The sequence below is a fragment of the Nyctereutes procyonoides genome, unplaced genomic scaffold (genome assembly GCF_905146905.1).
Source record: "Nyctereutes procyonoides isolate TBG_1078 unplaced genomic scaffold, NYPRO_anot_genome, whole genome shotgun sequence".
Taxonomy (NCBI): Eukaryota; Metazoa; Chordata; class Mammalia; order Carnivora; family Canidae; genus Nyctereutes; species Nyctereutes procyonoides.
This window is the reverse complement of record NW_026575159.1, coordinates 38396-1191828: the sequence shown is the minus strand read 5'-3', so window position 1 is coordinate 1191828 and position 1153433 is coordinate 38396. Positions and strand designations below refer to the sequence as shown.

Genomic DNA, 1153433 nt, shown 5'->3' with positions numbered 1-1153433 from the left:
GCAATGGGGAGGGGCAGAAAGAGAGGGGAAGAGAGAATCTTAAGCAGACTCCACGTCCAGCACAGAACCCAAGGCAGGGCTCAATCTCACTATCCTGAGATCATGACCTGGGATGAAATTAAGAATCTGACACTCAATCAACTGAGCCACCCAGGTGCCCCTTAATTCTTTTTATTATTTTAAAGGACAGAGAAAATTATGAAAAGTTTCATGGGTTAAGTGACATTTAAGCTATACTTTGAAGATACTAAACACAGTGTCTAGCAGATAGTAGGACCTTAATAATTAAAAATGAATGTGAATGAGATTTTGATAGGCAGAGAGAAAAGAATAAAAACTTCTGGGCAGAAGATACAGTATAAGGAAGAACTCAGAGCAGGAAATGTCAAAGTAAAATGAGACAGAGGGAACAGTTGAGATTGTATTTATGATATATCAAAGAGTAGGGTATATAAATCTAGAAATGGCTGTTTGTTGGGCCAGTATAATAGAGGGCTTTTATAAATCATCCAAAGAATTTTTATATAACATAATTTGACAGGCAATCATGACAAGAATATAAACATGAAAAAAACTGAAAAAATGGAAAATATTTCTAAATTATTATTTCCAAATTTACTTATGTTTAGTATTGTAAATTGCAATATATATATATATTTCATATATAGATAGATAGATAGATAGATAGATAGATATCTAAAAATACTATGGAATAAAAACTCTCTGAATATTCTTAAACTCAAATATTATAACTTATCCATGCTGCTCAGCCAATGATTTTTACTGTGCTCCTGAAATGTTTGTTCACTTGTTAAAATCCATGTCACAAATCTTCAGTGCAGCAGCTAATATTTTACAATCGATCAAATAGTCTCAGATATATATTCCAAATATGTGACTTAATGAAAACAACATAAAGATTTATGCTCCATTTAATGTACTTAGCTAAACTCATGGGATTTCAAAAGAAGATAAAAAACAAAAGGAAACGTGGGTTAATGCTTAGTTATCTTTTGGTTAACTTATATAGCTTAGCAATCGAAGAACATGAAAGAGGAACCTTTGATAAAACTCAGTGGCTTTTTAAAATCCATAAAAGGCAGCTGGTTTTTCTAGGAAGGACCATATTAACATTGGAATGTACAACTTTTAAACAAAAACTCTTGCTAAGCTTCATTTGTAATTGACAGCCAAGACACATTTTTTTAAAGCTAATGCCACTCAATGATTTTACCAAGATGAACCTAGAAGAGGAAGACTTCTTTTCTTTACTTGTTATATAAATGAACTTCAGACTCTTTCTCCACATTTCTTTGAGGACTTTAGTAATTAAGAAAGTATAGGCATGGATTTCTGGGGCTCATTGATGATAGCTGCAAACTTGATAGGATGGAAGGCATTACTAAATATTTAATGGATGCCTGGAAGTCCATTTTACCTCAGGTTCCTTCTGAAGACAATTTAGGCCAAATATCAAAGCTTCCATAATTTTCTCAAATATATGTCATCATAGAGCTCAATCCCAAAGTTTCCTTTAACAGCATGATCTTGAAATATGACACCGCCAGCAATTCTAGAGCTCCATGAATCTCTCTGGGAAGCTACCATGAGAGGTAAAACTGGACCACACAGGAGGATAAAAATGACAGAACTGGAGCTGTAATAGAATGTGGCAGATGAAGAGTCAGGAGAAAACACAGATGGTGGTTTGATATTGAAAGAGCACTGCCCAAGATTCATGGCATTCACAGGCTTGGACAGGATAATGGTGGCTGATGATAGGACTCAGTCATTGACGATCATAGCACTGAAGACACTTATTCACTAAGTACAGGCTCATCTATACCCCCAGGTTATAAGACCAATCCTATTTTTATCCAGGGGAATCAAAAGAAGCAGGGGACCATAACTGAACATTAAGTTAGATTTGCTAATTAGTCCTCATGCAGCAGTTATTTGACATGACCTGATACATTTCCTAATCACCATAGTCTACTGTATTCCCTAGTACCCTTAAAACTGACTTTCTTTAGGGGTGCCTGGGTGGTATAGTTGGTTCAGCGTCCAACTCTTGATATCGTCTCAGGTCATGATCTCGGAATCATGGTATGGAGCCCACATAGGGCTCAGCAGGGAGTTGGCTTGAGATTGTCTCTCCCTCTCCCTCTGCCCCTTCCCACTGTACTCTCTCTCTCTCTCCAAAATAAATATATAAATCTTAAAAACAAAAGTAAAAACAAAACTGACTTTCTCTAGAAGTTCACCCAAGGTGTTTCCGTTGCAATTATATCTCAATACAAGGTCTCTGTTAGAAATGGTTGAGGTAGAAAAGGCAACCTGTCTAATGAACATCAAACAAAAGTCTCTTAGGAACTTCTTCTAAATCTAATTTCCACCTGTCTCACTTGCAGCCCTTTACTAGGCACCTAGGCACTGCTTATTTTGGCGTGAGCTATTGCTGGTTGCCAAGAGCTCCTGGATTTCCTGATGATCTTTCCAAGCTCCTCACCTGACCTTTCTATAGGCTCTAAATTTCATTGTCTGGGCCACTCTAAGGTTTATTAACCTGCCGTCTACCCAGATGAAAAATATGCCCTCTGGCAAATATACAAATAACTAAGGCAGGAACTGGTGAGATTATTGCAGGTTAACACCAGAGAGAAAAAGTGGTATGGGGACTTGTGTGTAGATGGCACTAAGCAGGGTTTGATGGGTATGATTTTCCTAATCACACAATCAACAAAATGGTATCTATAAAAAATGTTTAACATTATTTTTCCAGAGCCTGAGCCTCCCTTCTGTCTGATACAGAAGACTTAATCCCGTTATTTTCAAATAGGCCTTATCAAATTCAGTGTCTTCAGTCATTTTGGATTTAAAATGCATCCACATTCAGTGTCGCTCAATCCTGCTGTTTTCCTGAAATTGATGCAATGTTTTGGTTTATGTGAACAAAGACCGTAAGAGAATTCCTGGTCTATTTCTCAAACCTTGATACCTTGGCCCTGTGCAGACCTCATTCTCCACCTGTATTCTTAGGTCTGACCTCTTCCATACAAGCACATTTTAAATCCCCATCGTGGCTTTCTTTGCTCTGAACCTCCCTTACTCAGCACAGAGACCCTCTGCATACCCACTGGTGCACTTGTATTTGCTCATGCATGCTTTATTTCTCTCTCCCAACTATTTTCTGAATTCTCCATTATAAGCACTGGATGCTGATACTCTCTCCCACATCCTCCTGAAGCTGCTCTGTTGTTCCTATAGCACATCTCAATACATGTCTGGGGAGTGATCCCCTGGAGCTTTAGATGGGAGCAATGAGACCTCTCCTCTCTCCTCACTGAGTTTTACAAATCCATCTGGGATTATAGAAATTGGTAAAATATAGATTCTTGCTCTTTTTCCTTTCCTTTCTCCCTTTATTCCCTAACTAATGGAGTCTTTAGCTGATGGGGAGTATTTGGGAGAAGGGGCAAAGGACAGAAAGCCAATTGGGACCACATGTTTTCACATTTTTCTTGACTTACAACTGAATCAAATAAAGATTTTAGCATCCTTATTCTCTGGTACTTTTCCTAACTATGTGTAGTACAATTACTGTCCTTTAACCCAACCACCTGAACCATGGATACTTCAGAGATTTTAAAAATTCACATATTTTGTCACAAATTCTTTGGGACTCAAAAAGTAGCACTTTCTACATATAAAGCACAGTCCTAGGTTCAGGATTATCCTGTTGAGGCAACTGTGGTGACCTACCTGAGAGAAATGGAATATTTAATTTGGGTCTCTTGAAAGAAGAGGTTCTGATGCCAATGGATGGGGAGATTAGATGGGATAAAAATTTAAGGCTCATTAAATGTAAGTCCTGTTCCACCATGTTCTGGTATCTGTGTGTGTGTGTGTGTGTGTGTGTGTGTGTGTGTGTTACCATCAGATTTTTTTCTAATTTCACATATTTCCAATGACATTGGTATATATTTAAGGAAAATTTAAAAATTAATTTAGAGCCACTAAAGCATTTCTCAGGTCTTATTCTTTGATTTACAACATCATGAGCAAATGTTACTCTTACCCCTGAACACTTTTTTGTCTTAGAAACAAGATTGTACAAAATAATTAATTCTAACTTCTCCCTCAGCTTTTTTGATCTCTTCCTTATGAGTCTGCTTCATTGCTTCTTTTCCACTCTGTTTTCTAACTGAATATCTCTCCTAAGATTCATTCCTTGGCCATTTGCTTTTCTTCCCCCAAGAGATTTGCTTGAATTTCCGGGGTTTATCAGCCCATATCAATGATTGTTATTTCTAATGCTGTTTCCCTTCCCAGTCATCAGCTTCCTTATAAGTTGCCATTCAACATATTTATTTAGGTGATTAAGTGTTTATTGAATACCTACCACCTGCCACCTCTGTGCTAGAGTCTTGAGATTCAAAGATGAAAAGCAAAATCTTTACTTGTGGTTACAGTAGAGCCCAAACAAGGTATTTCCCATCCCAAACTCTCTTCTCTTTGACATTTTTATTCCAATGTATAACATCATCATTCTCTGAGTCTAAAAACCATGGTGGTCATTATCAACACTTTCTTTTCCTTTTTACTCCCTACCCTGTCATGTCATCAATATCTTGGCATCTGATCTTGCCCTTAAAATTCCCATGACTACCACCCTAGGATAAGCGTGACAACTAAATAATTATCTAATTGATCTCCCAATGGGGTTCCTGTATCTGATCATACAAGCATGTCCTGTATGATATTGTCAAATTAGTCTTCCCGAGTTACAATGATAGACATTTAGCCTGTGCTTTGGTTTCCAATCTACTGCATAGCAAATATATGTCATATTCATATCCGCCCCTCATATTTCAAATAGATTTCCTATATTTAGAGAAGATAAGTTCTGCTTCCTTAACAAGAGTCAGACCTAAAATTTCCAGCTTTCCTTGCAGCTAGGAGGCAGGCATGTGACCTGGGCTCCACCAATGTGATATATTCACATAACAGTTTGATTTGGAAGTGAACCAGGTCTCTGCGAAGTTTCTATTTTTTGTTGGTGCTAGTAAGGATTGAGGAACTGAGATATGCAATCTTAGCGATGGCAGCAATAGTGATGTTACTTTCACAGTGACTGCAAGGTAAAGTTCTCGTGCAGAAGTGACATGAGGAGTAGGCAAATACAGTGGCTTTTAGATTCAGTAAGGCCATGAAAGGAGCAGAAGTTTCCTCATCAGGCAAGCCAGCTCTGTGACGTCATTCTTTTCTTAGAGCCTTAGCTTCAAGTCTGATCCTAGTCCTCACCTTAACCCTGTGAACAATCAAAAAATAAAATAAATAAAAATAACTTTCTGGGCATAATCTGCCAGAATCAACCTCTGTTGTTGGAAATGCAGAGCCTTGGTGATACTATTGTTTGCATAAATAAGACTCCAAAGTCTCCTCTTTATCTACTCTATCCATTATCCAGCTTTCTTCCTACTTCCTTACCCTCTCTCTTCCTGCTATCTTTCCATCCTTCCTTTCTTCTTTCCTTTCCTTTCCCCTTTCCTTTCTTTCCAACTACTTATTCAGTACCTACCATATGCCAGTGTCTATTCTGGTACTGAGAATAGAAGATTTAGCAAAAGAGACCATATCCCGGTCTGCGTGGAAATTAGATTCTTACTCTTCTATCAGCTTTCCATTTCAACCAAACTTATTTACCTTTCATATCCTCTATGCATCATATGAAGCCCTACCCTTGGACTGGATGATTTTCAACCTAGAATAATCTCCCTATCCCTCTTACCTATGCTTATCTTATTTGTTGCATCCCACTAACTCCTTTCTTCTATAAATGCCTTTCCCAAGAGCTGTATTTGAATTATTTTCCTACCGTCTAACCTTTTACTTGACTTGAATCTAACTCAGTACTTGAATTATATGAATTATATTTTATATTATTGTTTATTGTTTAATGTATAGAGCCATCCTCCTACAAAATTCTAGGTTATTGAAGACAGTGACTGTCTACTATACCTTTCTGAGTCCCAGTATTTGACCCAGGGTCCCACACATACCACATGTATAAAATAGAATGACAAGGACCTCTCTACTTTCTATTGCTGTCATCCATTCTGACATGAAGCTAGCAAGTGAAACCCATTAAAACCCTGAGGCTCTCAATTCACTTTCAGATAAATTTTAAGTTCCTCAGCTGCACACTTAGAGCCCTCCACAATCCAGTCCCAATTTCCCTTTCTCTTGAGAATGCTTACCAACCTGATTGGCTTAAGAATATTTGAAATTGTATGCTATTTTTCTTTCTAACTTTAAGCCAATCATTTCAAGAATTTTTTTTAAAGCAAATAACTCTTAATATAGTATACATTTGGTTACCTTCATTGTTTTGTGTCTGTGACCATCCATATACCTGGATTCATGATTTTTCTGTATATCATTTTATATCATAAAAGTCCTTAAAATAGGAACACTACTCATTTTTCTGATTTATGTATTATGAATGAGTGGAAAGGAATGGAACTTCCTTGGAGAAGAGGATGATGGAATTGCAACTTCGATTATTTAAATAGCAATTTTTGTATAAGAACGAATTTGAATTAAGGTTAGAGTTAGAGTATCTATTTCACTATTTGCCACTGTTTAGTGTGTGTACACCTACATAACAAATTACTATGGATTTAGTGGCTTAACAAAATACATATTTATTACCTCACAGTTTCTGTGGGTCAGGAGTTTGGGCAGGGCTTAGCTGAATACTTTGCTCAGGATCTCACTGAAACAAAGATATTGACCAGCTATTCTTTTCTAAAGAGTTGACTGGAGAAGCTCAATTCAGGTTGTTGGTAAAATTCATATCCCTTGTGGTTGTATGACTGCAGGCTTCATCCTTTTCCTGGCTGTCTGCTAGAGGCTGCTCTGAGGTCCTAGGATTTGCCTGCTGTTCCCTGCCACATGGTCCTCTCAAAGAGTAGCTTACAACATGGCTGTTTACTTCTTTAATGCCATCTGGGCAATCTCTCTCACTTCAGTCTACCAAAATAGAGCCTTTTACATGTAACACAATCAAGGTAGTAACATCCTACCTTCTTTGTCACATTCAATTAGTTAGAAGAAGTCACAGGTTCCACCTGTACTCAAGAAAAGGGAACTATATGTGGGTATAAGTGAAGGCTTACCTTAGGGTATATCTGCCACAGTGAACCTTTGGTCAAATATTTTCAACTGTGAAAATACTTTGAAAATTAAGCTACTGTAGTATGCAAAGCAACTTTCACATTGTGATTTCAAAGGTACAACTACTGCATTGTTTAGAAAGGAATATACTATTAATTCAACTGGTTTGCTATGGCTCAGGATGATGAATGCCCTCTCATATTTAATTGATCTAATTCCTTCTCTAGGCTGACAATATTTTTACTGCCAATTTTCAATTAAATTGTTTCTCTCAGGCCATTTTGACCTCTGAGTGCTCAGTTCTGAGGAGTCGTCTGGAAGCCTTCATCTAAGTAATGGTGTCTACCATATTCAGAACAAATTATTTACAGTATGCCAGTAAATACAGACTAAATATACTAGAATTCTTAATACACTGACCCAGCCAGAATTACTAGTTCAAAAATACAAAGTTTGTCACCCTCTTCTTAGATCATTTCTCCACAGAGAGGAAAATAAACCTTAGGAAGGCTATATTTCATAGCATCAAACACTAGACTCAAATAGAGTTCAATAAATCCTGTTGGCATAGCTCAAAGAGTAGCTGAGATTGAAATACCATTCTGGCAGAGATGATACTTAAATTCTTCTATTCAATGGAATCTTGGGCAAAGAGGTAAAGAAAGGGTTAAATTTAAATGTCTGATGTGCATCCTCCCTAGAGCATGCCCTTTATTGTGAGGAAGAAAAGATATTGGGATACATTTTCTTTTATAAATATTTCCTATGTAATTAAATATCCTGCCTTAGAAACTATTTACAGTGTCTGGTTCACAGCATTCTGTTTCATAGAAAGTACTGTATTCTAATTATACAACCTTAGGTTAAGTATAAGGAAAACACTTTTCAGTTATATCTTTTTTATCCAGCTACCCAGAGAATTAATTACTGACCATATACTTTGCCCTGTAACATATAAAACAAATTAATAGTATAACCATATTTCTCTGTCATGTTTTTTAAAAAAGACTTTATTTATTTGAGAGAGAGAGACAGCAAGCATGAGCAGGAGGTGGGGGGGGGGAGGAAGAGGGAGACAGAGACTCAGGTAGACTCCCCACTGAGCAGGGAGGCTGAGGCAGGGCTAGATCCCAGGACCCTGAGATCATGACCTGAGTCAAAGGCAGATGCTTAACCAACTGAGCCACCCAGGAGCCCCAGCTCTGCCATGTTTTAAGTGTACTCACCTCTGACCATTTTCATTTTAACAGAGATCTACAGAGATGGTGAACTATTTGCTTCTTCATGAAAGGAAATAATCTCCATGAAAACTTGGATCAAGGATGAAGTTTGACTAAGATGCCCTTGAACCTTAAATTTCCCCTATTAGCAATAAAAATTAAGTGCATCCAGTTTAGTGCTATAGTAATAAAAAATCTTACCTAATATTTCTGGATAATTATATAGTAAAGCCATTTCTGACATTTTTCTCTGGTTTTCTTTGGGGTGACACATTTTCATTATTTATTAATTTACTGATGATGATGATGATGATGATGATGATGATGATACCTAGTCTTTAGCAAATTATAGCACCTACAATTTGCCAAGCACTTAAGTCAAGTACTTAACATCCATTATCTCATTAGGCTTCACAATATTTTATAATCCCCATCTAAAAATGAGAAAACTAAACCTGTTTTAGTTAATAGCATGACCAAACATCAAACAGGTGGCGGGTTCAAGACTCAGACCCAGTTCACTCTGTCATCAAATTTGGGCTCTATACCCTATTACGTCCCCATGTCTTTTTAGTAGTTGCATTTTGTGAATCAACAATATGTTGTTCATAGAAAAATATACAAATCTCCAACATGTGTAAGCTAGAAACACTTTGACACTCTGTGCATAGTTATTACAATAGTGATTTTTCATACATTTGATGAAATTGCCACAAATAGGGCACTGCATTTGACAATGTACCAGATTAAAGTAATTTTAGTTTCAAAATATCTGTGTTAGATATGATCTTATTCTCACAGCTTAGCAGAATGTGCATATCTCCCATTTGATAGGATGCTTTCCTTAAAGGTGTTAATATATTCTATGATCATTTTGTAGAAGTCTCCCTAGAAAACTTAGTGGCTAGATATAATTATATGCATGTTACCAATCCAGAAAATGTATACAAAGCGACACATATTTTGCAATAAACTAAAAAATGAATACTGAGTCACAATATCAACAATATTCTTAGTATCTTCTTAAAATTATAATCTTCACAAATGGGTAAATGAAACAGGTTAGCAAAATGAAAATGAAAGCTGTAGTAGTTTTCTAGGGATGCCATAACAAAATATCAGAAACAAAATATGAGAAAACTGTTGCTTAAGCAACATAATTTTGTTTTCTCAAAATTCTGGAAGCTAGAAGGCCATATTTAAAGTGTAGGCAGGTTGGGTTTCTTTTGAGGTCTCTGTCCTTAAATTGCAGATGCCTACCTCCTCCCTGTGTGATCTTATACTCTTCCTTCTTCCTTCCTTCTGTATGTATCTGGGTCTTAATCTTTTCCTACAACAACACCAGTTATGTTGGATTAAGGATCACTGACATAACTTCATGTTAACTTCATTATTACTTTAAAGTTCCCATCTCTAAGTAAAGTCACATTCTGAGATTCTAGGGGGTTAGAACATCAACATCTATATTTTTGGGAAAGAAACAAGTCAGCCTATATCAGAGGGCTATCTTGATATACTGCTGGTAAATAATAAAAACACTCCATTGACTTGGTTCCAAGTAATCCTTCCTATTTTGGGGGTGTGATTTCCTAAACACAATTGTCAGTAAGTTATTTCAGAAAATTAAAAAGTAAAAAATCTTACATAAAAGTCATAATTTCCAACCCTCCAAAGAAAACAAATCAGAAAGTGGTTAAAATATACAAAATGCAAAAGAATTTTCTCCTAACTTTCAGTTAAGTACTCTACAATCCATCTCACACAATATAGTAAATAATTTTGACAAATTGTGCAAGATCAGTTTTGGTAAAGGAAATAGTACCTTTTTTTCCTATCGACTTTTATTATAAAAGCAGAGATGTGTCCCATAGGCACCACTGAAAGAGTTTCAGGACCAGTCATCACATATCTGTTGCTTTTGGAACAGTTCCATCTACTAACCCTTCAAATAAGCTAGTGATAAGTAGCAGTGACCCATGTGGCTCCTACATTGCATAGGGATTACAGATTTGTTTGGTTTTGCAATTAACACATTGTACAGTAGCCCTTCCTGAAATTTGTTATTGGAGCTACACAGACCTAATTATTTGCTAATTCATCCACACTTCTCACTTTGACTGGACTTTGGCAAGGAACTTGTAGTAGCAATTTAAGTTTAACTTTGGGGTTTTTTTTTAAAGCATTAAGTAATGATAAAGAAGAAGGTAGGATGACTATTTTTAAATGTCATAAAGCAGACATTATTGTTAATCATTTGTATTAAATCATGGACCACTTTGAATAATTTATAAAAACCATAGAAGATCATTTGCCATAATCACACAAAATTTCACACCATATTTCACAATTTATAGATTTGTTTGTAAACCAGTAGACCTCAACTTAAAAATACCTTTCATTAAAAAAAAAAAAAACTTAATAAATGGGGGTGGGGGTGTCTGGGTTCAGTTGGGTTAAGCATCTGACTCTTGATTTTGGCACTGGTCATAATCTTAGGGTCCTGAGATTGAGCCTTACATTGGGCTCTGTGCTGGGCACAGAGCCTGCTTAAATTCTCTTCCTTTGCCCTCTTTCTCTCTCTTACTCACTTTCTTTCCCTCCCTAAATATAAATAAATAAATAAATAAATAAATAAATAAATAAATAAATAAATAAATAAGGCTTTGAGACACCAATCAGTCTCAGCTCAGGGACACAAAGTTTAAAAGAACCCAGGTTTGATTAGATCAACACTGATTTCCACACTAATATCCTAGAAAATGTAAAATGTATTTATTTCAAAGCATAAAGACTATTTATCTCAGTCTCTACTTCTACAGAAAATGTCTGGCTTTCAACAAAAAATGACAAGGTATACAAAAGGTTAAAAATATTCCCAAGGAACAAAGCACTCTTCCAAACCAGACTCAGATATTAAACAGGTGTTAGAACTATCTGAAAGGGTATTTCCAAATAACTATGATGAATATGTTAAAAGATCTAATGGCAAAGGTGAACAACATGCAAGATCAGATGGTTAATTTTAGTAGAGCAACTAAAAGTATAAAAATTAAACATAAATACTAGCATGTATAACACAGTAATAGAGTTGAGAAAAGCCTTCAATCAGCTGATAGGTAGGCTCAAAGCAGTCCAGTAAAAGATAATTAGATTTAGGTAGATCTATAGAAATTACTCAAACTGAAGCAGAAAGAGAAAAATCAGTGGGGAAAATAAACGTGAGGAAATATACAAGAAATAGTTGTTCCAACTATTCTTAGTTTCAATTTAAAAATTTTTTAATTTCCTTAAAGATTTAATTCCTGCATTGTTTAGGAATGTATATATTATTTTTCAAATATCTGGATATTTTCAAATAATTTTATGTTTCTATTATATATTCTAATTTCAATAGATCCAAGGATGTACTATACATGATTTCTATTATCTTAAGTTTTATAAGGTTTGTTTACACTCCCAAATATGTCTACCTTGCTGAATTTTCCATATATATTTAAGAAGAATGTGTATTCTAATGCTGTTAGGTGTACTGTTCTAGAAATAAATGCCAGGTCAAACTGAAGGCCCTGTTCAAATCATCTCCTTCCTTTCTTACATTCTACATACTTCTTTTTTTTTTTTTTCAATTACTGAAAAGGATGTTATTGTCTCCAAGCCACAGAGTGGGCCAAAATATTTGAGAAATATTAGACATGTACCTGATAAATCAAGAATTTGTATCTAGAATACAAAAGAATTTTCAAAAGTCAATGATAATAAAATAAAAACCCCCTTTTTTATAAAAAAAATGAGTAAAACATATGAACATATACTTCACCAAAGGTACAGAGGACAAATGAACATATGAAAAAATGTTTCATCTCATTCATTAGATAAATGCAAAATAAAATCACAATGAATTATCACTACTCATCTAGTAGAATAGTGTAGATATTAAAACGTATAATATTATACAACCAATAAGCTTGGTATTTACCCAAGTAAACTTAAAACAAATATTCACACACAGATACCTGTATATGAATATTTATAGCAGACCTAGTCACAACATCCAAAACCTGGAAACAACCCAAATGCCTTTAAACAGAAGAATGGATAAATAAACTGTGATATATCTATATAATGGAATAATATGGAAATAAAAATGAAATATTCATCCATGTAATAATAAGAATGAAACTTAAACATATTTTTGAAAGTGAAAAAAGCCAAAAAGCAAAGGCTATATATTATATAATTCCACTCATAAGACATTCTTGAAAAGATAATCTAAAAGGATGGTAATCAGGGTGCCTGGGTGGCTTAGGTGATTAAGCATCTGCCTTTGACTCAGGTCATGTCCACGGTCCTGGGATTAAGTCCCACGTCCCACATCGGGCTCCCTGCTCAATGGGGAGCCTGCTTCTCCTTCCCCCACCTCCAGGCCATCCCCCTGCTTGCATGCTCTCTTTCTCTCAAATAAACAAATTTTTAAAAATCTTTTAAAAAATAAAAAATAAGTAAAAGGATAGGAATCAGATTAGGCGTTGAGAATGGAGAAAGTATTGACTTACAAGAAGCAGCATGAAAGAATTTGGTGTGCCATAGAACCAACCATCTTGCATGTTGGTAAATACACAACTTTACATATTTGTCAAAATCCATAGAAATAGACACCATAAAGAATTTACTACAGGCAAAATTTTTACAATATCAACCACATTGTCAGGGGACCCAAAGATGGAATACGCACCATGACAATCATACCATGTAAAATGTTAACATTAGAGGAAGCTGGATGAAGGCTCCTTGGGAATTCTGAGTACCATCTTGCAGCTTTAAAAGCATATAATTTTTTAAAATAAACTTATATAAAAGTTAAAAGTAAAAAAAAAAAACCCTGGTTGCATTAATATTGTTTAAACTAACACCACCTTAATACCAATAAAAGAAAGATATAATCCCATAACAAAGCAAAGTTCCTAGTATTTACTAAATGTAATGTTTAACACACAAGAAGTTTGGACAGTCAATTAGAACTCCAAATGTATCAATTTCCATTTCCTTTTAATAGACATTTTTAATAGACATTTCAGGAAGATCTGTGTAGGTAGTGCTCAGGAAAGATTTCTGAATGAATAAATGAGTTAACAAATATTTAAATTCAACTCGTCATTTTCCCCTTAGTCCAAGTGACTTTTAATTTCACAATGTTAGTTAATAATAACTTCATTTTCTCAGCACCCCAGGTTCAAAATCTTGGCATCTTTTTTAAATCTAGATTTTTATCTCAACATTCCTCCCCACCCTACACACATCGAGTAAGTTACCAATCATGCTGTTTTTATCCCTGCCTTTCATTTGCTACTTCTTATCACAATAGTTAAGGCTGCCATAAATTTTCATGCATGTGATTTCAATATGACTTCAAATAGCCCCTTTTGTAAAATGACTGCCAGACAAATCTTCCTTACTCTGGTGATGCTCCTTAACTTTATTTCCTACTAAATAAACTATTACTTCTTTTAATTTATTTAATATATTTATTCATGAGAGACACACAGAGAGAAGCAGAAACACAGGCAGAGGGAGAAGCAGGCTCCTTGAGGGAGCCCGATGTGGGACTGGATCCTAGGACCCCAGGATCATGCCCTGAACCGAAGGCAGATGCTCAATCGCTGAGCCACCAAGGTGTCCCAAACTATTACTTCTTTAGGGCATTTAGAGACTTCATGTATTTACCAACACAGGCAAGTTGAATTGTTCATTATTTCTCAAGGACAGTATCAATTTTCAAAGTTTTCATGCCATTGCTATTACTATTCCTCCCACCAGAAAGTGCTGTTCCTGTCTATTCATACAGATCCAACCACCTTAGTTCCCATTTCATATTCTTCATAAAGCTTTGCCTGATTCCCTAAAATATGAATGCAACTCCTATCCCCTCCAAAACTCCATGTGATTTTGTATGAGCATCTCCTGTGGATTTCATTACATTTTTACCTTGTGTTATGATTATTTAATCATCCTATTGCCTCTTTTTATAGTGTAAGTAAAATGAAAAGAGGGATTGTGATTCATCCTTATTTTTAATATTCCTTACTACACCAGGAAACGTGTCTGACATGTGGCCATTAAACAATAAATAGTAACTTAATTAATTAATCAAATGTTAATATTTGAATAAGTCAGTGTTGAGGTGGAGGAGGAAGTAACTAGAGTTTTATTTTTAAAAAATAATTTCTTCCTTTTCTTCTATAAAGACTTAGAGAAAACAATAGCAAAGAATATCAGTGCTTATTCATGATGTCTGCTGTCCACTGGGCCCATTATTTTAGTCACAGGCACATTGGTGACTGTATAGATTCTTCAAGAAGCTTCTGTGACAACAAAAGGAGACAGCCAGTCTCCTTCAGGCCTTTGAGCTGACTTTGTAAGCTCTGGCAATGGCTATCTTGATTTTAAAAATATAAGATCTTCCATCAGTTTCCATGTACTGAAGAAAAAAGTATTATTAAGACTCTTGTTTTATCTCTTTTACATGAAAGAAAATAGACTGTACAGGAAGAACACTAGAGAATTTACCTCAGATAATAGCAGTGTCAGTAAAAAGCACCTGCTGACCCATACAAAATTAAGACATCACATGACACATACATTAAAGATACACATCAACTTAAATTCTAATACTCCAAATGACACTCTTCTTTATTAAGGATGACTAAAAGTAAGAGCCTCTAAGTGACAGGTGTTTTCCTACTCAGCCATTAGGTAAAGGGTATTTTCTGGCTGAAACATCTCTTAACATCACATCAAAAATTCTAAATAAAACATGCCTGTAGTCTTTTTTTCTTTTAAAAGACCAAGTCTTTCTTAGTGCTATTTTCCTGCTGTGAGATATTTTGCACAAAATTTTGTATGTACACAAAATTATTGAAAAATTTTCACTTAGCTGGACAGATATTGTCTAAAATCGTTCACAAACACCAGAAAGATAAAGTAACCTTGGTTACTTCAGCTAATTCATTCATGGTACACAATAATATGTGAAAATCTAAACTTTTTCATGTGGTGGCTAGTTTTAGAGAAGAACCCAGTGTTGAAACAGCAATAACCTACTCTATGTTATTAAATTTGGCCTTTAAAATGTTGGATTTAACATTTCCATACGTACCTCTTACTACTTTCATTTCCCCTCAGATAAATGACAACACTGGAATTTTTAAAAATCCAACTGTATATGGCAATACATTGGATATAGATTCTAATGAGAGCCAAACTGTTCAAAACTCATTGTCTAGTATCAGTTAGGTAAACTTTTTATATAGCCTTGGGCACATGGGCAAAAACTTTCTTCCATGGCTGGATTATAATATTTTCTGCAAGTAGCCAGTTCTTTAAATCGTCATCTATATTGGAGCTATCCCCAAACTCATCTCTAGTCTTAAATCATCTTCAAGGGTTGTAATAGTTTTCACTAATAAATCTAGAATAGACCTTTCCATACAAATTTTGGATTAATTCATGTTAAATGTGTAATAATCCTCAAAGCCCCTATTCTCAATACTGCGAAGCCCTCACTTTAAGAAAAACTGCAATTAAAAAAAAATGGAAGAGAGTTTTTAAAGGAAGTCTCTGGTGAAACCTTTTGCAAAGTAAGTAATCACATTTTAACTTATCTGTTTTGCAACTTGAGAAACAAGATTCTCGTGCCTGTATCTCCAGTAGAGGAGATGAGAATGAGGGCAAAGAGCATCTCTTGGCTGGCCCCGGAGGAAAGGGTAAGATGAGAGGAGACGGCAGCCGCCCGGGTTCTCTCCCTAGAAAGTTAAATGCCAGCAGGGTTAGGCCTTGCCAATATAAATACAATCACAATGATGGTATAAAAAGACATGTATTTTCACCTCTATTGACTTTTCACGTTCATGGGATAATTATTGTAACATTTTCTTAAAGGGCAAAAAGCTTTTGATGATGAATACATCTCATTACATGGAATTTTACGTGTAATCCTTACATGAATCTCATTGTAATTCAATGGATGAATTACGTGTTAATGCTAGCATAACAAGCCTTTAACCTATTTGACTTAATTACAGGCATATCATCAGATTTACTGGGAAAGGTTTCTTCCCCATGCTCTAAAAAGTCTTTTTACTTTTTTAACCCTTTGGTTAACCCTTTGGAAGGCAGTATCAGCTTCTGCTACTCACAATCTGTCTCTTACTCCCACATCCTATCCACTTCATCTATAGAAACAGGACAAAACAAAGAGGGCATTATTTTGTTTAACTTTATGAATATCTGTCTAGATGTTGGGGACTCCCAGTACCTCTGGCTCCTTATGAGCAGAACCTTTTTCAAATCAAGGGATATTGTAAAATGGAAAGAACTTGGGCAAGGACTTGGAAATCTAGTTCTGACACTCACCAACATGTACTCCAACATAAACCCCATAAAAGGGTAGCTTTAGAAAAGTCAGTTAATCAGCGTGAATCTCCACTCTCTTTTCTGTTAAACAGAGATATTATATTCACCTGCTTACTTACAGATTTCCAAGACTTAACAATATAATGTAAGTGGTGTCTGGAATAGAGTTGCATAAAAAATAAGATAATGTGTTGATACAGAAGAAAAAAAGAGGAGGAAAGGGAGGAAGAGGAGAGTGAAAAAGGGAGAAAGGAAAAGAAAAAGAAGAAAAAGAACATTCAACAATATTACAACAAATTAGCACTTTAAAGAGAACTAATAAATATGCAATACATACAAAAATAAGGAATGAACAAGATAACCAAGGGGCACACAACAGAAATACCTAATTCAGAAAAGGGCTCCCAGAGCGAACAACAAGGAATCTGAGATTTGAAACATAAGTAGGAAAGGATTGGAATGAGAATTGTGTTGGAAGTGAGACACAGCAGGGACCAGACTCAGGTCCCCTCAATCCTGACCATGAAACCCAGTGTCACTTCATAGCTGAAACCCCAGGCCCCTTGAGTAGCATGTCTTGCACAAATGCAAAAGCAAGATGCTTACCAAAGGATTCAACTGTAAAGACTGGAGAAGACGGAACCGAACCACTCTGCACCAAGGTGGACCCCAGTGCTGATGCTCCACTGACTTTTTCCCTCATTATATTACTAAAAATCATTCTAGGGGTGGAAATTGAACATGCTAATGAGACACGTAATGCATTAGGAACCATGTTCTGTCTACTGTGCATGCACTCCCAACTTTCTGCGCTGCTTTTTTCTCACTTTAGCCTCTTTAAAAGCTTTTCCCATGGGGCACTTGAGCAGCTCAGTTAGTTAAGCATCTGCCTTCAGCTCAGGTGATGATCCTGGGGTCTTGTGATGGAGCGCCCTGGGACTCCATGCTCAGCAGGAAGCATACTTCTGTCCCTCTGCCTTTCCCCCTGCTTGTGCTCTCTCACTGTCTCTCTCTGTCAAATAAACAAGTAAAATATTTAAAAATAAATAATAAAATAAAATAAAATAATAAAATAAAATAAAAATAAAAATGAAATAAAATAAAAAAGCTTTCCCTGATTCATAGAATCAGCCTGAAGGACTCTTTCCTTTGTGCTATCTCCCTTTTTTTTTTTTTTGAGGATTATTATTTTTTTTTTAGATTTTATTTATTTATTCATGATAGAGAGAGAGGCAGAGACACAGGCAGAGGGAGAAGCATACTCCGTGCAGGGAGCCTGACATGGGACTCGATCCCAGGTCTCCAGGATCAGGCCCTGGGCTGAAGGCGTCGCTAAACCGCTGAGCCACTTGGGCTGCCCGCTTTCTCCCCTTAGGTCCAGTATAGGCCCTAATAAAGTCTTCCTGGAATTCTCACTTGGCCCCAATCAGTTTGGAGAGCCCAAGGACCTAAGTCAGTAACAGTGGTAAGAAGTCAAAGTCAAATCGAAGTCTTCATGATAGAGATTATAATTTGTTCCTTACTGCAAAGCCAGGAACTGGTAAAAATTTTGTTGAATGAAAAAAAGAGAGAGCATATTTGTGCAAAGAGTGCAAGATGAAGAGAGTTGTATGGAGTTGAGGGTGAGAGGGAGGTGCAGGATTCAATTTTTTGAGTAGTGACTCTAGCTACTATATGAAGAACACCAGGGAGAGGGGCGGGGGCAGAGAAGATGACCAGGAGAATATTGCAATAATTCAATGGCCTCAGAGAGACAGAGAGAAGCTTGACTGTTAATTGGAAGTGGGGTATAAATAAGGATAATCTGAGGAAGGGGTTAAGAAAACACTGGCATCCCAGTTTGGACAAGGATGAGAGCACTAAGCAGAGATTCTAAACCTCCCTCCCAGTTATAGGAGCATATGACAAGTGTTAAAGAACAAAAATTCAAAAGAGTAAATTTAAAGATCTAATTGGTTTTATTCAATGATTCATAAACCAGGCAGCATTCCATCTAACAAATAGAAGGGTATTCCAAGGAGTTATATAAAATAGAAGGTTTTACAGGCAGAAACAGGGCTAGGCAAGAAAGTTATTAGCAAAAGAGAAAAAAAGGGATTGTTTTAGGAAAGGTCACCTTCTTTAGGGGGAAAGGATGAGGGTCTCAGCATGCAGACTACCTCACTAGTGCTGACCAGGAAATTCCAGACAGAATGGTTTAAAATTCTCCCGGGAAAAGCTAAGACTGTGCTTAGGTTAGGTATTAAATCTTGGTGGGGCTTAATATAAGTGACTCTATTTGGGGCCTGTTGTTCTTTTTAACAATTTCCCCATTTTGTTCAAACTCAGCCTGAGAGAAGTGATCAAAATGTAAGGCATTAGGCCATTAGCACCACTCTCAATTATTGCTTTAGAGTTTTCACAGCTTTTGTTGATTCTGGGGTGGGTTTTTGTTGTTTTTTGTTTTTGTTTTTGTTTCTGTTTTTTGCTGAATTTCTGTGGTATGCATAGATCATAACTTCAGGCACACAATTTTTTAGTTGGTTATTCTCTTTGTTCCCTTTTGATGTTCCAATCTTAAGGAGATCATTCAATTGGTGGTCAGTGGCTGTGAACATGCACTTAAGCCTTTTGAAAGACTACAATGCACCAAGAAGATTATTATGATGACTATAAGCAGGATAATTCTTGATGTTTGGAATGCACTTCGGAGCATGGTTTTCAAGACCTAAAATAACCAAAGAAAGACCCCCTTGAAGAAGTCACCAATTTAGGCCAAATGGTAATCTAATATAACTGAGTTTCAGCTTACCCAGAAGTGGTAATCCTGGTACAGCAGGTGGTATTAACCATAGCACAGATACTTACTTGCTGAGCTAGAGGATAATATTGTTTCTAGAACAACTTTGGTCAGAAATTCTAAAGATCTTTGCAATAGAATCTGCAATGTCCCCAAGAATTAGGGAGAGCTTTTTGATCATATTCTTGTTTCTATTTACTCCTAAATCATGGGTTAGTCAGATTTTTAGCATACGTGGGAAGCAAATCTCCTAGCTTGAAACAAAAAGTCATCCTAAATGCCTTATAAAGATAAGTGCTGCCTTACAAAGAGATGGTGAGATCTTTTAGTGAGTGGAGTCAAATCTGATCTAGATAATCATAGGAACATGGGGGTACAAATGTACTAAGATTCATGTAGGTCAATGTGTTCAATTAGGTACATACTTTTAGGAGGTCAATTGCAGTTTTCAATAACATTAAGAATAGAAGGGAAATTGGTCACAGGGAAGACCAGGAGATCTCTCACATCATGGCAAATCCAGCAATCTGAAAGTTTAACCCACTTAGCAATGACCTATACGATATTGACAAGGTCATTATCTTTCTAGACCAATGCCAGAATAAAGAAAAGAGCAAGAAAAAGAGATTTTCATATTTAGTCAAAGTATGAAGTTTTGATCCATCTTCTTGGGTGGAAGCAGTCTACTCTGATGCCATCCACTTCGTCAGTTTGATTCATAGGTCTCCATCACCTATAAAGGACCAGATGTCAGGTGGAGCCTTCTTTAGCTGTAAAATGTGTATCCCAGGCTCAGTATCTTCTACTTTTGGAGAAGTATAGTGGGCAGGAGTACTTGGTAAGGTCCCTTCCAACAGAGGTCAAGGGTTGTCTTCCTCTGATGACCCTTCCAGAATACCCGTCACCAGGTTTCAGACTTGTAACAAAGAGGCTCCCTTGCACTGGGATACAGAAAAGCTTTCTTAACCTGTTGATTTGATGCTTGAGCATAAGACATTAAAGATTTAACAACAGCTAGTCATACTAGCATGAAATAGGGGATCAACAAAAGGTTATATACCAATAGACATTGGCCTGCCAGTGACTATCTCATGTGATGTGTCTTTTTTCCCAAAGGGGTTACTGTAAACTGTCAGCAAGATCAAAGACAATACTTTAAGCCTGGGGAGTTCAGTGGTTTTGGAGAGCTTAGAAATTTTAAGTTTGAGGATCTCATTAGTTCTTTCAACCTTGCCTTATGATTAAGGGTTGTAGGGGCTGTGATCATTCCAAGGGATTTGCTAGGTTTTCATTAAGGGTTGTATGATTTGTCCAGTGAAGTAGGTGCCTGGAGATTGTGGAAGGTATAACTCAAGCTGGAAAAACATTTTCTCACAGTTTCTTGGCCACTGTAAGGGCATCACTCTTTCAGCAGGGAAAAGCTTCAGTCCTTCCAGAAAACACACATACAATAATAAGAATGTATTGACAACTCATACTAAGAGGCAGCTGAATGCAGTCCAGCTGTAGGTGTTCAAATGGCCCAGAGAAAGGAGATCTGAGGCCACTGGGGACAAAAATAGTTTTTCTGGGATTTAGATATAGCAGGTCAGATATTACTGGTAGACTGTTTTTGCAGTTTTATAGAAGTCTCCCCACTTATATCAATTCATAATTTGAGTTGTCTTAAATGCATTATGATGAGTGAAGGAATGCAAAAACAGAAAAATGGGGCTTGTCAGGGGGCCAGGAAGAACCAAACAGCTGTCTTATGTTTCCCAAAGTCCTGAATGATCATTTAATTTATAGCCATTGTTTTTACCTATCTTAATTTCTCTGATTCAGGAGCAGAATTTTTCCATGTTACAAGGAAATCAGGATGGCAAAAATCTACCAATCAGGGGTCATTTTTTGCAGAAGCAGGATGGATTTCATCCACATGTCCCATAATCTTTATAGGATCTGTTGTTGCTACTTTTGCATAAAAGTCAGCTGGGGGCATTTCTCATACTCGGGCTCAGTCCTTTTAGTGTGAGTCTCAGTTTTGATGACAGCAATTACAGAAGGTAAAAGAATAGCAGTAAGAAAATCATCTATTTGTTGCTCCTTTTTGATTGGGGTTCCAGAGGATATAAGAAAACTCCTTTGTTTCCATAAAATCCCCTAACTCATGGACAAATCCAAAGGCACATCAGCTATCAGCATATATTTACAGTTTGTCCTTTCTAATAAATGGCATGCTCAGGTAGGGCATTGAGCCTGCTTGTTGGGTGGATTTAGCTTGCGGGAGGTTTCCCCTTTCAAGTAAATTATATTGAGTGGCAATAATGTAACCAGCATGGAAATTCCTTTTTTCCATTCTACAGTATCATGCATCAGCAAACAAGATTAGATCAGGATTAGTTAAATTCTCGTAAATCAGGACACATTGTCACCAAATAGGATGTTATTTTACTTTTCAGTCATGGGGCTTGTCTTTCTCAGGGAGATGTAGTAACATGGCAGGATAAAGAACATTGCAATATTTAAGATGTAGATTAGGTTATGAAAGCAGAAAAGTTTCATAAGTAGTTAGTCTACCTGCAGTGAAATGTTGAGGCAATTCAGAGCTAAAAACAGGCATTGTCAGAGCTGGGCACTGTGTGGAGTTCACGAATAAACGCCATTTCCTAGGGTCAAATCTGCTGAGGCTTCTACTGACTTTGCAGCTGTGGCTATGGTTTTAAGACAACCGGGATAGGCACAAGCAACGGAATCAAGCCATATGCTGTACTAGGCAATAGGCCTGTGTTAATTACCATTGTCATAAGTGAGCATTCCCAGGGCTTGATTATCCTTTTCACGCACAGAGAAACTGAAAGGTTTTGAAGAGTTAGTTGGCCCTAAGGCAGGTAGTTCTTGCAATGATTGTTTTACCTCCTAAAGGCCTGCTCATCTTTGTCTTCCCAAGGAAAGGGTTCAGGAACTGAAAGCTTAGTAAATTTATACACAGAAAGCTAAAAGGGGAAAATTAGGAACCCACGGTATGCAATAACCAGCCAAGCCTAGAAATCCACGAAGCTGTCACTTATTTGTGAGTCTAGGAAAGCCCTGGATTCGCTTAATTCTTTTTGGAGAATGCTGAATTCCTTTAGTGCTTAGATCATGACCTAGACAATGGAAAGTGGCTAGAGGTAATTGTGATTTTTCCTTAGAGACTTTGTGCCCCTTTTCAGCTAACAGTAGCAGCAAATAAATGGTATCTTTTAGGGACACTTCTTTGGTTACTGAGCACAGCAAAATATCATCTACATATTGTAAAAGGGTCAATTTCTCGGGGGAACTGGAGGGTGCTCAAATCTCAATGAAGTATTTGAGAGAAATAGGAATTTCAAAAACCCTTAAGGCATGACTGTCCAGGTATATTGGCAATCACTTCAAATAAAGGTAGTAGATATTAGCTGTTGGGGTCTACAGGGATGAACAGAGGTCTATAGCAGTGAACCAACTTGAGTCTGGAAGAACTTGCCACAAAAGGGTGCTGGGGCTTGGGATGACTGGGAAATGAAGAATGACTATCCTATTGATGAAGGATAGTTGGAAGAAAGGCAGACAGAGACAAGGGGCTCTGCCCTAAAAGGAAACAACCCTTAAGGATATTACACCACCCTCGAAGGAGCCCTCCACCCTTTCCCATGTGGTGGATAAAAGATAAAACCTGATTGGATGACAGGAGATTTAATCAGATTAAAACAGCTCACCAACAAGCCCATAATAACCTTAGTCTCTGGTGGTAATCCTCTCAGGTCCCTTCCCTCTTCTGGAGCTTCGTACTATCACTCAATAAATTCTGTACTATCACTCAATAAACTGCTTTGCTGCCCACCACTCTTGATCTGATCTACCTTTTCATTCTTCCAAGTGGTGTGACCTAGAATGATGGACACCAAAGGAAAAGAAATCCTGTAACTCTATTAATCTCTCAAATCCTGGATAAATCACCCACCATTGCCACCCATCCATTAGGTTTCTGGGCCAGTAAGATCTGTATGTTGCAGGGACTAGCACAGGGAATAGTTAGCCCATAGGCAGGCAATTAGATCTTCTACTATGGGTGTGAGGCCTCAGGCTTTAACAGATATTGAAGTAAGTTAGGGAAAGTTCTACTAATGTCTATATGAATCTTTTGTATGAGGGCATTCAAGAAAATTTGCATAGGGCCTTTGAGGACAATCTCTTTTTCCAGCGTCCCAGTTAATTACAGCTGAGACATCAATCTGTGCACCAGCATTTTGATGATGGACCTCAAGACGGGTGCAATATAGGAGGTCCAGGTATTGTTTGGGTCTTTGCCTTTGGAACTGTTGTAGCTATAAAGTTAATAGCTTGGCAGATTTTTGTTTTCGATATTGCTTCAGGGTTCCAACTGCTCAGCTACAGTCATGAGTTCAGTCAGGCTGGTGGCCTCCCATCTTACTTTATGCTTTTTTATCAATCCACTTATCTCAGGAGATAATCCATTTACAAAGAAGGCAACTAGTGTAGACTGGGTGACCTTATTTATTATATGAGACCCCAAATGCCATAGAAAAAGGGATTCCAAAGGGCTTTAAATTCTGCCACAGATTTCATCTTTTTTTTTTTTTGCAAGTTTTTATAATAGACCAATAAGTGTGGACAGGAAAGGAGCTAAGAATGGCTTGTACAATTTGGCTGCTATTTTGCAAGCTTTTTCTGGTCTCTGAGATGTCGAAAGCCAAGGATTTTGACTATTATCCTTAGGGTTTTGCCATCTTGCTTCTTGCATCCATTTTGGGCCTCACCAGGTCCACCTCACCTGTGCTCCCCATCGTTTGAGGCTTCTTTGACTTCCTAGATTCCCATTGAGAGGTAGCAACTACTCCTTACTTAATATTCACTAAGGTCTCCCATTGGATTCAGTTGGGCACAAATTGCACCAGTTTGGTTTTTAAGTTGGACACAGTCCTATTCTGGCTGGTAGCCACCAAAGCTGCTGAAAGTCTCCTTCAGTTTCACTGCTTCCACCAAATCTATTAAAGACAAAATTCCACCGAGTAAATTTAAGGATCTAATTGACTTTATTCAACAATTTATGAATGAGGCAGCATTCCATGTAACAAACAGAAGGGAGCTCTGAGCAGTTGTACAAAATGGAAGGTGCTTATAGGAAGACACAAGCAAGACAAATAAGTTATTAGCAAAATAAAAGAAAAAATTGTTTCAGGCAAAGTCATCTTCCTTTAAGAGAAAGGGCAGGAGGTCCTATCATTTGGATTACCTCATTAGTACAATCAGGAAATTCCAGACTGATTGGTTTAAAATTCCACTCCTGAAAAAGAATGAAACTGCACTTAAGATAGGTATTAAGTCTTGGTGGGTCTTAACATAAGTGCTCCATTTGGGGTCTGTTGTTTCTTTTTAACAGAAGAAAGGCCAAAGTCTTAGTGTGTCAGTAGACACTTCCTGAAATAGGTTCCCTTAGCTGTGTCCTGAAGGATGAGAAGTTCACCAGTGAACAGTATAAAGTGGCAGAACTTATTCCTCATGCATCTGAAGGTCAGTAGGGCTACCAGTACTTCAGGTTATGGTGACTACAGTCTTCTGCTGAAGATCTGGCCTTTGACTGGGTGGGGGGCAATTCTCTTCCACTTATACACATTCTGAAATTCTGAAGCCTGGGCTGAAGGGGCAGCTTTTATCAGGGAGAAATTCTCCTTTGGGCAATGGCAGAACCACAAAAGGACCTATGGTAACATGTGAAGCTTGGAGTCAGCTTGGAATCTGTACACTATTACCTCTGCCCATGTATTATTGTCCAGAGTAGGTCATACGACCAAGGCCAGAGTCAAGGGTTCAGGGGCAAGGAGCTGCACTCTGCCTTTAGTGTAAGATATTACAAAATTTACATAGCAAAGGGCATAAAAATAGGGGCCAGGGTGGGAGTCAGTGAAGAATGGGATTGATAATTTCATCTACCAGCATCTGCATGAACTTCTGGAAAGAACCTGCATGAACAGAACATATGAGATGATAAATTAGAAGTCAGTTTCAGCTTAGAGCACAATGGAGGGAGGAAAGAGAGTGAGAAATTAGGATGAAGATGGGCATGGGCTTTATATAGGGCTTATTTTATATCATAAGATATACAAGTGCTGTAATACAAACAAGCACAGGGTGTTCTGGAAGCAGATGAGGGGCAGATGGACTCCTAACCCAGTCTTAGGAAGTTGCTAGGGAGGCCCACCAGGCAGAGAGTGGCATGGGCCAAGACTGGAACTGCAAGCCTTTTAACAAAGCTGGAGCTCATTGATGGCAAGCACAGTGTCTTTACAGCGCTATATTGCAAATTTTGGAAACGTTTATGCTTGAGCAAAACAGCCAGACTCTTCTGTTGTGCTTTAGTGGATACTGGGAAAGGGCCTCTACCCCCAAAATAACCCCTCAACACATCTAGGAAGCCAAAGGAGTCCAGAGTTGCATAAAAACAGAGAAGAGGACAGGGAGTCTGGCTTCTTGCTGGGCTGAGCCCAGCCCACCCCATGGCAGGTGCTCCAGTGGGATTAAACTGTTTGTTCTCCTGTCAGCAGGCTAGTTAATCCTCCAAATACTTGCCAGGGATATGCACACAGTAAACACTCTGCTCTATGAGAGTTGTCCCATCAAAAACCAACAGAGTTTACTCCCCTACAGATCTGAAAACCTCTCTTAGCCTCCTTTCTCTGCAATTACCAGAGGTGATAATTGATCTCCCAAAATGATGCCAGATTTCACAGAAGGTTTATTAATTCCTCTCATTTTTATCAGCCAAGTAAAAGTAGTGTGTGTGTGTGTGTGTGTGTGTGTGTATGCGTGTGTGTGATTGAGTGAGGCCAACAAACTCTAGAGAGTTGCTTGAGGTCACACAGAGTCAGTGGCTCAATATGGATTAACAAAGCCTCATGGCCTATCTGGTCCCCAATGCTTTTTATCAAACCACAGAACAAGTTGCCATATGAAGAAAACATTAAAGAGCATTAACCTCTGATAAGTTACATTTATTTTCTTGTGCATTTGGCATTTATTTTGGTTGTTTCAATTTGTGTGGCTTGGTATATAAAGTTTTGTGTGGTTGCCCTCTGAATTCTGGGTCTTTTATTTCTGTTGTCTCTTATTTCTCAGTTACAGTTACTGTTTTCCATTTCAATAAAAGTTGTCTCAAAACCTGTCCTTGGCTTTGGTATCACTGAAATGTGGAATTTAGCAGGTTTTTTTTCCATTCCACACTAAGATGAAAAGTCTTTACAGCATTATCCATTCTTGATCAACCTATGTGAATGTTTCCTGGGAGAATAAAATGATTTTAATTCTGATTTCCTATATTTTCTTTGGTCATTTGTCTCTCTAGTAAAAGCCCATACCCTTAAATATGCCCTAATATTTTTCCCACTCACAATGTAGTTGGGGTCTGTTTAAATTTTTTGGCTTATTTTACATCTGTGCATGCCCATAGTTAATTTTCTTTTTAATGCAGAGCTATTGACTTCAGTATAGCTGGACACAGTGGTCTCTGGGCCATTGGAAAGGCTGCTTTCTGGGAACAGGAGAAATGACCTCTAGAAAATAAAGGACTTTACATGATACAATCTAAGTAGCCCATACATATATGCTTTGCACTAACCGCCAAACATATGGTGGGATTCATGGATTGCCTGAGTACAAATGATCATAGAGATGAACTCAATTCACTTCGACACACCATATTCTCCAAAAGACTGAAATCCACATGAGAAATATGAACAGATCTCTATTTCTAAAGATTACTGTTTAAATGATCATGTTGAGCTGGACAAACAAAACAGCATCACAGTTTCCAATAATGTGGTTTATCATAAAATAGCCTAGTTTCTAAATTAGAGAAAATCACTATATGTGATTGTGATGACAGAGTCCTTAATGAGCTCCATGGCTATCCACATCTAAGGGCATTCTTGCCTGCTGTGCTAGCAGGGCTCGAACTGGAGTGAGGCGATAGCCTCGGGGGCAAAATTTAAGGGGGTGCCAACAACTCACTAGCCAAGATCAAAGTTTTAATGCAGTATTTTATAAACCAAAATAATTGCAAAAAATCTATGATGAACAATTTATCAATGTTGATTGATCAAAGTGGATTGGTAGTAAAGTTGTTGCCCTTCAGATAGGTGCCGTGCCACAGGACGGGATGAAAGAGCAATCGGTTTGAAATATATAATTATTGGGGCAACATTCTATATTGTTCTAAGGGACTTTAGAGGAGGAGGAAGAGAGACAGACAGACAGATAGAGCCTATGCTTATTCAGCGTTGTGTTTTATATACTTTAGAGTAAAGGATATTGGGAACTTGCAAAAGAGAAAGGCTACAGGAAAAGGATAAAGAAGATTTACAGCTGCTTAAGGCCATCATTAACCTTGATCTGTTCCAGCTACTTAGGGCCCCCTACTCTGAAGAGGAGATGACATTCTCTGGCTTCGATCTGTGCTCTGCAATTGGCTCCATTTCTTTATTCATCAGCATCGTACCCTGGGAACTATCATCATGTTCATGCCATAACTCAGTGTTCACCGAGGGCCTGGCTTACAGGCCAAGGGGATGTGGAAAGTGACAATCGCTTGGGTAATTAGGCAAAAATATCTGGCTTAAATTGTCCTGAGAACCATCTTGTGGGATACATTAACCATTTAAATTGTATTTGGAGACAGTAGAGAAAAAAATGTTTGTTATGAAAAGATCGTGTGCTATAACATGCGCTGGATAACCTTTAAGTGTGAAGTGTTACCCATCACAATCACACACCCAAGCACCACTTATAGAGAGGGGGTCCCTGAGCAGAGGACAAGCATGCATCCCATGTAGGGCAAGTTGAGGCCACTGTTTGGGGGCTGCTTGATATTTTATTAATTTTATCTGCTGAGAACTTCAAATCTTTTCATTATTAGTATATTTTACTAAGTTGGTGCCTTTAGGTTTTTCAAGTAAAGGGCACAGTTTTTCAACATTAAACTTTAAATCATCAGGCATTAAAAGTTATTTGTTATCATGAGTATGTTTAAAAACGGGGTGCTGAAGTTATCACATAAATCTCCCAAACTGAAATGAGCTAAAGAGAAAATGTTTCTTTGAGAAAGGGAGACCCTGGAAAAATGAGTCAGATCACTGTCTGCCTTTATGTCTGGTCAGCCAGGTCTGATAAATGGACCCATAAACCCTTTCCACTCATTCATTCATTTGTTCAGTCAATCAGTCATTTGTTCACTCATTCCACAAATATTTATCGCGGGCCTAATCTGTGTCAAGCAGTGAATTAGATCCTGAACAAAACAGATCTAGTCTCTGCTCACAAGGAGCTTATAGGCCTGTGTAGAAGACAGTGTTTAAGAGCATCATCATCTAAATAAATGTAGAAGGATACATAGTTGGGGAACCTGAACTAAGCTAATGTTCAGGGAATACTTTACTGAGAAAATGAACTGTGTGTTCATACCTAGGTGGGTAAACTAGAGCTAACTTGATGAGAGGGTTCCTGTATGGCAATAGGGGAAGAGGTGGAGAAAAGATGCAATGAAGAAGTCTATGATAATAGAGAATGGCAAAAAAAAATAAAGGTTTAATGCAAATACGGAGAAGCAGCAGGAGAGGTAGGCAGGTGTAGGTTAACATAAAAACTAGAGCTTAGAGAAAAGCAAGAAGAACCCAGACAAGTGAAAGTATAGAAGGATGCAACTGGAAAATCCGAGCTCACCAACAAATTTGGTCTGGAGGACTGGAGTGTGAATAGGGAAATGAACTCTCAGGGAAGGTTGTAAATTCCATCTCAACACAGAGTGAGAATTTCCAGAAAGGTCTGTGAAGGTGCTGAGTATCTGACAAAGCCTTGTGACTGAATCCCACTGCTGGTTGAGAATGATGGCATCATTGGCAACTTCTAACCCAATCTTAGGCAGTGAGGTGGCACAGAAACAGTGAAGCATATACAGACTATTTAGGGCTTGTTATGCCAGTCAGAATTTAAGATTAAATCATAAAGTCAATGGGAAGCCATTGTGGGAGTAGCATAATCAGCAGTTCATTCCTTTCATTCACTCTGGCTGTGCTACCTGGGACAGATTAGAAGGCAACCAGAGAGAAACAGAAATACAGGTTGGAAGACTCTTGTAAAGCAGGAGATGATCATTTGAATTAGAGACTGAGAAGTAAGAAGAGTAAGATGTAAAGTAGGACTTTGTTAACAAATTCGATAGAGGTATGGACGATGAGCAAGAAGGCAGTGGAAAAGCGCATGAGTTTCATGGCTGCCACAAGTCTCCCAGTCTTCAGATTCAGAGACAATCAGTGACACAAGAGCTTCCAGTCAATTTGTCTAACTCGGTCCCTACTTCTAAATGATTCCTGTCTTTATCTCACACCGTGTTGATTAGGTGAGGGTGCACACATGCTTATTTCAGGAATCATTTTCAGTCCAGATAATTTTCATGTCTTTGCATGAAAGAGTCACTGTAACAGCATGGATTCAGGAATTATACTGAACACATTTTCTTTTTTTAATGCAGATGGGTTGTAGTGGGAGTAGAATGCTAGATGAGAAATAGGACAAGCCAGGTCCAGCATTCAGTGAAGACAGGTCCCCCATTCCAAAGCCATATCTGGATCAGGCAGTCAGAAGATCAAGTTTAGAGATGGGTAAGAGTAGAGCTTAAAAGGGATTTGAAGGTGATGAGAAGAAACCCTATCTCTACGTGGATATAGAAAGAGATATTGCAGGCAGCAAAGCCAGCGCTCCTTACCATCTCTTTTATCTGTCTTGGAAGCTCTGTGGATTGGCAGGAGCTGCCTCACTTTGAGAGGAGTGCTAAGATAAGTTAATTATATGTTTGTATTTGATACCATGTGTTAGAAAAAATGCCAACTTGGTACTGTTCAGCAATGTAGCTATTGTAAATGAGAAATACAAGTGTATCTTGCTCTAAGTAAATTTGATTATAGGCTCTCAAGTTTATAAAACTTTATCAAATTAGTAGGAAGCTAATGCCTTCCTGAAACCTTGAACTTGGAAATTTCATGAATCACATGTGAAATGGTGAGACGTACCTGCAAAGTGTAATGTTACTGTCTGGTATACTTATGGAAATGAATGACCTTGGCATGGTTTTAGTTTGTAAACCAAGAAGGAGTGCAACAAAGCTTTGCTGGGTTTGAATGTGGAGTCAAGGAACTGCCAGAAAGGAGAAAAATATTTATGGGTCCACCTAAACCAAGAAAAGAATAATAGGGAGAGGTGACAGCTAACATTCAGAAGAAAATGCCCTAGGGAAAAAGCAAGTTTCTAGTCTGAAGCTTTATACAGCCAATATCTTAAAATCCAGTGATACAGTATGGAGTCTAGTAGCTCTAGAATTGGCAATTTCTGCTTTTACCCCCAAACACTTCAAATCTCTCCCCTGTGGTGCATATTTCTTTGTAGGAATTTATTTTTAATTTTATAACGAGAACTCCAACTAGACATAGCATTCACCTTCAAGAACTATGTTTTATATAAAAAAAACTCATTGTAAGATACACAATTGTGTTTAATAAACATCTCATAGGCATATTATAGGAGATAACATGTTTATTCTTAGGAAAAGGTATAATCAACTGTTAAAATATCACGGAACTATTAAACCATTATTTCAATTTTAAAATAAAAAAATGATGAGATGCAGTTATAAAAATTGATTCTTCATCACTGTTACTCAGAAATACAATGCTTCTCTCTTCTTTATAACTCCTTAATATATAGTTGTCAACCAATGAAGCATGAAGCATTCAATCAAACTACTTTCAAATACAAAATAACAATGTATTTTGAAAAATCAATTTTATTTCCAGTACTGAAGGCAAATTTTCAAAAATTGTGATGTGTTATTCAAACTCAGAAGAACCAAAACTGAAGATTTTAGAAAAAGATTAGTGGCAGCATCTAAAACAATTTTTAAGTTGATGAATGATGCAAAACCATTTTAGAGGGACCTGTCTGCATCCTGAATGGGATCATGTGGTTTCAAACACTTTGAAGGCATTGCATATTAATGCCTAAAGGTGGTCTGAGATTATGAACTCTCATCAACCTCTTCATAACACCCCCAAGTCACATTCTTGCTCCATTTCTAATGTTTCCCTTGTGTGAAAAATAGCACAAAGGTAACAATCTCCAAAGTTTTTGCAAAGATTAAGTGAGACAATGCATGTAAAGCACTTAACACAAAACCCAACACAAAGCTCATGCTCAATAAACAATTGCTATCATTATAATGTGACCTTCCTGCCAGTCAGAGAAATTCAATTAGTGGGAGCATGAATACAACTTTCTGACTGGGGGTTGAAGTATGCTCAATAATTTATGCTAACTCTGTCATCTTCATCTAACAACATTATAAAAGAGAGTCAACCTCAGATCAGCTAGTTATCACTTACCAGTGAATTTCAAGGAGATATAAGTTCTCTGAATGTCCTAAACCCAAAATAATTTAGTAAAATGGCTCCTTTTATTTTAAAGGAAATAAAATATCAGAAAAGTACTTTAAAATCGACAATAATCGGGATCCCTGGGTGGCGCAGCGGTTTGGCGCCTGCCTTTGGCCCAGGGCGTGATCCTGGAGACCCGGGATCGAGTCCCACATCGGGCTCCCGGTGCATGGAGCCTGCTTCTCCCTCTGCCTGTGTCTCTGCCTCTCTTTCTCTCTCTCTGTGACTATCATAAATAAATAAATTAAAAAAAAAATTTAAAAAAAAAATCGACAATAATCTGTGCTATCTGTGCCTGTTAAATCAAAAGACAGGGTTTGTATTCTTAATTTACATGGTAAGTCATTTGGGACCACGAGACTCACCACAACACTTCTTGATGCAGATGTGTTTTGATCTATAAAATAGGGGTATTAAATATATTACCTCGTGGAAAAATTTCCACAGACTGCTGTGAGCCTAAGAGTCCAGACAACCATACTTATCTTCTCTTAATTTTTCTTTTCTTTTCTGCAATGTGGCATGCCTGAATAGTCACCACAGCTGAGTTTAGCCAAAATAAGCAATATTTTTGGCTCCCAGTGGCAACAACAACAAAATCAAAGTGGTTTGAATGGTAAAGGGACTGTATTGTTCATGTACTAGAAATATCCAAAAATAGAGTAACTTTCGAGCTGTTTTTGATCAGTGCTCTTGCTCTGTTTCTGCTCCAGTGCATTGTCACTGTTCCCTCCTTCAAGTTCAGCCTCATCCTCAGGCTGGCTTTCCACATGGGCCAAAAGACCTCACTAGACCTCATGTGTTACATCCACAGGACTTTTTTTGCGGGAAATAAGACTTCTCTTTCTTTACCCATCAGATACAAGTCCTGAGCTTCACTTTGACTGGGCCACTTACTGTTCTGTGCCGTACTGCAAACCAGTCCTTATGGCAGGAGGTTGAGATTACACTGATTGGCTCAGAGGACAGAGGCAGAATCACCACTACCCACAGCAAGGCTGCTGCGCAGTGAGGCGTGGTGGGTGTTAAGACAGCATAAGTTGTACCACTTGTTAGATTCTGCCACAGAGGCTAAAAAGTAGCTTCAAGGGATGTCCAAGAGATTCTTTTGTGACCCAGCTCTGTTATATTTACCACCTCCGGGATCTACCCAAGTTCTGGATTGCCAAAGAACGATCTGAAAGATATAATTATTTCTTTGCTAAAAATTGGCACTCCCCTGACAACAGCTCATTGTCCTGAGACCAAACTTGTTTACTTCTGCCATTTCCTCTTCACTTGAGATGAATTCTTTTCATAAAACCCCTTGGTCTCCTACACAAACAGGCTCTTGTTAATTCCCCAGGCTGCTGGGTATGTGGCTTACATTGGTGTCTAACACCTCTGCTGTAAGTTTATACTGAAACCTTATATGGCAATGAAAAATTTTATAAGAACAAATCGGGATTCAAAGTACCTGGAGAAAAGTCAATGAATAAGAAAACATAAATAGAAATCATATGAATTCCTCCCCGGATGGATTTCAGCACACAGGGCCATGTGTGTCCATTTTTTAAAGGAGTGTGATGTAGGAAATGCTATAAAGTCATATTGCACTTTGTCTGACCCGCATTTTTTAGATTGGAAGAAATAACCCAAAGACCTTCAGGTCTTGAAATTTTCTTAAGGGTTTTCAAAAATGATGTAGAACTTGAATGATATATTTTAACACGGATAAATCATTTTCAAAAGTTTTTTTTTCCTTTTGGAGTTTAACTGAAAAGGTAATGTGCTCATTTCTTTTCCATGTATTTCATGTGTTGAAATTACCATCTTGCTATCCATCTTGAAAGGAATAAATGCACATCACCTATCAAAAGAAAGCACAAACCCACACACACACAAAACCCATTGCTTATGGGGAAGTAAAGGAGAATATATATATATACACACATGTATAGATATACACACATGTGTGTGTTATATATAGGTATATATGTATGTGATGTATGTATATATATTTTCAAACTTTCTCAAGCCACCCAAGCTATCCATTTAATAGAATTCTTTCTCTCTCTCATTCTCTCTCGCTCTCTATGTGTTTGTGTCTTTAGAGAATTTTGAGTTTTCTATAAAAGTCGTGTAATCTTTTTGAGCTAAGAACCCCTTAAGCTCTCTGGTGACACCTATGGAATCCTCTCAGAAAAAATAAGTTTAATAAGGAAATCAAGGATGTTAAAATATAGTTGTCAAAATAACAAGTGTGTTACATGACAATATACATGCTTCTTTATTCATGTATTCAATAATAAAATTATTAGGGACTGAACGTGTTTGCAAATAAGCTAACTACGGTTCAGAGAGCAGAGGTAACTTGCATCAGCAGCTACAGTTATAGAGTATTTGGTTTTGGGTTCAGTTGTGTGACCCTCAAATACATGTAAATGGACTAATCACAATAATTGCTTCAGGAAATACCATCATTATTGTTCCAGGTATTACCCTCTTTTCTTTAATTAATGAAGTGAAATAAAATAATGACACGTCCAACCCAAGGACTCAACACTGACAACCTCTATCTACTACCCCTATCCTATCCTTTTCCTTCCAACCTGAGGTGGCCAGAAGGTTTATTGAACATTTAAATACACATGCATGTGCATGCACACACACACAAACACTTTTTCATAAATCATGTCTAAATATAGGCATACTTATACAATGTTGTTTATTTTTAGTAGTTTTTTAACTTTAATACTTTTCATAGTCAACATCACATTATTAGGAGTTATTCATCCACATTACTAAGTACACCAATAGTTTAATCAGCAAAGCCAAAAACTCCACAAAGGAGGGTTTTTAACTAGCTCTATACTGGTTATAGGAAATAAATTTGAACCTCAACCTCCTAACTGAAAGAAAAGCATTTGCTCTACTACCCTAGAACTGCTGTTCCTGCCCTCCAACATCTCTTCCTCTTGGGAGCAACATATTTGTTCAGAGGGAGTCCTTCCCAGAAGCCCTGAATCACAATAGTAGGTGGCTGCCAACCTTACCCAAAGGTATGATTGGCTTGTTATCTGAAACATGTAAATAAATTGGCATTCAGCATCTCTGGCCTGGGGGGCAGAAAAAGGAAAATCCAGCTCACAAAACTGTTCAGAGACCAGAGGAAGGAGGCTACCTGGGGAGGAAAAGTGGTTCAAAATCACAACAGATTGGGCTGTGAAGAAGACCATCATATTGCTTCACTTGGGCTAAGACCAAAAGCCAAGCACAGCTAGACCTTTGGGGGCAGGACTCAGTGCCATGTTGCTATGGTGATTCTTCTACCAGCTCAGATGTTTCCTCTGCCTTCTAACAGAGCTCAGCCTCCAAGATGGGAAGTGGGGAGAGTTGTGGGAAGGAAAAGATAGAGTTGCCAAAGCCAGGGACAGAAGAATTCTACTGTGGGATGACCATGAGATGAAAATCCCCTACTTTCCTGTGTGCATATGTATGTGTTTCTGTGTGCAAGTGTGCATGTGCCAGGGACGTGGAGTGGACTCTCTGCTACATGCCTACCATGGGAGTGTTTAGCTTTGACTAATTCATCCAAATCTTACCCTCTTCCCAAATGATGATAACTAACTCAGGTAACTCAGAATGTTGCAGAATTTCTATTTTCCTAGACTGAAGATATCTTATATGACTAGCCCCTTCCACCACACACACACACACACACACACACACACACACACACCACATACACCCTTCTGCCATCTTTTCTAAACAAACAACAGATTGCATTGCTGCTGTTCAGAATATTATGCCAGGAAAACAGGGAGAAATTTAAAAAAAACTTCTTCATCAAGATTCAAACCAAATGTATATTCCTACCAAGTGATATACTGCACAATTATAAGCACTTCATTAATGTTCATATAAGCCCATGCCTGCAGATTCAAGGAAATTGTTGCCCAGCCTTACTCTCTGGAGAAGGGCCATATGAAAAAGTGAGTCCTATTTGCCATCTACACAGTGCATTCCAGAATGCCCAGCAAGCATCCTCTATAAGGTCATTTATAATCCCCACTTTACAGATGGACAATCAAAGCAATAGAGGTGATGTGATGACTTTCTCTACAGCTTCTCTAAGGATCCTCACAAGTGAGCAAGCTCCTTTTACTCATTGAAATGACTTAAAAAGAAAACAAGCAACAACTTTTTCCAAATCACAATTTTTCACGAGGAAACATGGCAGTTACCATGACCACTACCAAGTATTAAAAGAATATATTTCTTTCTCCTTTCTGGGGTAATGCAACTTGAAACTTAACGTAGCAGATGTTCAGAGGCCACTGTGCCAAGTACCGCCAACAATTCTAGATAAGCCCCACATAAGAACTAAGACCCTTTTATAATGTAGCATCTTTGTGTTGATATTTTTAAAGTGAAATAAAATTAAGATGATTAAAACCCATTAATTTTTGCACAGTAAAACTTTACAGCAAAGTAAAAATTTACAATTAAAGAAAGAAAGGAAGAAAGAAAGAAAGAAGAAAGAAAGAAAGAAAGAAAGAAAGGAAAAAAGAAAGAAAGAAGAGAAAGCCTGCCTACTCAATAAGACTTTCTAATGACATTACAGAGTATGTCATTATTCCATGTATGACCTTGAGAAAATTACTTTAATCTTCCTCATTTTTCTTATCTGTAAAATGGGGGGATAAATAGTATCAACCTCTCAACTCAAGAGATTTTGATGATTAAATGAATTACTCTGCATGAAAAGATCTTGGCATAGTGCCTGAGAGCTGAGTAAATACTAGAAGTTCTTAAAAGGTACCAAGTTCAAATGTCTTCCTTGAACTGGCAAATGACTACCGTTCAGAATGGAAGTGTAAAGAGATTCCTACTTTGTGAATCAGAGACAGGCATTAGCAAAATACTGACTGTTGACAAATTCACCCTCAAATTATTGAGCATCCATTATTTATAATTTACATGAAAAGAGGACCACTATATAATTTCTCAAACCATGACAGTACTTTCTGCCCCAAGGTGAACTCTGCCACAGACTAGGGTGAGCTGAAGTGTGGAAACCATATGCAGGGAAGGATCCAGGTTGTTTCAGGGCATAGAATCCAACTTTGTGGCATGGATGTGTGCAGCTGGGCAAGTTGCATCAGCCTGGCAGCTGTTAAGCCTGAAGCAGCAACTTTGAATAAAGGTTTCCAGCTGACTGCACATCTAAATGGCAGGGTCACGAATGGCCTTAGGTTCTGGGAGACAAGGCTGTATCCATGATTTGAGAAGAGCCTTTACTCTAGGGATGTACAAAGAGGAAGGTGCACCCCCAGCAGTCTCTTAAGCCACAGACACATGTGCTAGGAAGGAGGACCCACAAAAGCTGTCACCTTGGAATAACAGAATGGCTGGTTACTACAGAGAGTTCCATAACTCAGTAGGTGTGTTTGTTTGTAGTACTCCTGTTGTAACATGACTTCTCCCTGTAACCACCCTAAGGAACAAATTGCTATTCATCTCATTATCAATTGATAAACATGAGATAATTCAGTTAATTTGTGGCAACGTCACTGTTGGAGCCCCAAACTATCAAGCACCCACAAAGAAGTTAGACATCACCTGATTCACTGTCATCGTTGTATGAAAGAAACAGTCAAGAAAGAGATTTGTTGACCATTCCAAACCCTCATAATTCATCACACTAGCTGAAAAAGCAACAATTCAGGGTTGTTTTCAAAATTCACTAAGGTTACCTTTCTAATGAAAACAGTATGCTACCATGGAGAAAACCAACAACCTGGAAACGTAAGGGTTGTTTTTCATTTCCTAGCACTGTTCATTTCCCAATAGTCTTCCTGTCTGTGATGTACAAACCTTGATCATCCCCAGAAAAATATAGTTATTTTTTGTTTTACCAAAGTATAATTTATATACAATAAAATCATTCTTTTAGCATAAAAAAGCAAAACTCACTGAGATTAATAACTCAATTGAGAAATTACCTGTAACCACTACCCAGCCTGAGGACCATGACTCAAATATTCTGTCAGTTTAACCAAAAAGAACAAACTACTTAGTGATCAACATGAGTTCTAGGAAATGGCTAACCACAGATTGAGCAGCCTCCTCCTTTTTGGAAATCTCCCTAACCTGTTCTTCTATTCACTTGCAGCTGATCAAGGACAATTGAATATAATTAAACCCCAATCACAAAACTTCCCCACACCCCTTCCTAAAGCCTCACCCTAATAGACTGTCTCCTTTTTACTCTATAATGTTCACTCTCCTTTCAAGCCCTCTTTGAACTCTGGCAGGAACAAAAGTGGTGGGATGGTTCTCTTGCAACCATATAAAAAAATAGTCTTTGCTAATTTGATAGCTTAGCTTAGTTTTGGTTTTAGCACAGTAGAATTTGAATATGAAAGTATTACCAAAAACCTGTTCATTGAATAACAATTTAAAAATATAGATTTTAGAATCTAGTAGCTCGTCAACACCTTCACAGCTATCTCTCCACCTTCACAGCTATTTCTCCACAGGTTGTTTGGACTGGGCAGTACAAATCTCATTTATGATTCTTTTTCCTCCATTACAGCTTCCAAGAACATTCAAGGTGTCAAGTTTTCTGTCATCTTGTGTCCCTGAGCCACTGATCGTGCAGAAATCTGTACTAATCATTTTTGTACATGTAGTGTGAGATATAAACTTATGTGTGTCAAAACATGAAAATTTGGGGAAGTTGCTATTATAGCACCATAAAGTATCCCATCCTTTCTAATATACATTGAATAAATGCACAAAAGAAATTGATTCACTCAGATTCATTGGAAAGAATTGATTTAGCACAGCTAATTTCTCCAACATAGCTAATTTCTCCTACTTAGTCCATTCATGGAGACTAAAGAAGACATATGGAAGACATAGACACTGATACCTGTTGCTGCAAAGTCAGCCCCTGTCACATACTATAATAGAAAGATAAAGTGTTCTGAGAGCACAAAGTGAGGTGGGATTGACTCTGAATAAGAGAATATGTGAAGGAAGGATGATATATCATTAAATCATTGAATCTATGTCTAGAGGAACTTCACTGGGTAGAGAAGAGAAACTAGGAAAATAATATGAATAAAGGCCCACCCTGCTTTTCTGTTAGGGTATAGGGCTAAAATAATAATTAAATAAGAGCCTACAGCAGTTTCCTGTGGTTTTGGCAACAGGTAAAACCAAAAGATCATTTTTAAGCTATTAAATGATCTCAGAAGTTTGTATCATCTTGAGAAAGATGATACTTTAAGTAGGTAGCTCATAGGGAGATAGCTGGTTAAGGCGTTTGGAACCATTGGATTCAAATATCTGTATTTTAAAAATGTCTTTCGATGAAAAGTCATTTTATCCTTTTTTATTTATTTATTTTTGTATTTTAATAATTTTTTGAGTATGATTGATATACAATGTTACTTTACTTTCAGGCATACAACATAGTGATTCAACTTCTCTATACATTTATGCCATGCTCACCACAATAAGCAAGGCTTTTAAATAACATCATCAAATTCAAATTCTACTGTGTCAGAAGCAAGATTTAGTTAGAATTAGTGGCGGTTGTTTATGTACATACTTGCTGTAGCAAAGGAACACCACTTCCACTCCCATTTCATTGTGCCCCGCAATCCCAGAGTGTTGTACCATTCCCAAGGGGCTCCCTCAACGTAGTGTCCTTCCTTAATGCAGTAAGCAATAAGATCAGCTTTGTCTTCACAAGAAGTTATTTTTCAGAGCCAGCATTCAATAATCTCTACCTTCCCATTCTCTAGTGTCTGTTTATTCACTTCCTGTGAACTAATCACTAAAACCAAATACGTATTTTAGTATTTTTGTTCTGCACCACCCTATATCGGGTACCAATGTCTATTTTAGCCAAAATAGACTGATTATATTTTACTCCAATAACCCTAAAGTCTCAATAATTAATACAATGAAAGCATATTTCTTGCACATTCACAAATACTACACGTACAGTATGAGACAAATATAGGGCTGTCCTTCACACAGCTACTCATGAACACAGACTGACAGGAGTACCACTATCTGGAACATTGTTATCCTCCAAAACAGAGGAGAGAGACACTGCAGGATCGTTCATGAATTTTTTTGCTGCCTCAGCTTAGCAGTGACATGTATTATTTCATTGGCCAGAACCATCCAGATGGCACACCTAACTTCATGGGGCCAGGGAACATGGGAAGCATATTTGATGAAAATTATTGTACCTGAAACACTAAGCTTGTTTAAAGATATCCACAATAAGGAAAATGAAGAGACTGCCGGAAAGGGCCTTCAAATCTGCTGAAGGAAAACACTCTAACACAAAACACACAATAAATACCTTTCTACCTTTCTGAAATCTCTTTCACCTGGAACTGCCCCAAAACCAAGTCCTGATTATTTGCAGAGAACCATTAGCAGGTAGGCAGGATCTAGACACCCCCCATATCCCCATGCCCACTCCACCCCCACCATGATTTTGGTTCCAATCTAGGTAAGAAACAGTCCAGATCATTTGTATATGATTGTTCTGGAACACTCCTCCTTTACCCACCCCAATGTTCTTTTAATCAGATTTGAACTTGGAAGATTTGGGAACTTACAAATGACCTATTAACCTTGGAAACCTCTGTAGTTCAAGATAATAATATGACCATGTTTAGCTTACCCAAAATCAATGTGAGTAAAGTAACTTGTAAAACTCTAAATTCATCACGGACACTAGTAGATATGAGTAAGGTCACCCTCCATACACTAGAAGCTCTGTTGGATTTGAACACCACTCACCACTATCATCCTAATTTACTCCTGGCATGAGGGAGTAGACATCCTCTCTTTATTAACTCCTGGAAATCTGGCTCCTCCATGAGGTTCTGTGGTCCAAGGTCCTACTTCAGTGCTTTAGAGTCTAGTGTTGGGTTTAATCAAGTCCACATACATTCGTACATCTGTTCTCATTCATTCAGATGGCGAGATGCCTGCTGGAATTACCATGATCCTGAGGCTCTGGATGTCAAAGCCCCCAATAAACTGAGATAAACCACCTGAAAACCATGACGACTGACAGCCCTTTTGCAGGAAGCCCTTCTGAGCAACAGTGATGCCATGTTGACCCCATAAGGCTCTCTCCATAGTACTCTTATCTATTCATATGTCTATTCTAAATCTAAGAATAGCTGCAAGCAAAAGAAAACAAATACCCAGAATCTAAATGCCTTTCTCTCTGCCAGGAGGACAGACTGCAGAGCCGCAGGTGCTCAGGAAACCCAAGACAGCCCTCTCCAGACCAGCCAAGGCATGGAAAATAACAACGGTGTTTACATTTAAAAAAAAATAGATGTTTAAAGTGTATGCTTTCCCCAACTTACTTCACATTTTCTTTTGTCTTTACTTCCATCTCCCTGAAGGTAAGTCATTTTGGCAGTTCTCACAATTATTTCAACTACCTTAAAAGATACCAACTTCATCCGTGGAATTGGCCTGTCATGCTGTACAAATCTATTGAGTATGGTATGAAATCCCTTTTTATTAAACTGTGCAAATGAAGTCAGATCGAGGAGCAAGTGCTTATACCTCATATATGGAGTGACTGTGGGAGTCCCACAGAGAAGCAAATTATGGTTGCATCAGGACAGAACAAACTTGAGAGGGAAGGAGAAGAAAGTGTGGGGGTTTTCTAAGAAGGGGGCTTGGAATCCTGATGCCCTATGGCTCAGACTTCAACTCTCAACCTCAGAGGATTGTGGAGGTGGGAAGTAGGAGGAATGGTACCCAGAGTCTGAGCTGATGACAAGTGAGAACAGGGCACCTAAAGAATGCATGAAGTAGAAAGACTTTTTGGAAGCTCTGCTTGTATTGGCTAAGAGAATCCTGAAAGGGAATAGCCTTTAGCTGCATAGAGAAATAACATTCAGCAGTGAATTGCAGAAATAATGCGTGGATGAGGGAAAAAGAAACCCTAGTTCAGGTCTTAAAATAATAGAATCTTAGAATGAGATCATTTATGCCATCTGTTAAGCTTCTAAATAAGGAAATGGAAGTGTAGGAAGATATTGTGTGTTGCTTGTAGCCACAGAGTTTCTAAGGTACCGAGTTACAATATGTTTTAGGTGAATTCCCACAAATTTCCATTGTAAAACAAAAGTAAGAGAGCATATACCATTGCCAATTATTATAACTGGAGTTTCCCCAGAAGTGAACCCTAGATCAAGGATTTGTTTGCAAGTATGGGAGAGGCAGGAGAGACTGGATAAGCGAGTGAGGCACTAATACAGACATGGAAAAAGTGCCAATAAAGCAATAAATGGTGAGCAAGTTACCCCTCTGGGCACTTGGAGATAATTCAACTGGGGAAGTCTGGGAGATGAATAGACTGCGTACTTCAGATTCTCCCACTTTTGGAAGAAGGAGCTGGTGTATTTATCTATCAACTTCCCTCCATCACTGGTTGAGGGTAGCACCTAAAAAGAGAGAATTCCCTGGCCCTTTCAGCCTGCTCTGCGAGTGGGCTGAGCAGACCTCAGTTGCTGCAGAAACAGTTCTTAGACAAAACTGGAGATGTTGGCAATTGTAAATCATCATGAGTGCAAGCAATGTAAATATCTGAAGGATGTGTGTGAGACACCAACAGTGTCTGCTGTTTATTTAGCTATATTTCTGCTCACCTCTATTCCAGAGATAATTAAGAGGTGGAGGCACCCGCTTTCTCTTGCTTACTGCGTGACTTGGTTCTTTACAAGTGTCATAGGGGTGGCACGCACTAAAATGCAACCTCAATAACTCAGTTTTGCCATTGATCCATTTTTGCAAACTCTGCACCATAAATGCTACATCAGTGGCTTAAAATACATATAATATTGTTTATAGCCAAATCCCCTATGTATCAGTGTGTGTCATCATAACACAGAGCACAGATACATAGGTGTGTAGTTCATTTTGTTAGCTTCCAAGCTGGCATAAGTATATCCTAAACTTCTGAACATTATAGCATTTAAAATTTAATGAACTGTGAAAAGATTGAATTGATACCAATAATTCAAGTCATGGAATTTAAATACATGACATAACCCCCAAAGTCTTTATTAATATATCAAAGGGATATATAGGCATATGCCACATCAGCTTTACAAATAAACAAGTATATCTCATTGAATTTAAAAATAAGTCTATATCTCAAATAAAATTGTATATCTTCTTCTGGTGCTGCCTGAAATACTATTTGGAAAGTTGACTTCTAGAATAGTTAAATTTAAAGTCATTTTAATGTACAAATCTCTGACAAGAACTAGAAGTGCAACCTATCACCCTGAAAAAAAGATAAAATAAATGTAGATTTAAAAAGGACTTGAATTTCTTTAAAGCTCTCAGAAAATGTTACCATTTAGTAATGACATTCCCTATTCATTTGACCTCAGCTTGACATGCTGAATTGCTCTGAACATCTGTGGCCAGACACATAAGTTCTACATCTTAACTCTTGCTTTTCTAATTTATACAGAAATGCACATTAAAAGAATGCCAAGGCTAGAGCCAGAGACAATAAAAGAAGCAAAGTCACAAGTAATTATAAAATCCACATCTACCAGTGCAAAGAGGTTACCAACATTTCCCCACCAACTTTGATAACATTCCACATGGAAACAGCTCAAACTTGGAGATATTTCATGTCCCTTACCTGATTCTATGGATTCAAAATATCTGGGTTAGTAATATCTGAACTTATGTCTCTAGAACTAAAATAAAATAGAAACATTCTCATGACTGTTGGACTACTAAATACATTGTAATATGATTGATTACAAGGGACATGAGGTATAGAGAAAAGGTATTGGATTATTTCAATACAAGCGAGAAATTTTAGGAAGTGAGTAGAGCTACAAACTAATTTTCATGAATGTGTTAGCTGTTCTCTATAATGTAACACCAGTGTAACTCAGTCACATAAAGCTGAAAAAGAGCAATAGACTTTGTGGTCACAGTTTTCAGTGATACTTCATGGTTCATAGCCCTGGACACATATTCAAATAACCTGAATTTAAAAACACAGTTCCCAAACCTCACCTGTCATCTCTAAGGTTAAACCCAAGAATTAAGAGGATTTTAATGTTCAGCCAGAGTTAAGGACTGCCATTCATTTTTGTTAGTAAAGAACAATAATTCAAATGGCCTTAATAGACATCATTTGTTAATTTCTTTTTTTATTCTTTTTTTTTTTTGCCCTTGTTGGTATTTATATCCGATTCATTATTGAATCAACAAACTAAGGGCTTCTTCTTGTAGCAGAACCAAACTGTTATGTCTGATTCTCCAGTGGACTTTTCCAGACAGCCTACACCACTCATTCCAGTGAGGCCTGCAGGAGACAGCCAGGTCAACAGCACAGGCAGCTCACTATCTAGCTTACAGTGTTGTTTTGGTTTTTAACATGTAATTTTAAACTCATTTTAGTCTTAGAAAAGTTGCAAAAGGAATACAGAGTTCCCTTATATTCCTTATCCTGCTTCCCCTCCTGTTAACATCTTATATAACCACAGCACAATTATCAAGAACAGAAAATTAGGATTGGTGGATTTAAGCTAATATTTGTTAAACTAAATTTCACCAATTTGCCAACAATGTCTTTTTCCTGTCACAGAATTTTATCCATGATCCCACACTGTATTTAGTGGGTATTTCTTTCGTGGTCTCTTCCAGTCCATGATGGTTCCTTGGTCTTTCTTTGTCTTATGACTTTGACATGTTTGAAGAGTAATGGTCAGTTATTTTGCAGAAAGTCCCTCAATTTGGGTTTGTTTAGTGTTTTCTCCCATTGGAGTGTGAGGTTTGCATTTTTGGCAAGAATTCCATTAAAATTATATTTTATTGAAAGTTTATTCATATTTTATTGAAGTTCGATTTGCCAACTTATAACACCCAGTGCTCATCCCATCAAGTGCCCCCCTCAGTGCCTGTCACCAAGTCACCCCATCCACCCGGCCGCCTCCCCTTCCACTACCCCTTGTTCATTTCCCAGAGTTAGGAGTCTTTCATATTTTGTCACCCTCTCTAATTTTTCCCACTTATTTTCCCTCCTTCCCCCTATAATCCCTTTCACTATTTTTTATATTCCCTGTATGAGTGAAACCATATAATGATTGTCCTTCTCTGATTGACTTACTTCACTCAGCATAATACCCTTCAGTTCCATCCACATCAAAGCAAATGGTGAGTATTTGTCCTTTCTAATGGCTAAGGAATATTCCATTGTATACATAGGCCACATCTTCTTTATGCATTCATCTTTCGATGGACACCGAGGCTCCTTCCACAGTTTGGCTATTGTGGACATTGCTGCTATAAACATCAGGGTGCAGGTGTCCCGGGGTCTCATTGCATCTGTATCTTTGGGGTAAATCCCCAGCAGTGCAATTGCTGGGTCATAGGGTAGCTCTATTTTCAACTCTTTGAGGAACCTCCACACAATTTTCCAGAGTGGCTGCACCAGTTCACATTCCTACCATTTGTTAATTTCTTAAGAAGCCACGATTGAACTAGTCAGTTGTCTATTAAAATAAACATTTTAGGAGCACCTGGGTGGTTCAGTTGATTGAGCATCTGCTTTCAGCTCAGGTCATGATTCCAGGGTCCTGGGATCAAGCCCTGCATCAGGCTCCCTGCTCAGTGGGGAGTCTGCTTCTCCTTCTCCCTCTGCCTCTGCCTCTCCCCTGCTCATGTTTTCTATTGCTCTCTCTCTCTCTTTCTGTCTCAAATAAATAAATAAAATCTTTAAAATAAGATAAAATGAACATTTCATTTTAAAAGTAGATAATTAATATATTGATTTTTCCATTCAAGAGAGATTCATTGAGAATCTGCCATGTGTTATACATAGTAATATATAATATGTACACAAAGATTAATAAAACATGGTTGCTGTGACCTCATATATAGATGAGAGGAAACATTTGTTGATAGGAAGATTATTAGGTACTGGAATAAATGCTCTAAGAGGTTATATTGGATACAGATGAAAAATAGAAAAGGTAGAAACTAATTCTACCTAGAGAAATCAGGGAGAGCTTCATAGAAGAGGTAAAAATTAACTGTTCATTGAAGGAAAGTTAGATCTTCGAAAAGTTGAAAAAAGGGAAAAAGGATTTGATGCAAGTTTTTAAAACATAAGCTCCTGTGGGCATATAAATAAATAAACATTTATTTGTAAAGTGCAAAATGTGCAAATGGCTGATAAGCATAGGAAAAAATCCTCAACATCACTGATCACTAGAAAAATACCAATCAAACCCAGAATGAGCCACCACTTCACACCCATTAGAATGGCTACTATTAAAATAACAACAACAAACAAAAAATTAGTGTCGGAAAGCAGGTGGAAAAATTGGAGCCTTTTGCACTATTGGTAGGAATATAAAATGGTATAGCTGCTATTGAAAATAGTATCATACTTTCTTCAAAAACTAAAACTAAAATTTCCATAATGCTCAGCAATTTGGTATATTCACAAGAGAATTGAAAGGAGGGTCATGAAGAAATATTTGTATACCCAAGTTTATAGCAACATTGTTCAAATAGCTAAACCATGGAAGCCACCCAAGTGTCCACCAATAGATGAACAGGTAAGCAAAATGTGGTATATATATACACAATGGAAAGTTATTCAACCTTAAAAGGAAAGGAAATTCTGACACATGCCATAGCATAGATATATCTTGAGAACATTATGCTACGTGAAATAAGCCAGTAATGTCAAAGAAAATACTGTATAATACCATTTTTATGAGGTATACTAGTAGTCAATTCATAGACACAGAAAGTATAATGACAGTTGTCATGGTGAAGAGAGAGTTATAATAGGGAGTTATTGGCTTTAGAGTTCCAGTTTTATAAAATGGAAATAGTTCTGGAGATGGATGGTGTTGGTGGTTGCATAAAAATGTGGAAGTATTTAATATACAGTGAACTTTTCACTTAAACATTGTTAACATGGCAAATTTTGTACTATATGGATTTAACCACAATTTAAATTGAGAAAAAAAAGGGAAAAAATATAGGCTCCTAATGCTCTCAGTAGCATGACTTTCTTTTCAGTTTGGAAGTTTTTCTAGGGCTATCTGCTGATTCTGAACTGTCAATTCTTCACAGGGTAAAGGATATGGTCTAACTAAAGAGGGCACTTAATGGGATGAGCACTGGGTGTTATACTATATGTTGGCAAATTGAATTTAAATAAAATATTTTTTTAAAAAAAGTATATGATCTAGATAATACCAATGGAATGGGCAAAACTAAAATCCAGCCAGCCAGGGATTTCTACACACACACTCAGAGTTAGAAAAAGCTGTGGTTTAAATAAGTATGAATACTAACTCCTGATCAGAAATAGGATCAAAATGAAGGAAGTTTGGAAATAGGAAAGGGAAAATGATCATAGGAAATTTCTGAAAATCCTGGGTGGTGATTGGGATAAGTCCTCCCTCCTACTCCCATTACACCATGTAGAATTTACTAAGGTACTGGCAGGAGTCTGGTACTGATTTCACCATATATCCAGCTTCTCACCTTGTGTTGCTGGAGCTAGGCCCAAGAGTGTAGGTTGGAAGACAAAACTGAGTTGGCTGATTAAAACAGAAAGAAGTAAATTTTTATGGACAAAGACGGTTAGAGAAAGGCTATGGAGTTGTTGCTGTGGCCACTTTGGGGGATGGTCTTCTGACTTGTAGAAGTCAGTGTTTATCCATTGAACAAATCCTCTTTATGTGCATGAATTATTTTTCAGGCATAAAAAACAAGTGCAAACTCTATCCTTCCAGAGTTTAGTGACAAAGACAAACAAATACATTCTTGTCAATTACTTGAAGATTAGAATTATACTTTATGCATATGTTTATCTTCCTTGCTTCCTTCCATTCCATCCCTACCACCATTCCCACCATTGTCCCCAAAATTGTTCAGAAACTTGATGAGAGAATAAATGAATATATAAGTGAATGGTTTAAACTTATAACATCAGAAGTCTGTATATAAAAAAGCCCAAGTTGAAAGAAAGCTTAAAAATTGTGAACAAATCCTTCACTTTATGAATGAGAAAGTGGTATTAAAAGAAAGTGTAACTTGTTCAAAGTCATAGCTAGAATCTGTGTCTTTTATTCCATCCCGGACTTCTTTCACAAGACCCTTATATGTTGTCAAAAGCCTTTCTTAGGGCCTCACTGAAAATTTCTCTTTGGGGTAACTTGAGACATGAGAAACACATAGAACACCACAAATTACACCAATGTTTGTCAAAGTAAGAATAAACAGTAATACATGACTAAAGACATTTTAGAAAAGAAGCTTAGTGGAGGAAGGAAGACACTAACCTTCCCAGAGTGCAATATATTATAAAGCCACTATGATTGAAGATGTGATAAGGCTACACAGACAAATTAACAGAAGAGAGTAAGTAGCCCAGACACAGAGCGAAGAACATATAGAAATTTAGTATAGTATAAAGTGGGTATCACAGATGAAAGGGCAATTTAAAATTACTCTTTAAAAGTGCTAGAATGGGTTGCCTGGGTGGTTCAGTGGTTGAGTATCTGCCTTCATCTCAGGTCATGATGCCGGGTTCCTGGGATCGAGTACTGCACAGGAAGCCTGCTTCTCCCTCTACCTATGTCTCTGCATCTCTGTGTGTCTCTCATGAATAAATAAATTTTTAAGATCTTTTTAAAATAAATAAATAAAAAATAAATGTGCTGGAACACTTGAGAAGTATTTAGGGAAAAAATTGCATTTTCCCTTCATACTTTATACTAAAATTCCACATGGATTTAGGAGTTAAATGTAGAACAATAGACTGACTAAAAAAAATCCAAAAAAAATTGTAGGCAAATGTTTATTAAATCTTTGGAGGAAGGAAGACTTTTATAGCTTGTAAGTAATAGGAAAACACATGAAGAAAGTGACAGGTATGATTATAAAATGTTAAAGCTGGAAGTTTCAGAAGTTTACCAAAATTAAAAGGCAAAATACAAAGAAAATATTTGCAAGAAATATAACAGAATTTTAATGCTTATATTCTACTAAAACCTCATAAACCAAGAAATAAATGCCACAAATCCATATGGAGGAATTATAGAAACAATATGATAATTATGACCATAAAATTAATAAACAATTTATAAACATAAAATCAAATTGCTAATAAGCACGTGGGAAAATATTTTATGTCAAATTGCTAATAAGCACCACCAAGACATCTATTTACATCTATCCGTAAGCCAGGAACAGGTCCTGGACTACACAATGAAGAATAAGAAGTAATTATTGACAAAATTTCTCTCAGATTATAAAACTAAGGGATGCTCATTTGTTTCATGGAGCACCTCATGACAAGCCTCAACTTTCTTATGTACAAAATCCTTGGAGGTCAACCTTTTAGGCTGCCTTTTGAAAACAAAGTAATTTAATGCTAAAAGAGAGACAAAGAGAGTGCAATTGTTGAGGAAGGAATAAGTGAATAAGTAGATGGATGGATGGGTCAAACCTTAGCACCATTTATTACTTTAAAATTCAAATAAAATATAGAAAAAGAAAATCAATAAACTACAAGAAAGCAACAACAGGAAAATTGAATATACCATTGGGTACTGAATTGCATATATTTGACCAAGATGATACAAGTGAAACCATGTCTAGTTTTTCCCTTTAGTAAAACAAGTGGTTCTGTGAATAGAAGAGTAGGATCAGATAATACAGAAAGTATGAAATACTCTTAATGCTCAAAGAGATTGAGGGTAGTTGCAGGATATATATGAATATTTAGCTGGAGGAAACACCCATCTGACTACTAGGCAGGGGAGCAAAAGATGATGGTAGGCTACAGAAGACACCTGCCCAGTACTGGGATAGTTTGATAGTGTAGAAAAAAAGTCTGCCAAGGGACCAGAGAATTGGGTTCTGGTGCTGGAGAGAAATCAGGAATAGAATCATAGGATACCACAAAAGGGAACTGGAAAGGAACAGAGAATGCTTAAGGAGAAGCAGGAGGATTTGGAACAAACTGAAAAGAAAAGATAATGATAAGCAATGAGTGACTGACCAAAAGATATGCCCCACAGAAATCAAGAAAGCTTATGGTTAAAAACAAGCCATAACAATTGGTAATGAAGAAATTATTAGAGAATCTAATGAAAGGTGTTGCATTAGAGTAGGGGGAGCATAAGCCAGACTACAGAGGAGTGGAGAGACAACACAGAGAAAATAAAAACATCAGATGTAAAACATTTTTTCAAGAAGTTTAATGGTAAAGTGATAATGGGATTGCTTTGAAGTAACATTGGTGGATTTTAAAAATGAACAAATAAGTTAACGTCAACCAAAGCAGTATATGTGCATTAACTTGCTATGACAATGAATCCTGAATAAGTTTTTCTGATTTTGAACAAGTTTGTTCAAATTTCATGTCATATTTTGGATTCAGAAAACCCTAAATATTTCCCAGTATTTGTTAGTGTTCTTATGTCATTTTTAATAGCCCTAGAACTCTAATGTCATCAGATTTTTGCAAATGGAATCAAATGATCTCATGTCCCATCTTAATTCTTCAATGTAGCATTATTTGGCATTCACTAAGCATCAGTAATCCCTTTATGTCAAGGCCATTTGATTTTGTCTTGTCCATGTAACCCTTAGGAATGTAACCCCTGCCATGCAACTCTTTTGTCAGCCACACTCTTCTACAAATAGCCTTTAGACGTATTCCTTTCATATGTCATCTGCCTTGCAGAAAATCACCCTTATTAAGAGGTTATAGGAAAAAAATTTGTAAATAGAAACAATTCATTACAAACAAAAAGGCAAAGTGCTCAGAAAAGCCCTGTTTCTCATGTAAGGATTTTCATTAAATTCCCAGGCAATGGGGAAGAGAAAGACATAGAGAGCTGTGGCTGTCTCACAGTCCTCTGTGTTACCCATGTACATCCCAAACTGTGCTTTTGTTTGTAATTCTTCCACAGCTGCTATATGCTCCCTAACCACCATCTACTCTATTTCTGCTTAATATATATTCTTGGCATGGCCACTTCAGGGGAACTATAGAGGGAGCTGTGGCCATGCTTCAGTTCAAGAGGCAACTGTACCCATTTTGAACATGGGCAGAGGTTCATGATCTGGCCACCTCCCAAGAAACACACACCATTTACTTGACATCAGAATTCTATAATGAGAAATGACTACACCTTGCAGAGCCTCTCCCCTCTGCAACTGATAGGTCAATTGTTCTCATGCCAGCATAGGTTAAGTACATTGCCTAATAGGAAGGTATTTTCTAACAAGGTATATAAAACTTACCAATAAACAAACAAACAAACACAAACAAAAAAACTTACCCTCATCAGGAATATAATTGAATAGTCTAGCACCTGAACACACATTCTCCAGATTTAGGACTTCCCACACCTGGCCCTGGGACATGCAGAATGCCAAACGATCTATCTGAGGAAAACAGTCAACCCTAATATAAACGTACACCAGGAAGAGCAGAACCTAGACCCTGGGGTCATGCCACTGTGGCATTTTGGCTGGCCGACCCAGCTCATGCAAACCTTTTAACAAGATGTACAGAGCTGTTAGTGGACACACCCATAAAAAGAAAAGGTTCAGTTGTCAAGGACAGACCTGGCCAACCCAAGGCAATGCTGTTTCCAGAATATGCCCCAATACTACCATGTTATGAGTCATCTGGATACCTCCTTCCTCAATGATAAGAACATCCAGGTAGTTGTGATACATTTTGACTCCTGCTCTTTCAATTCCCATTTTCCTTACCTCTAATCTGTCTGCTCCCTCTGACCGCAGACCCCATTGGCAACCCTGCTCTAGTGATGTTGTATAATGCATTTGAGATTCATGTCTACCTAGCCATTGTTGTCAGATAGATTCTTGGAGGAGACAGATGCTTAGAAAAGTTCCTCCATCAGTATACTACCCATCTGCAATTGTCCCACCCACTTTAGTCCTGAATCTGTTTCTATCAATATGCACTGTCACAGCAATTATGGCATCCATTCTGAGTTCAACAAGTGGTCAAACAAAAGTACATGCTTTACAGGTTTCTGTCCCTTTATAGTATCTCATCTCATCCTCAGAAGTGACCTTCATGGGGATCCCTGGGTGGCGCAGCAGTTTAGCGCCTGCCTTTGGCCCAGGGCGTGATCCTGGAGACCTGGGATCGAATCCCACGTCGGGCTCCCGGTGCATGGAGCCTGCTTCTCCCTCTGCCTGTGTCTCTGCTTCTCTCTCTATCTGTGTGACTATCATAAATAAATAAAATTAAAAAAAAAAAAAAGAAGTGACCTTCATGTATTAAAAGCCTTTTCCACTTGGGAATTATTCTAGGGCTATGTCCTTTCCTTTGACTTTTCTACAGTCTCATCCTTAGGCTTCCCTCTGTCTCAGGCTCATAGGATGTTATAACTTAAGTTTGCTTGCTTGCTTGCTCTCTTTTTTTGTTCTCTCTCTCTCTTTCTCTTTTCTCTTTATACCCCTTTGGCTGAGTGACCAAGTTTTCTACTGTTTACTTTGTGTTCTGGAATTTTGACACACAGTTCTCCATCTCCCAAGCCCTGTACCCTACAGGATCCCCAGTTCACCATGAGAGGGAAGACAAAGTCAGGCCCCATTCTTGTCATTATCGAATACCAAGAGATACACCAAGGAAAATGCCACTTCATTTCTTCTCAGTGACTATCAGCTTTTGTCTACTAAATCTTCTCCTTTCTCAGAAACAGTCCACAAACTCGGAGTTAGCTCATTTTAGCCTATCTCTTGACTTTATAAAGTGAAATTCTCACCCTCCACACCTTCACACGACTATATGACCAAATTGACAAGGAGATTCTTCTAGATTCAAATCCTAGTTCTTCCACTTATCAGTTCTATGAAACTTTGTCCCTCTGCTACCACTTTAGTGATATATGAATGACAATACTTGTATATACTACATATACCATTGAAGAGATTAACTATTTAAAGGTCCATGCAAGCCATCCATATATACCTGTAGCAAATGCTCAATAACATATAGCTTTATTTCTGTTTCTACTTAATAGACTTTTGGTACCACAAAACTGAGACACAAATCAACTCTTTTAATGTTTGTTCTTTGTAATTATTATAAGATTTCACATAGTTCAAGAAAATATCAGAAAAGAAAAAGCAAGAACCAATCAGGTTCTCCTTCAATTAACCCATTAAACTCATTTTGTTTTTTGTTTTTTTTTAAAGTGAAAGAATCTCATACCTTAGGATAATTTTTTCAAAGTTTTCATGCATTTGCTTCAGGGAAGTTGAATAACCTTCCCCATACCTCACCCCAACCCCTACCCTTTTCTCTGGAAAGTTATATATTTTTTAAATGCCTCAGAGACAATCTATTAAATGAATAATTTGGAGCCAAAATGTCTGTTTCATTTTATTTGTTTTTCCTCTAGTTTGATAAAGTGGCCAATATCACTTGACTTGTCCCTAAAGTATTCCATGTTAGATTTCTTTCCTTACTGAGAAAATAGCATATACAGTAATTCTTCCTCTACTATATATAAATTCCAAATGCTACCTTAGCAGGATTATGAAATAAAAATGAATGCTTTTTTAAAGCATTTATGGAGACCAGGGAATAAATGATAGAATTTTCTTATATTTCTTGTATATGCAGATAACAGATACATTTAATGCAAGAAGGAAATAGAATTTTAATAGAATTTTTAACTAAAGATCTTGAAACAAAACTAGACATACATTTTAATTGAATTTCTGGCTCAAATTACAGCAAACCATTATAAATCATTAGGAATCAGTTTTAAAACTGCTTTCACTTTTCCCCATATTACAAACACAGAGGTAAGCTTTTACAGCTTCAGATAAGTGTTAATAAATTACCCGAATTTTAAAATTAATGGCTGCCCGGCTGCTTTGGGGAGATATCATTGTGTTTCATGAATATTTTGATTTTGTGATTAGATCAAAATGCACTGAATTCCTAAACAGTCATAACCAAGGTCTGCTGATCATAAACTGTTCTTTTTTAATAAATTATATTCCTCACAAATCTGCTGATATGGAATAATTAGAAATTGGTTGCCTGCATTTACTGTAATATTTGCATGACTTTAGATCTCCACCTACTGATCTAGAGGCTGGCAGGAAATGTACATTTTGTACATTTCTAAATATACCTTGCCTGCAGAGATAATGGTTTATATTGTGATGGTAAGAAGGTTTTTATTTGCAAAAAACAAAGAGGTGTCACTTGCCAGTTCTGGAAGACATTGATTAGGCAGTTTATGTCATTCCTATTCAGAACTTATTATTTACAGCTTTCTTGTTTTCTTTCCTTTGTAGGAGATAAAGATCTGTATCTTGTAAACTGCTTAAAGAGTGTCTATTTTGTCTTTTAGAAAGTCTTGAAATACATTTTATAGAATGCAAGCATCCGTGAAACTAAATGTAAACTGAGTAAAATATAGTATCCCAATTTATTATAATATCTCCAAGCATAATCTTTAAATTAAGTGGTTTATAAATAGTTACTCTGAGAAAAAAAATCCCCAAGTGTAAATCCATCTTTTACTATCTAAAGCACATGTATCTAAATTTGAACCTCTATAACCTACACTATGTAATCTGATAATTAAGTACAGTCATTGTAGAAACCAGACTGCAAACACATAAGGCTATTTTTATTCTGCTAAATCTAATGATCTTGTACAAAGTTGAGTGACTCCAGGACCTAAAAGTTTGTGTTTTAGAATATTCTAATACAAGAATATTTATGGAGTATTTCTGCAAGGCTCATTGAGAAAGAGGTTTTCACCAAGGGAACAAGAACAATTCTCGATAAAATTCAGGAAAAGGGTACAGGAGGCTTTCAGCTGCTTCTCATCACCATGTAGAGGTCTGGAGGAACAAAGAAGGGATTCCTAGGGGCATTGTTTCCTCTAGTAACAGGATAGGCACCTTCCTCTGAGACTTCATAATCTAAGGCCCAGGAGTTCAAAGTTTCCTAAGCCTAGTGGAGTTCCAACAAGAGCAATTCCTCCATGGGTATTTGGGTTGGGACTGGGCTCAGATCAGTTGCCTTGGTTGTGGTTCATGGCACCTGGCATTTCCTCAAAGACTTTTCAGCCTTGGCCATAATTGCTTACTCTTGGGATTCATTGCAACTCCTCAATTAACCACAAACACAAGAGGAAGTAAAAAGAATACCTAGATTCAAATGATTAACAGTTCAAGGAAAGGTTTTTAATGAACAACATTTAATCTTAAGGAAAGATCCTACCACCCTAAATTAGTAAATGCACAAATGTTCATTTGTTTCTAGGAAAGTAAAAGGGGGGTAACAGTCATATTTATAATTGGGGAGCCAGGCCTACTGTGGCTTGGCATGTTGGCAAATATATCTAAAATCCTGCCCCCAAATCCTGATTAAAGCCCATGAAAGGAAAATTCAGAATGCAAACAAAAGCAGAGCATGAACTGAAATCTAACTAGTTTACCTCTCAGGGCTGTATATACAATGAAGTGTATGAGATGCCTAAAGGCCTAGAGTATTCAGACGGTCCATGACTTACAAGCATTCAACTTAAGATGTTTCAACTTTATGTTGGTGTGAAAACAATACATATTCAGTAGAAACAGCACTTTGAATTTTGATTTTTTTCCTGGTCTAGTGATGTATGTATAGTACAGCCCTCTCTTGTAAGACTGGGCAGTGGCAGCGAGCCACAGCCCACAGCCACATAATCTCAAAGGTAAACAACCAATACACTTAACAACCATTCCACACCAATAAAATCATTCTGTGTTTCACTTTCAGTACAGTATTCAACACTTAATTATAAAATAGGCTTTGTTATATGACTTTGCCTGACTGTAAGCTAGTATAAGTGTTCTAAGCAAGTTTCAGGTCAGCTATGATGTTTGGTAGGTTAGGTGTATTAAATGCATTTTCAGCTTAAAATGGGCTTATTGGTACTATAACCTCATCATAAATCAAGGAAGATCTGTATAAATAATAAATATTACATAAGAACACAAAACAAACACCAACCACATAAATACTAAGGTATTTATGGAGATAAACTTTCAGCATGGATTTTTTTTGTTCTCATCTGACCTCTTTTACACATTCTTTCTGTTTCATCCATCTGCATTTTCTACATAAATCTTTATTTATGTTCTATTTGCATTGAAAAACTTCAGGTGAGAATCTTTTTATTTTTTTAACTCAAAAGAGAAGGTGCCTGCATTAGTCATACATGTCACCATTTGCATACACAGAGGCATCTCTATAGCCACAAGCAGCTCCGTGCTTCTTAATGTAAGTTGGAATCTGCACTGTAGAACCACATTTTCCCAGAATCAAACCTGTCATCAAGAAGCTTAAATCAAATTAAAATATTTTCTTCCCTCTGAATATGTTTATGTATCACAGATATATATTCTTAACACTTTACCTAGCTTTTTTCCAAATATATGGTTACTATTTTTTTAAAATAAAGGAGGTATTTCTACTAATAGAGAATAGGTTATTCAAGACTGATTTATCCACTTAATAAATACTGAATATCTGTTTTATGGAAGGCACTGTGGTAGGCCCTTGGAATACAGAGATGAATAAGGCCAGATTCCACCTTAAGGAAGCTGGGTCTATTGCAGAGAGAAGACCATGTGTACAGTAATAGTTCAGTGTAATCTGTTCTATATTGGAAGCATTCACAGTATACCATGTGAACAAAGGAAGGTCTCCAAAACAGAGTGGTCAGACAAGACTCCCTGAGATTCTTGGATTTTGAGAAAACCAGGAGGGGTGTTATGGACTAAAGTGAATAAACTGTGTTCCCTCAAAATCCATGTTAAAGTCCTAAACCCCACTGCGAGAGTATTTGGAAATGGAGACTTCCAGGGATAATTAGGGTTAAATGAGTTCATGAGGGTGGGGTCCTCAGATTAGAGCCCTTGTAAGAAAAAGAAAATCTCTCTCTCCATGCACACATGTCATGTGAGCACACAGCAAGGTAATGGCCACCTCCCAATTAAGAGAAGAAACCTCAGAATGAAACCTATCTTCTTGACATATTGATCTTGAATTTCCCAGCCTCCAGAATTAATAGAATAACTATGTACTAAGTATATAACAACTAAGAAGCTCAGCAAGGAAACAGAAGACCTGAACAACACTAAATAAATTGAATCTAACAGACAGTTATAGAACATAGAACCTAACAACAGTAGAATGTACATTCTTCTCACATGTACATAGAACATTCTCTAAGATAGACCATGTGCTAGACCAAAAATACTTTGGTCAATTTAAAGGGATAGAAATAACACAAGATATGTTCTCTGACAACAGTAGAATGAAATTAAAAATTAATAACAAAGAAATTTGTAAAGCTCATAAATATGCAGAAATTAAACAACACACTCCTAAATAACCAATGGATTAAATAAATCAAAATGGAAATTAAAAATACTTTGGGATGAATGAAAATGAAGACACAACATACCAAAACTAATGGGATGCAATTAAATCAGTGCTTATAAGGAAATGCAAATACCTATGTTAAAAAAAGAAGAAAGATCTCAAGTCAGTAACTTAAACTTCTACCTTAAGACACTGGGGAAAAGGAAGAGGAAAAAAACCTGAAGCAAGCAGAAGAAATGAAATAATGGAAAGTAGAGTAGAAATTAGTAGTTGTATCCCAGGGTGGTGTTAAAAAATGTTCTTGGACTACATCAAGACCCAGGAAAAGACTGCATACAAAGTATTAATGTTTATCATAGTTATGAATTCAGGGCTGGGAATGGAAGCATATAGCTATAAAAGTATACTCTAAATTCTGTACCTTATAAACATAAATCCTCAAAAAGAGTTCCCTCTTTTTATGCTTGTATTATGAACATACATGTTTATATATACTTATTATGAACATGTACTTACATCTCTAGGAGAATGCTATTCTCTGGATCCTTCAAGTTCTTCTTTAGTGGACATGTCCATGAGGCACAAAGTGTCTTTGGAAAGAGTAGATTACTGCACATAAACTGAGCATTGTTAGTGGAAACACAAGGTCTGCCTGGCTCCATCCTGATAGAACAGTAGGCTAGATATTCTTTAAAATAACTCCTATAGCACATTTTTGATAATAGAATGTTGAATAGTTCCAGCTTCACTCCTCCAAATCTGCTAGCTGACACTAGTCTCACCTAAGTACTGCATCATTTTGATATTTATTTTGAAGTCTGAAATTATCATACTAATTCTTAGTTTTATTTTTTTAAAGATTTTATTTATTTAAAGAGAAAAAGCATGAGCAGGGGGAGGGAACAGAGAAGGAGGGAGAGGGAGAGAATCTCAAGCAGACTCCATGCTGAGCGTGGAGTCTGACATGGGACTCAGTCTCACGACCCTGAGATCATGACCTGAAACCAAGAGTCAGATGCTTAACTGACTGAGCCACCCAGGTGCCCCATAAACCCTAATTTTATAGCACAATATGCAGTGGTGGTTAAGCTCATACATTCTGAGTCCTGATTTTCTGGGTTCAACTTCTGGTTCTTCATCTTCATCTTCACATGACCTTGGACAAGTTATATCTGTGCCTCAGTTTCTTTATGTAAAATGGGGATAAAAATAACCACATGGAAGCCCCTGAGTGGCTCAGTTGGTTAAGTGACTGACTCTTGATTTCAGCTCAGGTCATGATCTCAGGATTGTAACATCCAGCCCTGTGTCAAGCTCCACACTGGGCATTGATCCTGCTTAAGATTTTCTCCTTCCCCCTCCCTCTTCCCTTTCCACCCTACCTCACCACCATCACCCCCAATCGCTTGCTCTTTCTAAAAAAACAAATGAACAAACCACATGGAGTTTTTTTATGAGTACATTTATAGATACATTATTTAGTAGAATGCCTACCATACAAGTGAATACATGTTGGTACTGATTATTTTCTACAAAGGATTTATACACACAAATCTTATTTAATTCTCACAACCAACCTGGGAGGTATTTTATTCTCACTCAACAAATTAGAGAGAGAGAGAGAGAGTGGCCCAGAAGCCAGTTTCCCATGGATCCGCATCTGTAAAATGGACTTAGATGCAGATTTTCTTATTTCCAGTCTAATGCTTTTCACACTGCCATAATGCCAAAAGGCAGGAGAATACATTGAGGAAAGTACATGGATGGACTCCATAGACAGTGGATTTGGCTTAACCCCACCTTGTCCATCTTCTAGTCATGTGTCTTTGGCTGAGGTACTCTACCTCTGAGCCATGTTTATAAGATGAGTGTATGAATTCCTACTTCATGAGGTTATTATAAAAATAATCAAGAAAAAATATCTAGCAGATGTCTGTTACATATTATGTGATCAACAAATGTTAATGTTCTTTCTTTCACATGTCCTCATAGCAATGAAAATATCCCCTCCTTACAGTAAGCTGTGCTCAAGAGAATCCCTCTGTGGCTGACAGATCAAGAGAGTCAGCTTTGAAATGTTCTCTCAGTGCTTTGTAATGTTAAACATTTAATACAATTATTGTAACTGAGATGTGCTCATTATTAGTGGATGGAATGAATGTAAAAAAATGAGACTCTAGTCATAAATTTGTTATACTTTTAATGTACTGAAATGCCATATATAGAGGCAGGAAAAGTCTGATTGTATTTTGTTTTTTGAGCCCTAAAAAATACAACAAAACAAAGAGCAAATAAATTTTAAGACAAAAATTTTAAATGGCAGGGATACTAGGAGTGATAACCCATATATAGATAACATTAGCCTACTTATGGGGAAATAGGCCATATACCCAGCCTTTCTAATAAAATGGAATATCCAGACTTATGTGATCCAGTTGAATATTCACTATAAATTAGAATACTTATATGAATGGAGGGAAAAATTACTAAAGGTATAAAACAAAATTTCTGCAAATGTGTACAATTTTTTTGTCTTCTGAACACAGGAGAAAAGATTTAAAAGTACTTGCCAAATTAAATAACTAAAGCAATAAAAAATAGAGAGAATTGTTTAATATTGTTTTCTAGGAGGAACCTGCCAGAAGAGAAAGGTAGCCCATCAGTACCCCCCCACACATACACACAAAGCTGAAGGTTATTATCATCTGCACTGAGCCAAGAGGATAAGTGAACAACAGTTTAGAACAGAGGATATGAGGAGACTAAAATGTTGAGTTTCGACTAGGAAAATACGCTTATGCCAAGAAATCTGGGAAAATGGGATTTGATAAAAGGCAGTCAATGTGATGGAAACTTCTAAGTCACTTCTAGATTTAGTTTTCAGATCAGGACCTAGACCAGAATCACCAACATCAAAAAATATAATTTGTTTTTCCTTCTGTGATTGCCAGCATTTGTGCCGAAAACAAGACGGCAATATCCAAGCCTTGGCTCTGTGGCCATACTTGAGTGACTCCGGAGAAATAGAACTCTGATGGCTATGATATGATATAATGCATTTCGTCCAACTTCATTGATAAAGCTCTTCTCTTTTAAATTTTCAAAAGTTATTCACACCTTACAAAATGGACCAAGCATTTGCAACAGCTCCATTTCCCAGGCATTTAACAGGAACCAGGGACATTTGCAGAATTATAAGAGGTCAAGGGAATATTTTATTAAGATAAATTTAAACTTCATTCTAAAGTTTAGTTCACTGCCCTTTTCTATGGAAAGAACACTGAAAATAAGACTTACAGTCTTAAGTTTTAAGTATATGATACATTATTGTTGATCATGTAGTACAGATTTTCAAAACTTACTCATCTTGCTTAACTGGAGCTTTACGCCCATTGTTAGTAACTTTCTGTTTCCTCTTTCTCCACCTCCAGTAATGACCATTCCAATCTTTGAGTCCTAGAATTTGACTATTTTTGATGCCTCAAATAAGTGGACTTACTGTCTTTCTGAGATTGGCTAATGCACTTAGCATAATACCCTCCAGATTCATTCATGTTGACACATATTACATAATCACCTTCTTATTCAAGACTGAATAGTATTCCTTGTATGTATATACCACATTTCATAATCCATTCATCTGTTGATGGACATATAGATTGCTTCCATATCTTGGTTACTGTGAATAGTGTTTCTGGATGACTATTATAAAAAAAGGCAAATTTTAGTGAGGATTTGGAGAGTTGGAACCCTTTTACACTATTGATGGGAATGTAAAACAATGCAGCTTCTATGGAAAATAGTATGGAAGCTCCTCAAAAATTTAAAAATGGATCTACTATATGATCCAGCAATCCCACTTCTGGGTATTGAAATCAGGATCACAAAGTGATATTGGCACTCCCATATTCATTGAATCACTGCCTTTTTACATTTCGTGTACTCCAGTTTTGTATTGTTAGCCCCTTTAACTTTTCACATTCTCTTCAACTAGATCATAAACTCCTTAAAGATAGAAATCCTGTCCTACATCTAAAAATAAGTATGACAAGTTGGTGATAATCTAACATAATTCCTTTGAGAATCTCCGAATGCTAATAACACCATAATATATGACTGCCCTTCTAAAAAGTCATTAAATTAGAACCAAAAAATTTAAGTGAATCCTTCAGCCTTAAGAAGTTATTGTGTACAGAGAACAACCTGGTTAGTTTGTGCCAACAGTGTTGACTATGTTCATTCCAGAGTTAAGAATCTTTATATTCAATTTTAGCCTCATAACACCAGTGATTCAAATTCATCTTTTAAGGAAATTGAAATCATATGTACCTGGTCATGTTCAAAAGTTGACTGCAGTCAACTAATATAAAACACACATACACACACGTATAACAGATTTTACCATTGGAAAGTATCCTCTGAGCAAGTAATAAAATAAGGGCATCAAACTGTCATACATGCAACAGTCATCCAAGAAACTAAGATGCTCAGAGTAAATTAAGGAGAATTTTAGGTGTAAAAACATGACATCTTAAGGAGCCAAGAAAAGAAGTCCTCAATGCCTGTGTTAAAAGTAATAAATAAATTGCATATTCCACATAGAGACTTGGGCTTTCTCATCCTTATCCACCCAGTCAATATCAAAGTCATGACACTGCTCCCTCCTGACACTGAAATATAGATCCCCAAATATCATAATATTGCTTGCATCCACTGAAATGGTGGCAGGAAAGCCCATGTACCTTATTGTGGAAGGGAAAATATAATAATTTAATTATTAAGCATGAAATAAGGCCCTGAATTATTAGGATAAAGTGTATATGACACTATTATAAATCTTAGTTTTGTCTATGATCCTTAACTTCAAATCCCAATTGTAGATGTCATACAAAATGCTGTCAATTCATGTTTCCAATACCTCATTTTGTCACCTTTAACTTAGAATGATGCAGGGTAGTATAATCTTTCAAACTATCTAAGGATATGGTATTTTGTTAAAATTAAAAATGCCTTGAGGTGCCTGGGTGGCTCAGGGGTTGAGTGTTTACCTTTGGCTGAGGTCATGATCCCAGGGTCCTGGGATTGAGTCCCACATCAGGCTCCCTGGAGGGAGCCTGCTTCTCCCACTGCCCATGTCTCTGCCTCTCTCTGTGTGTCTGTCATGAATTAATAGATAAAATCTTTAATAGAAATAAATAAAATAAAAATAAAAATGCCTGGTGCACCTGAGTGGCTCAGTGGTTGAGCATCTATCTTTGGCTCCAGATCATGATCCCAGGGTCCTTGGATGGAGTCCAACATTGGGCTCATCACAGGGAGCCTGCTTTTCCCTCTTCCTATGTCTCTGCCTCTCTGTGTCTCTCATGAATAAATAAATAAAATCTTTAAAACAAACAAACAAATAAATAAATAAATAAAAATGCCTTTCTTCGTTGTCATAACAAAATTTCAGAGACCCCAGTGTACAACAGAGAGGATAAGGGATACATAGAAATAACAAAAATATAAACCATAATAGAGTTATGTATAAAATATAAATACATAAAACTATAAAATATAAAGTAACAAGTGCTATAAAGGAGTGTTGAGGTGGAGGAAGGAAAGGTAGGAATGCCTGAATTCTATCTTTACCTGACAATTTCTTCTGTCTCTCAGGACTAAGGAAGCAATACATACAAGGGACAAAGATAAATGGGTGCATTATCACTTTAGAATTAGCTGGGCTAGGGCTGATACTCTAGTGTAGTATTCTCTGGCAAAGCTGGTTTGGAGAATGTATCTGATGCCCAAAGCCCCTACAAGGCTAGCATCTCACATTCTTAATTCTCCAACTACCCACTAGACATGATGAGAATTTAAGAAAAGAGGAGCAAGAGACACAGTTTATCAATTACATCTTTCAAAGGCAATGGGAAGAAGAACAAAAGAGATCTTGGCACCAGGCTACATCAATTTGCAATAGCAAATCCATCCACCAGTAAACATGGCCCAACAAATTTCTTTAATCTAACTAGATTGTGATGGAATAATAAGGGAGATAGAGGGAACCTCCTACCTCCCCCAAAAAACTGTCAAATGCTTTGGGAACTCAAGGAAAAGAGCAACGTTGAAATCAAGGGAAAATTATGTTTCTGATTTTTTTTCTTCAGTTATTTCTTCCCTGCCTATTTCCTCAGTTGTTGTTCCTCCATCTATTTCTTAAGGCTTCCTCCCAGGGTACACTGCATTGTTACAGATGCAGTCCAAATATAAAAATACCATCTTGGTGTTAATTAATCTCAATTCTAAAGCTCAGTTCAGACCTACCTCCTGAGCTTCAAGTAGTATCCATGTATTATGTTTATTATCTAACCTCATTCATCTCACCTGATGAGACAATGAAGCCATTCAATTTTATCTTTAACCTTTCCATCTCAGTTTTCTCCTACCAAGGCTGCTTCTTCTGCATTATTATTTTTTAGTCTCATTTTGTACCACCACTATCCAACCAATTTTGTAAACTAGAAATCATCACTGACTCTCTTCCTAATCTTGAACATCAATTAATAGAACACTACCAATATTAACTACTAAGTATTTTTTGTTTTCCTCCTTTAATTCTCTTTCTCCCAGATTGTGTTAATATCTTCCATCTACTGTTGTTGGCTGTGGATTTTTTTTACCCTCAAATCTCTTCTTAACACAACTTCCTGCTTGGTCCACCTAAAATGTCAACCTGGTCATTTCATTTCCCTTCTCAAATCCATTCATGGTATCCATTATCTATAGGACAAACTAAAGTTTTAAACTACAACAATTCATCCCCAAACCCTGTCTTGTCTACTTCTCAGATATCAGCTTCTGCTGCTCCCTTCCCCCATCCTTTGAGTTCAAGCAAGACCTACCTCATGATGGGTTTCACCAAACACCTCCTTTTCTCAACTAGCTCCTATTAGCTCTGAGATTTGGAAAAATCTTCCTTCTCTACTAAACTTCTTCTGGGCAATTCTTTGTCATAATTTAGGATTCGGCATATCTGCAACTTCCTCCAAGACTCCTTTGATTGACTCCTCAAGTCTCCCAAATAAGACTCAACTATATTCTCCTCATCTCTCCTCCCATATTTGCTTGTACTTATTGGTGTATCAGTCATCTCCTCTGGACTGTGAGATCATTCATGGCATGATTGCATACCATTTTGGAACATAATAGACACCTATGAATATATCTATTCATACAAAGAAAGGACAGAAGGGGAGGAAGGGGGATTTGAATACAGTTTAGTTTTGAAAAACATTTTGGCAACCAATAAATATGTAGAAGAAGGGAATCAGAGGCAGAAAGAACCTTATGAGAAAATTCATGAAATGTAAAGCTCAAGGCAATGGGTAGAGAAAGATATATGGAAGAATACATATGAGGGGAAAACAAAACTGAATGGAAATTTTGGGCAAATTGTAAAGGGCCAGAATACTGGTATAAAGGGTCTGAACTTCACTAAGCAGGTAAACCACTAGAAAAAAATTTTGAGCAGAGATAACTATACCAAAGTAGCTTCGTGAAAATAATCTGTGATTGTACACTTGAAACTAACATAACATTATATATCAACTATATTATTTTTAATTGATTAATTAATAATAGAACATTAGTAGAACTATTAATTTTAACAGAACATTAATTAACGTTAATGTTAATGTTTTAGTAGAACATTAATTAAAATTAATTAATTAATTTTAAGAAGTAAATAATCGATAGTTATGGGTAAGATGGATTACAGAGGAAAAGAGGATCTAGAGGAACCAGATAGACATGTAGCACAGTTTTCAGAATGACATATAATGAGGAGTGAATTAGGGAAGTGGATTTGGGAATGGAATAAAGATCGATAAACTTAAGAGAAATTTCAAGGTAAAGAATTGCCAGGAGTTGGTAATGGATTGAAAGTGGAGAAGCAAAACAGGGAACCTGTTTGACTTAGAGATGGTGGTCTCATTAATGGATAATGAAATTCCCAGGTGGTGCTGGTGTAACAAGATTGATGATGAATACAAATCAGAACATGCTGAGCTTGAAGGTTCTTGCGAGATGCATTTAGAGATACTCAAGTCATTGGAAATTCAGGGTTGGAGGTCAGGAGAGTGACCTTGTCTTCAGAAATAAATTAGGGAGCCATTTGCACGGATATAAGAGTTGAGAAAGAAATGTGGATATCTTTATCGTCCATCATCTTGAGGAAATGAGTTCACATTTTTTTAAAATCACATTTTATCACACTAATATCTAAAATGTGCTAGTGCAAAGCCTTCCTGAGATAATATAAGCATGTTCTCTCTTTTCACACTTTATTCTAGCTATGTCCCACATCAGGAATCATTCATCCTATATTCTTCTGCTCCAACTTCTTGTTATACCCACTTCCCACAAGCCAGGTGAAGAGTAGGGAAACCAATAAAGATTCAGAGAAGCTAAAAAAGAACTTCTCAGAGTACAATATTGGAGATGGCATGGTCCCAACCAAGTTCCATAATGTAGCTGTGCCTAAGAATATCTGAAGTGGGATGAAGAACAGGCTCAGTGAAAATTTTAAAAACATGAAACTACGAGGTGACAGTAGTAGAAGCATTGGTAAGGTGGATATGGAAGTCACCAAGAACTTCCTGAGAAGAGTATGGAAAGAATGGTGATGGACCAGTTGCTAAAACTCAACATGGATGGTGAGTAAAATGTCTTTAATCTTTCAGCATTGAAACTGGATGAAAAATGGTATAAATAGACTTTTAAAGAACTGTGTGAAGACTTCCTGGAGGTTACCATAGGGAACAAAGCGTATATTTATTAATCTATTTGTCCTCTCTCTCTGTCTCTCATAAAAGTCAATATAATTCCACTTATTAAAGAAATCCAGTTACTGTGATTTCAAATATGGAACTTTATGGTATATGAATCTGTATTTTCTAGGTCTTTTATGTATGTAGGAGATGTTAATCACAAGGAGATTAATAAATATTTGTTGAATTAATCTGATCCAGAGATAACAGTATTCTTGTAATTCAATATGAGGCAAAAACCATTTCTAAAAATGCCAACTGACAGAACACAAAATAGAGGTAAAAATATTGCAAAGCACTCAGTCCTACCAATTATTCATAAGAGCTCCTACACTAAGACGAACTCTTCTTATTTGCTTAAAATAATAATTTGTAAAAGTATGATTTAAAAACAACTTTAAGGTTTGTAAGAATGGTGGTAGAAGCCCATTTTCTATGGGGCTACAGGCATTGTTAGAAGTTTGGCCGGCTCAGTTTATCAGATGTTGTGCATCTTTCTGAGTCTCAGTGTTGTTAATCAAGATAGATGGCAGACTAGTTAATGCTGCTGTTAGTGAGACTGTGGTAAAGATTAGAAGGTTATCAAACAGATATAAACAGGAGTTCCAGGATTCCTATCTAACATATGAAATTAACAACTAATAGGTATCTCTCTTTGATAGTTGATTTGATTGAGTGCATGTGGATAAAAGTCAACAAGTGAACAACTTGATTGTCTGCTGAATTAATAGAATGGAAGAACTTTAAATGGTTCTGAAAGCTAATTTAATTCAGAAATCCCAGTGAGGTTCCAGCTCTTTAGTGAAACTAGTGAATAAAATGTTGGCAATTCATTCAGAATAAAAATGTGAGCATTAGCTTATTCTGTTCTTGGAATAAAACTTGGTATTTTAAGAATTTTTTTTCAAAGAAGGAGCACTACATTTATGAGTATGTTCCTGTGATCCTCTGAAGAAACACTGGAAATTAAAATAAGGAAAACTGTCCTTTGAATTTGCCTTGACTTCACAACCATATTTCTATTTCAATCCCTCTCTTGCATTTGTCTTCCTAGACATTTTCATTCATTTGTATTTCCTTCCTTAGCAATTAAAATAATTCCTTTTTTAGGCCTATTTAAATTTGAATTGCCCTTATGATTTGGCTATTTCAACCCCCGGTGGGCATTTATTATGTTCTATTGTGCTATGAATTGAAACACACAAAATATGACAGACCCAGGTCTAGACTCACCTCAAATCACTTAATCATTGTGCTCCAACCACCCTGCCTCTCTGTTTTCCCAAAACCTCAATCTGCTGTCTTCCTTGGGAAAACTACGTTCTTTTCTCTATTTCAATGCTCTCCTTACTTGCGCTTCCTCTGAACAGATCTTACTCATCCTTCTTCCTCAGGAGAGCCTTGCCTAACCACCCATTCACACCCCACCAGCTCTGGCCTCAAGATACACAGCACATTCTATTTTTCTTCCATAGATAGCAAGATAGCACTTTCCATCATGGTACTTAGTTAAGCACTTAAGCAGACAAATGGTGATTTAGAGCCTTTTTCTTTTTTTTTTCTTTTTTTATTTATTTTTTTAATTAATTTTATTGGTGTTCAATTTACCAACATACAGAATAACACCCAGTGCTCATCCCGTCAAGTGTACCCCTCAGTGCCCATCACCCATTCACCCCCACCCCCCACCCTCCTCCCCCTCCACCACCCCTAGTTCATTTCCCAGAGTTAGAAGTCTTTATGTTCTGTCTCCCTTTCTGATATTTCTCACACATTTCTTCTCCCTTCCCTTATATTCCCTTTCGCTATTATTCATATTCCCCAAATGAATGAGAACATACACTGTTTGTCCTTCTCCGGTTACTGTGGCCAAGTTCAAAAAGGGTGTTGCCTGAGTTCTCCTCTGGGATTTTGATGGAATCTTGTCTCACATTTAGATCTTTCATCTATTTTGAGTTTATCTTTGTGTATGGTGCAAGAGTGGTCCAGTTTCATTCTTCTGCATGTGGATGTCCAATTTTCCCAGCACCATTTATTGAAGAGACTGTCTTTCTTCCAGTGGATCGTCTTTCCTCCTTTATCGTATATTAGTTGAGCATAAAGTTCAGGGTCCACTTCTGGGTTCTCTGTTCTGTTCCATTGATCTATGTGTCTGTTTTTGTGCCAGTACCACACTGTCTTGATGACCACAGCTTTGTAGTACAACCTGAAATCTGGCATTGTGATGCCCCCAGATATGGTTTTCTTTTTTTAAAATTCCCCTGGCTGTTTGGGGTCTTTTCTGATTCCACACAAATCTTAAAATAATTTGTTCTAAGTCTCTGAAGAAAGTCCATGGTATTTTGATAGGGATTGCATTATACGTGTAAATTGCCCTGGGTAACATTGACATTTTCACAATATTAATTCTGCCAATCCATGAGCATGGAATATTTTTCCATCTCTTTGTGTCTTCCTCAATTTCTTTCAGAAGTGTTCTATAGTTTTTAGGGTATATTTTGAGAACCATTTGAATAGTAAATGGTTCTCCAACCTTTTATTTTCAGGTTGTAGGTGTCCTTCTGTCTAAAATGAGTCTCTTGTAGACAGCAAATAGATGGGTCCTGTTTTTTTATCCAGTCTGAAACTCTGCGCCTTTTGATGGGGTCATTAAGTCCATTCACGTTCAGAGTTACTTGAACTTCTTCTTAAAGGGGAGTTTTAAGAGTCCCCCTTAAAATTTCTTGCAGAGCTGGTTCGGAGGTCACATATTCTTTCAGTTCCTGCCTGTCTTGGAAGCTCTTTATCTCTCCTTCCATTTTGAATGAGAGCCTTGCTGGATAAAGTATTCTTGGTTGCATGTTCTTCTCATTTAGGACCCTGAATATATCCTGCCAGCCCTTTCTGGCCTGCCAGGTGTCTGTGGAGAGGTCTGCTGTTACCCTAATATTCCTCCCCATGAAAGTCAGGGACTTCTTGTCTCTTGCTGCTTTAAGGATCTTCTCTTTATCTTTGGAATTTGTAAGCTTCACTATTAAATGTCGAGGTGTTGAACGGTTTTTATTGATTTTAGGGGGGGATCTCTCTATTTCCTGGATCTGAATGCCTGTTTCCCTTCCCAGATTGGGAAAGTTTTCAGCTAGGATTTGTTCAAATACATATTCTGGCCCTCTGGCCCTTTCGGCGCCCTCGGGAACCCCAATTAAGCGTAGGTTTTTCTTCCTTAGGTTGTCATTAATTTCCCTTAATCTGTCTTCATGGTCCCTTAATTGATTGTCTCTTTTTTCCTCAGTTTCCCTCTTTGCCATTAACTTGTCTTCTATGTCACTCACTGGTTCTTCCACCTCGTTAACCCTCGTCGTTAGGACTTCTAGTTTGGATTGCATCTCATTCAATTGATTTTTAATTTCTGCCTGATTGGATCTAAATTCTGCAGTCATGAAGTCTCCTGAGTCCTTAATGCTTTTTTCTAGAGCCACCAGTAGCTGTATAATAGTGCTTCTGAATTGGCTTTCTGACATTGAAGTGTAATCCAGATTTTGTAACTCTGTGGGAGAGAGGGCTGTTTCTGATTCTTTCTTTTGAGGTGAGGTTTTCCTTCTAGTCATTTTGCTCAGTGCAGAGTGGCCAAAAACAAGTTGTATTGGAACACGGGGGAGTATCACTGGTCCGTCTAGATGGTCTTCTGGGGGAGGGGCCTGCTGTGCTGATTCTCAGGTGTTAGCACTTGGGGGAGCTGCTCTGCCCCTGCCTGCTGCAGGGCTCAGCGGGGGTTGTTTACCCCTTGGGGCCCCAGGAGGATCAGCCGCAGTTGCTATGGCAACTCTGGAAGCCTGGATTCAGCCTCCGCATGAACTACGGGGCTCGGGGCTCTCGGTTCTCCATCTGCAGGGCCTGGAGGCTCCGGGGCGGGGCCGCTGATCTGCTCAGCTCGGGCAGGAGCGTCCTCGCTGTCCTGGGCCCTCCCGGCCTCTGCTTGTCCCGGGGGAGGCCGGATCCTGGGCTGTGTCCCGGCGCCCTGTGCTCCGGGGCCTGCGCTATTGGATTCGCGCTCCCGCCCCGCAGCCCCCTCCGCGGAGCCGCCGCCCGAGTCCCTCCGAGCTGCTCCGGTCGGTCCCGCCGTGCGCGCTGCAGCCCTTAGGGAGCTCGGCGCACTCTCCCGGGGCGCAGGTGCCTGTTAGTGTCCCCGGGAGCCCGAGGGCATCCCCGCCCTCCTGGGTCCTGCTCCACCTCCCTGCGAGCCCCTTTCCGCCCGCCCGGGAAGGTTGGTGCAGCTCCTGCTCCTCCGGGACGGGGCTCTCCTGTCCTGGGGACACTCGCCCCGGCCTCAGCCCGGCTCCTCGCGGGGCCCCTCCCCCTCGGAGGCCTTTTGTTCCTTTATTTCTTTTTCCCCGTCTTCCTACCTTGATAGAAGCGCGAACTCTTCTCACTGTAGCATTCCAGCTGGTCTCTCTTTACATCTCAGGCCGAATTCGTAAATTTTCAGGATGGTTTGAAGGTTATCTAGGTAATTTGGTGGGGACAGGCGATTTGGGGACCTTGCTCTTCCGCCATATTGCCCCTCCCTAGAGCCTTTTTCTTATCCTGAATTATAAACTGCATGAAAGCTGAACCCATGTTAGTCTCATCACTGTGCATAACAGAGGGCCTGCTCTGGAGAGAGAGCTAAGTAAGCACTGTGTTGGCCAATTCTAGGCGACACTAGAGGACTGAGATGAATCCCGAGGTTGTTCCAGAACAAATCCAAACCCAGGACTGGCTTTGAATTTGTAATCTCTTAGGGCCCACTTGGGACCCCCTCCTGAACAACAGGAGATCAAGCAGGAGAAAACAGATCCACCATTGGGAGGCCATTTAGTTTGAACATTTCCCCCACATCAGGCTCCTTGTGTCTCTAGAAAGCCTCCCAAAAGAGAATAGCCTGCTAGATATGAATAGTATTTTTGGTAAATTCTAAGCTATTTTATACCTGCTCTCTTTCTGTAACTTTTTTTTCCTGGAAAACCTGTAATATGGTATTTTTGTGTTCCTTTGTTAAATCAAGCCTTCTCAGTAAAAGAATAACACAGGCCAAATTATAATTTCCAAAAATTTCAAGTAGGTATTCAAATTCCAGCTTGCACAATGTATAAGACATCATGTTGAATGGAAAAAGCAGTATTCACAACTGCTTGTATTGTATGAGCCCTGCTGTGTCACTGCAGATAGCAATCTGTTAACTGTAAAAAGCAAAGACTGAGGAGAAGTACACTGAAATGTCAACTGTGGTTATCTCTGAGTTGTGAATTGCTGTATTGTCTTCTTTGTGTTTTTCTGCATTTCTCAAGTTATTTTATGATGATCATGTAATATTTCTACAATCAAAGAAATAAGTTCCTTAAACTTCCAAGCAATACCTAGCACATGACAACTTCCCAAATCTCCTCTTCCCTTGGTAGGTACATGTTCTAAAGCACAATGTCATATAGGCCATTCGTTTCCCATCCCTCTGTATGGAAAGAACATGGACTTCAGTGGCTACTTGTCCATGCTCTAATTCTAGATCTATCGCATAAATTTATAATCTGAAGCAAGTTATTTAAGCAACTTCAGTCTGAGTCATTTGTAACAGGAAGATAATAATTTCATACATTCCAATTCAAACAAATATCCATGTGCTCTCCCAGAAGTGGCCAGAGGCCACTGCCTGTCATGATATTCCCAGGAAGGAATCTTCTGTCAAAGGAGGATTCCTGGCCTTGGGCAGTAGTGGTAATTAATACCTTATGGAGTAGGAGTAAGAGTTGTTTTGAATATGCAGACATTGAACTGAAAGTAATTCCATATCATGAAGAGAAACCTAGAGATCCAACATACAAAATTTTGAGACAATTATCAACACCTGGATGAAGAACTAACCATGGGGGGGGGAAGTGCTTCTTAGTAACAAAGCAAACAATTAAACAAACAAACCAAACAAAATCACCAAGTTGTTGTTGTAAAGATGGGAAAGGGAGAACTTGAGATATTTCTAGTTAAAAGATGGTGGGTGAGAGACTCCCAGGTGGCTCAGCGGTTGAATGTCTGCCTTTGGCTCAGGGTGTGATCCTGGGGTTTCAGGATCAAGTCCCACATCAGGCTCCGCAGGGAGCCTGATTCTCCCTCTGCCTGTGTCTCTGCCTCTCTCTGTGTGTCTCTCATGAATAAATAAATAAAATCTTAAAAAAAAAAAAGATGGTTGGTGAATATATGGAAGTAATTTCAGAAAAACCATTATTGCTAGTTTTAAAATGTAGTTGATATGGTTGGTAGTCAATTCCAAAATATGGTTAGTAGCATTTCATGCAATCCTTTTAGTATCCCATAATTATTGTGTTATTTCATTGAATATAAAAGTGCTTTCTTTCTTTTTTTTGCAACAGTTTTCATAGGTTGGTTCCTCAATCCTATTTTTTTTTTTCTCACCAACTCTTAAATTCTTTGGTTGAACTTTCTCTAATCACAGATGCTTCCATAGTTTTCATATCTGGGTAAAGTGAGTTTGAGATTTTTAATTGAGTAAACAAATAATAACATCTTATATAATGCTTAATGTGCTAGCCACTCTTTTAAGTGTTTTGCAAACTTTTATAAAACTCCTATTAGATAAGTACATAATCCATTTCACTGATGAAGAACTGAGGCACAGAGTTTAAGTAACTGGCCGAAGGTCACACAGCTAATACGTGTTAGACCAAAATTTGGAACCTAGCTATTCAATTCTATCATCTATCGACTATACTGTCTCTCAAATAAAGTGAGGACTTGTTAGACAAGAGTGCTTTTCAAAATCTTAGAATTTTAGAACAAAAAGAAAACTAAGAAAAAAATATAGTCCCAAACCCAATATCACAAGGAACTAATACAGAAGCCAAGTGAAAACCTCGGGGCAAGTCTGTATGACTTTCAGTATAAAATATGATCTCTTATTGTAAACAATACATATAGAAGACAAATTTTATTAAGTTCACACATATTTCAGATATTCTAAATGATTCACTGTTCAAAAGACTCCTAGCAAAAATCCTTTGGGAATGCCTGGGTGGCTCAGTGGTTGAGCTTCTGACTTTGGCTCAGGGCGTGATCCCGAAGTCCTAGGATTGAGTCCCACTTTGGGCTTCCTGCATGGAGCCTACTTCTCCTGTCTATGTCTCTGCTTCTCTTTGTGTCTCTCATTAATAAATAAATGAAATCTTTTTAAAAATCCTTTTATAAGTAAAGAATCTTTTTAGCAAAGCAAATGCCCATAATTTTTTTTAAGATTTGTAAAACACAAATTAGTTAAAGCAAGATAAACCCAAATTGAATTATTTATAATATATTTTATTATAAAAATCAATAAAGTACAATTATTATGGATCATTGACTAGGTGTATTTTTATATGTAAAAATATATTCATTTTTAAATATTTGATTTACATACACTTTATAGCTTAAGTCCAAATCCCACTGACATCAACCCCCCAAAAGTCAGCTGACATCCCTTCCTAAAAATAAGAAACTGAAACTTTCAATATTGATATTAAATTAGGACAACCCAAGACAAAAGAATGTGTTAACACTCCCAAAGTGTAGCTGACTCTCTGAGTCAAAACAATCTGAAATCATTCTCCCTGCTTATTTTTTACCCATATAAATTTTTTTCATTTGCTATAACTTAACAGATATTATGAAACAAAGAAGGTATATATCCAAATTGACAGACAAGATATGTGTTGCCTTTTCCAGTGAATACTTCAGTACACTATAACAACTGTATTAATTAAAAGCCCATATTCCAATATCATTCCTTCCTATAAATGTCATTATATAAGTCAGAAATGCATGAAACATAGTAATCACTAAATGTTATTCATAACAATAATAGTGGTGTGGTTATTACTATCACCATTACTATCATCACCATTATCATAATAACGATGAGTTGTACTAGAACCATAAGAGGATATCCAAGAAATGGCCTTCTTCCTCTTAGGGATCTTATAATACCCTCCTTCCCTTCACACAAGTCATGTCTCCCCAAATGTCTTACACATGTAAAAAAGGAGATCTTCACCCTTCTTTAGGAAGATGTAGTGAAAAATGGCCATTTTCCATAATATACTGTAAGAGCAGTAGTATCTACCTCATAGAGTTAATGTGAAAATAAGTCATGTACATGGAACACACTCAAAAACATAACAAGTACATAGCAAGCATTCAACAAATGTTTATCCTTTTATAACTACTATTTTTTTAGTAGATATAAACAGCAGAGCTCCCAAATCCCTGAATAAAACTCTTTTTTAAATATAATATTTTCAGTCAAATTACCAATGGAACAGGATCTAATGCTCATATCACTTTCAATTATCATTTGACTACCTCTTCTATTTCTTATTCATACACGTATGAAGAAAATCTAGCCTCTGATGTTTCTGTTCTTTACCATAATTTCCCGCAAGCAAAATTACAATCATGGGTAAATTTTTCTTTTTTTTTTTTTTTTTTTAAGAGAGAGCACTCACGCCAGGGTGAGCACAAGTGGAGGGGGAAGGGCAGAGAGAATCCCAAGCAGCCTCCAAGTGCAGACCAGCACAGAGCCCTACCCAAGGTTCTATCTCATGACCCTGGGATAATGACCTCAGATGACAAGAGTACACGCTTAACTGACTGAGCACCCAGGCACCCCATGGATATTTATGTAGTATTTCTCCAGAGATAAAGTTTAACTTGTTTATATGATTTTTCCATTCTAGGCTTCTCATCTAACTTGACATTTGTTCATTCAATTCTCACAAATCATTAATAGTATACCAATACTGAGCCTTTATTAAGTGGCTGTTATGTGGGCAGCCCGGGCGGCTCAGTGGTTTAGCGCCGCCTTGGCCCAGGGCCTGATCCTGGAGTCCCGGGATCGAGTCCCACCCTCAGCTCCCTGCATGGAGCCTGCTTCTCCCTCTGCCTGTGTCTCTGCCTCTCTCTCTGTGTCTCTCATGGATAAATAAAATCTTTAAATAATAAATAAATAAATGGCTGTTATGTGTCAAGCTCTGTCTCAGGCATTTGGAAACACGGGCTCTCTAATCTTTCCTACTGCACTATGAGGTATTATTGTCATTTCACATAGGAGAACAAAGAAGTACAAGGAAATTAAATAATTTTATCTGTGTCGTGTAGTAAAAATATGACGGGATCTCTGAGACCACAGCCCAGACAGCTTCCACTCTAACTCATTCACTCTTCCACAGACAGAGCCATGTACCATGGCTGGCTCCTTATGAGTTCTCAGAATGTTCCTGAGGCATGAGCCATGGGAAGATAAGCCTGATGAGCACTAAACAGCTTCCTTAACTCCTATGCTTTCTTGATATTTGCTTTCAATATGAAATGGACAGAAATGAAATACACTTATGACTTCTATCTGAGGAAGCACTTACTGAAACTTAGTAGTTCTTAAAGAAGGGCAAGTGAGCAGAAATAAACCCAAATTATGCTGCAGCTGATGGAGAAGATCTTGCAAAGCATAATCGGAGAGTGAAAATGAAATAAAAAGCCAAGACAATATCTCTGCCCCATATAACCTGCTTTGTTTTGTTCTAGCTGTTGCATCTGTGCAAATCTTTTAGTTTGATTCTTTCTTTATAATAATATACATATTGGTGCTTACACCATGTCTCACCATGGAACTAAATATTTTACATTTTTTTTATCATTGATCTTCGACAATATCTTAGTAAAGATACTACTATTCCAGTGTAGGCAGTAAGGAAACACCACATAAAAGATACTTGCCTAACATCACATATCTACTAAACGAAAAAGGCTGGATTCAATTCCAGTCATCTGACCACTAGGCAGTATTGAGTATAAATATTGCACATTCTTTTTATTACCATTTGCCATTTAAATCAAAATAACGTGAGCTTTTTTTTTTTTTTTTCTGTGATAACGTGAGCTTTGAACAAGATACCCTACCTCCTTCAGCTGAAGGGCTACTGAAAACCATCTAAAACATTCCCTGTGAAAAGAAACAACTGCCACATGCTTCAGACAGGCTAGAAAACCAGTTGGAAGTCACTGCTTGGCATTCTAGTTTTGAAAGGCCAAATTCAACTAAATAAAACCTTCACTTTGTATATGTGTGTGGAAGTGATTAGTCATTTAATACTGGAAGCTCTACCTGGAACACATTTCTTAATACATTTTTTTCACATGCATGATGTCTTTCCACAATTTATTGCCACATTTTATTAAACTCTTGTTACCTAGCGTGTAATTGGAATCATCACTGATACATGAAACACGAGTATACAAATCTGAAACAGAGTGGAGGCAGGTCAAAAAAATAACAGCAGAGCTAAATTTTAAAATGGGGGGAAAGACAGAGACTGTAATGTTAGGAGTCCCTGCACTCTTCACCAGCTCAGAGCAATTGCTCCCAGAAAAATCATCTTATACCCCACACCCACACAAACTTGATCCTCTGTGAATAAGAAATGATGGGATAAAACATTATAACCAGACCCAAAACTACACATGTAAGAAAATGGGCAAATTATCACAACAGATGCTTCTACATGTTTTGGCTCTTCAGAAATAGAAATTTCACCAGAGTCATATAAATTTAACTTCACCTTCTACTATATGAGGATATTCTGGTGTCTGTCAATGTTGTGGAACCAGATTTCATAAGCTCCAGCTTGTACATTTTCTCTGAAATGCAATCATGTCTAACTTTGTCGACCTTTCTTTCCAAGATCCTGGTGAAATGCTTGGCAAGGCAGAAGACAAAAGATGTTTTATGAATGAAATAATAGATAAATGGTAAAGCTGGAAGTGGATTTTTTTTAACTCTATTATATAAAACATTGAGAACTTTGTTGGGATCCCATGGAATCTTTTACAAGCAAAATTAGGTCGTAGGCTCTTTTTGTGAAATCACTGGCTTTTTTAGTTTCATTTTTTTATTATATTTCTCTGAATTCAGTGTCTTTCATCTCCAGATTACAGCCTTATTTTCACCCCAGAGCATTATATCCATTTTCAGGTACATTTAAGGGCCACACTAGAAATTGTACAGTAAAGATACTGTCACCAGCAGACAGGAAATACTGCATTTACTTTACTGAAAGACAGGTAAAGAACAACAAAAATATGAAAGAGAGAACAGAAAGAATTTATCTTACAATTCCTATCAAAATCAGACACAATTACTCCTATTTCTAATTACCAATGTTTGCTATCATTGATGCCATAATTTTAATAAGTATCATTGCTTAAGCAATGCCAAGGATAAAGTAATACACATTATTATTACCAATGACCATCTAGCTATATATGAAGATATATAATCAAGATTTTTGTCTGATCAAGGTTTTATAGCATTCTTTAAAATATTTTTCTGATTCTGAAAAGTACGTTTATGGGAGAAAATATTTAACATGTGGAAATCATAAATAAAAAGATTTAAAGTACCCTTAAATAAGGGAAGGGTGAAGAAATGTGTGGGAGATATCAGAAAGGGACACAGAACATAAAGACTTCTAACTCTGGGAAATGAACTAGGGGTGGTGGAAGGGGAGGAGGGCGGGGGGTGGGGGTGAATGGGTGACGGGCACGGAGGGGGACACTTGACGGGATGAGCACTGGGTGTTATTCTGTATGTTGGTAAATTGAACACCAATAAAAATTAATTTATTAAAAAAATAAATAAATAAATAAAATAAAGTACCCTTAATTTCATATCCACAAATAACCAGCATCATTATTTTACTGTATACTATAAAAATGACAATAATGCCATGTGTACAATAAAAGCAAAGCCCCTTTATGCTACTCTTCCAAAATATGCCCACTAGGTCAAGGACAACAGCCAGTCAACAAATACCTATCTGTGCACCAGGAACTATTCTAAGTGTGTGGGACACTGTATTGAGCATGAGAAATGGAGCCACTCTCCTAAAGAAACTTATATTCTACTGGCTGGAAAAAGAGTAAATAAGTAAAAAGATACATGTTATAAAGAAGTATAAAGTAGTATAGAGTAGATAAAGAGGTAGAAAATGTCTCTGGAAGCCTCTGGGGAGAGATGACATTTGAGTTGGGACCTGGCTCCCAAATAAGAACATTTCAAGCAAAAGCCTCATGCATATATTGAAGGACAGAAAGGAGATCAGGATTTCTGAAATTTGTTGAATTAGAGAGGGAATGGAGAAAAATAAAGTTGAAAAGTTAAGAAAGGGCCAGATCAAAGAGAGCCTCACGGGAGTTTAGACTACATTCTGGTTAAAGACGGTTTTAATCAGGGGAGTGACATACTGTGATTTATAGTTTAAAGTTGGCCCTGAAAAAAAAAATAAAAATAAAAAAATAAAGTTGGCCCTGGCTACATACAGATGATGTTCACTGAGAGAACAAGAGAGAAAGCAAGGGAGGAACCATCACAGTTTTCTAGGCAAGTGATGATGGTGGCACAGACTAAGGCTATGGCAGTGGTGATGATGAGCAATTAGAAGCAGGGTGCATTAGTAAAAGGGTGAAAATTGCTGCGAGATCAGATGCAGTGAGGAGAGGAAGAGAAGAATCAAATCCCAGCTAACTCCTATTGGCAGGTGAGAAAGATCCCTCTAGATATGTAAATTCTATTATAATCTTTGAATGTTCTAATACCTTAAATATTGATGATAATAATAGGTGCTATTTGCTATGTATCAGATGCTCTAGGTAAATTATCACAATTAATCAATTAAATTATTTCCCAAAACTTTAAGATAGATACATGCTATTATTAGCTCCATTTTATAAATAAGGACACAGAATTAGAGGTTAAGTAGCTTATTCAAATTCACATAGCCAATAAATGGTTAAAGTGAAAATCGAAACCAAACCAACTTGACACTAAAAGCCCCACCCTTAATCACCTTGCATGGCATCTGACAATGTGCCAATATTTATTTATCCCATCTCCTTGCCGCATATTTAGTTTTCAGATTATCCCTGTTAAAAATAATGCTACAATGAGCATTACTGTAAATACATTTTATACTTTTGTGATTATTTCTTTAAGGTAAATTCCTAGAAGATAGTTGGTATAATAAAATTATGGAAATTTTTTTTAAGATTTTACTCATTTATAAGAGGCACAGACACAGGAAGACTCCATGCAGGGAGCCTAATGCAGGACTCGATCCTGGGACACCAGGACCACGCCCTGGGCTGAAGGCAGCCACCCAGGGATCCCCGAGTTACGGAAACTTTTAAGGCCTTTGATACATAAGCCAATCTTCCATTTTACCAAGTTCAAATTTCACCAAGGATGAATGCAAACAATTTACACATCATCATTATTTTTATGATCATTTTTTTTAAAAATCTGTCTGTCATACCCTGACTGCTATCACACATTTAGAAAAGGGCAGAAATGAAATGTGAACTGAAGCAAGTTGACACCAGGTGTCTGTTCTTAACCATTATATTATGCACTTTCCCTGCTCTTTAATATAACACAAAGCAAGTTAGAGACTTTTTTTTCCATATTTTTAACCATGGAACCTCGCATCACTTTTTGAATAATCAAACTTTGCACCATTGATCTGAAATATCTGAAATGCCAAGTTCATCCTCATCATCATAATTATTATTAAATTAGCCATTTAATAGTACTTTAGATAAATGAAATCATGTAGTATTTGTCCTTCTGCTACTGGATTTTAATGTTTTCTACGTCCATCCATGTTGTTGCATACAGCAAGATTTCCTTCTTTTTTAAAGTTTTAATTTAAATTCCAATTGGTTAACATACAGCATAATATTAGTTTCAGGTGTAGAACTTACTGACTCAACACTTCCATACAACACCTAGTGCTCATCATAAGTGTCCTCCCTAATTCCCATCACCTATTTCACCCATTCCCCCCACCACCTCTCCTCTGGTAACCATCAGTTTGTTCTATATAATTGAGTCTGTCTCTTGGTTTGCCTCTCTCTCTTTTTTCTCCTTTGCTCCTTTGTTTTGTTTCTTAAATTCCACATGTGAGGGAAATCATGTGGTATTTGTCTTTTTCTGATTTACTTTGCTCAGCATAATATTCTCTAGCTTCATGTAGTTACAAATGGTAAAAGTTCATCCTTTTTTATTGCTGAGTAATATTCCTGTGTGTGTGTGTGTGTGTGTGTGTGTGTGTGTGTGTGTGTGTGTGTGTGATCTCTTTATCCATTCATCAGTTGTTGCACATTTGGGCTGTTCCATAATTCGGCTATTGTTGATAATACTGCTATAAACGTCTTGGTGCATGTATTCCTTCAAATTAGTATTTTTGTATCCTTCAGGTAAACCACATAATAGTGCAATTTCTGGGTCAGAGGGTAGTTTTATTTTTAACTATTTGAGGAAACTCTATACTATTTTCCAGAGTGGCTGCACTAGTTTGCATTCTCATCTTCATTATAAGAGAATTCCCCTTTCTCTATAGCCTCATCAACACCTGTTGTTTCTTCAGTTGTTAATTTTAGCCATTCTGACAGGTGTGAGGTGCTAGCTCATTGCAGTTTTGATTTGTATTTCCCTGATAATGAGTGATGTTGAGCATCTTTTCATGTGTCTGTTGGCCATCTGGGTGTCTTCTTTGGAAAAATGTCTATTCATGTCTTTTCCTCATTTTTTAACTGGATTATTTGGTTTTTTGGGTGTTGAGTCTTGTAAGTTCCTTATAGCTTTTGGATACTAACCCTTTATCTAGTATGTCATGTGCAAATATCTTCTCCCATTCCGTAAGTGGCCTTTTTGTTTTGTTGATTGTTTTCTTGCTGTGCAGAAGCTTTTTATTTTTATGAAATCCCAGTAGTTTATTTTTTGCTTTTGTTTATCTTGCCTCAGGAAATATATGTAGTAAGAAGTTGCTACAGCTGATGTCAAAGAGGTTACTGCCTATGTTCTCCTCTAGGATTTTAGTGGTTTCTTGTCTCATATTTAAGTCTTTAATCCATTTTGAATTTATTTTTATGTATGGTATAAAAAGGTGGTCCAGTTTCGTTCTTCTGCACATTGCTGTCCAGTTTTCCCAATAGCATTTGTTGAAGAGACTTTTTTCCATTGAATATTCTTTCTTGCTTTATAGATTAATTGACTATGTAGTCTTGGGTCCCTTTCTAGGTTTTCTATTCTGTTTTATTGATCAGTGTGTCTGTTTTTGTGCCAGGACAATACTGTTTTGATTACTATAGCTTTTTTAAAAAATATTTTATTTATTTATTCATGAGAGACGCACAGAGAGAGAGAGAGAGGCAGAGACACAGGCAGAGGGAGAAGCAGGCTCCATGCAGGGAGCCCAATGTGGGACTTGATCTCAGGACTCCAGGATCACCCCTGGGCTGAAGGCAGGCGCTAAACCACTGAGCCACCCAGGGATCCCCGCTACAGCTTTTAGATATAACTTGGAGTCAGAAATTATTATGCCTTCACCTTTGCTTTGCTTTTCCAAGGTTACTTTGGTAACTTGGGGTCTTTTGTGGTTCCATACAAATTTTGGGATTGTTTGTTCAAGTTCTGTGAAAAATGCTGATAGGGATTGCCCTGAATGTGTAGAGTACTTTGGATAGTATAGACATTTTAACAATATTTATTCTTCCAATCCATGAGCATGGAATGTGTTCCCATTTCTTTGTATCATCTTCAATTTCTTTCATCAGCATTTTAGTTTTCAGAGTATAGATCTTTTACTTCTTTGGTTATGTTTATTCCTAGGTATCTTGTGTTTTTTGGTGCAATTGTAAATAGGATTGATTCCTTGATTTCTCTTTCTGCTGCTTCATTATTAGTGTTTAGAAATGCAACCAGTAAAAAAAAAAAAAAAAAAAGGAATGCAACCAGTTTCCGTACATTGGTTTTGTATTCTGCAACTTTACTGAACTCATGTATCAGTTCTAGCAATTTTTAAAGGAGTTTTTTGGGTTTTCTATATAGAGTATTATGTCATCTGCACATAGTGAAAGTTTGAATTCCATTTTCCCAGTTTGGATGCTTTTTATTTCTTTTTGTTGTCTGATTGCTGTGACTAGGGCTTCCAGTACTATATTAAATAACAGTGATGGATATCCCTGTCTTGTGCCTGATGTAGAGGAAAAGTTAATTTTTCCCCATTGAGGATAGTAGCTGTGGGGTTTTTCATATTTGTCCTTTATTATGTTGAGGTATATTCCCTCTCACTCTACTTTGTTGAAGGTTTTTAACATGAATGGATGATGTACTTCGTCAAATGCTGTCAAATGAAAGCATTTGGCAAAGTACATCTACTGAAAGGATCATATGGTTCTTAATCATTTCTTGTATGAATGTGGTGTATCACATTGAGAGATTTGTGAATATTGAACCACACGTGCAGCCCAATTATAAATCCCACTTGATTGAGGTGAATGATTCTTTAATGTACTATTGGTTTCAGTTTGCTAGTATTTTATTGAGAATTTTTGCATCTATGTTGGTCAGGGATATTGGCATGTAGTTCTCTTTTTCAGTGGAGTAGGCCTGGTTTTGGTATCAGAATAATGCTGGCCTCATACAATGAATTTGGAACTTTTCTTCCCATTTCTATTTGTTGGAATTGTTTGAGAAAAATAGTTATTAACTATTCTTTATTTTTGTAAAGATTTTATTTATTTATTCATGAGAGACAGAGACAGAGAGAGAGAGAGGCAGAGACACAGGTAGAGGAGGAAGTAGGCCTTATGCAGGGAGCCCAATGCAGGACTCGATCCCGGGTCTCCAGGATCACACCCTGAGCCAAAGACAGATGCTCAACTGCTGAGCCACCCAGCTGTCCCTATTAACTCTTCTTTAAATGTTTGGTGGATTTCACCTATGAAGCCATCTGGCCCTAGACTTCTGTTTGCTCAGAGATTTTTGATTATTGATTCAATTTCTTTGCTGGTTATCAGTCTGTTCAAGTTTTCTATTTCTTCATGTTTTAGTTTTGGTAGTTTATATTTTTCTCAGAACGTATCTATTTCTTCCAGGTTGTCCAATTTTTTGGCATATAGTTTTTCATAATATTCTCTTATAATTGTTTATATTTCTGTGGTGTTGGTGGTTATTTCTCCTGATTTGTAATTTTATTTATTTGGGTCCTTTCTCTTTTCTTTTTGGTAAGTCTGGTTAGGGGTTTATTGATTTTACTAATTTTTTCAAAGAACCAGCTCCTAGTTTCATTGATCTCTTCTGGGTTTTTTGTTTGTTTGTTTGTTTGTTTGTTTGTTTCTGTGTCATTTATTTCTGCTCTGATGGTTATTATCTCCCTTCTTCTGTTTTTGGCTTCATTTCTTGTTCTTTTTCTAGCTCCTTTAGGTATAAGGGTAGGTTATTTATCTGGGATTTTTCTTGCTCCTTGACATAGGCCTCTATTCCTATATACTTTCCTCTTAAGACTGCTTTTGCTCCATCCCAAAGGTTTTGGAATGTTGTGTTTTTGTTTTCATTTGCTTCCATGTATTTTTCTTTATTTCTTTTTTGATTTCCCAGGTGACCCATTCACTGTTTAGTAGCATGTTGTTTAACCTCCATATATTGGTGGTCTTTTCAGTTTTTTTTTCTTGTGCTTAACTTCAAGTTTCACAATATTGTGGTCTGAAAATATGCATGGTATGATCTCAATCTTTTGTACTTGTTGAGACCTGATTTGTGACCCAGTAGGTGATCTATTCTGAAAATGTCCCATGTGTATTTGAAAAGAACGTTGTATTCTGTTGTTTCAGGATGGAATATTCTGAATATCTCTATTAAGTCTATCTGGTCCAGTGTGTCATTCTGTTGATTTTCTGCTTAATCTGTCCATTCATGTAAGTGGGGTGTTAAAGTCTCCTATTATTATTGTTTTATTACCAATGAGTTCTTTTATTTTTGTTATTAATTGTTTTATATATTTGGGTCCTCCTATGTTGGGTGCATAAATATATACAATTGTTAGATCTTCTTGATGGATTGTGGTGTTCATCTTTGGTACAGTCTTTGGTTTAAAGTCTAGTTTGTCCAATATAATAAGCGTACGCTATTTCAGCTTTCTTTGGATGTCCATTTGCATGATGTTTCTCTAACCCTTCACATTCAATCTTCAGGTGTCTTTTAGTCTAAAATGAGTCTCTTGTAGGCAGCATATAGATGGTTCCTGTTTGTTTGGGTTAGCCATTCTAACACCCTTTGTCTTTTGGTTGGAGCACTTAGTCCATTTATATTCAAAGTAATTATTGATAGATATGTATTTAGTGCCATTTTATTACTTGTTTTTTTGTTGTTTCTAGAGATTTTCTCTATTCCTTTCTTGCTTTTGTCACTTTTGGTTTTTCCATTCCACTCAAAGATTCCCCTATACTATTTCTAGCAGGGCTGGTTTAGTGGTGACGAACTCCTTTAGTATTTGTTTGTCTGTGAAACTCTTTATCTCTCCTTTTATTCTGAATGACAGCCTTGCTAAATAGAGTATTATTGGCTGCAATTTTTCCCGTTCAGCACATTGAATACATCATGCCACTCCCTTTTGGTTTGTCAAGTTTCTGTTGAGAGATCTGCAGCTAGCCATATGGGTTCTCCCTTATAAGTTAGGGACTTCTTTTGTATTGCTACTTTTAAGATTTTTTTCTCTATCACTATATTTTGCTAATTTAACTACAATATGTCTTGGTGTTGGTCTGCTTTTCTTAATTTGATTGGAGTTCTCTGTGCCTCCTAGCCTCCTAGATGTAGGCTTTTGTTTCCTTCCCCAGATTAGAGAAGTTTTCAGCTATTATTTCCTCAAATAAATTTTCTGCCCCTTTTCTCTCTTCTTCTTCTTCTCCTAGGACTTCTATGATACAACTGTTATTACATTTGATGGAGTCACTGAATTCCCTAAGTCTATTCTCGTGATCCATAATTCTTTCTCTCTTTTGTTCAGCTTCATTATTTTCCATTATTTTATCTTCTATATCTCTTATTTGTTTCTCTGCCTCCTCCATCCTTGTGTTCATTGCATCCAATCTGTTTTAAACTTCAGTTGTTGCATTTTTCATTTCTGACTGATTTTTTAAACTATTTTATCTCTGTGGTAAGGGCCTCCCTGAAGTCTTCCATTCTTTTCTCAAGCCCAGTGAGTATCCTTATGATTGTTGCTTTAAATTCTCCATCAGGCATGTTACTTATAACTCTCTCTTAGATTTCTGGCTGTGACCTTATCGTGTTCTTTCATGTGGGATGAATTCTTTAGTCTTGGCATCTTGTCTAAGTCTCTGTCTTCTCTGTATTAGAAAAGCCTGCTATGTGTGCTGCTCCTGAGAATAATGGCTTTATGAAGAAGAGATCATATAGTGTCCAGGGCCTGGCACTTCAGGAAGTATCTCTGGTGTGTGCTGCATATACTCTGCTGCTGTGTTTTGGCTGCTCTGTCCTTCAGGCCCATCATCTGCAGAGACTCTCCTTGCCTGTACCAGGCAGTGTTTGGACCTTGATCAGAGTGTGGTGAATTTTAACTAGGTGTATTCTGGTCTGCTTGTTAAATGAGTCCTGATGCTACTTCCACTAGAACTGAAGTCCTCAAGAATTCTCTGGTTGGGAGATATGGTGGGGGGGAGGGGTGGCCCTGCTGGTCTTCTGAGGAAAGGGCCTGCTGTGCTGGGACTGAGTCACACTTGACTGAGAAGGGCCTTACTGGCAGAGCGCAGAGGTGCAGAACTTGGGTGTAAGAAGGTTAGGCAGCCAGTGTCCGATGCTGTGCTGGTTACTGCAGGTGACTCCCTGTTTATGCTGAGGGATGGGAAGAAAAATGGTGCCAAGCAGCTCCTTTGTCCCTGGAGAGGAGTCTCCATGAAAGCTGCCTGTCAGGGAAGCACTCCCCGAAAAGCAAATAATTCCCCATTGTGCATCCCAGGTGTTTTTCAGACCACTATTTCCACACGGTCTGCCCCCAGGATTGTGTCTGCCTTCTTGCCAGGAGCAGTGGGTGCCCTCCAGGCTCTATCCCAGCCAAGCCCACTGATTTTTACAACTCCGGGCTTTGTGGACCAGGTGGGGGCAGGAGTCTGCAACTGGTCTTCTGGGGGAAGGTCTCCCTGCCCTGGCACTGAGACAGCCCTGAAGGAGAAGGGCAGCGGGCAGACCTGCCAAAGCTCAGGGGTGTGTGCCTGGGAGCAGGCAGGCTAGGCAGTGGGTATCTGGAATGAGCTGCTTTCCAAGCTTTCCACTCTGTACCTGTGCTGAGGGGTGGGGGAGGTAAGTGGTGCCCACAGCTCTTTTGTCTCTGGAGAGAAGTCTCCCTGCTACCTCTCAGGGAAACACTCCCAGAAGAGCTAATAATCTCCCCACTGTTCCTCAGATCCTGCAGTCTGCCCCTTGGGTTGCTTGCCTGCCTGCCTTCTCTCCCAGAGCAGCGCAGCGCCCTCAGGGCTCTATCCCAGTCCAACCCACAACCTTTAAAACTCTTAAAGCACACGGAAATCAGCCTCTCTTGTTTTCCCAGCCAATCGCTTTGGGGAAATGTTCTCCTTGTGTGGTCCCCTGCGTGTTCCTCTCTCACTTTTCTCTGTCACGACAGCTCCCCCTCCTTTGCAGCACCCATGATCTGTTTCTTCCCCAAACATGTCTCTGCACTCCTACCTTCCTTGATGTGGTTTCCTTCCTCCCTGTAGTTATGGAGTTTGTTCTTTCAGTCTTCAGGTTGACTTCTGGGGCATTTAGAGTGATTTTACAGTTATCCAGATGTGTTTGAGGAATCACACAAACCTCATACCCTCCTACTCTGCTGCCATCTCAGCTCTTCTCCTCTTCCTTTTTAACGTTAAATAATATCCCATTGCATGTATATTCCACATTTTCTTTATCTATTCACCTATCTATGGACTTTTAAGTTATTTTCTTATCTTGGCTATTGGAAATAATGGTGCATGGAACATGGGAATAAAGACACCTCTTTGAGATCCTCATTTCAATTATTTCCTATACATATTGGAAAACCAGAATTGCTGGGTCATATAGTAGTTCTATTCTTATTTTTTGAGATATCTTCATGCTGTTTTCCATGGTGGCTACACCATCTTACATTCCCACCAACAGTGTATAAGACTTCCAATCTTTTCTACATCCTCACCAATATTTATTATTCTTTTGGTTTTGGTTTTTGGTTTTTGGTTTTGGTTTTGTCTTGTTTTATCTCCTCTGCCTTGTTTTGTTTATAATAACCATCCTAACACACATGACAACAATTTTTATTGTGGTTTTGATTTCCATTTCCCTGATGATTAGTTACATTGAGCACTGTTTCACGTACCTGCTGGCCATTTGTATACTTTCTTTAAACAAATGTTTATTCAAGTCCTTGCCCATTTTCCAATCAGATTAAATATGATTATTTCAACCTTACCAAACTAGAACTTGTGGAATCATAAAAGTATAGTAGATATAGCATATCTATATATGTTATATGTTTGATCAAAGTTTTTCACAGATTCTCTTGTTAATCTCTGAGGAAAGTATTAAGTATTCAGTTAATAGAGTGATAATGACTATTTAACTTACCAAAAGAATGCTAATAAATCTAAACAAACCAATATTGTTTTATGTATTATATGGATGAAAATATGGATGACTTGTTTACTAAATTTGCAGTGGACATGAAATTCAAAAGAACATGAAAGATAAAAAAAAAAAAAGAACATGAAAGATATTAGTGCCATAATCAACCTCTAAAGAGAATCACCTAAATTAAAGATGGAAACTTAAAAAATAAAATAAAATCGAAACATACATAACAAGGTCTTTACTTAATTTAGAAATTGTTCCTTCAAAGAAGCAGAACCACTATGAGTGATAGAATAATGGATTTATAGTAGAGTTTAGACCTTGCACAATCATGAGGACTAGTGAAGAAGTCTGTTCCTGAACTTAGTGTAGGTTAGCAGAGCAGACAAATCAGAAAGGAAAGCTATAAGTGAAAAGGGACAGAGTCAGGACAAACAGGACCCTATGAGGACAAACTGGAACTTGAATCCATTTCTTACCACTTGCAACTCAACAATGCAGGTGATCTGCCAAAAGAAGCTGGTGCCTGGAGCCATGTAGCTGTGCATTCACTTAGCCCAGAACTGTATGAAACTAAAGAAGGAGATTGATCACTGGGGGTTGGAAGAGTAGTGGGTTCCATAGGGTCACAAGCCCGCAAAGTGAGTCCACAGATCAGCTCCAATGTGCATGAGCTGTGGTGGCACCTAGAGCTCTCATGAACTTCAGAGCATAAAGGCCCTAGCTACACTCTGCCTTCCACATATCATGCAATTCCCACAACCAGGAATACAGTTAAGAGAATTCTAGAAATTGTAGTTCCAGCTTAGCTCATTTGCCTTGCATACGTCCCTTTGTCATCACACCACACAATTTAACTTTACTTTATCAATCCTTCTTTATTTAGAAGTTAAATAAACCTCTTTAACCTTACTTAACTTCTAAATACATAGCAAATCATCCTTCCACATAATGTGATGCAGCTCTCTTCCATACAACTGAACACATGCAAACTCTCAACAAAAAAATAATACAAAGATGTCCTTTTATCCATTTCTGCGTGATATCCTTTCCTCTTGCAGCTGAATATCCCACTTGAATATCCTGTAACTTAAATACTGAGATATAAAGTTAACTATTACTAAGGTTAACTGCACTATTAATAAATTTATGTTAAATGGTAGGGGAATTAAAGAAGAGAAAAAAAGAATTGATTAACATATAACCTGATATATTCATTTAATACCAGGAAATAATACTCCAAAACCTGTCTATACATACTTCCCAATTATACTTAAATATTAGAAATGGAGCCTGTTTACATTGTAAGTTATAATATTTATTTGAATTATAAATATTTGCTTATGAATCTATTTCCCCATGAGATTGTGAGCTTCTTCATGACAGAAACAATATATATGATCCATTGTTGTATCCATAGCAACTAGCACAATGTCTGACATGTGCTCAATATACATCTGATGAACCCTGCATTTCTACAATTTTACTGTTAGTTAAGTGTAACATTTTTACAGTAGTTGTCAATGAATAAAACTGCTGACATAGGGCTTTTGGGTCTTTGACTATCAGAATAAGACAGAAAAGAGGAGCATAAAAGCCACAGTACAGAAATTTGAGGATAGAAGCATCAAGTTGCCCATGTGCTATGAATTGAAGAACCCTATGGATCCAACGAGCAAGAAATCATCTTTTTTCAAGAGACAATGATGTACAGGTGGAGAAAACCCAAAACACGGTAATCAAATACTCAAGTTCTTGTCTCAGTTCTCAGTTTAATCCATTGAGTGACCTTGGAAAATTTATTTAACCTCTTTGGGCTTTATTTCCATCTATGTAATGAGAAATTGAGCCAAAGAATCCCCTGTATCTTTTCCAACTATAATCTATTATATATATTACAGACAATACTTACTTTTCTATTCTGAAATTTTCTGCTATTAGAACCTTCCTTTGAATTAGTCCATAATACCAGGGCCTTGGTCACCAGGGTTAGAATGAATGCTTTGGTTGGATTATCAGATTCTATATACGAAGATATAGTAGGCTTCAAATAATAGACTAAAGTAGAGTGACTGAATTGAATCTATAAAGATCCCAATGTATTCTATCTATCCCAAGATTGGACAGACAAAATTTCCTAGCACATATAACTATGGAGGTTGTAGGGGCCATGGATGTGATAAGCAGATGCTAGGTGACCAGGAAGTGTTTTGAAGCTATACAGAGGAAAGCAGATCCTTGTGATGTGCTGAAGCATTAATTTTGGCTCTAGATTTCCTAGAAGTATACAAAAATAAGTGGATAGACTGAAGATAACAGGATACTATCCAGGAAGTGATTGCCAAAAGATAGTGTTAAAAAGAGCAAGCAACAAGGAATCCCTATTATGTGTCAGGTTTTGTTCTGACCTTTACAGGGATCACATCCCCTAATCCTCCCAACAATTCAGCTAAGTTGGAATTGTAATTCCTTTTATAGTTGAGGAAATAAAAGTTAAGGAACTTGCTCAGTACAAGGACCACCACTCTTCCAATCACTGACCATAAAAAGCAAATAATTTTTCAGTCAATTTAAGATCCACCAGAAAGAAGATAAAAATAACAAGTCTTGGTAAAGTACCCCTGGATTGTTCTTTCTCCCAGGGACCTAGCCTATTCCTAGTGAGACCCTCCCCAAGGATAAGATTTTCTTCTATTGGTCATGAGACTGTCTCCTAAAGTAGTTGCAACCTGTAAGGCTTAGATACAAGCATAACCAATACAATTCAACAACACAGCAGTTTGGTTTGGGCTTTCATTTAAAATGAAGATGTATTGTCACTTAACATAATTTTCAAGGATAAATAGATAATTTGGAGAGAATATAGGTGATAGCTAACTCTTCTCTATCTGAACTCAAATTCTGAAGGTTTTCAATGGTCCAACCCACCCCTAGATACCAGTCATTTCTGATACGATTAGATGTCCTGCCCTTGCTTGCCTGCCTATTACCATGATGAAGTACAGGTGTGTGTGTGTGTGTGTGTGTGTGTGTGTGTGTGTGTGTGTGTGTAATGAGTGTACAATGCAAGCATGATTGTGGGATCACATTCATTTGAAATTAAAGTTTACTTAAAATTCTATTCATACATTATGAATCTTGTGCTCTGATTAAACATCCATTCATTTATAGAGGAAAGAATCTACTCTAACTGCACCTCTGGAACCAGATAGCATTTCATCAGACTAACATTAAGCATCTTTGAAAACATAAGGGAAGTCTACACGAAAATAATATTTTTGTATCATATCCATCATAAAACAGAATAATACCTAGATAGGCAATAAAATATACAATGGAAGAACAGAACAAAGTATGTTCTCAGCAGACAAAGTAGAGTATGAAGTTGTTAAGACAAGAAGAAAACCTAAACAGATGACAAAAAATGGCATCGGAGCAATAGTAAAGAAACAAAAGAAAAGCCTTCAAAACTATTAAACAGATAAGGATACCATGCATGAAACAGAAAAGAAATAGTATGAAACTAAAAGTCAGTCCGACAAACATGCAAATGAAGTCCCACACATCCAAAAAGGGAGCTTGAGCCCTTCCAATTCTCCAATTCTGTAGTTTTTAACTGTGTAGTTCCAAAACACTTGCCTAATGAATTATCTTCAAACCCCAACTTACACATTTTCAAGGGAGAAGGCACACAAGTGCAGCTGATTCCCAGGCTCCAGTTTTGAAGCTCAAAACTTCCTTTCTGGGTTCCACCTGAATCAAGAATCTAACACACATCACACATGGATCCCACATTTAATTCTTGATATTTTTTAACACGTTGACAGGTGTGGTACATATAGAAATGTACAAAAATATAAATAGATAAACTGCAAAGACTGTTGAGGGTCTGGCCTGTCAGATGGCAAAAGGGATGGAAAACACTCCAGACGCCTGCACTCTGAAACTTTCTAATGAGAATAGCAACAGAAATATGACACACTCCAAACCACCAATGTTATAAACCTCTGCCTCACAAGAGCTGTTCACAAATATGTCCTTTAACAGGAAAAGCTCGCCATGAATCTTTCTTGCAGGCAGTGCACATTTTAATGAATGCTAACATGTTTGCAAACATAATGAAAATAGTATTTCCCACAGAGCAGTGTGAGATTATTTGAATAAAATATCTGCCTTTGGACATGAGTCTCTGCCGATGATCGCAGTAGGATCTGTGCTTTATTTGTGGATTAGAAGCCAGAGTGCAGGATGGACATGTGCTTTATGAGTACTGGCTGTGGCAACCTCTCACCCGCTGACATCTGCCCAGATTGCTACTGGTTTTAAATCTCTGCATCTGAATTTTAGAAGCTAAAACTTTGGCACTGTGAGAGAGTCATGTCTCTAAATGGGAAAGTCTCACGAGGGGATGAAATTCAATACCAGAATTTCAAATATTTTATCATTGTAGAACAGAAACTGACACAAGAAAGGGAACACAATGAAAATGGCTGAAACACAGGACCCCAACAAACTGAAAAATGGTGGCATTTCAATTATAATGGAACTACTACACCCTTGGGAAGGATTAACACATGTCTCGTAAGCAGTTGCTCTGATTGGAAGATACCTTCTCAGAGAGCAGGTTCTAGATTCTATGGCTCTCTGATGGTGTATAAGACTGTGTGTTTGCCAAGTGAATATCGAAATCTGGGGTATTTGTACCTGCTAAAAACTGCTTCAGACAGCAGTCCATATTTCTTTCCAAATTTCTTCCACTTTAAATATACTTTAATTACTTCTGTATGCATTTGGTGTACATCTGGCTTGTGTCACAGGCCTTTCTTCAATAACTGCCCATTTTCCTCTGAACAAGGCCCTAAGACAAGCCTAAAAGTAAAAGTTACAATAGTAAGAATAGGGACTTAGAGAGCTAATTGGGCATCAGGAGCAAAAGATAACTTGAACTTTTAAAAAATTATTAGGATACTCACACACAAAAATGTTCTGTTGCATACAATAAAGCAATGGCCACAGATCAATTCTGAAAACTCAGTGGTTTAGCACAACAGAATTTTATCTGTTGATCTTATGAAGTCCAAGTGGCTAGAGTGGTGGTGCCTGTGGGTGCTGGGCTCCATGGCATCTTCAGGGTCCCATGCTGACTCAGTCATCTTCCATACACAGTTTTCAAAGTCATTCTGGGTGTGAGATCCAGCCAGCAAACTGGGGAAGAGAGAGGATGGAGGATCATGTGAGAGGTGCTTTGCCAAAGGACTACAAATTGCATACCTTTCTTTTGCCCACATCCCACTGGCCAGTACTCAGTCACATACCCACACCTGAAGTGCAAAGGAGGCTGGGAAATGTAGTCCAGTGATGCACTAATAAGGTTCAATGAGCCTACCTGTGTGGTCCTCACTATACCCAGTTAATTTGGAACAAATTCTTCCTGTGTTTCAGGGAACTTGATTTATACTACATGCAAATTAGCAACAAGTAACAGTAATAAATCTGATGACAGATATTAGATTTTTCAGTATTTTCAACTAATTTTTTGATTTCCAAAAATAGAATAAGTTGGAGACCAGTGACGAGGTATAAAGCCATATACTCATTCAGAGCCAAGATTATGTTCATTTTTATATCCACTATATCCTGACAACACCTCATTAGTGAATGTATGTGCTCAAGAAATATTTCTTGTATAAATTCAAGAAACCTCTAACTTAGACTCAAATTCAGAAGTGTCTAGTCCCATCATTTAGGGGCCAAGAAGACTTTTTGTGATAGACCAAGACCTACTTCTTTGGCTTGAGGGAAGCATAAAACTGGCTTCTGTATCTTCCACATGTCACAGGCCCATAGAATTCCTGGAACCCAGAGACAAACCCAAAGCCCATGAGATTCTGGTAGGTCCAACAGTCTCCAACCCATCATCTTAAGCAATTTTAGGCAGCTGGAGCATGACTCTGAGGCCAGTCATCAGAGTTTGAGTCTGACTTTACCAATTACCATAATGTGACCTGAGCAACATGGTTAACTTCTCTGTGGCTCCATTTCACTCTCTGCACATTATTGCTGGAAATATTAAAATAATTAATAGTTGTAAAAACATTTACAACAGAGACTAATAGTAAGCACCTGGTTAATATTAGCTGTAAATGATGGCATGCGTATATTTGCAGCAGCTAAAGTTAAATTATGGTCAGGATTGCCCCATCTGTAGTTTCTAATGCTCATGAATATCTTTGTAGATCTGCCATGTTGTCAGAATTATGGCTTGTCTTTAAGGTGAATAGTCCCCTTAATCCATTTGATATCCAAGGTTGTAGGAATAAAAACTGAACTATTTACTATTTTTCATACAACTTACATGTACTTCCTTACTGGCAGTCACAGAAGTTTAAATATTTGCTCCAAGTATCACAGTAAATATGAGAGCTTTGTCTTGAAGACAAAGAATCTTATACACCCTTTTTGAACTCAGCCACAGTAACTTCTTGCAAGATACATCCACAAAGGCAAAAGAAACAAAAGCAAAAATGAACTATTGGGACTTCATCAAGATAAGAAGCTTTTGCACAGCAAAGGATACAGTCAACAAAACTAAAAGACAACCTACAGAATGGGAGAAGATATTTGCAAATGACATATCAGATAAAGGGCTAGTTTCCAAGATCTATAAAGAACTTATTAAACTCAACACCAAAGAAACAATCCAATCATGAAATAGGCAAAAGACATGAACAGAAATCTCACAGAGGAAGACATAGACATGGCCAACACGCACATGAGAAAATGCTCTGCATCACTTGCCATCAGGGAAATACAAATCAAAACCACAATGAGATACCAACTCACACCAGTGAGAATGGGGAAAATTAACAAGGCAGGAAACAACAAATGTTGGAGAGGATGTGGAGAAAGGGGAACCCTCTTACACTGTTGGCGGGAATGTGAACTGGTGCAGCCACTCTGGAAAACTGTGTGGAGGTTCCTCAAAGAGTTAAAAATAGACCTGCCCTACGACCCAGCAATTGCACTGTTGGGGATTTACCCCAAAGATACAGATGCAATAAAACGCTGGGACACCTGCACCCCGATGTTTATAGCAGCAATGTCAACAATAGCCAAGCTGTGGAAGGAGCCTCGGTGTCCATCGAAAGATGAATGGATAAAGAAGATGTGGTCTATGTATACAATGGAATATTACTCAGCCATTAGAAACGACAAATACCCACCATTTGCTTCAACGTGGATGGAACTGGAGGGTATTATGCTGAGTGAAATAATTCAATCCGAGAAGGACAAACAGTGTATGTTCTCATTCATTTGGGGAATATGAATAATAGTGAAAGGGAATATAAGGGAAGGGAGAAGAAATGGGTAGGAAATATCAGAAAGGGAGACAGAACATGAAGACCTCTAACTCTGGGAAACGAACTAGGGGTGGTGGAAGGGGAGGAGGGCGGGGGGTGGGGGAATAGGTGACGGGCACTGAGGGGGGCACTTGACGGGATGAGCACTGGGTGTTATTCTGTATGTTGGCAAATTGAACACCAATAAAAAATAAATTTATTATTATTTAAAAAAAGAATCTTATACTAGAATCTGTGCATTTTTCAAGGGTTGGGCATCATGGTTTTCTAGAGGCTCTTGGAACAGAGAGACATATCACATTATCTTGGCATCCTCCACAGCACCACCCAATACATACAGCAGAATCTCCCCAAGTGTCCATAGAATAGATGGCTACATGGGTGAGTGGATGAATGGGTAGTAACTCGATACATGAACCATGGCACAACATTTGCCCTCCCAAATTCAGATACCAGAAAATTTCATCACAATAAATTAAATTTAAAAACGTTGGAGTGCCTTCTACTGTGATTGATTCAAGAGCACAAATGGGGTGAGTAGCATTAACAAGGAGGAGGCCATTCTAAAATAATTTGGAATATTTTCACTTTCTTGGACTCCCTGATGGTGAAACAGGCACTTGATTGCTTAGAACACCTATCTGTTGAATATTCACACTGATGGAGGGAGTAGCGATGCAGAAAATACATAACATCAGATAATCCAAAGTCATTTATATTTGGCTCAGGAATGCTTTGCATAATAATTTTGCAGCTGATTGATCCTCCAGGGTTTGTTTGTGCTGATATTAAGGCAGTTTTCGTTCTGAGAAAATACTGACAGGAAATAGTGGGGTGTATGGCTAAACCTAAATGTAAGAAAATCATTCATTCATCTGTTCACTCATCAGATCCTGAATAAGAGCTTATTTATGCCAGGCACTGTGATAGGTACTAAGGATAAAAAAGAAATGAGTTATTTGTAATCTTTGTCCTGGAGATACTCATAAATAAATATAGTTAATAGTCAGCCATATGTCCTTTCAGTCCTGTGAATTTATATGCCACTGTGCCCCAGATTCAATATATTTATCATATCTGAAATAATAGTTAGCTTAGATAAAGGTATTTAAAAACTCAGGCAATAGCAATTATGCTCATGAAGAATTCATAATAATAGCAGACACATATAATACTACTAGATTCTATGACTATTCTTTAAATATACTAATTTAGCCCTGACAAACATACCTATGAGAATATTATTATCACCCCCATTTTACAGATGAAAAAACTGAGGCTCAGAAAATAAGTTGCCTTAAAAAAAAAAGTTGCCTAAAGCAACAAAGTTTGTAGATGGCAGGTCTAAGATTTGAATCTAGGCAGCCTGCCTCCAGAAACTGCATTCTTATCATCATAATCTGCTGCTCTCTTCAATCAAAATGCCAAATTGAGTGAGACTTAAAGAATATGAATGATTCTTGTAGAAAAAAAATTAAATTGGATCCTGATTTTCAAACCCACAAAAACTAAATTTCATTTATTAGAAAACTTCAAACATAGGTATGTCAAAAGATATTATTAAAAATTACCAAGAAAAGTAATAACCAAAAGAAAACATTTGCAAAATATGTTACAGAGAAATAATTAATATAACCTAATAGGAAAGGGAGAAATGATATGAAGAATTCACAGAAGAAATTCAAATGGTCACTAAAACGTTAAAATGATGTTCAAACTAACTAGTTATCAAAGAATGACAGAAGAAAATATATATACAACCAATTAGCAAAAACCTACAAGTTCAACCACACTCTGCACTGATTTGGATGTAGAAAAACAGGAACTCCCATCCATTGATGCTGGAAGCAGAAATGGGTTAAGCTGCTTTGGAGAGCAATTTGGCAGGATTTAGTAAAAGGGTACACCCTGCAACTCCTCATTTCTGTTAACCTTGAGAAGGAATCTCACCAGACAAAAACTCTTGTAAGGACATATATGCAAAGATATTCATTGAAGCATTATTTGTAATTATGGAAAATTGGAAAGAACTTAAATACTCATTTCTAGGGAAAGGAATAAATGAAAAGAGAGACTGTCCCAACCTAGAATACTAAAACAGTAACAAAAGCATGAATTGGTGTTGTATCAGCTTATTTCAACATCTGTATATAATGCAAAAAGTGAAAAAGTTTGACATACACACACATTTAAAAAAACAGTATACATGGATACAAATATATGTGTAGAGAAATATGAAGCAAGAGCTGGAAGGATGCCTTCCAGATTCATGGGAGTGATTGAAATCGGGCACAGGCCCACGTGAATGGAATTGAAGGATCAAAGGAAACTTCAACTTTGTCTTAGTATTTCCATAAAATAGCTCACACAAAAATGACCAAAAAATAATTTTAAAAAATCAGTCTGGAGTGGCAGGAATCTGGTGTTTTTAATACTAACCTATCTGCTCATTTTTCTAAGACAAAGAACAAAGACAAGGACATCCTCTTGGGGAGTGATATTTTTATTGAAATTTGCATGTGAACTAATCTTTATCTACTAGATGCCACATAATACTTTCTACCTTTGATTATAATTATTTGTAAACATGCCTTATTTCTTGTACTTGGCCGAGCTCTTTAAAGGTAGAATTCAGGGGATCCCTGGGTGGCTCAGGGGTTCAGTGCCTGCCTTGGTTTGGGCCAGGGTGTGATCCTGGAGTTCCAGGATCAAGTCCCACATCGGTCTACCTGCATGGAGCTTGCTTCTCTCTCTGCCTGTGTCTCTGCCTCTCTCTCTCTCTCTCTCTCTCTCTCTCTCTCTGTGCCTCTCATGAATAAATAAAATCTTTAAAAAAAATAAAGCCAGAATTCAGATCAGTGTCAGCTTTGAAGTTCCTCTAATTCACATGCACATACATGTACACACGTGTGTAAACGTGTGCGTACATATGTACACATATGTATACTCATTCCTGCACTTGTGCATATGCTTCTAAATTTACACAAAACCAAACAGGATCTTGCATGTAGAGTACTTTCTGTAAACATTTATGGAATCAATAAAGAGTTTGGATAAACTATTCTTTCTTTGAATAACTAGACCTAGTTATTTCTTCTGCTATAGCAAAACCAATTCTGATATGAATGGGCCAACAGATGACTGACCAGTCCTGTCTCACTCAGTCAAATCATCCATTTTAGAGGTCATAAAATGTTTTTAACAGTTGCTATTTTTGCAAATGGCATCTTACTTTGAAGCATAAACAAATAAAACATAATAGAGCTTTTCTGGTTAAGCAGGAAAACTGGTTCTATATCACTCCCAAATACACACAACTTCCCTATCCCACAGTTCTGAAGAAAGTACCAGAAAACCCTTACAGTGTGGCAAACAGAGTGTAGAACACTCCTGTACTTAGAGTGAAAATAGCATCGTGTTCCAACACACCATTAGCAAACGGCTCGTGCAAGAAGTGTTGATATTTTCCTGTGTCTTTTGCTGTTCTGTGCATTAGCTTGGCCTTCCTTTCAGCCCCACCCTATCTCTCCTTTGAAACCATTGTCTCCTTGACATGAAAAATGTACTTCAGAAAGCCTAATGGCCAATTACATCAAAGGGAAGAAAGTCCAAACCTCAAACAAGGAATGATTAACTGCGTAAGCTTTAACGGAAGTTATCACACCCTCAAAACTACTCCTCTTCTTTAATAAAAATGTTTCCAGTAATTTATTTTCTGACAAAGTTTGTGTTCTCTGCCCAGGAGTGACTCCTGTTTTGTTCACTCCAGGGTTGTACCCTATCTAGGGCTGGCCCTGACCATGGGCAAAGCAGGCAGCCCCCTACATAATATGATTTATGCAAATACAGCACATTGAAGGAATACATACCAGGCCTCATGGAAGAGGAAATCCCGCTTGCTTCTGTAGTGTTTCCCAAGGTGGGTTGCATGACATCTGAGCGGGTTTGCACGAAATTCGAAGAACAATGATAAGGTCGTTTTTTTCATGATCAAATAACATGAGAAATTCTGAGTTAAACAAATGTAACAGGTTTAATTATCAACACAGATTTTAATACTCTAAAGTAGGTACCGGGAAAGATTATGTATGCATGTATTTTCCTTCTAAAAGTTCCTTGAAAATAAAGACTACCTCTGAGAGCCAACAGTATATCCCCAACACTTAGCCCATCGCCTGTAATATAACAGACATTCAGTAATGTTCTTGAATAAATTAGTAAATCAATAACCACCGTTGTTGTGAATAATGATATTTTAAACACTACAGTGACCTGAGTACCTGTGTCATAGGGTGCATCTTAACTGTGCCTCCAAAGAATCCCACGGAGATGCCAGACAAGAATAAAAATCTACATGTCACACATAAGGAGCCTAGGGGTCAAAAAAGAATGAAAGAAAAGAAAAAGGAAAGAAACTAAATTTTTTGAGAATATGCTATGCCACTACACTACCAGGATCTACATGCCAACTCCTTGATATACATAATTTTATTTTTATCCTCACAACAGTCCTGTAAAGTGCCTATTACAGATGAGGAAACTTAAAGTTCCAAGGTCAACCAACTTCTGATCCTTGATCTAAGTTTAATTGGACTATTCGTCACTTAAAACACACAAACAGGGCAGCCCGGGTGGCTCAGCAGTTTAGTGCCGCCTTCAGCCCAGGGATCCAGTCCCAAATCGGGCTCCCTGTGTGGAGCCTGCTTCTCCCTCTGCCTGTGTCTCTGCCTCTCTCTCTCTCTCTCTCTCTCTCTCTCTCTGTGTGTGTGTGTGTGTGTGTGTGTGTGTGTCTCATTAATAAATAAATAAAAATCTTTAAAAACACACACACACAGACACACAGACACACACATAAAGAAAATTGGGGGCAAAAAAGCAAACAACCTTTGAATAAACATGAGACAGCCATGTCTAAAATACCATACATATGTCTGGCATTTTGGCATTTTCTTTCTTTATCTTAGTTTATTTATGTATTCTTTTTATTTTTCAGATTTTGCTAGAGATGATTCAAAGATCCATGGTATAGGAACAACCTCAGAGAAATAGGACGTATGAACTTGAAAAGATGGTGGCTGAGAACTGACATGACTGATATATCAACAATATAAATTTCTTCATTCATCCTGAAATATGAAAAATAAAGTCAGGTAAATCCAGGTATAATACAAAGATGTTAAAATGATGCTCAAGGTCATCATGTCATGGAAAAGGAAAAGAGTGAATATTCATAGGCTACTTCCTATTTGCTAGATTTTGCTAAGCATTTTGTGTGGATTGTTTAAATTTAACCTTCAAACAACCTTGTGAGGTACCTAGTTTTTATATGCTCTTTATACAGATGAGGAAACCAAAGCAGATGGCAGTTAAGTAACTTGACCATAGTGACACATTTAGTAAGTGGTGGGGCCAGAAAAACAATCATGATAATCTCTTTCCATTTAATTTAATTAGCATTCAATTTCAATGGGCTTTGGCATGTATCATCATCACCTGTGAGGTAGATAAGTAAGTATTATTATCCCCATTTTACAGAGAAAGAACCTGAGGCTGCATCTAATCCAAGATTATGCAACTAATAGTGAGAAGAACCAGGGAGATTGCACATCTCCAGACTCTTAGTTCATTGCTTTTTCTATTTCACATTCATTATTTTCTCTCTCAGAACAGTGTATTAGACAAGACTCTACACACACTGTCCCAAGTCTTTCTACTCAGGGCAAGAGTCAGAAGAACCTCTGTGCGTGAAATTGGGCACATTACTTACTGCCCTAGCACAATCTCTCCCACTTCTCTCTCCCTCAAAAAGCATTTTGGGTTAAACAATGGGTTAAACAATCTATAGGAGATTACTGTTGAAACAAACATATTTTTGTCTCAAAAATGAACAAGTCTTCAGGGATCTCCTCTGGCCTTTTCCTGAAAACACAGGTTAGTTATTCTGAGGGTGGGGTGGCCATTCCAACCAAAAGGAAGAACCAGCCCTAACCACACACCATCCTGAGGTAGGACAAACAAGTGTGGACTCTCAAAACAGCAATTGCCAACTATTACAATTGTGTTTTCTTCATTCAGCGTAGGTGACAATTACAATTTTAATCAAACAATCAATACTAGAAAGTCAGGAATATCTAAAGATGACAGACTACAGGAAATCCTGTCAGTGCCCCCAACAGTTTCGGATTCCTTCCCAAATTTTTTCCATTTTCATGGGCTCTCTCCTGCCTTTAGTCACCTCTTACAGTGCCTACATCTGCACATTTGTCATGCTTCTTCAGAGGATACCCAGATCCTTTCCATCAGATTGGGACAGTTTAGAAACAAAATCTACATTCCAGAATGTCTCGCGGCATCAAAGCTGCCCTTCACAGGAATTACACCCTTATATGGCTTTTCTCCCTTCCCTGTCCTGCTTCCTCCTGTTCCCTGTAACTATTTCTTAGGAACACTCTTAACCAATCACATGAACATGAATCCTCACCTCAGGGTCTGCCTCTGGGAAACTAGACCAAAAAGACTAATCCAAAACCATAAGAAGACAAAATAAAAACAAATTGACTCTGTTCCCTTCACACAGAATTACAGCACAATCATTAATGCTGTACACAGTCCATGGCAACACAGGAGCATTACTGACTTGGAACATTAAGTTATGAATGATACATCACAAAGAAAATCTGAAAGAACACATTTTTTTTTAAATGCAAGGTCTGAGTGCTGATTGATAAACTTGGTACAATAGTAAAATCTAGAAAGTCTATAGCTGGCCCCTGGATTTTCCTTAATTATCACATTACATATCTCCCCTTAAGGATCTTAGAAGAGACTACAGATTCCATTCACTCCACTATACCACTTTATCCACTTGTTTAATTTTATTCCACCTTTACCTAAAAATGTCTATTTCTAGAGACAAAAATTTCTGAACTTTGTTAAAATTTTACATTAATGAATGGTCTCTGATCCTGGTCCTTCATTCAACAAACATTTATTAAAACATATAGTAGTGCTATATTCTACAAAAAAGAGACAAATAAGGCACAACTAGCCCCTAGCCTCAAAAACCCAATACTACTGCTTTTTAAGAGATCTTTTTCATCCTTCTGGCCAGATATGACAAAGTGAAGAGAAGAATGCAGGTCTCAAAATTCTTAGTATTGTGCCCTCTTAAGTTTTCCAATTTCTCATTATCTACTCTATTTGCTTTATGAGGGTTTCCTCTTACATAGACTGACAGTGTGGGTGATGGCAGTGGGGATGGTGAGAAGATGAATGTAAGAAAGTGTGATAGGTTAGACTTATAACTGGACCTGGTGGTTGACGTTAGCATAGAGAATGTGCAGACTTTTTTTGAAAAAAAGTCAAGAGTGACACCCAGGATGTCTAGGGCCCATGAATAGATGATGGTGGTTCTTCCCAAGATAGTGACTACCCAAAGCAGGTTTTCTAGAATGAGGTGGAGAGCCTAAGGGGGTGATGAGCTTGGCTCTGGATGTGCTGTTGAGTCTTCAGACATCTACCCAAAGAAGGTAATATAATTGTAAGCTATAGGGTCTGAAGCTCAGGAAGAGATTCGATGTCTTAGAGGCCCAGAGATAAAGAAGGTCTCCTAGAGAGAGTGTGTGAAATGAGAAGGGTTCTGTGGGCAGAACCCTCAGGAAAGATGACATTCAAAGAAAGGGAAGAGGAGGGGGAGACTGCAAGTAACCTTGAGAATGAGTAGTCAGGGAGGTAGAGGGCAATCTGTCAACAATGTGTTAGAAACAAAACAAAAAAACAAAAACAAGGAAACATAGCATCTGGAGAAGGAGAGTGTGTTCAACTGTGTCAGTTGCTGTTGAGACATCAGTGGTCAAATTTGAAAAATGTCCCTATCAACATATAATGAACAATGACCAATTCTGATCACTCTCCCTCTCACGTATGTTGAAAAAGCATGTATCTATCTGGCATTGTTCCCCCAGACTCCCTGGCCAAGGCCTTAGAAAGAGGGCAGACCGTTCACAGCCACTGTCGGCCATGCCTGACCTTTCTCTTGGGGCTAGTTGCCTCAATGCTAGAAATGTTCTCCTAATAAAGTCAGTCTAGCTTATGTTTCAGTAATTTAGTTTATTTTTCCTCTTTGGTAGAAGACTCTGCTTCCCTCCAATTTGGCTTTACATCCTGGAACTTTGCAATACAGATCACCTGAGATAGCTGCATGAAAGAACGAAAAGTGGTGCCTGGAACAGAGCAAATGCTTACTAGATGCCAGCCAGAGAGGACAGTTTGACCAGGAGGCGGGGCAAGGAGTCGGAGGAGCAGGGCCCTCACCTCACCCGGCCCACCCGCGCCGCTAGAAAACTGTCAAGCCGTCCTGAACACCTCCGAATTCGACCTCAGGCTTGAAGAGAGAGCGGCCGGAGCACGGCAAAGAAGGGTCTTCGCTTCTAACACGGTAGGAAGGTGGGAAAGATAAAGCAGCACCGGGGGGGGGGGCGGGGCTGCGAGGAGCCGGGCTGAGGCCGGGAGGGCTGAGGCCGGGAGCGCCCGCCCGGAGAAGCGGGACCTCGAACGATCCCCCGGAGTCTTCCCGCCGGGAGGGCGCTCGCAGGGAGCTCGGGCAGGACCGCAGGAGGGCAGCGGAGCCCCCAGGTCCCCGGGGTCACTAGCAGGAGGGCGCCCGGGGGAGAGCGGGCCGAGCTCGGGGAAGGGCTGGAGCCGCGCCGGGGGGCCTCGGGGAGAAGCCGGGGGGCGGGCGGGGGCTCCGGGCGGAGGGAGCGCGATTCCAGCGGCGCAGGCCCCGGAGCCCAGGGCAGGGGGCACAGCGCGGGACCCTGCTCCCCTGGGACAGGTGGGGGCGGGGAGGGCCCAGGACAGCGGGGACGCTCCTGCCCCGGGGCCCCCGGGCTGTGCAGGTCAGCGCCCCCGCCCCCCCGGAGCATCCAGGCCCCTGCGGACTGGGAGCTGCGGTGGTTACTGGGGAGCTGACTCCAGGGCTGGGGGGCGGCCGCCGCCAGTGGTGGTGTCCCTCCTGGTGTCACCCTGTGCCTGGGAGGGGCGGGCCGCCAGGGAACAGGGGCCTCACGGGGTACACAGCTCCGACTGAGCCAGCACCCGGCAGGGGGCGGGGCATCTCCCCAGGAGCACACACCTGAGAGTCAGCACAGCAGGCCCCTCCCCCAGAAGACCCGCTGGAAGGACGGGGCAAGAGGAAGTTCATGGCGGAGCAGCGCTGGAAAGCTCCAGGGGAAGTCAAGGGATTTACTATATATAGAACCAGAGGGTATCCCTCCTTTATTTTTTTTCCTTTTTCCAGTACAACTCGTTTTTATATCAGACTATAAATTTCCCATTTTTTTTCTCTTTTCCCACCTTAACTACAATATTTTACCACCTCTTCATTTTTAAGTTTCTTCCTTTTTAACTTTCATATTTCTACAATTACAGGTCCAAGATATATTTTCCACTTCTAGATTCCCTTCAACATACTCAACTTAATTTGGGGAGATATACAAGATATGGTTTTTTGTTGTTGTTTTGTGTTTTTTTGTTTTCTCTGCCTCATTTAGTTCTACAACGGCAGAAGTTGACACCTTCTAAAACACGACAAGCATGCACCCAGAACCAAGTGGAATACTGTGCTCCTTCATTCCGTGAGATTATACTCCCTCTTCATTCTGCCCCCGTTTTAACCTCATTTGTGTTTTGGTGGTCAATGCTGGGGCTCTCTACCAGTATTTCTGGCTTATGTAAATCATCTGATAACATACAGAACTGAATATACTCAGAACCAAGAGGATCATCCTCTAGGACCCCTCAGGTAGACTACATTCTCCCTCCACTACAACTTCATCACCACCACCATCTCCCAGTACCTCCCCTTTTTTTCTTTTTTCTCCTATTTACTTTTGCTTTTCTCTTTTTTCTCTTTTCTTTTTTTTTTTTCCTTTGGGATTCCTGGCCTTTTATTTTTGACTACTTTATTTTAAAATTTGTTTTTCACTTTAGTGGTTCTTTTGTTTTATTTAGTTCTGGTCTTTGTTTTCAATTTCTGGTCTCTGACCTCATCAGGATCATGTAGGGTGAAATTTACTTAGGTCGTGGTTGATATTCTTGACTCAGCCCACTCATACAGCCACTCTGCACAGAGCAAAATGACTAGAAGGGAGAACTCACCACAAAAGAAAGAATCAGAAACAGTACTCTCTGCCACAGACTTACAGAGTTTGGATTATAATTCTATGTCAGAAAGCCAATTCAGGAGCACAACCATAAAGCTACTGGTGGCTCTGGAAAAAAGCATAAAGGATTCAAGAGACTTCATGACTGCAGAATTTAGATCTAATCAGGCCGAAATTAAAAATCAATTAAATGAGATGCAATCCAAACTGGAGGTCCTAACAATGAGAGTTAATGAGATGGAAGAAAGAGAGAGCAACATAGAGGGCAAGTTGATGGCAATGAAGGAAACTGAGGAAAAAAGAGAAAAACAATTAAAAGACCATGAGGAAAGGTTAAGGAAAATAAATGATAGCCTCAGAAGGAAAAATCTATTTATAATTGGGGTTCCAGAGAGCACCGAGATGGACAGAGGGCCAGGAAGCATATTTGAACAAATCATAGCTGAGAACTTCCCTAATTTGGGGAGGGAAACAGGCATTCAGATCCAGGAGATAGAGAGGTCCCCCCCCCATCAATAAAAACCATTCAACACCTCAACATTTAATAGGGAAACTTACAAATTCCAAAGATAAAGAGAAAATCCTTAAACCAGCAAGAGACAAGAGATCCCTAACTTATATGGAGAGAAATATTAGATTAACAGCAGACCTCTCCACAGAGACCTGGTAGGCCAGAAGGGGCTGGTAGGATATATTCAGGGTACTAAATGAGAAGAACATGCAGCCAAGCATACTCTATCCAGCAAGGCTGTCATTCAGAATAGAAGGAGAGATACAGAGCTTCCAAGATAGGCAGAAACTGAAAGAATATGTGACCACCAAACCAGTTTTGCAAGAAATATTAAGGGGGACTCTGTAAAAGAAAAAGGAAGCCCAAAGAACTAATCCACAAAAACAGGGACTGAATAGGTATTATAATGACACTGAATTCATATCTTTCAATAGTAACTCTGAACATGAATGGGCCAAATGATCCCATCAAGACACAGGGTTTCAGACTGGATAAAAAAGCAATCCATCTATTTGCTGTCTACAAGAGACTCATTTGAGACCTAAGGACACCTACAGCCTGAAAATGAAAGGTTGGAGGACCATTTACCATTCAAATGGTCCTCAAAAGAAAGCTGGGGGTAGCAATCCTCATATCAGATACATTAAAGTTTATCCCAAAGACTGTAGTAAGAGATGAAGAGGGACACTATATCATACTTAAAGGATCCATCCAACAAGAAGACCAATCATGAATATTTATGCCTCTAATGTGGGAGCTGACAAGTATATCAATCAATTAATAACAAAAGTAAAGACATACTTAGATAATAATACACTAGTAGTAGGAGGCTCTAACATGGCACTTTTTTGCAAATGACAGATCTTCTAAGTACAACATCAAAGAAACAAGACCTTTAAATGGTACACTGCACCAGATGGATTTCACAGATATATACAGAACTTTGCATCTGAACACAACTGAATACACATTCTTCTCAAGTGCACATGGAACTTTCTCCAGAATAGACCACAAATCACACAGATAGTGGGTCACAAATCAGGTCTCAACTGATACCAAAAGATTGGGATTGTCCCCTGCATATTTTCAGACCACAATGCTTTGAAACTAGAACTCAATCACAAGAAGAAATTTGGAAGAAACTCAAACACATGGAGGTTAAAGAGCATCCTGCTAAAAGATGAATGGGTCAACCGGGAAATTAAAGAAGAATTAAAAAGATTCATGGAAACTAATGAGAATGAAGATACAACCATTCAAAATCTTTGAGATGCAGCAAAAGCAGTCCTAAGAGGGAAATATATCACAATACAAGCATGCCTCAAAAAAATTGGAAAAAAATTCATATACACAAGCAAACCTTGCACCTAAAGGAACTGGAGAAAGAACAAAAAATAAAACCTACACCAAGCAGAAGAGAATTAATAAAGATTTGAGCAGGACTCAATGAAATAGAGACCAGAAGAACTATAGAACAAATCAACAAAACCAAGAGTTGGTTCTTTGAAAGAATTAATAAGATAGATAAACCATTAGCCAGTCTTATTAAAAAGAAAAAAGACTCAATAAAATCACAGATGAAAAAGGAGAGATCACAACCAATATCAAGGAAATACAAACGGTTTTAAAAACATATTATGAGCAGCTATACGCCAATAAATTAGGCAATCTAGAAGAAATGGATGCATTTCTGGTAAGCCACAAATTACCAAAACTGGAACAAGAAGAAATAGAAAACCTGAACAGGCCAATAACCAGGGAGGAAATTGAAACAGTCATCAAAAACCTCCCAAGACACAGAAGTCCAGGGCCAAATGGCTTCCCAGGGGAATTCTAACATTTAAAGATGAAACGATACCTATTCTACTAAAACTGTTCCAAAGGATAGAAAGGGATGGAACTTCCAAACTTGTTTTATGAGGCCAGCATCACCTTAATTCCAAAACCAGACACAGACCCCACCAAAAAGGAGAATTATAGACCAATATCCCTGATGAACATGGATGCAAAAATTCTCAACAAGATACTAGCCAATAGGATCCAACAGTACATTAAGAGGATTATTCACCATGACCAAGTGGGATTTATCCCCGGGATGCAAGGCTGGTTCAACACTCATAAAACAATCAACGTGATAGATCATATCAACAAGAGAAAAAACAAGAACCATATGATTCTCCCAACAGATGCAGAGAAAGCATTTGACAAAATACAGCATTCATTCCTGATCAAAACTCTTCAGAATGTAGGGATAGAGGGAACATTCCTCATCATCGTAAAAGCCATCTACAAAAAGCCCACAGCAAATATCATTCTAAATGGGGAAAAACTGGTAGCCTTTCCCCTAAGATCAGGAACATGCAGGGATGTCCACTCTTACCACTGTTATTTAACATAGTACTAGAAGTTCTAGCCTCAGCAATCAGACAACAAAAAGAAATAAAAAGGCATTCAAATTGGCAAAGAAGAAATCCAACTCTCCCTCTTCACAGATGACATGATTCTGTACATAGAAAACCCAAAAGACCCCACCCTAAGATTGCTAGAACTCATACAGCAATTCGGCAATGTGGCAGGATACAAAATTAATGCCCAGAAATCATTGACATTTCTATACACTAACAATGAGATTAAAGAAAGAGAAATTAAGGAGTCAATCCCATTTATAATTGCAACCAAAAGCATTAGATACTAGGAAGATACCTATACCTATACAAAGGTAAATACCTTTGGTTAGGTTTCTAACCAAAGATATAAAGGATCTATACCCTAAAAACTACAGAACACTTCTGAAAGATATTGAGGAAGACACAAAGAGATGGTAAAATATTCCATGCACATGGATTGGAATAATTAGTGTTGTGAAAATGTCAATGCTACCCAGGGCCATTTACACATTCAATGCAATCCCTATCAAAATACCATGGACTTTCTTCAGAGAGTTGGAACAAATAATCTTAAGATTTTTGTGGAATCAGAAAAGACCCCAAATAGCCAGGGGAATATTGAAAAAGAAAACCAGAGCCAGAGACATCAAAATGCCAGATTTCAAGTTGTACTACAAAGATGTGATCATCGAGACAGTGTGGTACTGGCACAGAAACAGACACATAGATCAATGAAACAGAACAGAGAACCCAGAAATGGGCCCTCAACTCTATGGTCAACTAATATTTGACAAAGCAAGAAAGACTATACACTAGACAAAGGACAGTCTTTTCAATAAATGGTGCTGGGAAAATTGGACAGCCACATGCAGAAGAACGAAACTAGACCACTCTCTTACACCATACACAAAGATAAACTCAAAATAGAGGAAAGATCTAAATGTGAGACAAGAATCCATCAAAATCCTAAAGGAGAACACAGGCAACACCCTTTTTGAACTTGGCCACAGCTACTTCTTGCAAGATACATCTATGAAGTCAAGGGAAATAAAAGCAAAAATGAACTATTGGGACTTCATCAAGACAAAAAGCTTCTGCACAGCAAAAGAAACAGTCAACAAAACTAAAAGACAACCTACAGAATCGGAGAAGATATTTGCAAATGACATATCAGATAAAGGGCTAGTATCCAAGATCTATAAAGAACTTATTAAACTCAACACCAAAGAAACAAACAATCCAATCATGAAATGGGCAAAAGGCATGAACAGAAATTTCACCAAAGACATACACATGGCTAACAAGCACATGAGAAAATGCTCCACATCATTTCCTATCAGGGAATTGCAAATCAAAACCACAATGAGATACCACCTCACACCAGTGAGAATGGGGAAAATTAACAAGACAGGAAACAACAAATGTTGAAGAGGATGTGGAGAAAGGGGAACACTCTTGCACTGTTGGTGGGAATGTGAACTGGTGCAGCCACTCTGGAAAATTGTGTGGAAGTTCCTCAAAGAGTTAAAAATAGAGCTACCCTATGACCCAGCAATTGCACTACTGGGGATTTACCCCAAAGATACAGATGCAGTGAAAGACCGAGACACCTGCACCCCAATGTTTATAGCAGCAATGTCCACAATAGCCAAACTGTGGAAGGAGCCTCGGTGTCCATCGAAAGATGAATGAATAAAGAAAAAGTGGTATATATAGACAATGGAATGTTACTCAGCCAATAGAAACGATGAATACCCACCATTTGCTTCGATGTATATGGAACTGGAGGGTATTATGCTGAGTGAAGTAAGTCAATAAGAGAAGGACAATCATCATATGGTTTCACTCGTATGGGAAATATAAAAAAATAGTGAGAAGGATTATAGGGGAAAGGAGAAAAAATGAGTGGGAAAAATCAGAGAGGGTGACAAATCATGAGAGACTCTTAACTCTGGGAAACGAACAAGGGGTAGTGGAAGGGGAGGTGGCTGGGGGGGGTGACTGGGTGACGAGCACTGAGGCGGGCACTTGACAGGATGAACACTGGGTGTTATGCTATATGTTGGCAAATCAAACTCCAATAAAAAAAATATACAAAAAGAAAAAAGAAAATGTTTGAATGTTTGAGATACTCAAGATTCTAACTTTTTCATGTTTCAAAATATTTCTGTCCAGAAAAGATTGTTAATAACCTCAAGAGACCTCTGTGTGTGTGTGTGTGTGTGTGTACGTATGCCATTTATGACAATTGGCAACACGGAATGATTACTGACTTGGAGGATTAAGTTATGAATGATACAGCACAGAGAAAACCTGAAAGAACACATTTTTAAATGCAAGGTCTGAGTGCTGATTGACATACTTTGTACGATAGTAAAATCTGGCAGGTGCATTAACTTGCATTCCTCTGATCTGTACACATCCACACTTGTCTTCTTAGGGTACTTGGTAATAAGCTTCTTTAAAGATCCCTGAGTAAGCACTGCAGATAATATCTGGAGTATGTAGCACTCAGTCCTTTTAGAATGGCTTTTTCCTGCTCCTTTCGTTTTCTTAAGAAAATGTCAGTTTAATCATTTCCTAATGCTTTGATAATGTGTTTCTTTACATAGCTGTAGAACACTCACTTCACTGTTTTAAAAGCAGGAATGTAGATGTAAAAGTGCCAGTTAAATGAGATTACTTTTTCCTAATGAAATAACCAAAGAGGAGTTTAAAGTTTCCTAAACTTGCATGACATTTTCAGAGCAAATAATAAAGTTCTAGCCCTCTAGAGTGTCTCTTATTCAAGAGATTAACACTTTAACATCATATCCTACTGGAATACAATCAATTATTGGAAAATAGGGAATTTATTTATCTGAGGCAATCTGTCATACAAAAGGTGAGTTAACCTCCAGGTGAGTGGAAATGTTAGCAGCATTGGACAATAAAAAGGAGAAGGACACTGGGACCAGATAGATTGGGCAGGTACCATCACTAACCCTGATGTGGGACTGACCTTAGCAGGGTTAGCAGGGCTTTAGCAAACTCAGACTTTTGGGAGGCCGGCAACACTATAAAACATAAAACATCTAATTCAGCAAGTGAGAAACTGATAGAAGAAGTCAGGTGGCAGAAATCCTCAGGATGGAGAGGTGACTGTGTTTCTGCTCAGTCTCTCTGCACATCCATCTCAGTGGGGAGCCAATTTTGCCTTGGAGACAGAAGCCTAGTCCCATAGGTTAGGGCAATATGACAGGAATGGGGGCAAGAATACGGAGATGAACAAAAGGGCAAATGGCTTATATGAGGCCCAGTATGGGGGCAGAGCCCAGCAGCAGAAGCCCAGAAGAACAGCAGGAAAGATGATGAGATCATAGTCAGGAGGAGAGAGTAGGTCTGGCAAAGGCTAGGGAAAGTGCCAGTTTCTTGGTCAAGCAAGTTGAAGTTCAGGGTAGCACTATGAAAATTTACCGCTTTAAATTTGACTTGTTTCCAAAAGTGAGAACCCACTACTGGGGTCAGGGAAGTTCTAGGCAGTAGGGGCTCACCCCAGCACTTGAGATTCAGAGATAGTGAAACTTATTCTAGCCCTCAACAAATAGTGAGCCAAAAAAGTTACAACACATGCAGTGTAGGTAGAATTGGGCTTGGGACTGTGACAGGGTGTAGCCTGTCATGGAAAGTGGACAGGAATGGGGGAAATGGGCAATCATGTTCTCCTGCACGTTTACACCACTCCCGGAATCTCTAGAACAGCATCTTTCCAACTAAGATAGAGAAAGCTGCATTAACACGGGCTTCTTCATGTTGTAAACATACTAAAATAGTTAAGTCATAATACTTTATAATACTTTTGTAACACTTTGAGGTACAATTCAGTTTCCTGCAATATCTGAATCTCAAGAAAAGCTTATTTTAGGATCTTTTTGGGTAACTAATGATACAAACCACATTGTCTCTCTCATGAGTCACTGAAATACAGGAGTGTGGATATTTAATGCTGGGTCTGAATTTCAGAAGGAACAATGGAAACTTCTGCTTTTCAAATTGGCCTTCAGAATGGTCATGTGTTCAGATTTCATCAAGGAATGCCTCAGGACTCCCTGTTGATAAAAGTTGATGTAATCACTGCTAAGCTGTTCTATTCCCCAAAATTTAAACAGCAAAATGAGCACTAATTTCCCCCTAATAAGGAGGAAACCTCTTATTGGTTTGGGAAACCAAACCTCTCTCTCCCTCTAAAGGATGAAAGTCTATGGCCTCAATATTTACATGTTATGTAGTGCAGGTGTTCCATTTCCTGCAGAATTTTTTTTTCTTTTACATCCTGTCATGACTGGTTTTCTAAAAGTATCTCTCCTATAAGATGTGATCTTGCATTCAAATGCACGGGCTGGTAACCATGACTGGTTGACCTCCCCGAGATAGTTTTCCTTATCTCCTTTGCATTACATATTGTTTGTCCCTCCAGATTCACTCTTCACCCTTCACCCTGCTCTGTGCCGTAGGAACCTGACATTTGTAGACCACATCAACAGCTTTCCTTTCATTCTGGCTTCCAGATGGGTTTAGCCAGTGGGAGGCACTGGCAAGAGATCAGAGGGCAAGAGGAGAGAGAGGTTTGGTGTTTATTGCCCTGGCTCCTGCACCGTGGAGCTCTGGGTGCCAATGATTGCCTTGCTGCAGGGAAGACCACAGACCCTGCCAAACTGCTTGGTTCCACTCTCAGCTCTGTCCTCTTGCTCCTTTGTCCCTGGGGATGGACACAGCTCCTGGCCATTGCTAACCTCAGGATGTTTCCTCAGCCATTTGGCTTCCCTTGACCCTACACACATCTTTGAAAATGGTCTCTTCATTCAACTCTATTAAATTGCCTTCTGACTATACCATCTGTTTCCTGCCAGGCCCCTGAATGATACCACCTCTGTCTATTTATTTCATGGTTTCCCAACACTTTCAGGATATGCTGATGAGCCAACATCATGAAGAGGAATTGCAACTCTTCCTTGGGTCTCTTGAAAGGCAAGGCAATCAGTTACAATTGAGAGTTAAAATGGAGCTCAAGGATTGATTATCGGTGGGTTTCAATTATCCTTGTTACACTTATTCTATCTTGCACAGAGAATTGGGAACTGGCTATGTCAAGACTAAGTTGACACACATCACAGAAGGTATACAGTAGTCTATCTACTCATTATGAGATTTTTACTGAGTATGTCCCACTGATCTTCCATTTCTCGAAATGCTTTTGATGTGGGTTTAATTCTATGTTCTGACAGAGAAAGGGTCTCACATCTTCAGTCTCCAATGTAATCTTTACATGATTGTCAAAAATGCAACTATTTGTCCCCAGGCTTAAAGTGCCAGCTCCAAAAAGAGGTCAAAGATTCTCCCCAGGAACATCTACAACATTCAAGCACATAGTTAAGATGTTCATTTTATCTCATGCTTTCCTTCAGTCTGATGTTAATTTGAGTGTCATATTTCCATAGGCCCAGTCTGTACTGACACATTTTAAAAACAGAATAATACACAGTTCGTACTTTCTTTCTAAGACTGCAAGTCTACCTGCTGTGCTGTAGAAACATTAATAGGCCAAATTTAAACCCTTAAAAGTGTAATGTACCACTTCCCTTAATAAAAGTCACTTTTCTTTAATAATTTTCACATATAACTCTTAGAATGCTTCTTACTTCCATACTCAGTAGGTTATAATTTGATTTAAAGAACAAGATAAAAAAATAAAACCTTTTAGGAAGCAACCAATAGCAAGTCTTTCCTGGTTAATTATCAAGAAAATAAAATGTTGCTCTGCATGTGGCATAGTTTTGCTTTGTTTTTAAAAACTTTTGGTCAAAAATTATGGAAATAAAATCTTATAAATAGTAACATTTTCAATCATTAATTGCTTTTGGAATTGGAGACTCCTTGAAATTCAGAATCCTTCTAGTAATAACAGTTGTAGACAGAAATAGCATTGCTAATTATTTTTCACTAACAACACTGCTGCTGTGAGATGAGTAGCTATTTTTCCTAATTTAGGAAGTGTTGGATAACTTGACCAAACCGTGTTTTGAGATTTCACTAGAAGTTCTGCAATTTTATTGTCATGCTTATGTTCAATCCATTATTCATTTTCCTTCCTTCCTTTGCTTTTAAACCGTTAAATTTGAGATTAAAGCAAAATGTGTCACTTGCATGGCCCTAAAATGAGCTGGAATTGCATTAGACCAGCTTCTTAAGGAATGGGCTTTTAGAGTCTCCAAACATGGTTCAATTTTTAGTTATGCCCCTAGTTATGCAACTAGTTATAGAACTAGTTACACAATGGTTTCTTTGTTGCTTTACAATTTTACATTCACACACACACACGTACCCATTACAGTACATATGACTGGGAGCATATTTAAGTCTCCATAGTTTATTGCCTTTGTGTAAAATAAACTATGTGCAAAACAAATGATCATGGTTATGACTGTTATTATGATGTCTGTGCTTTAGGAATTCTGTACACAATTAATTAACTGCCAAGCAGGGTAATTTTGTTAAGTTGCATTGCCAGATGATGAGATTTTTCACTCCAAATATGTGGAAGGAAAAACATCTCCAACAGTTGTTTTTTTAATAAAAGAAATTATTTAAACATTTTGTGGAGGAGGTTCACAAAAACCAACCAGCTATAGCATAGTATAGGGAGTGACCAAAGAATTGGGTTATAGCCTCAGCGTTTTTAATGAACAGCCTTTTAATCTTGAGGAGATCAATAAAAACCTTTTGGGTTTCAGTTTTCTTGCTTGTTAAAAGAAATTGGACTTAAATGAACCCTGGGTTGCAATCAAACTTTCAACATTATGATTCCATTCTTGGTGTATATGGCATAGCAGTTAAACACCTGGGCTTCAGGATCTCTGCTGTAGCGTAAATTCTCACTCTGCCACTTTTACTCTCTGTAGGCTTGGGTGAGTTTCTTACTTCCTAACACCTAAATTCCTAATAAAAAAAGGGAGATTCAATAGTGCACTGGAGCTGGCTCACAGGGACTTGGGAAAGGGTTGTGCACACCTCTTCAGTGATGTCATGCTGGTAGTTTGAATTGGCCATGATGGGAAAATTTACACCACGGACAAGGAAATCAGCAAAAGCACAAACAGAGCTCTCTGCTTTCCCTGGAGAGCCAGTTGTTAGACATTTAGCAGCATAGCACTGGAGATGAAATGGAATATTTATTTAATAACTGTTCTTGAGTGTTTTTAGTATTATAGGAAATAAATCATGCAAACAACATCATGTAACCCCATCCTAAATATATATTATGCTTTTCATAAGTATTATTTTCATTTTATTACAAGTGATCATCTATTTTAAAAGTTAGAGGAAAATATGATGCTATTTTACAAATCTTGCTGATTCTAAAAACAAGTAAAGCTCTACTAAAATTTGCCTGAGTCTCACTTTTGCTCAGTTACTGAGTTCCAAAACAAGAAAAAGAATTCCATGTCTAATTCTGTTACTTACAGTTCCTCTGTTAAGCGCTGGCCCTGACAGACAGTTTTCCTCTTTACAATTTGAGCAAGGATTTGTCTTCTTTGGTTGTAAAGTCTGGATATACCTGATAGCAGCCCCATGATACATTTTTCCTAATTTAAGAAAAGGTGACTAGATTATTTTATAGGCAATCCTGATCCTCATCTAATGCTCCCTGTCTCAGTCCATCTTGTTCCAGCCTGAAACCCAAAAGACCTCTTTCATTCTCCTCCTCCCTGACTGCTTGCCCCACTCAATTTCACATCCAAAATAGCTCTCCAACCTGCTTACCTTCCCTATCTCCTTTCCCACCTCAGGCATTCAAACCACTGGTGCTGCTGTGAGGACGACTGAAAAGTCTCCTCCCTGCCCTCCTCTGCTCACCAGCCTCTGTTCTTCCAGCACACTCATCTGCCACAACATTCTTCTGCTTGGAACACAACAGGGCCTTCCCACTGCTCCTCCCATGACAGTGTGACCTTCCCCCAGCCCACAGGGTCCCACTCAGTCAGGTACCCTGCCTCCCACTGAGAGCTGTGCTCTAGCCTCTTAGACTTTCTTTCTGTTCTTTGAATGAGCCAAGCTTCCTTTGTCTGGAATGTTCTTCTCTCCCCCACTGCCTCCTTCTTCACTTTATCTAGACCCCACTCCAGGTTATTACCATTTTGTCAGGAAATCCCTTCCGGACTCCAAGGCTTTCTTTACACAAAAGGTGATCCAGCCTGTTAGAGCACATACCTGCTTGTAATTTTACATTCATTCTTCCTATTAATTACTTGGCATCTATCTTCCCCACTAGACTGAGTGACACAGGCTAGATTTATTTAGCTAATAACTGTATCCCCCACAACAAACACACTGGCTGGCACATATCTGGCTAAATGAAAAAACAAATTGCCAGAGTAAACTGTGGTCTGCCCAGACAATGGAATATTATTCAGCACTAAAAAAAAAAAAAAAAAAAAAAAAAGAACTATCAAGCCAAGAAAAGACATGGAGGAACCCTAAATGCATCCTACTAAGTGAAAGAAGCCTACATACTGTAAGAAGGCTACATACTATATGACTCTTACTACAGGAGATTCTAAAAAAGGCAAAAGTTTGGGGATAGTAAAAGACCTGTAGTTGCTTGAGATTTGTGGAGAGGGAAAGATGACTAGCCAAGAGACTGGAGATTTTTGTAACTACTCTGCATGATACTATAATAGTAGATACATGTTACAATACATTTGTCAAAAACCCATAGAAAATACTATGCCAAGAGTGAACTCTAATGGAAAGTATGGACTTTGGGTGATAATGACGTGTCAACGCAGCTTCATCTTCCATCTTTCAGGTGTCATACATCAAGTGTGACCTCCTGGGAGAAGTCTTCCTTGATCAACAAATCTAAAATACCACTCCTCCCCTGACTACCCAATTAAAATAGCTCCCTTCCACCTTGTTTTATTTTACTTATAGCATTTAATTATGTGAAATGATCTTAGTCATGTATTTCTTTTCTTTTTCTTACTGTCTTACCCACTAGATGGTAAATCTTATCAGAGCAGAGACTTAATTTGTCTATTTCATTGCTGCATACCCAGCATTCAGGCATCTGGCACATAATAGGTACTCGATAAATATTTGTTGAATGAATAGATAAATGTGCTTTCTCCCCTTTCCCCACAAAACTTAGCTCTGCATAGCATCTATATTTTTCTCTAATATGGTTTTGTAGGGACCAAAGGCAGGCCACCCCAAGTTAGGTCACTTTGGCATGAAGATTATTTTGAGGTAAAGAGCAATTGAAACCCAACAGATTCAGGAAAAGCTCCCTACCTCCCCCGCTGAGCTGCCTGAAAAGAATTCAGATAGAGAACCTGCTCCAGGAAGAGACCTATCACCACAAAGAACTACATTATAATATAAACAAGGTATGGTAGACAGGGAGGAACTTGACAAGACCTACTCGATCAAAGTCCTTTATGCCCCATTGTTTCAAAAGTGTCCCAGCACACATTTGTTTACCAACCATTTGCTCTTTTTCATTTTCCTGTAAATCACATTCTTCCCTTTAAAGTTCCAGATCCCTTCCCCTTCTCCTTAGTTCAGAATGACATAAATACCTCATTTTGTCTGTCTTTGGAATTTCCATGTCTATGTGGATTCCTCATAATACAAAATCGAATTTGATTATCTCCTGTTAATCTGTCTCATGACAATTTGATTTTTAGTCTAACTGGAAAGACCCATTAAGGGGAACAGGAAATTCTTGTTCCCTCAGAGTTTTCTGAAACTCAAATTTTTGTTAGAGATTTTGCATCTTCTCGGGTTTTCTTTAAAAAAAAAACAAAAAAACTTTCAGTTAAAAAAAAATCCTTACTACAGATATATAACAACTTACAATACATTTTTTAATGCACAATGTTTACAAATACCTAAAAATGTTTTCTATATTTTCGGGAAGGAAAAACATTTTCATACTCTTCAAAACTTCCAGCTGGTCTAAGAATCAAATTGATATGAGACAGATTCACAGAAAAAAGGAAAACAATAGTTTAAGAACATGTAAACCTCCTCCCTGTATGCACGGGAGAGACCCAGGAAAATTGAGCAACTCTCTTAAATGGCCGGAACTGCCACCTGAAATATCATTTCAGCCTAAAGACAAAGAAGGTGTTAGGGGTAGAGAGTCAGTTATGAAAGGTAACCAGAAGACACAGAAAAAGCACAAAAACGGTAAGGTTGTTACGCAGATTTAAGTCCATGCCTTTTCCATTGGTAACAGTTCCTAAAGATTTAGAGTCATCCTCCTGTTCCAAAGGGACACAGGCTTGCAAATGGAAATTTCCCCTATACTGTAAGTGAATCATGGTTTTCAGAGCATCCCCTGTGTCTGCTGTTTCTTAGAAATAGCCAGCTTAAAATAAGCAATATGCCAAAGAGGCATATTTTAGGGTGGCAACATTTGCTTCCCTACGATATTAAAGGAGCATAACCTAAGACAGGACAGAGTTGGTTTCACTCCACCTAACTACTCCTTAAGTAGTAGTTGTGCCTCTGAAAACATAACTTTTGGTTAATCTAATCTGAAGTACATAGAGTAATGCAATTCGCTATGTTTTTGTATAATTGTTTTATTTAGAAAAAGAGTTAACATATCCCTAGTTATGTGCTAGACACTAGAATATAAAAACAAAGCAGCTCCTGCCTGCATGGAGTCTACAATATGACAAAGGGATTTCTATGCTAAATTTTTCTTCATAAATAAAATGTTTTCTTCCTTATCCCTTCCATTTTGCATTTATTTATATCTATATCTTGATATAGATTTCCAAAAATCGAAGTACAATTGGACTTTCAAATTTTTTTCAGTGTAGCATACCCTCTCCTCTTTTTTTCTCTTTGAATAATCAGATGATCTCTTAGGAACTTGTTTTCTTTATATGCAAAATTGGAGAAATATGATTCTTCCTTTCAACTGAAGAATATTTAAAACAGCACAGTTAAGAACATTTAGAACAGCAAAAACCAACAGCAAGATATTATAAAAGGCTGAGACATTCTTCCCTTTTTGGGACAAGTTTCCTAATAGTTGCTTTTTAATTCGAACAATCCACTGATCTTATTAACACTTTTTTTTCTATTTCTGTATTGCTGCTAAATTGTGGCAATTGTTCATTTACTCACCTATTCAACTGTTGCCAAATTCTTGGGCACTTGCCATTCACAAAAATTGTTAGATTTATGTTAGCAAGCAAAAAAAAAAATCAGTTTTAAACAAGTATGCCTTCCAACCATAAATATGTAAACCAAAAAAAAGTTGAATATTTTCATTTAAACAGATCTTTAAGTAAACACTCACTTATGACTTTAGTCCTTGAATATGCTAACTTCAGCTGTAATGAAATGCAAATAACTATGTTAATGCAAATGTTAAAGCCACAAATTCAAACATAAAAAAGTCAAGAAATGCAAAAGTTAAGGTTCTCCTAGAAACATTAACTCACTCAAATTGTACATATAGAATATTTCCAATTACATAGAAGACAGCAAAATGCGATCCCTTAATGTACTATATGTACAACCTGGGTAAGTTAATGCTGTTATGAGAACGTTAAATTTTACAACCTCTGACTTTGTTTTCAAAGTTACTGCCTGAATATTGCATCATTTCTATCCTTATAATGCTATTTTCCTAAAATAGAAAGAAAACAGAAGAGAAACAAATGTCACTGTATTTTCCATCAATATAGAATTCTGCATTTGGCCTATATTTTAGTTAACCGATGACACAAATACATGTTTGGACACTTTCTCAAGTTTTCCAATTGAAAAACATCCATTTTGCTTGGATTAACTGAACAGTAGTACCTTGACATATTCTAGGTTATATATTTGTAGAAATATATAATAAGTTTCTGTGAAGATGTATTTGCTATTATTTATGTGTAATATAGAAGTTATTCAAATAAATGAGTAAGAATTTTTATAAAATACAGATTTGAGAGGGAAAACATTGGATGATTTTTAAAAAATGAAATTCCATGCTATTTTTATCTGTGACCTTTGGCATAGTTTTCCTCAAAGCTGTTTTTCCCTTTCACTTTTGGAGAAAGGCATAGTGTTTGGTTTAAATATTTTTGAAAGTTGAAAATAATATATTTCACTATCTTTTTTCAAATATCACTATCATCTCCTGTAAATATTCAGTGGTTGCAATGAAACATTTTGTTAGTTGCCTAAGGTTGGATTGGATAAATCTGCTTTAGTTAAACTGTGATGTTGGAAAAACAAGAGAAACAAAAGAAGAGCAATAATGTGCAAGCCAGAGAAAATCTGCAGTGGTGTTGTTTGGAGTGATAATCTCTTAAGTGAGGACACAGAAGGGTCCTGGGTTTCCGGCAGGGTCTCCTACTGTCCTCTTTGGTCCTCAGTAAATGAGTGGCCCCAATATCCCGTGCAGGAAAGGTGCTGTAATGGATGGGGACTTTAAACCTGCGAGAGAAATGCAGGCACAGATGAACAAAGCCCCCCAAACACAGTCACCATAGCATACAATGTTCTAGATTGATTATTCATTTCTAGCTCTTTCCTGAAAGCCTTTGATTACCGCAATTTTCTGCAGTGTTAGTACCCATTTACAGGTTCTCTTAAAAAATTTGTCAAGCTTTTGAACTCCCAATATGAACCTGTATTTTCTTGTCTTCTGACGACAATTATTCAATCAGACTGCTTTTGTGAGGGCCGGGAGATAAATACCTCCACAGTCTGAAAGCTATAGTGTCATGCCTGAGCAGCTTGATCTTAGACTTTATGCTACAAATAAATTGCTATGTTCTTAAATAATTACCAGGCAGTTTGTCTACCACCTCTCCCAAGTGTTAAAATGCCTGACATTATCTCTAGCATTGCGGCCGAAGCCCCGGGTCCCACCCCACGCCTGTTGTTTCCTCTTTCCTGGACATGTCCCTCCTCCACACGGAGGACCAGTGGTGAGAATCAGGCTGGGAGACAGGAATTCAAGCTCTGAACAATCCACTTCACGTCTTTGTTCTTTGTCCATAAAATTCAGTGTCATCCTATGGCTCTACTTCGCAGGGTTTCTAAGAGACTATAAGTATCAATGTTTGTTGATGCTTGGGAGAATCCCCAAATCAGAAATCTCAATTTGTATCAAATATTCATTTCTTACCTGTTCATTTGTCCTCCACCACCACCCTACACCAACCTGAAGCCCAGGCTGTTCTTCATGTTTGTGACACGCTTTCTGCAAAATATGCTTGAATCAAAGGGTTAATGCTGTACTGCCTGGAATGGTTCAGGGGTTGCTACAATTTTAAAGGCTTAAATTGATGTTAGAAGTGGAGATTTCACAAAATAGAGGCAAATCGAGAGAGAGAGAGAGAGAGAGAGAGAGAGAGAGAGAGAGAGGAATTAATAAACAAAGGGGCAAAGTGGAAAAATCTTTTCCTCTTTTTCTAGTTGGGACTGCTATTTTTTACAGCTAACTGAAATATTTCAGCATTTGAAAACCATCAAAATAGCTAGAATTCATAAGTCTGAGAAGGGGAAAAGAAAGCACTTCGCTAAAGTGAAGGAAGTTCAGCGTTTGCAATGTAATTCAAATTGCACTTGTAATTCAGGTCCTGGAATTAACCCACTCAACCAAAGCTTGAAAAGATTTAGATTTACTAAGACTAGCAACAATACAATACTCCCTTACAATTGCACAACCACCCTGTCTTTTGGTGATACATCCAATACACTCTAAATTATAATTCTAAAACTCAGTTTGTTGTTAAAAAAAATCTGTGCATCATATCAGAGTCTGTCTTGTTGCAATTTAAAAGCAGGAGGGGGGACCCACAATCCATTTTAATCAGACTAGGGTAGCACCTGAGCCCTTCCTATAAACACTTTTTTAAAAATGACTTTTACCACAATTTTTAACTATAGAGAGGTGAATTTGGAATAGAATTCTTGTATTTTCAGTCCATTGACTACAATGAAAAGAGTAGTTTTCAAGGCATTGTGGTGTTCAGGGTACAAGTCAGGTCATCCAAACTGCCATTTTATTTTTCCAAGGTTGATTCTAGCAATGATCTATCTTATCGAAGGTGGGAGGATGAATTGGTTGGGGGAGATGGATTCATGGCACTGTGTGTTTAGACCACCTGTCCATGAAAGTTATTTGAAACTTTTCCATGCAAGCAATTTAGAAAAACTCAGTCATTTTTACCCTTATCTAGTTTGGCAACAGTTCAAAGCACCCAGGAAAAGTTTGGGGTGTGTGTGTGTGTGTGTGTGTGTGTGTGTGGTGTGTGTTTAAAGGGGAAAAAACTGTCTGCCATACGTTTTAAAGGGCAGTTCTAATTTCCTCATTTTTAATCATGGACATTCTGACAGTAATAAACAAAATGTAGATAAACCTTATGATATTTTATTATAGCAACAACAACAAAAAACTTTGTAAAATTTTAGAGCCAGGCCCTAAATGGAATGCATTTATTTTAGCTCATCAGCACCCAAAAAGAGAGCAAATGTTACAGTATTAGTGTTAACAGTCATATTGGCACTTACCTACCAGGCACATGGATCAAGTTAGAAATGCAGAGGTGATATTTTGAACTATATGTTGCAGGGTTTTGTTTTTCTTTTTGTTGTTTTAAAGAACAGTAAGGCAGCATTTTCATGACATTCTAAATCACTGCTATTTGATAGCACAAGATACCTTCACCTTATAAGTCCGTTCTTTGGTAGAGAAAAAGACCTCTAATTTTACTTTTTTAATCCTATGCAAAGCAGCATAGTTTCATATTTGTTTAGCTTAGTGCTTTCTTTCTATTTAAAACATGTATTAATCAGACCTCAGTGACATGTAAATTTCATTTTCTATGCCCTGTAGATTAAAATACATCTGTTTCAGCCATCATTCAGGAAAGAAATAATTTTAATAGTTCATTTTATTAAAAAAAAGATTTATGTCAGTGTTCAGTTATGACAAGAGAAGGCAAGTGGCTTGCACATAATACCAAGAGGTGGCTTTTTTTAATTCCAGAATTTTATCCAAATTGAACACAACTGAGTCCCTAAAATATGTGAGGGGAGCCAAGTAACTTTGCCTCTTGGTATGTTGTTACTGAGTGATTCTCTGAAAGAGCAGGTGAAGTGTACTTTGTTACATTTTATCTGTGATGTTCTGGTATCTGTATCATCCCATAATTAAAATAATAGGACTCATTCCAGTGGGCTTCTCTCCTGAGTTAAGGCAAAATATTTAGGGGTGCATTTTTGAATCTGGCACTTAATGAACTTTCTTTGCTTCTAATTATGTGTGGTGTAGTTTAAAAGCAAATGACATTTATATGAAAAGCCCAGAATAGGCAGACCTCTAGAGACAAGAAAATAGATTAGTGCTTCCCTCTGGCTAAGGTGAGGACAGGTGAGGAGTAAAAGGAGAATGACTGCTCATAGGTACAGAGTTTTCCTTGGGGTGATGAAAGCGTTCTAAAACTGACTGTGGTGATGGCTGTACAACTCTGTGAATATACTAAAAACCATTGAATTATACACATTAAATGAGGAGAGAGGTTGTTTGAACCAAATCTCAATATCAGAAGTGACCGAGGAAGGGCTTTCCTGATGGAAGGAAAGGCATATACAAACATGAGAAGGCAAAGAGGCAGGAGAAAGCTCTAGGCTTCTAGAAATTTAAAAATATTTGAATTCTAAAAGTCAAAGAGTCAGTACCTGGGAAGAGATGGAGGGTGTGAGGAAAGATGTGTAAAAAAAAATAGCCTGAATGCTTCCATCTTTGTTTAAAATTACAAAGGGAAGGAAGCAAGGGAAAGAATTAACATTCATAACAGTTGAAGGTTAATGATAAAGGCATCAAATTGTAATTAGGTGCTTATTTTCTTTATTATCTTGTTCTAATTGCATATTCTATACAGGAAAATTAGTAGCCTCAGCCTATGTTTATGCGTAGGTATTTTAATAAAGAGTTCTATTTGTCTTCAAATGGATTATTAATAGTTAAATGGGAAAAAGCTTGTCAAACTCTTTCTTTCTTTCTTTCTCTGGAAAGATGAACTGCTTACCTGCCCCATAGTGAAGTTGTCCATTTGAACCCCAAGACCACATGTGAAGCACCGCAGCCCTCTCCCCAGCTGCGTACTCTCCTACCATAAAAGACATAAGCAGCCTACTAAGCACCAGCCTGACAAACCCAACCTGAATACCTGATGGCAAATGCTGTTAGAACCTTTTAAAATCAACTTGAAAGGAGAAAGAAAATCTGGGAAGAAAGGTCTTTAACAGCAAAACTGAAATAACTATGATAATATAGTGAAAGAACTTTAATGCCCAGACTATAAAAGGCTGATTGCATGTAGATCACTTCATTGTTGGGAGTTACGCATGTCTGGCTCATGTCAGGTCCCAAAGAACAGAGGCCCAGGGATGCTGCTAAATCTAAATCTATACTTCTTCACTCCATATCCTTTGTTAGGGTCAGAGTCTTTCCACTTTCCATCTCCTTTGCTCCCTACTCCTATTCAGTTTCTTGACACTGGGAATAATGGAAAGACATACATGGAAGCAGAAGCTCATGAACTGTCAAAGGCTTCTCATGAGTCAGTCTTATGCATTCACAGTCCCCTTTACACAAAATTTTGCTTCTTGAAAGCAATGAGCCACCCACACAATGTCTATCATTTGGTCGCCTATCGCCATCTTCTCATTCATCCTTTGCAGGCCAAGCCAGATACTACTATTATCCACACAAACATGCAGATGGGGAATGTGAGGAACATGAGGCTGAGCTAGACTAAGGAGCTTGTCTGGGATCAGGCCCATCAAGGAGACAGATGCTGAACTGATGACTGGGTGTGTCTGCCCACCTGAATTCTCAAACCACATCATTGTTGGTTTGCTTTGGTGAATGAGCTTCATTTGCTCATTACCCAGAAAGCTCGGGCTTCATGTTGACAACTGGGAAAGAAAGAAACCCTCATGGGACCAAGAGGCAGAGGAGGTAGGAAGCAGCCAGACACTGCAGTCACCACGGGGTGACAGCAGAGGTTGTCTACAACCAGTTGAAACTCCCTGAACAGTTTCAACCTGGCACCATCACTCATGTCCACCTCCAAACCTTCAGGGCTAGGAAACCTGGGATTTCCTTGCTTGCTGTGGTTGAAGTCAGCATTGCCTCTCCATTATTATACCTTCTTCATCTCTGAACAGATTCTTTCTTTTTTTTTTTCAGTAGATGTTATCATTCCACAAATATTTATTGAGGCCCTACTATGTGTCAAATTCCCCTTTAGGCACTAAGGATTCAACATTGAATAAAACCAACGAATTTGCTATCATATACCATACATTTTCATGCAGTTAGATAGATGACACACAAGCAAACTAGAAAGCAAATATCTTAGCCTCTCCACTGTCCCAAGTCACAGTCACTATCTAAAGATGTCATGAATTATTGGAAGGTCTAATATCCAAAGTTGAGCTTTTAAAAGGAAATAAACTTTTTAAAAAATATCTAGAATCAAATTATAATGTACATGCTCAGGAATCTTTGTTGACCATCCTATAACAGGGCTGTGAGGTTAGAGTTACCTTTAGCCCACTACAGGGATCTGTTTCTAAAAGCTGACAGAAGAGCCACATCTCATGAATTACTAAACATAGCTATTCTCATTCATGCGCACAGCCTCAGATAGTCATCATCTTTGATAGAATCAAAAATTGTGAAAACTTCATATGTTTTTGCTTTTCCTTTCAAATCAGTTAGCTTATTGATCTCAAATTGGAAGACAATTGATCTACACTTTTTCCCATCATTACAGCATTTAAATATGCCAGTCTTCTCTAACAGATAAGATGCTGTGCTGAACAGATATAATTCAACTTCTAAAAATTTCCTTTCTTAAAGTAAAACAAAAATCGTCCCCAGCTTAAGATGGATGATGTCAATATTTTGATAAGTGATATATGACCTACTCCAAGAAAAATTTAATAATTAAGGTGTAGACACAGAAAAAGTTTGTATAAACTGTTTCCCACACAAGACCAGATAGAGAAGTCTATTATGGGGCAGACATGATTTATATTTCTTTTCTCTGTGATAGTAATGAAAGAAACCCTTTTAAAAATGTATAGACAAAGGAATCTGATGATCTTCTATCCAACTGTATCTACTGTCTGTAAAGATGAAAGAAAATTGGAATTTACTTCTTAAAAACCAGATTTGCTCAAATTCAGAGCCCATGTGAATATGAGGTTAAAAAATCTTTTCTTGGTCACTCTCTCTCACATCTCACTCTCTAGCCCCCATCTCACTTTCACTTAAAGGTAAATTTTAATGGAAAATTGCAACTAAGAAAAGATGCTACAAATTCATTTTCTTACGTGGCAAGATCGACATTTCAAAAAATAAGAGCATATTTTTTGAATGAACAAGGACCTACTCAAGGAGCTGGATTTATATAATAAAAGAGCAAATTCAATGAAATAAGGTTATTAACTTATTAATACTTTAGTAAAAGATTAAAGAGTTGCTTTTGAAATTTTACAAATCAATTACTTGCAGTTAAATTTTAAACCAGTCTTATAGTCAAAATCAAACTTTTTTATATATATGCTGAGATCAAAATCCAACTGTTCATGTTTAGAACCAATTAAGTTCCATTCGAAAGCACAAGAGATATTCTTGCTTTTTTAAATTTAAAGGTGTTTCATTAAGTGATACTTTAGGCAGCTTTTCCTATTTTCAATAAGTTACATTTGCTAAAAGCCATTATGAGAACACATTTGTGATAAGAAGACATGTATCTCAATTGAAGGCACATTTCACTGAGCAGATCAGAGAAAAGTCAAAACATCTACACCGCAGTTGTATGCTTTTGTTTCTATAAATGCAAATGTCTTTGAAGTCAGTTCTAGAGGGATTTGTGTTAGACGATGACAAAATTATTTCTAACCAAATAAGCTGAAAAATCTGCAACAACCCTTATCACAGGCTTTTTGTTTAGGGGGTCAAAATGAAGTATAATTTCACTCACTCCATTGAACATTCAAATATGGTTAGCCAACTTTATAAATAATAGTTAAAAATGTATCAAACTTCTTTTCCATGTCAGGTACAGTGGTATACACCTTGCCTTTTCTTCACTTAATCTCCACAACATTTCTATCCTCATTTTCCAGGTGAAACACCCGCTGGGGGGTAGCAAACCACCCCAAGGTCATACAGAAAGTAAATGGCAGCACCCAGATACAAGCAAAGCTGCTCTGACTTGGAGTCACTTGGAGACACCACTGACTGTCGACCTCTACTCTCATGTGAGCAAATGGAACTCAATAATTGTCTCTATTATTGTCTCTTTGTCAAAACAGATCAAATATGAACCATCTGTTTTTCAAAAAACTCACCACAGACATTCTTATAATTTAGGAAGGAGAGTTAAAATGTATGATGGCCCCCACCAAAGCGATTGATGAAAATGTAAGCCCAGGCTGAACTCTAGAATTTGCATCTTAAGACATCGTTAAGAAAAAAATGAAGAAGAAGAACAAAGGCTATTAATTTTAAAAGTGGGGATAATTTTTTAAACACTGCCATGATAGCACTTAATTTCTCTTTTTCCTAGCTTTGGGCTAACACAACATACTGTGGTGATATTTGGGGTTTGTGCTTCAGAAATTTCCATGGACACATTAGCTTAGATGGTTTCATTACCCACCCTCATTATTAAGTAGCATTCAATTACTGAGTGTTGTAATGCCAGAGAGCATAAAAGAGAGACAAAATCTCGGTAAGATCTAAGGGTGAAATGGCATTTTTATATTGCTATAAAGATTACTTAACTCTAGTGCGATACTAATGATCATTTCTGTGACTAAAAACATCCCCTTATGATTAATTATGTAAACTCTCATCATTTCAAGCCCAATAAAGACTTTAAAACATTTTTCATGCATCTTGTATTTCTAGCATATTTTTTTCCATTTACCCACATAAAAATTGACCCTAAGAATTAAAATAACTATTTTCCTTTACATTAAAAAGGGGTACTATGTGGGAGTATTAAGGTATATATACACAATTCATGTAAATATATGTGAGGAGTATTTTAATATAATTTAATATATATGGGGAGAGGAAAAGCTGTATCTTCTATGAATGTTAACTCATGTTCTTCATCTTCCTGTAAAAGGCATAGGTTCTCATACTGGAAGGAATCTCTCAGTAGTCAAATACTTCCAAATTGGATATATTTGAAAATTAGAACATGCAGTAAAAATCACCTTTGAAAGTTAATCACTGTTTTGTTTGTATCATCTATACAATTGGAGGGGGGAGAGTCTACTGTTCAACACGAAGGGATTGTTTATAATAAAATACAAGGCAGCTGTGAGGTAAATTAAGCATTTACTATAAATGCTTAGTAATGTATGGAAAGATACGACATAGCATTTTGTGAAAATAAAATTCATAAAGCAATATGTATAATATGACTCCTATTTTTGTAAGACATTTACATATGTTCCTATCTCAGAACTTCGATGGAAGGGTATGCAGAAAAGCAGGCATTAATAGTTTATATCTACGTGGAAGGAATACAGATGATTTTTAATTTTGGGAGGTGTGGGGGTGCTATCTGCATTTCCTAGAATTCTTCTCTTACTGAATATGGTTTACTTCTCTTTAGAAAAAGAAACATAAGGAAGAACATGCAAGCAAACAAAAATATCTTCTCTTGATGAAACAAACACTCTGAATCTGAAATTTGAGGCATTTTTTGGATAACACCTCATACTTAACAAAAATTGGTTCAGAGTTCTACCCAAATGATAGAGCCTCTTCTCTTAGTCACAACCAGGCCCTGGAGCCTATTCCTCTGGCCTCGACAGGTAGAACGGAGGCAAACCACCAATAGTGAGCCTGTGAGCCTTTGCCTCTCTGGCTGCTCTGTGGCTGGAAGCTGGGACAGGGACAGGTAAAGGTGCTAAGCTTATTGTGCAGCTTTGAAGAAGCTGGAGAGCAGAAGATGAAATGGGAGGGCAGACACGGCCTCCACCCGAGACTTTAAATCATGCAGGTTCAGTTGCCCCACCGGGTTGAGTGTGGGGTCCTTGGGACGGCAGGGCCTCCAGCCTGGGTCACCAGTCATTTCCTCCAGCACGATGCTGCCCTGCTCACAATTTTCTCTTTCCTTCTTCCTCGCCCTCCAACTGGACCGATCTGAAAATACAAGAGTCTCTATCTATGTGGAACAGGAATTTACTTTTCAGAAATGTAGTTCTGGGCACCTTCTGAACAGAGACTGGCAGTAATCCCAAACCGCATGCTTTATTATGTGGGCTTTATTTGTGTTTCTTATGAAATGAGCTGAGACACTCAAACTCATTTCAGATAGCAGCCAAAGCTAAATGGCCACATTGTCCCGAGATAGAAGGTCAGTACGGCAAAACTGTCCAGCTCCTGACTTTTCTCGAAAACTTACACGGGAAGACAGGCTGCTTTAGTCACTGCTTTCAGCAAACTGAGGATTTTATTCCTCAATGGCATGACTGCCTTAACAAATAAAAGAGAACACAAAGGTTTTTGCTTCAGAGGTCTAGATTCTTCGAGGAGGTCAAAATGTGATTAACTATAAAAATCACTTTGGAACTTCATTGTGAATAAAGGACAAAAAGCATTAGCTTTCACTGCTGCAGTTTTATAAAATAAAGAGATCCAAATTGCTTATTCTATGGAAATAAAACAGTTGGGTTAACTTGTTGGCTGCTGTAGAGCAATTTCTAGTGAGGATTTCCTCTTTTAATCACTTATAAAGTATAATGACAGTCTTCACAACCAGCCACACCCTGTGAGGGCAATGTGAATAAACACTGGTAGTTTCTGCCAGAAATAAACACCAGATTAATAGCACACAGCCTGCACATCAGGGGCACTTGCATCTCCCTGGGACCCCAGATGAGAAATTAATTAAGCTAATACATTTAAAACTAAATCCATTTTACTCCAAATTACCATTCCCAAAAAGTTCAGGAAAAAAAAAAAAAACCACAATGTGAAATGCCAAAGTTGTAAACTTGTATTATGTGTATTCAGACCCTTGGTAAAACAGATTCAAATAAAGAAAACCTGAGATAAAGAAAATCAGCCAGTCATGATTGACTCAAGATCCCCATCTAGTGATGCTCTGCAGAATAGCAAGTTGTTTGCATTTCTGAGTAGGCCTGAAAGTCTACTGAGTTTATGCGGTTCATTGTTCAAAAGTGAGATGTTTCCTCTTATTATGCCTTTTTAAAGAGATATCCTCGGGAACAGTTAAGCCCCTTTTCACAATTATCGTGGTTCACTTCTGCACTTGTTCATCGGTTTTCCACAGCCTCTGTCTCTCTAGATTCATCATTGATTCCCTAACTCTTGTGGCACCTGATCAAAGAAGCTGGGAACTCTTAACATGAGTTTAAAGTCATCTGAGTAATATTGTAGAGTACATATTGCAAGTAAAGGTACATATGGCAGTCAGACAACTATCTTTTATGTCAGGAAGCCTATGGTGGCCCCTTGTGTAGAGTGGTAAGAGAGTCATAGACCAGACTAGAATCAGTAGTTTCAGTGATAGGAACTTCTCCCATCAGACCCGAGATATACATACTGCCTGAGTCTATTATAAGAAGTTTAAAAGCAGACAAAACCAATCAATAATGATAGAGGTAAAAATAGCTGAGTTTTGGGGGGTTAGGGGGGTTGGAGGAGGTAACTGCTTTAAACAGGACATGAGAAAAATATTCTAAGGGGGAAGAATGTTCTATATCTTCATCTGGATAGTGATTACATAGGTGTGTATACACATTAAATACCCAACCGTTTATATTTTTCAAAGATTTTATTTATTTATTCATAAGAGACACACAGAGAGAGGCAGAGACACAGGCAGAGGGAGAAGCAGGCTCCATGCAGGGTTGTCCAGTGTGGGACTCAATCCCAGGATCCTGGGATCATAAACTGAGCCAAAGGCAGATGCTCAACCACTGAGCCACCCAGGTGCCCTCCCAACTGTATATTTATGATAAATGTATTTAATGTGTTTTATACCTTTGCTATATACACAATATATCTCAGAAATCCATAGATTTTTTTAAATGAGGCTCCATATTGTTGTTTTACCCTGATCCTGAGAGGTCACACCAATCTGCTAACATAATACATCTGTCCCTAATCAGAGCCAAGTCTCACGCAGATTTCTCGTGGATACTCAGGAACTCAAGTAAAAAGTTCAATATTTACCAAACCTAAACATCAGCAAGGATTTGGGATCATTGCTATAATGTGACTGAAAATTTTAGGGCAACCTCTCAGCCCAGATTTTAAGCAAACAAAGGAAATTGTAGTCACATTGTTTTCATGAGAGCAGGGCCCATTTCCTGTGAGGAACAATGAGAATGACTTCTGATAGTTGTGAGTTAGGGCAAAGAGTAGAAACAAGGCAAGTGGAAAATGGAAACAGGTAGATAAATCTGCAATATGGCCACCACAAAAAAATCCTGCCTGGCCCTCTTTAGAATGTGTTCTCTTATAACATGTAAGACATGGAATGTTACGGCTGGTAGAAAATTTCCAATGTCCTGGCTCACACCCATGTTTTTCAGGTTGGACCAGAGGGGTTCCTCATAGAGTCACAAGATTACTTGGTGACAGAACTAGACCTCCACCCAATCTTTCTGACTTCTCATCTTTCTCATTCCCAGAATCCCAAAATCTCCATAAAGCATAGTTAGTAGAACGTAGCCCAAAGCCCTCAAAAATCTTGATAACTGCTTTCAGAGGTAGTATCTGTAAAAGTTCCTCAACAATTTTTCTTCCTAACTATTCCCTTACTACTTGCCTTCCTTCATTCCTCCTTCCTTTGATTCTTCCTTCATTCCCTCTTATATTTTCATCTTTCTTTTTCTCTTTCTCCACTTACAACCAAAGTTTTCATTTTAGTTGGCTTATCAACAGTGAGGGAGCAGTTTGAAATTCAGACCATTGGTTCCCAGATTTGACTACTAAATTATGCTCAAGGGACCAGTTCCCCCAAGCAGTGCAAAAGCACCTTCTGTGTTGACAACCAGGAAGGAGGGAAGAGAAGGATCCCAGGATGGAGTGGTTGTTGGTGCTGTATAAAGTTCTACAGTTCTGAGCATTATGAGGTGCTTGGCATTGACCCTACTCCCAATTTTCAAGCCCCATTTGGAAATGCCATCGAAACCCAAGAGGTCTTTCCTTCCATAACCTGTCTACATCCAAAACAATCCACAAAGGGTCATTTCTTGTCTCATGGGTTTGCAAAAGTGTACGAGTAATGGCACATTAAAAAAAAAATGTCGCAATACTTGGTGCCAAATAATTTGGGATGAATTTGAATCCACAAAGCTGCAGGCGAAACAGCATATGACAGGCTCATCAACAGTATCTTTAATGAGAAGGCTTTGTTGAACTCCTACCTTTGACAGAACTCCAGAACTCAGGTTTTAATTGCCCCAGGAGTGTAGAGAAGAGAGAAAATACTGGAGTGGGGAAAGTAAAGCTCAACATGGCAGCGAGGGAAGGACTTTGGAGGTCGCCTGGGTTAAATATAAACATGTAATCCATGCTCTTTCTAAAACAGTTTTTTAGATAGTTCATTAAAGTGAAAAAAGAGAACATGAAATCATTTTAATAATCATTTTAATATCAACCTTTCCCTAAAACACCTATCTTTAAGAGTTTGGCATAAAGCCCTCCAGATTTCTCTCTGCCTATGCATATGCATATTTTTAACTTTATTGAGGAACAATTAAAAATATATACCAAGTATACCACATGATAATTTGATATATTATATTATATTATATTATATTATATTATATTATATTATATTATATTATGATTACCAAGACCAAGATCAGGGACATACCGAGCACCTTGCTAGTGTGTGTGTGGTGAGAATGCTTAAGATCTATTTTCAACAACTTTCAAGTATGCAATACTTGAAACTACAGCCATGCCGTATATTAGATCCTCAGCTTCTTATCTCTACACATATTTCTAACTCATTCACACCAAATGTGCTGATTCTAAGCTGCTTTTATTACTTAGCAATATATCTTCAACACCACACCATGCTAATAAATATAAAGCTGCATTACCATTGCAGTGTCCATATCACATCCCTGAATTTGTTTGCATACAGATTGTTCACTGGTATATGTATGCTCTTGTAATGTATTTGCTTCTCTCTTCATTAATATGTCTGTGGTTTCTAATGTTTCACTTCTATAAAGAAAACTAGGATCAGCTTCCTTGCACATACATGTTTTTATACTTGTCTGATCCTTCCCTTTGGATACATTTCTAGAACTGCTGACTCCAAGGGAAAGAGACAGTTTACATTTGGATCCCTGGTACCAAATTGCCCTCCAGAAGGAATGGAACAATTTATACACCCACCAGCTCTCCTCACCAGCACTAGGTGTTATCATTCTTTTCTCATCTTTGCCCATCTGGTCACTATAAAACAATAACTTGTTTTAATTTGTGTTTGTTTAATTCCTTGGGAATATTCTTCACTTGTAGGCACTCTTGCCAACCATTCTGCCTCATTGGTCCTAGTAAACTGCACCTCTATTCATTTTCCTCGTGACTTTCTCCCCTGATGCTGGATGGAATGTCTGAGGCAAATTTCCACTGGATTGCAAAGGTAGTGAAGTTGTCTACAAAGTGTCCCCTACCCCATCTGCTACCCACAACAATGCCAGAAATAACTGTCTGTGTCCTTCTGCACTTGAAGTTGCCTCAGGCTTTGTGAGGCTGAAGAACAGAAGGTTTTCCACATTGGAAAAGTGATTCTTGAAAAGAAGCAAGAGAGGACCTGGCCCATTATGGGGCTGGAGTGGCCTGTGTCAATAATCTCCGAATATTACTTTGAAAACTGATATTTTTGTTTAAACTGAACTAGACGTTGGCTTTCAGCCTGTTTTGAAAGGCAGAAAATTAATCTGCCTCTACCTTCCAGGTCTGGAAACAGGAGTGCATGGGTCCTCATCCTACTACATCTACATGGTCACCTGCCTAGATGTCCTCCTTCCCATCAGTAATCAGTCCACACAACACAGAGCTGCATTATCCATGCTCCTGGCTGCAAGGACCCTTGAATCTGATGGCTTTCTGGATGTCCTGTCTGGGCTGCTGTGTTAGGAACACCTCCATACCCATACTCAGCTGCCGGGACTGCCTCCAGTCCTCTCAGCAAAGGGCACCATTATACTGCCCCATATCAGTCAAGTGGAAGCACAGCAATATCTGGTCTGGGGGCCATTTCTACCCAAAACAAACAGGGATTCCATTAACATACCTCAAGCCCCAGACTCAGCTCTTTAAAAGCTCAGCTTCCTCAGGACCTACGTACATATAACCTCTATCCCTCTGATTTTCTGCTGCTTTCCTCTTCACACAGCCCTGGGAATATTTATTCTCAATTTTGCAACCTACTTACCATGCAATTGTCTAAGTATCTTCTTTCTTTCCAGGGCTAGGCTTTGAAACAAATCCCAAGTATTGACTTCTGCCATCTGATCTAGGGATGGAAATTGCAGGTCTAACTGCCAAAATTAAGTGCAGAGGTGGAAAGGGATAACAAGAAATGGGGAAGGAAGCATTTGATGTTTCACCAGTAAAAAGAGGGCATCTGGGCAGCCCGGGTGGCTCAGCGGTTTAGCGCTGCTTTCAGCCCAGGGCGTGATCCTGGAGACCAGGGATCAAGTCCCACTTCAGACTCCCTGCATGGAGCCTGTTTCCCCCTCTGCCTGTGTCTCTGCCTCTCTGTGTGTGTGTGTGTGTGTGTGTCTCTCATGAATAAATAAATAAAATCTTAAAAAAAAAAAGAGGGCATTTCAGATGTGGGAAACAGCACAGTCAAGAAGCAGGATTAAGCTGGAGTCCAGAGTCTGGTCTTGATAGAACAGAGGCCTGCACTGTGGTCTTGCAGAATAAAAGTTTGGATAAGTGAGGCAGGGCAGGAACTTGGAGAACACTGGTAAGTAAGCAAGTGAGCTTTCTAGGTTAAGTAAGAGCAACTTACTGCTATAAAAGTTCCATTTAATTTGATTATAAGGTAGCTATTTACTATTTAAAGGAAACTAGAGCATGGTGCTAATGGACAAAATGCAAGGCTCCAAATTTAGATAGTCCTATGTTTGAAAGTGGATTCTGCTGCTTATTGTCTGTGATGTTAGGTGTCAGCCCAATGGGAAGAAGAACACCTCTTTTATAAACTAGTACTTGCAGGCCTATGAAAGGACACATGCAAAGCAACTAGATTTGAAACATGCTCCATTCCTCCCTTACTTTCCTTTGTCTTTTTTTATTTTTAGTCTCAACCCTCAGACTAATTCATAACATGCCCTACCTCTATCCAAATCAATCTACTGCTATATTCCTCGGGTTACTGGAAATGCATTCATGAATATGTATGAATTGTATGCATAAATTTGTGTGCTAGTGAATCACGTGTGTTTCATATCTTCTTCAAGGAACTCTTTATGCTTTTTAATATTCAGTAAGATTTATAAGAAATATCAATGAAAACACTTTCTAAACTGGAAGTAATGTCCAGGTTGGCATTACAAAGGTTCCACAGTATCATCTATTCTAGGAAAGCTCAAGCCTCCTGGCCTCATAATACTCTATCCCTCCTTCCAACCTACCACCCTGAAAGCCACCCAAGGAGGATCACAGCCAAGGACACCATTTGGCAGTAGCACTAGGGAGCAGGGCTTTAGGTAAGCCAAGCGAAGAGGCTGAAGCCCTGGTTACTGTGTGACAAGGCCTTTCTGGCTTGGCTATTTGGAAAATGTATTTTTCCATGGAGCCAGTGAGGTATCAAAGACTTGAAGAAGGTTCTCCCTCTAGAGATACTACTACCATGGGAAGACCAAAGGGTGAGGTGACTGACTCTGTTCCAGAGCAAAAGCTTCAACATACACACTCATATGGTTTACATTTCCTTCAAGTTCTCTCCTTACCAGCAGAGGGATAAGAATACAAATAAGTTAGGGTCTGGGTCCAAGTATACGAGTTCTGTTTCCAGGACAACCCACTTAAGGCGGTTCAGGCACATAAAGACATTAAGAGCAGCAGCAGCACTTAATTTGTATCAAGCATGATTTGGTCCCAAGGATTATGCCAAATGTTTTATAACCTTTTTTTTACTCATGTGTCACCACAGCCCTAATGAAATTAGTGCTGTTATTATATGTTCCTTGCAGATGATAAAACTGAGCTTTGGTGGGTTTATGTCACTTGTTTGTCATGAAGACAGGGACTTACGGAGCCTGGTTCCAACCTAGGCAGTGTGACTTCTAGTGGCTCCATGGAGCCCAGCCCAGCTCACAGAGCCAGGGACCCAGCATCCATAGCCCCTGGGCATCCTTGCCTCAGAGCCCTCACAAGAATGTATAGATGTGGTAAAGACCTGCTTCAGGACTCAGAACCCTAGAGCCCAGCCATCTCTTGCCCTTCTCCACATCTGAACACATGACCAGGAAACATCATTTACTTTATGGCTTGGCTCGGAGCACAGGGCTACCTTGGAGCAAATTTTGAGAGTCTCTCATAAGAAAAAAATGTCAGGATTCTCCTTTCACTTCCTCATCACCTGAGGAACACAAACCTCCTGATATATCTTCACTATAGTGGGTATAAGATGGAAGGTATCTTGCAAGAGGATTTGTTAGGGCCATGTGGCTTCCCAAAAGGGTTGATGCTCACCATAGAACATCTCCCTGTCTTTGAAAAAAAAATGAGTATTTGTATTATCCATCTCCATGAACTCTGATCTTTCATGAGGAACTTCACGAAAAAAGTCTTGGCACTACTCTACTACCCCTCCAGGAGTCTCTGGAGTTGGCTGTGTTTTAAAACAGACTCAACTCATTCCTTCTTTACTTCTCTCTACTCTTTCATCCACAATGACAGCTCAAGCTCAGGCTTTTCAAATTTCTAGTGTGGAAAGCTGTCAGCTGCAGTCAAGGCTATAGACTTCCTCATTCTGGTCCAGCCGAAGGAAGGTGACGTCTTCTCAATCATCAAAGACCTACCCCTTAAATCTGACCGGACCATTGTAGATATTATAATTACTTCTGAACGAGAGGAATTTCATGTACTGATTGACTTAGGCCTGGATTTGTACCCATCCTTGGACTAAAAATTCTTGATAGAATTTTTTTTTTTAAAAGACTTAGGCCAATTAAGGCCTGTTCCTGGAGACTGAAACAGGAATAGCTGGGACTGTTTTTACCAAACCATATAGCTACTATACATAGTCGTGATGGCGGGGGGGGGGGGTTGGGATGTTTACACCAACCCAAATTCATTGTAGTTAGGAGGGGAGAAGTACTGGGTGAAAGATGAATGACTGTCCACCAAAGTATATAAGTATACCAAAGATTAACAATGGTTATCTTAATGGCAGGATTAGAAGTATCTCTTTGATCCTTATATAAACATGTAATTCTTATGTTATTGGTGGAAAAAAAAACTAAGATTATTTTTTAAAATATTTGAATAAAAAGTATTTGTCAAGAGCAGAGCTACATGAACAAATACCCAAAAGACAAAAATCCTCTAAAATGGCATACTATGGAAAGACAATAGTACTGCACTCAAATACAGAGAGAACATATTTCTTACAGTTTTTCCATTTGGCCATTTGAAGTGAACACATGCTAACCAAGAGGTAAAGAAGGACTACTTTTAAGGATCTACAAAAGCCAAACCTCATAAAATGTGAGATTGTTGGAGAATACTGAACTGCAGCCCAACAGCTTGGCAAGACAGATAATAATCCAAGATGAGGATGAAATGTAATAAGTTAGCCAACATTTAATAAAACCTACTACATGCTAATGCTTGTATGTCTGATCACATTTAATAGTCACAATAGTGCTTGGGGATAATATTATTCTCATTGAGTGAAATATTGTTGATGCCCTGCGTGTATTCCTTTGGCAATCACGATTATCATATACACGAACAGCGTTCTCCTGCAAGCACGTGACTTCTCTGCACCAGGAGAAGGCTGCAGGTACGTGGGACAGGCCAGAACTACTACAGAGTTAACAATTTAGGAGTAGTTCTTAATAACATAGAACAGTACATACGAAATAAATACTTCTTGTGCATCAAATACTTGATAAATGAGTACTTGATAAATAGCTTTCTTGCCCTTGGATGGGTTAACCCTGAGGTACATCCTACATATACTGGGGTCAGAGGATCCTGGTGGGATCCAGTCTCAATTGCCCATAGTTCTGACCTGCTCCTGGACACACCTCCATGGCTTCTTTTTCCTCCTTGTCACTTCCCCATTACCTTTGTTTCCTAGAATCCCAAATATTATTCATACTCACATTTTTGTCTCAGTGTCTGCTTCTGAGAATATCCAGTCAAGACACCCCCTTTTAAAAGATAAAACAACTGGGACTTAACAACTTGCCCAAATCACACTACTTGTAAGTGAAGAAAGCCAGGTTCCAGGCCATACCAGACTCCATTTAATCACTATGCTAATGTTACCCTCAACAGCACACGTACCACTGAAGGTTGAGAAACTTTTTGTTTGTATGTGGTTGGACTTCTTTGTTTTTATTTGAATGTGAATAATATTTCATCAAATTTTAGACACTTTTGATTGTAATATACACCAATATTTTAGGTACTTCTAAGAAAAAAGGAACATGGCTATGACTTAATGTCTTCTTAACATTTAACACATCTATTTTATTCTTACGGAGATAACTCTTTTAGTCTCCTTTGAACATAATATTTTAAAATATATTAGATTTGGGTATACATAAAAATGAACATACAATCAAATTTATTTACTTATTTTTAAAGATTTTATTTATGTATTCATGAGAGACACACAGAGAGAGGCAGAGACATAAGCAGAGGGAGAAGCAGGCTCCTCGCAGGGACCCTGATGTGGGACTTGATGCCAGGCCCCCAGAATCACGACCTGAGCCAAAGGTTCTGCATCTGCTCAATCACTGAGCCACTCAAGTGCCCCCATATAATCAAATTTAATTGGCTAAAATATATCTTAAATTTCTTTATGGTCAAGTATCCAATTCTTCTGAATCACTTTTAAACCTGAGGTCAATAATGTCCGTGATTTACCACATGACATCATCATCGTCTATGGCATGGATGGCATTGATGAAGTTGCTTTTTTTTTTCTCTGATGTTCCCTCATTGACTTCAGAATTTTCGTCCATGCTGCTGGCATCCGTTCTTCAAGTATTTCTCTGGTGCCTTCTTCTCGCCAAAAGGTGTCAGGCAATGACAACTAGGAATTAGGCCTGACTGCTGCCTGGTCGTGGTATCCATTGTAAGACACATCATGACCTCAGATATGTTCACAATGTGGGAAAAAAATGTGTATCATAGATCTAATGAAATGAAGTACACGAATGGTACATCAAATCTCTGACACGCAGCTACTATTACTTAAGATGGGGCCAGAGTAGTATGTAAATTTTCCAAACGTAAGTCAATTTAAGGGAAAATTTTAAATTAAAAGTTGGACAGGCTGGGGCTCCTAGGTGGTTCAATCAGTTAAGCATCTGCCTTTGGCTCAGGTCATGATCTTAGGGTCCTGGGATCAAGTCCCATGTTAGGCTCCCTGCTTAGTAGGGAGTCTGCTTCTCCCTCTACCTCTGCCCCTCTGTCTGCTCATGCTGTCTCTCTCTCTCTCTCTCTCTCTCTCCCTCTCTCTCTCAAATAAATAAATAAAATCTTTAAAAAATAAACAAAAATAAATAAATAAATAAAAGTTGCATAGCCAATACACTGATATGGCAAAAAGTGTGAAGATATCAGTAACTGAACTTTGAGAAAACCAGGATTATACCATTCCTGACTTATGAGGGGTCCAACCAACAAACAGCAGTTTCTGCAACCAGCAGTGATGTAGCCTGTCTACTGCTCTTGCACACTCGTGATAACACCCACTAGGCTTCATTCCAAAGGCTCTCAACAATACCACCTACAGCCTTAAAGAGGGCTTTTGGTTACTATTAAAAGAGTGATTAAAATTTGGGGATGGGGAGAAGGACATACCAAAATACCAGAATCAGAACAACTTAATAGACCACATCAGGTTGTAGTTCAAATTGGGATTAATGTTTGTGAATAAGAAACCATTGCTAGCAGCATTTACTTAAAATCAAATTTACTCTTCTTTTCCATTGGGCATCCTTTATGTCGTTGCAGGCTCTGTTATTGGTGGTAAGATTAAATTTCATCACTGAAGCAGAATTGCACACCACGCTTGCCAGCAAAATATGTAGCCTTAGTACTTTCACATGACAGATGTTTCCATGGCAGAGGGACTTACTTAGACTAATAAATAGTTACGCTCATTATCCTTAATAATCGAACTCAAACAGAACCCCAATTAAGGGATTTTCTCATGGTTGTCCCTTCAAGACATTAACTCAAATTCAGAAACTATAACAGACATATGTTCGAGTTGAAATCTGAACACAGTGACTACTAAAATGCACGATTGTTTAAATAAATCTGCTGCGATGCTTGAAGGAGATAAGGGTCTGTGAAAGCAAATGATCCAATGTGTGAATGCTCCATCTGCCAGATCTGTTAAGGTCTACTACCTAGAGCTAATTAAAGGAAACTGAAGGATAGAAAAGAAGAAGATTGGGTGGCACGCCTTCTTCATGTTTCAGGTAGGTCCAATGTCGTAAACTCCTCAAGGCTCATGGGGAAAATGGAAACTTCACATTTCCTCTGAGACTGTATTGGTTGGTTTTTGAAGATTGCTTTCCAGATCCTCCAGCTTATGGTATGGAGCACAACAAGACCTAAGACTGCTTGACTACAGGATTTAGGAGTAAATGTTTGGTTATTTCTCCTTGCCTGAGAAGCAAAACAGTGGAAAGTGGGGTGCTCACCTTTTCTCCTCATCCACCATCATCTTCTAGTCAGTCATCCAGATGGTTAACCAAGTATCATGATGATATAGGGAACCATCAGAAGGAAACCCCCCAATTTATCCAGGTAAATTTCAGCCCTTTCTACAAACTGTCACAAGTTAAGGGCCACGCTGTAAAAGGCAAGGCACAGTACCAGCTCTAAGAGAGGACACTTGCTCCCTGGACGTAGTGGCCGGGTTGCTCTTCAACCATCCAATATCTGCCACTCCTTCTTTAGGTACCAAGCACCAGGTTTCTCTTTGCAGTTTCACCTTCACAGAATCTGCTCTATCTATACAATTCCAGAGGAGCTGAACCATCATCTTCCCTTTACTGAGAACTACTGCCCAGACCCCTTTAACCAGGCCAATGTCTTCATCTCCTGGCTGCTAACCACTCTCAGCCGCCTACCTGGACTAAACAAAAGCCACCCAGGCAGAAGCTTAGGATCCTACCTCTCCCCACTACCTCCAGAAGAAGACCACAGCCAATGACTAATTCATTGACAGGGAGATGCAAAAGGTCATCTCCCTTGCCTTAAGGTAGAACTAATTCTGTGGTGCATTTCATGTCCCAGGGCTCCCATGGGATTAGGCTATAGCCTGTCTCCTGCTGAGACCCCATCCTTGCCAAGGTTTTCCTGCTGTCTATCCTGCTTTCCTCATCATCCGAGTTCTGAAAATGTTTCTTCAATTAATCACTTGTGCAAGATTTCCTGTCTCAGTTTCTGCTTCTTGGGAACCCTGCCTCAGTTTTTTACTTCACCCCAGCCATCTCCCCTTTTTCCCCTATAGAAGAGCTGTATCCCAAGGACAAGGTCTGAATCCTTATTAAGACAGCACTGTCCCTGGAATTTTTTTTTTTTTTTTTTTTTTTTTTTTTTTTTTTTTTTGGTTAAGTAAGCTACTACTTTTTTGTTTAAATCAGTTTGGGTTCGGTTTTGAGTTGCTTATACTAAAGAGTACTAATGTATTAGAAGATAGGACTATATCCTGGTTCATTTATTCTTCATTTTATAAATATTTTTTGAGCGCCTGCTGTGTTCCAGCTCCTTTGCTAGGCCCTGTGGATATAATCGTAGAAAAGACATAGCTCCTGCCCTCAGGTAACTCAGTTTTCAGTGACTACAATGGCAATGCAGAGTGATGAAATGTAATGATAAATGATCTGTTACAGGGACACACAGGACAAGTGATGAACTCCTTTTTATGGGCATATTGCAGGGAATAGGGGCACTAGTCAGGGAAGATTTCCTACAAGAGGTAATATCTTATCTAAAAACTTAAAACAAACAAACACAGAAATCACCAAGGAGAAAAGCATTCCAGGCAGAGGGATCAGATGTACAATGAACAAAAGCAAGAGAACACAGATACATCTAGAGCAGGCCAGAAAAATCAGTGTTGCTGGAGTGTGGGTGGTTCATCCTGCCTGAGTTTGTATTCTGCTTCCAGAGTTTCTCTGATCTTAGGAGCAGCTGGAAGTCTGGGGGGAGGTGGGGATACAGGCAGCCCACCTCCAGATACAGCCATCCAACCAGTGGAAATGGAGTCGGTAGATACATGCTAAATCCCGTCCATGTGGGACAATTCTGAGGATACTACACGGATCCTCAAACATCCTCATGAGAGTGAGCCCTACTTGCCCACCACAGGAAGCAGCTAAATAACAAATTGGGTCTTGACTTTTCTTTTTTCTCAATCTCACTCTCCTGATTGCCTCACTCTATCCCCTGGAATGATGTCTCAAATAAATTACCTCCATCCAAATCAATGGCTCAGGCTCTGCTCTCTGGAGAACCCAAACTAAGGCAGCTGCATTGAACAATTTGGACCTGCTCCCAAGGGCAGTGGGAACCAGTAAAGGATTTTAAGTGAGAGAGTGACATAATCATCACTGGACCTTAGAAAGATCCATCTAGGCTGCCCTATGGAATATGAACCTGAGCAGGAAATGATGATGGAAGGGACTAATGGAAGTATATAGATTCAAGACCCAAAAGGAAAGTGGAACTGACAAAATGTAATGATTAACTGGATATGAGTGCTGAAGGAAAAGAAATTTAAAAAATGGTAGATGGAAAAAGAGCAAATTTTAGAGCACTCTAAAGAGTAATCAACAGGTAACTAATAATCTTCATGATCGCCTCTATTCATTTATTCATCCATTCAAAATTATTGTTTCTTTCATATGCCAAGTTGTAATGGATCTTCATTTTATTGTATAGTATCCACAACACTGTAATAGGTGCCACAAAGAATTCACGTGTGTGCGCACATGCCCACACACAAATATGGTTCTTGATCTAAAGCAGTTTACAATCTACTCGCGGAGAGAAGGTACAGCGATAGTAAAGAGATGAGCAGACCTAAGGAAGGTAACAATTACAAGATAATATTATATAAATAATAATATAAGTTCTAAGGAGGTTGCCAAAACTAAAGAGTGATCAATGAAGACTGAGTTTTAGGGAATGAATGAGCATGAACTAATGGTTTATTTACTTATTAAAGCTTATTCTATGCCAGACAGAGCCTTCTTTGTGTTATGTTATTTAATTGTTATAACAACCTTTTGCAACTGGCATTATTAATCTCATTGTTTTTTAAGTGGGCTCTGTACTAGGCCTGAATTCATGACCTTGAGATCAAGACCTGAGCTGAGATCAAGATCAAGAGATGGATGCTTAACCAGCTGAGCCACCCAGGTGGCCCTGCCATTTTTTTCATTTATTTTTAAAGATTTTGTTTATTTATTCATGAGAGACAGAGAGAGAGAAAGGCAGAGACACAGGCAGAGGGAGAAGCAGACTCCTCGCAGAGAGCCTGATGTGGGACTCGATCCCAGGACCCTGGGATCACACCCTGAGCCAAAGGCAGAAGCTCAACCACTGAGGTACCAGGCGTCCCTCATTTTTTCGTTTTTAAGGAAGAATTTCAAGACAGAGGAATAGTGTGTGTGTGTGTGCCCACACACACACGCACATACATGCCTATAGTGAGCCTAAAAGAAGTGGAGGATTTATGCCAAGGTATGATTTTAGTAGGAAGGAGAAGCAGCTGGACAATGTAAGGCCCACCATGCTTGGCTAGAGTTAAAATACAATGTTGTGATGGTTTATTTTATGTGTCGACTGGACTAAGAAATGCCAAGAGAGCTAGTAAAACATTATTTCTGGATACATTGGAGCATGTTTCTGAAAGAAATTAGCGTTACTTAGTAAACCAAGGAAAGAAGATCCACCCTCACCAATGTGGGTGGACATCATGCAATCCACTGAGGGCCCAAATACAACAGAAAGGCAGAAGAAGAGTGAATTTCTTCTCTCTCTTCTTGAGCTGGGATGTCCATCTTCTCCTTCTTCTCAGGCCTTCATCCTTGGACTGAATTATACAAAAGAGGAGATTTAATATGGGATTTATTATTTTTTAAAGATTTTATTTATTTATTCGTGAGAGACACAAAGAGAGAGGCAGAGACACAGGCAGAGGGAGAAGCAGGCTCCATGCAGGGAGCCCAATGTGCGACTCAATCCGGGTCTCCAGGATCACACCCTGGGCTGAAGGTGGCGCTAAACTGCTGAGCCACCCGGGGTTGCCCCTAATATGGGATTTTATATACAATTATAGTGGACAAGAAGTCTCACAATCTGCCATCCACAAGCTGGAGACCCAGGAAAACCAGTGGTCTATCTGTATATATACAATTGGTTCTATGTCTCTGGAGAACACTGACTAATACAGATGGGATACTGAAAAAGAGATATTATATACTCTCAGGACAATGAAAGATTGTTAAATGTGATAATAAAATATAGGTCTAGGTGCTTCATGAGAAATACACTGAATTAAGAGCAGTTGCTCAGGAAACAGACTATTAAGAAATTAAAACATATATTCATGAAGTCCCACACTGTCTGTATTAGAAAATTGGAGAAATATCTAGTGATCCCTTTGGAGGGGGTGTAAAATAAAAAATAAGAAAATGTCTAGGTTTAGAAATGTCTAGGTTTGGGAAAGATGATACACCTAATGGAATGAAGAAAGAGACAGTTTGGAATGACAGTACAGAGGGCAAGAGGATGGCTCTAGGAGAACATTCCAGGGTTCCTCAGAACAGGAAAACTTTTACTCCCTTTTACCTCACCTCCATCCTCAAAGTGGGATGTCTTTGTGTTGTAACAGCCCTGTGTATGTTAGACACACAATGAGTGACTGCTGAAAGACTGGGTGAATGTGTGAGGAATGATAAAGAAAAATGAACACTGCTTCCACCCTCTTTTTCACTATCTGGTTACTCCCAATTTTGCGGTAGTTCCTTGTAGAATGGGGGAAAATATATCAAATCTGGAATCAGAAGTTTTGATTTCCAAATCTTGGTTTCTATACTTACCACTCTTAGTTTACGGACAAGTTAAATATTGTCTCTAAACTTCAGTTTCATCCTCTATAAAAGGAAAATAGCCACCTTTGTCCTCCTGCTTCAAAATACTGTTAAATCACATGTGTTAATTGGGCATATAATACCAAATACTTGAATCACTTACATGGGAGTGTGTCTTCCCCATGTGGCACGTCAGTTTACTTTCAGAATCTCTCTCCCCTTTCCCTTCTCCCTTTCTTTCTCCCTCTCTTCCCACCACCCAACCCAAATCTTCTGGATGTTTCCAGTAGTTGTGTTTATCTGGAACCATAGCCAGAATCCCCCCTTTAAAAAGGGCAAAATCATTCCTCTCTTCTACCTTCCTCCTTCAATAAACTTGATAGTTAATTACATCATGAGAGCACTTAAATAGTACATTTAAAGAAAGACCATTTAGGACTCATTTATTCCAAACAATGAATTAACAAAATATGAACAACAGGAGGAACAGAGAGGATTTACTTTCCTCGACTCTTACTTCATTACACCAAACAAGTATATTCAACATAGATCCATGATCACAGAATGTAGCCAGGGCTTATAAAGTCACATTTATACTTAATTCTCATACTCTTTTCTTTCTTTTTTTTTTTTTTTTTGATAAGCAATGAGAGAATGTACTTTGTCTCTTCTAATTTACCCACCCCTGGATTAAACTCTTCTAAGAAAGAGATTCCATCTTGCTCACTCGTAGACCTTTAATGGCTCCTAGCAAAATTCTCTACTTAAAATAAGCATTCATTTAGTACATATTTATAGAAGGAATGAGTGAATGAAAGAATTAAAATGATTGTCATTTCACTAATTTATAAAATAAATACTTAAGAACAGAGGAATGTTGTGGACTCTTTGCCTTCTGGAAAAAACTCCATGAGATTTTACAAATCTGTGCACTGCATTTTCAAGCTATAAATCTCATGGCACTCACCCACATTGTGAAATAATGTGGAGAATATCTATAATGGATATTTCTACACCTTCATTTCAACATGCAAATTCAAGAGTGAGCAGGATCCAAGAAAACTTAAACTCTCTGGGTCCTACCACTGAATTGAGCTACATCTACACATACATGCAGCTTGCAAGCCTCAGAGGGTTTGTTTGCAAATGAAGATTAAATTCTCTTGGTACAGCTGGAGCTAGGAGGAAGATGTCTGTGGCTGGAGATGAGTGCACTGGAAAACATGTCCGGTCCCAGTTAACGCTCTTTGTAGAGATAATGACAGGTGTTGCAGACTTTGTTGAAATGTTGGGCCACCTTACTATGTAGGTCTATTCTATACAGATCGCTTTCTAGTGATGGTTAGAAACTACTTACAAACTCCGATGCTTGTCCTACCACTGCCCACCTGCATGAGATTCTACAGGGGGGACTCATCTCTTTTAGTCTCAAACTGTACATATTCATCCATTTATTCAATGGATATTTATCAAGCATCTACTGAGTTCCAAGGATAGGTTAGAGATACAAAGGCAAACGAGATATGGTCTTTGTCCTTAAGAGGCTTAAAATTAATGAAAACGCTGTTAAAACAGAAATACCCCTGAGAACAGTTACATGTTAGGCTGTTATCTATACCACTTTGTCACTTTGTGTTTTGTTGTGTTTTTGTCTCCGAAAGGAGTAAAACTGCCTCGGGCTCCCAAAATACCTTTTCTGGATTCTTTTGCCTGCAGTTTGAGGTTTGTAACACCAGATGGCATAATTAAGCCTCACCCAAAGTACAAGTTAAATTCTCATAGTTTGGAACATTACAAAGTAAACAAAGCATGGCTGAACACATGTCCCTTAAAATATAAAATATAATTTATTAATATAAGTTGAATGAAGTAACAAAACAATCTTCATGTGGAATAATTAAATATAACAACAGAATAAGAAATCAGCAATCCTGTCCCACATCCTTTGGGTAGACTCTTAGTCTCCTGGACACACTTATTCTTTAATTTTGTTCATTTCAAAACTTCTGGGTCTTTTCCAATCAGGCCCAAGTCTTTCACTTTTGGGTCTTTACTACTTGATACTGGTTATTCTGTGCTTTTCCATCTATTTCCCTGGCATCCAATGCTGTGTCAGGTTGCTAATCTATCAACCAAATTATTTTATTAAACTCTGTCTCAAAGTAGGACTTATATTCTCCATTCATATTCAAATCCTGACATTTTCTGAATCTAATACATAGACTCTTAAAACAAGAGTTCTCACCTGGGGACGATTTTGCCCCCCAGAGGACATCTGGCGATGTCTGCAGACGCTTCTGATCATCACAACCACAGAGGGGAGAGAAGAGGGGAATGCAACTGGCCAAGGCAAGGTTCCTGATAAACATACTACAATGTACAGGACAGCCCCACTGCCAAGACTACGCAGCCTCTATTATCTAGATGCTGAGAAACTCTGACTTACAAGAAGCTGAGGCGAGGAGGGCGGGGGTGGTGGACCTTCAATTATAGGAGTCCTCCTAGAATAGATCTGCATGTGTACAACAAGTTTCTTCCCTTCATGGCAGATTTCCATGTAATAGCCCAGGTGAACTGTCACCTGTCAGAAGCTTAGCTTTTAAAGACTAAAAGTCACAACATAGTCCAAACATAACCTCTCAAATACCATTTTTATGCAGACTGGAACCTCAACTGTTTCACACTTTACAAAGAATTAGTTGACAACTAGCCAGGAACAAGATACAATGCCAGCCATGTGAATGAAGCCTCTAACTGCAGAGGTGGGAAATAGCAGCACACACATATTGGCCTTACAGTTTGCCTTTGACAATGCTGAATTTCATCTGAGCTGCGTGCCCAGAAAGGAGCTACACTTAAGGAATCCCCTCCAACCCTATTGTATCCCAAGAAAGGGCAAAGCACAAAGCCTACCTCCCACCCCCTGGCTCTGCCCTCATATACAATCCTCATGATTGTATATGAGGGCAGATAAGATTTGGACCAGATTCATTTGTGTCCACATTTTCTCAGAACTTCTTGTTCTTGCCTCTAGAACTCCAGGTTTCCTCTCATTCCTTTGAGACAGTCCTCTCCAATAATGGTTTCCCTACTGGGATAGCCTAAGTGGCCATCCTTGGTGGTCTTTCTCACCCTTCTCTCTGTCCCCTGGTCCTTCACTGTATTTTAGGCAGCCGGGCCTCAGGGCTGGTCAGAGGAAGATTAATACCTCCAAATCTTCTTCAGGCTAATCAACCCACACAGGGAGAAAGAAAGGAGTTGGATTTCACGTTCCCATCAGTCTTCCAAGATGGCATTGTGAAATGTTGCTTTGGCAGACATCAGTTGCTGAGGTGTTTGTATTGAGTGTCCTGCCCAAGTCCAGATGTTAGGGCTCTCTCTTCCACACTACCACTATCCTGCTAGGTTATGAGTCTTCCATTCCTTCTGTTTGAGGGTGGAGCAGGGTGGGGGCTAATGTGCAAGTCCTATGGGATAATCCACCGATGAGGTGAAGTGTCTGGATGAACCACCCTCTCCTAAGAGTTGTGAGGGACACAGCTGGCTGGGTATGTGGCAGGTGAAAGCTCAGCTCCCGGGGGCTCCTTGGCATTTACCACCTTTCAAGCTTTCCACACACTTCCCTAAAACAGCCTCCCAGGTCACTCACCACAAAACTCTTTACCTCTCCCCTTTAATTCAATTCTTTCTAATCTTTATTACCCAGTGCCAACCACCCTGCCTTTTGGTGCTCAAAGACCTAGTCTGGCACTCAAAATAACTGAAAGCTAACTCTTATCTTACACTTCTTCACTGGAATCCCAAGTTTCCCCTTGAAATTCCAATTCTTTCTAGTCTACCTTAGACAGACAAGGGAGGGTGTCAGAAAGCATGGCAAGAAAGTAAGAAGAGCGTCAAGAGTCATGCTAAGTGAAACTTGATACTAATTCCTCCAGAGTTCAAAGACCAATAATCATTCACCCAATGGGCATTGGCAAGTGGGTCGATAAAAGGTACTAATAAAAAGAGGGAAAGATGATTTCTAAAGTTTTGAACCAGGGTAACTGTGAGGAAGTTGGTGATATTGGCAGAAACAGGTAGGCTGGGAGGGGAGGGGAGCTTAGGGAAGATGAAGAGCAAGTGTGAGTTGTGTGCAGGACTTGTGAGGTTGAAGTGATGGGAAGACAGCCAAGTGGACCGTCTTCTACACTGATGGGCTGCAGAGTTAGAGACCAGGAGCTGCAGGTGTTATTGTTGAAAGCTTGTGTCTAGCATCACACATTAGTAGTAGTTGTCCAGAGATAAATAGTAAGAGGGAGTCACAATTGTTAAAAAACAAAAACCACCCACACCTCAGAGGCAAGAGTAAGATGAAAATCCAGCAATGGTGACAGCATTAACTAGAAGGAAAATGAAAGAAGCACTTTTTCACAAAAGCCCAAGATCTTCCATCAAGTTGGAGGAAGGAGTCCCCCATATACACACACTGCAGAGAGATCAAGGTGAAGGAGTTTGAGAAAAAACAAACACTTGCATTCGATCATCAGAACATTACCAGAGCCCTCAGAGAACAGTTGGAGTTGGGGACATAGAGGGTTAACTGCACCTCTGATCCTGCTTACCCTGACAAGCTCTGGCATGTCATCCAAGGACTTTGGGAAGCTCCCAAGGGCATCATTATTTACAAGGGTCACCATCGCACAAACTTAAAAACAAGTTTTTAAATCAAGTTTTATATTTGCAATTGGATTTGAAGAAAAGCAAGCGTATGTATGATGGGAAAAGCACTGGATTCAAATTCCCAATCCTTGAATCAATTGATATTCTGGTTCTGCCACCAACCAACTATGAGAACTCGGCCACGGTGGTCACTTTGGTCCTTTATTTCTTCATCCATGGAGGGAAATGGGATTATTGAAGAATTAACACTTACTACGGTTTTTGTTTTGTTTGGCTTTTTCACTCTAGTACAGCATACCTGGGCAAGGTATTTAATATGTAATTGCCATAGAATATTGAGTCAAACTAGTCCGTAAACATGAAACCGAGACTGTTATACTCCCCAATTCCACAGGGAATGACAATTCCCAGTCTTTGGGGCTTGGAATAAATAAAATGAAGAAGCTGTGCTATCTTTCACATGCAGAATGTGCAGACCCAGGAGGGAAATAGATCCTTTGGAACAAAAGTCCACTTCTGACTGAATAATTTAGTCCATGCTTTTCCTGCTGGGATCCCCAGCTTCTCAACTAGGGTACATCCTCTACTGTCCCAGGAAGCATGTCTGAAGATACCTAAATAAGCTTAGCAAGGCATCCTGGAACATCAGTTATGTTTGGATTTTGAGTCGGAGGGCAGGGTATTTTTCTATTATTATACAAGGTGATTATGGTACAGAACTCAAAATGTACATGACGTTTGAGATAAAGCCCAGGACGTCAAGGTAATTTCAAAGTCATAGCAGCCATTGGGGCCGCATAGGCTCAGATTGATCGAAATTTTTTTTTAACTCCTCTTTGCTGTTATATGTGGGAAAGTCTTTATAGCACTATTACTTTGGGTTTTTTTCTCTTTTTCACTGGTGAAAACATAATTGTAAAGTCCATTTTACCTCTACTCGGGATCGATATTCAGTTTTACCAACAGACTTCTGTTTCATTGTTAGTCGCCTATGTCATACCAAAATAAGCTCATCTGATGCGCTTATTTCTGTATTTGTCTTATTCTGTTTGCCTTTTGTAAAATCTTATAAATCTCTTTTAGAATACGGGTTGCACCTAACTTTTCTGGGACTTCCAGGCAAGGTCCACACCTCTATCTCTCATGCAATAGGCTATCAATTAGATTGAACCAAATCAAAGACTACAAAGGCTGACTATTATCATTATTACAATTCCCATTTTAAAAATAATACTATCCTAGTACTTTTTTTAAAGTGCCATCTCATTTGATTCTTACAGAAATTTAGTGGAATAGGTCAAAACACAAGCCACAGTTAGAATGAGAAACCATATCTTCAGCACACTTTTCATTTGGGCAATTAATCCAAAACTATTTACTGAGCACCTACTATGTTCTAGACCCTCTTCCGGGCTTTGAGAAACACAATGGACACACACACGCCCACTGAGGAGAGAGAGAGAGAGAGAGAGAGAGAGAGAGAGAGAGAGAGAGAAGAGAAAGCCTAGTGGAGAAAGAACAGGCATATAAAATAAGTAAGTAATCACAAATGCACTAACTGCTGAAAGAAGTTCAGTGAGCCATGAAAGTATATCCAAGGAGGCTCTTCATTTGAATTAGTGAATATTGGCTTCCCACCTGCTCTCAACAAAATCTCTTCTTAGATGCCACTCTTCTAGTGCCCTGGGTCCGCTTTATGTGAGAAGAAAACATGCCTAGGAGAGAGCTAGAGCTGAAACAGTGCCGGAGCCAAATATTGGGAACAAGTATTTGTCCAAAGACCTATTTAAAATCTCAACCTGAAAAATAAAATAAAATAAAATAAAATAAAATAAAATAAAATAAAATAAAATCTCAACCTGTCTCACAGAGAGAAAACAAGGTCCAATGCAACCTTATTAACATAAGGATATGCTTCTTCTTTATTATCTTGTTTGCCATGGGCTTGAATTTTGATGGGGCCATTTTCAGGGCTTAAACACTTGATGGCTACTTATAACCAAATATAATGGCACAATTGTGTTTAGGGTTAATTTATGGATATTTAACATAACTGTTTTTAGGGTTAATTTATGGATGTTTAACATAACTGTGTTTAGGGTTAGTTTATGGGTGTTTAACATAACTTCAGGTCTGGATTTCTCCAAATGCACTTGCTGTTTCATTGGAGTTAACCTATAAGAACATCAAATCCTGCTGGAGTAATCACAAGCATTGCAAATAGCCCCATAGACTTATCTCAACCCTACAGATCCCTTGTAGTACACAGCATGGTGACCAACGATTGCCAAGGACAGTTTGACAGGTATTTTTCCCCTGCAGTCTTGTTTTAGTAAAGCTTCAGTAGTAGGGACTAGCTAAATTTGATTTTTAAAAATTCCCCTGGCTTTTCAAAAGGACCGTTTCACCTTTATTTCCTCACTGTGGCAGAGAGTGACTGCCAAATGCATGCGTGCAGTTGGGCCAGAGAACTTCACATGGAGTCCACCAGGGGCCGCTGTTCTGCAAGCAGTGACACCTTTAGGGGCGGACTCGCCTTCCATCTCCAAACAGGACGAAATTTCTGGTGGATGCAGCAAAAATACTCCTTTCAAAATATATTTTCCAACCTCGAAGGCACCATGCTAAGAAAAAGAAGATAGACACAAGGGCCACACGTCGTACGATTTCCTTTATGCGAAAGATCCAGAGGCGGCAAATCCGTAACAGATTCCGGGTGGCCGGGACTGGGGGAAGGGGCCGGGGCCGGGGGCGGGGCCGGAGCGGGCCGGGGGCGGGGCCGGGACTAGGGGGAAGGGGACAGGGGGCGGGGGCGGGCCGGGGGCGGGGCCGGGACTGGGGGAAGGGGCGGGGCCGAGGGCGGGGCGGGGCGGGGGCGGGGCCGGGGCCGGGGCCAGTGACTAATAGGTTCCTGGTTTCCTTTTACCGCGATGATAAAGTTCTGGAACTGGATAGCGGTGTTGGTTGCGCAACATCGCGACTATATATAATGCCCCTAAGTTGTACTTTCAAAATTAAGATAGTAAATTTTGCGTTATGTACATTTCACCCCAGTGGGGAAAAAATATTTTCCAGTGTTTCTTGCCCTCTGCTATTTACACCTGTCCTGCTCCGTATAAAACTCTTATTGTAGAGATCATACACTGACCTGCTAAGAAACCACATCGGTTCTGTGAGGGGTTTTTTTTTGTTTGTGTTTAGTTCTGTGTTTGTTGAATCATTCTCCCACCCTGGAAGGAGCTCCTGACGCGAGTCCCACGCCGGGATACTTCTTGACCGTCTCCACCCCGCACCCTCTCTGCCCATCCATCGCTCCAGCTCTGCTGCAGCGATCGTGACCTTGCTTCAGCTGTTCGGTGACTTTCTCTGGCACCTCGGCAGGGCCCCTGATGGGTCCCGCCCAGCCTGTGCTCAACCCGGCAGTGCTGAGAGTTAACACTCCGGGGAGGGGGGGGTAGGCCTTGATGGGCGATGCCACCTTCCTCTGTCCGTGGCCAGGCAATCCTGAGGTACATTTTGCGTGACTCCCCAAAGACTCCAGTGGGATCTAGCAGAGCTCCAGTCTCTCACAGCCCAAACTCAAGACCGCACCCCTCGATGGTACCCCCGACCTTCCTATTCACTGTCCCCAGACCCCGCCCCACTCCTATTCCCCGGAGTCACTTCCCAGAGCAAATCCCAGAACACAAGCTGTAGCTTCAGGATCTGCCTTCCTGAGGGAACTTCCAGAGGCAGTTCTTCAGAAAGCCCACTGTTGACAGGAAAGAACAGAAGGAAGAGGGTCACTGAGGCGGTCAGCTTCTGAGATAGCTCCTCACCCTAGCTGTCAAGCTAAACTCACCTTCTTTCCCCCATTCGCTATCACATAATCTACAATCGCACACACGCCCAGGTTCCTCAGGTCCTGATTGGTGTGAGGAGGCCGTGTGAGTGAGAAGGTGCGCTGCCTGGAGGTCAGGGGTACTTAGATGGAACCTGAGGCCTCACTCTGCCCACCCCCTGTGTGACCTGGCACGAGGGTCTCTGCAAGGGAAGGATGATGGCACTGATTTTCTGGGGTTGCCAGGTGGGTTAGATGATTATGTCTTCCAACCTTGCTATAGAGTCAATAATTCCCTCCTCATATCACAGATAGTCCCCTTCTCCTCTGCCTAATTTTTTTTTAAAAGATGAACCTAGAAAGAGCACAGGCTTTGACAGCAAATGGATCTGACTTTGAATGCTTTGTCCTCCAGTTATTAGCTGTAGGGCCTTAGGGAAATTCTTCAACCTCTTTCTATCAGTGTTCTTATCTATAAAGTGGGGTCATAAACTTGCTTGCATGAGGTTTAAATGAAAATGGAGGGGGATCCCTGGGTGGCGCAGCGGTTTGGCACCTGCCTTCCACCCAGGACGTGATCCCGGAGTCCCGGGATCGAGTCCTGCGTCAGGCTCCCTGCATGGAGCCTGCTTCTCCCTCTGCCTGTGTCTCTGCCTCTCCCTCTCCCTCTCTCTCTCTCTGTCTTTCATTAATAAATAAATAAAATATTTTTTTAAAATGGAGCTATGTGCTCACCTGTTGCCCATACTCAGTGAAGATTTATTTCAGTTTTTACCAGGGTAAGCTAACGCACACCTAGTTCTAGTTTTCTTTTGAGGTCCATATTGAATACTACTTCTGACACAGAGTCCTTCCTGATACCACTCCTCTTTTTCCACCTTCTGTTTTCTTTAGCTTCCATAATATTTCTTGTGTTGACACTTGACACATCTTAAGTTTATCTTCCTCTGCCTTACACAAGTACAGTGTGTCCGTGGTACCTTCTCCATTCTTTCCTTTTAGGCCATTGCAGTTACCTTGGGTGAGAACTCTATCTTGGCTCCACATCTCTGGCACCTGTACTTAGAGCTGCCTCCTTGCGCATGTCCATGGTGACATTCCCAAAGTACATTATACAGCACAGATCAAAATGGAGAAATCCAAGTGGAAGGGAAGGAAGGGAGAGGATGGACCCTGATCATCCCAACACCCCACAAATCTATCCTCTCAACCGTCTTTGATGCACTTCCAAGGAACTGTTGGACTGGATCATCTCTGGACTTCTATGCAGAAGTGGCGCTCACTGCCTCCTTCCTTAGTGTCCGGAAGGCAGTTCCCGGTGTGAGTTCAGGCAGTTCTCTGGGGCAATGACAGGATCTGAGCCGAGCAGGGCCTGAAGACTTGCTGTGGGCACTGCCTTCCTCTTCCCTGGCATTGCACAGATGAAAGGCCCTAGGGAATAAAGTGAGGGATGAAAAGAAGCTCAGGAAGTGACCATCCTATGTGTGGTGTCAGTAAAAATATAACTTGAAACTTGCCAAAAATGAAATTGAAGGCAAGTGAAAAGGAGACCTAGAGGAATCCAACTCCCCCATCTGAGTGGTGGGATGTAGGTGCGCAGATGTGCCTGCTGAGCGCAATGTGGGCTGGAGCGTTAGGATTCGGTCCTGGCTGCACATAGTGACAAATCCAGCATCTAGTGGCTTATCCAAATAGAGGTTTTGCTTTTTCTCACATAACCACGGGTCAGGAGGTAAACACCGTAGGCTGGTGTTCTGGTTCCAGGATGCTGCCGGGAGCCTGTGCTTGCTTCTCAGCCGCCTTTGACATTTGCCTCATGTCCTTTTCCCTGTCACTCTGTGCCCCAGTTTTGGCATTGTGTCTGTGTTTAGCATTAAGAACAAGGAAAACAGAGACATTTCCATCAATGTCTATCCCTTTCACCAGGAGGGCAAAGGCATTTAGTTACTGAAACCCCTTGATTACTTCTCTCTAGTGTCTTCTTCAGAATCCACGGCACATTTCTTCTAATATTCTTACTCATGATAATCTCATTGGGTACAAATCCAAGCAGCTTTCTTTACTGAGCAACTACTGGGAGCAACTGCTGATAACCACTTCACATTCATTATCTGCCTCTTGCATTTATTCAAAATTATTTACTGAATGCATTCTGTGTGAAAATAGTAAAACTTAGCCTAATTGCTACACAGTTCATCAGGACCCAGAAGATTTACATTTCTAAAGACTTTCACTTAAGAAATAAGCTATGAATGAGTTGCAGGGCCTTCCCAAAAGTTTTCTGTCCTGAGATAATCTGAAAACAAAACAAAACAAAACAAAACAAAAAAACAAAGAAAGAAACAAGCAAAAGCCAGGGACATTCTCTGGGGGAGGAGGAGTTGTTTTTCAGATGTTATTTTAATCAAAGACAGAATTTTCAGTTATCAAAACTGACCCAAAATGTATCTAATCAGAACTGCCAACTATCACAATAATTTCAACTATACATATCACTTTCTCTCTTTATTCTGAGACCCAGTAAATCTGAAAAGTGGGCTCCTTTGCATATGTTCTACATTTGCAAAGAATACAAGAAAAAGAATAGAAATCTTCATTCAGAACTCCGACATTGTCTGTGTACTTTTTTCTTTGATACATGTGCTAGGAATGAACAAAACAGCCAAGGACACTGCACTTGAGAAACATACCCAGTTGAGTACTAAATTCCATCTACCTTGTGGTATGTTTTTCATGGAGAAAACATAATCTTGGGATCCCTGGGTGGCGCAGCGGTTTGGCGCCTGCCTTTGGCCCAGGGCGCGATCCTGGAGACCCGGGATCAAATCCCACGTCGGGCTCCTGGTCCATGGAGCCTGCTTCTCCCTCTGCCTGTGTCTCTGCCTCTCTCTCTCTCTCTCTGTGACTATCATAAATAAATAAATAAATAAATAAATAAATAAATAAATAAATAATTTTAAAAAAAGAAAACATAATCTTATTATTTTATATCTGCACCTTTTGTATGTCACTATTAATTAAAACATCCTAGGTAATAGCATTAGCCGACTGGACTTACACAGTCCCAAAGTACTTTTAGAGGTATCCAGGATTTAATCCACACATCGATTACTGAGCTGAGTGTCATTAATCTAATTTTACAAATGCAGAAACTGAGGCTTGGGAAGCTTAGGGATGTCCTAGGATCGTGCAGCCAGTACTCAAGGAAGCTGAGATTTGTCCCTGTGCCTCAGTTCCATGTCCAGGACTCTTTCTGTCTTCTCTTTCCCAGTGACATAACCTGGAAGCTCCAGGCTGCCTCATTTTCAAAAACTCTGTCCCGTTGTTGCCATAAATAACACTCGTACTTGACTCACCAGGTAACTCAATTTTTAGCTCAGAAGAGTGGTCGCAGTCCTGATTGCACACGGAGCGATGTTGACCACAAAGACTCCTCAGGCAATGTTCTTTTACCGAGGATAAGTGGCAGCAAGCTTTCTGACACAGATGAGGAAGAGGAAAAAAGGAGTCAGCAATACCCCAGAAGCCATTTGTTCTGCTAGTTGACCTGGTCTGTTTGTATTCTACTGACAGAGCCTTTCAAAAGTTCTACTTGATGAACCTGGGTCACACATCCAAAGGGGAAGAATATCCCCTTCTTCCCCTCACACCTCACCATTTCTTCCTACTAGCTTCATTTCCACAGTGTTTTCTGCTCTAGTAGGGTTTCTCAGCATCCGTACTGTGGCCAGATTATTCTTTGTTGTTGGGGGCTGCTCTGTGCCCTGTCGGATGTCTGGTAGCATCTGTGACCTCTGCTCATGGGACTCCAGCAGCAGCCTTCCAGCCATAACTATCAACAGTGCTGCAGACATAACCAAATGTCCCCTGAGAGGGAAAAATTGTCCCCACTTGAGAATACTGGTCTACATATGACTAGAAAAGAAGGTACAAACACATTGGCTTATCCCAGTAGAGGCAAATGGCAAGTGGCTCTCCCCAATCTGCCTAGTGCCAAACCCATTGCAATATGAGTCCCATCTCTATAACTTTTAAAGTGAGACTGGGAAAGAATTATTAAAGACCTCCTAAATTAGAGATCATATGGCCTGTTTTATAGGTCTTTATCCAACTTGATCGCACCATAGAGCTGACACCATACGCCCATAAATTTCTTCTAACCTGCTTTTCCAACGTTTTTTTAAAGATTTTATTTATTCGGGCAGCCCGGTGGCTCAGCGGTTTAGCGCCGCCTTCAGTCCAGGGCCTGGTCCTGGAGACCCGGGGTCGAGTCCCGCATCGTCGGGCTCCCTGCATGGAGCCTGCTTCTCCCTCTGTGTCGCTGTCTCTCTCTCTCTCTCTCTCATAAATAAATAAAATCTTAAAAAAAAGATTTTACTTATTCATGAGAGACACAGAGTGGCAGCGACATAGGCAGAGAGAGAAGCAGGCTCTCTAGGAGGCGCCCAGGTCGGGACTTGATCCCAGGACCCCAGGACCACGCCCCAAGCGGAAGGCAGCCGCTCAACTGCTGAGTCACCCAGGCATCCCAACATTCTACCCTCTCCTGGATCCTGTCCCTTGCTGGCCCTTGCATTTCAAGCTTCATAGGAAGTTCTGCTCTGCCAACTTTTTAAGTCTGGTAGATCCCAGTGTCCACCATTAGTCCTCTCCTCACCTGGCATGCTTTCTCTGGAACATCTTATCTATGCTTTACCTTCTGTCTTTATGACTTCTACTTTATAACTTCAGCCGTTTTATTTCTTCGAAGCACCAGACTTACATCGTGAAACTTGAATGCTCCAAAGACATCTGAAAATAACCTCATCGTGACAATATTCACGACTTTGCCATTCACTTAATAAATATTTATTGGCCATCTACTATGTGCTAGGCCTTATTCTCAGTACTGAGGATATATCCATGACTAGAGTTCTTACTCCAGGGAAACCTATATTTTAGCTGCAAACTTCACTTCTTTCTTTATATTTTTTTTTAAAGATTTTATTTATTTATTCATGAGAGACACACAGAGAGACATAGGCAGAGGGAGAAGCAGGGAGCCTGATGTGGGACTCGATCCTAGGACTCCAGGATCACATCCTGAGCTTAAGGCAGACACTCAACCACTGAGCCACCCAGGCATCCCAAACTTCACTTCTTTCTTCTCCTTCCAATCCAATTGGTTTCTAATTCTGTACATTTATATTTCAGAAATATATCCCAAATTCTGACCCTCCTCCGCATCATTAATGCTACCCTCATTCTCTCACTTTTTCAAACAGCCTCCCATATGTCTTTGAGGACCCTTCATCCTCCAATTTATTCTCCACATTAAAGCCAGAGCTTTCCTCATAAACAGAAAAAATGTTTATTTTCACTCCTTTGCTTCAAAATCCCTACTGGCTCACTATCGCTAGATGATAAAATTTAAATTCCCTAATTAGACACATTCAATTCTACACAATCTGGTCAGAACTAAACTCTTCAAACTCCTTAATGGTCCCCATCCTACACCAACCAAACTCCATCCTGGCTGCACCCAAGACCCACCAAGCCCCTCATGCTTCTGTGATACAGAGACATTTTCACTTCTCTGCTTCTTTGCAAATGCTGGACCTTCCATTCCACTCTTGCCTTTCCCCCTACCTATGATGTTCTACTCATTCTTTTCAATTCTATAAAATGTCATCTTCTGATCCATTCAAAAGACATTGTCATTTACTCCATCCTTTGGTTCTCAAAGGAATTAGGTGATAGCATTCAGTGCTTAGATCATTTTAAAGTATATCCACTTCTAAGTGTGCCTCTTCTACAAAATAATAAGCTCCCTAGGGATTGTGCCCCATTCCTTGTTGTATTTCCTACAATCTATATGGAATCTACATATACATTAGCATATAGGTAGTGATAGTGAGGAGAAGGACTAACTACCATTTACTCAGTTTTGTTTCAGTTACAGTCTTAGCAGAAATCACTATTCCTAGTTTAAGCATAAAGAGAAATATTCCAAGTATTAAGGGGCTTATACAATTGTGGAGGCTGGAGGAGCAAGCTCTAGACAAAGCCTCCAGGAATAACTCCCAGTCCTCAGAATCACACATAATAAGGAAAGCAAATGCCACTGCTTTTGCAGGAAGCCACTCCCTCTGGAAGCTGCCGGCAGCTGTCACCTTGCCTCTGTCACAGTCTATGTCAGCAAAATGGGCACTTTGCTTTCTGCCAATATCTCTCTCCTTAACTCCATTCCATAGTTGAGTCTTCGTTTAGGTGCATGTAATTGATGGAACTCCCATCACATCCAGAACATTAGCTGCAAGAGAGTCTAGGCAACATCTTTTCTAACTTTCCAGCCTCTGAAGTGAGAGGGTGCCCCAGAGGAAGTTTCAGATGGATGTGGAAGAGCCAATCCACACTATCCACAAATATCTCCTTTGTAGCAGGCATTTTGACAACTGGGCATTCCCATTTTACCTATGAAGAGACAGAGCTCAGAGAGACTAAACCATGTCCTAAGTGACACAGCTGGTACTGGTAAACTCTGATTCAAGAATCAAATCACAATTCCAAGATGTGTTCTTTCTACCACACTGTCTACAAGTGCTTTAGTTAGAGATGTTTCTTTCACAGAGGTCTAACAGAAATGGAACAACAGAAAGTTAACACATTCTATCCCTTGTCATTATCATCTTGTTACCATTACTCTAGATTTTAGGGAATATGTGTTTGTGATAGAAATCTTTGTCTTTTTACTGAGGTCTAGTGATAGGGTTGGGTAAATGTAAGGTTGCATGAAATCTGATGAGAAATACCATTTTTCACTGAAAGTTCACAGATTCCAAATGTAAACTGAGTGGCAGTGATGCCTAAAAACACTCAGCTATATTTCCCAGTGCCCTGTTAATATTCTGCAACACAGCACACTCTCATTCTGAGTCAAGTCAGTGCAAAATTACTCAAGTCATCATCAGTAGTAAACTAAGATTGCATCTTCTGGTTCTACGCTGAACATCCTGTCTATGGCTTCCTGAATCATTTACTGATCACTCTTAGGGTCAGGAAAATCCATTGATTGACTGATCCCAAATAGCATAGGCAAAAAAAAATCCTCAGAAATATATCAAGGGCTGAGCTCAAGTCAGACCACTTAGCTAGAGAAGTGCTAAGAGAGAGGAGCAACAGGCCATCCCCAAAGTACGGTCATCTCATTCTCAAGGCAGCTGTCGGACTGAAGGTCTAGGAGAGTCTGTGGAATCCAACAATAGAGCTCTAAAGAGTGCATGTCCAGAGTATGAAACACGGACCTTGGTCACAGACAGGCTCCCAGAAATGGGCTCACAGTGTGTGTGAGGAAAAGCACTGGACCCTGAGACAAGACACCTGGTATCCAACTCCCTGCAGAAGCCAAGGTAAACCCATGAAGGGTTCTGTCTAAAAGAATCAGTGTTGGTATGTGGTGTGAGGGCCAGAGATTCATTTGGGTGGTTTCCTGCAGCAGCCAGCAGTAGGAAATGTGCATAGAAGGATAGAAATGTTTCATCACCAAGATTCAAAGCCAGAGATGCCAACTTCTGTCAGCAGTCCAAGGGACATGTGAGAAGCTATATACCACTAATGAAAACAAAGGAATTGAAGGTTAAGTAGAGACTATAATGCAACCTGGAGGAAAAGTGAGGACTGAATCAAAGCCTGGGATGAGTGATAGACCATTCAGTTTTCAGATTATCTGAGGTTCATTTACAGTGGTCATTGCTTACCTGAGTTATTGTCCTCTCTTTGACGTTTACCCCCCAAATCCTGATTCAGGAAGGCATCACACCCTGATCACAGATCCCTTTCTTTCCAGTTTACATGTACAACTAGCCTGACCACACCTATCCCAGGACTTCACCAGGACCTTCAACAACACTACTATCTTCCCTGCCCTCCCTTTTCGACTGGGATTTCAGGCTATATCTTCAATCACCTCCCTGTCCACACACTCAATATCCTTGCTCATTAGCCCTTTCTTCATCTGCTGTCCTGTCAAATTCCCATCTGTGGCTGAGCATACCTCAATGCCTTCTTCATACCTCATTGAGGAGAAACTACACAAATGGAAAGACTGAGATCAACAAAAATTCATAGTCAACAAACTTAAATGGGCACCCAGGAGAGAAAAATCTGAAAAAGCCAATATAACATGAAGCCAGACATATGCATGTTTAAAAGCTCTATGGGTAATTTTGATGTGACAATAAGATCTCCCTTGTGTTCTCTCTCTCTCTCTGTCTCCTTCCCTATTTCTCCCTTTCCCCCTTTCTCTCTCTCTCTCTCAAATAATCATAATAATCTGAGCTCCTAATTGACTTGATGTTTTAATAATCTCTATCTAGAGATAAGCCCACAAGGAAGACAAACTTATGAAAGAGAAAGAGATGGTCACCCAAGCAGCAGTGGCTCTCAAAGCACTAGGGGATTCTGGACAGCCAGTGTTTTAGTGACTGTAAGAGGGCAAACTAGCAAGAGGTAATGCCAGCTCAAAGTGTACTACTGAATGGAAGATCTCCAGAAACCAAAGCAACAGGACCATACAATTGTTATGTCCTTTGGGTAAACCACTCAGCTAGGACCAGCCCAGGGTAAAAACTACAAGGTGGGGACTCAAGTAAATCTTGGCTAAAAGTGGTTAAAATGAGTGTGTATTGGGAATGAACAAGCATTGGTGGCACCCAGCCTAGATTGTACCATTTGGGGAAAGTAGCTTAGCCAGAGGTTCTTCAGAACAGAGTGGAGGCACACTCTCAAAGCTTTCATGCCTCCCTTAGAGCAATGGGAGTCAGAGTCTGGCTCATTACATCTTATCAAGTGTCCCAAAGCAGATCCATTATGTTCTGAAAAGTAAAGAGTTCAGTTATGGTAGAAAGAACTGCGTACAACTAATACATACAAAATCAATATCCTAATCTGACATGGATTAGGCCATTGATCAGATATAGTCCAAGGGTTTGGAATGGGGAAGGGGAACCCAATGACAATCTTAAGACTGACAGGATCATAATGTGAAAAGATGGTGACAAAAATATTTGGCAAAGGCTAGTAGGAAAGCCTTGAACTCCCATGACGACTCACTGTTTCTAACACTAGTCAGGGAATTAGATGAAACCTGAGCCTTTTTCAATATATCAATCAGAATCCCCCCAACTACCACCACCAATGGTTATATCGGCTTTTCAGATTTTAGATTGTATGTTCATGATCTAACGTGTTCAAGATCTCCCGAAGTAATATCCAACATGCTTCTAGCAGAGAGGTTCAACTCTCTGGATCCATTGACAACAAAAGTCAAAACAGACTTTGCTTCTAAGCCATGATCCATAACCAACCTTAGCACCATCTACCATATTATTGCTACCATTTTTTGAACCTATCTTTGTGCCAGGTTCTAAACCTACCTTATCTTCTTTAATCCTCACAGTAACTCTGTGGGGGTAGATACTATTATTGTCGTTGTTCTTAAGGTGAGGAAATGGAGGTGCAGAAAAATTAATTTTCAGTAAAATCACAATAGCTATTAAGTGTCAGAGCCGAGCTTAGGGCCCAGGTCTGACTGAGCCAGTGTCCGCCTTCTTAGCTACCATGCCGCATTGCCTGGAACCAGCCTAAATGAAGTTAAAAACACACTGGGGGGATGTCAGGGTGGCTCAGTGGTTGAGCATCTGCCTTCAGCTCAGGGCGTGATCCCGTGGTCCTGGGATCGAGTCCTATATCAGGCTACCTGCAGGGTGCCTACTTCTCCCTCCGCCTATGTCTCTGCCTCTCTCTGTGTGTGATTTTCATGAATAAATAAAATCTTTTTAAAAAAATCAACCACATTGGAAGAGATATAGCAGCCCAGTCTAGGCAGCATCCTTTCTTGAAAGGTAAAAATAAATAGGTGATGATAGATAAATGATAGATAGATAGATAGATAGATAGATAGATAGATAGATAGATAGATAATCATGGCAGCCATAAAGCAAAGGAAACCATAGCTCTAAACGGAGTTGCCTATGTTTGGCCTCTCTTATGCCTGCCTCTTTAGTTTGAGTTTTACTAAAGCCTGTGCTCCACACTCAGAAGCAGTCAGAAGTGTTTATCTTCGATCTTCTGTGAAGTTGATGCACAGGAGAAAGCAGTGAGAATAACAACAGCCTACAGTTTGGGGACATTCACCATGTGACAGGTGTTCCACCCTGGTTTACAGGTACTGCCTCATTCATTCTTCCAGCGATCTTGGGAGGTTGGTGCTTTAAAAGCCCTGTTTACAGATTTGCAGAGAAAATGGACATACAGCAAGGTTAATAACTTGCCTTAAGTCACATAGCTAGTAAGTAAAAAAATAAAAATAAAAAAATTCAAACCTGGCAATTTGATTACAGGGCCTGTGGGTTGTGCCTCCTTAAGAAGTTTCTGGGGCCAATGCAAACCAGATGTTAAATGACACATGTTCTGTTTTCAGCATAATTTCAAATTCCACTGAAACACTGCATTTTGCCACCTTAGTCCACCCTCCAGCTCTAGACTATGTAAAAGGCAATCAGAAATTCTTTCAGTGTTGTAGAGGCAAGCAATAAAGAATGCTTTGGATTGGATCATTTCTCTTCCCTTTGAGTCACCCATCCATGGCAGAGGGCAAGGAAGTGATCCTGCCCCTTGCCATGTTAAGCCAAGTGAGAGGCCTTCAAAAGAACCATTTAGGGAGCAAAACACATGCCCTTTGGAGCTTGAAGGCAGCAAGGACCAGTCCTTTACTTATAACTGAGAAGTCTAAGTAGGAAGAGTCTGGGGCTAGCCAAAGGGCCTCTAGCCACCATGTTCAGAGTGGGAGGATCCCCAAGGAATCTCTGTAGGACCCTTGGGAGCAAGAGTTAACACAGGACATTCACTGACCACACAAGGCCCCAAGCCAAACAACTTGCCTTGTCCCTGTGTGTCCTTCGTGACCCCTATATCCAAACCTGGCAAACCCCAAACAATAGGTGCTGATAACCAGGGGGAGGAAAGTTTGAACAAGGAAGAGAAGCTGGGTCTCCTCACCTGGCCAGCTTGCTTGGCATTCAGTCTCAAAGCAAAACTGAGCAGGGATAAAGGAGGAGTTTTAACTTACTTTTCCCCAAAGACAAGACCCCAAGACAATCAGGATGAGGCACACTGCTCTTTAGAGCCCCAGATTGGAATAAAGTAAATTTAGCATGAAATTCACTCACTCACTAGCCTAGTGATTTGGGTAAGGAATGTAACATTTCCTTTTCAGTGTCCTTGAACCAAGAAAAAGGAGAACATGAGTTTCTTGTGAGGGTTAAATGAGATACTGCATGCCTTCCCTCTCTTACATCACCTGATGCTTGTCAAGCAGTCAGTGAATGAGAGCTAGTTTATTACGACTGCTTCTGACATCACACATTTTGTCTGTCAGAACTTCCAGCATATTTTGCAAAACAGCCTGTATTGCAACACCAGCATCACATGATACAATGATGTGGACTTTGGAGAAAGACAGGCCCAGGCTCAATTTTAGCTTTTCCACTTATGGATTATGTGATCTCAAGCATGTTATTTGCTTTCAGAGGCTTAATGTCTTCAACTGGATTTTCATCTGTCTTATTCACTGTTGTTGGTTTTTTTTTTCCCTCCAGTGCCTAGAACACTAAAGTGGGAAGAAGACACTCAATACATACTTATTGAATGAATTAATTCCTCTGTAAAATGGTAATAACAATACCTATCTCATGCTGTGATTTGGAGGATTAGAGGATATGGCAAGATGATACATTGGCATATTAACTTTTGTCTAACTTTTGCTTCTCCCCCCCCCCTTTTTATATCTCCCATGTCCTAGGACCATAAACCTCTGTCTTGGACTTCCTGGCCACAGAGGAAGGAACTTCTTTTGTTGCATGAACTGCCCTAAAGACAACCTGCACTCAGGCCAGTCTAACGGAACCAGATCCTTGGAGGGGAATTAAGGAAAGAACGCAGGAGGAGGCCCCACTCCCAGGTACTGTGTAGACCAGGGCCTGAACCAGAGCCAGAAACCTTTGCCCAGAGATGACAGAAGCCCTAATGGATGTGCCTAAGGGACGGGTGGGGATTTAACACCAAAGTTGGAGGTCTCAGCAATGGCTCAGAGACTAAGCTGATAAAGAAAGAAGACACAGAAGAAAAACAATAACAATGGACCAAAGACCAGAGATCCTATCCAAACCTCCTGGACAGTGCAAATCCTGAGGTTATGTTACTCCCCCAAGGGAGGGAAAGAAGCCTGTTCCTCCCCAGCAACCAACCCTTGCTGGTCCAGACATAATCATATTTAAGTAAAAGAGAAATATGTATTGTACATGAAAGTTGTAGAGCTAATTCATAAAGGTCCTACAGATGTATAGTTCCTGATCTAATGTCAGGCACTTAGTAGAAACTTAACAGATGCTAGTTTTCTCTTCTTACTGACCAGAAAATTCTGTAATGGTCAAATTTGTCGATCTTGGAGATGATGGAAGAAAGCTCCTGCTCAAAGTAGGAGTCTCATGTTGCAAAATAAAGAACACCTCTAAAGAATCAGGATTTTTGACCTCATTATCTCTACTTCCTGCCTTTCCACTCCTATAGTCAGCTGGATGTTTCTCCAAAACTGCACCAGCTACTATCTCTTTACATTCCTTAAAGACATTAAACAAATGCCCATCTCTGCCCTTTCCTTGCATCCATCTTTCGGCTTGAAATATTTGCCCTTCTTTTCATTTCCCTAAGTCCTGTCTATTGTCCAAGTATCACCTACTAGCTTTACCCCTTTACAGAAATTTCCTAGTGCCTATCAAACACAGTGTTTAGACTTTACAGAGGCTCCATTCAAACATGCTTATTCATTTAATAAGTATTCTTTGAAGTGCTTGCTATGTCCAAGCTGCATGAAAGCCAACATTTTTTTGCCTCATTTGTTCACTGCTCTGTCTAGTGACTTATATATAGTGGATATTGAAAAATATCTGCTGAATGAATGGATACTGCTGGTGAACAAAAGAAATAAGGTCCTTGTTATGAATTATAGTTGTCTTATTAGTGACAACAACAGCAAGTTCTTCTTCTCTATAACTCATAAATGAGAAAATCCCCCAAGGTTCTACTTTGGATGCTCTTCTCTCCACCCCCATTCCAGTGACAGAGCCATCCATTCCTGCAACTTGAGCTATCATCTCTATGCTAGTGAATTTGCTGGTTAAGAACTTATTTTTCTTCTTTCAAGAGAAAAGATAACTTCTTTTCTGTTATATGAGTAAACCTAAACCAGAGGCACATCCTCAAGCTAAGGGTACAATTCTACCTTAACATCACCAACTAATCTCCCAAGACACAGAGGAAAAGAAAGAAGATCCATAGACAGGCAAGTTAGGGTTGCACTTTCTTACAATTCCAGGTGAATTCAACTCATGCTGGCAGAGGAAAAGGAGTTTCACATAAGATTTTAGATGGGCAGGGAAGGAAGATTGTCTTGGACCTGGCCAGAGGAGGAAAGCACTTCTGTTAACAGCTCCAGCATGTAACAAAAGCAATCCAGCCAGGTACTTCATGTGCATTAATTTAGTTAATATAACCATCCTGATATTATTGTTTCCAAATTACAGACAAAGAAAACCAAGTCATAGAAGGACGCCTGGATGGCTCAGCAGTTGAGCATCTGCTTTGGTTCAGGTCACGATCCCGGGATCCTAGGATCAAGTCCCGCAACGGACTCCCTACAGGGAGCCTGCTTCTCCCTCTGCCTGTGTCTCTGCTTCTCTCTCTGTGTCTCTCATGAATAAATAAATTAAAAAAATCTTTACATTAAAAAAAAAAGAAAACCAAATTGTAGAGAGGCATAATATCTCCCAACATTAATGGAGCCTGTAAATAGCTGGGCTGGACCTAGCTGAAGCCAAAGCAGAAGCTTTTGCCCACTATGTCATATTGTCCTTGCAAATATGAAGTGATATTTACAAGGCAAAGCCTCCAGGCATAAGATTATCCCAGACGTCCCTTGCCAAGACAGCGATTAGAATCACATACATATTTCTATCTTGACCTCCTTCTTACGTTCCAGACCATGTTTATAACTGGGTTCTTCTAAAGAATTTCACTAGATTGTCCCACCACAATGCTAAGCTCAAAATGTCTGAAGATGAAATTTATTACCTTGTCTTCCATACCAGTTTCTCTTCTGTGAACATTATTCCTGTTTTTTCACTCACACTGTCAACAAATAGTAATATCTGTTTTTATTCCTGTTCACTCTACACCAAATTAGTTGTCATGTCCTCTAGGTCTGACTGCTGTAATATCTTCAAAACAGGACCCCTTAATTCAATTGCTATAGCCTCAACCCTGGTTTCCACTCCTCACTGCATAACAGCCGTTAGCCTTCCAGCTGTTTACAGGTAATTCTCTCTCAAATCTATCCAGAAGATTATAGTAGTCTCCTTGAAGCACAGTGCTAATCACATTGCTACCCGATTCAAAAACCAAGCCTTCTATGACACCCCTGGCCCTCTGCAACTGCATTCCAAATGACAAAGTCTCCACTTGCCATTTATCTCCAGGACACCTCTCAAGCCTATTCTCCTAGCCAGGACAAACCATTTGCTTTGGCCAAGTGGTTTTCTTTGTACGTATATTTTATCCTCCTGTTTTTGTTCAAACATTCGCCTGTGCTCTTCTACCTACTGAATCCCCTCAACCATAAAGGCAGTTTCTGCGGAGTCTTCTTTGAGCTGCTCTCTACCATGACCCTGAAATCCCATAACATTTCTTCTCTTCTGAACTCAGTCTTGCTGTCTCCCAACTGTATCCAATGTGGTGGGCCAGTCTTGCTCTTTCCCAGCTACATCCAATGTAGTGGCCAGAGTAATGGTTCAAAACTGCAAACCAACCCTGTCCAGATTCTTTTTTTTTTTTTAAAGATGTTATTTATTTATTCGAGAGAGAAAGCAGAGACACAGGCAGAGGATGAAGCAGGCTCCCCAAGGGGGGCCCAATGCGGGACTCGATCCTGGGACCCAGGATCCCGCCCTGAGCCGAAGGCTCAACCTCTAAGCCACCCAGGCATCCCCCTGTCCAGATTCTTGACGTGCACACACCTGTGGATGCACACACATGCACACATATACACATATCTGTTGGTCTTCCTCGTGTTGTCTTTTACAGGGGTTGCAGGACTACTGCAGGGGGAGTGCATCACTCAAGATAAATCCATAGAGGTTCTTATTCTGCTGCTAATCAACCAAACTGCTTTTGTTTTTCAACATCACTTTCAAAAGCATTTACATACCAATCTATGCTGTTTATAGCCACTGTATTTATGTCACTCCTATACTCAAAAACTTCAATAATCCTCCCCTCCATTTAATTCTCAATATCCAGAGTGTTCCAGTCTCTAGTGCTTCCTACATGCCTCTGCTATGCTATGCTTTGCCAAATCAACTTTCTTCTCAAATATTCTGGCCTTACTTTCTAACTACAACATCCTTGTCTGGGTCACCACAAATGTGTATAAACTTCCACTCCTCAGAACCCCTGCATCACTTTGTTTGTACTCCTTTTATGACACATACTACATACTGCTTAGTACCTTAATTTTGTAATAAATTTATTACTCCACTACCACATTGGAAATTCCTATGTTTGATAACCAGCCTGTCCTGTTTCCCAGGGTAACAGTTGATTTTAGAGGTCAACATGGCTTGGTGGTAGATGCTCAGTTGCTTAGTCAAATACTAATCTAGGTATTGCTGTGAAGAGATGTTGTAGATGTGCTGAACATTTATAATCTGCTGATTTTAAATAAAGATTACTCCGCCCCCCCCCACCCCCAAGATGTAGGTAGGCATCACCCTACCTACCAATCGATTGAAGGCCTTCCGAGCAAAGCCCAAGGAATCCCAAGGAAGAAGGAATTCTACCCCAGGATTTTATGACATGAAAGTCCTTCCTGAGTTTCCAGCCTGCTGACCTAACTGTGTGGATTTTGAAGATTTTATTTATTTATTTATTTATTTATTTATTTATTTATCTATTTATTTATTTATTCATGAAAGAGAGAGAGAGAGAGAGGCAGAGACACAGGCAGAGGGAGAAGCAGGCTCCATGCAAGGAGCCCGACGTGGGACTTGATCCCGGGTCTCCAGGATCACACCCTGGGCTGAAGGCGGCGCTAAACCGCTGGGCCACTGGGGCTGCCCCCTGTGTGGATTTTGATCTCAAAACTCGAAACATCAACTTTTATCTAAATTTCCAGTCTGCCTGCCTGCCCTGCAGATTTGGGAGTTGCCAGACCTCCGTACTCGTGTGAACTAATTCCTTAAAATAAATTTCTCTCTCTCTCTCTCTCCATCCCTCTCTATGTTTACACACACACACACACACACACACACACACACACACACACACACACGCTCCTCCTTGGCCTAGAGGTGTGCTAGCATCTGCCATGCCCTGATGCCCTGTGTCTATTTGTAATGATGATGTTGGCCTTGGCCACCACTCTAGACTATCCTCCTCCTCAAAGTCAGTTTCTTCTTGAAGACTTCATTTGTAAACAGCTGTCCTCAATTACAGTCACTTCAATCCACCGAACATGTTATAGAGCACCAAACCTCAAGTGCAAAGGTACCTATTCCCTTCCTCCAAGAGACCTCCTTGGTCCCTATCCAAATTAGCCGCACATCTGCCTAACTAAAAGGCACCACTAAGTTAATCCTTTCCAAAACGGAGAGAGAGTACACCAAAGTAAATTAGTATGTTCACCTCTAGCTACCAATTAATGACATTTTGTTGTTGTTTTGAGTAATTAGCCATGCATTTCCATCAGTTACTTCTCAGGAAACATAGCTCAAATGGATCAATGAATCGAAGAATCAGTTCTCCTATGGTCCATGCGTTCTGTTTTTTCCTCCCACGCCAGCCCTCAGGAATTTCCCATACTCTATCTTATGGTATTTATATTTAATAAAAACACATTGCAATCTCACACTTGGCATGTAGATGTCAAGTATATGCTGTTCAAGGCCTTTTGAAACCCAGGCAAGGGACTCTGTGCTTAATTTGTCAAGCAATGGGGAGCCATTGAACCTGAGCATTTAATTTCAAAGTAATAAAAGACTAATTCTCTGCTTTATCAAGACTACAAATTCAACATACTACATACTGGGATTTTTTTTTTTTTTTAGAGCAAGCGATAGCTCTGTTAACTTTTCCTTTTTCCCTTTAGGAGATGCTACTGTTAAGTGCTTCATGCCTGCAATGCAGGATCAGAGTTTTCATAAACTTCTGTAAAAAACAATTCCAGATTGGAGAATTTTCAAATACTAATTTTTGCAAATCACATTTCAAAAGCAGAGCATTTGCATATTCAAGGTGCAATCCCATGGGATATCCTTTATGCCCAGTCTCAGAGAGCAGTGATTTCTATATTTTTGAACTGGCACCACCTTCAAAATATATCAGCTCCAACGGTGCAGTAGACATAGGCATTAATTAACCAGGCTAATTATCCAGACTTGTTTAGACGAACCAAGTGCTGAAGCAGCGTCAGTCTGTTGGCTCTTCCTTGAACAACTCACAGCCAAACACCAACTTGTGACTAGTAAGTCGCACAAACACAATTTGTGACTTAGAGATTCTGCATTCCCTGAATGCAGGTCCTTGCTCACAAAGCTCAGTCCACAGCCAGCTCTGCCTCCAAAGGTGCTTTGAAGAAAGGTCTTTCTGTCTCCTTACAGCAGAAAATCAATACTGCGCGCTGGAGGGGAAGATGGAGAGTTAAAACGTCCTCTTCACACGGAGGAGTAAACACCACCTCTGCGCTAGGGATGGCACAGCCCAGAACTGCAGGCTGCAGGACGGCCTGCAAATCAAAACCCTTCCCCGAGCAAAGGGGCAAGGGGAAGGCTCAGCCCAAATCTGGCACAGCAGAGCCCTTTGCCTCATACCATCTCAGTTCTGTGCAACTGCAGATCCGTGTGTGCTTGCAAAATTGCATAATGTGCCATTTACCCAGCTGTTATTCCAGCAAATCTATTCTTTGCACAACGATTTGCCTGCCTGCCTAATAAATCCACAGGGAGGGAGCGAGGGAGGGAGAAGCAAAGTTTTCACCCTGCCAGTGTGTTCTGGGCCTCTCCTTCATCTCAAACTACCTGCCCCTCCCACCCTTGGAGAAAATCATAGGCCTCAAAGCTCCAATGAATAGGAGCCTGGCGTGGATCTTTCTTTACCCTGCTTTCACCACTTTCCGGGAGAGAGAGAGGTTTTTCATGTCCTTTGTGACTTAACCTGGTTATGTCTCCTCCCGAGGTCTAACAAACCAAGGTTCCTTTCCTCTCGGCCTCTCCCTCTGCTCTCCTGTTTTCCTGAATTGCCCTGGTATTTTTGGCTTCTCCCCACATTGAGTCAGATCCGAGTATGGGTTGCAGAGCGCTTCCAACGGCGTCACTAAACGCTAAAGGTGGGCAGGCTCCCCCAGCTGTCAGCAGCCCACATCCTCAGGCGGGTATTTTTCTGCTACAATGATGATAAAAGGTAAGTACGTGCCTTTGCTGGGAACCGTCTAAGAGCAGAGCTTTGAGAACAAAAACATTGCTAGTTCCCAGGGACAAAAATTCGCATTTTTTTCTTTGTGCCACCACAAAGCTCTTCAACACCCCGGTAGAAGGGGAGCCCTGATTACTCATGGCACTGCGGATGAGCTGTGAGAAGCACGAAAGAGGGCCGATGCACAAAGATGAGGGGCCAGGGAACCTTGCCCGAGCCCCCTGGGAATCAGAAGTCAGAATCAGCTGGGACCCCCTTGTTTCTGCCAGAAACAGAACTGCACGAGCCCGGGCTCCGAGGAAACCACTTCCTTGTTTCTGCTGATCTTTCTCGCTATTTATGAAATCCAAATGCAGAAGAATTTCTGAAGTATTACTCTCTCCTAATATTAATATATTTTTTAAATTTTTTATTTATTTATGATAGTCACACACACACACAGAGAGAGAGGCAGAGACACAGGCAGAGGGAGAAGCAGGCTCCATGCACCGGGAGCCCGACGTGGGATTCGATCCCGGGTCTCCAGGATCGCACCCTGGGCCAAAGGCAGGCGCCAAACCACTGCGCCACCCAGGGATCCCCTAATCTCTCCTAATATTAAACCACGTATGCGTATATAACGATTCAGGTTATAGCGTGTAAATCAAGGGAAACGCACAGATGTACTTGGATTTACGCAGTAGACATGTTTTGGAAACGTGGATAATACTATAAATCAAAGCCCTTGGGGGCTTCATTTCAAAAAGACGTTTGATTGTGTATCCATTTATAAAGCACAGAACATTTCTGGCAATGTGAATTCTCTCGCATTTCTCTCCCGCCCGCCCCTCCTGCCCCCAACAAGGTTTTCTCATTTTAAGATGAGCACAGCGGTATATTTCTTCAAAAAGAAAATTCTGAGAAGTTTTCTAGATTCCCGTCCCTCTATTGCAGTGATCATTAAGGCTAGATTTTGAATAATTTATTATTCCAAGTTCTGGAATGATCCCAGACATAACTCCTGAATTCCACACAAGCCCCTTAGTGTCACATGCTCAGGGAGATGCAGCAGCCCCCCTTGAGAGTGGCACCGACTCGATGCAGCTGTCCTTGCAGGACTGTTGCCCCTTGACCAGAATTGCCCGCTCGCTTAAGGCACAAATATAAATGTGGAAAATATCTGAATTTCATCCTAATCACTCAGAAAGCTGCCCCTTCTCTCACTCTCTCCCTCTCTCTCTGTCTCTCCCTCTGTCTGTCTCAAGAATATAGATTTCAATTCACTTTAACAGGGAGTTTGCTAACAATTAGGACTTCCAAAAAATAAAATACATTTACTTTTGAGCAATTTTCTTCTCCATGAGGGTGTTCTGGTACAATCTGGATGACCACTCATCAGGTATGTTGCAAAAGTACCTTAGAGATTGAAGTTGGTATTAACCAACCAGTAAGATAATTTTTTTATAATGCGTGTATGTGTTTTTCTTTATTGTGGTAAAATACGCCTAACAAAAATCGCCGTTAGTGGGGCGTCTGGGTGGCTCAGTCAGTTTAGCATCTGCCTTCGGCTCAGGTCCTGGATCAAGCCCCACTGCTCAGCACTGCTTCTCCCTCTGCCCTTCACTCCACTCGCCCCCCCCCCAATAAATAAATAAAATCTTTGAAAAATTTTACCATTGATGACAGTCCATTCACAATGCTGTGCAACATAACCACTGCCTAGTTCCAGAACATTTTCATTACCCTAAAAGGAAATCTGTACCCATTAAGCAGTCCCTCCCTATCCTCCCTCCCTGCCTTCCCAGCCCCTGGCAACCAGTAATCTGTTTTGTATCTATCTCTAGGGATTTGTCTGTTCTGGATATTTCATATAAATGGAATCATATTTTTTAAGCGGTCTTTTGAGTCTGGCTTCATTCTCTCTGCTTCAGCAACCCTTCTGGGTAAAAATCATTTCTAGTTAATTGCTTTGAGATCCATCTTTCATTTCCATCCTCTCTGTTTCCTTCCCAGGCTCTGGTCTGTGTTGTTTGCATCTTATTTGGTGTGAAATCGAGTCCAGGGATTGCCACCCTGTGGAGCGCCCCAGGGCCACCACACTGACAGCCCTCCTGCCACCACTTGTTTCAGGTCTGACTGGGGCCACCCGTGGAGAGAGAAGAGGAGCAAATCACCCTCGAACTTCTTCATTTTTTCCAAAGGTTTTCGTATTTTAATATAAAATGTGAGAGGCTCTTTTTCCCTTCTTGACAAATTTAAGTGATAATTAGCTGGTAACAGAAAATCTCCCCTGAAGTGTCACAGTGTGCTTGTACTTAGCAGAGCCACCCTCAGATCTGCACCCCAGATTAGCTCTAAGTGGAACACTTGCTTATGTCCAAAGAGCTGTCACTGCTCACCTCATTCCAGACGTTCCTCATTAGGCAGAGCACGCTCGTCATATCTGCATTTCCTTCAGGTTAACAGAAGCAAGGCAAGAGAGAGCAGACTGTGGTGTGCTGGGGGGCATGCTAGACTCCAGGTGAGAAGATCCATGTTCAAATCATATTGCTGCTATGTACAAGTGACATAACCTTGGGCAAGTCATGGGACAGCCTGAACCTTTCGTCTAAAAGGAAGTTTTTTTTTGTTGTTTGTTTAAAAGATTTCATTTATTTATTTTAGAGAAAGAGAGAGAGCAAGAATGAGTGATGAGAGGAGCAAAGAGAGAGAGAGATAAGCAGACACCACGCTGAGTTTGGAACCCTACATGGGACTCCACCCAGGCTCGACCAGGAGCTGGAGCCTGGACTCACGTGGGCCCTCATCCCACCACCCTGAGATCATGACCTGAGGTGAAATCAAGAGTCTGAGCCACACAGGGGCCCCAACAGGAGGGTCGTTTTAAACAGTGGCTAATCTGATCAGATTGTTGCCAAGATCAAAGCCAAGAAAAATAGTCACATACATGTGAGCTCTTTGTTTTGTTGGTTTTTTTTTTTAAGATTTTATTTATTTATTCATGAGAGACCCAGAGAGAGGCAGAGACATAGGCCGAGGGAGACGCAGGCTCCATGCAAGGAGCCTGATGTGGGACTCAATCCCAGGACACCAGGATCGTGCCCTGAGCTGAAGGCAGACACTCAACCACTGAGCCACCCAGGCATCCCTGTAAGTTCTTTGTAAACTGAAACCCTACTCGCCAAATGTCTGCTAGCATGTAAGCATCATGAAAGCAGGAACTTTGCCATATTTTCTGCTTCCGTGTCTAATGCATCACTCATGGCATAGTAAATACTCGGTAAGATTTTGATGAATTAGTGAAAGAAAGAATACCGTTATTATCGGTAGCCAAGGCCACAGTTAGTCCCTAATGAGCATCATTTTTAGGCAGTTGCCAGGATCACTGATAGCCAAGTGGTCACAAGGTAGTGTCTTACTCCATTGTATTTCTTCTAAATGATACTAGACTTGGAAAGGAAACGAGAAGCATTGTGCTACTCATGTAGAGAATAGGAAAGAAATAGGTGACTTCAATTTGAAATGGGCTTTTGTCATACGCTTAAGAAACCTCACTCAAAATTTACTTCTCCCCATTTCCTTCTTCCTGGGTTCTACACCCCTGTGATTATGCTTTTATTTCATGCCCGTCACAAAGCAGATTTACTTCCTACTATGTATAACCTTGGGAAGGCTGTGTTTTCCAGTTGAGTAGCTTCTCCCAACTGAAATTAACTTCTTCCTTCTCTGCCTCCTTCCTTCCTTCTTCCTTTCCCTCCTTTTAATCCCTTCTTTTTTCCTTCTTTATTGTTTTGGCATTGATTTTCAATTTTTTGGTTTGTTTTTCTTGTTCAGGCAGAGAGATAATATGTTAATGTAAGTGCCTGACATTATGTTATTTCAGCCCTAAATACTTACAACCTTAACATTACATTTTTTAAAAAAAGGTATTTTGTCACACAACCACAACACTGTTATTACATCTAACAAAATAATAATCTCTCTTTTCATCTGATACCCAATCCACCTTCTAATTTCTCTAAAAGAATCAAAATGTACTTTTACGGTTTGTTTGTTTAATTCAAGGTCCACTGGTGACCTTTACTGTAATGGGGACAGAAACTTTGTATTTAGTTACTCTATTTCTTTGCTTAAGTGCAATAAATGCTTATTGCTTGATGGGCACTCAGTGAAGGGTTGTTGTTGTTTTTTTTCCCCATTGGACAGACATTTATTGACCCCCTTCATGTGCCAAACAATGTCTTCCTTGCTGGTGATACAATATTAAGACATAGTTTTTGTCCTCAAAACCTCAAAATTTAGGTGAAGCAAAATGAACACTGAATTAAATTTTTTTAACATTGAATTAAATTAATGAAGACAGTCAAGGCAAACCTATCAAGCCAGTGTTTGCTATTTTTCCTTCACAGAACGGTTTTGAGTGGAGTTTGATACCATTTTCCTGACAGTGGCATCAAATGATTGTTTCATATAGCTAAAAACAGAGCTAAAGTTCCACTACATGAACGAAACTTCAGAAAGTATGCTGAACATAAATTATTTTTTGTTGTTTGTCTAGAGCTACTCTTCATGTTTTATTTTCAGAAACTGGATATTTAAGTATTAGGGCACCCTGCTCAATGGCAAAACAATGCATTATTTAGTGGCTTTCTGTTCTCCACAAGATAAAGGGTCCCTCCTTAGGTCAGCCAGACCCTATATAATGCAGCCTCGTCTCCTGCTCCAGACTCACTCCCTGCCTCACATCTTAGGCTATACCAAAACTGAACACCTAATGCTACCCTATCCCGAAGTCTATCCACGTTCACCAAACAAATGATTCACATCCTGGAGTCCTAGGATCGAGTCCCACGTTAGGCTTCCTGAATGGAGCCTGCTTCTCCCTCTGCCTGTGTCTCTGTCTCTGTCTTTCTCTGTGTGTGTCTCTCATTAATAAATAAATAAAATCTTAAAAAAAAAAAGGAATGTTCTAGTGTAACTCTCTTGGCAGTTGAGGAAACCACAGCTGAGAGAGAACATGGTCATGAGTGTTTATGGACAACTGGTTTGTCACTCAAGGACCCAACAGGAAAGAGAAAAGATGCTTGAATGAAATCATTCCAGGATAGTGTGTTTGTTTGACAAAAGGACTATTTACAAAGGTAGGGATGGGAGGTAGGGGAATCACAAGAGATAGCCTAGTACCTGAAGCTAAAACCAGCAAAGGAGCTGTTACCCACTCCTCGGGCTAGAGTGAACTCTTGTTGCCATTTGTCCAGGACTCTCTTGGTTTTAGAACTCAAAATCCTATGTCCTGGGAATACTCTCAGTTCCAGCAAACCAGGAAAATGGATCACCCTACCTCATACTGAGGTAGGAAGGAAAAGAATGGTTATTAAAACCTGACAAGAAAGATAGTCCCCTTAAGAGAAAGCAGTGATCTTAGAACAGGGCCAAACTTAAGCCAAAGTGACCTCACAAGAAGGAGGTCAGGGAATAGGAACCCTGCCTCCCCACTCTCTTCCCTTCTTCTAACCTCCTGCAGAGGCTCTGCATTGGGCTTCCCATAAGCTAGAGCCAACCAGAAGGTCCACACTGCCGGCCTCCCAGGACAGAGAGCATAACGGCAGAGAGGGGAGGGTGCAGATGGAGCCCAACGGGCACCAGCCCAGCCCTCATGTGTATAAAAGAGCCCGAGGAAGATGCCCAGACCTGCTCCACCCCACCCCCTCCAGGAGAGAGTCACAAGTCCTGACGCAAGCAACAAGATGGTATTATGCAAATCCGCCAACCCTTTCCACGATTTCCAAACATTTCCAAAAAATGGTGCTGGGGACAGGGTGTGCTTTTACTTCTTCTGCTCCCCTCTGGCTCCCATCCTTTCTTCAGTCTTTGAATCACCTTGCTATCCCAGGGATGTCATCTCTAGTCAGCAAATCCGGACCTAAAATGCAGCCCCTTCCTCAAACTCCACAAAAAGCTCCACTCACAGTGAGTAGATTTGGTGTTTACTAGATTGCATTGAAGACTTCCAGAGGGAGTCCAAAGAAGAGTTTATATCACAAGGAATGTCAAGTTCAACAAGACACCCTTGCCCTTCAGAAGCCCTCCAGCCATGTCCTCCTGCCTCTCGTCTCCCCCTTCCTCTCACACCCTTCTACAACAGCACAGAAATGCCTCAGGGGGAGCAGTCTGCCATTTCCCTTGGCCTCTGAGGAACCAGTGGACAAGCAAGCCCACCAGCTCTCACCTTCCTCCCCAAGAGACATCTTGGAGGGCTCTGTCTGCCAGAGCCAGCTCCCTTCCGATGATCAATTCTGCTGCCAGCTGTCCGCTGAGAAGTTCTCGACCTCCTGTTGTACATTATTCTAGAGAAAGCAGTTGATGTTAGTATCATCCTTTGAGAAGTTTATTAATCAACTTGCATAAAAAAGCCTGTATCAATGGTTTGCTTGTCTCATGGAATTCAATTCTTCTTCTGAACATGTCACAGTGCATTACCCCGCTCGGAGTTAGCGTATTTGAGCATCTTGTGATCACTGGAGTAGCACAGCCATGACATACTGAGCTCATCTTTTTCTTTCAAAGGCTGACTCGGGCAGCTTAGGATCTCAGCTCTTTAAAATTACATTGAGATGAATCTTACTGCATATAAGCTGCCAGTCCAAGTATAATTTTGATTTCCAGATCCTACAAGAGTCTGTATCTCAAAGAATTATATTTAAAATGCCATTGCACACCTAGACCTTTTACCAACTTAATGTTTGCCCTTAATGTAGGAGCAATGGTGAACAAAGGCCAAGTCTGTTCAAGAATGCTCGGAATGCTAGAGAAGCTGCCTTTTCAGTACTGCTAGACTTGAGTAGAAAGCCAAAGGGGAGTGGATGAACGTGGCTCAGAGCACTGGGGAACTGCTTCCAATTTACACCATTTCTTTTGTAGATAATAAGAGAATGCACTCACTCACAGCTTGACTTCAAGGTGGCAAAGAATCCAAAGGAGACTCCAGAGTGTAAGGGCTAGGGACAAATAAAATTGTTAATAGGTCATTGATATCACAGATATGGGATTTCAGAGCCTCTGCATAGCTTGCCTTAATCCAGACTTAAATGTTATATAGATATTTTCATCTTTAGAACCTACTGTCAACCTTACTTTTGCTGTCTTGTTTGCTGGATTTGGTCAATTTTAAAGATTCTTAAACATAATTTGAAATTATGTCTCTATACGATTATCCACACATCTTATTGTTCAGCTGTAGATGTACTTTGCGTTTCTTTAACTTTACAAGCTACATATACAGAGTTCTGCTAGAGAGCATTCCTAGGCTCCTGCATTAACTCTCTGAACGAGCGTGTGAACTTTGGTGAGTGAATTTTAGTTGCGGTTGAATTGCTTTTAGCTGTAGATTATCAAAACACCACCAGAAACACCCATAACCAAGGCAACAATAAATATCCTAAGGGTTTGAGCCCCTCTTAGCTGGGTTTCCAAATTATGTCAAAGTGCTGGGTCTGGCATCCCTGCAATTCTCTTGAGGAGAGATCTTTCCCTCGTGGCCACAAGATGGCTGCCATAGTCATCCCACCCGGCTATAGTTAAAGGCCAGGAAGCAGGTGGGTAGTCAGGGCCCTTAGAAAGCACTGTTCTTATACACCACTCTCTTATTATCAACGTGGAAAAGTCCTTCCCAGAAACCCTGCCACCCAGTACACCTCTTTTACCATTTCATTGGCCTGAACAAGGTCTAGTTTCAAGGGAGGCTAGGAAAAGTGGGTAGTTTTATCAAACTTTATCATGGCAAGCAGACATGAGCGAAAGTATGTAGACATAGCTGGGATAGTGGCTGTTCCTGAAAACCTCCTATTACCAAATAGGATCCTTAAAAAGAAAATTCTCCAGAGTTGCTATATTTAAAGTTTTATCAGAGCCTCATGACTCTGTAATCATATAGAAGCATATAATAAATCATGTAGTATCCTGCATAATTCAAATGGTGACTATAAGGAAAACCTTCTATAGAGAAATAATTTAGAAAGAAAGCCAGAAAATGGATATGGGAAAAAATTCCGAAGTTGCCAACCAAATGATATCCTGGCCCTTTCACCCTCCAGGAGATCACTTACTAATAAATCACAAGTGGAAGGCTGAGCAGCAATTCTCTCACAAAATCATAACATGTCCTGAATTAGGATTAGCTTGTCCTGGTGAATTTCAGTCGGACAGCAAACCGGTAAAAGTCTGCATGTCTTTCTTTGCAGACATCTCCCTGCCCTTGCAGCAGCCACTCCTGAGTCCACGCTCTGAGCACAACCCCAGTGGGATCTGGTGCATAAAGCTGAATTAGTCAATGCAGAAATTTAGCTCCAGCTTAAATGAGAGCATTTGGTGACTTGTAGAGACACGCATCATGAGAGAAATGTCACCGACTTGGCAGACATAAATGTCTGAAAGAAAACATTCCAGTAGAATGTACTGAAACACACAAGATCCAAGAGACACACCAGGCTTTCTGAATTAATCCAAGCCCATCAAGGGGGTGGAAAATCAGAGAGATAAAAAAGATACAAGACACTTAATATTAAATTCCAAATTACTGCCTCTATGTTGGTATATGGAAATGCCTCATCTGGGGTTGTGGGAAATGTCATATTTGTGCTAAGCTAATTTAGGTTAGGAATTCATTAAATGCTTTTTGATCGACTGGTCGTAGAATGTTTTTCCACCAAGAAATATCCATCAACTCCTTGACCTGCTTATTGTGATCAGAGAGCAAATCAAATCCAGCTGTATGACATTTTCCCCTGAGGTTTAACAACTGCCTACACTTGCTGTTTGCTTAGTAATAGGCACAAAATCAGTGGACACAACCACCAAAGGCCTGTCCTTTGCTTTCTTTCCTGAACACCAGAGGGAACATAGAAAATGCAGGCCAGAAAGGTATATATACACAAGCCCATAAGGCAATCACCTCCTAGGCAGGGATGAGCCAAGGAGAGAACCTCGTGGAAGAGGCAGGTCAACGATTCAACCAGGCAGGAGATGCCACAGCCAGGCCGCAGAGGGACCCCAGCATGCTCAAGCAAGGTGTGTGTAGTGCAGAGCCTCGGCCTGGCTACCCCAGTGCTCAGCCCCACCAGCAAACTCCTGGCAGAGGGGCTGCTCCCAACCCAGTCCAGAGTGGAGAATTTCCTTCTGCCAGTGGTTCTCAACTAGGGACATTTGGTCCCTCGAAGGGGATATCTGGCAATGTCCAAAGAGATTTTTGGTTGCCACACTGGGGTGGGGGACACTGCTGGCACCTAGTGGGTAGAAGCTAGGGATACACTCATAGATTGTCATTTAAATATCTAGTTGGCATCTCAAACTTAGCATGTTTAAAACTGAGCTTCTGATTGCCCCAGTAGTTAACTGCATCCTTCTAATTGTTCAGACCAAAAATGTAGGTGTCCTCGTGACTCCCCCTCTCTCATATCCCACATTCAATAGATCAGTAAATATAACCAGAATTAAACCATTTCTTGCTCTCTCCACCACATTAATCTGAAGCAACGTATCATCAGTTTTCCCCTAGATCACTGCAATCCTTTCCAAAGGGCCTTCCCACAGCTGATTTTCAACAGATTGGCCAGAGCAATCCCATTACAAAATAAGTCAGATCTTATCCGTTCTCTGCTGGAATCCCTGTGGTGCCTCCATCCCACTCAAAATAAAAGCTACAGGCCTTCTAGCATCCTCTGAGGCACTTCCTGTCCTGGCCCTCCCTTATCTGTTGGGCCTTCTCTCTCACTTGTACTCTGGCTTCAGCCTCTCCAGCCACCCTGCCTTTCCTGGCGGCCTTTGCATCTGCTGCTCTGCTACTGGAACACTCCACCCTCACAAATGTCACCTCCTCTTATTCTATTTAAAATTGCATCCTCCGCTACCCTACCCTGCACTCACTTTTGCCCTTCTCCGCTTTGTTTTTCTCCATTGTAATCCTTAGGAATCTGACACACCACTTGCATTACTTAATTACTGCTTTGATTCTCTTCCCCCACAAGAATGAAAAAAAAAAAAAAAAAAACCTACACAAGGTAAGAATTTTGGTCTTTTTTGTTCACTACTTTATTCCCAGCAATGGCATCAGTGTTTGAGGCATAGTTGGCACTCAGTAAATATTTAGTGGGTGAATTAACGAATGAAGGGGTGAGTGCATGGACTGTCAGAAAACACACACATCTTCCAATAATTGATAATAATTCTTGGGGGGATGATCTGATTTGATAAAAGGAAAGGCAAACTTGTCACGAATGTAACCTAATCGGTACAGCCTTCCCATCGAGGCATGGATATGCTGTTTCCCAACAGTTTGCAGAGCAGCTTCATTTCCCCTTTCCTGGTTCTGTACAACGGCCAGGAGCCCACAGAGACATAGAAAACAAATCCTGTTAGAATACCTGTCTGACAGAAACTTTATCCTCTGCCACCTTCATCTGCAGAAAGACCTAGTGCAAACAAATTCTTCAGCAGAAAGCTCTCTCCAGCACTCCCCAAACTCTTTGTCAGCTGAAGGGCTATAGAGTAAGAATCAATTTTTAGGTTGTCCAGAGAAAGCATTTGAGGTGTTCAGATGGAAGGAAGCCTCTTCTGGATGTGTATCATTTGGCTTCAGCTCTGTTTAGATCATATATTTTAAATGCTAAGTAGTCCCAAGAGATCACTTGGTTCAATCCGAACAGGTAGACTGTGAGCCCTGAGGTCCGTGTGCTTTCTGAGTTCTTGGGGTCGAGTTCCTTAAGCTCTCAGAGTCTCTGTTTGCTCGTTTGCAATATTGAAATGGTAATATTAGCTGAGTACCTGCCTGGATTGGAGATGGTGCTCTGTCCAGACTGAGCCTTACTTTATTTCTTTTAGTGCAGAGAGAAGAGAGTGGTAGGAATCTAGGAGCCAGAAATCAGTCAAGAAGATTTTCTCCTTCTTTATTTCCCATCCAAGAAAAGGCTATAAAAATTCAGATATTACCCTCCATGTTCCCATCTGTCTGCCAAAGTTAGAATAGTTTGCTGTCTAGCAGTCCCAAGCCTTTGAACTGCAACGGTTCACTTGGTCAGAAAGAAGGACCCAGAGGAGTTTGCCTACAGCCCTCAGACGCCTGAGACATGACCTAGCAACTGCTTTGTAGGCAGAGAATATTTCGCCTCTTGAATAGATCCCTGAGTGAAAATGGTGGACCAACGGAGACAGCCAGTCATACCTCTGTCTATCATCATTTGGGATGTATTTATTTTTTGTTCTGCTCTTAATAGAGATATGAAAAGCAAATTAACGTACTTATACACTATTCCCAGAAAATTTGCAAATATTGCATATTCTTTTTTCTTTTTTACTATGCATGGTCTATCTTCTGGGAAAGGACACATAGACCTTTATAGTATCTTCACTAAGAAAAGCAGCAATCACAGCCTGTTAACTATCTGCTTTCTAGAAAAAAAGAAAAAGAAATTACATGGTGAGTATATATGGTGGGTGTTGAAGCAGGGAGGTACTTAAAGTCCATGAAGAGGATTTCACCACAAGGAGCCAAATAATTACATATTTCATGAGGTTTTAGTGAAATCGATATATAAATGATAGCACAGTGTCTAAGCACCCTGTGCATGTGGATGCTAGTTCTCTTCTGTCCTTTTCTTTTATATTCATATCAGAATGATGGCTAGTGAAGTTGAATACTTTAACAACTCCCTAACATCTCTTATTGCCTCTAAAAATGGGGGGAAATGTGGTAATACTCTTAAGAAGCAAGCAGGAGTGGGGTGAAGCAGGGGCTGATAAGGACAAGGTTTGTTCTCTCTGTACACTAGTATTGATAAATGTACATGATGTCATATGGACAAGATAGAGAGGTATAGGTGAAAATCTATTAAGACATTTCATTGGGGCACCTGGGTGGCTCAGTGGGTTAAGTATCTGCCTTCAGCTCAGGTCATGATCTCTGGGTCCTGGGATCGAACCCCACGTCGAGCTTCCTGCTCATTGGGAAATCTGCTTCTCCCTCCCCTCCCCACTCATGTTCTCTTTCACTATCTCTGTCTCTCTCTCGAATAAATAAATATAATCTTTTTTAAAAAAAGACATTTCATTAGCCATAGAAATTATTAAGTTAGTCCTCATTAATAAACAATTATATGAATTAGGATACATCCCTACCATAGGATACCAAGCAGCTATTACCAAAAATGGGATAAATCTCAATATAGAAATCTGATGCTATTTTACACATATACATACATGTGTATGTACCTATACATGTATACATAAGCCTATGTGCTTGTGCAATAAGTGTGTCTATCTGAAAAGGCACAAATCAAGTAGTTAAACATGGAATGTGTGATGGGAGCGGAGTGGATTTTCACTTTTTGTGTTACACACATGGCAGAAACACATAATTCTCGTCGACTATCCTTATAATCCTCCATTTTTCCATACGGTTGGGTGAAATCATGTGACTGGTTTCTACCCTTGAAATGTGAGCAGCAGTGACGTACATCACCTCCTGCCTGGGATGCTTAAAGTTGTGAGTCCTCCAAGCAATCTCCCTGCCACATCAGGGAACACGCCATAGGCTTGCTCGAGGTAGGGCAGTTTGCCTTCCCAGAGGGAAAAATTTAAGGAAGGGAGGCAGAGACAGACTCCTAGGTGAAAGGCACGGTCTTCCTATAACCTTACCTCAGAAATGGCATCCCGTCACTCTGCCTCACTCTGTTGTTAGAAGTGAGTCACTAAATCGAGCCCACACGCAAAAGAATGAGAATTTCCAGATGGTGAGTACCAGGAGGCAGATGACTCGAGCCATCTCTAAGACCGACTACCACATGCGACATAGCCTAGCCTACCCTGAACAATGCAATATCCTTCTCTACTGTTTGATGGTTTTTGTATAGCAAGTATGCATTACTTTCGTCATTTAAAAACAAAATTAAAACCTAATATACTGTATTTTTAAGTGTCCAGCTAGAACCTTAGAAGTTCTTTTTCAAAAAAAAATAATAAGTAAAGCTAAATGGCAAATTTATCTATTTTGCCTCTGCTCAAAATAGCCCATTGCTCTCCAGTTCTTAAATGTACAATCTTGGAAGTGACTCATTTTATCCCATTTGTGCCTTTTTTTTTTTTTTCACACTAAAGACATTTCCTGTGCTGTACTCTAAACTATTGGGAGGTCCCCTGAGCATTTTCTCCAGAAAAACACTTTCTTCTCCATTTCCTAAGTGTTAATTGTACAGAGCAGCAGCCTCTACAGTGAAAATACAAAGTGAACCAGATAGCAGTTCCCTCCTAAAGTCAGGCCCCCAAACTCTACATCAAGCTTTGGAGATGCTGCCTTTCAGTAATTAGCTACAGAGCTGCTCACGGCTGCTACTGTACAGACACCTCACTGTTTATTTTCATCTGTGCCATCACGCTTCAAAATTCCAAGCTAATAAAGCAACCAGGAAACTAGACTAAACTGGAACCTGTTTGCTCACCAAGCCAGGAGGATTTGGGTCAATCTTAGAGGATTATCACTCATCCTGGTGATCTTTCTTGACAAAATGTTCAAGGAAGAATGTGAATATAAATTACATAATGCATGTCTTTGAATAAAGGGTAAGGATAAAATTTTCAAGGGGTTTCCTCTGTATTTGGAAAGGGGGACTAAGTGGATAGAAGTCCAGAGACACTACAGTGAGAGAAAGTTCCAAGGTACAAAGAAGCTGATACAGGAGATAGGATCTAGGAGATGGGAAATCAGATCAAATGGAATAGGCAATATCGGGGAGATAAGATTGACCTTGATAGCATAGTAGATTTCAACTTTCTAAATAGGAATCATCAGATCCACGCTGTTTTGAGAGCGAACATGCTTTCACTGTCTGTACTCTTTTTAAGAGCTAGGTAAGATTCAAGTGAATCTAACAGTATGGTAAAGTTGGCAAGTGACTGTAAATCATTTTAAATAGTCGCAGTTTGTAAAATAATGGGTCCTGTGGGAAGAGAATGAGGGATTTTCACCACAGCTGGGTAGTCCCTATAATTTCCCTCAATTTTCCTCTAAAAATCCCACATCAGCAATGTAATTGTCTGCCTCACTGTCTCCCTTCCACCCCAGATGGAAGAGAGAAAGCATTGAAGAGAATAATAATGTGGCACTCAATAAAGTGTTCTCAGCAGAGCCCTGGGCTGGGCGGAGGGGGAGGATGGAATCCAGGAAAGGGAATGCAGCACCCCTTCTGGGCACAGGTCCATGCTTGACTAGGCCAGAGCCATTCGGATTCTGCAGAGCTCCCCTGGGGCCAGGAGAGGGAAGATTTGCAATGCCAGACTTTGTCACCACCCTTCTTTCAGAGCATTTTGACCCATGTTTATTTTATTATTTGGCTTTCAGTCAGCTTTCACTTGAAAGAGCTTGGAGGCAAAAAAAATAATAATAATAATAAAATAAAGAAAAAATAAAGAAAGAAAAAAATCAAAAAGAAATTGTCTGGTGGAATATTCCAAAGGTCAACCTTCACCCATTTGTTGTTCCCCCCAAGTTGAGTTCTTTCAGGCATGGGATGAGGGTAAATGTGAAGATTGGTGACAGATTCATATTCTGCTAAAAGCCTAGAACATAAGAGGAGACAGTACTAGCAGTTCTCCTAAACCTTCTGCATTTGCCTGGTCTCCCTCGGAGTCTGTGAAGGATAAGGCTTTGCTGATTGTATTCATCAGGATTCAGTGTAGCTGCACACAACAGATAATCTAACTTATCGGTGCTCTAGACAACTTAAAAATATGGCAGCTCCACACAGTCATTAGGGATCCAGGTACCTTCTGGCTCCTTGTTGTGCCATCCTGAGGCTCTGGCCTGCACCCTCACGCCCCACCAGAGTTGTTTTCCACACAAAACAACCCAGGAAGAGAGGACACACACAAGCTGTTCTGTAGGGAGGTTCCCAGGGCCGCCTGTATCAGTTACCTGCAGGGTAACTTCAGATCGCAGGTCTGACCAGGCTTGGCACCATGCCGCTGTTGGACTCTGATCTGCTTCGTGTGTGTTCTATCCATGGCCGAGGCTGAAAATCACCAGCTTTCTCAAACATGCTGGTCAAATGCTCCCCAAAGGTCAAATAGACACAAGCAATTCTTCTAAGGTCTGAACTCCAAATGGCACAAAGTCACTTCTACACACGTGTCTTTGGCAATAACAAGTCATATGGCCAAGTTAAGTACCAATTGAATAGGAAGGTGTACTCTTCCCATGAAAGCTGAGGGAGAGGAGTGAATATTTTCTTAGTAATTATGTCACATATTACACCATCTGTGGGAAGGACCCCAAGACCACCCGCTAGAAGGACTCACAGGTCACAGGTAACTAACAGTTACGGGTTATTATGGTGAAGGATACAGAGCAAATTTGACAAAGGATGAAGTCCAGAGGAAGCCAAGTGCAAACTTCCAAGAGACTCTTCCAGTGGAGTCACCCAGGACTCACTTAATTTCTCCAGCAACAAATTGTGACAATCCCTGCAAAGTGTTGTCAGTCAGGCAAGCTTGACCGGATCTCTGAGTCCCATGTCACTCACCCAAACTTATAGTTCCTGGGTGGCTGACTATCACTGGAGCTCCAGACCCCAAGAAAGAAACTACAAAATAACTACACAAACTGGTACAGTGATTCAAAGCCCTGAACATGCAAAATACTCTTATCAGTTAAAACATTCCAAGAGCTCGATTCCCAGGAACCAGACAAGGACCAGTCACAGAACAGACCCTTCTGGGGAATGTGCAAGATTTGAGCAATTTGGGTCGGCTCAGTTAACACTGTCCTGTATACTATCCTGTATACTTTCCTCTGATAAAGCCCAAGACATAATCTGGCCCCACCCAGATGCAGATGAGTCGGAGAAGAGTACACATCAGGCTAAGAAACAGGAGAGCTACACTTTTGTTTTGTTTTTTTATAAAGATTTTATTTATTCATTGATGAGAGACACAGAAGGAGAGGCAGAAACACAGGCAGAGGGAGAAGCAGGCTCCCTGCGGGAAATCCGACATGGGACTCGATCCCAGGACCCTGGGAATCACACCCTGAGCCAAAGGCAGATGCTCAACCACTGAGCCACCCAGGGGACCCAAGTGCTACTCTTAAACAAAAAGTTGGGAAGAGATTTAGGGGTGCCACACAAACCACTTGAGGTGAGCTGGAAAAGAAAGCAAGAGACAGATCAGAGCCAGGGAGATCCTGCTACTTGACTAATAACAGTAATAAATAATACAAATTTACAAAAAATAGTAATACTACATTTTACCTCAACCAAGATGCCATTGATTGTATGATACATCATTATTTCAACACTGCTAAGAAAGGAAAAAATGCCACCAATTAAATAGTGACATTTTGTCTATTTCCGAGTTTTATATAAGTGGAATTATACATTACGTGTTCTTTGGCGTCTGGGTTTGTTCAACATTATGTTGATCACATTCACCAGTGTTATTGCATCAAGTTTTAATATATTCGTTTTCATGCTGTATAGCATTTCATGTATGAAAATACTACAATTGTCCTTGCATTCCAAATGGACAATGTGAGGATGTTATAAAAGTGCTGCTATAAACACAGCTTTTATTTTGATAAACATTCATATGTGTTTCTGTCAGGTTTATACCTAGGGGGAGAACTGCTGGGGCAGAGGAGATATTTAGTAGATTTTGCCAAAACTGTCTCCACAGTAGTTGCCCAATTTATATTCCTACCAGCAATGTGTAAGAATTTCAGTTGCTCAACAATTTCTCAACTTGATATTGTCTGTCTTTTTATTTCAGCCATTCTGGTGGGTGGGTAATGTTATTGATTGTGATTTTTTTTAAGATTTTATTTATTTATTCATGAGAGACACAGACTGAGAGAGAGGCAGAGACACAGGCAGAGGGAGAAGCAGGCTCCATACAGGCAGGCGCTAAGCCACTGAGCCACCCGAGCTGCCCTGATTGTGATTTTAATCTGCATTTTCCTGATTATTGATGAAGGTAAACCCCTTCCTTTGTTTTTTGATCATTTGATATCCTCATTTGTGATGTCTATTCACGCTTTTGCTAGTTTTTCTATTGGAATGTTTGTCTTATTATTATTGACTTGTAGTTTTTTAACTATATAGAATAGAACATATATATTGTCAAATATACATATGGTAAATATTTTCTCCCACCTTGCGACTTGTTGTGTCACTCTTTTAATGATATGTTTGATAAAGAAAAGTTCTTAATTTTAATGTAGCCCAGTGTTTTTTTTAAATGTTTTTTTTTAATTTTTTTTAAATTTATTTTTATTTATGATAGTTACACACACACAGAGAGAGAGAGAGAGAGAGACAGGCAGAGGGAGAAGCAGGCTCCATGCACCGGGAGCCCGACGTGGGATTCGATCCTGGGTCTCCAGGATCGCGCCCTGAGCCAAAGGCAGGCGCCAAACCGCTGCGCTACCCAGGGATCCCTAGCCCAGTGTTTTTATGGGTTTTTTTGTAATTAGAGTTTTTGAGGTTTTGCTTAACAAATACTTCTCCAACCCAAGCTCACCAAGATAGTGTCTTCTATGTTATCTTTTGGTAGCTTTATCGTCTTGTCCTTTACATTTATCAGATAGATAAATCTATAATCCATCTGCAGTTGATTTGGGATATTGTGATAGATAGGAGAATGTGGACATCCCAATGACCCAACATGCATATCCAGTTGATTCAGAGTATTTTCCTTTCCTACTGTACTGTAGCACCACCTTTATCATAATCATCATTTAGATTTTTTTAATTATTCAAAGATCTCTTTTAGAATTATTTTGATAAATGGTTGTTTCACTGTTTCATAATTAATAGATGCAAAAGGAAAACAAAATCAAAATAAATCAATCAAAATATCCTTAAAAACTTTCACTCACTCAGTATCTGACTCTAACTTTTCAACTCAACCGCTGATGACTGTTTTTTCCACAAAGTATGTCCTCTGTGTTATCAAGAATCTTGGCAATGCAGCAGAAGAATGCTCCATTGTTATCTGGGGATTTTCTGCAAATTTTGATTTCAATGTGCAGAAAATGACAACTTTAACCAAACCAACAGTGATTTTTAAGGTCTGTCATGATTCCAGAATTAAAATATGAAAATACACATGGCTTAAAATTAAAGAATTTGATTCTTGAGTCAGGTTAATAGAAGGCTGAAACAGACATTCGTGTGCATGTAAACCACATTGAGGAAATGCTTCTTTTTAAAAGATTTTATTTATTTATTTGACAGAGAGAGAGAGAGCACACACAAGTAGACATAGCGGCAGGCAGAGGGGTAGGGAGAAGCAGGCTAGCTTCCCCCTACCCCTTCCCCGCTAGCAGAGAGTCTGATATGGGACTCAATCCCAGGACCTTGGATGACCTGAGCCAAAGGCAGATCCTTAATTAGCCAACTGAGCCACCCAGACACCCTGAGCAAGTGTTTTTTGAAAAAACAAACAAACCCTATAGGGTATAGGGAGAGAAGTGGAATAGGGAAGGGGAATTGCTGAGCAAGAATGTGATCTCAAGAGAAGTCAAGCTCAGACCTGCTCCAAGCTGGGGACTGAGGGAGGTTGGTGGGAGGTGGGGACAAGGACCATGTAATCCATATCAGTTGATCTTTGGTAGCCAACAGCAGAAGGCAGGGTGGGTTGCAGTCTCCCCAGCAAACTTCCTCCTTTGATGAGAGAGCAAAGCTTCAAGAAGAGGATTAGCTGTGGTCTTTTAGCATCAGCACTCAAAACAGCTAGATGTACTGGTCAAGGGAAGGTGGGCTGGGTACCAATACTGTTTCCTATAGTCATAAATATGCAAACTGTATTAAGTGCTTACTATGTGGCACCTTTTTGAGGAAACTGGAGTTTAGAGAAGCCATTTAATTTACCCAGGGTCACACAGCTGGTCAATGATAGAGCTGAATACAGGCAGTCTGACCAGGGTCCTTGCTCTTAATTTCTATAGTATACTTCCAAATAAACTCAAGCAGGTAATCAAGTGCATTATTAACATGGTGAAAGGAGAAGCCCTTGGTGTATTTGAAGTTGGCGAAACAAGCAAAAGAGGAAGATTATATTCATCTTTAAAATGTTGATTATTTTCCAAACTCACAATTTCGTTTTGCCTCCAGTCCTGTTTTCTTTAGATTTCTAGACAGATTCTCACCATTTACCCTTAATTTTTTTAAAGATTTTATTTATTTATTTATTTATTTATTTATTTATTTATTTGAGAGAGAGAGAGTACACGAGTAGGGTGGATGGGCAGAAGGAGGAGCAGACTCCTCGTTGAGCAGGGAGCCCTCTTCATCCCAGGACCCTAAGAGGATAACCCGAGTCGAAGGCAAAGGCAGACATTAAACTAACTAAGCCATCCAGGGGCCCCTCCCCATGCACCTTTAATTATGAGAATTTATCATCACCTTTGGTTTAGACCTCTTGGACAGTTCTCAGTCACCCTACCATATCTGCCATGTAGAAGTAGCATTTAAAACTTTGTCTGAGGATCATGGTGATCTTTGTAATACACATGGCTGATTCTCTCTCTTTTTTAAAAGATTTTATTTTTAAATAAACTCTAGACCCAAAGTGGAGCTCAAACTCACAATCCTGAAATCAAAATCAAAATAAAAAAATAGAGGCAGGTGGAACAGAAGGAATTGCTTGCAGAGCTGCTCAAGGCGATACCAGAGGGGATAAAGTTAGTCTCTGGTATCTTCTCACTTCCTTTTTTAAGTGATTCTTTCCTTTATACAGCCAGTGTCTTTTTCTTTCCAGGGTCACCTGATATTCTGGAACTTGTTTTCCCCTTTCTTCTGTATGATAATTCAAAAAGAATTAAACAGAAATTAATGTCTTAAGGCAGATAAGTAGAATCTGTAACGAGGGACTGTTGGCAACAGGACAGAACTTCTAGAGAGCAGGGGCCTTTAGGGCTTCCACTAGTAAGATACAAGCAACACCAATGACAAGAAAAACTCTGCTGATCTGGAAAATATTGGGAGATGAAGATATTAAGAAGCTGAAATTCTTTTTTTCTTTTAATTTATTTATTTTTGATAGTCACAGAGAGGGGGGGGGGCAGAGACATAGGCAGAGGGAGAAGCAGGCTCCATGCACCGGGAACCCGATATGGGATTCGATCCCGGGTCTCCAGGATCGCGCCCTGAGCCAAAGGCAGGCGCCAAACCACTGTGCCACCCAGGGATCCCAAGAAGCTGAAATTCTTATTTCCTATTCATACTTCCATGTTTTTCCAGCTGCCACTGTTGTGTTTCTTAATCTTGGTGGGAAGGAGGACATCTGAGGCCTTGATTCCCCAGTTGATGAATGTGGACACATAAGCATAAAAGGATTTGCTTCCCCAGTGTGAGAAAATGGAATAATGTTGAATTTTTTCATGGAGATTCAAATGAATCTTAGTGCCTTTGTTTTGTAAGCTAATAAACAAATCCCCTTAATCCTGGAATAAACGATTCCAATATTTATGGAGCTCTTAGCAAAGTGCCTTCCCAAATATTTTCTCATTTATCTTTCTACAACTCTGTAAAATAGGATGACCTGCCTATCATTATCCCCACTTTAGAGATTAATTGACAGGTCAACCCTTCAATGAGAGTTAGTGGATATATCATAATGTGGCCTAGTCTTCTGGCTTCCAGTCCTTGATTCTTCCACCATATCTCTGCAATTTGTGGAGTAGCATAAGCACTTGATATTTTTGCTGCAGAGCTTTGAGCACATACTGAAATCAGTGACAACAGTTGCCACATCCTCTGTTTTTTTAAGAGCCTGGCATTAGATATTGGTTTTAAGTCTATTCAAGCTAATTTCACATGTCTTCACATTTCTCCTTCCTAGTTCCGTTGGGTTTTTGACTAGGTTAGCTCACTTGATCCCTCTTCCTTCTCTTGAGATAAAACACACAGATGAATTGTCTCCTCCACCTGGGAAAGGAGTGAAGTGAGACAATGAAAAGACCAACAAGATAGAGCAGGAGGAAAATAAAACAGAAAATGTTTTATATTAACTACATCTCAAAGGAGGCTTCTTTTATGATAAAGCTACCCTGAATAGTTTCTCTAAAATTTTAGTAAACAATAGAGAAAGATTATTTTAATGAAAGGGCCACTTTGAAGAATTCAAAAGACATGTGAGTAGGAGTTGAATTCAAGGAAAAATATGGTTGTTATGGGAAGTGAGTTTGATGAGCCATCTTTTCTTTTCTGGAAACCCTGACTTAGCTGATGACTATTAAAAAACAACAACAAGTGCATTCTATGCTTCATCTATAGAATGGGTACTTTGTGAACAGAAAAGATAAACATCTCCACCCTCAAAGACAGAGAATAAACCAAAAAGTAATGAATAATTCAATTTTATAGTATGTTACTGCTGTGGAAAAAGAAAAAGTAGAGCAGGATATGAGGAAATAGGAGTACTAGCATTTATGGCTTGCAATTTTAAGTAGGGTGATGGCCTCAGTAAGAAAGTGATGCTTAAACAAAGTCTTGAAAGTGAAGGGGGTTAACCAAGAAAAAGCAGTGCAAAGGGCCTGAGACAGGAGGGTGCTTGCATGTTTAAAAAATAGCAAAGAGGCCAGTGTAGTTGGAGCAAAAAGAACAAGGGAAAGCATAGCAGAGATGAGGTTTGAGAGGTAAATCAGAGTTGCTTTTGTCAGGCCTCAGAAGCCATTGCAAGGATTTGGGCTTTTACACTGAGTGGGAACCATGGTGGTTTCTGAGAAGATGAGAGGCACAATTGACTGGGGTCACTCTGGTGGCTGTGTCAAGAACACTAGGGAGAAAAGACGAAATGGGAGAGACTAACTGGGAGATTACTCTAGTTAATGAATTCTCTTGAATGACTCAGTAAATAAATCTTTTCTTTTGTAGTCTGATAGATCTAGTTTTCATTATTCCCTTTGCAAATTCCTCATAGATGGTCTAACATCTGCTTTAGAATATCTATATATTTATAAATACTTGGAATCCATTGTTCTTAGCTTTGAGGCTTCAGACAATACTTCAAGACAGAAAGGGTCCCATTTTATCCCTCTATTACACTCACTGATATTAATGGAGTGGACATCTTCTTGGACCTGGCTATCGCAAGGGGCACCACTATTATGTGTGCCAACTGCAGGAATAGCTAGGTGATATTAGGGTCAGCAAACATTACACAACACAGGCCCTCATCACCAAGGTCCTAACTGCATCTTGTTTGTTGCCTTTTGGATACTGGGATCTGTTGTAGGGATATTTCAACAGTAATAACAACAACAACAACAACAAAAAGCCCTAATCTTGGAATACTCACAGTCCAGTGGAAAAAACAGATCTGTAAATAATGACAATATCAGGACACATTTGGCCTCAAATGTGTCACGAGATGTGTGAAACAAGTGCTATGGGAACAGAGAGGGCTTGCTGCCTGGTGCCTGGCCAGCAGAAGAGGACTCTGCAGGAAAGGCAGCATTTGAGCTCTGCCTTGGAAATTCCACTGGGTTCAGACAAATGAAGGTATATAGTATGTTCAAGGAGTGGGCAGGGGGCTAGTGCAGCTGGCTGTGGTTAAAACAAGAGCTAGCATGTGACAAGGGATGAGAGGACATATGATGGGGCCTAAGACTAGAAAGTGTGCTGGGTCCGGGTCATTAAGGGTGTGGACATTGAGCCAAACAGCAGGGAGCTAGCAGCAATATCTAGGCTAGGGAGTGATAAAATTCATATTTCAGACTTTAGAAAATGATCTGGAATGTGGGAGGTAAATAGGAAAGAGGAAAGAATCATAGAATAGCATCTCTCAAGAGATGAGAGGAGTCTGAGTTGGGGACAAAGTCTAGGGACACTTTGCAAGTAGAATATAAAACCCTGAAGTACGATTATCATGTAAATGATGGGAAAAGGAAGAAATAAAAGTATGGGAATGATTTGCAGGATAGTATTGCCATTAACACACTGACAAACACACAGGAGGCATATCAGACTAGGGTGGGAGGTCCAGGTTGGTGATCATCAGGGTTTTCTGCACATTCAGATCATTTTCTTCACTTACAAATGCTTATTACCATGCTAGTATTTCTCTACTGCAAACATATCTTGCTACCTACCAGAGCTTGACCATAAGAAATCAGATGAGTAGGCAAACAGAAATGAAGGGTAGAACTGGAGAGGCCACACTCCCAGAAAGTGGTTAAGATCTCAGGTGCCTGCAAAAGTGTCCCGGGCAAGCAAGGCAGGAGTCCAGAGTCCACAAGGCCAGACCAAGCACGTAAAATTGTTGCTCTGGGATCCTAGGACAATGGCTCTGTGTTCCTTGCCTTGTTCCATGCTGCCCACTGAGGATGGAAAGGCCTGCCAGTGGGCGTTTCTGGCAGCTAAGAAGAAGCTGGGAGCGTGATGATGGCCCCTGCCCTTTCCTGTAGGCTGTCCCTGTTCCTGCTAAAGCCATTTTCTGCCAGACTTGCTTTTCTACACATCATATTTTGTCATGCAGTGAAAACCTTATTTTTCTTTTTGGATATTTTTAAACATATCAACATAGGCAGAAAATACAAAACTGGTTTTCCTGTATAGCACAGCAACTTCCTCCAATAACAGGTAGTAGAGAAGCCACAGAATAAGGTATCCAGGCTGTGGAGTTTCCTTGCTGCCCTTCTATTCTCTCTGCTATCCTCAGAGAGAGAAGTAGGGGAAGCCCAGAGAAGAGAAGCACATCCGGGAGAGATGATGTAGGTGGACCAGGGAGAGGTGCGAAGCAAATCAGAGAAGGATCAGGGGAAGGCAGGGCAGGTAGGAGTGCAGGGCTGAGGCCAATTCAAATGCCTAACAGCAAATTCTGCACAATTAGGAGGCAAGAAAGAAGGGAAGGAGAGAAGGAAAGTGGGAGGGAGGGAAGATGGGAGGGAGAGAAGGCAGGCAAGCAAGGAGGGAGGGAGGAACAAAGGAATGAAGGGGGAAGAAGAGGGACGAAGGAAGGAGGAAGGAAGGGAGGGAGGAAGGAAGGAGGAAGGCAGGCAAGCAGGAAGGAAGGAATTCTCCCAATATAAGATGGGAGCAAGGGGTGAGGACCATCCTAAAACCACACTCCCGTTGCACATGAGGCTGATATTAAGAGTGTGCCCAGAGTGGGTGACAAAGGTGGGACATGCAGGTCCTTTCAAATGGTGCCTAGAATTAGACAAGACAGCTGTGGCCTTATTTATGTTTTGATTTTCACAATTCCAAGCCAGCATTTTCATTCCACATCTGCCTCCCTTTCTTCCAATTAATGTAAAAGCTTGCCCTTCTGCTACCCCATCTTCTCCTCCCTGTTTCACAGAGCTCTCAGACTCCGGCTGACTTTTGTGTCCCAGACCCAGCACAATCCACTCTGGATCATCTGTGTGGCGGGAAGAGCAGTCACACTCCATCAGGACCACGTCATCACAGCGTCCTTGTTTGCTCTCCATCCTCGCATGGTCACGGATAGCTCAAGATCCCAGCTCTGTGTTTCAGGAAGAGAAAGGCTCTCAAGTGCAGTTACATCTTTATGGCCGTCTCGCTGGGGTTGCAGAGGAAAAGACTGGGGTTCCCACAGGTCTGGAAAGACCTGGTAGGAGGTGGTGCAGTATGCTGGGGAGTGGCTGTGTGGTTGTGGCCAGAAAGCCTGGTGAGCAAGAGGGGCGGCTTCCCAGCTTTGTCGGCCTCATCTCCTCACCTAGGGGGTGATGCCACTGAGGCTTTTGTTATCAGATGGGATAGGGAATGCGAAAGCGAAAGCAATATATAAACTAAAACCACTCCACCAGGGATTTTAGATTTTTGTTTCAAAACGACTGGGATTCCTTAGGAGACTCTCACCAAGAGAGAAGAAATTACTGAACTGCCTTCCTGGCTGCCTACCTCTAGTTCAACCAGGGAAGTTTAGCTTTTATTAGAGTTTTGTGTATGATTTAATTCAAAGAAAGGGGTTCAGTAAGCCTTAAAAATCGGAAAATTGGGGGCACCTGGGTGGCTCAGTGGTTGAGCATCAGCCTTTGGCTCAGATTGAGATTCCCACGGTTCTGGGATCGAGTCCCACATCCAACTCCCTGCATCAACCTGCTTCTCCCTCTGCCTATGTCTCTGCCTCTCTCTCTGTGTCTTTCATGCATAAATAAATAAGTTATTTTTAAAAATTTGGAAAACTGGGCAGCCCCGGTGGTGCAGCAGTTTAGCACTGCCTGCAGCCCGGGGTGTGATCCTAGGGACCCTGGATTGAGTCCCACATCAGGCTCCCTGCATGGAGCCTGCTTCTCCCTCTGCCTGTGCCTCTGCCCCCCTCTCTGTGTGTCTCTATGAATAAATAAATAAAATCTTTAAAAAATAAAAATTGGAAAACTGTTGTATTTTATAAATCATTTCTCTTCTCTTGCCTTTCTTGCAATATATCACTTCCCTCCCTCTTTCTCTATTTTTAAAAGGGGATGACCATCCTTCCTTAAGTCCAGCCAGGATCCCTCACCTGCTATCCATTCCCCTTCCTTCTGTGTGACCCTCAGAGAGAGTGGAGGCCAGTGGTCCCCACCCCAAGTGGAGGGCCCTTCGGTCTTCCAGAATGTTCATCCAGTGTTCATCCTTCACCTTTATCTCCATCTCAGGCAGCATCACCACTTTCATGTCCCATGGTGTTTTGTGCCTTTTCCCTGCCACCAGCTTGCTTCCGGGGAGCACAAAAAAATGGCACACTGGATGTAGCAGGGCTGTCTCAAAACAGAAACAGACACAGAGTAAAGTTCAGAAGGGTCTGAGAACTGAATACAGGACAGGCTGGCACCCATTAGGAGGGTAGGGAGAGGAGTGAGGGACGAGGGCTGGAGGATGGGTGTAGAGTAGGAAGATGCTCCTCATCAAGCAGGGACTCACGTGCTGGGCATCCTCTCCTAATAATGACCTCTCCTAATGACACTCCCCTGGGACAGTGCAAGCGAAGAGGCAACAAGCAGCCCCCTCCAGATACCCAGCCAGCCTCCCTTCCCTAGGCAAGGCCCTACATAAACTTATGGTTTGAGTTTTGCTATCCCCTCCTTTCCCTCCCCACTCCCCCCTACCCCCCAAACACAAAGCCCTACCTCTTTAGATTTGTTTACACTAAGGTGTTAAGTGGCTGCAGTGACTTGCCTCTCTTTTCTTTCTTTAAATTTTTGACTTAAATTCAATTAGCCAACATAGAATACATCATTAGTTTCAGATGTAGTGTTCAATAATTTAAGATTTCTACTTTTAAAGAGGAAGCTCAGCTAAGCCACCGCCGTTTAACACAAGGGATGCAACATGCAGCATTAGGCACCCATATTAGGCCAACAAGGATGGTGATTAGCTGCTGAAAATCACAGCCCGAGAAATCCGCTTTCTCTACCCAGGCCCAGGTGAAACCTGCACCTGACACCTGTTCCTTTGCTGACAAGTCTGTCCGAATCTTCAGTTACAGCCCCCAGGTTTCCTTCCTTCCTCCTGTGGGGGTTAAATGCAAGGCCCCTTCCTGCAGCTTCCCATCTGTCCCCCCCCCCCTTTCCTGTCTCTTTGAGCTGTAACAGGTTAAAGCTAAAGAGATGTAGCTTCTGAAAGCATGTAATGAAGTGAGACCGCAAAAGGGACAGCTTGATTGCCACTTTGAAGAGAGTGCCATTCTTCTAATACATAGGCCTGCAGAAAGTATTTGAAGGCGTTACATGACCTTCCATCCAGCCCCTAGGACAACAATATAATTAACTCGCGTAGCCTCCCGGCTTCCGCTGAAAAAGATTTAGAACTCTAGTCTATGGGCATATTTATGGCTTGTGATTCCTTGGACTAGAGAGTTGTTATTTTCCATGAGAATTGCACACATCTTTATGTTTATTTTAAGCTGTCTATTCTTTGCATTTGTAATTCTTTAAGTATTAGTTATGGCTTATCTGGGACTTAAGAACAAGAAAGAAACTACTATTCTGAAGTGCAGTAAATAATGTAATATGTAAGCTCCAGCTGGGGGAAAAAATTGTAAAGCTAAAGAATTCAATTTAGTTTCCAACTCCCTCTGGGCTACATAACCTTACAAACCCTTTGAGGCAACTTTCAGAATTCCAGCAGTGTTGAACTGGAATATGTTTTAAAACATTGCTTGAATTAAATGGGCTGGGGTCCCCAGGACTCCACGGGGGATAGCTAAAGGTTATATGATAGTTTTCCCCCAAGGAAATGGCTCTTTGATCCAGGAAATAATCCACCTCCTCATGGATGGTCTCAATCTATTAAAGAACCTTAAGAAGTCTCCCCAATCCACCTTCTTAATAGTGCCCCATTGACTCGTCCATTATCATTGGAGCTTAACATTTTAAGCTCATTTAAGATTTTCTGTACAGACTTGCTCCAAGATGCCTCAAATGACCTAGATGCTGCTGTCACAATGCACATTGAATTGGTTATCTGGGAAGCTCCCAACACAGCAAGTTGAGGACAAACACAAAATTCTTTCAGTCATCTGGAAGGAGAGAACGGGACAGTCCTGTCTCTCAGGTTTGGCACTATAATTTGGCATCTGCACTACAAGGCCAGCTAAGTCACACTGTCTTTGAAAGATGCCTAATGAACTGGCCAGAAGTAGAACCAGAAACAGTCTTGCCCTCCTATGCCTTGAATACCTCTCTGTAAGAAAAGAGCTAAAAATATTTGCCAAGTGATAGTAGCTTCTTGCCCCCTCAGCACAAACATATAGCCTACAATTAATAAGCTACATGACTGTAATAGCTCCTGCACTGCTGCTCATGGCATACAGGGCATGGTCACATACCTTATCTTACCCAATCCTCATAACAAACCAATGAGGGCAGATATTGACCTCTATTTTACAAAGTGATTGCACAAAGTCATACAACTATGGAAAAGTAAAGCTTGGGTTGAAACCAATGGATTCTTATTCTGATTCTTGTTTTTGTGCTATTTTTGTTTCTCTGCATTGCCTCCCCGCCTGACTTTGTAGTCATCTCCTTTAGGAAATGTAGAGTCAGGGACTAGAACTATCTTCTATACCACTGAGGATAGAGTCAACTGAAGGAGAGGAAAAAGTTGGCTGGTTGTGAAAAAACCCTGAAGGGACGGAACAAGTTATATATTTCTAGATGCTCAGAAGGATAATTTGCCTAAATGAGTGAGTGATTCACGATGTGTTAGGTGCTGGGATTCAATAGAGATGAGATGCTGCCAGAGAGTTGCAAACTTGAAGACCAATCAAAATAAAATCAATGGCCTAGGCTTTCATTTTAGAGCATACATTTTAGGACTCTGTAGGATTGTATGGTTAAGATCTTTCATTGGATAGATCTTAGGAGATACAATTGGACAAGTCTGAATGGACTAGACAGATTCAAAGGAGATAAGGATCCTATTATTTTCTTCTGAGCTTATCTATAATGTGCAAGATAAAGCCAAACCTAGAACTTTCCACTAAATACTAACTTGAAATTTTTACTGATTGAGATTCTTACGTTTCAGGAAACTATATTCTTAACAGAGAATATTAAGGCAATTACTTTCTAATTTAAAACACACTTGACAGGGGCACCTGAGTGGTTCAGTTAGTTAAGCATCCCACTCTTGATTTAATTTCAGGGTCGTGAGATTGAGCCCTGTGCGGGGCTCCATGCTGGGCATGGAACCTGCTTAAGATTCTCTCTCTCTCTGCCCCCTCTCATGCACTCTCTCTCTAAAACAAACAAACAAACAAACAAACAAAAAAGACTGAAAAAAGCACTTTGTAAAATACAATATGCATACAGGAAACTGCACACATTATGGTAAAATGATTTTCACAAACTTCACACTCTATAACCAGCACCCAGGTCAAGAACACTACCAGCACTCAGAGTCCTTCTCATTTTTCCTGTAGATCTATACTCTTCCCCGGAAGGTCACCTATCTCCCAACTTCTAGATTTAGTTCATTCCTCAAAAATAAACCAACTAACCTTCTGTTAAGAAACTCCATTTTGAAGCATTCTTCATCTGCATGAAAGAGTAGAAAAACCTCAAATAGTTACAACTTACAATAGACCGCTATAATGATGATCCCGCCAGTGTAGCTGAAGCACATGAGACCTGTTTTCTCGGGCACTTTATTCTTCACAGAGACCACAGGGGAGACTCAGACATGCTGCATTTGGAGACAGTCAGGATTGACATCTGAATCTTCAACTTTTTCTCAGAAAGAATTCTTTTGTTAGACGATAAGCAAGAGTAAATATTTTCAGACATTTCAAGAAATGCTTTTGAAATCTCTCCTATAGGAGGTTGGGTCAAGCTCTCCATTTCTATCCGATTTCATTCTTTCTGTTAAAATCTTGATCTATTGTTCAGCATTAGGATTATTCCCCTGTCAAACCCAGAGCTATATACGTGTTGTTAGAAAAGTAGTTAGTATTCAAGGCACCAGGAGAAGCTCTTTCTAAATTAAATGAAATTTCAGTGTGGTTATATAATACCAAATCAGATTGTCTGATTTTAACAGAGATTTGGTTAAACTCAATTTTATATGTAATTTTCTATTTGTAGAAACTAATAGAAGGAAATTGTAATAGACATGAAAGAGAACAGGAATCTTATAGAGTTTGTCATATTCTGTTATGTATTAAAATGATAACACTGATTTCATGGTCCACTATTTCATTAAATTTCCTGCTGTCATTAATGCTTTTATAATTAAAATAGCCTTACATTTAATTCAGAACTTACTACATATTTACAACTTTCCCCTAACACTTGGCAATCAGATTATAGAGGGTTCTCCCCTTAAAGGGATGTGATTAACCTTTGCACTAGAGCCTGTATTTGATTTTGGCAGCCTAAAGAAACAGGAAAGAAGAGCTTGTTCAATGGGAATTTTGCATAAAGTATTTCCTAGTAGGTAGGATTACATACCAAATAAGGTTTAGTATGTTCTAAGGGATTTTCTTTTAAATTATTAGTCTATTGGGGAGCTATCTTTTCTTTGGATATAGCCTTAACTCCCAACCTTTTGATGTAGGCCTCTTATTATACATATATGTATATGTATATGAATAAACATACTACATATAAACATATATATGTTTCCCTTCTCTCTTAACCTGTGAATAGATTTTTGTTATAAATATCTGTGGAGCTATATATTATATATATGTATATATACACATATATGAATATTTGCATAGACATGCACGCATATTCTCATATATACATACACATATGTTACATATATGTATATATACATAAAAATACATGGAGATGAAACAAAGTGCCCATCACCGATGCCTGCATGCACAGTGGGTGACATTTGCAGAACGCTGAAATTGAAGTAGTCTCCACTTGAATAGTGAGCAGAAGCAAACCACTCTTTGCCTGGGTGGAGATGTTATCTCATCTCTCAAAATAACGTTTTTTTAAAGATTTTATTTATTTATTTATTTATTTATTTATTTATTTATTTATTTATGAGAGACAGAGAGAGAGAGAGAGGCAGAGACACAAGCAGAGGGAGAAGCAGGCTCCATGCAGGGATCCCGATGTGAGACTTGATTCCGGGACTCCAGGATCACGCCCTGGGCCAAAGGCAGGCACTAAACCACTGAGCCACCCAGGGATCCTCTCATCTCTCAAAATAACTTGCTGTAAACACAAGCATGAGATGGCCAAAATAAAGAATGGTCAGGCCAGGGCCCTGAAATCTTGGCATATCCAGCAAGAATATGCATGGACACTTAAAACTGACGGTGGACTGGCTATCACAAAAGGTACATATGAGTGTTCTTGGGTTTTATGTACTTGCATGCAGCAACTTTATTGAACTTTTACTTTGAATGTCTTTTCAGTTGCTTCTTTTGGGTAAGATACAATCATTATTTCCTTTATATTTTTTAACTAATATGTAAAATAAACAAAAGATTTTTTAAAAATTAATATGTCAGTGTGGAAAATAACATGATCGAGGTCCCCTTGTCATAAATTCTTTATCTGGAACTTAAACCCTGGCATTACAATTTCAAATGTTTAATCTTTTCAAAACAAACTATGTGTCTATTTTATTTGAAAGTTTATTTTTTGAAGTATAGTTAGCACACAATTTTTTTAAATAGCATTTACATTACCATATAGTATTGCCATCATCTATTTATAATGTGTCTCTGAACTTAGATACTAAGTTCTTTGAACAGATGCTGAGCTTGTTCATCTTCACATCCCTTGTGTCTCATACAGCATCTGGAAGGGGCCAGGATAGATAGAGAGATGGATGGATGGATCAATGGATATATGACTACATCTTTGCTCTATATTTTCATTGTATCTAAGAATTCTTTCTTTGCCAAACATATTCCAGAGAAGTTATCAGTCTAAATTTTATTAGATTGTTTCTGAATAAACAGAAAGCACTAGCATGAATTTCTAAAGTGATCTGGCAAAGGTAAATTGAGGTTTTTAAAAAATTTTTGGTGAAGACTATCCTGGGGCTGATACATATGGGTCCTCACATTTACTTGTATTTAATAGAAAAAAGCAAATGTGAAGAAAAGTCAGAATATTTTAAGCACCATCATTCTTAGCTTTTATTTCCTGAATACCCATGGCATTTACATAGAATAAGGATCAAAAAGACCTGTCCCTCAAAGAGTTTACAATTTTCCTTAGCCTAGTACCAATGTGTACTACCCAAGTGGGTTCTCAAAAATGTACATCTGATCATGTCACTTCTCTCTTTAAGGAGAAAACACACACACACACACACACACACACACACCTTTCAGATGTTTCTCTTTGTCTTCAAGTTGTAGTCAAATCACTTGGCAGGACAGCAAAGCCTCTGTGATCTGCCTCCTTTTCAAGCTTTGCCACTCAGCATGACATTCTCCCAAACCCAAGCTTCCACAATGTTTTAAGTATCAGAGATCCTCAGGCACATCCAGACCTCCAGGTCTCTGCATATCCTGCTTCTTTTGCCTGGAGCATCTTTCACTGTGACACTCCCCAGTCAATATTCAGTCATCTTTCAAAAGTCACTTAAAATTTCAAATTACATAGAAAGCTTATCCTAGGTACTCCTCAGGGTAAGCTAACCACACTCTCTCTTATGGTCTCTATATTGTATTCTAATCATACTTTATTCAGGGCACCCATGATACTTTGCTATAATTACTAATTTGCAAGTTTGTGTATTCCCACCATGTCTAATTCATTGTTTCATCTCTAGACTCTAGCATAGAACCTGGCATATGGTAGCTACATGTCACTTTTAGCTTCTCTTCCCTGCCCTACCCCTCCCTTCATGGACATAATCTTATTACCAACAAAGATATTAAAAAACAAGCAAAGAATTGGCATTTTAGCATTGTTAATCCAGTTAATGTTCTTTAGCAACCAAGAAGTCTAAAGAAAAAGGCATTATAGATTCTATGTGAGAACATAGATCCTGGATTTGGAGAAAATAAGTATTCATCTATCCATCTATATATCACATGGGGTGAACCAGTGATTGCACAACAGCAGAGCCAGCCTTGGAGGATAGCTCTGTTGCACTTCCAGATACCCTCTGGAGTACGAGGGGTTGCTGGCTCAGCGAGTCCCTCTCTGGAAATTGCCATCATTCTGAAGGGCCATTCCACTTCCTTAACTCTGTGGGATTGGCTGGGAACTTCTGCTTTGCCCTAAAGTACTTCCTTCACTGCCTCACAGAAGTTGCTAGGAGCACTCCTCAATAAACCTCCTGCGTGAACATCTCCACCCCAGAATCTATTTCCTAAAGGGCCTCCCCATAAAACAGAGGCCTTATCATATGATAGAATTTTACATTTGTGGACCTATAGAAAATGTCCTATTTAAAATATTTCTCCCATTGCCTTGTGTTTTGAAATCTTCGGAATATTTTTAATTCTGTTATCTAAATGCTTCTGGATGTGATATCTGAACTATTAGCTAAGATGACCAAACGAATGAACAAATAGACCTTATGTTTTCAAACATGTTACTTCTTTGTTGTTTATCAACAATATAGTTCCTAATCACAACTTCAATTCAACACGAGTGAGCCAGCTTTAATAAATGGACTTGACATACTTATTATCAAAAAACAAAGAAATGTGGTTTTTTGGTTAGCTTGTGCACTTTTATTGCAAAGTAATGTTTAATCCTGGTTTCTTTTTCAGATATTGCAAATAGCATATGGAGTCCCATTATTCCCTTCTTGTGCCCCAAGAATAGAATCTACTCTCATCTCTTCATTCTATTTTAGAAACAAGGAAACTAAGGAAGAAAAGAAGAGAGTCAAAATGGTGTTTCACAGACAGGACTTCTGTCCATGACTGTCACACCTCCAGGTAAATTGAAATCACCTGCTGATTTTAGGGAATGTGTGTGTTCTTTTTAATGAATTAATGAAGCTATCTTTTCTTTGATGTATACTAGCTCTTTATTCAAATCAGCAAAACATCAAGCCCAGAAAAACAATGTTAATTTGTTGACGAGCACCAATATTTGATGTGCCAGAAGGAAAATGAGGACTTCCATAATGGTTCTATGAAATTGTAGTAATAAAAACGGCTTTTGATGAAGATATATACTCCACGGACACAGCTAAATTAGAACAAAACTGTGAGGTGGACAAACTGGTTTTGGAATCCTCCACTGCCTTTTAAAAAAATCACCCCCTGTATTTTAGAATTGTCCTTCTAGAATTTTCATTCTCCCAGAGGACCTAGTACAGTTCTGCTTCTCTGCTTTTCCTTTCTTCCTAGGAAGATAAGTCAGACATGGAAGCATGTCTCAGGGTCTGTGAGAAATTTCCAAATCATTCAAATACCTGAGATGCTTTTTTTGTAACTATTAGATACAGGTATCAGATATTCTGATCCCTCCCAGGTCTAGGGTGAGCTCCCGGAATCCGTATGCCTAACAAGTACCTCAAGGGCTTGAAATGATCGGCCAGATCTGGGAACCACCAGTCTGAGAATTTCATTCTTATCGAGCGTTTAAAATGTCCTGGTTAGCCTTCACAAAAGATTTGCCTTTTAAAGAGCCCCCTAGAGAAGGCGATGCCTAACTCAAAGGGAGAAATCTAAGTGAAAAGTGGAGAGGTTATTTCGGGTAGTAGGACAGTCCATGCCCAACTTACCAAATCAAACCCCACGGAAATCGTCTACTCCATCCGCGCTCTGAAGTCCCCTGGGGTCCCTCGTCCCTGTCTCGCAAAGTCTAAGCAAAAGCAGAAGAGGAGACCTGCCCCCACCCCAACTCACTCTTCCTCTCTCTAGCCTCAATCTTCCTCGCTCTCACTTTCAGACACTGACGTATCAGTCCTTTCCTTTTTGAAAAAGGAAAAAAAAAAAACACCCATCACAAGACGCTGTCATTTATAAAGGAATTCGAAGGACAAAACTGAGCTAAAGAGCTCAAAATTCAGCTGTGCACATAGGGACAGGCAACCCTCGACGGCCCAGGGACACAGCGCTGCCGAGGGGCCGCAGCTTCCTCACGACTGACACCAGGCAAACGGCTCCCGCGCTCCGAAATTGCCTGTGTGCGTCCTGGCTGCCCACGCTCTGATGCAGGCAAACAACGCAAGTCTTGGTAGCAGCGGTTAAAAATAAACTGTGAGCTCTCTCTCAGAGGAGAAACAGTCTCTGCCTTGAGGACACCCTGTTGTGCCTTCAGCAAAGAAGCCCTCAGTCCCTGGCACTGAGAACAACCTCCGAGGGCCCGGTGGGCCCAGCCCTCCGACCAGCCCCCAGGATAAACTGAGGCAGAGACAGCTGCCTCAGGACCTGGAAAGGGATGACAACGAAATGATACTGTCAAGTTCCCTCGGTGGTTGTCATTTTGGCCTTGGGGTTTTAAGGAGACAAAGCCAGCCCTGATGGGGGTGAGCAGTCAAGCACCCCTGATTCTTGCATTCGACATGTGGGTTCAGTAAAAGTGCCCACAACTTTTCGAGGATATTTTTCTCTGTATCTTGAGCTCATGGCTAGTTTAAGGGAAGATTAATCCAAGGCCTCGCTGCATTACACTTACCTCATTAAAATATTGCATTGAAAGACGTGTTTAATACCCAAGAATCCTGCTGATCCTCTTTAGTAAGCTCTTTAAAGGAACTCTTTAAACAGTGAACCAGCTGAATATTACAGTTTTCATTTAAGCTCAAGATTCACTTTACTACTAGGGCACATACAAGCAAGGTTAGGTGATTCCTGAGGACGTTTGCACACAGGCTCTGCAATCTATACGTAATCCTCTCTGAACTTGTCCAAAGAGAGAGAAGAGGGAAGGATCTGTAGGGAGAGAAAAGCAGCTGAGTTGCCCTACCTCTTTCCTCAACCAACCACATTGAGTGTTTGTACCTGGTAGAAACCAAAATAGCAAATTCTTATGAAGTACTTATTATATGGTAAACACTCTTCTAATTCACTTAAAGCAACAATAGCATGAGGTGGATGTGCCTGGAACTCTATCTTACAGATGAGGAAAGTAGGGCAGGCAGCTCACCTAAATGTCTTGCCCAGGAGCCACGGAAATCCATGATGCGGTTGTTCAGGTTACTGCCAAGTCATGAAATCTCTCCCCGACACCACTTCCAGCCCCAGGAGACCCAGCCGGGCCCCGACGGCAGCGTGCTTACCTTTCTTACTGAACTTCACCTCCTTGCCCCTGTGCTCCCTCCTCCATCTGGATGCCACACGCCATCTAAAGGGGGGTTAACACATTAGAGCAGAAAGGACTTTCCTTGGCTTCAGAAGAAACTTCTCCTTTCCTGACTTGATGACCACTTTTTTCCTGAGTCCTCTTGGGCAACTCTGAGCATCCATATTCTCATTTTTAACAGGGGTTGTTATGAAGCTCCTAGGAGATAACCTATCTGGGAAGCAAACTGTAAATTGTAAGATGTTGACAAACATTAGTCATAATTATTGACAAAATGTGAGACGTATTCCCCAGCAATAAAAGAAAACACTACCAGTTCTGACACAGTCAATATATTTGGTGGAAAACCAGGTTATGTTGACAGTTGAATATGGCAATAAAACAGACTAGGGCATAAATACATTCCTAAGACCCAGAGCCAGTAATATTGAAAGCAGGTAATGAATAAATCTTTGTGATCACATTGTAAGTTCCACCTGTATAATACTTTACAATTTATAGAGCTCTTTGGTGATGGTGTTTATTATATCAAGTTATGTAATATAGGCAGTGTATTGTCAAGTGGAGCATGTGAGCCAAGAAAATAATTGCTCTGGGCAGACATGTCCAGATGAACATTCACGGCAGTGGCCTAATTACAGCTCCTCAGGGGAGCCTGAGCCCCTAGAGTAACCTGACTGACTTCCTGAAATATTGTAGTGAGGGAACGGGAAAACTGGATGAATCTCACCTGAGCATTTCCCCACCCTCACTCCAAGCTCTCACTGTTTTTGTGACAGGGTGGTCCTCTAGGAACTATATGTGTACTCGTTTTTATTTGCTGTGCAACTCAGAAATCACTAGGCTGGAAATAAAGTCATGGCAAGTTCACAACTGGTTTCTGAGGATACATTATGTGTAGACTTTAGGATACTTGGATACTTGGACATGAGAAGGGGTTTCATTGAAGGCGTCTAGAAAAAGATCCATCACATGATGGGAGGATCGTATATTTTAGAGGGCAAAGCTCAAGTCCGCTTCCTGAGGAAGCCTCTCAAGGACCTCAAAGGCTTGCAGAGAATAAGAACCAGAACTGCAAGCATATCGGTTAGGGTGTTTCCGGCTACGTTCTAAGCCCAATTAAAGGGTGTGGTTTCAACAACCCAGACCTTTAAAATTTTACGTAATAATTAAATGCATTTGGTACATAACAGGCTGTATAGAAGTGTTAGCTGCTATTGTTGCTGGTAGTAATAATAACTATCACCATCATTATAACAAGAAGGTAGGGAAGTTCTGAGGTCAATGCGATAGTTTAAGGACTCAAATACTTTTGTTTTTTGTGCTCTGGCAATCACAATGTGACCTTGAGGTCTCCCTTTTATGACGCAAAATGACGACAGTGTGCAGATACATCATATTCAGAAAAATTTTTAAAGGAGGGCTTTCACTTTTCTAGGAATAGAAACTTTCCTCAAAACTCTTAGCACATATCTCTTTGGGTTTCACTAGTCGATATTGAGTTACTTACCTATATACTGGTTGTAAGGAGGCTGGGGAAAGAGTAACTGGCATTTGGGTAGTAAGAGAAGGGCTTGTCTAATAAGGCAAGGAAAAGGGTGGCTCCTGGGGAGGCAACTAATTGTGTCACCATCCTTATCATTAGGCTAGTTCTCCCTTGAGACACTGCTCAGAAAGGGTGGAGAGCTATCAGTCCTGTACCACTGGGCCTTTCTCTGGAAGTAGGGAATTCCCATGTGAGGAAAAGATGATAATAGACAGCTTGAGGTTGGCAGAAGGAGGTTTTATACTTTGGAGTCAGTCTTTTCCCTTCTTCCTATGTTAGGGAAAGGCATCAGGAGGCTGAATGAGGGGTGTCACCCACTCCCTTAACAAGAAATCAGTACAATATGAGAAGCAGGCCTCCATGGAAAATGGCAACTTCTGTAATGAAAGTTTCCAGAAGCAGAGCAGACCACTTTCAGCACAGCAGCATCTGCTGGAGCCTGCCGCATGAACAGCCGCGTGACCAGGGTAAGACAGCCAGACTCCAAGGAAGAGGAATTCAGCAGGGAGTCACTGTCCCTGGAGGACAAAGAATGGTTAACATCCAGCAGCTGCAAGAGGGGACCTCACAAAGAGAGTGACTAACACCACTGCCTTCACTACCCTCCTGCCTGGGAAGCTCTGATGCTTGGGGGAAAGGATCAGGACCAACAGCATATGAAATAGAAAGAAAGAAAAAAAAGCATCAATCTCTAGGAGAAAATATTGTAGAATGACTGAATATTGAGGCAGTCTGGTTTAGATAGGTTATTTTGAGGAAGCAGACATTGGGGATTGGATTCCTACGGCTCCAAAGTAAAATGCCATCCTAGTGTATTTCCTCCAATACTTGCCCTTTAGGGGTGTTTATCAGGGACTTGCCTACAGGCAGGCAGAGCACTATAATAGGGAATCTAGACCCCAAGGAGACCCAGGCAATTAGTCAACTGGATGTTAGCCACAGAGCCAACTATCAGAAGGTAGGAATGACTCAGGCACCAAGCTAGTAGGCATCAGAGAACATGGCCCCTGGTTAAGATCTAAGGTTCTAATATCACACAGATTATACTTCAACTCTTACCACTTGTAGGAACTCTGGTTCATTATTCAACTTACCAAAACCTCAAAGTTCTCCCTTATATACAAAAAGAGAATGATGATTATTCTTTCTCAAAGTGTTGATGTAAGGATCAAATAAATTAAATTTGATCATAAAAGAAATTATGCACATTTCTTAGAAGATTAACTTGCATATATAAGTATTAGTGACTCCTATTATCAGAAAGCACATGAAGAACAGGCCTACAACTATTCTGAAATCAAACAATGAGTAATGAACTTGATTGAGGTAAGGACTCAATGCAAATGGGGAGGAGCTGACAAAGGGAATTTGGGGGGGTACAACTTTTTTTTAACCTATGGATATAACTTAGTTTTTGTTGCATTACTTGAGATTTCATAAAGCTACTTCCCTGTTGGGAGCGACGGATAAGCCTTTATGAAACAAACTGGAATATCTCTGAGATGTGCAAAGAAGCAGCTAGATCATTTGCAATGTTAGTCAAAACTACTGCCAACCCAAACACAGACAAGGTACATATGCTATTTAAACTCCCTTATGTTACCTTGTAGGACAACACCTACATAATATGTGTGCACATGGATATCAGAGCAATGTGAATATCTTTGCCACCTGAGAATGTCTGAAATGTTAGACCTTCTGGAGAAGGAATGGAACTCATGAACTGGAGGGTGGCTGGGATCCTTGGCAATTCTAGATTCCAGCTGCCTTGTCGTCCCCTCCGCCCTAGGAGTTCAGAGAGTTCCACTAGGATAATGAGTCAGCTTTTTACTGTCTCTCCTTGTACCTCTTCTACTGCTATAAACTACCAATGTCATCTGGTTTCCTTTTACTCATCACTTTGGTTTACTCATTTCTGCTTATTCACAATTTGTTTTTCATGATCTTTGTAAGCCCTTCTGCTGTGTGGCTTCACTGCTTTCATACTCTACATTTTGTTTTTCAGAAATTTTAATTTGTCCAATTTAATCACCATTGTTCTGGTGAACAAAGCTGTCACTTTGGATGACAACATGGATGACCTCATGGCTTATAGATTATCCTTGGACCAATGTCTACATCTGGTTTAATCAACCATAGCTAAGAAGACAAGGTCACAATGGTACTAACAAGAATTTCTTAAAGCACTGCCTAAAACCTTTCTTCAGCAAAGAAGGACACTTCCTTCTAAAGGGTCACTGCCCTTTGTAAAAGGACCATAAATTTTGTAGGCATTCTGAAGCTTGGTCTATTTTCTGCAGCAAGTATCTTAAACTCTGAACTGAGTGAGGGGAAAAATAATCTAGAACCTTCAAACTCAAAAAAAAAAATTCAAGTTTTAATAAAGAAAGGACTTTGGTGCTTATATGGCCATGAAATGACCAACAGAGCACCAAGAACACAATGGCCAGACAATATTAAGGCAAATCACCTAGGACACTTGGGGGGAGAAAAGCCATATGTTGATACCAATTTTATATTTTAATAAAGTGGCTTAATAAAGTGTGCTGATACTTCTAATGTGATGGTAAATACTATAGCTATAATTCAGAAAACTGTTATTATTGAGTTGTTTGGGTCTTTCTTTACATATTAAAACTTCTTTATTTCTCAGTCTTTAAAAGTCTTTTTTGTGAAAATTATAACTCGTCTTACCAATGCTAAGGGATGAGCCAATGTGAGGGGTATATGCCCTGTGTGAGAGCCACAGGGAGATGAATCTCCGGACCTGAGTTTCTTGACCAAAAACTGGTTTTGAGGAGCTTCTATTTGTTTTGGGTTTTGTTTTACACAGCCAGGAGTGGCCTAAGGAGACATGACAGTTGAATGTGCTGTGGGATCCTGATAGGACTCTGAAACAGAAATAGACATTAGGGGCAAAACTAAATAAATCTGAACGAACTATGGACTTTAGTTCATAACATATCAATATTGGTTTGTTAATCGTGGCAAATGTGCCATATTAATGTAAGATGTTAATAATAAGGGAAACTGGATGTGGGAGTGGGTTAGGGACAGGCACATGAGAACTCCCTGTACTGGCTTCTCCATTTTTCTGCAATCCCAAAACCATTCTAAAAAATAAAATAAAATCTATAATAATAATAATAATAAAACCATCCCTCTAATACATAATTTAGACACTTACAGTCCACTTGAATGGCAAGTGATTTGAAACACTGCAAATAACCCATACTTCTGTATAACAATAAAAGATGAGTTATGCCACTAGAAGAAAGTTATTAGAGAAAATGTTAAGATCGTCATTTGCTGGGCCTCTGTTTGACCTTGTCAACAATCACATATCCACACTGTCATCCCTTATTCTTCAAAATGTAACCTTAACTTAAAACACTTAACCAGGAGAAGCAGCACACTGCAGTTCTAATGGTATGACTCTGAGCTTCAAATTGTCACATGATGGGTTACTTGACTTAAAAAAAAATTAGAGTAGAAAGTGCCAAACAGGTGGTACTTGACAGAGGGCTGGAACAGAACAGTGAGTTCCTCATAATGAGAAAGCTTCTAACAAGAGCCATTTCAGACATAATCAGCTCAGGAAAGAAACTCAACAGAACAGAATGAACATTCTAATTCAATTTATATTATTATATTGATGATGCATTTATATAGCGCTTTTTTTCGCCAAGGCTGTCAAGCACATTAGGCTAAGTTCTGCACAACAAAATTCAGAATATTGAAAAGGAGAGCTACACTGTAAAATTCCTCACCTTCAAAAGTCTTTAAAAATCCACAAAGCCACATTGTTGGAATAGATGTGACTTAGGAATTCCAGCTGCCATAGGGGAGACATTTGTTTAGACTTTATTTCTCATTTTTTTCAACTGGTTCTTGAAAGGGAACTGCCAACCTGGTTTCCCAGTCTCGGTGGCCAAGGATGGAAAAGTAGAAGCCACATTGGGTGTTGGCTATGTGGGGAAGCATCTCGTGGAAGTTATGGATGGTGACAAATTGATGGCAGTAGTTCATTCAGAGTTCCCTTCTGCAGCCCCACCCTGCTGCTTTTCCAGAGGACACCTTGCTTTCCTTATTGAGACTATCACAGTGACCAGGAACTCATTCCATTTCACCTGGCAAAAGGGATTTCTGTTTAAAAAAAATAAAACAATTTCATATATGTTCTAATGACCCGAAATGAAATAAAGTCGGGAACAGAAGCTGGAGGTTCTGTAACCCTTTCTATTCCTCAGCCGGCCTCCCGGTCTCAGCTCAGTTGCCCCCTGCCCTCAGCGTCCACCTCTGCAGGCTAGATTTCAGGACTTATTCAGGGCTTCTCTTCTCCCCTATAGTTCAGCCTGGAGATGCCTTCGTCTTGTCACAGTGCCAACCCTGGATTCCATGCTGCGTGACCTTTCAGTGTAGGCACTCATCATCTGGCTCTGCCTTTCAGTGTCTCAATTCCAGATCTCCAGGGGATATGTCCAGGACAGATGGCATCCTGTGACATATAGCATGCCTACATCTTTCAGGGACTGAGGGTAGGAAGAAGGTGCTGAGAAGAGTGGGGTCCCTAAGAAAGGAATGGGAGAAGGGAAGAAGTAATTGATTTATCAATGCTCCCATCCTCCCTTTAAAACTTCATTTATATTATTATTATACTAATAACTTGTATTCTTTGTACAGAAACAGAAAATTAAAATAAGCAAACACATTTTTAAAAGATTTTATTTATTTATTTGAGAGAGAGAGAGAGAGCACATGTTTGTTCAGGAGCAAGGGGAGGGGAAACAGGAGAGGGAGAAGCAGACTCCCTTCTGAGCCGAGTGCCCCAGCCTGGAGTGGGACCTGGGGCTCAGTTCCAGGACCCCGGGATCATAACCTGAGCCAAAGGCAGGCGCTTAACCAACTGAGCCACTCAGGTGCCCTGCAAACATTGTTAAATACCTGTAATCCTAAATATGATGGCTGCAAACAATTTGGCACTTCTCAGAAGTTTTTAGAATTCTGTATTTATATGCTTGTATTCATATGCATACTAACATTTTTAACAAAAGCAGGATCACTTTTTTAAAAGATATTATTTATTTCTTCACGAGAGACACACAGAGAGAGGCAGAGACCTAGGCAGAGGGAGAAGCAGGATCCCTGCAGGGAGCCAGATGCAGAACACTATCCCAGGACGCCGGAATGACCACCTGAGCCAAAGGCAGTCATTCAACCACTGAGCCACCCAGGTGCCCCATAAGCAGGATCACTTTACACACCAGTTTAAAATCTGCTTTTTTACTTAAAAATATATATGAATGTGTTGGCTGTATATCCATGTCCATTAATATAAATCAACGTCATTTTTTAAAGATCTTATCTGCAAGTAATCTCTACACCCAACATGGTGCTCAAACTCACAACCCCAAGATCAAAAATCACATGCTCCACCAACTGAGCCAGCCAGCTGCACCTAAATCAATGTCATTTCTAACTACTGTATGATTCTCATTGTAGAGATGTGCCCTAATTCAATGAGGCACCTCCTGTTGATATTTAACTTGTTTCAATTTTTTTGTTATTTACAAAAACACTCCAATCAACATCTTTATATACATACATCTGTACAATCTCCTGAAACTTTCCTTAATATAAAATAGTTCAAGTGGATTTGTTTGGTTAGAAGACATGAGACATATGATCAGAGTATTTTGCACAAATGTGGATCCCATATATACTTCCATGGTACTATATCTGTATGATGTGCCAGTTTCTCCATACTCTGGGTACTAGCACTCTCTTTAAATTATCTCAGTTTCTCCTTAACTGACTGATTTTCTCCTAATTTTCCATCCATGTGGCAACTCAAACAAAAGTCGTATGGGCTATAGCTCCCTTTAGACCAGATACTGCATCTGTGACTGTCCGTGACCAGATGTTTCATTTCAGAGAGCATTATTTTCAGGCTGACCTTTTTCTTCCTCTCTGTCTTTGTAGCTTGCTAAAATATTTGTATTGAGCATCTGTTATTCCTCTACCAGCTGGGATGAGTCCAGAAGTATGGCTTCCCTTCCCTATTTAAAGCTATCAAATATACCATTACCAGGTTTAACCCAAAGAGTTTACTGAATATTCATCTTTGGTCAAATAGTGCAGACATACCTGCTAAAAGAAATTGACAGTTTAGTAAATTATTTGAGGGCCTTATACTGATTCAGGCTTTGCCATATGCTATTTGCTTTTTGTTCAGGGGAAATATTATTCGTTCACCTATCCATTTATTTATTCACTTACACATCCATATACCAAGGAGAATCAAGCTATAAGTCTCTTGACTCTCCTACGTGAGATATTTTGATAGAGTCATCCTTAGTAAAGATTTTTTTAAATGTTAAGTAGTTTACCAAGAAGAACAAATGAAAAATGGATATGTATTCATGTGATAAGCCTAAGTGATCCATGACAAAATATTTTAATGATTTTTTAATGAAAGTAAAATTGTTTATTATAGGAATTTCCTCAAATATTTACAAAAGCAAAAAATTTTAAAAAATCATCTGGAATATATAGAACTCACAGGTAATTAACAGTTATATATTTATTTCTATTTTCTGAATCTTTACCTTCAACAAATCCCAAATAATAGCCATGAAAGAATTACTTCCAAAAGGGGCTTCAGGATGCAATTGAAACGTCTTTAAACCAGTTGTTTACATAAAATGAATGCTAATTAATCACTAGGAAGGAAGACCAGTGGACATCTGAGCGATATTTAAAAAGAGACAGAGAGAAAAAGAAAAAGGAAAGAAGGTAAGACCGGGGAGAACTGGAGAAGAAATAGACTGGGATAGTTACACGCAAAAGAATGGAAATCACTGGTGGTTTATAAAAGCAAAAAGGAGAATATAGGAGAAAGGGAGACATGGGACCAGTGCCCCAGAAGATCCACTTATTAAGCAGGACTCTTTTAAAGGTTCCAAGGGATAAAAATTCAGTGTGAGGCAGGATACACAAAAGAGAGAGGGGTTATTTGGATGGCTGTGTACTGGTGTATTTCTAGTAACTAAAGAAAAGATTAAACAACTAAATCCATGCAGAGTTAAGCTTTGCCTCATGAACAATAGGAACCAGGGATTCAAATACCACTAAAGTTTTTTTAGTGCATCTCATGTCTTTGTTTTTCTCTGTGTATCCCATGTGCCATATCCCACTAGTGACTGTCTGGCACCATGTGATAGAAAACATGACTGCCAAGCATTAGCAAGTTTCCCACCCCAAGCCTCCCACAACCTGAAAGAGACTTATTCCCTCTCCTCAATTCTAGGAAAAATCTCAAGAATTACTTTGATTTACCCACTTTGAATGATTTGTGCACACCTGAACCCATCACCTGTGGTGAGATAGGTAATGTCAAGTAAGAACATGGTGACTCTCTCGAGAACTGCATGTTTAGAGTGAAAGAAAAAGGAGTTCCCAAGAGAATGCAACTGTTTCCAGAAGGTCTTGGACAAACTACAGTTCTACAGATGTATACTACTGCTCTCAAAGCAGCACAAATGCAAACCATTTGGAAGAAGTTTGAGAGATAACAACAGATCATTGTAGGTCCCAGTTTCTCTAGAAAGTATAAAGCAAGCAGCTCCCCCATGGGTCACTCTCTCCACTAGTGCCTGTTTGGTTTGGGGGTTTCATTCAAATCCTGGAATATCCCCCACAATGATGGCATAATCCCAGGAAATATCACGCACCAAGAAAGTTAGATTCCTCCAAGGCCAATTTAAGCATTTTCTTACTCAGAAGTCTCACAAATCTTAAACTTTGGAAACTGAATTTCTAATATTCCATAGTTCATGAGCAAGCCAGATGAGGAAAGGCCATCTATGAGGCAAGGGGGATTGGGAGAGGGTGGCACCATGATGGAATGGAAGCGCCCTTCTCTTGAGCAGTTTAAATACCATGCCCAACAGAGCTACTTAAGGAGAGATGGGAGAATGAGTGGGGAGTCAGTAGACATTGGAGAGGAAGGCAACCAGCCTGTGAGTTGGTCTTAACTCTGGAACGAGAGGGCCTGGTTTTTAGTGTAATGGTTCCAGAAACATTTCATTTACTCTCAGAAAATACCATGCACACAAACCTTTTTTTTCTTTCTTTCTTTCTTTTCTCCTTTTTCTCAATCTCAGACTGGTCACCTTCGTTTTCCCTTCATTTACTTAATACTCTTTGAGTGAATGAAGAGACATTTTTCTTCAAAGACATTCCAATTGTGTTACCCAACTTTGAAAAGATAAATCATCATTCTAGTCTATCTGTCCTGCTGGATTAAAAGCTTCATGATAGCCACGTATCTGTTATAGTTTTATGCTACACCCTCCTCCTTTTCTAGACCCTTGGTGAAGTATGGCTAGTAGGGCTCAGTAAATATTTGTTAAATTGAATCATCATATAATCATAAAATACTTCAACCTAAAAACAATGCCCACAATTAAAGGAGGTTTACAACACATTCTATAATAAAATTTTTGCTAATCCACCCTTTCAGTCACCTTTTAAATCTTACTCAGTCCACTTCAACCTGTATTTATTGAGTGGCCTACCCTGTACAAATCATTATGCTAGGCATCCACAGCACAGGTTCAGTAAAATTCTCCCTACAGCTCTGAAAAGATGGATGCTCATAAAGAAAAGTTAGACTGCTGTAGAAAAAAAGAGTAGGCAAGCTCAAACTTAACCATTATTTGCTGTCAAGCTGTGGGGAATGAAGCTGACAGCTTCAGGCTAGCTCAGATCCCAGCCCCCTTCAGCAACTCTTGCAGCATCAAGAAACACAACAGGCTAAACCCAGCATTTTGCTGCTGCTGTTGCTGTTTTAAGAACAAGCAGAGTGAGTCAGAAGGGCCAATTTTTTTTTCCTCCAGTGTGTTCTCCAGAGAAGGGCATGGAGAGAGTTACTCCATTTGAAGAGTCACAATTAATGTGAAGCCATTGCCATATGTTAACTAGATTATTCAGGAACCATTTTATAGGCCACTTAAAACTACGATGCTCTTAATTGCACATTTGGACAGTTAACAACATGGTCTAGTTTGCACGCGCGCGCGAGTGTGTGTGCACACGCGATTCCCTTTTTTGTGAATTTAAAGGTTCTTTTTTCATTTGGCAAAAGCAAGTTCTATTTTGTTTTTTTCATTCACAGACGTATGTGCTGCCAAAGAGCAAAAGAGGGGATCCTTTCCCTTCTCTCAGATATCACGCTCCCAAGGTGGAAAAATTTCAGGGAAAAAGTAGCAAAGCCTAAACTTCCCAGGTCATCCAACTCCAGAAATGCCATGAGATTGAATTTTTGCTTCTTAGTCATCCTGGGAATGAGTGGGTATGACACAAGCTATAACATTAGGGGGAAAGATACAATAGTCAATAGACCTGTCACAGGTTTTCATCAGCCGTGATAGTCATGGGACCTGGGGAACAGCAAACAGAACTGACAATCTGGCCACAACTCATTTCTAGGTTCTGGCACCACCACTCTCCCCGCCCCCCCCAGGGCCTGGCCCTCTTTGCCTCCATTATGTACAAAGAGTCAACAATTCTTACAACCTCTCCTCCCCACGCATGTTCGGTGTGCAAAAAGGTGATCATCTTCTCCCATCCTTCCATCAGAAAACATAAAGAATGTCAAATACTAGTTAGAAGTTGAGATTTACATAAACATATATGTATATATTATTTATATATGTATACACAGATTCTGTACGTATATATATACATACATACTATGTCGATGTCTAAGATGTGTGTGTAAGCTGTACGTGTGTATTTGTAGGCCTATAAACATTTTCTTTCTGATTAGACTGTGGACTGAGAGAAGCCCCTGAATAAGCCCTTGACTACACTGATGCTTTATTCCTTCACGCTATTCTTTTTTTTTTTTTTCTCTTCAGTTTCCTGCTTATTCTTTCCCTCTCTAAGCTCTAGTCATTCTAGCTGACTAAACTGAAACCACGCCAGGGATTTGAACACGTGCTTCTTTTTCTTTTTTTGGATTTTTATTTATTTATTTGAGAGAGAGATCATGAGCAGTGGGAGGGGCCGAGGGAGAAGCAGACTCCCCTGAGCCAGGAGTCCAATTTGGGACTCAGTCCCAGGATTGATCCCTGGGATTAAGACCTGAGCTGAAGGCAGATGCTTAACCAACTGAGCTGCCCAGGCGCCTCACATGTGCTTCTTTTTAACTGGAAGGACCTCCTTCCCACCCCCTGCCACCAACCTTTGCTTAATTATTTACTATTCTCTTCATCATTACCTCACACTATTTCCTCAAGAAGCTTCCTCTGCATCCCTCAGACTATTTTTTTTGGTCTGGGAATTTCTTTTTACATGCTTTCCTCAGATGTCAATTGAGCCTTAAGAATGAGACACTCGAAAGCTTTAGTAAGCTCAAGTAGATGGTAGTACTTGTCAACTGTGGGCTTTACCATAGAGCCATCTGACTGAGCCATCTTATGGCCAATGCCAGATATCAGCATCCTTAAGTAATCTGTCTGGACTGATCAGGTCTCCCAGAGGAGAGTCTTCCAGGTTCCTGCCTAAAATGTAGAGGTCTAGCTGCCAGCATTCTGGAAACCATACAGACTAAGACTAATAGGAGTCTTAGCGTTTAATACATAAGTATTTGCTCTACCCTTCCATTTTCAGTAAGGACCTGTATTTGTTTCCTATTGCTGGTCTAACAAGTGGCCACATACTTAGTGGCTTAACAGAATATGAATTGATTATCTTATAGTTCTAGAGTTCAGAATCTGAAAGGATTCCACAGAAATAAAATCAAGTTGTCAGCAGGGCTGAGGTTTTTGTGTTTTGGGTTTTTTGTTCGTTTGTTTGTTTGAGCCTTTAGGGAGAATCCATTTCCAAATCTGCCCTTTCTGGCTTCTAGAGGCTACCCACACTACTTGCTCGTGCCCTCTTCCTCCATCTTCAAAGTCAACACCAGTAGTCAAGTCCTTCTCATGCTCCCTACTTCTGACATTTCCTCTTCTGCCTCCCTCTTCCCCTTACAAGGACACTGCGATTGCATTGGGTCTGCTCAGCTTCTCCAGAATAACTTCCCATTTCAAAGTCCACTGATTAGCAGCCTTAATTCCCTTTTGCCATGTAACCTAATATATTGATGGGTTCTAGGAATTAGGATGTAGTCACCTTTGGTGGCCATTATTTTGCCTACCATGTCATCTCAGTGCTCAATTGTCCCTAGGTTCTAGGGTGACAACAAGTTTAGGAACTCTTGGTTTCATCCTCTTTATAAACTAAATCTATTTTCTCTGTGCTGGATGTAACAGGGTGGCAATTAATAACTAGGAAGACTAGGGAATCTGTTTTGAAGGTCTAACCACAGTAGTTCTTTTTTTTTTTTAATTTTTATTTATTTATGAAAGTCACAGAGAGAGAGAGAGAGAGAGAGAGAGAGAGAGGCACAGAGACATAGGCAGAGGGAGAAGCAGGCTCCATGCACCGGGAGCCCGATGTGGGACTCGATCCTGGGTCTCCAGGATCGTGCCCTGGGCCAAAGGCAGGCGCCAAACCGCTGCGCCACCCAGGGATCCCCTAACCACAGTAGTTCTTAAAGAGAATTTCTATGAATACTCCTGTTTTTATCTCTACCTCACTGCCCACCCTCAGCATCCATAAATGCCTAGAATATATACCAGACATACCAACTCCTGAAACTTTGGAAAAGATCTGAATTATACCAGTACTTTGGGTTGCTTCTTGTCTTTCTTTCAGGTTAGGATTCAGCTTTCTCAGGTGTCTTTAAGTCAATTTCCACTCATGTATTTTCCTTCCAGCTTCCAAAATTTCATTCCTGTTCTCTTCTCTTCTGTTCTCTTTGTCCTTGTGGGTTTATTATACCTTTGTGGTAGATTGATTTCATAAATATCTCTAATTTCTTCCTCCTTATATTCATGCTCCTCACAATGTAAACTTGCAACTCCTCTGATTAAGAGATGGAGCCAATTTTCCCATCTCTTAAATCTAGACAGGACTCATGACTTGCTTGGACCAATAGAATGAAGCAGAAGTAACAATGTGTCAATTCTAAAGGTAGACCTCAAGAGACCTTATACATTTCCATTCACTTTCTTGGGGCCCCCTCCTTTTCCATATGAACAAACTCAGTCTGGCCTGATGGAGTATGGTAGCCTGAGTCAGCCCAGCGGTCCCAGTGGAGGCCCCAGAGATGAGAAAACCCAGCCAAGATGAGGAGAGCTGAATTTGAATTGCAGTTGACTGAGGGAGGCCTACTGAAACCAGCAAACCAGCTTTCTGAGCCTAGGTCACTGCGCTATCCTCAAGAATCATGAGCTAAATAATCAGTTGTCATTTTAAGCCACTACATTTTGTGGCATTTTGTTATGCCACAAAAACTAACTCATATAGCCTTTTAAAACCCCATTTATTGTTATTAAGTGGGAATTTAGGGACTGAAACTTAGACATGTATGTTCACGTATGTTCCTCCATCTTTACCTGGAACTCTTGATTGATTGCTTTCTCCATATGAGACCTTGTCAATAGGGAACCATAGAGCTATGCACAGATATCACATCAAAACTTAGTGTTTTAAATGTATCTATTTATTTTTTCATCCATTCACTTGATTTTGACAAAATAATAAGTGTCCAAGGTACAGCAGACAAAGCTTTTGCTCTATGAAGATTCCTGTTAGTCAAGGAAGCAGTCACTATCATGATACTCAAACTCCATGTGAAACATATTTTTACTCTTGATTCTTGCAAAGAGGAAATACTATGTCTCTCTTTATCTTACCCTCCAATTGTACTCTCTCATAGTATTCTTAAATAGGAAGTCCTTGAGGATCTTTAGCCACAGGTTAGTATACAAAACAATTTTGAGATGTGACTAGTTAGCAACATTAAAATCAGTTCTACTGACATATTTTGTTTTGCTAATTTTACATAAATGGCCCATTTAAAGTTGTCTATAAATAGCCCATCTAAAATGGAGTAAATCTTTCTAAACTAGCAGTACATAGTCAACAGTCCAATGCTTCAGATCAAAATAGTAAGTATTAAGACCTAACATCTTAATTTATATTTCCTAATATGTACAATGCCTTGTTTTGTTGGCATTCATTAATTGAATTTATTTTTATCAACTCTTAATTATCTGCATAGTTATTTATTTTTCAAGTTTGAGCATAAAAGAACTTATTTGAACTATTGTAATGAGTCATTCAACAGAACAGGCCTTTCATATACTTGAAGGAAGATTGTTATGTCTTTGGCTCTGATTGTCAAACTGAAGCAGGATATAGCTCTAATCAATACAATAATTATTGTATCCCATCCTAATTATGAGGCCAGGAATATAATCATCGTTACACAAAAACTTTTAATAATTTTTCTCAGCACATAGTTTTTGTTAACTCAGTTATAATTAAATGTGCATATTTTAGCCCTAAATTCAGTGATGATAGCTGATTCACAGTCTTTGTGAGCAACATAAAGGATTTCTGAGAAATATATAGCAAACAATAAGAGTAAAAGGATGTAATCATCTTATGACTTTGGTTGCTAATGGACTTGACATTTCTCTTGCAGCCACCAATGTTCATTATGATTTCCTAGATAAACCAAAAACCATTATCTTGGATGTAACAACTTTATAGAACACATGAAAGATATACAACATGGAAAACAGGAAAGAACTAAGTCCCAGCAAGAATACATGCTAAAATGGTAAAGATAGGGGTGCCTGGGTGGCTCAGTCAGTTAAATGTCTGCCATAGGCTCAGATCATGATCTCAGAGTCCTGGGATTGAGCCCCTGCATTTGCATCAGGCTTTGTGCTCAGTCTGCTGCTCCCTCTGCCCCACTTTCCCTACCTACTCCCCCTGCTTGTGCTCTCTCTGTCTCTCATAAATAAATAAATAAATAAATAAATAAATCAATCAATCAATCAATCAATCAATCTTTTTTTTAAATGGTAAAGGTAGGATATAATAAGAGCCTAAAGAAGAAACTGATGAATAATAATGAAAGCTAGTATTTTATTCACTCTCAACAATCCTAGGAGATAGTTATTATCTTCATTTTATAGATAAGGTAACTGAGAAGCAAAGAGGTTTTATGACTTTCTTAATATTATATAGCCCAAAGGAGGTAGAGTTGGGACTCATACTCAGGCAGTCTCTTTCCACAACTCAGGCTCTTAACACTATATTACATTGGTGAAGATTCCACTCCAAAATGAAGCTGTATGCACATTGCTTTCCATGGAATTTGACCTGCTCTAATCCAGCATCCTCTATTTGTCCTAAAAATGCCCTACCTGACATGAAGATGATTGTATTGGTGTGAGCAAATATGTATGTGAAATTATATCTTCTTTAAAAAATTCTTTGTCTTGGTGATTTTATCAAATCTACTTTCTGGAGGCTGCTTTTCACCTTTTACTTTTATCTGACTTAATTTTCAGAAAATACCAATGTTAGTGGCCTATTTAACTAATTAGTGGAAGAGTGATATGTTTTCATGATTATTGCCGTAGTCATAATCCCTTTTATGCTGTACAGGTGTGTAATCAATGCACTTTTTAAATTCTATGGAGTGTGGTCCTCCTTCTAATTGCCGCAAATTGGGTGCACTAATCACTTTGATTTGTTGGCCAACATATTTATAGATTTCTACCAGGTGTTCTACCCAGAAGATAATTGCTTAACAGTACAGAGTATTTCAACATTGTTGATTGTAAAACAAATCCAATGGTGACTTCAAATGCTGGCTTCATTGTTCATTCACTCATTCATTCATTTACTCATTCCAAAGAAATACATTGTGCATCATCTCTGTGCCAGTCATTGAACGAGACAGTGGGAAAATAAAAGGCACAAAATACACTTCCTGCCTCCAAATCTCACAGTCTAATGAATATTCTAATGAAATAAGCTATTTTATAAGCCATGAGAATAAAAGGGATACATAAAATTTTCCACAAGATCCCAAAGGAGTGGATGACTAACTGCTTTGGAGTGATGAAATCAGAGTCAAAAAGGAGATAATGACACTTGATCTAAATCTAGAAGAATATGTAGGAATTTGCCAGTTGTAGGGAATGGTGAAGGTCCTGGGAACATCAGCACATTTTATGTGGTTGACACATAGGGTACACATGGAGGAAGGGCCTGGACATAAAGCTGTGTCATTAGAATAGATTCAAACTGTGAATGATATTTTACTTAAGGGGAAAAAAACTTAAACTTTTTTTCTTATTAACAGTAGAGAAGCATGAAAAAGTTCTAATCAGATAAAATACATATCCCCTTGCTTGGGATTTTCTGTGTATAAGTCTGTCTCCTTGCCTAGACTTGTCATAGGGGCCTTCACTACAAAGTTGAGTGGATCTTGAAAGATTGGGTTAATAAATTAATGTTCTTTAAAAGATAACTCGGTCAGCAATGCAAACCATGGATTTGATTAAGGGTCAGTTGGAAGGCAAGGAGACCATTTGGAAAATGTGTATTTATGCAGCTATGACATAATGGGAGACTAAGCAAATTCATGTCAATAAGAACCAAAATGTGAAGCCGTCTAAGCACTGTAGGGAAATGGGCCACCAACCACTTCATTGATTGATCTCATAGAATCCTGTGAATAGCTCTGAAGAAAACCTTCCAGCCGGGGCTCATATAGTGCCAGTTACCTCACTTATTGAGGGGAGGGCACTCACCTGTTCTGCCACCATCTCCTCGGCTGCCCCATAATCTTGTTTGGGGCTGATGCTGCCAAACTTCTTATAAATTAAGCGATACACACAGATCTTCTTTGAACTTAAAGTTGTGTCCCTTGTCATGACCCATATTTTTTATCACTTAGGTGTATAACCACATCACTTCGATGTGAAGTCTATCTGAACTGTTGAAATTCAATGTCTTTTAACCTGGTCTGACAATGATGACTTCCAACATCAGCAAAATTCTGTAGCAGCAATAGCAGCAATAATATTAGGCAAAAAAGCTTATAAATAAGAGAAAGGCTGTGACAACACATGGAGAAAGTAGATGAGAAGCTACAGAGGGGGCTCGGTGCTCATTTAAATAACATGCTTTATGGTCCAAGCAGGAACCTCTGATGGCCCCAAAGAATTAAGGAATAAATGGAACCATTGCAAGGAAAGTGCTTAGAGAATGTAAGAGACCAATATTAAAAGCCATTATGAAAGGAAAACTACCCCTTTACTATAATACTACTAGCACTATATATTTATAAAAATGAACAGCCATTGTTCTTTACCTGATTCTTGGAAGCACCTTTTAAACAAAAAGCAATAGAAACATTTAAAAAAAAAAAAAGGTGCTACTTTCAATCTAGAGTTCTTCCTATGGACTTGAATAATTCTCAATTAAAACTTTTTTCCTCCCCAAACTCAAACCAAGAGTTTAAACGATTTTTCCTCACCATCCTTAGCTCAAAGAGCCTCAAAATTATACCAATACCAGGTATCTTGCCAATGACAGGATTTTCCTAAGTGTGAAAATAACCAAACATTAACGAGTGAATGTCTTTCCATTTTAAGCACGAACATGATTAATTTCCACATCACATCCTCACAAACAAAAGCACAATCAATATTAGACCACTGTACTGAGACAGAGGGAAACATTTGAAAAATCATCAAGCTATGAACAGAAAGAAGAAACAAAGAGAAAAGAGCTGGTCTTGGTGGAAGAGGAGTTTGGCCTTGAGCAATGCTGTTTTTGATGGAAGGAAAGCACTCTCTTGGTAAATTGCCTTTCCTCATTCTCTATTCAGTTTTAGGTTTTATTGTAACACAATACAAAATAAAAATTGAAATGCTTAACACCTATAAAAATAAGTCTTTAGTTTGCATTTTGAGACATTAAATAAATGAGAGCACAGCAAAATAATTCCATTCAAAATTGCAACTTTGATAGAGGACTGTCATGATAGAAGTTTCCATTCATTTCTTGTTCCTGAGGTCTACAGCTTGGTATTGCCCTCATTGGAACCACACTCATAAAGCTTCATAGAAAACAAGACATAAAAAAAAAAAAAAAAAGAAGAAGAAGAAAAGAAAACAAAAGAAAACAAGACATCTTCATATTTAAAACCTAAAACTCACTTACCTAAATATGCACACTGTGACAATCATAAAGTTACTTAAGTTGATGAATAAAAACAGGAGTATACATCTGTTCTAATTGGCATTTCTATCTCACCCAGCTCATTTGTGAAGACTGACTAGCTGTGGTTTGCCAACAGACTCACATACCAGAGGTTGGGCCAGGGTGACACTGAATAACCTTCTTCTCAAAGGAATCGGCAGCACATTGAGTTTGAACAAAAGTCCAGAAGTACATTAACAGATTTTCTTACGAAGGCCCAGCAGAAAAGCATATTGTTTCTCATTGCTTATTGGCATCAATCCATAACGACGCCTTTAATGATTGTTTTGGTGAAAGATCACATTCATCAGCCCACACATTGGTTGTGAATTTTTTGTTTTTCCAGTGAATCAGTTGATATGGAAATGTTCTTTCATTTAAGTAGCTCTATGTCAACACTGTCCTTTTAAAAATATTAAGTACTCACACATATCATCTCTCTCTCCCCCTTTCACACACGCACACACACACACACTTAAATGTTCTGTGTGTCTGTGTCTGTATATTTGAGAAAGATGTTTTTCTGAGTGAGATGAGGGTGTGACGTTGAATTAGAGCTGTCAAACAAGTGGTGGGATATTTGGCTTTAGAGTCAAGGTGAGAGGTTCAGTAGGGAGACAGAGGTAGGGAGAGACTCAGTAGGGAGTCATCTGCATAGAATTAACAATTGACAATATGTTAGTGAGTGAAAACATAAAGGGAGGAGAGAGCGCCTTGGAGGTGCCATTATTCTATATTTTGTCTTTAGTTTAAATAAACAAATTCAGTTAATGATATAGCGAGCATTCATCTTCCTTTTCTCTTAGAAGGAGGGGAGGTTGTTCATTTGTTTTTATTTTTGCCTGCCTAGTATCCAATCTCATTTGAGGATCAGGTGGGATAACACTTCTCCTTTCCACAGTGAGCACACCTGCTGACTCCAATCTGTGCCAATAAAAGTCAGTCCAAAGACGTGCTATCAGCAAAGATCACCCACTTTTAGCTGTAGCTGCTAAGCTGGAGGACTGTGTAAGTCTGAAGCTGTTTCTTAGTCTCATCATCTCTGCCTCTTAGGGGAGAGCTTGACTTGGGATGATGTTAACACCAAAGGAAAAAGTTCAGAGAGGTGAAGAGATGGCTTCTTGGGGGCATCACTTGGTCTATCAGATCAAGTTGTGCCCAAAACTGAAACTACCTCTGGACTTTTCACTTGTAACTGAAAAAATTCTGGTTAATACACATACTTGTGGAAAGAGCATCAGAATAAGAGGAAAATAAATGTTAGTCATAAATTCCTAGCTGCTTAAAGAATGGAACATTTTCTTTACAAAATGCAAGATTTCCACAAATTATTATTGTATGGTTTTGTCAGTTTGCTTGCCCGAGGTATAAGCATCAGTCTTCCCAGATCAGAGCTAAAAAGACACGAACATTCCAAATTTTGGAGACGTGACAGAAGATTGCATCTTCTGAGAGAAGCAAAGGAAACAATAAATTGGTGATCTCCTGTAATGACCTTTCCTTTCGCAAAATGACTGCCTCTCAGTGGCTGCCATCCAGCAAGCAATCATGGTTAGTCAATGTCTCCTCAAATCTTTAAGACTTATTTAAAATACATGCAGAATTTTTTTTGCAATTGTCAATTTCACAATTAGATTGAAAGATTCTCAATCTATCAACCTACCCAGTCTCTCGGCAAAATTCATACTCTATTTAAAAAGTAAAGTAATGGATAAGAAATTGGAACTTTTTTGGTGCTTGTAATATATATATATATATTAGTCCACAGGCCCTGCCAACAATTTAGAACCATTAGGACCCAGAATAAGAATTGCTGTCATATAATGAGCCCTACTGTGTGCCAGACACTATGCTAAGTGCTTTAATCCCCCCAAATTAAGGATATATGGAATATCCTTATCCCATTATACAAGTATAAAAAATGAGACTTGGATAAATTGAGTAATTTGCCTAGATCATTGAGCAGCGATATTAGAAGCCACATCATCAAATGCTAAATCCCAGACCGATGTTCTTAACCACTGTGTTATATTGCCTCTAGTGAACATGTCTACCTGAGGGACTAGGAAATGACCACCTTTACTACTGGGACTTGGTTTGCAAGGCTTTCCCCAGGATTTAGGCAAACAGCAGAAAACATGGGAAGAGAAATTTAGAATGTTTTCCAAATAAATTATTGGTGCTTAAGACGTTGTCAAAAGAGAATGATGAGCACAGAACTCATCGCCTGGAGTACAGGGTCATCTTTACTTCAACACATAAATAGTACAAGAATTAGTTATTCCCTTGTTTTCTGCCCCAAGAGGCTATGAAGTTCTGAAAGAGAGCCTGTATTCTATCCATCTCAGAATCTCTTGAACCTGCCTAAACAGCTTCCACAAAGTTGTTTAATATAGTTTTGTTGACTAAGTGGATATACCCATTAAGAGATCCCTCTGTAGATTGTTCATGGCAGATTCCCCTCAAACAAGAGTGAGTCAGTGGAAATTTTCCTTGCCATGAGGCCCTAAGAACAGACTTTTCAGGCAGTCAAAGCTATGATACCATGTGGTTTTGAGTAAGTTTACTTATCTGATGCAATGCCAAATGAATGATTTTTTTTTAGATTAGGAAAGTGAGACCTGATCACTGTAGGAAACAAAAATAAAAAGAATGAAGAATTTTTAAATCACCCATAATCTTACTAACCAGAAATATGCATAGTTAACATTTTAATGTTTTCCTTGCAATCTTTTTCATATATACATTCATACAATGATATGTATATGCTTATAAAACTTATTTTCTCTTAACATTATATTCTGAGCTTTTTTCATACATTTACAAAATAACTGGAAACAATTTTAGTAACTGCATTAAATTCTATCACGTGGTACCTCAGAACACAATCTCTCAGCAACAATAATAATCAACATTTAATGAGAATCTACCTACATACAAGGCACCAATGCTAAGCTCTGGAGTGGTATGTTGAAGATATTATGGGCATGGAGCTTATAATTCCCTCTTATTGAACATTTTGGTTGTTTGCGATGTTTTACTGCTTTAAGAAACAGTTTTATGACTGTCTTTCTAAAAATCTTTCTAGGAGCACCTGGGTGGCTCAGTGGTTGAGCATCTGCCTTTAGCTCAGGTCATGATCCCAGGGTCCTAGGATTGAGTCCCACATCAGGCTCCCTGTGCCTATGTCTCTGCCTCTCTCTCTTGGTCTCTCATGAATAAATAAATAAAATCACTTAAAAAATCATCCTAGAAGCTTTTTAATAATTATAATCTAGGTTAATAAAGAATACATTTTCTTATCACAAGTACATACTTTCCTACTTATGTGTGTGGGTTTGTATATGTATATGTGCAAGCATACACACACACATATATAAAAATAAAATAATGAAACAAAACCTCTATAAAATAATATCAATCCTTTCTCTATACAATGTATTCTTATTTTTCTATTCTGTAGTAGTGTGGGCTTTTAAAATTTCTTTTTTCAAAATGACTGATCTTGACCAATGACACTGATTTATCCCAGTAATAAGTAAGGATCCTCAATGAAAAGCACTGTCTTAGAGCATGGTGAAGCATCATGGTTTCACTGGAGGATCTAAGGACTCTAGCACCTACTAAGCATCAAACTCAGTTATTAGCTATAGAGGAAGCATGGAGCTTTCTGGAAAAAAAAAACAAAAGACTCCAGCAAAATCTTTAAAAAGCAGTTGTTAGGAAGATTGTTACCATCAGTCAAAGAAGCCACTAGAAGCAAATGCTGTCTCTCAAAGCTGTCACAGATAATAGGATCAGCCAAAGGGAGGAGTCCTTGATAGAAGAATGTGGCCAGGAGCCTTCACCGTCAGGATCTCTTCTGCTGAGAGAAACTGCCAAGAGCAACTGAGGCATACCTGCCATGACTTGAGGTTAACAGGATAGTGAGATTTAAATGCCCAGAAGCCTTTAGCTTTCTTCCTCTTTACAGGCCTCATCATCTTTGAAATGAGGGCAATTGTTGAGTTTCTCAACACAGTCCTCACCAGGAGGAAGAATAACACTTTTCTGCCTGGAAATCCAATAGGGTTAAAGGCCAAGTAAATCATGGAGACACTGAGTTGTCAGCCTTTTGATTTCCTGTGGCCCACAGAAGCGGGTAATAGGTTGCAATTTGTAGTGAGAGTCTCACAGTGAATACAAGAGTGAGCAGTTGGCTGCTTTAACTAATAGAAAAAGATAGGGCAGTGGATGAGTGAGGATTACTGGAGGAGATGGGGGGCTAAATACTTTAGGGTCTGAAGTAAAACAGATGAAGAGTATAGCATTTCAAAAGTCAGACACCTAGAGCAATCACCTGTCCTGTTTTGCCTGGAAGTGTCTTCATTTTAACACTGAAAGTCCTACATCCCAGGAAACCCTTAAGTCTTGAGAAAACTGGGACAAATGGTCACCCTGAGTCTGCTTCCAGTTAGTTTGCAGCTTACTGACTGTGTCACCTATTTACTCAATGTCTCTGAGTCATTTGCTCTGCATCCTCATCTATAAAATGGAGGGAATAGTGCTTACCTATCATCAGTCAAAGGAGATCATAAGTACTTTTTAGTGTTCTAGTCCTACACAGATGCAGGGGCTTGCCTCAGAATCACACACCTAAGAAAAGAATGCAGAAAGCCGCCTGAGGGATACATCATTAGGCAGTAGTAGGTGCAGAAGGATTAATAGTACTCAGGTTCAAGCACCCATAGCAGCCTCTTGCACTCTTGATAAGTTAGAAGTGAGTTGGACAGTACAAAAATGGCCTGCGGATCAAGCTTTCAAAAACAGGGGAAGACTAAAAAGAAGAGTAAGTTTATCTATTTTTAAAAAAGATTTATTTATTTGAGAGAGAGTGCACATGAGTGTGGAGAGGCACAGAGGGAGCAAATCTTCAAGCAGACTCCTCACTAAGTGGGGGGCGATTTTAGGACCTATGAGATCGTGATCTGGGCCGAAACGCAGGTGCATGCTCAATGGACCAAGTCACCCAGGAGCCCCATCAGGTAAGTCTAGTATAATTTTGTGCCATTATCCCAAAATCTGTGAAGATGAGCAAACTATCCAACTTGTTTTGCCTTAAAAATGGAACAAAAATTGTGGGTAATTTCATTAGATGTCACTTGTCAAGCATAAAGAAAGTGATCTTATTCCAAGGGAGATATTACAGACAATTCACATTGTCTTTCTCATTGTGGAAGTAGCTTCTTGCCTTGCTTAGACTTAGAAAGACAGAAAGACATATTTTTATATGAATAGTTTAACTCAGATTTATATACTTCAACCACATTAATGGCCCTTGTTTTCACTATTGAGATAGGCCATGACCAGCCCTTTGAATGCTTCTATTTCTACTTCTTGCCACCAATATTTTTATACCATGACTAGAAAAATGATTCAAAACCAACTCCAACTTCCTAAAGTGTTAAGAATGTTCTTTCAAAGTCTTATGCCCCAACTTTTTAGAACTATGGCTTAAGAAGAACTCTTTAAGGATAATGTCAGAAGAAGCTATGGCATTAATTATGAAGGGTTAGCAGTGGTGAAATGTAAGCCATTACATAAAGACTATGGTCAGGGATGAAGGCTGAAAAGAATCAATGAAGAGAAAAAGTGAACCTATCAGCCACTCTATGGCCAACAGATTTTCCAGCCCGGTGGTGCACAACTCCTAGGAAAAGAATTAGGATCTTAAACTGTACCTTAGGCAAGAAAAGAAAAGAATAGAAATAATATCTTAACATGAAAACTGGAAGAACATCAAATTTAGGAAAAAAATAAAACCACAACCAAAAAATTCCCACTATTTCAAGTAAGGGAAATCATATTTTGCCCCTTGTCCTCTGTGCCAGGCACTGAATCAGCCACTGTCCTTACAGGAATTTCATAGGATAGGTATTCGAACTCATAGTGAGTCTTCAGAGGATAAAAAAATGAAGTTTACACAGGTGTTAAATGACTCTTGGGCTTTGAACCAGTTTGGTCTATCTCCAAAGTACATATATAATTCAAAGTTATAATCAGTTAAGATCAGCTCTTTTCAAAATTTGATTTGCATAAGATTTGTATTTCTTAGGACTTGAATATGATGATTCAAAACTTGACTTTTGCTGAGCTTCTAAAGCAAGTGCCAGCGATGTCCCTCAGGCACACATCCCAAACTGTGAGTATTCATTCATAGCAGATAAACCCAATTTCCCAACAGGTTATAGGCCACATCAGAATCAGTTGTCTGATCTTTGCCAATTAGACAGTGAGTATCAATTTTGGGAAGAGTCAGCCTGGTTTGTATCTCCTCCCCACAAGTTGTGGGACCTAGCCAAGTCATACAGTTTCCTCAGCTGAAAAATGAGAATAATAACAACATCTATGTCTAGTTGTATTTGAAGATGAAATGAAATGGTATTAAAATAATTAGCGGAGTGCCCGGTGAATTGTACGGTTTTTTTCTGGTTCAGTATGTATAGTCATTTGTAGGGATCCAGAAGTTAGGTCATTTTCAAAGCAATCTGCAAATACTTACATTGAAACAGAAATCCCCAGGACTAGTTCAGGTCGATTTAATTCCAGGAGTTATGAAAAACTACTGAGGTTGCTTGGCTTCACACAAACCAGCAATGCCTGTATGGACCTAGATAAAGATCTCTTCATGTTGGGACTTGGGTATTTGTTTAGACAGACACTACAAGCTAATTATACCCACCTTAGTGGGATGAGCTGGATGGGATGGACCACATAGCAGCTGGCAAAAAGGGGGTGCTGCCATATATCTCCTATCTATCTGTGACTGGGGCTGCTAGCATCTTGCACTTGGCAACCCTTCACTATGTAAGGATCAACATCATGCCATTTACCTTACTTAGTCTGCCTCTTGGAGAACATGGAATAATTCATCAGGGCACTGTTTTAGGGAGTTTGCAGAGCTGAATAAGACAAACAAGGACAGTTCTCCTAAGCAACTCCCATTCCAGTTAAGGGTACAAAGGGATAAAAAATCTGATTTGGGGAATATAGTTAATAATACTGTATTAACTTGATAAGGTGACAGATGGTAACAACACTTATGGTGAGCATCTTGTAATACATATAAATGTTGAGTCACTATGTCGTACTCCTGAAATGAATGTAATATTGTATGTCAAGTATACTGCTGAATATCTTTAAAATACAATTTTGCTTTTTTTAAGATTTTGTTTATTTATTTGAGAGAGAGAGCACGAGTGAGAGGCAGAGGGAGAGGGAGAGGCAGACTCCCCGCTGAGCAGAGCCCAACATGGGACTTGATCCCAGGACCCTGAGATCATGACCTGAGCCTAGGGCAGACACTTAACTAACTGAGCACACCCAGGTACCCCTAAAATATGATTCTGAATAGCAATAAAAGTTATGAAGGAAAGGAAATAAGACATTGAGATAGAGAGCGATGGTGTTGTGCCCAAGATTGCGAATCTGAGAAACCACCAAGGACTGACACCGATGCAAACACACGAGGGTTTATTTACAAGCTCGAGCGTGGGTCCAAGTATACTCCGTACAGCAGAGCAGGGGCTTGGACCCCTAAGTGGGTTACAGCTGGGTTATTTTATGGGCAGGTCTAGGGGATTTTCAGAAGGGGTGGAGGAATTTTTTCCATTCCAATATGGAGGAAAGGGTGGGGGAGTTTCTTAAGATCTGATATGGGATTCCCTGCCTAGGACATTCTGCAGTTTTTCCTGTGAAGTTCAGCTCTTATTCCCAGGGGCCTAAGATGGCTGTACTTGTGCTAATACTAAACTTGAGGTGTAATGGCCTTAATTTTTCTCGGCCTCCACAATGGAAGGGTCTAGAGTCATCTCAGAAGGCAGATCTGGGGGATAATAACTGAGCTGAGATGTAAATGCTGTAGAAAATGAGTGGCGATAAAGGAAGAAAGGGAGGTAAGCATTAAAAGATCAAATTACACAAAAACCACTACAGAAGACCCTGGAGTAACTCAGAGATAGTTAGAGCATTATAAAATAAATGCATTTAAGTATATTCATAGTGAATCATATCATAGATGGAAAGTTAACCATAATGATGTGTCCAGTTGTAAAGTCTTTTGTCCAGACATAGCACTCTGTCTGCCTGCTTATATTTCCTTCCATTTCTGTTAAAGATCAAAATACTGTCCTTGAGTGAAAAGGACTTTTATATCTATAAACCTCTGTATTCTTATCTGTAGAATGGCAATAACAACGCCTTGAGGTGTTCTGTGGGCTTGCGGTGAGGATTAAAAGAGAAAATGTACACAAAATACCTAGCCCACAGGAAGTTGGTCAGCAAAGGTAGCCATCTACAGAGCTTATACATCCAATCCACTTGAGAAAATAATGACAAATTTGTGTGGCTTTGGATAGACATAGGAGAAACTCAGAGTGATGGTTTTTTAATGTTTAAAGAATGTTTATATGGGATTTTTTTTCCCTAGCCCTTACATATCTGAGATCTTAATATCAACAACAATACAAGAACCATAGGACCAAATAAGAAAAAAGAAATCAGATGAGCCCCAGAGGGTCAGGAAAGAAGGGGAAGTGGGGGATAAAAACAAAAACAAAAAACAGTGACATCAAGCCTCCAGAAAAAAAATAATGCAAGTCCCAGAAGGATCTTGATGCTCTCTTGCATCCAGGAAAAGCACCATGTTCCTGAATCACAGTCTCACAGGACTTGTTCCTGAAAGATACATCGGAGGGCCTTACTAGAAAAACTAACAAGTCTGGATTCATGTTTTCCCATATACAACGTTACTTTCCATCTCCTTCAGATTCTTTTGATTTGGATGTTTTATGAACAGAAACATGGCAGAGAATTTTGGTTATTCTTCACTCATTATGCAAAGATCCACTGAGCCCCTCTTCTATGTTAGGTATCATGAGGGGCTCTGAAGTTGGGAGGGCAATGCTTCAGGATGCAAATTCCCAACTGAATGAATCAGCTTACATGGTGCTTGTGCCTGAGATCCCGAGTGAATTGTGAATTAGAAGAAGTGGAATGTTACACCATTGCCTTAAAGTTAATAGTGAATTACCATATTCCCTTTGGAGTGTGAAAAAGGAAGTAAGAAACCTTGTTAATTCGCAGCCTCCCAGAGGAGCTTTGAGAAACCTAGTCAGTTATCTAACAACTTAACATTTTCCAAGGTTGTTTGACATGCAACAACTGTAAATGAGAGCCAGCCTGGGCTACTACTTAATAAAACTAACAGAGCACTGTCAACAAAGATTTATGAATTTAGCATCATCAAAACATGTATTTACAGCAAAAATAAAATTCAAATGAAAAGAAAAAATGCTATTTGGGGCCTAGCAAATATTTTGGTATCATCTATAATTCACATTACAAAAGTCTTAAGAACATTGAGCATATCAAAAAGCAAAACACCCATTCAATAGTGAAATCGATAAAGCATATACCATTTCAACATTATGCATTACAAATGCCTTAGCTTTCTTTCCACTGATCTTTGTGTCTGCATTTTAAATGGCTATATTCTCCACCTGAGTCAGAGTTTGCATTTTTTTTCCAATTAGTCTTTGGTAAACAACAATTTCCCATCTTTGCCACTTATTTTGCTCAAATCCAAACTCGGGTCACTACTAAAATGTACCTGTTTGGGGAGAAAGGGAATCTTACGTGCAAGAGATGTAACAAAAAGATTCATTCCAGGTTTGAATGAGGGAATTATTTACACAAAAACATAACAAGTAATTTCTGAATCTTTGTAACTAAGTCACTCTCATAGAACTTTATGACAAAAGCTGAAGTTCTATGCATGAAGTACATTAGATTTAGTATATGGTATTTCATTTCTCTTGGTCTTTAATAGTGGAGTAAGTATTGCTATCCCCATTTTATAAACAACAAAACTGAAATGCTGAGAGGTTAAGAAAATTTTCCTAGGTCATTTAGCCAGAATTCAAATTCGTGTCTGTCTGGCTCTAAAATCCATATATAATGTACAATGTCATACTAATCATATTGTGTATGGCTCCCTTTCAATCCTCCCCATGTGTTGGCACTATGGCCACTGTGGTCTACCCCATTGTCTACATAGTTTGTGTAAGGTAAAGAACTGGAAGGGAGCCTATAAATAATCTGGTTAAACATCTTATCTCAGACGAATTTATGGCATTTATCTTCAATGCTCAAAGGTAATGATAATACTGAAGATTATAATCTTCTTTTTGCTACATAGTGTATCATTTTAAATGTTGAAAGGAATATTGTGATGTGTTTAGCTCAGAATTCTTTCCATCTCAATTGCGACAGGAACTACATTCAGTCCTCATATTTGTTATTTGGCTTTTCAGCAATTTAGAGGAATCATCAGTTCAAGAGCATTGAGTTTAGTTTTGGACTTCAAAAACTTCAGGAACTCATCTCAATTAGTCAGAAATCTTTTGATTGCAAGTGACTGAAATACAACAGAAATTGGTTTAAGCATAACAATACATTTAATGGCTCATGTAACTAAAACAGTCCAGAGGCAGTGTGATCTCAGGTACAGCTTGGCTAAATAGGCTCTCCCCACATCTTGGCAAGATGACCACCAGTACCTCTAGGCTTATGTTCTCAATAACCATAGCAGAAGGAGAACATCTGTTTCCTAATAGTTCCAGTGAAAGTCTCAAGATTGAATGTCATTGGATCAGTTCACTGTTGAACTAAGTATATTAACTAATAACCGAAATACACCAATTGCCAAGACTTGGGTCACCTGCTCATCCAGTGGACTCAAGGTTGGGAGTAAGAGGGGCGTTCCAAAAGGAAATCGAGATAATTTTTTTGAGAGGAAAATTGATTTTCAGGAGACAAAAATAGCAACTATGTACACTGCCTGGTTCTTACTTTTATTGTTGTCATGCCATTAATTTTTGTTGTTGTTTATTTGCTGTTAACAGACAGTAGAAATTCATAAAATACTTTCCTGAAAAGTATCTTCTTGTTCTCAGGACATTAGGGTCAACTCAGTCTAACCAGTTCAAGAAGTACTCAGTATAACTTTCAGGCAATGAATGCCTAGTTATAAACATTGATATTGCCAAGCTTTCAATGGTTCCTAATGTCTGTGGCCCTCTAAGGGATAGGCTCAACCACTTCCTACCTAAGCACCAAACAAGATCATTAGGCAAGAGTTTCCAGGGGTATGAGTTCAGCATCATAGTCTGGTTTTGGCTCTGCCTCCTTCCTGGCCGGGGTGATAACAGGTATGCTTGATTGGGAAGCATTTTAAGACATTATGAAAACAGATCAGAACTAAGTACTGGTGGGAGAGAATGACTTGAAATAGACATCCAAGAGGAGGTAATCCAGGAAGTTAGCCACACCTCAGGGCATTCCAGGCACTGGTGGTACTTGAAGACAGGAAAATGACAGCCTCAAGGTTTCTAGAGTTTTTCTAACCAACCACCAAAGAGAACTCTGGCAGGAGGTTCCAGGAAATGGAGACTAAGATTTAGATACAGTTCCAGTTCCAGTGGGGCAGTTGGACTGCTACTCTGGAAGGCAAGATATTCATGGCATCCTGGAAACTAGATTTACGATTGTCCATTCATCTCACATACCACCTGCTAGTGCACCCTTTGTCAAGGGAAAAATTAAGCAGTCTTCAAAATGCCAGCAAACATTGTATATGTATATTGCATGGGCTGCACACTAAACCAAGACCTTGATATGCAACACAGGTAAAGAAACTGAGACCCGTGAAGATAAAATAATTTTTCCAAGTCAAAGAATTGGTCAGCATCAGGGCCAGAATTTGAAAGTAGTTCTGTCTGGCCCAGAGAACCTGAGCTCACCCAGGGATTCTTGCTTCCCCACCGCCCAGTCCTCTGCCTGGGTCCTTGCTTCTTTCCAACACTTGTCCTCAATGCCAGCCACAGGCTTACTGCTTTCCTGGGTCTCCACATATCCTCTACTCCTGAATTCCCTCTTCTTGGGCTTAGCCTGGGGCCTTCCTGGTGCGACCACACTCTGACTACTGCTATTCTGAGACTCCTCATTCCATGATTTATAATCTGTACCAAATTGTCTCCTGGAACCTGTAGCTAGATTTCTTCTCCTGCTACCCTCCACCTGGGAGGGCTTTCCAGATTCTAGTATCTCCCAGTCTACTCTGTCTTGCTGAAGTTATTGAAATTAACCTTTACCAAGCTCCAAGGTGCTCAGTGTAATCCTGCAAAGGCTGAATGGATATGTTCGTCAACAGGAGAAAAAAAAGGTCTTGAGATTTTCTTTATGGTAAAAAGCTTCAACTTCGGGCTTTTGATCTACAAATGTAAAGCATAAATGAGAGTGCAAAAAGATAAGATTGTGACCTATGTAATTTAAAAGTACATTCTGTTACTGAGAAAACATCCAAGGGGAGAGAATTGCTGCAGCTACTCTGGAGAGTAGTCTGGTAATAGAAAGAATTTTGATAGACACAAGGCCTTTAGCCCCTCAGCCCTGCTTCTGGGACTCTACAAAGACAAAAGCTGCAGAGCCTACGAGTATAAACAAGAATATTTGTTACAGCACTGCGGAAGTTGGCAAACACTTACAACAGCCTACAGAAGGGAAGAGTTGAATAGATCACAGCACATTCAGGCTAAGAATGCAGCCCTTTAAAAGAATGAGCTACATCAATAATTATTAAGCTGCAGGAACACCTGGTCCCTTAGACCAATCTGACCCTGCAATCATCACACACACCCACTGACCAGCACACAGAAGCCATGGGCCATTCCTGTATGTTCTTCACCTGATCTCACATTGATCAACTTTACTCAGCTCTAAATTCCTGGCTCATCCCCTCCTTTGATCCTATCCTTAGCCCTTTGGCTCCTGGTACTTGGTCATCCTAACATTTAACTCTCGATTCCCTTCAAGGGACTCTAAAGGCAGCCCTTCAAAACAATGAATTATATCTATAAACACTGAGCTATAGCAAAGTCTAGGATATTGTAGAGAAGTTATACTATAGGTTCTCATTTTGGGAAAAATAAACAATGGTCACACATATAGATATACTCACATTTAGATATTTATAGGAGTTTGTAAAAAGTTGTTGGAAAAATAATTTTTATTTTGCGCCAGGTTGTTTACACTGACAATCTCAGATGATGAGGATGGAAATGGAAACATGACTAGGGTATATCACGATATTTTCTAAACTTTAGTAACCTTTATTTCAAAAGTTAAGTAATCATATATGATTCATACAATGATTTTGGAAGAGGAATTTAGTAACAAATTTTTTAAAGAAATATTTTTCCTCTTAAAAGAAATTATATATATTATATATATATAATTATATATATATACACCTATGAGGGAAAGGAACCATAATGAAAAACATGTTCTAGCACAACTTTAGGGACACAGCTCACCTGTGTTAATGCCATCCTCCTCCCACTTCTGAGAGCACAAGTCAAGAATACAACATAAATGGTGCTTTCTGGAATTACACAATACAACAGCCCAGGATTGGTCATTCTAGATAAAGGAAGGGCAAAGGAAAGCATGGAGAGGTGGGCCTACAGCAGCGTGATGAGTCTGGCACACCCAAAAAGGCGAGATAAAGGTAAAGCTGTACAAGACAGTACAAACTACCAAACTTGGATTTTGCTAGCACATTTCAACATGTTTTTCTCCAAAAGAGACATCGCAAATATTTTCACTCAAAACACACACGTGTAGACACACACCACAGTTTGATGAAGCCCAGCACTCTAATAATTCATAACCATGTTTTGCTAATAACTATCAGCACATTAGGAAATGTAATAGCTCACAAAGGATTTTAGCATATCCAAGATAGACCTCAGGTTATATGCAATTTTCCAAGACCTACTCGTAAAACTGTACCTTTTATTTCCATTCAAGAAAATATCCCCAAATGTAAGAGAAATTAACAAAATATGAATTGGAAAGTCAATCTGCCCTAATTTATATTGGGGAAGAAAATGATACACAAACTCCAGCCCTTTATTATAAGGAACAAATTACATGAGACACACCTAAATGTGAGTGCATGCACCTCATTGATCGCAATACATCAACATGTTACAACCCCATGTTGAAGAGCATTATAGCAAGTAGTGGGGTTTGAGTAGAAACCTAGGCATATTTTAGAAAATCCCCTTCAACAATAGTGAAGAGACCAACATAGCCCCTGTCTCAGTCCCTGACTGATACTCTAACCACCATTCACACACCCACTGACCAAAGACATGGTCCACAGACCATCCTTATATATTCCTCACCTGAGCTCACCCTGACCTAGCTCTATGCAACTCCAAATTCTTCACTCATCCTCCAGCTTCAAACCTATCTTTGGCGCTTTGGCCTTAGTATATGGATGCTTCAATATTTATCTCCCACATCCCCCAAAGGACTCAGATTTCAACATGCCTATTTCCTCCACTTCTAGATCAGCTTTGGCAGGCATGTCTGCTGGTCTTTCCTTCCTATACTCTGCTCCCACCACAGGCCCCATGATGGAAATTCCAACTGGCCTAGTCCCAGGACCGCCCTAAGGAAGTAGCTGGAAATGGTAAGTTAGGGGAACTGGAAACTGTAAGAAGAAAAAAAAAAAACAAAACAAAAAACAAAGAAAACTGATAAGGGCAAAACTATAAGAATTCTAACCATAAATGATGGGGAATGAACTAAACTTGGAAATGTAACACTCCACAAAAAAGAGCTAAGTTGACAATAACTGATTCTGTGCTAAGAAATGAACTGTGAAAAGTCTAGTAAAGTGCTAACTCAGGCAAATATACACCCCCCCCATACACACACACAGGATAAATAACATAAAATAAACTTTGGTATTAACTCCAATCCCTCCACACTTGGAACTTACTGGGGGGAAAAATCCTTTAGCCACGCATGCTTTTAAAATATGATTCTTATATATTCTTCTTTTACCTTGCTTGCCTCCATTAGAAGGAACAATTTCTGGTTTTGGGGCTTTTACAGTCATTGTAGAAAATTCTCTCACTGCACGCAATTGCTCAAGTTGAAACTCAGCACGGCATCTTAGAGGTCGCAAATCAACCTCAGTGTATTCTATAAGGCCATTTTTTTTCTTTTAGCTCAAATTGTATCTTAAAAAGCATCATAACTTGATGGGTATTATGCTTGGTGGCAATAAAGGTACCAATATCTTAACTCGCAGCCTGCTTCACACTTTTATAGGACCCTCCTGGTTTCTGTTTACGTTTATGTTATTTGCTCGGCTCCTGTGTACATTTCAGTTTACTATCTCTGATATTTTCATAGCTTTACCTATATATCTTCCTATCTGCTAGTACTCAGTTCTAGATAATACGGAATTTAAAGTGGCATCACTAGCCTCCGGTATTCACGCTCCAAAGTTTGCTGCTCCTGCATGTTATCTAGAAGGTCTTTCCCCTCATCCCTTCTTTCCTCCCTTTGTCTGCATTTCTCCCTCCTTTATTCCTTCCCATACTTTACCTAAGGACTGTAAAGAATTCAGACCAAATACTACCTGAAAAGAACCCCCAAAATATCAAAGCCATGAAACCGCCTCACTCACTGCTTAAACTATTAGGTATCAGCCTGGGTCCTTGGCAGCCAACTCGTGAGGGGATACTATTTAGTAGTTGCATGGCCTCTCAGCTACAAAGCCTGAAGGAAACTATTTTTCAGAGAGGCAATTCACTACAGCATTTGAAAAGTCTTTCACCCAACTCAGTCTGATTGTAAATCACATGATTGTGCAGGATTAGACACATTTCTAAATAAGCATCTAATCTCATTGTACCACATACAAACCATCAGCATCACAAATTACTTATATATCACTTATCTTCAGACATAGCCTGTTTTTTTTTTAATTCTTTCTACTTAAGCAAAAGAAAATGTAGCAGCACTAATATTTTTAGTTTGGCCGAGGGTGGAATGGATACTGTTCACTATGGCAATTACCTTACTCTCCCAATAACAAATGCAATAATCGTAAAAATCAAAATTAATAAACTGTGGTTACAAACCTAATGACTAGTCATCAGCACATTAATTTCCCTCTATGCCAAACTAGCCGTGTTGTTATTTGTTGGTGATGCTGAATAAAACGGGCTGCATTAAGATGACCATCTGCTCAGTTTGATTTGATAAGTGACATTAAGACAGGAAGCAGCCAGTTTATAGCCAGTACGACTTAAACTTATGTAACAGAAGGTAAATGATCTTTCATTTGAGGGACTGAACAGAATGTTCTCTAGGGATATAACTTAAATTGACACTTGTTCTCATAACAATTTAAAGTAGATTTTTCATTTGGATGGTTTCGTCTCCAATGGACATAATGAAAGCTGAATATTCACACTTCTGTGACCTGTACATTCAATTGTTGCATTTTATCACCCTTTCATGCTTCATCTGTGATAAGAAGCAACAAATATTATATAAGACTTTCAAGGCCAATTAGGTTATTCAATAATTATTTTCACTTTCTGTTCTGTGTAGACTCTTGATGGCATCTTGTTTATAGAGCTTCCTGTTGATTATGGTATTAGAGAATTCTTTGATTCTTTCATGGCAGGAGTGAAGCTATCACCAATTTTTAACATGGATGGCCATCCTACAGCAAGCTCTTTAAATAGATTGTTGGTAGTCATTCTGGCAGAAGTGGAACTTAAAAGCACTAGGAATTAACCGGAAATAGCCGCTTTGCTGAACCAAAAAAGATAGAGCTCTCAGAATCAAAACAACATTGCATAAGATGTGCTGTTGTTCCTAATGTATTGTTCCAGGATATCTGATGAATTCTAGATGCTTTATGTATGTGCACACAGATTTTCACTATTCATATGGTTTTATTTCTTAACTAGTTATAATTTTTCTAGAGCTTTAAAAATTACATCTTTTTCCACTTGTATGGGTAATTCCCTATTATTGCCTGCAAGAGTAATCAAATTATTTTTATCACTCCTTCCAGGTCATTAAAAAGAACATCCAATGTAAGGGCCTCATAATAATAATCCCACTAGCAATCTCTTAGACAACCTCTTGCTCTCTCAAGACACAACAGGACCATCTTTCATTATGTTTTATGTTCCCTGCCCCCCACACCAATCCATTTTCCACACAGCAGTTCAGGCAATCTTTTAAAATGTGTCACTCCTCAGCTTCAAACCCTATATAGGCCTCCTATTATTTTCAGGAAAAAGTCCAAAATCTTTAACTTTCTGAAAGGGCCTCCCTGAGTTTGTCCTTCCCTAACTCCCCAGCCTCACATTGTGCCATTTGTCTCATTATTAGTCAAGACACTTGGGCCCCCTTTCAGTTTTTAAAACATGCCAAAGTCCATTTCACCTGAAGGTCTTTCCATATCCATGAGGAATGGAGACTGTATCCTGAAGCTTAATCTTTATTAGCAGCACATTTACTTTCTCCTCTTCCCTCTGGATTTCTCCATACCAGGTAATACAGTGTAGGTAATTCTTTGCTGCCTTCCCAATTTGACTCTGAGATCCATGAGGGCTGGTCTATGTTAGTCACATTTACCACAATAACCTCTTGTACAGATCTCAGCACTCAATTAATATTTAAAGAAAGAATATTTTAATAGTAAGCTTACATATGAATCATTTAGCATTTCCCTGTAGATTTATTTTAAAGATTTAATTTATTTATTTTAGAGAGAGAGAGAATAAGAGCACGGGGAGGGGCAGGAGGAGAGGGAGAAGGAGGTAATCTCCAGCAGACTCACACTGAGTGCAGAGCCCTATGTGGGACTCGATTCCAGGATCCTGAAATCATGACCTGAGCCAAAATCAAGAGTTGGATACTTAACCTAACCCACTGAGCCACCTAGGCTCATTGCCCCCCTACAGCACCCCCCCAACTTTTTTAAAGACAAAGAAAACAGTGAAAATAGTGACAAAAGTTCCACCTCAAAAACACAGCTCTTTCTCCTTTTCAGTCATCTCAATAAAAGTCCCCCCCAAAATTGATAATATAGAGAGAATATGTTTGTGACACAAAACCAGGGTGATATTTCTATTATGCTTAAAAGTTTTGAGTTTTGGCTATATCTTAAGGAAACTCTCTAGTTCTTTCAGGGACCTACCTACATACATGACAGATCCCATTAGGTCATTTTCATTTCTCATGAGGTTATGAAGGATGTAATGGTTTGTATAGTCTTTGAACAAAAAATACTACTGAGTAAAACAGAACTGCATCCATTGATGAACTAGTAAATGTTTAACAAGCAGCTTGGCATAGGGGGAGGAGAGATGTGACCTGTGGCACTTACAGGTTTATGTGTTTTAAATACTCCCTCCCTGGCCAATTTCAAGCTGTGTTTAATAACCGACTTGCAAAATTCCTGGAAAATTAACGGTTGGGTCTCTTACAAGCCCAGACGAGCATCTCCAGCACACTACAGACTATATCATTTTACATAATTACCCACACACAGGTGGAGGGAATACAGAATAAATTAGTTAAATTCATATTTAAAGGATATGCTCTGTGCATATCACGGAAGAAAAGAAAAGAAAAATAACTTGTGGGTCCGAAAAACATATTCTGTCAGTTTACTATGATAAAGTTGATTTTGCAATCACTTGCTTTCCTCATTCTTCTCCCATCTAGAGTTTGCTCCAAGGCAGTTTCATAGCTTAGACCCATGTGTCTCACTTTATTCTAAACTTTTAAGTAGTCAGATTGCAAGTGTTAAATATCACAATGACACTTTCCTCCTAGTTACTAGGAGCAACAATAGCTTACCACCAGGCTCTGACTCCCCCTGCCTGACTGTCTTGCTATAATCTGTTCATTATGGAGATATGTAGGTGCTCACCATGAACCACTTACTGGGCAGATGCACTCTCGGATTCAGAGAGACACAACCCTGGCTTCAAGGAGCTCATGGCCTGACCAGGAGATGGACAAACACAATCTGAGGCAGAAAGCCCTAGGACAGAAGTAACTACGTGGGCCTAGAGAACACACAGAATGTGTATGGAATGTCTCCAACATTGAAGACGCCAACATTGAGGTTGGACTTGAAGGCTGAACAGGAATGGACTATGGAAGAAAGATGGGGAGAGGCACTGCAGGGAGGAAAAAGGAGCAAGTACAAAATCCCATGCAGGGAAGGTGCAGTTGTAATGGCTATAATTGAACCACAGAGTGGAAGAGATTGGGGGTGGGAGGAATCCTGAAGCTGCAGAGACAGTCGGTGGCATGGGCAGGGCTTCATAAAGATCCTTGTGGCCATGCAAAGGAGCTTGGATTTTATAGTAAAGACAGTGAGTGCATCAAGGAGCACTTAAGGCTTTCAAGTGGGTAAGTAATGGGACTGCTGCTTTAGAAAGATTATTCAGTCTATAGGGAGAACACTGGATTGGAATGTGGAGAGACGAGGGGAGAGACCACCTCCTGGGGCCATGCCCTCAGTCCAATAACCAACTTTTTCTCTTTCACCATTTTCCCCTGAGCTCTCTGCTCACCTAATTCTTTGCAGTTCCCAAGTCACTTATTTTTATATTGAAACATGGTGTCACTCTGTTGTCTCCTTTGTGGTCTTGAATTCTCTGTCAGGTCTAAAGCATGATTCTCTAAAAACATAATTCAACAGGAGTCAGCATTTTGCATCATAAACTTCAGAGAGGAAAAAAGTACAGGCTTGACAGAGTAAAAGGATCAGAAGCCCAGCATACACTGAAGCTTTACCTAAACAGTATCATGGCCTTCTGGGTTTATTGCTAGATCATGAATGAGCTCAGATTTAGTGGTGTCAACCACAGTCATCATCATTATTATCTCTTGTGGTTCTGAGGATTAATAGATCGGCTAGCCAACTGTAGTCCCAGTCTCTCTTGAAGTTGCAAACAGTGGCTGAGGGTAGTGACACCTCAAAAACCTTCTCACTCATGTGTGATGGTTGTTGCTAACTATTGGTTGGGATCTCAGTAGGAGCTGTCAACTAGGCCTCTTTGTATGACCTGGACTTGCTCCAAAATGGTGCTGGATTCCATTGTGAGAGTTCCAAGAGAGAAATTTAGACCTATTCTAACCTAGCCTAGTTATTCCCATGGTGTCCTCCTACCACATCCTATTCTTTAAACATGAGCCCCTGTGGCCACTCCATATGTGAAGGCAGAGGAATTAGCATCCACCTCTTGATGGGAGAAGTGTCAAAGAATTTGTAGACCTGTTTTAAAACTCTCCCAATCACTTTCGTGGTTTTGACCTAGGCAAAGGGATATACTTTTTCATTTTGGTGTACCAAGCAGAAAGTGGCAAATATAACCATAACCAGCAATCTCTAGAATACATCAAAAAGGAGCAAAACCTCTTTTCCATTTTCTCTGATAGACATCTGGGTCTTGAGAGATTTGACTGAAAGACAAATACATAAGCAAAAGCTGAGATCGGTCAGAAGGTTCCCCTCAAGAAGCAATCATCTTAGGGGCAGTAAGAAGAGAATCCAAGACTGTTCCCTTAGCACTATGGAAGAAGGGCTAATTCAATTTCCAAAGTGAGAAGGATCTGAAGACTGGCAACAGAAACTTCTCGCTCTGAGATACATACATATGTATAACAGTAGTTGTCATTGTAGACTGTGGGTTAAATAATTCTCAAAAAAATCCTTTTATCACCTCACAAAAGTGATAAGTAATGCCTCCAGCTACCATGTATATAGTTATCTGCGAGCCAGAGTGGACAAAACTAGGTAAGAAGCTTCCCTAAAAGAATTTTCTCTTAACAAGATCTGTTTCTGTCCAGGTGTGATGTGCTTCACACATCTACATTATAAGATGACTATTTCAGTTCACACAGCTTGCAAGTAGGTTAGACTAATGTAATTTGCATTACCTAAACACTCAACAGTTTTGTTTTGTTTTGTTTTTTAATTCTCAATAGAAGAGGAAAAGAGTGAACACAATAGTTATGAATGTCAAGAAAAATCTGAAGGAAGCTGTTGCTTCTACTTGGTTTTGACAGGACTATTGGGAGATAAGAAAACACTTCTTACCCTTTTATAGATTGCTCAATTTCTCAGTCTGTTCTTCAAATAAGGTGATCAGGTTAAAAGAATAGAAACAGAAACTATTACCTAAATTCAGCAATACATGGTAGCCCTATATTTATTTATGGATCTAGTAATAATCATTTTAACAAATGGTTCTCAAATTTTAAACCTTATAAATATTATCTGTGGTGGTTTATTAAAAATTTTTCTTTGTAGCATCACAGAAATTATGATTCAGTTCTAAGTTTGAGATGAGAATGAAATTTTATCTGAGTCTGTGTTGTAGGCCAATTCCAGGTGCCAATTCTGTGTGCTATTCTAGACACAAGGGTTACACTCATGGACAAGACAAAGGTTTGTCCTGATGGGGCTGACATTCTAGACAGGGAAACATACAATAAACAAATCAATATATGATATAATTTCAGTCAATGAAGTCCTATTAAAGGAAAATAAGCTTTCTAAATAGATGTGGAGTACTGAGTGATATTTATTTTAAATGGAAGTATCTTTATTGCTTACTATAAATGTAACACATATAAAGAAAAACAGTAAAACAGCATATGTGTAAAACAGAAAGTCCCTTGAGAGATAGAAATGACTAAATTTTGCCCCTTTCTTTTGTGCTGCTTAAGAAGAAAATGATAGGAAATATTTGAACACAATCATGCAGAGATCCTAAGATTCATTTGTTCATTTAACAAATATTTATGAACATCTGGGGAAATTTTAAAAAAATAATTCTCTGATAATTGCCTCCCTTCCATTTAATAATCTATTTTTACTATGAAATATAATATCAATTAAAAACCATAAGTTTAGGGTATCCCTGGGTGGCTCAGCGGTTTAGCGCCTGCCTTCATGCCCAGGGCATGATCTTGGAGACCTGGGCTTGAGTCCCACATCAGGCTCCCTGCATGGAGCGTGCCTCTCTCTCTGCCTATGTCTTTGCCTCTCTCTGTGTGTGTCTGTCATGAATATAAATAAATAAAAATATTTTTTAAACCATAAGTTTACAATGTAACATCTATTTTATAAGTAACGGTCTCTGTGTCCACTACTTAGGTGAAGAACTGGAACACCAGCAGCATGTTAGAAGCCTGGGAAGATTTATCAGGTCAGTCAGGGAAGGGTTCTCTGAGGGATAACATTGGATGAGAAGTCTGATTTAAATGTGAAGATCTGGGAGGGATGGCATTCCAGATAAAAAGAACAGTAAGGGTAAAGTCTCTTAAATAGGAAAAATCCTGATATGTTCCAAGGACCACAAGAAAGCCCATAAGACTAGAGCAGAGTGGATGAGAAGTGTGGTTGAAGATAAAGTCACATATAGGCACAAACAGATCATGGGCATCATAAACCATGATAGGGAGTTTAGATTTTATTTTAAATATAATGAAAACTACTAGAAGATTCTGAGTAGGAGACTATCTGATCTTATATACCTTTGAAATGATCATTAAAGTCATTACGTGAGGAATTGACAGAAGATACTATGGGGGGGGGCAAGGAGACAAATTAGGGAACTATTTCAATATTCTAGACTATTGGTTATTAGTGTTGTGAATGAAAAATGATTGCATCCTAGATATTTTATAAGATAAACCAACAGGATTTGCTAATGGGCTGGCTATGGAGTATGTAAACAAAAAAAGAAAGAAGGAAAGAAAAAGAAAGAAATATTGACCAAGATGACTCTGAGATTTTCAACCCATGCAATTAAATGCTTAGTGGTGCCATTGACCTGAATCAGGGTACCCTGAGGAAGGAGCATATTTAAGAGAAAACATGGATAGAAAAGTTATGTTTGAAGTGTGTATTAGATATTCAAGTGGAGATGTTGAAGAAGCGATCAAATATTAAAGATTGGCATTCAGGGGAAAGATTAAAGGGACTCAATAGTGAAAATGTTCACCTAGGAAGTGAGAGTAGATTGAGACAGCAGAGAAACAAGTCCTTTGGATCTCCACAATTTATAAATAAGGAAAAGAGGGAGAAACAAAGAAAACAAACCAGTGCAATAGGAGAAAAACCAAATCAGCATGTTGTGTCCGAAAACAGTGAAGGAAGATTTTTAAGACTAAGAAAGTGATCAGCCAGGGTGAAAGGCTGTTGGGAAGATAAGAATTGACCACCAGGTTTGACAAGATTTAAGCTGTTAGTAACTAGTAATCCTAAAAAGATCAGTTTCTTGGAGGAGTGGGAACAAAAGCCTGATTAAAATTGTCTAGGGAAAGAGTGAGCAGAGAAGGCATAAAGAGTTTAATGGGTTTGGCTAAAAAGGGGAGTTACAGGTCAGAAGCTATGTGGGAATAAGAGGTCTAGAGATTATTTAATAATACAACATGTTTGTATACTGAAAGGCACAGTCCAATAGACAGAGTCTGATGATGCAGGAGATTCAAGGCATAATTGTGAGGCACAGCTCTTGGGTGGGCTAGAAGGGACAAGACCCAGTACACAAGTGGAAGAATTGCCTTACATGGTAACAAGGACAGTTCATCCATCATAGCAGAAGGAAAAACCCAGGAATATAGATTTTTCATGACCCTATGTAATTCCGATGTGGGTCCCAACCACATTTTGAGAAATACTAATTTAGATAAGCACTTCTAATACAGGGAAGGAAAGAAAATAGATTCATTCATGCATCAACATGAGATGAGGAGGGAGAAGGAGATGTGAAAGAAAGCAAAAGGACCCCACAAAGGACTGTTCCACTTAAGGGCAACCTGGACTATTGGCATCATCCTTAAAATGGAGATGTGACTCAGAAGCAGAAAAAAGTACAATGAGATTTTGCTCCCACCACTCAAATTCTATAGAGAGCATACTTCAGCCCTCTGCCCATCATCCCCCTCTCCTAGAACAGTGCCAAATCCCTTCCCATTTACTCCAGACCAGCAATGCTTAACATTCTTGTGGTCACAAGCTGAACTGAAGATCTAATAAAAGTTTTGAACCTTCTTCTCAGAAAAAAGTTACACAGTCACCAGCACTTTTTGTTTGCAAGCCACGGACCACTTTGGTTAAGCAAAAATAATTTATGAAAGCTATGAGGGAGTTTACAGGTACAATGGGGAATTTTTCAGCTAAATTGACTTAAAATAGGAATCAGGCAATTCTAAAGCATCCCAGTTATAGGAATTACTTGGGGCACCTCTGCTAGAATGGATAAACTCCAAATGATTTCAGTCTTACATTGCCTGGTTCATGATTTAAATTCCAAAAGTTTACCATGGGCCATATGCCTTGGCCTGGGCTGGAGATGTATGGGGTACCTTTATTAATAGCTTACTAGAATATATATCTAGTGAGGAAGAACTCGTACTCCAAAAATCAATCAGGCTGCTATTATTAAAAGAATGTGGAATGCAGCATCCTAGAGTACAAAAAAAAAAAAAAATCTAATGTTTCAACTACACTTAAGTACAAAATTTTACATATAATTTTGAAAAGTTCCCAGACCCTCTGAAACCCATATGTGTATCTTCTGGGATTCTTGTACCCACTAGGTAAAGAACCCCTAGTATAAACCTAACTACTATATATATTTTTGTTATCACCTCACTGAATGCTTAGGTTATTGTGGAATAAGGAAGGAAAGTAGTGACTTTCTTGCCCATCTCCTCCCACTTCTCCCAGTTTCAAAAGGTTGTGTGGTTAATACTCTCTTGAAGGAGAAAAATCACATTTAACTGGTGGCACAATGTTATTATAGCCCCAAGTGATACAGGAAAAGAGCTCAAGCTCTCAAACAAGAGGATCAGTGTTTGAATCTTGTGGCTACACATCATAGACCAAAAGAACCTCAACTTGAGACCCTCTTTGAATATTAGGCCTTTGTCCTTAAATTTCCCTACTTGCCTCAAAAGATTTTGTGAGGCTCATTAAATACTTCAGAATACATTTAGTAATCTATAAAGTTATGAACAAGTTTTAGATATAATCTACACAGATATATATCAATAGATGATAGAGAGAGTGTGAGAGTGCTTCATTGGTGGTCAAGCTTGATTAATAATATATATGGAAATTTATTTTTCACCCAAATTCTCAGATTCCCTCCTAGGCCTATAAAAGGAACATCTCCAGGGGTGGGGAAATATATCCATGCATATATGAAAAGATTTTCACTTATTTTGAAGTTAGCTAGATTTGGGATCCCACCACGTTTCAGATCAGAATTATTCATAGTGCTCTCCTGCATGTTGTTGATTCTGAAAAAAGTCAGTATCACTTACTATTTGTGAGACCATCTAGACTTTGACTAGATAAAGAAAGATACAATTAACTTACTTCACACCGTAACATATAGCCAATCATACACAGTCAGAGAATCCAACAACCTCGCTGAAGAAGTGCCAGTGTAGCAATAACTTACTTAGAACAAATTCTGCTCTCATTTATATGCTAAGAACCATTAAAGTACGATTTTACAGCTCATGATCATTTTACACACCATCGATTTATGAGTATAGCTGTTTCCACAGTTTCAAAATTTTGCAGAGAATCTATAACTTCCTGCCGTCTTCTAATATGGAGATGATGTAATGTATTTCTCATCTGGGGGAGAATGAGAGAAATTAATAAGAATGTAAAATATGGGACTCCTGGGTGACTCAGCTGTTGAGCATCTGCCTTTGGCCCAGGGCGTGATCCTAGAGTCCCGGGATCGAGTCCCACATGGGCCTCCCTGCATGGAGTCTGCTTCTCCTCCCTCTGCCTATGTCTCTTGCCTCTCTCTCTCTCTGTGTCTCTTGTGAATAAATAAATAAAATCTTTTATAAAAATGTATAATATAAAATAATGGTGCTAGGCTTAGCCATAACCACATTCTTTACCATCAGATGTAGCTTTATAATTAAGGTACAAGAATTAATTTTTTTCTTCAATCTTCCTTAAAGGATAAAGAAATTGCAAAGTATTTAAAAACAAAGACAGAGGAGGCCTTCCATAAATACCTTGAGTTTTCTCAACCTTCTCCGATCTCAGCTCTGCATTGTTTTTTGCTAGATCTTAATGATGTCCTCACACTATTTTGCATTTTCTAAAATGTTAACTTTTATAACATAAGCTGTAGATATGCAGGACCTGTCATCTTTCTTGTACTAAGTTTTCTTCCTGAGAGTGAAGTTCACTTTAGTTCTCTTTTCCAGATGGAATAAAGGCAGCCTATCTCCCCTGAGTACTCTGTATTAGCCTTCCAAATGGCTGCTTCCAGAAAGGAGTACTGATTTATTCCTTGCTAACATCTACTAAACAGAAGGTCATCTTAGAGATGCTAACGTGGAGTCAGGAATACCATAAGTTAAATGCTGATCCTTGAATTAATCAATAAAAATCAAGTTTTAAAATCTTAAACAAAACTGACTGAAAGTATAAATAAAGAAAAATACCTCTTGGCATAACTAGGGACCCACCCTTTATAGATGGAGGTGCAAAAGACAGCCCCTGGTACTGCACCGTACAATGACGAAACCTCCTCACCAGAGATTAGAAAGAGTTCAGTCTCTCTTCTTCCTGGATCTCCCTTTCCTAAATGTTCAAAAAGCCCCTAAAACTGCTTTCTGGAATCCAAAGTTACAACTGATGTACTCTCAGATCACACAGAAGCCAGAACTCCCTTCAGGCTGATGGAAACCCTACAGTAATAAAGGTTGGGTTTCTCCAGAAATTGGCACAATGCTGCTTTGCCACCATGATCAAGACAGCACATTGACCCCTAATGTCACTAATTGTTGATACTGTCACTGGTACCAGAATTCGTAGTCACATGGATAGAGTTGTAAAGGGCCACTCCTGGTGTTTCTCCCCCTGTTGTTAAACCCTTGACACTTCCAGGGAGACCTGGAGGATTTGTTGAAACACAAAATGCTTTCTCAGAGCCTGAGTCAATAGGTCTGGAGTGGGACCTAACAACATGCATTTCTAGCCAGTTTCCGGGTGACTCTAAGGCTGCTATTTTGTGGAAGTCTGTACTTAGAGAAGCCTCTTTCCAAGAGAGTCTAAAGAAATGTTCTGTTTATTTCTGTGTTGCTTCTCTAAGGACATAAACCCTTGCTGGTCCATCCCAAAGCAAGAGATCTGGGTTGAGCCACCACCTCGGTGGAGACTACTGGCCAAACTGCACTAGTTCTTTTTGGATGAGGGAGGAAGATCCTTCTCTGGGCTGGCTTCCCTGCACTGCAGTTCTTAGAATTAGCCACTCAGACACTTTCCCAGGACCCAAGTCTGTTACCTGAATGTAGATATGGAGAGGTTCTGATGTCTACTGCCTCACAGACCCTAGAAAGCTCATGGTTCTTTAACCATCTGTCTTGTCACCAAGACCAATCCTATGTTTTTAGTCTTTCTACCTTCTACAGTAATTTTTCTCATCATTTTATCATTGACATTTTTATGACTACTCTGCCACTGTGCCTTACTTAGGACCAACTAGGCTACTTCTGTAAGTTTTTTTTAACACTCATCTTCTGTCGTCCAGGGTTCCTGGGCTCCTCATGTGGTTTAGGTCTCCCTTGTCATAGCAACCTTCACGCTCCATCTTTGAGGTGCCAGAAATAGACACGTATGACTAAAGGCCATTAATAGATTTTATCAATTTGGGTGAAAAACTCTATTTAATAATACAATACATTTTTTGTAAAGACACGTGTACACGCACACAGGAAAAAAGAAATTGCATATTTTACAGTAGAACAAAGGAAAAACATGCAGTTTCCCTTTGTAATGAGATTGCTGTTAACCTAGCAAGCAAGCCATGCAGAATAGTGGATTAAGCATTAAATTATTCAGGAATCAATAGTTGTTGGTAACATTGTATAATACATCCTAACTCCTGACACTCAGTAAATAAGCATTGTGATGTTAGCACACATGTGAGCCTCATTCCCAAGTAGATAAGTAGACAGGTAAATCTTTTTGATTGTTGACCTTTGTTATTTCAGCATGGTGTTTAATTAATATAGACCCCAAGTAGGCTTGGAAATAAATGTTAATGATAACAAAACCCTTCCATTCTGGCCAACATTTCCTTATTTGATATGTATAGAGTTTTAAATGCATAACAATGAGCAAAATTTGCTCAAGGTTATTCACTACCAGTGTTTACTCTGTTAAGTGCCTTAAGGCATCTTCAGCACAAAAGGTATCATACAAAATATTAGTTTCTATTTCTGTTGTTAATCTAATAGCTAAAACACCTTCAGATATGGTTTAAAGTAAGAAAAAATCACTCAGCATCTATCACAGGTCAACAGCAATAAGGTAGCAAATAAAAAATTAGTAAAAATCTAAGACTTTTCTATTGTGGGGACGCCTGGGTGGCTCAGCAGTTGAGCGTCTGCCTTTCGGCTCAGGGCATGATCCTGGGGTCCTGGGATGGAGTCTCACATTGGGCTCCTTGCATGGAATCTGCTTCTCCCTCTGTGTGTCTCTGCTCTCTCTGTGTGTCTCTCATGAATAAATAAATAAAATCTTAAAAAAAAAAAAGACTTCTCTATTGTGGACAAGAATCATATATGTATTTAATAATTTAAACATATAAGCACAACATAAAAATATCATTAATACTCTTTTTAAATTGCATCTGCATAATTCTCATTTTTCAGATATTGAAGAGTAAGCTTTAATTTGTTTTCATACATTTGTACAAGTAGTACTCATTTATGTATGGGTTTGCATTTATTAATTTTTTTCTTCTGTGAAATATAACAAATAGTTATATGCACAAAATAACAATGTAGAGTTCAAAGAAGTACTGCAGAGGGAAGATCTATCTAAATATAATCCAGGTCAATGCAGACTTTCAGGATAGGCCATTATTCTGCAAGTCAACAGACCGTGTCAGCACCAGAAAGCCTCCCATCTCTGAGTCCTAACCCTCTCCTCCACAGGTAACAACTAACCCCAACTAGATAGTAATCACCTCCCTGCTACCTAAGTTTGCATCCCCGAAACACTGGAGTTTGGCTTTTCCTCCTTTTTGAGCTTTATGGAGATGGAACTATACACCACATATTCCTTTGTGTTTGGCTTCTTTCACTTCTGTTTTATTTGTGAGATTCATCCATGATGAGTATGTAGATGTAATTAATTCATTTTCATCGATTTTCATTGCTGTAAAGTATTTCATTGTATAAGGTGACACAATTTATTTATGCATTCTATTGTAGGTGGACAATTGAGTTGTTTAGAGTTTGCAGCCATGAAAATGTGAAACACTGTAGGTGTTTGGAGCAATATATTTTTCAGTAAATCAACAGCAGAATGTACAACACATCCCAACGCCATGCCCTGAGTGTTGAGAACTGTGAGGCTAGCCCAGATGTAAGCATCATTATTAAGGATGTAAATAGAAAGATAATCTTTGTACATAATTTCTGGCACAAACACAACAGAATTTCTATAGAGTATATACCTGGACAAGGAATTCCTGAGTCATAGAGCATGTGTCTCCAACTTTGTGTGGATTATAACAAGGTGTTCTATTAATATACACTTTCACCAGCATTAAATAAATGTCTCTCTTGCCCTTCTTCCAGGTCTCAACTCAAATTTTATCTCTTTGTGCCTCCTTTCCTGGCCATTCTAGTTTAAGTAGCTGTTCTATTTAAAGTGCTCAACTCCCTTTCTCTTTAGACCATTACTCTAGTTTATTTTCTTAAAGCTACTTCTCACCATATGAAATCATCTCTTTTGTTTCTGCTCTCCTTCATGAGAGAAGGACTTTATCTTGCCCATGACTGGCACATAATATCTGGAACATAATAGACTCTTGATAAATATTTGTTGAGCGAATAGTTGGGAACTTCCTGTATATCATAAATATTCACAGTAATGCTAGTAGAAAAGACTTTACAGAGTATAAAATTTGACTCTCCTCTTTGCAAGGAGCAATGCTTTTTGAATAAGAGTTTCATGCTCCATTTAATATATTTAATAGGCAGTGTTTGGGAAAATAATTATCCAGTTAGATTTTCCTGTAATATGGCCATCATGACGTGTTGAATAGTTTTTCCAGTCTCATGAATACAAGAGGACACCAGCATTTCATATCCACAGTGAGAAAACATGTGCCTATAAATCAAGTCTTCTTATTTTTTTAAGTACAGTCTATAATAATCAATTGACATGCCTGCTATAAATAATAATGCATGGTTTCTCAAGGAACCTAGCATGTAATTGATTCTCTGATCTGAAGAAGCTATTGATCTGTGGTTTTTTGATATCTATGGAATCCCTCAACCAACTTTATTGTTTTGTTTTTAGCTAGCACATGAAATAAAGGTTCATGAATCTTTATATTGTGCATCTGGCCTCTCTTGAATAGAGAAGTAGTAGTGTGTGACTCTTGGAATATGCTCAGCCCTTATCTTTGCATTTCTACTGTAGGTCACAGTGACAAAACACCCTGTGAGGTAGCCGACCATGAGCTCCTTTTGTATCCGAAGCCATCCCCTTATGAATCCAAATACTTGAGGAAGGCAATGATGTATTAGGCTGTGTTTTCACAGCACACAAAAGAAAAAAAAAAAAAAAGCACAATAGGCTATCCCAGAAGTCTCAAATGACCAAATTCCAACATGGCCACATAATAGAGAGGTATATTTATGCTCTAAGTTCTTGACTGTTTCTTAGTTTCTTTTCTTAAGGAGTGTTGACCATATGACCTTACTACCCTGGCCACAGTTCATTAGTACAAGGCTGGGTGCCTGATTAAAGGCAGGCCAGAGCATAAGAAATAGCATGAGACCTTTGCCAGCCCAACTACTCTACTCTACTCTACTTGGGAAAGTGACTAACGGAGTAAATCAGATTATCTCTCTCGCAGACTTTAAATGCAGAGCATATATAGCATTAGAGGAAGATGGGGGATTCATGATAGAATATAAGATTTTAATTACATAACTTGGAAAATGTAAATCACAGTTTTATTTCTTCTATAATCCTGCAAATATTAAAATTATTCATGAAGATCAAAATAAGAACAAATGAAAATCAAAAGCATTATCTCAGGCAGAGATTTACTAATCTCTGATTCAAGACCCTATGCACCAACTTTTGCCTGGACAATGACACAATTATCAGTTGAGAGAAAAGGCAGGGGAGACAGAAATCCAGAGAAAAGATAGGGAGCACAAGCCATGAGGCAGTAGAAGCTGTAAGGTAGTAGAACCATGACTAAGAAAAAATAAGGAGGTAGCAAGTAGGAGATTAAAGAATGTTAGTTGTTAGAGCTAAAGAGATTGTGACTGAGGATAAAAAAGCAGTCATAAAGGAGAGCTATTAAGATAAGCAACAATAGCTAGAGACAAAAACTATCACCAGGTCACACTGAATCACAAAAGTTCTTAGTTTTCTGTGAAGCCTGACTGTGTGGCTGCAGTGTTTATTGGTCATCCTTTCATTAAAAATTCAGTGTGCACAACAATCACTTGGGATGTGAAACAAAAGTCTACTACCTCCAAGTCCAATAAGTTTCTGATCTAATAGATCAAGGGCATGACTTTGGAATCTTCATTTTATATATCTGAGCCTGATCTTCCAATGAATCACCCCTTAAGAAACATTAAGATAACCTAAGATTGTAAACATTCCTTGAAACTGGAAAGAAAAATCTATCTAATATAGATCCTATGTGTGACTTTAATTTTGCAAACATAGCCCAGAGTTGGAGCATCTAAAACACAATGCTGTATTGGTTTTATAATTATTTTCTCATTAAATCTTACTGCTAGAAATGCTACATTTCAAGTATTTCAAGATAAAAGGCCCTTCCCATCTTGATCTCAATGGACTGTGCCAAGTTTGTCTTCCTCTGTTACCTCAAAGGACTCTCCTCCAGCTGAACTCATTGACTCCTAAACACAGAGCAAATTTTTTTCATATCTGAACCCATCCATATCCCTACACACCATATCCCACTATTTGGGAAATAGGAGTGAGCCCTAGGGTTGACCTATGTGGAATATTGAGTGAGGACAGTGTTGGGTCCCACAAGACTGGGGGTTGGAATGGAAACTAGAACTTGGAGTTTGGGGGTTGGAATGGAAACTAGAACTTCCTGCTGGAGACAGTCTAACAGGTCAAGAATCAAGACAATAGTCAAGTCAAAGTCTAGTAGTAAACATATTTTAAGACTGGAGAGAGCAAGTCCAAAGACCAATGCAGAAGCTGGAGGCCGCAATCAAAGCAGTCTCAGAATTGGAAGGATAAACAGGCAGAAATAGTCCAAGTAAGAAAGTCCTGGGCAGGGACACCTGGGTGGCTCAGTAGTTGAGCACTTGCCTTCAGCTCAGATTGTGATCCCAGAGTCCCTGGATTGAGTCCCAAATCAGGCTTCCCACAGGGAGCCTGCTTCTCCCTCTGTCTATGTCTCTGCCTCTCTCTGTGTGTCTCTCATAAATAAATAAATAAATAAATAAATAAATAAATAAATAAAATCTTTAAAAAAAGAAAGAAAGAAAGAAACAAAGTCCTGGGCAATTTCAGGCCAAATGGCACAAATACCACTGGGTAATTGTGACTTAAATCCATGGTCTACTGGGTACACAGTAAATGGGTGATTCAAGCTAGATTAAAGGTCCTTGTGTGCTAACCCATCTCCTCATAGCCAGTCTAATTCTCAGACCCCCATGGGGCTGGGACTCTGCCAAGATGGGCTTTGCCTAGATACTAGTGCTATTTGTGGGCAGAATTTCCTTATGCCATTTTACTGGTAAGTACCTACTTGTGGATCGATGTCTCCATAGCCTCATCTATAAAATGGGAATTATAATGTAACTAATCTACAAATTAGTGAGGATTAAAGAATTAAGAGATAATGGATATGTGCCTGGCAAGCACCCCAAAATTGTTATTATTATTGACTCCATTGTTGTTGTTGCTGTTGTCTGTCATTGTTGCTGTAATTAACTAGTATCTATGTACAATGGATTATCTTTGCATCTTTTTCTTTTATGCTGGATCTATTTATATGGATTTTTTTGCCAAGCCCATGTCATATGTTGTCTGTTTCCCTCTAGAAGCTATATCACAAACTGAACTCCCTCTCACCAACCTCTGTGTCTCATCCTGGTGTTCGATCCACAGTATGATCTGAATATTGGTGTTCCCCAAAATTCATATGTTGAAATCTTAATACCCAGTGTGATGGTATTAGGAGGTGAAGCTTTGGGAGGTGAACTCTCATGAATGAGATTAATGACCTTATAAAAGAAAGATGCCCAAGAGATCTCCCTCACTCCTATCTACCATTTGAAGATGATACTACCCATGTATCTCACAACCATGTGAGAGGTCCACAGTCCAGAAAAACACCTTCATTCAACTCTTGGCATCCCCATCTCAGAGTATCCAACCTCCAGAAATGTGAGAAGTAAATTTCTGTTGTCTGTAAGCTACCTAGTGTGTTGTATTTTGCTATAGCAGTCCAAATGGACTAAGACAACCCACTACCTACCACTTCCTGATAGCATTACCTGTCCCACCAGGTAATAGGTTATTCACACTTAGGTCCCCTTCTCCCTTCCCCGACACTTTTGAAGGCCTAACTAAAATACTTTCTTTTTTCTAAAGCCTTACATTACCCAAAGAGTTATCCCCACTCTCTGGAATGCCTATTGTATGTAGTCTGAATAATTAATCTGCCGAATTAATGACTTACCACCTTGTGAAATCTTTTTAAAGAATTTTTTGAACTGTATTTAAATAGTGTATTATTATTTAATTTATCACACATCTGCCTTGTGTTCCCAATAAGATAGTACTCTCCTTGATGACAACAACTATATCTTATTCATCTTTGTGCGCCCCACAGCTAAACACCATGCTTTGCATAGAGCTCAATAAATATATGTGATTTGATTTGAAATGCTTAAGTTAGAATACCATAAAGCACTACACCATTCCACACTCTGAGGAAGTCATTAAGATTTAAAGAGGCCATTAAGGACTAATCCTATAACTGAGAGAAGAGTAAATTGCTTACTTTTAGGCAGATGTGCTAACTTTCTAGGCCACTAAGGTTCTATTTAAGCATTTACTATAAGTAAATTACTAAATGGATCCAGGTAGCTCAAAAAGGTTAATACCTGTCACTTCCTCTTACGAGGTTAGCTATGTCTCTTCTTCACTCTTAACAACTCAGCCAATTTCATCTACTGCTTATAAGATATTGAAAATTCTATTTACACAGAATAACCAACTGGACTGATCTTATATAGCTGAACAAAGCAGTCCTATAAACTATAGGATTGAGTGTACTGCTGGTATCCAGTTGCTACTGACTTGCCAGGATATTTATGTCTCTCTTCTCTTCCTCTTACCTTATACTCCAAAATGCTCATATGTAACAGGGGAGAACCAATAAATGAATCAATTCAATTGCATTCCCTGTTAAGTGATGCTGGAACTGCACTCAGGAATAGGGAGATAGATTTAAAACATGAAAACATCATACCTGCTTCATGGAACTGCCATCCTAGTTGGGGGTGAAGGGGTGAGGAGGGGTGTGAGATAGAAAACACATGAGCAGGTAGCCCGGGTGGCTCAGCAGTTTAGCACTGCCTTCAGCCTATGGTGTGATCCTGGAGACCAGGGATAAAGTCCCACATCGGGCTCCCTGCATGGAGCCTGCTTCTCCCTCTGCCTGCCTGTCTGTCTGTCTGTCTCTCTCTATCTCATGAATAAATAAATAAAATCTTAAAAAAAAAAGAAAAAGAAAACACATGAACAATTACATACAATGTGGTACATCCCATAACAGTGATGCTTGCAAAGAAAAGTGAAGCATCCTACCAGATTCAGGGGAGAAGTGGGAGCAGCAGACATTTAAGCCCTTGCCTTAATGGGTTATTAGGAATTCTCCAGGGGAGACTAGAGAACAAAAGGCATTTCAAAAAGAGAAAGGTAGACAAACAAAGAAATGATTTGACTGGGAAATGGCAAGAATCATGGAAATGCAGGGCAGAAAGAGACCTTAGACATACATTTTTTAAAAGATTTTATTAATTTACTTACTTGAGAGAGAGCATAGGTGCATGTGACTGTGAGCAAGGGGATGGGACAGAAGGGAGGCAGAGGAGAGAGGAAGAGGGAAAGAATCCCAAGCACACTCCCTGCTGAGCTCAGAGCCCTTGAGGTGTAGGAGGGGATCCCCACCCTGAGATCCTGACCTGAGTGGAAACCAAGGGTCCTACATTCAACTGTCTGAGCCAGTCAGGTGCCCCTCTTAGATGTACTTTAATCTAAACTCTGAATTTCAGACACCAAAAAACAAGAATGAAAATGAGGCCAAGGGATATTAGGTGGCACATGGTCACACAATTAAGAATAAAGGCAAATCTTGAACCTGCATCTATCTGATGTATGTCAAATCTTAACCTACCTTGATAGATTCATACTTAATAGACATCCAATGAAAGAAGGAGGATTGGTAAGTGAATGCTGCCCAAATGGAAGTTCCCCACCAGTTGTGTTCATTTGCTTACTCAACAAACATTTATTGGTATCAACTATGTGCCAGGTACTCCATTGAGAGGTAGGACGCTAGGACTGCAACAATGACCAAGATAGACATAGCCAGGATCTCTCAGAAGTAACAAATTAGTGGAGGATGGCACAAGTAGGCAGTTAGAATCAGTTTCAAGGTTGTGGAAGGGGAAGCAGAAAATGCTATGGAAAAACAAAGCATATGTGAGAATCTAGAGGTTGAGAGGAGTTAGCAAGTGTTCCATGAAGAGATAACAGCACAGGTAAAGACCCAAAGACAAACAAGCATCTAAAAATTAAGAGAGTGCAGCATGCACAAGGAAAACTGAAATATGTTGTATTTTAAGGTACATATAAACTATGGAAGTATGGTTAACTTCCTTCCTCCCCAACCACCCCTTAGCCAACTCCCACTCATCTTTCAAGCTGTGAAAGGCATGTTACTGCCTTGCCTCCCTTCTCTGACACCCTCAAAACTGGGTCCCATTAGTGCCAGGGGCTTCTTGTCACTACAGACTACAATTGCTGATTTATTTTCTGGCTTTCCAACCAAACTCTAAGCTCCTTAGAGCAGGTGCAATTACCTGGCCCACTGTTGCATCTCCATAGCTTGTACAGTGTCTTGCACAAATATTCATTGGGGCTGATGCATATAGATTATGGTAAACTAAAAAATATGCCCCAAAGATAACCAAATAGTAATCCCTAGAACCTGTCAATATTACCTTACCGGGAATAAGGTTACTCACAAATGCAAATCAACTAAGGATCTTGAGGTGGGGAGACTATCCTAGATTATTCAGGTGAGCCCTAAATGCAATCACAAATGTCCTTATAAGAGCAGCACAGGGAGAGATTTGACTACATGTGGAAGAAGAATAGTCATGTGACCCCAGAGGTAGAGCTTTGAGGGATGCAGCCACAAGCCAAAGAATACCAGCAGTTGCCAGAAGTTGGAGGAGGTGAGGAACAGATATTCCCCCTAGAAACTTCAGAGGGAGCACAGGCTTGCTAACACCTTGATTTCAGCCCAGTAATAATGATTTTGGACTTCCAGCCTGCAAAACTGTGAGAGAATAATTTCTCCTGTTTTAAGCCACCGAGTTTGTGGTAATTTGTTATAGCAGCCACATATATTAATGCAAATACTACACTTATCTTTTTCCATAAGGATTGTTTTGAGTTTGCCTTTAGCAATTAATCCTTTGTTTTTGTTTTTGTTTTTTTTTTATCAATCTCAAAACTTGTTTTGTTTTTTTTTTTAAATTAGGCCATCTTTAAATTGAAGTATAGTTGACATATAATGTTACTTTCATTTCAGGCATACAACATAGTGATTCAACAACTGTATTTGTTATGCTATACTCACCACAAGTGCAGCTACCATCTGTCACCATACAAACACTATTACAATATCACTGACTATATTCCCTATGCTGTACCTTTTATCCCCATGACTTATTCATTCCATAATAGCAATTAATTCCTTTGGATAGATTCCTAGAAACAGAATTATGGGTCAAAATATATGACCATCTTTTTAGGCTCGATGAAGATTACTAAATTGATCTCCAAAAACAATTTATATAAACACCAATAAAGTAAGGGAATATCTATTCACCATACCCTCTTCATCACTAAATATTTTCATTAATTCTAATGTTATCTTGACATGCAAAAATGGTATATCAATCTTGTTTTAATTTACATTTCTTTGGTTGCTAATGAAGACAAATATTTTGCCATATTTGTTTATCAGTTTTATTTCTTTGGTATGTGCATGAAGTTAATTTTTTAAGAGTTTTGTATATATTCTTCCTATAGTAAAGATACTAATTTTGTTTCTTAAATTTGCTAAAAATACTTTTCCTACTCAGTTGTTTGACAATTTATTTGGATTTAGGGTTTGCGGGGGGGGGTGTGTTTTTTGTTGTTTGTTTTTTGTTTTAAAGGGACTGTGCAAAAAATAAAAATAAAAATAAATAAAGGGACTGTGCAAAACTTTTATCTGAAAGAATAAGAGGAAGTTTTTTTTTTTTTTAATTTTTTCCTTGGTACTTTCTTTTGCTTTTAAACTTAGAAAGTCCTCCCTTTCTAGAACCCAGATAAAAAGCTAGTTCTATTTTCTGTTAGATTATCTGTGGGTTGACTCTGTCTAACTCTTCTCTCTGCCTGAAATTCGCTTTTGTATATGTTGCACAGTGAATAATTAAACTGATTGTTTTCACAATACAACAATGCCAATTGTTGCACCATTTCTTGAATAACCAGCTTGTTACCCCGCTGTTTTGTAATGCCTCTTTTGTTATGCATTACATTCTCATATATATTGGTATCTATTTCTGACCTCTACATTGTATTACTCTGATCCTACCATCTATTCTAACATTACTATCATACAGTTTTAAATACTGTATTTTGAAATTTTTCAAAATGGTAGGTCTCATCCCCATCCATATTACTTCTTTTTTCTGAAGTGTCTCTTTGTTTTTCTAATCTTTCAATAACTTTTTATTTTTTAAAAAAATATATTTTATTTATTCATGAGAGACACACACACACACAGAGGCAGAGAAACGAAGAAACCATATGATGATTGTCCTTCTCTGATTTACTTCACTCAGCATAATACCCTCCAGTTCCATTCACATCAAAGCAAATTATGGGTATTTGTCCTTTCTGATGGCTGGGGAATATAAGAAATAGTGAAAGGGATCATAAGAGAAAGGAGGGGAACTGAATGGGAAAAATTAGAGAGGGAGGCAAACCATGAGAAACTCTTAACTCTGGGAAACCAACAAAGGGTTGCAGAAGGGGAGGTGGGGGGATTTGGGGTAACTGGGTGATGGGCACTGAGTAGGGCACTTGATGGGATGAACACTGGGTGTTACACTATATGTTGGCAAATCGAACTTTAATAAAAACAAATTTTAAAAAAGAGAGAGACATACAAAGAGGGAGAAGCAGGCTCCCCACAAAGAGCCAGATGTGGGACACTATCCCGGGATCCTAGGATCACTCCCTCAGCAAAAGGCAGACACTCAACCCCTGAGCCACCCAGGCATCACTTTCAGTAACTTTTTCAAAAACTATTTTTTTTCAAAAACTATTTTAAAATAATTTCATATTCTTTTTTTTAATTTCATATTCTTTTAACACGAATTTACTCCAGAGCTCTCTCCACAGCAGAAGGGATAGTCACAGATCCATAAGTGTGTATAAATAGAACCATTTTTAATAATTCTAAAGAAGAACTAAAAATAAAGACCACTTTTTGTCCATTTAGTGTCTGTGTTATGTAGAGTAGTTTTTTTATTTTGTCAGTAAAAAACAAACATGTTCAGGAATTATAGCTAATCTTCTTTTAGTGAGCAAAATTATTGCTAGCATCCACTCCACCCCCACTCCCCATGTACACACACACACACACACACACACACAGTAGCAAATTTTAAAAGACTTTAAAATATATGATTTAAAGAGTGGTTCTCCTCTGAGTAAGGTGAACAGAGCCAGAGTCTTTTATAGGACTCTCAAGTTCCCCAAACTGGTGAGCTGTACTTGTGAGCCCAGAAATCACATGTGCACTTCAATAAAAATTAGGTCAGTAGAGAGGTTTGACTAGTGTGAGAAACCACTCACTTCCACATATTACTAAACAGTTCACTATAACTTTGAAAATATAACTATACAACCTTACTGATTAGAGTTAGCTGATCTACTTGGCTCTTCCCTTTCATCTTTTGCCATACATAAACAAAGCTCATCCTTACAGATCACCTATTTATGCAGTTAAATGCTACTAATTCTACCTATTTATGTAGTTATGTATCTTTAGTGAGCAAAGTCCTGAGAATATAAAAGTTAGTAAGATACAGATCCAGCCATTAAGAAGTTCAGACATAGCAAGAGAAGTAGACAAGTAAACAACCACAATAGAACCCTGAGATAACGCCTCTCTTCCTTCAAATGAAGTCAGCAAAAGTTTTTATCATGAGCATAAGGCAGGATAGAAACCACAAGAATCCCTTCTCTTAATCCTACTTCATGTTCTTTGAAATGACAACTGGCAACTCCTATGACTTCATAATAGGATGAAAATTATAATAGTAGATTATGGGAGCACAAAGGAAATATTTAAACTGTGTCCTAAAGCATAAGTAGGAGGTTTTTTAATCTAAAGTTTTAAAATGTTTAAAATAAATAAAAATAAACAAAAATATTTTTTAAAAAAGAACAGTAGGAGCTTTTTATTAATGTAGAAAAAGAAGGGAAGTATTTCAGGAAAATAGGACATAAGGATGAGAGAACATAGAATGTCCTGGGAAAAGAAACTGCTTTCCCATAGCAAGTATAGAATTTAAGTTATATACCTATGTGGAAAAGATAGATACAGGGGTCAGGTCTTAAAAAATAAGTTGGAGATAGATTGTAAAAAAAATCTTCAAATGCATTTGGTCACTGTAAAGTAAGGGAGTAAGATGACTTATTAACTCAGTCCTTTCCAACAGTAAAAACTGCCCCTACTCCACTATAAAACTATGATTGTGGAAGTCACACAGTTACATAAGTATTTTTTAAATGTTAAAATAAATGGGGTGCCTGGCTGACTCAGTTGGAAGAACATGCCAGTCTTAATCTTGGGGTTGTGAGCTAAGCCCAATCTTGGGTATAGAGATTACTAAAAATAAAATCTTAAAATAAATAAACAAATAAATAAAGTGTTAAAAGAAATACTGATGGTGGAGCATATGGCAGGTTGATCAAAGAGCATCAAGACTTGTGGCAGCAGTACCATTGGGATTGTTGCCTCAATTAAAGCAAGAAATGCTGAGGGTCTGAAAGAAGGAATTAGCATTGGTTTATTGATTATAGGATTATTTGCAACATATAAAGGAGAGAAATCTGTGATTTGGGAAGAAAGGAAGAAAGAAAAGAAAAAAGGGAGGTAAGGAGGGAGAGAAAGAGAGAGAGACTATAAGTGACTAGAAACTAAGGATTTGATTTTCAGGAAAGCATCAGAGCAAATTACATAAGGAGAGTAGCTTCAGTTTTTGTAGTTCTTAAAGCCTATAGCATAAGATTGTCTGTCAGCAGACATTTGGGAATTGCCTTATGACACCAATACTCACACAACTGAGAGAATTAAAGCTGATAATTAAGGCTGGCAATCAGGATTTTTCAGCTCTTGTGGATTTAATAACCCCTAATTTGCAAATGCTTATGCCAGAAAGACTGCATCTTCAAAAAAATAAAAAAACATGAAAACATAACTAATAAACAAACATCAACGTTTGATTAAATATCAGAGGAAGAATGAAAACCTGAAGAAAACATTCCAATGATTCAGCATCTCCTAATAAAACAATGAGGAAAATGGGGACCAGAATGCTTCGCAGGTTGCTTTGCAGGATGCTAGAAAGAACTGTGGTTAGGCCAAATCTCACTCCTTCCCCAAAGTTTCTAAAGAAGATATGTTTTTCTGGACTAAGTCCTTACCAAGGTTCCTGAATCCATTTCTTCCCATGTCCTCTGGTAACCTGTTATAAAAGTTTTTTCTTCTTCTGGGAGTTCAACATCTTACTCTCTCCATAGGCTTCATTCAGAAGCCTAAACAAGCTCAAGTTCTTCTGTTTAAAAATATACATTCTTTGGCTTTTAATTCCCCTCTAGCAAATCCTGTCCCCTCTCAGCAAGATACTCCAAAGAGTAGTCTTTCTTCCCTTATTGACTCTTCAGTGAATTGTAGTCAAGATTCTACTCTTTCTACTCCCTTGACACACTGCTCTGGCAAAGGTCATTGTTGACATCCTAACCCACTGCTCTCTTTTTATTCAACATCTTGACCTCTCTGAATCACCTGACCATGTTAGCACTGCCCTGCTTGGAACAACGCTTCTTTGGTAACAGAAAATAGCTCTCCCTGAGTCCCATGCTACTAATTTTTCACTCCACGTTGGTGTTTTTTTCCAGATCCCCTTCCTTCCCAATCCTCTAATGTTGCTAATTGCCAGTGATGATCTCTGTACTGTTTTCCAACAGCCAGACACTAGTAACACATGCTAGTAACACCCAAATCCATGTCTCTAGATGAGACCTGTCTCCTGTGGTTCAGAGTATTTATTGCATTGCCTAAATTACTTACAGACAGCTCAAAGTCCTCCCCAATCTGTATTTGCTCCTCCTGTGAACTTTCCCCATCTCAGTGAATGCCCTGCCATCTATCCAGTCATCCAAACCAGGAATCTGGGAATCATCTTAGACTCTTCCCTGTTTTTAATTCTAATCCACAACTCAGGCCTGGCCATTCTACCTTTGCAAAATTATTTCTCCAATCTGTTTCCTTCTTTCCATCCTTGTGGCTACTGCCTTATTCAATTCCACAGAAACAGTATTCTCAGGCTCTCTCTGTCTTCCATAACACCACTTTTATCCATCTACCATGTTATTGTTGGAATTTTTTCTCAAACCAAACTTCGAGCTCCACATCCTACTTTTATGTCTACTCACCTACATTCTTTGGTCTGGAGCATCTTAGTCCCTGTTTACTGATAGAGCATTTACTCACTTTTCAGGGACATGTTAAGGATAACCTTCTCCATGCAGATTTCTTAGCCTTCCCAACTCCATAAAATTGAGACTCATCTTTCCACTCCCCTTGCATTCTGTGCTGACATATGTCATGCCACGCCAAACCTGTCACTGCACTTAGAACTCATTCTACTATATTCTAAGTTCCTCTAAATCTCTATAGGTTCCTTAATGTTGGAACTTGAACCTATTTACCTTTCTACTCTCAGCACAATCACCACGTGCAGTACATAGTTGACAAGAAAATAAGCTTGCTGAATGAGTTGGTAGCCCTTACACTGTCAGGAGAATAAAAACACCATCACAAAGGATAGTCCCTTGTCTAAAAATGGTACTAATATAGCACAGTAAAAATTGACTACATCAACGTTCATCCCTACCTCAAAATTTAATTCTGCTTCAAACTACAATCCTAACTAATAATAAACTATTAAATACTCACTGAATAACATGTTCCAGGGCAGATGGACAGCATGGATTTTCATGATAGCCTTGAGATTTGCTGTACAATCCACTAAGACCCTTCCATTAACTGCAACCCCTCTACTCTTGCTCTCTGTAGAAACCATGTGCCTCTGCTGACCTTGAAGGGTTCTCTCCAGTTGCAGTTACACACCTGTGGGCCCCAAGCCATCTATATATATGCTGCAAGGAGCAGGTACAGCACTGTTTTATATCGATGCCCTGTGCTTCTGAAGGCAGCCTTGGTCTGGAGCCAAGCTCATACTGGGGTTCTACTGAAGAAGTTATCCAGTGCTCATGTCCTTGCCTTACTTTCTTTTAACTTTCTCTTCCTTCCCAAATCTAGTCTGACTACCTGAATATGACCCATTTTTTTCCCCTGACCTTTAGTTCTTTCTCAGAGTTAACTCCAGGAGAATGTGCACCATATCCTATAAGCAAAGGAAGACAGCAGCCCCAGTAAGGAGGAATTCACTGGCATTTGGCAAGAATAACAAAACAGAGCCAGAAATGAAGTCCCCAGGAGCAGAGGTCAGAGATGAGGATCATGAAGAGCTACTTGCAGAAGAAGCTCAGTCTCAGATCTGGTTCCTTGGAATCAAAGATTACCTGACTCAAGGGGGAATTCACTGGGTAGAGCTTCAGAAGTAGAGATGGGAGAGGAGACATGTCAGAATTAGAGGCAAGATATTTCAAAAAGTGGCCTCACTCCCAGGAATAGGCTCACGTGGTGTCACACAGGAAGCCCATTGTCAGACTCCCAAGCCTGTGGTTCCCCTGAACCATTAAAGATATTTTTTTTTTGGCATTTATTCTATGCAGAATTTACTCCCGGGACATAAGTTTTTGTTTCTTCAATTTCTTCTGGGATATCTTTTTCTTCTGTGCAACCTCCTCTTCTGGTTTAGGAACAATCTGCTCTTTTTCATAAGAATCATCTCAATGTGGCAGGGAGAGCTCAGGTATGGGTTAATCCAGCCATGAGCCCTATAAGTTCTATGTCACATCTTGGGGGCTTTGGTCACCTGGATGTGCTCAATGACCAGAGAATCTACATCTAAACCCTTAAGCTCAGCATTACTCTCTGCATTTTTAAGCACGTGCAATAAAAATTCAGCACTCTTCTTGGGCCACCGACCCTGAGTCTAGCCCCACTGTTTGGCCTGTGCACGCCTACCAGCTCCACCATTGTAGCAACAGAATGGCACACACTGCTTCTGCAAAGTGACATCTTTCAGATACTTGGTGGCTTTTCAGATATACATACCCTTGATGGCTTGAGCAGTTTCACGCATGTTCATAAAGTGAACATGAAGATTTGAACCTCTCGATTTGCACGATTTTGTAGGGTTTTCTGGGTCCAGCGAGTAGCGAACCATTTTCAGAGGTCACCTCAGGCCGCTCAGGGGAAGAGAAACCATCAAAGGTATTTATTGGTGAAGATCAGCACCTGGATTGTAGGATGTGGTAACTGTTCATACCACCATTAGTATCTCACACTCGACCCCATTAAGTCATCAGCCACTTGTTTCACCTAATATTTATCTTAATTGGTTCAAAATTTCACCATCCGAAGAAGCTTTTCATATTCTTCAAACCCTGTAAATTAATTGTGCTCATCTTCCTTATGAAGTTTTAAAGATGTTGATGGATTACTGTAATTGTTTCTAAGGAATTCCACTGTGAATCTTTCTTTGTGCAGAGAATTTTCTGGTATACTCAGCACTTATCCAGTATTTAAATAATAACTCTGTGATTTTAAAATGTCCTTACTCTGGGGTGACTCTGTTTTGCTTTGTTTTGATGATAAGCTCTGGTACTGTCTCTGGGTACACCTTCTCAATGTCCTCAACAGACCTCTTTTCCTCCACTTGACCTTAAACTCTTAGAATTCTGACATTCTGCTAAATATCCACAATGGATCAATTCCAACATCTTTCTTACCAGCATACTGAGGCAGTAGTAGCTATGCTTTGTTTCCTATAAATACACACCAAAAGTCACACATAAAACCTGTTTTATTAGCATATTCAATAAAACAAAGAGAAACATTTACAAGATGAAGGATTTTACTAAAAATAAATGTCCTATCATAAGAACCATGCAAGGAAACAAAACAGCATTTAGAATTTTGTCAGATTTACACAAAAGACACATACTTGCACTCTAAAGGAACTTAGAAGAGATCAACAAGAACTCTGTTCACTTTTGTCATGTTTGTATTTAGAATTTCAAATCATTGATTCCACATAGAAACTGCAGGATCAGGGGCACCTGGGTGCTTCAGTGGTTGAGCATCTGCCTTTGGCTCAGGTGGTGATTCCGGGGTCCTGGGATCGAGTCTGCCATCAGTCTTCTCTCGGGAAGCCTTCTCCCCCTGCCTGTCTCTCTCTCTCTGTCTCTCTCTCTCTCTCTCTGTGTGTCTCTCATGAATAAATAAATAAAATCTTACAAAAAGAAAGAAGAAAGAAAGAAAGAAAGAAGAAAGAAAGAAAGAAAGAAAGAAAGAAAGAAAGAAAGAAAGAAAGAAAAAGAAAAAAGAAGAAAGAAAGAAAGAAAGAAGAAAGAAAGAAAGAAAGAAAGAAAGAAAGAAAGAGAAGGATCAGAGATTTTCAAATACATTTGATGTTATATACATTGTCCTTCAAGAATACTCAATGTTGCTAAATTTACATCAAGTATTCTTGAGGGACAATATATATGAATCCTTCAACTGCATTAATATCTTACCAGACTGATCAGTTCCTTTTTTTAAAAAATGCTTATAATATTTGGAGAGTTTTAAAATTGAAATCTGAACTCCCATAAGATATAAATTTGTTATTTTTCCTTTGTCTCATTTTGTTGTGACTGTTCCATATGACATGTGCATGAATTGGTGCAAATTTCCATGGCTGCTGGAAATTGTAGCACATTACCCAGCTAATGAGAACTGAGATCAAGTCCTGCCTGAATGATAATGTTCTTTATTGCAGAAGCTTATTGTTGTCAGTAAATAATGATACTAAATTGTTATACCTATCTCTAAAAAAGTAAAAAGCTAAGAATTTGGAGTTCAGAAATGGACTCTTTTAAGTCCTTAAATTTGGGGCTACAAACTTCATAGCATTATATTGATGAAGTCATGATTGCTTGTATTTCAAATGTTGAAAATCACTGACCAGTGATTTGTCTGTTAAAGAAAAAGAGAACGAGAAAGACGTGGGCTTAAATGTTTATACTTATTTCACGGATTAAAAAATATCTTTGCAATTGCTAGTGGCATTTGTTTCCAAAGAGCAATCCAATTTCTGATTTCGGCATGCTTAGCTGGACTCTTTTTTATTACTCTTTCTCAATGGTCCACAGTTACCCTTCATGGTGTGAAAAGGTTCTTCTGTGTTCTTAATGTCTCCTCTGTACCCCTTACTTGCATTCACTTTGCTGGAGTTTTACATATGGTAAATGCCTAGAGTTTTCATTACATAGTTCTCACATCTTCCAAAAGCCCTCTAGAACTCTCCTTTTTTAAAAGTAATTTTTATATCACTCCCATTAAAGCCATGAGATTTGAACAGAATTGGGTAAATTTTGTATATTTGCCACCTTTGTAAGCATGAACATCATTGATATCTCTGAATCTCACTTTCCTTATCTGTAAAATGGGAATCATTTCAACATCTCATTTACTTATCTGAAGTTCACCAGTAATAAAAATTGTTTAAATGGGCAGGCACATTACTTAATCTCTCTGTGCCTCTACTTCCTCTTTTACAAAATAAGGGTAGTAATACCACCCACCTCTTAAGGTTGGTTAAAATTAAATGAGATAATACCTGTCAAATGTATAAAACAGATACATGATAATTGCTCAAAAGATATCAAGTCTTGATTACTGAAAAGGTAAAATGAACTAGTATATGCTATATGACAGAATAGAAAAAGGAAGGACTCCACAGTTCAACAAACTTGAATTCAAATCATGACCTTCCATATATTGTCTGTGATATCTTACATAAATCACTCCACTTCTCTAAGCATTGGTTACCTCTATTGTAAAATGCAAAATTGTGAATATTAACAATAGCATGCATAAAGAGTAGAGTTGAGTATTCAAGATGTAGTGGTTATTGTGAGATTAAACAGAAGTCATTTTCAAAATACATCATTACTCAAAAAGTATTTATAAGACATTAATATCAGAGATAATGTGAAATCCCTGTCTCAGTCAATACCAGAAAGAATAAGCAGAAAGCATATTCCAAAGACACAGAGGGTCTACTGGGTAGCTCAGATGGTTGAGTGTCTGACTCAGATTTGAGTGTCTGTCTCACTTGATTTCGGCTCAGTCTTAGGGTTAATTAAGAGATATCTTAGGGTTGTGAAATCGAACCCTGTGTGGGGCTCTGCTCTGGGCATGGAGCCTGCATAAGATTCTCTCTCTCCATCTTTCTCTGCCCTCCCTACCCCTTACTAAATAACTAAATAAATAAATATTTTAAAAATAAAGAAACAGAAAAAAAAAACAATAACAGCAGTGAAACAACAATGAAATGGAACAAATCTGTGACCATAACAAAGTAATGAGTGTGTCAGCAAAATTCACAAAATGAAGAGAAAGGTCATTGAACTCAGAGCTACAGTCGTCTTCTTGGTAAGTTTGCCAAATAGCAACTGGTAAGTTATACATAGATTTCTAAGAAAATCAGAATCTTAGTCAATGTGTGGTCTTCAGCATAATCATAACAAACCTATTGGCCACTCAGAGCTAAAAATGGAAATATATATGTAGCATAACATAATTCTGAAAAGTCAGGATGCTAACTTCTGGTTGGCCTAGTCTGGCATGCTAGGCTAGGGTGGAGACAATATAAGGAGATATCCAGTGTTCTTTATCATAGTAAAATTGGTTAAATAGGACCTCACTTTAGAAATCGCCCATCAATCACTGCCTGATAGTATTTGTGGTGACTTAGGAAAACTACTCATAATATTAACCATTGTTACTATTATTAAAATCAAACGCCCAGTGTTCATTATCACATGACACTTTTCTAAAACAAATTTTATAATTTAAAACTAGGAAATAGGGAAAATATGAAAATACATATCGAATAAAAATAAGCATAGAGGATTATTTTGTTCTATTCCCTGGGAAATATCTTATTTAATGTTTTATAGTATGAAAAGAAATGAGATAAAGTGCTCTATTAGGTAAGTATATCTAGCATATTGGCTAGAATGTCAATGACCACAGCAATCGAATTGGCTGTAACAATTGAAGACCATGTGATACCTACCTGCTGGGTTACCTTGGTTCCTGATTCTAGGACCAGTCCCATTCCTAATGGGGACAGTAAAACTCTCTAGTTTAAAGTAGCTAATTGATCCAGCACTGAGTCCAACTGAATGTGGTATGGGTGTCCTCCTTGCTCCCAATTGCTGCCTCCATACCGTTCACCCTCTCTCCTCCATTCCCTGTCCTTGTCACTTTGAATCTAATTTTTTCAGACTATATCACTGTGATGGCTAGTTTGGTAAATATGGTTTACCAATGATGGTTAATTTGGTTAAATCAGACTATACTACCTTGATGTATCAATGTAGCAAGGCATGGTGTCCAGCTATTTGGTCAAACATCAGTCTAGACATTGCTGTGAAGGTATTTTTTTTTAGGGGAAATTAACATATAAAACAAAAGACTTTGAGTAAAGCAGATTAGTCTTCAAAATATGGGTCGGCCTCATCTAATCAGTGGAAGGCCTTAAGAGCAATGATGAAGTTTCTCTGGAATGAGGGAATTCTGCCTTTGAACTGTCTTTGGACTCAAGCTGCAATATCAATTCTCCTTGGGTCTCCAGCTTGCCAGACTGCCCTGTAGATTAACTTCCAGACGTGCTAGCTCCCACAATCACATGAGCCGATCGCTTAAAATCTCTCTCTTCCTCTGTGTGTGTGTGAGCAGTGATATAATTATATACATATTGTCTGTTATTCTGGAGAACCATGACTAATATGTCCAGTCAGGGCCCATGATTAGGTCATACATAATTTTGTTTAAAAACAACCAATTCAGATCCCTATCTCCACTTATCTCCATAATGCATTTCCTTCCTCAAGAGAAGGCCTCTTGCTCACTCCATGCCACAAAATATATGAATAACTCCAAGAGGCTGGAAAATGGGTCCTTACTCAGTTGAGGATCTTGCCTCCTATTTCACTGAGAAAATAAAAGCAACCAGAAATCCCCCAAGCTCCCCCCAACTCTTCCACCTATCTGCTATTGGTCCATATACCCTGCCTTCCTTCCAGTGTACCCCTATCTGAGAACAACCCCTCCACTTACCCATTGAACCCATCCCTTCTCACCCCAGAAATTCTGCCCCTTTCTCTTGCCTCATCAAGTTCCCCCCATTCCTTTGGGCTCAGTGGGAACAGCATACAAGTATACTGTCACTTTTCCCATCTTAAAGAATAAGTTTAAAAAAATCTAATTCTGCATCCCTTTTCATCACATCCTGATTCTCTGTTTCCCTTTACAACACAGTTCCTCATGAGTTGTCTATACACTCACCATTTCCCATTCCTCTCTATTCTTTTTAGATCCACTCCCTTCTGCTTTTTATCCCTACCATTCCATTGAATCTAATCCTGTCAAGGTCACCAAAGACCTGCTGTAATTCTACTGGTCAATGCTCAGTCCTCATTTTCCTTGACTTACTAGCACCTTTTGTCAGTTCACTGTTTGCTCCAACTTGAAGGTCTCTTGGTTTCCAGGGTACTGACATCCTCCTGGTCTTCTTTGATTGGCTGCTCCTTCTCAATTTCCTGTTGCTGATTCCTCCTCTTTTCCAAAATGAGAAGGACCCCAAGGCCAAGGGTCCCTCTCTTCCTTATTTTTCCTCACTTCCTTGATAATTTCATTGACCCTGAGGACCCAACCCTCTTCACTCTTCCCTCAGATACCTATGTGGCTCACTCTTTATCTCTTTTCAGAAGGTGAAATGTCACCTTCCCAGTAGGACTTTCACTGTATAAAGTTGAACCTTCCTCTCCATCACTCCCAGCTCTGATAATCTATTACATTGCACCCTCAAGAGCTTCCTGGGTGAAATCTGAAATGAGGCCCCTGCACCTGGAGGACAAGGAGAGATCAAAGCGAGAAACAGACAACACTGAATGGTAGGTGACAAGGGAACTTACATAAAAGATTTGTCTTAGGCAGCAGCAAGACAAATAGATCTCCCCATCCACATCCAAGAATCTTAGAAGTTTGTATAGAGGACTTAACTAGGTTCAGTCATGTATTCTGTCCAGATGGTCTCAACAAACTTTCTCTCTCAATGCTATGTCCTTGAAAGGGCTGCTGGTGTGGGACTGTATATGCCAAGGATGGGGTGGGGAGGGTAGGAGCCTCTGACTGCCCAGGTTCAGCTCTCTGGTCAACCTTCATGTCTTCTTGATGACCTCCTCCAACACAATCCATATTTCACCCTTCTTTCCTATTTATTATTCTAACATTTATCATGATATCATATACCACATTTGCTCATCTGTTTTATTGTGTATTCTCTTCCACTAAAATCTACATTCCATAAGAACAGGAACCAGGGTCCTCTTTGTTTACTGCTTTATGCCCAGAGCCTAAAACATTGTACACATCACAGGTGCTCAGTATGCTTGCTGAATTAATGATCTTGCCTAGCTTTGTTACCCACTCTCCCAGTGATAGAGAAACTAAGATTCCTTGTTCAATTTTCCTACATATTGAGGTCTTCAAAATCTGGTGAAAGATTTCCCTGATTCTGAATATGCTTCTGCCCCTCCCTAATCACCTGCCATCTAGATTATACCAAATATGTACACCTTTTCTACATGAATGGGCTCTTCTGAACATTTTAACAGTGTTCATTTCTGTCTGAAGTGGAAGAGTCATTGATCTGTTCAAGGAACATCAAAATGTCTGGTGTGACTGGTTGGAGCAGGAAGACAACAGAAGGAGATGAGGTCAAAGTGTGAACCAGGAGGTGTAGAGGAAAGAAAGAGATCAAGTATTGGCTGAATATCTTGAAAAAGACTTTAGGTTTTTCTCAGAGTGAGTTGAGAAGTCCTTAGACATTACCAAGTGTAATATAATTTGATGTGTTTTTAAAGATTCACTTCAGCTGCTATTGAAAATAAATCACTATTCAAGGTTATTTAATTTTTCTGTACCTCATTTGCAAAACCAATAAACCAGATTAGAGATCCTTTTAGGTTGCTTCAACTTTTAAGAAATCATACAAATATGAGTGGAAACGGATTTTTTTAATCCTTGGCTTAATTAAATGTTTTGTGATTGACGACAAAAGATAAAACAAAGGCTTAACTTGACATTATATTTTTTTTAAAAAAATAAGTAAAAAAAAAAGTGCTTGGCAACAGTTCATTCTTGATGATCTAGGCTGCTCATCAAAGTGTCCTTTGAATTCTCAGATTCTTGTATTTGCCATGACCTCACAGATATTTTCACATGTCCCCACTAAAACTTGGCTTGGAGAGTCGCTAAAAGGGAAAATGGCAGAGATTCATCAGATGCAAGATTTATTGCAAGTCAAATTTGGACAAAACTCATCAAGTCTTGGCGTGGGAAATTGAAGTATAGTATATTGAGATGTGTTGTTTTCTTAACACTGCTTTTAAAAAATGCAAATGCTACTTGCCTAATCAGAGCTAACTACATGAGATATTCAAGATTTTTCTGCATTTTTTTGACTCTCAGGGTGAGAGCAGACCATGTGTATTAGTCAAGGTTCTTCAGAGAAAGTGAATTAATAGGATAGCTGGCTAGTTAGCTAGATATTTCTTTTAAGCAACTGTCTCATGTGGTTGTGGGGGCTGGCAAGTTCAAAATCTATAGAGCAGACCTACAGGCTAAAAATTCAAGACAAGAACTGATGTTGCAGTTCAAATTCCATAGGGCAGCAGGATGAAAAGTCAGACAGGGTTTTAATGTTGCAGTCTTGAGGAAAATGCCTTTCTCAAGAAATCTGTCTTTCTGCTTAAAGCCTTCAACTGATCAGGCAAGGTTCCCCAACAGTACATAGGATAATCTGCTTTAGTCAAAGTTTACTGATTTAAATATTAATTACATACCAGAAAATACCCTCATGGCAAAACCTAGGCTTATGTTTGACCAAACATTTTGGTACCATAACCTAGCCACGTTGACATATAACACCATTACACCATGTTAACCTTCAGTTCAAAGCTCCTTCACGTGGTAAGATCTCAGTAAATGCTGAATGAAGTAACATTAATTCTTAACCAACACGGATTATCCCACTCACTTGAAATTTTGTGTGCCATTCTGATTATATAGTTCTTCCCTTTTTTCTTTTTGCTGAAAACAAAAGCAAGAGCCATAATCCAAAGTTCTATTATTAAATTCATACATGAGAATGATCAGTGTTCTTAATGAGGAAGGAAAGGGCAAATTTTCTTCTATTTCTCCACCTCTATGTTGCTAATAATATCAGTTATATTTGAGAACTGCTAAGGTAAAATCCCTAGACTGGGTTCATCAATTAAATGTGAAAAGTAACCTGATATTGCAGAGAAGTATTTTAAATGAAGCTGATTCGCTAATGTTAGAAGTGACTAAGTGTATTTTCATGGGACTTGAAGCCCTCTTCTCCTCACAGCTAGAATCATGGATTTCCACATACCAGAGGTTCTTAGAATAATCTTTTCCTTAAGAAGAACTTTGGGGTTTGGAAGACCCTATTTGCATCTTGCAACACACCATTTGTCTACTTGGCTTCTATCAGGTCTTGTCCTGAACACTGGTACTAGGAATCTCTCTTTGTTCCAGAGCTGCAAAATACCCATTTTGAACATCCAGTCTAATTCAATGCTGATTATATATTTTTAGCCTAACTGGCACCCTTGTTTGGTATCTTTCTGAGATTGGAACCCTGTTTTGCTTTTGTTAGACTTCCCTTCTTTCCAGGGCAGGGATGGGACACCTGCCTCTGAACTGAAGAGGGATAACTAAGACCCAGTTGCTTGCTCAGGATCCACTATCTGCTTGGATTTCCCAGTCCCTAACTACCCCCTCCAGTACCAACGGTGTGCTATACTTCTGCCAGAATCCTCCTGCTGCCCCAGCCCTTCCAGCTGAAGCTGCTTGTCCAGGATAAGACCTTTTCTCAGCTGCTATATCCTTCGCATGCCTTTTTCATGAAATTGGGTTCCCCTTTTGGAAGACAGTCCCTCTTTCTTCTCCCACCTCCACCCAAATGTGAGGTCTAGTTCTAGGTCCCCATTGCTCCCAGAAGGCCCATCCTCTCACATGATTCATGGAGTATTAGTACCCTGTACAAATGGGCCTGAGTTTTCTCACCTATAAAATTAGGAGATTGGAAACGACCCTTTCAGCTCTGACCGTCTTATGATTCTATAAATGCCTCTTCTATTTAATGGTCCTTGACAGCACCCTAGAGAAAATAAAATCACACCAGGTCCTGAGTAGATTATTTTTATTCTGACATTTCTATGCCTAGCTCTCTTTTCTGATGATAAGTTTCTCATCTTTGAGTAATGCTTCTATTTCTTAGAGAGTACTTTTCCTTAAATACTGTAGTCATTATTGGTTCACCCAATTTATTCTAGTCAGACCATCAAGGGATGTGCTAAAGATTTTCCTTCTGTGTTTCTTACACAACACAAATTGAATCTAAGCGGAAGACATTGCTAATCTACTGCTTCCGGCCCCTGGAAGCTTGCCACTGAGCTTTCTGGCCAGGATCTGCACATGCCACTGGTACTGAGCCTTTGCTGGTGAGAATATGTTTGGGGTGGTCCACTTCCTCCTCTCTTTTGCTAAAGAAATATTTTTACACAATGTGTTTATTAGGAACCTTGTTCCCTGAGGCTTAAGTATAAATAGAGGATTAAGAGCATAACTAATTTACATGAGATACAAACATATCCATGAAAGCATAACACATTTTAAATGATACACTGAGAAAAAGTTAATCTGGTTTTCTATTGCATATCAGAATAGGCAAATCCTCTTGTTATTCACCTTTGCTTTTAGAAACAAAGTGCAGAACAATAAAATTTTTCACTCACTGAGATACACCTTATTTTCAAAGAACTTGAGCAGAGACTGTTGCAGGAAATGCAGAAGCTGTACCACACGCATAAACTGAATCTTCAAGAATGATTAATGAGATTGTTTCCTTTTCCTTAACAACTGAATTAAATTAAAAGCATGATCAAGCTACTTGGCTATACAAAAGTCAGTCATTAATATTGCTTTTAAAAATTCAACAGGAAATAGCTGATTCAGTGGACATGGATACATGGCCTCTGTAGAGTTGAACTTGTCTGTCCCAAACCACATTTGAAGTTATTCCAATAGCTCTGAGCAAAATAGTGACAGAGTAATTGGCATTAAACAAGATAAAGGATATGTGTTCTTTGGCTATTATGTTAGCAACTAAGTACATTGAAATACTATCAGCCAAAAATATAATTTCCAAAAAGAACATGACTGATATAATAAATGTTTGTGACCTTTAAGTCTTCTAAAGATTTAGCATGGTTCCAGGAAGAAAAATCAGGCATTCTTGCACAGCCGTATCTTCTACCTCAGGCAAGAATTGCCTTGTGGTAAGAGGTCACCTGAGAGGCGCATTGGGAAAACTTCCTGGCCCAAATCTCTCCCCCATCCACTGACATTCCACCCTGAAACGTCTGCTACAGATGTTTAACGTTTTCTCCCTTGTACTCCCGGTAGAGAAACCATATTTGGATTCAAGATGGATTCGCTTATGAAGGCCTTTCCTGAAAATCATTTCTGACGCAGGAAAGGTGAGCGTCAGAAAGCATGAACAAGCCAGGAGTCTGAGGTCAGAAGAAGAGAATGTGAGCAAGGCTGGGATGGAAGACAGGAAATAACAAAATAAAGAAATATCAAATGAGGAAGATGAACTCTGTCCTTCTACATTGTGTCTAGGGCCCATTCTGAACTTGGAAATTCTTGTTTAAAATCAAAACGGTTAATACTATGACATGACAGTCCGAGGCAGGGAAATGCTAAAATGCTTGGTGAAGTAAGAAAAGAATACATGGGTCACCAAGAATTCCTTTGATCTAAATGAAAGGCCACACAGGTGTCTGGTAGAAGCCTCCAGATATGTATGCTAGACTTTTTTGCAGCCAGTTCTATTCATTCTTCTTCATATCTTGACCTTTTTTCACTTGAGCTCTCTTTGACATTGACACTCTTTGTGTCTCCTTTGTTTTTAACTTTCTCTGTGCTTGGGTTTTGTGACCTGGAGCTTTTCTGCATCTCTTCCTACCCTCTGGCCATTTGTTTTCCCTCTACTACCTCTATTCTCTGAAACACTGATGCTTTCATATTCTCTACAGGAAAACTCAGCCTCTTCAAAAGCAATCCTATCAATGCTGATAGTTTTCTATCTTAGCCCATTTTTCTCCTCTGGTTTATACAGTATATTCAACTGTTTATTGGACTTCTTTCCCTAAATGTGCTGGCCCAAAGTTATACTCACCTTTTTCTTTGTCCTCTCCTTCCCATCTCACATCCTCTCCCCCATCTTCCCTGTCATGGGGAATGATGAATCCAGGTGCTCAAACTACAAATCTAGGAATCATAGATTCTTACCTTCCAAACAACTATTTGTTGTGTTAACTATTTTCCATTCCTCCTTACTGAGCCCTCAGCAGTCTAGTTCCTCACTGTTGTAATATCCTCCTGTCTTGTCTCCAAATCCCTCCTCCTCTCCCCCCATCCCATTCCAGGGGCTGCCTGAAATGTAACATGACTCCTCTGCTCACAGTTCTTTCAAGACTCCCCATCCTCTGCATTTTACAGTATAAAATCTACACATATTGGCATGTGATTTAAGACCCTTTATAATTTATGATTATATGTTTATTTCTTGCCTACCCCCAACATGCACACATACACATACATGCACAGTTTTATGTCAGCAATACCAAACTACTTGTATTCCCATATCACATCCTACTCTTCTCTCCCGTTTCTACTCGATATTCTTTTACCTGGAACATTTTTCTGTCACCCCTGGCTTACCTCCATTTTATTGTCAATCTCCTACTAGTGCTACCTTTCTCAAATCAAGTATTTTTCCTCTGTGTGTAAGGACCTCTCTAATTCTCCCCCGTGGTATGTCTTCTGTTTATATACCTCTATTGTGGCAGGCACCATGTTTATTCACTGAGCAGTCCCGGCATCTGGAAAAATGACTGACACTTATTAGGTGCTCAGTAAATATTTGCATAATGAATGAGGGTTGCTTATATTTATTGGTACATTTGTTTCCCCACTAGATTAAAAGCTCCTTCGTATCTGCAGTGACTAGCCTGACAGAGGAGATCCTCACTCATTAGGTGATTGAGTTAGGTAATATGAACTTCCACATTTCACATACTTTAGCATATTTCAAAATATATAAAAATATGAAGTGAATTATTATGAAAATCCCAACAATATTCTAGTTAATTCTTAGAGAATTGATTTTATTTTGCTGAACAACTAGCAAATTCGTATTAATGGAGAGAATATGGAAAATAGCAAATGATAAAAATAATGATAACTTTTTGGAACTTGGAAAGTTCTCTTTATACTTAACATTTTAAAGATTTGATTTGATTTGATTTTTCTAAGTAATCTCAACATCCAGTGTGGGCCTCAAACTCACAACCCTGAGACCAAGAGCCATAGCTCTATGGACTGAACCAGCCAGGCACCCTTGTACTTACATTTTAATATGAGAGTGACTAAGGACCCAGAAATTCATGATCTATTGAACAAATCTTGAACTCATACTGTGAGGGTCTGGCCATCTGGGTTCCCTTCTCTGCTCTCTGACTCTGACCTCCCAATGGGCACTGATTTCATCACTTAGACTGATTAACTCAGCTTAACTTAGACATTAGAATTAGAATCTGTACACCTGAAGCAAGGTATTAGCTTACGTCTTTCTGAAGAAGAAGATTTTGAAAAGCGTTCTTTTCCGAGGGTTTCTGCTGGGTTGGAGAACAAAGATCCTGCTTAATAATTAACAAAATTAGTAGTGCTCAACTTACAGATATTATAAGGCCAATTGAGGCCATTAAAAACCCACTTCATCTGTGGTATACCAGAAATATTAAACTTTGGCAATAGAATTGTACAAAACTATGGCATCAACACCAGAATAGTTTTTCAAAACCTCATTGAGTAGTATTTTAAACATTGTCACACAAGGTGATAAGGGCTTCATCCTGCAGTGAGGTTTATTGGCTCTTCCTAGAAGACCAAGAATTGATGGATCACTCCATTTGTGTGTGAGCTCCAACACAAGCAGCCTTCTCTGCAGGCCACCTGGGCACTAATGTCAAAACAAGTATTGGTTCTCTCCATATTACCCTAACAGCTTTGTTTCTCCTTTTCCCCAAGGATCGACTTCATTCTTAGACTCCCTAATTCATTCACTCATCGCATGTTTAGTGAGCACCTACTAGGAGAAGGGCCTTCTTCTAGGGGATGAGGATACAGTAGTGAACAAAACAAACAAAAGTCCCAGTCTCACAGGAGCTTTCTCTTCCTTTCTTTTCCACCTCCCTCAGAGAAGACGAGAGAATCTGAATATGCTAGTTCTACTCTTCCTATTAACAAATGCACACCAGTCCATACGCCATAGATGGCATTAGCCAATTCACAGTGCTTCTCGCATCTTCAGAGATTGGTCCAAGTCTCAATTCTTCGAATGCTTTTTCTGAGTTAATGAGGAGTGCCTATGAGGTGGCTTGCCAGAACAGGTCTGAAGCCTGTACTAGATGGAGTCTCCTGAGGGAACAAGTTAACTGCTCTGATGAGGGTGAATGACACTAAGAACAGATTTTCTGTAAGACATCGTCCACTGAATATATATAGAGAGGAAGAGGGTGGGAAAGAATAAATGTGCATGGTAGGCAGCCTGGCTCTCTCTGCTCTGCCTGTGTGACGCCATGGGAAAAAAAGGGCAAAACATCCTAAGAAGCCTCATTCCTACATAAACTAGTCCCCAGAGTACTGAAGGTTAGAGCGGCTGGGAATCTAATCCAGAGACAGCAAAGTCAGCACAACCTGCTCTGGGACTGTGTCCTTTTTCTCATTCATACAGTAGCAGAAGCGGCTTCCGTGGAGCTAGTTCTTTACTTACTAATTGCCAGTAATTACCCTTAAGTCCCCCAATTGAAAGGGCTAAAAGTATTTTATGAAATTTTGCAATTTTGCAGAGATGAAAATTTATAAGTTGGGGTTTCCATCTCAGGGGTGTCTATACTTAAGCCGAGCTAATAATAACCTGGGAAAGAGTTTTGGTGACTGCAGTTAAATGACCTGGTGACTAGAACCAACCAATGTTCCTAAGTGCTTTTCTTCAGTTACTTAATTCATTTCATTGAGTATGAGTATAAAATTTTTATATTGAAATGCTTTCTGACACTATTTCTTTCACAATCCCTGCTGTGCAAGTGAGGCAGTGGGCTACAGGAGTCGAAAGGATTAGACTGTTCTTTTCCATCACAGCTGGTACATATTCAAAATGCAAACCCGCCTGGGTATTTCCAAGGAGAATATTCTTTTCATGATGAAGCTGGAGTAATCTATTCTTTAGTAGAAATGACCTCTGTTTTCATGGCCTGATAACTGAGCAGTTTCATATGATTTGATGTATTCTTTGGGATCAGAAAAATCTGTCACAGATCTTTTCTAAAGATTAGGGCAATAAGCAACCTAAGGTTCTCTGATCTTCAAAGGAAACTATAAATAATGACTACAAGGTCACTGAAAAAAAATTAGTAGAAGCATCAAAAAGCCAGTGGATGCTTTATCTAACTGATACTTGATGTTTTCTAAAATTCAAGGAAGTAAAACTTTTTTAAATGACTTTTATTTTTAAAAAGAAATGCAGAACAGGCTTATGTCTAACTTAAACCAAACTAAAGGTAGCATTAGCTACTTCCAGGGAATAAAAGGAAGACAGTGACTAACTGTATACATTTTATTTTAAATTTTATGCTATGAGAGAATAAACATTTTTTTGCTATGTCACTTTTTTAAAAAAAAATATTTATTCATGAGAGAGAGAGAGAGAAAGACAGAGAGGGGCAGAGACACAGGCAGAGGGAGAAGCAGGCTCCATGCAGGGAGCCTAATGTGGGACTCGATCCTGGGACTCTGAGATCATGCCCTGGGCCGAAGGCAGGTGCTAAACCGCTGAGCCACCCAGGGATCCTCTGCTATGTCACTTATATGTATAATAATAGTAGCTTACCATTTATCGAGTACCTGGCATTGTATTAAGTGCATGTATTGTATTAAGTCTACCTGGCAGAATGATTAAGAGCGTGCGCTCTGGAGTTAGACTGAGTTTAAATGCTGATCATTTACTATCTGTGTGATCTTGAGAACATTACTGAACTTCTCTGTGCCTGTTTATTCATTTGAAAAATGGTGGTAATAATAGTGTCAGTATCACAGGATTCTTTGAGCACCAAATGTGTAGCATATCATTAGTACTCAATAGATAGTAGCAATTATTAGTATCCAATTTAAGGCATGTACGTAATTTAATGACACCTCATTTCCCTCCAGATTTTGTAGGTGGGAATAAGAGATACAAAAGGCTAAGTTACTTAATCAAAGTTAACTCAGTTCTGTTAAACTCTTAAGATATACTTTTAACAACTACAGTCTATTACAAATATGCTGGGGATCACAAATTCTTTTTTGGACTTGGACAAAGTATAAACAAATAAGTTATATACATCTGAAATTAGCCAATAAAAAGCCATTAGGTTGCCATCACAATTGCCAAAATCACTTCTGGTGGGCTCCCAGGAGATAAGATTCCATTCCACGGGCATTTCTAGTTCACATTCTCAATCAATCATAGGAAGAACAAAAAAAAACAGGAAGTGCATTTGGAAACCTAGCAGTTAAACAATAAAAATGCTCTGAGTATCTATAAGTATCACTGTCTGTAGTTAATTCCACCTTCCCTCCATTTTTCTTGGTAGGGGCAACTGTTATATATGTCTACAAGAGATAGATGTTGTTGCACTATAAATGCATGTTCTACAGTTGGGCTTTGCAATTAAGAAGTTTGGTTTCTGAGGGCAAATCTGTGTGGGAGTGGGTTCTTAAATTTAGAGCCAGGATTATGTCTTTGACTACTTGGTACAATGCTGGGTATGCTGTCAGAGTACAGAACATAATAAAAAAATAACCACAATAAATGTGCTTGGGAACGGGTAGAGAAGTTGCCTAGATTGATGGATCTCATTTGCTGTCTTATATTACTCAACTCCAATGGAAATTACAATTTGCTTGTAAAGATATCTCATTTATTTAACTTCAAGTTGAAAATTTTTTCTTTCCCTTTTAGTTATATGTGTTTATCTAGTTTGTTTTTCTTTCTTAAACATAATATTCCTTTGAGAAGGAGTTAAAAGATTTAGCTTTGCTGGAAGCATGCCAAATACAAAAACCACTATCATCAATTTTCTTTCCAATAAAAGAAGATGCTCAGAGTGGTAGACTTAAATTCCCAGTCTAACCTCACAGTGTTGATGAGATTTTCAAATGCTACTAAATGGAGCAGCGTCTATACCAGGAAGAAATGAATTTTTATTGGTGACAAGAGTGAAAATTAAACCACTGTATATGGTGATAACTGAACAAGAAGGAAAACGAAGTTTAAAATCAAAACAAAATGGCATTATTTAAGGGCATGTCTCCATAAAATGAAGAATTGTGGCCCTTTTCAGAATATGTCAAGAGAAAAAGAAACGGTCCATGTACTTCTCCACTTCTGAATGCGTGTCTTTGAGGAGTTTGAGAACTACTGGAAAAGTATTAAGAGGCAACTCAAATAGTTGTTTCACTCAGTTTGTCTTAAGTAAGGAAAATTCTGCCTATAGACATGAGCACAAAATTTTTGTACACTTCAGGAAGGTTAAGAGACCCCTTAAAGCCCATCTGTGGATCCAGGGATCCAGGTTAAGAACCACAAGAGTCTTAGGAGCATACTATATGCTTCATAGGGTGCAGATCAGAACCCTGGCCAAGCCAAACCAGCAGTCCAACTGCGATAGAAATGTTACAAATGTTTACCACATTATACATTTACTATAGGTTTCTAAGTGCTTTTTTGTATATGAGTTATTTGACATATTAGCCCAGTAGACATTTAGATGCTCGATTAGATAGATTAGGTAAGCAAAGCGGTAATATTAAATAACTATTCTGCCCTGTGTTGCTTGCCAAATGTCTGATATTCTATTGGAATTAGATTCTGTACAAATAAAAACGTTCCTTCATGAAACATAAATATCTTTGGCTGGTGAACATTGAAGTGCTCAGTCTCTAATACCTTAGAATGGGTATTTATTAAGTCTTTGCAATGAGAAACAAAATACTTAAGTTTTGAAGATGTTAGGATAGATACCTAGATCAACATTCTCAAAGTTTTATCTGAGAACCCTGGGGAGGTACATGAGAGCCTCCTTTTGCCAATTATATAGCTGTGAGTCTGAATTTTTCTCATATACTTCAACCAAAACAACATATTGCAACAGATTGGATGCAGAAGCAAACATGAAAATCCAGCTGTCTTCTATTAAGCCAGATATCAAGGAGATTTAAGAAGATGGAAAGAATGCCACACTTTTCATCAATTTTTTGTTTTGTTTTGTTTTGGAAAACAGTTAACTTGTAACAAATTTTTTATTTTACATAAATTTACAAACATTTTCAAATTTTAATTTATAAATGGTAAATATCCCTAGATATGACCTACATAAACCAAAGCTCTTTGGGGTGCTCACCAAATTTAAAGTGCTTTCAAATGGACCCTAAGACCAGTTTGAGAACTTGGTAAGTCCCAGAAGACAGGTCTGGGTGGATGACCAAGTGCAGAGGTGGGAGGGATGTGAATGCATCTGTCAAGGGACTGATGACACTGTGTGTCATGTCTTGGGGATACTGCTCCTTGAATGGCACTGAAAGTGGAGGGGAAGATGCAGTCTAGGCTTTCTTCCTGTTGTTTGTGGCCTGTCCTAAGCACAGTCATCATGCCTGCACAATTTCTAGAAAGAGATCTGAAGAAACAAGAAAATAGAGTCTAGGACCGTAAAACCGGGTAAGAACTGCAGGTTTAATGAAAAACAATGAAGCTGCCCCTTTTTCACCAATGAGAAGGGAAAACATTGTTCGAGTTTGGTTGTTTTTTGTTTTTTTCTTTATGTCAGCTGACACAAAATTCACTAATTATTGGATGTTCTATTGTTTTTAAATAAACTTTTAATACTTTGAAATACCAATTCTTGGGGGGAAAAATCTATAAAGGGTATACAGATCGGTATGGGATAGCCTAATGTGCCTTCCAAAAGGTATATCTTAAAATTTAACATTTACCTATTAATGCGCTAAGCATTGTGCTACAGAGTTAACTGTGATATAGGGGAAACATTCTTGAACTTGGAATGAGAAAAATCGTTTCGAACCGCTTATTTGCTATATCATTACGGGTAATTTAACCTGAGTCTCATTTTCTTATTTATAAAATGCGGATGATAATGTTTATCTCACAAGGTTGTTAGGGATTAGAAAGACAGAGCTTAGGTCAATGGGACAGCACTGAAGGTCTTCAACGAATAGCCAAGAGAGTGCGCGTCAAGGCCAGTGATAAATGCAGCGAGGAAGATAAGACGCGTAGACAACGCTTCAAAAAACACGCGGCGGAAGGTCGGGCGTGCGGGCGTCCCTACAGAAGTATTTAGAAAGTGCTACGGGGCGCTAAAGGAAGGAGTCGCCGCACTTGCGGCGATCGGGGAAGGTGCTTAGGGAAGTCAGGCTGTTGCAGAAAGACGCCCCCCCTCCTCCGGCCGCGCACCCGGGCCGAGTTCCCGCAGCCCCGCGCCCCCAGCCGGCCCCGGGATGTCAAGCCGCCTCCCGCCGCCTTCGCCCCAGCCTGGAAGCGCACCGCACGCCAGCCCTGCCGGCCTCGCGCGGGCACCTCGAGCCTGGGCGTGCGGGCTCGCACGGCGGCGCTCACTGCACCCCCCCCCCCACACACACACACACACCCCAGCCCCAGCTCCCGGCCGATTTTCAGCCGAGGCACGCAGCGGTAGCGGAGAGAACTCCCAAGTTCCCAGCCTCCGTTCACCCACTCTCCCCGCAAGCGCGGCCATCCTCAGCCTCCCAGCTGGTGCTCGCGCCACCCGCAGGGGCAGCCAGCAGGCCTCGGACTGCAGCGGAGCTCCGCTGCGGGCCCCCGCTCCCCAGCTCTTCGGGAACCTCGCGGCCGGCGTTCGCGTGCTCGCTCATCGATTGGCACTGCCTTACTCCTGGGGCTCCAGGCGCGGAGGACCCGGCCCCGAGACTGGGAAAGCCCGGCGGAGCGCGGGGCGGGCTCCAAGGCAGGCGGGCCAGGTGATTGCCGATCGCACGGATGAGCGCGGCTCCCGGCTCGCGCTCCGTCTGGCGGGTGGCGGCGCCGGCTAGCCTGTGCGGTGCGAGGCCGGAGTCGCGCTTCCGCCGCCCCCTCGCCTCGCGCCTGGGCGCGCTCGGCCTCCCGCTGTCCCCGGGAGGGCCGCCCCGCGTAGGGCTCTCGCGCCGCCCGGGGTGGGAGCCGGCGCGCTGCTGAGGGAGGGCCCGAGGGAGGGAGCGCGGGCGGCGGCGGCGGCGGCGGCGGCGGCCCCTCCCCTCCCCCTCCCGCCGCCGCGGAGCGCGCAGGGAGCAGCCGGGGGCTCGGTGGCGGCGGCGTCTGGCCCCGGCTCCTCCTCCTCCTCCATCTCCTCCTCGCTCCCTCCATCTGCCGTGGTTATGGCCCGTCGCTGGAGCACAAAAGCGTCTCCGCGGTGGAGGTCTGCGTTGGTCTTGCTTTTCCTCTCCGGAGTGTACGGTGAGTGTCCGCGCCCCTGCGCCCCTGCGCCCCGCTGACCGAACAAAGCTGGGGCGACCCTGGGCCCCGAGGCCTCCAGGACGGGGAGAGCCCCCCGCCGCCGGCGGGACAAAGAGCCGGCGAGGGGTGGATGTGCCGAGGGGTGCCCACACGCGCAGATGCTTTCGCCCGCTGCCCGCCTCCAGCCCCTCGGGGCAGTGCGAGAGGGCTCTGGGCGTCCCGGCGGAGGGAGTCCCGGCGCGGGTGCGGGGGGCGCGGGGGGGACGGGGGGGCGGGGGCGGACTTCCCCACCCGGGGGCCTCGCACGCGGAGATGTGGGACTGCGAGAAGGGGGCGGGGGTCGCCCTCGCCGCGGTCGGGACGGTCCTGCCACCCCCGACCCTTCCGGGGTCAGGAAGTTCTCTCCCCAGTGAAATTCCCACCGTGCCAATCCCCCATCTTCTTCCCCACTCCCCGCGGAAGCCGCCTGCTGCTCCCTTCCCACTTGGGAGGCCGAGGCTCTGCTGAGCCCGGGCGTGCTGGATCCCGTCCCTTCCCCAGAAGCAGCACGCGGGAGAAGGCCAGAAAATAGTTTCCAGCCCCACCTCAGACTCTCCCTTAGGGTGTACATGTCTGCCCTGACTCCTGGTTCATTTGTCATTTCATCCATCATTGGCCGCTAATGCTGTCACTGTCGCTTCATTCCAGTCTGCGGATTGCGTTGCACATACTCCTTTGAGGCTAAGGGAAAGCTGAAGCCTGTGTGTGAAGACTAAGCTTTATGTTACATCAGAGTCTGAACTAGAGCTAAATGGAATTAATTAGAAAGAGCATTCATTGCTTGAGACTGGAGTTCCACTTCTGGCTTCATCGTTCTTAGTTTATCAGTGAAACGCATTGAAAAGGTGTTTCGGGGAACACGGTGAACCTTTACTCTTTAGAGTGGCGTTTTTTTGTTTCTTCAGGAGGAAATAATGAGAAGCTATCATTCTTTGGTAAATTTCACTTATAAAACGTCCAAGTCGTCTGCCACAAACACTCATTCCACTGACGGTGTGGTGATGGAGTTAAGGCAACACGTAATTCACCAGCAAGTACTTAACCTCTTTTGAAAGCATTTATCTGTGGAATTGAACGATGGTTACTTTTAAGACCTGAGAAATCACAGTAAATGAATTTAATGAACATAACATTTACGGACAACCAAAAAATAGTTTTTCAGTGTGATTTAAAATGTATTGCTTGCCACCCGACCCAATTAACGTATTATTTTTGTTTGGGGTGGAGAAAGGTTTCATCCACATTCGATGTGGTAATTGCCTGTGGTGTGCTTCTGTGTGATCAGAAAACCCTGTGCATGACTTTTGTGTGTCAGTTGCATCAAGTCGTTGTGATCCCTACTTGCCTGATGACTTGTGGGTTTGGGTCTACACCAGAGATCAATAAGCTATTTTGTTGTTTATTCTAGCCTGAAGGTGGGTATAGCTCTGCTTTAGGTTTGGTGTAATCGCTCAGAAGAAAGAAGAAAGTAGAAAGGCATCTTTAATCTAGGGTGATTAGAAGTGTCCTGCTTTTGTCCTCTACTATAGTCAGAATTTAATCTTAGTGTGGTGTCTGATCAGAATGGATAAATAAATGAGCTCTTTTAGCTCTTTCATTAAAACCTGTGTCATTAGTGTTTGAACTAGAAGTTTTTTTGCCTCCAGGGATAAGAGGCTGTGAACCCTGTAATTTGTCTTGGTACATTCTTTTGTACTTGTACACAAAACGGCTTTCTGGTAGGTGCTTATCAAAGATTTATCTTTTTGGAATTTGTGTTCAGTGAGGAATTGTTAGTAGGCAAAGAATGAAACTCTTTTTCCAACAGTGTGGGACCATGTTATAAAACTAGCAAGTAATTGTGCCAGCATTGATGTCTCAAACCACAGCAAGTTTCAAAGTATAAGAAAAAAGGAGGTAGTGAGCCAGGCAGAACATTAAACTATGTGAGCAGAGATTAAAGGTACCCTTCACCCTGCAACTGGGGAAATTCTCTTTATAGCTGCACTTTTGTCCTCTTCTGTCTCTCCAGCCATATGTGGGTTTATATGAGCTTTAACGATAATACTAATACGGGGGGATGTGCTTCTATAACAGTAGTGGGGTTTGTTTAACTTGAATATGCACTAGTTGTGAGGAATAGTGGATGCATCCAGAGAAATATCCATCACTGCAGGTCTTTAGAATAGATATGATCTGTGATTTAAGAGACTGTGCCTTCCTTATGCATCAAAAAGTGTTTTGTTTTTTAAAGATTTATTTATTTATTCATTCATTCATTCATTCATTCATTCATTCATGACAGAGAGAGAGTGAGGCAGAGACAGACACAGGCAGAGAGAGAAGAAGCAGGCTCCATGCAGAGAGCCCGATATGGGACTCGATCCTGGGCCTCTGGGATCACTCCCTGGCCGAAGGCAGACCTTCAACTGCTGAGCCACCCAGGTGTCCCTGTTATTTATTTATTTATTTATTTATTTATTTATTTATTTATTTATTTATTTATTTATAAAGTGGCTTCAAAAATAATTATAAATCCTTCTTAAAACAGCTGAGTGTTCAGGGTCTCCTAGGTGGCTTAGTCAGTTAAGCTTCAGATTCTTGATTTCAGCTCAGGTTATGATCTCAGTGTTGGGGCATCAAGCCTCACGTTGTGGTCTGTGCTCAGGGAAGAGTCTGCTTGTCCCTCTCCTTCTGCCCCCCCCCAACCCCCACTCTACCCCTACCCCGCCCCCACCCTGGCCACCACCCAGGCTTGGACATGGGTGCCTGTGTGCACATGCATGCACTCTCCCTCTCTCCCTCTGTCTCAAATAAATTAAATTAAAAAACAACAACTGAGTGTTCATAGTAACCCTTAGCATAGACTGTGGAAAAAAACAGGTTGGCCAATATTTAGGCAGTTCTAATTCTAAGTCTTCACAGAATGACTCTTACCCATTAATGGCAATATTAAATGGCTCCAAGTTGCATCTTGAATCTTTGAAACATTTCATACATCTTTTTAAAAGATTCTGTTTATTTTGTTGTTTATTCTCTTCATATGGCCATTTTAGTGGTCTATGTATGTGACTATTAAATTTGAGCATTTTAGCGGAATAGTGTGACTTACTATGTTACTTTTCTGAATGTTAAAGCTTTATTTGAAACGCTAAATTGTGATAGGAAATATAGTTAATGTTTTCTAGAAGTAGTTATTTAAAAACCAGTAATTATCGGGCAGCCCCCGTGGCACAGCAGTTTAGCGCCGCCTGCAGCCTGGGGTGTGATCCTGAAGACCTGGGATCGAGTACCACGTCAGGCTCCCTGCATGGAGCCTGCTTCTCCCTCTGCCTGTGTCTCTGCCTCTCTCTCTCTCTCTCTCTCTCTCTCTCTCTATGAATGAGATAAAAAATCTTACAAAAAAATAAAAATAAATAAAAACCAATAATTATCTTTAGAGAGCTGCTGTATCTTAGCTATTGTAACTATTGCCTAAGAGTTAGAAAGTAAAAGTTGACCTCTGCTTCTGGAAGTTTGAAGGGATAAAAACATTAGTGGGAGCGACTGTGAGCTTTGCTGGGCATTGTTTTAGGCGTACTGTAAGAGAAGGTGTTTCTTCAGATCTCACATAAAGATGTCTGGTTTTTGCAAGTGCATGGAGGTTTCCGAAACTGTCTCCTAGTCAACAGAAGCTGTTGGTTGGCTCATCTCCCAAGCCATAATTTGGTAATCGTAATGGTTCCATTGCTTTATCCTTTTCCACTTCTGTTTGTGTCCCAGATCACTGCTTTCTAACTTTTTTTTTTAACTGAAACCCAACCTTAAAATACATTTTATGTTACTCCCTGTATACAGAACAAAACAAAGATTGTGAAATAATACTCTTACTACTTGTGATGCACTCCAACATGTTATCTTCTGTTTATCCCCCATTCTCTCACCCTTCCTTTCTTCATTTGCTGGTTGGACTCATTAATTTTGGACCTAGATTGAAATTCTTAGTTTGAAAAATACAGCCCTAGATGAGACCTTAACATGTAATTTCAAATGTTTGTGATATTTGTAGATCATTTTACAATAGCCTTGGAGAGATGCAGATGGTTAGTTTCTGGCTACTTACTGCCAGAGCATTTGATAGCAGTAAGAACTCTTCCTGGCATCCACTGACTGTCCTGTGATAAAATTCTTCTTTAAACTGGTTTTCAGCTAATTATAGTCAAAAGTCTTTGCTATACACAGTACTGTTCTAGAGGTTGTAGTAACATAAAATATTCTCTTTATCCTTGCATTTTATATATAATGGGTAAGTATTTTCTCATGAATTTTATGGAACATTCAGTAGCATTTTATAAATTTCCAGTTTAAGGATAGACTAGAAGTTCCAATTTTAGAAAGGTTGTAGAAATAACTGGAACATGAGGAAAAAATCTAAACCAGATTCCAATTACTTCTAAAAAAAGTCAAGCTTGATTACATAAAATATGTTGAATAAAACTGAATTAATTGCTTAACATAAACCCTTCCTTGGGTTTAGAATCTAAATTATCCTGGGGAGAATATGAAGGTACACAGACATTCCATAAAATTCTAAATGGTTATCAGACCATTTAGACCATCAGTATTTAAATGACTACTTTCTGAGGCTAGCCATATTCTAAGAATATGGAAGAGAGGGATCCCTGGGTGGCGCAGTGGTTTAGCGCCTGCCTTTGGCTCAGGGCGCGATCCTGGAGACCCGGTATCGCATCCCACGTCGGGCTCCCGGTGCATGGAGCCTGCTTCTCCCTCTGCCTATGTCTCTGCCTCTCTCTCTCTCTCTCTCTCTCTTTCTCTCTCTCTCTCTGTGTGTGTGACTATCATAAATAAATAAAAATTTTTAAAAAAGAATATGGAAGAGATTTGAATGATATATGGTAAATGATTTAGAAGATTCCTAGAAAGTAAAATCTCTGACAAAAACATAAAAGTGATGTCAGGCTGAAAAGTGAGCAGCAGTTAGAGAATGGAAAGAAAAGACTTGACTTTTGTTGTTAGACGATTTAAAGCTTATCAAGAAATTAAGGGAACAGTGAAACCTTTTTGTGTTTCTGATCTGAGGTGTTTTTGTAGTTGAGATTTTTTTCTTTCTTTTTTTTTCTTACCTTTTATCAATGCCATTATGGTTTAAAGAATGAAAAGTAAAAATGAGGTAAGTAAATATAGGTGAGATTTATATAGATTTAAGCAAATAGAAAATGTTTTTATTTCATAATGGGTTTAGGCTTTTTCTTGCTGCAAGTCTTTATAGGTAAATGAAGATTGTTCTAAACTTGGGAATTGAAGTTGAGTTAATCTCTAATTTCTAAAGTTACCTTTCCCTCCAGTTTCTTCTCTTTTTCTCCTTACTCTCCCCACCCCCACTGGTTTTGGAAGAAGTAAGTGACAGATGTACACTACTTATTCCCATTTTCTAAAGCATAGGATTAGATCCTGTAAATACAAGTTACTAGTCTGTTCAAATACATGTCATCAGTGTTTTTATGTATATGTGATAATAGGTTCGTGTATAGACCTATCCCTTTATTTTTAGTTTCAGTACTGAATTGGGTTAAAGAATTCTCACTGTTGGAGCTATAGAAGGAAGGGAGGGAGACTAACATTTATTATATTAAGTTTGTAACATTTATTAAATTAAGTTCAGATACTCTGCTTGGTCTTTATTCATTGCCATTTAATCTTCAGTAGGTCTCAGCAATCCTATAAGGTATTGGTCTCTTTTCTATGGAAGAGAAAATTGAAGCTCAGAAAGGTTGTGGCTTATCTAAAATCAAACCACTAGGAAGTAGTAGACTACGCCAGATTTCAGCCTCATCCTGTCTCTTCACTCATCATTCAGTTAGCAAGTGTTCATTGAGCACTTGCTTTTATCTGGTACTGTGTAAGACACAACAGCCTGATGAACATAGTTTCTGCTTTCATAAGGTTCATAGTCTAGTAAATAAGCTATAATATGAAACTCATAAGGGGCAGAGATAGTAATAGACACAGTGTAATTAGAAGAAAACTTCTTTGTCTAGTTGTTTGTGAGACCTCAAGGATGGCTGACCCTATTATGATTGGGAAAAGAGCCTTGTACTTGGGACATACCTGTGAAAGACCCAGAAGCAGGAAAGTGCTGATGTGGAAGAACTGGTGTCACAGGTAAATGAATAAAAGCAATGTACTGGAGCACAGTGATCATAAGGGAGAGTGGCAAGGTGAGCTTAGAATCAGGCAGGAACTCAGGGCTTTGGAAACCATGGTAAAGAGTTTGGGTTACTTAAGTGTAACTATAGAAAAGGTTTAAGTAGACATAATATGATTTGTGGTTTTAAAAACAGTCACTTTTGTCCACAGTGTGGAGGATTGTTGTGAGGTAGACAAGAGTAGATACGGGATGATCAGGTTTTGCCTGTGCTCCCGGTGAGAGGCGCAGGATCTTGGACCAAGGTAGTAACAGTACAGATAGGAGAGTATGGATTGCCTTTTTGATAGGAAAGAAAGGGATACTTCTCTCTTGTCACAACAGAGGAGGAGGAAATATTGGTGCCAGTGTACTTAGATCTTTAAGTTTCAGGGTGGGAAGATGGAGATTTCCTCTATGACATGGGATCAGATGAGAGTGAATGGGAGGGAGAAAAAGTTGAGGGTGATTGGTTTCCACAATTCAGTAGAGGAGGTTAGACCCTTAGGAAGTTTCTGTTATTTAATCTAGAAAAGAAAAGGCTAAGAACACATAATGCAAGAAGGGATATTGTGGTGAACAGCTGTACAACACATGGCAAAAAGGAATGAGGATTTCAGTTATAAGGGGAGAAGCTTAACAAATGTCCTGCGGAGAACTCGGTTCTAAGGACTATCATTGTTGTCAATGAAATAAGTTATAGAATATAACTTTCTACAGTGTTTTAAGAGTATTTGAGGCAAGAAGCAAAGGGTAGGATAAAAGTTATATTTAAAGACCTTTTTGCCCAAGTTAAATGCTTTATATTAAGTGGCCAATTAAAGATTGCTTTGTATCTTAGAAGAGGCAAGGATGTATTCGTAGATTAGAGAATGTCAGAAATTTGGGGGGAAAGTGACCTTTTAATTTTTATTCCCCTGGATTGTTTATTTATGGAAGATACAACTTTAGAAGATCTTGAAACCTCAAAATAAATGAAGCTGACAGAATAGTTTTCTGGTTGACTCTTAAGTATTCAATAACTCAGTGCTCTACTAGGATCAGTTTGGTGAGAAGTGAAATTGCTTTACACTTATGTTCATACCACTGAATGAGAGTAACTTGATATCTACCCTTAATTCACTTACATTTCCATTTTTAGAGAAATAGGGAATGGTGCTAATCTTTTAACATTGAATTGATTAAATGGAGCACAGTACCATGTTTAGTAGTTGGGATTTGCCTTTTAAACGTAAGTAAGAAAGTAAGCCCTTTCTTATCTGACTTAATTTCACTAATTATTAAAGCATCATTTAGGTTTTACGTTAATAAGTTGGAGAAAAGATGAATCTTCAGATTGAGTATATTCTGAAATAGAATTCAATTTCTTGAAATTATTAATGCCTGTTCTACTGACACTAGAGCTTTTTACCAAGACTTAGAATACAGAACACCTTTACTAAGAAATGCTTTGCTTGAATTCTGAGTATCCATGGGGTAAGTATAGCAGAAACTGAAATTGAGAGCCGTGATTTTCCTAAGGTTCATATTCTCTATTGCAGTTTTCTCTTTCTATAGAGACCCATTGTTTTTTTGTCTACATTATTTTAACAGCTCCCAACTCATCTTGACTCTAGTCTTGTTCAGATTCAGCCATATACATAGAAGCAGCCAGAGTGGCTTTTCTAAAGTACAGATATCATTATGTAATTTTCTTGCTTAAAACCCAACAGTAGTTTCCTGTTCCTGAAATACAGGCATAACTCACTAGGCCCTCAATGATCAAACTAGTTTTTCCTTTCTTGTCTCTTGTTACTTCTCCTCATCAGTCCCATACCCTCCACCATATTTCTGCCATACTAAACATATTTCTCTTGTCTCCTGGCCTTTGCATACTCTGTGCCCTGCCCCCTCTCTGCCTGGCTTTACCTTCCTTCTTTTTTTTTTTTTTCCTTAAGATTTTTATTTATTGGGATCCCTGGGTGGCGCAGCGGTTTAGCGCCTGCCTTTGGCCCAGGGCGCGATCCTGGAGACCCGGGATCGAATCCCACGTCGGGCTCCCGGTGCATGGAGCCTGCTTCTCCCTCTGCCTGTGTCTCTGCCTCTCTCTCTCTCTCTCTCTGTGTGTGTGACTATCATAAATAAATAAATAAAAAAAAAATTAAAAAAAAAATTTAAAAAAATAACAAAATGAAAATATTAAAAAGATTTTTATTTATTTATTAGAGACAGAGAGAGAGAGAGAGAGAGAGAGAGAGAGAGAGAGAGGCAGAGACACAGGCAGAGAGAGAAGCAGGCTCCATGCAGGGAGCCCTACATGGGACTCCATCCCGGGTCTCCAGGATCCTGCTCTGGGCTGAAGGTGGTGCTAAACCACTGAGCCACCGGGGCTGCCTTACCTTCCTTCTTGTATCACTTTCTTCACTAGGCTAACTCTTGCCTGTCCTCTGGCCTGCCTTTGGATGTTACTTCTTTTGGGCAGTCTTCCTAAAAAGGTGCCCTTCTCAGGAGCATCTCAGACTTCTTATATACAGTATTGATATTGGCCTCTTTTACATCTATTTCCCCACGTAGCAGCGCTGCCCAATAGATATATAATGTGAGCCTCAAATACAAGTCATATACATAGTTTTAAATTTTCTACTAGCCATATTTAAAAAAAAGAGATGTTATTAATGTCAGTATTTAACTGAACCCTGTATATCTAAAATACTATCATTTTGACATGTAATCAATAGAAAATAATTACTGAAATATTCTGTAAAGTTTTTTTTTTTTTAATTTATTTATTTTATGATAGTCACAGAGAGAGAGAGAGAGGCAGAAACATAGGCAGAGGGAGAAGCAGGCTCCATGCACCGGGAGCCCGATATGGGATTCGATCCCGGGTCTCCAGGATCGCGCCCTGAGCCAAAGGCAGGCGCCAAACCGCTGCGCCACCCAGGGATCCCCTCTGTAAAGTTTTTAATATTGAAGTCTTCAAAATCCAGTATAAATTTTATACCTATAGCCCATCTTAATAGACTAACCACATTTCAGATGTTTAATAGACACTTTGGAAAAAAGTCAGTGTCTGTTAAAGTCGAATGTAAACATGCCCTGTGATCTAGCAATTCTACTCCAAGGTATAAACTCAAGAAAAGTGAGTACATAATGTGTGCCAAAAGACATGTACAAGATTATTCATAGCATCCTTACTTGTTATAGTCCCAGGTGAAAAACAGCCCCTCTGTCCATCCCCAGTAGAATGGATGAGTTGATTATGGTGCATTAGCATAAGAGAAAACTGCACAGCAACAGTCCTCAAACTTTTAGATCTCAGGACTCCACACTTTTAAAATGACAGGTATTTATGTTTGACCATAAATAGCATATATTAAATAAAAATATGTAAAATGACAACTATATTTTCCCAAACAAACAAAAACTAGTGAGAAGCATGGTGTTGCTATACATTTTTGTGATTTAATGTCTGGCTTAATAGAAGACACCTGATTTCTCATGTCTGTCTCTGCAGTCAGTCTGTTGTGATATGTTTTGGTTGGAAGTATAGGAAGAAATCTTGCCTCACATAAATGTGTTATTGTAAAGGGAGAAACATTTTAGTAGCCTTTTCAGGTAAATATGAATATTCTTTGATGCTACACCAGAACTTGACAAGTATTTTTTTAAGAAAAAAAAAATTTAGTTGCAGCATGGAATCTGAAATCATAACTCAGTGAACTTTATTCTGTTAAACTCTGAAAGGGTCTTGGAGAGTCCCAGGAATCCAGTGACCACATTTTGAGAATAACTTGCTTATAAAGGAATGAAAAATAACCAACTACTGGTACCTGTAGCCGGGGTGGATTTCACATGTTGATCAAAAGAAGTCAGACACAAAATTTTAAGATACTATGTTGTTAAAACCTAAGAAGTTAGAATACAAGATTGAGTTGTTACCTATTGATGGGAAAGGGGGAGGTTGTCATGGAGAGAACTGACTACCAGGGTAGCTTTTGGGCTGCTGGTCGTGTGCTACTTCTTGACCTAACTGGTAGTTAACACAGATAATGGAGTTTTATTGCGATTGCTTATTGAACTGTAAACTTTCAATTAGTGCGTTTATGTATATGTCTCAATTAAAAGTTAAGTAATAAAAATTTTTAAAAATAGAACAGTGTTCGATAATGGTATCTATAGAAAGTTTTCTGATAATTTATATTCTCTCTAGTGCTTGGTTTTTTACTTTTGTTTTTTGTTTTTCCTTTGGGTTTGCTAATTAAAAACAGTTTTAAGGGGCGCCTGGGTGGCTCAGCCAGTAAAGCGTTTGCCATGATCTTAGTTAGGGTCGTGGGGCCTAGCCCTGCCTTGCGGCTCCCTGCTCATCAAGGAGTCTGCTTCTCCTTCTACCACTCCTTCTGCCTGTGCTCTCTCTCTCTCCCTCTCTCAAATAAATAAAGTATTAAAAAATAAAATAAAAAGTTTTAAAACTTTGTACTTTGAAAATTCCAAACATATTCAGAAGTAGAGAAACTAGTGGTAATTAACCTGGTAGACCCAATATCCAGATTCAACAAATTATCATTATATGGCCAGCCTTGTTTTATTTAGACTTGTACTCAGTCCCTAAATACAAATGATTTTGAAGCAAATCCCAAACATCTAATTTATTCATATTTTACTATGTATCTTTAAGATGTGAGGGCTTAAAAAAAAAAAACTTGGTACCATTATCACACTTAAAACATTAACAATTCCTAATTATCATCAAATATCTAGCAATGTATACATGGCAATGGTTGTCATATAAACAGGAATTTTTAAACACTGGATCAGGATCCAAATAAGGTCTATACTCTGCAGTTGTTGATATCTGTTACACCTTTAAGGGTTCTCTACCTCATTTTTCTTTTTCTTTTTTGTTAAGTGTGATATTTACTATAGGTTTCTGTTATTTTTAATCAAATTAGAGATTTTCAGCTCCTGTATTAATAAGTTTTTGAGAATAGGTATTTAATTTTGTCACATAAGTTTTTTCATTTCCAAGATGATCATAAGATGTTTATGAGGGCTGGAGTATGCAAGTGAAACATACCTAGCATAATGCCAGATAAAACTTGAGTAAGTGAATTTCTTTATCCATGAATGGAGCACATTACATTCATGTGATTCCTAATGTTGAACTATTTTTACATTTATATAATAGGCCGTAACAAGTTGGTAATGATGCAATCTGCTGGAATACATTCAGTATTTTTTTTTTAGACTTTGTGTTCATATTTATGAGATCAATGCATAGTCCTAAATTTCTTCCTCCCTCCTCTCCTTTTCTTTCTCCTGTAAACTAACCTCCCCTCTCTTCCTCTACCCGATTTTCAGATCTAATCCCTAATCTTATAGATGTATTTGTAAACATTTTTGGTTTTGTTGATTTCAGTGGTCAGGAACAATGTAAAAGATTTCATTATTATGGTCCTTATTATTTCAGTTTTTAAGATTAGGAGAGGAGAGTGTTTATGAACTGTGTAATAGAAAAGGGATAGTTAAAAGATTTGTCCTGCTGACAGAAAGGTTCCATTCCTTGTGTGGTTAAGCTTTGTTTCGCTTAGCAAGGTAATAGAGATGAGCCTGTAAGAAGTAAATCCCTTCTTATAAATGGTCCTTAAATAAGCCAATTAGATACCTTAGCGGAGATGAATTCACATTTGAAGGATAGAGGGCAAAACAAAAGTTTTTTAGTTGGTGAAATTAAATTTATCAATTTTTTATTTATGAATTGCGCTTTTGGTGTCATTTCTAAAATACTTTATGTAATCCCATATCATGAAGATTTTCTCTTATTTTTTTTCTAAAAGTTTTATTTTTATGTTATACATTTACATGTAAGATCCATTTTGAGGGTCATCTGCCTTAGGCTCATGTCATGATCCTGGGATTGAGCCCCATGTCGGGTTCCCTGCTCAGTGGGGAGTCTACATCTCCCTCTGCCCCTCCTCATGCTCAGGTTCTCTCTCTTTCTCTTTCTCTAATAAATAAGTAAAATCTTTTTAAAAAAATTCATTTTGAATGTATTTTTTATAAGGTGCAAATTTTAAGAGGCTCCATTTTTGCAAATAAAAATCAGTTTCAACACCATTTGTTTAAAAGATTGTCCTTTTTCCATTGAACTGGAAGATTAGCATTTGTACCTTTGTGAAAGATTAAGTGATCATATATGCATGGGTTTGTTATGTTTTTTTAAAACAACAGTTTGATACAATGAAGTCCAAACTTTTTAAGTGTATAATTCAGTTGTGTTTTTTTTTGTATGTTCACAGGGTTATCCCAACTATGATCATTATCTGATTGTAGAATATTTTCAAAACCATAAGGAAACCCTGTACATATTAACAGTCACCACCACTTTTCCCTCCCCTGCCTTTAGCAACCACTGATTAGCTTTAAGTCACTAAAGATTTGCCTATAATCTGGACATTTCATATAACTGGAATCATATGTAATCTTATATGTCTGAATTATTTCATCTAGTTTGTTTTCATGATTCATCTATGTTATACCATGAATAAGTACTTCATTCCTTTTTACAGTCAAATGGTATTTCATTGATTGGATAAACCACGTTTTGTTTATCTACTCATCAGTTGACAAATATTTGAGTTTCCAGTTTTTAAGAATAATGTAGCTTTGAATATTTATGTACATTTTTTTTTTTTTGCATGGACATGTTTTCAGTTGTCTTGAGTATATGCATAGAGTAGCTGGGTCTTTTGGTAATTCTACATTTACCTTTCTGAGGAAATGCCATGCTGTTTTCCGAATGGTTGTGTAATTTTACCATCCTACCAGAAATGTATAAAAGAGTACCAGTTTCTCTACATCTTCACCAATGCTTGTTATTGACCATCTTTTTATTATAGGCATCCCTATAGGTATAAAGTGGTATCTTAATATGGTTTTGATTTGCATTTTTTTAATGAGTAGTAATATTGAGGTTTTTTTGCGTTATTGGCCATTTGTGGATGTATGTTCAAATCCTTTGCCATTTCTTAATTGGTTGAATTATCTTTTTATTGAGTTGTAAGACTTCTTTATATATTGTGGCTATTAACCCCTTATCAGATATATGGGAAAATGATACATGAGAACGTACTGTTCTTTCTGTTCTATTTTGTGCATGTTTGAGATTTTACATAATAAAGCCAAAAATATATTAAAATATTCCCCAAATTAATTACATTACAGGTACATCCCCATTCTTAATTATTTTGGTTTCTTACGTTTCCTTCTCCCTCTCCCTTTGCTTTTCTTTGTTCCGTATTATTTTTCTTGAAGTCTTTAATTAGTTTGGTTTTTTTAAATTTTGCTAAAGGGCTTCTTGAATTGTATTCTCTCTCCCCCTAGGAAACATGTATTGGTTGTGTGTGTGTGTGTGTGTGTGTGTGTGTGTATTTAGGTATACACAGCTGAAAATGTTTCTTTATTTTGTCTTTACACTTAAATAATGCCTTGCCTTGAGGAGGGCTTTCCAGATTTCGGTATTTTCTGTTCAGAATTCTATCTAGATTTACTTTATGATCTTGTAACTTTAAGTTGCCATTTTGATTCTCATTCCTTTGTTCCTTTGGAAGCTTGTAATAATTTCCTTTTGGAGTTTACAGTTTTCACCAGTATGTGTTTATGTATGTATCTTCAGTCATTATTACTATTTGGTGTTTGGTAGTCATTTTATCTGTGTATTGGAAAGATAGTTTTATACATATGTTGTATATGTTATGTATATGTACATATGTGTATTTTAACTCCATTATCAGATAAAGCCTCTACTTTTGGAACTCCTATTAAGTGAATATTATATATCTTGGCTTTGTTTTTTTATTTCTTAGAGTTTTATATCCTTGTGTTTTTATTCTCAAATTTAAAGATTCTTCAGCGTAGTCTTCTAAGTTATAATTGTCTACAATATAATTAATTAATTAATTGTCTATAATTTATAATGATCTATGATTCTTCAGATGAAGTAATAATTGTACAAAATATAAAGTATTTGTCTTTACAAATAATTTTACTTTTTAATAATGACAATTTTGGTTTTTTTCAATTAGCTCTGGAACAGACATTTGTCTTTCTTATCTTTCCTGTGAATTCTCTTACTCTGTACTTGCCCTTTCCCCTACTCACATCCCTCCTCTGAGATTATAAGAACTGTGGGTCCTTTCCTCAGAAAATAATCCACATAAGCACATTCACAGAGGATTTCGTATATGATATTGTGTGATTCCAAAATTCCTTAAGTCTCATTCATGACCCCTGCTAGTGCCATTTGTGAACTAGCTGCATTGGTACTACCTGGGAACTTGTTAGAAATGCAGAGTCTCAGGCTACCCTAGATGCTGAATTAGAATCTCCATTTTAACAAGATTCACAGGTGATTTCGTTATTTTTTTTTAAGATTTTTTATTTATTCATGATAGACATAGACATAGAGAGAGAGGCAGAGGGAGAAGCAGGCTCCATACAGGGAGCCCAATGCGGGACTCGATCCCGGGTCTCCAGGATCACGCCCCGGGCCAAAGGCAGGCGCTAAACCGCTGAGCCACCCAGGGATCCCCCAGGTGATTTCTTTATATTCAAGTTTGAGAAGCACTGCTGTAGTAGCTTGTAAACCTCTATAAAGTTGTGATATTTGTGATCTATATTGATTGTTTCCCTTTTAAAAGATATATCTGATACATCATTAGGGTCTTTTTTTAAAAAGTCATATCTCAATCACCCAGATTGTGAATGGGTTATTAAAGTAGAAATATTTTTAAATAGTTGCAATACAATATAGTATTTGAATAGCAAGCTATACTATATGAAATAGCAAGAGACAAAGAGACTGATTTATAAACTCACTTTTGTATCAGTAGCAAACGGAGCAGTTACTGTGTGCTGGGAAGTATTCTAATCACGGTGTATCTGTATATACGGTGTATGTACATGTATGATATACACACACTCACTTTCTTCTCATAACAACCTTATCAGCCTGGATACTATCATTTGATAAATAAGGAACCTGAGATACAGAGAAATTTGAGTATTTTAGCCAAGTTCATATAATTAGTAAGTGGAAGAGCTAGGATTTGAATCCAGATAGCTTGGCTCTAGAATCTGTGCTCTTAACTGTTATGTTCTACAGCAGCTTCTTTGTAGTTTTACTTAAACCTCTCTAAAGGTTTAAGTAAATGTGCTGTATTGCAAACTGATTAATTTATGATACATTTGCTCTTTTAAATTCATTACTGGAACTCATCTGCTTGTGGTGCTGATAGATGAGCAAAAGATACCAGATCATTAGTGTTTTCTGAATTAATTTTGGCTTGCTATTAATTGAGATTTCTAAATGGCAAGATGCTGGATTATTGGATTTAATGCTACCTACCCTCAAGGTTTTTTATGAGCCTATTAAATAACTTAAGCAAATACTTTCTACATAAAATATTCATTTTCTTCTTTCCTCAGTAGATGGACAAAACAGAGTTTATAGAAATGGTAATTGGATGGGTAATAAAATTAGAAATTAAAATTAACTTTACAAAGAAATCGCTAGTAAGTATTACATACTAATTTAGTAAATATGTAAAAATCAAACTTGTGTTAAGTGTTCAAAATGTTTAATTAAGGACAGAACCAACATGTGGTTAGAGTGCAATGAAATGAGCATTCCTCCCTGACTAGTAGAAATGGTAGTTCTTGGCTGATGGGTTTATTGGTATTACTTGACATAGATATTGGGCATTTTTCCAGATCACTTTTTGTCATAAACTATTTCTGTAATGTTGAACGTTAGATTGTGTGTGGTTTTGTTCTTATTTATAAATACTATAATAGACATGTCTTTGTTAATATTTATCTTAATTTTTATTATTTTCCTTGTGGTTAAATCATAAAAGTAGAATTACTGGGTCAAAGGTTGGAGTGTTTTCAAATGTCAAAAATAAAAATAATACCCAATTTTTATTGAGTACTTACTATATGCTAGTCAGTGCTTTAAATGCTTTATATATATATATATATATATATATATATATATATATATTCATTACTTTTTTCTGTGTGAATTGTGTTTCAGGCTAAGCAAATAGCATTTTTTAAAAAAATTTTTTGCAGAATTTCCGGTAATGAGTGTATAAAGAATTGCAGGATTAGAAAATCATTTTGCAGCCCCTGATAAAATAATTTGTTTAGTCTAATCATCAGTAAATGACACTATTAGACAAATGGTTATGTGGGAACTTTATGATGGAGAATCAGGTTGCCCTACCTTTACCTATTGATTAGTCTCAGTCTCATGAAAAGAAAGGCAAGGAAATAGTGTGCACGTCCTAATGTGGTACCTATAAAGCATAACCTCTGAAGTATTCCAGCCAAAAATGTTGAACCTGTGTCAAATCAACCTTCTATAGAGAGAGTTGGGAACCATGGCCTTTAAACTGTTTAAAAGCAGCCTGCTGCCTTTCTTGGTTTTGTTTTGTTTTGTTTCACAATGTTTTATTCAAATACAACCAGTGTGGTGCATTTAAGTATGCTTAAGTATGGCTGTTTCATGCCACAGTGTCAGAGTTGAGTAGTTGCCACAGAGACTGTATGACCCACAGAGCCTAAAATATTTACTATCTGGCCCTTTTACAGAAGAAGTCTGCCAGTCCTTGAACTAGATGAACAAAGTTAAGCGACACCATAGAATAGCAGCCTCTTAAAGGACATCTGATCTAGTTTCTGAAACCAGTCTGCTATGGAAAATAAGGGAATATCACTCTAGATTAAGAGAGACTTAAATACACCAAATGAAACATTGAGACTTTGAATCCTGCTTCAACTGTAAAAAAACAAAAACATTTATGAAACAACCAGGAAAGTCTAATTATGGCCTGGCTAGATTAAATGATACCAAGAGTTATTAATTTTGTTAAAATTGTTAAAGTAATAGCATTGAAGGTGGGTGAGAGAATGTCTGTATTTTTAGAGATTCATATTGAAGATGCATATAGAGGTGAAATGATATGTGGCATGTATTTTAACATACTTCACACAAACATACAAAAGAAAATAAGTAGCAAAGGCAGAAAAGTCAAACTCAAGAGTCTTGATGTCAAGGCTCATACACTTTGCACTGTATCATTGTATCATCATTATATACTAGCTGCAGTAGATTTTAGAATTGCCTTCTATGTTGCTTTTAACTATTACTGACCTATCTTTTTAGAATTCTCTCATCTCTTGGAATCCTTGTCAATGTATGCACATCCTTGGCCTTCTCCTGTCCCACTGTATTTAAACATCATTAATAGAGGAGCATCTATCAAGGATGAAACTGTATCTTCTGGTCTTAGTAGAAGAGCTTGGTATTCTATACACCATTCTACTCTTCAGTGGCTGTGAGATTTTAGTTCAGCTAAATGCTAAATCTCAACTTCCTGGGCCATTAAATGAGAATATCAGTTACTCCTGAGATTGTTTTAAAATTAAAGGATGTATATTAAGAAAGTGCTTTGTACTTGATGAAATTATTATCCAAAACAGGACCCATTTATATTTTGGAAAATATTGTGGAGGAGTTAAATGTATGATCTTTATAAGACGCACCTTGGTTTGGGTACTATTTCATAGCTGTGTCACCTTAAGTGAGTTACTTTTTCTAAAATTTAGGTCCTTCATTTGTAAACTAGAGGTAATACCTACCTCAAATATTTGTTCTGATGATTAAATAAATTAAAATTTGTGAAAGTACATAGTATAGCCACTAATACATACTAGGTTGAAATATTTTTTTGTCTTTGTTCCCTTGGAGAAACATACCATACCAATATATCAGAGATGTTTATAATGCTGCATAATTTTTTACAGTTATGTGAAAAGGATAATCCTCAATTTCATGTATGATACTTCCCTAGGGAAATGCCAAGCTGACAGAATAAACTGAATAAACTGCAAGGCATTATTCTAAGATTCTGTGAAAGAGGAAGTTATGAGATGAGCGTTTGTGAACTTAAATAAAGAGCTAACCATTTGCTCAGAGAAAAAAGAATTCCTTAAACATATTCATTAGATTGATGAGCTATAAGCTGTTAAGAGCCCAGGAATTATTGAAGATCAAAAATGGTAAAAGCATCAAGCCTTTGGTCTGGTGTCTCCCCACACCTCCCCAACAAGTTGCTAAAGCTAACAGAATAGTCCTTTGCAATCTGAAAACTGAAGCTACTCATGAGCTTTGAACCATCATTTACTAAAAATTTTACATATTGAAGGGCAATGATAAGGAATAGTGCTCTAAAGCACCAAGTGAACAGTTGGATCTGAAATCTTGCTTTCCCCTTGTGGTTTTCTAACTTCATTCTCTAATGAAGGGATGCCTGTCTTCCTGTGCATATTTCTCCATCCTTTCTTTCCTGTTAGTGTCTGAGAAAACTATAACATGAAACCAAATTATTAATTAATAGAGTGTTTCATGCTTCATTTCAAAATCTGATAATTTTGATTCATTAAACCAACATTTACTGAGATCTAACTGTGTCAGAAACTGGAAGATAGTTGTTGGGAAATAGGAAGGCAGGGAGAAAGAGAAAAAGTAGAAAGAGAAGGATAATATTTTCTCTGCTCTTAGGACACTTAAAATTTGATGTGGAAGAAGTTAATAACCCAAAACCAGATGATAAGGACTGTGGTGGTAATATGTTCATAACTCTGTAGTGATGTGTCGTACTGTGGAAACATCAGTAAGGACTCTTAACTCATCTTGCCATTGATAGAGATCTGTTTCTCAAGCTGAGTTGAAGGAGTTTGGCAAGTAACATGGCAGTGCATTAAACTGTTTCAGGGAGAGAGAACAGCATGTTCAAAAATATCAGTTTCAGAAACCATACTTGTGCAGTGTGTGAAAACCAGAATATGTATGTATGAGGTAAAAGCAGACGAGGAATAGAAAAAGTTAAGAGTCAAAAGAATGAGAAGGACCAGATTTCAGTGCGTCCTAGAGGCTCTTACTACATATAAGGAGTTGAACCAGTTACAGTTTTATAAGCTGAAGATTAATATTGGATATGCCTTCAAAAAAAAAAGTCTCTAGTAGCATGTATCAGAGAATGGATCAGAGAGCTGCAAGACCAAAAATAGGAAGCTTGCAAGCTAAATCATTTATTCATACATTCAGCAAATACAGATGACCCGTGAATAATAGAAAGGTTAGGGATGCTGACACCCCCCCCTCACTACACAGCTGAAAATCCATGTATAACTTTTGACTACCCAAAATATTAATCACTAATAGCCTCCTGTTGACTGGAAGCCTTACCAATAACATAAATGATTGATTAGCATATATTTTGTACGTTATATGTATCACATACTATATTCTTACAATCAAGTAAGCTAGAGAAAAGAAAATGTTATTAAGAAAATCGTAAGGAAGGGGCACCTGGGTGGCTCAATGGTTGAGCATCTGCCTTCGGCTCAGGTCATGCTCCTGGGATCCTGGGATCGAGTCCTGCATCAGGCTCCCTGCAGGGAGCCGGTTTCTCCCTCTGCCTGTGTCTCTGCCTCTGTCTGTGTCTCTCATGAATAAATAAAATCCTTTTTTATAAAGATATAAAATATCTTATTATCTTTATTTTTTTAATATTGATATATTCCAATATACAATGGAATATTACTCAGCCTTTAGAAATGACAAATACCCACCATTTGCTTCAATGTGAATGGAACTGGAGGGTATTCTGCTGAGTGAATTAAGTCCATTAGAGAAAGACAAACATTATATGGTCTCATTCATTTGGTGAATATAAAAAATAGTGAAAGGGAATAAAGGGGAAAAGAGAGAAAATGAGTGGGAAATATCAGTGAGGATGACAGAACATGAGAGACACTCAACTCTGGGAAATGAACAAGGGGTGGTGGAAAGGGAGGTGGGCAGGGGGTTGGGGTGACTGGGTGATGAGCACTAAGGGGGGCACTTGACAGGATGAGCATTATGCTATATGTTGGCATATCGAACTCCAATAAAAAAATATACAAAACAAAACAAAACAAAAAGAACACCAAACTGGGAATAAAGTATGCAGGTTCTAAGAAGAAAAAAAAATAATAGCAGCTCCTTTACAGGGTGATTATGAAGATTAAATGTACTGAAGCATGGAAATGGCTTAGACCATCATCTGGCAAATAGTACCTCTCATATTAGTTGTTGCTATCTTTGTTTTAAGAGTATAGGCTTTGAGTGAGACAAATCTGCCTGAATTCTGGCAGTGCTACTTACCTAGTTGTGTAGCCTTGAGCAGTTCTCTTAACCTCTTTAATTCTCAGTTTCTCCACATATGAAATGGGGATAGTACTTATTTTACAAATATGCTGCAAGGATTAGTAATATTGTAGGAAAAGCACCAACCACAGTGACTGACATAAGGTGAGAGCTCAATGAATGTTGGGGAGGTGGTGAGTATCAGGCAAAAATTTGCAGCTCAAGGGAAAGATTCTGATTAGGAGTGAAAATTTGGGATCTACCAATATGGAGGACTTAAACCTTTAAACATGTATGCTGAAAAGAGTTTCTAGAAAGAGGATAACATGCCAAAAGACCTCTGAATGGTTGGCAAGAATGATGATTTACTAAGAGTATTGGTTGAGGACGTTGTTTGGAGGCTCAAAGAGAAAAATGAAGGACTCATGTAGTTCATGAGGGAATTGAAGATAGAGATAGATAAGGCTTTATTAAAAGGTTATGCTCCCAACATTGAGTATCCAGATGAGTTAAAACCATGAATTTATAGTGACACTGTTCCTCATAGTTATGTGATTTTCTCCAACTATCAGAAAACTAGATTCAGAGTTCATATTTCTGAGGGTAAAGTGTTTGATAGCTGAGTCATTGGTAATCTTTGTCTTGAGTTTCAGAAATGTGCTACGGCTAAAAACTAGACAGAAGAAGGGCTGGAGCAAATGATAGGTAAGAAAGCTCCATTAGTGAGTATAAATTCAGAAAGTTTGGCTGAAAATGGAAAGACTAATAAGTAAGATAAGAAATGGGGAGGTAAACTAGCAAGAAAAAGGTTTTCTCTTAAGAATGAGGAAGACTGGGAGCCCCGGTGGCTTAGCGGTTTAGCGCTGCCTTCGGCCCAGGGCGTAATCTTGGAGACCCAGAATTGAGTCCCACATCAGGTTCCCTGCATTGAGCCTGCTTCTCCCTCCGCCTGTGTCTCTCCCCCCGCCGCACCCCTCTCATAATAAAATCTTTAAAAAAAAAAAAAAAGAATGAGGAAGACCTCAATACATATGTCATCAAGAGAAGACAAAGGAACCAGAAGAGAGGAAGGATCTGAAGGGAAGGGCAAGAGGGGCACTAACGAATGACTCCAGGATCCATAGTGATTTTGGACATTGTATCCTCAAGTCCTGTGATGGAGTTTCTAATAAACTTGAGAATAATCTTCCCAGTTAGTGAAAAACCATTCATAATGTCATGTTCTCTGTCATTGATATTAGAAGTAGAAGGGAAGTACTTATTGTTTCATATTGCATAAATAATAAAGGTAAGAAAAAGACAACAGTATGTATATTTGGTGCCAAAGAAAATATGGAGTTAATGTCAAGGAAAACTTAAATCTATAAAAGATACTCTGATTTTAACAATTTAGTAATTTTTAAGTGTTGTCAAAAGTATACTTTAAAAATATAAATGGTTAGGGACGCCTGGGTGGCTCAGTGTTTGAGCGTTTGCCTTTGGCTCAGGTCATGATCCTGGTCCTGGGATCAAGTCCCTCATTGGGCTCCCCTTGAGGAGCCTGCTTCTCCCTCTACCTGTGTCTCTACCTTTCTCTCTCTCTCTGTATCTCTCATGAATAAATAAAATATTTTAAAAACATTTTTAAAAAGGTAAATGGTTACTGATGATAAATTCTGCTTTCTTTTATTTCTACCTCTAAAAGGCTATTTTCCTGCAGTCTGACACGTTAAATTGCATTTACCTTCGTTGTTATTACCATTGCCCACACTATTTCTGTTTGTTTGCTTTGGTCTTTGGGTAAATTTCAAAGTGTTATCAGTGATGTCAACAAGAATAGGAAAGCTGAAGCCATACATTACCCTTCTCATTATTGAATCTTATGTATAAGAACACTTTTGAAAGTGAGCTGTTGCTATAGGAGAGGGTACTGTATATGCTTTAGTATTTTATTAAATGATAGTTCTGGTACCATTTTGTCAATAGTATTAAGAAAAAAAATCACCTGTAATCATTTCTTAATTATAACATTATAAAGAAAACTTGAAACTAGCTATGTTAATTTTTGTTAGAAGGTAGTGTTGTTCCAGTACTTAATATTCAATCCACATGAATTCACTTAGAAAAGTAATACATACTGTAATAAGTCAAACAAAGAAACATATGAAGAACAAAAACTAACCATTTCCGGCCTTTCTGTCTTAGAGATGGGGTAAGAGGGTAGGGTAACAGTGATAGCAGTTTATTTTGTATCCTTCCATACATTTTTTTACACTGTAACTTGGACTCACAGAATACTCCAGAGGTCACAAATTCAAATTCTAACAAAGATCAAGAAAGTAACACAAACTAGGAGGATGGGGTATCAGCATGAGAATGACAGTAGAAATTCCTGAGGCAGTTGGTTACCTAAGAAAAAAATGTGTCCTTCTCCCAAAAGAGATCAGCTCAGTAGGTTTGCATGCATGAATATGTATAGACAGATACTAAAATGTTTTCAAGAGAAGCCAAGATACTTATTATTTTTAGGTAAAAACTCAAGTTCTAATGTTGGAATTAGGTAGATCTTGTTTTGAACATATCCTTCCTACTTACTAGCTAAAAAATCTTGCACATCTTACTTAAACTCAGTTTCCTCATCCATAATGTGGGGATAAGTAACTATTCTTAGGAGGAAGATTAAAAATAATACCTCATGAGTTCAGTACAGTACATAATGCTTTATAAATGTTGACTACCTATGATTAGTAGTTGTCTGACTAGGTGTGTGGGAAGGGAATTGACTGCAGAGGGGCCCAGAGAGCTTGTTTGGGTAATGGAAATGTGTGTCTGGATTGTAGTGGTGGGTGTAGAACTTTATGCGTTTTTTAGAACTCATCAAACTGTATACTTGGAATTAATGAACTTTTTGCATGCAAATTAAACCTCAACAAAGCCAATTCTTTTTAAAAAGGTGACTGCCTTTCCTTTCTCTGTACTTCAGTTCCATCAACTATTAAAAATAGAGTTGACATAAGAAGTTTCCAGCATGTTTATCTCCTAGTATCCCTTTGCAACCCCAGTCATAGGCCGCCACATTGCAGAAGATTTTACTTGCTTAGAAACAAGAAAGAACGAACTACCTTTATTTGTCACTATTCTGTTATATTAAACTTACCACGTATTGGATTTATCTATTTGGGTACTGTGCCTGGTACATTCAGTAAAGCAGGCCACTTGTCACTTTTTAGAAATGTTATAATGTAATCAACAAGCTAATTACCTTCTGTTGAGTAATAAGCTATGAAACTTAATTTAACCAAAAAAATTTAGAAGCAGAAACATTATATAAATGAGAATAAAATACATCGTAGCACCCATTGTGTATGCATGTGTGTGTATACACACTCATCCCAACTCATTTTATGAGGCCAGCATTACTCTGATACCAGGAAAAGAAAACTACTAGTTTTCCTTATTTATAGATGCAAAAGTCCTTTACCAAAATACTAGCAAACCAAATCTAGCAATATGTAAACAGGATTATAAACTATGACCAGATGGAATCCTTCCCAGGAATGTAAGGTCCAAAACAGGAAAATCAATCAGTATAATACGCCATATTGATAGAATAAGTAACAAAAACCATAGGGGAGTCTTAGTAGACACAGGGAAGACATTTAACAATAGCCAACACCATTTTCATAATGAAAATGCTCAATAAACTATGAATAGAAGGAAACTTCCTCAACCTAATTAAGGGCATCTATGAAAAACACACAGCTAACATCATACTTACTGATGAAAGACTGAAAGCTTTCTCTCTAAGACCAAGAGTAAGACAAGGATGTCCACTCTCATTTCTTTAATCAGTGTTGTATTAGTTCTAGGCAGGGCAGTTAGGCAAGGAAAAAAAGGCATCTTAATTGGAAGAGGAGAATTAACACTATCTTAGTTTATAGATTTGACGTACTTTGTACATAATGAGGGACACCTCGCTGCCTCTCTTGGTAGAGCATGCAACTCTTGGTCTCAGGATTTTGAGTTCAAGCCCCACATTAGGTGTAAAGATTACTTAAAATTAAGTCTTTAAAAAATAGCATGAAAAAGAATAAAATACTTAAGGATACATTTTACAAAGTGCAGATCTTATACTCTGAAACTACAAAATCTTGTGGCTAGAAATTAAATATGTCCTAAAAGTGGCAAAACATCCTATATTTATGTATTTGACATAATATTCGTTAAGAATTAGTATTGTTAATACTCCTCAAATTGATGTACAGATTTAACGCAATCCCTATCAAAATTTCAATTCTCTTTGAAGGAATTGACAAGCCGATCCTAAAATTCATATAGAAATTCAAGGAATCCGGGGATCCCTGGGTGGCGCAGCGGTTTGGCCCCTGCCTTTGGCCCAGGGCGCGATCCTGGAGACCTGGGATCAAGTCCCACGTCGGGCTTCCGGTGCATGGAGCCTGCCTCTGCCTGTGTCTCTGCCTCTCTCTCTCTCTGTGTGTGTGTGACTATCATAAATAAATAAATAAAAATTTAAAAAAAATTAAAAAAAAGAAATTCAAGGAATCCCTAATAACAAAAACAATCTTAATGAAGAAGAAGAAATTTGGAGGTTCATGTTTCCTGTTTTCAAAACTTAATGCAAAGTTACCAGATGAAGACAGCATGATAAGTGAAACAGAATTGAAAGTCCAGAGATAAGTGCTTACATTTATAGTCAGTTGATTTTCAGCAACAGTGCCAGGATAATTCATCAGGGAAAGAGTAGTCTTTTCATCAAACTGTGATGAAACAACTGGTTAACCATATGCAAGAGAGTGAAATTTGACCCCTTCCTTTACTGCATACACCATTTAACTCCAGATGGACCAAAGACCAAATGTAAGTGCTAAAACTATATAAAACTCAGAAGAAAGCAAAAGAGTAAATCTTTGTGACCTTGAATTAGGAGATGGATTCTTAGATATGACAACAAACCACGAGCAACAAAATTAAAAATAGGTGAATTGGACTGGCTCAAATAAAAAAAAAAACAACTGTGCTGCAAAGGACACCATTAAGAAAGGGGAAAAGTCAAATTACAGAATGGGAGAAAATATTTGCAAATCATGTATCTGATAAGAGGTTAATATCCATGATATATAAAGAACTCTTACAGCTCAACAAAAAAAGACAAATCCAGTCACTTATGAAATAGACATTTCTTCAAAGAATGTAAAAAAACAGTAAATACATGAAAAGAACTCAGCATCATTATTCTAAATTAGTGAAATGCAAATCAAAACCACAGTGATGCTATGTTATGCCCATAAGGATACCTAAGATAAAAAGACTATAACAAGTGTTGGTGAAGATACAGAGAAATTGGAACTCTTAACACATTGCTGATGGGAATGTAAAATTGTATAGCCATTTGGAAAATAATTTGGTATTTCCTTATAAAGGTAAATGTAGAGTTACCAAAAGACCAAGCACTTTCACTCTATGTATATACTTGAGACCTAAAAACATATGTACACACAAAAACTTAAACATTTATAGCTGCATTATTCACAAAAAGTGGAAACAACCCAAATGTTTGTCAACTGATGAGTGGCTGAGCAAAATGTAGTTTATCCCTACAATGGAACTCTGCTTGACCATAAAAATGGAGTGGATTATCGATTCATGGTACAATATGGATGAACCATGAAAACATTAAGCTAGGTGAAAGAAGCCAACATATAAAATCACATATGATCCCGTTTATATTAAATGTCCAGAATAAGCAAACCCATAGAGATAGAGACAGAAACTAGTTGTTCTTAGGGGAGGACAGAAAAAGGAAAAACTGCTAATAGATTCTTTTTTGGAAGGAAAACAGGCAAGTGATAATGGCAATGGTTGCATAGCTTTTGAACATACTAAAACCCACTGGATTGTATACTTTAAAAAGGTGAATTTTATGGTATATGAAGTATATATTTCAGTCTCTTATAAGTATAAATCGGCGCCTGGGTGACTCAGTTGGTTAGTCATCTGCCTTTGGCTCAGCTCATGATCTCAGGGTCCTAAAATTGAGTCCCGTGTCAGGCTCCCTGCTTCTCCCCCTGCCCCTCTCCCTGCACTTGTTCTGTCAAATAAATAAATAAAATATTTTTTAAAAAAGAAAAAAGGAAATATAGGTGTATAATTGGTTTTTTTTTTTTCCTGGAGTTCCAAATCCCTTCAAATTTTCATATTTACTCTTATGAACCACAGGAGTCACAGGTAGGAACTTTTGAACTCTCATAATCTTTAGGGTTCTTTTCTAGTATAATTTTTTTAATGTTTTTTTTAAAATTTTTATTTATTTATGATAGAGAGAGAGAGAGAGGCAGAGACATAGGCAGAGGGAGAAGCAGGCTCCATGCACCGGGAGCCTGACGTGGGATTCGATCCCTGGTTTCCAGGATCGTGCCCTGGGTCAAAGGCAGGTGCTAAACCACTGCGCCACCCAGGGATCCCCTCTCTTCTAGTATATTTTGTGAATTCCTACATTAGTGTTTCAAGCTATTTTAGAATAAAAATTGTTTCCATTTATATGAGCAAATGTCACTGAGATTTTCAACAGTAGGATTCATAACTATCTTGCATGTTCTTCAAGGGATTGATTCATTCTCTGAATACTGAGCACTTGTGTTAGTTTAGTATTTATACTTTGACTAATAGTTCATTGTTATCATACCCTTTTTTGAAGACATTTCAAACATAAGATCTTACTAATACCACAGGAAGTCTAAACATACAGAAACATCATATTCCCAAATGTCTGTTAAGAATGTGGTTTGAAAATTAGAAAGTATCTTTTTCTAAAAAGTAATTTTATAAGTGATTATTACTATTATTTTAAGGAGCAGGTAGGTTCAGACCAGTTCATTTACCTTTACCTTTAATTATGGACTATTAAATCCATAATGAATGGTTGTAATTAAAAAGACTGAAATAATATCCAAATACCAGTAATTAAACAAAGCAGAAAAACATCTTTATCTCCTAGTGGATTCTTAACCTTTTTTTCCATGAAACATCTCATTATAGGTCTTTGTTAGACATTATAGAGCCTCTCTTGAGAAGAACGTACTGAATTTTTCATACACTTTGAAGGAATTTACAAACACCTTGGTCTAGCAAACATTTAGGAAAAGTCTGTGTATTGGTCTGCTTGAGCTGCCATAACAAAGCATCACAGACTGAGGGGCTTAACACAAATGTATTTTTTCACAGTACTGGAAGGCTAAAAAAGTCTAAGATCAAGGTGCCATTAGAGTTCATTTCTTTTGAGGTTTCTCTTCTTGGCTTGCAGTGTCTTTCTCAGCATGTCCTCACATGACCTCTTATCTGCACAGATGGAGAGAGAGATTTCTTATATCTCTTAAGGAAATCAGTCTTTTTAGATTAGGCGACCACTTTATGACTCTTAACCCTAATTATCCCACTTGTCACATAGGGGTAGGGGCTTGACATACAGATTTTGGGTGAAATAATTCAGTTTTAGAACAGTGTGCTAGTCTATACCTTACTTTGACCAGACTGAAAGAAGTAACCATGGGGGTGCCTGGGTGACTCAGGTCATGATTCCAGGGTCCTAGGTTCCAGCCCCGCATATGGCTCCCTGCTTAGCGGGAATATGCTGCTGCTTCTCCCTTTGCCCCTACCCCTGCTTGCGTGCTCTCTCTCACTCTTGTTCTCTCTCTCAAAATCTTTAATTGAAAAAAAAAAGGTAACCATGTTGTAATGGCTTTTTCTTAACTAAAAAGAAAAGAGGGGCAGCTAGCTGGGTCAGTTGGTAGAGCATGCGACTCTTGATCTTGGGGTAATGAATTTGAGCCCTGTGTTAGAAGACATGAGATTGAGCACAATCAGAGCTTAACACCTAAAGATTCAAAAGTAATTTAGAAAAAAAAAAAAAAAACAGAAAACAAAAGTGATTTAGAAAAATACTAATATGCCTTCACAACATGAAAATCTGGAAAGAAAGATAAATAGTCCAGGGAGATTAAGATCTCAGAAATAATTTCTGGTTATTAAAATTCCAAACAATCCTAAAAGTAATGAATGGCAAAGAAATATAAAGAAATTCAGTGGTTGCTCAATGACTTCAGATTAATGAACATATTCCCAAGATAGAAAGGATAATAGATTGTGTTACTAATGTAGAGAAAACTCAGGATTGAGTTGAGCAAAAATAACTAAGAACAACAAAATGGTCTTTGAGACATTTATTTATAGAATAAAGAATAATAGAAAGGTATATAGAACTATTGCTTAGGCAGATAGTTAATGCTGGTAATGTTTACATCCCCTCTATCAACATGTGCTCTTTAATCCCAAAGGATAATATTGAGTAACCATTTTTTAAAATCTTCTTGAAGGATACAGGTGCAAAGATTATAAGAGTTCCTTCAGGTATTCTAAACAACTTTAAGAGTTCTGATTTAGATATGAAAGTGATTCCAAGGAATGAGAAAAGGGAAGAAAGGTCAGAAGACTGGAGACAGAAAATGCAATTTTGATTTTCCAAGCCAGGGAGTGAAAAGGATGAGAATTCCATAAACCAGCAATTAAGCTATAGTGCTCTAGGGAAGATTATAAATAGAGAATAGAATATAGGAGAATATAGAAGAACCTATAGGAGAGGAAATAGATCTTTAAGTTATATTATTTTGGTAAGAACAAGTTTAGAGAAACTATTTCCTTTTCTGATTAATAATCAAATTAGTAGAAATGTTGAAGACAGATGCTTGTTAATTTTTACAAGGGTCCTGAAATTGTCTTATACTCTTTGCACGATTAGAAAAATTTGGTCTGGATATTAGAACAATGAACTTAGGTTTCCTGAAATGTACCAGCATTCAGAAAATCTCCAGGCAGAAAGCTAGTGTAATAATAGGACTCATTTTAATTTGTTTCCCTTCTCTCAGAGATTATAGTCTTATACTGTCTGTTGTCCAGTGTCTGAAATTTTTTCACGTTTTTTCCAACTTTTTTAGTTCATAGCAGAATTACTGATCCCATCACTAATTATTCTGTCATGAACAACAGCAGGAGTTCTGGGTCAGAGTTTTTAAATACCATTTTTTTGTTGCTACTAAAAATGAGTATCTTCTGACTGGCTCTCGTTTGTATTAAAAAGGCTCTTGATGCTGTATGCTGTATTTTTGTATCCTACCTTACTAATTTTTAATACTGTTTGAAAAATAATACTGTTTGAAAACAGAAAAATATTTCTGTTAACTGTTTTCAGTTTTCCAAATAGATATATACAATTATGTCATCTACAGATAGATGCAGTTTTACCTCCTTTTTTTCAATTCTTAGGTTTATAATTGCTTTTTCTTGTCTAATTGCATTAGCCAATAGTAATAACTATGATGGATCCACCTGTCTTCCATTCCTGTTTTTAGTAGAAAAGTCTCTAGGGCTTCCCACTTGAATAAGAAGCTTGCTAATTTTACTTCGTTTTTATACATTTGTTTCTGTTTCATGTATTTTTTGTTATTTTCTCAATAGACTGTTGACTCTTTGAGACTAGGATTATGCCTCTTTCTTATGTACTGACCTATTCATCTATTTGAGCAGATACGGACTAGGTATCAGATATGGACTAGGTATCTCTTACTATATGTTATATTCTCTGCTAGTCACTTGTCAGCAAAACAAAATAAACCCAAGCTATTTCCCATCACCACATCACACCACCCCCCAAGCCCTGCTGCCAAGATTAAGATCTGGTGGGAAATAGAGATACTACACAGATAACACAAGTGTGGTAGATTTTCAAAAAGCAGTAGTATTAGATACTATAGGAGCCAATTAACAGAATGACCTAATCTAGTATGGGGAAATCCGGAGATACCTCTCTAAAGAAATAGTATTAAAGGAAAGTCTAAAGACAAGAGAGAGACAGCTGATACTTTTGTAAGAGAAATCCGTTTCTGAAAAGAAGAAATAGAATAGAAAAGCAGATCACAAGATGAAGCTTTTGAAGTGGTTTGGAAGAACCAGACTGTGGAGTCTGGTAAGCCCTATTAGGATTTTGGGCTTTTTCCTTTAATATAGTTGCAAAATAGAAATGATGTTTGCTTTTGCGTGTATGTATGTATTTATGTTTGATAGCTGTTCTAACTGCACATAGAAAATGAGATTGTAGGTTGCCAAGTACATAAGTACCTTGTAAATGCTGCTCATTAACTTTTGAACCAATGACTTTACCACTTACAAACTGTAATCTCTGTGGCAGGTGGGCTTTCATTCTGAAAGCTAAGTACTATTTTTTTTTTTTTGTAAACAAGAAATATATTCATTCTGAATTCTTTTTAAAAAGTAAGGAACACAAACTTCTTAGTGTCTGTAGATTTGACTTTTCAATTCATCCAATTACTAGCTTTTTGAAAAAATTTCTAAATTGCTAGAAGTTTTGGTTACCTTATCTCTAAAATTAACTGTTTTAAGGATGAGCTGAGGGAAGGCTTGTAAAGCACTTAGAATTTGCCTGGCACATATTTATCAAATCTTAGCTGTGTTTATTAGCTATTCTTTAAGAACTTCAGTTCTTAAAAAGAATAAATAAACAGAACATTACAAAGTAATAGGGATGCAGAACATAAATTTAGGCATTCTCTTAATAAGGACATCCTGATTGTTCAGGTGAGTAAACCATATCTTAGGAGAAGTAGTTTAATTAAGGTTCGTGACTAAATAAATAGTAGAGCTAGGGATAATTTCTGGTTCCAGAGCTCAGGCTCACCATCCTATGTGGTGTGGCCTCTTTTCTAAAACAGTATCTCTTTTGGAAGACTTTCTCTCCCATTTGATTGCAGTCAGAAACTGAAAGCCATCTTGCATTTTGGAAAGAAAAATACTTAAAGAGGGAGCTTGATCACCTTTGGTATTTGGTTAGTGGAACTAAAAAAATTTAAGTAGTAATACATTATTTTCTGACTTAAGTGATGATAAAACTTTTTCTTACTTGAAAACTTTTTTCTAGTTAATTTGTTGATCCATTAATTAATTGGTTACTATTGTATAGTTATAGAAGTAATGTTTTATCAGACTATATGTTTTCTAGTACATGTTATCTACCTCTAAAGGGGACTCCTGCAAGAATATCTAGCATGGGGATCCCTGGGTGGCACAGCGGTTTGGCGCCTGCCTTTGGCCCAGGGCGCGATCCTGGAGACCCGGGATCAAATCCCACGTCGGGCTCCCGGTGCATGGAGCCTGCTTCTCCCTCTGCCTGTGTCTCTGCCTCTCTCTCTCTCTCTCTCTCTCTGTGTGACTATCATAAATAAATTTAAAAAAAATTAAAAGAATATCTAGCATGGCTGCATTTGAACACTGTAGGTATAGTAAGGAGATAGTATGTGTATATCCTCATATGTGTGGAGTTGTCTTCTCTTGCGGGGGGTGGAGGAAGGGCATTAGAGAGAATGTGATTTGGGGTAGCAGTCTGCTTATAATATCAAAATAGTTGTGTTATATAACTGTCATCTTTGTAAAAATACTTCTTAGAATGGCAGTATAAATAAAGTAACTCACTTAACTCGATGTGATACTCATAAGAAAGAGGATAGGTGTTTGATGGTAACAGAAATTTTCATTGATTTTTTTTTAACTTCCAAATAGGATTTTTTTAAGGTAAAATAAATCTATGGGAAACTAGTAGTATCATGTTTTATTGTTTATCAGTTTTAAAAATCATTAATATTACATTTATGAAATTACATAATTTTTGCTATTTGACACAATATGAGACTTTTGTTTACTTAGAATGGTGGGAGATGAACTATATTCTCTTCACCTAATTTTTTAGTAATATTAATCAAAACTGAAGAAATCCACACCTGTTGTAACAAATTCAGTCAATGCTGAAGTGTAGAAACTAGATCTTCCTCTCTAATTCCAGTTCCAGAGTTTTTCTTCCACAATTTGTGTATACCCTAAGACTCTTTTATATGTGTGTGTGTATAATTTGCTTATATAAATATATGCATTTAACTATGCATATATCATTTTAACATTAAAATTAGATCACATTTCTAATCAGATCACATTTTAATGTTACTCTGAAACATATAACTTAATGTACATATCTTTCCAAGTTAGTACATAGAGAATCCATCCAGTTTATTGAATATTTTATTTTATTTTATTTTAAGATTTTATTTATTTATTCATGAGAGACACACAGAGAGAGATAGAGGCAGAGACACAGGCAGAGGGAGAAGCAGGCCCCATGCAGGGAGCCCGACGTGGGACTCGATTCCGGGTCTCCAGGATCACACCCCGGGCTGAAGGCGGCGCTAAACCGCTGAGCCACCAGGGCTGCCCTGAATATTTTATTATAAAGCTATATTAGTTTATTCATTTGAATGCTGATGTAGATTTAAATTGAATTCTTTGTTTTTCTATTTTAGAGAATTTTACTAAGCATTATAAGATAGGTAGTCTCCATTTTAGAGATGAAGTTAAGACATAAAGAGGTCAGGTAACTTGACCTAAATTAAATTACATAGCAAGTAAGTGGTAAAGCTAATATTAAAATTCTGCCAATCCAGTCCAGAGTCCAGTCGTAAATACTACGTTATGTTACTCTTTTCCTTCTGCCTATCCTTAGTCTATGTACTGAAATTTTTTAAAAATCAATATATGAAATATATTCAATATTAAAACTTTCCTGAGGATAATTTAATATGCAACCTTAAGGATATTGGAAACGTTAGGGTCACAGATTACGCAGCTATAATTTGTGGTTGTATTTAACATACAAGTAGAAGGTTTAAGCCAATGCTACTCAAATGTTAATGTGCATACAAATCTCTGGGAATAGGGGTGCATCTTGTTAAAATGTACATTCAGATTCAATAATCTGGGGTAGGGCCGGAAGTTGCATTTCTGATAAGTTCCTGATGATGCCAGTACTGCTGATCTGCTTGTTGAATAGCAAAACTTTTGGCAATTGATACTGCCCTTTGGCAAATCTTGTTAGTTGTTTTATTGAATCAGTTATTACATCATTTTATTTATGCCACCAATTTTTATAACTTATACGTGCTAAAGAAATAGGTGAGAGTTTCTAGTTTGAATTCTATGTATGTAGCATTTAACATTGCTGGGAAAAATAAATCGTGGCTTCTGTAGTATTAATGCACAATACTTAATTACCTGTAATCATATTTATTTATGTACTAGATACAGCTTACACATCTATGTCACCATTTCTACTGTGTCATTTTTAATGGAGGGGAAACATTTATTTTCACTTTGAAGGCCATCACTGTGGTTGAACTAAAAGGTTGTTTTATGGCTATTATTTTCTTCTTTAGTAATAACATATTTTACACAGTTATAAAAGTAAATACCTGTTCAGTGCTGTGTGCCACGTACTGTATCAAGTGCTTAATTGACATGACTTGACTTCATCATCATGACCTCCCTCATTTATTCGTTCATCAGCTCTTTGGGCACCTGCTCTGCTCTAGGAACAGTGCATGCAGTGGTGAGCCAAGTAAACACAGGTTCTGCCTTCCTAGAGCCGAGTGCACTGGGGGGTGCTGTATAGTCATCAAGCACTCATCAAGCACTCATGGTTGTAAAAGACAAGTTGTTACTTACTATGCTTGCTATTGTCTCTATTCTTTCAACAATCAGAAAGAATCTTCCCCTTAGCCCTCTAGAAGCTTCTCCCACCTAGCTTCCTCCCCTGCCCCACTGCAAGAATTCTTTCTCTACTAGCTGGATTCCTGAGCTGTTGTAATGCCAAATCCACCTAATGATTGGAGGGAGACTAAACTTTTTAAGTAAAGATGAGCAGTTTGTACAAGAAAAGCAAGAATACCTGAAGGGACACTGTTCACATTCATTGAAGGAGAATATCCTCAGCACTTTATTTTTTTTTTAATTTTTATTTATCTATGACAGTCAGAGAGAGAGAGAGAGAGAGAGAGAGAGGCAGAGACACAGGCAGAGGGAGAAGCAGGCTCCATGCACCGGGAGCCCGATGTGGGATTCGATCCCGGGTCTCCAGGATCGCGCCCTGGGCCAAAGGCAGGCGCCAAACCGCTGCGCCACCCAGGGGTCCCTCCTAAGCACTTTAAATGGTAGTTTCAAGTGACTCTTAGTAACTTATTTCAGTTATTTGCATGCTTCCATGTCCCCAATTTTGTGATAAGAGATAGAGGAACACTCTATCTCTTACAAAGGTGGGTACCAGAGTAGGGTACAATTCTGTCCCTCCTCTTAAGCCTGTTAAGAGTTGTGGTTGAGAAGAGGTAGAAAGTTTTAGAAGACAATGTAAGACATTATTACTTTTTTTATGTACCAACATGTACCATCCTTACGCAGTAACCACACTGTAGAATGATTGATGCATGGTCTTAGTAGAATGTTGTTTTTAAGAAGTATGTGATTCTAGGAGTCCCTAAATGGCTTAGTCAGTTCAGCATCTGACTTTTGATTTCGACTCAGGTCATGATGTCAGGGTTGTAAGATCGAGTCTTGCTTTGAGCTCTGTACTAGGTACAAAGTCTACTTGAGATTCTCTCTCCCTCTCCCTCTGCCCCATTTCCTGCTCACAGATGCTTTATCTCTCTAAAAAAAGTATTCTCTCTTTCCTAATAATAGTTCTGAATTCTCTTTTATACAGATTTTTTTCTGATATTAATCAGATGTATATATTTGATCTTCATATGTATCATGCTGCATTGTTGCAATTTCCAAAATGTTTTGTTATCCCTGCTACTACTATAATTTGCGGCTTCATTGTATTGTTTTGAAAGTTATTATAAGAGACTTTAGTTTCTGAATATTACAAAGTAGCACTATATAATTTTCTTTCAGAGGTAGAATCTGAAAAACTTTTATAAATTTTATCTTGGAAATTAGTTTATTATTATGTTTAATTTTAGGAAATGGTGCTCTTGCAGAACATTCTGAAAATGTGCATATTTCAGGAGTGTCAACTGGTAAGTCATTTTTTTGTAATGTTTAAATTTCATGCATGACTTATATGGTAAATATTGAAAGCCACCTGGTATCTTACAAAGTGATATTTGGCTATAAAAATTATTACTGCTTTTTGCAGCATGTAATAAGGAATGAAGTAACTGGAACATGGGGAAATTCTACTAAGATAAAATTGATACTTGCATGCCCATGGATTGATTATACTCTTCCAAACAGATGGCATAATTATTTTTTCATACAAACATTGAAGCAAAAAAAAAAAAAGTTATCTCAAGTTGAATTAGTATTTTCTTTCCTTACAAAGTTAAGTGAAATGAAATTTATTAAAATGTAATTTTAAATGCTATTTCTAGTACTAGAGCCTGAGAAATTAAGCATTTTGCTTGATTTTTTAATTTGAGTACTGCTATATATAAAATTGTTGTTATTGAGTGCACGATTTGTATGTTACTAAAAAGCAGTGCAACAACATATTTGTACCCATGAAATTCAGAAACTTGTTCAGATAAATGTGTTTTTTTCCCACTCAGAGGCTAAGACTGTATAACTTATTAATTATGTATAGACCTATAACTATTATAATTTTCATTCTTTTTTTTCTTTTGTTTTGTTTATAATTTTCATTCTTAATATGCCTTTCTCAGCTTTGTTTCCATTTTTGCTGTATCAACTGTAATTACTTAGAGGAGCAAAGTCTTTTATTTTTGCATATACTGAAATAGAGTTTCTTACCATTATATTATTATTTCCCTTTAGTCTTCGTAAGTTTTATGTGGTTAAAAAAATTACACTTTGTGTATTTATCAATGTACTGATTAATTTATTCATGTCATCTTGTACTTTGGTTATTTTTTCCACACACGAAGCAAAACAGTTTTCTCTTTTATTTTATACCTGATTTTATTTTATTTTTTTTAAAGATTTTTATTTATTTATTCATAGAGACAGAGAGAGAGAGAGGCAGAGACACAGGCAGAGGGAGAAGCAGGCATCGTACAGAGAGCCTAACGTTGGACTCGATCCAGGGTCTCCAGGATCACGCCCTGGGCTGCAGGCGGCGCTAAACCGCTGCGCCACCGGGGCTGCCCTATACCTGATTTTATATTCACTAAGTTAATAGACTTAAAACCTCTAAGAGTTAATTTGCAGAGCCAAACATATGGACAAGTATGGTTTTCTGAAAATGAAAGCAAGTGCCTTCGTAGTCAACTTAGACCCTTTCACAGTTTATGTCACAGTTCTCTTGTCCTCTAGTTGTGTGATTCTACACATCAAGCAAAAATAAGCTTATATGAAAGATAACCTTAATTTTCTCCCTTTTTCTATTTTGAATAGCTAATGAGGATTATGATTATGTTTCCAAGTCGTCACTATGAAGTAAGAAGATTGTATACAAACATTTGAACTTACACAATCAAATGACATTATCTAATTTAGGGATTTTCAAAAATTTTGGTCTTAGAAGGACCATGTAAATCTACTTGGACTTCCATAACAAAATACCATAGACTGAGTGGTATATATAACAGATATATTTATTTTCTCATAGTTTCAGAGGCCAGAAGTTCAAGACCAAAGTGCTAGAAAGGGGATCCCTGGGTGGCGCAGCAGTTTGGCGCCTGCCTTTGGCCCAGGGCACGATCCTGGAATCCCGGGATCGAATCCCACGTCAGGCTCCCTGTGCATGGAGCCTGCTTCTCCCTCTGCCTGTGTCTCTGCCTCTCTCTCTCTCTCTCTCTCTCTCTCTCAGTATGACTATCATAAATAAATTTAAAAAAAATTAAAAAAAAAAAAACAACAAAGTGCTAGAAGGATTGGTTTCTGGTGAGATCTCTCTTTCTAGCTTGCAAATGGCCCCCTTCTTTCTGTGTCCCCACATGGCCTTTCATCTGTATGCAGAGAGGTTCCTGGTGTCTTTTATTCTTCTTGGAAGGACCCTAGGTCCTATAGGATTGGATCCTACCCTTATGACCTCATTTAACTTCATTTACCTCCTTAAAGGTTCTGTTTCCTTTTTTTTTTTTCTATTTCCAAATACAGTAACATTGGACTTCAAAAACTGAGTTTGAAGGGACCCAATTTAGTCCATAATAGGGACTTCAAAGACATTTTTTTGTGTAGGTTATAGTTACTGATAATTACTGTATTTGAAATTAAAACTGGAAAATTGTTTTAAAATGCATTAATTTATTTGTAAATAACAGTAATGAATCTATTGCATAAAATAATTTTATAAAAAATGAACTTTCCAAAACAAAAACATCAAGAATGGCATTGTTTTATAATTTTGCAGTCTTTAAGGAACGGCTTAAGCTGGATTCTCATATCTGTTTCTGCATTCAGTCTTTTGTAATACGTTATTTTGTTTGACATATATGAAGACAATTCAGTTGCACATTGATGTGTAGGAAGTCGTCGACCCCAATTTTTTTTTTTTAATTTTCAGAAGATTTACTTGAGAGAGGGTGCAGTGGGGAAGGATGGAGGGAGAGGGGGAATCTGGAGCTGACTCCTCACATACCAGTCACCAGGTCTGGGTGAGGACCACAGTCAGCAGGTACAGGTGAGCCCCATGTGGGACCCAGAGCCACCAGGACCAGATGAGGCTCAGGTGGGGACCAAAAAGACCAGGTCCAGTTTGAGGCCCAGGTGGAGCCCAGAGGCACCAGGTCCAGGTGAGGAGCAGAGTGGCTCCTGCTCCTCACCTGGTCTCTTTTTTCCTCGGCTACTCTCTTTAACCGTGCTCAGTGCTCTTGTCCAGTCATTCTGTGCATTTTGGAAATTGTACTGACAATTTTAGAAATAATTTTCACTTGTCTACGGTTAGTGATTCCAGGTAGTTTATTGTGCAAATCAGTACACTTTCAAAGTGAAAGGGTACACTAGTTGTAATTGCTCTGGCACTACAGACAGAACCACGATGGTCCTGGACAATGTAGGATATACAGTCGCCATATCTGTAATGAATAATATTCACTTAGCAGGTATTAAGCACCTAACGTCCTTACGCCAAGAAGAGTGGGAGTAACTAATGAGTAAAATATCCTTGTCTCAAGGAACTTATTTAATGGAGGAAATAGGTATGTGTAAAATGTACCTCTAATGTCTCAATGTGGTAAACCATATGATGAATAATAAGCGTATTAGGTAAAACGATGAATTTATAAAAGGCCCATTTATATTATCTAGTGAGTAGTAAATGACAGAATTAATTTTTCTTATTTTATTATGAATAGCACCAAGTAATTAGTTTCTTCATATGAATTTTGAGAATTCATGTGAATTATGGGAATTATTTCTGATTGATAATATATTTTTGGTTCTTATGCTTGGGATAATTTGTTTCTATTTCTAATAATTCATTTTTGTCTTCCTCCTTCTCAGATCTTTGCCAAGAGAGTTCAGTCAGTCCTTTTGCTGGTTCTTACACTACAGGTTTTGGCATAAGAAAACATAAATTTTCAAAAAGTATATATTGAGTGGTGTATTTTTTATTTTTATTTTTTTTATACTGCGTGATTTTAAAATGGGGAAAAATTATTGGATAAAATTTTATTTTCTGTATGTTTTTTATTTAGAACTTTTCATTGTCCAGAATTTCAAATCTGCTTTCATATATATGATAAAGAGAAAAGATAAATGGTATTTTTATAAATCTAATAATATGTGAAAATCATGAAATTATATCCTACACACTGCCAAATAATTTAATTTTATATATTGAGAGAGTAGGAAGGCTATTTTAATATTCATTTTTAAAAATGTCTCATGTTCTTTAAATGTCTAAACTTTTAAAACCGCTAAGTTCCCGATCATCTGCTTCATAAAATGAGACCTTTTTTAGGTCAGACTGATTTATAACAAGACCTTTACATAAATTAAATCTATTTGATTTTTTTAAATTTATCTACTTTAAACTGAATTTTACTTTTTGATCTGTGATACTTATTTCAAACAGGGTAATTTTAGAAATAATTTCATAATGCCCTCTCTATTAATTACTTCCAAATCAAGATTTTTACTTGTTTTTCACAAATTTTATTGATTCATTATACAAGGTTCATTAAACATTTAGGAAACATGGAAAAAGGAGCAAAAAGATTAAGGAAGTCACCCATTAACTCTGCATTATTAGTATAATTAATAACAGTATTTAAATGTATTTGTCCTTTTTCTGTGCATATCTTAATTATATATGCATTTGCATTATAACTGATTTTGTCTTTTGCCCTTTCTATTTAACATTTTATAGACTACACTTTTTTCATACTCATTATTTTAATGCCTGTATAGTTTCCGTTCAGGGGCTATGTTGTGGTGTTCTTAAACATATCAATGGATTGTTTCCAATGGATTCTCCCTACTGGGTCATGTTACAAGGGACATAGTAATATATATCTAGCCCTTTTTTTTTATTCTGAGACTGTTTTTTAGCATAGATTTCTAGAAGTGGAAATTACTCTATCAAATCAAAGATCATAAATAATTTAACTTAGAAACCTTTTGAGAGATTGCTTTTCAAAAAGGATTGTACCAATTTGTACAACTATCTGCAGTGAATGAGGACACTTACCTTGGGTATGATCATGTTTTTTTTTTCATTTAACTTTTCTATGTTTCTATTGAAGTCCTAACCTTTTATTTTCCCCAGACTGTTCAGAAATTTAATTGTTTACTTCTCTTTTTAACTCATGGCCTAGAGTTGTGACATTGCAAAGAATAAGAGAATGAGATTGGCTTTCTTTTATGGTTAGGCAAAACTACCCTGAAATTTAAAGAAGATTCTGGTTGCTAATAGGAACAGATGTTGGAGCTTGCTGCTTTCTCAAATAGAAAGTTTTTACATGTGAAGATTATCACATTGTTCCCAATTCCTCATTGATGCAGCTTCTAAATGTTCCTACCTTATAACATCTGTAGCTGAGGTTAGCTTGATCTTGAGTCTACTTTATATTTAACATGGAATTTTTTGTGAGGCAAAGCCACATTTCTGATTGCTGAGAAAGAGAATATCAAGTTTGGAAGTTTCTTTCTTAATACGCATATTAACTGAAATAGCAGAATATATAAAATAGACTTCAAGTAGTTTTTAAGTATTATTCTTCCTTTGTTTTGTCAGAATTTTTATTTTATTAAAGTCATCACCGAGGCATTTGGGTGGCTCAGTCAATTAAACTCTCAACTCTTGGTTTTGGCTCAGGTTGTAATCTCAGGTCATCATCTCATGGGTTGTGGGATTAAACCCCACTTCAGGCTTCCTGTTCAGTTGGGAGTCGGCTTGAGATTCTTTCCTTCTGTCCCTCCCCCACTCACTCATGCACACATGAGTGCTCTCGCTCAAATAAATAAATAAATCTTTTTTAAAAAGTCATCACTTTTGTGTTTGTGTATTTGCATTTAACAATTTGTATTTTAGTACTCAAAGGCCTACTACACTACTGATCCTATAAGCCTTTAAAACAAATAGTTATTAATTGTGGCCTTTTTAATTAGGATGTTATTTTCTAAATTGCAATTATTTTGCTTACAAATTAATTAGTAATATTTTGCATTAGTGTAGAGCACTATAGTAAAGTGGCTTTTGTTTTTAGCTACTGTTTTAGGCTTAAATACTATAATGACGTATTCAAGTTTCCCTGGAAGATCATCCAGTCTGAAAACACTTCTCTTATCCTAGAATTTTCAGATCTTTTCAAAGAAAATAAAACCTAAACTATAATTATTTGATAGCAGTTTTCAATTATTTTTTTAAATATAGAGAAGTTGCATGAATAAAGCAGTATGAGTGGTCCTTTGTACCTTTCCTATGTGATTTTAATATTTTCAATTATTCAAATACTAGACTTCCTACTAAATTTACTAATAAGAATTTCACCAGTTCTTTTGACCAATATTATATAGTGTATCTTTTACCCATGTTTTAAATGAAGAAAGGGAAGAAAGTTTATTATATTTTAGGTGATTTTGAACCCATTAAGATTTTTAGGATTTCAGAATATAAAAAAATAGAACATAATGTAAAGCCAAGAAACTCTCTCTCAAATGAATAAAGTGAATAGAGAATACAAGAGAGAGTACATTTTTTTTAACTTTTATTTATTTATGATAGTCACAGAGAGAGAGAGAGAGGCAGAGACACAGGCAGAGGGAGAAGCAGGCTCCATGCACCGGGAGCCCGATGTGGGATTCGATCCCTGGTCTCCAGGATCGCGCCCTGGGCCAAAGACAGGCGCCAAACCGCTGCGCCACCCAGGGATCCCGACAGAGTACATTTTTTAAAAAGTAATACATGTTTTAGGACACTATTAATTTTTAAAGGCATCGCCTGTAGTCAGAGAGTTTCTGAGATGCTTAAGCTTCTGGAGTAGAGCACTCTTTGAAACTAAGTAATGGTAGTATTATAATTTTATGTATTGTACTTTTGTATGTAGCATTGCATAGTATATAATTAAATATTACAGTGTTTTATCATACACTAATATATTTTATGTGAAGCATAGTTTTATATTATATAATCATAATCATAATATTTCATGTATTATAGTCTTTAATTGAACAATTCCATATTTATAGCAAGATTATTTTATAGTACAATTTTATATAACATTATTATAAGAAGCAGTGCATAAATTCAGCATCAGAACAGGAAGTGTAAACACCAAGACCATCAACGGAACAGGTTGTAACATGACAGAAGTGTGTGATGCTTAGATGGTGGAAGTGAATCTCACCTACTGGGGTGAGTGGGCCAGATCCAGTGAAGGTATTAACACATTGCAGTCAAACATTTGACATTTTCTTTTTTACTCTGTAACTTTTTTACTCTGTAACTGTAAAAAGAATAATTCTTTTTCTACTTTGAGAATAATTCTTCAAAGTATGATAGCATGTTAATTATTTGTGCTTTTGCTAAAGCCTGAATTTGAATTGGGTGTACCATGCAGCTGTTATGCAAAAGCCAGTCACTTGGCAGATGAGCAGAGTGGACTTTGAATTTCAGTTGATTAATAGCTCCATGTCAGTTAAAGCTGATTTGATATTAAGCTATAGTATCCAGAACAAAGTAGATGAAAGTAGTAGTAGTAGTAGTAGTTGTAGTTCTTTTTCTTCTTTTTTTTCTTCTTCTTTTCAAAGATTTTATTTATTGGAGAGAGTGCGTGTGAGCACGAGTGAGGAGGAGGCTCAAAAGGAGAGGGAGAGACAGGCTCCCTGCTGAGCCTGAGCAGGATCCTGAGCAGGATCCCGGAATCCTGGGATCATGACCCAATCCAAAGGCAGATGTTTACTGACTGAGCCACCCAGGCACCCCTGGAAATGCTTCTTTACTCCTCTTCTAAACACATTCTGGATCGTATATTTATTTCTGGGTATCACTCTTAACAGTTCACTAAGACTAGAACACCCGATAAAAAAAGACGTGAGTATACTAAAAAACTATGTCAAAACTGATAAAGATGGCTTAGAAAATCATGAGCATCAAGGCCAATTTATGTTTGCTCAGATGCTGATTTCTGCTTTACCTCATCTATTTTTCTAGCAAGAATTGCACAGTAAGCTTCAAAATTATTTTTTTTCCTATTCAAGAAATAGAAGTAGTAGCTTGCTTAGCATTTTAGTCTTCTGTAGAACTTAAATTGGAAAATATATTAAAAAAAAAGGAAAATATAGGTACCATATCAATAGTTTTTATGTCCTTACAGGAAAAAATTGCCCTTTTATGCCCTTAAAAAAAGGTATAAAAGGTTGAATCTTCTCTATTTACCTTATCTTATGCTTTGCTGGCAAAATTCAAAATTACTCTTACAACTTAGAAATTTTAGGATAAAGCTGCTTGGATGGTTCTTTTAAGGTTACTCTCCTTATCTTACTCATATTGTGCTATGACCCTTTGGAACTGGAAAAAAACGTATGGGTTTTGTTTTTGTTTGTTTTTTTTTCTGTTTTTCCTCCTTTTCCTATATTTTGTGCCTCTTTTGACTTTTTAAAAAATACATTTTATTTTACTGCCATTTAGCTTTGGATCATTATGTTTGTTTGTTCTGGACATTAGTGACCTTTAAGAAACTAAAGAGTTACCTGTCTTGATTAGAGCTAAAGACCACATGAAATACTTTGGTCCTCAAAAAACATTGTTTAAAATAATAGGAATAAATATATTGCTGCATTCTTCTTTTTTTTTTTCCTACATTCTTAAGTATCTGTGCTAATGCAAAGGAGTATTCATTTAATTATAAGCAGCTGGAAGTAGGATTTCTTGCTGGAAATAGAAATATGTGATTTCTAGTACTAGGTTTGAAAATAATGAGAGTCCTGAGTGGGAGTGATAGATTAATACAATTTTTTTTTGCTTGTGCTGATTCTTATTTTTTAAATGACAATTAAAAACCTTCCCATCTTAGACTAGTAAATATTGTTGTTACAGTGCTAGTAATTGTTTCCATAAAAGAGGAAGTTCAGGGCAGCCCGGGTGGCTCAGCAGTTTAGTGCCGCCTTCAGCCCAGGGTATGATCCTGGAGACCTGGGATCAAGTCCCGCGTCAGGCTTCCTGCATGTAGCCTGTTTCTCCCTCTGCCTGTGTCTCTGCCTCTCTCTCTCTATCTCTCATGAATAAATAAATAGAATATTTTTTAAAAAGAGGAAGTTCAGTTTTCTGACTTTGCTGAAAAAATTGGAGTGAAATGTGGAGTGCATCTAAGGGAATACTCCCCATGTCCAGTGTCTGTCTCTTTCCAGTTCTGTCCACCTTCAGTGTGTTGACTATTCTGACATTTATACTGTGTGAGAGCTCAGCTCACATACTGGGTATTCAAGGAGTCTGGGCAACGAAAGGTCAAAGAAGTCAAAACACTGGGATGGGCAACAAACCCAGTAAAGTTCCAAGAAGAGAAATTTCAAACTGAAGTCGTTTCTTCGTAATGATGGGAGGTTGTCAGGGTTTAGCTATGTCCTATAGGACAGTCTGACAAAGGGCCATTCTTGCACTTTGTTCATCTGCAGATTCTAATGCTTACTTGATAACTTACCCGGTATTCTCAATGGCCCATAGACATTAAGAATACTTTCATCTTCTGTTAGTCCCCTAGTCTTCCCTCCTTTCCCCCTTCTCTGTTTTGCTTTCTTTTGAAACATCTCCATCAGCCTTCACTACATTTATGCTGCCATTCTACCCCATACCCTAAATGTCTTACCTATAAGTAAGTATTTGTTTATACAGGACCAAGAGAACTTTTTTCCAAAATAGATTACTTTTTATCTTTACTGAAATTCTGTTGAGGCAGCTCACTCTGTCTTCCTGATAATTATTCCAAGTGTCATAGGGAGCTCCATAGGTCAGTAGTGTGTCATATTGGTTAGGAGTGCAGCCTCTGAAGCCTATTGCCTGGGTTTGTATCCCTGTTGTGACACCTACTAGCTTTTTTGTGGTCTTAGGAAAATTGATTTCTCTGTGCCTCCATTTTTTTCTTGTCTGTTAAATCAGAATAAGAAGAAGACAATTATAGTACTAAGAATTAAATGACGCTAAGAGTTAAAAGGAAGTGCCTGAGAAGCGCCTGGGTGGCTCAGGTAGGGTGAGCATCCAACTCTTGATTTCAGTTCAGGTCATGACCTCAGGGTTATGAGATTGACCCCCATGTTGGGCTCTGCACTCAGCATGGAGTCAGCTTGAGATTCTCTCCCTCCCTCCCTTTGCCCCTCCCCCATCTCTCTAAAATAATTTTTTTTTAAAGGGAAGTACCTGACAGACAGCAACATTATCATTAGTCATGGGATCCACAGGCCTGATCACACACTCCTCACTTTGATTATATGCACAGGCCTTCAACTCATGAACCATAAACCTCTGATTTGGAATAGGAATCTTTAGCCTTGTGTATCATACTTAACCTTTAAATTTCAAACTGCTGCCCTTCTCCTAAATTAACTGGACCAGTAGGTGTCTGGTTTTCATGCTAATCATCTGTCTGCATATCCTAATTTTCCATGTTTCAACGCCTGGTATTGCTCGCACAGGCACAGTCTTTTTCCATGTGTCGTGTGATTTCCTCGTCAGCCTTCAGAATCTTCTTTCTCACATCCTCTGTGGCCATTCCGTAGTCCCCTTTGCTTACTGCTTCTTTATCTAGGAGATGGCATTTTTTTAATAACATCTATTTCCATTGGAATTAAATTCTTCTCAATAGTGATTTCAGCATTTGGAATTGCTTTTGTATTAGCCATAATGGAGTTAATATTTATAAAAACACCATACTCTGAAAAATGAGACAGCCAAATGATAGTGACCACCGCTGATTATAAATGCTATCTTTTGCTTATAAACAGACTGAACATATTATTGTTCTTGTTAGTGAACTTTCTGTGAAGTAAAATTTTACAGGTTAGAGGAGCTTCTGTATTTGCTTCTTAGCTGACCTCTGTGCCTCACCAGTTTCTTTCTTTGCATCACATTACTTCTTTTCATAGAAGCCTACCTTGGCTTGACTGGTGTCTACGGAATTGGGTCATTAAATTTTTCTGATTTGGAATGTGTTATTTCTTTACTATGACTGCCTACTTCTGTTTTGTGAAAGAAATGCTATGTTAATATAGTCAAGTAAGCCCTCGCTGTGCTATACTTACATATTGCAGGGGTGTTTTTGTATGTGTAGGTCTCTTTGTGTCTGTTTAATAATGCCATATGCCTGTGTCATGCATTAAAATTAAAGTGTATTATATTATTCAGGATTATATTGTTTTGTATGTTCTCTAAACTGTTTATATGTTTCTTGGATTAAGTGAATAAGCGTATCTTGTTCTTACAAAACTGCAATTTCCATGAGAACATGAATTCTCTAAATGCTCTTCTTGTGTGCCTTCCATATGTATTTTATGTACTTCAGTGGTCAGTAAAGCATAGTTGATTTTTATTTGCATCTCAGTTTTGTGGTTTACTAAAACCAGAGCACAAAGATTCCAAGTCACTTGTAGTCTCAACTGCTTGAAGTTGTAAAGTGTCAACTCTTGTCAGCTTTGAAAAGAAATGCAGTTCTTCATCTGTAGAACAGGAAATTGTCATTTTTGTTTCCTTTACAGGTAGTTCAGCTCTAATCATACATTTCCTTGCCTGCCTCTTTTTTCTTAGGCTTTAAAACCGTGAAATCTCAAATTGAAGGGCATTTCCTTTGACATTAAGTTGGAGTCATCCTCTCCTCTCCTCTGCCATGTGTCCAATAAAATAGAGGTTTTTTGAACACTTCCTATTTTTGAGATGATTTCTTTTAATTTGATCACTATGGTGCATTAATCTTGCTTAAAACCATAGTTCTTTGCTTTTCTTTGAGAGTATTGAAATAGTATCAGGTTAAACATGAAGAAGTCTTGAGTATTTCAGTTTTGCCATTTTCTAAACTGTGCAGTGAGATCTTAGTATTTTCTAGCTGAAAACTAATACCAAATCTTACTGGGAACACCATCAGAGAATCTCTACCTCTTCATTCCTCAGTTAATTCTCCCTTTCTCAATTGATAACAGGATAAGTTAAATACTGTATATATTTAGTTTAGCCTTTGAGTATAACTTAACCACTAGCATTATAAAAATGCCATTTTCTTTCATTTTTTTTTTCATTCCAGTTGCCCTCTTAGGACCACTATGAATTAAATAGGCTTTTTAGAGCTAATCAGATAACCTATTTATTACATAATCATATGGAGAAGATGCTGTCCAATTGGAAAGTTACTGTCTTTTGAATGAACACTTGAAACCCTTTAGGCAGTTTCTGTTTCATTTATCAAAAGTAGAGATAGTGAATTATCATCATCCAAAATGCCTGAATGCTTGTTTATACCTAAAGATACTGACCAGAGTAAATTACGTGTATATGTTTTTTGTAAATGTTGTATTCTAAGAACCAGAAGTTGATACTGGTTGTTAAGAGATCTATTAAGCAAAATGAAGAAACACAAATACAATCACTTCTGGAAAATCCCACATTCTACAAAATTAAACACTAAACTAACAGGGCTTATGAGAAAAGTAGTATTGGTACAGATCACTTACAACTATGTAGCTTTGTAAGGATAGCCCTGACAAAGTAGCAATCCAAATGCTAATGCAGTCAAATACCCCTGACATTTATACCTAAAATCAGTCCAGACTTTGCATCCATATCCTCTGGGCTTCATATTTACTACTTGAAGACATTTACTTCTATTGGAGAACAACTTAATCAAAAATAAAAAGTGTAATTCAGGCACCTGACTGACCCAGTCAGTAAAGCATGCCACTCTCGATTTCAGGATTGTAAATTCAAGCCCCAAATTGGGTGTAGAGATTACTTAAAAATTTTTTTAAATTTTTTACTTTTTAAGATTTATTTATGTGTTTTAGAGAGAACAAAAAAAAAAAAATAGAGCATGCACATGTGAACTGGGGGGAGGGATGAAAGGGTAGAGAGAAAGAACCTCAAGCCAATTCCCTGCTGAGGGTGGAATCCAACGTGGGGCTCTGTTTCACAACCCTGAGATCAAGTCCTGATTTATTTCCTATGCTTGGAAATCCTTGAAATCACCTGTAATATTAAAGTAAATTTCCTTTTTATTTGAATTAGGTGACTATTCCTTTAACCAGCTGATGCCCAAGACAAAGATTTAGAATATAGGATAAAGAAAGATTTGGGAAATAACACTGTTCTGATCATGTTGAATTTGAGGTTAGAATGTCCAGTGGGCATTTGACTACAAAAAAAAAATCTCTGGATTAAAGATCTTAAACCCATGAACTATAGATTATAGCTGAAATTGTAGGGGGGGGAATGAGACCTTCCATAGAGAGTGAGGAGAGCAGAAGGCTAGGGAATGATCTGCAAACACCAGCCTGCCAGAAGCTAGCTGAAGAGGATGATCTAGAGCTAGAGAACTAACACAGAATGGTCACAGATAGGAGAGCAAGAAGAAATGATGTCAGCAAAGTCAAGGTAGTATATGGTATCAAGAAAAAACAAATCACTCTGAGATACTCCAGAGAGATCAAGTAGGATGGAGATTGAGCATCCCTGGGATTCAGCAGTGAGGTCATTGATGCTCTTGCCTGCTAGCAAGATTTTTATGGAGTCAAGAATTGGAAGTCTGGTTTCAATAGGCCAAAGAGAAAATGAAAAGTGAGAAAATAAGGAAAAATGTATGAGTATATCCTGATAAGCCATCAGAAATGCAGTAGAAATATATCATGATGATGGTAGATGGGGGTGGGTGTGATTTAGGGCTGAAATAGACTTTAGGGTAGCAACTTCTTATTTTAACACATAAGGAAACCAAGACCCAAAGAGGTTTAGTAGTTTATACAATGACAGAGCCAGTGAATACCAGTTAGAACAGATAGCATCTAGGTCTTACTATTCCAAATCTACCCAGATACAGATATATAGATAGATACGTACATAACATACGTATATATGTAGATCTATATATGTGCAAATTCTTAACCCAAAAGAGACAGAAAACTTTCTTAATGGTTCCTAATGTTAATCTTACTCTTGGCATTTGAATTTATTCTTTCTTAGAGAAAGGAATAAGCAATGGTTGTTCTAGAGTATATTTATCTACATGCCCAATGTATTGTACATGCAAAAAATGTGTTGATAAAAAGCCACCAGCTGGATTTGAAACAAAATGCCAAACTCAGTCATGTTGCAAATGTGCAAAATTAAGTCAAAATACGTATTCATAACCAATTAAGGGAGAAACATGATACTATAGTTTTGTTTTTAAAGCTCTTATTCAATTAGAAATGTAAAATACTAAATCTTAAAATATGCATTCTTATTTATGGGTGGTGTATCTTATCCTTGGGCAGTTGTATATACAGAAAGTAAAGTAATTCACAGTTTTTTTGAGCCATCCCTATCAGAACATAACATACTTAGTTTTTGGTATAAGAGCACCACCTATGGGTTTCTCAGGTATTCAGGGGGGAGAAATTTAAAACAAAACCTAATAAAACCTAGTAAAATTCTTCCTAGCTTTTCTCCTATATCAGCTCTATCCATTTTTTAAAGGCTAACAAATTGTCTGCTTTGCTCTAAGTTATTCATTCCTACCTGGTTTTGTTTTAGTATACTACTCCCAAATGCTTTGGCAAGAGCTAATGAAGAAAGAAAAAGTCCTTATTAGTGACTTAGGATATCTTTTTCTTTAATTATTATGATGATAACTCATAAGAGCAAAGTTAAAAGCAAAACTCTGGCACTTCATTGTCAGTAAGCTTACATTTAGGTAAATTCAATCCTTTTCTAAAGTATCATTCATCAAAATTTTTTTTTAAAAGTTTTGTAAGGGAAATTTTACTCAAATTGAAATTTAACAAGAAAAAAATTGGAAGCTTCAACTATAAGTGTTGAAGTAAGATGTGCACTAATATGTGTAATAGGCTCTTGATATATTATATCCCTGTATTCTGTATTGCGAGGCTATTTTCTAAAAGTAATTGAAAACAAGATCCCTTTGGTGCAATGTACCCTAATTCCAGGGTAGACCCATTTTAGACATGAACATTTTTTCTTCAGTAAAGTATACTTTTAAAATCTAGATCACATTTTTTTCTTCAGGAAATGGTTTATTCTGCAGAAATGAAGATTTGAGCAATGTAGCTTGCTTTATTTTGATCATTATAGATAAAAATTTTTTTAAAATTGCATAATATACTTCTTATTCTAACCTTATTGAATAGACTGTAACCTCTGTTATAAAGGCCATTTTTACAAATTATAATCGTAATAGGAATACTTGTCTATCTACAAATTGGGTGAACTAATTTTTAAACAGCAGAACTCAAAAAGCATCAAAGTTCAGACCACATATTACACTAGGCACTTTGCTTGCATGGATTCATGTATTCTCTCAATAACTCTTTTAGCTAGGTAAGACTGCTAATTATTATGAAAAGAAAATCTTCTCTTACATTTTGGAAAATAGGCAGTATTATACAGTTCTGAGATGTTGTGCTTTTTTAGTTAGGCACGTAATTTTTTTTATTCTGAAAATTGCCCCCATTACTTCTAATAACCGTCTCTATACCCATAGTAGCTACTCTCCTCACTTCTAATTTGCTGCATCTAATCTGCTACTATTTTAAAAATCAAATAATCTAATATGTTGAAATTACATCAAGTAAGAGGTTCTAAGTTTTTAAATTTTACTGAAAGCTTAAACATTCATCATGTATTTTTTTTTTGTAGCCCAATGACTATTTTTTAAATTGAGGGAGAATAAATTGTCACATTATCTGCTAACTTCTGAATAGGTCCGATGTGCACTGTATGTATCAGTGTGAGAGTTCAAGGTAGTGCAAGGAGAATAAACCAGAAAAGTGTTGGTAGTAGTTTAAGCATGTTCTGTATTTCTTCATAAAATTCAGATATCTAAACATAATGGTATTTTAATCACCTTTTCAAGCCTTTATTTTTAAAATAATTTAGGAATCATTTATCACCCTGTAATAAAATTTGAAAATAGGAACAAAATAAGTTAAAGAGCTACTTTGCAGTAATTTTGAAGTATAGTGTTTTGCTGTCTTTATCCAATCATCCACTAACTTCTTAACAATCCAGCATCTTACTATTGTGTTTGTATATACTTCCCTGAATTATTTTGTTAAGAAGACTATTTATATAATAGTCTTTTAAAGTATCCAAAAACCAAAATGGTACTCTTAAGGATCTAAACACAGTAGTTTAGTAAACATGGAACTTTATAGTTTATAATAAATAAAGAAAATGAATTTAAAAGGTGAGTTTCAAAGAAAGGTAGATGGATCAGTTGATCAATAGCCATGGCTAAACCTAGTAAATTAATCCTGACTCTTTATTTTTATTTTTTTTTAATTTTTATTTATTTATGATAATCACACAGGGAGAGAGAGAGGCAGAGACATAGGCAGAGGGAGAAGCAGGCTCCATGCACCGGGAGCCCGACGTGGGACTCGATCCCGGGTCTCCAGGATTGCGCCCTGGGCCAAAGGCAGGCGCCAAACCGCTGCGCCACCCAGGGTTCCCAATCCTGACTCTTTAAACTGTTATTGAAAGGGGTCCAGTTTGAAAACTTCCATGCCTCTCCAAAATGTATACTTAATTAGAATGAGATAATTTGACCAAAAGGGAAGAAAATAAAATATCTTACTGGAATAATAAAAGATCTTTAAGGTTGATGATACTGTATTTTATTGTATATGATTTGATGTCTGCAGTGTGGGTTTGTTTTTGTTTGTTTGTTTTTTAATCAACACTGATTTACTTACTGCTTTGTTTTAAAGTATAATAATTAGCTAAGATTGCTTTGGCTTCTTCCAGCTTGTGGAGAGACTCCAGAACAAATTCGAGCACCAAGTGGTATAATCACAAGCCCAGGCTGGCCTTCTGAATATCCTGCCAAAATCAACTGCAGCTGGTTCATACGGGCAAATCCAGGGGAAATCATTACTATAAGGTAATTCTGATACCTTTCTGAATTACTATGTAATATTTTATTACAAAATACAAAATCAGTTTCCCAGTATTATCACTCAGCATGCAGTTATATAAAAAGACAATTTTCTAAAAATGTAATAAACTATAGCTACCAGTACCATATTAAGGGTAGGAATAATAGCCATTCTTCCCCTACTATAAGGATATGTGTTTTGAATATTTTCTGATGGTGGTAATGGATTTCCACTGAACCATCCATATTCTTTTAGATGACCTTTTAACAAAAGGTGCACATTTGCACAATAGCCTGTTAGGATCAAGAGTGTAATCTTTATGGGACAAATAAACAAAACTCACTAATCCATTTGGAGATCTAGCCCATAACCTTAGTCTCATTGGTAGAGTCCTCTATCTTAACAAGCTAAAACATGATTATAGTGTTTATCTACGTATATGTATGTATATAAAACTTGAAACAAGCTGATAATGTGTCTAGAAAAATCTCTTTTTTTATAACTTTGAAACAAAAGAACTTTTGCTAGGGTACAAAATGAAAGATACTCCTAGGAGAAATAAACAAAAGTTTAAGATTCTAATAAATATAAATAAGATTAAGATTCATTTTAAAAACATTTAAAATTCTAGAAAAGCATTATGGGAATAAGATACTAAAGAGAAAATATTCAGTAGAACTAGATAATGCTTGCCTAAGGAAATTATATCAAGGCTATTAGAAAAAAAAATTTTCCAGAAAGGGAGGAAAAAAAAAATACTATGCCTCAACAAAGAACTATGGTTGGAACTGAAACACAAATTAGAAAGTCATGCCTATCACAGAGGCAATGTCTGCAACAGCACAAAGGCATCTTCAACATTCTTTCATTGGTAACATTTTTATAAGTAAGAAGTATGGGACTTCAGATTTAGAAGAGACCTGGCAGGTCATAGGCTCAAATCCATTCTTACATTTTTTAAAAATAAGATTTTAAGTTTAGCCTATTTCTGTGGGGGTTTTTGAAATACGATTAATGTATAATGTTATATTAGTTCAGCTGTATGACATACTGATCAGCAGTTCTCTACATTATTCAGTACTCACCATAATGTCACCATCTGTCACCACACATTGTTACTGTAATATATTGACTATATTCCCTATGCTGTACTTTTCATCTCTGTGACTTACTATATTACAACTGGAAGTTTGTACCTCTTAACCCCTTTATCTATTTCACCCATCTTCCTTATTTATATCCCATAACTAATGAGACAGCCAGTGTCTCTTGAGAAACACAACTGTGTTCTATCCCCCTTCTTCTGTGGAAGCCATAAAACAGGGACCAACTGGTTTGTTTTTCTCTGGTCCTTTCTGCCCCAAGCCACATCTTCTGGAACTCTGGAGCTGAGCTTGTGTAGAAACTGTTGTCTGTGAGAAGTGTTATTCTCTTGCCTGATGGACTGGTAGCATGTGCCATTAAGATTATCCTTCTGCAACAGTGCCAGTGTTGGAACTGGGACAGTATGCTTATTTTCTGTTACTTATAGAATATGACTAAGTATAAACATGTTTACAAAATAGCATTTTTACCATAGGGATACCACACACTGGATTTCTTTCAACATAAAGCTAGAGTTTTTGGAGATTTTTATCTCTTAACCTAAAAACTCACCCCCAAATTTGCCACCTACCAGCTCAGTTCCATAAAACTTGGCAATTCTTGCCAGCATGGAGGAGGCTACATGGAATATTGCCATTTGATTCTGAACATGTATTGGACCCTTGAGATTTTGCAGAGAAACACTAAAACCAAGCAAAATACTGAAATAGAGAACAAAATTAGATTTAAGTCATACATCTAAAGGAAAACTTCCTAAGTTCCAGAAGAAGTTAATGAATTTGGATTTACACAGCCTAATGAGATCAGAAGGTGATTTAATACCAAACTTTAAAAAGATCACACACACACACAAAGTTTCACTTGTGAATATTGGTATAATCTTAAATTGTTCAAAAAAAATTATACCATAATCAAATGCAGCTTATTTAGACATAAAAGCGAGTCACTATTAGAAAATTTTAAATTTACCATATTAACAAGTCAAAGAAAAAGTATATGATTATCTAGAATAGACAGATGTTAAAAACCTTCATTCTTGAGTTTAAAGTCAAATTAAAATACAGATCAAAGAAGGAAACTAAAATTATATAAACAATATATGAGCAATACTTAGAGCTCTCCTTTATGAAACTGGTTAAAGATGGTAACATGAGAGCATTTTTACCTCACTCTCCTCCCTTGAAACTTATCAAAATCAACAAAAGCCATCTTATCAAGAGGATATAGAGGATTGGATTTCAATTCCCTGCTTAAAGCCAAGGACTGGAGTCAGGGTGTTTTGCTCAAGAAAGTAGACTTAGGGGAGGTGGGAGGATGGGGTAACTGGGTGATAGACATTAAGGAGGGTACATGATGTAATGAGTACTGGATATTATATAAGACTGATGAATCACTCAATTCTACCTCTGAAACTAATAATACACTATATATTAACTGAATTGAAATAAAAATTTTAAAATTTAAAAAAAATTAAAAAATAAAAAGACTAAAATATTTGCATTAACCACTGATCACTACCTGAACTTGTATGGGGCTGAGAGCTTAGAGGTGGGAGGACATACCCTTACAAATAGGAATATAACCAGGTTACCTACTGATTCCATGAAGGGATCTGTAATCATCTGAACCACCACGTAAAGACCATTCTGGAATGGAGACTTAGGTGAAAGTGGCTATGAAACACAGACAGGGGAATACAGAAAGAGAGTGAATTAGAAGGAGAGAGGGAGAACCAGAAAAGCTTCTACAGAATGAGCCTTATTTCCAGAATGTATGGAAAATATTAATAGTAACAAAAACAGCCAACAAAATCCAAACACAGATTTACTCCAGACATGATAAACTTTATTAGTTTTCATTTATTTTAATTCCAGTATACCTAACACACAGTGTTCTATTAGTTTCAGGTGTACAGTATAGTGATTCAGCAGTTCTGTACCTACCTCACCCAGTGCTCATCACAAGTAGACCGAGTTTTTTTTTTCCTTAGCCTTTTTTATGCTGTGAACACTTTGGTAGTTAGTGAAACCTATAGATCCCTTCCTAAAATGTTTTTAAACTCACAAATCATAATACATATTATTACAAAGGGAACCAATTATATTGAAGTATAGCTATCAGATATCTTTACAAGTTTGTATTATAGTAATATATGCTTATTAACATATTAGTAGGTGATGGTTCTAACAACTGTAATCTCAATGTGATTTTGAGTGTAAATAGTTATTCTAGATATCTATTACAACTGAAATGTGTAATTATATGTGATTTCTGCTGGTGACAGGTAGTGTAAATACTATCATGGTTTGTTTATATTCGTAAGTGAAGTGCCAAATTTCAGTTAGAGATTAGTGAAAATAAGATTGTAAATGTTTCCACCAAATCTGGGAATTTGAGAGGAGAATAGAAACACCAAATACTCTTACTTGGACTTTATTAGAACAAAAGTATGTTTTAGTGTTTGAACTACAACATCTAAAGATAACTACTGAAAAAATAGCAATCTTGAGTATGTGGTAAAGTAAAAGAAACTGTAAAAAATAAAAAGAAAGAAACCTATGAATACAAAAGAACACAAGGAAGGAGGAAAATGAAAAATCACCTACAATAGAAAGGCTGCTCAATAAAAAATTCGTTTAACCTTTAAAAGACAGACTGATCAGGTTTATTGGTTTATTGACTGGTATGATCCTCCTATAAAGGGCTCCTAAGAACATACCTAAAACAAAAGAAGCATAGTTTAGAAAAGAGTGATAGAAAAAGATAAGCTTTGGAAATACTGATAAAGAGAAGGCTAGTGTAGGAAGATTAGGAAGATTAACATTAATGGGATTGAGTTTAAGACACAAAATATTAGTAACAAATGAAATAATCCACTAAGAAGATAGATTCATGGTAAACTTTGCTTACCTTGTAACACAGCCTAAAATACACGTAAAGCAGCAAAATATGGAGAATTATTGACTGATCCATTTAGTGGAAGTTTATAAACATACCTTTAATCAGAATTCAATAGATTAAACAGAAAAATAGTAAAGATAGATTTGATAAAAATTAACAAGTTGGAACATGCGTTATATATATGTATGTTTATATTTATTTCAATGAATAGAGAATATAAATTGTTTTCAAAAACATATGGCACATTTACAAAAAATTGATTATGTATTAAACCACAAAGGAATTCTGAGTTCCATTTCTAAGATTTTACATCATTCAGATTGTATTCTGTGACCACAATGCAGTTAAATTAGAACCACAATAAAAAATGGGGAAATAACAACAAAATCCCTGTTTGAAAGCATATTCCTAAATAACTCCTGCATTAATGCTGGAATTCACAGTGGAATTCATAAAATATTTTGGTAATAACCATATTGAAAATATTACAAAACTGTTAGAACACATTGATAGAGTACTTAGCGAAAAAATTATGGCTTAAATGCATTAGCTTAAAAATAAGCAGGATGGGAAATAAATGAGCTCAGCATTTACTCAAGAGTTTTGAAAGAAAACTACAGGGTAAATCTTAAGTAGAAAATGTAGTAACATAAGGCCAGGAAATAATTAAATAGAAAGAATAAATAATAAGATTCAATAAAACAAAAAAAAATGGCCTTCTGAAAACCTTGGGAAAATAGACAAATCTCAAGACAAGACTGAAGAAAAAAAAGGTACTACTAAGAATGAACAAAAATGTCTAGAATTAAAAATATAATAATAAAGATTTTTAAAGTCATAAAGGAATATTATGATTAGTTTATGGTAACACTGTTACACAATTAGATGAATTGGATCATTTTCTAGAAAATGCTTAGTATCAAAATTGATTCAAGAATTGATTCTTCACTAAAGAAATTGAATCAACATCAGAAGAAGGTTCTAAACCCAAGTAGTTTTACAAAAGGTATCGGTTAAAAAATTTTAGTACCAAGGACCAGGATGTAGATGCATGCTTTCACTGCTTATAGTAGAACTCTGAATCAATGAAACAAGACAATAAATAGAAATTAGTGATACGAAAAATGGGAAGGAAAAGATAAAACCCTCCTCATTTGCCAATACTGTGCTTATCTCCATAGAAAATCCAAGCATATATATAAAGATCACAGATACGAAAAAAAATTTTTAATGTAAGAAAGTACTTTTGCAGCTTTATAACAAATTTTACTATCAAAATAAAATGATTTTCTATTAAAATTTAAATTATCAAAAAGTGACTCAAAAAAAGTTTAGGGAAAGCTGATTAAAATGAAAAACATGAAGAAATTAAAAATTTCTACTCTAGATCTGTATTCTAAACAGGCACAGGGCATTGGTATGTGAACAGTGTCTTTGTTACATAAACTACTATAAAGCATAAAAAAAGGAAACCTGAAAACTAATTTTACTTTGAAATGTATTTTAACAACCCTAAATGAAATATTAGCAAACCAAATCCAAGACTGTATACATGAATAGATATTGATTATTTCTTTTGTTCTGGGCAAGGATCCTGCTTCCCTCAATCTTAAATATTTTAGTGGATAAAAGTGCGTTAAAGGGATTCCTTAGCTTGAATCTGACTAGCCCTCTCATAAACAATTACCAATTTGGATATAAGTTTTTAAATGACTACTCAAAGGTACTGGAGACTAATCAGAAGCTGGCAGAAACTGGAGGAAATTAAACTCTTGAAAGAAGGAATCCAGGCACCCGGGTGGCTCAGCAGTTTAGCGCTGCCTTCAGCCCAGGGTCTGATCCTGGAGATTTGGGATCGAGTCCCATGTCGGGCTCCCTGCATGGAATCTGCTTCTCCCTCTGCCTGTGTCTCTGCCTCTCTCTCTCTCTTTCTCTGTATCTCTCATGAATAAATAAATAAAATATTAAAAAAGAAAAAGAAGGATTCCACATTGATGAGATATGTTTGCTTCCTGTTAGCTCCCGATGCAGAATGCAGTAGCTAGAACTCAAATAGGCCGCCGCAGTCTTATGGGCTTGAGGTGGTATATTGCAGGGTGGACCTGAGGCTGTCAGAGTAGCTGGAAATTAAAAAGACAAATCCTAGAATGGAGAGAGCCCCAGTGTAGGAAGCCCTTACATATGCATATAAATTATTCTCAAATTCTTTGCTCTTTTCTGAACTGTGCATGCCTAAGAGACACCAAGGAACTTAGTAGAAAAAGCTGCCCCAGATTTCAGTGGCTGTGCACCGAAGCTGAGGCAGAGTTTGGAGTTGAAACCTGCTGAGTTTGAGGAATTTGGTAAATACCTTGGGATTTTATTGAAGTCACAGAAATGTCATACATTATAAGTAAAGACAATGTCCTAAAATTAGGAATTCACCTAAGACTCAGGACAAAGCTAAACAAAACCTCCACAAGTGCAGGATGACCAGACTAAATGTTCCATGCATGATAAAACAAAGTAAGTGTAAGAATCTTGACCTGTCCCTGAGAACACACAAAAACTAATTCAAGATAAATCCTAGATACGAACGTAAAATCTAAAACTCCAAAATTCTGGAAGAAGACATTGTTTAGTATCTTGGTGTAGGCAAAGGTATTTTAGAGAGGACACTAAATGCACTAAACATAAAGGGAAAAATAAATTAGGCTTCATCAAAACTAAAATTAAAAACCTCTGCTCATTAGAACATACCATGAAGAAAATGAAAAGGCAGTCCATATAAACTAGAAGAAAATATTAGCATATATATCTAACAGAAGATTTGCGTCTAGAATATAAAATTAATTTTTATAACTCAAAAAAACAACCCAATTTTTTTTAAATGGGCAAAAAGACTTGAGCAGACATTTCACAGAAGACGTGAGGATGGCCAGTAAGCACATGAAAAGATATTCAGCATCATTAGTCTTCAGGGAAATGCACATAAAACCACATTGAGAGATGTCAGTTCACACCAACTAACTAATGGCTAAGGTTGAGAGGACCGACATCACCAGCTACTGAAGAGAATGTGGATGTGGCTATCTATACATATATCTTACATATGGACATGCCGCCAAATAGATAAATGTTTATACTACATAGAGGATTTTTAAGTAAGAAAAATTTCTGTTGGATGAAGGATGATATAACAAAGCAATTCATAGGAAAAGAAATAATAAACATAGGAAAAGGTGTTTCAATTTCAGTAAATAAGGAAATGCAAAATGCAACAGTTTTTTAAAAAACTGACTATCCCAATTTGCCAGGGTCACGGAGTATAAGATACTTTTATAAAACTCATTGAAAATTAGTTGGTTCTGGGAAACAAACTAGGGGTGGTGGAAGGGGAGGGGGGGTGAATGGGTGACGGGCACTGAGGGGGGCACTTGACGGGATGAGCACCGGGTGTTATTCTGTATGTTGGTAAATTGAACACCAATAAAAAATAAATTTATTTTAAAAAATGAGTTGGTATAAATATTTCTGTCAGTGTCTGTCATATTTCAAGTGGAATTTTGTCTTCTGACCTAGCAATTCTACTTCTAGAAAAATTTTTGTTCTAGAGAAGTATTTGCACATGTAGAGATACATGTATGAGGATTCCTTAAAGCATTGTTCATAATAGTGGGGAACTGGAAACAATCAAATTATTTGTCATTCTTTGTTGTAGTTAACTCAGAATATTTACAGGGGAAATAACCTGATGTAAAAATTCTTGGATAAAAAAAAATTCTTGGATAATTAATTTCATTATCACAGTTTAAGGCAGAGGCAAGGAGATAAAAAGTCAGATATTCCCTTCTTGGTAGAGACATGATACTGGAAAATAATATTTTAGTTTCTCTTTTTTCATAGCAGTAGCTAATTTTATATGTGCTTTTGACTTCTTTTGCTGTGTATGAGACCCATATTTTGTGAACTACAAGGTAATGTTGTTTGACCATAACGTAACTTATGTAAAAAAAAAAGTATTCCCAAACCTAGGGATTTTTCACTGATAAAGAGTGTTCATTTTTACTTTGCTCAGAGTTGTGCTGTTTGCTCTTCTGAAAATGTAAGCTGTAAACCTTTCACTAAGCAAGCAGATGAACCAGTCTAATCTAAGAGAAGGCTGACTTTCTCTGTGTGTACTTTAGTTTATCAGATTATGGAGTGGTGTCTCTGGTTCAAATACAGGACAGTTAGGATATTCTGAATTAGAAGTGATTTTTCCTAAACACAAACAGAAGAAAAGGATACAAGGTGCCAGATATTGACTGGGGATTTATTAGAATTATTTTAAAATCTGGTATTACTTATGAAGAAGTATTATATGAGAGTCTAGGAAAGAGATATAAACATCAGGGACATAGAAACAGTGTTGTTTGCTGATGACATGATTGTATCTCCTGGAAAACACAGGAGAATCAACAAATATGGAGGCTTATAATAAAGTCCTCAGTTATATTGTATTATTATGCAGTTTTTTTTTTAAATTTACCCTTATTAATAGTGTTTTCTGACTTTTTATTTCTAGTTTTCAGGATTTTGATATTCAGGGGTCCAGAAGATGCAGTTTGGATTGGTTGACGATAGAAACATACAAAAATATTGAAAGTTACAGAGCTTGTGGTTCAACAGTTCCGCCACCATATATTTCTTCACAAGATCATGTCTGGATCAGGTTCCATTCTGATGACAGTATCTCTAGAAAGGGTTTCAGACTGGCGTATTTTTCAGGTATGTTTTTAAAAAAAGGAGAAAGGTAACAGAATTGTGTTGTATTAAGTACCAAGTCACTTTGGCTAGTCTTCTAAAACAGTATCCATTTAATTGGCAATTGAGATTGAAGAAGGTTCAGGTGCCCTAGAGCACAATCTCAAAAAGGTGTTTTGTATATTCTAATAAAATGATTATTTTTATAAACTAAGGTCAGCTTTCTTTTTAAATATTTAAATACCTTTATTTTAAAAGTAAATTTTTTTTCCCTCAAGGGTTTTCTGATACCCTGAAAATTAGTTCAGAATGTATTTTTGTGTCTGAATTACCATTGTCTTTACAGCTTCACAGAAAAGACATATTCCATTTCATCTTCATGGTTTCTAGTATCAGAAGTCTTCTTTTATTATTCTGAATCTTTTCTTTCAAAAAGTGTGACCAGATCATGGATATGTGAATAAGTCAGATTATTAGAATCATATATACGTTTTGCCAAAAATCATTTTACGTCTTCTAAAATTTGTACTTGTCTTTCAGAAAATATGCTTTTTCTTCTCTCTTAAAAATAGTCTTTGTAAGGGACGCCTGATTGGCTCAGCGGTTGAGCATCTGCCTTCGGCTCAGGGTGTGATCCCATAGTTCTGGGATTGAGTCCCCACATCAGGCTCCCTGGGAGGAGCCTGCTTCTCCCTCTGCCTGTGTCTCTGCCTTCTCTCTGTGTCTCTCATGAATGAATAAATAAAATCTTTTAAATAAATAAATAAAACTATCTATTAAAAAAAAAAGTCTTTGTAATACTTAGCTACTGAAGCACATTTTTTGTCCCCTATTTACCAATAAATAAATTGTTAATGGAGAAGTAAGTATTGTCCTAAACATTGTTAGTTTTTGAGGACCATAGGATCTAATATTTGATTTTCTTCCCCTGCTTCATTTTTGGTGTATATTTAGGATGGTACACTACAATAATTGGAATTCTATAGGCATTTCAAGTTTTTTTTCCCCTACTATTTTGATGAATAAATTTATACCTTTAGCTCAGTTACATGCAGTGTTTTGCATTTGTGTGAAACAGTAGAATTATAAAATGTGAGTGTTATTACACAACATTTCATTACATCAACTGTATATAAAGTTAATCTTATAATTTTAGCGGAAATTTGGATCTGAATAATAGGATTACAAAATAGCATATGCTGTATGACACAAGTAGCGAAATATTGTATATACATAAACAAGAACTAGAAAAGATATGAAAAATATGAAAAAATAATTTGAAAAGGTGATTATTGTGGGTGAATTTTTTATTTCAATGTCACTCTAATGATGTATATACAATAAAAATTTTAAATTTTTAATCAGTATAATCTATTGGTTTGTATATCTTAGATTATTAAATGTTCTGCAGTAAAATAGCTCTCTACAAAAGCAGAAGTGTTCTCCTCCCCTTTTCCCCCAAGTTTTTATTTAAATTCCCATTAGTTGGGACACCTGGGTGGCTCAGTGAATGGGTGTCTGACTTAGGCTCAGGGCATGGTCCTGGGATCCCAGATCGTGTCCTGCATGGGGGTCCCTGTGGGGAGCCTGCTTCTACCTCTGCCTGTGTCTCTGCCTCTTTCTCTGTCTCTCATGAATAAATAAATAAAATCTTTTTATAAATAAATAAATTCCCATTAGCTAATACACAGTATACTACTAGCTTCAGGAGTAGAATTTAGTGATTCATCACTTACATACAACACCCTCATCATAGCAAATGCCTTCCTCAATACCCATCCCCCATCTAGCCCATCCCCCACCTACCTCCCCTCCAGCAGCCTCTGGTTTGTGCTCTCTTCACTTAAAGTCAAAATACAGAGGTCTTCATGGAATAAACAATAGGTGTTTAATAAATTGTTGCCTTTAGAATATCAATTTGCCTTTAGAATCTAATCTGTTTCTTAGATTTTTTTAAAACTCCTATCACTTGGGCTCAATAGTTAATATTTATTATAAAAATACCACTTGCTGTTCTGTATCTTTTAAGGAGTATGTTTTTCCCTCTCCTTTCCTCTCCATCTCCATCCTCCCCATGCCCTCCCAGGGAAATCTGAAGAAGCCAACTGTGCTTGTGATCAGTTCCGTTGCGGCAATGGCAAGTGTATACCCGAAGCCTGGAAATGCAATAGCATGGACGAGTGTGGGGATGGGTCTGACGAAGAGGTCTGCGCCAGGGAAGCTGATACCCCAGCATCCTCTTCCTTCCAACCTTGTGCCTACAACCAGTTCCAGTGTTTGTCTCGATTTACCAAGGTCTACACTTGCCTCCCTGAATCTTTAAAATGCGATGGCAACATTGACTGCCTGGACCTCGGAGACGAGATCGACTGTGACATGCCAACCTGCGGGCAGTGGCTAAAATATTTCTATGGTACTTTCAGTTCCCCCAATTATCCAGACTTCTATCCTCCTGGAAGCAACTGCACCTGGTTAATAGACACTGGTGATCATCGTAAAGTCATTCTGCGCTTTACTGACTTTAAACTTGATGGTACTGGTTATGGTGATTATGTCAAAATATACGACGGTTTAGAGGAAAATCCACACAAGCTTTTGCGTGTCTTAACCGCTTTTGATTCTCATGCACCCCTTACAGTTGTTTCTTCTTCTGGCCAGATCAGGGTACATTTTTGTGCCGACAAAGTGAATGCTGCAAGGGGATTTAATGCTACTTACCAAGTAGATGGCTTTTGTTTGCCTTGGGAAATACCCTGTGGGGGTAACTGGGGGTGTTACACAGAACAGCAGCGCTGTGATGGGTATTGGCATTGCCCAAATGGAAGGGATGAGATAAATTGCACCATGTGCCAAAAAGAAGAATTCCCCTGTTCCCGAAACGGTGTCTGTTACCCTCGTTCTGATCGCTGCAACTACCAGAATCATTGCCCAAATGGCTCAGATGAAAAAAACTGCTTTTTTTGCCAGCCAGGAAATTTTCATTGTAAAAACAATCGTTGTGTGTTTGAAAGCTGGGTGTGTGATTCTCAGGATGACTGCGGTGATGGCAGCGATGAGGAGAATTGCCCGGTTATTGTGCCTACCAGAGTCATAACTGCAGCCGTCATAGGGAGCCTTATCTGTGGACTGTTACTGGTCATTGCGTTGGGATGTACCTGTAAGCTCTATTCTCTGAGAATGTTTGAACGAAGGTCAGTATCAAGACAAAACTATAGTGGTTGTGACTTCACAATAAACATGGTCCCAGTATTTGCAACAGAATTTTTAGCATGATCAGCAATAGACTTTGTTTTATACTGTTTTTTGAAATAGATGAATATCTTTCATGATTTATGAAATTAGTGTGAAAATACTAAGACCCAAGAGGCTAAACATATTTTATAAACTAATAAATACTTAGAGTTATGAGGTGAGAAAAACCAATCTGTATTTACCAGTTCCTGTTTTCAGATTAATCTGTTTTATAGGAACTTTGCAAGCTGCAGTTCTTCTCAGTTGTAATGTTTTAATCTGTGTTCTTATAAATATGAATTCAACAACTGCAAATATTTGAGAACCTACAGTGTTCAAAGCATTAAACAGATGAGTAGAAAAATGAATAAGGCATAATCTCATAGGTACTTTACAGTTAGGAGGAAGGCATTGGTGGGTGCAATAAGATGACAAAAATATAAATGCTGTAAGAGCTATAAAACAAAGTGGCATAAAAGTCAAAAGATACCTAATCTGATGAGGGGATATGGAAAGGCTTTTATTGAAGAAGTATCATTTGAAATTTGTAAGAATGTAGATAGGGGAAAGATATTATAGTTGAAAAAATTAGCCTGGGAAAATGCGTAGAAGTAGGGATGCCCAGCATTGCTTGGAAAAGTAGCACATAATTCAGCTTGTCTGGAGGCTAAGATACATATGAAGGGCTAAAAGGTAAAACTTGGAAGATAAGGCTAGTGTCATATTGTGGAGGACCATGAGAGCCATGTGTCAGAGTTCTCAAGTAAGAAATGGTTAAGTATTAAAGGGTGACCTTCAGGGAGGGTTTTCTTCCATGTGGTGCAGGATAGACTGGACCTGGGAGACACTGATGATGGACGAGAGGTCTCTTACGTAGGAGGCTGTTGTGGAGACAGTGACCCTATGTTCCAGGAGAGTTACAAATAACGGATTTAGCTAAAGATTTCATGTCCCATATGGCTAAGCTAATAGATGCATACAAATGCACAGTATCAAAGTAATCATGCTGCATCTTTTCTTTGCAGCATAAGAGCTCAGTTAAGAATCCAAGGTCTTGAGTTGAAGAACAAGCTATGTCAGAAAGTGTATTGGCGACTCATTTCACTCTTTTACTTATCTATAAAACTAAATGTATTGAACCTTGATGATTACTTTCACCTAAAATCCCAACCCCTTATGTTCTTAGGGGTTTAAAGATCTAATACCTTTATCTTTTATGAGGATTTCTAATTCATTAAAACTTAGTGATCCAGTGTCCTAGTATAAAGCCCCATGAGGATAGACTGTCTACTGCATCTTTGTATTCTCAGTGTAGAAATGGTATAGATTTTCAATAAATGTTGGTTGACTAAGCTTTAAAAATGGTCAAGTATGTAGAGGTTCAGATTGTTTCCATTGGTGATTAAAGAATTATTATTTTGACTTACTTTTTTTTTTTTAACCATTTTTATCCCCCTGTTTTCCCTCAAAGGTCATTTGAAACACAGTTGTCAAGAGTAGAAGCAGAATTGCTAAGAAGAGAAGCTCCTCCCTCTTATGGACAATTGATTGCTCAGGGTTTAATTCCACCAGTTGAAGATTTTCCTGTTTGTTCACCTAATCAGGTATGTTGCAGTTTATGATTTCTGTTTCATAAAATGAATGTTGTATTTATATGTATGATAAAGGACTTTAGTCAATTTTTGCAATCAAGTCAAGGATTAAATATGTAGGAAATTTTGAAATTATAATCATGTCATTGTATTTCAACATATGCTACAAAATACAAAATCTTTCATTCTTCTGATTTGATTATGTGATTCTTAAGCATTTTACTGTTAGGATTTGGTGCACTAAAATTCAGAAGTAAAGTTTAGTAAGTTATTTTCTATTTGCACTAAACATCTAAAGATTAAGAATGAATGTTAAAATTAGTATGCTAGTAATGTATTAGTAACATGCTAGATTAACTAGTTAATAAGTAAAAGTAATTGCAATGAAGTTGACATTTCCACCCAACTTGAGGGTAAACTTCTTCACTGCTAGATTTTATATTAAAGTGTTTAAGAATTCATACCATTTTCTTTAAATAGTAACTCATTCTTTATTAATGTTTCTGAATTCTTTAAATTTCTATTAGTACTTTTTAAAAAAAAAGTCCTTTTCAGGAATGACTAGGTGGCCCAGTCAGTTAAGTGTCAGACTCTTGATCTCAGGGTCATGAGTTTAAGCCCCACACTGTGCTCCATGCTGGGCATGGAGCCTACTTAAAATTAATTAATTAATTTAAAATTTATTTTTTAATGCATAAATTATAACAGGGTTCATAAAGGCATAGGGATGGGGCACCTGAGTGGCTTAGTTGGTTGAGTGTCCAACTCTTAATTTCAGCTCAGGTCATGATCTCAGGTCATGGGATCAAGCCCCACATCCAGCTCCTCTCAGTGGGGAGTCTGCTGGAGATTCTCTGTCCCTCTCCACCCTCCCCCCCAACCCCCACATACACTTGCTCTCTCTCTCTCTCTCTCAAATAAATAAATATTAAAAAAAATAAAAGCATAAAGATGCATATATTTCAAGATGTAAATTCATCCAGAAATATTTGTAAAAATAGATAAACACTGTTTTCCCAGTGATTTAATTCTGTACAAAATGGAAGACCACTTCCTTTCTGGTAAATAAGATTTCTTATTACAGTCTATCACCTTTATTTGAGTCTTTTAGGAAATATCTGGTGAGAATTTGTGGGGTTTTTAAAAATAATTTATTTATTCATGAGAGACACATGGAGAGAGGCAGAGACATAGGCAGAGGGAGAAGTAGGCCCCCTCTCTGTACAAGGCACCTGCTGCAGTACTTGATCCCAGGACCCCAGGATCATGAGCTGAGCCAAAAGCGACACTCAACCACTGAGCCACCCTGGTGCCCCTAGAATTTGTGGTTTTAAAAACATTTCTTCGGATGTAATTTGCTAAGTAAATCATTCAGAAGTTCCACTGGTTGGAATTTTGTGTACAAAATAGGAAAAAGCTATATTCTATTGACCGTGATATGTGGAAGGTTTCTTTTAGGTAGGAACTCAAACAGTGGTTAATTCCACCCATCCACCCACTCTACCATCTGCCACCCACCACCCCTATACTTTGTGGCTGCCTTCAAGAGTTTAGCCAATTATGGAGTTAGAGTTAAGCACAGTCTACACAAGACAGCTCTCATCTATATAGAAATTACAAGTTCAGGGCTTCCCAAAATGACTCTCAGTTTTGACAATTTACTAGATACAACCCACTGAAAACTGTTATACTCATGGTTATAATTTATTACAAGGAAGAACCTAGATTAAATCAGCCAAAGGAAAAGACATATAGAATAGGGTACCAAACACAGACCTTCTAGTTCTCCTCTCCCCATAAGTCAAGGTAGTGTTACTCTCTGTCAGGTGTATGACAGTGTGCAGAATAGTGCCAACTAGGGAAGCCACCCAAGACTCAGCATCCAGAGTTTTTACTGAAGCTCCATCACATAGGTGGATTAATTGCAAATGTGGTTGATCAGTCTCTAGCCCCTACAGAGTTTGACTGATACTGCTGATCCAAAGCACCTGCCCTGCATCACATTGCTGGTGTGGCTTGGAGCCTCCACCTCAGACACAGCATAATCTGTATCTGGCTGGCCCCAGGCCCCAGGCCCCAGGCAAGGACATCCCTGTCAGAGATGACATTGTAAGGACTTAGAGATCACATCCCAGAAATAGAGGGCAAAAGTCAGACCTCACCTTGGATAAGGTTTCTTTACTACATACTATACCATTCTTGAGGTTTATAATTTACCCTTAGGAGGGAATTCTGCTTCAACAAAGTTTTAAAATAAAATAGGTGTATGAATAGTAAGCTAGATTTTATTCAGTTTATAAGATTAAACTTCCAAGTTTAAAATTCTTGGTAACAAATTCTCATATTTTCATGATAGTTTTTAAAAAGAAAAATAATATTCCAAATTACCATCCCATTAAAAAATAGAAATGCTTTCTGAAGAATGCCTTCTTATGCTTCATAAACTGAAGACATGTATAAAATTATTCCTTAAACATTCATGCGATCCCCTTATAGAAATCTAATGTTAAATTAATTTTAATTAAACAGACCTTTAAGCAGAAAGCTTCACTTCACTATGATGGACTGTAATGTGAAAGTCAGCATTGTTGATCTTAATGGGAGATAGCTGCATAAAAGGGAAGCTTATCTGCAGAACCTTCTGTTCATGGCTGGGTGTAACACAGTGCTCACACAAAAGCCTTAGAACTTGAATGCTGAGTGGTGAGGACCATGTGTATGGAAAAGTTCCTTAGGGATGTGAACCATTTAGGTTTTTTTTTTTTTTAATTTATAATTAGGTACTTCTTAATTGGTGAAAATTGTATAACAAATCTGTATATGCTGATATTCAGATTTCTTACTGACAGTATGCTTTACTAAGACTAGATTTTTAAATACTCTTATGAAAGAAGTTTCTTTTCATTCTCTGAATTATATCCCTGAGTTTATGTTTTATAAGTAAATTTAATACCCATCTTGAAGAGAGGTGGAGAGCACATACCATCACATCTTTCCTTTCCTTCTTTTCTTCTGTGAGGGTAAAGGCAAGAACTAACTGTTCATATTGGCAGCAGGAAATTACATCATCATTGAAAAGGGAGTATATCAACTCACTATTCTTTCCTGGAAATACTGTGTGAAGTACCAGATGCCATAAGTGAAAATGTAGTTGTTCCAAGTTTGAATACTTGTTTTTGTAACCACTAGATGGAGCTAAAGACTTTTAAATAAATGTTGTATGCCTTAAAAATAATCCATAAATGTATCCATCTAAGAAAAAGTAACTCTTCAAAGAATGAGGATATAACAATTTATGCTTAACGCTAAGCTTTAAAGATTGAGAAGAGCCCAAATGTCTCAAATCCAAATGTCCCAAAAGCTTATAGCACTATATATACCATTGTGTAGTGCTATAAACAAATTAAATTTTTTAGCTTCTGTTTCCTGTGCTATATTACAAATTAATTATCTTATTTATGTCTATAAAAACCGATCTTTACTGTCCATTCAACAAATCCTTGAGAACCAACTGTGAAATATAACTTTCACATGTTTTGGAAAGTTTCAGTCTTGTAAATGAAGTCTTTCTGTGTTTTTAAGGAAAAAAAAAAAGGTGGAAAGCAGATAATGGGTGTAGTTTACCTTCCTAACTGGAGAAGTATCAGATAATTTTGTTTTACAGCTTTGGTACACTTTTAGAATTGGATTACAATGTGCAGTTTTGAAATAAAATAGTTGTTGGGATGCCTGGGTGGCTCAGAGATTGAGCGTCTGCCTTGGGTTCAGGGTGTGATCCCGGAATCCTGGGATCGAGTCCCATATCGGGCTCCTTGCATGGAGTCTGCTTCTCCTGTCTCTGCTTCTTTCTGTGTCTCTCATGAATATCTAAATAAAATATTTTTTTAATAAAAGAAATAAAATAGTTGTAATTGATGTTAAATATCACTTTAAAATTGCATATATAAAATGAAGTGTCAAGAAAAATCAAAGCAAATGAACAGAGGCACCTGAGTGGCTCAGTTCTTTAAGCATCTGCCTTTGGATTAGGTCATAATCCCAGGGTGTTGGGATTGAACCCTCGTCCCCTACTCAGCAGGGAGCCTACTTCTCCCTCTCCCTCTGCCTGCTGCTCCCCACCCCCACCCCCCGCTTTGTACTCTCTCTGTCATATAAATACATAAAATCTTTAAAAATAAAAAAGTAATAAAGCAAGTGAACAGTGGTACAAGTTATAGATTAGATTTTATAATAGGGTGAACCTATATAGATGAGAGGAATTAATTCATCCTTCATAGACCCTAACAATGAGTAATAGCATCTTTCATCATAACACATTCTTATTTAGAAGGGTGTTTTTTATTTTAATACCTCTTTGTTAGCTATCTTAATATCTTTTCTTATTTTTTGTAGGCTTCTGTTTTGGAAAACCTGAGGTTAGCAGTACGATCCCAGCTTGGATTTACTTCAATCAGGCTTCCAATGGCAGGCAGATCCAGCAACATTTGGAATCGTATTTTTAATTTTGCAAGATCACGTCATTCAGGGTCATTGGCTTTGGTATCAGCAGATGGAGATGAGGTTGTACCTAGTCAGAGTACCAGCAGAGAACCTGAAAGAAATCATACTCACAGAAGTTTGTTTTCTGTGGAGTCTGATGACACAGACACAGAAAATGAGAGAAGAGATACAGCAGGAGCATCTGGTGGGGTTGCAGCTCCTTTGCCCCCAAAAATCCCTCCCACAACAGCAGTAGCAGCAACAGTGGGAGCAAGTGGAAGTTCCTCAACTCAAAGTACCCGAGGTGGTCACACAGATAATGGAAGGGATGTGAGCAGTGTGGAGCCCCCTGGTGTGAGTCCTGCACGTCAACAACTCACAAGTGCACTCAGTCGCATGACTCAGGGGCTGCGCTGGGTGCGCTTTACACTAGGGCGATCCAGCTCCGGAAATCAGAGCCAGAGTCCTTTGAGACAGCTTGACAATGGGGCACATGGAAGAGAAGACGACGACGATGTCGAAATGCTGATCCCAGTTTCTGATGGAGCTTCAGACTTTGATGTGAACGACTGCTCCAGACCTCTTCTCGATCTTGCTTCAGATCAAGGCCAAGGGTTTAGACAGCCATTTAGTGCAACAAACCCTGGAGTAAGGCCAAGTAATCGAGACGGCCCCTGTGAGCGCTGTGGTATTGTTCACACTGCCCAGATTCCAGACACTTGCTTGGAAGCAACACTGAAACATGAGACGAGTGATGATGAGGCTTTGTTACTTTGTTAGGTACGAATCACAGCGAGGGAGATTGTGTACAATTTGGAGCAATATCCATTCGTTGTTTTGTAACTTTACAATTAAACTAGTTTTAATTTAAAAACAAAAAAGATGCAGGGTGATTTCTTACTATCATATGTTAGCCTGCATGGTTAAATTAAACAACTTGTAACTCTATGAACTTTAGAGTTTACTATTTTAGCAGCTAAAATTGCATTATGTTTTCATTATTGTTCAATAATGTTCTTCCATTTGTTTCTAATTGTTTTTATCCTGGTACTGTAGTTCACAGTAGAAGTATGGCTGCTGAAACTCATCCGACTGTCAGTTTCTCTCTCCTATGTTAGAATTTGTTAGTACAAAATAATACCTTCTTTTCATTGAACACTTTATGCTTTTTGCCAATACATCTTGCAACTTAATATACCAGATGTTAAGGTTGTTAATGTACAAAAAAAGCCCCTTCTATTCACCTGTGTTTTTATCTGTGTAACATTTGTCTAAATATTATTGGGTTTCATCATAATATGAGCTTGTCAAAGGGAAAAACCTTTGCCTAAAAATTTTTCTCTTACGTTTAACATTCAGTGATACTAAATTTAGGTAGAGTTAGATAAATTAATGGCAAAAACAAAACTTTTATAGATTTTCTAATGTTGACTTTAATACTCTAATATGGTACAAGCCAAATGGTAAAACCCCGTCATTTCTTTTTTCATCTCTATTTAGGGACAGAATTAAACAGATGAAAATATTCTACTATGCATTAAATCTTGAACTTTATAAAATATGTACAAAAATTGTACAAGATAAGTTCTAACTGGTAATATCCTTCCCTAGTACAGGGTTATGCTTGTATTGAACCCTGGGGATTTGCACTAAAATCATATCAAGGTCACAGATGCGTTTAGTGCACAAGCACTATCACTTTAAATACTGTCATTTGCTATCACAATGACTATATATTTCCATAGCTTTGGGGGGGGGCATTTTTATTACAACGTGAAATTGCTTTGCTGGTTTCATATTTATTTGTTGTATTTAAAGACTGCATTATTGTAAGAGTGATTTTCAATATATTTTATTCATGGGGGAGGGGATCATGCTACATGTTGAAAAGCAACTTAAGAAATCATTCAGATGCACCCCCCCCATTTTTTAAGTAGAATGAATTACAAACCCCACGTATTTTTTTATTGTCAGTTCTTGTTTATTTATTCTTTAGCTGTCTGTTTTAGTAGCTTAATGATTGAGTATGAAAAATGTATTTGTGTGTGATTATTGCTATTTATTAAATTTTCAGTACTTTGCTGAATGTCATTTTAAAGCATGTTTGAGGTCTTGTGTATTTGTCGTGTTATGCTGTCAGGAAGAACTGACTGAAATGTTTTAATATGTATCAAGAATTAAAATCACTTTTTTTGTATTGCCTTGAGGTACTTTTTAAATCAAAGTTGCTCTACATTTTTGTTGCATTTTAGTGCATTTACAGATTCCAGCCATAAGATATGCATTGTGTCTAGAAGAAAAACTGAAGGGGTGGATAGTCTTTTTTAACTACTTTATGGTAAAGTAGTAGCTTACACCAGCGTTCAAGGGTAAAAATTCCTAAGGAACTGAATATATTTGCCTTTGAGAACACTGCTTGTTTCTTATATGATGCAATAACTCAGTCAGTTCTCTTTTTATTTTTATTTTTTTGATTTTCAGATGCATTTCAGGCCCCCATAGGATATTTTCCTGGCAGAATTTGCATTACTAAATCAATCTTGTTTAGGTTCTACTAATAATATATAGGTTTCACGGTTTTGTTTTCTGGCATGTGTTTTTATTTCATTTTTTAATTAACTAATATGTCTTCCTGTTTCCAACAGTAAAAAGTATCTCCCCTATCCCTGACACCCATCCTTTAGCTCCATTCCAAGGAGGTAAGTACCAATACCAGATTCTGTATGCCCTTCCAGAGATACCATGTAGATACATAAATGTATCCATATATATAAATGCCATATATAGTAATACAAATTGTAGCATAGTATGCATATTTTTTCTGTACCTTTTTTTAAGGGAAAAACATATCTGAGTTTGAATATTAAAACTAAAGTTGAGTATTTCTGTTATTTGATATTTCCCATTTAAACCACAGTCTGTCCTGAATACGTCTCCATTTTTTCCCCAGTTAATTCTATCCTGAAGTTCTTTATTAAATAATGCATTCTTTCCTTACTATTTGAAATGACTCTTTTATCATATAATAATTTACATATTACTTGGATATATTTCTGGACTCCTCTTCAATTGATCTACCCTTCTTTTTTTATACTAGTTCTACATTGTTTTAATAAATAATGTTTAAATATTTCAAATATTCTTACTTATTTTTTCCATTTGAACTACAGAATCAACCCACTGAGTTTCACAAAACAAATCCATTAGTACTTTTTTGGGGGGGACAGTTTTAATTTTATAGATTAGATTAGATTAGAAAATTAGACTAGAATATTTGACATCTATCATGTTAAAGCTTCTGTCTTATGCATGGTACATATCTTTAAATGGTGCCCATTCATTCAAGCTTTTTTTTTTGTGGTTGCTCTTCCTTCAGACATGTTTCATATTTTACTTTATAGAAATCTTCTACATCCTTAAGAGTTTATTCTTTGGAATTTCATTGTTTTTGTTACCAATATTAAGGAAGTCCTTTCTGTTTATAATTCAGTCTGGATTATGAAGCCTAATGACTTACTTATATTAATTTTCTGCCCAGCTACCAGACTGCCATTTTCTTATAATTAGTAATATTATTTAATTATTTTGTGTTTTCTAGTTACACATTATATCATCCAGTTTGCATTCCTCTTTATATTTTAATTGCATTGTCTAGTACTTCAAGAATCATGTTAAATATATACAGTTAACCATGTTAGGGAGCATCCACTGATCCCTATATTTTAAGCCAAGAATGCATGTTGAATTTTATCATATGACTTTTCACTATGGAGATGATCACATGATTTTTCTCCTTTGGTCTTTTAATATGAATTTTATTAATATATTTTGTAATTTTGAACCATTCTTTCATTCCTGAAATAAACTACTTGTCCATGTGTATTATTTTAATATGTTGCTAAATTATATTTTATTTCAGATATTTGCAACTGTATTGATCAATGAAATTAGTCTATAGTTTTGTGTGTGTGTGTGTGTGTGCTGTCTTTAGGAGATTTGGTTATTAATTTTATGCTGGTGAATTTAGAAACTTTCCTTCTTTTCCTTTGCTCTGGAACAGTTTAAATTGATTGGAATGAATGTTCCTTAAAATTTCCATAAAATTATCTGGGTCCAATGGATGTTTGGAAAGTTGATCTTTGACAACTTTGTCGGTATCTTCTGTGGTAATTTGTCTGTGTAGTTTTTCTATCTTAGCTGAGATCATAAGTCATCCATTCCAGCCAAGTTTTCAAATTTAGTTGCCTATAGTTGAACAAAGTTAAAGTTATCACTTTCTCTTTTGTGCATATGGCTCTCCCTTGTGAATTATGTTTGCTCCCTTATTAATTAAGATAGCTAACAGTTGGCCTTTTAAAATATTTTTTTTTGTTTCTTTCTCCCAGAGTGGCATGTTTTGAATGTTCTGTAATTTTTGTTTTCCAATCAGCTGACTTCTACTGTAATAAATTTCCTACTTTTTGCTTTCCTTAGTTCATTTGCTGTTTTTTCCCTAACTCCTTGAGTTAGAACTTCATTCATTCATCTTTATTTCCTAATTATCAATATGAGATTTTAAACTGTAGACTTAATTCTAAGCACTGTTTAGGCTGAATCACTTAGATGTTTTGGTGTTGTCATATTTTTATATTCTAGGTGTTGTGAAGTTTCAATGTTGATTTCCCCTTGTTCCAGAAGTTGTTTTACAAAAGAAACTTGTTCTCCTTTTGTTTTCTTTGCTCTTTTTTCCTAGATAATGGGGTTTTTGGTGTGAGTTGTAGTTTTATTTTCTGATTCTTATATTAATTTTTATTTTTACAGCACCAAGATGAGAAAATGTTGGGAGTATTATTCGGGGAGATTTGAGGAATTTATTGTCCTTTTTCAATTTTATAAATGTTCCAGGAACGCTTTTTAAAAGTATATTCTCTGTTTGCAGGATACAGATTTTGATAGATATTACTCAGATTTATCATATTATTTAGATCTTCTCTGTAGTACTTTGCCCTTAGTCTGCCAGATTAGTTTGGAGGAGACTAGAAACCAAAGAAGCTATGTTAGGGTGCTGTGGGTCCCAACCCTGCCTGAGCTCATGTCATCAGCTAGGACTGAGAACATAAGCACACGATGAAGGGGAGTCTTTTCTACAAGCTCTTGAGGTTTCAGTTTCTTCTGCTGCTTACTACCATCCTCCACTGTTAAGCTGGAGATAAATGGACAAAGAAAAAGTACTGTACATTCATTTGCTAGGTATTCATTGACTACCACAAACCCAATGATGTTTACAAGAGTTTACCTTACTGCTCCTCTTTTCTAGCTGCCTTCTTGTTCCTTCACACCTTTACTCCTGAACTTAAAGGGAGAAGATGACAACAACTTCATAGGACCTGTTTTACTCACACTGTTTAAAAATTAATAGAAGCAGGCAGTAGAGAGAAAGGTTGGTTCTCAGAATAACTGCATCCTTGTTCAGAAATAGCATACAAGCTACAGGTTGCAGGTGGATATTGACATTGGTTGGACATTGGCTGATAACATTTTTTTCTAAGTTATTCAACATTTCAAAGTAGAATGAGGCAGAGTAAAATTCACAGGATTTTAGAACTGGGAGGAATCTTTAAAAAGGAAGTAACAAGTAAATGTTTTTTTTTTAAAGAAAGTAACAGATGACTAATCAAGAATGTATTCAACTTTGTATCTTATAAACCATATATGCATACATACTTAACTATTATGTGATATTATGGATTTTTTTTAAAAAGGTCATTCTTTTGACATATTTTGACACCTACCTGATCTAAATGAGTATAACCCATGTTCACACTAACAAAGACAATTTCTAAGGGTCCTTTACCACCAGCTGCTTTTTCATTGTAGGAAAGAATTCTTTTTCTTTTTTTTTTTTTAAGATTTTATTTATTTATTCATGAGAGACACAGAGAGAGAGGCAGAGACACAGGCAGAGGGAGAAGCAGGCTCCATGCAGGGAGCCTGATGTGGGACTTGAACCCAAGTCTCCAGGATCACACCCTGGGCTGAAGGCAGCGCTAAACCACTGAGCCACCTGGGCTGCCCTGGAAAGAATTCTTAAAGCACATATTTACCCATTGTTGAGTGGCTACCATTTGCCAAGTCATCTATATGTATCTTTGGAGCTTCACAGTCCTATGTAATATAAATAGTATATAAATATATTACTTCTGTCTACCCAAGGATGCAGCCATAAGGACAAATCTAAGATTGTCTGACCCAGCAGTTGTCTTGTGAATGAGAGGAATCATAAAATGAATATCAAAAAAAAAAAAAAAACAAAAAATAAAATAAAATGAATATCAGTAAAGAAGAAAAAAAAACACTTCAAATTGGAGCTAACAACTAGATTATTATGCAAACTCACTGAGCCTCAGCGTCCTTGTTTTAAAATAAGGACAATAATTGCTACCTCCTAAAATTATTGTGAGGAATAAGCTAAGATAACATTTGTAAATGCCTTTGCAATGTTCTGGTCATCTATTGCTGTGTAACAAACTTCTCCCAAACGTTATGCTTAAAGCAACCACAGGTATTCAGTTTGCTCACAAATCAGTAACTTGGGCGGTGCTCTGTGGAATTGGCTCATCCTGTTTTTGGCATCCACTGGAGCTGCAGGACATACTCCCAAAAGAGTTCACCTCTATGATTGACAAATCTGCTGGCTATTGGCTGGGAGCTCAGCCAGGAACTTGGATCCTCTCCATGGGTACCTCTTCAAGGGCTGCTTAGGTTTCCTTGCAATATGGGAACTGGAATCCAAGAATGAGTGTTCAAAGCACCTACAGAAGCTTCTCATAACCTCGTCTCAAAAGGCCCAGGATATTACCTCCTGTCAGTCAAATCACTGAGGCCAACCCAGATCCAAAAGAAATAGTAATAGACTCCACTCTCACTAATGAACATAGCAAAGAATTTGTGGCATCTAATCTACACAGCACAGTACCTGATACATAGGAATACTAACTTGCCAATGAATAAGAAAAACTGTTACAGTTCCAGCAAGAAGCTCAGTTGCCACAAGGATATCAAATCAACACAGCTCTTCATGTCAAGTAAGTCAGTTGTGCTTATGTTGATTACAAATACAAAGGTAAAACAATACAAATTTAAGTAGGCGGTTGATAAAAGTTATTTTTCAGCTATATTTAAAGTAGCTTCTATTTCAACACAAGTTATCACCTATAAAATATTTTAAAATTTATTAAAGGTGACATGGTAGGTAAAAGCCAGAGCACCTGGATTTTAATCCTCCCCTGCTTATTACATGTGATCTCTAGCAAGCCACTTAATCACTCCACACTTCAGTTCTTCATCTGTAAATGGAGCTAATAGGGCTGGTGGTGGATTAAATAAATTAATATATATAAAGCTCTTAGAGCAGTACCTAGGTTATGGCAAACACTGTGTGTTTGCTATTATTTTCTGTTCGACAGAGAACATCTCTGAAGCTTGAATTAACTGAGAAATTGCGTGTGAAACATCCTGGAAGAGTTGTGGTTTCTAAAGATCATGAAAGTGTGCTTACCCTGAATGCTTCTGAGTACAGCCACTTACCCTGGAATCGTAGAAGTGAATTGCAACCCAAAATAAAAGTCAAAACGAGAGCAAGAAAAGGGAGAAGAAACTACTACACCTCTCTTGAGATGAGTTTAAGGAATTTCCAAGATGGAGGAGACCGAGAATCCTGCCAAGCCAATTACCTTAGTGATTGAACCTGGAGTTAGGGATTATGGGACTCCTAGAACATAGTGATTTTCAGATCACTTAGTTCCTTCGTTGTAGCAAACACTGCTGGCTGCATACCCAATATGCAGCAGCAGAGGAGCCTCATTTTAAAGATGTGGGAAAAGGAAGAGGAATAGCCTCATATCTTGGAACAACTGTACAAGCCTTGGCTTGGCTACCTTGACAGCCAGTTACATGAAGTACCTGTAGTAAGCGTCTCAGTTACCCAAAGAGTAATACATTCCTAACTTGTCAACTTGTTCTTAAGTTGGGAGTAATAACTGGGTGATTAAATGAGATAATATACACAAGTTAGAACAGGGATGGTTAAATGCAGTGTAGTGCTCAATATGCATTGCTATGGTTGATGGTCGAGTTATCAATAAACTGCTGACCCTGTTCTCTGCCAAAGTAACTTTTTTTTTAAGATTTTATTTATTCATGAGAGACACAGAAAGAGACAGAGACACAGGCAGAGGGAGAGGGAGAAGCAGGCTCCCCACGGGGATGTGGGACTCGATCCCAGGACCCTGGCATCATGACCTGGCCAAAGGCAGACACTCAACCACTGAACCACCCAGACACACCCCCAAAGTAACTGTTTATAACTAAGATTTCATTTGAACAAAAGCTTTTCAGGATTAATAACTTTGGAAACCAGTGCTGGAACGTCATAGAATCAAGTCACCCCAGGCTAATCTACAGCACACTTGATTTATTGATACTGAAATAAATGTATTTTGAAAAAAATTTACTAAGCGTGATTTCAAGTAAAGATACTGAGATATCAGTGGCTTCCCATGTATCAGAGGGAGGCTCAAGCCCAAAGAAGCTTAATATTTTCCAAGTGACATGGAAGCTTCACTAAGGACAAATATAGTGAGCTGGAAAAGCAAGGGCTTTGGAATTAGACACATCACAGTTTGAATCCTGGTTGTGCCACTGAAGAGTTTTATAACTGAGTAAATCACTTGATCCCACCAAGCCTTCTTGGCTCATCTGGAACATGAGATAACACCTACCCTTAAGGGTTATTACTATAAGGATTAAACAAAAGAAAAAGAAGGAAAAGGGACTATGCAGAAGCCTTTCCTAGAGCGTAAGAGATTAAAATTTAATTGTCAACAGTGCAGATTCATTTTCCAAATTAAAACAATCTTTTTTTAAAATCTCCCCTCCACCATGGACATAGTAGGTAAATTATATTAGTAGAGCTTCCTGAAAGAGGTTTCCTACGGCAGCCGTTGTCCTGTTTTCTTGATTACAGGACAACTTAATGCTTTATCTCAATGAAAAATGGTATCTTGGCACAGACACCTATTTTATTTTACAAAGGCCAAAATGAAGAATTTCCATAGAGCTCTGAATGGGAAAGATGTCACATGCTATGGACGTAGTAATGTGTTGAGCTAGTATAAATATCAGACTTTCTGGGAAGTTATTTCTTTTTTTTTTTTTTCATTTTGGTCTAATGCAAGCCTATTTTTTATTTTTTATTATTTTTATTTTTATTTTTTTAATAAATTAATTTTTATTGGTGTTCAATTTACCAACATACAGAATAACACCCAGTGCTCATCCCGTCAAGTGTCCCCCTCAGTGCCCGTCACCCACTCACCCCCACCCCCCGCCCTCCTCCCCCTCCACCACCCCTAGTTCGTTTCCCAGAGTTAGGAGTCCCCATGTTCTGTGTTCCTTTCTGATATTTCCCACACATTTCTTCTCCCTGGGAAGTTACTTCTATCCAGAAACTATGGTAATAAGCAACATAAAAATAATTTTTCAACCTCACTACGATAGGATCATGTATATTTCTATCTTCTCTTCCAAGCTCTGATTTCAAGGAACATAGAAATTTCTTATCTAGTTTGGCTTTTAGATTTAGTTTTTCAAAGCTTGACTTAAACATAGACTTTCTGTTGGTTATTGTGCATTGTATGAGTTTTAACCTCATTGTGTTCTTATTTGTTTCCTTTGGCTGGATTTGCATTATTGCTGTTTTTTGTTGAGATTTCACCATACAATATAATTTCCATTTCTATAGCTCATGAGTTGCCATGAGAATTGTTAGCCAACTGTGCAAAACGATTCTTTGTAACCATTTTCTTGATTTGGAGTGAAAATAAACATCCATGTATTGAGTACTTCCTGAGTACCAACCACAGTACTAAATGCCTTCCGTATGTCATTTCTAATCCTCAGAACATACCTCTATAGTAGGTACTGTCCTCTGAAACAGCAGCAGCATCAATAAATGCCTTTGTTATTGATATTGGAAGGAGTGTAACTCTTGAGACATGAACTAATTCCTTACTGTATTTTCACAAAGAGAATAGTGGAGAAATTTTACATTATATTTAAGGTTTTATGACAGTCACATAGTAAGGATTTCTGTTATATATGGAACCATATTTGCCTTATTAAAAATAACAAAAAGATTTAAAAATAACCACTTCACAATCTAGGATGGCTACAATCGAACAGAGCAGGAATAACAAGTGTTGGCAAGAATAGAGAGAAATTGAAACCCTTATGCATCACTGGTGGGAATATAAGGTGGTGCAGCCGCTCTGGAGAGCAGTTTGGCAGTACTTCAAAAGTTAAATATAGAGCTACCATATGACCCTGCAATCCTGCTCCTAGGTATATACCCAAAGGAATGAAAACATATGTCACATAAAAACTTGTATGTCAATGTTTGTAGTATCATTATTCATAATAATCAAAAAGTAGAAATAACCCAAATGTATATCATTTGACAAATGGGTAAATGTGATATATCAAGAAAAGAAATATTACTTGGCAATAAAAAGGAATGAAGTGGAAAAACAGTCTACAATATGAATAAACTTGAAACCATTATGCTAAGTGAAAGCAGTCAGTCACAAAGGACCACAAATCATGACCCTTATTTAGATGAAATGTCTTGAAATCTGTAGTGACAAAAAGATTAGTTGCCTGAAGCTAGGAAATGGGGGGTGGGGGGAGTTAGGATTGGTGACTTCTAATGTATACAAGTTTCTTTCAGGGTTGATAAAAATACTGTAATGAGAGAACATATAAGGGCCTGAGCCCAGGCCTAGTGAATCAAATTCAACAATTAATTATTCCATAAATATTTGTGAAGGAACTTTATTTGCTCAATTTATATGCTCTTGAAGTCATAATGTAAAAATTTTGTTTAATGTGAAGAATATATTTTGTAAATCTAGAAAGTCAATTTTATAATATGAAATTACACTTGTATATTAACATGTCTGCAAAATTATGCATTTAGTCATATTCAAGGGAACAAAGAAACTATTTCTTTTCCTTTCCAACTTTGGAGGAAGGATAATAACTATATATAAATAGAAATACAAGGTCATCGGGAGTGATTTATCTGTTACTTATACAAGTTGCTAACAAACCAAAGGAAAAGTTGGCCTTTTCAAGAAGCCATCTAGTGGTTTATTTTCACATTTATAGTTATTTATTTTGCAACACAATTAGTTGGTTACTTGTTTTTTGCATCACTCAAATGAACTTCCTTGAAGGCAAATGTGTGAATCAAAAAGTAAGTTTGGAGCTCCAAAGAAATCTAAAAGAAACTTTTAACTGTAATCTGATTAAATGGACCAAACGCTAAAAAGTTCCTGCAGGGATGCCTGTGTGGCTCAGCAGTTGAGCGTCTGCCTTTGGCTTAGGCTGTGATCCCGCGGTCGGGGGACCAAGTCCCACTTCGGGCTCCCTGCATGGAGCCTGCTTCTCCCTCTGCCTGTGTCTCTGCCTCTCTTTCTGTGTCTCTCATGAATAAACAAATAAATAATCTTTAAAAAAAATAAAAAGTTCCTGCAAAGAATCCTGTACTGTGATATTGACAAGGCAAATGCGAAGGTAGTGAGCTCTCCTTATGTGCCATCGAGAGGTCTTTGATTACACCGATAAATATGTGCAGTTTTCATTTTCCGGAAGGTCATAGGCTTTCCAGAAATCCCCTACATACACAGTTACGTAACAGATGGGTAGTTAGGTATTATCCTTGACCTACCACAATATTTTCACAGTGTTTGTCATGTCTAATACAAAGTATCTCATCCAGCAAAAGAGTCATTTTCTCCTAGGAAGTATTTAAGATGAGCAACATTTTTAATGAGGAAGGAAGCTATACAACGCCATCACCTTATATGAGGAAATAAAAGTATAAAATGAGATGACATAGACGGTGCAGAGGTCAGAAAGCTCTGCTGCCAAGGGCGTGGGCCTAGGTGGGATCAGGTATGTAAGAGGGGTAGCACCCGGCCTGCTGTTTCTGTAGCTCATGCTCTCGCATGAGCGTCTCGCAAATACATTGATTCCTTCCATGTCCGCGGCATCAGTCTCAACACGGTTGTGTCTGCATAACTTTATACAGTGTTGGGAGGGCTCCCATAGCACCCGGGGGTTTGCTTTAGAGGTGGGCCACAGGAAGAGTGCCACTAGGTTGAAGATGACATTTACTTTGTATTATTATTTGTTATTTCTTAATTTAAATTTTAGTTGACATACAGTGCAATATTGGCTTTTGGAGTAGAATTCAGTGATTCATCACATATGTATAACACCCAGTGGTCATCACAAGTTCTACCTTAGTGCCCATCACCCATCTAGCCCATCCCCTACCCACCTCCCCTCCATCAACCCTCAGTTTGTTCTCTATCATTGAGTCTCAAAAAAAAAAAAAAAAAAAAAAAAGAGTCTCCTACAGCTTGTTTCAATCTCTTCTTTTTTTTTTTTTTTCTCCTTCCCATATGTTCATCTGGTTACTTTCTTAAATTTCACATATGTGTGAAATCATATGGTATTTGTCTTTCTCTGACTTATATCACTTAGCATAATAACCTCTAGCTCCATCCACGTCATTGCAAATGGCAAGATTTCATTTTTGATGGCTGAGTAATATTCCATTATATATATATATGACTTTCATAATGGAAAGTAGGGAAACTCTTGATGAAGTTGACTTTCAGAATGAAAGTAGGTAAACTCTTCTGCAGATATTCTGCAGCTCACTTTGTATTCAAGTTGAAAGTGAGATTATCCTGGGTTACCTAGGTGGGCCCTGACTATAATCACAGTGCTTTATAAGAGGGAGACCGAGGAAGATCTGGCACAAAAGAGAAGCCAATTGTAATCATGGAGCCAAAGATTGGAGTGATGAGGCTACAACCAATGAATACTGGCACCCTCCAAAAGTTGGGGAGGCTAGGAAGCAAATCCTCCCCTTGAGGCCCCAGAAGGAATAGCACTGCCCATAGTTTTACTGCAGTCCAGTGAAACTGATTTTGGATTTCTGGCTCCCTGACCAAAAAAAGAATAAATCTGTGTTCTTTCAAGCTGCCGGGTCTATGGTGCTTTGTTACCATGGCCATAGGAAACGAAGCAGCACTGCCAGAGCCAGTTTGTCCAGAGTGTGCCTAAAACTGCCAGCTTAGCATCAGAATATTGTAACAAAAAATAAGCAAACAAACAAAAACCACATAGTACCAGACTGCATAGGAGATAAAAACATTAAAAAAGTATTTTCCTTGAGGGGCGCCTGGGTGGCTCAGTTGGTTAAGCGTCTGCCCCTTGATTTCAGCTTAGGTCAGGATCTCAGGGCTTGATCTCAGGGCTTTGAGTTCAAGCCCTACATTGAGCTCCCCACTTTAAAAGGTAGGATTTCATTCCTGGATCATCGTTTATCCATTTATGTCACCTGAGGCCCCTGTGCAGGCAGGATCTGAACCTGGCTTTGGAATCGGGAATCACATTACAGGTAAATTACAGGTCCCAGAGTGGCTTACCTCCAATATTTACCACTATGTGACCTTGGGCAAAAAATTTAACCTCTAAAGGCTCATCAATTAAAGGAAAAAAACTAGTACTCAATTCAAAGAGTTGTTGTGGGAATGAAGTAAAATAAGGCATGTAAAGTATTTGGCCCAGTCCTGACTTGATGTGAGTGTTTGATAAATCTTAGCTGCAGACACTGGTATTGTTATTCAGGGCAACTATCTTCTTCTGCCCAGGGCTTGTGCTTCCGGGAGGAGCGCCCTCTGGGGCTGTGCAATGACCAGCTCGCTCTCTCTCTCTCTCTCTCTCTCTCTCTCTGGCCCTCCAGAGTCTGGGGACGGTTCCCACCTGCCACACATGCCATTGCTAAGCAGTGATAAAAAAAAAAGTCGACCCTGCTCATCAGCACACAGACTTCGAGCTTAGTCCTAGCAGCATCGTCCCCTGATGACCGCGGGTTTCACACTCGGTATGTGGCACCCTTTCCAAGCAGAGCCCCTCTGCTTCAGTGGAGAGACCAGAAATAAAATAGTCCTAAATCTCAGGGCAAGTCCTACTTGGTTTCCAGCTCATTAGGTGAACTCTAGGGCTATGCAGAGCACTCTCTGAATGAGCTTCTTGCCCTGTTCACAGATTCACAAAACTCGAAAAGCACAGAGGGAGGGTCTTACAAGCTCCTGGTAACCTAATTCCTTGTTTTTCAGTTGAAGAGACTGAGGCCCTGAGGTAAGTAAGCAATTCAACCAAGCTCACACCAGAAGTTGGCATCAGAGCCAGGATTAGACTCCTAAATCTGATTCCTCATTTGATTTTCTTCAATTTTGACCTGTCCACGCTGCCTACTCAATGCTTTGATTGCTGATTCAAGTATAACCTCATTGCCCTGCCACAGACTTGGATCCCAGGTGGGACAGGGAACTGGGGCTTCCCGCAGGCCCCCGCTGGGCCATGCCCTCTGGAGACGCCCAGCACTGTCCTGTTCTTCTTTCCTCAGTGTTGGCCACATACCTGCACTGTGTTCTGTGGGTCAGTCAGCCTGATTCTTTCCCAGCAAGAAGAATGCAAATGACAGTCTTGCTTCCCACTGACATAGCAGCTCTGTCTCCCAAATCCTTGTTCACTGTAGATGTCTGTAAGGAGGTGGGTGAACAGGACAAAGGCAGGAGAGGCAGGCCTATTCTGAGAACATGCTTCCTTCAAGGAGCATGATTGTCCAGGCTCCTCCTGCGTGCGGGACACTGATGGCCAGAAAGGGGGATGACTCTTGCTGTGAGCTAACACTTCTCCTTAAACCTCCCCACTCTTTCTCATGTTGCCATCAGTGAATCTCCGTGAGTCACCCCCCCTTCTCCCTCCCCCCTTTTCTGATAAAAGTTTGAGTAAATGAAACGTGGGAAGTTTGTTTTGTGTTGTGTGGCAGGGCATTTCAGTATCTAAAATAAAGAAACCTTTGAAATCATTCCCCTGGACAGTTTTAGGAAGGATGTTGCAACCACCTGGACATCTCATCTTATTTTCCTAGGGTGGGTGTGTTATTTGAACACCCTGTCAGAGTTTCATTACATTTATAATTACTCCTTTCACCTTACACAACAACCTTTTGATAACAATTGTATAACTTTCTTGGGTTTCTTGTTTCTGGCTTGACGGCCAAATCTGGAACTTGAAATTATTGAGGCTTTCTACTTTTTAATCACTTTGATGTGTGTAATCTGAGAGCTGAGCAAATGTGGCAATACCTTGCATTCCATTATTGAAAATGTCACCCCTGAGGTCACATGTGACTGCCTCATCTCCAAACTCAAAGGTATCTTCCCAGCCTCTGTCAGTTGACTGTTGAAAGTGACAGAAGAACCAAAGTGAACCAGCTCCCACAAACAGCGCGAAGTGTAGAGGAGGGGACTTGAAGCATGGATGGTTTCAGAGGCTCCAACAGTGTGAGAACTCAGCTTCTCGCCATCTCTCTTCCACGTCCTCTGTGTTGGCTCTGTTCACTTAATGGCTCCCAGAACACTTCCAGGTTCAAGTACAGCAGGAAGGAACAAGCTCCCCATCTGCTCTACCTAACAAAAGTCTTGGAATCTGCTCTCATTGAGCACAATCAATCAGTCGGTTTTGGGACACATACCCATCGCCGCACCCCATCACTGTGAGGGCTTCCTGGTGGTTGGAGGAGTTCCTGCCAAAGAAACTCCACTGGCTGTTATCAGAATAAGGACAAGATGAGGTGCTGGAATAGCAGGTGTCTACCACACTCTCAACCCTTCCCCAGCATTCGATCCCGGTAGCCTTCTTGAAATTCTGTACTGCTGGCTTCCCTCACACAGTGCTTCCTCATCCCCCTTCTCTCTGACCTCCTCTCTCTGGTTTTCTTGGCCTCCTCCTCCCCTGTAGGGTGAGGGGTGGTCTGTGGTTATCTAGCTCTCTCACGCTGGACCTGCCATCACCTCCCCAAGCCTTTACATACTCTGTTCCCTCGACCTAGATGTCACCCCTCTCCCCACCCCTCATCTCTTTGTGCCTGTGCCCTCTATGTCCTGGTTCAAATACCTCTTTGTGAATCTTCTGTATCTAATTTTCTTCAAGACGAAGTCTACTTTCCCTTTCCTCTAAACTCCTATCTCTATCCTCTCTCAAAGGTAGAATTTTCTGTTGTATATATTTTGTCATATATTGAAATGTCTGTGTGTAACCATTGGCTTTTGGCTCCTTGAGGACAAGAATGTCATTTATGTCACTTATCCCTCTATCACCTTCCCCCATGGTCAGTCCTTACAAAGCCAGTATTTGTTAAATAAGTTTGTTTTTGTTTTGCTTTGTTTTTTTAGATTTTAATTACTTATTCATGAGAGACAATGAAAGAGAGGCAGAGACACGCAGAGGGAGAAGCAGGTCCATGCAGGGAGCCGGATGGGAGACTTGATCCCGGGACCCCGGTGTCACCGCCTGAGCCCAAGGCAGACGCTCAGCACCGAGCCAGGCGTCCCTGTCACCTACGTTTGTATGGTATTTCCCATTTTGTAGGGTGCAGTCACATTCGTCACTGTATCTGCTTCTCAAGGCAAGTCTGGAAGGGGAAAACAAGTATGATCTCAGCTTTATATAGGAGAAAACCGAGGGCCAAGAAGGTGAAAGATTTAGTTGAAGATCTCTAAGCTAGTTTTGAAAAAAAAAAAAAAACCTGAGGAAATACTCAGATCTTTAGAATTACATCATCTGCGGTTTCTCATGAGAACCTTGCTAGTCTGTATCGCATCATTAAAATCTGGAGAATAGCCATCAAACCCCTTTAGCTTCAAACGTGTTGAATTCCCCACTCCGAGGTGCCCCTGTGTCCGCCAGCCTCGGGGAGCGTGTGCGTGTGTATGTGTGTGCGTGCGTGTGTGCGTGCGTGTGTGCGTGCGTGTGTGCGTGTATGTGTGCGTGCGTGTGCGCGCGTGTGCGTGTGTGCGTGCGTGCGTGTGCGCGCGTGTGTATGTGTGTGCTTGTGTGTGTGCGTGTGCGCGCGCGTGTGTGTGTGCGCGTGTGCGTGTGTGCGTGCGTGTGCGCGCGTGTGTATGTGTGTGCTTGTGTGTGCGCGCGCGCGTATGTGTGTGTGCGTGTGCGCGTGTGTGCGCGTGTGCGTGCGTGTGTGTGTGCGCGTGTGCGTATGTGTGCGTGCGTGTGCGCGCGTGTGTATGTGTGTGCTTGTGTGTGCGCGCGTGTGTGTGCGTGCGTGTGCGTGAGATTCGCCCCCCCCCCGGGGCGAATGTACATTTTTACTCCCTGTCGCGGGTGTGCGTGCCCTGGACAGACACGTTCCTCTTCGGGGGAAGGGATGAGGCGGATTTCTTTCCCCAAAGGGCCTTTTATAAAGACCTTCCCTTCCGGGGACTGACCCGCGACGGCGCCCTGGGGAGGAGCGCCCCGTCCCCCGCCCCCCGCCCGGCCCTCGGGGTGGAGCCGCCCGCGCGCAGGGATAAGCCCGCGGGGCGCGCGGGGCGGGAGCTGGGGCCGGAGCCGGAGCCGAGGGGCCATCCTCCGGGCCGCGAACCAGGCCGCCGCGCACCGCCCCCCCCGCCATGGCGGCGCCGTCGCGGCTCCTGATCCGCGGGGGTCGCGTGGTCAACGCCGACCTCTCGCAGGTGGCCGACGTGCTGGTGGAGGATGGCGTGGTGCGGGCGCTCGGGCGCCACCTGCTGCCCCCCGGGGGCGCCGCCGGCCTGCGGGTCCTCGACGCCGCCGGCAAGCTGGTCCTGCCCGGGGGCATCGACACGCACACGCACATGCAGTTCCCCTTCATGGGCTCGCGCTCCGTGGACGACTTCCTCCAGGGCACCCAGGTACCCGCCCCGCCGCCCCGGGCGCCCCTCCGACGGCTCCGCGCCTGCCCCGCTGCCCCAGCGCAGCCCGGGGACCGTCGCAGGCGCCCCGGCCGAGGCCGAGCCAGGCGCCCTCTACTCCTCCCGCCGGGACACTGGGCGAGTTGAGCCCCGCCCAGCCCCGTGTACTCCGCGCCCTCCGCACCCTCCGCGCCCTCCGCGCCCCCCGCGCCCCCCGCGCCCCGTCGCGGCCCTGGTCTGCGGAGGCCCGCGGCGCTCTCGTGGCATCTGCAGAGCCTGTCGGTGTAGCGGGCGCCCCCAGCCATCTCCCCCCGCGTTCCAGCTCCAGCCAAAACCAAATGACAAATCCACTCGCCCAGGAGTTACTGCCCTGCCCCCCAAGTCCGCGGCCCGTGCTGCGTGCTGACGAGTCTGGGCAGGGCTGGGAGGTGCTCGGCTTCGCTGCCTCCACCCTGCGGGAGAAAAGACACGGCCCTGACGAGAACTTAGAAGAGAAATGTTCCAGGATGGGACTTCAGTTCAGGTTGCCAGCATACCTAGTATGAGCCCGGGGCCCATCCCATCTAGTGCCCTCCTGAGCCCCCGTCGCCCAGTGCCCCGTGCCCCCACCCACCTCCCTCCCCTTCCGCAGCCCTTTGTTTCCCAGAGTTAGGAGTCGTCTCTCCCCCTTTCCCTGGCCCCATCTCTTCCTAACCGGCTTGCCCAGGAGACGTCAAGTAGGGACCTGATTCTCGCTGCTGGGGCACCTGCGTATATTAGCCCATGGCGCAGGAGTGTCAGGCCGCCAAACCCAGGTGGCCGAGGCGTGGGTTTCTCTAGACACAAAGGCCCAGGATCTCCAAAGCTCCTGAAAACGAGATCTAGAGATGGACCAGGCTGCCTCACAGCTCCATAAAGTTAAAACCGCATTTAGCATTTTGGCTAACGCAAGCCCTCACCCTCCTTGAGACTTGATTTTTGGGGCTGTAGGAGAAGGAAAAAAAAAAAAAAAGGCTCTTTCCAGAGTCAAAGTATTGATATCTTTAAGGCCTAAACCTTCGTGTGTGAAACGGATCAGTTTACTTAGTCCGGGTATTGGTTGTGCAGGCTTTCCAAGCAGTCTGACGGTAGTTCGTTTACCTTACTAACTTCTCTCAAATAGTTTTATTCTCTACACACACACACCCCTCCACATTTCCCAGTCATGTATGATTGACTAGAACGTTTGATAGAAAAAAGAACAATTTGACCCAGAGAGAGAGAGAGAGATCTGGGGTGGGCTGCTCGATTCAATAGTTGGAAAGCCTACTCTGAGTTACTAATTATTAACTTTTATCATCAGGGCAGTGGTCAAAGTTTTTTGTAGAACATACCATTATCTGTTGTGAAAATTGAATGTCCATTTTGCCCTTTAGTTAACAAGGAAAATTTCCTGAAATTTAATGAACTGATTTTTTACGTTTTATTTTTTATTTTTTTTAAATTTTTTTAAATTTTTATTTATTTATGATAGTCACAGAGAGAGAGAGAGAGAGGCAGAGACACAGGCAGAGGGAGAAGCAGGCTCCATGCACCGGGAGCCCGATGTGGGATTCGATCCCGGGTCTCCAGGATCGCGCCCTGGGCCAAAGGCAGGCGCCAAACCGCTGCGCCACCCAGGGATCCCGATTTTTTACGTTTTAAATGAAATTCTCAGATATAAAAGCAATACATGATTGTACAAAATTGGAGAAAAAGATATTAGGAGAGTAGGAAAAAATATATTACCTACAATCTCTGTGTTGGTGTATTGCTTTTATGCTTTCTAGTATGCTTTATTTTACATAACTGAGATCATATTATGCAAGTATGTACGAGTGTGTGTGTGTATGTGTGTGTGATACCTGTATATGAACTTTTGTAACCTGGCGCTTTCAGTTACAGTACACACACTTTCTCATATCACAGGCTCATCATTAACAAAGTGCTTTGCTGATGGCAGGGCACTCCATTGACACCCTTGTTTGCCAGGTGCAAACTCGCTCCTTATGACCAGCAGTTGCCAGGCCCACTAGCATCATTTCCCCTCATCATCTTCCTTTTTCTCATCAGGGTTCTAGAGATGCAGCCAGGAATCAGAGTTGGAAGGCTCTAAAGGAGGAACACTGGGCTGTCCGGGTGGGTCAGCGGTTTAGCGCCACCTTCAGCCCAGGGCGTGATCCTGGGGACCCGGAATCAAGTCCCACGTCGGGCTCCCTGCATGGAGCCTGCTTCTTCCTCTGCCTGTGTCTCTGCTGAATAAATAAATAAATAATTTTTAAAAATTTATTAAGAAAAATAAAGGAAGAACATTCCTTATCTTTCTCAAGATTATCGGTGCATGCATGCTATAAGGCCCTGGAAGGTGGTTCTTAGTCTTCTGTCTGTTGTTCTTTGGACATTTGGGTATTCCTAAACATGGAGAGATTTACAGTTCTATGTGAGAAGGCAGATCTTTGAAGCGTACTATGGTACTACAGTCATCAACATCTGAAAGAACTTACCCACCAGCTGATTCTCTAGGTGTTTCTGTACTTAGACGTTGTCCAACTATTAAACAAACAAACAAACAAACAAAAAACATGTTCTTCATGACCTTAGGATCTTAATTAGACAGGATGGTCTCAATTAAGCAATATGGTCAGAGATGGTCAGGTCAAAGATTTAGCAAAGGCTAAATTCCTGTTGAACATTAAACAGTACTCCCAAAGACACTAAGTTACAAAAGTCTACTTCAGAATTGGTTGGATCCCAGGAGATAACCTCTCCTGCCCCCAGAAACAGAGGAGACTCCATAAAAGGGAACCAGATGGGTAAATCAAGATAAACACGAGCATTAAAGAGCATTAAAGTATCGGCTTGAGTTCTGAAAGGAGAACATTATGGAATCACCTCGTCCTCTTTTGTAGTCTTCAGAATAATTCTCAAGGCAATGTTGGAGTTTCTGGTTTTGGGGGGAAAAAGAAACAAAGAAGTCTTTTGTAGATGCTGCTGGTGCTGTATATTATATTGAAAACAATAGTATTGATAGTATTGAAGTAACATTTATTTTATTAAGCGCTTGCTGTGTGCCAGGCACTGTGCGAAACTGTGCATTATCTGCCAACAATCTCGGGTGCCATTGTCTCCTTCTGCAATTGAGGAAACTGAAATTTGAGTCACTTACCTAAGGTCAGACACCAGTAAGTGACCATGGGGTTCTTCAAATTCCTTACTGCCTGCCATTGCTAGGGCTCTTACCTACTAGGCTCTCTTCTTTTCTGAAACTATTGGGAAAACGTGATGTTTTGGATTTGTCCTAGTGGCAGATGATGCAGTGAAAATGCTGGGTAAGTTGCAAAATAGAGCAGTCATCCTTGAGAAACACAGTAGCCCTTCCTTCCCAAAGCTAGAGGTTATCAAAATAAATACACATCTCAAGCATTAGGTTTTTGAGGCATTTGTACATGCATTTATGGCCATACAGAAATGGGTACCTTACGTACAAAAAGCTATAAAGGAAAAATGTTATATGATGCTTTCAGGAGATGGGCTCCAAATGTTTGCTTTCTGCATGCACAAGGCTGATAATTTATAATGTCTGACACATAGGAGGGATCCTGTTTGTGGTATCCTGTTTATTGATCACCAGATTGGGATGTGGCCCAATTTAAAAAACAAAATATAGGTCAACCAAAGGTTACATGTTTTGTCAATCTAATTTATGGCAGAGTTGAGTTAAAGCTTATAATTGATTTACTTAATCACAGGTAAAAGCTTTCTATCTGATGTAACTAATAGAAGTAATGTTCTGCTTTAAAGAAATCATATTTCATCTTGTTGGTCTGTACTACATGTACAGTGGTCTTCCTATAATTCAATATCCATGAGGAAAAACAATGGGATTTTTTATTCAAGTGGATATTGTGAATTAGGTAAAGTTGAAGGAATTATGACTTTGCTTTACTACATTCTATGCTAAGAGAGTAAATTACAAAAGCTTGGCTAGTTTTCAAATATTTATATATTGATATTCAGACATATATGCAGCTTGGAGTAGGTGGATTCACATTAAAAATCTGGCAGCATCAGTAACTGGTGGAAGGATCTTTTTTTTTTTTTTTAATTGGGAAAACACGCAGAACACTTTTTTGTGTGTAAGACAAAAAGCTTTCAAAATTATCAAGAAAGGAAATTATACTTTGCTCTGGAACTTTTTGGTAAAGTGCCATCAAGATGATTACTTATAATAAGGCAGTGGAAGGTATGTGATTAAGTGTGCGTTTGTGGTGTATTTATAGAATTTCTTCACCTTGTAGGAGAACTGTGCTTCAGGAAACTTGTTTGCAAGCCAAATCCCCTTTTCTGTTGCTTGCAGGAGCTCAGGGCTGGGCTTCTGAGGCTGTTTGGGCTGTGTGACCTTGGGCAAGTCACTTCTTATATCAGGGTTATTAACATTTCCTTGTTTGTCTAATGATGCATCAGTTAGAAGAACAACTTTAATTTTAAGAAATTGTTGGAAGTAATAAAAACAATATGTTACTCATTATCCAGACCTTGGGAAAATGTTAGACCATTATAGATGCTCAATATATATTAGTTTTCTTTTTTTAAAAGAGGAAAATATAGTTGAGTGTAAAGAAAAATAATATTTAAGTCACCTATAATTTTAACATTTTGCTTCCTGTGTCTTCATGCTTTTCTTTGGGGGGGGGCATATAAACATTTTCTACTAAATTTTGCATACTCTTCAGAGACAGCCTTATTCATCACATATTTCCACGGGACCTTGACTATCATTGGAGAACGTGATTTCCATGGCTCTGTTATCCTTGCAGAGGCTGAGTCTCAGAGCTTTCTCTCTGGTCTTGGTGTCTCTGTGCTTCAGGCTTCTATTTCTGCCTGAGGATTTCACAGCCTGGATATCCCACAAGCATTCTGTATTCAGCATGTTCCAAACCAGATTTATCTTTCCTTCCAAGTGCCCCCCCACCCCCCACCCCGCGCCTCATTTTTCATTCTGTTTCACAAACTGTTAATAGCTCCCTCCCATCTTCTCAGTGGTGGACATTTTGGTGGTTTCCAGGGGTTTTTATTTTTGCTTCTGTAACAAGGTTGGAACATAAATCATCTCACAGATTCTTGATAATGGATTTAGAAATCACCCCCCCCCCCGGAGTGAAATGGCTAGACCAAAGATTATTGGATCAGTCTTGAAGGAATTTAATACATATATTCAGATGACTCTTCAGTTTGTGCTCCGCAAGCAATACATTCTAATTCCCATTTCACTGAATCCTAGCTAATTGTAGCTGCTGTCTTAAAAAAATCAATGCCAATTTAGTAGGAAAAACATAGAATTTCTTAATGTTTTTAAACAAGAATTTCTTTCATTGCTGGTGAAGCTGAGATTTGAATATTCTTATTGTGCTATTAGTTTGCATGTTCCAGCTCTAAGAGTTTATAATTCTATGATTTCCTTGAGTAGCTCTTTACTGATTACAGAGTTAATCTTGGAACTAATCAGAGGAAGAAAAAAAAATCTCAAAGATTAATTTGAAACCACTTGATGTTAAATAGGGCCCTACTGAGGGTGTTGTGTGTTAGGAATTCCTTCCCCGAACTTTACAGAATCTAGGACTTGTCTTCCCTCAGTTTTGGTACTTGAGTTCTCCATGCCTTTAAGTGGCACTGCTTGTTTCCTTCCTCATTTGCCTGGATTAGATGTTTTTAATGTTCAACAAAGGTAGTGTAGAAATCAAGGTTTCCCTGATGCTATTGTTGGAAAGAAAAACTTTTTCCTGTAACCTCTTAGGTTTAGTTACTGAGGCATGCAAATTAACAAAAGACAGATTAACAAGAGAAAAGACAGGTCTTTAAAATTTTCATGCACTTGTGAGTTCAAAGAAAAAATGTGACTCAAGGGTTAATTAAAATTTTGGGTAATAAACCCACCTTAACAGGGGAAAGGGGGGGGGGGAGGGGGGGAATGTATGTGAAAATAAATGACTTTAATAAGAGAAGAGGATTAGAAAGGGCACTTATGGGAAGACAAGTGGCTTTTAGGAAGACAGATGGACTCTTAAGAGAATTGGTGGGAGATATGATAGTTTGTGACAGGGTGTCTTGAGGTGTGGTACACGTTTCCAGTCTCAGGTGTTAAGAGACAATCTTTCCTGGTGGTGAAACTTCCTAGAAGGGGATTTATTACAGTTGAATTCTTTTGAGAGTCTTTGCTTTTAGGCAGATAAAGGAGTTCACCCCTCCCCACCCATACACCTATTCTTAAATACCTTCAGTTCAAGATGGTTTTTATGGGACGTCTGGGTGGCTCAGTGGTTTAGCACCTGCCTTCAGCCCAGGGTGTGATCCTGGAGTCCTGGGATTGAGTCCCATGTCAGGCTCCCTGCATGGAGCCTGCTTCCTTCTCGCTCTGCCTGTGTCTCTGTTTCTCTCATAAATAAATGAAATCTTTAAAAAAAAATTTTTACGGCACAGTGGCCTCCTCTGGGCCCTGTCACTGCCATCTAATATGGAACAATCCTAAATAAGGATTTTTCTTTATTTAGTTAATGGTTAGGTTCTATTATTTCAGTCAACAAATATTTCTTGGTAACCCACTAAGTGGCAGGCACTGTGGTTGGGCTAAGAGAGATGAGAACCATGGTGGTCTTTGTTCCCTTTTCCTTTTGTGAGGTTGCCAGTCCTGATGGCTTGCTGCATCACAAGGTATGTTTCTGAGCAAGCTATTTGGCTGATAAGTGAGCAACTACCCAGAGTCTACTGCTCACTTCCACTTTGTGCTCTTCTTATCACATGTCAAGTCACAAATTGAGGGAAGACGCTTCTTCAGTTATGTTTCATTACAGCTAATAGAGAAGTTGTTATCATGGTAATCATGCATTCCCAAACCCTGAGAGTCTGTTTACACATAAAAACAAAGACCTTAAAGTTAGTTTAAGGTAAAACAAAGTGTAATCTTTAAAAACAAAACAAACAAACAAAAACACAAAAAATCAAGGGTCCTGGGTGGCTCAGTCAGTTAAGTGTCTGCCTTTGGCTCCCCGTCGTGATCCCAAGGTCCTGGGATAGAGCCCCAGTGTTGTGCCTCTGCTCTGCGGGGGCGGAATCTACTTCTCCTTTTCCCACTCCCTCTACACTCCCCCTGCTTGTGTGTTTTTTATTCTATCTCTCAAATAAATAAAAATCTTAAGAACACACACACACACGAAATCATTTGAGGCAAATATAGATTCCAATCTGTTGTATTAACAATCCTAGTTAACACTGATTAATTGATAGGCTTTGGACACAACTGAGCATTTAGCTTTCATATGCTCTCAGGTCTACATTCTGCATTAACACTTTCACAGAAGGAACCAGGAAACTACATGGGTAGGGCTAGCAATATTTTAAAGAAATGTCATATTAACATGCAACTTAACTTTCCCATTTTGCTATGGTTAAAGTGAACTATCAAAATTATTCCATTTCCCAGCTATTGGAGGAAATTCATTGATCCCTCTATTCCTTTCTCCTGTTAAAGAACAAAAATTCAGCTGAGTAAATTTGAAGATCTAATTGGTTTTATTAAGCGATTCCTAAATCAGGCAGCATGCCATCTGGCAAGTAGAAAGAAGCTCCAAGGTGTCTACAAAATGGAAGGTTTTTATAGAAAGGAGTGTGGGGAAAGAAGTTATTTGGGAGAGGGTGAGTGTGACAGATTACCTCACTGGTGCTGACCAAAAAGTTCTTGACTACATTTCTGAGGGAGACTTAAACTGCAATTAGGTTAGGTTTTAAGCTGGTTTGGTGACTTGGCCTACCGTAAGTGATCCCATCTTAGGACTGTGGTTTTCTTTATAAACTCTCCCTTAAACATTTAAAGAATATTTATATACCAGGCACTGTAATGGGCATGGGGCATACAGAGGTGAAACTACATCCACCCAGTGAGGATCTCAGAGGGATGGGATAAATTTCCCTAGACAATGCTGGTGTGCAGCCAGGGTTATAGTCACTGGATCAAGTAGAAGAGGGGCTGGGGAGGGAAGAGCAGGAGTAATGTCTTTCTCTAAGGTAGAAAGGAGCTCAGAGCTCCTCCAAGGAGAGGGAGGAATGGTGTCACTGGAGTGGGACGAGTGGGTTGGAGGGAGGTGACCCAAGAGCAAGCAGAGGAGTCAGCTAAAGTTCAGCCTTATGTGTAATAATTGTCTTTTTTTCCATCCTAAGGGCAAAGGGAAGTCAATATAAGATTGGCAGTGGCAAGCATGGCTGGCGATGAGGTGACAGTGAAGAGACTACTGCTCTAGTTCAATTGGGAGATGTAGATAGCATTGGGCAGCAGAGGTGAGAACACAGGAAGGAAAGAGATTCATGGAATTTGTAGGGTTGGGTGGAGAGCTGGGCTTCCCAATGGGTTGGCTCTGAGGATGTCAAGAAAAAGAGAAATAAATGTCAAGGAGTCTCCTCAGTCTGGCTTGCACAGTTGGATTAATGATGGTGTGGCTAATATTTCAGACTCAAGGACCTAAGGAGACAGGCAGTATAGACTCAAGGACCTTACAAAGCCGAAGGTGTTTCGGAATTGGAACATAAATTGGGGTCATAAAGTTGGTTTTCATAAGTCTTAGTGACTATGAGAAAGCTGAGAATTCAGTCCAGGGGTCATAAAGTTGGTTTTCATAAGTCTTAGTGACTATGAGAAAGCTGAGAATTCAGTCCAGGGGTTTCTCCCTGAGGCTCAGATGTCCTCTTGGATTCCCTTCTGCTTTATTTGGGTTGATTGAGCAGGTCCTATGACTGATTTTAATGAGACAAAGTCAGTTGTTCCAAGATGAACTTAGAAATGAAAATTTGGTGACACCGTCAAAAGAAAGACAATGTTCGAATTGCTTTCTATAATGATTTACAACCTAATGCATTCTTAAATAGAACCTTGTGTTATATAACACTCTGACCCGGCTGTTCTTTGGAGTTTATCTCAGTTTATGTTCAACCACATTTGCATCTGATACAGCACATGTTCTCCTCCACCCAAAAAAAGGCTTTAGATAAATTGGAAAGTTTTCAAGGGAGAACAGCCAAAGTAATTAGGAGCTGAAAGAATTGATTTATGAGCTAAGATTAGATAAGGTAAATACATTTTGTTTGGCTATCTGACAAATAAAAGTGGAGTGAAGTCAATCAACAGTAAAAACAAAGGAAACAATTCAGGTTCACTCAGAAATAAGAGAGAAATGTTCACCCTTTACTGGCTCTCCCTCCCCTGCTGAACCTCTTTTCATTCCTCAAATGTTAGGTAAAGCCTGATGAATGTCTGTGTAGTGAACCTAAAAGCGTCTGATGGTAAAAGTAGTTAAACAGATACTAAAATATCTGAGGAGGGCTAGAAATGTGATGTTCTGACCAGTTGGTTTGCTGAATTAAGGAGATTATTCCAGGGCCAGTAGGTGTGTGCAGGTAAAGAAGCGCTAGTGTAGGGCCCTTCCTTATAAATCTTGGGACACAGTATTTCAATAGCGATTGTCACAGTGATGAAGATCAACTGAGCTCTGTAAAACTGTGCTTTGTTTGTGGCTTTCTGATTCACGGTCTGATGGGATTTGTTTTGTTTCGTAAGGCATTTGGTTTCCTAGGTGCTTGATTCATTTTATCAACCTCTGCATTTCTCAAAGTAATGACTCACTGATGACCTGGCTGGAAATCAAATCCTACGAGATGGAAGAGTGGCTGAGGAAAAATGGCCTGCACGGGGGTTGAGGCCCAGAGTAGGCTGACGGTGCGACTTACCCCTCAGTCATATGCTCTTCTATGCTACTTTGGAGTAGAGGCCTCAGTATCCTCAACTATAAAGTAAAAACCATTCCTACCGCTCCAGACTTCAGCGAGGCTTAATTAAATGGGCTAATATGTATAAGATACTTACCCCAGGACTGAGCATTCACAAGCCCTTCTTTGAAGAAGTAAATACCTCCTGGGAGGAGCACATCTCCTTCACACTCTAGGGAATACAGGTCCACTGCTCTGGCACATGGCTCCCGGATCCAGTGAAAGGAAGGCGACATTTCAGGTCTTGAAATAATACTTGGGGATTTTTGATAACCTTGGGCAGTGAAAGGACTGTGGGTAACCAGAGAGACCAGGGGAGGGGGGGGGAGGAGGTTCAGAGGAGGCTGGGGTGCAGACAGTGGCTGGCAGCTGTTCTTCAGGACCCAAGGTGGCTTGTGCCCCCCATGGTTTGGAAACTGGCAGATTTTGTGTTTTTTTGTACTTCTACCCACACTTCTCCCATTCACTAGAGCTTCTTGAAATTTGTTTCCGTTCAGAGGGGAGGAGAAATAGAACAAGAAGAAAGAGAAGTAAGTGACAGTCTCCTCTTTCTTCCCTGCTCCTGGGGAGTCAGGGAGGTGGAGCAGGTGTGACTAATCCTTATTTGGGAGCTTTCAAATTGTAGCACCAGGAGTTTTGATCTACTGTCCTTTGAGAAAATGGCCCTTTGACCATCATCACATCTGCAGTCTGGCAAGAACACTGTCAATAGTCTGTACTTTATTTCCATAGCATACACAGGCGTTTTTATCATCTATCTGTAAAGTCTTTTTTTCTCCCTGTAAAACTTGTGCATTGTTATAGAAAAGTTGGCAAATAATAAAAATAAAACTTAACTAGAGGGAAATTTATAGCAACCTGTAATCATGCCACCCAGAAACAGCCACTTTAAGTGTTTGTCTTGGCTTGGCGCTGTTGCTTTCCTGCTAAGTATTGGAATGTTCTGGAGCATTTATTGTGATTTATATTATCATGCCTCCCTTCTCTCTCCTGGGGGTCATTTCAGCCAACCTCAGGACCCCTCAGACATCTTCCTCAAGGTGAGTGTCACAACCTTCTTCTGCTTCAATTGCTCCTCAGTATTGGGTCTGCATTTCTTTCTGTGTGCAAATACACAAAGTGGACTTGTGCCACCCACTCGGGATGTTCCACATCAAACTCATGCTCCCTCTGCACGCAAGAGCTCCTTTCCCTCCTCTGCAACCATCAGTCATCTCAGTCAGAATTTGCTCACAGGGTCCTATTACCCCTGCCAACAGCTTGGCCTTCCTTTTGTTGGAACCAATGCTTCACATCAATCCTAGTCTAGGTCTTAATTCTGCCCTTTCCCACTTTCTACTGAGCGTCTGACTTTTCCACTTGAGTCCTTCCTCACAGTGACCCGGTGGTGGTGGCTGTTCCTCAAAGCACAGGCTCTGGAGCCTGATGACCTGGTTCCAATCCCGCCTTTGTCAAGTTATTTAAGAGTGGTGTGCTGGGTTTCCTCAACCCTAAAATTAGAGGCTAATGTTCCATGTTGCAGATCTGGTGAGGTGATTACAAAAACTAGAACATCTAGAACATCAGAATAGTTCCTGGCACATAAGAAATGCTCACTGCAAGTTAAATATTATTATCCAGTTGGCAACCTCACGTGTGTGTCCTAGTGCTAGCTTAAATCCACACTTCCTCTGGTCTGTTTATCCTTTCCTCTTCTGAATTCCTGGTAACCTTTCGCCTGGACTCTTCTAAGGAACTTAGCAATTTTTACCCCCACTCCGCTTAACATTTTCTATACTACCACTTATTCTAGAAGTATACTTGCTACTTTGTCATTATGAACTGATTATTTTATTATAATTACTAATGCATATTTCCATCCCCCCTCCAGATGATAGACATCCAAGTGGAGAAACTCTGTCTGATTATTTGTGGGTCCTCCCACCCCCTCTCATTCCATTTAAGGGCTTACACATGGTAGACCTTTTTTTGGGGGGGGAACAATTTCATTAAGATATAATTCCTATATAATACAATTCAGCCTCTTAAGGTATATTGGTCAGTTGTGTTTATATTCCTAGAATTATGCAACCATCACCACAATCAGTGTTAAAACATTTTATCACTCCAAAAAGAAACCAAGTGCCCCTTAGCCATCACCTTGACACAACCCCTCCAGTCCAAGGCAACCACTATCCTACTTACGGTCTCTATGGATTTGCCTCTTCTGGATGTTTCATACAAGTGGAATCCTAGAGTATGTGATCCTCTGTGACTGGCTTCTTTTGCTCAGCATGTGTTCATTCACATTGCAGCTTATGCCATTGCTTCCTCAGATTCCATAGTGTTCATATACCGCAATTTGTCATCCATTCATCAGTGTGTGGACATTTGGGTTGTTTCCACTTTTTGACTATTAGGAATAATGCTGCTCAGAGTATTTATTTGTGTACAGGTTTTTGTGTGGACCTATTTTCATTTCTCTGAGACATATCCCTAGGATTAGACTTGCTGGCTCATATGTTAACTCCATGTTTAACTTTCTGAAAAACTGCTTTCCAAAGTGGCTGTGCCATCTTGTTTTATTTCCATCAGCAGTGTATCTAGTTTGCCCACATCCTGAATGTAGAAGACTTTTAATATGGAAAGAATGGAAAGAATAGTTCTTTAAGCTTGATTATATAGTTCAGTAGACACTAAGTATTTTCTTCTAATGTCCTAATTAACAACACTTTCTTTAAAAAAAAATGCCCTTCATCTTCAAGGAATGTCTGTGATGCACTGGGAAGACACTTTAAGAAAGAAGGCAAAAAAAAAAAAAAGGCAAAAAAAATAAAATAAAACAAAAATAAGAAAGAAGGCAGGAAGATTAATCTGCATTCAAATAAAAATACAGAGCCTGAGGATTTTGTTTCTAGTATTGTCATAACTGTCATGAACCAATGGGGATTTCTTAAGAAATGCAAATACGTACTGTTTGCCTTGAATCAGGCAATGTTATCTAAAAGTAGAGATAAAGTATAGGATCCTGTACAAAAAGTGAGATTTGTGAGAGCAAAAAGAATTGGAGTGGGGCTAAGTGACTTAGGAAAAATAAAAATCTATTGAAGTAAGCAAGAATAGAGCTAATAAACTGGGTAGGACATGGGATCACTGGGTGTATCTGGGTGGCTTTACAGCGTTAACAGGGAGGGTGATGGGGTTGCTGGTGGAGGGACTTGGGAGACAGGCTGATGCCTTCTCAGCTGGTAAGTGCTGAATCTGAGCTTCCTGCCCTGGAGTGAGTCAGCCTCTTTGGTTAGTGCCCTCACTGCATGAGCCTTTGTACCTCTGCTCTGTTTTCTTCACCTACCTTGTTTGACTACCGCAGCTCAAAGCACATTAACCACCTTGTGATTTTATTTTAAGTAAAATCAACTTCAGTAGTTCATCAAAGACACTAAGACAACTTTTAAAATTAATCATAAGTTACTATAATATAACCTATCAAGGAAAATATGAGTTGAGTCAGATCACGTGGGGCCTCGTAGATGATGTTAACAGGACTCCACTTCATTCCAAAGGTGGTGAGAAGCATTCAGTTTTAACCTTTGGAGTCAAGTGGTCACATCCATGCTCTGGAATGTGCTTCTAGTTGCACTGAGGAGTTTGTATGGGAGGGAGCGGAGCAAAACTTGAGATCTAAACATCAGGGGTGAAGAATGAGAACAGGCTGAACTAAAATGGGAGGGAGAAGTGGTGATGGATTAGAGGTGCCAGCTGGGAGTTAAGGAGAGACAAAGGTCACCCGTTGGTGGTGGGGAATGAAGGGGAAGCGGGCACTGTGGGAGTCTCCCGCAATTCTGCATGGAGCATGGGGCAGGTGGAGATACAATTCACCAACTGGTTCTAATGAAATGGGATCTCACAGTAATAAACACAGTTTTCTGGAGAAGAAAAAGTTTTGCATCTTCTCCATTTGTTCATCTCAGGTTTTCCTTCTAGGCCTCACTCAGTTTTGTTTGGGCTAAAGCCATTTTCTTTTCATCAGATATGTCATTTTTCAGAAGCAGTTCCAGCAATTTTAGTATTTCCAACTTTAATTTGTGGAAAGTCTATTCGTGTCCCCCTGGGTATTTATTTACTTATTTTTATAGATTTTATTTATTTGTGAGAGAGAGAAATCATGTAAGCATGATTCTCTCATGCTTAAGCAGGGAAGGGTCAGGGAGAGGAAGAAGCAGGCTCCCCACTGAGCAAGAAGCCTGATGTGGGCTCAATCCCAGGACCTTGAAATCATGACCTGAGCCAAAGGCAGACACCTAACCGACTGAGCCACCCAGGTGCCCCATGTCCCTCTGGGTCTTTTAAACAGGCAGCATCATTGTGCAATTTTCTAGACTCATCAAGCTTGCCCAAGGACTTGCAAATGCGTAGCATTCAAGGAGATAAATGACTCAGCTAGATAATTGATGGCTAACCTGTTGAAATCTTCTTCTGATTCCAGGCTGCCCTTGCAGGAGGCACCACCATGATCATTGATTTTGCCATTCCTCAGAAAGGCAGTTCCCTCATCCAGGCCTTTGAGACCTGGCGAAGCTGGGCTGATCCCAAAGTCTGCTGTGACTACAGCCTTCATGTGGCCGTGACATGGTGGAGTGACCAGGTGAACCACCAGGGGTCCATTTCTTCCATTTTGTCTCCTAGTCCTTGCTCTGTGCAATATCAAGAAACTGGTAATGTCAAAACGTAAGAAATGGTGATATCAGTTGCTTCCCTGGATGACTGGAAGTCAGAATTAGAAGGAGGACTTCTCCTTGCATATTCTTTTGTACCTTTGGAGTTTGGAATCCTATGAAGTATTATCAGTTGGAAAAACTAAAAAAAAAAAATGTTTAAGCATATAAAGATGGTAGGATAAATCCTTTGTACTCATTCACAATAGCCTTTCCTAATACATAATCCATGAATTATAAAATCTTTTACTGTAACTTTTTAAAATACTGAACATCTCAATTTTAACATTTCCAGGCTCTTCTAAGTGATATTTTCCCACAGAGTAGAACTTCCATTAGAAATGTTTAATATCGGGATCCCTGTGTGGTGCAGCGGTTTGGCGCCTGCCTTTGACCCAGGGCGCGATCCTGGAGACCCGGGATCGAGTCCCACGTCGGGTTCCCGGTGCATGGAGCCCTCTTCTCCCTCTGCCTGTGTCTCTGCCTCTCTCTCTCTATCTCTCTGTGTGACTATCATAAATAAATAAATAAAATAAAATAGAAAAGAAATGTTTAATATCTGGAGAAAAAACAAGGAAGGGACAGATCAGGAACATTTTGAAGATCGTTTTGAGAGATGTTAAAGTACGTTTATTTCTGTTCATAAAAAAAAGTGTATGTGTACTTTGGAAGAAATTTTTACTTTAATTTCAATCACCACCATATGTTTTTCCATATTGGACCTAATTCAGAATCCTTTTACCAGAAGGGGTTTTACACGGGTGACTTTATTTGAACTTACCATGTAACTTAAGCCTGTATTTCCTCCTAAAAGTTGGGATTCAGGTACCAAATTAATATAAAACAAAGAATCTTTAACAGATAGTTCAGCAAACATAGTAGCAAGGTTTACAGTCCATAGCAAAAGTTAATTTTTTTTCCAAAACACCATTCTAAGTGATGCATCTAATCTCTTTTGTGCTTTTAGGATCTTCTTGCTCTTCTCCTTTCTCCCTTCCTCCCTCCATCCTTCTTTCCTTCCTCCCACTCTTTATTTTATAACAGAGCAAAGGCGACGATGTTTGCCCTTACAGTGTTTCTCATACTTTACTATGCAAATGGTTACTTGGTGAAATTGTTAAAATACAGATTATGTTCAGTAAATGCATTAGTTTGCTAGGGCTCCTGTGACAAAGAACCAGAGATTGAGTGGCTTAAACAGCAGAGATGTATTGTCTCACAGTCCCAGAGACTAGAAGTTTGAGATCAACATGTTGGTAGGGTTGCTTCCTTCTGGGGGCTTTGAGGCGGAATCTGGTGCATGCTTCTTGCCGGCTTCTCCTGGTTTGCTGGTAATCTTGGATGTTTTTTGATTTGTAGAAGCACCACCCTATCCTCTGCCTTCATCTTTACATGGCATTCTCCTGTGTGCATGTCTGCGTCCAGATTTCCCCTTTTTATAAAAACATCAATCATATTAGATTAGAGCCCACCCTAAGATTGGATCTGCAGTGCCTCTATTTCCAAATAAGGTCACATTTTGAGGTACTAGGGGTGAGGACGTCAACATATGAATTTTAGGGGTACAAGTCAACCCATAGTAGCAAGTTTGGAGCACGGCCTGAGAATCTGCATTTCTAACAAACTCCCAACTAATGCCAGTGTCACTGGTTCAGGTAGCACACTTTTGGAGCAGCAAGGCTTAAGCCATGGTGCCCGCATTTGGAAGCCCACCATGTGCATATGCTAAAATGTTTAAGGCATTTTTTCCCTGACTATAAAAATAATGTACTCAGTAGTAGAAAACTTGAAACTATAGAAAAGTAAAAAAAAAAAAAAAAAAAAAAAAAACAAAGAAACCCCCAAAATGAAAAATGAGGCACTCTATATCATGTTCTGCTCCTTGCTATTGTCCCTTAACATATCTTGGACCTCATTCCATCACTTCACTGGTGACCACTCTCAACATTTTAATGTTTTTTCCATTTCTTTGTGGAAATGCTCCATAGATAATATGTGTGTGTGTGTGTGTGTATAAATATATTTTTTCAGTTAGCCAGTCATCCATTCAGCAAATAGTTATTGAGCAGGCAGTCTTCTATATATGGCAGGGGACACACTGTACAAAGTCCTGGCTCTTATGGGGCTGCAATTCTAGTGGGGGGGAAGCCATTAAAAAGTAAGTGTATAACATGCTGGGTGATAAAGCACCACAGAGAAAAGTAAGAAAAATTAAGGGAATAAATAGTGATAGAAGTGAGTAATCTAACAGATAACAGAGTCATTTGTAAACTTTGCTGGTTCAATAGGAAAAATTGCATTGTTTTATTTTGCACTTTTTAATCTGCAAAAAGGTTAACATTTTTTCATGCTTATTAGTCATTTGTATTTACTGTTTGAATTGTTGGTAGTATTTTTTACCTGCAATGTTAAGACTTTCTCTTATAAGGTTCATAGACAACAACCAAGAGAAATAATCCTATACCTAGAACATACGTTGGGTGTGTGTGTGTTACCATATAGAAATTCAAACAATTTTATTTGGTCAAATCTACCATTTTTTTTATTTTGATTTTTTTAGTTTCTATTGAGACTTGAATTGGGCCTGCAAGGGTAGTTCCTGAGCTTGTTTGGATCTCCCCTTGCCCCTTACCTTTAGCACATCTGAAGGCTCCTAAGGAGCCTTCAAGCCTGTCCAGAGTCTCTCACCTCCTAGGAGCCACCTGGAGGCTCAACCCACGTCTGCCTCCTCCACCTGAGAGTCCATCCTGTGGGTTTCAGACCTGAGCCCCAAGCCTTACCTCATATTAGCTTTGATTCCTCCTAGAGACATCATTGCTTCTGTTGCTGCCAAAGGGCTTTGTTTCCATTTTCTAAAATAATTTCCTCACATCAGGAGATAGATGCTGACAATTTTATGTCCAAGTAAAGAAATTAAGTACTTTTGGGCAAAGCATGAACACTTTCATGATTTAAAAGCATCATTCCAACAGCGCTTCATCAGATGAAGCGAGGTCTAACCTGGGGGAAAGAACAAGGCCTTAACTGCATTTTTTTCTGGAATTAAACTGTTCTCCTTATTTTGCTTATTTCTCTTCTGAATGCAACATTTTGAATGTTGAAGAAAATGTTGAAATTATTATTAAATTAAAGCATGGCATTTTTTGGTGTGTGACTGTTATTCCCTTTTAGGTTAAAGAAGAAATGAAAATCCTTACCCAAGACAAAGGTGTGAACTCTTTCAAGATGTTTATGGCCTATAAGGACCTGTACATGGTGAGGGATGAGGAGCTGTACGCTGCTTTCTCTCAGTGCAAGGAAATTGGAGCGATTGCTCTGGTCCACGCTGAAAATGGAGACCTGATTGCAGAGGTAAGCATTTGTATCTCAGAGCTTTGCCACAAATGAAATGGCCGTGACTTAAGCTGAAGACAGTTGGACCCAAGTAAGTGAAATCATTCTATGCATTGGAAGAATGGAAATTCAGAAACTAATGTTGTGTGGCTTGGAAATACTTGATTCGGTTTATTTAAGTCTGTGCTCTTTTTATTCAGGTGGTATATGTATTGGAATGAAGATTTCCCTTTTTCAAGTCTGCTATTTAAAATTGTCAACTCAAGCAGACCAGATCTCAAACATGTTTCTCAAACAAATACTTTGTGTATCCCAGCACTTTCTTTCTTTCTTTCTTTCTTTCTTTCTTTCTTTCTTTCTTTCTTTCTTTCTTTCTTTCTTTTTCTTTCTTTCTTCTTTCTTCTTTCTTCTTTCTTTCTTCTTTTAGTAGCTCTGCCTGCTGGTTCAGAATGCCAGAGTATGGAATGAGCAGGATCTGATGACTTAAGCAGTGTATTAAGTGCTGTTTAAAGCCTCACTCTTTTCAGAAACTGGCTATTAAAATGTGCTCTGGAGGAATCTAGATGGTATTTATTTCTCATGTGAGTTCCATTTTTAATGCCCAAAGTGTATATCATCTGCAAGATTTAAAAAGCTGTCTCTTACCCTTTATATTAGCTGACTTTTTTTTTCTCCTTAGGCTCAGCTCACTTTAAAGTCAGGGAAAGTGAGGCTGGGTGGTCAGGAGGCAATCAGGGATCACGAGAAGCAAGCATGAGTGTAAACTCAAGCAGACCAAAGTTTAAATTGGATGTTCCCGCTTCCTAGCTGTGACACCGGGCCAGTTATTTTGCCACTCGGAGTGTTGACTTCCTGCTTTTTTTGTAAGCAAGAAATAACATTTTGGAGTGGAAAAATGTCTGGTCCAATATCGTTCAGTGGGTGGGGCAGAGGGTGGTGAAGACTATGATTCAATTAAAAACACAGCTGCTTATGAGTCACTTCAACAGTATTGGGAGTTCAAATATTTGGTTTTATTTTATTTTGTACTGAGCTAGTAATAAGAATGTGATTAGAGGGCAGCCCTGGTGGTGCAGCAGTTTAGCGCCGCCTGCAGCCCAGGGTGTGATCCTGGAGACCCAGGATCGAGTCCCACGTTGGGCTCCCTGCATGGAGCCTGCTTCTCCCTCTGCCTGTGTCTCTGCCTCTCTCTCTGTCTCTCATGAATAAATAAATAAAATCTTAAAAAAAAAGAATGTGATTAGAATTAACCTCATATCTTTTCAGCTTTTCTTTTTTTCTTTTTAAAGATTTTTTTTAATTTTTTAAATTTTTATTTATTTATGATAGTCACACAGAGAGAGAGAGAGAGGCAGAGACATAGGCAGAGGGAGAAGCAGGCTCCATGCACTGGGAGCCCGACGTGGGACTCGATCCCGGGTTTCCAGGATCATGCCCTGGGCCAAAGGCAGGCGCCAAACCGCTGTGCCACCCAGGGTTCCCCTTTTTAAAGATTTTTATCCATTTATTCATGAGAGACGCACACAGAGAGAGAGAGGGGGGTGCAGAGACATAGGCAGAGGGAGAAGCAGGCTCCATGCAGGGAGCCTGATGTGGGACTTGATCCTGGGACCCGGGAATCATGCCCTGAGCCGAAGGCAGATGCTCAACTGCTGAGCCACCCAGGTGTCCTTCTTTTTCAGCTTTTCAATCAAAATAATTTAATTGTGAAATATACGTATGAAAACCTAACATATACTAAGTGTCATGTTCATGTGGTAAAATTTTGTTTGTTAAATACACACATGGTACACACACACACACACACACACACACACACACCTCTGCACCTAACAGATCTGAAAGCTTGGCCATGTATTTAATTTACAATAAGATAATGGTACTTGTCAGTAAACCTTCCTTGCACATGTGTCGGTTCCCACTGTCTTTGTAGGGAGCAAAGAAGATGCTGGCTTTGGGGATAACAGGGCCAGAGGGCCATGAGCTGTGCCGCCCTGAAGCAGTGGAGGCAGAGGCCACGCTGAGAGCCATCACCATAGCCAGCGCCGTGAACTGCCCTCTCTACGTCGTGCACGTGATGAGCAAGTCTGCAGCCAAGGTCATAGCGGATGCAAGGAGAGATGGTAATTCCTTTTTTTTTTTTTTTTGAGATGGTAATTCCTGAGCGAGAAGCTCACCTGTAGCTCAATGTTAGCTGAAGAGTGAAGTAAATCGGCCACAGCTCCTGCTTTGCTTATGAGAAGGTCACACATGAATTTCTGCAGCTTGTCTTCCTCATTTTTATTAACATCCTCACTGTTTTCTTGCACCCTCTGCATGTCTAGCTTTACCCTCCTTTTCTGCTCATCTTCATGACTGCTTCTGTGCCTTAGGTTATTTCTCCACCATCCTGGAAACCTCAAGACATTTCCTTCAGCCACAGGTACCCCACTCTTTAATCTGCGGCCCACTTTTTAATCTGATAGCTAAAAGCAAACTCTCCGGTTAGCTAAAGAAGCTTACCTGTCTCTTAGGCATCTCCACTGTTCCTCCTAGTACCTGAATCAGATGGTACATAGTAGATGCTCAACAAATTTCTTTCAAATTGAATTGATTTTTGGGATACCTTCTTGAGTATTAGAGCTATTAAAGCACTTATCCAAATAGTATTTTTATGACAATTATTTTAATATTTTAAAACCAAAGCCCTTCCCACCACATATAATAGACACTCCTAGGGTGTGCTAGTGGCTTCTATCGTATCATCTCATGTTTAAAAGCCAGGAAGTCAGAAATAATCTTATAAATCATCCTGGCTCTTTGTTTTCTTTTTAAACAGAAACTGGCTGAATTTTTAAAATATGGTTTATAAAAATTATGAAAATAGATTTGGCATTCTTTAATTGACGCTAAAATTAATTTTGTCAAAATTGCTTCTTGTTGCATGAATGTTCAATAGGGATTTTGTGCAAGTCGAATGCGTTTTAAAAATGTAATCCATTGACATATTGTGTTAAGACTAAACTCAGTTTCACACAGGAGCCAATAAGGTCTTACTATCAATTATTTCTGGTTACTTCTCCCAGGGAGAAGTATTATTATCCCCAGTAATATAATTTCAGTGTCAAAGAGCACAGCACTTCAAAAAGAAAATACTGACTTTCTGCCACCAGGTGGCTCTGTTGCCAACTCTATGGAATTGGTCGCTCTGTAATTACTTGCTTTGTAAATGATGTACCATGTCCTATACAGCCTGTCAGTCAGGTCCATAATGTCAGAATATAATTTAAGAAATAGCACAGTCAGCAGAAACGGGCAATCTTAACCCACATCAAGCTACGATTTTGACAGTTCTGTCAGGAAAAAGTTTGTTGATCTGAAGTATTAATTTTTTACTGGGATAGAATTCCATTAGGCGCAGAGTAAAAGTCTAGAGAAGGTTTTGGAGTAAATCATGGGCAGAAAACTATTAAATATGGACATTTAAATTTTATTTTATTTTGGAATATGTAAAGCATTTACATGGTCCAAAAGTCAAGATTGTATATATGTATTTTATTTATTTATTTATTTATTTATTTATTTATTTATTTATCTATCTATCTATTTATTTAAGACTATATATTTTTATAAAAAAATATTCTCAGAGAAGTCCTACTTCCTTCCCTGGCAACTCATCCTACACTCCATTACTAATTATTTTTATTAATTTATTACTGATCTATCTTTATAGTGTTTCTCTTTATGAAAAAACATATGCCTATTCTTATTTGTCTTTCTTTCCTTCTTGAAAGGTAAAATAGTATACCTCATATTCTGTATCTTGCTTTTTTTTCCTACTTGAAAATATGTCCTGAAGGTCAGCTTATGTTAGGTATAGAGAATTTTCTTCATTCTTTCCTACAGGTGCAGAGTATGCCGCTGTATTTGTTCAACGTGTCCCCTACTGTTGGACACCTAGGCTGTTTTCAATCTTTAGTTCTTGCATATAAAACCACAGTGATGGCCTTATACATATGCTATGTTATGCAAAATATGTATTAGTTTTCTGTTGCTACTGTAACAGATTGCCACAAACTCAGTGGCTTAAGACAACACAAATGTATTCTCTTACAGTTCTGGATGTCAGAAGTCTAACACACATCTTACTGGGCTAACACCAAGTTGTCAGCCATGCTTATCCTTTTCCTCGAGGCTCTAGGTGGACAGTCCCTTTCCTTGCATTTTCTAGCTTCTAGAGACCAACCATGTTCCTTGGTTCTTATTCCCTTGCTCCATGTCCAAAGCTGCAGTGGTGGATGGGGAACATTGCATTATTCTACTCTCTTCTCCTGCCCCTCTCTTCTATTTTAAGGGCTCTCAGATCACATTGAGCCTACCCAGTTAATCCAGGGGAAAGTCCTTATCTCAAGGTTCTTAACTTATCACATCCATGAAGTCTTTTTTGCCACATAGGAGAACGTATTAACAACTTATGGGGATGAGGACATGGATGTCTGGGCACCATTATTCTGCCTGCCACAGGAGAGGATCCTCAGAGTAAAGTGAGACTGTTGGTTCAAAGGCTAAATGCATACATACTTTTTGGATATTGCTAATCTCTTTCCAAAGGATTGTAAATATGAAATATTTAAAATGTCAACCCAAATATTCTGGTGGAGTCAGACCTACTGGGGTAACACATGTGAAAATGCTCTAATGTACAACCATCAGAGGCAGCAGAGGTCCAGAATAAATTGGCAAAAGAGGTTTCCTACACCTGGCATATGAACTCTCACATGTGATCAAGCAGAAAACCCAAAGGCATAGGGGGTGGGTTGGGCATAAATAATGCCAAACTGTTCACATGGTGAATGCCTTTTACTCATTTATAATCTAACAAATTTTTAAAATCTAACATAAAAGAGCAATACATATCTATTCATTGTTACATATTTAAATAAGAAATAATTTAGCCTTAGAAATTTATGATATAAACACATGCTATCTGTAAATATCTTTGCCAGCCCATTCTGTCATCAGGGCCTCACCATCAGAGTGTGGTCCCTAGAATGCAGCACTAGCATCCCCCGAGAGCTCATTAGAAATGCAGAGCCTTGGACCCCATCCCAGACACATTGAATCAGAATCTGCACTTATAACTAGAACCCCAGGTGATTCATATGCATATTAAAGTTTGAGAATCACTGTTCCAGGAAGCACAAAAAGGATCCAATTATTAGTTCTATATTATAGTAGCCTAGCGATACAATTCTACTAAATTTGATATTATTGTTGAATTGCCAGCTATCTACCCAGAATAGAGCAGCATGAGCATTAATAGTTATATAACAACAACATTATTTGTTGAGTACTTCATATGTGCCTGGCACATATTTTAATATGTCTCATGTCATTTCCTGTTTTACTATATATTATGTAATTAGTGCAATTTAATATATATTATTTTTTAAATTGTCATAACAATACTTAAGCCAAGTTTTATCAGTTTTGTGACTGATAAAACTGAAGCTTGGAAAAGTTAAGCCCCACCTGCCCAAAGACATTACCAGCAGACACACTCAGAAACCCAAACTGAGTTGACTGGTGAATTGTTCTGCCAAAGCAACTGTGTAAAGTCTAGAAGGGAATCCCAGTTCCTTAAACACATAGACACAAACCTAGGGAATCAAGAAACACACACACACACACACACACACACACACACACACAAAATCAGGTAAATATGATACCACCAGAGAAAACTAATCAAGCCCCAGTAACTGACCTTAACAAAATGGAGACCTATGAACTGCCAAAGAATTCAGAATAATCCTCTTAAAGAAGTTTAGTGTACTACAAGCAACAGACAACTACATGAAATTAGGAAAAAGAGGCATGAACAAAATGAGAAGTTTGACAAGGAATTAGTTACCATCAACAAACAAAACCACAAAAATCTTTGAGTTAAAAAGTACAGTAATTGAACTGAGGAATTAAATAGAGAATTTCACAAGTAGACTCAACTATGCAGAAGAGTCAACGACTAGAAGGATAGAACATTTACCTGTTCAGAATACTAAAAAGGAAAAAGAATGGGAAGAGTGAAGAAAACCTACAGGAATTATGAAACACAATGGAAAAAAGGAATTCTAGGAGAAGAGAAAGAGAAAGGGACAAAAAGTATATTTAAAACAAGATCAGCTGAAAACACCCCAAACTTGGGGGAAAGAAATGGACATCCACATCCATTTCTTGCTGAGTCAATTTTCATCTTTTTTTTTAAAGTCTTGGTCCTTCTTTTTGTGTTGTTTATTTTTTTGTCCAAGGGTCATGATCCTGGACTGCCTGTGTTCATGACTGGACAGTTCAGATGGGGAGTGTAGGGAGCAGGCGTGTATGTCCGCTGCTACTGTACAGGTCTGTTTCCTGAGCAGCTCCTGACCTGAAGGTGAGTCTGACAGTGAGCTCTATGAAGGGGAGTGGGGCATGGTCCCTGGTGAGCTTCCATTGAAAGTGTGGGGCTTCACTCTGCAGTATCGATTTCACCTCAGGAAGCTCTGTTCCTCAGGCAAAGGTGGGGAGATGCTGACTGCCCTTCCCACCCTCAGAAAAGTGCTCATCATGACTTCCTCTACTTTGAGTTCAGCCTGTAGTTCTATTTCCCTCCCTCTACCTCCTTCCTTGTCTTCCTAAAATCTACCCAAATTTCTAGTCAGCCATGGTCCCTCCTTCCTTCTCCAAGCAGCTGTGGGTCTTGCCCATGTTTCATATATCTTTACCAGGGTCTTGATGTGAACCAAGAAGAAAGAGATGGAAATGTTCGCTAGGCCCAGCAACTTTAAGTTGAAGCCTGAGGTTTCCCTTTGTTCATACCTTGATGTTTTCTTTTAGCACTTGTGGGGAAAAACACAACAAAACAAAACAAAAAGCAGGGTAGAGGAAAGAAAATAAAAACTTCATGTGCAAGCCATTGAAATCGGAGTTGCTTCTGACAGTTTGCAAGGAATTTAAATTTCATGCTTATTTCTAGTCTTAGTTCATCTAAATTGAGTAACTAGAACTAGGTTAGTGCTTATCCTTCATGTGAAAAGCCTCTTTTGCAAAAATGAGGTAAGGGAACCAGAAGGCTGTCCCTAGAACACTATCCTTTTTTCTTCTGGAAGCAAAATCTGCCTCCCTTGCTCCATACCCCACGTGTAAAGTTGGACAAACCAGCTATATTTGTGTCACATATAGAAGTTCCCATCTGCCCAGCCCCAGACCGCATTCACTCACCAGTCATGTCTTTGTCCAAATAGTGTATGTGTCGACATGTGTCATTGGCTTTAGTGACACTTTTTTATTTTGGTTTGAGTAGCTTTGGTTATATATGTTCCTTTTCTCTGCATATTGGCATCTGGAATTATTAATGACCTTTCAAAAAATGTATCACTTACCTCTCCCTCCTCTTCCACTAGTACTTGTATGCACATGGATTCGCTGTTTTTCTGGTACTTTATTTAGATTGGTGGTGACTCCTCTCAGAACTTACTTGATGCTCTATTTGGTGTACATCTGTTATAATTTGTCTCACAACTATGACTGAAATGTTTAATGCTTTTTTTTAGGTTCTAGTTTAACTTGTCTTAATGATGTTCAGCTCTATTTCATATCCATATTCCTGTCTTTAAGGTATAAATAGGACTCTCATCTGAACTTATTAAGAAAATGTTTTCTTTGTACTTCTCACACACAAAGAAAACCAAATCATTAGACACCAAACATATATTAGGCACTATGCTCTAGGCATTGGATTTGCAGAGGTGATTAAGTTAATTTTGATCCTCAAGTAACCTAGAGTGAACTGAGCTATAGTGTGGTTGGGTATTTTTGTTTGTTTGATATGATTTGGTTTTGGTTTTCCGTACTGTGGAAAGCTTTACTTTCCAGGCTTACTGCTGCAAAATAGAAACTTCTGTTACAGAGAGGTTTTAGATGTCTTATTTTACAGTTTATTAAACTCTGCCTCCCTCCTCCCTCACCATGTCCCTCTTATGTTTTAAAAGATGGGGAGAAAGGTCCATAGAGGGGTCCCTCTCTCTATGTGTGGTTGTGTTGACCATTATTTGTTAGAGCTGAACGAGAGTAAGTCAAATTTTGTTATCCCCAGCATGATGAACTGATGCTTAGTAACCACTGCTGTTCCTAAGAAAGGATCAACAACGCAGCTGAGTCAAGGTGGATCTGAATCTTAGACTTTCTTTTTCTGTATGTGAACATCTGAACACTCCCTTGTCCTTTAAATTTAGAACAAGCTGATTTACTTTATGTCTAATTGCAAAGCAGTTGAAAACTGGACATTTTAAAACATTTTTTAAAATGAATTGCGTAACCATAAAGAAAGTAACTTTTATGGATCGTGTTTGCTGCTGTAACAAAGTACCATAGACTGAGCAGTTTAAACAACAGAAATGAATTTTCTTAAAGTATCAGAGAACCAAAGACCAAACTGTTGGCAGAGTTTGTTCTTTCTGAGGGTAGTGAAGGAAGGATGTATTCCAGACCTCTCTCCTTGGTTTGTAGATGACTATCTTCTCCCTGTGTCATCACCTTGTCCTCCCCCTGTATGTGTGTGCTTCTAAACTTCCTCTTCTTAGAAGGGCTCCACTCATATTTGATTAGGGCTTACCCTAATGACCTCATTTTAACTTAATTACCTTTATAAAGGACCCTCCAAATACAGTCACTGAGAAACTGTGGGTTAGAACTTTAACATTTGAATTTTGGCAAGGGACATAATTCAGCCCATAACATGAAGTGAACCCAGAGTCTCAAGATGCTAGGTACTTTCATATGCACTAATTATTTGATTCTCATAAAATTGCCACTCTAGAGAGACACTGTGACCCCACCTCATAGATGACTCATCTTGCAATGTCACTAACTGAAAAGTAGCAAAATCAGGATTTGAATTTGAATCTATGTGATCTCTATTTTGCTGCTTCTCTGTATTTTCCTTCTTACTCATTTCCTTTCTTTGTAAATGTAATATATTGAACCAAAACAGAGCCCAGGAAGGCTCTACTCTATCTTTCTAGCTAAGAAAAATTGTTTTTATAGATGTGTTTGGCTTTTTGTTGGTAGCCAATGCTTCCACCCCTGGGTACTCATGCCACCTTCTCTGCATTTTTCAACCTTTTATAACAGATCTTGGGAGTTGATCAAGTGCAACATGCAAATCTAGACAAGGTGTGAACATCTGCTCTATCACTTTCATCTAATAAATGGGTCAGAGGGAGTTTAGATGGCTTTGACGTGTTTCATTACTTGGCAATCTTCAGAATCTCTCAGAGGGAGAACTCCCCTAAGTGAGAGATAGCATCGTAAGTGCAGAGTCTTTTTTTGGTTCGGGGCCAAACAATGGAGAATGAAGGAGAGAACCTGTATGGGTAGACAGGATACAATGTGAACCTTGCTGAGACAGTAGGTAGAGGTTAATGATGGAGATGTTCTATCTCCTGAGAGTTGTTGAAACCATCTTGTCTCAAATGTAATCAGGTGAGTACCAGACTAGGACAGATATAGCACTTTTCATTACCAACCCGCTAAGCGTAGTAAATGAAACCAGTAAGTGAAATTGGAAAATTGCTCAGCCACATCCACAAATGGCTTGTGGTTGAATAAAACGTTTAAAAATACATATTCTTTACCAAGAAATTAAGAATGAAGCTTTTCCTAGTACCATAATGTGTATGTATAATATGATATCAAAATACTAGGGTTCTAATTCTACTGTACCACTTACTACCTATGTGACTTGGGCAAATGAGTTAGTGTCATTGGGTGTCAGTTTCTTTATCTGTCAAACCAGCATGAGGGATGCCATGAAGGTCAAATGAGATACATGACCTTCAAACTATATTTGCAAACTATAGAGCACTATATGTATGTTGGATATTTTTATTATTACTTTATTTTTGGCCCAAATCTAATAAAGACCGCAATTTTGCTGAATTATCCCGTCTGATTCTCCAGTTTATGGCTTACCTAGGCCTCTTGTTTTCCTTCTGTTTTTTACTTCTTGAATACTATCTATTTTTTGAAAATATCTTAGAACCATTGTGAAATAGGAGGAAGAGTAGTAAGGAATTTTTACCCTTTATTTAAAAATTTTAAAGTATATTTATAGATGCTTAATGGGGAGACAGTTGAAAACAGCCCAATTAATGAAGAGTTTGTTGTATAGACCAAAATTGTGGCCTGTCACATTTTAAAGGTGCTGATGCCTTCCAAGGAGATTACATGTCATCTTGTTTCAAAATGGTCCTGGCAGACTCATGGTAGATGCTGACGCTTTTAATTTTTCTGAGAGCTATTAAAATTGTAGAACTTTGGAACTGTATTCCCATCTCACCTTGATGGGCCAAATGATTGAATAGAGCACGTGATAGGAATCTTTCCTGTATGATGAAGCACCGTGGAAAATCCTGAGTTGGCAGCTTGTAAGGTGATTACAGATCAAGTCTCTGAGTTTTTCATCATCTGCGCATCTGTATGTTCTCTTGGGATAGGAAGGCCTCTTCATACCCACAAATCAGGCATCCGGTTCATCCTATTATCTCTCCAAGAAATAGTATGTTACCTCTTAGTTCACATTAAAAAGGATTGCTTCTTGTCCTATACACCAGAAGAGATACTAATGGTATTTCCTTCTTTCTGGAAGAAGTAAGAAACAAGGGAGATGGGACTTAGTGTGGAAAAAAAGAGAGAAAGAGAGAGAGAGAGAAATGGAAGTGAGGGATCTTAGCAGTATCTATGTTCTTAGGAGGTAACTTTTATTTTCCATAATACTTTATTGACCATAATACTTGGTTACTCAATAAGCAGGGTTTGGTAGGCTTCAGTAAGCCTTATTTCATGATTTGCAAGAGGAAAGTGGCTGGTTTGGAGAAGAAATGATCTGTGAGAGAGTGCTATATTCCAGTTGAATATGACATAGGCAGCTAGTGGCCATCTGCTGTTAGCACCCTCTATTGAAATGAGTTAATTTCAATTCTCTATCAGGATTTTCACTGAAATCCACTGTCTGATGGGCCAGAGCAAGCTAGTTTGATGTGCCAGTATCTCTTTACCCTGTGTACACCTCTAGGACTGCTTGGGCATGATCAGCTTGATGCCAGTGTATCTATTATTCCAACAAATGCTAATCAGAGATAGGATTTTGATTTTAAATTCAAATTCACTATGCACTATTAGCTTTTCTAACATTGTGTGCTCTTGATGGCCTCATTTGCATGATTTTTAAAATGCATTTTTAGCTAGAACTTTATTATCTGAGTGTTCTTTTATTTAACATAAGTTTTTGGAGGAGTTTTTTTTTTTCTTTCTTAAGGGTGTGAAGAGATTTCTTAATCTCTTTGCAACAGAGATATACCATGGTTGAACTCCATATGACCACGTGATAATCGTTATTAGGATAGTATTGCATAGAAGTTAGAACCACTGAAGTAAAAAATGCCTGGATTCAGACCCTACTTCCTCAACTCCATCTATGTTATGTTGAGTGCATATAGTGAACCTGTACAGAAGTTATTTAACCCCATCATCTTTACCCTCTCATCTTTTAATGGAGATAATAATATCATTTGCCTGGTAGGGTTTTTGAGATAACTTCATTAGAACAGCGCATATATCAGCCAGCATTGTCTAGATTATGCTGCAGTAACAGATAAATCTAAAATATCAATGGTTTACAACAGAGATTTATTTCATTCCTACTCATGTCCATCGTGGGTTGGCTCTATCTCGGTTCCATATTCTCTTCATCCTGAGACACAACTGAAGAAGAAGCCTGTGATAGTCTAAGGACAGAAGGAAAACATTGTGGCTTTAACAGCTTTTGCTTAGAAGCAGCACATGTTACTTCCATTCATATTTAATTTGTCAAAGTAAGCCATATGGTCAAGCCTCGTATCAGTTCGTGGGTATAGTCATCTACCGCAACATGCAATGCACATTGACTGAAACATAATAAGTGCTTAATAAGCAGTAATTTAAATTTTTAAGTCCTGCTCACAAAAGGTAAATTAATAGTTTGAGATTCCTATCATCTTTTGCTAGCATAGAGAAGACTAATATTTATGTGTTTGTCAGATGGTTCTCTTAAGAGCAAATGAAGGGACTGAGTGCTTCCTTTGAAATTTCCAGGGAAAGTGGTCTATGGAGAACCCATAGCAGCAAGTCTCGGCACAGATGGCACTCACTACTGGCATAAAGAGTGGCACCACGCAGCCCACCATGTTATGGGCCCACCCCTGAGACCAGACCCTTCAACACCGGACTTTCTCATGAATCTATTGGCTAAGTAATAATTTAGCAGATGATTGTGAAGTGTTTTGCCAAAATAAGGTATTCTATGAGTCTCATGTTTGAGCATAGAACATCTTGTCCTACTATCTGACCTTTCATTGACCTCCACTGTTCTGTTCTTGAGGTAATAAATAGGCTATGGGGAGGTCCTCAACTGAGACCAAAAAAGCAGTGGCTTAATTATGATATGGTGTCAAAATAACCCCCACACTCAGAGAAATCAGATAATGTTTACTGAAATTTTACTCTCTTCTAATTTTTCCTCACCTTTTCTATCATTTATTGCCTAGAACCAGGTCTCTTGATTATGCTTTGTTCTTATCATCTCCATATTCTTGAATATTCCTCTGTGCTGATATAACCCAAGAAACAGATGTGCCTGTATACATACAACAGGTTTTGATCTAGGGAAGAGACACTGTAAGGATGAAAGGCAAAATCCTGCCCTCAGGTAGGTTATCCCCAGGAAAAGCCATCCAAACTATTTTCAGAGATGCTACTTTCTGGGAAGTTATGATTACTTTTCTTGAGAAATACATCATTCCTGGACATCCCAACACTCCCCATTGAAATACCACACCCAAGTTAACAAAGAGATTTTCACAACAAAAGTTCAAGAGTTCATTTACCCTTTTCTTTCAGCCTCCTTCATTCTTCACATGTCTACATCTCTGAGATTATTCACCAGTCAAAACAGGATATCTGTTGTTGGTGACATGAACATCCTCAGTCAGTGTCACATCTCTGCTCATCACAACATTGCCATTTGAACAGGAGCTGCCTCTGTTCATGTGGATCACTGAGCTTCATCTTTGTGTAGTGCTCTACTCACAAAGAATTTTCATTTACATTATTGCCAGTGATCCTAAAATAATTATCATTGAGTACATAACATCATCAACTTCTAGATAAGACTGAGCATTGGACAAACTCATAATCACAGAACCATCCAGTGATGGAGCCTAGATCTAGTTTTTCTGACCTGAGCATGATCCTGCATCGCACTTCTTACAATAATATTATTTTCCAAGGTGCTTCCTAAAATAGAGATGGGCATGGGTGAAATATGTACTTGAGAAATCCACTCATTATCCATTACAGTTTTCTGACATTCAATTGAGAGGAGCATCAGGAGGACAGGAAAAGTTCTGGTAGTTTCCTCCTGACATCTTTTATTTACTCATCCCACACTCTCATGTGTTCTTCTTTGTCAGTGGTGATCTAACCACAACAGGAACTGACCACTGCACTTTCAACACCTGCCAGAAAGCTCTTGGAAAAGATGATTTCACTAAGATTCCCAATGGGGTGAACGGTGTTGAGGACCGGATGTCAGTAATATGGGAAAAAGGCGTGGTGAGTTTCACAGGATCTAGTTTGTTTTGATGAACAGTTTAGCCAGGATCTGTCTCATTTCAGGACCAGAGTACCACAAACCTTCATAGAAAAGCTTTTTGACTATTTTTATTAGAGACTGGGAATGCAACACCATGACCATTGCCACCGCATTCCCCAGGATAATAATAAGAAATCATTTTCAACTCTGCCTAATTTAGTTTAGAAGATGCATTGCATCATTATGCAGACATTAGGAGGTAAATTTAGATTGGGTTCCAAGAGGAATACTCTCTAAGTCTATGAAACGTTATAGCCCTTCTACTTCATTTCTTGTGTCTTTTTAATTCCCAGTTGGAATGATTAAAAATACGTGAAGGATTTTTATTATGTTCATATCTCCTTTTCATTGAAATTTTTGTAGATGTCCCCTTTTTGAGGACCTTTGAACATCATATTTTTGAAACTGCTATACCAAGTCACATAAATAATAATAATCCAAAGTCTAGCAAAAGAGATTTTTTTAAATGTCCATGATTTAAAAATTTCTCCCTGAGCATGGAGTAGAATCAAGGGGCTAAATATTCATGTGTTAACCTGTCCATCCACTTGACATGTGCAGTTGCATGGATCAGTGGGGTGAATTGCCTGGTCAGACCTGGGGCCACCATTTTCATGCCATTCTCACCCATTTCTCAGAAACCCTCCCTTAGATGACATGTTACTTCTCTTACACTTCAGAATCCCCTCCACATACCATTCCTTCTAACTCTAATCATTTACAAGTTCTTGCCATTTGGATTTCTAACATGTCTTCTTATTTCCATGCTCATATTTACTACTCTAGTTTGAGTCCTGTCTTTTGTTTGGATCACTGCAGTAGTCTCACAGCTGGTGCCCCTGCTGCCAGTTTCTCACTTGCTACAGCCTATGCTATACTCTAGTACTAGTGCTGCCTTCCAAAAACAAAGGACAATCCATGCTACTTTCTTCTTTAAAACCCTTTATTATTCTCTATTATTTACAGGATGATATTTGAACAATTAATTTACATGTAAGGATCTTCAAAACATCTCTCTCTATATAGCCCTATCTTTTGCTAAACATCCTTTCAGCCCTTTTTACCTCTACCCTAACCCTAATCATTCCCAAATTACTCTTCTTCTCTTTATCTTTGCTTAGATTTTCTTGCTAAAAGTTCAACCTTTTTCTCTGAACTTGTGCTATTAAAAAATGAGTATGTTCATTACAGCAAACTTTTGTAATATACCAAGTGTAGAAATGACTTTAAAGTCATTGAATATTTCTTAATAATGTACAGGAAACTGCTATTTTATGAACGATTCAGATGGTTTACTCATAGGAATATTACTCTCAGGATGTAGTTTTTAATTATTTTGTGAGACATGGACACACTGATGATTAAATAAACCTTAAGGATGTTCCTGACCATATAAATGTACATAGGGATAATCTCCCAACATTTAAAAAAAAAACATATTGTTTCAGAGAGACCACATTTATCCCAAGTTTGCCCATATGAAAATATCTTGTAATAAACTGTCCGAGATTACTGGTTCATGTACAGTTTGATAGCCACAAAATTTAATCTCTTGAGTTGATTTTTCCTCTTTCTAAAAGTGTTGCCATCTAATTTAAAGGTCTATCTTATTTTAACTCTATAATATTCTGCCTATTATCTACATGATCATCTCATAAATCCTAGGTCTGCAGTAAGTATGCCAGATCATAAATGTAGTAGGTGGTAGTCAACTCTAAACAAAAATTGAAAATCCTCTTGCCAACATTCAGCTGTTGTCTGTGTGATTCTGGGAAGGATGGGGAAAATTAGTGAGAGGTGGCAGTTAAGCCTAGGTTTTTAAAAAGTTATCTTCAAGCTTCCATTTATTACATCATCCCCATCATTATAAGGATAGTTTAAGACTTACAAGCATCCACAGATGTGTTTGGCTCCACAATACAAGAAATTAGATGCAGTTCTGTTTGGTTCTAAGAGATACGAGTTTTGCACTTTTATTGATAGGAGATTTTTTAATGACCAAGTATATAGTCATTAAAACAAATGCATTTTCTTTCCTGAATTGTTGTACAGCATAGTGGTAAAATGGACGAAAACCGGTTTGTGGCAGTTACCAGCACAAATGCAGCTAAAGTCTTTAATCTCTATCCAAGAAAGGGAAGAATAGCAGTGGGATCTGATGCAGATATTGTGATTTGGGACCCAAAAGCCACAAGGTAAGTCTGAGTTCTTATGTTCCTTAGCTTCTCCATGGAGAAAAAGCACTAACTTTCAAATAAATTATTTATTGGCCTCCACCAGACACTTCTTATTAGTTGATTTATTTAGCCTATTTTTGAGCCTGTGCACAAGATAAGAGTCCTGATGTACAAATGTTCCTTTGTTTTTCTTGGCACAGAGGATGCAAAAGTTGTGTTGCTTTACGGTTTCCTTGAGATGCATTTGTGTGTAAAACCCATATGAATTTACCACTTTAGCAGTAAGCTTGGCAGACACCTGAGTTCACAAGGAGGAAAGGTATAGAGCAATGAAGAAAATAGGAGACTTACTTTGAAAAGGGCTGACTTGAAAACTCAAAATAATTACAGCCTTTTTAAAGCTTTCAGATAGAAAAATTCCAGCACAAAGAATGTCACTTTGAGTTGGCCAAATTTTCCAGTTGAGTTCATCTTGAGCTTATCATTCCCAGTAGACTCCAGCTTTTTTGTTTCTGATTTCCATAATTCTATGTTAATATTGCAGATTTGGCAATTTCCACCAACTCAGGAAAGCATTCAATAGAAGTTGAAGCTCTGGTAATTTCTCCTTCTAAAATATTAGCACAGACAACACCTGCATCCCAATTTGTGTCTTCCATAACCTTTGCATTTGTACTGAAGAAAGTCCCACATACCTTAATGTTGTCTGTGTGTGTGAGCACACGTGTAGACAGGGATACATAAGACCTTCCACTTCTACTGAATTGGAATTATACTAAACAATATAAACTCTATAGTTTCTTGGAGGTGTTATTGTCACAAAGGCCCAACCTCCACTGAAATGCTCCTAGGCTACCTCTAGGGAACTGAAGACTGAAAAGCACTAGAGCTACCGTCCATTGCTATGAGCTTAAAAATAAGCCCTAGATATTCCCATAGAAAATGCTTATCTTTTGTAGTTTAACACTTCCTGGGCATTCATTGTCCCATCCCAGGCACCAGTTCACGTTGTGGACAGTCCATAGTCACTCCCAGCAGCCCTCCATGAACACGTACCAGCTTGATGCTGGCTTGAGGTCAGGCAACACAGTACATGGTGATATGAACATCTTATTTACATAAATGTCCTCTAAGATAGCAATAAGGGACAACTCAGGGTCTTTGTTATTTATTTTTTTTAATTTTTTATTTATTTATGATAGTCACAGAGAGAGAGAGAGAGAGAGAGAGAGAGAGAGAGAGAGGCAGAGACACAGGCAGAGGGAGAAGCAGGCTCCATGCACCGGGAATCCGATGTGGGATTTGATCCCGGGTCTCCAGGATCGTGCCCCGGGCCAAAGGCAGGCGCCAAGCCGCTGTGCCACCCAGGGATCCCAGGGTCTTTGTTATGATGTTAATGAGGAACTATTGCTCATGGAAGGACTAAATATCTGATTGTCAAACCATGGAGGCCTCTCTCCCTGAAAAGGAAATGAAGACAAATAGAACCAAATTCGGGGCAGCTTCTCTACTAAACTAGAAAAATTGTGCTTGGGAAGGCGAAGGAAAAAAAAATTACTTGGATTTGGATTAGTTTGTGGATGAATTGAACATGCTATGTTTAGAGAGTTCCTGATATTTTAAATATCACTCTACTTATGCTGTTGCGCACCCAGCAGGGGCCTGCCCAGCATCATTTCTGCTGTGATTCAAACAATTTAGGCTGCTGCAAGTACTGGGACAGATAGATCTTTTGAAATAATTTGTGGCTTAAGGAGATGATGATTCTTAATCAGAAAACCTCAGAAATTTCAAAAGGGAGAAAACATGCAGAAGAAATATTCATGAAAAATGGTGTTTTTGGAGCATTGCATCTGGGAGAGTCCTGATAATTATTAGCAATCATTTGCATTTATACCATTCTCAGTGTTTTAAAAACTGCTTTGATTTCTGAAACATGACTTATCAAGGAGGTCCACTTACAGTGATGGGAAGACCAAAGCACAATGGCATCTGTGATCGGTTGATACGAGATCCGTTGATCCGGTGTTTCTGACTTTGCAAACTTTTATGTTTTTCATGAGATTTGGTACCATGCTATCTCCTGATACCAAAGCAAAGCACTTTATACTGTCCTTGCTTGGGCATGTTCTGTTTCTTCTTTCATTCAAATGGGCCAGGCACAAAAAGACTCTTTGGATTTGATTCTATTCTCTGTTACTCCTTTTCAAAGATGAGGGAGAAATGAAAATAGTCAATTGAGTGATCCAGCCTTGTTCCTAATAGCGTGAAGAGCCATGGGAGGTCATTCCCTGTGTTCTTCTTTTTAACCCTACGCCTGGCATCTGCAGCAACATTCACCTGAAGCTGTTTTCATTTGTGGGGGTGACATCAGCTCAGGGGTAAAGCATTGTCTTCCAAAGACAGCTGGACAAAGAGAAATGACCCGAACCTAGGGGTGTGAATAATTCACTTACTTTATTTCCACATATATTGTTGCTTGGGGAATATTTATAGGCTGTGATTATTTCTCTTTGAGTCATGTTTTTAGACGATATAAATTTAGAGCACTTTCGCACAAGTTCGAGTTGCTGATTTCTGTAACATTGTTTTGCCCTTCCTTTCCTATTCAGTTTTTGCAGAAGAGCACATAGTGATCCAGATGTTTACTTCTTATTTTTTCAGAGCTATCTATTACCTGCCTCGTGTCCCTCATTTCTAATCTAAGAATAATCTAAGGTCAAACTAAAAAGTTTCTGTACTTTTAAGTTTCTATCTGTCTTTCTCTGATCAATTCTCTAGTATTTCTTAAATGATACTTGTCCTTCACTTTATAGCAATCATGATAGCAGATAATTAAATATTTGCATTTTCATATATGTGACTTTGGGGATAAAGATACGCATTGACGTTTAATTTTTAGCACTATGTCTTCTTTACCTACTTCTGCTTATTGTGTCTGCCTTGCTTTGAGGGCTAAATGAAGACAGCACAGCCTGAGTACCTGCTATGTCGGTTCTGGGTCCCAGCTCCATCCATGCTCAGCTGGGGACCCAGGCAGGTCACTTAGGCTGAGTAGCCCCTCTCTCATATGTAAAGTGAGATTATTCATAATTGTTATGAATACTTCCTATTTTCTAGTAGGGCTGGTGTCATTCTTTGTTAGCCATCTTCATTTTTAGGTATCCTCAGCTGTTTGCCTGAGGTATCCAGGGAGGCTGATGAGCCAGAGGCTTCTATGTTTCTGACCCTCAGAATCTTTAAAAAAATGAGACCTCTGTTTTTCTTTTCTTTTCTACTGTCCTTTTGAAAAATGGAGAAATATTCTCTTTACTTGGCAGAATATATTGAGAGGATCTAGCCCCCTTTGGATTTCTGTGACTTCTTCTGCATCTCGCTTCTTCAACCCTTTAAGAATTTTCTCTACACCACCCTCAGGATGTTTTGCACTATCATGATTCATCCTTTTCAATGTGAAAATTGCAGAATGTGGGAAACAGGAGAGAAGGGGCAGTTGGAGAGGAGACTTCATAGAATAATGAATCTGGAAGAATATTTGAATAAGAAGAAAATGTGTTTATTATGCTTCTTATCAAAAGAGAAAATTTTGTGGAAACCGTCTGCAAATTCCTTATCTAGGTCGATCATAGCTCCAGCTTTCTTTATTCTTGGCCTGGTTGTTATGAGAAAGTTGCTGGCTGTTCCTGACCAAAATTTATGCTGATGACCTCAGTGAGGACCTTTCTGAAGCACGACAATATTTTTAGCTTTCTCCAGCTGCCCATCCACCCAGAGCCTCCTGCTGGCCTTCGCCACTGCGTCGCTGCTGTGGGAGTCTGCCTCTACCCACCTTGCACACGTCTGCTGGCTGCCACACACCCGCTTCCAGCACCAGACCACTGTCTTTACTCACTGACTTCCTCTCTCGTTAACGTTCTTGAAGTTGAATCCGGTTTTTAAAATAGACCTATTATTTCAAAATACTTGTAGATTTACTCAAAGATTGCAAAGACAGTACAGAGCTCCCCTATATGCCACACTCAGTTTTTATTATTATTCCTGTGGTAGATTTGTTGTTATTAATAAACCAATATTGAAATGTTACTATTAACTAGAGTCCAACTTTATTGAGATTTCCTTAGGTTTTTTATTTTATTTTATTTTATTTTATTTTATTTTATTTTATTTTATTTTATTTTATTTTATTTTATTTTATTGATTTTAGAGAAAGGGAGAGAGATTGTAAGCACCCACAGCAGGGAGGAGCAGAGGGGAAGAGAGAAGAAGGGGGAGAGAATCTTTGGCAGACTTTGCGAAGAGCATAGAGCTAGACCCAGGGGCTCGATCTCACGACCCTGAGATCATGATCTGAGCTGAAACCAAGAGTCAGTGGCTTACCCGGCTAAGCCACCCAGGCACCCCAAGGTTTCCTTAGCGTTTACTAATATTCTCTTTCCTGTTCAGAATCCCATCCAGGGCACCACATGGCATTCAGTCATCATGTTTCTCTAGGCTCCAGTGGTCTGTGAATTTCTCTTTCTTCGTTTCTGATGACCTTGAAAGTTTTGAGGAGTACTAGTCAGGCATGTTGGTAGAATGTCTCTCTGTTATGATTTTTCTGATATTTTCCTCATTATTATCCTGGGGTTATGGATTTAAGGAGGAAGACCATAGAGGTAGTGCCATTTTCATCCCATCCTTCCAAAGATCTATGCTATCAACACGACTTATCACTGCCGATGATGACCTGGATCAGCTGGCTGAGGTAGAGCTTATCAGCTTTCTTCACTGTACAGTGCACTCATTTTCTCCTTTTCCAGATTATACTTTTTAGAAAGAAGCCACTGTGTAAAGCCCACACTTAGGGAGTGGGGAATTATGCCCTAGGTCTATGTTTTAATTGATTCTACATCTTCAGGGCCTGGCCCAGTTCAGCACAGCATAGAAGCACAATGAATGTTGAATGGGTGAGCAAGAAGGACCCTCCACAGTACATGTAGGAGTCATGTGACTAAGAAATGTCAGCAAGCACATTATATGCTTAAAGTTGCTGAGAGCAAATCTTAAATAGTCTCACCACAAAAAAAGAAATGGTGATTTTGTGACATGATGGCTTTATGGTAATGATTTTGCACTATGTAAATCTATCAAATCACCTTAAATTTCCCCTATTTGTCAATTATATCTTAATGAGGCTGGTGAAAAATAAAGAAATGGCATGACAGAAAATTGGAAATACTATATTCAGTAGCAGTTACAGAGAGAGGAAAAGTAAGAAGCCTAGCATCTCCTCACCTTATGCTTTTAACTTATTACAAGTTGTCAATAAATGATTTTTGAAAGAATGAATCAAGATGAATATAAGTCGAAAGGATTTTCCAAAGAGAGAAGGAAGAACTGCTCCTCTGCTCTTATTTTCTTTGTGTTTTCTTAAATTTTGAGATTGGGGAAGAATGAGCTTGTTAAGCAGCTCTTATAGAGAAGAAAAGGAAGCAAATAGAATTGCCTTCCTGTGAACCTTCCTTCAAGTGGTTACTCAGCATGGGAGCACCGAGGTGAACACTGTGTGAGAGCCAGGCCTCACCTTTAGGAAGCTGACAGGAAGCAGGAGAGGAGAGGAGATATAATGGCAAATACAAATATAATATCAGTCTTAGGAGGAATGTGTTAAGAATAGCCATGAGAGGCAGGAGCAAGATGCCACCAAAGTTCAAAGAAGATCATTCTCACCTTAGCACTGTCATTGGCGTAGGACCACATTGGAGGGGAGAGTAAATGGGGCTTCTGGCTCTGAGTGTCAAGGCTAAAATATGAAGGCAAGATAAACCAAGGGTCTGGGTGGGAAAGAACCGAGGCCAGGGATTACATGAGAGAACAGGTTCAGGCTGTGGAAGGAAGCGGGATGGTGAGAACGTCATGGGCTGCCTCTCTATAATTTTACTTTTGTTTATTGTGGACAGAGGCAATTTTAAACAGAGCTCATCTAGCGGAAAAAACATCGTTTGATCAGATGAACGTATCTATAGGATGTTTTTTTTTAATGACTTTTATTTTACCTACCTGGTTTTGATATATAGCTGAAGGTTGGTGATGTGAGGGCTTTCCATCTGACCACACCGTTAGAGGTTGTCCAAAATTTTCCTTTGAAATTTCCCAAAAGGTTTTAGCAAAACAATTGCTCAATTGACTAGTTAGTATCTCAAATGAGAGCAACATGCATTTCACCGCAGACCCTGAAGGGGGCGCCCACAGCCCACACTGAGACCCAACCGGGCGATTTGAGGTACTGATTATGCAAGCAAAAGCCAGCCTCTGGAGAATGGATGTGTTTGCTAATAATTTTTGGCTTCATGGTACATAGATGTTTCCCTCTTTTTCTAAATTCTAATTATTTATTAATGGCATGTAGAAGTAAGTATGCTTGCAACACAATCTGTTACCTTAAAAATGGGCTGCATTATGGTTACTGAGGGCGACTAGAGCCAAGAAAAAGCAGTGCAGCCATGCCTTTTTTTTTTTTTTTTAAACCTGTGAAAAGCTGGATGATTCCAGGATGAGAAATCTGACATGTGGGATGGATGGTGAGAGAGAATTGGGAGTGGGAGTCTGTAGAGAAGGCTTGGACAACCTAATGAAAGATTACCTAAGATGTTACCAGCCTGTAAAAAGTTCCTGCAAAAATCGACTGCAGTAGCTCTTCTGTGTCATTGCACAATAAAAACAAACTGCATTTGGTGCATATGGAGCACCTTTTCCAGAAGTAAAAAGAATCTGCTGTATTCAGCTTGATGGCTCATTGAGCTAGTGTCTATTGGTTGTGACAGAGATATGTGCCCTAAAGCTTCACTACTTGGGTCAAAGATTCAAATTTAAGGACACATTCCTTATCTAAATGTTTGGCTCATTTCTGTAGAACATTTTGGGACTCAAGAGTCAAGGGGACGAAATCAAGAGTAGCATTTTCATGTGGTATCAGGAGAGAATCTTGTGGCATCACGTAGTCAAGAAGGAGACTTGTCAAATTAGCCAACTTGTTAAAAATCATTTTGAAGAGGATGGCATGTAAGTTATTTGCAAGCTCATAGCAGCAGCAGTAACTCACGTTCTGGCAATTTAAGACTATCCTATGAGCCTCGGTTCTTCGGTATTCATTAAATAGCACTTAGTTACTATGGCAACTGTCCCCTTTCAGTATTTATGAGCTACAGGATATCTCACAGAATCTCAAGCACATGAGCACATAGCTAAACACATTGTGTGCACTGGGACATTTAATGAAGACTTTTAGCTAGACCATATTCTGCAAAGCAGGCATATTTTGCTCACAGCTATTTTCATTTATTATTTTTTAATTCAATTATAGCAGGCTTTGACCTTGAACATACCATTCTTAAAGGCATTGTGCCGTCTCTCCTGCTTAATTTCCTTCCCTTTCTCATCGAAAATAGATATAAATGAATTTTACTTTATACTCAGTGAAGAGTAATGACTTGTCGCCTAGGAAAGTGCCCCTTTGGATTCTGGAGGGGGCCTTGTGCATGTAAGGAAGGAGAGGAAGAATGACGGTTTCATCCTTGGGTGATGGGGGTTGTGAGTATGGGAGCCAGGAAGAGATAAGGGATAAAGTGCCCTTAGGCAAATAGTGATGGCTTCTTATTATAGCTATATCATCAGGGACTGTTTCACAGAAGCTTCAGGCATTTTGTTGTGGGTATCATTTGACTAATTTGTACACTACACTCTCCCTCTTCCTCAAAAGAAGCATGTGCACGCACACATACTAGCTCACACGCAGCAACTGCATTTCTGCTTATAGAAGTCAGGTCTGCCTGGAGACTCTGCTTTTAATGCCTGTTTCTACTGTTTATAACTCTTTCCCTGGTTCCCAAACCCACACAGTAGCAGCGAATATGTGTAGGATTGAAAGGGTGGGAGGCCCAGGCCTTGTACCAGGTACGCAGGTAGAAATGACAGTTGATACTGTGATTTTTCACTGTGTTGTCTCGCATACTTTTGGGGAGGCCACATGGTGTCAGATTAAGGTTGTCCAAGCCATGCTTTGCACAAAGACAGGGGCACCCTTCGTAGAGTAGTGGACATAGATGTTTACAGTAATTATGACCATTTTCCTGGCAGATGATCGCAAAGTATCCTGAGGAATAAGTGTCTTTTGCTTATCCACACAAAATCCTGCCCATCTTCCTGGTTCCTGGGGGCAGGAGCAGAAACGCAGTGTAAAGCAAAAGGCTTTGAGGTTTAATTCCTTTTACTAACTAGATGTGACCTTGGGAATGTTACTCAGTTTTTCTGAATTTCGGTTTCTTCATTTGTAAAATAGGGATGATGATGGTGATGGTATTTATTTCATAGCATGGTCATGAATAGTTAAGATAGTAGAATGAAAAAAATTAAAAACAAAATAACTAAAATGGCCTAGTACAGAATTAATGTTCAGCAGTGCTTGGCATACAGTAGGTGCTCAGTTAGTAGTAGTAGGTGGTCAGTGGCAGTACTAGTCAATTTATTGAATAAGTGAGACCTCTTATTAACTATAGTTCTAATTCAAAAGTCCTTGCAATAATGATTTAATTCAGACATGACTAAAAGATACTAGAATTATATTTCATACAGAAGTTACACCTCTTGCACACATCCAATTTTCACCAAGAATTACTAAAGTCAAGAAGTTTGGATGGATTCTTCTGGCTGAGATGACTTGATTAAAGGAGGACTCATAAGTGCCTCCAGGGCTGACTCCTTTGAAAAATTGTTTGCTGGGAAACTGTTCCAACAAAACCCCTAGGATTTATTTTGTGGCCTTCAGAAGACATTTGCTTTAAAAAAAGTTTCTGCCTGCCCATGAATTTGCTGATTACATATGGGTAAAGTTTTAACCACTATTTATTCCAACTTGTTTATTTAAATATGTTCTTATTCAACTGAACCTTTCAAGTGAGCTAGAAAATGATTTCCAGAAACTTCACTACTAATAGTGGCATTTTTTTTTAATTATAAAAAAAAAAAACAGCTTAGGAACAGATCACAGTAACCCATTCTATCATTGATCATTTGCCTTTGCCAGAGTAAGCACAGTTTATTTTAAGCATTAGGATTTGGACAAAAAAATAAGCACCAAAGGGGAGGTGGTTGTGTAAAAGGCATAGGCTTTTCTAACCAAGTGACTATTAGATGTTTCTTTCTACACGACATATATTATATATTTTGTGTGTTTTAGGCATTTGCCTATCTTAATTACAACTGCAGCCCTAGGTCTCAAAACAATGCCAAAACATCACTCATAGAAGCTCAGTAGTTATTTGTTGAGTGAATAAACCAGATGCTAATGGTCTTGGGCCAATGAAAAAATGTGTGCTTTAAAAATTTTAGATGGGCTTTGTTTATCTGTTCCTTGAACTGGTTTAATATCGGTTTTACATTTCTTCCCTTTGAGTTAAAGAAAAAAAAAATTCTTGGCACTCCTGCTTTCTCCTTCCCCAAAACAGTGCCTGGCAAAGATGCATTCCAGAGTCAGTGGCCAGTAGCATTGCCAGAACTGGCCAGGACTGTGGCTTAAGCCAGGTTGGATCCTTTAGTGGGTCAAACAATTCTGGTTTTTGTCCAGATTCACTCTTAATTCTGGCCACTTATCTTAAAAACATGGGGACCTTGGTTATGAAGAAAACAAGACAGTGAAAATGGATCAAAAGAAATTTAATATCAGTACCTGGAAAGAATCCCAGGGTCCTTATATTCTTAAAGCACAGCAAAGAGCCATGTTTTTTTTTACAAAGGCCTTTGTGGAAAGCATCTTATGGGAAGAAGATCACAATGGAAGTCTTTTTGGAGGCAGTGAGTGATGTGGGGAAGGGCAGTCTTTTCTAATGGCCTGAAAACAATTCCAAAAAACTTAATTGAAACGGATCTACCTTTTCCTTTTAAAACACAGCTTCTCAAAGTATGGTCCCTGGACCAGCAACATCCATATCCTTTGGGAATTTATTAAAAATGCAAATTCTCAGGAACTACCCCAAACCTGCTGCCCCAGAAACTCTGTGGGTAGAACCCAGCCATCTGTGTTTTAACAAGTACTACAGGAGATTCTGATGAATACCCAAGTTTGAGACCGACTGGTTCTCATAGAATTAGGGAAGACTTTGGGATTCATAAAGTCCAGTTAATTCCCTAAACAGAGTTCTATATGGCCTTGCTTGATTACTACTAGTTTTAAGGAAGTTACTACCTAACCAAACGGTTCAATCCTCTCTGGTATGGCTATAATTGTTATGATGTTCTTCCTTTGATTGCATTAAAAGTTACCTCCTGGGGCAAGATGGCGGAAGAGCAAGGTCCCCAAATCACCTGTCCCCACCAAATTACCTAGATAACCTTCAAACCATCCTGAAAATCTACGAATTCGGCCTGAGATGTAAAGAGAGACCAGCTGGAACGCTACAGTGAGAAAAGTTCGCGCTTCTATCAAGGTAGGAAGATGGGGAAAAAGAAATAAAGAAACAAAAGGCCTCCGAGGGGGAGGGGCCCGCGAGGAGCCGGGCTGAGGCCGGGGCGAGGGTCCCCAGGACAGGAGAGCCCCGTCCCGGAGGAGCAGGAGCTGCACCAACCTTCCCGGGGGAAAGGGGCTCGCAGGGAGTTGGAGCAGGACCCAGGAGGGCGGGGAGGCCCTCGGGCTCCCGGGGACACTAACAGACACCTGCGCCCCGGGGAGTGCGCCGAGCTCCCTAAGGGCTGCAGCGCGCACGGCGGGGCCGGAGCAGCTCGGAGGGGCTCGGGCGGCGGCTCCGCGGAGGGGGCTGCGGGGCGGGAGCGCGAATCCAACAGCGCAGGCCCCGGAGCACAGGGCGCCGGGACACAGCCCAGGATCCGGCCTCCCCCTGGGACAGGCAGAGGCCGAGAGGGCCCAGGACAGCAAGGACGCTCCTGCCCCGAGCTGAGCAGATCAGCGGCCCCGCCCCGGAGCCTCCAGGCCCTGCAGACGGAGAACCGAGAGCCCCGAGCCCCGTAGTTCCTGCGGAGGCTGAATCCAGGCTTCCAGAGTTGCCAGAGCAACTGCGGCTGTTCCACCTGGGGCCCCACGGGGTAAACAACCCCCGCTGAGCCCTGCAGCAGGCAGGGGCAGAGCAGCTCCCCCAAGTGCTAACACCTGAGAATCAGCACAGCAGGCCCCTCCCCCAGAAGACCAGCTGGACGGACCAGTGATACTCCCCCGTGTTCCAGTACAACTTGTTTCTGGCCACTCTGCACTGAGCAAAATGACTAGAAGGAAAACCTCAACTCAAAAGAAAGAATCAGAAACAGCCCTCTCTCCCACAGGGTTACAAAATCTGGATTACACTTCAATGTCAGAAAGCCAATTCAGAAGCACTATTCTACAGCTACTGGTGGCTCTAGAAAAAAGCATTAAGGACTCACGAGACTTCATGACTGCAGAATTTAGATCCAATCAGGCAGAAGTTAAAAATCAATTGAATGAGATGCAATCCAAACTAGAAGTCCTAACAACGAGGGTTAACGAGGTGGAAGAACGAGTGAGTGACATAGAAGACAAGTTAATGGCAAAGAGGGAAACTGAGGAAAAAAGAGACAATCAATTAAGGGACCATGAAGACAGATTAAGGCAAATAAATGACAGTCTAAGGAAGAAAAACCTACGTTTAATTGGGGTTCCCGAGGGCGCCGAAAGGGCCAGAGGGCCAGAATATGTATTTGAACAAATCCTAGCTGAAAACTTTCCCAATCTGGGAAGGGAAACAGGCATTCAGATCCAGGAAATAGAGAGATCCCCCCCTAAAATCAATAAAAAACGTTCAACACCTCGACATCTAATAGTGAAGCTTGCAAATTCCAAAGATAAAGAGAAGATCCTTAAAGCAGCAAGAGACAAGAAGTCCCTGACTTTCATGGGGAGGAATATTAGGGTAACAGCAGACCTCTCCACAGAGACGTGGCAGGCCAGAAAGGGCTGGCAGGATATATTCAGGGTCCTAAATGAGAAGAACATGCAACCAAGAATACTCTATCCAGCAAGGCTCTCATTCAAAATGGAAGGAGAGATAAAGAGCTTCCAAGACAGGCAGGAACTGAAAGAATATGTGACCTCCAAACCAGCTCTGCAAGAAATTTTAAGGGGGACTCTTAAAACTCCCCTTTAAGAAGAAGTTCAGTGGAACAATCCACAAAAACAAGGACTAAATAGATACCATGATGACACTAAACTCATATCTGTCAATAGTAACTCTGAACGTGAATGGACTTAATGACCCCATCAAAAGGCGCAGGGTTTCAGACTGGATAAAAAAGCAGGACCCATCTATTTGCTGTTTACAAGAGACTCATTTTAGACAGAAGGACACCTACAACCTGAAAATAAAAGGTTGGAGAACCATTTACCATTCAAATAGTTCTCAAAATATACCCTAAAAACTATAGAACACTTCTGAAAGAAATTGAGGAAGACACAAAGAGATGGAAAAATATTCCATGCTCATGGATTGGCAGAATTAATATTGTGAAAATGTCAATGTTACCCAGGGCAATTTACACGTATAATGCAATCCCTATCAAAATACCATGGACTTTCTTCAGAGACTTAGAACAAATTATTTTAAGATTTGTGTGGAATCAGAAAAGACCCCAAACAGCCAGGGGAATTTTAAAAAAGAAAACCATATCTGGGGGCATCACAATGCCAGATTTCAGGTTGTACTACAAAGCTGTGTTCATCAAGACAGTGTGGTACTGGCACAAAAACAGACACATAGATCAATGGAACAGAACAGAGAACCCAGAAGTGGACCCTGAACTTTATGGTCAACTAATATACGATAAAGGAGGAAAGACTATCCACTGGAAGAACGACAGTCTTTTCAATAAATGGTGCTGGGAAAATTGGACAGCCACATGCAGAAGAATGAAACGAGACCACTCTCTTGCACCATACACAAAGATAAACTCAAAATAGATGAAAGATCTAAATGTGAGACAAGATTCCATCAAAATCCCAGAGGAGAACTCAGGCAACACCCTTTTTGAACTTGGCCACAGTAACCGGAGAAGGACAAACAGTGTATGTTCTCATTCATTTGGGGAATATGAATAATAGTGAAAGGGAATATAAAGGAAGGGAGAAGAAATGTGTGAGAAATATCAGAAAGGGAGACAGAACATAAAGACTTCTAACTCTGGGAAATGAACTAGGGGTGGTGGAGGGGGAGGAGGGCGGGGGTGGGGGTGAATGGGTGACGGGCACTGAGGGGTACACTTGACTGGATGAGCACTGGGTGTTATTCTGTATGTTGGTAAATTGAACACCAATAAAAATTAATTTATAAAATTAAAAAAAAAAATAAAAGTTACCTCCTTCTAGGCCCTAAAACGTTTGCTTTTGGAGCTATGCATAATGTATCTGATTAAGACAGATTCATTCATTCCTTCCTTCACTCAAATACTTGAAGAAATTCATTGGGCCCCCAATAAGTATGCCAGCCCCAAGTAAGTATTGTCAGCTCCCTCAGTAGCTCCTTAGGTCCATGATTCGCAGAGTCCCAATGTCCTGACAATGCTCTGTTCACCTTTTCTTGACACACACTTGTCTGTGTCCTATAAAGATGCGAGTCCCAGAACTGGACATGATTCTGCCTATAATACCACCAGAGCAGGAACATGTGAGGCTTTTATATTGAATTAGTTTTATATTGTTTTATATTGAATGTAGAACTTTGCATTTCTTGTATTACATTTTTTTAGGATGCACCTTATGAAATTGCCATTTGCAGGTTAAAAACAGTGAAATGTAAGCGACTGCATGAAGTTCCAGTATCTTATCACATTTGTTCAGTCAGTAATTTAAAAACTAGCATTTGGTCTTCCTCTCTGATGTTTATGTTAAAATGACTTAGGATTATACTAAATGACTGCCATTCTATATTACACTCTTTAAGTCCACTTGAGCAGAGAGTAATTTATAATGTTCATAATTTTTAGAAGATGCAATATTTAATATAAATAGAAAGTGAAAAAAATAATGCCCTTGCATATTCACCCCCAACAACTACCTTGGATCTTGGATGTGATGTTTATTACTCCTATTTGTGTTTCTTTCTATTTGTACTATATAGAGATGCAGTCCCAGGCCATTGTGTGTATGTACATAGATGTAATTTTGTATATTTTTAGCTTTATATGAATTATCTAGTACTACATGTATAATTATGTGGCTTTCTCAGTACTGTCTTTCTGGGACTTATTCATGTTGAAATGCATAGGTTGTTTCAGTCACTTTCACTGCTATATAGTATTCTGTTTTGTGAATATAGCAAATTTGATTCTATATCATTTTGCTTGGGGTCATTTAGGACATTTCCAGTCTCTCACTATTTCCGACACTGTGTACATCCTTGTATACATGTGTGAGAGCTTCTCTAGCACATTCATCTAGCCCCTGATTTCTTTGACATCAAATGCTGTCAAATTTTGTCAACAGAAGCATATAAAATTGCTTGATTTTTGAAACTAAATGCCGAACTCTCCATTTGTCCCCATTACATTTTATCTTGTTCCACCTTCATTTATTTAGTTATTAAAAACCATATATTGGGCCCCTGCTATGGTCCAGAGACCACAGGAGGCAACTTACATTCCAGGTATTAGCTCTCATTGCCAGAGAGATCTCGTCACCCTTACCATATATAAATGGAGGTTAAGGAATATACATATATATGTATGTGTGTGTGTTTGTGTGTGTGTATATATATTCATGCAGAGTGATGAGCTGGGAGTGCTGAGTGAGCTGCCTGTCTGCCTATGAATCCAAGGTCAGAGCTCCCTCAGGTTCTGCAGGGCAGCAGATTGCATGCTCTGTCCTTGGTGACAAGTGAGTACTTGGCCAGCATGTGGCATGGTTCCTTGCAAATCTGCCAACATTCCTGGACATCACTTTCCAGCACGTTTTGCTGGCAGTGGGATTCCTTGGACATGAGAGGACAGTTGACTTGTTTGTTTGAAAGATGTCATGCGCTGGTGAACACCTACTCAGTGTCTTCCCAGGAGAGGAAAGAGTCTCTCTGCAAACCAGAGAGAGCTGGGGAAGGAGTCAGGCTACATTAGCTTTATACTGCAGCTGCAGTTGGAGTCATATTAAACCTCTTGCCTGATTTCCTTTGTCTAACTTGATTTCTTTTTGGCTGGGAGGCAAATGGATCAATATTGTTTTTTATGTCGAGATTATGTTGCCTGAAGGAAATTTCCCATCGGTTCAGTGTGCCTGCTTTCAGCTCTGTAATTGGGGCTGTGTGCTGTCTGGGCAATAAGGGGCCTCCCCAGAAATGCCCACGAAGCCTGCCATCTGTGCAGAGCCCACCAAGAGTGCCCTTCTAGAAGGGGGTCAAGCAGGCTGCCCCTCTCAGGGCAGAGCTTGGCATTTGTGCCAGGCTCTTTTGCACATGTTGCTCTGGCCACACACTCATATAGACAGCTTTATTTTATTTTTTTGTGTTCTGCAAAGCTCTTTTCTCCCTCCCTTGTCTCTGTATCTTTCTCTCTAGTTGGCCCGCTCTCTCCCTCTACAAAAATTCTTCCAAGTTAGTTTCTTTACATTTCTGTGATGTTTTCTTCCCATCTTCCTTCTCCTCACTCCTTGCAGCTGCAATTCATGCCCTTTTCTTATCACCAGCAGAGGAAAATGCTCATACTTTGCTCTCAGTTTCATTCTTCTATGAGGCATTTAAGGAAAGCTAAGATTCTGGAGGCAGAATAATAAGAAGGCAATTTACCCACATGAAAAAAAAAATTGGAGCATTTATCTGTGTGGAAGGGTTGCTGAATTCCTCATGTGGTGGGGGAAGGAAGACAGTAGTAATCAGTTATCTAGAAACATATATTTATTACATGCTCACTCTGTGTAAGAAATCGCATTCCTGAGAGCCATGGGGGGACATAAATAAAGGTGTAATACCTGCCATCAAAGAGGCTGCATTCTGGTTGGATAGACAAGATATTCTGGTGGGAAAGGATAAATAACTCTTGGAAGAGGAAAATAACAGCACAGCAGTTCAAGAAGTGGGAAGGGTCTTGTGTGCTTCACTCCACAACAAATGAGTGGTCTGAATCATTGTCCTGAGTTGAGGTCATTGAGACCTCACAGGAGGCTGGGTTGGGCTTGGGAAAGCTTTGAATGAACTGGATCCTTGGGGTGGCTCTAGGTAAGTAGACAGGAGGCAATAAAGTCATCTAGAAGGAGAAGTCAGGCAGATAAGGCAGAATGGAAAAGATACATTCAAGGGGCCTAGAGCCTGGGCAGAGGGGTCAGGATGAAGGCAGTTGAAGGTAAGATAGGTCCTGGCAAACTGCCAAGGGCTCTGAGTGTTAGTTTAAGTATAGATTTTCTGAAGCAGCATGTGCCATTGAATGGCTTTGAGTGAGGGTTTGAAATGACCTGAATCTGTGCTTCCTGATCTTTACTTGGCACAGGTAGAAACTGATGTTATTTGTAGGGCATGTCATGGTGAAGAGAATTTGGAGACCAAGAGAAGAATGTAACATTATCAATTTGTCTTGGTTTGGCCAGAACTTTCCCAGTTTTAGCACTGGAAGTCCCACATCCCAACAAATCCTTCAAGCTGAGCCTACACCAGGACTGCTTGTCTGTCACCTAGGAGGGTGCTTTTGATCACAGGTAACTAGCGGACGAACTCTCCCCACACCTGGTCATCCTGGAATCTGAGAGTTTCAGTCTTGCATGTAGGCTCATCAACTGGGAAAGCTTGATGACCCAGGACTTTAGGGTGATGACTGTGCAGGACTGGTTGGAGTCTGAGAGAATGGTCAGGAGGCCATTGGTGGACTCTGGCTTGAGGGGATAAGACCTCATACAAGATGATGGCAACAAAAGTGGTAGCGGTGGGGAGGAATTGGCTTATGGTATTTTTCCCCCTAAAAGGAAAACTCTTCCCTGACAACTTAGTGAAAGATAGGAAATTGATGTAGTAGAGGAGTCTACTACAGCTTTATTAATATATGACCCAAGCAAGCATTTACTGAGTGCCAACTGGGTGCCATATATTGTACTCAAGGCTGAGTGAGAAATGTCTTCCCTGAATGTAACTCAGGCCCTGATTGGACTGATAAAAAAAAAAAAACAAAAACAAAACACTCCACATAATTAGTGTAAAAGTAGTCGATCGGGGTGTGTGGCCGAGTGGTTAAGGGGCATGAGATCTAGAACAGAACTGGATGACTGTATTCAAATTCCAACTGTATCAATAGTATCTGTGTGACCCTGGACATGTTCCTCACCTCTCTGAGACTCAGTTTCCTGCCAGTAAAATGTAGATATGTAATAATACCAACCTCTGAGAGTTGTTGAAAGGAGATAATACCTTCAACCTGATGCCTTGGCATATGAGTAAAACTTAAAGAGACATTAATGTCATTATTATCATTATCACACAAAATGATAAGACATGAGAGATTTACAAACTAGCAGAGAGGTATCAAAGTAAATGACCTTTAGAACTTGGGATCCTAGAGGGGCAAAGGCTTAGAGAAATCAACATTAGCCCCAGAATTCCAGTTTATTTTGTCAATCACAGTTTCACTCCTGTTTATATATATATCCTCCTCTGCACATTTAGTATGTAATTGGGAGGTCAACAAGGCACAGTTGTAGCAGTAACTTGCGTAAGAAGCCTCTTAGACATCATGTTGCACAGGACTGTTGAACATTTTTGGATGTCTGACTTCTCCAGGAAAGACTCTCTAGATAATGATTTTGTTTTAGGCCCTTTATCCAGGTTTCATATACTTGGAAAACTTTTACAGTTTTTCTTTCTCTTTCTTCCTTCCTTCCTTTCTTTCTTTCTTTCTTTCTTTTCTTTCTTTCGCTATTTTAAATCCAGATTTGGGATTATTTCCATTGGACAGGTGACTGAAAGCAGAATTACTGTATCAAAGTGTATGTACCTCTAAGGGCTCTCTGCATCTGTGGTTACCACCCCATAGCTCCTCACCAGCTTTGGACACAATCTTTTTTTCCCCTTTCTTTTTGTTATTTTTGCAAGTAAAAATTGTACCTTTCAGCCACAATATATTTGAGCACTAGGGAAATTGAATACTTTTTCATGTTTATTAGTCATTGTTTTTTTTTCTTGTAGAGAAATATCTATTCATGCCCTTTGTTCTTTTTTCTTTTGGTAGCATTATATTGCTTGTCTCTCTATTTAAATAGTTTGTCATATTTCTTGCAAACTCCCCCAAAGTTCTATTGAGGAATAAATGCTGTCATTATATGAAAGTGTTTCATGGAAACTGTAAAGCACTATATATATATATATTATTGTTATTAAAAAGTTGGCCTTGTTCATAAGTTAGAATGAAGTTTGTAACAAACAGGTCCTTGCAAATTCAGAAACAGGCATGACAGTAGTGTGAGCTTCATTCAGGCAGGGATTTCTATCTGTTTTATTCCCTACTGCATCCCCAAGGCCTAGAACAGTGCATGATGTAGAATCAATCAATAAATTGGTAATCAACAGATATGTGTTGGTAATCATTGGTAATTAATTGGTATGTTGGTAATCAATAAATATATGTTAAATGAATGAGTATAAGATAAACACTTAGATGGAAAGGGGTTTTCTACAATGTTCTACCCAGATGACTTCTTCATTTCACTTCCTTTTTTGCCTCAAACCAGAAGTGAATAGAAATGTAGACAGCTGGTAGGTCAGAGCTTTGAAATAGTGGTCTCACAATTCTGGACTTATGAAACTCATTTCTTAGCACCTAACTTTCTATATGGTAATAGTATAAGCCTCGTTAGCAATTTTTACCTCATTTATTTAAAGTGATAAACCAGAGACAAGAAGAGTTTAATAACCCAAGCATGGCTTTCAGCAATATGATAAAAGGCCCAGGTTGTTTTGTTTTTCATATGAGAGCATTATTAGTTCCTAAATATATGGCACCTCTGAGTCCCTGCATCCCTCATTTGTTGTTCTCTGGCACCTATGAGAATAAATTGCACACAAAGACTAAAAGAAAACATGATGGTATTCCGTAAAATTGATTCATTCTTTGGTGGCCTATTTTTGGAGAAAGGTTTTGCATGGAAATTTATGCTGATGAGTATAATCTCATGTGTAGACTTACATTCACTATCCACCCAGGGGCCTGGTACCACATTCTTTTCTCCAGTTTTTCTATTCTGTTTTTATCCTTAATTATCATACCTCACAATTTGTTTTCCTTTTAAAGTGCTTTAGTACTTCTGGAAGAAGAAGGTGTACATTTTCATATAAATGTGCATTTTATTCAAGACCAGTGTCCTGGATAGATCTCTTCTAGTGGGAAGCAATATATGGTGGTCAAGCACTTAGTATTTGACTCTTGATGTATGATATTAGGTGAGTTACTCAGCTCCCTTGAGCCTCAATTTCCTCATTTGTAAAATAGGTATTTAAAAACAGCCCTCTTCCTTTGGGTTGTGAGGAGGATTACATAAAATAATGTATGAAAAGATGCTAGCATACGGTTTAACATATAAGCATGCAGTAAAACAGAAGCTGCAACTGAATGTGATTATTTATCATCATCATGTTCACATTGGTGATTTGGCCATGGCTCCTAGCCACTGAGGTGCTATTAGTAAATGTAAGAGGAGCAAGTGAAAATGTCAAAGATGAATGCTTTTGGAGGGCAAAAGATAAGGAAAAAGAGATCCCTGCAAGAAACTATCCCACCCAAGATCTATCAGTCAGGGCTCAAACAGAGGATACAGGTAGATATAAATACAGAGATCGATATAGATACAGGTACTTAAATATACACACACATGCACATATCTGTGCATGTATACGAGCGTACATATGTGTGTCTATATGCATATGCACAACCATATGCAGATGGGTATAGATATGTATGCACATGCACATGTGTGTATATATAATTTGATCTCCACAACTGTAGGAGCCGGTTGGGGCAGTGTCTGCAAGGCTCCTGTCTTTGTGTCTGGCTCTCGCATCTGAAGTCCAAAGGCAGACTGTTGGGAGGGCAAGATGGGGTAAAGCGAGAAGAGCAAGGAAAAGGTGGAGCCATAGCACAAGCTGGGCCCCGTGGGGAAGATGGAGTGGAACCAGTGCCTGTCCTTGTCGCCTCTGCGCTTGGTGGCGTGGTGTGCGGGTCGCCTGGGGTCATAGGACTGAATGCCACCTGGCCTGGGAGTCCGAGCAGCTGAAGGAGGGTGCAGGAGAAGGCCGCGTGGAAGCAGCCCTGGTGGCTGCGCGCCGCTGGAGAGCAGGCTGCAGATCATCGGGGCTGCAAAGTGGTTTCTGCTTCACTTCCACCGCCCACCCCTGGAGGCATAGGCGCCATTTGCACCGGGGGTGGCGGGGGGCTGTTTCAAGGCCAAGACACTGAGGTTCTGAGAGGTTAGTCATTTGCCCCAAATCGCAGCTGGAAAGGGCAGAGCTGGGATTCAGGGCGGGCCTGTTGACTCGTGTCTGATCTTTACCCGCAGGTACAGGCTCCCGAAGGGCAGGGAGGGAAGGGGCACGCAGCAGAGCCGTCTCTGGAGTCAGGCCTCCTGGGCTCGTAGTCGGGCCTCCCCACTGAATGGCAGTGTACCCTGGGGCCAGGTGCTTATCCTTGGTTCGTTTCAGTGCCCTTCTCTGACCACCGGGGACGGTGAGCCGGTGTGCCCCAGAGTGCTCGGGTCAGCGGTTCGTGTGCCTGCAGCGGCAGAGCGCGTCGGGCCCTCCGTGGGTGCCCTGCCCCCAGCTTCTCCGCCACACCGCCTGGCACCCTGGGCCTTGAGCCTCCTGCCTGCTCCACCCCAGAGGTGACATCGTAGTGATGACGTGAGCCCTGGAGCCTCCCTCTGTGACAGTGCTTCCTGGAAACAGGTGCCTCCTGGGTGGGGTCACGTGTGGACTGTACAGCCGTCTGGCTAATGGGTCTCCGGGGCTGCGCTGCTCCCTCGGACAGAGCTGCTCCCTGCGACAGAGCTGCTCCCTGCGACAGAGCTGCTCCCTCCGACAGAGCTCCCGGGGCTCTATTTTCCCAGGGTGGATGCGCCAGTGCCGCGGCTGAACTAGAGGGTTAGCTGCCACCAAGTTCTCCCCCAGATGGAAGGCAGAAAATTTCTATGAAAATTCTAAGGGTTCTGACACATCTTAATGATAATGCTCAGTACGTTTAATGAGAGGAACGTACTGCTTTCATCCTCTGAGCAGGGGTTGGGGTTGGAGGTGGGGAGGTGGTCACTGATGGCCTGAGACAGGGTCGGGGGGGAGGGGGTCAGACTGCCTGTGTCTTATTTCTGGCCTAATCACTTCTCAGGCAAGTTACTCCTCTCTCAGTCTCCACTTCCTCATATGGTAAACAGAAATCATAATGTGGGTTGTTGAGAGGCTAAGTGAGGTGATAGATGCACTTGGGAGGACCTGGAATATAGTAGGTGCTTAGTGGACAGTGGTGGAATCTAGAACTTGCTGGAACGGTCTCCCTGTGACCCCACAACTTTTTAGTCATCTTTTTTGTCTTCCTTTGCACTTTTAAAAAACTATTTCTTTTTTGTTGTTGTTACCCCTCCTTCTCTCTCTCTCTTTCTGTCCTGGCCTTTAATTTTTTTCCTTTGGGGCTCTCCCTTGTGATGGTTTTAGGTCTCTCAAGGGCTTTGTGTTTTATTTTTGTTTTGTTTTGTTGTCATTGGAGGCATTTAGAGCAGGGGTCAGCAAACTCCTTTTGTAAAGGACCACATAGTAAATATTTTAGGCTTTATGGGCCAGCGAGTTACTGTTGCTACTATTCAACTCTGCCATTGTAGTACAAAAGCAGCCATAGATAACACACGAATGAACAAGCCTATGTTCCAATAAAACTTTATTTACAGAAATAGGCTGTGAATCTGATTTGACCTGCAAGCTATAGTTTTCCATCCCCTGATTTAGTGTTTTGGAGATTAAGATTCTTCTCACTGAACATTGATGTCCTCTGCTGGATATTCTGGACCTCCAGTTCATACACGGACACTGAGGAAGCCTTTCATACCTCATTGGCTCTTGGTCTGTATTTTTTCACAGCACAGCCTTTAGACAGTAAATCAAGAAATGGTTAAAAAGCTCACATTGTTATTCACAACTGAATACCATTCAAGTCTGGAGCATTCTAAAATTCCATTTAGACAGCTGGATCATAAGCAGCTCCATCAATTCAAAGTTGAGTGATGGTCCTCGAGCAGTCAGGGTTGGGTAAAACTTGCTAGCCGCAGGAAAAATGGAGAAGCACAGTATTGGTACATGCTCTTTGTATAGTTATCTGCTGATCCTCTCAGGTAACTTTCAAAAGAGCTTGGTGACCCAGCATTGTGATTAAACTGAACTGCTTTTCATCATTAAGGGGAAGCCTTTGAACTCACAGACCTAAGTTAAAAATCTGGCTTTGCCACATGTGAACTGTGTCTTAGGCAGTTTTAACTCTCCAGCCTCAGTTTTCTCATCCATAAAATAGGGATAATAATCATTATATACGAATCATCCCAGGCTTACTGTGAAAGTTGAAGGAGATAATGCTGTCATTGCCTATCAGAGTAAAGACTCCATAAATATTTGTTATGGTTATTATGAGAAAATGGTTTTTTGAATATTTTGGAGTTTCTGACTTGGGAAATGAAATTACTCGGGAACAGAATCATGCAACATTATGCTTGCCTCATCACCTTCCCACGAATTCTAGAGGCCAGGCCTCCCTTCCTTGGATTGCAGACTAGGAATTCTTTCCAACTCCCTGGGGCCCAGCAGCCCAGTGTCATTGGCGTCACCCGCTTCTCCAGCAGCCTGCGCTCCTTGCGCTCTCACCTGGCTACAGCCTTTGCGTCTTTCCTTTACTAACGCACCTCTCAGTTGTCAAGCAGTGATTTTCCAGTGTCAAACTACATTACATCTGCCAGTGTTTATGCTTACTACCTCTTTTTATTCCCCTCAGTAGGGATGGAGGGAAAATAGGTCATCTTCCTTTCAAAAAAAAAAAAAAAAAAGTAAGTTTAGAAGTTCCCCAGACATTTCTGGTACCCAGCCTTCTCTTTTCCATCTCTTTAGAGAACTCAGCTGTCTTCCCTTTATATTCCAGGCATTCCTTTCTCTCCCTAAAATATGGCATTAGAGCTGAGCATCCTAAGTACCTGGCTTAGTCTGAATTTTCAGGAGTGATACTGTGTGAATATCAGCCAGCATATTCCTATGTAGAAAACCAACATCTTGTTTATTCTGCCCAAGTTATGTCCATACATAGTCTGCCAAGTAATGTCAGCAGCCAAGGGCGAGGCCGCTTCCCAGCACGGAGACAATGTAATTACAGGACCAAGTCCACACACCACCCCAGCAAGTTATTTTTAACTCTGACCAATATGTTAAGCCAATGGCCTTGCAAAAGCTAATATTCATACCTCACCCACATGCACTTATCTGTTCAATATTCATAGGATATACATTCTAGAATCATGCTAGCTTTTGCTGATTCATATTTAATTCCTGTTCCTTTAAGACATTAAATCATTTTTAGTTCTCCACTGTCTGAAAACTAGTATATAAAACATGAAATATTTATGTTAGGTAATAATGTAGAAATTTATTAATAAGTTATTTTCAGATAAACAAATATGTCTATAAAATGCCTTCTGTTTGCTCAGTGCTGTGTGAGGCATGGGAAGTGAAGGAATGATACCTACTTCCAAGGTCAACTTGTTAAATTCAGTTTACCCTACCATGACCAACACCACCATTCGTGACCTGTCTTTTATAACTTCAAGGACAAAAATAGCAGGGTTACCTGATCAGTTTATTTCTTTAAGTCAGCGTTGGGAAGCATTTTTATGAACTTGCATTAAATGTCTCGTCATGCCTTGAGCACCAATAGAATTCCGAGTTATTGTCCAATTTAGATTTAATAATGTGGCTGAAGCAATTCCCATTTTCTCTTCTGTGGGAGGCAGGTGGAAAAGTCTGAAAACAGGGTGGAAGATTGATGGGTGCAGTGAGCAGCAATTTTGCTTAATAATGACAATGTACTTGAAGTAGCACCATTTAGTGTTTCCAGAGATGTGGCTGCTATGCCCCCCATTTATATAACTTGTCAGGTCCAAGAAATTGACAGAAGAGGTAGTTTGGAATAGTTGGAACTCATGTCAAAAAAAGTATCTTCCATCGTGATCACATTGTGAATGACCAGTCAATTTTGGTTCAAGAAATTTCTAAGAGCATACTTAAATCACTTATTGCTAAATAGAAAACAAACTAGGAAACATTGGGAATTATGGGCTGAGCTACTTCCCATTTGTTTTCCAGTGGATGAAGAATGCTTTCGTTGGTTGAAGGCTGTCCCGTAGAGCTTTCAAGGGCAGCATTGTCTAGGGTTTAAGACCCCAACCTCCTATCTCACCTGACCTACAGGAACTGTGCAATGTGGGGTGTATTATAAACTACCATGTGTCTCATCTTCATTTATTGTATGAGAATAAGAATAGCCCCTCTTCTATAGTGTTGGGAAGATTTCATGATGATTATTCTTTCCTGTGAATATATAAGGCGTCCTATAACCCAATGCAGACAGATGAGGTATAGTTTTAAAGAAACCACTAACAGACCTGACATGATTTTTTAAGACTTTTTTGGGTTCTCATGGCAACGTGATAGGACTCCACCTGTGCTATGACCAAAGTGGCCAAGTTGGAGAAAATACAACTAAATACCTAAACAAGTTATTTCTCTGGGGTCAAGAAGATGCACGTTGCTCTCAGAAATCCTCTTGCTCTCTACAGTGTTCTCTCCGAATGCACATAGATGATGTTGCAGTCTCCTGCAGGCTTTGCTTCAGTGACTTTCTCATCTAGAAGAGCACACGGCTCTTCGATAGAAAGCTATTTGCAAAGGAACAGAATGTTTTTCTGCAGCTGTGATGTGAGTGGTATCAAAGTTATTGGCTAAGTTGGAAAATAGCTTAATGTTATCTTTAGGGCTTCTGCTGCCCTATCAGCTTAAGCCTTGAAGATGTGTATAATTGGGATTCAGCAAGACAACCTTGACACCCTCTGCAGAGAGATGTGCCCTTTGATACAGGCTCAAAGCAACCTTAACAAAGAGCAGCCTTTCCCTTGGGGCAGAGTGACCACTGAGAGCACCCTTCCTATGAATCTGCTAATGAAGAGGCAATGGCCCAGGAACCTCAGGCTCCCTAAACTGCTGGGTAGGCTTTGATCATTCCTCTCTTTCCTGTCACCACCGGGACAGGCCGGCTTAACCATCCAGTCATTAATTAGAGGGAAGGGATTCTTAAAATGCTGCTCTCCTGAGCTACCTTGCACATTGTTAAATTTGAAAAATATTTGGTAATGAATCTCGCAGCTCTTCGGTTTGGCTTACAACTGGAATCAAAGCATTGCCCTACATTTGCATCTGTGCTGCAGACACATCTGGTTGAACATAGGTTCCTTTTGAATCACAGAACTTTAGAACCTTGCCTCAGAGTTATTATCCATGGGCTCTTCATTAAGGGATTGCTCTCCAAGGGACAAAGTTTTTATCAGTCAGGACCTTCCACTGCAAACCATACCAACCAACCTGCTCTCACTTAAGCGAAAATACACTCTATGGGAAGGCTATGGGGAGCTCACAGACCAAAGGAACAGTCAGTGCTGCAAGCTTGGGAAGGGTGGAGCCCAGGGCAGTCCTGGGCAGCCTGCTGCAGGGATTGGTTTGCATTCAGGGATGCACATGCCAATCATTTTAAAATTTTTTTCACTCTGCCAGTGATTCAGATTGCTGGGAAACAAGGGTAATCGCCCATCCCTTAGTTAGGTAAAAACATGGCACCATGCCTGTCTTACCCAATTATCTTCCAAAGGGGAAGCAAAATGTCTTAAAGAAAAATTGGGGTTCTGACACCAGACAAAGGGAGAATGAAAGCCAAGGGAGAAAACTACAGTCCTTGCTACCCTGCATTTCTCAGGATGGAATTATGCGTGGGGCCCATTTCAGAACGAAAATGCACTGCAAAGCTCCATGACATCTGCTCCGATTTATCTCACAGTGTTACTAAACCTTATGATGATGACGTATGACCCCGTGGACTCAATCTCTCTTTTAGTCAGAATCTGGGTACTCATGATCTTGCTTTCTTCCAAAATGGTTTCTCAATGTCCCAAGCACTGCCAGCTCAGCAGGTGACATGAGACCCACCGACTCTGCAGGGGAGGTTAGAGGAGCCTGACTTTATCCTTCATGCCTGGGCCTGTGCTGCATCTGAGGAAGCCCCTGTGAGCAACTTATGAAAACCTGGGGGATGTTTCATCATTTTTCCATGAAGTTCTGAGAAAGATGCATCCACTCCTGTGTCCTACATGACAGTGTCCCGACGCGGAGAGTGAAGGGACAATGCTTAATGCTCACCTCTGCTCAGGACCCATCATAGGGACAAGGCCTGGAGAGCAGTTGGGCTCAGGCTTCATGCTCAAGAAAGGCCTCCATTTTATACTCCTGAGATAATCAGAAGATTTTTCTAAACATCCAGAGACACACTGCAAATATTGAAAGAAAAAGATGTATCAACCAAGAGAGATCTATTCTAGGTGGTTAAACAGAAGAGAGATGTGTTAAAGGGCACTGGGTAGCTCAGAGAATCGCTAGAAGGACCAGAGGACCAGGCTGAGAGACTCTACAGCCACGACTAATGCCCTCCAGGGAAACGGAGAACTTCAGTGCTTCCCCCAGGCACAGTTACCATAGATGGCTTCGGGAAGCCAGGCTGAGCCCCACCACTAACCTTCTGTCACAGCGGGCCTGAAAAGCACCATTTCTCCACCTGCATCTTCACCAACATGGATTCCTGTGATACCTGCATCCAGAGTCACCGGCTTGCCATCAAGGGCTCGTGTGAGGCATTATTTTGGAGGAGGCCGGATTCCATAACTGGGCCTCCGCTGCAAAGGAGGGTAGAAGGCATGTTCTTGGCTTTTGTCTTAACTGAAGGCCTCTGCCTTTAAGGGAATGTGTTCAAAGGAACAACAGGTATCCTTACAAAGGCAATTGTGTGACTTTGAACTTGTGTTCATTCCATTAATGGACCACATGTCCCACCCTGCACTAGTAATGAATAGATTTTAAATACATTTTGTAATAATTTTAGAAATCTCATGATGATATTATCTTGTTTTTTTATTTAAAACAATTAAATGTTGAAATGTACCAAAATATTTTTTCTTATGGTGGGGTTGCATATATATCAGGATTCTCCAGTGAAAGTTATTCTGACCTCTCAGAGGTTGATTGATGACCAAACTGTGTGACCCTTGGGCAAGCTCTCACACAGCTTTATTTCAGCATTATCAGCGGGGACATGGGGTAATAATACTTCCCTGTGTACTTATTGGTGTTGATACAATTGGCATTGCTAAATATTGCTAGGTATTGATGAGCATGCAGTTCATATAACTTGATAAGATTCAATTAAGAATGATACTTATAACAATTTATTTATTGATGTATGTCTATATTAGTTAAGTATACAATGGAACTCTGGGATTAGATGTTTGCCTCTCATTTAATTTGGTGCCCTGTTGCAAAACCCAGTCACGTCCTGTAGGACAGTGAAGGCAGGAAATAAAACATACAGAAGGAAAATCGTGTGATTCTTTTTGTTCATTTCCTACCTATTTATTAAGTACCTACTGTGTGCTGGGGGTGAAGCAACATGATTTCAGTCCTAAAGTGTGCACCAAGAGAGGAAAAGAGGGGCTTATCAAGAGTTTGGTAGATGATTTAGCATTCAGGTAGTGCTAGGCCACAGAAGAAAGGCTCAGCTTTGCCTGGGATCATCAGGGTCAACTTCTCAAGGTCAGGAGTCTCTTCCTCAGCGCGCCCCCCCCCCCCCGCCCCCCAGCTTTATTGAGTTGTAATGAATGTGGCACTAGGACTCTTGAGTGGCATCTTAGGGAAGGTGGATGGGAGCAGGGAGAAGGGTATTTCGAGTGAAGAAAACTGCATGCACCAAAATCCGGAAGTGTGGAAGCTCCTACAGAAGTGGAGGACTGCAGCTGTGGCTGGAAGGCAAAGGTTGGGTGAAGAGTGGCACCCTGCCAGACAGCTTTCAATGGTAAAGTAGAAGCACATTCTGTTTGCTGCTGGTGATACTGCTTAGATTTTACATTTTGTGCTAATTGGACCTCATTAATGCCTTATTATAAAGAATCACTTAGATGTTGCCTAATTGTCTTCTTTCTCTTGCACCCCCAAGGCTGAGAAAGTCAAGGTCATAACCTTTATTTGGCAGAGGCAGAGAAACTTGATTTGACATTTTGCTGTAACAGACCTTTAGCTTTCATATTTGTTCTTGTTTGCATATTCATTTATTCCGAGCCCACAAAAACACTTTACTTTGTATATTTCCTCTTGCTTTTGTCCACCTGCATATATATTTTCCTTGTAGATATACATACTTCGTATGTTTTTCCATGTATTATTATGCATTTTTCATTTTCTTTGCCTCCTCGGCATATTTTTAATTCTTAATTCTTTCAGAGATGCCCGATATTCCATTGCATAATCGTTAGGAAATTGTTATGCTTTGAATTTTAAATAGTTTAGGCAATATTGTGATGATAGTCTTAGTGTATAGAGTTTATTTCTTCTGTTAGATTATTTCCCTAAGAGGATCAGTAATTAATTGTTAATTAATTAATTGTTGTTAACAATTAATTGTTAACTTCAGTAAAATAGAATTTTATGATTTAGGGTTTCCCCTTATTTGCTTCCCATTCTTGTATTTAGTAACCACTTCAGCATGAATTTTTTATGCATTTTTCTTTCTCTATCTAGTGGTTGATATATCCATCCAGTCATGTTTATGTTACATTTTTACAAAACAAACCCCAGAGTGTGTAACTGTGATAGGTAGGAAAGTAGCAGTGCCAGACCATGGAAATATGAGAAAGAGACTGTGGTGGTCAGAAAACTCACTTTAATCTGCAAGTTTGAAGCTCCTCTATATTGTTCCTTTGATTTATTTTCTTTGAGTTTATATCTCTCATTACCAACCCATAACTCATCATTACTCATTTTATTCTTAGTAACCCTTTAAATATTTTATTCATTTTCCTACTTTAGTGACATTACTTAGGATTAGATTAGTAGCCTTCCCTCCTCTTTAGTGTTTGAAATTATTGTTGCTGTATTTGTAACTACCTCTTCTTCTTTTGATCTTTTTAACTTTTCTTTGTTTTTGGTTTTTGGGTTTTTTTTTATTATTATTCATTTATTTATTCAAGGGGGGAGCAGGGGAAAAGAGAGGGAGAGAGAGTCTTAAGCAGACTGCACTGAGCACAGAGCACTCGATCTCACAACCCTGAGATCACAACCTAAGCAGAAACCAAGAGCTGGATGCTTAATCAATTGTGCCACACAGGTGCCCCTTTACAACTTTTCTGTGTATCATTAAGTTGGTTCCTAAGGCCTCTCTTTGTGGACAGTGGTGAAGAGTATAAGAAGGTAAGAGGGGAAACAAAGAGGCCAGTATGAAGTGTTGGGGTCACTCACATGACAAATGATGGTGGCATGGACTCCAGTGGGAATGATGGAGAGCAACAGAGGTGGGCAGGTTTGGGATTTATTATTATTATTATTATTATTATTATTATTTTTGGAGATAGAACCAATCAATAGGCCTGATGATAGCTCAAGGGAGGAACAAACTCAAGTGGGGGAGTTGTAGGAGGCATTGAAAATCAAGAATTCTGTTTGGACATGTTAGGGTTGGGTACCAAGTGAGTACTTGGATGTAGGATTCTGGACCCATGATTCAGACCAGAATTGTCTCATCCATTTCTAGGATGGCAGCACACAAAAGCCTGAATCCCCTAGCTCCATCCTTCCAGATCAGGGTTGGGGGGCCTTGGGCGGCTCTTCCTTGAACTCAGCCTTAGGATGTTTAGCAAAGTACTTCTCTTCCGTCCATTCCTAAGAGGGCATGTAGAAACTTCTACCAGAATTCAAGATTATGCTCATATTATTCACAGCTGCCAGATCTCTTCCCCCCCACCTCTTTCCACTAAATGAGATTTGGGGCAAGAAGACATCCAACATTTCCAAGTAACCTGGAAGTCATTGATCATATTGTGTAAGATCGAAAGTATTAATAAACTACTGAGAATGATGATGAATATACAAATGGATGACATAGACCCTGCTAAGAGATTATATTCTAACATATTTTGTTACTTTATTATCCTTACGTTTTCAGTTTCACTACAGACAAGGGAAAGAAATTCAAGATACAATTCTCCTTGATAACTACCAAATTCAATTTGATAACTACCAGTTAGGGATTCCCTTTGGGAAGGGAGGGACAAGAATGGGATTTGGGGGAGAGGTAAAGAAGACGCCTTTTGCATCTGCAAAATGTTAAAATTCTGTAGAGCTGGGGACTGGGTCAGTATGTTCATCAGACTTATACATGTTATAAAAATTAATTTAAAAATGTAAATGTGAGAGACAATACCTTCCTTTCAGCCACTTCATCCTCATCAATCACCGTAAGAAGTGATCTATTGGGTTTTTCTCTCGGAAAATGTAATTACTTTGTAATGAAATGTTAATGCTATGTTCTATTCTTAAAGTTGCTTGTTCAAATGATAAAGCTTAATATGGCTTAATAGAGTTGCTAAATTTTCTTCTAAAGTCATTCTTTTAATATTTTATATTTGTCAGATGAACTGGTGATGATCTGGAGGGTCTTTGTTTTTATAAACAGGACTATTTCGGCAAAAACTCATCATCAGGCTGTTAACTTCAACATCTTCGAGGGCATGGTTTGCCATGGGGTACCCCTTGTGACTATTTCCAGAGGAAAAGTGGTGTATGAAGCTGGAGTTTTCAATGTAACGGCAGGGGATGGGAAGTTTATTCCTCGCAAACCATTTGCTGAGTATATTTACAAACGGATCAAACAGCGGGACCAGGTGAGTTGTGCAGAAGTGGCTGTTACCAGGGGCTGGACTGTTACCTGTTCCTAGATGTTGGTGGTGGTGTTGTCACATACACCTCCTTTAACACATTCTTGGGATGTCAGGATTGATAGGAGAGGTTCTAGAAAAATACCAGTTTTCAAAGAAAGAATCATTATTGGATAGATGTCCTTTCTCGTGCAGATTGGTGTTTCTTGAGGGTTTCCTCATGACCAAGTCAGGCTTCCCCAGGCAAGTTTAGGGTCTCTGGGGACTTTTGGTAATTGAGGTAGTCAGTGTCCAGAAAGCAGACACTTATGTTTTTATTAGGGGAAACACGTGTGTGAAAAGATGGGAGGGAGCCAAAAAAGGCTGGAAGAACCTTCAGACTGCAATTCAAGTCTACCCTGGTGAAGCAGAGAGAAAAAAGAGTGGAAGCATCCTAGTCTACCATACAATCTGAGATAGATTGAGCAAGGCCTTGGGGCAGCCCTTGAGCCAAGTCTCCTGTCAAGTGGCTACATGGCATGCTGTCATTGTCTGGGAGCAGCTATAAGAGGTATGGTTTCTGTGCAAAACTGTTCAGAACTTAGCAGTGAATGGCTCCTCAAAAAATTCTATTCCTTATTCTTGAATGTATGAAGGTTCATTCTAATAGCCGCGAGAGCAATGGTGGAGTTTTGAGTTTAGGTAGCTCGAAATATGAATCCTACTTTGCCATTCCCATTTCCTAGGTGTGTGGCCAAAAACAAGATCTCTATTCTTGGGCTCAGTTGCTTCATCTAGAGAATGATAACATTTCCTCCTTAACAAATTGTAAGACTCAAATGAGAGTTTTAAATAGAAGGCACATAGTAGGGGTCAGATGTTACTTTTGTCTCTTTGCTTTCCTCTTTTGATGACTAAATCCATAACAAAGTTCCTTCAAGACTTTGTAGTAAATCTGTTATTATAAAAGAGGTATTTGTTCATAATATTTGTTGGGCTTTCACACCTTTATTTACTTTACACTGTGTTTTTTTTTAATTTTTATTTATTTATGATAGTCACAGAGAGAGAGAGAGAGAGGGAGGGAGAGAGAGAGAGAGAGAGAGAGAGAGAGGCAGAGACACAGGCAGAGGGAGAAGCAGGCTCCATGCACCGGGAGCCCGACGTGGGATTCGATCCCCGGTCTCTAGGATCGCGCCCTGGGCCAAAGGCAGGCGCTAAACCGCTGCGCCACCCAGGGATCCCTACACTGTGTTTTAAAAATTCATCTCACTAAATACACTAACATGTCAGAAAATTTTCAGATTAAAACCATACAAATTGCTGGATTTGGGATGGGAGGAGGCAACCTGTGCCCTTAATCCCACATGGGGACAAGAGGCCAGGACTGGATGGCCTTCCTGATTTTTATTGAGCAGGCTTCACTTGCTATGTTCTTCATCTGGCCATATAGACAGTAGAGTTTGAAACCCTAGGATTAGTTCTAAGGCTTCTCTCTCTTCCTTCCATTTTAAAATATACCTCTGTTTTTCCAAAGTCCTCTGGCTATTTTTCAGTGCATTCCATTTGGATCTTGTAGTCTGTTTGATTTTTCCTCTTATGCCTTTGAGAAATTTTTACTTGTGGATTCTCAAAGTTCATTATACAAGATCCATCCTATTTGTTGTTTGTTTTTGTTTATTTTTTATTTTTATTATTTATTCATGATAGTCATAGAGAGAGGAGAGAGAGGCAGAGACACAGGCAGAGGGAGAAGCGGGCTCCATGCCGGGAGCCTGACGTGGGACTCAATCCCGGGACTCCAGGATCGCGCCCTGGGCCAAAGGCAGGCGCTAAACTGCTGAGCTACCCAGGGATCCCTGTTGTTTGTTTTTAACACTTCCTAAAGCTTTGATTAAGTAAAGAAGTACTCCAGAATGTTTTCAATTCTCAGGGTGCTATAATTCTTTATATACTAGATATCAGTCAAAATGTTTAAGATTATAGTTCATTTTGCTAGGGTTAATTTGTAAATGTTGACATTGATAGGTGACAGTGACTATAAGATAGTGACTATAAGAATCCTATATGTTTCTGAACATTTATGTGATAGATAACAGCAATATTAACATTTGCTGAGTGCTAACCTAATGCAAGTGAGGGCTTGGGTGCCGTCACTGTAACAGCTTTGGGAGGGAAGGAAGTATTATTTTAAAGATTAGGAAACAATCTTCAAGAAATTAAGACACTAGGTCACACAGATAGAATGTGGCAGGGTCAAAACATAAACTCTGATTATCTGACTCCAAAAACTATAAGTGAGCAATAAATGATATCATAGATCACAAGGATTGAGTTAAATGAGTCAATGGGAGGTAAATGATACAGCATTTGGTGTGAAAAAAAAAATAGTCTCTCAAAAAAATAATTAATCTGAATTGGAGGCATCACTAGCAGCTAATTCATTTATGAAGCTGCAGTAGTAATCCAGGGGATGAGCTGAGAGGGAGAGAGATCTAGGGAATCATAAGGAGGTAGAATCAACAGAACTGAGTGATAGGTTAGGTGACACTTGAAGCGGATTTAAGGAGCGGCTCCTGGCGTTAGTTCCAGTTGCTCACCAGTAGGGACGCTAGACTAACTGGGGACACCTGATGGACTGTATTTAAATGGCTGCCTGAGTCTTCCTCTGGTAGAGAAAACGTTTGAGGCAGCAGAGATCACCAAACGACTGGCTGCATCAATTCTCCTTTCCAAATGATCATGTTATGTTTTGTGGCAAACTTCATGTCAATTCCTTTTTCAAGAATTCACTATGAATTTTGTGAGTTACTTTATTTTTATAGTATTTTCTTCTGATATGACGAACTTTTAAGGCATTTAAGTGCATTATTGTTTTTGCAATTACAATAAGTGACAGTTATCATTATTGTTATGTGTTGTTCTGAGCACTTACTATATCAGGTAGTTTATATTCATTATTTTACTTAATCTGCATCACAAGCCATATGGTAGATATCCTCATTTTATAAAAGAGAAAGCTGAGTCTCAGAAAGATTAAATAACTTTCCCTGGGATGAGCAGTAAGTAAACATAAAAGCCAGGATTTGTGATATGGCTTCTGACTCCCACTGTATTGTGGGACCTTCATAAAGCAAGAAAATAAGTGTGAAATTTAAAGCACAGGGAAATTCATTATTTTGGAAAACACTGGTGTGGGAAAAGTATCAAATAAAATGGATAAAATGAGGTTTGGAGGTTGCCTGGAACCATTTCAAACATTATTTTTTCTCTTCATTAAGCAAAGATAATTTTATAGAAGAAAAATATCACACTAAGGTTAAGAAAGGGAGTTGTTAGGCATTCTAGATTTTATTTTATTTTTATTTTTAAATATTTTATTTATTTATTCATGAGACACACACACACACAGAGGCAGAGACACAGACAGAGGGAGAAGCAGGCTCCATATAGGGAGCCTGATGTGGGACTCGATCCCGGGGCTCCAGGATCACACCCTGGGCCGAAGGCAGGTGCTAAACCGCTGAGTCACCCAGGGATGCCCGGCATTCTAGATTTTAAACTCATGTTAGGCTATTAGAGCTCTTGCTTTGGTTTTTCACTTAAAATATTCAGGTTATTTTGTGAGTGAGGATAAGAGTTTGAAGGCAAGCAGAAACAGCACATACAATTTCTCCTGTGTGCTTGTTATCCAACCCAAGAAAATTAATCACTTACCATCCTGGACTCTCAAAGAACAGATGGTAGAGACACATCAGCTGCTCCAGAACTCGGCTGATCTGGCTGGAGTGTTGGTTCCTTGAGGACATCATCTTATATTTTCATGCCCAGTGCTTGGTACGTAGTAGGAATTTGACAAATAAACTGCAAATGGAAGGAGCAAAGACTATAATTTCAGAGGTCATAGAAAGAAATTTAAATTGATTTACCCAGAAGATTGCCCCCTAATTCATCCCAAATAGTGGAGTTGTCTATGAACTTGGTTCTTGTCCAGATTTTATTACTTAATAAAATTTACCAGCATTATGCCATGCAGCTATCACTGTTACTAGATATAGTAAATAATTTCAAAGGAAAGAGGCAAGATTTTTATCCAATTTGATAGCTTTAGGGAATTGTCACTTTATTTTAACATTTAAGCAACTGATCCCAAAGGAAAGAAAATTTAAATCAGAAGATGAGGCATCAAACTATTTGATAAGTATAATAAAATATATATTTCAATTTTTAAAAAAGATTTTATTTATTTATTCCTGAGAGACAGAGACAGAGAGAGAGAGAGAGAGAGAGAGAGGAAGAGACACAGGCAGAGGGAGAAGCAGGTTCCATGCAGGGAACCCGACGTGGTACTCGATCCCGGGTCTCCAGGATTAGGCCCTGAGCTGAAGGCGGCACCAAACCACCAAGCCACCCGGGCTGCCCTATATTTCATTTTTTTTTATAAAAAGTCACTTAAGGGAGAGTTTTGGGGGATGAAGGAAAGAGAAGAAAAAAAAGCAACAGCAACTTACATATTCAGGAGCATCTTAAAAAAAAAACAAAATTGACTTACATACTGTTAATTCTTTACCCCCCAAAATATAGCTCTTGGCACTCAAATGGATTATATTTTTTAGAATGTTTGTGTTTAGATTTGTAATTTTCACCAAATTTTGGAAGTTCAGACATTCTTTAAGTCATCTCTTTTTCTCTTTCTTTCAGTATTAAGCAACCCAATCTATTCTGGGAAATCAGGGTCACATTGCATTTTATAGAGAAACAGGAATAGCTTCACGGAGCAATACATGGTTTCAGAGCTCTGCTGCCAAAGCTTTTAAACTTTTAAAGCTTTGCAACAATAAGCATAATTTGCCTTTTAGATAAGATAAAATTGAAGGGCTGGCTGATCTGGTCCTTGAAATGAGTGTTCTCCATTTCTGAAGTAACAGTGTGTCAATGTCTTTCTGAGTGTGGTAGCTCAGAGAAAATAGCTTAAGAGATGTCATAACTGCCATATATCCTAATTTCCTCAGATTAATTGCTAATAATTACAAAAGGTGAAACCTCTGTCGGAGTTGGTTCATTTTGGCTCATGAGAGATACTTATGCGTCCCTCGTCCCCACTCCTCATTCAGTGATGTCACTTCGGTAGCTTGAAATCAGCTGTGGTGGGAGTCTTCACACCCCAGAAATAGGCAAGTGCTATAAGTTAGGGCTTTTGGGGTGGTGAGAAAAGGGGAGGCAGAGCTGGTTGTTAACATTTGCCAGCATACCACTGTATACGGGGACATTCTAAATAGTCTTTGTGCATTCAGCACTCACCCAGTAAATATTTATTGTTAACCAATTATGTCCCTAGCAGTTTAATCCTTACGACAACCTTCTGAGGCAAGTAGAGGTATCTCAATCTCATAAAGTAAGAAATTGAGGCTTAAGGAGGTCACATAGTTACTAAGTGGCAGTGGCAGAATTCAGACCCAGATTTTTCTACCTTCAAAGTTAGTCCTTTTATTCTCTGCTGCTGCAACATACTGATCACAAAGTTTAATCCCCTTTCACACACATAGCCACCTGCCCCCATCTTCAGGATGTCACCCCACCAAGCTCCCCTCCTGCACATGCTTACCCTCAGACTGGAAAACTTACTAGAGGAACCGGCCCTGAAATGAGAGGGCCCAGCTTGTCATACTGTCTTTGAGAAATAGCTCGGCAGGTATGTCAAAGGTTAAATGGAAATAATTTGGTGGATTGTAAAATATTATCAGAATGCAAGTTTTCCCTGTTACAGATCACCTCCATGAACCTAAGGGTTACTTATGCACCGGGGATTCACAGTCCCTGAAGAGCCCGGTTCAACGTATCCTGAGTGCCTCTGAGTTCACCAGACAAGCATGGATTTCAGTTGCTGCTCATTTGGACTATTTAATGTTGAGCCAGTGTTTGCTATTTGGAATCTGGAAGTTCTGTTTTGTTGTTTTTATTGATATTTTAGGTTCTTAGCCTCCGTGAGTGGCTCAGCATCAGAACCTCCTCTTCCTTGTCTCAGAACAGCTAGCATCCTGGCACTTTATCTCTGCAAACAATACAGTTACATTTTCTATCAACTTAAAACTTCTTGTTTACCCTGATCAGCTAACCAAAAAGCATTTTGCAGTTATGCAGGTGTGATGGTAATTACAATTAATATTTTATTTGTTGCACCACATACTGCAATGTAATTCTTATTTTTATCTTTCAACTAACTCATCACAATGACAATCATCATTAAATGCTGTAAACCTAAACTGAACTTTCATCTACCAATGAAAACCACCAGCACCCTACCAGATGAGGTGCCATCCGTGTTCCATGTATTACTTAGGATAGCCTGTCACACGGTTTTATCCTCAAGCCATTTTATAGGATTGTGATATCATCAAGATAGAAAGAACTGCTGGTGGGTGACATCACTGAATTTTGAACCACCTATACAGAGGGAATTTTGACCAGGCTATACAACAGGGGAAAACACAGTCGAGCCTTCTGAGGGTATGTTTTCCATTAGGACACTGGTCCCTGGAGGTGTACCTTAAGAAAGCTGTCACATGATTATAGATAATATTACTCTCAGGTGTTTATATTGCCCAATATCATATGAAAAGTTTTAAGAAGTCCTACAGTTAAGAAATCTTTCACTCAACAAATATTTCTTGAGCACCAGGTACTACCCAAAGTCCTAGGAAGGGACGCCTGGGTGGCTCAGTGGTTGAGTGTCTGCCTCAGCTCAGGTCACGATCCCAGGGTCCTGGGATCAAGTTCCACACTGAGCTCCCCTCGAGGAGCCTTCTTCTCCCTCTTCCTATGCTTCTGCCTCTTTCTCTCTGTCTCTTTCATGAATAAATAAATTAAATCTAAAAAAAAAAAAGGCAAAGTCCTAGGAATATAGGCTTAGATATGACAGCAGTGTTTGGTCTCGGAGACCTTAAATCCTACTTCAGTTTCACCTATAGTTTGCGGGGCTTAAGTTCCAAGTCTTTTGGGGACACTTATATCTCCCCGTGATGAGGTCACTTAGCCACTAGAATAAAGGAGTCTGGAGATTGGGGGAGATCAGAGCTGGACCTGATATTTGGGAATTGTGGCATGTAGATTTGAAACTGTAAGTCTGAGGCCACCAAGGAACCTGTGTAGGCAGAGAAGAAAGGGAGCTTGGGATAGAGGTCTGGGGCTGCCAACCTCCTGATGCTGAGGAGCCTGAGAAAGAAAACCAGGAGAACATGGAGACAGAGAAGAGAGCTGCCCTCTTTGTTCCACCCAGAGCCCTCTCCTTCTTCATCCTGCTCTTCCATAAATGTCCTCTAAGAATTAGGTATGGGGGTTTAGCTGGACCCTCAGGATGGAGCCTGTGCTAATCACTGTACTCATCCAGGATACTAGGGAATGAAGCCCACTTTGTTTCAGACCCGACCACTTAGGATTGCCCATGAGCATGACACACTGGTCTCACCAGATGTCAGGGGCCATGTCAGGGCTGGGCAGCTTCACACTTCAGATAGAGATTTGTTATTGTCACTAGAGAGAAGGAACAAGGGCTGTGGGTTAGATCTACTCAGAAAACAAACATGCCACAGAGCTTCTGAATAACACAGTGATGGCTTACGAGTTTCAGAACGAGTGCCATCACCTTTCCATTTTGTCACAATGGACATCTTTTGAGGCTCTGATTTTACATAGAGTGCAATGCCAGGGGCAGGAGACAGTACGAAGATGAACAAGATGTGGATCTGGCATTAAAGAGTTTATGTAACCCACCTCTCTAAGGATAAGAAGATATTAAAAGGTGAAAAGTATTGGGAGGCTTGGGACCAGAACTTAAATTGTCTTTGATTCCTGTCCAGTCATCTATCAAAAGGGATGACTGTGAAGTGTGGAGCAGCAAAGCCTCCCCAGAGAGAGTTGGTTTGTTTCTGAGGTGGCAGTAGGGGCCGGAGTGGTTAACGTCCCACCGCCATTCTGATGGGAAATCATGCCCTGCCTACCCAGAGCCTCAAGGCAGAGAAAGAGTCGCACTGTGTGCACATTCGACCTGGACAGTCAGGTGCAAGATGCATGGTGGCCACTGTGACCAGAGGGACCAGCCAGGCTGCGAGGTGCCTGGTGATGCTGTTCATGCAGTGACTGAGCAGCCAGATAGTGGTTCCTAGACAAGCATGCGAACTGAGAGCTGCCGGCAGAAGACAGCTGGGCAAAGAGGAAGTACAGTTCAGAGGACAGATAAACGGTGAAGCACAACAAAGGAGAGTGAGAGAAACTGAGTCAGCCCAGGCTAGGACAATCCACATAAAGAGGAGATAAAGCTCAGATAGGATAAAGCTCCTTCCCATCACACCCTTGGTAGGAATTGACTGACTCTGTATTGAGTATTTGTTATGGAAAAACAGAGTAGTACCACTGCACTGAATCTGCTAGAAGAGATTGACAAGTAAACAGATGATTACAGAAAACTGGTAAGTAGGATAGGACATGTCAGGGAGGACTAAAGCTTCCTGGAGGGATGATCGTCTGGGCTGAGTTATAGCAGATGAATCAGAGATATTTAGGCCAAAAGGAGAGTGGTAATGCCACATGGGCAAAGGCACAGCCCTGGCAGGGGGTTCTGGGAGGGACACTGGTCACCTGGTTTGGGTCATGTGCTACCCCCTAGCCTGCAGCTCATGAGCAAGCTGACCCCTGAGCGAGGAGGGCGGTGCCTGGACATGACCTCCCTGCCTAAAGCACAGCTGTTAGCCACCACTCCCCACAGAGGAGTTGGGGAGAGACCAAACAAGTGACAGCTGAAAACCACAAGCAGTAAAGTTCCGAAGGAACTGTTGGATGAAGTGGGAGAGTGGGGCTGATGAGGGGTGTGCAGCATGAGGGCAGGTGACACAAAGACCTGCTCACTTCTGTCACTGGTGAGTGAGCTGAAATCCACCACGGATTTCACTGGGTGCCAGTGCCAAAAGAAAGAGAGAAAGGCGAGACCCTTCAGATTGTAGGCAACATATGGAATTGAATCCTGGCTTTCTTAGCTGGGTCTGATGATGCTCGTTAATTATGTTTAGTTGCTTTACAGCCTCAGTTGTATGGTCACCGTAGGTTTAAGTGATAGATCCTATGGTCTGACTTGGAAAGTAAACCAGGGAAGGTAAAAACACGGAGACCTCCCAGAGAGGGAGGATGTGGTCAGAGAGTGGGGTGTTAATGGGTTTAAAGTCGCAAGTGTGGATTGGCTCCAGGTAACCACAGGTGCAGGGGCTGGGTAGCACAGATAGGAGGAAGCTGGGCCTCTGCTTGCCTGTATGGATTGATGTTCCTCAGGATGACAACAGGATCCAGAGTGAAGAGAAGGACTGAGTTGACAGTGAGCCAGAATGGAAACCCAGCAAAGCATCTAAGCAGACACAGAAAATGGGCAGAGAGGGATCCCTGGGTGGCACAGCAGCCAGTCAGGTGCAGCAAAAAGAAAACATTTAAAACATGCTTTAGAGGGCTCCCTGGGTGGCGCAGCGGTTTGGCGCCTGTCTTTGGCCCAGGGCGCGATCCTGGAGACCCGGAATCGAATCCCACATCGGGCTCCCGGTGCATGGAGCCTGCTTTTCCCTCTGCCTGTGTCTCTGCCTCTCTCTCTCTCTGTGACTATCATAAGTAAATAAAAATTAAAAAAATTAAAAAAAAAAAAAAGAAAACGGGCAGAGAGTGCTGAGCGGAGGCCAGGGCTCCTCCCGTGTGCCCAGTGCTCAGTGTACGCCCGACACTATACTGCAACTCTCAGAGCTAAGGCACAGCCTCTGTGTTGTTCTTTGTTTTGTCCTCTGTGCCTGGCAAAATATCGGGGCCGGCCTGGCAATAAATTTTGAAGGAGGGAAGGAAATTCTTTGTATCTGGGAGATGGCTTTCATGCCCTCTGTTTCCTAGACGAGTGTGTAGACTCAGGTGGATCTCTCAGCTTGCCAGCTTCCCACACTGGTAAAAGGCAAAGCTAGAGTGCAAACTTAAATGCGTCGTATGCCAAAGCCCGCACTGTTGATCACTACAGTATGTTAGTTTTGGTGGTCAGAACAAGACAAATGTTATTTGTGTGTGTACATATTCATGCGTACACACATATTTACTAAGAGCTTATTCTATGCTATGCTTTATTCTAAATGATTTTTTTTTAAAGATTTTGTTTATTAGAGAGAAAATGGGTGGGGGGAGCGGCAGGGGAGAAGCAGGCTCCCCGTAGAGCAGGGAGCACGACGTTTGAATCGATCCCAGGACCCCGGGACCATGATACAAGCTGAAGGCAGATGCTTAGCTGACTGAGCCACACAGGCGCCCTGATTTACTTTTTTTTATTATTATTATTATTTACTTATTTTTAAACTTCTTATGACCACTCCATAAAGGAGGTGCTGTTACTACTCCCAGTTTAAATCCAGGCAACTGAAACACAGCATTAAGTAACGTGCCCAAACAGTCTGGTCCCAGCGCCTTGCCCTTAATCGCTGTGGCTTGCTGCCTCTTGACTTGTCAGTGAATTTGTATCCATGTTTACAGACAGTATGCTCTAGTTACTTCTTGTGAATTTCTTTGTTTACAAAGTCCAGATTTTTAAAGTCTGAGCAAGCACTGAACTAACTCAAACTGAATCCAGCAGGGGGGTGAGGGTGGGGGTTCCACTGCTCAGCTGGCCACCCAAGAGGTGTAGTTAGAGATGTGAGATTGTGTGGATGGCCTATGACACACAGGGGCAGGTGAGAAAATAAGAAAACGCACACACAGATTGCTAAAATCTGAAAAAATGCTCAGACGCTTAGGAGAGGTATAACAAAGCAGCCTAGGAGTGAAAATAGGAGAGAGGGTCACAGGTCGGGAGGACAGCAAGATGGTAATAGAACTAGAAGGGCGTGAGGATGTTGCAGAGGCTCCAGTGCAATGGTTGGAGAGTGCTCTGTGGGCCTGTGTCAGACACAGCAAAGAGTGGGGCATAGCACAGGTCCCCAGGGGTGCCAGGAATTTCTGTGAAAGGGCACAGGGTGGGAGGCACATGACATGTCAATGTGTAAGATTTATTTTTGCTCTCATACTTCATCAAGGGAGCTGCATTATGCTTTGAATTCAGGAAGTCGATAAACCACAAGAGAAAAATGAACTGTTCTGTTTCAGACTTGCACACCTATCCCCGTGGAGCGTAAGCCCTACAAGGGAGAAGTTGTCACCCTAAAATCTAGAGACACCGAAGAAGACTCTGCAGCAGGGATGAGGAAACAGGCCGGCCCCTGAGCCGAGTGCTGTGGGTAAGGATGGTGGGCAAAATGGGTATTCCTGCCTTGACAACACATGAAATCAGCATCTCTGTCTTCATTAGCATTTGAAGAGTCCAAGGTCAAGGTCAAAGGCTTCGAAGTGACATAAGTCTCAAGGACAGGTTAGCCAAGGGGAGACTGATAAAAAACCTCTTGATGCAGAACACTTAGATGAGCCTCCAGATTGAAGAAGGCCTTGGTCTAGTTAGAGATTTATTCTCTGAGATGTTGGGAAACATTCCGCAAAGCCTTGAAGTATCAAATATGAGCAAAAATTTATAAACTATTTAATTGGGGCTTTATCTGAGAAAAAAAAATCTTCATATTATAAATGCAACTATTTTCTAGAACTTGAATGAAAAATGAATGAAATGTTGCTTTTTAGGGTATAATTTTTTAGGTAAAATACCTGGTATCATTTCATGTACTTCATTGCACACTTAATTTTTGAAATAATATTGTAGATATAGTCATTCCGAAAAAAATATTTCAGTACTTCCTCAGTTTTCTTAGTCTTTTGACATCCAGATATTTGTTTTCAAGCATCTATTGTCATCATTCTTGTCAATTTCCTCCCTCCCTCCTTCCCTCCCTCCCTCCCCCCTTTCCTTCCTTCCTTCCTTCCTTCCTTCCTTCCTTCCTTCCTTCCTTCCTTTTCTTCTTTCTTTCTTTCCTTCCTTCCATTTCTTTCAGTTATTTTCTGATCCAACACTGTCAGATGCCTATTCAGGAGCAGCTTTGCCATGATTTAACGTCTCTCCAACACTGTCCACTGAATTCATGAAATCTACATGAGTTGCTAGTTTTGCAATTTCGCTAAACTCTAAATTCTTAAAATCTTGTGATGCTTTCAGATGTTGCAACACATAGCAATCTCCAAAAGACTTACTCGGTGACTCAGCGGTTTAGCGCCACCTTCAGCCCAGGGCATGACCCCGGGGCTCCCGGATCCAGTCCCACGTCAGGTTTCCTGCATGGAGACTGCTTCTCTCTCTGGCTGTCTCTGCCTCTCTCTCTCTCTCTCTCTCTCTCTCTCTCTCTCTCTCATTAATAAATAAATAAAATCTTTAAAAACAAAAACAAAAGACTTACACAAGGGGCCGACATAATGAACAGGGGTAGATGTTTGTGTTAATTAGGGACACTGTCAAAGGACTAGTTGTATATATATCCACTTAGGAGTTGCAAATTTTCATGTCAGGACAACCTATGCTTCCCTAAACTCCGTGCCTTGAATAAGGAGGCGCTGTGTATTTTGTGCTATGTTCCCTTTATTATGGAATGTTGTCATATCAGTGCTACACAGCCAAAATTCCAAGATGGTTTTTTTTGTTTGGGGGGGGTCATTTCCTTACTATTGGAATTATTTTTCCCAATCCAGGAAGATTATGGTAAAAATTCAGAGGAAGATTAGCAAGAGGAAGACATTCTCTTGAATGCTGTAAACATACCATTAACAGCATTTATAGGAGCAGGATTAGTGTTTTCTTTGATTATAGCATTTCTTGGGGGTTAGACTTGAGTTCTGCATCTCTATGTGAGGGAGAATGTTACACTGAGTTCCTTTCATTCTGTTCAAAGGTAAAAATCAGAGAAAAGGATTCTGCTGTTCCCATCACTGTTAAGCGTTGTCAGCCCATGGAGAAGCAGGCCTTATTTCAACTCCCCACGTTCCTTTTGAAAAAATAATCGCTCCAGGCTTCTTTGATTTACTTTCAGAAGCAATCGCTGTCTTTCTCGCTGTGACTTTGTTGCTGTGTAAGATTGAAGATATAAATGAATATTATTGTGATGGAAAGTCAATGTGAAAATTCATTGATGATACTTTAAAATGTCATCTTTGCTTGTCCTGGGTTTCTTACTTTGAGATTTTCAAAATCACTTTCTTGGTTAAGATTTTTTTAATGGCTACATATGTTTAAAAATAGCAAACTCTGTGGTTTTACAGCCTATGATAATCAATAAACATTTAGATCTGCATTTTATGTCTCGTTTTCTGGGTTATGTGTATCGGCTTCTAACTTGTAGGACTGGGACTCTGGGAGGTTGGTTTGGATTCAAAAGCATAATTTCTTATGTGACGTCTGTTTCAGCAACTCCCAGAGATCGGGTCTCTGAGCAAAACTCATGTAATTAAATTGGATACTCAACCTTAGATTAAGTACAAGGCAAATTATCCAATCACACTGATGAGTGAAGGATTTGGGAGAATTAAAAAGAATCAGCGCGGCTGAGAGAGGCTACAGTGAGACCTTCCATCCCCTGTGCTTCCGGGTCTGTCCTGTGATCCTTCTGTGTATGCAGAGAAGCTGAGCTTACACGTCTTCTCCTAGGTAACTAGGTCAAGAGGAATTTTTAAAACGTGGAGTAAAATCAGGGCGATTATGCTCTCATTGCAGATACGTCTGTCCCTGACTTACTCACTAAGGTCAGGAGTGCACCTGTGCCTTTGACGAAGGGTGATAGGAATCTAGTTTGCTCAATTATAATTTGTTTTGAACACACAGAAAAAAAGGATAGTGAACTACATTAAAGAAGAATCACAGGTCTTTTTTTGCCAGCTGAGAGACGCCTTAAAATATTTTATTAGTATTCTCCTCTGCTTTGGTGGGCAATAGAAGCTCCACAATAAAACATTTGAATCCTCTGAAAAGAAATCATTAAATCACTTTCTTACCTAAAAGCCAATTTCCACTCATCCAGGAAACACAGCTTAAATGTCAGCCCTTCTCAGCGGCTTTCCTAGATTCAACGTGGTGGATCATGTTAGGTCATGTCGTCCTCACCAGGCCCGGCAGACGCCCCGTCCCAGCACCTGTCTTACTGCGCTACAGTCACTGCATGTCATTACGGGTCTGTCTCCTCCAGGATACTGAATGCTCATTCAGGGCAGGGTCAGTCTGGGTCACTATCATTTTCCCAGCATCTAGCAGAGTGCCTGGGAATTGATGGGTATTCAGTGCATTTTTATTAATTTTTAAATAAAGGAGGAAGCGAAGGAGTTCCTGTTAAGTTCCTAAAGTGATAGAGATGAAGTGAGTGGGGACAAAGTTTGTGGAGTATTTTAGTGTAAGGTTGCTTTCAATGAAGGGCGTGGATTCATGATCTGTTTGATAGATCCATTCTGGAAAATGAAATAGCTATAGGATTCTGTGTCAACAGAGTCATTTGAAATGAATGTGGGATCCATATGTTGCTTTTATTAGGCTTGTTGTGATAATTCTAAATAATAATAATAGTACGAAGCCATAGGAAGAAAAGGATTCAAGGTCTTAATATTTAATATCATTTTTTCAGGATTGCCTCTGGTATACAAAGTGAGATCCCTTTACCACTAAATGACTGCATTTTCAAGAGACCTTTAGTAATTTTTAAAATTAAAATGTGAGAGCATGGTGTGGGTCTGCAGAGAGCTCAGGGGTAACTGAGCATGGGAGCTCCCAGGAGGTGCCCCCTGATCATTGGGAACCCACACAAGCTGAAACGTTGGGATGGGTGGAGGCAGGTTCTCAAGCGCCAGCTGCAGGTTCAGCAGGTCCCATTGTCAGCATCTGCAGCTACAACTGGTACCCTCTTCTCCCAACGTTTTCTCTCCCCAACTAGCCCCACCCCCTATCCCCACCCCCACCCCCCCTGGACAGGAGGCGGCATCCTATAAGGGAAAGATCTGGGCCTGTCGCAGCCCTTAACGTCACAAAAACTAGATTTGTGCCCCTTGACTGAGATGACTTGACCTTCTTGGCCTCAGTTTCTCTATAGGTAAGGGGGGAATAATGAATACCTCCTTTGCAGAGGTCAGTTGAGAATATGAACTGAGATGATATGTGCAAACCTCTGGCTCTGCTACCATTGGAGGTCAGATTCGCCCTCTGCCCCTTGTCCCTCCCCCACACCAACTTTTACTCTCCTCCTCACCTCCTTTCCCAGCTACTTGCTACTGACCCCCTGAAGGCCCAAGTAGAGCAATTAGATTTCTTTTTGTCAAATCCACTCTCTCCCATTCCTTCTTTTTACAAAGTATCTGTAGTCAAGGTAAAAACAAGCAATGGATCTATCATTTATTAAACACCTACTGTCTGTAGAACACTAAATGAATCCCCTCAGTGTGGGCTGCCACTGTTCCTCAGATGCACAGTGAGTGGCACAGTGAGGTGCTCCGTGAATTCATCTTGGGAATAAAAGAAGAAAACGATGGTGATGACAAGGGTCAAGGAGAGAAATAATTCATGAATGAAAATTCGCACTACAGCAGATTATTATTTGTGTTCAGGGGTCAGGACTGCATCTCTAGCGTGTCAGGAGAGTTTCTAAAAATAGAAATGGCCAATTTTGAAAAATATTTGCCTATGTTTTATTTCAGACTGTATGATAATCTAATATGATAAAATAATTATGTTGCATTTATCGTGCAAAATATTTGCAACTGCATTGTAATTGTAAGTTCCTTGAAGATGGGGACGGTTTCTTAACAGCTTGTGCCTCAAACAACACCAACACAATGTTTTACACAGGGTAGACCTTTACAATGGGCTTGGTGAGTTGAAATTAATGTATCACAGCTATAGGGACTTAGAGGGAAATGTCTGAACTTGGAAAGGCTTTCTGAAGAGCAAACATTTTAAATCCTGTTTTTTTTGAAGGGGAGCAGTGTGCAGGTGAGCTCAACGGTCTGCAGTGGAGGTACCCCTGGGACTGGCCCTTGACTGGCCCACATGGACCAATGGGGGTTTGCATGACAAGCTGCAACAGGGCAGAGTAGGGAAGCAGCAGCAGGGCTTTTTAAAGACTGCCTTTTGCCTGAAAATAGAATGCAGTCTCCACAAGAATATAGGACCTTTGGCTTTTTCTGTAATGAAACCGATAAATGTGCTCTTCCTTAATATGACCCTTATTAGGCCCCTATCAGGTGTCTGGCCCAGTGCTAAACTCTGTATAGACACTGCCATTTCATTCTGTCTGCGGTTCTATGAGGTAGATGCTATTATTATCATCCAGATTGAACAGATGAGACAACAAAACCTCAGAGAAGATGATTACCTGAAGGCATTCAGCTGGCCTGTGGGTGACCCAGGATGTGAATCCCAGTCTACCTGACTCCAGTTGACCATGATAGTGTATTCCTTGGTGAAGATTTTCAAAAGAACCCACTCCTGGATGGTGTATAGTTGTCTGAACGTCATTAAAGCCAGAAAAAATCATGGCAGCTCACAATCATTAAAAGCCTACCTACTAAAATCCTACGTACTTTACAAGTATTATTTCATACCATCCTTCCAATATCACTCTGAGAAGGGGACTGTCATTACCCCCATTTTATATGTGGTGAAACTGAGGTACATCCATTACAACTTCTCAGACCCTAGATATTGTCACAGGATGACTGGAAAGGGGGTCTCCAGGGTGTATTAAGTACCAATCAGTTTCTGAACCACCTAAATGGTACTGGTGAAAGTGCACCATCTCACCTCTACAGCGCTGCTGGACACTATTGCCAATTAAGTAACACATAACACCGGAGGAGCGGAAGACAGGATTTTCTGAAATTAATGGCAGTTCTCATGAAATTAGTTTCAATTCTTTTAACAAATCTAGCATTCACGTAAGGGCATTTCTCTTGGAGCAACCTAAAGGTTAGGTTATCTTTCTATTGCACATTTTGTTTAAAAGAATTGAATCCAGATTTGTTGTTTCCCTCCTTGAACCTAAAGTCAAGAGCACCGGTGGAAAGCACAGGCCAGCGAGTGACTTGGGGTCAAACAACCTCTGAGTGGGCTGCTTCTCCAGGTGGGGGGCTGCTCTGCTGATGACCAAGTGCCCGAGCCAATGGGAGCTCCCCTGCGGCTGGCCCCTCCAGCGATGGGGAGCTGACCTTAAAGTGGTGTCCATCTGGCCTTACCACTCCTGGGATTTCTCACATCCAGCAGTGCCTCTTGCCAGGGATACCTTGCTTGATGCAGAGTGGGGCTGACTCCAGAAATCTGGTGTCCATGTGAGCTCTGTGCTGTTGGTTTGAGTGGCTCCTGCAAGTCATGCTCTGCTCCATGCCACTATGATTTCATCTTCCCATGGAGGAGGTGTTTACACCATGTGGTTGGCTGTATGAAGAAGTACGCGAGAACGGGGACTCTGGGAATCAAACTGACTGAGTTCAAAACTTGCCTCTGTTGGGGCGCCTTGGTTTAACTCTCCAACTCTTGTTTGGGCTCAGGTTGGGATCTTAGGGTCGTGATCTCAGGGTCGTGAGATCAAACCCTGCAACAGACTCTGTGCAGGGTCTGCTGAAGACTTTCTCTGCCCCTCCACTCTCTCTCTCTCTAAAATAAATAAATACATCTTAAAAAAAAAAAAACCTCTGTCACCACCTTGGCAAATGACTTAAATTCTCTCAGCCTCAAATGTTCCATCTGTAAAATGGGGGAATAGTAATGCTTACTTGTAAGATTTGGGGGAGAATCAAATGGAGCAAGGTACAAGCACTTAACACTCTACTGGGCATAGAGTAAATCCTCAATCAACATTAGCTACTGTTATTTCTTTGAGCGTGACTGATTTTTTTGTTCTGCACTGAGGTAGAATGAAGCCATCTGATACCATTGTAGGTGCCTAGAGTCTCCTCTGAGTCACACTTCATAGCCATTATTGCTCAACAGCACAATCACACAACACAAACAAGATGAAACAAACCCTTGTACAAAAGAAATTCCACAGTGATTGATAGATTATTATCTCCCTATTTGCTTTCATTGGCTCTGACTGAAAAGTGATTACATTATTAGCCACTGAAGGGCAGGGAAGCACATCCTCTTGCTTCAGTAATTTATGAAGCCACTTGAGAAATAAACCTTGCTGTTTTCAAATTTTCTCATGAGCCAAGTAAACATAGGTCCTTCAGTCTCATAAAATATATTATTTGAGTTAATTACTGGGGAATGAGATGTCAACAATACCTGAAATTAATATATTTCTGCAATTCTTCCAAAGTCATAAATGTTTTGAAATTTTATTTTCACAGAAAACAAACTTAAACTCTGGGTGTTTATGCCTCAAAACTTGTATTAGAATAGAAAGAGAGAGAACTGTTTGCTGGGTGAAATCTTCATTACATTCAAACACAGATCAGACTTAAACTTCATTTGGGCAGGAAGTGAAAGCACCAGAGAGATTTAAAGCCAGAAAGACCTTTAGCCCATGTAAGAGAGATGAGGGAGGAGAGCCCCACAGGCTATATTGCCCTGGGTTCCTTCCTGAACTGGCTCATGCCCTTGGGCAACTAATATTTACTGAGTATTCATTATGTGCCAGGTATTGGCACTAGATATAAAATTGTGAGCAAAAGCTCATATGGCCCCTGCCCTCCTGAGAGAAACAGATATTGATCAAATAATCACAAACCAGGCTAATCTGAAACCCTTCCAGGTGCTACAAAGAAGAGGTATCCAGTGAAATGAGAACCTGAGAGAAAAGATTGATGATTTGGAGGATGGCTGGGGAAGGCTTCCCAGAGAAGGTGATGGATGTGCTGAGACCTGAAAGAGGAGTATAACCAGGCAAAGCAGGGCAGAGAAACTCTTCCTGCAGAGAACAGTGTGTGTGGCTGGGGATGGGGAAGGTAGGGACCCGGAAGTATGAGTAAGAGGATGAAGGCTGCAGTATCTGGTGGGAGAGAGACCCAGAAAGAGACACACAGAGAGAGAGAGGCAGGAGCCAGGACAGATTTTTATTCTTCCCAAGAGCAATGGCAGCCCTTGAAGGGTCTTCGGCAGAAATGCAACCTCAACAGATTTGAGAGGCAGATCTGAGGCTGGGGTTTGGGCATGTTATATTTGAGATGCTTGTGAGCTACCCAAGTGGAAAGATCAAAGAGGCTGTTGAATGTATAGAGGAGAAAGTGGAGTCGGGCCAAGATTTCAATTTGCAGATGCCCCCCCCCGCCCCCAGCCCCTCAAACAGAGTAGTTTCCATTGCCTTACCTTTAAGTTGGAATCATCACAGTGTCCACCTCAGGATGGAAAGAGATAATGTAAGGAAATCACTTCGCACAGTGGCAACCCCCACTAGGTATTCAGTAGAAGTCAGCTCTGGTCATGATTATTTTCAGGGAGTTTATTTCCTGAAGTCTACAGCTAGTCAATCAGCTGAGAGCAGGGGCCTTACATGCAGTTATGAGGTTCCTGAGATTCAACAGCTCAACTGTGGCTGAGTCCAAACTCACTGCAATAAAAGTAAAGGCTAATTCTCTGACATAGAAACCCCAGTTTCCACGCAGTAGCATCCGACCCTGTGGATATGACCCATCTAAAAAGATTTCAAATCTCCAATTCCTCAAGATAATCCAAAGTACTGGGCCACTGATTATGCCTCAATTTGGTTATCTGGAAATACAAATATTAATACTCCTGACATCCAAGCAATGATGTGGGGATGAAGTGAGACAGCATTTCCTCACATCTTTTCTGAAATGAGGTGGGTATACAGAACTGGATACATTTTTCTATGTGAAACGGTGGGTGTGAAGCTCTGGCATTGCATCTGACATGCAGAAGGCTCTGGGCTCTTCGTTGTGATGTAACTGCACCCTCCTATACTTAGCACATCACTCATTTGTCTCCTCAGCAAATGGTGGCTTTTACTTTGTGCCAAGTAATGTGCTAGGCTCCAGGAATAGGAAATCACCCCCTTATGAATGAGCTGGGCGTCCGAGGGTGCAGTCATACAGTAACCGTATTCTTCTCTTCTCCTATGGTCTGAATTCATTCTCTCCTCTCCCTTGGGTTCCATTTTGGGTGTATGCCACAGCTCTGATGATCCTGCTTAGATACCAAACAAACAGGAGTCCTGTTTTGGCAGTGAAAAATCACTTCCAGGGCGCCTGGGTGGCTCAGCCAGTTAAGGGCCTGTCTTCAGCTCTGGTCACGATCTCAGGGGCCTGGCGGGGAAGCCTGCATTGGGCTCCCTGTTCAGCGGCCAGGCTGTTTCTCCCTCTCCTTCTGCCTGCCGCTCCCCCTGCCTGTGCTCACTTTCATTCTTTCTGTCAAATAAATAAATAAAATCTTTAAAAAAAAGAAAAAGAAAGAAAGAAAGAAAGAAGAAGAAAAAGAAAGAAAGAAAGCAAGAAAGAAAGAAAGAAAGCAAGAAAGAAAGAAAGAAAGAAAGAAAGAAAGAAAGAAAGAAAGAAAGAAAATCACTTCCAGTCTAATGATCACAAAGCTGTGGTCCAGTCTAGGATAATCCCTGAACTTCTGAAGCAGGTGAATCCGTTGAATCTTCTCACCAACCATGCTTGTTTTCTTCTCTCACATGTGCCCCCTTCTCCCCACTGACCCAGCACAGTCTCTGACTGTCCCGTCATCCCCACAGTGGCATCGGGCAAGCCACAGAACCGCCATGCCACAGGGTCATCAACTCTAAAATGCGGAAAGTATTTTGTCTCCTTCACTGGATTGTTGGGAAGCTTAATGAAACCGTTTCAGTGTCTAGCACACGACACACACGCAGTACATGCCAGTGGGTACTATTATTAGTGCCTTCCCTCTTGCTTACAAGCATGCTTACGTTTCTCCTACCCTAAAGAGATTTCTTGACCGTATTCTTGACTCAAGGCATTTTGATTCTATTTGTCCTTCCTTTCCAGCCCAGTTTGGAAGAGAAACCTGTATTTACCTCACTCTCGATTCACTCCTCAAAACCTTGCACTCTTGGATCCACCCACAACAACTGGACTTGTCCCAGTGTTCGCCAGTCACCACGTCCCATGGCACCCCCTCACCCTGTTAGTCCACACAAATATTCTGTTGTTGGAACAGACATTTCCTTTGACTCTGATGACATCGTACTGATTCATTCCCTAACCAATTTAAGAAACAAGGAGCCTTAAGGTACTTGCTAAGGTACCTATGTTAAACCTCACCAGAAAGGAGCTCAGGCAGGTCTGTTATTCAAGTCAGGAAAATGAGGAACAGAAAACAGAGAAGTCAAGGCCATGCTCAACAGTGACAGAAAGGGCAGACTGAACACCGGCCTCTGGGCACGTGGTCCAAAGCCTTACTCTGTGGCTTGAGTTAGAACATAGGAGAGAGTACACCCAGTCCTCTTGCTGCAGAAAACTTAGGTGTTTTTTTGGTGACAGGTGACAGGCACTGAACTAAGTGCCAGGACATAGTGATGACATCCCTGAGCCTAGAGAGACAAGCAAATCAGCGGCTCCAGTACAGTGTGGAAAGGACTGTGGCAATGGCGGGTGCTCTAAGAGCAAAGAGGGGGGCGCCAATCAAAGACCTTCTCAATCTTTTCAATCTTCTGCACCGATCTCTCTTCTTCTTCCTCCCTGAAGCCTCCTCCCCATGCTACAAACCTCGCTCCACATTGCAGTTATAATCGGCCCACACCCGGGAGGGACCAAGAGCCAGAACTTTGGCTTCCCTTTTCTCCCTCATCGTGACCAGCACTTCAGTGGGCAAATTCATCTCTGTTTCCAACTGTCTAAACACAGCACCTGGCACATAGTAGGGTGTCAGAAAAAGCTTGTTGAATAAACATATGTTAACAATGAATCATGATAAAACAGACTTGGTGTAATTAACAGAATACTTTGAGACTCCTTGGGGGTAGAATCAACCCTTCCTTCTCTGAGACTGAGGATCCTTTTATGTCTTGTTATATTTTGGGGAGGGGAAGAGGTATGCATGTGTGTGGCACAGGGAGGGGTGGTGGCAATAAATCGATGGTAAGTGCCCCCTGTTGCTATGGAATCCCAAACCCCTTGGCAATTCTGACGTATCTGCTCTCTGAGTTTCTAAGGCATACAGTATACAATTCTAACAACCCTCAGCCATGAATATTCTGGAAGAGTTTGGAGCTCTAACATCCTATAGCACTGTCCCCATCAGAGCCCTTGCCTTGAGAGAGCCTCTGAAAGGTCTGAGTTTGAGGGAACCATGTCAAAGCTTGCCAAAGTCAAAGGCCACCAGTTTACACACTCTTGCGACTGCCCCTACCATGTGCCTAACAGGAATATGTAACTGGTGATTTTGTTTGCTCAAACTCACCTTCCAGAAGACCACTTAATGGGCATGGGGTTTCTTTGGAGAGATGATAAAAAATGTTCTGAAATTAGTAAGTTGTGTCAGCTGCACAACCCTATGAACGTACAAAAACCCCACTAACTTGTACACTTCAAAGTGGATGCAATGGTTAATTTTATGTTGATTGTATTTCATCGCGAAAAAAAATAGCACACGTACCATTTTAAAGTGAGTGACTTCTTTTTTAGGACTTTCTTTATTCATTCATGAGAGACACAACACAGGCCAAGGGAGAAGCAGGCTCCCTGCGGGGGGCCCAGTGCGGGGCTTGGGGCTCCATCCCGCATCCCGGGATCACCACCGGGCCGAAAGCAGACGCTCAACCGCCGAGCCACCAGTGCGTTGGTGAGTGTAAGTGACAGACTCGGGAGTCCGGGTGGTTGGAAAGTCGGGGGCGAGACGGAGGGCAGCGGGGGCGCAGGCGTCTTCAGACAGTGGCTCCCTTTAGGGAGCCCGGCGACCCTCAGGGGTGAAAAACCACGTCCTCGCGGCTGAGCGGACACAATGAAACGGTCCGGGAGGAGGACTCGGCATTAGCCACGCGGAATCATCATTAAAGCAGGGCTGGCGAGGTGAGCAGCTTCTGAGGCCGCAGGGGGGACGAGCGTTCTCCCCGACAATCTCCCCTGTAGCTTCAGCAGGAACTCGCGCTCCGCTCGGTGGGGGCGGGGCGGGGCGGGGCCGGGGGCGGGGCCGGGCCGCGACTGCGCTCCGGGTCGGGAGCCCCGCGGGGACGGCTGCTCCCAGCAGGCTCGAGACGCGGAGACGGCCGTCGGGGCCTGTGCCCTCGCCCCTGGGCCCCTTCCCAGCTGCGCCACTTGGGGCCGATCACTGAGCCTCTCTGGGCCGCAGATCCAACGGGCGACCGCCCCCGCCAGGCTCGCGCGGTGCTACCGGGTCCCGGTGGGTGCGGCCCCGCGGGGAGCGACGCCCCGCCCCACCCCGCACCCCGCACCCCCCACCCCTGCTCTATCCCCCACCCCCACCCCGCTGCATCCTCCACCCCCCACCACCGCTCCCCCGACCCCAGCAGACTCTCCGGGGGTTGGGACTCACTTACTCCCCGATTCCGCGCCCCCCCCCCCCCCCCCGTCTCTTCTTAAGGAGTTTCCAATTTCCAATGCCCTGAGTTGCTTTACACCCCGCGGCCAATCTCGCTGTGAATCTTCTCTTGGAAATTCTAGTAACAAGAAGGCTTGCTGGTTTTCTAAGAGATCACGCCCCCCCCCCGCCAGCCCCCCCCCCCCATCAGTATTGCGTGGTCTGCAGGGTGTGCGGGAGCTCGAGCTCGAAGCCGGAGGGGAAGGGGGGACGCGGCCTGGGCGAGCCCCGGAGGAGTAACGCTGGGAGTCTGGGAACCCCTGGGCTTCCGGGGAGCCTGCGACGGTGCTTTGCACGCAGGGCCGGCGGCGTTTCCAGAAAAAGGGGTTTTCTTGCTGTAGATTTGGGTTTGGGTTGGGTCTTTTCCTTTCTTCCTTCTTTTTGTAGCAACAAGGAAAAAAATGGAGCTTCCTGGACCTTAGTTGTAGGCTTCTAGAATCTACAATCATGCCACCAAATCTAGAAGGAAAAGGGAAATGAAGGCACAAGTCGCTGCTTCTGTTTATTCAGAGTCTTTGGAGGACACTGGCTTAAGACAGAGAAGGAGGCACCCTTAGAAGAATGCTCAGGCACCACGTGGGCAGGGACTCAGAGGCCCCAAAGGGCAGGGCCTCCTGCACCAAAGCACACAGGCCCCGGGGGCTGGGAGCCAGGCCTCCAAGTGAGGAGCCCCCCTTCAGCCCTGATCGGTGTGGCGTCTGGGGAAAGGTGCAGAACTTCTCTGAACCTCAGTTTCTAGATCCACGAAATGGAAATTATAACAATGCCCACCCTGCTTACTTCCCTGCGTTGTCAGGAGAACCTCAGGAACGGAACCTTATGAACAGTGAAGCTATCTGCATGTGATGAGTAGAATGTGACTATGATATCAGCGCCCTGCTCAGAAGGCAAGTCACTCTGGGAAGTTGATTTGTGGTTAAAAATGATTCAGAGGAGATTGTAAAGGCCATGGAGATTTACAAATAGATTGGTGAGATCACAGAAGTCATGAAAGGGCACCTTTGAGGGAGATGGTGCCAAGAAATGGAGAAACTGAATGGGAAGTTTAGCAGTGGCGCTGGAGGAGGAGGTGTTGCTGGGTCCCACTGGAGGAAGCTGGAGGTTTTGTTCCTGACATGCTTGGGAATGGGGTTGGGGTAACAGCTTATGATATGAGCTTATGAATCCGTGAGTCACTGTAGCATCCAAACTGAGGGTCACAGGCAAAAGCCAGAGCCAGGAATAAGTTTGCGGCGCCGGGGCGATGATTATGCCGTGGGATCTGTGACGAAGACACACAGGCCTGGGAGGTCTGGGAGGTGAAAAGAGTTGGGCAGTCCAGGCAGGTTCTGAGAAAGCCCAGCAAGAGGTCTTGGGAGAAGGTCAGAGTGAGCGACCGATGTCTGGGCAGAGGAAGCTGACAGCAGGTGAAAGGACCTGCCACAGGGATGCAGGGGAGGCCAAGATCAGTTCTAGAGGCGCTGGAATCCTAGGCAGGGTGGCAAGGAGGCCATTCAGCAGGCTGGAAACCTGGCAGGCACCCTAGGGAACAGGATCAGAGCTACGGCCCACGGGAGGCTTGATTCCTAGGAGAGAGAAGACAACTGCGTTTAGGTCTTGCTCCTCCAGAGAGCAGTGAGGGACAGCAGGATCCTTGAGAGTTGGGACATCTCCTTCCTCTCTGTAGCCTTCCTGCTTCGCACAGTGCCTGGCCTCCAGAAGGCACTCAGTCAGTGTTCTTTGGAATGGACCAACTGATGAATGGCAAATGAATAAAGGCCAAGTTCAAGATACCCAACAAGCTTGGAATTCTTTTCCGCCTTTTGGTGGCTTTTGACAGCCTTTGGCTTTCTTTCTAATGCCGTGTAGCCAATGCCAGGACTACCCTCACTGTCTCTCCTGAGAACTCTTGGCCACCCGGCATGCCTCCATTCTCCTTCTCTCCTCTCTATAAGTTGTGTGCCTTGAAGATGGTCACGGTCCACTTAGTGGCTTGTTTCCGTGGCAACTTGCTTCTTCAATATGCCATATCCGACCCGTCTCTAGTTACCAGCCATCGCCATACCTTATTCAGTTCCCCGCCGTGTTTACATCCTGTCATGATACAGAATGGCTTTCATTAAGGGAACATTGTCTTCTCAGAATTAACTTTAAAAATGTACTTAAACACATTATGGCATGATTTTTTTTTCAACTAGAAGTAAAAAATTTCTCCACAACTTCCTTGCCAAAAGATAAGTTTTCTTGTCATTGACTCTTCAGAACTGTCTCCTCCACACATAATGTATGCCAGCCCTGGAAAGAGTCTCCAGGAGAAGCATTTGGCTCCCAAAATAATGTCTGACTTTCAAATTTTCACCTACATCTGGGGACTCTCCCCCTGCTGGTCACTGTTGTGATCCTGGCGCCCGCAGTCACACCCTCCATACTGAGGAATGTGAACACTAACTCAAGAAAAGAGAGGAGCAAGAGTCACAGTGCACCCTTAATTTTGTTTTACCTTGTCATTTTTATTAGACCCACTCATTTCTGTTTTTAAGGCTTCTGATGTGGTTTGCAGCAATTTAATGAAGAAGGATCTATCTGACCCATTCTTAGAATCCATCTTGCTCCACTCACAGAGTGTCTTGACTAGAGTCTCTTTCTCAGCTGTAAATGAGTAAGACTTAAGAAGCACTCAGGTGGCACCCACTAATACCAGTTCAGGATCACCGGATCTTTTCTTTTTGATGTGGATTTTCACATCTGCTGTCAGAACTGTCCACCACAAATCACCACTTGCAGCCAGCATGAATCGGCTTGTCCTTGGTCTGGCAGCTAGTTCTCTTCCTCATTTGGGGCCCTTCACCACCTTTCCTTGCCTTCCAGAAAGCGCCAAATCAAGTCCCACATCTGGGATCTCCCACTTATAAGGACTCTCCTTGGCTCAACAACGTGTATTGCAAAAGTCTTCCATTTAGATCCTTTCCTCAAAGCTCAGTGAGACTCTACGCAGACCATTTATGGTGACTAAGGTATAATCCCAATTTCCTTAGAACAACCTTCCTCTGTGCATCAAAAATCCAGTTTTGATTTCTCCTGCTCTTTTCATGCCTGCACTTAGAGATAAACTACGCCAAGGGATATGCAAAGTTCATCCTAACTGTGCAGTTGTGCTGTGACCAATTTATGAAAAATATTTTCTAAGGAGGTGATTCTGTATACTGTACGTGGGGTAATTCTTGTAGGCAGTCTTTGCTGTACGGGGTTGGGCTGTGTCCCCTTCAAAAATACGTTCCAGTCTTAATCCCCACGACCCCAAATGTGACCTTATTTGGAAATAGAGTCTCTGAAGATATAATCAAATTAAAATGAGATCATACTGGATTATGGTGGGCCCTAGCCCAACAACTGCTGTTCTTATAATAAGAGAGAACATTGGTCACAGAAGACTGTCAGTGTGAAGACAGGAGAAATTGGAGTTATGCTGCCATGAGCCAAGGAATGCAAAGGATTGCCAGCAACCACCCAGAAAAGACAAGGAAGGAGTTTTCCTTCAAGACTTTATTCAGTTTATAGCTGTGAGAGTGTAAATTTCTGTTGTTTTAAGGCACTCCGTTTGTGATCATTTGTTACAATGGCCCTAGGAAATAATGCATTCATCAACTAGAAAACTAGGGAGAGGGGAGGGGTTTGAATCTCTGAAAGTTTGTCCTGCCTCCCCTGTTCAACTCCTCCAGGGATAAATGGGAATTTGCCCAGTTTGTTTCTGGCATGAGAATACTTTCTTTACTTTTGGATGTGAGGAAAAAACAAAACAAAACACAGAGAATTCTTCCTCCCCTGACATTGGCAACCTTATTACCCACAATACATTGAACACTTCTATTTGAGATACTCCCTAAATATTTACAGTTCCTCCTGGAGTACAAAAGCCTGATATCCTGAGGAGAAGCTACCTGTGAGCCACTCCTGACCAGGCCACACCCCACTGGGCCCTCCCCTCTGCCCAGCTAATGAATTGCATATGGCTGCCTGAGTGGACTCCTGTTGCAGCAAGGCAACTTGAAGGTTGGATGTGATATGTAATGCAGATTATAAATCGCCATTGTAAATTTTCTTCCAAGGAAAACTTTTTTAACAAAATGCTGTTAAAAAATTATTTTTTTATTTTTTTTATTTTTTTGGTTCTGCCTTTGAAGAAAGAGTTCTAGAGGTAGGGGTAATGGAGCAGCTCAAGTGAAGATGGAACAAATCTACTGGTTTGGTAGGAAGATGATGCACTGGTCAATGGGGAAATTTAAGGACTGTTTTAGCAATAGAATCAGTTGGATATTGCCTAGAAGCAGAGTTACAAATAAAACTGACTCCGAAGCTGAGAAAATCTCGAAAATATTTGGGTCACTGACTGTGGTAGGAAATTGATTTTTGAGATCAAGAAGGGCAAAAAAGAGGGGATGAAGAGGAGGATCCATCAGACTCACAGGCTAATAGAGCTTGGTGAAGCCCTCAAAGTCTTTGACCCCAAGTGCCACATTCTACAGACAAAGCAACTGTTGGCCTGGGGAGATGAAGCTATCAACCAAAGTTCTGGGGCTAGCAAAGGGGAGGGCCCAAATCAGAATCTGGGACTCCTCTCATAGTCCAAATTAGAGATCAAGAACTGGAGAAAGTGGAAGCGTGTAGACCTATGAATGCAGATTTTGTAGAACCGTGCTTTCCAACTGGCAACACACAAAGGAGAATATATAAAACCGAGGTTGGGCAGCCCCGGTGGCGCCGTCTGCAGCCCAGGGCGTGATCCTGGAGACCCTGGATCGAGTCCCACGTCGGGCTCCCTGCGTGGAGCCTGCTTCTCTCTCTGCCCCCTCCCCTGCATCTCTATGAATAAATAAAGTCTTTAAAAAAAAAAAAAAAACGAGGTTACACAAGGCAAACTCATGGTTCGACCTTTATTTTTTTAATGTAATATTTAAATTCATTTCTAACATTTAAAGATTAGGTGATTTTCCATAAAACTCTGGGTTTCTGGCTGCTCTGGGAAAATTTCGTTGGGCTAAGACACAGAGAAAGAGCTCCTTCCTTCCCAGTGGGCCAGGCCTTGCAGGCCTACCACCCATCTGGCACAGCTGATGGCCCCAGCTTGGCCCCTGTGGGCCCTGGAGTTTGCAACCTCGGGGACAGGGTAGGGAAGAAGGGCAGAGGTCCTGAGCCTGAGGCTGCCAGGCAGGATCAGAAATGGCAGAGGGTGAAGCCTCCAGCAAAGGAACCTGGAGATAAGAAAGACCAGGGAGCCTAGGTCACAGAAGCAAAGGTCTTATCTACAAATCTAAGGGACAGAGTTTTCATCTATTTTTAGATAAAGTAACAGGATGTAGAAACCAAAAAAAGTGGACAGTTCTCTGATCCTGCACAATGATGATGACTTATGCAAAACATCCTCTTTCCTATTTTTAACTAGATCACAGAAGCTGCGTCAGAGAGCTTGCTGCTGACTAATCCTGTTGCGGTGCCTTTCTCTGAATTGCATAAATGCCATCTACATAGGCTAAAGAACATTTGAGAAGGGGAAAAAAAATCTGTAAAGACGACTGCACACAGGGCATTCTTATAAATAGTACTCTGAGTGAGATGGGGGTGTTCTGGGCCACTGCTTTCTGGAAGTTGTCTAGAATTTCATGGTTGAATGATACAGACATTCAAGGGAAATTATTTACTTATTGAAGCTGAATTAGTGATCCCATGACTGGTTTGTATTCATGGTAACAACTGTTTTCTAGTACATATCATGGAGAATAACACTGATTTTTTTTTCAGCAAAATTATTTCCTAATCGCATGAAAACCCCTATACCAGGAATAGGCATTCTATTGGAGAAAAGGACTCAGGAATGAGAGCAAAGAGTTCTCAGTGCTTTAGAGGCAGGAGCCACATCGTGACAATGACAGGGCTTCCGTGTTGGTGGAGAGCTGGGTGACCGTGGAACAGAGCCCCTTCCCAGCAGATGGAGCTGCTGCAGGTGTTGGCCACCACCTTCCCACCCCCGCTCCAACGGCCAGCCCCCAACCCCCATCACTTCAGTGCGCTCCGGCTGACCACCAATGTCCATTTCTGCATCCCTTTGCCTGGGGGCTTTTTTCATAACCAAGGAAAACCAAAGTGCCAAGGAATGAAAACCACCCAAACAGCAGCCATCCCAACCAGCAGTTGGCGGCTGTTGGCATATAAATGCCCAGTCTCTCACCCCTCAGTGGGATGACCCTAGCATGGGTTCTGCAAGCTGTTTAGCACACCAAGTAGGCTGCTGGCTTTCGCAGGCAAATACCTCACTAGAGTAATGCTGCAATAATGTTGTTTTGTTTTTAGTGCGTAGGTGTATCTGTGTAGTATGTATAGTTTTTATATGTATATATAAAATGTTTATACTGTGCGTATAATGTATATGTGTATAATCTGTGTCTATGACAAATAACATATATGATATGTGGTGTGTGCCTGTATGCTACTTTATATTTATGGAAGGCAATCCTGTTTTTCCATTTGCAGTGATGTTATAAAGCTTCCTTTTAGAATGAGCTCTTTTTTTTTTTCAAGATTTTATGTATTCATTTGAGAAAGAAAGGTAGCAAGAGAGAGCACAAGCAGGGAGGAGAGGGAGAAGCAGGCTGCCCACTAGCAGGGATCCCGATGTGCAACTCAATCCCAGGACCCCAGAATCATTACCTAAGCCAAAGGCAGATGCTCAAGTTACTGAGCCACCCAGTCCCACACTGAACTTCCTGCAGGGAGCCTGCTTCTCTCTCGGCCTATGTCTCTGCCTCTCTCTGTGTCTCTCATGATAAATAAATAGAATCTTAAAAAAAAAAAAAAAACTTGTTCAAATGATGTTTTCCAGTTTCCACACAGAATCTGTGACCGAGCTGGGTCCTGGCCCCGCTCACATGACTCCCGCCCATGCCCACTGTGCTCGCTCCCTGAGAGGCAAGACCCCAGTAGGGTCTCAAAGGCAAGAGAAAAGCAGGGAAGGGAATGGGGAGAGCAGATCCAGGAGGGCACAGCTCTGAAGGGGAAACGGGTGACTCTTTCAGGGGGCCAGGCAAAAAAGGCTTTTTAATAAAGGAAGGGCTCAGGCAGAGGGAGAATGAGGAGTATGGTGAGGAAACAGGCTGGGGATCAGATGGGAGGGAGCTCGAAGGCCTGGGGGTGGGGGAAGGGAGTGACGAGTGGGTCCAGGTCTCTAAGCTGGGAAAGGACCCAGGAAAGCCATGCTTTGGGAGGCAGCACCTTAGAGAGTAGCTATTTCCAAATATTGCTTCTGGAACCAAGTAACTTAGTCTCTCTGTGCCTCAGTTTCTTCAACTTTACACCAGCAATACCATTAGAATGTCCCTCATGAGATTTTGGTGAGGATTAATGGGAGTAAGACACTGAAAACAGTATCCGGTACCTACTAAGGGCTCAATAAATAATAGCTATTATAATGTTTTCTATGAAGGACTGAGTCATGTCAAGAGAGGGAAGTGCCCTGGCTAAGCTAGGTAGTAGGAGAGACAGAATTGGAAGACAGTACTAATTTCTAATTCAACACTTTTTCTTTGACAGCCTCCTGTTTTAAAATGATGTCTTATTTATTTTCTTGTGTGTATTAGCATTTGCACTTGCAAGACACAGCACCCGTGTTTAGTACAAACGTACCTCCATGATGCTTTCCTTTTGGGAAAACAGTTTTGATTGATTTCTTTCACTCCCTAATTAATATATCACAGTTAGAGTGAGCACCCTGCTCGCTTTGAAAAAACAAGGCTTTTAATTTTCACGTCTTCAGCCACTGACATCGTAGCCTGACTTTAAACTGTGTGAAATTACGTATGACATTTAGAATTTAATAACTGTTCTGATGGCTTCTTTGTGTCTGTGGAGAAAATAACGTTTATTTTGACCAAATGCTATCTTTTCCCTTTTTCATCAAATAAATCATACTTAGGACCTGAGCGCTTCTGTTGTTCTTTATGAGTCACTGATCAACCATGAAAGGACACACAAATACTTCAGTATTTGAAATTTGAAATTCAGGTGACGGCATGTTGGTGATTCTCTCCAGGAGACTGTGGTCTCTCAAAGAATCAGAGACTAAGGGATGGCAGCTTCCTCAGAGATCCTGTTGCCCAGCTCCTTCCTCTTTACACATGAGAAAATTCAGCTCAGAAAGGTGCAGTGAATTTTGCAAAGTCATCTGGCTAGTGGGTGGTAAGAGGGATTTTGAAGCCATTTGTGTTTTCCGACTTTGCCCCATTGCATCACGTCCAACATCAACCTGTGCACTTCTAAAAAGCCTTCCTGCATTATCAGGCAGGCAAATCCAGCCTGCCACTTGGTTTTGCAATAATGTTTATGGAAACACGGTCATACTCACACATTCACTCTTTGTCTGTGATTGCTTTCTCACTAGCACGGCAGAGGGGGAGGGGGGGTTGCAACAGAGACCCCTGTGGCGGCAAAGCCTGACATATTTATTATCTGTCCCTTCACAAAAAAAGAGTTTGCCAATCCCTGTTGTGGACCAAGTCTGGTTGAAACTCTTTTTTGCTGTTGTTTGTTTCGGTTTGTTTTATGCTTTTCGTATCAGACCTTACTGTCAAAAATTGTAAAAGGTGAGATTGAGCAAGGAGCAATGGGAGAGGAGAAAGAAGAAAGTGCTAACATTTATCTAATTTGGGGAGATTATATATGTCATTTCATTTATTTCTCAGAAAGATGCTATTGATTACTATGTTAAGCCCCATTTTATAAATAAAAACATTGAGGTTCAGAGAGATAAGAGTTAAGTCACTTAAATTGATGCCACTAATAATTAGCAGAACTAGGATTTGAATCCTGCCTTCTGCATTCTAAAAATGTTTTCTTTTTAAAAAATTTTTTATTTATTTATTAGAGAGAGAGCACAAATGCAAGGAGAGCAGCAGCAGAGGGAAGGAAGAAGCCACCTCCCCACAGAGTAGGGAGCTCGACCCGGTGTAGGTCTTGATCCCAGGACCCTGGAATCATGGACCTGAGCTGAAGGCAGCCGCTTAACCCACTGAGCCACCCAGGGGCCCCAAATCTGTTCTTTTTTCTGTACCATGACTGTCATAGTTGAGGTTACTTTCATTTTTTTAAAATGTGATATAGTATCCCCTAATTTGAGAGAGTTTAATTAAGACATAGTATTGGGTACCAAACTATGTTTGGTAGTTAATGACTAGTTACGATGATCGAGTTTATGATACCATCATCAGTTTTGTTTTTGTTTGGATGGAAAGTTGGGCTGCAGAAGGTGAAAACAAAGTATTTTTTGACAATTCACATTTTGGATTATTGAAAAATCCTGATGGATTAATAGCTCGTTCAGTTACCAGTAGAATGGAAGTTCCAAGTGTATGCCCACACAACCAATCACATCGATACCATGTAGACATGTTTTTATTTAATCAGTAACCCATCCTCTCCAAAGCTTGCCATAGTTCTCTAAAGCAGTGGTTCACAAATTTGCCAAATCATCTGAACCCCTGCTTCACTCCACGAAGTCCCTTAGAATACAGACTCCCAGGACCCTCCCCCAAATCTCCAGTCAGTGTATCTGAATTCAGGTTTGAGAACCTGTAATTTTTCTTTTTCTTTAACCTCTGGAGGCAATTCTGATGACCAGCCAGCTTTGGGAACCTCTGCTCTGGGTAATGATCAGATGGACAGTCTGTATCTTTGTCACAATTCCTCTTGGTCTTCCTCTAACCTCTAACCTTCCTCTTGTGTCTTGTGTCCTCTAACCCATCCTCTTCCTGAGCCCCATGCTGTGGGCAGTGGGTACATTGTTCCTCCTCTTTGCTGAGTAAGGCTGGGGGTGGGGGACCTTACATGCCTCAGTATCCAGGAAAGTAGTGCAAACACTTTCTGCCTTTGTCATAGTGACTTGGCTGGTTTTACTTTTTTCTATCATTGCCTTTTGCACTTTCCATTTGCATTTCCCTAAAATTTCTCAAACGACAAATCCAACTCTGATTTCCTCTGTTTTTGATTATAAAAGTGAGGTTTATAGACACCCAGAATTTAGATGATAAAAGGCTAATATCCCCTGTACCCTGTTATTCATCTTTCTTTCCTTTTCTGCTTTTAGAAATGTCACTGTAACCGTTAGGGATTAAAACCAAAAAAGACTTTGAACCCTGAAAGTTTGTCGGTCTCAGCCACCCATTAATTTAAATCTTTCCTCCCTGCTGTGTGGGGGTTATATTAACCTAATAAAACAGGCTTTTAAGTATATATACATAACCAAGTTCAGCCCACAGCTGTTTTCTTAACCAGTTCCTCTTTCTTCCATAGTATAAGTTAACTAAAATAATTGACCTTAATGGTGTTTTCACTATGAATGGCTTTGGGTGAGAAAGCTAGTTTTTACTTTCATAGGATGAGATGCGTTTGTTTCTTTCTCTTAGGTGAATTAAGACAAAAATATATGATGTGTGAAGACTTTAATGTATCCCATATTATAAATAGTATTGATGAGGTCCTCATCAAGAAAGCAGCAGATATCAAATAGAAAGAGGAAACACAATGTTTAACATGCCGAGAAGAAGAGTAAATGAGATCTATTACTGTAAAAGTGTTGAGAATTAGTGCATCTCAGCATCAAAAGATAACAGATGCGAAGCCAATGAGGACATCGGAATAACACTCAAAATATTGTAACAAATATGGCACCAAGCTGGGATTCGTGAGGTGAGACAGCAATAATGTAATATCTTTTATAAGCCATTAAAATTAGAGGTGAAAAAGGAAGCACTATTAAATTACCTTGGGCGGTATCTTTCCACCTCCAGAGATAAACAGAGCACAAAACACAATAGATGTCTCAAGAAATTTAACTAACTGTTCATTTAAATCTAAAGTAGATAAGCTGTAATTAAATAAGTATTTTATATCCCAGTTAGACTGGCCTTAATGAGCAAGTCTAAATCTTGTTTTCAGGATCAAATTGCATTTTGTGACAGCACCTCCTTGCCAGGCTGCCCTTACAGTAGGGACAAGCACTTCAAAGGAAGGGCAAACATGCCTAACAGAGAGACAAGACACTCTCCAGAAGTCTCATGAACTGTTCAAAGTCACAGTGCATTGGAAACAACAGAGGTTATGCTGCTTCAGAAAAGTAACTTTGATTTAAGGGAATTAAGACCCATTTACTTCAAGGGGTAAACTAAGCATTCATAATAGGCCAGGGCAGAGATCCTGGCCACGGTGCCCTTGGCACTTACCAAAACCTAATGTATATTGTTATTTATTATCTAAGCACATGTCTGTCTTTCCAACTAGACTGAAAGCATCCCAAAGGCAGAGACCAAGGTGAACTGTCTGGACATCACCAGTACCTTCTACGTGGCCTAAGAGTTAGTTCTAGTTGTTGGTTTGATGCTGTTAGGTAGATAAGTAGGTTAATTAATTAACAGAATTTAGAAGCACAAAAGGATCCAATTCCTTCTAACAATTTGGCAGTTCATTCTTTGCCTCTGTTAATATGGACCAGATCCCTTCTTTGTAGGAGGGATAAATGCAAAATGAATACAAACATTCACGCATTGTATCCATTTATTAATATATATACATTTGTTTATTTAGAAAACACAACAAAGTATGAAATCATTAGAATGATTTGAATTAAATCAACCAGAACTACAAATGCATCTTCATCTTCTCAAATCCTTTTTTGGTTGGAGTCATGCCAATTACATCAGCATTTGCCTGAGTATGGACTGTAGAACTGGCCCTAGATGATACTAATAATTATTGCAGATAAAATCATTCCATGGTTTAATGATTTGAGGTGAAATAAGATTTAAAGAGCTTTCTTTATTATAGGGTTTTGCAAGTTTTTGAATTGTGCCAACATGCTGTATGAATCTTCAAAGTTAGAAGGTAGATGGTATGGATTTACTAACTCATGTAACTCTTTTTATGAAACAATTGAGAGACTAGTATGGTCTGAGGAACACACTTTGGGAAATGCTGAATCAGACGCATTTTTTTTTCAGACACATTTTTAATGGAGGTTCCTCTGTTAGAGAAATTTCACAGTTAAATACCTGAACTGAAAGACCTGCAAATCTGTAAAACTTCCTAGACTTGTGGTCCTCAATCCTGGCTGCTCATTAAAATCACCTGGGAGCTTTCAACAAGCCAGTGCGAAGGCCTCAGCCCCAGCCAGCTGAGTCAGAGTCTCTGAGGGTGAGCCCTCCAATCTTTAAAAGGAAATAATGCCTACCTCACAGAATTGTTGTGAAACCTAAAGGAGATCATTTTTATAAAATGCCTCCTCTAGTGCCTGAAACAAAGTTTGGTCTTTGGGGCAATGTTTCTTTCTGGAGACAGTGTAAAATTCTAATGAAGAAATGCAGATGATATTATGGAAGTAGAAAATCACTATTTGGGGGCACCTGGGTAGCTCAATGGTTGAGCATCTGCCTTTTGGCTCAGGCCATGATCCTGGGGTCCTGGGATTGAGTCCTGCACCGGGCTTCCCACAGGGAGCCTGCTTCTCCCTCTGCCTATGTCTCTGTGTCTCTCATGAATAAATAAATGAAATTTTTTAAAAAAAAGGAAATAACTATTTGGCCACACCCTAGTTCTGCGTCGACAGATGCTAACAATATATGAGAAACAGGATATTTGCATCACCTAAATATTTCCCCACAATGTACTCAGTAATTACAAAGGGAAAAGCAGTAACTTTACCATGGAAAACTCTGGCAGACCCCATCTTAACTAAATGATGGAAGGTAACCTCATCAGTAATGAGACATCCACACCACATGACCCCTGGTATAAGGGAACACTGAGAAGATCATATCATGCCGTCTGTAGTATTCTTGCCAAAAATACATCATCTGGAGGAACTATACAAGGAAACATCAGGCAAACTCAAGTCGAAGAACATTTTACAAAATTACTGACCGTACTTTTCAAAAGTGTCAATATTAAAGAAAAAGAGAGACTGAAGAATAGTCCTCAACTGAAGGAGGGGGAGAAACTAAATGCATTGTGGGAGCCTGGATTGACTCAAGGACCAGAAAAAGAGTATTAGTAGAACAACGGGCATGAATTCAATAAGCTCTGTACATTATGCATTTTTCAAGGTTGTTTAGCTGGTTCTTAGGGATGATGGATGAAGAGTAAATGGAACTTTGCACTATTTTGCAACTTTTTTGTAAGTCTAAAAAGTTTTCAAAATGCAAAGTTAAAATATTAGAAAAACTTAACGATTCTATTTCTGTTTCAGTCAGGGGTTTTCAAGATAATGGAATCAATATTTGAAGAGGTTTTTCTCCCTCCTGGGTATTTGGAGTTTAAGGGAAATAGGCCCCTAGACTATGTAGTCTACACTGAGCATGGTAGAAAGCGGCCCAGGATGGTCACTTTAACAAGCATTTCCTGTGGTTTGGATACATGTGATCCCTAGGCAGACTTGTCATAAATACCAGGTAGAGGATTTAGTAGAAGAAATAAAAACAAAAGTGGTCCGGGAAAGAAGAGGGTAGGAGCTGAGGTAGTGGTGAAGAGAAATTAGGAGCTGCTAGATATGGATTTCCAGAAATGTCTTTGGCGTTTGAATAAGGACACAGGGAAGGGAGACACAGTTCTGGGGGGTAGAGAATAGCTATGAAAGATATTTAAAAGGGCAGAGAAGGGACAGAAGAGTTTAAGGATATTTTCCTGGCATTATACGTGTATATTCTCCTTGGCATTTGCCTGTAAGCCTACAGTAGAGATTTTTATTTTTTCCAATTTTTGCTCTGGTTTTTTTTTTTTCCTTTGAATATTACTCTGTGCTGAGACTCATCCTCCAGGGGTCTGGTTATAATTTCCTGGTACACTGTGATGCAGTCCCGATCATGTGCCTAGTTTGGAAGACAGATGACAAAGCCATTTACCTGATAGCCCTTTGGCCTTATGAAGAAAAGTGGTTTGGCCTGCGAACAAACCCCTGAAGGACCACAGAACACAGTTCTCTGCTGTGGGCAGGAATAGGGACCTGCCTTGGAGGACCCGAGGAGACCTGCCGCAGTGGTGTGGCTGAGGAGCTCCTTGGAGTCTCTCATGGATCGTCTTCATCTGCATTGCCCACCTGCTTCTTCCTAATCATTTTCAGTACAGGAAGCCAGAAGTGAATCTGAAGAGACAAAATGATGGATGAATGAGCATTAGAGTCACTTCAAATGCCTCTGACATAAGCTTTGCATCGTGGGACTGCTGGCATCAGGAGAAAGCAAAAGACTTCAAAATGGCCAGAAACTTTATCCTTGTGGGTTATCTTAGTGTTTCATTGTTTATGAGCTTTTTTCCGATTCTGTGAGTTGTCGGGAGCTGATAGCAGCAATGCTAATGATTCCTGTCCGTGGACATGAAAATAACTTTCACTCTATAGAGTGCAATTACTTGCCCATCCACCTTGTGGCAGAAGCCAGCTTTGCATCCAGTAAGCTCATTCATTCTGGTGTTCCTGATGGCTTATCTATGTGTGTGCTTTGAATTATTCTTTGAATTGGTTGGAATTTCTTACTGTTCCCTCATTAATTAATTAGTTAAATGAAATATTTGACAAGCATTCACGTTATGTGTAGGAAGTTATTATGTGACCATATATGCATATAAATATGCATGGTTTTAATATATAAAACCATCATCATCATCATCTGTATATATGTATATATATATATACACCATACTTATATTTTAATGGTGGAGAATGAACAAGTTCTTTGAAGTTTACCAGGCTGTAATAGACAGTTCCCTCTCTTATTTATTTGTCTTTGGTGTGATAAATAACTCTTAATAAGGCCCCAGGTCTTCCCACAAGCCTCTCTACTATGGCTGAACATGCCCACTTGAAATCAGGGTTTTGAAAAATAGCTTGTAGAATCACCCAGACCAGCATTCAAAATCATGAAGCTAAGAGCCTTAGACACGCACATTGTTCATCTTCTCCCCACAGCACCCCATCTGTTACTAGGGACGGAAGCCCTAACGTGAAGTTGAAGAGTGCTTTCAAAGTCCACTTGTCCTTTAAACTCAAAATCTCTTTCATGACAGGTTTACACCCGCATCCTGGCCTTGCCTTTGTAAAATAGAGATGCTGTTTACTGTTCCCTCCTTCCACCGCCTGCTTTGATCTTTTCTTCAGTAGCTTCCCATGCAGGTATTGGATGCGCCTCTCCTGCACGCTGGGGTAGAAGGAGGCCGACACCAGGATTTTAAGTTGTGTCAGGATGGAGGACAGCAGGCCCAGCACCACTAGTGTCCCAAGAATAATGCTGAGAGGAATCCAGGTCTTCGACAGAAGGAGCTTTGGTGCAGGGATGCAGGTTGGTTCGAACAGAGATATGTTAAAAGGAGAATCACGGATGATGTCTTGAGTTCCTTGCTCCTAAAATGGAAGAATAAAATCTTTAAAATTCATGCCACTGTTGCCTGCCGCACTGGTCTTTCTCAGTCCAGCCCTACAGGGCATAGCATTGATCTGAAAACATGCAGGAGCTGCAACATGTTGCAGCTATGGCAACTCCTGTGTGCTATGGTCAGGATAAAGAGAAGGGCCGAGGCCTTATTTGAAGTTATTGCAGAGTTTTTCCAAAGTGTGTTTGTGGGAAATATAGATTCCTTTGAGAGAAAGGGATATGATACGTTTGTCTACTCTGTCCTTTCTTTGCAGAGTCGGGATGCTCATGAGACTGTTGAAGTTTCTGCTGAAGATGTCAAAGAAATCCATTCAAGTTTAGCCTGCAAATTTGACCCATAACCCAGTTTTATGGAACACCTGTCTCTATACTGTAGGACATGTGGGAAAGATGAAGGATGATTTTAGCTCAACTAGAGAAGATTTTAGAAACATAGACCCGTTTGTATCTCCCCATCTTGACAAGTACTCTGACGGCAGACCACAAGGTCACAAAGAGGTGGAAGCATTAAATTATGTTCTAAGTCAACCTTCTAGACATTGGAAATGGGGAATTATTCTTAGTGTAAGGATAGTAAGAACAGTATTTGCTGAAGGTGGCTTTAAATCCTATCTGTAGACATCTCAAACAGGACATTTTCTCGTTTCTCCTGTATGCTCGGGTGGAAAATGCTCCTTTCTGCTTGAAGGCAAGAGGACAAACCAGTTGCCCTCAGTGGACTGACACAGAGGACAGAGGATGACATTGAGCGCCCCCAGCCAAGCCACCTGCAAGAGCAGCACGTGCTGATTCAGCCCTTTGCTTTCCCTGACCTGAGAAAGTCATTTCATCTCCCCATGGATTTGTTTTCTAATTTGGTAAAACAGGAATTAATGGACCAGATCTTGCCCATGAATAAACTACTCCCAGTGTAAATTAAGCATGTTGGGGATGGAGCATTAACCTTACAGCTGGGAGTCCTTAGTAAGTTATTATCACCGCTGCACCCCAGAGCCCTGGGGCCAGGAAGAGGAAATGACTTCTCCAGAAGAACACAGTCACATCTAGAGAACAAAGTGCACCAGGTACTGATCTACCCCAGTACCTGCGAAGACTCTGGACACTTCAAATCCGGGCCTCTCTCCAAACATCAAGTCAAATCTATCATTTCCCCGGCCCTGTACCTAAGCAACCAAAAGCATTTGTGTTGCCTCTCCTTTTCTCTTATTAAAAAGATGGCTCACCTACAATTAAATAGAGAGATTTCAGTTCCCAGAGCGAAAGGCATGCTCTCTCTTTAATACTGTTGAAGAAACAAGCACATCAACTGACTCAGTGATGAGAAATCCTGCAATAAAAAAGCAGCGGGTGTATGGTCTGGGAAGAAATTAGTCTGGGAATCTAACTGGGGATTTTGCAATTGGGAGTCAGGGCTTCATAACGATTGAGTCAACATTTTTGTACAGGTTTGGTAGAGGGTAATGCGGGAGACAAATGAATTCTCTCAAAATGCTGAGCAATATTCTAAATGGTACCCTGATGTTTTAAAACGTGTTTACCTCTCCTAAGTAAACAATTTGCCAAGACAGCATTGAGTAATGGACCGAGGACCCGCTCTGCTATCAGACAGTCCTGAGAAGTTAATGCAGACAAATGCTATGCACAAGGAGGTGCTCAGTAACCATGCTATTTTTACTTACAATGTCCACCCATCCAGCTAGCTCACTTTGGGGTCATTTCCCTTATTTCTTCTTTGCATAAAACACTTACTTAAAATCATATGAGAGTGGGAGAGAAATACTGGCAAACTTTGAGGTGATATTTCTCTCCCTGCTGGACCTCTCCTTTGCAAACCTGTGGCAATGGAGGGACCAGAAGCCTCTAAGGGGATGCTGGCGTAAGGGCAGGCATGACGGGAGAAAGCTTGAGAGGAGCCCCATAGCGGTCTCATACCCACATGTGCCCCAGCTCCCACTGCTCTGCTGTCACTATAGGAGCACGTGGCGGCCTCCCCCACCAGGATGTGAGCGTGCCGTGGCAGGTGGCAAAGCTTAGACATCTTTGCATCCCCAGGACCCAGTGACGCCCAAAAATGTATTTGTCAAGACATTGTCACTGAAAGCTTCTGGGCTTTTTTTGGAAGGCAGATCTTGCTTTTTTTTCTCCTTCTGTCTAAAATGGTGAGAATTCACAAAACAGGCATGGGGTATTGGCTGAGAGAGAAATAAATGAGAGAGAAGGGAGGAGAGGAAGACTTGACCGAGGAAAGAAGAGAAAGGAGAATGGGTTGGAGGACAGGAAGGGAGAGGCCCTTTTACCTGCCAGCCCTAAGATCAGGCATGTCTGACAATCTAGTTTGGCTTTCACCTAAAACACTGCTCCCAGGCAGGGCACCTGGTGGCCCAGTCGGTTAAGTGGCTGCCTTTGGTTCAGGTCATGATCCCAGGGTCTTGGGGTGGACCCCCGTGTTGGGCTTTCTGCATGATAGGAATCCAGCTTCTCCCTCTCTATGACTTGTGTTCTCATATTCTCTTTCTCTCAAATAAATAAATAAAATTTAAGAAAAAAGAAAAAAAAAAACCCTGCTCCCCTTATCCCCCTCCCTGCTCCAGATATCTAGAGCAACCCAGTATCTTGTAATTAACTGAATTCCTCAGGGGCAGCAGAGTGTTTGGGGTAATCATCTTGTAGAAACAGCCCAGGATTAGAGGGGCCGAGCCCACCTACCTGCTGAGCCAGAAGAATTGGGGAGGAAAGTGTGGTGCTACAGGAGGACCCCATGCCCAGATAAAGAGCAATGGAAAGTGGGGCTTCAGAGAAGGGCTTGCAAACACCCTTTCTGCCACTTCCTTCTAAGAGTTCCCCTACTATAGCTTGACAAAAGCAAGGGAAAATCAGACGTGTGCAGACAGCTGTGGGTGTTCTCACCAGCCCAGGCTAGCACACTCCACCCCAGCATGCACAACACCCACACACCCACTCACACACCAGGCACACACATGCATGCACACACATGCATGCACACACACATCCCACTTAGCTCAGCTTCACCACCTCTGGGTTTTAATAAAATCAAGACAATATCTGACAATATCCACATTCTCTGAGATGCTCACATAATCACAAACGTCCCCAGAGAAGAATGGAAAAGAGAGAAAACAGGATGCATGAAAACCGTGGTGTTCTTGGTTGGGGACACAGCTGCCAATAGGAGCAAGAACAGAGGAGAGGAAGGCAGATTCCCTGGACTTGGGGGGCACCAGCTCAGAGAAACACACTGTCTTGACTAATGGTGACTGTCAAAGATCCATCCAGTGGCCTTCAGCTCCATTCTTTTGAGTGGACTTTAGATCAGTGTTTCTCCATTGTGGCCACACATCTGAATTACTTGGAGAGTTTCTAAACCCAACCCCCCTCCAACCCGGCTCACCCCAATCCATTTAAATCTGGTTCCTGGGGTGTTTGTTCCCTTGCTTGGGTTGATGGCGATGATGCTGTGCAGCCACGGTACAGAACCACTGGTTGAGAAGGCCCTTGCTTTTCGGCGCCTGAGCCAAAGTATCTCAAAGTGTGATCTGTGGACTACCTACTCTGAAATCACATGGAGAACTCATTAAAGGTACTCTCCTTTTTAAGACAGATTCTCTGTAAATTGAGGCCTGAGACTGTGTCCATTCCAGGAAGTGCTTAAATCACACCTTTGGTTGAGAATCACTGACCTAAAAAAAACAAGGTAGCTGTTTTCATTGTTTTAGTGGGTGTTACCGTGTACTAAGACCAGCACTAGTACCAGTACTAGCACTAGAAACATTTGGTTACTTAGCAGCCACCCCCTTTTTTTTTTCAGTGACCAGCCTTCTAAACACTATGCTGTTGCATTGGGAGGCCTCCTGTGCTGTGTCAAGGCTCAAGATCCAAAGAAAAGTTCTCATTCACAGAAGGTGCTCAAAGTCAATTTGCATAGGTACCACGGGGAGAGGAAGAAGGACCTTAGGGTTACGCCAGGTACTCTTGCTTGAGAACCAGCTTCATGTGCCACATCAGAGACATCTATTCCTTCATTTCAGTGTTTGCTGACTGGAGAAAGCTAAAAAATGCCCCCTCCCCCACCACCAAGATATAAGATCCTAATGCAGGAAATCTAGAAATGTTACTTTATCTGGAAAAAAAAGGACTTGGCAGAAATGACTAAGTCAAGGACCTTGAGATGGAGAATTTACCCTGATTATTCCGGTGAGCCTGAACATAATCACAGTCATCCTTTAAGACAGAAGCAGAGAGAGATTTTACACATACAGAGGACAAGACCATGTGAAGACAGAAATGATGGTGATGGGTGCAGCCACAAGCCAGGGAGAGCCGACAAACCACCAGAAGCTGGAAGAAGCCAAGCCGGAGTCCCCTAGAGTCCGAAGTGAGTGTGGCCCTGCCAATGCTTGATTTCAGTCCGGTGAGACTGATTTTGGACTTCTTACCCCCAGAATGATAACAGAATACATTTTTGTTGTTTTGAATTGCCCCGTGTGTGTTAATTTGTTACTGCAGCCCCAGGAATCCGAAACAGTGATCAAAGATGTTCAGGATAAGATCGGCCTCTAACAACGGGAGGGCTTCATTTCAATGTAACCGACAGTTATTGGGCTCCTTCCACGTGCCAGGCGCTGTGCCATCCTGGGGACCCAGAGATGAATGAGACACTGCCCTGCCTTGGGAGGTTCATGGTCTTTTTTAATACAACCCAGCAAACAGCCGGGACATGGCCAGGAGTGCCTGTGTGCCTACCTCTCTGTACAGTTTCAGGTGAACCTCGAGCCCTGGCAAGCTTTGGAAATGTTTGCTCACGGAGAAAATGAGCCGATATAGCAGATAATCTATGGCTGCAAACAGCACCCAGACATAGAGGTGGGTGAGTATGGGGAGGAAAAACAGCCCCAGGTTTTTCCTTTCTTTAGGAGACAACCAGAAAGACGGGACGACCATGTATTTCTTCCTTTCCCTCTTATTCAGCGGAAGGACACAGGGCCTCTGCAGCTGCCTCTCCGTTTCATCGAAGAGAACAAATTGTTTGGTGATGAAGATGTTCTCAAACTTCCAACCACTAGGATCCAAAAATCGCTTCATGAAGAGGCCAGTGCCAAGGAGCACCAGCAAAAGCCCTGCTAGGGCAAGTAGCTGCCGTCCCAGGGAGGACAATACTTCTGATGCCGTCACCATCTGATACAAGACACCCAGGACTCTGCCTTTTGTGTCGTTTAGCTGGACCTCCAGGCCTTGACTGGGACTGAAAAGAGAGACCGCCAGCGTCTGGTTCCAAGAAATAAGGTCATCAAATAGACTTGGGTGAGTGGCAAGCCCATAAATCCACTGAATTGCTTCAATATATTTTTTCAAAAGTGGAAAATGTATGGAAAAGCTCTTTGCCCTTAGGTTGCAAGTCATACTGTCCAAGAGACCTTTGAAGTTGTGAAAAATATTTTCCACGTGTCCAAAGATTACTATCCCTGTGCCAGCTGCAATCAAAGCATTCCTGCCTTCCCGCAGACCACAAGAGAGGAAGAGGAGAAAAATAAAACATCGTGCATGCTTGGAGCAGCAGAGCAAAGCACAAGTGATCACCCAGGAGGTGCCAAAGACTATGAATGAGGATCGAAACCAGGAAAAGGCCAGAGAGAGGAGGCCCGCTGAAATGAAAGCAACAAAACAGCAAACTCCCAAATGTTGGATAAAGTCCATCCATGCGGAGCTTCTTGGAGACACATATGACCCCCAAAGACTTAGGCAGATGCCAATGCCTGAGGTCCAGACACCCATGCTCCCTGTGTCCCTGGAAATAAAAGAGAAACCAGGGTCAAGACGTTGTTTTTGAATGTCCTCTATCACTTTGTAAAGGGCATGGTCATAGCTTGGCAGCAAAAAATGGTCATACTTCTTTACCGATCTCTATCTCCACACCCCTTCCAATGTGACATTTTTAGCTTCTCCCCTCAAGAGGTAGGTCATATTTCTCCAACCCTTGAATTTGTAATGGTTCTATGATGTCTTTGTGACAGAAGTGATGACAGAAAGTGGCAGAGGTGGCAGTGTGCGAATCCCGAGACTATGATTCACCCCTGCTTCTCTCCAGGAACCCTACTACTAACTTTTTAACAAATCCGGGTGTGTTAGTCTCCTACTGCTGCTGTCACAAACTGCCACAAGCTTAATGGCTTATAGAAACACATATTTATTCTCTTACATTTCTGGAGATCAGAAATCTAAAATGGATCCGGAGACCTGTGTACTCCTGGAGGCTCTTGGAAAGAACCCATTTCCTCACTTTTTGTAGTTTCTGGAGGCTCATGGACTCCTCCTCCATCTCAAAGCCGGCAATGTTGCACCTTTTTTTCTGGGACCTCTGCTTCCATCCTTCTATCTTCTAGGATTCTGATCCTAGAATCAGAACGCCTCCCTTTGTAAGGACCTTTGCAATTATATTGGGCCCACTCCATTAACCCAGGATATCTCCCCATCTCAAGGTTCTTAATCTGGTGTATAGGGTCTCTATCACTATGTGAGATAATATACTAACAGGTTTTTCATATTAGGACATTGTGCATCTTGGGGCTGGGGCAACATTATTCAATCTATCACACCAGGTTGGGCTGCCGGATGACAAAGGCACATGGCTAGTCAGTTGCATGAACCAATAACCAGCCAATGGCCAGCCAGCTGCCAGACACCTGAAGGAGGCCATCCTAGAACAGCCAGTCACCAGCCAGCCCACCAGCTGATCAGATACTTTAGTATAATAAATATTTATTTTAAGCCACTGGATTCTGTGCTGCTTTATTAGGCAGGGATTGTTAATGGATAAAAGCAGCAATATTGTATCACGGATCTTAATAATTGAAATAAACTCTCAGCTGATGGATAGGCTGAAATTTCAATAGGCGGCATTATGTAAGATCACTTTTTGATAGTCATCTATTTTCTTGTGCTCTAATTTTGCCAACCAGAAAGCATACCAAGGGCATTCAAACTTAAACGTGGCACTGGGCGGAAGCCATCGTATCTCTGCTTTGAAACAATTACATCCTGCCCACACCTCTCCAGCCCGCCCCTACACTCTGAGGGCAATTCTCTCCCGAGGATCTTGAAAGGGAAATAATATTTTGTCACTGAGTTAATCATCCTTTCTTTTTCCCCAGATGTGGCATAATTAAAACAAAGGTGCTATGGGGCTGCTACCACCCTGTCAGTCATGCACTCAGAGATGTGTCTCTCTTGATTAGCATGAAAATATCTAATGAGCATTATAGCATATGCATGGGATGTTAATGAAGACATTGATCAGTTTGTTTTTTTTTTTTTTTATCAGTTTTTAAACACAGTCAAATGCATCCCTCCTCACATCAGATATGATGGGGCTGGATTTCTGGAGCAGCTGGCCACTGTTTGAGACGTCGGATGATACCCGGTGTGAGAGAGGTGTCCAGGCCCTGGCTAGTAGGCATGCACTGAGCAACTCACGGTGAAGAAATGATTGTTTTTGTGTTCAGGCTGAATGAGGTTAACGTGACAGGGAAATGGGCAGGTAAGGAACAAACCTGTGGATGCTTCTCCTGCAATAACATAGAGGGTGGAGATGCTCAGCACAGAAAGAGATCTGGAGGGGCACCTGGTGGCTGAGTTGGTTAAGCATCTGTCTTTGGTTCAGGTCATGATCCCAAAGTCCTGGGATTGAGCCCCGTGTCAGTCTCCCTACTCAGTGGGGAGCCTGCTTCTCCCTCTCTCTCTCTGCTCCTGCCCCTGCAACTGTTGAAGAAGGGTCCTTTCCATGTGGGACTGACTGGCTTCATGAGAGATGCAGAATCCCACATAAGAGGATGTTCTCAACTCTATCCGGAGGGGGAATTGGGATTGCCATTGGAACAGGGACCAGGAAGGAACATAGCTCTTTCTTCCTACATGCCTGCCTCCTTTTAGAGTCTGAGGTTGGTTTAGAGGTCGGCTGTGCTCCACTCACTGACCCCACTCCCAGTCCACTCTGACCCCTGGAAATCATCAAAGGGCTCCTGAACTCCTGACCCTTCCCCAACACTGCCAGCCCGAGTCAGAAGTGCTTCATGGCCTGGCCAAGAGGACAGCAGCAGCCAGCGGTGAGCCGCAGGAGGACATCCTACATCCGAGCCGCACATTGGCCCCCTTCACTTTGTCACAGCTTTGGATTTGACCCCAAACCATTATTTGACTACATGATCCACTCATAGGTATTAACTGCCTATTCTGTTCACTTTATGTAAAGCATCTCCCTGCATCCTCCTGCAAGCCTCTGGAAACCAATGCTCTTTGCATTTCATACAGAAACTGAGGCTCAGAGGGTTCACTGAAATCTTCAGCAATTGCACAATTGGTGGTGCAGTGGAATTCAGACCCAGTCCCCCAGCCCCCTGGGCCAGCTCCCTGCCCCCTGCAGCATGGCCAATTCCACCACTCCAGGTTATGTGACAGGACACTCAGCCCAGCGTGTCTCTGCTGGAAACCCATGACACTTTCTGCCAGTGGCTACTTAAGAGCTCACCTGTATATCACAAACCCACTTCTATCATGTTGTTCCCCTGCATCAAGATAGTTGGCCATGTGAGGCTGTGTCTCAAATCAGCAGATTTTTCTCTAAAGCAAATCAGAAATCCCAGCTGGGTTCCCCCTCACCCCCATATCCTCTATGAGGCACCATTTTGCTTGTTTCCTAAAAAATTATTTAATAACATGTATTTTGGATTCATATTTCCCTTCTCTTGCCTTCATATTTGCACAGTGTGTTCTTAATACAGATATTTCTCTGAATGTAAGAAACAGATTTATGGACACATTAAAACTGTATTGGGCAATAAAAACTAATATCAATTAAATAAGATATATTGCTGCAATTTTGTCCTGTAAGAGGCACATGTTTTCTTAATGAGCAACAGATCTAATATTATTCTCCTTGTTTTTGTACTGAAAACAGCATGTCACCAAAAGACACTGGAACTTTCTGCAGCTAGAGGACTGAATGCATCTTCTTCTATTTTACTGATTTCTTTTTTTTTTATTTTATTTTCAGAGGTAGAATTTAGTGACTCATTGCATACAACACCCAGTGCTCATCACATCACACGCACTCCTTAATGCCCATCACCCAGTTACCCCATCCCCCCAATTTACCTCCCCTCTAGCAACTCTCAGTTTGTTCCCTAGAGTTAAGAGTCTCTTATGGTTTTTCTTCCTCTCTGCTTTCATCTTATTTTATTTTTCCTTCCCTTCCCTTATGTTCATCTGTTTTGTTTCTTAAATTCCACACATGAGTGAAATCACATGGTATTTTTCTTTTTCTGGCTGTCTTATTTTGCTTAGCATGATACCCTCCAGTTCCATCCATGTAAATGGCAAGATTTCATTTTTTTGATGGCTAGGTAATATTCCATTGTGTCCATACACTGCATCTTCTTAATTCATTCATCAATCAATGGATACCTGGGCTCTTTCCATAGTTTGGCTCTTGTGGACTTTTCTACTATAAACATTGGGGATCAGGTGCCCCTTCGAATCACTATGTTTGTATCCTTTGGATAAATACCTAGTGGTACAATGGCTGGGTCTTAGGGTAGCTCTAATTTTATCTTCTTGAGGGACCTCCATACTGTTTTCCATAGTGGCTGCATCAGTTTTATATTCTGTCCTATTTTATAGCTCAAGCCACATAGTAGGGCTTTGGGCCACCTGCCCAGAGGCTGGTGGTTAGTCTGCCCTTCCTGTCTCTGTTGAACATGGGCTTGATTTCTTCTCTAATCTGTTTTGCATTTTCCCTACTTGAATATAAGATCTGCGTGACCTACTTCCTGGTGAGGTTTGACAAGGGGAGCTTTAGCAAGCCTCTTAAGACCACCCAGCAGAAAGTGCTCAGTAAATGCAGCCCATTTCTTATTTTTTTTGCTGCCACAAAAAAAAAAAAATTGAGAACTTCCATTTTCTGAAAGTCTTCAGGCAAGGACTGAATGCCCTCAAGTTCACGGGCATTCAACAGGCATAGCAACAGGAGCTGGATTCATGGCCTTCCCAGCACTGTTTCTGTGTCCCCTTTAGATGGCTGCTGACTTCCTTCCCCCTCTCCTGCAGAGGTACAATTGTCCTGCCGAACTTTCCTCAGATGGCCTCAATTCTTTCCTTTGAGGCAGATCAGTGAGTCAGGACTTGGACAAGCCAATTGCTTCTTTCTTTCCCAAAGACTTTGTCAAGCAGATACCCAGATCTCTAAATTTTATTTTTAGTATGAAAATGAATCTTATAGATCAGAGCTTTCTTAAACTTAAGTATGTGATCATTGGGCGAACCTTGTTAAAATGCAGATTTGGGGGGCATCTGGGTGGCTCAGCAGTTAAGAATCTGCCTTTGGCTCAGGTTGTGACCCTGGAGTCCCGGGATTGAGTCCTGCATCAGGCTCCCCGCAGGGAGCCTGCTTCTCCCTCTGCCTATGTCTCTGCCTCTCTCTCTCTCTCTCTCTGTTTGTCATGAATAAATAAATAAAATCTTTAAAAGAAAATGCATATTTTAATTCTAAAGGTCTAGGGTGGCCCCTGAGACTTTGCCTTTCTGACAAGTTCCCAGGTAGCTGATGCTGCTCATCTCAGGACCAGATACATTGGTTAGTGAGCTCTTGAATTCAGCCCTGTCTGATGGCACTTCCTGTGATGATGAAAATGTTCTATATCCGAGCTGTCCAACACAGTCGGTGCTAGCCGTATGCAATGATTGAGCACTTGAAATAGAGCCAATGGGGCTGAGGAGTTGAATTTTTAACGTTATTTAATTTTAATTAATTCAAATTTAACAAGTCACATGTGGCTGGTATCATTGTGTTGAACAGCACAGCTCTGCAGCTCTAGAGGATTGACACCTAGCCAGCCAGTTTCCACAGATGAAGAAACAAAAATCCAAAGAGGCTAAGGGACTCACTGAGGCTGTCTTAGCATTGGAGACAGAACTAGGGGTGAGACCCCAGTTCTTCACTTTTCCTGTTACATTAGCATCTCATCTCTGACTTTTCATGAACCCTGTTTTAAAATCCTTACCAGGGACACCTGGGTGGCTCAGTGGTTGAGCATCTGCCTTCAGCTCGGGGCGTGATTCCAGGGTCCTGGGATCGAGTCCCACATCGGGCTCCCTGCATGGGGCCTCCTTCTCCCTCTGCCTGTGTCTCTGCCTCTCTCTCTCTCTCTCTCTCTCTCTCTCTCTGTGTGTGTGTGTGTGTGTGTGTCTCCCATGAATAAATAAAATCTTTAAAAAAAAATCCTTACCAATGTTCTTAGGTAATGGAGTTAAAATTCCCCACATACCAAATTTGCCTTCAGGCAAATACATAATTAGAAAAGTGGAAAAAAAATAGAAAAGTGGACAAACTATAGCCTGTGTCTCCGAGACTTAGCAATCTGATAACAATAGGTAATAGCTATCAATTTGTAAACCAAGTGCCTGGCCACTGTTTTAGCATCTGATGTTCATGATTTCTAATCTTCACAGCTCTGGATATTATAGATATTGCTATATCTATATATTTTAGATGAGGGAACTGAAGCACAGAGAGATCCAATAACTCCACCGGGGTCACACAGCTAACACGTGGAGGAGCCAGGAATCTAACCCACATTTAAGTGGCATTGAGGGTTCAGGATGAGCAGCTTTCCAGACTTTCTTGAAATGATCTTCAAAGGCAGCAGCTTCTACATTTGTTTGGAATATATGCCCAGAGTCCCAATCATGCATGCATCCTGAAATGTGGATTTAACAATGCTGGCATAAGCTCTCCTCGCACTGCCATCTGCATCTGGTGCCCCCCACCCTCTGCCAGCACAGCCCGTTGAGCCCTCCAGAGCTGACTGTGGATCTCTTTTCCCTAGGCTCACCCTTCTGCTCAGCTCTGTCCTACTTCATATTCAGGCTCAGATTTACTCATCCCTTAATCCAGCCCATTTGGTGTCAGGTTTCCTGGTCTGAGGTCTGGGCCACCGGGCCCTCATTCTCAACTCAGAAAGCCCTCTCTCCCAGGACCACTCCCAGGAGCCAAGAGATACATTCAGTGCTGGTGCCCACACTCTCTATTGCCCTGAGAGTCAAGGTCGGGCTGTCCTGTGCTGGAAAATCAGGGCAGTGTGGGCAGCACTCAGCTTTTAAATAGCTAGCGTCAACAAGCAGTAAGTGTCAAACAAGCAGCATCAAGAATGAAGGAAATCAGAAGGTACGGGTACTTCTTAGGGTAAGGGGTGTGGAGGAATGGGCAGTGGAGTGGGTCTTGGGGGCTGGAGAGCCCAGGCTTCAGGTTCAGTTATAGGGATAGTAGCCTCCATCCCAGCAGATTTACTGCAAGGCTGTATGGAGACCCAGAGTGGCCACATTTTCTGATTTTTTTTTTTTTCAAAAGAAGCCAGAAATCTAGATTTTGGAGGGTGACATCTCCCTGTTGTTTAAAAAACAACAACGAACTTGGCTCAAATGGTTTTTAAATACTCTGACTGGTTTTAGACCACTGACCGGCAGTTTGAAAACCTTGGTCTCTGAATTCCTCATTGCTTCCTCCTCTCTGCTCTCCACCCCTCCTTCCCTCATGCTTCCTCTTTTCCACTGTCTGAATTGCCTTTCCTTCTTTTTTATCCCCTGGGACATTTAAAATCATGCTGGAGGCCAGTTTCCAGTCTCATGCATAAAGGTTTTTCTCTATGCCTTGGGAATATTTATTTTTGCCCAAGGGTCTCTAACTTTATTCCTTTCTCTGTGCTTCCTAGATGGAGCCGTTCCCTCCCTCTCTTCCTGGAGCCCCTAAAAGGCAAACCTGATCCCTTACACCTGCAATTTCTCTTTGTTTCACCTCCACCTCTGTTACCAATAACGTTTATTGTCTGACTCCCCAGCCTTGTCTCCCCAGGACAGAGTACCTGCTTCTTGCTTCTACCAACAGTAATATTCCAAGACTAATTACAGGTTCCTGCCTTTCCCCCTGAACTACAGTTGGCACCACACCCTGGGTGGGAGCAGTACAGCTGGAGCCCACGGGAGAGGATCCCTGAGGACCCCCATTTCTCTGCTGTGGATTAAAGTCATTTCTGTGGCTGGGTGGGAGGGAACAGGGAAGGGAGCAGGGCTTGTGATGAGGAGCCCGTGGTCCAAGCCGAGAAGCCACGCAGCCTGTGCAGCTTGCATAGCCAGCCTGAGCCCACACTTAACTGCTTTCACGCAGATCTGAGCTGTTGCCATGGGAAACAGCAGTGGCCAGGCTTCCCCACCAGCCCTGTATGCACTAGCAAACACGGGCTGTGAGGTGCATACACAGTGACCTCAACTGTTTTCCCTGTGTGTGTGTGTGTGTGTGTGTGTGTTAAATGTCAGAGGCAGCAGAGTCCCTCAGTCCCCAGCCCAGAGTCTTGCTTGTCTGCTTTGTTGGGGGGAGTCAAGGGGTCCAACATTCCTGAGCACCGTCCTTTGAGCACAGACCTGGTCTCAAGGGGTAACGCATCCTTGCTTCACATACGAGGCCCAGGCAGCAGCCAGGACAAATGCAGCCATGAGATAATAACTAGAGCCTCCCAACAAATGGCCTATCCCAGGAGCTTTCTAGGTTGGGGGATATTGGAGATGCTTATCACCAGTGCCGCTCCGGGGCTGGCAAACAGAAACTGCAGTGCAAGTGCAGGAGAAATCAAGGTGGACTCCCTTGTGGAAAGAGCTAGAGATCAGGATCACCGGGACTGTCCTACTGCTCCCCTCTTTCCCTAGTAGTGGAGCAGTCGCCTCGCCTGACATCCCCAAATTTCCATTAAGTGTGAGCAGCACATTCTGCCCCTGCTCCCCAGGCAGAAGCCAATGGCTTATGCTCCACAAGCCCAGATGCAGTCTGTAGACACTGGGGCAGGGCGGGGGGGGGGGGGGGCAGGGGAGGGAGTAAACCCAGACTGCTGGTCCCTTTATTCTTTCCCTGCTCCTCCAGCCAGCTCTGCTCATTCCCTGCGGGAACCTACCCACCCATCCACCTCTCTCACGATCTTTAGGACTTGATGGGACTCTGATTTGAAAGCAAATTGGGACAAAGGTCAAGGTGGAACAGGAAAAGAGCACAGGGCGGGGAGATAGGAGACCTGTGCCTAGGCTGCTTCCACCAGAAGAGCTGTGTGACCTTGGGTCGGTCACTTCACCTCTCAGGACCACAGCTCCCTTGGGCTAGAGGAGTCCTAAAGCTCCTGCTAGCCCAACAGTCTGAAATGAAAGGCACAGGAGAGCAGCAGATCTGGCTCTGGGTGCTAGCATTTTTCAGCCCAGTACCTGTAAGTGGGACAGTGGAAGAATGGAGGGTTTCTCGACCCTTCCTTCCCTTCCTTCCTCCCTCCCTCCTTTTCTTTCTTTCTTTCTTTCTTTCTTTCTTTCTTTCTTTCTTTCTTTTCTTTCTTCTTTCTTTCTTTCTCTCTTCCCTCCCCTCTTGGAAACTTATCATTTGGTTGGGAACATAACCTTCTTTCAGACTGCCAAAATAGCTTGAGCAGGCACAGAGAGGCCTCCTTTTGAGATAGGAATGAATCCTTCATTTCTTTTCATCTCTCTTGCCTTGGGAAAGCCAGCAAAAGCCTTCCTCTGTAAAAGCAAACTTCACACACAAGAAAAGAAAGATTAATGAAAGCTACCAGGAAAACAGAAGGGCATTTAGGGAACAATTCAGTCTGTCGCCGTGCAGAGGCATCGGCAGCGAGGCCTGGCAGCCCTCCCTCGCCAGGGCTGCATCAGGCCTGCTCCTTGCCGCTGCCCGGAGGCTTGGCCCATGGGGTCAATTCTTCAAAAGCTGGGGAATGGGCAGGTTAACCCAAGCTGCTCTGTTAAGAGGATGGTCACACTGCGGTCCTCCCTGAGATGAGGGTATTCAGATCTCTCAGGCCAGCATTAACAGACATTTCTTTCCGGTATTTCTGTACACAGATAAAATGCCTGGGTTAAAGGAGGAGCTAAAGTGTCCTCTGGTCTCAACTGTTTTTTCCAATTTAGTTTTTTGGTTTTTTATTTTTATTTTTTTCATTAAAAAAAGCAATCCTAGTAACAAAATATTCGAAAAGCTTACTTACAGGTTCCTCTCAGGTTCTTCTTTGAGTGCAGAAAAACCCTTCCCAGGGACTCGGAGTTTTGATATACAACAGAGAAAAAGGAACTAGAAGTGACAGGAGGGTCACATCACCATGAATCAACATCTCTATTTCCTCCACAAAATGACTAAGTCATAATATTGACAAAAGGGATAATTGATGTAGAGGAACTCCATATTTTTTTTCCAGTATTTTCCTCAGAGGGGGGATTCCAGAAATCAATTCTAGAAAACAATGAAATAAGGCATTTTCAAACACAGGAGAGCAAATTATGAAAATGAAGAGGATTTTCTTTCCTCTGTCCTCCTCTTCTTACCCGTCCCCCAGCAAGAGGATGGGGACAATCTTTAGCATTGTCACTACCATCTACGGTCCCAGAAGCAGGAAGGAGCCACCTCTGCACCAATGACCCAAGACAGGTGCAATTGTCTGGGTAACACATCTCATTCTTACCATCTTGGAGATTTAGCTTCCAGGGCAAGAGGATCAGCTTGTGTGGTTTGAGGGAGTTAGGGAAGCCTCAAAACCCTTCCATAAAATTGTTCTTCACCTTTCAACTGAGACCCATAATATAACTAGAGGAGGTTTTCATCTTAAAATTCATGGATTCTTGCCAAAATGCAAAATGGTTGATAGAAAGAAAAATATAAACAAGTGGGTAGATGGTCAGTGAAAACTTAGGTCAAAAACAAAACAACAAAAACAGAAAAAGAAAACTCAGGTCAAACATCATGGTGAAGTTGCCCGAATGTATGATGTTTTGAAGTTTGGGAGACATAGCTATCTATCATGAACAACAGGGACCCAGTGAATGTTGTGAGCAAATTAACATTACCAAAAAAAAAAAAAAAAAAAAGAGTAAGCACAAAGGAGTGGTTTGGAGGGGAGTGGGTACAGGGGTCAGGGAACTGAGTCAGGAGGTAGGACCAGTGCATTAGTCAGTTCTCCAGAGAAATGAAACCAAAAGGGGGAGTGTGTGCATGAAGAGAGAAAGAGGTTTATCTTAAAGAATTGACCCACATAGTTGTGGGGCCTGACAAGTACCGAAATGGCAGGGTGAACAATAGGCGAAAGCCCCAAGTTAGAGATGATGTTGTAACTTCAAAGGTGAATTGCAGGCAGATTCCCTCTTTCTTGGAGCACCTCAGCCTTTTCCCCTCTTAAAGTCTTCAACTGATTGGATGAGGCCCACTCACAGTCTAATCTACTCAACATTTACTGACTTAAATGTTAATCTTATCTGAAAAATACCCTCACACCAACATCTAGATTAGTATTTGACCAAATTTCTAGGAACTAATCAAACTGACTCAGAAAATTAGCCATCAGAGCCAGATCTGAGCAATGGAAAGAAAGGACAAAATATAGGGTTTTGCTTGTTTAGGCCGTGGAGAATGAATGGACAGAATTGGAAGTAGTAGAGAGAAAGGAAAGGAATCCGTGATGATCAAAATTTTCCACCTGAGGGGATCCCTGGGTGGCGCAGCGGTTTGGCGCCTGCCTTTGGCCCAGGGCGCAATCCTGGAGACCCGGGATCGAGTCCCACGTCGGGCTCCCGGTGCATGGAGCCTGCTTCTCCCTCTGCCTGTGTCTCTGCCTCTCTCTCTCTCTCTCTCTCTCTGTGTGTGTGACTATCATAAATAAATAAAAATTTAAAAAAAAATTTCCACCTGAACCCTGTAGAGCATGGGGTTCATTCATAGGGAATGTAGCTGGAAAAATAAGGTCCCAGATAGATATCCAGATGGACTCTGGTCCTGGGCTTAGGAGAAGATATGAGGGATAAAGATAGAGAGCTGAGAATTAGCTAGGAGAGTGCCTGCAGCATAGCATCCAGAACATTTCTGTTGAATTGAGAGGCACGTTGAAACTCTGGGACCAAATGGATTTTCGGAGGGAGACAGGGCTAAAAGAGAAAAACAGCAGTATGAGGGGCTGGGTTTGTGTGTACTGGGCTACAGAGTACCCTCCTGGAACTCAAAGGGCCAGGGCTTCTGTTGATTCATCAAGCTCACAGAACACATTCAGAGAAGACTTCAGGAGCTCAACTGCCTCCAGTGAGGCCAAGAGGCAAGTCTTAACCTTGGGAAGGATTAGGGGGAGGGGAGGGGAGGTGGGAAGAGAAGCTTCTGGACAGAAAAAATGCACATGCAAATAAATGCATGGAGACGAATTAGAGAGTTGCAAAAATCTGAATGCGTCTGAAGCGAAGTGGCCAGAAACAAACGGTCACAAATGACGCAGGTAAGCCTGCCAGAAGCACAGCCTCCACAGGCTTCGCATCAGGGGGCCCACTCAGCCCCGAAGGTGAATAGCGCCATTGAAGTAAGATATTTTCATTTGATGAGAAGGTCCAGACTGCAGCAAAAGTGCCTGATGGGGTAATCCAGAAGCAACACTGGGGGTCCCAAGAAAGGGATGGGCCTGGGAATGGAGAACCAGAGGCAGGCTGGAAATCACAAAGGTGGGAGGAAGAAGCAGCCCAAGAAATGGTCCTAGACTTTGATGATTAGGAGGGCACTGTGCTCTTGGAAGAGCCATCTCCTCAGAGGGCTGGGAGTGAACCAGAGGTGAGGAGGGGAAGGGCAAGCCCATGGTGACTTAGTAGTCGTGTTGGGGATAGAAATGAGAGGGGAGAAGAGAGCAGTCCAGAAGCAGTGGTTTTGTTTTGTTTTTTTAGCTAATTAATCAATTTTTAAAAAAGATTTTATTGAGAGAGTGAGCATGAGCTGGGGTGGTGGGGTGAGAGATGGAGAGAGAGAGAATCTCAAGCAGACTCTGAGCTGAGTGTTGAGCCTGACATGAGGCTCAGTCTCATAACCCTGAGATCATGACCTGAACTGAAATCAAGAGTCAGATGCTCAACCAACTGAGCCACCCAGGCGCCCCACAGGTTTTTGAAGAACAGAGAAAATTTAGCATATCAACCCTGCCAAGGATAGGAGGAAGTGAGATAAGAAGAAAAGAAGGAAAGCCACTGAGGATGGGCTCAATCCCCTTGGGGAGGGAGGTGAGGGGGTCTGGGTAGATGGGTCGGCAGCTTGTGGAGAGCATATCTGAGAGCAGCTGCTAGAAGCAGCACCAGGAGGAGGAGACCAAAGCACCCCCAGCTCTCTGGAGGCCATCAAGGGGGCGCAGTGAGCCCTGCTGCAGCGCCCAAGCTTTGGAATGATAGCAGCCAATTGGGCTCAGACCTTAGAGACTAAAGTGGGTGCCTCTTAAGGTTAAAGGACTGGGAGGCTGCCATTCGGTGCTTGCTGCCAAGGTTTCTTCCTGGGCTTCCAGGGAACTCAGACAATGAGAAAGCTATGCTCAGCTGGGAATTTCAACCTGAGTCAGCTTCAACATCCTTAATGACTTTGAAAGTCTGCAGTTAGTGGGCTGGCCAGTTTGAGAGTCTCTGTACTCCTGAGATAAACAGCTGCACAACAGCAACGGTTGAGAGGGCCTGATAGGCAGCGGCTCCATCCCGATTCCAACGCCAGGGCCTGGTGACCACGGGGCGCCCCTAGGATGCTGCCTGCACGTGGGGCGAGGAGCAGTCAATCAGTCACTGCTGAATTCCCGTTCGACTTTAGCATGGGGAGCATCAAAGAGTCTTTCTCCTGCCATCAGGAATCTCTGCTCCGGTGGTGATTTGGGGGTTGATGAGTCAGGAAGCATGGAAAATACAAGGCTCGCATCAGACTTGTGATTCACCCAGCCCAGGGATCTCGGGAGAACCAGGCCGGGAGTGGGTGTATTGTGAGACTCCCAGGCCTGGCATAGACCAAGTGCTGTCATTTTGTCCATTGAGTAACTCTTAGTCCCTTAAAAATGGCGGTAACTTCTCCTGACCAACCCATTAGAGGTCGTAAGTTTCCAATGTTGAGTGAACAAGAGAATTCTGCCCCAGGAGTCCAGTTGTATGGTCTCAGCTCCAAAAGTCTCTCCTTTTAGTCTCAGAGTGGTGTCCCAAGTGTTTCTCTGCGATCATCCGAGCGACTTCCTTTACAATGAAAGATCTGGATCATTCCTGCTTTCTCAATACGAAGCCTTCAGTGTTGTACACTCACTTCTGTACTAAAGCTCCTCCCCCACCCCCACCTCCGGGCCCCTGACACGAGAGAGAGACAACAAATATCCCAGTTGTTCAAGCCATTTTTTAAAAAATAAACATTATCTTATAGAGAGCCATTTTAGGTTCACAGAAAATTTGAACTGAAGAAGTACAGAGGTTTCTCACACCAGAGTGGGAAATGGGTTCCAACAAACCTACACTGACATAATAATCATCCAAAGTCCATAGTTCATAATATAAATCACTCTCGGTGTCATATATTAATCGGGTGTGGATGAATGTGTAGTGACTTGTGCCCACCACCACAGTGGGTATCCGGTCCTACAGAATAGTTCCATTGCCACCAAAATCCTTGTGCTTTTACCTCCTGATCCCTCACTCCCCGACCCTTGGCAACCACTGATCTTTTTACGAACTCCATAGTTTTGCCTTTTCCAGAATGTCATACAGTTAGTATCATACAGTATGTGGCCTTCTCAGGTCAGCTTCTTTCACTTAGTGATAGGCATGTACATTTCTTCTCTCTCTTTTCAAGGTCAAGGCACGTCTACACAACACTTTATTAAGGTATAATGGACATACAACAAACTGCATGTATTCAAAACGTATAAATGAATAGGCTTCGACATACATGTTTATCTACAAAATCAGTCTCACAATCAAGGTAGTGACTATCTCCATCACCTCTGAGGGTCTCGGGTACACCACCGCCCTCTCCACTCGGCCCCAACCTCAGAACCACCACTGCTCTGTCACTATAGATTTGCTAGTATTTTCTAGAATTTTATAGATGGCACCATGGAGTGTGTACTCATTCTTTCCTTTTGATGTGGCTTTTTTTTTGTGCAGTGAAATTATTTTGATACTTATCCACATTGTTGTATGTATCCTTCCTTTTTATTGCTGAATAGTGGTCCTACACATGGACATATTATCATTTGCTTATCCATAAACCTGCTGGTGGGAATTTAGGTTGTCTCCACTTTGAGGCTATTAAAAATAAAACCACTGTAAGCAGTGGAATGTAAATCTCTGTATGGGCACACGATTTCACTCCTTTTGGGAAAAGACCTGGGAGTGGGATAGCCAGATAATATGGTAGGTCTAAATATGACTAACTTTTAAGAAATGATCAAAGTTTTCTAAAGTAATTGTGCAATTTTACATTCCTTTCAGCTCTAGGTCCTTGTCAACACTTGGGATGGTCCGTCTACTTAATTTAACCCATCTAATCGCTATGCAGTAGTATTTCATTATACTTTTAATTTGCATTTGTCTGGTGATTAATGATGTGGAGCATCTTTTCATGTATTAATTTGCCATCCCTATATCTTTTTTGGTGAAGTGCCTATAGCTCATTTTTAATGTAACTGCTACAATAACAGAATTTCTGCTCAAATACCTATCTTCTTTACAAAATAGTAATGCACATTCATTGTAGAAAATCATCCTTAACTTCACCATTCAAAGATAATTCTCTGTCCATTTTAGACACTTCCAATAATTTTCCACTTTGTAATTTGCATTTTAATTTGATTTTTAGGTTTTTGGCTTTTGTTTTGTTTTCTGTATAGAGAGGCTTTTTAAAATGCTATCCTCTGACTTTGAAGAAAGAAAATTCTACTCCCCTCACAGGTTTTGTCTTGTGTGTGTGTGTGTGTGTGTGTGTGTGTATGGTGCTCCCATTTAAATATTTAATCTATCTAATATTTATCTGATAACTTATAAACTAGGAATCTGCATTTGTTTTCTACTGATGCTATAAGAACTTGCAAACTTGATAAACTTAGTGATTTAAAAGAATACGCATGTATTCTCTTACAGCTCTGAAGGTCAGGAGTCTAAAATGGATCTGACAGGGAAAATAAAGGCGTCAGCAGGACTATTTTTCTTTCTGGAAGCTCTAGTGTCCCTGGATTTTGCAGCTTCCAAAGACCACCCCATTCTTTGGCTAGTGCACAACTTGGTCTTCAAAGGCAACCATTAATCCACTCCCACCTCTGCTTCCTTTCTTACATTTTTGTCTCTGAAAATGACCCTCTTGCTTCCTCCTATAGCCCTTGTGACCACATTAGGCCCACTTGGATAACCCAGACTGATTTTCCAATCTCAAAATCCTGAATTTGATTACATCTGTTTGCCTGTAAAGTAACACATTCACGGGTTTTGGGGATTAAGACATGGACCTCTGTGGAGGTGGCGGGAAGTGGGGGGCTGCATTATTCTGTCTACCACAGGGTCTGTTATTGCCTTCTAGTGGTTCACTGATTAGCCCAATATTAATGTTAAAGAATCAGTCCATAATTACTCTACTGATTGGAAATGTCGGCTTCATCATACAAAAAAATTCATGTGAGATGTATATTTACTTCACAACTTTCTACTCTGTTCCTCTGATTAGTAGAACACACATCCTAACTGTATCATTGGTCCCTGTTGCAACAGGTCACAATTCAGACTCTTCTCATGACTCTTGAGACTTCCACGACCTGCTCCTATCTCTCTCTTCAGCCTCATCCCCTACATACCTGGCAGGCCCACCAGGCTCCAGCTGGGGCCAGGGGAATCTAGTGACATGGGGACCTGCCAAATTGATGGTGACACAACTGTGTAACAGTACCACTTCCTGAAGTGACACTGAAATGAAAATATAGAATCTATGAGATGTGCAATGATGAGATGCCCCCTTACCCTCTGTGAACAATAATGAGCTGTATTTTCATGCTCCCAAGTTTCAGTTCAACAAATGTTTGTTAAGAACAAATGATATACCAAAAGCCAAGCTTGTCATTGGGGCTGTAGAAGGAAGAAGCCACCATCTCTAACTTCGAGGCATTCCTAATTTGGTGGAGAAATCAAAGATATAAAATGAGAATTTTAGTACAGACAGCTCTTGTGACAGAAGTGTGTTATAGCTCATCCCCTAAAGTTGCATTCTTGTTTATCTTTCTTGATGTTTCCATTACATTAGTATTCATTAAAAACTACTATGTTAAAAAATAAAAATAAAAAAATAAAAAAACTACTATGTTGTTTATTTTATCAAATAGCAGAATCTGTTAAAATTTCAGACTGAGTATCCATACCAGCATTTGACTGTCATGACCATCTTACAGCTGTCAATGGTAAAATTGCTATATATATATATCTTGGGATCATTTCAAGAGGCTGTGGGATCATTTCAAGAGGCTGCTTGGTTTTTGCTTCCTCAGCCACATCAGCTGCCCAATGGCCTAATGCTCAGCAGGCAGGACAGGAAATGCTGTAATTCTTCTTCTAGTCATCACAGGCATCTCCACCACCGATTGCCAAGGTGTGTGTTCTCAAGCAAGTCACTTAACTGCTCTGCGCGTTTGTTTTTCATTTGCAATATGGCAGGGTGAAATCAGATGACCTCTAGAGCCATTTCTAGCTTTAAAATTCTATAATACCAACTCTCATCCATTGATGATGAGAATGCAAAATAGTACAGTCATTTTGGAAGACAGGCAGTTTCTTTCAAAACTAATACCTTCTTACCATAAAATCCAGCAACCAATATACCAATATCCTTGGTATTTATCCAAAGGAGTTAAAAATTTATGTCCATGCAAACACCTGCACACAGATGTTACTGGCAGCTTTATTTCTAATTGCTAAAACCTGAAAGCAATCAAGACGTCCTTCAGTAGGTAAATGGGTAAATAAACTGTGGTTTACCCAGACAATGGGAAGTTATGTACTAAAAAGAAATAAGCAATCAAACCATGAAAAGACATGGAAGGAAGAATGCATATTGCTAAGTGAAAGAAACCAATCTGATGTTTCCAACAATATAACATTCTGAAAAAGGCAAAACTATAGAGACGGCAAAACTAAAAGATCAGTGGTTGCCAGCAGTTGAGGTGGAGGACACGTGAATAGGCACAGCATAGAAGATTTCCAGGGCCGTGAAACTACTCTGGGGTGCCTGGGTGGCTCAGCTGGTTGGGCAAATGCCTTCAGCTCGGGTCATGATCTCAGCAACTTGGGACCGAGCCCCACATCAGGCTCCTTGCTCAGTGGGGAGCCTGCTTCTCCCTCTCCCTCTGCCTGCCTCTCCCCCTGCTTGTATTCTTTGTGTCTGTGTCAAATGAATAAATAAAATATTTAAAAAAGAAGAAAGAAAAAGAAAGAAAGAAAGAAGAAAGAAAGAAAGAAAGAAAGAAAGAAAGAGAAAGAAAGAAAAAGAGAAAGAAAGAAACTACTCTGTGTGATACTACAACAGTGGATATAGGTCATTATACATTTGTTCAAATTCATAGAAGGTACAACCCCAAGAGTAAACCCTAATGTAAACTATGGACTTTGGTGATTATGATGTGTCAGGGTAGGTTCATCAATTGTAATACATTTTCCACTCTGTTGGGGGATGTTCATGGTGGGGGAGGCTGTGCAAGTGTGGAGGCAGGGGGTGTATGGAGACTTTCCATACTTTCCATTCAATTTTGCTATCAGCCTAAAATTGCTTTGAAAAAGAAAATCTATTTTTAAAAACCCTATTATTCCATAATCCCTACTATTGGAAAATCATCAAATGTACATCTCTCAGTGACCTCAAAAATGATAGCATTTTTTTAAACTTCTTTCTAAGCTCCAAGACTTATAATCTAGAACTTTACTGACTCCTGAGAACATGGGCTCTACACACAGTGGGATAACCCCAGAAATGCTCCTTAATCACAGATGGAGGCAGTGATGAACCCAATGCCATGGTATGGGCCAACGAATCTTCCCTGCAGAAGGGGGGGATCCCAGTGTGTGAAGCGGGCCGGACTCCTGCCTGCCTGTCCGACAGCAGGCTATGTAAGGTTGGCTCTGGGCTCTACCACCCCACCTCTGGTTAACTCTCCAGCCAGAACCAACATGCTCCCCAGCACTAGAAATTTATTCTGGACCAGAAGATCTAGGTTCAAAGCAGAAAGTTCAGTTAGATAGAAGATGGAACTTTTAAAATAAATGCATAAAACAGGAGAGTAGAAAAGAATTTGCCTCGAGATTAATCCATAATTTAATATGGTGTCTTCAGACCATGGAGTTATAAATAGAAGGGAGGCGGTTCTTTATATACTCAAATGGAATGATCTCTAAGAAATACTGATTGGAAAAAAGAGAAGAAGCAGAAGAATATATGCTGTATGCATCATACGTATAAAAAGAGGTAAAACAATATACAGGCATATTATTTTTTCTGTATCATTGTTTCTGAAAGGCTACACAACAAACTAACTGTGGTTGCACCTGAGGGGGATCATGGGTGGCTGTGGGATGAAGGCTGAGGAGGGGGAGTTTTTACTGCATTCCTTTGATATATTTAGAATTTTGAATTGCATATACTATTGCCTGTTCAAAAAGTAAATAACATAAAATTCCTAACAATAATTTAAAAAAGTATATATTTTTTACTATATATAGTATAATATACTATAACTTAGTATATTATACAATTTTATACGTATGTTAAAACTCTATGTGAATTTAATGAATATATTTATATATACATAACCCAATAATTTTCTATAATATAAATATTGGGAAACTAATAAATAAATAATAAAGCAGATGGATCTGCATTTCTTTTTTTTTTAAGATTTATTTATTTATTCATGAGAGACTCAGAGAGAAGCACAGACATAGAGGGAGAAGCAGACTCCCTTCAGGGAGCCCAATGCGGGACTCAATCCCAGGACCCCAGGATCATCACCTGAGCCAAAGGCAGACTCTCAACCACTGAGCCACCCAGGTGCCCCTGGACCTGCAGTTCAAGCCAGTGACTAGCCATGTGGTCTTGGACAAGTCACGCAACCTTTCTGAGCCTCTGTTTTGCTCTGAACTCAATGATCTTCATTATTGTCATGCAAATGTGGGTAAACTGCCATAGGCCTGGCACAGTGTGTGGGCAGCAGGTGGCTGGTGGGTATATCAGCTCTGAGATGGGCCACTGGAGGGAGACGGGGCAAGGACCAGAGGGCTACAGGGTTAAGGCCCTCCTGGGGGCAAGTCAAAGTCCTTAGGATGTGAGTCCCTCCCTTTGGGAAGGTTCTGGCTGCAAACCCAGAGGCAACTTCGTAACTCTGGCTCAGAAGCCTGAATGAAGCATCTGCCTACTCTGGGGCTTTCTCAGTCCCTGGCCTGGTCTTGGGCTCTGTTCCTCTTGGCCAGCAAGAGGATAAACACTGAATTTACACAACCCCAGGCGCCTGCCCAGGCCGAGTCCCTAATGGCTTCCTGGCTCTTGCTGGCAACTGAGAAGCCAGAAGAGCACCTGGAGGACCTTCCTCCCCCTAATCCGCACCCCCTCCTTCCCCTACCACCCCCACCCCCCCATCAGCGCTCTCTCTGAGGTTCTTCATTCTCAAGGAGGAGAGGGGCCAGGAAGCAACCATGGGTCAGGAGACAGGAAAACAGCTTCTTCTTCCTCTAGTTTTGGCTGTGGGTAAACTGAGGCACCACAAGCCTGTGCCACAGGCCTAGGGATGCTGCGCTTCAGGGAACCCACCTCATGCAGCCTGCAGGCCTCTCTCCTTTCATCTCTTCCTCGCTTTTAAAAAGGCACATCTGTAAGGGGAAATAAAAGATAACTTGTTTTTCATCTGGTCCCTGTAGGTGTCCACTACTCTCCCCACCCCACCCCACCCCACACACAGTTGTTCACTTGAAACCACTAAATTATTTTTTTGCAGGGGGAAGAATGGAAATTTCTTAATTTAATTGTTCCTTCTCTGTAGGCATCACTGGTTCCCTCAGACTGGTCTTCCTGAGTGCCTTGAAGAAAGCCAGATTTAGAAGAAATATTATTTCAGCTCTCAGGATGGAAAAAAGATTTAGCCAGGAGGCACAGACTCTGGAAAATTGCTAATAAATTGTTACTGCCTGCTATTAAAAGGATCGATAAGATAAGGCCAGAAATGACGGATGGGAGGGAGTCGTGCTCTGGGTATTAATGGAGGAAGTGGCGCCTGAGCTCAGAATGGTCTCTGGCGGGGCGCGGTGCCCATTCCCCTCCTTAGCAGAACCCGGCCAGCTTCAGTCACTGCCTGGGAGATCCGGAGTTATTGATGGTGGTTATGAATATTTAAATCAAATGGCATGTGAGGGAGTTCAGGTATCAGGTAAATTTCCGGACTAGTCTGTAGCACTGGTAACGTGCCAACATGCCTCTTTTGTGACTCTATTTGTGATGCGCTCATGGGGCAGAACCAGGGGAGTGGGTGCTGGTTCCCTGCGAGGCTGCCCCCAGATAGGAAGGGGCCCGGGCCTGCAGCCAGCTCAGCCTCCATGCCAGCCCTGCCCCGCCGCCCCTGGGGACCAGCCCATCAGTCTTGCCCCTTGAGACCTTCCCTCCCTGCTCTGCTCGGCCCTGAGAGAGGCAGCAGGGCCCCGCAGCCAGATGGACACCCTAAGGACCAGGCTTGTCTGTGGGACCAGCCTCTCCTCCTGCCGGCAGACCTTCCAAAATCCAAGAGGATGAATCTGTGAATCCAACAACCAGATCTTTCCACCACACACATCTCTGTCCATCTTTTCACTTCTCTTTGCTGGCCGTTGACCTTCCCACAGAGAGGGCTGTGCGGGGTTCCAAGGAGCCTTCTTAGCTAAAAGTCATGGCTCGTTCTTGTCCAGGATTCTCAGCCCTTAGAACCTCCAGAATGCCTTGAGCAGACTGCACCTTTTTGCCAGCAGATGAAGTGTCTGTGCTCTTGGAGACCAGCGCAAGGCATCAGCTGTCCCCCTGCAAAAGGCAAGGCCATGAGGACCATAGTGCAAAGTGTGGGTCCAGAGGCAAGGGTAGGTGGGCCGGTAACGCCAGGGTGGGGGCTCTGCTGAGGGTGAGCCACCTTTAGGCAAAATGGCAAAACAGGCAAGTCATTTGTGGCACTTTTGCCTTCTCCTCTTCACTTTCTTTCTCGAATATCCCTCAATGCTCCCTTTTCTATGCAGGGGAGCCTTAGATTTCGTTGCCATCTTTTTCAGGGGGATCCTATGCTCAAGGCCACTCTTCCATTTCTCCCAGCCTTGGGCAAGCCCAGCCTCTTTTCAGCTGAGAGGCCTTCTGGGCCTCGCTCACCAGCAGCCCCTGTGTCATGGGCTTCACAGTGAGCCCTTGAGCAAGCAGCTGGGGAGTACCGAGTGTGCAGTGTCCTGGGCTCTGGCGCCTTGTGTTATCACTGACCTTGCACGATGTCAGTTGGAGAGCAACCACTCTCCCTACTGAGGGAGGAGCATCCTGAGGAGCAGTTATTCCTTGACCCAGAGTACACAGCACCCACATTCTAGAACTCAGATCTGGCCCTAGAGGCAGCCTCTATCCTTGACACCTCACCTCCCATCTGCTATAGGGGCCTCAAGAAGATGGATCTCTTAACTCCCAAATGGCAGGAAATGCTCTAGGGGCCTGCATCCTTGACATCTGCTGAGATTGGCAGGCAAAGGATTGCAGGAAAGCCAGGACCCAAGGAGACTGTGGCTGGGAAGTGACTGCCACAAGACTCTGGCAGCTTCTCACATCAACCTGGGACTGCCTTGTCTGGCAGGAGTAACACTGGTCTACCCATGATGTAGGGAAATGCAGCCTAAAACAGGTGATGTAACCAGAGCAGAGGACAAATCATGGGCAAAGGCTGTGGCCTCTTTGATGGGGGAGCCCAGGGCACAGAAGGTACTAGGACGGCTCCAGGGTCAGGTTGTGGACACGGAGGTCTGTTTGCTCCACAATCTGAATCCAGCCTTCAGGAAACCCATAATCCTAGGGTTCACCAGACCTTGCCCAGCTAGTCAGAGGCCAAGTGCGGCCCAGAGCCCTAGAATGCCCACAGACTTCCCGTCAGCACTTCTACACTGTGTAGCCGCCACTACCTTGGGCAGCTGGCAATACGCTACAAAGCAAGTCAGGAAAATGCAGAGGGATGGCTGTGAGGACAGCTGTGTGTCTTCCTGCCTGGAACCTAATTTGCTGGGAGCAAAAAGTTTATCCACACATGCCCAGAAGTGGGGCCACTTTGGTAGTCGGCAGGGCACAGGTGTGGTTTGCTCCTGGGGGTCCCTGGTCTGCGGGCAGGGGCACAGATTTGTGAGGTGTTGGGTCCTACTAGGGTCTAACCGATGGCGGAGCATTGTAGGGAGAGACCCTGTCACCCACACTTGGCCTGGAGGGGGCAGCGCACCCTGTGTCTGGAGACAGTTGGGAATTTCCTTCTCGGAAGCCTTTAAAGTAGGTCAGCTGCTCTTTCCTGGACCGTCTCCAACCTTTGGTGGTCATAAAACAGCCTCACTTCTGTTTTCAGAGATTTGTTGGTGGAACCATCCGTAGCACTCACCAGTGAGCAGCCTGGAATGGCACAGAGCAGCGCTGGCAAAGGGGCCACCACCCCAGGGGATCTTACAGGCTAGCGTGTCCCTGGGAGTCGAGCCACCGCTCCAGGGCGCGTGGCCCAGGGCCCCGAGCCTCTCTGAGGAGGGAACCAGAATTCCTCAGCCAAGTCCTGTCAGGCCCGGCGGGCCGGAGGGAGCGGCGTGGAAGAGACGAGGCAGCGGGGCCGAGAGAGTCCGCTCGGTGGGCCGCGCAGCCGGCAGCTGGGGGTCAGGCGGCGGTGACCGCAGTGGCACCGGCCCAGGGCCGCACCCAGGCCTGACCCGGGGCCGCTGACAACCGCAGTGCTGCCGGCCGCCACTTCTCACGCTGACTGGGGACCCTGCACTCCTCCAGGCCTCTTGGAACTATTAACTCCTTTCATGCTACCAGCGGCCTGTACTGCAGGGGCCAATGTCCTAGGTAAGGAAACGAGGCACCGAGACGAGACGTTAGACAAAGTGCCCCGGGTCACACGGCTGGCCAAGGGCGGTTCCCAGGGCCCACCCCGAGGTGGCTGGCTCAGCTCTAGGGAGTGCTTTGGAAAGCGCGAAACTGAGGTGTCTCCTAAGGCTACAGCCAGCCCTGCCGGTGTGGGAAACAAAGGCAGAAGGAAATAGAGACGAAATTAAACGTCCGTCCGTATAACCTGCAGCCCATTGACAAATGCTTGAGGCAGGCAGAGTGCGCGTTCCTCCAGGACGCTCCCGACCCTCTAAGTGCTAATGCCTTGCCAGAGGGAGAGCCACCTTGGCTTGACAATAGCAAGGGCTCTTTGTGGTTCGGGAGTCTCCTTTAGCCCATGGAAAGCCTTTTGAAACTTCCCTTATCTTTACTTCTCCCCGAAGTATAGAGTCAGTTGCTCCTCATAATGCCTGGGCAGCAGGCGGCAGCAGCCCTTCCTGCCCAGGGGGCCCGTCCCCGTCCCCCTGCTTGAATAAAACCACCATTTTGCACCAAAGATGTCTCAAGAATTCTTTCTTGGCTGTAGGCTTCCGACTCCACCAAACCTCACCAAAAACATTCCAGAACCACTACATCACTGCTGTTGACAGAGCCCAGGTGTGGACTCTTGAAGGAGGAGGTTTCAGGGACCTGAGTGTTCCCTGTACAGAGCACATGGCTCTGTCGCTTGGCCACCAGGGTAGCAGAATGGGGGTTTCAGGGCCCAGGTGGCTGCCGGCGGAGCCAAAGGGCTGCGTCCCTCTGGGGCTGAGGGAGGTGGGATGAGGCCCTGGAGAGCTCATTTCTCGGGTGCTGGGCCCCTCCTGAGGCCTCTCCATCAACACCTGAGCTCTGTAATTCTGCTCCAACCTGGAAATGGAGCAGCACAGGCCCCAGACTAAACAGCAGACCCTGCAGAGAAGAACAGCAGCATTAGAATAACAAATACAGAGCCCCAAGGTGGGAGCTACATAAACATCAGAAGGGAAATTAAGTCGGAGAAGGGACAGCACGCGAATGGACTTCGGGGCCTGGCTTTTTTTCAGTCCATGGATTGCCTTTCAAAGAGAAAATTAAACCCTGACCAAAGAGCAACTGTTCAAGGGAAGAGGGGTTCTGCTTTCCCATCAGCAGCCTGGGGGATCCGGGCTGGGCCTGCCTCTGAGCTTCCCTTGGCTCCCGAAGCCCGAAGCCCGGTGCCACGACCCGGGGGTTCCCGGCCACTCTCTGCGGCACTGGGCTGGGGGGATGAGGGGCTATCTCTGCATTGCAAAGGGTCTGTGCCCGCGGAGCTCCAGGCGGGGCCGGCGGGGGAGCAGCCAACTGGCCTCACTGGAACCATCACAGCCACTGATTGCTGCCCCCCACCCTTTCAGCTCTAACGGGCTTCCGCGGCGCTGCAGCTTCCCGGTGTCTCCTGCAGAGGCAGCAGCCGCTGCACTAATCACAACGTCCTGAGCCTGCGGTCCCTTCCTTTCCCGACCCCAGTTCAGAGGCGATGGGCAGCCTCTTATTCCTGGGGCGGGGGGGGGGGGGTGCGTGCAGAGGCTGAACTCTCGTATTAAGAGCTTTTGACAGGATCAACCTTTGTGTCTTCTATTTATGTCTTGTTGAAATTCTGTGCCACGTTAATGGCTGAAATAAATGTGAGGGGAAGCATCCATCAACCCTTTCTGGAAACTGGGGAGACAGCAGAGTGTGTTGGGTGTCCAGCACTTGCGTCCAGAGGGAGATTTATATTTTGTTCTCTTGGCTAATAGGAAAACTGTCCAGATTGAGGGGTGTGTATGCATGGAAACCTATGTTATCTCACTTAGAGCTAAATTTATGCCACTCAATTTTATGGCAATATCAAAGCCAAAAGGGGCCCCCAGAGGGTACCAGCTTACCTCCATTCCTCTCTCATGGGCTGGCTCTCTCCTTGCACCCTGGCTCTGGTCGTGACCTGACCCGTGGCAGTTTGCCTTACTGGATGAAAGATTATTGCTGGCAAAGCCAAGGTGACCAGCCAGGTCCTTCAAAGGGCATGTTGGCCGACGAAGGTCCTGACTGCCCTCCATACACATACCTCCATGCCCCTCCAGCTGCCTCAAGGGGAGTCAACAGTAAAGAGCATAATGGCCGACAGAGCAGGACTTCTGCAGACTGCAGTGGAGTTGGAGGCAAGATGGCCTTCTCTGTGTGAAAAAAGGTCAGGAAAGCAACATGAACAAACAGCCATTTGCTCTTGCTGAAGACTCTAACAGTAACTAACATCAATTATACACCGTATGCCAGGTCCTGAGTTATGCATATAACATGGCGTATCTAATTTCAGTCTTGTGGTGATGCTATGAACTAGGCATTGTTACCCCTTTTCGTAGATGAAGAAGTAGAGGTACAGAGAGTTTAAGTCGCTTAACCAGTATCCCACAGAGAGCAAGTTTCATGATCGGAATCATATTCATAACTGAGAGAGATTTGAACCCAAACACTCTGAACTCTTGGCCCTCACATTAAATTGCTAATTGTACACCCAGTTGTGAGAGAGTGAAGGAGCAAGGAGGACATCAGGCAGAGTCACCAGTATCCCCACATTTCTTTTTTTTTAAAGATTTTATTTATTTATTCACGATAGACAGAGAGATAGAGAGAGAGAGAGAGAGAGAGAGAGAGAGAGAGAGAGGCAGAGACACAGGCAGAGGGAGAAGCAGGCTCCATGCAGGGAGCCCGACGCGGGACTCTATCCGGGGTCTCCAGGATCGCGCCCCGGGCCAAAGGCAGGCGCCAAACCGCTGCACCACCCAGGGATCCCCAATCCCCACATTTCTTGATATTCCTGAGGAAACATCTCTCAGGGTCTCCAAGTTTGACTTCTGCCATCCTCAGCAGCTCTCAGGAAGATTTCCACCCAGGTTTGATGGGCTTTAGAGGGGTCACAAAGAGGAACCGCAGTATCTGAGAACTTTGCCCCCTGCAAAGTTCATATTCTCTGCCTGCCTATTGATCTGCCTTTCATACATTTTAGTCTGAGGAAATGAAACACCACTTTCACATGGGTCTAGTCATTCCAAAAATTTCATAATCTCATCAAGAGCTTCATTCCTGGTGAGAGCATGAATTAACATCTTACTAATCAATAATGCAATGTGACCAGGCATCACAAGGCATGCTACTGCTTCATTCTCACTTCTAAGGACCTGTAGCAGTCAAGAGCATGCCTGACTGCAAGGGACGGAAAATCAGATTTATAGGGGCTTAAATACAAAAGGATGTATTTGTTGCATATACCAAGAAGTCTTCAGTTAAGCAGCTGGTCATATTGGTCCAGGGCTCAGTGATGTCAGAGTCAGCTGCTCTTGGCCTTTCAAACAAGGCTACAGGATGGTTGGTGCTACCCAAGACACATGACCTCATTATACCAAATAGAAGATGGAAAGAGGTGAAGTAACAGCAACATCTTTTTTATCAGAAAGAGCAAGAACCTTCCTAGAAGCTCCCAGTGGACTTCTGCTGACATCCCATTGGCCAAAACTGTGTCACCATACCAGTGGGCAAGAAAGGCAACAAGTGCCCTTTATAATGGAGGTACAAAGAATAAGGGAGTGAGACTATGTTTCAAGTCAATGGACAAGTAGAATCTGCCAGAAGAACTCTTCCTCAAACATTGCCTAGAGCCTAGAGCCAGGATTACCATCCAGGCTTTGCCACTTACATGCTATGTGACCCTGGGAGAGTCACTTAATCTAGGTGGACCTAGTTTCCTCATTCGTAAAATTGGAGATAATCACACCTACTCAATAAAGTTGTTCTGAGAGTTAAACATGGCAGTGATGAGAGCACTATCCCCCCCCTCGGCCCCCCAGGTGCCAGGCACATGCTGTTGCAACTGGACACCAATGAAACTAACAGGGACAGATGGCAGGGCTCAGACACAAGCTGGCCTTCCCCATATGCCTTGCTGTCTTCAAGCTCTCCTGCCTGCCATATGGGGCATCGTAGCCCCGATGAGCTCCTACAAGGACAGGTGAGAAGCCACCTGATGGGACAAGGGATCAGATTGGTTCAGAGCAAGGACCTCACAGTCAGATAGGCCTGGGTGTGAGTCCTACAGGTGTGGCCTGAGCATGAGTTACTGAGGCTCTCAGATCCCTTGCTCCCTAAGGTGGGGATAACATTGGTATCACGGGGTTGCTATTAACGCAGTGGCACTGGTAAATCACAGGGTCGAACATATAGCAAGAGTCTGACAAAAGGTAGCTATTATTCCTGGAGATGCAGACTGGACTCCCCTGGGGCCAGGCCACTTTGGGGCACTAATCAATCCCAGTCCCAGCCTTGCTGAACTGGAACAAAGTTTAGCAGAGTCGGCCTGAGTTTAAATCCAGGCTCTGTCCAGTTTGGCTGCTCTTTACTGCTTTGGGCCTGAATTCATTGACCCGTACAATGAGGACAGAGCCTTCGCGGCTGGCCACGTGGGAGGACAAGAGAGAGCATGGGCACAGCACCGAACACAGAGCCAGAGGCAGAGGGAGGACTCAGCGCGTGGTACCCTACTACTGGCACACGAATCAGGGCTGCCAGGGTGTCATGAGCATGGTTTGAGGCACAGAGGTGCTTGATATCTCTTAGCAGCTTAGAGATTTCTTTGGAATTCTTTGACAGGCCGCCTGCTCTATGAAACTGGACAACACGATGGCCCCTCCCGCTCAGCCGTGCTCACGGGCCAGTTAAGCAGAGAGGAACAGACATGGGCAGTCCTTTGGGGTGCCCTGGGGCCCTTGCCGGCATGGGAAGTGAGGTTGAGGGTGTCGAGGGCCACTGGTGGGCACACCAGCTCTGGAGCATCAGCAGTTCACTTTTTATAAATCTTCCTGCAGTGGTCTGGGACCTTTGTCGGGAGGGGAGGCAAGCAAGCAGATACCTTATGATTTCTGCGTGGCTCTCTTTCCAACACAGAGGAACTGTGTTCTGTGGGCCTAGGATCTGTCACCCTTGTTCCCAGTGCTATAAGGGGGGAATGACGCGGGGGTGCAGGGGGAGACAGAGCTTTCCTCCATGCAGCCAGAAATAGCTTCGTTGCTGAGCTCTGTGAAAGGTTTCTGCTGGGAGTTCACACGCGCTCTGCGTCCTGCCAGAACTGGCCTCAGAGGACCAAGGAGCCACTGGTTCCGGGAACGACATGCACATTTTCTCTGTATCTTTGCAGGATACAGAGGTTGAAGCCGGTGCTATTTTATGCCACCTCCTAGCAGCATCATTTCTCAATTGACCAAGAGTTAAAGCAGGCCTGGCTTCAGCAGTAGCCGAAATGGACATTGCTAGTCCTCAGGGCACGTACGCAGGCTAGGAGGAGTTAGCAGAGACCTTCCATGCATTTTCCTTCCACTGCTCACCAGGGTCACCTGGTACAGAAACTGGGAAAAATGAAGAAACTGAGGCACAAAGTGCTATTGTACACTGTGCTAAAGTCACAGCAAGGGAATTGCAGAAAGGGCTCAAACCCAGTCCTTGGACTCTGTGCCTCTGATGATGCTGTTGTGCTTCCCACATAAGCACATTTTGCGTGTGTGAGTCCCGGGCCAACGCTGGTGTCCTCAGCAGAGGGTGACCAGAGCACAGCTCTGGATTCAGGCCTGTGGCCCTGACACTGCTCACTTTGTGTCCTTGACGCTTCACACAGCCTGCAGCTCTGCCATCAAAATGAGGACAGCACTTCCCACACAACATCGTTGCCGGGCCCTTAATTGCTGCTCAGCAAATGGTGTCATTACTGTTACTGCTAATAATAATAATAATAGTCTTCTTTAATAGTCCGGCTCTGGGATCCCTGGGTGGCGCAGCGGTTTGGCGCCTGCCTTTGGCCCAGGGCGCGATCCTGGAGACCCGGGATCGAATCCCACGTCGGGCTCCCGGTGCATGGAGCCTGCTTCTCCCTCTGCCTGTGTCTCTGCGCCTCTCTCTCTCTCTATGTGACTATCATAAATAAAAAAAAAATTTTTTTAAATAAGAAAAAAATAGTCCAGCTCTAACAACAGAGACGACCCTCTTTATGTATTTATTTAAATTGGTCTGCTTGAACATGGGATGGTCACTGAATTTGAATGCAAGGCTCCAGAGTTCAGGGACTCTCATAATCCTCTGTGACACCTCTCCCCTTTCCTCGTTGTACAAATATCCACCAGAAAACCCACAAAAAGTTAGGCAAATTCGATTCTAACAACTTTTGAGTAGAGAAAATGAAGAAAGGGCTGGGAAGACTAGACCCAGTGGCTTTGACTAAACATTTCACTTTGGCCTAGATGTTTAATCTTCAGGCAAAACTGACAAACAGGTATGACTGAGTCTTCGTGCCTCCCGGGTGCCGTAGCTGTGCCCCCTGAAAAGGAAAAGACTTACCCGATAGCTACCCCGCACCGCCCTACTTGAGAAATAACAGGCAGGTATCCATGTAGGCAGAAGGGGAGAAGAGAAATAAAAGTGGAGAAGTTTCTCTTTAAAGCATATGATGTCATGTACAGCTCCTAGAAAATCAAAACCAGGTCTTTGGAAGAAACTTCGTTCCGGCACAGATGGTCCTGCCTGACGCTCCCAGCCAGCCTCTGCAGTAAAAGTTGAGACAATCCTAAAGTAGCAGAGACTTGCCACCAAGGTGAGTAAAAGGTATTTAAAGGGCAAAAGATGCTTTAAACCTGGACATTCATGCTCAAATCACTGGGCTCCCTTTGCCTTTCTTTTTCTCTTCTATTTGATTCATTTTTCTAAGATCAATAGCAATTTTCTCAAAAGAGAATTTTTGGAACACTGTACCTTGCTCATGGTAATGGGGCAATGATTTTTTTTTTTCTAAATTGAACCCACCGCTTTATATTATGTCCACCCCACGTGCCTCCAGACCGGTCACTCTGGGACAGGCTCAGAGATGATCAGCCCCATGAGGAGCCATCTTTGGCTCAGAATCCCTAGCTCCATCCCTTTCTCATCCCTTCAGGTCAGTGATGGTAGGAAGATCTCACGGCTGATGCCCAGAAGCTGCAAGGCAGGGGGAATGCACTAAGATGCCTGGGTTTGTATCCTGAGTCCCTACTGAGAGCCCTAAGAGCTGCAGTGAGCTTGGGCAAGTTACTTAATGTCTCTGAGCTCCAGTTTCCTCACTGGTAAAGTGGTGACGTGATACCCTGGTAATGAGAATTGGGAGAAATAAGACAAGCAAAGCATGCTTCCAATAGTGCCCAGCACACGAGAAGTACTTGGTAAGTGGCATTTATTATTAATAACCTTATGAGGCATAGATTCCAAGGTAATCTCATAGATCTTCCTACTCACATCCTAGACACTGAGATGTGACCACTATCTGTGATCATTTGTGATTGTGCCTCTTGGGCACAAAAGCCAGGCATTGCACACCACGGCATCTTAGGGCATTGCTGAGGCCCAGAGAGGTGTCTTTGCTTAGCTAAGCGAGGGCTCAGACTGGAGCCCAGGCAGCCTTATTCTCAGGCTGATACCCATTAGCCACCTTATGATTTTACATTTTGGCAGAAGAGAAGGCACTGTCAAGACACAAATCACATGAAACCGAGTCTGGTTATGTGTGTGGTGCTGAAACGAAGCAGCTTATGACGTGGGTATTCAATTTCTGTAATCTGTTCTAAATTTAAGCATGCAAAATGTCAAGTTATCTCACTATTTTGCTTGCGTTAAAAAAAAAAGATTTAGATTTATGCCTGGATGTTCTAAGAACCGCTGCTTCATGTCAAATCTTGGCAAGCCCCTCAAAAGCAGCAATTGACCAAGAGGTCACTTCCTGACCTGAAGGGATCAGGGATGCACCCAGAGATGCACATCAGCCATAAGAGGTAAACCTCCTCTCCCGCCGTTTCAGGGGTGGCGGTGGAGGGGGGGTAGGATCTTGAGGTTCTAGCTTCTCCTGGCACCACCTGTGATCCCCATATGGCCTCCAAGCCCCCTCCCCAGAGCCCCTGCCACAAAGTGCTGCCCAGAGGGCACACCCCTAAGCCCTGGGGGACCGCATCATCCTGGCCCCTGGGCCCCTGGCCAAAGTGTGCCCCACCTGAAAGAGCTCCCCTGGATTTAGTGCTGGGCCCATGGGGTCCCCAGTCACTTCCAAGCATCTTTGCATGTCTGGGACTTAAAGAAGTTACCAGGGTAGGTTAAATATGTGTCTCCTGGTTTTTGTTTTCTTAGGTAACAGTCTTTCATAACACTCATTTCCTCATCAAAGGCCTAATAAGAAAGCTTTGGGATGGCTAAAAGTGCTCTCTAAAGAGACAAAGGAAATGAGACCTGGGGGCATTTGTTATTCATTTTCTAGCCAGATCTGGTTACTTTCACCCCCTGGCATCTGGTATAGATAAGCAAACACTGTAATTTAGAGCTGAGATTAGCAAAACTCTGGTGTATTTGGTGCTTTTGGGGCCGGATTAATAAATGTTGCAGATCCTAAATTGCCAGTTGCTCCCCACACCCCTGCCCCCAAGGACTGCACCAAAAGCCACCCCACCTAAGTCATCAATTGCAATCTCATCTCCTCGTTTTAAACCTCAGCACATTATGCCCTGAGAGTTTCCCTGTGTGTTAGTTCCTATTCAGTCTACAGGGCTCGAGAATATGAACTCCTGAAGTCGATCTCATCCACCCACATCTGGGGCTACAAAGCCCAGAATGGTGAGTTAATCAACAGCCAAGGCTCTTGGCAGCGTTAACTCCTGCTTTGTAGAAAAGGCCAGGAAAGGAGAAGGAAAGCACCCTGGGCAGGGAAACATCTGGAGGAGTGAGGCGGGTGGGGGGCGGGGGACAGTTCTCAGCAGCATTGCCAAATGCAGCGGGGAGGGGCTCTGAGCAGAGGATTAGTCTGTTCCAGTGGCCACCACAAAATAACATACTCAGTCTCAATGGCTTAAGCAACAGGCATGTGTTGTCTCCCACTTCTGGAGGCTACACATCCATGATCCAGGTGTCAGCAGGTTTGGTTTCTTTCAAGGCCTCTGTCCTGGGCTTGCAGATGGCCACCTTCCCCCTCTCTGTTCACAAAGTCTTTTCTACTGGGCATTTTGTTAAAAAGAAAACCACAGCCCCCAGATGGCATCACCTAAGCCAAGTCACCGATCTGGACTTGACATCTAACCCAGCTGCGGTTTCAATATCCCCCAGAAAGTTCTTCTCAACTTGTCAGTCAGGAATTTCCCATCAGCCTCAATGAAGAATTTGCCACAAAGGCTGTCCAGCCCCTCAAGGAGATGAGATAATCCACCTAATAAGACACCCTGACCTGTCCCAGAAGGCAAGGTGACTTTGGTGAAACAATCCTTTCTTTCCTTTGGGTTTTAACTTCTTACCTGACCCTCCTTCCTATGAAGATGTTCCATTTTGTACAACTCCTGGGAATTCCCCTCTACTTGCTAGATGGGATGCTGCCCAATTCAGTAATTGATGAATAAAGCCAATTAGATCTTTAAAATTGATTCAGTTGAATTTTTGTTATTTAACAGCATGTATTCCTGGTGTCTCTCCGAGTGTCCAAATTTCCTCATTTTTATGAGGACATCAGTCATTGGGTTGCAGCCCTCACCAACAGGTTCATTTTACATTAATCACCACTTTCAGGGCCCCATCTCCAAATAGAGACACATTCTAAAGGACTGTGGGTTTAGGCTTCTGCATACGGATTTTGGGGAGGAGAGGATTTAGCCCATAATGAGTATTTTAGGAGGATGGAAGGAACCACAGGCACCATTTGGTTTTCGAGCTTTGAAAGGATGGAAGGTAGAAAGGAAAGACGTGGTAGCGGGTAGAGTCAAGGGTGAGGTCTAGAGTTTAAAACTATCAGTTAAGGGGTGCCTGGGTGGCTCAGTCAGTTAAGTGTCTGCGTTTAGCTCAGGTCATGATGCCAGCGTCCTGGGGTAGAGCTCCCTGATGCTTCCTGCTCAGCTGGGAGTATGCTTCTCCCTCCTGCTCCCCCTGCTTGTGCTTTGTCTCTGTCAAATAAATTTTTAAGGGCAACCCCGGGTGGCTCAGCGGTTTAGTGCCTGCCTTCGGCCCAGGGTGTGATCCTGGAGACCCGGGATCGAATCCCACATCGGGATCCCTGCATGGAGCCTGCTTCTCCCTCCTCCCGTGTCTCTCTCTCTCTCTCTCTCTCTCTCTCTCTCTGTCTCTCATGAGTAAATAAATAAAAAATCTTTTAAAAAAAAAAGAAGAAATAAATTTTTAAGAAAATTAAACCATCAGTTAAGATTGAGATTATATTAGGGGTTGTCTTAGACTACTTGTGCTCCCCATCTCCCCCGCCAAGAAGCTATGTTGACATCCTAACTCCCAGTACCTTCGAATACGACTTTATTTAGAAACAGTCTTTAGGAGAGGTAATCAGGTTAAAGTGAGGTGATTAGAAGGGGCCCTAATCCTATCTGACTGGTGTTTTATACAAGGGAGATTTAGACACAGAGTGACATACAGGGAAGGAAATAACGAGAACAGGGAGGGATGGAGGGATGGATCTAGGAGGCAAGAAATGCCAAAGATTGCCAAGAAACCACCAGAAGCTGGGAAGAGGCAAAGAAGGATGCTCCTAGTTTCAGAAGGAGCATTAGCTCCTTTCTTGACCTCACTAGATATTATTTTTTATCACTTCAGTGTTAAATTCAGAATTTTTTCTAATTCTAGAATTTCAAAATTTTAAATTTAGAATTTGGAATTTTTTTAAAAATAAACTTATCCCAGACCTATCTTCTGATCTTTTGGGATCTTCTCTCTCTCTCTCTCTCTCTCTCTCTCTCTCTCTCCCTCCCTCCCTCCCTCCCTAAGTACATCCTTTAGAATTTCCACTAGTGAGAGTTTGGAGGTCAACCTCCTTAGTGTTTATCTGAAAATGTCTTGAATTTGCCCATTTTCTTGAGAAGCAGTCCTGCTAAGTATATCAATCTAAGTTGACAGGTATCTTATCTCAGCACTTGAAGCTAGTTTCTTACTGTCTTTCTGACTTCATCGTTGCTGCTAAGTCAGCTGTCAGCCGAGGCGTCACTTGTGGTTATCTCTCCTTGTCACTGAAGATGTCTTTGCCTGTGATATCTACAGTTTTGCTGTGATGTGTCCAGGTTCTGTCTCTTGTCTACCTTCTTTTTATTTATTCTGCTGGCAGTCATAGCTTGCCTTTCCAGGCCTACTTAGCCAAAGGTTCACCTGTACCTTTCTAGCTAGTTATCTGCATTACCCCCATTCCTACACCTTCTCGAAGTCACTCTCTGATTCTCAGACTCTTCTTTCCAGCTCCCGGCAGCCCCTCTCATAGACCGGTCAATATAGTTAGACTCCGATTGCCTCCTGGAAAACGAGACTTCTCGTTCTCTCGTTCTTCCTTGGGTCTGTGTGCTCAGGCAACCAAGGCAAGCACCTGGCTCCGGACGGGGCTGCTGACCCCCGACACGGGGTCAGATGAAGAGAAAGCAGCTAACACTGTAAGTGAGTGTGTAGACAGCTAATGCCTGGGGGGATACTATGGCATCACATCCTTACGTGTGGAGAAAATCTGCGTGATTTGAAGTCAGCTCGCCTTTGAAAAAGGAATGTCTGGAACATCACTGGTACTGAAATAAACTCTTTGTTTACCCTCAGCCACCAGGGAATACACATTTAGCTCATCACTGTTGAGGATGCTGAATCCCTGTGACAATCAGAGGCATTTGCTGTTGGCAGGGAATAGGAGGCCCTACCATGGTGGAGATGATCCAGGACTTTCCATTGATGGCTCTAGAAGCTGAGACTGTGATGAACTTTCCCTCTCATTACCAGGTCAGGATGGAGAAAACCTGACTTTAGGTGGCATAGAGGTAAAATACCTCAAAATCCCTTACTTCTTTCTAAAAGGTTTTTTAAATCAGAGAATGGTGACTTGTTTTATAGAATCGCATAACAAAATGAATTTTGCTCTGATGGAGATAAAAACACCAATGGCAATAAAAACATAGGCTTGCATTGAAACAAAATTAAAGGTGGCCCTTATTGGCCATTTATATTCTGTAAATGTTGTGTTCATGCCATTTTAAAAAATCCTTATTCTCTTTTACATTACCTTAAAAAAATCACCTTTCTTACTAATCTCCATTTAATATGGATAATATTCTTCTACTTAATGATTTTAAAAGTAAACACTTCTTTTTATCCTGGAGAAGTTTTTAATTTGCTGTGCTCAAATCTGTCAATCATTTTCTTTATGCTCTCTGCTTTTTTTTGCTTGAGGTTTTGTCTTGCTGTGGGAGGCCTTTCTTATTGCAAAATTTCAAAGAGATATTCTAATTATTTGAGCTTTCTTTTTATATCTCAATCTTTAATCCATTTGGAATTCGTTTCTGTGTATGGTATGAGATAGGAATCCAGTTTAATTATTTTCTCCTTAAGATTATTCCTCATTCCTTTTACTGGCCTGTTTGGCTGCCTTGAAAAAGTATGCCTGGAAATTATCAGCCCACAATATATTCTTGAGATCATTAGTAGGATTCTGTTGTGTTCTAGTTTCGTAAATGGAGCAGTTTGTTTCAAGCAGAAAAATTTCAGGTAAAACCAACCCCAAATGCTTAGTTATAACAAATATGAACGACTTGCTGCTTTTCTTTCAGAGATGCTCTAACTGCAACTCCATCCCCTCAAAATCATTTTCTTTCAATTTCAGAAGGAATTTTATACATTATTTTATACTTTACACCTGTGAATTATCCTGTAAGACACAGCCCTGTGCTCAAAATGCTTATAGTCTATGGGAAAACCAATATATATATATATATATATATATATATATATATATATATATATAATTTATATTTATATTTATATATATATACACACACATATGTGTACTTAACAAATAAATACATGCACCTGCAGATGAGATGGATAAACACTCCAAAACAGTATATATTAATGCACGTGAGTATTTTAATGAGTGCCTGTCTCCCTCCAAGTCCCCAAGAGGATAAGATGGTGTCATTGTCATTTTCACTAGCCTGGGACAAAGTGGGGGATTGGTAAATGTTGGTTGGATGAAAATGAAATAATTGGTAGCCCTGGGACTGGAAGAAGAGAGAAATCTTCATAGCTGATAAAGGTCGGAGGATGTTTCCCAGAGACAGCACTATGCCGGCACCAAGGATTCAGAGAGAAGGAAAGGAGGAGGGAGGGGCCCCCAGGTTCATGTGCCCCTAAGTACTGACTCCCTTGAAACCAATGTTCTGTTTTCATGTATTAGTTCAGGTTGTGTGGGATGGAATGGAAAAGTGAAAACAGCATGTTGATCTCCCTCAATCATTGGTCTTCAGATCTCCCAGAGCCCTGTAGCTTTTCAAATCAGTGGAAATAAATTCTCTGGGAGCGACTTCCCTGCTGAGTCTCCTCTCTGCAGGAGCGACCAGCCAAGCGTGAGGCGCAGGCCCAGAATCCATCTGTCACAGGGCATTAGCTCGGCGAGTCCACACCATGCTCACGTACACGATGCGGGGCACCCTGGGCGTCTCTGCCTCCTCCCGCCCCAGGGGGCCCAGGAATGGCATAACTGGCCCTGGAAGTGTTGACCCTTCAAGCCCGGACTGAGGGGGCCAAAGAAAGGATGCTGAAGACAAGAGAATGGACTCCAGACTGCATCCCGAGACAGACCCCCTGAATTTGCCTGGCACATTTTGGGGGACCTGGGGACCTTTGGAGAGGGAGTATGCCTGTGGTATTGGTGGAGAGAATACAGGTCCATGGCAAGCAGGCCCCTCTGGTGCTCCTCCAAGCTGTTGGAGTGGCCAGGTGGAAAATCCCAAACCCTCCTTGCCTTCCTGGGGCAGGGGGATGCTATTTGGAGGGCCTAGGGGAAAATGAGGTTTCCTCCCTCCTGAATTGTGTTCTTGGCCCCTCCTAGCCCTGCAGGGAAAGGATCTCATTTCCAAAATGACCACACATAATTTTTAAGGTTTTTGTTTTGTTTTATTCATGAGAGACACAGAGAGAGAGAGGCAGAGACACAAGCAGAGGGAGAAGCAGGCTCCATGCAGGGAGCCCGATGTGGGATTTGATCCTGGGACTACAGGATCACGCCCTGGGCTGAAGGCAGGTGCTCAACTCCTGAGCCACCCAGGCTTCCCTTTAAATTTGTTTTAAATTAGATTTGGTGAAAAGACTTTGAACAATGACCATCTTCTCTTTTCCTTTCTCTCTAATTGGAAATATGGGGCCAAACAGGGGCCATGAACTAGGCCATGGTGGTGCGGGCCAGGTTCTCCAGCTCCTTCCTATCCTAGGGCGGAGCTCTACTTGGAGCCAGCCCCTACTGGAAGCAGAATTTGCCTTCCTAACCTTCTTGGCCCAAGATTTCCCTAAATTGCTGGCATATTAAAAGCAAGCTGCCATGTGAAATACCAGGGGGATCTATAGCCTATGACAAGTTCACCTGTCCCTTCCCTTGTCTCTCAAAAGCCAGGCACTCTGCTGCCCCACCTGTCGTTGCGCTAGATCCTGCCTGTCCCTGGGGATGAGCCTCCACAGCCCCAGTGATCCTGCTCCCCACCCCCCACTGCTCATGGTTCCCTGATCCCCATGGCTCAGACTGGTCACCTCCAGGCCACACTAGTCACCACCAGCTCCAGATTAAACCATCCTCTGAACTGCAGTCAACCTGTCTGTAAAATGAGGACACTATTCCCCTCTAGGATGGTTTGAAACCTTGGTGACAAAATGACCATATAGCACCATGTCTGGCACCACACATGAAGAAGTGCCTGTTGGCTGTGGCCACATTCCCGGCCTTGTCATCCCATTTTGGCCTTTAGCATATTTTTTGAAACTTTTAAATTTATGGAAATCAGAATAGTATATTCTAACACTTTCCTCTCAGAATGGGTAGAGGCTCTTCCTCCTTGGCCTCCTACAAGAGACAGTCCTTTATCTCCGGTGCTCAAAGGACTCAGGGAAGGGTCCTCGCCACACCCCTGTCCTCCTTGGTATCTCATCTGCTTCTCTGAGCACAGGCTTTTCTCTGGATGTCCGGGCTAGGGCTTTTGACCCCAATAGAACAAAGTCTTTAATGAGTCCTGAGACCAGCATTCACAACTCACACAGGAACTAGGCTACCTTTTAAGTTCTAGCCTGAAAGCCTGCCTTCCTTGCCAGGGCCCCACAACAGGGAGAAAAAAACACATTAATTCACTCAGTATTTACTGAGCGCCTCTTCCCTGTGGGACACTGTAGACAGATATTCCTGCCCTCACGGAGCTTATGTTCTAGCAGGGAGGGCAAGGGGGGCAACAGACAAAAAATATGAAAAAATAGAAATAATACAAATTAATCTTTCAGTAGATTATCCCACTGCACTGGCAAATCCCAGATATAAAATGTGTGTATTTAGAGGCTTCTGGGTGGCTCAGTTGGTTAGGCATCTGCCTTCAGCTTGGTCATCACATTGGAATCCTGGGATGGAACCCCATGTATGGCCCCCTGCTCAGATGAGGGTCTGCTTCTCCCTCTCCTTCTGCTCCTCCCCCCTGCTCGTTCTCTGTTTCTGTCTCTGTCTCTCAAATAAATGATTAAAATTTTTAAAAAGAATGCGTGCATTTATTCTTGGTGACAGTTTCATTCAGACCATAATGACCATGGCGACTCTCTTATCTTCTAGGGCCAGGAGAGCTGGTCACAGAGCTCTGCAAGGATTTGCTTAAGTTTCTCTCTTTGGGGATGCTCAGCATTTGAGCATCTGCCTTTGGCTCAGGTCGTAATCCCGGGGTCTGGGATTGAGTCTTGCATTGGGATACTGCAGGGAGCCTCCTTCTCCCTCTGCCTGTGTCTCTGCCTCTCTCTGTGTGTGTCTGTCATGAATAAATAAAATATTAAAAGACAAAGTTTCTCTTTTCAAAACCCACATAGGTAGGAGAGGGGACCCAGAAAGATATGCTCTATGCCCACTGTGACATGTGAGAAAGGTCCTGCTTACACAAATGTTTGACTACTTTCTGCAACCTAAAACCAGGGAGAATGCAAGTGTAAAGGCACCTGGGCATAAGCCAGTGAGGGCTGGTTCTGAAACTTTGGAAAGAAAGTCTTCAAAATATAAAACACTGAGGAGAGAATCACCTCCGCGGATCTGTACCCTGCAACCTTTCCCAAGGAGGTTCTATGGCAGAGAAGGTACCTGAAAGAGAAGGTACAGGCTTCTAAATTAATGAACCCTGTGCATTGAGAAGTAAATGCCGTCTAGAACTTTTATTCTAGACATTCACACAGACAGCCATTTTTCGTTGTCCATCTAGTCTATTTTTTATGAGACCTTTCCATCGGAGCTCCTGCATGCCATGAAACACTCCAGCTCCACATCCTTGCTTGGCCAGTATTTCCTGTCCTCCAGGCATCAGCATGTATGTCCCTTGATCCTAAGAGGCCTTTCCTAAGTAGATGAGCGTATACCCTTCAGCCCACACTCTCTACCTACATGATCACTTCCTTTAAAGGAAGAACTAAATAGAATTTATTTCATTTTATGAGAACTAAATATAATTGGAAACTATCCTTTTCACTCATTCATTTCTTTGCTCGCCTGTTTATTACATGTCTGCCTCCCCTGGAAGATAAACTCCACGGGAACAGAAAACTTACCTTGCTCTGTCTCTCCCCAGCTCTTAAAGCAGCGCTTGGCAAGAGTAAATGCCCAATAAACATTTGCTAAGTGAATGAATGAAACACTGTCAGATTTGATCCAGCAAATCTGCTTTGATTTTGCTGCTGCCTCAAGCAACCATCTTATTTCCCTTCTTTTTTTTTTTTTTACACAGTCCAAGGTTCTATCTCCACTTTTTTTTTTTTTAAAGATTTTATTTATTTATTCATGACAGACACACACATAGAGAGGCAGAGACATAGGCAGAGGGAGAAACAGGCTCCCTGCCGGGAGCCTGATGCAGGACTTGATCCCAGGGCCCCAGGATCATGACCTGAGCCAAAGGCAGATGCTCAACCCCTGAGGCACCCAGGTGCCCCGCACCTCCACTTTTGATCACACCTTCCTTCATTTGGCCCCAGGAGCTCCTTCAAGGTTAGCCACATCTTCTTTAAGGTCAGACCCAGTGACCTCTCCTCAGCCTCAGTTTCTTTGGCTCATCCCCAGACTTGGCAGTAAGGAACCCTTTTAAGGGATCCCTGGGTGGCGCAGCGGTTTACCCCCTGCCTTTGGCCCAGGGCGCGATCCTGGAGACCCGGAATCGAGTCCCACGTCGGGCTCCCGGTGCATGGAGGCTGCTTCTCCCTCTGCCTATGTCTCTGCCTCTCTCTCTCTCTGTGTGTGTGACGATCATAAATTTAAAAAAAAAAAAAAAAGATGCTTCTCATGGTTGTAACCTGAGACTAAACTGAGCCCTTTTCTTTTCTATGTTTTTATTTTGTCCCTAAATATGTGTTCTTCCTACCACGCTATAAATAAGAACACTCCCTGAGGTTCTCTCCTTAAAGCTCTGCTTTTCCCTCTCTTTCCTGTTTTTTTTTTTTAATAATTCATTTATATATTTGACAGAGAGAGTGCCAGAGAGCACAAGCGGGGGGGGGGGGTAGGAGGGGGGAGGGCACAGCAGAGGGAGAGGGAGAAGCAGGTATCTTGACAAGCAGGGAGCCTGATGGGGGCTCGATCCCAGGACTCTGGGATCATGACTCAAGCTGAAGGCAGATGTCTAACCAACAGAGCCACTCAGGCACCCCATCCCTCTCTCTCCTCTTTGTATCAAAATGCACACCAGTGCTTGGTCTTCATCGGTTGTCACCTGGATGACACTCATGGGAGCCAGGGCAGCAGATCACAAAGGGCAGATGGTCTTTTTTTTTTTTTTTTTTTTTTTTTAATGGGATGACATCTATTCCTTTTCTACATGTTGCAGTAAAACAAAGTGGATGAGAATGGTTTAAGCAGTTAGAGAAAAAAAAAGTGGGATTTTCAAATCTAGGGTTTGGCCATTTAAAGTCATTTAATAAAAGGGGAAAAAAAGACAAGTTGTTTCACATTCTAGGTGTCTCCTCCTCCCAAAGCCTAATACTTACTTTCCAAGTCAAAAAAGCGACTGTGGAATTACAAACTGGAGGTTTGAACTTGACTAAGACATTTATAAAAAACTAGACAGGGGCAGTGTCCTCCACAGCCCAGGTGCCACTAGGCACAGCTCAGGAGGCCAAAATCTCAACAGAGGTGGAAGCCTGGACACTCAGGGTTTGCCAGGCACCCCACATCTGGCTCAGAGATTAGGGGAGAAGAGTCAACAAAACCTACCTGGAAAAGAGTTGAGGAGGAAAACCAGCAATTGCCTTCCACAGAGGTGGGGACAATAGAGGTAGGGCCAGGGGCAGCAGCATTTCTCATCACTAACTTAACCTGGGAAACTGCAAGGGGCCATCTTCAACTGGTCTTAAGAGGAAGGCCAGATGGTTGATGAGAGAATCCATGGGAGGGAAGCGGAGAGGGAATGTGGCTGGGAGGGGGCAAGAGCCCCTTCGTTTCTAGGCACAGAAAGGCAGCCAGGGCACCAGATGCAGGCAGCGACCCCACAAGGATGGCACAGTTTTTGCAGCTTAGAGATCACCTACTGGCCTCCACCCAACTACTCATTTTGCTCACTGGCCATTCTAGGGCCACCCTCTGGCCACAACGGTATGGGGGGACTCTTGTGAGTCTTCTGTTGGAGGCAGCACTAGCCTTTACCCCCTTGGCCTGGGGCTCCTGGCTCTCAGGGGGTGGCAGCAGCCTTCCCTTCCAGGGATGTGCCTTCCTCCCACAGTTCTTTTGCCCGAGGCACAGGTGGAATCGTTTTCTCTATGTTCACTTGGTCTCAGGAATGATCAATCATGTAACTTACTTTTGTCAATGAAATGCAATAAAAAATGTCATGCGTCACTTCAGGGCAGCAGTTTTATAAACCAGCCCTTGGTTTGCCATGTTCCCCTCTCCCAGAGACTGGGGTCTCTGTGACCACGGAGAATAAGTTGAGATGGAGCTTCTAAAAAACCTGAGTCCCTGAGTGACTAGGATGAACAGAGCCCCCTTCATAAATTAAAGAGGCCACGGATGAGGCACCTGGGTGGCTCAGCAGTTGAAAGTCTGCCTTTGGCTCAGGTTGTGATCCCAGGGTCCTGGGATCGAGTTCCACATCGGGCTCCCCACAGGGAGCCTATCTCCCACTCTGCCTGTGTCTCTGCCTATCTCTGTGTCTCTCATGAATAAATAAATAAAATCTAAAATAAATTAAATAAATAAAATGGCCATGGAGCATGATTGCAAACAAGCCCCATTATTTCAAGGCACTGGGATTTCAGTGCGCTCGTTATTGTAGCTCACCTGGCCTAGCCTGACTGATGCAACAGCTCAGTCTGACTGTTTTTTCCTCAGACTTGAGCTCTACTTCTCCAGCTGCCTTCCAGATTTCTCTCTGGCTTTACTTAAAGACGTATAAGCCCAATATGTCTATGCCCATGCTCATTTTCCTCCCCAACCCTAAAACAAACCCTCCCTGCCTCCCTGTCTTTTCTGTTTTGGTTAGTGGCACCAACACTCTGCTGAAAACCTAAACTTTTTATAATGAGGTACCTCATTTTGTCCTGGCTTTATTTATCCCATGGGGGCCTCCTGGGTCTAGCTGCAGTTCCTTCATTCCTGCATTATTACACCTCTGGAGTCATCTCACTGCTTCTATTCCCTTCACTTTATGATCAACTATCCTTTCTTTGTTATTGGCCATTCATGAATGTGCTAAAGGTAAATATATAGATCATATGATTCCTTTGCTTAAAACTGTCAATGTGTCCCTACTGTCTGCTGAATAAACTTGCAATCTTTGATCTGGCATTTGAGACCTTATTTTCTTGCACTTTTAACCCCCCTCTCCCATGACTCCTTTGCATGGATCTTACGTGAGCACTAAATCACTTAACTCACTATAAATGGGATACAGCCTGAGCTGGTTTGTCCTTGGTGCTCTTGGAATTAATTCCTTGTCTTTGCTTTTCTTCCCACGAGTGACTGTCAAAACCCACTCCATTTTCAAAATTCTGCTGAGATGCCACTTTCTTTACAGACCCTTCTCTGATCATCCCAATCAACAGTGGCTCTGCTCTGCTTCTTACTGTCACACACAGTAATATCTGTAGAAGTCTCACCTCCCTTACTGGACAGTAAGCTTTTCTCCCCAAGTCACCATATCCTGAACTGCCCACAGAGCACGGCTCTTAACTTTTGTTGTTGTTTTTTCATAAAGTGAAAAAGCACCAGGACATGACCTCAATTCACAGAAAATTTGTGTGACTAAGAGAATTCATGAGGGAAGTTTACATTCTGACAAAACAGAGGGCTATATTGAGCCTAGGCAACAATTAGTGTTATTATTGTTGTTTTTTAAGGATTGTAGCTAATAAAAAATGGACCACCCCTGGGTTCTGAAATTTCATTTTATGTGAATTAGAGAAATATTGCTGATGGTAATAACCACAGAAATATTAGAAACATCTGTAGTTCACCATCATTAGCTTCCCCCAAATAGTTTTTGAAGAAATACTGCCAGACTTCAGTTGCAGACTTATGGCTCTTTACTCATAGCACAGTAAGTACTGGAAACATAACTGGAAACCCTTAAATCTTCCTGCTATCATTTCTTTCAGGGGGAAAAATATTTATTAAAGTAATGACTCCTTTATAACCCTCTCCTTTCTCTTGGATATCAGCTTCCACCCCTATGCATCACACCTTAGGATTATGGATGACATAATCTTGTAGGGTAATGAGTAACAGGGGGCTAGTGACTCTCTAAAGGAGAGAAACATAAAACACAGACAAACATAGATATGAACTTGCTCTGAGAACTTTCCATATCAGTGGTTCTTACAGTGTGGTCCCTAGACCAGTAGCACCTGGACATGCACATTCTTAAATCCTTTCTTAGACGTACCAAGTCAAAAACACTACCAGTGGGGCCCAAGCACTTATATGTTAACAAGGCCTTCTTGGCGATTCTGACGCACACTGAAGTTTGAGGACCACACTGTTTTATATCATCAGTTACAACTATAGTCAAGAGAACTGAGGAAATTTCCAGTATAGTCAGACAATATCTCTGGGTTTTGGGTTGCTCATCGGGTCTTAATATATTAGGCCTTGTCCTGCAGGGACAGAATGCTTGGGTTTGATGAAATGATTGATGTCATAACTTAGCAAGTGTTCTGAATGATAGCTATGTTACAGTTTTAGCTTGTCCCTTTGATTAAATAAACAGAGATAGCTTAAGTAAAGGGGGTGGGGTTAATGCCAAAATCACATGGAAAGATGAGGAGAATCTCTTGGACACCTAAGAAGAGGAGAACTAAAATAGGATAGAACCTCGGGCAGTCTGGAGCTGAAGGATGGTTCTGAATTCAATATTTGTCCAAAAATCCTGGCAGAGCTTTATTTTTGTTTTTATTTTTTTTTAAGTAGGCTCACCGGATGGAGCTCAATGCAGGCACAGAGCCCATTGCTGGACTTGGACTCACACCTTGAAATCAAGACCTGATCAGGTGTCAAGAGTCAGACACTTAACCAACTGAGACACCCGGGTGCCCCATCCTCTGTGCATAATACTATACCATGATTGTGATGCAGTTACAGTCTTAAATGCCTACTTTTTTTGTTGTTTTAAATCCTCCCGCCTATTAGCTTCCTCTGTTTAATCCTGCTTTTGATCCTCCATTATTTTGGGTTGCAGAGATAATTCTAATTCTGTTGTTTTAATGTTGGAAGATGTTGGAGTTCTAAACCAGCCAGAGTAGTGACATCTCCTGAGTACTTTACACTTTCAGTTGTGACTTCAGAAAGACCATGCCTTAGGAAAGAGGGCCATGCTCTAAGACTAACTAAGCTCAAAATGGAAGTAGACCTGCCCTAATGAAGAATTGACAGAAACCAAAGAATCCACCAGTAACTTAATAGTAACTTAAATATAAAGAGAAACACACCAAGGTAAAATGTAGTCAAATTGCTAAAAACCAAATGTGAAGACAAAAATCTTAAAAGCAGTCATATTTTAAAAAAAGAAGTTACAAAAAGGGGAAAGAAAGCATGAATTATGACTGAATTTTCATCATAAAGAATGGAGGCCAGACAAGAATGAGATGGCAATGTTGAAATTCTGCAACAGGAGGAAAGAAACTCAACACAAAGTTTTTATCCTCAGGACACCTGGGTGGCTCAGCAGTTGAGTGTTTGCCTTCAGCTCAGGGCATGATCCTGGAGACCCGGAATCGAGTCCCACATCAGGCTCCCTGCATGGAGCCTGCTTCTCCCTCTGCCTGTGTCTCTGCCTCTCTCTTTCTCTCTCTCTGTCTCGCATGAATAAAGAAACAAAATCTAAAAAAACAAAACCAAAAAATTTTTTATCCAGTGAAAATATACTTCAAAAATTCAGGTGAAATAATGCTATTTTCAAAACAACAAAAGCTGAGGGAATTTGTTGACAGGGGACTTGTGTTATGAAAAATGCTAAGGGAAATCCTCTAAGCTAAAAAGGAATAGCACTACTTGAATGACAGCGAAAATGCTAGTCAGTCATTGAGCGCTGCAGGTATAGCAGTATGAATAAGGGTACATATAAGGATATTAGAAAAGAAGAAAGGTTTAAAGTCAATGATCCAAGTTTCTACCTTAAGAAACTAGAAAAAGAACAAATCAAACCTGAGATAAGTAGAATGTAAAAAATAATAAAAAGCAGAAATAGATAACAAATAATGTAGAAATACAACAAAGTCAAAAATTGGTTATGTTGAAAAGAGTAATGAAATTGATAAATTCCTAGCAGGTCTGATCAAGAAAAAGAACATTACCAATAGCAAGAGTAAGAGATAGGCCATTATTTTAAATTCTACAGAAATTTAAAGGATGATAAAAAATATTATAAGTATGTTTATAATGATAAAATTTGGCAACTTACATGAAGTCAACAAATTGTTGGAAATCATAGCCAAAACTGAAAGATACTCTAGTAGCTTTTCATTAAACAAGTTTAGTATGTAGCCAAATTTTCCCACAAAGAAAATTCCAGGCTTAGCTGATTTCACTGATGAATTCTGACAAATATTTATGAAAGAAATAATACCATTTTAACACAAATTTATTCAGAAGATAGAGGAAGAAACACTTGCCAACTAGTTTTTTCATGAGGCCATCATAGCCCGGATAACAGCCTGACAGACATTACAAAGAAAGAAAATTAAAGACTAATATCTGAATGCAGATGCAAGAATCCTTAACAAAATATTAAGTCGAATCCAGTAATGTATAAAGAAGATAGTACCTCAGGAACAAGTTGGGTTTCTTTCCAAATTTTTAAAAGGCTTACCATTGGAAAAATCAGTGTAATTCATATAGTAACAAGGTATGGGTGAAAATCCATATAAACATCTCAATAGAAGGAGAAAAAGCATTTAACAAACGTTAACAGTCCTTTCTGACAAAAACTCTCAGTAAATTGAGAATAAAAGATAACTTTCTCAATATGATAGAGCATCTACAAAAATTGTACAGCTAACATAACATTTAACAGTCAAATATTGAATCTTTGCCCTCTAAGCCTGGAAGTCTTGGGCAGAACTTCCTGGAAAGCATTCAAGCTATATCTCCACCTGATTGATGCCCTTGGCTATTCCTTCTTCCTCTTTTTTCTCTCCTAGGGGCTGTCAATGTGATGGCTGGAGCTACAGCTGCCATCTTCTAACCAGGAAGTAACCTTGAAGAAAAAGCAAGCTACTTTCACTGTAGACTCTCTTAGTTATGCTGAACACAGTTCCTGGTTAATAATAGAAGTAAGTTTGGTTCAGTACTTATTATATATATATACTAGGTTGTATGGTCATTTATTTTTGTCATTTCACCCCCACCCCCTCCACAGCCCTTTGAAATGGTCATTATGTGCCTCTGTGGCAGATGAGTAAGCTGAAACAGAGTGAGTCAACAAACAGAAAAGCTCACTTCCTTCAGGCACCTTCCTCAAAAAAAAAAATTAATCAATTCTTCCTCTTGTGTTTCTGCCCAGCATATATCTTATCTAGTAACAGACATATTTTAGATATAAAAGCATACACTCTGGTCATATTCAGTGGGGGGCCCTTCTGGGGTCTGGAATGATGTTTGGATGACATTACTAGTGCTTGAACAGAATTAAAAAATATATATATTTTAAAAGATTTAATAATTTATAATTTAAAAAATAATAATTGAAAAAAATACAAAGGCTCTCCTGTCTTGCAGTATATTCTTCAGGGTTTTCATTATTAAGAAGACCAGCTATACAGTGGAGACAAGAGCAAGTGGCAATCAGAACAGTGTGAACACTGAGATACCAAGACCTGAAAAATTCGTGCAATCTGCAGTCTCCCGCCAGGACTGCTGCTTGCTGGTGCCTCAGCCCTCACGTTCCTCGGACCTCTGGGCCCCACTTTGCTTCATGTCCTGAGAACCTGCCTCACAAGTGCACAATGCCGGGTTTGAATCCAGCTGATACACTGCCCAGCCCAGCAGATAAGAGAAAAGCATCTGGCTGGGCAGACAGTGTCCTGCTACTTCCACACTAAAGGAAGAAAAAGGAAATAGACATACTTGGTAGCAACTGCCAAGTATTCACACTGCTGCTTCTTGTGTTCTAGCAGGAAGACCTTTCTGTCGCCATGCTGCTGGGGTCCTGCTCTCCATGCGTGTGGTTTGTGTCCCTCAAACTTAACTCCAGCCCCATACTGTGGCTCTCTCTTCCCTGAGCATCCTCTTAAAAGCCATGACTTTTCTCCTTCAAGGCACACTCAACTCTTCAAGAAGACCCTAGATATAATTCTGTCATCAAAAGAAGCCTCTAAATGTTTATTTCTGTTTCCATTTTGTCTCTGGTGCTCCTTGGCATTCACCCACTCACCTGCCTCGCTCCAGCTAAGGGTAAGGAAATGGACCACATTCTAGACAAGGAAAACAGACTAAATCTCGTTAAGAGCTAAGTTGTTTGGGGGCCTTTTCTCTCTCGGCTCCCCCTTTCCCAGACTCTTTCCCTCTCTATCTTCCCACCCCTGTTTTCTCTTTGCTACCATGAACAACGAGTGATAGGCTTTGAGGTTCAGCTCTGAGTGAAGAGTCACAGTATTGATACCTGAGACCTGAAATGTGTTTCATTATGACAATAGAAAAGATATAAGCCAAAAAAAAAGGGGCGCCTGGATAGCTCAGTCAGTTAAGTATCTGCATTTGGCTCAGGTCATGATCCCAGGGTCCTGGGATTGAGCCCCGCTTTGGGCTCCTTGCTCAGGGGGGAGCCTGGTTCTCTCTCTGCATGCCACTCCCTCTGCTTGTGCTCTGTCAAATAAATAAATAAAATCTTAAAAAAAAAAAGAAAGAAGAGATGTACCCATTGGTATCTAGAGATCGAGGACTCATCTATTTGGGAAAGAAATGATTCCTGGATATTTGAAGAGCTGTCTCCTAGATCATTTTAAGACTTGAGACTCTATTATACTCTATTACTTCTTCTGAGAAAGGCTGAAGAACTAGATTTTTGATTTTTGTGAGTTTGGGATTATTTTTAAGTCTTTGGGCACCAAGTTTGTACCTAAAGGTTGACTAGAGAGTCAACTTTGAGGACTCAGCACTTGTCAGAACTCAGAATATTCAGGATGAGTCAGCCCCTCATCCTGTTCCCCTTACCACCAAAGCATTGGGGTTTTTCTATTTTTGTTTTTGTTTTTGTTTTTTGTCTGTCAACACACAAAGTTCTTGGCTATAATAAGTCAAGAATGGGGATCTCTGGGTGGTTCAGTGGCTTAGTGCCTGCCTTCAGCCCAGGGGGTGATCCTGGAGTCCCGAGATCGAGTTCCACATTGGGCTCCCTCCATGGAGCCTGCATCTCTCTCTCTCTCTCATGAATAAATAAAATCTTTTAAAAAATAAGTCAAGAATAAGCTAGGCAACACATACTTTTTCTCACAATTTCTAAAATTTCCCCAGCAAGAAACTGAAATTTGTTAAGAAAGGCTCAGGATTGTCTAACACAGTTTCTTGCTGTCATGCTGTTCATCACTCCCAGATAGGGCCCAAGTCATTAAGGTCAGGGTTTGGGTATCCCATCATATCACCAGGGCCCCGTGTAGTCTGTAGAGGTGCTTACTGTCTTTGGGTGGACACCCAAAAAGTCTGTTGTCCCCAGCAGCTCACCAGCTGGACCTATGGCAAGAGGAGAGCCCAGGCTCTGGGTTATTTCTTGCCTAGAAAACAATCAGAGAAGGTGCACGATAAGGAACTCAGCGATCTGCCTATGAGGATTCTGAGGTCACTCTGCTCCCATGTCATGTTATCTTCCAGGAGCTGGGACTTCCTCTCCATCACTGACTTTCCAAGACAGAGAGCCAGCCCATGTGCAATGAACTCTCCCAGGGTATTTTCAAGGTCCTATCTCTTGGCTGACTGCCTGACACTGTCTGCCCAGCTGCTCCCTTCTGAGGAGGCCCTGAGCTGCCTTGCTGAGATTTCTTGCTGGGCTTTCTCTTATGCAGCCCTGACAGTAGATGGCTGAACCTCCTGGGGGCATGTTCTTCTCCAGGGAAGAGCAGACCTGGTCTGCAGGGAGTTCAGCAGGGCTACCTCCCAATCCAGCTTGGCCCCAAATGACCAGAGCAAATTATTTGTCTCCTCAGGAGGACTGCTTGTACCTTCGATGGCAGACCAGCAAAGAATGAAATGGTATTTTTAAGACGTTCTAATCAATTATTTATGCTTGTAATAATTAGCACTTACTTTATACCACTCAAGGTGCTGTGTGTTCTGTATACATTATTTTATTTAATCCCCATGGCAACCCAACGAACTGAGTAGTTTTACTATTCACATTTTGCAGTTTTGAGTAGTGAGACTCAGAGAATAGAAATGACATTGTCAAGGCTAAACAGTAAGTGGCAGAGCCAGGAACCAGCTGATAGTGTATATAATTTAAAAGAAAAACCCAAACCAGTTTGTGTTGTAGAAGTTAGTCACTTATACTCTTGGGAGTAAGTCGGTACAGGCAGACAGCTTTGGTGGCTTTCTGACCATTCCTCTGTCAGCCCCTACAAGAGTGACCACCAGGATCTTTACTGCTGCAGGTGGTGCTTCGATTCTGGAGTTCCTGGGAAAGTGAGGGTGTTGGCGTCAACAGCAGCCACGCTGGTAGGGTTTGGTCAGGAACCAGAAGGAAGAGAGTCCTGATGGGGAGTTGCAGGGAAGGACTAGTGTGGATGGTTTGAGAAAGTAGAAGGGCTTTTCAGGAGAGGGCATATAAGAAAGGCAAGGGGTAGTGTCTGGGTAGTTCAGTGGTTGTGCATCTGCCTTTGGCTCAGGCCTTGATCCCGGGGTCCTGGGATTGAGTCCTACATCTTCTTGGGAGCCTGCTTCTCCCTCTGCCTGTGTCTCTGCCTTTCACTCTGTGTCTCTCATGAATAAATTTTAAAAAATCTTTTAAAAAAAGGCAAAGGGATTGTTATAATAGGAGTGTGTGAACAGCAAAGAGCTCATCAGAGTAGGAAGTGTATACTGAATAATGAAAAATAATCTGAGACAGGCACGTACTGAGCAGAAACGAAATCCTTGGAAATAGAATGGTTAATTCCAAGGATGGAGAGAGGACTCAATTTGGATTTCTAATCATTAAGCTCACTTTTAAATTAAGAGCCAGGGAAGGCTTCTATCAGAACTCTGCTGGGGTGTTTTCTTCCAGTTTGAGAAGGCTATGGAGAAACTCACACCCAGAGCCGCAGGATAGAGGCCAATCTCTGGGCAGGTTGGTATACACCGTGTCACCTTGGTGTCTCCCCAGCTGAAAACGCACCCCCCACCCACCACAGAGCTGAACTGACACAGCAGCGTAAAGCCCATGGTCACTCTCATCACCTTCACCCTGTGTGTGATTCTCTACAGTTCTGCCATCTGCGGGGGTGACACTGACTCAGAACCCTCACTCAGTTTCCTCCCAGACTCTGGGAGCCGCTGAGTCATTGAACTCAATCCTGCCCTGGCCCCACAGAATAGTCACCTTTTTTAAAAATCAATTTTCAATGATGTGAGCGGAGATCCTGCGGCACTTTGAAAACTCACTCTTAAAGATGCCCTGGAGGCTCAGTGGTTGAGCGTCTGCCTTTGGCTCAGATCGTGATCCTGGGGTCCTGGGATCCGTCAGTATCAGGCTCCCTGTGGGGAGCCTGCTTCTCTGCCTGTGTCTCTCCCTCTCTGTCTCTCATGAATAAATAAATACAATCTTAAAAAAAAAATGCTCTTTGCTAAGACCAGCAGTCTGTTTCTCTCATGGAGAAGTAAAAAAAAGATGATTTCATGGTTTTGAAATGACGCGTGAGTCCAGGGAAAGCTGCAGAGAGCTTGGGAGGGGGAGAGAAGTCAGAGAAAGCCGTGCATACAACGTCTGTAAAGAAAATGTTTTATTTAAAGTGTTAAATACCATCACCAGAATGAATTTGATTTACATTAGTTGGTGTTCATTACAGGACTAATCTGCCCCCTTTTTTTTTCCAACTGGAATTCCCTTTACTTTGAAAACATACTATGTACAGGGCAGCAATGGTCACTGGAATAGTGCTATTTACACGACTAAACCACAAGTCGAGGTGCAGACATGTGAAAATTAAAAAAAAATACACCGACTTTTAAATAAATACTGCGTAATGATAAGTATGTACAAATATTCCATACAGTCATGTCCTTCTTATTAAAATTAGAAATAATTTATATAGGAATATGCACAAAAGATTATGTGACTGCATCTTAGTATCAGGAAAATGGTAAACCTTTATTCTAAGGGAGAGTATAGACACTATAGGTCTATTAAATCAATTGCTGCTGGTACACAAGTGTCTAAATTATTTCTGTAAAGTATTATTCGTTCTTTTAACAACTTTACCTGGGTCCATCGTAGATCTCAGAATGTCAAGACACAGTCTCGGTGTATTTCATATTGCACCACATAAAGAGAAGGCATTTTTAGTGATACTCATTTTAACTTTTGCACCATATCAAGCATGATAGTTTTTAATGGTCAGCATGGAATTTAAAAAGAAAAAAAAAAAAAAAGAAAGCAATTTTTGTGCATGGCCTTAAATGGTATATATGTGAATTTCAAAAGTTATTGCAAGAAATGAAAATCAACCTGTAAGAATGTGTTATCAAAATGCACATAAAGAAACAGAAAGAATGGGTGGTTTATTACATTAACCAGTGACTTTTCTTCTCAACAGGGGAACTTAAGAGAAACTTGACCTTGCAGCACCACCCAATGGTAATAACTGTCTGTAAAACCAAAGGCAGGGGTCCGACTTTCGGGGATTTGTGGTGTAGACTTTTGGTGATGGCATCAAAGAACTATTAATAGGCAGACTGACTTTCTTTGAGTCACCTAAAAATTGGAGCTTTAAAATTATTTGTTGTATATTTATGTTTACTATATTTCTTTAGAAATATAATTTTGTGAAAAATTGTATTTTACTACAGAAAAATGAATTAATAAACAGCCCTGTGTTTCAGGCTCCAAATTTTTAGCAGTGTTCTTCTATTCACATAGTAAATGGAAATTGGCTAAAGAAATTGCTTTAATTAATTAAAAAACAAAACCTAAGTAAGACCTTCTAGAAATAATACTTTAACCCCTGTATGAATAATGCTGGTGCTAAAAACAAATTTATTAGACATTACAATGGCCACGTGATTTTAGGGCTTTCCAGTAAACTGAACTTGGAAGGTGAAAACAAAAGTACCATGCACTGTACAATAAATTGCAAAAGTTCAAATATCTTCTTTATCAAATACATGCTGACTTACTTTAAGGTACTCCCAAGACATGTTGCAAAATCCTTTTCAACATGCTTGAAATAAAGAAAGCTCTTAGTTTTTTTTTTTTCCCTTGAGAAATTCATAAATTCAGAAGCATCTACAGCTCTGAATCAAACATGGGGTGTAAGGAGTATCAGGTCAAAAACTTGTAATCTTTTAGTATATGTTCACTCTGGTAGGGAGAAAGAAAAGATTAAAAGAGAAAAGAGGAAAAGTGAGATGAGAAGAGGAAGAAAGATGTGAACGATTTGCACATATTTAACTTCATAAGATTTGTATATTTAACATGGAAATAAATCGAATATAGTATGCTTATTTGTCACATAAAGAGAATTTTAAGTGTCTTCTAGAAAGTATTCTCGTTTGTAATGTCTGCCAAAACACAGACTATGATTAAAGAATAAACATGGTGTGTCTTTGTACCACCCTGTTGCATTCTCTCCCCTTTTTAAAACCATGCAATAGTGAAATTTATTTTTAAAAATAATATAAATTGTTGAAAATGGCTGATTTTTATTCTTTTTTTTTTGCAAGTTGCAGCCCCAAAAAAATAATTTAAGTATTCAGCTAATCTGTGTCCATGCAAAAAAAGTTTCTTTAATTTCATTCAGTACAGTGTAGCCACAGAATTTTGTTTTTCAGAGTCCAACACATCATGGCATTAGTGAATGGCGTGCCTGCTGGACCTCTGAAGTCTGCCACTGTTCACGCTGGACTGGCTGCTCCTGGTCACTGTCCAGAGGAGGGCTGACGTCTGTCCCGGACCACTTCTTTGGTCTCCTGCTTTTCACCTGATGCTTCCTAGGACTTCACTCCTTGACTTGTAACATGGCTTAATGACTGTATAGCTCTATTTTCTGTGGCATAACAGGGCTTGGGGGTCAGAGAAATGAGGAAAAAGGAATGATAAAAATATAAAGGTGCCATTGAAAAGGGCTTTTGTTGCATGAAACTGACTGATTCTTTGAGATTAATCCATGGCTTCAGATTGGACCAAAACTCAAGTGTTACTGAACTCCAAACCTGATAGTTCTTCATAACTCTGCTCTTTCACCTGAGGGCCATCTTTAGGGCACAATGTGTGCAACTTCCTCTGAGAACACAGGATCGCTTTGTATCCCTAGAAACAGGCTCAGAAGACACAACATTAAGCATGCAGTGTTACCAGGGTTTGCGACCTGTGGAATTTTTTTTTTTGTAACGCTGGTTGCTATGACAACAGTTTTACAGCTGCTATGAACGAGAGTAAGAAGGTCCAGTTGAACTTTCCAGAGAGGATTGGGACGCTCTTCTTGTCAGAGGGGCCAAGGTTGGATCTACTAGGGAGGAAGGGGGAAAAAGTTTGAACCATCCAATCACCATATTGGATAGCTCCAGTTCATCTAAAAGTATCTGGGCCACTCCCATAAAGGATTTGTGATCCATGCGGCCATAATCTCCCCAGACAATGATCTGTTGGCAAAATCAAAAGGAGAATAACATCAGTATAGTTATGTACATGGAAACTTGTAAACGAAAATACATTCAGTTAATGCGCTATCATCAAATATCAAGTTAAATAGTTGTATTTTAATTGTGGTATGGTTGTCTTTAACAACTGGAATCCAAAGGTGTACACGCATCCAAGTGTACTGGAATGTTAAGATCCTAAGCAGTCCAGGAAGACTGGAGTTTGTGTATGATGGGGGTTTGCAAGTCTATAGTTCACTGGAAAGGAAACAACAGTGTCTATGGCTTGATAGCACTGGCCACTGCTTTGACCTTTCCCAAGAATTTCAGCTGTAAGCAATGAAGAGAATGCTAAGACATGTGGGTACAAGGTTTGAGTCCAAGAAAACACCTTCTTATGTAGAGGAAAAACCATCCAATAAATACCTGTAAAACCTTTCCTTGGGGACTTTCTTCGAAAGATAAAAGCTGTTGGTAAAGGGGTTCCAGCGTTTTTCTTGCCACCTTTGTTTTCTTTTTGGCTATGCAGACTCCATTATCCAATAGATACACCTTTACATATGGTGCTTGGGAAAGAACAGACAGAGGGGACGGTTAAGTGACGAGCCATGATTATGGAATATCCAACTTCCAGGTGACCTCTGCAACAGCTTAGTTTTAGGCTGACAAAGCTAGCAATCAGAAGTCACTGGTCTTTCCACATGATGTCAAAATCATTAGAAAAATAATACGTAATTATCAGCTATTTGGATAGTTTAGGCAATATTAACTCAGAGGCTCCTCTGACTTGATTACTATTTCACCATCACATGGTTATATATATAGATTTAAACACTGCATGAAATAAGGTAAAATGCTTCCAGTCCCTAACAATATTCAAGAAAGAGATCTTACTCAGTCTTCCATTTGTCAGTACTTAAATATAAGTAAACATCCTTGAAATCATATCATTTCATAAATAAATTATAAACAATGATATAATTTCTATAATATAGAAATTCTTATGTAATATAATTATATAATATAAATAATGTAGCATAAATTTTTATAAATAAAAATCACTTATTACTCAAAAGTGTTTATTGATGGTGGCATGGGTACAAGGCAAGGGTGGGGTTTGATGTGATACATTCACATAAGCTGGGAAGAGGCAACTAATTATGAATTCCATGGCTTGAAAGAGATCTGACTGTTCACAAAAGCATTTTCTTGCCTGTGCAAATTATGATATTCTTTATACTACGGTGGGTTAACTAGATCCATGACCTTTGTAAACACAATTGACCTTAATCACCCTGCAAGGTTGTACACATTATAATTTACAATTTCCACAAGGACAGGGAAGTTATGAAATTCAAAATTACAATTCAGTCAGTGAAAGTGCCGAGGTGAGAACCTGAATTTCAGAATCCTCACAAATTGTTCTACATATCAGAGCTCATGTTCTAGACATCTCTGCACACTGTATCTGGAGTCTGTGTCCTTTTCCATGGCTCCAGGCACCTTAGGTTATGACATTTCAGTATGAAATGTGTGACATCACAATAAAAATTGATAATGGTGCCTCTCTACACTACAGGAAGTAGAAGTTAGTATAATTAGAATGTCCTGTATCCAAAGGTTATGCTGCTTTGGCAACCCATATCTATTTTTATTCTAATGCAGAACTTTAATAATTCCCAAGAAGAATTTTGAAGCTCCAGATAAAGAAGAACACAAAATACCAGCTAAGAAGAAAAAGGAATTTTTATGTACATGTTTATTTTGCAATGGTTTCTATTAGCTACGGACTTATTTAAAAACTTAAATTATCGCTCAACCCTCACTGAATGCTTGCTTAGGATAAACGCATAAACTACTACAGATGACAGACTCATTCATTTAGTATCCTTAATTATCTAAAAACAAAGTTTTCTGCATCTCATCAAAACACAAAATCCCTGCATTGAAAAGTGTGGGTTACAAATAATAGCAGTATCTCTTCTGTTATTACCTGGCAGTGTCTTGGAACCTGGTTTTACAACAAGGCCACGAGCCCGAATGATTTCCACCTCCAACTGTCCCTTTTTGTCCATCATTCCTACCTGAATGTCACCTAATGATGTGTGAGGAGGAAACAGACAGGGCTTAGTGAACAAATGCAGTAAGAAACATGTTTGTGCCAAAGGTGTTGGTTTTATATCATTTCATCATTTCCCGTATATTTCCTACATTCAAATTTATTTATTTATTTATTCTTTTAAAAAGATTTATTTATTAAAAAAAAAAGATTTATTTATTTATTTGAGAGAACTAGGCAGAAAGACTGAGCAGAAGGAGAAGGAGACAAGCAGACTCTGAGGTAAGCGCAGAGCCTGATGCAGGGCCTGAACCTGGGTCCCTGACATCATGACCTGAGCCGAAATCAAGAGTCGGAGCCACCCAGGCACCCCTACATTCAAATATGTTTAAAATTTATCAGTGACATCTTACTTTAAAAAGCATATAAATTAAATTGGAAAAAATCAGCTAAAATTTTTTTATTGGTAAAATAAAAATACTTATTCTTGCTGACAATACTGTTAAAGATCCTATGATACCAGAGAATGTAATTTTCAATAATCTAAAAGAGAAAATAATGAAACCACATGACAGAAATTCTTACCCATTGCAGGTGTAGCCAGAGTCTGACGCCCCACGAGCTGGGCAGGGCCAAGGCCATCCAGGAAATCGCTGAATTGGCTATCAGAAGCCAGGCGGACACCAGGGAAAATCAGACTAAAAGCAAAATAACACATGGTTTGATTAAACCCTCAACCCTTTTACTTTCAAGCATCTTGGGTTTCCCTCTTGCTCCCATCCTGTAGCAGGAGCAGTTGCCACCATGATTTTGCCCTTTTTTTTTTTTTAAGAATTTATTTATGTATTCATGAGAGACACACGGAAAAAGAGGCAGAGACACAGGCAGAGGGAGAAGTAGGCTCCATGCAGGGAGCCCGACGTGGGACTGCATCCTAGGTCTCCAGGATCATGCCCCGGGCCGAAGGCGGCGCTAAACCGCTCAGCCACCTGGGCTGCCTGATTTTGCCCTTTCTATTAATTGGATCCCAGCACCTCACTTTACTTCCCATGACTCTTCCTTTCTTATTCTCTAGCAGCCCATGTATGTCACCAGAAGCACCTGTCACACCATATTACAGGCTGCTGTGTATGTGTCTTTCTCCTCTTTGTCAGGAGGGCATGGGCTGTGATTTTTATCGTTAGCACTCAGTACCTACTGAGTGCCGACGCCACGACAGGTATTATCAGATTTAATTCTTTTAGCTCTACTAGGAGATACATTCTATTATCTAACTTGTTTTATAGATGAAGAAACTCTTCTAGATCATTCCCATCAGTACACAAACTTATTCTTCTACTCAAAAAAAAAAAAATCTTCTACCTTAAAAAAAATTCCACTTAAAAAAAATCTTTTCTAATTCCCATCCCACTTCTTTACTCAAAGTTCTGAGTTTGCTCTATGTGCTCTCTTCAATTTCTTTTTTCTTGTTCCCCTTGAAACTCTATATAGTTTTTCCTTCCTCTCTTACTTGCTTGATTTTTCTCCACTCTACCAAAGTTTCTCTGACCACGGTTACATAACGGCCACATGGTAAACCCAACTGTGAGTGCTCAGCACTTGTTTGATTTAACATATCAGTATCAGCTGACATAATCGAGCCTTACCTCCTCCTTGTCCACTGTGCTTCCCAGACCCTCTAGTTCCAATTTTCCTCTTTGGCCACTCTACCCCAGTCTCCATCACTGTTTCTACCACTGAATATTGGGAGCTTGATGCTTTGACTTCCTATTTTTTCTGCATACCTCAATCTCCTCGGTAATCTCATGCAGTTTCATGGTTTTAAGTCCCATTTACGCTGATATGGCCTAGATTGACATCTCCAGTTTGGATCACAGACCTGTATTCGATCTGCTTTGTCAACATATCTGTTTGGATGTCTGATAGATAACTGATATTTAACCTGTCTCAAACTGACTCCCAACCTCAAAACAAACAAAAATCCAAACTCTGTTCCTTTTAGGCGATTCTCATCTTAAATGCAACTTCATTTTTCCAATTGTCCAACCTTGAGGTAGTCTTTCTTCTTTGTTATGGACTGAACCTTGTCCCCCCACCAATGCATATGTTGAAGCCTTAGCCCCTACTATGTACGTGGAGATAGGGCCTTTAAAGAAGTAATTACAGTTAAATGAGGTCATAAGGGTGGGGCCCTAATCTATTGTGGCTGGTATCCTTCTAAGTAGAACAAAAGACATCAGGCATATGCATGCACAGAAGAAATACCATGCGAGCACACAGCAAGGAGGAGGCCATCTGAAAGCCAAGGAGAGAGGTCTCGGGAGAAACCAAACCCATAACACCTTGCTATTGAATTTCTAGCCTCCAGAGCTATGAGAAAATAAACTTCTGTTGTTTAAGCTACCCAATCTTTGGTATTTTGTGAGGGCAGCCCTAGCAACGAATACACCCCTGTTCTCTCACTACTCATCAGAGAATCAATAAATCTTATTGGCTCTACTGTCAAAATGCATCCAGAATCTGACCTTGCTAATCCTATCACTGTGGTCTGAGCATATTACTGAACAGCCAGCCCTTTGAATGATCCCTCTGTGGCCAAATTTACTTTCCACCCTCACAGCAATCAGGACTTAACATTCAAGTCAGATAATAGCAGGACCCCACACAAACCCTCCACTGGTTTCTCAACCCTCTCAGAGTAAAAGCAAAGTCCTCATAATGATACAAAGATGGCACAAGCTGTCCAGCTCTGCCCCCATTTTAATTACTATGCCTGCCCTCGGTCCACAGTGCTTCAGCTTGGAATATTCTTCTTTCGAATGTCCACATTCTTCAAATCTTTGCTCAAATATGTTGCTTTCCCTGTCTACCCTACATAAAACTTACCTTTACCCTCTCTCAGCTCTCTCCCTTTCTTTTTCTTTCTCTTTACACTTATACTACCTAATCTACACTATATTTTATGATTTTTCCATATATATATACATATTAACAACTTTTCTTGTTTATTATCCCTCTTATCTATTAGACTGTAAATTTGGTGAGGGTAGGGTTTTGTTTTCTGGTTTTTGTTTTTGCTTTGTTCGCTAATCTATCTCCAACATCTAGAACCATGCCTGGAATATTGTAAGCTCTTAATAAATACTTGTTAAGAAAAATAATTAAAATGAAACTGAGAAAAATTAAATAACTTGCCTAAGTTTCTACAGTTCCATAAAAGAGATAAGAACTTAAGCCTATGTGATTTTAAAGCCTATAGTCTTAACCGCTAATTGATTTTGGCCTTCTTGTATGACTTCTATCCCCAACTCAGCCCAGTGCCTAGACACTGGAAGGCGTAGAAATATTTGTTGAATGAATGTACGAGTATTTATCCCATTTTTCTTATAAGACATAAACATCTGAGGTGCTAGGGGCCACAATCTGGACATTTTTGTGTCCCTCACAGTATCTAACACAGTGCTCTGCAATGATGAAAGCTCGGTGCACATTCATTTTTCAACTGCTTCTCCATCTCTTTTAAGACTTCCTTAATTAACATCAAATCCATTTCTCCTCCCAATCTTAATTTCCAAATATAGTTAATCCCAATATTTTAATGTTTCTGTTAGCATCCCATACAACCTTAGTGAAAAAAGTATGGAAACCATATATATCCTCCTGTGTTTATATAATCGCACTGGACAAATGTTCCCAATGGCACACCATCAATACTCTGCCTCCTGTCTGTGAATTAGCTAGATGCATGCTGTCTAAATGTCTGATGCTTCCATCATGATGACAGAGTGAGGTCAGTAAACCCCATTTTCCTCTATTAACGTCCTTTATGCACCCATCTATGGATCTGTAGTTGCTGATTATTGTCAATTTGTTGATGACAGGGCTACACAGTGCTGAAAAATGCTTTAAAAATATTTAAATATTTAAAGAAAAGCTAGAAGCTAACTACATAAAGGAAAGTCTCACGAAGTTACTTAGTGGTATTACATCTATGTGAACTGCTTGTTACTTCATGGAACTAGCTCAGGGTGTTATTCTTTCTGTGCTTCTATATATTTCAAGCCAGAGCAAACTTTAATGTGCATGTATTGTGACAGTCACTGTTTAGCGTCTTATTATTAAAGCAAAATACTTTATCCCCAAACCTATATTTCCCTTGATATAAAAAGCCAGATATGTCACATTTCTCAGTGGTAAGTGAGCAAAAGTTCTCTTCACAGCAAGTCAGCCAGTGGAAATGAAAATGGCGCTCTCAAGAGTGTGAGTTAACTTCTAGGTAAGCATAGAGAAAGAGAGAGAGAGAGAGAGATCGTCCTTGTGTGCATGGAAGCGACGCATATGATGGCTGGCCTCACTCACTTTCCTTCTGAGCTATAGCTGTTCATGCTGCCATCAGTAGATTCTCGGCTTGCCTGTCGAGTCATCCAGTTCCTCATTTCCACAGCCAGGCCTGTTTCCGTGCTTCGCTGGACAGTACTCCGTAGCTTTTTACCACCTGCTTCTGCACAGACAGAAAAACAAGAAGCATGATAGTTTTGTCATCACCATCTGGTAACGAGAAATACTCCCCCAAAGTGGTAAAGGTCCTTAGATGGAAAGAACTGCATAAATGCAAAGTGCTCTTGTTAAGGAGACAAAGAGGAAAGGTATTTCAATGTCTTGTTGAGTGGGATGAAAATACTCTAAAAACATCTTCAAGAGGCACAAATACTGTTGTTTCATTCCCATTTAAAGCAGTGTTCAAGTTGGTCACAAAAGAAACAAAAAGGCTCTCAAGGAAAGCAAAATAAACTTTGTTTTCATTGTAATATTTAAATACAACGTTAATTTATGCCTGCCTATTTCTTTTTCCTTTCTTTTGATCATAGTGAAATGATTAAGCCTTGTCTTTATTTCCAAAGAACAGGTGATGCATCAATGTCAGTTCTAACCTTAGCTCTCACACAAAAACCTGATTTTGCAAGGTAACTGATATTAGAAGGCAAAGAAAGCTGTACAAAGGAGATAAAGTGTCAGATAATAGTTTCACAACTGTGGGTAACTTTCAGAGAAACTCTCAAAGGGTAGGCAAAAACCTAGCAATGCCATGTGAAAAGAGTTTTCTAATTTGGGATCCTGGGTAGTCATGTCCTTAAGGACCTTTGAATAGCTTGAAATATGAGATTTACTTATAGAAGCCAATTAGAAGACCAAATAGGAAACTGAGTCAGAAACCACATATGTGATGTAGGGTAAGAAGTATGAGTGATTTGGAGGGGTGAGGGAGGAAGGAGCTTCACAGAAGGAGTGGGGTTTTAGCTGGGCTTGCGAAATGGGTACACTGGGACCTAAGAGGCAAGAAGGAAGGGTTTTGGGCCAAGGGAAGTGCCTGGACAGAAGCATGAAGGGAGGAAGAACCATGTGCAGTGGAGGGATGATGCAAACAACCAGATGAAGAGTCATGATGGGGGCTCGTCAGACAACAGCCTGAGCCCAGAACACAAAGGGCCTTGCATGTTGGAATGTGGAGTGGAGAGGCTACTAAGGCTGGAGCCACTGCATGACAGTCCGAACTATTTGTCTTAATTTACTTCTTGTCAGTCCTCAATATTTATCTACACTGATCATGCATATCATTAGCTTTTTGGGGGATGGGAGGCTCTTTTAATGCCTGGTATTAATAATTTAATTTCATATCGATAAACATTTGCTGATATTGACCATGACTTCTTGAAATTCATCTTGTCATACCTCTTCTAATATTTGCTCACCATCTTGGAACACTGCTTTAAATTTCATCTATTCTTTACTTCCAATCTTGATGTACACCAAAATGCTCTAGAAAGTTTATATCAAAGATAAGTTATGATTGATCTACACCTCAGTTCCATAATCTAAGGCTGATATTTTAGGAAATTGATGGTAAACATGTTGTACTGATATGAACTATAAGACAATCAAAAGCATCCCTTATTGATGAGGGAAGGCTATTCTTTGCAGAGAAATATTAGTTTAAATACATTTAATAAATGTAAAAGAAATGATAAAAATGTAAAATAACCAATTTGCAATCTCCAAAGGAATAAATGATTCAGATAAGGCACATCAGTAGATGGTAACAGCATTAGATGAAATGATATTCATAGGAGACCCCCAAAAATCATTCCACAATTTAGTCCTACTTAATAAAGGTAAGCATGTACTTTACCACTGGGACAGCAACTAGCTATCACCATCTTAATCAAAGTTAATAGTCCTAATAGTGGGGCAATCATAGGTACCTCCATACAGTACCTCCTATTAAGTTAGTCCAGACAAAAATATACAATCTGTTTCTAATTAGGCCTTTGGAACCCACTTGTTTTCTAAAACACAGAGGACAGAGTAAAAGATAAGTGACACAATAAAAAAAAATCAGACAAACACAGAACATAGAGTTTTGTTCAAGAGAACTGGCTTAGTCTCTTCAAAAAGTCTCTTCAAAAAGTATCATGAAAACAAGCAAATATGCTAACAAGGTAGGGGAATTGGTCCAGATCTTAAAATATCATAGAGATGTAACCATCATAGATGCTGAGTATACTTTGGTTTCCTTTTGGGAAAAAACAAAACAAGAAACCCTAAAAGCAAAACACTCTAAAAGCAATTTTAGGACAAGTAAGGAAAATCTGAACATGGACTGCGTATTAGGCAGGATAAGAAAATTATTAATTTTCCTAGGTAGATAATGGCATGCATTATAAAAAATTTCCTTATCATTAGAAATACATGCTGAAATATTTAGAGCTGAAATGTTATATTGTCTGCAACTTACTTTCAAATAGTAGAGAAGAAAATATACATATACCCCCCAAAAAAGAGAAAATGTTTTTAGAAAAAGAATGGGGATGAAGAAGAGACCCTTGGTACTCAGAAATTTAATATTCATGATTATTTGACAGTGATCTCCAGATGGTCACATCCATTCTGTTCAGATGTGAACTGGAATCATGGAAGTTGCCAGGCTGTTGTGCAGGAGCCTGGCCAAGGGCTAGGTCCTGGCCTCTCCATGTGGCTGTACTGTTCTCTTCCCATGAAGGATGCCCATGTGAAAAATCACCTCCAAGTGAGCCGAATCACTGCAGGGGAGCTGGAAAATGTGGACTGAGGAATATATACAGGAAACACATGACTTTCAAAGGAAACGAGATTTCTAAAGGTGTCAGGACATAGATCCTTCTTATTTCACAGTGTGACTCCACCCCAGCACGAATGACTTGAAAACCTGCTATTACAGTGTGATGAGAACCAGTTACCATTTGTCCAAGAATGACAACAACACTGCATTCATTTCAGAACTCTAACAATCCCCATTTTTACAAACACAGCATCCACGAGACCCAGCAGCTTACAGAGAAAGTGACACAACAGAAGTTTATACACAGTTTTCTGACTCCAAATTCACCACTAATTGCGGATTTGTTGTCAAATACAACCAATGGGTAGCCAGTGCAGCTACCTCTGTAACTGCAGATGGAAGGCCCCATGAGGAGCCACTGGTGGGGTGGAAAGAGCAGGGCACAGTGAAGGGGTCAGGCCATCGTGTCGGACTGCTTCTCTTTGAATCCCCACTTAACCATATACAAGCTGGGTGACACTGAACCAGTTACTTAGCTTCTCTGTGACTCCATTTTCTCCAAAAGAAATGGCAAAGACAGTAGTGCCTACCTCATAGAATTTTTGTGATAAGAAAAATAATATACTTGAAGTGCTTAGGATAGTGCCTGATTCATAAAAAAATATTCAATTAATGGTACTGTCCTTACTATTACTACCAGGTAGGGAGTCAGAAAACATATTCCAGGCCAATCTGCACCACTGACCACCTGACTCTGTGGCCCACTCTGAGTCATACCTCGAGTCTCTGGCTCTTCATTTATGAAAAAGGCAGGGGATAGGGGTGGTGGTGACAGATGATCTCTGCTGTAAAGTTACAAAGTCTATGAGTTTGTGTCATTAGTGTATGATCATGATTAATGGCATAAATGGAGAGAAAGCTACTCATTGTCATCTGATGGAATCAGAAAACTGTAAGCAATATGCTGCGCTGCGTGTTTATGATAGGTTTTTATGTCTTTTAAATGTACGTCTTTTTAATTTTTTAAAAATTTTTATTTACTTATTCTTTTTTTGTATATATTTTTTTATTGGAGTTTGATATGCCAACATAAAGCATAACACCCAGTGCTCATCCTGTCAAGTGCCCCCTCAGTGCCTGTCACCCAGTCTATTATGCACGTAGACTTATTTAAAAATAAATGTATATTTTTCAGTACTACAAATCCTTTGCACGACATTCACTATAAAAGTAATTTAGTCTAAATATAATCAAATGCAGTGACTCACATTTAATGCTCCAAATGCTCTATCATGTCACCCAACTTAAAAACTGAATCTGGTTAACAGTGGACGTAGATGTCTGCATTAGATTAGTGTAGCAGGTGGAATTCTAAGATGGCCCCATGATTTTGTTCTTAACCTGGCAAAAGGGATTTGGCAAATGTAATTAAGGTTACTAATCAGTTGACCTAATAATAGGGAGATTATCTGAATGGGCCTAACATACCCACATGAGTCTTTTAAAAGCAGAGTGCTTTCTCTGGCTAATTCTAAGAGTCAATGAAGGAGATGTGAGAGCCATGAGGGATTCAGAGTACCTCTGGTGGCTGGAGATTGAGGAGACACATGGAAAGGACCTGCAAGCAGCCTCTAGCTGCTGAGAGGCAGCAAACACACAGGGACCTCAGGCCCCCAAATGCAAGGAACTAGATTCTACCAACAACTTGAATGTCTCTGGTAGCAGTTTTTGCCCAAAACCTCCAGACAAGAACTCAGGCCAGCCAATACCTGATTTCAGCCATGTGATACCCTCAGGAGAAAACTCAGCCACGCTCTGCCCTCCCAGACATGTGGCATCCAGAACCATGACCTAATAAATGAGTGCTGTTTTATGCTGCTGAAGTTGTGAAAATTGTTAAGCAGCAGTAGATAATTTTTTAGATACATTTTCTTTTAAATGGCAAGATCTGGGACGCCTGGGTGGCTCAGCGGTTGAGCATCTGCCTTTGGCTCAGGACGTGATCCCGGGTTTCTGCAATCGAGTCCCACATCAGGCTCTCTGCATGAAGCCTGCTTCTCCCTGTGCCTGTGTCTCTGCCATTCTCTCTCTCTCCGTGTGTGTCTCTCTCATGAATAAATAAATAAAATCTTTAAATAAATAAATAAATGGCAAGATCTATGAAAATAACCTATTGTGACCATAGGAGTGGCCCAACTGAAATTATTCATAAGGACTCAACAGCCATGATAAAAAATACATATATATATATATTTTAAAAAGGTATATATATATATATGTGTGTGTGTGTGTGTATACATGCATACACATGCCACATACATATACATGTAAAATATATGTGCCTGTGTGAGTATGTATAGATGTTTAAAAATACTCAGGTAGCAAACTGTAAAACTAAGGGCCAGGTTATGTTGTTATAGAGCCCTTCCAACCACTGTGGTGTTAGGTATTTTCAACTATGGTGTATTTGGAGAAGGCACCTGCAGGTAAAAATCAAGTTCCTGAATTGCCAAACATCACAAGCAGAAAGTAAAGTCCAGGAGGTGTTTTTGTTATTCTGCTCTGCTTAGTCTGATGACTCATTTACTTGGCACCCACCGTATTCAAAGAAAGCCACTCAATTAAATAAACAGCCAAAGCATCGGTTTCCCCTAATAATACCTGAAAATCCTTTGAAAGACTCCACAATAATCAAAAAGTCCTCTCTGCTACTAATCTGGAAACTTACCTAAACCCCAAAATGAGGCTCAAAATGAAATGTCAAACTAATGTCATGTCAACTTTGTATCCACAGAACCCATTCCTGCTTTTGCTCTCACTTGAGCAGCCTCATGTCTTATGTGCAGGCAGACTTACTGACAGGTCAGGATTTTCTTGACATGAATGTGGGAAACGATTTATGGTAATAGGTTTAAGACAGGTTGGTAGATTTTGAAGACTGACTAAATTCTTAGCTTTGGTCACCATTTATGTGTTTTGAGTTAGTAAGGCACTCATTTTGCATTTTTAAAAAAATTACCATTTTCCAGAGTGAGTATAATTTAAAGACGTCATTTGCATTACACTTAAAGAATTTAAAAATGCATTAAAAATGAGAAGTTTGAAATTACTGATTTGTAGAATTTCTGAAGCTACCTGTAGGGATCCAACGTGCCCTTGTGGTTTATGTACTCCCTTACTATAGCAATGAGAAAGTTGAGGTCCAGAGTGGCTAGCTCCCCTTCAGTAGATTTTCAAATTGAACTTTAATTCACCTAACCCCTCTAATTCCTCAAACTTGCAGGTATAAGAAATGCTTTCAGCCCTTTTTCCCATCTCTGTGGTGGCCACTGTGGATTTAACTTCCCATTGCGGATTATGTATCAAGACATCAAGGATGTTGATTCATTTATGTTTGGTCCTGCAAGACCTCAATATCGGGATACTCATGAATAGATTACTATAACTGCATATTAAAGCTTGTATACTTATGTTTGTCAGGGCTTCTTACTATAATAAATGTAACTGAAGCCTCTGAAAGTCGGGACAAAATAGGGGCAAGTATCTGATAATTTCTTCTGAGTTAAACCAGGATCTGCATTAACAAATAAAATAAAATAGAAATAAGTAGAAATTAGCAGTTGATTTCCAAAAATGTTTCAGGGCTTAACCCAAATCCATTTGTTCCAACACCTTTGGAAGCATGAGTCACCTTGTCCTCCTTCCTTTATGTGGAAGCAGTTAGCAACAGGCACCTCCACCAGCCTGGGTCCCAGAGTACATGCACAAGTATGACCTTTCAGGGGACATGCAGAAGGAGTCAGGCAAGAATTCTTTGAGGTAAGCCACTAATAATTTTGAGTCATTTGTTATCACAGCATATCCTAACCTATTCTGGCAGATACACATACAGTAGCTCTAAAACAGTTTTCCATTCTCTTGTAACAACTAATGGGTTCTAAATTTTTGTAATTTCTTCCTTTTTCCAACAACACTGAAATATTCACCACTTTGAATACAGTTGTTAATAAAAACTCTGAATTTGATATTTTATTTTAAACCTGCTTTCATTGTTTTTGTTATGTCAGTATGCTAAAAGAAATTTTAATCATTGTTCTTAAACTTCAGATTCATGTTTTAAAAATATTAAAATTAGTTTAATAAACCTTTAATTTTAGAATAGCTTTAAATTTACAAGAAAATTGTTAAAAAATTTACAGAAATTATATTACAGAAAATTCCAGTATACTCCACTCCTAATTTTCCCTATTATTAACATCTTACATGGCTATGGCATATTTGTCATAGTTAATGAACTAATATTGATACATAACTATTGACTAAAATCTATGCTTTATTTAGATTTCCTTGGTTTTTAATCTGACTTTTTTTCTGATCCATGATGTCACATTACCTTTTATCATCATCATCACATCTCTTTAGACTCTTTTTGGAGACAGATTTTTATTGTCCCTAATTCTTGGCATTCTCTTACATTTATAACTCCTTTTAGTCTGCTCTTTGTATGGGCAGTATTATAATTTACCATACTACAAACATACTCATTAATGAAACCACTTATTTTCATTAAAAAAATATATATAAGTTGAAAATACTCATCTATATATAAAAATAGAAAATATGCCATGTCATAAATAATTAATACTGAATATATGAAAATAAATTATCAATACTAAATTCTGTACGGTATAACGTAAAAGGACAGAATTAATAGACATATTTTTAAGTAGTTTTTTTTTTTTGGTAGTCATCTTTAAAGCAAGTGATCAAACTTAGCATGCCTAAGCATGAGAAAACTTGATATTGTGTTTACTGATGTATGTATGAAGTTTACATCTCCTGCAACACTTAAACTGAAATTAACCATATCTCTAGATCTAATGTCCAGTCTACAAGAAACACAGAAAATAGAGAAAACAATCAGACAAATCCAGATTGTTAGATATCCTATAAGACAACTCTGGACTCTTCTAAAATCAGTATCATGAAAAACAAAAGGTAAAAGTACTGTTTTAGATTATGCATTAACTAACAACCAAATGTGATGAATAAGCCTTGACCAGATCCTGGATTGACGAAAAAAACACATAACAAAATTTTAGCCATAAGAAACAATTTTGGGATAATTGAAAAAATTAAATATGGAGGAAATATTAGGTGATAGACATTTTTTGTTAATTTTATTGTTTATGTAGTTTTTAAAAAAATTAGGATATATGGTGCAACTTCCCTAACTCGCAAATGTTTAGCAAAAATACATATTGTGTGTGTGTGTGTGTGTGTGTGTGTGAGAGAGAGAGAGAGAGAGAGAGAGAGAGAGAGAGAGAGAGAAGCAGGGGAAAGACAGGAAAGATAAAGTCAATTAAAAATTGGTCCATCTATATAGTGGATGTTCACTGTACTACTTTTCTTTTTCTAAATTTAAAATATTTCACAATAAAAGTTGGGAAAAATTCAGTTGCTAAATTCAAAAAAAAAAGAAAGAAAGAAAGAAAGAAAGCTTCTGTGTCTTGACTTACTTCTATGTGGAGATGATTTGTATATAAAATCTACCTGCCTCTAGTCCTCATAACAGTGTTGTATGGTGGTTATTAGTACTGTCACTTTACATGAGCTGGCAGGTGATACAGGTGAAACTTGACTTGAAACCCTAGCAATGTCAAAGCCAATGCTTATTTCTCACATAGGCTTTATTTTATTTACTATTTTGGACACTAATTTCTGATTCCAGGGTAATCAATGACTTGAAACCCTTATCTCATGTTATCACTGCATGTCCAAATAAACTTGAATTATTCTATGAACACTGTTAAGATATAGATCATTCATACTTTCTTGTTTTATCATATATGGAAAAATGTTAATTTTATTACTAAATTCTGACTTTAAGAATGTGATGGCAAAAAAGAAGCAGCCTCCTAACTATAAGGAACAAACTGATGATTGCCAGAGAGGAGGCGGGTAGGGAAATAGGGAATGGGGATTAAAGAGTACACTTTGATGAGCACTGAGTAATGTATAGAACTGTTGAATCACTACATTGTACACTTGAAACTAATATAACACTGTATGCTAACCATACTGGAATTAAAATGTAAAACTTTAAAAGAATTACCATAAGGATGAAAAAATGTATTTATGATGAAATTCAAAGATGTGCCAGAAGTAGCTATTCTTATTATATAAATATGCATTTTGATCTCTCAACATGTCACTTTGGATCTATCCACAACAAAAAGGGGAGATTTCACCAAATGATGCCATGGTAATCAGAGAGTATTAAATACATAGTGAAAAATTATGGATTTGCCAGCATGTGAGCTGAGAAGACCTTGACCCTTTTGTATCTTGATCCTCATCTGTAAAACAAAGACATTCTCACAAGAACAGAAAACTACAGATCAGTATCTCCCATGAAAACAGATGCAAAATCCTCAACTAAACATTAGCAAATCAAATCCAACAATGTATAAAAAGAATTATACACCATGATGAAATGGGATTTACCTCACTTATGCAATGCTGGTTCAATTTTCACAAATTAATTAATGTGAAACATCACATCAACACATTAGAAAAGAAAAATCACATGATCACGTCAATAGATCTAGAAAAAACATTTGACAAAATCCAACATCTATCCATGATAAAAACTCAGTAAACTAGGAATAGAGAAGAGCTTTCTCAACTTGATAAAAAAGATCTATAAAAAACTTAAAGCCAACATTAAATTTAATAGGAGAACCTCAAAGCTTTCCCACCGAGATTCAATATAAACAAGTATGTTCTTTCTCATAACTTCTTTCAACAGTATACTGGAAATTCTAGCTACTGCACTAAGACAAAAAAAGGAAATAAAAACTATACAGATTGAGAAAGAATAAATAAAACTGTTTTTGCTTACAGATGATATGATTGCTTATATAGAAAATCTGAAAAAAAAACATATAAAAATTCCTGGAAATAATAAATTATTATAGCAAGGTTGCAGGATACAAGATTAATAAACAAAAGTCAATTTCTATCCTATATCCCAGCAATGAACAAATGGAACTTGAAATTAAAGAAAAATAACATTTATATGAACATACACAAAAGTGAAATAATATTAGGTATGAGGAAAACTACAAAACTCTGATGAATGAAATCAAAGCTAAATAAGTTGAGAGATATTCCATGTTCAGGAATATGAAAAGCTTTATATTGTTGAGATGTTAGTTCTTCTCAACTTGATTTATAGATTCAACACATTCTCAATCAAAATCCCAGCAAGTTATTTTGTAGATACTGACAAGATCATAAAGCTTATTATGGAGAGACAAAAGACCCAGAATGGCCAACACAATACTGAAGGCAAAGAATAAAGCTGGAGGGCTGACACTATCAAATTTCAAATTTCAAGACTTACATAAAGCTACAGTAATCAAGACAATATCATATTAGTGGAAGAATAGATAAATAGATCAATGAAATAGAACAGAGAGGCCCAAGTAGTGATGAAGGAAGATATTATAATCTATGTGAAATAGTTTTGAAAACTGTAAAATGCCATAGAAATCCTTATTTGAAAAATGACTGGAATAAAGTGAAATTATCCTAAACTTGCAGGAAGAAACTTGTAGGAATAAATAAGTGGGGCTTTGACATTCAAGAGGGGAAAAAAGAGATTGCTGACCAAAACGGATCTTGCAAGAAGTTACTGTGGCCGAATTCAAAAAGGGTGTTGCCTGTGTTCTCCTCTAGGATTTTGATGGAATCTTGTCTCACATTTAGATCTTTCGTCCATTTTGAGTTTGTTTTTCTGTGTGGTGCAAGAGAGTGGTCTAGTTTCATTCTTCTGCATGTGGATGTCCAATTTTCCCAGCACCATTTATTGAAGAGACTGTCTTTCTTCCAGTGGATAGTCTTTCCTCCTTTGTCGAATATTAGTTGACCATAAAGTTGAGGGCCCACTTCTGGATTCTCTATTCTGTTCCATTGATCTATGTGTCTGTTTTTGTGCCAGTACCACACTGTCTTGATGACCACAGCTTTGTAGTACAACTTGAAATCTGGCCCCTGGCTATTCGGGGTCTTTTCTGATTCCACACAAATCTTAAAATAATTTGTTCTAACTCTCTGAAGAAAGTCCATGGTATTTTGATAGGGATTGCATTAAACGTGTAAATTGCCCTGGCAAAGGAACAAAAGCAAAAATGAACTATTGGGACTTCATCAAGATAAGAAGCTTTTGCACAGCAAAGGATACAGTCAACAAAACTAAAAGACAACCTACAGAATGGGAGAAGATATTTGCAATTGACGTATCAGATAAAGGGCTAGTTTCCAAGATCTATGAAGAACTTATTAAACTCAACACCAAAGAAACAAACAATCCAATCATAAAATGAGCAAAAGACATGAAGAGAAATCTCACAGAGGAAGACATAGACATGGCCAACACGCACATGAGAAAATGCTCTGCATCACTTGCCATCAGGGAAATACAAATCAAAACCACAATGAGATACCACCTCACACCAGTGACAATGGGGAAAATTAACAAGGCAGGAAACCACAAATGTTGGAGAAGATGCGGAGAAAAGGGAACCCTCTTACACTTTTGGTGGGAATGTGAACTGGTGCAGCCACTCTGGAAAACTGTGTGGAGGCTCCTCAAAGAATTAAAAATAGACCTGCCCTACGACCCAGCAATTGCACTGTTGGGGATTTACCCCAAAGATACAGATGCAATGAAACACCGGGACACCTGCCCCCCGATGTTATAGCAGCAATGTCCACAATAGCCAAGCTGTGGAAGGAGCCTCGGTGCCCATCGAAAGATGAATGGATAAAGATGTGGTTTATGTATACAATGGAATATTACTCAGACATTAGAAATGACAGGTACCCACCATTTGCTTCAACGTGGATGGAACTGGAGGGTATTATGCTGAGTGAAATGAGTCGATCGGAGAAGGACAAACATTATATGTTCTCATTCATTTGGGGGATATAAATAATAGTGAAAGGGAATAGAAGGGAAGGGAGAAGAAATGGGTAGGAAATATCAGAAAGGGAGACAGAACATAAAGACTCCTAACTCTGGGAAATGAACCAGGGGTGGTAGAAGGGGAGGAGGGCGGGGGGTGGGGGTGACTAGGTGATGGGCACTGAAGGGGGCACTTGATGGGATGAGCACTGGGTGTTATTCTGTATGTTGGCAAATTGAACACCAATAAAAAATAAATTTATTATTAAAAAAACGGATTAAGGGGTTTTCTTCCCACACAAACCCACTGTTTTCAGGTGATATCAAGGTGGATGCCATTAGGCTGAAAGCAAAAGAAGTGGGCAGGGCACAGAAGCTACAAACTAAAGGTACAGAATGTTGAGGCTTAAAAATCTTTGTCACATGAGGTGTTTGTTTGGAGTTACTCATACTTGAAACTGACTGGAATTAAATAGACTGCATGACTACTGAATTTTTGAAGGACTAAGGCCACTTAGGAAAGTTTGTTCAACTCTCAAGGTAAAAAAAAAAAAAAAAAAAAGAAAAAAGAAAAACTCTCAAGGTAACTACTGAGTTTCTTAATATGCACTAGCAGAAACAGGCTATTAATACTATATAGCCTACCCCCTTCAATGCAAATCTTTGTGGCCAATGAAGAATAAAAGCAAAGAAATACTTTGCAGAAAACAGAACCAAGGTTGTCAGATGAGTAAACCAAGGAATGCAGTCTGTCAATTTTTGCAATTCCTCCCAAGTGAGATTTGATATTGTGGCTAATTCATTTTTTTATGTTTCCTATTCTCCTTTCTTCTTTTTTTTTTTTAAACACAATTCTTTTTTAACAAATATTTTACTTATTTATTTGTTTGAGAAAGAGAAAGCGAGCCGGTGTGGGGGGAAGAGGGAAAGGGAGAAGCAGACTCCCTGGGGAGCAGAGTGAGCAGAAAGCCTCACTGGAGCTTGATTCCAGGACCCTCAGATCACGACCTGAGCAGAAGGAAGATGCTTAACTGACTGAGCTACTGAGGTCCCCCCCCTTCTCTCCTTTCTAAATGAGAATTTTGATTTTCATTATCCTGTTGCTACTCTACTATTTAAATTGAATGTATTCTAAGCAGGTAACTTAGCTTTAGGTTTTCCAGTCACTGTGACATGAAAAGCTCCATTTGAGTATGAGGAAGAGAACTACATATCACTCAAAGATCCTAGATTTAATATTTTTTTAAGATTTTATTTGTTTATTTGTGAGAAACACAGAGAGAGAGAGGCCAAGACACAGGCAGAGGGAGAAGCAGGCCCCATGCAAGGAGCCTGACATGGGACTCGATCCGGGTCCTCCAGGATCACGCCCTGGGCTGAAGGCAGCACTAAATCGCTGAGTCACCAGGGCTGCCCCCTAGATTTCAATTTGCATGCAGTAAATGAATGACGTTTTAAGGCTGTCTTTCTAAGGAGGGATGACTATGCTCTATATGCAAGATAAAAGTGTGCATGGATATTTGGGTAGCCAAATCTGCAGAAAAAGTTAAAATTAAGAGAGCTATAGTCTTTACCTTAGCTTTCTTGTATAGATTTTCCCCCCATCTTATTTGTTTATGCTTATTAAGCAAAGAGGAAAATAACCCAATAGCAAACTAGTATCTAGAAATATTAAAAATAGGTAATTAGTTTGAGTTTAATGGGCTTTTTCCACCAGTAATTCTTTTTATATTATTAAGTAGATATCTGTTAATGTTTTTTTGTTTTTTTTTTTTTACGATAGTCATACAGAGAGAGAGAGAGGCAGAGACACAGGCAGAGGGAGAAGCAGGCTCCATGCACTGGGAGCCTGACGTGGGATTCGATCCCGGGTTTCCAGGATCGCGCCCTGGGCCAAAGGCAGGCACCAAACCGCTGCGCCACCCAGGGATCCCTCTGTTAATGTTTTTGTCTCACATTTTAACCCTTCTCCTATGTGTGAGAAATAACCCACCCTTTAATTGTAGACACTAAAATTGGTATCATTTTTTCCAGCCTGTCTGGCAAGTAGGGCATGAACAATGACTGAGGTTCTGCTGATCAGACACTACTGCTCAAACTTTGAGCCTGAAGTTAATGAAACAAAGAAGCTGAGACACCACAAGCTCCCATTCTGATGAGGGTGGTGGCCACAATATATAATTTCCAAGAATGGTCTTATAGCAGTGGGTAATGATTCAACATCAAAGGTTGACAATAGTACAAACTGTTATCTGTCCCAATCAGCAGTGGGAGTTCGGTAAGATGAGTTATGTAGCATCATTTGGGGAAACATTCCTAAACCCTAGCACAGGATCTCCAGTCTTCCTAAAGTTTCTGTGACCTACTCAATATCCTTTAGCAAATACCTTTTCCATCTAAATTGCTAGACCTGGTTTCTGTTGATTACAACTAGACACCCTATATGAAACATAGTGCATACACGTTTATTTGTAATTTATAGTAGAAAAATATGTTCCTAGTTTATGTGGAGCTAAGTGTACCCAACTTGTAGGTATAGCACAAGACTTTGAAGTACTCTTGTGCTTGCAAGATTAGAAACAGTTATTCAAGAAATCTGGTCCCTTCCAGCTATAGTAGCTTCTTTCTATTCTATGATATGAACATAGAAACCAACCAGCTCCTTGTTCATTTATTCATTCACTACATATTTGCTAAGTACTTACTTGGTGCAAGGAACTGTGGGAGATAAATATATGTGATGTTTGATCCCATAGTTTCTTATTACGTGATTTTACAATTTAGTAGGTGAGGTAAGTCAGTAAATGCATAATGAAAATCCACGGCAATATATTCTAAATGCTATATGAATGCTATTATCGGAAGCTGTACTGTCCAATAGAGCTTTATGTGAATGATGGAAATTGTTCTGTAATTCTGCACTGTCCAATATGGTAGTTACTAGTCATGTGTAGCTTCTGAGCACTCAAAATGTGGCTAATGTGACTCTGGAAATAATTTTTAATTTAATTTGGTTTCAATCTATTTAAATTTAAACAGCCAAGTGACTGGTGCTTCCCATATTGAACAGCACAAATCTAGTTTAGAACAAGGTAAACATATTTTGATACGGGATCGTAAGGGAATAATAACCATGACAACGCAGTTCACAACATCTCTCCAAGGTAAGTATTATTATGCACATATCACATAAAAATGAGGAAACTAAAGCTCAAGGAAATTAAGTATCTTGCTTAGTTCACACAACTAGGAAAAGGTGGAGCTCATATTTCAAGCCCGTTCACCTTTTTCTCTGCCTACGGAAGCTTATATAGTTTCTGAAAACTTCATAGACAATATATGAGCTGAGCTTTGAAGGGTAATTAAATATGATACATATACAGTGGTAGAGGAAGAATAAAAAGAAAAGCATGAACAAAAATTTGGAGGCAGAGGGCAAGAAGGCTTAGTTTTATTGAGTTGCTGGATTCCTAAAGGATCTTAGAAGGCAAGGAAGCTATGCTATATATAAAAAACCAACTGTAAAAGACTTTGAATGTCAGGCTAAAGAAACTATCTAGTAGGAGATGGGAATTTACTGAAGTTTTTGGAGAAAGTGTAGTGTCAAGATCAAGAATGATATTTAAGAGAATCGACACAGAGGCAAGGAAGTTAGATTGGAAGGGAGACACAGAAGGTAGAGAGCAGGTTTGAGAGATTCTCAGATTTCAAAAAGGAGCGAATGTGGTCCTAAATTCTCAAGATGACAATAAGAACGAGAAGGAAGAAAGCGGTTCCTGGGAGAGTTGCCAACTGGTGGCACACATTTGGTCAACAGTTTATGTTTTGTTTGGCCCAAATAATGTTTATATTTTTTCATTTAGCTGCCAATGTTGTAAAAGTTAAAGTTTTTAAGGAAACATCCAGATTTATAGTTTTTCTCTTAGGGAAAAAAAGAAGAGTAAGTTTGCCAATGCTGGGCTGATATTCAATTTGGCATCAATTAGCTAGAATAGAGTGCTCACCATTCCTTTTGGATGGGTAACCTTTCTCCAGCTTTTCAGAGTCCTTGCTTTTCCCATTTGTATTACATCTGGTCTATTTCACTGATGTATGTTACCTACCTGGCCTTGATTCATAGGATAGTAAGGGAACAACTGGTCACTCAAATAGCTAAAATAAACAGTCCTTTCATTATAGTCTCATTAGGCAAAACCTAAATCTTAAGAAATGATACTTCAAAACCTTCTCTGATCCTATCATTTTTATGATAGCTTTTTTCCTCCAATTATTCAAATAATATTATATATACATAGCATTAGGTAAGTCTCCTCGTCTGTATCAAACATTGTTACATTATGAGATAGAGCAAATGTATAGAGTGATCTCATCTGATCAGTAATAAGGGCCTACTTTAGAACAACAGAAAGTATTTACACTAAACCATAGTCCTTGGCAGCAACGCAATACCACCTTCTAGTGGGTTTCTTTCGTAAGTCATTCTCCATAGGGAAACTCATCCCCATTACTAGCTCTGAATTTAGTGAACCTACTGAAGGATGAAAGCAAATTGGGGTTAAACTTGACTTTTGTATTAAAGTTTTAAATTACCTTAAAAATACTGTTTGGACACTTACCAGTGAAAAATTCTGAAGCTCATATAAAAAGGTAATATTTAATAAGCACTCTGAATGGAGCTATTCTTTCACTTATTTTTTTTAATTCCCAAATTTTTTGCTTCATCTTATCCGTCTGGAATTTAAACCTAATATAAAAATATTGGGTTACTGTTGAATATCATATGGACTCATTTATAAAATTATTTATTATATATAATCAATCATAATCTAGGAAAAATAATATCTCCTAAGAAAAGATACATATTCAGACTAAAACTGTCTATCTAGGACCTGCCCCCAAAATTGGCATTGTGAAGATATGCAAAAACTATGATCACTGAACTTTTAAAAGTCTAGATCACATATTATGTTAAAAAACAGTATAAATAAAATGGATAACACTTACAACGATATTCACTTTGAAAAGAATGGTAGAACTATATACTATAATTAACAGACATTTAGTAGATACTTGGTTAGTCACGATGTCTGTACTTAGGATAACATCTATGTATATGGAGAATTTTTTATTTTAATAGAGCACGTGCAAAATGCTATACTCCATTTTAATCAAATGGGACTGCTTACTAAGAATTAATTGTATCATTAACCATATACAAAGATTAGACTAAGACAGTAATTATTAAACTCTTCTTATTGGTTGCATGGCCTCTTAAATAGGTCTTTTGTGTTAGTCTCTTTAGTTCCTTTCATATTAATTCCTCATAGCTTCACTATCATATGCAAAAAAACTTTTCTCAGTTTTTCTGGTGATTTAAAACTATTGCTGTTTCTTGGGTGGTTTTCTTGTAATTTAATTTTCAAGCTAGTAACATGTAAGAGAAATTAAATGAATTAATTTATTCAGTTAAACAGCATTAAATCAGTAAGATCTCTTCTGTATAATTGCCAAGTCATATATATTTTTTAAGATTTTATTTATTCATTCATGAAAGAGAGAGAGAGGCAGAGACACAGGCAGAGGGAAAAGCAGGCTCCACGCAGGTAGCCTGACGCGGGACTCGATCCCGGGACTCCAGAATCACGCCCTGGGCTGAAGGCAGGCGCTAAACTGATGGGCCACCCAGGGATCCCCTTAGCCTGTGTTTATGCCTCTCTGTGTGTGGGTGTGTGTCTCTCATGAATAAATAAATAAAATCTTAAAAAAAAAAGAATGGTTACTTTTTCTTGAAATTATTTCTTCTTAGAATTACCTGAAATGTTTAAAAATTCTACACATAAAAATATCCTATATTAGGGATGTAGACTCATGGATTCAATGTTGGGGCAAGTAGCTGATATAGTGAAGTTAATACTTAAAGGATTCAATGATAAAATAAGTAAACATAATTCATAAACCATTAAGTAACATGTAAGGGACTATTATTATTACTTTTGCTGAAAAAAAATCTACTCAGAGAACGGGAGAATTGTTATTTGGAATATATCTAGGGAAAAGGAAGCAAAAAAAAAATCACATAAAAAACAACTAGAAGCATACAGAAAAGATGCTACAAAGGCCGATTGAGAATCAAGAATCTTGACTTCTTTTGCTCAGCGTAATTCCCCTTTCATCCTCAATGAAGTCGGCCCCATTGAAATTCATAATCCATGGCCAAGTTAATGTCTCTGAGTCTCAGTGTTCACATGTGTCAAATGTTGAAAATAATAACTTTCTTGAAGAATTATGAAACCAAAGGAATGTGGCACCCACGTGCTCAATAAATGATAACTATTATTAATGTACTGTGTCTGGTCATCAACTTCATAGCATGTTCCTAGAAAATGTAGCAGAATAATGAAGAAACAATACACGGAGTAGTTAGGATTATAAACTCCAGAGCCAGATTGTGGATCCTGCTCAGCAACTTCCTGGCCATGGGCTCTGAGCAAATTGTTTTCACAGGTGCGTGGGAGGCACTGATTGCAGCAGGTGAGGGACTCAGAGCTATTATGGATGTCCAAAGTCCCATTTCAGTCTCACTTTCTCAGGACACCCTTCTTTAACTCCTATCTTAGGTTTTCTTATAATTTTTATTGCACTCTGCGCTCTGCCTTCCTAACACTGGTCAGTTATAATTATATAGTTATTCCTATTAATATGTATCTCCATTAGACTGTAAGCTCTAAAAGGGTAGGGAATATAATCCAACTAATTCAAGGACTACTACTTCTAATACATCAAATAGTCTCCCTAAATATTTTTGAATGAACAAATGAGTGAAAAGAATATGGTTTTTCAATAAGCTTCTTGGTACTTCTTGTGCAGAATGGCAGTGTCCAGATGTGTAGCGTAAGAATGAAATGAGATGAGAATACAGAACTGGAAGGCAGAGTACATCTGAGCTAGTTACTGCGCTATGAAAAGACCAAAAATGGGGGGAAAAAAAGAATCGCTTTAAAATCAGACTAATTTGAAATCAGTTTCATGAGTCAGATTACACTGTTAGTAGACCACTGATCTCTTAGACAAGTTGTTCTCAACCAGTATGAAAATCATCTGTTGTGATGGTTTACTTTTCTTTACAAATTAGAATGGGTCTCGCAGTTATAACAGAATCTTATTACTCTCATAGAATAATAACAATTCCCGAATAAGCTTATGAGAGTATGTTGTCCACATGCGTCCCCTTGTGGGTGTCTCAATAGAAAAAAAATGGAGGGAAGCACTGCTCCAGGGCAGTGATTTCTAACTTTTACAACTCTGCAGAGTATATTGAAATACTCTACAAAGTCTCAGGACTTTCAAGGATGGTAGGAATACTGCAAAACAATAAGTATAAATGACCGTAGCCCAGTAGAAAAACTGTTCATTTATGGGGAGAGCTTCCTCTCTAGTTACCTATAGAGAACTATATGCTTTATTTTGAAAACACTGGCTTCCTTATGTAACATTTTGTCTTGGCAACTCTATAAACCATTTGTGGGGCAGAAATCTGTTCCAATGTCCCATGTGTAGACATGGGATTTTCCTTCGGGACAGGTCTGTGTAAGCCAAGGTTAAATGAATGTACTTAAGAATTTTGAAAATTCTCATGTTTATATAAGCTTCCCCTGTCTTTTTAGGATGGTATTATTATAAATTCAACAATTCTGGTTATAACTTAGGGAAGGATGATGATAGTTTGTCTGAAGCAAACTCAAGACTGAAGACTTGGTATAAAAACTAAAAATTGAGAAATGAGTCTATAATAACTTGTTTTATTTAAATATGTATTTTCAGGCACAGCTATGCTTGAGTTCTAGCTTCACCATTTGCTAGGTATGTGACTGTGACCAAGTATATGCAAATAATAATCCAGTATAGCCCAGAGTTGGGTGCATAGGTGGTGTTGTGAACTGCCTGGGTTCATATGCAACTCTATTGCCTACTACTTGGGTGACATTGACCATGGGGAAGTTCTGAACTTCTCTCTGCCTCAGTTTCCTCTTTGTGAAACAGAGATAATAAAAATACTGCTTCATAACGTTGTTGTGGGCTTAAAAGAGTAAATACAGTTAAGTTCTTTGAACAGTGCCTGGCTCATAATAAATACCGAAAGTTTTAGCTTACAGTTGTGACCATTCATTCACCCAATGTGATTTTCTAATTTCTTGATTTGTTTACATTTCTGGAGATTTTAAACATTTAACTATAGAAAACAAGTGAAATGTAAACGTACAAACAAAACCAGCAAAGCATTAGTATGAAAATTAAAAGTTGTGTTTTAGGGAACACAACTAGGGAAGTGCCCTACTATTAGACCTTTAGTGATCTATAGCAAACTGATATTGCAGCAATAAGCTAGAAGAAACCCGGACAGCTCTAACTAGTGAATTCTTTTGAAGACCGCTTTCCAGACATTGTTCATCCTCTCATCTTCCAGCTCTCTGTCCCTCCACTGGGAAAAATAGGGAAAAGAAAAATTATTTCTACCTCTTTTCCAAGCAGGTAGTTAGTTTCTTCTAAATCAGGGTTCAGTGCAGATATCTCGACAAGACGTCACTGATTGTCACAGAATAAAGGCAGAATAAACTAGTACATACAACAATAGAGTTAACATGATGACGATAACTAGCCTACTCTGGATATACGCGTAAACACGAACACGGTTTGCAACTAGCACATGAATAAATTAATAAACAGTATTTCAAATGTTGGGACGCCACTATTCAGCAGTCGATTTTTACTTTGATTTACAAATTATATTTTTTTTGTGTTAGTTGTTAAGTCTTACTGGAAAGTCCTTCAAGAAGAAAACCTATGCTGTGTTACTCAAAACTTCGTGGAAGTCTTAAATATCACTTGGTGAGAAGTTTAAGGAGCGAGTTCTTCCTCTTTAGCTTAATTATACTGACGTCCTTTAACCCCAGGGATAGACAACCCACGGTAAGGCGGACAGCACCTTGCATGCCCCGGGGACGGTTTCCAGTGTCCAGAGTAACAACCAGCCTCTAGTACCGTCAACCTTCGGCCTGTCCATTGTATCACCCCTTCCCCTCATCTGGATCTTGAACTCACACACGCTGAGATTCCCATTTCAAAGTTCCTGCTGCCTCGCCCCTTGATTTCTGAGGACTCGGTCCTCCAGGCCCGCCCTGTGCCACCGCGGAGGCCGCGGGTTCACCGGGCGGCTGCAGCCTGGCCTCCCGCCAGACTACCCCTCGCCCGACTCGCAAGCACTTGATGATGAGGAACTTCTCCAGGAAAGCGGCGTCCCAAGCCCGCGCCGCTGGAGCCCTCGTTCCCCGCAGCGCGCCCGGGGGTCTCCGGCCGCAGCGCAGTGCGGGAGAGCCCGGCGGGGCAGGGACGACGCCACCGGCCCCCCCGCCTCCGCGCCAGCCCCCGGGAGCGGGGGCGAACAGAGAGACAACCGCGGACAGCCTCACCTCCTCCGTCCTCCTCCAGGGAGTTCATGCAGGGAAAGTAGCCGGCCAGCGCCTCGAAGGAGGCGGAGAGGCTGCTCCGGCTCTGGGAGCGCTGCATGGAGCGCCCCGCAGCGCCGGCGCCCCCCAGGCCCTGCCGGCCCATCTTGGACGCGGACCCGCTCTTCCCGCGGTACAAGATGCGAGGCGTCTTGGCGGCTGGGGCGCGGCGGCCGCAGGCGCTCCGGGGCCGGGCGGCGCGGCGGGGCCCTGGGGGTCCGGCCCGGCCCGGACGCCGCCTGCCCAGCTGCCGGGCCCCCCGCTTCGCTGGGGAGGGGGCGGGCGGAGGGGGGCGACACGGTGGCGGCCGAGACGCGGCGACCGGCGGCGAAGTCAGAGGTGTCGCGGAGCGGGCGGAGGATCCCGGCGGCTGCGGCTGCGGGAGTCTGGCCGCCGTCTCCCCGCCGCGGGCCGCCGCGCTGCTGCGCTCCCGCCAATCAGCGGCGGCGGGGGGCGGGGGGCGGGGGGCGGGGGGCGGCGGCCTCGGAGCGCGCGCCGGGCTCCGGGCGGCTCGCACCCAGGGCAGCCCCTGCGGCCGCCTGCCCACCGCCCGTGGGTAATCCGTCAGGTACTCGGGGGGCAGGCGCTTGCCCTTTGCCCCAGTTTCACTTACAATTTGTTAAGGGTCCTCAAGCATAGACGGGAAATACTGAGATTTTCTTTAAATCCTAACACAAGCCTCCCCAATTTGTAATAGAGTCCACGAAACCCTAGCACTAACGCCTTCTCTTTTGCCTTCTGTCTTTTTTTTAAAAAGTCAACAGAGGAAAAAAAAAAAAAAAAAAAAAAAAGAAAAGAAAACCATCCAAAAGCCTGAAAAATACCAACACTTAAAAAAGTACCTTGATGCTTATCAACTTCGCTTTAATTTCAGGACGTTTAACGCATTCTTCCTCTAAATTAAATAATCTAGGGGCGCCCCGGTGGCTCAGCGTTTGAGGGGCTGCCTTCGGCCCAGCGCGAGACCCTGGAGTCCCTGGATCGAGTCCCGCATCCGGCTCCCTGCATGGAGCCTGCTTCTCTCTCTGCCTGTGTCTCTGCCTCTCTCTCTCTCTCTGTTTCTCATGAATAAATAAAGAAAATCTAAAAAAAAATAATGACTAAATAATCTACTACCTGGTGTTGCTAAGAATGACAGTAAACACTGAAACGCTTTAACATCTAAATAAAAGCATCCTCTTAACACGAAGTTGGAAGCAACACAAACATACTAGAAACAAAACGGTTTAGAAGTGAAATAACACGTCACATTCTATATATTGCAAATCTCTACCACAGGTTATGAAGCAAGCATTAATTTCATTTTACTAGGAGTCAGAAGATGATCCCACTTTTTGTGGCTTACACCAGCCACTCAAACTCTCAGTTTCTTTATCTAGGGAGGGTGGGAAGGTAGGGTACAACAATTCCAGTCCTAACCATGTCTCGGCTGGATTCTTGGGTATGTGTAATAGGGGACTTCAAAAGTGTCTTGTAAAATGTAAATGTTACCATCTAAAATAGTTCTTTCGGGATCCCTGGGTGGCGCAGTGGTTTAGCGCCTGCCTTTGGCCCAGGGCGCGATCCCGGAGATCCGGTATCGAATCCCACGTCGGGCTCCCGGTGCATGGAGCCTGCTTCTCCCTCTGCCTGGGTCTCTGCCTCTCTCTCTCTCTCTGTGTGACTATCATAAATAAATAAAAATAAATAGTTCTTTCATACAATAAATATTTCCTAGGTAGTATATATGTACAAGTTCTTTGCTTGATGTACTGGGAGTTCAAACACTCACTCAATATCACTTGAGCTCCTTGTATATGCTAGGTACCAGTTAGGGCACGATAGTGATCAGAGCAGATAAAATCCCTACTTTTGTGGAGCTTACATTCTAGTAGGGGATACAGATACAGTAAATCAGTAAATTACATAGTATTAAAAAGGGGATAAATGCAAATAGGGGGAAAAAAAAGAGGGATAGGACAGTCTAATTTAAAAAAAGGTCGGTCAGAGTGGGCCTCATTGACCAGGTGACATTTGAACAGAGGTTTGAAAAAGCTAAGGAAGTTAGCCATTCAGGTATGTGAGGAAGTGACTGAGTTTGACGCAAAGAGAACCTGCAGTGGGAAGGTTCCAGGTGTTTCCTGGACCAGCAGAAGGGACCAGTGCCGCTGCAGTGGGGCAAGTGAGAGGGAAGAAAAGGAGGTCAGAGAGATCAGAGGCAGAGAAAGGGACGGATGGCACAGGTATGTTGAAGTCTCTGGCCGCTAGACATCACAATTTAGAAGGTATTAAAAATTGCATTCAAATAAATAATCCTTTCAAATCTTTCTAAAAATTTGGAAACTTTCAGTACAAATAAGCATGCCATCACATAACAACTTTTAGTTGCTTAGGATTATCCAGGTTTCTCGATTTAGTTTTTCTGATAGGCTTTTGTCCTTTCCATAACTCCTTCTTAGTTCAATTTCCTGTTCATTATTCAGTTTTGCGAAATATCAGCATTTCAATAGAACATTGATAAAGCCAGGAACTCTAAGAGCACTTTTTCATACCATATTGCTTCTTTATTCAGAGACAGAGGCTTTGTTATTAAACAGAATTTTCACCATAAAAATCAAGACAATCATAAAATTTTGCAGTGAAAAAGCTATTGAAAGTCATCTAATATTTTTCTTTAACTGTAGGTCACAAATTTCTAGTGAGTCCTGAAAAATCAATTATTAAGTTTTGATCAGCATTCTAAAAAGTAAAATGAAATAAAATAGTAGACGTTAACCCATGTAGTAACTGTATCAATCGTTTTAGGAACACGTCTGCATGCATGTAAGCGCGTGTGCGTGCGTGCGCATGTATGCACTGAGTTGTGGTCAAGAGGGAAGTATCAAGGAAGAAGGTCTTAGTAGGAGAATCCTAGAAAAACAAATTGGCCAAGTGTGGAAACTCTTATTTTGGCATCCAGGGACATCAGAATGACAGCTGAAAGTAACTTTGGAGGGGAATATCTTGGGTTTCTACTGGTGATTGCAGGGGAAAAGGGAATATAAAACCTGAAACGGTGGTCATGTCTGAGTTGTTTGGGCCCTGCCTCTCTGTGTTAATGAACTGGCTTTCTGGACCATGAAGTTAGTCTAGAATAGTCCAGATGCACCTATTTCTGATGGAGCATAATTCCCTCTTAGAGTTTTAGAACATAGTTGTCCTGGGGAAGCTTTTTGATATTTTTTCCTATAGTTAGAATCTTAGAGATAATGGCATAAGGAGAAGTAGGGAGAACTAAAGAAGAAAGAAGAAAATCACCTTATTTCAAGAAGAAAGCTTTAAGGAAAAAGCAGAATGTTGGTACAGGGGGATTAAAGAGACAAAGCACAATCATAGAGGATTCTAATCTTGAATGACAGTTTGTGGCATACACTGAACTTATTGAGAACATTTATAATTCTACTTCTTTTTGTCCTATGCTCAATTGCTTGCCTATGTATAATCAATATTATATAAATCATAGTTTTGGTTTACAGATTTTCAGCAAGTTGATTATTTCTTATTCCATTTGGATATAAGTACTCCTACTCCCAAAGGAATTTAAAAATTCACATAAAAAATAAACCATTTTTATCATCGATAAAAGATTACACATGTCCCTCCTCCATACCAGAATACATATTCAGATGGCTTTGGATGTAGCTCCCAAATGATAGGCCATTAGATAGTTTCATTATATAAAACTGAGTGTAACTCCAGAATCATTATAATCCTATATTTGAATTATTTATAACTTTCTTATTCATCCAAATATAATCAGAGAAAAAGTGAGTCACAAATATACACAATAAATTACCTTCTAAAAGCACAATGTAGCCTTGAAAATAGGTTCTACCATTAAATATAAAAATCATCTTTTTGAAGAAAATATATATAAATATAGCTGGCATATATTATTATATATATAGCATTCTATTTGTTGAATATGAAATGTATCACACCAATTAGGCTCCTTAATTCTTACGTAAATCCCGAGAATGCCATCATTAGTTCTTCTTTACAAATGATCTAGTAAAGACTCAATAACATTACATTACTTGCTTAATTAGAAAGTGGCAGAATAAGGGACGCCTGGGTGGCTCAGAGGTTCAGCGCCTGACTTTGGCTCAGGGTGTGATCCTGAAGTCCTGGGATAGAGTCCCACATCAGGCTCCGTGCATGAAGCCTGCTTCTCCCTCTGCCTGTGTCTTTGCCCCTCTCTGTGTCTCTCATGAATAAATAAATAAAACTTTAAAAAAAGTGGCAGAACATGACTAAAATTCAGGGGCTCTGACTTCAGGTTCAATGTCCTGTATACTGTATCACAGGTGTTTCATACCATGTATACTTATACAAAAATAGATGATAGAGTATGAACTAGACAGTAAATTATTTGATTCAAGAGAGAATAAATATTGAAAATAGAACCATATTTATTCTAACTATATACCAATGTTAAATCTGTTTGCTTTTAATTTTTTATTTTATTTTTTTAAGATTTATTTATTCATGAGAGAGAGAGAGAGAGAGAGAGAGAGAGAGAGGCAGAGACACTGGCAGAGGGAGAAGCAGGCTCCATGCAGGGAGCCCAACGTGGGACTCGATCCTGGGTCTCCAGGACCACACCCTGGGCTGAAGGCAGCGCTAAACTGCTGAGCCACCCGGGCTGCCCTGTTTGCTTTTTAAAAACAAATCATAGCCATCAATTCTAACAGGTCTAGAATACATGTCATTTATGTCTCTGATGTTTTAGTAGTTTCTCAAAAAAAAAAAATCACCAAAATTTTAAAGTATATTAAATTAGTTAATTCCTAAAATAGAGACTTGGTCACTTAAGTGGATATATAAAACAGTTCTTACATAAAGTAGTTATATAGTGTCTAGACTGCAGATTAACTCAATCAGGAACACAGTTGTGCTTTGGCAGTTCTGCCCTTTTCTATGCTAGAGATGATGTAGGTGAGGGTGATGAGAATATAAATGATCTAATAAAGGGAAAGGAAGAAAAAGAAGTAAGTCCCTGCGAGAAGTAGTAGAGAAAACAAACAGCAAGGCCTGGAGGTAGATACGCTAAAAAGAAACAGAAAAAGTACCCATCTGGCAATTCTGTCACCATATAGTGTTTTCCAGCCAACCCAGAAATGATTGGTTGCTAGAATTGTTCAGGATAGGTTCTAGAGCCATGCTAGTTCAGACTAGCCTCTTAGTATACATTTGCTTTTGATAACATGGAAATTGATTCCTACTCCAGTCTTCACAATTGAAGTTAATTACTTTGCCACTGTGAATTATTCTTCCTTACAGCAATGATTCTATGCTAAATAGAAATATTTATGGATATATTTTGTTTTTTTAATTCAAAACCAACTCTCAGAATCCTAAAATTATATGTCCTTTCCTGTCATAAAATAACTTCACATTTAAGTCCTGAGAGATCAAATCCATATAGTCAACATTTCTATTGACTTCAGATCGCTAAAAGTATTTAATAGTCTTGGGCAATTACCCTTGACTTGAATATGAAATCCAAACTATACAATCTTTTCTCTCATCCCCTGGTTAATGTCAACATAGTACAAATAAATGGTAAGCCTTTGTGATTTTTCAGTTTTACAATGAAGTTTTGGTTGTTTACTCAGCAGATTTACAAAGTGAATAGGAGATGGTACACTTTAGCAGCTGGGCAACCTGAAACTTTCACAAAAGGTTGATGAAGTCAAAAGATGTTCAGAATATAAGAAGATAAAAAAAGAAACATTAAAGGATCAGCATTTTCATTATTCAGTAACGAGATTTTGGATAATATTTGCCTTTATCTTATGACAGAAAATGTCCATGGGAGTAAGCAAATTAATTTCTTAATTAGGCTAAAAAACAATAGTAAAAGTTCACTGAAGAATGAAGGATTAAAAACTCTTAAGATCAAAGTTACAAGTCAAAAAAGCAGAATAGCTTGATGATATAGGGAAAGAACAAATATTTGGATTCTAATATTACTTATGGCCCTGTATGTATAGTAATAATGATAATAGCTTGTGTTATGTTCTTCATAAGCATTACCTCCTTTAATGCTCATAAACACTCTATAAGGTAGCTACTCTCATTATTCTCATTTCACAGACAGGAAAAGCAATGTACACTAATTCAATAAATATATGTTAAGTGCCTATCACGTGCTAGACACTATTCTAGTTACTGGGGATGTAACAGTGAACAAAAACGGACAATGAAGTCCTTATGCAGCTTGCATTCTAGTAGAATAACCTAACATTTATATCCCATTATATTCCAGGTCTTTTTCTAAACAATTGTACATAATCAGAAAATGAATTCACCTAATAAACACACATGAGAGATATACGATTATTAATATCCTCATTTTATAAATGGGAAAACTGAAAAAAAAAAAAAAGACGAGAGAAAACTGAAAGACATTGAGAGCAAATCTCCTGCCCAAGGTCACACAGGTTATTAAGAAATGAAAACTAGGGATCCCTGGGTGGCTTAGCGGTTTGGCGCCTGCCTTCAGCCCAGGGCGTGATCCTAGAGTCCCGGAATCAAGTCCCATGTCAGGCTCCCTGCATGGAGCCTGCTTCTCCCTCTGCCTGTGTCTCTGTTTCTCTGTCTCTCTGTGTCTCTCATGAGTAAATAAATAAAATCTTAAAATGAAAAAAAGAAATGAAACCAGAATTTAAGCCCATGAAGTTTGATGAACACTCATATAATTTGCCCAATATCACAAGTAGCAAATCCAGGATTTGAATCCAGGTCTTCTGGCTGTATGATCCATACTGTTTTTTAAAAAATATGTATTTATTTTAAAGAGAGAGAGAAAGAGCAATTGGGGGAGGTGTAGAGGGAGAGAATCTCAAGCAGACTCCCTGCTGAGCATGGAGTCCCATGAGGGGCTCCATCTCAACACCCATGAGATCACAACCTGAGCTGAAACCAAGAGTCCATGTTCAACCGACTATGCCACTCAGATGACTGTATAATCGATACTATTAACTGCTAAATAACATGGTGCAAGAGAACCTTCTGATATCAATATTAGACAAGGGGCTGCCAATAAGAAATGTTTTTCCATCCATAACAAAGAAGATTTAGCACAGTTCTGTCTCATTATATGACATATTTATGTAAATCTTCATTTAGCTCTCACCAGGAATCCAAAACTCTTACTAACTGTCCTCAAGAATTTTAGGAGTCAGTGTACAGGGATGACTTCAGAAAGAACCATATGAAGTCAGCCTCAGAGAAAATAGGAAATATACCCTCATGAGATTTGTAACTTATTGGTATTTGGTAGCCCCTCAAAAGCATACTTCCCAAAATAAAATGGAGTCATTTATAAGCCAAAATTTAGAAAAAGAATGCTCGTACCTTCTATATACTTTCTACATACCATCTACACAAGTTTTACAACAGTCATGTGAAATGCCAGTTTCAAAGAAAAACTAAAATATTCATATAAAAAGGAAACACTTTATTTCACTGATAAGGTCAAGCATGATTCAATGATAATTGGAGACTGACAGGTAGATTAGAAAAAGTGACATTTACCAAAACTTGTTTAGGGCCAGGGAAAAAAGAAGTTCATGAAATATCATTATGTTTCAATCATTCAGTTTCCTTTCTAATGTGTGATGACCCTCACACTTCATTTCCTCAAGCATTCAGATATTTACTGGGCACCAGATGCAATACTCTTTTCTAGGATCTTTGGTAAGACTTACACAAAACATGTGTTTGCCTCTCAAGATGCTCAGAGTCTGGTGGTAGGAGATAGAGAGGGTAACACAGACAAGAAAAACAAATAAATGCAGTATAGGAGAATAAGTAGTATATTTGTGATAAGTTCTAGGCACTCTGGTGACATAAAACAGGAAGTGACAACTTTATTTAGATGGGCCAAAGAAGCCTTCACAGAAGAAAAGATATCTGAGCTGCATTTTGAAGACTGTTTGAGGTGAAAATGGGGTGACCAACTTTGAAAACAGAAGTCTCTTTATCCTAACCATAATACCAACTAAACACGCCTATTTTGGATATGTGAAAGTGGGTAAGGGCTAGGGCTTCTCATGAGGACCTCCCTCTTTCTAGTCTAGCATTAGTGGCAAGGACGGTTTCCAAGTTTGAGGTGCTCCTTGCTCCTGTATTCTGTTCTACTATTCTAACCCATGTTCTGGCTTTGTGATAAATTTATACAAGGCCTTTGTAGTAATGTTAGAAGAATATTTCCAAACATTTGAGAGAAGAGAGAAGTATTTCTTCTACTGTAACTCCCTTGGAATTCTAGATGAACATTGCCTAGTAATGTCCCATATCGTTACGAAATCAAAAGCATCTTAAGATTTTGTGAGCATAAACATTTGCATAAACATACAGCAAGATCTAAAACTTTTATGTAAGTTTCAGGTACCAATGCCCCAAACTACACAATATTTATTAAAAGTGTGTGCATTTAAGCTGCCTTATTCATTTATTCATCATTAATTTATTTATTCGGTATTCATTTACTCATCATTCATTTCCTCCTTACACCACAGTGTGATGAGAATAATAATTAGCTATGCATGGAAAACGGAGGTATTTCCTTAATCACAAGTAAATCTAGTTCCTACTTGTTCCTCTTTGTTCTTTTTCTTTACTGGCTAAACTTCATGTATTCACTTCAACACACATGGCAGTGAAGACTCTGATTAGCACATTTTGTTTAACTGAGTCATATATTGGTTAGATATAAATGGTGATACATTTTAGTGCTGCTTGATATCATGCTGACATACAATGGAGAATTCAACAGTTTTCACAGGTAGTTTGACTCAACTGTCCAGTTAACTTATTAATTGTAGGCACCTTAATTATTTTTCATCATATATAAAGGCAGAAGATTTGCAACAAAGTCATTTAAAGTTGCTAAAAACCAAAGACCAAAGGCAGTAGAGAAGAATGAGGATTCTGTCAAAGCATTAAAAACCGCCCAATCTTTAATAGCATATTGGGAAAAAAAAAAAGCCTATGGAGAATCTTCCTGTATACAGATCCAGGTCAAACATCACCTAGATTGGGCATAAGTGAACTGCTGCCTGAAAGTAGATCTCTGTGTTGCTCGGTACATTCGGTGAACTGTTTCAGACCATGTGCCAAGTGGCAAACTTGAAAACCAAACTAGGCAAATCATCATCAGCTGATTCTCATCTCAGGCACTCTATGTTAAAAAAGGCCTCTGGAAGTAACAGTTTGTCGGTCTTGTTGATTTGAAACTTCATAATAGGAAATAACAATACAGATTAAACATGTTTCCTTCCTAAAATTCAGTTCAAGCTGATTCCACCTAATGATTCCATCGTGCATTATGAATACTCCCACAATAAGGTGAGAAGCTCAAGTCTAACAAGACAGGGGACTATTCCTCAGGGAAAACAGTCTCAGAGGTAAATCTGTAGTGTCATACAGAAACTCTCTAATAAATACAAGCAGTTATAAAGAGAGGCAAATCAATATGTGTTCTACGTTAAGGGAGTAGAATATTCTGTAATACTTCTCCTAGAACACTGCGTTATAACTTGGATTCTTTGGCTTGGCAATCCCAGCCATTCAAACCCTTAACAGAATAGTGTTTCAAATCCCAACTGCCTTTCCCATACTTGACAACAAATTGTGAAAAGATATCTGAGGAGGAGCCACAGTCTTGATGCATGATTTATAGACTAAAAAAGTATCCAAATATATATATTTAAAATTTGGCAACACTATCCAAAAAGCTTTTCTGAAAATATTTATAGTCTAGTCACTATCAGCGTTTGGACACAGAAAAACTGTGGTATAGAATATCTGAGTTCCTTAATTTTATGTTATGCATTTATTTTTTTTATGTCTGTGATTATCTGGCACTGATTTAACATCCAGAAAAAAGCTGTTGCTTCATGATTCATGTTATTAGCTCCTAATTTCATTTCAAATAATACTGTGTTTCACATTATGAAGGCAACGTCTTACAGGTTCTCTGGTGAGGCAATAATAAAAACTTCATATATTAAAAAATCTTATATTGTGTCTGAATAAATACTAAAAGATACTTTTCAAGGACAGTGACCTTAAAAATGTAATTGTTACACATTTTGTCACAATTCAACGTAACTGCAATTTTAAAACCATATAAAAATGTTCTATTTTAAAATTCATTTTTTAAATGGATTCATTTTTATTCTCACCTTCAGATTACAGATAAGGATTGGGAGACAAAGGGTACACTTTCTGCCTTCTATAGCCACATAGGAGGTGCATGCGGTAGAAGTATCCCATTCTGGAGTAAATAACATAGTCATCACAGGAGGTGAACAGCTCCTCAGCAACCATCTAAGACACAGTTTGCTCCAGTCTTTGCAGAGCTAGAGCTCACCTCCTTATTCTTAGATCGGAACCCTACCTCCATCTTTAGTTTTATCTAAACTTTACTCCCAATCTCACTGTGTTGCTCTGATCCTGTGCTCACCTGGGGTTTGTCAAACCATCAAGTCTCCTCTGCTTCACTGCCTTGTGGTTGAACTTTTGACCTGAATGACCAGAGGGAAATGCCCTTCATAACTGAGGATCCTCTTTGTCTCTGTATATTACATCCCTCCTTTTAACACAGCTTTTTTGTGAGGGAGAAAGATCATATTTTTTATCCCATGATGGGATGCATTAAGAAAAATGTATAACAACACTGGAAACTAAATAATCCTTTGAGAATCTATTATCAACATGTATTTCTTACTATAATGATCAGTGACTATAAGAAAATTCTTCCAATTATATGCTTTCTATAATATTCTCTGTATGTGCCTATTTTAAAAATTTATGGCGGGGATCCCAGGGTGGCTCATCCGGTTAAGCACCTGCCTTTGGCCCAGGGCATAATTCTGGAGTCTCAGGATCGAGTCCCACGTCAGGCTCCCTGCGTGCGGCCTGCTTCTCTCTCTGCCTGTGTCTCTGCCTCTTCGTCTCTGTCTCTCATGAATAAATAAATAATCTTTAAAAAAATTTATAGCAATGAAGCAATTATTGACTGTCAACAGTAGTGTAACATAGGGATGAAAAACTTTTCTGGCACCTACATTAGGCATTTCTCATGGTTTAATTTTTCTCATGTTTTTAGATATTAGATCTAATGCATGCCAATTGTTTTATACAGTAACTTTCTCTCAAGTATTTTTGAAAAATTTACCTATTCATCTCTAAAACATAAAACCTGTTAGTTTAGAGCCCATTTCATATGTGGGAAAGTATAAGGAAGATAAAAGGCTACACATCCACAAGTAGTAGGATCTGGTGAAGCCAAAATAAACTGAGTTTAAAACCTTTTTGCATTTACGTATATTGAATAATTATTTACAAAAATTTATGTGAAGGGGCAATGAATACATTCTTGTGAAAAGGTAATCTATTGAAAGTGTTTAACAAAGAGAACTGATTGTTAGCTTAATAGAATTAATAGGCCATTCAACTATTCTTTATTAAACAATTTAAACAAATATTTATTGAATGCCACCACGTCCATGTACGGTGCTAAGCAGAAGTAGTAGATAGTATCATTTATTAATTAACTGACCATTAGGTAAATCTCAATTATTATTTGAATTGATAAGGTAGAAAAGCTAAGGAAACAAATCAAGTAATGCTATGTAATTAAAAATAAAGATATAATAATAGACTAGGATGTATTTAGAACATGTACACAAAGCTAAAAGCATTTAAGATATCAGCACCAAAGCAAAACAAAGACAGCTTAAGTACTCCTGTTTTGACCGTAACTGCCACACTTTCAGATCATGGGACATTAATTTTAAAAATTGTAAGACTATCACATTCTAACACATAATTTTGGAAAAGTACAGCATTCAACAGGAGAATAAAGCCAGTGGGGAAAATAAGGAAATAAATAACTTTGGTTATCATACACACACACAAACACATTAGAGAGACACAAACTGACTTATAAAAGAGTAGACCAACAAAAATATAATAAATTAAAAATAAAATTGTTCTTTAGAACATCCAATGAGACTTTGAAGTCCTCATCTTACTGGCTCCCTGAGCAACATTCTACAGAATTGACTACTCTTTCAATCTGAAAGCACTATTTTCTCTTGACTGTTTTTATGTCACATTCTTATAATTTTCCTCCTTTTTTCTGGTGCCTCCTCATCAACCTTCTTAGCTGACTTCACCTCTTCTATCAAGTTTCTTTTTTTCCCCCAAAGATTCCATTTACTTATTTATTTGAGGAAGAGAGAGAAAAAGAGAGAGAGCTTGCACATGCATGAGCCAGCCAAAGAAGGAGCAAGAGAGGGAGGGAGAGAGACAAGCAGACTCCACACAGAGCCTCACGTGGGGCTCCATGTCAGGACTTCGATCATGACCTTAGCCAAAACCAAGAGTTGGATGCTCAACCAACTGAGCCACGTAGGCGCCCCTTTTCTATTAAAATTCTACCTTTAACATCTTCAACGCATCCTTAGGGTTCAGTCCTGGGCTCCCTTCTCTCTTATTTCCCCTAGATGATCAATTCCATTTCCACTTTTAAAAGCCATATACAGTCACTCAAATAGATTACTGAGTACAGATCTCTTATTTGTTTCAGAGCTGATAACTGTCTACTTGACATCAACTACTAGAATATCTCAGATCTCTCAAACTAGTCTTGCTGTCCCACAGAAATTTCATCTTCCCTCTCTTAATAAATGACTTCATCAGCCAAATACTTGCTCACACCGAAAATCAGAACATCCTTTATTATTCCTTCCTTTATAGTATATGCCTCTGCTCATTCAATCATCATCAAATTCAATTGATTCTACCTCTAAAACAGATCTCCTATCTATTTCTCTTAGTTCTATTCCATGCCATTTTCACTCTTGCCCTCAAGATATTATTCATAAAGCAGTCAGGATTATCTTTTAAAAATATGTTGGCTTATGTCACCACCCTCCTAAAAATCTTTCAATGTCTTTTCACTGCAATTATCATACAAACATATAGCATGACCTTGAAGGGTCTTCCATGTCTCTCCAACTTTATCACAAGCCACACTCCCCATTGATCACCAGGCTGAAGCCACACTGGTTTGTTCCTTAAACAGACCAAACATTTTCTGCCTCATGGTCTTCTGTAGTGGCTGACTTCTCTTACGACTTAGCCTAAAAGACTTTTCCTAGCTATCCAATGCAAGGTAATTGGCCATATTAATTCTCCCACATGGTACCTTTTCTTTTCTTTTTAAATAATATTATTCTAAAGCTATATTTGCATATGTATTTGCTTACACTTAATTCTCTCCTGAGCCCTACTCAACTGAATCCTTTATTAGAACAAAGATCATGTCTGTTTTATTCACCGCTGCACATTCTCTCCCTACCCAGTGCCTAATACTTAGGAGGCTGTAATCTTGTTGAGTTAGTGTAATAAAATAAAAATAGAATTTTGCTGTGAGTTTCCAGTTTTGAACATGCTTAAAATCAAGTTCCTCATTTTAAGTAGTATAATATCAAACATCCAGAGGAAGGATTTCCTGAGTTTTAAAGCCTATAATGGAAGTTTTATTTCAACAAACTTGTGATTGCAGAGTCAGTCAATTTAATCCCTATCCAAAGAATGTCTATGTCAGAGCTGCGTTTTGTCCATACATAATTGAACTGAGCTTTTTACAAGTTATTTAAAATGTTGGGACATATTGCCTCAGGTTGTACCAGTTGTCACTGGTCTTGAAAGGTCAATTTTAGTGAATGGGGTAGAACCTGCAGTAGAACAGGGAAGCAGCCTGCCACTGAGCAAAGGCCAGGTGGAAAGGTCCAATGTGCTGCACAATGACCCAAAAGTCCACGGGCAAATGTGAGCATTCTGAATTTCTGAAAGGATTCCAGTGATATTAAAGAGAAAAAGGGGTATGTGTTATGGGGATCAGGAGAGAAATAAATCCTTTGCACAAATAATTTTTTCAACTTATAAGAATCTCCTCTACATTTCCTTCAGAACACTCTTGCTCAAACTGTCAGACCCCAATTCCAAACAAAGGCCCAGTGAAATTCCAAGGTGCAGTAGAGGCAGTGGATGCAATTTACCATTCCATGTAGTGCAGAAGTTCTGCCTGCAAACTCTTAACACTTTTCAGCAATGAAGACTTGCAGTTTTAATTATTAAATAATTATTCTTAAGATGATGTCAAAACAGCTTCTCAAACCTGGTTCTAGTGCCTTCTGTGATGGTACAGAAACAGTCCTCTTCCATACAACATCCTTGAAATACCTGAAAGACACCTCTTTCTTCCATAGCCTTCTGTTTTCCAGATCTTGTCTTCCCCCACTCTGTCTCTCGTCCCTTGGGGCTCTAACTACACTAAAAATCCACAGGTCACGTGGACTTGTATTCTCTCCGGTATTCTTAGAGTTCCACATTGCCCTCTATGTCTGCCTGCATCTTCCTTATATCTCCCTCTATTCCTCTTTCATTCTTTGATATTTTAAAATACGTAGCTGTCAGAACCTCCCTGCTCAGCCTAAAATGGTTTCCTTGTGGATCCTCATCCCTACTTTTTTTTCCCAAGACCTGAGCTGAGATCAACAACAGTCAGACACTTAACCAACTGAGTGACCCAGACACCCCTGCTTTTAAAGCTTGAAATTAAATTTGTTTTTTGCTCTGCTGTGAACATGTGTTTTTAAGCCTCTCCCACTCCTCTTAAGTCTAATTATTGAGTCCAAATCAGTATAATTGTGGCTCCTATGTATCTTCAGCTATGATTTTCAGATATATACGCCAGAAGTTTAATTCCTCTTCTATGACATAGTCTTTCTGTTATTTCACTTTTTAAACAAATATTTTTAGGTACCTACTACCTAAAGTAACTCATTTGTATTGTTACAAAAGCAAAGATCCTCGTTCCCAAGAAGCTCAACTTCTAGCCAGAGGAGATAAATACCAAATCTAAGAAATCAGTGAATGATATGGTAAGTTAAAAGATGGTAAGTGTTATTGAAAAGAAACAGTATAGCGCATGGTATAGTAAGGGAGTAAATGAATCAAGAATGGTGGGAGGGTACAGTTATGGTGATCCTGGGCAACACGTGATGTTTGAGCAAAGTTTTGAAGATAGTTCCCTTCTCCCTTTGGGCCTATTGCCTTCCCTTCCGCTATTATATTATCATCCTTTTCCACAGATTTAGTTAGTAACTACAATGTGTGAGGCATATAAAAGGTCCTGGAGAGTCAAAGGTCTGGGAGAGACTATTTCCATCACAAGATCACAGTCTAGTGGGAACAAAACCATGAAACAGACATCCCTACATGTTGAGTCTTATAATCAAGGTGTAGACACAGATCAAAATTGGAAGGTGGCTGTTTATGAACTATGAAAATATAGGCTCGTTCTCCCAAGATTCCTAAAACACTTGCTCTTCTTCATCAGTACTTTGTTGTTAAAATGTCCAGAAGGGTGGTTATCCTAATGATCTTGGAAAAACTTCTACAGACGTTCAGATATTTGAAGCTTTCCAACTACTCAATTTTACTTCCGTAATAGTTTTATGATCTGTTCTTAAGAAAGCATCGTGTCCTCTTGACTATTCTAAATCTGAAAACTATTGTTTCTCTTTCCAGTTTCACTTAAGTGTTCTGTACTTAGCTTGCCTTATCAAGTTCATGGAGTTTCTAGTCCATTTAAAAATCTTCTAATCAAACACCATCTCTTCCTTAGTTTTTCTTTCTGTAATTTCTATTTATATTGAGGAAGATACACTATTTTCTGATACCTCAGTCCCAAATTTGATCCTTCGAAGTCTCAGTTTTCCTTCTAAAATTATATTTACCTCTTCACGTTCAAATTTCAGATTTTCCTTGTCTGTGGTATCCAGTTTCTGCTATTTTCTCCGACAGATCATTGAGTGCCTTTCTCCACTGTGGTTTTTCTTGTTATGGCATATTGATATCTGCCACAGAAAGTATTCTTCAATTTTAAATAGACATTTTTCTCCTTACTTCTCATATTTCAGCTATGGAAAGGTCAGTCAATTCCCACCATACATATTTTCTGAAATCTCATGAAATATATGGTATCTCTGGCCAGGAATTCTTCGTAGCAGCATCATAATTTCATGATTATTTAACTTGCCGAACAAGGCTTTAAAACTTACACCTGCCTCCCTGAAGAACCTGTGACTCATTTATGCAGTGAGTGGCTATTGCTGATGAGAATGCATCATATTACTATGTTGAAAATAGTGGGGGTGGACACAGAACCTCAGGACCGTGATACAGGCACTCAAACATTATTTAATATTTAACAACTTAATATTATTATTATTATATTATGTGATCTCATCTACATAGCCATTAGGAATACATTAGACTGAATTTTACAATTTAAAAATTTATTTGTAATTTCACCTCTTCTGTCCTCTCCAATAAAACCTGCCAGTTCCTGTTTGCTAGCTTTGCAGCTTGACAAAGACCTTGGTTTTATCCATGAGAGAAAGATGGGCTGGGTCCAGCAGAAATGGCCAGGCAGGCTCAGCTCTTCTTCCTCTTCAGACAGGCAAAACTAGGTAACAAAGAGTCCCATCTCTTTTTCTGGGGGGAGGGGAGTCCTTGGCAGACATTTCAAGTTTTGTATGTCAAAAGCAAGTCTGTTTTTAACTCTGAGGCTATCATTAATTAGATATTTTTTAATTATTTAAATTCAATTAATTAACACATAACGTATTATTGGTTTCAGATGTTGAGGTCAGTGATTCATTAGTCTTAAATAACACCCAGTGCTCATTACATCACATGCCCTCCTTAATGCCCATCACCTAGTTACCCTATCCCACCACCCTTTTCCCTCCAGCAACCCTCAGTTTCTTTCTATTGTTTGGCTCCCTCTCTGATTACATCTTGTTTTATTTTATATATATAATGGAATACTACTCAGCCGTCAAAAAATGAAATCTTGCCATTTGCAATGATGTGGATGGAACTAAAGGATTTTATGCTAAGCAAAACAAGTCAACCAGAGAAAGACAATGATCATTTGATCTCATTCATATGAGGAATTTAAGAAACAAAACAGAGGATCATAGGGGAAGAGGAAAAAAAATAAAACTAGATCTCTTTAACAGATTGTGATTTTGTTTTTGTTTTTAAAAGATTTTATTTATTCATGAGAGACACAGAGAGAGGCAGATACACAGGCAGAGGGAGAAGCAGGCTCCATGCAGGAGGCCCAATGTGGGACTCGATCCTGGGACCCCGAGATCATGACCTGAGCCAAAGGTAGATGCCGAACCGCTGAGCCACCCAGGCATCCCCAGATTGTGATTTTGGACATGTCACTTAATCTCTCTGTTCCTTGACTACTTTTATAAAAAGCAATCAGATAGCTTCTCTCTACTGTTTACACAGGGTCACTGAGCTCCTTCCAACTTTAAGAGTTTGTAGTTTTAAACTTTCTGCTTGGTTCTGAACAGCACTAAGACAATTTCCACTCTCCATTCTCTGCACCCCCCCCAAAGGGCATCCTCCAAAAAGCCTGGTCAGATGTTTGCTTATTCTTACTCAGAAGACCTGAAGGCACAGTGGTTAATGGTGTGAACCCTGGAATTAGACAGGCTGGAGTTATACCTCCCAGCCCTTCCACTTCACAGCTGTATGACCTTGGGCAATTACTTAAATTCTCTCTCTGCCTCAGTTTTCTCATCTGGAAATGAGAGAAAATAATATAATGGCCTCAGAGGGTGATATGAGAAATATCTCCTTTAGTAGTGAAAATAAAGCTCACAAATTCCAAATCATCAGTTCCCTATAAAATACTACTCTCCAAGTATTACTTAGCTCAGGCTGGTTTTAGGACAGAAATAAACTGGTGAAATGGATTCATCTTTCAGAGATATTTTTACATTCAAATACTATCCTTAACTTAATTGGTGAAATTGTAGGCAGTGTTAAAAGTGATTTTTAAAAATATGTGAATACATTTATGGAAGATTTATAATTTAGAACCAGAAAATTTTCTCACATGCAAACATGCCTTTCCTGAGATTCTTCTCTGGACCCCTTTCTCCTGAATTCTAGCTTTGGTTTAGCTACCCTCTTTCCTCAAAAACTGAATACAGATTTGCTAAAATGGCCAAGTAACTTTTTTTTTTTCCAAATTTGGTGCTCCAGAAGTGGACAGTGAGGGGATGAAGACAATTTTTCAGTCACTACGTTAGAGAACTGTCTGCATATATATTTTTAATATATTAAAATTTAATACCACCCAGAGAAATTTAACATCAGCCTTTGGAAGAATGCTATACACAAATATTAGACACTTTATAATATTTATACAACAGTAGTGGTTAAACAAGTCCTTGATTAAGTAAAACCAAGCCTGACAAAACAGCCATCTCAAGAAAACTAATTCCAGTTTTAGGATTTAAGTTTATCATAGTTTATATTACTTCATGACATAATGTGAACATCACAAAGATTATTAAAATGTATTATGTATTTACAAAAGTTCAGAACTTTCCCATAATGTATATATGGGCAGATTTACGATAATAGAATACTATAAGCTATATATATATATATATATTTTTGGTTTTATTTAAATTCAAGTTCATTTATATATAGTGTATTATTAATTCTGGGGTAGATTTTTGTGATTCATTAGTTGCATATAGCACCCAGTGCTCATTACATCAAGTGCCCTCCTTCATGCCCATCACCCAACTGCGTGAATAACTGCTCACAGGTTTTATTTTATTCAAGTGGCCAGATGACAGACTCAGGATAAATTCATGTTCCCAAATTATTTTGCTATGTTTTATCTAGTATTTTCATGTGGGTGGAATGGGAAGCAGAGGGTCCTTCTGCATCAACTACTACTGCCATATTGACTATGGAACAACTCTGGAGAACATAAGGAGAGTCAATTTAAAATATTCAAACTATTGGCCTCATCTGTCCCCTTACCCAACTGAGAAATAGCTATAGCAGTTCTTTATATTAGTCACCAAAGCAATAACTCAAAAGTTTGAATACTTCAGAAGTAGTTTCTAATGGATTAATTGCTTTACTTCTTGCATTTATAAAAATAAGGACAGTTTCTAGTTGAATGATAACTAATTCTTTTAGAATATGTTGAGAATTCAATTGCTTTTGCATGGTCTTAAGTTGCTCTTTTTTTCTGTTAAGATTTTATTTATTTATTCACGAGAGAGGCAGAGACACAGGCAAAGGGGGAAACAGGCTCCCCATGGGGAGCCAAATGCAGGACTCAATCCCAGGACCCCAGGATCATGACCTGAGCCAAAGGCAGATGGTCAACCACTGAGCCACCCAGGTTCTCCTGAAGTTGCTCTCTTACCTTAAAGTCTTTCCAATCATTTAATTATATTTCTGAATTTGGGCAATAATATAAGATATCCTATAACTAAGAGTGTAAGAAATTTACTATTTTAAAAATCCTTTCACAATCTTTTCTAATATAATTTTTTAATGAATATAATAACAGCCATACATTGCATAATGAAATTTTGTGGTATTAAAAACTGTATGTAATTTCCTATTCCCCAAATTAATTTCTGATAAAAGAACCAGATAATTATATTAAACATGTTACTGCTATAAACGTTTTCTAGTTTCTAGACTTGACAAACCATTTTGTATTTGAGGGATTGGGAGAATGACAATGTCTTGAAGATTTGAAAATGTCTTGAGAAGATGCTGGTATAATCTCTGTCTATAAACACAGCTTGCATGAAGACAATTGATTATATTTTTCTCCTAAATATTTGGGAAAGATGCTTTCTAATCGCTTATGCTTCCAGGGTAATGGAAGTTTTAAAGTGAATACACTATCCTTTACATTCCATTCCATACTTATTTCTAGTAAAGCAAAGAAATCTGATTGTGAGTTGTCCCTCTTATATGTAATATCACTTCATAGATGCTATGGCTGAATTGTGTTCCCTCAAAATTTAGATGTTGAAGTGCCAAGACCTCATTGGGTGTAACTGTAATTGGCGATAAGGTCTGTAAAGAGATGATTAAATTAAATGAGGCTGTAAGGGTGGCCCTCATCTAATACTACTGGTATAATTATCAGAAGAAATTTGGACACACAAAGAGACACTGGGGAGGTGTGTACATCTCTGTGTGTATACACAGAGAACACCATGTGAGTAGGCAGCAACAGGGTGGTGACCTGTAAGTCAAGGAGAGAGGATGTCCAGCTTCCAGAACTGTAGACAATAAAGGTCTGTTGCTTAAGCCCCCCACTCTGTAGTATTTTATTACAGCAGTCCTAGCAAAGCCCAAGCAAAACTTTGAGATAAAGTAAATCTATAATCTTCAGCATTTACAGTGTTTTCATAAGCTTTAAGCAGTCTTTTTTCTAAAAGTTTATTTTACTTAACATTACTTAAATCTATTCTAAAATTTTTTGACATCTTCTTATGATTTTGCTGTCCCAACAGACCATATCTCTTTATAATAAAAATTAAAAGTGGATTTCCATAAATCAAGTGGTATCTTTTAATTACTTTTGCTGTTTTAAAAACTGGTGTTTCTACACCAATGGTGGATATTATTATGCATCCGGTTTAAACAAAGGCAAAATTTTCATATAATCTTAGAAACACACTTATTACTATATTTTTATATACATAAGGATTCACTTTTCTTAAAGAAGGAAACTGTATTTTACTGATGGTATAGAATTCACAGGGCCTACTACCACAATGATCAGGGCTTACCTCACTGATTTGCTTCTAAGGACACCAATTTATCTAAATAAATTCTAATATAAGAGTTGTTCATTATAAAAGTCATACTCTGATTCTTATTTCATTCATGCTTTTAAAGAAAAGATTTTAAAATTAAAACTGCTACTACCAGCTTCTGTGGTGAATGTAAATGGATCATCTGACAACTATTACTGTGAATTGTGGCTTTTAAAATTGATTTTTCTTCATTTGCATTCTAAATCATTATTTATAAAAAAATCCTTATTTATAAATTACATTTTTTTATATTTAAAAAGCTCTACAAAATGCAAGGATAATTTATCCAATTCACTAAAGTAATGGATGCCATGAACACATCTTTTATGCTCCACTTATTAGGAAGCAAATAAAGCATGAACATATATTTCTCACTTTTATCATTTGAGGTATTCAGTACTAGAAGCCTGGCTAATTTTTAAAGCACTAAATACATTAAAAACTTTGCCATTTTTCTAGCTACTTAATTAAATATAATAGAAATGTAAAATCTTGCATTTCTAAATGTCCCATACAATATCATTTAAATCTGTGAAATCTTTATATCTTTCAATTGTTCATTTGCTTTCATGACCACCTTCTTCCCCTAGAGATCATTGTGACATATATTGAATTGAAGTGAGTTTATTTTGAGAATCTTTTGATAATTGTGTGATAGCTCGGGAAGAATTTAGAAACCCCAAGTGTTGTTATTAAATTTGTGTTGGGATGCACTGATCTACATAGCAACTTAAAATTCCCATAAATTTATTTATACCCTCTCTCTGTTTTTAATTAGATTGGTTTGTTGCTGTTGTTGTTGTTGTTTTGGATTTTTTGGTGTTGACTTGTACAAGTTCTTTATGTATTTTGGATATTAACCCCTTATCGAATATATCAATTGTAAGTAACCTCTCAAAGATATAGATGACCAACAGACACATGAAAAGGTGCTCAACATCACTAATCATCAGGAAAATGCAAATCAAAGCAATAAGATATTACCTCATACCTGCCAGAATGGCTATAATAAAAAACACAAGAAATAACAAATGTGGGTGAGGATATGGAGAAAAAGGAGCTCTCATGCACTTCTGATGGGAATGTAATCTGGTGCAGCCAGGATAAAAAACAGTATGGAGGTTTCTCAAAAAATTAAAAATAGAATTATCATATGATCCAGTAATTCCACTACTTGGTATTTACCCAAAGAAAACAAAAACCCTAATTCAAAAAGATATATGCATTCCTATATTTACTGCAGCATTATTTACTATAGCCAAGATACGCAAGCAACCCAACTGTCAATCCAATAAATGAATGGATACATATATAGATATATAATAAAATATTACTTAGCCATAAAAACTAATGAAATCTTGCCATTTGCAACAATATGGATTGATCTATAGGGTATAATGTTAAATGAAGTAAGTCATTTAAAGAAAGCCAAATACCATATGATTTCATTTGTATGTGGAATTTAAGAAACAAAACAAATGACCAGAGAAAAAAGAGACCAAAAGAAAGTAGACCCCCCCCTTTTTTTTTAAGAAACTAGACTCTTAAATACAGAGAACAAACTGATGGTTATTAGTGGGGAAATGGGTGGGGAGATGGGTGAAACAGGTAAAGGGAATTAAGAGTATACTTATTGTGATGAATTCCTGAGTAATGTATAGAATTGTTGAACCATTATACCATACACCTGCAACTAACCTAACACTATATCTTACTTGTACTTGAATTAAAAAAGAAAAATGAAGCAATAAAAAATTCCCATAAATCTAAGTATGTAGATTTTTTCTTTATATATGAAGAAAAAAAGAGACAAAGCTAAAATATCTAATTATGTTCTAGAAATTATTTCAGAAACCAAATTTTATGCTAGAATTACAACTTTGTTTCATTGTACATTGGCACAGTTTTCAGATGAAAACCACTAGTGACGCTGGTACCAACTTAGATTTAAAAATACGTATGGTACATATTTCTTTTTTTCAATTTCCAGTCCCTGTGCCCTGGCCCCAGCCCTCTTGACCATATGTCTGGATTCTCTCACAACGTACTCACTGGCATTTCTGCCTCCAGTTCCTCCCACTTTCAGTCCATCTTGACATTTTTGCCAGATACATTTTTCTAGAACAAATTTTTAAAAATCAAGTTTCTTGCTAAGGAAAACAACAAGGTCTCAGTGGGTTAACAGGACAAAATCTAATCTACCAGTCTCAGAATTCAGGGCTTCCAACCAAAAGACCTTCCTAATTTTATTCCCACTTTTCAAATACATCTAGCTTTAATCAAGCTTCGCTGCTCTGTTCTCTGCTACTCAGCACACCTCTTTGCTTCTCATTTCCTTTCATTTGAGTCCATTAGTAGGGTGTGGAAAGCATTGTCTGTCTCAAAGCCTCTTTTCTGCTGTGCCAGAGCTAACTGCTACCCTGATTGTTCCTTTATCCTGTGTCTGGAAGCTAGTGATTTCTCATACCCTCAGTCTCTGGACCCTCAGGATCATGATATACCTCCTAGTCTATCAATAGTGTCATTTCTATGTGATCTCTTGTCATGACCCCGTACTTCCTTTGCCCAGGTAGGACCCACATTTATCACATCCCTGTAGCATACTTTAGACTGTGAGTTAGGACCCCTTAGCAAAGGGGCCAAGTTCTACAGCATCTCTGGTACCATCCAGTTCAAGTTTCCACCCCCCAACCCTAGGTTTATGAATTCAAGGTGCCACTAGCCTTGCAAATACGGAGTCTGCTAAAGTCATTACTGTGTCCTGGTCACAGAATGCTCTCCTGCATCTCTGCCCATTGATATGCTGCCCATCTTTCAACATTCAGCTTAAATTCCACCAGCTTTTTGAATCCACCATGATCATGCCTTCCTCTTTCTGAAATCCTTTTGTCTCCTTCACTCTTCGCACGCTATTATTATACATGATTGTTGAACTTTTCTTTTTCACTTGCCTCTTGTGCATCAGTACTTGAAAGTTCCAGAGGTATCAAACCTTCAGAGTATCCCCAAATGCCTCATTCTTGGCCAAACTTGCTTCTAATTCTGTATTCCCTCTCCTAACAGGTGATAGCATCATGCCTTCATTCACTCAGCCACCCGAGGTAGAAAGCTGCAAATCATCTTTAACATTTCTCTTCTTTACTCTCATCCACATCCAGCTAATCCTCAAGCCCTAATTCGTAACTTCTACACATCCCTCAGATTGCTTCTACTTCTTCTCTAGTTCAGGACCTCACACTCTCTCACTTCCATCATTTAAAAACATTCCTGATTTGTTGCTCAGTCTAAGTGCTTTCCAATCCATCCTTTATTAAAGCAGATGATCTATTTAAAAAGCAAGTTAGTTCAAGTCACTGCTTAAAAGCTTTTCAGTGGTTTCCTTTCTCTTGACCCAAGGGGCACGCCTGCTATCTATCTCTTGCTTCTCTCTGTCTCTTACTCTAAGGTCCAGCAATACTGGATTGTGTGAGCTGCCCTGCACATTCCAGGCTACTTCTTACCACCCACATATTTGTGAAGGTGGGGTACCTGGGACACCTTCCTCTTTTTTCTCTTCACCTAGATGTTTTCTATGCATACATTCAGGTGTCTCCAGGGAATAACTCCTAATCTTAGGTTGGAGTGGATGCTCTTTCTTTAGGATTCCATAGTATCTCGAATCTGTCTCTACCAGATAGTTATAAAAAACTGTATTCATTGTGTTATAATTATGTTCATTCACTGATACATCAACTGTTTATCGAATATCTGATGTCACACATTTTTTGCACCATGTACCGAATGTTCAATAAATGACTTTTGCCAATAAATGAGTGAAAACGTCCAACTGAACTGTAAGAGAAACACTACTCTGTTTTATCTAATGAAATTTATTTTCATTCACCCTCATGTTCCCACTCTATGTCTAGTACGTCTAGTATGTCTATGTCTATCCAGTAATAGCTCCAAAACATTTTTATTTCTACATTTGAGTCTTGATATAAGGATGATTTTGAGGAAAAATTTATCATTGATTACAAATCACCTTGAAGATTTTGTAAAGTTCTATGATCATACAGTATAAATAATGCCCAATATTTGTAAACTGTAAAATCTTATCAGCTCATAAATTTTGGTAAACTATTTGTGAAAGCTTGCTCCAGAAAATGAATTTTGGAGCCACAATGTCTAAAAGTTAAAGAGGAATCATATGCAATAAAGATTCAAAGACACAGTTGGAATATAGAAGCATTTTCACAACTTGAAAAAAAGAAAACTCTCATGATTGATATTTGCTCTAAGAATTTATTCTAAACAGGCTAGAAAATAATATAGCCATTGTGAAAAAGGCCACTTAAAGATCTTCACATGGTGTAGGTAGTATATCTATACTGCTTAACACTTAAGAGTTTTGCTTTGGGAGGTTCTGGATTCTTCCAGATTTTACCCCACAACATTCATAATGGAAAAAACCCCCAAAACTTCTACATGACAAGGAGATTTCTGTAATATTTCAAACTGAACAAGAAAATAATATCAGAAACTTAAAAACCAAAAAGACGAAGACAGAAACCTCAACAAAAAAATGAATAAGGGTTAGGAACAGTCAATCTGCCTAGAGCAAAAGATTGATGGATATAAAAAGATTTTCAAGGCAGTCCAGGTGGCTCAGCGGTTTAGCGCCGCCTTCGGCCCAGGGCATGATCCTGGAGACCCAGGATCGAGTCCCACGTTGGGCTCCCTGCATGGAGCTTGCTTCTCCCTCTGCCTGTGTCTCTGCGTCTCTCTCTCTCTCTCTGTCTCTCATGAATAAATAAAATCTTAAAAAAATAAAATAAAAGATTTTCAAACTTATTAGTTTTAGTTATTAGAGAAACAAATTAATACAATAATGAACACTCATTGCTAATCATCCCTCATGCTAATCATCATTCATACTGATACTCACATGCTAAAAATTAGGAAGAATGCCAGCATGGATGTGAGGATATAGAGATACACACTACTGGTAGAAAAGTCGTTTAGAGGAGGTGATCTGGTGAAGAAGCTGGCGGAACCTGGCCAAATTGATTAGATGCGCACGGAACAACCCGACAAACTTAGTTCTGGGTAAATATAGATATACATTAGAAATTCTCACCCGGGCTCGTAAAGAGAGATACACGAGGATACTCATCTCACAGTTATTTGTGGTGGTGGGAGTTGGAGCGTATCTGGTTGTCCCGCATTGAAAGAATGGAGAGGATAAATGTGGTAAATGCATACCATGTAGAACAATGCAGCAGTTAGAAACACAGGACTGAATGTACACATAGCTGCTCTGAAAACCATATCCTCAATGAAAAAAATAAAAGGAGAGGGTAATTTAAAATCCCTATGGAAGAACATAAATGCATATATAAAACAACATACACTGCACATTTTATAAGAGCATATTTATATACACTGAAGGTACACATTAAACATTAAAATAACCACTCGAACAGATGGAGGAGGAAAATGATTCAAGGGGATTAAAGAAGAAGGGGAAGGAAGGAGGAGGGGGCGGGAGAGAAAGAGAGAAAGGAGAGGAGAGGAACCCTTCTCTCTGTGTGGACCTGTGTGACCTCTGTTCACCCTGTTTCTCTAAGTGCTTCTTTGCCTGCCCCCTTCCAACCACTTCACAGTGGGATTTTACACTCAATATCTCTACAGCTAGGTCATAATCCACATGATGGTGGGTACCATGTCTTGGTCTTATTCACTGCTATATCCTCAATACCTGGTATTGTCCTTGAACATATTCAAAGGAATATTGTTGAAAGAATAAATGAATGCACATTTTTATATTGGGCCGACTCATAAAAGAGAGAAAAACAAAAGCTGAATTTAAGATCTTGAAAAACAATTTCCCATGGATCTTTTCTGTGTTGAATTCCAGGTCTCACTACAAGAGAGGTGAGTTCTCATATTTCATTCAAGTGAAGTAGAAATTTTATTTTTAATGATATTCATATGTGGCGCTAGCTGGATCACTTTTGTCTTAGATAATACATTTAAAACAGAGAATATAGACTTCATCTTCAGGTCTTTTTTTATATCAGAAAGACAAAGAAATACTACTGTTCAAGAGCAAGAAATGTTTCTTTCAAAATGTGAAGTGTGCATATTATAATTTTCCTTATGCTCTCTTGAATTGGAATTTCTTAGTCAGAAATTTATTTCAGGGAGTTTACCTTCAGTTTGTAATGTAACATCACAAAATGATTCGGAATAGGACTTTAGCTATCATTTCCATAAAGTGTGCCCTTTCTCAGTATTTCACTTAGCACTAAATCATGTACTGGCAGAGAGGTATTCCACTGTGTGGAACAAGTGACCCCATCCTTGCAATGCAGATACTGCTGTTCCTTGATTTCCTGCCAGAATCCATAACTGCCATTCACTCCTGCTTGAAAGTGAAAGAACCCTTACCAACCAAGTAACTTGTTAAAGAAGGAATCTTATAACGTCATCAGCACCCAAGTAGCTTCCCTTTGACAGTAAAACGATTTTTTTTTTTTTTGGTTCACACATATTATGGTGAACATTTTGACTAGACCATTAATTTTTGTGGGAACAAACATTTTTCTAGGATAACTGCTCTTCTTGGGAAATGACTTTATTTTCTAGGACACAGGGTAATTTACTTAAGGAGAACTTTGCCATAGGGCTGTGCTGATCAGCTCTAAACTAACAAATCTTTGTCACACTTTTTGTTTGCTGATTAGAAACAGTGGAATATTACAGAATTAAGGATTGAGTAATGCTAGATAATTTACACATAAATAATAGTTTCTTTGAAACTGCTAAAGCTGCTAAATAATCTCTTTTGGTTTTTAAGTCATGTGTTATATTTTCAACATACTTCCTTCTGAACCTCTTTAGCTTTTGGTCTTAAACTTAATTGTTTCCCAGAAAAGCCCAGAACTTATTATGCACGGTGCCTCACTTTACTAAATCTGGTCTGATAAAACAAGGTCCCGAGACCCACATCTATGAAATAGGTGAATAAGAAGAAGTTTATTTTCACCACAAAAATGCTTATTAGGTAAAGTATGATGATTCATAAAAGTGAGAATTTACAAACAGCTGTTTTCAGAGTCTATTAATTTCACAGTCAGAAGCCATGGCACAATCTTGGTAAAATAAGACTTGAAATGACAGGCTTAATTATCACTGTCTTGAGAAGCCCACCATAAATCTCATAGGAATGGAGACTACATTTCAATTTATAAGTTAAATTATTTTTTATAGCAAATAACGAAAATTAGATCCTGCTAAAAGAGAGCACCTCCCCTCTCCACCAAAGGAGAGCATTTTGGGTAATAAACTTTGTGCCCTTCAGTACTTCTTAAGAAATGACTGCATATCTCTGCTTACTCCCATGTGTTACCACCTTTCCCATCTGTTTCCCATCCTAGAAAAGGAAGAGATTAAAACAAACTCACAAAGAGAAAGCAGAAAGATTAAATCTAACACTCCTCAAATGTTTAAGAAAGCAATAGGCCTTTAGACTAGTTGTAACATGCTATAACTCAAAATCCTATGGTGGCTACTGCATCTTCCTTATTTTTGATTGTTTGAAATGATCTGTGAAATGATTGAGCTGTTAAGGAGTTACCTAAAGGAGTTTATGTGCTCTGATATACCAAAATAGATGCATACTCTCAAGTCTACAGGAAAGGAGGTGACAGCCCACTTTGCACTGAAACAGTCCCATATGCTAAGGATCCCACTCACTTTTCAGGGACAACTTGAAGACCTTTGGAGGAGATGAATTAAAGTATTTGGAAACTTGAATAAGAAGACAAAAAGGGTGAAGGCTAAAAAGAAAAGTCAGGCAAGGACATCAAAACTTTCTTTAAAAATATGAAAAACGGGATTCCTGGGTGGCTCAGCAGTTTAGAGCCTGCCTTTGGCCCAGAGCATGATCCTGGGGTCCTGGGATCAGGTCCCGCATCGGGCTCCCTGCATGGAGCCTGCTTCTCCCTCTGCCTGTGTCTCTGCCTCTCTCTCTTTCTCTTTGTCTTTCATGAATAAATAAATATTTTAAAAATATATGAAAAACTGTCATTTGAAGAGTTACATGAGTGCAAAGAGTATAACTAACCAACGAATAAAGTCACAGCAAGCCAGATCTGAATCATAATCAAAGCTCTTAGAAAGATGGAGTAGGTTTTTTTATCTTTAAGAAGTGAATTCCCTGTCCCTGGAAGTGTTTAGCCATAGGCCAAGTACCTGGAAGATGATATGAGAAGATTCAAGAAACAAATGGGTAGTTGGATTACATAGTTCCTTTCAGTTCTGGTATTCTGTGATCTCTGAAGAAAAGTGATTAATGAGGTTTTTTTTTTTTTTTGTCTTCAGAGTTTCACATTAAAAATTGGCTTGTTCAGTAATTCAATAATTAACAAAAATTATTAATCTATGTTATATATATATTAAAATATATATACTACCTCAAATTATAATTTTGTAACCATTATTCAGCACTTTGGGGAAAATATATATAATTTGTGTGTATATATATATGTATTTGAAATACACATTTGGAATATATATTTGGAATATGTGTTTGGAATACATTCAGAATGTATATTAGGAGATGATAGATAGATAGATAAATAGATAGATATTTCTTGCTTTCCATGTTGACCTTTAGCCAGGACATTCCAGAGTTTATGCTAGGATCTTCTGGTATTCTGGTGATTTCATCCCTTTAGACCTCTAGAGGAATAACAGATCCAGTCCAATAGCAAGGAGGTATCAGAGGCAAAGGGAAGTGCCTAAGAGAATGCAGTTTTGTGACATCCCCAGGTCAGGAACATGGGTCAGTGACCTGATGACAAAAGCCTAATGACTTATCCTCCATCAGAGACCTAAGCATTTAGGTGCTGGAATGTTTCTAATGCTAAAAGCTTTAAAGAATTTCAGGAAAGAGAAGATGCTTGTTTCCAGTTCCTTCTTTCCATTTCTTCTTTGAAAACTAACTTGAGGCTTCTTTTTCTTTCTTTGATTCTCATAGAAACAGCTATTCTATAAGATAACTTACAGAGAAGTCTGGTTGCTCATTGTTCTTAAAATAATCATTAAAAAGCCAATTCACAATTTACTTTTTGAAAGACAAAAACACAATTTAATTTACAAAAAGCAAAGTGAATGAAGTTTGAGCAATCTGTGGACATGGGCAAACCAGTGGAGGAAACTTATGAAAGGTCAATATTTGTAATTCATGTGTACTAGGCAGTCTTAATCCATTAAACTGCTTTTTTTCTTTAATTATATAAAAAATGCATAATTTTAGTTTTATTATTTTAGTTACTTATTTGAGAGAGAGAGAGAGAGAATGCAAGTAGAGGGAGGGAGAGGGACAAGCAGACTCTGCGCTGGGTGCAGAGCCCAAAGTAGGGCTCAGCCTCACTACCCCAAGATCATGACCTGAGCCAAAATCAAGAGTGGGAGGCTTAACTGACTGAGCCATCTAGGCACCCAGAGAATGTATAATTTTAAAACATGATATACTTATTGTAGAAAACCTGGAAAATATTAAAAAGTCTAATGGGGAAAAAACCCTCATATTTTCACTACCTAAATGAAGGAAAAATATATTTTGGTATATTTACTATCTGTAATTAAATTATAATGAAAATTGAGTCATACTCTATAATTTTTGTGTACATTAAAAAAACCTTACATATTGTGAGTCCTTTCCCATGCATATATAATAAACTCTCACTTGGATGCTACATCCCTCCAATGCCTGCTAAAAACATTAATCATTTCACACCTCTCACACTGGGCACACATTATATCTGCCTTACTTGGTAGATTTTGAGTATTTCATGCATAGTAAATGTATAAGTCTTACTTATATTTGACTCTCTAGGACTTGTATCATGTCTGGCACATAATGGACACTAGATATGTCTATTATTTACTCTTTTTTTAAATTTTTTTATTTATTTATGATAGTCACAGGGAAAGAGAGAGAGAGAGGCAGAGACACAGGCAGAGGGAGAAGCAGGCCCCATGCACCGGGAGCCCAATGTGGGATTCGATCCCGGGTCTCCAGGATCGCGCCCTGGGCCAAAGGCAGGTGCCAAACCGCTGCACCACCCATCCCTATTATTTACTCTTTGTGAACTGAATATATAGCTATTAAAATTAACCTACTGATTAAAAGAAAAATCTTGAAATGGATACTGGGAATCTTGAAGAATTAGCTCAACATAGCTTTAGTTAAAAAATTGGATAGGGTTGCCTCTATACTTAGACGATCTTATACATGCACAGACATACACATTCTCTATCTAAATAAATCAAAGTCCTAATTCTTTAATGAAACCCTTCCTCACAAATGGGATACAAGTTGAGCTCTCCTTTCTGTAATGTTCATTACTGATCAGGAACTGTTCTATTGAACAGATATGTGAAGTTCCATCAATTCTCATCCTATAAACACTCTCGTTTTTTATGACTCCTAGGTCTCCTATTTTACATCTGTAGCCCAGCCAACCCCCTAAACCTTAGACTGGTGTGGCAGCTGCCTCCTACCTATCTCCACAGGCATTTCAAAATCATCATTCCCAAGGTAGAAATGGTATTTCTTTCCTCACCTACATTCTCTATTTGATAAATGCTTCCACATCACTATGGACTGAATTTTATCTTCATATGTTGAAACCCTAGTCCCCAATGTGATGGTATTTAGAGATAAGGGCCTTCAGGAAGTAATTAGGTTTCCATACTGCCCTCCTAATGGGATTTGGTCTTACAAGAGGAAATACTTGTTTCATTTCTCTCTCTCTTAATACCCCCCCCCCAACCCACCCACTTCAGCCATTAAAGGACATACTGAGAAGGCAGTTTTCTGAAAGCCAGGAAAATAGCTCTCACCAGAGAACCAAATTGACTGGAACCTTGATCTCAGACTTCCGGGTCTCCAGAACTGTGAGAAATAAATTACTATTGTTTAAGCCACCTGGTCTATGGAACTTTGATTTGGCAGCCCACGTAAACTAAGACAACCACTAAATATATCATAGAAGTCTCAAATATGAAAAACTTTCTAGATTCTTCCTCACATTCACTCATCACATCTAAGATCTGTAGTCTAGTTAACATTGTTGAACCAATTTAGAGTTCCTGGTTTTGATATTATACTATATTTATAAAAGATACTACCACTGGAGGAAGTTGGATGAAGGAAACAGGAGACATTCTGTATTATTTTTGCAGGTTCCTGTGAGTTTGTAATTATTTCACAATAAAAAAGCTTAAAAAAACCCTTCTGGGGAAGCCCAGGTGGCTCGGCGGCTTAGCGCTGCCTTCAGCCCAGGGCGTGATCCTGGAGACCCGGGATCGAGTACCACGATCGAGTCCCACTTCGGGCTCCCTGCGTAGAGCCTGCTTCTCCCTCTGCCTGTGTCTCTGCCTCTCTCTCTCTGTGTCTCTCATGAATAAATAAATAAAATATTTTAAAAAAAGCCCTCTGTATCATTTCAACTTCTAGTAATAAGAATTTCTGACGAAGTACGTGTGATGTTGGAAGGTGTTTACTGTTAACAGAAGCATTTTATTAACAAAAGTTATCAAGCCTGATAACTTTTTAAAAAAATATTTTATTTATTTATTCATAAGAATACACATAGAGGAGAGAGAGAGAGAGAGAGAGAGAGAGAGAGGCAGAGACACAGGCAGAGGGAGAAGCAGGGTCCATGCAGGGAGCCCAACATGGGACTTGATTCCGGGTCTCCAGGATCACGCCCTGGGCCGAAGGCAGCGCTAAACCGCTGAGCTACTCGGGCTGCCCAAGCCTGATAAATTTTATAAAAATCAAGTCTTAAAGTGTCTAGATGGTCTTGCTTCTATAGAATCTTATGATTTCTAAATAATAAATAATATACCTAAAGTACGATTACATTTACTTCCTTAATTACTCATAAAATAGTTCTAAATAATTCAATAAAAGTTCAGGAATAAAAGAAAAACCCTTACCCCAAAAATATGGACTTCATGTCCCCCCAAAGAACTTTAAGAATTACACAATGTGTTGGTTTTGATATGGAAGGCAAGAGATCAGGTTTTCAAGTAGGTACATATCTAAATAGAAATAGTACATTTCTTTGCTAGAACAGAACACAGAGATAGAATAAAAGACTCCAGCTTTGAAATATTTCAGTTTCACCTACAGATTTATTTTCTAAGGCAATTTTAACTCTGCATTGATATTTCACTAGCAGCAGGAAACAATTTGCCGGTCACATCACTACGTTCCTTGAGACTTATTCCTAAACACTCTATAGATTATCATCATTATATTGTTCACATTATAAGCACTAAATAGAAATTCTTACAGTGAAGAGCAACTAATCCCAAACAACAAACCAAAGGACTAAGTGCCTACGTTGAATTCTTCTGGAATTTACAAGAACACATATTTTCCACACCTATGTTTCTGCAAAGTTTGCATCAGCAAATCCATGAAGGAAAAGGCTAGAGTCACATAACAACTTTTGTATAGATTACCTTTTCTCCAAAGGCAATCATTTGACTTCTTCTAGGAGAAAGCATATAAAAATCATGTAACTCAAGACTGGAGACACTATTATGGCTTTGTTCCATTTGTCAGTCAATATTATTTCTTCTCATCCTTTCCCCAGATCTCCTTGATGAAGTAGCCTTTTTCCTCTATTTTCTTTCAAGATATATTTTCCTTTGAAATAATGTCTTTTCCTGCACTTTGGGAACACCAGCAGATTGCTGGAAGCATCCTCGGGGGTGTGACCTTTCCTGGCTACAAGGGCTTTTTTGAATCCTGACTTGGATTCATGGAATAGGTAGTAAAAGGCCAAGGAGATAGAATATTAAATATTCTTTAATGTAGATAAGGTAAACAATCTGGCTTTATGTGGAGTGTATTTCTGCACTACAAGTCAGCCATCTATGAGTAGATGAGTCTTAAAAGAATAAAAGGATGTAGGTGGTGGAAGGCATTAACACATAAGGACATACATTCAATACTTAACATGAAGGGCCATGAAGAGCCCTTATGGATCTGAGAATAGAAGAACATTAGCAATCAACCCCACAGAGAATCACTAATTTTCCCAAATTTTTTCTGTACCCCTACTCTCCATGCTGGAAGTGCAAGAAGTCAGACCCCAATGAGTAGAGTGGGAGAGATAATGATACCTAAGGAGATATATTTAGTGAGGAAGAGTACAGTTGAACTTTTAGCTGTTGATTACATAATTTGGAGTTTTAATGAAAAAAATCTCTCTACTTATCTCTCCAAAACTGGAGGCTCTCTTTTAGTGTAATGTTTACTACTTGTATCAGTGCATTTGTCAGGATTTTACACTACAGATAATACTGATCCAGGTAAACCTAAAGAGGATGAATGTTCTTTGGCCCTTTGGAAATAACATGTAGACACGGTGAAAGGCTCTTTATTCTAATCAGAAAATAAATGAAGACTTAAAATAACAGCTTTGAAGGATACAGAGATCAAGGATACTTAAAAATTTATACATAACCCACTATTACCAGGAATGAAAAACATAAAAGTTTAATGAATTCTTTTTGTTTACTATGAAATGTAACCTATTACTGGCTTAAGCAAGATTTTATGTTTTATTCTCAGAGGTTATTGAGTTGAAATTAGGTTCCTGGTGTGAAATGTAACTGGAGAAATTTAAACACATTTTCATTTATTCATATGCACAAAAGGGATATAATGAAGGCAATTATGCCTCACACAAACCAGGGTTAACACTGAAAATATTTTACAACTCACCAATCAGAACAGATGTTTGCTAGTACTACTGGTATAACCAAAAAAACAGGAGTAAAACAAAAAACCATTCCATAGACCATGACTTTTCTGTTTTTTTTTCTTTTCTATTTTAAAGTTTTGCTAGAATCTGACTTCTTAGCATGATGCATATATATGTATTTATATACTAAAAGATTTGCTAAACATAGTACTTTTTAAAAGGGGTAAATGAATCTCATTTGACTTGTTCGTTAATATTTCCACAAATCAATCTCTGATTTACTAGGATTTCTAAGAAGTACATTGCATTTTCTTATATTTTTACCGATTTTTTAGAATTAACCCAAAGAAAATAAAAAGTCATTGAATAGCAGCTACTAATAACCACTGAAAATTTCACTGATCTGTCTAAAAACAGTTCCAAATCCAGAGATTGAAAGAGAAATCACAGAAATGTAGGACAATAGCCAGTGAGAGTTTTCATCTTGATACTATCAGAAAGAGAAAAATCTTTCACACTATCCTATACTGTTTTTGTATCACGAAGTAGGTAAAAGAGTTATAATAAATGGCGCTTTCTCTCTAGCAGTTTTTAATTTAGCTGGGTGACTACTAACTCCAATTATATAAAAAAATAATTATATGGGAGGTTGAATGTAGATGCTTTAAGCATAATAATTTATAGAGAAGATAGTCTTTGAACTTGTGAAACATATAACCTAATTTAGTATGAGCAATCTAAGGAGAATGTAGACCCTGAGAAAACACAGGGCCCCAGGAATACTCGGTGCCTAAATTTCACGTCATAGCACTGTTACCCTGTTTGTCTCTTGTGCAGAGATGACCTGTTTTTAAAAACTACATGACTGAGGTAGAATACAAGTTATGACTTAGGTAGCGAACCACTTCCTCCTTTCTTAAAGACATTTCCCATGTTTTCATAATTTGTATAGATCATATCTATACCAAAAAAAGGTACTTCAATGCCAATTAAAGCAACAGTTTTCTCCTTGTAGTTCTCCATAATGTAAGACTATATCAAGTGTTATAGGAAGCTTTACCAAAAGTATGTTGATGTCACAGTTTTTAACTCTAGACTACAAAACATATCTATTCTTTTATATCTGTACCTACTTTCTGCTTTCCCAAATAGTCCAATGGTGAAAATACATAGAATTAATGAGACTATCAAAAATAGACTACAAATTTAATTATATCTCATTACCTAGTCATGGTAAAACTTGTGGATCTCCCCAACAGAATCATATTCTTTTATATTCTGATGAGCTGTTCAGGATTTAATTTGGTTAAAGGAATAAATATAGCATTTTTTTTTTACAATGTCAGCTCTATATTCCTTGATAACTAAATTTTTTCTCTTTAAAAAAATAGTTTATTATCAAAATAGTGTTCTTTTTTTTTTTCTGGTCTTCTGGAACTTTTGCCTTCTGGTGTGAATGATAAGTCAGAGTTATCTAATTTCAATGTCAATCTTATTAATCTTAAAAATCTGTAAAATAGAGCTGCCATCTTGTGTCCGTGTGTGTGTGTGTGTGTGTGTGTGTGTGTGCATCAGCTGGTCCTCCTGGGGTCCCCTGAATGCTAACCCTATTCCCCTGTGCGTGGGCCCTTTTCCACTCCACGATGAAAGAAACTATCATGAACCAGGAGAGACCCACCACACTGCAAGTGCAAGTGCTCATTGGTGGGAAAGGAACTGCTTGCCAGAAGAAGATGGTTCATAGAACGACTACAGCAGATGATAAAAATCTTCAGTTCTTCTAAAAGAAATTAGGGGTAAACAATATTTCTGGTGTTGAAGAAGTGAATATGTTCACAAGCCAAGGGATCAGTGACCCACTTCAACAATCCTGAAGTTCAGGCATCGCTAGCAGCCAACACTTCATGCTGAGGCAAAGCAGGTGAGAGAAATGCTTCTCAGCATCTTAAACCACCTTGGTGTAGACAATCTGACTAGTTTAAGAAGACTGCAGAAGCTCTGCCTACACAATCTGTTAGATGGAAAAGCATCACTTGCTACCAGAGAGGATGATGATGATGAAGTTCCCAATCTTGCAAAGAATTTTGATGAAGCTTCCAAGACTGGAGCAAACCGAATTGAGTCAACATCTGAAGAAGATAAAACTTGAAGAAGTTACTGGGAGCTGCTATTTTATATTATGATTGCTTTTTAACATTTGGTTCATGGATCTGATAAAATCTAGATCTCTAATATTTTTAAGCCCAAGCTCCTTGGACCCAGCAGCTCTTTCCAGTTTTTGCTTATACATTCTTTGCAGCTATATAAGCTGAAGGAGCCTGGGAATAAAGTTTGAAACAAGGTTAATAAAATTCTTGGCCTAGGAAACAGTTTTATTTTTTATTTCATTGATGCTGATTTGTACACAGAAAGCAAAGTTGTTTATAGAAAGCTAATCATGGCATGTAATATGGCTGGTAATCTTTGATGAAATTTGATTAAAGATTCTCAATGGCAGTATATTGTAAAAAAAAAACCTGTAAAATAGCTCAATCTTTGGTTTTAGGTTTTTTAATATTTTTATTTTTATTTTTATTTTTTAAAAGATTTTACTTATTTATTCATGAGATACACAGAGAGAGGCAGAGACATAGGTAGAGGGAGAAGCAGGCCCCCCCAGGAGGCCCGATGTGGGACTTGATCCTGGGACAGGGATCATGCCCTGAGCCAAAGACAGGCACTCAACCGCTGAGCCATTCAGGCGTCCCTGGTTTTATTTGTATTAATAGTTTTACTACTAAAGAAGAATAAGCAGAAAAAATAATGGTAAAATAAAGTAGAAAAAAAGGAAAAATAATGAAATGTAAATGGGTAGAAATACACTACTTTAAGTCCAACTTAATTGTTTTTTTAAACTTTTTTTTTTTTTTTAGGTTTTATTTATTTATTCACGAGAGACAGAGAGAGAGAGAGATGCAGAGACACAGGCAGAGGGAGAAGCAGGCTCCATGCAGGGAGGCCGATGTGGGACTCGATCCTGGGTCTCCAGGATCACACCTTGGGCTGAAGGTGGCGCTAAACCGCTGGGTCACCAGAGCTGCCCAGGTCCAACTTAATTGTTATAGTTGAATTTCAAACTTATTTTGAACTTCTTGGCAGCCAAATAAGGGGTACAGAATTAAATAATTAGACAAAAAATGTATCAGCTCTTCCATGAAAACAATCTTTTGATAATTTAATTCTTTGGAAAGGTAGCACATGAAAGTGTTTATTTTGTTTAGCTGCACTCATCAGACAGAATAGAATGTAGAGCAGCAAAACAACTTGCAATATGGGGTAAAAACTGTAGTTACTTCTATCTTTTCATGGATTCATTGTTAATGCCTTCATTGAGTTCATTTTTTCTGATGCTTACAGGAAAAACTCACTTTTAGTTGCATCTATAGAACAGCTCCAAGTGTGCCATGACAAGTAAGGAAATACTCATCCTTATTTGTAAATAATTTACAAAGTATCCTCACATACATTTTATATTTTGATCCTTATAGTAGCCCCTTGAAATGGATCTTATCTTCATGTATAGATAAGGAAGCCAAAGCTCAAGATGCACATCTGCAGAGTGCCAGGGGCTAAATCTACGCTGTCCCGTGTGGCACAAGCCACACGTGCTGACTGAGAATTTGAAATGTGGCTGCTCTGAATCAAAATGTACTACAAATAGGGGCGGCCCGGGTGGCGCAGCAGTTTAGCGCTGTCTTCAGCCCAGAGCCTGATCCTGGAGATCCGGGATCAAGTCCCACGTCGGGCTCCCTGCATGGAGCCTGCTTCTCCCTCTGCCTGTGTCTCTGCCTCTCTCTCTCTGTCTCTCATTAATAAATAAATAAAATCTTTAAAAAAAATGTACTACAAATATAAAATTCAAACACTTGGTACAGAAAATTGAATATAAAATATCTCACTAATAATTTTTATTGATTACACTGAAATAATATTTTGAATAGATTAAATAAAATATATTACTACAATGAATTTCACTTGTTTCCTTTTTAGTTTTTTAAATAGGGTTGCTGGAAAATTAAAATTTATAGATGTGGTTCACACTTCTTTCTGATACATTTGTCTAAACTAAATCTCAGAACCCTATTTGACTCTTTGCCAATATCATTTACCCTAATATGCATATCAATAATCTTATTTTGTAAATAAGTAATCTTTTTCCTTTATGTTCTAGATTGCTGTCTTTGGTAGCTGCAGCCTTCATTATCTATGCATAAATCTTCCTCTATGTCCTTTAAGTTAATCCCCTAGTTCTACATAAACAACATCTGGGACATTTGAAAATAACCACAAGAGTCATACTATGTTTTACCAACACAATGTGTTTCAAATCTACAAGTCTCATTTATTCCATAGCTTAGATTAAGTCAATTCACCTCTGGTTAGATCACCACAGTTTTATTCCACCTGACTTCATTTCTCCATCATTGACATCTTTCTTCTTCCTACACCTCTTAGCTCACCACAGAACTAGTTCTAAAGGGTGTCTTCATGATTCAGTTAAAGACTGGAGCAGGGATATGTAAAACAGCTAAGAAGGTCAAGTTCATCCTTTGTCACCCATTTAATGAAAACTGAAACCAAAGATATAAAACTATTTAAATAGAGAAAAGTCTTTTGTCTACTTCCTCTAACTCTGATTCTCTAAAAACACATACTGCTATTTAAGTTTGAGGATGTTTAGGTGTTTTCCAAGGAATACTGATTCTAAGATATGCTTCACAGACAAAAGGTTACTTGGTCAAAGCAAGCCAGGAAACTACACGTTTTATCTTTCTTTTGAAAAGTCACAAAGCACATAAACATAACAAAGGGCTTGATGAAGTCCTGCATTTAGAAAAAAATCCAAATCCAACATAGTCAATGATATTATAATGACACTGTATGGTGAAAGATGGCAGCTACATTTGTGGTGAGCATAGCATAAGGTATAGAGATGTGAAATCACTATGTTGTACACCTGGAATGATGTAACATTGTGTGTCAATCATACTCAAAAAATTTTTTTTAAGGATTTTATTTATTTATTCATGAGAGACACACAGAAAGAGGCAGAGACATAGAGAGAGGAGCAGGCTCCCTGCAGGGAGCCCTATGTGGCACTTGATCCCAGGACCCCAAGATCATGACCTGAGCCAAAGGCAGGACGTTCAACCACTGAGCCACCCAGGCATCCCAATCATACTCAAATTTAAAACAAAAAACTGTTTAACCTACATTTTCTCTACTTGACCATGAAATCCTATCTTTCTCCTTCACATCTGTTGATATCCAAAGGTCTATTGCTTTGTGGGATACACTTTGGGAAATGTTACTTTTGGTGAAACAATTTTCCATCTTTACAATGTCTGATATTGCCCATTTTTAACCAGTAACACATTTATTTTTTTAACTTTTTTTTAGATTTTATTTATTCGAGAGAGAGAGAGAGAGAGAGAGAGATTGAGAGAGGCAGAGACATAGGCAGAGGGAGAAGCAGGCTCCATGCAGGGAGCCCAATGCGGGACTCATCCCAGGACTCCAGGATCACACCCTGACAGAAGGCAGATGCTCAATCGCTAAGCCATCCAGGCGTCCCAACCAGTAACACATGTAAATGAGAAAAGTTAGAATGCCAGAGGCCTAGCAGCTCTTACTAAATATTGCTTCTGATTACTTTGCCCTTGTTCCTGTCATTTTGTTAATTCATTTTAAAAACTTACTTTTTCATGTTTTTGATAATATTGGTAACTAGAAATAGATCTTAGATTGGCAACAGCCCCAATGTCATATCAATACATTAAACAGTCCAGTGACCTTAAAAAGCAATGAATCATAGATTAAAGTTTACGCTTCAAAGGACTACGGAGGATACATTACAAATGAAAACTTAACTTTGCTTTGTTTGACACTACTTATATAATATAGAGGGGGTTAGGAAGGAAAAAAAATTGCTTCCTCTCCTCCCTCCCTTTTTAAAAAAGCAGTGCATTGTAGAGAGCCATTTTCTAGAGGAGCAGGGAACAAATGCAACATCATTTCAGAACCTATCTCAAGCCATGGCTCCAACTAATCTGTAATAAATCAGAACAGATGCACCTTGAAAGTACACTTAGAGGAAGCGAGTATCTTACTATTTTCAGAAGATTTAGGGTTGTATTTTAAAAATGTAAAGGGAAAACTGGTGGAATTAATCAGAGTTCAGTAAGGTGGCCTGACGGAATATTAAACATACAATTTAAATTAATGATTGCAGTAAGTAAATACCAAAAATAACGAGTTAGAAAATGTGATTGAAAAAAATATGGTATTTACTATAGTGATGCAAGTTGCAAAATATCTAGGAATAAAATTAACAAATTATGTCCAAAAGATATAGGATGAAAATTATGAAATATAACTGAAGAACAGAAAGGCCTAAATCAATAGAGAGACTTACTAGGAATCTGAGTAGGAAGAATTGATATTACAAAGACACCAATTCTCCTCAAATTAGTCCACAGTTTGATGCAATTTTAACTTTACAGCTTACAGAGGGGGGAAAAAAGAACAATTTCTAGAAGAAAACACAGGCAAGGATCTCTGACATCAGCTGTAGCAACATTTTTCTAGATAGGTCTCCTGAGGCAAGGAAAACAAAAGCAAAAATAAACTATTGGGACTTTACCAAAATAAAAAACTGCACAGCAGAGAAAACCATCAACAAAACAAAAAAGCAACCTACTGAATGGGAGAAGATATTTGCAAATGATATATCCACTAGGAATCAATATCCAAAATATATAAAGAATTTATACGACTCAACAGCAAAAACCCCAAATAATCCAATTAAAAGTGGACAGAGGACCTGAATAGGCATTTTTCCAAAGAAAACATACAGATGGCCAACAGACACATGAAAAGACACTCAACATCACTCATCCTCAGGGAAACGCAAATCAAAACTACAAAGATATCTCATGATATGACCTCTCATTTGTCAGAATGGCTAGTATAAAAAAAAAAAAAAAGAAATGACAAGTGTGTGTGAGAATGTGGAGAAAAAGGAAGCCTTTTGGTAGGAATGAGAACGTGGTGCAGCCACTATGGAAAACAGTATGGAGGCTCTCAAAAAATTGGGGTGCCTGGGTGGCTCATTTGGATATGTGTCTGCCTTAGGCTCCAGGTCATGATCCTGAGGTTCTATCAAGCCCTGCATCCGGCTCCTTGCTGAGTGGGGCACCTGCTTCTCCCTCTGTCTCTGCCTGCGGCTCCCCTGTTTGTGCATGTGTGCTCTCTCTGTCAAATAAATAAATAAGTAATCTTTAAAAAATTTAAAAATAATATTACCAAATGATTCAGTAATTCCACTACTGGATATTGAGCCAAAGAAAATGAAAACACTAATTTGAAATGATATACATACCCCTGTGTTTATTGTATTTACAATAGCCAAGATAACGGAGGAAAACCTGTTGACAGATGAATGGATAAAAAAGATATGGTATATACACACAATGGAATGTGTGTGTATATATTGGAATACATATATTCCAATGGATGGAATATATTTTAATGGCACTCAGCCATTAAAAAAAGAATGAGATCTTGTCATTTGCAACAAGAAGAATGGACCTAGAGGATATTATGCTGAGTGAAATAAGTCAGAGAAAGACAAATACCACATGATTTTACTTATATATGGAATCTAAAAAACAAAACACGCAATAAGCAGAAAAAGACTCGCAGAGAACAAACATGATTGCCAGAGGGGATGATGGTGGGGGGGATGGCGAAAATGGATAAAAGGGAGTGAGAGGTACAGGCTTTCAGTTATGGGATAAATAAGTCACAGGATGAAAGGTAGAGCATAGGGAATATAGTCAATGGTATTGTAATAGCATTGTATGAGGACACAAGGCAGTTACACTTGTGGTGAGCATACTGTAAAATAGGGATGTGGAATCACTATGTTGTACTCCTGAAACTAATGAAGTAGGGTGTGGACTCTACTTCAATAAAAGAAATGAGAGTTTAGCTAAGAAAATCTTGAAGATGAATAATGAGGTCCAAAAAGAAATGCCTTATGGAGACACTACTAAGAACCACTTGCTGCAGTCTGTTACTTATCAGACATAAGAATTCCTATCTGAAAAAAAAAAAAAAAGAATTCCTATCTGCAGCTTTGGTATCTTCCTTTAAGCCTAGAACCAAGAAAGCAAGGCCCAAAGAAAAATGTATTATGGAGACATTATTCCTAAAAACCACTTTGCCTTGGTCTGTTGCTACCTTGTATCTAGGCACACAATGTGTGATTCTTCCTTCTTTGCTTGTGTGGCTAATTTGAAGAGATTGCCTTGAAACATTTACATTTATTTTACCTTTATAATCATTTATGCTAGGGAAATTTTCAGTAGCACTAAATCTTGAGTGACATATAAAAGCTAGAAATTATTAAGCATATATTTGAGATCTTATTAAGGAGTTAGCTTAGTTCTGAAAAAAGTAAAGATATTACATATAAGGTATATAAAATTTCCATCCTAACATATCCTCTATGAAAATAGCTACTATGTAGAATATAGCTATGAATTTAAAAATAAAACTTCTGTGGTGCCTGGCTGGCTCAGTTGGTAGATCATGCAAGTCCTTACCTCAGTGTTATAAATTTGAGCCCCACATTGGGTGTAGAGATTACTTAAAATCTTTCAAAATGAATAAATAAATAAAAAGAAAATTTCCTAGTACAGACACAGCACAATCATACTATTAAACAATGAATTAGGTTGTATCTTTGCTTCATTATTAATATTACTATAAGACCACAAGAAAGTCACTTACAAGATCACAAGTGATCTTACACCTGTCTTTTTCTATTAAATGAGAAAAATAATTCTAGTTTTCAAAAAAGTATCTCTTTTAAATGCAAATTACAGTATATTATTAATAATTATAGTAAATTATATTTAAATATATTATAGTTGACTCACTTATAGAACTGTTCCATGCATATGTGTATTTTGGCCTTCCATATTTCAATATAAATTTGTTGAATTTGTCATATTTCTTACATATGTCAAATAGCCACATTGCTTTTAGTAAGTAAATGTTTGTAATGGTTACTAATGATAAAATAGGAGCAATACATAACCATGTGCCATTTGTCCTCTTCAGATATAAGCTGAAAGGTATACGGAACTTCCATATAGTACAGAAATATTGAGAAAGCTTTGTGGAAGTAATATGATGGTCATTCAATTATTTCTGTTTAATTTCTTTCTTTAAAAAGAAAATGATTATATAATGTTTATCTGTCTCTTCTCCATTATGGAAAGGCGTGTATCTCTAGAGCTATGGAGATACTATTACACTTACTATGAAAACAAGGTCAATGATTTTACTAAGCAAGGAGGAAGGAATAAGTAAAATGACAGCTTCAGGCACCAGAATTAAAGTCTAAGAGAATGAACTATGCTCACTGTGACCTAAAGCCATGCCAGGACTAATGACACAGAAACAAACTGGCAAGAATGATGGTGGTGGTGGTGGTAGTGACAGGGGTGGTAGGCAGTCAAGGTTATATTACAATCAGAGGAGTTTTCCCTTTTTTTAATTTTAATTTTGTTTCTTCGCCCTTTTATTTCATTTTTTTGTATATTTTTTTATTGGAGTTCGATTTGCCAACATACAGCATAACACCCAGTGCCAGAGGAGTTTTTTACATTGTTCTTGATTTAGTGTGTTACTATACCTGGAAGAGAAACTTTTAGTTTCTACATATTACTTTAGTTTTTTTAGATTAATTTAGAATGGAAGACAGGAAAAGAGGCCAGAGTTAGAGAGCTGAAGATAATAGGCAAGGCCATGAATCAGTACTAGCCAAGAAGCCAAAAGTAAGGAAATAAATGTTGCCAGGGATCAATTCAAGATAGCACAGATGTAGGGAAAGTGAGACTAACAGATATGAAACAAAGTGGCCAAGAACTCTTGAGATTTCTGCCTCAGATGGAACTATAGATTGAACAGTATCAGAGAAAGAGAGAGAAACAAAGAGACACAGAAAGAGAACATAAATTTGCCATCCCAAGAAGCTGGACTGGTTTTGAAACATAGCTCCAGATTTCATGCCTGTCCTGGAATTAAGAGGAGCGTGCAGCTTGGCTCAGTTCTTTTGCTCTTTGGGGGAAAGAAGAATGAAAGAAGAGAATACCCACCAGTGACTGGCCACCTTTAGAAGTCATACCACAGATCTCTAGAGATTACTGGGCCTGTTCACTTATGCTTCAGATGTGGGTATTCCTTCAATTTTTACAGTAAGAACTTCTTGGTGTGAGAGCTTTATATGATGAATGATGGTGCACTTTTCTCTTTTTGTTCTTTCTCCCAGTATTTCTGTTCTTCAAAATCCATCTTTCATGAAAAATAGGTTTCTATGTGTTTTGGGGGAATTTAGTTACCCCAATGTGAACAGAAGTCTCTGTGTTTGTTCCACAAAATTACTGTACAAAAGTTACTGAAATGTCCTTGTTAAAACAATGAAATTTTAGCAAACAACACATCTTTTAGCTTTAGGACTTGCTCAAAGAATTTATTGTTTTCTCTCCTTCCTCTTCCCCCATTACTCTTCCTTCTATTCTTTCTTTCCATTTCCTTACAAAAGCAATGAAGAGTAGGGATCATAATCCATTCTTCAAAGAGCAAATATGGGGATTGGAGAGTTAATGAAATGGCTGGTGCTCCAGGAAATGTCCATTATTCTCCTGTTGCAACTTCTGTCTATTTCATTTGGCTAAAGGAAAAAAAGCACTCTCTCCTCAACGAATATAACAGTAAATAAAAAGATAACAAGAAAATATATATATTTTTAGCCCTATGTGCCTTTCTAAGCCCAGAAACTCTCAACTTGCCACTTAATCTTCCTCCCCAATTTCAGGAAACCTATTATTAACTAGCCCAAGAGGCTGACTTATTCTATTGCTTTTTTCCAAACTTCTTAGTCATGGATAAAATATTCTTTAAAAAAAAAGTTTTTGATTTTAATTCCAGTATAGTATACAGTGTTATATTAGTTTCAGGTGTACAGTAGGTTCTTTTGATGTTACCCATTGTCTCTAGACCACGAGACTCTTAAGTTCTAGAATCAGATTCAATTTAAAAAATCAGAAAAGCTATAGTAGTAAAGATTTTGAGAAATCAATAGTTTGTAATTTTTTTTGTTTTAACTAAAAGTTTTGTTTCATAACTTTATAGAAACTCCTGTGACTAATTTCACAGTAAAAAACTTGAATATTACTTCACTAACATAACCTGATATTCATTAAAATAAACAGTAGTAGTCAACATTAATCTAAAATTATCCACAAAGAACAGTACAAACTGTTCATGGCCTAACCACCAGGACTGCATCATTTTTCTCAAAGACTGCTGAAATCTCAATGACAATCCAAAATTCTGGTTACAGGGTAAGAAACAAAGGTCTTTCAATAGCATTCTGGATATGGTGGAGAAGTGATCATGAACACTGACTGCAAAGATTTTTTTCTTTTAACTTATGAATACTAAGTTTGTTGCACTTGTTTTATAAACTTAAATGCTCATGTTATATTAATCAAAAATAAAACAAGAAAACCAAAAGTGACAGTAAGCATTATTCAGTGAACCCAAAGCAGAGGTGGCAAACAGGACAGCTGTCATTTTATACAGAGCACAATAAATGTGCTAGATAGCAAATGTATGGACACTGACAAAATGTCAAGGCTACTTTGGTAGAAAACCTCAGTCTCTCACAACAGTGGAGCAAAGCTTCTTGACTAGATAACCTTGATGGAATCAGTTTAGCTATAGTAGAGAACTTCTGGAGTTTAGACAGAACTGAAAATTATGTATGAGGTAAAAGCCTGGCTGGACTAAGTGACATTTAATATTTTGAGATGCAAAAATTATCCAATAATATATTTGAGTGTCTATTTTCACACTTAGTCATTTCCTCTCTCATATATTCAATTACTTCCCTCCCTTCGTGTTCAAACAAAAAGATATTTCTTATGCTGGAGGGTAAAATCTTATTTGTATCCTAACCTGAAACAAGCTTGAATAGGACCTGGCAAACTTTGTCTGTAAAAGACCAGATGGTGAATATATTAGGCTTTGTGGGTCATATGGTTTTCTCTGGCAACCTCTTACCTGAGCCACTGTAGCACAAAAGTAACTATAGATAAAACATAAACAGATGAACTTGGTTGTGTTCCAATAAAACTTTATCAAATAAAAATATATTTATATATTAAAAAAATAATAGCAGCAAGCTCCATTTGGTCCATAGTTTTCCAGCCCCTGAACTAGGGTTTTTTCCCCTTTGCTTCTCTGGCTGGTACATCCAACTTCTAACATTTATGTCCTCCTTAAGCACTGATTATCTGGCCTTCTTCACATCTTAAAAGCTAGTATTTAATAAGAGTTAAATTAGGCAATGCACTTAAGATAATGTATATAAAGCACTTGTTATCGTAACTGGCACATTGCAAGTATTAATACATATTTGTATTCGTCAAAGTAACCCTGTGATTCTCATTGCGCCTCATCTGATTCCCGTCTCAGTAAATAGCAAAACACTTGTCTACCCAGTTAATCAAGCCAGACATTCAGAAATTAGCTTTGATTCCTCTCTCCCCTTCTCCTCTTACTGACCATCTGGTCCTACCAGATCCATCCTCATCCCCCCATTACTACCTGGCAATCCAGACCACAACCCTCTTTTGAAAGATCACCACAAAACTCCAGCAGCATCTTTCTGCCTCTAGGTGTTCTCCCTGTGTCATAACTGTCAATAATTTTAGGATAAAATCCAATTTCCTGAACATAACTTTTGAGATATTGCATGATCTGTCCTCAGCCCAACTCTCCAGCTTTATGCCTCCAAGTCCATCTGTTCTTCTCTATGCTTCAGGCACAGCAACATAGCTTAGTTCCTTCAGCATGCCATACTCCCCCTGAATATACTTATGGATTGTATTGTCTAACTCTTCTAAATATTAAAAGGGTCCCAAATTACTTAGAAGAAAGTATGAAGATCAATTCTTTAGTCAAATTAGGTCACTGATCTCTCTTTGACTCATATTTTGTGCTCCTGAACTCACTCTATGGCACTCAAGTTTCCTATGCCCAACATGCTCACCTCTTTGATTTAATTGAGATGTTACTAAGTCTTCAAATTCTGGCTTGAAACACAAATATCCCTAGAAGCCATTCAAAATCCGGTTCCAGTCTGAAGGACCTTTCAGAAATCTTACAGCATTGTGTGCTATTTATGTGTTACCTAACATATCAGCTCTGATAATATCTTACAGTTTTTGAGGCTGAGCAAATGATGTGTAAAATTTTTCCATAGTATGGACTATGCCTGCACAACACATTTTCTTCATTGGAAGCACAGTTAATCACAGTGACTGAGTTTTTTAAATTTATATATTTTTTTAAAAAGTGCTCATTGCTTGTCTGATAGTCTAGTTAAAAATTTAAGCAATATTTAAATTCAATGGAATTTTAACTGACCATACTAAATTAAAATATCTCATTGGAAATAGATTGAAATTCAAAATCTTAAAAAAAAAAAGAAACTCAATGGATACTATTTTAAGAACAAAAAACAAATTATACCAAGAACACATAAAGAATGAGCAACCATAAAAGACCAAGAAGATAAAAACTAACTGACCTTACCTAGTTCTCTCTTTTTAAAGATCTTTAAAATAAAAAAATAATAAAGATCTTTAAAATTTATTTATTTACTTATTTTTTAAAGATTTATTTCTTTATTCACGAGAGATACAGAGAGAGAGAGAGAGGCAGAGACACAGGCATAGGGAGAAGCAGGCTTCATGCAGGGAGCCTGATTTGGGACTCGATCCTGGGACCCCGGGATCATGCCCTGAGCCAAAGGCAGACGCTCAACTGCTGAGCCACCCAGGGATCCCAGTACCATCTTTCTTATTGTTAATTTCATCTACTACTTTGTTTGGAATACACAGTATTTTCATTTGCATAAAACTATATATTTCATTGTGCAAAACTAGATATTTTTAGGATTTATTTATTTTAGAGAGAGAGAGAGAGAGAGCAAGCACGAGCAGGGGGAAGGGCAGAGAGAGAGGGAAAGAATCTCAAGCAGACTCCCCACTGAGTGTGGAGCCCCATGTGGGGCTCAGTCTCATGACTTTGAGGTCATGACCTGAGCCAAAATCAAGAGTCCCATGTTTAACCAACTGAGCCACACAGGCATCCCTAAAACTATTTTTATTTTCCTAATTTTGGGGGGATAACTTTTCAAATAAGTCAAATGAACACAGATTCTTTTTTTTTTTTTAAGATTTTATTTATTTATTCACGAGAGACAGAGAGAGAGAGAGACAGAGAGAGAGAGAGGCAGAGACATAGGCAGAGGGAGAAGCAGGCTCCATGCAGGGAGCCTGACGTGGGACTCGATCCGGGGTCTCCAGGATCACACCCTGGGCTGAAGGCGGCGCTAAACCACTGAGCCACCAGGGCTGCCCATGAACACTGATTCTTAAATGGTCTGGTTTTTTTTTTTTTTTTAAAGAAATCTACTTTAATATAGTGAAGTAGAACTCTATCTTACCATCATTTCCATTAAGAAAATTTCACAACTGACTGGTTAAATAAAGAAAAACTCAGTGTGGTTGATAGCAAGTCAGAAAACTTTGGTCATCCATTTTCCCTTTGACATAGGTATGTATAATTCCAGGTAAAATGACTGCTGGCAGAAGGAGGGAGAAAACAAAAGGGGACAAGCAATATCTCAATTGATATTTCAAATGTCAGTGGGACTAGAAGGCATATGAAAAGACACTGGTAGCCACTGACTTCCTACCTCTTGCCACTATACTTCCTTTGGAAAGAAGGTTCTGGTTGGAAGATGTTGTAGAAATGCCTCAGTTATGAGCACAGCCCGCTGAGGGTTCTCTGGTGGTTTTCTGTGATTATTTCTGTATCTTTACACCTTTCGATTTCTGCATTATGTGTTGCCTTACCATCAACTTCCTCCTCAGAATATGTCCCCACCTTATCTCAGACTTCTCATTAGCTCTTGTCCTACTCTCATTTTCTAAGTGATAATGAAGCTTCCAGTGAAAAGCAATGAATCCTCAGATACCAGGAGAAAAACAAAACGAGAAAGAAAACCACTCTTTGTACTAAAAGTTACAGAAATTACATTTTTCTGTTGATGGAGAACTTTATTGCCTAAGGCTATACTAGATTAATTTTCCCACTATCTCAATGTCAAGCACACTTCTAAAAAGCTAGAACCTACTGTTTCTCTCCCTCATTGTATACATAGTACCCAAATTCAGAACCTATAACGTTTTTAAATCTCTTTTCCTTTTTTTTTTAAATTTTATTTATTTATTCATGAGAGTCAGAGAGAGAGAGAGAGAGAGAGAGAGAGAGAGAGAGGCAGAGACACAGGCAGAGGTAGAAGCAGGCCCCATGCAAGGAGCCTGAAGTGGAACTCGATCTGGGGTCTCCAGGATCATGCCCTGGGGTGAAGGCGGCACTAAACCGCTGAGCCACCCAGGCTGCCCTTTAAATCTCTTTTCCAAAGGTCATTTGACTTTCAATTGTTTTTAACAGAAAACATACAAACACACTGACCACATACCTCCCCCAGGAGATTTGTGGACCACACTCACAATGCAGAGATTGCCAAACAAACCAAACACAAAGACAGAAGGGCAGTGTAACATTTTCTAGCATTAACGTGCCACATTTTATACCATTCACCCACCATTTGTTGAAACTCTACTATGTGCAAAGTATTTGGTAAGAGCTGGGATGGGCAGAAAGATGAGCCAGACTAGTTTAGTTATATGCTATGACGTACTTTCATGCCACTTGGTACTTTTCCATCAAAGCAAGCTTTGGAATTTTGACTAATTATTTAGTTGTTGTTGTTAGGGCCTGTCTCTCCCTCTGGAACATAAATACCAAATACCATACAAAGAGGATTTCATTTACTACATACCATGGTGACTGCCGTGGAGCAGAAATTCAGTAATAATACTGAATAACAATATAAGGTTAACATATTCTAAGGTAGTAAGAGTGTCAGTTTAGAAAAAAAAAATTATAATAAAAAGAAGGATTTTTCCAGGTAGAGCAGCCTCAGAGAGGAAAGATGGATTCTACCTCGGTGTTTTCCTTCCACAAAGTCTGCAATATAAAATAGCTTTCAAAGCCCAAGGGGACAATGAGTCAACATTCCTACACTTTTCTAGTAGTTGGAAAAAATAGCTAATTTTACTCCTAGTAGAATTTTATACTACTTACCTAGGGCGCTATTAAATTTCCAACAAATATCTGCAACTGTCTATGGAAATTTTCCTAGTAGGTAAAAGGAATGGGATTCGCTTGGAAAAAACAAACAAACCCTAGTAGCTCCATATACCTATGCAGAGTGTATGGGAAATTCACTAAAAATGGCCTTTACCTGAAAATGTCATTTCTGTTTATACTCTCATGCTTAAAAACCTTAAAACATTTACTTTTAATAAAATTAAAAGACTTCTTTTCCTTAGTTTGTACTTCTCAGCTTACAATTAAACTCTTTATGATTTCGTTATTTACACATCCTAGGCCTTTACTGATTAGCAGCCTGTACAATGCCTCTGGCTATTCACATCTTAAAATTATGTTCAATTAAATTAAAACCTATAGTGAATTCAAATAGTTCCCTGAGAATTTTTATTTTGAAGAGAAAAAATTTTCCCTTCTAATGATATGAAAAGAACTAATTATAAAAACATACTTTTAGCAACAGTGAAGTTACATAAGGAGTACCAGCTTTGTAATGGATCTACCATGAATGAAACTTCTCAGTTTTCTGATATGTCAAATGGGAATGATGATGCATATATCTAAGGTTTTGAAAATTAAAATGAACAAATTCATGCTATTGTTAATGATGCCTTTAATAACAGTAAGTTATTTTCTGAATTTTTTACTTTAAAAAGCCTATATTCTTTATAACTGTTTTGCATTCTGGTCAGAGAGTATAAACTGCAAAGATTAACATTTTGTCTATTTTACTTTACTCCCAGGAAGAAAATGATATTTTTTATAAAACATATCTACACTATTTCTTGAATCCCTCCACCTTTCCATCTCCTTCTACTGTTATCATTTGTGGTAGGCATAAGGGTCCCCAAAGATGTCCATACACTGTTTTTTGGGCTCTCTAAATATGTTACACTACATGGCAAAAGGTACTTTGCAGATATAATTAAGGTTAAGGACATTTTAACAGGGATATTATTCTGGATCCTCTGAGTTGGACCAATCTAATTATTTATTCTTTTAAAGAAGAGAATTTTCTTTAGCTGGAGGGGAAAAGAAATGCAGCAGAATGGGTATTTGGAGACATTAGAAGGACAAGAAATATTTAACATGCCATTGTTAGCTTGAAAATGATAGAGGTCATGCATCAAAGAAGGGATCTCAGTCCTTCGAAGGCTAGGCATTGAATTCTGCCAACAACCTGAATGAACTTGGAAATGTGCTCTTCCCTTCACCCTTCAAATAAAAGCTCAGGCTTGATGACACTTTGGTTTTGGTCTTGTGAGACACAGAGCAGAGAAACTGGCCAAACTCACCCAAATTTCTGACAGATTGGTAAATCTACACTAAGTTGCTAAGTTTGAGGTAATTTGTTATGGCAGCAGTAGAAAACTTAATACACCATTGATCAGACCCTCATCATCTCTGCTCTAAACTGTCTGACTAAATCTGTCTCCTATTCTTGATCTCTAGACTTTCTTATTGACAACATCGTTCTAGCTCTGACTGTCATGACCATATTCCAAATCCTGCAATAGCTTCCTACTGCCAATTCTATGGCTCTAACTCCCTGGCCTGACATTAAGTTCTTTCTTATCTGGTCCCAAACTCCATTGCCAGTCTCATCTCCCATAATGTGTCAAATACTCTCTGCTCAGCTCATATGTAAACAGCATTTCCATATCTCTGGGTCTACTGTTGCCCATGTCTATCCCTGTTCCCAGCATCTTCACAGTTTAAACATTATCGCTAATTGAAGGCTTAGATGCTACCTTGGCATCAGTGTTGGAAGTGGTCATTTCCATTGCTACCCTAAGGGTACTATAATAGTATTAAGAGTAGTAGCTGCATTTTATAAAGAACTTCGTATATGTTGGAAACTATTTCAAGTGCTCTCACAAGTGCTCATAACAACCTCATAAGGTAGGAAGATAGAGTCCATCATTTTTGCAGCCAAGTAAGGGGAAGTTTAGAGAGGTTAGGTAACTTGTCCATAGCAGAGCTGGGATTTCAACTCTAAAACTCTCAAATCTATTTTCTTCACTTTGCTACCCCACCTTACAGGATATCCTTTGTTTCTCTTGTTTGTCCTTCTTGCGTTCTACCTTGTTTTATATTTCCTCAAGCCTAAAACTCATTTATTCTAGTAGATTTAAAGATCCTTCAGTATAAAAGCTACAAAGGAGTAGGGACTATGCTTTGTCAAGTTTTGCCTTTCATAGGGCCTAACAAAATGCCTTCCTTGCAAATAATGTAGTTGATAAGAAATGTTTGGAGATGAATAAACATTTGTACTTTAGGGAAATGATTAAAATACCATAAGAATTCAGTAAATGTTGAATAATTTGATTATGAGTGTAATCTTTAGGTTGAGAAAGGATAATGCAAGATAATTTGCATTTGTAGATATAAATGGATATGGGGAACACAATTTTATGTTACCTTTTCTTTCATACAAAGATCAATTATGCATTCATTCATTCCAAAAAATACTGAGTCTTTAGTAGACATTAGCTATAACTGTAGGTACCAGAGATATTAAAATGCATGAGATATAGTTCCTCCCCTCAAGGAACTTATAGGCCTATTGGGATTCAGAAAAATAAATATAAATAATAATAATACTACATGTTATTAATACAGAGATAACCCTCAAGGATCTGAAAAACAGGCTTATATTTTTCTTTTATAAATTTTTTTTTCAACTCAAAAATAAGAACAAAACAACCCAATTAGGAAATGGACAAAATACTTGAATAGGCATTTCTCCAAAGAAGATATACAAATGGCCAATAAACACATGAAAAGAAGCTTAATATCACTAATCATGAGGGAAATGCAAATCTAAACTACAATGAAATGCCACCTCACAGCCATTAGGACAGCTATTATCAAAAAATAACAAGTGTTGGCAAGGATGCAGAGAAAGCAGAACTCTTGTGTACTGCTGGTAGGAATGTCAAATGGTGCAGCTGCTATGGAAAACACAATGGCAGTTCCTCACAAGATAGAATTACCATAAGATCCAGCAATTCCACTGTGGGTATGTGCCTCAAAGAATTGAAAGTAGGATCTTGAAGAGATTATTTTTACATCCATGTTCTTAATAGCAGCATTATTCACAACTGCTAACAGGTGGAAACAACCCAAATGTCCATTGACAGATGAACAAAATGTGGTGTATACATACCATGAGAAATATTATTTAGTCTTAAAAAGGAAATAAATTCTGACACATGCTTACAGCATAAATGAGTCTTAAGGACATTATGGTAAGTGAAATAACTAAGTCACAAAATGATTCCATTTATATAAGGTACACACAGTAGTCAAATTCAGAGACTGAAAATAGAATGGTCATGGGGAGTTGTTTAATGGGTACAGAGTTTCACTTTGCAAGATGAAAAGCATTCTGGAGATAGGTGGATGTTGTAAAATAATGTGAAGGTACTTATTGTCACTTCACTGTACATTTGAAAACTATTAAGGTAGTAAAGTTTATGTTATGTATATTTTACTGCAATTTAAAAAAATAAGTTTTATTTTTAGAACAAATGATATAAAATCCAAATCTAAGAAAAATTAATCTCCATTAACAGTAAAACTACCTTTCTTAGCTACTTGCTCATCCCAGTTTGCTATAGAAATACTTAGCCACAGTTCATAATATGCTCAAAAGAGCTTTCACTTACATGAAATACTTTATGTTATCTATTATGCTTAAACCACTGGAACTTAGTACCAAAGAACAGCGGCATGACTATCAATACTTTACTTAATAATGGTCAAAAGTATTATAAGTGCTAAAACATCATTTCAAAAGTGAGAAATAAGGCAGCCCAGGTGGCTCAGCGGTTTAGCGCCGCCTTCAGCCCAGGGCCTGATCCGGGAGACCTGGGATCGAGTCTCACGTCGGGCTCCCTGAATGGAGCCTGCTTCTCCCTCTGCCTGTGTCTCTCTCTGCATCTCTCATGAATAAATAAAATCTTAAAAAAAAAAAAAAACTGGTTAAAAAAAAGTGAGAAATATACTAAATTTAGGTTTAAAAGCACATTCTTTTTGAAAATGCTTAAAATGTAAGTTTGAGATTTCTAATAACATGAAAAGGCGATACTAGTATTTAACATTTCTGTTATTCTTCATGATTATGATGTTCTTTAATAGACCTGTGGATTCAGCACTCAGAACTAGAATACTAGAATAATGGTTTTAAACTTTTTGGAATTACATATACTAGACCAGTTGTTTTAAATCTTTTAAAATATCATCTCTATTTCAGTAAAAAACTATTTATAAATTATACACATTCTATAATACTTTTATAACATATAAAACACAAATATTTTAAAAGATTAGAATGCAACAAATACTTGTAAATCATTATTTTTAATGATAAAGTAAGACTTTATGTTTTCAGAAAAAATGTCTGAAGTGATGCACATTATAATTTTTTTAAATATTGGTATGCTCATTAAACTTGCTTCTTCTTTCTCCTGAGCACTTCTTAGACTACTTTCCTCAGCTTCCTGTTTTCCAGCATGAGCCTTGTGACTGAGCTATAGCCAACGGAATACAAGCACAAGTGACTTTACTATTTCCAATCCTTGCCCCTGAAGAGCTGCTGTGTGCTGGCTGAATAAAGAGAGTGCTCCACGTTCCCAGAAGAGGGTAAAGTCATAAGATGAAAACCACCTCCAACCCTGATTGGCCACAGTGAAGGCCACTAGCCCCCTGGGAATACTTGCATTGGACTAATGTTTTTGCCCAACAGATACAATTCTTTTGCATTAAGTTTTCAAGGTTTATATATTACAGCAGCTGACATTATGTGGCTGCTGGTGAGCAATTTGAAGATCTGCTTCCAAATTCACTTTTCTCATACTCGCTTTGAATGATGTCATAGTGTCATAGTTGGAAAAGAAACTTCATAAAGACGTACCATAGACCATATAAAGTACAAAGGTAGGGTAAGGGGTTCATTGTTAATAATAGTGGATGTAATCTATATTTCATGAATCTTCTCAATAACTTAGAGTTTTTCAGTGAGCTTCTTGTCAGATCTTAGAGAGTCACCTTATCTATTCATCAGTGGCTGATGAAGAGCTTGAGTAGGAATAAAGTTTCAGGTCTACCTTGTTTGCACAATTGCAATATTCACGTTTCACTCCATCAGCAGTTTCATTTCAGTGATCATTTTAAGTCACCTGCCCATTTTCTGGTGGCTAACTAAACTAACCCCTCCAGAAAGGCACACAACACTGGCCATCTGACGTCCAGCCCAACCAAGAACACAAGGGTGAGGTTACTAAATATTAGCAATGCCTAACTTCTTGTCTTTTAGATTAAAACATAAAAATAATTTCTATAATTTTCTTTCTATTTCCCTAGAGAACTGAATCATGCACTGAAAGAAGTGCATGAGCTTTTCATTGAAGATCACTATATTTGAAGCTATGCCAGACAGGGAGAAAGACACGTAATATAAGAAAAACAGACTAGCCAGGAAATAGACAAATAAGTAAATGATTATAAAGTGTTACAATTAGAGTAAATAAATGTAAAGTCCTACATCAGCTTAGAAATTACTACAAGATGAAAAGAGCACAGATTCCTGAATGACCACAGGTCATGGAAGCTGACCTCCACTTTAGCTCTGAGTCCAAAGTCTGTCACCTACTCAGTTCTTTTCATGAGTATCCCATCTGTCATTAAAATAACAAAACTCTTTTTTGACTTCATTTCCTGCAAGCTACAGTTCTATTTCTGTTTCCTTTTTGTAATAAAAAATCCTAGAAAGAGCTGTTTCTATCAGTACTATCCAAATCAATAGCCACTAGTCATATGTGCCTATTCAAATTTAAAGTAATTAAAAAAAATGTAAAAAAAAAATACAATTACTCCATCACAGTAGCCCTTTTTCAAATGTCCAACAGCCATGTGTGGCTAGCACAAACTTAGCACAGATACAGAAAATTGTCCACTTTGCCAAAAGTTGTATTGAACCATGCTGGTCTAGACTGTAACTAGAAGAAGAAAAGTAAAGTCTCCAGATCCATGCTGCCTGGATTCAAATCCCAACCTCTACCTACCCTTCACTACTTGGGTAATCTTGGGAAAGTTATTCCCTTTTGCTCACTGGTTTCTCTTCTGTAAAATGAGCATAGTAGTCATTAATTCTGGCTTCATAACATTATTGTGAGGTTTAAATAATTGACATGTCAAGCGATCAGAATAATGCCAGCACATAAAAGTGCTCAATAAGTATCAGATGTTTTTATTTTCATTCTTGATATCATTCTCACGGACTCTACCTCCCATTTTCTTTGACCTGCTCCCATAATGCCTTGACCACAACTGCAAGGTTGGTCAAGGTTTACCAAATTCCTCATCTTGCCAAATCCAACGGTTAATTCTTAGTCGTCATCTTACCTGACATGCTGATCGTCTTTCTTAAAATGGTACCTTTGGTGACCAAGGTACCATATTCTTTCCTTCTCTTCCCTTCTCTCTCTCTCTCTCTCTCTTTCTTAGGGCTTCTTTGATGAATTCTCTCCTGGTTTTTCAAAGTTGGAATATCATAGAGCTCACTCTTTAATTTTCTTCTTGATTCAAGCCACCTTAAATAATCTTATCTAGTGCTGTGGCTTTAAATACTACCTGCTGACCATTCCCAAATTATATCTTCAGTCTTGACCTGAGGCTCTAGACTCATTATCTAACTAATCTTATAACAACTGTGCTTACATGTCTAAACAGGCATCTCAAAATCAACATGCTTAAAACAGAGCTCTTGATTCCCTGTGAGGCTGAATTGGCTATTGATATCTTATACCACAAAGTGATTTTAAGTTTTCAAAGCATCTTCTTATGAATTTTAAAACACCGTCTTTATAAAAACCTTGTTAGAATAGGAGGCGTCACTTTCATTTCTGAGATGAACAGTCTATGATTCAGAGTAGTCAGGTTTTTAAAGAGGTCATATTTGATTATCTTCTATAACTCAGAGTAAGCAATAGAATCTGAGTCTCCTTATGATTTCTATGTGTTTTCTGCTAAGTTACAATGCCTAGTAAGTCATATTTAATCTTTAGAAATGTTGACTTTAAAGGCGAGTTTCCACTTAACAAGCAAAGGAACATGCAAAATAATAGGGCAGAAGACAGAGATGACTTAGCTGCCACGTGTACTGGTCAACAGACCTTTATAAATGGTTTCCCTTTTGCCAATTATTGTTTACATGTGATTGCTATGTTATCATCCAGAATAATGTCACTATTCTTTAGAAAGATCCTATTTTGCCGAGTTTTCTACTCTTTAGTAGGTAAGTAGTATTGTCTGAAAATCCATAATAGCTCAATGATGTTTATTTTTACAATGATAAATACCACCTTTGTTCTCCATGCACCTGGCATATAGTAGGTGTCCAATATTTATCAAAAAACCCTAACAAGCGGAAATAATTATTTAGTTTAACACCATATATTCTCTAACGTATATAAACTTATGTATGTCTGTTTTAGGTTCTTCATTTTCTAATTTTTAGGCTTTATTTTTGGAACAGTTTTCGGCTTACAGATGTGTGTAAGTTTTAAGGGAAAAATGCAATGAAGTTCTAATTGCTAGAGAAATATTTAAAAATCTCAAGTTCAAAAGGTCAACATCTATCATGTAAGTATAGAATAGCTAATATGGATAAATACTGGCAATTTAAAAAAATCATTGAAATATGATCTCTATGTCCATGAATTAAATTTTTATTTGTATATTAAAATGTAAAATAACATTTTAAAACACCAAATGAAAAATTCCTATCAATAGTCATATTAAGCATACAACCACCATATAGGGAAAACCATCAAATAACTGTTTCAATATAATATTATTATTTGAGGCTTAAATTCCTGAATCGCTGTTATAGTTAGATTAAAAACAAGATTAGCTGGGCCCAGGAATTAATGTATCCTCAAATTCTTTTGTGTTGCAGATTTTTGTCCTGATTTCTGTGTGCAAGAACCCTAGTAATTCAACATAAATAAGAATTCACCCATTTGCCTATAATCTCTTTGCTGTAAAAGAAACACTATTATATGCTTTTGTTTGTTTGTTAAGTAGAAGATATGTTATTATTTCCAAGATACCAAGGATTTAATGTTTAATTATCAACAACCATTTGAAAAGACAACGCTTTGACTCACAAATTTCTTAATTGCTAACTGTGGCTTTTCTGAGTAGGAGTAGGAATGCTGTATCTAATTTATTTTTGCAGATGTGATTTAGAAACTGAATTTTAAAGTAGCAAAGCTTTGAATATCTTCACTATCAGCAGAAAACTCCTCCATCTCTGCTGCTGGAGAATACTGCTACATGAAATTTTAACAGGAAAATAAAAACTGCAGTAAGAAAATTGATACTACTGGTAAACGCTGCTTACGAACTGAAAAAGAATTTAGGCTGTCAGCAATAAAAGAACTATATTATTCACACAAAATCTGAGGTGTCATCTTCATCACGGTAACTTGCTGAGAATGAAAATTAATTTGGCTGGTTCCCTCTTGAGGAACCTAAAGAAAGCAAATATCTCACAGATCAGATCTTTGCAAAAGTATCAGCAACCGGCAATCCGGGCTACCACGGCTCCACTTCTCCCTGAGGAGGACAGACATTCTGCGCATCCCAAGAACAGGGGCCACGGTTCACTGCAAAGCACGTTCATGTGTCACTGGAAAACAAAGTTCTCGTTTTATTTTTCAGAGAGGTTAACCAGATTATCATCCCCCTATCTCTCTGGAACATGGCACCTTCCATTAAGTACTGCAATAGAATGAGCAAGAGAAAAGGATGTGTATTTTAACGCCAACTCAAGTAGGAAGTCAAAAGTAACACAGAGAGGCCTACCCGTCTGGCTGAGCTGGGAAGCGCTGCGACTCTTCCGGGACAGGCCAACAATGGCCACCATCTTGGCGCCAATGCTAGAGCGCCGCTTTTTGCCGCTGGTGCCCAGGGCACCCACTGCAGTGTCAGACTGGCTGCCGTCCGTCTTCTCCAGCGAGCACATGTCTCCACTGATGCTGGTGCTTTTAGCCATGTTCTTCCCGGAGACGCCCATTTGTCTGCTTTGCATTTTGGATGTAAAGACACTGTAGGCCGATGCATCGTTAAAAGTGAGGACCAGAGTGGAGAGGAAGAGACAGAAAATGTATTTTAGATGACACATTCCGTGATATCACGTACAGGACGTATCGTGAGGGTTTAAACATTTTCAAGTACCATGGTCTTGAATGGGCTTTACTGAATATTCAGGATCAACCAAAATCAGTAGGGCTTATTTAGGATAATATCCTGTGCTGCGAGTGCAGAGATGCTGTAAAGCAGCTGTATAACAAAGGAAGACGCTTCCAAAAACGTCCTCCTCTAGTTTTCTTTAATATTGCCTTCAAAAAAAAAAATTACATGAATGGGAAAATTCTCCAAAAAAATAGCATAGATTACAGCATCCACTGCTAACGGTGGCCCTTCAAAATAAGTTTTGTCTCGTAAGATTTATCTAATAATAATTAAATTTTATAAAAGAGATTGATGTTTCTATTAGTTTTGATTTAAAAATAAAGTATTTCACTTAACATAATTTCATGTTTATTGATGTCTATATTCCAAAAGTAAAAAAAAAGATTTCCCTCTGGCATTCATTTGAAAGAAGGAAAACTTATTGTCGGTTTTCTCGGCAATATGGTCAGAAAGCAATCAATGTCTCAATGACGCATGTAAGCTGATTAACGATTACTGATTACTGATGACAATTACTGATCAGCTGATTACTCCCATTGACAGTGTTAGCAGTGATTACTGATTACACCCCTTGGCAGTAGTCAGTAGACTAACACTGCCAGCAGGAGTCATTGAAGACAGGACCTTTGATTTTTCTGTGATCACTGGAACGTGGTAGGAAGTTGTAAGGGGGTTGAAGAATCTGGAAGCAAGCTATCCAGTTGGCACCCCAAACCTGAAAGAGTGCTTGCTTTGCAGGAATAGGAACAATTATTTACATATCATTTTGACTCAGGATTAGAGTCAATTTCTGCTTTAATTTGGTTCTGATAACATGAGTGAATAACACATAATTATAGGAGCAAAGGAAAAAAATCAAGGAACATTAGAAATATTTTTAAAAAGATTTTATATATTTATTTGAGAGAGAGAGAGAGATTCTGAGTTGGGGGGAGAGGGAAAGGCAGAGGCAGAAGCAGACTCCCTGCTGAGTAGGGAGTCCCGGTAATGGTAACGTGGGGCTCCATCCCAAGATCCTGAGATCACGACTGAGCCGAAGATAGCCGCTTAAACGAATGAACCACCCAGGAGCCGTAGAAATATCTGTATATGTCTATTAAAGAATGAGAATTAAAAAACTGGCCTATTGAGGTAAGCTCTTATTTGTAATTCAATTTCTTGGTCTTCTTAAGAAAACTTTTTTTTGACTCTATCTTAGAGTAAGATCTGCTAAAAGGCTAGGACCACATGTTAATTTTATGTACATTTTTCTCCAAGTATTTCAGAGGGGAAAGGCCTAGTGTAAACTTGTTTTAAAAATATAGTAAACTAAGGACGCCTGGGTGGCTCAGTCAGTTAAGCATCTGCCTTCGGCTCTGATCATGATTCCAGTGGCTCCAGGGATTGAGCCCCACCCTGGGCTCCCTGCTCAGCAGGAAGCCTGCTTCTCACTCTCCCTCTGTCAAATAAATAAATAAAATCTTTAAAAAAATATATAGTAAACTCTACTATCTTACCCCACTTACTGGTTTAAGAAGAAATGTGGCATAAATAGGCCAAAAGAGAGAACAATGTATATGCTTCTACAAGAAACCCAAATCAATCATTTTCAAGCTTGTTTGATTTTGCTATCATTTAATAAACAACAATAGCATAAAAACATAAAATAGAAAGAGTTTTGGAGGCAAACATATGGGTTTGACTCCCAGTTTTGCTGTTACTTAACTTGACTTCCTTAGAAGAATTCATTGCTCTACTCCGAGCCTCTCAGATTCTTATTTTATAACATGAGAATATTCAATTTTCTCTTCTTATTGTAAAGAACAGAGATAATAGATCTAAAGTAAAAATTTAATAAATTGAAATCATAGCAATTTTTATTAAGGAATATGGGCAACAGAATAAGGCTAAAGCTCTTCAACATGTATCATATAAATACTTAACAGTATCAATCAAAATGATATTTATAATTATAAATTTTAAAACTTTTGAAATTAAAATGCCTATAATGTCTTTAATATAGTCAGCATTACTCAATGGACACTGACAGGAAACCCAGGTTTGATCTTGGGCTGCCTCATTTGGGAGAGCCATTAGCCTTTTCTGAAACTTAATTTCCTCACTTAATAAATGAGAAAATGTGAGTAAAGCACTAAACAGAATGCCAGACACATAAGAGCTCGATAAATGAGTCTCCCCCCCTTTCTCCTTATCACCACCACCACCACTACCACCACCACCATTGTCCATTGAGCATCCATTAAACATCTTAAACTGGAGTAGCTTTAAGGCCCCCTTTAACTATGAAATGCTTTGCTGCCCTGTGATATTTCTTATTCCAAGGATTCTGGGCAAATAAACACAGAAATTCAACGTACAATTTTCGCTACATGCTGTCATAAGAAAAGCCTAGAAAAGTTAAGTTTAGTTGAAACTAAGGCTTTCAAAATAGTAACATGCTCCATATAATATGTTAGAGTAACCTAGTACTCCTGCCATGTAAGCATCTTTCTCTCAAACACATGCTTTTCTAAAAGAGACACTTATGTCATTCCCTACCAAGAAGAAAAAGACTCACAAAATATTGCTTAATGTACCTTATGATTTTTGCATTTTAATTCTCATGATTGGATATTAAAGCCATGAAGAACTTTATCAAAATTAAGCAGGATCCAATGAAATACTAACTGGAACTGATAAATCAGTTTGTAGATAAATATTTTAATGACAATTTGGTTTTACAGAAGTATATTTTCTTCAACCTAACAACTTGGAAAATGCATTATCTACAAAAAAAAAGTTATTAAAAGTTTTCTAAGATTGATCTTCTCTTCATCTTCTAGAACCTTCAGACCACCAGAGATGAGTTTTGAATAGCTGCCCTCCAGTGCTGTGTTTTGAGGAGGGAGACTGAGGCTAGGGTATCACTACTGGTTTCCTTGACTTTCCCTGTTCCACATGACTTAAAACTACAAGCAAACAATATTGCAAGCAAACAAGCTATTAAACAAAAATTTTAAAGTTTTATGACTCCCGATTCATGAACTACGTTGTAGTGAAAAAAATTTGTAAACACGGGTGATTATTTGGAATACTCAGTGTAGTTAAGAGAACACAGATCCAGTACATTAACAATTACAAAAGAGAGTGTTTCTAAGGGTCTGGTGATATGGTAAATTTCTAGTACTGAATTTCTAGGTCTAGTGTTATGGTCACAGTAATGGACTTTTGAAGAGCAATCTAGCAATATGTATCAAAAGCCTTTAAAAAAAAACAGCCCAGCTTTTAACCTATCGAATCTACTTATAGGTATATCCTAAAGGAAAACTTAGCAATGTGTACAGATTTGGCAGTAACATTTACTGTGGAATTAATTATAATAACAACACACTCATACACACAAGGGAAAACCTCATAAATGTCTAATAGTTGAAGGTTTAAAATAAGTTATGTTCATCAATAAAATAGAATATACCTTTGAAAATGCTGTTGCAGGTAAGTATTTATTGATAAAATATGTTCCTGATATGGGTGGGGGAGGAAGCAGGAATTTGTAGCCTAGCTTTGGCTGGCACTCATACCAAATACAGTTACCTTGCTGCTAGGGGACACAGATAAATTCAAACCCTCAAGGTTATCCATTCTATCTATCTATCTATCTATCTATCTATCTATTATCTATCTATCTATCTATCTATCTATCTATCTATCTAACTAATCTATCTATCATCTATTCTTGCTAAATAATAGTTGGGGAAGTCTGGATTTGTGAGATGATCTACCATTTCCTTGTACAAGAGGCAAATAAACAGAATATGAAAAATAAAATTATAAGTTCAGAATGTTTTGTTCTTAATGTGAACAAAGTATAAATGTACATGGCAAAAAAAATCAAGAAAGATATACTGTGAACAGTGCACTACAAGTGGTTTTAACTTTCTCTGGTTGGTAATTATGCTTTTTAGAACTTTTTTTTTATATTATTACCCCCCAACACACATAGCAATAAGAAAAAAAAATTAAACAAATTAAGAGAAATCAAAGACTAACCTTTTTCTTTTTAGATAGGTCAAGTTATTCAATCCCCATAGTTCATTCCACAGGCTAAATGGATAGCATGGCTTTCAAGCTAATCCTAAGAGATTACCACACAATAATATCGGGTGTTGGTATAGGATGCTCAGTTCTAGAAAGAGATAGAGCCATTTCTACATCTCTAAATACTGTTTTATACATGTTTTCTAATTTTTGACTTTAGAAAAAAAAACAATAAAAAATCGTATACACTTAGTACTCTCAGGGTAAAATATGTGAAATTGCCTGTGCCAGTCATCTATTTTACAACAGAATTATAAATGTTGAAATTGTATCCTGAAAGATTTTTTAAAGGGCAAATATAATACTGTCAATTATTAGGAGAAAAGTAATGAAAGGCAAGTGAAATATTTGTAGATATTCCTCAGAGACTTAAAGAGCATACCAGGGGTTATAAGAGTATGTCATTAAATTAAATGAAGTTTATAGGCCATAGGGCCAAAAGTGTTAATTAATAGTTTGAATGAATAGAGCTAAATGGTTTGGCTTAAAATAATAAATAGCAAACACAGGACAAAGACAAAGCCTGAGTGTGTGAGAGTGTGGGCAGGAGAATAACATTGTAAATAAAATATATAGTCATGTTAAAACAAATATTTCATCATATTGAGAGCTGAGAAGGTGCTTAGGAGAGACTTAGCCAAAGGGTTAGAAACCAGAGTGGGGGTGGGGGTAGTGGTATTCAGAATGTTGTGGCCAGAAATACAGAGGGCCCAGCAGCTAGTACAGTGGAGCATGAGAACTGCAGCTCAGGAACAGAATAGACACTTCTGGACAGGAAGTAGGCAGAGATAATTCTAGGAGTGGAGGTATTTATAACATGTTGGGCTAGGAAGTGGTGCTAGAGGGCCTGCAGGACTCAAAAGGTAGAAGACAATCGTAATAATGGTAGAATGGGAAAAAAAAAACACCCACTGAGATTGGCCACGCTCTCAAACATTATGGCATCTTGAAAGGTTTCCTTCCCTTTTCCTTCCCATTGTTATGTTTCTGGAAGCAGGTGTCAAGGGCTAACCATATACCTATCACTGTGATAACTCAAACTTATTTTGCATTTGATTAATATACTATAATGTCTTAGTATAGGATCTAAATGTATCAGAGGGGATGTGTGTTTGTCTATGCCACAAAGTAGATATCCAGAGTTAGGGAGGACTATTTAACTAAATAACAAAGTATTTTTAGCCAAAAAGATCTGCCTATGTTTGATGACAAATATAAGTCACAGAGCTGTGTTTAAGGTCCAAGCCCTGGGTCTCAGAGAAGGAAAGGAGTGCCTCAGTGTCAACAGAGCAGATCGCTGCTTACTTAGAATAGTTTAAGGAACACCGGGAAGGCCTGTAAGCTCCAATATTCTCTTCTCAAACTTCTCGTTAATGCCTAAAGTTCTACCATATTAAAGATTTTATTTTTAAAGGTTTTATTTATTTATTCATGAAATACACACACACACACACACACACAGATAGAGACAGAGGTAGAGGGAGAAGCAGGCTCCATGCAGGGAGCCTGATGTGGGACTTGATCCCAGGACCCCGGGAGCACAACCCGAGCTAAAGGCAGATGCTCAACCACTGAGCCACCCAAGTGCTTCCATATTAAAGATTTATTAAAAACAAAACAAAAAATTCTCCAAGGGGAAAAAGAAAGATTTATTTCTTAGTTTGAGGTTTGATCCTTTTTAACATGTCACTACGTCTAGGCTTAGATTATTCATTTAACGAATGATCATTTAACAGGTATTTATTTTGTACCTCCTACACAGCAGTTCTAGGAGTCAGAAGTACAGCAGAGAAGGACAGAATGCCTCTGTTTTCATGGAGCTTTCATTTTTATGTCATGGGGAAAGACAATAAATAAGTAAAAGCCAATTTCAGATGGTGATATGTGATCTGAAGAAAATTAGGTAGAATAAAATATTAACAGGGACTGGAAAGTCTTGGGGAAAGGACAACATTAGACAGGGTGGTCAAAGAAGACCTCTCTGAAGAGGAGACAACTGAGCTGAGTCCTGAATGATGAAGTCTGTCATGCTAAGGAAAGGTGCTCTAAACTGAGAGGAGAGCAAGTGCAAATATCCTGAGGCCAAAACATGCTTGGTTGTTGGAGGGAATTTATGAAACTAGTGTTAACTGAATGAGGTAAAGGTGGGGATACTAACATAAGATGAGGTTAAGAGAGAATGAGGCCTGGATGTGTTGGGATCAATATATGTCCTGCCCTATGGCCTATTCAGATATTCCACTAGAGTGGCTCTAAGTCCATGAGGACATATACTGCACAGGTGGTGGCACCAAGAGACCTGGGATCCAGACTAATATTTTATCTCTAAATATATCATTAAAAGCCATTTTGGAGAGAACATGACTATCTTCTTTAAACAGTGACAGATTTATGAAGGCTAGATCATTAAAGGTATTAGGAATATTGACTTACTAACTGAACACTTATACATTTATTTAACCTCTTCAGTTCACCTATATATTAGTTCTTCACAGTTTTTTAATTTTGTAAGTTCTCCACCAAGTCACTGAATAACATATCTCCACCACCACCACTCTGGGTTTGAAGACACTTATTTTAAGAACAAAATTTAAACTTAATACTTTATAAATCCTAAGTCTATGTTTCTCTGTCACACAGTGATCATGGTTTCCAATAATTTATTTTGTCCATCCTTATATGATCATTTTCCAATATCTTTTATTATGTTAGCTGTTGTCTTTGGACTCCCTCTAGCTGTGGTCTGTCTCCCTTAAAAAGTTAAATGCAAAAATTGTGCTTACAGTGTAGGTATTTCCATCATGGCACTTGCTTTCACTATTGATTTAAGATAACAATTTATAAAGAAACTTTATACAAGAATGATGATTTTAAAATGTTTTCATTAAAACATGTATCATATGGAAAGGACATGTCTTCTCTGACTTCAGCTTTTTCTTTACAGTTGTTCTCAGTGACAAGATCTAATTTATATTTTGTTTCTTTTTCTCCTCCAATTTTTAGGCTTGCATACATTTCTGGATTCAGCAAATTTAAACTACAGTAAACATTTTTGCCATTAATTAATTGGTTCCATTAGCAAATACCTACTGTGTTACACCTACTTGATGTTAGGTCCTAGAGGAGCGAATGGTGGCTGAAATGGAGCTCCTGAGCTCCAAGCTCCTGCTCAGTAAGGCCAAAACCGACAGGAAAAGTACTTTTTATTCTCCATACAAAGGGAGAATTTTCTCTAAGCGGTCTGTTCAAAACAAGTGTCTGTTTCTAATCATCTACCCAGGGGAACCATTTTCTAAATGGTGGTAAGGCTCCATTTAAGCTAGAGTTGGCCCAGTGCTAATAAAAACAATGAATGCACCCCACTTCTCCCTTTCCCTCTGCAGCTCCCTCTGCCTGTGCTTGCTCTCTCTCTCTTCCCTTGTCAAATGAATAAATAAAATCTTTTAAAAAAATCTGCTAAATATTCCTATTCTTTTGTCACTTCCTTAATATTAATCTTCTTTGTAAGCTCTCCACTCAATGTGGGGCTCTACCACTGAGCCAGTCTGGGATTTATGACCTGAGCCAAAGGCAGAGCTTAACTCACTGGGCCACCCAGGCGCCCCTGTTGAGAGATTCTTAAGGTGAAAATGGTGTAGGGATATAGGTAAAAACAGCTCAATGCACTTGAAACAAAATCAAATATCTAGCCTCTTTAAAGTGAAACATTTGAGGTATTCTCTATTCATGAGGAAGTATCAATAAAACAAACGATAATTATGATATTATTCAGCAAGGTTTGGACAGTTCTCACCAATGCAAAAAACTTAAAGATTTGAGAAGAGGAGGCAAAATTGTTTTTAGATTACATGGTTTCCTTTGGGAAAAACCCAAGGGAGTCCATTGAAAACGGTTTGGGGATACCTAGCTGGCTCTCTTAGAATAAGGCCACAGGCTCTTATTTTCAGGGTCATGAGTTTGAGCCCCATGTTGGATATACAGTTTACCTAAATAAATAATAAATGAATAAATAAAAACTTAAAAAAACAACACAAAATGAATGAGGCACAGCCATTATTTAAGGAGCATATAGTTTAAGAATGCAATAAGAGGAGAAATGCTTATACAAATCAGTTTAAAAAGTGTTATAACTATCAGGGAAAAATCTCACAGTACTATGACACTTCACTAGAGGGAAAGAGACCATTAAAAATCAGATCTAGAAAGTTTTATGAATCTGGGTCTTGAATAATGTGTAAAAATGATAACAGGTAGAGAGAAAGAAAAATATGAAAAATATTAAAGAAAAGAGAATATTACGCATGAAATGTAGAGGTAAGAAAGAACATACCATGTTTTTAAGATGAGTAGTGAAGTTTGGCTGAAGTGGAAGATATTACAGGCTAAGGGTAGCAGAGGTTAAGTCCAGAAAAGCAGGTTAGATTCACATTGCTATGTGGAGATCTATAAAAAGAGTCACTGAAGCTGATGGAGCTAGAGAATAACATAAAATTATAAATGAGGACTGTAAAAGAGTGGAAGGAGTCCTTAAGCAGTTCTCTACTCTGTTCTCCTCCTTGCAGGTATGGGGTAAAGTTATCTTTTCTTACCCCCTTGAGGCTTGAAGTGATCTTCTGAATTGTTTTTGACAAATGCAATGTTAGTGAAAATGAGTTATGTCACTTCTGGGTGGAAGCATTTAATTGATGGAGGTGAACTCCAACTTCTCTTTCCCTTTGCCTGGGACTGTGGAAGACAGGGCTGCTATCAGATTGGGTCCCAGAGTAACTACAATGGGAAGAAATAACTTGTGTTGGTTATTGTCATTAGGACTTTACAGGAATGATCTGGGGGAAGGGTATAGAAAACCTAAGCTCCTATATTGCTATTACTAATAGAAAACAAAGACTAATGTAAAAATTATTTGGAAAGAGCCACCTGTATGGCTTAGTATTTGGATGTGGGAATAAGATAATAAGAGCTCAAATTAGAAAGTGTTTGTCATATGCCAAAAGCTACTCTATGTGCGTTGTATGAATTAACTCACAACCTTTTTTTGGAAGAGGAAACACCCTTTAAGAGCATAGTGTTTGCTGGAGTAGTGCTGGTTTAAGAAGTGATAACTACTGAACCAATGGAATTTTCTGATGGAGAGGTTCTGTAGGAAGAAGCCAGACACTTAGAGCAAGTGCCCAAGGGAATAGTCAGGTCTAAAAAAGATGGAGTCAATAAATGTTGGCTGAACAGGAGAGGATAAAGGAAGTTAAGAGGTGGCTTACATAGGGAAGCCAAAATTGTAGAGACAGAAATGACAACACTTGAAAAGATACTCTGCTGAATACTTATAAAGTAAATACTTATAAAGGTTAGGAAGAAGAGGAGTGACAGGGGAATAGAGACGCATGCTCAGAACTAAGAAAAATAGAATAGGGTTAAATTCCATAAAAGACAAGAGAAGAATGTGGTTCAGGAAAATTGAGGTGATCAAGTGATGCAAAGAGTTCATTAGCAGGAACAGTTAAGGAAGGCTAAAGTTTTGGAATTTTAAAGGCTACAACTGGCCTTTAAGAAAGCAGCTACTGGGATGCCTGGGTGACTAGGGGTTGAGCATCGGCTCAGGGCATGATCTCGGGGTCCTGGGATTGAGTCCCACATCGGGCTCCCTGCAGGGTGCCTGCTTCTCCTTCTGCCTATGTCTCTGCCTTTCTGTTTCTCTCTCATGAATGAATAAATGAAATCTTTAAAAAAATAAAAGAAAGAAAGCAGCTACTGAAATACAGATCAAAGTCAGTTTCCAAGAAGTTGACAAAGAAACATGATGTAACAGAGTGGAAGCTATTAAGGTGGATACTATTTTGGAGAGATCTGAAATTAAAGGGAAAGAAAGAAACAGTAAACTCATGGGAGTATCAAAATGAAGATTTTCATCTTTCATAACTGTTTATGAAAATAAGGATTACTAGTATATTACTATTTTTTTAGGCAAAATCAGAAGAACTTGAGAGAGAGATTAAAAAGAAAGTAAAAAACTGATACAAAATATTTCTTCAAGATGGAGAAATACATGAATTTAAGAACTAAAGTGAAAAAGTTTGATTTAGCACATTAAATTTTGTTTCTTTGCTCATTGGGCCTGTTTCCTAACCTAGCAAATGAGGAGATTAGAGATCATTAGGAGACTTTAACTTCCACATTTTTATGACTGTAATACCTCTGTTAATCTGGTTTTTTGAAAGATTTTATTTACGAGAGGCAGAGACATAGGCAGAGGGAAAAGCAGGCTCCCTTTGGGGAGCCTGATGTAGGACTTGATCCCAGGACCCTGGGATCATGACCTGAACCAAAGGCAGATGCTCAACTGCTGAGCCCCCCAGGTATCTCTGTTAATCTGGTTTTAAAATTAATTCCTTTCAAATTTTTATGGTTCTTTTTCTTTCTTTTTAATTCAGCTTTGCCTTTTGTTCCCCACAATTTTCCTTAGTATATGATTTTTAAGCAAAAACATCTTTTCCTTCACAAGTGTTCAGAATAAATTCCACAAGTCTAACCCAGCAATTTAGTATATGTATCATCCCATTAAATTCTTCTATTGTTTCATCTGTACTTCTCAGGTAAACCCGACTATTTCTAAATGTAAATGTTTTAGGCAGGAATAGACTTCCTTTTAACTCATTTCATTTCAGCTTCTTCTGATTTTACACATGATTACACAGTATTTGCTACTCCATAAGAAAGTCCATGACAAATATCAGAAATATCAAATAGTATCCTCACTGGCCTATACACTGCAAGCATCAATTTACATTTTCACTATTCTTATCAATATCAAAGGAGCACTAATAGTTAAGATTTTGTGAAAATTAAAAAAAAAAGACTGAGCTTTGACTTATTCTTGCTAATCATTCGGCTCTGTAAGTGTTATCAAGTTTGTAGAGTAGTTAACAAATGGTAACTATTCTGCACTATTGAAATGATTACACTAAGGAAAAATTCACATTATGCCTCTAAAAATAATACTGAAAGCTAAACTGAATATGAAAGTATTCTTGGAGTGTAACTTACTGACATCAAATCACACATTATGAAAATATTCCTGGACTGTAATTTTTACTCATCTAAAATGACTAGATGTTGTGTTTTAAAATGTATAAAAATATATGAATAGCTATATATTAGGAACATTAATTTTTCAGACTAAAAAGTAAAAAATACATTAGTCTCATATTTTGAACAATAGTACTCGTTTTGAAAACTTGATTACAAATCAAATCCAAATTTTAAAATATCTCTTTGTGTAATCATTTTGCATGCATCATTTCAGAGTATCAACATGCTTTAAAAACTTACATATCTTGATGAAATCTAATTATTCATTATCTATATAACTTCCATAGCTACCCAAATCAATCTTTCAAATTCACAAAGAATCTACCAGAATTTCTGGAGTCCCATGGGATTAAAAAACCCCAAAACTCATTCTAGAATTTTTTTTCCAAGAGGCTAACTATGTATTACCTGTACATTATTCCATTATATTTGGAAACAGTGATGCTTTTATTAAAGTTGTGTATATTTTCCTTATATTTGGCTGACAGTGATCAAGAAAGACAAGTAGTTTCTTGCCCTTTTACCTTTCTTAGCAACTATTAGAGTCTAGTAAAATGATTTGTAGGGCACCACTGTTCCAAATTCCTGGAACTGGTGGCTTTATGTCACATTCTTCTTAATGAGCTCTGAATTATTGCTCACAAAAGATAGCCATTTTTTACCATCTATCTTCTTTCTAGCAGGGCTCAGGAGACTGGGCCATAGGATTTGGAAATGTCAGGGAAGAGATGCTTTCTGAGGCAGTGCTGTTAACAGTTATCTAGTCCCTTGCTCACATGGTAGAAAATTAGGGCTTAGAAATAAAAAACCAAGAAGGGGTCTTTCCTTCAATAGTATACACTGACAGGCTACAATTACAGATATTTAAAAATAACTAAACAAAGTTCCTAGTGAGAATTTTTTATACTTTTAAATTCAATTTTTAAATTTTATTTACTTATTTCAGAACCAGCAAGTGAGAGAACGCAAGCAAGGGGGAGTGACAGAGGAAGAGGGAGAAGTAAACTCTCTGCTGAGCAGGGAGCCCAATGTGGGGCTCGATCCCAGGACCCTGAGATCATGACTTGAGCCAAACACAGATGTTTAACCTACACTGCTGTTTTCCCAGGTAGCCCTGCATGGCATGGCAGGCTTCCTGGTTCCTAGGACCCCTTATAATAAATTCCCTTTTCCTGAGCTTTTCCTGTGTCTCTTCTTGTGGCCACACCTGACCATCACCTAGAACACTAAAGAGTATGTATGTATATATGTATAAAAAGACTGTATGTCTTGTCAAGGACCATGGTATATAGTCTTAGTTAATAAGTTTAGAAAAACAAGATAATACCTTAGAAGAGTTATGAAGCAGAATTCCCAGGTAGCTTTCATGTGTAAATTATGTTGTAAAGTATAGCACTGTATCTAGGTTAAGACTTAAATTTACATACTTTAAGTTTAATTTAGGCATTTCATGTTGAAAACAAAATACTTGTATGACAGGCAATCCCTTACTTTTCGTTAAAATATACTTTTCTTGCCTAATTAGATTAATACTGGTAATTTCTCTTTGACTAAATCCAGTGTTAATAAAATGCACTGTAAAATGCACTGTATTAAAATTCTCAAGACTATCCCTTTATTCACTGCTGAAGAACATTTTATTATTCTTTCATATAGTCTGGTGTACAATGTTTACAGTTTTCCTACTATTATTATCAATCTGAAAGATACAAAGAATAACATGATAAAACTATTCAGTATACAAAAAACCCCCAGATTTTTCTGCAGTTAAAGTAATTTATTTAAGGCAACAAAATCTGGTAACTTATCACGGAGTGAGACTTAAATTTAGGGTTAAAGTTAGACATGGGTTTCTATCCTATTTCTATCATTTAATAAATAATGACCTTGAGTATATATTTTAAATCTGTTCTGAGCTTTTAGTTTTCTCATGTAATTATTCTATATTTTTCCACTTGAATGGAAGCTGCCTGGTGCAAGGACTTTACTTCTGTTCACTGCTAAATCGCAGGTTTTAACATAATGCCGGCTGCCTGGTAAGTACTCAGTAAATATTTATTGAATAAATGAATGAATTAATCTAACAAAACAATAATACTCTCTCATAAGTTTGTGATGAGGATTAAATGAAATAAAATATATACAACATTTAGCACAATGTCTAGAATATGGCTCACGTATGTTAGCTTTAGTTATGTATGTTTACAATTAAATAGGGACATTGAGGCTTTACTTAGAACAGAGATGTAAACTTGCTAGATTTATTTGAAGTAGATCCTTCACATAGAGCAGTTCTATGGTCTCATAGAAATGGTCCCTCAGACTATACCTTCCATCATTTTAAACTTTTTTTTTAGTCATTTTAAACTTAAAAAGATGTATTCCAAATAAAATATTTATGATGACCTTGTTAACACAGATATTAAACTAATAATGCATTTACAAGTAAATTCAATTTAATAGACATTTACTAAGTAACTATAAAATGTCAGATACTGAGGTTGGTGGTGAATGAAAAATTATACAGTTTTGGCACTAAATGAAATGGTACACACAATCTATGTGAATAAGTGTACTCTTCCATTTTGTTGGTAAATAATGAACACAACGGGAAATCCGCTTTATTCTACAGATCATCCTTTTGAAACACTCCTAAACTCCAAAACTCAGACTTTACCATAAACTCTCATTGCCTGGAAAGCATGCCAATTTAAATGCTAATTGTTATTAAGATTGGATAAAAAAGCTAAGTGAGATTAGAGACAGAGTGATAGACAATGAAGAGATTATCAAAAAGGAGTCACCACTTAACCTGAGCACACTTGTGCCAGAAGCGTTCCTATGAAACATTAAAGTATTATTTTCTCAAGTTTGTTTTGAAAACTATCAGCAAAACTTAAGTCAAGGATATTATTACTTCCATTACAGTTAGCCACTTTATGGAACTAATACAGTTTCATTTTCAAATGAATTTTGTGGCGTCAAAGGCTAGAAAATAATGAATAATAATGAAAATAAATATCTATTCATCATAATGAAATAATAAAGATAAATAGAATTTAAGCAAATTGTAAATGTCATGTCTCAAGCATACTATTACATTTGTAAGCTACTTTCCCTTTCATCGATATTTATCTAAGTTCTTTTTCTTTTTTTTAATTTTTATTTATTTATGATAGTCACACACACACACAGAGAGAGAGAGAGAGAGAGAGAGAGAAAGAGGCAGAGACATAGGCAGAGGGAGAAGCAGGCTCCATGCACCGGGAGCCCGACGTGGGATTCGATCCGGGGTCTCCGGAATCGCGCCCTGGGCCAAAGGCAGGCGCCAAACCGATGCGCCACCCAGGGATCCCTAAGTTCTTTTTCTTTAATTAAGATAACCTGCCACTTAAAGTCAGGTTTGAATGAGTGAATAATGAATTGCATGTACAAAAAAATAAATACAAGGTATTTTTTCTTCACCTTGACATTTCTTACAGAATTGAATTATAAGCATATAGTAAGCATATAGTATTTTGTTTTATATTCCACTGAATATTTGTTTTATAGAATTCTGATTTAAAATGTTGAAACCAATTATGTTACTAACTGACATTAAATGGAGACCCTAAGTTTTCAATTTAAATATGTAAATGTAAAATGTTTATTAAATTCTACATGATTAAATCCTTACATTCAGAAATACTTATGTTCCAAAAGTGGAAATTATAAAACCTCTGAAATCTTTGAATGATTATGTTTTAGATTATTACACCATGGAGCTATCAAATTGCCCAATATTTACCATTAGTCATTTAAAGTCAAATTTATATTAATATACACAATTATGCCATTTTTCAAGTAGTCACATATAAAAGCTTAATACAAATTATGATGGGGCAGCCCGGGTGGCTCAGTGGTTTAGTGCGGCCTTCAGCCCAGGGCCTGATCCTGGAGACCCAGGATCGAGTCCCACGTCGGGCTCCCTGCATGGAGCCTGCTTCTCCCTCTGCCTGTGTCTCTGCCTCTCTCTCTCTCTCTCTGTGTGTGTCTCTCATGAATAAATAAATAAAATCTTTAAAAAAATTATGGCTCTAAAATATAGGATTACTAATCGAATTGTTATACTATGAAAAGACTAGACTGTGTACCAACTTGATTACTAGTCTATTTCTTCAAAAAAACAAAAACAAAAACCCGGACTATCCTTCCTTTCTTCTTTTCAGCAAATACATATCTTTTCTAACCAAAAAAAAAATTTTTTTTTTTAGATTTTATCTACTTATTCATGAGAGACAGATCAAGAGAGAGAGAGGTAGAGACATAGGCAGAGAGAGAAGCAGGCTCCATGCAGGATGCCTGATGTGGGACTTGATTGTGGGACTTGAGGGTCATGCCTTGGGCGGAAGGCAGATGCTCAACCACTGAGCCACCCAGGCATCCCTAACCAAAATTTCTTAAACCATGCTTCTTTCAGGAGAAATCACAAAGAGCTTGACTTTGTTTTGAGTATTTTACTTTGTTGAATTATACTTTATGAAGACTCTCCAACTGTCTAGTACTATAGGCACTAGCAATGTGTGGCTAATGAACACTTGAAATGAGCTTCATCCAAATGGAGATGCATTCTAAGTGTAATATACTCACTGGTTTAGAAGTCTTAGTACACTACTCTCTAAAATAAAAAACATCATTCATCTTTTCATATATAGATTAAAATTTGAAATGAGATTTTTTGACTATATTAGGCTGAATAAAAGATATTAAGTTAACTTCACCTGCTTCCTTTTTATTATTTATTTATTTGTTTGTTTGTTTATTTATTTATTTATGAGAGAGAGAGAGAGAGAGAGAGAGCAAGCAGGAAAGGGGAGAGGGCAGAGGGAGAAGCAGACTCCCTGGTGATCGAGGATCCCGATATGGGGCTCAATACTGCGGCTCCGGATCATAAACTAAGCTGAAGGCAGACGCTTAATTGATTGAGCCACCCAGATACCCCATCTTTTTTATTTTTCTAATGTACTTACTAAAATTATCAAACTTACCTACATGGCTTACATTATATTTATTGGATAATGCTGCTCTAGATAAATTTCCCTATGTAATTATCCTTTCCCTTTGACATTCATTATGGAATTAGTGTTATGTGAATAAAATGGACTAAAACAAAAACTTTTATAAAGGCAATCAAATGATACCACTGACAAAACATTAAGCTTAATGCTAAAAATTACAACTATAATACAATTGATATTCAAAATAAAACCAGAAAGTACATTGAAAGGAAAAATAAAAAGCAGAAGAATATTTAGAAGAAAATATTATAAAGAATCGGCAGATGACAGCTTTAAAACAATCCATTTTTTAGTTTTAATACTTATTAGGGCATTTGTATTTCCATTCTGTCAAAGGCAATGATTCCTAATCTTGAACAAAGAATATCTATTATTTGCATCTTTAGTAACAAAAATAATTATCTACTGGGAAGCCAGGTGAGTTTAATCAAGAGACTCATATTCAAGATGTAGCTGTACTACTCATGCTATAACTGAGTGAACAACATAGTTTGTGCCTCAGTTGCCCTATCATATAAAATGAGAATAATAAGATCTCAATCTTATTCAGAAAGTTGCTACAAGCCTATCTGTCTCTCTTCTTTAGCTCATTTAATCAAGTACTCTTCAATATGATAAGAACCTGGATTCTCTGACCTTTTCTCCAATTATCTTTAGGTAGATTCCAGAGCCCATCATTTCAGTCACTCTTTTACAAGTATCTTCACCTTTTTTAGTATCCCTTTTCATATGGCATCCAACTGGCAGAACCTTTTTTTTTTTTTTAAGATTTACTTATTTGAGAGAGAGAACGAACATGTGTGCATACGAGTGGGGGGAGGGACAGAGTGAAGGTATCTTCAAGCAGAAACCCTGCTGAGCCTGACATGGAGCTTGATCTCAAGACCCATGAGATCATGACCTGAGCTGAAACCAAGAGTTGGACGCGTAACCAACTAAGCCATGTAGGTGCCCCCTGGCAGAACCTTGAGATGCATCCTACCATATCCTTCTTCTATGTTTATATCTCAACATATGAGGATTGTTGAAAATATAAATTCAGTGGGATATGTTGGTTCCACTCTAGTTCCCTGTCATGAGCCTCAATAGTTAATCTATCCATGCGCTCCCCACTCTCCACAATAACCACTGTATCCCTTCTTTACTGGACTCAAACCTCTTACCTTTTGCTATCTCCCTAATTTCATAGAGAAAATGCAAGCTATCAGAAGCAACTCTTTTACCTTCAAAGTAATATATATACTAATATTACATACATATGTACATATATATGCTAATATTTATGCCTGTATGTACACACACACATAAATATGCCAATCATCTCTAAATTTAAGTTAGCTGAGTAGTTTCCTCTCCAAACTCCAGAACTGCCTATCCAATTGCCTACTTGTAATAAGCAATCAGATGTCACACAGGATATTACAAATTTGATGTGGCACAAACAGAACTTAACCTTTTTTTTTTCTCAATATATTCCTCTCTTAGCCTTCCCTGTTTCAGTAAAGAGTATAACTAATCATCAAATTGCCTAAGCTGAAAATCAAAGAGACTCCTTTGATTTCTTCCTGTCCTCAGCCCCACACCTAGTAGGTCTCACAGATTCTACCTCTAAAATATACTCAGATCTTTCCATTTCTTGCCATCCTGACTTCTAGTGCACAAGTCCATGCCACTCTTATGCACTCTACTGCACCAGCATCCTAGCTGCTCATGTTCCATTTTCCACGCAAGCAACCAGAGTGATTTCTTCCCCTAAAAACATAAATTGAGTTAGTCACACAAATGATAAAATTCTTCACTGTTTTATCAACATTCTTGGGAAAAATCCAAAATCCATAAAATAGAAGCAATGAGTAGAAATTCCCTTATCTTCAAACAGTCTATAAACCTAATTGTTTTTGCACACTATTCTTTTTGTCCTTGTAATAAAAAAAAAAAAGTCACTCCTCTTTGCAAATCCCAATTCCTCCAAGGAGCTCAGGACCCCATCTTTTCTCCAAGGTTCTACAAGAAACTGTGCATGATTAACTTTCTCTTTCACCTAATCTCATTTTTCTCTACACTTTACAGCCTCTTTTAAATTTCGGAAAAATGCCAAGAACTTTCCACCTCAGGACTTTCACATATATTATATTCTACTTGAAATATTCCTCAGAATAACTTATGAAATAGAAACTATTATTAGCATACAAAAAGAATATGAAGAGCCAAAAGATTATGAGGAGCACTGGGTATTATACACAACTGATAAATCACTGAAATTAAGTATGTACTTACATCTGAAATTAAGTATGTACTTTATGTTGGCTAATTGAACTAAAAGAAAAAAATAAAACAAAAAGAAAGAAAAAGAAAGATTATGAGGTTTGTCCAAGGCTCATTGCTAGTAAAGCACGAAGCTGGTACTTAAACCCAGCAGTCTGATTCTGGAACACATGCTCTTAACCACCATACTTTACCAATACTTCAAGAAGATGGAAACAAATTCCACTTAGCTTAGAGCACAGGTTGCCAAACTTCAGGCTGCATCAGAATAATCTAGAGGCCTCATTAAAACAGATTACTCTGCCCCATTCTCAGAGTTTTTGATTCAATAAACCTAGAGTGATGCCTGAAAATCTGCATTTCTAACAAGTTCCTGGCTAAGGATGTGGAGATGCTGGCTAAGACTTATATAGTACAACTATATCTTATGTGAAAAGATAGTAAGCCTTCATCTGCTATTTGGTAAACAACATTCAGGTCATTCCTTTTATTTTGCTACCTTCCAAAAATAGCCGCTAGTCTATATCCCTTTAGAGGCTTGTGTTACACTGTGGTAATTGTGCTTTTCCATTCTATTTGCCTTAGCCAGGATTTTACAATCCCCCCAATCAGAGGTTGATTTTACTTCTATTTACCCAAACAACATTTTTGCTTTTGTGCCCTCTTATAATAATAGGTCAGAGAAAAGTTAGGGTGGAAATTCAAGTGTTCCACTCATTAGAGGATAGTTCTCTGTTTTAAAATTTCTTTTTTTTTAATTTTTATTTATTTATGATAGTCACAGAGAGAGAGAGAGAGAGGCAGAGACACAGGCAGAGGGAGAAGCAGGCTCCATGCACCGGAAGCCCGACGTGGGATTCGATCCCGGGTCTCCAGGATCGCGCCCTGGGCCAAAGGCAGGCGCCAAACCGCTGCGCCACCCAGGGATCCCCCTGTTTTAAAATTTCTAGTAAAACTAGGTTAATAAGTAAGGATATAGGATTATGAAATTGGAGTTGTCTTTAGACAAATAACTTGATCTCTCTGGTCTCAGTTCTCTGCCTATAAACCTAAGGGGACGAATATTATAGAACATAATATAATTCTATTACAGAAGACAGAAATTCCAAAATGACCCAAAGAGAAAGTTGCAAAAGCAGTTTTTTTGTTTTTGTTTTTTTTAGGGCTAATAAGCTTAGAGTAATATATATTACTCTCTATATTATATCTAATATAGGATACTATATAGGGTACATGATTATTCTAAGAAAATAACAAATATATTAAAATGCATTGGGCAGCCCAGGTGGCTCAGCGGTTTGGCGCCTGCCTTCGGCCCAGGGTGTGATCCTGGAAACCCAGGATCAAGTCCCACATCGGGCTCCCTGCGTGGAGCCTGCTTCTCCCTCTGCCTGTGTCTGTGCCTCTCTCTCTCTGTGTGTCTCTCTCATGAATAAATGAAGAAAAAAATGCACTAATCTTGGTTCTGATTGTATTAACATGAAAAACAGAAACGGAAAATGAATAATTTTCAAAATTATTTAAATGTATATATGAATTGGTCACTGAAATAGAAAATGTTTAAGAATTTAGAAAACTATTAGCTACAAGCCTCTAGCCTCGCCCCTCCTATTGCTAATTATAGTAACATTAATATTAAGGTGATGATACTAATAGCTACTGCTCATCTAATACTTTGCACTGGACTTTATGCAAAAGATACCACATACTTTCTTTCTAAACCACACAACCCTATGAAATAAGTGCATTATCTCTATTTCACAGAAGAGAAAACTGAGTTTTATGGTGGTCTTTCACAAATAAAATTTCTTTAATGGCTCCTTTGTTCATCGAACAAGACAAACTTTTGCATGGCCTACAAACGAGTCATGCTCTGGCCCATGCCTAACACTTAAACTCCATTTCTTTCTCTCTTAGCTCTCAAATTTTATGCTCTAGAAATACTTGGAGTTCTCTGAAATACCTACTTACTTTCAGCTTTCTGGGCCTTGACATCTGCTTTTTTTTCTCTCTCATAAACATCCTTTTTCACATGGCCACTTGGTAAACTACCACATTCCTTTTAAGTCAATGCTAGAACAAGAATTCTTTTGTGAAGACATCTCCAATCTCTCACCCACCAGCTCTGGGAATTTTGATATGCTTTCCCTAGGTCAACTATATATACAGTAAGACCTTGTAATAACATATTCCACAATAATGTGAAACTAGATGTAACAGGATTGCCAATTTGTTCCCATCTTCTGCCTAGCACCTGCTGGCAAATAGACGAGTTCGAAATATCTCCTGGGAGGAAGATGTGGTGGATGGCAAGGGTCCAGAGCCCATTTTGAGAAACAGTGTAGTTCTCCCAATCCTCTGCCATGAGCTGGGAAAACCAACAACGAGATACCTGGACTCTGCCACTATACTGAAAGTCTCAGTCAGCCACAGAATTCAGTCACTTTCATTCTTGGTATTTTCACTAAACAACTGTGGCCAGGTGATGCTGAATTGCAACCTGATTCTGGGCATTTGGCCTCACGTAGCAAGACTGCTGGTTGTTACAGGTTTACCTAGGTCATTAAATGAACCTAACAATGTGGCAACATTACACTAGACATCACGAATTTTTTGGATGCAACTCATAGTGTTTTCTCAGGGTTTTATTTTATCATCATTATAGAAATTCTATTACAGTTGTGTGCTCTCTTCCCCTGGAACTTGGCTAGTTCATTTTGTCACTGTACTGCAGCAGCTTAGAATCTGAGACTGGGTACTAATAGCTCTAAAGAAATAGTTTACTGAATAAATGACTTCAGTAAACTCATTATGTGAATGAATGTTCCTAGTAACGTAGGGATAATTAAATAATGTTTGAGCTGCATCTAGTAAGTTTCATAAGTAATTTTGGTACTCAATAAATATTTGCTGATGGCTTTCGAGGGTTGATGCATTACATTTAGGTTATATCTTCAATAATGCGCAGACATTTAAAGCATATTGTGAGATGTCAACAAATATTTTTATTGATCTGTTATAAAATCTAGAAGTCTCAGGTCTGTCTCTATATTAAAAAAAAAAAACCCTCATCCAGAATATATACTTAGCTGTTCGGTTGACTCTTAAAGTAGGGATGTTAAGGCATAATTTAAGGAAGAAATTATATTTGAATCCAATGTGGAATGACATTCAGGAATTGCTAAATCAGGCCACATTTTAGCCCATCTAGTCCAAGATTCTGTAGACAGTAAATATCTTTTTCTCTTATAAACTGAAGACATTAAGCCATCTAAAACAGGTATAACTGTATTTTTAAAATTTAGTCTAGCATATCAAAGAAATAAAAATTTTAATGAAATATAGCACAGCTGACTAAATAGTACCTCTCATTCTGTTATGTAAGAAATTATTTTAATATATTAATTTCTCAAAGATTAGAAGATAAAATGATTTATTACATGAATATCTAAAATGTAGCCTTTTAAAAAAAGATTTATTTATTTTAGAGTGAGAGAGTGAAAGTGAACATGAGAAGGAGAGAGGGAGAGAGAGAAAATCTTAAGCAGACTCCCCACTGAGTGCAGACCCTGCTACAGAGCTCCATCCTACGATCCCAAGATCATCACCTGAGCCGAAATCAAGTCAGACACTCAACTGACAGAGCTACCAGGCACCCCTAAACTGTAGTCTTTTGATAACATTTTGAAAAGCCATTACTCTTAGAAACTCCCTTGGAAATTGATACTCAAATCTCCAACTGATCAGCACAGAGGAACTTCTAAATACACTCAACAAAATGGGACAAACCCATATTCTTGCCCATGCTAGCACTATGACCCTGCTGATCAGATAAACTGGGGCAAACACAATTTAGTGCTAGATCATTCCCACTCCTAAAACTGGTACATCTGGGGATCTCCTCAGGTATGACCAATAAGCTATCATTTTATTAGACTCAGAAGAACCTCCCTGTTTCACCTGTTGTAAAAAGAGTGGCTAAATAGGTTTTAAATTTATAAGAGAAAAATATTTATTTGTCACTTATAAAATCTTGGGCTGGATGGGTTAAGACATGATCTCACGTAGCGATTGCCTGAGGGTTAATCCAGACTAGATTCAAATTCCCTCCCCCTTTTCCCAAGACACCAACCAGTGAGATAAAGGACTGCATGTAAGACCCCATGGACAGGGTCAATATCAGTTAGTACAGTTAAGTTACCAACCCAGTCTTTGTTCCTAGCAATTTTAAGTTAGTAGTGCATGACTTTCTAAGTGTTGGTGTCTCACATATAAATTTTGCTGTAGTTAATATTTCTTTCTCATTGTGTTTATTTGCCAATAATTATGCGTATTTATTATATGTCACTTTTACAAATGCTTTGCTGGTTTTAATTTATTCAATCGTCAAACAATCCACTGAGGAAACTAATATTATCATCACAATTTTATAGATAAGAAAACTGGGCACATAGAGGTTAAATAACTTGTCCAAGGTCTCTCTCTCTCTCTCTCTCACACACACACACACACACACACACACACACACAAACGATAATACGTGGGAGAGCCAGGATTCAAATCCAACTGTCTGGTTCCAGAGCCTGCACTCTTAAACATAATGCTATATTCTACACACATTATTCTTCATTTATTTACTCATCCATCCATTCTTTCTAACATTTAGTGAGCACTTACTATACATATCAGCTTCGGGCTGAACACTGGCATTAGGCATAGACAAGTAAGATACTCAGAAGATGTTTGTTGAATTTAATGGTTTTACTTCAACTTTATTCTACTTTAGTGAATCCTTAGGTTATTTTTTTAAAGATAATTTATTAGAGAGAGAGAGTATGTGGTGGGAAGGGACAGAGGGAAAGAATCTCAAATGGACTTCCCACTGAGCGTGGAACCCAGCGCAGTGCTCAATCTCAGGACCTTGAGATCATGACCTGAGCCAAAATCAAGAGTTGGAGGCTTAATAGTCTTGGACTTTTTCCTTACTTGTCCTTTTTTGCTACCTCTGTAGTCCAGTACCTCATTAAAACCAAACTAAAATAACTTCATTTTCAGATTAAATTGGAATAGTTAGCAACACTCAGAGGAAATATCAAATGCTGGATGATGGTGGAATTGGGAATACAAATTTGTGTCTCAGAACTTAACTGGTATCACCCAAGACTCTTCCCTTTATACAAGGCAAATACAGAATCACTGGTTTAATATGTGTAACTATCCAATGATAGTTTTAAGTTTTAAGTAAAAACCACTGCTTCACTTGATTATACATTGTATGTTATAAAATGAATCAAAACAGTGAATAAGAATTGCCTTTAATTTTTTAAGCTAATAAGTTATTTATTTAATCTAAAGCAACTCATAGTTCTCAATGAGAAGAATTTCTATTTTTGGGTGATGGATATAGAAATGACTAACACATAGCTTTTACCCTCATGACAACTGCAGTCCAGAAACACCTCAAAATTATCCCAGGACAAAGAAAACACAGATGAAAAGGTTACTAGATACTTCTTCAAGAAACTGTCAATATTTTTTAAGGAATTAACTGTCTCATTCGAATAATAAAATAAATATGCTTTATATTGTTGGGTAAAGAGCAAAAACCATTAAGCATTCATTTTTTAAAGTTATAACTTATGATTGAATTCATATTCTTTGTAGTTTAGATTAAACGTTAAAAGTTTACATTAAGTGTTACTTAAATGTTAAAATGGTGATCTAAACCTGAATTGTGTAGATACAAGAGATCTGAAGACCATTTGCCTCTCTTTATGAGTGAAAAAACTGAAGAATGACAATACTTGCCCCAGGTCTCACAAAGTGTTAATAGCTGAATGGAATTAGAATATACCCAACCAAGTGCCAGTTCCACTGTAACAATATGCTAGGAAAATCACTGGACATTAACTCTGCTTATCACCTTGTACTCTACATTTCTCTAAAAATACAAGAGCTTTACTATGCTTTAAGTAAAAATAGAGCTCTGAAATAATCTTTTATTATACACGACAGACTAAATCTCAATAAAAAATTCTGCCCATCCATGCATTTGCTTTCACTGTTCAAGCAACAGATAAGGTTGTGTCACTTTTGTGGGCTTGAGGACACTGATTTTTCAGTCACCATGGGTTTTATTTTGAGCAAGATCACAGCATTATGACAGGCAAGAACAGTTACATTGTCCATTTCAGCTCCAACCTGGGAGCACTGATTCACAGGCACCAGTCAGGTGGAAAATGACTGACAGAGAAGCATGCTTTATTTCTATTGCAAATTTTGTAATTTGAGAAATTACAGAGAGAATATTGAGAAATCAAATTTAGAATTAAACAAAATTGAATAACATAATCTTTTTAACTTAAAAATAATTATTTGTAATTAACATTTAGACAATTTTATTCTAATGAAGAAGTTAACACTGTGACATTTTAAACTTATTTGAAAGTTTTACTTCCCAAAGTTATGAGCAAAGTGGATTTTGACAACTATTTTCCTTTAACTGACACACACACACACACACACACACACACACACACACACACACATATATATATATATATCTCAGGATTTCTAAAGTACTATAATCACACGTGAAGTTCTGCTCTACATAATAATTAAAAAGAATATACATTATGAACACTAACTGTGAAATTTTAAAAATTTATAATTATCAACCAGAAATAGAGTAAATCTTTTTATTAAGTTTATCCCTATGAATTCTCATAAATGTGTTTAAGGTCTTCCTTTATAGTAACGAGCATTTCACACTACATAAGGAATTCTAAAATTTTTGTATTTTTTAATGTATTGCAATAAATAGGTAAAATGGGGTTAAAAAAAGAAACTCCTTTATCATTGAGATGACTTTCTTAGTTAAGGAAGTACTTTTACTTCCTTCTAACAATTCATTTCCTGTGCTGAAATTTTCAGTAGCTGGTGCCAATGGAAGTTCATAGCATATTCTGTCCAGAACTGCTGTCCATTTGTATTTATTGTGTTCTTAATATGATTCTAAACAATATTTGCAATTATATCATAAATGTCCTGGTAAGAAATCAGTTTAGTGGTTTAAGAATTTTCTTAAGTTATACACTTAAATATATAAATGTATACAGGTATTGGAGAGCCTGGGGGCAATCAGAAATTTGATAAGGTCATTTGATAATCTCAAAATTCAGTACAAGAGAGAAGAAAGAATTTCCCAAAGACTTCTCTTAAGATAGTGGGTTTTGTTATTTAAAGTGGAAGACAGTACTCCACATAACCTAATCAGTAGAAAACGTAAAGATTATTTTGCTCATAATTACATTCTCTAGAAATTGTCAAAGATAAATTTTCTTTCAAATGTATATACAGCTACACAATTTTAAAATTCCATTACTCTAAAAATGTAAGCCTATTTGAATACAAGATATCCATGAAATACAGAATGCATACCGATATACACATTGAAAGCTTATATATATATAATTTTTAAATATTACTACAGAATACTGTAGTAATATTGAATTTAAATATTAATATTTACGATGTGATGAATCTTGCACAAAGCTGAGTTACACTGTATAAATAAATTTCTGAGTTACTAGATCAGAAAAAAGAAAGCAAAACTGTAAGCAGATTTCTGAAGCATAGTTATTGATGTTAATCACTGTATACAGAACTATTCCAAATTCTAGAGTGATGTAAGAAAAGCTCTTTATCACTTAAAAAATAAATCTAAGGATATTATGATTGCAATTTATACATAATTTAGACCAAGAGACAAAGGAGAATGTTTTTAAAGAAATCTTATTTACCCTTACAAATAATAATATAATTATAGTAATTATAATCTAATAGTGCCATGTTTATTTGATTTCAGATACATACTTGATCAGAGTTAAAAACAAAATGAAAACCATCCCCTTCCATGGAAAATTAAATAATTTCCAAAATTCCAAAACTCCTAGCTGAAAATATAAAATTCAACCCTAAACGACTATACACCCTGTAAACCATAAACCAATCAAGAGTTTTGCATTTTAAAGAGCTGCTTGTATTAAAACCATTTTTAAGAACGAATTTAACTGTTTTCTATTTTCTAGCAATCTCAATAATGCTTAATTTAATTTCCCCTTAATTTAGGTAATCATATTATAAAACACAGAAGACAAAGCTTTCCACATTGGCAACATCATTTACTTATACTTATTCAGCATTTCTAATAATCAGCTCCACTCCTGGATACTTAAATCCATCACAGCACTTCTTTCTATCTGTTAAGGGCTTTATAGTATTCTATACAACAATTCCATATAACATCCCATTACTATGTTTGTTTCTACTACCTATTGATTAGTCAATTTATCTATTTAAATCTATCTCCCTGCCTATCTAGATAATCATTAACAAGAATATTTTAGAAATGTAATATTCTGATTAATCTGTTTGTACCTACATTACTAAAGAATGTTCTAAAACATGAGCAGTTTTCTCACTTAGAATGATATGAAGTATATGACTTATCCTCCCCCATCCCTTTTTTTTTAAGTCATTCGGAACTTTTAGTAACTCTGGGTCATTATTCTGAAGAATACTATTTTGGATGCAAACCAGTTACCACTCCTCCTTGTGAATCTGTCACACTGATATACTTTCTTTAGCCAAGAGAGGTGTTTACAAAGTTAATCTAAGGATTAGGGGGTTGGGTCTGGGTCTGGTAATATTGCCTGCATTCCTGTATGGCAAGGACTAGCTGGAGCTGACAGCACTTGCCCCATTTAAAAGGAGCATGTACTCTCCAGTGGGTCATTGCTCCCATACTACCTAGTCCTCAGATTTGATTTTAATCACTTATATTACCTGCTTGGCCTCTTTAAAACTTTGAATTTGAGATCCCTAGTCTAGATTTAGAACACTGTTACAGTAGGAGTCATAGAAATTAAATTTAATGAGTCTAGAGATTTTGTCAAAGTTGCCTTTAAAAGATTCACAGTGATCTTGGTGGTGAGTTTCTATGGTCACTTTCCTATTTCTGGGAAAACATGGAAGTAAAATATAGTTAATAATAATTGTAATTAATTTCTAGATGGTCAATACTAGATACACTGAGCAATTGTTTCTATACTATTAGAAGGAACAATCAAAGATGTTGTTCTAATAAAATTAAAAATCCAAGCCTCCTCCTCACTGAACCATCTAAAAGATCATTAAGGCATTTTTCTGCATGTGATTTTCATTACAAATACACAAATACTGAAACCAGAAATATTTAATGACTCAGTAGAGATATCAAGGGTGATATTGTCAATCTAGCACTGAAGAAAACCCTTGATTAATGAAAAAAACACCTTCTTGAATAGACAACTCTTTCTTAAGTAAAAAAGAAATGAAGGCAGCTGTTATTCCTATACAATTTAAACACCATTATTAACATTATATTTTAAGATTTATAACAAATTGAATGCAAATTTAAATAGCTTTATAGTCTTAGCTTCAGAGCACTAGTATTACCTTTTGTCATGCAGGATTAATTATTATAAACTATTATGTAGTAATATTCTGAGGCAATGCATCTAGTTATTTTCAATTCAAAAAGAAATACTGACTCACAGGTGTTCTCATAGTTATTAGAGTTTTTTTTTTTTTTTTTTTTTTTTTTTTTTAGTTATTAGAGTTTTAAAATTTGCAATCCTTCAATACAAGTTTAAAAAGCTATTGAGGCTTAAATATTTTCTTATAATTTATGTAACTGAGGATTTTAAATGTTACAAAAGAAAAAATGGACAATAAAAGCACTGTAAGAATATTGAGTTTTTAGTGTATCATTCTCCATAGCGACTCTGCTGATGATTAGAGCATGGATGTCTAATCTATCAATTCAGAAAAACAGAACTGTTAAATTTTTCAAAACAAAATGATGTGGTCCTAGAATCTTAACTGTGGCTAACAGAAAATATAAGTATTAACATTTATGAGCAAATTTCTAAGGGGTTTAAATACTACTAATGACTAGATTTGATTTTATGCAAAAGGTTAATAAAAATGCTGTATAGCATAACTTACCTATTTTTTAAAGAATATATATATTAATTCTTTCATTACCTTTCTATTCTCTTCTTTATCTTTTATTTTCCCTTTCTGTGTTTTTTTTCTATATAATTGTTACAAACATAATGTTTTAAAATTGTGCTAAAGAGGTAAAATTTCACTATTTTGCAGTTGCATCCTTTCAATACAAGATGCATGCTGTGTTGATTTACTATCAAATTGTGCAATAACTTCAAAAGGGTAAAGCAATTTGTACATAGCAAGCGAAATGCAAATATTAATGTAGCAGAGATTGGTGCAACATGATAAATCTTTAATTTGGATAAATACTATTTTTAAAAAAGATTCTGTTTATTTATTCATGAGAGACACACAGAGAGAGGCAGAGACACAGGCAGAAGGAAAAGCAGTCTCCCTGCAGGGAGCCTGATGTGGGACTTGATCCTGGGACTCCAGGATCACGCCCCGAACCAAAGGTAGATGGTCAACTGCTGAGCCACCCAGGTGTCCCTGGATAAATACTATTTAAGGACAGAATTCTTCTTTAGTATGTATTGTTTTTGTCTTAAAGGCAAATAATAATTATGTAATTAATGAAAATAAATAAATTAAATTAATAAAACAATTTAACAATATATTTTATACCCTATCCCCTGCCCTGTGGGTCGAATATAACTTGGCTAATTTTGAGATAATAGAACTTTCCCTTCCAATCCAGTTTTCATGTTCTTAAACTTGTGAAATATATCACAAATCCAAAGGAGTGTATGAGATATATATTCAATTACAGGGTAAATATAATACCTGTGATTATAAAGGTGAATCCCCTGGCAATTGTTTATGAGCTTGGTTTGGGAACCACTGATACAGGAATCTTACTTTAGTTCAGCTTACTAAAGACCTTCTAAAGTCCCTTCCAGACAAACATTATATGATCTCATTCATTTGGGGAATATAAAAAATAGTGAAAGGGAATAAAGGGGAAAGGAGGAAAAATGAGTGGGAATATCAGAAAGGGAGACAGAACATGAGAGACTCCTAACTCTGGGAAACGAACAAGCGGTGGTAGAAAGGGAGTTGGGTGGGAGGTGGGGGTGACTGGGTGACGGGCACTGAGGGGGGCACTTGATGGGATGAGCACTGGGTGGTATTCTATATGTTGGCAAATTGAACACTAATAAAAAATAAATTAAAAAAGAAAAAAAAAGAAAAAATAAAGTCCCTTCCAATAATGGTCTGTGGCTTTCTGTATATAATAATTGAACTATAGAAGAGAAGCACTACAACTACTGGTATTTACTCAAAGAATACAACAGTACTTATCCAAAGGGATACATGCACCCTGAGGCATATAGCAGCATTATCATCAACAGCCAAATTACAGAAACGGCCCAAGCATCCATTGACTGATGAATGGATAAAGAAGATACACACACACACACACACACACACACACACACACACGGGAATATTACTCAGCCTAAAAAGAATGAAATCTTGCCATTTGCAATGGCATGGATGGAGCCAGAGAGTATAATGCTAAGCAAAATAAGTTAGTCAGAGAAAGACAAATACCATAGGATTTCATTCATATGTGGAATTTAAGAAACAAAACAGATGAACATGGGGCGAAAAAGGAGAGGCAAACCATAAAGCTGACTCTAAACTATAGAGAACAAATTAATGGTTACTAGAGGGGAGGTGGCTGTGGGTGGCAGGTGAAAATAGGTAATGGGGATTAAGGAGGGCACTTCTTGTGATGAGCACTGGGTGTTGTATATAAGTGATGAATCACTAAATCCCACACATGATAATTTTACACTCTGCTAACTAACTGGAATTTAACTAAAAATTTGGAAGAAAAAAAGGGAAGCACTACATTAAGATTTTATGAATGAATCATGAACTAGAAAAATTATAATCAAGGAGAGGTAATATGGTGATTAAATATTTCATAATAGTTCAGGGATTAGTGGGAAAAGACGCTCCACTTAATATAGTTACTTGGTATTTAAAAATCTTTATTATTTTAAAATTATCGTTCTCATTCATTAAGTTCAATTGTTTTAGTGAAAAAAAAACATTTTAAACAATTACTGAAAAAGGCATTCATTTATCCATTTATTCTTCAACAAATATTTGTTGGAAGTATTCTAGGCAGTGCCGTGCCAGATGAAGACTCTGCTCCCATGAAGCTAAGATTTTAGTATCCTCTAAATATCATTATTCTCTGAGAGAAGTATGCCTAAATCACAGATTCTTTTTATTTTTTTATAGTGATAATCACTTGTACAGAGTGAACCTAAATTCTAAGTTTATTTCATTAGAATTCTAAACCAGAATCCTCATCTAAAAATGTAAATAATAAAACCTGTTCCGTCAGGACACCTGGGTGGCTCAGTGGTTTAGCGCCTGCCTTTCGCCCAGGGTGTGATCCTAGAGACCCGGGATCAAGATCCACATCGGGCTCCCTGCATGGAGCCTGCTTCTCTCTCTGCCTATGTCTCTGCCTCTGTCTCTGTGTCTTTCATGAATAAATAAATAAAATCTTAAAAAAAAAACCTGCTACATCAATTTCTCAAGTTTACTGTTAATACCTCATGACATACACATACACATATGTATATAGAGCTATATATAGCATACATATGATGTATGGATATACTATATTATGTATTAATATATATTTTTTGTATTATATATAAAATTAGTTTTTAACCAGTAAAGAACACTATTGATATATTAACATTATTGATTTTTAAAAGATTTTATTTATTTGTGTGAGAGAGAGAGACAGAGCAAGGGGGAGAAGCAGAGGGAGAGGGACAAGCAGACTTTATGCTGAGCTCAGAGCCTCATGCAAAGCTCGATCCCACAACCCTGAGGGACTCTTGATTTTGGCTCAGATCATGTTTGATCTGGATGTTTGATCAACTAAGCTACCTAGGTGCCCCTTACTGTTATTATTATTAACTAAAAGAATGATAATAATAAAGTGGTGAAGACTGAAAGTATAATAAGATCATGAAGTATCTATATATTGAATTTAAACATAAGTCTATAAATATTTCCCTTATAATATTTGTTCATTATTATATTGATAGGCCTTGATGAATATTTAATATATCCTTAAACATAAGATAATTTTGTTTCTCCTATATAACATGTATAATTAATCCTTTTAATGAAGAAGGTGTATTCTAATGAAAGTAGAAACAGTAAAGTTTAATGATGTGTTAAAATATTAGCTGTGGAAGTCACGGACTACATTAAGTAACAATGTAAAACCAATTCTGGAAGTCTACAAAACTAGAAGAAGGCCTCAAATCCAGAGCAAGATAGACCACTTCTTAAGGGGGACACTGGGAAAGAGCATTCCATTAAGCATGGGGTAGAGTGTGGCATGCACACACATGCACGCACATACATATGTATACACATGTATCTATGACATGTGGAGCTCCAGAGCTATAATCTCTGTTGACCTCAGCAACTAATAGTCCAAACAAATAGAAAAGGATAGAAAAGGTAGTAATGGGTTACCCATCAACTCCACCTTTACCCTGTGACTCAACTGCTTTGTTTGAAGTGATTCCCTAAATAGGAGACAGGGTGAATTAAATTTTAAAATACACATGAAAATCGGCAAAATTATAAATGTTCATGACATTTGTTGAATTATATAAGCTATTTTTACACACCCCTATTATTAGTGTCATTATTTAGAAGATAAATCTCATCTCATATTCCTTGGATAATACTTTTTCTCTTTGTTAGATTTGTGAATTCCTAGTTGATTTTACAATTCTTTTTCCTAGCCCCATATGTCTGCCTCTTTAGGGACAAGATCAATTCCTATAAGTAAGTTTTCTCAGCTCCAATAATCTCTTCTAGGAAACCCCAAGTTTTGTTCCATAATTCTGTGCTTAAGCTCTCAAAAACAAAAATATTTATTTCACTGAGAGAATGCAAGCCAAAGTTAGGAATGAAAGATGTTATGATGCATGTTACTGAGTTTAAAGCATGGCTCCCAGAATAAAATGTGCAAGTATTGCATTGAAATAATGTATCATAAAGTTTAGGAAATACTGGTTTAAACACAACTTTATCACAGAACTTCTGAGGATGCTGATATAGACTATGAATCTCGAGGAGAAGGACAGTATGTATACTGATTTCCCACACTTGCTGACCTTAAAACCATTTATTTTCAAGTATTAGTTCATGGGGTTAATTTTCTGGAAATATACTTGGAAAGCACCAATTTAAAAGATTTGATTTATATTTCTAAGTATTCATACTTCATAATCTTACCTTGCTGACTGATTTTAGCTAAAGACTCCTTCAGATTTACATGGCAGGAAGATTAAAAAACAACAACTAGAAGTCCCAAGTCCAAAATAATATGTAATGTTTTATTTATTGTATTTTTTAGATTTCAAAAGCTTTATTTTTGGTTTTCAACAGAACTAAGAACAACTGCTTAACAAAAATTTTCAAATCTGTTCTTAAGCTTTCAGACTTTTTAAATGGTTAAAGGCTTATAAGAAATAACAGATTTTCTTCTGAGGATGTTTTTCTGGCTTGTATAATGCTGTGAGAGCCACCTGTCTCTGTTTGCTTCAGTTTGAATTATTTAATATTGGGCAATTTAGATAATTTAATAACTTCTATTTTCCATACATCTGTATTTTAAAGTTAGTAGAGAGCTTTAAATGAAATAATTAAGTGGATTATTACAATGATATACTAAGGGGAAGTGTTATCAAATCACATATTAGAATTGCTTTTTTTCTATTACTTATACTAATTACTTATTGTAACAATTTATTTTCTTCTAATTACACTATCTCCTCTCGAGACTTTAAGCTCTTTGAGGGAACAGACTAGGTCTTGTCAATCAGTCCTTCCACCATTTTATCAGAAGATCTGGCATATGGAAGATGCTCAAAAATATTTGCTGAATAAATGAAGGCAATTTAAGAAATAAAACCACTTTAACTCCAAGATGTTAAAGGTGAGCCATATCAAACTTGAAACAAACTTCCTAAACATTTTTCAAAATCTCTACCATATTACTTTGTGAAATTATTTTATCATGAAATCTTTGGTATTTTGGAAATTATTTTCTCTTGCACAAAATGTAAGATGAACTTTTTAAATTCTGAATTATCTGTCAAAGTATTACAGGAGAGTTCCTATGAAATATGCAGTTAAAGAGGCCAAAAAATGAGAATTTCATAATTTACGTTTCTTTTCCTTTATTTTTCTCTCTTTACCGATCTCTACTACTTAGCAAATGCTTATCATGTGCCAGGAATGCCAGGAATGGTGTTAAAAGCATTAAGGATATAATCTCATTGAATTTTTATGACAAACCTGTGAAAATATTATATTATATATTATTCTCCACAATATATAGATGAAAAGAGTGGTTTTTATTTGCCCACACTTACACTATTAGAAATTGACAGAACCAGGATTCAATCCAGTTCTGTCGGAATCCAGAGCTAAGTTTTAACCATTATGATATATAATCTCTCATGTATGTTTTTGGAGAACTTATGTGTTATTTATTATAATACTAAAAATAAATTTTGGATGATGATAAATTATACTATGCTTACTATGAGTCAAGTTCTTATTCCAGTAATCCACACTTTATGATAAACAGAAAAAAGCAAGTGGTTAATTTACAGATTGTTCTGAAAATATGCAGTTGTCTTCAGACAATTTCAGTATTAAGTCCTATGTATCATGTATTAAAAATATCTTGATAGGAAGTCTCAGAAGACTTTTATGCAAGCTACCTTATTTTTGCCATCCTAATGATAATATAGTATCATAGGTTTATAGTATCTCATAATACAAATTCCTGCGAAGTAAAATACACTTAGTTGACATTTGTTTCCAGGAAAACAAATGACCTCTTGGGCTATTTAAAACCTTTCATTAAAGAAGACTGAGATGAACATGTTGAGTATTGCACTATGCTGGAAGCACCATGTTGGAAGCTCTTCACACCTCTAAATTTTCACTGTGTTATTACATCTTACTTATTCATATAATCCTACACAAACTTTTACTGAGTGCCTACTTTGTGTGAAACATTGTAGATATGGGGAGATAAGACAATAAAAAAGATAAAAATGATAGGTAACTTATCTTCAAAAGGCTAATGGTCAACCATAGTTGATTAAATGGATATATAATTAACTATACTCAGAGGAGAAAAATGAGCATCAACAAGAGAAACTGTTATTGTTAAAGAATATTAGATAAATTGTGCAGGAAGAGAGAGGATGGTATTTCTTAGATGAAATATCATATTCAAGTTGGATATTGAAGGATGAGTAGGTACTTTACTCAAAAACGGAAAGGAAGAAACCACAATTCAGGCACAAGAATCGACTTCAGCATATACAGAAGAGTATGAAAGCCAAGAGCCAGTAAGGAGAAATATCAGTAAGTATGAAAGACTGAAGTCAAAGTAGCTAAATATAAAGGTTGGAATTGTGTCATGAAGGTTCTAAAGTCTCAGGTCAGGTGTTTGTGGATTTTTTTCTTGCATTTTGCTTCCTTAAGATTAGATCCCATTTTTCTACCTGGAGAATCAGAAGTTGAAAATGAAGCCATACTATATGGTGAACATTATACTGATATACTGCCATATGACCCAAAAATATTAATGCATGAAAATTCTTTGACTTCAAAGTTGATCTTACTTTTATTATTTCTATAAAAATCAAACTTCTATATGTTAAATTTGTTCATTCTAATGGATACCTGTAGTTCTTTAGGAGTCATTAGTTTTGAACATTGCATTTATAGTAACAGCTGTAGATGAGTTGTCCTTACTGGCTTGTAAAAACAAATGTTAAATATGATGGAAACTACTGCAGCAGTATTTCTCTCCTATTATTTTGTATGGTGAAAGTCATTCCAATTTAATTATTTCTCTACTTTCATACTTTATGTATTTTACTCTCTAACATGCAGCTAGTGGGGAAATGTTAAAAATAAATGTAAAAAAAGAGCATAAAACTTAATTTGATCCATTATAGTAGACAAGTCTATAGAAACATTATTTACTTAGAGATTAACCAATGGTGGTAATGCCAGAAGACAAAAATTCAATAAATAATTGAAGGCTAGTAGACATTTTAAGTGTATACAATCCTCAATTGCTATAGTGAAATTGATTCATCAGTAAATCTGTGTAGACATCTCTGAATAGGATTTTCTGGTGGTAATAGGACAGAATAACCAGTCACCAGAGAAATACAAATTAGCAGAATTGCTAATGATGATTACGTTACAAAGTCCATTAAATTTTATAAGTCTCTTAAAATTTATGTAGGCTGTGGGAGTAAATTTTAATTAACAATGATATCCAATTTCATAAAAAAATAGATATTGGTTTTGAAGTATAAATACTAAGAGTTAGCTGAGAATAACCTGAAAATGTGGTGATATCAACAGCAGAGCAAAAGCCAAGTGGTTCTATTACAAAGCTAAATTCATTACTCATTCTAAATCCTTTTCATTATAGTCAACAAAACAATCTATATCTTGCTATATCTTATCTTAACTAAAACCTGGTGCTTCCTTGAACACAGTGCTTCCCCTGAAGTCCTCTCTAGTGACAAATACTTATGCTTCATCATAGGTTGTAATGTTTCTAACTGCTGGATACTTTTTAAAAATATTTCTCTTATACTTTTACTTAAAAGTCTAATTTTTTTTGCACCTTATTACTTCTGGGTATGCCAACAGGTACTTCTCCTTTTTTTTTTTTTTCTCTTTTCCTCTTATCATCTGGTGACTTCATGGCCATTGAGTCATTCACTGAAGTCTTTAGGAGATGGCTTAGTCTTCTTTTCAATTCTCAATTTTACTGTAATCCTATGAGACTTACATATTCATTAGGAAGACCTAACAAATTGCTTCATAACACCAAACCTTACATCTACCTTCACATTTACTCTTTTCATCCAGTTTATTCTACTTGCTCCGATGGCTAGCTAGGTCTTAAAATTTGCTAACTAGCGAAATAGCTCTACTACACAATCTTAAGTTTCAATGTCACACTGTGACATTTAAACCTCTCACCCTGCCAGCTCCCTAAATTTGCTTTTGTACTACATGATATAGTTGTCCAGTTTTTTGAATTTTCTTCACATTCTCCTAGTCTATCAGTTCCTGTCTGGACTTTTCTTCTTTCTCGTCTAGCATTGATATTTACGTAAGCACCCTTAATTTCTTTCCATTGCTATTTTTCTTACAGCCCCTTCCATCAAAATTCCCATCCTCCACAAATGCTACCATCTGACTTCTGTACGTACACTTGGATTGGCTCAGTGCTGCTAGAAAGATCACACTACTCTCCCATGCTGGTGTCTCCTGGAATTGTCCCTCAGTTGGATCTACTGACTTATTCAGCAACCCTTTAATTTGTCCTTGGTCAGCTACTTTTCTAATTTTCTTGAGCAATTATTCCAGATTTTCAAATCAAACCTCTAATTCAACTGCCAAACTCTTACATTCTGCCTCTTATTAAGGCCATAAAGTAGTGACAACCAACTTTTCAGCTGTCAGTCTAATTTATCTTTTTTTTATATTTTCGTTTTTTCTGCTTTGAACAATCCATCCACCTATGCTTCTGACTCAAATCCCTACTCCATCTTCAGTTTCTCACTCTAGTAGCTGTGCTTTCTCAGTACTTTATCTTCAAATGCTCCTTCTCTTTGGGCTGTATATATAATCAAATCTCAAAACTTTCACTGTCAGTGATCCAATATAGAGACTGTGAAGTCATTAGCACATTCAGATTTACCACACATGGAAAATAAAATGATGGACAATCAATTAATCCAGTAATTTTTCTAAAATTTTATGAGACTAGCTTATTTACTTATTCACTGAGAATCCTCAATATATAAATAGAGTTCACAGTTTCAGGCCAACAACTATATTTATGGACAAAGGAGAAATTTGGGGCTATAAAAAAGGAAAAAAGAAAATCATCACCCTTTCTTAAGAATAAGGTCTGTATTTTATTCATCTTAAGCACCCTGGTGATGTTAAAATGTATGCAAGAATTTTTTTAAAAAGAGAGAGAAATATTTTAGGGAAAGATAGCTCTCAGGGGAAATGGAATAGAAGGAAACATGCTTGACAAACTAGGCCCTAAACAAAATATCAACTGCATTTATTACCATTATACTCATAATATTTACTGAAGAAGCAAAATAGATTATAGATTCATTTTTTTGCAGATATATTTTGAGTATTTTTTTAAAAAATTAGCATTTTTTGAGTATTTTAAAAGATCTAATTCACATGTCATAAAACTCATATTTTAGGGACGCCTGGGTTGCTCAGTGGTTGAGAGTCTGCCTTCAGCTCTGTGCATGATCCTGAAGTCCCCGAATCAAATCGAGTCCCACATCCGGCTCCCTGCATGGAGCCTGCTTCTCCCTCTGCCTGTGTCTCTGCCTCTGTGTGTGTGTATGTGTCTCATGAATAAATAAACAATTTTTTTAAAAAAGCCTCATCTTTTAAAAGTATATAATTCATAAATACTGTTATCATACTGAGCTCAAAGTTATGGGTTCTTATTTTTAAAAGATAAGAATTTCCTACTGAACTAATCTCTATAAGAGATAACAGATAAATTTATGGAAGTAGAAATAAGGCTAGAGAGAAATGGACATATTTCAGAAATGATTAAGCATTAGGATCAATAAGACTTAGTGAATGGAGGCAGGTAATTGTGTAAAGAGTGATGTCCAGATTGTCACACTTGGGCAAGTGTAAGACTCTGGGTGCCACACGCTGAGAAAGACAGTAAAAGAGAAGAAAGTCATTCATTTTGGTTGCTTGTTTGGTGAGGAGTATGATGAATCTAATTTTACAGGTTTTTTTTTTATTAAGATTTATTTATTTATTTGAGAGAGAGAGAGAGAGAGAAAAAACGTAAGTGGAGGGAAGTGTGGGACCCAGGAAATTTAACAAAAATCCCCTAACCCTGGACAAGCAGAGCAGGACTGACTCCACTTTGTGCTGTTACCCGCCTTGTGCCGACCTGCTTAGGGCACTGCCCCACCCTAGTCAAGCCCAGGGCACACCCTAACCGGAAATCCGGCTCAGTGATAGGCCAGTTCAAATGGATACTTCAGGGTAAAATGTAATTCAATCGGCCACCTGCGAGTGGACCAGCCAGACTGTGCAACTTTCTGCGTATCACATTGGCCACTGGCCCCTATAAAGCTGCTAAACCTCTTAGTCTCGGGGTCCAAGTCTCTGCTCCGCTGTGTTGGGTATACTTGGACCCAAGCTCGAGCTTGTAAATAAACCCTCGTGTGTTTGCATCGGTGTCGGCTCCTTGGTGATTTCTCGGATTCGTGATCTTGGGCACAACAGGAAGGGGCAGAGAGAGGGAGAAGCAGGTTCCCCTCTGAGCAGGGACCCTGAAGTGGGGCTCAATCCCAGGACCCCAGGATCATGACCTGAGCTGAGGCAGATGCTTAACTGACTGAGCCCCCCAGGGGCCCCTTAATTTTGCACGTTGAGCCAGATGATTAAGAAAGAAATCTGGGCTGGAAATACAGATTTGGAAGTCATTCACATATCGATGTTACTTGAAGCCATGGAATTAAAATGCAGTGATTAGAATGTATAAAATAAAAATAAGGGGGCTGAGGATAGGATCCTGGAAAATATCAACATAAAAGGGGCATATAGAAAGCTCACAGAAAAAATAGAGATGACCAGAGAGATGAACAGAGAATTAAAGGAGTGTACAATCACAAAAGCCCAGAGAAAAAAGCATTTCAAGAAGAGAATGGTAATGGGGTTAAATTCTCAAAGTCTTTACAATAAAATATGAAAGCCATTAAGATTTATTAGCAGCATATATAATTTGAGGCAGTTTTAACAAAAAATTACAGAACTGAAAACTATAGTAAAAGAGAAGTAGAAAAGCAAAGCCTCAAAAAAAGAGGCAAAAGTGGAAATGTGAATTATTATATGTAATATAATTTTAATATAATGTAGTTCAAGAAATTGAATTAATAGGGTTTGGCTACGAACTCAAACTTCCCTATAGACTAGGTAACGAGAACATACAATGGGCTACAATGTATTGTTTTATGTGAAACAAATATAGCAATTGTTTGGGAGAAATATTCATAGAATTTTAAAAGAAAGTTTTGCATAGACTATTCTAATATGGATGAGTGGCATCGGAGAAAAATATTCCCAATAATGCTGTGACAGCTCATGCTGAGTAATTCTATATGGCTGTTTCTTTGAAGAACTTTCTATGAGTCACATCTGTTTAACGTTGTAGTGAGGGTTTTAGCCATGTCAATTAGACAAGAAAAGGAAATGAATTGGAAGGAAGAAGTAAACTACTTTATTCACAGATGACATGATCTCTTACATAGAATATCCTAAGGAACTTAACAAAAAAAATCTTTTAGGACTAATAAATGAAACATGTAAGGTTTTAGGATATAAGATCAATATATACAAATGAACTATATTTCTACATACTAGCAATGAACGGCACTAAAAAGAAATTAATAAAGCAATTCCATTTATAATACCATAAAAATGCTTAGAATAAATTTAACAAAAGAAGCGTAAGATGTGTACACTGAAAACTATAAAACATCACTGAAAGAAAGTTAAGAAAACATGAATAAATGGAACATCTCATGCTCCCAGACTGGAAAACACTATTTTTAAGATGGCAACATTCCCCAAATTTATCTAATTAAACAAATCCCTGTCAAAATCCCAGCTGCTTTATTCCCCCAGCCCCGAAACTAACAAGCTGATCATAAAATTCATTAGGAAACAGAAGCAACCCCAAAGAAAAGATAGATGGTATCATAATCACCTGGGGTGTTTGTTTTAAAAATGCAAATTTCTGGGCCCCACCCTAAACTACAGAAGAAAAATTCTAAGAGTGATATTTACATATTTTCAAATAAAATTCCCTTTACACGCACAATCATAAAACAGAGAAGTTACTCAAGCTTGTAAGATTTCAGTAGTACTAACGAGAAGATAGCCTTAATGAGAAAGAAAAAAAGCAAAAGTAAATATCGACCATCAGTAATACATCAGTGGAATAGCCCATGTCAATCAGTGTGCCCTACGGGATGACTTCGCACTGAACCATACTTCCAGAAAACCGAAAGACTCAGCTTGATCTATGGAGTATAAATTCTGGTCACCTAAATTTTGGAAACATCTGCCAAGTGATGGAAACTTAGGTTGAGCTGTTTGTTCTACAAGTGGTTAGTCACAGAACCAATGACCTCTTGAGCTCATGATAATAAGGACAAATCATCAGTATAATATGCTTACTCTCCTGTTGTCTGTGTACTAGGCAAGGAGTGTGACTCCTCCGTTCCTCCAACAGCAAGCAAAAAAGCTCAAAGTGAGCAAGTAGATGTGACAGAGTCAGGATGAGAATCCAGTTATTTTAGATGCCTCATCCACAATCACTTTTATGAGACATACTGCTTCTCCTTTAAAAGTCTGTAACATGGGCATAAATACGCTGGATGTATCAGATTGTATTACACAGCCATGAAAATGTTCAACTCCGATCTGTAACTGATCTACATGTTAGCAGCAATAAATATTTCATTAACAATTATCCTGTTTGCCATTCTAAAGATTATAAGAACTTTCATCTAGACCATTTAGATGGCTTAAGTCTCTTAAAAACAGTTCTTCATGAATATTTGAACAGGTGCCAACCTTTTTTCCTTTAAAATATTTCCCCTACCTCAAGAACACTCTCTCTAAAAAGAGAAATTATAATTCAGTCATTTACAGACATGCCTGAAAACTAAATATTTATAGAGAACAAATTTCCTGAATTTTTTCTTTTGTCTTAGAGCCCTAGAACAAAACCTGGAGGAATGAATGAATCTAGTTTGATTGTAAAGCTACCAGTATCTTTGGTTTTGACAATATTATGTTTTTCAGTATTTGTTTTTTCTATCTTCCCCTGCAGATATACTTAAGATCTCCTCTTTTCTGAGCCAAATTCCTTCCTCAAAAACTCTTGTGAATTTGTTTAGGTATATTGATAACACTTTTTGGATAAAAGCTATCCTTAAGTGTCCACTTACACAAGGCTAAGAAACTGCTTCACTCTCAGGCTTAGGTATTTAAGAAATGCTTAATTTCATTTCTCTCCCCAGTTTGTAGTACAGTGCTTGAGAGATTTTCTAAATAAGTATTGGTTGAATAAATGATTTCTCCTAACTTCTGAATACTTTTTTTTCCTGAGCCAGCTTACTACATATATATATGACATATAATTGGTAAATGTAAATAGATATAAAATTCAGAGCATGCACAAATGTATGCAGACTGAGAAAAATATTTTAAATGGCTAATATAATGTTGGATTTCCTAGAGTTTGCCAAAAAATCATTAATGATATAGAGGTATTCACTCAACTTATATCTATGTATGCAAATATCTGCATATGAATATATTATGTATTAATTAACTTTGAAAAATATTATATTCAAATACTTAATGAACCTTTTTTGAATTTACTTTTTCCTACTCATTTGCTACTTGTATATTCAGAAGACTTACTCCATTGTGACTACTAGACCACAAACAACATAATTCTGTATCACGCAATGAGATTCAATTACTGTAATGAAAACAGCAACTATAATGGATTTGGTACATTGTAATCACTGTGTTAATTTTAAGTTCTAACACTGCTATAAATATTTAAAGTCTGAAGTCAGAAGATGTTTTTCCTTTATAAAACTAGTAACAGGCATAAAATGTCAATGGTGTGTCATAGAATAAGATTATTTCCAATAATTTTGTATAAGCATGTAAGTAGTTTTTAGTGTTTAAACAATCTATGATTGTGTTCATCAGCTACCAAAACAAAATATTACTGGGAATACTCAGACATATTTCCTCTCAAGAAAGATTGTTCATTTTATCCTAAGAAATGAAAGCAATTTCAAGATCTTATGTTGTAATAATTAACAGCACCAAAAGTTTCTTACAAATAATTGTAGTTGATACTTCTTCCTATCTTATAGCATCTATGTTCCCTGGATACATCTGCCTAAGCCCCTTTAGTTAAAAGTTTCAGAAGATTATGTAGTTACTTAAACTGAGTACAGTGCCTTGATGACTCAGATTGTTAGGAATATACCATTTTTCCCTTCCCCCTGCAAAATAATGTACTCCTTCCCTAAAGAAAATGATGAAGAAAGTAATAAATTAAGAACTGAGAACTTAAAAAGTTCTCCAACTCTTTGTCCACTAAGCCAGGATTATTAGACTTTGGCTCCAGGCAAACACCAATGGGCTTATGTGTTCTCCTCTATACAGTATACAGAAAGAAAAACAAAGTAGAGACCTGGGTTTTGCTCTGCTTTTGAAAGGAAACTCTATGTCTATACTTTCCAAGGAAACGCTGGAAAGCTTTTCTCTGTGAACTAGTGATGAAATAATTCTATGCCCAACAAGTTAGAAAAATAAATCAGTCTTTATTATTAAACCAGAGTAATTATTGAAAGTTAGGTGAGTAATGAAGGTAGATTTGAAATTACTAGTTTAGACTCAAATCACATAACATGCCAAACTTAGGATTCCTTTTAGGTTTAATATCTGTTGCGCAAAAACTTTCATTGATCACAGATATAGTTAAATATACCAATCCGAGACAAAAAGTGAAGTGTCCTAGACTAAATCACTGAATTGTATACTAAAGGGATAAACATCTGTCCCTCAATTATCTTTCTCATTAGTTATGATTAAGTACAAACTGAGATTGGGCTTTGGTATAATAATGCAAAGTTTGGCTTATAATAAGGTGTGTTTATGAAGCCAACGTATGTACTAACACAAAATCTAATTTTGGATTGACAACTAGAAATCCAAATTCCTCCAAAATGGACATGATATGCAATTAATTAGAGAAGCCTCATATCCTCAGGCAGAAAGATGAAATCTACTGCATACTTGTCCTGATTTGGCTTTTAGTACAATGCATAAAGAAAGAGTTTCATACTTACTTGGTCTCTGTTTCATGAAAATGAAAACGTAGTTATTTTTATACCTTGCTGCTTATGTTTTTCCCCTTTCTTTCCCATTCAAAGTTCCTTCTCTGGCAGTTTCTCTAGCTGATTGAATTTTAGAGGGACCTTACCCAACATGTCTGCCTTCTAACAAACCCTGGGGCATCCATCCTTTTCAGAGTATCAAAGAGCACTGTTCTTGATTCGCCATCTTCCTCAGTACTCAAAACTGAGCTGGAACCTACCAGAAAACTAAGGTGCAAGGGAGCCAGAGACTGAACAAAGCTTACCTTTTTGCTCACTACTTTACCACTCATTTTAAAAGTTAATCTCCAGTGTCTAATAGTTTTTATGAAGCAAGCTAATTTTTTTCAGTCTCTTCAGAATCTCATTCTAATAATTTTGACTCTATAAATGGAGAAGATGAACAGCAATTAACGTGAAAGGAACTAAGGGAAACTTACATTTGATTCAGCTAGTCATAAAGAAAACCAAATAAGTCAGACCCTCAGAGCTAGTGGATACAAATTAAAGACTATTTTGTAAATCAATCTGTTTGCTCTGTTGATCTGTAATTTGCCAATATATGAGTTAGTTGTATTAGAAGCTAAACAGATAAAACACAAGAAAATAAACCAAATGTAAATGGCAAAATAGTTTTTAGGACTAGGAAAAAAGGACTACATCACTAATGGGAAACGTCTACACAAATAAGCAAATTTTACCTGTCATCATCTTGTGAAAATCGTCCTTGCAAATCCTCTTTATTCCACTGTTCTTTTTCTTTCCCTTGCTCAGGTTTATCTTGTGCTTTTTCCTCGTCTCCTGATTCTCTGCTTTTCTCCTTATCACATGTTTCTGTGATCTCTGTCCCTTTCTCATTCTCATTAAGTCTTTCTTCCTTTACCTCTTCCTTTTCATGAACTATCTCTTCATGCTTATCCCCTTCTTGCCCTCCCTCTTCTATTCCCTTTGGCCTTTTGAAAGCAACACAAATCGAAGGCATGCAAATAAACACAAACAAGAAAGACAAAGTCAAGAAAAAAAATGCACATGAAATTAAACAGAAGTGAATGAAAACTACTAAAACATAAATAAAAATTGTCTTTTAAAACTTGAATATTTTTCCCCAGTTTATACCAGAAGAAGCACTTAGTCATAATTGTCTTTAGATCATATTTTCCTGTCACAAAGTTGCATGGAAAAAAGTTGTAGTTTCCATAACAGATTTTTTTTCTGATGTAATGAGAGTAAAAAAAAAAAAATAGCTTAGCTGCCCATAAAATCTATAGGTCAGGTGATAAGTGAAAATTACACTAACATTTATTACATTTGTAAATTTTCTTGAGAAGCTGAGGACTTTTTCCATGCATTTATAAAAGTTTCAGGAGAATAGGAGAGCATCTTACTAAAAAGTAATATTCTTATGTATTTTGAATCACTGAAGTATATTAAGCTAGGAAGAAAAAGCCCTCCAAAATACTATTTTTCGTACTTTTTGGAACATTAACAAATTCAAATCTTTACTTAGCCATCACTTTAATCTCAGTAAAGATATAATAATAACAGAATTACTTTTAAAATAGCAAACATGAAAAAATAACGATACTATGTCAAGTAGTCTAGTAAGAAAATTATTATGTTCTATAAAACTTCTGTGTGCAAGTAGTTCAAATATAGACCAAAATAAAATAAAAAGTGATATGTTCAGAAGTTTTTATTGCCTTAATGACACACATTAACAATTTCAAAATCAAGTTTTTCTTATGTTTATCCAAAGTAAAAACAAAGACCTTCTAAAATATTTTTAGAAGAATTTAGAAGAATTTCCTGCTAAAGCCCCCTCACTCACCTGATTTTCTTGTTTCCTCTTGGCCGTTCTGATTGGACAGACATGTAGCTCGTGCTGCTGAAACGAGAAGCACTACTAGTCCTTGAAACCGCAGATATATCACTTACATCACTGTCCGAAGATTTAGTGGAAATATTATCTGCCCCTCTATGAGGATCCCATCCTGATCGATACTGTTAACACAGATTGACAAACACGCAGAGGTTGTCAGTATTACCACACAAAGCAATCATTAGCTTCTCCTATTTCAGCACTTTAATTGTCCACAGAGGATACTGCAAAACCCCACTCAGTTGCATATAAAACAAAAGTGAATGGCAATTATCCTAAAAGAAAAATTCAATTTATATGAAACTCTTGTTTTTAGCAAAGGCAATTAGAGCATTTTCACCACACCCCAATGAAGGCCATTAAAAGTTTCACAATAGCAATGGCCTCAGGGAAAAACATTTAGGTAAAATCTGGGAAATAAACATAATATAAGGAAGTAGAATAATTCTATTTCTGTGTAGAATTTGAAAAAAAAGTATGATGAAGTTACCATTGTAACTTATAAAGATCAATTTTAGTAGCCATCAATGTTCTCTTGTAATCCATTATGCCTCACTGAAAACCTAGAGATAATATAAAATCTAATTATTAAAACACTAACTTTTTAAAGAAAAACCAAGAAAAAAGAGAGTTTAATTTTTGAATGGTTGCTGGAATTTTGATGAATCCTAGAAATACTAGAAAAAGTCATTATTATTTATAATAGTTCAAACTTCCTGGAATTGAAATAATCAAATAGTTATTTGGCACAGGCCAGCGTTCAGGGTGTTCTGGGTGTTCAAATACTCTGGTAAGTTGAAAACCATCATGAATGCTTTATGTTAATGACATTGGGGATGTTAAAAAAAAAAACAACAGACTTTGGAGTCTGGAAAACCTGGAGTAAGGAAAACTCCTACTAGCTGGGTGAATTTGAGCAAATTACTTGACTTTTAAAAGCCTGTTTACAAAATAATAGGGATAACATCTTCTTCCTTGCAGGGTTGTTTTGAAAACTAGAAATAACAAATATCTGCTATCTAATAATATAAATAACATATTATGATTTTATCATTACTACCTGATGGCTACCAGTGGGTTAACAGAATATCTGCTAATAGATATTTATTTATATGCACTTCAAACATAATGTTGAAACATCCTTATTTGGTTGATTTTGCAACAGAGATTTTTCTAATCATACACACTAGCAAATTTCACAAAGCCTTAAAAAGATGATTATCTTATATAAACAATTTACTGTAACTTGAAGAATCTTTACCTAATAATCCGTCCCGTAAGAATAACAAACAATTCACTTCAAATATATAGATATAAACATTCGGCTAAGATAAACTGAATGGCAATAGGGTGTAGTATAAACATTAAATCAGATTAAAATAATCTGTTCTTTTTCCCCCCACGATCTCTCAGTGTCTAGTTATATATATTTGAGTTAATGACTGATCATTTTCTTCAGATGTAAAATAAAGGGATTATTTTCAGGGCTCCATAAAATTTAATAATCAAATACTTAAGCTAGAAATATATATTCAAATTAGGTGGGATATTGGCCTTTTTTAGTCCATTTTAACTTTCCACTTTGTTGGATAAAACTCTCAAGTATCAAAAAGAATACACTTAAGTTCTGCCAAAATTGCTTTTTTTTTTTCTGGAAGTATCTATGTAAATAGAAGCCTCATGTTGCTTTTTAAAGGTAGTAGTTATTTACAGTGAATTTATTTGGAAAACATTTAGTCCATGGTATTCTTTTTCTAACTGAAATCACTTTAAAATATTAAAAATAATTTAAGTGACAAGTCTTCAGCCATTGTGTGGAACAGTATTTCAATGGGTGGGTCCAACATTATCTAAGTTAGTCAGGAGGTAAAATATGTACTAAGAAGCAAATGAAAAATCCGAAGTTTTAACTCTAAGAGGTAGTAAGAAATAATAATGTAACAAGAGCACATGCTCTAGAGTGAGACTGAATTGCTGGTCTGAATCCTAGCTACATAAATGATTAGGTCTGCAATCTCAGGCCAACTATTTCTATAAGTCCAAGTTTTTTATCTGTTAAAACATGGACAACAACTGTACCCATCTCCTAGGTTTGCTGCAAGGATTAAATAAGATAATGTATGTAACAAAGAACTTAGCACAATATCGACATACAACAAGTGTTTAATAAATGACAAATGATGATGATGATGATGACAATGATTTGGTCATAGTTGAATACTGGTTTAGTATCAATTCCAGGTCTATCTTCACCGAAAAAAAAAAAAACATTAAGTAGAAATACCCCAAAATAAATAAGTTATTTTAAGACTGCTCTAAGCTATAACAAAGATATAACCATTTTTACATATATCCAAGAGATTCATTCCAGAGAATATGCTTATGAAGCAAAACTAAAATATTAAACCAAATTTTTCCACTGATTCCTACTATGTCCTCAGGTTTCACTTTCCCCATTTGACCAGATTCATCCATATCCCACTATTTTATGGAGAACTATGGATGCCCAGCTACAGGATGAGAAATAGCTTTATCTCAGAAGGAAATGCATGACACTTTTGGGGATGCTTCATTTTTAATATCTGTCTCTGATACTTTATGTCAATATCCAAAGCTGATTTTTAATATCTGTCTCTGATACTTTATGTCAATATCCAAAGCCGACTGTACCTGTGTATCCTGTGTTTCCCTGATTGGTTCTTACCTGATTGCTATGCTTTCCTTTCTGAATCCTAAATCTTCCTTGACTTTTATATTTCACTAGTTAGGATTCTGACTTTGCATACTCTATCCTTTGTCTTTTTGAGTTGTCATGACTTTTAGTTCTGTTGCTAAGATTTATAGGGTATATACAGGTTAGCTTAAGGCTTAAGAATTTGGTTTAAAAAACAAAACACTCATGGTGTACATTGCACATATCTTTGGCTAAGACCTCTTAGATAACGGAGTTTGCTGAGCTAAAATTTTGGATATGCAAAACTTAGGGGAAAATAAGATCCTACCACATAGTTTTATAAGTTTTATAGAATTCAACACATGCTGTCTCTTGGTAAAGGTGTGTGCGTGTGTGTGTATGTATGTGTTCATGTTTAATTTTCAAACCCTCTACTAGAATATAAGCTCCTAAAGGCCAGGATAATATCTTCCTTAGTTCTGTAACTCTCTTCACACCTAAGAGTCAAAGATTTAATTTAATTTAATTTAAACTCTGAGCCTTAGTTTTCATGCCAGTAAGATAAGGATAAATCTCATTTTAAAGATTCTTGTGAGGAGTAAGAGATATGAATATACTTATATTTAAAATACACAGTAGTGTGCTTAGCACAGTAACTGCTCATTTCCAGTGCCTAAAGCAGAAAGTCATTAAATAAAAAGACACAGAGTAGAAAAGTTCATATAAAGAAAGAATACAAATTAGCTAACAGCTCTAGTTTGATGATAATTCTACTACCTTCTCAAGGCTTGCATTAAGTGCATTTCTCTCTCTACTTCCAAGGAACTAAGTCTGTTTACCTTTAGGGTATAAGTCAGGTTTCCGTTACAAATTTACACATGATAAACAGAATGAGAACTATAGAAAGTGAGAAATAATAGAAAAAAATCTTTTTATAAATAGAACTTCAGAAGAACATATTTTGAATATACTTAGAATATAACATATTCATATATACAACTCCAAAAACTCTCAAAAATCAAGGTAATAAATGACATGATACTAAAGTTTACTTTTAAAATGATTCGTTTTAAAAAAAGATTTCCTAAATGTACTTTTTTCTTTTCCTAAATTATGGTAAAAAAAAGTTATAATTTAACAGTGAAATAGAAGCAAACTTATTGTACCAAGGTAGTTATGAATGCAAATAAGCTCATTTACTTAGAAAATGGTTTGTGTTGTCTTGGCACCATACAATAAAAAAAGTTTTCAACAATTAGCATGTATTAGTTTACAGCTGACAGATCAACAATGGATGATATGCTCACCATTCTTTTTAATGGAACAAAAACAAAGAAGATTTATTGCATAGGATTATATGATCTCAGCTGAAAATTGTGCCCTGATAGGAGATCATTAAAATCTTGGAAGAGAGTAAAGGAAGCTTTTCCCAACAGCATTTTGATGTTTTGTACATTACTATTAAGTAGATCATGAACCAGAAAAATTTACAGGAAATAATTATTCTTCAGGATGTTCCAGACTCTAAAGAGTTCTTAAATGGCCTAGAAAAGTTAATGTTCTCTCTATTCATCTGACAATAGTGGAAAGTAACAGCATATCATCAAAGTTCTATTAAAAGGAAGTTATTATTAAATTTTTAGAATAATATTCCTGAGAAAAAAGTAAATTCAAATTCCTAAAATAAGATTTTTGTTTCTTCAGTATACTCATTTGAAGCTCTTAGATTAGGCAATTTCCTAGCTGGATTTCTCCACCGGCATTTGAGAAACTCAGGTTGTTTGAGTTTTATATATGTACTTCTTGAACAAAACACGGGGGTGGGATTCTGAGTTCCCTTGAGCACTGCTTATCTTTGATTTATTAAATTTCATGAGAAAATTGCAATTTGTTGCCTAGAAATCTAGTCCAAGACTTGGTTATTGCAAAATATCAGGTAGGAAAATAGTCCAAATTTGAAGAAAAATAAGTTTTATGTCACCAAGAAATATTTAGAGGTATATTCATATCACATTCAGAGAGAAAACACAAAGAATAGATCATAAAACTGTAGAAAAAGTAAGGCAAACATAATCTTTGGAAGGTAAAGGAAAATTGACGTTCTGGACCGGGCTCTCAACACCAGTTTGGGGGTCAAGAGACAAGAACAGAGCAGGGGAAGTCTTGGCACTTCTCTTTCTTCAGGTAATCATGTAAGCAAGAAGCAAAAGCTCTCGCTTTGGCTAACCTATTTTTACAGTATTTCAGATCATAATTCAAAGAGAGCCCTGTTGTCTTTTGATAGTACCACAACTGCAGGAACTCTCCCTTTGAGGAGCTATTCCCTTCTGGCCTAGCCAAGGCTCTTATCAGTGCTTTGATATGAACATTGCACTGTGGAAAAATCTGTTAGAGCCAATTTTGTTTAGATAGGACTCCTAAAGAGGGTATTGTGATAAGGTCTCTACTTGAGAGGGAGAAGAGACTGAGGAAAAGCTATAGAAAACTGAGGGCTAATTTAAGATTTAGCCTTATAAACAATATTCTGCAAATGAAACCCCTAAAAAACTAGAAAACTCTTCATTCCTTCAAAGAGAGTTAGTCGCTGTCTGGAGTGTTCCTACACTATGTTATTCATGCTTTTTTTTTTTTTTTCGATTTTATAATGTATCTCTCACACGCCTTATCTATCTATCATCTATCTATCTATCTATCTATCTATCTATTTACCTATCTATCTATCATCTATCTATCCTGCCTAGATTTTAAACTCCCTGAGAATAATGACTGTCTTATTTATTTTAGTATGTATTCCCATTATCTAGATCCTTGCTTGACATGTAGTAGGAACTCATTTAATGTGTAATGAATTGAAATGAAGGGAATGGTTGTTTTATCTGGACTATATACTGGAGTATTATCTCCAGTATGAAGCATTAAGTCAGAGAAGATAGCTGAATAAAATTTAGTCATGTAAATTCTCTTATTCCCTGTGGTGAGTGTAGGCAGCGGTGTGCTGATTCATGTTAAACAACCAGGTATCCAAGAGGAAGAAGTTCTTCTTTACAGAGTTTGCTAATTTCTGAGGAATAAAGTGGTCACCAAAAGCAGACTTGGTGTATACTACCAAGCATGGGATTTAGAAATATAGGATTCACTGAGATTCACCAGGAGACAACAGTAAGGAACAATAAGATGTCGTATCTGTAAATTACTCATCCAGGGAAATCTTGTGAAAGATGGAATAGCAAGAATAGCTTAAGGGGGAAAAAAAACATACTAGTAGGAAGAGTCACCATTAGCCTATAGGCCAAGACTTACTAAAGAACCAACTCTCTTTGGTCTGAGGGAAACTTGTAAGATTAATAATTTTTTTCTGGAGAATTTGTAGAGGAGGAATTATTGCTACTAGTCTATTATGATCCCAAAGGCTTGCCTCTGTGGGAACTCCATGTCTGTGAGTAATCAGCTGCTCTCATCATCTGTTATTTATTTCCATCAATGTCTCACAATTTTTAGAAACGGAAATGCCAGTTCTGCAATGAAATTCCAGATCTGCAGATCTCAGGTATCTACAGAACTCATGCTTTTGCTCTTAACAAATGCATTTTTCACTTTTTTCAGAATCCATAACACTTCACCCATTCTAATCTACTGTTTACTGAAATTGTTCTCAATAACAAACAAAAACCACCAATAATATCTTAATTTACCAGCCAGTATTTTCTTCAGTTTTTTTCTTGATGTTGCTGTTACATCTAATATTATTGAAGTCCTGTCTCCTTCTGATATGTTTCCATAAATGGCTTCTCAGATAATATCATTCATGGTTTCTCTCCTGGCTCTGTCACTATTTCTTCTTAATCTCCTTTGCCAGCTTTACTTTCCCTGACTTGATTTTAAATTATATTTTCCCCAAATTTTGATCAATAGTCCACTTTTCTTTTTACTATGTATATTCCCCCAGGATGATCTGGTCCATTATCTGTGCATTTTCACTATTAGTTAATTACTAATAAATCCCTATTGTCTGCTCTCATTTATCCCCCAAACTTCACACTTGTATTTCCAGGTGCTAAAAGGGCATTTTCCATATGTTGTTCTGCAGGTACATCACATTCAATGTGGCCAAAACCAAATTTGTTCTCTTTCACCCCAAACCAGCTATTCTGTATCTCCTACATTCCCTGAATTATTTAATAGGCTCAATATCAAACTAAAATCTAGAAAATTTGTGAGTTACCTTTGATTTCTCCTTCTTCAATATTCTCCAATCTAATTAGTCAGGAAATATCACTTATTCATTTTACAGTAACAAATATCTGGATATTTAACTATTAGAGGCATATGAATGGGTCCTTGGTCTATCATGTTGGTAATTCAAATCTACTACTCCTATTTATTGGTCATAGTTGCTGCTGACTGTCTACCAATATTCTTTCTCTTTTTTCGTTCTTTACTAAACAAATCCAGATTTACTTCAGTAGTCTAACAATGACAAAAAGAACAAAACAAAAAAACTTCATTTTCCACTTTCCTTGTAGCTGGGGTGATCATTTGACTTGAGTCTGGTCTCTGTGACTCTGGATCCAGCCTGTCTCCTCCCTAGCCCCCAAACTGCGACTTAAAAAGGGATGTCCCTAGCTCAGAGTAGAGTCCTGGAGGTAGGGGTTGGAGAGAGTTATTAGAGCAGGCTGATTCAGCTGGGATAGCCAGTTGCCTTTCCTTCTTTGCTTTTCTATCTAATTGGAGTTTAAAACCATGGGCTTAGGGGTGCAGTAGTCATTCTGTGACAATGAGCATGAATGTCCTACTCTAAGAACAGGGAGCTGGAAGACAAGCTCTACGAATAGAAAGCTTGGCTCCTAAAAGAGCGGGATCAGGCCTGGGCTGCTCTTTGGGAACTTGTTTGTGAAAAAAAATTCTTTATTCAGATAACTTTGCCAGGAATTTTTTTTTTTTTAAATCATGAACATGTAAATACAAACCATTTGGCCTATTCTGGGTCAGAAAAAATATTTTCTGACTTCATGGTATAAAGGCACATTCTCTAACAATATTGATAAAGTCTATAATGTGGTCATCTAATTTTGATGGTAAGAGGCAGTGTATCATAATGACCATGGGCTACAGAGTTGAAATATGGGTATGTGTAACCTGGTCTCTCACTTATTGGTAGCTGTGTAAATTTGGGTAAGTCTCTTAACTTCTCTGTGCCTGATAATGAGCTTCAAATGAGATCACAGGTCTTGACACACAGTAAATATTTTTATATCATGAAAATAATTAGGAATAGTTTTGGTGAAATTAAAGAAACTCTAGACTGTGATACTTAGTGTTCATCATCATTCAGCTATCATCTCAAACATTTTGTCTTGGCTAAAAAAAAACTTGAAAAGAGCTACGAAAACTTTATAAATAAGTTTCTAATTCCATATCTCACTAAAAAAAAATAAGGCATTGTCCTTTGACACCAGGTTGGCTTATTTACTCAGAGTAGAATCACACCAAACCTGACTTGGAAATTCATGTTTCTTATTCTTAAAAATATTAACCTGGGTTACTTTTAGTAACTATGCTCATACTTGGCATCAAGGAAAGTTAAACCAGGGAACGTAACAGTTCATGACTGTAACACTAATTATTAAAATGTGGATACTTTTTATGGTTTACAAACAGCTTTCAAATTATTTTACATATTATTTTCTTTTCCCAACACCTCAGACAGGAATTATTTTTTAAGTTTATAGATAATATGTATTAACAGTCATCTTTTGATTTAGATATATTCACATAAGGTACATGAGTTTTTTTCTTTTTCAATGGCCTTAATGAGTTTTACATTTATTTTTTTTCCTATATTATTTAGTAGTATCTCCAACAAATGTCATCTCAAATTTCTGCTTCAATGAAGAAATGTTCTCAAAGTCTGTTCTTCCCAGACCATTAAGTATATTAATAACAATACCTCATTGTGATGTACACAACATTTCATCTATCGCTATGCAACAGAGGGTAGAACAGAATGCCTGATGCCAGTGTAAACCACTAAGCCCAGACTTCCCCAAGAGTCAGTGTTAAAGCCCTGGTACCATTACTGTGACCAAATGCAAACCCTCAGATAAGAAACCTGTAAGATCTATTTAGAACTGAGAAAGATCACAAAGAAGCTCTCCTTGGTCATAAGAATCCTTTATACTTGGTCCTTTGTAAATATCTGTAACTATTCCATGGTTTGCTATGATTTTTATATTTTTGAGAGAATATTTATATTTTTATTAGGATATAAGGTGGGGACATTACAGATATTGAGTGGCAAGCTAGCATTTCAAAAGCTGCAATGGAAATAAAATGTAAGAACACAGCATCAGGGCAAAGGTTTTAGGAATGCGAAGCAGACAGAAATACAACAAAATTTAATGGACTGGGGATATGGGGAGCGTTCCTTTTCAAATATTAGTACCTTAGAAAGCAATAGAGGAACTCCAGGTACTGGTATCTAAGAGAATGGGGGCTAAATAGCAGACTGAATTGCTGCCAAGTGTTGAACCACCTGAAAGGGTCTGAGAATTGCCATGACCTATCAAATTCAGGAATAGGACAGATGTAATGACATTCTGTTGAAAATCTGGAAGAGGCCCACTACTCCCATTCCTGGTGTGAGAAGATAGAGTAGTATCAGTTGTGTTTGCATTAAGACCATTTGGGATGGAGGCAACAGTCAAAACATGGCAAGGAATAACATTTACGTCTTGTTTAGACTATAGCAGGAGCCTCTGAATAGGACTTCTTGTCTTTAATCTCCCTTTCAAATGCATCTTAAGTTTATATTAGAATTCATATTTGTTCATATTGGTGACTTCTTCAAATATCTTCAAAGCCCATGGTTATAATGAAGAGCATTCTGGATTTTTAACTGAGTGATTCAATGCCCTCTGTGATCTGGTTGAGCCAACTTGTCCATTATATTCTAATATGTAATTTCCATTCTTATATTCTAATATTGTATATTTTCATTCTAAAGAGCTATACTAGTTATTCCTTAAACGTACATCTTGTGGTCATAAGCTTCCTCAATTTTGCTTTAGCTCTTCCTCTGCCTGACATGTCCTTCACCTCATATATTATTCTACAATGTATTCCCAGATTTCTCCAAACCAAATAAATATTTTTCTTCTTATATTTCCTTTGCATGGTTAAGTTTTATCATATCAGTTATCATAGCCTATTTTGTAAGAGCATCACTTATATACCTGTGTTTCCCTAATAATGAACTCTTAGATTGGAAGGATTTTGCTTGCCTGCCTTCCTTCTTCCATCCTTTTCAAATTCTCTTTATTTCCTTACTCTCTCCTTTTCTCCCTTCCTTACTCCATTCACTCCGTTCTTTGTTTTATTGCTATTCATTTGACCGTTTCTCTGGGAATTTTTTTTCTTTTAGTATTACAGAACCAGAAACCAGAATTACAGCTGATCAGTTTCAGAGATACACCAGGCATGCAGTTCTGAGTTGCAGAAAAGAAAAAGCTATTAAATGTTCCCTAAAATTAAGTTCAGATACACAGAAGAGGACTCACTTATAACCAACCTTTGTTTAAGAAAAAAAAGCCCAGGAAAGTTATTTGGTGCTGAAACATACTTTTAGTTATTCGCTCATCACTGAGTCATTAAAAAGAAATCACAATATTTTAAAGCTAAAAGTAACCTCAGAGAGCATGTAATCTAGCTTCTTAACTTTATACATGTAAAAATTAAGAAATAGAGAAGTGAATTGATTAAGCTTAATATAACTGTTAGTACTGAAGTCTTTCTATTTCTTTTTATTAAAAAATGTAAGCTATAATTTAATGTTTAATGGGATACTAGGCAAGCATACATAGAACCTAAGTCATTTCTTTTTAAAATACTCACATTTTAAGTATCTACTTCAGAATAAAGATTTTCTTCCTTTTCTGAAATTTTAAAAACTCTACCTAAAATGACATATATAATCAGAATACAAAAATGGCATAAAAATAGCAATACAACACTACTTATAGCTGGATAGATCTTAAATAAATGAAACATGAAAAAAATTTAAAAATAGTATCTTGCAAACTAACTTTAATAAAAAGATAAAGAGATTTTATGTCCTACTGAAATAACCCTTTTACAATTTATTTAAAATTCAGGTCATCTTTTAGGGGAGAGAGTAGGCAGAAAATGGTAATGGGCTTAAGAACTAACATGTTCTTACATGACTGGATCTTGAACATACCGTGAGTATGTTAGGTCATGAAAATGACCTGCAAATAGCCAATCACAAAATCACAGCCATTTTCTTTTGTTAGTCAGGAAGTTGTATTGAACTAGTGTATTTTGGTTCATCCATGAGAATGAAGTTCAATTGTAAGATTTTTTTCTTTTTTTATCCCTGCATCACATGTACAATAAATAATAAAAATAACTCATTACTGGGCTCTCTTGTGTGCCAAGTCGAGTTCTGTACCCTTTATACACAATATTTCTATATCCCGAAGTGATCACCAGCCAAAATTTCTTATTGGTTAACTAATTATTTCCAGACTGGAGTATTATTTTACAATCTTCAAAACTAATGAAACAGAAATAATCAAAATTCCATGTTTAGGAAAACATTAGTGGGTTTGTTCTGCTAATAAGCAATATCTGTAATTCTTCCAACTGAAGAAAAATTACAACTAATTTTTGTTACAGAATAAAATTGTAGACATGTTCAAATTATAATTAGCCAAATTAAATTGAAATTATAGGTGTAGACAGCTCCACACTCTCTTGACTGCCTCATTGACTAAAGATTTTCAATTAAGTGTCAATTCAAACCTAGCTATCAATTATTTTATGTGAAGTAAAAGGCTAAAACATTATATAAATTTATTCTCTTAATCATAATTAATATGCCATAAATTAATTTAAATATACATAGATTCAATCCTTTGTGAGAATACATCTAATAGAGAGCCCGACCATGACCAGAGATTGATGAATCACTTAGATGAAGGAAATAAAATATAAAAAATCTACTTCAAACCTAATTTTAAATATTAGGCCTTGAGATTAAATGATTTTCTTAATTAACGAGGTTGCCTAAAACCCAAATGTTAATACATAATATTTTTTTAAATGCAGCCTCCAGTGTACCATGTTTTTGTGTAGCACTTCATAGATTACCAAGTTTCCTCAATTTTTACACAGAAAAAGCTGGGTTTTGAAGAACTATTGGGTTGTTTATCCAAAGCCTTATCACATAAGTGGTAGAATAAAAATTAGAGCCTAAATCTTCTAATTTTTTCTCAGTATTCTTCCTACTATGATTACTATAGACACAAACCAATAATTACATGTCTATTAGAAACTTGCTTCTGACTCTCATGCAATAACCTACATACCCCTTTTCCCAAAGTTTGTATCTTGTCCTTACCTTGGTACAAAATACTTGACATTCACCTCCTCTAAAGCCTTTTCCAAACATATACCACCCTTGACACTTTAGCTCCCTTCTTAGCATTAATGTCCATATTCATTCATACAAAAATATCCCATTGAATGCCTATGATAGTCAAAGCAAAGTGCTTGCCACTAGAGAGACTACTACTAGGATGAAAAAAATAGTCCTCATTCTTAAGATAAAAAATAAGCAAGTATTTATCATATAAGGCAGAATATAAGTATTTTAAGAGGTTATAAATGCCATGATTGGTTCAGAAGGTATATATATTTTCATTATTTCTGTTTTGAATATTCTTAGAGTTGTCATTTTTTATATGAAAATACTTAATGCTTCTAGATTACATGGAATTTGAGGTGGAAATAATGTTTCTGCTGTACTTATCATATGTTCTTCCTTTTGTATTTCCCATATCCTCCCTGATTCTATAAAGAAAGTTCTCTCTTCTCTTGGTGACCCATATTATTCATCCCTTGTATTCCTTGTAAGGTATACTTGTTAGCAAGCCAGCAACTCGGGAGGCTTGTTGAAAGCAAAGGTGAATGAATAAATTTTTTGGTAGGAGGAGGAAAAAAGGAAAATGTTTTCTCTGTGTATTCTTAGGCAATATACTAAAAGAAATTATGCTCTTGGCAATAGCAACTATTGTCCATACATTGACACTTTTAGCAGCAGGTCACTGTATACAGGTTACTTTAAATTCTTTTGTCAGGTTTTTTAGCAAATTATATTTACTAAAAAGGGAGAAATTACAATTTCTTCTGTAATTTTACAGTGTTCTACAACATATAAATTGCTTTGTTAGTAATCTCAAATGACTTCTTCACAAATAAAAAATATCCTCTTCAGATTTCTTGGTCTGACATGTGGTTATATAGTAGTAGGCAGCAATTCACAAATATATGTAAAGAAAAAAGACTCATGACTTGAATGTCAGAATAAAATTATGACCAAGAAAACCATATTTAAATTTAAATGTGGTTTTATCATGAAGAAAAAAAAATTTTAAATGAACTTGCAAACACAAAAACAAAATATTTAATCTCCTAGGATTTGACAGTGTAGTTGGAGAAAGAAAAAGTAACAAAATTTTTAAAAGTCATAAAGTTAAAAATAAAAAAAATAAAAATAAAAAAAATAAAAGTCATAAAGTTTGGAACAAAATAGCTATATTTAGTTACTTGCTTTAAAAACTCTATTCATATTATAATCAAATATGCTTCTGTAAGGCAACAAAGTTATTTTAAAAGACCATTAATTATCTTGTAAAGATAGGTTATGGTTGAGCTGTGTATCCCCCGAATTCATATATTGTAGTCCTAATTCCTAGTACTTCAGAATCTTACTGTATTTGTAGATAAGGCTTTTACAGAAGTAATTAAGGTACAATGAGGTCATATGGGCAGGCCCTAATCCAATACACACAGGAATGACCATGTGAACACACAGCAAGAAAGTAGCCATCTGGAGCCAAGGAGGGATATTTCAGAACAAACTAAATCTGTCAACAGTGATCTTGGACCTCAAGCCTCCAGACTATGAGAAAATTAATTTCTTTTGTTTAAGTTACCTAGTCTGTGGCATTTTGTTATGGCAGTCTTAGGCAACTAATAACAGATGTTAGGGGAAAAAGGAACCTAAAATTAGAAACTTTTGAATTCAAAGATTAGTCACACATAAAAATATGACATTTCTAAAATTCCATTAAAATTATGTATCATTAAGTTTTTAACTGTATATCTTTTACTTAAAGTGATATATATATTTAATATATATATATATATATAGTGTGTGTGTGTGTGTGTGTGTGTGTGTGTATGTATGTGGGCAGAAAAGCAAGGTTTACTGAGCAGTATTGAATAATAGAGTATAAAGCTCCCAAAGAGGGAGGGGAGCCAAGAGGGTTGCCCGAGATATATTTATATCTATGAGACAAGCAGGAAATGAATAGTTGTTGCTTCCATCAGCTAAAATATGGAAAAGAGAAATTCTCCTTTGGCTCAGAGCTCTAGGGTGTGTGCGTGTGTATATATGTGTGTAGAAACAGTTACATTTATGTGCAAAAACAATTTTAGCACTCTCTCTCTCTCTTTAAATTACAATTGATGTACATCCAACTTGCTAGGGATTAGAAACGGTAAGAAAAATAATTTTGGAGACATAAAGATTTGACTAAACTGATAAAAATAATAGAACTTTAATCAAGTTTTAGACTTTTAAAGTTATTAATTTTTATATTTTTCCTCCCTTTCCACCTGCATATTTTCAGGATTACCTTAAAGATATTCTTATCTTTACCTAGTAGATTGCAACAAACACAGACCTGAACCCCCAAGGGCTTTGGTAAGAGCAAGTTATCTGTTGGAAATGATTCTTCTTCTTTCCCATCATCATCATCACCACCACCATCATCATATCACAGCTAACACGTATATATTCCTCACTATATCCCAAACTTTGTTTAAGAGTTATACATGTATATAAATAGGTTTAATCTTGAAAACAATCCTATGAGGTAGGTACTATTATTAGCACATCTTCCAGAATAAGAAACCTAGGTACAAGGATATTAGCTAACTTGCTCAAGGTCATATAAATAGTGACAGGTAGGATTTGAACCCAGGCAGTTTGGTTTTGGAGGCCACTTTTAATACTACTCTGCAGTCTATATTTAATCATAATTGCTAAAAATTGAAGGGTGACTAACGATACTGGCTATACATTTCTATTATTGTAATCAAGACTTCAGAAGTTGTGCTGTGATCGTGGCTGTTACTATGGCTATGGATAATGCACATCAATAGCAAGAAGGTGTACTTTCAATGGCCTTTTCTCCCTTGATGATACACTGATCATCCCTTCCTTTATTTATTTCAAAGATAAAGGAAGAAATTCTATAAATGTATACAGAAAATTTTTAGTTACTTTTAAATTCTAGTTTGGTGTACATTTAATATAATATAAGTGAGAAACCTACCCTCACAAACATGAGTAAGAAACTATAGAAGAGGGAAAAATAGGATATAAAGGTGTTTACAGTATGATTTTATCTGGTTCCTTTTTCATTTCCATCTCTGACTCTCTTGTAATTAGGCATATATAGCCATTTGTCAATTTTGTAGGTGAGACTGCAGTTTCTTTATTCAGGCCATCTTGATAAGATTACCGCTAATATCTCTTGCACTTGTAGGACTCCTCTTACTTACTAATTTAATAATCTAGATTTTAAAAACTAGTTTTATTTCTCGTCATAAATACACTTGGAAAAGGAACAACCATAGAGTGATTGTAAAAAAAGTATACAGCAGGTGACTAATAAAAGGCTTGGAGGCTTGTTTGGCTTGGGCAAACAACCAGACAGTCCAGAAGGCCTGGTTTGGAGCCAGCAGTACTTGGACAAAATATATCCTCAACTGGTAGAGGAGAGGTAGAGAATATTGAGAATGGATAGCAGCACCAGGACTCAGCACACTTTCTCAGAACTTTGGTGGCTAAGTTTGGCAGAAGAAAGCGTCCAGGTATAGTAACTTGTCTGTTTTCTTCCTATGTTCCCATATTAGCAACTTTCACTAAATTCCAGAAGTTTCTTTGGGGGTTTTTGTGACAGATCTTGAAGCTAGCTGATTGCAGGGTTATAGAGAAATTAACACAATAGAAAAATTTGCCAAAGCAGACCAGAGGTTAGAGAAATGGTATGTTTCGCTGAAGAAATCCAGGTGCAGCCACTAGCATTCTCACTGGGGCATCTTCATCAAGAAGTGGTTACAGATTTCTTGCCCTCTCTTGGGATGGAAACCACAGGTAGGTAATCTTAATTCTCATTTTTACAAATGAAACCATTCTTGCTAGATATTTGGCTAGACAAAGCCTAGTGGGAATTTTTTGAAAATCTGAATCCTATCCTTGTCCATGAAATAATAAACTGCTTCTTCCAAGAAAGGAAGCTTCATTACTTCCTATGGGACATTTTAACAAACTCCTTGTGTCCCTTGCAGGGTAGAGACTGAGTTACTGAGATAGCTCCTATTAAAATTTTCCTGCTCTATTTATCGGATGATTTCATCTAACTAACACTGGCACAAGGGGGTCTGTTTCATGTGAGTACCAGGTTCTCTTGGGAGCTTCAGCTTGGATTCTGCAGCACATTTCCTCCAGCAGGCACCAAGATGAGCTCAACTGTTCAGTTGCTGGACTGTGTTATGTGCTGCCAGCCACTCAACTTTTCTGCTTAGGCCAAAAAAATTGAGCATTTTATTTCAATCATTGCTATAAAATTAACACATCTTCCACTTCTTCACTTCTACTAAATACATGTATTTTCAAGCATTTTCTCAGTAATTTGTATGAGGCCACCTATCTGTGTTTTAAATTTTACTTTTCATAAATTTAGTCTTTCAGTGTTCAGATCTATGTACATCACTGCTATGAAGGAGCATTTCCTGTTAAATGCCCATGTCTACATGTGCACCTGTTAACTGCTCACTTTCCAAGGGCCAGGCTCATTTAACTTCAGCCTTGTTAACACAATTTTTTAGAAAAGATTTTATTTATTTATTCATGAGAGACACAGAGAGAGAGGCAGAGACACAGGCAGAGGGAGAAGCAGGCTCCTTGCAGGGAGCCTGATGTGGGACTCAATTCCTGGACCTGGATCACACCCTGAGCTGAAGGCAGACGTTCAACAGCTGTGCCACCCAGGCGTCCCGATAACACATTAAGAAATTTCAGTAATTTAGGTTGTAGTTTCCCATGACTCATTATGTTCCAGTCTCTCATTTTAATCTCATTTTTAATCCCTTGAAGATTCATAGAATCTTCTCCCTAAATTTGATTTTTCCTTTTAGATCTCTGATGCTTGAATATTCTGAGAATTAAGGAAATATTCCATAATATTTGAGTTACTCTAAAATCCTTCTCATTAGTTCAATTATTTCTTTACTTTTTCTTTTCAACCTTGTCATTTTAATTTCTGGTGTCTACAATTACATTTACTGTTGTTATGACAAAAATAAAAACAAATGTTATCTGCACCATGTGTCTGGCATTTTACTAAATGCTAAACCATTTATATACATCATCTCATTTCATCCTATCACCCTATGAAATACATTTCAAAGCCAATTTAATTGATAAAGAAACTGAAAATAAGGGGTTAACCTATCCAAAGTCACCCAAGGGGGAGTTTGCTTGGTTCCAGGCTGTACTCCCAACTTCTGCACTACCCTCATATATTGCTGCCACGTTTTGATAATATTGGAGTCTTCAAGGACTCCTGTTTACAAACCTCAAACTTATAAACAGCTTATATTTGGCCACTCCTAACCAGTACTAGCTCTTTCCGGTGTCCCTATTGCCTATGTCTTGAAAAGCAGTTTAAGACACTTAAGGCTGGCACTGAATGTGTATCCTTGGTGTGGAGAAGAAAATAAACTCTAATAAAGGGAATGACTTAGTTAACAGTGATAACCTATTTGTCAAAAATACTTTAACTGTCTGAAATTGTTTACATTGAAATTGCAATTCCATCAACATGAGTTTTAGTTGTAGTTAGAGGTTTCAAAAACTGAAACTGTTTCTTTGTTGTTATGTTATTCATATTATAATGTAAATTATGTTAGTTTGATTGCTTTCCTTTTGATGGGTCTCTGATGTAGGTGTATGTGTCCTTAAAGGACAAAAAGCTTGGGAACAAGGTGACAAGAAGTAGGGTCATGTGTGCTTGCACAATGAATGGAGAAAAAACCCCTTTCCTTTCTTTTACTATGCTGACCTCTGGTCCCTGAACACTAACTCAGTCTATTAGATTAAGGGTTAAATGCATGAATATGGGCTCCTGGTTCACATCTGAAAAGTTCTGGGCATTTAGGGGCTTTATTACTTAATTCTAGGGAGACAAGTAAGAAACCAGAATATTATAATATGGTATTTATAAATAGCACTTATGCTATAATAAGAGCAAGATATTTTTGAAGGAACACAAAATTATTTATTTATTTTAATTACTTAACTATTTAATTTAAAAAAACAGCATTATTTCTGCAGAGATTAAAGCTTTGAGTTCCAAATAAATACTGTATCAATGATTTCTATAACATTCTCTAGTGAAATGTTAGAGACTACCCTTTTAAAAAATACCTTCCAGGATCATTGTGAAATAATAAATATGTCTAATTAAAAATAAACATTATATATTTAAATAAGCATTACCAAATTCTCCACATTAATTTTCAGGTATATTTACACATTGTTTGACATTCAGTTATTGCTAATTAGGTTAACAGCAATTATAAAACTCAAAGAAGCCTAGTTGGTCTATGCTGAATTATATTTTGCACTGTTAAATTTAATAGACAAATCACCTTTTTCTGAACCAATGAAGAGCAGAGAATATTTATTTTATAGAAAAAAAATCAAAGTTGGTCCTTAAATTTCTGTTGAGAGTAGAATAGATGAGTTAATCTGGGATAAAGAGATACACAGGGGTGCACAGACTGCATCATTAAAGTCTGTTTTGAGGGTAGCCTAGGTCTTAGCGGTTTAGTGCAGCCTTCAGCCCAGCGCGGGATCCTGGAGACCTGGGATGGAGTCCCATGTTGGGCTCCCAGCATGGAGCCTGTTTCTCCCTCTGCCTGTGTCTCTGCCTCTCTCTCTCTCTGTCTCTCATGAATAAATAAATAAAATCTTAAAAAAAAACAAAACACCAAAACCCAAAAAACTTAAAGTCTGTTTTGAGGGAAAACCCCTGAGAAATCACCCACTGATTAAATAGGAATCATGTCTGCACATGCCGTTTACTGTTCTTATTAAATAAAAATTTTCTGTCTTCAAATTTCCTAGTAAAAGTATTCTTAGCGAGTAACTTAATAGTTACTGCTCTACAGACGCTTTCAAAGTCAATTACTACGGAGATTTCTAAAAACTTAGTAAGAATTGTTTACAACTATCAGTATGGAAAGGTTGAAAAATTCAGGGAGGCAATGCCATTTAAAATGTGGACTGTGTAATCAAAAAAACACTTTACTAGCACTAAATTAGATTCCACCAAAGCTTCTTAATAGCCTCACCAAAATTTCAGGAATATAGCTCAGAAGTACAGCAAATGCTCCCTATGTCTGAAGTTTTAGATTTGATCTTAGTTATCTTAAATTTGAGAATCAGCTTAATACTTTCCAGGACTCAGTGGCCATGTGAACTTGGGCAGATTACTTAACCTTTCTTTTCCTTTTTTTTTTTTTTTTTACTTAACCTTTCAATATCTTAATTCTCTATCTGTAAATGATTTTTGTCAAGAATAAGATATAATGTATTAAAGCATATGGCTCAAGAACAAGCCTTAAATTAATACTTGTTATCAAAATAAAGAAGAAAAGAACGGGAATATAAGCTGTATTTATATTTAATTATTTATGAGTATTTAAAAAATGGATACTGTCAAAAATTTGACTGAAAAAGTATCTTCTGTAATTTTCTTTTTGATCCATGACAGAGGAAGATCAAGTTAGGAATGATGGGGAGGTGACTCAGCAAAGATAATTCTACATCAGTAAATAATTTGTAGGGTAATGAAACAGAGTTGTGTTTTGGACTCCTTAAAGAAGTTATACCTCAATGGCTTAAATACATTTTTAATTAAGCTGAATGTATAACTTCAGTAATAGAGAACATAATGGTAAGTATTTGACATTCAAGTGATAGGATATTACAAACCATGAGCGACTTGTAAAGGTGTCATATCGTCTATTCTCAAAGTCTCCATTTTTAATGACATCATTCATCATGGCTTCCAGCTAAGATCCTAATAGAGGAAGTCAATTTTACAAGCGGCTCACCTTAGAGCAGTAGTTCTTGAACTTTGGTGTCCATCAGAATCACCGGGTAGGTTTGTTAAAACACAGGGACCCCACCCCCAGAGTTCTGATTAACTAAGTGGGCCAGAGACCTGCACTTCTAGAAGTCCTCAGGTAATGATGCCACTGGTCTGGGACCACACTTCGAAAACCATTTCCTTACAGAATACCTATGAAATTATATTGCTTAGTGAAATTTTTGCCAAGATTTAATATTCTCTATCCCAAAATAATTGGTGTCAAAGTTATAAAACTTTGAAGATAAAAGCACTAATTTATTTATATATTGGAATGGAATCAAAACTAGTTTTTATGAAAAAAAAATCTAGAGCCATGTCTATTATATTCCGTTGGTCCATCCTCCTAGAGCAAATTTCTGTCATTGGTATCTAAGGAACTTGTTTTTACTGTATAATACAATTGACCCAGTTTTCTCTCTTTAGGAAGCTCAGTCAAAATATATGCTTCACATCCAGCAGGTATACAGGATCTCACATTATGCATTTTGTTCACAAACTTTACTTCCAGTGTCACTTTGTTTTGCTCTCATTTCCCCTTGATACTCATCTCTTCATTGACAACATTATTGAGAGTATTATATGTATTTTTAAAAATCATTTACATTCTTTCCTAAAATATAGTGGGAGATAAGCGAAAAAAATTTGTGTTAGTTGAAGACATGTTTCTAGAAGTTTTAATATCCTGTTTTATTAGGACTACATGCCATGGTATTTGGATTATATATAATGAATAAATGAGAGATTAGAGTATAAGAGATGCCACAAAAGATCAAGTGTATTTATTTAGCCCTAAGAAGAAATACCAGAAGTACTTGGGAAGACATAGATATCATTTCTGACATTAAGCATTAAAGGTTAGGTATGTATCTGAGATACTATATCATTATAAAATGATTTTCTATGAAATTCACTGAGCCTATTTGAAGTTATTCATATTTTTATTTTAGATAAAAATTTCTAGAGGTTTAGGACCTGTTGAGTAAAAGCAAGGCTTTGTTTATTTGTCTTGAATTTACCTTTCTCTGGCTTTAGGCATGTGTCATTTCCAGTGCATCAGAACTGTGTGATGAACAATTCTACATTTACCATGTCAGTAATTGTGTAACTTGGGGAAGAGACTGGTGATTTTGAAAGATGACGCTGTTGTAAGAATCTCTGCCTCCTGCAGGTTGTATAGTGGGGAAACTAGAAACCTGTGCTACCTACCACATATGCATATCCAATGTAGCCAGTGCTTTACCAAAGAATAGAATATAATGGAGAGGAACCAAAGGTTAAGTAGGTTAAGATAAAATAAACCAAAGTGTATAAAAATCAAATTTTTATCTATAACACACAGATATATAAACCACAAATATTACATGATTGCATTACTAAGTCATAGCATACTAACTAAATGTTATGAGTAAATTTTGGTATTTTTAGTCTTAAATATTTTAAATCTTAAATAGTTACATCAAAGCAAAGTCTTTTCATGACTTTGACCATGAATAATATCATGAATCTAAAAATGTTTGAAAATATAAAAGCAATGAAAGGCATGAGTTTTTCCCTGGTAGACCCCATACCTCAACTTACTCCCAAAATGTAGCTCAAAAAGATGCTCACTAAAAATCCTTTTGAACTTACAACATCTCATATGGTATATATTTTGTTCTAATAACTCATTTTTAAAACAGATTCAATTAAAATACTATAAAATTGAAAAAAAATTTCTATAAATGGGAAGAAGACCATAGCTGTTCTTCCTAAACAGTTTTGAGGGTATTAGGGCCTTTTGGGTTTTATAATATAAAAAATTATAAAAGATTCGTTCTTCAAATCATTTATGAGTTTCACCTCTTTAATCTTCTATATTATATAATGACTTTTAAAAAATAAGTTAATTTCTATCCCTACAAGTTGGAATAGAACACATAAATTTTATCATTTGCTATCATGGGGCCATTGCATTATATGTTTCTAACTAATCTGCATTCAGAAGTTGAAGAGAATCTAACCATTCAAATGATTAATTGTTTATTTTACAACTTTTAAAAAGAAAAATGTCTTGCCTTTGAATGGTAATCTTGTTCCAGTCTGGGATCTGATCCGGCTACCTGTTTGTATTTGTTAATTTTCATTTGGCGATTTCTCTCCTCTATATCCATAGCACCTATCGAGTAGAAAAAAATCCATAAAATTAATGTTCAGTTCTTATTTCTGAGCCCTACTTACAGGATGTATAATAGAATAATAGAAGAGATGCTAGGCTGATATATTACTTTCATTCAAGGTAGTACGTACAAATTAAAATGTCATATTATTTCTTAGTTTTATTTAAAGTATGCAGTTTGGTGAATAAAAGCATGATTACTAAATATGTAAAAATATTCTAATCTGAATAAAATGTAAATGAATTTTAACAGAACAAATCTTAACTAGATAGAAAACACTTTCTGGTACATGTATACCTAAGAGAATGTATTTGACAGTACATAAACTTGATGATAGCAATACTATAAAAACTTTGGATGGTAATTCATCAGGATTTGATTTATTTGCTGAAAAACAGCTGTAAGTCTAACTGGTTTCAAATGAATTTTACAATTGTGTTTAGAAACTATTATCATAAAATTAGCCCACGTTTTAAAGCAGGTTGCCCCAGCTTACTTATGGTTGAACTTGAATTTTCTAGATCTAGCACCAAGAAAGAGGCAATTAAAATAATACTCCTGAGAACATACTATGCCAGTAAAGGCATAGAGTGTAATTGAAACCATCTCAGAAAAGAAAAAATGTAAGGAGGTGAGAAATTGAGATGATAAGCCTATTACAAAATGCGACTAATACTCTGTAGCAGGTCCTACCTCCCAACACATCAATTATAAATACCAAGTGGGTCTTTAAAATCTTTGGTTAGAACAAAAACTAAATTCAGTTAGCAAATCTTTGCAAACATGAAAAAGTGTTTTTAAGGTATATTTATGACTTTTATTGAAGGATTTTATAGGAAAACTCCATTTCTCCTAAATACACATAATGGAAAAACAAAATCTTAGTTGTATACTACAAATCTACAAACTGGGAAAAATAATCATACCTTACTGGGCTATCTATAAGTTGTTGTTATGTAAATTTATAACCACTGAGTATGGGGAGGAATGTAAACATATATATATATGCCCCTTGCTTAACATCATAACCTGAATACTGCAGTAAAGATCCCTAGACAAAAGTGTGCCATTCAAAAATAAGTATTTTAATGCTTATCCTGAAAAAAATTTCATTGTATATCAGACAATTCTTGTTGGTAACAAATTTTAAGTAAAAATCAATTTATTTAAAATAAGGCATAAAAAGAAAAGACTTCAAAAAGGAGTAATAAAATCCTAAATAAAAGAATGTATAGTCTATATTAGATGACCTCTAAGTATAGCAACAAAATTAAATCAACTATTCAATAAAGTGAGGCAATTTGTTCCTTTGAAGAGTCTTGTTTTAATAATGATTTGATTAAATCGGTGCCAAATAATAAAATAGAAAAATAAGTATCATATTAATATAAGTTGATGATATATAAAAACAAGTGAGTACCTCCATGATATGAATGTAAAATGCAGTCAAGTATAAATGTCTATTAGTCTATTAAAATACAATTTTGGAATTGTTTGTTAACCAAGGGATATTCTCTCAGGTAAATGTTTATTTTCTCCAAGGGTGAGGGAACAAAAAAGTCATCCCTGTATCAAAACAACTGCGTGTACTTAAAAAATATTAGCTAAATTGAGTGGGAAGTTCTTTTAAAAGTTTCATTTTGATATCATAGTGGCAAGATCGTATGTTAATATGAATAGCACCAATAGACAAATTTAAGCACATTTTATATATACATATATAAATATATACATACATATAGATATATACACATACATACATATATATGGCATTTTCTAATATTTAGACTATTTTCTGGACATCAGCCTCCTATAAAGCTACATCGAATTCTTTTTAATTGCCAGGTAGTAATGTGATATATATACCGGCAGGGGTTGACAAACTTGTTCTGTAAAGGGCCGTTAATAAGTATTTTAGGCTCTGCAAACCATATATTTTCTACCACAACTCTGCCATTATAACACAAAAGCAGGTATAGACAACGCATACACAAATGAGTGTCATTGTTCTATTGAAACCTTATTTACAAAACAGACAGAGGGCCTGATTTGGTCTGTGGGCCATGGTTTGATGACTCCTGCATTAAAGCATTGTTTTTAAAAAGCATATTTAGTATTGCTTTGAAAAGGAGCCTTTCTCCTTAGTAATGGTTAAAGATTTTGTAGAATCAGGTTTATGGAACATCATTTATATTTAACAGGTCACTGGGGGGTGGCTTAAGAAGAATATTAATTTGTATTTGCTATAAGTAAACAAAGACGAAAATAGAGTGATATAATTGTTTTAACACATTATCAACTAAATTCCAATCTCAAACACATCTCTCATCTACAGACTCAATTACAGACTCTAATGGAAAGATTCTTTATTAGAGGCTTAACTAATGAAATGTCAAGTAACCACCTTACTGGATATACAGTCAACAAACTTGGGTAAATATACTTTTAATTTATAACTTCAAATTTTCCTAGGAGGTTAATCCTTAGGACAAACAGTAACCAGACATTCCTCTCTCCAAAACTATTTGGCATCTATGAAGTCTTCCATTCCTCTTCTACATTTTTATCAACCTATTCTCATAAAGAAAACAGTTCACAAACAACAATATTCTTAGTGAGAAAAGTATCCTACCGGTAAAGAGATTCATCATAGGAAATACAAAACTGTCTTCTGTTGAAGCTCCCCAAATACTTGATAACAATATGGATAAAATGTAGCTTTAACAAATCTAATTGATTTTCATAAAATACAAAGGGATATAATAAATGTAATCTGAGCATGAAACAAAATATTATCTGAGACATTTTTTTCTGATTGAAGTTAAAGAAGTATATTCCTCATGCATATAGTAGAAGTATATTTTTAAAATTAAGTATATTTTGCCAAACCATCAAGGAAAGGAAAAAATTACTTTTGGGAACTATCCTACTGAATCCTAGTTTACAAACTTTTCTTCCAAGAAAATACAAAGTGGAAGAGGAACAAGATTACAGACAATAACAATGACAGTGACAGAATTAATATATTCCAAGTGAACAAAGCTAAAAGGGCCAAATTCACATAATCTTTAAATGCTAAAATCAGCATGTATGTACATAGCAAACAAAATGCAATAAAGAAAAAGGTCTAATCAGTGTATGCAGCTATTTGCCCACTTCGAGGCGACAATTACACAGGAGAAAGCACGGTTGCTTATGTTTATTTTCTAGTTTCAGTAGGATAGACTATATAAGCAACTTATTAATGTCTTTCACTAATCAGAGGAGTAAGAATAGAAATTGTTAAAATGACTACATAAGACATAATGAGATAAATAAGAATAAATAAAAATGTATGAAATAAAAGAGAAATGTAATATTTTGTTAGGTTGTTATTTTATTTTCAAAGGCCAAGCAATTCAAAAAGAAAATATTGCCCTTGACTTTATTGAATACTTTAACTGTCTTTCAATATCTGTTAACTGTGAAAAAATTTGTTTTGCCGATGACAGTAACTGACAGCTTTTGACAAAAAATTGATGGTCATTTATATATGAATGTTTTCCAAAGTACCTGATGTACTGTGATAAAAAGAAAACTGCTTAAAAATACAACATATTTGATACTATGTATCAAAAGGCTTTACAATGGTCATATGTTTGAACCGGAAATTTCACTTCCCAGGATTATTCCTAAAGAAATCAATGTGCAAGATGTACCTGCAAGTATATTTATTACTACATTGTTTGAAAATTGTAAAGGCCTAGGGAAAGAAACTAAATGTCCAACGATAGGGGTTAGTAAGCTGCACTTACAGTGTATCTACAGAATATTATGATGCACCCATGAAAAATAATGCATACAATGTGCATGTGCATTCACATATATAAATGTAAAATAAAGATATTATAATTAGTAATTATAAAACAGATTAAATGTGTACTACAGTTTATAAACTGTAATTTTAAAAAACTACATATATGTTCATAAAAATATATGTACACACATAACCTATACAAAACACAAAGAGAGGGGAAAAATTAAGATTTATATTATAGAACGCTAGTAGTTATCGCTGGTTATTGAAATTAAGTGCTACTGTTTGGGTTAACATATAGTTTATAAAATGCCCACAAAGGCACTGTACAGAAGAAAAATATTACTTTAAAAAACACAAAACATAGTGTTTTTGTGAAAAAGAATAAATTATTTGGCTTGAAAACCTGTTTTTGTCATGATTTGATAAAAGTGCTTTGGAAATAAATGCTAAATAATTTTTAAAATGCAAATACACAACTGTTCATTGCTTAATTTACCTAAGGGATATATATTTATTTGTTAAATAAAAGCATTTGGGTATATTGATTGAAAATGGTATATAATGAGAAATAATTCCAAATGCGATAAAGTGCAGATCTTTTCAATTTTTACGAATATTAAAACAAAAAAGTGACCTGGCATGTTTTAAAATTTTCCTTATTGGGTTTTTCAAATGTAGGACTTCAGAAACTATGCAATAAAATTTTTTGAAGTTACTTTAAAATGATTTCTTCATAATTACTTAAGAAACTTTGATTTTTTATACTAAAATTTTAATATATATTAGAAACTCATAAAAAGTACACTTTCGTTAGCTAAATTATTTGTTTAAATAGATGCAATGCAGAGAATAACAAACATTGGAGAAAGTTAAATTTAAAAAGCATGTAAACAAATATTGAGCTAAAAATTATACATTATGTGCCAGATTATTTTTGCTTTTGTCCTGGGGCAAAGGGAAGCATTTTCTCTTTCTCTCTCTTCCTTTCTTTTAGCATTATCTTTTAAAGTGTAAACAAATTTAATCTTTTTCTTAAAAAAAATCTTTTTCTTTAAGTTTTATTTAAATTAGTTAAATTAGTTAACATACAGTTTAATATTCATTTCAGGTGTACAGTATGTGATTCAGCACTTCCATACATCACATGGTGCTCATCACGAGTGTACTCCTTAATCCCCATCATCTATCTCACAAATTTTGAGGAATACTTATTTCCAAATCAATTTTGAGGATGTTTCTACTGTGGTTACTAGGAGCTAACACATCGGGAGTGAAAGAAAATATAATTTGATTTGGTTTATAATGTGTTTGCTTATAAAATGATCTTTTCTTTGCTCCTAGGACTGTAGGAAGACTGAACTCCAATTGTGCCTAAGTGAATGATGGAATTAACTGAAACCTAAAGGCTCTAGAAATTTTCAAAACTATTGTACTACCTTGAAGCTCACAGGCTTTTAAATTATGTTATAAACCTTGACAACCTATTTTAGATCTCTAGGTTGTAACTGTGTGTATCTATCTGCTGTTTCTCTCTTAATTCTCTGCTATATTAATTAAATAATACTTCAAAGGAGATGCTATAGCAAATTTCCTAGACTCTTTTCCCTATAGACAAAAGAAAACTGATATTTAAACTACTTTAGGACATATGTGATTAGGAGTGACCTAGTGATTTAAGGAAACAGAGTATATCTGTTTTTAACATCTAAATTCAGTAGACAGACTTACTGAGATTTTATCATTCAGAAGTCTTGGATTTTAGCACCAATTTAGGTTTTAATATTTAATATTTAAAATTGTTTGGCCTATAGCAGAAAGTCAGGGTTCTGTGCATGGAGACTGCAGTGCACATAACCATCACAGAGCCGATGGGACTTTGAAACTGTCCAGATTTAGGGTTATGGGCATATTTATGATACATAGGAGTGAACAAAATCTTCAAAATAGCACTGGGTTAAAAGATTAGACAAGACTTGGGTTCAAGTCTTTATTTCACAAGTCTTATAAGTGTAAGCACCTCATTTACTCGTCTGGCCATAAAATTCACCATCTGTAAAATTAATAGTTCTGGACCAGATATTATTTATGATTCCTTCCACTATAAAACTATTTGGTTGGTTAATTTTGAGGCCAAATACTGTTTAAGTGTGCGTTTTTTAATTTTATCATATCTATTTCATTAATATAAATAGTCTAGAAATCCCTATGCTGTTTGCCCTGCTATGGCATGCATTAAATTTTACTTTATTCTGTGTGTGTGTGTGTGTGTGTGTGTGTGTGTGTGTATACAGAGACAGGAACAGAAATGAGATGAAGAGAGGGAAGGAGAAAGATAAGGAAAAGAGGGAGGGAGGAGAGAGAAAGAGTATCTTAAGAATGAGCCTGGCTGGGAGAGACACAGAGATAGACACAAAGTGTTTTGAAAAGCTCATTAAACCAGAGGATTTGCCCAGCAAAAGAATCATAAGGAAGTTCTAATCTAGGAGGCTAGGAAGATCTTTTAGACTAGCTGAAGTGTAATTGTTTTACTGTATACTTTTTTCCCTTCTGTATACAGTGAGTGACATGTTTAAAAGAAAAAAAAAAGAAAATATTAGTAACTTTCTAATAACTTAGTTATTTTTAACCTTTAGTCACAATTCCTGTATCTTTGAAAAAACAAGACATAGCTTACAGGATAAACTAAATTTTCAGATAAAAGTCCCTCGGAGAAGGAATATCATGGTTATTATTAAATTTGCTTTTAACAGAAAGTCCAATAACCGCTGATAAAACATGAGTCAGATTCATTGAGTTATTAATAACCTATTCCCCATATGTGTTAAGCACTTTGGAATCTTCCACCTTTTTCCTGATGGTAAAATCTACTTTGAGGAAGAGATGATCCACAGAGTTAGTACATATTATTGCTCTGTGTATATGACTTGTCCCCATCTTCTTATGTTTGGGCATGACATACTATGAAAGACCACTGTGTCTCATATCTGGGGCCTAACTGACATAGCCATTTCAACTATAACCCTATTATGCATATCACAGAAGGTTTGAGAGGAGCATCATGAAGAAATTTAAATGTAACTTTACATTTATGTTAATTTAGAAATAGAAATTTAAGTATATTTAGAAATGTTGAGAATGTTAAGTCATAAAAAGATAAAAATGTCCATCATACAAAAACTGCAATAAGGCCTATCCTAGGAAAGAGACCCATATATTTTTTTCTTTGAATATTGGAAACTCAGTATATTTTTTGTGCTCTAATTAAAAAGTTATCTAAATTTGCCTACTTACATTAAAATTGAGATCTCTGCATTTTTTTTAAAGATTTTATTTATTTATTCTTGAGAAAGAGAGAGAGAGGCAGAGACACAAGGAGGCTGCATGCAGGGAGCCTCTCGTGGGACTCCATCTCGGGACTCCAGGATCTCACCCCTGGGCGGAATGCGGTGCTAAACCGCTGAGCCACCCGGGCTTCCCAAATCGCTGCATTCTAACTTGTACTTAGCCTTATTATTAATATCCTAAATTCTTTTTTAAAAAGATTTTATTTATTTGACAGAGAAAAAGAGAGAGAGAGAGAGAGAGAGAGAGAGAGAGAGAGAGAGAGAGAGAGAGAGAAAGCACAAGTAGGCAGAGTGGCAGGCAGAGGGAGAGGGAGAGGGAGACGCAGGCTTCCCGCTGAGGGGATGTGGGACTTGATCCCATGACCCCAGCCCAAGGCAGACGCTCAACCGACTAAACCACCCAGCTGCCCCTCTAAATTCTTTTTAAAAATAGTCATGGTATTATTCCAAACACATGGTGATATTTGGGATTTTCAATTACTTTTGTTTATGAAATTGTGTTTAGTCTGTCAGTTTTTTCCTACATAAAGAATTCTAACCATCTCACAAAGATTGTATAGAAAAGAAATGATAATGATAATTCCTAAAGGTATGTAACTAATAAAAATGTAAACCCAAACAACTCTCCCACAAATCATTTTTTGTGATATTTGCTATTGTTCATACTGATTACTTCTTTAGTTTTCATTTCAGCATTTCTGAAACTCCTATGAGAGCTTATTTATTCTAAAAAGCTTCTGCACAGTGAAGGAAACAATCAACAAAACTAAAAGGCAACCTACGGAATGGGAGAAGATATTTGCAAATGACATATCTGATAAAGAGTTAGTATTGAAAAAACAAAGAACTTATTAAACTCAAAACCCCCAAACCAAGTAATCCAATCAAAAAATGGGCAGAAGACATGAACAGACATTTCTTCAAAGAAGACATACAGATGGGCAACAGACATGTGAAAAGATGTTCAATATCACTCATCATCAGGGAAATACAAATCAAAACTACAATGAGGTATCAACTCACACCTGTCAGAATGGCTAAAATAAAAAATGCAAGAAACAACAGGTGCTGGCGAGGTAGTAGAGAAAAAAGAACCCTTGTGCACTGTTGGTGGAATTGCAAAGTGAATTGCAAACTGGTGCAGCCACTTCGGAAAACAGTATGGAGATTCCTCAAAAGTTAAAAATAGAATACCCTATAATCCAGCAATTGTATTACTAGATATTTACCCAAAGAATACAAAAATACTAATTCAAAGGGATACGTGAACCCCAAAGTTTATAGCAGCATTACCTACAATAGTGAAATTATGGAAACAGCCTAAGCATCCATCTGACGAATGGATAAACAAGATCTATATATATATAAAATAGAGTATTACTATATATATAGAATATTACCACATATAATAATACATAATAGAATATTACCATATATATAATAGAATATTACTCAGCCATAAAAAAGAATAAAATCTTGCCATTTGCAAAAACATGGATGGAGCTACAGAGTATTATGCTAAGTGAAATAAGTCAGAGAAAGACAAATACCACATGATTTCACTCATATGTGGAATTTAAGAAGCAAAATAAATGAACAAAGGGGGGAAAAAAGAAAGAGAAGAAAGGAGACCAAGAAACAGACTCTTAACTACAGAGAACAAATGGAAGATTACCAGAAGGGAAGTGGGGGAGGGGGTGAAATAGGTGATGGGGATTAAGGAATGCACTTGCTGTGATGAGCAACAGCTATGAAAGTGTTGAATTAGTATATTGTACACCTGAAATGAATATCACACTGTATGTTAACTAACTAGAATTTAAATAAAAATTTAAAAAAATAAACTGTATTAACAATGGCATTACAATGATAACATAAATATTTTTGAAGGTAACAAAGCTATCTTTTACCTTCTAAATCAAGCCAATAAAGAGTCAAATAAGGTGTGATAAATTATTCAAAGTAGAATTCTGTTACAAAGTAGAGATTCCCAAAAGGATTCAAACACTTGTGATCTTGTCCCCCAAACCATAATGAAAGTGTGAAATAATGAACTTTGCTTTGTTCCTCCTCCAAGAATAGCTGAATCATAACAGGATTATTAATAAATGGAGAAAGGACTGAAATAAAGACAGCCAAATTTCCAAGAGTAAAATAAACGCCAGTTGTTAGATATAATATTTTACTTCATATTTTTAATGATGGTATGCATAAAAGTTGTAAAATCCTCATATCTCCTTTAGAGATAACATGTTGCAAACAAAAGGCAAGTCAAGTAAAACAGTAAAATTGTGCTTGGAAAATTAAATTGAATAGAGAAAAAAATTTTAATATTGAAATTTTTAAAATTAACATTGTAAATTCCAAATGTGACATAAGCTTCCAATGTAAGAACAAATAGAGAAAAGATGTGTAATAGTAATCTCCTCCATATATCCCTGGCAATCATCCTAGAAAATGATTGTACATTTGAGTTATCAACTGGGACAAAATGAGTGAACCTTATGCAGCAGTAGTGTGAATAAAAGGGGAAAAAAGTACATTTTAATTTTAGTTATATAAGTTAATCCATGTTGTCATAGAATGTTATCCATGTTGGCAAAATAAATACTTTTCATTAAATCAGGATAATCTAAATTGGGCGTAATTATTTACAATGAGAAAAGGAACTATTTAAATATAAAGATTTTAATGGATATCAAGCTGTTTAACCTTTTCCATAGATACTCATGGTAATTGTTATCAGTGAAGGGAATTAGAATAACCTTACATAGTGACTAGTGTCCTGCAGTTTAATATTCCCTCAGAATTCAAAGGAACGCATCCTAAATGTTTCCTGAAAAGGACATCTCCTGAAATGCTTCTGACAATACTGGGAAGAGGAATAAAACAAAGGTAGGATCACTCTCAGAGAAAGATAGATGAGGACCTGATGAAGCCACCTAGCAGGAGAGACCAGCCCAACCTAGAGACAAGGCTTCCAAATACCCACATGGGGATACTAGTTACACCAAAGATCCTAAATACAACTGCAAACTAGAATGAGGTTGTCTCTTTTGACATTAAATCTCCCCTTCTGAATTCCTCTCTTCCTTTTCTCCTTTTTCTAGCCATCTAGCATTGTTCTCTTGCGGTGTTCACCATGCATGTCCCAGCTTCTTGGCTTTAACATTTCTACACCCTCTACCTTGTAACAGGTAAAGACTCCATTTCCTGAGGTTAAGAGCATGGATTTTGGCATTTTACTTACAACTAAACTCAGTTATGGTTAAAATAATTTATACCACAGTGACTTAATTATCCAAAATGTTGACTGCTGAAAGCACCTACCTTCAGCTCCTGTAAGCTTAGGATTCACATTCTAATGGTCTCCTAGCCATCCCCAGATGAATACCCATCAGTACCTAAAGTTCAGTTTGTCTAAAACAATTTAACATTATTTCTCATATCTGTTCTTCTTGTAGTTATCAAAGAATATCCAGAATATCCAGAATCTCTTTGCTAATGTCTTGCCTGTTCTTGCAACTGTCAATCCTAAACACTTTTCTTGCTCTTTCTTGCTTTCTTGACCATTGGTTTAGATTCAGAGCTTTAGGACTTCCTTTGTTTGCTAGCTCAACTACTATAGTGATCTTTTCTCTGTGTTACAAAGCTATAGGCTAACTCCATCCATTATTTCCATGCCCCCTGAACCCTACTTGGGAATGGGACTTGGCTTTTAATTGCTTGGGATGTGTCAGAGCAAATAAAATTTTCTATTAGCATATTTAGTACTATTGGGGTAATGTAGTAAAAAATTCATTTAAACTTTGTGTATTTTCAGTTATTTTTATTTTTTATTTTTATTGTTTTATTTTATTCATTTATTCATGAAAGACACAGAGAGAGGCAGAGACACAGGCAGAGGGAGAAGCAGGATCATGCCCTGGGCCAAAGGCAGATGTTCAACCGCTGAGCCACCCAGGTGTCCCTTCAGTTATTTTTAAAGTCAGATTTATGGAGGCATATTACATAAGTTAAAATCCACACTATTTAGGTGCAAAGTTCTATGACATTTGACAAATGTATATAGTCATACAACCTTGACACAATCAAGATACAGAGTATTTCTGTCACTGTAAAAAGTTCCCTGGTACCACTCTGTTGTCAATATTCTCCCTGCCAGGTTACCCTGATCAGATTTCTGTTTAGGTTTTATTTTTTTTTTTCAATAATGTTTAGTTTCACTTGATCAAAGCATAGAAAATAAACTCTAACAAAGCTTTTAAGAGTACATGGTTAAAAGCTTGTATTCTAGAACTTAATACCAATGTTCTTGAACAGTTAAGATCTTAATAGTAATACTTTGCACATGCTGGGAATCGTGTTTAAAGCTTTGCATATATTATGATTATGTCCCTTAATCAGTAAAACTGTATGTAATAGGACTATTTTCACAATTTGATTATTAGAAGATTTGTACAAGGTCATATAAGTAGTAAAGGCCTGAGACTGGTCTATTTTCCAAAACTTAAGATATGAAATACTTAGTCATGAAAGGACTCTTTCTCCTCTTCTCTCTCTCTCTCTCTCACACACACACACACACAAACACACACACACACACCACTCAATTTACTAAATTCTTTTTTTGCCCCAACATTCCTTCCTTTTAACATTTCCCTCTTTTTCCTTTCTAACTACATCATCTTCTCTTTGGCCTTTTTTGGGGGGGGTTATTTTTAATCTTTAATCTTCTTTTTAGAGATTCCTTCTGATTCTCATTCCTTTACTCTAAAATAGCTTACCAACCTCCTTCACATTCTTCATGACCTTATAATCTATAACTATGATTTCCCCATCAGTTATGTTATATAATTAATGAATCTAATCATTTTTTACTTATCATTTTGCTTTCCATTAAACTTTGCCTTTCCCACTATTAGTTCCCTTCCTTATCCTTACTCTCATGTCCCATACTCCATCCCCTGAAGCCTTCATATAGGCTAATAAAAAGAAACTATCATCTGCCAAATAACATCCTTCTCTTTAGTTAAATTGTAATCTAATTTAAATCCCCTTAGCAATTATCTTCAAGGTAGCATTATTCATGCCAACTTACCATATGAAACCTATTTATTCTTCACGCCAACCCTATATTACAATGTTTTTCATTATAGATATAAAGGTATAGAGCTTTTAAATGAGTGAAGAGGAAGAAAGCGATCTGAAAACAATCATAACTTACTTTAACCATGTGTAATGAATACTTGGTAAGTATTTTTTAAAGATTTTTATTTATTCATGAGAATACACAGGGAGGAGAGAGAGAGAGAGAGAGAGAGAGAGAGAGAGAGAGAGAGAGTGAGGCAGAGACACAGGCAGAGGGAGAAGCAGGCTCCGTGCAGGGAGTCTGACGTGGGACTCGATCCGGTGTCTCCAAGATCACGCCCTGGGCTGTAGGTGGCGCTAAACCGCTGAGCCACCAGGGCTACCTCAATACTTGGTAAGTATTGTGTACAAGTTAATACTGAATAACTTGATTACTAACATATAATCATTTCCTTTCAACTCAAGTGATTTAAAAAATATTTTAATCAAAACTTTACCATCCAGAAATGTACTTATTCCTTTATTTCCCTGTAAATCTTCAATATTTAAAACTCATTCATCACTGACACTTTAATGTCTTCTTAGAAAAGAAAGATTTATAGCAAAAATTATTCTCCTCTTCTGAACTTTAAATGTCCTGACTTTCTCTGTTATATATTGATCTTAATTACTTATTGTCTCCTGGCTCCTTTGCATAGTTTGTTTCTTCTTACTTTCCTGGTTTAAATTATCACCTCTTCAGAAAGATTTCCTGGATTGCTCCATCTAAAATAATGCCTTCCCATCCCAGTCACACTAAATACATAAGGATTTTAAACAATAGTACTTATAGCAATCTAAACTTAATTTGTTTAGTGACTATTAGCTCTCCCAAGAATATAATTTCCATGACAGACTTGTTATGTTCCCAGCACCTAGAATAAGGCCTAGCAAATGAAAATATTTAGTAGATATTTGTCAAACAAATAAATTTTTCTGATGTGAAATACCTTTATACTACTAGAATAAGAGTTTCAGGAATAAACTCTCCCATATATAAGCCAATTATGTTATATGATAGTTTAATATGTCATTACAATACCTAGAAAATGATTTGAATCTAGCACAAATTTACATATTATCGGGCTGTTTTATAGAGATTTTTATAGTCTCTGCTTTGGATTTTTATTACTATTTATATTCTCATTTTAAATAAAGACTCAATTTTATTATTCATTACATTCTGTGTATTACATTACATATCTGTCTATGAAATTTTTGGTATAATTGTTTTCATTAGTAATAGTTAATAGAAACTATCATTTGTACTTTCTAGTATGGAGAGAACTCTGTAATAGGTTCCTTAAAGACATTATCACTTTCAATTTTTTTTCAAAATACAATACAGAAATGTTTCTAATTTCTATGTCAATAAAATTATTCAATTAAATGGTTGCATATGTATCATAATTTATTGAGCCATTCCCCCATTATTCAACCCTCACAATAACATCCTTTTCGTTGCTACAAATAATGCTTTAGTGAAACTTTTGCATATACATTTTTATCTGAACTCTATTTCCACCAAGTCAAAAGTCTGTGAATGTTTTTGAGGCTCTTGATCCCTATTGAAAAATTACTTTTTAGTAAGGTTAGACAAAACAATGCTGCCACTCTTGTACCACTCTCACCAGCATCAAAGTGTTGTTTTTTAAACAGATGAAATACAGTGTCTCATTTTCTAAAAAGTCATCTATTTGGTTAGATTGGAATGAAATGTTTTTTATAGATCTACTGTCCACTAAATTTCTTGTTTAGTGAAATGTCTGTACATGTCTTTTGCCCATTTTTCTATTAGAGTTTTACAAACTACATCATTTATTTGTCAAAATGGTTCAGGTATGAAGGCTCTTAATACTCTGGTTGCTGCAAATATGTTTCCGAGTTTGTTGTTTGCCTTTTAATTTGTTCATGCTGATACTGAGATTCTGAAGTTTATACCTGTGACTCTGTAGTCAAGTCTCTCTTTTTAAATTTCATTAATTAGAAATTTATTTTATTCTTAGAAAGGCCTTCCCTTTTCAGAGAAAAGCTGTTTCATGCTTTCATTAAAACATAATAAACTCTCTACTCTAACTGCGGCCCAAAATCACATCCCTGGTGGGTGACAGAAACTGGATTAGAATTCAGACCAATCTGATTTCAGTGTTCTTGCTTTCTTTTTTTTGTTATTTTTTTGTTATTTTTTTTTGTGTTCTTGCTTTCTACCCAATTCTGTTGTCCCAGAAAGGACAAAGCTCTACAGTATGAGTGCAGCAGTTCTAATGCACAGGTTTGTATGCCAGCTACGTCCTAAACTGGAAGTCACAAACTAGTGGAAGATATTTGTGATGCATATAATAAAAATAACTAATTCTGTATCATAGAATGAATGACCACACATCAAAATGCCTGGGCTTCAATACACCGACTTAAAATAAAAATTCTGGTTTTTAATGTATTTTGTAAAATATAAAATAATAGCTTCATTTACATAGTGCTTACTAAGTGCCAGACACTGCTTTTAGGTGATTTATAGATTATACATTAATGAATTTAATCTGTACAATAACCCTTTGATATACTATTACTAACCCTGTCTTTGAGAGGAGGAATCTGAGAAATCTACAAAGAGTAACTTTCCCAGGATCACACAGCAAATATGTGGTGGGGCTGACCAGGCAGTCTAGTTCCAGAATCTGTGCCCTAATATAGTTTCTCAGCCTAACATTTTTTTCTTTTCTTTTTTTAATTGAAGTTTGATTTGCCAACATACAGTATAACACCCAGTGCTCATCCCATCAAGTGCCCTCCTCAGTGTCCATCACCCAGTTACCCCATCAGGCTAACATTTCTTATAGGAATAAATATTTTCCTCAATAACTGAAATTTGGAAGTGAACAAAAGGCCAAGTAAAATAGAATGTTATATTATTCAGAGTGCATGAATAATACTTTGAGAATTCAGCAGTAACATCTTAAATTTAGGATTATCTTCCAAGGCAGATGGAATTTTCTATCCATAAAGAATTTAAAAACAATGCATTCCAATTCCCAATTTAAAAGTGAAAATACATTTACCCCAAAGATGTGAAATTATGTGTCTAGGATCAGGCAGGTCAGTGGCAAAACTAAAGCTAACCTAGGTCTCTTGACTCTTATTCTAATAATATATTTCATTAATCTTTTATTAATACTGATTTCTAATAATCTATTCTAAATATCTTTCCAATTTCCCTCACAGCACCCACACAAGGAAGAAATGCTCAAGACCATTCTTATTCTAAATTTGCCTATTCCTATTATTTCAAGTTCAAAGAACTTTCTAAACTCTCCTTTTATATTTGTGTACTTATAGGCCTTAGAGAATTAGTCTTAAGTATTATACTTCATTAATAGGAACTTTCAAATAGATGTGATGTATTTTTATATATATGCACATACTCATATTTCATTTGATACTTCTTTGGTTAAGATATCACATTACTTAATAAAATATTAAACATGCATAAAATATTCCGAGCTGCTGTGTCTCTAGTAACATCTAAGGTAGCTAGCACAGTACTAAACACGGAGTGGACATCCCATGCTTCCTTAGGAAATGACTGATTTACATTTTCTAGTAGAATTTCAGTATACCACAGAGTTACAGTTCTCATGACTGAGCAAATCTTGAGTATCTGTATCTTACACTTTCATCGATAATATTAAGTCCATTAAATATAGGTAAGATAGAATCAATGCGCAGAAGATACCTAAAAATGGGTAGAATCTGTGTGTAATGATAAGACTGATAGTAAATCAATACTGAAAGATTTTGGGAAATTTCACTAACAACTGATATGTGTGTTTATATGTGTACATATTCACAGATATATTAAATTTCCCCTACAATGAATGTTACTTCTTTTTTACCTTTTAGGATATAACACAAGTAGAACAAGATGCCAAGTCAAAGCACATAGCATTCAAAACATGGCATATATGCCAAGCAAACCTGAGAAAAACTGAAATGCAGATTTGGAAGAACATATCTCAATTGGCAACATTCAGAATAATCACAAAAATAAAACAAAAAAGAAACTGTTTTCATGCTAAAAATACTATAATTGTATTAATTTTGAAAAATTTCTCTTAGCTAGCCCTAAAAGGAAGTGAGGTAATTATTTTAAGAATTATGAAATGTTAACGGAACTTATTGTGGAAATCATATCATAATTTATACATATTCAAATCACGGTGTTGTACTAGTACTACTATTAATACAATGTTTGTTTTTTTAAATCTCTCTATGCCCAATGTGGGGCTTGAACTCATGACCCCAAGATGCCAAACTAGATGTATTCAAACTAACACAGTATTATATACTAATTATATCTCAAAAAGGTTGGAAATTTATTAAAAGAATTAAAAATAAATGTAAAAATATTAGAAAATAGTTACAATGCAAAAGATGTTATTACCAGTTGTATTTTCATTAAGAAGTGTTTAAAATCTATCCAACTTGAATTGTTAATTAAGCTTTTCAAATTAATATTAGTACCTGGCGACCAATGGACTAGTCTGAAATAGAAATTTTTAAACATATTTTCAAAAATTCTTGATGTAACACAGAACCAATTATAATGATGTAATGTGGAGTTAGTATAATAATATAATAATTGGTATTATAAAATAATAATTTACCTAAGGAAATAATAAGAAATACGGCTGACAAACATCTTTTGTTTTTGAGATCTCCTTAGGAGTGAAAGATGTATTACACAAGCATTAAGATTGCTAGATGCTCTAGACCAGGTCTGGAAGTAATTCTGAAAATTTGTGTAGTTAAAACTTTAATTGAAAAACATGAGCAGATTTGTTTTACGGAACTTACCAAACATTATTTTTAAAATCTCTTTTGTATCATTAGCTTTCTTTCAAATGGTCTAAGATCTATATTACAATTATCTTAAAAAATACAATTGTCATATGAAATTTCTTGAAAGTAAGAAGAAAAGTATTAACCCTAATAAAACTACTTCTCATTTAAAAGAAACTTGGTTATTTTAAGAAACAAGGGCTAAACTTAGTGGGGTTTTTTGCTACTTCAAAAATGTGATCAAACACCATCCCCTCATTCACTGTGTAGCATTGTGTTGCACTGACCATACTTGGACATATTAACAGAAATGAAGGTCTTTTGACTGTGGTGTAAATAAAATACACACTTCAATTTAATATGTCGGGAAAATGATTAGCCTTATGAAATTTTTCCATCACATTTTGGCTCGGAGTATTAACAGGTGATGTTTAATACCAGAAAAATAACCAACGTTGGTTAGATATGTAATGATAGGTGTTTTTTTTAAAGATTTTATTTATTTATTTATTTATTTATTTATTTATTTATTTATTTATGAATGAGAGAGAGAGAGAGAGAGAGAGAGAGAGAGAGAGAGAGAGGCAGGGACATAGGCAGACTGAGAAGCAGACTCCATGCAGGAAGCCCAATGTGGGACTCGATCCCAGGACTCCAGGACCACGCCCTGAGCCAGGCAGACACTCAACCGCTGAGCCACCCAGGCGTCCTTATGATGATCGTTTAATAAAGATATTATTCTATTGGTTACAGTCTCCAGTCTTTGAAAGCTTTAACTTCCTCCAACTTTTATGAAGCAGTTGGAAATCCATTCTGAATTGCTTGTTTCAAAGTTTACTGTTTTCTAAAATGATCTTCTTCTCTAAAGCTCTTCTTACTATCTTCTCTATCATTCTCTCCTTACTCGTATTTCCTTTGGAATGGAATGCATTATTCTTCATATAACTCTAGGCTTTGGAGAGTTTGTGGGACCCTAAATTCAACTCTCAAACTTAGGGCATCAGTGACTTCAATATATATATAAAAACTCTAACATCAAAGGTTGCTACTTTCCTTTCTCTTCCAAATTTCCAATTTCCAGTGTAATCCATGTTCCAATTCAGAAATTCACTCCCAGGACCAAATCTGTATATTTATATTACTTGGAATTGTCTAAGATCTAAAAATTCTAAGCATTATTACATCAATCTCTGAAAATAACTTGCTCCATTTGCCTCCATCGGCCTTGAACATTTCCACAAATTCCATTTCTTTCATTGAACCCCTTCTCTTCCAGTTCATGGAAAACTCTGTATCTGAACATGATTTGACAAGTCCACATGATTTCACATGTCTAGTGTCTTCCCTAATCCATCAGGGACATCACTTTAAACACGTTACTTGCCAGCCACCCTCAACATCCTTATCCTCTTTTTCTTTTTACTATAACTGCCCACAAACTATCTGAAGTGTGCTAATGAGTCCATCACACGATTTTAGAGAACCAATCATCACAAATTTAAGTTCTTCACTTAAACTATCATCATTCTCTGTATCTTTGGTGAGCTCTCTTATCCCTAATGGTAGCTACTCTTCTCTTAATAATTTCCCCAAGCCATTTATTCATTCATCTAGTCTACATTCTTCTCCTTCTTCTTCTTTTTGGTCTCTCTTTCCTTCTTTTCCATCTGGCTTCCACCCTCTACAACTTGACTAAAATCAATTAGGCAAAGATTGTTATTGGTTATTTTTATCATTTAACAATATTTATCCTTCTCCTCAACTTTTCTGATGAGTATACCCTTCTTGAAACACTTTCTTTTCTTGAGTTCTATTCTCTTTTGTTCTACTGTCTTTCAATGTTTCTTTCCATCATGGTTTTCTGACTCCTGTTCTTTCATCCGCTCCTTAAATGTAAATAAATGTGATTTTGGGCTCTCCCTTAGTCTTCATATGCTTCTGACAATTCCATTCATTCCAATGGAATCAGTTAAATGCTAATATTCTATTCTATGTTGCTAGCCCAGACTTCACCGCTGAGTTCTGGACCCATACATTCAATCACTTCTATTAGATAGTCATACCTGAAAATTCCCAAAGGAATGTCAAACCTAACCCATCCTCAAACTGAATTCTTCTATTTTCCCTCTAAAACTTGTTCAACCTATACTCCTTATTCTGGCAAAATGTGCTACCATCTATCCAAACAGTTCTGTGACCTGAAATTATTATCTTATTTCTCCTTTTCTTTTTTTTTTATTATTCCTCCTTTTCTTGCATCAACAGTATCAGTGACTAAGTCCCTCAGATTCTACATCTTTATATAACTTCTCACGTATCAATTTCCTACGCTACTGATACCTTATGCCAGCCCATTATCCCTTTACTGATCTTGTGTAATAGCCTCATAAATGATCTTTCTGCTTGTACTGCTCTAGTCTCTTTTTTTTTAACATAGCTAGTAAAAAAAAAATATGATCTTTTTCCTCTCCTGGTTTACATGCTTCAGTATCCTACATTATCTTCAGAAACCCTCCCCTGCCTACTTTTGCCTAGACTTATTTGAAATCATTTTCCCCATATTGTTTCCTCTGCGCTGAAATGTTCTCTACACACCAGGGCAACATCTTTCTAGGGTTTAATGCTCAATTCATATTTTCTCTTCTATGAAGTCTTCCTTGAATAATATCCATACTTTCAAGGTGGAAATGATCATACCATCCTTTATGATTCCACTGTATTCTCTCTATACAGATTTCTCATAGCACCTGTAATATTATTGCATTTACCTGTCAGACTCATTCTAGAAAAGGCCTACAAGGTTAGGGAGCTATTTTGTGTGTCCTATTATTTCCAGCACCTAGAATAGTACCATATCCCATGTGCTTAATAAATTAATATTGAATGAATGTTCAAGTTTCATTTTAAGTGCTACTTTTTCCATGAAGCCTCTTCTGGCATTTAGCTGAAATGGATTTTATTTGACTTTATAGCTTTGTAGACCATATTGCTAGATGGATTCATACTGGCACATAACAGCATGTAACCCACATATTTTACCTCTTCAGTGATATTCATAGCTTGTTTAGGACATGTATTAGATATTTAATGTTCTCCACATGTGTAGCACATTGCAGAACTCATGATAAAAATAAAATACTTTTAGAATTATGTAAAATAAAGTTGAAAACAAGGTTTAAGTCTAAATAAGTTGAAGAATGAAATATGATCAAGTATTTCTATACATATACATATATTTTGGATCTGGAGTTCGTTACCCATTATGGAAAAATACATATACATATGTGTGTGTATTACACACACATTACATAAAATTTAATCATTTTATTTTTATCAATCTAATTAGAGCAGTTGCTGTTAAAAGCTAATATACCACTACCTAAAATAAAAATGCCTGCAAGATTTAACATTTTGTTATATTAGAGGAAATGAAAAATTGTGAAATGAATAAAAATAGTAAAAATTTCTAAAACAAGTTAGATAAATGAAAAAATAACAAAGAAAAGCAGTAGAAGAGACAGACCTGCATGTCTTCTCCTTGTGGAGTCCACTTCTTCTGTGATCACATCGTGTAATGGACAGACATAGACAAAGGAGATGGGTGTGAGTGGATGTACTCAAAAGGTAAAAAGTGACACTGAAGGAAAGGGCCCCAAATCATTGTGAGAAAGAATCCTGTACACAGTTGTAGGAAAGATATAATAAAAAACGTACCATATTAAAAAAATTCTAAAAAAAGAATATGGAAGAACTGATGGAAAATTGGTTAAACTATTATAGATTAGCAGAATCAGAAAAATAAAGTTAGTATAGAAATAAAGAAAATTCAAAAGTTTACAATTATTTATAGACAGCCAATCCTGAACAATGACGCTGAAGAAAGATACCATTAGTGAAAACTTTGTTGTTACTTGCATGACCATATTGTACAAGACATTCCTGAGTCCATATAAAATCTGCAAAAATGCTTTTAGAATTTTTAATTATCACTTAAAAAAGAATTTGATTGAATACATTTTTAGAAGAACATTAAAAATGGTGCCAACCAATTTATATAACTTTCAAGTTTCCCAAATTGAGGAGTGCACACATGGGTCATGATGCCAATATTTCACTGAATTATTTCGCTACAGTAAAATATTACCATAAAATACTATGGAGAGTAACAACTAAAAGACTCATTATAAAAAGAGTAGCTGAAAGATACAGCTTTACTTAAATATTGAAAATTCAACTTAACCTTATAGTTAGGCAAATTTTATTCGATCGTATTCCCTTATAACACCTATTTACTCAGAAAATTCTTAGATACCACGTGACACATCATTGACATCTTTATTTAAACTTGCCCATCAAAATCCAACATCTACTATAATATATATGGCACACATTTTGGAAACATCTTTTCCCACTGCTAGTGGAGTTCCAAAGACATTTGATACAGCAATTGAAAGCAAGAAATAACTGCTAAACTCAGCATTCTAGGAAAAAATTTCTTCCAAAGATATTAGTGAGTATTAATATGACTGACCCAGATGAACACTATAATAAAAACCCAAAACCCCCTATTTAATTACATACTTAGTTTTGAGTCAGGTACCATAAAATTCTTAAATCAAAACACCAAATTCACTTCTGCAATGGTTATGGCATAGTTTTTGAGTGATATATAGAAAAACATATATGAAAGTATATTTGGAATATTGATATATTGAAATTATAACTCTTAAGAGAATTCTTTCCCATAACAAATTTATCTCTTTTCTTGAATGGTGAGAAAATGAAAACTTTCCAATAGGAAAAGATTGTTAAAATGACCAAAACTTGTTTTCTTAGGAAAAAGAGAAATCCTAGTATGAATTATAGAGAACTGAAAATGCATGACACATTTTGCAGCTTAACAATGTCATTTGATTGTTGAGTACATCTTTGATCTCTTCCAAACTGGACACTAAATTTCATCATAATTATATTACAAATCAGACCATGTTTATAGGATTGACCACTAGGAAAAGTAGTATCCTCCTGAAATGTGCTCCAAATAGTAATATGATATATGCCATATTTTGTTTTCCATCTCCAGTCTCCCCACTTCTCAAAGAAGAGAGAAAAATCAGAGATACATTAATAACACAGGTTAGTTCTTTTTTTTTTTAACACAGGTTAATTCTGAATTGTTTTATATCTTGTATTATTCTCATACGCAAAACTTCGCTATATACATATTTACCATATTACCAAAATAATTTCCTTGCATGTTAAAATGAAATGGATATGAACTGGATAAAGTGACTGCTTAGATATGTTTCTTCTCTGAGAAAAAAAAATTATTTTTTTTGCAGAAAATGTAAACACAACATGAGTAAATGAAGCTTCTTTCTCTACTTAGCATTTTTCTGTAACTTGAATTATTTTTAAAATATTTATTTATTTATTTATTCATGAGAGACACAGCAAGAGAGGCACAGACATAGGCAGAGGGAGAAGCAGGATTCTCTGCAGGGAGCCTGATGCAAGACTTGACCCCAGGACCCCAGGATCACTACCTGAGCCAAAGTCAGACGCTCAACCACTGAGGCACCCAGGTACCCCTATATCTTGAATTATTTTATCATGGCATTGAGGCGATGTTCTTCATGTTATATGGATTCAAAACATTCAAAATTCTTCTTCCCTCATTCACTCATTAATTACAGAGAATAACTGAGGCATGCATAGTTCAAGTGACTTACCCAAGGTCACATAACAAGTTCAGTGGCAGAACCAGAAATAGAATAGAGGTCTCCTGATTACCAGGTCAATTTTCTTTCTACTAGATGCTATATGACCCAATAAAAACATGTGAAATAAAGTCAAACAAAGAAAAAACAAAAACAAAAAAAAATTTCATGGTGGGCACCTAATCTGGACATTTTATCATACAGTATTTGATTAGAATACTTTTTATTTTTTTAAAGATTTTATTTATTTATTCATAGAGACACACACAGAGAGAGGCAGAGGGAGAAGCAGGCTCCATGCAGAGAGCCCAACATGGGACTCGATCCTGGTTCTTTTGGATCACACCCCGGGCTGCAGGTGGCAATAAACCACTGCACCACTGGGGCTATCCTAGAATACTTTTTTAAAAAGGTAACTGCTACAACTATGCAAATAATTCACTAATGCTTTTACTCTTATGTGGAATATGGTTAACAACACCAATAATTTAATTTATTAATAACAAAATTTATATTATATTATATATATGAAAGGATGAAAATGAAAGATTTGACAATGATCTCACTAACTGAAAGTGCCCATTAAATCATTATTCCAACATTTATATGAATATGAAACAGTAGTAAATAAGTCAGAACCATTCTCATGTAAAAATCACTTAATTTTAATTAGCAGATTGAACATTCATTTAAATCATAAAAATCTCAAAAATTTATAGTCATATCACATACATATTAAAAAAAATTGGGGTTTCTTGATTTCCTTGTTAAAATTTATCATTTATTATTTGTATTAAAATAGCCTCATTTTAAAAGAAACAATTATAGTCAGCATCATTTAAGCAGCCAGGTCTTATTTAAATGGCAATAAACTGTAAGTACTTATTTCACATATACTATTGAAATGAATTGCAGACTTCAGTAAGCCTTGAAGAAGCTAAGAGCAACTGCTTCCACAATTCCTATCTCTCTTCTTTTCCTTTGATTACTACCATGTCATGAACATTCTACATTTCTGTGCTGTTTTAATGGCAATTCTAATGAGAACTCCTAATGCTTCCTTAACCATTACCCAATTAGACAGTAAGAAGTTAAGGATAGTAAAGTATATATATCCTCTAAACTTAAAATATAAAGACTTTGCAGAGGGAATATGCAGTATTTTTTATTCATTCCATCATATAAGTCAACAAAGGAGAATTAAAATATTTTCATATATTACATCAAAAAAAGACATTTATAAGATAGAACTAACACTTCATAAGTCCCATAATATCATTTCATCACTTATGGTAAATTATTTTTGCCAAGTATTTTTAAATTTAGGTGCATCAAGGTGCAAACTATAAAAAGAATGGGGTTTTTTGATCAGCAAAGTAATAAAATATCTATCTATCATCTATCTATAGATATCTACCTACTAAAGCTGCTATATTTTGGTCTTTTTTTTTAAGATTTTATTTATTCATTCATGAAAGACACAGAGAGAGATGAGAGACACAGAGAGAGAGGCATAGACACAGGCAGAGGGAGAAACAGGCTCCATGCAGGGAGCCCGACGTGGGACTTGATCCCGGGTCTCCAGGATCATACCCTGGGCTGAAGGCGGTGCTAAGCCGCTGAGCCATCCAGGCTGCCCTGTATTTTGGTCCTTAAAAAGAAATCTACTGAAAATAAATAGATATATAAAATAACTATTTTCATTAAGTTATGTGGTAAAAAAGTACATTTGTAAGAATGTATATATGCCAAATTTTACGCAAACCAAAAATTTTCCCTTGCTAATATAATGTATTAAGTATTATTATATTTCGACTTAATACATCTCAAGTTGAACGAGAAAATAATCTGTGATCGACTTATTTTTAAAAGTGATGTACATGTAAGGCCTGTTTATCCTTAAATACAGTTTTTACCAAGTGTTATGATACCTATTTGAAACTAATGTTCTTTCTCATTTATCACCATTTACAACAGACATAATATTGGCCCTATTATCAGATGTAATTGTACTTGAGTAAACATGTCATTCAGGAGGAAGCATTCTGTTAAAAAGATTCCTTACAATGAAACAGAAGCCTTAATACTTGAAAAGCATAGTAGAACGTATATATAATTAAAAATGAATTATTTTATAAGGGCTTTTTAAATGTCATAGAGTCTTAGAATGTCCCTTTTGGGGTCAGGAGAGTTATCTTTAAAAATGAAACCTAAATAAGCAACTACCTTGGAGAGCCTCAATGATACAAAGATCAGGATGGATCTAGAATATAAAAACAAAATGTTTACCAAATTTACAGGTTTCAAACTAAAACTCCACTATGACAAAATCTTGCTGAAAAATTCCTCAACCAAGTGATGAGTTTATTTTTAAAACTAATTATAATTTTCCATAATTTTTTCAACAACCATAAAATTATTGAACATTCACAATAATTTCTACCTTTTAAAATATGCAAAGTACAATTCTTTTAAAATATTTTGCTATTTTTAAAAGCTCACTAATAAAAATGTTTATCTTTTTAAATGTCTTTTTTCCTAATCCTAGCTGTACTATTTTTTTCTGATTCTGTTCTTAACGTCTGATACATAATGCAATTTTAAACAGAGAAGAAACATATAGTCAGAGTAAGTATTGAGGGAGTTTAAATTAATTGACTTTCAAAGTACATACACTATTTATCACAAAAAAGATAGTCACTGAATTACAGGTTGGCCTTGTAAGCTTGTCTGTATGTTCAGAGGAAACTGAACAAACTTTAAATAAGCAACTAAATTCATAAATCATGAAATTTCAGTTTATTGATAGGAAAACATAGTCATTAACAAAGAATGCTATTATTTACATCTGAAGGTATCAATAGTATTTAATTCTGAAATTCCATCAATTACTTTGTTTTATGTCACTTTTTTTCTATCAAAAATAAAATTCATTCATTCTACAATGGTCCGGAATTTACCAGCCTCTAATACTGGCCAAGAACACAACCTTGATTCTCTTTTCCAGATTAGATGGATTAGATTAGCATCTAACTATAAGACTAAATTAAATTATTGATTTAGATGGAAATACATTGTTTCTACACTTAAGAAATGTCAAAATACTCAAAAATAAAAGAAAGCAAAAGCCCATACCATCAAAAATACTCAAAAACTGTTAAGTATTAAATTCACTAATAAAATACATCTTTGAATATTTACTTTTTAAGATAAATTTCATAAAGCATAAATCCAAAAGTAGAAGAAAGAAAATCCCTACCTTCACCACAGTTATAGATCCACAAAGAATACAATATGGAAATGTCCATGTTGGAAAAAATTAAAGGTTAATATGTTAACTAAATCATAATGCTAAAACAAGGGCTTATGCATTAAGATGTTGCAGTATGTAGTAATAAACAGCTTGTTACTTTGAAGAGTTTCTATTTCCAAAATACAGTATAAACATACAGGAACCCAGCAAAGTGTTTCACTGCCTTCAATTTTCCAGAAAAGCATACACTTATTTTCCAGATAAGAAATAGCAAAGTAAGTAGCACCATGGTGTCAGGATAATTACAATAAGAGTTTCTAAGTCATTTCAAAATTTTCCTAGATATAGCATATCTTACATTTAGAAAATAACAAATCAAGGTAGCTAATCCTTTTATGAGTAGTATCAATTAATTATCAAACATATCACAAATCATTTAAAATTGTATCTTAAAGTACATTCTGAACTATTTAAGTCCAAGATCTTTATTTGGGAAACTGTATCAGTTCTAAAACATTCATTCAGCCCAACTAAAATTAGCTTTCCCACCAGAGTTTTTTGTGGGATGAGTTTAAGTAAAATATGAGATAACATATTTTATGTAAAATATGCTCTTTTCTCAGATACATTTCAATTACTATAAGAACAGATATAAAAAAAAAATAAAAAAATAAAAAAATAAAAAAAAAAGAACAGATAGACTCACAAAGTGAAAATATAAATTCCAACAGATTAAAGTTTTCCAGTGTTTAATAACACTGCATTATTATAGACCACAGTATTCTGGTCTAGCATCAGATTGTTCATTGAAAAAATAAACAACAGATGTTCCATACTCAAATAACCTTGATTTGTGTTAAGAATGTTTTACTAACTTTACAGCCTAAACAAAATCTAAGTCATATCTACATGAGGAAGATGTTAATGATTTATGCTAAACATTATCCATAAACCTGTAGTTTAAAATCATTTGTACAATACTTCTATTTTGTTCATACCTAAGATACTAATGTGATAGATACCATTATATTTCCCAGGGATCTTCATCCATGCCATCAATTAAGTAAGAGATACTGAAAATAAGTCACCCTTCTTGGTGATCATCCCCTCAGGGCAGTCTAGTTTTGAAATATCAAGATTTTTTTTTTAAAGCAGATACTAGTCTGTTCATCCAAAGATTTATTAACATACTTTCTAGCTTACATAATGCCATTTAGTCCTCTGGTTCTACAGTCTGATATTTAAAATAAAATTTTCAAATGATTTCTCAAGTTGTTAGTATACATCCTAAAAATGGTAAAATTCTCAGCTCTTTCTTGCACAGATTTTCATAAAACAGCAACAAAAGAGACAACAAAATATGCTATTGATACTTAACTGACCTTGCATCTCAAATTTGCGTTCAAGTTCTTACAAACCTTTTCTAACACCACAAGTTTACTATAATAATCTTCTGATGAAAAATCTTTGACAATTAATGGAAAATATTATCTTAGGTTTTAGTGAATGAAAATTATGTATTAAACAGTGATTACAATAGACTATTAGTATCATAAATATACTTAAATATAAAATAAAGATGACTCCAATATGTCTTCCATTAAGCCCATGCTCAAAACATGTTACTGAAATGTAATTAGCCCCACTCACCTGATAACCAACTACTTTCCTCCCATTTTATCACTTCAAAGTTTCAATAATTAAAAATATTCCCTACATAGCCCATTTTTCTTTAAGAAACAAACAAAAATAGTTAGGAACACTAACATTTAACAGTATTTACTGCCTTAGCAGACTGCATACTTACTCATGACATTTTAGTGTGTGAATTTCCAGGGCCAGTTTGAATTTCCTAGTATATAGGAAAATGCATAATTGCCAAAATAGAAAAATCTATAACCATTTTAAACCATGACATTAAGGTACTCTACATTAATTTTCCTCTTTTACACATGAAGTTTATATTCAATTAGAGGACTCAGATAACAAATATATATGCTATATATGAAAATATACAAATAAATAATATTTAGGAGATTTAAAAAAATTTTTGTTTGTGAGATTTAAAATTTTTTTAGCCAAACATTCCATTGTTCCATGACTTTAACATTCCATGTAATTTATTTACATAGATATATGTGGCCACAAATCTATTTATGTAATCAGATATAACGGCAAACAAGACAAACAAATAATAGTTTATCCCCAAGGATAACCCATATCACACAGTATTGCAAGGGAAGTTTTTACAGTAATAATTTTTTATATAAATCATAACATAAATCATTAATTTTATACTGTTTACCTTTAAATCCCATTAAATATATGAAGATAATAATTATTTTTCAAATAAATTGTGATGCTTTATTGAAAATTTTTTAAAAAGCAAGATTTTTTTTACAACCTATAAATATATTTCAATTGCCAAAGTAAATTCCAGCTTATTTTATTAAATTTTCAGTATGTGTTTTATTAAAATAGAATTCACAGAATAAGCCATTTATGCTGTGGCATTTTTCCTTGCTCTCCAGGCTTACGTAATAATAACTTTTTCTCAAACAACTTATTCTTCTCCTTAACAGCACTATCACAATTGTGGTAACTTGATCATTAATATAATTAATTTTAATTTATGCATTTTTGCCAGAATATAAGCTCTATGAAGGCAATTGCTGCATCTGTGTTGTTTACCCAAATAACTCAGTACTGACCACAATTCCTGGCATACAACAGGAGGGCAATGAATACTCACTAATAAGTTCATTTATGCTGACATATTTTAAAGCATAAGTTTTAGAGATTTAAGATGAACTGAGTTACCATATAAAAATACATAACACCGTTACTATAGACACAGTCATCTTAAAGATACTATCACTATCAGAAACACCATCCTAAAATTTTGAATAAAATATTCAGTGTACTCTCATCCAATTACTGATTAAAACTAGGCTGATTATTCCATTTATTACCTTTGCCCTTTGCTTCTCTTCCTTTTACCCCTGGTTCAAGTTTTTGTCTTCTATTTAGTAAATAATACCTCTCCAATTAAGAAAAGAAAGGAGAGGAAAATAAAATTGGTTCGTTTTAATTCATTTGTAGAAATAATGAACTAAGGAGACTACTGAACTCACATAATATGCTATTATTCCTTCTTGCTGTTGTAATATTTTTAGCTGCAAAAGTTGTAAATAAATCATTACTAATGGTATAGTGCCTTGACAGTACTATTATTATTATTGAGCTTTGTATAGTACTTTTTAAGGAATCAAGTAATTTGTCTCCATTAAAGTACTTTGATTACATATATTACTTTTAATTACATATATCATATTTAATTATATATTGTGATGCCTTTCCATTAAGGTACTTTAATTTGAATCAAAACAACCAGATATATAAATGACCATTCATGCTTAAATTAGTCAATTTTTCTCCTGTAGAAGTATTCTTGATAACAAAAAAAGTATTTTTTTCCAAAATATGTAGAATTCATTTTCTACACATATCTTGAAATAAATTGTTCACCATTCTAATTTAAGTAGGCTCTACACACTATAAAGTTCACACCAAAATGAGAAAAATGAGGTACAACAAGCACACACACATTTAAAAAGCATGAAATGCAATACTTATAGTCTCATGCTTTCAGTGTTTTTCCAAACCCTGACAAACCTGGCTCAGATTGGTGTTTCTTTTTCGGCAATGGTTTGTCATCACTTATTGTACCATTCACCTTTTTCTGCTGGTCTTCCCATGTAACTTCTAGTACAAACCAAAAAACAATAATCAGAGCTTGTCAGAAGTATAGATAATGTGTGTAATGAGAACCTAAATATGCTTCAGGAACTTAACTATTTTTTAGGTTTCCCCCCTATGTTTTCCTATATACGTTTAGTAGTCAATATTTTAAATACAGGAATGTGACAATTGAATTTTTTTATAGGTTTCAAAATCCAGAGCACTAAAATTTATTCCCGTAAACTCCAAAATTTATTTTCAATAAAATAAATGGGGCTAAGATATGAAGAAAATATAATTAAAATGCCTTGGCAAATAAAGTTTTTTCTTAGTTGATATTAAATAATACTAATTTATTTTAGAAATAAACATTTTGCTAAACACTGTGTTATTATGGTGCAATAAAATATTTATTTGGAATCAAAATGCAGACTTCCACACATACCAAGAGAAAATCTATAAATACATCTTAATATATGATAAGATATATGATATAAGATATATGATAAGACCAGTTTTTTGTTACCACATTTAACACTTTCATTAACTAACAGAAAAATTTATGTGCTGTGGGGAAATTATTTCAATGGAAACTATTAACAGTTGGGTGTCATTGAATATGAGTTATTTGGCTTATCTAAGATTATTCAGAATTATTTGTAATAGTGTATAATATGTTTAAATTCAACAAATATATATTCAGTACCTACTATAATTCAGGCATGCCTATGCACTGGGAATATATTACCACTAACAAAACAGAAAAGAAACCCCCATTTTCTCATAAAGTTTATATTCTAGTGGAAGAAAGAGATTAAATAAGATAAACAAGTAAAACGTTTTGTGACTTAGATATTGGTAAGTGCTAAGAAGGCAAACATGAAGTAGGTTAAGGAAGAAAATCAAATGTCCAGAGTGTGACAAACATTTAAATAGGTTAGACGTGGATAGCCTCACTAAGAAGACAAGTTTTGAGTAAAGAACTTGCAGAAGTAAGGGAGTTAGCCATATGGTTATTTGGGGAGAAGGCATTATAACCAGAAAAATAGCACATGCAAATGTCCTAAGGTAAGAGCAGATCTGACACGTTCTAAAAAGCATGGAGATCTCTGTGACTGGAACAGAGTGAATGACGGGGAAAGAAGTATAAGATGAGGTTAAAGAGGTAATGAAATGGGATGGGGAAGTACAGATCATGTAGGGCCTTGTAAGACTAATTGATCCATACTTAATCTCATAGCAGCATTCATAAATACTTAAGTATACACTTGCCTGTTTTTTATTCACATGTTTCTAAAGCTATATTATAAGTAGCTGGTTACTATCAATACACATTTTAACCTCCATTAAGTTTCACCATGCCATACAAAATTCTTTGGTGCCTTATCCACCTTTGGTCATAAATAATGGAATACTAATATTTTAAAATATTAACCTAAGCAAAACATAACTATGAAGATGAAAAATGGAGAATATGCTATATTGCAACATCAAATATAGGTGATTTGGGATACACTACTATTTTTGATTAATTACACTGTTACAATCAACTGCATTAATTTAAGGGTTTTCCAGTTCCTAAACTAGTTGAAACCCTGATTTTCTAATTGGTAAATAAACTGCTAAAGATGCAATATAGGATTCTGGACTGGTAAGCAATCTAGATAAAGATACTACATTTCAATCAAGAAAGTAGTGGAAAGAAAAATCTGAAGAACTTTAAAGAATATACAAACTTTCTAATAAATTCCAAAACTCTGGTTAAGCCCTCTTTAGTTATAGGAATAAAGGAACTGTATGTCCTTTAATTCAAATTAGTCTGTAGTATCAAAAACCAACAGACTAATTTTCTTATTTTGGGGAAAATAATAAGCTCATTACAACAGTATTTCTTGATTTTGAAAGACTTGCACTTTTGGTTATCCAAATATATAATATGAAAGATTTAACAAGCATTACGAGTTGTTCCTAAAATCAAATTTGCTAAAACCCTATATACATTTGTCATTTTAAAGAGTTGTCCCACCACTTGATAGTTTGTAATGTTACAAAATAAAAGACATGCTAATTTTGAAGTAAGATTGTGTATGTAGAAGTAGAAATGGCTTGTTTTGAAAATGGTACAGCCTATTTGTAAGCAAAAAGCACTGTAACACATAACATGTTTACTCTTTATAAACACTTTGAATTGATATTTTAGTTGAAGAGAAATTTATAGTCATTTGTCTTGTGTTGACAGGGTGAAGTTAGCAAGTATTTGTTGAAAACTTATTATATGCCAGTAACAAAAGAAGTCCCATAACCATCAATTTATAAATGACAGCCAATATAACAATGAAAGAAGACCTAGATCAAGGCTATCAATGGTTGATTAAAAAATGCTATAGAAATGTTACCAGATTGAGCCAGGAATGGTAGCTTCTGCCATTAACTATGTGTACAATCTTAGGCAAGTTTCATACCCTTTCTGGCCTCTTATATGTTATATTTGAAGTGAGGAAGTTGGTCTTGAAAATTTTAAAGTTTTTTTCCCTCTCTAAAATTACAAAGTTGTTCTTGCTTCTTATTATCCTAGCCTAATAAATCAGATTTTGTGGAAGAATACCTATACCAGAGATGATAAAATTAGGACATTGAGAGCCTAGAAAATTTTCCAAAACTTCTAAATGTAACTATTATTAAACCCTATGTTGAAACTCAAGGTCTATTTTAAAACAAAATTAAAATCAGAAAAAAAAAAAAAACAGAACTGGCTACCGACACATTAATTCATCACCAAAAACCAATACCAAGAGCCACCCACATGTAGCCCTCTTGGAATTATAGGCCATAGTATTAAAATGAAATTAGCAAACTAATTTTGTATCAGGAAGATGTTCAAATTTTGAAAGTATATCTGAAGGTTGTTTTAGATATATTAAACAAAAACATAAAAAATATCACTGATGGAACACCTTAAAGACAGTCTTTTCTTCTAAGGAACTACTGTGATAATTTAAAAAACAAACTAGCCTCCTTAGTGTTAAATAATAATGAACTTAAAATTGACATTTAAGTACAAAGGGCTAGCCCATGATATTGTACACCTACTACCCAAGGGTAAAAAGTAAAAATCAAAGATGCATAATGTAATTTAATTGGTAAGTATTACGTTGAAAGAATATACATCAAATAGCTCAAACTAGGAATCCACTCAAGTACACACAAAAAAATTTGCTCTAGAGGGATATATATATTTTTTACTAACACTGAGTATTTTAAAATTGAATTGAGTAAATATTCAGTTGTGAATTTCATTTGTAGATGGGAAAGTTTAAAGACTGATTTAATAAATATTAGATGATGTGAAGAATGATTTTACTCATGAACACTTAAGTATGAAGTGAAATTTTAAGTGACATTTAAGAAACCCACGTCTTCAAAATAACTATTTCAGTTACTTTCCATCACACCTGGTAGCTAATCCTACAAATGCTACAATTCAAAGGGCACAAATTCTTACGTTAATAAGTCTATATTTGTATAGTACTGTATGCTTCAATTGCTTCCACACTCAGCATCATATTTAATCCTATAGAACACAAGAAGGACCTTCTATCAGGTGGTTGGTTTCAAGTGGTACATAGTAAAGTCAGGCCCTGAGCCAACGTCCAAAACCTATGTTCTTTCTCTAGTCTTGTATCACCTTCCTAAGATCCCGTTATTTTCAACAACAGAAGATGGTTTTAGGATTACATTTAGGAAGTCAATGATGGTATGGCTTGAATAATGGTTGAGGTATGCAGAAAAGTATGAAGTAGAAGGGGGTTTTTCACTAAATCTGATTAGCCAACTGAGGCTTTGGAATTATAGAAGAAATAAAATGAGGGAAAGAAAAGTAAAATAAGGAGAAATGGCCTCCAAGAAGGAAAGATTAGAAAAAGAGACTTTAAAATATTTGTTTATAAGTACTTAACTTCTACAATTGATTCACTTAGATCTGTGGATTTTACTGAGGAGGGAAATTTTTAAATGCATTTCTTCTTCTTCTCACTCTAGTTCAGACCATCATAGTGGACTATTGAAATACCCTAAATGGTCCTATTTCCTCTCTTCTCTTTCAAGCCATCTTGCTCATTGTCACCGAGTTAGTATTCCATAATACAGATGTGATTGCTCACCCTGTTAAAAACATGATAAATTCCTTGCTTTTTTAATAATAATATCCCTGCATCTTTTCCATATAATTTTTGGTCAAATCGTCATTCATTTAAGTTGGCAAGAAATGCTGTGCTTAAGAAATATAAAGTCCATTATTATCTAGATAGAAATCAAATTTGGAAATTAAGACATGGGTACAGTACTTTCCTTACCCTAGAAGCATTCATAAGAATACTCAGAGGCAGCAAAACAAAGCCTGTCCATACCCTACATGCTATCTAACTTCTAGAATGCTTATAGAAGTAAGTATTCATTACAAAGACTGTCAAAATTATTATTTTTGGTTCCTTTGTAACCTGTTTATCCCCCATCTTCTTCCTCTTTCCTTTCTTTCTTATCTACAAGGCTATCTATGTTTGAAATAATGTTGGCAACTATACATTGAGGCTCAAAAGGATAAAATATTTTTTCCTTCTGTATGTTTAGGGACATGAGTTTTTGATAGGTAATATGGTAGTGTTTATTTAATCTATTATCCTCACAGTGAATGACTCACTAACAACCAATTAGAGGTTGTATCTGTTAAGTTTCCAAAACCAAACAAAATTAACAGTAACAACACAGACAATAAATTGGAAACAAAACTATCTGAGACTTTAGATTTCATTAGCTACATTCCAAAAACACTTAATTGCTATAAAAAAACTTCCTATAGGATATTTTATTTTACAGAAGAGGAAACTGAGGTGAGGAGACATTGAAAGCCTTAGCAGAAACTGAAAGCCTGGGAGTAGAAAAGAGCTTAAGAGGCATGTATTGACATCCAGTGGAATACTCTAAACACTATAAAACTTGAAAAGTACTAATAATTTAAATAGTTCTCTTAGAGAAAAGTATTCTAAATATTTGCATATTGATTTTTTGCATATTGATTTTTATACATGGATTAAAACACATACAAATGTATTATTATATGCCATAACTAATGCTACAATCTATTGTTTTATTCCCCCTGGTATTGTTTCTTAGGTAAGCTAGGTGATCAAGAACAGCATCAAGATGAATAATTTCCTAAAAACTATTGAACAATAGATATTGAATAAAAGGTTCAGGTTTACTTTTACAATTAGGTGTGCTTTTACTTTAAAAGTTTTCAGAGTGTGTGCTGAAAATACAAAGTCAGAGCAAGATATCACTAAGAAATATAAGTACTAACAGCTAACGCTTATATGGTACTTATTATGTGGTAAGTATTGTTCTGAGCAATCTAAATATACCACATTATTTAAGAAAGCAAATTTATAGCATATCTACATAGCAAGTAACATTAGTCAGAGCAGACTAATAGACTAGAGTAGGGCTAGTTCAAGGCAGAATTCATCATTAGATGAATTTAAGGTATTTAGTGCTCTACCACATTTTTCAGCATCCCACTCCTTGCACCTGACTTTTTCCACTCATAGGCTCTAACTTGCTTCCTATGAAGAGCTGTATGTAAGGCCAATCTCCTCAGAAATATTTGCATTTCAGTGATCTGGAAAGCCTAAAAGCTTTATATTATTAGAATAATTAAGCCATTGGAGAATGGCAAAAATGAACTATGACAAGTGGAAGAAATATGTTAGGCTGAAACCCTACCCAGCATCCCTCAAAACTTACCTCTTCTTTGTATGTATCACAATCTCAAGACACTTTATGTAACTGACATGTTATAAAATAATTTTAGCAGCTCTGTTGTGTTATTCTCACTGTATTCTCATTGTTATTTTGAGACATCCTCAAAGCAGGGAACACATCTGATTTGTCACTGTATCTTCAATAACCACCTGGTACGATATGCTGATAAAAGCACATATTGGTTGAATTGAGCTAAACCATTAGCTAATATTTAAAATAAAATAAATGGTTGAAACCCATGCAAGAAGATTGCCATTTAGGTATGGTATAGAAATACATACATTGGAAGTCAAGTCTAGAGATCTGCTCCTATGTGGACTGAGGAAAGCTGATTATCCTCTAGAATCCTGCTCCTTTGTCAATGAAGAAAAGTAGTCTTATTAAAAGATTTATAAGGTTCCTTCTAAACCTAAAAGTCTTGATTCTAAATCTAGAAGCGAAGCCACAGAATACCAGAAGATACCTTGGTAAGCTATAGGGAGATGGTTGGGGCCAGATGGATCTACAAACCAGCAATCTGGATTTAGAAAACAAAACACAACGTGCAGTTTCCCACGTATCCTGCATACATTCTATTCCCATGATATCTCCCCTCAGTTCTAGATTTTTATTTCTTTTCTTGCCCTTTACAGCTAAACTCTTTCAAAGGTATCTATATTCATTGCCCCTCTTCTCTCCTCTTTTTAAAAAATCCATTCTCCTCAGCCTTCTACTGCTTACGAGGCCACCAAAACTGCTCTTCAGGAAGGTTAAAATGATGACTTCACATTTGCTAAATCTAGTGATGGTTTCACACTCAGCAGTTCTCTCCCACTTCAAGTACTGTCTTCACCTGTCTCCACTTTGAGTACTCAGACACTGCGCTCCATGGTTTCCCTTCCATTTCTGTCTCCTGCTGCTTAATTTTGTCAACTTCTAAATATGAGAGTAATTCAGTGCACAGTCCCGTGACCTCTTCTACACCAGTTCTCTCAGTGATCTCAACCAGCCTCATGGTTTTAAACCCCTCTCTTTATGAGGGTAACTCCCAAAGAATACAAATCTCCAACCTGAAATCCAGACCATACTTTAAACTGCCTATTTGACATCTTATCTTAGATATCTAGGAAGATCTCTAACTTACATCCAAAACTGAGCACTTCATGTTTCCACCAAACAATTCTTCCCAAGTTTTTTCCTGTATCAGTTAATAGAAACACCATATTTTTCCAGTTATGTAGGCCCCACACCTGCATGTTATTAATGAATCTCTTTCACCCTATCAGGTGGTTCTATTGTTGGCTCTATTGTTAATATCCATCCAGAATCCAACTCTCCCTGTCACTGTGGGCTAAGCCACAGTCAACTCTTTCCTGGGTTATTGCAAAAGCCTCTCTGTTTCTAATCTCAGTTCTTTCAGGTTAATCTCAACATGGCAATGACACCGATTTTACTTAAAAAAGAAATACTATATTACTTGAATCAAATCTTCCCATTTCACTCCGTGAAAACAAAATCCTAACACTGACTGATAGATAATATGAGTCACCTGGCCCAGGCCCTTCTGACCACCTCTACTACTGTTCACCTTGCTTACTCTATCACACTCAAATGACTTCTTCTCAGCTCCTCCAACAAGTCAAGCTGGCTCCCATTACAGAGCCTTCCTTCTTGCTGTTCTCTCTGCAAAGAACACTCTTCTTTCCGGGCCTTCAAGTGGTAACTCACTTTATTGGGGTTTCTGCTCAAATATAACCTAGATGGGAGTGCTTTTTTTCAGAATCCACTACTTTCTTGAACACGATCTATTTCATTATCCTGACTGGATTTTCTTCCTCATACTTGTCAGTAAGTATCAGTTATGAAATGATATGATATATATCCTTTTATTTATTATTTGCTTCTCCCAGTAAATGCAAGGATTATGAAGGCAGGGATTGGCTTAGAATGATTGTCATTTGAGAACTCTGAAACCAATTCCACCTATCAAAGGATCTGACCTCAATACAGGGTTAATGGAGATACTCTGGCTGACTGATCACGTATCTCACTAACTGAAGGGCAGCATACACTATGTCTTTTCCAAAATGATATGTGGGCACTTCACAGAGAGATGTAGAATAAAGCTATCTTTATCTTTATTATTTCCTCCTTTAGCATTTTAAATCAGAAGAGAGGATGGTGATAAATCCATCATTCAATTCAATGCTTGGCCATTTCTAACACACGGTTAAAGCTAAAATTCATAGTTACGTTTTTTTTTTAACTCTGAATACATAAGTAGAAGGAGTAGTATATGTTCTCTAATCACAAATATGCTTTAGCCAATTTAAAAATAACCTCCCACCTTACTCTCACTCATGAACTTTCCTGTGAAATTCAACACAAAGAGTAAATTTGTCTTTCTAAAAAGAAAACAGCAAAAGGAAAAATTAGATGCTTAGACCTTAACCATAGGTAGGCCATCAAAAGATTATGCTAAATAAAAATGTGAATTGGTACATGTAAAATATACAGAGTTCTCATCTTTCAAATTTTTATTCATTAACTTCTTTTTATGTCCAAATATCCTATAAAGGATTGATCTATATAACAATAGTGATGTTTTGCAGTAAAGAGTATTTTTATGTAAGTGATAAAAATACATTAATAACGAGCAGGAGTGACTCAACACTCATTGTCAGTAGAACTTTTCCATGCAAGATAAAAAGAACAGTAAGACTGCAGAATGGTTTAGCAGTGAAGGATTTAACAGTATTTAGGGTCAACTAGAGTTCAGAAAGCTCCAAAAATCTGCTGAAAGTACTTGTTCAGTTCAAGTATTTACCGTGGTGACCTCCTGTGAAGTCTTATTCTTTTGATACATTTAAACATACTTAAATACAAACTGGCATCAAATATGTTTAAAACTTGTTGCACTTTAATAATTGAATTTAAGAAGAAATATCTACTTTTCAGAACACTGACATAAATTTCAGTACATGTAAACATATCTGTTCATAGGTACTAAGCAAAAATCATAGAGGTTAAGATACAGATAAAAATGACACATATGTAAATACACACTAAAAGCTTATTTACATTTTTATTGTTTTATGGAAGATATTAATATTTTATAATACTTGATTTCATTTTATTTTGTTACATTATTTTCACCTTTTTAACCTATGATATCCTAACATTTTTCAGGAATTTTATGCTATGTTAATAATTAACACAGTAAGAAAAATTATAAAATTATTTTAGTGCTAATTAAATATCACACAGAATATTGTAGACTTTATAACAGATGAAGACAGGGAAGAAAGAATATATTCAAGACTAAAGGACATTTTAGCTAATGTTACTGAAGCAAAACCTATTCATTTTTTAATTTGGTGCCATAACAAGGGCAAGTTATTATGATATGGAGAAATTTTAGAACATTGTTTTTTTATGACCATCTTAAGATGTTGACATCTTAAGTCAATACCTGTGGGTATATCTGATTATCAATTACTATAAAACATATACAATCCTACTGTTTTTGACAGAACAACAACTCAGTTGTGCTGGATTATAGGGTTAAGTCACCAATAATCATAAGAAAACTAAATCTAAGTATTGAAATTGATAATCTTTTTCACTAGGCAATATATTAATTCATGTGTATAAAACAATGAAAAACCTACAAATATTATGTGTTCATTTAATATTGTTGAATTAATTATTAAGTTCATATCATTTTCTAATTTAAAATTCTGCTTAAAATATTTTTATATCATTCAGTTTTAAAACAATTTCCAGATTGAAAAATATCTATGCTGTTTTTTTGCATGATAACTTGACCATTGTTTTTTCCCTCAGAATCTTAACATGACCAACAAAGCCAAACTTCTGCCTTTAATGCCATACATTTCAATAGAATAGGATTGTATTAGGATATTTATGTTTATTTAATTTAAGAAAGCATATTCACACATCAAAAAGGTCAATACTGAGTGTCTAATATATAGAAAGGCACTATTAACTTCATATTAGACTTGCCTTTTTTCCCATTATTAGGTGGGCTTGCTGTTTCTCCCTCATCGTCTTTTTAACATTGAAAACAGACAATACTGGTTAATAATTATAGTCATTAACAACCAAATAAAAGTCAAGCACACCACAAAAGATGAAATCACACACTAGGGAAACAAATTCATGCATTAAACATGACATCTCACATTAATAAACACAAGAGTAGAGTGTATCCTTCCCATCCTATGAGGAAGTAATAAAAACAAAATCAGGAATAAAGAGTCATTTTATAGTGAGTTAGAAAGATTATAGTTATGATTTTATGCTAATTTAACAATTGATGTATTCACAGTTTAAGCTAATTTTGAGAATAAAGCTAAGGTGACAAACTGGTTCAACAACCAGGCTTTATCTTAATGAAGTGAAAAATAAATAAAAATATTAACTACCACTGAAGCTTCCAAACTAGCAATTTTCTAAAAAATGATTTTCCTGTAGAAGCCAAATCATGAACAGTGTGAAAATATTTCAGTGTTTGTGTGGACTAGTATGAGATATACGGGAGTGGGCAAATAGGAAGACATTAATTGTACAGCTAAATTAAATTAAAATAAAATTCATTTTTTAAGGTATTCTCTAAATATATTATTTCCATAGCATTGCAGGAAAATTGAAGATGTGTGACATTCTAGTGGTTAGAATATTAGATATTCAGAGCAGAGATAGTTACACATTTCAAGAAATATGCAGCTAAATTTGCCTTTGTTTTCATGATCAGATGCATTCTGATGATTATTCTCATCTTTGTGATATTAAAAATAGTTACTGATAACCAGCAAATGCAGCTTAGGAGGTCTTGTGTCTTACACTGTAAATACTGAGAGAATGCATCCATGAAAATACTTGTTATCCACAGTGTACATGAAAACATTGCTTTCACACAGTGTAAAAAGAAAGAACATAAGGCACAAAAAATACACTCTACTGTTCATGAATGAAAAGTGATGATGAGCTAAACATGATAAAATTAGGACTGCAGTTATTCTTCATTGTTCAAAGAAATTAAAAAAAATTTTTTAGACATTTAAATTTTTTTTAAACTGACATCTTAGAAAAGACTAGGATTCAATTCTGTGTTTCAAATAAAAATAGTGAAAATTTGATAAGAAATGTATTAATATATTTACTGATGTAATATTTAAAATTTTAAAATCCTTTCAGGAGCATTCTGACAAAGAAAGTGGCAAAAATTATGACATGTAAACATAACAAGGACTTAAAAAACACCAAAATGAAGGCCCTTCACACCACTTGGAAGAAGTACTCTTTGGTAAGAAATTATGATTGTCAATAAATATTAGAGCAATATTGAACTGGGAGGAAGAACAGGGATCTATGGTTAATTGTTCCTATTTTCAGAAAAAAATTATGAAGAAAATTGTGATAGTCTGAAAGTTTTAATGAAATTTATACTCTGCTCTGTATTTACCTGTAATTTGCCTCTACAAAATAAAAATTCTTTAAAGAGGCTAGGACTACAACATACCTCTACTCAGTGTAACCTACAGTAGGAACTCAATTTTCAATAAATAAATGACCTGAATATAGAGTTGGTATAAAGGATAGTTATGAATTTGATTAGAGGCAGTCTATAATTTTAGTTTGATTTAAATATTAAGGAACATGTTCAGATGGATAAATTAAATATCCTGGTAAGTTATGTAGATAGCTTATGTAATATTTCCCAATAAAATTAGGCAATTTATTTAAAAATCAGTACTGAAAAACAATCTGTTCTTTATTGTGGATTTATAAATTTGGAGCCCACTGTCTTATGTGAAATTAAAAAATCATACTTCTAAAACAGCGTTATTTATTTTAGACACATAGACAGACCTGCCTTGACCTCTTCACCCTGCTTTTCTCCCCACTGCTCTTCCACATGCCCAGTTTCTTCATTAACTTCTGTATTTGCACAAGTAAAGAAAAAATAAGACCAGATATGTATATTTGTTACTCTTCGTGATAAAAAAATTCAAATTATTCACGATACAATGAAGGATTATAAGGAGACTAACATTATTTTTAATGAGTTTCTGACAGGTTACAGAAGCAAATTAAGTATTCTATTAATAAAGTATCATACTGTCTCCTTCTATGATGGTTTTCATTTGTAGAAGAGAAATTGTAACTCCTAAAATATTTGCAGTATGTGCTGTGTAAATTTGGCAAAATACGTTGTCTATAAACTTGATATATTCTTAGAAAAATAATATTATATATATTTTCTTCTACAGAACCAAAAAAAAATGATATTATAAACTCTTTTATTTTTGCAAAATGCCAGTACATCAAAGACGGGAAAAATATTAAAAAAATATTAATGCCTTAACAGTTGTTTAGTATGCTATACTTTTCTTATATTGTTCCTATTTTTTCTGTTTTTTTAAGCAAAGAGAAGATAACCAATACTGTACCAGCATGAAAACCAACATATACAAGGTTTTGAATTAATTTAATTAACAGACTAAAATATAACCAAATCAAAAGGAATTAAACTAGGAGTTGCTCATTTTTTAGCCTTTGAACAGGGTGAGAAAAATAAACACGTCACTACTTTGCTTTTGAAATAATGCCATTAAATTACAACTCCTGACAACTTTTTAAGACATAATTCAAACATAATTTGATTTAGACCACCAACTGATAGCCTATTTTGGGGTATGCACCTTTAACTTCAGTCAGAATTTTGAAAACTTCTAAAAGAGATATTTTGTATTTCCATTAAAGCTAAAGAAAATCACACAATTATGTATCTGCTGAAGTTTTCATATCAGCATTTACAAAGACACTGCTGAAATCATCCATACCTTCAAGCAATAACAAAACAAACAGAAAATCCTTTTATCTCATACTGGAAATGATAAAGGAGGTTTACGCTCTCCTTTTTTTCTTACTTATAAAAAAAGGAAAAAAATCACAATGAAAAGGGACATTAAAGGAAAACCATTATGAGGCAAAAACTAGATGGTATATAGAACATTAGTTGACAAGCCCATTAAAGACTTCCTCAACCCTGACTTTCAGTATCAGTTCTATCTTGACTTCCTGGTAGATTTATTATTAGAAAGAATGGAACTACTAACATCTCAATAGACTATTGCTATAAAAGATTTTTTAAAAGTTATGACATAAATTATATTTTTGACTTCATATGCCAACAAATGAAGTCAAAACTCTACCTTTAAAAGTCCTGGGGAGACAAAAACTTCATATGTACCACATAACTTGCTTTCTGGAAAGCACTTTTAAAATTATATACATTCATTCTTATATGAATAATTGAGAACTACAGAAATGCTGCTGTAATCTCCTTACCAGGCAGCATAAGAGACCATTAATCATAATATCATGGAGTTGTTTAAAATCATGGTACATAATATTGGAAGAACCTCAATATAGAAGTCCATAAATCATACAGTAACTAACAAGAACACAACCTGTTCCAAGTTACATAAGGCAATCAAAGTACTGCTGCCCAAATGCAGTACACTTAAAATTTTGGTACAAATAGGTTATAGAAATTTTAATATAAAACACATTTTAATATAAACATCTAGAGAATGACAAGATTATTTTAGTGATACATTATACACTATTTGAAGTAGCTTTTCAATTTTTAAACATTTCATGCATTCATTCAACAAAAATTTATTGTGGGCCTATAATGTGCCACGCATTATTCTATGTGCTGGAAATTCATAAGTAAATAAAATACCTAATAATTCTTTATATTTACAAAGTTAATTTCAGAATTCTTTCATTGGCAGATGAATTTTATTATTTATTATTTTTTTGAATTTTATTATTTAATAAATGTATGACACTCCAATATATCATGACTCAATATTTTCTCTTGAGTCATAATGTAGTGTTGATAATAAAACTGTACATATTTAACTTCAGCATACTGTAAGCACTCTTGGCACAACATAAAAAGTGATGTGGGAAGTACAAACCACAATGACTGTCTAATTCAACAACTTTCTTTTCCAGAAAGTCAAATTTAATCATTGAAAGATCATCATAAATACAAAATGAAATATATGATGATAAGTCTCACTAGACTAGGTGTACATCTTCAGTGACATAAACACAGACTGCAATTGATATCTTTGGTTAAAGTCTTGCACAACATACAGAATTCTGCTTGAAAGGTAAATTACAATTTTTTAAAAACAGAATATTTTATCTTCTCATCTTACAGGAAGCTCAACTCTTTGTATTCTTACTTGGACAGAATCAAAGAAATTCAACTCCTTGGTATAATTTCCAAGTAAAACAAAACTTGAATACTTCACCAAAAATTATAAAACAGAATCATTTTACTGTCTATAAAAGCCTACACAATGGATGGACATCAATTGCAGTTGGGTTTATTTTTGCTTACAGAGCCCCCCAAAAAGGCTGTCAGCACAAAACAAACCCTCCTTTATGTACAGACCTTCATAAGGTTCTATCTCCTTGACTCCATTGTCTAGGAAAAACAAAATAAAAACAAAACAAAAGAGGGAACCAAAGCACAGGGGTTAAAAACAACAGAAATTTCCAAAGGCACAAAATGTATGTCTTTATTAAAGAAAAGTTAAATGGTGATTTAAATATATATATATATATATATATGTATTTTTTGGCAAAGTATATTCAGTTACTAAATAAAGGGACCATTTAAAAAATGAGGTTAAAAATTATTATTTTCTATCATCCATGCTTTTAGAGGTCCTTTATCCAAGAATTTATAGATTGGGGAGTATGCTCATCTGTATATAAACAAATAGTGCTTCTTATATAAAAAATTGAAAATATTAAAAATATCAGTACAACATGCATCTTTCTTTGTATATTCATGATTACCTTTTTCTGGTACTCCAGTTTTGAGAAGGATCACCATTGTTGTGCATCAGCTAACCAGTCCTTTGCAGTGTGTGAAAATTGATTTGGCTAGTTACTAATAAACTTTATGTAACTATCAACAATTACATATACTTAGTTGTAGTAAAGAAATATCATCCAACTGCTTATTTAAGAGCATTAAATTTACTTTTTAAAATGCATTTATTCAAAGTTTGAAAATGTGCAAGAGTAATAATGGTAAGTTATTTTACCTTCAGATATAAATTTTAAATGCAAAATATATAACATTTATAAATATATTTATAAATAGAACTACTAGCAAATGCGGCTAAGGCATTCAATTAAGGAAAGAACACTAACACAAAGATAGTAAAAAAAAATCTTGATTCACCTTAGCTTCCATGTGCCTTTCCTACATGATAGAATTAGAAATAAAACTTACTTCTCTCCAATGTTCCCTTTGGCGGAAGTTGTGGAAGTTGCCGGCCCCTTCGTCCTGCCACTGGAGTACTTGACGGGCTTGTTTGGACAGACCCAGTACGAGGATGAGACCTACAAGATGCACCATTGATGTTCATTTTCAGTAGGATGCATGAAACCATTTTAATACATTTGGTTCATATGATAGCTGTGCAAGTGCAATTTTAAAAGAGGTTTAGCTGCTGATTAAAAAGTTAGGAAAGTAGGACAGAATATGGATATTTGAATGATTTTTGAAAGATGTTTCTACTGTTGTGTCATATGCATACATACACAGATACATGCACACAAAATCCTACAGTAACATCCATGGAATTATTAATGTAAATTAGTATTCTAACCTTACGAAAGCAATAGGAGAGTTCTGTTGCTCAAAAAATAAAACGTAATGTTTTACATTTCTTTCTACCAGATTTCCAGCTCTCAACACTAACCTCCCTCCCTTGATCCAAGGAGATTTTTACTCAGGCTTATGGTAGATATCCCTTTATTAGAAAATATCTCATGAAACTACAAATGAAACGCTGAACAATTCAAAATTTAGCTAAAGAAGATACTGGTTAATACATGATACTAGTATTGATAGAAAGAAACAAAAATTTAGTTTCAGTTATTGTCATTATGATGATTATCCCAAAGTGATGTCTAATGGACACAAACAATTTCTCATTCTGTAGGAGAAGAACATGATAGTTATGAGGTGCATTATGGGGGATTTACCCAGGACTCCTGATAAATGAGAAATCACAAAACAAATGTGGTCAGGACAGTTAAAAACAAATTACAATGGTAGCCACACACTATTATATCCGCTGAATATAAATAGTGTGCTGACACTGAAAAGGTTAGTATTGATTGTTATTAGTGATCAGCCAAGGATGACAGAAGAGACCATTTAGCTCCTGGGAAAATAAATAGGTGTGCTGGTGGGGCAAAGGGGAGGTTAGTCTGATTGATTTATCTTTCACCTCGATAAGGCAGGTGAAGGAGGGGCAGATCTTCCAGTCATTAATGAAGGCATCGACCTCATGAGGTTTGTATCAGGACGCTCAGTGGATCTGGAGCGGGTGGTGGTCCGCTCTAGGAGAGGCCGTTGTTCTGTTGATCTGGATCTGTGATATGGCTGTCTATCTGCTGCTTCACAATCCCTGAAACGTTAGTCAAAAAGCAGCTCAGTTGATCTTTAGTGCCCTTCTGCTATTTGGTTATGATGCATCAAATTGATTTTGAAAAAGGTCATTATTTAAAATTATTGAATTTGTAAAAACATATTCTGACCAAGTCTCACTAAACTTCTTCAGAATTTCTAAGGAAACCAAAATCTGCCTTTAACAGCAATTCCCAATGAAGATAATAGGAGTTGCTCAGTTATAATCACTGACAAACAAAATCGCCTGCTTTCCAAAATGAATTCCCTAACTGGAACAGGTGAAACATGTGAAGTAGTCTATTTCAAAGAATTCAATGGCTTTTCCTAACATTTTCAGAAGAGTGAAGAAAATCATATAAGCATTAATTTGAAAGCCTCTAAGGCTGTTTGTTAGTATGTCAACTGAGCTATAAGAAGGCTTTTGGCACAAACATAGTGTATTGATGCACCAATATTCCAACAGGAGAATCAAAATGTTTTAAGAAAACACCACAATTTTGCAGGCTGTAGCCATATTTAAACACATGGTCACAGGAAAAATCACAGAAAACCGGTTAATCAGCCAATCTATGCCACCTATCTCAGGGAACTTTAGCAACGCCAACCGACACAATTCAGAAATGTATTAACAGATTGAAATAATAATGGTTCTGAAACAATGTGATCTCTTTGACCATAAATAAGACCAATATCAAAATCTAATCCTGTTGAAAGACGTATACTCAAATCTAAGGAACCCATCATTATTGACTTTTGTATCCCTGGAATGCTTTTAACACCTAACATGTCATTGATAAATGGTTTCCAACAGCAGGCCCACTATCTGTGAGACAACCCTGAGAACACTAATTTTGGCTTGAGAGCTCCAAAATAACACATACCACCAAATTATATTTCAAATCAAACTATGACCTCCTCATCTAGTTGTAACTACAAAAATGGAAATGCTTAGATATTATGAATTATAAAAACAAGTATTCATTTCTCCCAAGATGAATGTAAAGAACTTCTACTTTACCTATTAGTTTGCCCAATCTTATTTTTAATAATGAAAAATGTGGGCAATTAAAAAAAAAGAAAGGATACACTTTCCCACATGTAATTAATTATATGGCATATAATTTTGGACCAGCAGACATGAGAATAGATGACTTTAGAAAGTAAATGCTGGGTTTATTCTACAATATATCATGTGATTTTCTTACACTTTAAATTCACAGGGTAATACATAAGTCAAATAATTTTTAAAATATTTTAAAATCCAAATGCCATGATATGATTGATTTCCTGAGTTAAATTTAGTATTTTTATATAAATATCTCTAGAATATGTCAAAAGAGCTGACATATACAAAGTGTAAATACATATACAATATTCAGTTACTTTCGAAGAGATAAAAAAGGCAACCTGAGTATAAAAAAATCAAAATTCTATTTTTGTTTTTGAAAAACTATTTGAGAGAAAACACTTTTCTTTAGAAATAAATGTGCTAAATAGTTTGTTAAATGTTTTTAATGTACATATCTTTGTATACCTTCATCACAGTATATAAGCAGAAGTAAAGGAACATATATATGTCTTAGATTCATTAAAACCTAGTTTTTTTTTGGAGATTACTAATCTTCACATCATTTTCAAATTTCCTATTATCTTAATAATAAACTTATCTTATTAAATGACATGTAGTGACAAAATTTTGTGAGATGCCTATGAAGACCCCAGCAGAAAATAAGGCTAATCTTTCATGTATTTATGTAAAATTTGATTTATTCTGATTTCATCAAGCAATTTTTTCCAAGTGAAAACTAAGATGTTAGGATATATACTTTTACTTCTTTGACACTGTATTTTAAATAATTGAAATACATGATAGTGAGTGAAATCCAGAGAATTATTTCAAATTTATTGTTATGTCCTTAAAAGGATATTGTTAGTTATAAAGCAAACAGGTCACTCTTTAGGAAACATCTTTTAGAAAAATTTCTCTTTAGGGAAAAGTTGTTTGAAGACTATGTCAATGTTTTACACTTTGCTTATATTTCTTCTCTCTATATTCATAAATAATATGAATTATATGATTTCCATAGTGTGAAAGGAAAATTGGTTAATAAGTAAAACACACACACACACATACACACACACACACACTTCACCCATAGAAGGTAGCAATTTCCTAAAATGTCCACCATAGTTAAGGGGAATGGAAAGCTACCATATTTTAAACTTTGATAACACAAGAGAGATCAATGCAGACTTCTCTCCCACAATTGGGTAAGAATAAGTCTTAATAGGTAAGAACTAAGATAATTGCTGAGAAAATTGAAAGCAGCAATGCCTAAGTCTTACACACCAGTCTCGTAGCAGGTTCTTTAAGATACTAAGATATAAAACTTGACAACTTCCTCCCAAATTCTTAGTGAATTTTAGTTTTAAGATATGAACTTGATTAATTTTAGGGGCACTTGGGTGGCTTAGTCAGTTAAGCACCTGCCTTCAGCTCAGGTCACAATCCCAGGTTCCTGAAATCGAGCCTGCAATGGACTCCCTTGCTCATTAGTAAGCCTGCTTTTCCTTCTTCCTCTGGTGCTCCCCCTGCTTGTGTGCCCTCTCTGTTAAATAAATAAATAAATAAAAACTTTAAAAAAATAATTAATTTTGAACAATAGCAACTGAGATGTGAGAAATATGTATTTGCAAGGCATAAACTATTTTAGTGTCTACCTTGGGTTCTTAACCTGGTGTCTGTATTTCAGAGTAAGTTTTCTTTGTAATTCCACTTAATTTACTTTATGCATTTTATTTATTTATTTTTACCTTATTTATTTAAAAACATTCTTCTAAAAAGGATGGCCAAAAGTTTTACAAGATTGTAAAGAGTAAGCCATTTAAAAGGTTAGGAACCAGGCACCTATCTATACATTTAAAACTTTCTTAGGTAAATAATCTTGTGTTTTCAAAAGTGATATAGTATCTAGTGATTTACTATCTTTCATAGTTCTATTTCTCAATAGATTGTTTATATTTTGTAACACGTGTTGTAACATGTGTAGCATATGTGTAAAATAGTTCAGATTTTTGCGTGTATCATTTACCTGGATAAATATCAATTACTGCTCTGTATTACTTAGGGGCCTCTATTCCAAGCTGCAAGCTCTTGCAGAGGATCCTGTTTAATAGCCCTTCCACAAACAGAGCTAATTCATCTTCACTGATAATACTGTAATAAGAGCCAGTATTGTCACAACTCAGCTTTTAAAAGCCTATGATAGCACAGAGAGAATTTGAACTGAAGATTTCTATGGGAAAAAAAATCATTTTATAATCATCTAGGGAAGTTGTCCATTTTGAGTCATTTTCCCCTTCACTATAGTTGTTCTTAATAGATTTTTTAAATTTCCAAATATCTGGCACAGCTTTCTACTTATTTCATTACTATTCCGGAATATTACTATTCCATGAAACAGAATGCATAAGGGAGTTGTGCAATGTAATGGAAGAATAGGGTGGTGGGCATTCTTTTCTATAACCACTTATATTTCAATCATTGCAATGATTCAACTCCATAACAACAAAAGCTCAATGTAGCATCTCTGTAGGTACGATAAAAGAACACTAAGAATGCTAAAAGAAAGAGAAAGAAAGAAAAGAAAGAAAGAAAGAAAGAAAGAAGAAAGAAAGAAAGAAAGAAAGAAAGAAAGAAAGAAGAAAGAAAGAAAGAAAGAAAGAAGAAAGAAAGACAACCACCAGTACGATGCAAAATTTCAAAGTAATATTCAGATATCAGTGAATTGTCCTAGAATGTGGCTCAAAACTTGCTGTCTATGATAAATTAGACAGGCTTATTTCATATTTAGATTGTTAAGGTGTCATAAATAAATGTAACAGGTTTTCTTTAAAAATAAACTTGTAAAAAGTGAAGCTATTTAAGAATTATTCTCTTTTTTCCTCTTCATAAAGAAATTATTTCACTAATGCTGAAAGGTTAAAAAAATTTTTTCAATGTATCTCTGAAGGACAATAAGTACATCTCTAGGCAAGAAATGTCTCCCTTGTATCCATATTGTGTTATACATACAGTAAGCTGATTAACAGCAGAAGCATTATACTTTTGATAAAATATACTGATTATCTAGAGATTTTCTATGAATTAACTGCATAATTGAAGAAATAAATATATGATAAAAATTTAAAATTAGACATTTTAGGGTAATTAATAAAATTATGACTGAATTCTATAATTTTCTTGTTCATAAATTACAATGTACAAGTTTAACTTTTTAAAAGCTCTAATTTATATTATTTTAAATTTTATTTTTAAGATTTTATTTATGTATTTATGAGAGACACAGAGAGGCAGAGACAGAGGCAGAGGGAGAAGCAGGTTACCCATGGGGAGCCCAATGCGGGACTTGATCCCAGGACCCCGGGATCACCACCTGAGCCGAAGGCAGACGCTCAACCGCTGATCCACCCAGGTGCCCATAGTTTATATTATTTTAGTATTGCTTCCAAGGTAAAGAGAATTGCAAAACACAAAATACTCACCATGGAAATCATGATAAATAAATAGATACTGTGAACAAATAGGAACATTCTATTCTTTTCATGGAAGACAGATTAATTTATCCTTAGGCATAAGGAAATCTCCTTACAGAACATGTCTGCTCATTTAAGTGTACATTCTGTATGTTAGTTAAAAGTAAGTGAGTTTATTCAAAAATAATAGCAAAATCTAGTGTCAGCCAAGTTAACAATCTAAGATGTAAAACAGCAATAATACATATAGTGAGGTGAGAAAGCAAGACATTTCTACTGTAGAAAAACATATTACTATACCCATAAGCCTATTTTATCAATAAAAAGAGAAGTAAAGTGATCTCATATCTAGAGAAGTGTTTTCTGAGAAATAATTCTTATAGGAGATAACAGAAGAAAAGATTAAATATCTCAATTTCCTGAAAGAAATTAGGGACAAATACAATACTGAAAAATAAAGATATATTGTATTATTAAATATGCACACAAGAAATATATAAGATATAAGTGTCTTGAGAATATTTTGACACTCAACAATATTTTGAGTATTTTATTAAATATTTATAAATGAAAGTTACAAATTATAAATTTTAATTGTTATTTAATTTTAATTTTTACTTCAAAAAATAAAATCACAAATAAGTATTTACTCAGCAGCAATAAATAAGCAGCAAATTAATATATCTTTAAATATATATATTTTTAAATCCTGCAGTAATATAATTACCATCTACAATCTATAAAATTCTTACTTTACTAAATAGGTAATTTTCATTGTCAGTGGATGTTTAAGTTTAACAATATTTTGTCAATTGTAAGAAATTAATGTTATTCCACCAGGGTATGCCCCCCACCCCCATGCTTTCCCTTCCCAGGTCCTCAAATTTTCCATAAAATAACAAACATTTAAAGATGTATGCCTAAAGAACCAAATTATTTATTGTAATATATGTATAAATGTGATGTAATATGTTACTGTAATATATGTATAATATATGTTAATATATGTATACTGTAATATATATTACTGTAATATATGTATAAATGTGATAAGACTTGGTCCTCACACTACAATGCTATGTTCAACAGTTTCAGTGATCAACTCTGGATAATTTACTAACCTTCCTTTGTTTTGCTAGGTTTACAAGGAGAGTGGAATGGATATAGGACAGTTATCTCATACATACTGCTGCCAGCTGCCCTTAGCTGCCACTTCATGTCACTACAAATCACACAGTCAGAGGTAGTAGTCAGAGGATCAATTCCCTCAACAAACACACACAAACACACACACACACACACAGAGCAAGAGTTATACGTATTTTCAGATATAAATACTAACTGCCTCAGTCACTATATGTTGTCTAATAATCAAGGAAAAATGATGAGAAACACCAAAAAAGCAAGAAAAATGGGGCCCACTGTCAACAGACAAAGCAATCAACAGAGTCAAACTCTGAGAAGACACAGATATTGGAATTGTCAGAGAATTTCAAAGAAGATAATTGTTATATTAAAAAATATATTAGAAAAGATGACATGCATGGAAAGACCGAGACATTTCAGCAGATAGACAGAAACCACAAAAAAGAGCCATGGGGGGACATGTGGCAGAGAAGGGACACAATGTGACCTGGAGTCTCCTGCTGAGGTGGATAGTGGGTATGATGGAGGAGACTTTAGGGCAGCACTTGGAGGACACAAAACAGCATCTGTCTGCTGTTTGGATCCTGGGTACAGGTTCATAAGGACTTAATCTGGGCTGCTGTGGGATCCTGTCAGATTAGCACAGTGGGTGACATCTGTTCTAGACCAGTAAGCAGCTAGGTTAGCCTCTGACCCCACTGATACTCCTATGGTATGCCTAATGGGAATATCATTCTCCAGAAACATGATGGTATCACAGTGGCAGTGCACAAGGCCTCTTGATGTCTTATGTCAAATTCTCCAGCAACCTGTCACCTAGGGACTTAATTCTACCTGTGTTAATTATCTTAAAGATCTTATATTGAAGATCCAGAAGTTAGACCATTCATTTAAAGTGCATTAGGGACTTCTCTATTCATCTTACAGTAAGATTTTTTACACTTTCTGGACTGACTTATCAAATATTAGTAAGGAGGAGTCACATTTTGAAGCAGCAGGTCCAGGTCACTTTGCATACAGAATTTTTGCTATGCTCTATAAATCAGGTTGTGGGGGAGAGTCGAATGGAAATGATAGAAATAAAGAAAGCAAAATATGGTAAAATATTAGAGAATTTTTATGGGCTCAGTTTATAGCGATCTTAAGTGTCTAGCTAAGAAGTTTAGATAGGGTTTAATTTTCAAAGAGAGTGACCTAAATTTTCTGAATAAAGGTAGTTTTTAAATAATGAATTAAGAAGCTGAATTCAGCAGTAGTATATAGAATGAATTGGAATAGGAAAAGGCTAACTTATAATAACAAGGGTGAAAATAGAGACAAAAGTATGGAAAACATTATAAACCACAATGTACAAAATATGCAATATACAGTACACAGAACATACACAATAAACAGAATTATACAAACAGAATGTCAGGGTTAGAAGGAGTCAGAAAAGTCATACAATCCAATCTTTGTCATTAACTTTACTGTTTAAACTTTACTGAGCTATAAATTCTTTTGAGAGCAGAGACTTTTTTTCTCTCAAACATGTTTGACATCACCATATGAGTTAAATGTAAAAATAAACCAAAGAAAAAAACCCTGAAATTCCAAGCCTCCAAAATGAAATGATGATCTATTAACAGAAATAAGAGGATTCTAGGGAGGAGTGATAGTTACTGCAGTTTTGAACTTAAATTACTGAGGAGTAGAAGAATATTCTGTACTGATATCAATCAGATAAAGAAATCTGGCCTTCAGAGGGAGGAGCTGTACTGGAGAAATGGTTTGAGAAGTGACTGCATAGTGTTAATGTTTCAGTATTGATTGCATGGTTCATTCATTATTTCTTTTTTTTAAAATTTATCTATTTACTTATGATAGAGAGAGAGAGAGGCAGAGACACAGGAGGAGGGAAAAGCAGGCTCCATGCCAGGAGGTCGACGCGGGACTTGATCCCAGGACTCCAACATCGCGCCCTGGGCCAAAGGCAGGCACCAAACCGCTGAGCCACCCAGGGATCCCCCATTCATTATTTCAATACTATTCACTGCATTCATATTATGGGCCAAGAACTATACCAGCTATTGGAGGTTTTGGTCAGAACCACAGAGATGATAAGATATGGGTCAACACATAGTCAAAAAGTTAAGGACATGAGAAATAGGAAAGAAGAGAAGCAGACAGGGAACAGTTAAAAGGTAGAATGAGAATCAGGATAGTAATGCATTAGAGAAACTAAAAAAAAAAAGCAGTGATTAATAATGGCAGGTGCAAAGAGGCAACACAGACAAATATGTATAAAAGCCTTGGCAAATAATAACCATGGAGGAAAATAATTTTAAAAAGTGCTGGAGGCAGAGGTCACACTGTCAAGGGTTGAAACTTCGGAGGTGATGAAGAAGTGTTGGAAGCCTATGTAAAAATACACACTCAAGAAACATGACTTAAGAAAGAGAGAAATGAATCATTCTTAAAGTAGTTTGAAGGTGTGGCAGGATAGAAAGAGGATATTACTTAGACTTCATCAGTAATTCAAGAAGAAGCAAAATCATGAAAATAAGAGAGATTGAAATGCAAGAGAAACAAGAAATAATTAAGGAAGAAAAAGTCCAAAGACATTAAGGGAGGTTACAGTCAGCTACATAAACAGAAGGTGAGTTGTGATGGAAAAGAAAATACTTGTAAGAGAGAAGATTGGTAACAATGCAAAGAAGTTAAGACAAAAAGGAAGTATGAGTTACTTGGACTGGATCACATTTCCTAAGGGCTCTCAGTACAACCTCCTGGATAAGGCATCTATCTCTAAGCAAACAGTTTATGCTCTGTACAGGAATCTCCTCCTCCCGTGACTCCGCTAACTTTGTTAGGATCCTTTTTCTAATTGGGGGTTTAATGAAGGCCCCAAATCCCCTGAGTTAAGACCACCCACTGGCTCTCTTCAAACTCCATGGCAGACCTCAGCACTACCCTAGACCCAGCTCAGACTCTTCCCAGAATCTTACTCAGTTCTAGCCCTAAAACAAGTTCAGTTCTGGCATCAAAACAAGGTCTAATAAATTTAGGATATTTGAGGTAAATCACTTCTACTCAAGCATCTTATCTCTGTCATTCTGGGGCAAAGCTCAGTTGCCCCTGATCTCTCTAAATTCTTCATTTCCTGTACATGCTTCTACATCATTTTAATCTCCTCTGATTCTCTTAGTTATTATTTTCAAAAATTCTTATCGTTAACAAACTTCTCTGCATCATTGAGGAATGGTTTTGGTCTGCAGAATGGGTTCTGCATATCCTAACCTTGAATAATATTCAGCTTAACCTTGCAAACTCTGCTTTCAGCATAGCTCACATTAGCAGAAGCTGCTTGTTCTTTCATACTTCATAGTCCTCAGATCCAGAAGTTGGCTTCCTAGAGACACTCTGCCCATTACTCTCCTTCCATTATGTAACATCCCTATTTTTTGAAGCATTCAACTTAGCTCCAACATCCATTAACAATTCAGGTTGCTAGTATCTATCCAATTTGCAATCTTTATGACTTATTCATTGATAATTTTCAACTGGCTGTCAGTCACCTTCTTTAGCCTAATTCCTATGGTAATACTAGGAGATTTTAGTGCACATGCAGAAAACGGTTCAATAATCTTGAACTACAAGATCTTCAAAACTTCAATGATCCTCACATTGTTCCCACATTACCCACAGCCCCAAAATTACCATGGATCTTAGAATCCAATGAAACTTTAAATTCAGAAACATTAAACTCCAATATCTCACATTCTGATTACAATAATTAATTCTGTCAGGTGTCTCATAGTCTCATTGCCTCTTTACTTGATCTTCGTTTGATACTTTTTGTTCCTTGGTGCCACCAATTCCTAACAGTATTTATCACTCCTTTTGCCTTTCTTCCTTATCCATCCTAGACTACTATGATTGATCATCTGGCCCACTCCCATATCAACACTCAGATTCTCTTCTAACCCAATCTTTCAAACAAATTCATCAGGACCCTCAAATTAGTTCAATGCCATAATCTGATTTCTCTACATCTAGGCAACTGGGTATAGTTTAAGCAAAAAAAAAATGTTCATTCAGGTTGGCACACTGCAAATTCATGTCTTCCAACTTCTACTGTGCTGGTAGCACCAATAATTTTTTTACTTTTACTTCATCAGTTGCTATCACTTTTTAACCAATAACTAGTTTTAAACTTCCTCATTTCCTTTTTTTTTTTTATAAAGAGTTTATTTATTTATTCATGAGAGACACAGAGAGAGGCAGAGACACAGGCAGAGGGAGAAGCAGGCTCCCTGTGGGGAGCCTGACATGGAACTCAATCACAGGGCTCCGGGATCATGGCCTGAGGTTAAGGCAGACATGCAACCACTGAGCCACCCAGACTTCCCAAAACTTCATTTCCAATCAAACATTACATTCAACCTTGGGCCTCCCACCTAAAGAATTTGTCTCAAAAACAATCACCATAATCCTAATTTACAGCAACAACAAAATTAAGGCTATCAAAGATAATTATCTTCAATTTAACAACTTTTTTCAAAAACTTACTTAGTTTAAACTCTGTTGTCTGTTTTCTTCCTATCTCGAAAGGAAACAAGAGCTTCTTTCTGTCTACAAACTCCATCTGTGTGTTTAGCGCAATCTCCTGCCCCATGACCTTTCTACCAATCATGCTCTCCTTTTTCTGTATTTTCAACCTAACTTGTCCTAAAGGATCCTTTCCTCCAGCCTACACATTCATGGTGTATTTCATATTCTAAAGAAAAAAAATTTCCTTTGATATTGCACACCCCTATCCACTATTTCTCCATCACACTCATAGCACATGTGTCTTCTTGGCTCCCAGGCTCCCGTGCCTCAAGCCACTACAAGCCATTTGTTCCCCCTCACCACCCTTCTGAAATCACTGGAGATGAAGTCACCGATGGCTCCTCACTTGCCAAATCTAATGGACATTTCCGTTATTATTTTTACTGTTGACATTGTATCTTCCCACTTCAAATTCTATTCTTCCCACTTCAAACGCTATCCTAGCTTCTTCTAAAGCTGAAATTAATAGAGCTCTTCCTTCTCTTTGACTCTTCCTCTAGGTACCACTTAAATGTTCATGTTTTCCAGAACTGAGAAAAAGCCATGGGTTGTTTCTCTAATTGATTTCACTTTCATTTTTGTATCTACTTCCCATTATTAGTAAGTTTACTCTCAAATTCCTCTGCATAGCTCAAATTTCTTTGAGTTTTAAAATTATTTATTTTACTCCTTGCTAGAGGTTTCCCCTTAACTCTCTTGGTAATTCCAGAACTGAACTTGTCTCTGGCCTAAACTAATTTCCCTCTGAATATCCCTACACCATCTTCACCTTTGTTAAGGTACGACATGCATTCAGTTACCCAAACTGTAAGGCTCATTGTGTTTCTTGACTCTTTGTTCCCCATCAACATTCAAATCCCATTATTTACTATTATATGTACTATTGATTTCAATTCATTAAATCTCGGGTCTTCTTTCTCTCTATCCATTATCTTACTTAATTCATGCCCTCAAAGAGTTTCCTGCTGCCCAAGACCAAGGCAACAAATATCTTTATGCATGCTCTTCTTTCCCATAGCCTTTTCTTTCAAATCAAACATCTACATAGTCTCTAAGGTAATTATTCTAGAATGAATAAATATATTATAGCCATCTCCTAATTAAAACTCTTTGAAGTACTTCTATCATTTACAATCTTAGATATAAATTCCTTAACAGAACATAGAAGATTATCCATAATTAGGACCATCTCTATCATTCCAGATTTATTTCTTGCTATTCCCTGCCTTGTGGATAATGCTCCAATAGCACTAAAACGTGGAATTTATTCTTTTAGTGACTTTGCTCATACATTTCTTTAGAATTCCACTGACATCCTACCTTACCTCTATTACAGATCTAAATAATTCCAATTCCTCTTTTAAGATATAGCCTAGCTGTCTTCTCCGTGATATCTTTACATGAAAGTCCAACATCATGCTGTCAAATAATGATTTCTTCGTATGCTGCGTATATCTTTAAGTAGAGATAAATGTTAGGAAAAAAAAGTAAGGCATAGAGTAAATTTTTAAATATAAAAGGTATATTTATTAAAATAAAGGCTGTATCTTAATAAAGAGATATCAATAAAAGGTAACATATCTCTGCTAAATGTTTGCTAAATGCTGACTGTGTTTAAAAATACACAGTGATACAGATAGATTTATACTTATTAGCATAACCTGGTCAAAGAGGAAGAGTTGGGGTTTTTTCTTTTTTTTTTAATATTTTATTTACTCATGAGAGACACACACACACACAGAGAGAGAGAGAGAGAGAGAGAGAGAGAGAGAGAGAAAGCAGAGACACAGGCAGAGGAAGAAGCAGGCTCCATGCAGGGAGCCTGATGTGGGACTTGATCCCGGGACTCCAGGATCATGCCCTGGGCCGAAGGCAGGCGCGTTTAAACCACTGAGCCACCCAGGGATCTCCTGAAAAAGAGTTTTGATTCCTAATATCAGTTAATATTTGTCTCCTGAAGTAATATAAAGAGTTTAGCAAACATTATTTAAGCCTCTATTCATCTGTTCCAAAGAGGTAGCACTCATAATTTTTTATTTTACAACACTGGCGTAGGGAGATTGGTGGTTCTGATGCTTCACAGACTGGGGGTGTCGTGTTTAATTTACCACATTCATTCCATTCAGAAAACTGCAGATTTTGGGGCACCTGGTGGCTCAGTGATTGAGTGCCTTCCTTCAGCTCAGGGCATGATCCCAGGGTCCTGGGACCAAATCCCTCACCGGGCTCCCCACAGGGAGCTTGCTTCTTCCTCTGCTTACATCTCTACCTCTCTGTGTGTCTCTCATGAATGAATGAATGAATGAATGAATGAATGAATGAATAAATAAATAAATAAATAAAATCTTTAAAAAAAAAGAAAACTGCAGATTTCATATAGCTAGGTACACTACAGCCCACTTGGAACTAATAACACATATTTATCCCCAGAAGGGCAATTCCCAGACTATGACAGTAAATGCCATCTTGAAATCTGGGCTGCGAAATTGGAGAGTTGGTGCCATTTTCTTTTCTTTCTTCTTTTTCTTTCCTTCTTCCTTTCCCTCCTTCCTTCCTCCCCACACCCCCCCCCTGTTTTTTTTCTCACAACTCTCAATAAAGAGATCACTTTTTAAGTATTCAGTTACTTTGACTCAAGAAGGTGAGTTAGGGAGAATTTGGAAAATTTAATTTAGAACCATTCTGCAAGAGAAAGAGATTGATCCAGATTTGAACTGTATCAAAAAGGTAAAAGAAGAACTACAATGTAGCAAGGGAATTGAGGATATTTCTAAGAATGGACTCAACCTTTGGATATGTAAGTAAGTACAGTGGAGACTAGTATGGAAAGGAAAAGGGGTCAAGAGAATGGAGTTCTTGTTGGAGATAAAAGAACTAGTGAAGTAAAAGTAACTCAGTGAAAAAAATAAGAAAGAACCATGTATAGTTCTGGTCCAACAGTAAAGTATTTGAATTCATATTTTAGAGGTGTAAGAATTTCAAATGAAGATAAGATTCAGATATGGCCACAGCAGTGACTGACTAAAGTAGAATTGGGAATAAAGTTCATTATCTCCAATCTGAGACAGCCAGGGAAATGAGTGGGTGCTGAGTAGATCATTCAGGTGAATGCTAACATCATTCTGGTTGATGGCAAGGATTATTAAAAGTTAGACTAAAGCTAAAATCTTCAATGAATAAAATGGAATAACCAAGAGGTCACCAGATAACCTCAACACGGAAGGATTGTGCTCAGTTGCATTTTATACAATGGTACAGGGGTTAAATTAAAGACAAGAAGCCTAGAATATTATCGTGATAAACACTGGAGAGTGGATATATGATTGTACCCTCAATAATCCCAGAATCTCATAGTAGATTTAGGTGAGGGTTAGAAAGATTGAGCAACTTAAGTTAGCAGAGTGAAAACAAATGACCAAAGTCACTTTAAAAAAAGAAAAACAAAAGATGTTAAACTGAAAATCAGTATATGGTTTACTACTTCTATGAAAGAGATATATGTATTCGATAGACAAAGATCCTACAGATAGATGTAATAAGTAAAACCATATATTCTCATTCTCAGTTTGGGTAGTAGATTCATGGATTTCATTTTATTATTATACTTTGAAGTGTTCACACATTCTTTTTTATGCATCAAACTAATAATGATGAAATAAAAAAAGCAACTAAAAATTTCATTCTTACAAAATCCACCCAATTGGTCTAGGAGTAGGTGTATATTAGTCTCACACTGGAATCATCTAAGTGATGGCAAATCTTACAGTAAGATATTTGATTACTTGTTTTCTAAAACTGATCTTTTTTAAAAACATTTTTTCAGAGGTTTCATCTATTTATTCATGAGAGACAGAGAGAGAGAGAGAGAGAGGCAGAGACATAGGCAGACGGAGAAGCAGGTACCCGGTAGGGAGCCCGATGCAGGACTCGATCCCAGGACCCCAGGACCATTTGTGCCAGGATCATAACCTGAGCCAAAGGCAGATGTTCAACCACTAAGCCACCCAGGTGCCCCCTAACACTGATTTTATTAACTATGTTTTACTTTAATACAAACATTAATGATAATTGTGTTTCCTGACCACAAAACAAATCATGGCATAAGAGGCAATTCAGAAATGTATCCTGAAAAATAGGCTAGCTAGGCTAGGGTTCAGAATTGGAATAGGTACAGGAAATTGACAGCCAACCTAGAGCTGATTAAGAACTGATTCTACACATGTTGGCTTGTTGAAAAAATAAACAATATAAAATAAACAATATGAAGCAATTGACTTTTCGATGACTTAGATAAGTAGAATATATATATATATAAAACACCCAAATGTGGTGCAAGATTTTAACTTAAATTTAAATGAAGATACCAGAGTAATCAGAATAAGCCTAGAATCAGTGATGTCTCATTCACATCACCCACTTTAAGAAAGGTCTTGGTCAATCATAGGGAATCATGTTTTTGTAAGGTAAACATGTAGTCCCTGAAAAGCCAAAATAGTCAGAATGTAATATACAGCAAAAGTAAAACTAAAAAAGAATATTTTAGTATTAAAGCAAAATAACAGAGAAGAGAGTGAGAAAATGCAAAAGACAATAAATACAGCAATAATCACTATCATATAATAAACCAGAAAGCACTAAATTTCAATTACATTTCCTGAAAGACATCACAAAACTTGAATCATGAGGAATCTATTCTTGATATTATCTCTTATATTTCCTTTTAATCCTTAGGAATTCACTCATTAATTTCAATTATTTTTGAAACTGTTATTAATAACTCTTAATGAATTAAATAGTATAAAAGTGGTCACACATAACCCAAATCACTTTGAAACAACTGAGTACAGCATATAATTCTTTATACTAACTGAACTCACCACCACATTATCACTGCCTTTCTTTTCTCTGCCTATAGAGCCTCAAAATGTCACAAACTGGCTCAGAACCCTAAAGCTACATAAAACCTTGAGAAACTGTAAGCCCTTAGAGACCTTCTTTCCCTTCTCTTTCTAGTTAGTTTATCCTCCTTTCTGTTAAGCGTCAAGTAATTGATATTTCCCTTCAATATAAGGAGAATGGTGGTAAAATTGAAAGGAACAAGGATTTTCCCATAGACCCAATATGCTCCATGGATCCAGGATTATCTATGACCAATGAGTAGATCACAGCCATCTTCGACAAGGTAAACTACAAACTGATCAGTTCAACCTAAGCATTCTAAAACTGATTCCTCAACTGTGGGGTGGGGGTGGGGGTGGGGAAGTGGATTGTTAAGGTATGAAAAACCAGTGCTGTCTAAATATATTATTATGAAGGTCGTTAGTCAAATGCAATTAATTTTTTAAAATACTGTTATTCGAACCTTCTAAGTAGTCAAAGGCTAACTGTAATTCCTGGTGAACTGAATTTTTAGAATCATCAAAGAGATGATACTAACTCATTAAAGGGAAGCTATATTTTTGACATCTTACTACAATTAAAGTGTTTACATATGCTTTTTATTTTCTATTATTTTATTAGTAAGGATAATATTTCTAGATTTTGTTAATAACCATGTATATATATGTATATAAAAAGCAGAAATAGAATTGAATTATATCATATCATTAGACAGGCACATGCAATTCTATGAACAGACTCAATTGTAAGAAAAATATACCTGCCATCCCTGTGATGATGTTCAATGTTCTGACTGTATCTGGAGCGAGGTAGAGTAAGAAAATGACTGCAAGCATGGCAGAAACAAGAATATAAATGAGACTCAGGAAAGAAATGAAAAGGTATTATTTAATTTTAAAAAATAAAATTCAAAAAAGAGAAGCAGATAGTTAGCAAAGCAAATGAAAATTGTTATTAGAAAGCTTGCTCTTTCCTCCCAAAGTCCATTATAATATGGCAGTGCTAAAGGTTAAAGTATTCTAGGTATTCCAAAATAAACACAACAAAGACATAACCAATCAAGACTTAAACAAACCATATTTCAAAATAAAATCTTATCAATTATCATTCAAACATCTCTAGCACCATCTATGAAATGTTATACAATATCGTTGCTTTCCCTTTTTGAGGAGGAAAGATGAGAAGAAAAATAACAAAATAACAAGAAAGTTTAAGAAGAAAATAATTAAAGAGTAATTTCTAATATACACAGAAGATTTTATAAGGTATTATTTCTTCTCTGATCACAAATAAGTAAAAATGACTAAGAGGGCTTAAGAACTACATCTAGTAAGGAACAAGCTGACTTGAATTATTATTTGGTTATTAATTTTATTTATTAGGTTCATTGGATCCTATCTATTTTTCCATTCATTATATGTTGTACATGTTTATTACATACTGTGGGCTATGCCCCACTTCACGCCTCATGACTACCATAAGCCACCAAAGAAGCACACTGACCTCCTCACCCATTTGTGGTGGCTCCTCTTCTTTCCACAGCTCTAATTTAAACTTTTCTGTTTTCTTGAAACCTTTCATGCCAAAACACTTAACTTTGGCAGATGAACATTATATTTCATTTAAAAAAGGGGGGGGAAGCCAACTTTGAACTCTCTCAACTGTCATATTTATACCTCTAAATACAGAGTACCTATACTTATATCTTTACTTGTCATTTTCTTTTGCCCCAAGGGAACAAACTCTTCTACCTGTAATCCTAACTTCCCACATGACCTTCCTTCCTTCATTATTGTCTCATGCCTTCCATTCCTGAACTGCACTTAATCCTAAAAATAAACCCTTCACTAACCTCATCTTCCTTTCAAGCCCGTGCATGTCTCTGACTTTCCTTTCGTTGAAAAACATCTTAGCCATATCTATTAATTTTGCCACCACTTCCTCACTTCTCATTCAAGCTTTAAGCTCACTGTATGTAATGGGACTTTCAATCTCTATCATTCTCTGGAAGCTATCCTGTGAATGTTACCTGTGAAATCCTAAAAAAAAAATCCTTTAACTTCTTGGTCTTCATCATATTATTCTTATCTATGATGGTGTTACACATTGATTTTCAACCTCTGTTTTTTGACACTCTCACCTCTCCTAGTTTTTGAAACATAATTCTCTCAGGCTATTAAAAATAGTATTTATGTAACACTTAACCAGGTGACAAATACAGGTTTATTTACTTTATATCTTTTATTTCTTATAACAACTCTCTGAGGTAGGTTCTAGTATTGCCACAGACAGAAAGACAGGCTGTAAGTGCTTGCCGACAGCCATATAGTAAGTAGCTGGACTGGGTTTCAAACTCATGGCTTCCTTAATTCAAAATTTAGGCTCTTAGCATTTACACAACTGGCCTGGTTTCTCACCTATCTAACTGCTTCTTTACCCATTTCATTCACTGGATTCTCTTTCTCTTTATTCCATAGAGGCAGTGGTTTCCCGAGATGGAATCTTCCAACTTCTTTATATTCCAACACATTCTTTCTAGATTTTATTATTTGCTTTTATAGTATAAACTGTCACTTTGTTTAGCTTTCATTTTTCTTTGGGTTTCACAGCACATTTCTAGCTGCTTCCTGGGTTCTCCACATGGTGGCCTGAAAGTCGTGTAGACACTTCAGAAAAACACATGTTAATTTTGAGGTTTGAGGGAGACTTCTGAGTATTTGGATGTCTGGTGTGGCATTTATGAAATGAGGGGGCTGGAGCAGTAGTATTCAAACTTTCTTTTTGATCAGATTTTTATGTAAAACCAATCATTAGGAATCCAATAAAATCAGAATGTCTCTGGCTTAAGAGGGAGTTGGAAGACTAGTTTCTATGCATTTGGTGTCATGCTTAACTACAATACTAGAGTCCTTCAAGTACCTCTTCAGAACTGATGATTCCATGATCTCTAAAAGACCCTCTAGTTTCAAATATAATTCTTTAACCCTTCTTTGAAACTTAATATAATACTTCAACTATTCTTCTGCATGTAATCCCAGTCTTAACTAAAGATTTAAATATTTACTGAATAAGCCAAATTTTAAAATCTCCTAATTTAACTCCTTCATTTTCCTTTTTTCTACATTTAATTATCAACCTTGCAAGTTCTAATGCCTAAATAACTCAGATTTATCTACTTTTCCTTTTCTCCTGCCACTACCTTCAATTAGGCTAACCTTGTCTACTGAAATAATCTATTGTCTCTCTTCCTTCAACCCTAACCCTTTCCTGATCCAATCCATTCTCCACTCTGTCTACAAGCAAGACAATTACAAATTATGCTTTTGATAATGTAGGTACTTTGCTTAAAATCCTTCCTTGGTTTCACATTCCTAAAACAAGTATATACGCCTTAAAATGGCACAGAAATTAAGTTCTAAACTACTTCAATCTTCAAGTCCTATCACTTCACGTCTCCCATTACACAACTTTTTATGTGGGTCCAACAGACCACCTGAGATTCTCTAAATATATCCTGTACTTTCCTGACTTCAAGATTTTGTTTATGCTTATCACTCTGCCAAGAATGCCATTATCTTCCCTCTGTCTCCACTTCATTGCCTTTGAAAATTCTACTCAATCTTTAAAGTCCAACTTCCCTTTGAAGCTTTTCCCCAATACTCAGACAGGTAATTTTCTCTCCAATCTATTCCAATAATATCATGCTTAGGCCTGACAGTCTTCTATGTCTTATAATTAATTGGTAAATTGTATAATTTGTTGGTATATAGGAGTTGGTATAGTTAGTTGGATCATCTGTTTATTTAGGTCAGGATAATGTTTATTTTAAATCTTTGTCCACAATTGGCTGACATAATAAATACATTTTGGATTGAACTAAAAAGTAAAAACATAACTACATGATTTTCATGATGAGTCTACCCTCCAAAGAAAGCAATGGTTCACGTAATCACAGAAATATTCTAGAAATGTAAACAGAACATTACAAACCTATATAGTATAAGAAAAAAGTAAACAGTATTCAAAAAAGACATTCCTGGCATTACAAAGAGTAGAAGTAATACCTAATAGTTGTGATGTTGAGGTTTATTGCATTAAGAACAAATAGATTTTCTCTGAAAATTACTTGAGCAATGAAAATATGTAAACTTGGAAGGTTATTAAAATTTCCAAATTCATAGAACAGATATCAATTGATGATCATAGAACATCATCAATTTCTAGTATTTTCCTTGAAGAGTCTTATAGTTAATTTTGTCTAAACATTAAGCAAGGATCACCTATATCAAATTTCAGTTTGTTTTATTTCCCTTTTTATGTCAGTTAATTTAACTGGCCCAAGAGGTGCTCACATTAAATGTTATTTCTAAATATGTCTTTGAGGGTATTTCTGGATGATATCAGCATTTGAATCAGTGGACTCAGTAGACTGCTCTCCTCAATTTGGGTGAGTATCATATATTCTGGTGAGAGGCTCAACAGAACAAAAGTAGGAAGGATGAATTTTTCCCCTTTTCCTGACTCATTTTAGATCTGGACTTCTCTTATCTGTCTGGCCCTCAGAGTGGGACTGATTTATACCATCATTTCATGGGTCTCAAGTACTTGCAGCAGCACATATATTATGGGTCTCCAGCTTGCATAAAGCAGGTATTTTCATCCATAATTATGTATGCCAAATCCTTATCTACCTATTCTACTGGTTCTGTTTTTGGAGAACCCAGAATGCATAGTTTTCTATAGTCCTATTATACCTCGGAACCTAATCTGGTCATGATCCCCCTTGAGATTCTGTTGAAAACTATAAAAATGCATCAATGAATATTACATAAAATTAACCACACTGTTTTGGTAGTAAAATCCACCTAAGATAGAGAGATGCATCCAAGGTCTTTTACCACATCCACTTAGTACAACTTAAAAACATATTTTACTTACTTTCTCAATTAAATAATTTTTTCTTTTCTTCCAAAATTAATGGAATTATAAACCCTAAGCAAACAATACTGTCTCAGATATAACTAATGAGTTAAAAATTATGTTAAAAATTGCAATTTATCCAATGTCCTTGAACTTTTTAAAAAATTGAGCAGAGAGGTAATTCATTGTGAAAGAAAAAACAGAAAGCTTAAAAATTACTAAATTTTAAAAAGTGAAAAAAGTTACAGATTCAAAAATCATAATGACAAATTTCATTTTTCAAATAATTGAACTGAATTACTGATCTAATTTCTAGACACATTTTGATTCTTATAAAGAAATGTAATCTTTAGAAAAAAGAAATGTAATCTTTAAAGACAGAACAAAATTGTACTTATAACGAATTATCCTTCCATTATATCAGATGAGTGAATGTCCACTTTTAGAAAACACCAAACAAAAAGAACTGCAAAAAGAGGAAATAAAATATCTCACTCTTAAATAACCTATCGTTTTTGAAAGCAAAATTTCCAGCAATCTCAACTTAATGCAAAACTTTCTGTTCTGTGTCTGTAATATTGTTAATGTTTTGCTAATTTATAGTTCCTAAAATATACTCAGTATGATTTAACTATGTTAAAATATATTCCTGAAATGTAATAAAATACATTATTTTTCTAAGGTGAATTATCTTTTTTTTCATTTACTTTCTCTGTATTTTCAAACTTTTCAGAGATGTGTTCCACTCATAGCCAATAACTAAAAGGACCAAGAAGACTATAAATAGTTATGGGTAACTTTGACACTTTCTTGTAACTGTTGACTGATAAAGAGTAGAGACAAGGCCTAAGTGTTTGAGGTATCCTAGAGATCCACATAATATGACCTTTTTCTTCTTAGAATATAAATGTGTTAATTGAATGAACAAAAGAAAAAAAGCTTATGAAGTACTGTATCCTAGCCAATGTTAATTGTATTTTTTTTTGTTATTATGCTTAAGGTATACTCTATAGAATTAAGATACCTAATACATTTTGGCCTCCAGGATAGAGTATTATATGATATCTCTAACATGTTACAGAAATACTCTCTAATACTCTATACTTTTTAATAGTAAATTAACTCATGTAAACAGATAAGCTCTTGAAATGGTTTCTAATACTAAAGCCATACATGTTGCTCCAGGAAAATTATGTTCCTAGTAGTAGTTACTAGGGTTTACCAGAGAAACGATGATCCAAAAAGTATGGGGGATGGAGAGAAGATGAACGATGTCTGTTATAATTAGTCATTTTAGCTAATAGCCTGGCAAACAAGTTTCTGAATTACTGTAAAGAACTCATTTTCTTTTCAAAACAGAATAGGATTTTAACTAATGATAATAAAGTGAGATGTGCAAAGATATAAAGATCCAATCAAATTTTGATATATAATTCTTTTTAACATTACCTATAAGAAAAAGATATGAATACTATTATATCCTTCTTATACTACTTAAGTTTAACCAGGCACTATAAACTAATGTTGAATAGCATCATTTCTCATCCAATGTAGTCAATGTAAAAAGCCATTATCTTCATGTACAACTTTCCAATATGTCCCAAGTCCTTCATCCTTCATACTGGGTCTTTCTGATACATATGTGTGTTCTGCCTCTGTATTTATGCTCTTGTTCTTGCCTGAATAAGCAAGTCCATTTTTCAAGGTCCAACTCATGTTCTATACTCTCTACAAAGCTTTTTTTAAAAAAATACTTGTTATTAGCTGATTTCTTTTTTTTCTGCTCAATTAATAAGCACATTAAAATGTCAATTATTTGTAAGACACAGATCCTTTAAAATGTTAAGAGTACAGCACATTTTTTGAGTATATACCATGCAACTAGAAGTGCTGTCATTTAATCTACTCAACAACCCTATAAAGTTGGAACTAATGTTCTAATATATAGATAAGAAATAGCAAGTGTCAAAGACATTAATTTTCCAAAAGAAACACAGTTAGCAAGTAATAAAAAGCCTAAATTCAAATCCAATGCCATTTAGTTCCAAATCTTACAAAAAAAGAGTATATTCGATAAAATACTCTTCTAGTCCAGTGCACCATTTACTGCTGACAAGAAAAGTTAACACACCACTCAAAATGCCTAAATTTTACTTACTTCAAAGGAAATTCTCTTTTAGGCTCTTTAATAAACAGTGTATTTGATTGACTGTATGAAATTCACTGTAAGAGTTCTACAGTATTCTTATCTTCTACGGAGTGCATAAAAATTACAATATCTTTGAATACATTCTATTATAAAAAATCTTTTTGAATATTTAGAATATAAAGAATAAAATAGAAATTAAGATCCCATTGTTTAAAATGTGATAGACTACCTAACAAGGATATTATTGTACTCTTTGATTTTTGTTCCTTCATGTTTGTAAGTAATGATTACAAAGATAACTTGAAAATAATATATTAGAAATAGTTTCATAGTCTTAGTTAAAAGAAATTCTATTTTACTTATTTAAAAAGCTCACAATTAGGAGTAATTATGATCTGGTAATTTATAGCACTCTAAAAAAGTGATGAAACCCTAGGGATTAAATTTTTCCAAAACTTCTAAATTATTGTTTCCTATAATTTTTGTCGAATTAAAAGACTCATAAAGCTATAAAGTAATTAAGAAAAAATATAATGACATGTCAGTTATGACTATAATAGCTTATACCAAGGATTTAATAGCAAGCCTTTTATCATTAATGCTAAGGCCATTTGTCTTAAAATTAGATAAATTATTATGTGTTTGATATGATAGTGACTATTTTTGTTTGTGAGTATAATTCTAGAGGTTAATTTTATTCTGTTCTTCTCTGCAAGATTTAAGATCATATTGTTGTCAGAGAAAATATCAAGTCCATTTCTCATCTAAAGGAAAACTTTATGTAAACTTGAAAGATTTAAAGTCATTTTGGATTTTTTTCTTTCATCATTTCCTTAATAAACTTTCAAAGAAGAAGGAGTTTATAAATCACTATATAAATAATTTCCAGAAATGAGCAAACTCAGTAGAATTCTATAACTTAACAAAAGTACTCATTCACCCACCTAATATGACTTCTTCCAACTCCTAATCATGCCAACACAGTTATCTTTCTTTCACTAATACCATAGTTGATGTGAATTAATTTCTAAAGGTAACACACCTACAATTACCCCTAAGGACACAGATCACTATGAAAATGTCAATGAAATTACAATTTATATGTAATTAAAAAGAAATAAAATACCACATTAACTTTCATTTAACAATTAATAAAAACATTAATTTAGTAACTTCCTATTTCTTAGATCTCAGACACAAAAGTCAATACTTGTTTGACACTATTGAAGATTAGTATAGATGTTCCCTATCTTTTCTTATGGAAAAGTGTACTTAACATAATGAAATTATAAGCCTGAATTGAGGATAACCCTAGATTTAGACAAAAACAATTAAATTCATGAATATTGACAATGATAAATATTGGGAACTTCTCTAATCAGTTGATTTAAGATGCTTTTATCAAAATTGGTTTAGGATGCATACAAAGAGACTTCTGAGTTCCCTTGTTATTTTATCATTATATTCTCTGAATAGTAAATTAAGCTTTCTTTGCCAATCCTTATTTCAAACCTATTTGACAGGTGGTGGAAATATCATAGCATTTTTCATTTTATATAGAATCAAACCATGAATTCAAGGGTTAATCAATTTGTTTAACTTAAAAACAAATCAGTAGTAATAAATGTGATTAATGCATTGGAACATATGTTACTTCCAAGAATGTCGTATTTAATGGATCAAATTTGAAGAATTCCTCCAAATACAGCAATCAATAAGCATGATTCTTTAAGATGCTTAAAAGATTTATTACTGAAAGCCATGAGGAAAAGCCTCTTCATGAATCAGTTTTTGTGTCTGTTTCTTTTGTGTGTGTGTGTGTCTGTTTCTAAACAAATCAGACTTGTCTCAATACTTTTATGCATAAAAAGGCACACTGATTTCCCTGATAAATGTGAAAGACTTTAAATATATTGTCTCATTAATTATATTTATATGTAATGATTGGCTATGATAACACAAAAATAATAAAATGTCTTATTTTCATTAAAATTATCCTTATAACCTCATGTGCAAACTCACTAGCCTAACTTGTTTGATTTAACAAAGGATCAAAACTGCAAGAGCTAAGATAATTTTTTTTAAACCAAAGAAAAGATTGTTCCTGTTTGTTTTATTTTTTTACATGGTGGTCATAAGAATGAATGTAGGTATTGTAAAGGAAATTATTTTTGAAGCTAAGATAACATACATATCCAAGTTTTGGATGAAAATATTTTACAGTAATACCTTCTTCCTGAAGGCAGCAATTGTAATAAGGTCTAATAGTATTTAATCCTATTTACCTGTCTCTATCTGGAGAATAATGGTCATCCATGACACGATGTCTATCCATTCGGCTAATTGTATTATAATGTCCAGCAGTAGAGCGCGTCCCTCGAAGACCCTGTTCCACATTCCGACTGAAATTAGCAAAATCCATTAAATATATTAATAGGCCATAAACATATACTACACTAAGAAATGAGGTTTATTAATAAAATGAAAGACAAAAATCATTGTAACGTCAAGTCCAAGTTTTTTTCTTTTAACTAATTGCACCTTGGGCTAATGGGATACATTTTTACTGGAGATTGACAGTGAAGTTAGGAGATTACTGCTATAACAGAGATAAACATAAACAGAGTATCAATGGGGATAAAGATAAGGGTTATCAAAATTATTAATAGATGATTCCCACATTTCTAGGAGTGATTCTTATATGCAATAATGGAGGAGGAATAAATCTATGTGAAGAAAATGAGTTCAGCATGCTGCTTATAGATAATACTGGTGTATCTTGTTTTAAGAAAATGATTAGGATTTGTTTTTTAAAGTCTAAATTGAAGTCTTTATAAATGATCAATGATGATTTTCTTTAAGTTACCATGCGTGGCCTGGATTTTCAATAGACACACTTCTTTTCCATGATAGAATAAGCCTCTTGTATAGTTTCTACTTCTATGGGCTTTCTATTAGGTACAGCTGAATTTATTCTAAAACTTTGCCTGTGTTTTTCTAGGTGTGGTCAAATATTCTTTCCCTGGTAAAAGTCGAGCACCTTTTTTTTTTTTCTTAAAATAAGAAACAGCTCAATTTATTTATTAAAGTTAAAATACAGAATCTAGGTCTTTTAAAATTTCAGATTACAAAAGTTATTCTATTGACAGGTCTACCACATTTAAGTAATTATTTTTCAGATGCCTTTAGTAATTTATAAAAAATTATGTATAAAATTAAATCATAAGGAAAAAGTCTAAATCTAAAACTAAATCAATTATTCATTCAAAATAGGCATTATAAGACTATCATTCTAAGAGTTCAAATTTTCTTAAACCTTGAAAATATATAAAATGTGAATCCTATACACATTTCTTATTAGCAAATATATTATTTCCATGGATCTAACTCCTGAAAGCCTTTCTGTACTTAACTGGATTGATTAGTTTTCTACTAGGCATAAGACCTGGAGCTGTAGATTTTCCGAGCCACTCTTCCCTCCATCTGTGCTTTCTTTTTTATTCTTTGCATGATTGCTCTTAACTTTAAAACCCCATCAAATGTTTATTTTTTCCCATTTCTTAAATTGTCAATACCTTTATCATTCAAGGGTATAGTTAGTTGGTTCTAACTGTATATACTCAGTACTGATATACTGAAAGCTGGGTCTTCTTTATGATTTTGAACTCTCACATAAAAGAATATACACATCAACCAGAGTTACAAAGTAGCCCATACTTCATATTACTCTCAATATTTAGGTTGTTGAAGAACATATTTATTTTCCCTTATGTAACTTTCTTCCGCAAGACTTTATTATCTTTAGAAATTATTCATGATTCTTTGTGATACATAGGCTTTTAATACCTACAAATATCCTACAAATAAAATGTGTATGGTATCTTACCTTTGTGGAGGAGGGACACTGGGTGACCATGATCTAGTCCTTCCTATAACATCTACTCGGTGAGGAGACCCTGATGGTGAACAATGGTTTGATGACATTACTTGTTCTGGCACTGATAATGTTGAGCTTTGAAGATCTCGACCATTGTGCCGATAATCTAAGGGGCAAAGATTAAGAGTACAGTTATCTACCCATTAAGTACTTTTGTATTTTGTACTTTAGTGAAAAAAATGTTAGTGAGGTTGAAAGCCTCTGAATATATTAAATGTAAAGCCTAATGTATAAAACATAATACCATAATAAAATAATATTTTGTAAACACTTAAAGATGAATGACAAATATTTAGATAAATACTATGTCCAAGCATTGTGCTAGTTAGACTAAAACTTTTATATACAGTTAATTATCTTTACTAAAAGAGGCAAGTTTATTCTAAAAACATTTTCATCTCTCTAATGAACTAGAAGAGCTTCAATTACTTAACAATTGTAAATATTCAAAATTATTAACTTCATAAAAATTCCTAAAAGTCTATGGTTATTTCTTTAAGAGATAAACAATATTAGAAAGTATTCTGAATACCATCTGAAGCACCTACATAGACTGCTTTTCTTACAGTGTTTGTCAGGGCTGAGAAACAATAGATGGCTGAGAAACAAAAACACAACAGTTTGGAGGAGGGAAACAACCCAATGATTTGACACACTTCAAAAAAGTGTATTAGAAGTACTAAGCTCAAATGACTCTTAGAAAGCAATGGATATTTGACAGATGGAGAGAAAAGTAGAAGGAACTCAAAGCTGGTGGAAAAACAGCTGTCCAATGTGGAGCAACAGTAGGGAAATAAATAGTAAAAGAAATTTGACCCAAGTTGTATATATCTAAAACATCATGAGGCTTGTAATGGAAAAACCTGAACATTTTTGAGCAGGAAGTGGTATTATCCCCATCACCATTATCTTCACCATGTTCATCGTGTCTGCTATTGACTTTTACTATGTGCCAAGAACTCTGCTAGGTACTATACAGAGTGTTCTGCTACAACACTAATTTCAGAAATGACTCAGAAAAAGTACTGGTTCATATGTGATTTTTCCCAACATGCTCACACTTTGCAGTATTATATGAAGTTGGGTTCCTAAGAAATGCAGCAAGAGAAAGATTTGAGTGTACACAAATGAATGGGAAGGAGTCGTCTCAAGAGAAAGGAATTAGAATAGCAGAACAGGGCACAGGAAGAAGCTAAGCAAGAATGTGATCTCAGCTTGATCCCACTGGAGGCTCTGGAATGTGAACTGTACCAGACTTGCTCTGACTTGGAGGCAAGGGTCCTGGACCTTTGTCATCCAGTGTTAGCCAGTCACTGACTGAAGATCACCAGTGGGAAGCAGGAGAGATTGTTTTCTGTGTGTCTCAGGCCAATTCTCCAGATAATGGTGCAGCTGTGTTAGCAGCCAACATTCACTGGAGATGGGTAAACCAGCTGACCAAGGGGGATATGGGTGGGGCATCAAGAGTGTTCACTACATCTACCAAATAATAGCAGCTGGAAGCAAAGTACATTAACACAGCTAGATGCAGCAGGCCAAAGAAATACAGAACTACATATCATGCTCATTCATCCCATGTTCTTTCTTTTGGCTTACTTTGGTCAAAAGAATTCCATCTTATAAGTATTTATTGCATGGGTTCTTCCTGGTGTGGTGAATACTTTCCTTGATGCCATAACTTTGCAGATTTATCCCCCTTTCCGTCTAGAACATACTCCTTCCATCTAGATACCTTCATTTTATCTTAAAACCCCACTTTTAATATTTTTATTGAATAAAACATAACATGACTTTTCAGAATTGTGCTTAGATATTTATTTTTAGTGTTTTGATTACAAAGCTACACGGGTTTTGAATGGTCTGATCTAATCCAGTTTTCCCAGATACCTATTGTTTTTGTTTTTACTCCATGATTTTGCAGAGCACAATGTTTTTTCAGGAATCTATTAATGATGCGAATAAGCCAACTCTGCAAAGAAGATAATATAATCCCCATTATATATTTGAGGAAACTGAAATTCACATTAAGAAATTTACTAAGAAATTTAAATTAAGTGTCAAATACAGGGTCTGGTATTTAAAGCAAAATCTATCGGATTCCAAACCTCTCATTGCTCTAAGACTACATTCATCTTTCATGATCAAAGTAACAATTTAGGAAGATGAAGCTGACACCAGTATACAATTCGAACTAAAGATTAGAAAGTTTGTAGCAAGATTAATTGCTCTTATGAAATGTAGAACATATTGTCCAACAGAACTGTCTAAAATGATAAAAATGTTCTCCATCAGTGCTGTCAAATATGGTAGCCACTAGACACACATGACATGAAATCTGGCTAGTGTCAATGAGTAACTGAATTTTTAATGTATTTATTTTAAATTAATTTAAATATGAATAGCCACATATAGTTAGTGGTACAATTTTGGAGTATGACAACTGGAAATGGCAACAGACTACACAGAAAAAATCAATACATTCATTCATTCAACAAGTATTTATAACTATATGTGCATGTTATTCTATGAGCTGCAGTGAGCAAAACACACAAAGTGCTTTGCCCTTGTGTAGCTTAAATGCCAGTTTGAGTGATAGAAACAATAAAAATCCCAGTAAATAATTATATATGTTTGAATTATATATATATATGTTTGAAGGTGATTTAAGTTCTAAGAGGAAAACAGAACAGAATAAAGAGAGATCAAAATGTCAGAATATGGAAGCATTTTGCAATTTTATATAAGGTGGTCAGGCATAGATAGAACTCACTAAGAGGCTGACATTCCATAACAACTTGATTAGGAAGTTAGATGCTTTGCCAAGTGCATAGAGAGGAGGGTTGCAAGACAAGTGCAAAGACCCCAAGATAGGAATTAATTTACTGTGTTCACAAACAGCAGGGAAAATAGGGTACTAGGAGTGGAACAATGGAAGAGATCAGAGACACTTGGAGGAAGGAGGAAAATCACGTGGGGCCTTGAGTTGCTTTGCAAAGATTTTTGGAATTTGATCTGAGTGATTTTTAAGCCATTAGCGGATTCTGAGCAGAAACTGAATATGATCTATCTTCTTTAAACAGGATCACTTCAGGTGTCCTGATCAGAATAGGCTGAAAGGAAAAAGGCAATAAGTCAGGTAAGAGGTAAGAGATGAACCAGGATGACAGCAATGGAAACATGGAAAGTAGTCAGATTCTGTACATTTTCTGAAGGTAGAGGCATCGGGATGATTTTGAATAAGATTTGATGTTGGACATAAGAGGAAGAGAAGGACTAGAACAAATCTAAAAATTTCAATTCAAGTACATAAAAGAATGGAGTTGCATCAGATGACTTAGTTTGGTGGGAAAGATCAGGAGTTTGGTTTTAAATATATTAAGTTGAAGATATCTACTACATTTCCAAGCACAGATGTCAAGTGGGCAGTAGAAAATGAAAATTTAGAATACGAGTAAGTGGTTTTGACTGGGCATGTGGGAATTTTAGCATAAAGATGCCAGTTAAAGGCTTGGGACTTTAAATAGTTGGGATCACTAGAATAGTGAGTGTAGATAGTGAAAAAGTCCAACAAATAGAGTCTGGGGACATTCTATTATGAACCACCAACAATTTGTGATCAGATACAAGAGCAAAAAGAGGGAAGAAATAAATGACTCTTAATATTTGGTTAGCCTACCAGGAAGCTAAAAATATACTACAAAGAGTCGAGAAGTTTAGAAGGTTTACCAGTTTGGAAGAGGAGGAGATAACAGTATTTTCAGCTGCATAGACAAACAGTTACACACATGTGGAAAAGAATCTTGGGAAAGACATTAGGACTGTTGAGAAAGACTTGAGAAGCATTTATAAAAAGAGTATCACTGAAATCCAAGGTAAGGGAATGTATAGAGAAAAACGAGATATGACTATGGGAGTTTGAGGGAGGCTACTGAGAAAAGGAGGAAGAGTCCCGAAAAGAAGAAAATTCAAATAATTCAGTTCCATGAAAACTAAAAAAAAAATAGAGAATTTTAAGAATATATTCATTATTGATAATATAGAGAGCTACTCAGAAGTGATAAAAAAGAGTGTTGGGGTTAGGTAATTAGAAAATCAGAATATTATATGCAACATTTAAGAGCTAATTATTAAAACATCACTCTACCTTCCCAATGGAAAATATTATTATTTACACGTATTTTTATATTGTTTCTGGTCAGAGTAGAAAATAATACTAGCATTCTAAGTGGCTATAAACTGATATTTTATTTATATATTCCATTTATTTGCACTGTGGGGTGAGTCAACTGGTTCAAAGAATAGTTGGTTTACAACCATTCTCATTTCCCTACTCAGTATACCACTGCCAACAATTACTTCCCTAAGAACCCTAAATTTCAATATCAATCAGTCTCTATTTACTTCAAAGAATAATATTAGCAATGCAAATATAAAAAATTACCTCTGTCTTGAATTAGAATAAACTAAGTAAGCACATGGGAAGTATTACCTCTGGCATAGTTAATTTTCAAGACATCTGCTTTGCAAACTTGGAAAAATTAAATAAAGCAGCTGAGACTGCTCATTATTGAGAAAAGGCTGATAGTTCAGGTTAAAAGGGTTTTGAATGGTTGTAAATACTTTGAATTTGACAGATATATAATATGCAGTTGGAAATGAATCTCTGTATATGGGAAACAAAGTATTAACACTTTTGCTGGTGTCTAGACTTAACACTAGTTGTTTAAAATGCCAGTTAACATGGGCGGGGGGCGGGTGGGTAAGATGGTACTGTGTATATGAATGTATGCAATTCACATTCAAAATGCCTTCAAAACAATTTCACAGAGAATATAGGATTATTTGTTTCATCTGACAAATTACCTGATAAACTACTGATTAAAGCATTTAGTCCCTATTGAAACTATTAATGATGGTGCTTAAAAACAAAAAGGACATTAAAAAAAAAAACATAAGAAAAATATTTTTAACAGAATTAGCATGTTTAAGCCTTAGTTATCATAACACTTCTGTAAATATAATTGGTATACCTTTACTAAAGTTATAGGCCAAAGAAAAGATGACATTTCAAAAGGCACAATATCATAATATTTTCATGTTTATAAAAAGAATATAAAACAGAATATGGTGATGCTTCAACTTTCTAATAGTGACAGATTTTGAGGATTTGAAATCATCCTCATTTTTTTTAAGTTATCAGGTAAATTTCCAAACAAAAAACAGGCAATATTTAATTTATTTTATTTTATTATTTTATTTTATATTTTATTTTATTTTTTACTTCATACACATTTAAAATTTTTTTTAGTTTTGTCTTTTTTTATTTAAATTCAATTTGCCAACATACAGTATAACACCCAGTGCTCATTTCATCAAGTGCCTGTCAGCAATACTTTAAGCTACAATACCATAATTGAAGTTTAAATGAAGCTTAAATGAAGTTTAAATGAAGCTCTGCCTGATACATAATCAACATGACAACAATGAAAAAAAATTCAGAAAGTACATTAAAATATTTGACATATTTGGGTATGCTGGTGATGTCAAAAAGATTTTATTTTTTTTCACACAGTTATGTAGTATAAAGAAGTTTCAATTATACAATAATACTTCAAATTTATGATGAAATCCTTATTATTTAGTACTTTAAAAATAGAAAGTTTGTAAGTATTCACTTATCTGACACCTTTCAGTAAGGATGTTCAGTTTAACAACTGATACAAGAGTCCCAGTAACTGTAATTATTCAAGAGGTAAAATTGCCATAAGGTTGTTTTGGGAGGAGGTGGATAAAGAGGCAAGTTATTTCTTTCTCATTTTATTTATTATTTAATCTGTTTGTTGGTGAATAATGATGAATAATACTTCCTTCTTATTACTATAAAATTCTGAAATTCTTACCTGATACTATCCCAATTCCATCATCACAGTCATAGTCAGAGATTTCACTATCACTTATTCTTTTTGACCCTATGAAGCAAACAATAGCTATAATTAAAATTACTGATTATTAAGAAAAAAAACCTCACCAACCTGAAAAAACAAATGAAAGAATTTTGAATGAAATATTTGAGAAGGAAAAATATGGAGAGAAGGAAACTGATTAGGAGCTCACACTTATTTTTACATATATTTCATAATGTAAAGATTTTATTCTTAAAATAAATTGTTCTTAAGATGTATAAAATAAATTTCCTAAATGCCCTAAAGCTTGAAATAATATTAAATAATATATGTACATGATTCGATGTTGATTGACAAATTCTACTGAACAAAAAGCTAAGTCAGTTTTAGTTGCTTTTAGACAAAGGCATTTAAGTCTATATAAATTTCAAAGCAAAACAATACGTTATTTCAAGAGCATTCATTTTTTTTTTAAGAATTTATTTCATTATTCATGATAGACATAGAGAGACAGAGGCAGAGACACAGGCATAGGGAGAAGCAGGCCCCATGCTGGGAGCCTGACACGGAACTCGATGCGGGACTCCAGGATCATGCCCCGGGTCAAAGGCAGGGGCTCAACCACTGAGCCAACCCAGGGATCTCCCTATTTCAAGATCATTCAATGCGCCTTTTTCTAATATGCATAACTAATTAATGTACCCAATTCTTCATTTTTCACACTCATGGAGAAAAAGCATAATTTAAGACATCCTAAACAATCTTCCTTTAGTATTAATTTAGCTGTTCGCCCATTGCTTTGTAAAGAAATGAGCAATGAATCATCCGCAAACTTATTAATACATCTAAATTTTGAATTGTGTTATATTTTCTAGGAAATAGCCTAAAACAGAGCAGTAATGATTAATATAATTCAAGACCTCTATTACAAAATTTTAAAATGTTAATTGTGCTATGGCAAAAATAGCACTGAATTGATGGTTTAAACAGGTCGTCTTCACATTTAATTATGAAATATATCACATATATAAACATGTTACAACTTATTTTTCATATATCTTTTTTCCTGCATGTGTCTCAAAAAACAGGCACTTCTTACACAATAGAATCCCTTATTACAGTATTTGTCCTTCTTTACAATCAGAAAATACTTAATGGTAAGTGAAAACAGTGTTGCTATTTCAAGAAATGACTTCTTTTGTCTGTCCACTTCCACCATACATTATTCATTAAACAGACTAAATTCAGTTTTCAGAAAATAAATGTTTTCCTGTAAGGTATATAATTCACGTTGTGTAAGTTATCTAAAGCAGCAAAAATTAAACATTCTGGGAATGTCCTTCAATATTTCCAAGGTCCTCTTAGAAATACTCCGTACATTTTTTTCTTTTCTTGTTTGTTTTTTTTTAACCCCTGCCCTCTTGGAAAAAGGAAGAGTCTGTTGCCAGGAACTCTGGTTTTCCTCCTCTTAATGGTTACATAAAAGATGTTTATCTGTCTTGATCATGTGGCCCCAGTGAATGGGGAATGGTCCCATTCCCTTCCAAATCCTTATATCATAAAATTTTAAACGCAATCAACTCATAGGCTTTTACAGGCCCAACTGACATGGAAACTACAATTACCACACAATTTCCCAAAAAAACTAGGCACAAAAGGATTTAAAGAATTAGTATATACATTCTAAATGGATTTGGGAAAAAAAGAGATACCACAGATGAAGCTATTGAGGAGAGTCATAATAAGAATTGCTACTCATCTTGTAACAAGATTTCACACTGTAAATGTAAATGCTCAAGTACAGACAGGGTAATGATAGTTTAATATGCCAGGTAGTCTAGGGCATAAAGATTACATATTTTTGGTATTGGTCAAGAATCAGATCTGCTTCTGGTGTAAAGTAAGAATGACACCAGCAAAAAAGAAGTTCATTTTATCAGCTTTTGTGAGTGGTCTTGTGTGGGTTTGTGCACAGAATTTGGGGCATAGGAGGGATATGTGATTTGTAAGTGTTGCTTCCTTCAAATCTTACTACGTTCCTGATGAAAGTTGATCTATTTTGCTAATAATTCTACAGAGGTTAAATATATTGGAATTATGTTGATTCTACTTGGATCTTGTCATTTAACATTCTGATGAATTCAAGTACTTAAGTTTAATGTCATTGGATGTATCAATCTTCTTTTAAATGTAGTGTTTTCAGTCTTGTTTAAGAAATGGTTCCAAGCTTATGAATTGACAGGTATTCTTTTTCTAAAATTTAAAAGATTTTGTTTTTAGCATTTACATCTTTGTCTGTCTTGAAGTGAATTTATGCATGAGATATGGACGCAACTTTGCTTTTTCCATACATATAACACATATTTTGGCATTATTTAATATTTCTGTCTTTCCCCAATGATCTGTGATGTCACCTCGGTCATAAGTAAATGTATTCTATCTGCTAGGATCTAGTTGGTGCTCTTTTTTTCCCCTTTATCCATAAACCAAAAACTCACTGTTTGTTATATTGTTATATATCAAAAATATATCTCCAATCTTTCCTCTTTGCTCTTCCATATAATCTTAAGTTCAGGTTATTAAATTGCACAAAACATCCTAATGGAATTTTGATATGAACTGCAATGAATCAATACATCATTTTAGGGAGCCCTGGCATGTATTTTAATATTGTTTTACTAGCCATGAGCTAGGCATTCTCTCCATTTAAATTTCTGTGAAATTTTTAACTTCATTCATTTAAATTTTCCACATTTGTTGGATTTCTTCTTTGTATCTCATCTCCACTGCTATAAGAAATACTGTTAAAATTCTGATTACTAATATAATTGCTCTTATACAGAAAAACTTTATTGTAAAATGATGTTAACCAACCACCTTGTTAAAGTCTTTCTTTTTTTACTTCTAATAAATTTTATATGGTTCAATTTGGATTTTCCTCCATAGATAATTTTTCTAATTCTAAGGTCTTTCTTCTTCCGTTTTCTTGTCTTCTTATACTATATTCATAATGCTGGAAAGAAGCAGAAAAAATTTACATTCCTTTTTAAATTCTGACTTTAAATAGAATTTTTTGAGTATTTTGGCATTAAAAATGATATCTGCTGATGTTACATTTTTATTAGGTGGAGAAATGTCTCTTAAATTTAGTGATAATTCATTAAGGATCTTTACATTTTTATTTACAAGTGATTTAAATTTCCTTTTTTTCACTAACCTTTGGTTTAGGATCAAGGTTATACTGGCACAATAAAAACTTGAGAATCAGTCCTTTTTTATTCTCTGGTTAAATTTATGTAGGATTTTTTTAAAAAAATCTGTTGTTTGAAATTTTGATGGAGCTCATCTATAAAACTATCATGATCCAGTGTTTCCTTCATGGGAATATTTTAAATTACTAATTTCTATTTTCAGTAGACATAGAATGACCTATTGATTCAAGGTTTATTAAGTTGCATTTTTCACAAGAATTTGTTCGCTTTATTCAAGTTTTCAGTATTTGCTACAATGTTCATAATTTTATCATATTTATTTATTTTCTGATGTATCTATTATATTCTATTTGAATCTTGTACCTTCTTTTTACCCTGTCAATAAATTTCACTATACGTTATTTTGCCATTCATTTCAATGGATTAACTTTTAGGCTCCATAATCTTATCAACTAGAAATTTGTTTCTTACTTTATTGATTCCTGCTCTTATAGTTATGATTATTTCTTTCTTTCTACTTTGAATTTATTTTTGCTATCCTTTTCCTAAACTTTTTTAAAAGATTTTATCTATTTATTCATGAGAGAAGTTTTTTAAAGATTTTATTTATTTATTCATGAGAGACAGAGAGAGAGGGGCAGAGACAAATGCAGAAGGAGAAGCTGGTTCTCCACAGGGAGCCTGATGCGGGACTGGATCCTGGGACCTGGGGATCATGACCTGAGCCACCCAAGAGTCCCCTGTTCCTAAACTCTTAAATTAGATAAATGTGTCAAAATTTTCAGCCTTTTAATCTTTACTAACATGAACATTCCCTCTCTGACTACTTCTCTGTATTACTCAAATATTAATATGCAGTGTATTATTTAAAGTTCAAGTCTAGGTATTTTCTTCTTGGATCTGTAAGATGTTTCCTATACATCATTAAATCTAAGACATCAATTGGCTGAATAATGTATGATAATTGCAGAGATAACAAATCTTCAAAGAAAATGTTCATTAAAGCATTTCTTAAAATTTTGAAATACATAGGTGTAATTTATTATTATTTTTTAAATTGACATAATAATACTGGTGATGAGAAAAAGAGCCTATATTTGTCAGGTCTTTGAAATTTGTCAGAAAGTGAATTATTAAATAGTATAATAATAATTCTTACAAATGTTTCATGGATATAACAGAGGAATATAAATTCATTAATTAGATGAAGAGTTCTTTCTTTGACTATGAGATTAAACTTGTTAATTATGTGGTTTGATTCTTCTGTATGTTTCCTAAAATTTTGTTTGCTTGATCTATCAATGATTGAGAGAAAATTATAATAGAATTTTCTTCAACAGTAGTTAATTTGTTAATTTTTCTTTCTAGTTTACTTTATGTATATTGGAGTTATTTCATTTACACATGCAAATTTAAAATTACTTCAATAGATGTAGAAGAATCATTTATAAAAGCTTACCCCTCATTCATGATAAAATATCTCAGTTAAACAGTCTGAAGGAAATTTCCTTAAATCAATAAAAGGCATCTTACAAAAAACTTAGAGTTAACATCAGACTTACTTATGAAATATACAATGCAGTCCCCCAAAGACAAAAAATAAGCTAAGAATGTCCACTCCAACCCTTTCTGTTCAACACTCCATTTGCATTACAGTAAAATACAGCAAGGAAAATAAATGAATGGCATACAGATTTGAAAGCAAGTAGTAATATGATCATATAAATTAAAACTCCCAAGGAAGCTACAAAAAAGTTAAGACTAACAATGTAGAAAGACTGCAGAATACATTGATAGTCAACATACAAAAATGAACTATATTTTTTTAGAGAATAGCAATGAACAACTAAAAATAAGTTTCAAAGTGCCTATCACAAGAACACATGAAAAATTTAGGAATATATTTAACAAAAAATATGCAAAACATATATACTGATATACTGATATATATCAGTATATATATATACTGATCAGTATATATATACTGATATATACTGATACAGTATATATATATCACAAACACAAAACACAAAACACTGCTGTAATAGTTTTCCTAGGGTTGCTAGAACAAAGCACCAAACACTGAGTGGCTTAAAACAAGAGAAATTTATTGTCTCCCAGTTCTGGAGGGTAGAAGTCCAAAATCAGGGTATCAGCAGTGCCAGGCTCTCTCTGACAGCTCCAGGGAAGAATCCTTCCGTGTTTCTTCTAGCTTCTGGTGTTTGCCAGCAATACTTGGCATTCTTTCACTTGTAGATAATGGCCCTCCAGTCACATCTTAGTGACAGGCTATCTTCTCCCTGAATGTCTTCATATTGTTTTCCCTCTATTCATGTCTATCTGTATTCAAATTTCTCCTTTATATAAGGACATCAGTCATATTGGATTAAGTCTATTCTCAAAAATGAATACTTGATTACTTCTGTATTAACTCTATTTACAAATAAGGTCTTAGGTACAGGAGGTTAGGACATATGCTTTTGGTGGGACACAAATTCATAACAACTGCTAACAATTTAAAGAAAATTTAAATAAGTGGAGAGACTTTTCTAGAAAGTTGAAAGCCAAAAGTTATTAAAATAACATTGTCAGGATGCTGAGAAAAATAAAACTAATTCTAGAGTTTTATATATAGCTAAACTTCATCAAAAATAAAGAAATAAAGATATATTCAGAAAAACACAGCCTGTTTCCAGATCTTCATTGAAAGCACTACTAAAATATTTGTACTTCAAAAGTAGAGAAATTTATCTCAGGAAAAAAAAAAAGATAAAATGAAATGAAAAAGGCAGGAAGCAGAGAACGTGATAAATATTCAGGTAAGTCTAAAACTCTGAATGAACAAAATGATATAATAAATTACTAATTGGGAGGCCGAGTAAAATTCTGGCAATAATATGTTAAATAGTGTGGGGGTACAAATCAGATTTTACAATATTTATGCAGTTTTAAAAAATAGGTAGAGAGGTTAATGTTACTTTGTTAAGTGTGTAAGGTTGTGATTTCAATAGTAACTACTAAAAGAATAGAGATAAAACTTGAAAAAACAAACAAACAAACCCCAGAGGGTATACAATAATGATACTACGTTACTATTTATGTTGAAAAAAAGTAGGAAAAACTCATACATAGTTGTTTATGTAAATACAGACCATCTGTGCAAACATACAGAAACTGGTAACAGTTCATTCAAGTAAGAGAACTAGATGTTTGAGAAACAGTGGGTTTTTTTTAACTCTTAAATATATACCACATGAATGGATTACTTAAAAATTATAGCAATATTTTACAAATGTTTCATTTGTAGATGAAGAAATGCATATTCTCATTTGTTGGGAGAATGTTCGACTTATTCAACTTTATCAATTATGTAGTTCACATTTGTGAGAGATGGTTATGATAACTATGGTTTTTTAATATCTCTTTCCAATTCTTTTTGGTTTCTAAAGAAGTATGATAAAATCTGGGATGGTAGATGCTCCTCTGGCTCATACTAGATCTCTTTCTTCAGATTTTCCCAATTCTGTGCCAAGTACATCTGTAGATTCATAAAGGACCTACAGATTTTCTTCTGCAGGTCACTCATAAAATTACGGTATGAGGGGGTGTTTTGCAAGCATTTTTCCGTCCTTATGATCTACAGTAACTTCAAGACCCCAAGAGAAGGAAAAGGCAACAGCCCTTCAAACTTTTTCACTATTTCCTCTTTGTTGCCTCTGGCACATGACTTTTTTCAGAATCTTCGACCATTTTCTTATGAACCTTCTTACAAAGAAGCAGCAGCTTCTCCTGCTATTTTGTAGTTTAAACTTTATGATAAATATTGTAATCCATATCTCTAATAGTTCTTCAGCTTCCTGACTGAACCTTAAGTTTATCTGCCCTTAATCCATCTAGAGTTTACATGTTGCAGGACAGGGATCTAATTTCATCTATGTTCTTTTTTTATGGATAGTATTTTTTCCAGCTTAATTTATTGAATCACTTACTTTCCTCTCTTGGTCTGACATGTTACCTCAGATCCTTATAAGAGACCTTCTCATGAAAGAGAGTCTGCTTCTGAGCTGTTAGTCTTATTCCACTGATTGATTTATTCTCATGCCAGCTGCATATTGATAGGATTGCAACTGAATTAAATATATATGTCAAGTGGGGGAAATTAACAATAATGTCTTCCTACACATAGTTATGGCATATATCCATTTATTTAGGTGTTCTTTAATGTTTCTTAATAAAACTTTAGTTTATTTTCCTGTAGTTCTTTTATATAACTTTTGTTAGATTTATTCCTAGGTATTTGATATTTTGTTACTATTACAAAGTATGTCTGTTTGTACTTTGTATACTATGCTTATACCCAGACATCTTGCTAAACCATAATTTGTAGATTCTTTTCAGAGTTTGAGGAAAACAATTATATCATCTATAAACAATGACAGTTTTATTTCTTCCTTTGAATTATTATTTCTAAATTCTTCTTTTTTATTGCACTAAGATCTCCATTACAATCACACTCTTGTTCAAGTTCTTTTTTTAAATAAATAATTCTATCATTGGTCATTTGAGATTATATTTCCTATAAGTTTTTAATAGACATACTATCAGATTGAGATAGCTTCTTCCTAACTTGTAATTTGCTAACAGATAATCAGTATGAATTTGTTGAATTTTATAAAATTTTTAATTCATTATGAAGAAATGAACATATTCTCCTTTGATCTGTAAATGTCTAAAACAACATTTACTGAATATTATAAAACGATTGGATTTGCTGTTTTATGTAGCTTTTATGGTCATTTATATTTAAGAGTGAAATGGGCCTATAAATTTCCTTTTTTGGAATGGATGTGTGGATATTTGGTATAAAAGTTGTGTTTTCCTTGTAAATAAGCTTGGAAATATTCCTACATTATGTACATTATGCAAGTTTTATTAAGCTGAAATAATATGTTAAGATTAAGTATGAACGACCTGAAAAGAATGTCTGGGTCTAGTGTTTTATCTGTAAAGCAAAGATTTATTTCAACTTTTAAGGTATTAATATTTGTAGTCACAGGAATTCAGTTATTTTTTTCTTCTTAGTTTTCCATTTAATTCATTAGTTTGCATTTAGAATTGAATATGAACGGAATCATACTAGCATTTTTTTTATATCTCTTCCACTCAGTAGAAGTATTCTGAGATTCATCTATGTTGTCCATGTATGTCAATAGCTCATTGTTTTTATCACTATAATATTCTCTATTATGGCTGTACCACAGTTTGTATATCTATCAGCCAGTTGAAAGGCATTTGGGTTATCTGGTTATCACATATCAAGTTACAATGAACGTTCATATTTACACTTTTCTTTGATAAAGACTTAGTAGTGGAATGACTGAATTATATGGTAGTTGTATATTTAACTTTTAGGAAAAACCACCAAAGTATTTTCCAAAGAGGCTAACACATTTTACATTCTCACTAACAGAATAAAAGAATTTCAGTAAATTTCCATCCTCTCCAGTGCTTCTTTTCATAGTCTTTTTCATTAGCCATTCTAATAAGGGTCTAATGGCATCTCATTTACATATATCTAAAGACTAATGTTGACTATCTTTTCATGTGTTTATTTTCTATCTCTAAAATATTTCTTAATATTTAATAATTTTAATAATGGTCTTTCAAATCTTACATCCATTTTTTATTGTTATGTTCTCTTATTCATGAGTTTTAATAATTCTCTATATATTTTGTATACAAGTCTTTTATTAGAGATATGATTTGCAAATATTTCTTCTGGCCCGTGGCTTGGCTTTTTATTATCCTAACATTGTCATTTTTTTTAAAGATTGTTTTTTCTTAAGATTTATTTATTTATTCATGAGAGACATACAGAAAGAAAGGCAGAGACATAGGCAGAGGGAAAGCAGGCTCGCTGCGGGGAAGCTAGATCCTGGGACCCCAGGGATCACAACCTGAGCCAAAGGCAGACGCTCAACTGCTGAGCCACCCAGGTGTCCCAAAGATTTTATTTATTTATTTGACACAGGGAGAGAGAAAGCCAGAAAGCACAAGCAGGAGGAACAGCAGAGGGAGGGGGAGAAGCAGGCTCCCCACTGAGCAGGGAGCCCAGTGTGGGGCTTGATCCCAGGACGTCTGAGCCAAAGGTGATGGAGCCACCCAGGTGCCCCTTAACAGTGTTCTTTAAAAGAAAAAAAAAAAAACTATTCTATTTTAGGGAGTCCAATTTAATCAATGTGCTATTTAATGGCATGTGATTTTCATGCCCTAAGAACTTTTTTGCCTAACTAAAGGTGATAAAGTTTTCTCCTAGGAGTTTTATAATTTTAGGGTTTGCACTGATTCATTTTTGCGTTAACTTTTGTATTCAGGATAAATAGAAGTCCTTTTTTTTTTTTTTTTTTTTTTTTTTTTTTTTTTTTGCAAATGGATATCTACAGGGTCTAAAGCATTTGTTAAAAAAGACCATCCTTACACCACTGAATTGCCTTTCTAGCTTTGTTGAAAATCCGTATCCACATATGTGTGGGTTTCTATCTGCATTGTAATACTGCTCTTTTAATACATTCGTCTATTTTTAAAAAAAGATCTATTTATTTATTTCGGAAAGAAAGAAAGAAAGAAAAAGAAAGAAGAAAGAAAGAAGAAAAAGAAAGAAAGAAAGAAAGAAAGAAAGAAAGAAAGAAAGAAGAAAGAAAGAAGAAGAAAGAAAGAAAGAAAGAAAGAAAGAAAGAAAGAAAGAAAGAAAGAAAGAAAGACAACAAGTGGAAAAGGCAGAGAGACAGGAAGAGAGAATCTCAAACAGATTCCACCCCATGCTCTCAAGACCCTGAGGATCATGAGCTGGGCAGAAAAAAAGAGACAGATGTTTAACTGACCTACAACACCCAGGCACCCCTGCATTTGTCTATTTTTATCACAATGTCTCAATTACTACAGCTTTAAAATAAGTTCTGAAATCAACTATTGTAAGGCTTCTAACTTTGACCTTTCATTAAAGTTGTTTTTAGCCATTCTGGGTACTAAATATTTTCAGTTAAGTTTTAGAGTCAGTTTGTCAATTTACACGAAAATGCCTGTTGATATTTTTTTTTAACTGAATTGAGTCTGTAGATCAAGTTGGGGAAAACAGACATAATATTGGTTCTTCTGACCCATGAACACAGTATTTCTCTTCATTAAGTCTTTTAAAATTCATTTCTACCGTGTTTTATGATTTTTAGTTTAGAGATCTTTTACATTTGTCAAATTTTCACCTAAATATTTCATATTTTTGACACATTTAAATGGTATTATATTACTAAATTTCAATTTTCAATTGTTCCCATTGCAGATACATATAAATACAATTGATACCATATTTTTATCTTGTATCCAACAAGTTCATAAATTCACTTCTTAATTATAAGAGCTTTTGGGTAGATTCCATCTGACTTTCTATATAGATGAAAATGTTGTATTCAAATACAGATCACTTTACTTCCTCCTTTTCAATGTAGATGCATTTTATTTCTATTTCTTTCCTATGAACCAGCTAGAAGCATCGGTACAATTCTGATTAGAAGTAGGGAGAATAGACAACCATTTCTTGTTCTGATCTTAAGAAGAAAGGTTTCAGTCTTTTATCACCAAGTATAATTCAGCTGTAGGTTTTGACAAATGCCCTTTACCTATCTTTTAAGAAAGGTTCTTTCTGTTTTACTTTGCTTAGAGTTTCTCCTCCTCCTCCTCCTAAACAGAAATAGGTGTTTGATTTTGTCACATGTTTTTTCTGAATCTCTTGAAATAATGATTTTGGGGTTTTAAAATATGATAATAATATTACTTTAATTTTCAAATATTAAACAAATAATTCTGGGATGAACATCACTTGGTCATGATACATTGCCCTTTTTATGCATTGTGGTATTAAATTTGATAAATTTTTCTTTTGCTAAATCTTTTAAAATTTAATTTGCTAAACTTGCCATACATAATTTCTATAAGGTCTATAGATTTCTTTTAGTATTTTGATCAGGTATTGGTATCATGGTAATGTTTCTCTCATAAAATGAGTTGAGAAGTTTTTCCAAATAGACAATTTTCTGGAAGAGTTTGTGTATAACTCGTATTATATTGTCCTTAAATGTTTGGTACATCTTATTGGTTAAGTCATCTGGTCCTTCAGTTTTCTTTGTGGCAAAGTTTTTAACCACATATTCAATTTCTTTATTAGATATAGGGCTATTTATGTTATTTCTTTTGAGTGAGCATCAAGTTTCTGTCTTTCAAAGAAGTTTTCTAAGTCGTCAAATGTATTTACATAACATTGTAACTTTTCCTTAGTATCTCTTTGTTTGTAGACTGTAGCAACATCAGCTATTTTCTCATATTGGTAATTTCTGTCTTCTCTTTTTTTTTTTTGCTGGTCATTCTGCCTAAAAGTTGACCAATTTTATTGATTTCATAGAGTCAAACTTTTGTTTAATTATTTTTTGATTGCTTTTTGGTTTATTTCATTAATTTCTGTTCTAACTTTCCCTATTCCATTTCTTCTATTAACTTGAATTCAATTTGCTCTCTTTTCTCTCTTTCTTATATTTTCTTATGTTGAAAACAAGTAATTGATTTGTGATATTTCTTTTTTTATAATATAAACATCCAGTGCTATAAGTTTCCACATCTCTTCTGTAGTTGCACCCCATGAATTTTGATATGTTGTGTTTTCATTTCATTCAGTTCAAAATACATTTTATTTTCCCTTTGACTCATAGTTATTTAGAAGTGTTATTTTGTTTCTAAATATTTGAAGATTTTTCAGAGATGGTTCTGTTACTGATTTCTAATTTAGTTCTATTATGGTTAGACAACATACTTTGTATGATTTGTATACTTTTAAATCTATTGAGACTTTTTTTGGCCAGAATATCGTCTGTCCTGGTAAGTGCCCTGAATGCACCTGAAAAGAATGTATATTCTGATATTGTTATGTGGAATGTTCTATAAACATTAATTAGGTCAAGTTAGTTGATATTATTGATCCTCTTCAGTATTACTGCTTTTCTACTTATGCTATGAATTACTAAGAAAAAACATTAAAATCTCTGACTATAATTGAGGTTTTTTCTATTTTTTCTGTAGTTTTCCTCACTGTTTTAAAAATTGAGGTATAATTTATATAGTTTTAATTGGTTTGAAGTATACTATCCAGTAATTTTTAGTAACTTTTAAGAGTTGTGTAATCATCACCATAATCTAAACTTAGAACATTTCCATTATACCCCCAAAATTCCTCATACTCATTTTCACTCATTTCCCATTTCTACCCCCAGCCAGACAACTACTAATCTAATCTCTGCTCTATAGATTTGCCTTTTCTGTACATGTTATTAAAAGGAATCAAACAACATGTGGGCTTTTGTACCTGGCATCTTCTATCTAGCATATTTTTTTATGTTAAACCATGTAGTGGTATACATAATACATTAAGATTTCTTGATGTATTCTAGATGAAAGTCGTTTCTCAAATATGTGATTTGCAAATATTTTGTCCAAGTCTGTGGTTTGTCTTTATCTTCTTAATGGTATCTTTGAATCTCAAACATTTTAAGTTTTTATGAAGTCCAATTTATCTCTTTGTTCTTTTATGATAATGCTTTTGTGTTTGTCTGGGAGAAACCTCTGGCTACCCCAAGTTATGGTTTTATATGATTTTCTCCTATATTTTCTTCTAAGAGTTTTATAGTTTTAGCTCTTACAGTTCAATTTATAAACCATGTTAAGTTAGGTTTTGTGGATGGTGTGAGATAGAATCTGTTAATCCTTTTCCATGTGCATATTCAATTCTTCAAATATTAATAGCTTAAAAGACAATTTTTCCCACACTGAAGTGCTCTGACACCTGTGTTATAAATCAATTGACCATAAATATAAGGATTCATTTTTGAATTATGACTTGGATTTCATTATGCCAGTCCCCCAATGTTGTGACTACTATAGTTTTGTAGTAAGTTTGAAATCAGGAAGTGTTAAGTCTTCCAAATTTGTTCCTTTTTAGCTGTGAATTTTGTGTGTTTCTATATAAATTTTAAGATTAGTTAATTACAGCAAAAAATATTAAAAAAATATTACTTAGGTTTGTTAGGGATTGTACTGAATCAGAGATAAATCTGAAGTAGAACTGCCATCCTAATAATATTGAGTCTTCCAGTCCATTAATTTGGAATATCTCATTTACTTAGATGTTCCTTTGTTTTTTTTTCAGCAATATTTTGTGATTTATTTAGTATTCAAGTTTGTACTTATTTTATGAAATTTATTTTAAAAATTTTGATATAATGGGAATGGATATATTTCTTAATTTCCTTTTCAAAATGTTAGTGGCAAGTATAGAAAACATAATTGATTTTGTATATTGCTAATGTACCTTTGAGACCTTGCTGACATTGTTTATTAGTTCTAGGAGTTTTTTTGTTGAGTCTTTAGAATTTTCTATATGTAGAAGAATCATGTTGTCTGAATAAAGATAAGTTTTATTTCTTTCTTTCCATTTTGAATGATTTTTATTTATTTTTCTTGTCTGACTACCCTAATTATAATTTCTAGTGCACTGCTGAATAAAAATAGTAAGGGCAAATATATCTGCCTAATTCCCAGTTAAGGAGAAAGCATTCAGGCTTCTACATTAAAAATGATGTGGTAGTAGGTTTTTTAAAGTTCTCTTTATCAGGTTGAGGAAGTTCCCTTCTATTCCTACTTTGTTGATAGTTTTTGTTGTGAAGGGGTGTTGGCTATTATCATAGCCTTTTATTCATCTTGTCACATGATCATGTGATTTTATCCTTTTTTATTACTATGTTGAATTACATTTAATTGGTTTTTAGTTAGTGAACAAACATTGCATTATGGATAAATACTTCTTAGTTACGGTGAATCTTTTTTACAAATTGGTAAATTTGATTTACTAATATTTTGCTCAGGATTTCCGTGTTTACATTCATGAGATATTGGTCTGCAGTTTTCTTGTGATATGCTTGTTTCACTTTAGTATTGGAATAATATTGGTCTCATAACAATGAATTGGATAGTATTTCCTTCTCTTTTTTTTCCCTCAAAGAATGTGAGGAAGATTGGTGTTTCCTTTTAGATATTTTTTTAATTTATTTATTCATAGAGACACAGCTATAGAGAGAGGCAGAGACACAGGCAGAGGGAGAAGCAGGCTCCATGCAGAGAGCCCAACGTGGGACTTGATCCCAGGTCTCCAGGATCACACCCTGGGCTGCAGGCAGCGCTAAACCGCCGCGCCATGGGGGCTGCCCTCCTTTTACATATTTGATGCAATTCATCAGTGAAGCCACTGGGCCTAAGCTTTTCTTCTTACTAATTCAACTTCTTAATATCATTATAGGTTTGTTCAGATTTCATTTTTTTTTCTGCATCAGTTTCTGTAATTTCTGGCTTTCTAGAAATGTTTCCACTTCTACATTGTTTAATTTCATGGCATAAAGGTATTCATTGTATTCCAACGTGATTCCCTTAAGTATTCCCAAAGTAATCCTTTTAAATTGTTAAATTGGCAGTGATTTCCTATGCATTACTTATTTAAGTAATTTGTGTCTTTTCTCTCCATCAGACTAGTTGTTTGCTAATTTTGTTGAGCTTTTTGAAGCATCATAGTTGGATCTTGTTTTTTTGTTTTTTAAAATCCAGTCTAACAATTTTTGTATAAATTTTTCCCCATGCAATCTGAAGCTCTACCATTATACATTCAAATGTTTAGGGTTAATACAAAATGACCTCCTTTATTATTACAAAATGACCTCCTTTATCCTCGGTAATAATCTTTGTCCTAAAGTCTAAATTATCAAATATTAATATTGGTACTTCATATTTCTTTAAATTAGTGTTAGGAGGGTTTATCTTTTTAATCCTTTTAAATTAAAACTCTGTTTCTATATTTAAAGTGGGTTTCTTATAAGCAATCTATAGCTGGCTTTGCCTTTTTAAAAGTCCAATCTGACAATCTCCAGCTTTTAATTGTAGTATTTTGACTACATTTAACATGATTGATTTGGATAGTTTATATCTATCAACTTGCTGTTTATTTTCTATTTGTCCCCTCTGTTCTTTGTTCTATTTTCCTCACTTTCTGTATTCTTTTGGGTGAAAGAATGGTATTTTCTTGGTTCCATTTTATCTTTTCTGTTGGCCTATTAGTTAGCTATAACCCTTTGTTTTATGGTTTTGTAACTTACAGCATAAATATTTAACTTATTACAACCTTTCAAGTGATACTATACCTCTTACCATATAGTATGGTATGAAAACATAATCATACACTTCTATTTTCCTCTCATAACCTTCCTGTTACTAAGGTCATATATTTTACTTTTACATATGTTGCAAACTTTATACTACATAGCTATTTGTTTTAACAACCATTATATTTAAAGGTATTTAAACAATAAGAATAAACTTTATATATTTATCCATCCAGTTACAATTATATTTAAAGGTATTTAAACAATAAGAATAAACCTTATATATTTATCCATCCAGTTATCATTTCTTGTGTTCTCTATTCCTTTATATATACATCTATATTCTATATTTCCATCTGGTACCATTGTTCTTCTGCCTGAAAGGCTTCCTTTAATATTTGTTGTAGTGCATATCTTCTGGCGATGAGTTCTTTTAGCATTTGTATGTTTGGAAAAAAAAATCATTATTTCACCTTCATTTTTAAAGGAAATATGAGTGGGTATGGAAGCCTAGTTTGGTATCTTTTTCTCTGAGTACTTGGCACTGTTTAAGTGAAAAATCTGCAGTCATCTCTATTTCTCAGTTATGTACTGAGTCAGTTTTTTCTGGATGCTTTATGATTTTTTATTTATTATTGGTTTTAAAGAATATGATGTACCTTCATATATTCTTATTCACATTTCCTGTGTTTAGAGTTCATTGAGCTTCCTGGATATGTAGGTTTATAGTTTTCATCAAATTTAGACTCTTTTCAGCCATTATTTCTTCAAATATTTGACTCTGCTCTCCTGCATGACTTAAATTAGTTGTGTATTAAGCAGCTTCAAGTTGTTCATTGCTCACAGATACTTTTTTTTTTAATTCTCTTTTTTATTTGTGCTTCATTTTGGATAGTCTTTTTCACTGTATCTCCAAATTCACTAATTTTTTGTGCAATGTTTATTGTTGTTAATCGCATTCAGTATATTTTTATTTTAGACATTTAAGTTTTCTATTACAGATGCTTCATTTGGATCCAATTATATTTTCATATCTTTACTTAGCATTTCGAATATAAGGAGTATACTTCTATAACAATTTAATATCCTTGTGTACTAATTGTAATATCTGTACCAGGTCTTGCTTAGTTTTGATTGATTTAAATTCTTTTTATGTGTCTTTTTTCCCCCTCTCTTTTGCCTGGTAGGTAATTTTTTATTAGGTGCTAGCCATTGTGAATTTTCCTTTGTTATGTGTTAGATATTTTTGTAATTTTTATAACTATTCTTGAGCTTTTTCTACGTGCAGTTGTATTACTTAGAAACATTTTGATAATTTCAGTTCCTGCTTTTAAGATTTTTTTTTTTTTTTTTTTTTTTTTTTTTTGTGATACAGTGTCAGTCTAGGGCCACACGTTCTTTACTACTGAGGCCAGAGACTTCTATGGACTCAATCCAATGTCCTTTGAAATCTGATGTTATCCAGTCTCATGGAAAAAAACAAAAAAACAGAAAACAGACAGTATTCTCAGGCATTATTACTTCTATTCTTTTTGGGTGGTCCTTTCTCCAGTCTTGGATAGATTCCTTCATTCATGCACTGATAGGTTCTTAGCTGAACACTTGAGAGGACCCTCTGAAGTTGTTTGGAGTTCTCTCTCTGGATAGTTCTCTCCTCTTCAGTAGTCTGTTCTGTGAACTCTAGACACTGTTGTTTCCCCAAACCCTCAGTTCCATCACCTTAGTTCAGGTAGTCCATAGGCTCCATCTGTCTTCTCTTCCTCTATGCTCTGTGCAGCAAATTCTCTTAAAGTGGCAGGCTAGGGCAATTTTAGGATTCAAGTCATTTGTCTTCGAACTCTTAATAATTACTGTCCTTAGTTGCCTGATATCCAGTGTTATTAAATCAATTGACTTATATATTTGTCCATTTTTGTTGTCTGAGGTAGGAAGGTTAAGTCCAGTCCCTTCTATTCCACCCTGGTTGTAAGTGGTAGCCTTCCTCAGTAGATCTGAAACTTTAGTGTGCCATTCCTGAAGCTTTTTATAATTATTTCCTAATTCTATTCGAGAAGATAATTTTTAAAATATAAAAGTTCATTAGACTATATATATGTAAAATATTCTCATACTAAAGTATTAAAAGTAAAGTAAGTCTGAGTGGCCAGTTATAAAATTTCACATTAGTTTAAAATATCTTGACATACTTTGTGTATGTGTGAATTTAAAAATCATAATACATTAGAGTAATAAAAGTAAATCTATTCAGTTTTCCTTAGAAGATGTGACAGAATAACTAAAGTGATGGAAACTACAGCAAACATCATAGTTTTAATTATATTTTAATTTAACATACTTAAAATTTTTAACACTATCCCTCCATAAGTCAAAAACATTAAAAATTATATCCATATAAATTCAAATTTAGGGAAGCAATGCACACAATAACACAGAATATATTGAACCATTATCATTGATGAAATAGTACCATATTAAAAGACAATATTAGACATACTGAAATCATAAATCACTGTATTTCAACAAATGGTTTTTAATACCAAAATAATAAAGATGTAAACATGGGAATACTGGAAAAGTACTACACGTAGAAAAAGGAAGCTACTGACATTTTGTTTAGGAATTTAACATATGCACAATAATCAGACAAAGCAAAAAACAACAAAACCAATTAAAATGTGCATATGAATACATGCATTAAACATTGGGCATGCTAAAATTTACCTGAATTATATGAACATAAGGCTTTATCTGGAAAAAAAATGTTAAAATAATGTCAAAAATACACTTAAAAATATTTATACGTAATAGGGATATTCAAATCTAACCTCTGCTTTATAAGTACAGACTGCAGTTTAACATATTTATTATAAAATAAAGAGGGCATACTAATTCAGAATAAAATAAGATAGAAAGACACTGGGATCCCTGGGTGGCGCAGCGGTTTGGCGCCTGCCTTTGGCCCAGGGCGCGATTCTGGAGACCCCGGATCGAATCCCACATCAGGCTCCCGGTGCATGGAGCCTGCTTCTCCCTCTGCCTGTGTCTGTGCCTCTCTCTCTCTCTCTCTCTCTCTCCCTCTCTCTCTGTGTGACTATCATAAAATAAAAATAAATAAATAAAAAAAAAAAAAGATAGAAAGACACTTATCTGAATTAGTAAAAAATTCAAGTTATGTTAGCAGAAACTTTGAGGAAATGAAATAATTACAGGCTAAGAGAAGGTATATAAAATAAAAAAATAATAGACTTGCTCTGCATACTAATGGTAATCAATTTTATTTAATAATACATGGTTATACAACAAACCATGAAATGTAAGAGTTATTAGTTATACATAGAAATTTAATATGGAATAAGCAACTTATGAGTTTAAATGGCAGGAATCTTAGAAAAATATTAATTTTGAAAAAGTACATTTTAAAATTGATTTCTTTTGGAGGAGGAATAATTTAAGAATTTATAGGGAACAAGTTATTTTGATATTCTCACTTGGTAAAAATGCATATATGGCAAGAGAAATTGTCACAAATAAGTTAGCAGAATACAAATTAGTTAGATTTTTCTTTTCTTTTTAGATTTTTCTATGTATAAATATTTACAAAGTTTTAAAAGATAGGAAATATTAATAACTTGTTTTCACACTGAAAGAGAAGTAAATTATCATGTGAATATATATATTTGAAATTTAAGGGAATGTATGAACGATCATGCCATAAAATACCAGAGAAGTGTAAATATACCCCAATACCTAGAAAAGTATAAATATTTATCCTGACACATTTAAGTCACTAACCCAAAGATAGTAAGTCACAGGATAATAAAATAATAGATTCACAGGTTACCACCAAAGCTTAGTTTCTAATGTTTAATTAAAAGATTTAAAATTTGAATGAAATGATTTTGAGATTTATTTAACAAATAGAGAATAGTATATTTGGCAATATTTTAAATGATTGGTTTGTCTAATTAGTAATCTACATGTGGTGGAATTATGCAAAGTATTTTGAGGAAAAAAATAACTTGTAACCACTATATAGGAATTTCTGAGGACAGAGTATAATTGTAGAAATTAGAAAAAAAATTGTAAAGATGAATCATTTTATAAGTATTATTAACACTTATCTGGGACATATGTTCATAAACTAGAGAAAAACTGAATCAATTAGCTTAAACTAGAACTTTAAAAAATCAGCATAAACTCAAGTATCAGGTTTGACCAACCAACACTTACCATCACTTCACTTATCGGGTTACCACGTTGCCTTCTACAATTTTCATTTAAAATAGATTTAATAGGGGTACATGGGTGGCTCAGTCAGTTAAGCGTCTGCCTTTAGCTCAGGTCATGATCTCAGAGTCCTAAGATTGAGCCCCATGTGGGGTTCCCTGATCAGTGGGGAGTCTGCTTCTCCCTCTATCCCTAACCCCAGCTTTAATCTCTCTCTCAAAATAAATAAATTAAATCTTTTAAAAAGCAGATTTAATATATTTACCATATATTTTTAAAACCTATTGATACTCTTCTCTGAGTTTCCTTCCATTGTTTTCATTACAGCTCGTTTAAGTACTCATGTATATTTTTTCTAACCCTTTAACATTTTAACTTCTTGCACTTAAATTTTGTTAAATATGAAATTAATTTTGATATACTACATAAGGCAGTGGTATGTTGGTAAATGTTTAACAACTATCCATCTGGGGAAGAAAAAACCTTGATTTGTAATATTTGTCAATTCCCATAAAGTAAAATACTCCCACATAGCTAATTCAAGCTACAAATGTCAATGACTATGAAGAGAAGAGATATGCACAACTGGCTCCAGTTCCAGCACACCATTGGAAAAACAATTATTAACCATACTAAAGTTAAAATGTAATAGTAGAAGAACTCCAAGGGAAAGTCACAAACATAAACTGAAAATGAGAAGACAAAATATGCTTTAAGATGTCAAAAACTCTTATATCACAAAGGAAAAGAAAACTCAGAGTAATAATAATGAAGAATCTCAACATCCAAAATAAAATGACAACAACAAAAGAGGAGATAAAGTTACAGCAATCTTTCTAAAGAAGAAAAAAAGGTAGAATAAAAGTAATATAAAAATAATTTGTATAATCAATAGAGCACAGATGTATAAAAATGATAGTACAAAATTGTCTTAGAAAGAGATGATCACAAGGTATGCAGCAAAAAGTTATAGGAAAAAGTGTAATAGAAATGTGTTACACAGTTAATAAATAAAATTATTATGTTACTTTAAAAACTGAATTGCTATAGTGTATATAATTTTAAATTCTAATATCAATGAATTGTTATATAAATATTTCCTTAAGTAAAAACACTGAACATAATTATAAATCTAAGTAAATTGTCTATATTGAAATTGTATTTTACATGCTGAAATAACATTTTACCAGTTTTATAATTCTTCATAGATACTTTCTATCATGTTAAATACTTTTCATTAAAATATTTAGGATGACGATATTCACATTCATATTGATTTATCCACATATGCAAATCAATGCTAATACAACATATCCAAAACCTAAATCTCACATACATGATTAGTAGTAAGGAAATATTTCCATTGTAGTCTTCTTACTTTATGTCACTCTATTGTTTAGGTGTTTTATTTTTAAGTAATCTCTACACACAATGGGGAGTTCAAACTTAAAACCTTGATATCAAGAGTTGCATGCTCCACTGACTGAGCCAGCCAGGTGTTCCTACTGTTTTTGTTTTTTAATGGTAACTCTGAATCGTGGAACTTCATTCTTGGCAACATTATTCCCACATGTAACAGTGTGTCTTCAATAAAACTGTACCTTCAATAAAATTGAGTATATGTCTTATATTGATATTACAATATATATAATTGCTTTCTTTTTTAAGAACACTAATATAAAAGTGTAATTTCATGTCTTTTTTACATCTTGAATGATTTAGATGTTGTGTTTTAATGACAGGTTTAACATCTAAGTTTACTATCTTTTTTTAATTTAAAAGATGTTATTTGAGGATTTTCTGCAAAGCACACTGTTGTTAAGTGGATCCCCAAAGTGCTTTTTTTTTTTTAGATTTTATTTATTTATTCATGAGAGATCAGAGAGAGAGAGAGAGGCAGAGACATAGGCAGAGGGCGAAGCAGGCTCCATGCAGGAAGCCTGATGTAGGACTCGATCCCAGGACTATGGGATCATGCTGTGAGGCAAAGGCAGACGCTCAACAACTGAGCCACCCAGGCATCCCCCAAAGTGGTTTTTTGAAAATCTCATACATTACTACATAAATTTTAAAGTCAGATGGTAGTCCCATATGATTTTCCTTTTGTCACTGTCTAATATGCCCTTGGGAAAAGGACATAAGGTGAAATAATCAGTACCACACCAAGAAGTGTAAGGTTTAATTCAGCAGTGCAGATTTTCACTGCCAGAATTTAAAACAAGACATTTTAATAAATTTGAGAATAGTCAAAAGATTACACTATTTCTTAAAACTCTAAGAATAGTATCACTATAATTTAGAATAAAAGACATTAACTAAACTTTTCAAACTGTAGATCTTTCTCGACAGATCTTAAGTACATAATATTTTAAAAAGAAATAAGAGAATAAATATGAGTGTTTTCTTTCAAAGGTATATAGTTCCTTTGTTCTTAAATTTACAGTTTCTATTCATTATTAAAAATTCATGATTTATAAGAAGGTTTTAAATTGGAAAATATATATAATGTTTCAAGCTATTAAAGCTTGTATTTTTATTACAAAGATTTTAATAATAAATATTAAAAATATCTCCCAAATATATATATGTCCACATATATATTTATATATAATACATATATATAACATAACTTACATATAGTATATATATGATTTTTTAATGTACAAATTTTGGCACAAACTGTGATGTTGAAAATTGTTGAAAGAGATTTTTATGAGGAGAGATGGGGAATTATTTACTAATTAAGACTAAGACGTTTAATTGGAGACCATCATGGTCACTGCCTAATAAGAACTTATAATCTAAACACAAGCAAATAAGAACTTACAATCTAAATGCAAGCAAAGACATTTCCCTCCTAATATTTTTTCCAATGCCGTTCATTATCCCTAATATTTAACTTTCTCCAATTCCAAAATACATGAGATTTCATTTATAAGCAAGGTAAGTATTTGTTTATATGGCATAATGAAAGGAAACTACTGCCCTTAAAACATTTTTTTCCCCAGGTTGTAACACATCAAGGGGAAGGAGTACATCACGTATTTCTTTTAGACATTACTATGTTTTTTACTATGCTATTTCTTTTAGATTTCTACCCTCAAATTATATTTAAAAATTATAATTCTCATAATCCGTAGCCTGGCACTCAATGCTTTCTATGTATAAGTTTCATCTTATTTAGATTTTATGTCTTTATCCTAGCATCTTAACAATTTACTTTTCTCACCTCCATTTACTGAAATCTTACTAATTATTCTTTTAAGCCCTATATAAATCTCATAATCCGTAGCCTGGCACTCAATGCTTTCTATGTATAAGTTTCATCTTATTTAGATTTTATGTCTTTATCCTAGCATCTTAACAATTTACTTTTCTCACCTCCATTTACTGAAATCTTACTAATTATTCTTTTAAGCCCTAGCTAAAATGTTCATCAACAACTTGCATTATTCTCTAATATTTCTACATAAGCTTACAATTTTAATTTTACCACTGTTCTTTCTATGTATAATAAAAATTATACAAATTCCAAGATTATAGCATGATCATGTACTGAGATGTAAATTTTGCTTTATTGTCCTTATATTTCCCCTTATACATTTTAAAGAGGTGGTGAGCTTTTTAGTGTTTCTTTTAATTAGGGAAGTTTATGTTGTGGGTTGAAAAGCAAAATGACATATAGTAATTTACTTCCAATACTCTAGGCTTATTAATGAGATTTTGCTAGAGGAGAGAAATGAGAGAGGAATGTAGACAGGGTAGAGAAGGGAGGAGGGCATCGCTAAAGATCAATATTTCTCAGAATTAGTAAGGAGACAATGGTTAGAGAGCTTTGTGAATAACTGGGAAGCAGGCTCTAGAACCTCCCTCCCCAAAGTCAAGTGATATTTTAGGATTCTAGGATGGCAGCTCCACGATCCAACTGGATGCTAAGCACCAAAGAAGCAGCATTAGTAAAAACTGCTATGCAAAGATCTAGCTTTAAGTAACCATTGTGTACTGGGACAAATCAGTAAAGCTCCATAAGGACTAAAAATTAATAAGTCTTTTCTGAATATTTTCATTTTTTAGGGCTTTCTGGAACCTCCATTAAGAGGTAGGAGTAGGTAAGGAGAAGGAATAAAGATCGATATTTGGGAAAAAGATACCTAAGTAAGATTAAAGATTTAAATATAATTTTTGAAAAAAATGTGTATTTTACATGCAAGTTTGTGAAAAAAGAGTTTTACTTGCTACCTAAACATAATGTATCTTTGGATCAATCACAAGCAGCATAACAAGTAACTAAATATTTGTTGATGTAAATAAAATAATATGAATTTCAAAAGACAGCAAGAAGAAAAAAGGACAAATAAAAATAAGTAATATTGTGTAAGATATTAAGCAAAATTTATAAGAAATTACATTAAATGTAAATGTATGAATTACTCCAATAAAAAATAAATCTTGTCATAATGGATTTAAGAAGATGAACTTTACATTGTTTTCAAAAGACAAACCTTGAAAATATAAGGACACAAAGAAGTGGAAAGTACAAAGATTTAGACAGAAATACCACACACACACACAAAAATAACCAAAGAAAAGCAGCTGCAGCATTATTAACACCAAGCAAAGAGGGTCTTAAGGAAAAAACATGCGTAGATATAAAGAGACATATTATGTAATGATAAAATTATCAGTCTATTTGAAAAAGCCTAACAATTTAGTTTGTATACACCCAATAACATAACATCAAAATCCATAAAGCAAATAGTGATAAAATTAAAAAGAGAAAGTCCACAATCATAAATGAAAATGTTAACATCTCTCAATAACTTATGGAATATTCAAACTAAGAAAATGAAAAGCAAATCTAGAAGATTTGAACAGCAAAACTAATAAACCTGATTAACTTATAGAACATGTGCAGAAATGTGACAAAATAAACATTCTTTTCAAAACACTTGCCAAAATTGGTTACATGAAGAATCACAAAGAAAATTAATAATTTTAAAAATTCCAAATGATTCCAAGTATATACTCAGACAAGAAAGATAATATGCCAGACTCAGTAAAAAATAAAATAAGCAAATAAATAAAAATCCCTAGGATTTGGAAACTTAAAATACACTCCTAAATAATTGACAGGTAAATGAAAGTACCACAATAAAAACTATGTAAGTATTTTCTGAAGAAATGAGGAGGAAAAAAAAAAACACATCTAAAGAAAGTAAAAGAAAGGAATAATAAGAACAAAAATTAGTGAAAAGAAAAACAAATACAACCTATAAAGTAAACAAAACAGTTTTTTTGTTTGAAAGACTAATATAATTGATAGGTCATTCAAAAGTCTGACCAAGAAAAACAAGAAAAAGGAGCAAATTACTAATATTAAGGAATAAAGAGGGCATCATTAAACAACCAATAGACATTAACTAGATGACAAGATATTATTATGAATAATTTTATGCAAATAATTTTTTAAATAGGAGAAATGTACAAATTCCAAGAAAAATCCAACTTAACAAAGATGGCACAAGGCACAAATTTTGAATAGTCCTAAATTTAGCCGATAAATTGAGGTTATGATTTAAAACCTGATACTAAGATATTGCCAACCTTGATGACTTAAATGGTGAATACTAAACATTTAAAGAATAAATAACACCAATAATGCAGAAATTCATTAAAACAATAGAAAATAAGGGTATACATTCAAACACTTTTTATTTGGTCAACACAAACTGAAATCAAAACTTGACAGAGATTTTAACAAGAAAGGGAAATAAGACATCTAACAGAAAAAGAAGGAACATTTCTGAATATTTTTATGAAGCCAGTATAGCATTGATAGCAAAAACTAATAAAAGAGAATCTTTTTTTCTCTGAATATAGATGCAAAAATTCTACACACAGAATCAGCAAATTGAAACCAGGGATAGATTAAATGAGAATGCATCATGAGCTACCTGAATTCATCACAGGAATACTAGATGAACATTTGAAAATCAAAGAATTATACCAAATTAATAGAATAAAAGAGAACTATCATATGGTTATATCCATATATGCAGAAAAAAATGATACAATTCAATAACCATTCAGGATTAAAAACTTTTATCAAACTAGGAATAAAATAGGACTTTCTGAATCTCAGTAGAGTGTAAAAATCTTATAGCAAATATCAACTATAATTGAGAAATATTTCAAGCTTTTCTCAAGGAATGGGGACCAAAACATGGATGGCAACTTCTACTCAACAGTATCACTTCATTCAGCACTTTATGATAAGACTCTGCCAAAGCATTAAGTACAAAAAAGGAAAACAAGGTATAACAATTTGAAAGAAAGAGAGAAATTGTCATTATTCACAAGTAACATAATAGTGTACATCAAATTCAAAATAATGTATGGGAATGTTTTTGAATACTAATAAGCAACTTATACTCCTGAATATCAATGTCAATTTAAATCAAATATTTAGTTACAGATATAGTAAAGATATAAGACCTCTACATTGAAATCTATTAAAATATTATCTACAGATATAGCAGATTCATGGAGTGAAGCTCTCCTCACTCCCTGGAGAGACTTCAGTTCTCCCCAAAATGATCAATGTAATTTGAATAAAAATTTCATAAAAGTATTCATAAAAAATCATTTGATACTGTTTGTTAAGTACAAAAAATTAAGAATATTAACAATGATCTTATAAAAGAATAAAAGTGGGTTAGTTATACTACCAGACATTACAATTTATTATAGAACTACAGTATAAGACACTTTGGTATTGGCATAAGAATAATAATGTTGGCTAATTGATAGGAATGACTTCAAAAAGTTAACCACATACATGTGGCTTTTTAAATAAATGTACTGGATCAAGTGGACATCCAAAGGGTTAAGAATGAATTTTGATCCCTACCTCACACAATATACAAAACTCAATTCCAAATGAGTTGTAGATTTAACAAGCAGAGTAAAGCACTATTCTAGAAGAAAATATGTATCATTATGACCTTGAAGAAGATAAAGATATTTTTATACAGATCACATCAAAAAAACACTAATAGTAAAGAAAAAAATTGAAAACTAAAATACATTAACATTAAAAATTTCTGTTGATCAAAAGATCCCATTAGAGAGTGGAAAGGCAAGTCATAAAGTACATCTGCAATACATTTATGTTATAAAGAATTCAAATCCATAATTAAAAGAAAAGCACTCATAAAACAATAAGAAAAGACAGAACTCAAATGAAAAATGGACTTAAAATTTCACTAGGCTCTTCATAAAAGGGGATATCTAAATGGTCTATTAACCTATGAAAAGGTTATTAGAGAAATGCATATTAAAAGCCACAATGAGGTAACACTGAACATCCACCTGAATGGGGAAGTTAAAATGAAAATACCGAAAATAAGTAATTATGTAGAGACATTCAAACCCTCATCACTACTGTAGGAAGTTGGTACTTTTTACTGTAGGAAGTTGGTACTTTTTACTGTAGGAAGTAAAATGGATACAGTTGAGAAACTTCAATAATATCTATTTCAGTAGAATTTAGCATAGCCTATTACCCATCTATTCTACTCTCAGATATATTCAAAGCAAAAGTGAACACATATGATTACAAAAAGGCATGTATGAAAAAGTTCATAGCAGCACTATTAGGAGTGGCCAAAATCTAAAAGCAAACTATTAATTAACTGTAAAATGCATAAATTCTTATATATTAATAGAATGGAATTGTGTATAGCAATGAAAATAAGTTAACTGCAATTAGGGATCCCTGGGTGGCACAGCGGTTTGGCGCCTGCCTTTGGCCCAGGGTGCGATCCTGGAGACCCGGGATCGAATCCCATGTCGGGCTCCCGGTGCATGGAGCCTGTTTCTCCCTCTGCCTGTGTCTCTGCCTCTCTCTCTCTCTCTCTGTGTGACTATCACTAAAAAAAAAAAAAAAAAAAAAAAAAAAAAAAGTTAACTGTAATTATTTGCAACAATATTGGTAAATCTCACAAACAGTAAAAAAAAAAAAAAAAAAAAAGCCACGTGAAAGAGTAATATATTTTGTAATTCCAATTCTATAAAATTCATATGTGTGTGTAAGTATTCCATTTATATGAAATTAAAAATAAGAAAACAATTTTATAGTATTTGACCTCAGGTTCATTATCTTGGCAGGGCCATACTTACTAAAAGAGAGAAAGAGGGTGGCTGGTGATATTCTATTCCTGATATGGGTGCTACTTACATAGTGTCATTACTTTGTGAAAATTCACTTGGGGTATATTTATTATTTATACACATTTATGTATAGATGCTATTCTTCAGTAAAAAGTTTACTAAAAATGTATAATTCTAAAAAAATGTAGAATTCTGTTTCTGGGAATGACAAAGTAACTTATATTCAACTAATCCTTCTGCCAGTAATAATTACAAATTCTGAACAAATATTTTCATAAAAAAGTTTAAAGACACCAGAGAACAAATAAATGCAAGCAGAAATTGGTGCTATGACACTTGAAATAAGAAAAACACATATTGAAATAGCTTTTCTCCTAAAGGCCTTCCAATTAGGTGCCCTGCAGAGGAACTACAGCTCAAGAAAAAACATTCATTCTTACAAGGCTGAAGAGCCAGAGGTCAGAATTCAGAGTTGTCATAGCAGCTAGAATTGTTAGGAGAATCCTGAAAAAGAGGGAGCCAGAGAAGGGGAGACCCAAACTTTACACACAATAACCTCCTAAATCCCTCCCTAAATTGTAAACTGCAGAGGGAAAAACAAGAAGAAAGCCATAGCTAAAAAGCTAAAAGAGATGGAAGGAGATTTCAGCAACTTCTTGATCCACAGGACACAGAGTCGAGTTTAAGTCCAATTATGTCAGAGGATTTTGGCAATACCTTGGACTTTGCCTGGAAAGTTTATACCTCAGGAATGAAAACCACAAACCAGATTAAGCACTATGCCTTAAACCTATGGAAGAACCAAAATAGAATTCCCTTGACATATCCTCCATAAGTTTTAGGTGATCTTTCAAAAATTTAACTGTCTGCCAAAATAAAACCCAACATTCTTCCAAATCCAGAGTCTCTAACATGTATGAAACACTATGTTCAGTATACAATAAAAATTAGTATATATATATAAAACACATAGAGAATGTGATCCAGAATCAAAGGAAAACCTAGAAATATAAGTAGATCCACAGAAGTCTAAGATATTGGAGTTAGCAGACTTTAAAATAAATTATAAATACGAGAGAATTCACAGCATTACATATGTATATGTACATATGTACATTACATATACACACATACACATATATGCATGTGTATATATGTATAATCCTAAATGTTTTTCATATGTTTACATCTGTGTATATATGTGATCCTATAAATTATTTGATATATTTACACTCATACAAATCATATACATATATAATATTATACACACAGGGATATAATAAAAGAAGGGGAATTTCAGGAAGGATATAGGAAGTCCTAAGAAACCCAAATGTAAATTCTAAAATGAAAAATACAGCATTTTGCTAAAACAAATTATAGTATTATTTTCAAGGAAACAAGACACTGTAGAAGAAAATACCAGTCAACTTGAAGACAGGTGAGTAAAAATAATCAAAACTAAGAGAGAAAAAAAAGATTAAAAAATAGAGACTCAATTACTTAAGTCTTAAGTACTTAAGTGTACTTAAGTACTTAATTACTTAAGTGTTAAGAGGTCTTTATACACATCCTGCAGTCCAAGAAAGAGATAAGTAAGAGAATGGAGTAGAAAATTAGAATATTGGCCAAAAATCCTCCCAAATAGTTGAAATATTAAGAAACTTTAATGATGAAATTACATCTCTTTTACCTTACACCTCAAAACCATCATCATTACGGTTTTGTCCCAATGATTTATTTCCATTCACATTTCTAAAGACTTGTGGTTATAAGACTGTATAAAAATATAATAGACATGATATGATCTATTTTAAAAAGTGGAAGGGTAATAATGTTGCATTTTACTAAATAAAGAGCTAATATTTGTGAACAAAGAGATGAATCTGCTTGAAATGGGACTAGGAATAGAATAAAGGATCAAAAAAGAAAACTGTTTTTCATCATCTTTATACTTCAAATTGTGATGAGAATGGTTAATAAGATACCAAGTAACCAACAATTTTGTAATTTGTAAATGACTTCTGTCATGTTAAAAAGGAAAATACTTCACTTAAGACACTATGCAAGTGACAGTAAAGAATATACAAATGACAGTAAATATATAAAACTAAAACTAAAACATCAAAATACACCTTCAAAAACAATCTCTTTATGTGTCAGGACAGTAATGAATAGTTTCTCACCAATGAATCAAAATAAAATTATGTGACTACATGAGACATTTTACCATCTAAAAAAGCAATCTCACTTCTCTATTGATATCATTTGAACATATAGCTCCAATCTTGTTTACACCTTTTTAAAAATGCTTAATCGATCACTCTTGGAAATATGCACTGTCTCAACATTTGGTAATATCTAAATAACAGGGGATCCCTGGGTGGCGCAGCGGTTTGGCGCCTGCCTTTGGCCCGGGGTGTGATCCTGGAGACCCGGGATCGAATCCCACGTCAGGCTCCCTGCATGGAGCCTGCTTCTCCCTCTGCCTGTGTCTCTGCCTCTCTGTCTCTCTCTGTGTGACTATCATGAATAAATAAATAAAATCTTTAAAAAAAAAATCTAAATAACATCTGGGATAAGAGTGTGTGTGAAAGGAGCCTGAAGTTAAAAATTGTAGAAAATATTAGTTCCATATTAAAATTTTAATTTAATAACTTATGAGAATTTATTTTATGTGGGCACCTGGGTGGCTCAGTGGTTGACTGTCTGCCTTTGCCTTGGGTCATGATCCCAGAGTCCTGGGATCAAGTTCCACATCAGACTCCTTGCAAGAAGCCTGCTTATCCCTCTGCCTGTGTCTCTGCCTCTCTTTCTCCATGTCTCTCATGAATGGATAAATAAAAATCTTAAAAAAAAAGAATTTATTTTATGAGAATTATTTTATGATAATTTAATTTTCCATAACCTAATTTCTTTCAGACATGAGTTATGAGCATGTGGCCTTTTCTGTGTTTTAAAACATAAAACATACAGAAATACTTGTATAAGAAGAAGCAATGTATTTCAAATACTTTCACTAATTCCTTTACTAGGGAAACCATTTAAAGCTTATAATCAAAGTTGCCTGGACTTCTATCTCAAAAAGATTTTTAAAAAATATAATATATAATATAATCATTATTTTAAAAATATATCCTCAAAATTAAAAATTACTAATTGCCATGGAAATAAAGTCCTTTTTTGAAATTTTGAATCTAAAATTTAAAATAGGAAATCATGAGCAGAGAAAACAGAATTCCAACAGTACCATTAAATATCCATGCATACTCAATAAGCTCATAGCCTCAGCTCACATCAGAGACTGTATTACTAACATATTCTGTTAAGTGGATATAGAAAATAATGAGGGATTATTATACATTTTTGATAATTGTCCATGCATATGTTCCATCAAATATGTTAATGATCATATCTTTGGATAATATAAGATGTATTTATAAATAAATGCAATATTTACCCTATCCATGAAAAAAAAACCTCTGAAGGTCATTCTTATGAGTGAATTTTTAAAATAATTAATGTTTATTTATGCATACCTTAATTTGAATTTGAACTTGCTATCAATGAACAATATATCCTCAGCCACTAGTAATGTCTTTAACTTTCTATTTCTTTACCTTTTTAAAAATATTTTATTTATTTATTTGAGAGACAGAGTACAAGCAGGGGGAGTAGCAGAGGGAGAGGGAGAAGCAAGCTCCCCACTAAGCAGGAAGCCCAAAGTGGGGCTTGATCACAGGACCTTGGGATCATGACATGAGCTGAAGGTAGATGCTTAACCAACTAAGCTACCCAGGCACTCCAACTTTCTATTTCTTAGTGTTATTTCCTAATCTTCATTTTCTTTATGCATATGTACATGTTTTTACTTATTTCAGTCCTACACATTGATAATAAATTATGATTATGATAAATTTTAGGTGTAAAACACCAATTTTTGCCATATGTTCAAATATTAAAAACTTATTTTATTAGAAGTTAGTAAGTCATGACAATACTGAATGGTACAACATGAAACCATATTACCCATGAATGAATTTAATACTATTAGTGATTAACTAGCAGAGGAATCATCTGGGGAATGGTTAAATATTGAAAGCTACAAATTTGATTAAATCAAATTAATTGCATGAAAATCTATGATACATGTAGCTAACTAGGAAGAATTCTATTCTCATTGTTCATTATATACACTATTCTTAATTTGCTGAGGAGGAAAAAAGTCATGAAAATTATTGGTAGATTTAAGAGTTTAGATATTAGAAGTCATCAATATTAGTTATTGTAATAGCAACTGGAGTATTAGCATTAGTAGTCTATAAACTTAAACTATAAGAATTAGTACAAACTGATTTATATTAGTAAAATTCATGTAATAACCCATGATCCTACATTGTGATTTAATAAAATGTACTTAGTCTATTACAGTGACCAGAAAGAATAGACACTAAAATGAGTCCACATAAAATTCATAGTAGTGTAATTTTTACAACAAAAGATGTTGCAATGGAAATTGCAAATAAGTGTTTACTTATTTGCAATAAGTGGGTAAGTGTCTACTCTGTGGAGAGCCTGAAAAAAGTGAATGCTGTAAAACTAATGTTCAAATAATATCACCCCTGTACAAGAGACTGGATAGTAGAAATAAAATTCTAGTAATCAGAGACATTATTTTAAAAAGGAGTAAAGGTACTTCACAAAAAATGTTGCTAAGCCTGGAAAATGCTGACTCCATGAAGATAAAATTATCCATGAACACCACACAAAGCAGCAAGCAGACACATCCCCTTTTAATAATAGTCATCAAGAAAACAAATTAGATTTGTAGGGACAACAAGCCAATAATGCCACTTTTTAGTCTAGAAAACATTTCCCGGTTTCTTTAAAGATTCACTGAATTGATCAAATTCTATTTGATATTTTGGACTGTGCATTAATTCAGGGTAAAATATAAACACTGATGATAATAACAACAACAATAATCACATCAGCTTATATTTCTGAGAATATTTAACTTTTGTAACCACACTTTAATTCAGGTATTACTTCCATTTTCTAAATTAGAAAAGTGAATCATAGAGAGAGAACCTACCTGAAGTCATATGGCTCTTAAGTGAGAGAATCAAACTTTAAAACCAGGTTTGTTTGAGTAATGCTCATGGTTGTAGTTTCAACCACTATGCTGTCCTTGCCACCCTACAAATTTATAGAATACTTGGCATAATGAAGATGGAAATCATAATTTCAGATATGTATATCTACATGACCAAATTTTACTATTTCTTCTATTCATTCCTATATAAGTTTCCAAGAGCTAAAATTAAAACATAATTACTTCATTTGGGATCATACTGTGATAAATGAATGCTATAAGTATAACCTCACTTATGTGTAACAATTTAAAACCATCAATAGCTATGAAAATACTAATAGATGCCTGTTAATATCCAAAATGGGATCTTCGAATTCTATGTCATATATATCATTCAAGATAATTCAATAAAGGTATGATAAATCTCACTGAAAACTTACTTTGCAACCTCCTTGTTGGGCTCTCTCCATGGAGTTGTCGTCGTGGCATATATGGAGAAGGGTGGGGAAGTGGTAATGAAGAAACATCATGGGTTTGAAGTTTGTACCAATGTGGCTCATCATCTAATAATGCTGTTTCTAATTCAATTAAAATCTATAAAGCCAAGAGAAAAAAGAACATTATATATCTACTGTATAGAAACTCTCTTAAATAGTCTCATAACTTTTATAAAAATGATCATTATAATAATAATGCTGTTAGGCCAAAAGCAATGTTATATTACAAAATTGCCCACATGCTTGACGATAATTAGAGCTAAATATGCATAACTTCTTGCCGACTTAATAGTTTTAAATATCTACTTTTTTTATAGACCTTTGAAGTCACACTTATTGTTAAATTTGCCATTACATAAAGACACTACAAAAAAGAAAATAAAAGAACTACAGGCCAATATCTCTGATAAACAAAGATACAAAAATTCTCAACAAAATATTAGCAAACCAAATCCAGAAATACATCAAAAAATCATTCGCCACAATCAAGTGGTGCAGGGTAGTTCTATATACACAAATCAAACAGGGTGATATATCATATCAATAAGAGAAAGAATAAAAACCATATGATCATTTCAGTAGATGCTGAAAGAGTATTTGACAAAGTACAACATTCATTCATGATAAAAACGAAGTAGGTTTAGAGGGAGCATACCTCAATATAGTAAAGGCTATTTATATGATAAACCCACAGCTAGCATCATATTCTGAGAACTGAGAACTTTTCCACTGAGATCAGAAAAAAAGACAAAATGTCCACTCTGACCACTTTTATTCAACATAATACTAAGAAGTCCTAGCTACAGCAATCAGTCAAGGAAAAAATAAAAAGCATCCAAATTAGTAAGGAAGAAGCAAAATTTTCAGTATTCACAGATGACATGATATTATATAGAGAGAATCCTAAGGACTACCAAAGAACTAGAACTGATAAATTCAATAAGGTCATAGGATACAAACCCAAAATACAGAAATCTGTTACATTTCTACACATCAATAATGAAGTAGCAGAAAGAGAAATTAAGAAAACAATCCTATTTACAATGACATAAAAAAATAAAAATATACCTAGGAATAAACTTAACCAAGGAGGTAAAGGACCTGAATTCTGAAAATTGTAAAACACTGATGAAAAAGAAACTGAAGACAACACAAACAAATGGAAGATATTCCATGCTCGTGCACTGTAAGAACAAATATTATTAAAACATCATTATTACCCAAAAAATCTACAGATTTAATGCAATCCTATCAAAATACCAACAACATTTTTCATAGAACTAGAATAATCTAGTTCATAAAATTTGTATGGAACCACAGAAGACTCCAAACAGTCAAAACAATCTTGAAGAAGAAAAACAAAACTGGAGATATCACAATCCCAGATTTCAAAATACAGTAATCAAAACAGTGTGGTGTGGGCACAAAAATAGATACATAGATCAATGGAACAGAATGAAAAGTCCAGAGATCAACCCATGATTTTATGGTCAATTAATGTTCAACAAAGGAGTCAAGAACACGTAATGGCAAAAATATAGTCTCTTCAACAAATGGTTTTGGAAAAACTAAACATCTACATACAAGTAATGACACTGATCCCCTTTCTTACACTCTACACAAAAATAAACTCAAAATGGATTAAAGACCTAAATGAGACCTGAAACCATAAAAATCATAGAGGAGAGCACAGCAGTAATTTCTCTGGCATTGGCTATAGCAACATTTTTCTAAATATATCTCCTAAGGCAGGGAAGCAAAAGCAAAAATAAATACTTTAAATAGAAAGTTTTTTCACAACAAAGGAAATCAGCAAAACAACAAGGCAACTGACTGACAGAAGAAGATATTTGTAAATGATATATACAGCAAGAGACTAATATCAAAAATAAAGAACATATATATAATGAAATAGTACAATTTAAAAAATGGACAGAAGACATGAACATTTTTCCAAAGAAGACAGATAGCCAACAAACACATGAAAAGATGCTCAAATTCACTCATTATCAGTGAATGCAAATTTGCCATTACAGAATACTGCTTATTACTACAAGTCTGTAATAACTAATATCTGTATACCATTTGTTAATTTAAAAGCCATTTCTAGGGCAGCCCAGGTGGCTCAGCGGTTTACCGCAGCCTCGGCCCAGGGTGTGATCCTGGAGACCTGGATTCGAGTCCCACGTCGGGCTCCCTGCATGGAGCCTGCTTCTCCCTCTGCCTGTGTCTCTGCCTCTCTCTCTGTCTCTCTGTCTCTCTCTCTCTGTCTCTCAGGAGTAAATAAATAAAATCTTTAAATAATTAAAAGCGATTTCTATTTACATTTATTAATTTAACCTTTACAAAAACCCTTAAATGGGAAGTCAAAACCAAATTGGAACTATCTACTGTATGTTAAGAACCATATGCTATCTTAATTCTCAGACAAAAAAAACTAGATTGGTCTTATTCAACTTTTACAGATAGGATACCACAACTAACGAGGGTTAAAAGAACTTGTCTAAGCTCATACCAGCTGGTAAGTGAAAAAGGTGTAATTATGACTCTGTCTTATTTAAAACTGTGTTCAACATATCCTGCCACTAAGAATTCAAAACAAGAAAGAAGATAAAGAATAGACTTTTAGTATGAACCATATCATAATATGGATTTTACAGTATGAACATTTAATAAATTTACAAAGAAAATCAATCTATAGAAATAAATGACTCCTCTTATTTCTTTTAAGGGTCCCATGCAAAGATGAAAGTATTTGTGATTATGTGTATAAAAACTGCTGCATAATGATAAATCATTATTTAGCTCTGGGAGGTAGAGAAGTAAAACCACAAAGTTATTTCATTCTTCCTAAATTTTCCCTAGTCCTTGCAAAATTACAGGCACAGTGTTACAAATGTTTTCATACACACACATTGAATCCTCATAAGAGCCCTGAGCTGCATACTACTATTATTTCCATTTGGTTGAAGAGGAAGCCTGATCACAAATAGTTAAAATAACTTGCTTGAGGACACAAGGGTAGAAAGCAGTAGTTCGGGGATGCAGACCCAAGGCAGCTGGCACCAGTCTGTGCCTAACAACCATGTTCCCCTTCACCCAACTCATTTACTAATGTTTGTTCTCCATTGAATATTCAGTTCAATATTTCTATGAATTGTTGTTTTTCCCACAAGGTTGTCAATTAACTTACTCAGGCAAACCAACCACACTGAAGAAGGCTAAGCAGGTAACTTACTGTGTTAATAGCAAGAGACCTGCCTCTCATCTTGCCCCTCTTCAGTACATTCTCTGCATTATACCTGGAAACATTTTTCTCAAGTACAAATGCAATCAAGCCCGTCTCTTTAAAATCTATCATTTCCTCTCGTTATCCACAAGATAACATTCAAACTTCTTTAACATGATATATTGAAGGATGTGATCAGGTCAGTGTCAGATTAACCCTCAAGGCTCAGTTCTTACCACTTCCCCTTCCAATTTCAGTTATTGTCCAAGACCCCCTCAACTCTAGTATCTTGTCATACCCTCTGCAGGAATTTCTCTCCCCTGGACTTTGCTAAATTTCACTTTCTCTGGGGAGCTTTCTGTGGACCACTTCCACTTATCTGCACAGCAAGTATTCCTATTACAACAGCATCTGCCACACTATGTTACAGCTGTCTAGACATCTGTCTGTATCCCCAAGGGATTATAAATTCCTTGAAGGAAATAATCTGCCTTATTCACCTTTGAAGCCTCAGCCCTTAGCACACTGTAGATACATTACAGGGTTTTAAAAATAATCCAGAAATAAATGGTTGACCTACGAGTGGTAGAATAGATTCACTAAACTAAAATGATATACACAAACAATTAAACACAGCAATACATTTGTGAAGCACAAACCAACCTTTTAGCATTCAACACTAAGATGTCTACAGTAGGAATAAACATCTAAAAATTGTTACAGATTCTTTAGATCCTATTTTTTTATGGCATCAATGTTTTGTCTTAAAGCAGTTGCTAAATTCATTCCATGAAAGAAACGGTTTACTTTTTCAGATATTCAAAATATCAGATTTTGCTGATATCACAAAGAAATGTGTTTAAGAGGACATGGATAGTCTAAGTTTGAAAATAATTCCAGGTACCTCTCCTAAGAATTCACTTTCTTCCTCTCGAACTCGAGCTTGATCCCAGAGCGTAATCTCTAGCATCCGTTCTCTAAATTCTCTTCGGTGGACAGGGGAATAAATGAATGTTTGGTTCCATTTGGGTTCCAATGTTTTTTTTACTGTTTTAGTTCTTCTCTTGTTTTTATCACTATAAAAAAATAGGAATACAGGATAAACCTTTAAGTTTTGCCCTAAAAACTATTCATTTAAAATTTCTCAGGAAGTGAAGTTTTGCCACAAAAGTGTCATATGTTATAAATATTATAAGCATTTAAATTCTTACTAAAATTTATAAGTATATAATAATATCATTTTTAAAAGCAATATTTCAGTAAATCTGAACTCCTTCCATGATAATTAAAAATTTCATTTCTCAAAATCTAAAATCAGAAATATTAATTCTACATTTTTAAAAACATTTTGCCCTATTGAAATCCTTCAAAATGGCAATGAACCAAGAACGTTACATATACTACTCAAACTACAGAAATGTAATTGCACAAAAAGTCCAAAAAATTGTGATGGTCACAACTTTATATCCATTTAGTTCAGCTGAACACTTATAATTACATTTATCAATTTACTATCTTATATAAAGAGATATGTACTTGCCCATTTGACAGTTATCAGATCTTTAAAAGCACTGTAAAATTATTTCTTTTTAAAATTTTTTTAGAGAGGGAGAGAGAGGGAAGCGGGAGAGAGAGAATCTTGAGCAGTGGGCTCCACACAAGGCTCCATCTCACAACCCTGAGATCATGACCTGAGCTGAAATCAAGAATTTTCTGCTTAACTGACTGAGCCATCCAGGTGTCCCTGTAGATTTAATTTTTTGAGGAACATCCATCCTGTTTTCCATAGTGGCTGCACAAGTTTACATTCCCACCAATGGTACACAAGGTCCCTAAGAGTCTGACGCTTGACCCACTGAGCCACCCAAGTACCCCTGTAAAATTATTTCTATGTGAGGTAGCTTCTATGATGTGAGCTGGAAATCTAAGCTGGCCATCCCCGATAGATGGGGCTTCTAGCTCAGAGGCTTCTGTACTTTTTTGACTGCATATCTCTATCAAATATAAGTTTCTGACAATGTATCCCATTATATGTATTTATATTTATGAAATATATACATGCATTACTATCCTGTTGTACTATATATTGTGTACTGTATATTGTGTCAATTCATGAATATGCAAAAATAGAAATTAAAAATAATTTGATAAAAATTCAGAAAACTCAAATATTTCTTCCTGAACTCCAATGGATTGTATTAGACATCTCCTGGGTGCATCCATTCCTTTTGGAGATCATTATTCTAGCTTATTAGAGAGGATAAATGGCTGGATAGGAATAAAGAAAATCTTCTAGGAAGACTGCTATGTTAAGCCATCTAGAGAGCTTATTTGAAGTGAGAAGCAGACAATAAACTCCGAATAGAACTGTTTCAACTGCCACAAATTCCCTCAGCACAACACAATTCTAAGACTGCTGGAATACAGGAAGCAGATTGGGAAGGCCAAGGAACTTCTCCTAGGTGAATATAGGGCTTGATGCTTAATATAGATTGGACTTAACTCACCAAAGGCACATATGTTTCCAGAACTCATATATTGAATATGGAAGCAAGCCACTTTAAAACAATGTATCTTTACTAATTTCTATGTTCTCATTAGGAAAATAACCTAGGAAACCCACGTAGGAAATTTTAATCTACTCCATTTTATGGAAAAGTGCTATTATAAATAAAAATAACTAAATAATAGAAATAATAACAAGGACTATGGCTTATTATTCCTGCCATCTCCTCTCTTCATCTAAAATTTTCACAAATATTTATAAAGCACCTACTCATATTTCACACATTAAAGAATGAATTATGAGACCCTGTTAAAAGAGAAAGTCTTCTCCTTTAAAGGCAGGAAAAAACCATTTAGTGGGAACCTTACATTATAATTCCATAATGGTTTATACTGCAGTCTGAAAGGGAAGAGAAAAATAAACCTTGATTTCCTCTTAAGGAGTGAAAAAAGTTCTCAGATAAAGACATTTCAGAAGGGATTTCTATTTTGGGTGGGAGGGAGAGTAGATAATCACTGAAATTCCTTGTACACCCACCATATACAATTAACATTTAATAAGGCAATTTAGTGTGTATTGAAGCACCAATCCATGCAAAGAACCATGAAAAATTAGCTTCAGCAAGTTAAAAAAAAAAAAAGCAACTGTGGCTTTCTTCTAGAAGTTAACAAAAGCCTTCAAAATAAGATCAGATTAAAAAGGTGGGGGGGGGCAGCTCAATCGGTTAGAGCATACCATTCTTGACCTTGGGGTTGTGAGTTTAAACCCCACATTGGGTGATTATTTAAAAACAAAATCTTTGAAACAAACCAACAAAATAAGATCATGTTGTATAAGTCAATAACTGAAAAGTTGCTAAGAGTATTTAAAAACTAAGATCAATAAGCATACTATCGAGACTTTTTTTTTTAGATCTCAGCCAACCAACAATAAAATAAATCATTGATCTCTAACAGCACCATTAACCTGTTATGAATGAAAACTAATTTTTTAAATAAAATCCGGGGGATCCCTGGGTGGCTCAGTGGTTTAGCGCCTGCCTTCGGCCTAGGGCGTGATCCTGGAGTCCCAGGATTGAGTCCCACATCAGGCTCCCTGCGTGGAGCCTGCTTCTCCCTCTGCCTCCCTCTCTTTCTCTCTCTCTCTCTCTCTCTCTCTCTCTGTGTCTCTCATGAATAAAATAAATAAAATCTTTAAAATAAAATAAAATCCAACCTAAAGACTTTTGTATGTATTTTCAGGCTACTAGTATTTTGGGTTTCCATTTAATTTACTTAAGTAACTGCTTGCAAAGACTTGATGTGTTTACTCCAAAGAAAGAAATGTATTTTGACTGATAACCAACGTTACTTCAAGATATAAAAGAGTGTAAAGCACATTCAGCAATTTTTTAGAGGACATAGTTCATTACTTAGAAAATAATGTTTTGAATGGATTAACTAACATAGAGACATTCCAGTCTAAATCTCTTCAATGCAGTCTCACTTGTCCCTCCAGGAATTCTTATCATAAAAAGGTTTAATTATTTTTTACATTCATCTTATCAGATAGTTTTTCTCCTGGAAAAACTGTTAGGAAAAGTGAAATAATTCATACAAAAAGCATAAATAGCCCTTTATTCCTGTCTAAAAACTTGTATCAACAGAAAAAAAATGTGATGATAATGTAGCTGTTTCTGAGTTAACCAAAGAATTCTTTTATCTTTTAAAGATAAAACCCTGCCGTGCCTGGGTGGCTCAAGTCCCTTAAGCAGTTAAGTGTCTGCCTTCAGTTCAGGTCATGAATCCGAGCCTGGGATGGAGCCCTGTATCTGGCTCCCTACTCAACGGAGGAGCCTGCTTCTCCCTCTCCCTCTGCCCCTGCTCCCGTGACTCTCTCACTCTCTCAAGGAAAGAAAGAAAGAAAGAAAGAAAGAAAGAAAGAAAGAAAGAAAGAACCCTGACACAACTTTATGACTCAATAATACGACAAACTTGTTTAAATATTCCTCAAATTCCTGATAATTGACAAGGAAACAGAAGAGGAATAATTTGAGAATGAAATCTTTAAGTGTTTACCACATTCTCTGGTGTTAGGAAAAGATAAACATTACATTGAAAATATAAAGGAGTGAAGGGGACCTTCTTTTCCATTTCAGATCTATCTGCTCAAAAAGGGGAAGGGTACGTAAAATAAAATAAACCTAAACAAATAGTCAATCAAATAATAAATTCCATAATTAGAAAGATTTTATCATCTTCAAAAGTATTTTCTTCAAAGGTTGAGTAAGTAGAAACTTAGGTTATATGTACATATAAAAACACGATGGGAAGGCAGGTTTTTATGGTGGCATTCTAAGAATGCTTGGACTAGCAAACCATGTATGCTAAAAGAAGCCAGGTGATGTGGCCTCCCGGATGGCAGGTAAATGCGGCTGTGAAATCTGTTAACCAACCCAAGTTTAAGCTAGATTTAAAAGGTTCAGTTACAGGATGCCTGGCTGGCTCAGTGATTGTCTGCCTTTGGCTCAGGTCCTGATTCCTGGATCCTGGGATCAAGTCCTGCATCGGGCTCCCCGCAGGAGAGCTTCTCCCTCTACCTGTGTCTCTGTGTCTCTGTGTCTTTCATGAATGAATGAATAAATAAATAAATCTTTAATAAAATAAATAAATAAAAGCCCCATTATGAATATCCTCCTTTGCTTCCTTTGCTTCAAAGTATATCCTTATCCTAAAGACAGCCTAAGTTGTGAGAAAACAACTTTCTTCAAGCAAATTCTATGAGATAAAATTATATTGCAAACAGTTTCTAATGACTTTAGATGTTATGGCACCTTGACATATTTTCTGAGCAATTTTCTTCACAAATTTAACTTCAAATGTATCAAATAAAATGTAAGGCCTTCCTTTCTTTTATCCTTTTCTTTGAGAGATTGTTCTTCAGATGATACTTAGGCACTCAAATCTGATGACCTTCAACTTGAACTAAGTAAATGATGGTCCAGAAGTATGTAAACATGTTGAAGATCACATCTGTGCCTAGCCACTTCCAGCCTGAGAAAAAATGGCCAGACCTTGGGAATACTCTGTCCTGGAAGCCAGGGATGCAGGATAGCTGGGAAAAAGGTAATTGGTGCCATTAATTCTTTCTTTTTTCATGATGTCTATTCAATAATCTCTTTTATTTTTTATGTTCCTGATTTTAAAAGTGATTAGATAATTTTCTCCAACCCAATTCTTCTGTTTAAAGTAGGGTAGAAAAATACCATTTATGATAACTAGTATGGACACAAACCAATGATGCTTGAAGAAGCTGATTCTAGGTAGGCCCAGTGGTAAAGTTTCCTTGATGACATGGGGTAGTGAAATAGAAAACATACTCATTGATTTTATGGAATATAAAGAAATGATATTTTAGTATGAGGAGGTAAGAGTTGTAAAGGAATATGAGTACCTTTTAGTATCATTTCCAGCTTTTTGATTCTGTAGATTTTATTAAAAATGCATTTGATTTTAAAAAGTATAATTTTTAATGATTTTGATAAATGAAAATATACATCATTTAAGAATCCATACAATCTAAAATAAATATTCAATAGTCATCTATATTATAACATTTGTTATAAGTTTAAAAACAATCTTGAAGCATTTACTGTCACTATTTTGAAGACTAAGAAGAATCATAGGAATAATATGAATCATGAAACATATGAATCATTATGCTCATGTTAAACTTCATAAATATCTGACTTGCATGATATATAAAAATAAATGAGACAGAATTGAAACACCCACTGTTATTAACATTTCTTATTAATTTTCAAGAACATTTATTTTTGTTTCACATCCCTACCTTCTGTCTGGAAGAAAGTAAATTTTAACATAAGGATTCCTTGGCCTCCCATCTTCCCTGGAAGGGAGATCCTTTGCTCCCAAAATTGTAACTATTAATTGATGACCAACCTTGTCAAACCATAGTTTTATCTGAAAAGCAAAAATATTCATTTATCAGCTCAAACTTTTACTACTATAACATAATGTTCACCTTCCCAATATTCACCCCACTCTCACACTAATATGAGCACAGAATGTAAGTTTTACTTAGTAAATTGCAGATAGTTAAAAGGATATGCTATAATAACTTCAATGAATAGAGGAAATAATTCAGATAGTTCAGGTTGATTGATAAATCACTTGAGCATTTTGTTATCCTAACTGGACTGCTTATTAACATGCACATAATAATTACTCTGCCATAACTAAGAGCTTTATATGGAATGACTGCTCTGTGTCTCTCTTTATGCAGGAACCACTGTGGTTCATTTTAGTTCCCCTAAAATAGTGAGTTCAGAATAATTGCTCAAATGAACTGAATAGATACCTTATTTATATGGCATTCATAGGGAATTTTTAAGCCAAAGTTTCAAAAGACAAAACATTTCATCTGAAGAGACATTTCAAAGAATATAAGCAAGGTGGAATTACTAGGAGCTTCAGTCGGGAGACTCCTTAAGTTTGTATGTAAAGCCATAATAAATTCATCTTTATAGATTTTTCTTACACAGACATAAGGTCTCTTTTTCATTGGTGAAGAAAGTGTATCACATCCTAAGAATAATAGGGTATATTTTATCATTCGAGATGAGAAAATGTGAGTAATTTCCCTATGACATAATTAGGGATTAGAACTTCACATCCAGCTGCTAAATTCATGATTTGACAGTTACCACCTCCCACACACATAGCTCACACTCCCACACCTAGCTCGCTGATCCTACCATGTCAGGATGGTTCTACCCCACATTTGGTTCAGAATTCAGCATATCTTTGACCACTATCTTGATATTCAATCTAAAATCTGAAATTTGGGAATAGAATTAATATGCATATTTTTATGGTTTATATATAGCTTTGTGGTTTACAGACTTTTTAATGGTTTCATTTTTCCTTTAATTTGGATGTACTATATTTATAGCAGTTTAGTAAATTTAAATATACATCTCATGTCAGCCCTTCCTTCTCCTCATGAAGTGGACAGTCAGGTCTGGGCCAGGCTCTGATATACATAAATACATACATATCATACATGCACATATACATAAATCATATAAAATATATATATATGTATGTACATATGACACACTAGTGTAGTTCCAATTCTAGCATAGTTTTGTTGTGTCCCTCACTTCATATTTTAGAGAATGAGAGGCTGAGCAAGACTTTTGAGTCATGAGAGGAAGACTGGTAGTCCAGAAGAGTATATAAAATTATTTATCATGCTTTTCAGTCAAATGGAATTAGCCCCTTAGTAACTGTAAGAAATATTTATTTTTTTAAAATTAGAAGCATTACTCTTTATGTTGTAATAAGTCCTTATATTTAATGCACACATTATCTTGCTGCTGTGGAACGAAGTTTTCCTAACACAGCTGCTAAGTATAGTCTCTAGACAAATGTTTCTTAAACTATGGTTCACTAACCTCTTTATATCAGTGTTATCTGACTTATTTGTGAAAAAGTTACAAATTCTTGTGGCCCACCTCTCACCTACTGAATCAGAATGGGGCCCAGGAACTCGCATTTTAATAAATCCTCCTGGTGATTCTCACAGGCATTAAAGTTTGAGAACTACTGCCTTAGACTAGGGGATCAACAACCTGAAAAAAAAAAAAAACCCTAACATGCAAATAAAAAAAGAAGGTCAAATATTTCCTTGTGTTATAGTATGAGAACATAGACACAGATGAGGATAGGTGGAAAAAAGAGACTATTCTTCCGGCACAAGACATAGGGGAAAACAACATAACAAAAGTAAGAAATACAAAAGTGTCTCATATAAGATGAAACAGAGATGTTGTCAGAGAGCATCATATTTCCCCTAAAATGTGTCACAAACCACATTAATTTCTGATATTCTCTATTTTCTACAGCAATAAAAAAGCTATGGCTTTTATTTTTCCATGATATTAAAAATCCTTTTCTGAGGATCATGACATGAATATTAAGCACTTGAAGGAGGAAAAGATTCTGAAAGGCTAAAAAAGTTTTTTTTCTGATAAACTTTACATTAGAAACTAAGAAACAATAATAATTATTAAAAGACTAAGCTCATAATTATTGGAGAAAACCTCTGATCTCTGTACATATTTTCTTTTTGAGGGATGAGACTAAGCACTTGCCATCTTCATAGGTAATATTTTTGCTTCCCTAAAATCATTAGAAACATTTGAGATACATGACTTGAGATGTGTCATAGGAGTATTCTTTTTAGATTTTCTTATGCCATAGAAAACCAAAAATATCATTTGTTAATAATATTCATTTTTCATACAAACAGATATTAGGCATATGGTCTTCATTATTTTCACAATTATACCTTACATTTATTAAATCATACTTTCCAAATATATAAATGTCAAAATAATATAGATAAGAAAGAGGCATTTTTTAATTTTACTGATTTTTAATCAAAATTACAACTTTTAATAAACTGTCTTAAACTAGGGCATTTGATCCAGAGCCCTAATTTTCATTTTATATTACAAGACTTACATTGAAGTTTTTAATAGATATCCAGTTTACATGATCAAAACAGAATTATCTTACTAGCTGGATTAGCATGTTCCTAAATTTCTTATCTGTGCTTTTCAAATGAATGGTTAAAATAAATGTTGATTTCCCCAAAATATAACAAATGTATCTCCACTATCCTAGATATGACACACTTCTTATTTTAGCTCAGTTTCATTAATAAAAATCTTGGCCTCACTTTGTTTTAATATAGCAATCATTCTAGCTTTACCATGTACCCATTCTTAAATTTCCTGAGGAAAACTGAACAGCACAAGTAAATATTTAACTCTAAATAGCATTAACTAACACAACTGTAATTTTTAAAATTTAAACTAAATTATCATTATTTAAAACCACCAACAAAAAAACATGCAGCAAAACAAGGAAAGCATACTACTACTTAAAAAAAAAAAACTATATTGTCATTACTTTATCATATAAAGGTTTCCTAATGAAAAGAGGCAAACAACTTGTACCAAGCATTACCGTAAAATGAAAGGACATTTCAATTACAAAATGTAAACAACATCAACCCATTTTATTTAGACCATTATTTTGTTCTTTTAAAGTAATACACTTTCCAAAGTTGAACCTTATATATAATATGCATAAAATTCATATTTTAGATAAGGTACAAATTTATTTGCCAATCTCCTCAAGGAGTTGTTGCTTGGAAAATGCAAGAGAATGTAAATGTTAAGCGATATAATGAATGATTTAAAGAGACAGCAACCTTAGTGTAATAAAAGAAAATTAGCAATAGTATAAAATCAGCTATTTTTGTCAATATTATATATATATATGTACAGTCTGAAGCCTATGAGATTTAGTATTCAGTTTATCATATAAAATCACTAACAAAGATTGTCTCTTTAAATTTTTATTGTATTTTAATCCCCATGCAGAATTTTACAAGCTGGCTTTATAAAATGATTTGAAAGTCAATAATATGGTTTGGAGCAACATACCAAAAAAAGTTTCCTACTACGCATTTTCCAAAAACATACAAATAAGGGTTAAAACACAACTTTAGTTTCTACCAGGCAGACAAGGCCTTTACCTGAACCCTAGGAACAAAAGGCGTTGTTCTTCTACTAAGGCTTTGGCTCTGGTAAGCAAAATTAAAGAAAAAAGCAATAAAACAAAACCAAAAAAGGACAACACGCTGGAACTAAAAGACCAAAGTAAAATAAACACATAAAACTATTCCTTAAATATACTTTTTCCATAACAATATTTATCTAAATTAAGTACTTCAATGTAATGAATAAGTTAATTTTGTCAAAATGTTAAAGTAATATAAAAACTATAAAAAATCTTAGAATTTTTAAATCTGATTTTTAAATGTAATCAACATATTAGGACTGAATGTAAAATAACACTTTCTGAAAGAATGAGTGTAAACATAATCCAAGAATCAAGAAATTTCAGGTTTCACCCATAAACACACTACCATAGAATAAAATCATAATCCAAGAAGACGTTACATGAAAATGTATCATAGAATTATAGTGAAAAGTCATTTGTAGAAGTAATTGTGTGACTTCTCCAAAATATGTCTAACAAAAGTTTAAAAAACATTAGCCAAGTTGGCTTTAGCATTTCTTAAAAGAATAAACAGTAAGATAAAATGTATGGAAGACATTGGACTGATTAGTTGATTCACATCTTAAGAATTTATACCAGGTTCTAGTATTTAAACACCATCTTTAAACACATATTAGGTATCACTCAAGATTATATTGTTTATTGCTAATCACACTCATTAATAATAATACCTCATTTCTTTGTATTTATATAGTTCTTGATATTTTTCCAATCCTTTATTGAGTTTATTGCAAGTTTATTGCCTCCAACAACACTAGAAGGTGGTTGCTATTGTCAAATTTGAGATGAGGATATAGACATAGAAAAAAGGCTGTATACATTTGCCCATAATCAAACAAAAACTCAGATAGTGTAACGGTAGAAAATAAAGCCTGATTCTAAAACTCAAAAAGAAGAGAAAAGAGGAGAAGAGAAGGAAAGAAAGCCCAGTTCTGATTAAGTCATTCTATTTCAAATTCTTAGAATAAAATCAAATTTTCTTTCTCTTCTGGCTTATTCTGTTTTCATTTTGAAACAGATTCCAAAAGACACCACAATAATCAGAATTTTGTGCCTATATTAATGCATGTCAATGGTTAAATCAGGAATAAAATCAGATATATATCTCTGGGTTTGGGAATAGATTTCAAGGCAATTGATTCTGCTTCTTTCACCAGGATTCCATCTCATTCCTCACACTTCTCTTGGATGTGTCTCTCTTGCCTAATACAAGGAGTTATAAACAAAGGCTTCAGACCTTTCCATTGGTATAAGGAAACAATAGGTAGTAGGAGGACTGTTGCCTAATTCAACTATCATCAGATAGAGACTGTTTAAGATATAAATCTAAAACCAAAAGGAAAGCAGACCTTAAAAGCAGGTATCAATCATATGAGTCATCTTTCTCTCTCTCCAAAAACCAAGGCAGTCTCAAATCTAAGCAGTCTTCCTTTTCATGTGGAGACATTCCCGAAGGAAGAAAGAAATCTTTAGATATGGAGTATGTTCCTGATATCTGCATCATCCTAGGTAGATACTTGTCCAGCAAATGGACCAGGAATGTATGAAATGCATAGAGATTCACGAGGCAAGCTGAACAAGGGACTAAAAAAATACTGTGTTTGGAAACAGATTTTGTTTTCCTTGCTCTCTTACCTGTTCTGCCTATTATAGACCCAAAATAGCAAGGTAATGGAAGATTTTTTGCAAGCAAATATTACTTCAAAAACTAAAAAAAAAAAATTAATTTGAAATAAACAGCATTTTGAACTAAATTAGGCAAACATTTTCCATCTTCTAAAATGATCTCAAATAAGCAACTCACAGATTTCTGAAACCAGTTGTCTACAATCTATGGCAATTCAAACCTAATCTTCACCTACAAGTTTATACATTAAACTTGGCTATAAAATATATATTTTTGTTTTGCTAGTTTTTAAATTGAGATGAAATTCAAATATCATAAAAATAATCATTTTAAGGGGTACAATTCAGTGGCATTTGGTACATTGACAATGCAGCGCAACTACTTCTCCCTCTAGTTTCAAAACTTTTTATCACCCCAGAATACACTGTACTTCTGAAGTAATTAGTTCCATCCCCCTATTCCCCCAACTCTTGGCAAGTACTAAGCTGTTTTCTGCCTGTATGGATCTGCCTGATACTTCACACCAAAATGGTGAACTATTATGTATTGCACTGCAATTTGTAACTACTATTAATTCATGTATTTTAAACAGGAAATATCTGATAAAACCTGAAACAATACAGCCTCATACAAATTTGTATGAGAACTGAAGAAGAACTGAATTTGTACACAATTTGTTTTGCATTTTTAATGTCACTCTGCACTACTGTCTTTAGGGCATTCCTTTTATGCAGTGTTCTGGAATAACAAGGTTGTGACAATGAGGTACAATAGATAAAGAAAAGAAAAAAAAACTTCCATTTACAGAAAGGTTTTAAAAGGCTATAGAACTTCTAAGGCAATACAAAGGATACATACCTATTCTTCAGTTACTTATTCCACTTAAATGGGCATACAAAATGGATACCTACAATATTTATAAACTCATCACTAAAAATGGAGCCAGAAAAATATTAAAACAAAGTAACTTAGGGAAACAATATAGTCATAAATAAACCACAGATCCAGAAGTAAAATAAAAAATGACTGTTAATAAGAATCAATGTGTTTCTATAAAAAGAGAGAATTTTGAACCATTTCTCACTTTTAAAAAAGACTTGAAGGCTGTATTTTATTTAACACTCTAACAAAAACTAGCCAAAGACTCCAGATTAATTTAAAAATATTGAAAGAACTACAAAAGTAATCCTCTAAAGAAGGAAACTGTTAAATTGTGGAAGAACACAAGTTTTAAAAAGAATCAAAATAAGGTAATGTTGACACTGAGACAGCTAACATACAGTTAGGTGTCATAAAACTGAGCTCATACTGATATTCTCACCAAGTACATTAATGGCACTTTCATAGTTATGCCCTAAGACAATAACAAGCAGTAGCAGAATTCAAGCACAGAGAGGAAATAAACTACATAATTAAAAAAAAAATCATCAATAGCCTTGAAATGAAAGGTTAGACAACAACTTAAATTATATGTATATTTGTATTTGAGAAAATATCAGTCCATGAACTGATATAATGTATTAGGTCAGCTCACATACCATATACATTATCTTTGTTCTCTAGAATTAGCAACATCATAAATTTATGAGTTATGAGCCCAGGTAAAATATGACCAATATAAAAATGCCCAAAGGTAAAATAAGTAGAAGGAGATAGGAATCATAATGTTGCCTTGTGGCTTTCTAGGAATTTTTCCAAAAGGTGATAAATGCAGATGTATTTCCCAAACTCTACATCATTACAAGCAAACCAAAATTGTCTCCAGTTTTAGGGTTAAATATAAAGGGAAATAATATATCCAGAGGAAATATAGGGTTAAATATAAAGGGAAATAATATATCCAGAGGAAATCTTGCTTATGCTTTCCTGCTTGCAAAGAATGAAAATAAAATTACATTTTATGAGGATAAAATCCATGTCTATCTTGTTCACTGTTGTATTCTTGGCAACTAGTATTTATGGCTGACCTGGGGTTAGAACTTAACATATATTTCTTGACTAGATAATTGTAGATTAAGTTCATGAAAACATTTTTGAGGAAAATGTTGCAAATAGCTTTTAAGAATCTTAAATTTTTTCTCTTTCCTTTCATATTGTAATTTTACTTCTGAAAAGTCATCCTGACAAAAGAATTTTCTCTGACCTAAAAGAATACATAAGAGTTATATTCAAGGATTTCCATGGCTACATTGTTTATAGTAATATAAATTAAGAACAAACAAGATGTCCCATAAGAGAATTAAAGTAAAATGGTATATTAGTTATTTAAATCATTTTAAGAGAAATTTTTAAAGAAAATTTATTTATTTAAAGAAAATATTTTAAAGAAAAAAGTGTACAACATATTACTAAGTGAAAAAGCAGGTCTCAAAATAATATACCGAGATTTATCACTTTTGTTTAAAAATTTACATATATGTGGATGTTTACATTTTAGTGGCAGGATCATAGGTGATTTTTATTTTTAAGTTACTTATCTGTACTCTCTAGATTTACCACAACAAATATGTCTTTTATTTATTAATGTTATCTTACTGGAACATACCCTTTCCAAGTTGCAAGAAAATGATAAAATGTACACACTTAAAATTATAATTATATGGATTTTAAACTAATGTCATTATAAATGTAAATACTAGGACTTTAAATCATTAATTATACACTCAGAAGTAAAACTTTTAAGTTCATATTTCCCCAAAATATTTGTCTTACTTTTCCAGTATATTCATTTTGAACTATGATTAAAAAAATAGCTGAATTTGAAATTTATCTAAATGTCTGCACTATGCTCCTCAATCCCCTCCATCACTCTGTAGTCCAATTTCTATAGGGCCTTGGGATTTCAAAGATGGTAATAAAGTGGTACATACTATGGAAATCTAACTTCTATTCCCTCCTCCACCAGCTGAAGCCAACTACACACACACACACACATTTATGTACTGGCATCATCCAACCATCCTAAGCATTATTTAAAAAAGGACTATTTAAATGGAGCCATAATAATTTAATAAAAAAAGGTTAACATTAGCACTTCCTAAAATAGTGGAATAAAATACACATGCATTTATAAATGACATTTATAAATAACTATAAATGACAACATCTGTGCTGTCAATATATGTAAAGGAATAGGTAGAAAGATGCTACTACTCATTGTACAAAATGAAAAAAAAAGTCCACTGCCTTCAAATGAAAAAGTTGACTCTGTTTATGAAAGAAAGGAAAAGAAAATAATAAATTCATTTTAGAAAGACATTTACAAACTAATAGTATTTCAACTTATTTCTTGCATGACTTTTCTGTTGTCACTTTTGTGATCAAATAGTCCCAGAATAGACATGAATAATAACTATTTCAATAATTTTAATGTTAATTCTGCTTATTCTTCTTATAGCTTTTAATTAATAAAAATTCTTCAGTGAAAATCAAACATCTTCCCTACCCGCAAAAAAATAAAAGGAGAAATTTCATAGCTGACTAAACAAAAAAGCTTTTCCTATTGCTCTTAAAACATCAGCTCAAGAATAGCTAGTTTTTAAATATATTTTAATTTAATTATATTTTTTATCCAAAATTCAATGTCTGGATTTTGAAAATCTAAATAATTCTTAATACTTATAAAATTGCAAGTTTAACAACTCATCAAGATTATGTTTCTAAAATACAACTGGATGAATTCAGATATTTTGGTATTTTAAATAGTTTAAAAAGAGAATGACAACTGAAGAAATTGATTTAAAAAAAAGTGAGGGCTCAAATTTGCAAAGCTCTTCTAATATGGACAGTAAATGCCTAATTGAATTTTTAATTTTTATTATAAAATCTCCAGATTAGGGATCACTTACTCTAAAATCACCCAGTGTACTCAGTTATCTACATTTCCCCCATTTAACTTAGTTTTGTCTTTTGACAAAGTTCCTCAAGTATCATTACACTTAGAGCAATATTCATACTCCAATGATTTACTATGAAATTCACCCCAAATTTCCTTAAACTTGAAAAGCATGGATTGTTATAAAATTTAGTTCATCTTAAATATACCATCTTTGTACAGTACCACAATTTTATTTCTCTCAAAAGTCTAGGACAAATTATAGTCATTTTAAGATACTGAGCAAAAATCATGACCTTGAATTTTAGGTTAAAATTACTAAGGTAAAGAAAGTTTTAGATATCTCCACAAATTCTCTCATTAAATTTCAGATATTCTAAAATACTCTAATAAAGAAACTCTATGCAAAACAATAAAATTAAATTTCAATTAATCAAAAATACAAAGAATGAGAAAGCTGATGATTAAAAGCACAATTATGTTCTAAGAAGGAGTTGGTTTACAAAAAGCTACTGTCATATAGTAATAACACTACTTGCTATTTCAAAGAGGAATTAATGTAGTGATTACATACTGAAAGTTGTCCAGATAAGTACTGTGGAACATCCCTCAACATTCCAGGACTCATGGGAGAGGTAACGGAAATAGAAGGGCGATCCATTTTTTGAGATTCAAAAGAGCTAGAACCTGAAATGGTAATTATACATAAAGAACAATAATGATGACTCTTCATTAGCATTTAATAGTTTTACCATGTGTCTTTTAAATTATTTATTTTAAATGTCCACAAAATGTCATTATATAGACCATTTTCTTAGCCACATTGTTCCAAATATACTTACAGCAATTTTTTTGAAACATAAATATAGCTAAGGGACTCTCTTAAGACCAAGAATGAAACATTTTCTCTGTTTCTCTGACATAGAGACAGACCTCTATGTCAGGACTTACTTTGTCTGTTATGTGAATACTAAATTCATATCCTACAATATTTCTGAAACTAGAAACTTAGAAAAAGACAAAACCTAACACAATGAAGCAACTTGAAGATGGTCTAAACTTGTAATTCTAAAAATACAAGTACTAGATTGCTAATCATGAAATTTTTCCAGGAAGCAATACTTTTAAACCACATATTAAACCACATACTATAACAGCTGGAAAATATAATAAGTTAGATGGGCAGGAAGGAAGTGAGAGTCTATGAAAAAGGGATAGAAGAGCAGAAAAAGCAGAGCCTCAGTATCCAGAAGTATATGTATGAATTTATGTCTACAATTCAGAAAGTGAGTAAAAATAGAGCTAATGGTATAGCAGGGGAAATTAAGTGCCTGGAATTCTGAGCTACACATTTTGGCACTATCAATGCTAGCTCTTTTGAACAAGGCAGTAACTATATTTGAAGAAGATGACTTTACTGTTTATTTAATGTATGGATTGACTTGAAAGAGACAGAAAACACTTAAAAACAGAAGCCAATAAAACAATAATAGGAAATGTAAAAATGGAATGGAAAGAAAGAATTCCGGTGATGTTACAAAATAAACAAACAAGGACTCAGAAACTAATTAGATATGAGAGAGAAAGGGAAGAGGGAAAACATAAGATTTCAAGCCTTGTAGCCAAACAGGAGATCAAGAAGGTTCTCTTTTTACCTGTCTTGTTCTCTGCACAGAGCACTGCTGATATTCCTTGGGATGTGGAGTACAGAGATAGTTTTGTGTCTAAGGCAATGAATGGGTGGAGAAGTTAATTTGAAACATAGTGACCCTGTGGTCCCTCTGATAAACCCAAGGGAAGATGTAAAGCAAGTAACATAGGATATACAGATAGGGCCAAATGTTAAGTAGATATTAGTGTTAAAAATCAAAGTGTTAAAGCGTCTGCTGAATGGAGGCCTAAGTGGATAAAATACACCTCTAGGAAGAGTGTAGTATAAAATGAGGGGAAAACTTTAAGACCTGAAATCAGAAGTAACAGTGATACCTTATATCTTCGAAGTGGAAATATTTAGAAGTGGAAAGAATAATGGCTTTATAATAAGAAATAAGCTCAGATTTCTACATGTTAAGCTTCAATTTATAAGAAGACACTTCACAGAACATATTATTTAAACATCCAAGGATAAAGGAACAATGATAGATCATCTCAGTAATATAAAGTTAGGTGTCATGTGGCAATTAAAACCATCATGAAGGGAAGAATTTATTGAGGAACTAAGGACAAAGGTTAATGACTGGGCTTTAGAGGAATCTATTCTTCCATATATTTTTTTAAAGACTTTATTTATTTATTTATTTATTTATTCATAGAGACACAGAGAGAGAGAGAGAGAGAGAGAGAGGCAGAGACACAGGCAGAGCGAGAAGCAGGCTCCATGTAGGGAGCTCAATGTGGGACTCGATCCTGGGTCTCCAGGATCACACCCTGGGCTGAAGGCGGCACTAAACCACTGAGCCACCCGGGCTGCCTTATTCTTCCATATTTAAAGAAGAAAAGATTGATTCTAATTTATTTAAGAAAGGACCCCTATCTCCTCAAAAACAGTTTTAAAATTGTAGACTAAGAGATTTTTAAATAGCTATAATTAGATAATGGGTTCCATCCTGCTCATAACCAGATCTGAGTGATGTTACATAAATGAATAAAAATTATACGTACTCCATAGAACTTCTATGAGAAATAAATGTGATGTTGTAGACAGAACATCAACCACAATCCCCAGGCACTCAGCAAAATGGGAGTAATAATGATATTGATGATGATATCAGTATATATAAATAATATCATTATATTAGTGCAGTTGACCCTGAGAGTTAGGGGCGTTAACTCCGGCACAATTACAATAACTTATGATTCACCCAAATCTGAACTACCAATGGCCTATTATTGACCAGAAGACTTACCAGTAACAGCTGATTAATACATATTTCGTACATTATATATATTATATACTGTATTCTTACAAAAAAGTGAGCTAGAGAAAAGAAAATGTTATTTAAAAATCATAAGGAAGAGAAAATACATTTACAGTAATGCACTGTATTTATTGAAAAAATGTAGACCCATGCAGTTCAAACCCATGCTATTCAAGGGTCAACTGAATTTATTTATCATTACAGTTTTTTGTGACCATGGTATAATTTGGATAAAATGATTTAGTACCTAGCCAAAGGTACTAAAATCAAATAAGTCACTTGATCATATTTTAAATATAGTGCTACAAAAAAGTCACTTGATCATATTTTAAATATAGTGCTATGTCATTCCAAAAGTATTTCACCACTCTGGTAAATATTTTAGAGACACTTATAATTGTGATATAAAAGTAAAAAAAAATCTATTTTCATAGTATATTCTTAATTATTGCAGGATCCAATCACTTCTCATTACCTCCACTGCTACCACCAATGGCCTATGTCACCAAATAAAATACTAAATATAAAAATATTTATATTTTTATAAATATAAGCATACTACTCTCTCTGCTTTCACCCTTGACTCCATTTAAACTATTTTCAACACAGTAGCCAGATTTTAAAACATATATCTCTCCTCAGAACCATCCTATGTAACTACCGATTCCCCTCAGAGTAAAAGCCGAAGACAAAGTAGTCTTTACAGGGGTTTACAAAGTCCACGCAATTTGGCTGCCATTTTTCTGCTATCCTTCATCCTTCCTGCTGCTCACTCTGGTGCAGCAACACTGGCCTCCTAACTTTGGAGACTCTCAAAAATCCCTTCCACTACAAAGCGCATTGTAGGCTTTCCTCCCTGAGAACCGTTGCACCACTTGGTCCCTGTACCTGGAAAGCTTTTCCCCAGATAGCCACACTTTCAAATCTTTGCTCTGATCATTCCTTCTCAATATGGTCTATCTTGATGAATATATTTCAAATGGCAACCATCCTCCTCTCTTCCACAATATCCTTTATTCCCAATCAATCAAGAAATTAGTTCACTGGAAAAAAATCCATTTGTTTAACATCTGAAGTAGCACTCATACACGAGTAATAAAAAGCATTTCCGTATTTAACACTACTTAAATTTGTCTACTGTTCCATTATTACTCTGATGCTAAGCCAGAACTACTACCCTATTTTTTTAAAATATAAATTAGATTATTATTCACTACATTGTTCCAAGCATTCCTCCCCACTTACTGAGGGTTAGTTTACAAAGTAGTAAAATTTACAATTAGAAGAAATTAAAGAACGAGGGGGTGATGGGTATGTTCATTATTTTTATTGTGATGATGGTTTCAACTGTCTGTCAAAACTTACCTCATTGTGCCCACAGGTGCAGTTTATTGTAGTATACTTTAATAAAGCTATCTAAAAATCTGTAGTAGTTGAGATGGTGTGATGAAAAACAACTATCTTAAAATACTATAGAATTTTGTACTTTATCCCACAATAATATGAAATTATGCTAAATTTTTCATTTGTATAGTGACTATATATTTGAGATTATTATATTTCTTACATTGTATTAATAGATAAAATACTTCATTTGACTCCTGGTAAATGACATTATTAATACTTTCTTCTAGAATGAATGAAACTTACTGGACTCCAGTTGTGCATGTGTGCTATCAGGTATTCTAGGGATATCTCTGAAATGATAGAACAAGAAAACAAAAAATTGTTTCAACAATTAATGCAACTGCTATTTTGATTATCATAAACCTATATCTAATAGGACAGTGTAAAATGAACAAAATTGTGTATGACTGTAGCATTACATAAGAAAAAATAAGCTGTAGTACTTTATTGCTAATAAAAGTATTCTGAACTAACCTCAACTACTTAGAAAGCAATAAACAATCATATGCATTTATAGCAGTTTTATAAACATATTTTATCTTCTATATGTTTTACTACATTATTATCCATTCTAATAAGTTCTTTTTTTGGGGGGGAGGGTTCTTTTTTTTTTTTTTAAGATTTTATTTATTTATTCATGAGAGACACAGGCAGAGAGAGAAGCAGGCTCCATGCAGGGAGCCCGACGCCCTGGGCTGAAGGCAGGCACTAAACCATTGAGCCACCCAGGGATCCCCATTCTAATAAATTCTTGAATTTAAGTTTTATGATACATTTGAATGCCATTCTATTCTTTAATAAATAACATTGAAGTGTAAATAAAATATCACCACAAGAAAAATTTAAAGATTCAGATTGTGTTTGAAATTTTTTAAATGCAAAAAAAAAAAAAAAAAAAAGAAAGAAACTTTTTAAATGCAGTAACTCCACTGAGGAAAAAAATGCAAACATGCTTTTCATTGGGACTTACAAATGGTAACTTCATTTATGCCAAAAATATGTACATTTTTGTTTGAGATTTGTCAGGAAGGGTAGAATTTAATAGTTAAGGTCATTCGGAAAAATACATAAAAGAACATTTAAGACATTAAACAAAAATATGAATAGAGGATCCTTTAATACCAAAACATATGTCTGATTAATGGATTAAGCTGATACACTGCAGTTTTAACATATTACAAAGCTATGAAGAGTCAAAATGAAAAAGAGGCATAATTTCATGTGCCGGATTCATTACTTCAAAAGGAACATTTCAATAAAACTAAGTTACCAATGTAAGTCATTTTCTCCAACATAAAAAGAGATCAAAATAATACGGTTCAATCGTTTCCTAAATGAATGAAACCCGGGCAATAGTATTCTACAACAAAAAAAGGATTTCTATAGCTTCCATCCTCAAATATTCTTACCCCAAACTTGCATTTAATAATTTGTTGTCATTGTTTTTATTTTTTTATATTGCTTTTACTTAGTTATACGTATTATCTTTTACATTGGCTTAGAATACAAGATTCTATAAGGGAAACACTGCTGTGATATTTAATGAGAAATTCCCATGATATAGACACAAAGGATTATATATATTGCCAACTTTTGGAAATTGCTAATTTAATCTATAGGTGAAAAATTACAAAAGCAAAGGAGGACTTTGGTATTTGCTTATTTTTTGTCTGTTTCCTTAAACATGTTATGTTGTTCCTTAAACTGTACCCTCTATTTAGGAATAGTATGTCCTTAAGACCTCTCTTTCCTATGTTGAAATCTCCATTTTGAAAAAATATGTAAAATTCATGGACTCTCATTTTCACAATATAGAGGGCCACAGTTCATGAACTTTCTTTTGAAAGTAATTGTTACTATAGTCTCTGTCTCTTACTATGCCTTTAGCCACCTATTAAGCTACTGAGACAATAAAAATAATAAACACCTAAATATTTCTTCTTCCTTCTTAAATTAACTGTGTATTCTAGCATGATCAGATAAAGAGATGTCATGATTTTTGGTGATCTGTTTTAGCAAGAAAGAAGAAAAGAAGCATTGTCCTCAAAACAATTTTTATAGAGCAATCAGATATTTTTAGATTGCACACTACAAAATTGTGTAAGAGTAGTCAACTTTATAAGGTATGTGTAAAAGTATACACACCAACTTACCCGATAGGTCTTGAAACAACAAGTTCCACCTGTGGTTCAGGTTTGGATTCCAGAATGATGTTATATACTTCTTCAAATGTGGCTCCTTGCAATAACCTTCCATTCCATTCTAATACTTCATCACCTATAGTGTATTCCAGTAATGATAATTTTAGAAGAAAAGCTAATCCCATAAAATGCACGTGAAGCAAAAGCAATCTTAAACTGTAATGAATTCCATAGAATAAAGTCACCATAATGGAATAAGATGTAGTGAGAACAGCTCAATCGGCATAAAATTTGATGATTAGTATCTTTAGCCAAAAGGACAAAGGTCTGAGGAATAAAATTACATAAAAGTTATCTCTGTGGTTTCTTAATAGGAATATAATTCTAGAAATTACTAAACTCTGTTAACTCTGTAAAACTCCGAAAATTTTATGACTATATTCTGGGTTTCTCAATATATATGCAACTGAGCACCTCATCTAAAGTTTTTTTTTTTTTTTGAAGATTTTCTTTATTTATTTGAGAGAGAAAGAGCACATGTGAGAGAGAGCATGATTGGGGTGGTGGGGGGTATGAACACAGGGAGAGGGAGAAGCAGACTCCCTGCTGAGCAGGGAGCTCGATGCCAGGCTTGATCCCAGGACTCTGGGACCATGACCTGAGCAGAAGGCAGACACTTAGATACACATTAAGGATATTTATCAGCAAATAAATAAATAAATAAATAAATAAATAAATAAATAAATAAAATAAAATAAGATAAAATAAAATAAAATAAAATAAAATAAAATAAAATAAAATAAAAAACAAAACCGTAAATATAAAAATATTTTTATCTAAATTGATTTAAAAAATAGTTACACTTTGTATTAATGAATAAAAATTTATATTTAAGTTAAAAATGAGCTCCTTGTTTTTGGTCAAGTCACTTCTAAGTGAGGATTATTTTTTTCCAACTACTTGACTTTAACAGTTTAAATAAGCAAAGATAAAAACTTACCTGGTCTAAGATGCCCTACAGTATCAGCTAAACTTCCTTTTTTAACTTTGGTAATAAATGCACAAAGCCGACCTGATTCAGTCATCTTTCCTCCTACAACCTGTTTAAAAGAGAAATGTGTTAAAACAGGCATATTGTTCAAAGGAACATAGTTGAAGATTCAAGTAAAAAATAACTAGACAATTTGTATCTTTTAAAACTATAATATTCTAAAAATAATTTTTAAATAATATGGTGTTATTAGAAACAGGAGTGCATGTCCCATGAGTGGACTCTTTTTACATATTCTAAAATTTTCACAATTTAGTCCATTATTTGTAATATATATATATATATATATATATATATAATATACACAAATACATATGTATAACATACCTTAGAAAGAATTTAATAATTTGTACTTTTTCTTAGAGAATTATTTTTTATCATTTCTAAAAACATGCTATTATAGTATTTTAATATTATAATTATATTAACATTTCTAGTAGTAGATTTCATATCATAATCACATAAATATTTGTTACTTTGACTATAGTTATAACCCACCAAAATTTCATTATTTAGTGATCTTTTAGGCACATTCATAATTAATATGATAATGATGGATCTTTCCTTAGAAAATTACAAAATGTTTTAAATCTCATTAGAATTCATGTAGACTTCAGACCATTTGCATCCCAATTTTTCCATTATGTTTCTATTAATATATATCTTTTAGAAAAAGGAAAAACAAATGTCAGCAATAATACTGTGGAGTCATGTGTACCCATAAGTCTGGCTTCTTAAAAAATTAATGCTTGTGATTAACTACCATTCAACCAATATACAAATTTTATAGCACGATAAACAAATAATAATTAATTTCATTAACTCATTTTTTTCTCTAAATTGAGTGAATGAGATCTGAATTTTAAAAAAAAATCACTGACTTTTTCTGTGTATTTATTGCCGAGTTGCAGTGAAACACACTCAGTTGCAGTTCAGTTCATATTAACTAATTAGTCCTATGTTTGATTCTGAAAATTAAATGTATATATATTATAGGCTGACATCCTTATGTTAATATTTTAAAACTTTCTTGGCTTAATAAAAGCCAAGTTGAAATCTCACAGTGTGCTGGCTACTGTGCTAAATGCTTGTATATTGCTTTACTTAAGCTTATTATAATAATTCAATAAGTATTATTACATACATTTTAACAGATAAGGAATCTGAGACTAACAGAAGTTTAGTTACCCAATGTCATGTTTCTAGTAATGGCTGTAGCTGGGATTCAAGCCAAGACTTCCTAACCTCTACTTTTCACTATTCTAACACTGTATTGGACAGATCTGGACTTAAATTTCACTTTCATCATCATCTTTGTGACTGTGGGCAAGCTATGATAGCTCCCTAAGCCTATTCCTCATCTATTGTGTTAAATAATATGATAGTAGTAAAATGCTCAGATCTGTGCCAGCTACATGACAACATGGTAGCCACCCAATAAATGTTAGTTGGCCAATTCCATTTCCACCCAAAGTTTTCTAATATCTCACTATATTCTATAGGACAACTTCTGTGGCAATTGCTTAACTCTAAAAACCATTTACTCTTTTTTCATTTCAGTTTTTAACTCGCCATACGTATGAACAACAACAAAAAAACCCCAACAACAGCAGTCAAATATAAATATTGATTTATATCAAATATCAATATTTATATTTAATCTTTTAGCATAAGTATTTTTGAGTTTCCAGACTTTAAACAGTATTCATTTTCTCATACACACACACACACACAAATACACACACACCCACATTTTGTTACACTTACACAAAAATTATATTCCAATTGTTAAAAACCAAAATCCAACCAAGTAAATTTAAAGATCTAATTGGCTTTATTAAGCAATTCATGAATCGAGCAGCATCCTATCAATAAGCAGAGAAAAACTTTGCGGAGCTCAACAATAGAATGTTTTCAAAGGCAGAGAGAGGGCATTTAAAAAAAATAAGAGAAAGGAATTTTTAGCAAAGAATGAGTTGTTAAGGCAAAACTGCCCTCCTAAAAGGTGGTCTATCAATAAATTTCCTAGTATTGACCAAGAAATTCCATGTTGACTGGATAAAAGTTACATTGCTGGGGGGCTGAAACCGTATTAAGTTAGGTTTTAAGTTTTATTGTACTGACATGGGTCCTTAACCTAAGTGATGTCATTTGGGGACTTGTAGTTTTCCTTTAAAAACTATGTCATAAATATGCTATATTTCCCAACTTTGCATATTTAGTAATTGATTAAAACCACTGTTTTAATAGAATATAAACATGGGTACAGACTTAAAGGACAAACTGTATAAATGAGTTTGAGCACTGTATTCAGGATTCAAGCATATAATTCAAGTTATATTTTCCAAATCATATGTACAAGTATTATTGTGGAATAAATAATACTTGGAAAATGAAAAGGTTTTGGAGAATGAGTGCAAATATTTGGGAATCCTTGAAAACGGGAAAAAACACGAAGTCGGCTTAAGTTGGAAAGAGTTATTAAATTTTTACTATTTTCATAAATTGGTAAAGAAGTAGAGAGCCAAAATCTCATATATTTCATCACATACCTTCAAGCCAAGCATTGCTCCTGAATCTCGAGGCACACTTCCATCTTTTAGACGCTTATTTAACAAAATACGACCAATCAAACGATCTCCATCTTTAGATGGTTGCCACGTCACAGGGTGCTGACATATTGCATCAACAAACAAAAAAATTAATGTTCTTTTATGATAAATAACCCCTTGTTGTACAATTTCTTTAAACTCCAGATTTCCAAAGTGTTATGATTACACAAACCAGTTTGCATTCAAAACACTGATCAAAAGGGGTTACTACATTACGCTGATACCCTCAATTTTATAATCTCAAGATTTTTCAGAATCCAATTACTACAGATTCTTACATTGCCCTGACACATTACTGCAGTTATATTGTTCTATGAAATCAGAGAAATCTTGAAAATATACACAAACTATCTATATGCTGAAGATTAATTAAAAATTCACCTGACAGAAAAGGTAGATTGAAACTCTATGCAGTGAAACTCATCTAAAAATATTTTAATTTTCAAACACTATTGGAGACTTTGAAAGACTTAATTACAGTGAAAGTTAGAAAGTAAAATTATAATAATACATCAAATTTGAACCTATAATGAGGGCTTCCTTGAAATAGGTTTCTATATTAAAATTATAAAAATACACAAGCCCCAGTAACTTTTCTTTGAATCTGCATAAGAGAAAGAGAACTAATTCAAAAGTGAGGCTAGTTTACATTTCTCATTGATTCTTTCAGGTCTTTGATCTTTTTGGTAAATTAAGTTTATTAGAAAATTCAGTGGTATCCATTGTTAAATAAGCTTGAAAATGTTAGGAGTTTATCTCTTTCTCAGGGCATAGCCAAGCCCTTTATATATCGTAACACCTTCCACTATGAATTATATGTCAGGTAACAAAGTAAATGATTTGTGTAATCACAGTTTGATAGTCATCTAAAAGTAACATGCATATCTTCATGCAAAATTTGGCAGGCAAAAGACATGTTCCAGTCAATCACATCTGTATGGTAAAAAGATTTCAAAAGTCTCACTATACTAAAAGCAAAAATAATAAATACCAAAGCAGATGGCAATGGTTCTAGTACTAATTAATACTACATTAAAATGCTATGACAATAAAACAAAAGAGCAAAATGACAGTGAAAGGGAAAAAAGAAAAACAACTTTTTCTGTGCAAACAGACCCAATTATCTCCCTTTTGCCTGGGATTGAAACTATTAATTTAATTTTCATCCCAAGGAAAATATATGCAAGCGATCAAATAAGCCAATCCAAAAATTCTTTATATTTGTGGTTTATAAAAACATCACAGAGTTCTCTCATGCGACCATAGACAAAGCATTCCTTTGTTCCTAATTTTTTTTTTATTTCATTTACTTGTTTTTTTGTATGCCGTCAAACAACAAAAACAGCAAAGCAAGCAAGACGTATTTTGGTTTGTTTGTTGGTTTGGGTTTTGTTTTTCTTTTCTGCACCTTAAGAAATGCTACATCGACCCTTAAAATGCCCTATCCTTTTATTATGTTCTGTTTGAATGAGTGACAGAGAGCAAACGAAGACCAAATGAGCAGGTTAAAAGGCAGGCTCCACGATCTCAGTACCTTATCACTATGGCTATGCTCCTCGTTAAGGGTTGTGCTACTACAGGTATCTACCCCAGAGTCCTTAATCTGAGGCTCAGACCATTCCAAGTCCTCTTCCAAAGAGTGGCCACCAAAGTACATCATTTTCTTTTGTCTCTCAGACCTGGTGTTAGAGTCCGACAAAACTGCCTGCTCACTAGTTTTTCTTTTTCCCTTTTGACTGTCCCCTACAGGTGTGGGATAAAAATAAAAAAATAAAAATAAAAAAAAAGGTACAAAAAGAAAACATGCAAAGGTGTAAATAAAAAAGGAAAAGTGAAATGAAAAACGAAAATCAAAAAGTAAGGCTCCACATGTCTCACCAAAGACATTGGGGATGCCTCACTGCTATGCCAAGACGTATGGTCCAACCAGTTGTAATCCATGTCTCCTGTGAGAGTCAGACAAAGAGTGCAGTAAAGGAGACAGCAAAAGAAAGGACAGACAAAGACATTATAAACATTTTAAACTATGTGATCCTGTCTGGTTTCAAGAACTTTGTCTGCAGTACTCACTATATATACCAAGAGAAAGCTAAGAATCCAAATAAGTAAAATTTATAGAATGCAGAATATAAATGGATCCTACAGAGCAAAAGTTCTGCAAGAAGAGAAAAGGCTAATAATAAACAGGAATAGAAATGAAAAAATTATATATTCTGAAAAAGAAAAATACTAGCCACTGTGTTTGTTATTCATGCTATTTGTTTTCCATGCTGGCCTACAGACATGAGTTTGTTCTCCAAAGATTAAGGAACATTTTAAAAATTAAACACTGGTTTGCCAATAACCACTATAACAACAACAAAAAAAAAAAAACCCAAGTAATAAAATGGTGTTCCTAGAATGTAGTATGATATTCTTTATAATGCTAAAATCTCCCCCAAAATCAGGGTGGTTTATAAAAGAATTGATTACACAAAAGATTAATTTTGTATGAAAATGACAAAACAGAGTCACTCAATTTCTACTAGTAAAAACAAACTTTACTTAATTATCATGAATTACTTTGAAATAATTTTTCAATATTTTTGCAGAAATTACATTCTCATAAAGTAAATTTTCTTTTAAAATAATTTTGTCAGACAATTGGCAACTGAAGATGAATGTCCATTTCCCAAATTTATGTGCTCCTTATTTGCCTTACATTTAAAAAAACTCTTTTTACTCTATATGTGTGCATATATCTTTTTTAAGCTCTAGTCATATCTTCTATTTAAAAATATTTACTAAATACTTTCCATTTGCTATGTATTGTGCTAAGCTCTAGCATAAGGAGTAAAATAATGAGACATAGAACACAGTGAAAATAAACACAACAAATAAATCATGAGTGTCATACAGGATAGTACACCAAGAGAGAGTATAATAAGTGCAAAGGGCAGAACTCTCGAAACACCATGAAAGAGCATAATAAAATCTATTGTAGATTTTGAGGTCGGCAAACACCTCTAAAAGAAGTGATCCTAAAAATGAGAAATGAAATACATGGCCTGAAAGACAAGTAAGGAGATAGGTAGATAGAAAATGAAGAAAAGAACATTCCAGAAAGAAGCAAACAACAGGGTACTGTAGAGGAACTGATGGAACTCCAGTGTGTCTGAACCAAAAAGAACGTTAAATGAGATGAGGCAGCACAAACCAGCTTAGAGAGGACTTTTTATGCTATATCAAATATTATGGATTTCATTCACTGAAAGATTTTAAGCAAGATGGTGACATGAACTGATTTACATTTTAAAAAGATGAATCTAAGTACTAACTACAGATTAGGTTGGAAGACACCTAATAGGATAATAGGCATTTGCAATAATCCATAAAACAGGTAATTATGGCTTGAACAAAGGTGACCGTAACAGATCAGAAAAAAGAGAATTGAGAAATGTTTTGGAAGTAGAAATAAGAGTATTATGAAAGACTGAAGAGGGGCTTCTTGCTGGCTCAGTCACAGAAGTGTGCAACTCTTGATCTCAGGATCATGAGTTTGAGCCCCATGTTGGGTATAGAGATTACTTTAAAAAAAAAAAAAAAGATTAAGAAAGACTGAGAGTCAAGGGTAGCTCCCAGGTTTCTAGCATTAACAACTGAATGGAAGGAAAGACTATTTATGAGATGGAGAAAGCTGGAGGAAGAGAGTTTTTATTAGGAAGGGGTAGGACTAGGGGTGGTGGAAGGGGAGGAGGGCGGGGGGTGGGGGTGAATGGGTGACGGGCACGGAGGGGGACACTTGGCGGGATGAGCACTGGGTGTTATTCTGTATGTTGGTAAATTGAACACCAATAAAAATTAATTTATTTAAAAAAATAATAATAATAATACAAAAGGAAGGGGTAGGAAGGAATTACTCTATTTCATAGAATCTAAGATGTCATTGACTATAGAATTCACAGACATTATAATGATAAAATATGCATCTTAGAATTTATTAAATATAGTGACTGATTTTGGATGTATTATTCAAAATATCTCTAAGTTATATAAGTGGGCATATAAAAAATCAATTTGCTCAGCTATAACAAAGAAAGGTCTGAGCTACAGACATAAATTGGGAATTACTAACACACAGGTAGGACTAAGTAGATCATTTAGAAACAAAAGGTAAAGTAAGATATGAATAGGAACCTAATTGAATTCTAACATTTAAAGTCTGGTTTGAGAAAAAGGCTGAGAAAGAGCATGCCAGAAAGAAAAGAAGGAGGGAGGGAGGTGGGGGTTCTCCAAGCTGATCAGAAGAGTTCCCTCAGCAGGAGGAGAAAGTAACTATGGTGAATGATTTCTGTACAGTAGGTAAGATAGGGAACTAAAAAGTGTGCATTTATCAAGCAACATGAAGATCAGGAAAGATGTTAAAAGAAAGCACTTCAAATAGAATAATGAAAACTAAAATCTGCTGAAGTAACTAAAGAATCAAAGGGAGACGAGGAAGTAGAAAAATTGTAGATAAATGGTTCACAAACTGAAATCCCCTAAGTAGCATAATAAACATCACCTTGGAATTTGTTTGAAGTGCAAATTTTTAGGCACCAGCTGAGACTTAATCAGAAATTCTGTAGATAAGGCTTAGCAATCTGTTTTTCAGCAACCCACCAGGTGATTAGGATCTCAATAATGTCTGAGAACCACTGGAGATAATTCTCTTAGGAAGTTTATTTGTGAAGGATGATGAAATTGTAATATCTAATATACCCAAAATTCACTTTATAGGGGAAAAATATTCTTCAATCTAAAAAAAAAAAACAGAGATCTTTTCATGGCATAATCCTTCATGGTGCAAACTGACAATTAAAATTTTATGGCTACCCAAAAAGTTAAAAGTATTTGTGTCCCAGAAAACCCTTTGAAAATACAATACTGCTCCATACAAAAGCAGTGATAAATCTCCAAACAGAATTAAATAAAATGTGGAACCCTAAATGAAAATTCTTGGCTGGTTTATGTGAAGGTGTGAGAACCCAGCTCACAATCTTTCTCCCAATGCCAATAACCTATCAAAAAAAGCAGAAATTAAATTCTTTCCTTAGTAAATAAAGGACAAGCTGTTTAGCCATTTGAGGCCAAAAAAATATTTGGCTGACAAAAAAAAAAATGTCATAAATGATAGGTAGCAGTCAGTAAACATTTGTTAAATGAGTAAAAATTAGAATTACTTATGAATTAAATACAATAATCAACGTAAATCATACACAAAATAGTCCTCAACTACTAGGTCTATCGGTATTTAGATAATTTTATCATTTAATCTTATTTTGAATAGCCTCAAAGGGCAGAACTCAGAACATTCTTCCTTTAGTAGCATTTCAAAAATGTATTGCTAAGCTTTCCAGTTCCAGAATAAGAAACAGAAGACACAGAAAGAACCTAATGGAAATTTTAGAACTGAAAAATAACAAATTTAAAAAGCAAACTGATGAGCTCAACTGCAGAATGCAGAAAACAGAGGAACAACTCAATGAACTTGAAAATAGAATATAAATCACCCAATCTGAAAAATATAAAGTAGACAAATAAAATAAACTAAAAATAAAAAAATAAGTGAAGCCTCAAGATCTTGAGAGATTATAACAAAAGATCTAAGATTAATGTCATTGTAGTCCAGAAGGAGAAGAAAAAGAAACTAAAGCTGGAGAAGTATTTAAAGAAACAGTGACTGAAAATTTCCCAAATTTGTAAAACGTATAAGCTGAGTCTGATTCCAAAAACTACAAAACCCCCCAAACCAGAAACACTCAAAGAAATCTGTAGCAAGGCACACTGTCATCAAACTAAAAACTGAAGACAAACTGTCTTGAAAGTAGCAAGAGAAAAACACCACCTTACCTCAAGAGGGAAAACAATTCAAATAACAGTAGATTTCTGATCAGAAACCTTGGAGGCCAGAAGAAAATGGAATGATATTTTTAATTGCTGAAAGAAAAGAATGTCAACCCTCATTCTAAACACAGTAAAGCTTATCTCAGAAATGACAGAAAAATAAATTCTCAGACAAAAGAAAACTAAGAGAATTTGTCACCAGCCAACCTACCCTGAAGGAATGACTAAAGAAAGTTCTGGAAACAAAAATAACAAAAAAAGAGAGAACCTGGAAATATTGAGAAGGAATAAAGAACATAGTAAGCAAAAATATGGCTTAATGCAATAGACTTTCCTTTTCCTCTTGAGCTTTCTAAATTACATCTGTTGTTTGAAGCAAAAAATATACATTGCTTTTTGACATATATAGAAGAAATATTTAAGAAAATTACATTAGAAACAGGAAAAGGCAAAGGAACTTAAAGTGTGTAAGGTTTCTACACCGCACTCTAGTAAAATGTAAAACCGGTCGGATGTGATGTTGTCCATGTGTAATAGATACCTAGAGCACTCCCTTAAAACACCAAAAACAAAAAAAAAAATGCGAAGAAATATACTCAAAAAACATTACAGATGAATCAAAATGCAATGCTTAAAAAGATGTTCAACTAACCCACTGGAAGGCAAGAAAAAGAAAACAGAGAAATAAAAATCAGAGGGAACAGAATACAAAAAGGAAAATGGCAAACAACAAAAAAAAAAGGAGACCAATATCCCTCATGAACACATAAATACTTAACAAAATATTACTCAGCAAAAACAAATCGAATCAGCAATATATAAAAAGTATTATACACTCTGACCAAATGAAGTTTATTGCTGGAATGCAAGGCTGGTTGAATATTGAAAATCAATGCATCTTATCATATTCATAAACTAAACAAGAAAAATCACATGATCTTATTCATTAATGGAGAAAAAAATTCATGATTTAAAAAAAAAACCTTTCAAAAAACAAGGAATACAAGAGAATGTGCTCAAATAAATAATCAACTGAAAACCTACAGCTAAGATCACATTTAATGGTAAAAGACTAGATTCTCTATATGAAGAGAAATTTCACCAAAATAAAATCTTTATTTTTAATAGCTAAAAAGTGGAAACAACCAAAATATCTTTCAATAAGCAAATGACCAAACAAACTGTGGTATATCCATACCATTGAATACTACTCAGTAATAAAAAAGGAAAAACTATTTATACATACAACAGAGATGGACCTCAAGGGCAATATGCAGAATGGGAAAAAAAAGTCGCAAAATGTTACATACCATATGATTTCATTCATACAATATTCTGTAAATGATAAAATTATAGAGATGAAAAATAAATCAGTGGTTAGCAGAGGTTAGGGATGAGTAAAGGGAAGAAGAAAATGTTACTATAAAGGGTTAGCATAACAATGATCTTTGTGGTGATATAGAAGTTCTGTATCTTTATAATAGCAGGCATTTATAAATCCATATATGTGACGTCATAAAACTATATAAACTAAATAAATTGATGCCAATTTCCTGGTTTGATATTGTGCTATAAATATACAAGATGTAATCACTGAAGGAAACCAGGGAAAAGGCACACAGGAACTCTACTATCTTTGCAATTTTTCCCAATTCAAAGAAAAAAGGCTGGAATAACACTTTTTAGCATGATGTAGGAAAGATCGGTGCTTCTGTTAGGAAGTTACACACAAAAAAAAGCACACTAAATTTTATGTAACTCTGATATTTAGTGATTCTATTACTGTAAGTTAAACGTACTCAAATATGAAGCCTGATTAAAAATAGTAATCAAAAGCTCATGTCTTAGGCTAAGATTTTCTGCTTCACTTAACTCCACTGTAAAACACAAACCAGTCCTACAGTGCATATGTTTGTGTGTATGTTTGTGTTGTGTGTTAAATATGCAGAGAAAAAAAAATTGGATATTCTATTGATTACATTTTTTTCTAAGTCACTAATGAAGGCAGGCATTTATTAACTATTTATGTCATTGTTTTAGTTACTTCAAGTTAACAGAGGTTTTACAATTAAATCACATTATTATATGAAAGCATTCAACATCCTCATTTTTAACCAAATTTTAAGGACACAGCATGTGGTGGCAGAAAGAGTTTTATAGCTAGAGCCAGAAAACCTACATTAAAGTATATGTTTCACTCCTTACTAATTTTAGGACTCAGGCAAGTCAAATAATACATTAGGCCTCATTTCCTCATCTATATAAAAAGAGATTAATTGTGATATCTAACAGATTGTTGAGAGGTTTAAATACAATTCTGGTGATGAAAGTTCTTTGCAAATTGTAGAGGCATCCCCATTTGATGATATCATTTGCATCACCATTAAAATGAAATAATTAAACTTTCATTCTAAAACAGAGAAAATTCATCTACAATCTTTTCTTTTTCTTCTCATTTCTCTCCTTGATATTTTGCCCTTCTCTTCAACTTGTCAAAGGCTATATATGTTAGCATTTCCCAACAAGGAACACTAATTCTGCAAAATGTTAATAGGTCGAGTAATATAAAGGTCTTCTAGTCAAATAAATCTAGAAAACTCTAGATTAAATGTAATTAAATAGATTTCTTAAGTGAAGGATTTTTCATACAGTAATAACAATATGCTCCTTTACATGAATTATATAATATACAGTTTACACAAACCTAATTGAAACACTAATCTTTGTAATGGAACAAGTGTTTCAGGAGCTATATTTTGAGACATAATGCTGAAACCTTCCTGGAGGGTCATTTTTCTTCATAAGGTAGCCATTAAAACTGATAATAAAGCATAAGTATTTCCTCCCCTAAAAAACATGTTCAGTTCAGTATTAAAGGAGACTCAAGGTTAAAAAAAAAAAAGTTATATAGAGTGAATATTCTCTAAGGCAATGGTTTTCCAACTATGTTCCATGGAGTTGCTTCAGAAACAACTGTTAGGGTGAATGTGGAAAACTGATTCTAAGGTATTGCCCCATTATCCCCACCTTGTGGTGTTCATGCTTTTCCTCCTAATCAAGATGGTGAGATGACAAGGTGATGGAATATCACTCCCATGATATCATTAGCAGGACTATATAGCCAGTCAATTTGTTCTAGAGATGATCTTTGCTAGCTTGATGAAGTAAGCAGTCATGATGAGAGGCCTATGTGTCAAGGAACAGCAGGCGGTCTTTAGGAACTATGGGTATCATCTAAGAACTTTGGGTAGCATCCAGGCACAAGAAAATGTATTCTGCCGACAATCTCACTGAACTTGGAACCATATTCTTCCTCAGTTGAGCCTACAGATAAGAACACAGCCCAGCCAACACCCTTGTAGCTTTCAGACTCTAAGCAGGGTGCACAGCTAAGCCGTGCTGAAACTCCTGAATAATAGAAATTGTGAGATAATAAATGCATGTTGTTTTAAACCACTAGGTTTATGGTAATTTGTTCCTAATACATTGAAATCTTCTGAAGCAATGAACTTTAAAGATATGAACCAAAACATAAAAGTCCATAGATCTAAAGGGCCAGATAGATTCTTTGGACCTAGTCTCAACTTCCAAAGCAAAACCAAGGCTACTCAAAATACATTAACACTTTAAATAGGAAGATAAAACATTATACATAATTAGCTCGTTTTTTTTTTAATCTTGCTCCTTTGGTGTTATCAATATATTCTTCTTCAATAACATGCAATTGATTAAAATCACATTGTTAAAGAAGAATATATTGATAATACAATGATTGTATATATTATATCCATTAGAATTCTTTTTAATTATGACACAGTATAAAACTGTTCTAGGTTCTATGGATACAAATAGGACCAAGAAACTCACATTCTAAAAAGATAGGCAAAATATATAAAACAGCATAACAATTTTTAACATACCTTACTATAATATACATCCATTATAATCTATTTTATTTCATCTAAGTTGCTGTCATTTATAATACATACCATTATTTCATGTATTACTAAAAAAATGCTGCCATTAAACAATGATAAACGTAATGGTAAGAATTATCTCTATTTCTAAGATATTATATTGGGGAAAAATTTGCTTCTTAGAATCAAAATTGTGGCAATTCATGAAAAATTATCATTCAGAAAATGGAGAGATTAATACTTAGGCAATGGATATAGGTGATATTTAAACTGTATCTTGACAGAGACAGTAAATTTTTACTTACTAGAGGCTTTTCTTTTTTTTTTAAGATTTTATTTATTTATTCATGAGAGACACACAGAGAGAGGCAGAGACACAGGCAGAGGGAGAAGCAGGCCCTCTGTGGGGAGCCCCATTAGGGACTTGACCCCAGGACCCCAGGATCACAACCTGAGCAGAAGGCAGATGCTCAACCACTGAGCCACCCAGGTGCTTTTTTTTTTTTTTTTTTTTTTTTTTGGTGCTTTTATTTTCTTAACGGAAAATAAAATGTACAACCTTGGGAAAGAAAGGAGAATATATCAAACTATTGCTGCCAATATGAACATATATAATATGTTTGGGAAATGGTAAATAGTAGAATTTTAGCAAATAATCTTTCCCTCAACCTGTAATTGGATATTATGTCATGATCTGCATTAGTAGTTCAACCACTATTAAAACACAGTTGTAAACTGTCACGAGTAATGCTACTAGTGGTAAAATAATACAGTTTACAAGTTATTTAATTTTTTAACAAAAGTAAATTCAAAGTAGAATTAATTCAAATTTGCATCTGTGCTAATGTCAATCTCAATTTCTTTAATGAAAAGAAAGGAGAGGATTAAAGCTATACAAGATATTAGAAATTATCCATATCTCTAGGAAAGGACTACGATCTTGAGTGTGAATTATGTTTCATACTGGAAACAATGTATGGGAATTGTTGATTGTTATTATCAACTCAGGTAACTAATTTCATCAGATGTGAGATAATATCGATTGTTTTATGTATTAAGAGAACAATAAAATGGTAGTGTAAAAGGACAGCGTGGTTTCCTCCTGACATTGTCTCGGAACATGTGCTCTGGGTTTGTGAACTCATAAGAAGTCTATTTCCTTGAGGATGCCATGCTAGAGTGATCACATGGAGAGAGATATACCTGAAGAGGCTCAGCTGTTCCACCACCGCTCCCTACCACTTCACCTCCAACTCCCGCTGAGGTCCCAGACAAGGAAGAACAGAGACAAGCAGTCCCAGAGAAGCCCTGTTCAAATTCTTGACCCATAGATACCATAAGCATATTAAATGGTTGTTTTACACAACTAAGCTTTGGTGTTATTTGTAGTGACTGGAATACACACTCTACATGATTATCTTATTTAATCCTCACAATAACTATTTAAACTAGATAATAGTGGGACCCCTGGATAGCTTAGCAGTTGAGTGCCTGCCTTGGGTTCAGGGTGTGATCTCCATCCAGAGATGGAGCCCCGCATCAGGCTCCCTACAAGGAGCCTGCTTCTCCCTCTGTCTATGTCTCTGCCTCTCTCTCTGTGTTTCTCATGAATAAATAAAATCTTAAAAAAAAAAAAAACAACTAGATAATAGTGTTATATTTTGCAGGTGAGAAAAGTACAATTGAGAAGCTCAAATAATTTGCCCAAGATCACATTATTAGAATATAATAGAGCTAGATTTAAAAATCCATGTAGTCTACCTTGAAAATTCACATTCTTAATCCTGTGTTAAAAATATATTCTATAGAATCATTATCCTACAGATTTGACCCTATTCAGTAACTCAAAGGTCACATAATCCAAATGAGCCTCTAATTATGCTTCATATTAAAAATAACTCTTGATTAAGTAATTACTTTGCAATGGATTTTAAACAATTTTAAGGGGCTACCTAAAAGTGGCTAAAAATAAAATTAATCCAACACAAGTAAGCAAGAATAAAAAATCTTTAAAAATCCATGATTGGAATTTTAGTAAGTATTGCTCTTGTCATTTGGGATATATTAATTTAATCTGAGCTGAGATAACCTGAATCTCTCACAATCAGGAAAGTAGGTTTACAAGAACATGCTTTCCTAACTATATGTGAAGTCTACTTACTTATTGTTTCCCCATTGTGGTTTTTTTTTTTTTTTTTTTAAGATTTTATTTATTTACTTGGGAAAGAGCAAGAGCAAGACAACACACAGAGGGAGGGGGAGAAGCAAACTCCTACCCACTGAGCAGAAGCCCCATTTGGGGCTTGAGCCGAGGACCTGGGATCATGACCTGAGCCAAAGACAGACACTTAACTGACTGAGCCACCCAGGCTCCCCTTCATGTTGTTTTTATAAATAGTTCAAACTTTATGTTTTTTCCCTAATAGTTCTTTCATTTGTTTTATTTGATATCAGGTAGTACACTCTGAGCTTTAGAACCAAAGCAAAATAATTTTTTAAGCTAACATATAACTGACATAAATCATACAGTGTTGAAGCAAAAAGAAATCATAAAAACATTGTTTCATTCATTCACTCACTCATTGTTCCATATAGTCATCCATTTATTAAAAAAAATATCTGTTAAGAGCCTACCAGGTGCCAGGCCTCAGGCTAATTTCTGGGATACAAAAGAAAGAAAATAGGCAAGATCTCTGCCTTCAAGGAGGTTACACACAGTCTAACAGGAAAACAAAATAAAACAATTAAGAAGCTCATTCTCTATAGTATCCTAATTTAAATAACTCTTCTAACGTACTGATACCTACAAACCATATATGCCACCAAGTTTCTTTTTTTAATTTTCCCTTAGCTCTTTTAATTACCCCCTTGCTTCCTCTGCCCCAACTCCCATACATAATTTAAATCCCATTTGCACATACATGCCAATATTTTAAACTCCTTTGCCTCCTTTCTGGTTCTCCTTTCTGGTACTGTTTGTGTCCCTGTGACCCTCTCCCCCAAATTCGTATGTTGATATCCTAACCTCCAAGGTAATGCTATTAGGAGGTGGGGCTTTTGGAGGTGTCTGAGTCATGAGGGCAGAGTCACCATGACTGGGATTGGTGCCCTTAAAACAGAGACCCCAGAGAACTAGCCTGCTCCCTTCTGCCACATGAGGATACAACAAGTATGGGACTGGAAGAGGTTGCACCTAACCATCCTGGCACCGCATCTCAGACTTCCAGCCTCTAGAACTGTGAGAAATAAATTTCTATTTATAAACTATCCAGGCTATGGGATTTTCTTATAGCAGCACAAATGGACTAAGACATCCATGTTTTGACCTGGGTAGCTGAATATATCCAGTGAAAAAAACACAAAACCACACAAATTCATCTCCCTGAAAATCTATAACCACTAATTCCAGGTCAGTTTATATTTCTTTCACCCAATAGTACTACATTTCCTTCGTTTATTGTCTTTTCTACTCTCCCAGATAAGAATTTACATTTTCCCTATCCATACAACTTTAGCCAATTCCCCCAATCCTGATTCACAGATAATGGCTCTGCTACCTTTCCCACTTGCAGAAAAAAGAAATAATCAAACAAGACATTCCACACTTAAAGAACCAATCACAGTTCAACGTACATACACCTGTTTTCATATAGTCTGCCTTCCTTTCTGTTATTATGAACAAACTGTCCTTGCCCTTGCTCCTACAGCAAGTCATCCTATCCACTAGTGTACTAAATCCCATCTTCTTTCATTACATAAAGATAAAGATCTAATAATTGTCTTTTCTTTCTCCTGCATCATCAAATTTTCCCTATGTAATCACCCCCATCAGAACATTGTCTCCCATCTTAAAAAAATTGCTCACTCTGTAGCTACCACTTTTTCTCACTGTTGTTGTTCCTCTATACAGCAAAACTCCCCAAAAGAGCTATCCATACTCATCACTTCCAACTCCCTCCTTCCCATATTTTTCTTTCTTTTTTTAAAAAATTATTTTATTTATTTATGCATGAGAGAAACACACAAAGAGAGAGAGGCAGAAACATAGGCAGAGGGAGAAGCAGGCTCCATGTAGGGTGCCTGATGAGGGACTCGACCTCTGGACTCCAGGACCACACCCTGGGCTGAAGGCAGGCGCTAAACCACTAAGCCACCCAGGTGTCCCTTTCCATATTTTTCTTGAGCCCACTTCAGACTTCCAAACCCACCACTCCACTAAAAGTGCAAGGTCTGCTTCTGCGTTGTTAAATCTAGTGGTTAATGATCAGTCTTTGACTCCTAAGCAACAAATGACATTATCAATAATTCTTGGAATACTTTTTTCAGTTGGATCCTGGGACATCACATTCCTCCTGGTTTTCCTTCTACTTCATTGAGCAGTTACTCTTAATTTTCTTTTGCTGATTTTTCCTCATTCCCTTCTAGTTGTGGGAGTATTCCAGGAGTTTAATCCTGAGAACTCCTTTTTCCTAGAAATACACTGTCAGTAGTCTTTTCCAGTCACATTGGCTTTAATTATCATACATATATTTGAGTCACGGAAACTAAAGGGGCACCATGAAAAGCTGTTATTTTCCACTCTTTTCCCTGCTTCTATTTTTGCTAGGAACTATATGCCCACCTTACTCAGGCATTATAGAACAGATAATATTATGTCCTCCTTGTAAGGGTCAAGTAGTTAACAATTTTCTTTGGAGTCTTCTAGCACAATAGATAATATCTAAGGAGTGACTGGGTTGGGTTGTCATGAACGCTTTCCAAGACCGCTGGCTTGCAAGACTCCTGGCTCCAGGGCATAAGTGACTTACACAGGACACCTGAACACTCCTTGTTTCTGGATTCTTGAGAAGACATGGGCATCAGACCACAGTTTTCAGTAAAACGAAACTTTGCCGGCTCCAGGTAAGACAAGACTCACTCTCCTTTGAGTCTCCCAGATGCTCTGTCTGTATCTACTCTTTCTTTGTATCTTAAATGAATCCTGTTCTCACTTCCTCTCAACTGGCATTTGATTTCTATCCTGCACAAAGCCAAGGATCCTCTTGGCTGGTCCTGGGGGACCCTTCTCTGGCTTCTCAGATCCAGCCAGCCTGCATCATATTGATGGCTTCCACATTTATGTATACAAACCAAGCCATGCCAGTGAGTTCCAGATTAGCATACCCAATAGCTGACTCATCATTTCCATTTAGATATTTGATAGAAAATTCACTGGGAGACCTGGGTGGCTCAGCGGTTGAGCATCTGCCTTTGGCTCAGGGTGTGATCCTGGGTCTGGATATCAAGTCCCACACCGAGCTCCCTGTGAGGAGCCTGCTTCTCCCTTGCCTGTATCTCTGCTTCTCTCCCTTTCTGTCTCTCATGAATAAATAAAATCTTAAAAAAATTTTTTTAAAGATATCTGATAGAAAATTCAAACTTAGTATGTACAAAACCTAATGCTTGAATGTCCTCCCCTCCCCTTGCAAAAAAAAAAAAAAAAGAAAAAAAACTGTCACAATTTCCTGATGTTATTTGATGGCAAGTTCTTCCTTCCACTTCCTTAGACAAAAATCTTTGCAGTAATCCTTCACTACATCTCTTACTTTCACAACCCACTTCTGAACCATCAGAAAATTCTGTTGGGTGTATTTCAAAAGTATACCCAAAATCCAACTACCTCTCTTCAGCCCCACTACTACCAACTTCTATAACCATTACCTCCCATTGTGTACTAGATTAACCTCCTCACTGTTCTTCCTGCACCCCATCTTTGTTCCTTTCAGTTCTGTTTTCAATATAACATCAAGAGTGGTCCTTAAAAGATAAATTAGACCAAGTCATTTATTTCTCTTCCAATGGCTTCTCTGGTCACTTAAAGTGAAAACCAAAGTTCTTGCAACAGCTTACTAATCCCTGAATGATCTGGCTTCTTGTTACCTCTTTGACCTCAAGAAATTTGTCTTTTTTTTTTTTTTAACTGTTGTAGACTCTGGCATACAGAGTACTGCATGGAACATAAACTAATGGAATGAATTGACTGATTAATTAAAATAACAAGTCTAGCTATTTCCACACTTCTTTATGCAATGGAGCCTCCTTCCTAACAAAACCTCCAAATATAAAACTGGTTAAGAACAAAGTTTGGTTGAAACAAAGTAGAAGATCCAATTGCTCATCTGTGCCCGTATATCCTCTTCAGCAACAGCCCAGATATCTGGTGCTTCATTGAGCATAGTTTTAAAAATATTGAATTATTCTATTTTCTTCCATTTAGAGAGGAAATTGAAGCCCAGAAAATTAAATAACTTTCCAAAGATTACAATGGGGTCACTGGCAGAGCCTAGAAGAGCACCCATATCTTCAATCCATTGCTCTTTCTAATAAGCCACACTGTCTATTAAAAAAAAGGATTATTAATAAACCTATCAACCACACCAGTTCCTCAATGGCTTATAAATTTCTTTTTTCTTCTTTTTTTCATTTCAAACATCATGTATTTAACTTTCCCAAACATATCCAAATGAATATAATTGAGATAATACTTATCCGTTTCTTGGTAAAAGAAAATATAGTTTAAACCTTAAATTTCTAGTTAAAATGTTAGTATTAACCAATAAGCAAATGCCCTCTTTATTAACACTGCTTCAAAAAATTAATGCCTTCCTACATAGGATTAATTCTAATTTTCCTTTTTCATCTGCTAATCTTTACATGGCGTTTATAAGTGAATATTAATCATTTTATTTGGGTCTTTATTCTTACAAATATTTTCAAATTCATATTTATAAACTTTTTAACAATAGAAGCTATTAAAAATTAGAATAAAATAATTTTATTAAAAATACTAAGTATGATTCCCTAAGTATGTTTTCACAATAAGATAATAATTAATTTTAATCTGCTCTGAAAACTAGAATTCATAGAACTAAATAGTTTCTTATACTTTTTTCTGAACAGATATAAAGTTTTCAATAGCTAATGCAGTCAAGTCTATTACTAAGAAATAATATGTAAATTCAAACATCATGTCCAGTGACATTATATACTTCCAATTTACTACTTAATATCATTAAAATGATATGAAGTAATGAATGTGATGTGAAATGCCTTTCATCCTGGGAAAATTCACCTTTAAATTTAAAATTTAAATATAATCTTAACTTCATATAAAGTCTACCAAAGGGGATTCTCAGGGGTAGGAGATGGGAATAGGCATTAGGTTGCATAACATATTATCCCTTTTCTCTATAGCTCTCAAGGTAGCCTAATAATAAAAAAGAACCTGAACGAGCCCTTCTAATTTTCTAACATTAGAAGTGTTTAATTAATAGAACCTTTTCCATAAAATGTGGTTTATATAAAATAGACTTATCTTTCAGATGGGAGCTGGATTAAAATAAAGTGATATGCAACTTATTAGCATACCTGAAATATAATAAATCTTGACAGAAGACACCATACAAAGATGTTAAGTGCATGCAGTGGGGATAGGCAACAGAGAAGCAGAAGAAGAGAGAGGGAGAATATAGGGGGGGAATAGCAGGAGGCAGAGAGGTGGAAAAAGAGCAGAGAGAAAAAGAGAGAGTCTGGGGAGGGGCATGTGAAAACTGTAATGACTGAGCCAATTCGGAAACAGTAATAAAAGAGTAAAGTTTAGTAACAAGAATTTTTTCAAAATATAGCTAAGTATAAGTGGATTACAGAAATCATTCCAGTTGACTCAAAATAAATTAAGTCAAGATGGGTCTGCATTTGATTCTGTGTATTTGCTCACTGTTTCACTTGGATAATTTTGTCAAAGCTTTTCAATTACGAGATAGAAATATCAATGTTTGAATATACCTGCCTAACCTATAACTCAAAATCAACATTGTCTTGTTTGAAAAATGCTATTTAAACACTTTTTTACCAGATATAAATGTAATCCAATATGGCAGTTTGGCAATACCAGCATTACAAATGCATCCATTTGAGGTGGGTTTTTTTTTTATTTGAATTTTTAATAAATAGGCAGAGAAGGGGAAATTTTCATTTGGCATACAAAAAACACAGTTATTATTTTACATAATATTTACAAACTAATATTTGAATCTGAAGCCTTAATTCATTTCTGTTGTTTACCTTGGAGTAAAGGTAAAGCTTTATTTTGAAAACCGAATTTTGTGTAAATGACTATTTCATAAAATAATGAGATCTTTTTTAGTAAAATAGTATTGTATGTGACAGAAAATAAAGATTAATCAACTAGGAGACTGCTTGTTACACTTTGATATCAATATTTAAAAATGTTTTATACCTATTGGATATAATAATCACTTAAGTAGCCTGTCTAAAGGTTTCTCAACGAATAAAATATTGTTCTATTGTTCTAACAATATTAAAATATTGTTCTACTGTTCTATTCAGTGACAGTTTAATATTACCATTAGTCTTGGAAATTCCTAAATACCTGCTATAGTGTTCAATGCTCATTACCAACATGTAAAACATGCTGGGAAGAAATACATATATATGAAGAAGTCTGCAGAGAAGACTTCTAGAAAATTTTCCCTCAGTTTCAAAAGGGCATATGGATAAAGGACACATAGAATTGTAATATCCCTCTTATAAAAATAAGGGGACAATTCTGAGAAAAAAAATCTTACTGGATGTAGCTATGTATCATCTATAATTACACTCATTCCTCAAGCTGTCCCAAGTGCTACATGCTCACTGCTTGTAGCTGAGTCCTTCACCCAAGAAATACACATACCCTGGCCAAGACCTGCCTACCCTCCCCAGGCAGTAGCCATATCCAGCCCTCCTGACCTCTTTCCTAATTAGGTCATCTCCAGCTTCAAATTCCTGTGGATTTAGTTGAAGCACCTGTTCACAACTTAATTTCTCCTTTTCCAAGTCTTTCTGTCTTTATTGCCTTACAGATGTTGTTTCCAAATTATCCAGTTGTTACAGTAGTAATTGCAGCAGTCCCCAAATAGACAAACTTGGTATTTGGAAGAGCTAATGTTCCTTGGCTTGTGGGTTAAAAAATATCAAATGGGAAAAGTCACGTGGAAGCTCCTGATAATGCCCTCCCCAACCAGCAAAGATTAAATCAAAAACAAAGCATGCAAACATGATGGTTCACATTATCTCCTCTTTTTAACTCACCAGGGTGGCACCTAAAAAACAAGTATCAACACATCCTGGAAAATGACAGTGGAATAAACTCAACAAAGTAGCCCCAGTCGAAGCTGCTATGACAAAATGGTATCCTTCCTAGAGACAACTAATACAGACTCAAATATAAGAAATGAAGCCACTGAACTGGAAAATGTGTTTTTTTCCCTTTCCTATCAAGAAAGACTGGAAACATTCACATATGCTCAGGATGGACAAGAATAGGTATTAATTAGTCTTCCCCAGGGTTATGTTAACTCTACTGCCCTCTATCATAATATAGCTCTCAAAGACAAAGGCCATAAGGACACTCCACAGAACATCACATTGACTCACTCACTGTATCAGCGAGAAAGAAGTAGCTATTATACTGGAGACGTTATTTATGCACATCTCCAAAGAGTGGAAGATAACTCTATGAAGATTCAGGAGCCCACAATATCAGAGAACTATTTAGGGACCCAATGGTCATGGGCATGGTAGATCATCTCCCCAAAGCAAAAGAAAAATTATTATATCTTGCACCTACCACCAATGAGAAAAATACACAATGCCTGGTAGACAGCCTCTGGATTCTGAAGGCAACATAATCCACACTGGTGAATACTGCTTTAATTCATTTACCAATAATTATAGAAGGTTTCTGGCTTCAAATGGAACCCAGAGCAAGAAGCAACTCTAGATTAAGTTCAAGCTATAGTGCGAGTAGCCCTGACACTTGAGTCATATGATACTACAGAAGGTGTGCTAGTAGAAGCATCAATGGTGGGAAAAGATGCCATGTGAAACTTAGGGCAAGCTTCAATAGGGGAATCAAGATGTACATCCCTAGGTTTGTGGATCAAGACCATGTAGCTTGCAGTGGAAAATTACATACTACTTAAAAAACTGCCCCTGGTATGCTCCTGGCCTTGGTAGGGACAAAGATTTGATCAAGTGTCCAAACAATCAGAAGTGCCCGATATAAGCTAGGGTCTCCTGGGCTCAACAAATCAAACGGCTGGACATGTCAAACAACAATCCATTATGAGACAGAAGAGATGCATCCATGTGTGAACTTAAGTAAGGCCAGGAGATATAAGTAAACTGCGTCTGCAGGTATCCCAGACTTACACACCAACTACTATTGTTATATCAGCATCTCTTTCTCAATTTACATCTATGGCCATATATGGGGGCCATTATGACTGTGAAAAAAGGAGACGAAATTCATGCCTGATTCATTGATAGTTCAGTTCAATATATATATATATTTATATTTATATATTTATATATTTATATTTATATTTATATTTATGTATATTTTATGTATATTTTTATTTATATAAATAAATATTTTTGCTCCCCAAAGCAAAAGAAAAATTTTCTTTTGCCAAACTAGACTGCTGTCCCACTCAGAGAAGGTCTTGAAGACAACAGTGAGGAAAATCCTCTTAATAGAGTTTTAGATGGTATATCTGGTCATCCCCTTTGTGTAGAAAAAGAAGTGCTATGGGTAAGAATATGTATGGACACAAAGACTTGGGCCCTAGGAAGAAAAAAATTGAAAGATTGAGGAAAATGTATCTAGAGAAGAGGCTTAAGAATAAACTCATGGGAATGAGAAAAAACAAAAAATCCCTACATATCACACATTATAGCCCCTATGGTAGCTAGACTCCAAGGATGGTCCTTCAGTGAACTGTATCTCATAATGTTCATGCCCTTTTATAGGCTCCTTCCATATCATGTAACTTGTTTACTGTAACTTGTTTATAACCAAGAATATGGTGGGAATGATGCTGCATGACTTCAAAGCTAGGTCAAAATAAATAGTATTTGGTTAAGTCTATCTCTGTGAGCCCTGGGCCATCCTGTAGAAAAAGTCCTACTAACTAGAAACAGCTATGTTGAAGAGCCCAAATGTAGGTGCACTGATTCAGAATCCCAACCCCATGGTTGGAGTAATCTTCCAACCATGCCCGCCAAGGTGCCAGATATAAAAGCAAAGACACCTGGAACCCTCCAGAATAGCCCATTCTACCAATTAAATTTCATCAATTGAACTCAATAACACCAAATGAAGAAGAAAAATTACCCAACTGAATCCTGTCTGAATTCCACACTCACAAAATCATGACAAAGGAAGAATCTCTGGGTTAGTGGCACGAAATATCAACTAACTAGTTCTCTTCAAAAAACCAAGTGCAAGCCTGGACAAAATTATCAAAAACAACAATCGCATAGCTATGGAAATCTAAGACACATAAAAAATTGAGAAAACCCTCTAGATATTCAGATAATAACAATAGACATTTGTTATCTGCTTACCTGGGATTGCTCCTATAACCCTCTTCTGGCACAGTACATACAAAAGCCAGGGTCTATAGAAAGGATCGATAGTTTTATCAGTGTGGTGCTGTCTGGGAAAAACAACAGCTCTGCTATCAGACCTCTGCTACTTGATTTGGGGTGAGACTGAAAACCCATGGGAGTGATAGCCCATAGAAGAGACAAAGTCAAGAGGAAACAAACAGAGAAACAGAAAATCAGCAGTTTTACTAGTCTAAGACTGTAGTTCCACAGAAGGTAAAGGCAGACCAACCAGAAATGTTACAGGGAGACACTGGAAATGAGAGACCACAGAAAGAAGCTAGATAAACTCTCCACACTTTTCAGAATGACTAGGAAAGCATACCATATTCAGGGGAGATGCCAAAAGAGCGTGGTAGTAAGTGAAACCTAAGAGTGCCTTGAGAACTGGCTGAACTTTGTTTTTGTTTGTTTGTTTGTTTTGGTATCAGTCTGGGTTTGTCTTTATGAACACTTACAGAATGCTGGTCGTTTGTTCGTGTTTAAAAAAATTTTTTTGAGTAGTTTTAGCTTTATAGAAAAATTGAGCTCAAAGCAGAGAATTCCCATATATCCCCACTCTCATCCCTCAATTCCCTCTATTATTAACAATTGCAATTGTGCAAGATGTGTGATATATTTGTTACAACAGATGAGTTGACATTGTCACATCATTACTGACAAATTCTATAGCTTATATTAGGATTCATTCTTCTGTTGCATATGCTATACGTTTTGATAAATGTATAATGACTTGTATCCACCATTGCAGTATCTTACAGAATAATTTTACTGCCCTAAAATATCTCCTTTGCTTTGCCTATTCATCCCTTCCTTCCTCCTTCTGCTCAGACCCCTAATGACCACTAACCTTTTTTCTGTCTCCATACTTTTGTCCTTTCCAGAATATTATACAGTTGGAGTCATGCAGCATGTAGGAGAATTGGCTGAACTTTGAATGTGTCCCCACACCATACACAGATTGATTGGTAGAGGATAGAAGCCTTACAATCTCAAAATACTTAAGCATGACTTCTGCCTAAATCTTTGGCTAACAGTTTGGCTCTGCAGACATGGGAGCGAATTATAGGAAAGTGGATACACAGACACACATATGTACACACACACACACATATTTGAGTAAAACAAACAGCAGAGAGATCAGTGGACATATACCACAATGGGAACAGATAGAAAAGAAAAAAAGGAAAAGAAGAAAAGAAAGAAAAGAAAAAAGAAAGAAAGAGAAAAGAAAAGAAAAGAAAGAAAAGAAAAGAAAAGAAAAGAAAGAAAAGAAAAGAAAAAAGAAAAAAGAAAAGAAAGAAAAGAGAAAAGAAAAAACAGGACAAGATAATCAGTCGTCAGGAAAATAAGTAAGAAAACAGAGCTATTACAGCACATCATCAAAAATGTCCAGTTTTCAACCAAAAATTACGAGACATGCAAAGAAAGAGGAAAATGTGACCCATAACCAGGAAAAAAGGTAAAGAAACTAACACTGAATGAACCCAGATGTTCTCTTAAAAATGTATTTAAAAATAATGTCAAAGAATCACAGGAAAATATGATGACAATGACTCAATAAATAGGGACTCCCAATAGAGAAATAAAACTATAAAAGAAAAGAAATGACAATTCTAGAGTGAAAAATGCAATAGCCAAAATGAATATTCATAACACATGACTTCAACTGCAGATCTGAGATGGCAGATGAAACAATCAGTGTACTCTACCAGAGAGCAAAAACAGAACTTATCCCTCTGAAAGACAGAGAGAAAATATACATTGAAAAAAAGATGAAAAGAACCTCATGGACATGTAGGAAAACATCAAGAATATGAACATACACTTAATGGGATTCTTGCAAGAAAAAAAAGCAACAGAAAAACTGGTTGAAGAAATAATGACTGAAAACTTCCAAAATTTAAGGAAAAACATTAATCTATAGATCCACAAAGCTTCATTACCTCTCAGTAGGATATACACAAAAGGCTTAAACCTAGAAACGTGACAGTCAAACTGCTGAAATCCAAAGACAAAGAGAATATACCAAAAACAGCAACACACAAGACCCTTTATCTCCAGAAGAAAAAATAGAATGACATATACAAAGTGCTGCAAGAAAAGAGAAAGACTGTCAACCAAAAATTCTATATCTAAAGAAATTATCCTTCAAAAATAAAGGTGAACTAAAAAACATTTCCCAGATTAAAAAAGCAAAACAAAAACCGAGATGTATGGTATGCCTTTTACAACACAGGGTCAGAGTATCTAGCTTAGTACCTAGAACTGACTCCCTAAATTTACAGAATCGAATGAATAAAAAGTTATAACTAATTGTCACTTATTATTTCTTTGGGAAAATGCATCTTAGGTTCAAAATTAGAAATAGGTACTTCCAGCTTCCTCAGTAAAATTTGGAAATCTGCCCCCTTCTGCCATTTCCAGAATAGGACACAACACTCAAATTCTAAGTTAATTAAATCCTAAGTATCTTCAAATACAACAAAGTACAGGTTAACAGTCCCATGGGAAATGAATTTTTTCTTTAAAAAATTTCCAACATGTACAGGGCAGGATGTGCTGAAATAAAATGGCTTATAGAATCATCTGTAAGAATAACATTTAGAGCTCAATCTGCTGACACACACACACCCACATTTCTGAATATGTGTACTGTTTTCTAAAATATAGTCATGACTAAAATGCATTTGGTTTGAAGAGACTGGAAAGTATTCCATTCATATCCACTTATTCTTAACCCAGAATTTTAACATCTTTTATTCTCTCTTAATACTTTTATTCAAAGTACATCCTTACTTTGATGTACTTCATCTTACATATAGTCTAAATTGTTCTTATTTTAAATTGTTATCATCATAGTCATCATTAAAGTTCATGATCTTCATAGATCCTACTATTTTATTCAACAGTCCATTAAAAATTGATTATAATTATGTATTTCAAGATTTAGACAAATTATCAGGAGCACCTTATAGTTCTAAGAAGTTAAACCTTTACCTGTATTTCAGTAGGTCCTCTGTTAAAAAAATTAACATTAGTCTTGTACTGTAGGAGTCCATATTTGAGCTTTAGTATATATCAGGCTCACTTAATTTGCTCCTGAAAGAGTTCTTAACCAAGCTAAGCCCTACAAAAAGAGGCAGATACACAGTTCCAGGGATAATGGGGTTATGTATGGCAATAATTTGAATTCTGCTTTGAAGAATACCCCAAATATTTCCTGAAAAAGTTCTTCTCATGGATACATCCTAGAAAGGAAAATAGATCTAGCTTCTAGCATGAATTAACAAAAACAAAAGCCTAACTCATGTATAATCTTCCTGGATGACCCAGCTAGCATAAATGGAATCAAATTTACAGCACAAGTTCTTACTCTTGTTCCACAAAAAAGCAATTCTAGGGTTATACAAATACTTTCATATTTCACATTTTAATACTATTACTGACATTTAATATATTTTAGTTGAATGAAATAAAAAATGAATGAGTAAATGAATGAATTTATTGAATACTGCTTGAAATACTGAATTACTCTTAGACCCAACTTTTCTGCTATTTCAATGCTTTTTTAACTCAAATATAATTGGCTTGTGCAGCATTTATTTATTTTTAAAGATTTATTTATTTATTTATTTATTTATTTATTTATTTATTTAGAGAGATAGGCAGAGACACAGGAGGAGGAAGAAGCAGGCTCCATGCCGGAGCCCGATGCAGGACTTGATCCCGGGACTCCAGGATCGCGCCCTGGGCCAAAGGCAGGCGCTAAACCGCTGAGCCACCCAGGGATCCCCAGTTTGTGCAGCATTTATAACACCATTTGGGAATTTGCTCTGTTATACTTCTTATCAATTAATATGTGTTTCATAAACCTTCATATTTTTCTATCTACTGAGTAAATTTCATAATCAATGTTTAAGCTGTAGTAAATATCAATATCTAAACATCATCTATTGAATTTTAAACCAACTTAACAGAGACTTCTATATTCCAAACTAACTTCAAAAATTAGTCTTTAACTTTGCTTTTAATTTTTCATTCAACTAGCTAAGCACCATCTAAAATATCCCACAAACTGAAATTTGTAAGATATGATATGTTGGGTACTATATTTTCCATTAAAAATAATCCTTTTTCTTTAGGCAAATGCTTAACATAGTGTTTCATCTATAATTAAAAAGTATTGTTGCAAAGAGAAAGAATGGCCATCTTAAAGATTTTTTTTTTTAATTTATTGATTCACGAGAGACACAGAGGGAGAGAGAGGCAGAGACACAGGCAGAGGAAGAAGCAGGCTCCATGAAGGGAGCCTGACGTGGGACTTGATCCCGGGTCTCCAGGATCAGGCCCTGGGCTGAAGGCGGCACTAAACCACTGAGCCACCTAGGCTGCCCCAAGAATGGCCATCTTAAACAGTCATTGTGCTACAATTTATCAGAAAACAAAGAATTCTTTATTTCCATTTGTAAATTTATCTTCTGGTTATGCACTTTACAAGTTAACTCTCAGTTAGTTTAACTTCTTAATCTGTTTATATTTATGTTATATAATTTCAAGTCTGAGATCAGCTTCATAATATATATTTGCAATTTGGTTTCTCATCGGATAAGAAGTATCTTATTTTTTAAAAAAAAATTGATGAAATAATTTCATAATGCTGCCTAAGAGAGCAAGAGTGATTAATTATTCCCATGTAACTTTGATGCAGTTGAGTTCTTTTTTATCCCATAGTAAAGCCCTAAGATTCATGTTACAATTGGAATAATTATTTGCCATAAAATTATTTTATAAACAGATGGAATGAATACACCAGAAAGTAATCAGTCGTCAACTTTTAAAAATTTTACTTGCGGAAGTCTTAGTAATAAAAAAGATAAACGAAAAAATTTTAAATATTCCCATTATGACAACTTATTTTCAAAGTTTTTTAGTCCACTTGGCTCAGAATTCCTTACATGTTTAATTGGTCTCAAATATCATAAATCAATATTTTCTTCAGATTCCTAAAGAATATTGGCTATCACTTCAGTACTTCAGTGGTCTATTTTCCTTATAAACACACACAGTGAATCAATTACTTAAACATTTTAAGAAACTTGAGATTATACAATCAGATAAATTTCACTATTGATACTGACACCCAAATTCAGACATATATAAAGCTGATATCTTCAGCATTTGTATTTAATACTTTGAGATTCGTGCTTCTATTTGGACATTTGCAGTCCATTGCTCCTTTTTCCTGTCATGGATCTGTTCTCCAAATTTCTCCACCTGCACACCTCTATTCACTCCTTCCCAAAAGTAAGTTAAAGGATGTGCTACTTTCCAGAGTCTAATAATCGAATCAAACATTTCACAATTTATAACTCAGGACACTGTCACACAGATGTATGCTCACATTTACCAGCTCAGTTCCTCAAGATTTTACAGAAAAACAAAAGAGACCTGCAACAACCAAGTTAGAACTTGGAAGACGAGGGAAACTAAAACTCTTCACAACGATCTCACTTGCTTAAAAACAAAAACAGAATCCTTTGTGAATTGAGCAAATGATTGACAACATAACTATGTAATTAGTGTCACAAAACATAGAAATCACACAAAATTAGTGGAGCTAACCAGTGCCTCTCTTTCTGAAGTCCTACAGTATCTATAATACAACAGGCTTATATTGCTAGTTATTTTAGACTCTCAATTTATTAAGGGTAGAAAATATGTCCTATTCATCTCTATATTTTATATTAGAGCCAATCCAACATCTTGCAAATAATAGACACTAAGAAGTATTTGGCCAAAAAAGGAATAAATAGGTGTCTAGTATTTAGTAACACACTGCATTTACATTTCAAAACTATATCTCAACAAGTTAAAAAGTATATTCTTCTTAGGCTAAAAATATAAGCCTAGTTCAACATGTGGCAGATTGTGGAAGAGGTGAAACCAACATAAATAACCATAATCCACATAACCATGACTACACGTTCAGCTAAAACTCTTGAAAGCTGTCTCAGAGAAGTCATAGCTATTGTTGACTATCAAAAAACATTAAATAGGTAATCTAAAAGTGTCTTTAATATCTACTATTTGACAAATTACCAGACAATGAACATATTCTTATATTTATAGATAAGGAAACAGACATTGTTAAATAGCTAGGGGAAGATCATGTAGTTAATGAATTTCACAGCCAGGATTTGAGCTCTTCTTTGACTGTAAAACCCATGCTCTTTCCATAAAACCCTATTACTGTTTCATAGTAATGGCCCAGTCACTCATAGATTGTAATTATCAGCATCATTTAATAGAACATAGTGAATGAAGAAATGACATTACCTACAAATTTGGGTGAAATTCTGCTTATTTAAAATTAGACCTATCCAAAGAGACAAACGACAAATGAATAAGAAAAGAGCCAAAGCACCAGAGCACCAATAAAAGTTAGGTTAAAAATAAATAAATAAAAAGGCTAACCAATAGGACAGTGAAGAAAAAAAAGCTATACACTTGCTGTGGATTATAGAATTTTATTATTTAAATATCAGGAAGTTCCTGCTATGTAGCTGAAGCTATAAATATGATATAGAAGGGCCTGCAAAGAATCCTTCTGCACTAATAATGCTGACTAGTGCTATCTATCTATGCAATGCTGGTTAACACTTTACATTACTTGATACAAATTTGCTTTGTGCATTTTTGAAAGGCTGTGCAAAAGAATGAAAAGAGACAAAAATGTACAGACAATGAGTAAGATGTCTCAGCTTTAAAACACCTTCTTTGAGATCCTTTAGCCTAGGGATAATAAAGCAAAGAGATAACTATCTTTTAAAAGTTAGTCAAAATGATGCATCCACATATAAGCACACAGGAAAAAAAACTGCTGCTGATAAAACTTCTTTAAATATTAGGAGGAATTTTCAAACATTAGTTAAGTTTATTTTTTACAACTTTAAGTGGTAAAACTGAAGGCATTACTTTAGCAGAGAATAGCAGAATTAATGAACAGAATCTAAACTAATTCACTAAAGGTAAACCAATCTTTTTCTTAACTTTTAGTATTATGATATACTCAGACAAATGGAAAACAATCAAACTATAGGTTATTAACTATATTTAAGGAAATATTACAGCTTCTGGGAAATAAACTTTCTTTATGTCCTATGATAAAATTAAGATCTGCAGTTTCTCCTTCTATACCTTTCTATTTCAATAAACACAATTTTCTTATTGTTTATAATCTCAGTGCAACTTGTATGAAATGAGGCTCTAATTTGGTTTCTTTTTTTTTTTTCACTAAATATACATTTTCCCCAAGCCCATTTGTTGAATAATCTCTTCCCTTTTGCTTTGTGGTGTTTTCTATGTTCTTATCATTTATTTGTTTTATTTATTTATTTTTTATAGTTTTCTTTTCTTAAGATTTTGTTTATTTATTCATGAGAGACACAGAGACACAAGCAGAGGGAGAAGCAGGCTCCATGCAGGAAGCCCGATGTGGTACTCGATCCAGCGTCTTCAGGATCACGCCCTGGGCTGAGCCACCCGGGCTGCCCCATTTATTTGTTTTAATATGCCATTTGGAATAGGGGTTATTTTGAATAAGGGACAACTGAGAGGAAGTAAACACAAGAAAAGCTGCCTGCCCTCCCTTCTATTTGCCTAAAAGCAGGACATAAATTTGTAAAGGTATCCCCCACTTGCCCTCTGTAAGGAAGGACAGAAGTTAATTACTTCTTAGCAGGCAAGACATGGCTCCAGAGAAGTTTACTAGCTAGCCCTTCTTTCCCATTGGTTCCCTCATACACTTAACCTTTCCATGATTTGCTACCCCAGAAACTCAAAGTTCGGGCAGCCCAGGTGACTCAGCCATTTAGCGCTGCCTTTGGCACGGGACATGATCCTCGGGACTCCGGATGGAGTCCCACGTCGAGTCCCCCGTCGGGCTCCCTACCTGGAGCCTGCTTTTCTCTCTGACTCTGTCTCTGCACCTCCCTCTCTCTCTTTTTTATTTAAAAAAATAAAATTTTTTAAAAAAGAAAGAAACTCAAAGTTCCTTTTTTTGTCTTATTTCTCTAAAAATCTATTATTCTCTTGTAGAGCACAAATTCTAACTACTCCTTTATGTTTCACAGTAGCTGAAAGCTCCCACATGTATGCAAAATGCAAGTGATGAATAGATTTGTTTTTCTCTTGTTAATCTTTCATCGATCCCCCACCCCAGTGAGCCTAACAGGCATAGAAGGGGAAAAAAAAGTTAAGTTTTTTTCTCCTGCATACCTTCCAGATTAACTTGTAGAAATAAAAATATAGGCACCAGTGGGGACTATAACTACTAGGGCCTTAACCCCAAGACATTGTTTAGAAAGAACATGCATCTATACAATATTTAGCCTTCCCATTTGGGAACATGAAATGAATCTACTCACTCAATGATTATCTTTCTTTATGTCACTCAGTAATTTTATAGCTTTCTTCATGTAGGCACCCCTCATTTCTCATTAGTTATCTTTAAATCAACATTTCTTGTTTTTAGCTCAGAATGGGAACTGCCTTTCATTCATTTTTCTAACTATTTTGGTACAGCACAAAATAATTCCATATTAATTTCATATCTAGCTGCCTTCTTGAATTCCTTTATTGATGTCCTGTTGATTCTTATGAAGAAATAAATTATTCACCAAATGGTGTCAGAAAATTGTGTGTGTGGTGGGCAGGGGTGGGTGGTAGAGGGGATTCATGTTAGACACTCACATATCAGGTGTATTTTGGCATATGCCAAAATAAATTACATAAAGATTAAAAAATTAAAGGTTAAAATTAAATAATAAAAACATGAGAAAATACACAGCTGAATATGTAACTGACTTGGGGATGAATAAGAGTATCTATGGATAAAAGATAGATACTTTTTTTTTAACCATTAAGGTTAAAAAAAAAAACAAAGATGCAAAGACAGCTATATTAAATTCAGTATTTCCAAATGACCACAGAATATTAGTAGATAAACATCAGTATGGGAAATACATTTGAAAAAGATGACAGTTAAATGGGTAAAAATCCTAACCACATAAAACGCTCTTATAAATCAATAAGGGAAACACTAATACCCAGTAGGAACATGGGCAGAAGAAATAACAGAAATGAACAGATAATTCATAGAAGATGTCAAACACCAATAAAATATAAAACATGCAACTGCACAACCAAATTCAAGTTAAAATAACAAAGAGATAGCATTTTTGAAGCCTATTCAACTGCAAAGATTTGGTATTTAGCACCTGATAACTTAACTTCTGACAGGAGTATGGAGTGTTATAGCCTACGTGGAAAGCAAGCTGGTTTTCTGAATCAAAAGCTTATAAGAATCAAAGCATGGATATATATTAGTGAAATACTCATGGATTAGGCAAAAATTCTTATGTAAAGATAACCATTAATATTGTTTGTGCTAGCAATCGGAAACAACTGCAATGCCCCCAAATGAAGGAACAGTTAGTTTGTGCTACAACCATATGATAGACTACTAAGTGCAGTCATTTCAAAAACATATCTCTAAAGAATATCTAATGGCTTGGAAAAAAAGTTAATGATATGATATAAATTGAAAATAATCAGAATACTAATTATGTTTAGCATGATACCAATTTTATAAATATGTGAAATATACACACATAGGAAAAAGGGAAAAAAACAAAATGTTAACAAGGGTTATATTTGGGGGAAAAGATTATGGATAGTTTGTATTTCATTCTTTATACTTTGAGGAACATTTCAGATATTCTATAATAAATACTTTGAAACACACACAAGATGTTATTTTACAACTATACCTAATAGGTATTTTTTAAGATACCATGAAGTGATGCAAGAAAAATTTCAGAAACAACAAAACAGTTTTTGTAAAAAATCAGTAGATTTCTCTTCCTCATGAGCAACAGAAGATAGTTACTTTTTAAAACTTGAACCTTTCTTCACATAACTGGCACCATTAAGAATCTTTTAAAATAAACATAGTAATATCTATTAAATGTTTATCACAAATACAACCTAAAAAGAAAGCCTTTAAGAAATCAACTCCAGGGAAAGTGTGGTGAGAAGACAGCACTTACCTTTTTCACTTACACTCTCACTTTCAATCTCAACGTCATCACAACTTGTGTATTCAGGTGTGGAAGCTAATTCCTCCTCTGAACTGCTCAATGAAACCTGACGCATTTTACCTCCTTTCTTTGATTTATGAGGCTTTGGTGGTGGAGGTCTCACTGACTCTGACTGGTCTGAACTGAGAGAATCATTCCTTAACATTGTTTCCATCTTTTCCCGTTTGGTTTTCCTCACAGCAGAGCTAGGATCTAAGTGGTGTTGTTTCCTCAATGAGTCAGTACGTTTCATGTCCGGTCTATCAATGGGTATTGGACTTCTCCGGGGGGTGGGAGGACTATGATTTGTGGTCCTTTGTGGATAAGAACTTGGTCCCTGAGCCTCTCGAGTTCTTTCCATTGAGTAAGACCGCTGATTTTCCATGGCAGCTCTACGTTCAGATATAGATCTTTGCCTTGATGGTCGTTCCACCCTCAGCATAGAAATCCTAGAGTCTTCCAGTTCAGCATTTGCCAAAGAAACATCACTATGCCTCCTCTCATGCCTTGCTCTGGACACTTCAGCGTGAATACGCATTTGTTCTTCATAGGGCTGCGGCTTTACTGGATAACGGGCCAAATTCGGATCACTTCGATAGCGCGCCTGGTATTCCTCCTCTCTCCTTTGCCTTTCATATTCATCTCTGCTGTCCACGTCCTCATCATCTACGATGTATTCTTTGGAATGCCTATGACTTCTCCTGTTGGAGTCCCTGTAATTTATGTGGTCAGACTCTTCATAAAACTGAGGTTCACGCTGAGACCTCCTGTCAGCATAATCTGATGGAGATCTAGGCATGGCGTTATCTGAAGTAGCATACTGTGAATATTCTTCTCTTTCTTCTCTTTGGTCGTATCTTCTATTCTGATCTCTGGATATTGATGGACTTCGTGTCCTAAGTAAGCAAGGCAAAAGAATGATGAGAAGAGCAACGTCCAAACAACTCAACGTTTTATTAATTTACTTGTGAGTTGACAAATTAAATTCAAATAGTTCTTTTGCTTTTTTAAAACATTTCTTTTTAACGTCATGCCATAACAAAAGTTTTACTAATATTTTATTCAGTTCAAATACGAAATTTTAAAGGTACTTTTGATAATTGTTCTTTAATGCGCGACACACTACATACGGAATATACTTATGTGCTGAAATAAGAGAGTCAGCATCATACACTGCTGCTGCAAAATGGACTTCACTGTAATTTCTTTGCTTGGCTCAATACACTTTGACGATCTCCCAATTGCTATTCAGAAACTGAAAAGTTGCCCCTGACACTCTATTCCTAATATCTTGATATGAAGTCACTTGAAAACATAGTGAAGCCAAACTGATTTGGCTCACTAGTTGAATACTTTCTGACTAAAATTAAATACTGGCTCTAAAAAATCATTTTTCATAGAGGCCCCTCGGTGGCTCAGTTGGCTAAGCATCTGATGCTTGATTTCTGCTCAGGTCATGATCTAGGGGTTGTGAGATGCAGCCCCAAGGCTCCATGCTAGGTGCAGAGTCTGCTTGCTCTACCTCTGCTCCCCTCCTCTCTCTCTCTCTCTCAAATAAATAAATGAATAAAATCTTTTTAAAAATTCATTTTTCAATCATCAGCTACCTAGATCACTCCTGGTATTGGTTCATCCAAATTTTCTTCTTATCATTGTATCTCCAACTCTTCTTTATTGCTCTAACTTGAGATAAACAATTTAAATAAATACCAACAATAATGACTTATTCATCTCTCTCTCTCACACACACACACAGACACACACACACACACACACACACACAAAGTCTTTGTAGAAAACAGAAGAGACTGTTATTTTTATTGTGTCTTCATTGAAATTAAAGCCAGCTCAATACTTCCCTTTGTCTTCATATCTAACCACTCATACTTCCTTCTAGCCTCAGAGGAAGAGACCATATTTTAAGTTCTCAACCTGCCCCTCTAACACTGGAACAACATACTGAACCTTGTCATCTGCATAATACTCTTTGTCAACAAAATATTCACACTGTCCTCTTCTCTGGTATGAACCCAGATAATGTCAACCACTAGCTATGAAAAGCAGTGATCTGGATTCCTGAGGATGACAGAAGTTCAGAATACTTGTCATGGGGATTTTTGCCAGGACACATGAACAGGAGATAATAAAAAGTGAGGTCAGTTTAAGTTAAAGATGACCAACATTAGCTAGCTCCGTTGTGAATTGCTTAGATGTTATGTTTTGGGAGGCCTAAAAGCATGAGCAGAGAAAGGATAATGTGGAATGACCTAACCCAGCAACATCATCTTCTCCTCTGCATTCTCTTGTGTTGGGACACCTACGTGGCTCAGTGGTTGAGCGTCTGCCTTTGGCTCAGGGTGTGATCCTGGGGTCCCAGGATCCAGTCCCACATTGGGCTCCCTGCAGGAAGCCTGCTTCTCCCTCTGCCTGTGTCTCTGCCTCTCTCTCTCTCTCTCTCTCTCTCTCTCTCTCTCTGTGTGTGTGTGCGTGTGTGGGTGTGTGTCTCATGAATGAATGAATGAATGAATGAATAAATAAATAAATAAATAAATAAATAAATAAATAAATAAATAAAATAGATTCTCCTGTGTCACCAAATCCCTTTCCTCCATATCTGAAATAAAGCCTGCCAATGTATCAATTAAGATTTGTTAATAAAAACAGAAGTCATTTTAGGTTTTCTAAGTAGAAAGGATTTTAATACAGTAATCAAAAACTACACAACTGAACCAGCCATGAAGGCCAAAGAAGTTAATGCTGCAGTTCTTAGCCTGAAGAACCAAAGACAAGGGTTCTCAAAATGTTCACTAGAGAAGCTGCTATGAATTTCAAGCTTTGGGAATTTGCCACCAATTATCTCAGCTGCCTATAGCACTGGGGTAGTCAGTTAACAGAAGCTTGCCAGGAGCCACTGAGACTTTCACATCAGCCTGTGGGCCTGCCAACAACTGCTGCTTGACAATAATGGCTTCTGTAACTCTTCCACCTTTCAGTGTCACACAAGTGCATAGCCAGGTAAACTCTACCCTAGAACCATAAAGGCAAAAGTATTACAAAGTATGAAGGAAATAGTCTGTTCTAAATGTTTTATGATTAGGCAAGTGGATGTGTTGGGGTTTTTTTACATTTATATCTTATATCTACATATAAAACATTTAGGAATTAAAAACAAATCTTTTCAGTTATAATTGTTACATAAAACCATAGACTCCTATACTTTAAAATAGACAATCAAAATAGAGCATTCAAAATAAATTTTATAAAAAAAAAAAAACAAAAACAAAAACAAAATAAATTTTATAGTATTGACCTACGTAATATCCTATATGCGTATCTGTTTATGCATAATTCATTTTACTTTTCTGTCATTTTTATACATATGACTAAAGAAAAAAATACCTTAGCATGGTGGCAATTATCATAAAAAAGAAGAACAGAATCAAGGGATCTGGGTTTCTTAGTCCTACTTTTGTTATTAACCAGTTATTTGACCTAGATGGCTGGTTAATCTTTGAGAATCTGTATTTTAAAGTGAATAACATAGCTTATACACATTAACTTATATATTATTTTAACAAATATGTATTAGGTAAGATCTAAATGCTACTAGGTAAGATCTAAATGCTACATATTATAATATAGATTAGGAATAAAGAAACGTGGGGCACCTGAGTGGCTCAATCAATTAAGCTATGATCTTATAATAATGATACCATGACTTCATCAAGTTAATATGCCTAAATGAAAGCTTTAAGGATAGCAAAAAATAATACTTCTGGCAAGATATAATAACTGACTGGTGCCAATTTTCAACATACATCTCATTAACTGTCTACTTATATCTACTGACTATATTTTAAAAACTGAGGTAAAAGAGAATTTCTCTAGGGAACTCTAAAGAATAAACCATTACATCAGTTCTTTTTTTTTTAACTTTTCTTTTTAAAGATTCTATTTATTTATTTCAGGGAGAGAGAGCGCAAGCAGGAGTGGAAGGTAAGAGGCAGAAAGACAGGAGGAAGCAGAGTCCTCAATGAGTAGGGAGCCCAACATGGGGCTCTATCACAGGACCCCAAGATCATGGCCTGAGCTGAAGGCAGACACATAACTGACTGAACCACCCAAGTGCCCTACATCAGTTCTTCTAAACTGACCATCTAACCTCCATTAGATGCAGACTTTATGTTAGGAATTTCAAATACATTCTGGTATCTTACTTTTTTCCAACCTAAGTTAATAAATACATTTGTCTCCAAGAATATAGATTATTCATAAACCAAATTTAATATCAAGAAATTGATACTCTCCAAGAGTAAGATTCCAGTGTTTCTCAGATTTATAATGGTATACAAGAAAACAATTTTTTAAAACTTTATTTATTTTTAAAACTTTTTTTTTTACCTGAGTATAGTTGACACACAATGTTACATTAGTTTCAGGTGTACAACATAGAGATCCAAATTGTCTATTTGTTACGCTGTACTCACCACAAGTGTAGCTACCATCTGTTATCATAGCTGCTATTACAGTATCTTTGACTACAATCCCTATGTTATGCTTATTATTTCTGTGACTTATTCATTCTGTAACTAGAAGCCTGTATCTCCCACTCCTCTTCTTCCATCTTGACCATCCTCTCATTGTTAAAATAAATTCTAATTTCAGGGTGCTACTTTCAGTAAGAAAGGTCTTCCTGAAAAAGGTACATTTGACTAGAGTAATGTAGTTACACGGAGTGTTGCCCATTTCTATAAAATATATAACTTCATTGGAAATGTTTTTGTTATTATCATTAGGTTGCTATTATTTTCTTTCTTTTTTTTTACTTAAAGCTGTTTTATAAAATATGAAATCTACTAAATTCTTGTTGTACTAAATCAAATATTTTTCCAAGATAGTTCATCTCTAGAACCCACCTAAAAGCAGCCAACCAAGCCTTTTTCATGTACCCCTCCTTTGCAAAAGATTTCCTGCTCTCAAACTGAGTAAATTCCATTTCCTCATTGTCCTTGATCTCAGTTGGGAATCAAAAGAAAAACAACCAGATTAAATCAGAATGAATGGATACTGACTTTATAATATTATCAAAAATACTTATATGCTTTAAGATTTTTAATACAAATTAATCTCTATCATGTGGGACTTAAGGCCATGTAAGAAAGTAAAAAAATTGAGAAAATGTGAAGCAGGAAATTGGATATTTTGAAGGCAATTCAACCTGACAATGGTCTTTCCTCCTCACAGTACCTCTGCCCTAGGTAATCGTGTCCATTACTATCCAAGAATGTCTACAATACTCTAAAACATTGAGGTTCACGAGGGGCAGCAACCTGGATCTATATAAGCTGGCACGTAGTAGGTACTTGAAAAACATTTGTCAAATTAAAGAACTGATTCATTCTCCCTTAGATGACTCTACTTTTCATGATAGGCTGTTTTCTTCAATACTCAAACTCACTGATGGGCTAAAATAGTCTAGCTCTTCTCTTTCTCCTATTGCTCCCTTGGCAGTAATAGCACCCAGCATAGGTAAAAGGAAGGAACTATTTTATAGTAGTGTATTTTATATGTTCATTGGACTTTTGTAATTGGGCTTCAAAATCCAGCAATTGCTTATGAAATGATTTCTTTGGAAAAATATATTTAGAGTGCCAGTCACTTTACAATTAAACATTTAGAACAAAACCTCTTTATACATTAAGGATTTCTCACAATATATTTAACATCACACTTGTTATTATAGAACAGAGGTGGGGTAAGAAAAGAAACACTTCATTTCCTGAGGAATTAACATAAATTTCTGAAAGTAGGGTATAAATAAAGTGAATATAGTAAGCCTTTACGATATACGAAATATATTTTATTTGTTTGATAAAAAAGAATATTTATCATAGAATTCAGTTCCAAAAGAAAGTCTATTATTAATTAGCACTTAACACGTCATCTAAGTGCTTTTGAAAAATCATACCTTAGAAATATTGAATTCAATATTAATTCCAACAATCACATTTTCTAGAGATTATGAAATTTGCTGAAGCATGTGAATCATACTGTAGACTGATTTGTACTGGATTTAAGTAAAAATAGAATAGTGCTCATGACTTCTGAAATTGGAATAACTATTGTCACTGTTACTTAACACAGAATAAAGTTTTAAAAAATATATTTTGAGGTACTATATTAAAGCTATGCTAGGAGCAAGGCAAGATTTTATTCTATGACTATTCTTACCAAACAATGAAGAATCTATCAATTACTCCAAAATATTAAAATATTCTGTCAAATGATTTTGCCATTAGATCATGAGTTATTTTATATATACTCTCTTTTAAATTAAAACTGCTGTGTTTTTAGACACGATTTTTTTTCAGAACCTGAAGAAAGCCCATGAAAATTCAAGCAGTTTAATCTCTACCTTTGCTACTGTCCTCTATAAGCAAGTCTTAGCATTTATTATAATCACGTAGAAAACAGTTAATAGGTAAAGAATTTAATGATAAATTGTACAATTCTCTAAGCAATCATAAAGCACTTAACAGTATTTCACCCATATTTTATAATTCAGAAGAATAGAGCAAATCATTTAAGATGCTTTGTTTCCTTAATCCTTCAAAGACACTGAGAAATTAAGAGGCAAAATCCAAAATTATGCCCTTCCTTAGAATAAAATATATTCGTGACATTATATAGGTCCTTATTTTTTACTCCTATGCATCAGTCCATCCCTATTTCTGATATAACAATATCAGTATATATTTGTATTCACTTTATATTCACCTAATATTGTTCATCCTACCTCTTTTTACTGAAATCTGGGTTGTTAAGTTATTCTCTCTTTCCCCATATCACAGGGGTCTTATCCAGATCTAGTTTATAAAAAAATCACATATGGAAATATTGAAAATATAAGTTAATAAGTAGAATTTCTGTTCATTGCTTATAATTTTTTGTCATACAGACTATTCAATCTGTTTCTAAATATTCTAGCTGTATACTCCATTATAAATGTCATTCTGATTAGGCATAAGAGTTTGAGCAAGAAAGTCTACCAATTAGTCTCTTTAAAGCTCCGTGTATAAAAATCAGGCTGACTGATAGGGAAACTCCAAATAAGAAACTTATTTCCCAATTAAAGTCACTTTGAACAATTTCCCAAAGGTAGTCTCAATTACATAATGTATTAACAATGTGTTTTTACCATAGTTTCTATTTTCATATTTACAACTTTTACCATGCTGTGCGGTTTGTGTTATTATACCACCTACAATATTGACTATATATACTACAAACTAATCATCAAGCCTCTGAAAATATAAGTTGTATAAAACATTTCAAAACAATTATAAGGACAGTAAACGCTTATATGGAAACTTTAAGCTTTAATATTTGTATACTTTTAACTCTGAATACCTATATAATTTTGAAGAATCATGATACTGAAAGTAAAGAATTTGAAGATGACTAATTTCTGCAAATTCAAATTTATGCTATTCAATTAAAGACTACCTATAGAGAAAATCCCTTACTCATAATCTTTGTTAGTAGAGATCATTAAATGATTGTCACTTATAAATAACAGAAATAATATTTGAAGAACCAATAATCTGGGAAAAAACTCCATCTTTTTAAAAGCTTTATAAAGCATGGTTATTGCTAAATCAATTAAAATGATAGTTCATTAATTCAGTTATACAATTCTAACCATATAGTTTAAACATAATATTGTAATCAAATTCTGAAATTTAAAGCAATTAAGACACATTAAATCCAGGATTTAACAGAAATATAGGATCCTATAAAATATGAAATATATAGTTCCCATGCCTAGAATTCCTACAAGAAGCTTCTAATAAATCAAACAATTTATATTCATCAAAAAACACACCAAAAAAAGACCAAACTTTTTTTTACAAATCACATCACAACATCTAATACATTTTTTAGTTTTACCTTTTCCTCAACCAATGCACATCTGTCGAGCATGAAGCATCATGTTGATAAAAATACATCAACACTGTGCCAGGCAGTGCTTTCATTTAATCCTTCTAGCTCTAGCAAAATCATAGGATCCATCCTTAATCAGATGATTTGAAAGTCTCTACTTGCTTGCAATCATTTTATTTCAAAACTGAATTATTAAATAAAACATAAACACATAAAACAACATTCATTCATGGATGGAGTCACAAAATCCTGTAGTGATGGGCCTGTTAAGAAAAAGGTTATTCTTTAATGCTGTTACTATGTGGCTGGATATAGCTCCAGGTCAAGTAAGAATGTACCCTGTAAGGAGGATTACGGTACTTAGCTGATTAGTGCCTCACAATACTGAATACCAAATGCATCCTACATCCATGGCATTTCCGGGCACTATACTAAAACAGATAGATTGAGAAATTTGTGAACCACTTCTCCTATGTGAATTACAGTATTACAAAAATAACAGAATTCATTGTGTTTGCTATTGGAGTCCACTGCATTGCTGTCACTATAAAATATATAGTGACAATAAACATTGCTGATGGTTTAGTAGGTCTATAATTTCTTTTCAATTATTCAATAAGTTCCTTAATCTTCACTAAAAGAATGCTTTCCCCAGAAGTGTAATGGCACAGGAAATAATTTGTTTAAGTGATTCCAAATAAATTTATATAGTACTGAGAAAGGCCAATGTTTGAAGTGTGGGGAAAGATGAGAAAGTTCTTGCTGTTTTTGGTTCCCTGAATTTCAAGTTTAAACATGGGTCTGGGGGAGTAACTGGGTGGTTCAGTTTGTCAGACATCTGCCTTCGGCTCAGGTCATGATCCCAAGGTCCTGGGATTGAGTCCCACATCGGGCTCCCCATGGGGAGCCTGCTTCTCCCTCTGGCTATGTCTCTGCCTCTCTCTGTGTGTCTCTCATAAATAAATAAAATCTTTAAAAAGAAATAAAAAAATAAGTCTTGGAGAGATTGTGGAGGGGCAGTGGGGACAAAGTGGTTTTTATTCACTGAGATTCCTAACAAAGACTTGTAGCTTACTGAGACAAAAGTGATAAATATTTAAAGATCATTTTCTTTTTTTTTAAGATTTTATTTATTTATTCATGAGAGACACAGAGAGAGAGAGAGACAGACAGACAGACAGACAGACAGACAGATACACAGGCAGAGGGAGAAGCAGGCTCCATGCAGGGAGCCCGATGTGGGACTCAATCCCAGGTCTCCAGGATCACACCCTGGTCCGGAGGTGGCGCAAAACCGCTGAGCCACCTGGGCTGCCCCAAGATCAATCATTTTCATGGGAATGCTAACCAATAACAAAATCGAAGCATTTAGACCCCATAGTTCATATCAAATCGAAGGGAAAAAAGTTTTGCCAGAATATTTTGATTATTCCCTGCTGGTAAGTCCAGAAGATTTCTGACACAAGAATATAGTTGATACAATGATATATAAGCTTCCTTTTTTCCTTCCATTCACTTTCCCACTTGCCTGAGTTCTCTTGCCAGTGTCATCCCAACTATAATACACACTCCGCTGCCAGTCCTCTCCTTTACTCAACCTTGTCTCCTGATCCTCTTAGTGGCCCACCTCAGAACTTCATTCATATCATTCCTAATATGTTTACTCTATATCTCTCTAGGTCTCTAATTTCCTCCTCCTTACCCTTTGTGAGTTATATTTTCCTCTTAGGACTATTTTCCCCATTTTTAACTCTTTACTTTTGTATGTTTTTTCTTAATTCCTTGGGTAAGTACTTCCCATGCATTCAAATTTATGAGGACTCAATTTGGGATTTAAAAAGTTTTCATGAGAATATTTATAATTTTCATAAGTACAAAATATTCTATGAATCAGATACCAGTTTAAATTAACTCTCATTTTATTCATGACAATATTTTCAGCTTATATTTTAAAGATGAGGATATTCAAATCCCTAGGAAATGGTGCACAAATGATGCTCCCCTATCATAAACCATTGTGCTAATTCCTGCTTGCCACTATCCCTCCCAAAACTGCCATGTCAAAACAGAAAACAACAAAAACCAAACCAAAACAAACCAAAACAAAACAAAAAACCCACAAACAGTAGGAGCCAGTCTATTCCAGAAGACAATTTCAATCTGTAGCGATTTTATTCTCTTTCTTTAAGGTACTCTTTCTGAGTTTATGACAGCCTTAGAAACACCTTTATGATACTAATGGAAAACAGAAAAATACAAAGAATACAATGAGCAAGACAGGAGAAAAAGAAGAGGAAGCAAAGTAAAACTAAATTTAGCTAACAACTACTTCTATAATCATCGGTGAAAGCCCCCAGAGAGAGTTATTTTATCCAATACTTCCCTGAAACCTTTATGTTAATTGTAAAGTTCCTTTATTGAACTCCAATTATTGGTCTAATGCACCTATCGCATTCTCTCCTTTTTCTATTTGTTCAAAAAAGACAACTTACAGATCTGGGGTTGAGGCCTACAAGTATTGTTACTCAGAGAAGAGAAATCTCCTCCTATAAAAGGAAACAAACACAAGCAGAAATACATATCAAATTAAAAAACAGATGCTGCGTATCTGCAAACCAAACATGTATATAATTGGGACACCTGGGTGGCTCAGCAGCTGAACATCTGCCTTCAGCTCAGGGCATGATCCCAAAGTCCCTGGATCGAGTCCTACATCAGGCTCCCGGCAGGGAGACTGCTTCTCCCTCTGCCTATGTCTCTGCCTCTCTCTCTCTCTCTCTCTCTCTCTCTCTCTCTCTCTCTCTGTGTGTGTGTGTGTCTCTCATGAATAAATAAAATCTTTAAAAAAAAAAAAAAGGTATATCATTGATTTTCATCCTAAGTATTTATTTCCTTCTTGGGAAAAAGAATCATACAGTATTTTAAAATATGAGAAATAGAGATAAGTGGGTTTAAGGATAAGCAGAATATTCCATCTCAGTTCATGGTAATTCTTTCCTTCAATTGCTTGTCCTATCCATGAGGAAGTTCTACAGGATCTACCTACAGAATATATCCAAAATCCAAATGCTTCTCACCATCTCATCACCTCCTCTGGCACAAGTCTAAAGAAGTTATCATCATTTCTCCTGTGAATTACTGCAAAAATTTCCTAAAATTGGTCTCTGCTTACTGTGTGCCCCCTTCAGCTCAGTGTCAACACAGCAGCAAGAAAGTCAAATATGCTTGAAACCTGTCAGTAGCTCATTTTGCTGACAAGGCCTATGGGATCTGGCACCTGTCACTCTCTGGCCTCCGCCCCTACCACTCCCCTTGACTCACTCAGATCCAGCCACCATGGCTTCCTTGGACTTCTCATTGCCAGAGCAATGATCCTAAAGTGAGGACCACCTCTCTACCAAGGATGCTGCTTGTCCACATATCAGCAGACATCTTCTAGTTTTCGAGTCAGTAGAGACCTTCTTTATTCATCCCTCAAATCTCAATTTCTCAAGGAGGCTTTCCCTGACCCCTTTATTTAGTACCTCAACTTGTTTCCAGCCCCTGCATTCCCAATCCCAATCCCCTTAGCCTGCTTTATTTTTTAAATCTCTTTCATAACATTTATAGTCTTGTAATTATGGTATATGTTTTATTCATTTACTGTTTCCTGTTATGTACATTTTGCAAGTGGCAGGCAGGGATCACTGTTCTGATCACTTGATTCAAATACCTGGCTCACAGTAGATACTCAATAAATATTTATTGAATATACAAATAAAGCTATATAAGCAAGGTATTTTTTACACTATGATAAAAATAAATGTCATTTGCCCTATTTGACCAGCCTATCTACAATAGAAACATAAAAGGATTAGACAAAACACATACTAATTGTTTTCCTTTTTTGTGTGTATTTTATCTTAAATTTTTTTAATTTTTATTTATTTATGATAGTCACAGAGAGAGAGAGAGAGAGGCAGAGACATAGGCAGAGGGAGAAGCAGGCTCCATGCACCGGGAGCCCGATATGGGATTCGATCCTGGGTCTCCAGGATCGCGCCCTGGGCCAAAGGCAGGCGCCAAACCGCTGCGCCACCCAGGGATCCCTATTTTATCTTAAAAAATACTCATAAATTACTGAAAAATATCGCTCCCAAGGGAACAAGAAAAAGATGTGCCTTCGATACATGAATTTTGAGAATATCAACCTCTTCAATCTCCCAGCTACTAAATTTTTTTTCTATGCAATTCTGTTGATTTGTAAGTGATTCAAATATTTAAGTGACATTTTCAGAGATGTGGAGAAAAGTGCATAAGGAGAGGCAAAGAGGAAGAGGTCAGGAGTCAACAAACAGGCTGTCTGTTGTAACAGAACAGAAAGAATCCTTAAAAATCAGAGGTACAGTTCTGTCAAGTAGCCTCCCAACAGCCTGCATGAGAATACAATTGAGATTATTTTCAAGAATAACAAGTACAAAGAAAGCTCTTGCTAAATAAGATTTTTCTTGGAAGAGAACTGATGATAAGCAACTCAATACAGAACTCTATGAACAACTACCATGACAAAATAAAAACAAAGACAAAAACACAAAATATATTTTATTTAAATGTGGAAACTGGGCAGCCCCGGTGGCGCAGCGGTTTAGTGCCGCCTGCAGCCCAGGGTGTGATCCTGGAGACCCTGGATTGAGTCCCACATCGGGCTCCCTCCATGGAGTCTGCTTCTCCTTCTGCCTGTGTCTCTGCCTCTCTCTCTGCATCTCTCATGAATAAATTTTAAAAAAAAATGTGGAAACCATCATTATACCAGTATTTGAAGTAACAGAAGTTTTCTGATAATTCCTGTATGTTCTCGTATGAAATAAATACACACACAGCATGCTATCTATCTTGACATGAAGCTAAAAAAACAGGCACAAATTATTTCTGCGTGATCTTCACCTTCAGATATGACTATTACACCAATTAAAGAAACCTGATTTATCTTCAAGCTAACAGAATGCTCTTCCTCAAACAGACAAAACAGAACCTAACATCTGCATGATCTGTTGCTGTTCCTTCACCATTTATTTATGATAGTCAGAGAGAGAGAGAGAGAGAGAGAGGCAGAGACATAGGCAGAGGGAGAAGCAGGCTCCATGCACTGGGAGCCCGACGTGAGATTCGATCCTGGATCTCCAGGATCGCGCCCTGGGCCAAAGGCAGGCGCCAAACCGCTGCGCCACCCAGGGATCCCACGTTAAAGCCATTCTATTGAACACAGGACTTTATGATTTAGGGTTCAAAATACACTTTGCTTAAACTGTAAGTTGAGGAGATAGCAGTAAGAAATTAAGGTTTATGTAGTTCATAGGGTTGAACCACGACCAAAGGTAAAACAGACTGTGGCAGACATAGCTGGCTGCCTACCAAATAGATCTCAACCTCATTTCTTTCTTAAAAATAGAATCCTAACTTTATTCAGATCAACAGTGTGTCTAGTCTAAAATACTTATATGCCAGGCTCTTTTGTGGCTATGGGTGGTCACATGACATAGCTCAGGTCAATAACAGTCAGAGGTTGACTAGATGTAGGCTTTACAAAGCTATTTACGCCTAATGAAAAGAGATAGAGTCAGCTGGCATACACCTATCATACTTTGCACTTCCTCCTTTTTTGACTGGAATATGGTCCTTCCTGTTCCTATAACTCAACAGATCTTTTCTAACCATGAGTTTGAAATGTACATACTGTGGGTGGCAGGGCAGGAAACAACAATAACAAAAAGCATAGGTCTCTACTGATTTCCTCGAGCAGTTGTACTATCCTCGAGCTGGCTTCTCCAGACTTGTTTTTATCTGAGGAAAACATAAAACTCCTTCTTTATCTAAACATGTGGCTATAAAATACATGTCATATATAACTAAACACACTGCTAACTGAGGCCAGAGAAAGACTCGTCTCCAGTGAGAATTCTAAGATATCTGGGGTCATTAGTAACCTGGCTGCTATTTCAGTAGAAACTAAACAAGTGAGAAAGGTGTAAGAACAGAAAATATGTACAGATTTACTAATAAATATAAGCCAAGAGGAGAGTGACTTCAAATGAAAGAGGCAGAATATTATAGTACACATCATACTTCCTTATCCAGTAGTACATCACCAGCAGCCTATTGTAAAACATCTCCCAGCTCTGTGGTCAGTGAAGTCACATTGGTACCTGAAAATCAGCCATGTTGGGACATAGTCATTTATATCATGAAAATAGGTAAATGCTATAAATCAAGGTTTGTTTGTTTTCCTTTGGAGAGCTGATTGTCAAATATTTACCAGCACACCGCTGCTTATATCCTATTGCTCAGCTAAACAAGAACCTAGAAAAAAGTGCAATAGTTAGCCAAAAGCTATCATTAGTCATCTGAAAACTTCAATTCATAAGTGCAAAGAATATCTAATACAGAGCCCAACATTTAGCAATATCTCAGTCACCGTTTAAGAAATGAAGGGAGTAAGGGAGAGTAAAAGAATTCCTCAGTCACTGATAACTATAGAGTTAATTTTACTTTTCAAAAGAATTAAAAATAGTAAAACTAACTCCTCAGGTTTTAATTTGTTAATACCTGAAAATCTCTGTAATTCTTTGAATATGGCATTCCAATCCCAATTTGAGACTCTTTTGTTTGAGTTGCAAGTTAAGACAGTATTTAGGTACATTTATGAAACCAGGAGCTGTAGGAGCTTTAGAAAAAAAACTTGTTAAGTACAATTTGCAAAAATTTAATGATCAATGCAATGACAGTAGGCAGGGAAAGAGGTGTTGAAGTGCATTGGAAGTTCCTCAGTGGATTATGGAAAGAAAACTCAAAGTACTTACCACTAGATGGCACTAGATTATATAATTGCATCTATATCTTGAGATACCCACAATAAAGAACTATCCTCATTTTTTCATTATTCTAGTTTTCTATATCACGTAAAATCCCTTTTACATTGTCTTATTAACTGGAATTATTTATATCATAACTCTTTGCACAAAGAATTTAAGACAGCACAAAAAATAAAGTACAGAAAAGAGTTCAGTAGAAAAGAAAATCAGGATCAAACTCAGAAGTGGCAGGGGAGGCCAGAAATCAAAGTTGAGTGAAGATTTAAAAGGCTCATGTACCATGCTAAGCATTTTGGGCTTTCATTCTGTAGACATGAGAAGGTCATCAGATGTTTTGTGTTAGAAAGTTAACTCATGCAATTATCTGGTTAAAACAAGGGACAGGAGCAAATCTGGTAGTAGGAAGATCAATTGAATTATTCCAATGATTCTGGTGAGAAATTATGAGATCTTTGACTAAGGCAGTGGAAAGGAATGAAACAAAATATATTTAGGAGATTAAATCTATGAAACTTCGACAGATTAAATGTAGAAGGGTAAGGAAAAAGGGAGAAAAAAGTTGGCTATGAATTTTATTTCTTGAGTTGAATAGATTTAGAATAGGAAGGAAAAGATTTGTAGGAAACTATGTTTTATTGTCCAATGAACAAATGTATTTTATATCTATTTATGTTCCTCTATCACTGAACAAAGGAATATTCTGACTATATGGGCATTTTCATCTACTTAGTGAATTATTTTTCTATATTGGGTATGAGTGCTTGAATACACTAGCAGCAGTGTATTTCATTGGGCTTGATGGCTAAAGGTAGCTACCAGTTAATCTACTTTTAGAAAACTTTGAGACAAGTTCTGGGTATCAATTATTACCAAGACTTTTGTTTAATGATAGGGTACTTAATACTTTTTTTGTTCACATTCAGCTTTAGTCTAACATGCCAAAGCAACAGGAAAAGATCCACTCCATATCCTATGATAAGTACTTAATGTCTCATGTTACCCCTGAGCTATTATTTGTAAAACTTATCTGAGTTATTCAATACTGAGAATTTCTTCAAACCACGATTCTCTATTTCAACTATATACTATAAAGAACCACTCAGGTTGAACCCATTCATACACATATATGAATGACAAAAATACTCTTGTAAATGGCTTGTTTTCCCTTCTCTGTAAAATGCATGATTCAAAGTAGCTAATGAAGATACCCTCTAGTTCTACCCTACTATAATCCTGTAATACTGTGTATTATATTGTTATATAATATTATATACTTTGTTGTAGAATTTTTACTACACTTCCCAGGTAGGAGAGATGTATCATGACAATTTTAGGTAACTAGGTCCTGAGTTAAGGTAAGCTCAGCTTAAGTTAAGGTTTTCCTGAACTTAACTCTCCTATTTTTATATGATAATTCAATGCTTTTCTGCACATCAACATTAAGGCAACTTGAAAAGTTCACTTTTTTAACTTTAAAATTAAAAAGGCAAGGGGCATTTTCCTTTATGATTGAATAAAGATACAAAGGATAGAATGACCACTACCAAAATCAACTTTTATAAATACATAACACAATCTAAGGAAAGCTGGTTAAATAATGTTAACTAATAATTGACAAACATAACATCAGCAGTGATTTTTATTTGTTTGAAGGTTTCTGAACTTCCTACTATGGGGCTGGAATTTAACATTTTATAAACTAACATTCTCCTGGCTGTGATGAAATAATATAAAGACCATAAAAATGGTCTTCTGGTACAAATGTGGAAAGATTATATTATTTGGGTTTTTCTAAGGTACTCCTCCAGAATTTTAAGTTGTCCATTAATAATATTTTATATAAGAATATACACATACATAATGTACAAATGTTATTTTACAAATATAAATCTACACCAAAAGGATTTTAACACAGCTAATGACTGAATACAATATAAACTTTCTGACTTTTCCAAAAAAAGATTAGATTTAAGCTCTCCTAAAAAAGCCTCGTGGTTTTTCCTTTCTAGTTTTCATATATTGGCTAGATTTCTTGAAACCTGAATGAAATACTAGAAATTGGTGGATTTTTGTGACAGTACAGGTTTTTCTTTTTTTTTATACAGACTATCAACAAGTATTGAAAATTTTCAGTTCTAATTTTTCTAATGAAACAGCAGTATGTAGACCTAGCTTAATGTAGTAATATTTTAGTTAGCAAGCCTATAAGGTTACTTTCTTAATACTATTTTTTAATGTGTAAAATAATTTCATTCAAAAAATTAATGTAGAGTCTAATTTAAGTAAAAAAATTATAAAGGCAAAATACACTCAATATTAAATCAGAAAATATATATTAATAAAGTTATAAGCAGTACAAAATAACCTATATATTCTGTTTCACTCAGTTTTTATTCCTTCATACATATCATAAATTCCTAAGGCCACAAAGCATTGCAATAGACATGAGTGGGATTAAAAACATTAATAAAGTAGTATTCATGTATCTTTTAATATTTTCTGAGAATATACATAAAAAGGTTACACAAGCCTAAACAAGAAATGCCTCATGCCTATTTTAACAATAACGTGCAAACATTTTTGAAGCTCATCTGTAAAAGCTAACCTTTTTTAAAAAATATTTTATTTATTTATTTGAGGGGAACAGACAGAGAGAGCAAGCAAGAGCACTAACAAGGGGTGGAAGGCAGAGGCAGAGGGAAGGTAAACTCCCCGATGAGCAGGGAGGGCAAGGAGCCCAAACTGGGGCTCAATCCCAGGACCCTGAGATCATGACCTGAGCTAAACGCAGATGCTTAACCAAATGAGCCATCCAGGAACCCCTCTAAAAGCTAATCTAATAATCAGGTTAAGACTGCCTTTGGCTACAAGTTCCAGAAAATCCATCAAACAGCATTTTTAACAGGAGACATCGTATCTGTCTTGCACAATGTGATGTTAGTCCAGGACTGATACGCACTAAATGATGCCAACAAGGCATCAGACTCTCGGTAACATATTGTTTTATAATACTGGACTTTGGATACTGCAGCTCAGGCATTTCTTGCATGTACCAAAAAGGAAAAAGGGAGAAACCAGAGAGGCTGCACTAGGAGATCATTTTCTCTTTCTCTAGAACTGAGTAGTCAGTCACAAGGCTTCCTGAAGCTACAAAGAAAATGTGAGTTTTCTGTTTTGCAGCTTCTGTAGTAAGGAAGAATCTAAAATAGAGATCTTAGTTAGACTGCAGAGAATATCTACACACCTTATGATCTATTTTGTTTTCTCAATCAGTGTAACCCTAAACATAAGTTGAACAGAGTATCATAATAATAATTTCATAGTAAAATCAAGAATAGTAAATATTCAGACATTTAGGTGGGAAATTGAAGATCGTCAAATACTGTGAAATGAAAATAAAGGCCAAATACACAATTTCATATAAATATGTATCTTCAAATAAATCTATACACCCCAAAGCAAAACTTGATTCATAGCGCAAAAAAACTAGTAAATGAAGATCTTTAAAATAAATATTACATTAAATATTGAGTTAAATGTTGAGAAACAATTTTATTATAATACATATGAAAAAAAGTTGCTGAAGAGTAATGACAATTATGAAAAGAAGTGATCATGGTTATAAACAATTGATTTAAAGAAGCATTTCAACAATTTGGAAATGTCATATCCTATCCATTTCAAGATAAGAAAATAAGGCACTAGCTATGCTGTCAGAGTCTTCATTAAATGCTGCATATATTTGTAAGCTTGGACTCATATATCAATAAGTAACCCCTTCTCTGATTTGTTGCCTATCAACGTTGGTAACAGATTCAATATTCACGAATCCCCTTAGGTAAAATTTTATACCATACAACAGTATAAAGTACTCTGTTAGCTATTATCAAACTTTTCTGAAAAGAGTCTGCAGATTTGGAGGGGAAAAAACGCAAAGGTTAATGTAATGATTCTGAATGTCTCTATCTATTCTCTGAGTATCAAAAGGGGGAAAACCTAACTTAAGTTTCTTTGGGAAGCTTTTTAAAGAGATCTGATTTAGAGTTTAATATCCAAAGTATATAAAGAGCTAACATAGCACCATGAAAACAAATAGTCCTATTAAAAAATGGGCAGAAGAAACAAATAGATATTTTTTAAAAGAAGACCTACAGATAGTCAACAGAAACATGAAAAGATGTTCAACATCACTAATCATCAGGGAGATGCAAGTCAAAAACCATAATGAGATGTCACCCTACACCTGTAAGAATGGCTAAAATAAGAAAAAACAAGTGTTGGCAAGGATGTGGAGAAAAGGAAACGCTTAAACACGGCTGGTGGGAATGTAAACAGAATGGAGGTTCCTCAAAAATTAAAAATAAAATACCATACAATCCAATAATTCTACTACTAAGTATTTACCCAAAGAAAATGAAAATGCTAATTTGAAAAGAATTACATTTACTGCAGAATTATTTACAATATCCAAGATAATGGAAGCAACTCAAGTGTCAACGGACAAATGGATAAGGATGTGGTAGTGTACACACAATGGAGTATTATACAGCCATAAAAGAGGACATGGACAGACCTAAAGGGTATTATGCTAAGCGAAGTAAGTCAGACTGACAAAAATAAAAACCATATGATTTCACTCATATGTTGGATTTTTTTAAAAAAATGAATAAACAAATAAGTAAAATCTGAACTATAAATACAGGGAATAAACTGATGGTTGCAGAGAGAAGAGGGATAAAGAGATGGGCAAAATGAGTGAAGAAGAGTGGTAAATACAGGCTTCCAGTTATGGAATGAATAAATCACAGGACTAAAATGTACAGTCTAAGGAATATAGTCATGATATTGTAATAGTGTCATATGGTGACAGATAGTAGATGTGCTTGTGGTTAAGTATAGCATAATATATAAATTTGTGGAATCACTATGTTGTACACTTGAAACTAAAGCAACATGTTGTGTCAACTATATTCAATAATTTTTTTAAAAGAGAGACCTGATTTACCCATACTATGCCACCAACTTAAAGATGGTAAATTAAATAATAATAATTAATGGAAATATTTAATGGATCTTAATAGTAGCATTAGATATACACCATGTTTGTCATTAAGTAGAATCAGTGTTGTGGTTATTTAAAAATGAATGCTGAGGTGCCTGGATGGCTCAGGTGGTTAAGCATCTGCCTTCGGCTCAGGTCATGATCCCAGGGTCCTGGGATCAAGCCCTGCTCAGCTCCCTGCTCAGAGGGGAGTCTGCTTCTCCCTCCCCCTCTGCCCATCTCCCCACCACCTTGTTCATGCTTGCTCTGTCACTCTTTCAAATAAATAAATAAAATCTTAAATAAATAAATAAATAAATAAATAAATAAATAAATAAATAAGGATGCTTTCAGACATATCCTGATAAGCTGTAAAAGGTCTTCAACTTCTTCTTTTCTTGTGCCCTCTTTTATGTCTTTTATCTCTTCTTTTCAAATTGCTTTATGAACTTGTCCTAAAAAACTAATTAGTTACAACCAAAAAATCATTATTGTGAAACCAACACGAAACTTCTTCTGAATAAAAAATGCTTCAGAATGTCTTCCAATGCAAATATTCATATATGAAATATAGTTTTGTACTTCTTATGTGCCATGTTAGTAAATTAAAACTTGTATGTAAGAATATTTTGTAAACTACAGAATTAAAATGTTACTAATGTAACTTTCAAGGTTCAAATAAATATTTTTGTGCATATTTCCTTTTTTTCTTTATTGTATTTCATTCATTGATAACCAAAGTGCTAAAATCATTCTCAATCCCCCATGTAAGTCCATTACTATTAGTTTCATGCTGTCTTCTGTTTACTGGTTGCTTTGTTGCTCAGTTCTGTTAATTCTGATTCCACTCATGCAAACAAGCTACTATGCCATAAGAACACACAGGATCCAGTCTTGCTGGAAGTTGCAATCACCATTCTATGGTCAAATCCATCTCTACAGTCTCAAAAATAATGTTTTAGGGGAAAAAGTCATTAGTATCTATCCTATCTTGGAGTAAAGGGGAAGGATATAGAAACCACAGTGGAAGGGATGCCTGGGTGGTTCAGTGGCTGAGTGTCTGCCTTCAGCTCAGGGCATGATCCCTGGGGTCTGGGATCGAGTTCCGCATCGGGCTCCCTGCAAAGAGCCTGATCTCCCTCTACCTGTGTCTCTGCCTCTCTGTCTGTGCCTCTCATGAATAAACAAATCATAAAAGAAAGAAAGAGAAAGAAAGAAAGAAAGAAAGAAAGAAAGAAAGAAAGAAAGAAAGAAAGAAGAAAAGAAAGAAAGAAAGAAAGAAAGAAAGAAAGAAAGAAAGAAAAAAAGAAAGAGAGAGAGAGAGAGAAAGAAAGAAGGAAGGAAAGAAAGAAAGAAGAAAAAAGAAAGAAAGAAAGAAAGAAAGAAAGAAAGAAAGAAAGGAAGGAAGAAAGACTACAGTGGAAGACTGCCCTCAATACCCTGAGTAATCATCTGCCTAAATATCACTTGCAGCACCTGTGCAGGAAAGATAGGGAGCCACAATCTAGACGCCTCTGATATTTTCTTGGCTCTTTATGGTGCTGAATCATGAAATAATGAATGATTTTCCTAAAAATCCAATTATATTTTCATGTTTTATTTGTTCTTACGGTACAGCCAATACTAGATACAGAAAATGAAATGCTATATTATGAAGTTCCATTTTGGACATCACTGTAAATAATTTCTTTGGTTTTATTGATTTAAGTTCAAATATATGTCATCCTTTGCATCTTCAGCTGCTGGGTTGCATGTTTATGTATGTACATACACACAAGTATCATATACACACAGGCATATGCACATATCCACACACAATTGACCTGTGGCTAGCAATTGAAATAATATTGAAATCAAACTATTTCTAAACAAGAAGAAAATATATTCAACTGTCAGTCACATATCTGGAAGTTCACTGATCTTTGTAGAATACAACTTTTTTTTGTTTACATTATTTTTTTCAGATTATTTATTCCACACTTATTTCCAGGACTCATCCCCATAACATTATCAGATTTTTTCCCTATTTTATGTTCATTATAAATATTTTTGGATTATCAAAATTAAAAGGCAGCTTTACAGATAACAAATGAAGCATATAACAAATAGCCTATAATTCTTATTTCAAATATAGTAAACATACCAATAGAAAATTCACAACCATTTTAAAACCAATTTCCCTGGTTCTAAAAAATATCAATAAGAAAACTGATTTGTAACTATTGACTTTGATTATGCACTTTTTATTTCCTTTTTGATCTATCGTATTACTTCATAAAGAAGAAAATTTTAAATAAATATTAAGAGGTGTTTCTAGGCACATTTCCCTTCACACCTAAATGCAAAAATTCATGTCAGGTATGACAGTAAACAATTTATAATGTAAGACTATAAAGTATAATGAGAGTTTAGAAATTGATTTTCCAAAATTCTGACAGTGAATAGATAACTAGAAGGTTCTTTAACATTTACCTAAAAATTACCAAAATCTTGCCCTACTCAAAGACATCACAGATTTAAAATAGAAAACTACATAAACTCACTTTATACTCAAGAATTAGCTGCCTCATCCAGCAGTGGATGCTAGATAAGAAAAAATATAGGATTCTAAATATACTTTCAGATAAGAAGATCATGTGCAACAGGGCAGATCCAGTACATTTCAATTATTCACATTAAAAATATATGACTTACCTACTAAACTCCAAGCCTACATCCTTAGCTCTGCTCCCTTAGAGTTACTAACAGAAAATATACATTAAGGTAAAATCAGAAAGTCATAGTCATGCAAAAAGAATAGATGGTTACAAAAGATAAAAAGATCAGAATAGGGTGCTTCTGGTTCCTTCACCCTTAACCAAAAACCAGAGCATTTGGTCTTTGGCATTCATTGGAGAACTAAAGAGGCACCAGGGAGCTACACTGGAAGATGATCCTTCCTCCAAGATAGTGTACTTAGCAGCCACTGTAACAGGACTCCAAATGTCACAAGCGCCAGAGGAAATCTACTGTGCTGTAAATGACTTAGGGACTCCAAGTGCAAGGGACAATGTTGACAATCTATTATCAATACCAAGTACATATTATATTTTAAAATTATATGCCCATCTCATCAAAATGTTTTCTTAAAATGCAATACATTTGCATTTAAGAGCAATTTACAATTGCTCTACAAATAGAAGTTAATAGATGCACATCTTGGAAATTTTTCCAGTTGTGTAGTATGCAGTCTTATGTAAATATTGAATAAATATATTTAAACAGTGAACACATCATCAGTAAGGCTATCTTTAATTACAAAGCAAAATTTCTAGAAAAGTGAGTGAAAAGAAAAAAAATGTTGATTCCCTATTAGATAAAATACTGACAAATATCCCAATATTAAACTATTGCTATCTTTGTAGTATGCAACCCATTCAATACTTCTTTTTCTACATTTATCCTCTTTGGGAAAGTTATATGTAAATACTTATATTTAGATCATTTTTCTTTTCAAGATTTTTTTCCCACTAACTACTTTATGAAATATATTAGTTCCTCCTTCTCTAGACAAAACAGCTAATTTTCTTTAAAATTTTTATTTATTTATCTGAGAGAGAAAGAGCTCATATGTGTGAGCAGGGTAAGGAACAGAGATGGAGGGAGAGGGACAAGCAGACTTCATACTGAGCTCAGAGACTGTGGGGCTCCATCCCAGGACCCTGATATGGTGATCTGAGCCAAAACCAACAATTAGACACTTAACCAACTGAGCCACCCAGGCGCTCTCAAAATAGCTAATTTGCATGTTATGACAAAACATTGAAATCTAACAGGAGTCACCTCCCCTGGAAAGGAGAATTGCCACTCCCTCCTCAAGCAAGGCCCAGAGCCCATGACCTACCAATATAGGACAAAGTCTGATACTCTTGCCCCAAAGGTACAAATTACTACCTTGTGATTTATACTTAAGATCCAAGCCCCCAGATATAGACTTTCCCATTCATACACACACTCAGGATCAAGCCACGGCTAGTCATTACCTGAAACCAATCCTTCTTCAGCTCTTTCCCCTTCCCTATCCTGCTTCCATCAACCCTTAAAGGTTTTTGCTGAAGAACAGTTCTTCAACAAACCATATACCCAGGAATCTTTGTCTCAGGCTCTGCTTCTAATAAACTAGACCTAAGACAATACCAAGAGTGAGCTCAAGAGACAGATCCAAAAAGATTTTGAAGTTGGATAACTCACTGGCCAACTAGATATGAGTAACTTCTTATTGGTAGAAGTGGAATATTGATGGTCCCTGACATGGTAATGCAGTGGTAATGCAGTTGTTAAAATTTTCATGTGGAATTATAAATGGATGGATTATAAATAGGATACACTGGCTCATGCAATACCTCTGCCATTTGAGAAATATAGGAGAAACAATAATTGTAAGGATTGGAACTGGACTGTTGTTGCTATATGCCAGACTAATGCATTGAAAATTTAAAAATTATAAGCTGAGGGCAGTCAGTCATCAATATAAAACAAAGTATGAGAGTCAAATAGCCTCCCTGCTCTCAATTAAAGGGCCTCTTCTCATAAAGCCAGAAGGAAGATAGAGCTAAAGACTAATAAATATAAATTGGAGAATTTAGTTATAAAAGTAAAAGAACTTCAAAAAAAGGCTAAATTCTCAGCCTAGGCAAATCTATGTCAAAGTGAGGGTCCCAACAGAGCAGTAATAAGAATATGAGACTTGAAGGATGCCTCAAGTTGGTTAAGCATCTGCTCAAGTCATGATCCCAGGGTCCTCAGATGGAGTCCCACATCAGGCTCCCTGCTCAGTGGGAAGTCTACTCCCTCTGCTGCTCCTCCTGCTTGTATTCTCTCTCTCTCAAATAAAAAATAAATAAAATCTTTCAAAAAACGAAACAAAACAAAACATGAGACTTGAGATGTGACTACCCAGGTGGATACACAAGACGTACTTGAGCCCTAGATCCCCACACATCTCCTAGGCCTATGAAAGTAACCCACTTCCACATATTGGAAGATGGAGGATTCCCTTGATTGAAGACCATGCCAAAGGCTCAAATGAGCTAGGTACCTTAGAAGACTATACTGGCTGCTCTAGGGATCTGCCTCCACCTCTCCTCTTGGCAAACTGATCTACAAGGTCAAATCTTAACATTGCCCAAAGTACTAGGCTTGCTAAGGATGAAAGAGATTATACACCGAAACAGAACCTGGCTAACACATACCAGGAGTAACTGGGAGTACAACTAACAATAAATCCTAAAAGTGCTGGGTCAAAGAGCGCAAAATGTAAAGCTGGATAAGAGATTTAGATAAGACAGGATTTTAACACTCTGGTGAGGGCCACAGCAGATGGTATTAATATGCAATCACGTAGCTCCCAAAGGCTTAAAAAGTGATGATTTCCATTAAATGAAGTAGAAACACCAGTATTATCCAGGAAAACTGTCAAGGGAGGAATCAAAAGATTGAGTGAAGTGTATATGTGAGAACAGTGTTGCTATATTACACTAGAAAACACACTAGCTGATTATATTCCTCCGGAGAACTCAAGGGACGTACATTCCATTTACCACTTTGGTACAAACATACCGATGAAAGGAACATGAGCATAGGTAAGAAGTTACTGATGATTATCCTCTGTAGTGCCAAGCTAAGGGTATAAAATGCTATTTAGAAAACTGGTCTCTGTAGTGTCGATGGAGATGGTATGAAAGGAGAATATCCAGACTTTTTGAGTGTTGGATACAGGATACAAATGAACACTAACATCCAAGAACCTAAAGCACCATCATCACCTTCATACACACTCCCAATTAGAGGAGGAGCATGTAATGTCACAGGATAAATGGAGTCCCAGCCTATGTTTATCTTACAGTAGACCCACCCAGGTCCACTGATTCCAATTATTTTCCTGATTTCCAAATGTGTAATCAGAATGAACATACTTAGCAATTGACAGAACTGAATTTTTTTTTTTTAATTTGGAGAGTACCTGCCACCCCACCACCACCCAGATAGTAAATGAAAAACAATTGGCATTCTGAGGGAAATGATTAGTGCCACCCTCAAAGAGTTAAATGATGCCTCTCTGGTGTCCCTATAACATCTTCACTTAAGTCACCAGTCTGACCTTTGCAAATCCACATGGATCACAGAAGATGACACACTACCATAAGTATAACCAAGTAGCAGCCCCAGCCGCAACTACTAGGCCAAATGCGGTATCTTTACTAGAGTTGATAAACATGATCTTGAGTATGTGGTGCATTGTTATTCATTTGGTGAATATGGATTAGAAAGGAAGATTAGAAGCAATTCACATTCACATAGGGTTTATATTCATAGACTTGCTCCAAGGATATGTTAATTATCCTGCCCTCTGATATTATATAGTTGGAAGGAACTCCACTATCTAAATGTTCCACAGAACATCACTTTGGTCCACTACATTGATAATAGCATGTTAATAGGACCAGAACAGCAACCATGCACTCCAGAAGGTGAAATGAGAAATACATTTCAAAAAGGTTACATTTTCAGGATTTCAGTGGTATGGAACATGCCATAATATCTCCAACCTAAACGAATGTTGATTGCACTTTGTACCTCCAAACACTAAGAGAAAAGCCTATTTGTTAAGATCCTAAATTTCTTAGGATCCTTTGGGTTTTGAAGGTAACTTGAGAATACTTCTCTGATCCACTTTGGTGAAGAGAAAGGCCACTTATTTTGAGTAGGACCCAGAACAACAACAAAAAAAAAATTTTAAAAAAGAAATCTGCAATGGATCCTGGCTGTTTTACAACCCCATATAGTCCATGATACTAGAGATAATGGCGGTGGATAAAGAAACCATGTGGAGTCTCTGAAAAGCCCCAAGAGGAGAACTGAAACACAAACCCATAGGATTCTGGAATAAGGCCATGCCAACACAGCCAACACAGAGAACTATTAAAAAATCTGTTTCTCTCATGGTTGGGATAGAACACCTGACCTTGGGACATCAAGCTACCACGCATCCAGAAGAGCCCATCATGAGACCACCAAATCCTAAGGTCCGATAGGTTCAGCAGCATGCCATAATAAAATGAAAGCAGTTCATCTGGGATTGGGAAAAGCAGGTCCAGAGACAACAAAGCGTCCAAAGAGATGGCTCAGGGTATCAAGTCACTTAACACTATTGCATCAATGCTTTCTCTGAAGTTCATATTCAAGAAACAAAAGGCTGCACTTAGAGCATGAATGGGCCAGGTCAGTACATAAGTATAAGCTAAAAATAGAGTACGGCTAGACCTCAGCCCTGAAAAGCAGTGATGAGGAGAAATCCTCTCAAAGGCAGAGTTTCACAGAGTACACATGGTTATCCATTTTGTGTGCAGAGAAAAAAACTATATATGGGTTCTTAGATAAAGGTGAATAGCTTAGATGACTAATCAGGGGCCAGAAAAAAAAAAAAAGCAAGACTGGAAAATCTGGGACAAGGAGTTCCAATAAAGACACAAGTGGGTGGACCTATAGGAGTGGGCTGAAGGTGTGTGGACCTTAGTATTGCACATTCTGTGTGCCAGAGAACATCTGCTTCAAAAGAGGCTTTAACTAACCAAGTGAACCAATGAATTGGTCATGAGATGTCAGCAGCCTCTGTCTTCACCAACTCCACCCAACCCTGGAAGTGAAATAAAGCCATGGTGGCAGATACAGAAGCTACTCATGTGCCCAACAGCATATGCTAGTCTCACCCTGACTAATACAGCTACCGCTAATGCTGAGTGTCTGACCCATCATCTAATATAATTCCATCTTTCAAAGACCACAGATCATTTGATAATAAAGTGGCTACACTGGACACCTTCTACCCTCTACAGGTCAGTAATTCATTCAAATGGGCATAGGCACGTGTTCAGATATGGGTTTGCCTTTCCTGCCCAAAGTGTCTCGGCAAGTACCACTGTACAAGCACTTGAAGAGTCTGCTTTACCTACATCGGATATGACATCACATACTTCTGACCAAACAAAGGAAATATGTCTCCTTCGTAGTGGTAATGCAGTGAGGACATCAACCAATCATGGGATCCACTGATCCTAACACATACCGTGGCACCCAGAACCTTTCAGCCTGATAGTGCAGTTGCATGTTCTGTTAAATATGCAGCTGAGACTCCAGCTTAGGTAGACACCCTGCAAGCAAAGGACACTATCTTTTAGGATAGGATATACTCTTTAAATCACTGGCTATCATATGTGGCTGTGCTCCTGATAGGGAGAATACATAGGCGAGGAACCAAGAAGTAGAAATAAGAGTGGCCCACTAACCATTATTGCCAGTTATCAGCTCAGGAAATTTGTATCATACTGCTGCTTCAGGCTCTATGGTCTGGAGATCCTGGTTCCCAAAACAGGGAATGCTTCATCAGGAGCATATAACTAAAGCTATAGCTACTGTCTGGTCCCTTTGTGCTGCTTGAGCCAGAAAAGAATTATCATACTGGCAGGAGTAACTAACCCTGATCATTGTGAGGAGGTAAGATGGCTCTGCAAAACAGGGGCAGGTGCACGTGTTTGACATTCAGGTTATCCACAGGAGCATCTCTTGTTATTTGCAAGTTATGTTGCCACTATCAAGGGGAATCCATCATAAGGACATGATGCTAAGATGCTTAGACTCTGAAGTGATGAGGGTCAGGGTCTGTCTACCTACAAGATAAGTCATTTAGACTTATAAAAGGGTGGAGGTTGGGACCTGGAGATGGGGAGTGGGGGGAGTGTTGGAGGAGTTGATAAGTATCAATTACAGCCACAGAGTTAACTGCAGCAGTAGTGGATCTAGCCCTCCTCATGTAAGTTTTTGCAGAAATTGTGAACATAGAATCCTGGAGGACCTGCGCCTAAAATGGAGTAAACTTAACTGTCAGTGGCAACTAGCTCCAAATGGTGCAAGGGATAGACTAAAGTACGCATTATTGGTGGCCCCCTGAATGCCCTTGCCCAGGCCAGTGCCCCCATTTTGCAGCTACTGTGAGTGGTGGTGGCTAGTGCTCACAGGTATCCCCATTCATCGAAGAAATGCTCTGAAAGGATGACTGACATCTCACTTGCGAGGTTACCCCCAACCCACAGATAGCTCTCACCCTATGAGTGATGGAGACAGGGGTGCACAGATAGAAGGAACAACTCTGAAGAATGACTCATGCTCAAGAGCCCCCACCACCATCATTAGGTGATGTTTAACGAGAGACCATATCCTTGGCCAGCTCTTCCATATCCTGCTTCACTCATTTCCTGTTATTTTTTCTTTTCTTTTCTTTTTTCTCCTGAAGAGCACTTACTCAATAAAACATACGTGCTTAAATTCCTGTCTGGCTCTGTTTCTAGGCAACTTGTACTAAGATTCTCCTCTCTCTGTAACTCTTATAAATTCTAATGAACTGGACTTTTCAGGTGCAAGGTAGCAAGAAGATAGACACCAAGATTAAGTTTAACTGTCAAGATTCTGACTTCTAATCCTCAGGCCCTAGACTCCACACAAACTTACAAAGGAAATGTGAGTCATTTAAGGTAGAACTAAGGTAATACCAAAGTCCGAGTTTGAGAGTGGTTCTTTTGAACACATGTTTTCCTTGTAGTCAGCTGACATGTCACAGTGTAAGTTCTCCAAGGACAGAGACCTTGGGGACCTACTGCCTCTCTCATCACCTTTCCTCTTGGTGACTCTAAAGCACTTGGAAAATTGGAAAACTAAACAAGCATTAGTTGACAATATAAATAAAAAGTACTTGATAGATGACTTTGTTTAAAATAGATGCTTTTTAAGTTGTCACAGGAAGAAAATTATGGTACTCAGCGTCCTAGAAAAGGACTCAGCAAAATGTAATACATACACCAAAGTTAAGATTTAAATTGGTTCCAGATGAAAATCAGAGGATAAAACTAGATTTTGTCTAAGACTGTACAATTCTCAATTCAGAGAGAGAGAGAGAGAGAGAAAAATCTGCACAAAAGAGTTTTGGGGAAAAAAGGCAAGTAACATTTCAAACAGTGTATGTGACAGCAAATTAGGAAAAAGAGGAAAAGGAGCAAACCAGTAAATGAAAAGTGAGAAAAAGCATCAAAAACATACAAAACTGAGGTAAAGTGGAGAAAACATTCATGCCACTTTATTTGATCAAATCCCTGTATTACTTTTGCTAAAATGGAAACATATTTGGGGTCCAGGTTGTCTCAAACCCATTAAAGGCAGGAAAACAATTATCAAACATCCTTGCAAAGGCTATAGATTCCTTTCTATGACTCTGCTTGCTCTTTCTTGCATTTGTTTTATTCTGCAGTCTGTATATTCAGATCCACATTACCTATTCCTCTTTCACTTAATTAACCATCATGTTTCCTTCTGACCAGTCTTGTGTTACTAACACCACTAACATGAACATGGTAGCATAAGAGTGCCTGCCAGAGTGGAATTGTCTGAATTAGCTATAGAGTGCTAATGCAATCTAATTGGTATCCTTATGAAAGAAAATCTGGACACACATGGAGAGATACCAGGGATGCACACACACAGGAAAGACCAGGAAGTCACATCAAGAAAGTAGTCACCTGCAACCCAAGGAAAGAGGCTTCAGAAGAAACTAATCCTGCTGATACTTCCATCTTGAACTTCTAATCTCCGGTACGATGAGAGAAAAAGGTCTGCTCCTTAAGCTACCTAATCTGTAGTACTTTGTTACAGCAGCCCTAGCAAATTATAATACAGATGAGTAAATGTTTTTATACAAAATATTTTAAAAACATATGTAACAACCAATAAAATTAAACATAGGACAATATGAAAGCAACCAACACCATTTATGAAGAGCAATTTCATATGTTCATTGTGGAAATGTAATTAGTTTAACCTTTGAGGAAAGTAATTTATGAAAGTCTTAGAAAAGTTGATAGCTTTTGACCTGGAAATTGGACTTGAAAGAATCTCTCAGAATAAAATCTTGAATAGAAGAAAAGATGTAATTAGTAAAAATAATTCTTATTATTTACTTAATCTTCATTATTTGTCGGGCCATGTTCTAAATGCTTTAGCACATTTAATTTCATTGTCACATTATTTTTTAGTTATATTTAATTTAAAAATCCAAAGCATTTGCTGTTAATATTTTGGCATATTTTTCTCAATTCTTTTTTTTTAAGATTTTATTTATTGATTCGTGAAAGACAGAGAGGCAGAGACACAGGCAGAGGAAGAAGCAGGCTCCCTGCAGGGAGCCCAATGCAGGACTCAGTCCCAGGACACTGGGATCAGGACCTGAGCCAAAGGCAGACACTCAGCCACTGAGCAACCCAAGTGCCCCTTCAATTCTTTTTTCTATGTTTTTTTCCCATTTGTAAAACAAAACAAAAACTACATCTATGTTCTTTTTTCGCTTGACATAGGTGAAGGAAGTCCAAAAGCATTATTCTATTCAAAGAACTATAAATACAATGGAAGTCAATAGAAAATTGGGATCTTGCTTTATGTGTAAAATTTTATGAACCCAAATAAAATGAGATTAACCTCTATTTCTTTGAATGCACTAATCTTGTACATTTTTGGGTTTTGTTTTTGTTTATTTTTCACTTCAATTACAGCTTCACTAGAATAATGTTAGTATAGGATAAGTACTAGACATAAAGCCATTTCTTAATGCCACTCTTCAAATGTCTACAGATGTATAATCAAGTGTAACCACAAATAGGATTCAAACAAATTTGGTAAAAGCAATTTGAAGATTTTAAACAGATGCTAAGAGACTTCTGAAACACCCGAACCATCTGTAAGATCTGATGCAGGAAGATGTCTAGCTGATTGGGTTAACAAGGCTCACCTGCATTTCTGCAGCTAGAGGCAGTGAGAGAGAGCACCATCAGGCTGTGAGAATGGAAAATCTTACTCTGATTCACTTGCTTGCATCTTATTGCTGATAATGAAGATTTACACCAAGAGAGAAAATTGTCAAGTCTAGTTTTTCACCTTTTAACAATAAACCATTCAAATAAAAGAGATAATTCATAAACTACCATGTAGGAGAGAGAAAAAAAAAGTAAGAAAACATTCTTCAGACCTAGTTTAAAAAGAAGGCAACAATTTCAGATGTGGAAACAAATTTTAAAGATTTAACATTTATTGCTTCTAGAGATAAAAATCAAGAAGAAACTCATTTCCTGACAGATTGTGTGTAGAAAGAGGGAAATTGTATTAACTAATTAACTGAAAACAAATAATTTTCAAGCAACAGCATGAAAGACCTAAATGAGCCCAAGTAACCTAATTCATTATCACTGTAGACAATGCAGTTTTTCTTAGGAAGCTGGAGACTTTACCCATGAAAATCCTTGACCCTGTGTCCTGTAAGGCTTGCTGAACACCTTCTACTCCTGCCTATTTCAAAGATCTTCCTTTACCGATGTAGAGGTTTTATACCTTGCTTTGGTTAAAGGAAAGAAAGAGAGAAAGAGAGGGAAGAAGAGTGAGAGAGGGAGGGAGAAAGAAGAAAAGAAAAAAAAAGAAAAGAAAAGAAAAGAAAGAAAAGTTAGGAAAGGAAAGGAAAGGAAAGAAAAAAGAAAAGGAAAGGAAAGAAAAAAGAAAAGGAAAGGAAAGGGAAAAAGGAAAGGAGAGGAGAGGAGAGGAGAGGAGAGGAGAGGAGAGGAAAAGGAAAAGGAAAAGGAGAGGAGAGGAGAGGAGAGGAGAGGAGAGGAGAGGAGAGGAGAGGAGAGGAACGGAAAGGAAAAGAAAAGAAAAGAAAAGAAAAGAAAAGAAAAGAAAAGAAAAGAAAAGAAAGGAAAGGAAGAAAGACAAGGATGGAAGGGAGGGAGGAAGGAAATGTAGAGAGGGGAAAAGAAGGAAGAAGAAAGGAAGAAAAGTGGAAAGGAGGAAGAGAAGGATGGAAAGAGAGCAGGAAGGACAGAAGAAAGGATGAAAACAAATGTCTGGTATGGGAAGACTCATTTAAAATATAATCTGACTGTTTTTGCCAAATTAACAAATGCACCTCCCAGTGACAGCTATGGTTAAAATTGTCCAACTTTTTTTTTTAAGATTTTATTTATCTATTCATGAGAGACACATAGAGAGAGAGGCAGAGACACAGGCAGAGGGAGAAGCAGGCTCCATGCAGGGAGCCCGACATGGGACTCAATCCCAGGTCTCCAGGATCACACCCTGGGCTGCAGGCGGCGCTAAACCGCTGCGTCACCAGGGCTGCCCTGTACAACTTTTTTTTAACTAAGGTTTTGCTGTTGAATCATTTCATTCCCATTTATGAATGCATTGAACTATTGTTACCTAAAAAACCAGCTGGAAAACATTTTGGCATTGTATCTTAAAGCTAAACATATAAATGAAATATATCCAAGAGAAACTCCTACATATGTACAAAAGATATATCTGAGAATGTTCACAGGAGCATTTTCACAATAGAGAAAATTTAGAAACAATCCAAATGCCTATCGGCAGAGATAGTGTATTAAAAATTGTGATATATGGACATGTGGGTGGCTCAGCGGTTGAGCATCTGCCTTCGGCTCAGGGCATGATCCCAGAGTCCCAGGATCGAGTCCCACATCAGGCTCTTTGCACGAAGCCTGCTTCTCCCTCTGCCTGTGTCTCCGCCTCTCTCTCTGTCATGAATAAATAAACAAATAATCTTTAAAAAAATAAAATAATAAAACATAAAAAGGAAAGCAAAGGAACAATGTACATAGGATTCAATATAATAATTGCCACAAACTGGAGGAGTCAAGAAAATGGATGAAATTTTTAAAAATGATTAGATAGAAATTACTGCTAAGGTTCCAGCTCTTGTTTAGGATAGTGAGTTCATAGGTGCTTATTAAATTTTTATGAAATAAGTAAGAGGCTTCTGAGTAGTTAGTATAAGGTTTTCCTTCTACTACACTGGGCAGAATAGATGAAACAATTGCCTTAAAGCACTGGATACGACACAAGGTTGAGATTCTTAAGAAAGGAACACCATATAAGGTACTCCATGTTAGCTTTTCTTCCTGGAAACAATTTTGCAATGAGGAATTGAAACCCAGGCAGAGGGCAGAGGGCTTAATAAGCATACAAAACAGCCTAGTGTTAAAAACAGAGATTAGAATCAAGTTTGCTAAAGCAGTGAAAATTTGTGATGCTCATTAATAGATAAGGGAAATTAGAGAATAAACCTCAGAAACAGGCACAGAGTTTTTACTCAGGTTCCTGCCCAAATCCTAAACTTACATATGCAAGGCTTTCTAGAATCTGGTCAACTGCACTGCTGAGGGTTGAGAGATGAAGAGAAATTTCAGAAGTCACACAATATTATGAAACTCTCTGATAAAGCAGGCTTGGAAAGATATTTGTTAAAATCTCAAGGCATTCAGTTCAGATCCTAGAAAGGTCATGCATTTAAGAGTAAGAAATTATACTTCAGTAGTAAGGGCTGTACCCCATGACAAAGAAAAAAGTAGAGTACCATCCAAACAAACCTAAAATCAAGCTTTGATAAAATCAAGGCAATCCTCCTTAATTTAACTGTCTGGGTTTTTTTAAAAGCATTTAGATAAAAACATAAACTAATACGTTATATATGTAGTTGGAGTCATAGAGGGAAAGAGAAAAGATTAAAGTAAACTAATACGTTATATATGAGTTGGAGTCATAGAGGGAAAGAGAAAAGATTAAAGAGATAATGACCAACATAATTTTAAATTGATGATTGAAATCAACCTATAAAATCCAAGGAGCTCAGTGACCCACAATGAGAATATAAAGAAAAATACCTTAAACTGCTGGAAACAAAAGACAAAGAGATATAGTAAAAGCAACCATAGAAAAAAGACATAATACCTATATGAAAAAAACAATAAAAATTAGAGCTGACTTCTCTCCACAAACAGTGGAGGCCAGATGACAACTGAATGATTTAAGTGCTAAAGAAAAAAAAGTTCACCTAAATCTATATCTAATCTGTAAAGTACTACTCTAAAATCTGAAGGAAAAAATACAGATTTTTTTAACCTACAAAGAATGAAAGAATTCATCACTTTAGACCCATATAACATGAAATATTAATAGAATTTTTTCAGGTTGGGCAGCCTGGGTGGCTCAGCAGTTTAGCGCTGCCTTCAGCCCAGGGCCTGATCCTGGAGTCCCGGGATCGAGTCCCACTTCAGGCTCCCTGCATGGAGCCTGCTTCTCCCTCTGCCTGTGTCTCTGCCTCTGTGTGTGTGTGTGTCTCATGAATAAATAAATAAAATCTTTAAAAAAAAAAAAAAAGAATTTCTTCAGGTAGAAGAGATATGATGCCAAGACGAGGTCCATATCCAGAGAGAGAAATGAAGATAATAAAAAACAGTAAATGTAAAAGGTAATTGTAAAAGGCTCTTTTTAAAATAAAGTTGAAAAAAAATAAAATAAAGTTGAAGTTTATAATACTTGTATACGATAAACTATATATAACAATAATAACACAAAGGGCTACTGAGGTACAAATCAAATTATACTGGCTAGAGTGCTTTCACCAAGATGGCGACACTGGTTGTTCTGACTTCACTCCCCATCACAGGAAGAACAACTAGAACTATTCAAGAACAAGACACCACTGAGAAAATCCCAGAACACAGAGGCTGAAGCACTGCCTGTATCTCAAGGATCAAGACAGACTGTTTAAAAGGATAAGAGAAATGGCTACCCATTGACCACATTGCCCCTCCCCCGGGCCAGTGTAGCATCATGCACAGAAGTCTCCTCTGAACCTCTGGTTCCTCCAGTGGGAAAAGAGAGCCCATGGGGTACGACCAGCACCCCTAGCAATGTGGGTCGCTTTGCAAGGGCCAGAAAGAGGATTACTGGGAAATCTGAAGGCATAACCATTGAGAATAGGACTTTGACTGAGATGGGGGAGGGTCTTGAAACAAGCAGCACACAGATCTTGGCTGATAGTTCATACCTGCAGTGTCCAAGTAGTAATCCCAACCAGCAGCTTTGCTCATCTGTAGAACCAAGTCAGAGGTAAACTCTGACCCAGGGACTTGCTGAGGTATAAACTTTCTGATTCAATTGTTCAAATGAGGAGTTTTGCCAGCCCTAGAGCCTGGTTGGCCATGCCCAGGCAAGGAGCTGAATCACAGCCCCACCTGCTGTGGAGTGTCTTCTGGCCCATCTACCAGAAAGCCTGGCCACAACCTGGGAGCTGTGCAGCCCCAGCATCACTTGAGCCAAAAGGAAGTCAGCAGAGCCGATCCCCCTCAGAGCAAAGCCAGAACATTGTGTGTAATGTTCCCATGCTATGCACAGGTAGGGCAATTAATTCACAGCCAAAGCAGAGGGTAGCTCCTAGCCCCTCCCCACTGGAGAGTCTCTATGGGAAATTGAAAGTGGCCTGGAGCAGCATCTCTCTCTCTCTCTCTCTCTCTCTCTCTCTCTCTCTCACACACACACACACACACACACATACACACATACACACAGGCAAGGGAGCTGCAACATAGCTCCACCTATTGTAGAAAATACCTTTCAGTCCCATCTGACCAGAAGAACTGAGGACAGGTCCTGGAAGCTATGAGACCCAGTAGCACTCAAGCCAAGAGGCAGGCAAGCAGATTCAACAGTTTGGAGAGCAAAGCCAGTGGCCCTGTTTGGTCAGAGAATGAGAGGTGCAGGTCAGCTTGAGTTAAGACAATAAACTAAGAGTTTTACTAGCCTTAGAGCTGCTTCTCCCACTGTGCTCAGACAGGGAATCTAATCTGCAGCCCTGCTCATCATTGTATACAGTCTTCAGCCTGTCTGATCAGGGAACCTAACTAGAGCACACAGGAAGCAGCACAGCCATTCAAGCCCTATGTAGAGTGTCAGTGGAACAGAGAGCAGAACCTGTGGCTTCCCCCACAGCAGACCAAAACCAGTGGCCTTACTTAACCAGAGAATTCAGTGCATACTCTGGGCTGATTTGGGTCCCCAAACAACAAGCTGTATAGGTCCTGGGTTCTGTCCTACTGCCCTGCCAGGGCAAGGAAGCTAACTAATAACTCCATCTTGGGGCACCTGGCTAGCCCAGTCCATAGAGCATGTGACTCTTGAACTTGGGGTCATGAGTTTGAGTGCCACATTGGGCATAGAGATTATTTTTCTTAAAGAACAGAAAGGGATAGGGACAGAAAACATATTTAAAGCAATAATGGCTGAGAACTTCCCATACCTGAGGAGACATCCAGAGGAGGACATCCAGATCCTTGAGGCCAAAAGACACCAAATAGGTGGAACCTGAAGAGGACTACACCAAGACTCATTATAATTAAATTTCAAAAGTTGAAGACAAAAAATTTTAAGAGCAACAAGAAGAGAGAGAGAGAGAGAGAGAGAGAGAGAGAGAGAAGTTACATGTAAGAGAATCCCCGTTAAAACTACAATGGATTTTTCAACAGAAATTTTTTAGACCCAGAAGGAATGGGATGACATATTCAAAATATTAAAAGAAAATAACTGTCAGCCAAGAATTCTACACACAGTGAAGCTGTCCTTCAAAAATGAAAGAGGAACAAAGACTTTCCCAAATAAATAAAGGTAGGGAGAGTTCATTACCACCAGATCTGCCCTACAAGAAATGTTAACCATATATCCAATGAGAGATCAACACCCAAAATACATAAAGAACTCATACAACCCAATAGCAAGAAAACACAATCCAGTTAAGAAAATGGGCAAAGGTTCTAAATGGACATTTTTTTCCAAAGAAGCTACATGAAAGGCCAACAAGTGTATGAAAAGATGCTCAATACCACTATTCATTAGGGAAATGCAAATTAAAACCACAATAAAACATCACCTAATGCCTGTTAAAAGATAACAAAAGCTGGCATGGATGTGGAGAACAAGGAACCTGTGTACACTGTTAGTGGGAATGCAATTAGTGCAGCCACTATGGAAAACAGTATGGAGGATTGTCAAAACATTAAAAATAAAACTACCTAATGATCCAGCAATTCCACATCTGGGAATATATCCAAAGGAAATGAAAACACCAATTCGAAAAGATTTCTGCACCCCATGTTGACAGCAGCATTATTTATAATAGCCAAGACATGGAAACAACCTAAGTGTATTGTATAGCATAGTGACTATAATTAATAATACTGTATTATGTATTCCAAAGTTGGTACAAGAGTAGATTTAAAAAAAAGTTCTCACCACAAGATAAAATGGTGATGGATGCTAGTTTAACTTACTTTAGCAATCATTTTGCGATATATACATCCATCAAACCATATGTTGTATATCTACAACTAATAAACTCTTATGTCAATTATGTATCAATTTAAAGTTTTTTTTAATTTTTATTTATTTATGATGGTCACAGAGAGAGAGAGAGAGAGAGAGAGAGAGAGAGAGAGAGAGGCAGAGACATAGGCAGAGGGAGAAGCAGGCCCCATGCACTGGGAGCCCGACGTGGGATTCGATCCCGGGTCTCCAGGATCGCGCCCTGGGCAAAGGCAGGCGCAAAACCGCTGCGCCACTCAGGGATCCCAATTATGTATCAATTTAAAAATTACTTCAAAAATTAAAAATGAAATGTACATAACCATGAGGCAAGGAATACAAGAGGCCTGTAGAAGCCAACAGCAGCCCCCAATTGACAGCCAGCAAGGAAACAGGGACCTCAGTCCACAACTAAAAAGAACAGGGTTCTGTCAACAATCTTAATACACTCAGATGTGGATTCTTCCCATGACCTTCCAGATAAGAGCCCATCTAGCTGCTATCATGATCCAGCTTTGTGAACCCTGAGCGGAGAACTCAGATGACTCTGCCTAAAACTCTGACCTACAGAACTGCAAGAAGATAACAACTGGATATTGATTTAACCCAGCAACTTGTGGTGATAGAAAACTAATACATGATGCACTCTCCTTAAGTGTTTTATAAAGTAATGAATCTTTTTTTATTAAGTAGTCTCCATGCCCAGTGTGGAGCCCAGCACAGGGCTTAAACTCATGACTCTGAAATCAAGACCTAAGCTGAGATCAAGAGTCAGACACTCAACCAACTGAGGGATCTAGGTGCCCCATGAATCTTTTTGACATAAGCCAACATAAGCAAAAACAACTTTTAAAAAGCAATTAAGAGATTAATGCTCATGCATGGGGAGCTTGATGAACTCAACTGGTAGAGCATACAACTCTTGATCTTGGAGTCGTGCGTTCAAACCTCATATTGGGTGTAGAGATTGCTTTAAAAAAGAATAAAATAAAATTTAAAAAGATGAATGCTCATACAGGTTAAGAATTCCATATAATTTTTGGACTGTATCTAATTGTGGTACCACTTTTCATTGAACTTGCTCATCTATATATTTGTTGCATCACCAATGGTAAAGGCTATAATGAACATTTATTTCTTCAGCTCTGTGGGCTTCATGGGAAACATGGTAATATTCTTTGAAGTACATATTGCTCTTAAATGTATTTTCATCACCAGATTTATATTTTATGCATATAGTTTTATAACAAGCTGCTCAGTTTCTAGAGAAAAGGTAGTGTATCCTATTTGGGTACAGCATTTTATTTCAAAATTAAAATATAACTCCACAGGACCCAAAAAATAATGTTCAAAAATTCATGGCAAAAAATACATGTAGCATTGGAAAATTTTATTAATTTAAACATGGGTCATTCTTATGAGCACTATCATCAAATTTTCAGCACACACATTTTATTCTGTATACTGTGATCAACACCAGTTGAAGAACTGGTGGCTACTCTCACAAAGTAGGATTTCATCTTTAGTCTACTCATTGCTACCAAAAATATCATCAAACTTCCTCTAAAAAAATCCACGTGGAAATTATCTTTGAAACGGATGTCTATCTAAGAGATGAAGAATAAATATGGCTTTTGTCTCTTCATCATATCTGATCAGACATTTTATTTTACTGATAGATCAGAAATATCAAACTTGTTTTCTGTGAAGAAAGCCTGTGCACACACTGCTCATATTTTACCATTAACAAAAGTAATTAAACTATGGGTGAGATAGAGTAGCAAGGAAAGAATATTTTTTTTAAGATTTTATTTATTTATTCATGAGAGACACAGAGAGAGAGAGGCAGAGACACAGGCAGAGGGAGAAGCAGGCTCCATGCAGGGACCCCAATACGGAACTCGATCCCGGGACTCCAGGATCACGCCCTGGGCCAAAGGCAGGTGCTAAACCACTGAGCCACCCAGGGATCCCCCAGGAAAGAATATTAAAAGTTATGTATTCTCTATATTTTCTAATGATACAATATTAATTTAATTAGAACTTGAGGTTCCCAAATTAGCCACTGGACAACTGGCTAACCAATGATATTTGGAAAAATACAACAAATTACAAACAATGAAGTTGGGATTACAAAAGAAACTATAAATATAATTTCTGCCAGCATAGTATTTCATAAATACAACTTAAAATGTAAAGAATTGATTCTTCTTTGGATAATGGCCAAGGAACTCCCATCAAACTAATCCTCCGAAAGATAAGTTCTGGACAAAATATGAACAAATAATTATTTGAAGGCCCTAGAAAGTAATAAAAGAAGACAGACGCTGGGGTGCAACTGACATTTGAAGAAAGGAATGACTTAGGTGCACTTCTCTTTTCTTGACTTAGCCAAATCCTTTCAATGCTTGAAGACTAAATCTATGTTAGAAAATTCAGTATCTCCCTAACTTGAAAAACCAGAGTAAAGAATTTGAGCAAATACAGAAGGTGGAAAGTGAGGGGGAAATGATGAAAAGAAAGCTACAGGAAGGAAAAAGAAATTTCAGTGAATAATAAACACTGCCAAATCTCATGCATGCACAGAAAGACTTGAAGCAGCTCAGCTAAAATTAAAATAATTAAACTAAAATTTCAGCTGCTTTACCTCAAGGGAAACAACAAAGTCTGTAGCTCAAGTTCAGCCAAGTTAAATTCCTGCTTTAAAAATAATCACCACTCTTCAAAACAGATTTCAAAGTCTCTATACAGTATTGTGAAACGTATCCAAGATAAAATTTAAGATTATTCAATATATTAAGAAATAGGAAAACATGACCCATACTCAAGAGAAAAGAAGACTCAATAGAGACTGATCAAGAGGTAACTTGGATGTTAAAATTAGCAGAAAAGAATTTCAAAGCTAGCGTATAAAAACTATGTTAAAGGAAGTGAAGGTAATATGCTTATAACAAGTGAAAAGATAGGAAAACTCAACAGAGAAATAACCATAAATAAATAACCTTCTGGGAGATACGTAAGAGGATAGTTTCATGACTTAGGGATTGGCAAAGGATTTTTAGACAGAAAACAAAAACCCTAAGAGAAAAAAGTTGATAAATTATATTTCATCAACATCAAATCTCTGTTCATCTAAAGGCATTATTAAAGAAATGAACAAGCAAAAAAAATGAACAGGTAAACCACAGACTAGGAGAAAATATTCATGGAGCATATGCCTGACAAATGGCTGATATCCAAGTAGATTTTAAAAACTTCTACAACTCATTAAGAAAAAACCTAATTTTAAAAAAATTGAACAGACACTTCACAAAGGAAGATGTACAACTGGCCAATGAATGAAAAAGTGCTTGGCATTGTTAGTTTTATCAAACAAATACAAAATAATATCATTAGGATATGCTATTATATAATCACCAGAATGACAAAAATTAAAAAGACATATCATCAAAGTTTGGACAGTGTGTGGAACCACCAAAATTCTCAAACATATTTGGTGAGAATTTAAAACGAACAACACCTTTTTAAAATGGTCTGCATTATAAAATTAAGCATACACCTACCATGTGACCCAAGAACTCCTCTTCTAGGTATTCATGCAAGAGAAATAAAAATACATGTCCATAAAAAAGACATAATTGAGAATAGGTTTATTCATAACACAGAATACTACTCAGAAATAAAAAGGGAAAAAACCTACTTGTGCATGCAACAGCATGGATAGTTTTAAGTTATGCTGATTAAAAGTCATTTATAAAATAACATATTCTATATGACTTCAACTATATGAAGTTCTAGAAAAGACATAGCTAATCATATCCCCCTACACTGGGGGGAGAAAAAAAGCAGAACAATATTTGGTTCTGGAGGTTGGGGGAAGCCACTATTGACTAGAAAGTAGCTTAAAGGATGTTAAGTGTTGGAATTTAGAGATTAATAAATATAACAGTCCTTAACTCAAGAGCTCACAGTATAATGATTTTACCAATATCACACAACCAGTTAAGTAGCAGCTCTGAGATATGAATACAAGTTTCATGTTCAACACTATACAACATAAAGCTAACATAATATTTATAGAAAAGTCAGGCACAGATCAATTCTTGACTAAACATGGGCAGCTCTCCTTGCCATTTTTCCATGACCTCTATCTCTGACATTTCAAAGGTGAGATGGAAAGTTTACAAGAGTTTAAATGACAAGTCTTGAGTTTGATTTTAAGTAAGCAGATGAAAATTGTTTCTAGAACCTAATGTGGGTCCCATGTCCCACCTCCTAAATCAGAGCTGCTCCACTTTTACCTGCTTTACATACTGAGTTACATTCTGAAGGAAGTATTCTCTAGTAAAAACAAAAAACAAACAAAAAGCAGTTTGAAAAACATTAGGCAAAAGAAAGCCATGTTCAATGGCTTTTCCCATTTTGCCCTAGAAAAAGTATTCACACACATTTCTGAGATATTTTTAAAAACTTCTGAAATTCAGAAGCTGAACTCAAATTATGGATCAGTCCTAGGAATTCTTTCGTTATAGACATGAATCTTTCTGTGTAACTAATAAGTGAATATGAATATGAATATGATAGTTCATACCATGTATGAAATGAATTCAACTGCTGAATAGTGCCAGCATTGAACAGAAAGTTTACATAATTATCTTGAGTTTTCTAAGACTCTCCATGATCATATAAAACTTGATAATAAAAAAGTACAGTCAACATTTGCCTGTCAGTCGTCAACAAAAACACAGCTTTATAAAAATTTTCCCAAAAAGAAAATATTTAAAAATTACATATCAGTATCAGACTAAGGATCTGGACTAATAATTATAGTATATAGCTAAGGTCTACAGTAAATATTCAAGTAAAAATATATATGATATACATTCATGAATCATAAGTCATTGATTAGAAATAGATCACTGTTAAGATTAGCTTTTATATCTACAATATATAATTATTAGTTTTATTTATAGTATATATATTTAACAAGATTAAATAAATATGTGTGTGTGTTTGTGTATACATGTGCACATGTAACAGACTATTGGGTGCTTTACACTTCAGAATAAAGACTGTTCATAAAAAAAATGTTCCTACAATGAAAAATCAATTGTGCTGTGATCATACCAACTCCAAACAATGCATACTGTGCAGATTGCACTCTCAGAGCTATGAAAAGTAAGCATGCTGCTCTTTTAATGTCAAAGTAGTCATTAATGTGCCATGATAAATAACAGGAGTTTATCTCAAAAATCCTGAACACGAATTGATGGCTTCATTATAAACAAAAGCAATAGTAAATGCTATGTAAAGAATGAAATACTTCCACCCAAAACACTACAAGACTAAATAATTAAACATTTATTTTGCAAAATCATATTTTACTTAAATAATATTAATGTTTTAGAACTGTGGAAACTTGTCATTGGAAAAGAGTCTATTTGCCCTAGGTAATTTCAAGACTTAACATTTCATTTTTATAGAGTGGCCCTATAATTTATTGTCAAATAGCAACACTATTGAGAAGTACTGACAATAATTAGTGCAGGGTGGCAGGCATAAAATGGGGCTATGCCAGGCAAACCAGATCATAGGGTTATCTTACTAGGAATCAAAAACACCAACAAATCCAAATATCCTTTGGTCTATTAAGTTCTTTGTAATCTTACATTGAAATATGGAAGTCTGCCTATCTCATTTTATGTATATGAAAGGGAGAGAAATACTGTCTTTAAAACCTATTCTGAATAAATTCCAGTCCTATTATGCCCCTGTGTGGCCAGCCGGCACAGCAAATTCACTGCCACCCATTTAGTTACAAAGAAAAAAATCACATCTGGAGAAAAAAGATAGATTTCTTCACTGTACAAGAGAGACTACTAAAAACCAGTAAATGGAAAAACTTAAAGGATATGAAGTACATTTTTCCACAAATTTTATCACAAAAGATAGTCATCATTATCATGTATTTGAATACTCTTCAAAGCCACTGATTACTCACTGCAGTGAGCTCTGTTAAAAATATATCTTCTAGCATCCCAGTATTTATGTTTGCTTCCAAAGACAAGATCACAAAATCTAGGCTTTATAATGAATAGAGCACTTGAAATATCCATTTTATTAGCAACAAAAGCAATTATATTTGTATCTGATTAAATATTTCATTTGTAAAAATGAGTTTATAGTAAGCAAACTTGATAACAATTTAAAGTGGCATTTCATCAAAACTTGTCAAGTGGATTTATGTAGAATGCAGACCCTGATTTTTTTTTCTTGCTTTACCTTCAGTTGTTTCAATTCAATTGTAAAAGCACAGAGAATATCCTGCCACCTCTTTTATGCAATGAAATGGTACTCAAGGATCACAAGGATAAGAGAATAAGCTAAGAACTTTCAGTCTGAAACATAAGGATCATTCTATATAGCTTCCAACAACAAGTCTAAAATATTCTAGTGATTTTCACTCATAAATAAATTTCAATTATTCATTTGATAATAAAATACTATACTCATATACAGCTTAGTAATTTACTATCCATAAAATATTCCTCGTGTATTTAAATCTTGGCTCTTTTGACAAGTTGAACCAGCCAATGTTTCTGGAGTAACTACTATGGGAGATTTTCATCTTTAACCTTTTATTGCTTATATGTCATAAAAATAAACAGCCTTACCATCTGAAACCTGATGAAAGTTGAGTTGCAGATTTCAGGATATGATTAGCTACCTAGGAAAAGTCTCAAGAATATTACTTGAAAGGGTCCCCTCAATGATATATTGACCACAACCAATGCATAGTACTTATTCTAGTAATTTCTCCTAGAAAGCAATTCAGAATAAAATATAATCTAACTGCCCATATCTATGACGTTGTTTTTATATCAATTTAAAGATCATAGTTCATGTCACAACACAAATACTGAATATTTCATTTGAATTAGTCCAAACAATTAAATGATTACTATACATAACAATCAAAACTGCTCTTTCCAGAGACATAGTTACATAATTGATGCTTCAGATCTCAAGACCATTAATGTCCAGTCTACAAGGTTGAAAGGCTCATTATTTAGAAAGATTTTTAAAGTTGTAAGATCACATCTTCTGATGACATACTAGGGTCATTATTTTTCCATGACTTTTCCTTCAAGAATGATTTTTCAGTCTACATCTTACTTTCTGATTCAATACTAACTGAAATGTTGATGTCAAGGCATTTATTTTTTTTTAAAGAATTTAAGCAGAGAAAGAGTTCTAAAGAAAGAGTTCTAAAAGATCATTTATATCTTATCTGAACACAAAGTAACTAAAACATTAAAATATGTGGAGGCATTAATCCAGTTATATTAACTTATTTTCACTCTTCATACTTATAATAACTATTTGTATAACTGGTTTTGACTGATTTTAAAAGCAAATCGAGTAGTTGATTATGAAAATCAATAGACTGCATGTGAAAAAATGTCATGTTTTTTGAAGACTAAGAAGTTAGGAACATATAAGGCAGCTATATTTTTTCTCCTAAACCAGAATAAAATTTTTATTGATTAAGTGGTAATTTCAGATTATCTTAGATAAAGAAATCAAAGTAAGCTAAATAAGACTGGTTTTACAAAGCATCAGAAGCTTCACATTTTAATGTTTAATTGCAGCAATATAAAATTCTAGATTTTTAATAATGAGAGCAATGCAATTATAAATATGCCAACAATAAAAGAAACTTGAAGCTAAAACAAAAGCATAGTGATATGGACCCACACACCCATCAAAATATAAATATTCTCATATTTTAAATCTAACAACATTTCCTTTAAAACTAAATTCCATGCCATACTGTTCACAGCACAATTTCTAACGTGAATATATACCCAGACCTAGTATTAATATTTTTAAACACATAAATTCTTGGCATTAAAAAAAGACAGAAATCAAGCAAAGAGAATATTTATAAAGGTTGAGTACAAATCCTAAAACTGGTAGCTTCAGGTCATGGAAATTTTAAGAAAGCCATACTGCCTCTTTGATTTAAATATAACATTCAATACAGATTATTTCTACCATAAATTACAGACACTCAAGACTCAAGTGATGTATTACTAAGTTAAAAAACCTAGTATCTTAAAATATAGATAGCCTATTATAGAATATCATAGCATATACTATTGTATTTTAAATTATCTAAAAACTAAACATAAAATCAGTCAATTGGATAGAACTGTTCTGAGGAAAGAAGTGAAATTTTATTTAAAAAACAGATATATTATTCCATATTCAGTGAAAAGGTCATATATTTATCATCAGTAAACATTTTAAATGTCAACAAATTTTAAAAGCCTCCTTTTCATCTGCTAAATTAAGACACATACTGTGTTACAGGTTTTCTTAAATCTCTAAATAGGCTGCCTCACATTGTTCAGAAGAGACCAGCAGAACCATTCAATATTCTATGCACTATCAGTTCTCCCTCAAATTCCAGAAGGTTTTAGTGCATTATTATCATATTCACAGAATTTCTTTCTTAAGCTTTCTCCACATATATTTAGTTAAAATGGGATCTTTTCTATAGTAGGGGTATAACATTAGCAATTCTCGCAACGCAAGCAACTGGATAATAAAACTGCATTTTAAAAGCCTTCTTTAATAGGCTGTCTCTTTTAGGCTCTCTATCTAAGCCAGAGAAACCGTCTAAAACATATGTTCCTAATTTAACAGTCTTCACCATATACACAAAATGATGAGGTTGAAAAAGCAATAGGAATTTATAACAAAGCATCCTTTCAAACTAGCCAAGCAAATACAAAGCATTATTAGCAGTTTGATAATATAGCTTGTTTAAAAGTGATTATTGATCTACCCTGCATAGAGAAAGGTCTCAGACCCAGGAAACATCTTCCGCATGTTTTACAAAGAGCATGCATGACTGCTAATTCACATTTTCCAACAAATCACATATGATTATATATCCCCATCCCTATATATGCATTGTAATCACTGCCATGTTCACAAAAGAAAAAAAAATCCATCAGGCATTTTAAGTGAATCAGTTTATTTATTAGAAAATGAAATCATATAACAGCCTGTATTATGTTTCAAAGGTCAAACTAGTTAAATTTAAGATGCTTTTGGTGCTTTGAAGTAAGCTTATTTTCCTTCTTAAAAATCAATTAAGGAGAATACTATATAAAATTTCATATTAAAGACAACACCCTTATAATACTAACATTTCAATACAGAACAATTTTTATAGACATATAGGATTATTCTGAAAATATCAATGCTAAAAGAAATATAGTTTGGCTTTACTCACCTTGCATTGTTCAGCGTTTGTCCAAAAAGCTCATTTTGTAAAATATTTGGTGGGGATGAGAAAACCCCATGAAAATGAGATAAAACAGAATTGCAGACCTGGCGCAATGTCTCAAATTGCATTTTCTTTCTTTTTTTTTTCTTTCTCTTATTTTTCCTTACCACCTGTCTTTAAAGTCATCTATTTGCAGACACCATCAAATAAAAACATGCCAATCAAGTTCCATATTTCTCCTGAGCTCTGTAGAAACTGTGCTTAAATGAGCAGAGGTTGATAGTTAATTGTACAGTCATTATTCTTCTAATTCAGTCGTAGAAGATTCAGTACCCGTACAGCTTTCGGCTTTCTCCTGACTGTAGCAAGAATTCTGAACAGCAGTAAGCTTTTTGGGCATTCCCAGCTGAAGTGTGAAGCTGAGCTGCTTTCATGTACTCTACTCATATTTCTCTAAGCCTATTAAAAACACGCAATGAATAGATGCTGTCGTCAGGAGTTTCAGCACATCTGGCTGCCAGCAATAAAATCTCAGAAGTAATAAAAATGGGGACAAGGTATCTTCTCAATGTTACTACCGGGTAAGAAGAGAAATTATGAATTTCCCAACCCTTTCCTCTTTCCCTGAAAAATGAGTAACTCCAGCAACAGAGTATGTAGGTCTCTTCACTGTGAAGGCTGCTGCATAGGACAGAACACTCTAAAAATAAGTGGTTTATCTTCTTCTGATATCATGAAGCTATAAAAATATGACAGACAATAGGGTTTTTATTGCCTGTATTTATAGTGCTGTGCTTCCAAAGAGACATTTGGAGAACTTACTTGTCTTCATTTCTTACTTAATTTTAAAATGTCTTCATTTATTTTTAAAGAAATAGTGGATAATGTTCAATCCAGTCCCTTTCTAAGGGCCATATATAGTGACTACATGATTATCTGTCCAACTTAGAAAAAAATTATACTCTATCAATTAAAATTCATATAAGCCGCCCACATTAAATATGAACTTCCCCACAAATTAAAAAACAAAACAAAAAAACAACAACAAAAAACACACAACTAAACCCAGAGAGACTTTATCAACTATTATTAACTTACTTCAATAAATGGTGGTCAGAGCATTTTTCAGAAAAGAATATTTCCTGAAGGCTCTAATTGTCTTAGAGTACCCCAGATCACCACCCATTCTCAAAAAAGTAATTCCGGTTTAAATAAAATCTTAGTTATTCTACATCCAAGTGCATTCATCTTTCTACAAAAGATGCTCTAAAAGTAGTGTGTAAACCAAATTTTAAAAATCAACTCATTTAGAGAAAGTTAACATCTTTATTAATCTTTAACTGTTCCTAAACCGACATATCTATAACAGATATACCCGTGTTAGTCCTTTTTACCTCAACTTTCAGCTTTAACCCTTTCTATCCCCTTCCACATGCATACCACTATAAGTAGGCACTTAAATACAAGAAGTTTTTAAAAAACTGATGAATTCTTTGTTGACATGAATAAACATGTCACAAAAGAGCAACACAAAATAAACATGTAACAACATAAATTTTTAATGACACAAAATAAACATGCAATAATGCAAATTTTCAATTTTTTAATGACAAAATAAACATGCAATAATGCTAATTTTCAAATAATCAATTTTTTTTAAGAAACTACGGTGTTCAATTTTAGGTTTGTCCTCAACTAAGAGTGCTTATCATTTATTATTTTATATTTCTATAGGTGCATGTTAGCCTATTATGAAACAGAATAATCATAAAATACTTTTGGTTCATAAAGTACTTCTGTATTTATTTTTTAATTTTTTAAGATTATTTACCTATTTATTTAAGAGAGAGAAAGAGCAAGAATGAGAGAGCACAAGCAGAGAGAGATGGAGAAGCAGGTTCCCCACTGAGCAGACAGCCCAACACAGGGTTTGATCCCAGGACCCTGGGATCATGACCTGAGCCAAAGGCAGACACTTAACCAACTGAGCCACCCTGGCACCCTAAGACTTCTAAATGTATTTTTTTAATATCAAGAAAATGGGGCAGCCTGGGTGGCTCAGCGGTTTAGCGCCGCCTTCAGCCCAGGGCGTGATCCTGGAGACCCGAGACTGAGTCTGCGTCCGGTTCCCCGTTGGAGCCTACTTCTCCCTCTGCCTATGTCTCTGCCTCTCTCTCTGTGTCTCTCATGAAGAAATCAATAAAATATTTTAAAAAATAAATATTAAAAAAAGAAAATATAAGGGAGTTGTAATTCTATTGTTTTATAGATGAAAAGAAACTGAGGCTCTGAAGGATTAAAGATAACACAGTTTATAAAAAGAGTATTTAAATGAAAGTCTGTTTTGGATTCCGTGTCACATGCTCCTACCCTATCATTCTATCTTCTATGTATATACACACATGGGTCTGCGTGCGCACACACACATACATACATACCTATTTGTGAACAGATCAGCTTCTATGCATGAATAGGAAAACTACTTGCCAGCGACCTAATCAAGAATATTTCAGTTAGAGCAAACATCTCAATTATTTTAACTCACAAGTAACTTTAAATAGGTTTCTTTCCTTTAACTCAAAAGCAACCTGATGTGCTTCAAATTTTTAATCTTTTGATCATGTTAATTTTTTACATCTGTAAAAGGTCAATTTTTATAAGTGAAAACATATTGTTTTAAAATTCTCTATTTCCAAGCTTATACTATCTGTGATGGATATATAATTTCCAAGCTTATACTATCTGTGAACCCTATATGTATGGATGGATGTATATATATATATATATATATATATATATATATATATATATATAATTTCCCCTTTGTGGTTAGATTCAATTTTTATAAATAATCAAAAGCCCCTTTGAAGCAAGTCTGTTAAATAAGAAGGTGATTACACTGCAAAGCACCCTTTGTTGCTTTAAAAAAAAAAGTTTCTTTTGTTTCAAAATTGGATCTGAAGGCAAGGTCATAGGAAGAGTTTCAAAAAATGGTCTCAGCAATGGAAACATCACTGGAATGAACTGCAATGTGACTTCTTTGAAAGACTAAAGATTACAGCAACTACCTTCCTCAAAGCCTTCTTTGGCTTCCGCCTTCAACACACACTACTGGTCAGCTTTCTTAGTTCCTTCAACATTCTAGAAGTGATTTCTTCCGGTTCCCCAGTCTTTAGGAACCTTTCACCTGCTCCCATTCATCCTTAAGGACTCAAATGTCACTCAAATCCTTAAGGAACTCAAATGTCACTTTCTTAAGAAGACTTTCTCTGACCTGGATTAGGATCCCTATCATGCACTCTCATTTTATCCTGTATTTGTTCTTCATGCATTTGATAAAACTGTCACTATATATCTACTTGAAAAAAAAGTTTCATGTCTTTCAGCTCCAGTCCCATGAGGTTACGGCTCACGTTTGTTTTTTTTTTAGCATAGTGCCTAATAAGTGCTCAATAAATGTTTGTTGAATGAACAGATGCCTATTATTTTATTGAAAAAGTAATTAGCTTCTAGTTACATCCCATAAGTAGGATAGGAAACTGCTCAGGACTCAGTTTGGTTTTTGGTTTCTGTGTTTATTTTAGCTGGCCACATCATGTTATAAGGCTCATAAATATAAGAACAACCCATATTTGCAATCAAAAACATTGTGTAATTTGTTGGAATATCCTGAATATTTTACGAATGTTTACAGCTAATATTTGTTTTACATTTTCTGTACACTGTAGGACACATGTAACATAAACATTGGAGGATTCTATAAGGAGAGTAAGAACATGGCACTTGGGAGTTTGATGGCCTGGTTTAATATTAACTCCAGGAGCGCCTGGTGGCTCAGTGGTTGAGCATCTGCCTTTGGCTCAGGGCATGATCCCAGGGTCCTGGGATCCTCACATCAGGCTCCTTGTGGGGAGCCCAACATGGGACTCAATCCGGGGCCCGGTGGTGCTAAACTGTTGAGCCACCCAGGCTGCCCCAAATCAAATCTTTTTAAAAAAATATTAACTCTAAACCTAACCAGCCATTATACCTCAGGACATTCACTTTATATATCCGGGCTATGGTTTCTTCAAGCTATGTAATTTACCTCACAGGGTTATTATTATATTTAAACATGTAATGCATATAAATACATTTTATAAACTCTAAACTACATAGTGATTGGAAGTAACCTATGAGCTACCTAAGGAATCAAATTATTGGAACCAAGATTCTACTAATTATGTTCAGATATCTTTTATTTATCATCTTTATTCATGCATTTCTTGGTGCATTTATTCATGAATATCTTTGTGCAAGGCTCTATCTCTCTGTCTGTTAGATACTGACAGTATACAATGCTTATACTTACCTCTTCTTGGGAAAATCAGATAATTAGATCTATATTTATACTGAGTCCAGCAGAGAGGCATTAACTCTCACAAGTGATGTAGATGGTGGAAACTTGGCTGTACTATTAGAATCTTTAGCACCTCACTGGTAATGAAAAACTAATTAGAGTTCTCCCAGAAGAAGATGTGTTAAGCAATTTCTAGCAGCAGAGGCAATTTTATTAAAGAAGATATCTAAAAAGCTAATCAACACCTGAAAGAGTTTAATCTAAGACATCAAAAGAATTCAAATAAAAATAATAATATAATGTGCTTTTGCCCATTAAATTGGCAAAGTATTGATTTGCCAGAGGGTTAGAGAATGGGCACACTCTCATACTATGTTTATAGTAGAAGTATACATGGGTAGAACCTTTCTGAGAGATATTTAGTAAAATGTACCAAAAACTTTAAAGGTGTTCAAAATTTGAGAGAACACTAGAAGAATAAACACCAAAATGTTAATATTGATTATATTTGAGCACAGATTTTTTTTCTTCATTATACTTCTTTATATACACTAGCTACAAGAAAAGCCCAAAGTTTAATCCACCTACAAGTGGACAATTCTACAATTACAATGAAATCATAACCATGCATATTAAGTATGATGTCAGGCCATGAACTTTTTCTTAGCAATGCTCAAGTAAATCAAATTAGATTATCAGTTTTCACGCGATTAAGCTGTATCCATTAGCAAAGGGATTTTCCTCTTTATCAGTGAGTTTCTAACATTCTATAATAACTCAAATTGTTTAATCAGTACTATGAAACATCCAAAAGAAAGGAGAAAAAATAACTAGCACTAACATGTTTATAATATCCTCAAAAATACTTAAAGCATAAGCTCTTAAAAATTAAAATTACTTATGCCTAATGGCTGTGAGCTAAATGTCTTAAAAATTTAACACAAACTCAAAAAAAAAAAGAATAAAAATTGAGAACCTCTTCTAAATTAATTAAAGCACAGACCTCTTACTTGAGTTTTTTTTTTTTAATTTATTTATGATAGTCACAGAGAGAGAGAGAGAGAGAGAGAGAGAGGCAGAGACACAGGCACAGGGAGAAGCAGGCTCCATGCACAGGGAGCCCGATGTGGGATTCGATCCCGGGTCTCCAGGATCACGCCCTGGGCCAAAGGCAGGCGCCAAAACGCTGCGCCAACCAGGGATCCCTTACTTGAGTTTTTAAGAGTACCAAAGTATGTCTATTAAAATGTCCCATACATGCAAACATGTGAGCATAGCTAATCAACTACTGAAATGATATGATGTATAATATGTTTAATCCATAACAAAAATCCCGGAAATGCTTTGAAGGAATTTGTCATTTTCTTAAAATACACATCTGTAGTTCTATTATATAACTGAAACAACTGCACTATCTCTTCTGTTGCATTATTCTTGTTCCACTGACTATTTGAAACATCTGACTGATAAAAATCTCAGGGTTATATATAAGAAAGATGGTCCAGAGAACAAACGTCTTCATATGTTTTGCAAATTAGTGTCATGCATTGTAAATATTTCCCTGAGGCAAGACCATAGAACTGTTCACCTCAGGGATAACAAAGAAGCAAATAAAAGGCAGATGATGAAATTTTGAAAAAAAGTAGAAAGGAAAAGGCATTCAATAAAGGTAAATTGGCTGGTACTTCAACTTAGAGTGGACAGTATATGGTATATCCAGGGATGAAAGACAGGAAGAATGGCCCAGACTTAAATATGCACGCTATAAATCTAAAGATTCCAGAGTAAAATCAGAGAAAACAGTAGAGTTCAAAATATCTACAGCAGTTTTCATGATAAGTTTTTTAAAACATGTTGATACTATTGTTTTCCTGATGTACAAAAAAAAATTCTGTAGTATTTCCTGGGGCTATTTCTTTGGGCCTCTGCTGCTGAACAGACAAATGCATGAAGCCCCACCATTATTATCATTTCTCTGACTCCTCTTTCTAGAGCAGAAATATGAGGGCTAATCCTACTATGCTTAGCTCAAGCTGCATTATTCTGAGAGGTATTACAAGATTGCTTCAACAGTCCAGTGCCAAGCAGCTCTTACCAGAGTAGTTCCCACACCTACAAGCTGGCAGCAATAGGAATTTACTTTCCATTGGACACAGGAGTCAGGCCTAGATTTAAGCTCCAGAATGAAAATCCAGAGTGATTATCTAGATTCTGCCTCCTAGAACAAAGAGAACCAAGATCTCTGAAAACACAAACTGGCAAGCCCCTCCAGTGTTAGGACTACTAGTTCCAAGTATGTAACTCCTTGATAACTATCAAGAGAATCACTGGAAGGAAGCAACACAACAATTTCAGGGAGCTATGTCAATACAAATAAGAGCCAACACCATCTCTAAATGCTATATTCACCAGGAACCACAGTGTAAGAAGTGTTTATAGATTCAGGACTCTTAAGCATTCACACCTAAGTTTGCAAACTGAATGTCCATTGTTATCCACATGAAAATTAAAAATAATCACCATTGGCTCAACTATAAATTTGTTTTAGCAAAATATGGAGAAAATGGAATACTGTGCAATAATACGGCCCTCAAAGAGTTCCCATCCACAATTGCTTTCTTTCATGCAAGTCCCTCTACTCATTACATCGTGAGCAAATGGAAACATCATAAATATACCAAGATATTATCTCACTACATATGAGTATGGGGAAATCAACTAGGAAGCTAAAGCACTAGTCAAAGCAAGATATTAGTTGGCTTCAATTACAATGATTACAGTATCATGAAGACAAAGAAGGACTATAAAGGTAGATGTTGAATCAACAAGACATAATGATTGATTTGCCACAGGGATGGGAGGTAGTGTATGAAGGTCAAGAGAGCAGTCAAAAATGACTCTCAGATTTCTCTCTTAAGTAACCAAGGAGATAGTTTTAAAATTTGCTGAGACAGAAAATGCTAAAGGAGGAGCAGACTGAGAGAGAAGGAAGAGGAAGATGATGAGCTGTTGAATTTAAGAAGCATACAAGATAGCTAAAAAAGCAAATAAATAAGCAATTGAACATGCCACTCTGGAGTTTAGAAGAGAGTTCTCATTTAAAGATATAAATTCAGGGATCCCTGGGTGGTGCAGCGGTTTGGTGCCTGCCTTTGGCCCAGGGCGCGATCCTGGAGACCCGGGATCGAATCCCACGTCGGGCTCCCGGTGCATGGAGCCTGCTTCTCTCTCTCTCTCTCTCTCCCTGTGTGACTATCATAAATAAATTTAAAAAAAATAAATAAAATAAAGATATAAATTCAGGAAGCATCAGCATGTTAGTAACTATTTCAATCAAGTAAGTAAATGACATTACACAAAGAGAAAGTTCCAAAAAAAAGTTTGAGAGCACAGGGGAACTAAGTTCCACATTAAGTCATCAGGTAAAGAAGAAGCAAGTAAAGGAGAAAGAGGAGGAATAGCCATAAAAGTAGGAAGGAAATCAGGAGAGTGTGGTGGCCTTAGAAGCCAATAAAAGGCAATGTTTTAAGAAGAATGGTATAATCGACTCTCAGTTACATATTCCATCATCTGGAATTTGAAGAATTACCATTTGTGACCCTGTGTTTCAAAACAATTCTGAAAAGAGCTCTTTTAGCCTGAAATCACTCACTCCATAGGACCCAGATCTCACTATAAAAATAGACCAGAAACAGACATCTAGGTTGCCTTCATCTACCCCTTTTTGTCCCTTGGTGAAAGGTATGCAAACAAAATTTTTAGTCTTGGTTCAGCCAAGACTATAAAAAAAGCAGAAGACCTTATGCAAGTTAGTTCATGCAAATCTACAGGTATCTTGATCCAATGCTACCAACTTAAAAATATAATTAGATATGGGCTTTAGAAATGAACCAAAATCAAGATTAATCAGAGAACTCAGCTACTTATGAGTGAAGGTGATTAAGCACCAAATTTGAAAGGAGAAAGTATAAAATAAACAAGACCTACTCTATCAATTTTCCATCTAACTTTCCCTTTTCCTTACAAGCTCCTTCCTAAAATACCTGGTTTATTTATTATCGAATCTAATTTAGAGCCTCTTGGTTCTAATGATACTTGTCATAATGAAGAATAATATTTGTTTTATGTGTAAAATCAAGTCACCAGTGATTTTATTACTATGTTATTTCCTATCTTAAAAAGAACCTCCCTTGATCCCACATTCCTTTCTAGGAATTCCTTTTCACAACAAAATTTCTTCAAGGAATTGTCTATAGTCACCATATCCACTTCCTCATTTCACACCCTCTTCTCAATCTATGACAATCAATTTTCCATCTCTAATACACTCCATTAAGACTGTTCTCACCAATGACTTCCATGTTGCCAAATTCAAATGCAATTCTATTTTTTCTTTTTTTAATAGTTTTTTTTTATTCTACTCAGTTAACATACAGAGTTATATTACTTTCATCTCTGTTCTTAACATGAACTTTGACTTAACTTCCTTCCACAACATTTGATACTGATGCTATGCTGTCCATGGCCCTTTAACCATTTTTTGGTCCTCTTTATTCTTAAAACACATTCTCCTGATTTTCTTCTTGCTCAGTGGCTATTTTTTCTCAATGTCTTTTGCTAGCTCTTACTCCTCTCTTAGACCTCTAATTTTTTTTTAATTTATTTATTTATGATAGTCACACAGAGAGAGAGAGAGGCAGAGACACAGACAGAGGGAGAAGCAGGCTCCATGCACCGGGAGCCCGATATGGGATTCGATCCCGGGTCTCCAGGATCGCGCCCTGAGCCAAAGGCAGGCACCAAACCGCTGCGCCACCCAGGGATCCCCTCTCTTAGACCTCTAAATGTTGGGAATGTCCAAGGCTCTATTTTGACTATATTGTGGACCTTTTCTGTTCATTATTTTTTAAGTAAACTCTCCCCCAATATGGGGCTTAAATGCATAACTTCAAGTTCAAGAGTTGCATGCTCTACATACTGAGCCAGCCAGGTGCCTCAACATCTTCTGTTGTTCAGTCTACATGCTCTCCCTAGGTGACTCAGATTCATAATCTTAAATATCTTATATACATTATACCTTTGTCCTTATCTTCCTCTAGAATTCCAAACTGATTAAAACTGTGTGTCAACTTGACATCTCCAAATGGAAATCAAAAGGTCATCTCAAATATATGGCCAAACAAAATTTCTGATTTCCTCATCCAAACCTGTTCCTCCTCAGTCTTTCCTATCTTGGAACAACACCATGACTTATCTAGGAATTATCCTTGATACCTCTTTTTCTTTCATACTCTACCATCCACATCAGTTCGTTCTGTTAACTCTACCTTTGAAATGGAACACAAATCCATCAAAAGTTCCATTTTACCACTCAATTCGAATTCAGGCTACTAATATCTCTCTCAGACTACTTCAATAGCCTCCTAATTTCTCTGTGCATCAATACCTTTCCTCTTCAACCATTCCCCACCCAACAGAATGATCATAAAAAACATTAATAATATTATGTTCCTTCCAGCTTTAATCCCTATAATGGTATCCTATCACATTTAAAACAAAATCTAAACTTCATTTTACAGAAAGTAAGTTAGCTGTATTTTTGTTTTTTTTGGTCCAAGTGGTTGTTGGTGACAAAGTTTGAAGGAGCATCCACATCTCCTGACAGTCCAGTGCTCCTTACATGGTATTACCATGTCTCAGTAAGCCAGCAACTTCTCATGAATGCTCTCATTTAAAATGTAAGCTAATTTTACAGCTATCAGTGTCCCTAGAATACAGAAAAGAAAGAATGCTGTGAAAACACAAATAAAAATATCAATGTAGGCTTGGACATAAGCATAACTCCCAAAATCTCATATTTTTTGAAGGAACAAAACACAAATATGCACCAGAGCACTGGATCAAAATATATTTAGGTTGGAAAGAGAAATATTCCAAGGAAAAAAAATTAAAATTTTCATAATCCTCCCCCATTCACATGACTCTAATTCTTGTTAAGCAAAGTTAAATAAGAAACGGATTTCTTACCACTTTCCAGACAGTGATTTTAAATCATATATCAAAACTTTCAACCATGACAAAAAATTTACATAAGTAGATTTCAGATATACAGTATAGTAACTGAAAAACAATTTTACCCCACAAGTTCAAGTACATATATTCTGTAGTCTTGCAGCCATGAAAAATATAAACCTTTTCTGAGAAATGTAAATAAAACTTGTCAATTCTGCTCTATCAACAAAACTCAATTCTCATGCAGAGAAAAAGACTAAAATAGGTAAAGCAATTGGATAAACAAAAAACTCAAGAATTTGAAAATATTACTGAGGAAAACTAAATGAAAATTAAAATCTAGGAAATAGAGAAACAAAAAAATTCCCATGTGAATATATATATATGAATATATAGAATACATATATTCAGAATATATATATACATATATATATATATAGAAAAGAAAATAGAAGGGGGTTGTATCAGTAGAGAAGGGGAGGTCACCCTTAAGTTTAATTTTCCAGCTCAAGCACTGTGTAATTATGTAAGCACAGTAAGAATTCTTTCACCAGTAACCTTCAAACCAACCTTCAAAGACCTTTCCATACAAAGAGCTCTAAATCATACCTCAAAACTTCCAACTGTGTCAAATAATATATACAAGTGTATCCCAGGTATTTATCACAGAAATAGAAATAGTTGGTTATAGGTAAAAAAAAAAATTATTCTCTACACTATTTGTTTTTGCTGCATTATTTGTTTGAAAAAAACTGGGTAGCCATAGATTACTAAAGAAGAAATCCATATGATCTGTATTAATGTTCTTAACAGCAAACTGTATCCCAAATCTTAGTACAATAGTAATTTATCATGTATTAAGCTATCTTGAGATGTATGTAACTAATTCTTTCTTCAGGATTCCCAGGGATAAAAGAGATCACACAATATCAAAATAAAAACACTTATAAGAAACATGCACTAGTACTATTATTAAGTAATGCACTCACATATACACACAGGCAAAAGTGGGCATACAAATTAAAAATAAAGAGACAAAAAAAATAGACAACTTCTATAAACTTCTAATAAATTTTTTAAAAATTTACAAACTCCTCCTGAGTTCTAAACTAAATCTCTCAATGGCTAAAACACTTTTGTAGGTAGAGGCTACAGTCAAAAAAATTATGTCCGGATCATTTCAGAAAAAATCTTGTCCCAATTCACTTACCTATTCCTCCTAGAAACTAAGGTCAACAAAGATTTTTACATTTGTTTATCAAGAGGAGCAGAGACCATAAACCACATGGACAAACTCAAGGGCAAAACCAGAAATCACGTGAAAAATAAAGAAGGAAGCTGAAAGTTTTGTATACTTCAGGTTATCTTATATAATTCTGTATATATGCGATTAAATACTCTATTGGTAATGGAGTAAGAAACTAGTAAAAATTTATTCTGTAATCTAGCAATTCTCAAAAGTATAGTCTAATGACCTCAGGAGGCTCCCCAAGACTCTTTCAGAAGATCTATAGGGTCAAACTCATAGTCATAATAACACTAAAATATTATTTGCCTTTTGGACTCTCTTCTCTCATGGATGTTAGGGTAGAGTCTTTCAGAGGCTAAATTATGTGTGATATCTCAAGATATGAAATACAGGAGATAAAATAATCCAGCTGTCTTCCACTAAATCAGACATTAAAGGGATTTGCAAAATGTAAAATAATGCCAATTTCCTTACTAAGTTTTTCTTTTATTTTTGATATATGTTGTATTAATCCTCTATTATGGCTGCAAAACAAATCCTCACAATCATGGTGGCTTAAAAAATATACATTTATTATCCTAGCTTCTATAAATCAGTAGTCCAAGCATGGTTTAAAGGGTGTAATCAGGATGTTGGCTGAACCACATTTCCTTTGGAGCTCAGGGTCCTTTCCAAGCTCATGTGATGGTTGGCAGAATTCAGTTCCTTATGACTCTAAAACTGAAGTCCCCTTTTTCTGCTGTCAGCTTACCAGCAGAAAAATTCATTTACTGAGGCCAACCAGTTTAATGACAGCATTAAACTGTGAGACTTCCCCACAGATCTACCATGATACTACCATTATTCATGTTATTATAGATTGATAAATTTAGATACCTGAATCCTTCAATAATTAAAGATTTCAAATAGGAAAATATATCCTTAACTTTATTTAAAGCCTAATCCAACTCCTTATTTTTAAGGAGATATGCTAGACCTTCTTTGAGCCTTAAAAAGACTATTCTTGCATCGTAAGCTTCAATATTCAACAAGATAAAGCCAGTGTCTGGCTCCTTAGTCTCACCCTTCTTCCCCTATGATCTTTCAAAAGGTACTTCCTGATTGTTTTATTCCAGAACTGTCTTATCATATCAGCTACAAGAGATGAAAATATACAGTGGGAAAAAAATGAAGTAGTTATTACCTCAAACCACTTTCATTTATTATCACTTCATTTACTTGACTAAAAGATCTAAAACTTCTACACGCACCAACCCTGACCCACTTGAGTATGGCAGTCCAATTTTGTGACCTTTATTCATTACATCCTTGACCAATATCAGAACTGTTTCATTTGGTGTACATCAGGAGAGCCAAAGGGTACAGGGAGAGGTGGGTAAGATGCCCTAGAAGTCAGTACATAACATTAATATCACCATAATAGCCCAACTGCAAATACTCCCATAGTTCACTATGCAGACTCATACACACACTTCCACTGTCAATATATCAGTACCTATACGGTTAAAAAAAATCAATGGAAGAGGAATATATAAGCACATATTCTAATATTAATTAAGAGCTTGATATGATTTATCAAATTTTATATTTTTATGCATGAGTGGCTTGAGTAATCCAAGATACATTAGTGTTGGAATGAATTAAAGTCTCAAAAATGGTCATTTTGGTATTAGTCAATAATTTTCTCAGCAACAGCTTAAAAAAGAGAGCTGCTGGTTAACAAAACCACCACCACTGGCTAACAAATAACTCCATCCTAATGTATTTCTAGCTTTCCTTTCCTTCTAATTTTACTACTAAAACATTTCCCTGATATAATAATCAGCACCAAAACAAAACTATTGAAGTGAATATATAGCACTCAAAAGAAGCTTGTTAAAAATGAATTTATAGGGGCTCCTGGATGGCTCAGTCTGTTGGGCATTGAACTCTTGGTTTCAGCTCAAGTCATGATCCCATGGGCTGTGGGATGGAGCTTCACACTTAGCAGAGAATCTGCTTGAGATTCTTTCTTTCTGCCCCTATCCCCACTCACATGTGCTCTCTCTTTCTCTCTCTCTCAAACAAATAAATCTTTTTTAAAAACCAAATTTATGGACACCTTTTTTCAAGAAATAATAAGCAACAAGTACAGTTTAAGTCAATTAAATGTCACTGATTAGGAAAATGAATATTAGCTTACAATATTTGAAGTATGACTAAAAAGCAAATAGTTCTAAAATGACCAGTACTCTAAAGGAAATGGGAACAACTTCCTAAGACTTTGAGTAAGAAGGACAAAACAAGTGGACAAAAGACAAAACTTCCATAAGTCAAAGGACAATAACTATCACTGGATGTCTCTGTGCGAAAAGTCACCAAATCCAGCCAGAGATGTAGAGAAATGAACGTCACTGAAATTATCCCAAAGATACTAGGAGACAAAAAAAAGTGAGTTGAAATTGGAATAAAATATAGTTTTAAGATATAGATCATGGAACATGGAAAAGTTTAAGTTGGAAAGAAGTATTCTACTAAACTGTCTTTATTCTGTCTCTAGCATTTTTAAAAGAGGAAGATAGAATGATTTTCAAATTAGTAGTGAGACATCCTCAGGATAAGTACAGCTGCCATGGCTTATAAAACTAGACTAGAGGGCAGCCCAGGTGGCTCAGCGGTTTAGCGCCGCCTTCAGCCCATGGCATGATCCTGGAGACCAGGGATCGAGTCCCATGTTGGGCTCCCTGCATGGAGCCTGCTTCTCCCTCTACCTGTGTCTCTGCCTCTCTCTCTCTGTGTGTCTCTCATGAATAAATAAATAAAATCTCTAAATAAATAAATATAAAACTAGACAATATTTTTTATCCATATGCTCAAGAATAAATAACCTGAAGAGTTCTGTATCTATTGATAAAATTGAAATCATAATTAAAAATAACCTAGACACACAAAAAATCCAAGCACCCGACATCAGAGGAAAATTCTATCAAACATTTAGAGAAGAGATGTAACACTTGTACACAAACCCTTATAGAAAACTGAAGATAGAAGATCACTTCCTAACCCAGCTTATGAGACCAGCACTCCCCAGATACCAAAAGCAATGATAATATGAGGAAAGGAATCTACCCACCAATATCCTTCATAAATATAAATTTAAAACTCTCTAACAAAATATTAATAAATCAAACCCAACAATAAATAAATAGAATAATATCATGACCAGGAGGGCATCCCAGAAATGCAAGGCTTCTCTAACACTTGAGAAGAGTAGAATTTATCATATAAATAGACTAAAAAAGAAAAATCCTATCATCTCAACAGAGGCAGAAAAAGGCAATTGACAAAATTCCACAGCCAATAATGATTTTTTAAAAACTTCTCAGCAAACCAATACTGGAAGAGGATTTCCTTAATTTCATAAAGGATATCTATAATAAGACCTACAATTAACTTCATATTTGATTGTAAAAGATTCAAAGCATTTACCCTGAGACTGGGAAGAAAGTAAAGATGTCACTGTCACCACTTCTATTTAACATTATACTGGGAGGCACTAGTCAATAAAATAGTATCAAAAGATGGGGGGGGGTTACCGCTTACAAACTGAAAAGAAATAATGCTGTCCTCCTGACACATGTCACAGTATCACCTATATAAAAAAATCTCAAAGAATGTTTTAAAAAAATAGTGTGGTACTGCCACAGGATAAACAAACCATCAGACAGAATATAAAACTCAAAAATGGCCCAACTGCATACAGAAATATGTTATAAATGCGTGGTACCAAAACCCAGTAGTGGGCAAATGGATTACTTAATAACTGCTGCTGCTGGGAACACTGGCTCACTATACAGGAAGAATAAACTTGAACGTCTATTTCGCCATAACCACAAGTAAATTCAGGTTGATTAAAGACATATATGAGAAAGGCAGAACATAAAAGCTAATAGTAGAAAACACAAAATAATATTTCTAGGGTCTTTAAGATCTGACTTCTTGGGCAGCCCTGGTGGCTCAGCAGTTTAGCGCCACCTTCAGCCCAGGGTGTGATCCTGGGGACCTGGGATTGAGTACCACACTGGGCTTCCTGCATGGAGCCTGCTTCTCCCTCTGCCTGTGTCTCTGCTTCTCTCTCTCTCTCTCTCTCTCTCTCTCTATCTATCTATCTATCTCTCATGAATAAATAGATAAAATCTTAAAAAAATCTGACTTCTTAATCATGACTAAAAGATCACAAATCATGGAATAAAAGTAATGAGTTTTACTACATCAAAAGAGGAAGGTCTGTTCAACAAAGACATTGCAGATGAAAAAGAGGAGGAGATAACTATTTTCAAATGGGCAAGTAATATAAATAAACAATTCACAGCAATGACAGCCTAGGTTGCTAACAAGTGTAGAAAAAATTCTTGGCTTCAATGTAACCAGGAAATTTCAAATTAAAACAAAAATATCCCTTAATATCTACCAGACTGGCAAAAGGCAAATGTCTGAATACCACTAACTACTAGTAATTATATGGGATATCACAAATCCTCAAGCACAGCAGATAGGGATATGGACAGAGCTATTCTTGAAAACAGAACTAGTTAAATAAAGTATAATACCCTATGTTACAGTAATTCCACATCTAGATATACATACTACAGAAGAAGACTTGCATAGGTCCATAAGGAGACATGTTCCAAGGGTGTTCACTGATTCACTGTTTGCAATAATGAGGAATTTTCACATAGCCTAGATTCTCCATCAGTAATGGACTGTCAAATAAAGTACAATAGATACATACTAGAAAATGTCACTACTGCTGCCATAACAAATTACCACAAATATAGTTGTTTTAAACAACACCAATTTCTTTCAGTTTTGTATGTCAGAAGTCTAGCAGAAGCTTCAATGAACTAAAATCAAGGTGCTAGATGAATTCCATTTTGGAAGTTTAGGAGAGAAACTTCTTTTTTCTCATTCACATTGTTAGCAGAATTCAGTCCCTTGAGGTTATAGGACCAAGGTCACCATTTTCTTGCTGGCTGTAAACTGAGTGGTTCCCAATTTCTAGATGCTGCTGAATTGATTCATGGCCCCCTGCATCTTCAAACTCAACAATGGCCAGTCAAGTCTGTCAGGCTTTGAATCTCTCCTTTTTCTTCTTCCATCTCATCTCTTTGACCCAATCAAGAAAGGTTCTCTACTTGGAAGGACTCAAATGATCAGATTGGACTCACTCAAATAATCCAGTATAATTTTGTCATCTCAAGATCTATAACTTTCATTTTGTCTTCAAAACTCCTTTGGCCACATAGGGTAACATATTCACAGGTTGCAGGGATCAAGAGATGGACATCTTTGAAGACCATTTTTCTGCCTACCACAGAATATAATACAGCAGTACAGACCAAATCATTGATATTCCTCATAAGTAAATCTTTTCAAGTGTAAGATCTAAAGCACCACATCATTTATGTAATTCAAAACACATACATACACAATGCTAGGGGTTTTTTTTTATTATTCAAAGATACATAGTTAGGTGGGAAAAATGCAACAGAAGAGCCCTACAGAGATCACAGAAGTGCCATAAACTGATAAATATGATCAATAAAACTTGCTACATCTGAGAACCAAAATAAAGAGTGACAGAAGAGACATTGATGACCTAGGAACATCTATACCACACAACTTGCTTTCCTACTATTTTTATACCATGCTGTATCTTCTGTCTTTAAAATTCCTTCATTAAAATTCTATTAAAGTTTTAACAATCCTACAAAACCTTCCCCAAACTGTGCTATTTAATTATATCATGTAAATTTGTTCATTTAAGAGGCACATGAGTGGCTCAGTCAGGTAAGCATCTGACTCTTGGTTTTGGTTCAGGTTATGATCTCAAGGTGGTGAGATAAAGCCCCATGTTGGACACCAAACTCTGCAGGAGTCTGCTTGGATATTCTCTCCCTCTGCCCTTCCCCCACTCGTGCTCACTCTCTCTCTCAAACAAATAAATAAAACCTTTAATAAATACATACATACACACATAAATCTGTTCATTTAAGCCTCTACTTCTATATATTTCTAAGTTATATTTTGTTACATTTGTCTTTTCCAATTTCAAATGTTGTATTTCTATAGCTACACCATTAGCCCTGACTTACTAGATTATAAATTCTTATGGCACAGAGCACCTACTACTATTTTTTTATTTCTCCACATAAATTAGTGTTATAAATAAAATATATACTCAATAAAAATAGTAAGCTAAGTACCTGAAGTAATATTTGGTGCAGTATAGCTCCACAGGGAGCTTTCCATTGGTCTAACAAGTACTGTGCAGTATTTTCATTAGGTATCACATAGAAAGCCTCCAAGAACAGGGAGATCATGTGATTTATTGTCCACACCAGAACATTTTTCACAGTAAAGTAAGTGCTCTTAATAACTATTCTGGGGCAACAGGTATAAGCCAAGACTGGCCTTGACAAACGAGTTTATAGGATATCTTACCCCAAAATAGGTTGAAGAATACAGAAAACAAGATATTTAGTCAGATTCTTAAACTGAAGTTAAAATGTGACAGATCAAAGCAAACATGCATAAGAATTGCTTTAAAAATAAGCTAAAGCAGTTAAAATGTCCCATCATCAGTGAAGGTGTCTAAGAAACAATAATATTCTAAAGATCAATCATATATGTAGTGACCAATAGTTTAGTTCCTTTATGCAGCTTAACACGTTTTTACAAAGACATTACCAAAAAAAATTATTCTAAGAGGCAGAGAAAAATACAGTACTGGATTACATAAATAAATTCAATTTGCGGGGGAAATCCCTGGGTGGCTCAGCAGTTTAGCGCCTGCCTTTGGCCCAGGGCATGACCCTGGAGTCCCGGGATCCAGTCCCGCACCGGGCTCCCTACATAGAGCCTGCTTCTCCCCCTGCCTGTGTCTCTGCCTCTCTTTATCTCTCTCTCTCTCTGACTCTCATGAATAAATAAATAAAATCTTTTTAAAAAATTCAATTTTGTAAACACAGCATAATTGTAATAGGTAAAAGGTATGGAAAAGACAGTTATCTACTTTCTTTTCAGTGATTTAATTTATTTCAAATCACTCATATTCAACTACTATTCATTGAGTGTCTACTATTTCTAGGACCTAAACTGGGCACTTATGGACGCAAAGATGTAAAAAACAGAATGCTCTAAAGTTGCTCAAAATTTAGTAAGAGGGAGACAAGCTGATAACAAGTGTACTGAGTGTCAGGTGGTGGTAAGTGCTATAATAAAGGCACTTTATAAGCAAAAAGTAAAATTCTTGCTGGACAAAAAAATAAGGGAAGCCTTCATGTAAGTTGGACATTTAGGATGGGGTTTGAATAACAAGTTGAGATCTAGGCAGAAATGCCAAGGTATACCTTTACTTAAGGATCTTAGCACTAGCTATTTCTCTGCCTGGAGTGTTCTTTCCCCAGATATCCACATGACTTAATTCTTCACCTCCTTCAGGTTTTAACTGAATGTGAAGGTGCTCTGTAACTCTGATTTAAAATTGTTAACCATCCCTCTTCTCCCACAAAAATCCCTTTCTCTCTTCCGCTGTATTATTTTCCTCTGCAGTACTCTTGGCCAGAGCCAAGGAGGTGCCAACTCTAAGTAAATGGCGCCCCCTGGAGTTCTGCTCTGCACGGCCTGTTTGGTCTATCCAGTTTACTACCGATTTCTTATTTTTTTGTCTTCCCCCAACTAAAAAGCAAACCCCATGAAGGATCTTATATATTTTGATCACTGCTATACCCTCGGCACCTGGAAATCTGTCTGGCACACAATCAACAATAAATATTTGTTAAATAGTATGTGCATAGCTAGACCAGAATTCTAGATAAAAGGAATAATGTGAGCAAATACTTTAAATTTTAAGAATAAAAATTTTTTTTCAATTCATTAGTTATCTGCTGTAGCTATATCAGGCTGTATGTGGCAGGGAAAGTGATGGAAAGTGAGGTTTAAAATACAGATAATAGTGAGCCTCAAAAAGTAGAATGGTAGGATATTGAGTCAGAAAAATATATGTTTCAACTGAAACTGTACCTGATTTCAGAATCTTGAGAAATCGTTTCAGTATATAAAAGGGTATGTTAAACCCCACCTTCCATCACTGTGAAAATTAAAAATAAATGCCTTATTTTTTTCTTCCAGAACCTAGAATTTAGTAGATAATCAATGAATGTTAGCCTCCCTTAGAAAACTAAGGATTAGAAATTTAAGTACAAAAATGGGAAGTTATCAAAAGGGAGGAAAAGAATGACTTCATCATATCTGTACTTTAAAAATCCTCATTCTGGAAACAAAGTAAAAAACGGAGAAAAGTGAACAAAAAGAAAGCCAGAAAGAAAGCAAGACACAGTTAATGCCTAAACAGGGCATTGATGCTATCCATACTGGAAAGGAAGTGTTGAATACAAGAAATAACAATAAAATTGAAATCAACCAAAAACTTAAATAAATATTCATTGCATATGAAAATCAAGAGGAAGAGGTTTAGGAAATAATACGTAAGTTAAATTGGGCAGCAGGATGATTGATGGTGCAATCAGAAGAGCTGGAAGATGACAAGAAAGCTGCTCCTTTGGGAGGAAACAGACATTTAGATTCAGAACATTTTGATTTTGAATTATTTGTGATATAAAAAGTAAGATTGTACAACCTCTAATTGCAAATACATGTCTGGTACATGGAGATCTCAGAACTAGAAATAAACATGTGGCAATAAATATAATATTCAGATATGAAAGGCAATGGTACACAAGATTATGTTTTTCACAATCTTGAATGCCAACTTCATCTATTTACTAGTCCATTGCCAGCTCTGCAACTAGTTCAGTGGAACAAGCACAGAATCAAATCATTTTGCCTTAGGGATGCACCTTCGCCATCTGGTGGCAAAAACAATAAATACAGGCTCATCCTTGATCATTTGAAAGCTAAAATCTCTTGTCATTTATCAATGCCATTTCTAGCAATATATTACAGGGAAATATATTGCCTCTTTCATACTTCATTTCTAACACAATTGCTATTTCTTCTCTCACTTTTTACTCTGATCACTAATACATTCAAACTATATAACTGGAAGAAGTTATTATTGGTAAAAATATAACCTCCTTACTCTCCAGGACCTTCTCACTTCTTTATAATTCACTGACTACATAGTCCAATATACACCACAAGACAGTTAAATACCTATGAAATGTATTACTAAAGCTCATGTTGCCAAGTTTCTTGCTTTTAACAACTAATAGTTTGAACTGCTTACATAGCCGAAATGGGCTTTTTGAAACTAGATACATGCTTTGAACAGATTGATCAATAGAACAGTACAGAACATCTATAAATATACCCGATATATAATAATTCAATATGTGATAAAAATGGCATCTCAAATCAGTGGGATGAAAAGATTCACACCGCTCAGCAAACAACTGTGGGACTAAAGAGTAACCATGTATAAAACAATAAGGTTGGATCTGCTCCTCACACCTGAGTCTAGTAAGTTTCAGATAGATCATTGTTTTATAATGGAAAAGTAAAGGTAAAAAGTAGTATTAGAAGAAATCATAGAAATATTTTTAATCTTAGTAGAGGGCCACAACAAAAATTAGACTTGATACTTCATTGAAGATATACAAATAGCCAATAATCATAAGAAAAGATGATCAATATCATTATTCATGAGGGAAATGCAAATCAAAACCACAATGAGATGAAATTTCACACAGGGATGACTATAATAGAGAAGACAGGAAAACTGGAAACATATATCCACACAAAAACTTGCATAACAGCATTATTCATAATAGCCCAAATGTGGAAACAACTCAAATATCCATCAAATGATGAATGGATAAACAAAATGTGGTATATTTATACAATGAAATAATATTCAAACATAAAAATGAACTACTGATTTATGCTACAACATGCATGAACTCTGAAAACATTATTCTAAGTGAAAGAAGGGAGACACAAAAAGCCATTTTATGAAATGTCCAGAATAGGCAAACCCATAGAGATATAAAGTAGATTGGTGGTTGTCAAGGAGCTAAGGGCAGGGGAGAATGGTGAGTCACTACTAATGACTACAGTTTCTTCTGGGGATGTCAAAAGTGCTTTAGAATTAGTGGTGATGGCTGTACAAATTCATAAATATACTAAAATCCACTGAATTATATCATTTAAAAGGGTGAATTTTACTGTACACTTACAATATACATTATATGTCCATTAAAAAAAAGTAAATGGAGTCATAAAAGGGAAAAAATCCAAACACTGTAAAAGACATGGTTATGTTCATGCACTGGGAAAAGAATATAAGCAAAGCCAAAAGAGAATAATAAACTCAGGAAAAATACTTGCAATCTGAAGTGAGCAGAAATCCACAATGATCCCCTATAATTCCTGCCACCTGGTATATACACATGTTACCACCTCCTTTTGAGTGTAGGTGGGATCGGTGAGTATAATGGGATTATCATTCTCATACATTATATGACATAAATGAGGTGATTTTGTGGATGAGTAAGGTCCCTACACAGTTAACTTTAAGTTAATGAAAAAGGAAATTGTGAGAGGTGGGCCTGATTAAGCAACCAAGTTAATCTTTAAAAGAGTTAACAAAGTCAGAGACAGATGTTAAAAGATTTGAAGCAGCAGAGACATTCTCTGTTGGTTCTGAAGACAAAAACTTGTCATGCTGTGGGAAGGGACTCTTGGCAGGGAACAGTGGGTGGCCTTTAAGAGTCAAGGGTCTCAGTCACACAATTTCAAGGCACTGAATTTTTCCAACGATCAGTGAGCTCAGAGAAGAACCCTGGGCACCAGATGTCATTGCAGCCCCAGGCAACACCTGGATTTCAGCCTAGTGAGACTCTGAGTTGAGGATCCAGCTCACCTGTACCCTGACTTTGACTCATGAAAACTGTGAGATGATAAGTTTATATTGTTTTAAGCCATAGGTTTGTGACAATTTGTGATATAGCCACAGAAAGCCAATACACAATCCATCACACAAAGAATTACCTTCCATAATATAAATAGAGATGTTAAAAACCCATTTAGATCAAGACTAACACAGAAAAACAGGAAACAGAGTTCAAAAAGAAATACAAATATTCTCAAACATATGCAGAAATGCTCGACTTGACTCATTTATGATATAAAATAGAAAGATTAAAAGTTCTATAACATTGTGTTGGCTAAAGAGTTAGAAAACAGGAACACTAATAATTGTTAACGGAAGTATAGATTGGTACATCCTCTGTAGTAAGTAATCTGGCAATGCTACAAAAAATTAAAACTGCACATTCACTTTGAGCATAAGATTCCACTTCTGGGAATTTTAGTTTATCTTATAGATTTACTCTGTTACAGAATTATAATATAGATGTACATGTATACACATATATATGAGATTATTACAACAATATTTGTAATAGCAAAAAAATGGCAATATCCTAAGTGTCCATCATAGAGACTGAATAATCTTGACACATCCATCAAAAAAAAAATGATAAAGCACACTCATCATGTACTGGTAAAAAAGAAGACCTCCAATATACGCTGTTAAATGAAAAAAGAAAAATAACAGTATATTACACACACATGTATATATGTATATATCATTTTAAAGGAATAAACATATATAAATATATATATCTCTATATTTGCAGAGAATATTTATAAAAATATACACAAACAAAAATAATAACAGTGGTCACAGAGGAAAAAGAAACAAAGTGTCTAAGATATGGAACAAAAATATAAAATAGGGAGATCCCATACAGAAAAAGAAATACACCCTAAAGCATAAGAAAATCCTTCTCCTTGGGCTCAGAGGTTTTAAGAAACTTACTCCAAAAAACAAGAATTCAAAAAGAAAATGCAAATTAAAAAATTAGGGTAATCATGGAATCAGATCTTAAACCATATTTTAAATCAGTATGGCAATTTTTCAAGTGCTATCAAATCCACCTCTCTCACAATAATACTAACTTATTTTGAACAAAATAACTTCTAACACCTGCTGCTAAAGAAAACATAAATTTAATCTAATCTAATTAAAAATATGTACTTTTCATATGCTATTTATTTCTTTTACTCCTAACCTATGAAGAAAGATAAACTTTTCCAAAATATCAAACCTATGGTTTTACCAACAGAAGACAGGATAACTCTGAATTTTATGATATAAGTGAGTTCAGAAATTGTTACTCTTGCCTTGCACACAGTTTAAGAGACATAAAACATAAAATCCTATCTATGTCCTTTTCAGTCAGGGTAATCTTTTCATGGTCCACTGGCAAGATCAATTTTGATGTTCAATGTCAGATCAAAATACCTATAGCCCATTCTAAAATACTTTTATATGTGTTATCATTATGTACATAATCAAATGGTGAGACATTTTAATAGCTTTCAAATGGCAGGGTTTATAATTATGTTCTATCTATGTCAACCCCAATTAGCATAAATCTCAGTTCAACTATGTGTTTTCTTAGACCTTAGCCATATTTTCATAGCAAAGTTTCATTTCTTGACTACTGAATCTCTCTCTATAGCTTTAAGTGAACTTATCATATGAATTCCCAAATATTATGTAAAATACATATGCCAACAATGTACAATACGCAACATGAAGGCTACTATGATAGTCCTTTCATTCATTTAACAAATTTCTGTGGACAGTCATTTTTCCTACCAGGTAGAACAACTGAGCAGTGAAAACCTTTTTTGGAGAGCATGAGAGTAACACAGACAGGCTGAGAAACAGAGACAAGAAACTGAGATAGAGTTCACAGTATTTTTGAGTCTACAACTCCAGTTGTTCATAAGGTCTATCCTCATTCTTTTTCTGGGGTTCTATCAGACACTGCAATGTCTTTATGATTTATCTCCCTTTTTCTTAAGCTCTTTTATTATTCCATTCATTCAGTATTTCAGCAACTATTCACTGAGTACCACTATGTGTCAATTACTGTGCAAAATACTGGGAATACACTGATGAAGATATACACATGACTCCTGCATCAGGAAATTTTTTTAATTTGTTCAATTCCTCCTCTACTTTTATAATGAAAATTTACAACAGCTTTTAAAATGCTTTTTAGAATGTCAGCATTTACTGGTGCAGTGAAGTTCTTCTTTTAATGGAGCTTACTTGCAGGGTATACACACCATATACCCCCCCCACACACACACACACACAAATGCACACACAACTTGGGATTGAAAATCACTAAAATTAGTTTTAGAGGTACTTGAGTGGCTCAGTGGTTGAGCGTCTGCCTTTCACTCAGGTCGTGACCCCAGGGTCCTGGGATCGAGTCCTGCATCACACTCCCCTCAGGGAGCCTGTTTCTTCCTCTGCCCTATATCTCTGCCTCTCTCTTTGTGTCTCTCGTGAATAAATAAAATCTTTTTTAAAAAATTAGTTAAAGAAAAGTCATTAAAAGAAAAGTCATGCCTGACAGAATGGTGTGTAAAAACACCTCTGTATCTATGATTTTGTCATCTATAGATCTTCTTAAAATAACTGACTTCTAAAATTGATGTTGCTTCTTCTGGGGGATATTATTTTCTTTTTTGAATGTATGTTTTCTGTGACTACAGGCCCCCTAGTGGACGGCAAACAAAACAAATTTGTGCAAATGATTCATTCATCAATAAAAATGTATTTTCTCTTTTTAGCACTTTGCTGATAAAATATTTATCACGAATTTTTTTAAAATTACAGAATAATAAAATACATAAACAGTTGTAGGTTTATACTGTATAATAAACGACAACATCACTGTAGAAGAAACACCCAAGGCTACCTTCTCTACACTCTATAACAAAACCATTCAGGCTCTATTTCCTGCATATAGTCCACATACACCTAACCTATAATTTCTAAAGTCTCCCATAAACCTTACTTCCTGCATCTCAAATACTAAAGAATAAACCATGACAAAAGTGGCCTCTATACCAAAGGCAAGTGGAGTAGCAATGTCAAATACTTCCCCCACCACCAACAGTGGTCTTTAGATCACACTTTGTTTTGTCAGTGAACACCTTGCATCCTGCTCTTAAAAGAGAAATGTTAACTATAATGTGTCTGAAAAGTTAGGAGAAAGGGCAGCCCTGGTGGCTCAGCGGTTTAGCGCTGCCTTCAGTCCAGGGTGTGATCCTGGAGACCCGGGATCGAGTCCCACATCAGGCTCCCTGCATGGAGCCTGCTTCTCCCTCTGCCTGTGTCTCTGCCTCTCTCTCTCCCTCTGTGTCTCTCATGAATAAATAAATAAATAATAAAATCTTTAAAAAAGAAAAAAGAAAAGTTAGGGGAAAGATGGATTCTTGCTGGTTGAATTTCAGATGCGAACTATGTTCACTGCATAAGCATCCCACACAGAATAAAATCATGTCAGGAGCTGTAAGTACAAAGTGGAGACCTACCAAACTTACCCCAACTTATTTTAGTGCAACTGTTAATGAAACACTTCATGTAAAAAAAAATCCAGGATAAATGCCAACCTATGTAGGCTGCCAGGAGAGAACAGGTGTAAACTGGGGCTGTCCTAAGCAAACTGGCACATATTGCAATTCCTTTTATAGGTCACTTAAAAGAAGGAAACTTGAGAATGATTCAAGTTTAATTCAGTTGAAAATAGAACTAAAAATTCTTTTTCACCTAAATATTGACATTAAAACTGTTAAAGTTATTTATTCCAAGAGAATAGACTTTTACACTGTCAAACAAACTATAATATGTTAAACATTCTTTTTTAAAAAAAGACATAGCTTGTCTTTCAGAGCTCATATCATACTCTTAAAAATGTCTCAAATGTTGGCTATATTACAAAATGTCATTATATATCTTCAAGTCTATTGTTTGATCATTCTGCCAATAAAAGATGCTACAGAAATGACATCCGTCACGTTAAACATATTAGTATTACAAATTTCAGTCACTCATCATCTGTTTCAAGCATTTATTGAATGTGCATAATTCAATGTAAGTAGTACCAAACACACAGCCATCTTTGTTGCCTTTTTGTTTCATCTGATATTCCAAAAAGTATAAAAAGAAATATCTGGGAATAAGGTTATAAAGCCACTTGCTTCCAAATTATTAAAATTCTTCTTTCTCCTAAGGCAACCATCAGAGTTTTATCTTTTCCAGTTCCTTAGCTCTTTATAATTAAGCTCTTTCTTAAGCTTACTTTGATTCTCTTTTTTAGATTATTTCTCTTTACAACTTTTTATCTTCTTTCCCTCATGTTCATGTTGCTTTTTCCTCACCACATATCTCAGGTAACCAATTGGAATAAGAATCATGAGAACTATGTCACAGTTTCAGAAGATAGCTCAGAGAAATAAGCTAGGTAGTCCCTAAATCATATGTAATCTGCACCTAATAAATTATAAATACAGCTGATTTGGTTCTAGAACCACTATCAGCATTCTATAAATATATGCATCTCTGAATATACTGAAAATAACTGTTGTTGAAAGGTTATGAAGAAAAATTCATTATTTCTAATCCAATTTCAAATAAATCTTAAACAATTAGTATCAATAAAATTTCAATGAAATCTACAATTTAAAAAAGGAGCAAGTATAAGAATAGATTTTAAAAGTTGTCATCACCATCCACATGCAGAAGAATGAAACTGGACCACTCTCTTGCACCATACACAAAGATAAACTCAAAATAGATGAAAGATCTAAATGTGAGACAAGATTCCATCAAAATCCCAGAGAAGAACTCAGGCAACACCCTTTTTGAACTTGGCCACAGTAACCGGAGAAGGACAAACGGTGTATGTTCTCATTCATTTGGGGAATATGAATAATAGCGAAAGGGAATATAAGGGAAGGGAGAAGAAATGTGTGAGAAATATCAGAAAGAGAGACAGAACATAAAGACTTCTAACTCTGGGAAATGAACTAGGGGTGGTGGAGGGGGAGGAGGGTGGGGGGTGGGGGTGAATGGGTGACGGGCACTGAGGGGTACACTTGACGGGATGAGCACTGGGTGTTATTCTGTATGTCGGTAAATTGAACACCAATAAAAATTAATTTATAAAAAAAAAAAGTTGTCATCACAAGAAAAATATATATTATGTGAGGTGAAAGATGTTAAGTAAACGTATTTTGATACTCATTTCATAATATATACATATATAAAATCATTATATTGTACACAAGCTAATACCATGTTACATATCAATTATATCTCAATAAAACTAGAAAAATTTTAATGTAGCAATTATATACATAATTCCGTTTTAATTTTTTTATTGAGAAATAATTTACATTCAGTAAAAAGTACACAAATCTTTTTTGTTGTTGTACTTCATTTTTGTTTCAAATTTTTAAATTCTAGTTAGTTAAGATCTAGTGTAATACTGGTTTCAGGTAAAAAGAACACAAATCTTAAGTGTCACACTGTAATACTTATTGACAAATATATATATAACTAGTAATCCATATTTATGTCAAGATACAGAATATTTCTATCATTCCAGAAAGTTCCCCCAAGGAAAGCATTGTTATGATTTCTTCCACTACACATTTGTTTTGTCTCTTCTGGAACTTCATATAATTGGAATCATATTTGTCTGGCTTCTTATACTCAGCACAATAGTTTTGAGACTTATCCATGTTTCTGTGCATATAAATAGTTCCCTCATTTTATTTAAATATACCACAATTTCATTCATTGTCCTGATTGATGGGCATACAGAGAGTTTCCATTTTCAAACTACTAAGAATAAAGCTGCTATAAACACTATTATACAAGTATTTTTATAGCCATATGATTTCATTTTTAAGTCAATACTCAGAAGTAGATTTACTGAGTCACAGGCTAAGCATATATTTAGGGTATTTTCAATTTTTTTTTTATTTATTGTGGGGGTGGGGGGACAAGTGAAGAGGGGGAGAGAGAGAATCTCAAGGAGACTCCCCACTGAGCACAAAGCCCGACTCACAACCCTGAGATCATGACCTGAACCAAAAACCAAGAGCTGGAGGCTTAACCCAACTGAGCTACCCAGGTGCCCCAGTGTATATTTAGTTTTAAAAGAAACTATCAAAGACTTTTCCAAAATACTCGTACCATTTCACAAGTTTTACATTCTCACTAGAAAATAATTAGAGGTCAAATTTGCTCTAGGTCCTCAGAAATATTATGTGATGTCAAGTTTTTGTTGTTCTAAATTGTAGCCTTCCTAGAGAGTACCTCAAACCATCTCACAAATGACTAGGACACCAGCCATTTTTTCTTATGTTTATTAGCCATTCACATACTTTCTTTTGTGAAAAGTTTGTTCCTTTTTTTTTTTTTTTTTGCATTTGGGGGATATTTTTATCATTTAAATGTAAGTGTTCATTATATTCCTTTTTAAGCTACATGTATAGCAAATATTTTCTCTTCAAATTTCTTGAAATACAAATTGATTATATATTTGACTAACAATGTCTTCTGATGAGCAGAAGCTCTTATTGATGAAGCCTGACTTGTCATTTTTTTTCATGATTAGTGTGTTCTGCATCTAAGAAAACATTTTGTAGGAAAAATATTTTTCAAAATATTTCCTTTTTAGCGTTTTAAAATCCCTAGAGTCCATGGTGAGGTCATCTCTCTTATTCACGATATAGGTAATTTCTATCTTTTTTTCTTGAGTAGCCTATCTAGAAGTTTAATGATTTTACTGATCTTAAAGAATCAGCTTTTGGCTTCATTGTTTCAATTTTCTCTTTCAATGATGTCTACCTAATTTTTATTGTTTTCTTTATTCTGTTTACTTGGGTTTAATTTACTTTTCTAAGTTTCTTAAGGTGGACACTGAGATCAATGCTTTGAGATCTTCCCTATTTTCTTTCTTTTTTTAAGATTTTATTTACTTATTTGAGAGCAAGAGTAGGAGCAGAGCAGGGTAGGATGCAGCAGAAGGAAAAGGAGAAGCAGAGGGAGAGGGAGAAGCAGGCTCCCCACTGACCAGGGAGCCCCAGTGTGGGATCATGACCTGAGCTGATGGCAGAAGCTTAACCAACTGAGCCACTCAGGTGCCCCTCCTATTTTTCTAATAAAGGTGACTAGGTGCCTAAATTCTTCCCCAAGTACAGCTTTAGTGGCAGCCTACAAATTCCGTGGTGTGTTTTCATTTTAATTCAGTTTAAAAAAAATGTTTACTATGCCCTTTTTCAAATCTTCTTTGATCATTAGGTTGTTTAAAAGTACATTATTTAGCTCCCAAATTTTTCCATAGATCTTTCTGTTACTGATTTCTAATTTATTTCCATTGTGATCACAGAACATATTTTTTATTACCTGGATTCCTTTCAACTTAATGAAGCTTGTTTAATGGCTAGAATATGGCCTATCTTGGTAACTGTTCTGCGTATCCCTAATAAGGATGAATATTCTGCTACTGTTTGGTGGCTTGTACTACAAACATCAATTAGGTCAGGTTGTTTGATACTACTGCTCAAGTCCACTATATGTTTGCTGATTTTCTGCCTACTTGTTCTATTAGTTATTAAGACAAAAGTATTGAAACTTCCAACTATAATTGTAGATTTGTCTAATCTCTCCTTACAGTTTTATCAGTTTTTGCTTCATATATTTTGAAGCTGTTAATATAAACATTTAAAATGTTTATGTTCTCTTGATTAACTAACCTTCATTATGAAGCAACAGTCCTCATTCTTGTAATATTGTTTACTCTGATATTTACTGTGATCTTAGTATAACCAGTCCAGCTTTCTTTCTGGCTTTATAAGTAGTTTTAACATGGTATATCTTTTCCATTCATACTTTTAACTACATTTGTCTTTATATTTAAAATGTGTTTAACTGATGGTTAAGAGTAGGAAAGGAGTGAGGGATGCGATTAAATAGTTGAAGTAGATTGAGGAAGGCACTTGTGATGAGCACTGGGTATTGTATGTAAGTGAAAATCACTAAATTCTACACCTGGAACTAATATTACACTGTATGTCAAGTAACTGGAACTTAAATAAAAATTTGGAGAAAGAAAAAAAATTTGACCACTATTTCTTCAAAATTTTCTTAGTGCCCTTCATGCTCTTCTCTCCTTCAAGGACCACCCAATTACATGAATATTAAATTCTTGATACTGTCCCATAGCTAATGATGTTTTTTCATTTTTTAAATTATTTATTCACTTTTTCATCCTGCATTTCATCTTGCATGGATTCTGTTGATTTGTCTTCAATTCACTAATCCTTTCTTCATCAGTACCTAATCTTCCATTATCCCCATCAAGTATATTTTTCATTTCAGACATTATAATTCTCATCTTTGTAAGTTTAATTTGGGTTTTATTTTTATATGTTACTTATCTATATAGCTCTACTTCTTAAAATTGTATGGGATACCATTCTAGTAACTACTTTAAAGTTCTTGCCCACTATTTCTAATATCTGTATCACTTCTGGGTTGATGTCCAGCATCTGGTTACTTTCTCATTATTGTCTTTTCCTGCCATTTTGTACCTAGTTGTCTTTGATTGGATGTCAAACACTGTAAATTTTATCACGTTGGGTACTTTTGTATTCCTATAACTCTTCTTGAACTTCTGGGAGGCAGTTAAATTACGTGGAAACAGCCTGATCCTTTCAAGTCTTGCTTTTATGATTTGCTATGCTGTCTCACAGCAGTGCTTATTTTAGCATTAATTATTCCCCATTGCTGAGGTAAAACTTTCTAAAATATTCTACCCATATTCCAGGAATCCTGAGGTTTTCGAGTCTGGCTGCTGCAAACAAACATTATTCTTGGTCCTATGAGAATGCAGGCCAGTGTTCCCTCTAATCATTTTGGGTAATTCTGTCCCTGGCCTCAAGTAGTTTCTTCATATACATGTGCCAATCATTAGTCCACTGAATACACACACACACACACACACACACACACACACACACACACAAACCCTTCAGATCTCCAGGGTGTCTTTCTGTTCATCTCTCTCCTCTCTGGTACTCCGTCTAGCAAACTATAGCTGCCTTGGTCTCCCAGGCCCTCAGAATTGTCTCCTCAACTTAGGAAGAAGCTGGTCTCTGCCTGTACTCTTCTCCCTCTGCAATAGTCTGTAAACTCTCTCAAAGCAGCATTCTGCAGCAATCATGAGGCTCTTTGTTTATTTCCCATCTCTCAGGTATTACTCTCCTTTATTGCCTAATTCCCAATTTATTAAAAAAACAAAAAGCCACCGTTTCAAATATATTGTCTATTTTTCAGATATCTCAGGTAGAAGGGTAGATCAGGCCCTATTACTCCATCTATACTGGAAGCAGAAGTCTTAAGCATGTATTTTAGCTATTATTCCTACTTTAAAATAACCAAATGTAGCACAGCAAAGGGAACAATCAACGAAACTAAATGGCAACCTATGGAATGGGAGAAGATGTTTGAGAACAACATATCTAATAAAGGATTAGTATCCAAAATATATTAAGAACTTCTAAAACTCCATACCCAAGAAATGAATGATCCAGTTAAAAAAAATAGCAGAAAACATGAATGGGCATTTTTCCAAAGAAAACATATAGATGGTCAGCAGACATGAAAAAAATGTTCAACATCAGTCATCATCAGGAAAACAAATCAAAACTACAATGAGATAATCACCTCACACCAGTCAGAATGGCTAAAACCAACAACAGATGTTGGCAAGGAAGTGGAGAAACAACTCTAGAAAACAATATGGAGTTTCCTGAAAAAGTTAAAAATAGAACTATCCTTCAATCCAGCAATAGCACTACTAGGTATTTACCCAAAGAACACAAAAATACTAATTCAAAGGGATAATGCACCCTTATGTTTACAGGAGCATTATCTACAGAAGCCAAATTATGAAAACGGCCCAAGTGTCCAATGACTAAAGAACACATAAGAAAGATGTGGTACGTACACACACACACGCACACACACACACACACACAGCAGTATTACTCAGCCATAAAAAGGAATGAAATCTTGCCATTTTGGATGGAGCTAAAGAGTATTATGCTAAGAGAAATAAGTTAGTGAAAGACAAATGCTATATAATTTCACTCATACGTAGAATTTAAGAAACAAAACAAATGAGCAATGGAGAAATGAAAGAGAGAGAGAGAGAGATGCAAACCAAGAAAAAAACTCTTAACTATAGAGAACAAACTGATGGTTACCAGAGGAGAGGTGGGTGGGAGGATGAGTGAAATAGGTGATTGGGATTAAAGAGGACACCAGCTGTGATGAGCACCAGGTGTTGTAGGGAATTGCTGAATCACTATATTATATACCTGAAACTAATATGTTGTTATTATTATTAATAGTATGTTAACTAACTGAAATTTGAATCTAATTTTTTTAATTAATTAATCAAATGTCACAAAAGTATTTGGTAGGTTATAAGTATCAGGCAATAAGGAAATTATGGTAATCACAAATCCCTAAATTTTCATTGTACTTAATTTGTCTTAAAACTTTACATTTTAGATCCAAGATAATCACCTCATCTTTTTATTACTCTGTTGTCATCAATTCTATCTGGTAGCATACTCACCATCTAAGAGAATGCAGTGAAATGTAATTGAGACATGACATTTTTTTTTAGTTTTCCACTCTTACCTAATTAAAATTCCAGAAAAAATGATAATAAAATTTCTTAGTACTTCCATGAAGTGTCATTTAAGCAGTAAAATGTAGAAACAAATACTTAAGAATCCAGGATGCCTATGAAATATAATTTCTTTGTAGTTATGTTTCTTAAAATGCTTCATAGTCCATTAGAAGCAGTTAACTCTGTTACTTTTTTCCTATTATTTATTAATTTTTATCTTATAATAGAAATAGGGAAAAATAGAGAAATATTACATAGTATTCTGATTACAAGATCAGAGTCAAAATGTCCTTATTAGAGATTTAACCTAATATTTGGTTTTATATATGAATCATGGTGAAATTATTTGAGGCATTTATAACAGATAATATCTAACTGAAATTCGATAAGTGTCTGTTGAATAAGTGGATTATAACAATAAGTTATTACAATATGGAAGATAACCCTCTATTAATTGAACACAATACTACCAGTTATAGGAAAGAAAAAAAAATAATGGGAGAGAATATTCCCAAGTTTATGCCATGGCAGAGACCTTAAAATACAACATAGCAAAGAATTTTACAAGTGGAAGTCTTTCTGACATCTTGCAGACTGCCTTCCCGTTTTCAGAGATGAGAAAATGGAGACACAAAACACATATACCTACAAATAATAATAGTAAAGAGTAGTAGAACAAGGACTGTCTTCTGATTGCCAATTTTCATCCCTTCCACCAAACAAATTAGCCATAACACTGCTTACTTTTTAACTTCTCCCAATGTCCTAGGTAGTGCTAAATAAATAGTAAAATTTTACATAAAAGAAAAAAATTAAGTTTCCTACATTTTAACTTACTAATTTTCAACTATGAAAATAATGAAGCATCCAATTTTAAAATCATTTCAAGTGTATAAAACATCATCTACATGTTGTAAGACAAATTTATTTTAGTTTTTGTGGAATTTTATTTTCTTAAAAATTTAGTTTTTAAATGCTTATTTCATACGCCCTCCTCTATATCCCACCTTAGATTCCTTAATCCAGTAGTTCATAACCCTCCTACATCCCAAGGCCTCTTTCTAAAACAAACATTTTGTAATATCTCTTCTACTACCTTGAAAATGAACCCAGAGGTAAAATATCCTAACTATATGTATAATTTTTAAGATATATATTTCCTAACTGTCTCATAAAGGGGGAATACGTAGTTTATAAAAAATAGAGCATATTTAAATCAGTAAATGCTCAGCCACAATGTCATAATAAAGGAATTAAGTGTTTGCAGCTATGCAAATATGGTCAATTTTCCACCTTTTGTCCCCCATTCAATAAATATGTCAGAACAGTAGATTCAGATGAACAATCATGCTGCTTCTAAGAACCTTATATGTTCATTAAGTTTTATGTCTCTTGGTGGTAATGGTACAGAGGAAAATTGCCACTGGGCTATTGAAGGTCACTGGTGTTTCCCCATCTAAGATATTCTTAATGCCCTACTGCCTCACTACTGGCCTGCAATAGAAGTGCTGGCATCACTTGGAAGTTTGTTAGAAATATAGATTTTTAAGCCCTATCTTAGACCTACCGAATTCAAATCTATACTTTATTTTACTTATTTTTTTTAAGATTTTATTTATTTATTCATGAAAGACACTGAGAAGTAGGCAGAGACGCAGGCAGAGGGGGAAGCAGACTCCCTACAGGGAGCCCAGTGCAGAACTCGATTCCAGCACCCTGGGATCACACCCTGAGCCAAAGGCAGACACTCAACTACTGAGCCACCCAGGTGCCCCTCAAATCTAATTTTAGTAAGATCGTCACATTAGGGGGATCCCTGGGTGGCTCAGCGGTTTGGCGCCTGCCTTTGGCCCAGGGTGCAATCCTAGAGTCCCGGGATCGAGTCCCACGTCGGGCTCCCGTCATGGAGCCTGCTTCTCCTCCTCCTGTGTCCCTGCCTCTTTCTCTCTCTCTCTCTCTATCATAAATAAAAATAAATAAATAAATCTTAAAAAAAAAAGATCGTCACATTATATGTATGTAAATTAAAGGCTGAGAAACCACTGGCCCTTCCTGAGGGACATTAACAAAGGGTAAGCAAACTGCACATAATTTTTTTTAAATGGTGATTTCAAAACTTATTCTGAAATAAAAAACATATTTGAAAATCTCTAACAATATTTTGCATCTAAATTGATAATAAATATTTGCCATTTTTATGAAAAAACTAATATAAATACTTATTAACTCAAAGCCAAGATCTAGGGCCAATTAATACTCATTCACTCCATAAATACTAAGGTTCCAAGTGTAAAGCACTGTGCTAAAACCTGTGAGGAAAGAAAAAGTCATAAAATAGGCCAAAACTACTGTAGTTAAAGATTAAAACTCCTTAGAAGAAAATGTAACATACTTTTGTATCTATCAAACACAATTCTAAGATCCATAGAGATTTAAATTAATTGAACCAAACTTCTATTTTTGAGGCCACCAGTTTCTGAATGGTATTGAGGAAACAAATTACTAATAATACTTTAAACTGAAGTTATATTCCTTATGAGTAGCTTCATTCACTGTCCATTTCAACCTGCTAGAAGATCCATTCTACTAAGAAAGGCAAGTGATAGGAAGAGAAAACGAGAAATAGAGACAAGATGCGGGGGCGGGGGGTGGCACAGGTGGGAAGAAGAAAGAGGGAGGGAAAGCCTGAGAGGGGGGCACCTGGGTAGCTCAGTGGTTGAGTGCCTGCCTTCGGCTCAGGTTGTGATCCCAGGGTCCTGGGATCGAGTCCCACATCGGACTCCCCACAGGGAGCCTGCTTCTCCCTCTGTCTAGGTCTCTGTCTCCCTCTCTGGTCTTTAATGAATAAACAAAATCAAGGAGGAAAGAAAGAAAGAAAAGAAAGAAAAAGAAAGAAAGAAAGAAAGAAAGAAAGAAAGAAAGAAAGAAAGAAAGAAAGAAAGAAAGAAAGAAAGCCTGGGAGGGGGACAGGGAGAAAGTAGAATAAGAAAACAGACTTAAAATCTGGAAAGAGCCATCAACAGATGAATGGATAAAGAAGATGTATATATATATACACAAGAAAACAGGCTTAACTGAAATGATTTATACAGTAACATAAGAAAATGGGCAAAGAAAGCAGACATATCAACAGAACAAGAGAACTTAACTACTTTCTAGGGCAGGAGTTGTCCATCATTTTCAGTTAAGGGTCACAGTAAATATTTTAGGCTATAGAGTTGTATGGTCTCTTGTAACTGTTCAACCCTGGAGCTGGAGCTGAAAATAGCCATAGACAATAACTAAATGAATAGGTACAGCTGTGTCCCAGTAAATCTTTATTTAAAATAAAAAAAATAAAATAAAATAAAATAAAAAAACAGGTGGTAAGCCAGATTTGGCCCAGGAGCATAGTTTGCTGACCCCATGCTCTAGGGGAAAGAGTTCAGTGGATTAATAGATGCATACCTAACAAATTGCTGTAGAATCTACATTTTAAAATAATAAAATAAATATTCTTTTTTTAAAAAAATATTCTTTTTCTTGCTTATGATAAGGCAAATTGAATTATTCTTGAAGAGAAAGTATTTTTCAAATAAAAGCTTCTACAAATTATAACCAATTCCACTTTTTAGGCTTAACTCCTCAATCTGGGATTAAACTCTAACTTCTTCCCTGGCTAGAGTAAGTCTTATAAACAAAAGGAGGTACTGACTTGACTTATGTGAGGTTCAGAAAGGAAGGATATACATACAGGATATACTTTGAGTCATTAAGGTACACACTTACTAGTAATGACAGCCAAAGTCACCAGGCAAAAGAGAAGAAGGGGGAAAAAAAAGAAAAAAAGAACTTGCTCCCCCACAATTAGTTGTGCATTCAGGCTAATACTTTGTCAACAGAAGAACAGTTGACAGGTAATCTTGAAAGAGATATATTTGTTCTCACCACCACCTTCTTCAAGGACTAGAGAGATATGATTCTAGCTTCCTTACAAAGATGAATTAATCATTCACAAACTTATTGGATTTATTTTTAACACCCACAACTTCCTGATGAAATGTATTCCAAAATTTCATCATCTATTATGTGATCCAGTGTTCTAGTACTTCCTTTTATTCTCCCTAAATCTATCCTTCTAAACTCCAAAGGAAACTATCTTACAGGGATCCCTGGGTGGCGCAGCGGTTTGGCGCCTGCCTTTGGCCCAGGGCGCGATCCTGGAGACCCGGGATCAAATCCCACGTCAGGCTCCCGGTGCATGGAGCCTGCTTCTCCCTCTGCCTATGTCTCTGCCTCTCTCTCTCTCACTGTGTACCTATCATAAATAAAAATAAATAAAAAAATATTTTAAAAAAAAGGAAACTATCTTACACACCTATCTAGTTTTTGCAGAATGTATCTATGTTCCCATTACCCATTTTACTTAGTCATTCATTCATTCATTGAAAATCCTACCTCCCCTGGCTATGATCTATTTTTTCATGCAAATTCATACACCGTGACTCTAATAGTTGCCATTTTACAGACTTTATTGATCTCTAAAGTCCTGTGTAGCAGACACTGCCACTGTCCCAACTCACACTTCCTCATCATTTACAGCACTGTCTTCTTACCACATTTGAAACACTCTGCCTGAGTACTTTCTCTGGCCATACTAACAGGCTTGGCCAGTGAGTTCCAAAGAGTTAACATTCTCCTAAGAAACAACCCTAGACAAATAACAAAGGGGAGATAGAGAAAAATACCCCAATCTCCTTGCCCATTAGATATGGTAACCCTGACTCCCAGAAGTCTCAGTAAAATTGACACACATTTGCCAAAAGAGATAACCTGCTCTTCAATGTGCCTAGTGTTAGGCTCTTCAATGGATCATTGCTCGCTCCCTATAGGTAGTGCCTGGAATTGCCTTCCAAATAAACTATATTATCTGCTTCAAGTGGACCTCAATCTAAAAGGGTCCTCTAAACTTAAAATTCTTGAGTTCCTGAGATTTTACACCGAGACATGTTCATAGCATTTCAGCCAGGAAACCATCATAGTTTTGCCCAAAGATAGGATTACATTGCTTTGCTTTTGCTAGTTTTCAAAAGAACTGGTGAAATCATCATTTTATTAATCTCATAAAATATAGCAACCCATTGTGGTGACAACTTTAAGCACTATAAAAAGTGACTTTCCGTTATCTGTAAAAGGTGAATGCTCAGAACCCACCATCCTATTAGTATAATTTTAGGTTTGTTTTTCCACAAACATGTTACTTTATAATTATTCACGTGGAAATTTATTAGCCATTTCTAGACAACAGAAATAGTATAAATGAGATTTTTTTTAATTTTCCATACAAATAGGAATATGGTATAGAAAAATAATCTCCCCATGAAAATTCTTCATCCTCCCCTTCCAAAGGTAGGAAATATAGGACCATAAATACTAGTTGTGAAAGTCTAACATTTTGAATATGAAGAAGCCCGTAGAATTGAGCCCACACAGTAATAACAGAGTACCCAAGAATATGGCAAATTCAAGAAATCCCTTCATCTGTATCTGCCTGCTTGGAAAATTACCTCATCTTTCAGCCCAAGACTGAACTTTTAGAGGTATCAGTAACTTTCCCCATTCTCTTACCTCTTTCTTCTGGTCGGTTCGTTCAAGGCAACCTCTCTAAAATTCTTCAAACCATCTCTTTGTCATTCCCATCATCCCTATCCCAGTGTGTCTTTCCTATGCCAATAGCCTTCTACCTAATCCTCCGTTTTATCTCATTTCTTTATTCTGAAAGTCAGAATAAACCTAAGATTATTCAAACCTCTAATCATCCAAGTCCTGAACATCACTTCTGGCATTTATATAAAACACATGGACATTTACATTACATTTAGACAACTCAGTGCCTAAACATTTCATGTATTTTTATTTCTGTTCAGAATGAAGATTAAAAATAATGTTTACCTAAAGATTAAACAAAATGTTTACCTGTCTGAAGCTATGTCACTGGCAATTTGGTGCTTCACTCCTGACCCATTTTTAATAGAATCCTGTCTTGTGAGCCCATGAGATCGACTTTTCTCCACTGCAGGTACAGATAAGTCACCTGAGGGTCCTTGGAACTGGGCCTGCTCATGCACTTTTGCTTTCTTCTCCTGAGGCGCCTCCTCATTCCGCATTCCTCGCAGAATCTTCTGATCAGGTTGCTGTGATGTATTAGATCCACTATTATAAAACCATGCTCCTGATTTAGTGAGGATTTCTTGTTGTTTTCGGCACAAATTACATACCCACATAACCTGCACATGAATACACAGGGAAGAAAAATTAGTGTCTCCGAAAGTCAAAACAAATAAAAAGAGAGTTCAAACCAATAACAACAAAAAAATCATATGGTTATCTTTTCGAAGTTAAAATGTAATCCAGATTGACTGCTACCATTAATTATATTATATGTATTAATTATCTTACACATCTTCTCTTTTAACTTTGTCAGCATAATTACAATGAAAACAGGCAATGGTTAACTGACAGCAGAAATACCAAACTAGAGTGCCAAGTTACTAGCTATTTATCTGTATTCCTTAATTGCTTTTTATTTAAATTAGGGGTATGGTGTAGTATAGGAAAGTGGATTTTGAAGTTAGACAGACTTGGGTTTCAATATCAATTCCAAGATTAGAAACTTTGCAACCTTGAACAAAGTACTGAACCTCCACATCTATAAAGCAGTTTCCTTTGTGATAAAAAAGGGAAATAGGGATGATAATACTTTTTTTCCTACATTGTTTTGAGAACTAAAGATTGGAAATAATTTATATAAAATGTCTAGCACAATGCTTGGTAGATGTTAGACTTCCAGAAGATTGCCTACTATATTAGGTTAATCTTCTATCACTAATTAATTATAAGCTTCTTGAAGGGGTATTTGTTTCTTTTAAGTAGCTCTTAATGGTGAAAATAAAGTTAGGAATATGTTGATCCTCAATAAAAATCTATTAGTTTCTCAAAATCAAGAAGAATACTTGATTTTTTTCTTTTCATGTCAAAAAAACTTACCACTTTAACCATTTTTAAATGCACAGTTCAGTAGTGCTAAGTATATTCACAGAATGGTGAAACATAATCTATACTCATTAAACAGAAAATCCTCTTTCTCCCTCCCCCATCCCCTGCCTGGTAAGCACCATTCTACATTTGTTTTTTTAATAGATACATTTTTCAGATTCCAGAAATCTAAGAATGTTATAACTACTATCTTTGTGACCAGAAAACCTTCTGGTCAGAAAAAAGATTCTAAGAAATCTTTTTCAATTAGAAAAAAAAATAAAATTCTATATTGATGAAACAAAAGGTTTATATTTCAAGTGAATGTTTTCTGTTGTTTATGTCAAATAATGAATCTTAACACAATTCTCAAAATTGCTACACACTTCCTCATGGTTTAAGTAAGTTACAATAATAATAGATAATCGCAGTAAAAGAAGATTCATTTTGGTGTTTCAACTGATACAAAGATGTTTCTGTAAAATGCCACTTAAAGTTTTTAATTGCCCTCATTCTCATTCTTGTTCATATTGTTTTGTACAATCCATATCATGCAACATTGTACTTAATCATTTTATATTATTTTGTTATCTCTTTGTTTTTTGGGGTTTTTTTTTAAGATTTTATTCTTTTATTCATGAGACAGAGAGAGCGAGGCAGAGACACAGGCAGAGGGAGAAGCAGGCTCCATGCAGGGAGCCTGACATGGAACTCGATCCCGGTCACCAGGATCAGGCCCTGGGCTGAAGGCAGCGGTAAACTTGTGAGCCACCCGGGGTGCCCGTTATTTTGTTATCTCTTTGAACTGGATATACAGTTCTTTTTTCCCCCCGCAGCTAAACTCAAAGTTCACTGGGGACAGGGTTTATATCGTCTATTTGTCATAAGGAGACACTATCAATCACAGGACTGTTAGACCTTCTAAATGCTTGTTAACTTGAATTCTCTTGAAATCCTTCTCGAGGAAAGATAGTAAGATATTCAATGTTATTACACTAAGATTTATGTCTCACTGATTTCCAAAAGAATTAGTCATCAAAAATGTCAATAATTGTGCCTATAAGTAAACTAGAAATTATTTTTGATATAAAATACCAAAATCTCACGCAAATTTAAAAAAAAAAGAAAAACCTCATCATACAAATTTCTTTTGGTTTGAATATTCATGAAATATATTAAACTCTCAAAAATGAAGTTTCAACCAAAATCTTCAGCCTTCTGATGCCATCTTGTGACAAACGTTAGTATTGCAGTTCTCTCTTAATGTGAAAGGTATACTAAATACAGAACCGTAAAATGTTAAAATAAAGTTTGAATTTCAACGTTTCTATCTTATTCTAAGCATTACTATTCACATTATAGTGATAATATAAGCTATATAACTTCATGATATGAATTCATCTAGAATAAGTCAGGGCATTGAAGAATAATACCCTTTGTGCCTGGTAACTGACAATAAAACGATAGTGAGTTTGTGAGACAGACAGGTATCCAATCACAATCACCTGCAGAAACAACCTATCGTTGCTTCATTATTTGTCACAAGGCAAGCAGGTTACTTAAGCTCTTCTGGAGCAGAGATTCTCAGACTATCCCTGAGACAAAAGCACCAGTATCACCCGAGGAACTCGTTAGAAATGCAAATTCTCAGGCCCCATTCCAGACCTACTGACTCAGAAAATCTGGGGCAGGACCCAGAAACTGATTTTTTTGGCAAATCTCATAGGAGATTCTGATGCCTGATAAAGCAAGAGAACCACTGGCTGAAGCAGATTCCCAACTTGATATGAGGAATGGGTTATAGGTATGCTCCTCAGTAACTACAGAAGACCATGAGGAACCTCGCCAATTTACCTCTGTGTGAACTATTCATCGTACAAATAGTAATATTAACATTCCTGTGTAGCCCAAAATGAGAACAAGACTTGGAAGAACGATGGGCTTCGTTCTCCTCATCTGTTAAAATCCAGGGAATACTGATATAAGATAAATGAGTGTAAGGCTGGAAGGATGCTGTTCGATTCTTATTAAAGGCTCTTTCTATATTAATTCTCACTCCAGACTCTCTGGGATACCCACATTGGCTGCTACCTTTCTGACTACATGCTATATTCCCTCCTATATGCCAGCTTTTAGTATCCTCATATCCTAACACCCAATTCACATTCCTTTTCTTCTTTTACTATCTCCTCCCATTCTTGGATTTAATAGTTTATTAATCTTTACAGTTCAGTAAACCAATCCACTCTAAGTGTAGAAACCGACACTTTCACTTTCACTTGTAAGCCCTTCACACACATGGATAGCAACTTAACTTCTAAACTAAGGATCCTGAGTTCCATCTCATAAACACATACACGTGTGTATGTAGGCGATGACTTTTAACTAACTGGTCATGAAATGATTAATGTCTATTAGAAGTAAATGATGTGTCTATGAAACAGAATTAAACTGACTTGGAAACAAAATCACAGGGCTCTTGTTAATGAAATGCTTTAACTAATCAAGTTAATTAGCAAGTGTATCACATGATGAATTCTGTTAAAAACAGATAGTAATATATATGTCCATAAATAGCAATAGTAGGGCCTATTAGTTTTGCTGACGTTCATAAATATCGAAAACACCCAGGCCCTGAGAATACAAACACATATAGAATTCAAAATTATAAGGTATTATTACCTTCATTTCTAAATATGCCAAACTTTTCAAAGTAATATAGCAATATTAAGAGATAATATGAAAAAAAAATAAGAGATAATATGACCCAAATTTGCCACACATTATCATATGCTCCGTTCTATAAGCATCCTTGGTGGCTTTGAAAGGGAGGGGGGGAAAACTAAGAAAAATAGAAATATTTCTTTAAAATTATATGATTAATAAATGCAATAGTTAAACTGAACAGCCAAAGAAGAGAAAAACAAAATTATGTCAAGTGCATACAATAAAAGAATTTAAAGCTCTGCAAAACTATAATTTTCATCTAAATAGGGACAATAAATAATAGAGTAATTCAGAGACAGGAAGGATTATTGGTTAGACCATAGATCAAGCTCATAAGATCCAGTTAACTCTGTACAGATTATAGAATTTACTAGACTCCACTTCTAATTATTGCCTGCCTGCTTATAAATGAGTGTATTAGTAAGAAAAGAATATAAAATGATCAGCTTAATCTGTCACATGACTAGAACACTGAAAGATCCTGGCCATTAAATTTCTTTCTTTCCTCCCCTAGAATGCTGAATTTCTCAGTCTCTATTGTAGTCAGGGATGGCCATGGCCATATGACTATGTCCTGGCTATTTGATTATAAGTGCAATGATATGTGCCATTCCCATGACCATTAAAAAACTCTCATATACTACCATCATGCTCTTCATTCAAGTCGTAGGGGAAAAAGGAGCCAAAAAAAAAAAGGAGCCCAGGAACTTGAATGAGCACCTGGAAGAGAGTCCTCTGCTGATCAGCCACACTAATGCAGACTTCATGTAAATAAGAAACAAACTTCAATAACATTGAGCTACACAAACTTTTTGAGTTTATCCTTTACACTGATAGCATTACCTTAACTAATTGAGAATCTTTTAAACTACATGTTGTAGTGAGTGCGTATCCCCAGCATAATCTTCATACGTGAAGAACAATGCATTACTAAACTTGCATTACAAAAGTGTTTCAGTGTTGGTCTGGAGCCAGCTTTCACTGAGTCATAAGAACCAGTGTGCACATTTCTTCCCAACTCCACGTTCAACAAAGTTATGTGGGTTAGCTTGAAATCAGCCCTGCTAGGTGTATTTCAACAACAGAAATTGGAAAATGCCACAAACCTGGGCTCTTTCTTACAGAAAGCCAGCTATTAATCCAACCAGTAGTATTAAAAGACTAATATTCCATTCAGTATTAGTATGTAAACTTGGATGAAGCTGTAATTTATCATAAAAATTAAGACCATAAAACTGCAATTTATTTATAGATGGGCAAATAGCTATTCACACTGATTCATTCATTATTTATTCATTCCTACAATATTCACTAAATGCCTAGTATATACCACACTATGCTAAGAGCTGGTAAATACAGTTCAACAGACATAGACTTTACTGTGGTATTTAAAGTGTCATGGAGAGACAATAAGCAAAACAAATAATTGTACAAATATTGTTTCTACTATAATTATGATAATTCTGCATTCACACCACAGATCCCTTCATGCCTTCTTCTCCCCTGGCCCAGGCTGTGTTTGAAAAAAACAAGAAGGGTTCAGAAAAGATCTGCAAAAGACCTGGAAATCCAGAGAGGCTCAATCACAGCATTACCATGAAGTGTTCCCATTACCAGGGAATTGCCTGGTACAGATCTCTGTGTCTCAAAAGGCAGAATTCAGTGGAACTTGTAACTACTAACCTGTAAGTCCCTCCCCCAGCTCTGTCATGGTGGATTTGGAAAGGTGAAGTACTGGCCCATGTCCTAGAGGGTGCACATTTTCAAATATGTTCCTTAAGCAACAGAGAGATCACTATACTCTCTATATTCTGGATTACCAAACAAAAATCAGAAACTTTGCTTCATCTAATACCCCAAGACAAACAGCAAGACTTTCCCAAATTCCCCATGAACTACATGCATGGCCTCTCTAGCTACAGCCACATCTGCAGACTGAAGCAAAAAAATTTTAAGATGTCTTCCATACGTTTCTCAGCAAATAGCAGCAGTACAGAAGAAGCCTTAACGTGGAACATCTCCAAATCCTAGTTCTTGCAAACTCTTCTCTGTTACCAATTGTTTTGCTTTGAAAAATTACTTGCAAAGAAACATAGCTTACTTCTTTATTTTTTATCTGATTTTTCTCAAGAGCATACTAGACACATTTTTTTAAAATCTCATATAATTTTAGTTTGTTAAATACCTCCATTGGATAAATTCTCTATTTCTGATATTTCTTCCCTGCTGTTTTCCAAGAAAGTGTCTTAGTGTCTTATGGGGTTTCTGCTACTGGAATCTGCAGCTCATGTACTTCAGAGTCTGGTTCTTTTCTCAATTTTGACAGGACTGTGCTCCACTATTGACTTGATCTCACCTCAGCTACCAAGGCACTGCAGACTCCTAATCCCCAAATAATCCTCCATTCAGCCATGGCTCAAGTTATCTGTTCTGAAGCCTCTTCTGCAAAGTCATTTTATCCTTCATTTCTCATTCTTCAGTTGAGGAAGAGTGTCATGACAGGGACATGCAGCTACTTTTGTGTCCTCCATGCCATAATGAACAAATGATAGTTCTGGAAATGAATGCTGGCCCTTTCTTAGCCATGATGCACTGCTGAATTCACTCTTAAGTAGCCATGCATGAGGTGGGTGGGTGCTAGAGCATCATGAAAGGCGATCTCTTCCAAGAACCTCAAATATTAAGAAGGGTAAAAACTGCCCTTCAATTTAACTAATATGCATCCTCCTCATGGGTCAAAGCCTGGAAAGAAGAGATTAGACCATATCTGACCATCTACTGGCCTTACCTCTGTCTTCTTTCTCTTTCCCTCCAATGCACAAGGTCAGAGGGGCCGGCTTTTCCCTGACTTCCCTTCTCTGTATACCTAACGCTGTCCCCAACTACCTTTGGACTTGAAGTAATGAGCTTCAGGCTTCCCAATCTGTAGCTTCTCGTAACCCACTCATTGCTTTCAATGGCAAAAAAGAAAAAAGACGATGGCTTACTGATTAAAGAATTCAAATTGGGAGGCACTTCAACTATAATATACCTATTATACCATGATTTGAGCATTGTCAGTTATGTTCGGAGATTAGTAATTGCCTAAGTACAAAGTATGGACCAGATCCATATGCAGACCGAGAAGTCCTAGGAGCTTCAGGTTTCTGATAAAATGGCTGATTCCTCTGGTCCGGAAAGGAGTTGTGGAACAGAAGCCTGCAGGAGATGGAAAAGGAACCTAGTCCAGGCAAGGCAGTCCCCAGGGAATCTAACAATAGCCTATACTACCTAGAGTTGATGTTACTTAAAGAAAAGATGTTAAAAGTGCCAAGTTTTATAGCAAAATTGTCAGTAATCTAATATATTTGAGACAAAACATCAACGGTAAGAGGGCCTGAGGCAAACATCAGAACTAGAGAACAGAGCCAGTTCAGAAACTCAAATGGAACAATCTGTGTAATGACTGGGGGAGGAAAAAAAAAAAAAACCACTACAACCTATGGTTGAGCTTTAACACACTATACATAAATGTTAATAGTAAGATCGTTCCTTGAAAAACCAGCAGTATTGTAAGTATTAAGGGACCCATTCACTTTTTGAGCGCTCCCCAAAAAGAGTTATCAAATGAAGCTGAAACTGGTTTCAAGCAATTAAGTTACAGAACTGAGCTGGTTAGATCAAATGAGTATTCCATTGCATGACCTTACAGCGAGTATCAATTAAATTAGAAAAGTGAGACAGTCAGATAATTGAGTAGCAATATCAACAACTTTATAATACCCATAACACGATGGGTCCATCTCACATTTTGGCAACTTGAGATGCCAACTATTAATTAAGAAACAAGAAATGATAATGATAATGGAACACAGGACAATTAAGTTGAAAATATAATGACTTATTATAATATCATGCAGTCGATATTACTTAAATTTTAGATTTCTGCCCTATTTATCCAAACAAAACACCCACCTGATTTTAAAAAAAAAAATTTAACTCACACTTAAAGCCCCAGAGAAATTTAAAAATTAAAAATTCGAGTGAGCTCCACCACCCTGCCTAAACTTAAACCTTTACTTCTCTTTCCACTTTCCCTAAACTCAATTTTTATATCTACATATTAAAGTAGTGATATAACATATATGCTGTGATATAAATATGCTGTGATATTTATATAATATAATACAATATGCCGTGATATAAATCTTAACTTTTAATATCTTTCTGCTAAAATGGACATACATGACTGTTATAGAAAGACTTTTATTTCTGCACCCGGCATTTTAGCTTATAAATTTACATAAAAATAAATTAAACTAAGATAAAACAGAAGAGATATTAAACTCCTAGAAAAAGAGATCAGATTTGTGGTTACCAGTGACAGACTGGACAGAGGAAAGCGGTCAAAAGGTACAAACTTCCAGTTATAGTACTAAGGATGTCATGTACAATAGGAGGACTATAGTCAACACCACTATATAATATATAGGAAAGCTGTTAAAATAGTAGGTCCTAAGAGTTCTCAACACAAGGAAAAATTTTTTCTTTTCTTTTTATTGTATGAGATGATGGAAGTTAACTAAAAATTAAAAATTAAAATGTTAAATGTTTCCTTTTGAATAGTAAAATAATAATGTAAAAAGAAAAACCACCATCTGGAAGAGGTTTTATTGTAATGTATACAGTTTAACAAAGGGTATGCATTCAGAATATTGGAGAGTTTCCAAATCCAGTAAGAAAGAAACAAACATGACAGTAGAATAACAGGTCAAGGAATGAATATGCAATCCCACAGAGAAAGCAAATTAAACAATAAAGAAATAAAAAGGTGCTAGGGGGCTCCTAGGAGGCTCAGTCACTTGAGCATCTGACTCTTGATTTCAGCTCATCTCATGATCTCAGGGTTGTGAGATCTATGTTGTGTGGAGCCTGCTTCAGATTCTCTCTCTCCCTCTCCTGCTGCCCTTCCCCCTCTAAAAATTAATAAAAATAAATATTAGAAAAAGACACTTAACCTCATCAGTTAGAAAACACAAATATAAAACAATGAGTTACTATTTCACTTCCATCAGTTTGGCAACATTTAAAAGTCTGAAAATACCAATCATTGGAGAGAAAGTAGAGGAACCAATACTCAGAACAGTCCTCTCAGGGCTATAAAACATTTCAACCAGTTTGGGAAGACATTCTGCAGTATCGAGTAAAAGTGAAAATGGCTCCCTATCTGCTCTATGACCCAGAAATCTTACATCTACTCCAAAGGAATTCCCAAGCATGCACAAGAAGACATGAATAGGTATGTACATGGAACACTATCTCTACTACAAGAAATTTAGATAACCTAAATCAACATGACAATGGATAAAGTGCATCATATTCGTGTAGAATTCTATTCAGTAGTCAAAATGAATGAATTGGGTTTTGATACATCTAAATTTTGAAATAACTCAAAATATAGAGTTAAATAAAACAAGCTTCAGAGAAATAAATACAGAATGAACCATGACATAACATTAAAATATGGCAAAACACTAAGATTTGTATAAGATTGGTATTATTCTCTAAACCTCTTGACATTTTTGAAATGTTTCAAAATAAAAAAAGAAGGAAAAGGAGGAGGAGACGAATGTGTAAGAAAGAATGTCAGACTAGTAACCAATTAAGATAAATTGGACTAGTGAAAATATTTATTGAAATTTATAATCACACTGAAAGCAAAGATATATTAAACAAAAGTATATTAGTTAACTGAGAAACAATTACTGAATTTTCAAACAAATATTTTTTAAATTACAATATAGCTTACTTTCAGGAGTTTTTATATAGAAGGGTGTGAGTAAAGGAGTCAAGTATATAAAAAGTAACCAAGTAGTTGTAGATATTTCGTACTGTTTAATTTTCTTTTCATCAAAGCATGTGATTTATTTTTTTTAATTTTTTATTTATTTATGATAGTCATCACAGAGAGAGAGAGAGAGGCAGAGACACAGGCAGAGGGAGAAGCAGGCTCCATGCACCGGGAGCCTGACGCGGGATTCGATCCCAGGTCTTCAGAATTGCGCCCTGGACCAAAGGCAGGCGCCAAACCACTGTGCCATCCAGGGATCCCAAAGCATGTGATTTATTTTATAAACTCTGTTCTAAATTGAATGTTATCAAAAAACTAGGGAAGTGGTTGCCAAAGTAGTCATTTAGAAGATTTTACTTATATATTATTATCAGAATAAGGTAATTGCTGCCTTCATAATAAATATTTATTTAACTTTCAAATCTCATTTTAATTCACAACTGCATTTCAAGTTTAAATTTTTCTATGTAATTTTTTTAAGACAACTCTTAAAATCATAGATATACCCAGCAAGATTAAGGAAAATAAATGTTTCTGCAGTTATTAAGTTTCCCCACTAGTCCATGCTACAGCACTTTGTTCAAGCTGAACCCACTGGATTCTCTCTATTTTTCCCTAAAAATAACTTGAATTTCAGTTAAAAATACAATAACTTTAACATAGTTAGAAAGTGGTTAAAAATACAATAACTTTAACATAGTTAAAAAGTGAGTTGAGGGACACCTGGGTGGCTCAGTCGGTTAAGTGTCTGACTCTTGGTTTCACCTCAGGTCATGATCTCAGGGTCCTGGGATCAAGTTCCACATCGGGCTCTGCACCCAGAGTTCAGTGCACAGTCTGCATGAGATTCTCTCTCCCTCTCCTGTTCCTCTCCCCTGCTCTCTCTCTAAAATTATTTTTTTAAAGTGAGTTGAAAGAGTATATTATAAAATATGTTAGTTAGAATAATTCTTTTCTACTGCATATTGACTGACTCAAAGATTTGAATAAATACAACAGTACTCTCAGTTGACAGTTTTCTTTTCCATCATTTATAAAAACTTAAAGGTTATGATATATAAATTATAGAATTAGAAAATCATTTCAACAATTTTTTTCATTTCAATAAATTTAAAGTAAAATTATGATTTAAAAACAGGGGAAGCAAGATTTAATTTTTCTTAAGTAGAAAGCATATTTACCAGAAGATTTTATTTAAAATGAAAAACAACATGACAGTTTCTGAAGAGCACATGTTATAAAAGGAAGGAGGCCAGAACATAATTATATGAAGGTTATCAGATGGCAAAGATGATTATGCTTCAACCAAATTGAAGAAAATAGGGAGTATAAAACTAGATGCAATCCTAACATAATACTAATAAGATATGGTGATGTGGAAATCACTGACACACTTAGGGGAAGACATTTTTAAGGAAGAGATAGTAATTCAGAGAAAAAAACTTCCAAGTATAAAGTTTACTTGCTTCATTTACTTGCTTCTCAGATTCTTACTAGTAATTCTTTAAAACTTTAAAGTTAAGGAATAAAACTCTTTGGGATCTTCTGCAGTTTCCTGTGAGTAAATTTCCAGAAACCATAGACTACTATAAGGACTTCCTGTCCTTAAATGTGCTCTTGCTCCTGTAACTGCTAAAAGGAAATCACATCCCTGATCACATACAGTCATGTGACCTACTTCAAAGCAAGGTTCAATATAAGGCAAGTCCAACCTGACCTGTCCAAGTGAGATTTACTAGTCTAAGAATTTATAATTCTAGTGTGTTGATACACTACCACAACACAAAATTAAAAATACAGCCTTATATCTAAGCTTCAGTGCATTTGTATCTTGATTCATCTTAAATTTAACATGCCCAAACTGAATTCCAGACCCTCACCCCAAAACAACTCCATCCAGTCTTACTCATAGCAGTTAATGGTGACTCTGAATCCTCCCAGTTTGTCTCAGGCCAAAAATCTTGGAATCATCTTTTTCTACCGTATCCCACATAGATCCCACCAGAAACCCTTCTTGGTTCTACTTTAAACTCTATACAGAGATGACATCTCACCACCTCCAGCACAACCACCCTGGTCTAAGTCACCACCTGCCTAAATTATTCCAATAATCTCATAACTGGTCTCCCAGGTTCCATCCTTTTCTCACTTTTCCCATTAATCTATCTCCACAAAACAATCAGACAAACCTTTTAAAATATTTTAAAATGTAATTCACATCATGTCACATTTTTTGGTTAGAGAATTTTAATACTCCCCATTTTGCTCAGAATAAATGCTGAAGTCCTTAAAATGATCCAAAAAGTCCTCCTCAATCCCAGTCTCTAATTGTGTCTCTCAACTATTCTCACCCACCTGCTCTACTACAGTCATACACTTCTTACTATTTTCCAATATATCAAGCATGCCCCTACCATAGAACTTTAGTATTCACTGTTACCTCAATCTGGAGTGCTTTTCCCCTACATATCTGCAATGCTAATAACTCCCTCATCTCAAGTCGTCACTCTTAAGGCTATCCAAATTAAATTTTTAACACCACCCGAAAGTATCCAGATTTTAATTTTTTCCAGCGCATTTACACTTTCTTAATAATACTTAATTATCTTTATTACTTATGTTGTGTGCATCTCCTAATTAAAATATATTCTCCAGATAAGTAAGAGATATTTGTCTATTTTTGTTTACTCTCTATCCCGCATGCCTAGAAAACACCAAGTTCAAGGAATAAGTGGATTAATATATTAACAATAAGTATGTAGCACTTATATATTTCTCTCTTTAAAATGTTTGCTTGCCAAATTTCTACAACCTAAATACATGGGCTTTCATAAAACTGTCTTTCAGAAAAAAGTAAGATTTAAGAACTTTCCAGATTCCAAATGTTTATCACTCTTGACTGTGGTGATGGTTTCACAAGTATATGCATTTGCTCAAACCTATCAAATTGTTTACATTAAAGATGTGCACTTTTTTGTATAACAATTATACCTCCATAAAGCTAATAAAATAAATTAAAAACAAAATTGTGGAAATCGCCTGCTATAAGGAGTTCAATAAATTGACAGCAGCAAATTCATAGACTAAACCAGTGCTTATCCAACTGCAATGTGCACTTGAATCACCAAGGAATCTTATTAAAATGCAGATTCTGAGTCCTGGGTCTGAAGGCAGAGATGCAGGGATTCTGTGTCTTTAACAATCTCCCAGGTGGTGCTGTTTCTGCAGGTCTGCAGACCACACTTTGCATAGCAAGGCTCTAGTTTGTAATCTCTGGTTTGTAACCAAACTCTGGTACTAGTAAGAAAGCCACCCCTATAGCCACCATTACAAAATGCCTCCGCCACAGTTACTAACAACAATAATAACAATAAGTAGCATTTGCCAAGTTCTCCCTATGTTACAGCAACTCTTCTAATTCTTGTATATTTATTATCCCATTTAATGTATGTAAATTCACCTCAGTTAATAGATGAAGAAACTGAAGATTAAGAGGTTAAGTCAAATAGACAATGTTTTCCAGCTGTTAAGTAATACCATCAAAATTCAAACTCCAGTCTCTAATGAGCAAGGGACACTAGATTTTTCACATTAAGTCCATTTTAAAACTCGGGTAGCAGTTAAGACTGCTACCCAGTGTCAAACCTCTTTGACTCACATCTGATTCTAGGCATAGCAATCGTGGACAGTAGTGGCAGCAACTGAACCCAATTCACCTTCATACCTACTGGGATGGATCTAACTTTTTTTAAGGAAAATAACAAATATTGGTGAGGACGTGGGATATTGTAACCCCTGTACCTGAATAGAAAGGAACATAAAATGGAGCAGTCACTGTGGAAAACTTAAACAGAATTAACACATGACCCAGCAATTCCAGTACTAGGTAACACCCAAGATAATTGAAAACATATGTTCACAGTACAACTCATAAATGTATGCTCCTCAAAGCATTATTCATAATGGCCAAAAGTGTAAACAATCCAATATCCTTCACTTGTTGAGCAAATAAACATGTGGCATATCCATACAATGGAATATTATTCAGCCATAAAGAGAAATGAAGTACTAATTCTTGCTACAACACAGAGGAAACTATAACATTAGGCCAAGTAGAAGTAGCCAGACACAAAATGCAACATATTTATATAAATCCATTTATAGGGACGCCTGTGTGGCTCAGCAGTTGAGCCTCTCCCTTCCACTCTGGGCATGATCCCCAGTATCCTGGGATCAAGTCCCACATCAGGCTTCTTGTGGGGAGCCTTCTTCTCCCTCTGCATATGTCTCTGCTTCTCTCTCTGTGTTTCTCATGAATAAATAAAATCTTTTTAAAAATCAATCAATCAATCAATTTATATGAAATTTCCAAAATAGATAAATCCATTGAGAAGGAAAGTAGATTGGAGGATGTCTGGGTGTGAAAGGAGATAGGAGTGACTGCTAATGGCTATAGAGTTTCTTTTCAGAGTGACGGAAATGTTTTGAAACTCAATATTGATGATAGTTGCACAACACCGTGAATATACTTAAAGCCACTAGCTTGTATACTTTAAAATAGTAGACTTGATGTTCTGTTAATTTTGTATCAATTTAATAATTTTAAAAATACTTCTATAAAAATTCCAGGCCCAGATGGTTTTTCTCTTTTGGGGGGGTTTCTCCACAATCAGATCCTGACCTAAAGTAAAGTAGTTTATTTGAAAGATGATCCCAAAAAGTACAGTAAAAGAGAGGGAAAGTGAAATATGTAAAAGCCAATAAACAGTCAAAGAGTAGGCAAATGAAGCTTGGTCTTGATGGAACCCTCAGAATCATCATATTAAGAAGCAAGAAGTGGGGTATTTATCTATTAGCTCATTAGCACTTCTGTCCCTCTCCTTTGGGTTAAGCCTACTTCATTGGCCATAAAATGCTCGTAAGCAGAGAGATGCAAGAAGCTATTGGGATGTTCAAGAAACATTTGTATGTGTCATCTGGGGTGGGCTGAAGTCTATGAGTAGGGTACCTGTAGCAATAATTATAATTATACAGGTGGCTATAATTTTACAGGTGGATTTTACCAAACTTCTAAGGGACTATTATTAATTCATATCCTATATAAATTATTCCATAAAATTCAAGTAAAAAATAAAAGCCATATATCTCATTTTATCAGCCAAATACAATTTTGACATAAAATAAGCATAGGTCAATTCTACTCATGTATATGTAGAGAAAGTCAAAATTAAGCTAAAACTTAAATAATAAAATCCAAAACAACTAGAGACTGTGTCCTATCACAATCAACCACCATTTAACTCCAAGACTGTAAAGATGGAGCAACATCAGAAAATTTAGTTATATACTGCAATATAACAGACTAAAGAAGAAAAATCATATGATTACCCCAATCAATGAAGAAAAGCATAGGATAAAATTTCACACCCTTTTATAATTTAAAGAAACTCTTAGAAAATTAGGAATATAAGGAAATTTCTTTAACTTGGTAAGAGAAGTAGGCATAAAAGAGCATTTCCTTAAATTGGTAAATATTTTTCAAAAACCTTCAGCAGAAATTAAACTTTAAGGGAAAATTATAGATCTGTCTGACCAAATAAAACTGTGCTTTCTCAAATACTTCCTTAAAGTATAAAGTAAAACTTCATATTTGCAAGATAAAGTAAACAGAAGAATCTGATGTATATAACAAAACTGTAAGACGAATAACCCAGAAATATAGATGCTGATTGTTCATAGAAGATAGAAGATAGACTTGAAACTGTAGTTCAGTTATATTGTTAATGATTTTGATAGTTCCATAAACTATAAATAAATATAATGTGGAGTTTTTCATGTCAATTATCTAGAGTTACCAATTTTCAGAGAATATTTTCAAATCAGACACTATCATACCTCAATAACAATAACAGAAACTACAGATGACCAAATTCACCTGGCAGTCTTACCCTGCATGTAATCATGATTTTCTTAACTTAGCTTCTCAATACATCTGTAAGGTATTCATTATAGATAACTTACAGATGGCTTGAGAACTTCCTGTTATACATACATGATATATATTATATCCTTGTAGATTATTGATATAAGTAGAGCTGCGATCAACAACTAATACCAATACTTGTTTATTAAATGTGCAGAGTTTTCTTATGTGTTCAGAGAGCATTAGGGATGCTACAGTTATAGACCAATGACTAAAGATGGTACTGGTTAAACAAAATTAGAAAATTAAGGAAAAACCTAATTGTGATCTCAGTAATACTGAAAAATATCAGGGCACCTGGCGGCTCAGTTGGTTAAACAACTAACTCTTGAGCACAAGGTCACATCTTGATCTCAGAGTAGTGAGTTCAAGCCCTGTATTGGGCTCCATGCTGGGCATGGAGCCTACTTTAAAAAAATATTAAAAAAGGAAAAAATGTTTAAAAAAATACTGAAATATCACATGAGGGTAAGAAGAAGTCAAGATTATCACTTCTAACTGGCACTGGGTTTTTTTGTTTTTGTTTTTGTTTTTTTAGATTTTATGTATTTATTTGTTTGAGAGAGAGAGAGAGCATGAGCAGAGATAGGGGCAGAGAGAGGTGGAGAAGCAGACTCCCCACTGAGTAGGGAGCCCTACATGGGACTCAATCCCAGAGCCTTGGGATCATGACCTGAACTGAAGGCAGATGCTTAACCAACTGACCTACCCAACCACCCTTAACTGGCATTGTTCTTTACAAACATATCTTAATGGCTAATGAAGTAGACCATATCTTATAAAGCCTGCTCATTATACACTATCCAATAATAAACTAATGCCATTTAATGCCTTGCAAATTATTAAGAGTTAAGAAGGGAGGAATGAGAATATACAAGAAAATGCTTTTAGATATATAGCTCCCAGTTATATATCCAACTTATGAAAGACTGCATTGCTCCTGAGAGACTCTGCTCTTAAGACATTACCATCAAACAACAGTGTGAACCCATCTCTCTTGCAGTATCATTTATTTGTAACACATTCAAACCCTAATGAAAGCTATTAATGTTACATGAAGAACACTGAGGGTATTAGCAACTTACCAGCAGTAATCAAGACTGGCTTTGAAAAACTTTTACAAATTAATATCGCTCACCAGTAAAGATAGGCAATCTATCATGAGAAAAAAGGTTATTATTCTGTTCCACAAGTAGGTAGCAAAAAAGGATGTTAGCTGGTGAGTCCCTAAGTGCAATTTTATTAAAACTTTCAAGCTACCACTATATTTAGTAAAGTGCATCAAATTGCAGGAGGCAATGTTCAGCAGACTCTGGCAAAAACTGGTAAAGATACTACTTACAGACTGAGTGAACTATAGATGCTTCCAATCATTCCCAGTTATACTGAAAACAACATAACTGATAAAATTAGGGCACATAGAGACTTTACAGGAATCAACTGGTGAAGAGATTTCAAAACTATGAATACCCATATTAGGGTTGTTTTAGACTTAGTTGGCAATGTATTTAAGGATCTTTAATTAATGCAGAAAAGCCAAAATCATACACAATTACTGCATGAAAAAAGATAAAAAAGAAAAACGCTCTTGTCCACCAATCATTCACAGTCTACTAAGCACCCAGGAATAATATCCAGCCAAGATATTAAAGTATGGAGTAATAGTCATTGTCTATTCTGCTTAGTCAGTTACATACTCTGATTGGCTGGAATCCAGGGTCTTCTGAATGTCAAATAATTTAAATATCAACCATCTAAGTATTTCCTATCTCCTAGTAATTGTGTTAAATACTTATGATAAAGAAATTAATAAAATACATTCTCTGTCCTCAAGAAACCAACAGGCAAACCATACAAGTAAACAAATAACAAATAAATTACATTACAATTTGGACAGTAATAAAAACATATAGAAGCTACCAAGCAAATACTGATAAAAGCTCTTAGGGATTACAAAGGAAGAAATATCTAAACTAGATTTGAAAGAATCTGTATAAATGGAAAAAACAGAGAAGAGGATGCTACACAAAGGAAACAATGAGTAAAAAGGCACAGAGGCATTAAAGAGAACTGTGTCTCCTTAATAAAAGATGTAGTCCCAAAGGTGATGAATTTAAATTATGCAAACAAAAATGAAAGGAGGTGAAGTAGAGAATTTAGTAAAATCCCAACGATAGGAAGATGGTGGAGTAGGAAGCACAAAAATCTGACTGCCCATCTAGACAACAACTGCTCTGGCAGAACCTGTCTAAGATACCTATTTTGAAACTATGGGGCTTATTAAAAAGATTACAATCATGAGGAGAAAATGTGGTGGTAAATTGTGGTGACTTTCAGTGCATTTCAGCTTTCAGCACAGTAGCAGCTACCCATCCTCCATCCCTTCCCCTTTGACTGGCACTACACATGTGTTCCTAGAGCAGATTCACACAATCTGTCCAATTTCCAACAACAACAACACAATCATGAGGCATAAAGAAAAAAAGGGCATATGGTCCATTCCAAGAAAAAAAAAAAAAAAACACAGAAACAGTCCCTAAAAAGACCTGATGGAGCATCTAACAGATAAAAGTTTTAAAACAACAATCTTAAGAAGTTCAAATAACTAAAGGAAGATGTGAAGAAAGTCAAGAAAATGATGTGCGAACAAAATGGAAATATTAGTAAAGAAAAAAAAGATCTACACAGAAGCCAAAAAGAAATCCTGGGGCTGAAAAGTACAATAGTTGATATGGAAAATTCACTAGAGGGAAGAGTCAAAGGGAGATTTGATCTGGCAGAGAAACAAATCCGCAAATGTGAAGCTAGGGCAATGGAAATACTGAGACTGAGAACAGAAATCAAAAAGAATGAAGAAAAGTGAACAGAACCTAAGTGACCTTCGGACACCATCAATGTGACAAACATATGTATTCTGGATGTCCCAGAAAAGAAATGAGCACGGAAAATATTTAAAGAAATAATGGGGGCATCTGGGTGGCTCAATCAGTTAAGCATCTGCCTTCCACTCTAGTCATGATCCTGGGGTCTTGGGATCATGTCCCACAAGGGGATCCCTGCTCAGTGAGGAGTCTGCTTCTCCCTCTCCCTCTGTCCCTCACCCTGCTCCTGCTTTCTCTCTCTCATGCTCTCTCTCAAATAAATAAATAAAATCTTTAAAAAAAAAATAATGGCTGAAAACTCCCCAAATTTGATGTTAGACGTAAATGTAAACATCCAAGAAAATCAACAAACCCCAAGTAAGATGAACTCAAGGAGACCCACACTGAGACACATTATAGCCAACCCTACTTAAGCCATAGATAAAGAAAGAATCTTGAGAGGAGCAGCAGATAAGTGGCTTGTCTCAATCACAGGATCCTCAATAACTAGCAGATAAAGCATCAGAAGCCTCAGAAACTTTGAAAACCAGAGGCAGATATATCTTACGTGCTAAAGGAAAACTGCCAAACAAGAATTCTATATCCAGCAAAACTATCATTCAAAATTGAGAGAGAAATCAATTACTCCCAGATAAAGAGAAGAAGGGGGAGTTTGTTACCCTCTTCAAGACATGCTAAAGGAAGTCTTGCAGGGTAAAATGAACACTAGACTGTAACTAAAAGTCAAATGAAGAAATAAAGATCTCAATAAAGGTAATTGCATGAGCAATTACAAAAGCTAGTATTGTTGTAACAATTTGTAACTCCACTTTTTACTCCCTATATGACTTAAGACACTAATACATATTTTGTTAATTTTTAGTCTAAAAGCTAGCATTATCATAACTTCAGTTTACAATTCCAAATGTTGTTTTCTACATAATTTAAGAGACTACTGCATTTAAAAGAATTATGAGTTTAAATATTTGGGCACACCATATATAAACAGGTAATTTTGTGACATCCACAACTGAAAGGGGGAAGGATGGAGCTATAATGAGCAGAAGTTTTCTATGTTATTGAGGTTAAGCTGGTAAAAATTCAAAATTAGAGTTTTATAACTTTAGGATGCTAAATACAATCCCCATGGAAACCACAAAGAAAACAGTTTTTACAGGAAAGAATATGAAAAAGTAAATATTTCACTACAAAAAGAAAAAACAACTAAATACAAAAGACAATAATGCAAGAAATGAAGGATAAAGAAGCTATAATGCATATGGAAAACAAAACACCAAAATTAAGGAAGTCCTTCTTAATCAAGAATTACTTTTTTTTAGATTTTATTTATTTATTCATCAGAGACACAAAGAGAGAGAGAGAGGCAGAGACAAAGGCAGAGGGAGAAGCAGGCCCCATGCAGGGAGCCTGATGTGGGACTTGATCCCGGGACTCCAGGATCACGCCCTGGGCCAAAGGCAGGCACTAAACCCCTGAGCCACCCAGGGATCCCCTCGAGAATTACTTTTAAGGTAAATGGGTTAAACTCTCAAAAGACAGCTATTTGAAGAATGAATAAAATTATATAATATAACTATATGTTCCATAAGACTCGTTTTAGATCCAAAGTCAAAAGATTGAAAGTGAAAAGGATGGAAAAAGATATTCCATGCAAATATTAACCAAATGAGAGCCAGAACAGCAATACTAATGTCACATGAAATAGACTTTAAATTAAAAAAAAAATTACAAGAGACAAAGAACATCATATATTAAAATTAAAATTAAAAAAGTTACAAGAGACAAGGGTATCATATATTAATAGAAGTTTCAATATAGCAAGAAGATATAACAATTATAGATAATTGCATATCTAATAACAGACCAGCAAAATACATGAAGCAAAAACTGACAGAATTGAAGAGAGAAATTGAGAGCTCTACACTAGTGGTGAGAGACTTCAATACTACACTCTTGATAATAGATGGAAAAAACAGACAAAAGATCAGTAAGGAAACTGAAGATTTGAATAACACAATAAACCAAGTAGAGCTGACAGACATACAAACAATGCTCCACCTAACAATAGCAGACATATTCTTCTCAACCACGCATGAAATATTTTCTAGGACAGACCATATTTTGGATCACAAATTAAGTCTCAATAAATGTAAAAGGATAGATATTACCCAAAGTAAGTATTCCAATCACAAAAGGATGAAGTTAAAAATCTATAATGAAGAAAAACTGGAAAATTCACAAATTTATGGGACTTAAACAAGACTCTCTTTTTTTTAAGATTTTACTTATTCATGAGAGACACAGAGAGAGAGGCAGAGACACAGGCAGAGGGAGAAGCAGGCTCCCTGTAGGAAGCGCAATGCAGGACTGGATCCCAGACCACAGGATCATGCCTTGAGCCAAAGGTAGATGTTCAACTGCTGAGCCACCCAGGCATCCCTAAATAATACTCTCTTAAACAACCAATGGATCAGAGAAGAAATCACGAGGGAAATTAGAGAATACATAGAGGCAAATGAAAAGTAAAAACTAAATCTATATTTCTTATTACAAATCACAATATCACAACCTCACTAATCGTTAAGGAAATGCAAATCAAAACTACTATGAGATACCACCTCACGATTAGGGCAGCTACTATTAAAAAACAAACAAAAAAGAAAAAAACTAAAATAGCAAGTACTGGTGAGGATGTAGAGAAACTGGAACACTTGTGCATTGTTGGGAGAAATGCAAAATAGTATATTCCTTGTGGAAAACAGAATGGCAATTTCTCAAAAAAATTAAAAATAGAATTAACATGTGATCCAGCAGTTCCTCTTCTAGGTATAGCCCCAAAGGAATTGAAAACAAGGCCTGGAGGTCATTAATAACAAGCATTCACAATAGCTAAAACATGTAAGCAACAAAAATGTCCATCAATGACTAAATAAGCAAAATGTGATATACATACACACACACAGAGGGAATATTATTCAGCCTTAGAAAGTAAGGAAATAATGGCATTTGCTACAAAATGAAAGAACCTTGAGGACATTATGCTAAATGAAATAAGCTAGGCACAAAAAGACAAATACTGTATAATTCCTCTTATATGAGTTACTTAAGAGTAGTCAAAATCATAAAGATACAAAATAAAATGGTGGTTGCGAGGAACTGGGGGAGGGGGGACAATAGAGTAGTTAATAGTTAATGGGTACAGAGTTACAATTTTACAAGATAAAAAGAGTTATAGATAACTTTTTTTGGTGATGGTTGCATAACATTATGGATGTATTTAATACCACTGAACTATACACTTAAAACATGTTATAATGGTAAATTTTATGTTTGTGTATTGTACTACAATAAAAAAATTTTAAGAACAGAAAAAAATGCCAATGATGATTATATGCCAGGATAACTAAATTTCAATAGCAATAATTAGCTTCTGCTTTACCCTGTCCTCTCCCCAAACTAAATATACTTAATCTAGTCAATGGTTCTTGGATTTTCATAGACTCTTTCTGGCTCTAGTATGGGTTATTTTCAGTGTAATTCTAGTGAACATGATCTTACCTTTGTTGGCCATTTCCCCGCTTTTTCAGCCTCACAATAATTCTAATACTATGCTATCAAGGTTAACACTAGTCTCATTTGGTGTCACCTACAACTAAGTAAGTATACCCTCAATTCCAAAAAGCACAATGTGCTGGAATTTTTAAAAGGCACACAAACAACTCATCAAGTTTTCTTATGATAAATACCTAAAAAGAAGTTCTGAAAAAAAAAAAAAGTTCTGTACAAAAAATTAGGCCACCTACCAATGCACATCCAGCCTAGCAGAAACAAGTCCCTGAAACCACTACCTTATCCCCTGAAAGCCCACGTCAGTTACTGTGTTGATGGCTAGAGCTAATGTAGAGCTATTCTTATAGATCCAATTTGGTCAGCTCCCAGGCAGATTACACTCTGATGGGCTCTCATATAAGTGTGGATGCAGAGTTTGTTGTAATGAAGCACTCAATCTGAATTCTCAGTATAGGTTATATTTTCCTGTATCTCCTAGGAGGGCTCTAGACCAGAGCATACCTTTCTCATCTCTGCCCATTTTACTCTAGTTCCACAATCCAATATAATAAGAATGACCCTCAAAAGTTGAACAGACCACAAGATACAGGATTATGGCACTTTAAGGCCTAGTCTGTGATGTAAAGAAACAGACTGTAAACCAGTAAATACCCTTAGATTTAAGGTACTTCATTAGGAAACAACCAACAAAACTAAAAGACAATCTACTGAATGGGAAAAAATACTGGCAAATGATATCCAATAAAGGGTTAGTACCCCAAATTCTATAAAAAATGTACACAACTCAACACACAAAGAAACAAATCATCCAATTTAAAAGTAGGCAGACGACATGACCAGACATTTCTCAGAAGAAGATATTCAGATGGCCAACAGACGCATGAAAAGATACTCAACATCACTCATCATCAGAGAAATGTAAAACAAAACTACAATAAGATATCACTTCATACCTGTCAGAATGGCTAAAATCAACAACACAAGAAACAATAGCTGTTAGCAAGGATGTGGAGTAAAAGGAATCCTCATGCACTGCTGGTGGGAATGCCAAGTGGTGCAGCTACTGTGAAAAACAGCATGGAGATTCCTCAAAAAGTTAAAAATAGAACTACCCTATGGGGCAGCCCCGCAGCTCAGTGGTTTAGTGCTGTCTTCAGCCCAGGGCGTGGTCCTGCAGACTCGGGATCGGGTCCCACGTCCAGCTCCCTGCATGGAGCTTGCTTCTCCCTCTGTCTGTGTCTCTGCCTCTCTCTCCCTGGGTCTCATGAATAAATAATAAAATCTTTAAAAAAAAAAAAAAAAAAAGGACTACCCTATGATCCAGCAATTGCACTACTAAATATTTATCCAAAGAATACAAAAACACTAATTCAAAAAGATACATGCACCCCTGTGTTTATAGCAGCATTATTTACTATAGCCAAATTATTAAGTGTCCATCAATAAATGTGGTATATACACACAATGGAATATTACTCGGCTATAAAAAATAATGAAATCTTGCTATGTGCAATAATATGGATGGATCTAGAGGATAAAATGCTAAGTGAAGCAAGTCAGAGAAAGACAAATACAATTTCACTCAATAGTGGAATTTAAGAAACAAAAAACAAATGAACATGGGAGAAGAAAAGGAAGGCAAACCAAGAACACTGTATGTTCATTACACTGGAATTAAAATTTAATAATAAACAAATTTGAAAAGAGGAAGGTACTAAATTTTGTTCCTAGATATAACTGGTCCCTGAGACACAGATTTAAAAAAAAAAAAAATCCCTCAGAATGTACTCTGAAGAGTGGGAAGTCAGTATTTAAAAGATAAAGAGATGATTGTCACAGTCATCTGAACTAATTTAACTGTTCCCTTTATTTTCTAAGCTCTTTTAAAACTAAATGACAGGATCAAATACTGAAAACTTACATTTATAGAGAAAGAATCACCTGGCCTGATGCAGCCATTTTTACCCAAGCTCATGCTTGACACATTTTTTTTTTTTAATTTTAAATATCAGTGAAACCTAAATCAAAATGATTGAAATTTAAAATCTTCCCATTTCAATTTTGGTTTCATGATGCTATTATTTCTTAAAATAATAAAATAATTATCTCATTTTATGTCTTTTTTTATTATCTCATCTGTTCATTTTAGGTTGAGGACAAGAGAAATCTAGTGATATTGGGAAATTATATATTTCATTGGAGCACTTAATTATTCATATACTCACAAATAGTTTTGAAACCTACTACAATATGCCAAGTCCTAGGCAACTTACCAGAGACACAGTGATAAAGAAATCAAACAATTTTTTTTTCTATTGGGCTTATGGTTCAGGAGGGAGAGAGATAATAAATTAATACACAAACAAGAAAACTATACCAGGATGCCTGGGTGGCTCAGTGGTTGCACATCTGCCTTCGGCTCAGATCATGATCCCGGGGTCTGGGATCGAGTCCCGCATCAGGCTCCCCACAGGGAGCCTGCTTCTCCCCCTGCCTATATATCTCTGTCTTTCCCTCTCTCTGTGTCTCTCATGAATAAATAAATAAAACTTTTTTTAAAAAAAAAGAATATTTTCAAAGTAGATTGTGATAGATTAGAGATGTATATACTGTAATCTCTTCAGCAATCCATAAAAAAACACCAGAAAGAGACAAAACTAAAAAATCAATAGAGGAAATGAAATAAACTGTGGGGGAAAAAAAATCACTTGCTACTCCTCAAAGAAGACAAAAAAGAAGAAACAGAGGAACAAAGAAAAGAGAGAACAAATAGAAAACTAAAATAGCAATGCAGTAGACTTAAATATATTAATAATTATATTAAATGTTAATACACTCATTAAAAGCAGAGATTGCCAGACAGGATACAAAAAGCAAGATCCAATTAGATGTTATTTGTAAGAAATTCATTTTAAACACAAGATCTGTGGAGTACTTTTTTACTCAGTTACTAAGGAAGAGGTGTTTAAGTCCCATAATTCTGATTGAGGATTTGTCTACTTTTCTCTTTAAAACTTCTGACTAGGACAAAGACTGGTTCAAAGTAAAAGTATGACAAAAGACTTACCATGAAAACACCAAGCATAAGAAAGTCGGTGTGGCTTTATTAATATCAGAAAAAGTGGAGATCAAAATTGAGGGCTAGCAAACATAAAGAGAAATACGTCCTGATCATAAAAGGTCAGTTCATCAAGAAAACATAATAGTCACATTCACAATCTTGCATGTGAGTGACCTAATAATAAAGCTCTCAAACATATGATACAAAGTTTAAAGCATTAAAGAGAAAAGTAAATAAATCTTTAAAAACATAAATTCCACCTCCCCCAATAAAAGGGACACCTGGGTGGCTCAGAGGTTGAGCAATCTGCCTTCGCTCTGGGCATGATCCCGGGGTCTGGAATCAAGTCCCACATCAGGCTTTTTCCTGGGAGCCTGCTTCTCCCTCTGTCTATGTCTCTGCCTCTCTCTGTGTCTCTCATGAATAAATAAATAAAATCTTTTAAATAAATAAATATATATATATATATATATATATATATATAAATCCCATCTCTACATTTGTATATACTTTAAGTTTTAAAAACACTTGAAACAACTTTTTGAAAATAAATACATTGCATCTTAAAACATAGTATGGCCAACAGTGAAAGTATATAAATAGTTCTTGTTTATCATTTAAGACATAGATTACATTGCAGTGAACTTGTTATACAACCTATTTCTAAATGGTCACATGAAGAAACAAACAGGCAAGATGATCATAAAATTTTGTAAAAGGGAGTGGAATTTTCGAGTTTCTTTTCCTTTTCTAGCCCTTTCATTCTCTGGCTCTGTATTTTAAAACATACTGAAACTTCTGATGTTTAATAAAGTATCTTGCTTCAATATGAATACACATTAACAAAAGTACTTTTGATGATTTCAGAACCTAAACATAGTACAGAGCTTTCCTCTTCTTTGAAAGCATGAACAGGCACTACAAAGAAAAGGAAATACAAGTGGCTCCTAAATATGAAAAGAGGCTCAACATCACTCACCATAAAATAAACACAAAATAAAATTACAATCAACTCGGTAAAGATAAAAAGGATGGATACATCGTGTTATCAAGGATGTGAGAACCAGCACCCTCGCATATTGTTTATGGAAATACAAATTAATGCAATTTTTAAAGAGGGCAACTTGGCATACTGACCAAAATGTCAAATGTTTTGCAATTTCAAGGAATTTATCCTACAGTAGTAATATTTGCATTTTTGTGTAGAAAAATAAGTTTATAATAGTAAAAACTCATATATAATCTGAGTAAATAAATTATGAAATATCCATACAAGATAATATTGAATTCATTAAGATAAATGTGAGAATTCTATGTGTATCTATATGGAAAAATCTCCAAAATATACAAGTAAGAGATAAAATTAAAGTGCAGAATATTTGTGCAAAAACCATATGCCTATAAATATATCTCATAGTATATAAAAGAAAATGCTAATTGGCTGCCTGTAGGAAATAGAATAGAAATACTGGGAAACTAGGAGACTAAGGGCCAGGGATGGCAAAGAAACTCAGCTTCTCTATCTTTGTTTTTGTAGCTTTTGAATTCTATACCATGTTCCTATGTTACTTATCCAAATACATAATAATGTTCTTTAAAATAAGAAGCTTTTGTATATACTGTAAAATGTCAGTGATGAAGAACTTTTCTGTAGAGACAGGAATTGGAGGACACCATAGGACCCAAGGAAGAGTTATGGGAACTGAAAAGGCCTTTAGTGTGTGTGGGAGGGGCACTGAGAACAGAGACTCTATAAAGGAAGAAGAAAATGGAGGGATCATGAATATAAGAAATGAATGTATCCTACCAGGAATGAGGACTCACAAGCAGTTCTATAAAAAAAAAAAAGAATTGGTCCATAAACCAGTTTTCTCCTGCCTCTGTCCTAGTCAGACAAACTAAACCAAGGCCTTGAGAACTAAGCCAACCCAACAGGGGAAGAATATATCCAGGACAGTTAGATCATCACTGGATCCAATTACTATAAAAGGGCAATAACCAAATATTGCTCTATTTTATCTTTTATGTCAAATATAATAAATTCTTTTATTTATTTTTAAAACACGATGGTGGATATTACTTTCCTTTTTGGCACTTAGGAAAGAGGGTCCTCAGAGTCCTGGGGAAAGAATCAAAAATTAAATATTAATAACCCTATGGATTAGGCACTATTCTTGTATACTAATTTATTGCCCCCATTTTTTTCTAAATTTATATCTAACTTCCAGTTAGTTAACACACAGTAAAATATTACTTTCAAGTGTACAATATAGTGATTCAACACTTACATACAATTCCCAATGCTCATCACAACAAGTGCTCTCCTTAATCCCTATCACCTATTTAACAACCCCACCTCATCTCCCCTCTGGCAACCAGCAGTCTGTTCTCTAGAGTTAAGAGTCTGTTTCTTGGGATCCCTGGGTGGCGCAGCGGTTTGGCGTCTGCCTTTGGCCCAGGGCGCGATCCTGGAGACCCGGGATCGAATCCCACGTCGGGCTCCCGGTGCATGGAGCCTGCTTCTCCCTCTGCCTGTGTCTCTGCCTCTCTCTCTCTCTCTGTGTGTGACTATCATAAGTAAATAAAAATTTTAAAAAAAAAAAAAGAGTCTGTTTCTTTGTTTGTCTCTCTCTCTTTTTTTTCCCCTTTGCTAATTTAATTTATTTCTTAAATTCCACATATAAGTGAAATCATATGGTATTTGTCTTTCTCTGACGGACTTATCCCTAAGCATAATACTCTCTAGTACCATCCATGTCATTGCCCTGAATAGCCAAAGGAACCTTGAAAAAGAAAAACAAGGGTGCCTGGGTGGCTCAGTCAGTTAAGTGCCTGCCTTCGGTATGGGTCATGATCCCCTGGGATCAAGTCCCACATCAGGCTCCCTGCTCAGCTCAGAAGCCTGCTTCTCCCTCTGTCTCTACCTTCCTCTCTCTTTGTCTCTCATGAATAAATAAATAAAATCTTTAAAAAAAAAAAGAAAGAAAGAAAGAAAAACAAAGCTTGAGCCATCATAATTCTGGATTTAAATTATATTACAAAGCTGTACTGATCAAAACAGTATGGTACTAGCACAAAAATGGACACGTAGATCAATGGAACAAAATAAAAAAACAGATATGAACCCACAACTATATGGTCAACTTATCTTTGACATAGCAGGAAAAAATATGCAGTGGGGAAAAAAAGCAGTCTCTTCAATAAATGGTGTCAGGAAAACTGGACACCAAATGCAAAAGGATGAAACTGGACCACTTTCTTAACACCCAACACAAAAATAAATTCAAAATAGATGAAAAACCTAAATGTGAGACCTGAAACCATAAAAATCCTAGAGGAGAACACAGGCAGTAACCTCTTTGACATTGGCTATAGCAATTTCTTTCAGGGTATGTCTCCTGAGGCAAAGGAAACAAAAGCAAAAATAAAATTTTGGGACTTCATCATAATAAAAAGGTGAAGGAAACAATCAACAAAACTAAAAGCAACCTACGGAATGGGAGAAGATATTTGTAAATGACATATCAGATAAAGGGTTAGTATCCAAAATCAATAAAGACTCTATAAAACATAACACCCAAAAAATGAATAATCCAGTGAAGAAATGAGAAGACATGAATACACACTTTTCCAAAAAAGACATACAAATGACTAATAGACATATGAAAAGATGCTCGACATCATTCATCATCAGGGAAATACAAATCAAAACCATAATGAGGTATCACTTCACACCTGTCAAATGGCTACAATCAACAGCATAAAGAAACAGATGCTGATAAGGATGTGGGGAATGGGGAACTCTCTTGCACTATTGGTGGGAAGGCAAACTGGTGCAGCCAATCTGGAAAACAGTATGGAGTTTCCTCAAAAAGTTAAAAAGTAAAACTACCCAATGATCCAGCAAATGTACTACTAGGTATTTACTCAAAGAACACAAAAAATGAATTCAAAGGCATACCTGCACCGACACTTATAGCAGCAGCATTGACAATAGCCAAATTATGGAAATAGCCCAAGTGTCCATCAACTGATGAATGGATAAAGAAGATGTATATATGGAACGCCTGGGTGGCTCAGTGGTTTGGCGTCTGTCTTTGGCTCAGGGCATGATCCCAGATCCCGGGATCGAGTCCCACACTGGGCTCCCTGCAGGGAGCCTTCTTCTCCCTCTGCCTATGTCTCTGCCTCCCTCTATGTGTCTCTCATAAATAAATCTTTAAAAAAAAAAGATGTATATATATTAAATGAACTATTATTCAGCTATAAAAAAGACTATTTAAAAAAAAGAATATTACCTCCATTTTAGAGATGAGGAAAGTAAGGCTATGGTAGTGACATAACTGGTCCAAATAATAGTTAGTAAAGTAATAGAGGCTGGCTTTACACTTGGGCATTTTGAAAGTAGAGGGTTTTTTTGTTTTAAGATTTTATTAATTTATTCATGAGAGACAGAGAGAGGGGCAGATACATAGGCAGAGGAAGAAGCAGGCTCCCCATAGGTAGCCCAATGCGGAACTTAATCTCAGGACCCCAGGATCACAACCTGAGGCGAAGCTGAACGCTCAACATTGCACTGAGCCACCCAGGTGCCCCAAAAGTAGAGTTTTTGTTCTTAACCATTTCATGTTGCATCCCACCTCAGACCCTGTTAGGACCTCAGACCCTAACATCGCTCAATGTTAAATAGAAGTTGTCCTGAGAATGAACTGAAATGGTACACATTGAAAAGTTTATTACAGTGCTCTTCATAATAATGATTATCTAATAAAGTTAGCTGTTATTAATAAACCTTTCTTTGTTTCTGAAAAGATCTTCAAACTCTGTATCATTGTAACTACAATCATTACATTCCCTTCCTGCCCCCAAATATACCATGTATCTTCCACATGCTGGCTTAGGCACAAATATCTTCATTCAATGCAAAAACCTAGTTGTCATCCTATAGTACTCTATCTTTTTCATCCTCTTTATTCAACTACTAACCTTCTCAGTTTAACTCCTAACTCTCAAATCCATCACTTAGTATAGCCAATGACACTTTCCCTTATATCAGGAGCTCATAAACTCATTTATGAGATTTAGTAGTTATGGGAATCTCAAAGACAGTAAAGAAACAGGTCTTATTTCAGGTGTAGATTCAATGGAATGGAATACCCGATTAGAATAACTTGATCAAAGCAAAAGTTACCTAAACGTGGAAAAGTTGCAAAACACATAATCAAAATGTATGATTTGTCTCTGCTCTCAAGAAGTTAGCTATGCTGCAATTGTAAATATGCATCATGGTCTCTCCACCTTCCTCTGATCTCTATCACAGCCAAACTGAGAGTCACTTTAAATCAGTTATTATTAGTAACATGAACTTCTAAAAACTTCAACATATTATAATTATCACTATTTTCACTTGTCATATATATTCTTTATAATTTCCCTGTAGGATATTTTATCTTACAGATATGTCATTTCACAGAATTTTCACAATGTGAATTTTAATCTCTTTTTTTAGATTATTTATTTATTCATGAGAGAGACAGAGAGAGAGAGGCAGAGACACAGGCAGAGGGAGAAGCAGGCTCCATGCAGGGAGCCCGATGTGGGACTCGATCCCGGGTCTCCAGGATCACGCCCTGGGCTGAAGGCGGCGCTAAACCGCTGAGCCATCAGGGCTGCCCTAATCTCTTTTTACAAGAGCCCTAGAATGAGATTTACAAAATTCACTTGCCCATTTACAAAAACTATGCAACTGATCAGGTGAAGGATTTTAAAATTACAAATTTTTCACTTTATTTAGAATATATAATATATCCAAGCAAATATTCAACAGTCTTTCTCTATTGGTGTAATTTTTATTCCTGTCTTTCAAATAGGCACAGTTTTCTCAGCTCTACAATTTCTGTCTTTTGATTTACTCAAAACTCTTCCCGCCTTTTTTTTTAATTGAAGTGTAATTAGCATACAATGTTACATTAGTTTTGGGTGTATAACATATTTGATTTGATAATTCTATACATTATTCAGTGCTTACCACAATAAGTGCAGTCACCATCTGTCGTTGTACAATATTATTATAATATTATTGAATATATCCCCTATGTTGTACTTTTCATCTCTGTGACTTACTTATTTTGTAACTGGAAGTCTGTATCTTAGTCTCCTTTACCTATTTTACCAATTCCTTCCACTCCCTCCCCGTTTTCTAAAAGCATTTTTCCATATTTTTGTTGTATGGTATATTGTCTAAATAATACAGTTCAAAATACTTCTATTTTGCTAACAAAAAATTCTGGAGGTTTATATAGTATTCTTACTGAAAATGTACAAATTCTGGTCTTTGTCAGACTTATAATAGAGGCAGAATGGTAGTGGTAGCTTTTACACTTGTGATTTTATTATAAAAGTTGGCCCTTACAGAGCTCTTATATTCAATTTCCAGAACAATTTTATTAATATCATATACATGTTATTGTGTTATTAAATAGAAATGCAAAAGCAAGTTAAGTTAATTTATTACTGTTAAGACAGTATTTACTGAAATGCAGATCTGCACAGCTATTGCCCAGATGAAATGGAAAAATCAAATATGCTATACAAATACCTTTTTGCTGAATTGCAACTCCAAATGAGAATTACAATAAGCAGCTAAATAAACACGTAGGTATGGAAGCCTGAATAATGTGCTTAAATCAGAAAAAGCATCAAATTTCTGTCAAAACAAAGTACTTTGTTCAATTTTTGTGTTTTTCAAGTCCTTCTGTAGTTGCAGCTACAACTCAAGAGATAACCTTCCTGTTTGTGAAATGTGAGATATACTATCATCCTTCCACACCCTTCATTTCAATAACAATAACCACTAGTAACATTGTTTTTTATGATAAAGGCCAGCAACCTGTCAATAACAAGTAAAAAGTTTTTATTTTTTACTGTCTCAAGAGACACTGGTAACCTAAGAGAATTCATCATTGTTGTAAAAAAGAGGGGCGGTCCTCATTAAAGTAGTCTTTACATAAACAGATAATATTATCTCTAGAAAGTGAAATGAGCATTGCTCTGTTCCCAAAGCTATAATTTCATTATGCTCTCACTAGACATGAATAGGTCAGTATTACAAGATATATTCTATTCTATGGACAAATAATTTACCATAGAAATTTAGTTTTCAAAAAAAAAAAAAAGAAATTTAGTTTTCTTATTTGTTCCACACAAAATTCAAAGAAACATCCAAATTATATTTAAAAAATAATTTGGGGGATCCCTGGGTGGCGCAGCGGTTTGGCGCCTGCCTTTGGCCCAGGGCGTGATCCTGGAGACCCGGGATCGAATCCCACATCGGGCTCCCGGTGCATGGAGCCTGCTTCTCCCTCCACCTGTGTCTCTGCCTCTCTCTCTCACTGTGTGCCTATCATAAATAAATAAAAATTAAAAAAATAAAAAAACAAAAATAAAAAATAATTTGGGCAGCCCCGGTGGCTCAGTGGTTTAACACCACCTTCAGCCCAGGGCATAATCCTGGAGACCCAAGATCGAGTCCCGCGTCGGGCTCCCTGCATGGAGCCTGCTTCTCCCTCTGCTTCTCTCTCTCTCTCTGTGTGTGTGTGTGTGTGTGTGTGTGTGTGTGTGTGTGTGTCTCTCATGGATAAGTAAATAAAATCTCTAAAAAATGATAGTAATAATTTAATCCCCTTTTCTTTGATTCTATGTGAAGTAGGTTAAAATTAATATTTAAGAAAATATTCTATCTCTAAAACCAACATATTCATTTTAACTCACTGTTTGCAACTGAGATAATTTATATGTAATATAGAAGCAGACATGTTAAGTGATACTAATTCTTCAAATACTTACAGAGGCAAAAACATGAGTATCTGGGCAATGATCAACATGTATTTCTTTCTTCTAGTTCTGTATTTCTGAAGGACAACTTTGAATGTTTGTAGGGTTTCCCTGCTCCACATTACATCTTCACTATGGTTTCTTTTAGGAAAGCTTTTGTCTGTAAGTAACAAAATCTGACACCCTCAATTAGCAAGAACTAATTGAGGGTGGGTACTTCTCTCACATGAAGAAAGGTGTCCAATACTATTAAATCAGTAGCTCAACAATGTCATTCCTAATGATTACAATACTCGGTTTTTCCCTCATTTCACAAGGGGCTAGTAGAGCTCAAGATAACACTTTTGCATTAAAAGGTAGTGCCAGCTACATCTTTTTTTTAAAATCATGACTTTCTAGAAGACCTCATAAATTTTCTTACATCTCTTTTGCTAGAACTGTGTCACAGCCATTCTCAGTTGCAAGGAAATCTAGAAATTTTTGTGTTTTTCAAGTCCTTCTGATGAAGTTTTGGAATTATAAGTGAGGTCCAGATCCAACAACCAAGAAAGAATTCTTGAGATGTCTTTGGTGCAAAATGGTGGTTTTATTAAAGCACGGGGGCAGGACCCCTGGGCAGGAAGAGCTACTGCCCTGGGCCTGTGAGGGGTGGCTGATTATATACCTGGCAGTTGGGAGGCATCTGGGGATAGCATACTGTCTATGGAATTTTGGAAGCAAGGTTTCCAGGACCTTGAAAGGGCAAGCTATGGTTGGGAAAAAGTCACTTATTACCATCTAATAAAACCTGAGTCATGAGACCATACAGATGCATATCTGTGGGCTATGTGCTTGGAGGATGATTGCCAATATGTATCCTGGGGGTTTACAGATAAAGGGAAATTTCTAAAAGAATTTTTATATGTTAAAGTAGGCTTATAGGCTACTGGGGGTTGGGCTCAGATTGCCTTTTGCCCTTAGCAAAGTATGAACATCAAGGCAGATGAGTCCATAGAAGAATGCCCCTCTGCCTGTTTCAAGGACTTGTCAATGTGCTGCCCCAGGCTCATGCTAGTCCTCTGTTCCCCCATCACTTCCATTGGGGATTGTAAGAGAGAACGAAGTTAGGATAGCCATTGAACAGGTTCTAGAACAGTCCATTCTTTCAACTAGTCAACAGTCCAGTCCATATATGTCTGAGTATATGTGTATACATATATATACATTACACATATATATTTTACACATAACACATTCACTACCTCCCTAAGGGAGATAATCCCAAAGTCTCATCTAGTTACAAAATCTAGCGCTGAATCTAGGATCTCTGAGGTAGAGCAATCTTTCGTCACAGTCGAGTGTACATCATTGTGAACCACTGACTACACCCTGAAAGACAAGTTATCTGTTCCCAACATACTCAATACACAATGATGGAGAAAGAACAGAGTAATTGCAACAAAAACTCATTCAAACACAGCAAGAATAAGAAAGATAGGGTGGTCAACTGTCCATAACACACAGCAATCCCTACATGAACATACTTTAATTTCTTTGGTTATCCTATCTGGCAGCCCGTGATTCAGTTATTCTCCTTTGGGTATTTTCATATTTTCTGGTTCCACCCTTTGAGAAGATGTCCCTTGTCCATTATCCTCCTCAGCTATATAAGAGATTGGCACTGGCAAGTGTAGCCTTCCTGCATTCTGTACAGCTTGTATCTCTACTACTAGTATACACATAATACTGCTATTATGAGTACAGGGTAGTGCCTTAGAGGCTGAATAGTCACAGAATGTTTGCTATCCAAGCTTGGGGTTTCTTTAGCCATTAGGCATATATGGCTATTTAAATTTAATTAAAATTAAATTTCAATTTCAATTCTTTAGCCACACTAGCCACATTTCACATGTTCAACAGCTCCACGTGACTAGAAACTGCACCGGATACTAAAGATACAAAACATTTTCACCATCGGTGAAAGTTCCATTAAGCAGGGTTGCATAAAGAGTGTCATAAAAAGGCCTGTTGAATTTTATTTGCAATGTTCCAAATCCACATGAAATTCACATACTTTTATTTGTTAGCCTATCTGTGGTTTAAAATACAGACTGTGATATTATGAAATCTTGTCAGCACATGAAGTCATTATTGTAGCTATTGTGGAGAGTCTCATTTCTGGTATAGGTGTCAGAATTCATTATGAAAGCTACAGATAATAATCAAATGATTATGTATTCCGTGTTAACTCTAGACACAAAAGTAGCACCAGAGATTCGAAAGGTAGTGAACTGCCTGAATTGGAGTACTTGAGAGTCAGCTAATAAAGCTGGCTGGTGAAAGCTGGTAGGTTCTCTAGGGAACCTGTCCTGGATTGAGGATGATGTACAGTCTGAAACAGGTTTATGGTAATTAACTCTATGTACTCAAAACTGCCTTCAAACTGTAGAATTCCTGTAGGAAGAAGAAGAAGAAGAAGAAAGAAGAAGAAGAAGAAGAAGAAGAAGAAGAAGAAGAAGAAGAAGAAGAAGAGGAGGGAGGGGGAGGGGGAGGGGGAGGGGGAGGACATCACAGTATCTTTTCTTCTGCTCAGAAATTTCATTCTAACCCACACCAGTATTTGCCTAATAGCTACATTATCCCAACCAAGTAAGTAAAAACTGAAGAGAAGAAAAATATTCCAACCAACAAAAGAAAAGGTATTGTTTAGAAGATACCAGCTAAAGGATCTCTTTTTTGGTATTATACCAATTTGAATTTGGAAAACTTGAAAAGACCTCAAGCTTTAGTCTGACTCATAAAGGAATCAGAATAGGAAAAAAAATTTATCTATGTTTGCAGGAAGTCACCAGTCTCCAGAGCAGATCCAAATCCAAATCAGACTTCTGTAGACACCAGCAGATTATTTAAATCCTGCCTGTGATCAAATTCTATACACCTGAGTATTTTTAAATTATAATTATATCTAAATTCAACATGAGGATATAAGATAAATTTTACCAATCTCTACAATATATTGTTAAGAAAAATAAAAATATATTAAGTACTCAAATCAACTATAACTTTACACTTCAGAAAATCTATGTTCAATGTTCTTGAGACATTATTACAAAGATTAAATGTTTATACTAACTCAGAAGCTTCTTTTAAAAATGCTAACCAATACAATGTTGAGTTTAGGAAAACAATAAGATGAAGGGAACTCTGATCACAGTAAAGAATGCTAGAATATCTTCTTTAAAAAAAATATAAAACTCTAAAGAGGCAAGCTTTTTTAAGAATCAAATAAAGTAATCAAATTTTCATCTATAATATAGTAAAATGTGTTTATCAGTAAAATCAGATAGCATGCTTAAAATATATCTATATACAGCAATTATCATGCACTACAGCTGTAACAAAACACTTAGAAGTATACAGATTAAATACAGCTATAAAATTAAAATTAGCAATAATAACAGCAAGAAAAAAATAATATTAGACAGAAGAAAAGACTCTAACCACTTTGTCCTCCTGGTGTGAAATCCACGAAAGCAAGTTAGAAAGGACAGAAAAGACAAAACAAAACAAAAAAAATAATTAATTCCATTCTTAAAACAAGTAAGAGTTTTTAAGAGTTTGTTAGTGAAATAAAAATTCTGAAAAAGTCTAAGTTACATTTTGACTGAAATATAAACATTTTAAAAGGAAAAATCCTTCCATACATTTCAAGCATGAGCATGCCATATACTCAAATATATAGATATAAACAGAATGGTTTCTATAAAAGCAATTAAATATACAAACATCAGAAAAATGAGAATATTCTTTCCACAAATAAAATCCCAATTAAACACTCACTTAACTCAAAGACAGAAACTGAAAAATATTAAAGAAAAGAGCTTTTAAACACAGATATAAGAAAACACATCAGCACTATTTATCTTTAATTCCATCATACACTGTCAAAAGTAGACAAAATTTTATATGAATTATGCATATTGCTTCTAAAAGTTATTTCTGTCCCATTAATTTAGAAGCCTTCCAAACTTTATAACTAAAAAGAAAAAAAATAATTAAAAAAAAACATTAAAGATAAAATGATACTGGTTACAGTTGATAATTTTGGGTCATGGTTTCCCATTATAAATGTGGAAAATAAAATGGCAAGATGCATGATTTGGTCAAGAGAACATATTTAGATGTCCTATAATTTTAAAACGTTGCATTTCTCTTTACTTAAATATAAAATAATGATAACAGTAAAAGTAATAATGTAATAACAATGATCTATTATAAGAACTTGTACAAATTAAAAATTAAAATCATGAGGTTTGAAGTATTACTGCTTCTCTGAAATATGGGTGGCTATATGTAATACTTGTGGCTAAGAGGAAGGACTTTGCAATCAGACAGACCTATCTTAAAATTCCACCTTTTTAAAAAATAACATTTCTAACTGTACATATTGTATAATTTTCTAAAGCTCTCTAAATCTTTATCTGAAAAATAGGAATTAACATTTACTTTATAGGATTTCTGAAATAAAATAGCATAAAAAGCTCTCAGTAGAGTACCTGGCATAGAGTTCTGTATCTAATATTTTAATCTCCTAAAACATAGGATATTGCATAGAAGGGACAGGACTGCATTCTTTACATTCCTGTGCTCTTGACTGCTTCATTTATTACAAATGGTAAAACTAAAAATCATATAAAAAGCTATTGTACACAGCCCAAGACATCTACTGCTAATCATATAGTCCAACAAAAATCATTTATGGAGCACTCAATACATATGTACCAGACACACTAGATTTCTGGGACATAAAAATTAAGTAAAGACAGTTTCTGCCATCAAAGAACTAAATGTATTAGAGCGGAAAAAAATTACTGCAGAACAGAGAGACTTCTAAAAGTAGGAAAACAACAAATCACCATAGAAACACAAATGATTGAAGAGATAAAAGGACTTCAAGAAAAAAGGTTAAGAGAAAGTTTCTAACAAGTAATCAGTCTTTAAAGAATAAAGAAGAGAATGTCAAGCAAGACCAGTAAGGAGGAATATTTTATGCAAAGAAGAACATGAAATATGCAAAAAGCACAAAACTGGTATATTTGGAATACAAGTATTTGGGAATAACTAGATTATAACTGATATGTTTGAACTAAAGCCTCCATGGTTAACTATGTTAATATCTGCCCAGACTTAGAAGCATAACACTTTAACAAAAATTAACTCACTTTGCAAAAATTTCAAAAATGAAATAAAATGAAACTATAACTAATGAATTTGCTAGTTAATGCCTCTGAGCAGATAAGTTAAATTTTAGCTATAATATATATACATGAAAAACTTAGCTATAAAACATTATGAAATACTACTGCCATCATATCTTTATCTTTTAACAAGAATAAAAAATAAAAAACCTTTTACATGATTTATAAATAAGGTATATTATTAGCTACTATTTACTGAATCTTCACCTATGCTATAAAGTGCACACTGATTAGGAGACAAATCTGGAAACTGAGAGACAATTAAGAAGATACCAAATATGGGGCACCTTTGTAGCTCAGTCAGTTAAGCATCACCTTGGGCTCAGGTCATGATCCCAGAGTCCTGGAATGGAACCCAGCATAGGGCTTCCTTCTCAGTGGGGAGTCTGCTTCTCCTGCTCCTCCCCCTGCTCATGCTCTCTCTCACTCTCAAATAAATAAAATCTTAAAAAAGAGAGAGAGAGAGAAGATATTGAAATGTTTTGGGTAAGAAACAAAGGTGAGAGCAGTGTAAACTACAGCAGTAGCAAGAAAAGTGGAGAGAAGTAGGCAGATTTAAGAGATACGGAGAAGGAAGTAAGGCTCTTAGCACTTGATACTTAATAATTAATAATTGAATAAAGAAGAGGAAGAAGTAGAGGAAGACTGTGAGTCTGGCCTGGGCAACTGGAAGAGAAAGAAGAAACACATGAGAAACACATTTGGAAAATAATGAATTCAGGTATAGACCATGTGAATTTGAGATGCCAATTAATATATCCCAACAAAGATTTTTCAGTAAGAACTATATGGATGGACTTGGAGCTCAAAAGAATAATCTGGCTAGTGAAATCCTATCTGGGGACGCCTGGGTGGCTCAGCTGTTGAGCATCTGCCTTTGGCTCAGGGTGTGATTCAGGGGTCCTGGGATCAAGTCCCACATTGGGCTCCCTGCATGGAGCCTGCTTCTCCCTCTGCCTATGTCTCTGCTTCTCTCTCTGTGGAGAGAAGTTAGGATAGCCATTGAACAGGTTCTAGAACAGTCCATTCTTTCAACTAGTCAACAGTCCAGTCCATATATGTCTGAGTATATGTGTATACATATATATACATTACACATATATATTTTACACGTAACACATTCACTACCTCCCTAAGGGAGATAATCCCAAAGTCTCATCTAGTTACAAAATCTTCTCACTGTAGAGTTGGTCGATGTCAGCTCTCCATCCTGTGCCTCTGAGCTGGACAAACATCTTGGTCCCTTTGCTCGGAAGCCTCCCACCAAAACTTGTGCTGGTGCAGGGATACAGCAGGGCTAGCAAGCTGACGCCCCTGCTGCCGTGGAGCTGTGGCTCCGTGGAGGAGATAGGGGCCACCGGGCAGCCACAGGTGTGGACCTCAGGTGGACAGAGGCTGGGCCCCTGGGTGAACCAGCTTCTCTTCCTGGAGGACTGTTCCCCCTCCCGCCTCCTGTCTGCACCAGCTCCAGCCCAGCATTCATGCGGGGAGTGGCCCTCCACACAGCAGAGTACATGGGGAGTCCCCTGGCCCCGGGACGCCACCCCCTAGTCCCCCCCTAGCCCCGGCAGCCAGGCTGGGACTCCTGCACTCAGGGAGGGGCTCCTGGCCTCTTCTCAGACGCCTGCTCCTTTAGCTTGAAAGATCCGGAGAAGGAGGGGTTCGGTTCCATCCACTCCCTTCACTGTTCTCCCTGGACTCACAACTCGCTTCAAACCTGACCTGATAAATACGTGATCAGGAAAGTCTGCCAACAGGAAGGCTCTGGAGAACAGAGCAGAGCAGCTGCAGCCATCAGAGAGCTGGCTACGGTGAGTGCAGGCACTCCGCGCTTGTGTTTGGCCATTCTGCCACGGAGAAGCCAGGACATTTATCTTTAATGGGCTCCTGATGTGTACACTGGTTTAGGCTATGTAGCCAGAGGGGGGAAAAATCCTCAAAATAAGCTGTTCCAAAGAAAACCGAGCTGCAGGAGGTTAGGGATTGGTGAGCGTTGCAGGGGCATCTTGGCCCCTCCCTGTGAAAATGTCCTCCCAGAGTTTTCTAGAAGCCTTCTGTCTCAAGAAGCCCAGGGCCAGATTGCCAAGAGGGACTGAGTAATTAGCCCCAATCTATATTAATGGCATTTTAGATTAGTCACAGATGAGCCCACCTTCCAACCTGTGCACTGGGAAGCCAGACGTGAAGGAGAAATGCAAAAATATAAATTAAAAAGTAAAAAAGAAAAAATAACAATAAAATATTAAGAGTACTAGATTAGAAGTCTTTTGAATCCATTGAGCACTTACTCCACAGAAGAGTTAGTGCTTAATTCGCAGGAGTTACCCAAAGAAAACATCATAGGGAGATGATGCTTAAATCCAGAAAAAAGAGTAAATGTTCATCAAGTGGGTAGGGGTGATAGGTAGGAATAGGGTGTAGGGGCAGGGTAAGCCAAAGCATAAGAGATAATAGCAGTAATAATTTAAGAAAAAAGGCAAATGGTATAATTTGACCAGGGCATAAAGAATGGAGTGAAGCATATGCCTTGAGTTAGGATGGGTACGAATCATAGGGCCCTTTATGCCATTAGAAACTTCATTCAAAAAATGAATCATCACTAAATAATTTTTAAGCAGAAGGTAAAATAATCAGATTTGCATTTTATAAATATCACAATAGCAATGTGTGAAGGATGCAGAGAGACCAGTTAGGAGACTACATTTGTCAAGGTGATGGAGGATAAAAGCATAAGTAAGAGCACAGTCACTAGTTTGCATAAATAGTGAAGAAATGATAATCTCCAAGCATCGTGAGGAATGAGTGGTGATGGATAGAAACCTGAGAGCATTCCTGGTGTTCTGGTTTAGGTGAAAGTAGTGGTGCCATTCAAAATACTGAAAATTATAAAAGGAATAGATCTGGGGGTTGTTCCAGCAACAAAATACACAGTCTGTTCTGACCTAAGTGAGATTCAGTGGTATTCTAATATATTTATTTAAAGGGAATTAAAATGACAAGATTTCAAAAGAAGAATCTTATGTCCTTTTTTTTCAATTGGGCCATATACTGATTTATTCAGATATACAAAAAAACTGCATATATTCGTGTATACAACATGAGTTTAAACATGAATACATCCATGATACCATGATCACAATGAAGTTAATAAACATATCTGTTACCTCCAAAAGTTTCTTTGTGTCCCCTTATGCCCCTTCTTTTTATGGATCAGATTTTTTTTTAAGATTTTATTTATTTATGCATGAGAGACACAGAGAGAGAGGCAGAGACACAGGCAGAGGGAGAAGCAGGCTCCATGCAGGGAGCCCGACGTGGAACTCGATCCCGGGTCTCCAGGATCAGGCCCTGGGCTGAAGGCAGCGCTAAACCGCTGACCCAACTGGGCTGCCCCAGAATTATTTTTAATTTAAAAAAAAAAAAAAAAACAACAACATTGTTTCAGGTAATAAACAACATTTATTTCTTTGCTTATGTTTGAAGCTAAATATTTTTTTCAGATTGTTTGAAAAAGAATTAGGTGAGATTTGTTGTGTATTCCACTTCAAAATGGTAGAGGAATTCATAACTATGTCTAATCCTTCACTCACATATCGTCTGCATTCCATTCCCTTTGTGCTCCCCTACCTAGTGTCTGTCTAACTATGCTGCAATTTTGGTGATATCCTGAGTTTCTTTCTCTTTTAAACTACAAGATAGTCTACTTTTATGATTAGAATTCATTGCCGATGCTATTATTAATCTTCTCCATACCAGCTAAGTAAAATCTATTTAACTTGGTGCTCACCTTATCTACTAAGGAGCTTACTTCATTTATTTTCTTTAAAGATTTTTATTTATTTATTCATGAGAGACAGAGAGAGAGAGAGAGAGGCGCAGAGATATAGGCAGAGGGAGAAGCAGGCTCCATGCAGGGAACCCGATGTGGGACTCAGTTCTGAGTCTCCAGGATCATGCCCCGGGCCGAAGGCAGATGCTTAACCGCTGAGCCAACCAGGCATGCCTACTTCATTTATTGATGCAGATATTAGGTACTGAGCAGGATGCTTCCCACCAAGTGGTTAGGAGCAAGTAGACAGCAAGAAGACATTGAGCTTTCAAATGCACATCAACCAAGCTACTGGTTAGCAATTATGCTATTAGCCAAGCATACCTTGCACCTACTATACATCAGTAGTCCATATTTTTTCTTTTCTCTAAAATAAATTTCTAAAACCACATATCCCTCACACATTTTTAGTATAACATTTAAATTTTAAGTTTAAATAGTTGGAAAGGATGCATTTTCACATATGTTGTATACTATAGATATGCTTTAATTATATTTTTATCAAATCTTGGAGCTGCAGATTTACCTCATTCAATATATGGGAATGTCTACCATACAACATATTTGGAAAAACAGGCCACACTGAGAAGCCATCAGAAAAATATGACTTTCTCTCAGTGTCCAACTTCATTTTTAAATTCAAATAAATGTGGCATTATGGGTCACCATGACAATCACCTCACATCAAAATTCTAACTCTAAAAAAGAGGCATAAAGCACCAAAGTCTCACCAGAAGTCTTCTGCCTGAAAGAAATAAGGTGCTGCCCCTTTCTATATTTCTTACAAAACCTCTCACTGCTTTGCCCTTAAGGAACTCTGTCTCAGGACAATACATTCTAGAATCATTTTGTTTCCTGGCCCAGAAACTTTTACATCTGAGGCAATACATTATATAAAGACTAGATTCACATTAGGTAGTGTTAAAGAGCATGCTTTTGGTTTCAAGAGTTTAAGGCAATTGTAAAAGTGATTTAGAAAGAAAATTCCACAAAACAGAAATGTTCTCAGGTAAATCAACTTTAAGAAAAAAATGAAAGAATACACACGGAAACTTTTGCCCTGGAAGTCAGTCACATTCATCTAATCTCTAGAAAGCCACAGCAGGGGTGCACTACCTCACTTTAAGCCCACTGCCATACACCTCAGAGTATAAAATGCCTATGGAATCATCCAGAGATTCTGGAAAATAAACAATCCCAAATTGGTAACTACAGTAGTCTTTGTAAGTTTACTAGTTCTTCTAGGTAATACTCACTAAATCATGCTCTACAGGTGATGCAAGTGGGGGATGAGCCAGGTGAAAACCATATAAAAGATACCATATGGAGAAGGAATGAGCTCATTGTAAATTTTGATGAAAATGTTTTCCTTTACACTCAATCTACAACATTATTTTGCCTCCTTCCATGATGCTGATATGCATGAAGAAGTATAAAATGTCCCAAGACTCTGCAAGCTAGAATGTTTCTCACAGTCCCTATATTATCCTGTACCATTAGGGAGGTTGACATCAATGAGGGAAAACAATTCTTCCTTTTAAATTCTACAACCATTTCAAATAATATTCTCACACATTCCAAGTTATTGAGGCTAGAAGTTAAGGATCCACCTGATGCAGCCACTTGCTTAAGGGTAGTCCTATGAATTATATAATTCTAATAAGCATGCCTGCTCTACCTGATGAAAACAGTTTACTAAAATAGTGTTATGTAAATGACATGGGAGTGTCATGTAAATGTGGGATGGAATAAAAACCAAAGCTCAACACACAGTGTACTAGATATAGTAAAATAAGAGAATTAATGAAGTTTCTCAATTCCTTTTGAAAAATTTAAGCAGTAAATATATTTGGCTATAGGAAAATACTTTTTAGGTACTTCAAGCATTACATGAGTTACCTAGTATTAATTGTAAAATTATAAAATGTCAAACTCCAGACCTTAGCAATCACAAACTGATTCTTTAATTTTATAGATTTTAAAACAGAAGCACCAAGACATGAAGTGACATGTCTTTTAAAAGTCACACAACACAAAGGCAGAAACAGAACTTGGTTCTTGTATTGTCTCAACTTATGCCATCATCTTCCTTTTAATTAATCATTAAGTCATTAAAATCATTCATATAAATGATACTTAACGATTTGGTTATATAGTAGAAACATCTATATTATTTCACTCTTACCATATGATATATTGAACACATATATGGCAATAAATTTTAAGGGACTTGCTTAAGGACCACATTGTTTTATAACCATTCTAAAGCTATAATTCATTTTGCTCTAAATCTGATAGTTTATAACAAAAAAAATCACATCTGTTACATTTGTAAATTAATACAGTTCTGAAAAATGTATATTATTTTCTTTCTCAAAATTAGATATCTTTTAAAGCACATGGTTATCTATTTTTCCCACTAAAAAGCACAAGAAAGAAAAAATTAAGGTTGCTATGCTTTGAAGCTTAAAATAATCTTCATTGTAAATTACCTTTAATGCTCGTCCTATTAGAATCACCATCCTACCATTACAAAATAATTTCTTCCTTATAAAGTCATTATTTTTAAATCTGAACTAAATATATAAGCTTTAATTTACTAAGGGGGTATCATCATAAAAGGTTATAAATTAAAGTAACATTTCATAAAAACTTATTGTATTGGTACTTCCATATGTTCTGCACTACATTTATTCTCGTGAATCATAAATGTATTTCAAAAGAGTTAATTAATTGTTAAGGATGGCTCCACATGAAAGAGCCTCAAAATTAAAACAAAAGTTCTTTATCTTGTTCTCATAGATTACTAAAACAATTTTAAAATAGCTTTATAATTAAATTTTAAGCTATAAAATATTTGTATTCTCAATATTCTACATCATAAAAATAGTCTGAAAATTTCTCACTGAGTTTAATCCTTTGGGGCTATGATAAATCAAAAAGTGTATTCAGCATCTATTGAGAGCAAAAGCCTTCTTCTTTTACATAAGGCAACCAAGCATACATAGGATGATCCAATTTAAAAAGAGAAATTGGGATCCCTGGGTGGCGCAGCGGTTTGGCGCCTGCCTTTGGCCCAGGGCGCGATCTTGGAGACCCAGGATCGAATCCCACATCGGGCTCCCGGTGCATGGAGCCTGCTTCTCCCTCTGCCTGTGTCTCTGCCTCTCTCTCTCTCTCTCTCTCTCTCTCTCTCTGTATCATAAATAAAAATAAAAATAAAAAAATAAAAAAAAAATTAAAAAAATAAAAATAAAAATAAAAAGAGAAATTGAATTCAATACTTTTTTCATTTAGAATATAAACAACCTTTATACATATCATACATAGGAATGCTTCCTCAAATAGATTATGAATGAAAATGTAAAAAACTAATAAAAGAAATCTAAAATTATCCTCAAGCTAAAATCTAGATCATTTTTTTCTTATGTTTCATTCCCCTAATACTTCCCTCAGACATAAGAAAAAACATGAGAAAAGTGGAAAGTACTGCTTCTGGTTCCTTCTTTCTTCCATAAACCATCCACCAGGCTAATCTACAACATACAGAGTTCTATAATTGACAACCGTAAAACAGACTTTCAAGGAGTATTCCAATTTTTCACTGTACTTAATTTACTGACTACAACTTTGCTCAGCATAAAGTGACCATGCATTAGAAACCAGAAAATATCTTCTCAAGCAAACTATAATCAGATGTCATTAGAGACTTCCACTTGTGGCCTAAATGGGGTAGCAAGAACAAGATTTCTCCAGCTGCATGGATAACAAATATGGGAAAAATATATGAAAGAAAAGAACAGTTTTCAAGACACTGGACATGAGGCAAAAAAAAGTACAAAGATAGCTAAAATATGGGAAACAAACAAGATAAGCTCTACAATTGCCCCAGGTTACTGCTCTGAGAGACTTTCCAAGCAACAGAGCAGTACAAAGGAGCTGAAGTTCAGCTTGGCAAACATCCTCAGATGAAGAGAACAACTGAGAACAAACATTCTGAGGAGGCCAACACAGGTGCATTTCATAGGCCAACTTACAGAGAAGAGAAAACTGCATAGAGAGAGAACCCCAGAGGTCTGTAGGGAATCCCTTCAAGTATTCAGTGAGTAATGATGAGTGAGCATGCAAGTGAGAAAATACCCCAGAGAGGGAAAAAAGTCATCTGAAGAGTTAAAGAAAATAGTGGATGCTTCCACCAGCAAGACTAGAAAAACTCTTAATTCTCGTGTAATAAATGTACACAAAAATGATTAAAATACTCAGGAAAGCCTTGCAACAGTAGAAAATAATTAGTACTAACCTGAGCACCACACCAGATCAAATTAACAACTATAAAAGAAATATGCAGAAGTATTAATATGTTTCCATGGAACTTAACTGCATCACTAAACAAAGCTATAGAAGAGTTATAGAAATACAAAAATATCCAGACTCGAGAAGTAAAATTTATAGTACTTGGCATCTAAGATAAAGGCATTTAAAGAGTCAAGAAGCACAGAGCATAACAGGAATAACCGATCAAACCAACCAAAAACTGACAGAGATGTTGAAATTAGCAGAAGAGGACATCAAAACAGTTATTACAGAGCATGTACTCTACATGTACAAAAACTTAAGTAGATCATAGAAAATATTTTTGGAAGTCCAAAATTGAAATTCTAGACATAAAAACAATGTCTGAGACCAAAAAAAAAAAAAAAAAAAAAAAAAAAACCACACCAAATGGTATTAACAGCAGATGACATTACACACACACACACACACAAAGAGTAAACTCGAAAGCACAGCAATTAAACATACTTAAAATGAAAAGCAAAGAAAAAAACAAAATTTGGTTTAATCAAAAGAACATAAGTGAGCTGTAGAACAACTTCAGGCAGCCTTATGTATGGGTAATGGGAGTTCTTGAAGGAAAAAGAAAGAAAAGCCCAATAAAAATATTTGAAGAAATGATGGCCAAAATTTTCCAAAACCCTACAAAAACTATAAACTCACAGATCCAAAAAGTTCAAAAAGGTTCAAAACACAAGAAACATGAAGAAAAATACACAAAGAAAATCATAATTTTCATATAACCAAGGATAAAAGAATTATCTTTTTTTTTTAAAGTTTTTTTTGTTTTTTTTTTTAATTTTTTTTGTTTTTTATTTATTTATGATAGGCACACAGTGAGAGAGAGAGAGGCAGAGACATAGGCAGAGGGAGAAGCAGGCTCCATACACTGGGAGCCCGACGTGGGATTCGATCCTGGGTCTCCAGGATCGCGCCCTGGGCCAAAGGCAGGCGCTAAACCGCTGCGCCACCCAGGGATCCCATAAAAGAATTATCTTAAAAGCAATTAGACAGAGACACCTGGGAGGTGCAGTCAGTTTATCAACTGACTCTTGGTTTCAATTCAGGTCGTGATCTCAGGATCCTGAGATGGAACCCTGCAGTCAGCTCTGCAACTCAGTGCGGAGTCTGCTTAAGACTCCCTCTGCCCCTCCTATCCCACCCATGCTCATGCATGCTTTCTCTCTCTGACTCTAAAATAAATAAATAAATCTTTAAAAATGCAATCAGAAAAAAAAGGACATATTATATACAGAAAGACAAAGATGAGAATGGTATCACATTTTTAATTGGAAACAGTGAAACAACATCTTAAAAAACTGAAAAACAACCCTCAATGTAGAATTCTATACCTAGAAAAAAATGTTTAAGAAAAATAAGCAAAATTTTCAGCACAAAAAGTTGAAAGTATTCATCAGCAGCAGACTCACACTACAATAAATATTGAAGGAAATATTTCAGGCAGATAAAATGTTATCGTATAGAAATACAGATCTATGAGAAGAAATGAATAGTACCAGAAATGATAATGATACATTAATATGCAGTATTTCTCTTATTATTTAAAACTCCTTAAAAGATAAACTTTTTAAACAAAAAAGAGTAACAGCATCTTGTGGGGTTATTTAAACATTTTAAGCAAAAAAGAATAACAGCGTCTTGTGGGGTTATAAAATAAGTAAAAGTAAAATACATCACACTATAACATAAAATCCAAAGAGTAGAAATGGAAATGCATTATTGGAAGGTTCTTATACTTGGCAGGATATAAAATCAATGCACAGAAATCAGTGGTATTTCTATATGCTAACAATGAGACAGAAGAAAGAGAAATTAAGGAGTCAATCCCATTTACAATTGCACCCAAAACCATAAGATATCTAGGAATAAACCTTATCAAAGAGGCAAAAGATCTGTACTCAGAAAACTATAGAACACTTAAGAAAGAAATTGAGGAAGACACAAAGAAATGGAAAAACGTTCCATGCTCATGGATTGGAAAAACAAATATTGTTAAAATGTCTATGCTACCTAGAGCAATCTATACAATCAATGCAATCTCTATCAAAATACCATCAACTTATTTCCCAGAGTCGGAACAAATAATCCTAAAATTTGTATGGAACCAGGAAAGACCTCGAATAGCCAAAAGATTGTTGAAAAGGAAAACCAAAACTGGTGGCATCACAATTATGGACTTCAAGCTCAATTACAAAGCTGTAATCATCAAAATAGTATGGTACTGGCACAAAAACAGACATATAAATCAGTGGAACAGAATAGAGAAGCCAGAAACGGACTCTCAACTCTAAAGTCAACTAATCTTCGACAAAATAGGTAGGAATATCCAATGGCAAAAAAGACAGTCTCTTCAATAAATGGTGCTGGGAAAATTGGACAGCCATATGCAGAAGAATGAAACTGGACCATTTCCTTACACCATACACAAAAATAGACTCAAAATGGATGAAACACCTAAATGTGAGACCTGAAACCATAAAAATCGTAGAGGAGAACACAGGCAGCAATCTTTTTGACCTTGGCTGCAGCAACTTCTTGCTGGACATGTCTCCAAAGGCAAGGAAAACAAGGGCAAAAATGAACTATTGGGACTTCATCAAGATAAAAAGCTTTTGCAGAGAAAAGGAAGCAGTTGACAAAACCAAAAGGCAACCTACAGAATGGGAAAAGATATTTGTAAATGACACATCAGATAAAGAGTGAATATCCAAAGTCTATAAAGAATTTATCAAACTCAACACCCAAAGAACAAATAATCCAGTCAAGAAATGGGCAGAAGACATTGACAAACATTTCTCCAAAGAAGACATACAAATGGCCAACAGACACATGAAAAAATGCTCAACATTACTTGTCATCAGGGAAAATATATCAAAATCACAATGAGATACCACCTCACACCAGTCAGAATGGCTAAAATTATGACAGATGTTGGCCAGGTTGCGGAGAAAGGGGAACCCTCGTACACTATTGGTGGGAATGTGAGCTGATGCACCCACTCTGGAAACAGTATGGGAGGTCCTCAAAGAGTTGAAAATAGAGCTACCCTATGACCCAGCAATTGCACTAGTAGGTATTTACCCCAAGATACAAATATAGTGATCTAAAGGGCACCTGCACCCCAATATTTATAGCAGCAATGTCCATTATAGCCAAACTATGGCAAGAGCCCAGATGTCCATGAACAGATAAATGGATAAAGAAGATGTGGTATAAATATACAATGGACTACTACTCAGCCATCAAAAAAATGAAATCTTGCCATTTGCAATGACGTGGATGGAACTAGAGGATCTTATGGTAAGCGAAATAAGTCAATCAGAGAAAGACAATTATCCTATGATCTCATTCATACGTGAAATTTAAGAAACAAAACAGAGAATCATAGGGGAAAAGAGGGGGGAAAAAAACAAACAAGATGAAATCAGAGAGGGAAACCCACCATAAGAGACTCTTAATCATAAGAAACAAACTAAGGGTTGCTCAGTTTGGGGATAGGGTAACTGGGTGATGAACATTAAGGAGGGCAAGTAACTAAATGAGCACGGGGAATTATATAAGACTAATGAATCACTGACCTCTACCTCTGAAATCAATAATGTTATATTATTATATATAATGTCATATTAACTGAATTTAAATAATGTTTTTTTAAAAAGGAATATTCTTATACTACACATAAAATGATATAGTATTGAGTAAGGCTGATGATGATAATTTAAAGATGTATATCACAAATCCTGAAGCAATTAATAAAATGCCAAAACAAAGAACCAACAAAGCTATAAAACAGAGTCAACAAAGTTAATGACTCAACAAAGGAGATAACCTGAATTATAACAAGTGCTTAAGTAATTCAAAGGAGACTAAAAAAAACCCAAAAAACAAAAATCAGATGGTACAAGTAGAAAAAAAGCAAAATGATATAACCAAACAAACCATATCAAAAATTATATTAAATGTAAATTATCTAAGCACCCTAATTAAAAGATAGAGATTGAGAGATTATGAGTTGAATAAGAAAGCAAGGCCCAATTATATGCTGCCCATAAGAAAAATACTTTAAATATGAAAACAAATTAGTCTAAAGTAAAAGAAGAGAAAAATGTAAACCATGTTAATATTCTCTATTAAAGAAAGAGTGGCTTTATTAAGATTTGAAAAAGTGGATTTCAGAGCAAAGATTATTACCAGGAACAAAGGAAGTCATTAAGTGATTATAAAGGGGTCAATTAATTAATAGGACATAATAATCCTAAATGTTTATGCATTTAAAAACAAAAATAAAAGATATAAAACAAAAGCAAAAATACAGAGAACTGCAAAAGGAAACAGACTAATTCAAATATAGTTGTATATTTCAATATCCCTCTCTTAATTGATAAAATAAATACGCAAAAGATCAAAAAGGATATACTAGACTTGAACTACTCTATTAACCAAATTGACTAAAAGGACATTTAAAAACACTTTACCAGGAAATTAAAGAATGTACATTCTTTTCAAGTACATACAGACATTTGCCAAAATAAACCATATTCTGGTCATAATATAAGTATGAATATATTTCAAAGGATTGAAGGTATTCAGAGTATGTCTAGGACCACAACAGAATTAAATTAAAAATCATAATCATAGAGATCTCTGGAAACATACTTCTAAACTACTCATGGGTCAAAGAAGAAAAGGAAAACTTGAAAGTACTTTAAATTGAATGAAAATGAAAGACAATCTATCAGAATTTGGTGGATGTTATCAAAGAAATACTTAGGGGAAACTAACAGCACAAAATCCTATATTAGAAAAATAAGAGACATCTCAAAGCAAAGACCTCAGCTCCCACCTTAAGAAACCAGAAAAAGAGAAAATTAGCAGCAGAATTAAAGAAATAATAAATATCAAAGATGATATCAACAACTGAGAAAACTAATGAAACAAAAAACTAATTATTTGAGAAGATTGTTAAAACTGATAAATTTCTAGCCAACTATGAAGGAAAAAAAAAAAAAGAAAAAAGATACAAATTACCACCATCAGAAATGAAAGAGGTAGCATCACTACAGAATCTACAGATATTAAAGAATAATAATGGAATACTGTGAACAGGTTTATGCCAATAAATTTGACAATTTGGGAGGTTCTGGAGGAATTCTTTGAAAAGCACTAAAACTCATTCAAGAAAAAATAAATGACTTGAATAATTCTATGTCTATTAAAAAAATTGAAACTCTACTATAAAACCTTCCCAAAAAATAAAATACCATGTCCAGATGGCTTCCCTGGTAAAATTTACAAAACATTAAAAATAATACCAACCCCACTGAAACTTTTCTAAAACACTGAATAGAAGGAAATATTTCTCAATTCATTTTATCAGGCCAGCATTACTGTGCTACTCAAATCAAGGAAACACATTACAAGAAAAAGCTACAGACACTAATAACAATCATGAAGCAAAAGTTGTAAACAAGACCTTAGTAAATCAAACCCATTATTACATAAAAGGGATAATCCATCACAAGTAGATGGGATTTGTCCCAAAATATATAATTGGTTTAGCATTTCAAATCAACCAATGTAGTTCATTACTACATTAACAAGCAAAGAGAAAACATGATTAATTCAATAGATGAAGAAAAAGTATTTGACAATTTCCATCATATATCCCTGATATAAAAACAAATAAACAAACAAACAAAACTCTCAGCAAATTAGGAATAGAAGGCATCTATGAAAAGCTGATAGCTAATGTAATACTTGATAGTGAAAGACTGAATGCTTCCTCCCTAAAAGCAAGAACAAAACAGGGATGTGTGCTCTCACCACTTCTACTCAGAACTGTACTGGAGTTTCTTGCCAATGGAACTTGTCAAGGAAAAGAAAAATAATCAGGTAAACCAGGAGGAAACATTAGGGGGAAAAAATGGAGAAGTATTAATTCTAAGCAAAACAAAATGAGAAACAAGAAATAGTAAGAAAATGGAGAGAAATGAAATCACACAGGAGAACAAATCCCCATAATTATGTCTAAGTAATGTATGTTCAGACATCACCTTCTTATTTTAAAACAGCCTAAATAAAGAATTGAGTGATAAAATATGAGTGAGGAGATAAATGTAAATTCTAAAGAACTTACCCAGAAAAGTATACTTTAAAACTGTTTTTGCTTATTTCAACAAAGCATTCCTTGGGGAGCATTAACATAGTCCCTAAAGTGCATGGATAAACTACAAAAATCTAGTATAAGACATCTCCTTAAGATTTCTTCTTTAAATTCCACAGTCTAGTGTTTATTTCATTAATGTTAAAACAAAAATAAAGGGTAATGCAGTTTCAAAAGCTATAAAACTATAAAACACTTTTAGACTCTTCTGGCTGGGAAGAGCCTCTTTCAAAAGGAAAGAAAACAGGGGCCAAAGGATGAGAAAGATCTACAAAGTTATAAAATTATATATAGTAATGGAAAAAGCAGTGTCACTGTTCTAACATTAGTTGTGTGACTTTAAAAATGACCTTTAATCTCCCTGAATCTGAGTTTTCTGCATCTGTAAAATAAAACAATTAGACCAATTATCTCTAAATTATCTTCACCATCTTTGAAAGTCTAAGATCCTATGATTCTAAACAAAATCATTAGCTAAAGGACATAAACAATGAGACAAATCTCTCTTTAACTGAAAGGAAAAATTAAAAGCTTTTATCTAAAATGAAGACACTAAAGGATTTTTGTTCATTAGTTAACATGAATATTAATTTCAGTTGTCTGCTTTATTTTATTCACAATTAGCTTAGCTATATTATAAGCTTAACTATAATAGAATTATATGTCATTTTCATTCTGTACCTTGTTTGAACGTAATGACACTCGACCTCCACAACGAGCACAGAACTTTGTTTGGCAATATGAACAGTTATGGCCACATCCATCAGCAAATTTTGTTTTGTGGCAAATACCACAGGTTGGGGCATCACCCTTCTGTTCTTGCTGCTGTTGTGATTCTTCTCCCATCTTCTTCACCTGCTCCTTGTACATTTCAAATTGCTGATGAAGTTTTCTGCAGAGAAAACAGGAAAGAAAAAATTAGTTTCCTGATGGCCTCAAAAAAATATTAATTATAAGCATCTATATATAATTTTAAATCAAAAAAGTTCTTAAAATGGGAATAAAGAATAAAAATTTAATTTTCTGGTTATAGCATAACATTCTACATGGCACACAAGAGTGTTGCAACTAGTTCTGTCCTTTAATATACATGTTAATATGAGAGGCAATTAATACATGCTAATAGAGATATCTCTTTGAGTTATAACTGTAAAATTTCTACCATTTATATTTTCAGTTATATGCCCCAAAATATTTAAAATATTATTTTTCAAAGGTTTAGCTTCAGAAATAGACTGAGCAGATTTGACTTACACAGTGCAACCAAAACCTATGAACTTCAAATCATCAAGACAACTCTCAACTGGAGTGATCTTAAGAATCCAAACAGAGTGGAAAACACTGAATGAGTGCTCTCACTAATTGTTTAAATCTATTCAACAGTCTGGTTATTAGTTGGCTTTAAAAACATTATGAAATGTTAGGAGACTAGCAAATAAGGCTGTGCAAATAAAAGTAAGGCCAATTTTTATCTTAAAAACAAAACGAAAATATGAGAAAAAGAGATATCTATAAAAACATATTATTTACTCTTTAAAAATAAATAGTGATAGGGGATCCCTGGGTGGCTCAGCAGTATAGCGCCTGCCTTTGGCCCAGGGCATGATCCTGGAGTCTCAGGATCCAGTCCCACAACGGGCTCCCTGCATGGAGCTGCTTCTCCCTCTGCCTGTGTCTCTGCCTCTCTCTCTCTCGAATAAATAAATAAAATCTTTAAAAATAATAATAATAAATAAATAGTGATAAAATTTCTCACTTCCATTATCTTCATAAAAGAAAATTTAAAATGTTTTAAAACTACAATTAACTCTACTTAGGACTTACAAAGCTGTAAATAATGTCACTGTCAATCTAAAAATGACAAAAAGCTAACTAATCTACAAAATCATAACTTTTCCTGAGCCCATCAGAGAGTTATGGATATAAGGCAAACAAATAATTTGAACTTCAAAGAGCAGCAAGCCCCTCCAAAGAGAAATTAAATACACTGTTTCACCTTTGGCAGAGCAGGAGAGAAGGAGAAAAAGAAGCCATCTTACAAGCTGGTAAGAGGAAATCAGTTAAAATTTCAACAGACTAGGGATCCCTGGGTGGCGCAGCGGTTTAGCGCCTGCCTTTGGCCCAGGGCGTGATCCTGGAGACCCGGGATCGAATCCCACGTCGGGCTCCCGATGCATGGAGCCTGCTTCTCCCTCTGCCTGTGTCTCTGCCTCTCTCTCTCTCTCTCTGTGACTATCATAAATAAATAAAAATTAATAAAAAAAATTTAAAAAAAAAATTTCAACAGACTATAAAAGGCCAAGTGTGGGCCAACATAACAGTTTGGAATAGCTAGGGGCCCAGACTCAAGGAAAGTTCACATTCACTCATAAGCACTTCCTGCAAGCCTCTACTGGTTACTTCTGAGGAAGACTGGGAGTAGGACATAAGAACAAATAACTCTTTGGGGGTACACATGTGCAAGTATAAAAGAGGCACCTAGAGGCTGCTGGGCTACAGGCACAATTCCCCAGACTATCTCTCCTTAAAATAAGCCACAGAGAGAAGGAAACTGTCATCCCCAGGAGAGAGGCAAAGATCCACTGCAGCTAAGGAAAAGGTTAAAGGAAAAAAACCTCTACCTACAAAAAAGGGACAGGAAATCATCTTCAGCCAACATCCTACGCTCAAATCAAAGGTCTTGCATAACTAGGGGAGGGATGGAAACTCCTGTTCTAAACCTATCATAAATATAAGACAGATTTACTTCAATGGGAAGACGGGCCTAAGAACACTGAGCAAACTTCATCCATAAGGCCCAGATGGACAGGTCTTCAAAGCCTTCATCTTCAAAGATGAAGGGCAGGAAAACATAACCAAACACCCTGCCCCTGTCAAAAACCTAGAATCAAGAAATACGTATCAAGGGCAGCCCCGGTGGCTCAGCAGTTTAGCGCCACCTTCGGCCCAGGGCATGATCCTGGAGTCCCAGGATCAAGTCCCATGCCGGGCTCCCTGCATGGAGCCTGCTTCTCCCTCTGCTTGTGTCTCTGCCTCTCTCTCCTTCTGTGTCTCTCATGAATAAATAAATAAAATCTTAAAAAAAAAAAAAAGAAATACGTATCAAGAGTCTACTTCTGGGGAAGAGGCAGGAGCATATGGAGTGATGGTCCCTGTGGAATAAACATATGGAATTGGCTGAAAGGGTAGCAAAACACTGAAAAAAAACTTCTGATACTCCTGCATACATCCTAAACACAATGCAGCAGTAGCCCACTGGAGGAATTTGGAGAAATTTAAAGATTATGAGGCACTAAAGATAATGATGGCAACAATAAAATCCAAACCTATCTGAACTTCTGACCTGATGATGATTTAATTCCCAACACTAACAATCTGACACTAACACTATTATGCCCACTTTAAGGCATAAATATAATTCAAAACCATGAAACCCACGGAAAAATAGCAAGGAATAAACAACCCATTGTCAAGAGATAAAATAATTAATATAATTAGATTTAGAGATGACAAGGATGATGGAATTACCAGGATTATCAGACTTAAAAATGATTATAATTATGTATTATATATAGTTATATATAATTATGTATCATAATTATTAAGGTAAAAAATTTATATAAAAAGGGGGACAACAGGCATGAACATGGGATGTTCATAGGATGGGATACTGAAGCAGAAAGATGGAAAGTATAAGAGTCATATGAAAATGCTGGAAATAGAAAACATGGCATCAGAGATGAAGATGGGCTCATGGATAGGCTTGAAAAAATAAAGGAAAATATCAGTAAACTTGAAATAAGTCAATGAAAAATATCCAAACAAAGAAAAAAAGAGTTGGAGAAGGAAAGGAATAAACAAACAGAGCATCCAAAGAGCTAAATTGATCTAATGTAAAACTGGAGTCCCAGAAAAAGGAGAAAAATATTTGAAAGGATAATGACCATGACTTTTCCAAAATTAATGAAGACCACTAAATCACAGACACATATACCTCAAAGAATCCTTTGTAGGACATACCTAGATTCATCATAGTCAAACTGCTAAAAACCAAAGAAAACTATGAAAGCAGCAAGAGAAAATGACACATTACATATAGAGAACCAATGATAAAAGTTACAGAAGATCATCTTTCAGAAACCATGGAAGCTAGAAGACTTTGGAGTAGCATCCATACAAAGTACTGACAAAAAAAAATCTGTCAACCCAAGATCCCATATGCAGTGGAATTATGCTTCAAAAAATAAAGGTAAAATAAAGACTTTTCAAGAAAAGACAGGTTGAAAGAACTTATTGTCAGAAGACATTAACCAAAGGAATTTAAAATAAGTTCTTTAGGCAGAAAGACTATGATATTCCTTGAAAGTATCATATAGAAACCTGGAACATATAAAAATAAATGCTAATATTAAAAATAAAAAAGTCTCAAATCAATTTCCAAAAAAAGAAGAGAAAGTTAAACCCAAAGAAAGTATAAAAAAAAAGAAATTTTTTAAATTATAGAAGAAATCAATGAAACCAAATGCTGTTTCTTAAAAAAAAATCAATAAAATTAATAAACCTCCAGTCAAAATGATCAAGAGGAGAAAAAAGGGAAGATAAAAATTACCTAGAGTAAGAATGATAGAAGGGAACATCACTACAGACTCCACAGTTAATCAAATAAAATGCAAAAGATTACAAGAGAAAACTATGGACAATTCCTTGCCCATAAATTCTTTAACTTACATGAGAAATAGACTATAATAAAACAAACTACTTCCTTCAAAGACTAAAACCAGCTCACCTCACTTAAGAAAAGAAACAGATGGCCTTACAAGTCCCATATGTATTAAATAAACTTAATTACTAGTTTAAAACCTTTAAAAATAAAACTCCCGTTCTCATTGGCTTTATGAATGACTTCCACCAAACATTTAAGGAAGAAATAATGCCAATTTACATAATCTCTTCCAGAAATAGGAACTAAGGGAAAACTTCCTAACTGATTTCCTAAGGCCAGCATTACTATGATACCAAAACCATATAAAAATATAACAGAAAATTATAGACTAATATTCCTTATGGGAAGTAGAAAAATCCTCAACACAACAGTATCAAATCCAAAAATATGTTAAAGAATAATACATCACAAACAGGTGTACCAGGTTTATCCTGGGAATGCAAGGTTGATGCCACATCCTAAATTCAAGCAATATGAGTCACCATATTAACAGACTAAAGGGAACAAAACATATGATTATATCAAAAGATACTAAGAAAGCACTTGACTCAGCAAACTAGAAACAGATAGAAACTTCCTGAATGCAATAAGGCTATCTACAAAAAAATCTACAGCTAACATCATATTGTATTGTGAACAATTTAATGCTTCACCAGGAACAAAGCAAGGCGTTCTCTCTCACTACTCCTAATCAACACTGGACTGGAAATCCGAGCCAGTACATTAAAACAATAAAAAGCATAGAGATTGGGAAGGGGGAGAAAAAAATTGTGTGCAGATGTCATAATTGTCTATATATAAAATCCCAAAGAAACTTCAAAAAATCTCCTATAATAAATGTGATTTGGCAAGGTCACAAGCCACAAACTAAGTATATTCCCAAAACCTGTATTTTAAAATACTAGCATTGCATAATTGGAAATCAAAATTTTAAAAAGTAGTCTGCAATGACATCAAAAAACAAAAGAAGGAAAACAGGTATAAATTGAACAAAATACATATAGGCTTTTTATGGTGAAAACTATAAATTGCTGGAAAAAAAGAATCAAAGGAGATCTAAGTAACAGGAGAAATATGTTATATTCATCAATAAGAAAACACTATATTGGGACGCCTGGGGAGCTCAATGGTTGAGCATCTGCCTTTGGCTGATGATCCCGGAATCTTGGGGTCAAGTCCCACATCAGGCTCTCTGCATGGAGCCTGCTTCTCCCTATGCCTATGTCTCTACCTCTCTCTGTCTGTGTCTCTCGTAAATAAATAAATAAAATCTTAAAAAAAAAAAAAACCCACTATATTCTCAAGATATCAATTCTCTTCAAATTGATCTCTCAATTCAATGTTCTCTCAATCAAAAACTCAGTATGATTTTCCTTTTTTTTTTTTTTTTTAAAGAAATTGACAAGGTAGGGGCACCTGAGTGACTCAGTGGTTGAGCATCTGCCTTTGGCTCAGGTCATGATCCCGGGATCCTGAGATCAAGTGCCACATTAGGCTCCTTGCAGGGAGCCTGCTTCTCCCTCTGCCTCTCTGCCTCTCTCTGTGTCTCTCATGAATAAATGAACAAAATAAAAAAAAAATTGACAAGCTAACTCTAGAATTTATATAGAAAAGCAAAATTCCTACAATAGGCAAAATATTTTGAAAAACAAGTTTGCAGGACTCATACCACCTGATTTCAAGACTTACTATAAAAGCTACAGAATTAATCAAGTCAATACAGTATTAGCAAAGGACAAACACATACACCAGTGGAATAGAATAGAGTCCAAAATAGTCTAATACTTAAATGGTCATTAATTTTTTTCTAAAATAAAAAAGGTGTCAAAGCAATTTAATGGAAAAAGAATAATCTTTAAAGCAATGAGAAATTCAAATGCAAAAAAAGTAATTGGAAACTCATGTGTTAAAAAATGAACCTCAACTCATACTTTACACTTTATACAAAAATTAATACAACATATTACATAACTGCAATCAACAGGTTACAGAACTAAATATAATGACTCAAACTATAAAACTTCTAGAAAAAAACACTGAGGCAAGTTGTGGCCCTGAGTTAAACAAAGACTTCTAAGATAGGCTAGGCAAGTATTTCCTCAATTGGATGTAAAAAATGTTAACCAGAAAGCAGCCATAGGCAACATGTTAAATGAATGTGTGTGGCTGTGTTCCAACAAAACATTATTTATAAATATGAAATTTTAATTTCATGTAATTTTTATAGTCACCAAATGTTATCTTTAAAAAACTTTTTTCTATGATTTTAAAATATGAAAACCGTACTTAACTCATCACCTACACAAGAACAGCCAGTAGGCTATATTTTGGCCTGTAGACCATAGTTTGCCCACTTCTATATAATATGAGTTCATTTATATGACATTCTAGAAAAGGCAAAGTTATAAGAACAAAAAATCAGGCCACTGGTCACTAGGGATTGCAGCAGAGCAAGGGAATTTATTACAAATGGGCACAAGGAACTTTTTGGGGTGAAGGAAATGTTCTATGCCTCGCTTATGGTAGTAGACATACAAGAGTCTGTTTTTTTCAGAATTCACTAAAGTGTATACCTCACAGGAGTGAATTTTACTGTAAATAAATTACATCTCAAAAACTTTAACTTTAAAAAAAAGTTAGTTTCAAAGTGCTAACCTAGGGATCCCTGGGTGGCGCAGCTGTTAGGCGCCTGCCTTTGGCCCAGGGCGCGATCCTGGAGACCCGGGATCGAATCCCACATTGGGCTTCCGGTGCATGGAGCCTGCTTCTCCCTCTGCCTGTGTCTCTGCCTCTCTCTCTCTGTGACTATCATAAATAAATAAATAAAAAAATTCAAAGTGCTAACCTAAAGTCAGTAGGTAAATTAAAAATAGAACTCAATGAGTGAGTCCATTATATCTACATACACATAGTTCCTTTTTCACACCTAATATCAACACATTTAAATAGCTCTGCCAGTTTTATTAACTTTTCCTGTAACTTCAGGTAACACAATGTTTTTAGCCCTGATTATCTCCCAACAAAAGTGAAGTTCTGCTAAAACAAAACAAGCACCACTACAGGAGGGCAAATCCATAAAATGTGTACCAGATGGCCATGAGTTTATTAGGTGGACCATTGGATGAGCTCTGCATCAGAGCTTCTCCCATCATTTAGAATTATCCTCCCATGTGTGAGATATACTGTACATTTCTAATAATAACTGTTGATAAACTTAAAATCTCTGAATGGCTGAACCCGGCTGGGAGAAAGAGAAGGCAGGAAGAGGCAGGTTTGGTTTCAGTTCTAGAAGCACTGGAGTACTGGGCAAATTACCAGGGACAATGAAACAGAAAAGCAGTCTACTTACGTGAACTAAGCTGAAATACAGTGTCTCAAGGGAGGTGGAAGCCCCATTTCACACATGAGGAGAAGGCCCATCATATTAGTAGCAAAGTTAGTAATTATGTATCCCAAGGAACTATTGAAAGAACTATTTGAAACCCTCTTACAGAAAACTGTAGAAATCCCAGAGACTGTAGCATTAAGGCTGCAGGATGGGATCCAATGGTCCCAACTGTGGGGAGAAAAGAGATAGAAGAAGATGCAATACAGGAAGAACATGATGACAGTAATGTGAGGTAGAAAGAGAAGATTTAGAGAGATTTTGTGTATGTATCCTTCTACTCCTATAAAATGAGAAACTACGATACATAGAAGTGGTGGTGTACAGGGGCACTTGTGTGGCTCAGTTGGTTAAGTGTCTGAATCTTTGTTTCAGCTCAGGTCCTGATCTCCTTGTCATAGACTGAGCCCCCACATGGGGCTCTGCATTCAGTGCAGGGTCTGCTTCAGATTCTCTCTCCTTCTCCTCCTGCTTTCTCTCTTTCTCGCTCTCTCTTCTCTTTCTCTCTCTCCAATGAATAAATAAAATCTTAAAAAGAAAAAAGTAATGGTGTACATGCAGACTCAGGAGCTAAACAGGAGATTCAGATTCCTTGGCAAGAGGACCATATCTCCCCTTCCCATTTATAAATAAACAAAACTCTACCTCTGCTTCCTCACCCCATTCTTCAACCAATCTAATCTAGTTTCAAGTCTATTTACTAATTCTCAAAAAGTTCATCAATGGTCTCCCTGTACCTAAAACTAGAGAACAAAATTTTTGCTCCTTATCTCAATGAGTTCTCAACAATATTTGAAATTACATTCAACTATATTCACCGCCCCCTTGGCTTTTGCAATGTTCTCCTCATTTTCCTGTATCTGTATTTCATTTTCTTGAGAAAGGAGACTTTGAAGGTCAAGACTCAGGTCCTCGTCTCTTTTCATTCTATAGCATCTTCTTAGGCAGTCTTATCCCATATCCAAGGCTTCAATTTCTACCTACACATACATTACTTATGAATGTAAATGCTCAGCTCAGACTTTTCTGACCTTTAAAATTCAATTGCCTATTCTACATGTCTATTTCGAAGTCTCAATGCCACCTGAAATTCAGTATGTATAAAACTGCAATCATAATTTTCCTAGACAAACCAGATTCCCTCACAAGTGTTCCCTATTTCAGTAAATGGTGCTAACCATTCAATTATATGGCCTGAATCTAGATTTGTTCTGGGACTATCTCTCTCCCTCACATGCATAACATACCTATTACTAAATCCTTTCAAATTTACTTTCTACATGTGTCTTGAATGCTTCCACTGGTCTCCATATCGCCCATCAATACCATTGGCCTTGTTTCCACCCATGCCCACCTGGTCTCCTGGCTAGGGTCCTTACTCACCTCCATACTTCTCTCCCTCAATCTAGTCTGTACACTACAGGAAAAATTAGTATTCCTAAAAGACACTATTTAAAACACTCTACTGGCTTCTGATTGCTCTCAAATAAAAAGAAAAAGCTTCTTACGAAGACCTACAAAGCCCTGAATGTTCTGGCATACCTCCCCTCGTCAATCTCAGGTTTTGCACTGTTCCTCTACCCTCATCCTATTAATGCCATTCTGGCTTTCTTTCATCCTTTCGACACATCATTGTGCATCTCACTACTGGTCTTTGCACTTCATACATGCTCCTGCCTCCACCTGAAACAGATTGCAATGCACACTTTTTACTGTCTTCATTCCACTTTTGTTAAACCTTAGGTATCCAGAACAGAATGGATCATAAGCTAGGTAGCACGTATCCATAATTGGCTCCCAGTTTAGTTAACTATTTTCCCTTCCCTAATGTGATTTCCCTTCCATCAGATAATCAGTCTTGTATTTTTAAATAAATGGCATTAGGCCATTTACTTATTTCTGCTTCTTGTATTTGTCACTCGACTTTACATGTTTATATTTAAATCTAAATTGATAAACTGTAGCCAAATGCATGTGGTGTTTATGGTGTATCAGGTAAATAAGTGCTTTTATTATCCTTCCTACATTTTTTTTTTAATCCTTCCTAATTTTACTCCTATTCTTCAGAGAAACTCTTTTGCTCATGGTCACACAGATGGTAAGTCATTAAAGCCAGATCCAAATTCAGTGTTGCTCCAGAATCCATGCTTTTAACCACTACAGTTTTTGCCTCTAGTACATCTATTTTAATGGATATATAATGTTCTATTTACATAAAACACATTCATCCATTCTTTTAAGTTGGCCCTTAATAATTCATTACTATACAATATTTCTGTAATAATATATTTACAAACCCATATACAGGCATACCTCATTTTATTGTGCTTCACTTTACTGTACTTTGCAGATACCACCTATTTTATAAATTGAAGGTTTGTGGCAATTCTGCATCGAGCAAGTCAGCACCATTTCTCCAACAGCATTTGCTCACTTCATGTTTCAGTGTCCTTTTGGTAGTTCTCACAATATTTCAAAATTTTGCATTATTATATTATGCTGATCAGCAATCAATGGTGATATAATATTTTTTAGCAATAAAGTATTAACTAAGCTATATACATTTTTTTAAGACAGAACACTACTGCACACTGTAGATTACAGTATAGCATACACATAACTTTTGTATGTGTATGTACTTGGGAACCAAAAACTTCATTTGACTCACTTTATTTCCTCACTCACTTTATTGCAGTGGTCTGGAACTGAACCCACAAAATCTCTGAAGTAAGCCTGTATGGTTTTCTCTGTGATATATATGCATGAATATATTACGCATCCTCAAGTTCACTAAATATTTCTAAAACTTCTTTCTCAAGGGGCGTAACCCATTAGCATCCCTGCAAGAAGGGTATGAAAGTTCATTTTTTCTTGCCTGTGCCAGTGTGATATTATTTAACTTATAAAATTTTTGCAGCTCTAAGAGGTATGAATTGATTTGTTTTTCTATGTATCTTTTTTTCAGTTCAAGGTGTCTGACTTCTAATGAAGTTCAGCCCATTGGACTGCCCCTCCTATGAATTTTCTATTCACTCCATCCTTTACCAATACTCTGTTAAATTTCCTGTATTTTCCTTGCTGATTTGCAGTATTCTATACAGCCTAATGTTTTTTTGTTTGTTTGTATGTTTGTTTTAAAAGATTTTATTTATTCATTCATGAGAGACCCAGATAGCAGCAGGGACACAGGCAAAGGGAGAAACAAGCTCCCCGTGGGGAGCCTGATGAGGGACCCTGGGATCAGGCCCTGAGCTAAAGGTAGATGCTCAACCACTAAGCAACCCAGGTGCCCTATATAGACTATATGTTAATCACTTATAAGTTACATAAAATAAATATCCTAGCCTGACAACTGATTGTCAATTTTGTACATGGTGTCCTTTGTTAAACAGAAATTTTTAATTTTGATGTAGTCAAACACATCAATTTCTCCCTTCATGGTTTGTGGTTTCAGTGGCTGGCTATAAAAAAGTTTTACTTATCGCTAAGTCACAAAAAAATTCTACAGTTTCTTCTAATAGCTTTATAATTTTGACTCTCACATTTAGGCTTTTAATCGATCTGAAGTTTATTTTTATATGTGATATTTTATATGTGATATGATGCAGGAATTTAATTTCAATCTTCTCCATATAGAGATTGCATTTTCCCAGCACCATTAAACAGTCCATCCTTTCTTCCACTTATTTGTGATGGCAATCTATCATACACTAAGTTCCCACTTGTGCATAGGTCCATTTACAGACTCTGTATTCTGTTTCATTGGGTTTTGTGTTTGTTCCTACTCCAGAACAACATATTCAGAACCAAACTCCAAAACAATGAAAGGTCAAAAGATCTTAAATATGTAAATGTGAATATATCATTTTCCAATGGTGCAAATCAGGAATTGGCAAACTTTCTGTAAAGAGCCAGACATTTGAGTCCTGTGGGCCATAGGGCCTCTGTCAAAACTACTCAACTCTGCCCTTATGATGTAAAAGCAATCAGATAATACAAAAACAAGTAAATCTGACTGTTGCAATAAAATTTTATTTACAGCAACAGGCATCGAGCAGGCAGGATTTGACCCACAGGCCACATTTTGTAGATCCTGGATATAGACAAAAGAATCAAAGATATATTTTAATTTAAAACTTCTATTATAGGGTGCCTAGGTGGCTCAGTCCGTTAAGCATCTGCCTTCAGCTCAGGTCATGATCCCAGGGTCCTGGGATCAAGCCCCAAATTGGGCTTTTGGTTCAGCCAGGAATCTGCTTCTCCCTTTCCCTCTGCCCCTTCTCCTGTTCCTGTTCTCTCTCTCTCTCAAATGAATAAAATCTTTAAAAAAAAAAATAAAAAGTAAAACTTTTATTACAAATAAATATTTTAAAAACATACGAGATACCAAATCAGAAACACTGCTTCTTTTCATCATCTTATTTCATAAAGCCATTTTATCCAAATTTTTTAAAAACATTTTATTTCTAAGGGATCTCTACAACCAATGTGGGGCTTGAACTTACAACCTCGAGATCAAGAGTTGCATGCTATACTGACCAAGCCAGCCAAGTGCCCCTATTTCATCCAAATTTTCATGTGTATTTTCTGCATCAATGTCTCCATCATCACTATAGTAACTCAATGAACTCAGTGTTTTCCAAAGCAACTTTTCTTCACTTCTGAGTTATTTGAAAAAATGGAAATTTTCAATACAGTAGTTCCTGGAAATCCCATTATTTCTGATAATTTTATACCCAGTGACATGTTTTTGTTGCTGTGGTTTCTCACTCATCTCATAGGTATGTTTTCATGATCTTCACAAGCTAACCACTTACATTATCCCTTTTTTAAAGTAACTTTTTTTTTCAAAGACTTAGTTATTTGGGGACGCCTGGGTGTCTCAGTGGTTGAGCGTCTGCCCTCCACTCAGGGCGTGATCATGGGGTACCAGGATTGGGCCCCACATCAGGCTCCCTGCATGGAGTCTGCTTCTCCCTCTGCCTATGTCTGCCTCTCTCTCTGTCTCTCATGAATAAATAAATAAAAATCTTAAAAAAAAAAAAAAGACTTATTTGATGGGGGGCCTGGATAGCTCAGTTAGTGAAGCATCTGCCTTGGGCTCAGGTCATGATCTCAGGTCCTAGGATCAAGCCCACATAGAACTTCCTGTTTAGCAGAACTTCCTGCTTGCAGGAGAAGTCTGCTTCTCCCTCCTCCTCTGACCTCCGCACCCCCCCCTTTCTCACTCTCTCTTTTGCTCTCTCTGGGGTGGGTGCAGGGTGGGGCAGCAGGAGAAGGAGAGAGAGTATTAAACAGACTCCGCATTCAATGCTGAGTCCGAGGTGGGACTCAATCTAATGCCTCTGAGATCAGGACCTGAGCCAAAACCAAGAATTGGAAACTTAAGGGACTGAGTCACCCAAGTGCTGCTAAAGTAATTTTAATTGTTCATTAAACAAACAAAACAAAAGTTTTGTTTACTAAAATCAAACACTAGCCAGGAATTTCCAGACTGGCGCTGAATTTCTTTACCTCCCCTTTCAAAGGTTACTGTCAGGTAATCTCTAGAGGTATAGGTATGTTTGTTTGTGGTCCTTTCAGGATAATGTATCTTCACCAAGCAGTACTTTGTAATTCAAACTAAAGAAATCCTGGGCTTTTCATAATAAGATAGATGTTCTAACAACTCAAGATAAAGCAATTCCCTTTTACTAGAAGGATAATCTCAGGAAAAGAGTTTTAAAGGAATGCCACATATTCCCAAATATGTATTACTTGGGCTTTGCAACTCATTTTGATATCTGGCAAAATGAATCCCCTTCTTTGCTCTTCTTTTTGAAAGTTGTTTTCCTATGTATAAATGTTTTTCTTCCATTTAAATATTTTAATCCTTTTATTCCATTCTCTTGAAAATCTTGGTAGGATTTATACTAAAATTGTATTACATTTATAGATTAGGTTTAGGAGACTTGACATCTTTACAGTGTTGTCTTTCCTCCTACTAACATGATGAGTCCATTTATTGCCAGTCTTCAAAAAACAGTGGCCAAGTGTATAGCTTTACAGATGAATTATTTAACTCAAGTTTTTCACTTTAATTTATAATCCATCCCCAAGGAGTCCATAGATAGACCCATTTTTCAATTTAATTGGCAAACTTACTGCATTATATGTTGCTTGCATTATTTCCTATGCATTTAAAAACATTATTTTGAGATGAGTCTCTGGATTCACCAGCTTGTCAAAGGCATCCATATAAAAAACAGATTAAAGTTCTATATGAGATACTCTTGTACTTTATCAAGTTGTTTCAGAAGAAAAATAAAAGCAAGTTCCCCAACAATTTCACGAAGCCAATGTAACCATGTACTTTCTACATTTGGCTTCTATGACTCTTCATTGTTCTCACTGCACTTCAACATCACTTCCTGGGAAGGTATTCCTTAGCATACCTGACTAATTCAAATCCCTACATCAAATATTCAAAGCTCTACAGTATCTTGCATTTCCACATTCCTCCTTTTATTTGTATGTATTATTTGATTAATGCCTATGTATTTAGAAAATATAATCCATGAGGGTTGTCTGTTTCTGCTGTCCATTTTAATCCACTCACAGGCATCATGGCCCATAGCCAAATTCTCAGTAAATATTTACCAGATGTTTGAATTAATAGTGAATAAACAAGTGTGTACTGTGTGTGCACTATTTCACAAGTGATGGAACAAAAATATAACATAAAGTTGAATATGAACCAATCCTGTCATCAGTAAAAAAGACATATGAACAAGTATAGACATGAGGTGAATATAAATAAGCTATGTATTTTAATACAAGGCAAAATGAAATATATACTAAATAAATAGGTAAGAAAAATGGTACCAGAATACAAAGAGTCATTAGTGAATGGTGTTGGCATGACTTCATAGAAGACTTCTATGACTTCACAGAAGTCTTAGTTTTTAAATATCCTGCACATCCTGAACTTAGAGGATATGCAAAATTGTGACAGGCAGAAAATGAAGAATGATTCAATCTGAAGTATGCAAAGCATGAAAACAAATGGAGAATTCAGGAAGTTAAAAGAAAAGAAGGGGAAGAGAAATAGAGTAGAAGCTGAAGAGCCACCTTGGGGAATATATCCTGATTTCCTTGCTAAGAATCATTTCCTATACTATCTGGTATCCAACTTAGTTTGCCACATCACAGAGTACAAAAATCGGTAAGGCAAAGCTGAGAAATATGATAAAACTATCTCAAATAAATCAGATATTTGTAACTGCTGCACACACAAGAAAAAAGAATCCCCACACTGAAACACTCTTACATTAAAATTTACATGAAGTTCTTTAGATAATATCAAATCTTTATCTTTAATATATACCTTTAATATAAATGACTTTGCTTCTGTGTTTCATGATGCGACCATAACCAATATATAAAAGGCAATGAAATTCAAAAGGTCTATTTCTTTAAAAACAAAAACAAAAAAACTTTTATATAAATCACCAAATACAGAATCTTTGGAATTGAAATGACTTTTTCATTCACAAGATGAAAATCATCTTAATGTTAGAAACTGAGATTTAAAATAAGTAAAAGTATATTCATGGCTTATTACTAACATTAGGAAAGGATGCATCTTCAATATGTAGATACCCCTCTCTGATGCCAAGAGGAAAGTACATTTCATTGCTTCTCTGAAATTTGTTTCTTGAAGAAAAGTATTTAACAAATTCAATTCTGGGGGAAAAAATGATAAATAGAAGAAACATTTTAAGATCATTATAAACATTTGACCTTCAACTTCTTTCTGCTGAACCAAAAGAAAGTACTTCTTTGAAAAAGACATTAGGAAATAAAACGTTTCTATGCACTGCTCCTGGGTAAACCACTATTTGCTCATCATTTAAAAAATAATAAAAGGAAAAAAGAAAACGCTGATCACATGATTCACATTTTTTACAACGCGTTCTAAGTTTATCACACTTAGTCCTAGATTGATGTGGATAACTATAAATCTTGTACTACTACATGATATAGTAGTAGCACAATGCTATTTACCTTGCTGGCAACCAAGATATCTGAATAATAACTCTAACATTTACACTAGAATAGTAATGTTCTTCTACAGTTCTCCAAACACATCATGTAGATGCTGTTCCATTGTAGATGCTGTTCCATCAACTAAATTTTTTTTCACTTAGTACCACTCTTTTTTAGCATTCAAGACCTAGTTCAGATTTCAGCAACCTGTCTGATCCCCACTACCAGGCAGAGCCAAACACTCACTCTTAGGTTACACTTCTAAACAATATATGATATTGTAATTATTCTTATGTATATTATCTGTCTCGGATCATTCATCTTTTGCCCAGCACTATGTCTGTGACACATACTAGGTTATTATTTGTGCCTTCTTTAAAATTGAGTTGAGGTATTTTAAATAAACAAGAAAAATTCAGTATTTCAAGGAAATCTATGGCAAGAAAAAAATAAAGATTTTTCTTTAAACATGGTCTTAGTCCTGATTTCACTTGCTATTAGCTGTATGGGACTGATGGAAAGTTATCTAGCCAGTGTCTATGTCTGTCAGGTGGGATTTTAACAGACTTCAAAATTACCATGATGATTGAGGTAACATATGATGACAACCTAGCTCAAAGTTTCCCCATTCTCCCTTTATGTGTTCTTTATGTCTGGACTTGAAGTTGGTTGGCTCTTTTCTTATAGAACAAGCATTTATTCCCTGTGTTCTACATTACCTATAGTACAATGTTTTAGTATTGTCTGAGTGTCTATCCTTTTTATCTTTGAAGGAACTAAAATTATGTATCAGATTAATCAAATACAGAACTACATTTCTGTATTCTTATTCTTCTTAGCTATGATTATTATTCCAAGGTTTAAATTGAAGTGATATTTATAAAGCTTTTTCTTTAACAATCCAAATATGTGAGACTCTAACCCTAAGGTAGGACTTGATTATTAACAAAACTGAACCATTCAAATAAATATCATTTTAACACTAATTTTCATCAGGGAATGAATTTGAAGTAGTGCTTTCTACAAGTTCATGGCATGCAGTTGGGGAACATTATCCTTAAGTGTAGTCACACACTTTTTTTAGAGTGCTTTTCAAACTGCAGAGTGCAACTCAACACTAGGCACAAATCAACTTAGCTGGCCAAGACTCACAATTTTTTAATAAAATAGATCAGAGCATTAGAAAGACTGCAAGTAAGCATTTCATGCAAATCTTGCTTCTATTAATATTTGTATGTAGTATGTATATGCTTGGTTATAGTGCAAAATAGATTTCTTTTGGTGGATGGAAGTTTTAAAAAAGAAGTATAAAAGCAACTGCATTACTAATCAGCTAAGAGAAAGAATTAATGTCCTTTTTTGATAGAAGAATAAGCATACACCACATAGCTGGCCATCCCAAACCCTTGGACTTCTACAAAGCTCCTTAAGTGACTATTCTAACTCTAATGTTTGTTAGAAAGTGCAAATCAGATTATATCATCCTATGTACTGTTCCTCTCCTTGGAATGCCCTTTCTTGGCCAGATACAGAGCCACCAAAACATCAAACAGTAGGGCATACTCAAGAAACAGTACCTAAGCATTACCAATAAATAAATGGGAAACTAGAGACTAATGACACTGAAATAATGATTAGTTTTATTATTTGAAAATATTTTAAAATAGCTTAAGGACCTCATTTTCACAAATAACTCCAAAATTCTCCTCCAGAGTAACAGGCAAAAAAAAAAAAAAAAGACATCAGAATATATATAGCAGCACTATTCATAATAACCAAAAACTGGAAAAATTCCAATTGCATATCAATAGTAAAACAGATAAAGAAATTATAGTATATTCAGATAGTAGAACAGGAGAATAAATGAAATACAACAATATGCAATCATTTAGATGAATCTCACAAATATTATGTTGCACAAAATAACACAGATCCAATAGAATACATACTACATGATTCTGTTTGTATAAAAATATATATATAATCTGTGGTACCAGATAAAACGATAAGGTTACCCCTTGGGGTGGGAAGTAATCCTCCCTGGATGGGACATTGAGAAAGAGATAGGAGAGGGCTGATAAAGTTCTGTTTCTTGCTCTCAGTAATGGTTTCCACATATGTTCACTGTCTGTCAATTCAATGAGCTGCATATTTTCATTATGTGCACTTTTTGCTAGATATGTTATGCTTTAATAAAAATTTTACTAGGGAAAGCACTTTGCCACTTTTATCAATTTTTCTAAATGCATTTTCTGAACAAGCAATCTATCATTCACAATTCTTATTTATCTCCTTCTTGAGCCAAAAGAAATTTATGGTGTTTCAAAGATACATGACTGATGTGGACAATTTTAGACTAGATTGAAGAACATCTATGTTAGAACCTGGAAACACACCACTTGCAGAAACTGCTTCACTATCTCACAACTGCATGCCAAGTGCTTTGACCAGTTAAGCACCAATAAGAAGCATATAGCTTACATGAAAACATCTTTATCTATATCATCCTCAATCCTCAGAAAAAGCAGAAGACCAACTGGATTTTTTTTTTTAATTTGTATTTAGAGAGCACACACACAAGAGGCAAGTAGAGGGATAGAGGAAGAGGAAGAGAGAAAATCCCAAGCAGGTACTATGCCTGGTGCAGAGCCCGAAGCAGATGATCTCATGGCCCTGAGATCATGACCTGAGCCAAAATCAAAGTCAGACACTTAATCGAATGAACCACCTAGTTGCTCCCCAATTGGAATTTTTAAAGTAAAATCAAATTGACAATATTCTCAAGGACCTTTCAATTTCCATTGCCATTTGCCTTCAAAACCTTTTTAGGGTCCATCAGCTCTCCCTTATGACTTAATAATAGGCTGGCTATGCACTGAAATTTCACCTCTATAACCCTAGACTCAGCTCTACTGCAAGTTAACATGATTAAGTACAGCAAAAGAATCGTGTGATACACTCATTCTTATCATCAACAGGTATGGGCAGTCTCCAAAATATTCTTCTAAGGTAATCCCTATGACCTGAAATTTATAAATTTAGACTTCTGGAAGAGACAGGAGAGAGAAAGGGCCCTAGAGGGAAAAAACTGTTATAAGCCATGTTAACAATTAGCACTTCAGTAAAAGCCTCAAAATGTCCATCCTTGGATTCATGTTTTGCACCTAAAAAGACATAAATAATTTTCCCTGGACTATTGGAAATCTGTTCCATTTTATTATGCTTTGTTACTCCAATGATCAGCTTTAGCTGATGGTTTCTCACATGCTTTCATGTATTTTCATTGTTATCACATTTTTAACCTCCTTTAGGCTTTCACTGCCACCTAAGAAAATGCAAAAAAAATGTCCTTAGATCCCACTGACAAAAATCTAATAGGTGTTCCTGGAAACACTACACACAGTAAGTTTCCTTCCTTCTGGACATTTCTTGTATTCCTATTTTTTTTATTTTTTATTTATTTATGATAGTCACACAGAGAGAGAGAGAGAGAGAGAGAGAGGCAGAGACATAGGCAGAGGGAGAAGCAGGCTCCATGCACTGGGAGCCCAACGTGGGATTCGATCCCGGGTCTCCAGGATCGCGCCCTGGGCCAAAGGCAGGCGCCAAACCACTGCGCCACCCAGGGATCCCTTGTATTCCTATTATTAACCCAAACCTTCAGTCTTACAAAAATTCAACTTTGATCCCCAAGTCATTGCAGCAGTTTCAACAGAATCAAGAGTACAAAGTATCTTTGCTTTGTAGCAGATCTTTATTTTTGGCATCCTGAAATTTCCATCTCTTGACAATAAATGAAAATCAAACATAAACTAACTGTAGTAGATGTACTACTGCTCATTATGTAGAATCACCTCTCTTTGTGATCACATGGAAAAACTTTCTGGACTCCCTTGTAGTTAGTTAAGAGCCTTGTGACAGGTCTGGGGAATGCACTGTGAGCAAACTGACCAGTCTTTTGTAATTAATGCGTTCTCCACTTTCCCTTCCCTCCACTGTGTCTCTTCCTCCAATGCAGCAACCCTGAGCTCTGCGTTTCACTGAGCTTACCAACAAGACATAACAGAAGCAGCCTGGACCCCTGAACTGCCACTTTGAAGAGAAGCATTCTATAATCCTATAAATAAGTCTCAGTCTCTTAGTGGGCCTGTGCCCCTGGGCTAGGACATATACATGTGCTTCTGCTGTCCTTTCAGTGAGATGGGAAGGCGACAGAGGACAGCCGTTGGGTATTTCCCTTCTCTCATGTTGGCTAACTAATGTAGTTTCCCTTGAGAACAAAAAGCTCTGGGAACATTTCAGAATGGTTACTTTTACCCTTCCCCTGCTGAAAGTGTGAGAGAATTTTTCACCGACCTTCACCTTGAGAACCCCGCAAGGTCAAACACAAAACTGGGGAAGTTGGGAAGATGGTTCCCCCAAGGCTGGGCTCCCAGGAGGTTTTAACCCTTCATCAGTCCACACTCAGCCTTCAGACTGAGTTCCATCAGTTATAGTTTGAGTTTTCCTACCAGATCCTGGCTCCAGTAGTTTCTGTTTCCAGTAAACCTTGGTTCTCTCCAATTGTCAGGGCACTGATTTGCCCTGTGATCTCAATTATGTGACAGATCTTAGAAGAGTCGTTGATTTCCAATTATTTAGCCTTTTCTTGTTGTGAGGAAGAAAATAACAACTTCCAAACTCTTTATATGTCAAAGAGGAAACCAGAAAATCTCCACATTTTTGGTTTTCATTATCTATCAGCATGTCTTTTTTCCTACATGAATGTGAAATATTTGTGAGAGCAGAAACCACTGTCCTTTTATCTCTGGATTACTAGCACGCTGCACAGTGTAAGAATTCTTCAGGGCTCAATCACAGACCTTCTTATCTGCTCTTTTTCACACACTAAGGTATCTTATCTATCTTCTAGCTCTAACACCAAAAATTGTAACTCCAGTCAATCCACATCTCTCTTTCAAAGTTGGCTAATTTATAGCATCCTAAACATAAAAAGTTTAAAACTTAAGTTTTAGTTGCTAGTCCTAACCTGTTCATACTTCTCCTCCACTTTTTCTTAAAGATTTTATTTATTTGAGAGAGAGTAACTGAAAGAGAAGAGCATGAGCAGGGGGAAGAGCAGGAGAGGGAGAAGCAGGCTAAATCCTCGGACTCCGGAATCATAACCTGAGCTGAAGGCGCCCCCATCTGTTTCCCTTCTTGATCAGAGTTAATGGCATCGGCACCCAATCAGTTCTTCTGATCAGAAATCTGGCAGACATCTTTGGCTCTTTTCCCTTCCTTACTAACCTCCTCCATATCTACCACACTAAAAAATCGTGTCATTTCAACCTCCAAATATATCCCAAATCCACTCCTCTCCATCTTCATTCTAAGCAACCTAGTCCAAGTCATCATCATCTCTAGCAGAGTCTTTCATAAAATCCTCCTCATTGCTCTACCCACTTCTATTCTCACTCACTGTACTCCTAGAGCAGCTAGACTGATGTTTACACATAAATTAAATCCTGTCAAAGCCATGTTTAAAAGTTTCCAGTTATCTTCTTTTTTTTTTTGCTAAGACTCAGATCCTTTTATGCTGAGACTCAGACTTATCATTCTCTATAAAAACACTGCCCTAAGGCCTACCTCTGGGAATCTCATCTCCCACCATGCTTCATCTTGTCCACTATATTATAGCCACACTAGTCTTCCTTGTCCCTCAAACCCCTCGCTACTTAAAAACTTTCACATGTGATGTTCCCTGTGCTTAAAAAGCACTCTTCCTCTCAGCATTTTTTCCTATTAAAAGACCTCATATCAAAGAGGATTGTCGCTGAGTGGCCACTTGATTCTAATGATTAAAATTTTAGATTTTCCTAGTATTCCAAAAGTGTAGTTTTTATTTTTCCCAACATGAATAACTAATCCAATTGGTTGGTTTAATTAATCTGTATTTTAAAACCTTCAAACTTACCTTTGAAATTATGCTAGATATTGGGAATACAAAGTTAAATTAACAGTTGCATTACAAAGAATTTACCTTTTTTCTTCCTAGTATGCCTATCCTTAATTACCCAGGGACTTGTTTTACACTTTACATATAACCAATATTATATTGTCTTTAGAGAAACTTTCCCTTATTTTGATGCTGTGGCAAAAAATAGAAGAAAGGAAGAAGAAAGACGAAAGAAGAAAGAAAGAAAGAAAGAAAGAAAGAAAGAAAGAAAGAAAGAAAGAAAGAAAGAAAAAATAAAATTAAAATTATTTAATTCGTATGTTAAGGAATTTCTGCAAAGGTTGAAAGAACTGATAACAGACAAATGGCTCAATTGATTTTCTAAGCCTTAAAACTTATGGAAAGTCAAAGTTGGACACACTGTTCTACTTATACCTACAGTTTCACATGAATTACCCAAATCAAAATTGGTAAATCTTCCTGTTGTAGTAAAGAAATATGAAATAAACAAACTCTAAGAATACAGACTCAAGAAACCTACATTATTATACCTTTGAATAACCACAAAATGGGTTTCATTAAAATGAAATTACTGTTCAGGAAACATTAGACTTTTAATATAGTTAGAATACTTACTTAGTTATTCTACTACAAAAATATTTATATGGAGTATGGAGAAACATAAGTCCTACTTTTTATATATTAAATGAATATCTGGAATTCAGTTCTTAGAAATAATTTTATGGATGAATGAACGGAAAGTAAGCAGATAGGAAGCTACCCCATTTAAATGGTAGTCAAAGAGAGAAAAAAAAATCAGTTGACTCAGAAAGAAGTCTTAGACTATGGGAAGATGAATTAAAAGAGAAGATTCACAAGTATCCTGGTTTTTGGATCAGAAAGATAAAGGGAAAACTTCTGGAAAATTATATACCAAAAATCTTCAACATAACAGGAATATGAGATGAAAAAGATAACAATTGAGAAAATCTATTAATTATGAATTTGTGTATGTGTGTGGAGCCCAATGCAGAGCTTGAGTTCATAACCCTGAGGATCAAGACCTGAGCTGAAATCAAGAGTTGAACACTCAACCAACTGAGCCACCAGGGCACCCCTAATTATGAACTTTTAAAACTGCACAAACCACAGATTAATAAGAAGAATGAGTTGCCCAAGATACTTCAATGGAATAGTACCTATTAAATAAGAATTAATTTTTAAAACATCCAAAACTACTAGTTTTTTCTACCATCATCCTATCCAAAAGTCAAAACAAACTGAATTATATTTATTATTGAAATAAACCTATTTCAAGTTTGCCTTGATCTTTCTGTCAATCAAATGTCACTTTATTTCACTTTATTTCACTTTATTTCACTTTTTAAAGTTACTAACCAAATATCTATTTTATTTAATGCCCATTGTAATCTACTTGATTACATCGTAATCTACTTAATCTTGATTACTTCCTAAAATTTGCCAATTAAAATACATAACTGAAGTCATTTAATACTGCGGCAAATTTGCATCTAATTATATTTTGATAGTAATTTTACTATTTTATGATTTCAATGACTTAAAGATAATCACCAAAATAATACACAGCTTGCCATTTTATTACAATTTTTTATTAGAAGAGTTTACTAATAAATTCATTTCTACTGTTTGTAGCACAGTATTCTTATAGTATAAAAGGACAAAACACGTAAAATCAGTTGTGAAGAGAAGTTTTACTAAGTTCCTCCTACAGATCAGGCATTCTGCTAGATGCCAAAGATAAAACAGTAAATAGAACAAACACAAGTCTTGACTTCATCTAGATCAAATACAGCAACAGTTCCCATTTTAGAGCTACATATACAATAGACACCACCCCCAGCCCTCATCCTCAGTTTCACTTTCCATGCTTTCAGTGATCCACTGTGGTCTGGAAGCAGAGGATCCTCCTAACATATCCTCTTTAAAAGGTCAATAGTAGCACATCTCTATGTAACAGGACCTATGTCATTCCCCTCACTTTATCTCATCATATAGGCACTTAATTATCTCACATCATCACAAGAAGAGTATTATACAAGATATCTTGAGAGAATCCACATTTATATTGCTTTTATTAGAGCATATTAAAATTGTTCTATTTGATTAATAGTTATTGCTGTTTATCTCTTACTGTGCCTAATGTATAAATTAAACTTTATCATAGGTATGTATGTATAGGAAAAAAAACAGTAACTATAGGGATTATGTGCCATCTGCTGGTTCAGGTATCCACTGGGGTCTTGGAACATATCTGCAGATAGGGGTGAAGGGGATTCTTTTTTTTTTTTTTTTAAGATTTTATTTATTTATTCATGATAGACACAATGAGAGAGAGAGAGAGAGAGAGGCAGAGACACAGGCAGAGGGAGAAGCAGGCTCCATGCAGGGAGCCCAACATGGGACTTGATCCTGGGTCCCCAGGATCACACCCCAGGCTGAAGGCGGTGCTAAACCGCTGAGCCACTGGGGCTGCCCTGAAGGAGACTCTTGTAAACTATTAGAAGTAGTATGCCACAACATAATTTTAGGTTGGTTGAAACTAAAACACTGACAAAATTTACCATAAAATGCATACAAGTAACATAAAACAAATGAGCAGATTACCCTCAGCCATAATAAGACAAAAAGATATTTATCCTCTAGTTTGCGTTAAAGGCAAACATGAAACTCTCCAAATATTTCATCTGAGGGCTCCTAGAATAGTCATTCTTATCCTCTCCTAGAGTTCATGTCACTTCTCCCTCTGCCCCTCCCTACAAACCATCTTCTCCATTAAACAGAAATCCCACTTTTAAAAAGCATAGAGGCTGAGCTGTAAGAGCACCCTGGAGTAAGAAGGCAGTCTCCATGGAGAGATTAGAATTTAAATAGATACAATCTTTCTCACATTCTCAGAGTTACTTCCACTTCAAAATACACATAATATTGCTTACATCAAGTTAAAAAGATATGTGTGAACAATTTTTTAAAGAATGTTTTCTATTCTGCTAACAAACTAAAATAAATGGAATTGACTTTTCTTTAATGTTTCCGATTAATGTGAGAATAAACTGCTACGTTTCCCAAATTATGTCAACTTAATGAAATGTTCGGTGAAAACAGGATTCAGTGGTCAAATATGATTAGTAAACACTGTATGTTCTAACCCCTTTGGAGCATATTTAGACACTCAGAAGTATCACAATAAAGAAACCTGCTTGTCCTTGTTTTAAAAGAATCTTTCCAAAACCATTTGACCAAAGACTAAATTGGGGGTGGGGGGGTAATATTTCTTAATGTCCTCTGAATTATTTTTTAAAGAAACACACTTAAAAATACACTGCATACTTGGAGAAAGATGTTTTACGTGACAAACATAGTTTATATTATCCATACTAAAACTGAGGGGAGAATGACCTCTCTTCATTTTTACTACCCTATAAATTATCCTGTTTTCCTTTTAGATTTCCGTTATAATTAAAGATGAAAGTATCAAACTCATACCCTAACAATTTTTGTTTCTGAGGAATAATATTTCCAGGGCAGCATTTTAATGCATACTCTTCAGTATGTCATGCTATTAGAGATAATATTTAGTCTATACAGATCAGCTTACTTACGTCTGGGGCTCCTTTTCATTTTGTTGTTTTTGCTGGGGCTGAAGAACGTTATTTACCAGTTCAGTGATCCCACTAAAGGGAAACCACCTGTTTAAATAAGCAAATAATGTGACTGAATAACCAAATGAATAACAATGTAGGTCAAATGTTTTCTTACCCATAATAATAAAAATACACAGGCACAAAAAGCTACAGCCAATGGAAATGTGAGCGCCAATTATCATCAGGCAGTCAGAATGTAGGGAAATTAAGTTTGAACACTTAACCAGTCCACAAGCAGGCAGCAAAAAACTACATCCAGTCCATATGTGGATGAAGTAAGAAGCTGCAGGCAGCTCTCTTACAAGCCAGAGAGTCAGAAAAGCAGAAGACACACTAGCTGCAGCCTATCCAGTATTAGTGTAAGCTAATACCATCCAAGGTGCAGAAAGCAGAATATGGCAAAGGTACAGAAATCAAGCCTACTGCACTCTTAATACATTTACTTACTGTGTCGGTTGTGGTTTGTGTTCTTCTTTGACCCTAAAAAGATAAGTTTGCACAACTGAGTGCACTGTACTAAGAAGAATTTTCTATCTACAAGTTGTGGTCATATAAAAATGAAAAATAAGGTTTGCTACATAGAAACAGTTAGTGCTTTGCTACCTGGAATTATACATTTAAAACAAGCTGACACAAAAAAAGAGAAGTTGAATCGCTTGTTCTGAATAAAGGATTGATATTAGAACTCTACTACTGCTTTAATGATTCCCTGATTTAGTCCTCAAATTCTCTGCATATTTTTATTAATACTGATATTGAAGCTTTAAAAATACTTATTTTAAAGTACCAGATTAAACACAGTTATATTTGGTTTACTGAAGATAAACAGATTTCCTCTTTATTTTTTAAAGTTCTTCCTTAATATAAATTGAAGGCATAAATATTTTAAATAAAATGTAAGTTTTATAGATGTATTTTAAAAGCCTTACAGATGAATTTATTTATTGCTTAAATGAGCAGATAAAAGAATTGGGCGGTATGTACCCAATCTACCTAAAAAATAACTACTAAAATAACTATGTATATTAAATTTTAAACATTTATAAGCTAAAGTAAATTATTCATATAAGATAACAGACTAAAAATGCATTTAAACTATAATCAACTCGGTGCTTCACTGAAATAGCACTGGATATTTACAGGGCAGAAAAAGATCATACCCAAGGGTACTGAATTCCTCTGAAATCTGGCTTCTCACACTTTACCTAGGACCAGTCCTGAGAGGCAAACCTATGACCAATGATCAGTTCACCAGCTTTTACTTTCCCAAAGAAAGGCTAAGAATTGATAACTAAAATTGGTCACCAAAATCCAGTACTTTCATAAGGAAATTATATTAACACTGTGCATTAAACTCTTTTTAGATCAAACTGATTTTCCTCTCCAGTGTGTTCCTATTTATAATAATAATATAAGCAATAAATGAAAACATATACCCTTATATATTTTTGTGTCCCGATGAATAAATGTAATTGGTAATTATGTATCTCTATATTAAACCAAAGAGGAATATACTGTGTTCTCTGCATAAACTTCAAAAAAGTGTAATACTTTTATCTTAGAGTTAAAGCCACATTATTTAGTATTTAAATATAGTCATATAATAATTTAATAATAAAAGAGTGTATTTAGCACCAAATATCCTATCAACAAACAAACACAAAAAAACTTAAAAGAGTGGCACTGGATTCAATCCTGAAAACTTACTATATATTTCCTGGAGAATAAGATAAAAATCTCTTAACATTTTAGAACAAAATAGGCCCCAAACAGATAATGCCAAAGAAAGATAACCATATCAGCTCATCAAAATGGACAGCAACGCAAGATTACCATTCACCAAATGAAATTTATGTTAAAAACAATAAATATTGAAATAAATATGTAAATGAGGAAACAATATTGTTAAAGAATTCTTGGGTGATCTCTGCAAGGAATCACGTTGCTTTTGAAATTAGTGACAAAAGTTTTCATCATAAACAAATTAATATTAATCTACCAGTCAGTTCCTAATTTCAAAATCTTTACTTGAAAAATTAACACACATAAAAATGTTAATTACCAATTCAGAAAGTATTTCTGGGCTTTGTAAAATAACTATATATGAAATAATACAAACATTTGCATCAGCTTTCCAAATAAAACATGTATCATAGTAAGGCAGTCAAAATATTTATCCTGTCAGGTGGCCAACAGACACATGAAAAGATGTTCATCATCACTTACTCTCAGGGAAATACAAATCAAAACTACAATGAGTTATCACCTCACACCTGTCAGAATGGCTATAATCAACACAAGAAACAACAGGTGTTGATGAGGATGTGGAGAAAAAGGAGCACTCATGCTGTTGGTGCAGCCACTCCTGAAAAAGGTATCGAAGTTCCTCAAAAAGTTCAAAAGAGAACTACCCTATGATCCAGTGGTCACACTACTAGGTATTTACCCAAAGAATACAAAAACACTAAATTCAAAGGGACACATGCATCCCAATGTTTGCAGCAGCATTACCTACAATAGCCAGATTATGGAAACTGCCCAAGCATCCATCAATAGATGAATAGATAAAAAAAAAAAAAAAAAAAAAAAAAAGATGAATAGATAAAGAATACACCAAATACAACAGAATATTTTTCAGCCATAAAAAAAAGAATGAAATCTTGCCATTTGCGAGGGAGGGGCAAGATGGCGGAAGAGCAGGGTCCCCAAATCACCTGTCCCCACCAAGTTACCTAGATAACCTTCAAACCATCCTGAAAATCTACGAATTCAGCCTGAGATGTAAAGAGAGACCAGCTGGAACGCTACAGTGAGAAGAGTTCGCGCTTCTATCAAGGTAGGAAGACGGGGAAAAAGAGATAAAGGAACAAAAGGCCTCCGAGGGGGAGGGGCCCCGCGAGGAGCCGGGCTGAGGCCGGGGCGAGTGTCCCCAGGACAGGAGAGCCCCGTCCCGGAGGAGCAGGAGCTGCACCAACCTTCCCGGGCGGGCGGAAAGGGGCTCGCAGGGAGTTGGAGCAGGACCCAGGAGGGCGGGGATGCCCTCGGGCTCCCGGGGACACTAACAGACACCTGCGAGCGCAGGAGAGTGCGCCGAGCTCCCTAAGGGCTGCAGCGCGCACGGCGGGACCGACCAGAGCTCGGAGGGGCTCGGGCGGCGGCTCCGCGGAGGGGGCTGCGGGACGGGAGCGCGAATCCACCAGCGCAGGCCCCGGAGCACAGGGCGCCGGGACACAGCCCAGGATCCGGCCTCCCCCGGGACAGGCAGAGGCTGGGAGGGCCCAGGACAGCAAGGACGCTCCTGCCCCGAACTGAGCAGATCAGCGGCCCCGCCCCGGAGCCTCCAGGCCCTGCGGACGGAGAGCTGAGAGCCCCGAGCCCCGAGCCCCGTAGTTCCTGCGGAGGCTGAATCCAGGCTTCCAGAGTTGCCATAGCAACTGCTGCTGTTCCTCCCTGGGTCCCACGGGGTAAACAACCCCCGCTGAGCCCTGCAGCAGGCAGGGGCAGAGCAGCTCCCCCAAGTGCTGACACCTGAAAATCAGCACAGCAGGCCCCTCCCCCAGAAGACCAGTTAGACGGACCAGTGATACTCCCCCGTGTTCCAATACAACTTGTTTTTGGCCACTCTGCACTGAGCAAAATGACTAGAAGGAAAACCTCACTTCAAAAGAAAGAATCAGAAACAGCCCTCTTTCCCACAGAGTTACAAAATCTGGATTACACTTCAATGTCAGAAAGCCAATTCAGAAGCACTATTCTACAGCTACTGGTGGCTCTAGAAAAAAGCATTAAGGCCTCACGAGACTTCATGACTGCAGAATTTAGATCCAATCAGGCAGAAATTAAAAATCAATTGAATGAGATGCAATCCAAACTAGAAGTCCTAACGACGAGGGTTAACGAGGTGGAAGAACGAGTGAGTGACATAGAAGACAAGTTAATGGCAAAGAGGGAAACTGAGGAAAAAAGAGATAAACAATTAAAGAACCATGAAGACAGATTAAGGCAAATGAACGACACTCTGAGGAAGAAAAACCTACGTTTAATTGGGGTTCCCGAGGGCGCCGAAAGGGACAGAGGGCCAGAATATGTATTTGAACAAATCCTAGCTGAAAACTTTCCCAATCTGGGAAGGGAAACAGGCATTCAGATCCAGGAAATAGAGAGATCCCCCCCTAAAATCAATAAAAACCGTTCAACACCTCGACATCTAATAGTGAAGCTTGCAAATTCCAAATATAAAGAGAAGATCCTTAAGGCAGCAAGAGACAAGAAGTCCCTGACTTTCATGGGGAGGAATATTAGGGTAACAGCAGACCTCTCCACAGAGACCTGGCAGGCCAGAAAGGGCTGGCAGGATATATTCAGGGTCCTAAATGAGAAGAACATGCAACCAAGAATACTTTATCCAGCAAGGCTCTCATTCAAAATGGAAGGAGAGATAAAGAGCTTCCAAGACAGGCAGGAACTGAAAGAATATGTGACCTCCAAACCAGCTCTGCAAGAAATTTTAAGGGGGACTCTTAAAACTCCCCTTTAAGAAGAAGTTCAAGTAACTCTGAACGTGAATGGGCTTAATGACCCCATCAAAAGGCGCAGAGTTTCAGACTGGATAAAAAAAACAGGACCCATCTATTTGCTGTCTACAAGAGACTCATTTTAGACAGAAGGACACCTACAACCTGAAAATAAAAGGTTGGAGAACCATTTACCATTCAAATGGTTCTCAAAATATACCCTAAAAACTACAGAACACTTCTGAAAGAAATTGAGGAAGACACAAAGAGATGGAAAAATATTCCATGCTCATGGATTGGCAGAATTAATATTGTGAAAATGTCAATGTTACCCAGGGCAATTTACACATATAATGCAATCCCTATCAAAATACCATGGACTTTCTTCAGAGACTTAGAACAAATTATTTTAAGATTTGTGTGGAATCAGAAAAGACCCCAAACAGCCAGGGGAATTTTAAAAAAAGAAAACCATATCTGGGGGCATCACAATGCCAGATTTCAGGTTCTACTACAAAGCTGTGTTCATCAAGACAGTGTGGTACTGGCACAAAAACAGACATATAGATCAATGGAACAGAACAGAGAACCCAGAAGTGGACCCTGAACTTTATGCTCAACTAATATACAATAAAGGAGGAAAGACGATCCACTAGAAGAAAGACAGTCTCTTCAATAAATGGTGCTGGGAAAATTGGACATCCACATGCAGAAGAATGAAACTGGACCACTCTCATGCACCATACACAAAGATAAACTCAAAATGGATGAAAGATCTAAATGTGAGACAAGATTCCATCAAAATCCCAGAGAAGAACTCAGGCAACACCCTTTTTGAACTTGGCCACAGTAACCGGAGAAGGACAAACAGTGTATGTTCTCATTCATTTGGGGAATATGAATAATAGTGGAAGGGAATATAAGGGAAGGGAGAAGAGATGTGTGAGAAATATCAGAAAGGGAGACAGAACATAAAGACTTCTAACTCTGGGAAATGAACTAGGGGTGGTGGAGGGGGAGGAGGGTGGGGGGTGGGGGTGAATGGGTGACGGGCACTGAGGGGTACACTTGACGGGATGAGCACTGGGTGTTATTATGTTGGTAAATTGAACACCAATAAAAATTAATTTATAAAATAAAAAAAAAAAAAGAAAAGAAATCTTGCCATTTGCAATGACATGAATGGAACTAGAGAGTATGATGCTAACAAAAATAAGTCTACCAGACAAAGACAAATATCATGATTTCACTCATATGTGGTATTTAATAAACAAAACAAATAAGCAAAAGAGAAAGAGAGACAAACCAAGAAACAGGCTCTTAACTATAGACAATAAATATGGTTACCAGAAGGGAGGTGGGTGGGAAAATAGGTCAAATAGGTGATGAGAATTAAGGAGTATACTTGTGAGGAGTACTAGGTGATGTACAAAATTGTTGAATCACTATATTTTACACCTGAAACTAATAAAACACTATGTTAAAAAAAACTATTCTGTCTTTAAATACAATCAAGAGTATAAAATCATTCTTTTTTCCAATATTTTAAATAAATTCAAACCTCAAATGTCTGAACATGATTAAAATGCATGTTGAGATAATTTAAGAACTGGTAATATGAAAAAGTAATGATATCATATATTTCTTTTATAATACACTATTATTATTAGCAATGAACACCTACATTTTTGTATTCCAAAATGTGTATGAGGGGCTTCCAGTTTCCAGTCTGATACAAAAAAAAGGCTTGGAAATCATCACTTCTATCCTCACAACAAGCAAAAAGCCGAACAAACTGAAATTCAACAGCTCTTCTTAGTTTAGGTTATTGGATACACCGCTACCCTGAACTCTAAAGAAACAGACAAATAGATACAGACTATCACATTTTACCAAGAGTACAAGCCAAGGGGCAGAAGCTCACACCTGAAGCTACTATCTATAGGAATACTTTTAACTATAACTGATTAATTACTAGAGACACAGTGTGAACTGGATTGAGAGTTTAAAATTCCAACAGATCCCAATCTTATTGCGCCACCACATTTCTAAAAATTTTCTCTCCAGGAGCTCTTCCATTGTTTACTGTGAAAATCAAAGAAAAATCTCCTCCTAACTCAGCTCAGGCTCACCAAAAGACAGATTACTGAATGCTTCTCAAATATCAACACTATACCACCAAATCAATAGAGTTCCTGAATAATGACCAGAGATGACAACTAAAAGAACTGCAAGTTTTAGGGGATCCCTGGGTGGCGCAGTGGTTTAGCGCCTGCCTTTGGCCCAGGGCGTGATCCTGGAGACCCGGAATCAAATCCCACGTCGGGCTCCCGGTGCATGGAGCCTGCTTCTCCCTCTGCCTATGTCTCTGCCTCTCTCTCTCTCTCTCTCTCTCACTGTGTGCCTATCATAAATAAATAAAATTTTAAAAAATTAAAAAAAAAAGAACTGCAAGTTTTAGACGCGATTTAGTTGAAAGTCTCTAGGGAAACACAAGAGCAAGGAAGGAAGTAAAAAAAAAAAAAAATGAAGATACAAATAAAGACACCAGAGAAGATTCTGGGAGGATGATGGAGTAGGAAGCAATAGGAATCTGTCTACCCACCTAGACAGCAAAGGCAAAATCTGTCTGATGTAACTATTTTGGAAATTTGGAGTCCAATGAAGGCTTTCAACTTCAGTAGAAGACTTGAACTATACACTGCAGTTAATTTTGGTTAACTTGGGCTCTTAGCATAATATCAGTTATCCATTCCCCACCTGCCAGACCCATAGCACATTGCTGTTCACCTGTTCCCGGAGCAACCTGCACATAGCTTCCAAGAGTCAGGGTAGGTGAAAAGGACTCTGTCCTCCAAATAATATCAGTGATCTGTGCTCAGATCACAGACTACTGCTTCCCATCTCAGAAGTACAGACAAAAAAGTGGATGGCTATTGTTGCTGCAACTCCTCACACTGTTGAAGCCCTTCCCCCTCTCTGATTAAAGCAATTTCCAGGATATTTAAATGGCCAGAACATTTACCCCCCTCTGTTTTTCAATTTTTCTCCCTTTGGGAGCCGGACATTAAAGATTGAAACATTCAAAAGTAACTGCATATATGGGAGAAAGTAAAGTCACTACACAAGCCCAGAAAAAGGCCCAAGCTTAGCAAAGAAAAAAGACCTTAAATTTACACCACAGGATAATCCTCAGGACAGAGACAGCCTACAATTAATTTATATATATATATATATATATATATATATATATATATAAATTTATATATACATATATTCACAAAATAAATCAAAAACAATAACAGAAAACAACAAAACCAGTGAAGGGAAAAAATCTTATTTTCAGAGTTACCACATTACATTCAAACATCTAATTTTCAAAAAAAAAAAACAAAAACAAAAAACCCTAAGGCATACAAACAGGAAAGTATTACCCATTCAAAGGAAAAAAGGATGAACAGAAACTGCCCTTGAAAAAGACCTGACAGGGGCACCTGGATGGCTCAGTGGTTGAGCATCTGCTTTTGGCTCAGGTCGTGATCCCAGGGTCCTGGGATCAAGTCCTGGGAAGGAGTCCCACATCAGGTTCCCCACAGGGAGCCTGCTTCTCCTTCTGCCTATATTTCTGCCTCTCTGTGTCTCTGGTGAATAAATAAATAAAATATTTTTTAATTAATTAAAAAAATATATATAAAAGAAGGGAAGAAGGAAGGAGAAAGAAAGAAAGAAAGAAAGAAAGAAAGAAAGAAAGAAAGAAAGAAAGAAAGAAAGAAAGAAAGAAAGAAAACCAACCTAAAATTCGGTACAAAGGGAAATTCTTCCAAAGTGAGAGCAAATTAAATACTTTTTTGGACAAGCAAAACTTAAGGGAATCCGTCATCAATATACCTGCCTTGCAAGGAATGTTAAAAGGGAGAAGGAAATGATACAGGTTGAAAACCCACATCTACATAAAAATAGGGAGGGGATTAGAAAAGGAATAAATGGGGGTAAAAAAAATATTTTATTTTTCTTATGCTTAATTGATCTAACAGATAATTTTGTTCACAGTAATAATAGTAACATTATAGCTTATGGATAAATGAAATGAATGACAGCAATTTTTAAAGTACAGGAGGGAAGAATGGGGAATACTCTGTTATAAAGTACTTGTACTACCCCTAAGGTGATAGTGTTATCTGAAAATAGATTAGTTGTAAAAGTACACTGAGAACTCTTCAGCAACCACTAAAAAACGTTTTTATAAATGAAGTATAATTCATATGCTAAGACAGGAGAATGTATGGAATCAAATCATATAAAATGTTGAATTTAAACAGGAGAAGGGGGATGCCTGGGTGGCTCAGCTGTTGAGTATTTGCCTTTGGCTCAGGGCGTGATCCCGAGGTCTTGGGATGGAGTTCCCCATTAGGCTCCCCACAGGGAGCCTGCTTCTCCCTCTGCCTGTGTCTCTGCCTCTCTCTGTGTGTCTCTCATGAATAAATAAATAAAGTTTTTAAAAAATAAAAAATAAAATAAATAAACAAGAGAAGGAAGAAAAATAGTGGAAGACAAAGCAAAAGCAGAAGAAAAACAAAAGGAAAAGGAGAACTAAAAGAACACAGGCAACGAATGGAATAGTTATAAATATAGTAACTATTAATCCAATTATATCAATACTCTCTTAAATGTGAATGATCTAAATACGCGAATTAAAAGGTCAAAGTAGAGTTTAAAAAAAAAAGCCAACAAAGTGTTGTCTACAAGAAACCCACTTTAAATATAAAGACACTGATAGATTAAAAGTAAAGGAATGGAGAAAGATACACCATGCTGACACTAATAAAAAGAAAGCTGAAGTATCTACATTAATTTCAGACAAAGTCAACTTCAGAACAAGGAAATTAGCAGGGATAAGGTGGAGTATTCCATAATGACAAAGGGGTGAATTCTCAAAGAACACATAATAATCCTTAATGGGTATGCACCTAATAAGAGAGTGTCAAAATATGAGAAATAAAAATTGATAGACAAGCCACAAGAAACAGACAAACCCACTGATAGAGTTAAAGACTTTACACTTCAATCAGTAATTGACAGATCCAGCAGCAGAAAATCAGTAAGGACATAGCTGAATGAACAGCAACATCAATAAAATGTTATTAAATGACATTCTCTAATACATCATCCAATAATACCAGAATACACATTACTCTCAAACTCAAATGGAACATTTACCAAGACAGACCACATTCTGGGCCCTAACAGGTTCTTTAACAAATTTAAAAGAATACAAATCATACAAAGTATCCTCTGAGTCACAAAGAAATTAAACTAGAAAACAATAACAAAACTGTTGCAAAAAATTCAAAAATACCTGGAGATTAAACAACATACTTCTAAATAACACCTGGATCAAAAAAGAAGTCTCAATGGGACGCCTGGGTGGCTCAGAGATTGAATGGGTGGTGATCCTGAGTTTCCGGAATCAAGTCCCACATCAGGCTCCCAGCATGGAGCCTGCTTCTCCCTCTGCCTATGTCTCTGCCTCTCTCTGTGTCTCTCATAAATAAATAAATAAAATCTTAAAAAAAAAAGTCTCAAGAAAATTTTTAAGTATTTTGAACTAAATGAAAATGAAAAACTATCAAAATTTGTGAGATGCTGCTAAATCAGTACTTAGATGAAACTTTTAACACTGGATGCAAAAGAAAGATCTAAAATCAATAAACTAAGACTCCATCTTAGGAAACTAGAAAAAGGAGAATGAATTAAATCCAAAGCAAAACAAAGAAAAATAATAAAAATAAGAGCATAAATCAATGAAATTTTAAAATAGAAAACCAATAGTCACAATCAACAAAACAAAAAGCTGCTTTTTTGTAAAGACCAATTAAATGATAAACCTAGCTAAAGCTGTACTAGTCAAGAAAAAGAGAGAAGACACAAATTATTAATATCAGAAGTGGAAGACGGTCCATCACTACTGATCTCATGACATTAAAAAAGATAATAAAGAAATATTAAGAATAACTCTATGTTCAGAAATTTAGTAACTTTGATTAAATGAACCATTTCCTTGAAAGATGATCTCTGTGACAGTTCACACAAGGAGAAATAGATGATCTGAACAGGTCTAAGATCTATTAAAGTAATTGAATCAAAAGTTAACAACCTTGCAAAACAGAAATCACCAAGGTCCAAATGGTTCCATTCGTGAACTTTACCAAACGTTTAAGTTGGAAATTATACCAATCTTCTACAATCTCTTTCAGAAAAGGAGGCTCTTTAAGAGAACACTTTCTAACTCAATCTCTTGGAACAGCATCACCATAATACAAAAAACAAAGGCATTAAAAGAAATGAAAATTACAGACCAATATCTTTCATGAACACAAATACAAATACATTCAACAACATATTAGCAAAGCAAATCCAACATGTATAAAACAATTGTACCCCATGACCAGGTTGGATTTATCCCAGACATGATGGTTCAATACTCAACAACCAGTTAGTATAATAATCCATTGTATCAATAGGTTAAAGAAGAAAAATTATATATCATTTTTGACAAAATCCAACAACCATTCATAATAAAAACTCTCAACACACTATGAATTGAGAAGATTTCCTCCATTTGATAAACATAAAAAGCTACAGCTAGCATTATACCTAATGATAAAAAAAAAGTCTTCCCCTTAAAATCAAGGAGGAATTGACTACACATAGAGATCAAACAAAGGAATTTTTAGGATATTGGAACTGTTCTAAGTGATCTTGTGGTATTGTAAACATGACTGTAAGTATTGGTAAAAACCCATAGAGCTATATATCACAAAGAGTAAATGTATACAAATTTTAAATTTAATGTATACAAATTTTTAAATTTTGCATACAACGGTAGGGGAATCCTAGGATGAAATGCAGAATGTGATAAATGAATCCAGCTCTGTTTGGAAAATGGATAATAAAGCTCACTGATACAAAAAAAAAAAAAATGCTGCTCTAAGCAACAATGGGAAAGGATATTTTAAATAAGGCTTCCAGTGCTAAAGACAAAAAAAGAACTATACTTAAACATTGTAGTCTAATTGGTAAATTTGTTTGCACGTTACACAGGTCAGCAATTCTGAAACCATTGTGCATGTATACAGGAGCTGAACAATAACTTGTAGCTAATGAGAGCCAGGCTTCTCACTGTTAGAAAAAGAAGTTACAAATAAGCAGAGAGGAGGCTAAAATGAATGAACCTTGCCTACAGTGCTGGATTTAGACTCAAAGATATTAGTCTGGGGATGGCTAAACGGTTGGGCACCTGCCTTCGGCTCAGGTCATGATCCCAGGGTCCAAGATTGAGTCCCATATCGGCTCCCTGTGAGGAGCCTGCTTCTCCCTCTGCCTATGTCTCTGCCTCTCTCTCTCAGTCTCTGCCTCTCATGAATAAATAAATAAATCTTGAAAAAAAAAAGGATATTAGTCTGAAGTTATATATAGTTGCATGTTATAGATATAGGTGATAGATGATGATAATGATAGGTGACAGATGATAAATAGATAAAGCCTACAGAATTAATAAATTAAAGCTATTGTGCTCAAACAATTAGATTAATCAAACATGGAACTATAATTACAAGCATTTAGTTTCTCTCCCCAAAACTCCCCCAATGACAGGATTTCCCAGTTTGTTTGTTAGAATGGGTTAGGATTCAATGCAATTAAAATTTATTGAATTGCAAGCAAATAAGTGTAACTGATGAGTCAGCAATCCTGAAAAGCTGAATCCTCATGCACTGAAGAAAGCAAAGAGGTAAATGAACATCATCAAATCCCAGAAGGCTCAAGAATTGGCAGGACCAGGTAACTCTAGAAATATAGTAAAAGTGAGAATAAAAAAAAGTTGAAAGTGTCTTGACTCACATGAGGACCCAGATTCCCCCCCTCACTCCATGCCTCCCCCTAGCCTCAGCAGAAGCTTAACAAGCATCTTCCCTAGAGAAAGTAAAACAGTATGATTAAACTAGCAGAGACCAGGCAGAGATGACAACAGTGGTGGTATACTGGACACGGACAAATTAAAAGAAATCTTATATAATGAATGTTAAAACTCCAGCTTTTTCCCCAACATGGTCCCCCAAGCACTAGCAGCCAGGCATATGCCGTCTAGCATGAAGTCTGGAAGATTCTGCTCTGGGAAATCTAACTCACTCAAGAGAAAAGAATGGAGCTTCCCAACAATCCAACCTGGCTATATCACAGACTATGTTATTGTTGATCTTATTAAGGAACCCATATCTAAAGAAAAAGGAGGCTGAGGATATTATGAAAAGATTAAGATTAAACTAAGCTGCCAAACATTTATAATATCAGAACTACAAAAATGGGGAGAGAGGACAAAGAAAACAGATTACATTGTGAAAGAGTTCTACTCTCTATTGTAAATGTAAAATGAAGTAATAAGATAGACCAGAGGCCACTTTCTCCCTGTACTGACCTCTACCATTGGTGCTTAAAGCTAGTACTACATCTGCCCCCATCTATTCAGAATTCCCCCCCTAATCTGTCACTCCAGTTCTCTTCTTCCATGCACCTTTCTGCCATAAGACCTATGTAAATATCTGGACATATTCAGGGAGAAATATGAATATTTTCATTAACAACCACATTCCTAATGCCAATTTATTTTAACATTTGTATACATGCATAAAAGGACTAAATTTTTTTTTGGCATTTTACTCAAACCAAATAGATCAATATTTTTAAAACTACAGCTCCTAAATTCTAGCTGTCATTACCTTTGCCTATGAGAAAGAGCCATTCACAAATACTTGAAATACTTATGAATAATGGAAGAGAACATTCATCAAATCGTTAGGTTGTCAATGAATGCTGACGTCTTTTCCATAATACAGTTAGTTAGTTAGTCCACAAATGTTACATAATCAATCTCGATTATATATGTGGCAACTCTTCAATGCCAAATTGTTTTCCCCGACACCAAAAATGTTCCTTCACTACCAGATGGTATTTGCTCAGAGAATGCAAGCTTAATTTTTTCTAGGTTTAGATAAATGGATGAGAGAAAGAGAGAGATCCACAATGGAAGGTAATTCAAGACAAAAGTATTTTTAATTCTTCTTTTATATTAACATGAGCAACTAAATGCTTGAGTGTATCATTTAAAAACTGTAATCTTTTCTTTATATATCTTTTCCCAAATTTCTTTCACTAGTTACTCAAGCTTATCATTATCAGTTTGGAGTATAGATCTATTTTCCATTTTCTGAGGGAAAACCAATTAACAAACTTTTAACATAACTCAACTGAAATTCCAAAGCATTAATTTGATATAAAATAGCTGGTGAAAGGAAAATGGCCTCAGGAGAATTTAGACAGACTCAAATCCTATTTCTTAGCTATGTTACCTGGTATTTATGTGATCATAAGCAACTTATTTAATTGAGCCTCTATATGTAATTAGTAAAATTGTGATAATACTGGATAAAAAATATTTAAAAGATTAAATAGTGCACATAGTTCTTACACAATAAGTGAAAGTACCCTTTTCAAAACTGAATTTCCTTTCAAAACTATATTCAAAATAATTATTCCTGACTTTAAAATATTTCATTTCATTTCTGTAAATATATTCTCTTATGGAGGGGACAATAGGTGGTGAATAGGAGAAAGGTTTGGAAAAGAAACTTTTCATTGCAAATTTTTTGTTACTTTTGTTTTCGAAAGTAAGTGAATAAAATTTACATAAAAATAGTAAACTACTATAACCAAAAATATTAATCAAATTCATTCAGTATGTAAAGTCCTAAGAATTTCATGTAAGTGAGCCTCCTGAAAGCAGGAATTATGTCTTATTCACCTATGAGAGCCGAGAATTTTGAACAATGCTGGGCATCTAGCAAATGTTGAAAAACATCAGGCAGAATGGATACATAATTGGGACTCTACATTTACATGGTCATATTTATGTGGTTGCAAAAATAAGACTGAAAATGGCTCTCTAGCTACCTAAATTATACAATAGAATACAACTACTTAATTGTGCTATAAGAGGAGTCAAAAATAACTGATCCACTTACATATGGGGAGACAATACAGAAAATTCGGTGATTTGTCACAGCATTAAACACTTAAACTATCATTAATTTCTAGAGACTTGTAGAGAAAAATACATCCTCAAAAATCTCACAATTGCTTACAAAAATAGGGTCATTACCTTTTACAATTGAGAAACCAAGTAAATTGTGAAGAATGAAAAACTTTTTTCTATAGTAGATTACAAGAATTAATAACTCAGAGTGAACAGCACAGCAAATTAGTCCACATTAGAAGGGTATCTATATCTGATTAAGTGAATACACACAATGACACAAATACACACATTGTGAAATATCTCAGCATCATCACTGTAAGTCACATAGCATTGGGTCTAGAAGAGGTGTTAAGATATTATCTAAGAGACTAGCTCTAAGTTCTTTTATTTCAAATGCAGATTTAAAAAAAGATAAGCATGAAATACATCAAAAATATTATTACTATTTTTATTTTTTTTTAATTTTTTTTCTTTTATTCATTTATGATAGTCACAGAGAGAGAGAGAGGCAGAGACACAGGCAGAGGGAGAAGCAGGCTCCATACACCAGAAGCCCGATGTGGGATTCGATACAGGGTCTCCAGGATAGAGCCCTGGGCCAAAGGCAGGCGCCAAACCGCTGCGCCACCCAGGGATCCCCTTATTACTATTTTTAATTAGAGTGGCAAGATTGTGGGTGATTTTATTCTTCCTGCCTCTATTTTCCAAATGTTCTCTAATATAATTATACTTTCTCATAATTAGATATATATATAATATTTTTTTATATATATAATATTTTTAAGATATCATCTAGTTTAAAAAAGAACCATCCAGTGTACTGTATGCTTATAAGCAGTTTAAAAATCAAGCGGTCAAAAAAAAAAAATCAAGCGGTCTTACACATTTAAATGTAAAATCCATTTTCAAAGCGTCCAAGGAAGAGATTTACAGTTAGCACCACCCATTTAGTGAGGGGACTTGCTAAACAATTCTTTATACCCTCATCACAATGACAGAGTTGCTCAAAGAACAGAAATAAACTATATGTATAAATTATCTGATGCTTTGAAATCTTTTGGCAGTTCTCTGGGGGGGGGTCACTAGAGGAGAAATGGGGATATGATTCTGTACGGACCTTGTGTGAGAAATCATGTTTATTCTTCTTTCTTCTCTTCTCTGCTACAAATGGAGCACTGTCCACAGGCAGTTAGCCAAACAGCCAGGTGAACCACTCTGGTTGCTCACCCATTTGCACATGTCTAAAATATTTTATACCCTTTTATAAAATTACTCAAAACATAAAGGAAATAGCAGCAATAAATTGTACTGGCATAGCACAGGTTATTTATTCTGAACAGGATGGCTGACAAAGGAACCTGCTGGCACAACATATGAGGGCACTTAAAATAATGAGGTTTTTCAGGGGAAAAAAATGAAAAAGGATAAAGAAAAACACTAAGTCTCTCATTCTGTCCACAAGATACTCTCACAGAAAATAAAGATGATGAGGGATTTGGTGTGACATATTGGAGGTTAATAAAATAAAGAAACAACATTATCTCCCGATTTAATTTAGTCAGTTTTTGTATGGAAGAGTATGGGCTTTGGAGTCAAGTAGACGAGGGGGGATGGTGGGGGGGGCGGTGCGAATAGTGGCTCCAATGTTCACTACTTGGCAAGTTACTTAACCATTTTATAATCCATTTGTAAAACTGGACACTAAAATAGCCACCTCATAAAGTGACAGTAAGGATAGTAATGGGAAAATGCATGGCACATGTTTTATTACTCTCTAAACTTTTCTATATGCTTGCAATATTACACAAACACATCCTATAATGAGTGGCACATAATGAGCTCTCAATAAATGTTGATTCACTTCCTTTGTTACAGACATGAAAATTAAACCAGAGTTTTAAGTTTTTTTTTAAAAAAAAAAAAAAGAGGAAGGGACTAAAGGTCACCAAGTTCATTCCTCTACCTCTAAGCAGATTTATCACATTAAATAAACATCATCTGCTGACTTTCAGCACGAGTGTAAGAGGAACTTTTCTCAATGCCTGAGGGAAAATGATCATAAACAGGAAAACAATGATCAATTATATCCAAAATAGACAAAGTTGTTGCTAAGGATTACTACAGTTTAAATGTCTAAAACTTACAAAGCCATAGTGATTAAAACAACAAAACCTATAAAATAGTTAATATTGCAAATCAATGGGGAAAATAAATGCGTGTTTTGGTTGATGATATCACAAAAATGAACTCATGGTAAGGAAAAAAAATGAAATTACAGTTGAAACTTAAACAACACAGGGTTAAGGGTGGCAAATCCTGCACAGTCAAATATCAGTGTGTAACTTTTGATTCCCCAAAAACTTAACCAATAACTTACTGTTGACCAGAAGCTTTACTAATAACATAAACAGTCGATTAACATACATTTTGTAAATTATTATATACTGTATACTTACAGCAAACTAGGGAAATGAAAATGTCATTAAGAAAATCATAAGGAAAATACATTTATAGTACTCTACTGTATTTATGGAAAAAAATTTGTGTATAAGGGGACCCACATAGTTCAAACCTGTGTTGTGCAAGCATCAACTGTACTGAAGTATATTCTAGTGATCTGTCTTATTATAGAGATCAGCTTTTAAAACCTGAGAAGGAGACTCCTAGGTGGCTCAGTTAGTTAAGCATCTGCCTTGGGCTCAGACTGTAATCCCAAGGGCCTCGGATGGAGCCCCTTTTCTGGCTCCCTGCTCTCTCTCTCTCTCTCTCTCTCTCTCTCTCTCTCTCTCACTCTACCCCTCTCTCAAATAAATAAAATATTTAAAAATAAATAAATAAAACTTGAGAGGAAAAAAAGAGTTACCATAACCACCATGATTTAAGAATGCAAACTCCAGTCAGACATGCTAGGTTTATACTCTGATTTTACCACTACCTATGATACCAGGGACAATGCCCTCCTCTCTCTTGGGTCAGATTCCTTATTTGTAAAAATAGGGATTAAAACAATATTTACTTCACAAAGTTGATCTTTGAATAAAATATAGACAGAAAAGTCCTGGTTCACATCTTAAGTGAACTGGTAGTAGTAAAATGGTACTCATTTTTAAGAAAAAAGGAAAAGAGAGAGGAGGACAGTTTTAATATGTCTTTGAGAAACTCTTGTGGTCCAGCTGTCTCCCTAACTGACCCCTCCAAAAAAAATCATTATCTCATGAACTCCATTTCCATTAAGATTTCTTTATATATATACATCTTTCCCCCCATAAGATTTCAATAGGGCAGCCCCTGGGTGGCGCAGTTGGTTAAGCTGCCGACTCGATTTGGGCTCAGGTCATGATTTCAGGGTCATGAGATTAAGCCCAAAATTGGGCTCAGCACTCAGCACAGTTTGTTGACGTTTCTTTTTCCTTTTCCTTCTGCCCCACCCTGTGCTTGCTTGCTCATTCTAAGATAAATAAATAAATCTTAAAAAAAAATTTTTCAATAGGAAGATAAGCACTTCAACATATACACATCTTTCAGAACAATAATCCTCTTAGCCTAGTCACTTCCAAAGTAGCATAAGACCAGAACTGCAACAGAGCTTCAAATGCCCATATGCTGCTGAATTACACTTTGGAATCCCACTTTACACAGTGGCTTTACTAGATGAAGTGTGATGTGAAGTCAGGCATCTCAGGGTAATGTTGTTCTGGAGCTTATGCAAAGGTTGTGAAAAAATTCAAGGGCTTCTACAATAAATTTGATGTAGTTTACACTAACTCAAGGCTTTTTATATATGCTTCTAAAGTTGATCACAACCATATGGAATGATCTCTTCTGATTTATTTTGTTTTTCTAAACCCCAATGTAGAGCTCAAACTCATGACCCTGAGATCAAGATCTGAGCTGAGATCAAGAGTTGGACAGTTAACTGACTGAGCCACCCAGATGCCCCTGGAATGATCTCTTTGAATAAGTACCATCTGAAAGCAGCCAAGGCTAAAAGTAAATTTTCTATGCAATGACATTCAAATATTTATTAAGTTGGCCCACAATAATATATTTTACATATAATGTATATTTATACATACATTTATATAAATGCATACAATAAAATTTCATTAAATAATACTTACAAAATACAATGCACAATAATACCATCTTTTCAATTCACAACTTTGTTCTTAATTGCTAGTTATACTTCCACAAAACTGATTTCATGACTCAGTTTGAAAAACACTCCTCTACAGTTAATGAGCGATAGATTACACCTTATAACCTCAGGACAAACCTAAATCTTCTGAGTTCCCCATGACTTTGAGGATATGCCTAAAGTTTAGGAGAGTGGGTTAAGACTTAAAAATAGCCAAATAACATTAGGTGCCTTTATAATCAGCTATTATACATGCAAATGTGACAGGTTGTTGGGTCACCCTATACAGGTTTCAAATCACTGTAATTCTACGTGCATGAGTCAGAAGAGGGAGGTTTATTGGGGCCAGGAGGTAAGTATAAGCTTTGAGCAGAGAAAAGGAAATGAGCTTTAAGTAGGCAGAGGCAGGAGGTGTGGGACCTTCTGGGCTGACAAAGGAAGCAGCGAATGGAAAATAAACACAGCCAGAGCCAGGCAAACAGGTAGAACCTGAGGCAGGAGGCTAAATGAAGCCAGAGCCAGAAGGGAAGGTAGAAACAGGCACATAAGAGGAAATAAGGCCAACACAAAATACTGTGCGATGCCAGAAAGGAAAAAAGGCTGATGACATTTGGCTGCATCATGCATGAGAGCAGAAAGGCATGTGCTGTTATGTGTGTTCTCAGGCTATCAGAGAACGAGAACTTTGTACGCAGCTAAAAGTCTGTAGTTAAAAAAATGTGGTCTCTGTATTATGCTCTATTAATTAGTTCTTCTTTCCTACCAATAATTTGACCTGTTTTTATTTAAAATGCTTGACTGAGTAAATAAACATATGTTCCTTATCTATCTGGTCGTTTTCCACTGCCAGAATTTAGAATCAATTTTACTTTCTGCCATAGTGTTTTATAATTCTTAATGGCTCTAGATGGTTTCCTAGTTTCTTTAATACTTCATGTATACAACATTGCTGTGGAAATACCTATGTTGCTTTAACAGAAAAATAAATTAACATTAATACTACAAGGAGCGAACTTTTATTTTTTTCATATTCTGTACTAATAAAAAATTTTTTCCAAGAGATTTCAATAAATTAGTGATGCAACTGCTACAAAGTTATTAACATTTGGCAATGCCTAAGCTATATCTTTGAAAAACGGATGCAAAAAAAAAAAATGACTGCAGAGGTTTGTTTTTTTTTTTTAATTTATCAGAAAATAACAAGAATCAGTAACTATGTAATAAATGAAATACAAATTTAGGTCAGATTTAAATTTATCAAAATTAGTCAGACATTTACATTTATGAGCATAACTAGTTCACTACCTGGTAACCCACCAAAACCTACTCATTCCAGTTCATGATTAGGCAAATGTACTACAAAACAAAGATTTTTAAAGGCCTATGTGGTATTAGCTATCATATTAATTGGTGAACACCTAAATGAATTGGCAAACTACTATTCACAGTCAAATTTCAGTAACAAGTCAGCAAAATTAAAAATATGAATTTAGATAATATTTCATAAAATAAAATTTATATAGCACTAGTATCCTCAATAATTTTGCTATTTAGAAACTGTCCCTAGTCAACCGACTTATTATTTAAGTAGTACATTATAATAACTTTTACCAAAAAAGGGCTTTTTCCCAAAAGCTTTTTGTAAAAGAAAAAAAGGATGGAAATAAGTTCAATCAAAGATGAATTTCAGAAAAGTAATTTAGAAAAACCTAAAAGAGGTGCAAATGCCCTACAATCCAAAATATACAAGCATGTTCACTGCAACGTGGTTTGTAAGAGAGAAATACTGAAAGTAACCTGTAGTAGGAGATAGGTTACCAAAATAACAACCTCCCATTATCTTTGGTTGGTTGGTTTGATTTGGCTTTGAGATATAATTGGCATATAACATTGTAACTTTTAAGGCATGTAATATGTTGATTTGACACATTTTTACATTGCCATATGATTACCGCCTTAGTGTTAGCTAAGTCATAATTATCATCTCTTTTTTGTTTTTTTTTGTTTGTTTTTTTAAGATTTTATTTATTTATTCATGAGAGACACAGAGAGAGAGAGAGAGAGAGAGAGGCAGAGACACAGGCAGAGGAAGAAGCAGGCTCCATGCAAGGAGCCCGACGCAGGACTCGATCCCGGGACTCCAGGGTCACGCCCTGGGCCGAAGGCAGGTACTAAACCACTGAGCCACCCAGGGATCCCCTATCATCTCTTTTTTGAAAACATTTAAGATTCTGTCTCTCAGTAACTTTAGCGTATATAATACAGTATTACTGACCATAATCACTATGCTGTGCATTGGATTTCCAGAACTTATTCATCTTTGTAGCAAGTTTGTACCCTTTAACAACATTTCCCCAGTTTTGCCACCCCCAGCCCCAAGTAACCACCATTGTGCTGTGTTTCTATGAGTTCAGCCTTTTTAGATTCTACATATGAGTGGTATCACTGCAACATTTGTCTTTCTCGGTCCGACTTCTCTTACTTAGCATTATGACCTAAAGGTCCATCATGCTGTCACAAAAGGCAGGATTTCCTTCTTTCTCATGACTGAATAATATTCTATTATGTATATGTATATACACACACATACTACACCTTTATTCATTCATCCATAAATGGGCACTTAGATTATTTCCATATCTTGACTACTGTGAATAATGCTGCAATAAAATTGGGAGTGCAGATGTTATCTCTTCAATATCCTGCTGTCATATCCTTTGGATATATACCCATATGCTGAATCATATGAAAATTCTTCTTTTAGTCTTTTGAGAAACCTCCATACTGTTTTCCATAGTAGTTAAATGAAGTTACATTCCCACCAACACTGCACAAGAGTTCCCTTTTCTGCACATCTACATCCACCACCACGTGTTATCTTTTATCTTCTTAGATGGGAGGAGGAGCTTAAAACAACACACAGTTACTCTCTTACAATTCTGGATGTCAGGGAGGCCTGGGTGGCTTAGCGGTTGAGCATCTGCCTTTGCTTAGGGCATGATCTCAGAGTCCCAGGATCAAGTCCCACATCGGGCTCCCTGCATGGAGCCTACTTCTCCCACTGCCTATGTCTCTGCCTCTCTCTCTTTCTCTCTCTTTCTCTCTTTCTCTCTCTCTGTCTTTCATGAATAAATAAATAAAATCCTTAAAAAAAATAATTATGGTGTCAGAAGCTCTAAATCAGTTGCACTGCCTGAAATCAAGGTGGTTAGCAGGGGTGTCCTCTCTGCACCACTCTAGGGGAAAATCTATTCCTTTGCCTTTTCTAGCTCCTAGAGCTGTAGTCCTTCCATTCCTTGGTTCATGGTCCCTTATTCCACCTTCAAAGCAAGAAGCATAGCATTTTGCTTCACCCATCGCATTTTCTCCTATAGTAGAATCCCCTTCTGTCTTCCCCTGGTAAGAATATTTAGGACTGTATCATTGAGTCCACCTAATTAATCCAGGATATTCTTCCCATCTCAAGATTCTAAATTTAATCACATCTGCAAAGTCCTTGTTGCTATAAAAGGTAATGTATTCATTTTCTCAGAGTCCAGAGATTATAACATAAACATATTAGAGGGTTATTATCCAAGCTACTACATGGGGCAAAAGAGATCTTTTCCTTTTTGATGATAGCCAATCTAACACTTATAAGGTAATATCTTGCTGGGGTTTTGATTTGAAACTCTCTGATGATTAGAAATATTGGGTACCTTTACATAGACATGTTGGTCCCTTGTATGTCTTCTTTGGAAAAAATATCTATTTGGTTCCTCTGTCCATTTTTAATCAGATTGTTCATATTTTTGTTACTGAGCTGTATGAATTCTTTATGTAAAAAAAATGAATTATTTATGTACTTTAGACATTAACACCTTATCCAAAATATGGCTTGCAAGTATTTTCTCTCATTCTGTAGGATGCCTTTTCATTTTCTTGTTTCTTTTGATATGCAGAAGCTTTTTAGTTTGATATAGTCCCAACTTGTTTATTTTCCACTTTATTGCTTATCGTTTGGTATCATACCAAAAAATCATTGCCAAGACCAATGTCAAGGAGCTTACCACCTAAGTTTCCTTCTCATTTTATGGTTTCAAGTCTTACGTTCATATCTTCAATTCATTTTGAGTTGATTTTTTTGTGTATCATGTAAGATAGGGGACCAATTTCATTATTTTACATTATAAATGTAAAGTTTTCCCAACACTATTTATTGAACAGACGATGCTTTCCCTACTGTATATTCTTGGCTCCTCTGTTTTAAACGAATTGACCTTTTACACATGGGCTTATTTCTGGGCTCTCTATTCTATTTCATTGATCTGTGTGTTTGTTTTTATGCCAATCATACTGTTTTGATTACTATCCTTTTATAATATAATTTGAAATGGGGGTGAGCACGTGGCACTTGGATGGCTTAGTTGGTTAAGCATCTGCCTTCAGCTCAGGCCCTGATACCAACCAAGGTCCTGAGATCCAGCCCCATGTCAGACTTCCTGCTCAGTGGGATATTTGCTTCTCCCTATGCCCCTCCTTCTTACTTGTGCACTCTCTCTCTCTTTCAAATAAATAAAATCTTTTTAAAAATTTTTCTTTAAAAATTGAAATCAGGAAGTGTGATCACTCCTCTGTTCTTTCTCAAAACTGTTTAGGCTATCTTTATGTTTCCATACATATTTTAGAACTATTTGTTGAAATATGTGAAAAATGCCACTGAAATTTTGACAAAGATTACACTGAATCTAAAAATGCCTTTGGATAGTATAGACATTTTAACAAAATTAAATCTTCCAATCCATGAGCATGAAATATCTTTCCACTTATTTGTCTCTTTCAGTTTCTTTAATTAATGTGTGACAGTTTTGAGTGTACAGATCTTTCACTCCCTTGGTCAAATTCATTCCTCGGTACTTTATTCTTTTTGATGCAGTTGTAAATGGAATTTTTTTTTCTTAATTCCTCTTTCTGATAGCTTGTCATTAGTGTATAGAAACACAAGAGATTTTTTTAAAGCAATTTATTTATTTTTTATTTTAAAGATTTTTTACTTATTTATTCATAGAGACAGAGAGACAGAGAGGCAGAGACATAGGCAGAGGGAGAAGCAGGCTCCATGCTGGGAGCCCGACGTGGGACTCGATCCAGGGTCTCTAGGATCACGCCCTAGGCTGCAGGCGGCGCTAAACCGCTGCGCCACTGGGGGCTGCCCCACAAGAGATTTTTGTACATTAATTTTGTATCCCACAACTTTACACAATCAGTTTCAACAATTTTTTTATGGGTCTTTTCTATATATATCATGTCATCTTCAAGCAGAGACAGTTTTACTTTTTTCCTTTCTGACTTGGATGACTCTTATTTCTTTTCCTTAGCCTAACTGCTCTGGCTAGGACTTCCAGTACTGTGTTAAATAAACATGCAGAGTTGGCATCTTTGTCTTACTTCTGAGCTTAGGTGACAAGCTGAAAGCCACCACTGAATATATAACATTAGCTGTGGGCTTGTAATATATGATCTTTATTCTGTGGAGGTATGTTCCATCTATATCCAGTTCGCTTAGTTTTTATCTTGACTGGATATTGAATTTCATCAAACTATTTTTCTGCATCTGCTAATATGATTTTTATCCTTTATTTTGTTAATGTGGCGAATTACATTTGTTGAAGATATTGAATCATCCTTGTATGCCCTGAATACATTCCACTTCCTGATGCTGTATAATCCTTTAATGAGCTGTTGAATTCGGTCTAGTAATATTTTGTTGAGAATTTTTGCACCTATATTCATTGGGAGTATCAATATTTTTTTTCCTTGTAGTGTCCTTCTGGTTTTGATATCAGAGTAATCCTAGCTTCATAAAATGAGTTTGGAAGTACTCCCCACTCTTCAATTTTTGGAAGAATTTGAGGATTGGCATTAATTCTTTAAATCATTGGTAGAATTCACCTTTCTTGATTTTTTGTTTGTTCAGAGGTTTTTGATTATTGATTCAATCTCCTATCTATTCTGATTATCTATTTCCTTATGATTCAGTCTTGGTAGTATGTATATTTCTAGGAATTTATCCATTATGTTTAAGTCATCAACTTCTTAGCATATGCTTGTTCACAACAGTCTCTTATAATATTTCATATTTCTATGGTATTACTTGTAATATCTTATCTTCATTTTTAATTTTATTTGAGTCCTTACTACTTTTTTTAGGGAGTCTATCTAAAGTTTTGTCTATTTTTCCCCTTTTTCAATTTTTTATTTAAATTTCAGTTAGTTATCATACAGTGTAATATTAGTTTTAGGTGTAGAATTTAGTGATTCATCACTTACATATAATAACACCCAGTGCTCATCACAACCAGTGCCTCCTCAATATCCATCAGTTATTTCACCCACCCCTCCACGCACCTCCCCTCCAGCAACCCTGTTTGTTCTCTATAGTTAAGAATCTGTTTTCTGGGATCCCTGGGTGGCGCAGAGGTTTGGCGCCTGCCTTTGGCCCAGGGCGCGATCCTGGAGACCCGGGATCGAATCCCACGTCGGGCTCCCGGTGCATGGAGCCTGCTTCTCCCTCTGCCTATGTCTCTGCCTCTCTCTCTCTCTCTCTGTGACTATCATAAATAAATAAATTAATTAATTTTTTAAAAAATCTGTTTTCTGATTTGCCTCTTTTTTTTTTTCCCTCCTATGGTCATCTGTTTTGTTTCTTAAATTCCACATATGCGTGAAATCATAAGGTATTTACCTTTCTATGACTGACTTATTTCACAGTGTTATTTCACTCTCTAGCTCCATCCATGTTATTGCAAATGGGAACATTTCATTCTTTTTATGACTGAGTAATATTCCATTGGGTAACACACACACACACACACACACCACTTCTTTATCCATTCATCAGCTGATGGACATTTGGGCTCTTTCCATAATTTGGCTATTGTTGATAATGCTGCTATAAACATTAGGGCGCATGTGTCCCTTCCAATCAGTAATTTGTATTCTTTGGGTAAAAACCTAGTAGTACAATTACTGGATCATAGGGTAGCTCTATTTTTAACTTTCTGAGGGACCTCCATATACTGTTTCCCAGAGTGACTGCACCCCACCAACAGAAGAGGGTTCCCCTTTATCCACATCCTCAGCAACATCTGTTGTTTCCTGTATCATTAATTTTAACCATTCTGACTGGTGTGAGGCAATATCTCATAATAGTTTTCATTTCTATTTCCTTCATGACCAGAGACGTTGAGCACCTTTTCAAGTGTCTGTTAACTATTTGTATGTCTTCTTTGGAAAAATGTCTATTCATATCTTCTGCCCATTTCTTAAGTGGATTATTTGTTTTTTGGATGTTGAGTTTGATAGTTCTTTATAGATTTTGGATACTAATCCTTTATACATTTGCAAATATCTTCTCCCATTTTGAAGGTTGCCTTTTAGTTTTGTTGACAGTTTCCCTGCCTGTGCAGAAGATTTTTATCTTGATAAAACAACTCCCAATAATAGTTTATTTTTGCTTTTATTTCTCTTGCCTCAGGAGACTATCTAGTAAGAAGTTGCGACAGCCAATGTCAAAGAAGTCACTGCCTGTGTTCTCCTCTAGGAGTTTAATGGTTTCCTGTCTCACAATTAGGTCTTTCATCCATTTTAAATTTGTATTTGTGTATGGTATAAGAAAGTGGCCCAGCTTCATTCTTTTGCATGTTATTATCCAGTTTTCCCAACACCATTTGTTGAAGTGACTGTTATTTTTTAAGATTTTGTTTATTTATTCATGAGAGACAGAGAGAGAGAGAGGCAAAGACATAGAGGGAAAAGCAGGCTCCACGCCAGGAGCCCGATGTGGGACTCGATCCTGGGACTCCAGGATCACGCCCTGGGCTGAAGGTAGGCGCTAAACCACTAAGCCACCCAGGTATCCCAAGACTGTCTTTTTTAAATTGGATATTCTTTCCTACTTTGTCAAAGATTACTTGACCATCGAGATGTGGGTTCATTTCTGAGTTTTCTAGCCTGTTCCGTTGATCTATGTGTCTGTTTTTGTGTTAGTACCACACAGTCTTGATCACTATGGCTTTGTCATATAACTTGAAGTCTAGAATTGTGATGCCTCCAGTACTGCTTTTCTTTTTCAAGACTGCTTTGGCTATTTAGGGTCTTTGTGGTTCCATACAAATTTTTGAATTGTTCTAACTCTGAAAAAATGCTGTTGGTATTTTGACAGGGATTGCATTAAATGTGTAGAGTGCTTTGGATAGTATAGACATTTTAACAATGTTTGTTCTTCCAATCCATGAGCACGGAATGTCTTTCCATTTTTTGTGTGTCCTCTTCAATTTCTTTCCAGTGTTCTGTAGTTTTCAGAGTACAGGTCTTTTACCTCTTTGGTTAGTTTATTCCTGGGTATCCTGAGGTTTTTGGTGCAACTGCAAATGGGACTGATTCCTTGATTTCTTTCTGTTGCTTCATTAATGGTGTATAGAAATGTAAAAGATTACTGTACATGGATTTTTGTATCCTGCAACTTTACTGAATTCATGTATCACATCTAGAAATTTTTTGGTGGAGTCCTTTGAGTTTTCTACATAGAGTATCATGTCATCTGCAAATAGTGAAAGTTTGACTTTGTCCTTGACAATTTGGATGCCTTTTATTTGTTGTTGTTGTCTGATTGCTGAGGCTAGGACTTCCAGTACTATGTTAAATAACAGTGGTGAGAGTGGACATCCTTGTCTTATTCTTGACCATAGAAGAAAAGCTCTGTTTTTCCTCAACAGGATTATATCAGCTGTGGGTCTTTTGTTATATGGGTTTTATGATGATATGTTACCTCTATCCCTACTTTGTTGAGGGTTCTTATCAAGAATGGATACTATACTTCTGTCAGATGCTTTTTCTGCACCTACTGAGAGGACCATATAGTTCCTATCTTTTCTTTTATTAATGTGGTGTATCAAGTTGATTGATTTGCAAATATTGAACCACCTTGCAAATCAGGAATAAATCCCATTTGAATGTAGTAAATTATTCATTTAAGGTATTGCTGGATTCTATTTCCTAGTATTTTGTTGAGAATTTTTGCATGTATGCTTATCAGGGATATTGGTTTGTAGTTTCCTCTTTTTTAAGATTTTATTTATTTATTCATTCATGAGAGACACGGAGAGAAAGAGGCAAAGAGAGAAGCAGGCTCCATGCAGGGAGCCCAATGTGGGACTCAATCCCGGGATTCCAGGATGACACCCTGGACCAAAGGCAGGCACTCAACCGCTGAGCCACCCAGGTGTACCTGTAGTTCTCTTTTTTAGTAGAGTCTTTCATTTTAGAATCAGGGTAATGCTGGCCTCATAGAATGAGTTTAAAAGTTTTCCTTCCATTTCTTTTTTTTTTTTTTTGAACATTTGAGAAGAAGAGGTATTAACTCTTCTTTAAGTGTTTAGTAGAATTCAATCATGAAGCCATCTAGCTCTGGACTTCTGTATGTTGGGAGATTTTTTATTACTGATTCAATTTCTTTGCTGGTTATTGGTCTGTTCAAGTTTCCCATTTCTTCGTATTTCAGTTTTAGTGATTTATATGTTTCTAGGATTCTATCCATTTCTTCCAGATTGTCTGAATTGGTGGTATATAATTTTTCATAATATTCTCTTATGATTGTTTGTATATGTGTGGTGTTGGTTTTATTTATCCTCTCCCATTTATGATATTATTTATTTGGGTACTTTCTCCTTTCTTTTTGATAAGTCTGGCTAGGGGTTTACCAATTTTATCAATTTTTTAAAGAACCAGTTCCTAGGGCAGCCCCGGTGGCGCAGCGGTTTGGCGCCGCCTGCAGCCCAGGGCGTGATCCTGGAGACCCTGGATAGAGTCCCACGTCGGGCTCTCTGCACGGAGCCTGCTTCTCCCTCTGCCTGTGTCTCTGCCTCTCTCTCTGTGTCTCTATGAATAAATAAATAAAATCTTTAAAAAAAAAAAAAAGAACCAGTTCCTGGTTTCATGGATCTGTTCTGTTCTGTTCTAATCTAATTTCTATTCTAATCTTTATTATTTCCCTTCCACTGGCTTTAGGCTTCATTTGTTGTTCTTCTAGCTCTTTTAGGTGTAAGGTTAGTGTCTTTGAGACTTTTCTTGCTTCTTGAGGAAGGAATGTACTACTATATACTTCCCACTTAAGGCCCATTTGCTGCATTCCAAAGATTTGGGGACATCATGTTTTCATGTTCATTTGTTTCCATGTATTTTTTTTTACTTCTTTAATTTCCTGGTTGACCCATTCATTCTTTAGTAAAATGTTCTTTAACCTCCATGTATTTGCGGTCTTTCCAAATTTTTTCTTGTGGTTGACTTCAAGTTTCACAGCACTGCAGTCAAAAAGGATGCATGATATGATCTCAATCTTTTTGTACCTGTTAAGGCCTGATTTGTGACCTGATACATGATCCATTCTGGAGAATGTCCCATGTGCACTTGACAAGAATTTATATTCTGCTGCATAAGGATTAAGTGTTCTGAATATATTCGTTAAGTCCATCCGGTCTAGTGTCATTAAAAGCTTCCTTGTTGACTTTCTGCTTATACAATCTGATGTAAATAAGAATGTTAAAGTCCCCTACTGTATCAATGAGTTCCTTTATCTTTCTTATTGTTTTATATATTTGAGTGCTCCCAATTTGGGGGTATAAATATTTACAATTGTAAATTGTATGGATAGACCCCTTTATTATGATATAGTGCCTTTCTTCATCTCGTTACAGTCTTTGGTTTAAAATCCAGTTTATCTGATACAAATATTGCTACTTAGGCTTTCTTTTGACATCCATTAGCATAAATCGTTCTCCATTCCCTCACTTTCAATCTGCAGGTGTCTTTAGGCCTAAAACGAATCTCTTGTAGGCAGCACAGATTGGGTTTTTAATCCATTCTGATACCCTTTCTTTTGCTTGGAACAGTTAGTCCATTTACACTCAGAGTAATTATTGATAGATATGTACTTAGTGCTATTTTGTTACTTGTTTTGTCATTTCTGGAGATTTTCTCTGGCCCTTTCTAGTCTTTGCTGCTTTGGGACTTTCTTTCCCATTCATAGAGTCTCCTTTAATATATCTTGCAGGGCTAGTTTAGGAGTCAGGAACCCCTTTAGTTTTTGTTTGTCTGGGAAATTCTATTTCCTTCTATTATGAATGATAGCCTTGCTGGACAGAGTATTCTTCCCATGCAGCACAGTGAATACATCAACGTTCTGTGGAGAGATCTGCAGCTGGTGTTATGGGTCCTCCCTTGTAAGTTAGGGACTTCTTCTTTTGTCTTGCTGCTTTTAGGATTTTTTTCTTTACCACTATATTTCACAAATTTAACTACAATATGTCTCGGCTTCTGTTGATTTTTATGTGAATTCTCTGTGGGCCTCCTGGATTTGGAAGTCTGTTTCCTTTCCCAGATCAGGTAAGTTTTCAGCTATTATCTCTTCAAATAAACTTTCTGCTTTTTATCTCTTCTTCTTCTTATGAGATTCCTAGGATGCAGATGTTATTACATTTGATAGAGGCACTTAAGTCTACTTTCATTATCCAAAAATTTCCTTTCTTTTGTCAGCTTCATTATTTTCCATGATTCTACCTTCTATATCACTTATTCGTTCCTCTGCTTCTTCCATCCTATGGTCATTACATCCAGTCAGTTTTGAATTTCTGTTATTGCATTTTTCATTTTGGCTGGATTGTTTTTTACCTTTTATTTCTTCAGTAAGGATCTCCCTGGTGTCTTCCATTCTTCTCTCAAGCCTAGCTAGTATCCTTATGATTATTGTTTTAAATTCCGGTTCAGGGGGCACCTGGGTGGCTCAGTGGTTGACTGTCTGCCTTTGGTTCAGGTCAGGATCCCAGAATCCCGGGATCCTGGGATCAAGTCCCGCATCAGGCTTCCCACAAGGAGACTGGTTCTTCCTCTGCCTATGTCTCTGCCTCTGTGTGTCTCTCACGAATAAATTTTTAAAATCTTAAAAAAAGTTTTTAAATTCTAGTTCAGGCATATTACTTACTTATATCTGTTTTGATTAGATCCCTGGCCATAAACTTTTCTTGTTCTTTCATTTGGGATGAATTCCTCTGTCTTGGCATTTTGTCTAGATCTCTGTCTTCTTCTACGTGTTAGGAAAACCTCTTACATTTCCCGCTTCTGAGAATAATGGCTTTATGAAGAAGAGACCATATAATGTCCAGGGCCTGGTGCTTCAGGAGGTATCTCTGGTGTGTGCTATGTGCATTCTGCTGCTGTGTTTTGGCTGCTCCATCACTCAGGTCACTTATCTGCAGGTTTCTCCTTACCTGCAGTGGTGAGCATTTGCACCTTGGCCAGATGGCAAGTTTTAACTAGGTGTGCTCTGATCTGCTTGTTAAATGAGACTTGATGCTACTTCCACTAGAATTGATGATTTGCAGAACTCTATGGTGCATGCAGGAGTTTGTGCTGGTCTTCTGGGGGAGAGTCCCACCGCACTGGTTCCTAGGCACATCTGCCAGAGAAAAGCAATATCAGCAGAGTGCAGAGGCTAGGACTAGGTATAAGCAGTGAGTGTTGGTGTTATGCTGTTTACTGAAGTGTGTTTATGCTGAGGGCTGGGGGAGGAAATGGCACCAGCCCACTCCTTTGTCCCCTGAGAGGGGAATATGTGCTTGCTGCTCTGAGAGATCAGAGGAGTGAATAATTGCTCCTCATGCATCACAGACATTTTTCAGATTGTTAATTTCACACTGTCTGTCTCTGGGTCATTTACCTGCCTGGAACAGCACAGCACACCTTGGGCTATACCCTAGCCAAGGTCTGCTGACTTTTAAAATTCCAAACTTCAGAGACCTGGTGTGACAGGGACTTGTGCTAGTCCTCCAGGAAAGGGTCTCACCATATGGGACTGATGCAGGTTTGACCTGGAAAGGCAGTCAGACCAGAACACAGGCAAATGGGATTTGCAGCAAGCAAGTTAAACAGCCAGTGTCCCAGTTAGCTGCCCTCAGCAGGTGTCTCTAGATCTATGGGGGCAGGGGAGGGAGACAGCTACCACCGGTTCTTTTGTTCCAGAGAAGCAATGCCACCTCTCACAGACGTGCTCCAAAAAGTATGAAGAATCTCTTCCCATGCCCCTTATGTGATCCTCAGATTGCAGTCTGCCTCAGTGATGTCTGCTTACCTCCTCTCCAGGAGTAGGGCAGCACCCTCAGGACACTATGCCACTTAAGCCTGAGAACCTCTAAAACGTTTTTCCGCCCAACTAGTGGCAAAAACTCATGAAATTCAGCCCATCTTGTTTTCCCAGCCAATGGCTTTGGGGAAGTGTTATGCTTGTGTCTATCCCTACGCACTTCACTCTCTCTCACCTTTCTCCATGACCAGGGCTCTCTCCTCTCCACAGCACCCACAATCCATTTCTCCTCTGAACCATTTCTCTGCACTTCCTACCTCCTCAAAGAGGCCTCTCTCTCCTCTCCCAAGCTGTGTAATTTGTTCAATCAGTCCTCAATTTCTTGAGTATTGAGATGATTTGATACTTATCTGGCCATGTGTGAGGGATGAGGCAAGCATAGGGTCCTCCTACTACGCAGCGATCTTTGATTTTCTCTTTTTTTTAATCTATTTTTCAAAGGCTCTTCGTTTAAAATCTTTGATTTTCTCTTAGTTTAATCTATTTTTCAAAGGCTCTTTTCTATTATTTTTTAGTCTCTATTTCATTTTTGTCTGCTCTGATCTATGTTAATTCCTTCCTTCTACTAACTTTGGGATTAGTTTGTTCTTCTTGTCCAGTTCCTTGAGGTGTGAAGTTAAATTTTTTATAGAGCTCTTTTTTTCTTAATGTAGACATTTGTCACTATGGGCTTCCCTCTTAGATATGCTTTGGCTGCATCCCATGTATTGTGGTATGCTGTACTTCCATTTTCATTTGCTTCAAGATATTTTTTTAATTCCCTTTTGATTTTCTTTGATCCATCTGTTGTTCAGTAGCATGTTATTCAATCTCCACATTTTGTTGATTTTCCAGTTTTCTTCTTGTAATTGATTTCTAGTTCCATTATCACTGTTAGAAAAGATGCTTGAGAGGCTCTTAAGTGACTCAGTCAGCTAAGCATCCAACACTTGATTTCAGCTCAAGTCATTATCTCAGGTTCATGGGATCAAGCCTCACATCAGGCTTCATGCTAAGCAGGGAATCTTCTTGGAATTCTCTCTCTGCCCCTCTCCCCTGCTTATGCACTAGCTCGTTCTCTCTCCCTCTCTCTCTCTCTCTCTCACACACACACACACACACACACACAAAAGATGCTTGATTTCAATATTCTTAAATTTATTAAGATTTGTTTTGTGGCCTAACTTTTGATCTACCCTAGAGAATGTTTCATGTGCACTTGAGAGAAAAGTGTATTCTGCTGCTGTTGGATAAAAGGTTCTGTAAATGCCTGCTATGTCCATCTGGTCTAACATGTAGTTTAAATCCAATGCTTCCTTTACTGATTTTGTCTGGATGATCCATTCATTTTTGAAAGTGGGGTATAAAAGAAAGAAAGAAAGAAAGAAAGAAAGAAAGAAAGAAAGAAAGAAAGAAAGAAAGAAAGAGGGATACTGAAGTCCCCTACTACTATTGTATTGCTGTTTCTCCCTTCAGGTCTATTAATATTTGCTTTATATAGTTAGGTGCTCCTTTTGCAACTTTTAAGATTTTGTTTTTTCCTTTTCTTTCTCAAGACACAATAGAGAATAACAAATATAACCAACTTCCTCATTATACCTGACTTCTGAAATTTAGTCAATTCTAAATCTGAGATTTCCAATATATAATTTCCCTAATCTATTCCCTCTTGTTATGCTGTATACACACACACACACACACATACACACACACAAAACTTGTATTTCACCAGAACTGTTAAACATGCCTGTTAAGCAAACTATACTTCTTATAGTAGATGCTGTGGTGTACTGCCCACATCCCTCTTCAGGACAAAGGCATGCAATCCCCCAATATGTCAAAAGTATTGTTATTGATAGCTTAAAATGGATTACCTCCCCGGGAGGCCAAAGGAAGCTGCCTCATCCAAATTTATGAGCTTCCCCAAGGTCAGTACACATCCAGCCACCCATGGACAAGGACAAACAAAACCCCAGCTCAAGTGAGGGCAACCCTGAAGGGCCATCCTACCTCCAGAACTCCCCTTGAGATGGCTTAAAGCCTTTGTTGCTACTTCTCTCTCTTCCTAGTTCTCCCTCCTTCACTACCTCCCAGGAATTATCAAAAGCACTCTCCAATAAACTTCCTGCAGATCAACCTCCACCTTGAAATCTATTTCCTGGGAACCCAACCTAAGATAGTCATTCACTACTCTCCTCTAGTTATTCTGCCACTATGTCATCAAAATTGGCTTTTCCTCAAAATTATGCTCTCTTCCTCAGTGCCATTTTCAAGAATTTTACTTCACTGCTTTAAGTAACTCACTTCCCTTGACCCCTCATCAGTAAGCATTTAACTTCATAAAACTGACTAGAAAAGAGGGAGTAATTCCCCTAATTCAAAGATTTATAATTTTAACTAATAGTTACTCAGGGTTTCTTTACTATTATATAATATACTTAGAGAAAAGCACACAAACCATATGTGTACAACCCAGTTAAGCTTTCCAAAGTGAGTACAACTGTGTAACAGCACCAAATTATTAAACAATTATCAGTGCTCCAAAAGTCCTCTTTGTGCTCTCAGTCATCAATACTTCCTTAGGTTAATTACTTTGCTTACTTCAATAACTATAGGTTAATTGTCTGGTTATGAAATTTATACAATCTCTTGAATCTGGCTTCTTTTATAAACATTATGTTTGTGAAAGATACATCCATGTTTCTGGGCTGAATATTCGTTCTTTCAATTGTATTATTATTTGGTATTCAATTATATGAATATATAATTGTGTGTTAATCCATTCTGTTCTTTTTTAAAAAAAAAAGATTTATTTATTTATTTATTTTAGAGAGAGAAAGAGAGTGAGTGCAAGCAGGGGGAGGGGCAGAGACAGAGGGAGAGAGGAAGCAGACTCCCAGCTGAGCACAGAGCCCCATGCAGGGCTTGATCTCAAGACCCTGAGATCATGACTTGAGCTGAAACCAGCAGTTGGATGCTAAACTGACTGAGCCACCCAGGCGAGCAGGGGCAGCAGCAAGCAGAGGGAGAGGCAGAAGCAGAGAGCCCAACATAGGGCTTGAATCCAGGACCCTGAGATCATGACCTGAGCTTAAAGCAGATGCCCAACTAACTGAGCCAACCCAGTGCCCCATTCTGTTCTTTTATTTTTTCAAGATTTTATTTATTTATTTGAGAGAGAGAGAGAGCACGAGCAGGGGGAGGGGCAGAGGAAGAGCAAGAAGCAGACTCTCTGCTGAGCAGGGAGCCTGACTCGGGGCTCAATCCCAGTACCCTGAGATTGCAACCTGAGCCCAAGGCAGACTCTTAATCAACTGAGCCACCCAGGTGCCCCCCAAACCATTCTGCTCTTAATGAACACCTGGATTGATTCCAGTTTGGATAATAGTAGGCCAAAATATGGCCCTCCAGAGATGTTCACACCTAAATGTCAGAACCTGTAAATGTTTTCCTATGTAACAAAAGGAACGTTGCTGATATGATTAAATTAAGAATCTTGAGATGAGAACATAATCAACTATGCAGGCCAAATGTAATAACGGGTCTTTATAAAAGGGATGCAAGAAAGTCAGAAAAGAAGGCTACATGACAACAGAAGCAAAAGGAGAAAAGGTAATGCAGGGCTATAAACCAACACAGCCTATGGAAGCTGAAAAGGGCATGGAAAGGGCTTCTTCTCTAGAGTTTCCAAAAGGAAGCAGCCTGCCAGCACTTTGCTTTTAGCTCAGTAAGACCCATTTTGGCCTTTAACCTGAAAAACCATAAAAAAATAAATCTGTGTTGCTTTATGCCACTAAACTTGTGGTAATTTGTTACACCAGCAATGTGAGACTAAACAGGAACATTACAAATAATGCTGCTATGGATATTTCTTATTTTTCTTTTGGTGTGTACATGTATTCATTTCTGTTGGGTATATGTCTAAAAATGGAATTGCTGGTTCATGAGTATCACACATTCAGTTTTAGGAGGTATTGTCAGTTTTCCATAGTGACTGAGTTATTTTAAACTCCCAAAAAGAGTGTTATCTGAAGTGCAGTTAATCCATATTCTTGCAACATTTGATATTGTTGTTTGCTTGTGCGTTTGCTAATCTCATGGGTACACAGAGTTTTGTTGTGATTTTAATCTGTATTCCATTATGACTAATGATGCTGACCACTTTTCACATTTATTGGCCATTTGTATAACCTCTTTTATCTAGTACTTTCACAAATGTCTTACTCACTTTTTAATAGAATGACTTGTTGTTTTATTGAGTTATGTGAGCTGTTTACATATTCTGGATGACTCACATAAATTAGGACCTTTTCAGAGTAAAAAAGGAACCATTCTGGTAGCTCTGCTGAGGATCCTTCCTTACAAGAAACAGATAGCTACAATGCGGACATCATGATTTGTTATCATAAGCATTCAATGTACTATGACTAAAAGTCTAAATTAAAAGATACTTCAGAAGAGGGGTTAAAAATATCTTCTATCTCCTTGGAATCTTCTGCAGATCCTAAACACTAATTACACACTTACTTTACACTATATATACGTTTAAATGAAAGAGCCCTCTAAGGTAAACAATTCATTTAGCTTCCAAAATAAGAACTTTCTGGAAACCAGCCATTCACAATTGCTAAAGCTCAAGCAAATGTATACCAGGCAAGTACCAGGGAGTCCCAGGAAGCAGGCAGGACCAAAAAGCATATTTTTACAGGGTAATTAGAGACATCTTAGAAAGAGAGAATGAAATTGTACTGAATGTAAACACCGTAGACAGAGAATGATGTTACTAGAGTAGTTACATATCAGGGGAAGTGAAGAAATAAATAGGAAAATGAATCTCCAGAAACAGTAACAAACTAGAGTAAAGAGTTCAGGATAAGGCTATAAACAGAGATAACCTGTTTTTATGTAACAAAGATTTAATGGAATCTATAGGAGGGAAGACTGGTAAGGGAAGTTTTGTCTTGAAGATTCACTGCTGTAAAAACAGTAACAATTAGTACTCCACACCAGAATTATTATGGTTTTTAGAAATATCTTTTATCTAAAACTTTTTTTTATTTAATAAACTGCGAAAGCTTAGGGCAAATATGGTATCTAATTTTTCTTTGAACAACATCCAGGAAATGTTACCTATTAGATAGTTCCAAATAGATTACAATACTAGGAAGTAGTTCACCTCACAAAAGAATGAAGCCTACACATATTATTAGCCAGATGAAACACTTTTTGATGAGGAAAAGAAAACAACAGTTTGCTTACTAGAGTCAATGGCCAATTGAGAAAGTTATGAGAAAAATGCAAAAATCTGAAACAAGTAAACACGATACTGACATATCAGTTCCGAATAACACAAATATCTAAAACCCAATCTCATTAAAGGCAGAAGTTAAATTCTGTCTTAATCACTAAGTTATTCTAGTCATTTGCTTTAAATAAGCTTGGTCTTATCTCAACTGAATTTCAGTATTTTTTTTTTAAAGAAGTCAAGTTAAAAAAAAAAAGAAGCCAAGTAATATTTTGAAAAGTATCTTTTGTGATTATTTTATCTGCTTCATTTTCCTTTTCTCCATCTAAGATTTTTTTAATTATCATAAATCAAATTTCTTTTAAAATACAGATGGCTTTAAAACCACCCAAAATGATTTGTTTTAAAAAGTTCATTAGTCTAAGATTTTCATAATTTAACCTGTCAATGTTCTAGAGCAAAACCATTTGCTCTACCTGGAAAAAGAGGAGACTTTGAAGGAGTTTCTAATACAAACTGACCTTAGAGTTGGCCTCTGATAGTTCAACTGAGCTTTCAATGTTTAATATGGTACTCTCTGTTGCTAAGCAACATGGTCAATAAAATGTTTGTTTAGTAGACATATGTGTTTTTTTATATGCTCAAGATCACTTTCTGTAGGGAATCACCCTCCCCCATGCTATGTGGTACTAATAAGGTTACCACTGGGGCCAGGTAGGTCATTCAGCTCTGAGTAAATAGGAGACCATTATTTTTCTGCACAGAGTGATTGGTGTGAGAATGGGCATATGACTGAAGCAAAAATAATAAGAGTTCTTCCCTGGGACAGTAAGCAGACAGAATGGCACAATGTCTGGTAAGCAGACACTGTCTGCCTAGGTTTTAATTCTTGGCTCTATCACTAACTAGCTGAATGATTAAGCCAGTACTTAATTGGCCTGTCTCTTAATTTCCTCACCTTTAAAATGTAGCTGCTAATAATACCTTTCTCATAGAATCATTATGAAAATTAAATACAGTAAAACACATAAAGCACTTAGCATAGTAACTGGCATATAAAAAAGCATTAAATAAATTTAATGTTAACTATCAGTTCCATTATTACTACTATTCCTACTGCTGTTGCTTTTGTTACTGGTCTTATACATACATAAAAGTGCTATATTTAGACAAGGTGGCCTAAATATACAAGTAGCCTGTCTTTGTCACTTGCAGAGCAGATAGAAAAAAGTTCTGAAGCCAACAAATAAAAGGAAGCAGAACCAAGAGAATAGAGAAGAGTCCCAAAGACATTCTTTGAGTCCCTGGATCCAACCACCTACTGGGCTTCCCAGTTATTTGAGCCAGTAATTTTTTTTCCTTATGCTAATTTGAGGTTTTTTTAATTTAAAGAAATAGTATTGACTAATAAAATATCTTACGCTAAAATCACAAGACAAATGAAAATGTACACACACACAAGGGCTTTATTCTATATACTCAGATTACCAGATAAAGAGCTGAATACGACTCTACTGGGTGGTAATATCTGTTGCCTTAGAATCTTGGCCAAATCTTCACATTAATATCCTGTTTCCATTAATATCCTGTTACAGTATTTTCAGGAAATCTCAAGCAGACTGGTATTGGTAAGGTGGGAAAAGGGGAATAATGCAGTTGAGGTCAGAAAAGTAAATTGATCAGATTATCATGGACTTTATATGTCATATTAAAGAATTTAAAATTTATTCTGTTAAAAACCGGGATCCATGATGTTTTTAAGAAGATAAGTGACACTCATTTCTTCATTCAGAAAGTATTTACTGTGTACCTACAATGTGCCAGACACTACATTAGAACATATAAACACATGAGATGCTTTAGTGGAATTTATAATACAGTGATCAGGTCTATGCTCTTTAAAGACAACACTGATGACAGATAAGAATGGATGAGGATACAGATAGATAAAAAAAGGAAAAAATAGAAGTAGACTAATTGTCATTAGCATCAAAAAAGACACCAAAATATCTACTTTTTAAGAAACGGATTTTAGAAAAACAGTAAGAAACAATTGCTTTTGTTAATAAATACTATAAGCTTGATTTGAACATTTTTCATCTAAGTTCTTCTTTCTAGAAGATCAGCTCCATGGAAGTTTCAGTCACTATTTAAACCCATGGTCTAGAATGGTGTCTAGCCCTTAGCAGATGTTCAATAAATGTTATTTTTAAACAAGGCATCTCTAAGAGTTATAGGTAAAAACATTCATTCAATAATGGATTTATTGCTAGATCTATTATGTGTCAGGTACTCTGCTAACAACAAAGAAAACACAATTCCTTGCCCTTAAGGATATCATCATCTGCTGGAGTATTCTTAACCTTTTCCATATCTAAACATATTTGCATTCTCTTGTCAAAACTTTTTTGTGAAAAAAAAATGTTCACAGAAGAAAAGCATCAGAGAACTGACGGGGAAGGGGAGAGTAATTCATTAAAACATTTGATATTCACGTGAATTTAGTGAACTCATTAAAGAACTAAAAAAATATCATTTTATCAGAGACAAATAAGTAATAAAAATAGGAAATGAGACTCAGAATTTTTTAAATCTTGAACTCTATTTTTTAATTGGTCTTTTTTTCCCAAAAAAGATTTAGGTATTATAAATAAGATGAGGGAATGAGTATCATTGAAAGAAAAATAACCCTTATTTTGTTGTTAGAATTTGCAGAGTTTTAATATTATCTATTATTAAGTAGTAAATCATTCAGAAACTTCAGTACTTCAAATTATTGTTAGTTAGAAATATTTGGGACAAGCCTTTTATCTAAACTTGACACACATGTAGCGCTTTCTACAATCGACAGGTCTTCTAAGCACAACATCTCCAAAGAAACAAGAGCTTTAAATGATACACTGGACCAGATGATTTCACAGATATTTACAGAACTTTACATCCAAACACAACTGAATACACATTCTTCTCAAGTGCACATGGAACTTTCTCCAGAATAGACCACATACTGGGTCACAAATCGGGTCTGAACCAATACCAAAAGATTGGGATCGTCCCCTGCATATTCTCAGACCATAATGCTTTGAAATTAGAACTAAATCACAAGGATTTCAAGCACACTGAGGTTAAGGACTGTCCTGCTAAAAGATGAAAGGGTCAACCAGGAAATTAGAGAAGAATTAAAAAGATTCATGGAAACTAATGAGAATGAAGATACAACCGTTCAAAATCTTTGGGATACAGCAAAAGCAGTCCTGAGGGGGAAATACATCGCAATACAAGCATCCATCCAAAAACAGGAAAAAACTTAAATACAAAAGCTAACCTTGCACCTAAAGGAGCTGGAGAAAAAACAGCAAATAGATCCTACACCCAGCAGAAGAAGAAAGTTAATAAAGATTCAAGCAGAACTCAATGAAATAGAGACCAGAAGAACTGTGGAACAGATTAACAAAACCAGGAGTTGCTTCTTTGAAAGAATTAATAATATAGATAAACCATTAGCCAGCCTTATTAAAAAGAAGAGAAAAAAGACTCAAATTAATAAAATTATGAATGAGAAAGGAGAGATCACCACCAACGCCAAGGAAATACAAACGATTTTAAAAACATATTATGAGCAGCTATATGCCAATAAAATAGGCAACCTAGAAGAAATGGAAGCATTTCTGGAAAACCACAAACTACCAAAAAGGAACAGGAACAAATAGAAAACCTGAACAGGCCAATAACCAGGGAGGAAATTGAAGGAGTCATCAAAAACCTCCCAAGACACAAAAACCCAGGGCCAGATGGCTTCCGAGGGGAATTCTATCAAACGTTTAAAGAAGAAACCATACCGTATTCTACTAAAGCTGTTCAGAAAGATAGAAAGAGATGGAATACTTCCAAACTCGTTCTATGAGGCCAGCATCACCTTAATTCTGAAACTAGACAAAGACCCCACCAAAAACGAGAATTATAGACCAATATCCCTGATGAACATGGATGCAAAAATTCTCAACAAGATACTAGCCAATAAGATCCAACAATACATTAAGAAGATTATTCACCATGACCAAGTGGGATTTATCCCCGAGATGCAAGGCTGGTTCAACACTCGTAAAGCAATCAATGTGATTGATCATATCAGCAAGAGAAAAAACAAGAACCTTATGATCCTTTCAATAGATGCAGAGAAAGCATTTGACAAAATACAGCATCCATTCCTGATCAAAACTCTTCAGAGTGTAGAGATAGAGGGAACATTCCTCAGCATCTTAAAAGCCATCTACAGAAAGCCCACAGCAAATATCATTCTCAATGGGGAAACACTGGGAGTCTTTCCGCTAAGATCAAGGCAGGGATGTCCACTCTGACCACTGCTATTCAACATAGTACTAGAAGTCCTAGCCTCAGCAATCAGGCAACAAAAAGAAATAAAAAAGGCATTCAAATTGGCAAAGAAGTAGTCAAACTCTCCCTCTTTGCAGATGACATGATACTGTACATAGAAAACCCAAAAGACTCCACCCCAAGATTGCTAGAACTCATACAGCAATTTGGCAGTGTGGCAGGATACAAAATCAATGCCCAGAAGTCAGTGGCATTTCTATACATTAACAATGAGACTGAAGAAAGAGAAATTAAGGAGTCAATCCCATTTACAATTGCACCCAAAAGGATACCTAGGAATAAACCTAACCAAAGAGGTAAAGGATCTATACTCTAAAAACTACAGAACACTTCTGAAATAGAGGAAGACACAAAGAGATGGAAAATATTCCATGCTCATAGATTGGAAGAATTAATATTGTGAAAATGTCAATGCTACCCAGGGCAATTTACACATTTAATGCAATCCCTATCAAAATACCATGGACTTTCTTCAGAGTTGGAATAAATTATCTTAAGATTTGTGTGGAATCAGAAAAGACCCCAAATAGCCAGGGGAATACTAAAAAAGAAAACCGTAGCTGGGGGCATCACAATGCCAGATTTCAGGTTGTACTACAAAGTTATGGTCATCAAGACAGTGTGCTACTGGCACAAAAACAGACACATAGATCAATGGAACAGAATAAAGAATCCAGAAGGGGACCCTCAACTTTATGGTCAACTAATATTCAACAAAGGAGGAAAGACTATCCACTAGAAGAAAGACAGTCTCTTCAATAAATGGTGCTGGGAAAATTGGACATCCACATGCAGAAGAATGAAACTGGACCATTCTCTTACACCATACACAAAGATAAACTCAAAATGGTTGAAAGATCTAAATGTGAGACAAGATTCCATCAAAATCCTAGAGGAGAACACAGGCAACACCCTTTTTGAACGTGGCCACAGTAACTTCTTGCAAGATTCATCCGTGAAGGCAAGAGAAACAAAAGCAAAAATGAACTATTGGGACTTCATCAAGATAAGAAGCTTTTGCACAGCAAAAGAAACAGTCAACAAAACTAAAAGACAACCTACAGAATGGGAGACGGTATTTGCAAATGACATATCAGATAAAGGGCTAGTATCCAAGATCTATAAAGAACTTATTAAACTGAATAGCAAAGAAACAAACAATCCAATCATGAAATGGGCAAAAGACATGAACAGAAATCTCACAGAAGAAGACATAGACATGGCCAACATGCACATGAGAAAATGCTCTGCATCACTTGCCATCAGGGAAATACAAACCAAAACCACAATGAGATACCACCTCACACCAGTGAGAATGGGGAAAACTAACAAGGCAGGAAACAACAAATGTTGGAGAGGATGCGGAGAAAGGGGAACCCTCTTGCACTGTTGGTGGGAATGTGAACTGGTACAGCCACTCTGGAAAACTGTGTGGCGGTTCCTCAAAGAGTTAAAAATAGATCTGCCCTATGACCCAGCAATTGCACTGCTGGAGATTTACCCCAAAGATACAGATGCAGTAAAACACCGAGACACCTGCACCCCGATGTTTATAACAGCAATGTCCACAATAGCCAAACTGTGGAAGGAGCCTCGGTGTCCATCAAAAGATGAATGGATAAAGAAGCTGTGGTCTATGTATACAATGGAATATTACTCAGCCATTAGAAATGACAAATACCCACCATTTGCTTCGACGTAGATGGAAATGGAGGGTATTATGCTGAGTGAAATAAGTCAATCGGAGAAGGACAAACATATGGTCTCATTCATTTGGGAAATATAAAAAACAGTGAAAGGGAATAAAGCGGAAAGGAGAAAAAATGAATGGGAAATATCAGAAAGGGAGACAGAACATGAGAGACTCCTAACTCTGGGATATGAACAAGGGGTGGTGGAAAGGGAGGTAGGCGGGGGGCGGGGGGGACTGGGTGACGGGCACTGAGGGGGGCACTTGATGGGATGAACACTGGGTGTTATGCTATATGTTGGCAAATTGAACTCCAATAAAAATAAAAAATAATAAAAATAATAAACTTGACACACAAGTAGGTTACAATGTCAGGATTAAAAACTAATCTAAGGGCAGCCCGGGTGGCTCAGTGGTTTAGTGCTGCCGTCAGCCGGGGGCCTGATCCTGGAGACCCGGAATTGAGTCCCACATCAGGCTCCTGCTTCTCCCTCTGCCTGTGTCTCTGCTTCTCTCTCTCTCTCTCTCTCTCTCTCTGTGTGTGTGTGTGTGTGTGTGTGTGTGTGTGTGTCTCTCATGAATAAATAAAATCTTAAAAAAATAATAAAATAAAAAAATAAAAATAAATTAAAAAATAAAAACTAATCTAATAATTTAGATAAAAGGTCTAGAAATAAACTCTATTATAAGTCTATAACAAAATAGTATGGAAGTGCATTATACAAAGAGGATACAAGGAGATATCTATAGCAACATAAAGGAGGGCTACCGAATTCAGTTGTGAAGGATCTGTGAAAACTTCCCAGAAATGATACTTGAGAAGTCCTAACTGAGTAAATTACAACTATTTGCAAGATACAAACCAAATAGTAAAAAACACAACAAACAAACAAAAAAAAAACTATTGTATTTTTGAACAGTAGCAATGAACATTCCAAAAATGAAATTAAGGAAACAATCACATTTAAAAACAGCATCAAAAACAGCAACAGAACGAAAAGCTCTAGCTGGCTGAGTGAGGGATGGGGTTTGTGGTCCAGTACCCTAGGATTTTGGCTTAGTGACTACAATGTGAGGGCACATCAGTAGGCACTTTAAGGCTGATTATGTAGATTATATATGGCATATGACAATGGGTTAGTACCCTTAAAGACATCTAGGCTTGATCTAACTAATCTGAAAGGCTATATGTCCCAAGGCGAAGGAGAGCTCACAGTTCTGAAGGCTGTTCATACACCCAAATGGTAATTAAAATAAGAACAGAAGACTTTGGATAAATTATAGAATGCCAAGGAACTAGGAGCACTAGAGCTCTGGAAACCCAAGATCTCAGGAATTACAAATGAAGATACCTCTTTGTAAAGAAGTCCAGATGTCTAAGAAATAATGTAATATGTTGATGCTTCCTACCCAAAAGTGAGTTGGAAGAAAGTGTGCCTAGTCTTCTCTGCCTTTGGACTTTAATGACTTCCTATTTTACCTCTCTGGATTGTTTCAAGAGCCCCTTGACAATCCAAGGAAAATATAAAGAGCTATTCATGTGATCACCTTTCTTTAAAAAAAAATTAACATCAAAAGGAATAAAATATTTAGTATAAATTTAATAAAAGAAGTATAAGACTTGTACACTAAAAACAACAAATCATTGTTGAAAGAAATTAAGAAGACGTAAATAAATGAGAAGACATCCATGTCTATGGATCAGAAGTCTTAACATTGTTAAGATTGCAATACTCACCAAATTGATCTGCCAATTCAAAGCAATTATCAAAATCCAAGTTGGTTTTTTTGCACATATTGACAAGAGGATCCTAAAATTTGAAAGAAAATTCAAAGGACCCAGAATAGCCCAAAAAATATTAAAAATGTTATTCACTTCATGATTTCAAAAGTTACTACACATCTACAATAATTAAAACAGTATGGGACACCTGGGTGGCTCAGCAGTTTAGCACCTGCCTTTGGCTCAGGGCGTGATCCCAGAGTCCTGGGATTGAGTCCCACACTGGGCTCCCTGCATGGAGCCTTGCTTCTCCCTCTGCTTATGTCTCTGCCTCTCTCTCTCTGTGTCTCTCATGAATAAATGGATGAAATCTTTATAAATAAATACATTAATTAATTAATTTAATTAAACAGTATGACACCAGCATAAGGTGAGGCATAGAGGTCAATAAGAATAGAGCTAGGGATCCCTGGGTGGCGCAGCGGTTTGGCGCCTGCCTTTGGCCCGGGGCGCGATCCTGGAGACCCGGGATCGAGTCCCACGTCGGGCTCTCGGTGCATGGAGCCTGCTTCTCCCTCTGCCTGTGTCTCTGCCTCTCTCTGTGTGTGTGTGACTATCATAAATAAATAAAAATTAAAAAAAAATAAGAATAGAACTAGAATAGAACTAAAATTCCAAAAATAAACCCTTATATCAATGATGAGTTGATTTTCAACAAAAGTGTCAAGACAATTTAATAGGAAATAAATGGTACCAGGAAAACTGTATATCCACATGCAAGAGAATGAAGTTAGACACCTACCTCACCTAATAGAAAATTAACTCAAAATGCATCAAAGACCTATGTGTCAGGTTAAAACAATAAAACTCTTATAAAAAAGGAGAAGTAAATTTTCCTAATCTTGGGTTAGGCAGCGTTTCTCGGAGACAGGACACTAAAGCACCAGTAATAAAAAGAAAAAAAGATAAGTCGGACTATGTCAAAATTTAAAACTTTGGGGAGTGCCTGGCTGGCTCAGTGGAACATGCAACTCTTGATCTTCGGGTTATGAGTTCAAGCCCCATGTTGAGTGCAGAGATTACTTAAAAACAAAAAGTCTTTTTAAAAAAACTTAAAACTTTTATTTTTAATGGACCTGATCAAGAAACTGAAAAAACAATCCACAGAATAAGAGAAAATATTTGTAAATAACATATACAATAAGGGACTTGCATGCAAGATCCACAAGCCTTAAAACTCAATTATAAAAAGACAACTCAATTTAAAACTGGGCAAAAGATCTGAACAGACACATATTCTAATTAGATAAAAGGATTGCCATTGAGCACATGAAAGATGCTCATCATCAGTAGTCACTAGGGAAATGCAAATCAAATACACAATGAGGGACAATGAATATCTGGACACATGTTTTTAGTCTGTATGTCCATCAAGTCTCAAATGAAAGCGCAAATAGGACCCAGCCAGTCCCCACCATAAGGCAGAACCATCGATATGGCTAAAAATTTATAGATGGAACTATGCCACTTAACTGTCTCTCTCTTTCTTGCTCTCAATCCTACAAAAAAGATGGTCATGCCTAATCCCTAAAAAGTCTGAACAGCAATGACAGGATAGTTGGAATATACCCAAAGCCTCCCAAAATGACTAACGGAGACAAAATTCAAAAAAAAAAAAAAATTTTTTTTAAAAAAAAAGGAGACAAAATTCAAAATTATAGGATCTGCTGTGCTTATTACAAATAAACATGTGAGACGAGAGTTGAAAGAAGAGATAAACTAGGCCAGAACAAAAGTTCTCTTCCTCCTCTATACAGAAGTAGGACCGAGAAAATGCAAAAGACAGGCAAAAAAGACATACCTTTTTTGTTTTGTTGCTGTTGTATTGTTGATGATAGTGTGAATACGGAAATTTTTTTTGAAGGGAAATGGTTCTCAGTGGGTCAGCACTGATAATTTATGTATCTCTTGATTTCCCCTATAGTCATAATAAATAATCTTAATCATTACAAAAGCAATAAATCAGAGGTCAAGACATAGTAATTGGGCCATATACCAAATATTTAAGTAGCTATCTCTAAGTGAAAGGAGTCTTTCCTTTATATGTGTAAATTTTCTAAATTGATACAATGAGCATGGTACTTTAAAAATACATAATCATCTGGAATTCCTATTTTTTAATCTATCCAGATCAAAGTATCTAAAATAAAAAGTGTTTAAAAATCGCTCTCATAAAGCCTACAATAGATTGTTATTCTGAAATATGACAACTGAGATAATCCCTTAAGACATATATATTTCAGATTCTTGATCACAGAGAGGAAAAAACAGCAGGAAGCTGTACTCCGTTAAATTAAGCCAGATAGTATAAAAAGCTCATGACCAATAATTTGGAACAGCTGCAACTGAGTCACTGCGCTAAATTTTAAAACCAACCTAACTTTGCCCAACAAATTCCAAAACACATTTAAGAATTTAAAGATACAGACAGCAATTTTGCTTGTTGGTTTGTTTTCATAGGTCTTTGGTTTGCATTTTTATTGTTGTTTTATTTGTTTGTTTGTGAGCAACACAAGTCAAGCTGCTAACCAATTCCTACTTGATGTAAAGAGTGTATCTATATTCATTAACAGAAAATAGACCAAAAATTTTAAAAACCTAGGTATGGTATCTGAGGTTTCATTTTTCATTAAGGAATTTGACAAAGTGAATGAATCTTGAAATTAACTTATTTTTAAAATTTAAAACATCTTAAATTTCATGATTATCCCCAGATATGGACATATAGCCTATCACTTTATATGTAAAACACCTAAATTATTATACAAGCTACCTTACCATCCCTCTTGATTCAAAGAGTAAACAAATCAATCTTCGATCTGTGTATTCAGCAACATTTAAGAATTTACTTAAATATTAGGGGTGGTGGAAGGGGAGGAGGGCGGGGGATGGGGGTGAACAGGTGACAGGCACTGAGGGGGGCACTTGATGGGATGAGCACTGGGTGTTATTCTGTATGTTGGCAAAGTGAACACCAATAAAAAATAAATTTATTATTAAAAAAAGAATTTACTTAAATATTGCCTTCAGAGTGCAGTCTTTTCTGAAGATTTTTACATAAAGGTCACATGTTTTCAGTTTCAAGTATTTTAGTTAGGTAGAGACAGATAAGATGAAATCTAAATTTGCCTTTTCATCCTTTAATGTAACTATAATTCTAGTAAAGAATCTATGTTGGAAGATAAATCTCTATGGTCTCTCATTTCTGCATGTCTTGTGAGCAGAGACATGGACTTAATCTTCTATACAGTCTTCTCAAGGATGTTTGTACAGAGAACACCTGGAAGTTAAGATCTGCCTCCAATGCCAAGGGCAGATTTGCTTACAGCCTTGGAAGATATAGATAATGTCTCCTTCTAGAGCAAAGGGTAGGCTTACTACATGTTACAAAAGATCTGGGGTCCCTAGGTTCAGAAATCTTCTCCCAGGTATAATCTGGCCCACTGTGTGGGGAACAGGAGTAAAAAAGAATTGGCACAGATGATGATACTCTGGCTGCTGCTATTGGAATAAGTAACAACTAAAAAAAAAAAAACAAACAAACAAAAAAAGGAATAAGTAACAACTATCTCTGACCCAAAGTCTCATATATTCCACCAGCATCCATAAAACTGTGGCAGGCTAACTTGTAAATTGGGTAAAATCCCAGACCTTTCACAGTTCTTGATAATCTAATGAATCAACATAATTCAGTAAGTCCTTACTAATTATCTTCTATGTACTTAGCACTATTAAGACACCTTTTGAACTAAGTTTTTACTTCCAAAAATCAAAGTTTCTCAGTTCTGTTCCACTTTCTTCAGGATTCAATGCCATCTGTTCTGAGGAGTTATACCATAGCATTTGTACATATCTTGATTACAATTATAATCACTGTTCATTTCTCTGTCTCCTTTATTAGACTGTAGCATTGAGTCTTTAGAATGTGCCCAAGTACTTTATAAGAACTTAAATGTATTCTCTTGTTTAAACCACACACACACACACACACACACACACACACACACACACACACACAAATCCTTTAAGGTAAGTATTATGAACTAATTGTATAAATGAGGAAAATAACTTAGATTAAGACAAAGACCATGCCTTCTATTCCTCAGTGGATGGCAAAAATGTTGTCACATAGTGAAGGTAAATGATAGAGCAATAAATAGATCAATGAATTAATCAATCAATAATTAGTTTGTTTTTTGGGTTTTATTTTTTTAGTCTATTGGCCACATTTTAGGCTTTCCTTTGGCAGACCTCTTACTGTCTTTTCAAAACTATACAATTCAAAAATACATTAACTCAAGGTCTGATCAGTGTACATCTTGAGATCATCTGACAATTTCTATATACTGTACTATACTATATTCTTTCTTATTACTTTTTCTTAGGTCCATGGGGACTCTCGAAGCTTCCTCTACCATAAAGCACATCAACAAAAAAATAAACTTTAAATATTTTTCTTAGGGATCCCTGGGTGGCGCAGTGGTTTGGCGCCTGCCTTTGGCCCAGGGCGCGATCCTGGAGACCCAGGATCGAATCCCACGTCGGGCTCCCGATGCATGGAGCCTGCTTCTCCCTCTGCCTGTGTCTCTGCCTCTCTGTCTCTGTGACTATCATAAATTAAAATAAAAAAAAAATAAAAATTAAATATTTTTCTTATGTAAAAATCTCTTTTCAATATCCTATCCAAAGAAGTGCCCTTGTGTGTTTTACTAAGGCAAAGTCAACAGAACTTCCTCCTAGAGCTTAACAACCAAAATAGCGATCAGGATATTTTCCGCAGTTCCATGCCCAGAAAAGAACTTCAGATCAAACACATTTGGGCTTCCCAATAAAACACCGTATGATGAAGCTGAAGTGAGAGGTATTTTATTATTGGTCTTTCCTCCTCTTGCTATATCTACTTATGTCAACTGTATTATAAGAGTCAAGTATTGACAGACTAGGCTTTTAATCTACTACTTACAACTTTGATTTACTTTATCTGAGTTTCATCTATAAAATAAAAAGGTAGTACCTCACTCCCAGATGTTTTGCTGTAAATTTAATAAATAATTTTTTTAAAGTGTGGCAAAGATTTATTAGGAAACATTAATTATGGTGAATAAAAAGCCATGAAGAGAAGAACTGAGATCTCCAATATCTGGCACTGTGCCTACGACACTAGTTAGAAGCTAATAAACATTAAGGATGTCCCAAGGAGAATCTTACGTAAGTTCCAATCTTATCCAACCAGAACAACTCCAAATACAGAAATGATGATGATATGTGTGAAACACCTAGCCAGTGTCTGAGACTCTATACATTTTAGTTCCTTCCTAAACTTTGCTCCCTGAGCCTTTTCACATTCTCTCCCTCACTCAGCTTACAGTATTCAGAAATTGTTCTACTCATCTTGTCACATTGAGTACCTGAAAGCCTAACTCTTGCTAAACCTATCATTAATCAAAATGCACCAAATTGTTGCCTATTTGGCATGAACGGAAAGTGTAGAGGACCAGATGGCCAAGATTCACCACTGGCTCCTGGAATCTTGCCAAAGAGTAATGTTGAAAGCTGACAAAGCTCTGTAGGTACTCAGAGCAGTTCTTTTGGCTGCGATCACCTCAATGATAGAGTTAAACATTATAATATTAAAATCCTGGAGAAATATTTTTTTTTCCTGGAGAAATATTTGAGCCTGATATGCTACTTAGGAATAAATAATCACACTTATGAACAAGGCTCTTGGAAGTTTCTAATATTAGAGTCAAAAGTTTAGAATATGGGTGCAGATAAGGCTTTTCAGGCAGTGTAGCTAGCTCATTGCTATACTATATAGAAGTAATTAAGGATGAACTGGTAAACTACACTAGAAAGGAGAAGGAAGCATTTATACTACCCCTCCACATCTAGTCTACTTCTACTAGCCTAATCTCTAGATAGACTGTGATCTCATAATGCTAGGATAAGATTTCATTGGGAGAAAAGAACCCTGACATTCAGAACTAAAGATGAAGATAGTTGTTCTAGTTCTAGTCCATAGTTTACAGTTGTTTCTGTCTGGTCCATACTTGGCAAAAGATGCCAAAAATTATGTGATAATGTTGAGATCATGTAAAATTACATTCGTAAGTTGGAAACAATTTACATTCAAAGTTTCCTCCAAAAAATTCTTTAGCCAGAAGGAGGTAATAGTAAAATGGACTTCCAAGCTAAAGAGAAAAAAATTCCTCTTGATTATACAAAGGAGAAAACCAACACAAGGTACAGATTTCAGGTTAGTATCTACTGGTATTTACTTGCCTGACTGAAAGCAAACCTTTTCTGTAAAATGCCAGATGGGAAATATTTTAGGTTGTGTTGGGTCTGAGATAGGCAAACTACAGGACTCCATTTAAATCTGCTTTGCATCTTTTCCTGCTTGTATTCTTGCTAGGACCCACACCCCCACACCACTTTAACACGCCTTGTAATGCAGGATGCCTGGGTGGCTCAGTGGCTGGGTGTCTGCCTTTGGCTCAGGTTGTGATCCTGGAGTCCCAGGATCCATTTCTGCATTGGGCTCCCTGCATGGAGCCTGCTTCTCCCTCTGCCTGTGTCTCTGCCTCTCTCTCTCTCTCTCTCTCTCTCTCTCTCTCTCTCTCTCTCTCTCTCTTTCTGTCTCTCATGAATAAATAAATAAAATCTTTAAACAAAAATGCCTTGTAATGCAAATAGCATACCTCCTAAGGAACAGGAGTTAATGATTTCTCTAGAATAGATAATATCTAAGGAAGGACCAGGTGAGAATGACTGGATGAAGCCATCATATGAGTATTCCAGACTATGGAAGCTAGACATCTAAGGCCCCCTGGCTCCAGGTAATAACACCCGGGCCCTTGTCTTTGTTGTAACCAGTTCCTGGATGCCTGAGAGGACACATACACCAGACCACCATCCTTGAAAAAACAAAAACAAAAAACCCGGACCCTGAACAATGATGAAACCATGCTTCTTTCCTTTCCCAGTCTCCCGGAGGCTCTGTCTATATCTGCTCTCTCTCCATATTCAATAAATTCTGCTCTCACTTCCTGCTTACTTGTGTTTGATTTCTATCCTATGCAAAGCCAAGACCTCCTTTGACTGGTCCTGTGGGACCCTCCTGGTCCCTGGACCTGGCCTGCCAGCATCAGGCCAAAAGGCAAAATTAAGAATAATATGTACTACTAATATAAGAGAGAAAACACATTTCCACAAATTTCTTATTGACAAAATTCAAATAATTGAGTGTAATAATATAGGTCCATTAGTAAGAATGTAACGGAATTCTTTTGGGGTAGTATAATATCTTTGCTGAGTTGGGATTCAAAGTTAGAACTCCAAATCGTTCAAATCAAATGCAAATGTTCTTCCATTAATGCTGATCGGTAATATGATTTCATGAATTTCAACTTAGAAATGTCTTGGGATGTGGGGATCCCTGGGTAGCTCTGCGGTTTAGCGCCTGCATTTGGCCCAGGGCATGATCCTGAGATCCCAGGATCGAGTCCCACGCGGAGCTCTCTGCATGGAGCCTCTGCCTGTGTTTCTGCCTCCTCTCTCTGTCTCTGTCTCTGTCTCTGTCTCTCTGTCTCTCATGAATAAATAAATAAAATCTTACAAAAAATGTCTTGGGCTGTCTGGGTGGCTCAGTCAGTTAAGTGTCTGCCTTTGGCTCAGGTCATAATCTCGGGCCTGGGATCAAGGGCTCCCTGCTTGGTGGGGAGTCTGCTTCTTCCTCTCCCTTTGCCCCTCCCCCTTTGTGCTCGTGCTCTCTCTCTCAAATAAATCTTTATAAAAAATTTTTAAAAAAAGAAATGTCTTCTCATACAGATAAGAAGTTCCAAGTACTGATACCAAGCACATGCATCACTTAGAGGACACTTCTAGAGTTGAATTAGATTCTTCTCCTGGTGATTGTTTTTTAGCATGCCATTACATTGCTGACTGCAGTTGAGTGGTAGTTCTTTAACTGCACAATTAAATGGATTTTTTAAATACATAATATTTTTATTTTGCATTTGCATCAAAGTCTGAAAAATGCTATTGGAACCATAGTTTGAGCTGAGAAAATACATTCACTGAAAATTGTGTAGGATTAGAGACCTTGCTACTTATTTCAATTTTGACAGCATGAGAAGCATATAAAGCAGCTGAAATTATTCATGATAAAAATTAGTGGTCATTGAAGTTAAAATGACTTTACCACAGTATAAGTTCCACAAATAAGCATACATTTGCTTTGTAATTATAAGTTGAACTCAGAAATTATCAATACAAAAACAAATTTCCAAAGCCATTCAATGTTCAAGAACACTGGTTAAGGGTATTTTTCTTATGCAAAGACAGTTCAATGTTGGCCCTGAGTTCAAAAACCTGTATAAAATTTTACCACTTCTAAACCATCAAACTTCTATGTAAGAGACCAAGTCATGATATTCAGTTTCTATTTCTGATGAAAAATACATAGAACTGATGGTTAAATTCACAAGAGGGAATGGTTTACTTTTGACAATACCAATTCAATAATCCATGATAATTCAAAGTATTTCCTACAAAGTACCTACTCATAACACAATGACTAACCATGAGTTTTAAATAATTTATACTTTCACAAGGTTTGAAAATGTGTCCAACCTCGTCTTTTTCTACTCCATACATATTTTTGTCATCATCAATCTTAACACATCTTAGCCAATTCCATTTCAAGTTGTACTGAATTTTCTCAAATTCTTTGAAATGTTCTTGCCTCTAGTTGTTCCACACTGACTTCATAGAGCCTTATTCTTCAGTCACTTCAAACTCAGTATTGACTCCTCAAATAAACAAAAACAGAGCATTATCCAGAACATCTGTCAACTGAGCAAAAGCCATGGAAAACCACTCAAAATCATTAGCCTTGTTTTTTAATTGACTGTAAGATGTTGTTCCCAATGTCCTCAACTCTGAGAAACCATTCTCATGGAGAAGCTTAATAGTCTTCAACAAGTTTATTTTCTCTGGGCACATTTTTTCATCTGCTACAATCAAATGTGATTTAATTAACTTATCATGGTAAATGGACTGGCTAACAGATGAGCCAGTTGGCAACTTTCTTTGATTGAAGCCTCATTTTCATTTTTCACTTTTGTTAAGAAATTCTGCTATAATGAATACTCCATTTTAAATTTCTAATTTTCCCTAATGGGAATATTGTGTTGGGTACTTAGTATGGTGACATCAATATATATCGTATTCTTTTAGTGTAACTACAGTGTCAGCACATAATAAACACAATGCTTTGTTATCTAATTGGCTAACAAAACAATCCACACTGCACTGTGTTTTAAAAGCATACTTGAAGTCTACTTTTCTTGTTTTGACATGATGAGTATACCACTGGTAAGTAAAAAATAAAACAGAAATAAATATCACAGTACAGCAGTATGCATGGCACCCAAAATGCTGTTCAGTTTTAATTGCATCACTGCAATTTGTAGTGAATCAAGCAGTAGTTCAAAGTGAAAGAGTGCCACATACGGTCTCTGTACCAACTGCTCAACTCCGCCATGGGCAACGAACTAAAGGTAGACCAGACTGCTTCTCTACTGGTAAATGTAAACCTTAAGTGGAAAATAATGAAGCTGAACCATACAAACAGCAAAAAGCACTTTAAGCAGGCCATCCATTAGTTTCTACAAACTAGCGACCCAGATTTACTCCAATTTCTTATCCAGAGACTAGATAGTTCACATTTCTGAGCACTATCCAATGTCCTTATAATAAATGTGTTTTCTCTTAAGTGAACCAGGGCCCATTTTGTTGCTTGAAATTAATATACCCTAATGATAAATCTAACTTTCAAAGGTTTTCAATCAGTCTTTCTAACCTTTCTTACAACTAGAAGAAAATGAAAAAAGCATCTTGACATTACTCAGAAAAGTTGCAAAATGTTCCTTTTCTCTAATAAGATTCAAGAATGAGTATTTTATAACTTCTCTCTGTGCTTGTCTTTTTTGGCTTTCAGTTCCATTCCTGCCCTTCCATGCTCTCCTTTGATTTCAGGGGGCTAGAACCCTATACAGACTACATTTCTCATCATGTACAGAAAGCCACTCTCTCGATGGCTGGTTTCTAATTAAGTTCTGCTACTGGGACATACTGGTGAAAATTAGATGGCAGGGGAAAAGAAACCATTTTATTTTTTTTCTTTCTCTTTCTAGTTCCTGCAGGGGTAGAAACAAATATTCTAGGGGCTCAGCAAGATTAATCATGGGCTCTGGTTCCAGGAGTAGTAGCAGCAGCAGCACAAGCACCAGCAACAACAGTGACTACAGGCTCCAGCATCCTCCGAGGTGAGTCCAGCATCCTCCACAAGACTACAGCCTTTCTACATCATTAGAAGTACAGGCTCCTGGGCTCCAAGGGTAACCTCCCCTGCTGCACTTCAAAAACCCCACCACCACTTACCCCACATCATACCGCTCAACCTCTCTCTTTTAAATTGTCATTATATTTATAATAAAACCAAATTCTCTGCTGTGTCATGTAAGTCCCTCTCTACTCTAGCTCCTACCTACTAATCCATCCTCAACTTATTTAAAAATTTCCTTATTCAACACAGACATAAGGAAAATAACTAATGGTCACAAAATGATTCATTCCTACCTGATCATATATACACAAACACGCACACATACACAAAAGTATGTATACATGCACAAAGTCCCTTTCAGTCCTTGGGCAAGATCCTCCTACAGAACCTATGTTCCACACATACTTTCTTGTCTCATGCCCTCCCTCTTCTTCCAGAAAAGTGGCTGGAATCAAAGTCAATCACATCTTCCTTCAGCAAATAACAGGTAGACAGTGAGTTGATACTCAATCTAAAATTGAAGGTGGAACATGCACAGTTTGGCAAGGAATACATTAACTTAAAATACTAGAGATTCAAGATACCCATTCTTTCACCTCTATAATGAAGAGTAAACCATCTCTCATGCACTTTCCCCATCTTTCTCTCTCTCATACAACCACATACAGAGTATATCTTGATTTTTGGCTACACCAAAATGACTAATTCAGATTTACCTACAAGGTCAGGTTTTAAAGTATTTCTAATACAGGAATTCCAGGGAAGTTGGCAGAACAGGAAGATTTTAGCCTCACTTCATTCCAAAGATAGACCAGATAACATCCACATCACTGTAAATAACCCAGAAAACAACCTGAAGACTGGTAAAATGACTCTCCACAGCTAATAGTAGAGAAGAGGCCACACTGAATTTTAAATAATGGTCATAAAAATACTCACTAGACTTAAGAGAGGAGGACTTCATGATACCATCAACAAAGAGATAGAAAACATAAAAAAAAAAACAATCAGAGATGAAGAACTCAATAACTGAAATTAAAAATACAGTAGAGGGAATAAATGGTAGAGGAAGTAGAAGAATGGATCTGTGACTTGGAGGACAAAATAATGGAAAGCAATCAAGCTGAACAGGGCAAAGATAAAGAGCAATAAAAAATGAATCAGATTAAGGGCATTAAGCATAATAACATTTGCATTATGCAGATCCCCGAGGGGGAAGAGAGAGAAAAGGGGACAGAAAATATATCTGAAGAAATAGTAACTGAAAACATCTAGGGAAGGAAACAGGAATCCAGATCCTGAAGGCATCCAGAAGGCACAGAAAATCCCCAACAAAATCAGTCCAAGATGGTCCACACCAAGACACATAGTAACTAAAGTGGGAAAAGTAGTGATAAACTGAATTTTAAACGTGGCGAAAGCAAAGAAAATAGCTACAAAAAAGGGAAACTCAGTAGGGCTATCAGCTTATTTTTCAGCAGAAACTTTGCAGGCCAGAAGTGGCATGATATGTTTAAAGTGCTGAGAGGAAAAAGAAAAAATCAACCAAGAATTCTCTATCTAACAGAATAGGAAAGATAGAGAGTTTCCCAGACCAACAAAAGTTAAAGGGATTCATGACCACTATACCAGCCCTACAAGAAATGTTAAAGGGGACTCTGAGTAGAGAAGAAAGACCATACGCAAGAGTAAGAAAAGTAGGTAGTACAAAAATAGTAAAGCTAAGCATATCTATAAAAATCAATAAAAGTTACACAAAATAGAAGCATGTAAAATATCACATTATATACCTAAAACAAGAGGGAGAGGAGTAAAAATTTAGTGCTTTTAGAATGGGTTAGAACTTAAGCTACCATCAAATTTATATAAACTATTATATGCATGTTAAATATAAACCTAAATGGTAATCACAAATCAAAAACTGATTAACAAATAAGCAAAAAATAAAGAGAAAGGAATCCAAATACACCACTAAAGAAACCCAGCAAACCATGAGAGAAGAGAGCAAGAGAAGAGAAGGAACAGAAGAGAACTATAAAAACAACTATAAAACAAGTAACAAAATGGTAAAGTATATACATATCAATAATTACTTGGAATGTTGGAATGTAAATGGAATAAGTGCTCCAATCAAAAGATAGAGTGATAAAATGGATAAAAAAGCAAGACTCATATATATGCTGCCTATAAGAGACTCATTTCAGATCTACAGACCTGCAGATTGAAAGTAAGGGGATGGAGAAACATTTATCATGCAAATGGATTTCAAAATAAAGCAGAGCAGCAATACATACATTGGACAAACTAAACTTTAAAACAAAGACTATAAGAAGAAACAAAGAAGGGTACTATATAATCATAAAGGGGACAATCCAACAAGAAGATATAACAATTGTTAATATTTATGCACCCAGCCCCCAAATATACAAAGCAGCTAATAACAAACATAAAGTAAATAATTGATAGTAATACAACAATAGTAGCAGACTTTAACACTCCACTTACATCAATGGACAGATAATCCAAACAGAAAATCAACAAGAAAACAGTGGCTTTGAATGACACATTGGACCAGATGGATCTAACAGATATATTCAGAACATTCCATCCTAAAATAGCAGAATGCACATTCATTCTTTTCAAGTGCACATGAAACCTTCTCCAGAACAGATTACATGTCAGGCCAGAATGCAAGTCTCAACAAATTCAAAAAGAGTGAAGTTGTCATGCATCATTTCCAACCACAATTTTATGAAAACTAAAAATTAACTACAAGAGGGCAGCCCAGGTGGCTCAGTGACTTAGTGCCACCTTCAGCCCAGGGAGTAATCCTGGAGTCCCAGGATCGAGTCCCACGTCGGGCTCCCTGCATGGAGCCTGCTTCTCCCTCTAGCGGTGTCTCTGCCTCTTTCTTTCTCTCTGTGTCTCTCATGAATAAATAAATAAAATCTTTAAAAAAAATTAACTACAAGGCAAAATGTGGAAAGACCACAAATACATGGAGGTTAAGTAACATGCCACTAAACAATGAATAGGTCAACTAAGAATCAAACAGGAAATTTAAAAATACATGGAGACAAATGAAAATGAAACATAATGGTCCAAAGTCTTTGTGATGCAGCAAAAGCTGTTCTAAGAGCAAAGTTTATAGTAATGTAGCTCTACCTCAAGAACCAAAAAAAAAAAAAAATCTCAAATAAACAACTAACTTTACACCTAAAGGAGTTTGAAAAAGAACAAACAAAACCTAAAAACAGCAGAATGAAGAAAATAATAAATACTAAAGCAGAAATAAGTGAAACAACAACAACAATTAACAGATCAATAAAACCAGGAGCTGGTTCTTTGAGATCAACAAAATTGATAAATCCCTAACCAAATTCATCAAAAAGAGAGAGAGAGAGAAAAGGGGACTCAAATAAAATCAGAAATTAAAGAGGGAGAATAGCTGACACAATAGAAATGCAAAAGATTATGAGAGAATATTATGAAAAACTATATGCCAACAAATTTGATAACCTAGAAGAAATGGATAAATTCCTAGAAATATATAACCTCCCAAAACTGAATCAGGAAGAAAGATAATTTGAACAGACCAATTATCAGCAATGAAATCACATCAGTAATTTAAAAACTCCCAACACATGAAAGTCCAGGGCCACATGGCTTCACAGGTGAAGTCTACCAAACATTTAAAGAAGAGTTAAAAGTACTCTTTTCAAAGTATTCCAAAAAATAGGAGAGTATGGAAAGTTTCCAAATTCATGAGACCAGCATTATTACCCTGATATGAAAACCAGATAAAAACACTACCAAAAAAAAAAAAAAAAAAGAGGGAGAACTACAGGTCAATATCTCTGAACGTAGATACAAAAATCCTCAACAAAATGCTCAACATTAAAAAAAAATCATTCACCACAGTCAAGTGGGATTTATTCCTGGATGCGAGGGTCATTCCTTATTTGCAAATCAATCAACATGATAAATTACATCAACAAAACGAAGTTTGATAAAAACTATATGATCATTTCAATAGATGCAGAAGAAGCATTCAACAAAGTACAACATCTATTCATAATAAAAACCCTCAACAAAGCTGCTTTAGAGAAAACATACCTCAACATAATACAGGCTATATTTAAAAAACCCACAGCTAACATCATACTCAATGGTGAAAAACTGAGATCTTTTCTCCTAATGTCAGGATTAAGACACGGATGTCCACTCTCTGCACTTTTATTCAGCATAGTACTGGAAGCCACAACAACAATCAGACAACAGAAGGAAAAGGCATCCAAACTACTAAGGAAGAAATAAAATATTCACTATTTGCTGATGACATTAAATACAGAAAACCCTAAAGACTTCACCAAAAAACAACTAGAACTGATAAATGAATAAAGTCCCAAGATACCAAATAAATATACAGAAACCCACTGCACTTCTATACTCTAATAATGAAGTCGTAGAAAGAGGAATTAGGAAAACAATCCCATTTACAATTACACCAAAACTAATAAAATATCTAGGAAGAAACTTAACCATGGAGGTAAAAGACCTGTACTCTGAAAACTATAAAACATTGATGAAAGAAATTGAAGACAACACAAATGGAAAGATATCCCATGCTTATGGATTATAAGAATATTGTTAAGATGTCCATACCACCCAAAGCAATCTAAACATTTAATACAATCCCTATCAAAATACCAACAGCATTTTTCACAGAACTAGAACATATAATACAAAATTTTATGGGACCATAAAATATCCTGAATAGTCAAAGCAATATTGAGAAAGAAGAACAAAACTGGAGTATCACAATCCCTGATTTCAAGATATACTAGAAAGCTATAGTACTCAAAGCAATAATGGTACTGGCACAAAACAGACAACCCACAGATCAACAGAACCGAATATAGAGCTCAGAATGATAATGGTCAATTCTCCCACAAAGGAGGCAAGAATATGCAATGGGGAAAAGGCAGTCTCTCAACAAATGGTGACAGGAAAACTGGACACTACAAAAGAATGAAACTGGACCACATTCTTAACACCATACACAAAAATAAATTCAAAATGGACTAAAGACCTAAATGTGAAACCTGAGACCACAAAAATCCTGGAAGAGAGTACAGGCAGTAATTTCTCTAACATCAGCCATAGCAACATTTTTCTAGATATGTCTCTGAAGCCAAGGGAAACAAAAGCAAAAATAAACTTTTAGTATTACATCAAAATAAAAAGTCCTGCACTGCAAAGGAAACAATCCACAAAACTAAAAGACAACTACTGAATGGGAAAAGATATTTGCAAATGGCGTATTCAGTAAGGGACTGGTATCCAAAATACATAAAGAACTTGTACAACTCAATACCAAAAAACAAATAATCCAATTAAAAAATGGGCAGAGGATATGAACAGAGATTTCTCCAAAGAAGACTTAACAGATGGCCAACAAACATGTGAAAAGATACTCAACATCATTCATCATCAGGGAAATTCAAATAAAAACCACATGAGAGGGATCCCTGGGTGGCGCAGCGGTTTGGAGCCTGCCTTTGGCCCAGGGCGCGATCCTGGAGACCCGGGATCGAGTCCCACGTCGGGCTCCCAGTGCATGGAGCCTGCTTCTGCCTCTCTCTCTCTGTGTGTGACTATCATAAATAAATAAATTTAAAAAAAATAAAAATAAAATAAAATAAAAAAACTACATGAGATATCACGTTACACTTGTCAGAATGGCTAAAAAGCAACAACACAAGAAACAAATGTTGGCAAAGATGTGGAAAAAAGAAACACTTGTGCACTGCTGGGAATGCAAACTGGTGCAGCTACTGTGGAAAACAGTATGGAGGTTCTTCAAAAATGGAAATACTATATGATCAAATGATTCCATTACTATTTACCAAAAGGAAAAAAAAACACTAATTTGAAAGATACATGCACCACTATGCTTACTGCAGCATTATTTACAGTAGTCGAGATATGGAAGCAACCCAAGCATCCATCAATAGATGAACTAATAAAGAAGTTGTGGTATATATACACAATGGAATACTGAGGCACCTGGGTGGCTCAACAGGTTAAGTGTCTACCTTCAGCTTAGGTCATGATCCCAGGGTTCTGGGATCAAGCCCCCATCAGGCTCCCTGCTCAGTGCGGAGCCTGCTCCTCCTGACTATGCTCTCTCGTGCGCACTCTCTCTGGCTATCTCTTTCTCAAATAAATAAATAAAATCTTTTAAAAAAAATTTTTAAGTTATCTTTTAAAAAAAAGGAATATTATTCAGCCATATAAAGAATGAAATTTACCCATCTGCAACAACATGGATGGACCCAGAGCATATAACGTAATGGGAAATAAGTTAGAGAAAAAAATATACCATATGAAATCACTCATATATGGAATTTAAAAAACTAAACAAAGAAACAAAGAAAAAACAGGCTCTTAGAGAACAAACTGATGGTTACCTGAAGTGATTGAACAGATATATAGGTAAAGGGGATAAAGATTATACTTATCATAACAAGAAGTATTGGCAAGGATATACAGAAACCTTCATGCACTGTTGGTAGGAATGTAAATTGTTATAGCTACTATGGAAAACAGTATGGAGGTTCCTCAAAAAAATAAAATAAAAATAGAAATATCATATGACCTAGTAAGTCCACTACTGGATATTTACCCATGGAAAATGAAAACACTAACTTGAAAAGATACATGCACCCCTATGTTTATTACAATTTCATTTACAATAGTGAAGACACAGAAGCAACCTAAGTATCCATCAGTAGACAAATGAATGAAGAAAATGTGGTATACATATACAATGGAATATTACACAGCCATAAAAAAAGGATGAGATTAGCCATTTGGGACAGCATGGATGGGCCTAGAGGATATTATGTTAAGTTAAATAAGTCAGACTGAGAAAGGGAAATACTATATGATTCCATTCATAAATGGAATCTAAAAAATAAAAAACAAACAAAAAGCAGAATCAACACTATAAATAAACTGAAGGTTGCCAGAGGGTAGCAACTGGAAGACTAGGCAAAATGGGTGAAAGGGAAAGGAAGATCCAGGCTTCCAGTTATGGAAGAGTAAAAGTCTTGAGAGTAAAAAGCAGAGCATAAGGAATATAGTCAATGATATCCTAAAAGCAATTTAGTGGGACAGACGGTAACTCTACTTGTGGTGAATATAGCATAATGTATAAAATTGTCAAATCATTAATTGAAATTAATGTAGCATTGTGTGTCAACTATACTACTAAAAAAAAGTACACTTATTTTGTACTTTTTGTTGTACACCAACAGTATACAAAGTTTCTTTTTTCTTCACATCCTCACCAACACTTATTTCTCTTTGATTTTAGCCATTCTGACAAGTGTGAGGTCATATCTCATTGTGGTCTTGATTTGCATTTCCCCGATGATTAATGATGAAGAGCATCTCTTCATGTACCCAGCTATATGTCTTTTTAATAATAATGTTCATTCAGATTTTCAGGCATACCTCTTTTTTTAAGATTTTATTTATTTATTTAAGAGAGAGCACATGGAGAGGCGCAGAGGGAGAGGGAGAGGGAGAAGCAGACTCCCCAATGCGTAAGGAGCCCAACACAAGACTCGATCCCAGAAACCTGAGATCATGATCTGAGCCGAAGGCAGATACTTAACTGATTGAGACACCCAGGCACCCCCAGGAGTACCTTTTTTTTTTATTATGCTTCACTTTATTGCCCCTCACAGATAATGTATTTTTTACAAATTTAAGGTTTGTGACAACCTGCATCAATCAATTCTATTGGTGCCATTTTTCCAATAGCATTTGTTCACTTCATGTCTCTGTGTCACATTTTGGTCTCACAATATTTCAAACTTATTAGTCTAATTAATAAGCCTACAATGGCCTCTACTGTTTCAAGTGAAAGGAAAGTTACACATCTCTCACTTTAAATTAAAAGCTAGAAATGATTAGGCTTAGGGAAAGGAAGACATGTCAAAAAATCTGAGATTGGCCACAAAGTAGGCCTCTTGTGCCAAGTTAGCCAAATTGTGAATGCAAATAAAACATTCCTGAAGGAAATTGTTACTCCAGCAAACACAAAAATGGTAAGAAAGTGAAACAGCTTTATTGTTGATATGGAAAAAATTTTAGTGGTCTTGACAGAAGATGAAACCAACATTCCCATAAGCCAAAGCCTACCTAACCCAGAGCAAGGCCCTCACTCTCTTCAATTCTTTGAAGGCAGAGTGGTGAGGGAACTGCAGAGGAAAAGTCTGAAGCTAGCAGAGGTTGGGTCATGAAGTTTAAGTAAAGAAACTGCTCCATAACAAAAAAATGCAAGGTAAAGCAGCAAATACTGATATAGAAGCTACAAGTTACTGAGAAGATCTAGCTAAATAATTAATGAAGGTGGCTACACTACACAACATATTTTGTGGATGAAACAGCCTTATATTTAAAGAAGATGCCATGTAGAACTTTCATAGCCAGAGAGTCAATGCTTGGCCTTAAAGCTTCAAATGGCAAGCTAACACTTTGTTAGGGACTAACACAACTGACTTTAAGTTGAAGCCAAAGTTCATTTACCACTCAAAAAATCCTAAGGCCCTTAAGAATTATGCTAAATTTATTCTGTCCATGATAAAAAATGGAACAAGAAAAACTGGATGACAGCACATCTGTTGACAATAGGATTTACTACATATTTTAGGCCCATATTTGAGTCCCACTGCTCAATAAAAAAAGATTCTTTTCAAATATTACAGTTCACTGACAATGTACCTGATCACCCGAGAGCTCTAATACAAGAGTACAAGATTAACATCATTTTCATACCCGCTACCACAATATCCCCCCCACTTCACTCCCATGTTCTCTCTCTCTCTAAAATAAGTAAATAAATCTTTCAAAAAAAGAAATACATTCTATATAAGGCTACAGTTGCCATAAATAGGCAGCTATTCTGACACGTTACTCTACCTATTATTACAGCAAGCTGCTGATGGATCTAGACAAAATAAATTAAAAACCTTCTGTAAAAGATGTGCCATTCTAGATGCCATTACAAACATTTGTGACTCATGGGAAGAGGTCAAAATATCAACATGAACAGGAGTTTGGAAGAAGTAGATTCCAGCTGTCATGGATGACTTTGAAGGGCTAAAGACGTCACTGGAGGAAGTAACTGCAGATGTGGTGGAAATAGCAAGAGAACTAGAATTAGAAGTGGAGTCTGAAGATGAGACTGAAATGCTGCAATCTCGTGATAAACTTGAATGGATGAGGAGTCACTTCTTTTGAATGAGCAAAGAAATTGGTTTCTTGAGAAGGAATCTACTCCTAGTGAAGATGTCGTGAAGACTGTTGAAGTGACAACAAAAAATTCAGATTATTACATAAACTTAGTTGATTAAAGCATTAAGAGGTTTGAAAGAACTGACCTCAATTTTGAAAGAAATCCTAGTATGAGTAAAACGCTATGGAACAGCATCACATGCTACAGAGAAGTTGTTCGTGAAGAGACAATCAATGTGGCAAACTGAATTCATTGTTGACTTATTTCAAGAAACTGCCAATTACCCCAACCTTTAGCAACTACCACTCTGACCAGTGCGAAGCCGTCAACACAGAGGCAAGACCCTCTATCAGCAAAAAGATTAGAACTCACTGAAAGCTTAGATGATGGTTAGCATTTTTTAATAATATTTTTTCAATTAAGACATGTACATTGTTTTTTGTAGAAAAAATGCTATCACACACTTAACAGACTACAGTGTAGTATAGACATAATTTTTATATGTACTGGGAAACCAAAAAATTCATTTGACTCACATTACTGTAAAAATTCATTTTACTGCAGGGTCTGGAAGGGAACCTGCAGTATTTCTGAGGTATGCCTCTACTATTCTAAAGTTCTGTGACATTATACCCCTTCATACCTTTACCTTGAACCTCTTTAAATAAGGTGTCCTTAATTCCTCCATTAATTCATTACTGAGCTCCTACTACATGCCAGGCACTGTGATAACTTCAAAAAAGGAATAGAATGATACATCACACACAATTCCTGCCCTCAGTCTGCACATAAACATAACTTATTAATATCTAGCTTAACCTATAAATAAATACCTGTTACAGTTATAACTTTATTATTAGCCATTTGGGAAGTTTAAGGTTATTTTTTGATTATTTGCCATTTGGGAAAACACACGATTGACTATTCTTCTAACGTGCTAGAGATTGGGGAGAAAAGATTATGGAGTAGGAGAGCAGTAGATGCTCTATTTTGCAAATGAGGAAAAGTAATTTGCAAATGAGTAAATGGTATTAAATGGGAAAACCAGGAAGGATACAAGATAGGTTCCACAAAGTTCACTCTTTTACTGTGGCCAAACCCTCTTTATCACCAAACTTGGGCAGATATAGAAACTGCACTGTCATCAGGAACATTGTCTTTGGGCCACAGGAATCACAACAATTCTGTTTCACAAGACTAATGTTTTTTTTCTATTTTACTGAGGTTATTGCAGAGGTGCTATGTCCTCAGAAGGTTTGTTAATCAAGGTTATCACTCTACTCCCATAAACCTAAGAAAAATATTGGTGAAACTTAATTATAATGTCAACCTGGTGTTCTTCAACCTTTCCCTTAAGTAGAAGCATTAAAACTCTCATTCACATTTTTATATTATTCAGGTCCAAGTGAACTTACAGTCTGAAGAAATTCCCTATCAACCAACCAAAAGCAACTGAAAACAATTGATGAAAAAACTTATGCAGCAGAATGGAGAAAAACTATTTGACCAAATGATACTGGTGATTTTTTTTTCTTTAGGAAGAAACTATATACATTTATATAAAAATACCTTGAGGAGCTACTTCAAAGTGGAAAGGGGAATCCAAAGGAACAGACTGAAAGAATATTCCAATTTCTGTTAATTTTTATACATATCAGGTTAGCTATGCTGTGTGTGTGTGTGTGTTTTTTAACAGAAATTGGAGAGTGAAGAAGAAATGGAAGAGTAAAGAAAGGGTAAGCTAAAAGAAGGCAGGGCTAACAATATAGCCCTAAGTTGGAACACACTGGGGGAAGTGCTCAGAGAATTTTCAAGAGTGGTAAAGTTTAATTCACTTTTGATTTATTCACTGTATGTAAACCTCATCATCATTATCCCTCAATCTCAAAGAAATGCTATGAACTCAGCTGCTTGATGATATGAGTAAAATTTTAGAATCCAGGAAATAGGGCTGTGTCCCACATTTCACTTAATGCCAAGGCAGAGATAAAGGCAAAACATAAAGCAAAAATTAACAGTGGAATGTTGAACTTTTCATTGTAATTCAAACAAAATGTTCTGCAAGTATTAAAAGTTAGAATGAAGGAGAACCTATATAATTGAACATGCCTGGCTTGTGACAGGTGGTGACATAGATGGTTGAGAAAATATATTCATGGACAAATATCTAGGATATTCACTAAGTAAAAAACATTTATAATGAAGTACTAAACAGAATATGAAATCATATATACACCTTAATTCATATATGTAAAACATATGATGCTTAGAAATAAAAAACGTAAGGGAATATGTAAAAATGAAGAGTTGTATAGGGAGACAAGAATATAGAGACAGAATTTTATCTTTTTAAAAAAATGTCTACTATTGCTATTAATCTTATGTAAAAACAGATAAAATAGTCATTGAATTTTCTATTTTTATATAATGTAATCAGCCTTTTACGTGAAAGTATTTGAAAGATGGTGATTTCAATAGCCAGAATGATCAAAAGAGAATTAATATAAATTTAGGAATACTGCTATTTGGATAAAATTTGGAAAAGGTAATGAATACCCTTGAAATAGACACTTGTCAAATTAGATGGTAAGTCCATAGCAGAGCTTAGATTTTTTGCAGAATTTATAAAACAAAACAATTTTTAAATACTATTATTTTTTTACATATCAAGAAAAAAGGTCTTTTTTTTTTTTTAATTTATGATAGTCACACAGAGGGAGAGAGAGAGAGAGGCAGAGACATAGGCAGAGGGAGAAGCAGGCTCCATGCACCGGGAGCCCGACGTGGGATTTGATCCCGGGTCTCCAGGATCACGCCCTGGGCCAAAGGCAGGTGCCAAACTGCTGTGCCACCCAGGGATCCTGAAAAAAAGTCTTTAAAAGTTCTAATGAACTTTCAAATTTCTAGCCTCAAGAGGGCAATTTGCTATTACCAAAAATCTCAAAAATCCGTTAGTGAAAAAAATGCTCAAGGACAAATACCCAGATGCATTTCACCTATGTTCTTTTCACTTCCTCTCACTCTAGTCTCAGCTAACCTCAAGATTGACCTCCATATAAAAAAAATGAATCTAACTTCAGATAGGATGATGAGCACAAGACTAGGAGCAGAAAAAGTAACCTAAAAGGCAAAATGTTTATTTTTCCTATTAATGTTTATTGCCTCTCCTCTGCAGGTACACTATATTTGCATCTTACCACAACCCTAGGAACCAGGCATTACTGTTCTCAACTTAAAGATAAAGCAACAGAGAGTCCCAAAGATTAAGTGACTTGCTCAAGGTCATACAACTAGCAAATTAGGCTATGACCCAGAGTCGATTTATGCAAAAGCCTCTCCTTTACGGGAAAGTGCAGCTGCTTACACCCACTGCACTGCCTTGACTCCTTGAAATCAGCTAAAGAAACACAAGATTAGGAGGAAAATACGCAGAAAAGGCTATATTTGCAGTCATAAAGATCCAGCAACTTCTACAAAGCTATCTCAACTATACGATTTAGACTATAGAAACTCCCCTCAATTCTAACTAAACAAAAACAGGATTCATAAATGGGGAATTTTTACGAGAACTGCTATCTTATAGCAGGAGCCAGCCTGATGCTAAATCATGTCTCGGACTCTAGTTAACTTTTATTATTATTATTTTTTTAATTTTATGATAGTCACAGAGAGAGAGAGAGAGGCAGAGACACAGGCAGAGGGAGAAGCAGGCTCCATGCGCCGGGAGCCCGACGTGGGATTCGATCCCGGGTCTCCGGGATCGCGCCCTGGGCCAAAGGCAGGCGCCAAACCGCTGCGCCACCCAGGGATCCCTCTAGTTAACTTTTAAACAGAGGTAAAAGACAAGTAGCAAAGTCATAAAAACAAGTACCGAGACCAAGAGTTCTAAAAAGTGAGGATTAAGCATTATGTTAACAGCCTAGCAAAGGGTGCAGGAAAGAGAACCAGTACAGAACTGTCTCTTAACTGGAAGGCATGAATCACAGAAATGAATGAGAACTACGAGGTAAAGGCCAGGACAAAGCTGAGAAATGTAAACTGGAAAGAGTGGGAAAGAGGAGTGTTTGAAAACATTGGAAATATTGAAACATATGGTAAATTGTGAGACAGTTTGAGCTATGGCATGGTTATATAAATTCCTGTTGCAAAATCTGGTGGCAGATTGGAAGCATGTGTTCCAAAACAATTCCATAAGATCTCCTATTAAAGTTGAAGAAAACAAGTAGTAAGGGTTTTATGTCCTTAATGGTAACTGAGTTTCTTCAAAACATGATTTTTGCAGTATCAGGCAAGCACTGACACACCAGCCTCTACTTGACTTCCAGGGCCACATTAATCCACACCAGCAAGGTAGTAAGGACCCATAATCCACCCCTACAGATTGCTCTAGACCACATCATTAGATAATGTATTCTCTCAATAAAATTTACCAATCTGCATGAAAGTGATTCAATATTTTAATAACCAGTATCTTTGTACTGGTGAGTATAGTTGACTAATACCAGTCCTGCATACAAGGCTCCTTACAACTGACTCCTATCAACTAACTTCCACCACTCTATCCCTTCCTCCCATCTTCCACACACCTAGCAATATAGGAATACCGATCATTCCCCCAAAGACACTACATTCTTTCACAGTCCATGCTCTGCACATATCTAGAATGTCCTTCTCCTCCACATACTGAATTATACTTTTCCTACAAAGCCACGAAATGTTCTTTTGGTTATAAAACCTTTCCTCCCACATGCTCCATGTTCCTATGGTTACCCCTTTCTCTTGTTCAGCTCAACAATTGACAAATACCTATTTTAAGGCAGTTATCACGTATTTTATTATTTATTTACATGATTCGTACCCGACTTGATTATGAGCAACTCAAAGGCAGACACTATGTCCTATTCCTCTCCATTTCCTATATGAACACAGTGGCTCATGTATGGCAAATACTCAAACCACACATATTTAAAAGAATGAATAAATATCTAAGGCAAAAAAAAAATATTATCTTTGGTTTTCTATACTATATGCTATAATTGGAAATATTTACATGCAAACAAACATGTACAATACTTATTTCTTCTAAATTCTTTTAGAGAGTACAGAGTATATATATAGTATATATATAGAGAAAGTATATACATGGCTTCGTAGAAGTGGCATCATGTAGAACCTTCCCCTGGCCTTCCCCTTGGATTATCTCAGGTAGTATAATTATTTTTGCCACAATGGGGTTATCATTAGTGAAGTTCTTTGTTTTACAAAGATATGTAAAATATTTATTTTTATTTAATTTCCCCTTATTTTCACATTTTTCTAGCATTTAAGTATGTATGATTGCTATCATTATCCTCATCTGCATCACCATCTCACATTAGATTGTCCCTATTAGAATGTAAATTATTTTGTCATTTTTTTGTTTGTTCTTTCTTTCCTGCTTCTTCCTTTCTGTTCTTTCTTATTGGCTTTTTTTTTTTTAAGTTTTTATTTATTTTTATTTATTCATGAGAGACACAGAAAGAGAGAGGCAGAGACACCGGCAGAGGAAAAAGCAGGTTCCAGGCAAGGAGCCCGATGTGGGACTTGATCCCGGATCCCAGTATCATGCCCTGAGCCGAAGGCAGACGCTCAACTGTTAAGCCACCCAGGCTTGCCCGCCTTTTTTTTTTTTTTTTTGAAGTAAAAGTAATATATAACATTATATTAGTTTTAGCTGTCCAACATAATTCAATATCTGTATACACTATAAAGTGATCACAATAGTCTTGATACCATCTGTCAACATACAATTGACTCCTTTCACACTTTCCCCTCTGATAACCACCAACCAATCTTCTTTATATTTGCTATTGTTGCCTTTGCTTTTGGAGTCATATCCACAAATTCAATGCCAAGACCAATGTCAAGGCATCCATAAGCTAAGCTTTCTTCTAGCATCATTGCAACTGAATTTTGAAAACTTTAATTATTAAAGTAAAAGTTTAAATCACTAGTTAAGTAATATAATACAGATCTCAAACTATGATTCTCATACCCTGATAATTCTTCTCTTCAAACAGAATGTCTCTCTGCATGAAAAGTTTATCACAAAGTAATGGGCCAAGTAAACAATACCAGTACCTTACCACAAGGCAAAAGATTTTAACTTTTTAAAGTGTCTGCAAGTGAAGACCTGGCTGGCTCAGCTGGAAGAGCATGCAGCTCTTAATCTCAGGTCATGAGTCCAAGCCTCACGTTGGGCATAAAGATTACTTAAATAAGCTTTTTTTTATATTTTATTTTTAAGTAATCCACATCCAATGTGGGGCTCGAATTCACAACCTGGAGATCAAGAGTCACATACTCCCCCAACTGAGCCAGCCAGGTGCCCTAAATAAATAAACTTAAAAAAAAAAAAAAAAAGTCTGCAAGTGAAAAATAACAATGCACAATTGCATAACTGCTTATTTACCAGTCTGCATAAAAACTGCCAACACTAGGGTGCTTGGGTGGCTCAGTTGGTTAAGCATCTGCCTTCAGCTCAGGTCATGATCTCCAGGTCCTGGAATTGAGCTCAGGATGGGGCTCCCTGCTCAGCGAGGAGTCTGCTTCTTCTTCTCCCTCTGCCCACTCCAAACCCCACTCTTTCTCTCCCAAATAAAATAAAATCTTCAAAAAAAAAAAAAAAAGAAAAAAAAACCCTGCCAACACTATATTTTAAATCAATAAACCAAAAAGAAGAAAAAAGGAGACAGATTATTATTAGTAAGTGTATTATTACTAATAATATTATTAGTACGTATATTGATGGCAATGTGAGAGGAAACAGACAACTCTAGTCAAGAAAATTATTTTAAAAAAATAAAAAGAAAATTACTAAAGTTTTCACTGCAGATTAATGAATCTACAGTTAGTAATCTAGTTAATAACTGACATTATAGCTCCTGAAAAGAAATGACAAAAAATAGATTGTCTTGCAAAAAGTACCAGATTTCAAAACAAAATATTATAGAAATAGTGTATAATTTTATGACAAGAAAACAAAGTCTCTACAACCAGAGTTTATTCTGGAAAAAATTGAAATTCAAGTAACACTATTTCTTATTCCCAGAGAAGCTCGTGAATGCAAAATCTTGCCTATAGATAGAGATTCCACATTAAATAATGTTCTCAAAATGAATAATCTAATCAATCCCAAACTGCTACAATACCAACTACTTTTGGTTTTACAGAGAGAAATGAGTTTGGAATACAACTCTCTGCTATTGCATACCTCAGTGTGTTGTTTATTCAAAAGGAAAGCTTTCATTTTAAAGTTTATGGGTTAAAAATAAGCATTGACATTGTGAGTGATACTCACTTTACAGATCTGTTGAAGGCTGGTAATTGGCTTCAAAACAATGGCTCATTTAAGTGACAGTTTCAAACACATGGATGAACTCAATCAAAAATTTCCATGAACCATGCTACAACATATTAATGAGTGTTACAAAGTTTATAAATTTAAAGCAACAGTTCAGCTTCATAAAAATTAAGTTAAGATTATTCACCAGTGACAGTCAATATTGCAATTTGAGTCCTAATTAAGACTAGTACTGTAATCTTGAAGGATATCAACATTATTATTAAATAATTGATATTTTTTAAAACTTCAATTGGATTTGAAACCCATTCACATATGGGAAGAAATTTCAACATTACATTGGTCAATGAAAAAAAGGAAGAGCAAGCAGTTAAATGCTACCACCTTTGAGGCAAAATTTAAAGAGACTGAAGTTTCAAGACTTAACAGCATAAAAGGAATTTCCATTAATCAGAAAAAAAGAAACAAGTTTTCTTGCAATTTGCTACCAACTACTTATAGAGCTTCTAGTCAATGCAGAGCAACAAGAATTTGAAGAGATCATCATTAAATAGTCTTGGTCAGGAATTATGTATTTATGTTTTTAAAAAAAAGTACAGGGATCCCTGGGTGGCTCAGCGGTTTAGCGCCTGCCTTTGGCTCAGAGCAAGATCCTGGAGACCCGGGATCAAATCCCATATCAGGGTCTTGGCATGGAGCCTGCTTCTCCCTCTGCCTGTGTCTCTGCCTCTTTCTCTGTGTGTCTTTCATGAATGACATGTGTCTTTAATAAATAAATAAAATCTTTAAAAAAAATAAAAATATGAGATGCTCAGTCAAATGTGAATTTCAGAGAAACAACAATTTTTAAAAAAAATAAAAAATAAAAAATAAATAAAAAATAAAAAAAAAAGTACAGGGCAGCCGGGGTGGCTCAGTGGTTTAGCGCTGCCTTCCACCCAGGGCGTGACCCTGGAGGCCCCGGGATCGAGTCCCACATCGGGCTCTGAGGGGCCTGCCTCTCCCTCTGCCTGTGTCTCTGCCTCTCTTTCTCTCTGTGTCTCTCATGAATAAATAAAATCTTTAAAAAAATTTAAAATAAAAAATAAGTACATAAACGTGATAAAAAGTATGCTCATAGAAGCCAGCTAAGGATATCATTTAATAGTTTTTACAATTCAACATTTACTATTTCCATAATGCTTTTGCATTTTGTTTCACTTATAATTATGTAATAGAAAATGTGATGCTTTTCCCCCAAGTTTTTATTTAAATCCAGTTAGTTAACAGATAGTGTAACAGATTCAGGAGTAGAATTTAGTGATTCAACACTCACATACAACACTGGGTGCCCATCACAAGTGTCCACCTTAATACTCATCACCTATTTAGCTCATCCCTTCCTCTGGTAACCATTAATTTGTTCTCTCAGTTTTTCCCCATTGAGCATGATACTAGCTGCGGGTTTTTCATATATGGCCTTTATTATGTTGATGTATGTTCCCTCTACCCCTACTTTGTGGAGGGTTTTTGTTATGAATGGATATTCAACTTCATCAAATGCTTTTTCTGCATCTATTGAAAGGACCATATAGTTCTCATCTATTGTTTTATTAATGTGGTAAGAATGTGATTTATTTTTTCACAAAATCCCATTAGATGCCCCCAACTCTTTTCCAGTTTACCCCAACGTGACATATATGTCTATTGTTGTTTTCTTTGTGTAGCATGACATAAAAGAGTTTAGGAAGCACTAAGTAAAGGAATGTAAGTAGGCAGCTAAAATATATGGTATAATGGGGAAAAAAACAAGACTACAAATAGTAAAAAGAGGTCAGATCACAACACGCTAAGAATTGTATATTCTCACCAGCCTTTGTCAACCAGAAATCTGGGGGAGAATTATGCTCTAAAGATCCTAAAGCAGGGATCCCTGGGTGGCGCAGCGGTTTGGCACCTGCCTTTGGCCCAGGGCGCGATACTGGGGACCCGGGATCCAATCCCATGTCGGGCTCCAAATGCATGGAGCCTGCTTCTCCCTCTGCCTATGTCTCTGCCTCTCTCTCACACTGTGTGCCTATCATAAATAAATAAATAAATAATTTTTAATTTAAAAAAAAAATAAAGATCCTAAAGCAGAGGCACCTGGGTGGCTCAGGGGTTAAGTGTCTGCCTTTGGCTCAGGTCGTGATCCCGGGGTCCTGGGATGGTGTCCCACACTGGGCTCCCCACAGGGAGCCTGCTTCTCCCTCTGCCTATGTCTCTCCCTCTGTCTCTGTGTCTCTCATGAATAAAGAAATATATAAAGTCCTAAGGCATCCATTGTATATAACAAATTAATTTATCTCTAATGCATCCAGTATGGTAGTAGTTATATACCTATCCCTGGGAGAATTAAGAAAATAATCCTCATTATTTTCTGTATACCATCATTCAGAGGAAGGACTCCAGTTAAAGGCTACGAGCAGGTAGCAATGGGAAGACACAGATATTTTAAGGAAAAGAGTGACATGATCAGATTTTTCATATTTTACATATTTTCCTTCTGGCAACAGTCCCATTTAAATTATTATTTTTTAAGATTTTATTTACTTATTCATGAGAGACAGAGAGAGAGGCAGAGAGAGACACAGGCAGAGGGAGAAGCAGGTTCCATGCAGGGAGCCTGATGTGGGACTTGATCTCAGGTCTCCGGGATCACGCCCTGGGCTAAAGGCAGTGCTAAATCACTGAGCCATCCGGGCTACAACATTTAAATCATTTTTAATAAAAATTTAAATGATCTGAGATCAATAAATGCTCTAATACTAATCTATTTAAGTACGCCTACAGCAGCAACATCCAATTTTCAATTCTTTCCTTTAAATATTATTTTAAATGGCTGATTACAATGATAACATCAATCGCTACTGTGATTGCAATAATTAGCATGTTACAGTGATTTATAGCTTAAAGTCACTTTCATTTACATAGTGTCACTTTAACCCTATGATAAAAATACCAAAAGCCCATAATTCCTTACCAACAGTCCCAAAACCCACAAAGCTCTGAAAACAGAACTTTTTCTATAAGCCTGGCCAAAATTCTTGATCTGAATTAGCATGAGGCTATATACAGTCTTTATCTAATTAATTTGTAAATATTCATGTTTCACTGAAGAAATATAAATGTGTTTGATTAGGAGCTGCTGTCCTGATCCTGATAAGAGTCACATATTATAAGGTATGTGCATTTTTACATTTCCAAAATCAAAAACCTCTAAAACACATCTCATACAAGTTTGAGTTAAGGGATTTTGGACATGGGTTTTCAATTTCCATTTTACAGAGTTTAGGGAGGTTAAGTGACTTCTTCTAGAAAACAGAGCTTGTTAATGCTGAAAGCAAGAACTCTAATCAAATCGCCAGATCTTGTTTTTCATTCCTCTATACACGACTGACCATAAATGAAAAAACCTTTTCTACATAAATAGGCATTTCATATTTCATGTGACATCACATCAGCATAGGTTAATGTAAAATTTCTCATACAAAATTGGGGCACCTGGGTGGCTCAGCTGGTGAAGCATCTGCCTTTGGCTCAGGTCATGATCCCAGGATCCTGGGATCAAGCCCCATGTTGGATTCCCTGCTCAGCGGGGAACCTGCTTCTCCCTCTGCCTCTGCCACTCCCCCTGCTTGTGCCCTTTCTGTCAAATAAATAAATAATAATGAATGAAGTATTTTTTAAAATTGTTAATGCAAAATTTAAAAATAAATTCTGTATCTAACCTTCAAAAAAATATACTTCGTGCTACTGAAATTATTTACAGCTTCACTGTTTTACACAAATGCGTAAGTTCACTCTCTGGTTTGAGGTTCCTTATCCAGAAGTTAAGAGCACCATCAATTTTTATCTTGATGCTACTTTTCACTAAAACTCATAAGAACTACAAAACAAATAAAATTTGAGAGGAAGAAATATAAGTAATTATCCTAGCAAGTGCAAATTTTCTAATACTAATTTTCTAATCCTGTCAATCTTGTGGTAATTATATTTTTCAACAAATATTGCTGATTTTCCTTCCATACATGGTAGGATTGTACTCTGCCCCCAGTGAGGCACGATCAGGCAACTTGTTTTGGCCAATGAGTTGTGATCACAAGTTTTTTATATATTTCTGAGAGGCAACCTGAAGAGACAACTTGCAGTTCACCACAGTTTCTCTTTTCACTGTTCTCAATGTCCCAGATCACTTCTCCATCAGCCTGTCCCAGAACGAGGATGTGCCCCCAAGTGCCCCAGAGAAAACATACAGCATGAAAAGGAAATAAACCTATATTGTTTTAAGCTACTGATATTTAGGGAGAGCACAGCTTATAAATTTACTTCTACTCAGTAAACCCACCCTTCTTTGTCCTGTTTTGATACTGGATATGGACTCTATAACCATTTGTCCTTCACCAGTTGGCACAGTGTTAAGCTTTGTCGGCAGAGGGAGCCAAAGCAACAGTAAAGGAAGAAGGGGCTTCTCTTTCTGGTTCTGGGTGCTTTGGTAGTTATTTTGTGTTCCTTGGCTGCCAGGAGCTTACAGGGCACCAGTGGCACTCACCCTCCTAACATGTTTCCCTACTACCCCAGTGGGCGTCTTTCCATCATTTTCAGTAGCACCCCAACAGGCACTCCATTAGGTGGCTTCCCAGCCAGTTTTCTGAAAACTCTGGCCAGCTTCTCTGCAAGCCCTACCAACACCCTCACAAATTTCCAGCTTGCCTGCCTCAGCTTGAGGCAGCTCAATGGGCCACAGCCACACCTTCTAACAAGGGCTGAACCTCAGCCACAACCTTGAAGGGGAAGGAATCTCTTCCAAATTTGTTCCTTTCTTGGGTACTCAGCCTCAGCACTAAAAGAAGTGGCTGCTCCCTGCTACAGGTTAATAACCTTTATATTAAAGTCTTCCTGTTCAAATTACTATTGTAGTTGCTGTCTTCTGACTGGACTCCTGACTTCTAGTCTAGTCTAACATATTCAACTACAGACTGAGACATGGATTTATATTAGTAATTTTGAAGGACAGCCTTGGATCATGTTCTTTTTCTACTTTATTTCATAGATACTTTTAATGTTTTATTGCCTAGGTTAAACCAAAATTTAAAAATAAAATATTTTTTAAATGCGATAACAATTGAGAAAAGAGAGAGCTAACAGAAATGTATCAAAGGACTGTATCTCCTCAAGGCAATGGAGGTAAGCAAAAAACTGCTCACCAGGTAGAGTAAGGGCAGGTGCATAATCGAAAAATTAAAGGGAAAAAAAGAATTAAAGAACATGACACATAGAGGAATTCATTAAAAAATTACTGTGGACATATTGAAGAAAGTAGATTGTGACTACCTCAAGTTATGGTCCATTCACATTCATAATCCCAATAAATTTTTACTGAACCACAGTGTATTATTCTGAGTCCTAGCAGCAAACACATGGCATATCCAAACTGACTAGAGTTTAATAAAGGGACTATTTCACAAAGGTGTGGGCAGGGTTTAAGGAAATCAACAAGCAGTGCAGCGGCCTGAAAAGCAATTTCCAGAACCAGAAGAAAATAGATATACTAAAGGGCCGGCAGATGGAACTGTTGTTTTCAACAGAAAGACACAACCAACTGCAAAGGCAAGTTCCTTCCTTTGAAGGAAGCCTGCAAACAAATAATGTGACCTCACTGTCCTCCCTCCCTCCAAACTGCAAATATCTTAAGACACAAAACCCAACTAAAAGTCAGGGACAAGGGACCCCATTGGTGCAATCCATAGAGGTCAGTCTCCCACTATATACAGCAAAATGAGGGAAAAGCAGTAGAGTAGGAGTAGATCTAGAGGGGTGAAAGGAAAAACTATGTAACATGCAGTAATAAAAGTTCAATGACATTCAACTGTATCTCTCCGGTCTTATAAAATTTACTTCCAATTGCTATAAATTTTCCTAACCTTTAGTTTGGAAATGGAATTTAACCATGAACCTTCAACCTATAAAACATCTAACACGAGACTCTAAAATGGATCCTATGATTGCAAATTTTTGTTTTGTCATGAAGTCTTTATCCTGTATTTGCTTCCAGAGCAAGTATCTATTATGATTCAGTGGCTGTGCCTTCTTGTACCTTCAATAACAAATCCCCAGTTGGGGTTGAGCCCAATTGTCCCCAAGCAGATAGAACAGACCCTCCCTAGTAAATTCTGTACTCAAGAATCCGATGGCTGAGTTAAGACTTACATTAATTTAGGCCAGACAATCATCAAAGAGAAATCAACTTATGGTAATAAAGTTCAGTACCATGGAAGTACTTCTGGAGTCAACCAGTGCAGATGGGGACTTTAAAGTTTTCCCAAAGTTAAACAAATAACAGATACTAACAAGAGGATTGATATTACTTAAGATAGCCACAGTAATAGACACACCCCTAAAATCAGTTGACTTAACCCAGAAACATATGTCTTATTCATAAAAAGTCTAATGGAGTGGAGTTGGGGGGGGGGGGTCCTAAATCGTCAGCCAGAACTTAATCACCATGAACCCATTTAGAAACAAGGAAATCTGAAAAAAGGTAGTACAGGGCTAGGCAGCTGGGCAGCAACAACTCTGTGAAAGAGAAATGTAAATACCTGATGAAAACCTAGCTATCTCCACTACAAAATTTGTTTTTACAAAAAAAATATATTTGTGAGAAGAAAAACATTAATTATTGCAGCTTTTAGTCCAAAGGAGTTCTGTGTAATGTGATGTGTAATAAAACAGATTGTTCATATATGTGTCTGAGAAGCAAACCCTTTATCAAAGATACCATTATGGTTTTATTCTGTTATCTAGCTGTATTGTTTAGTATCTGAAATCATATTTTATCACTCCTGGGTCTAAACCTATTCTAAACTTTTCCCTTTCTAGAATCCTACTTCTAATCCTATTTCTAAAACTTTCCATCACAAAATCCAACAAAACTTATCTCTCTTTCATAACACAGCACTGTCTGAAACCTGCAATAATTCACTAAGCTAATATAAAGAACAGAATCTTCACCAACCACAATGTCATTTCCACAGCTAATCTTTTTTCTATATTCTCCTAAAGTATACTCACATTTCCAAAATTCTCTTGGAGGTGATAGAGGAATATATACAAGAAAGGAAATTTGTCCTAGTTAAATCTAACATCTAAAACAAAGATTGTGTAATAGTTAAAAATACCCAAAGAATGAAACAAAACCAGATGATGAGAAATTCATGGAGATGAAGTTGTCAATGGGAGCAAGGAATCTTCAATAAAAGGAAAGCAGACCTGCAGTTTTGAAAAAATTATACAATGGTAATATATTCAGTAGGAAAAAAGTTTTCTAAGTTAAAATGTTAAGTAGGCTTCCTCACAATTATGAACGGATTCAAAGAGTCCTGAGCTTCTTCCCTTTTTCTTTGCCTTCTGTTCTTTCTCCCTTTTTGTGCTTCCTACTATTACTCTATTATTTCCCATCCTACCCCTACTATATCAAAGTTGTAGTCACTTCTAGTATAAGTATTCACATTAAAAACTGTTTAGAATAGGGACGCCTGGGTGGTTCAGCAATTAAGCCGCCTGCCTTGGGCCCAGGGCATGATCCTGGAGTCCCGGGATCAAGTCCCACATCAGGCTCCCTGCATGGAGCCTGCTTCTCCCTCTGCCTGTGTCTCTGCCTCTCTCTCTCTCTCTCTCTCTCTCTCTCATGAATATATAAACAGAAATAAAATCTTTAAAAAAACTGTTTGGAATAAGTAAAACAATAAAAGAAGCCTTTCCCCCAAGTGCTCTCTCAAGAGAACTATGGTTCTGAGACTAGACCAGTTTAGAAAGCTAACCATCAGTGAGATGAGCAAAGATAGATATGTATTATGTATGCTAGTCAGTTGGGCATATTAGGCATCATAAGAGCTTACTTTATACTATTGGCAAATCCCAGTAATTTGGCACCTAAATATTTCCAAAGCTATCCTGCCTCTTGACCTCCACCAGGACTGCCTTCTTTCATATCTACATCATGTGTCACTTGGACTACTAGAAGAGTATCCTAAACAGTGCTCTTGTCTCTAGCATTACATATTCTCATCAATCCCCCGTTCTGTAAGAGCGGGAGTTTTTTCAACAAAAGTCTGATTATATTGTGTCACTGCTTAAAATCCTCCCATGACTCCCTCCTGCCCTCTCGATTAAAGCCAAACCAAAAGAAGAGCATATAACGTCTTTGAAGCTCTGACCCTTACCATCTCTCAAGTCTCCTCTACTAACTCACCAATAAACCCTATGCTCCAGACCTTCTAAACCACTTCAAGTCAGTTTCTTGACCATGTCCTGCCTCTCTATTACAAAGAAAGTTAAAGGGTAGAGTAGGAAGACTTGAGAGTGTTAATATTTTTGCTTAGAATGTCTTTTTCTGCCCAACTAACATCTACTCATCCTATGAGCCTCAGCCTAGGAGCCTGGTCATCCTCCAAATTGGATCAAGTGCTCCCCTTCTATGAATATACCTATGATACACTGTGCACAGTGGTCTCCTAGCACTTACATGCAATATTGTAATTATGGTTTACCATGTTTCTTATAGTGAGTTCCTACAGAGTTAGCTGATAATGGTTCAAAGCATTTTAACACCCAAAGATAGATATCTGCACTTCATCAGATGACTAGTGAATACAACAGTATCTCTAATGTCTAGAATCTTTACTATCTAGTAGGAGTAAAATTTCTAGAGAATTAAAAAGGATAAAATGTCTGACCCCCTCAAACAATACCAAAGAGAAAACAAACTCTCAATTAACTAATCTGACATATTTTTTACTATGATCATGATGTACTAAAAATCCCTATATTGTGTTTTTTTTCATTACATTTTACATTTCTTTTTTTTTTTTTTAATTTATGATAGTCACAGAGAGAGAGAGAGGCAGAGACACAGGCAGAGGGAGAAGCAGGCTCCATGCATCGGGAGCCCGACATGGGATTCGATCCCGGGTCTCCAGGATCGCACCCTGGGCCAAAGGCAGGCGCCAAACCGCTGCGCCACCCAGGGATCCCCTACATTTTACATTTCAATGTGTTCATATGACTATGGTTGGCCTCTGATTGTCTGCCTCTGGGAAGAATTGTTTCTAACCAATAGTCTGTACACCACTTACCATTCAGCTCTGGTAAACACACTGGAAATTTACAAATACTTCCAAAGTAAAGTAATAATTTTTAAAGCAAAATATTCCTTATATTAGAAAATAATTAAAATTTCAAAACAACATATCACAGTACTCTTCTGGTCTCTAGTCAAAACAGATATGTGCTTAGCCTAAAAGAAAGATGAGTTGCAATCACACGCAAATACTCTAATTTTGCTTCTAGTTATATAAGCAAAACTGGACATATATTTAAAAATTATAATTGATTTCAAAAAATAAGGGCACTACTACCCAAGCATATCTTTTTCTTTTAGACTATTGAATTTCACCTTGAAAACAAACAGGACCACGGGATCCCTGGGTGGCGCAGCGGTTTGGCGCCTGCCTTTGGCCCAGGGGGCGATCCTGGAGACCCGGGATCGAGTCCCACGTCGGGCTCCCGGTGCATGGAGCCTGCTTCTCCCTCTGCCTGTGTCTCTGCCTCTCTCTCTCTCGCTGTATGACTATCATAAATAAATTTTTTAAAAAAATTAAAAAAAAAAAAGAAAACAAGCAGGACCCAAATGAACACAGTATCTCATTCTCAATGTTTCATTCATTCACCCAACTAATATTTTTTAGTACTACCATGCATAAAGCATTGTGTGTTAGGTTAGAAGCTGAGGCTAAAATGGTGAGCAAGACAGACATGGTATCTGCTCTCTGGGAGTTAATCATCTAGCAAGGTAGACAGACTATAAACAAAGAAATGGTAAGTTTTAAGAAGCATAACCGGGGAAATATGAAAGATGTGGAAAAGAAGGAAGAGGAGAACCTACTTAAGAATGTTTGGGTAAGAAAGCTCTCTAAGAATGCAAACTTGAAGCTATGGTCAGAAAGATAAGAAAGAGGCAGTCATACAAAGATTTTGTGTTTCCGAGAAGCAATGGAAAGGAGAGTACTCTGAACCATAATAATTCTTCAGAATCCATTAACCTGAAAAGATTCTCTGAGTTCTCATATATAATATGAATAAGACAAATAAGTAAATACATATTTTTATTTATTAATAAAGTAAAAAATTGATCCGAGGCAAATCTAAGGACAATCACAGAGTAATTTGCACAAATTAGTTCCCTCACATTTACCCAAGACAATCAGTATCTTGCCAATAACCAATAATTTGCTGTATTATTTTCAGTACTACGCCTTAGTTATCAGACTCTCTAAGAATGGTTTTTGCTGAGGAAATTGCTTCTAACTCATCACCTTCCCTTTCCATCCCTGGTCTTCTAGATAAATAATGAAGTAACTTAAAAATCTTCAGGTAGGTAGTTTTTTGGCTTCTCAGTAGAGAAGGAAGAGAATGTCTCAATTTATTTTTTCAAAAAAAAGTAAGATTTCACCCAGGAATGTTATGATAATATTAACATTTAGAAACTGTTGTCTATAATCAATTAATAACGACTATTTGTTGCACACCTACTTATGACAGGACATCTAGTCTATATTGCTCACAACAATCCTTCGAGGTAGGTGTAAGGTACTATTCAGATAATGCAGATGAGGAAACATGGGCTCAGAGTGCTTAACAATATAAGTAAGACCTTACAGATATTAATTAGTAAAATAAGGTTTCAAGTCAAAATCCATCTGGTCCCTCACACTTGCCTCCATTACCTCTCTCTTCATCACACAGTTTGATCAGTTCTTTATCAATATATATTGTCAACAAGAAGATATTATTTAATGGTCCTAGTTACTTTAAAATGTGGAACATATATAAAGAATTAAGTACTGTCTCATAAGTCAATCGATGTCTTGGAATGCATTTTAAATTCTTAGAAACTACAGGTTTTCAATTTTTGACAATGGCCATGGCTATTTACATGTACCATAATGATTTTTATTTTAAAGTCTTCATGATTGCATTGCATCCATTATGCATTATGCCATGGTCTTAAATTTCCATTTAGCTATAAGAAGACAATATGGTAGCTTTTTAAATATTAGAATGAGAAAGATCATTCTAAGTACAACACAAACCCCAAAGCTATAAAACACAAAATAATAAATTCAAACACATTTTTTAAAAATCTTGACCGTCATAAAAGGCATAAACAAGGTCATAAACAAATGACAATAAAAAGAGCTTCTATAAATCACTAAAAGTGATCAAAAAAAAAAGACAAAAGACTCTAAACAAATGTAAAATAAATGTAAAAAACAAATCAGCCATACTGATAATAAGAAAACTTCAAGGGATCCCTGGGTGGCGCAGCGGTTTGGCGCTTGCCTTTGGCCCAGGGCGCGATCCTGGAGACCCCGGATCGAATCCCACATCGGGCTCCCGGTGCATGGAGCCTGCTTCTCCCTCTGCCTGTGTCTCTGCCTCTCTCTCTCTCTCTCTCTCTGTGACTATCATAAATAAATAAAAATCAAAAAAAAAATTAAAAAAAAAAGAAAACTTCAATTAAGTCTACAATGGCATATTTTTCACAAAAATATTGACAAAGATTATCACACACTGGATTGGAAAGGATGTGGGAGTCTCCCTAGTTTATGTTATTTATGCATACTTATTCTATGAAAGTAAATTTGGCGATATTTACTAACATTTAAAATACACAGACCTTTTGACCCAACAATGCATTTCTAGGAATTTATTCCAAAGATATATTCACGTATGTAGGAAATCATGTATGTACAAAGATACTTATCACAGTGTTGTTCCTAATGGCAAAATAATTAGAATCAACCTAAATACCCAAAAATACGGTTCTAGTCAAAGAAAGTACAGAACATTCACAAAATGAGATATTATGCAGCCATTAAAATGAACAAGAAAACTATATATTAATGGGTGTGGAAATGATCTCCTAAAAAGTAAACTGCAATACACATTTGTGTTTTTTATGTTTCCACATATACATCCATCCATATATCTGTGTGCACAAACACACACTCATTACAGACACACACAATATGTGATATACATACATATCTACTCTTATGCATGGAATATTTCTAGAATAGTAATACAATAAACTGGCACAAGTCGTTGCCTCTGGCTTGGGGGAATATATAGCTAAGAAATTTTATATAAGTATATATTATCCATTAAATAAAGAAACTTATAAATTGACTTTGAAAAATATTTGTAAAATTAAATTTAAAAAAATTCAGAACTGCTAGTCTATGCTTTAAATGTAAGCTAAATTATCACTCTGATCTATCATTAAACTTTTCCTCATTGTCTTCCTTTATTTGGGGGGCAAATTTTATCCCTTTAACATTAACAGAAAATCCAAACATAGAATCAAAAGATAATTTGCACATCAAGAAACATAATTTCTAATTTGTTTTTTTAAAAAAAAAAAAAAACCTCATCTGAAAAAAAACCTATGATATATATATAAAAATTTCAATATTTACTGAATGAAAACTTTTCTATTGATTTCAGTGGTTTTGCTTTTCTCATATATTTTTCCCCAATATCACACCAAAAAAATAAATTAAAAAAAAAACTCATTGGAAAATATAGACTTAATAAATTATGCTTTTCTTTCCAAAAAAAGTATCTTCATTTTCCCAACAAAATGTGTAATCTGCCTCATTAACAACAACATTACTTGTTAGGTAACTAATAGGTGCAGGTGTTAAAAATGCTCCAAAACACAAACTCCAAAGAAGAGTACATTTTTATTCTTACCTTCAAGAAGTTTACAATCTTGAAAGACAAGGCTTAAAAATACTAGTAAGTAAAAGAACATTATAGATTCTACCAGTATATTGAGTTATCAAAACTAAAACTATAAAAGGATGTTCATGTAAGGATAAAAAAAAAAAAAAGTAATTACTGATCTATTGAGGGATCTGAGATATAAAAATGCTTCCAAAATTTTAGTATCTCAATCTCATGTAAAATGAAGTTACTTGATGATGATAGAAGACTTCCAGAGTATGTGGATGTTCAGCAAGGCTTTGAAGAAATTGATAATAATTAAATATAAATAGTTCCTAATTAATTCTCTTCGTAAAGAGACAGACTACTATAGTGGTCTTAATCTCCTTTGATTGCTCACCTCTCTCATTAAGAATATCTCAGGCATGAACTTCTTAATACATGCATATTTACTCACAAAGCATATGCATCTTAATATTGTGTCAATCCATATATTAAATATCAGTAAAATTTAATTTCTTTTTCAAGTAAAAATAGAAATAGGAATATAAGTTTTAATATTCTCTTCCTGCACTCCAATATATCATCTTGTGATGTACTTTGGTATGCATACTTTGTATGAATACTTAGTATGAAAATATTTTCATCCAATGGTTTCAATTTTTCACACATCAAACTTATCTTTTAAGATAGTTGTTACAAGCAGCAGACATGAATTTGATTTTCAGTTTCTCTGTCCATGACCTTCTCTCAGAAGAGATGTTAAAATGCAATTAAATGGACACCACTCTTTTAAAGAAAAACAAAAGATAATGTAGTCTTGACCAGATAAAATGGCCCCTAAAATTTAATGAGAAATAGTAATCATTGAAGAATACTAGTACTATTTTTTCTTATACATAGTATTTATAACTTAATACCCAATAATATTACTTAATAAATTATAAAATTCTTCAAAACAATCTTTTCTTATAATTCTATCAGAAAGTCTAATCTTTTCCTCATTTTCCTTGCCTAGTCTTACTTTATTACAAAAGCCGAAAACATTCTTAAAGAACATGTAAAATTAAATTTTTAAGTATATTATGCTTTAACCTCCAAGAAACTTCTTGTTAAAATGAATATAAAAATAATTCTGAAACCATGTAGGCCATTTTTAGGCATGTCTCCTTCCAAGACTGTTAGGTAGAAATGCAAACATATTTAAAATAAAGAATAGATTTTTCATCAGTGTAATTTCATAGGCCGTGTGAATGTATGTTTAGAGAATGTTTCTACCTAAACTATGCAAATATGAATGTATGAACACTATATATATTTGCATGGTATGTTGGTTTACACAGAAATGTATGTAATGTAATGAACCTACTTGAAAAACCCTTTCACAACATTTTCCTAATATAACATACTGGTCACTCTGAGTAATTCTTAATTTAGTATTCAAAAGTTCGTTTACATTTCTATTTTTCAGAACAATAAATGGATTTGGAACTACAGTGAACTAGCCAGTAATTCTATGATTTAGCACACTATAAAGAAATAAAAACACACTGTACATTTAAATATGTGGGTCAAAGAAATAAAACCACATTTTATTTGACATCATTTTGGCACCACTAATTTTATTGCAAGTATAGTAAAAAATATAGATTCACATATCTAAATATCAAACCCTAAGTTATCAAAAGCTTGGAGTGGTCAGTGTATGTAGTAAAGCTAAGTGAGTAGAATGCTCAAAAAGCTTCAAAATTTATGCTTTATTCCTCCATTAGTTAAAATAAGCACTTAAATCTCTTAACTGTTTTTCACTTGCCAAGCTGACTAATAAATCATATTCCTAAACAAGCCTCCAAACCCAGGAATTAGCTTTGAAGAAGTGATTCTTCTTTATTCCAATTAATATGTCAGGAACATTTGCTCTCTTAGTGCTTCAATATTTTTTGAGAAATTTTTTTCTCAAATATGTACAAATATTTGATGCACCTGTTACCATAGTTCATGGTATTCTTATAAAATATGAAAATATATGTATAGACAGAAACTTGTTTCTTTATAAGTGCATTAAAGAATACTGAATTCGACAACCTGTTTTCAAAATTTACATGATTAGAGGTCAGCGTATTAGTTCCTTCATAGAGGAACTCTACTCTTTCACTGTGTGTTACTGTGGAGAATATGGGAAAAGTGTATTTGATCACACACCAATGAACCATCCCACCTTTGGCACACAAACTGTACAAGTCAATCTCCTAGTGAATAATTCATTTCAAGTAAAATGAAAAAGAAAAAAAAGCTGAGTTGGAAAAAACATAAAAAGGTTACGCCTCTTCTGCACAATCTCTTTCCTACAGTAACTGAGAAATCAAATGCCCATAAAACACTGAAAAGCAAACCCGCAGAAACAAATCTTTGCTCAGAGTGAGAAGAAAAGGAGTCTCAAAGCCGCATTTGCGTCTGGACAGCTCCCTGGTGCTGAAGTTACACAGCGCTAAACCGAGACGCCTGGGTGCTGCCTTTACCATCCCACCCTCGGCAAGATCCCGGCTGCCCAGACTGTGGACACGAGCAGTAGAACTTAGTAAGGCAGGAAGCATCCCACACCGCAGTAGTGGTAGGAACGGGAGCCTCTTCAGAGTCTCCTCAGGATCAAACAGATTGACTAGTTGCAAACAGGAAGAACAGCAGAGCGCAGGGTGTTAGAACCCGCCGAGGGGGAGGGGCTGGAAGATGGCGGCGGCCGCACACCCACCCGAGACCTGCCAGGGCTTAGGCCCCTCGCCCGCACCGCCGCCCCCCTGCCCGCGGCGACCACGGGCAGCTCTGCTCGTCTCCGCGTCGCAGGCAGAACCGCCCTGCGGAAACCCGGGCCCGGGGCCCCCGGCCGCGCCCGCGCCCGCGCCCGCGTCCCCGGCGGCGCGCCTTCGCCGGGTCCCGGCCGGGGAGCACCTGTGCACGGCCATATTGGATTCACCGCCCCAGTCACTGCCTCCGCGCGGGGGCGGCTGGACAGGAGAGGGGACGCGCGGAGTCGGGGTTCCGCTCCAGCCCCGCGGGGGCCCTCGAGCCCAGCTGGCCCGCGGGGAAAGCCGGAAGGACGCCCGGGAAAACTGCAACGATCCAGAGGCTCGCCACCCTCTCGTCTCACGGCCTCGGCGCCCTCCCTCCCCGACACACACCCCCGCGCTCGGACACCCACAAAGCAGTCCCGGCGGCCGGCGCCGGCCGCAGCCCTCGTGGCCCCGGCGCCGCCGGCTGGAGGGAGGGCGGCGATCCGGGGCGCGCCGGCGGCAGCAGGGCAGCGGCTGTGGGGGCGGAGGGGAGGGAGGGAGGGAGGCGGGAAGATGGAGCCGGGTCCTTACTTGAGCACCGACTGCTCCTTCTCCTCTTCTTTCTTCTGCCGATCCATGACGGCCAGGATGATTTTCCTCTCCTCCTCCGTGAGGTGGCTGAGGTCGGGCATCTCGGGCTGCAGGGGCGGCTGAGCGGCCGCCGGGGTGGGAGCCGGGCGGCCCCGCGGCCCGACAGGAGCCGACATGTTTGGTGGAGCTCACCCACCCTAGGGAGGCAGGCAGGCAACTCCGGCGGCGGCGGCGGCGGCGGCGGCACCCGCGCGGGCGGCTGGGGCAGCCTCCCGCGCTGGGACAAATGCATACAAATCAGTGGCCTTCAGTCCGAGGCGGCAGCCCCCCTCCCCCGAGAGAAAAAGAGCCGGGGTGGGGCGGGGGGAGCGAGGGCTGGGAGCGCGCTCCGGGAAATGTTTCTTCTTCCCGGGGGCGAAGGGCTGGCAAGTGAGCGGTTTGGCGGAGGAGCGGGAGGCCGGGCCGGGCCGCGGTGTGCGCCGAGCGGCGGGGGAGGGTGCGGAGTAGGGTGGCGGGGACGGCTAAGGGTGGGGTGACTGGAGGGAGCGGGCGGGAGGGCGGCGCGCCGGCCGGGGCGCGAGTGTGTCCGGCGGGGGCGCGCGCCGCCGCGGAGGGGAGAGGGTGAGCCGCGGCCCGGCCCCCGGGGGAGTCCCGGGAACTTGCTCGGAGCGCGGGGACGCAGCGGCCTCCCGCGGGCGGGGCGCCGGGGCGGGGGGCCGCGAGGGTAGTGAGGCACCGGGCTGGGTTCCCGGAGGAGCCGCTCGGCCGTCCCGCCGACTGACGCGTCCCTGAGCCTCCAGGCGCCGCCGAGGGAGGACCCCTCCAGAAGGGATCGGGGAAGGGCCGCGGGGCCGGGGGCGGCCGCCGGAGACCGCCCCGGCTAGAGCGGAGAAGCGAAAGCCCGGACGGGGTGACGAGGGCGGGCGGCGGCGAGGCCCGGGGCCAGGGCCCTCCGGCCGCCCACGCCCGGATCCCCGCGAGCTCCGAGGCGCAGCAGGGCCGGGCGCGGGTGCTTGCTGCTCATCACGCGCCTGCCCGCGGACCCTCCGCCGCCGCCGCCGCCGCCGCCGCCGCCGCCCCGTGGGTCCGGGACTCGGCGCCGAGGGCCCGCTCCCTACGCCGCTCTGCAGCCGCCGCTCGGTGCGGCCGCCCGCGCCTCCTCCGCGCCTCCGCCTCCCGGGCTCCTCCCGCGGGGGCCGCGTCACCTCCCGGCCGCCCGGGAGCGCGGCCCGTGGGCTGGGGGCGGGCGGGGGCAGGGGGGCCTACGGGGAACGGGAGCCTGTGAGAGGGCGCCCGAGGAGTGTGAGCCTTGGTAGCTGAGGGCGCCCTGTGGGGTGGGTCGGGTCGGGAGGTCAGGAGCGGGAGCCTGGGGGCAGAAAGGAGTGTCAGGTCCGGAGATGGGGTGTGCCAGGAAGTAGGGGCACCTATGGTTTTGGAAAGGAGGGAACTGGGGGGAAGGGGGGGGAGGATGCCCCGGTATCCGGCTCGGAGGTGAAAGAGTGTGTGGAGGGGCTCCCCAGGTGTTGTGGGTGGGGTCCTGGAAGGAAGGAGAGTATAGGGTTGGGGAGGTCCCCTTGGGGGTGGGGGTGGGGGCCCGCCAGGGTACCTTGAGGGGAAGGGAGGGAGCCGTGAGCGAGTAGGGAGTGCAGGTGATGTCGGGGACCTGGAACCCAGTGCTGGGGGTGGGGGTGGGGGTGGGGGAGAGGAAATTCTAGAAAACTGAAGGCTGACGGCTAAGAATGCAAGGAGAGAGGCCGAGGGGACAAGGTGGGAGAGCGCGGAGAAGTAGGGGGGGTGAGATTGAGGGAGTTAGGGTTTGTCTGGGGGAGGTGTGAGGATGAAGAGGAGCCAGGAAGCTGTGAGGGTGCTAGGATCATCCAGAGGGTGAGCCTGGGCCACGGGCTTCGGTCTGCTTGGCCCTTACTGGGGGGCCTAGTCCAGAGAGAAGAGGCCGAGGAAGCGAGGCGATCGGGTTAGTGTCTAGGTCTGACTTTAGAGGCACCGAGACGGATTCGGTGAAAGATACAGAAAACCAGCTGCGGGAAAATGGCAGTGGCCGCTGCCGCCTCTCTGGACCTAGCTGGGCACGGACCTGGCCGCCCTCTGGGTGGGGGCAGGGCAGGGGGCGGAGGGGAGGCTAGAGTGGTCCTGGCTGGGTTAGGGTTAGGGTGCGCATCGCTAGTGACCGTCCTCCTCAGGGCACTCTCCGCAAGAGAGTTGGGGAGTGTGTTTGTGCGTGTGTATATGTATATGGGCACACCCCTACCTCACCTTCCACACTTGCCAAATTTATGGTCACATGAGTACTATGAGGCCTTTGGGGTTTGTATTATATTTACCTTTGTGGTGTGTAGTAAGCGTCTCCCTTCTGCCCTGTTCCCCAGGTACCATATGACTAACTCCCAATTTAAGAGAGCTGGGGACAGACAAAGCAGCCCTAGAAGTCTCTTGTGACTTCTAAGCTTAAATATCTGTGTGGTGTTTTTTTTTTTTTTCTCCCATTCCTTGTAATTGGGAAGAAGGAAGAAGGAAAAGTTTAAGTGTACACTTTTTTAAATTCATCTGCTTCAAACCAAACTAGCATACTCCAAATAATTCCTTTTTACAGCTAAGCAAAATAGAAAAGATTATATGTATCCCAATTTATTACATTTTGTTTTAGTTTAGAACTGGAAAATTTTTATAAATCTCTAAGCCAACCTCATCATCCTGTGGAAAATTGAGGACTTAAACATCAGCCAGCTAGTAAATGGCAGCATTACAACTAGAATCTAGATATTTTTACTCCAACTTGAGTAAAAATGGTGCTTTTCAACCCTGGCTGCAAGTTACAATTATCTGGGTCACTTTTCAAAAATACCACCTAGGTCCAACCTTAGATCAAATGAATCAATCTCTGGGGTTAGGACTGTGGTGATAGGTATACTCCCTAAGTGACTAATGTACAGCAAAGGTTCAGAATTGCACTGTGAGCACTGCAAAATAGAAAACAGGAGAAACTGGGAAGTGGAAAACAAAAAGAGCACTTCTTTTAGTTATTTTAGCTATTTTGAGTACATAAAGGTGAACTTAAAAGTAGTTGTCCAAATTAAAGAGTTTTGGTCCTCCTCTACAGTAGAGACACATTCTGGGCCCTGTACCATTTTCTACCAGTAACATAGCATGCTGGGTGCCTGTGGCTGTGCTTCCCTGTGCTTTCACTGCCTCTCACCTGCCTGGACACACTGCTTACTTATGAAATGCAATGCACATGAACTGATATCATTGGGAGAGCTGACTTCTTACAGGATTGAAGCTAAAGTGAGTGATCTTACTGTGTTTCATTTTTACATTTCTTTACTGCAACACGTGATTTTCCTATTAAAGGGAATCCTCAGGAGGTATGTTAAAATCATCTTCTACCTTGATTCATATATCTTTTCAAAATAAAAATGTGTCAGACCGTATATCATGTATAAATGTATATCACATAGAATTTTAAATGGACTACTTTTCAAAGTAATAGACCCAATTTAGTGTAAGATTGCAATGCTCAAAACTGAAAGTAAAATACCTTCAAAAGATCTCTTATCTTTTGATCTATAATCTGAATCTTAGAGCATTCTGTTTTGTTTGTTCTGGTTTAATATTCTACTTAAAATGTTAATCACATCTCACTGTATCCTGTAGGGCATATGTTTTTCTTGGGCATGTCCCTCAGATATGTGAATTTGAGGTTGAGTTCAAACTGTGATTGTTCTTAACTTTAGAAGTAACTGACCATCTTCATCATTGAATTCTCAAGGCCCTCTTGATAAGCTACACATTAACTCCAAAATGCAAGTCCTTTCCTTCAATACCTGCAGGGACACAAGTTTTTTAAGATTTTAGGTCTGTGGACTTTCATTTTTACATGTGATAGCTACTTGAAATCTATGAATAAGTCCTAGGAAGCATCTCTAAACTAAAATCATAAACTAATCACATCACTAGAACTTACTGAGGACTCAGTACTCTGCTAAGATTATCTGGCTGCCTAAAATGCTTGGAATCATTGCAGCTTTCCTACTGTACATGAATATACTTAGATGGTTGGCATTTCTATAGTTTCTCCTAACAGATCTTGTTCAGTCTTTTCTGAACACAGCATGAAGAGCAAGCCTCCTAAAACATTAATCAGATCATTTCACTCCACTGGCCAAAATCTTGCATTGGCTCTCCATTCTCCCTAAATCAAAGTTAAACTCTTTAATTTGCTTACACATCCCACATAATCTCCCTGACCTCATCCACTACTTTCTTTCAGGCTTTCCTCTAGCTGTTCCCTCTGCCTAGAACACTCTTCATGGAGATAGTCACTTGCTGACTCCCTCTGCTCCTTCAAATTTCTGCTCGGTTATTCATCCTATGTAATACTTCAACTGCCCCACCTACTCCTTGGTTGTTCCAATCTCCTTTACTGTACCCTACTTTTTCCTTTTTCCATAGCACTGGCTACTCTCTGACAACTTCTATTCCGTGTTCACTAATCCCAACTTACTATGCATATCATTAGTCATCAGCCTCCCTCTACTAGAATATAAACACATGCACAGAGCAGCATTTTTACTAATGTAGCCTAAGCACCTAGAACAGTACAGAGCACATAGTAGATGTTCCAACAAACACCTGTTGAGTAAATTTCTGGGGAGAGAATTTGTCAGTTATTGGTTTAAGTTGGGCAGGAGAAAGGGAGAAAAGCTTTCTCAAAAGGGGGAAACACAGGTGCAGAGAAGTCAGATCTAAACTTTGTCAAGGTATATAGGTTCCCTTACAGTTCATCTCCTGCCTACCTCTAGGCTTTTCTTCAATGCAACCTACCAACCTGTTCCCCTCTTCAGCATGACAGCCTTCGTGGATTTTGCTGAATGTGTAGTTTCTCATTTCTGTGACTTTCTACTCCCTTTCCCATAACCTTCCTCTCAGTTATCTTTTTTGTCTTCATATGCTCATCCTTCCCTTTCTCCTTCCACCTTTTTTACCCCAGGCTCTCTTAGCACTGCACAGACCTTGCTAACAGATAGCACTTGTCACATAGCATTGTAGGCATTTATTTCTTTGTCTGTAGCCTCAACTAGACCATGAATTCTTTAAGAGCAAGGAATATGTCTTTCACTCCAGTTTCCCCAGAGCCTACCAAACCATCTTATGTATTATAGAGGCTCAAAGAGTGGTCACAAAGTCATAAGAAAAATCACTATTATTGGAGTATGAAGGGAAAGAGGCTGGGAATTGTAGCAAGAGCTAAAGCCAGAGAAGCAAGTGGTGGGAAGATTATGCTATAACCTTATATGCTGTGATGAAAAATTTGAACTTGTTCTATAGTCATTGGACAGGCAGTGGAGGCTTTTTTTCTAATGAACAGAACTGACATGATCAGCTTTAATTTTCAGGAGAATATCCTGCCTTCAGTTCCTCATCCATATCCAGAACAGCTGCTAATAGAATTACAGAAAGGACACAGATGTGCAGTGGGCTTGGAGACACAATTGCAGAATTTTTCCCTCCTGTCTCCAGGATTCATTTTTCTGGCCATTTTGCTCAGTAGATTATAACAGCATGATAATGAGGCCAAGGTCATGGTTTAAATCCCTGAGTGAGTCAGTCAGCGTAGTGGCCACAGCTGACTGTTAATCTTGCCAGTTGTCAAATGACAACATGTTATTTCTTAACCAGAAGCTATGTGGAAGAATATGACTGGTTCACTAAAAGTTAATCAGCATTATTGGAAAAGCAACACAAAGTACTTAGCTATGGTTATAGGACCATACTGTCATTTTAAATTAAAATAACAGTGTTATATTAGTGACAACAAAAGAGCACAGCATCAAAGAAAGAATACATTGTTTATTCCCAGAAAAGAAGCTTCAGATTAGTATAGTTTAATTATTGGGATTTGAGACCAAGAAGTATTGAAAAATTTAGTGGATGTTAGTGTAGATAAGCTTTATTAATTACTTTTTGTGTATTTAGCCATGTAGGAGGTTATTTCTTAATTATTATGTCATAAAGCCCATAGAGTCATTTATACTAAAAGGATCTGGGAAAATCATATTCTAATCATCTTTCATTTATAACATTACAAAGTTATTTCTATTTTTATTCCCTCCTAGCAATCAGTGAGCACATCTTTAAAGTGCAATAGGACAATTATTGGAGGTTAAGACATAGAGGCATAACTGATGTTACTGTTTTCTTAATTATACCTTCATCTTAGTTACAACTCTGACCACTTACCACCACAGTAAAAAAAAAAAAAACAAGTGAATTTTATGGGATCAGAAATAAATGTAAAAACCCTAATGAACAAATGGATGTAGGCATTAAATATCAATTAAACAGCAACAGCTACTAACATCATAAAAGATAATCAGCCAGGCATTATGTGCTTCCTGATGGAAGAACACAACACAACCCGTGAAGTTGTCTTCCAAAAAAAAAAAAAAAAAAGGACCATTTTATTTTTTTTTCAAATTTTTTTTTAATTTTTATTTATTTATGATAATCACACACAGAGAGAGAGAGGCAGAGACACAGGCAGAGGGAGAAGCAGGCTCCATGCACCGGGAGCCCGATGTGGGATTCGATCCCGGGTCTCCAGGATCGCGCCCTGGGCCAAAGGCAGGCGCCAAACCGCTGCGCCACCCAGGGAGCCCCAAAGGACCATTTTATTTTTTTTTTTTTCAAAGGACCATTTTAAACTGCACCATGGGATTATAATATTCAGCTTTTTTAGCAAATATAAGGAAAAAATAAAGAGCTAGAAGGAGGATCTAAACTTTAAGTGAAACCTAAAAGACCTCATCTAAGTACAAGAATTCATGAACCTCATTTGGACCTTGATTTTTAAAAAAGACTGGAAAAACATTTGAAAGAACTGGAAATTTGGACAGTAACTATTTGATAATAATAGATAATTGTTGGTTTTTTAGACTAATAATGATATTGTGATGATGTTAAGAAATAAAGAATCCGGGCAGCCCCTGTGGCACAGTGGTTTAACGCCAGCTGCAGCCCAGGGCCTGATCCTGGAGACCCAAGATCGAGTCCCATGTCGGGCTCCCTGCATGGAGCGTGCTTCTCCCTCTGCCTATGTTTCTGTGCCTCTCTCTGTGTCTCTCATGAATGAATAAATGAAATCTTTTTTTAAAGAAAAAGAAATAAAGAATCCTTAATAATACATACTAAAATACCTATGGATGAAATTACTGGATGTGATATCTGAGATTTGCTTCAAAATAAGGGAGAAGAAATGGGTAGGAAATATCAGAAAGGGAGACAGAACATGAAGACTCCTAACTCTGGGAAACGAACTAGGGGTGGTGGAAGGGGAGGAGGGCAGGGGATGGGGGTGAATGGGTGACAGGCACTGAGGGGGGCACTTGATGGGATGAGCACTGGGTGTTATTCTGTATGTTGGCAAATTGAACACCAATAAAAAATAAATTTATTATTTAAAAAAAATAATATGGATGGGGCTGTGAAGGGAGCAAAACTGGCCATGGAAGACAGTAAAAAAAATCCTTCATAATAAAAATGTTTAGCAAGAGAATAAGAGTCTCTAGTCTCCACTCTGGATGACTTTCATTAAACTAGAAAATCAACAAACTCAGATTATCTTTTATCAAGCATTCGTTATTCAATACATGCCATGTTAGCTGCTTTCACATTTTTTACCACCTTCTCACAGCACCTCTTGAAGAATTAGCATCATTCTATTTCATAGGTTAGAAAACTACCTGAGAGGTTAATTGATTTGACGGAAGGAAAAGATTGAATTCTAAGGCAAATGTTCAAATTGAGGTCTCCCCATTCCCTGTCGAGTATTAATGCCATTATAAGCAATTGCTTAATATGGTTATATGCATATAGTTTCCCTGACTAAAATATGAGTACATTTTCACTGCAATGTTTAACATGTAATAGGCATCATAAAATAGTTATATTTAACCCAAACTGGTCCTAAACTGCCATACTTAAAATGCAAAAAAAAAAAAAAACAATTATAATAGAAACTAATATTTAGTTAAGGTGACTATACGTTCCAGTTTGCCTGACGCGATCCCAGCTTGCACAGGACACCTCTTGTGTAATCTGTTGATCAGATGTATTTTTAAGATTTTATTTATTTTTATTCATGAGAATACACAGGAGAGAGAGAAAGGCAGAGACACAGGCAGAGGGAGAAGCAGGCTCCATTCTGGGAGCCCAACGTGGGACTCGATTCCAGGTCTCTAGGATTACACCCTGGGCTGCAGGCGGCGCTAAACCGCTGAGCCAGCCACCAGGGCTGCCCCAGATGTAGTTATTAATTACAACTCCTTTCACTCTCAAAAGTACTCATTTACCCATCAAATTTTGTGGTTGTGCTGTATTTGGTGCAATATGAATTAGGCTCAGATGGACAATATGTAATGGGTATAGAAAAATCTATAAAATTCAAACAGTGTGGTTCCAAGATAAAGGTCTATGTCCTAACCATCCTGTAATTACCATACTACATGCTAGACATTTAACAAATTTGATTGAAAAAAAATTTTGATTGAAATAGTTAATGAGGGATCCCTGGGTGGCGCAGCGGTTTGGCGCCTGCCTTTGGCCCAGGGCGCGATCCTGGAGACCCGGTATCGAATTCCACATCGGGCTCCCGGTGCCTGGAGCCTGCTTCTCTCTCTGCCTCTCTCTCTCTCTGTGACTATCATAAATAAATAAATAAAAATTTTAAAAAAAGAGAAATGTTTAAAAAAAAAAAGAAAAGAAAGAGTAAATCCCTCTGATTAGATTATATTTTCCCTTAGGACAAGATTTTTTTACTCTGTCTGAAATCCAGAAATAGGAATACCAAGAATACTGGGCCCATCTTCTGATGAATATTGCTGGCAAAAATCGATCAAGTGGCCTAGGATTTGTAAGAAGCATAATAATGGATATAGAAGTTATCCACATAGCCTAAAATACAGTGCAAGAAGATAAAGCCATGATAATCTTCCCAACTGGAAGAAAAAATAATAGTTGTTTATTTGAAAACATGTAGGAAGTGATTGTGGAAGTCTTAGCCAAAGTCTAAGTCTTAGCCAAAGTCACTTAGGAATAACCTGCAACCTAAGATTTCCAACAAAATTGTGGCTTTCAGAGTCACAGTGGGTTTATCTTCTGCAACATGAACTGGCTGCTGTATACTTCAAATGCCTCCCTCTGCCTATGAGGATCACTTTAGCCTTATCTAGATGGTGTCTGATCCAAATACTTTCGTCCATGTCCTTTACTCTGCCAGACACTGAAATTCAAGAAACTGCATCCTAGATCTGATGAAAGGAGAGGCAAAGCTTACTATCAGCTGTGTACTGATGGTACTGCATCCCTAATTACTTCACTATCTTTCTGATTAGCGTCATATAACACTAAACTGAAAGGGAGATAGAAGAGAGTCCTGTCATTTCCCACAAGGGAAAGGTGAAGAAAAGATTAACAGAAGAGATCAAGAATAATCCAAGTTTATTAGAGTCTTTATCTTAGTCAAGGATAATTTAGTTCATTCAAATACCAGTGAGAGAATAATAAATTTATTTATTGGCTGGATGTTTTACAGGGTGCCTCATATATACAGAGAAAATGTCAACATGCCAATAATTTTGGAGAAGTTAGGAGCTTTGGTTTCCCTCTTATAAAATAGAATTAATTCTTCTACCAGATCAGTAAGATTCTTTCTACCTTTCAAATGTAACGATCCTATAAAATACTACCATTATCTAAGGCTTCTGAAACATAGCACTCAAACAGCAAGCATGTATCAGAAACTATTGAGAACAACATAGCTGTATATGGAATAATGTCCGCCTCGGAAACTTCACAGTCTAGTATGAGGCACCAACACTTATAAGCCATTGTAGTACATATTATAAGAGAGGTATCTATATAATTATGTGGGAATAAAAAGAGGATATACCTACCTTATATGAGTGATCATAGAAAGAATTTTCAAATGGGTTTTGAGAGAAATTATTTAGGCAGAAAAAGAAAGATGAATGCATGGAACTGGATAGTTTTGTATGACTTGGAGTGTGAGTATTAAGAGGCTGAGAGAAGCAGTTGCTGCAAATGAGGCTGGAAGCAGAACCTCTAAGATATGGTAAGGAGTTGCACTTCATCATGCAACAGTGCTTCCCAAAATTGAATGTGCATAAAAATCAGCTTTGTAGATTTCATTAAAATGCAGATTCTGATTCAGTTAATTTAAGGTAGAGCCTGAGATTCTGCATTTCTAGTGAGCTCCGTGTGAAGCTTCATATACTGCTGATCCATGGACCACAGTTTGAGTGTGAAGTGTATTCTAAAGTAGGGAAATGATATGGTGGGATTGTTTTTAGGAAAGGTTACTCTCTGAATAGGTAGGAAGTGAAATGGACAGAAGCAAGAGTGGTGATAAAGAGAAAAATAAGGAAGCATTTGAAATAATGAAGGTCACATAGAACCTGAACCATGGAGATGGAAAGGAGGGAGTGTCTTTAAAATATTTTTAAGATGTAGGATGAGGGGATCCCTGGGTGACTCAGCAGTTTAGCGCCTGCCTTCAGCCCAGGGCGTGATCTCAGGGTCCCTGGATCGAGTCCCACATCGGGTTCCCTGCATGAAGCCTGCTTCTCCTTCTGCCTGTGTCTCTGCCTCTCTCTGTGTGTCTCTCATGAATAAATAAATAAAATCTTTAAAAAAAAAAAAAAAGATGTAGGATGAATAGGACTTGATGACCAATTAGCTGTGACAGGTGAGAAAGAGAGAGTCCACACAAGAATCTAGTAGTCTCAGGGATCCGTGGGTGGCTCAGAGGTTTAGCGCCTGCCTTTGCCTAGGGCATGATCCTGGAGTCCCATGATTGAGTCCCACACTGGGCTGCCTGCATGGAGCCTGCTTCTCCCTTTGCCTGTGTCTCTGCCTCTCTCTGTGTGTGTCTCTCATGAATGAATGAATGAATAAATAAATAAATAAATAAATAAATAAATAAATAAATCTATCTTAAAGAAAAGAATCTAGTAGTCTCACTTAATTTGATTTAAAGGTATAAAATCACTAAATCAGTGTTGAACTGCATCCCCAAAATAAGAAAAGACCATAAAAACACACTGTTTGGCCATAGCCATCTTTGGCCATTGGATTCTATTTAACCCTGTAATAGTGTCAGACTGAACTGGAGCTATGCTGTCCAACATGGCAGCCACTAGCCATAAAGCCATAGCCACACTAGCCCTATGTGGCTATTTAAACTTATATTAATTTATTATTATATTAATTAAAATCAAATAACATTAGAAATTCAGTTCTTCAGTTACACCGGTCACATTTCAAGTGCTCAATACCTAGATGTGGCTAGCTAGTGGCTACGTTTTGCAGAGTACCAACCAATATAGAACATTTTCATTTTCGAAGAAATTTCTATTGGGTAGCATGATAAAGGAATTCAGCATCTGTATTGCAGGGAATCAACATAAAAAGCAGCCCAATGCCTTTATTTTTTAGTTATTTAAAATGTATCCTTTTTAGGATATTTTTAATATTTTTAATTTTTTTTTACCCAGCAGTCAAGGAATTAAGAAATGGGAACATTTGAAAAACCACATTGAAGGTGAGGAAATGTTGGCAGGCTCCACAACATCATTTTCCTTTGAGAAAAAACACCAGGGTTTGAAAATCCCAGAAGATGTCTCAAGATCATAACACCCTTGAGAAAATGAGCTCCTTTGTAAGTGCATGGGAAAGGTAACAGACACATTCCCCATATGTAAGCAAAGGATAAATAAGGCTCCATTTTAAAGCCGGTGGCTCAACGGTTTAGCGCAGCCTTCAGCCCAGGGCGTGATCCTAGAGACCGGGATTGAGTTCCACGTCAGGCTCTCTACACGGAGCCTGCTTCTCCCTCTGCCTGTGTCTCTGCCTCTCCTCTCTTGTGTCTCTCATGAATAAATAAATAAAATCTTTTTAAAAAATAAATAAAAATAAAACTATACATGAGAATCTTTAATAAAATGGAAGCAGCACCAAAAGTGAAAAAGAAGGAGTTTGGCCCCCAAATGTTAAAATATATGCACACAGGAATTAATTACCTTATAAATAGTGTTTCTAATATACAAATGTGTATGGAGCTGATGATCGTAATAAGGTACAACTTTAAGCATATTATTCCTTATCTTCTCTCCACCACTGATTGGAGGATTTTTATACAAATCCAGCAGAAGCATTACAAAAGTTTTTTTTTCAAGTAACTGAAAGTTTATTCTGCTAAAGTTTAAGTAACTGAAATTAACCCAGATGATGCAGGAGATTTAAAAAAACAATAATGGCCTCACGTTGTTTACTTTTACTTTGTATTTAATGAAAATTATGGGTTCAGCCACTACTCTATGAAACTAATATCTAAGGGGCACCTGGCTGGCTCAGTCAGTAGAATGTACAACTCTTGATCTCTGGGTTGTAAATTCAAGCCCCATTACTTAAGTTTACCCTTAGGTAATCTCTACTTAAAATTAAAAATATAAGTAAATAAAATTGTATCTCCAATCTTAGCCCTTCATACTCAAGTATCTGTATAGCTTTTTTTTTTTAAGATTTTATTTATTTATTCATGAGAGACACACACAGAGAGAGACGCAGAGACACAGGCAGAGGGCGAAGCAGGCTCCATGCAGGGAGCCCAACGCAGGACTCAATCCCGGGTTTCTAGGATCATACCGTGGGCCAAAGGCAGCGCTAAATCACTGAGCCACCCAGGCTGCCCTGTATAGCATTTATACTTGAGGTTCCACTACCACCTCAAACTTAATATGCCTAACACAATTTATCGACTACACCCTTTCTCAACAACAAAAAAAATAAAGTTCCTTTTCTACCTCCCGTTTTTCTATCACTGTAGTCACCATTCCCTCCAGATCTTCTGGAGGAGAAATGTCAAAATATCTGTATTATTCCTTATGTTTTGCTTAGATCTGGTCATCCCCTACATACTATTATTTCTCTATAGTATCTCAGAGATATCCCATAAATTCTTCTCACTACCACCATTCTAACATAGGTTATTATCACATCCCACTCAAATAATTGCAGGATCCTAGACATGTTGTAGAAGAAAAATCACTGGACTTTGAGTCAGTATACCACTAATTAGTTATGTCATCTTAGGCGTCACAATCTCTGAACTTACAAAATCCTCTATAAAATGAGTAGAACTGGACAAAATAATCACTGTATTCTCTTTACTTCTAAAACTTTGTGCCAGAACTATTTCCCTTGCTTCACTCCCTTGTACTCTTCCTTCCAAATCATTCCACATACCACTAGCAGATTAACCTTTTAAAGATTTTTTTTTATTTGACAGAGAGAGAGAGAGCTCAAGTAGGAGGAGCAGCAGGCAGAGGGAGAGAGAGAAGGAAGCTCCCAGCTGAGCAGGGAGCCCAATGTGGGACTATCCCAGGCCCCCAAGATCATGACCTGAGCCGAAGGCAGACACTCAACCAACTAAGCCATCCAAGCACCTCCGATTAACCTTTTAAAAGCATCACTTTTAGGATGCTTGGGTGGCTCAGCAGTCAAGCATAGGCCTTCAGCTCAGGGTGTGATCCCAGTGTCCTGGGATGGATTTCCAGATCAGGCTTCCTGCATGGAGCCTGCTTCTCCCTCTGCCTGTCTCTGCCTCTCTCTCTCTCTCTCTCTCTCTCTCTCTCTCTCTCTCTCTCTCCATGAATAAATAAATAAATATTTTTTTTAAAAAAAGAAAATAAAAGCATCACTTTTATGAGATGCCTGGGTGGCTCAGTGGTTGACCATCTGCCTTTGGCTCAGATCCTGATCCCAGATCTGTGGGATTGAGTCCCCCATTAGGCTGCCCCCAGGGAGCCTGCTTCTCCCTCTGCCTATATCTCTGCCTCTCTCTCTGTGTGTCTCTCATAAATAAATAAAGTCAAAAAATAAATACATAAAAGCACCACTGTCACTATTGTATGGAGTAGGCACACTAAAGTAATAGTTAAGGGTATTAGCCCTAACATCAGAATGCAAGTATTCTAATCTCAGCTCTGCCAATTACCAACCATGTTTCTAAGCATGTTCCTCATCTGTCAAACAGGAAAAGAGATAGCATCTCATTAAATATTTTAATAATTAAATGAGGTAATACATGTATAATGCCTGGCACATTGTAAGTGCTCAATAAGTGTTATTCTGACATTTCCCAATAAAACTCATTAATTGACCCTGACTACAAAACAAGTCCAAAATCCATAGCCTGAGTTTTAAATTTTTCCACATTTGCCTCCAAACCACTTTTTTCTTACACTTGCCCTATTTTAGTCTATAGACCCTCCACCCCAAACATACTAGTCTATTCTCTGTCTTCAAGGAGTTTCTGACTTACTTGCATCTCTTAAGTATCACTTATACCCAGAACACTGCAGCCCCTTTACTTACCTGAAATGTAGCCATCTAAATCCAGAAGGCTTTCAGCTACATGAAGCAGACCAATTTAGACTAGGTTAAATAATAAGGAAATATATTGGCCTAGTGGTAAAACAGGTTTCACATTGTCTTGATCCAGTGGCTCTACCTCTGCTTCTTTGCAGTTCTCTTGCCAATGGCCTCCTCCCTGTATTTCCTTCACCCTCAAGCTGACTGACATCTGGAAAAATGGCTGTAATGGTTCCAGGCTTCACCTTGTTGTTGGAAGAAGAGAGAGATTCTTCCCAGCATTCCAAACAAGATTCCTGAAACTCACCGTGATTGGGTCATATCCTCCTCTTCCCGGCCCCTGCCCATAGCCCCAACTGAGCAATGATATGACCAGGGGAAATGGAACATGCTAATGATTGGATTAAACCAACCACGATTGCTCCTGAAGCTTGAGGTGGGATAAGCTTCCTTTAAAGTACTTGAGCTTAGAGTAGAGGATATTATCCAAGGTAAAGTCTAGATGCTGTTAGTAATGCAAAAGCAGGTAATGAATATTAGTTACAGAGTCAAGAATGTCCATTCCACCATCCCTAAAGTCCAAATAAAGACCATCTCTTTGACAATGTCAGTTTCTATAAATACTGTCTAGTTTGCCCTATACTGTGTCTTTATGCATATATCTCTCACCTCCTTAAGTAAATTGTAAGTTCCTTGAAGTCAGGGGTCCTTATATTTCTATTTAGCACTGAGCTGCAAACAGAGAGCACTCAATGAAGGATAAAATAGCTTTATGGTGGTTTCCGTGCTATCTATATATTTGGAAAATGGAACTAGGTGGTTAAAAGAAGTGTTGTGGGTGGAAAAGAGTATCACAGCCCTCAGAACTGCCCTTTGGGAACAGAAACAAGTTAAGCAATGGATCTCTGGCTTAAAAAAAAAAAAAGCCTCAGTCAATTTCACTCCTTTTAAAACAGAAGCCCACAGAATCCCATTTCTGCTTTCAGAATGAGTTTGAAGCCAACATGATTTTTTTAAAGATTTATTTATTTGTTTGTGAGAGAGAGAGAGAAAATGTGCACAAGTGAGCGCCGGGACAGAGGGAGAGGGAAAGAAAGTCTTAAGCAAACTCAGTGCTGAGCATGGAGCCTGACCTGGGGCTTGATTTCACAATGCTGAGATTACAACCTGAGCCAAAACTGACTGTGCCATCCAGGCACCGCCCAACATGATTTTATAAGAGCTGTGTTTGATGACTATATTTATGCTTCCACCAGCGGCTTTCTTAGCCTTGACAATCTCAATTTAAGTTTCTTATTTCCTTTGGATCTTTCAAAGTGTTCTCCTTCAAGTGGCATCTGGGAAAATACATTCATTTATTTCATGCCTGCTCTTTTGACCTCTTTATTACTTCCTTGACTATTAGAACCCAAAATGCTCTTGCAAACAGGACTTCTTGACAGTTTTCATCCTTTGCAAAAGGAAGTGATGACAGACCCACTATTTTGTATAAAAATATTTTGCTATTTCTATACAAAGTATCTTATTTTATTATTTTTTTAAAGATTTTACTTATTTATTCATGAGAGACACAGAGAGAGAGAGAGAGACAGAGACACAGGCAGAGGGAGAAGCAGGCTCCACGCAAGGAGCCCGATGTGAGACTTCATCCCCGGTGTCCAGGATCAGGCCCTGGGCTGACGATGGCACGAAACCGCTGAGCCATGGGGGCTGCCCTATACAAACTATTTTATTAATGGAAACTACACATTATGTGTTTTACTGAAGTGTTATGACTTGAAATTTGGGTATCTAGTATGTCTCTAATAATAAAGACTTCATAATGCAACTGTTACTGGTAGATTTGCAGCTGGCTGGCATTTTAATTTTGAGTTCAAATATGACTGATTTGAAATATTAAGAAAAATTCTCCTTGAATCATGGCACTTCAAAAGAAGAAAGCAAATCCAGCTGTCTAATTATGATGCAATATTTAATTTAGACACTGAGATCATTAGCATTCACCTAATGCTTTTCTTCTCTTCATTAAATGTACTCCCTAATAATGCTAAATGAAGTGAAGACTGTAAAGTTCAACTCATCAGAGCAACATAGCAAAGTATAGAGGGAAGAATTTTTAAGGAATAAACTCATTTCAAAAAACAGATTCAACAAATAATAAGTATGCAAATAATTATAGTTTCTCATTCTCAACCCTAAAAATATCTTCCTAGGTAATGGCTCTAATAATTGTTCTGTCTTTCCCACTATTCTGTCCTTCCCACTTAACTTCTTAAGGCATGTGAAATGCTTTTTTCTTACTATTATTCACCTAACCTCTAGCATGGTGCCTGTTATCCCACTGAATAATTATTGAATTTAATTTAAATCCAATAAGCCCTGCTAATGAGCCAACAATTAATATGGCAATATTTTTACTCTAAAATCTTGACACCTAAAGAAATACATGTAAGCCTAGCAATATGATTTTCTTTGTTTAAAATGAGGATTTTTTTTTTCCTTTTGGTTTTACCTTTTATTGTTAACATAAGTATTGAAAAAAATTTTAACATATCTAGTTAGGTGAATTGATGAAACATTACTTCACATTTCCAAATTCTGGCTCACCTTCATTTTAGTTAAAATGTATCTTTTAATTTAATTGTCCTTATTTTTTTAGGAAAAAAAGAAAAGATTACTAAACTCATTTCTGACAGTGTAGGAGGTCATAATTTTTTCCTCCAGAATTGCACATATTCTTTCCTTCTTCATTTCCTATGTGTTTCTTTTTTTTTTATATAAATTTTTATTTATTTATGATAGTCACACAGAGAGAGAAAGGCAGAGAGAGAAGCAGACTCCATGCACCGGGAGCCCGATGTGGGATTCGATCCCGGGTCTCCAAGATCACGCCCTGGGCCAAAGGCAGGCGCTAAACCGCTGCGCCACCCAGGGATCCCTCCTATGTGTTTCTATGAGATGACTACTCTCTTATTAATATGTGTGTGTTATACTGATATGATTAAGGTCATTTTGTGATGATGAGGAGGAGGAAGTAGAGGATGATGATGATGATGATGGTAACCTTGTAGATCATTTCCTCACAGATGCTCGAGAAGTTAGCACAATCTGTTAACCTCAGCTAGGAAGGTTTGGGTAACTCATTGTGTGAATTATAATAATTCCAATGATCTATTATGAATCGATAAGGCACATACCTCAGGCTAGAAACCTGAACTGCACAAGAAGACCTCAGTTTAGTCTGAGACATTAAAACCAGGCCCCTAAAAGTTGGCCCAAGAATGAGTCTGTATGTCAGGAAAACAGGTCTTTTGTGATGTAATGAGATACCTTGTCTTATAGAGGCAGGAGGATGAAAGAGAAGGAAATCATGCTTACAAAGTGGATCTAATCCTTTAAGGTTGCTATATGTTTTTAATTATTTCATAATCAAAACTTAGATTTTTTTTTGCAATGTTCTTTAATTTTTTACTCTGTCTTATTATTTGGTGAAGTTTTCGAAATGACCACCTATTTCTTCTATCCTAAGAGAATCAAGGAAGAATATGTTGCTCACATTTGGGCAGAGTTTGGTACCCAGCATAATTCAAAGTAGGACAGCACAAATCTTCCCGAAGGAAGATGAAAATGGAGGTGAAAGAGTTAAGGTCATTTACTTGGCTTCTTCTTCTAGAGATTTTCCTTCCAGTATTTTCACTGGATGAACTCCAGAAGATTTTTGTGTTTTAGCTATTATTAAGAAAAGGGCATTGCATGTCACATAGCATACAATATTTTTACAAGGTTTATAAGATCATTCTTAAGCATGTCAACTCATGGAGTTTCCTTAAGAGAAGGAAGTAGCAAAAATAGGAAAATCTCAGCAAAAACAAGACTGAAGATGTGGGGATATCTTTGACTATTACCATCATCATCAATTTAATTATAGATCTTCATGGTCCCTGATGATTACCTTCTTGTACTCCATGTATTGCCATCTTGGGCTGGTACAAAGATAACTCCCTAATGATTTAAAGTATTCAGATAATTGGGAACATGAGGTTTAACAGGGTTGAAATAATACTGAGAAATAAGAAAAAAGATATAAAGATTCAGTCAGAGGAAAGTTTAGTGGATTTAAAAATAAAACATAAATAGCATTGCAATCAAGGGGAATTGTGGGTTGGGACTTTATAAATATAATGAAGAAAAAAATGACAGAAAAAATGGTTGGGGAGAACATCTTCATGTATATATAATGTTCCTGAACTTGAAGGGAAGAAATTATATATGGGAGGTACATAAAGAGTAGAAAAATATGGTTTTTGAGATGCCTGGGTGGCTCAGTGTTTGACGCCTGCTTTTGGCCCAGGGCGTGATGATCCTGGGGTCCTGGGATCGAGTCCCACATCAGGCTCCCTGAATGGAGCCTGCTTCTCCCTCTGCATATGTCTCTGCCTCTCTCTCTGTATGTATCTCTCATGAATAAATAAATCAATAAAATCTTTAAAAAAAAAAGGAAAGAAAAATATGGTTTTCATTACTTCCATCTATCAATTAACAGTGTTGCCCTAGAGCATTTTTACCAGTTCTTCTAGGCTTTTTGGCTAGAGAAAATGTGAACTACTTTTGACTCCTTCCTATAGTGCGTCCCCTATATCTGCACCATTACTAAATCCTTCTATTTTCATCATTTTCTCTACTTTCACCTTTTTCCTTCTCCACTACCATTGCCAGTACAGTTCACCTTACTTCAGTCTATCTCATATATGGCTAACAGATAAATACTTCTAATAATTATTTTCATCCTGTCACTACTCATCCTCTCAAGAATCTACATTGCCAGGGCACCTGGGTGGCACAATGGGTTAAAAGCCTGACTCTTGGTTTTGGCTCAGGTGGTGATCTCAGGGTCTCTCCAGTTAGATGACCCTGCCTCGGGCCTCTGGGCTCAGCACAGGGTCTGCTTAAAAGTCTCTCTCGCCCTCTGCCCCTCTCCCATGCCCATTCTCTCTCTCTTTCTCTCTCTCTCTTAAATAAATAAATAAATCTTTTTTAAAAACCTACATTGCCTAGAGTATCAAGGTCAAGCTTCTTCTTGTGAGAAAAAGCTTCTCATTTCCGAGAAATGAGAGCCTTCCATAATCCAACCCCACCATACTTGTATAAAATTTATTTCCCATTACATACTCTCATTTTAGACAGGGACATCTACCTGGGCACTTCCCTACAATGCCAAGCACATTCTTGCTTCAGAGCCTGTACAAGAGCCAGTATATTGCTGAAATAACCTTGCTACTTCCCTCTCCTCTAAACTGTCTCATTTCCAAAGTTCAGTTCCAGTCCCACGGCGTGAGGCCTTTTCTAGTTACTTTAGCTCCTAAACACATATGCCTCTGTTTCTGAAAATCATTTTGTCCTTAGATTTAATGCAGAGAATAATTTTTTTTTAATGCTTTACTAGGAAGATGTAAGCTACTTGAGGACATGGACCATGTTTTTAATTCCTTTTTTCCTCCAACAGTATATAAAATGAGCTGAGCCTTTGTTTATCCTTAGTGGTTTGACTCTCAGAAAAAGTGAAATTTAAATTTGAAGATAATGACTTAGGAAAAATCTTTAGGAATTTGTGTAAATTTAGAAATTTATATAGTATTTGTGTGGTGTAAGTTTTGCAGGTCCTATTAAATAGTTTTTAAAAATAAACTATAACCTTAGCAAAAAAAAAAAACCACTTTTTAAGAAAAGTTTTCCTTTTTTTCAGCAGCTAACCAGGTTGAGATTTACTAGTATTAAAAATGAAATTGAACAAGTTAGGCTTAAAGTTTATAGACTACCTGTGGGAACCCTAGAAGATGTTATTTTAGAATATTTACTCTAAAAATAATGCATTAATTTTACCTCCGAGTGTTAATGGTTAATGGAGGTGGGGATAAAGAAGTGTTCACATTAGTGTTGGAGTATACATAATAACCAGTTGTACATTTAAACAAAAAAACATTAGCACTTGGAATAAATACATAATAATCATATACATAATCTTTAAAAATATGGAAAAAATAAAAGGCCAGCCACCCTATCCTTAGTTCCACTCTACAGAGATTACCATTATTAACAGTTTCTTCCAAAATCATGCATAAGTTTGCTATGCATATACAATATGTAATTAAGACATGAAATAATATAACACTGTTCTGCCAATTTCCATTTTTTTTTAAGATTTTATTTATTTATTCATGAGAGACACACAGAGAGAGAGAGAAGCACAGACACAGGCAGAGGGAGAAGCAGGCTCCATGCAGGGAACCCGACATGGGACTCGATCCCAGGTCTCCAGGATCACACCCTGGGCTGAAAGCAGCGCTAAACCACTGAGCCACCCGGGCTGCCCCTGCATTTTATTTTAAAAATATATCTAGCAACCCTTTCCACATGAGTATTGCAGATTTACATCTTAATGTTTTACTTAGTATTCTGTTTATGTCAGAGCACCATAATTTATGTAACCAAACCCCTACTGATAAAGCAATGAATTTATCTCCAGTTTCTCATCTCTAAAATTATTTTTGAAAATGTATTCGTGTTTTCACTGGCATTTTCATGGTTTCATTTCTTTTTTTTTTTTTTTTACTAAATATTTTCTCTCTCTGAATTGAGGAGAGGGACATTGTAAGAAATAAAGTACAGATACAGATTTTTTCTAAATAGCTAGTTTCCACAAAAATCCATCTTTTCCTGATGTATTTAAGACATACACACACACATAGACCAACTTTGTTATTAGCTATTTTGCTATTGTCAAGTACGAAGTAAGGTATGACTAACAGAATTGACAGAAAAGAAACAAGCCCTTTCCTAGATCAGAGAGTTTACTACCAACATAGACAGTAAAAGGAAGAATATCCTAAGTGCTAATCCTGTGGCCACTTGGATATGGCAATACTAAAACATAAGAGGCCTGATGACTATCACATGAATGATGGGACACCTGTTGCTGAAAAGCTGATGTCATGCTGCAGCTAAGTAGTTTTATAGGCTGCAGCTGTGCCCTAAGTAGGGCATTGGGACAAGTTAGAAAGCCTCATATCCCATCAGAACCTAGGAGGTGATGAGAAACTGTTTCATGACCCCCTCCCTGGTAGTTATAGAGGCAAGTGGGAATGACCTTGTAGCAACAACTTATAAGCCTCCCATGCTCCCATGTTCTGGGAAAATCATAAGCATTCTGACAAATCAGCTGCTGTTCAGTCTTAACATGACCTGTGTTGATACAAGGTCAAGTGCCAATATAAAGCTGTTCCTCTACAACTGTTGAAGTCTATTCTTACTGTTGTCATGTGAAACTCAAAACCTCAATATATAGGGTTAATGAACCATAATAGCTCAAATTTGTTTGAGAGAAATTTATATCATATGGTTGAATAAAAGTATTATCTGGCCTAAGCAGAGTGAGGGAGTGAAACTGAAATGAATTATATTTGAAAAGTCAAATATTTCCTCTAAAACTTTTTTTAAAGAAAGATCGCAAATAGAAATGTTTAAATCTGGGCAGCCGGGGTGGCTCAGCGGTTTAGCGCTGCCTTCAGTCCCCAGCCTGACCCTGGAAACCCAGGATCAAGTCCCACGTCAGGCTCCCCCCATGGAGACTGCTTCTTCCTCTGTGTCTCTGCCTCTCTCTCTCTCTCTCTCTGTGTCTCTCATGAATAAATAAGTAAAATATTTAAAAAAAAAGAAATGTTTAAGTCTAATGTAAAAAGGAAGAAAGAGAAGCGTCCAAATAACTGTTTTCCTAAAGACAAAATGGATTTGTAATTTAGATGAAGCAATTTTTCCACTAATAACATACCAATGAGTTATTAAAGGTAAAGCTGAGAGGTTAAAGAAAAAATTTCAAATGACTACACTAATTGTTATTAGTATACTTCTTTCTTAAACAATATCTTCTCAGGTTTTAATTAATTCACTTTAAAATAAATTTTTTATTAAAATGTTATTGAGGGATCCCTGGGTGGCGCAGTGGTTTAGCGCCTGCCTTTGGCCCAGGGCGCGATCCTGGAGACCCGGGATCGAGTCCCATGTCGGGCTTCCGGTGCATGGAGCCTGCTTCTCCCTCTGCCTGTGTCTCTGCCTCTCTCTGTGTGTGTGTGACTATCATAAAAAAAATAAAAAATAAAAAAAATTAAAAAATAAAAAATAAATAAAAATAAAAATAAAATGTTATTGAATTCAAAATATTAGCATACTCTATATAACCATATTATATAGGAATATAAATTTTTTTATTCCTTATGAACCTTAAATATACTGAACAATTTTTTTTATACTGAACAATTTTTAACACTATATTTTCATACAAAAATTTTCAGGCAACATATGTTTCCAAATCTTTGTATTTATCAAAAGTCACATTAAAAATAAGCATTTAGCCTAGGAATAAATTTAACCAAGATGGTGAAAGACTTGTACTCTGAAAATATAAGGCACTGATGATAGAAATTGAAGACAACACAAATGGAAAAATATTCCATGCTCATGGATTGGAAAAACCAATATTGTTAAATTCTCTGTACTACCAAAGCAATCTACAGATTTAAAGTAATCCTATGTTGATAGGGACAGCAGTTTTTCACAGAACTAGAACAAAAAGTCCTAAAATTTGTATAGAACACAAAATATCCTGAATAGTCAAAGCAATCTTGAGAAAGAAGAATGATGGTGGTATCACAAGCCCAGATTTCAAGATATAATATAAAGTTGTAGTAATCAAAACAATATGGTACTGGCACAAAAACAGACCCACAAATCAATAGAACAGAATAGAGAGCCCAGAAATAAACCCAGAATTATATGGTCAATTAGCTTATGACAAAGGAGACAAGAATATGCAATGGGGAAACAATAGTCTCTTCAACAAATAGTTTTGGTAAAATTGGACATTTACATGCAAAACTTTCATTAACTGGACCACTTTTTTACACCATACACAAAAATAAACTCAAATTGGATTAAAGACCTAAATATGAAACTAGAAACTAGAAATAAAAAACTCCTAGAAGAAAACATAGGAAGTGGCCATAGCAACATTTTTCTAGCTATGTCTCCTAAAGCAAAAGAAACAAAAGCAAAAATAAACTACTGGTACTACATCAAAATAAAAAATCTTCTACACAGCAAAGGAAACAATCAACTAAACTAAAAGACATCCTAATGACTGGGAGAAGATATTTGCAAATGGTATATCCAACAAGGGGTTAGTATCCAATATGTAAAGAACTTATAACCAAGTCAACACACACACACACACAAAAAAAAAAAATCCGATTAAAAAATGGGCAGAAGACATGAACAGACACTTCTCCAAAGAAGACATACAGATGGCCAACAGACACATGAAAAGATGCTCCACATCACTAATCATCAGGGAAATGCAAACCAAAACAACAATGAGGGGTGCTTAGCTGGCTGAGTTGGAGGAATATGACTCTTGATCTCAGAGTCATGAGTTCAGGTCCTATGTGGATGTAGCAATTACTTAAATAAATACAACCTTAAAAAAAATACAGTGAGATATCACCTCACACCTGTCAGAATAACTAAAATAAAAAACACGAGAAACAGGTGTTGATGAAGATGTGGAGAAAATGGAAACTCATGCACTGTTGGTGGGAATGCAAACTGGTGCAATCACTGTGGAAGACAGTATAGAGGCTCCTCAAAAAATTAAAGATGGAAATTCCATATGATCCAGTAATTTAAGTACTGGTATTTACCCAAAGAATACAAAAATACTAATTTGTACAGGTATGTATGTACATATGTATGTATACCTCTGTGCTTACTGCAGCATTATATACAATAACCAAGATATGGAAGCAACCCAAGTCCCAAGTGTCCATAGATAAATGGATAAAGAAGTGAAACACACACACACATATATACACACACATACATATATATGTGGGAATATATATATACTGGAATGTTACTCAGCCATAAAAGAGAATGATATCCTGCCCTTTGCAACAATATGGATGGACCTAGAGGATATAATGATGAGTGAAATAAGTCAGAGAAAGAAAATACCATATGCTAGGGCACCTGGGTGGCTCAGTCGATTAAATGTTTGCATTCAGCTCACGTCATGATCCTAGGGTCCTGGGAGTGAGTCCTACATTGGGCTCCTTGCTCATCAGGGAGCCTGCTTCTCTTCCCTCTGCCTACCACTCCCCCCTGCTTGTGCAGGCTCTTGTTCTTTCTCTCTGTCAAATAAATAATTTTTTTAAAAAAAGAAAGAAAATAGCATATGATTTCATTCATTTGTAGAATTTTTTAAATCTCTTTTTTTTAAAGATTTTATTTATTTATTTAGAAGAGCACACATGAGTGGGGGGAGGGGCAGAGGGCAAGAGAGAGAATCCCAAGCAGACTCTGCACTGAGCATCAGACTCTTGATTTCAGCTCAGTTCATAATCACAGGGTTGTGAGATTAACACTTAACTGACTGAGGCACCTTGGTGCCCCATGTAGAACTTAATAAACAAAAACAAAAAAACAGACTTAAACACCAAAAACAACTGGTGTTTGCTAGAGGGAAGGTTGGATAAAATAAAGGGGATTAAGCATACACTTAATGTTATGAGCACTGAGTATATAGAATTGTTGAATCAGGGGTGCCTGGGTGGCTCAGTTGGTTAAGCATCTGCTTTCATGATCTTGGAGGTCCTGGGATCAAGCCCTGCATCAGGCTCCTGGTCAGGGGGGGATCCCACTCCTCTCTCCTCTCCATTCAAGCTCTCTCCCTATCTCTGTATCTCTCTTAAATAAAATCTAAAAAAAAAAAAGAATTATTCAGTCATTAGATTATACACCTGAAATCAATATAACATTTTGTTAATTATACTTCAATTAAAAATATGTATATATTTTTAAAAGAAAAAACAGGGCACCTGGCTGGCTCAGTTGGTTAAGTGTCTGCGGAGGGCTCAGGTCATGATCTCAGGGTCCTGGGCTCATCAGGGAGGAGGGGCCTGCTTCTCCCTCTTGCTCTGCCCCTCCTTCCTGCTTGTGTTCTTTCTCAAATAAATATATAAAATATTTTTTAAAAAATTTTTAAGAAAAAACAAGCATTTTTAAGAAACAAATTAATGTAAAATTATTTGGCCCTATTCAAAAATGAAGATTCCTTAAAACATAGTAAAACATCTTTTTTTCATAAGAGAATATTTCTAAGTGAAAGAGGGGGGACATTAAATTTTTAGCCTGCTTGATGTCAATTCAACCTGTGAACATCCAGATTAACAGAAAAATTAGGGCATAATCATTTGCTCTGTAAAAGACAATCCTTTCATAGGAAATTCAGATTCAAGTAATATTTTCATATTCTTACTATATGACGATTACTATGCTGAGTATGCTTTCAGACACAATATCTTATGCGATTCTCATGAGGCTATAAGGAACTCAATTTTTTTCATATCTTTTAACATCTGCCTACCCATGATAAAGTGTGGAGTAGTGGCAACAGATTTAGCAAAGTAGATTAGGCCAAAACATGAAGCGCTTGCTGGGGCTGGAGTAGGCAGGGAGGGAGGATAGTAAAAGAGAATGAAGCACAATTAACCCTAAAACCATTGAAAGGCTTCAACTTGAAGGCTCAAGATAAAGCAAATGACAGAGATGAGGTTTGGGGCTAGAAGTGGGATTGTTTGAAAAATCTGGACAGAAAATGATTAAACTCTCTAGGTTCCATTCTCAACCTCATAAAATCTGTGACTCCACATCCACCCACACCATCCCTTACCCAACTATGTACCCAAAAACTTCTGTCAAGTCACCATAGATACATCGGCACCCCAAAACAAAGAGGCTCTGGACTACATTCCCAGGCTTAGGAATAAGGAAGGAAGACAAAGGACTAAAATAAGAAACTAAGGGACGCCTGGGTGGCTCAGCGGTTGAGTGTCTGCCTTTAGCCCAGGGCGGGATCCTGGAATCCCAAGATCGAGTTCTGCATCGGGCTCATCGCATGGAGCCTGCTCCTCCTTCTGCCTGTGTCTCTGCCTCTCTCTGTGTCTCTCATGAATAAATAAATAAAATCTTAAAAAAAAAAAAAACCTGTTGTAGTTGATTAAAAAGTGTCCTCCAAAATTGCATGTCCACCCAGAACCTTAGAATATTACCTTATTTGGAAATAGGGTTTTTGCAAATGTAAGTAAGTTAAAAAGACATCATACTGGATTTGTTATCCACATCCAATTATCAGTGTCCTTATAAGAGGAGAGGGCACACAGACACACACAGAGAGAGAGAAGGTCATGAGAGGATAGAGGCAGAGACTGGAGTGATGTAGTGACAAGTCAAGGAACACCAAGTTTTGCTAGGAGCCATCTGAAGAAATCAAGGATTGCTGGGCCATCAAATACAATGGCTAATATTGAGCCACCGTATTTTGGGGGTATCTTTGTTACAATACCCTAGCCTCTCTCCTACTAATTCAGTACTATTTTGCTTTCTAAAATGAGTTCAATACGGGGATCCCTGGGTGGCTCAGTGGTTTAGCGCCTGCCTTAGGCCCAAGGCATGATCCGGAAGTCCCAGGATCGAGTCCCACATCCGGCTCCCTGCATGAGCCTGCTTCTCCCACTGCCTCTGTCTCTGCCTCTGTGTGTGTGTGTGTGTGTGTGTGTGTGTGTGTGTGTGTGTGTGTGTGTCAAATAAATAAATAAATAAATCATTTAAAAAATAAAATAAAATTACTTAGATAGAAATAAAAATTTATTTTAAAAGCAAAAAGAGTCATGGAAGGCAGCGCGGGTGGCTCAGCGGTTTAGCGCCACCTTCAGTCCAGCGCGTGATGCTGGAGACCAGGATGGAGTCCCACGTCGGGCTCCCTGCATGAGCCTGCTTCTCCCTCTGCCTGTGTCTCTGTCTCTCTCTCTCTGTGTCTCTCAAGAGTAAATAAATAAAACCTTAAAAAAAAAAAAAAAAGAATCATGGAGTAGAAAATATATATTATATCTCAGAATACCAGGCAAGCAGAATTTATAAACAAAGGAGATTTAGAGGATGTTTAGGTCTTACATATTCTTCTTCCTTGATGCATATACAGCGTATTTTTTGTTTGGAAGAGGCACGGAAAAATTTAATGTATCCTTCTAAATAGGAGTAGATCATAGGCGTGATTTTCTAATCTGAAGTCTGAGCCAAAGGCAGATGATTAACTGAGCCACCCAGGCACCTCTTGGTGAGCATTTTATGAGTTAATATACAGTTATCAGAATAGGACTGGTGTAGAACGTGAACTGTGAAGCCCAACTGGATTCACACCCCACCTCCACCACCTATGTGCTATGTGGCCCTGAGCAACCTAACCTACCAGTGCCTGGGATTCCTCTGCAGTACAATGAATGTGGCAAGAACAGTACCTACACCTCAGAGTTTTTATGAGGATTAAGCGCATTATATCTATAAAGCGCTTAACACTGTCTGGCAAATAATAAGCCTCGCCCCATTCTCTCTCTTTTCCTGGGACTCCAGCTACATGTGTTAAACCTAGTCATGGTGTCCCATTTATCTTTTACCCTGTTTTCTGTGTTTTCCATCCCATTTTGTTCTGAAGTTTGAACATTTTCTGCTAACTCTTCTTTCAGTTTGTAATACCAAAAATAAATATGTACATGTACATTATTGTTCTAAATGAAGAATTTTGTGCACTCAGAAAATAAGTGAAAAATACTCTGTGCATAACATATACTTGACAAATGTTAGCTGTGACAGTGAACCCCTATATAACAGTAGAGGAAACCAAAACCTGGGGAGATCTGGGATCCCTGGGTGGCGCAGTGGTTTGGCGCCTGCCTTTGGCCCAGGGCGTGATCCTGGAGACCCGGGATCAAATCCCACGTGGGGCTCCTGGAGCATGGAGCCTGCTTCTCCCTCTGCCTGTGTCTCTGCCTCTCTCTCTCTGTCTCTGTGTGACTATCATAAATAAATAAAAATTAAAAAAATATATTAAAAAAAAAACAACCTGGGGAGATCAAATCACTTTTCAAGGTTGCACAGCTAGTGGGTGATGCAGCTGGGATTTAAGCTCAGAGTCCAAAAAAAAAAAAAAAAAAAAGCTCAGAGTCCATAGCCTTAATTACTTTAATTATCACGCCCTGCTGCTATTGCCGGAAAAGAACTACCTTGTTCCTGAGGGTGGATACTGCCTTTGTTATCTAGCATATGTGTATGTGTGTATATTTTAAGGGCTTTGTCAGAGTGGGGTTCATTTCAACCAAATCCACCCTACCTATACTAGCCTTAATTTTGCTCAAAATACCCACCTCCCAAAGAGAAAGCCTAATTCTCATCTGTCATTCTGTTTATGTAATCAGTGGGAGCTCCCCACCCAGAAGAGATTATCAGTGAAGCAGTTCTCAAGCGAGCAGCCTGTGATTCCAGAATTAACCTCATGCTGCTGCCATCCTGAGCCCTTGGGCTGAGATGTGGCTCCAGTGAAGGAAATGAATGAATCACCATTTGTTGTGTGGTGTTGTTTTTTTTTTTTTTTTAATTAGTCTTTAGCTATTTGGAGCAGCAGCACTTTAAATAATTAAAGGAATCTGAAGGAAAAAAATAAAAGAAATAGTGATTACTTTCTTTCCTGATAAAGCCAGAATGTATCAATATTGACTAGTTGGGAAAGAAGAGAAGAAAAACTTCCGGATGATTTTCTAGAAACAGGTCTCCTTACTAAAAGGCACAGATTTCAGGAAATCAGATTAAAAACTGGAATGATAGACTACAGAAAAAGTTTAATTATTTTGTTTAACCATCCACTTCGCATCAAGCACAGACATATACACAATATTATCCTTTTTACTGTAAGTTCAGTGATTTCATTGTCTCCAACCATCAGCTTTTTACCAGTTTATATTTCCCCTAAAATATCATATCCTATCAGCTTCCATGATCACATCTACAGATAACACCTGAATTTTCATGTCTTTGTCTCACATTTGTTACTACTTCTTAGAAATATCTGCATATTTATCCTGCCATAAACCCAAATCAAATATAAATCAAAATAAACACAATTCCAGTTTTATCTAGGATGTAGGGTGTTGACAATAATAGTTTCCACCCTAATAATAAAAGAGAAAAAGCAAAATAATCAATATAATCATAGCTTTTCTTTTTTAAGATTTTATTTATGTATTGGACAGAGAGAAAGCACAAGCAGGGGCAATGGCAGACAGAGGGAGAAGCAGCAGACTCCCCGCTGAGCAGGGAGCCCTTTGTGGGGCTGCATCTTAGGTTCCTTGAGCCAAAGGTAGACGCTTAACCAACTGAGTCACCCAGATATGCCAATCATATGTTTTCTTAAATCTATCAAAGAGCTGATATCATTGGGCAACAAAGTACATTGAAATACAAGGAAAGATAGAAATTTCCAAGGACAGATAAGTTGAGAATATTGGCTCACTTGTGGCAGAGCATTGGAAGAAGAAACTCCAGATGCCATACAAACCGGTCAGAAACAGGTCTACTAATTTTTTTTTTTTAGTAGACTCCATGCCCAATGTAGGGCTCCAACTCATGACCCCGAGATCAAAAGTCACGTACCCCACTGACTGAGCCAGCCAGATGCCTCGGAATACAACTTTTTTTTTTAAGATTTTATTTATTTATTCATGACAGACACAGATTGAGAGAGAGAGGCAGAGACACAGGCAGAGGGGGAAGCAGGCTCCATGCAGGGAGCCCGACGTGGGACTCCATCCCAGGTCCCCAGGATCACACCCCGGACTGAAGGCAGCGCTAAACCACTGGGCCACTGGGGCTGCCCTACAACTACTTTTTAAATGAATTGCTAGAGTGAGAGTCTGGTGAGAGTGTTTAGAGTCCATGCAAAATGGAGACACAAGGAGAGATCACAACCACTTACAGGCTCTTCTTCATGAATATCCAGAATGTTCACAATAGTAGATGTGTAGTGGAAAGAATATGGTGTCTGAATAGGGCCATTCCAGAGACAGG

At 37.3% G+C, this 1153433-nt stretch overlaps 4 protein-coding genes and 1 pseudogene across 17 annotated transcripts; 3 read left to right on the top strand and 2 right to left on the bottom strand.

The window, feature by feature from the left end:
• The first annotated feature begins 290500 nt into the window (after positions 1–290500).
• Positions 290501–362784, top strand: LRP12 (LDL receptor related protein 12). Of its 2 annotated transcripts, XM_055314347.1 has the most exons (7): positions 290501–290704; positions 326046–326102; positions 342425–342560; positions 351107–351309; positions 353372–354476; positions 355988–356120; positions 360501–362784. In XM_055314347.1, exons 1-7 carry the CDS (start codon positions 290626–290628, stop codon positions 361365–361367), a joined length of 2580 nt encoding a protein of 859 aa, XP_055170322.1. In that variant the 5' UTR covers positions 290501–290625; the 3' UTR covers positions 361368–362784. The 2 variants fall into 2 exon arrangements, with proteins under 2 accessions (XP_055170322.1, XP_055170323.1); XM_055314348.1 differs by lacking the exon at positions 326046–326102.
• A 15315-nt stretch (positions 362785–378099) lies between these two features.
• DPYS (dihydropyrimidinase) lies at positions 378100–456392 on the top strand. Of its 2 annotated transcripts, XM_055314107.1 has the most exons (10): positions 378100–378439; positions 392712–392870; positions 396112–396291; positions 398207–398396; positions 408421–408577; positions 409797–409938; positions 412031–412173; positions 442939–443146; positions 454268–454398; positions 455989–456392. In XM_055314107.1, exons 1-9 carry the CDS (start codon positions 378179–378181, stop codon positions 454382–454384), a joined length of 1557 nt encoding a protein of 518 aa, XP_055170082.1. In that variant the 5' UTR covers positions 378100–378178; the 3' UTR covers positions 454385–454398; positions 455989–456392. The 2 variants fall into 2 exon arrangements, with proteins under 2 accessions (XP_055170082.1, XP_055170083.1); XM_055314108.1 differs by lacking the exon at positions 392712–392870.
• A 24274-nt stretch (positions 456393–480666) lies between these two features.
• Positions 480667–487816, bottom strand: DCSTAMP (dendrocyte expressed seven transmembrane protein). The gene is made up of 3 exons (XM_055314106.1): positions 486788–487816; positions 481687–481995; positions 480667–480741 (listed from the first exon to the last, which is right to left on the bottom strand). The coding sequence occupies exons 1-3, from the start codon at positions 487814–487816 to the stop codon at positions 480667–480669; spliced, it is 1413 nt and encodes a 470-aa protein (XP_055170081.1).
• Positions 487817–539497: 51681 nt separating this feature from the next.
• RIMS2 (regulating synaptic membrane exocytosis 2) lies at positions 539498–1123141 on the bottom strand. Of its 12 annotated transcripts, XM_055314266.1 has the most exons (28): positions 1122966–1123141; positions 1009713–1009923; positions 956505–956815; positions 869860–870785; positions 840351–840418; positions 838413–838532; positions 835810–835909; positions 834822–834945; positions 832912–832958; positions 828918–829030; positions 822835–822882; positions 819055–819185; positions 813622–813793; positions 809432–809585; positions 776041–776109; positions 770090–770246; positions 768489–768605; positions 759895–759960; positions 743779–743958; positions 742773–742882; positions 697694–697794; positions 675603–675775; positions 629752–629993; positions 548738–548879; positions 544964–545076; positions 544313–544414; positions 542746–542885; positions 539498–542322 (listed from the first exon to the last, which is right to left on the bottom strand). In XM_055314266.1, the coding sequence occupies exons 1-28, from the start codon at positions 1123139–1123141 to the stop codon at positions 542104–542106; spliced, it is 4632 nt and encodes a 1543-aa protein (XP_055170241.1). In that variant the 3' UTR covers positions 539498–542103. The 12 variants fall into 12 exon arrangements, with proteins under 12 accessions (XP_055170241.1, XP_055170240.1, XP_055170242.1 ...); XM_055314265.1 differs by lacking the exons at positions 822835–822882; positions 840351–840418 and adding an exon at positions 840007–840215; XM_055314267.1 differs by lacking the exons at positions 629752–629993; positions 675603–675775; positions 697694–697794; positions 759895–759960.
• LOC129502565 (ragulator complex protein LAMTOR5-like) lies at positions 750164–750425 on the top strand (annotated as a pseudogene).
• Positions 1123142–1153433: the final 30292 nt, after the last annotated feature.

Coding starts and splice junctions, on each gene's coding strand:
- LRP12 (XM_055314347.1), top strand. CDS start 290,626: ATGGCCCGTCGCTGGAGCACAAAAGCGTCTCCGCGGTGGAGGTCTGCG. Junction 342,561..351,106: donor GGGGAAATCATTACTATAAG/GTAATTCTGATA, acceptor TTTTATTTCTAG/TTTTCAGGATTTTGATATTC. Junction 351,310..353,371: donor CAGACTGGCGTATTTTTCAG/GTATGTTTTTAA, acceptor ATGCCCTCCCAG/GGAAATCTGAAGAAGCCAAC.
- DPYS (XM_055314107.1), top strand. CDS start 378,179: ATGGCGGCGCCGTCGCGGCTCCTGATCCGCGGGGGTCGCGTGGTCAAC. Junction 398,397..408,420: donor AGCGGATGCAAGGAGAGATG/GTAATTCCTTTT, acceptor TGAAATTTCCAG/GGAAAGTGGTCTATGGAGAA. Junction 443,147..454,267: donor GGATCAAACAGCGGGACCAG/GTGAGTTGTGCA, acceptor GTTCTGTTTCAG/ACTTGCACACCTATCCCCGT.
- DCSTAMP (XM_055314106.1), bottom strand. CDS start 487,816: ATGGGTGTCTGGACCTCAGGCATTGGCATCTGCCTAAGTCTTTGGGGG. Junction 481,996..486,787: donor ACCTGAAACTGTACAGAGAG/GTAGGCACACAG, acceptor CTTCCATTTTAG/GAGCAAGGAACTCAAGACAT. Junction 480,742..481,686: donor AGCATCTCTATTTTACAAAG/GCAAGGCCAGGA, acceptor TTGTCTCTTCAG/ATTCACTTCTGGCTTCCTGT.
- RIMS2 (XM_055314265.1), bottom strand. CDS start 1,123,141: ATGTCGGCTCCTGTCGGGCCGCGGGGCCGCCCGGCTCCCACCCCGGCG. Junction 743,959..759,894: donor CATCATCACAGGGATGGCAG/GTATATTTTTCT, acceptor CTAACGTTTCAG/GGATTGTGAAGCAGCAGATA. Junction 742,883..743,778: donor CCTTCACCTGCCTTATCGAG/GTGAAAGATAAA, acceptor TGCATCTTGTAG/GTCTCATCCTCGTACTGGGT.